The sequence below is a fragment of the Microcaecilia unicolor genome, chromosome 6, assembly GCF_901765095.1.
Source record: "Microcaecilia unicolor chromosome 6, aMicUni1.1, whole genome shotgun sequence".
NCBI lineage: Eukaryota > Metazoa > Chordata > Amphibia > Gymnophiona > Siphonopidae > Microcaecilia > Microcaecilia unicolor.
Window position 1 is genome coordinate 267403928 of NC_044036.1, and position 1104073 is coordinate 268508000.

Sequence of the window (1104073 nt, forward strand, 5' to 3'; positions counted from 1 at the left end):
CCCCACATACACTGCGGTTGCTCCCAGTGCTACTACCATCTGAGGACCCACCTCAGATCTACTCAGTCAAGAAACACCCAAGGCAACAAAAGGGAGTTTGTGAGGATCCGAAACCAGAGATAGGACATCTCAGATCGGATCTCCAAAGGAAGAGAATCTCAGTAAAAGGGTGCGACAGCAAAAAAGACTGAATGGTGCGTGGACTCCAGTCTTGTTGAGAAAAGTACTGGGGGAGAAGTGAGCTGATGACTCATAGAAGAATGAAGTGCCTGCGCAGGCTGATAAGGAGTGATACAACAAGCTAGATAAAGTGGAGACCCACGGTAAAGGGTCTTAAAAGTCAGAGTGAGAATCTTATGAATTATATGAAACTTGATTGGCAGCCAATGACGTTGTCTTACGAACGGATATACCAGGCAAAGATAATACTGGGTTTTATTTGATTCTATCTGCCCAGTTAGCTCTGTGAGCATCAGCCCTGAATAGCGCCGGCAGTCGCATAACTGCTGACTCCTCCCTAACTCTACCCTCTTAATGCCCCTTCCTGCTGAGTTTCAGTTTAGCCGACATTCAGTGACACTGCTTAGTCAAATGCTGCTGAATATTGGACGCTGGTTACTGAGCATGATTTAAGCCTCTCCTGCCTGCTTAAACCCCTTTAGGCTTTCAAGGGGTCCTTTTACTAAGCTATGTAAGCGTCTATGCGTGCCCAATGTGTGCCAAAATGGAGTTACCGCAAGACTTTTGCAGTAATTTCATTTTTGGCGCGCGTCCGATACATGCATCTGAAAAATATTTTTTTATTTTTGGGCGTGGATATGGGACATGCGCCAAGTGACATTTGGCATGCGAAGGTCATTACCGCCCAGTTACCATATGTGTCTTTATCGCTAGATCAATGGCTGGTGGTATGGTCTCAGACCCAAAATGGATGCGCGGCAATTTTCATTTTGCCGCACGTCCATTTTTGGCAAAAATTTAAAAAGGCCTTTTTTACAGGCGTGCTAAAAAATGGATCATTGCATGCCCAAAACCCGCGCCTACACTACTGCAAGCCATTTTTCAGTGTTCCTTTGTAAAAGGACCCATAAGTTTGGCTGAAAACAGGGCACAAATATAGTAGTGTAAAATACTACAAGAGCATAACTTTAGGAGTTCAGCTTTGGTCCCAAGGTTTTCACATTTCTGGTAGGATGTCATTTTTCATTTGATGGAAAACCTGTACAGTATTTTAATTGTTGGGGTCTTGTCCAAACATGGTTAAAGAGAGACAAATGGGATTTTTGTCCAGTAAGTCCTTACAAATTAAGCTGCAATACAGTGGATTCTTGTGTAGCCTTTGAATTATGACTGCCCTTAGGGATGCATATGGAAAATAGTGAAATGCTTAATGTAGGAAGAGCGAGTGGTGCCAGAACTGACAAAGATCACAAAATAGCCCAAAAGTAGGGCTGTCACTCAATGTAATAATGCCATGGAAGGCTGGGGTATTGGGGGGAGGGGGTGCAGGCACCGCCATCTGATGATATATTTGGCCTTAGGGAGAGAATCTTCTCCAATGATGTATCCAGCCTACTGTTCTGAGTAATTCAGGGCATACGTCTGTCACTAGTCTGACAGTGGCAGTGGCATGACATTCCCTGCTTTAATGCCCCATGTGAATATTTGTCTTCAGAGCCGGCTTAACCATTGGATCTGTTGAGACTGTGGCCCAGGTCGCCAAAATACCCAGCCTCTGATCTCACCTGGTCTACAGGCTAAGCCTTTTTGTTCCCTCCCCCTGGGTCCAGTCTCTTCTCTCTCTGTCCTGCCCCATGGGTCCGGCACTGCTCCCTCACCTCTCTCACACCCCTGCCTTCCACACAGTCCTGTTCAGTTTATGTCAGCAACTGGCGACAGCAGCAGTAGCATGACAGTCTGCCTTTGGCCAGTCCCTGAGACTTCCCTCTGCTGCATCCCATCTAATTTCCTTTGCTAGCTGCCTCTCTCCTTACATTGAGAAGGTAAATCTTATCCCAGTTGTGCATGCCATGGTAACATCAAGACTGGATTACTTCAATGCACTATACAATGGTCTGACTACAAAGGGCCTGCACCAGCTCCAGTTGATTCAGAATGCAGCAGCAAGACTCGTAGAAGGTTACAAGCGATGTGACCACATCACTCCATTTTTGCAAAAACTTCATTGGCTACCAGTACAATACAGGGCTAAATTTAAAACTCTATGTCTGATCGTCAAGGCCCTGAAAGGAAATGGCCCCGAGTATCTGAAGAATAGAATGATCCTCCACATACTGCCAAGGACACCAGGGTCCTCCCAAGGGCTTTCACTAACTACACCCTCTCCAAAAGACATTACACGATGTGAAACCCGCAAGCGAGCCTTCTCCGGAGTAGCCCCACACTCTGGAATGCATTGCCTGAAAGGCTCTGCTTAACACAAGACTATCTGTACTTCAGGAAGCAGGTGAAAGCTTGGCTCTTCAACCAAGCCTTTAATGGAAGAAGTAACTAACTTGTTAGTCTCACTCACACACACAAGGATTGACTGGGGCTGCACATACTGCAGCGGGGCATGTTTATCCACTCCTACCCTAGCTGAGATGATATTTAACCATCTCTCTGACCTCGTGTGCAACTTTCTTTAAATCAGTCACTGTACTTTCTAATTCTTTCTACTTTCTTACTCATCTATATGTTACAACTTTGCCTTACACTTCATTACCAATTATAATGTTCTATTACGTATTGTGTAGTCATTGCAAGTAGTATACCATGCCATACTTTGTATTTTTACTTGAATATTTTTACTGCTGTAATTGCCTATTGCTCATGTTTGATGTATTCTTACTGTACACCGCCTTGAATGAATTCCTTCAAAAAGGCGGTAAATAAATCCTAATAAATAAATAAATGGGTGGGACATGGCAGAACCAGGGGCGGCCAAAGGCAGACTGTCATGCTACTGCTGCTGCCACCAGAGGCAATCGATGCAAACTTTATAGATCTGTGGTGTTTTAAGAGAGGTGAGGGAGAAGGGAGGTTTGCTGGACCCTCAAGGAAGGGGACTGAGGAAAGGGGGGGAGAGATGCTGTCCCAAGGGAGGGAGAGACACTGAACCCACAGGGAGGCAGGGAGTACAGAAGGAGATGTGATGTGATGCGATGGGGGGGGGGGGGGGGGGGGAGAAACGCTGCTGAAGCAAGTTGGCTCAGGGCACCACTATATCCCTTCAGCCAGCCCTGCTTGTCTTGTCCACTATAGCCCTGACAAAATAAACCACTATCTAGAGCAGGGGGTTCTCAATCCAGTCCTCAGGACACACCTATGCAGTCAAGTTTTCAGGCTATCCACTATGAATATACATGAGATAGATTTGCATAGAATGGAGGCAGTGCATGCAAACATTTCTCATGTATATTCATTACAGCTATCCTGAAAACCTGACTGACTGATCTAGAGAGATTTAGGGAAGAAGTTATTAATGTGGGCTACCACTAAGATGTGTTATTTTATTCTTAAACTGTGTTATTAATAACTTGGTCTCATTGCATAAAATGGGACCAGTGCTATAACGCTGCCTGACCTAAAATACTGCAGCTCTATTTAAGTCACCGCGGGTTAGATAGTAATGAGATGCAAAATATGCAAATGCAGGTTTTTCATCTCATTACTATGCAAATGCCTTAATGCAACTTACAGTGATACACCAAAAGTCACGTCAGGGCTCAAAAATCACAGTAAAGTTATTTTACCACCAAGGAGCATCAAACCGCAAAACCCCAGCCTCCTCCTGGACCACAAAGAAAAGGTCCCCCTAGTCTTCCCTGTGTCTCCTGACTACCTCCACCCCCCCCCCCCCCACACACACAAGTCCCATCCACCTCACCCATGGAGGGCTACAAGAGAAATAGCATTGTGATCTGGGTGGAGCTCGGAGGTCCTTAGGGTCCAGGGAGGTTTTCCAGGGACTGGGGAGTCTGGGAGGTTTTCAGGCTGGAGTGACTCCCAATCCAAAATACCCAGCCTCTGACCTCACCTGGTCTACAGGCTAATCCTTTTCTTCCCCTCCCCCCTGGACCAGTCTCTTTCCTTCTCTCTTTGTCCTGTCCCCCACGTGTCCGGCACTCGCACCCCTGCCCAATCCAGCACCACAGTCACAATGGCGCCTCTAGCATTAGTTCCACATGACTACTGCTAGGGGTCGCATTACCATATAATGAAATATATCCTTATATGAGAATCTGACCCCCTAGCAGTAGTCGTGCCATTGTACCTGCAGTGCTGGACTGGGCAGGAACGATTAAAAAACCCCCTTCAGATGACCAAACCTATTACTCAGGTAGCTCCTCGACAGCGTGGGTGAGACACACAAGGGAGGGGAGATTTAGTTAGGATGTGCAGGGAGGACTGAGGGGAACCCTCTCCTTGAGGCCCGGGAGTATTGGGCTGCAGCATTGTGGTCCGATGCTCCTGGGCAGTGGGAATAACACTGCTTGTGAGGTAGCTCGCAAGTAGCATTGTCCCCTCCTTTGCCTGAGCACTTCTGGGTCCAGGATCTGTGTGGGCTTGATCCCCCACAAAGGGCAGACTCCGTTGGACCATCACTCATCACGTAGTGCCTCCGCCAGGGGAAAGGAGTTTTAGCGGGTGGGATTACCCTCTTCTTCCCTAGGAAACTCAGAGTCAAGGTCCAAATCTCTGTGGGGAAACAAGGCTGGCAGTTAAGATAGGCTGCCCATGGGGAGACAGCTGTACACCTTTTAATCCAAATGAACACTCCACAGTCAGCAGAGTAAAAGTCAACCAGTTTATTTTTCAACTTCAAACCACAGGAACATCCAACCATGTGAACTCTTCATCAAATGGTACAATCTTTAAATAAATCTTTCTCTGATATTCCCCCAGCTGAACTCCTATATTCCCCTCCCCTATGGGTATGTATTACAAGGTACTCTCAAACAAGATTATTTACACTTTGTGTCAGGGGCGTAGCCACGGGTGGGCCTGGATGGGCCTAGGCCCACCCAGTTTGGGTTCAGGCCCACCCAGCAGCGGAGCGGAGGGAGCAGGCAGCGCTGATCCTGCATCTGCCTCCTCTCTGACGGCAGCGCTTCCCAGACGCTGCCTACCGCCGCCACGATCGCACGATCTACCTCCTCCCTCTGTCTCACTCTCAACAGCAGCGGTAGCGTTGTGATTCAAACACGCTGCCTCCTGCTTCTAACCCGGAAGCGTCTCCTGCAGAGGAGACGCTTCCGGGTTAGAAGCAGGAGGTAGCGTGTTTGAATCGCTACCGCTGCTGTTGAGAGTGAGACAGAGGGAGGAGGTAGATCGTGCGATCGTGGCGGCGGTAGGCAGCGTCTGGGAAGCGCTGCCGTCAGAGAGAGGGTGGGCAGGTGGAATGGAATGGGAGGGAAGGATGCATGGGGGTGAAGGAGAATCGCTGGACATGGATGGGAGCGGGAGGGGAAGGGAGAGAGGAGAGTCACTGGGGATGGATGGATGGAGGTGGGGGGCAGGGGAGAGAGGAGAATTTCTGGGGATGGATGGATGGATGGAGGGGGGGCAGGGGAGAGAGGAGAATTGCTGGGGATGATAGATGGATGGATGGAGGTGGGGGGCAGGGGAGAGAGGAGAATTGCTGGAAATGGATGGATGGAGGGGACAGGGGAGAGAAGAGAATTGCTGGGTATGGATGGATGGAGGGGAGAGGAGAGTTGCTGGACATGGGTGGATGGAGGAGAGGGAAGAGGAGAGAGGAAGGTTGCTGGACATGGGTGGATGGAGGGGAGAGCAGGGGGCAGAGGAGGGTTGCTGGACATGGATGGATGGATGGAGGGAAGGGCAGGAGAGAGGAGGCTGCTGGATATGGATGGAGGAGAGGGAAGGGAGAGAGAAGAAATGCTGGACATGGATGGAAGGGAGGGAAGAGTGAGGAAGGAGATGAGATGAGGGAAAAGGAAGAGAGGAGAAAATTGCACATGGATGAAGAAAATAGGAAGAAGCTGGATCCACTGGACAGTCAAGTCTGCGGAGGACCCAGAGCAAGAAATGAAGAAGAAAGGCGGAAAGTAAAGAAATAAATGGAAAGGAATACCTTCTCCTGCTTTAGACTTAGCCTGGCCTCAGAATGACATCCTATAGTATATCTCCTATCAAACTGAGCTCTCTTTTTCATCAAGCACTGCCATTTCCTCCCCTCACCCTCCCCACTGACAGTTTGAACTTCGTGGGTGTGGCTTGGATCTCTTTCAGGGGGAGAAAACTAACAACTTATAGCAGCAGCTTCAGAGAGCATTTTCCATCTCACAGATAGGCTGCAGAGAATACCTTCTCCTGCTTTAGACTTAGCCTGGCCTCAGAATGACATCCTATAGTATATCTCCTATCAAACTGAGCTCTCTTTTTCATCAAGCACTGCCATTTCCTCCCCTCACCGTCCCCACTGACAGTTTGAACTTCGTGGGTGTGGCTTGGATCTCTTTCAGGGGGAGAAAACTAACAACTTATAGCAGCAGCTTCAGAGAGCATTTTCCATCTCACAGATAGGCTGCAGAGAATACCTTCTCCTGCTTTAGACTTAGCCTGGCCTCAGAATGACATCCTATAGTATATCTCCTATCAAACTGAGCTCTCTTTTTCATCAAGCACTGCCATTTCCTCCCCTCACCGTCCCCACTGACAGTTTGAACTTCGTGGGTGTGGCTTGGATCTCTTTCAGGGAGAGAAAACTAACAACTTATAGCAGCAGCTTCAGAGAGCATTTTCCATCTCACAGATAGGCTGCAGAGAATACCTTCTCCTGCTTTAGACTTAGCCTGGCCTCAGAATGACATCCTATAGTATATCTCCTATCAAACTGAGCTCTCTTTTTCATCAAGCACTGCCATTTCCTCCCCTCACCCTCCCCACTGACAGTTTGAACTTCGTGGGTGTGGCTTGGATCTCTTTCAGGGAGAGAAAACTAACAACTTATAGCAGCAGCTTCAGAGAGCATTTTCCATCTCACAGATAGGCTGCAGAGAATACCTTCTCCTGCTTTAGACTTAATCCTACCCACCCTACCCCTCTACCCACCCACCCCTAGAGTGACTTGTCTTATATAACCTCCCTATCAACCCACTCATTACTTTACCTCACCCATTTCTATTCTTCTATCACCTTCTCCCACTACTCCAACCAGAGTTACACCTAATCACACTGACCACCCTTCAACATCTTCTGTCCTTCTGTGACTGTTCTCTTGTGCTTGACTGCTTAAATATTTTAAATTTAAATGCTTTACTTTTTGTCTATTAGATTGTAAGCTCTTTGAGCAGGGACTGTCTTTCTTCTGTGTTTGTACAGCGCTGCGTACACTTTGTAGCGCTCTAGAAATGTTAAATAGTAGTAGTAGTAAAGGAAGCCCTGGAAACGGAGTAAAGAGGACAGATAGCAGCAGAATCAAATACTGGGCCAGTATGATCAGAAAAACAAAGTCACCAGACAGCAAAGGTAGAAAAAAATCATTTTATTTTCATTATAATGATTGGAACATGTCCACTTTGAGAATCAGGTGCTCAACATTAAAAGTTTATATTTATTTACTTATTTATGGCATTTTATCCCACATTAAACATGAATTAGATTGGAACCTGGGATCATTTAATGTTTTTTTTCCTGGAGAGAGTAATGCATTGCCTCCCCCACCCCACAGGCTCTCTCCCCAGCTATAGCCAGCTCTGCAATTTTGAGGGGAGGTGCACAGGTGGACGGGTGGGGAGGGGGGGCGCAGAGGTGGACCGGGGAGTGAGCCTGTTGTTAAACATTTACCAGCACACCACTGTCTAGTGCCCACCCATCCAACCTGTTGGCCCACCCAAAAATTGACTTCTGGCTACGCCACTGCTTTGTGTAGCTCTAGTCAGTGCGTATCCCTAAAGATAGTGGTCCAAAGGTTGTGCTCTTCTCTCTGTTTCAGGTTCAGACCACTTATATTGGTTCACCCTGGCTACGGGGTGGGCATTCCCTGACTCCTATCCCGTACTCTTGGGCTGGATCTCACCAATGCCCACCCAAAGTTCTCCTTCATAGTTACTGTTTTCCCTAACATCAGCTCTCCTTGTTCTTATAAGCAAATGGATTCACTTCTTTCCAGTGGGATCCTTCTCCTTCTTTGGGTCACTTGGCAGGGGCTTGCAGGCAACCAGAGACCCACGGCAGCAAACAGAACTCAAAACTCTCTCTCTCCTCTAAAGGGCAACTAACTCTTTTATTAATAGCTAACTCCACCTCCCCTGTCACTCTTCCTTTCACTGCACTTTCTCTGCATTTTATTTCAGAAACAATTCTCTTGGGTTGAGCTTCCTTTCATCCAGGGACTTCCCAGTCACTCCCCCTAGTGACTCTTTACAGGGACTTACTCTTCTTAGTAATTCCAAACTAACAGGGGATTACACCAGGGGCATAGCCAGACAACAGATTTTGGGTGGGCCTAGGCAAGAAGTGGGTGGGCACCAAGTGTTCTCCACACCACCAAAAAAATATCTAAGCTGGCAGGAAAACGCTTCTTTCCACCTTGGCAGTCTGCAGAAGACTTGCACTGAAAACTGAGCATTCGCAGGTTCCGGTACCGTTGAGAGTAGCGTTTTTGTTACCATTAGGCGGACGTCTTCAGCTGATGGAGCTTTGGATCCCCACCAGCTACCGCTAAATGTGTGCTACTGTTGGGTGGGCCTCTTTCACTTCACCATGCTTACTGTCATTTTCTTTCCACCTTTGAAAATACATGGAATACATCTGGTCTGGGCTTCCAAGATGGTATTTTTAAATAACATCCATGCCTGATGGATGTTAAGCTGCAGTAAAATGGGCCCTGCGCTAGTGGCAGCAATCATTTTTCCAACACACTGAGGCCCTTTTTAATGCAGCGGGTAAAAAGCCTGAAAAAAAGAAATGGTCATGCGGTATATTTGCACTTACCGTGTGGCCATTTCACAAGAAGCACTTACCACCACCTATTGAGGTGGCAGTAAAGGCTCCCTTGTTAACCTGGTGGTAACCAGGCAGTGTGTGGTGCTGCCCGATTGCCGCCGAGTAAACCCTGTGATAATATTTTTCTGGAATTTCCAGTAGTGCTGGAAATGCCATACACTGAGGGCAGAACTACCACTAGAGGTCACATTAGGCCTGCAGTCATTCCGATTTGTTGTGCAGCAACACTAGTAAAAGGACCCCTTTATGTTCTAGCTTTTGCAGCCGATCCTTTTAGCTTCTTTTTAACCATTTTCCTCTTTTTATCATAATCACAGTTTTGAAAATTTAAATGCTGCTGCAGAAGAATTCCTTTGTGGCTTCATTCCACATAGTAGCTCAGACTTGATCGTGTAATGATCACTGTTTCCCAGCAGACCCAACCTCTCATACTATGCCCTGCACTCCACCAAGGACTAGATCTAAAATGGCTTCCCCTCTTTTTGGTTCCTCAACCAGTTGCCCCAAGAAGCAGTCATTTATTACATCTAGGAATTTTATCTCCCTGGCACTCCCTGATGTAACATTTATCCAGTCAATATTGAGGTAATTGAAATCACCCATTATTATACTGTTGCCCAACTTGCCATGTTTCCTAATTTCTGTGAATATTAGCAGTTAGGAGCCAAAATGCTATTTAACCAGTCAGCGGCCGTTCCTAGATGGTTAAATAGCACTGCATATCATCCAGTGTGTCTCCAGTGAATTCAAATATATTTATGGTGGATTTTACATATGCCAGACTTGGTAGGTGTGCCTTTAAAAATAGGTTTGAAAACTGTGTCTCATAAAATCTCTCCCTAAAATGATTCTCTAAAATAATATTCTGATCAATCGCTTAATTACCATGTGTAGCTTCATTCAAGACTTAAAATAAAAAGTCTGATCTTCCAGAAGAAATTGTCATTTTATGTTTTATTTTGCTCAAAGCAGAAAGATCACATGACAGGCAATAATCCATTTCAATTATTTAAAGATCTATGATTCCCAGTGCCTTCAGTTTGAGACTTCCTTCAAATGAAGATGAATTTTCCAGGTTTTGCACATGCACTAACACAGGGAGATAATTAATTCTCTAGAGGACATTGGATTTGAGCCAACCTCTGTGAACAAGAACCACATCAGGAGAGTCCGTGGAGCAGTCGCATCAGCTATAGTGGCCAGGGATTCTCTCAAACTCACCCGGATCATGTGCTCTTTCCCACTGTTAACCTTTCACTCGGAGGGCAATTGGAAATCAGAGGAATGATTCAGAAATATATGGCTGCCTGCAGAGAAAAACATTGTTCTAGACCTGGCAAACACGATTTCCTAATTATTAAGCCAAGAAAGAAAGAAATCCGGTTTCAAACTGGAGGAAATAGACTTCAAAAAGAGAGATTTCTGTCTAGTGAGATAACCGAATAGAAGTACTGCCTGCTATAGTGTTCTATGCCCCGAGGCTAACATACTTCAGATTTTTTGTTGCATGTACAATCTTTTGGCACAGCACCATGCAAACAGCAGTGTTGTTCAGGCTAGAACCTAATAGAGGAAGTGCTCAGTGAAAACACTCTGTATCAGACTCTGCCAGCACATGGTTTCAAATCACGAAGCGAGAAGCAAGTTAAAGAAAGCCACCAGTGTTAAGTTTGACTGCTTTGTGAAGTCTTGTTTGAGCCGTTAGATTATAAAGGCTCTTATTTACTACATAAGAACATGCCATCATGGGACAGACAAAAGGTCTGTTAATCTCAGTTTCCTGCTTCCTCCAGTGGCCAATCCAAGTCACAAGTACTTGGCAGGACCCCAAAAAGTAGACAGATTCCATTTTGCTAATCTCCAGAGATAAGCAATGGATTTCCTCAAGTCTACTCTACTAACACTATATGGACTTTTCCTCCAGGAACTTATTCAAAATGTTTATAAACCCACCTACACTAACTACATTTACCACATTCTCTGCAGCCAATTCCAGAGCTTAATTATTTTTTTTATTTATTGGGATTTATTAACTGCCTTTACGAAGACTGAAAAAAAATGCTTTCTCCGATTTGTTTCAAATATACCACTTAGTAACTTCATGGTGTGACCCCCCTAGTCGTTGTACGTTTTGAAAAAGTAAAAAAGTGATTAACATCTCTACCCATTTCACTCCACTCGTGATTTTGTAGACATCTACCATATTGTCCCTCAGCCATCTCTTCTCCAAGTCGTGGAGCTCTAACCTCTTTAGCTTTTTCCCATAGTGGAGTCTTCCATCCCCTTTATCATTTTGGTTGCCATTTTCTATACATTTTCTAACTCTGCCATATGTTTTTTGAAACACAGTGACTGGAATCACAAACAGTTCACAAGTTGTAGCATGGAGTGATACAGAGACATTATTATTTTCTCTATTCACTTAGAGACCCTTTTACTAAGCCGCATAAGCGTCTACGTGCCCAATGCTCGCCAGTTCTGAGTTACTGCTGGGCTACCGCATGGCCCGGGTGGTAATTTCATTTTTGACATGCATCCACTATGCACGCCAGAAAATAATTTTTATTTTCTGGAGCGTGGTGGTACCAGGCAGTAAAAGGCATTTGACATGCGTAAACCATTACCGTCTGGTTAACGCTTAAGACCTTATCACTAAGTCAATGGCTGGCGGTAAGGTCTCGGACCCAAAATGGACACGTGTCAATTTTCATTTTGCCGCATGTTCATTTTTGGTCATATTTTTTTTAAAAGGCATTTTTACAAGTGTGCTGAAAATTGGATCTGTGCATGTCCAAAACACGCGCCTACACTACCGCAGGCCATTTTCAGCGCACCTTAGTAAAAGGACCCTCTAATACTTAATAATAACATTCTATTTTTTTTTTACCCAACACACATTAACTACAAAAGTTGATGCATTAAGTACAAACCCTCTTCTGTAGTACCTGTTGGGAACATTCCCAGTATTTTTGGAAGGGCTGCCATAAACACAAAGCAATTTTGCCACCACATATTAACCCTTTGATTCTATAAAAGTTGCTAAAATTGTATATGCAAACTTGGATGCGTGCCCAATTTGCGCTTGCAATTTAATATAATAAGAAGCCAATTAGCTTTTTAACAAGTAGTTATTGGCACCTAAATTTTGCATACTTCTAAGAAAAGGAGGTGTGGAAATGTGAGAGTCATGGGCATTTGGGGGCGGAGTGTGGGCATGGATTTGAGTTATATGCGCAACTATAGAATAAAGGGATTCCATGTGTAACTTTAGGTGGGGGCATCTGCACAATATTTTTGTTGGTTCAAATTGACGTGCCTAACTTTAAAATTCATTTAACTGTAAAGCATGATCACTTACACCAGCCCTGTAGTATTCAATAATTTATGTGTGTATCTGTGTGCCCTGCCCATGCTCTGTCCACACTCCACCCATGCAGACACCCATCAGTATGGTAAAAACTATGGGATCATAGCACATACTTCACTGGTTGTTGGTACTGTATAAAAAAGATATAGCAGAATTAGAAAAAGTTCAGAGAAGGGCAACAAAAATGATAAAGGGTATGGGATGACATCTCTATGAGGAAAGGCTAAAGCGGCTAGGGCTCTTCAGATTGGAGAAGAGACGGCTGAGGGGAGATATGGTACAGGTCTATAAAATACTGAATGGAACAGATAGACATGAATCACTTGTTTACTCTTTCTAAAAATACTAGGACTAGGGGGCACACAATGAAGCTACTAAGTAGTAAATTTAAAACAAACCAGAGAAAATATTTCTTCACTCAACAAGTAAATAAATGCTGGAATTTGTTGCCAGAGAATGTGGTAAAAACAGTTAGCTTAGCAGAGTTTTAAAAAGGTTTGGATAACTTCCTAAAACAAAAGTCCATGAGCCATTATTAAGATGAACTTGGGAAAATTCACTGCTTATTTCTAGGATAAGCAGCATAAAATCTGTTTTACTGTTCTGCGATCTTGCCAGGTACTTGTGACCTGGATTGGCCACTGTTAGAAACAGGATACTGGGCTTGATGGACCTTCGGTCTGTCCCAGTTTGGCAAAGCATATGTTCTTATGTTGTTATGTAGATTATGGACACACTAGGAAAAAAGGCCCATTTCTGACACATATGAAATGGGCGCTAGCAAGGTTTTCCTCGGAGTGTGTGTGTTTTACAGAGTGTGTGTGAGAGTGAGTGTGTGATAGAGAGAGAGTGAGTGTGTGAGACTGGGTGCGAGAGTGTGTGTGTGAGAATGAGATTGTGTGCCAGGGGCCCCCTCTCCCTCCCAGTTCCAGGGTGGCTCCACCCCCTCCCTCCCTCCCTCCTAGTTCTAGGGTTCCTCCCCCCCCCCCCCCCCCCCCCCCCCCCCCCAGTTCCTGGGTCCGCCCGCTTAAATACCAAAGCGGGTTACAGAAGAACAGTAATAAATGCAAAACAAATACAACAGATTGCATAAAACAACATTATTCAAATCATATAAATAATTTTAGTATAGCGACAGACTTACCGGGGAGAACTGTCAGAAAGATCAAAAATTAACCTTTCATAAACACTTGCACAAAAAGTACGTTTTTAAAAGTCTCAAAACGTTGCAAATCAGAACAAAGTCTTAAATATCCAGGAAAATGATTCCACAAGTCCACTCTGACAATTGGAAAAAGTACACATCCATGTCTCTGATAAACGACATGTAGATGCATTAAGTTGTTTCATTCCCTCAGAGCACAATGCTCTATGAGGTTTATACATGGTCAGACTATTGACAAAATATTGATTCGCTGATGAGTCGTTGAAGAATCATATTTAAATATTTTAGACTGCACATGGTACTTTATCAGTAACCAATGTAGTTAGGTGTGTCAAAATAGGCTTTTTAAAGTTGGAGTAATATGGTCAGGCTTATTTGTAACCACAAGCAGCCGAGTTGCTTATGGGTCTTTCCCCAAGTGTTGAGGCCATTTATACCACAGCTGTAAAAATGCCTTTTTTTCTATGTTCTGCAGTAATGGACATGCACAAATGTTGCCAATACCACACAATCATATTTTAAAATTATCATGTGAACACTTAACACCCATTGTGTAGGCAATAAGAGTCCACCAGTTACTTTCTGCCCCTGATATGCCCCCTGAAAAAAAATTTGAAATAATTTTTAGCACACAGTTAGCATGATACTACAGGTTGCCTGAACGTGTCTTTCAGTACTCTATTTTTTTGCTGCATCAGGTGCTCATTAGTGCATAACACAGCTTGTTAAAGGGCCCCTATTGGCGTACATAACTTAGAGATCCTTTTACTATGGTGTGCCGAAAAATGGGCTGTGCTAGTGTAGGCATGTGTTTTGGACACGCGCAGATTCATTTTTCAGCACGCTTGAAAAAGGGCCTTTTCTATATATTTTTGCCAAAAATGCATGTGTGGCAAAATAAAAATTGGCGCACATCCATTTTGGGTCTGAGATCTTACCGCCACCCATTGACTTAGCAGTAAGGTCTCATGCGGTAACCGTGTGGTAATCATCTATATGCGTAGAATGACAATTACCACCCAGTTTCTGCCGTGTGCTGGAAAATAAAAATTATTTTCCGGCACACATAGCGGATGCACATAAAAAACAAAATTACTGCCCAGGCATCATGGTAACCAGGTGGTAACTCCAAATTGATGCACGTTGGGTGCGCTTAGGCACCTACGCGGCTTAGTAAAAGGGCCCCATAATTATTAAATAAGGTGCTAATTGGGTATTAATCAATAATTGGCTATAATTAGCTGGTATTCTATAATCTTACACCCCCCCCCCCCCCCAATATTCAAAACTATTTAACCAGCCATGAACGGCTCCTAGCTGGTTAAATAAGGTTTAACCACCTAACCGCGGATATTCAGTGGGAGATAACCGTTATCTCTCAGTTAGTGGTTAGCTGCTAACCGACTATATCGTACAACATAGCCGGTTAGGCGCAGATATTCAGCGTCCAACCGTCTGTGTTGAGCAGTCAAAAGAAGTCACTTAAATAGCAGGCCCATCTGTGACTGCTAAAATGTTTACTGGTTAGCACTGAATATCGACATAGCCACTTAACTTTTTAGCGGCCAAAATAAACCCAGATATTCAATGCCATTAACCAGAAACAGCCCGGCATTGAATATCCAGGTTTAGCGCCAGTGGTGGACAGCAAATGTGCTGCCTTCTGCCAGCTAACTATCGGACCCTTAGTGGGGCATTTTCGATATGACGCCTAAGTCCGACTTTGGACGTTTTCCATTTAATGTCCAAAATCCGAATAGGAAAGAAGGTCATTTTCAAAAAAGAAAAATGTCTATTTTTTTTTCAAAAATACTGTGCACTTTATGAAAATGCTCCTAGGTGTACATTTCACCTTTGCTCCCTTATCTTGTCCCCTGAGCCCTCCAAACCCCACCCACAATGCAATGTCCCCTACTGTACACCACTATAATAGCCCTTATGGGTGAAGGGGGCACCTATATGTGGGTACAGTAGGGGTTTGGTGGCTTTGGGGGAGGTCACAGTTTCCACCACAAGTGGGACAGGTAGATGAAGATAGGGACCTGGGTCTCCCACTGTGTACTGCACCGACCACTACACTACTCCAGGGACCTGCATGCTGCTCTAATAGACCTGACTTTAACATCTGAAGCTGTCATAGAGGCTGGTAAGTCATATTTTTATTCACATTTTTGAGGAGTGGGAGGGGTCAGTGACCACTGGAGGGGTATTAGGGGGGTCACCCCTGATTCTCTCTAGTGGTCATCTGGTCATTTAAGGCACCTTTTGTGCCTTATTCGTTCTGAAAACAGGTCTAGCTCAAAACGTCTTAGATTTAGTCCTGGATAGTTTTGGATGCACTGCAGAAAAACAGTGTAGAAAAACATCTGAAAAGTAGGTTTAAAAAATACTGATTTGGGCATTTTTGTGAGAAAATTGTCCAAATGCTGCTTTATGACACTTTTTGGATGTTTTTCTCTTTTGAAAATGAGCCCCTTAGTGTGCCACTTGTATAACGTGCAGCTGCAAGGGGTGTGGATGTGGGAGGGGTATAGCCAGAACTTATGTGCTAAGGTTATAGAACACCGTAAATTAAGCGTATAACTGACAGCATTTAGGCATGAGTATTTACACCAGCCCTCAACATGGCATAAGTGGTTGCGCTTAAAGTTAGACACATAAATGCCAATTAACACTAGTATTCTATAACAGCCGATACAGAATTTGCACTTGCACCTATGTATATGTTTATTATGAGTATTTGATATACCGCCTTATCTAACTGGTAGGTCAAGGTGGTTTACAAAACATCAAATAGGTTGAAATGAAGAAAGGAACTGCATCATACAAAAGAAAAGTTGCATACATTCAAAGTGGGATAATTGAAATGGAGGAGAAAAGTGCTCCAGGAAAACGGCTAATAACCCGGAAACAACTGACCAAAAGCTAAATCAAATAAATGGGTCTTTAGTAATACTTTAAGGGGTCCTTTAACTAAGGTGCACTGAAAAATGGCCTGTGTTAGTGTAGGCGTCTGTTTTGGACATGCACAGATCTATTTTTCAGCGCACCTGTAAAAAAATACCTGTTTTGTTTTTGGGGGGGGGGGGGGGGGGGGCAAAAATGGACGTGTGGCTAAATGAAAATTGGCGCACATCCATTTTGGGCCTGAGACCTTACCACCATCCATTGACTTAGCGGTAAGGTCTCACACGTTAACTGGGTGGTAATGGTCTACGTACATACAATGCCTTTTACTGCCCGGTTAGCGCCACACGTCGGATGCACATAAAAAATGAAATAGCTGCCTGGGCCACACATTAGCCAGGTGGTAATTCAAAATTGGCACGTGTTGGGCACACGTAGGTACCTACGTGGCTCAGTAAAAGGGTCCCTAAGTGTTTACCGCCAGCTGATTTCTACCATGAGCTAAAATGCTACCACGGTTTAGTAAAAAATTCTCCTAATCCCTAAAAGTAGAAACCTACTTTCCTTTATAGAATAGGGTCCTACCTGATACCCTCTAGATGCATAATTTAAGCATCCTGTAATAGATTTGCCCTGTAAAGACTAAAATTCTGTATATGGCACAAAAAATGAGCATTAAGTGCTATTCTATAAACATTAAGTTCTACTTTATAAACAGCACCCCAAGTTGGACACGGTTTATAGAACAGAAATTGGCGTCAGGATCTGCACCCAATTTTGGGTGTGAGGATTTAGGGGCGTAGCCAGACAGCCAATTATGGGTGGGCCTCAGTCCAAAATGGATGGGCATGGAATTCAGCCCCTCCTGGCCCCCCCTCAACTGTGCTCTCCCCCTACCCTCAAACACAAAATATTAAATTCCTAAGCTGGTAGGGATCTCCAAACTACACCAGCTGAAGATTTCCTCCTCCTCGGGCAGCCAGTGCTCTTCTAAACAGCAGTTAGCAGCACTTGACTTGAGCTGACGCTGTTGCCAGTAGCCCATATATGCTCAGTGCTTCCGCCTGGTGAAAACTGAGCATGTGCAGAGGGACCGGTGTGTGGTGCCAGCTGCTGTTTGGAAGAGCATTGACTGCCTGACAAGGAGGAAATTCTGGTGGGGTTTGAAGACTCCCACTGGCCATAGCAAGAGAGCCACAATTTTAGGTGGGCCTGAGTACAAACTGGGTGGGCCACAGCCCACCCAGGCCCACCTGTAGCTACGCCACTGGGATTTACACCAAATGAAACCAGATGTAAATCCTCACACCTACATTAGGTGTGGATCTGCCTAATTCTATAATACTGCGCACAAATTCCAGGAATGCCCCTGACCCACCCATGCCCCCTCATGGGCACACTCCCTTTTTGGATCCACGCATAAAAATTTATGCTTGCATCTTTATAGAATAGCGACTAAAATATGCTTGCGTAAATTCAAATTATTGCCAATTAGCACCGATAATTGATTGCTAGTACCCAATTATTGGTGCTAATTGGCTTATTATGGAATCAAATTGCATGTGGATTTTAAGGGGCCTTTTTACAAAGGTGTGTAAGGGCCTATGTGCATCCAGTGTGTGCCAAATTAGCATTACCACCCAGCTACTGTGTGCCCCAGGTGGTAATTCTGAATTTGGCGCACACCGAAAGCAAACAGTAGAAAATATTTTCTTTCTACCATGGGGTGCCTACCCATCAGTAAATGGCAGTTGGCACGTGCTGTATGCTTACTGCCCGGGTAGTGCGTGAGACCTTACCACTAAGTCAATGGGTGGTGGTAAGGTCTCGGGCTGAAAATGGACACGCCCTGGTTTTCATTTTGCCGCACATCCATTTTCTGGCCCATTACAAAAATCCCTTTTTTCTAGATGCAGTACAATAAGGGTCCGGCGCGCACCAAAAGCACATACCCACACTGCCGGAGATAGATTTTGGAGCACCTTTGAGTGCATGACCAAATTTGCATGTACTATTTTTAGCACCATATATAGAATTAGGGGTAAGTGTCTGTCTTTTTCCCTCTCTGTCCTACCTCTGCTCCCCTAGCCACCTATTTTGTAGGAATCTAAATTTAAGTGATCAATGAAAATGGGCTCTTAAATTTGGGACCTCAGGCTTAACCAGTTTTCAGTGTGGCTGGTTTAGGTGCCTAGCTCCCTAAATCCTTTGAAAATGAACCCTAGAGTTTGAAGAGAATTTAAGACTTGGGTATAGTTGTCTTCTGGTCTTACCTTACTTGTCATATTATTTATTTATTTATTTATTTATCACATTTATACCCCACATTTTCCCACATGTTTGCAGGCTCAATGTGGCTCACATTAAACCAAGAAGGCAATCGCCAACTCGGCTATTAATCAATTACAGGGAGTGTAGAAGAATAAGTTGAAAGGAGGGAAAAGGGAAAGGAAAAAGAGTCCAAAATAGTCCATTAATGTATTGCTTTGGAGGACTTTAGGATTCATGTTGGATCCTGGGAGTAGGCTTTCTTGAATCAGCTGGTCTTGAGTAATTTCCTAAAGTTAAGATGATTTTGGGTAGTTTTGACAGCTTTTGGTAAAGCATTCCAAATTGGGTGCTGATAAAGGAAAAGGAGGTAGTGTAAGTGGATTTATACTTGAGGCTGTTGCAGGTAGGATAATGGAGGTTTAGGAATGAACGGGATGTTATTATAAAACTAGCAACCTCATTAATGAGCGCAGCAAGACCTACAGAAGAATGCACGCTTTAAAATGCAGTTATGTTTCCCTGTTTTTTAGAACACTGGTATACAATTCAATCCTTAGAGTTTTATACCATATACATTTAAAAGGACCACAGGGATTCCATTATTGCTGCTAAATATTTGATAGCACATGGAAGATAACTCACAGTAATCACAATATACGCCAGAGGGCAAATTTTAGCAAAGCACATTAAAACACAGAGTTTACATTTTTATGGAAGACACATTTTATTATAATTTGCTTTCTTGGTAAGTTTTCCTATATACCTGAGTTTGCAGTAAAAAGTGCACAGTCTAAAATTTTAATATCAGGCTTATCTTGTGATACAGGCTTTGCATCCAATCCAGCATGAAAAAGGCTAAAATAAAAGTCTTATGTAACCTAAACACAGTTGATTCAAATATCCAAAACCTTAAAGATTCAAATCCATCCTGTGCTTTTCTAACTTTTACTCTGGCTAGCAATATTTCAGTTCTTACTGAGAAAGAAGAGCTTGATCAGGCCCCCTTCCATGTCTTTCGCAGATTGCTAACTTGTTTCTTGCTGATGATTTATTCTGATTTAGTTCACACACTGTTCAATGGTAGCTCAAGGTGAGTTACATTTAGGTACACTAAATATTTCTCTATCCCCAAACTTACAATCTAAGGTGCACTGAAAAATGGCCTGCACTGCGTGAATTGGGCACGCACAGGTCCATTTTTCAGTGCACATGCAAAAAAGGCCTTTTTTGTGTCGAAAATGGACGTGTGACAAGATGAAAATTGGCCCGCGTCCATTTAGGGCCTGAGACCTTACCACCACCCATTGACTTAGCGGTAAGGTCTCACATGTTAACCAGGTGGTAATCATCAGCGTGTGTACAATGCTGATTTCTGCCCGGTTAGTGCCACAGGCCGGAACATTTTTTTGGGCGCATGTAGCAGACACACGTCAAAAATGAAATTACCACCAAGACCATGCGGTAGCAAGGCGGTAGTTCAAAATTGACGCACATAGGATGAACACACGCGCCTAAGCGGCTTAGTAAAAGGGCCCCTAAGTTGAGTGGAAAATCCCAGTGCTGCTCTTTGTGCTACACTAACAATTAAAGCAGTGCATTAACTGTTAGTCTGCACTAATTGGGTGAATCACTTCATAAAGTTAATAAATCCCAATAAATAACTAGATATATAATTTCTATGTTAAAAATAGTGAAAATGCCATTGTGGGTGAAGAATGGGTGGGGAATCAGTGACGACTGAACCTTGCAGTTAGGACTAGATTCTATATATGGCACCTGAAAATTGGAGCTGAAAATATTTCCGCCTAGGTATATTCTGTAAACCGTGCCTAGATTTAGGCACGGTTTATAGACTACGCCTAGTGGCCAAGCCTGTGCCTAACTCTAGGCATGTCCATTTACATCAAGTAAAACTTGATCAGTATTTTCGAAACCTATTTTTAGACGTTTTTCTATGAAGTCCGTCAGAAGTGTGTCCAAATCTCAAGGGGGTATGTCAGGGGTGTGTTCAAGCTGGCACTCGGATGTTCCTAAGACTTAAGATGTTTTTCAGCCATAATGGAACAAAACAAAACCATCCAGGAGTAAAACTAAGATGTTTTGAGCTAGACCTATTTTTATATCGAATAACGCACAAAAAGGTGCCCTAAATAACCAGATGATCACTGAAGGAATCAGGAATGACCTCCCCTTATTCCCCCAGTGGTCACTAACCCCCTCTCACCCCCAAAGAATGTGTTGAAAAACATTACTTGCCAGCCTCTATGCCAGCCTGAGATGTTATACTCAGGTCCATTAGAACAGCATGCAGGTCCCTGGAGTAAGTCTAGTGTTGGGTGCAGTGCACTGCAGACAGGTGGACCCAGGTTCCTACCTCCTCCTACCTGTTACAGTTCTGGAGGAAACTGTGAGCCCTCCAAAACTCACCAGAAATCTACTGTACCCACATATAGGTGCCCCCTTCGCCCGTAAGGGCTATGGTAGTGGTGTACAGTTGGGGGCAGTGGGTTTTGGGGGGGCTCAGCAGACAAGTTAAGGGTGCAATGGTGAGATGTGTACCTGGGAGCATTTTATGAAGTCCACTGTAGTGCCCCCTAGGGTGCCCTATTGCTGTCCTGGGGTGTAAGGGGGACTAGTCTACTAAAAAATGCTGTCCTCTGTCTCCTCTCCTTTTCAATATTGCCTTAGAACCATTAGCTATAGCTATTAGGGCTCATTCAAATATTTCTGGTGTATCTGTAGGAGGGGAGATGTTTAAACTTTCCATCTATGCTGATGATATTTTGTTATATTCTACACCAAATTCTCTTCCCAGTATTCTGGATGTAATTAATTCATTCTCCTCTCTGTCTGGTTATAAAATAAATTGGTCCAAATCAGCCATAATGCCGCTCAATACACTAGTGCATAGATATCAGATATCTCAATACCCATTTTCCTGGGAGCCTACTAAAATTAAATACCTAGGGGTCTGGTATTCCACATCAGTGGATCAAACTATGTCTCTTATTAGAGACCAAATCTTAACTTTAACCTCTTCAATTTTAAATCTATGGTCTCCTCTATATTTAACACGGTGGGGAAGAATAGAGGCTATCAAGATGGTTCTGGCCCCAAAGTTAAATTACATTTTCAGTATGACTCCTTTCTCTTTTCCAAACTCACTCTATAACAAGCTTGACTCCCTCTTACTTAAGTTTCTTTGGAGACAAAACCTCCTCGCATTGCACTCAAGAAACTTAAGCTACCAAAACAATTGGGAGGTCTTAATGTCCCTGATTTCAAAAAATATCACATGGCCTTTCGACTTGCTCAGTCTTTAATGTGGTTCCAAAGGGAAATCTCTCATCTCACGCCCCGGTGACAGATATTTGAGGCAGCCATGGCTCACCCTTGCCCTTTATCTTTTCTCCCATATGCTGATTTGTATCCTTATACAAAAGGCATTCGGCTATTGAAAGCTACTACCTCTGATATCCGTACGTTTAGAGCTGGTCTTGGAATTAGCACTATCTCGCTGGAAGATGTCTCTCTCTGGTATAACTCTGGCTTTCCCATTGGTCTCCTGCAGTCTCATATGGTGGAATGGCAAGAAAAGGGTATGTTGTCTCAACTGTACTTTGCTGGTACTCTGTTATCACCTGATGCTCTGTCTGCATTGTATCATGTCTCTTTAATAGATTCTCCAACATGGAAGGACGTTTCAGATTTGTTTCAGCCTTTCAAGCCTCCAATTCTCTTATGACTACTCCTTCAGATTTTATCTCCTTTTGCCACACCTTTACATCAGGTGGTAAGAAGGCATCTCTCCTGTATAAAAAGCTTCAAGATTTATATGTTGACACTGTTGCTCCATTGAAGCTGTCTTGGGAAAAGGATTAAAGTTTCGATGCGTCTGACTTTGATTGGTACACCTTCTGGGTTAACTCCATGAGTCCCACTAAGTCAGCAGCGATATCCCAATCCTCATACTTTCTATTCCACAGAGCCTATTGGACCCCTGCTCGAGTAGCAAGAATCACTAAGAATCTCCACTTCAAATGCTGGTCTTGTCAGGAAAACAATGGATCCTTGGCGCATATGGTTTTTTTCTGTAAAAATGTCAGAGCATACTGGCGCCTTATTTGGGCAAAAATGTGTCTTATTTTTCACTTGCCTGTGTCTACAGCGATCTCTTATGAGGTTGTGATTCTGCAAGCCTCTTGTCCTAATATCTCTATTCTAGAGTCAGATAAGAAGTTGTAATATACTGTTAACAGTTGCTCTGCACTTAATTGTTTCAAATTGGAAAAATAATGTGCATCTAAATTATAATGAATGGTGGTTACGTTTGTGTGATAAGAAAATATGAAACAATTCTGGCCCATAGACTTCATAGAGTTAAGTCTGTCTTAAGGACTTGGGCTCGTTTAGACCTCTTTTGTCAGGAACCGCATAGCACTACTTGACCTTATGTATCCAGGATCTTTGTCTAAAGGTATTGTCATGGAATGATGATCATATTGTTCTGATCTTTATTTACACTTATTTACCATGGAGTGTTGTTTTTGTTGCTTTTGTGTTTACTTTTCTGTCTTGTGTTTTGAAAAACCTTTAATAAAAATATGGAAAAAAATGCTGGCTCCTCCTACATCCCAAAGGCTTGATTTTGTGCATTTTGCACTTGGACATTTTGTTTTTTTAAATGGACCAAAAAACAAAATGTCCAAATCACAAAACCTTGTTCAAAACAGTATTTTCAAAAACAAAAGATAGACATTTTTCTTTTTTGAAAATGGCCATTCCTATTCAGATTTTGGAGTCAGACTTAGACATCATATTGAAAATGTCCCTCCACGTCACAATTTAATTTAGGAAATAGCCTGCCAGTGAGGTCCTTATATGGTGCCTGTCTTGTAGCTAATTGTTCTTTTATTATTTTCATTTGTCATTTTTAATTAACTTGAGTTTTTGTATTTTTATTTATAGTTATTTATATGTCAGGCTGCTCTATATTTTTAGAAACTTGAACAGCACACATGTTGCTATTATGTACATTTATATCTGTACTGAGCTCATATATCAGTACCTACATTATGTTTTTGATCCATATGCCATTTATGTCTGTTAAGTATTTTTGAAGTGTGTTGTTTATTTCTATGTTTAGACCCTGACACAGGCAACTTGCCGAAACAAAGGTAATATCTGGTCCTTCAACAAATACTGCCTCCACATATCACTGTTTCCTCCTTTCCTTCTTGTGGCTGACTACACTTCCTTTGGTGTTCTGTCACTGTGTGAGTGGTTTCTCTCTGTCTTGATGATTTGAAATCTATTGAAGACACACGCAAACCCAGTACAGCTAATCAATACCTATCTGTAAAGTTTTGTTGCTGTTTTAATGATTATTGTTCTACAAACAAATGGGCCCTTTTACTAAAGTGTGATGAAATCTGGGCTGAACGCTTTTTAATGCAGGACTTTCCTGCACACTAAGCCCAGATTTAACGTGACACTTATGAGGGGAATTTGAAGGTTGTGTGCTAATGTTAATCGTGTACAGCAACTGCATACAGTTGACAGGGGTGCCATTACTGCCTTCTATTTAGAAGGAACTAGGGGGCCCTTTTATAAAGATGTGTCAAAAAGTAGCCTGCAGTAGTGTGGGTGCATGTATTGGATCCACGCTGGACCATTTCTCCACCGCATCAGGGAAAAAAGGATTTTTTGGGAGGGGGGGGGGGCTAGGAAATGGATGTGCGGCAAAATTAAAACCAGCATGCATCTATTTATGGCCTGAGCCCTTAACGCCACCCATTGACTTAGCAGTAAGGGATCATCCATTACTCATGCGGTAACCGTCCAACGCACGCCAACTGCCAATTACCACTGGGAATGCCCCTACAGTAGAAATTTATTTTCTATTGTGGGTTTTCTGCGCATGCCAAACTCAGAATTACCACCAGGCACACGTGCTAACTGGTGGTAATGCCAATTAGATGCATGCTGCACATGCGTAGGCCCTTACAAGCCTTTGTAAAAGGGCCCCTAACTCTGCATTATCCAGTTAGGACTAAGTTCTATAAATCACGCCTAAAAAATCAGTGCTGAAAAAACCCTGCTTAAGCACTTTTCTATAAGCCACACCTAAAGTTATGCACAGTTGAAAGAATAGCGCTTAAATCTTGAGGTGTCATGCATAGAGTTGTGTATTCATTTGCACCAACAAAAATGTGTGCAAATGCCCCTGCCTAAATTTAAGGGGGTTCCAGGATGTAACCAAGTCCACAATCCACCCCAAACCACCCATGACCCTCCCATTTCCATGCCCCCTTTCTCAGGATGCATGTAAAATTTAGGCGTGGATCAATTACATGCATACATCTGAATTAGGGCTGCATTTCAATTAACATTTTTAATTATGATTAATTGCATGATAAAAAATAATTTCATTGTGATTAATCGCACAATTAAAAGAATTGTATTTACTTATTTATTTCTCACTGTAGCTCCTTGTGATTCTGGACAAGTCAATTGTCCAGCTTCATCTGACATCAGTTCTTTTTTCTGAATGGGTGGGATGAGTCAGAGGGAAGACTGGATCAGGCTGTAGGCAGCATATGTGTAACGCTGCCACTGGCAATGATCAACAGAAGACCATCTTTAAGGTAGACTGGCATAGGAGTGGGTGATGTTGAAATGTGGGTGGGGGAAGATATTGGATTGCATTGAGAACAGGGTTTGGTAGTGGAAGAATGTAACTGAAATGTTTGAAGGAGACAGGAGATGCTGCAACAAGATTAATTTGTTTAATCACAATTAATTGTTTAGATCATGATCCATGATTGATGTATTAATTGTAGAATTGACTGCAATTACAATGCAGCCCTGACCTTAATTGATTCCAATTAACACCAATAATCGCTTGTGATAAAGCTAATTATTGGCAGTAATTGGCTCATTATTCAATTAAATTGTTGTGCAAATTGGGCGCACACCCAAATTTGCGTGTGCAATTTTTGTTGACTTTTATAGCATTAGGGGGTTAATGTCCACTAATGATAATATGCTAACTGAATAACACAGGAACATCCACTCTCCTCCCATGACATGTTCCCTGCCAAAAATATTTTTAAAAAATAGATAACACACTGGTTAGTGCATGCAAATAGTCATACGCTAACCAGCGCGTTATCTATTTTTTGTTTGTTTAGTTGTGCACTAGCCATGTGTTAAGGGCTTAACACCCTTTAGTAAAAGGGCCCCAAAGTTAGCTATTGCTACATTATTCATTTTTATGTGACTTTATTGAAACCCACTGTGTTTGTTTTCCCAGATCCAGCTGTAAAGCAATGAAATTCAGTCTGCCACTCATTCTGTTCAAGTCCTGATTACACATAAATACCTGGACTGATTCCTCTAACATTCTGCAACCCAGAGAAAACATTGTTGTAGATTCTAGAATAGGTGGATAATATTCTAGGCTTTTTTCACTCAGAAGGAAATGAATGGTACTTGTTTTAGCTATTCAGGAATCTCTCATTTTCACTGGGGAGACATTGGTGTATTTTTACAAGTGAGTAAGAGATTTAAGCTTGGCACTTCTTTTCTGCAGGTGGTTTGGAAATCTTTTTGGATGACTCATAAGAAGCTGGAAAAATGGCTGTGGCAAAAGTAAACAGAAGCTACCATATAGCTTTGGATCAACTGGTACCCTGAAAATGTTTCTCCTTCTCTATGTTTCCTTCTCCTGTTTAGGTACCAAGCATGTTCTAAAAACAGGCTACAAATGGGGCAACCATCTGAGGAACATTACTGTATAGAAGGAATCCAAATGGTTCTGAGCTAAATCGAGAGGGGAAAATCATAGCAGCAAGTTGGATGAAAGCCAACAGGAGAGATACTGAGAATTTTGTACTGTGTGAAGAATTGTGCATTTTTAATGGGCGAGAAGAAGGTTCACATTACGTTATAGCCTGAAATGAAGTTTACTTGCAAATGGAAACATATGCTAAAGAGAGACCACAGCAGAGAATGTTAGCAATAAAGTGGTCTAACACAGGCAACAACATTACTTTATCCAAAACAAATTCATATAATCTAGTTACCCATTCTGATGGTCCCCCTGCTACACTTTTTGAAGTTGCTGTTTTAACTTTTGGATTTATAATTCCATTAGAACTTGAGAACATAAGAATAGCCATACTGTGTCAGACCAATGGTGCATCTGGCTCAGTATCCTGTTTCCAAAAGTGGTCAATCCAGGTCACAAGTACCTGACAGAATCCAAAGTAGTAGCAACATTCCAGAATTCGAAATAGTAGCAACATTCTGGAATCCCAAATAGTAGCAATATTCCATGCTACCAATCCCAGGGCAAGCAGTGGCTTCCCCCATGACTGTCTAAATAGTAGACGATGGAATTTTCCTCCGGCAACAAGTTCCAGAGCGAATTAACAACAACTCTCCATTTAGTTTTCCTTCTGTTAAATGATGCAAATTGATTCTTGTGCGTCATTTAGGAGGAGGAAAGTTAAGACATCTTTTTCTGGTTTGTTTTGTTTAAATAAATTTGGGTCTATGCATATTCGCATGCAAATTGCAATGAGTGCCAATTAACATCAATTGGCACCCAATTGTTGATGGCTAAGAGCTCATTAACTAAATAATTTGCATGCTCATCTCAGCAAATTTGGGGTGCCATATATAGAATCCAGGGGTACAGCACTTACGTGTGCCTTTATAAAATAGTACATAGGGAGTTTACATGCACAAGTGCTCATTTTCCTCTGCATTTATGCATCCAGGGGCACATAACTGCAGGCAAGTAATCACAGAATTGCCCTTTGAATATAATGTGGTGTTTATTTTAGAAGCGCTATTTACATTTTACATGTGCATATATCAGCATTTAGGGGTCCTTTTACTAAGCCGCATGAGGCACCTACGCGTGTCCAACGCGCATCAATTTGGAATTACCGCCCAGCTACCATGTGGCCTGGGTGGTAATTTCATTTTTTATGCATGTCCACTATGCACGCCAGAAAATAATTTTTAGTTTCTGGCGTGTAGCACTAACCCGGCAGCAAAAAGGCATTCTATGTGCATAGACTATTACTGCCTGGTTAATGCATTAGACCTTACCGCTAAGTCAATGGGCGGTGGTAAGGTCTCAGACCCAAAATGGATGCACGACAATTTTCATTTTGCCACACGGCCATTTTTGGCCAAAATAAAAAATAGCATTTTTTTACAGGTGTGCTGAAAAATGGATCTGCGCGCATCCAAAACACGCACCTACATCAGTGCAGGCAATTTTTTTGGCTCGCCTTAGTAAAAGGACCCCTTAGACATTTATATAGCATAAACTCCTAAATTCAGGTTTTACATGAGACCCTGTGCTAGAATTACCTGACTTGTGGTAAAATTACTTAACGGTGGACCACATTCATAACTTCTACCTGAATGGCTTTAATGTACCCCAAATGGTTGTGATGCAGATCATAGATAATTATTGCCATCTATTGTTTTAATCTCCTAGGAATTCAACCATCAGAGTGCTTTTTTTTTGCTAGTAGCCATCCCCTGCCTATTATTATTAGGTGTGAGAGGTCTTTGAAGAAATTCAATTCACTTTTAAAGGCCTTCTCCTCTACAGAGGCATTCGATTTGATCATCCCTAATCTTCAGTGTAGGTATCTAAAATTACAGCATTATAGAAATTTTGGTTTGATATCTAAACCTGTAGATGTTCCCTCATTAGCACATGACCTTTACCGCCAGGAGCCCTTACTGCTATCTATTTAGGAGGCGGTAAGGGCTCCCACACTACTCCTGCGCTAATCAGGCAGTTCACAGTAATGTGCTAGCATTATCCGATTAGCGCAGGCACATCTACTTTCTGGCCCCAGACACGCCTCCCGCAACAAAACATTTTAAAAATTTCCCTGTGGGTGTAGCGTGCAATGCTGCCTCAGCGCATTCCGCGACAGTGCCCTTTTACCACGTGGTAGGTCCATGTTAGGTGCACTGCGCTTTAGTAAAGCGCCCCTAAGTGCAAACAGGAGAAAGACAGATTAGAGCAAGCAATATGTGATTTTCCAGCATGGAAAGGCTCTAACAGTTAACATGAGGTTCTGAGGGGATTTACTATTGTACAGCAAGAATAGAGTATTTGCATAAATAAAAATATTTGATTTAGTTTGTTTAAATATTTAACCTGCCCTAAGTCACAGGGTGGGTTATAATCAACATACATAAAAAATAGACATATTTTTTATGACTTTTCATGTGTGTGCAGTCATCCTATATAATAATTCTCACCAGCAGCAACTGGGAAAAAGGGAGGGAAGGAGGACCCTGCAACTGGGAAAAAGGGAAGGGGGGCCCCTGCAACTGGGGGGGGGGAGGGAGGGGGGACCCTGCAACTGGGAGACAGACCGCGGGGGGGGGGGGTGGGGACCCTGGCACATACTCTCATTCTCACACACACACTCGCACCGAGTCTCACTCTCTCTGTCACACACACACTCGCACATTCACTCTCTCTCACACAGTCACTCTCACACGCACTCTCTCAAACATACACACTTCGAGGAAAACCTTGCTAGCGCCCGTTTCCTTTAAAACAGAAATGGGCCTTTTTTACTAGTAATTTTATAAGCAGAAGATGAAACAGGGAAATATAAAATTCATCAGCAAGTAAAGGCATAAGCAAGCCAATCCATTCTACCCTACTACATCACAGAAACATTGTTGGGTTGGCTTCGGTTGGCATTAGGGAATCTTGTATTATGTGCAGTTTTCATCTTCTGGTCATCCCCTCTGACCTTCTTTCTTTGGGAAAGGCATTTCGAATACTAGGCTGTTTGGTTACCAGATATCTATATATGAATGTGCCCAGATCATCTTTCCCCTTTTCTTCCCTGGGATTTCTTAGTTCTCTCATCACCAAACCAGATGTGGGAAGCATGAGACGCAGCTGGAGCCTGAGCAGAGAATCAACAGGTGTGTCATTTCTAAAAACCATCATGTCTGAGTCATAGAGCCAGCTCCTTTTACATCCGGAGTTAGAAAAGGAATCAAGAGATATACAAAACAAGCTGGCTGAAAATGAATCATGCTCAATCCTGTCAAGGACAGATCCCTTTTTTTTAAATAGGGCTTATAGGAAAGCTCCAGTGAATTCCACATCTATTAACTACAAACTCTTCTTACCCACCTCAATCCCTGTGCTCCAGTTTGGGCTAGTATGAAATGTGACTTATGGGCTAAGGCAGCCTGGCAAATCCATACAGACCCATATGTCTTTCCTCAGGCAGTACATCCATACAGAGGACTGTCAGCTGGGTCCATTTTTTCACAACAGACTCCTCCAGTGCTACTTTAAACCCATTGCATACAGGGACTTGTTACGATTTTTCTACAAGCTCATGTATAAAGTTGGATAACACACTAGAAACAAGAGAAGATATCCAACACAAAACAATATAAATGTTTAACACAGTTATTAGTAGAACTTCAACAATTGGTGTTAGTTGACAAAAATTGCCCAAAGTAGTCATGATATATCTAAATAAGCTGCATCAGGGATCAGAAGACAACCCCCAAATATCAATTACATAAAATACATTTAGAAAAAATTGAAATATCTTATAACTTAACAGGAATTAAAAACAGGGTTATCATACAAAAAAGTTAAATATATAAACAAATATACCCATGTAAATTAATATCTATTGACAACATATGCCATCTTAATATAAATAAGATTATGGGAGTCCTTTCACCAAGCTTCAGGAAAAGTTGGCCTCAGTGACAGGTCCTTTTACTAAGGTGCACTTAAAAATGGGCTGCGCTAGTTTAGGCACGTATTTTGGGCGCGCGCAGATCCATTTTTCAGCATGCCTGTAAAAAAGGCCTTTTTAAATTTTTTACCAAAAATGGACATGCGGCAAAATAAAAATTGGTGCGTGTCCATTTTGGGTCTGAGACCTTACCACCAGCCATTGACTTAGCAATAAGGTCTCACATGGTAACTGTGTGGTAATCGTCTATGTGCATAGAATGACGATTACCACCCAGTTTTTGCCGCACACAGGAAAATAAAATTTATTTTCTGGCACATATAGTGGACACGCATAAAAAATGAAATTACCACCCGGGCCTCACAGTAACCGGGCAGTAACTCCAAACTGATGTGCGTTGCGCATGAGTAGGTGCCTACACAGGTTAGCAAAAGGGCCCCTGAACTTTTGGGTTTTCCTCACTCAAGGCCATTTTACCAGCAGCAAGAAAATGGCTGATTTTCTATTTTCTTAATTAATGACCATGCGCTAATGTTACCATTAGTGTGTGCCCATTAACAAAAATTAACATGTGAGCCCTTACCACTCCCCATTTTGCAGGTGGTAAGGGCTCACACACTAAAATGAGTATCTTGTTGGGCAGACTGGATGGACTGTTCAGGTCTTTATCGGCCATCATTTACTATGTTACTATTGGGCTCATTTTCGAAAGAGAAGGATGTCCATCTTTCGACACAAGTTGGAAGATGGACGTTCTTCTCACAGAAACATCCAAATCGGTATAATCTAAAGCCGATTTTGGACGTCCCCAACTGCACTCCGTCGCAGGGACAGCCAAAGTTCAAGGGGGTGTGTCAGAGGCATAGCAAAGGTGGGACTTAGGCGTCCTTGCCTAACACTTGGATGTCCTTGACCCAAAATAGAAAAAAAGAAGGACAGCCCTGATGAGCACCTGGACCTGTTTTTCTTACGACTAAGGCAGAAAAAAGGTGCCCAAAATGACCAGATGACCACTGGAGAGAATTGGGGATGATCTCCCGTTACTCTCCCAGTGGTCACTAACCCCATCCCACCCTCAAAAAACATCTTTCAAAATATTTTGTGCCAGCCTCTATGCCAGCCTCAGAACATACTTAAACCTCCACTACCCAAGCTGCAAAGGACTCAAATACAAATCAACTTATGCATTCAGCTTTTCTTACATAAGTACACAACTGTGGAATGCATTGCCCAAAACCGTGAGATCTATCCATAACCATCTTAACTTCAGGAAACTACTGAAAACCAACTTGTTTAAGAAGGCCTACCCCCCTGACCCAAATTAACTTTCTACTTCCTGCGACACAACAAAATATGGACCGTACTAGATTTCTATCACCACCCCCTCTTTATTTCTTTGTTGCTTTATACTTATGTTTCTTACACGCTTACTATTGTACTATGTATTTGTATTATTGAACCGGAGCCTACTTCTACGGTATTGTGTAAGCCACATTGAGCCTGCAACTATGTAGGAAAATGTGGGATATAAATGTGTTAAATAAATAAATAAAACACAGAAAAATGTCCAAAAAGCAGCGCAAAGCGGCAGATGGACTTTTTTTGCCCAAATATTCAAATTGCTATTTTCAAAATACATTTTTAAGATGTTTTTGTATGCAGTTCATATGCAATGTGTCCAAATTGCAAGGGGACATGTCGGGGGCGTGTTGGGGGCAGGAATAGGGCATTCCAAAACTTGCAAGTTTGTCTACCATAATGGAACAAAGCAAAAATGTCCAGGGCCAAAAATTAGATGTTTTGGCCTAGACCTGTTTTAGTCATGACTAAGTCACAAAAAGGTGCCCTAAATGACCAAATGATCACTGGAGGGATTAAGGCATGACACCCCTTCCTTCCCCAGTGGTCACTGACTCCGTCCCACCCCTCAAAGATGTGAAAGATACAGTACAAACCAGACTCCATGACAGCATTGGATGTTATAGCCAGTCCTATTAGAGCAGCACTGGACCACTGGAGTAGCCTAGTGGTCAGTGTAATGCACTGCAGAGAAGGGGAACAAGGCCCACACCCTACTCTAACTGTTACACTTGTGGTAGAAATTGTGAGCCCTCCAAAACTCACCAAAAAACATACTGTACCCACATATAGCTGACACCTGCAGACATAAGAGCTATTGTAGTGGTGTACAGTTGGGTACAGTAGCATATCATAGTAATATAGTAAGTGATGACAGAAAAGACCTGAACGGTTCATCCAGTCTGCCCAACAGTCCCACTCATTATCAATTCACAATTAAAATCAACAACGAACATGGTATTATATACTTGATCATGGTCTTTCTTTGGAGTTTCTGGGATGTAGACCGTAGAAATCTGCCCAGCTCTGTCCTCATGTTTCAACTACTGGAGTTGCTGTCAAAGCCCACTCTAGCCTATCCAAATCCATCTTGTCATTTGTGGGTCACAGACCATAAAAGTCTGTCCGGCACCGTCCTCATTGTCCAAATTACTGGGTTTACATCGAAGCTCTCTCCAGCCCATCTTAACCATATTGCTATATGTGGGACTCAGCCCCGGCTTAGTTAACATAGTAGATGACGGCAGAAAAAGACCTGCACGGTCCACCCAGTCTGCCCAACAAGATAAACTCACATGTGCCATTTTTTGTGTATACCTTACCTTGATTTGTACCTGTCTTTTTCAGGGCACAGACCGTATAAGTCTGCCCAGCACTATCCCCGCCTCCCAACCACCAGCCCCGCCTCCCACCACCGGCTCTGGCACAGACCGTATAAGTCTGCCCAGCACTATCCCCGCCTCCCAACCACCAGCCCTGCCTCCCACCACCGGCTAAGCTTCTGGGGATCCCTTCCTTCTGAGCAGGATTCCTTTATGTTTATCCCACGCATGTTTGAATTCCGTTACCATTTTCCTCTCCATCACCTCCTGCAGGAGGGCATTCCAAGCATCCACCACTCTCTCCGTGAAAAAATACTTCCTGACATTTTTCTTGAGTCTGCCCTCCTTCAATCTCATTTCATGTCCTCTCGTTCTACCGCCTTCCCCTCTCCAGAAAAGGAGAGCACCCCTTGGCATACAAACATATATGCAACCCTTTAAGTTTTGTTTTATATACCATTCATTTTCTAATTAGAGATCTTCTAAAGACTTACCTGTTTGATGCTGCTTTTAATTCCTAACTTGTCACCTGCTCGTAACCTTTATCTCATCTTCCTCTCTTCAATAGTCCCTTTTCCCTATGTGTCCTATGTGTCTGTCCTACCCTTATCCCTATTTGTCTTGTCTGTCTGTCCTGATTTAGATAGTAAGCTCTTTTGAGCAGGGACTGTTTTTTCTTCATGTTCAATTGTGAAGCGCTGCGTACGACTGGTAGTGCTATAGAAATGATTTGTAGTAGTAGTAGTAGTTCTATGCTCATCCTACTCCCTTTTGAATTCCTCCACAGTTTTTTTCTCCACCACCACCTCTCTCGGGAGGACATTCCAGGTATTAACCACCCCTCTGTGAATTTTTTTTTCCTGACATTACTCCTACCCCCCCCCCCCCCCCAACCTCAGTTCATGTCCTTAGTTTTATCATTTTCCCTTCTCTGGAAAATATTTGTTTCCATATTAATGTTTTTCTATTTAAACGTCTGTATCATATCTCCCTAGTTTCTCCTCTCCTCTAGGGTATACATATTTAGGTCTTCCAGTCTGTTCTCATACTTCTTTTGGTGCAAGTCCCACATCATTTTTGTTGTCTTCCTCTTGACCATTTCAAGTCTTCTTTCATCTTTAACAAAATACAGCCTCCAAAACTGAACACAGTACTCCAGGTGGGGTCTCACCAATGACGTACAGGGACATCAACACCTCCTTTCTACTGGTTACACCTCTCTCTATACAGCCTAGCATCCTTCTGGCTATGGCCACCACCTTATCACACTGTTTCATCACCTTCAGATCCTCAGATGCTATCACCCCAAGGTCTCTCTCCCTGTCTGTGCATATCAGCCTCTCACCGCCTAACACATATGGTTCCCTTGGATTTCTGCTGCCTATGTGCATCACTCTGCACTTCTTTGCATTGAATTTTAATTTCCAAACATTAGACCATTCTTCTAACTTCTGCAGATCCTTTTTCATGTTTTCCACTCCCTCCGGGGTGTCCACTCTATTACAAATCTTGGTATCAACCGCAAAAAAGGCAAACCTTACCTTCTAACCTTTTGGCAACGTGGCTCACAAATATATTGAACAGAATTAGCCCCAGCACCGATCTTTGAGGCACTCCACTACTCACCTTTCCTTCCTCTGAGTGAATTCCATTAATTACTACCCTCTGGCGTCTGTCCATCAACCAGTTCCTAATCTAGTTCATCACTTTGGGTCCTATCTTCAGCCTGTCAAGTTTATTCAAGAGCCTCCTATGTGATTTTGTTGGGTTTTGTAGAGCTCCCCATATAATATAAGGGGGTAATAGTGAGATGTGTGCCTGGGACCTTTTATGTGAAGTCCACTGCAGTGCTCCCTAGGGTAACCCACTGCTCTGCTGGATGTCTAAGTGGCCAGTCTACTAAGAATGCTTGACACCTGGACATCCCAATGGCTTGTTTTCGTGCATTTTTCCCTTGGGTGTTTTTTCTTTTGAAAATGGCCCAAAAAGATAGATGCAATGATCACAACAACATTTAGCAAATGGCCATTTTCAAAACAAAAAAAAATATTTTTATGGTTCGAAAATTGCTATGTCCACCACTTGATTTTTGAACTTTTTCACTAAAACGTCCAAAATCAGGTTTAGACGTCATATCAAAAATGTCCCTCATAGCAACTCTGCTCCTGCTCCATCCTAATACGCCCCTAGCAATGTCTACCTGTATACCATGTAATGGTAGGTACTATTATTCTGTGCACACAATTTTATATGGCTTTGGGGATAATGTTATAAAGCATTTTCTACATGCAAAGCATATATACACATGGAAAATGTTTTATAAAACGTATCCCCAAATCCAGCATTTTTGTAATTCTATAAAGTGATCACAAACATTTAGGTGCCAAAAATGTGCATAAATGACCAGGATACTGGTATATATGCACACAAATGCACATAAATACCAATATTCTGTCTACACATTATTCTATAACATGCTGCCTAAATGCAATGGTGTGTAGTTTGAAGGTAGGGGTATATATGGGCTGAGCCTTTGTAGAAGGTGGATGGAGCCCAGTTAACACCCTGCCAGTAGCAGCTCTAATCCCAAAATGGCTGACGTGACCTCCATTTCTAGCATAACTGTAAATTAGGCATTTTTCTCTTCAAATTTTGAACACAAAATTTAAAAAAAATTAACATGGGATCACTTACCGCCCCCTATTTAGGAAGCGCTAAGGGCTTCTGGGTTATGGATGCACTAACCAGTTAGCATGCTGGTAATGTCAGTGAGCTAGCTGTGTAATGATTCCATGCCCTTTCTCAGCCTGACATACCACCCCCCCCCCCCCCCCAAGAAAAAAAATAAATACTGCACGCTTATGCTTTAGTAAATCCTGTTAACCCATTTTCCTGCATTAAGCACTCATTAGTGCTTAATGCAGCTTAATAAAAGGGTTTATGGTTTATTAGACTTCTTATACTGCCTTTCCTTAGGAAATTACAAAGCAGTGTACACAATAAATTATGGGGAAACGAGCGGTACATACAACAGAAAAGGAGAAATATAGCAGAAAGAGAGCACTGAACTCCAGAGCCGAACTGCCAGGCCCACAGGACCCTCAAACTCACCACCTGTGAAAAGCCTTTATGAATAAAAATGTTTTAAGCACTGCCCTAAATTTCGGAAGGGAGACAGAGAGTTCCAGAGAAGAGGAGTAGCACACAAAAATGCATATTGTCTGGTGGAAGTTAGGTGCACATAGAAGACTGGAGGAATGTGCAGTCGGCCATTGTGCAATAATTGAAGAGTTCTTGTAGGAGTTTCAGGAAGAATAATGGAGGCAAAGTACAATGGGGTACCTGTGTAAAGCGCCACATGTGCTAGAACCAAAATTTTCTACTGGACACTGTCTGTATCTGGAGCCAGTGTTGTTGTCTAAGCAGGGGATAACCTGATCCCACTTTTTCGCATGACAAAGGATTCGCACTGCCATATTTTATACTGTTTGTAGAAGCTGAGTAAGCAAGAGCGGCAGTCCTGTGTAGATAACATTACAATAATCTAGACATGAAGCAATTGAAGTATAAAGAAGAGTCCTTTGTGAGGTTGAATCCAGGTAGGGCTGAACACAGTGGAATTGTCTCAGGGCCCAGAAACATTTCCTTGCTAGGGCTGTGATATGACTGGTGAAGGAGAAGTGCTGGTCTACTTTCACTCCCAAGTACTTGAACTCCTGAACTATCCTAACGGGAGATCTGCCTCTCAATGGAATTTAAGTGGGAGAAATAGGTCAATACAACAGCCAACAGTCTTTGAAGAATTCAAAAGTAGAAAACTGGCAAAGAGCCACTCTGTAACCATCTCGAGACTTGTTTGCATATGTGCAAGATCAAAGCAAAGGATTCAATGTACTCAATGAGAAGTACATCCCAGCAAGCAAAAAGCAGCAATGCCATGATTCTCTATTATAAAAGTGGGTGGACTGAAAAAGATATTAAACAACAGGGAGAGCCAAAAACATAAACAGGTAGAAATTTCTAAGTGTAGTTCAAGTACAAAGCAAGGGTAGAGGATGCCACAAAACACATCCAGCCAATGGGATGAAGTCAAAGAGTCCTTTATTCAAAGCACCAGTAACTGGACCCTACACGGTCTGTGTTTTGGTGGTATAACCGCCTGCTTCAGGGGTCACAATGCAACTTGCCAAGCAAAGGTAAATAAATAGGAAAACCTGGTGCAGAACACTGGCACAGCCAAGTAAATACAACTGTAGTGTCAGGCGGATGCAGAAGCGCCTGACAAACAGCAATCCAATATGGAGCCAACAGTCTTTGAAGAATTCAAAACTAGAAAGTTGGCTATGAGCCACTCTGTAACCACATTGAGACTTGTTTGCAGATGCGCAAGATCAAAGCAAAGGGGTCAGTGTACTCAACGAGAAGCATATCTTCTGCATGGTAAAAAGCATCAATGCCATGATTCTCTATTAGAAAAGTGAGTGGACTGAGAAAGATTTTAAACAACAGGGGGGCCAGAACTGAGCCCTGAGAGACCCCACAGACAATAGGAAGGTGAGCTGAGGTTGTGGAAGAGCAGGTAACAGAAAATGTACGACTCTGCAAAAAGGAAGTAAACCATTTATAGACCACGCCTGTGAAAAGGAAGCAAACTATTTATCACACAGAGGCTATGTGTGATAAAATAGTAGAATAGTCCATAAGATCACAAGCCATTGTCAAGTCTAGTGAAATGACTAAGGCTACCTTGCTGTGTTCAAAGGGGCCTCTTAATGTGCACTGTTTCATTTTAGCGTGCACTAAAATGAATCAGTGAAAACACATAACAAAATTCATGTTGGTGCATGTTATTTAGAGCATACCTAAATATTATGCATGCAGTAATACAAACCAACAGAAAATGAAAATGCACATCCCTATCTTGGAATGAATATGTAGAGCATTGGTGAAAATGGACTTGAGAGGTCTGGAGAAAGACAAGATGGTAGGAGGGAAGTGAAGCTTATGATAATTCATGTAGTAATCTAACCCTAGTACAGTGGTTCCCAAACCTGGTCTTGGAGGCACCCCAGCCAGTCAGGGTTTTAGGATATCCACCATGAATATTCATGAGAGAGATTTGCATGCATTGCCTCCATGACAAGCAAATCTCGCTCATGAATATTCATGGTGGACATCCTAAAAACCTGACTGGCTGGGGTGCCTCCAGGACCAGATTTGGGAACCAATGCCCTAGTAGAAGAATCACAACAATCTGGGGGGGGGGGGGGGGGGTGCACTGTTTTCTATGTTTCTATAAGTTCCATGACTGGTCACCCAGAGCATTGGTTCGTTCTACTTTTAATTGGGAATTGGCTCCTGTATCCTTACAGGGCTTAATTTCTGGAGGAAGGGCCTGGAACACATTTCCACCCCGTCTTTGCAGACTCAAGAGCAACAGGTTTGTTTTAGTCCAGCCCCTTCCAGACAGCCTGCAGGGAAAAGAAGGGGAGGGGGTTGATCCTGAAATAGAGCAGAGAACAGTCTCTCTGCTCCCTAATCTACTCCCCATTTCTTTTTTTTTTTTTTTGCTCCTGACCCTGGCTTGCCTGTACCCTCTCCAGACTCCATGGTTGTTGTTGGTTTTTTTTTGTCTACAAATTAAGCCCTGGTTCTTCGGCAGGTGAATGGATGGGAATTCCACTGTAGTTCAAGTTCATCTGTTTTCTGTGTAACATTTGCTTGCTTGCAGAATAATATGCTATTTTTGTGTCTTGTTTCAAAGCAAACATGAAGAATTCGTGAGTTACTTCCAAAACAAACCATACAACTTAAGAGGAAACACCAAGAAGAGCAAGAATGGAACACAGTCCAAAATGACACATTTTGTTCACTACTTCACATGTATCTGGAAAGTACATTTCCAAAGAATGCTCATGTTCTTTCAGATGAGGAGAATCTTGTAACTCAAAAATATTAATGCAAGGTGCTATTTTCTAGCCCTATAATGATACTGTGTACTGCAGTGTATGATTAGTTCATTTGGTCAAAGGTTCCAAGAAAGTCAAGGAAGCAATTTGTGGGAATAGGAGGGAGAGAGGGGGGGGGGGGTACATATGTGATGAGATAATTTAAAACAGAGACATATTATCAAAATCTTCTGAGAAGAAGAAGCAGAGGGTCTTCAAGGTGTTAATGCTCCTCTGAATGTCTCTGCTATTTTGGAGACATTGGCTAGAAGTTCTGCTTTCATTGCTAGAGTGGCCTTATCTCCGGATCAGGCTTGGTTATTGAAGGGTCCTTTTATAAAGCCGCATAAGGGCCTACACACATGCAGCATGCGTAAAATTGGCATTACCTTCCGGCTAGCGCATGCGCCTGGCAGTAATTCTGAGTTTGGCATGCACCAAAAATACACGGTAGAAAATAATTTTCTATGTTCTACTGGGGGGGGGGGGGGGGGGGGGGCATTCCCAGCTTTAATTGCCAGTTAGTGCACGCTGGACAGTTACCATGCGGGTAACACGTGAGCCCTTACTGCTAAGTCAATGGGAGGCATTAAGGGCTCAGGTTGTAAATAGACTTGCACTGGTTTTCATTTTGCCGAACGTCCATTTCCCGGCCCAACCCCCCCCCCTTTTCCAGTCACGCTGGAGAAATGGTCCAGCGCACTACCACATGTCACTCTTTAGTGCACATTTGTAAAAGGGTCCCTGAATTTATTCTTTAGACATAGAGATGAACTTTTTCATGAACAGAAAATTAGGATATTTCTGGATGTCTCACGAGACATAGGAGACAATTTTTGTTATTGAAACCAGGGGTTACTCAGTTGGGAGCCACTTTTTTCTTAAAGTATCCTTAAAAGTGTATTGTTCGATATCAAGCTTGTATACAGTATATGTATTTTTTTTTTTGACCCTGCTCAACTTACTGCTTTTCCGGCAACAAGAAAGGCAGGCTGCTTTGCCTCTAGTTGTTAGTGAAGAGACTTAAAATGTTTAGCTTACAACAATTTATGTCTTTGATAGCCAGGTATATTTTTCTTGTATTAATAATTGTAGATTTATTACCTCCTTTGTTGAGTTTTGGATCCAGCAACTGTGGACTTTAGTAACTACATGCTTACATGTTTTGTAAAAATTTTCCTGTTTGCAAATTCAGCATGTTTAAATTACTTTTCTGTACAAGTGTATTGACTTGGTTAATGATATAAAATCTTATAAATAAATACATTTAAAACAGAGACATATTCTAGCATTTATTTAAAAAAAAATGAAGCAGATAAATATATTTTAAATTCTGTTTATTGTATTTCCTACAAATGCATGAGAATATTGCTTCTATGGCCACATCTCTTTTTGGTTCTCAAGTACCAATTATACAAAAATAACTTTCCTTCTGTTTCAGAAGGTACGATATGTAAATTCCCAAATTAGCTGTTAACGTGAATTGCATTTGCCATAAATTGAAAATATGATAAAAGTTAGATTAATTTGTGATATGGTGGTCCTAAAATAAGTAAATTTGCTCTTGACAATAGCAACTGTACTTGCATTGTATTTTTTCGGGTCTGGAATACCTTGTTGTGATGTGTTTAAACAACATACCTTTCCTGGCTTTGTCCATTTTCTGATACAATGTATCCATCGCCTAGCTCTTCATTGTGACATGCTGCATTAATGCCTCTAGCAAATTGAAATCAGCTTTGGGTTCCCCCCACCCTCTCTTAAAAAAAAAAGTCTTTTACACAAAGCTCCTGACATTTTATGTGCTTCATTCAGGTGGCAGATTTGGTTGTTAAAAAATGTTGCCGTCGGTAGAAACAGCTGTCTGTACTAAGTCTGCAAGACCCATGCTGTGTCAGATGCTTTTTTTTTTAATTAACAATTGATTGAAATATTTTTGAAATATATTCAAGAAAAATAACTTTACAGAACATTAACTAATTCTTGACACTCAATAAACAAAGCTTTCAGTCTTTATTTGCACTATTTTAATCCTAGTACTTCGTTTCTGCTATAGTGTAATATTCTTGACATCTCACATTTCAGATCACCCTTTCCTTATACAAAAAGAGACAGCACAGATGAGAGACTGTACACCTCTAGTGAACGAATGTGAGCGACACAGATTCAGAAATCTTCCCTAAACTACATCACTGTCATATACTGAGGACCTGGTTGTTGAATACAGACATGTCAGTAATAAATCAAAGCTAGTATCTTCCTGTCTGCCTGCCTTGAGTTTGTAGATTGTACTTTGACCATTTCTGCACCACTCATGCCAATTTGACCTGTTACCTGGAAAACATTACTAAAAATAGTGGTATGTGCATCATAGACTTGCCTTCAATTAAGTAATAACGGCCAGAAGTCAGAGACCGAAGCAACACTAATCTTAGTGATCATTATTACTACTGTAGACCTTTACAGATTTTAGAATGAAAGGTATAAAATGCTATTTCAATGCAAAAACTATTTCTGTATCTTCAGAACCCATGGTGATTTCTGAAATCAGTGAGCTAATACAGTTTGGAATTAAGCCATATTCTGTCTTATTCAATTAGAATGCAGGATTCCCAGTCTGTTGTTCAAAGCCAAATAATATTGGGTTTATTATGTGTTGAGTAAAGATATGGGAGCGTCCCTACAAGAGGTCATGACAGTGGCATACCTAGGGTATTTGACACTCAGGGCCGGTCATTTTTTAACACTCCCCTCCAAAATCCAGTACTAGGCATACCGAGAATACAAAACACTCAGGAGGAACAGGGGTGATATGATACAGACGTTCAAATACTTGAAAGGTATTAATCCGCAAACAAATCTTTTCCGGAGATGGGAAGGCGGTAGAATGAGAGGACATGAAATGAGATTGAAGGGGGGCAGACTCAAAAAAGATGTCAGGAAGTATTTTTTCACGGAGAGGGTGGTGGATGCTTGGAATGCCCTCCCACGGGAGGTGGTGGAGATGAAAACGGTAGCGGAATTCAAACATGCGTGGGATATGCATAAAGGAATCCTGTGCAGTAGGAATGGATCCTCAGAAGGTTAGCCAAAATTGGGTGGCGGAGCAGGTGGGGGAAGAGAGGTTGGTGGTTGGGAGGCGAGGATAGTGGAGGGCAGACTTATACGGTCTGTGCCGGAGCCAGTGATGGGAGGCGGGAAATACTGCTGGGCAGACTTGTACGGTCTGTGCCCTGAAAAAGGCAGGTACAAATCAAGGTAAGGTATACACATATGAGTTTATCTTGTTGGGCAGACTGGATGGACCATGCAGGTCTTTTTCTGCCGTCATCTACTATGTTACTATGTTACCTATAGAGCAATTCTACCATACCATAAGCAGTAATTTCTATGAGTCACACAAGGGTGTACCTAGGAAAAGGAAGCATCTTAAACACTGCAGTGAGTACTAGAACATCAATTCACCTATTGTAAAACGAAGATTGTCGATCCTGCACAGTCAAGGCCAACTGAAAGCCTTGTCTTTTTCACAGACACAGATACACCCTAATCCACTATAGAATAAGTAACCATAAACTTTCTAGTTAGACAAAAATTAAACAGAACCCCCAAGAAGCCAGATTCTGCATACAATGCAACACCACAGAAACAGAAAATGTCCCCTAGTACTGTGCAAAATATAAAGATAGCAGATGTAAATTTCACCACTTTACAAATTAACAAATAGAAATAAAACAAATATAGAAAATAAAATAATACTATTTTATTGGACTAATACATTTAGCTTTCAGAGGCCCAAACCTCCTTCCTCAGGTCATTACAGTATCCTCTCCTGACCTGAGGAGGGGGTTTTGTTCTCCGAAAGTTAGTCAAGATGTATTAAAATTAGTCCAATAAAAAGATTACCTTATTTTCATGTTCTATTTATAAACATTTATGAACACAGCTACAATACTACTTTATCCTACAGCAAAAAAAAGAAAAAAAATATTTTCAGTTTGTTGTCTCTGGTTTCTGCTTTCCTCATCTTCTCTTCATTCTCTCCTTTCCATCCAGCATTTGCCTTCTCTCTCTCTCTCCCTGCCATCCAGTGTCTGCCTTCTCTCTCTCCCTGCCCCTGCCATCCAGTGTCTGCCCTCTCTCTCCTGTTCCCTCCATCCACCATCTGCCCTCTCTCTCCCTCTGCCCCTTCCAACCACTATCTGCCCTCTCTCTCCCTTCCATTTAGCATCTGCCCTCTATCTCTGCCCCTTCCATCCACCATCTGCCCCTGTCTGCCCTCTCTCTCTCTCTCTCTCTCCCTTCCATCCACTGTCTGCCCTTTCTCTCTTCCCCTTCTCTCTACCATTTGCCCTCCCTCTCCCATCCATCCATGGTCTGCCCTCTCTTTCGCTCTCTCTCTCTCTGCTCCCTCTTTTCAGCCCCCAGTTCCAGCCCCATTATCCCTCCTGTCCCTAGCTCCAGCCCCAGTCCACTTCTCCCATCTGCCTACCTTTTCAGCCCCCAGTTCCAGCCCCATTATCCCACCAGTCCCCTGTTTCACCTTAGTTTCAGCCCCAGCCCTTTTCTCCCACCTGTCCCTGAGCTTCAGCCCCAGTCACTTTCTCCCTGTCCCCTTTGCATCCCCCAGTCCCCACAGTTTTAGCCCCTGCCCCTTTTCAGCCCCCAGTTCCAGAACTAGCCCCCTTACCCCACCTACCCTCCTTTTCAGCCCCCAGTTCAAGTCCCCTTCATCCACCTGCCTTGCACTATGGCCCCCCCTTTTCAGTCCCTGCCCCATTCTCTCATCTGCCCCCCTTTTCAGCCCCAGACCCATTCTCCCACCTGCCCCTGCCCCAGGCATGGCCCCAATTCCAGCTCCAACCCGCTTCTCCCATCTGAGCCCCCCAAGACCCAGTCCCCAACTGTCTACCCTCAGCTCCCTCAACAGCCCCCTTCTCTCTGCCACTCATCCCCCTGCAATGCATTTTAAAAACATCTGAATTGGCAGCACAGCACCAGCATGCAGCTCCTCGCATCCACCTGTGAAAGAAGCAGATTGCCACCTCAGGCCTTTCTTCACTGTGCCCCGCCCTCACGGAAATAAGAAATTACATCAGAGGAGGGCGGGACACTGAGTGGAGCACCCTCCTTTATGATTACACCCGGGGTGGACCGCCCCCACCGCCCTGCCCTTGGTACGCCACTGGGTCATGAATTAATAATGCAAGGAGCCCACTTGAAAGCCACAGTGCCCTTAAATGGGTTTATGATCTTTGTTTTTAAAAGGGTATGCTAATTTTTGGAAAAGCCAAGTGGATTCTCAGAAATCTACCTTGTAGAGTTGCCCGCTGGCTCCATGTTTTCAGGACAAGTTGATCTATTCCTGGTTCTACCCCACTGCATGTAGGGATTTGTAGTTTTTCTTATTGCCAATGCTTTTTTCATAGGAAAAGATAGCGGTACTCATACAGGGCCAACATTAAGGGCGAGGTCACTATTTGTGGCTGTGACCCTAGAGAAGCCACACACCCACAACAGCCGTACCCATTGTACCAGTCATGGAGCATTAAAAAATGCATCATTGAAAATAGTACACCAGTCCCTAGGTCCAACAAAAGAATCCCTAAGACTGGCTATAAACTAATAAAATATGTAGTTAAAAATTCAGCTGTAACCTCTCAAAACCAGACTCTGGCATTCAAGATAACATTTTTAAAAAAAAAGTATTTTCCCCTTGTACTTCTATAAAGATAGCAGACGTAAATTTCAAAAGCATATTTCATTCTCTACATTACAAATTAACAACTATAAATAAATAAAACAATTAACACAATTACCACACGTTTTCAGTTGTGTTGGCCCCATTCTCTGGTTTCTACTTTCCTTGTCTTCTCTTAACTTTATTGCCAGGATTTCCTGTATTTTTGTCATTTTTCTCTCCTTCTTTTCCTTTCAGCTTGCTTCAGTTTATTTTCTGCCTCTGTCCAGATTTAATTCTTTCTTACTATCCAGTCTTCAATTTCCCTCTTTTGATTATGTCTACCTACAGCTTACTCCTTACTCCTCCTCACTTCCATCCAGCATTTCCCCTCTCTCTCCTCCTCACTTCCATCATCTGCTCCTCTCTCTCCTCCCCACTTCCTTTCCTGCATTTCCCCTCAATCTCCTTTGCAGTAAGGAGAACCTGGAGAAAATTATTTCATTTCCTGTTCATTGAGAGGTCCTTTTACAAAGGCGCACTGGTGTTTTTAGCACATGCTAAAAATAAGCATGTGCTAAATGCTAGATGGGCATCTCTAGCACTAAAACACTACTGCACCTTTGTAAAAGACCCCCTGAAATGGGGATATTCAGAATCACAGTCAGCTAATAATCTCTAAGCAACTTACTTATATTTGCTAATTCATCATCGTATGAGAGACAATAGGAATTCATAATCTGAACTAAATGTAGTCAGTAATTCAATTAAATTCCAGCCAAACACAAATCACCACGTCAGCATAAAGATCTATACAAATTCAGCTGACAGCAGCCAGTGTTTAAAAAAAACACCGATCACCACCAACTGAATATTGCTGCACAATGTACAACATCTGAGAAGCTCTATATATAATTTATTCATTGTATACCACCTTGGGTGGTCTTTGACTAGGGAGGTGCTATAAAGATTAAAAAATAAACATAAGACTATGTGAAACCATAGAAGTTCCTTAAAATATCAGCCTGATAGAGTATGTTGGATAAAATTCATTTGCACAGTTCTTCCATGCCGAAGAAAATATGCCTAGGTGTCTTCTATAAAGTACGCCAAAATGTACGTGTACTTTACAGAATAAGCCTAAATTTCCATGTGGATTATAGAATACACTGAGCGCCTGTCTGTGCAACTAAATATAGTCACAGACAGTTATGCCAAGTAAAACTTAATATAAATCCCGACACCTAAATTTGGCGCAGACCTGGTGTATTCTATAACAACATGCATAGATTTGAGAAATGCCCATGACATGCCCATTCCATGCCCCCTTTTCAACTATACAACTTAGAATTTATGCGCATCTCATTGCAGAATACTCTTAGACAGTTGTGCGTGTAAATTCTAATTAATGCCAATTAGTGTCATTAATTGCTTAAGTGGCAATTATCAGCACTGATTGGCTTGTTAACTAATTAAGTTGCGCACCCAAATCTGGAATATAACTGGATTTGCGCATGAAACTTTAAATCACACTATAAGAAATCTGGGGGTTACTCCAGGTTTCCAAATGTTCTTCATGAACAGATTGTGTGGAATCAGTGGTAAGGGAAGGGGATAGGATTTGATATACTGCCTTTCTGTGGTTATAATCAAAGCAGTTTACTTATTATATACAGGTACTTATTTTGTACCTGGGGCAATGGAGGTTTAAGGGGCCCTTTTACTAAGCTGCATAGGCGCGTACGTGCGTCCTACGCATGTCAATGTGGAGTTATGACCTGGCTACCATTTGGCCCGGGCAGTAATTTTGTTTTTTTACACGTGTCCACTCTGCGCGCTGGAAAAGAATTTTTATTTTCCTGCACGCGGCGGAAACTGGGCAGTAATCATCATTCTACACATGTAGATGGTTACCGCACGGTTACCTTGTGAGACCTTACCGCTAAGTCAATGGGTGGCGGTAAGGACTCAGACCCAAAATGGATGCGCACCAATTTTTATTTTGCCGCATGTCCATTTTTGGCAAACATGTTTAAAAGGCCTTTTTTACAAGCACGCTGAAAAATGGATCTGTGTGCACCCAAAACATGCACCTACACTAGAGCAGCCCATTTTTCAGTGCACCTTAGTAAAAGGAGCTACGGTGGCAATCAAACCCAGTTCCCCAGGTTCCCAGGCCATTATGGAATCTGGGAAGCTGAGTATTGGAGAATACTTCCTGTGGAGCGATGAGTTTATAAAATGTTTCTCCTATTTTGAACTTATAACAAAAAGGCTAGGTAAAGCTGGCCTACAAATTTTTTAATTTAATGGCTTTATTTTGTAACTCTGTGAGCCTTTTCTTATGCCTTTACACCATGTCTGGCATGCTCGAGCTGTTTCCCTGTGCAAGTATTTTGATGTTATAGTGGATGTCGGTAAAAATGGTGAAGAGAACGCATGTAGTTTAATAGAAGAGAGAAAATCAGCAGGAAGTCTTTCCTTGTACTCTGAGGCTGATAATAAGATCAGATTTTAGCTACATAAAAGGCATGAGAGATGGCATCTGACAAGATGATTTGCGATATAGCCATTGCCTTCTCTCTAGCTCTGTCTGAATGACCACCAGCACATTATTCCTGTTTTTCACTTTAATAATGCCCATAAAAGGTAGGTGGAAAGAAACCATGACAAAGTTAAACCCAGAAGCCATAACAAGCTAAGCAGAAGCCCCAAGAATGAAATTGGCCTTAGAGTTAAATATTCTAGTTTAAAAGAACAGAAAGACACAGCAGAAGGGTCATGATATCTGACAATAAGGCCTTTCACGCCATGAAATGCTAATACATTTTTGCTATAATAAATGATGAGAGGTTCTGTTGAAAGAGCAGATGCATTTTTTCACACTTGTTCCCAGATGGAATGTCTGCCTGGCACAGAGAATGTTTGCTGGTCTTCCAAAGGCTAGAAGGGCATCTCTTCTGGAACAATCCCTAAGTGTCTCTCTTGAGGGTTAATTTTCAGATAGCCCATGTAATTGCAAAGTACCACCATACATAATTTGAAAACTAACTAACATAAAGGGTGTAGGCTGAAAGTACCCACATATTTTGAGAAAGAGTGGGGATAGAAAAGGATAGGATAAGGTTCATTCTTTTGAAAATCCCCTTTATACATGCTGTTTTGTGGAAACAGAGCCCCATGGATGCCTCTTTTGAACCTGGCTAAAAGTAAGCATGCTATGGAGGCCAGGGCTTTGATTTACTTATTCAGCAGTGAAACTTAGTCATTAAGGACTAGATTCTATATATCATGTCTATAAAACCAGTGCCGAAATGAAATTCACCTAAGCGTATTCTATAAAGTACACCTTAATTTAGGCATACTTTATAGAATAAGCCTCAAATTTCATTGTGGTATATAGAATACGCTGAGTGCTGTTCCGTGTGACTAAATTTAGTCATGGGCAGTTATGCCAAGTAAAACTTGGTGTAAATCCCAATGCCTAAATTATATGCGGAGCGGGGGTATTCTATAACAACGCACATAGATTTTAGAAATGCCCTTGACCCGCCCATTCCACGCCCATGACCACACTCTCTTTTCAACTATGCGACTTAGAATTTATGCACACCACATTACGAAATATACTTAGACAGTTCTACACATAAATTCTAATTAATGTCAATTAGTGCTGATAATTGGTTGCTATCAACACTGATTAGCTTGTTAACTAATTGGCTTATACACATTGTTATGGAATACGCTTTGATTTCTGCATGGAAATCTTGGCGTGATATATAGAATCCCAGGGTAAGGGGGCAATTTTATAACTTGGCACTTCCATTTAGGCATGCTGATAACATGCATTGAGTGTCAATTCTATAACAGCATCTATTCATCAAGATGCATAAATAGAATACTAGGTTTTCACTAGGGGCCCTTTTACAAAGTGGTGGTAGGGCTACCGCCATGCCAAATCAACACTAATGTCTAGTTAGCGCACCCACACAGTGGTAATGTTGAAGTTGACGTGCATTGTTTCCCACAGTAGAAAATATTTTTCTATTTACTACCATGAGGGGTGTTCCCAGGGGTAGCCACATTGGCCCGCTGCATGAGTACTGTGTATGTAGCGTGTGAGCCCTTACCACTAGGTCAGTTGGTGGCAGTAAGGGCTCAGGCAGTAAATAGCCGCATGCTACCTTTAATTCTAGTGCATGGCCATTTACTGCCCCCAGTGAAAAAAAGCCTTTTTTTTCCAGCCACGGTAATAAATGGCCCAGCACATGCCAAAAACACGTGCCCACCCTACTGCAGGCCAATTTTTACCACAGCTTAGTAAAAGGACCCTCAAATTGGCAAGTCTAAAGGAGCAAGGTGTAAATGGGCAGACCAAAGTGCACCATGCAAAGCATGCAATGTATAATATTCTATAGATTACGGGTATAAGTAGGAGACACACCTATAGCCTGCCCATACTCTACCCATATATACACTCCCTTGCAGATATGCACTGTAGCACTTAGGAATGACCTTATAGAATAACACTTAGTCTGCTTACTTGCATAACTGCAAATTTTGGTGCCTCTCACATGTGTAAATGGCATGTAAGTGTAGGCACCAAGTTATAGAATTGCCCTGTAAGGGGGTAATTTTATAAACTCTAGGAAAACCCAAGACAGGAAAAGCAAAAGTAAAATTATCAATAAACACGAAACCTTTTGCTCTAGATAATTACTTTCAAATAGAACCAATAATATTATTGAAAGAGAAATCAGAGAATATTGAGTATGTCCCAAAAGGTGGCTTGCACTTTCAGGGATCCTCCTCAATCAAAGGTCCTAAAAAAAAAAGCTCCTTAATTCATATTAATTCAGTCTTCATAAACATTCATAAGTCAATTTTCAATATAAAGTCACGATCAGTCCTCCTAAGTGAGCATAAAGGTATTATTTAATTAACATGGAGGGGCATTTTTGATATGATGTCTAAGTCTGACATTGGGCAAGGCAACCAGAGAGGGTAAAACAGTATACACAAAAAAGCAGACAGAAAAAAGCACAACTGGGCCTTTAAGATTGGGACAACAGGAGTCCTTTATTGATATATGACCCAACACAGGCCGTGTTTCGGTGTACACAACGACTGCCTCAGGTGTCCAAGTTTAGAATCAAGGTAGGGAGCTCCGTAGGAGCAGATATTAGATTTAATGTGTAATTCCCCACCAAGGAAAAAGCAGTAGCTCCTGTAGAACGCATTCAAAGCTTTACTGCTTATTTCCTTGTATGCCGAAACACGGCCTGTGTCAGGTCATCGGGTCATATATCAATAAAGGACTCCTGTTGTCCCAGTCTTGAAGGCCCAGTTGTGCTTTTTTCTGTCTGTAAGTCTGACTTTGGATATTTTGCTAAAAACATCTAGAATCCCAGTGAAAAATATAGCAATTTTTGAAACAGCAAAATGTCTATCGTTTTTTGTTAAAGGCCACTTGCTGGAAGTTTTTGTGCTCTGTGCATTTATCTTTGTGGTCCATTTTCAAAAAAAGTCCACATGAAAAATGCACAAAATCAAACCATTGAGATGTAGGAGGTCCCAACATTCTTAGCAGACTGGCCACACAGACATTCCAGCAGAGCAGTGGGGCACCACAGTAGACTTCACATAAAAGCTCACAGCTACACATCTCTCCATTACCCCCTTATATTGTATGGTGAGACCTCCAAAATCCACCAGAAACCTGTACCCAACTATACACCACTACAATAGCCCTTATGTCTGAAGGTGTCACCTATATTTATTTATTTGCTGCATTTGTACCCCACATTTTCCCACCTATTTGCAGGCTCAATGTGGCTTACACTATGTTGCAAAAGGTATAATCATAAACAAAGTAAGAGGTATGGTCTAATTTAACATATTACTGTGTAAGAAATTAGGTAGATAGGTCAGTAGAATTATTTACATAACACAAAATGACCAATAGTGATAATGTGATTAACATAATCAAATTAGAAGGGATCAGTATTTGTGGGTACAGTAGGTTTTTTGAGGAGTTTGAGGGGCTGACACTTTCCACCACAAGTGTAAAAGTTAGAGTGGATTATGGGCCTGGGTTTCCTACTCCACAGTGCCCTGCATCAGCCACTAGGCTACTCTATGGACTTGCTTGCTACTCTAATAGGACTGGCTAAAACATCTGAGTCTGTCATAAAGGCAGGTATGTATTCTTTCTTTCAAATCTTTGGAGAGTGGGAGGGGGTCAGTGGCCACTGGTGGAGTAAGGGGGGCTATTCCTTTACTCATCCAGTGCCTGCCTGGTCATTTAGGGCACTTTCTTGTGGCTTGGACATTAATATTTTGGTTTTCTTCCATTATGGCAGAAAAATGTCCAACACTCCCCTTCAGGCCCCCCTGTGATTTGGATGTAACTGCCGATGAACTGCATAGATAAGCATATGCAAAATAGGTTTCAAAAATAGAGATTTGAATGTTTTGGCAAGCAAAACATCGAAATGCTTCTTTATGCCACTTTTTAAACATTTTTCTCTTTTGAAAATGAGCCCTTAGGTATATTGAAAACTGAGGTCCAATCATATTCAATATATTGCCCCAAACCAAGAGCTCTATATGATTTTTTGGACCTCAGTTTTCAAATACCTAGTCAATTAAGTAATGACTTTATATTCACTTTTGAGGACCATTTATGACTGTAGGAGGCTAATTTTCGAACGAGAAAAATGTCCAAAAAGTGTAATAAAACAGCATTTGGACGAAAATCTTTTCAAAACATCCAAATCAGTATTTTCGAAATCTGTTTTCACACATCTACCTATACAATTCATCTGTAGTGCATCCAAATCACAAGGGGGTGTGTTGGGGCATTTTGAAGGTGGGATTAGGGCATGCCTAACACTTAGATGTTTTACAGCCATAATAGAACAAACCAAAACATCCAGGGCAAAAATCTAAACGGTTTGGTCTGCACCAGTTTTTATAACAAATAAGGGAAGAAAAGGTGCGCTAAATGACTAGATTACCACTGGAGGTAATCAGGAATGACCCCCTTACTCCCCCATTGGTCACTGACCCCCCCCCCCCTCACCCCCCAAAAATGTAAATAAATATAGTACTTAGCAGCCTCTGTGAATCCTCAGTTATTATAGCCAGGTCCATTCCCTGGAGTAGTGTAGTGGTGGATGCAGTGCACTGTAAATAGGTGGACCCAGGCTCATACCTCCATCTAAGTACATAAGTACATAAGTACATAAGTAGTGCCATACTGGGAAAGACCAAAGGTCCATCTAGCCCAGCATCCTGTCACCGACAGTGGCCAATCCAGGTCAAGGGCACCTGGCACGCTCCCCAAACGTAAAAACATTCCAGACAAGTTATACCTAAAAATGAGGAATTTTTCCACTTGTGGTGAAAACTGTGAGCCCTCCAAACCTCACCAGAAGCTCACTGTACCCACATGTAGGTGCCCCCTTCACCCATAAGTGCTATTGTAGTGGTGTACAGTTGGGGGTAGTGGGTTTTGGGTGGGTTTTGGAGGGCTCAACAACCAAGATAAGGGAGCAACGATGAAATATGTACCTGGGAGCATTTATATGAAGTCCACAGCAGTGCTCCCTAGGGTGCCCCATTGCTCTTCTGGGATGTCTGGGGGACTAGTCTGCTAAAAATGCTGGCCCCTTCTACATCCCAATGATTTGATTTTCTACGTTTTTTCACTTGTACATTTTTTTCAAAAATGGCCTGAAAAGATAAAAGCAGAGCACAAAACCTTGTTACAAATGGTATTTAAAAAAAAAAGACATTTTGCAGTTTTGAAAATGGTCATATTTCCTATTCGGATTTTGGATGTTTAGCGCAAAACATTCAAAGTCTGATTAGACATCATATCAAAAATGCAGCAAATTGATTGTGTCATGTTTTTGTGTCCATCTGTGAAGACTGAACTGAGATGACTTAAGGAGTGTTTTTTAGGACCAGTGATTGAGGTGGATCCCTAAAAGTGTAGTCTCTTGTTGGGATAGATATTCTGAGGTCCTTTTCTCCTTTAATAATATTTTCAGTTTATTTGAGAGTAATAATCTAGAGCAAAAAGTTTCATGTTTATTGATAACTTTATAAAAACAATTTAGCTCACTTATGCCAGTGCACATGTGAAAAATGCAGCTTGGAAAATTCCCCATGGAGCTATTTAGGAATTATGCTGCTTTAAAGGAAATATTTTCATATCTGCTACAAATATATTCCTGATGCAGACCAACTTGAAACATGATATCATGTTGGATGTCTGAATGGATGGTTGAATACTTTGATCTGAACAAGACAGATGATGGAGATGTTTTTTTGCATTGTGGGATCCAATTTAATATTTAAAACTTGTTTTGAAATATGTTTGAGACTTTGCACACTCATACTGGATATTATTATATACTATACACATCTAATATGGGCAGATGATGAATTATTGGCAATACCACTTTCTAGCAAGTGCTTTTAAAATATTTTCCTCTCCTACTGGTGCTTTAATTTTTATATGATGAATTATGTTGACAGAAAGATGTTGCTATTTTGATTGATAGATTTTGTTTCCTTCTATTTCAGCTTTTTTGGAAAAACATATCTTACATTTTTATTTTACAAAATATGCAAATATATTCTTAGAGCATATATACATATTTATACCATCTTTGAAGCAAGTGTAAACTTTTGCATGCTTATGGTTCTGATTTTGGGTATTTTATAAAAGCACATGGAGGGGTATTTTCGATATGATGTCATAAGTACATAAGTATTGCCATACTGGGAAAGACCAAAGGTCCGTCAAGCCCAGCATCCTGTTTCCAACAGTGGCCAATCCAGGTCACAAATACCTGGCAAGATCCCAAAATAGTACAAAACATTCTTTACTGCTTATCCCAGAAATATTTTTGTAATGCTGGAAATGACATGCTCTGGGGTGGGAACTACCACCGGGCTCCTGAGGTACCCAGTAGTAGTCCTGATTGAAGGGTTTCTAAGAGCTGTAAGGAAATATTGAGCCATTAGCTTTTAGGCTTGTTGTGCTATCCTTGATCTTATTGAGATTAGACTACTGCCCAGAGTCACCACGAGCTCTAGTGGGAATTGAACCTAGTTCCCTAGGATCAAAGTCTGTTGCACTAACCACTAGGATACTCCTCTACTAGAAAAGATGAGGTGGGTCTACGTGGCCTTGTAGCTTGCAAAGAAAATGCACATTAGCCAAAGCACTTACCTCCGTTGGCTCAGACCAACCAGCCCATTAAGCAAAACTAATGAATTCTAAAATCACCTGTAAAGGCATTGGGAGCGCTGGCATTTGACCTGTGTCCATCAAAAATTGCAGAGTCATCTCCACCTGGAATCATGAGATTTCCATTTGTTGATAACCAACAAGGATTGCAATAAACTCTTCAGTGCTGATGGATGAGGATCTGTGTTGGCTACAGAAGGTGCCAAAGCTTATAACCAAGGCAACTGGATTTGAGAAAGTGTATCAGTGACTTCATTAGAGACCCCTGGAATATGTTTAACAGATAATGTCATATTCAGCCATAAACAATGAAGCACTATAACTCTCAGCACCTCACACATCGAGGAGCAATTGACAGACTGTCTATTCAGTGCTTCCACCACTGCAATATTATCTGATCTCCAAATCACCATTCTATTCGATAAATGATCCTCCCAAAGCACCAAAGTTACCAAGACAGGGAACAATTCCAAGAAGGCCACATTTTGACACCAGCCCAGAGACACCCAGGCTCCTGAACTGACAAAGCCCGCCAAAAACCTCACTTGCCAACACTCACTAAGCCTTCTTTTGATTAGTGCTTAAAGCTTCCTTCAGCACCTAATCAAATTGTGTATTCATGCCATAACTCTCACATCCCTGCCTACCACCCAGTGCTTTTTTTGTGCCGGTACGCACTGGTACGGCGTACCGGCACCTTTTTCCTGAGGTCCGGCTCACTTGCCCACTCCCTTCCGTTCCTGCTCCCGTGCTCCAAAATCTTTTACCCGAAGTCACGATTCTCCTCTCTCCCCTGCCCTCCCTTCCATGTCCAGCAATTCTCTCTCCCCTCCCCTGCCCTCCATGTCCAGCATGTCGCCTCCCTCCCCTGCCCTCCCCTCTCTAAGTCGCAGCGAACCAGAAGTAAAGGCAGCGCAGCAGTACTCACTGAGGCAGGCACGCAGGCAGGTCCGTCTCCTCTTGCGTTGCTTCCCTCTCAGCGCTTCCCGCCTTTGAGGGCGGGATGCACTGAGAGGGAAGCAACATGAGAGGAGACAAACCTGCCTGCGTGCCTGCCTCAGTGAGCATTGTTGTGCTGCCTTCACTTCTGGTTCGCCGCAACTTGGAAAGGGGAGGGCAGGGGAGGGAGGCGACATGCTGGACATGGAGGGCAGGGTAGGGGAGAGAGAATTGCTGGACATGGAGGGGAGGGCAGGGGAGAGAGGAGAATCGCTGGACATGGAGGGAAAGGCAGGGGGAGAGAAGACATGCTGGAGATGGACAGGGGAGGGCAGGGGAGAGAGGAGAATTGCTGGGCATGGATGAGGGGAGGGCAGGGGAGAGAGGAGACATGCTGACATGGAGGGGGGAGGGCAGGGGAGAGAGGAGACATGCTGGACATGGAGGGGAGGGGAGAGGAGGGCAGGGAAGAGAGAATTGCTGGACATGGATGAGAGGGGAGGGCAGGGGGCAGAGGAGACATACTGGACATGGAGGGGAGGGAGGTCAGCGAAGAGAGATTCACTGGACATGAAGGGCAGGGGAGAGAGGAGAATCGCTGGACATGGATGAGAGGGGAGGGCAGGGAAGAGAGAATCGCTGGACATGGAGGGAAGGGCAGGGGGAGAGAAGACATGCTGGAGATGGACAGGGGAGGGCAGGGGAGAGAGGAGAATTGCTGGGCATGGATGAGGGGAGGGCAGGGGAGAGAGGAGACATGCTGGACATGGAGGGGGGAGGGCAGGGGAGAGAGGAGACATGCTGGACATTGAGGGGAGGGCAGGGGGGAGAGGAGACATGCTGGACATGGAGGGGAGGGGAGAGGAGGGCAGGGAAGAGAGAATTGCTGAACATGGAGGGGAGGGGAGGTCAGCGAAGAGAGATTCACTGGACATGAAGGGCAGGGGAGAGAGGAGAATCGCTGGACATGGATGAGAGGGGAGGGCAGGGAAGAGAGAATTGCTGGACATGGAGGGGAGGGCAGGGAAGAGGAGAATTTCTGGACATGGATGGCAGGGGAGGACAGGGAGCAGAGGAGAATCGCTGTACATGGGTGAGAGGGGAGGGCAGGGGAGATAGGAGACATGCTGGACATGGAGGGGAGGGGAGGGGAGGGCAGGGAAGAGAGAATTGCTGGACATGGATGGAATGGGAGGGCAGGGGAGAGGAGAATCACTGGACATGGATGGGAGGGGAGGGCAGGGCAGGGGAGAGGAGAGGAGAATCGCTGGACATGGATGGCAGGGGAGGACGGGGCAGAGGAGAATCACTGGACATGGATGAGAGGGGAGGGCAGGGGAGAGAGGAGACATGCTGGACATGGATGTGAGGGTAGGTCAGCGAAGAGAGATTCACTGGACATGGATGGAAGGAGAGGGCAGGGGAGAGAGGAGAATCGGACATGGATGAGAGGGGAGGTAAAGGCAGAGAGGAGAATCACTGGACATGGGAGGGGAGGGCAGGGGAGAGAAGAGACATGCTGGACATGGATGGAGGGGAGGAAAGACAGGAAGGAGATGCACATGGATGGGAGGGCAGGGGAGAGAGGGGAAATGCTGGAAATGGATGGAGAGGAGAGCAGGAGATAGAGGAGAATTGCTGGACATGGATGGATGGAGGAGTTGGTGAGGAGAGAGGAGAAATGCTGGTCTTGGATGGAGGAGAGGGGAGAGAGAATTATTGCTTTATATGGATACAGGGGAGGGAAGAGAGAGGAGAAATGCTGGACATGGATGGAGGGACTGGATATGGATGGAGGGAAGGAAAGAAAAAAGAAGAAGATGCACATGGATGGAGATGAGGAAAAGGGAAGAGAGGAGAAAAACTGCACATGGATGGAGATGAGAGAAAGGAAAGAGAGGAGAAAAACTGCACATGGATGGAGAAAATAGGCAAAAGCTGGATCCACGTTATACCTTCTCCAGTCAATTCCACGGAGGAGGACACAGCTTTTACTTATGGATGTAGGGCAAGAAATGAAGAAGAAAGGAGGAAAGTAAAGAAATAAATAAATGGAAAGGAAGCCCTGGAAACGGAGTTAAGAGAAGAGATAGAGAGCAGCAGAATCAGAGACTTGGACCAATATGGATAGAAAAACAAAGTCAACAGACAACAAAGGTAGAAAAAAATCATTTTATTTTCATTTTAGTGTTTGGAATATGTCCAATTTGAGAATTTACATCTGCTGTCTTATTTTGCACTGGGTATACTGGAGCTGTAACAGCTTACAGAAATTATTTATAATGAAAATAAATCACGTTATTTTTTTTCCCTATACTAGTATAATATTTATTTATTTATTGAGAACATTTATATCCCACATATTCCCACTAAGGCAGGCTCTATGTGGCTTACAGTGTTTTGATAAAAGAACATCATAACAATTCTAGTACAACACAAAGTATAAGGTACATAAAGGAGGGAAGGAACAACAGGCAAAACAAAGAGGGATATCAAGAGGTTAAGCAGCGGAGGAGTATGATCTATCACATAGATAAGTCTTGAGGGATTTTTTAAACAGATTGTGATCGGCAGTCTCTTTTAGCGTTGACGGCAGAGCATTCCAGTAGCAGGGACAAAGAAAGCAGAAAGAGGAGGCGAAGAATAGCTTGTATCTTAGGTTCCTGCAGTTAGGATAGTGGAGATTGAGGTAATTGCGGGACGGCTTCTTGGAATTTCTGAGAGGAAGGTCAATCAAGCTGTACATGTAAGCTGGAACGTTCCCGTATAGGATTTTGTGAGTAAGAGCACAGAGTTTGAACTCAATATGCGCTTTAATCGGTAGCCAGTGGAGCTTCTCTCTGAGAGGCTTAGCTGCCTCAAACCTGGATTTACCAAATAGTAATTTCGCCACTGTGTTCTGCGCTGTCTGGAGTTTCTTAAGGGTTTGTTCTTTGCAGCCAGTGTAGATCCCATTGCAATAATCGAAGTGATTCAGAATGAGAGTGTGGATTAAAGTCCTAAATAGGTCAAATAGTAAGAGCTGCTTGATACGTTTCAGAGACCTCATGGAGAGGAACATTCGCTTCGTTATAGATGAAACTTGAAGGTCAAGAGTCAAGTGGGAATCCAGGATGACCCCAAATAGATTCATGCTAGTTGCGATAGGGATGGAGAAGTCCTGTGCAGCCACCGTGCATGGTATGGATTTATAGAATTGAGAGGAGAGAATAAGGCAATGAGGTTTTTCTTTATTAAGCTTGAATTTGAATACATTTGCCCAATTGACCATGATGGCGAAACTGTTCTGTATTTCAGCTGAGATTTCAGTTAAGGAGGATCTAAAGGGGATGTAGATGGTTACTTCATAAGCATAGCTGTAGGATTCAGGCCATGGTTGAATAAGGCCGTCACAAGTGGTGTCATCATGATGTTAAATAGGGTTGGTGACAGAGGGGAGCCTTTAAGAACTCCACAGCAGGAGCTCCATGGTGGTGAGATGGAGGATTGGACCTTGACACTGTAGGAACAACAAGATAGAAATTCCCTAAACCACTCCAGGACAGTCCCTTCTACTCCATATGCAGCTAGTAACATAAGGAGGAGATGGTGGTCAACCATGTCAAACGCACTGGACATGTCAAACTGAAGAAGTAAGATGTTCTTTCCAATAGACAATTCCTTCCTAAAGTTGAACAGTAGAGTAACCAGCACTGTTTCGGTACTATGGTGAGACCGAAATCCAGATTGTGAGGCATGGAGAATTGAAAATCTATCCAAATATTCAGCGAGCTGAGAATTGACCAAGCTTTCCATAGTCTTGACTAGCAATGGGATTGTAGTGACAGGGTGGTAGTTGGAAATAATGCTAGGTTTGCACTTCGGGTCTTGTGGGATTGGTGTCAAAAGAATGTGACCATGATCAGTGGGGAAGTGCCTGTGCTGGAGCATGAAGTTCAGGTGGGATGTGAAGTCAGCAATAAAACAATCCGGCACCGATTGGAGCAGGTAATTAGGGCAGCTATCCAGCTTACAGTGTGTTCTTGAGAATTTACGAATGGCCATTGAAACCTTCTCAGTGGTAACCGGCTCAAAGGAGGACCAATAGCGGTCAGCAGGGCATGGGTCAAGCATGGGAGAGAGGCCAATAAGGAAGTCAACTATATTAGGGGAGCATTTGGGGAGTGAGTTGCGAAGTTGAAGGATTTTGTCCCTAAAATAGTTAGCCAACTGAAACGCTGATGGCATGCCAGCACTTGTCGAAGTAACCTGGGAGGTGTCAAGTAGAGAATTCAGCTGGCGGTAAAGTTTCTGCGCATCCTTCTGAACTTTTTGAATTCTTTTCTGGAAGAAAGCTCTTTTAGCTTGCTTGATTGCATATTTGTATTGCTGGTGGGAGAGCTTCCATGCTGAAAGGGCGTGGTCACTTTTAGACTTAATCCAAGCTTTTCCAGCCTTCTTGTTCGCTGTTTCAGTGCTTTAAGGTCATGAGAAAACCAAGCTTTAGAATTGCGATGGGAAGAAGATTTTAGATGTAAAGGTACAAGGGCGTCTAAGATACATGTACATCTGCTGTCTTATTTTGCACTGGGTATACTGGAGCTGTAACAGCTTACAGAAATTATTTATAATGAAAAAAATCACGTTATTTTTTTCTCCTATACTAGTATAATATTTTCAAGGATGTCTGTTTATATGCACCATGGCTGGTATAAGGGGTGTGGCTAATGTGGGTGTGGCTATAAAAGGGGTGTGGTCATATGTGGTGACCCCACCCATAATGAGTACCGGCACCTTTTTTTCTACAAAAAAAGCCCTGCTACCACCCCAACCCTTTCATCCCATTCTTTAGCTCAGTGAGGTTCCTTGGGTGGCTCAGCCATGTTAAACATCCCTCATATAAATTCTGGAGGTGTCAGCCTAATACTTCATAAATAAATAATAAAATATAAAAAACAATCTCATTTACTCTAGGTATATCTCTGTTGAAGGCATGCAAAGCAGATGCCTGATTTCTACATTCTTTCAATTTTAAATAGGAAAGCCCGCCGCTAATAATCTATTTGTCTCATTCAGATAAACACTTGGAAAGCATCACATTTATTCTGTTTTAAACTCTGTGGCCAAAGGATGTCAACTAATGCTTCAGCAAGATCCAGCTGCAGTAGTCTTGTAGGCAGTGGTAAAAAGGTGAAGCAATGCCAGTGAAAACTCAACTCATTAGCCATACAGCAGCTTCTGATTAAAGCATTTTTTTCTGCATGGAAAAATAAACCCAAAAACAACTGGAAATATTTTTGGTTTGTTTTTGGAAAATGTGGCATTTTTTTCTTGATTCTCTTTGACATTTTTGTTGTGTTTCACACATTTGAGTTAAAAAAAACCTTTTAAACCCATGTTAGAACTTTTTAATACAGGGAAATTAACTGTACACATGTTAATTTGTAAATTAAACTGCACTTTTTTAAAACAAGGTATTTTAACAAATCCAGTGTGCATTATTTACCTCTCATGCTGCACCATTCACACCTTTGCAAGCGCACTTTACCTTTTCCATTACACTTTAGCTACATCTGAGGGAGTACAAATATGCATTTTCCTATATTTGATTAAAGCTCCTAAGAATGTCTGCATCTAACCTGGATTAGCATCTAAGAAACAAAGGGAAAGGGACTTGATATACCACCTTTCTGTGGTTTTTACAACTACGTTCAAAGTGGTTTACGTGAAGGGGCATAATCAAATGATGCCGACCAAATAGATGGCTGGCCATCTATTTGGCTGGCGCTGCAAAGAGCAGTCCCGAACCGTATTATCGAAAAAGATGGCCGGCCATCTTTTGTTTCGATAATACGGATGGGGCTGGCCAAATGTCAGAGATAGCCAGGTTTGAGATGGCCGGCCTCGGTTTTCGCCGATAATGGAAACTGAGGCCGGCCATCTCAAACCCGGCCAAATCCAAGGCATTTGGTCGTGGGAGGGGCCAGCATTTGTAGTGCACTGGTCCCCCTGACATGCCAGGACACCAACTGGGCACCCTAGGGGGCACTGCAGTGGACTTCACAAATTGCTCCCAGATGCATACCTCCCTTACCTTGGGTGCTGAGCCCCCCAAATCCCCCCCCCAAAACCCACTCCCCACAATTGTACACCATTACCATAGCCCTTAGGGGTGAAGGGGGGCACCTACATGTGGGTACAGTGGGTTTTGGGGTTTTTTGGAGGGCTTAACATTTACCACCACAAGTGTAACAGGTAGTGGGGGGGTGGGCCTGGTTCCACCTGCCTGATGTGCACTGCACCCACTAAAACTGCTCCAGGGACCTGCATACTGCTGTCAGTGAGCTGGGTATGACATTTGAGGCTGGCATAGAGGCTGGCAAAAATATATATTTTTTTTGGGTAGGAGGGGGTTGGTGACCACTGGGGGAGTAAGGGAAGGTCATCCCCGATTCCCTATGGTGGTCATTTGGTCAATTGGGGCACCTTTTTGAAGCTTGGTCCTGAAAAAAAGGGACCAAGTGAAGCCAGCGAAATGCTCGTCAAGGCCGGCATTCTTTTTTCCATTATCGGGTGAAGCCGGCCAGGGCCGTGCCTAGGGTCTCTGGTGCCCCCTGCAGACTATCGGTTGGCGCCCCCCCCCCCCCCCCCCCCCCCCCCCCGTCCAGCAGAGCAGGAACAGAAGGGAGCAGGCAAGTAAGCCGGACCTCAGGAAAAAATAGCACTGTATGTATCCCTCATTGATAAGTCTCTGACTCTAAAGTTTAGCAATTTCATTAAAGCAAAATGTATTTTCACATCCTATCCAAGGAGAATGTTTTATATATGTCACCCGTCTGTGGTAAAACTTCACACAGTATCAAAATACCTCTAATATGTAGTCGTGCCAGCCGAGGAAACTAACTGTGCTCAGCTCACAAGAGACAGAGTGAACATAAAATAAAACTTCATCCTTAAAAGATAATATCGGATGAATGCATGAAGGTGAATATGAATTCCTGTGAATGGAATCAATTTGATTTACAATAAATCCAGATACTACTCCCTCATATATATAACAAAAAATTATTTAAGTGGAATGGAATTATTTGACTGTACTAGTAAACAGAAAGAAATACTCTATTGCATTCTAATCTCCTTTGCACCAAAGGATATAATTCAGATCAAACATTTATCTCTGATCAACTATCTCAGATCAAATATTTATTTCAGATCAAATATTAAGGTTTCCTTGCTTACAGTCACTTAAATCTACCTAGCCTTTATATAGTTTATAGGATTTAAACACTCTTAAACTGAAATTCACCCTTTTCTATTCTTCATAAACTTCAAGTAATCCTGAAATATTCAGATCCTTTTCTCACTAGAGAAACTTCAATCGCCACCAATCTCTTTTCACTTATATTTTCTCATTTACCACAATCAGGCACTCTTTTATAACTTCAGTCAACAAACACAGGAAGTCACAGCTGGATGTCTCTCTTGGCAAAGGACAGCTCTCACTCTGTTCACTTCCCGGGCAGATTTCTTAACAGAAGCTGATCATCCAATCAGAGAGCTCTATTTGAATGCAGATTAACATACAGACACTCATGGGAATGTTTAGTGAAAAACACCGGACTAATTTGCATATGATTTAAACAAATCTGAGCATATGACAACCAAGTACAGACTCCCAGCACCTGAATTCTGCAATTAGATTTAAGGCAAATACTTTTAAAACTTATTTTTAGCACTTTTAAAATTTCAGGTTCTCTTTAATTTGAATGCTGTTTCAAGCTCTGAAACTCACCCTGACTGAGGAGCTAGCCCCAAACTGAAGCATAAATAGCAATCTGGTTGTATTCTCATGTAACTTGAAGAGCGTGCCTTCCTCAATTAATACTGCTCCTTTGCATGAAAAGGGGAGGGCAGCGGAGATAGGAGAATCACAAGTTCAGGTGAAGCATTTTGCAAGTGAGCAGACGCACGGCAGGGCATTGGCGCCCCTCGAAGGCAAGCGCCCCCCTGCGGCGCTTACCTCGCTTACTGCATCAGCACGGCCCTGAAGCCGGCCATCTCAAAGCACGCCCCCGTCCCGCCTTTGCTACCCTAACGAAACGCCCCCCCTTGAAGTTTGGCCGGCTCCGTGATGGAAAGCAGTTGGCGCCAGCCAAAATCGGGTTTAGATTATACCAATTTAGCTGGCTTTAGGAGATCGCCGGCCATCTCCCAATTTGTGTCGGAAGATGGCCGGCGATCTCCTTCGAAAATAAGCTGGATAGTATATACAGGTACTTATTTGTATCTGGGGAAATGCATGGTTAAGCAATTTGCCCAGAGTCACAAGGAGCTGTAGTGGGAATTGAATCCATTTCCTGAGGATCAAGGTCCACTGCAATAACCACTAGGCTATTCCTCCCCTTGAATGGAACCTGCTCCAAAAAAGACCTGGACAACTCTCTAGACAAGGCCTTAACAAGGCAATTGACAAGTCCCCTAAGCAGGGCCGTGCCGATGCGGTAAGCGAGGTAAGCGCCGCAGGGGGGCGCCCACCTCTGGAGGGCGCCGCCGCGGTGCTTACCCTCGCCCCGCGCCGCAAAGGCCTTTAAATATTTTACCTGGGTCGCAGCAGCGTCAGTGAAAGCGCTGCCGACCAGCAAGGGCGGGGCGGTGGGGGCGGTCCGCCCCGAGTGTCATCAGAAAGGGGGGTGCCGCCGCTCCCGCTGCTCTTCTTCCTGGCAGCCCCTCCCCCGCACCAGCCCTTTAAAAATAAATTGCCGACGCGAATAGCGAGCACAGCACCTCGTGTGCAAGTAAAAGAAGCGGATCCGATCATCTCATTGGGCCTTCCCTCACTGTCCCGCCCTCCTCTGACGCAACTTCCTATTTCCTCTAGGGCGGGACAGTGAAGGAAGGCCCAATGAGATGATCGGATCCGCTTCTTTTACTTGCACACGAGGTGCTGTGCTCGCTATTCGCGTCGGCAATTTCTTTTTAAAGACCGGGTGGCAGGGAGAAGACGAGGCAGGGTGAGGGTGGGGGACAGATGGGGTGAAGGTGGGGGGGACTCGGATAGCAGAAGGGACTGGGTGGGAGCCAGATGGGGTGAGGGGGACTCGGATGGGCAGAAGGGACTGGGTGGGAGACAGATGGGGTGAGGGTGGGGGGGCACATGGATAGCAGAAGGGACTAGGTGGGAGACAAATGGGGTGAGGGTGGGGGCACTTGGATAGCAGAAGGGACTGGGTGGGAGACAGATGGGGTGAGGGTGGGGGCACTTGGATAGCAGAAGGGACTGGGTGGGAGCCAGATGGGGTGAGGGGGACTCGGATGGGCAGAAGGGACTGGGTGGGAGACAGATGGGGTGAGGGTGGGGGGGCACATGGATAGCAGAAGGGACTAGGTGGGAGACAAATGGGGTGAGGGTGGGGGCACTTGGATAGCAGAAGGGACTGGGTGGGAGACAGATGGGGTGAGGGTGGGGGCACTTGGATAGCAGAAGGGACTGGGTGGGAGACAGATGGGGTGAGGGTGGGGGCACTTGGATAGCAGAAGGGACTGGGTGGGAGCCAGATGGGGTGAGGGGGACTCGGATGGGCAGAAGGGACTGGGTGGGAGACAGATGGGGTGAGGGTGGGGGGGCACATGGATAGCAGAAGGGACTAGGTGGGAGACAAATGGGGTGAGGGTGGGGGCACTTGGATAGCAGAAGGGACTGGGTGGGAGACAGATGGGGTGAGGGTGGGGGCACTTGGATAGCAGAAGGGACTGGGTGGGAGACAGATGGGGTGAGGGGGACTCGGATGGGCAGAAGGGACTGGGTGGGAGACAGATGGGGTGAGGGTGGGGGGCACTTGGATAGCAGAAGGGACTGGGTGGGAGCCAGATGGGGTGAGGGGGACTCGGATGGGCAGAAGGGACTGGGTGGGAGACAGATGGGGTGAGGGTGGGGGGCACTTGGATAGCAGAAGGGACTGGGTGGGAGACAGATGAGGTGAGGGGGACTCGGATGGGCAGAAGGGACTGGGTGGGCAGAAGGGACTGGGTGGGAGACAGATGGGGTGAGGGGGACTTGGATGGGCAGAAGGGACTGGGTGGGAGACAGATGGGAGAAGGGGCATGGATCTGGAACTGGGGTCTGAAAAGTGAGCAGGAGGGAGAATGGGGTCATGCCTGGGGCAGAGGTGGATGGGAGAATCAATGGATCTGGAACTAGGGGCAGCCGCAGGTGGGAACTGGGAGCCGAAAAGAGGGGGCATTGAGAGAGGGGGGGATAGATCCTGGATGGAATGGGGAGTGAGAGGGAGGGCAGACCCTGAATGGATGGGAGGGGGAAAGAGAGAGGGCAAATGGTGAATCGAAGGAGCAGAGAGAAAGGGCAGACAGTGGATAGAAGGGAGTGAAAGAGCAGACAGTGGATGGAAGGGGCAGAGATAGAGGGCAAATGCTGGAGGGAAAGGAGAGAGAGAGGGCAGATGGTGGATGGAAGGGGGAGAGAGAGATGGCAGACTGGGGCAGATGGTGGATGGAAGGGGCAGAAATAGAGGGCAGATGTGGATGGAAGGCACATTAGAGAGGGCAGACACTGGATGGCAGAGAGAGAGCGAAGACAGATGCTGGATGGAAGGAAGACGGTGAAAAGAAGATGAGGAAAGCAGAAACCAAAGACAACAAACTGTAAATATATATTTTTATTATTTTGCTTTAGGATATAGTATTTTAGCTGTGTTAATAAATGTTTATAAATAGAACATGTAAATAAGGTAATCTTTTTATTGGACTAATTTTAATACATTTTGACTTAACTTTCAGAGAACAAAACCCCCCTTCCTCAGATCAGGATAGGATACTGTAACAGCACTATACTGTATTGACCTGAGGAAGGAGATTTTGGCCTCTGGAAGTTAAATGTATTAGTCCAATAAAATGGTATTATTTTATTTTCTGTATTTGTTTTATTTCTATTTGTTAATTTGTAAAGTGGTGATTGGTATTTGTTAGTTTTTTCAAATTTACATCTGCTGTCTTTATATTTTGCACAGTACTAGGAGACATTTTCTGTTTCTGTGGCGTTGCATTGTATGCAGAGTCTGGCATTGGGGGTTCAGTTTAATTTTTGTCTAAATAGAAAGTTTATGATTACTTATTCTATAGTGGATTAGGGTGTATCTGTGTTTGTGAAAAAGACATGGCTTTCAGTTGGCATTGACTGTGCAGGATCGACGATCTGTACTATTCTGTCTGGTTTCATTTTACAATAGGTGAATTGATGTTCTAGTGCTCACTGTAGTGCTTAAGATGCTTTCCTTTTCCTTGTGTGACTCATAGAAACGACTGCTTATGGTATGGTAAAATTGCTCTATAGGTCGTGTTTTGTATTCTCGGTATGCCTAGTACTGGATTTGGGGGGGGGGGGTGTTAAAAAAATGACTGGCCCCGGGTGTCAACTACCCTAGCTACGCCACTGCTGCCGACGTCTCCCTTCCCTTGCACTCGTTGGTTCCCTCAGTGTCCCGCCTTCTTCTGACGTCAGAAGAAGGCGGACACTGAGGGAACCAAGAGCGCAAAGGGAAGGGAGATGTCGGCAGCACTCCGCTTTCACTGACGCTGCTGCGACCAGAAGTAAAAGATTTAAAGGCCCCAGGGCGCGGAGGGAAGGGCAGAAAGGCATGGATGGGAGGGCAGAGAGGCATCGATGGGAGGGCAGGGCCCAGGGAGAGGACAAATTGCTGGAAGGGGAGGGGAGAGAGGATTGCTGGCTATGGATGGAGGAGGGAAGGGCAGAGAGGGACAAGGATGGACATGGGGGCCCAGGGAGAGGACAAATTGCTGGAAATGGAGGGGAGGGGAGAGAGGAGGATTGCTGGCTATGGATGGAGGAGGGAAGGGCAGAGAGGGACAAGAATGGACATGGATGGGAGGGCAGGACCCAGGGAGAGAGGAGAAATTGCTGGAAATGGATATAGAGCAAGAAATGAAGAAGAAAGGAGAAAAGTAAAGAAATAAATGGAAAGGAAGCCCTGGAAATGGAGTTAAGAGGACAGATAGCAGCAGAATCAGATACTGGACCAGCATGATTGAAAAAAGAAAGTCACCAGACAACAAAGGTAGAAAAAAAATCATTTTATTTTCATTTTAGCATTTGGAATATGTCCACTTTGAGAATTTACATCTGCTATCTTATTTTGCAATGTATACCAATTTGTTTCTAAGAATATTGCTGACAATTCCTTTCAGTGTGGCAAGTGGTGAGCGATCATTTTCATGGGGGGGGGGGGGGGGGGGGGGGCGTGATCATTTTCACGGGGGGGGGGGCGCCAATTGATAGTCTGCAGGGGGGCGCCAGAGACCCTAGGCACGGCCCTGCCCCTAAGCCTGTATATTATTCTACAAATTAGAGACTTCTGCCAGGGAAATATTTTAATTAATCTTCTTCCTAAATATTAGCTAGACTAGACGCCTAATCTAGCTACAGGGACAGGGAAAATACCCAGTGTACCTGAATGTAACGCACCTTGAGCTATTACTGAAAAAGGTGTGAGCAAAATCCAAATAAATAAATAAATAAACCAGTCATATCTCTCTTGTTTTACATTTTTTTCCATTGATTACCTATTCAATATAGATTTAAATTTAAGATTTCATTGCTTTGTGTCAACTTGCTTAACCAGTATACTTCCCCCACTCTTTGTTCCGTGCTAAGATTTTATCAGCCAGCGAGATCCTCTCAAAAGCTCTTGCTTGAGGTGCATGGTGTGATTGGAAGAATATAGGTCTTCTATTTTTTCCAACATTGGTCCCAAATTATGGAACACCCTACTATTCGAGTTTCATGCAATACGAAATATAGCACAATTTAAGAAAGAATTAAAACCTATTTCTTTCTCCAGTTGTATTGGATGGAGGATTAACCAGGACCAATTTTATCCGGTACATATTGATACCTGAAATGATGATATTATAAATCTTTGTAATATATCGATAGTTTGTTTATTTGTTTATTTTATTATGTATGTGAATTGTTCTCTGTTTAGAATTTATAGATAATGCAGACTATAAATACATTATTATTATAACTGAAAATATGTGGCGTGCAAACCTAGCCCTCTTATAGTCTTCATAGAGTGGATCTCTAAAAAGGATTTGGTAGATCACCAGGTTCTGGATCATAAGAACCAATGATAGCAACCTACCAAAAAAGTGGGCTGATTCATACTTTTTAAAATAAGTACTAGTGTAGTGGTTCCCAAACCTGGTCCTAGAGGTACCCCAGACAGTCAGATTTTCAGGATAATATACGTTGCTGGTAGAGTTCTTTAAAAATAAAATAAAAGGAGGAAAAGACCTCAAAAAGACCCAGGTGCTCAAGTGAACTTATCACTGGCGTACTCACAGCACTCAACAGGCCATTATATCATCAGTGGCCAAAAACCTCCCCACAATATATTTTTATTCTTTTTAGTGCTCAAAAAAAATCACATCGTGCTTATCCAAATATGTGAACAACAAAAAATACAGATTCATACAAAAACATAATTGTATATATCAGTGGCGTAGGAGGGGGGGGGCGATGGGGCGGACCGCCCCGGGTGCACGCCACTGGGGGGGTGTCGGCTCGCTGGTTGCCTGCTCTTTCTGCCCCGGAACAGGTTACTTCCTGTTCCGGGGCAGAGGAAGCAGGGAAGCAGCAGAGCCGACGCAGCTCCCAGTGACGTGCACTGGGGGCGGATCGGCCCTCCTGCTGCAAGGTAAGGGTGTGTTTCGGGGGGGGGAGGGTGCGTTTCGGGGGGGGTACGCTCCGGAGGGGGGGGGGGTGCACCGTGCCCATGCTGCATCCGGGGGGGGGGGGTGCGCAGCGGCGACCCGCCCCGGGTGTCAGGCACCCTCGCTACGGCACTGGTATATATAGAGCGACTTAGCTTCACATTTGATCCAGCTGTATAACTCATGGCTTCATAACTCCCAACGGAGTTATGAAGCATTGTGAAGACTTTTACTACAATCAACCTCTGGAATTTCCTTTGTTTGGTTGACTTAGGTCCCTTTCCTCATCTCTGGTAGTCTCTAACCGGATAGTGCCACGGCAGCCTCTGCTGACATTCAGCAGCACTATCTGGCTAAATAAGCGTTTTTCAATCCAGTCATCAGGTCACACCCAGCCAGTCAGGTTTTCAGGATATCTATAAAGAGTATGCATGAGAGAGATTTGCATATAATAAAGGCAATGCATGCAAATCTCTCTCATGCATATTCAACATGAATATCCCAGAAACCTGACTGACTGGGTGTGACCCTTGGGTTAAATGAGTATCAGCAACAGAGCCAGCCAGCAGATTGTAACTAGGTAGAAGCTTTTCTACCCAGTTAAATCCTTTTAAATATCTACCCCATGATTTCTTATTGTCAGTCCAAATATTCAGGCAAAATTGATGCTTCCTCAGAGGCTGAACACTTGCATTGCTTCAGTCCTCACCCTGGTCCCAAGAGGACCTCCTTCATGGCTAAAACACCTGTTTGGTTGATAAAAGCTAAAAATTCTATAGTTTTACAATGATAACACTACAGCTGTCATATTCCCTAGCCCAAGCACTCCCTCATGTTTGCTAGAAACATGAAAAAAAACCCAGACAAACTGTAAAGAGGATGAATGTTGAGGTCCCCCTCCCCCCTTAAATTGACACCTATCTTCAAGGCCACCATTTCTATCGAGTTCTCATAGATTTCATTATCACATCAGCATTGTAGCAGGTTTTACAAATAAATCAGCTGAGACCAATGACTCTGCTTTTAATCTCCTTTCTCAGACAGAGCCGGAAATGTACTATAATTTAATGCCTTTCTCTTTCTTTTTTTGCAAGTACAACACTCTGGAGAAACCGCCACTCAGCTGCTGAGACAAGGTGCCAGATAGGGCTGCAGAAGTGTGAGGCTGATCAGAATTGCTAAAAGCCATTTTTTTTTTTTGTTTCCTGTTTGATTCTTGGAGCTCCTTTACCTTGAAATGTAACCATGAAGCAGGTTACCACAAACGGAGCTTTATCAAGTTGGGCTTATGAAATGAATGATAATAGATCTAACTGCTGGAGGTCAAATCCTTCACTCTGTAGACAGGAGCTTGAAAGAACTTAAACAAAATGACTGTCTGTCTTAGAAGAATGAACAGGACAAATTATATTGTGTACATCTACGTTGTAACAAGGTAATTTGTTATGAATGACACCTCCTTTCACCAAAGTAAGCTGTAGAGTTGGTTTAAAATGTGTTAGCTCTAGGTACCTCGTGATAGCAGAAAAGAGGGTCAAAGTACACGCGACAACGAGAAGACAAAAAAGCACCAAGGGCCGTTCAAGCATTGTATTGTCAAGAGTCCTTTATTAGACCCGACACGGGCCATGTTTTGCCGTCAAGCGTCTGCATCAGGGGTCAATATAAGTACATAAGTACATACATGTTGCCATACTGGGAACCGAAGGTCCATCAAGTCCAGTATCCTGTTTCCAACAGTGGCCAATCAAGATCCCAAAACAATAGAATACATTTTATACTGCTTATCCCGGAAATAAGCAGTGGATTTTCCCACTTAAAATATCTTTGCACACACTGAACCATTTCCCCTGCACGTTTGCTGACTATATGGACTTTTAGCTCACTATCTTAAATAGACTGATTTTAATGACCCCTGATGCAGGCGCTTGACGGTCTAATGAAGGACTCTTGACAATCCCTTGCTTGGACAGCCCTTGGTGCTCTTAATTGTGTTCTGAAGCTCTAAGTACCTCTCTATGTTTAGCTTTGGCCTCCTTTGTGATTTCTTTCTGTGTGCCTGTGTGGAAGATAGTTTTATAATGGGTCATCTAAGTTGTCAAGGTACATGGACACATATGTTGTGCCTGTTTTAGAAAGGCAAATCCCAAAGTTCCATTCAATATGCAGAAATCTTAACATATTTATCATATCTCACACACAATCATAAATAAATGTGATGGAGCGTCAAAAGGTAAAACAACCGGAATGTTATAGCTAAATACAGTTCACCATTTACATCTCATTACTGTTCCATATGTTTAGTGTAATTTGTTACTTCTCCTGAAACTCATTCTGAATGTGCAGGTGGGAATTGGCACATACATGTGTATTTTATAATACACTGGGTCAATGTTCAGCTGCTGCAGTCAACATTTTTTTTTTTGAACTGGCTACAGTGATCAAAATTTATCTGGATATTCAGTGCCTATATCTGGATAGTGGTCAGCACTGACTGAATATCCAAATAAAGCAGCCAGCGTTGGATATACAGTCCGCTGTCTGGATAACTTAGGACAACCTTTTTGATGGTCAAACCCAGATAGTGGACTGAATATCCCTACTATCTAGATAAATTCTGGGACCACCCGGGCTCTGTTCTGACACTATCAGGATAATGCCAAAGTAGTCTGTAAAGATATTCAGAGGCTCTATCCGGAAAGTCAGCAGTACTTATCTGCAGTGCCGTAGCGAGGGTGCCTGACACCGGCGCACCCCCCCGGATGCAGCATGGGCACGGCGCACCCCCCTCCAGAGCGCACCCCCCCGAAACGCACCCTTACCTTGCAGCGGGAGAGCCGATACGCCCCCAGTGCACATCACTGGGAGCTGTGTCGGCTCTGCTGCTTCCCTGCTTTCTCTGCCCTGGAACAGCAAGTAACCTGTTCCGGGGCAGAAAGAGCAGGGAACCAGCGAGCCGACACCCCCCAGTGGCGTGCACCCGGGGCGGACCGCCCCACCTTCCCCTTCCTACGCCACTGCTTATCTGGATAGCAAGGACTGTTACCGGGAAAAGGGAGGAAGTTATCAACGTGGGCTACTATTAAGATGTTTTAGTAACTAGGTCCCATTGCATAAAATGGAACCTATGCAAAAATGGCACAAGTTAGTGGTAAACTAACATGTCATAGCGAGGAAGTTAACAATATGGGCTACATAACTACATAAGTATTGTCATACTGGGACAGACCGAAGGTCCATCAAGCCCAGCATACTGTTTCCAACAATAGCCAATCCAGGTCACAAGTACCTGGCAAGATCCCAAAACAGTACAATACATTTTATGCTATTTATTCTAGAAATAAGCAGTGGATTTTCCCCAAGCCCATTTTAATAATGGTCTATGGACTTTTCCTTTAGGAAGCCATCCAAACCTTTTTTAAACGCTGCTAAGCTAACTGCTTTTACTACATTCTCTGGCAACAAATTCCAGAGTTTAATTACACGTTGAGTGAAGTAATATTTTCTCAAATTCATTTTAAATTTACTACTTTTTAGCTTCATTACGTGCCCCCTAGTCCTAGTATTTTTGGAAAGAGTAAACAAGCAATTCACGTCTATGGTCAAAAGCAGCGGACAGTTCTAGGGATACAAATTGCTACCCTATCCCTGTCCAGATATTCATAACTATCACTAAGCAATGCTACCCATGTTGCTTCCGTACAATGCAATTCCCTGAATTCTGATTGATTTGGATATAACCAATTTCTCTTGTCTTCAATATCTTTCAACTGTAAAAATACTGCTATGTCAACTAATTTGGAAATAAATGCTAGGATGGAAATTGGTCTGCAAAGTTCTGGTAATGATGGATCCAGGGAATTATTCTTGAGAATAGCTCTCACTACGGCTCTCTTCCATTGGTTCAGAAAAAGGCCTGAAGAGAGGCTGTTGTTAATCATGGCTAAGATAAATGAACGAATAAGAAACAGGGGGAATTGGATCTGAATCTGAAGATGTTATTTTATGTATGTATTTATTTATTTATTTGTAGCATTTGTATCCCACATTTTCCCACCAATTTGCAGGCTCAATGTGGCTTACATTTGCTGTAGTGGCGATTGCCATTTCCGGTAACAGAATTACATTCGGTATTGCAATTAAGGTGCATACATACATGATAAGGAAGAATGCATTATGGTATTTCACATAGGTTCCAGAGTAATAGTTTAGCTTGTAACCTTTGTTAGGTCATCAATTATATAAAAATCATTTTCAGCATAAGTATTAAAGCGGTTAAGTTAATCTGTTCAATAATTTCTGAAAAACAATGTTGCTTGAGGGGTTAAAAGCTCATGGTAAACTAGTCTTGTTAAACGGTCTCACCTACAGCTTGTTTATGGCCTTAACATCAGGGCTTATGAGTTTAAAAAGAAATATTATGGGGTCCTTTTACTAAGGTGCACCGAAAAATGGCCTGTGCTGGTGTAGACGCGTGTATTGGACGCGCACAGGTCCATTTTGCAGCGTGCCTGTAAAAAAGGCCTTTTGGGGGGGGCCGAAAATGGAAATGCGGCAAAATAAAAATTGGTGCGCGTCAATTTTGGGCCTCAGATCTTACTGCTACCCATTGACCTAGTGGTAAAATCTCATGTGTTAACCGGGTGGTAATGGTCTAAGCATGTACAAAGCTGATTACTGTCCAGTTAATGCCATGCGCTGGAGATTTTCCGGCACGCCTAGTGGACGCACGTAAAATATGAAATTACCGCCTGGGCCTCACGGTAGCTGGACGGTAATTCAAAATTGACAAGCGTAGGACGCACATACACACCTACGAGACTTAGTAAAACAGCCCCTAAAATAGTATTTTACTTTTCAACCAAGGGCACACAATTTTGGAGAACTGCGTCCTAAATTAATAGGAGGACTTTACAGGCTTCTAGTAATTCTTGTTCTTATGCATTTTTTTAAAGTCTTGGCAAGAGTAGCAAACTATTAAATCAATGCTGATATTTCAGTAAAACAAAATACATATCGACTTGTAACTGGCTTTGTCTGGCACTGAATGATTTTCTGTCAGTTACTATCAAACCGTGGGTGAAAGGAGTTCCAGCTGACATTTAGCAGTATTAAACTACAAAATAACCAGAAGCAAACTGCTCAGTGTGATATAAACAGTGGGATTTCACACAGCTATCTCTGGCCTTAAGGACATTGTTACTCCTTTTTACACTTCCTCTACAGTCCCTTTAGAACAGTCTATATTCGGAATTTGAGACCCATATGGGCCACAGTAACACAGTAAATGATCCGGATCTTTCTAACAAGGCGGCCAAAGTTGTACCTGCCACGCCATGCAGGTTACACCCCTCTGTGCCCTGTTTAAAGTGTGAAATTTATTTAATTTTGTTTTGATATCATGCTCTTTCTACATAGGCACCCTCTGTATTTATCCTGTGTTTTATTTATTTGGATTTAGCTCATGCCTGTTTCAGTAGTAGCTCAAGATGAGTTATATTCAGGTATACTAGTGGGGGGGGCCCTTTTACAAAGGCGCGCTGAAAAATGGCTTCCGGTAGTGTAGGTGCAGGTTTTGGGCGTGTGACGATCCATGTTTTAGCATGTCTGTAAAAAAGGCCTTTTTTTGCCGAAAATGGATGTGCGGCAAAATGAAAATTCCCATGTGTCCATTTTGGATCTGAGACTTTAACGCCAGCCATTGACCTAGCGGTAAAGACTCACGTGGTAACTGGGCGGTAATGACCTACGTGCGCCAACATTTCGACTCTCTCCCCTCCCCACCATCCATGTGCATCTCCTTCCTCTGTCTTCCCTCTCCTCCATCCAAGTCCAGCATTTCTCCTCTCTCCCTTCCCCTCCATCAATGTTCATCTCCTTCCTCTGTCTTTCCTTCCCTCCAACATTTCTCTTCCCTGCCCTCCCCTCCTATTCATGTCCAGCGATTCTCCTTTGCCCCCATTCTTCCCTCCCATCCATGTCCAGCAATTCTCCTCTTTCCCCTGCCCTTTCCTCCTATCCATGTCCAGAGATTCTCCTCTCTCCCCTGCCCTCCCATCCCATCCATGTCCAGCATTTCTCCTCTCTTCCTTCCCCTCCATCCATGTGCTTCCCCTTTCTGTCTTCCCTCTCCTCCATCCATGTCCAACATTTCTCCTGCCCTCCCCTCCATCGATCCATGTCCAGCAACTCTTCTCTCTCCCCTGCCCTCCCATCCCATCCATGTCCAGGGTTCTCCTCTGCCCTCCCCTCCCATCCATGTTCAGCGATTTTCCTTTGGCCCTATCCTTCCCTCCCATCCATGTCCAGCAATTCTCCTTTCTCCCCTGCCCTCCCCTCCATGTCCAGTGATTCTCCTTTGCCCCTATCCTTCCCTCCCATCCATGTTCACCGATTCTCTGCCCTCCCATCCATGTCCAGCGATTCTCCTTTCGCCCCTATCCTCCCCCACCCTTCCATGTCTAGTGACTCGCCCCAGCCTCCACCTGCCCCCGAGATCGTTCCAACCCCATCCCCACCTGCCTGCCCTCAGCTCACCAATTTTCCGTTCTTCCCCCTGCAAATCTAATATTTACCGAAGTTGCAGCGCGAACCAGCGGCAGTGAAAACAGCAAGCAGGCAGGCTTGCCTCCTCGTTGCTTCCCTGCCTTCTCTCAGCACAGCATCCCACCTTTGTCACTTCCCTGCCCTCTCAGCGTCCCGCCCTCGCAGAAAGGAAATTACATCAGAGGATGTGGGTTTTAAAAAGGTTTAGACAAGTCCATAATCTGTTATTGAGATGGGCATAGGGGAAGCCACTGCTTGCCCTGGGATTGGTAGCATGGAATGTTGCTACTATTTGGGTTTCTTCCAGGTACTTGTGACCTGGATTGGCCACTGTTGGAAACAGGATACTGGGCTCGATAGACCATTGGTCTGACCCAGCTATTTTTAAACATGGGTACAAACTCAGCTAGCTTCAAAGGACACCTCCAAGCTTGATCAGCAAACTGCATTGCAGACTCACCTCAACGTTCACTTTGAAAATTGGTGCAATATCCAAGGTTAAAAGGTACACAGCTGCTGGGGCTTGTCTCATGATAAGAGCCATGATCTCCCAACTCATACCTTTAGACTTTGAATCCTGTGGCAGTCTGAGATGAAGCACTTAAGCTCTTTACTGGCTAGGCACTGGGGGGGGGGGGGGAGCGATGAGGGCACAGTGAAGACCAGGACTGGGAGGCAGTCTGACTGCACTGCCAGAGATAAGTGTTGTATGTTTACCTCATAGGCGTAGTTTGACTGTTTCATTTGGGGGGGCAAAGAATGGGCGGAGCATATTAGCATATCATTTGCATATATACATATGCAAATGAATATGCTAATATGGAGGAAGGAAATGAAATTTACAGGCAAAATATCACAGATGCACATTTCAAAAAGCTGACACATTTCAATTAATAAATTATGAATAAAATAAACTTTTATTTACCTTTGTTGTCTGATCATTTAGTTTTTCTATTCGCTTTGATCCCAGTGTCTTCTGTTTTATGCAGTGTCTTCTTTCCAGTAGGCTTCCCTCTGCTCCCCACCCTCCCAGTCCCATCCATCTCTTGCTCCTTCCCTCTGCTCCCCACCCCTCCCAGTCCCAACCATCTCTTGCTCCTTCCCGCTGCTCCCCACCCCTCCCAGTCCCATCCATCTTCTGTTCCTTCCCTCTGCTCACCATCCCTCCGTCCCATCCATCTCTTGCTCCTTCCCTCTGCTGTGCCTGACCTCTCCAAATCCCATCCATCTCCTGGTCCATCCCTCTGCTCCCCACCCCTCGCAGTCCCATCCATCTCTTGCTCCTTCCCTCTGCTCACCTCCTTTCCCAGTCCAATCCAATTCCTGGTCCTTCCCTCTGCTCCCCACCCACCCCTCCCAGTCCCATCCATCTCTTACTCCTTCCCTCTGCTCCCCACCCACCCACCCACCCCTCCCAGTCCCATCCATCTCTTGCTCCTTCCCTCTGCTTCCCACCCCTCCCAGTCCCATCCATCTCCTGCTCCTTCCCTCTGACCTCCTTTCCCAGTCCAGTCCAATCCAATTCCTGGTCCTTCCCTCTGCTCCCCACCCACCCCTCCCAGTCCCATCCATCTCTTGCTCCTTCCCTCTGACCTCCTTTCCCAGTCCAGTCCAATCCAATTCCTGGTCCTTCCCTCTGCTTCCCACCCCTCCCAGTCCCATCCATCTCCTGCTCCTTCCCTCTGACCTCCTTTCCCAGTCCAATCCAATTCCTGGTCCTTCCCTCTGCTCCCCACCCACCCCTCCCAGTCCCATCCATCTCTTACTCCTTCCCTCTGCTCTCCACCCTCCCAGTCCCATTCATCTTCCCTCTGCTGCCCCCCCCCCCCCCCCCCCCCGCGAGGTCCAGGATCGTGACTCCGTTTACCCCCTCTCTTCCTCCCTCCCTCCGGTGCAGGCAGCAGTCTTCTTCAGCCTTTCTGTGTTCCTGGCAGCGGTAGTGACGTACACGCTGCCTTCGGTCTGCCCCGGAAGCCTTCTCTTCAAGTTCCTGTTCCCACCTATGCGGGAACAGGAACTTGAAGAGAAGGCTTCAGGGCAGAGCTGAAGGCAGCGTGTACGTCGCTACCGCTGCCAGGAACAAGAAAGGCTTAGAGAAGATTGGTGCTGCCTGCGCCGGAGGGTAGGAAGAGAGGGGGTAGATTATAGACACGCTCGTCTCCGTCTGCTTCGCTGCTTCCCTGCCCTCTCTGTCTGCGTCCCGCCTTCCTCTGATGTCATTTCCTTTCGGGCGGGACGCAGACAGAGAGGGCAGGGAATCAGCGAAGCGGACGGAGACGAGCGCGTGCCTGCTTGCTTTTTTTTTTTTTTTTCATTCTAGCGCCAGTCCACGTCATCGTCGTTTGGGGGGGGCATTGCCCCCCCTCGCCCCCCCAGTCTACGCCTATGGTTTACCTCCTCCGTGCACTCACACTGTACAAATCTGATATATGAGGCAAGGGGGAAGAAGCAGGGAGTGTTCCCTAAATCCTCCTTTCTACCCCCACCGTTTCTGACACCTTCCCAGGCTTCCCTCCAATGCACACCTCCCACTCTCTCTACAGACCTACCTTGGATTCCTCTACTCCCCTGCAGATCCACTTGAGACACTAGGCCCTCCCCTGCAGATTCCCTCCACTGCTCCCCTCCCCAGCCTCACCTTCATTGCACTCCATCCCTAATTGACAGGCCCACCTCAGACACCCCCCACCCCAGACTCCTGTTCATTATATCCCTCACTGTCCCTGCAGACACAACTTGGACACCTCCCCTCCCCTGCAAATCCACCTCTGACACTGCCTCTCTCCTGCAGATCCCCTCCACTGCTCACCTCCAATGCTCCCTTCCCTTCTTTGTAGATCCACCTCAGACACTTCTGCCCTCATTCCTTCCCAGCTGTATCATTACTTCAGAAACCCTTCTCAAACCAGGCCCACCTCACACCCTCACTGTACACACACACACACACACAAACCTTGCCTTGAACACACTTACTACACCACTGTCCTAGATACACCACCTTGACATGCCTTGCCCATGTACACTCCTATACATCACACCACAACCAGCCCCTACTCCCTCACTTCAGACATTTCACCCAAAGCAGACATACCCCCAACACCCCTACTGTCCACTGCATATCTCACTTGTAACCCCTGCCTAAATATCCCTTAGTTTTTACCAGGGAAAGGTACTCAGAAAATTTTCATGTTGTGCCATTTCCCATGTCATTAACAGGCAGATGGTCAAAAGCAAACGCCGGCGCCCTGTGATCAGAGCCCTCGAGCGCATGGAACAACATGCTTGAGGGCTCTTTTACGCAAGTAGCATGCAAATGCATGCTAAACAGGGCTCTTAGCGCAAGTAGCCTGCAAATGCAAGCTAATCAGCGCTTAACACATTCATCCCCCAATTATCAGCATTCAGCGCGCCAAAGATTGGGTCGCAGGCCGCGACAAACCCTACGCCAGCTCCGAGCTGGCGTTAGGGTTTGCAGATCATTGGGGAGGAATGGTGAGCCCTGTCCAGCATGCATTTGCATGCTGGCAGGCCCCCATTCCCCCCTACAGCAAACCTGCCAGTGAGGGCAGTTGAGGACGTCCAAAATTTGGATGTTTCTGTGATGGGGCAGTTGAGGAAACATCCAATTTTGGATGTCCTTAACTGCCCATTGCAGAAACATCCAAAATTTGGACGTCCTCAACTGCCCCGTCGCTATACCTCCGATACCCCCTTGAAATTTGGCCGTCCCTGCAATAGGGCAGTTAAGGACGTCCATCTTCTGATTTAAAGATGGGCATCCTTCTCTTTTTGTTGGTCTCCAGCCCAGACCTGTCAAACAAGTGCGGGAGGATTGTGCTGAGCGCATACTCAGGCACAATTCTCCCGCACTTCTACCCAATAATCAGAGATAATTGCGCTGCTTAAATTTGCATGCATTATCTCTGATCATAGGTCTAATAGCGCCCCCAGCGCAGGGCTTTTGATCATCTGCCTTTTAGGGAGGGAGGGGATTCCCATTTTGTTTGGGGCACAAATGAAAAATGTCTGGGCCTGATTCCTGTGCCCCTCCCCTAGGCCGGACCTTCTTCCAGTGTCCCATCCCTACTCCCCCCCCCCACACACACACACACACGAATGCAGCTATGATGTTTCACCCTAGTCTTGTGCTACCGCAAAATTAGGGTGAAAGATCACGGTCACCATATTGAAGGCAGCGAGACCATGGGTAAATGTGAGTGGGCATTGCTTCTGTTCCAATTTCCCCCGCTGGACCACAGTGCTTAAGGGAGGACTGAAGGGAGGGCTGCAGGAACCTGGTTTGCAGGAGGAAATGGTACATGGAGATGAGAGGCTGGACAGTGGAGCTGGGAATCACGGGGGTGGGGAGTGTTGTTTGTGAACCTGTCAGCAAATGGAACCTTGCCCATTTTTGTTTGCCAATGACAAGAAATGACTGCCCATCTGTAGTTATTACACAAAGATCTTTCTCACAGTATGAATTGTGAGATCAAGGCTCTTATCATGATATTTACATCCCAGTAACTGCATACTTTTTAGTCTTGGTTATTGCATCGATTTTCAAAGTGAACGATGAGGTGGGTCTCCAAAGGAGTTGGCTGATTGAGCTGGGGTAGAGAATGACACGGGGACAGAGCCTGTGGAGATGGGGATGAACTTTGTCCCTGTGTCAATCTCTACTTTGAAGCTTGTCAATGAACTGGACTTTTATTTATGTTTGAGTGATGCAGACAACAATATTTTGAGGTTTTCTTTGAAAAACAATCAAACATGCTAGCCACAACTGGCAAAATTTGCATGAGGGATCCTATGCATTCCCTCTACCAGCACATCTTTTGAGAAGACATCTTCTATTGCAGGAAGGACTGTGGAAGACAGGAGAGCTAGATTAAATCCACAGATTAAGAAAACATAACAGTGTTCTTTATAGGGCATATTTCTCCCCTGCTAGGGCATAGAGAATGGGTTTTATTTTGTACCCCTGGACATTTTAACAGGGTGGATTAGGATTCCTTGGTGTAGTAGAAGTCAGCTATTGTTGGGGTTGGAAGGGTAGAGGTGTTGGTGGAGGGATTATTATAGTTGCTCGTTGTTGTTATTATTATTGCTTTCTATTTGTGATTTATAAGCAACAGTTGCACAGCATATTGTTCCTTTTCATACTTTAATAAAAAGATTTAAATATAAAATCATAAGTGGTTGAGGCTTTTGCAGATGAGGACAGAGTCTGCGGGAAATGGGGATGGGGACAGAACCTGTGGGGTGGGGTGGGGATGGAGATAGAACCTGAGGGGATGGGGTGGAGATGGAGACACAACAGAGCGGGGACAAGGCAAACTTTGTCCCCATTTCATTCTCTAAGCTGGGGTGTTCTCCTTGAAGCTAGTTGAGCTTGTACCCATGATATACTATTCTGATTGATAGATCTGGGAACATTGACAACCTTATTGCTTTTGACATTGCCACACATGAAGCAAAAAAATTAAAATTTCCTCTGTGAGCCAGAATCGGCCATGGGCATGAAAAGTATGGCAGGGCCAAAAAAATGATCCACACAGGCTCCTTCAGGCCATGGGTCACAGCTTGAGGATTGCTGCTATAGACTCTGGGACCCCGACACTCAGAAGCAAACGCAGGCGCAAGAGGCTATTAGCACCGGACTGGCAACCGCTTTAGTAATCGCAGAATGCTCAGAGGCCCTAGTGGGACAGCATGCGTGTCAAAGATTAGTGCAAATAGCACGCTAATGTAGTCAAACGGATGTTAGTGAGGTCATTTCCTATTTCCTCACAATTCTCAGACAACAATGCACATATTAAAGCTGCCTTACTGCTGAAAAAGTAACGCCAGCTTGAAGGGTGTTTGAAGAGAGGACTTCTTAGGATTCTTTCTTTAAAATTTGCCAGTTTTTCTTTAATTTACTACTACTACTACTTATCATTTCTATAGCGCTACTAGATGTACGCAGCGCTATACACTTGAACATGAAGAGATAGTCCCTGCTCAAAAGAGCTTACAATCAAATCAGGACAGAGAAACAGGACAAATAAGGGGTAAGGGAATTAATAAGGTGGGAAAGATAAAACATACAAGGGTACTGTACAAGTAAATAGGGGTTAGGAGTTAAAAGCAGCATCAAAAAGGTGGACTTTTAGCCTAGATTTGAAGACGGCCAGAGATGGAGCTTGACGTACTAACTCAGGAAGTCTATTCCAAACATATGGTGCAGCAAGATAAAAGGAACAGAGTCTGGAGTTAGCAGTGGAGGAGAAGGGTGCAGATAAGAGAGATTTACCCAGTGAACGAAGTTTCCGGGGAGGAGTGTAGGGAGAGGTAAGATTGGAGAGGTACTGAGGAGCTGCAGAGTGAATGCCACAAGTCAATAAGTAGAGTTTGAATTGTATGCAGAAATGGATAGGGAGCCAATGAAGTGACTTGAGGAGAGGGCTAATATGAGCATAGAGACACTGGTGGAATATAAGCCATGGTTTGACCACAGAACGGCACTTAACCGGCTATCCAGCAATATTCAGCGCCAGATAGTTGGCTCTACAGCATTGAATATTGCCAGATAGCAGCTTAAAGATAGCTGGCTATATTGCTGATATAACTGGCTATCCACTGATTTTCATCACAGAGCCAGCTAAGTTTGGCGGCCATATTTGGCCACCACTATATGTGAAATAATTTTGACTGGCTAGTGCTGAAAATCAGTTTGGCTGGTTAAGTTGGAACCAGCCAAATTTAAACCATATATTCAATGCTCACCGGAAATGAACCTGCATTGAATATCTGGGTTCAGCGTTGACCACAGGAGAAAGTCCGGCTATCTCCTGCAGTCTGAATATTGGGGCCTTTTATATTTAAAGGTGCAGAAAACAGATGCCAATTTATGCTTCATGTTCGGGTTTGCCTGGTGCATGCACACAGGAGCTGGGCTTATTGCAAAACTCTTCTGCGCATGCGCCAAGCATGCTCCCACTCCTTGCTTTGGCTTTAACGGTGCACATATGATTTGCATACCATTTCCTTTAAGCATTGGTGAGCTAATTTTCTGTACTGTTCCGGTGGTATAGTTTCTGCGCTATTGGCTTACTGTGGGTTTGAGCATCGAGGCCTGGGTGATTAGGCCTTTATCAGAACTGTGGATACCGGTATTACATGTGGCCTAACAACATCCCAAAGTGTCTTAGAGACCCTTTTATTAAAGTGTACTAATTAGTGAGCACACGATTTAGTGTGTGCTATTAGTTCCCATGCACTGTGGTAACCATTAGAACGCTGACATAAGAGTTAGTGTCTGTTAATTCTAAAGCGGGTACCTGCTTTTAGGTGCCCCAATGCCATGCAGTGAGAGCTTATTCTATAATTGCATCTGGGTACCCAGTTTCCATTATAGAATACCAGTGTAACCCTGTATCTGCACACCTATAGGTTCCTGCAGTTACACCAGCCATAGACCTGGAGTAGTTGCGCATACCCCAAATGTGGCAAGGGCGTACAGAATATACCGTGCATGCCCCTCCCATGCTCCGCCCCCTTGCATTTACATGCTATGTCACTTAAGTGCACTCTTACAGAATAGCACTTAGGTATTCTGCTGCCACTTACCTGTATGAGTGTATGCTTATTTGTGAAAGTGACCGTGCTCTGTCCACTTATGTGCCCAAAGGGCATATAAATGTGAGTGTCCTGTTCTTGATCCACTTCATTCTGACTTTCGCCCCCTTCATTCAACTGAAACGGCACTTGCTAAAGTCTCCAATGATCTGTTCCTGGTCAGATCCAAAGGTCTCTATTCTATCCTCATCCTTCTCGATCTATCTGCTGCTTTTGACACTGTTGATCACAGCCTACTCCTTGATACGCTGTCCTCACTTGGATTTCAGGGCTCTGTTCTTTCCTGGTTTTCTTCTTATCTCTCCCAGCGTACCTTTATTGGATACTCTAGTGGATCCTCCTCTACTTCTATCCCACTGTCAGTTGGTATACCTCATGGATCTGTCCTGGGACCTCTTCTTTGCTCCATCTATACTTCTTCCCTTGGTACCCTGATCTCATCCCATGGTTTTCAGTATCATCTTTTCGCTGATGACTCCCAGATCTACCTCTCCACACCAGAAATCTCAATCAAAATTCAGGCCAAAGTATCAGCCTGCCTGTCTGACACTGCTGCCTGGATGTCTCAGCACCATCTGAACCAAAACATGACCAAGACTGAGCTTCTTATCTTTCCCCCTAAACCAACCTCTCCTCCTCCCCCATTCTCTATTTCTGTGGATAACACTCTCATCCTTCCTGTCTCATCAGCTTGTAACCTTGGGGTCATCTTTGACTCCTCCCTCTCCTTCTCTGCACATATTCAGCAGACTGCTAAAACCTGTTGTTTCTTTCTCTATAATATCACCAAAATTCACCCTTTCCTTTCTGAGTACACTACCAGAACCCTCATCCACACTCTTATCACCTCTCGCTTAGCCTATTGCAACTTGCTTCTCACAGGTCTCCCACTTAGCCATCTCTCTCCTCTTCAATCTGTTCAAAATTCTGCTGCACGACTAATATTCTGCCAGTGTCGTTATGCTCATATTAGCCCTCTCCTCAAGTTACTTCACTGGCTTCCTATCCATTTCTGCATACAATTCAAACTCCTCTTATTGACCTATAAGTGCATTCACTCTGCAGCTCCTCAGTACCTCTCCACTCTTATCTCTCCCTACATTCCTCCCCTAGAACTCCATTCACTGGATAAATCTCTCTTTTCTGCACCCTTCTCCTCCACTGCTAACTCAAGACTCTGTTCCTTTTATCTTGCTGCACCATATGCCTGGAATAGACTTCCTGAGCTGGTACATCAAGCTCCATCTCTGGCTGTTTTCAAATCTAAGCTAAAAGCCCACCTTTTTGATGCTGCTCTTAACTCCTAACCCTTATTCACTTGTTCAGAACCCTTATTTTATCATCCTCACTTTAATATTCCCTTTTCGCTTGTTTGTCTGTCCTAATTAGATTGTAAGCTCTGTCAAGCAGGGACTGTCACTTTATGTTCAAGTGTACAGCGCTGCGTACGTCTAGTAGCGCTTTAGAAATGATAAGTAGTGGTAGTAGTAGTTCTAGAATGCAGGGGTACCTGCCTGTTATAGGGTAGGATATGGGTGGAAAATGGACATAAACCCTTAATTCTGTAAAAGTTGCCAAAAATTACACATGCAAATTTAGGTGCATTCCCGATTTGTGTGTGCAACTCAGTTGAGTAACAAGCCAATTAGTGCTAATAATTGGCTTTTTAACAAGCAATTATTGGCACTAAGTAGATTTAATTGGGCCCAAAGCACATAAAGTTAAAATTTCAAGGAGCACGGAAATGGAAGGGTCGTGGGCATTTCGAGGCAGAACAGGGGCGTTGCTTTCAGTTATATGTGTAATTACAGAATAATGGTGCTCCATGCATAAATTTAGGTGTGGACATTTGCACCACATTTTCGTTGGTGCAAATGGCTGCTCTGCTTATGCGTGTATTCTATAAACCACGCCAAACTTTAGGCGCAGCTTATAGAATACTGCTTAAGTATGTGTGTGTGGGGGGGGCGGGGGGGGGGGGGGGTCGGTACCATTTATAGAATTTACTCCAGACTGTGCATTGCAGTTAGCACATGGTAATTAGCCACACACTGTTAACAGAAGGCAGTAAGTGTACCCCATGCTTTCTGCAACTGCACTTACAATGCATTCAACTACTTTTTTATGCAATAACAGTGTGGAATGTGCATTAATTTTTGCATCTGACATGTGGTAAGTGCAAAACTTTATCACACATTAGTAAACCACCCCTTTAGAGAAATATTATTACAGTGTGCTCTTTATAAGTGCTTTTAAGAATTACCCTCCCTGTGATCAAACTCCAGTCCCCCACCTCTGATATTCCTCCAGTTTCAAAGCCAGGTTCCTTCTCCTTGTCTGACCAAGACCACTTGGCATTCTTCCTGTTCCACTGAACATCTCAGACAAGTTAAAGAGTTACACTTTCCAACTGCATTTTGTCACTCTAAGAAGAACACACCCTGCCTCTCCCTCTTCCTGCACAGTGCGGTGCCATTTGCTAGTCTTGGGAATGTGGATTGTCACAGGACATCTTTTATTGGCGTCTTCACTGCTAGCCAGAGGGTGAGGCATTATCTTTGTTAGACTATTCAACCTGCCTCCGTGTCCTATGACATATCCTTCTTTCTGCCAGGTGCTGCAATATGTGTTTTGTTTTGCAACAGCCAAAAATAACAGGAAGAATGATGTTTGCTTGAGGAGTGGTGGAAGGGGGAAGGACGGCATGCAGAATCCCCAGCAGGACATAAAGATTTCACAAGACTCCAAATGCATAAAGGTGAGACTGTCTGGAAAAGAATATTTTTCAAACCTCCTCCTAGCTGCTGAGTTTGAACACATATAGAACTCTTGCAACACGCTCCATGGACCAAAAATTCAGACATTTGGGGGAAAGAAATAAAGGACCCGATAGTCAGTGAAACTTCTATGGGTTTGAGCACCTCTTCATTGCACAACAGGGTTTCACACTGCCTGACTAGCGCGTGCGTTAGACTCCTTGGTTCATGTTTCAAAATGGGTCTGGTATGTCACTGACATCACCGCAGACCCCTGGTGCCCGGTGTTGGCCTCCCCACCCGTCTGGTTGTGCTTGGTAGAAGGCTTTGGCTGCTTCTAAAGCACTCTCAGGGGTCAATGTAGGGTGCCACCTCACCCACTGCATCATAGGCAGGGTAATCCTTCAAGGAACTGCTCTAAGAGGGCAATTCTTATGATCTCTGGGCCTGCTTTGCCTTCTGGTTGCAGTCATCTCCAAGTGACCTCCTTGAGTCGGTAGAAGAACATCCGGTGGGGGGGGGGGGGGGGGGGGGGTCTTTAACTTGTAGGGACCCCTTCCGGGACCGCTGCTGATAGGCCTCTAGGGTACAGCCTGTCTCTCCAAAATGGCAGCTTTTACTTCCGCATAGGTGGCCATCCCAGTGGAATTAACATTTTAATAAACATTAAGACATCTTGGAATGCTGTCTGGCTGCTACCAGTCAGGAAATTCCCCAGATAAGCTGTCCATGGCACTTCTGGCCAACTAGCAAGGTGGGCGGTTCTTTTGAAATTGGTCAGGAAATTGTCCGGGTCGTCCTCTGGCACCATTTTCTTTAATACTGAAACCGGAGGGTTCGCTTGCAGGCCGGGTGCCTGGACAGCCCTTCCTGTTTGGTCCTGAGCACTCTGTTGTAGTCCTACCAGCTTCTACAGTACTGGCTGCTGCACCTGTTGTGGCTGCTGTAGTTGTTGCCGCTGTTCAAGATGAACCTGCATAAACGTTGTTGCTGTTGTTGCTGGCCCTCCAACAAGGCCTGGAATAGCCTTTCCATATTTGTTGTATTGCTAGTGGCCCAAACTGCGCAGTATATCAGTAAACCAAAAATAAAACCTGCCTGTCTAGCACTAGATATACAAACCCTCTAACTAGGGCAGGGCTAACCCCTTTTGCCAAATGTCCTGGCGTAGTACCGTTGATAGGCCCAGAGCCCCAGAGGTTACAGATCCAGCTTCCTTGGTCAGGATAAGCTCCAAAGATCCCACTTCTAACACCAAATGTGAGACTCCGAGCGAGGATTGAGGGCAGGCCTGTGAAATACAGTCGAACAAAAAGATATAAATAAAAGCAAGTGTTTATTTAATTTAATCCTGAGGCCTGTTATGTCACAAGGCCAGGAACACAAGGTAAAATGCCTCAGTAGTTCAAGAAGCATAGTCATAAGCAGGTCTCTGGCTGGCAGGCCCAGGACACAGTCTGTGGCTGGTGGGGCTAGCACACCCCCAAACATAGCCTGCAAGTTCTTCTCAGTTCTTCTCTAGTGTCCTAGTGTCTGGCTCCAGTCAGACCTCAGAACAAGGCTTACAAGTCTCAAACAGGAAACAAAAATGGCTTACCTCAGCCAGGTCACGATCATTAAACGTGAGTTGTACTGGCGTATGCTGGGCTTTGATTCTTCCTACCCTGGGCCTCCTTACGCTCAGTCTGGCCCTGTCTTTTATATTTCCTGGGTCCAACTCCACCCTTCCCAGTGCCCTTCATCCTGAGGCGAGGCTAGTGTTCTTGAGGTGGCTCAGGCTGTCTGAGAGACTATTCTTAAGGGTGAGGGGCAGTGTTCTATAAACCCAGTGGCGTACCAAGGGGGGGCAGTGGGGGCGGTCTGCCCCGGTTGCACGCCGCTGGGGGAGGTGTCATGCGCCTGTCCGCTACGTTCGTTCTGTGCTCCCTCTGCCCCGGAACAGGTTACTTCCTGTTCCGGGGCAGAGGGAGCATGGAAACGAACGAAGTGGACAGGCGCGCGGCACCCCCCCCCCCAGCGGCGTGCACCCGGGGGGTTCTTTCGCTAGGGGGTGTCCTTTCACCAGGGGGGGGAGTGCTGCACCCGAGGGGTGGGGCGCATCGGCGATCCGTCCCGGGTGTCAGCACCCCTAGGAACGCCACTGTATAAACCTCCACACAAAGACAAAGAATATTATAATGCCTCTGTATTTCTCCATGGTGTGACCACACTGAGTATTGTGTGCAATTTTGGTCACTATATCTTAAAAAAGATATAGTAAAATTAGAAAAGGTTCAAAGAAGGGTAACCAACATGATTAAGGGGATGGAATTTCTCTCACATGAGGAAAGGCTTACGGAGTTAGAACTCTCCAGCTTGGAAAAGAGATAGCTGAGGGGGAATATGATAGATGTGTGCAAAATACTGTGTATTATAGAACAGGTAAACATAAATCAATTTTTTACTCTTTTGAAAAGTAGAAAGACTAGGGAACACTCATGGTGCTACTTTTAAAACCAACAGGAGGAAATATTTTTTCACTCAATGAATAGTTAAGCTCTGGAACTCATTGCCAGAGGATGTGGTATCAGCAGTTAGTGTATCTGGGTTTTAAAAAGGTTTGGGCAAGTTCCTGGAGGAAAAGTCCATAGTCTGCTATTGAGAGAGGAAGTAGACATGGGAAAACCATTGCTTGTCCCTGTGATCAGTAGAATGAACCTTGCTACTATTTGGGATTCTGTCAGGTACTTGTGACCTGAATTGGCCACTGTTGGAAGCAGAATACTGGGCTAGATGAACTATTGCTCTGAGCCAGTATGGCTATTCTTATGTTTTTATGGAAATATTTGCATTGTTGTGGAGGAAATAAGCATAGCAAACAAGCCAATGCATAATTAATACATTTTCTGTGGCATTTCTTTGTGCTGTTTTATTTTTGCTTCCCTAGGCCAGCCTCATATTAGGAAGTGCTTTATCCTGGCAGAGCACACTGAAAGTTATGGGTGGGGGATGGTGGCAGCTCCCAGGCAATGAAATATTTACTGTGATAATGAACAGGGGTGACATCTTACAAGTTATGTATCAAGACGCTCTTGCAGTGGGTTAGAAGTTTTTGATTTTATTATGGATAAGATAAATTATCTGGAAATAACAGGGGAGCTTTCAAATTCATGAGGAGCCTGGGTAATTTAATACAGCAACTTCCTTCAATAGCTACTGTAAATTCAGGCTTGAAGTTTAGTACCCATTTCTCCACTGTTCTAAACACTAAGCACCCTGGAGATGGGAAAGTAGGTTCAGAGCACTTTTTCATTGTTAACTTGTCTTAGAAAACTAGTCCCTTGGTGTCCATGAGTTCTGTGCAGTCATGCTTTGCTTCTGACTCTGAGATTTAACTGTCACATACCCATAAATACAGTCAGTATGATCCTTGACACTTAACCATGGCCATTCTTAGTTGGTGGAGCGATTTGTCTGGTTAATTCTGATAATGAACCAGACTCCTCCATGCCAACTGGTTAACTGATTATTTCTATTTTACTATTGTTATTCTGTTTTTAACTATGTCATTTTATTTATGTACACCATCTTGATTGGGTTTCCCAAGAAAAGGGTATACAATGTTTTTATATAAATAAATAAAAAAAACTACTCTAGTTTGTTGCTGAGCTCTGGTCAGTTGCCATACCAGTGTAATCCCAGACCATGCAACTGAACTTCAGCTTCAGCATCATTTCAGGGTGGTCTGGTCATCATGGTTTGATGTTGTTTCTGCTAGTGTTGATGATCAATGACTATACTGTCAGAGGCAGCTTTACCAGTTTTTGCAGTCTTCATAATAACATAGTAAATGATAGCAGATGTGCATTCATTTGATATGATATGTGGAATGCCAACAATACTTCTCATGTCATTTCATGTCATTTTAAAGCCACAATGACAGGAAAATCAAGAATATTGTTTTATTTAATGTGTTGTCAATAGTGTGTGCTATTACTCAATACAGTACATTATTGCTCATGAATTTCACTATTTAATCAATCAACATCGTATTGCGCAATAGTGCACACTATTGAGCAACATTCTAGTCGATATTCAAAATGATTTAACCTGCCAGTAAAAGCCACTGACCGGTTAAATCACTTGTTCAGAGCTAGTCGCTAATTTTCAGCGGTAGCGATTATCTCTGCTGAAAATTAGTGATTAGCGCCTAAGTGAAAGCTGGCTATTTTGGGGGCATTCCAGGGCGGAGTTGGTTGCTTAAGTGCTGATATTCAGCTCTTAAGTGGCCAGGGTAACCACATAATGGGACTGCATAAAAGTCATTCCTATTTATGGGGCTCTTTTACTAAGTGGCAGTAAGCCCAACGCGGGCTTACCACTTGGCAATCCGAAACTACCGCCATCCCAAAGCGGGCACTAGTGGTAGTTCCAAACCCATCACTTATCATTTCCGACGCTAGAGGAAATATTTGAAAAATATTTCCACAGGGGGTTACGAGGCGGTAATTGGACAGCCCCGAGTTAGTGCAGGATCCCTTACCACCCCCACATGGCTACACGGTAAGAGCAATCGTACCACATGCCTGTTGTCTTTTTTGGCCTCAGCACGTAGCAAGAACGGGCCCCCGCCACTAGTGCAGGGCCCCTTTTACCACAGCTTAGTAAAATAGGCCCTTTATGTGGCAACTCATGGCTGGTTAAGTTCTGAATATCAGCTTAACCGGTAATGTGTTATCCTGGCATTGAATACCTGGGAATAACGTCAGCAGTGGTCAGTAAAGTGCTCACTGAATACTGACCCCAGTGTGCACTATTTGAGCAATCAGGTACACTATCCACCAAATTCTATAAAGGGCATGAAAAATTGGGCATGCAGCGGTCATTTATGCGGGTAACTAAATTAGCTAATAGGTGTTAAATTGGCATTAAGTCCTGATAATTGGTGTCAACAAGCATTAATAGCCACTAATTTGTAGTTATGGACATAAATGACTGATGCATCTGTTCTATAACCTTCGCATGGATTTGGACGTGGAAGGACATGGGTGGGTCAGGGGCGGGTCAAGCAATTAGGTGCTAATTTATAGAATTCTATCTGTTGTGCCCATAACTGCCAGTATTTGGGCATAAGCATTTATACCAGCCCTTGACATGGTATAAGTACTCATACCTAGAGTTAGGCACCAAAATGCAAATATGCTAGTATTATATAATGGCAACTATGCGCAATATTGCTGTTATTAAATTGGGCCTCAGTTTTTGCGCTCTTTACTGAATTGGGCTCAAGAACGCCTAGATTTAGGTACTAGGAAAATGTATATTTGAAGCCTATTCTACAAAGAAAAATAGATGCCTACATTTCTTTATAGAATACTAGTGTAAGTGGTTGAAAGCACGCCTAGATTTAAGGCCCCTGTCAAAGCCCACCTGCAAAGCAAGCAGCGTTATATCTTGACGCATAATTACAGAATACCTTGCAAAATGCAAATGAAAGCACGACCCTTCTAATTGAGGTGAGCTGTATGCATACATAACCCCTATACAAGGAATGTAGTCAAGATGTTTGATCCATATTTTTTAAAAATCTTTTTCCTACCCCTTCTCTTTAGTTCCCTTATTTTAACAGATGGCTAGGTCACATCCTGCATGTATACTGATGCTAGAGAATGCTATGTGGCAGAACAATTTCAAGTTTCCAGAGGAAACATTTCAATAAAAAATGAATTACCATCCCATTTGATATCCTGATACCTTTTCTTAATTTATGAGCTGCTCTCATGAGAAGCCCCTGAAATTGCCTGTCAGCAAAGGATATCCTCAGTAGAACAGTGAGAATGTATTTCCACCATCTACAAAAGTTGGAAATTGATCTAATTTTGTTCACTCTGTCAGTTTAATTTCCCTTACCAGGCACACAGCTCATGCTGTTTTGACTGAAACATAGTGCCCCCAGTGCTGCAGGAGGCTGAAACAAATTTTCACAAAAGTTTTGCCATGTCAAGTGTAGAGCGGCGTAGGTGGTTTAACGGGCTGTAACACACGGGGGAATAAGTGGTCTTTATCTCAGTGGGGGAGTGTTCTAAGTGGCAGACCAAGATATATTTACTGCAATTGACTGGCGTTTCAAAGCAACAACTCCTACACATACATAGTGTACTGCCAATGCAGAGATGGATCTTGCAAATGGAAAATAATGAAAGATATGAAAAAAAATTCTTGGTATTAATATAAATGATATCATTCTAAGTTAAGTGGACACCCTCTGACAATCAGAAACCAGGCACAAGATAATGTAAATTAATCTTAAATTTTTACCTTCCAGCAATGAGTTTAAAGATAAAGCTTACAATAACTATGTTAATCCATGACTTCTTCTTCGATAATAGCCTTCACCAAAGCCCTGAACACAGAACTGATCCTTCGACATCTGTCTTAGTTCCTGTAATTTCCAAGGATTCCTCCCAGCTTAGAACTTGTTGGGTTTCGACAGCAAAAACTGGAGCGATATTCGAAAGTTTTTATGCAGATAAACCTGTTTACCTAGCTGAAAAAGCATTTAAAGAACTGAACCCCCTCCTCTAAGCAGGTAAAATAACAAGTACTGTGACATATTATGAGGATAATGTATAAGGTACATATTAACACTTATGCACTGATTATGAGCATAAATCATTATAACAATTGTATATATGCGCACGTGTCCACATACATGTCTAAGAGATGTAGTTATCAGCATGGGCTACTGTTAAGATTTGTTATTTTACTCTTAACCCCAGTTATTAGTAACTAGGTCTCATTGCATAAAGTGGGACCTGTGCTAAAATAACATGAGTTAGTGGTAATGGAAATGGGTCTTGATATACTACCTTTCTGTGGTTTTTGCAACTACATTGAAAGCAGTTTATATGGTATATACAGGTACTTATTTGTACCTAGGGCAATAGAGGGTTAAGTGCAGGGCTTTTTTTAGGGGTTACTTGGGAGTACTGAGTACCAGCACCTTTTCCATTGTCTGCTAAAATTAACCCATGGACCCCAAGTTTTAATGAAAGAGCTCAGGCTCTACACACCAATTCTGCCTTGTCATAGATTCAGTGACTGGTTGTAGGGGGGCCTGGCTATTGTGGGGTGGATTTCTCAGTGATCACCCTACTCCAGAAGGGTGGCTTAGCATTTGAGTACTCACATCTTTTTTGCTAGAAAAAATGCACTGGTTAAGTGACTTGCCCAGTGTCACAAGGAGCTGCAGTGGGAATTGAACCCAGTTCCTCAGGATCAAGGTTTGCTGCACTAACTACTAGGCTACTCCACTAAGCTGCATTAATGCTGATACAGCCCATGTGCTAATGCTTATACTTTTGAATGGGCTGTGTTGGCACTGCTGCATGGCAGCTACTAGTGCGGCTTAGTAAACAGAAGGGAAAATGTCTTAACAGTAACCCACATTGATAAGTATACCCCTAAATGCCAAAATTCTGCCTCAGCGCTATTCCATAAATATGTGCATATTTTAATGGTAGGCACACACAACAACAGAGTCTGGGCAGACCATCCATGGGGCACTCATTTTTGTTCATAAGTTACAGAATACTCTAATTTATGTGTGCACCTCAAACATTTAAATGCCAGAATTTAAAACTATAACCACTTTCCCTCCAAAATTCAAATTTGTGACCAACTGACTTTCCTGTCTCAATTTCCTGCTGAACTCTCCTTCCTTCCTGAGGAAACTACTCACCTCATACTCCAGCCAATCAGGTATGAGAACCCACTATACATAAAGACAAACTGCATACCTCATAGCACACCCTGAAGAAAGTCACAAAACGATAGCTGAAACGTTGGTTCCACTTAGGGCAAAACCCAGACAACTGCAACAATTACGATGCCAGCCGCAGAAGACAACATTTAGGCACAAGAACGTACACCAGCTCCATTGCTGGCATAAGTGCTCACACATAAATTATATGCATTTATTGTTGCTGGGGGGGGGGGGGGTTGTAATACATTTTTATTGACAGTATGTTAGTATTCTATAAAGGAGCCTACGTTCTTTTTTAGAATATGCTCCTACCAGGCCCTCTCTTTGTGAGTGGTTGTAGAATTACCTCCAATGTGTCTTTTACTTGCCAAAGTGTATACAGACATTTCATTTTCAAATCTTAGTGCTTCATTTCCAGAGCAAACATTTTAACTTCTTGCCTGAAGGCATGAAACACACAAGTACCAAAGCAGCAGCCGTGAACATACTGGGTGGATTTTCAAATGGGAACTCAATGCAGCTTGCAGGGGGATCAAAGTTCCAATCCAATCCATGATTTAAGGCAGATCACAAGTTAAGAAGTTAACACATTATGTTAAGAATTATAATAACTTAAAACCTACAGATGATCAAACACAATTACAGGATAGTCTATCAAGACCCATATGATAGAGAATATAGACATAGATCAAATAAATAATGGAAATCCATTCCAGATCTTGACTATTTGGTACCTACACGGTAAGGCAAAAGAAGGTAACCCCTTAGAGGTTTTTGCTGTTTTCTCAGCAACTGCTTTGAATTTCAATGTGAAAATTTACAGCTTTATTTGTTGTTACTATCTACATTTATGTGCTGAATAGAATGAGATTATCTGTAAACACGGCAAAGTTACAGCGTTTTTAGCATGACCACCCAGTGATTTTTCTCATGTTCAAAAATGTTTGCACTGTAAAACTACCATTATTTGAAAAAAAAGTGGGTACCAGATTACTGGTACAGTGGTATAGACTTTTGTCGGGGGATCAATGTTGGAGGCCTATCACAAGCTCCACCCAAAGCTGCAAAAAGTCCCCAAACTCAAGGAAGTGCTGCAGATGATCCTGGACAGCCTGCCACAGGGACCGATCGAGCGACAAGGCTATTAAAAACTTCCCAAAGCAACTGAAGGCCTGTGTTAAAGCTGGAGGTGGACACTTTTGAGCATTCACAATGACTGTGAAATTCTGACACATTGTTAACTGTATCATTTGAATGACATTATTTTACTGTGTTTTAGCTTGAACATTTTTAACATGCAAAAATCATTAGGTAGTAACTCTAAAATTTCAGTAACATCAACATAGCATAAGAAAGTGTTTAATAGTATTGCGTAAGTATGATGGCTAAATAAGTATGTAAAATTTCTCATTGAAATTCAGAGCAGTTGCTTAGAAAATGGCAAAAACTTTAGAGGGGTTACTTTTATTTTGCCTCACCCTGTATATGTCTTCTTATAAATAGATGTGCAGCGAACATGATCTTGACAGGGTTGTCAAGTATTCCAGTGTTTCTGAAAGAGGGGAACCAATCATCCCATAAAAATATTTAAAGACCATACAATTCATCTCAAATTGAATATGCACTTTTATCAGCAACCAATGTAACTCTTTCAACAGAGATGAGGTTCTGTCAAATTTCTTTTTCCTAAAAATCAATCTGGTAGGTATATTCTACAGCAACTGTAATTTGGATAAGGATTTAACTGAAATTCTACTGTATAACGAATTAGAGTAATCGAACTGAGGAATAAGAACAGTCTGAGCCAAAATTCTAAAATTGTCTTGAGTCAGAGATGATTGAATACTACGCAATTGATACAGCTTAAAGAAAACCTTCTTAACAAAATTATTTATTTGTGCATCAAAGGTCAAATTGGAATCTAATATAATGCCAAGTTCCTCTGTGGGTCTGACTTGATAACAAAACACCTATAGGTGGTGGTAAGGGTTCACTTGCTAATTTTTGGTAATGGCCGTGTGCTAATGGCAACATTAGTGCATGGCCATTAATTTGGAAAACGGAAACTCAGCCATTTTCTGGCTGCAGTACAAACAGCCTTAGAGCATGAGAAAACCCCACATAAGGGCGTGCTAAATGTCTCCTTCTAGAGCAGTTTTGTAAAAGGACCTTTAGTGAATTTATATTATTCACATTTAACCCATCCCCCACAAATAAGGACAGGGGTCAGAGCACCTCATCCAGCCCAAATCTTATCTTTTCTGCTGCCTTCAGTATCTTTCACCCTTTTTTCTTGTTTTCTATCCAATGAATAATACGCATGGAAAATCATAGCCATTTGTCATGGAACAGACATTTAAAAAATACCATTAAATAAACATCCTCCTTTCTACTCAGGCCAAAGCCTTGCCTCCACATAGCATACCATGAAGCTTTTCTTATTTCACTGACTGGGCAACAGCATTCTTTAAAAAAAATCACCGTCTGTACAGTGACCTGTGACTCGAGTCTTCCTCCTTTTAATTTGATCTGGTCAGATGTTTCCTGTGGTCTCACTTTTGGAACCTTTAAGTTGCTTGGGGGAAGGGGAGATTATGCACATGTAACCTGTGGTCTGCTTATTTTAGGGAAAATTCCCTTTGCACACCGACATAATTAGGTCCAACCAAGGCACTGGTGTCATTTGTTATCAAATACCTGCTGAGATAGTCATTATCCCTGGATTCTATATACGGCACTCAAAATTGCTTGTGGAAATTTGAGCACGTGTCCAAATTCCGTGCGCAATTTAATTGTATAATGAGCCAATCAGCGCCAATAATTGGGCACCAACAATTAATTATTGGCGCTAATTGGCAACAATTTGGATTTACATGTGGAACTCTATGTACTAAGCTATAAAGATGCGTGCATATATTTATGGGAGAAGCATGGTTGGGTATGAGGCTCTTACTAAAGATACGCACAGTATTATAGAATTCAGGGGATCCATGCCTAATTTATGAGCAAGGATTTACACCAGGTTTCAGTGGGTGTAAATCCTAGTGCCTAAAAGTCTGGCGCAGATCCCAATGGTACGCGCTATTCTATAAATGGTGCATAACTCGGAGCGCCATTTATACAGTAGCATTTGGTACTGGTTCTTGCACCCACTATAAACAGAGTTGAAGTTTGGTTACATTTGTCTTTTGGGACTTAGAGAATATGTCGCCATGCTATACAGTGGGATCCTGTTCTTGTACACAGTATCTCTTTGGCGCTTCACAGAGGTTTGGCCTACCTAACTATGCAGTGCTCTTGTGGTCTTCAATGACAAGCTTGGTGTTTAGCCTGCTGCTCTAGCCTAGTGGTTAACACCACAGCCTCAGAAGCTATAGAATCAAGTTCAAGTCCTGTTGCAGTAGCTGTATCAACTTTTATCAGCAAATAATTTTCTTTGTACCCCACAAACCCATCTGTGGGAGTTGTTCTGTGACATGCCTCTGTGATAAACCTCTGTAGCAAAGAGGCCTAGAGCAGATTGTTCTCAGGCTTTTGTTTGTGGGCTCAGGCATTTGATCTTGTGGTCTGTGCAGGGTGCACATTCACACTGTGGGCCTAGTAGGATGTGCATTTTGTTGCCCTTTGGCCTTCCTGCTGGGTCCAGCCCAGGTACAAGATATGGTCATTTCAGTAGTTGTTTTCAGGGAAAGGCAGATGAAATATGATAGAGGCTTACACCAGTCCTGGATCCAGCATGTGGTGCTACTGTGAGAATACTTGTAAACCCTGCAGGTGACACATGCATTGACAGGGTATAGTGGCAGCATTTCTTCTGCCTCCCTCCCTCCCTCACTTCCTTCTGCTCTTCACAGTGGGCAGGAAATTAGTGTATTAGCCAAAGACCCTTGGTATCAGAATAGCAACCATGGGCATTTACATGAAAACATATGACATCCATGTGAAAAGCAAACTTTGATATAACATTAAACCTTTTTGAACATAAATTTAAATAATCCTTAAAATAAAAACATATTTACAGAGAGGTTAGGGAAAGGGGAGCTAAAAAATGAAACTAAAACATGATAACATATTTACAATTAACAAAAAGGGGGTGAGGGAAGGAGGAAGGATGCCTCCCAAGAGCTACAGGGAGAGGTGGGGCAGACTAAGGGTCCTAGAAGGGGTCAGGTCCTAGGATCCCAGCATGCTCAAGGGCAGCTATTATGTGCCCCTGAGCATGTTCAGTCCTGGCCACAGCAGCTTCCAGGGTCCTTTGTCTCTGGTCAGTGGTCTTGATCATTAACCCCATTCTCTCCAGCACAGCTTCAGTTCCAGTGGCAGGTGCAGGGTAAGGTGCAGCTATATTTGCAGCTGCAGCCCCTGGAACTGCTAGAGCCTCAGCTCTCTGTATTAGGGAGGATGGGAAAAGATGCATGTGGCACCGGGGTGGGCAGGTGAGGGGGGGTTGGTAGTTGATGCTGTGGGGGCTGCTGCTGTCTGTTGCATTTCCTCCTCCTCATTGCCTCCAGCCTCCTGCACCTCCTCCTCTTCCTTTATGTCCTCTTCCACCTCCTTTTCTTCTTCTATCTCCTCCTCCCTCTTCCTAGGGGCAGCTGGGCCCGGCCCTGTGGCAGCTGGTCTGGGAGGGGTGCTGCATCTGGTGAGCTACAAAGCTGGGAAACATTTACAGTCATGCTCTTCATCAACTGCACATTTGACCATTACATTGATGATTTGGTCAATGGACACTTCTAGAGCCCTGAATAAACTGATTCCCTGTCTAACATCAATTCAAGAATGGGCTAAATACAACAAACTTTGCATGAACCCAAGTAAAACTGAGCTTCTCTGGGTCCCTAAAACAAGTGGATACATACCTGACATCAAAATCTCTTTTGGGAAATACGGACTCCCCCCTCAAATCACAAGTCAGGAACCTTGGAATACAGTTAGATTCAACACTTACTCTGACTCCATAAATCCAAGCAACCTTCAAGAGCTGCTTCTACTATTTGTGACAGCTACGCTGCCCCTCTCCTTACATCGAGAAGGTAAATCTTATCCCAGTTGTGTACACCATGATAACATCAAGACTGGATAACTATAATGCACTCTACAACAGTCTGACTACAAGGGGCCAGCACCAGCTCCAATTGATTCAGAATGCTGCAGCAAGACTCATAGAAGGTTGCAAGCGACATGACTACATCACACCATTTTTGCAAAAACTTCACTGGCTACCAGTACAATACAGGTCTAAATTTAAAACTCTATGTCTGATCTTCAAGGTCCTTAAAGGAAATGGCTCCAAGTATCTGAAGAATAGAATGATCCTCTCAAGGACTATCACTAACTACACCCTCTCCAAAAGACATTACACGATGTGATACCTACAAGTGAGCCTTCTCCTGAGTAGCCTCCACACTCTGGAATGTACTCCCTGAAAGGCTCTGCTTAATACAAGACTATCTCTACTTCAGGAAGAAGGTGAAAGCTTGGCTCTTCAACCAGGCCTTTAATGGAAGAAGTAACTAACTTGTTAGTCTCACTCACACACATGAGTGACACAGGCTGCACATACTGTAGCAGGACAAGTTTATCCACTCCTACCCTAGCTAAGGTAATATTTAACCATCTCTCTGACTTCATGTGCACCTCTCTTTAAATTAGTCACCTTATTCTCTAACTCCTCTTAATCTCTTACCTTTCTATATGTTAATCATCTCTCTGACCTCATGTGCAACTTTCTTTAAATTAGTCACCATACTTTCTAACTCTTCTTACTCCCTTACCTATCTATATGTTCCATCTTTGCTTATACCCTATACTGTCTATTAAAATTTTCTATTACGTATTATGTTGACATTATACCCTACACTGTCAATTAAAATGTTCTAGTACATATTCGTATTGTGTTGACATTGTAAGTAGTATACTATGCCATTCTTTGTATTGTTATTTTAATATTTTTACTGCTGTAATTGTCTATTGTTTATGCTTGATTTATTCTTACTGTACACCACCTTGAGTGAATTCCTTCAAAAAGACGGTAAATAAATCCTAATAAATAAACAAATATTCTAAGGTGGCAACTGTAGTTTGGGAATTGACCATGCTATATGGGATTTAGGGACCAATCTTTGCCTATTGGTTATACATTGCCACCTATACTTTGTGGCACCATAGATAGTTACCTGCAACCACTTGGCTGCCATAACCTAATGGCAGCCAAGTGAGTGCAGGTAACCATTTTGGGTTGGCTGGTTTAAATCTCACCACTGCCTACCGTTTTCCTTGAACTATTTATTTCACTACCTATTGCCCTAGGTACAAAATTAGCATGCAAACAGAGCTTTCTTGTATTGGGGTCACAACTGATATATGTAATCAGGAGCCTTGCCCTTACCCCCGTATCATAGGAGGTGGTCAGCCTCTGGCAGGCCCTCCTATATTGCAGGTATAACCTCCTCCTGTGGCCAGGAATAAGGAAGAGCCCTTTTGGCTTTTTGAGGATTAACCTGGTTAACAGGAGGGTTCAGCTTCTGAGAAATTTGTCTGCCTGCAGGTGGATGCCATTTTTCCCACTGTCCCTGCACAGATGATGTCATCATGCATTACATACTGACATCAGCAGTGATTATGGCATGGAAATATCTGTGCGGAATATCAACCGATCGATCAGCACACATTAAGTACTATTCTATAAAGAGCAATCAACTTGGAGCACTGTTCATAGAATAGGGCTTAGCGCTATTTTTTTCCGCACCAATTTTTCGGTGCCATATATAAAATTTGGTCCAAAATAATCAGCCCTATGGAGCAGAATGGATAATTAGAGCAGCAGGTTGAGAACCAGAAAGCCCAGGGTTTAAATCTCACTGTCACTTCCTGTGATTTTGGGCAACTACCTGAACACTGCATTGCCTCAAGTACAAAGTTAGATTGAAAACCCAACATGGAAAAACCTCTTGTACCTACCTGTAGCACTATAGTGGGGCAATTCTATAATATACAGGGTGAGACAACAAAAAGTAATCCCCTAGAGTTTTTTGTTGTTTCTCAACAAACACTTGGAATTTCAAAGTGAAATTTTACAGCTGTATTTGTTTTTATTATCTACATTTATGTGCCAAGTAGAATGAGATTATCTTTAAAAATGGTGATGCTACAGAATTTTTAGCTTGACCACCCAGCTATTTTTGTTTGTTCAAAATTGTTTGCACTACAAAACTACCATTATTTGAAACAAAAAAGTAATAAAAAATTAAAATGTAAAAAATAAAGGGGGGTAGGGTACCAGTTTACTGTTAATGACATGACATCATAATGATTTTGTCTGGGGAGCAATGTTGAAGGCCTGTCACAAACTCCATCCAAAGTCGCAAACAATCGCCGATCTCAAGTAAGTGCTGAAGATGATCTGGGACCTCCCTCAGGGACCGATCGACAAGGCTGTTAAGTACTGTACTTCCCAAAGCAATTGAAGGCTTGTGTTAAAGTTAGGGGTGGACACTTTGAGCATTCACAGTGACTTCAAAATTCTGAAATATTGTTAATTGTATTATTTGAATGATGTTATTTTACTGTGGTTTAACTCAAACATTTTTAATATTCAAAAATCGCTAGGTAGTAACACTAAAATGTCAGTAACGTCAACATAGCTTAAGATAATTAAATGTTGTTTAATAGCAATACCCAAATGAACTCTAGGAGGTTACTTTTTTTTGCCTCACTCTTTAAATGCTAACAGTTACACATATGTGTAAATGCCAAAATTCTGCCTAAAAGTTATCTTCTCCACTGTCAACTCCAGACTCTGTTCCCTTTATCTTGCTGCACCATATGCCTTGAATAGACTTCCTGAGTTAGGACATCAAGCTCCATCTCTGGCCATATTCAAATCTAGGCTAAATGCTCACCTTTATGAGGCTGCTTTTAACTCCTTATTCCTTATTCATCTGTTCAGTATCCATGTCTGATTTAACCATTCCCACCATAAAACTGTAACAGTCTCAAATATAAAACAACCTTTGCATCCAGCTTCTCCTATTTAAGTACACAACTATGGAATGCACTGCCAAAAGATGTGAAAACAATCCACAACCATCTTAACTTCAGGAAATCATTAAAAACCAATTTGTTCAAGAAGGCATACCCCACGGATCCAACTTATATGCCTATATCCTGCAACACAACATAACCAAGGACCGTATTGGACACTTATAACCCTCTCTACCTTTAACCCTTTGTGCGTGAAACACATGATCCCCTTTCATCCATGTACTATTTTGTATTTGTATATCTACCGAACTGGCGACTGCCTTTTATGGTACTATGTAAGTCACATTGAGCCTGCAAATAGGTGGGAAATGTGGGGTACAAATGTGATAGATAAATAAATAAATAAATAAATAAATAATTTCCTAATCCCTTATTTGTCCTGTTTGTCTGTCTTAAATAGATGGTAAGCTCTGTCCAACATGGACTGTCTCATATGTGTTTACCCCTGAATTCTATAAAAGTTGCTACAAACTGTGCATGCGAATTTGGGTGTGTGCCCAGTTTGCATGTGTGATTTAATTGAATAATGAGCCAATTAATGCCAATAATTGAGATCTTAACAAGAAATTATTGGTGCTAATTGGAATTAAATAAAATTTATGCGTGTAAATTTAGGCACGGGATCCATGTGTAAATTTTACGTGTGGGTTCAAAAAGGGGGTGTGGTCACAGGAAGGTCAGGTGTGGGTCAAGTGTTCCTTTAATTACACGATTTGTTATAGAATAAAAGGGATCCACACAGCCTAATTTAGGCATGGGGATTTACACCAAGGTTTCTTTGATGTAAATGGTCATGCCTAAATGTAGTTGGGTTCCCGGCACTAAGCGCTATTATAGAATTTAGTCCTTAGTATACAGTGCTGCGTACTTCTAGTAGTGTTATAGAAATTATAAGTAGCAGTAGCATATCTTATATAACACTGTTAATTTACGAGTGTACCTTTTGGCTGGCATAAGTGCTCACAGCTAAATTATAGATGCATATCTTACCTATCAGGCTAGTATTCTATAAAGTAGGTACATATGTTTCTTTATACTATAGAATAGCCTCCTACCAGCAGCCCTGTTACAGACTTGCCCTGTATGCGACCTACTGCTGAAAAAGATATATTATGAGCTAAATAAATAAGCCTATTCCAAAGGTAAAATACTGTTTCACCCTGTGGAATGGGCTTTTAAATTCCTACCAAACTGTATATGGCTAATATGTCTATGCAGATCTCTAACGAAATATAGAGGTAGCCTACTGGTTAGAACAGCAGACTGAGAATTAGGGAAGCTTTGTTCAAACTTCACTGTGGCTCTTTGTGACCTTCAGCAAATTACTTAACTCTCCGTTGCTTCAGGTATAAATTTAGAGCCTCACTTACCAAACCGCAATAGTGATTCCCACATGGCAATGCCGACGAAGCCCATTCAAAGTCAATGGGTTTTGTTGGCATTGCTGCGCCAGAAATTGCTATTGTAGTTTGGTAAAAGAGACACTTAGAATGCAGGGGCGTAGCCAGACTTCGGTGGGAGGGGGGTCCAGAGCCCAAGGTGAGGGGGCACATTTTAGACCCCCCCCCAGCGCTGCCGACACCCCCTGCCATTGCCGACCCCCCTACCACCACCACCACCACCAATAACTTTGACCCCCCCTGCTGATGACCCTCTTGACCCCCCTCCTGCTGCCAACCCTCCCCCCGCTGTCACCGTCGCCAACCTTTGCTGGCAGGGGACCCCAACCTCCGCCAGCCGAGGTCCTCTTCTTCCTTCATTCTGTTTCTGAGTCTGATGTTCTGCACATTGTACGTGCAAGACGTCAGACTCAGAAACAGAACGAAGGAAGAAGAGGACCTCGGCTGGCAGGGGTTGGGGTCCCCTGCCAGCAAAGGTAGCAGACGGCAACAGCGACTTGATGGTGGGTTGGCGGCAGGAGGGGGGTCGAGAGGGTCGTCGGCAGGGGGGTCCAGGGCCAAATCTACGGAGGCCCAGGCCCCCGTGGCCCCACGTAGCTACGCCCCTGTTAGAATGTGAGGCCTCCAGCGACAGTAGCAGTTAAATACCTAGGAGCCCTGTTACTAAGCCGGGCGCATCCTATGCACGTCAGTTTTGAAATACCACCCAGCTAGCGCGTGGCCTGGGCAGTAATTTCATTTTTTACATACATCCGCTACGCATGCCGGAAATTTTCTGGCGCGCAGTGCTAACTGGGAGGTAATCAGCATTGTACGCGCACTGACAATTACCACCCAGTTAACGCATGCACTGAAAAATGGACCTGCACGCATCCAATACACGCATCAACACCAGCACAGGCCATTTTTTGGCGCACCTTAGTAAAAGGACCCCCTAATGTACCTGAATGGAACTCACCTTGAGCTACAACTAAAAAAAGCACGGAGGATGTGGTAACAGCAGTTAGTGCATCTGGGTTTAAAAAATGTTTGGACAAGTTCTTAGAGGAAAAGTCCGAGTCTGCTATTGAGATAGACATAAGAGAAGTCACCATGTGCCCTGGGATTGGTAGCATTGAATGTTGTTACTAATTGGGTTTCTACCAAGTACTTGTGACCTGGATTGGCCACTGTTGGAAGCAGGATACTGGGCTTGATGGACCATTGGTCTAACCCAGTATGGCTATTCTTATATTCTTATGTACAAATACCAATATAATAGCAGGCTAAGAACTAGAAAAGCCAAGGTTCAAATCCCATTGGCTTTCCTTGCAACTTTAGACAAATCACTTCACCCTCTTTGGCCTCAGATACAAAACTAAGGGCCTTGTTGACTAAGCTGGACTAGAGGCGCATTAGCATTTTTAGTGCATGCTAATCATTAGTGCACGTTAATCATGTAGATGCCCATAATATTCCAATGGGCGTCTACATGGTTAGCGCAAGCTAAAAACGCTAGTGCACCTTAGGTCTCCCACTTAGCCATTTCTCTCCTCTTCAATCTGTTCAAAATTCTGCTGCACGACTAATATTCCGCCAGTGTCGTTATGCTCATATTAGCCCTCTCCTCAAGTCACTTCACTGGCTTCCTATCCGTTTCCGCCTACAGTTCAAACTCCTCCTATTGACCTATAAGTGCATTCACTCTGCAGCTCCTCAGTACCTCTCCACTCTCATCTCTCCCTACATTCCTCCCCGGGAACTCTGTTCACTGGGTAAATCTCTCTTATCTGCACCCTTCTCCTCCACTGCTAACTCCAGACTCCTTTCCTTTTATCTTGCTACACCTTATGCCTGGAATAGACTTCCTGAGCTGGTACGTCAAGCTCCATCTCTGGCCGTCTTCAAATCTAAGCTAAACCCCCACCTTTTTGATGCTGCTTTTAACTCCTAACCCTTGTTCACTTGTTCAGACCACTTATTTTATCACCCTCACTTTAATATTCCCTTATCTCTTGTTTGTCCTGTTTGTCTGTCCTAATTAGATTGTAAGCTCTGTCGAGCAGGGACTGTCTCTTCATGTTCAAGTGTACAGCGCTGCGTACGTCTAGTAGCGCTATAGAAATGATAAGAAGTAGTAGTAGCTCTAAGTTGTAAGCAAAACCATCTGGGCATAGTTACCTTTGAAAAGGCATGAGTTAAATATACATCCCCGGACCATTTTTTTTAATGCAAGCATTTTTATTTGGGTAATCTGGGAGGCATTCTTGGGGCAGGAGAGAAAACTATCCCGGGGGTGAGAAGTATCTGCACGTTTGCCAAATGTAGTCAGGATGAGATCTATACAATATGCAGTAACTGTTGGAGGCAAACCTTCATACCTCAATCAAGTTAAAAAAACAAAACACGAAGGTCAGTGAGATGGCTTAGAGGCAGTGAAGTGTGCTATCATTTAGAAGATCTCTGGTTCAAATTCCGATGTGAACATTTCACTGCCTAGGTCAGCTGGGCTGGGAGATGCAGCAGGGGCTGTGCTCACAGCCTCCAAAGAGAGGGAATTGTGATCACTAAAGAATGGTGACACCTAGCAGCTGGATTTAAGGTCCCTGAGTGGTCTCCAGCCTAGGATCATCAAGCTTAATATTCAGGAGAGGCAGCGGTAAAATGGCCGTATTTTCTAATTTCTGTATTAATGGCCACTTGCTAATTTTCCCTTAATACACATCATGGATCCCTAATTCCGCCAAACCCAAAGAAAATTAGACTAATTACTATGTTCCTGCACAAATTTCTCCAATTGCGAAGAGACATAAAACAATAGACTTCTTTTTGAACTATGCTCTTAAGACAGCAGATTTATCCCTTTCATGTAAAAAGTAATCAAGAGAGTAGCCCTAACAGAAATGGAGTCTGTAGAATCTTCTAAGAAAGCAGTCATCTGCACTAGCTGATGGACCCAGAACTACTTGGTCAACTTCCTGACCTTCCAACTGAAATGTTCTCAAAGACAAATAATAATGTTTAACCAAAACCATTTCTTCAGAGTTAGGTAAATAAAATAACTACTTAAAATAATTCCTTGCCAGTATTTCCGCTAAAAGGTAAAGAGTAATTGGAAAATTGAAGAATCTAAGATTCTGATTCCTCAAAACATTTTCCATCATTTTAAATTTGTGATGAAGGAAAACACTAACTTTTATAGCAGAGATACTGGAATTTTGCAAGGAGGAAATTTTATTCTCTACAATGGATACTTGTGAGGAAATATCATTTTTCCTTCTGCTTAAACTTAGCAACAAATGCTAATATTTTATTAATGGGTTCTTTTATCAAGTTGAGGTAAAAGGACCTCTGAGGTGGTGTCAGCTTTCAAGTTTGCTGCATGCCGAGACCCCTTTTACTGCTGCCCGGTAAAGGAGAATTTCCAGGCAGAAGATGGAAATGGCTGTGTGGTAAATGACTGCTCGACTTCCGGTTCCCAGAAATGTTCACTTAACATATAGTGTGGATATCATGGGAAGCTTGCCAGGTGCCCTTGGCCTGGAATGGCCGCTATCGTGGGCTCGATGGACCCTTGGTCTTTTCCCAGTGTGGCATTACTTATATATATATATATATATATCTTAACTAACAGTGTCCTCAGCGGTGCTCATTACTAGAAATTGAACATAGTAATGGATCTAGCACCTACCTCTTCGTCAGTACACTCCCAAATTCAATTCTATGTATTCTTAAGCATTAATTATTTTGCTCTGTTTTAATCCATACTCATCTTTTTAAATGTGTCAGACTAGGGGTTAGTAGGGTCCGACATGCATGTTTCGCCCATACAATGGGCTGTCTCAAGGACTCACCGCCTCAGCCCAGATCTTTGCAGGAAGTTAGCCCATTAGAATTAGAGCAAAGCTGACGCTGATAATGGCTGAGGGGGTGAGTCCCCCGAATTTTAAAGATATGCTAATAATCTGAAAGTGCACATCCCTATCATCGTCAATTTTGAAAAAAGTTGAAGCCAAGCCTTTTTCAGAGTGCTTTTAATGGACTGGAATTCATATAAGAAAATTTGTTTACATTATTCATTTGGCAGGTATCTACACTGGATGTTTTATCTACTGGTATGATTTTATTCTTTCATTGAATTATGTAACTGACAAGAGAAAGAATTTTTTGATCAGCAATATGGAAGTCTTAATAAATAAATAAATAAATGTATAAGTATTCAGCAAATTAAAAAAAATACAGGTCTGATTCTGTTTTAGGGCTTAAAAATATAAAATAATTTTAAGTTTCCCCTTCTGCAGCATGCTCTAAAGGTGTTGCTGGAAAGCTAGAAATATATTTGCAGCATGAAATGCCGATAAAGGTGATGACTCAAGGGTACTTCCTGTGACTAATTTTGCTGTACTGGCCCCATGCTTTTCTTAGTGACAAAAGTGGCATCAAATCTAACATTTCCTGTTTCCTTCCTGCTAAAACAAAACCTTTATTTGCCAGTCTTGTGCCTACTTCATTTGCCAGCTCATTTCTTTCTTTTGATTTTTATAAGTTTTCAACAGACCATTAATACAAACTCAGCTTTTGCTAGAACATTTTTGGCACTTAGCAGCACACAAAGCTATGTTTTTCTAGTTTTAGCAGTCATTTTACATACCTTCCTCTACTGCCCCCCACTCTATCCCTACCCTACTTTCATCATTTAAGTATTTATAAAGCTGGGCCCTTTGTTCAACAACTTTATCCTTCTTATTATCTCTTGCCGCTTCCATAGCTCCAGAAGGAAAAGCTTTCAAAGTCTTCTTCTCCATTGCTGTAGTGTTAGAGGAACAGTTGATTTCTAATGATATGCAATTCCATCCCTAGCTGCTATATAACAAAGCAATTCTTATCATGCATACTAACTATGGGGTCATTTTACTAATTTAGGAGCGAGGAGCTGGAGAGGAGCTAAAATGAAAGTTTGATGCAGTCATATGGAAGCCCTCTTCAAGCTGCGCTGAGCCATTGAGCTAAGTTGTGAGGATATCTTGCTAATTGAAGGAGTTGCTTGGTCAGAGAACTGTATTTTCCATTGCTGTCATTATTTTGGAAATTTGTTTTTTTATGTATATCTCATATGGACAATGCAAGGACATAAGGGTATTGACCCTTGATCAAGGGCATTAACCCTTGACTTTTTAACAATGGAACAGCACGGTGTATATGTAATTGCTTGGAAAACAGTTGTAATGCATTGGGGTTACCGTAATTGGACAATTGGGCCATGTTGGGCAAATCCGTAACTCCTATGTAGCATGCATTATGGATGAATGATGAAGTGAAAGGTTAGAATGAGTGAGTTCCACAGATTGTATAGAAAGGTATAGGCTATTCATATGTGTGTTATGTCATAAAAAATAAACTTATTGAAAAAATTAAAAGGAGTATGCTAGTAACATAATATACCGGATTTGTATTCTTAGGTAATATATTTTTCCCCTTGTATGAGTTTAGTAATTTTACTAAGCCATGGTAAAAAGTGACCTGCAGTAGTGTAGGCACATATTGGATACGCGCTGGGCCAGTTTTTACCGCATCCTCCAAAAATGGCTTTTTTTTTAATGAGATAGGAAATGGGCTTGCAGTAAAAATGAAACCAGCATGCACTCAAAACTGGCCTGAGCCCTTAATACCACCCATTGATCTAGCGGTAAAGGCTCATGCACTACACGCATGATGACCGGTTGGCATGTGCCAAGTGCCAATGTGTGTAGGAGGAAATAAATAAATAAATCATCCATGCATTATGGGCATATGCGAAATCTAAAATTACCACCAGGAGGGCATGCTGGCCTGGTGGCAGTCTCATTTGGGCGTGCACTGCATTCACATAGAGCCTACCGTGGCTTAGTGAAAGGGTCCTTTTGTTTCCACCTACCCCCACCTCTAGTAAATAATCTACTGGATCTACCTGTTGAGCTGATTCTAATGTAGTGTACTTAGATATTCATAAAGCTTGTAACAAAGTCCCTTATGAAAGACTCCTGCAAAAATTAAAAGGCCATGGGATAGGAGGCAAAGTTCTGTTGTGGACTGAGTTTAAAAGATGGAAAAAAGAAAGTAGGGTTAAATAGACAAATCTTTCTGTAAGAATAGCCATACTGGGTCAGACCAATGGTCCATCTAGCCCAGTATCCTGCTTCCAACAATGGCCAATTCAGATCACAAGTACCTGACAAAATCACAAATAGTGATTTGTTCCCCACTCAGACTTTTAAAGATATAGCGGGTTATAAATAAAGTTTTATTATTATTACTGATCCCAAAGACAAGCAGTGGCTTTCCCCTTGTCTATCTCCATAGCAGACTATGGAATTTTCCTCTACGAACTTGTCCAAACCTTTTATAAACCCAGATACACTAACCGCTGATGCCACATTAGCGGATGGCAACGAATTCCAGAGCTTAACTATTCATTGAGTGAAAAAATATTTCCTCCTGGTTGTCTTAAAAAGCATAAAATAATCAGTTTACATGTACCAGTTCTACACCACTCAGTATTTTATAGTCCTAGCCTCTTAAGTCTTTCCTCATATGAAAGGAGTTAAGTTACATCCCCTTAATCATTTTGGTCACCCTTTGAATCTTTTCTAATTTTGGTATATCTTTGGTTGTTGCACCATGGAGCAATGCAGAGGCATTATAATATTCTTTGTCTTATTTTCTATCTCTTTCCTAATAATTCCTAGCATTCTATTTACTTTTTTGGCCGCTGCCACACACTGGGCAGAAGATTTCAGCATATTTGTCCACAATGACACTTAGATCTTTTTCTTGGTTGCTGACTCCTACAGTGGAACCTACCATCAATAACTATGATTTGGATTATTCTTCCCAATATGCATTAGTTTGAACTTGTCCACATTAAATCTCATCTGCCATTTGGATGCCTAGTGTTCCAACTTCCTAAGGTCTTCCTGCAATTTTTCACAAACTGTATGCGTTTTAACAACTTTCAATAGTTTTGTGTCAACTGCAAATTTAATCACTTCATTCATTGTTGCCATTTCCAGATTATTAATAAACTAGTAAAAAAGGCCCGTTTCTGACACAAATGAAACGGGCGCTAGCAAGGTTTTCCTCGGAGTGTGTATGTTTGGGAGAGTGTATGTGAGAGTGACTGTGTGAGAGACAGAGTGAAAGTGTGAGTGTGTGAGAGAGAAAGTGAGTCTGGGTGTGAGTGTGTTTGTGAGAGAGTGTGTGTGTGAGAATGAGAGTGTGTGCAAGTGTGTATGTGAGACACAGTGTGAGAGAGAGTGTGTGTGTGTGTGCGAGAGAGAGAGTGTGTGTGAGACACAGATTCTCTGTGAGAGTGAGTGTATGAGACCAAGCGAGTGTGTGAGTGACTGTGTGGCACATAGAGAGTGAATGTGATACAGTGTGAGACAGAGTGTGTGAGAGTGAGAGTCAGAAAGACATTGTATATGAGAGAGAGAGTGTGAGCCCTGCCCTCCCAATCCATGCCCATCTGTCCCCTGCCCCCTCCATTCATCCTTTTCCAGCAATTCCCCTCTCTCCCTGAGCCCTGCCCTTCCAATCCATGCCCATCCATGTTCCTCTGTCACCTGCCCCCTCCATTCATCCCTATCCAGCAATTCCCCTCTCTCCCTGAGCCCTGCCCTGCAATCCATATCCATCCATGCCCATCTGTCCCCTCCATTCATCCCTATCCAGCAATTCCCCTCTCTCCCTGAGCCCTGCCCTCCCAATCCATGCCCATCCATGCTCCTCTGTCCCCTGCCCCCTCCATTCATCCCTATCCAGCAATTCCCCTCTCTCCCTGAGCCCTGCCCTGCAATCCATATCCATCCATGCCCATCTGTCCCCTCCATTCATCCCTATCCAGCAATTCCCCTCTCTCCCTAATCCCTGCCCTCCCAATCTACTACTACTACTACTACTACTACTACTATTTAGCATTTCTATAGCGCTACAAGGCATAAGCAGCGCTGCACAAACATAGAAGAAAGACAGTCCCTGCTCAAAGAGCTTACAATCTAATAGACAAAAAATAAATAAAGTAAGCAAATCAAATCAATTAATGTGAACGGGAAGGAAGAGAGGAGGGTAGGTGGAGGTGAGTGGTTACAAGTGGTTACGAGTCAAAAGCAATGTTAAAGAGGTGGGCTTTCAGTCTAGATTTAAAGGTGGCCAAGGATGGGGCAAGATGTAGGGGCTCAGGAAGTTTATTCCAGGCGTAGGGTGCAGCGAGACAGAAGGCGCGAAGTCTGGAGTTGGCAGTAGTGGAGAAGGGAACAGATAAGAAGGATTTATCCATGGAGCGGAGTGCACGGGAAGGGGTGTAGGGAAGGACGAGTGTGGAGTGTGGAGAGATACTGGGGAGCAGCAGAGTGAATACATTTATAGGTTAGTAGAAGAAGTTTGAACAGGATGCGAAAACGGATAGGGAGCCAGTGAAGGGTCTTGAGGAGAGGGGTAGTATGAGTAAAGCGACCCTGGCGGAAGATAAGATGGGCAGCAGAGTTTTGAACCAATTGGAGAGGGGAGAGGTGACTAAGTGGGAGGCCAGCAAGAAGCAGATTGCAGTAGTCTAAACGAGAGGTGACAAGGGTGTGGATGAGGGTTTTGGTAGAGTGCTCGGAAAGAAAGGGGCGGATTTTACGGATGTTGTAAAGAAAGAAACAACAGGTCTTGGCGGTCTGCTGGATATGAGCAGAGAAGGAGAGAGAAGAGTCAAAGATGACCCCAAGGTTTCGAGCTGAGGAGACAGGGAGAATGAGAGAGCCATCAACAGAAATAGAAAACGGGGGGAGCGGGGAGGTGGGTTTGGGGGGGAAAATGAGAAGCTCGGTTTTGGTCATATTTAATTTCAGGTGGCGTTGAGACATCCAGGCAGCAATGTCAGACAAGCACGCTGAAACTTTGGTTTGGATGCAAGGTGAGATATCAGGGGTAGAAAGGTAGATTTGGGAGTCATCAGCATAGAGATGGTAGGAAAAGCCATGGGATGAGATTAATGAACCAAGGGAAGAAGTGTAGATAGAAAAGAGGAGGGGACCAAGAACAGAACCCTGAGGTACGCCGACAGGCAGAGGGATAGAAGTAGAAGAGGATCCACCAGAGTGAACACTAAAGGTGCGGAGGGAGAGGTAGGAAGAGAACCAGGAAAGGACAGAGCCCTGGAATCCAAGTGAGGACAGGGTATCGAGAAGTATGCTGTGATCGACAGTGTCAAAAGCAGCGGAAAGATCAAGAAGAATGAGGATGGAATATTGACCTCTGGATTTAGCCAGTAATAGGTCATTGGAGACTTTAGTAAGCGCAGTTTCCGTTGAGTGGAGAGGGCGAAAACCAGATTGTAATGGGTCAAGAATAGCATGTGAGGAGAGAAAATCAAGGCAGCGGTGGTGAACAGCACGCTCAAGTAATTTGGAGAGAAAAGGAAGGAGGGAGATGGGTCGGTAATTAGAGGGACAAGTAGGGTCGAGTGAAGGCTTCTTAAGGAGAGGTGTGACCACAGCATGTTTAAAGGCAGCAGGGACAGTCGCAGTGGAAAGTGAGAGGTTGAGAATGTGACAGATAAAAGGAATAAGAGTAGGAGAGATGGCATTAAGAAGGTGGGTGGGAATGGGATCAGAGGAACAGGTGATACATTTTGAGGAAGAAAGGAGAAGTGTAGTTTCCTCAATAGTAACTTCAGGAAAGGAGGAAAGGGAATGAGGGGAAGGAGAGAGAGGGGAACGGACTAGTGGAGGGAGAGGTGGTGAGGTAGAGAAATCAAGGTTTATCTTTTGAACCTTGTTGTGAAAGAATTCAGCAAGGGTCTGAGGAGATAATGAAGGGGGAGTTGGGGGAGGGGGCACCTTGAGGAGAGAGTTCAATGTGGTGAAGAGAAGTCGAGGATTAGAGCCAAGAGAGTTGGTCAGTTGGATATAATAATCCTGTTTGGCATGTAAAAGAGCAGATTGGAAGGAGGTCAGCATGAACTTAAAGTGTAAGAAATCAGCAAGGGCCCGAGATTTCCGCCAGAGGCGTTCGGCGGAGCGGGTACAGGAACGTAGATAGCGGATATTAGAAGTCAGCCAAGGTTGGGGTTTTGTATGCCTTACAGGGCGGGTCATCAAAGGTGCAAGACAGGGGCGTATCTGGAATCCGGCGGTAGGGGGGGGCCAGAGCCAGAGAGGGGGGGCACATTTTTGCCTCCCTTCTCCCCCGCCGCCGCCTCTCTCCATCCCTCTCCCCGCCGTCAACCCTCCCCCGCTGCTTACTTTTGCTGGCAAGGGGCCCCAACCCCCGCCAGCCGAGGTCCAACCCGCAGTCTTCATATTTCGTCTTCCTCCGTGGCCATGCTGCAAGGAAGTAACGCTGCAGTGCTGCTTCGTTGAATCCAGTTCGGAGTCTGACGTCGCAGCATGTTGTATGCACGTACAACGTGCTGCGACATCAGACTCTGAACTGGATTCAGCGAATTAGCACTGCAGCGTTACTTCCTTGCAGCATGGCCACGGAGGAAGACGAAATATGAAGACTGCGGGTCGGACCGCGGCTGGCGGGGGTTGGGGCCCCCCGCCAGCAAAAGTAAGCAGCGGGGGAGGGTTGACGGCAGGGAGGGGGGCCAGGGCGAAATCTGCGGGGCCCAGGCCCCTGTGGCCCCACGCAGATACGCCCCTGGTGCAAGAGTGTCTAAGGCAGAGGATAGAGTATTGTTGTAAGAAGAAACAGCCTCGTTGATAGACGTGGATGGTGCCACAGTAGAGAGGAGGTTTGAAACATGGGAGGATAGAGATGAAGGGTCAATATCGTGAAGATTCCTAGATAAATTAGATAGGATAGGACGGGACTGGGAGGGAGGAGATTTAAGTGTGAAAGTTATAAGATGGTGATCAGAGGAGGGATGATCAGAGGCAAGGAAACTAGAAGGTGAACAGTTGGAGGAAAAGATGAGATCAAGACAGTGACCATTTTGATGAGTGGGGGAGGTGGAGCATAGTTGGAGATTAAAGGACGACGTTAAAGCGAGTAACTTGGAAATATAAGAGTTGGAAGGATCATTAGCAGGAATATTAAAGTCACCAAGGATGAGAGAGGGGGAGGAAGGATCATGGAAGAAGGCAAGCCAGGCGTCAAAGTCACTGAGAAAGGATGAAAGGGACTTATCAGGGGGACGATAAATGACCGCTATTCGAAGAGGCAGAGGAGAGAAAAGGCGGATAGAGTGGACTTCAAAGGAGGAAAAACAGTGAGATTGAGGTGGAAGAAGGGGTTGAAGTCTGGAGGAGGGAGAGAGAAGTAGTCCAACACCACCCCCACGGCCAGCAGGGCGAGGAGTATGTGAAAATAGATAATCGCCATGGCACAGGGCTGTGACTGAAGCAGAGTCATCAGGGCAGAGCCAGGTTTCTGTTATGGCGAGCAGATGGAGGTGACGCGAGATAAAGAGGTCCTGGATATAGGGGAGTTTGTTACAGGTAGAGCGGGCATTCCATAGGGCGCAACAGAAGGGCAGAGAAGAGGAGGGGAGTAGAGGAATAGAGATGAGGTTAGAGAGGTCACGGTGAGATCTGTAGAGTTTGGATAATAGTTGGTACGGAGGGCCAGGATTGGGATTGATGTCACCAGCTGAGAGTAAGAGAAGGAGTAAAAGAGAGCGGAGGAGAGTAGGAGAGGTGTGGCCATGAAGGCGTCGAAGGCGAGAGGTATTTAGGTGGAATGGGGAAGGCAAAATGGAGGGAAGAAAGAGACGGAGATTAAAAGCCAAGAGGGAAGAAGAGGGTAGGAGAGAAGGTGAGGTGATGAAGTCAATGGATGGGAAGTGAGTTCCTGTAGCGGAGAGAGGTAGGGGGTGAGGGAAAAGATTAGGAAGGGACAGAGCTAGGAAGAGAATGTGAATAGGGGCCATAAACGATTAAGGTACTTTAGCAACTGGAAAAAGATTAGATACAAAGAGAAAAATGCCCCAACGGTGCGCGGCACCTAGAGCGGAGGCCCTGAGTGGATCGGGGTGGACCTGGGTGTCACCCCGGAGAAGGCTGTAAGGATATGCAGATGAGCTGCAAGTCCTCCACAGCACCTGAAAGGCAGCCGGTGGTAGAGGTGGGCACCTCTCAGCTGAGGAAAGGCTTACCAGGGGTTAGGCCGAAGCCAGCATTCCTCCCCCTGAGGGTCGCCTGATCCTAGCCAAAAAGCACCTGGAAACTCTGTGCACTTGGAGAGAAGGCCCTGGGAAGATCGGGGTGGAACTGGAGTCACCCCGGATACAGCTGTGAGGAAATGCAGAAGGGCTGCAAGTCCTCCACAGCACCTGGTGGGAGCGCTGGGCACCTAGAGCGGAGGCCCTGAGTGGATCAGGGTGGACCTGGGTGTCACCCCGGAGAAGGCTGTAAGGATATGCAGATGAGCTGCAAGTCCTCCACAGCACCTGAAAGGCAGCCGGTGGTAGAGGTGGGCACCTCTCAGCTGAGGAAAGGCTTACCATCCATGCTCCTCTGTCCCCTGCCCCCTCCATTCATCCCTTTCCAGCAATTCCCCTCTCTCCCTGAGGCCTGCCCTCCCAATCCATGCCCATCCATGCTCCTCTGTCCCCTGCCCCCTCCATTCATCCTTTTCCAGCAATTCCCCTATCTCCCTTCCATGACCCCCCTCGCATCCATGCTCCTCTCTCTCCCATGTCCCAGCCTGGCCCGCCCTCTTCTCCCCCCCCTTCGCATCCATGCTGTAGTTTCTCCCCTGCCCTCCTTCAACTTTACTGCCCACCCTCTGCTCACCCCCCAACATCCCTTTTCTTTTTTATTTTTTTTTAAATTTACCTCCGTGGTGGCGGTTCCGGCAGCGCAGCATCAGGGAAGGAGGCGGCGCTCCCGACGTCTAGCCTTCCCTTCGCTTTGTTCCGCCTTCTTCTGACGTCATCCTTGACGTCAGAAGAAGGCGGAACACAGCGAAGGGAAGGCTAGAGACGTCAGGAGCGCCGCCTCCTTCCCTGACGCTGCGCTGCCGGAACCGCCACCACGGAGGTAAATCTAATATAATAAAATGCACCGTGCGTGGGTGCGATCCGTTTGTTTGTTTGTTTTTCCGCCCTCAACGTCATGACGTTTGACGCGAGGGTGGGGCAGAGACGGCTGGCTGGCTTCACACCATGAATCCACGAACCCTTCAGGGAGTGTTTGAGTGACTTCAGAACGTTGTCTTCAGAACGTTCACGGTGCGTTTTATTATATTAGATATGTTAAATAGCACTGGTCCCAGTACAGATCCCTGGGGCACTCCACTAATCACCCTCCTCCACTTAGGGGGGATGCTCAAAAGTCACTGTTAGCATCTGCGTATGTAAATAGCTACCGCTGAACTTAGTGAACATGGAACAGCAATCAGCGCTCAAAGGAAACCGCATGCAAATGAGATACATGGAAAGTATATATGCAGCCCAGTAGACACAGCACCTAGCACATGCACAGAACAGTCTAGCAGTAAGCATCAATGTTCTGCAAATGTCCATTTAAAAAAATGGTCATAAATTTGGAATGTTACAGATATGCGTTCCTTTCTGTGTATTGCTCAGAAACATCTGTGCATCACATGGAATGCTCATTTTATTTATTTTCTTTTTTTTAAATTTATGACCAAGTGGAACTCTGATTTAATGTGGCTTACATAGCAATTAGAAATGCATCAACATGTTCAAAATATATTAACAGAAATTAAAATACATCATATAATGTTAGACCAGTAAAACTTGAGTTAGGAACAGATATAATTTAAGCTAGATAATTGAAATATGGAGAAAAAAGGTAAAGGGCTAGGATTAACTGGGATAGACAGGAGTAGTGAGAGGTGGGATGAGCTAAAGATAAATGTCATGAGTTTATTTGAGAAGAGTGCTTATTTTCTTAAAGGCTAGACTAAAGAAGTGAGTTTTCGATAGACTTCGGAATAACAAATAATCATCGGTGCATTTGATGGTTTTAGATAAGGAGTTCCAATTTTAGTGCCTTGATATGAAAAGTTAGCAGTATGAATTGTTTTGTAGGTTACATACTTACAATTCGGGAAATGTAGGATAAAATATTCTTTAGTTGATTTAGAGACATTAAATGAGGGTAATTCAATGAGGTTGTTCATGTATATTGGGGCCGAACCAAACAAAACTTTGTGAATGAAGGTGCATAGCTTGAATGATATTCTTTTATTGGCAGCCAATGCAAATCGTACAGAAGGGGGGTTGATTTGGTGAAGCGTGGTACTCTGAATATGAGATGTGAGGCAGTGTTTTGAACAGTTTGTAGTTTTTTTGAGAGCCCCTTTAAGTCCTGCGTAAATAGAGTTGCAGTAATCAAATTTTGTTAGGACTAAGGATTGAACTAGGGTAAGGGAGACTGATTTTGTGAAGAATTGTCTTAGTCTTCCTAGTTACATAAGTACATAAGTACATAAGTAATGCCATACTGGGAAAAGACCAAGGGTCCATCGAGCCCAGCATCTTGTCCACAACAGCGGCCAATCCAGGCCAAGGGCACCTGGCTGCTTCCCAAACGTACAAACATTCTATACATGTTATTCCTGGAATTTTGGATTTTTCCAAGTCCGTTTAGTAGTGGTTTATGGACTTGTCCTTTAGGAAACCGTCCAACCCTTTTTTAAACTCTGCCAAGCTAACCGCCTTCACCACTTTCTCCGGCAACGAATTCCAGAGTTTAATTACACGTTGGGTGAAGAAAAATTTTCTCCGATTTGTTTTAAATTTACTACACTGTAGTTTCATCGCATGCCCCCTAGTCCTAGTATTTTTGGAAAGCGTGAACAGACGCTTCACATCCACCTGTTCCACTCCACTCATTATTTTATATACCTCTATCATGTCTCCCGTCAGCCGTCTCTTCTCCAAGCTGTATAGCCCTAGCCTCCTTAGTCTTTCTTCATAGGGAAGTCGTCCCATCCCCGCTATCATTTTAGTCGCCCTTCGCTGCACCTTTTCCAATTCTACTATATCTTTCTTGAGATGCGGCGACCAGAATTGAACACAATACTCAAGGTGCGGTCGCACCATGGAGCGATACAACGGCATTATAACATCCTCACACCTGTTTTCCATACCTTTCCTGATAATACCCAACATTCTATTCGCTTTCTTAGCCGCAGCAGCACACTGAGCAGAAGGTTTCAGTGTGTTATCGACGACGACACCCAGATCCCTTTCTTGGTCCGTAACTCCTAACGTAGAACCTTGCATGACGTAGCTATAATTCGGGTTCTTTTTTCCCACATGCATCACCTTGCACTTGCTCACATTAAACATCATCTGCCATTTAGCCGCCCAGTCTCCCAGTCTCTTAAGGTCCTTCTGTAATTTTTCACAATCCTGTCGCGAGTACTTTTCATCAGTACTATATAATATTTACGTGACAAGCTTCTTGGCTTTTGCTCTTTTTTTTGTACTGAGTTCAAATTAGCATTTTACTCTGAGAAACATATAGAAGCATTGGGCACTGATAAGAAAAGGCACCAAACCATCACACAAAGTTGTTCAAAGTAGCACAAGAATGAAATTTATTCTTACTTGTTAATTTCCCTTCCTTAAGTCCTGCTCGTTCAGTCCACACTAGTGGATTATGTCCCCCAACCAGCAGGTGGAGGTAGAGAAAGAACAGACAGTAGAACAGCAGATGCAGCCTGGACCTAGTCAGTATACCTGTAACCAAGCTTAAACAAGACTAAAGTCCAAACCCAAGAGAAAACCCTCTGAAACATTACAAACACAAAATAACCATGAACAACTTCCAAAGGCATGGCACAAGTCCATAGTCTCCCACACAGACACCAGAGAAATTCTTTAGTCTTCCAGGGTGGGAAGTGGCCTGGTCTAGCAAGACTCAACGAAAGGAAATGTAATAAGTAAGTGTCACATTCCTGCTAGACCAGTCCACACCAGTGGTATATATGAAAACACATACATCTGGGCAGAAAGAAGACTTAAAGCTTCCTGAACTACCATTCTGCCAAAGATGCTGTCCATAATGAATTGAAGACACTTGAGACCACTTTGGAAATTTGGTTATCTAGAGTGAGGAATTGGTCAGTTGTGACTCCTAAGATTTTCATAGTTGAGTCAAGGGGATATGTGATGTTCTCAATGGTAAATGATTTAAGATCGATAGCGTGATGAGGATTAGTAACTATTAAGAATTTAGTTTTATCAGTGTTGAGTTTAATTTGAAATTGGATGCAAATTTAGCACTAATGAATTTGTTTTCATAGATTTACATAACATTTTCATTCACTGCTTCTGTGAACATTAAAAGCAGTGCTGAGACCCTTTTAGGCTTATTTTCGAAAGAGAAGGGCGCACATCTTTCGACACAAATCGCAAGATAGGTGTCCTTCTCTGCTTTCCGTCACGGGGACAACCAAAGTTCACAGGGGCATGTCAGAGGCATAGCTAAGGCGGACTGGGGTGTGCCTAACACATGGGCATCCTCGACCAATAATGGAAAAAAGAAGGGTGTCCCTGATGAACACTTGGATGACTTTACCTGGTCCTTTTTTTCTTATGACCAAGCCACAAAAATGTGACCTAAATGACCAGATGACCACCGGAAGGAATCGGGGATGACCTCTCCTTACTCTCCCAGTGGTCACTAACCCCCTCCCACCCTCAAAAAAAATTTTTTTAAATATTTTTTCCAGCCTCTATGCCAGCCTCAAATGTCATACCCAGCTCCATGACAGCAGTATGCAGGTCCCTGGAGCAGTTTTAGTGGGTACTGCAGTGCACTTCAGGCAAGCGGACCTAGGCCCATCCCCCCTCCCACCTGTTACACTTGTGGTGGTAAATGTGAGCCCTCCAAAACCCACCAGAAACCCACTGTACCCACATGTAGGTGCCCCCCTTCACCCCTTAGGGCTATGGGTACAGTTGTACAGTTGTGGGGAGTGGGTTTTGGGGGGCTCAGCACACAAGGTAAGGCGGCTATGCACCGGGGACCGATTTCTGAAGTCCACTGTAGTGCCCCCTAGGGTGCCCGGTTGGTGTCCTGGCATGTCAGAGGGACCAATGCACTATGAATGCTGGCTCCTCCCATGACTAAAGGGCTTGCATTTGGTCATTTCTGAGATGGGCACCCTCGGTTTCCATTATCGGCGAAAATCGGGGATGACCATCTCTAAGGATGACCATCTCTAAGGTCGACCTAATTTTGCGATTTGGGCATCCCTGATCATATTATCGAAACGAAAGGTGGATGCCCATCTTGTTTCAATAATACGGGTTTCCCTGCCCCTTCGCCGGGACGTCCTGTGAGGACGTCCTCACGAAAACTTGGGTGCCCCTTTTGATTATGCCCCTCTTGGTGTGTTACGTACACAATAACTGAGGAACTGAGTTCAATTCCCACTTCAGGCACAGGCAGCTCCTTGTGACTCTGGGCAAGTCACTTAACCCTCCATTGCCCCATGTAAGTCGCATTGAGCCTGCCATGAGTGGGAAAGCGCGGGGTACAAATGTAACAAAAAAAAATAGCATGCATGCTAAACTGGCTGCAAACTCAGTTTGCTTTGTGTATTCCCCCTCCCCCCCCGAGACAATTGGCCATCAACCAATCCTAATCCACCACAGAACATTACCTCCTATTTCATGGGTTTTTAATTTTCTCAGGAGTCTCTCATGAGGTACTTTGTGAAACGCTTTCTAAAAATCTAGATACACTACATCAATCGGCTCACCTTTATCCATGTGTTTATTCATGCCTTCAAAGAAATGAAGCAAATTGGTGAAGCAAGACTTTTCTTAGCTGAATCCATGTTGACTCTGTTCCATTAAACCATGTTTGTCTATGTGTTTAGTAATTTTATTATTTATAATAATTTTCACTATTTTGTCTGGCATTGATGTCAGGCTTACCGGTCTATAATTTCCCAGATCATCCCTGGATCCCTTTTTAAAAATAGGCATTACACTGGCCACCCTCAAATCTACAGGTACTGTGAACAATTTTAATGACAGTTTACAGATCACTAACAGCAGATCTGTAATTTCATATTTTAGTTTTTTCAGTGCCCTGGGTTGTATACTATCCAGTTTTGTGACATTGGACATATCTTCAGCAATCGATTTGGTAAATGTTGACCTTTTTTGGCAAAGATTGTTTGAGTTGGGAATATGGAACTTTGGAAGGCTAAGTGCTTTGAAAATATGCCTCCATATTGAAGCAATTGTTTTGGTTGCTGGTGGTTAGCAGGATCCAATTCAAAGTACTGACACTTTCACCAGGCAAATTATGGTACAGCACCTTGGTCATTTTTGCAGGTTTTGAAAGTATAATACCCAGCATGCCCCTTGCGATCTGTGGACATAAAATGTTTGGAGGTTTTGCATCTGGGAAATATATGACATGAAGGCAGCTATTTTTTCAGTCGCAGGTCCACACTTGTAGAACCACTTGCCTAGATATTTACATTTATGTACAAATTTGGTACAGTTCAAGAAACCAATTTGTTCTTTATGGCATATCCTGTGGCAGGCCTTTCTATCTATCTATCTATCTATCTATCTATCTATCTATCTATCTATCTATCTATCTATCTATCTATCTATCTATACTGACTCCTTAGCCCTGCTTGGAACACTGGGATTTTTATTTATGCACATTTACAAATCACACAGTCATAATGTGCTCAAGGTGATGTATAGCAAGTTATTTATTAAACTTTAATAATTAAAGTGGGAGGGAAAGAGCAGATAAGAGGCTACTGCTCTACCCATTGCCCACCCACCTAGAGTTTATCTGGCAATGGTTTTAGGCTGTGGTTGCTGAGGCAATGGAAGAGAAGTTAAAGCTGCTGTGGGTGGGTGAGATGATGTATCCATCCACCTACTCCCGGAAGCTACAGCCTTAGCCTTTTTCCATTGCCCCCCTATCCCCAGCAGCTGCAGTTTTAACCTCTACTCATTCCCAGCAACCATAGTCTAAAGTCTCTCTCCATCACCTACCCAACCACACCATCAACAGCCTTATCACATCCTCATTCCCAGCAGTAGCCTTTCTGAATCCCTCTTTCCCTTACATTCCCCCCTCCACCCCCCCCCCCCAAATTTTTCCAAATTTTAAATTAATCCTATCTACAAGGCTGCTAGAGAATCTCCTCCTTGGTAATGATGCTCCTTATGGAGCATTTATTCAGTGGCTAGTGCTTCAGATATCCTCCCGATTAAGAAGACTCCATATGGGCTGCCTTGCCAGGGTGAATACCTCTCTCTCTATCTGCCTGTCCCACTGCACTCTCCCTCTCTCTGTCCGCCTGTCCCACAGCACACAAACCCCTATAGCTCTTTTGAGGACTACCACCCTATATACTCTCTTATAGCATACACTAACCCCCCAGCTGCCTCCTAATAACCACTCCATAACTGAATTTGTCCATACCCCTTTCCAGCTTTCTCTATCCTCCACCTGCACATCCCTCCCCAGTTTCTGCACCCCAGGGCACATATACCCAGCACTCCCTCCCTCCTAGAGCCACAGTTGCAAAAGCTATTTCCCTAACCCACCCCCACAGCACAGACATCCAGGTCTCCCTCCTCTCTTCCCCTGGGCACACAGACATCCACCGCCTGCCTCCACCACCACCACCCGGGCACATAGATCTCTGCCTGTTGCCTCCCCACCACCACCCAGGAACACAGACATCCACCTCCTGCCTCCCCCCACCACCGCCACTTGGGTACACAGAAACCCACTGCCTACATCCCCATCCTCAGCACACAGATATCCACCCCCCCCCCCCCCACCACCACCCAGGTACATACACCTCCACCTCTTGCCTCCCCCACCACCACCCGGGAACACAGACATCCAACTCCTGCCTCCCCCTACCACCACTAACTGGGCACACAGATAGCCACCACCTACCTCCCCTCTCTCTGGCACACAGATATCTACCTCCTTCCCAACCCCCCCTTCCCCGCCTCCCTCCCTGCCCCCTGCCTCCTCTGCCACCCAGAACTGAAATTTGAACTATGTGGTTCAAATTTTGCATTTAGCACCAAAGCACAGAGGACATGGCTGTGACCTCATAAAATGTGTAAACAGAAAAGGGTGGGAAGACACCAAAGACTTGAAAAAATGGACTTAAACACAAATATTGTGTTTTGGCCGCTAGGCCTGCATCAGGAATCTACAAGGAAATACATACATACATACATATGGAAAGTTTGATCATATTAACATAAAACAAATTATGAAAACATTCTTTAAAAAGGTATGGAAGGTAGTGCAAAAGTGCAAGTCATTTCTGATTATGTTAATAATGTCTAGCCACTGATCCATGAGAGATGCTGCGGGTGGTTGATTGTAGTCTTCTTCTTGGTCTAGATGCTGTAATAGTTGATTTAAATGTTCATCGCTGTAGCTAAGAACATTATTCCAGCTCTGGAAGGCCATGATCTGGTTCAGGGATGTGTTTAATAGTTTCTACAACTTTCATGGGGTAATCTCTACTTCTAATTTCTCCCTGAAATCATTCGAAAACTGGAGCAAGTTTGCCTTTCATAGGTATGAGATCTACGGAATCCTGTTGAATGGAGGTATCCCTACTGTATAAGGTCCTAATCCCAGATGGCCTCCACCCTATGTCTCTGTTTCAATTTAGTAGCCAATAATTCTTCTGGTTTGTCACCAGATTCATATTATGTCTGCTTCACTACTTATAACATATGTTCTATATCATCTATAAACAGCTGTTTCAATTCCATTCTAAGATGTTTAAGTTTTCGATAGCTCTAGTCGGAGAAACTTAATGAACTCTCTGTAAACCTGGAAGATGTAATGGGGCAGTTCTACAAACTGAAGAGTAGTAAATCTCCTGGATCGGATGGTATTCATCCCAGAGTACTGATAGAACTGAAAAATGAGCTTGCGGAGCTATTGTTAGTAATATGTAATTTATCCTTAAAATCGAGCGTGGTACCGGAAGATTGGAGGATGGCCAATGTAATGCCAATTTTTAAAAAAGGTTCCAGAGGAGATCCGGGAAATTATACACCGGTGAGTCTGACGTTGGTGCCGGGCAAAATGGTAGAGACTATTATTAAGAACTAAATTACATAGCATATTCAAAAGCATGGATTAATGAGACAAAGAGGGACATAATCGAACGGGGCGCCCATGTTTTGCTGAGCGTCCCCACGATTGGGCGGGGAAACCCATATTATCGAAACAAGATGGGCGTCCATCTTTCGTTTCGATAATACGGTTGGGGACGCCCAAATCTCAACATTTAGGTCGACCTTAGAGATGGTCGTCCCCGGTTTTCGCCGATAATGGAAACTGCACACAGGTGCTAGTATTCTAAACATTCATGCACTCAACATTCATGTATGACTGTTAGCACCCTGCCTGGGGGTGATTCTATAACAGTATACTTGCTTTCCTTTATAGAATACTAGTGGAACTGGTTATATACATGCTTATGCAGTGAGGCACAAGCCTTTAAGCCATTCATAAAGCTGATGTAAATATTTGAGTCCAAGTGCTAGAGTTACGCACAAAACTTAATAGTATTCTGTAAGTTATATGTGTGTAAGTACTGCCCATGCCAGACTCCATCCATGTAAATGCCTACCTGTAAAATATGTGCTGTGTAGATGTGTGTGTACCAGGGGCGTAGCTACGGGTGGGCCCAGGCCCGCCCAAACTTAGCTGAGGCCCGCCCAGTTGTCCTGCTCCAATGGGTGCCGGTATTCTAGGCACTGGTTAGATCTGGAGGATTGCCTCTTTAGAGAGGGGGCCTGGAGCACGCCCAGAACTGCCACCATGAAAACTCCCTCAAAAGTTCCTTTAAAAAAGAAACCAAAGTGCTGAAGACCCTCTGCAGTCACTGCTTTCCGACCAGTCCGACCAGCGACTCAATCAGGATGCCTGCCTTGCATTGTCCCCATCCCCCGCACCGAGCAGGGAAAATCTGCTGCTAGTGCCGCAGCTCACTCTTGGCCTAGAGGGTTTCCTTCACTGTTCCAGCCAGGCTGCTAGCAATAGTTGAAAGGTTTCTGCACCAGCTCAAACAGGCACAGGAGCCAGCACAAGGAGCATACTGCATTGCTGTCTCGTTTACACAGATAAGCCCAGCTGCCAGGTAAAACAAATGTGTTTTTTTTAAAATATATGTACAGTGTAATGCTGGTGGTGGGCTCTTCACTGACTGGGGGGGGGGGGGGAGGTATATTTGTTTAATCATTAAATATACCTTTTTTCCTCCTTGGCAGTGAAGAGCTCACCCCCACCCAGAAACCCACCAACATTAAAACTTTTTGTTGGTGGGTTTCTGGGTGGGGGTGGGCTCAGTGCTCAGGTTAAAATTTTTTAAAAGGTGTATTTTTCATGTTCGTGTGGGTTTTTGAGTGGGGATGGTTCTGCAGTACCCAGGTTAAAATTTAAAAAAAATGTTTTATATGTAATGGAGAGGTTTCTGGGTGGGGTTAGTCTCTGCAGTGCCCAAGACATTAAAAAAAAACCCCAAATGTTTTATATTTAAATGTTGGTGTACTTCAGAGTGGGGGGAGGGGAGATGCCAGACTATGGGGAGTGGTGGGTAGGAGGTAGGACAGGGCTGATGCTAGGCTATAAGGAGGAGTGGGGGGTGGGGTAGGTTAGGGCTGATGCCTAGCTATGGGATGGTAGGAAAGGGAAGGGCTGATGCTGGGCTATTAGGACGGATTGGGGGGGGTAGGGATGAAAGGGCTGATGCTGGGCTATGGTGATGGATGTATGGGGGTAAGGAAGGGACAGGCTGATGGCAGGCTATGAGGATGGATGGATGGGGGATAGGGAAGGGGTAATGCCTGGCTAAGGGGATGGATAGTGCCCACCCATATTAGCTTTGGGCCCACCCAAAATGTCAGGTCTGGCTATGCCACTGGTGTGTACAAAATAATGCGAAGACAGAATTTTGGCATTTAAACACATACTTGTGCACATACATGTGTGGAGTGGAGGAGTGGTTAGAGCACAGGTCTTGTAATCCAGAGGCAGCCGTTCAAGTCCCACTGCTGCTCATTGTGACCTTGGGCAAGTCACTTAACCCTCCAATGCCTCAGGTACAAAATTAGATTGTGAGCCCTCCTGGGACAGAGAAGTATCCAGTGTACCTGAATGTAGCTCACCTTGAGCTACTACTGAAAAAGGTGTGAGCAAAATCTAAATAAATATGTCAGTATTCTAATCATTTGCACATGTAATTAGCATGCAAATGTTAGTACCTATTTTATCAAATTACCCCCATTGTTTCCAAAGGAAAAATTATCTAGTGAAAAAACGGGCACAATTTTCTGTGGGGTAATAATTCAAGCAAACCTATGTGCATATTTTTTCTTTGACCATTTGGGCAAAACTCATGGGGTTTGCACCAATGTATTCGGTGTGATTGACACCTCCATAATGATTTATATGCTATGCAACTGGGAACTGCAAGAAATGATGGCAGCCAAGTTGCAAAGGTTCTGTGCATCCATCTGGAATTTCTAATAGAAAAGCTAATAGAAAAACAAACTGGCTACACTGGACTGTTCAGTTACAGGTACAGGCTGGTATAATATACTCCATAGACCATATATTTCACTATAGCTCATGTTAGGAACAACTCCTCTGTCTCGTTGTAATTTATGTGACACCCAGTGGGGAGCCAAAGTCTTTAGAGAGTTTCTTCTCTCTTTCTTTGAATCTCTTAGAGCTCAGTTGGGTATGGAAGAAATCTGGAAAACAGATGCAAAATGCTTAACTGTGTTATTTTCATTTCCTAACTCGAGAATGGAACTAATTTTTCTTACTATTGCTCCCAGCATGTAACTTAATACTGAACATCACTTCATGTAAAGGAGTAACAAAATAATTTATATAAATGCATTTCAAAAGATAGCAATGGGTGGGTAACTTGGACCCTTAAGGATAATATTATAACTGTTTGCATTCGTGAAAATACATCCATGTTTTTCAACATTCGTTCTTCCAAATTTTCAGAGCAAAAGTATGTGCACACATTTGCTTTCAGAGATTACCCCCAGGAAAACTAGGGGCCTCTTTTATCAAGCCACGCTAGCGATTCCTGTGCTGCAATGCTGACAGAGTCCATTTCAAGTGAATGGACTTTGTTGGCACTACCACACCGGGAGCCGCTAACACGGCTTGATAAAAGAGGCCCTAGGTGCACACATGCACACCTGCTGTTTTGAGTGCACAATTTTTCTTGACTAAAAATAGATGCACATGTCTGAATTTTCAAACGTTATGCATGTAAGTGCTAACCAGCTCCCAAACCCACCCCAAGGAAAATCTCTTCAACAAATTATTCCTCTTAGATGCAGTATGAGGGTAATTCTATAACAGGATGTCCACTATCGTTTATAATTTATTTATTTACTATACCACTTCATTCAATATAGAATTGAAGCAGTTTACAGAGATAAAATCATATAAGAAAGAAAGAAAGAAAGAAAGAAAGAAAGAAAGAAAGAAACACCATTAGTTGACAGGAAAGAACAAACGTTAAGTCACAAAGAATAAAAAAAGTCAAACAGTCCCAGATTGAACCCTACTGGATCCTGGACCGGTCCTTATGAACAGGTAAAAATAGCCAAGATCAGCAACTGTCAAATTCATGATAAAAGAAATGGGTCTTCAAATTTGCTTCATTTCTTTGAAGCCGTGAATAATGGATAATGGTGAGCTGGTTGATGTAATTTATCTAAGTTTACAGAAAGTTCCTCATGAGAGACTCCTGAGAAAATTAGAGTCATGCAATACGAGGCAATATTCTATAGTGGATTAGGAAATAGCTACTGGACAGAAAACAGAGTAAGGTTAAATGGACATTTCTCTCAATGGAGGAGAGTGAATAGTGGAGTGTGCCAGGGATCCGTACTGGGACCGGTGCTATTTAACATATTCATAAATGACCTGGAAATTGGAACGATAAGTGAGGTCATTAAATTTGCTGAGTGAGGTCATTAAATTTGCAGATGACACAAAACTATTCAAGGTTGTTAAAACAAATGAAGACTGTGAAAAATTACAGGAAGACCTTAGGAAATTGGAAGACTGGGCATCCAAATGGCAGATGAAATGTAATGCAGACAAATGCAAAGTGATGCACATTGGAAAGAATAATGTGAATCATAGTTAGCTGATGCTAGGGTCCACCTTGGGGGTCAGCACCCAAGAAAAAGATCTAGATGTCATTGTAGATAATACACTGAAATCTTCTGCCCAGTGTGTGGTGGTGATGGCCAAAAAAGCAAACAGGATGTTAGGAATTATTAGGAAAGGGATGGTAGATAAGACCAAGAATATTATAATGCCTCTGTATCGCTCCATGGTGTGACCTCACCTTGAGTATTGCATTCAGTTCTGCTCACCGTATCTCAAAAAAGACATAGCGGTATTAGAAAAGGTTCAAAGAAGAGTGACCAAAATGATAAAGGAGATGGAACTCCTCTCATATAAGGAAAGGCTAAAGAGGTTAGGGCTCTTCAGCTTGGAAAAGAGATGGCTGAGGGGAGATATGACTGAGGTCTATACAATCCTGAGTGGTGTAAAATGAGTAGAAGTGAATCAATTTTTTACTCTTTCCAACAAATAAGATGAAATATTTTTCACTCAATGAATAGTTAAGCTCTAGAACTCTTTGCCAGAGGATGTAGTAATAGCGGTTAGCATATCTGGATTTAAAAAAGGTCTGGTTAAGTTGCTGGAGGAAAAGTCCATACTCTACTATTGCAACACACATTGGAAGCCACTGCTTGCCCTGGGATTTGTAGCATGGAAAGTTGCTACTATTTGGGTTTCTGCCAGGTACTTGTGACCTGGGTTGACCACTGTTGGAAGCAGGATACTGGACTGGATGGACCATTGGTCTGACCCAGTATGGCTATTCTTACATTCTTATGTTCTTAAAGATGTCTAAAAATAAGAATATGATTTCTGTAGATGAAGATGATGAGGAAGAGAATTACAAAGTAAAGGTGCAAAATAGAAAAAAGCACTGATTCTTGTTGATTCCTATCTTGCTTTAGATGGATGAGGGAGAACAAATCTGTTGTCATTAAGAGATTGGAGAGTAATCATTCCTTACACTCCATCTTGTCAAGATGGAGTGTAAGGAATGATTAAATACATTCGATAAACAGGATTATTGCTATATAGAATCTTGTGTGCTAAAGTTAGAATCTTGAATTTTATTCTACACTCAATCAGAAGCTAGTGCAACTGCCTAAGAGGAGGTACAACATGATCATGACATTTCGCATGGCAAAGAATTTGTGCTGTAGTATTTTGAAGAGTCTGTATTTGTTTAAGGTTAAACTTCATGATGCCTGTATAAATGACATTACAATAATCATAGCGTAAGTTAAAGTAAGCATAATATAGAGAACAAAGAGAGTTGAAGTCAACCATACTACGAATGTACCTCAGCTTACATAGAAAGTAAAAGCCAGTTCCGAGAACTTGAGAAATCTGTGGGGAGGAGGAATGCGTTGAGTCAATAATGATTCCTAAGTACTTCAATGAACTATAGAGTGGTTATAAGAGAAGGAGGAGGAAAAGGGCTGTAAACCAACAGGGCACTGTTTTCTCTGGGTTCAATACAAGTCAGTAATCCACTAGTCATGATTCTACTTTATGTAAGCAGTTCTGAAGTGGTTGTAAATTAGTAGTTTTCAGATCAGTACAGTATATAAGTAAAAAATCATCTGCATAAGAGTAAGAGCTGATACCATAAGACTAGATTAATAGTGCCAGAGGACTAACGAAAAGGAGAGAGAACAGATCCTTATGGGACCCCACAAGACTAAGTGTGAGAGGAAGACATAGAGGAAGGCTATTGGGCTCATTTTCAAAAGAGAAGGACGTCCAACTTTCGACATAAATCGGAAGATGGACGTCCTTCTCCCAGGGACGTCCAAATCGGTATAATCGAAACCCGATTTTGGACGTCTCCAACTGCAGTCCGTCGCAAGGACATCCAAAGTTCAAGGGGGCATGTCAGAGGCATAGCGAAGGTGGGGCTTGAACATCTTTGACCCATAATCGAAAAAAAACAAGGACGTCCTTGACGAACACTTGGACGTTTTCACCCAGATGTGTTTTTATTATGAATAAGGCACAAAAAGGTGCCCAAAATGACTACATGACCATCGGAAAGAATCGAGGATGACCTCCCGTTACTCCCCCAGTGGTCACTAACCCCCCTCCCACCCTCAAAAGACATCTTTAAAAATATGTCATGCCAGCCTCAGATGTCATACTCAGGTCCATGACAGTGCATGCAGGTTCCTGGAGCAGTTTTAGTGGGTACTGCAGTGCACTTCAGACAGGCGGACCCAGGCCCATACCCCCCCTACCTGTTACATTTGTGGAGGAAACAGCGAGCTCTCCAAAACCCACTGTACCCACATGTAGGTGCCCCCCTTCACCCCTTAGGGCTATGGTAGTGTTGTACAGTTGTGGGGAGTGGAGTTGGGGGGGTTGGGGGGGGGGCTCAGCACACAAGGTAAGGGAGCTATGCACCTGAGAGGATTTTATAAAGTCTACTGCAGTGCCCCGGTTGGTGTCCTGGCATGTCAGGGGGACCAGTGCACTACAAATGCTGGCTCCTCCCACGCCCACATGGTTTGCATTTGGACATTTTTTACATGGATGTCTTTGGTTTCGAAAATTGCCAAAAGTCAGAAACGTCCATGTCTAGGGATGTCCAAATTTAAGGATTTGGACATCTGATAATATTTTTGAAACAAGATGGACGTTTCCCCACCTCTGGATTTCACCATTTTGCAAGGACGTCCAAATCGCAATTTTGACATTTCTTTCGAAAATGCTCCTCCACGTCACTTTGAATGTACATTGCTCTAAGGAAGAAGAAAAACAATTCATTACTGTGTAGGGAGCCAAATTTCAATATGCCAGAGACAGAGCTCCTGGTCGCCTTGGGCACAGGAAATATTTAAACACCTCCACCAATTGCTTCCCCCCCCCCCGCCTGGCAAAGTGAGTGTGAAGCATTGCCCCCCAGGATCACAGAAACATAGAAACAAAGAAAAATGTAGGCAGATAAAGATCATATGGCCTATCCAGTCTGCCCATCCATGCCATCTACTCTCCCTTTCACTCCTTTAGAGATCCTATGTACTTGTCCCAAGCTCTCTTAAATTCATAAACTATTTTGTTTCCACGCATTCCACTGAGAAGCCATTCAAGGAATTCACCACCCTTTCCATAAAGGTATATTTCCTCAGGTTCTGAGTTTATCCCCTTTCACCTTCATCTTATGCCCATTCATTCCAGAGCTTCCTTTCAAATGAAAGAGACTCAGCTCCTGTGCATTTATGCCTCTATCATGTCTCCCCTTTCCCACCTTTCTTCCAAGGTCATTTGTCCCTAGGTGGATTACAGTATCAGTATTAGAATCCTTATTCTTGAATCACATTCAGTATTTGGCTGGTACTTCTAGTAGCAGAGGATCCTGGAAAGCATTTCACTAGGTTGGGACCCTTGAACTGTGTTCCTAAGTTACTGTCTCTTATAATGGAATCTCCTGGCAGTAAGAATTTTCTGCTTTGAGCTGATCTGTTGTTGTTTTGGGGATGTCCTTGATCTGAGTTGCATTCTTTGCTTTTGGCTCCACCTCAGTACTTCTTTTCTGAGCAGCAAAGGAATTATATAGGGGCAAAGATTGAGAGGGTAATGATTCTGTGACACAGGTCGTAATCTACCTGAGTCTAGTGTGACCCATCTATTCCTCTGTTGCAGTGCTGGTGATAAATTGGCTGGAAATTGGGTAGTCCTGGATGTTTCCATAATTGCAGCTGATTCTTTCTTGAGTTTGTCGATTTCATCTTTCATAGCTGATATATCATTCTGCATGTCTTGTCAAAGAGAAATCTAAGAACAGAAATATGATAACACATGCACATTTATAAATGTATTTACATTTATGCAGACAGCATCTCAAAATAACTCGCCAAACAATAAATACCACCTGCTGACATGCAAAATGTTGCTTCAGAGTTTAAGTATATTTGTCTCTACTATATTTTCCATGTGCCTTTTTTGCCTTTACAATTGCCCATGCCCATAGCCAGGGGTGTGCTGGTAAATTATTAACAGGGGGCTCTCTCTCGCCAGCAAAGTAAAAGAGAATTCAGGAGGGGCCCAAGCCCACATTTTGGGATCCATTTGTTAAAGTAGCCATGGAGAACCGGCTCCCAAAATTCTTAAAAACTTAACAAACGGCTCTCGAGAGCCTGTGAGAGCCTGCTCCAGCACACCACTGCGCCATAGCCCACCCCAATCTCACTGTAAAGTTATCCAATATGCTATAAATAATACAGGGAACAATCAATGAGGTGTCACGCTTTAACCAAACATGTCCTTTTTCATGCTGTATCTTTTCATTTATTACATTGCCTCCACCCACCCATTGGAAGACCCCATTTTCAGTTCAAATACTTTGGCCATGATTATGTTCATTAAGGTCTGTATACCTAAGTGTGTGTTAGGTATACAGACCTTAATGTGTGTTTTGTTTTGTTTATTTGTTTGTTTGTTCTTTATAGATCAAGCTTGTTCAACATATTCAAGAACAAACTTGTTGAAATTTGAAAGACGGTTTTATTTAACATATAGGTCTTTACAATTTGAGAAAAGGTAGAACCTCATCAAAAAAGATCAGAAAGAACAGCAATTGAACAAAAAGCAACGACACACAGTAAACAAAAACATTTTGCCCCTTTTATTTGAACCCCTAAAATACAACAGTGGCACCCCCATGATTTAAAATAGATGCAGGCATTAACTTAGGGCTATTGTATCTCTCAGCAAAGTACACATATCCAGGAGCAAAACAGTACAGCTTCCTCTGAAATTCAGATTTTATGTTACCCTTCCTAATACAGTAAGATCTAATATGCCCACTCACCAAGGACTCTGGGACCAATATTCAGACCACGGGAGGCAGTTCGGCTAACTCCCACGATTGGCAGTGGGATATTCAATTCTGGGCTGTTTCCGGTGACTGGCATTGAATATCCAGTTTAATTTTTGCCGCTATAAAACAAATGCGTGGGAGGGACTATACACGTACAGCACATGCCAAATCGGCACTGCCACCTGGCTAGTGCGTGAGCTGGGCTGTAATTCTGAATTTGGCATGCGCCAAATCCCACGGTAGAATATAATTTTTTATTTTCTACTGCAGGCCGCTTACCCAGCAATAAACAGTAGTTGGCGCACACTGCATGCTTACTGCGTGGGTAGCATGTATGACCTTATCGCTAGTTCAATGGGTGGCGGTAAGGTCTGAGGCCAAAAATGGACACGCGCTAGTTTCAATTTTAGCACACATCTATTTTCCGGCCCCTTAAAAAAAGGTCCTTTTCCTTAGACATGGTAAAAAAGTGACCTAGCGTATGCTCAAAAGACGTGCTCGCAATACCGCAGGCCACTTTTTACCGTGGCTTAGTAAAAGGACCCCTTAGCTGGCTAAGTCAATATTCACTGCTGACTGGCTAAATTCATAGTGGCCAACAAAGGCCTGCTATTTACACTGCTCAATTTGGCTGCAAAACTACGGCCAACATTTGAATATTCATGGCTAGCTGGATATATTGTGTGATATAGCCAGTTAGCCGCTATGTGCTGACTGCAAATATTCAATGGGAGATAACTGGCTATCTCCCACTGAATATTCTCGAATAGTCAGTTAAGTACTATTTAACCAGCCAGGAGTCATTCCTGGCTGGCTAAAAAGCGCTGAACATCAGGCGGTCTGAGTTTTGGTTCTGGAAGAATCTGTGCCTCAGACAGTCTGATTAAAAACTTAAGCTGAACAATGAATGTGAGACTCTCATTTGGCAAACTAGAATGTCAAAACATGGTCCCTCATGCCTTCCCCTCTGCTCTCTACAACTGCATATTGACCTTTGTAATAGCTTTCACTCTTGCCATTCTCTGAGCTCTTCAGTTCATAGTTTATATTTCAAGACCTACTTCATTTTTTTTTATATTGCCAATTTTTTAATAGTAGCTGATATATTTGTCACACAGTGGATTCATTCATACAGTGAACAATAGTCCTTTTGTATTCTTGCTGCAACAATCCCTCCTATTTTATAATCACATTTGACCAGGAAACAAAGAAATCTGATGAATTGTAAAAACTAGATTGCAGACATTATTTGGTTCATCATGCGCTATATTTCTCTCATGTGAAATGATGCAAGGTTTTACCCCATGGAAGTGCCTTTTAAACCTTACTTCAGACAACATTTTTACAACATTTCTTTGTCTGATGCTGGAATCTTACCAACATTTGCAAAGGCTTTAAATGTATGTTTTGGCTTGCTCTGTCCCTAGGGAAAGAAGGTAGGTGGAGGAAGATAAATAAATAGTAGGTAGACCTCAAGATATTTATAATAGTGTTTTGTGGCTTGCCGGTACCTGCTTCCTCTTTCACTAGACCTGAACATGCTTCTGACAATATAAAAATAACTTTAATCTCTAGCGCTAATTCTAATTGGGAATATGACAGTAACTAGAAAGGAAACAGAAAAGGCCAGTGTAAAAGGCATTTCTGTGAGTATAAAAGTGTATTGGAAATGTTGACCATTCTCACCATCAGTGGTGTTTCTTTATGTGAGCTACAACAGGCACAGTGTAGAGAACACATGATAAGGGAGTATGTTGTGAAGCTGGTGCAGACAGTATCCTGTTGACACCACTGTGCATGTGACATGTGTACATTCACATTGCAAATTCAGGGCCTGGTTTCTCTCAGGCGCTTATCAGTTGTCAATGTTACCATCACAGGTGCTGCTCAGCCTGGTTCAGCATCTAGTTATCCCAAAGCCTAGGTGAGGGTTTGGCCAGCGGCCTATTCCCCACTCAAAGTTTTCCATCTTTTCTTCCTATGTCCCTCCCCCATACCTCTCTGGTCACCTGTATGTCCTCCTCCCTACCCCCACCATACATTCAGCATATCCCCAGTTTTGTTACCAGTAGGAAGCCTGATGCCACTGCTGCCCCCTACCTCTTCTTCAGTGTGGTGCAAGAAGACAGAACTATCATTAGTACACATATCCTGTAAGCAGAGGCCCTCACTGACATGTCACTGTGGTGGGACCCTCCTTCGAAGCAGATCACCTGGCAATATTTATTTCATATTCAGAGTTGCCATGGAGGTGTTAGAGGTGCAGCAGCAGACCCAGGCCTGGCAGCAAGATAGGAATCAGAGTAATGATGGTTTCCATGTTATTAGTAGTAGAACACCTTATAGGAGCCCTTTACATTGTGACACTTTAGGTGGCTATGTAGACCTCTAAGTGGCTTCCCTGGTGCTATCAGTCATGGGTGTGGAGTCCTCTGTTTGAGCTCTGCACATGCAAACATACCCTGCTACATTACCCCTGTTGCTTCCTCCTCCTCCTCCTCCATTTGGCATAGTGTTTGTTGCTCTGATGTGGCCTGTATGTATGCCACACATATCAGACTGAGGAGACAGACTACAGCAGTGCAGATGAGTAGTTTGTAACAAATGCAGCAGAGGAGAAGGGTAGACTTGCAAAATGGGTGGCGCATCCTCTTTGCTAAGCTATGCTTCTCCTGTGATTGCTAGGGCTTATTACTACATTATGCATGCTCATGGCCTAGGCGACTGCCTGATGGTCTATGATGGCAAGGGTAGCCCCAGACATATGCTACATGATGTCATGTACATTTTTCCCTCCAGAGATCATATGCGTTGCTACTTCAGCACACTTCTCGGCACCCCCCGAACTATGTGTTTACACAGATTACATGTTGGATGTTCTGGTTAGTGTCCTCTTTCCCCCTGCAATGTTTTCATGTTCCTCAGTCAGTGCTGTATGGAACAGGAACAGTACTCTGATGTTTTTCTCTCGTGGATTTGGCTGGGTGCCTGAGCATAGTGCTGAATAGTAGAGCTGTGAGCTGGCAGACATGCTAGCAGTGCTTCATGCATGCCAGAGGGCAGACTGTGAGCAAATGTATGTCATGAGTGTATGTGTGCCATCATTATCCGCGAAAGCTGGCCATCTGGTAGCCACGCCCATGCCCGCCCATGTCCCACCTTTGCTTCACCACCGACACGCCCCCTTGAACTTTCGCCGGCACGACAACGGGAAAGCGGCGATGGTGTCAAAAATGCCGCTTTCGATTATACCGATTTCGCCACTTTTGTGAGATCGCCGGCCATCTCCCGATTTATGTCAGAAGATCGCCGGCGATCACTTTTGAAAATAAGCCTGATAGTGCACATTAAAAATTAGTGCATGCTAACCGTGTAGATGCCCATAGGAATATTATGGGTGTCTACATGGTAAGTGCATGCTAAAAACGCTGGCACACCTTTGTAAAAGACCCCCTATGTTAAAATAATAGAAAGTAGATCTCCTGGTCATGCATTTTCATGTGCAGTTGAACATTTTTTAAAACAATTGTTAAAACTATTGAGTTTTTGTGACTTTTAATAGTGCTTCATTTTTAAAAAGTTAAATCAAACAAGAGATTTATTAGACCAGATCATGAAACATTTTCATCAAGCAAAAAATAAATAACTACCTTAAGGCAGGTTATTTTATTGTTAACCCCAGTTATTAGTCTCACTGCATAAAATTGACCTGTGCTAAAATAGCACAAATTAATGGTAAAAAAACAAAACATCTTAACAGTAGCCCATGTAGATAACACCGCCTAACACAAAGAGGAAGGTAGAATGGTTATGGAATAGACAAGGACTGCACCTCACAGTTAATGCAGAGGTCACTGCAACCATTGTTCCCCTAAAGACTGACAGCTTGTGTGCAAAATTTTCAGCCCAGATGCAAATATTTCCACAGAACAAATTCATGAACAATTGTGCAGTGGAAGCTGCTGATTAAAAGCTTCTCCCTTAGTTGTTTAATGCAGCAATTACTATATACTCTTAAGGTGTTGTACTAATTTAGAACAGGCCAGTGCTGTTAGTGTAATGTAATTCCTATTTTAATACAGTTTAATAAATAGGCTGCTAAAATGTCATTTTGTCATTTTTATTCCAATTTTTATTATAGTTAATAATTCACTTACTAAAACAACGCAATTCTTTTGGTCTCTCATCACATTTGTATTACTTCTCAAATATTTCATGGCAGACAACATATCTTGTGTGAGCATGTGTCATCCTTAACAAAAAAAAATAAATTTACTTTCAGATTTGCTTATGATCCTATTTTCCTCAGTGACACCCTATAAGTTACCAAGCACAAAAACCTCCCTGCAAGATCAATGTCACGACTTGGGGTGAGTCCTTGGGCCGAAGCTGAGTTAAAACTACCTAGCCAACCTGAAGGATTGTCTAGGCCATGACTGGTGGCAAGTGAAACACCTTGGCAAGGCTGGACTGAAAAGGCTGGAGCTTGAAGACAGGGCTGGAGCTTGGAGTCAGGGCTGGCGTTGGTAGACAGGGCTGGAGCAAGGTAGGAAGCAGGGCAGGAGCAAGGCTGGAACATAGAGCAGGAGCAGGGTTAGAACAAGACATAGGCAGGAACAGGAGACAAACTGGAACAAGACTGCAACACACACTAGACAACTCCAGGAGATGTGTTGCAAAGGCACTGGCTGGGAGTCAGGAACTTCCTTAAATACTACCAGTTAGAAAATGATGATATCAGCCAGTGCCCTCTTGCAGTGCTATAAAGTGCTGGGTTTCCAGAAAGTAAACACATCCTTCCTGGCATGGAATGCTGCTGAAGACCACAGAGAACAGATGAGGTGTGTGACAGTCTACCCTTGCAATTTATTCACCATTATAATAAAAGCTGCAACTACAGAAAATGCCAAATTTGTCTTTCTTGGCTCTAGATCAATCTGTATAATAAATACAAATATAAAAGCAAATTTGGTTCAATTACATCCAGTTAAAGCTGTGGGATTAATTGCCAAAGTATGCAGTTATAGATTAAAGGTCTGGACAAATTTCTAAGTAGATTTGGGGATCACCATCTTCTACTTCTTGAAGACAGCAACAGGGAAGAGAATCCCCCATAAGGATCTGCCAGATACTATAGCCACTGTTGGAGACAGGATGCTGAGCTTGATAGACCACTTGTCTGACCCAATATGCTCTCATGTTTTATTCACTTTTGTTATTTCCAGTTAAAATTTCACTAGTTGACTTATCTAAAGACAAAGGTGATTCTGAAACAATTATTCCACAGTTAAAGAAATTCTGGAATAATTGTTTCAGAATCACCTTTGTCTTTAGATAAGTCAACTAGTTAACTCTTGTCAGACTTGTGAGTTCTTGTACCAAGTAGAGCACTGCTGAGCCCGGTACTCGGACCAGGTTCTGCTTGGCAGCTGGACAACCCCGGGTTTCACCTGCGCTGACCACCGTTCCCCAGAGGTTGAGCCCCTAGGTGCGGGTGGCCTGCAGGACTTACGAGACGGAGCTGGAAGCGGGGTAGTGAACGTATTGACCAGGCAGGCAGCAGGTCAAGAGAGTAATCCAGATACAGGCAAAGTCAGTAGGCAGGCAGCAGGCAAGAGAGTAATCCAGGCACAGGTAAAGTCAATAGGCAGGCAGCAGGTCAAGAGAGTAATCCAAGTACAGGCAAAGTCAGTAGGCAGGCAGCAGGCAAGAGAGTAATCCAGGCACAGGTAAAGTCAATAGGCAGGCAGCAGGTCAAGAGAGTAATCCAAGTACAGGCAAAGTCAGTAGGCAGGCAGCAGGCAAGAGAGTAATCCAGGCACAGGTAAAGTCAATAGGCAGGTAGTAGGCAAGAGAGTAATCCAGGTACAGGCAAAGTCAGCAACGAGGGGCAAAGTAGAGAAGAAGCAAACTACTGAGCAAGTAACACCTACCAAAGTAGAAGCCGAAGCATGGAGTCCAGGAAGAGCTCAGCTGATAAAGTGCTGATGTCTGACATCAGCAGGGACCGGCAGGGAGAGGGAGCACAGCCATAGGACAAGAGCAGGAGAAGGAGGAACCGGAAGGCCAATAGGAGAGAAGCAAGGGAAGCCAGGCAGAGAGAGAGCAGACCCAGGTGCATGGAAGCAAAGCAAGCCCACCTCTTTAACATTGCTTTTGACTCGTAACCACTTGTAACCACTCGCCTCCACCTACCCTCCTCTCTTCCTTCCCGTTCACATTAATTGATTTGATTTGCTTACTTTATTTATTTTTTGTCTATTAGATTGTAAGCTCTTTGAGCAGGGACTGTCTTTCTTCTATGTTTGTGCAGCGCTGCGTATGCCTTGTAGCGCTATAGAAATGCTAAATAGTAGTAGTAGTAGTAGTAGTAGTAGTGGAAGCCAGGCAGAGAGAGAGCAGAGCCAGGTGCATGGAAGCAAAGCAATCAAGGAGCCTGCAGCCAGAGAAGAACTACACACACATGGCTCAGGGCTGTGCCAGTCAAATGAGTGTGTCAATGGGACCCCACGCAGCCTGAGGACACCGCTTGCGTTGAGGTAGGGGACATGACAACTCTACACCCATTCTTTTTTAATGAGAAACTCTTCATCAGTTGAGAGATATGTAGAATGGACACATCTCTCATCAACCATGGAATTATTTATGTTTATTTTATTTATTTATTACAATTCTAAGCAGGTGGCATCATCACATACATAATAACATCAAAACAAGTTAAAATAATACATAGAAGTTAAAATACATATACTACAAACGGGGGTTGTTTACTAAAGCTTAGCTTGAGTTGTCTGCAGTAGGGCCCAAAGGAATAAAGTGGGCCCTGCTGCAGATAACTTAAGCAAAGTTTTAGTAAGCAGGGGGATGAGGGCCTCTTTTACTAAACTGCGCTAGCGATTCCCGCGTGGCAATGCCGACGAAGCCCATTCAAAGTGAATGGGCATTGCCACACTGGGAATCACTAGAGTGGTTTAGAAAAAGAGGACCTAAAATAAATCAATATCATACAAGAGTATCTAAAACAATAACAAATCACAAAAACAACAAAAAAGAAATGAAAAAAAAATTACTGATGCTATACATAACATTCAACAAAAAAAGCACACGTCGACCTCTGGAAATGGGACAGTAAAAAGAACTTTATTGACAAAACCCTACACGGGCCGTGTTTTGGCGACCAAGAGCCTGCAGGGGTCTAAAATAATAAAACAATAACATTTATATAAATACAAATATAATATAAAATATCTTAACATACTGTAAACAATGCTCCTACTGGCTAAGTCCGTGCAGCCTCCTCACCACCAGCACCGAGCTCTCTGTTTTCCTCTTTATGTGTTTCTTCTTCTTTCTTGGGCCTGTTTTTGGGATTTGCACCCCAGCCCCCTTTTCTTCAACAGCTCCTCGGCTGTTTTAAACCCAGTCCAATTACAGCCAGGCTTCTCTCAGCACAGCTCAATAAAGTCAGGCTGTTTCTAACACAGTCCCAGTACAGCCAGGCTTCTCTCAGCACAGCTCCATAAAGTCAGGCTGTTTCTAACACAGTCCAATTACAGCCAGGCTTCTCTCAGCACAGTTCAATGGAGCTAGGCTGTTTCAACCACAGTCCCAGTACAGCCAGGCTTCTCTCAGCACAGCTCCATAAAGTCAGGCTGTTTCTAACACAGTCCAATTACAGCCAGGCTTCTCTCAGCACAGTTCAATGGAGCTAGGCTGTTTCAAACACAGTCCCAGTACAGCCAGGCTTCTCTCAGCACAGCTCCATAAAGTCAGGCTGTTTCTAACACAGTCCAATTACAGCCAGGCTTCTCTCAGCACAGTTCAATGGAGCTAGGCTGTTTCAAACACAGTCCCAGTACAGCCAGGCTTCTCTCAGCACAGCTCCATAAAGTCAGGCTGTTTCTAACACAGTCCAATTACAGCCAGGCTTCTCTCAGCACAGTTCAATGGAGCTAGGCTGTTTCAAACACAGTCCAAGTACAGCCAGGCTTCTCTCAGCACAGTTCAATAGAGCTAGGCTTTGCGCGGGCTCAAAGCCTTGGGTCCCACCCTCTGGGTCAGTCTCTATTCTCCTGACCTCCTCCCGCTTTGACCTAGGCCTCTCCCTTATACCTCCAGTGCTGGCTGAGCCATAGCCAAGAGCTCCATGGGTTCGTCTAAGACCAGCTCAGCCTCCTCTTGCTCCATCGCCTCTGGTTCATTCTCCTCCACTCCTTCAGTAGCCCAGTCCATTTTCTCCTCCCCCCACCCCTTTTCCAGCTGATTACACTTTTCTTTATTAACTCTGCTAGGCTGCTTTTCCTTCTCCTGCCACCGGTTCCACCACCTCCTCCACCAGGTGGGAGAATCAGCTTTTCCTTTTCCCTGGCGGCCCTCTTCTGGAGCTCCTTGGTTCTGCACCCTACTTCTCCTCCCCCGTAGCTCTCCTGTGGCCTTCTGGGAGTTGTAGTTTCCCATCTTTATGTCCCTTTTGGGCAAAACCTGAGCATCCCTAGGGTCTTCCCTCCTACCCTCCGGCTCTCTTTTCTCCGGTGGGTAGCTCGGGTCCCTCTTCCTTTCGGCATATTCCTTACAATACATAAAAAATACATAAAAATACAAAATATTAAAACTTATATTTAGGACAAGAACATCATTGGTTGAATTCCAAAAGATATATAGCAAAATGAATTAGAAGTGGAACCACTGTGGTAAGAATAGGTTTTACACTTGATGCACCGAAAAAACATTTGTTTTCTGATTATTCTATATGGCACGAACACACTTTTTAGTGCTTGACTATTTGCACAGATAAATATATAATTATTTATTTTTCTCTTGTGTACTATCACATTTTTACTGTGTCTCATAAGGATTAGTGATATTTGATCATCTCATGATTCACATTTTTTGATGTTTACTTACTGTCACTGTTTTTCTTAGTATCTTGCGTTTTTCAAATACAGTGCTATGTAGAGGAACATACAGAAGACTTTTTTTTCCATTACTTAAGAGTTATAAGTTTCCATTGGTAAGTTAGGCAACAGTCTTTATATTACATATTTTTTTAAACATGGTGGCGGCAGAATCTTGAACACACTACTTTCCAATTCTAATTAGATCTGTGTGTTCTGTTTATATTTGCCTTATATACTGATGCATATATTTTGAAGTTTTTTCATTACTTTTGTCACATGTTTCTTTACTTGTTTGTATTATTAGATTTGTTTTCCTAACTATCTTGAGACCTTAAAATCTGGGGGGGGGGGGGGGGGGGAATAATATCTTCATAGGAGAGACAAACCATTACAGGGGCATCATAACTCAGTACTTTATAAATCATTCCTGACACTTTAAATATAATGTGCCAGAAAATTGGAAGCCATATGTAGATTTGCAAGAATAGGTGGAATTTGATCCATTTAAAAAACTCCACAACAAAAGACAAGTCGCAGCCTCTGTGTCATATGCAATGCAGTAATGAAAATGTGGCGTAATCAAACTCTGAATCACTAGAGCACTACAATAATCAAAATGTTGAGTAACCAAACTCTGAACAATCTTGAAAGAGTAGGGTAAAGGAATAGCACTTCCAAAAACATGAGGGAGTCAAAAGTTCTTTTCACACACTGTTTTATTCTAAAGACTCAACACTGAACTGTGTTTTAGTGCCAAACGCTTGCTTCAGCAGTCTGGGTTAAGAAGTTTGTTCTGTGTATTAAACAGCCTTCAGAAAGTGCGAATCGTACTCCAAACGACGGGAGAAATAGCCAAAGTGCTGTATACCAAGATTGTTCCTGCTACGTTTGTAACCAAACTCTGAATTACTATGCAAAAATTCTTCACACTTAAGAAATCCTTTAGCTGATACAACATACATAATTTAAAGAAACCGCTGACTTTAATTGTGCCTTCATTGCCAAAGTTGAATCTAACAAACATATTAAAATAAGCTTTCCGCTAGTACCTCTGTAGTTAGAAGAAGTGAGCTGTGGAAGGGGAAAATAGAATTTACACCATCTGATTTTTCTAATGGTTGATGTAGATGTTCCACAGATCAAAATGGAACCAGATTGAAAGATTACATGTACTCTAGCTTGTGATGTCACAACTTCAACATCTGGCTTTGAATGCTAGAAGCTTCTGACAATTTGACAATGAAGTGGCACTCTCCAATTCAAATGGTGTGTGTTCTAGGGACAAAAATGATCAAAAACATTTGGAAGAGAATTTACTGTACAGGAAAAGCATCACAGGGGAAGGATGTCTGTAATTGTCCAAATTACTAGCAAATCTGGCTTCATTTTGTTATACAAATGAATGCAAATCATTGCCAAAAAAGAAAAATATATGATTACAAAGGGAAGATCTCAGACTTAGTTGTCAAAGGAAAGTTTGCATTCAAACCAAGACCAGGCAGTAAACAAATGTGATTCCAAATGTAAAGGAAACTCTTGTAGAAAAATTCCAGTATAAAAGGCGTGTATTGAATGAAAATACCAAAACTAATAAATAAAGAGTAATCAGTTTATAAATCAATATCACATGGGGAAGGCTATTTTTAAAGTAGTATATGCAGGTAAATAATATCATATGTGGATAAAGCACTGTCTGAAAATTGCCCTCCTTCAGTTCACTTTGGCCAACCGAGAGAGTATTGCTATTTTCTTGAACAGCACCAACTCAAAATGGCAACCGCTTTGGATCAGATGGCACCATTATGGAATAGGCACAAGGGTACAGGAGCAACTGGGGATCACTCTTTCCTGATTTTTACACCACAGTTGGGGTGAAAGGAATCAGGGGGGTGGGGGGACACCAAAATGTTTACTACTAACATCTATTTATAAAAGTGAAATGTATGTACATGGTTTCCAAATATCACTTCAATGTGCATTATGACAGTATGCTCACACTTTCATGGTTGATTTCAGTGGCTTAACTCTACTTTAACCAGTGTAATGGATGCCAAGGTCCTTGAAATTTTACTTCGGTAGTCATAGGAGGCATCTCTATGGGTGCTTGTGCACCCCCCAATATTGAACAAACTCTTTGACTGTGTTCATAGAGAGGTAATTTCCATCAGGTTTAGCACCCCCAATAATTTTAAAAAGTTGGGTTCTATGTTTGTAGTTCCAAGGATCAGAATTTTGAAGTCACCTAATTGGGCAAATCAATTGAGATAGTCAGTCCTGATTGTTTCTTGCTTGTTTGATTTTGCTGCTTAAAAGATATTCAGGATTCCCTCTATCAGATTGTTCAGACCTTGGTGTGTGTTACTGTTCACCTGGGTTATTAGTAACTAGGGGGCATAGTTATCAACATGGGCTACCATTAAGACATGTTATTTTACCACTAGCTTGTGCTATTGTACCACATGTGCTGGCAGAGACAAAAGCAGAAGCAATCCCTATGCAACCTGAGAAGGGGCAAACAAAAAGTAGGGATGAACGAAGGCTTCCACACAAAGAAAGGGAGGCCCAAGGAAAACAATCAAATTTTAATATCCAAGCACCATCAGTTAGAACCAAGGGACCCAACATGGTCCTTGTTTTGGCTGGACAAGCGCATGCTTCAGGGGTCAAACTCTGGCTGGTTCTGTTGCACTGTATATATGTTGGTGATAGACAAATGCCACCATCCAGGAGAAGGATAATCACAATCCAGCTTTTTTAACAGTTCTCGGAGCTGGTCTGCTGATAGGCTGCCTTCATCCATCCCTACTTTTCATTTTTTACGTTTAACACATGTCCCATTTTATGCAACGAGACCTAGTTACTAATAACATAAAAATAACCCATCTTAACAGAAAAAATATATAAGTACAGTGCACTCCGTTTAAGTGCACGTCGGATAAGCGCATGCTCTGTTTAACTGCATGCCATACTTCGGTCCCGTTTTTGGTGCCATCAATTTCTATGGGGACAAACTTTGGTTTAGCGCACCACTGATAAGTGCAAGATTTGCTTATATGCATGGTTTAAGACTGCTCCTCTGCAGGAAAGTCTCCGCATAAGTGCACACACGGAAAATAGAAGCCAATTAGCACATGACAAAGGGGCGGTAAATTTGAAATCTCGTTGGTTAAATGCCACATGTTAGAGTGTACACTGGAGTCGTCGTCATTGTCGTGCAACTGTAAGACTTTAACACTGGCTAAATGAATAGAAGTTCTTAAAACATTAGAAAACAAAGTCATGCATCTATTGCTAAAGAATATGGTGTCAATCCCAGTCAAATTTCATGTATTTTGAAGCAGAAAGACCAGCTTCTGGAAGACTGGCAAAACAATACAAATCCACACCGGAAACTAAAACGAGCGGGAAAAGCTGAGGAGGTAGAAGATGCTCTTCTTCGGTGGTTTTCTCAAGTCAGGAGCAGACAGTTTCCTATCAGTGGTCCACTGCTTATGGAGAAAGCTAATCAGCTAGCTGAAAGTCTGGAACTAACTGAATTCAAAGCCACTGTTGGATGGTTGGAAAGATGGAAGGAGAGGAACAATATAAAATTCAAGAAACAGAATGGTGAAAAACAAGACGCTGATGACTTTGGTGCTGAAAAGTGGGTTGTTTCAGTTCTTCCTACCATCTTGAACGAGTTTGCACCTCATGTTTTTCAATGCTGAAGAAAACGGTCTCTACTGGTGAGGGACTCCTGATGGAACACTTGCATTCAAACAAGCCGAAACTACAGGAGGTAAAACATCGAAGGATCGACTGACGATCCTCCTTTGCTGCTATATGGATGGGAGTGAGAAGTTGGAAGCACTCGTCATTGGAAAGAGCAAACAGCCCCGTTGCTTCAAGCATAGGAGCCAACTTTTCAAAATGATTGGGGGTGCTGAAATTTTTTTTTTACAGGTGGTGCATTCCCCGCCCCTCCCCTCTCTACCCCCTCCCTCCGCGTTCCAGCCCCCTCTCCCTCCCTCAGAGTTCCAGTCCCTCCTGCCCGCACTCCCAGTTCCAGGGGCCCGCACTCCCAGTTCCAGGGGCCCGCCCTCCCTCTCTCTCTCCTTTCCCTCCCCCCTCTCTCTCCTTTCCCTCCCTCCCTCCGAGTTCCAAGGCCTCCCTCCCTCCGATTTCCAAGGCCCCCCTCCCTCCAAATTCCAAGGCCCCCCTCCCTCCGTCCATCCGAATTTTAAAAGCCTTCTTCTTACCTCGTGTCAGTAAAAAGCGTGCACTGCAGGCTCGTCGGCGCTTCAGCCTTCCCTTCTGTCTCTCGTCTCTGGTCTGGTCCCGCCCTTGCGGAAACAGGAAATGAGGGTGGGACTAGAGCTGAGAGACAGAAGGGAAGGCTGAAGCACCGACGACCCTGCAGTGCACGCTTTTCACTGACGCGAGGTAAGAAGAGGGCTTTTAAAATTCGGACGGACGGAGGGAGGGGGGCCTTGGAAATCGGACAGAGGGGGGCCTTGGAACTCGGACTTGGAGGGAGGGGTGGCCTTGGAACTCGGAGGGTAGTAGAGTAGTTTTAAAATTCTGGCTGGGCTGGAAGGGAACTTCCGGTCCATAAAATATTGGGGGTGCTCGAGCACCCACAGTACCCACGGAGTCGGTGCCTACGGCTTCAAGAATGTTAAGCGACTTCCTATGTCATACAAGGCTAATGCAAATTCATGGATGACTGGGGAAATTTGGAAGCAGTGGCTAAAGAAGTTAGACACTAGAATGCGGGCACAAAAGTGTGAGACTTTGTTGCTTTGTGATAATTGTGCTGCACACAGTGATGATATCAGGCTGTCTAACTTCAAGGTGGCCTTCCTGCCACCAAACACTACCTCTCTGATCCAACCTATGGATCAGGGCATAATAGCCAATTTCAAACAACATTATCGGGTTCTTGTGCTACGTCGTCTGATGAGCGTTATAGATGACCAGACTGGCAAGGATAAACGTGCTGTTGAACTGGCTTTATCACGGTTGGATTTCTTACATATGCAGAAAGAAGCCTGGAATCATGTTACACAGGCAACCATTGTGAACTGCTACAAGTGGGCAAGCTTTGTTAGGGATGTGGAGAGGGACAAAACAGATGCAGCTGTTGCAAACGCGTCAGATGAACAGGCTATTGACATCCCAGCTGGTGTTACTGAAGAGGAGTTTCATCACTAGGTATCTGTTGATAACAATCTACAAACAGCTGACGACAGCACTGATGTCTAGATATGCGCCTACATGCAGGCAACGACTGATGATGGAACAGATGATGAAATTAGCAGCGAGGCAGATGCTGACAAAATTCAACAACCTCATGTCACTTTTGCAAGAGCGCTGGAGAGTCTCAACACCTATCTGGAGGCCACTGGATGTCAGTACTATGACAGTTTTTATCGTCTGGCAGACGTAGTCTATGGAAATCACAGACACAAGAGTGTACAGAGGACTATGACTAATTACTTCAAGTAAGCCTAACGTCAGTTAACGGAAACTGTATACTGTACGTATAATAAACAGTACTGTACATATGTTTATCAGATGTCAAGCTTCTTTGGATCACAACAGTTAAGTGCATGTTCCAGTTAACTGCATGTATTTCTTTGGTCCCAGACCCTTGCACTTAAGCGGATTGCACTGTATTGCCATATTGGGGCAGACCAAAGGTCCATCAAGCCCAGCATCCTGTTCCAACAGTGGCCAATCCAGGTCACAAATACCTAGCAAGATCCCAAAGAAGTACAAAACATTTTATGCTGTTCGTCCCAGAAATAAGTAGTGGATTTTCCCCAAGTCCATTTTAATAATGGTCTATGGACTTTTCCTTTAGGAAGCTGGCTAAAGCTTTTTTTAAACCCCACTAAGCTAACCACCTTTATCATAATTCTCTAGCAATGAATTCCAGAGTTTAATTACACGTTGAGTGAAGAAACATTTTCTCCAATTCGTTTTAAATTTACTACTTTGTACCTTCATTGAATGCCCCCTAGTTCTAGTATTTTTGGAAAGAGTAAACAGAGGCTTCACATCTACCCTTTCCACTCTACTCATTATTTTATAGACCTCTATCATATCTCCCCTCAGCCATCTTTTCTCCAGGCTGAAGAGCCCGAACTGCTTTAGACTTTCCTCATAGGGAAGTCGTCCCATCCTCTTTATCATTTTTGTCGCCCTTCTCTGCATCTTTTCTAATTCCACTATATCTTTTTTGAGATGCAGTGACCAGAATTGAACACAATATTCGAGGTGCAATTGCACCATGGAGTAATACAAAGGCATTAGAACATCCTCATTTTTGTTTTCCATTCCTTTCCTAATAATGCCTAACACTCTATTTGCTTTCTTAGCTGCTGCAGCACACTGAGCAGAAGGTTTCAACGTATCATCAATGATGACACCTAGATCCCTTTCTTGGTCGGTGACTCCTAACGTGGAACCTTGCATTACGTAGCTATAATTCGGGTTCCTCTTTCCCACATACATCACTTTGCACTTGCTCACATCTTAATGGTAGCCCCTCCCAAGTCAGCTAAGGATCATGCACTAAGGCTTCCTTTGGACCTCTGCAATCATGGGCCCTAAATTTGGTCACTAGCTCTCACCACTGCATAATTGCTGGAATTCCTTCCTCTCCAGGTGCTGTGAATACTGCCTCAGTAGCATCCCCAGCTCTGTCTGGTGGGTGGACTGACCTAGGAATCAGGATTTGTTCCTTCACATTGTGAATCTGGTACAGCAATATTGGGAACTTGGTTATTAAGAGGGGAAGCTATCAACGTGGGCTACCATTAAGATGGGTTATTTTACCACAAGTTATACTCTTTTAGCACAGGGTCACATTTTTTTGTAATGAGACCCTGTGCTAAAATAGCACAACTTTTGATAAAATAACCCATCTTAATGGTAGCTCATGTTGATACTTTTCTCCCTAAGTTTCAAAGGAGAAGTCATGACACAAGGTCCCATCCCCAGATTTAATCAAGCTGGAAGCCCAAAGGAGAAAAACAAAGATGCTAGGACCCAAAATATAGGAAGAAAACAACTTCTTTGAAAAAAACAGACAATCTTTTCAAACACACACCCTCCTGTGTTAGGTGATTTCAGTCTTCATTTACAGTAATATTCTGAAAAATGTCTTTGGTGGTCCTCCTTTAAGGAGAGTGTGTGCAGGCTATGGGCAAGTCTAGACTGCATTACATTTTTCAAATGAAGAAACAGTATGGTTCAAAGCAGCCTAGAAATGTGCTTATCGATCCCAAAAGCAAACAAGGGGGGAGAATTCAAACTGCTGAGGTATGTGAATGAGCAGAAGATGGCCAGCCCCAACAGACATCTTAAATACCACAAGTTATTGCTTTACATTGGGTCAGGCATGAAAGAGGCAAGAAAGAAGTCTGCTGAAAAAAAAAAAAGATTATTCCTAGCAAATCTTTCAAAGACAGGGAACTGTAGAACTAGAGGACATAAAATGAAGCTGCAAGGATGTAAACAGGAGCAATATCAGCATATAAATCAGGAGGCGTTAAGTGCTTCGGCACTAATTGCAAATGAACATAGGGGCTGATGCAGAAAGCCTCGCGGTAGAGCCACTGATCATATGACTTTTACTGTAAGCTTTCTACTAAAAATTGGTTGCAGGATGCAGCATTCTATGGGCATGTGAATCACTGCCGCGTTAAAATCACAGCAGTAACATATTATATATATTACATATTACATATTAAATGATAGCAGATAAAGACCTGAACGATCCATCCAGTCTGCCCAACAACCACACTCATTATCAAGTCATGATTAAACCAGCAATGAATGTGATATAAAATCCGCAGTTCGTTAGAAAAATGTCATCCTACCTGTCAGTGGGTGAGCAGTGATTGGCTCATGCACTGATAGGTATGGTGACATTTTTTTAAAAAGCAAACTGCCGGCATGAAGGGTCTCCCTCCTACCAATTAAAAAAAAATTGCAGCACCCTATCTTATCTACATGACTCAAGCAGTCCTGGTGTCTAGTGCTCCCTCACCCCCTCCTCCTCACTAAAAATAGAGTCCCTGGTGTCTAGTTGAACCCCTCCCTCCCCCTGCCCTCTCTAAATTAAATGAAATCATCCCTGGTGTCTAGTGGGGACCCCTCATGACTCATCACTCAAGTCCCCCCGACCCCTTTACCTGCCCACTTGCTCTTGCCTCCAGCACAGTTATCTCCAAAAGAGTGCACCCTGCCTCACATTATGTATACTGGGACGCACTGGGTGGGGCAGTCTGCTATATAAGGGAAAAGCTTGCTTATATGGCAGACGCCCCACCTGGTGTCTGGGGGTGCCTTGGTGAGTGGTTGGGGGACCCATTAGACTAATTTGGGGGGGGATGTTATTAGACACCAGGGCAATATTTTAAGGAGGGAGGGGGTTGGTCTGTTGATCCTGTTGAGGGGGGGGGGCACTAGACACCAGGGAAATTCTTTTTTAATTTGGGGAAGGAAGGAACGGAATTGGACAGGAGGGTGCCGATCCTGTCGGCGGTGGAGTGGGGTGCCAATGATGTTGGGTGGGGTGGGAGAAACATTATTTTAAATTTTGGGGAGGGAATGGGGCCAGTGCAGACTGTGAGGGCTCTACAGCAGCCTCAGACTTGGCGGTATGTTTATGGTGTTGAACTCCCATGGTAGACATCAGCGTACAACCCTGCATTGCTGTGAGCTAGCTAATAGGCTGTCTATCAAGCATTTTAATATGCTGTGCACTGAAGTTTATTATGGGAGTAAACTCTACACAGAACCCCTTTTAACATTCAGCAGCCATTAACCAGCCCGTGGTATCTTTCTGCATTGGCCCCTTACTGAGCAGTAAGGGACTTTTCTGTTGAACATGCTCCAACAGTTACTGCATGGCCTTTGTACTTGCAGTGTGTTAATTTTGGCATGGTAAGTATAAAATCTGCATTTTAGTAAACATGCCCATGGGCTGCCATTGGGTACAGGTTACCTGTCTGGTGTTAGACATTCAGGGGCCCAGGGCAGAAACCAGGGAGGGTGCCCAAAAACTGGCCTTCAGCCTATGCCTCCTTTAGCTTGAGAGGCAGGTTTGAGGCCCCTTATGGTATAGGGGCCCAGGGCAATTGCCCTGTTTGCCACCCCTTATCTCCGGCCCTGCTGGTGGTGATGCACAGCATCCATTATTAAGAGGTCATCTTACACCCACAATAATCGTTCTTCTCCTCAGGCCACAGTTATGAGGCTATCCTCACAGCTCTCCTGAGTGATCTTCACAGGGTCCTTGATTCTGGTAAAATGTCCTTTTTAGTTTCTTTCAACCAAACTGCTGCATTCGATCTGGTTGACCTTGCTCCTGACCAGACTCCAATCACTAGGTATTGGAGGAGTAGCCTAGTGGTTAGTACAGTGGCCTAAGAACCTGGGGAATTGGGTTCAATTCCCACTACAGCTCCTTATGACTCTGGGCAAGTCACTTAACCCTCCATTACCTCAGGTACAAAAACATAGATTGTGAGCCCTCTAGGGACAGAGAAAGTACTTTCATATAAAGTGTACAGTGCTGTGTATAGCTAGTAGCACTATAGAAATGATTAGTATTTCTGGCAATGTTTATTCTTGGTTCACTTTCTTCTTAACTTACCACACTTTTCATGTTTCGCAAGTTTGCTCTTCTTCTAGTGCACATCCCCTATCTTGTGGTGTCCCACAAGGATCAGTACTTGTCCTTCTTCTTTTTAATATTTTCCTCAGCCCTCTTGCACTCCGGATTCAGGACCTTGGTATTCATACTCTCTATTACTCTGATTATATTCTTCTCTTCTTTGAAACCCATTCGCTTAACCCTGACTTTAGCAAACTGAACTCCACTTTAGCCTCTATAGAGTCCTGGCTAACCACAAATCATTTTATTCTGAACCCTTCAAAAACTATTACTTGCTGGATAACTGTCTCTCCTCCCCCCTCCCCCCCCCCCATCACAGTCCCCATCCTCCCAGGGCTCTCTTATATCTCTTGTTTCACACTTCCGATATCTAGGAGTTATATTAAACTAAGATTTATCTTTCCCTCACCAGCTATCCTCTCTGGCTCGTGCTTATTTCATATCTTTCCATCAATTTAAGGCTGTTTCTCCCTATCTTGATCTGCGTTCTCAAAAGATGTTTTTTCATGTGTTTCTGATCAGTAGACTGCATTTCTGTAATGTCATTTATTCAGGCATCCTGCAGCAATCTATTTGCCGTCTCCAAACCATCCAAAACACAGCAGTTTGTATCCTTTTGTATGCTTCCAGATTTGACCATGTCACACCTCTCATTATTCAATATCACTCGCTCTCCATCTCCTTTCACATTCAGTACAAAATCCTCATTCTCACTCACTACTCTGGTATTCCCTCTTATCTTTCTTCCCCCCTCATTCCCTACACCCCTTCCAGAGCTCTCCATTCTCTTAATGATAACCGGTTATGACTTCCCTCTCTTAAAGAAACCCTCCATAAGTCCACCTGCCCTTGGGGGTTCTTCTGGCTTGCACCCTCCCTCTGGAACTCCCTCCCTGCCCCTATTTGCCTGGAATGTTCCTACTCCAAATTTAAAATCCTTCTGAAAACCGCCTTTTTGAAAAACCCTTTTCCATTCACTTAGACCCCGGTGGACACACCAAGATACACTAACATTGCAGCCTCTTTTACCTTTGTTCCTTTCTTCTCCCTACTTTCTGTCTGTTTCCTCTTTCCTATAATACATTGGCGGTCCTTTCCACTCCTTTGTTTAATTTTATTAAGTTTTTATGCACATCGCTTTGTTATCTCTTTTGAGGAAAAGTGATCAACCAAATTGTAATAAAGCAAATCAAATCAAATGTACAAACCAGAGCCCAAACTTTATTACCCCTAAATCAGGAGATCCACCACAGTTCTGTAGACCTGCAGGAATATCTGGCACCCACAAAGCACTAGACACATATTTTGATGAGCGAATTGGAGGCCTAAAATCAGGCACTGAAAATTTTAAGAGGTTGATATTCAGAACTGTGGTATAGCTACCACTGAACAAAAGCTCAGGGCAGCCCTATGGTAGGGGGTCAGCTGCTGTCAAACTAAAGTGCTCATTGGCTTCCTGACCTTTTCCCTGCTATCCAACATCTCTTTCTAACACCCCCCCTCAGACCTCCAAATTTGTGGTGGTTTGTCAGCAGAGGCGATGACAAAAACAAGCTGCCTCTGGCTGGCCGATGCCTTTCCTCTGCCATATCCTGACCACGAGGAGTTACTTCAGCTGAAGCAAACACAACATAGAAAAGGCACTGACAGAACAGTTGAAGGCAGCCACTTTTCATCACTGTTGTTGCCAGTGAGTAAGTTTGGAGAAACTGTGTGTGTGTGTGGGGGGGGGGGGGGGGACAGCTAGTGATAGATGCTGGACTCATGGGGGGAGGGGAACAGGAAGGGAGAGAAGAGACCCCAGAGTGTGTGTGTGTGTGTGGGGGGGGGGGGAGATGGTAAGATGCTAGGCTTGCGGAAGAGAGTACACCCTGGAGGAAGGGAAGAGATAAGGGAAGTGGAGGAGTGGCCTAGTGGTTAGGGTGGTGGACTTTGGTCCTGAGGAACTGAGTTCGATTCCCACTTCAGGCACAGGCAGCTCCTTGTGATTCTGGGCAAGTCACTTAACCCTCTAATGCCCCATGTAAGCCGCATTGAGCCTGCCATGAGTGGGAAAGTGCGGGGTACAAATGTAAAAAAAAAAAAGCTGGACTTAGGAAGGGACAAGAACACAGAGATGTTGGGCATGGAGGGAATGGAGAGAGCATAGGGAGAGGGACACAGAGGAGCAATGCTGGACACAGAGAGGAGATGCTGGATAGAGTGAACACAGAGGAGAGATACTGAACATGGGGGAGGATAGGGACAGGGACACAGGGGGAGATTCTGGACCGGATGGATAAGGGATGCAGATGAAAGATGGATGGCAAACACAGGGTGAGAAGAAATGCCAAAAGGACAGAAGACTGCAGAAAAGAAATACTGGGACCAAAGCAAATGTTCAGACAACAAAGGTAGAAAAAATGATTTTTTTCCCTGAATTAATTAATTGTAGTATGTCAGCTTTGGGAAATGTGCATCTGTGATTGCTTGCATTTCAGTTTCCATTTCTATTACTATGGTAGGTTTTCTATATAGGTCTGGAATGTGTTTGCTTTTTTGCAGGGTTTGTTTACTGGAGCTCTGAAGGGGTTCTCCCTTTCCCCTCCCTCCCCCAGTCCCCATTACCTTGGGAGAGGTGTGTTATAGGGAGTCCATCTTAATTTTTCTGCCCGAGACCTATTTAGTCCTAGCTACACCACTGTTCAGAATGATTTAACTGGGCAGGAGAGAGGCTCCTGCTGGGTTAAAACATGGAGAGTGGACCATCCCAGGATTTTCAGAGGCACTTAGTTTGCTAAGGCTGAGATATCTGCTGTAATGTTGAAAGTTTTACAAATTTTAGATGTCTAAATTAGAGGCCCTTCAGCACTCAGCATTGTTTGAATAATAGCCTGAAGATTCTAAATGCAAAAAGCCAAAACACTACCACAAACTGCCATTCCTAAAGACATAAATTGAGTTCTTTCTTTCTTTCTTTCTTTCTTTATTTGTTGCATTTGTATCTCACATTTTCCCACCTATTTGCAGGCTCAATGTGGCTTACAATGTTCCTTCATGGCATTCGCCATTCCAGAGTAAAAAGGTACAATTGACATTACAAAGAGAACATGGATGACATAATAGATTATGTGGATAACATAATATATTGTCATTCCAGAGTAAAAGATACAATTGGTATTACATAAAGCATATTGATGACATAACAGATGATATAGATAACATAATAGATCGCCATTCCAAAATAAAAGATACAATTGGTATTATATAAAGAGCATGGATGATATAAAAGGATTAAGCAATAAGGTATAGGGCTTTTGTGCCACAAATGAGAGTACAGACAAATCTGGATGCAAAATAGGAATATGTGGGAATGATTTATTCAGCATCATGCTACAGGTACAAGTCCCAGTCAGAGTACTCTAATCTAGTGATCACTCAGTGTTTGCGGCATGAAAGGAACTGGGAGGCCTGTTCTTTGCAGAAGGGAAGAAGGGACTGGAAAACAATTCTAAGATGTTGCTGTAGGGCCCAGGAAAGTCTCTCTGTGTCCGTCTACAGAGCGCTAGAAACACACTTAGAGCTCTGGAGCAGAAACTGAGGCATGAGAACCATGCAGGAACAGTGCATGACTGTGAACTCCTGACAGATAACCCTGAGTCACTGCTGTATTTTTAGGCACACCTTCTTTGCATATGAGGCCTGATGCCAGAAATAGGATAAGAAAGCAACTCTGTGCAGTATATTTTGGGAAGGAAACAAAAGACAAAAACCCCATTCATTCTGACCTAATTTTATGACTATAAATAATATATGTTGAATTTCACACATTTTACAGCACTATGCATAGGGATGTGTGCAACTTTTCTGAAGAGTCTGGCCTAAACAACAGATAGATGTTATATGAATTTATTTTCTCTACAGGCGTGGTTAACTTCAAATTTTTCAGACTTGTGGATTGCAAATAGTGAAAAACTTTTAGGTTTTGCCCAGTCTCTACAGTTGTAAAAAGGGCTATTCAGCAAAAAAGCAAGAAGCTATTTACCATGGCCTCCAAAAAAAAAGTATACTAGAGCTGACAGCTGATGCTGCTTTTTCAGGATAAGATGATCCAGTTCTGATTTTACCTCTCTCCCTTCTGCCTGCTGCATACATGGATTTGTAGTTCTGCTTAGATTAGGGAAATTCAAACTACAACTCCTAGCATGCACTGAAGTAAAAATCAGAACTGCAGCAACCTCTCCTGAAAAAAACACAGAGGTAAAAGTCATGCAAAATATAAAGCACAGTACCAAATGAAGAATACAATAAAGCCAAAAAAAAATAATAATAATAAATAACATTTTTAGAAGAGAATCTAAAAATCTATGTTTAAAGCCCAACATGGCAATGTTTCACCCTGAGGCTGCATCAGGGGCATACAAAATGGATCCTTAGGGTGTCTCACAAGAGCACTTGAAGATTCTCTGCATTCTATTTGAACAACTCTTCCAAATCGAGGAAGTTATCTACCCAAAAAGTTTGTTTCACCTTGTAGATAATATTGGGCTTCTTTTACCAAACCATGTTATTGATTCCTGTGCTGCAATGCCGACAAAGCCCATTCAATGGGCTTTGTTGATATTGTCACATAGGGAATCACTAGCACGGTTTGGTAATAGAGGCCTGTTATATTTTCTTGTTGTTATTTGCATATCTTATCATAAGTTATTTATTACCATTATTATATTTTGGTTTTATTGTATTCCTGCTCTGGTGCTGTGCTGAACAAGATAGAGCTAGCTGGCAAACCTTGAACAAAGTTCTCAACTCAGTCCTTGAAACACACTCAGCTAGTCAAGTTTTGGGGATAACAATGATGAATATGCATGAGACAGATTTGCATGCAAAGCCTCTACTCATTGTGGATATCCTGTAAACCAGACTAGTTAGGTATGTTATGAAGATTGGTTTGAAAACCATTGACATAGAATACACCGGAGAAAGAGATTCAAAATGCTCCTAGCATCCATCACTGACCACAAATACCGATGGACCTAAATTTCAAAGCAAGTTATGTGTTTACCAACAGATGGCAAACAAATAACAAGAGGCTGACTGAATTTTGGGTTCAATTTTGGAATGAATACCAGCCTGAAATTGGCATTTCAGATGTGTTTCAGTTTTGACTAAAAATCGGGCATTTTCAACTGAAATTGTGTGCTGTGTCCTCCCCTTCCCCAAACAGAAGCAGGCTCTACTCACGCATGCATTCACTTCCTCCCTCCTCTTTCTCCCCCGCCACCCTCTCTCCCAAACAGGAGTAACTTCTCTCCTCTCCCCTTCCCCTCCCCTGAACACAGGTATTACCACTCCTTTCCCATCCAATCTGTAGGTCCCCCTGGGCCTACCTTACAACTGGTGGTCTAGTAGAATAGTTGGGGCCGAAGCAATCCCCAATCTCTCCTGCCCATGCCATCTCTGCTGTCAAAATGGCTGTCACGACCTCTATCAACAACCTTGCAAGATTACTGCTGGAGGTCACAGCAGCCATTTTGACAGTGGAGATGGATGACAGGCCTGACTGGTTATCACTGCTGTTCCAAGTGTGTCACTGTAAGATAGGCTGGGGTGGGTGCCTATAGGTGAGGGGGGGCAGTGGTCCGGGAGGGAGCCACTCCTTTTCAGAGGCAGTGCAAACAAGAGCAGAGTGGACTGGGTCATAGTGCTGATTTGGGGCAGTAGTGGCCAGTTTTGCTTTTAGATTTGGCATTCAGCTGAAACCCAAAAATGGTTTTGGTCACCCTCTATGAATAATTCACTGTTTTCATGTATTTTCAGCTCTTATAAGGCTAAAATTGGGCCACTTACCTTGCTAGGTAGCCAAATTTTACATGTAGAAGAAGGGACTGGAATTAGGGAGGTGCAAAGGTGGAGCCAGTACTAATATGTCTAGCAGGATATTCAGCCACTACAGATTAATGAATTTCAAATTAGGACTGCTAAATTGTTGGCCTAATTTTAAATGGATAGGTGCCTGCACAGTTGCTAGACAGAAATATATGCAGCTCTAGGCAAAGAGTGCTGTTCAATGTATGGATAACATTAAGCAGTGGTGCTGGCAGTAATACCAGTGTAAAGCCCCTATGCCTTTCTACAGCAGGAATGTATGTAGTATTTATTTATTTATTTATGCATGCATGCATTTATGCATTCTTGTATCTCAGTGTTATCCAAAAACAAGTTTCGGTTCAAAGTGGCATACAGCTTACATTCTGGTTAACAGTTACAGCAGTGGTTCCCAAACCTGGTCCTGGAGGCACCCCAGGCAGTCAGGGTTTCAGGATATCCACAATAAATATTCATGAGATAGATTTACATGAGATGGAGACAGTGCCTGCCCTGAACCCTACATATGGGCCAGACTCCCCAATCCACCCAAAGGTCTGACTTCTTCACCAGTTATTGTGAGTGGGGCAATAACTGCTCCTCCTTTCTAGCCCAGTCTTAAGGTGGTACTCCAGGATCCCCCTTTTCCTTTTTTGGGTCACTTGGCAGGGGCTTGCAGGCAACCAAAGACCCCTCTAAATAGCAAACTATCATTTTTATCTCCTATCAATTTCCTCCCCCGTCACTTCAGAACTAGGGCATTAACCCTCTGTATTTTATTTCAAACCCCTCCCCTTGGGCTGGGCTTCCTTCCACCCAGGACCTCCCAGTCACACCCCCCAGTGACTCTCTCCAGGGTACTTACTCTTCTATTAATCTCCAATCCATCAGGGAATTACTTCCACAATCAGAAAACTGCACAGAACTTGTGTAGATAGGTCTCTTGAGAAAGTTTTGCTGTGCAGATCTGAAAAAGAATGTCAGTGCAATATTCAGCCAGTGGCGGTCAGCGCCTTTTTAAATGCTGACTACTACTGGCTAAATTAGACCCAGATATTCAGGGCCAGGCCATATCCAAACACCGGCACTGAATATTCAGGTCATCAGTTGTGCCCGGAAGTTACGTGGATGTGGCTGATAATTAGTACTGTATACAGGAGTGGAGGAGTGGCCTAGTGGTTAGAGCACTGGCCTTGTAATCCAGAGGTGGCTGGTTCAAATCCCGCTACTGTTCCTTGTGATCTTGGGCAAGTCACTTAACCCTCCATTGCCTCAGGTACAAACTTAGATTGTGAGCCCTCCTGGGACAGAGAAATATCCAGAGTACCTGAATGTAACTCACCTTGAGCTACTACTGAAAAAAGTGTGAGCAAAATATAAATAAATAAATATAGCTAATCAGGTAAAGTTAGGACGGCCTTTTGTGGGGCCGTACACAGGGCAGCCTAGAGACTGATCTGAGCCTGGGGCAGGGCTGCCACAGCTGCCTTTCCCCCCCTCCCACTTGGGATTCTGCCACTGCCCCCCCCCCCCATTCGGGCCACAGCTCCTCACTCACTGAGGCCGCTACCACCCTCTACCTTCCTGTATCAGGGCCGAATGCTAGGATCTGTCTGTCCTGCTCCTATGTGCAGGACCGGGTTATCTCGTTAACTGACAGAAGCAGGAGAGAGACAGACCCTGGAACCAGGCCCTCCTTGGAGGCCTGGGCCAGGGAAGTTTGCCTCCTTCTCAGCAGCCCTGGCTGTACATGCTTGATTAGCTATAAGAACACTGGCACTGAATATCACCAGTGCATGCATACATCCCAGCTCCTCTTTGACTTCATCTCAGGAATGCCTTGGCACTAGCCGATGAGAACCGCAGCAAACAGAACCACAGTAGGCGTATACTTTTCTTTACAGAATAGTAGTACGAGTGACAGAAAACATGCTTTAAGGCACAAGCGCCTGTACCAGCTGGTGAAAATGCTTGCACCAGAACACACATAAATTACAGAATATCTATAATTTACATGTGAATTTGTGCACTCCGCCCAAACTCCACCCTTGTGTACATCCACCAGCAAAGTACATGTCATAAAAACATACCAGCCAATATTCAGAGTGATTTAAGCAAGTAGGAGAGGCTCCAGCCTGCTCAAGTTGGAAAAAGAAAACCCCAGGACATGGCTTGCATGGCGGTTACCATGGGGTTAGTGCAGGAGCCCTTATCACCACCTCAGTGGGTGTCAGTAAGGGCTGCCTGCCGCATTGCCATGTGGTAAGAGTTCATGTTGTGTTTCCTCAAGTGCAAAGTGGCAAATGGTGCTGTTTGGACCAAGATGGTATTGGTCCTTCCCACAGCAAGGTTGTTAGGCATGGTGAAAGATCAGCTACACAAAGACCATATTTCTTCATCTTTTACACCCACGGTTCATGACCATTTGATTGTTTTACGCAATTTATAAAATGACTCCTGAAGCAGGCTAACCGTTGAAACATGGTACTGTGTCAAGTCTTCACAAATAAACTATTTTACCACCAATTGAAGTTTCCTCATCCGTTTTTGGTTAGCCTGGTCTATTTCTCACTCTTTTTGTTTTTCTAAGAATTCTCTTACCATATAGCCATGTGTGTCTGGGGGGCCTTTTACCCACTGTAATAAAAAGGGCCCTAGCATGCGGAAAAAACAGCCCACGCCACTAGCACAGGGTCCTTTTTCCCGCAGCTTGGTAAAAGGGCCCCTTATTTTTTTTTTTTTATTTAGCATTTGACAGCTAGGTGGCTGCCTACATTTGTTATGAGAGAGCTGGTTCCTGGGCTCAGATGGGTTTCAATAGGTTGTGTCTGCCCCTTTCAATTTATGTGGTTGAATGATTGTTTTTTTTTTTCCTGTCATTTTATGGAGTTTTTGTGTCTTTTTTCCTATGTGTGTCTTTTATATTTTTTTTAATGCTATAAACTGCTTTGATTCATTCTTGAAAGAAACGGTATAGTAAATAAATAAATGATAAACTGTGCTTAATGCCGATTCCCATGTATAACTTTTGGTGCCTGCTGAAACCTGGAGTAAATGCTAGCGCCCATGTTAGGTGCACTGAGGCAGTATTCTGTACGAACATGCGTAACTTTTTGGAATGCCCTTGACACACCCATGCCTCTCCTATAGCCATGCCCCCTTCTGAGTTATGCGCTATTAGAGATAGGCATCATGCATTACATAATTGCGTGCATCCAGATGCTCATGCAAATTTTAATGGCTGCCAATTAATATTAATAATTAGCTGTTAGCGCCTAATTATTGATGTTAATTGGCTCACTAGCTAATAAATTTGAATGCACATCTTGGGAGCTTGCCCAAATTTTGGCAAGCAAATGTAGGTGCCATATATAGAATCCGGGGTAATGCTTGTGTAAATGTTAGCACTTAGTTTATAGAACTGCCCTGAAGGTGGGCAGTTCTCAAATTATCTATTTATTTGAGTAAATCACTGTTTTCTTATGATATATTATATCAAGTCTTCTATTCCACCACTACCTTAATAATGTTCTAATGCATGCTTATTAGGTATTATGCTAACATTGAATGTGTACATTTTTTATGCTGTTTCATGGTAGTTCTATTATTAAGTTTGAATTTGCTGTTTTCAAGTTTACCTCATTTATTGTATTTATGTTTATTCTTGGTTATTTTACTATTGTTATGCTGTTAACAAAATTATAAGTTTTATGTTAAACCTTGGGTGAATTTCTTCATAAAGACGGTTAATAAATCCCAATAAATAAATAAAATAGTTCAGGGTGGGTGGAATCAATAAGAAGCCAGACCATTATGTCCAGGAATTACCTTCAGATAAGAACAACTAGGTTATAATGTACTGAAAATAAAATATATATTAATGCATATTAATTAGAAATCGAGTTTGAAAACCCAAATTGTCTCTCCTCCTTATTTATCTGCTCCCTAACTACTTTTATATTGTAAAGCACATTGTTGTCATATGGACAATTTGTGGTATATCAAGTGCCGAAATAAAATAAATAAAAATGAATTTAAAAATGTATAAAAGAACAGAGCCCTCAAGTATTTCCAAAAATTGAAATAATGTCTGCAGTCCTTAAAAGATAAAGGCAATGAATTCCAAATTTCTGCCATTTGATAATGTAAAGATACAGAAACATGTTTAATTAGCTTAGTTGCTTCTGGAAAACGCAGTAAGAATTGATTTCCGACTGTTGTATCTCGGAGTGGTGCCATGCAGTAATGTTAATAAATTCGTCAAATAGGAAGGAACCTCCCCTGTCAAGATTTTTAAAACCATAACACATAATTTGAAATGAACCCGTGCCATAATCGGCAGTCAGTGTAGCCTAGTGTAATAACTCCTGAGTCAAATGTAGGGCTCTGTTTACTAAGGTGCGCTAGCATTTTTAGCACGTGCACAAAAATAGGGCTCGTTGTGTAGGTTCCCATAGGAATATTGTGGGCACCTACACAGTTAGCGTGTGCTAATGGTTAGTGCACGCTAAAAGCACTAACACGCCTCTAGCGCGGCTTAGTAAACAGGGCCCTTAGGACTCTGGTTACAAAGCTGCCCTAGCGGCTGGCAGTGCGGTACTGCTGACACAGCCCATTTACTTTGAATGGGCTCTGTCGGCAATGCCGTACATGAGCCTCTAGCGCGATTTTGTAAACAGGGGGGTTAGTTAAGCAAAATATCGGCCTAAGTGTGGAAATAGCTCTGTAAATGCCGCTCCTTAGCTTGTTGTTGTTTTTCTCTGTTCCTATTACTGTTTTATTACTGTCCTATAATGTTACTGGTGTTTCTTTTCTTTTTTTCATTTAGACCATACATCGCTTATGCTGGCCCATAAGAAACAGTAAGCAATTCCTACATTAAACATTGTCATGTGAAACCATTTAAAATATAATCCCAGCATGGAATCCTTTATTAAATCTATGATGTATTTTGCTACATGGATGTGTGTTCGAATTTCCCACAGAATAACACTACAGCATCAGATCAAATTTCTGAAGTTAATACTGGAGTAATTCTCAGCTTCCTAAAACTGAAGAAAGGAATGGAACAAGATTCCACAGCTTTTTTATTGCCTTAAAGAGTCAAAAGGTACAAACTTAGATTGTGAGCCCTTCAGGGACAGAGAAATACCCAGAATACCTGAATGTAACTCGCCTTGAGCTACTACTGAAAAAGGTGTCAGCATAAAAAACAAATAAAAATCCAAATAAATAAAATAAAACATCTTCAGTTGGGGTGCAGTCAGGGATGGTTGTGTGATTTTTGACTTCACTTACTTATCAATCAAGATGTGGGGGTGGGGGGGGGGGGGGGAAGCAACACCCACTTTCTACATTTTTTGTCTGCGTAACATGAAGACCAGACATTGGACAAAAGGATCATTCCACAGTTAAAGGCCAAAGCAAGTTTGAACAAAAAAAAAGTTGCTTCTTGAATGCATTTTACATTACTTAGAGCAGAAGCATATTTCCTACTATCTGTCCTTTTGTCCTTATCCCTTTCTTCTATCCTCTTTCTCTCTATCTCCTTTTTTCTTATCATTATCTTCTCCTCATTAGTTTCTCCCACCTAAACTTTTCTTTCCCTCCCTTTCCCTTTTTTGGTTTCCCCACTCCTCTTCCATGTTTTCCTCACCCGGCAGCCTCCTGGAGCCAGCTAGGCTACAGCAGTGGGACATAGTCCATGCTGCCCACACCAGGACAGCCTTACAGCAGAGTGGAACAAAACAGAGGAGCTGAGGAGACTTCTGTGCATGGAAAGGTTCACACATGATCAGCTAAGTTCCGAGTTCTCTCAGGGCAATTTCTCCAAGTCGGTTAGTTTTGCACTTACTGTGACAGGAATGAACTTCACTCCTAAGCCAGGGCATGTGGAGTATGCTCTCAGGGGCCTTTTTACAAAGCTGCCTAAGCGTCTATGCACGCCCAACGTGTGTCAAAATGGAGTTACTGCCCAACTACCATGTGGCTGTTGCGGTAATTTCATTTTTGGCGCGCGTCCAATACGCGCATCTGAAAAATATTCTTTATTTTCAGGCGCGTGGAACGGACACATGCCAAGTGGCATTTGGCGTGCGTAGGTCATTACCGCCCGGATTCTTTACTGCTAGGTCAATGGCTGGCGGCAAGGTCTCAGACCCAAAATGGACGCGCAGCAATTTTCATTTTGCCGCACATCCATTTTTGGCCAAAAAGGGCCCCTCAGTCTCTCAAATTTACTAGTAATGCTGGCAGTAGTACTTGCATTGTGCCAAAGAAAGCTTCATTCTGGAGTTTATAAGATGTAACATGTAAAAAAGGCAACTTATCTGGATCTTATCTGAAGTTCTTTTTGATCAAGCCTGTGGCACCCAAAACAATGGGAAATACTTCTGTATCCTTCAATCACATTTTCTTGGTCTCGGATTGCATTTCTTGGTACTTGAGAATCTCCTCTTTCCCCACATGAGCTGTGAGAGTGCAATTCTGTTCTGGCACCAACAGATGACATCACCCACTCGTATCAATCCTGCTGTCTACAAAAAACACCTGTTACAGGTAAGCAAGGTTGTTCTTCTCTTTGGTCTGATTGCAGCCCATACTGCCATTATTAAGGATCCTTTGCTTCATTGTATAGTTCACATCTACTACTGTTGCACTGATTTTAAAAAATGATTTTAAACCAGGTGGCTTCATGGTTTCCATCTGTTATTTCTACTGCACTGCCTAGGCCAGAATACAGAAATAAGTAGCCCATATGGTATATATAGTGCTGCTCAAGCATTTGTTTCTAGGAGTTATACTGAAACTAGTGGATTAGCCAGAACTGATTTTTTGGGGTGCAGTAGGCAGTGTGGATGTTGAGACTGTCTCCAGATCATCTGTTATTGGCTTGGGCCACTGCTGCTCACTGGGTGGGTCTGACTCCAAACTGGAAGGTCATTGGAGTTTTGTGGCCTTTGTAAGCCTGAGTGGTCAATATGAGAGTCCTTTTTGACTTGAAGTCATTTTCTCCATTATAAATATATGTGTAGGTGATTTCAATTTTTTTAATAGTTTCATCTTGCTGGTGGTGCTTCCTTTCGGTTTTGGAACATTTTTCTTCTTTTTTCATTAGGGGCGGGGCCCTTTTACTAAGCGGCAGTAAGCCCACCGCAGGCTTACCGTGCGCCGAACAGGAACTACCACCAGGCTACTGCAGCAGCCTGGCGGTAGTTCCCACCTGCAGTCTGCGCCATTTCCAACGCTACAAAAATATTTTCTATTTTTGTAGCAGCAGTGTTTACCTGTTGGTAATTGAGCAGTGCCATATGCTTCCCAGTTATTGCCAGGTTAGCATGTATAGAATAACATGTATAGAATGTTTGTACATTTGGGAAGCTTGCCAGGTGCCCTTGGCCTGGATTGGCTGCTGTCGTGGACAGGATGTTGGGCTCGATGGACCCTTGGTCTTTTCCCAGTGTAGCATTACTTATGTACTTATGAGCCTTTACCAGCACCTCAACGGGTGGCGGTAAGTTCTCCCCCCTGAAATGGCTGCTCGGTAAGTGGTTCACTTACCACATGGCCATTTCTTAAAAAAAAAAGAAAAAAGAAACAGCCTTTTACCTGCTGTGGTAAAAGGGGGCCTCAGCGTGCATCAAAAACACACACCTACACCAGCGTAGGCCCCCTTTTACCGCAGCTTAGTAAAAGGATGTTTTACCTGTTCCTTGTCTCTTTGTTATTTTGTCTTTTAACCCAGGCCCACCCATATCTACATCCCTGACTGAAATTTAAAGCAACAAAAGGGAGCCCAGTTTCCTTCTCTTTTCAGAGGGACAAGTTACTCACCTGGATCAGTAGCCATTCTGGATATGCAGATAACATTTAGTACTGCAACACACGGCTAAAGAAAAGACCCTGGAACAGCCCTGGGGTTTTAATTTAAATAAAACAATAATAATAATGGGGTCCTTTTGCTAAGCTGCAGTAAAAAATGGTTTTAGCATGCCCTTGCACAGTTCTTTCCTGTGCACTAAGGCCATTTTTAGCACAATCATAAAAATGGTCTTTTTCTATTCTTTGTATTAATGACCAAGAGCTGATGTTGTGCGTCCATTAGAAAAATTAGTTCTTGTGCACTTACTGCCACCCATTTCGTTGGTGGTAAGGGCTCTTAAGCTATTCTTGCACTAAGGGGTCCTATTACTAAGCTGTGGTAAAAAGTGGCCTTTGGCAGAGGCGTAGCTACGTGGAGCCAGAGGGCCTGGGCCCCCGTAGATTTGGCCTTGGACCCCCCTGCTGCCGACCTGCCCGACCCCCCCCTCCCACTGCCAACCCGCCATCACCATCGCCTGCCTTTTCTGGTGGGGGACCCCAACCCCCCACCCCCAGCCGAGGTCCTCTTCTTCTCGCAAAAGGCTTCCTTCTGTTTCTGATGTCCTGCACGTACAACGTGCAGGACGTCAGAAACAGAAGGAAGCCTTTTGCAAGAAGAAAAGGACCTCGGCTGGCGGGGGTTGGGGTCCCCCACCAGCAAAGGTAGGCGATGGCGGGAGGGGGGTCGGCGGCGCCGGGGGGGGGGGCTAAAATGTGCCTCCTCACCTCGGGCTCTGGACCCCCCTCCTGCCAAAGTCTGGCTACGCCCCTGGCCTACGGTAATGTGGGCGCGTGTTTCTGGCACGTCCTGTGCCATTTTTTACCATGGCTGGGAAAAAAGGATTTTTTTTATTGGGAGCAGTAGATGGCCTTGTGCTAAAATTAAAAGTAGAATGCGGCTATTTACTGCCTGAGCCCTTACTGCCACCCATTGACCTAGCGATAAGGGCTCATGAGCTACAAGTGTACGCACACATTAGTGCTACAGCATGCGCCAATGTGGCCGTGCTGCTGATTACTGCTGGGAACGCCCCCCGCAGTAGAAAATAGAAAAATATTTTCTACCGCGAGAAACAGCACACGCCAACTTTGAAATTACTGCCAGGTGGGCTTGCTAACCAGACAGTAGTGTCAATTTGGCACACACTACATACACAGTAACTCTACTGCCGCTCTGTAAAAGGGATCCTAACTGATTAGCGCAGGAATACCCGCTCTCCACTCCAGACGTGCCCCTCAAAAAATAAAGTAAAAATATTTTTAGCACACATTTGGAACTTACCACAGAATGCCCAAGGGTGTCACGTGGTATGTCATTCCAAGCTGCGTTAGGTATGCATTAGAGCCAGATACAACTTAGTAAAAGGGCCCCGATATTATTTCCTTGATAGTTCGCTTTTATTTTCCTATTCCTCGCTTACTTGAAACCTAATGGCGTTTTTCTTTTTCTGAATAGAATAATTATTTGGTCTTTATTGTTTTATTTCCTTCTATACTGTAACAAGACTGAGCTGATTGTGAAAATTTGTTTAAATTCCAATAAATACAAAATTAAATTGCAATATTAAAGTGAGATATAAATTGCTAATCAAGTATAATAATTATTACAATTCATGTTCAAGGCAGCTTAAGAGTAATACAATACTATAAGTTCTTTCCCCAAACATAATCTAAGTGGGAGATAAACTGACTTGCTCAAGGTCATGAGGTTTAATGTTTAAACCAGAATTTGATATACTGCATTTGTGAACAGGCACATTGAGGCAGTGTACATTCTATTTAACAAAACAGAACAGAACACCATTGTTCACAGGAAGGAACGTAGAGCAGAGTAGAAGAAACAAAGAACGGCAAAGAAAAAAAGAGAGATTGGAAAAGAGAAGGCAAGACAGGCAAAAGTCCCTAGCAGGTGAACTACTCCATGGCTATGTGCCATCAAAGGTCCACTGATGAGAAATGCCCTGAACGTTTTGAAAGATGGCTCAAGGAGCAGGAGTAAGCCGATTCTATGAGTATGTAGAGTCTAAACAAGCAGATGAAAATCTTGTGAGGAATGTAGTCAGTGAGATGAACCATAGGGTGGAATCATAGGCGACAATTTTGAGCCTGTCAGACTTACAGAGCTGCCAAGTTACCCATTCCAGGAGGGAGACTTTTTGGCCAGTCCTGATTTTAAACTTACATCCCAAAGCAGTGTAGTAATTGTAGTCCATGATTCTAGCCATTGAAATCAGTGCTGCAGGTCCCATAATGCACCAGGATGAAGTTGACAGAAATCCAGGACCGGCCAAAAAGTCTCCCTCCTGGAATGGGTAACTGGGCAGCTCTGGACTCAGTCCCTGGGATGCAATGGGCGTTGCGCAACTGCATGAGTGCAGAGCTGCCAGGAGGGAGACTTTTTGGCCGATCCTGGTTTTAAACTTACATCCGAAAGCAGTGTAGTATTTGCAGTCCATGAGTCTATCCATTGAAAACAGTGTTGCAGGTCCCATAATGCACCAGGATGAGGTTGGCAGAAATCCAGGACTGGCCAAAAAGGTCTCCCTTCTGGAACGGGTAACTTGGCAGCTCTGTGAGTGTTCTAGTCCCACACATATGCAAGCCTAGAGCAGGAGTAATTATAGATGGCACTGGGAAGGCTTAAATGTAGGCATCCAGAGAGCATCTGATAGGAGTCTATTCTATAAAGGAACAAAGGTGACTACTTTCCTTTATAGAAAACTAGCCTATTGGACAGAAAACAGAGGGTAGGGTTAAATGGTCATTTCTCTCAATGGAGGAGGGTGAACAGCAGAATGCTGCAAGGATCGGTGATGGGACTGGTGTTGTTTAACATATTTATAAATGATATGGAAATCATAATGACCAGTAAGGTGAATAAATTTGCAGATGATGTAAAAATATTCAAGGTTGTTAAAACAGGTGCGGACTGTGAAATATTGCTGGAAGACCTTAGGAAATTGGAATACTGGGCATCCAAATGGCAGATGAAATTTAATGTGGAAAAATGCAAGGTGATGTACATTAGAAAGAATAATCTGAATCATAGTTACCTGATGCTAGACTCCACCTTGGGGGTCAGCACTCAAGAAAAAGATCTAGGAGTCATTGTAGATAATACACTGAAATCTGCTGCTCAGTGTGTGGCGGCGGCAGCCAAAAAAGCAAACAGGATGCTAGGAATTATTAGGAAAGGGATGGTCAATAAGACCAAAAATACTATAATGCATCTGTATCACTCCATGGTGCGACAGCACCTTGAGCATTGATTGCATTCAGTTCTGGTTGCCGCATCTCAAAAAAGATACAGCGGAATTAGAAAAGGTTCAAAGAAAAGTGACCAAAATGATAAAGGGGATGGAACTCCTCTCATATGAGGAAAGGCTAAAGAGGTTAGGACTCTTCAGCTTGGAAAAGAAATGGATAAGGGGAAATATGATTGAGGTCTACAAAATCCTGAGTGGTGTAGAATGAGTAGAAGTAAATCGATTTTTTTACTTGTTCCGAAAATACAAAGACTAGGAGATACTCAAGGAATTTACACGGAAATACTTTTAAAACAAATAGGAGGAAACATTTTTTCACTCAAGAAATAGTTAAGCTCTGGAACTCTTTTGCTGGAGGATGTGGTTATGGTGGTTAGCGTATCTGGGATTAAAAAAGGTTTGGACAAGTTCCTGGAGGAAAAGTCCATAGTATGCTACCGCGGTAGTAGGGTCGATTTGGTGCACACTACCCACGCGGTAGCCCTACTGCAGCTTAGTAAAAGGACCCCTAAACATTTAGGCAAGAGCACTTATGCCAGATTTAGAGCTGGTGTGTTAGTGCCTAATTGCTGCAGATGCACATACAAGTTATCCCTGGGATTCTATATATTATGCTGAGATTTCCATGCGGAAATTGAAGCGATGCATACAATTTTTAATTAGTTAACAAGCTAATCAGCGCTGATAATTGGATGTTAACAAGCAATCAGCACTAATTGGCATTAATTAAAATTTACACGCAGTACTTGCTAAGTATATTCTGTAATGTGGTGCATGAAAATTCTAAGTCACATAGTTGAAAAGTGGGTGTGGTTACTGAAATGGAATGGGCGGGGCATGGGTGTTTCTAAACTCAATGCCTGTTGTTATAAAATACACCTGCTCCGCGCCTAATTTAAGCGTTGAGATTCACACCAGGTTTTAGTTGGTATAACTGACCGTACCTCAGTTTTATATGTTTTTTTAAAGCGTAGTTTGGGTGTTTCCTCTCCATTACACAAAAGAATGTGACCTATGTTGATTTGAGGATAGAAGGGGCTTTAGTTTTATTTGAGTATTGACGCCAGTCTCCTTTTCAGCAAATCCATGCAGCGCATCACTTTTAGTATGTTCTTCTTAGAGCGGTGTTGATATGAGGGAGATTGTGGTGCCTTTTTACAAACCACTATTTAAGCGGCGCTATTGCTGTTATGACTCCCAGTTTTAAAAGGAGTAAGGTAGCAATATACAGCTCCTTACATTATAGTTCAATGCATTTGCTAAGCTGCAAGCATATATGGTTTGTGGCAAAGCATTGGGTAAGCATCCAAATTAAATATTCTTAATGCGCTTTACGTTTCATAATAATGTTTTTCAACCTTGCGATATCAGCAGAGGTAGTTGTCATTATATCTCATTTTTTTTATGGCAAGACATTTTGGTCAACGTAGTATGCTGATATACAATTCATACAAAAAAACAGCACCACGGGCCTTTAAAATGGAACAAAGTTCTTTAATGAATGAGCCTTGACCCGACACGGGCCGTGTTTCGGTGACTAGCACCTGCGTCAGGGGTCACAGTGATGACGTGGAAAACTTGGGGAATAACTCGAATATTTTGGTGCTTTGTAGCTTTTACTACATGAGACGTGGGGTAAGGAATATTGTAGATGAAAATATTCGAGTTATTCCCCAAGTTTTCCACGTCATCACTGTGACCCCTGACGCAGGTGCTAGTCACCGAAACACGGCCCGTGTCGGGTCAAGGCTCATTCATTAAAGAACTTTGTTCCATTTTAAAGGCCCGTGGTGCTGTTTTTTTGTTTGGACTTTAGTTTGTACTTTGTTCCCTCTCTTTTGATATACAATTCATAGACATTGGATTTTATTATCAACCAAATTAAGGGAGCAAAGAAAGGATGGGAGAATCCTCACCCGAGAACCTCTGTGTTGGGAAGAGTGGGGGGTAGAACAGTCCTGACCAGCATCTAGTGCAGGTTGAAGTCCCCCAATATCATCAGGTGAGGTGATTGATAAGGTAAGTAAAGTTGAACTAATTGTTGATAAAAACGGGGTCATAATTAAGGGGTCCATAAACTGACAATATCAGCAGTTCATGGCTATGAAACCACAAAAAAGTCAAAACATAACGACCCCAAGGATCTTTAGAAACTCCACTTTGAATTGAAGCCCCTTACGAATGAGAATAGTCACCCCACTCTGCCTTCCCTCTGAAGATGCAGAGAAGACCTCTCCCACCCAGGAGCGTCTCAACTTCAGCTGTTCATCACCTGTCAAGCGTGTTCCTTGGAGACACGCAACATCTGCACCATGAAGCTTGACAGCTGAGAGAACCTTTCTTCGTTTCACTGGAGATTAAATCCCTGAACAGTCATGAACAATTTCAAAAAAGGAGGAAGGGGAAATGTCATTTTGTCACACCTCACATTGAGCACTAATTCTATAATGGTATCTGAGTGCCAAGATGCTGTTATAGAATACTGGTGTAAATAGGCATTGGTACACCTACATTTTGGTGCACCTGTTTACACCATGTCAGTGACTGGCATAGATGGGCACACCTAATGGCAAGCTATTCCCAGGATTCTATATAGGACGCCTTAATTTCCATGTGGAAATCAAATCATATTCTATAACAATGTGCATAACTTGTTTCCAGGTGACATCAGAAAGGCCAGACTCCTTTAGATCAATGCTAGCTGCATATGGCGAGTCCCTGTCATCAGGTCACCTGCTAATGGGATCTCCATAGGGGACTGCTCCTTTTGGAATCACTTAGAGAACATGCTCTTCAGTCCACGGCTACTAATATGTTGGTAGATCCATTAGAAAGGATGGCAAGGTTGGTTAGTACTATTGCCTTTTCAGTGACTGGGCCTCTGTTTTGACACACTGTTTCACTTCCCTCACTTATGTAGTTTTCCACATGAAATTGGAAGCCTGGTTATTTGTACAAGCTTTAGATAGAGTTTGACTGCTTCTGAACAAGGCTTTTTTTTTTTTTTTTAGAGTTTGGAGCATATTTTTTAAGTAGTCATGTAGAAACATTTTGTTTTGCATTTGTCATTGGTTTCTTGTGCTTTTATGTATGCTCTCAATTGTATACTGCCTATGCTTTGCATTGTATTAGTGGTTTATGTATGTACATAAGTACATGCACCATGTTACAGAATATGCTTAGCGAGTTGTGCGTGTAAATCTTAATGCCAATTAGTGCTGATAATTGCTTAACATCCAATTAACAGTACTGATTAGTTAGCTAGTGCATTTATGCATGCATTGTGTATGTAATTGCACATGCCCCAATACAGAACTGACCTGCACATGTACACTTTTCAACTTGTTTTCCAGCAGAATGTGAAAAATATACAAGAGTGTGAAGTGCTATATACATGGTGCTCCAGATGAGGTATTGCTTACAATCACACCATTGGGATTGTGGATGCCTAGAATCAGTGGTGTGCTGGTAAATTTTTAACAACAGGCTCTCTCCCTGGTCCACTTCGGCGCCCCCCCCCCCCCCCCCCCCCCGTCCACCACTGCGCCCCCCCGTCCACCTCTGTGCCCCCCAAAATTGCAGAGCTGGCTATAGCCAATGGGTGGGGGGCAATGCATTACTCTCTCCAGGAAAAAAAAATTAAATGATCCCAGGTTCCAATCTAATTCATGTTTAATGTGGGATAAAATGCCATAAATAAGTAAATAAATATAAACTTTTAATGTTGAGCACCTGATTCTCAAAGGGAACATATTCCAAACACTATAATGAAAATAAAATGATTTTTTTCTTCCTTTGTTGTCTGGTGACTGTTTTTCTGATCATGTTGGCCCAGTATCCGATTCTGCTGCTATCTGTCCTCTTAACTCCGTTTCCAGGGCTTCCTTTCCATTTATTTCTTTCCTTTCCTCCTTTCCTCCTTTCTTCTTCATTTCTGGTCCTCAGCTTCTGCCTATTTTCTTCATCCATGTGCAGTTTTTCTCCTCTCTTCCTTTCCCCTTATCTTATCTCCTTCCTCACTCTTCCCTCCCCTCCATCCATGTCCAGCATTTATTCTCTCTCCCCTCCTCTCCCCCTGCCCTCCATCCACCCATGGCCAGCAGTGACCCTCCTCTCCCCTGCCCAGCATGCACCCATACCCAGCGACCCTTCTCTCCCCTGCCCTCCATCCACCCATGGCCAGCGACCCTTCTCTCCCCTGCCCTCCATCCACCCATGCCCAGCAGTGACCCTCCTCTCCCCTGCCCTCCATCCACCCATGTCCAGCAGTGACCCTCCTCTCCCCTGCCCTGCATGCACTCATGGCCAGTGACCCTTCTCTCCCCTGCCCTGCATGCACCCATGACCAGCGACCCTTCTCTCCCCTGCCCTCCATCCACCCATGGCCAGCGACCCTTCTCTCCCCTGCCCTCCATCCACCCATGCCCAGCAGTGACCCTCCTCTCCCCTGCCCTCCATCCACCCATGCCCAGCAATGACCCTCTTCTCCCCTGCCCTGCATGCACCCATGTCCAGCAGTGACCCTCCTCTCCCCTGCCCTGCATGCACTCATGGCCAGTGACCCTTCTCTCCCCTGCCCTGCATGCACCCATGACCAGCAACCCTTCTCTCCCCTGTCCTCCATCCACCCATGGCCAGCGACCCTTCTCTCCCCTGTCCTCCATCCACCCATGTCCAGCAGTGACCCTCCTCTCCCCTGCCCTCCATCCACCCATGCCCAGCAGTGACCCTCCTCTCCCCTGTCCTTCATCCACCCATGCCCAGCAGTGACCCTCCTCTCCCCTGCCCTCCATCCACCCATGCCCAGCAGTGACCCTCCTCTCCCCTGCCCTCCATCCACCCATGCCCAGCAGTGACCCTCCTTTCCCCTGTCCTCCATCCACCCATGCCCAGCAGTGACCGTCCTTTCCCCTGTCCTCCATCCACCCATGTCCAGCAGCTCCCTTCTCTCCCCTGCCACCCCCTCCCGATTTCTTTCACAAATTCTCCTGCTTCCTCCCTCCCTCCCGATCCGGTCCCTCACCGACCCTACCTTGACTATCGAATTCTTCGGGGCAGGCAGTGTTGCCTGCCCGCTGCCATCGCTGACTTTCCTCCGCCGCCCGATCGCGCTTCAAAATGGCCACGAGACTTACAGAAGTCTCGCGAGGCTGCCTCTGGAAGTCTCGGTGGCCATTTTTAAAGCGCAAATAGGCGGCGGAGGAAAGTCAGCGATAGCAGCGGACAGGCAACACTGCCTGCCCCGAAGAATTCGATAGTCAAGGTAGGATCTGTGAGGGACCGGATCCGGAGGGCGGAGGGAGGGAGAGCCGGCTCGCCCTTTCCAACAACCGGCTCGCAAGTCCGGCCAAAATTTAACAACCGGATCTTGCGAGCCGGAGCGGGCAGGCTCCAGCACACCACTGCCTAGAATGGACTGTATGAGCCAGGAAAGGCGGTATAACAAATGTAATAAATCATAAACCATTATTGACCATAGGGGCAGTGGTAGGTAGTAATACATTACTAATATATTACCAGTAAAATATTACTTTTAAAATTAATATATAATTGTAACAATTACTTTTGTGCAAATATAATGAAATAACTCTGATCATTACTTTTTCCAACAACAAGTAATATAATGTCTCATTACTTTATATAGAGGTGTATTTTCAAAGCTGTTAGACTTACAAAGATCCATACTAATCTATGGACCTTTGTAAGTCTTAGGCGCTCTTTTACTAAGCTGCGGTAGGGCCTACACATGTGCAGCGTGCACCTAAGTGACACTACTGCCAGGCTAGCGCACCCCCTGGTGGTAATTTCGGATTTGGAGCGCACTCATTCTGGCAGTAGAATTTAAAAAAAAAATTTTCTACCACGCATGGCATTTCCGGAGAGCAGATGTAAATTTCCATCTGTGCAATAAGGGGGTCTTTTACAAAGGAGTGCTAGCATAGCTATTCAAACAGATTTACCCAAATGACTTGACCTACCATAAGCAAACATAAGCAACCCATCCATTTACCGGTTCATCTAATCATTAACAACAATGGCTCAGAAATTACCTCCTACCAATCTTCTCACTCTCCATGCTCTTTCCCCTACCTCTTCATTGCTCCACTTCCTTACCTATCCCTATCCTTTCTCTCATACCTCTTTTATCCCATTTACCCTTGTTCATTTGTCCTACCACATTTGTTGATTCAGATACTACAGATTGTATTCTCTTGTTACTATGTAAGCTGCATTGAGCCTGCGATGAGCGGGAACGCGCGGGATACAAATGTAATAAATAAATAAAAATAAATAAATAAATGCTAAGATGCCCATATGAATATACCCTGGGATTCTCTATAACACGCTGAGATTTCCGTGCAAAAATCAAAGCATATAACAGTGTGCATAACTTAACTGGTTAACTAGCTAAGCAGCGCTGTCAAGCAAATATCTGCACTCCTTTAGATTGTAAGCTCTTCTGAGCTGGGACCGTCCTTAGTTATTAATTTGTACAGCGCTGCGTAACCCTAGTAGCGATCTAGAAATGTTAAGTAGTAGTAGTAGTAGTAGTAATTAGCATTAAGATTTACACGTACAACTTGCTAAGTGTATTCTGCAACGTGGTGTGCTTAAATTCTTTGTCTCATAGTTGAAAAAGGGGCATGGTCATGGGCATTTCTAAAATCTATGCGCTTTGTTATAGAATACACCCACTCTGCGCCTAATTTAGGTGTCAGGATTTATGCCAAGCAAAACATGGCATAAATGGCCTTGACTAAATTTGGTTGCATGGAGAGGCGCTTCTCATATTCTATATATACCGTGTGGAAATTTAAGCCTATTCTATACAATATAGGCGTGCTTTAGAGAATATGCCTAGGCGTACTTTTTTCCACATGGAATTTTCAGGTGTCATATATAGAATCTAACCCATAATGGGCGTCTTAGTGTTTAGCGCACACTAATTTTTTGCCCACACTAAAAACACTAGTGCACCTTTGCAAAAGTGACCCTAAGTGCATAGATTGTGACTGCCCATGCTCTACCTCTGAGCATACTGCAGGTACTTAGACACTTTTTAATTTTATATGAACTCATTTTTGCACATAAAACAGCATTTTACATATGAAAATTATAAAATTCTCAGCCAGTCCCAACTTCTTGAAATTTACAATCTAATAAATTAGCTGTGAAACACAGACATTATTGTTTAAAAATAATCTTATTTGCTTCTGATAACACATCTCAGTGAAGCAAATTCATAAACTGTAGTGTTCTGTATTTATATGTGAGATCTCATGACAGGTATTATTCAGTGGAGAATGCAGACTGGATAGGATGGGACTTGCCTAGTAAAAAAAGATCTGGCCAACAAATAGTAGAAATATTCCTGCTGTGTAAATAGTCTGTGCATTTGTGACCTTGGGTAAATCAATGGGCTTCCTGTTACCTTAGGCACTAATTTAGATTATGTGTTCTACATGCTATAGCCTGGAAAGGCAGATAAATAAGTGCAAAGCACAGTGGCAGGTGGTAATACTGGAGCAACTGCCGTTTGTTTGTTCTTTCTTTCCTTAATATATTTACAGGATTGAAAGAATAGTCCCCTAGGAACATAAGCTGCAGGGAGAAATCTCCTTTCTGTTACAAACCTGTTGAAATCTGAGTCCTTATCCTCATTTCAGTGACAAAATCTGAGTCCTGACCTCATAGAACTGAAAACTACTTCTTTTCTTTTCAAACGTGTTTTCTAAGTCTGCTGACCGAACTGCCCTCATAAACTGTGCAGTTACTACACTGCCTGAAAATAACAGGACTATGTAAACTCTGTACGAAAGATTTATTTGGTATTTTTTTTAAAACAGAGGATTTTGCTACTACAACTAAACTGTATAACTGCGAGATCGTTTAGTTACCCGCTGGACATGAAGTGTCATATATGAAAAAGACAATCTGCACGGCATGCGCGACGGTCAGCACACCCAAAATGTAGCTCTGGGTGTAAAGCTTTATGATTGCCAGATAGATGAACTCCTGAGAGGGGAAAAAAAGCGAGAAAGACTGAGCAGTCAGCGCGAGGCGCTCCGCTTTAGGCCTGCGTGGCATGCCCCGCGCCACCTGCAGGGACCGCTCTGCAGCGAGCGCACATTCACAGGCACGCGCGACTAGAGATCCGGCCGTGGCGCGAGCACAAGGGGAGCGCGCGCCTGGTGGCTTTAGCCCTGCATTTATGCACGATTGTTTATTCTGTGTGCGACGAGCGCGAGCGCCGGAGGGAAGTTGAACCCACGAAAAAAAAAAAAAAGCCCCACGTGCGCGCGCCCCCGTATGTGTGTGGGAGGGGAGGGCGCCCTCCTCCCCCTTCTTCTCAGTAGAGCATGTTCCGCTTAGTTTCTTGACTTGAGTCTCACTCTCCGCTTTCGGGAAGCGGACGAGAAGCGCGCACGCCGGGGGGTCTGTCTGCAAGTTGTGTGGTAAGACGTCGTTCATGTTGCTTTTTGTAAAGTGTGTTTTTTTTTTTCTTTTTAGGGAGATAGGCGAGGGTGTCCCCTACTTCCTCTTTTTTTTTTTTTCTGTCTCTCTTTAAACCAGTGGTCGAACAAGTTTCCTTTATGATGATGATGATTTCGGCCACAAGGCTTTCGCTGCTTTATTTCGCAGTGGCGAAGCGGTGGAACGGCGAATTTGGTTTCCGCTGCACCGCCGCCCCCCCCCCCCCCCCCCTTGTTCCCTTGAACGGCAAAAGTGAGACAAGGTGTCTGCAGTCGGAAATGGGGTTGTACTTTGCTAACCAGGGCCCTTGACTGACCAGCGACGACCGAGTTTCCAAGTTCCCCTTTTCTAAGTTGGTTGCGCTGAGTAGGAAAACCCCACTTCTACTCTTCTAGGATTCTGCACAGTGTGCGAAGTGCGCATAACTTTTGAGCGCAGGAAAAGGGGGAGGATCGTGGTTCTTTCTTTAGTGCTTAGCTTACCCAGCTCAGCTGCTTGGGTAGTTCATTCATCTCCAGTTGAGGGCCATGTTATGGTTGTACCTAAACTGAGTGGATGAGGTCGCATAAAACCTGCGATATTGGGTCAGACTAATGATCCATTGAGCCCTGAATAAAAAGTCCGAATCGCTTGGAAGTATCCAGCATATCCCACTAGGAAAGTCCTTTCCATAAGCGCGGAGACAGCCAGGGCTGTTGGGTTAATATTTGTGGACTTCTCATCCAGAAACTTATCCAAAGTCCTTTTATAAAACTCAGCTATGCTGCTAGCCTTGACCAGGTTCTCTGGCAGCAAATTCCACAGCTTAATTGTGCAATAGTTTGTCATTTGTATCATGATGAACTGAGAAAATACAGGTCGTCGGGGACTACTCACAGTGTAGCAAGAGTGAAGTATTCCTGGTCTAGCATTGTAGTGCTTTTCTTTACTAAAGCTGGAACGCTTTTATACGCTGCCAAATATGTAATACAAGAGGGGGTGGAGCTAGGGATGTCGCACAACGCTACCTGTAAGGTGTACCTTTTGTGGAAGCAAAATAAAGAATTAACCGATCATGCTCTTTGCAACTTTGTCCTTTCTTCGAGTGTCAAAATTTACTTTGAATAGGAGCAAATCCCAATGCTTGCACAGACCCATGTCATTTATAAGAGCATCACTAATGTACAAGAGAGAGATTTAAAGTGGTGAGACCTATCATTCTCTTGGCTCTCTTCATTGCTTTTTCTATTAGTTTCAAAGTTCATGCTTTCAAATATTGCTCATCAGAGAAGTGCCAGTCTTGAAATGCACATTGCTACTACATTATTTATTTCAGTTCACTTCTGGAATGATTTTTTGCTTTATTGTAAAATGCTCAGATGGTCCCAATGGGCTGTATATTACATTTGGATAAATATAATAATGACCTATGCATCTGTAAGAAAAACAGAGATTTAAGAAACTAATGGATTTGAGAGAGATGTATACTCTGTTGCTGATGTGTTAGGAAAGAGACAGTGATGAGAACAAAAACTATCCAATCATGGTTCTCTATTCAGGTCTAGTTGGTACTGGGTATGCTGTTCTGTCATGTTAATGGGTTTTTTTTCTTTCTCATTTTCTTTAAACTTCAAATATTTATTAAACAGCAGAATTACAAAATTGTATCATTTTCAGTTTGTGTCAAAATCCAAATTCAGAGTGTTGATTTCTTATTCTTTTAACAATGAAACAATGTATTTTATTTAGTGCATTTGATATACTGCTGAGGCTTTCACATAGACATACAGCAGGCATACTATCTGCTTACCTTCCAGTGAGAACAGTTGTGGTCTGTAAAACCAACAACCTTTTAGAATTATCTCAAAAGGTTAAGCAGATGAGGAGGCTAGGGTGAAATGTGAACCCAATTAAATACCTATGCTGGAGTGGGTACTTAGAGCACTGTATTTCTAAATGGGTTAATTTTGTACAGGAATAAACCTCAAACCTATGCCAGCATTTGCTAGAGATGAGTCTTAATGATGGCAGTACCTTTATCCCCTCTTTTCTGAAGGGGTCCATTTGATTGTAGTTACTCCTTTTAGACCGCAAACTATCTGCTGATGCAGTGGGTCCGTGAACAAGTTCACCATGGCCTATATCTGCATGTCTGGCCCATGGGCATCTAATACTGAAAGCAAAACTTTGGCCATGCATCCTATGTTTTGCTCAAGGCCTCCCCCAACCCACTCCCCTGCAAGGTATCCTGCATCTCCCCACCTCTTTCGTTCCCCATGGCATTGTTGCTAGTCTGCTCTTTGCTGCCCTATCTCCTTTTTTCCCCCAGAGCTACAGCCAACATCTAGAAGATACTCCAAGGAAGGACTTTAACTGTGTACTCTCAGGGCCTGTTGCTGTATCCTTCCTCTTCTGATGCAAGCTTTCTGTTGAAGAGGGTAGGAGGGGCAAGCCTTGCGCAAGTGTGCTTAATGGTCTGCTGCTGCACTGACATCAGCTTGCTGTTGTTGTGCCTTTCTCTTGCCAGTACCATGCTGCCACCCCTGAAGTCTGCCACGTTAGTGGTTGGGCCAACCCTTCATGTCTGCAGCAAGGATGGTTAGAGCAGTTGGCTGAGAACCAGGAAAGCCAGGGTCCAAATCCTGCTGATGCTTCTTTTCTGATCTTGCATGAGTCACTTATTCCTCCATTGCCTCCAGTGCAGACCTAGATTATAAGCCAGGGTTAGGAAAATACCTAGCCTAATTGAATGTAACATGAATGTAACACTGATGTTGGGGTCCAAGATATTTGACCATGTTTTAAGTGACTCCGCATTATATTGGGTCTACACAGTAATATGTAATGGCAGAAAAAAAGGGAGGTCCAACCCTTGACCATGCTATAAGCAATCCTCTCTTATTGAGCTGTGTTACATGGGGTCTGCAATGTACTACTGAAAAAGCATGAGAAAAATCCAAATCCATTTTCTTTTCCTGTTATAGCTGCCACCCACATTAGCCCTAGAGCTTAAACTAAAAGTGGGCAGCTTTTTATCCTGGGAGATGTGTGGTCAGCATGAATCTTTTTCTTCTGGTCATACTTGGAATGGTGGCCTTTCTAAGTTTCCATATAGATTTCATACAGTAGGATTGTAATGTGGAAGTACTCAGCTAGTTAAGACCAGTTTTTCTCGTCTCGTAGATGAACATCAACTAGTTGTACAGTGGAAGAATTTTAGGTAGAAACATGTCCTCTTACTTCAGGATGTTAAAAAACTTCTATTGGAGGTTCTATTTTAAAAAGACAGCGGAATGGGGTGGGCTACAGGGGCCAACGTCCCACCAATGTTTTGTCCAACACAGCATTGAGAAATAGAGTGTGCAGAATTTTTAATTTATTTTTTGGTGTGGTATAAACTGTCCTCTGCTGTTCAGTTCTGTGTTTGTTTAGGGACTTTGCAGTGCAAAAAAGGTTGTAGAATTCTGAATTTAAAAATCCTGCAAACACATTCATATTGGTGTGCTTGCTGGGAAATTCAGAACAGTTGGGGCCAGATATACATCTCTGCTGGGAACAGACCCAAACATTCTTTGATCTAGCACAAAATGCCATTTTTTTTCTAGTATGAGATACTGCCAAGGGCTGCTTTATTCTATGTGGAGGAAGAAGGGGCTGGGTGTTTTGGAAATGTCTTTACATCCCACCAATTCCTATATTTCATAACTCTGTAAACAACTGGGTCTATCTGCTCTGCCTGTTTTTCTCACTGTTGAAGCACTTCAGACTTTTATCCCAGATTTTCCTTGGCTGTTTTCATAAGTAAGGATCCGTTTTGCATTTAGAGCTTTCTTGAATCCATGTACTATTTCCAACTCCCACTACCTCCATTGGGAGGCTGTCCCGTGCTAAGGTCGTTGCCCTTTTTCTGAAGACATACATCGTTATGTTACGTATGAACATAGATGTGTGTGTTCTGTTCTCTAAATTATCAATTCATTTACTTTATCACAGCTTTGTAGGAAGGATTTGTGAACCACTTTGATGTGTACTTTCAAAAGGTGGTCAAGAAAGCACTTCGCTAAACTAGAGGGGTATGCAAGTTTATTTATTTATTGGGATTTATTAACTGCCTTTATGAAGAGTGACCACTGATTGTTTCCACCGCTGGACTCGAGTAACTTCTTTTAAAAAAAAATGCTCATATAAAAGCATGTTAGCACACTTTAGTAACTTGTCCAAAGGGCCCTTTTACAAAACGGAGGTACCTGTACTGCTGCATTACCATGTGCCAAATCAGGCCTACCACTGGGCTCACTCTGGAGCCCAGCGGTAGTTCCGGCTTCTGTCATGTGGCAACTAGGGTGTTTGTATTTTCTAGTGCCAGGAGTGTGCCCAGCAGTGCAGCGCTTCCCGGTTACCACCAGGGCCCCTACCACCTCCTAAATAAGAGGCAGTAAGGGTTCCACCAGGAAATCAAGTGGCTCATCCCCACAACCGTTTCCATCCCCCTGTTGAATTTCCTTTTTCCAAGTGGGGGGTCTTGGGGCAGCAAACCAAACACCACCGCAGGGCCCTTTTTACCACCGCTTGGTAAAAGGGGCCCTAAATTACTCCGTTCCTTTTATCTTGCTGCACCATATGCCTGGAATAGACTTCCTCAGCCGGTACGTCTAGCTCCATCTCTGGCCGTCTTCAAATCTAAGCTAAAAGCCCACCTTTTTGATGCTGCTTTTAACTCCTAGCCCTTATTACCTTGTTTAGAACCCTTATCATCCTCACTTTAATATTTCCTTATCTCTTATTTGTCCTGTTTGTCTGTCCTAATTAGATTGTAAGCTCTGTCGAGTAGGGACTGTCTCTTCATGTTCAAGTGTACAGCGCTGCGTACGTCTAGTAGCGCTATAGAAATGATAAGTAGTAGTAGTAAATTAGCTAAGCAGTTCATGGTTAGCACACGTTAAATCCTGCACTAGTGCTGGCCTGCAGTAATGGCTACCGCCTGCTAAAATACTGTAAGCGCACTAAATATCCTGTGCTAAGTGGGCAGGATAAGGATGGAGATTGGGTGTGGACTGCAGATTACAGTTAACACGTAATTAGCCTGTGCTGTCACTTCTGCAGTTAGTGTGGGTGCAGATACTGCCTCCTCAGTAGGAAGCAGTAAGTAAATCCCTGCTAAATGTGAATAGATTTGACACGCAATAAGTAACTTTTTTCAGTGCAGTAACTGTAGAGGTTCTCCTGGGCACATTCCCAACAGTTACTGCACAGCTTTTGCACTATTATGCATTACTTTTAGCTGCCAAAGTGAATGGAAGTGGAAATATACACTTTAGTAAACAGGCCTCTTAATCCGCCATGAGCTGCTGACAAAAAGGCATGTGCTAAATTTTAAAAACCAATAATAATGGATCGGAGAAGGTTGAGTTCGACATCCCTTCTGACTTTGGGTCTCTATTCAGACTGTTCTCCTGTATGTAGCTTTTACTCTGTTCTAGAGTTAATGCCACAGGATTTGCACAGACAGTTCGACCTTGCTGATGAATGAAGTATTTGTAATAGGTCCAGTGCACAGCATCCAAAGTAAACTGTATCCACCATGTATACTGTCTTGCTTTTAAAAGGTACACAAGTCAAAGCTTAACATTTGCCCAAAGTCAGCCAAAAGGTTCACTCTTTAGTTGCTTCTCTTGAAATTCTTGGATCTGTTCCCTTGAAGTCCTAGGAGCAGGTTCTCTTCAGTTCCCTTTACTGGCCTGGTATAGCATTCTTCATTTGGGGGTGGGGGTGGAGGACAGTTTTAAGTTTCGAGCAAAAAAGTGCCCACTTACCCAAGAATTTAAATTTGTTCTGCTTGTAGGAGGGAAGAGACTTCTAACTAATGTGTGGAAAGGAGTGGGATATTTCCCTTGCATGGTTATTCTGTAATTTTTTTAAAAACCTTTTAAAAAGTTACATGAATTTGAAAGCCATGGGCAAAAAATAGCTACTCTTTCAAAGTTATTCAAGCAAACTTTCTTGCAGACTTCTTACAGATTTTTATTTTATTTGGCCTGCTTTATGTAAAATTTGGCCTTGAGTTCCCTGGACTCATCCCATGACATGCCCTGTTCTGTATGTTGATGTTTATTATAGTTGGATATGTTACCCATCACAAAATATAACAAACCAGTTAACAATTTCAGTTTAATAAACACTGCACATAGACAACAGAACAAGGCTGGAAAGAAAAGCTGGAGATACAATTTTATGTTATCAGTCCAAATGTCTCTGAAAAATTAAAACAATCGAGACTTTAATTTCTATTGAAACACTCAATAGGTAATGTTCCACAACAATGGGGCCTGAAATCTAAATGCAGTCTTATGAGAGGATTCCAGTTCTAATCTGAATGGAGGGAACTACAAGCAGGCTATAATTGACAGTTATCTTCCTGCATGGAAAACAGTTGTGCTGTTTTTACTCCTGGAGGAATTTAGCATTAAAAAAAAATGTAACTTGATTTGTAATTATTTTTGTGCCAAATTCCCATCCCAGATCAAACACCCTGCTAACCTTTTCAGGCTCAAACCTCACCAAGTTTGCTGTCCCTCCCTGGTAGTTTTAGCCCCCCGCTTTCCCCATCCCATCTCTGGGCTTTTACACCCCACTATTTCTTTCTGTTTCTCTTTTGAACCAAGTTCTTTCTTTTCTGACATCAGTTTGCTTTCTCTGTCTCTGGTCTTCTTTTTCATGTATGTCCTTGCTCTCTCTGCTTCTCCCAGTGTACCCCCCCCCCCCCCCCCCCATGAGCTGCCATACTTTGCCATTCTCCCAAGCTGGCCCTCTAGCTCTGTTGTTGTAGGTACACACAAATCTTATTAGTATTTTTGAAAATCACCCCAGCCATTCTATTGCTGTGCAACTTAAGTTAAGTAATAATTTTTCTGTTATTTAGTTGTTGGTAGAAATTTGATAGAGTTAAAGTTTTGAAATGTTGGTCTACCTAACAACTTTTTCTGAGAGGTTTTTCTAGACCAATGATGAATTGTTTGACTAATCACACATAAAGGTGGATATACGCCCCACTATTGTAGATTAAGGTCCTAATGAGGTCTTTTCCTCCTCCTTTTTTAAAAATAGCAATTTTGTTTCCTCTATTTCCTTGTTTGTACCATATTTTTCTGTTTAGATATATTTTTTAGCTGCCACATCTTCATAACTGTGTGTGAAACATTGTATGGAGCTATACTTTTAGTTATTTAAGATGGGTTTTAAGTCCAAGGATCTATCAGTTTCTTGTTACAGGCAGAAGCAACTTCTGTAATTGCAGTTGAACTCCAAAATTGCTTTGGATATTAGTATGTTTTGCTCCTCCTCCTTCCTTCCATCCAGTGGTGAAATGGTTTTTGACAGTCTTTCAATATGGGCTGCTCTAAGGTTGTCAGTGAAGGCAGAGATACTTTTATCAAATAGCAAAGGGGCTGCTGCCCCAGACCCAGTTTAATAGGAGGCCCATAGCTAAAAGCAGCCCTGAGCACAGGGCCAGTCTGTGCCAGTATCTTCCTTTCCTCCCTTCTGCGTTTCAGGGATTAAATAGTGGCATAAAGGCATGGAGCCACTGTCTGTGTCGGTGATGGCTCTGCTGTCTTGCCTTTTATGTGACTTCCTGTTTCTGAGGGGCAGGACTGGAAAAGACGGCAGTAATACAGACTGATGGCAACTCCACACCTTTATGCCCCTAAACAAGGTAAGCTGTGCTGCTGGACCAAAGGGACCCATTCACAAATACCACTGGCCCATGGGTAGCTTGTGCAGTTCTTAGTGAAGGTTTAGGGTGAATGCTTAAGAATGCAACATAAAAGAAGAAAATACCAACATAGTAAAATTGGGGTGAGGTCAATGTGACCAGTTAGCATGTATACTTTTGATATTTTGCTTAGTGAATGGTGGGCAGGCTTCTTTCAGTTCCTTTATGGATACTGATCTTGCTAACAGTTTGCATTTTTTAAGTACTGACTGGACAGTTAGTACTAATTAGTATGAACTTAGGTGAAATACAAGCATATGAGCCAACTTTGCAAAACATTTGGGAGGTCAAAACTAATTATCCCACCCTGGACACAGTGAAGGAGTTGGTTCCATTTTGGGGATGCTCAAGCCTCAGCTACTCCCAGTGGATTGGTATAGATGACTGCAAGATGTGCATTGATTAGATTTCAGTCTGTAGGCCCACTGGTGTTAAATGTTGAACTGTGGAAGGAAATGTAATTATGATATTTGAGTATTCATGCTGAAAATCTAGTTACGAGAATATATATACCACCCAAGAAGTCAGTCTTCAATTCCAGTTTGTAAATTTTCTTCATACCCTGGTGAAGATTGGCTTACAATTGAGACATTTTCATGGTGTGACAAGAATTGCATCGATTTTCTTTCATATGTTTGGCAGTACCTCACTATAGCTCTAGTTTATACTTCTATAGGTTTATCTTTTGGTTATTGTTATAGCCTACATCTTTATAAAATGCATAACTTTTTACATTTTTGTGGAATGACACAGCACATAAATTCCACATACCCTCCCCATTTAGACAGGGCTGTAGTAAACTGAAAATGGTGCCACAAACCATTATGAAAATTTGTTTCCCCACTCACATCTCTAGATTAAAACTGCTGCCAATTAGGTACCTTGGGCCGCTTACCTGCAGTCATTAAGGTGTTTGCTGTTTCCATGTGGCCACTGGAGCAGACATCCTCAGCTTGTTCCCAACAGTTCGTCAACAAATGCTGTTTCCCTTTAAATTAGAATAACTTTTAAAAATAAAGTATGCATTATATCCCTAATTCTATAAAACTGTGTTCCCAGTTTTACAACTAGCATGCAATATTGTGCGCACTAGTTAAAGAATAGGGTCAGTTACGTGTGTAACTTAGCTAATGAGCTACTAATTGTCATTAACCGATTGACTAATTGGTGTGAACTGATGCGAATTGGCAGCCATTAGCAGTTACGCATATAACTGCCTTCAGTTGGTATTTTATATCCCTTGCGCGCCAATTCCAGAGTGCATAACTGCAAGGTGAGCATGTACCTTGGAGGGGCATGGGCAAGTCAGGTTATAGATTACTTGCAGTTAACGTGCCTAACTGCTTACAGTTAGGTGAGTATATTAAAAGACCCCAACACTTAAATATAATTACAAATAGCAGGGGTATAACTATAAATATGACCTCAGCAGTGGCTCTTTTCACACTCTGCCCAGTGGCTCACTTTAATTGTCATTGGTCATCAGTAATTTTTTGTTGTTGATTGTTTTACATTTCTTAAATGTCTTAAAATATAAACTACTACTACTACACACCCCTCCCTGAGATTTGCATATGGTGGAGATAATTTCTCATGTATTTTCAGTGTGGGTATCTTGAAAACTAACTGGCAGGGTGTCTCCCATTTGATTGAGAACACCTGTATAAACATGTTTATAATAATTCAAGTAAACCCCTAAGTATGTGGTCATTTATTTCAAGTACTGGGAAGACAGTTGAGCAGGTGGCTGCTAAAAACAAAAAAGATCATTATGGCTCCTCTTTTTGTTTTGATTTGTGTTTCCTTGTGTTAGTTTTCAAGAGTTCTGCTTAGAAACATAATTGTGAAATACGTAAACAGGGGTACTGAATGGATTTTTGTCACAATTCAATGCAAGTATCACAGTAAGGGCTTCGTTTACAAAACGGCGCTACCGATAAGCAGTGCGCTGAACGTAAAGAAGCACGTTCAGTTCCTGTGGGCTTTGGATTCAGCGCACATTAATTGGTAGCACTGCTTTGTAAAAGAAGCCCTAATAGATTTAAAAAACAAGTTAAAATAATGCAGTGCCCTATTTCCTTTTGGCTTACAGACTCGGGCATATCTCCAAATAGGTTAATTTTGCACATACCATGACAATAATGAACCTCATAATGGAGTATGATCTCAGACTCTCAGATTTACTGCTAATGATTGCTATAGTACTTGCATTGTGCAAAAGAGCTGCTTTCTGTAGTTCATAAGGTGTAACATGATACATTACATATACTAGGTATGTTTGTGTAGTGGATTTGGTGGAGAGAGATGTGGTAAAGCTTGTCTTAGTAGGGTGTTGGGGGGGAATTGTATAGGTCTCTGAATTTTGACAGGTGGTGTTTGTGAATTGTGTGCATGTGTAAGTATTAAAATATGCATATATTTATATGGAGAGAGTGTATATATGTGTGTGTGGGATATATGGAAGAAGTGTAGTTGGTGGTAATTGTAGGAAGTGGTGGATTGTAACTGTGTTCTCCTCCCCCCCTCCCTTTGCTCAAGTTACCTTTCACCATTTTCTGTGTCCTGGCCACCTCTCCATATTATGCCAATGGGAGTTGGGTCCTTGCCGGCATACTTCTTTAATCTTTGCTACAGCTGGTTAGTTCCACTCTTCACATCTTATGTAGCGCATCTTTGTGTGTGTTTGGGGGGGGGGGGGGGGGGGGGGGGGGGAGTCATATTATACATGTCTTTCCTGCAGCTGGTTGGCTCCATTCTTCATGTGTTTACATTGTACACTTTTTCTTGTGTTGCAGGGTTAGGCTCCCTGTGGGGTCTATTTTCCCACTCTGAATTTGTTCATCTGACCTTCCCATTATCCAGCAACTTCCTTCTCCAACCTGGCTCTGTTTTTATGCTAATAAATCTAGACATATGCAAGGACAGATGAGACCCTCCCCATTGATAGGGTTACCATATTTGCGGACAGAAAAAAAATAAAAAATGGTTGCTGCCTTTGCTAAAGAAATATTTAATTGTGTGAAATATGTAAATGGGCTTTAGTTAATGAACACACATGAAACAGTGACTAACTTACAGTAAAGCAGTAGACAATCTACTTTTCAAAAACTTCTGGATTTGAGTTTGAACCCAAGCGTTCTTATCAGAAGAACGAATATCCCTCAACAACTGTGGTTGACTTCTGAGATACATGTGAAAGTCTTTGCATGACATATGCTTAAAGTTGTACTGCATGAACAAAATTCATTCGACAGATTCAACCCACAGGGAAAGAGAGAGGAGATTAGCAATGGCTTTCTCTCTCTTTAGCATTCCTATGTGTCCAGACTGGTTTCTCTGATTATGTGGGTAGGTGTGTTTGTTCATAGGCACATAAAAGAGAGAGGATATTTTCCGAAAAAATAGAAAACCTGAAGGACATGTCCCAACATATAGTAACCCTACACATTGGTGCCATCATTTTAGCAAAATGTGCCTAACATGGCAGAAAACCCCCTATAGTGTAAACAACTGCAACACTGACAGGGAGGGAGGACTTTTCTTCGTTTAAAAGAAACCTGTTGATGATGACAGTATAATAAAAGGAATGCAATGCATCTTTTTCTACTCCCGTTCCCCTCAAAAAAAGTACATAAATATGAGAAATGAGCATTGCTTTAAAACAAAATGAAAATTGATCCAGGAATAAAGTTTAAAAATAGAAAGGCAGTAGATCCAAGAAACACACATTTACAGCAGAGAATATAATGTTTTGTATGTTCTTTTATATATTATAATTTTCATGTTTTACTTTTTGTAATCCACTTTGTGTATATTTGTTTTTCCACCTCTTTCTAACAAATTAAAGCTCATCTGTTGAAAGTGGATGAATCTCAGTTGGGTAGACTGACTGGGTCTTTTTGTCAAGGCTCATTCATTAAAGAACTGTGTTCCATTTTTAAAGGCCCGTGGTGCTGTTTTTTTTTGTTTAGGCTTATAAAAGGAGCCATGGTTCATGATCCTCAGCTGAGGGCTGTTGGTGCAACCAATGACTAGACTAAGTACACTGAGGGGCATGGAGAAGAGTGATATATGGAGGCCAGAACATAAAAGAAAAATGAATTTTTAGTTGGGAGACTAATTTTCCTTCAAGGATGGGGGTATCACACGTTCTTTAGTCTAACTTCATAGGTGAGTTCTGCAGGCTTTTCCTCCTTAGTTGTACATGAGGAGAAATCTTAATAGAATGTAGACGCTGACAGCAGATAAAGATCATGTGTTGGCCTTTCCAGCCTGCCCATCCATACCATCTCCTATCTCTTCCCTCCCTTAGAGATCTATGCCTTCTTGAATTTGGATACAGTCTTGGTCTCTACCAAATCCACCAGGAGGCCGTTTCACACATCCACCACCTTTTCCATAAGAAGTATTTCCTTGGATTACTTCTGAGTCTATCACCTTCATCCCATGCCCTCACTCCTGAGCTTCCTTTCAGTTGAAATAGGGTTGCCTTCTAAGCATTTATGCTACAGAGGTATGTGTCTATTATATCTCCCTCCTTCTAAAGTATACATACTAAGATAGTTTGTCCCCATATGATTTATAGTGAAGACCACTAACCTTTTTAGTAGCTGCCTTCTGGACTGATTCAGTCCTTTGTATGTCCTTTTATATGTATGATCTACAGAACTACACACTCCTCTAAATGGGGTCTTACCAGAGACTAATACAGAGGCACAATTGCCTCCTTTATTCTGCAGGTCATTTCTCTCCCTATGCACCTAAGAATCCTTCTACCTTTTGCTATCAACTTTTCTAACTGGTCGTCTTAAGATCATCTGATATAGAGGATGACCAAAATTGGTTTCTTCAGTTTCAGTCGAAACTGAATCTGCAGCCAAAATTTGTTATTCAGTTTCAGCCCAGACTGAAACTGGCAGCTAGGGCCCAGCCCAGTCCCCTCTCCTGGACCCCCCGCCCGGGCCTACCATCCATTCCCTGGTGGTTAGTGGGGCAGGAGCGATCCACAGTCGCTCCAGCCCATGTCCTCTCCACTGCCAAAATGGCTGCTGTGATCTTTGGTGGCAGTTTTGTGGCAGCCATTTTGGTGGTAGAGAGGACATGGACTGAAGCGACTGGGGATTGTTTCTCTCCAACTACCCACTGGACCACCAAGAGATGGATGGTAGGCCCGGGGGGGTGGGGGGGGGGGGGGGGAGGAAGAAAAATGGAAGCTAGCATAAAGGTTTGGTTTCAGTTGAATATGAATTGGCATTTTTATAACCCCAGGTCCCGCTTTTCTTTCTTGCAGAAAATTGCTGTACTGCTCTTTTAAGTTTTTGCATTGTTTAGCATTAAATTATAGCTGTTGAATTCTAGACCACTCTCAAGGTTTTCTAGACCCCTCTTCTTGCTATCTGCATCATCAGGGGTGTCTATCCTGTTGCAGATTCTGGTATCATCTCCAAAGGCAAACCTTTCCAGACAGCCCGTCTGCAATATTGTTCACAAAAATATTAGACCAATGGCACACCTGTGCACACAGACCTGTGGCACATCATTTAATATCCCTTTCCTCTGCGATAGCTCCATTTACCACTACTCTGAATGAATTACATTTTTTCCTAAACTTAATCGTGGCCTCTTTAGTGCTGCAGACAGTTTTTATTGTTCACTTTTTTTTTCCTTTTGGAAGAAAGGGTAAGAATATTTCATTTCTGGAGATTGAGAATGTTTTCTTTCCTAAGTGCTAAGGACTTAAGTTTGCTTATTGCTTAAGCTTAAGGTGCAATTTTATAACTGCCCATGTTGAAGTCTATTACCCATCTACTTGACCTCAGTTTTCAAAGAGAAAGTGTGTGTATATGTTTTGCTTTGAAAATAGTCCCATCTAAACAACCTCCACATGGTAACACCTGATGTTTCTACTGTTTTTTTTTTTTTATTTGAGAAACTTTATGCCCACATTTTTGAAAACACTTTTAAATCCCTCCACTAACCTGCCTCCAGGAACACCTCTGTTAGTACAGGTGATAGTATGCATGAAATGGCACTTTATTCTTAAATCGGTGGGCAAATTTTGTAAAAGGCCACTTCTGCAGGTAAAACACGCTTCCCCCCCAAACCCCCCCCCCCCCCAAAAAAAAACTGGCTTTGAAAATTTATCCTCCTCGTGATCACACACACTGTTGCAATAAAGTTAGAGAGTAGGAGAGTACACTCCTTTCACTTATATGAAGACTAGTAAAAACAAATGAAACGGGCGCTAGCAAGGTTATCATGTAATGCGATTATGTTTTTAAGGGAACCGTTAGGAGAGAGAGAGTGTGTGTGTGAGAGAGAGTGTGTGTGTGTTACGAACCCAGGCAGCCAGGCGGCGGTGCAAATAATGAGACAAACTATGTAGGACTCTGAGTACTGATAGCTCCTCTGTCCCGCATTCCATGCCATAAGTTCTATTGCCACCTCATTGAGACTTGCCTGAATGCTGCTGTGCCACATGAGATTGCTCTTGGGATAGCTGTTTTGTTTTTTTCCATTTTAGTTCTTTGTGTGTGTGTGGTTCTTGTATGTGTGAGCTTTGCTGTTGATTTTTGTAGTTCTTTTCCTTTTGTGTTGCTTTATATCGTACACCACTGTGCTCTTGAACAAAACCAAGTGGTATAGAAAATTAAATAAACTATAAAATATATCACCTGTTGGCAAAGATAAACCTGTTTTTGTATTTGAAAATGCAAACTTTTAATTTTTTGGTAATGAATTAACTAAAATTCTGGTTATGTCAGTTGTGTTTCTGTTTGTAATTGCTTATGATAGCTTTATTTTTAATCTACTTTTTGTAAACTGTTTCCTTTTTGTTAAGAAATGGTATAGACAATCTGATGAATATATACTGGTCGATATTCAGCCAGTTGCAATCGGCATTTTTGTAAAACGCTGGTCAATGCTGAATAAATTAGGCCCCGATATTCAGAGCTCTAGGCCACGTCGGGGCATCAGCATTGAATATCTGCTGGGATCCACATAGCATTCAAGGGGTTCCCCCTCCCCCTGGAGTCTACCTAAGATTTCTGATGGTCTGGTGAGGGAGGCAGGAGCGAACACCATTATTCGTATTTGGACAAATAATATTTTTAATTATTTGTATTTGGACAAATTTATTTGCTGCTTGGTACAGCTTTACTTAAAACTTAATTGTAGTGCTGCTTTTGGATGCCTTTTATTGAACCAGTACAACAATTATAAATTGCATGCTGCTTTTATTTAAAATACTTTCTGTCAGAACTGCCCTAGTATAAAGCAGTTTTTTTTAATTGCTGTATTTTGAAACTTTGGATTAAGCAATGTCTTTTGTATTTTGAAATTTGTTTTAAGAATTTTGGTGCACTGATACAGAACCTAAAAGTCATGGCCCATTGTCAAAATCAGCTCCCTTGCATTGGCGCAACTGAGCACACAATTCTTAGATTTTTAATGGGGGGAGGGGAGCTAAACAGAGCTTTTAGGTATTCTGTAAATTGTCATTCATATGTAAAACCTTTGAAATACAGCTTTCATCTCCAATGAAAAATAACTGTTCTGTTTAAGGCACCTACTGTTTCTCTCTAAATTGGGCACTAACACATTGCTTCTCTGGTTGTTGAAGTAATTTTAGTGCTTTATTAAGGAGGACAGATGTTTTGTTAATTATTTACAAGACATTTACTTTAGTGTGACACTGCTTCAGTGCCTGGTACCATCAGAGGCTTCCATCCACCAAGCAGCTGGCTCTCACAGATGGGGAGAGTGTTAAGTTCCTTAGTTCCTGTTAAGTTCCAAAGATATTTCACAGCATAATCTGACTAGTGAAACAATGTTGAAAACAAACAAAAAGAGTATTTTTACATCCAGGAAATAAAATTGTAATTGCAGTGCAGATTGTGCTTTTTAGGAGGGAGCAACATCATGTAGAAATTAAATTTAATCTGAAAGAAGTAATGCATAATGGCGCACAACACTGTTGCAGACTCCAATCTGTTTAAACCTTTGCTCGGATATAATTCTTGTAATATTATTTTTGTCACACATTCTTTTTTTTTGATGGTCGGTGGGAGTTCTCTGCCTGTTTTGTTTTTTTCTTGCATAGATTCTTCCAGTGCAACTTCCATGACTGACTGACTGCATTTCTAGAATGAAAAATAGGGAGCCCATGGAAAGCAGATACATTCAAGTTAACTTCAGTGGATGTTGTTTTTGACATTTTGCCTGGGTCTGTTTAAAGAAAATGTAATTCTAAACTTAAGCTAAGTAAAGGCCGAACACAATTACAGGTTTTAATGCAACTGCTTTTAAAGCAGTAACTTTTATCATGGTATTTTTATTCCGCCTGCATTCTTAATACTGCCTTTGTAACTTCATTGAAATATTTCTATTTGGCTCCTTTTGTACAATGAAAATTTAGTTTAAAATCTTTTCTGCACTTAATCAACATGCTACTACAGTTCACCAATGATGCATATTATGGCGGTAATTTTTTTAGAGTGCTTTCCGCACATAAAGCAGGTTTTGGATGCAGAAAAGGGCTCTTATATTGCCTCCCCAGGGCCCCCTTCAAGTTTTTCTCCTGTTCCTTGAAAGTTGGCCACCACCTCATTGGAAAAAATGCTAATTGAGGCGTGAATTCTTGAACCAAGGTTTCATTCCAAGTAACTGATTTTCAAGTGTCCATCAATGAGACAATCCAACTTTTTGACATAGGAATCTCAACTTTGGTGCCCAAATCCTGAAGGAGGGTGGTGTGGGAAACAACTATCTTAGGAACAGGGGCACAAATCTAAGGACTCTCTGGAGCTGGATTATAATGATTGCAGATCTTGGAGAGCCCCTTCCTCTAAAGACTGACCATCTAAACTTCTTTCAGTAGGGGGGGGGGCCTCAACAAAACCTCACAGACTTGCAAAACCTCTCCCAGCTGAGCTGCTGTAGTAAGTCCAGAGAAGACCTGTATATAATTATCCATTGGCCCCTTCAGCATGTCTGCAACCCTAGAAGAGGATGACATTCTTGTTCTTACCTATATCAATCAGTAGTCTTTCCTGACTTCTCAGTGGCACTCAGTGTCACCAAAGGGGGCGCCCCCTTTGCGCAAGCCCTTGTGTCCACATGCCATAGTAGAGCTGGCATCTTAAACACTCACTGAAGCAGGTGGATGATGCTACTAACAAGTGAAGTCCAAGGGTCCATTCCTCCAAGCTTCTCTTTGTTCTCTGAGACTAGGTAGAAATTGGACACCACCTGTGTAGTAATGGCAGGTAGACTAGCAGATCAATGGCAACTTTGTTCTTCTCTGTTGTTTGATTTTTATTTAAAGGATGTTAAAAGGCAATTTACAGTTATTCTGTGTTTGCTGCAAGATTTGTGAAGTGAAGTATTATATTGCCATGAATTTCTTTGTTTCTCTGCAATTCTGCTGCCTCCTGAAGAGCAGCTGTATGTGGATGAGCCTAAGAATTTTTTTTCTAATTTGTATACATGGAGAATCCAGATCAAGCCAGTATTAGGTTTACATATTAGGTTTACATATTATGTACAGGTACTTTCTCTGCCCATGGTGGGTCCACTATCTAAGTTTTATACCTGGGGCAATGGAGGATTAAGTGACTTCTCCGAGGACAAGCAGGCTGCTTGTTCTCACTGATGGGTGACGTCCACGGCAGCCCCTCCAATCGGAAACTTCACTAGCAAAGTCCTTTGCTAGCCCTCGCGCGCCCGCGCGCACCGCGCATGCGCGGCCGTCTTCCCGCCCGAAACCGGCTCGAGCCGGCCAGTCTTCTTTTGTCCGCACTCGGTACGGTCGTGTTTTCGCCGTGTCGAGCCCCGGAAAGTCGACCTCGCGCGTCCAATTTATTTTGAGCGTGGTTTTTTCCTTCGGGAAAGTTTCTCTTAGTCGGGAAGTGCTCCGGAAACCCCCCGCCGGGTTTCGTGTAAATCCTCCCCGTACTTCCAGCTTTTTGCCCCGGTAAGTTTTCTTTCGTCGTCGGGGTAGGCCTCTTTTTGGCCTCGGTCGAGATTTTTCTCCCTCTAAATTTTGGTGCTTCAAATTTCGCCATTTCGGCTTTTGATTTCGCCGGCGTGATTTTTCCGCCCATGACATCGAAGCCTTCCAGCGGCTTCAAGAAGTGCACCCAGTGCGCCCGGGTTATCTCGCTCACTGATCGACACTCGTCGTGTCTTCAGTGTCTGGGGGCCGAGCACCGCCCTCAGAACTGCAGTCTGTGTTCCCTGCTTCAAAGGCGGACTCAGGTAGCGAGACTAGCCCAGTGGAACGTGTTGTTCTCGGGCTCTTCGTCGGCATCGGCACCGGGATCTTCGAGTGCATCGACGTCGTCAGCGTCCAGACCATCTTCCTCGGCCGCCCCTGCATCGAGTGCATCGAGGCATCGGGCCTCTGCATCGGCGCCGAGACATCGGATAGCTGCATCGACGTCGGTGGTACCAGGACCTCGTCTGCTGATGTCGTCGGACGGTGGTGCATCGGGTGGAGTGCAGGTGAGGGCTGTCCATTCCCCTGCTGGTGGCGGTGAGCCCTCGGGTGGGTCTCCGCCTACCCTGAGGGCTCCTGCGGTACAGCCCCCCCGAGATCGACCTTCTTCAGTCTCGGCCCCGAGGAAGCGACTGATGGATTCGACGTCCTCCTCGTCGGTGCCGGGGAGCTCCGGTGACATGCTTCGGAAGAAATCGAAGAAGCATCGACACCGGTCTCCTCCCCGTGTCGGCACCGAGAGCTCTGGGTCGCCGAGGGATTCGGCACCCAGCAGGCATCGGCACCGAGAGGACCGCTCACCCTCTGTTCAAGAGGTGTCGATGCGCTCCGCTCTGGACAGCCCGGAACAGCCTCCACGCCCGGAACAGGTACTGACGTCGACGCCTGCATCGACCTCTCAGCCTTTCTCTGCAGCCACTCTAAACGAGAGCCTCCGGGCCGTTCTCCCAGAGATTCTGGGAGAGCTGTTGCGCCCTACCCCTCCGGTACCGGCGGTGCTTGCGCCTCCGGTACCGTCGAGCGTGGCGCCGGCTGGCCCATCGCCCAGGTTGAGGTCCCCGACGTCGGTACCGCGTGCGGTGCCGACCGCGGCCACCTCCCAGGAAGGCTCCCCGACCACGTCGGCGGAGGGAGCTTCGCCGATGCGGGCAAGGGAGTCTACCTCTCGACGCCCCCATCGTGGACGGGGTTCCACGGAGTCGAGCAGGGCGAGGTTGCAGACACAGGTCCGGGAACTCGTGTCTGACACCGAGGGTGAGGCCTCGTGGGAGGAAGAGGAAGATCCCAGATATTTCTCTGACGAGGAGTCTGAGGGTCTTCCGTCTGATCCCACTCCCTCTCCTGAGAGACAGCTTTCTCCTCCCGAGAGTCTGTCTTTCGCTTCCTTTGTCCGGGAGATGTCTATGGCCATCCCCTTCCCGGTGGTTGTGGAGGACGAGCCCAGGGCTGAAATGTTTGAGCTCCTGGACTATCCTTCTCCACCTAAGGAAGCGTCCACTGTTCCCTTGCACCATGTCCTGAAGAAGACATTGCTTGCGAACTGGACCAAGCCATTAACTAATCCCCACATTCCCAAGAAGATCGAGTCCCAGTACCGGATCCATGGGGACCCAGAGCTGCTGCGCACTCAGTTGCCTCATGACTCTGGAGTTGTGGATTTGGCCCTAAAGAAGGCTAAGAGTTCTAGGGAACATGCTTCGGCGCCCCCGGGCAAGGACGCTAGAACCTTAGACTCCTTTGGGAGGAAGGCCTACCATTCCTCTATGCTCGTGTCCAAGATCCAGTCCTACCAGCTCTACACGAGCATACACATGCGGAACAATGTGCGGCAGTTGGCGGGCTTGGTTGATGCTCTTCCCCCTGAGCAAGCCAAGCCTTTTCAGGAGGTGGTCAGGCAGCTGAAGGCGTGCAGAAAATTCCTGGCCAGAGGAGTTTATGACACTTTTGATGTTGCGTCCAGGGCCGCTGCTCAAGGTGTGGTGATGCGCAGGCTCTCATGGCTGCGTGCCGCCGACCTGGAGAATAGAATCCAGCAGCGGATTGCGGACTCGCCTTGCCGTGCGGATAACATTTTTGGCGAAAAAGTCGAACAGGTGGTAGAGTCTCTCCACCAGCGGGACACCGCATTCGACAAGTTCGCCCGCCGGCAGCCTTCAGCTTCTACCTCTACAGGTAGACGATTTTTCGGGGGAAGGAAGACTGTTCCCTATACTTCGGGCAAGCGTAGGTACAATCCTCCTTCCCGACAGCCTGCGGCCCAGGCTAAGCCCCAGCGCGCTCGCTCTCGTCAGCAGCGTGCGACTCAGCAAGGCCCCGCGGCTCCCCAGCAAAAGCAAGGGGCGAGCTTTTGACTGGCTCCAGCAGAGCATAGCCGACATCCAAGTGTCAGTGCCGGGCGACCTGCCTGTCGGAGGGAGGTTGAAAGCTTTTCACCAAAGGTGGCCTCTCATAACCTCCGATCAGTGGGTTCTCCAAATAGTCCGGCAAGGATACACCCTCAATTTGGCCTCAAAACCTCCAAATTGTCCTCCGGGAGCTCAGTCCTACAGCTTCCAGCACAAGCAGGTACTTGCAGAGGAACTCTCCGCCCTTCTCAGCGCCAATGCGGTCGAGCCCGTGCCATCCGGGCAAGAAGGGCTGGGATTCTATTCCAGGTACTTCCTTGTGGAAAAGAAAACAGGGGGGATGCGTCCCATCCTAGACCTAAGGGCCCTGAACAAATATCTCGTAAAAGAAAAGTTCAGGATGCTTTCCCTGGGCACCCTTCTCCCCATGATTCAGCAAAACGATTGGCTATGCTCTCTGGACTTGAAGGATGCCTACACACACATCCCGATACTGCCAGCTCACAGACAGTATCTGCGATTTCAGCTGGGCACACGCCACTTCCAGTACTGTGTGCTACCCTTTGGGCTCGCCTCCGCGCCCAGGGTGTTCACAAAGTGCCTAGCTGTGGTAGCAGCGGCGCTTCGCAGGCTGGGGGTGCACGTGTTCCCATATCTCGACGATTGGCTGGTGAAGAACACATCCGAGGCAGGAGCCCTGCAGTCCATGCAGATGACTATTCGCCTCCTGGAGCTACTGGGGTTTGTGATAAATTACCCAAAGTCCCATCTTCTCCCAGTGCAGAAACTCGAATTCATCGGAGCCCTGCTGGATTCTCGGACGGCTCGCGCCTATCTCCCAGAGGCGAGGGCCAACAACTTGTTGTCCCTCGTCTCGCGGGTGCGAGCGTCCCAGCAGATCACAGCTCGGCAGATGTTGAGATTGTTGGGCCACATGGCCTCCACAGTTCATGTGACTCCCATGGCCCGCCTTCACATGAGATCTGCTCAATGGACCCTAGCCTCCCAGTGGTATCAGGCCGCTGGGGGACTAGAGGACGTGATCCACCTGTCCACGAGTTTTCTCGAATCCCTGTATTGGTGGACGATTTGCTCCAATTTGACTCTGGGACGTCCCTTCCAAATTCCTCAGCCACAAAAAGTGCTGACCACGGATGCGTCTCTCCTGGGATGGGGAGCTCATGTCGATGGGCTTCACACCCAAGGAAGTTGGTCCCTCCAAGAAAGCGATCTACAGATCAATCTTCTGGAGTTGCGAGCGATCTGGAACGCTCTGAAGGCTTTCAGAGATCGGCTGTCCCACCAAATTATCCAAATTCAGACAGACAATCAGGTTGCCATGTACTATGTCAACAAGCAGGGGGGCACCGGATCTCTCCCCCTGTGTCAGGAAGCCGTCAGCATGTGGCTCTGGGCTCGCCGTCAAGGCATGGTGCTCCAAGCCACATATCTGGCAGGCGTAAACAACAGTCTGGCCGACAGGTTGAGCAGGATTATGCAACCTCACGAGTGGTCGCTCAATTCCAGTGTGGTGCGACAGATCTTCCAGGCGTGGGGCACCCCCCTGGTGGATCTCTTCGCATCTCAAGTAAACCACAAGGTCCCTCAGTTCTGTTCCAGACTTCAGGCCCACGGCAGACTGGCGTCGGATGCCTTCCTCCTGGATTGGGGGGAGGGACTGCTGTATGCTTATCCTCCCATCCCTCTGGTGGGGAAGACTTTGTTGAAACTCAAGCAAGACCGAGGCACCATGATTCTGATCGCTCCTTTTTGGCCGCGTCAGATCTGGTTCCCTCTTCTTCTGGAGTTATCCTCCGAAGAACCGTGGAGATTGGAGTGTTTTCCGACCCTCATCACGCAGGACGAAGGGGCCCTTCTGCATCCCAACCTCCAGTCTCTGGCTCTCACGGCCTGGATGTTGAGGGCGTAGATTTTGCCTCTTTGGGTCTGCCAGAGGGTGTCTCCCGTATCTTGCTTGCTTCCAGAAAAGACTCCACCAAGAGAAGTTACTTCTTTCATTGGAGGAGGTTTGCCGTCTGGTGTGACAGCAAGGCCCTAGATCCTCGCTCTTGTCCTACACAGACCCTGCTTGAATACCTTCTGCACTTGTCTGAGTCTGGTCTTAAGACTAACTCCGTAAGGGTTCACCTTAGTGCAATCAGTGCATACCATTACCAAGTGGAAGGTAAGCCGATCTCAGGACAGCCTTTAGTTGTTCGCTTCATGAGAGGTTTGCTTTTGTCAAAGCCCCCTGTCAAGCCTCCTACAGTGTCATGGGATCTCAATGTCGTTCTCACCCAGCTGATGAAACCTTCTTTCGAGCCACTGAATTCCTGCCATCCGAAATACTTGACCTGGAAGGTCATTTTCTTGGTGGCAGTTACTTCGGCTCGTAGGGTCAGTGAGCTTCAGGCCCTGGTAGCCCAGGCCCCTTACACCAAATTTCATCACAACAGAGTAGTCCTCCGCACTCACCCTAAGTTTCTGCCAAAGGTCGTGTCGGAGTTCCATCTGAACCAGTCAATTGTCTTGCCAACATTTTTTCCCCGTCCTCATTCCTGCCCTGCTGAACGTCAGCTGCACACTTTGGACTGCAAGAGAGCATTGGCCTTCTACCTGGAGCGGACACAGCCCCACAGACAGTCCGCCCAATTGTTTGTTTCTTTTGATCCCAATAGGAGGGGAGTGGCTGTAGGGAAACGCACCATATCCAATTGGCTAGCAGATTGCATTTCCTTCACTTACGCCCAGGCGGGGCTGGCTCTTGAGGGTCATGTCACGGCTCATAATGTTAGAGCCATGGCTGCGTCGGTAGCCCACTTGAAGTCAGCCTCCATTGAAGAAATTTGCAAAGCTGCGACGTGGTCATCTGTCCACACATTCACATCTCATTACCGCCTGCAGCAGGATACCCGACGCGACAGTCGGTTCGGGCAGTCAGTTCTTCAGAACCTGTTTGGGCTTTAGGATCCAACTCCACCCCCCGAGGGCCCTGTTTGTTCTGTTCCAGGCTACACTCTCAGTTAGTTGGTAAATTTTTTAGGTCAATCTCAGTTATGTCCTCGCCGTTGCGAGGCCCAATTGACCAATGTTGTTGTTTTGAGTGAGCCTGGGGGCTAGGGATACCCCATCAGTGAGAACAAGCAGCCTGCTTGTCCTCGGAGAAAGCGAATGCTACATACCTGTAGAAGGTATTCTCCGAGGACAGCAGGCTGATTGTTCTCACCAACCCGCCCGCCTCCCCTTTGGAGTTGTGTCTTCCCTTGAAGTGTATTGTCTTGCTACATACTGGACTGGCCGGCTCGAGCCGGTTTCGGGCGGGAAGACGGCCGCGCGAGGGCTAGCAAAGGACTTTGCTAGTGAAGTTTCCGATTGGAGGGGCTGCCGTGGACGTCACCCATCAGTGAAAACAATCAGCCTGCTGTCCTCGGAGAATACCTTCTACAGGTATGTAGCATTCGCTTTGCCTAGGGTCACAAGGAGCTGCAGTGAAAATTGAATTCAGTTCCCCCAGTTCTCAGCTCAGTGCACTAACCATTAGGCTACTCCTCACTCCCCTTCTGAAATTGTAAAATAGTAGTGAGAAAACAGCAGTGTAGGGAACAATTCAAATTACAGAGTGCACAGATGAGTACATAATTGACGTTTTATGCAGAGTTTGTGCCTTTGAGGAATGTTTAAGAAGAGGGATCACAGGTTAGACTGTGTTTTTCATGGATTTTTGATCTTGAATTGTTGCATTATTTTGACTTTGAGAATACACATTTGCTTTATAATAAATTCAGTCTTATGACTGACAAAAATAGGAGCAGTGGTTTGTGAGGGTTTATATATTACACAGTAATCCATATCTGAGGATCTCTTCCTACACGTTAACAGTACAAAGGTTTGTTTATTAGGGATATTTGTTTTTGCTTTTTGGAAGAACACGATTATTGGACAGGCTATATTTTCTGCACCTTTACTGAGGTAGAGGAGAAAATATTCCATCATCGAAGCATGCTGTTACTTCCCAGGTCATAACTTCATATTTTTGTTAGCTTGATTTTCCTTGTGGTCTCAGACCTCTCCATGAAAATAACATTTATTCTGGAAAAAGAAGCCTGCCTTGACTGTTGAAAATGCACCTTGTTCATCAAATACAAGCTTTAATCCATGTAGACAGGCGAGCTGTGTGCTGGATAATTTTAATGTTTTCCTTGGGGGGAGGGGAAAGTTTTGTGAATGTGGTGTGTGTTCACATGCGCAAGATGGCATATAAGAGAACAGAGCCCAAGCTTGACTGTTTCCAGTTCCACAAGTGGTCTGGAATGAGTCAGGTTTCAAGTTTACCCTTCCATAGGGCCAAACTAGTCAGGTCTTTAATCAAGAGAAACATGCATATCACTGTGGTTTTAGTTTTAGTTACCAGCTGGTGCTTAAAACTTAGGGTCCAATATTCAGTCGGTGGTGATCAGCATTTGACCATTGCTGGTGTCATTCCTGAAAATTCAATGCCAGGCCATGTCTGGGCTCCAGTATTGAATTTCTGGGTATAAGGAGCTGGCAAAAACATTGCTGGTTAAGTGTGATATTCAGCATTTAACCAGCTATGGTGAACTGCATAAGGATAGAACTGTCTTTTATACGGTCCTATTTATGTGGTTAAGTGCTGAACATTGGCACTTAACCGGCCTAGTGCTGATTCCATCACCAAAACACCCCCAAAATAGCGGGTTTCGCTTTGGGTAATTAACAGGCATTTTCATTGGCACTATCTGGTTAAATGCCACTGAATGGCTGGTTAGCCCCAAACATGCAATTTAACCAGCCAGGAACTGATTCTGGCCAGTTAAATGGCTTTGAATGTGTCTCTGTGCTGCATTTTACTAAGTGGAAAATGGGTTTTATTTGTCTACTAGTAAAAAAGGCCCGTTTCTGACACAAATGAAACGGGCGCTAGCAAGGTTTTCCTCGGAGTGTGTGTGTTTGGGAGAGTGTATGTGAGAGTGAGTGTTTGAGAGTCAGAGTGAAAGTGTGAGTCCAATCCATGCTCCTCTGTCACCTGGCCCCTCCATTCATCCCTATCCAGCATTTCCCCTCTCTGCCTGAGGCCTGCCCTGCAATCCATATCCATCCATGGCCATCTGTCCCCTCCATTCATCCCTATCCAGCAATTCCCCTCTCCCTGAGTCCTGCCCTTCCAATCCATGCTCCTCTTTCACCTGGCCCCTCCATTCATCCCTATCCAGCAATTCCCCTCTCTGCCTGAGGCCTGCCCTGCAATCCATATGCATCCATGCCCATCTGTGCCCTCCATTCATCCCTATCCAGCAATTCCCCTCTCCCTGAGTCCTGCCCTTCCAATCCATGCCCATCCATGCTCATCTGTCACCTGGCCCCTCCATTTTTCCCTATCCAGCATTTCCCCTCTCTGCCTGAGGCCTGCCCTGCAATCCATATCCATCCATGGCCATCTGTCCCCTCCATTCATCCCTATTCAGCAATTCCCGTCTCCCTGAGTCCTGCCTTTCCAATCCATGCTCATCTGTCACCTGGCCCCTCCATTTTTCCCTATCCAGCAATTGCCCTGTCTCCCTGAGGCCTGCCCTGCAATCCATATCCATCCATGCCCATCTGTCCCCTCTATTCATCCCTATCCAGCAATTTCCCTCTCTCCCTGAGTCCTGCCCTCCCAATCCATGCTCCTCTGTCCCCTGCCCCCTCCATTCATCCCTTTCCAGCAATTGCCCTCTCTCCCTGAGCCCTGCCCTCCCAATCCATGCCCATTCATGCTCCTCTGTCCCCTGCTGCCTCCATTCATCCTTTTCCAGCAAGTCCCCTGTCTCCCTTCCATGACCCCCCCTTGCATCCATGCTCCTCTCTCTCCCATGGCCCAGCCTGGGCCGCCCTCTTCTTCCCCCCCCCCCTTCGCATCCATGGTGTCGTTTCTCCCCTGCCCTCCCGCTCCCATTGTTTTTCTTTTGTGGCCACCCTCTTCGCTCCCCCCAACATGGTTTTTATTTTTTTTTTCTTGTTTTTAAATGTACCTCCGTGGTTCCGGCAGCGAAGCGTCGGGGAAGGAGGCGGTGCTCCCGACGTCTAGGTTTCCCTTCGCTGTGTTCCGCCTTCTTTTGACGTCATCCTTGACGTCAGAAGAAGGCGGAACACAGCGAAGGGAAGGCTAGACGTTGAGAGCGCCGCCTCCTTCCCTGACGCTTCGCTGCCGAGCGTTGCGATTGGATGAGTGTCATTGCTCCGCCCTCGACGTCATCACGTTTGACGCGTGGGCGGGGCAGACACAATGCGATCTCACCCCCTTCACTTTTGGCTAACAGAGGCTTCATTCGAACGTTGGAGGTGCGTTTTATATAGAGAGATTTTATCAGTTTTTATATACTATCTCTCCAAACAGGCTACAAGATTTACAAATAAAAATTTGTAGGAAAAAAGACTTATGAAAATTGTTGCCTGGCTGTGCTGGGATGGGCTCTCCATTTTTATTTCTGCAAAGCTTGGGTGGGGGAGGGGGCATGGTCCAGTTAAATACATGTGAGGATTTCATTTTAAGTCTCCATATGTTCTGTGCTCCGCATACGTTGTAGGCGCAAATTAACATGGGTTTAAGAATTCTTGTGGCATCTGCTGCATGGAATTTTAAATGGAAGCTGCTTTGGAAATTTCCTTTTTGAAAATCAGCTCACAGGACTGACCAGGCCTGCAAGTTACCTGAGCATATGAAAATTACCCTTCCCGTTCATAAGGCGCGCACAGCTTGCAGCAATGCGGTTGACAAATTCATCGCACAGCACTTTCTGTGGAACTCAAATTTAGGGGAAAATGGTTCCAGAGGGTTAGAGGTGAAACTGCTATAGTCAGGTGCTATTACTATAGCAATATTTACTTGAAGGGTGGCCCTGAAGTTCAGTGACATGGGTAAACCTGCAAAAGAGGAATGAAATATACACAAAGTATCATTTCCTGGGAAACAAGTTGGGATTTAGCACCAAAGAGAGAGCAATTGGGGAAAAATATTCAATAGTAGTTCCTCTGACTGTGTTTTTGACTTTTGAAGTCTTGTTTGAATTTTGACTATTTTGAAGACATATGAAAAAAAATGATACCTGTGTTCAGTAAATGTTCTCAGTTGCATCTGAGTAACAATCCAAATTTATAATAAAGAATTTACTTATCACAGTTTGTTCCTCTGCTTATGGAAAATTCTGAACTCTAGTTACTATTTTTCCTGCACTCAATTCAGGTTGAATGTTAGAAGTTAGTGCAACTGAATATTCTCCTTCAAAGTGGTGACAGGTTTGAGGTAAGAGCCACGAGTAACAACATCCTGTAAAGTAAAACTTGATCTCTGTTGGAGCAAAGGTATTACATTATGAAAATGCAGATCATTTCTTTTGCAAAACTTCAGGAATCTGCTCTGCAAAAACGTGCAGTGAAAGAATAAATCCTAGTCCTTGCAAATTGTGGGTGAACTACCACTGGCACTGTTAACAAACCACTAACAGATGAGCAAAGAGTATATCCCAGTGAACAAGTGTCACCAAATCTGTAAATACCATGATCCCGTTCCATTTCTGACCTTAAACAGTAACATCAAAATTTTAAACTGCAACTGCTGCTTAACTGGAAACCAGTGAAGCTCCTTAAGCATGTGCAAGGTGTGATCCTTGAAATTTAATCTCTGGATCAACTAATCAGCTGCATTCTGTTGGGTCTGAACACATTGCAAATTTTTTTTTTTGGAAGACACACAGTGAATTTCCATAATTTAGCCTAGTCATGACTAGGGCTTGCACCATTAGCCACAAATTTATCGTCTGACAGATATGGCCTCAGTTGCTTAATCAATCTCAACTAGTGAAAAAAACCCTGGCAAAGTATAGCAATATGAAAATCAAAGGTGGTCATAATCCTGCCATATCACTAAATTTTCCATGTCTGTCTTAATTGGCAAGGATTTGTCATTTACCCACATCACACAATTCTTGCCCAGCTGTGCTTTACCAATCTAAAGAACCTCCAGATATTTAAAACTAAACCAAACAAAAGCAACTAATTAAGATCCATCTTTTTCCATTCTAATTGTGTAGATGTATTTTCTGTACCATTGGTAACAACAATGAAGAAATCCAGGCATCTCCTATTATATTGTTCAGCCTGTGCTTCCCAGGATTCTACGGGAGGGAGGGCAGAATACTCTCATTATGCATATAGTTTTGAATGTTCTTGTCCAGTTGTTGGGTGTGATTTGTATTAAACTAAAAGCATCACATGTTTGGGAGAACACATAAGTGCCCTGTTTACCTAGCCTGAAACTTTTACCCATCTCTCCACCTTTTATAATAAATTGTATTAAAGAACTGAATTATAATCTAGTTTACTCTGACATAACCAGGGATTTCATTGCATGCTACCACTGAGAAAGCTGTCAGTGGTGCTGTGGATTCCCTTTAACACGACAGGGGAAGTCTTTATTGCATCACTACTTCTGCTGCTGCTTTAGGTATGGAACAGATGCCCCCAGCAGCAGAAAGATGCCTTTGAAGATTTATTTATTGGGATTTATTACCTGCTTTATGAAGAGATTTCACCCAAGTTGGTATACAGCATGAACCGTACAATTTTGCTAACAGTATAAATAGTAATAAAATGAGGGGGAAAAAAAGCATGAATACTATCAATAAGGTAAACTTGATGGCAAATTGAATCCTAGTAATAAGACTAATATGAAACAGTATCAGAAATATAAATATCTAACAGCACTGTAAAACAATCATACAACAGAAATATAATTGTAATCGGAATATGAATGATACCATAATAGGCACCACGGAAAAACATTCATATAACAATAGATATGATATATATGATGTCACAACAATACAAATGAAACACATTGGTAAGCACAAATTAAAGCATTCAAATAACATACATTTTGTACTAACACTGTTCATACAATACAGTGAAACATTTTAATAGGTAGACAGTGGTGCAAGTGCATATATGTTACACTGAATGGTTTCTGGTTTTTAGACAAAAGAATCATGATTAAATGTATAACATGGTTTTTAAGTTATTACATTATTTATTTAAGAAACAAAGTTATCTAACATCCAGTGGGATTTGAACTGGGCTTTGCTAATTATCACTCTGGTGCTAGATCTCCACACAGTAAAAGTCCTGTTATTTTATTTCTCAGTTTGAGGGGTTGTTGGAGGGGGGGGGGGGGGGGGGGGGATATGTGGTTTGCTATATTATGCTCCCATTTAAAATAAACCCTATGTCATTTTAGTAGGTATTGTGGTTTAGAATTTATAGGTGGATTTCAGCTGACTAGGGTAGTAGGCCTTACTAACTTTTGATTATGGAACTTCCCTTTTAATCCCTGAAAAGGAAAGCTGATGTATGAGCAAAGGTCCTGAATACAAGCAGACTTACCTATGTTTCATGGCTATATCAATTCTTGTTCAAATATGTCAGATGCCTCTATTTAGCGTTGTGGGAGGAGGGGGAGGTAAAAGAGCCCACATCCATAAGCATGTGGGCTCTAAAATGATGAAAAAGATTAAAATCACCTTTGCACATAAAACCCCCACAAAAAAACTCAAGACATTTTTTTGGACAGTGTTGGCTTAGCATGGACAGTGATGATTTTAGCTGGCATTTGTGTCCTTTTGATCTGGAGTGGAGCTGCATTGAATTTCAGCCATGTCCCAAGATTAGTCAAATAGCTCTGTGTTTTTCACATATTTTCAAAAAGTTGGTTGTTTACCCTTTTACAGTTTTTTTTCTAGTTTATTTTTATTCAGGCATTTTATGTCATTTTAGTTCTTTTTAGACAAGATTTTAAAATGGTCTAAAACCTTGACACAAATCCAAAAAAAGGAGGAAGAAGTGTTAAATGAACATCGGATTGCAAGACAGGAGAGGCTGGTAGACATTACTGGCACAGATATTTATTTATTTAATTTATTTGTAATGCTTATACCCCGCGCTTTCCCACTCACTAGCAGGTTCAGGGTGGCTTACATAGTATATCATATTAACAAAGTAACATAGAGTGGATGCAGCTGTAATATAGTAAGTAAAGAGGTGGTCGTTTAGATGTGGATAGGTAAGATGGGCAAGAAAGGAGGAAGGTAAAGGTAGGGGAATGGGAGGAGGGTGTATATTGGGATTAGCGTGTTAAGTATGGGAGAATGTATAGGGAGGGGGTAGGAAGAGGGATGTATTAGGATTAAATAGGGAGCATATTCCAGGTTCAGTCTTCATAGTCTGAGCCGGGTAGCGCAGATGGATTCATAGTCTGTCAGGTCATTTCTGTAGGCTTGCTTGAAGAGGTAAGTTTTTAGCAGCTTCCGGAAAGGTAGATGGTCATTGACTGTTCTAATGGATCTTGGTAAGGCATTCCATAGTTGGCTGCCTATGACGGAGAAGTTGGATGCATAGTAAGTTTTGTACTTAAGTCCTTTGCAATTGGGGAGATGTAAGTTGAGATAAGTTCGAGAAGATTTTGAGTCGTTTCTGGCTGGAAGGTCAATCAGATTGTACATGTAACCTGGGGCTTCACCATGGATAATCTTGTGAATCAGGGTGTGGACCTTGAAGTAAATTTGTTCAGTAATGGGGAACCAATGAAGCTTTTCACGGAGAGGTGTTGCGCTTTCAAATCGCGACTTACCAAAAATAAGTCTGGCTGCCGTATAATAGATATTTCCTGCTTCTTGAAGCTTACAATCTAATATGGATGGACAAAAGGGTGAGAAAATGGGAAGAGGGATGCTGCTATACTTTTTAAGTTAAAACAGTGGGAGCCATTTGTAAGGACTGATAACCAGGAATACTGTATGATGAAGGCCTGAAACCATGATTTTGAATTAATGCAAAAAATAGTGCAAGAACTAGAACAAAGGGTCTCTTTTACTAAAGTACATTAAGCAATTAACGTGTGAATTAGTGTGTGCTGTTAGTACATGGTAATTGCTACTATGCTGGCATATGCTAGGGTGCGGGTATGGGCGTTGATTGCACATTTCATTTAGTACACAGTACTTACTGTGTGCTGTCACTTATGCAGTTCAGGTGTACTTACTGTCTCAAGATGAAGTGTTGAGTACATCTATGCTAATTGTAACTAATAGTGCTTGGTAAGGAACTCTTATATGTGGTAACTGGGAGAGAGAACGGGGAGATGTGCTTGTCACACCCTCAATAGTTAGTGTGCAGGCTTTGTACTTACTATCTGTTCATTGTTGCTGGTAGAGCACAGTAAGTGGAAAAAATACCCAAACTATGGATTTAATAAATTCTATTGCAGCTGTCCAAAGTGATGAACTTGTCTAGAAGAAAGGTCTGCAAAGAGATCTCAGATTTAGGAGATATATATTTTTTCTTATTGTAATCCCCTGTTTCGGATTACTAACCCTCGTAACTTAGGGGTCATCTTCGACTCCTCTCTCTCTCACCTTCTCTGAACATATTCAGCAGACTGCTAAAACCTGCTGTTTCTTTCTCTACAACATCAGCAAAATTCGCCCTTTCCTTTCTCAGCACACTACCAAAACCCTTATCCACACTCTTATCACTTCTCACTTAGACTATTGCAACTTGCTTCTCACAGGTCTCCCACTTAGCCATCTCTCTCCTCTTCTGTTCAAAATTCTGCCGCACGACTTATATTCCCTCACTGTCGCTATGCTCATATTAGCCCTCTCCTCAAGTCACTTCACTGGCTTCCTATCCGTTTCCGCATACAGTTCAAACTCCTCTTATTGACATAAGTGCATTCACTCTGCTGCTCCTCAGTACCTCTCTACTCTCATCTCTCCCTACACTCCTCCCCGGGAACTCCATTCACTGGGTAAATCTCTTTTATCTGCACCCTTGTCCTCCACCACTAATTCCAGACTCCGTTCCTTTTATCTTGCACCATGTGCCTGGAATAAACTTCCTGAGCCAGTCCATCAAGCTCCATCTCTGGCCATCTTCAAATCTAGGCCAAAAGCCCACCTTTTTGATGCTGCTTTTAACTCCTAACCCTTACTTGTTCAGTACCCTTATTTTATCATCCCCACCTTAGTAATTCCCTTATCTCTTATTTGTCCTGTTTGTCCTAATTAAATTGTAAGCTCTGTCGCGCAGGGACTGTCTCTTCATGTTCAAGTGTACAGTGCTGCGTACATCTAGTAGCGCTATAGAAATAAGTAGTAGTAGTAGAGTGGTTTTCATCACATTCAATTTTAGTTTGCCTGTTAGGACCCAGTTCTGGATTGCATCCATCCCAGTAGTTACTTTCTGAGTAAGATCCTGATTAGGGGGGAGTAATGGTTGTAGGAGCAAAGTATCATCTGCATAGGACAGTAGTAGTTCACCTAGACCCAAGTAGATCAAACCAAGAGAGGACATAAATAGAATTGGAGAGAGTGGGTAACCCTGCGGGACTCCACAGTCCGGGAACCAGAAGTGGGACAATTGATTTCTTTTGACCAAGTAGCTTCTATGAGACAGGAATTCACTTAACTATTTGAGGACAGGACCTGAGATGCCTACTTGATCCAGCTCCTCGAGTATCAGGACTGTTACTGAAACTGATTGTTTCAAAGGCTGCTGAAATATCAAACTGGAGTAGTAGCACCTGATTGCCCTTGCATAGGTGGTGTTTTTTTTTTTTTACAAACGTGGTTAATGTGAAGAGTAAGGATTCTGTAATGTATGCTGGCCTGAATCTGAATTGTGATCGTGTAGAATGGAGAAACACTCCAAGTATGTGGAGAATTGTCTACTGACATGAGTTTCCAGCATCTTCGTGAAAAGAGGAATGCTAACCACTAGATGGTAGTTTACCACTGAAGTTGCTTACTATGGGGTGCTAGGCCGTATCTGGGCAAGAAAGATAGGACACAGGACAAGACTAGGTCTTGCTTGAGTAGGTGTTGAGGGAGTACTCACCATTGGTAGACATTGTAGTTGATCGGCAGTGAGTTCCTGAGCATGCTGACAGTTTGCTACTCCTGCAGTTGGGCTGTTGGATGGACTTGGGTTTCCTGAGTGCATTGTAGACCACTGGTATATGGTTAAGCTTCAACGTATCAAGTAAGTTGCCTTTGATAAGGCCTACTAGGGTCAGGCATGCCAATAGGAGCCACCTCATATTGGCAGATGCCTTTGGTTAATTGCTACAATATAGTTTGTAGCTTGATCAGATTGCAGTCTTTTGTTCTCGATAGGATACCTGTGTTCCTGTTGTGGTTGGTCTGGTTGCAGTTTGGTCAAGCTCTTGTTCCTCTGTTGGAGAGTCCTCCTCCCCCCTTGGGAGTGGAGCTGATGCTGAAAAGAGCGAATGAGAGTGAGAGGTGAGGAAGAGCGATGTGTCAGGTGGAGCTGACTCTTAGACCAGGTCCTGCCACTGCACCAGTCGTGCCTTAGGAGCACAGCCTTTGGAACACTATCTTTGGGGATAGGCATGGACTGGAGCTGTACAAAGTGTTAATAATCCTGATTCGGAGTACCTTGTAAAATATACCCTAAAGGAGGAGAATACAGGACCTTCTTCCAGGAACTATCTGAAGATCAGGTTGCACCAAGTGATGAAGGTGTGCAGATGTAATGTTCCTGTGGTTTCAAGTTGAAGAATAAACTGTGTGTTTTAAGCTGCTGATTACGGAAGTGTTATTTTGGACTAGACAGTCTATTGCTGTCTCCCCAAGACATTTGACTATGGAGTGGTCATTTTGCATTAGACAGTCTATTGCTGTCCCCTCAAGACAGCTTATTTTAACTGCCAGCCTTGCTTCTGACAGGGGTTTGGACTTTGACTTTTGAGTTCTTAGGGGAGAAGAGGGTAACCCCACCCACTAACAGTTCTTTCCCCAGGTGGAGGCACTGCACGCAGAGTGAGTGACCGAGGATCTGACTGAGGTCTGCCCTTGCCTTTCTCTCACTCACATCTTGTCTGTTTCTTTAATTTGCCTTTTCTCTCACCAGCAGCATTTGGCAGCCAAGCAGGGAACAGAAATGCAGATTTTGAAGGAGCTCTGGTGGGTTTCCACAGGGTCAGGGAGGAAAGGATTCATAGCCCTTAGCAGAGACACATTGTCTGTAGGAGCAGGGGCTAAGGCTAGTTTCTCTTTAGGGCAATGTCTTGAGGGATGGATGATTGACAGACAAATCAGGTTCAAAATTCTTCTGGTCAGAATGAGCCTGAGATACCTAGGGACACCACTCAGAATTTGAGTGGAGTCTCCAAATATTGATAGTTATATGCTATCATATGAAAAAATGATAAAGGAGCAGGAATTTCAGTTGTATCTGAAGAAAAATCAGCTTTTGCTCACCATCCCCTGAAATTTTGTATTGATGTATGAACCACTTAGCCAATGCACTTAAGTATATTTTGGCTTGTATATAACTGCACACACCCAAAGAATGCAATACGTAATACATTTAGTTGCTAAATTGATTTTTCTTGCAGTTAAGTATTCTTAATGAAAGGAAAAAAATGGCCTTGCTTGTACATAGAGCTCTACGTAATGCAGTATAGCACTGGTATGATAGGAAACAGTTTGTATATACCCATTTTAAAGGCCGGCTTCAAACTTTTTTTCAAATAACTTGGCACTTTTTTGCAGAAAAAAAAAGACCGGATTTAAGACTGGCTTTCAGATTCTTGAGGAATTCAGGCATTCAGCCCAGAAATGGGAGAGTTTCCTGGCTTTGCAAGAACACTGATTTCCCCAGTCCTTGGGAGAAAGAATAAATGTGACCCTGCAGAATGCTGCAAGGGCAATAATATCCTTTGTTTATCTTAACTGAGATTCTCATTTGTAAACTTCAAGCTAAGCAATCTTTGCTTGTAACATACAGTGAAGCAACTTATTTAAGCTTTTGAGTGCGGTAGTCACCTGGGGTCCTGTTGTTCTTTAATTGCTAGTAGTTTTTCTCTTAACATATATACAAGTTGCATAAGCTCTGTCACTATTTTCAGCCCAAATTTGAAAAGTATGAATTTACCATAGTTTGCTTTGAGTAAATTTGTTTGGGAATGGATGCACTAAAACAATTTTTGTGTAAATTCAGGATAGAGAGGTTAAGAGAACCTACCAGTTCCATTGGTGTGAGAGCTAAGTTTGTGTGTGTTTTTTTAAAATGTGCGTGTCTGAAAATACATTTTGGTTAGGAAAAATCTTGTATTGCATTTAAAGCAATGTTTTGAGTAAGTAAACATTTTTCCCAAATTGTGTATTCTTTCATGGATGATTTTTAGCACAGGAACAATACTTGCCCCTCGGAAACTCTCCATCCCAGATAATTTTATTAGGATTTATTTACTTCCTTTTTGAAGAAATTCGCCCAAGGCAGTGTACAGCAAGAGCAAACAGCAGTAAAGATATTAAAAGAATATGTTATAGCATAGTATGCTAATTAGTGTCAATATGTAATAAAGAAAAAACATCTTAATAGATAGCATAGGATGTAAGCGAAGGTGGAACATATAGACATAGGTTAACAGAAGCTAAATAGAAAATAAGAGCAACTAAGTTAAAGAAAGTTGCATGTGCAGAATTAGACCACTATGTACAATTCTTCCTCTCATTATGATTTGTTGTCTTTCTCTTGCTATTTCTCACTTAAACTTTGTAATGCTCTTTACTGTGTCCTCTTTTGAAATGACTACAATTTATTCAATCCACTGTAGTGGAACTGTATTATAAATCCACCTGTTTTGGTCATGTTGCACCTCTACTAATGAAAGAACATTGGCCCCAGTCTCAGCATGTATAAAATTCAAACTACTCACCATGGTATTAAAAGGTAGACTACAGACTGCACCAGAATGAATCTCCAAACTTTTTATTCCTTATACTCCTACATGCACTGTTATATAAGATATAAGCATCGCCACACTGGGACAGACCAGTGCTGAATGGCTGCTGTCATTCACTGCTTTTTGCTTTCTCAATTATTGATTGGTCCTTGGGGGTTTGGAGGGGGGTAGAGAAAGAGAACCATCTGTGGGAACAGTCAGTACCTGGGAGAGAGGAAGAGGAGGAGAGCTGCAATAGGTCAATCTTTGAAGGGAGTGTAACTCTAGAAAGCCACTGACAGACATTTGCCAGTCCCCACTTTACAAAACTGACCTACTGCTTTGATTTTTATTTCTACAAAACCAGTAAAATCCAAACAAATAACAAAAACCTCTCCCCCCATAAAAAAATAAAATAGCTTTAACTCCTAGAAGCTTAAATGGAGTGGAGGAGTGGCCTAGTGGTTAGGGTGGTGGACTTTGGTCCTGAGGAACTGAGTTCAATTCCCACTTCAGGCACAGGCAGCTCCTTGTTACTCTGGGCAAGTCACTTAACCCTCCATTGCCCCATGTAAGCCGCATTGAGCCTGCCATGAGTGGGAAAGCGCGGGGTACAAATGTAACAAAAAAAATGGGTCTCAAGCAATAGTTTTTCAGGATGATTACACATTTGGCATGATTTTTGATGTATTGTACTGATATTTAGAATCTGAGGATCTTAAGGTGGCCAAGTAGATAGAAAAGGTGATGGTCAAAGCCAGAAGGATGACTGGCAGGAAAAAGAGATGATACTGCCCTTGTATAAGTCTCTGGTGAGGTCCCTTTTAGAATACTGTGTGCAATTCTGAAGACTGCATCTTCAAAAAGATATAAACAGAATAGAATCGGTCCAGAGGGCAGCTACAAAATTGGCCAAGACTTATAGATCTCAATATGTATACTCTGGAAGAAAGATGGGAGAGAGGGGATATGATAGAGATGTTTAAATATCTGTATGGCATTAATGTACAGATGATCTTTCTTCAAGTGAAGGAAAACTCTGGAATAAGAGGGCATAGGATGAAGTTAAGAGATTATAGGTTCAGGAGTAATCTAAGGAAATACTTTTTCATGGAAAGGGTAGCAAACATATGGAATAGCTTCCCAATGGAGATGGTGGAGACAAGGACTGTGTCTAAATTTAAGAAAGCATGGGACAAGTATGTGGGATCTCATAGATAAAGGAGGAGATAGTGGCTGCTGAGGATGGGCAGAGTGGCTGGGCCATTTGGCCCTTATCTGCTGTCACCTTGCAATGTTTCTTCTATATGAGCCTCACGTGCTAACTAATAATAGTAATCCCACCTTATTTTTCTTTGAGGTCTGTACTGTATGACCCCTTAAGACATTTAATACATATAGGGGTCAATATTCAAAGCAATTTAACCAGCCAGAAATGTCCCCTTGCTAGTTAAATTGCTCATTCAGGGCTAGATGGTCATTTTTAGTGACACTTAACTGATTAGTTCCACTGAAAATGACCAGTTAGCACTTAAAGCAAAACTGGATATTATGAGGGCATTACAGGGGCAATCAGCACTTGGCTGGTTAAGTGCCAATGTTCAGCACTTAACTGGCCAAGGTCACCATATAAATAGGACCACATTAAAGTTAGTCCTATCTTTATGCTGTGCCCCATAGCCAGTTAAGTGTGGAATATGGTGTAGCCGGCTCCAGAAACCTGGAAATTCTTATGCTGAAGCCCGGACATGGCTCCGCATCGAATTTCTGGGTATAACGCCAGCAGCAGTCAGCAAAACACTGATCACCGTTAGCTGAATATCGATCCCGTACATTATATGAGATATTGCCAACCACTGGGAAGAACACTGCCTCTGATTCCGATAATCGCAGCCTCAAGGCTGGCTGGGAAACCAATAGGTGAAACAAAAATGGAAAGGGATATTGATGGTGAATTGTTAATGGATGAACAGACTGGATAACCCACAAGGTCTTTATCTGACTACATTTTTCTCTGTTTCTATGTTATAGTAACTTTTTTATTTCATATGTACGGTTAGAAGCTTTGTTAGTCCACATATAAATGGTAGCTCTGAAAATGGATTAGTTTGAAGATAGTTTACTGTAGATTTATTATCATGCACTCCTAGATCCCAAATAGAGCTGCTATTTTTCTTGACGTACTCCCTTCTTGCCTATGTGCATTGTACTGCATTTTAAAGATGTGTGTATAATACCATATTCCTACCGGAAGGATCGTGTTTAAGTGTGCTGAAGTGAAGGAAGAAGTAAAAATAGTTCATATCATGTAGCAGTGTAGCTTATTTATCTGTTTGGCACATTCATTATGTAGTCATAAATATATGTTATTAACTGCTTTTGGCTCTTGTCCTAGGATCTCTAACAGGACACACATGAAACTGACCTGTGGTGCTTTCTATGAGTTGCTGAGCATTTAAACAGTGTTCAATAAAATCTTCTAAACAATTGTGTGTGTTTTTTTTAATGCAAACTTTCTATTAGTTATAGCCATATAACGAAGCAAAAAAAAAAAAAAGCAGAAAGTGTCTAGAAACATTTCTAGTTCGTTTTAAAACAAATGGAAGAAAATTTAGATAATGCATATACATGTAGAGGGACTCACTACTATTTTCATATCTTTGTAGACTGTAGATCCCATATAATGCAGCTCAGTGTAAAGCAGGATTGCTTTTAATGTGGTCAAGAGTTGGGCTATCGCCTCTTGCTATTTCATATTATGCTGTAGGCTTGTTAATAATGTGGATTCATGTTTAATGTGGTCAACACAAGGTCAACATTGTTATGGGGTCTTCAGTGTATTTATATACCGGTTTCCAAATTGCCTTATAGATATGGCCCTACTGAGTTTATCTACTGCAGCTACTTCATATTTATGTGCTTCATATAAATCTGTCTGAGTCTGTGGGGAAGGTTTCTTATCCCCCCCCCCCCCCCCCCAAGGGAAAAGAAGTTCATGTTCTTGGCTCCCTAACTTGATGGGAAGCTGATAGCACTAAGACCTATCTCTCCTACTAATGTCATCATAAGCTATACTGACAGTCGGCCTTTGAAAGCTCTAGGAGCAACCAGTGAACTTGATATCATTTTAAAGATGTTTTTAGATATTATGAAGTTATGTTAGATTGTGTATTAGTAATTGTGTAGTAGGATAGCTTCCCAGGTGAGGGCAGGTTGAGCTATACTGAGGCATATTTTCAAAGCACTTTGGGAGGCTAAGTGCTTTGAAAATAAGCCTCACTGTGTCCTGAGATCTAATGAGACCCATATTAAAAAGCTGGGTGCCCATTTTCTTGTAATTTGGACATTTTCTGTTCAAGATGTTCTAAATTTTTGAAAAATTTCTTAAAGATAAAATAATAATAATAATAATAATAAAAGGCTGGGTGCCCATAAGCATAATGGAGGGGAGCCCTCATCTTATTAAAATTTCTCACAGGATACGGAGTGGGTTCCCTCAAAAATCATTAGGAGGGAGGAGTAATGTGAGTGAAGTGTGTTTGCCCTCAGATTTTATCAGTGCAGGGGATAGCTCCCAGTACCATACCTAGATCTTATCTTTTCTCACTTATGGACTTCTCAGTGCCCCTGAAATTTTCTTCCATTGTTGACTCAAGGACAGGAGCCCTTGCAACTATCACATAATTTCAGGTTTTGCAGATGTGCTACCCAGTGACAGGGCTTGTGTGGATGAAGGGTCTGGATGCAGCACTCTCAAATTTTGGAGCTGAAAGCATTTGCTGATGTTGCCAATACTGAAATCAAGCCTGGTTTAATTTAATTATGGTTTTCACATGATTGTTTTATGTATTATGCTGTAGTTATAGAATTGTGTACTTAGTGTATGTGTGTTTCTATGCTGTAAACCATTTTGGCTTAAACTTTGCTGTTTACAGAAATAGTTCTATAAATGTGATATTGTAAATGACTTTTTATGAAAATTTCTCTATATAATAAAAGTATTGGTGATGGAACCTAAATAACTCTACAATAGCTGTCCCATTTCATTGAAAAATCCACACCAGAAAATAGCTGAAAATGAGTGTACGTTTTGAAAGAAGGAAAAGCCTGAAGGCACTCCAGATCCGAAAGTCTAATGAGCCGATAGCGATCAAAATGACCTAGATATTGGTCAATATGATCTGTTCCTCCTTTCATCTAGAACCGCGTTGCTGCGAATATCAGTAGTCCTCTGCACCACCCCGAACTAAACCAACGGCAGTTCAGCTCCACACTTCACGACGTCAGAGTGAAGTGTGGAGCTGAATTGCTGTCGAACCCCTGACTGTAAGGACCCTGAAGTAGCCTTTCTTAAGTCAGCTTGAGCGAAATGCTGTCCACCGTTGGTCCGGTTCGGGGTGGTGCAGAGGACTACTGATGTTCGCAGCAACGCGGTTCCGGTTAAAAGGAGGAGCATGAGCGATAGTGCCGACCATACACAGCTAAGTACAAAAGTGTTTGACTCTATAAAAGTGTTTGACTTCAAGTGAATGCATGAGCAAGCCGAAGAGGAGTATATATATATGTGTGTAGCTGTTAGCCTTGAACACATTTTTATGGACACTTTGTTGAATTTTGTCTATAATATAGAAGGTTTTTGCCAATGATGAGGAACAGATCATATTGACCAATATCTAGGCCATTTTGATCGCTATCACCTCATTAGACCTTCGGGTCTGGAGTGCCTTGAGGCTTTTCCTTCTTTCAAGAGATAAACGTACACTGATTTTAAGCTATTTTCTGGTGTGGATGTTTCAATGTAATGGGAGAGCTATTGTAGTGTTTATGAAAATTTGACATTTCCAGTTAGAGCCTAACAATTTGTATTCAGTAGAGAGCACAATATCCAATAGTTTTCAGTGACTGGCTTGACATAAATTCATGAGTAATAAAGACTTTAGTATTACAACTTTATAGCCTACAACTTGATGGATACCCAACATATTTGCCTAGAGCTACCATTGGAAAGGTGTGAGGTAAATTTAAATAAACATACAAAATACTTAGAATTCTAGTCTGCCTTTTTCCAGGGTGGTTTTATATTTGAGCAGTAATGCATCATATGACTGAGTGTCCCAGTCTACTGAGAGCAAAACTGGCATATGTTTGTGACTGAGGGATGAATGGTTGCTTGGAATGTGTTCAGCTTGTATGGGATATATCCTTGAACCTTGAAGATAGTATACTAAAATGTTATTTTATTTTGGCATTCATGAAATCTTTGAGATACAGAACACGATGCTTCCAGTTCATTTGTATTTACTTTTGTTTTCTTTTCTTTTTACCTGCTCCGTCTTTTCCCAAGTAAATGATTTGCCTGGACAAACCAGGTTGGGGTAAGCTTTAGGGTAGGGTGTGCAGGGTAGTTGTCTATGGCATCGTTTAACAAGGTGTACCACTAGGAGCTCTGAGTATGCATGATCTGGAGTGCTCCAAGGTTGTGGTTGACCCAGCCTCCTTCTGGGGTACCCTACTCAGGCACCATGCAGCCCAAAGCTGGTCCTGAACTAGATCTGGCATAACAAACTTCGTGAAGTTAGGAAGGATGCTAGAACTCATGGAACTCATAAAATTATCTGTTTGCTAACTTAGAGTAGATAGTCTAGCATGGTCCATCTAGTCTGTCAGCAAGTTGGCTATATTGTCTTACCTGCCGCTCTGTGCAGAAGATGCAGATTACATAGAGGGGCATTTTCGAAAGAAATGTCTAAGTCGGAATTTGGACGTTTTACAAACACATCCAAATTCGGAGGCGGGGAGAAGGTAATTTTCGAAAAAGATGGATGTTCATCTTTAGTTTCGAAAATACCAAGGATGTCCTTGGATTTGGACGTCTTTGATTTTTGCCGATTTTCGAAACTAAAGACGTCCAAGTCTAAAACGTCCAAATGCAAGCCATTTGGACGTGGGAGGAACCAGCATTTGTAGTACACTGGTCTCCTTGACATGCCAGGACAGCAATGAGGCACCTTAGGGGACACTGCAGTGGACTTCATAAAATGCTCCCAGGTATATAGCTCCCTTACCTTTTGTGCTGAGGCCCCCAAAACCCACTACCCCCAACTGTATACCACTACCATCACCATTATGGGTCCTGTATGTGGGTACAGAGGGTTTCTGGTGGGTTTTGGAGGGCTCGCTGTTTCCTCCACAAATGTAACAGGTAGGGGGGTATGGGCCTGGGTCCATCTGTCTGAAGTGCACTGCACCCAGTAAAACTGCTCCAGGGACCTGCTTGCGCTGTCATGGACCTGAGTATGACATCTGAGGCTAGCAATGAATATTTTAAATGATTTTTGAGGATGGGTGGGGGTTAGTGACCACTGGGGGGGAGTAAGGGGAGGTCATCCCCGATTCCCTGCAGTGGTCATCTGGTCATTTCGGTCACCTTTTTGTGCCTTATTTGCATAAAAACAGGTCCAGGTGAAAACGTCCAAGTTTTAGTCTTGGACGTCTCCAAGTCTTAGGAACGCCCAAGTCCCGCCTTCACCACGCCTCCGATATGCCCACCTCAGATTTGGACGTCCTTACAACAGACGTTCGCTAGAAACGTCCAAAATTGGGTTTCGATTATACCAATTTGGACGTCTCTGAGAGATGGACGTCCAAGTGCTGATTTATGTCAGAAGATGGACGTCCATCTCTTTCGAAAATGAGCCTGATAGTAACTTAGTAGATGACTGCAGATAAAGACCTGTACAATCCATCCAGTCTGCCCAAGAAGATAAACTCATAGCATATGATGTGATACGACATATACATACTCGATCTTGATTTGACCTTGCCATTTTCAGGGTACAGACCATAGAAATCCACTTGGCACTGGCCTTGTTCTCCAATTACTTAAGTTGCATCGAAGTCCCACTCCAGCCCTTCCAAATCTGTTCAACGATGATTAGGGCACAGACCGTAGATGTCTGCCCAGCACTGGCTTTACTTATCAATTACTGGTGTTGCCATCTAATCACCGCTAAGTTTGTTTGGTTCCATGCCTTCCAAACAGGATTCCTTTGTGTTTATCCAACGCATTTTTGAATTCCGTTACTGTTTTGGTCACTACTTTCCACAAGCATCACAGGCATCTGCCACCCCCTCTGTGAAAAAGTACTTCCTAACATTCCTTAGTTGGCCCCTTGCAACCGTAGTTCATGTCTTCTAGTTCTGTCACCTTCCTGTCTCTTGAAAAAGTGTATTTGTTTATTAATACATTTCAAATATTTGAATGTATCATATCACCCTGTCTCCCCTTTCCTCCTCTGTCTTTCATTTAGGATATCTGCTGATCTGTGAAGGTTACACCACTCTATGCGTGCTCAGAAAAGTGAAATATATAAACATAATAGAAAATGGAAGAAAAGTCCATAGTCTGTTATTGAGATGAATATGTGGGAAGCCACTGCTTGCCTCAGGATTGGTAGCATGGAATGTTGCTATTAGGTTTCTGCCATGTATTTGTGATCTGGATTGGCCACTGTTGGAAGAAGGATACTAGTCTAGATGGATCATTGATCTGACACAGTATGGCTATTATGTTCTCATGTAAGGCAGATAAAGACCATATGGCTTGTCCAGTCTGCCTATCCATACCATCTATTATTCCTTCCCTTATAAATCTCTTGGGCTTGTTCTATGCTTTCTTGTATTCAAAAATGGATTCACAGTTGGAAAGTAAAGAGAGGCAGGAGAACGTAGGATTTATCCTGGGCTCCAGCAGAAGCCTGGTATGAATTGCAGGTTTTTTTTTGTTACATTTGTACCCCGCGCTGTTTTGTGCTTGGGTGTTTATTTTTACTCACAGATTTAACTTGCTACTGGTTTGAGTTGATACAGGGCATAGAATGGGCTACTACCTCATTTTGTAGTTACATCTCTCTTCTATAAGGCGTGCACATTCTTTCCTCTTGAAAGAGGCAACCCTAGTGATGTGGGTGGGTAGTTAAAAATGTTGGAGGGTAGAGAGAGAGTAGAGGGAGACATCCTCTTCTTCTCAGTCTGCCAGGAGTATAAGCTATCAATTAAAAAAAGGGGAAACAATCATGAAATTGACCTGGAGGCATTAGATATAAACCAGTGTACAGGCTATTAGGTCTCACATAGCACTCAGCTATTCCAAATCCTTGAGCCTACTGTGTAAGATCGATGACTTGCCAAACCAGAACCAAAACCTCCATGAAAATAAAATATTACTTAAAAGACCATGTATTAACGTGTATTACACACAAACATTTGAAAAAGTATAGCATTTTCTAGGTATAAAATGCTACCAAACCCTTGAGCAAGAAACGCATGATGAGACAAGGGAATTGCGACTACTTATCTGCATTTGCAGTTTCAGCGCTGATTGGGAAAACTCTCTACTGCCCGACGCTGGTGCCCATATTAAAGACAACATTTCGGTCCAAAGACCTGCTTCCAGGGACTGTAGAACATCGCATCAAGGCTGGCTCTCCGACTCAAATGAAATGAATCTGAGACTCTTTCTTAACATCACAGTTTCTTTTGTTCCCTTTTTCATATTTGAGGAGTATAAGCTAGTCATAATGATTAGAAAAGTTCTTTAGCGCTTCAAAAACCCAGTTTGCCTTGAAAGAGTGGGCAGTGTTACAAATAAGTTCATCCTTTAGCTTTTCTTGTTGCCCCTATAGAGTGATGTCTAATTATGTCAGAAATTGGAGGAAAAATTGGGTAAAAAATGTAGGAGCACTTGTAATTTTGTAAATCGTTTAGATATGAGATTTCCCAGGATTTGGCAATTCATCAAATCATTAATAAGCGTAATTGAGAAAAAATATGCAAGCTTTATTATTTCACTGTGACGTGATTTTTTTTTTCTTTTTCAACAACGGCATATTTGCTACTTTGTGCCTTTGATAGCTAACCATATCCTTTAGAGATGTCTTCCACCAGCAGCATCTAAACAAGGAATCATTGCTTGAAAAGCCAAGGGTATGGGTAAAGCACCATGTTGAATGAATGGCAAATTAGAACTGGTACTGAAAATGTGAAACTGCCCTCTTTTGAGGTATCTGCTTATATGAATAAGATTTGAGGTATCTGCTTATATGAATAAGATTTGTGCAGTGCAGTTATGTTTCTTTGACATCCAGCTGTAAATTTCTAAATATTTTGAATCTATTAAAATATACATAAATGAGGGCATCTTAAAAGTTAGGAAGGATACAAAATCCTATTCATATTGTGTTGTATGATGTGCTGTCTAAATCCTTATATAAATATAATGCAGATGGCAATTTGATTTGTTTTTATATTAAACTAGTTAAGATATTATAATGAAACCAGGGTGGGCCTTAGGTTGACAGTTCTAGGTTTCATGCCCATATGAGACTCTCCCTCCTCCCAGCCATCCAGCATAATCAGCTAGTTCGGGTTGGTCTCTACAGTTTCACTCTGTTGAACTACTCCTGGACCCATACCCCAATCCTCCTCAACTTGTATACTCTTCATGTCGATCCTGGACCAAACTATGCATTCATTGATTAAAATGTATGCCCAAATACATTCTTGATGAAATAACTTTTGTACATATCTTATCCTGAAAACCCATCCTTTTTCCAGGCCCTTGAGGTAAAGGTTTCTATACCACTGGTGTATACTGTTCAGAATTTATTGTAGAAAACCATAGCTGATAAAACAAGATCAAAAAGTTCCTTTACTTTTTTGTTTTATTTATGAATCTTGGTATCCTCAGAAATTTAACAGGTACTGGACTGGTACTGGGTATCTTGAGGTCTTTCCAGCTAATGATGGAAAGGACTTGGGTAAAGCACTTACTGAAAAATATTGGTGTCTGGAACTGAGGTAAACTACAAGGGACAAGGACCTATCAGTAGTCTGAGTTCATGATTTTAAGATTCCCCTCACCCCTAAATGCCTCTAACACTGATTTCTGGCATGCATTACTTTACACAGTCTGGGTTGTATATGACCTGCTTGTATGCCAGTGTGCAAATATCTGCTATATATTCATTGTTGGCCTTTAATTAGATCTGCCTGCTGAGGTTGTAGTATCAGATTAGGAAAGAGTATCCTAGAACTGTGGTGCTCAAAACAGCTCATGGGATCTTCTAGTCAGTTTTTTCTCCCCCTAGAAAATCCTTAATGAATAATGCATGAGGGAGATGTGCAGATGCTGCATCCAAAACATACATATATGTCTCAGTATTTATATAGTTATTAATGGTTATTGTATTAGTATTTATTAGGGATACCAGGAAAATAACTGGGTAAGGCAGGGTGCTTGGGGTTGCCAGAGGGGCAACCCCAAGTTTAGAAAACTAGAAGATGGGGAATATTCAGCTTTTCCCTATTAAAAACAGTAAATGTTATTTTAATACTAGCAAAATGTGTTTATGTGGAATAAAGTATGTAAAGCTTTGTATTTGAGCTGCAGAAGCAGCAGGAAATTAGGGATGTGCATTCCTTTGAAATAACATAGGAAATATAAACATTTCCCTTGTCATTTCATATCTTTTCTAACCTGAAGTGACAGGAATAAACCTCAAAATGACGGGTTTCTTTTTTTTTTTCTCCAGTGATAATAGCTGGAGGGTACCAGTCACACTTTGAATGTATGACCTACAGGTTGGAAAGCAGCTGCCTTCCAGGAAGAGATACTCTGCCTCGTCCGAATCTGCTAAAGCTATCTCATGCCTAGCTTGTCTTGCACTTCTAGTAATCTTAGTTCCTGTTTCCTGATTGGCTCTTTGCTTTCAGTAATCCTTGTGTGCTCTTTTGTACTGGATGCACTGTCTTGGAAGTACAGTGACATTTAAGACTTGAGCAATCATTATTCTTTTTGTAGTCATAATATTCAAATCCCTGACGTCCCTGCTAGTGATTCTGTGACAGAGTGAACCAGCCAAAGTAAAGGTACTGAAAGACTGACTTGGTCAACTAAATAAAAAGCTGATGAAAGAACGCAGCCAAATTTTAGTCTTACCCAAATGGACAGATGACCTGAAATGCCAAGCTTCTTTCCAATGTCATTAAAGGACCCTTTTACAAAGGCACTTCAAAAAGTGGGCTTAGGTAGTGTGGGTGCATGTAGTACACTGGACCATTTCTCCAGCATGTCTGGAAAAGTTTTTTTTTGGGGGGGGGCCAGGAAATAGACGTGCGGCAAAATAAAAACCAGCGTGCATCTGTTTATAGCCTGAGCCCTTAATGCCACCCATTGACTTAGCACGTGCTGGATGGTTACAGCAAAGGTAACATGTGATCCCTTACCACTAACTGCCAATTACCGCCTGGAATGCCACTGTGGTAGAAAATTATTTTCTATCGTGTGTGTTTTCGTCATACCAAACTTGGAATGTATGTTAGGCACATGTGCTAACCAGGCAGTAATGCCAATTTGTAGGTCCTTACATGCCTTTGTAAAAGGCCCCTAAATTTCAGCATTTTCTCCTCCATGTTAACAGCTATCATGCATGAGCCAGCCTTGAATCTATGACCTCTGTGCAGGCTTGAACATTTCTGAACCACCTCTTGCTTGTTCTTGTTTCATTTATAAAAATAAAATGAAACAAAATAAAACAAAAAAGCCTGCAAATAACACAGGAAACTAAACAAAATGGAAACATTTTTGCCTGCATACCTCTCCAGGAAATGTTGTTAGATCTTTGCTTTCTATATAGAAAGGCTGGCTAATCTATACAGTAGGACACAGACAGCAGGTAATTCCATGTATGAGCTTTCTTGGTATAGGACTGCACTGAAAATAAGGGTATAGCTTGCAAGCTAGAAAAATAGATAGTGGCTTGTGGGTGGGAGGAGTTTCAGATGTGAGCAGGTTTTTTTTCAGGCAAGTCTAGGCAGTGACCTAGAGATTATTAGGGGACAGATATACTATTTCAGGGAGTAAAGTCTCTAAATGAGTTATCTTTGTGCATTCCATGAAAGTAATGAACCTTACTCCTAAGCCAGGTAGTCTCAAATTTACTGTTAATGGTCACCATAGTATTTGCATTGTACCAACGAGAACTCTTTTCTGGAGTACATAAGATGTAATGTGTATAGGCAACCTATTCCTTTTAATAAAGCCTGTGGCACCCAAAACTATGGGAAATATTTCTGTATCGTTCTGTCACATTTTCTTCATCTTGGACTGTATTTCTTGGTAGTTGAGGATCTTTTCTGTTTACATGATTCACAGAGTAATCACTTGGGACTGGCACCTCTATGATCAATGATGTTTTGGTATTTTCTTTTCTGCTTTACCACTATGTCTAGTTTTCTCAGAACTAGATTTTTATCTGTCGGAATGGGGATGTCCTAAGTTATCATAACCTCTTAATTCTCTAGTTTCTTTAGAGTTATGATCACAGTGCTTTTTTTGGTACAGTGATGTAATGCTTGCAAAGTTTTATCAATAGATCAGCCTTTCTTTTATGTGGGAGAGCATATGCTGGATGACTTTGTCAAGGAGGTGAGGCTGATTGAATCCTGGGTTTGCCCCATGGTTTGCGTGGACTTGTAATCCTGACTGCCCATTGATTTACCCTGTAACTTCAAATCTATGTATGTAAAGTAGTAGCATCAGGGCAAGATTTAGTTGTCCCTTTTTACATGATTATATGGTCACCTTGAGCATGGTGGTGGAGAGTGTTAAGGGGAAAATATGAACAGTTGTGAGCTATTGCAATATTTATAATTAAAGTATCTTAAATTATTTGTAAGGAGATGTAATATATCTTTCAACTGGACAATGGCTTCTCTTAGCAGTTTACAACCGAGTTTGGCTAGTGTTTAGCATATATGTACAGCAACAAGCATGTTAAATTCTGTTAGTGGGGTGGTCCTATTGTATTATATATAAAATTCACTTATTTTAAAAAAATGAAATATGAGACATTAGGATGTTTTAGTATAGGAAAGTACTAGAGCTAAGAAATGGAGTTTATTTTCTTTAGGGCCCTTTTACATGCCTAATGCAGCTTAACATGTGTACCATGGGACATACTAGACATGTTGCGGTAACTGCCAAATCAGCGTGTGCTAACTGCATGCTAAATAATAATATTACTTTTTTCGGAAAGGGCATGTCTGGAATGGGGCGTGGGCATTCTTGCACTTTTATCAATTATGTGTCCTGTTTGTCCTGATTAGATTGTAAGGTCTTTCGAGCAAGGACTGTCTCTTTATGTTCAAGTGTACAGCACTGCATACGTCTAATAGTGCTATAGAAATGGTAAGTAGCATGCTAACTGGGTAGCATAGGAATACCACATGAGCTCTTACAACCTAAGAAATGGGTGACGCTAAGTGCTCACATGGTAATTTTAAAAAATGACTGAATACAAATGACATTTAGGGCTTCTTTTACATAGCCGCACTAACGATTCCCATGTGACAAATGAGAGGAAGCCCATAGGAATTGAATGGGCTTCCTCTCATTTGCCGCACCGAGAATCGGCAGCATGTCTTTGTAAAAGAGGACTTCAGTGCACGACCATTAATAAAAAAAAAAAAATGTGGCTATTTTACAGCTGATAAAAATGGCCTTAGCACATAGGAATGACCTGCATAAGGGTGTGCTAAGGCCAGTCTTTACTACAGCTTAATAAAAGTAGGAATGAGAGGACAAAGTGCATCAGTCACCAGAACATTAGGACTTGTATACTACAATATTCTTAAGTTGCATAAATAGACATTTGAAAATATTGATTTCATGGCATTTTTTCTCATATTAAGCTTGCCTTGGGAAAAGAATTTGCTCCTTTTGCATAATTTTCTGCAAATCCTTGAATTTTGCTGAATAGAGGCCTTCATGATGTTGCTAATTTTATGACTGGGAAAAAAAAACCACCCAACCCTGTAAGCTTTTTTCTGTTCTTGGAGCAAAACATTTCCTGTTAATGCATTATAAGGTCTAAACTAAAGCAAATTAGCCCGTGAATCTTTTAGTTAAGGAATGCCTCATGAATTCTTGAGATGAGTTATTTTCAGCTTGTGCAAGGAGGAATGTGTAGGAGTAAACTGCTAAGGAGAATGTCTGATTGTCAATTCCCTTTATGTTAATATACAATCTATAAATTAAGTGGAATAGCTAGATAAATTTTGTTTCTTGTTAAATTCCTTGTGAAGAAGCATTCTTAACCTTGATGTTAAAAGAATTTGGAATAGTCCCTGCACATTTTGCATTCGTACACCATATTCAGGTTTCACAAAAGTTGAAGCAAACTTTCTCCTTGGTGTTTAATTTACAGCCACTGTACTTATTGCCACCATGCTTCTTTCATCCTTTTCTACTGTAGTTCATTGAGATTTCCTGTGTACAACTTATTTCCATTTTATTCCCCATGCCACATGTTTTCTAGGCTCTATCAACATTTGAAGGTCTGTAAAATGTGGCTTCTTGCCAATGTACCAAGTAAGGTTGAGCACAGTCACATTGTCGTGGACACAAGGCATGTATAGACCTCTTCCTCTACAGAATAAATTAGTCCACTAGTTAGTCTGCTTTATAATTGCTACAGAAAGGATACTTGCTTTAGAAAAGCCACCATTTACAATGCACCCTGCTTTGTAGTTTGTGACCAGTAGACCTTGAAAAGATTGAGGTTTATTGAAACTTCTCCCTTGCCCTTTTTTCAAATAAGGTTTTGATGTAGTAGTCAATGCACATTCACTCTAGAATTACTGCTGCTTGTTTAAGCACTGGAAGGAGATTGTAGCAGTGTGACCTTCAGTTGCTAAGGTTTTTGTCCTGTTCTATGTTTTTTGGGTAGGGAAAAGTTTTATTATGTAAACAGTTAATCCCACTCAGGGAGTTAAGTTTCACTCTTGGGCAAGTTACTGTTAGAGTAAATGCAAGTGAATGAAATCTTGGAGTTGACTCTGGAGGCAATTTAAACACAAAATGGAAACCATATATAATTGTGAAATAGTTCTTCACGGTTATTAGAACTGATGGTGAAGACAGATTTAATGCAGAATAGGAGTAAAAAGGTTTGTGTGACAAAACAGTATAATAGTAGCATTGATGACTTCCATTTTGGGACTGACAAAGTATGTTCAAAGGCATGTTTTAGGTGGGGGGGGGGGGGATTTCTCTCCCCCACAGAGTTTGGCATGGCATCAACTTGAAGAAAGATTGAGTTGGTCTTTGACCTTTGGAGCCCAAAAGAAAGAAGGTGGTGGTAATACCAGCATTACCTTTGGCCCACAGGATCTGTAAGAAAGGGAGAAGAGGCGGCAATATTTGTATCAGTGGGAGGAGGTTACTGTGTTGGCATTGTAGTCTGCCTGGGCTTGAAGAAAGTAGAGGCAGCTGGAAAGAAAGGAGAAAAGAAATGGATTAGGGTGAGGGGAAATGAGTGGTGGGGGCTGGTCAGTTGGATAAGGACAGTAAGTAGCAGGTGGCTTGAGCTGTGGGGAGGCAGTGAGTGGGATACGGTGTGGACAGAAGGAAGAGTGACTGGGCTGGGTAGGGGTCAGTTAGATTGAGCAGGTTAGGCTCAGTGCGGAAAGGAAGTGGGTGAGCAGGCTGGGCTGGGGACAGGAGGGGAAGAATGGATAGATGGTTCTGGTTAGGGTCAAGTAGGGTGAATGAGTGGTTGAGCTGCGGGAATGTCTGGAAGAGTGGTGAATGGATGGGTCAAGCTATGGTTTCAGCTTGGGGAGGATGAAGAGTGAAGTGGATAGACAAGAATGAATGAGGGGGGGGGGGGGGTCTACTGTTGTATTATGTACCATTACATTGCTTTTGGAAGAAATCAGCATCTATGATTTCTGTATTGCAGTGATGAGTGATATGTCTGCAATGAGCTTACTGCCTTTTGCCTTTGAAATATTGGGGATCCTGAAGGGGTTGTGCAGAAGTTCAATATACATAATGATGGGACATTCTTGCTAGATTACAGATAGGAACTGAACTTATTTTTGAGCGTAAGTGGACTTACATCTTTCTGCCAATGCAGGGCAGTCTAGTGGTTAGTACCAGGCTGACAACCAGCAAAACCAAGTTCAAATCCCACTGCTGCTTCTTGTGATGGTTGGGCAAGTCACTTTACCCTTGATTGTCTCAGGTACAGAATTAGATTGTAAGCTCTCTGGGGACAGGGAAATACAGAGAAGCATTTTCGATATGACATCTAAGCCTGACTTAGGACATTTTGCTGAAATCCAAAAAGCAAATATAGTTATTTTCAAAACAATAAAATGTCTGCCCTTTTTTTTTTAAGTGGTCACTTGCTAGATATTTTTGTACTCTGTGCATTCATCTTTTTGGTCCATTAAAAAAAAAAAATAAGAAGAATGCACAAAATCAAGCCACTGGGATGTAGGAGGAGCCAACATTCTTACTAGACTGGCCACACAGACATCCCAGCAGAGCAGTGGGGCACCCAAGGGGCACTGCAGTGGACTTCACCTAAAAGCTCCCAGCTACACATCAAACCATTGCTTGTGACAAAACAAAGGGTTTTCAAGCCTGTGAACTGTAATAATATTTTCATGCAGTATATTTCTCTTGTTTGGCTAACAGGTGGTGTTTGTTCTATGTTTTAAAGCTGTTGCAGAGAAAGCTGTTTTCTTTTCAGTTTAGTCCGTGTAAAGGCAATCTGCAATGCCATTGGCCAGTTACTTTCAAAGTTAGTGCTTTGGGCTCTGATTGGCCCTAAAGTTCAAATTCAGCCAAGAAGTACTGGATTTTCCCCAGTCTCAGATAAGGGAGTGCAGAGGGTAAACATATCTGCCCTGAGGCCCTGTTCAAGAACTGTGAGGAGTTATTTCCTGAAACTCCCGAGGTGCTACCTGGGTAGTGACAAAGTGTTTAGATCCTCATTCAGTTACCTATTATTGCTTGTTGTTTTCCCACCTGTTTTATAGTCACTGTTCTAGTTCTGTGATAATAAACCCATTAGTTTATTAGCTCTGATGTCTTAGACTGACTAAGAATCCTGGTGGTTTGTGTTTTGGATCTGTGAGTGCTTTCTAGCAACTGTGGGACCCCTGGGGGTGTGGCCGCAGTGTCTAGAAATCACCGGGGAATAACTTGAGAAGACTAGCCCAGAGGAAAGCGGGACCCAGTCGGTGGGAGGAGGGTGCTAGTGTTGAGCACATGCCCAGATGCAGGCGGGCCTGAACAGTGCTGGGGACAGACCCTCCAGGTAGCTGCAGGGTTAACCCCAGGTGGGTGCTAGGTATTGTGTGATGGCTACCCTAGAGGGGCTCTGTAGTGGACTTCACCTAAAAGCTCCCAGGTACACATCTCATCGTTGTTCCCTTATATTGTATAGTGAACCCTCCAAAACCCACCAAAAACCTACTGTACTCAACTGTACACTACTACAATAGCCCTTACGCTTGCAGATGTCACCTCTATATGGGTACAGTAGGATTTTGGTGGATTTTGAAGGGCTCACACCTTCCACCACTAGTGTAACAGTGACTTATTGGTCTGGGTCCCCTTCTCCATAGAGCATTGCATGGGCCACTAGACTACTCCTGGGACCTGCTTGCTGCTTTAATAGGGCTGGCTATAACATCTGAGGCTGTCATAGAGGTTGGTATGTATTGTTTCATATCTTTGGAGGGTGGGAGGGGGTCAGTGACCACGGGGGGAGTAAGGGGGATCATTCCTTTATTCTTTCTGTGGTCATCTGGTCATTTAGGGCATTTGTGTGGCTCATTTGTTCTAAAAACAGATCTAACTCAAAATGTCTTACTTTTAGTCCTGGACATTTTTGTTTTGTGCCATTATGGCTGAGAAAGTCCAAGTCTTCGGGTGGGATTTGGGAGTTCCTAACACGCCCCTGACATACCCTCAATACACCCCCTTGATATTTGGTCATATTGCAGATGAACAGCATAGAAAAATGTCTGGAAAATGGGTTTTGAAAATACCGATTTGGATGTTTTGGCGACAAAAATGTCCAAATGATGCTTAATGCTATTTTAGATGTTTCTTTTTTGAAAATGATCCCCATAGAGGGGCATAATCGAACGAAAACGTCTATCTCCATGGGCGTTTATCTCCGAGAACGGGTCCGTGAAGGGGCGGACCGAACCGTATTTTGGGAAAAAATAGACGTCCATGTTTTATTCGACAATTTGTGAGCTGGGCATTTTTGGTTTTCAGCGATAATGGAAAATGAAAGCGCCCAGCTTAAAAACGAATAAATCCAAGGCATTTGTTCGTGGGAGGGGCCAGGAGTCGTAGTGCACTGGTCCCCCTCACATGCCAGGACACCAACCGGGCACCCTAGGGGGCACTTTTACAAAAACAAAAAAAATGGTAAAAGAGCTCCCAGGTGCTTAGCACCCTTCCCTTGTGTGTTGAGCCCCCCAAATCCCCCTCAAAACCCACTGCCCACAAGTCTACACCATTACTATAGCCCTAAGGGGTGAAGGGGGGCACCTACATGTGGGTACAGTGGGTTTGGGGGGCGGTTTGGAGGGCTCCCATTTACCAGCACAAGTGTAACAGGTGGGGGGGGATGGGCCTGGGTCCACCTGCCTGAAGTCCACTGCACCCCCTAATAACTGCTCCAGTGACCTGCATACTGCTGCCAGGGAGGTGGGTATGACATTTGAGGGTGAAAATAAAAAGTTGTGAAACGCCATATTTTGTGGTGGAAGGGGGTTGGTGACCACTGGGGGAGTCAGGGGAGGTCATCCCCGATTCCCTCTGGGGGTAATCTGGTCATTTAGGGCACTTTTTGGGGCCTTATTCGTGGAAAAACAGGGTCCAGGAAAAGTGCCCTAAATTCTCGCTAAAAACGCATATTTTTTTTCCATTATCGGCGAAAGGCGCCCATCTCTGTTCGGGTGATAACCACGCCCCAGTTCCGCCTTCACCACGCCTTCGACACGCCCCCATCAACTTTGTCCGCATCCGCGACGGAGTGCAGTTGAAAACGTCCAAGTTCGGCTTTCGATTATACCGCGTTATTCGTTTTTGTGAGATAAACGTCCATCTCCCGATTTAGGTCGGAACTTGGGCGTTTTTCTCATTCGATTATAAGCAGGATAGTGTACCTGAATATAATTCACCTTGAGCTATTACAGAAAAGTGTGAGAGCTAAATCCAAGTTTGTGGTATAAACAGAAATATGACTAATTTTAAAGTACTGTGTGCAGAATTAAAAAAAAAAAAATTGTTTTTGGTGCAGAATTTCCTGGAGTAAAACATGCCTGGTTATTCCTGGACTGAGTTATAAAAGAGAGGGTAAAACAGCATACAAGCATAAACAGAAAAAGCAACACTGGGCCTTCAGGATGGAGATGAATGTAGTCCTTTTCAGAATAAAAAGGATTACATTCATCTCCATCCTGAAGGCCCAATGTTGCTTTTTTCTGTTTCTAGTCCTGGACTGAAACAGCATATTTTCAAATTTTAGTTTTCTGTCACTCATTTTACCTTGAGATGGGGCTTGAAATGAATAATTATTCTTATATGTATGCAAAACACTAGATGTTAAGTGGTTAGACTGACACATGACTGGGGTGGAAGGGAGTTTTATTAGGGACTGGAGCACTAGAGCAGTGTTTTATGGTGTCAACTTGGCTCTTATTGTTTATATTTCACCTTAAAAGGCAGACTACGAAGCAACATTCATAAAATCAAACATAATGCAATATCATAAAACAATACTGTTGAACAGTAATCAACAAACTAAAAATAAAAGCATAAAATAAAGTAAACATGAAATTAAATCAAACCACATCATTTTGGCCAAAGACATAACTCATTACCCCAACATGTGATTATGTCTCCCCACAGATCTAAATATTGATGATATAGCTGTAATTAATTACTCAGTCCATAGTACAAAGTAAAATTACATATGTATATGTTAAGCAAATTAGGTGCACAGAAATTTACTTTTGGCATTCCTGTTTAGGACTGAAACTTATACACGCATATGCACCTAATCTTACTGGCCTGTACAATTATGCCATCCTTGGTTTAGCTGTCAATGTATGTGTTCCTTGTAAATGTATGCTCTGTGTGTGTGCGCCCATCCATAATTTGAGAATTCTTAAATTATTTTTAAAATAACCTTTTTTTTATTCTTTTATTTTTTCATTTTTTTTCACTTTTTTGCTGTGTTTGCCAAGATCATGAGACATTCAACTATGCATTGTTAATGTTGTTCACTAGTAGCTGGACATTCTTCTTTATCTGGTTTTTCTGTAGCATTTTTAATCAGGAGAGGAGGGTTTTGGAGACTAATATTAGAGAAGACTGGCCTCAGAATGACATCCTATAGTATATCTCTTATCAAACTGAGCTCTCTTTTTCATCAAGCACTGCCATTTCCTCCCCTCCCCCTCCCCACAGACAATTTGAACTTCGTGGGTGTGGCTTGGATATCTTTCAGGGAGAGAAAACTAACAACTTATAGAGGCAGCAGCTTCAGAGAGCATTTTCCATCTCACAGATAGGCTGCAGAGAATACCTTCTCCTGCTTTAGACTTAGTCCCGCCCACCCCTAGAGGGACATGTCTTATATAACCTCCCTGTCAACCCACTCATTACTTTTACCTCACCCATTTCTATTCTTCTATCACCTTCGCCCACTACTCCAACCAGAGTTACACCTAATCACACTGACCACCCTTCAACATCTTCAGGCCTTCTGTGACTGTTCTCTTGTGCTTGACTGCTTAAATATTTTAAATTTACTTTACTTTTTGTCTATTAGATTGTAAGCTCTTTGAGCAGGGACTGTCTTTCTTCTGTGTTTGTACAGCGCTGCGTACACTTTGTAGCGCTCTAGAAATGTTAAATAGTAGTAGTAGTAGAAGACTGGAAATTAATCTGATCTAGTAAACAAGAGAGTAGAAATCCCAGCACAGCTGTAGGAAAGCAAGTTCATTTTGTTTTGATTTCTTTCCTGCTAAGAGAAGATGTGAACAAAATGCCTCGGATGTTGCTGAATCAGAATTTGCATGCAGATATGTTCGTTTTTTTGTCAGCTAAAGAAATAATTTTTTTTGGCTTGGTGGCTGCATTAAAACAGCTGAAATCTTTCTTGCATGATTCGAAGGTACGTGTCTGGTTGCCAGAGTCCATGTTTGTAAGGAAACTGGAGTGAAATTAAAAGGCTGCTCTTGATTTATGATCAGCTTGTAATATAGATCATGAGGGGCTGCTGAAGAGTCACTATAATTGGGTTAAGTGCGGAAGCACATATCCTTGTATTTTGCAGCTTTGTCAAAAAAAAAAAAAAACCCCTAAAACTTGGAATTGATGGATGCGATGTAGAGGTTGATTAGACTCAATTGTAAATGAAAATGCTAATAGCAAACATATTTCTGCTAAGGAACATTTTGGCCAGAAATAGCTGGGCAGAAAATCATAAATTACTTATTCTGCTAGACCAGTCCAGACTGACTGGTTATGACCCCCTATCAGCAGATGGAGGAGGAGACTTGAAGATTCCAATGACATTATCAGTATAATAGTTGGTGCAGCCAGGAATATTCCCAATGTCTCTCTGCCTCCAGTGTAGAGTGTGCAGGTTGACTGGCATAGCAGGATTTCTTCTGAATAGGCCTTTCTCCCTGAGGTGCATTCTATAGCTTGCAGTCTTTGAGGTTCAGCCTTGGCCTAGGCATTGCTTCCAGGGATTGTCCATGGACTTTCCTTTAATCAAGTATGGATATGTCTTTCCCTCCTGAGCCCCAAGTTCTAGCCCGTATGCTCACTTATGAGACCGCGACATTAAATGGCTTTATCTGGTGGGAATGAGTATTATTTCCTGGGACTCCCTTCCTTCTGCGCACCTCTAAAAAAAACAAAAATCGAGTCAGGGTATACTTTTTTCCTATCAGTTTTACAACTTGTTGTGTTGGAAAGTTTTGAAAATTACATTTCAAAATGATGACCAAAAGAAATATAAGTGCATTAGGCAGCCTAAAGCTCCTTGGGGTGACCTTGGACAAGCATTTGCATCTGGACGACCAGGTATGAGGTGTCACTAAGAGAATGTTCAATGCAATGTGGAGGCTTCGGCAGGTCAGATATTGCCTAACTAGAGAACTGTTTCGCACCCTTGTTCATTGGTTGGTGCTATCTCACCTGGATTACTGCAGCGGGATTTACGCAGGTTGCCCTGGATATCTTTTGCGAAAATTCCAGACTGCACAAAACACAGCGGCGAGACTGATCCTAGGAAAATCATGTTTTGAGCATGCTCAACCTCTGCGTTTCCTTCTCCACTGGTTGCTTGTGAGGGAACGTATCTGTTTCAAAATTTGCTCCCTAACTCATAAAATCATATACGGGCAGGCTCCGGAATACATGCTTTGCCTTATTGACCTACCTCCCAGAAACGCAGTTGCCACCTCGAGGTCGTATCTCAACCTGCACTTCCCAAATTGCAGAGGCGTCAAATACAAGAAGATCTTCACTTCGTCCTTCCAATACTCCTGTGCCAAGAATTGGAATGTTTTGCCGAAATGCTTAAAACTGCAAAATGATCACCACCTGTTCAAGAGGCTGCTGAAAACCCACCTATTTGGACTGGTCTACTCCCCCCCACACTCTTATCGATGAATAGTCCCACTTCCTTACCCCTGTATCTGTTATGCCCCCATCCCCTTCCTTGCCTATTTCTTGTCTCTTACCATTTTCTCTTATTATATTGTCATTTTTACTTCTGCTATGTTAGCCACATTGTGCCTGCATGTGTGGGAAAATGTGGGATAGAAATGTACTATAAATAAATAAATAAATTTAGTGCATGTTAACTGCTACTGCCCAAATGTAGCAACCGGGTTTGCATTGTTTTAGCAGTTAGTATGTGTTAATTCATGTTGTAAGGGTATTTTGTGATAGGGGCATGAGCATATTGGAGAGCATATTGCAGTTAGCACATGGCACATACAGCGTGCTGACAGTTGTGCAGTTAGCATGGTTCCACTTAGCACCTACCGTGTTTCCCCGAAAATAAGACACTGTCTTATATTAATTTTTGCCCCCAAAAATGCGCTAGGTCTTATTTTCAGGGGCTGTCTTATTTTTCGGGAAAACATCAGGGTTGGATCGGGGTTGGCCCACCCACCCTCCGTCGCTCCCAGAACTAACCTTAAACGCCTCCTTTCACCTTCGCAGCAAGCAGCAGCAGGGTAGGCCACTCCTTCCTTCCGTGTCCCACCCTTGCCTGACGTTATGTCCGCGAGGGCGGGGCATGGAAGGAAGGAGAGGTCTGCCCTGCTGCTGCTTGCTGCGAAGGTGAAAGGAGGCATTTAAGGTTAGTTCCGGGAGCGACGGGTGGAGGGGGGGCCCGGCGACCTCAGGTGGGGGGGGGGGGCGGCCTTGTCCGGCTCTCGGCGGCCCTGCTTTCAAACAAAAATTTGCTAGGTCTTACTTTCGGGGGAGGCCTTATATCTACCAATTCAGGAAAACCTCTACTAGGTCTTATTTTTGGGGGATGTCTTACTTTCGGGGAAACAGGGTAAGTACAGTTGTGTTAATTGCAGCCAGGGTATATGTGTTAATGGACATTTTAATGCAGGACCTGCAAGACGCTCTGGGCATGCCCTAATAGTTGCTGCATTAAATTTGCACTTACTGCATACTAAATTTTGCAGCTATTAAAATACTTTTTAGTAAAAGGACCCCTTAGTCCACAAAAGAAGCAAAAATGCAAATACAGCAAAAATGCAAAGGAAAACACAACTTCCTCTTTAAGAGCATTCTTAACACACATTAAAAAGAGAAAGGAGGAAATAAAGTAATTAAGAAAAAACAAATAAAAGAAATCCTAGGATTAATTTTACATCCCAACATACCCTGGTGATTACTTTAGCCAGACCCAAATAGATAACCCCCATCACATATTATATTCCTACCAAATTCAATTTGAAGCTCTTCCCGTTATTTTCCAATTGGGCAGGATTAAAGAATGCATATTCTGTTTACAGCAACCAGGCATTTGCAGGGAAGTCTTAACCCCCCCCCCCCCCCCAAAACAAACAAAAAACCCAGTGCAAGCACCTTTAGATTTCAGTTGAAGAAACTTTCCTTTTAAACTGCTTAGCTCTCACCATATGCAGAAATATTTGGATCTTCTGCCTGCAAAGCATTCTTTTTCAAAGAAACATTTCAAAATCATCAATTTATCTTTATCAGCTGAGAATATGATCATGAGGGTAGCCCTAAAGGAAATATCAGAAGAAATTGCAAGAAAATTTGTCAAATCCAGGCTTTCCTTTTCAAGGGAGTCAACCCCCCCCCCCCCCCCCCCCCCCCTCTGTCTCACTCAGCTCTGTTTCTGAGAAACATAAAATATACAAAAAACACTGGGTAATTTTAATATCATCCACATTAGGGACACTCAGAACATCTTAAAATATTTAGACAACATCTCTGCTGGCAACAATCTAGTTTGAGGATAATTGAAAAACCAAAGATTCTTGGAATGCAAGGCATTCTACAGCCACTGCACCCCATGGGTGGAGAGGCTATCCTTAAGTGCCAATGAACCTGCTGACTGTAAGTAAGCAATTGAGGTTCCATAACTTGTTATCTATATCGAAGAATATTGAACATCCAAAGCATCTACCTTGGTAGCAGTCCCCTGAGAAAACTGACATAGCTGACCAATGATTTCCCTCTACATGGACTCAGTCCTGGTAACTACAGTCCAAATATCTTTTAAAGAAACGTCTTTATCTTCTACAGATAAAATCAAATTACCTGCCTTGAGATCTTTATCTTCTACAGATAAAATCAAATTACCTGGCTCGAGATCTTTACATTCCACAGGTTTAGGAACTGGAACCTGAATGTGTCCCTCTGATGAGGGTACCATTTGGTCCTGCAGCAGCAGATTCACCATCATAGGCCACTGACCCAGACAGAGAAGACACTATTTCCAAAGAAGGTACTGGTGGTGGTGGTGGTGGTGGTAGAGTGGGGGAGGGGTCCTTTTGGTGGAGCTGATCAAACTACAAGTAGGCATTAAACCCCACAGCAGAAGCGGGAACTGACTTAACAATCACATGCTTGTTCAGTGGGCTGCAAGAATGCATGGTAGACCCAGAAAGCCCTTTGCTGTAGGTTTTCCTCTTGCTTATTCAGGAAATAAGTACTCAGAGCAGCAAGCAGTACCTGTCAGGCCAAGAATAAACTTTGATGCTCTTCTTATGCTCCTTAAGAGACTCCTAAGAGCAAGGCATGCCTCTTTGGGCAATCACCTCTGCGCCATAGGCTGAGGTGGAATTTAAGGGCCTAGGAAGCAGCTTACAATGACATCACTGGGAGGGTGTCATTACCATGCCAGTGTCGCCCTCCTTCACAGTTCCAAGGGGTAAGGATAGTACTCCTCCACACATCATCCCCAATCTGATTCCACCATCCATACCACCAGTCTTTTGCTGCATGCCACATGTCCTGGTGGAATTTAAGGACATGGGAAGCAGCACGTTATTTGAGTTGTTCCAGTGTTTGTTTACTTTAATTAGGTAATAGTTTTATGGGCCTTCATATTGGGGAGACTATAAGCTCAGTTTCTCTTCATACAACCTCCAAAACATATGCATGCACAAAAATAAAATCCACATACTGAAAGGTATTAAAAGCTGTAAGCGTGGGTAATAGAAGAGCAGTATATACAACTGAAGAAGTGATGACTGCAACAAGGTGGTGACCAGAGCCATAGAAATGCTGAGGTGTATAGAGATATTTTACCAGTAGAGAACAGAAACTGAGAATGTACATCTTGTTGGCGATACCTTATCTAGACTGGTGTGTTTTTAGTTCTGGAGACTGTCAGGCTCATTCAAAAGAGATGGAAGTCCAAAAAGTGACATAAATTGGCACTTGGATGTCCATCTCACAGAGATGTCCAAATCAGTATAATCGAAACCCGATTTTGGACGTCTTTGTCAGAAGTCATAAGTACATAAGTACATAAGTAGTGCCATACTGGGAAAGACCAAAGGTCCATCTAGCCCAGCATCCTGTCACCGACAGTGGCCAATCCAGGTCAAGGGCACCTGGCATGCTCCCCAAACGTAAAAACATTCCAGACAAGTTATACCTAAAAATGCGGAATTTTTCCAAGTCCATTTAATAGCGGTCTATGGACTTGTCCTTTAGGAATCTATCTAACCCCTTTTTAAACTCCGTCAAGCTAACCGCCCGTACCACGTTCTCCGGCAACGAATTCCAGAGTCTAATTACACGTTGGGTGAAGAAAAATTTTCTCCGATTCGTTTTAAATTTACCACACTGTAGCTTCAACTCATGCCCTCTAGTCCTAGTATTTTTGGATAGCGTGAACAGTCGCTTCACATCCACCCGATCCATTCCACTCATTATTTTATACACTTCTATCATATCTCCCCTCAGCCGTCTCTTCTCCAAGCTGAAAAGCCCTAGCCTTCTCAGCCTCTCTTCATAGGAAAGTCGTCCCATCCCCACTATCATTTTCGTCGCCCTTCGCTGTACCTTTTCCAATTCTACTATATCTTTTTTGAGATACGGAGACCAGTACTGAACACAATACTCCAGGTGCGGTCGCACCATGGAGTGATACAACGGCATTATAACATCCGCACACCTGGACTCCATACCCTTCCTAATAACACCCAACATTCTATTCGCTTTCCTAGCCGCAGCAGCACACTGAGCAGAAGGTTTCAGCGTATCATCGACGACGACACCCAGATCCCTTTCTTGATCCGTAACTCCTAACGCGGAACCTTGCAAGACGTAGCTATAATTCGGGTTCCTCTTACCCACATGCATCACTTTGCACTTGTCAACATTGAACTTCATCTGCCACTTGCACGCCCATTCTCCCAGTCTCGCAAGGTCCTCCTGTAATCGTTCACATTCCTCCTGCGACTTGACGACCCTGAATAATTTTGTGTCATCGGCGAATTTAATTACCTCACTAGTTATTCCCATCTCTAGGTCATTTATAAATACATTAAAAAGCAACGGACCCAGCACAGACCCCTGCGGGACCCCACTAACTACCCTCCTCCACTGAGAATACTGGCCACGCAATCCTACTCTCTGCTTCCTATCTTTCAACCAGTTCTTAATCCATAATAATACCCTACCTCCGATTCCATGACTCTGCAATTTCTTCAGGAGTCTTTCGTGCGGCACTTTGTCAAACGCCTTCTGAAAATCCAGATATACAATATCAACCGGCTCCCCATTGTCCACATGTTTGCTTACCCCCTCAAAAAAATGCATTAGATTGGTGAGGCAAGACTTCCCTTCACTAAATCCGTGCTGACTTTGTCTCATCAGTCCATGTTTTTGTATATGCTCTGCAATTTTATTCTTAATAATAGCCTCCACCATCTTGCCCGGCACCGACGTCAGACTCACCGGTCTATAATTTCCCGGATCTCCTCTGGAACCCTTCTTAAAAATCGGAGTAACATTGGCTACCCTCCAGTCTTCCGGTACTACACTCGATTTTAGGGACAGATTGCATATTTCTAACAGTAGCTCCGCAAGTTCATTTTTTAGTTCTATTAATACTCTGGGATGAATACCATCAGGTCCCGGTGATTTACTACTCTTCAGCTTGCTGAACTGACCCATTACATCCTCCAAGGTTACAGAGAATTTGTTTAGTTTCTCCGACTCCCCCGCTTCAAATATTCTTTCCGGCACCGGTGTCCCCCCCAAATCCTCCTCGGTGAAGACCGAAGCAAAGAATTCATTTAATTTCTCCGCTACGGCTTTGTCCTCCTTGATCGCCCCTTTAACACCTTTTTCGTCCAGCAGCCCAACCGACTCTTTGGCCGGTTTCCTGCTTTTAATGTATCTAAAAAAATTTTTACTATGTATTTTTGCTTCCAACGCTAATTTCTTCTCAAAGTCCTTTTTTGCCCTCCTTATCTCCGCTTTGCATTTGGCTTGGCATTCCTTATGATCTATCCTGTTACTTTCAGTTGGTTCTCTTCTCCACTTTCTGAAGGATTGTTTTTTGGCTCTAATGATTTCCTTTATCTTACTGTTTAGCCACGCCGGCTGACGTTTAGTCTTTTTTCCCTTTTTTCTAATACGTGGAATATATTTGTCCTGAACCTCCAGGATGGTGTTTTTAAACAGCATCCACGCCTGATGCAAGTTTTTTACTCTGCGAGCTGCTCCTTTCAGTCTTTTTTTCACCATTTTTCTCATTTTGTCGTAATCACCTTTTCTATAGTTAAACGCTAGCGTACTTGATTTCCTAGTTTCACTTCCTTCAATGCCAATATCAAAACCGATCATATTATGATCACTGTTATCAAGCGGCCCTCGTATCGTTACCCCCTGCACTAGATCATGTGCACCACTAAGGACTAAGTCTAGTATTTTTCCTTCTCTTGTCGGCTCCTGAACTAGCTGTTCCATGAAGCTGTCCTTGATTTCATCAAGAAATCTTATGTCCCTTGCGTGTACAGATGTTACATTAACCCAGTCTATATGCGGGTAATTGAAATCCCCCATTATTATTGTGTTGCCCAGTTTGTTTGCGTCCCTGATTTCCTTTAACATTTCCGCATCCGTCTGTTCGTCCTGGCCAGGCGGACGGTAGTACACTCCTATCACTATCCTTTTCCCCTTTGCACATGGAATTTCAATCCACAGTGATTCCAAGGAGTGTTTTGTTTCCTGCAGAATTTTCAATCTATTTGATTCAAGGCTCTCGTTAATATACAATGCTACCCCTCCACCAATCCGATTCACCCTATCACTACGATATAATTTGTACCCCGGTATGACAGTGTCCCACTGGTTATCCTCCTTCCACCAGGTCTCAGAGATGCCTATTATATCTAATTTTTCATTTAGTGCAATATATTCCAACTCCCCCATCTTATTTCTTAGGCTCCTGGCATTCGCATATAGACATTTCAAACTATGTTTGTTGTTCCTAAGTACATCATGCTTAGTACTTGACAGTATTAATTGGCAATCTTTTGTCTGATTTTTATTGTTATTTAAAGATACCCGATCTACTACAATCTCTTTTGCAACCTCACTATCAGGATACTCTATCTTCCCTGTTATGGTGATATCTTTGAAAGATACCTTATCCCGAACCATGCTCTTTTGAGCGACTGTCGGCCTTCCCCCCATTTCTAGTTTAAAAGCTGCTCTATCTCCTTCTTAAACGCCGATGCCAGCAGCCTGGTCCCACTCTGGTTAAGATGGAGCCCATCCTTTCGGAATAGGCTCCCCCTTCCCCAGAATGTTGCCCAGTTCCTAACAAATCTAAAGCCCTCCTCCCTGCACCATCGTCTCATCCATGCATTGAGACTCTGGAGCTCTGCCTGTCTCTTGGGTCCTGCGCGTGGCACAGGTAGCATTTCAGAAAATGCTACCCTGGAGGATCTGGATTTCAGCTTTCTACCTAAGAGCCTAAATTTTGCTTCCAGAACCTCTCTCCCACATTTTCCTATGTCATTAGTACCCACATGTACCAAGACAGCCGTCTCCTCCCCAGCACTATATAAAATCCTATCTAGGTGACGCGTGAGGTCCGCCACCTTCGCACCAGGCAGGCAAGTCACCAGGCGATCCTCACGTCCACCAGCCACCCAGCTATCTATATGCCTAATGATCGAATCACCCAGTACAACAGCTGTCCTAACCTTTCCCTCCCGGGCAACATTTGGAGATATATCCTCGGTGCGAAAGGATAATACATCCCCTGGTGGGCAGGTCCTGGCTACAGGAGTACTTCCTACTTCACCAGGGTGATGCTCTCCTTCTAGGAGACCTCCCTCCTCCAAGGTAGCACAGGGGCTACCTGACTGGAGGTGGGACTTCTCTACAACATCCCTGTAGGTCTCCTCTATGTACCTCTCTGTCTCCCTCAGCTCCATCAAGTCTGCTACTCTAGCCTCAAGAGAACGTACACGTTCTCTGAGAGCTAGGAGCTCTTTGCATCGGGCACACACATATGACACCTCACCAATTGGGAGATAATCATACATGTGACACTCAATGCAAAAGACTGGATAGCACCCCTCTCGCTGCTGGACTGCTGACTCCATCTTAGTGGTTTTTTTTGAGTTTTTCCGTAATTTAAAACTTGCTAAAGTATTAAGGATATCAGCCTATCACTAACTTACAGTTCCTCCTTTAAACCCCAATCTTCAAGTTCCGAAAGCACAAGCAAAATTTGTTCACTTACCAGAGAAATATCCTCTTCTCCCAGAACTTATTAGAAGGAAAGCACTGTGCACCTTGAGCAGAGGCCCCGAGTGGATTGGAACGGACCTGGGAGTCACTCCGGCGAAGGCTCCGAGGATATGCAGATGAGCTGCAAGTCCTCCACGGCACCTGAGAAGGCAACCGGTGGGAGAGCTGGGCACCTCTCAACCAAGAAAAGGCTTACCAGGGGTTAGGCCGAAGCCAGCATTCCTCCCCCTGAGGGTCACCTGATCCTGGCTAAGAAGTACCTGGTAGTCCTGGTAGCCCGTCACAAGGATGTCCAAATCTCAAGGGGGCGTATCGGAGGCGTGTTCGAGGTGGGACTTTGGTAAGACTTGGACATCTGTGAGCCATAATGGAACAAAGCAAACTCATCCAGCATTAAAACTTGGACGTTTTCACCCAGACCTGTTTTTATCACGAATAAGGCACAAAAAGGTGCCCGAAATGACCAGATGACCACTGGAGGGAATTGAGGATGACCTCCCGTTACTCCCCCAGTGGTCACTAACCCCCTCCCACCCCCCAAAAACATGATTAAAAATAGTACTTGCCAGCCTCATATATCATACTCAGGTCCATGACAGTGCATGCAGGTCACTGGAGTAGTTTAGTAGTAGGTGCAGTGCACTTCAGACAGGTGGACCCAGGCCCATACCCCCTCCCTACCTGTTACATTTGTGGAGGAAACAGCGAGCCCTCCAAAACCCACCAGAAACCATCTGTACCCATGTCTAGGTGCCCCCCTTCACCCGTAAGGGCTAAGGTAGTAGTGTACAGTTGGGGGTAGTGGGGTTTGGGGGCTCAACACACAAGGTAAGGGAGCTGTGTACCTGGGAACATTTTATGAAGTCCACTGCAATGCCCCCTAGGGTGCCCGATTGCTATCCTGGCATATCAGGGGGACCAGTGTACTACAAATGCTGGCTCCTCCCACATCAAAATGGCTTGAATTTGGCCGTTTTAGACTTGGGCGTTTTTGGTTTCAAAAATGGCTGAAAATCAAAGACGTTCAGATCCAAGGACGTCCATGGTGTTTTCTAACACAAAGATGGATGTCCATCTTTTTTCAAAAATGACCTTCTCCCCACCTCCGAATTTGGACGTTTTACAAAGACATCCAAATTCCAATTTAGACATTGCTTTTGAAAATGCCCCTCTGTACCTCCTAAGGATATAGGTAACGAAGCAGATTAGAGAGCAGGTACTGAAAGTGTGCAGTCTATGGTATAGTCCAGTGAGTTTCCAGGCAGATCATAATAAATGCATTAATACACAATGGTTGACAAAAATGCAGCCTTCATCAGTTACATTAAACATATATAAAACAAAAGTAAAAACCAACCAACCAACCCCCCCCCCCCCCCCCCCCCCCAAACCACTCATACACAATTCAGCCATTCAGGACTAGATTCTGTGTATTGCGCTTAAATTTCGGTGCCAAAATGAAATTTGCCTAAGTGCATTCTATAAGTATTCCTTAATTTAGGTGTACTTTATTGAATAAGCCTAAATTTCTGCGTGTTATATAGAATATGGTGAGCAGCCATGATGGCACTTAACTCTAGGCACAGCCATTTACACCAAGTAAAACTTGGTTTAAATACTGGCGCCTAAGTTATGCAGAGCAGGTGTATTCTATAACCCTGTGTGTAGTTTTCCGGAACGCCCATGACCCACCTGTTCCACGCCCATAGCCTGGCCCTTTTTCAGCAGTGCACATTAGAATTTATGTACACTGCTGTGCAGAATACGCTTAGCGGTAGTGTGTGTAATTTCTAATTAATTTGTTATACTTGTACTTTCCCACTCATAGCAGGTTCATTGCGGCTTACATAGTAATAGGAATACAAAGTATAGTGCAGAGAAAACAGGCTAAGCTTAGCAGAGTAATGGGGAAGTGTAGATAGGTAATATAATAAGGAAGAGGGAGTAGAGGAGGTAGAAGAGGTGCTAGTTTTAGGCTAGGTTGAGATTAATGACAGTGCTGATAATTGCTTGTTAATATTCAATTATCAGTGCTGATTAGCTTGTTAACTAAGTTATACCCATTGTTATACCCATCGTCCAAACCATGGTCCTCACCCATGCAGACTGCTGCAACGGAATTTACGCAGGATGTAAAGAGCAAACGCTAAAGAAACTACAAACAGCACAAAACACAGCTGCAAGACTCATATATGGAAAAAACAAATTTGAAAGCGCACGGCCTCTACTCCTAAAACTTCACTGGCTACCTATCAAGGCACGCATATCCTTCAAGATCTGCACACTAGTCTACAGAATAATTTTTGGCCTCTCCCCAGCTTACATGACAGACCTACTAATAATACCGCAACACAAACAAGAACACGAGATTCTACCTCGCACTCCACTTCTCCAAATGCCAAAGCCTAAAATATAAAACCTGATATGCAATAAGTTTCACCTACATATGCACCAAAAACTGGAACTCCCTCCCAAGAGAACCTAAAATACAAGAACTACTACCTACAATTCAGAAAACACCTGAAAACCCACTTCTACAAAACAACCTACCCCCCCCCCCCTGACGATCCCACAACCACCAACTAATTGTTCAACACCCCTACAACCATGAACCTCAAAAAGAACAAAAAGAAAAATGAAAAAAAAAAAAAACAAAGAAGTGAAACTGGATCTGGCTCACTCACACAGGAAGACTCAGAACATTCAATCTCCCGGAAAATGTGGGGTACAAATGCAGTCCACACACACACACCTCTCTCTCTCTCTCTCTCTCTCTCTCTGATTTCTGCACGGAAATCTTGGTGCAACATGAAGAATCTGGAGGTTAGTCATCATTGAGACTGCATGAATGCTGCTGTGCTGCCTGTTTGTTTACTTATAATTTGTTTGTTGTTTAGTTTTGTATGTCTGGGCTTTCCTGTCTGTTTTTGTAATTCTTTTCCTTTTCTATTGATTTATATTGTACACTGCAGTGCTCATGAACAAAGGTCAAGAGGTATAGAAAATTTAACAAACTATAATCTATTCTATTATCATGCAAATATAGGTGATTAACACTTGAAATTAGTGCCATTTTGATGAAAGGAATTGTGAAAAGAGCCAGAGACTTAAAAACCTAAATATGTGTATCCTAACAGAGATCTTAAAATACGTCATAGGCACATATAATGCACAGAAAGCAAAGGTTCCTTGGAAAAGAACTTCTAGAATAAGAACATAATATGAGGTTTAAAGGGGAAAAGACTTTGGATTAACATTAGCTATTTATTCACAGGCCTTAATGTGGAGATGCTGGATGCAAAAACAGTGACAGAACAGTTGTCAGGACACACCCAGTCAGTCAAGTTTTCAGGATATTCACAGTGAATATGCATGATAGATCTGCATACAGTGGAAGTAATGCATGCAAATGTATCTCATTCATATTCATTGTAGATATCCTGAAAACCTGATTGGCTGGGTATGTTCTGAGGACTGAATTGAGGACCACTGAAAATAAGATGGTATTTTTTTTCCTTCATATCATGTTCTTATGAAAAGATGAGGCAGCAGTCCAAAATGAGAAGATAAAAAAAGGAACATTTACCTTTACCAATGTTTCAGTTCTAACACAGAACAGTCATGCTGAGTGAGACAAAGTTCCATAGAGTCCAGCATCCTGTCTCTGATGGTGGCCAGTCTAGGTTTCAAGTACCTGGTAGGTCCCAGAAAGTGCATCTGGCACCCATAGTTAAACAGTGACTCTCCCAAGTACTAACCAGTCCTGACCCTGCTTAACTTCTGACATCAGATGAGATGGTTGCACTCGGGTTGGTGTCTCTCTCTCCTGGCTCTCTCAAGGCTCTTTCAAGGGTAGCTCTCAAATCTACCTGGCTAATAGAAACTTATCTAATCCTCACTTGAATCTCACTGTTTAGTCGCCTTGACCAGATCCTTCAGCAACAGATCAGACAGCTTAATTATGTGCAGTGTGAAAAAATGCTTTCTACAATTTTTAATCTGCTGGTCATTAGTTTCATAAGCTTTTATTGAATGTGTGAAATGTTGACAGATGAAAATACATAAAAATCAATGAAAGCCAATTTGTTCACATGAGTGCAGGCCATCTACCATGGCCAATCCTTGTATGGTTTTGTTAGCATTATGCGACCAAGAATCACAGTGCACTATAGGGTCAGTAGTAAGAGAATACTATTTTGGTAGATGTTTTTGCAAGTTATCAAAATAAGCAAAATTAACTTTTTCCCTCTCTACACCCACCTCTCCCCCTTTGCTGGTTTGGATTTTTGCTTCATTTCTGAGATGTTTGTGGTAAAATTCTTGGTAGCTTTGACTATGTTTGGGTAGCTCTAATTAGAATGTGGCTTTTACTTATTGTGAAAAGAACCTCCTTTAGGTGGCAAGGTGGAATATGTAAGTTTTGATTAAGTATGAGTTGCAGAAGACTAGACTCCAGAAAGCAGACATTTTTTAAATCAGAGGTTCCAAATTTAATGACTCACACACATTTTTATTTCTCCCTGCACTCTGTAAAAGGAGAAATATCATAAAGAAATGTAATTTAAGCACATTTAATCTGCTTTTATGAACAGTTCAACAAAGTACACAAATTAAAAAAAACTATATATAAAAAATAAATATAAAGGTAAAAAGAAGGAATGGAGTCCTGCTTTCAGAACAGTGGCTTGTAGGTAAGTGTATTCAAATGCTAAGATAAGCGTGCACCTGAGATCTCTACCAGGCTGGTATGCCAACCAGAGCCCAGAATAGCATTGCTGCCAATTTTTAGCAGAACAGATCCCTTGAGTGTCCGTGGGATCTGAGCCACTGTCATGTGAGATGTTATCTCTCTGCAAAAGTGCAAAGCCGTTACCTAGTACTCTTTGCTGCTTCATTTGTACTTGCTCTTAGGCAAACACTAGCCAGGCCCAAAGGCCCTCTGCAATAAGCTGTTCCACAGGCTTTTGGCAGAGTAACAGGATTGCTCTGTAAAGTGTAATTGCTTTATCTTTTCCTGATTTCTTGGTAAGTGAAGATGTTTGTTTAGTTTTACAGTACTCCATCTATCTTAGCATTTGAATACACTTACCTACAGGAAAGATGTCAGGAAGTATTTCTTCACAGAGAGGGTGGTGAACGCTTGGAATGCCCTCCCGCGGGAGGTGGTGGAGATGAAAACGGTAACGGAATTCAAACATGCGTGGGATAGGCATAAAGGAATCCTGTGCAGAAGGAATGGATCCACAGAAGCTTAGCTGAAATTGGGTGGCGGGGGGAAGAGGGGTTGGTGGTTGAGAGGCTAGGATAGGGAAGGGCAGACTTATACGGGGTCTGTGCCAGAGCTGGTGATGGGAGGCGGGACTGGTGGTTGGGAGGCGGGAAATACTGCTGGACAGACTTATACGGTCTGTGCCCTGAAAAAGACAGGTACAAATCAAGGTAAGATATACACATATGAGTTTATCGTGGGCAGACTAGATGGACCGTGCAGGTCTTTTTCTGCTGTCATTTACTATGTTACTAGTAGAGCTATAGAAATAATAAATAGTAGTGTGCACTTATACAAATGTAGCAATGTTATATTTCTAAAGAAAAGATGTCAGGTAAATTTCATGTACAGGAACAGAAATTGTGGAGGTGTGTTCTAGTGATTAGGGCAATAGGTTGAGATAGGATTCAAATTCCACTTCTGATACTGAGACTTCATGTGACCTTGGGCAACTCACTTTTAACTTCCACGGCCGGCCGTAGGTACCCTCTTAGACTGTATGCTCTTTAGTACTTAATGCGTACAATGCTATATGCTGCCTTTAACCTTTAATATGAAAGACAGGCTTAAAAAAAGGAAACTTGGTTACTTGTAAGGCTGGGCCAGGGTTGAATTCAGTAATCAGGTAATACAGCAAATCTAGAACAACTGCCTTGTTAACTAGAAACTGTAATGAGTCCTTTGGTCAGTGGGCATCTTTGTGGTGGCTCTGAAATGAGAACCGGTATCTACCTGGATTTAATCATATGAACAGTGAGAAGATACCATGGTTAATCAACTTTTATTTTAACACTTTAATATTATAATACAGGTAACCTACTGAGAGTCACTTAGCAAGATCATTTATGACCAAGATTGTGTTAATTCAGAAAATTAATTCTTATACTTTTAGCTCTCTTTATTAGAAACCCATACAAAATGCTTGATGCCATGGTGGGAATCTGTGGGATATAAATGTTCTAAATAAATAAATATAATATACCCTATTACATCCATATATGAGTATTGTTTGTGTTTGCTATATATTCACAGTTCTAGGAATACAGCATAAGCAGGAGATGAAAAGAGTAACCACAGTTAGTGTTTCAGCTGTAGATAACGCTTTAAGTAGTAGTAGTAGTAGTAGTAGATGTTTTCTCTGCATAATTCTGCAGCATATACTCACTATTAAAGATTTCAGATACCTGCTTTAAAAGATTTTAAACTGGTCTGGTTGTCAAGATAACCAAAGGTGTATAAGTTAGGCAGAATCTAGAGCTCACTGAACTTGAGCAAATTCTCATGAACAGTCCTTGTGCAGGTCTGAAAACCAGCATGGATTGCACCTCTCAGGAATCTGAGTTAGATACCCAGCTTTTATCTTTACTTTCTGTCGATAAGGATTCTTAGAGAATTTCCCATGCTTTCTTAAGTATTTTTTTTTTGGCCCCATCACCTCCCCAAGAGTCTCTTCTTCCATTTCCCCTGTGTTCTTGAGAACACTGTTAGGCAAGTAGTTACTCTTGGTTAGTTGAATTCCACATACAGGGGATAATTCTTAAAAGGTCCTCCAAATTTAGGCACTAGAATGTACATACGCTAGTATTCTATAATGCAATATGGAGTAGAGGATCACTTACGACTCTCAAGACGGGAGTAGCAGTAGAAAAAAGTCTTTATTAAGCACCAAAGTTAAATTCGACACGGGTCCGTGTTTTGGCGGACTAGCCGCCTTCTTCATGGGTCACAGAATTGTATAGAAACATATAAAAACAGTCCATGTTCTCAGTTTCATGCATTCTATACTTTATATTTCCTTTCTTATTATATATATATTCAAGTTTTTGTTCAGAAATGCATGTTACTTAATTTACTTTATACATGTTTTTATATGTTTCTATACAGTTCTGTGACCCCTGAAGCAGGTGGCTAGTCCGCCAAAACACAGACCCATGTTGGGTCTCACTTTGCTGCCCTATAAAGACTTTTTTTTGTTACCGCTATTCTCATCTTGAGAGTCATGTCATCCTCTACTCCATGTTGCATCATGTTTCCTTGTAGAGTTTTTTTTCCCTGTTTCTCCTGTGAATTCTGAATTACATGTATAAGCCAGTAGTTAAATGCCAATATTTAGGTACAGCTACCTATACCACGTCAATGTCTGGTGTAACTTACCGTGACTAAACATTGCAGTTGTATACAACTGATAGTATTCTAGAATCTTAGCGTATAGGTGCTAGTCATGCTCCTGACTTACGTATGCCCTTCCCTTACAGTTAACATGGTATAACATTTGCATGCATAATTTCTAGAATAGTGACTAAATGCTGTTAGGCATAGAACTGCAAATTAGTGCCAATTATCATCAGTTAACTCCAGTTATCACAAATTGGTACCTACTTTACCAATTTTATGTGTGTAACTGGCAGTATTCTAAAACCTATGCGTGCAGTTTTGCATGTTGGTCCTGAAAATGTGCGCACAAAATTATAAAATCCTGCAACAAGAGAAAAAGAAAAAATGAGAGTTGGGGTGAGTTATTGAGGTGTCTTGAGTTCCATGTTTAAAACTCCCATGTCATAATTTTTTTTTTTTTTTTTTTTTTTGCTTCTGGAATAAGGCTTGTGGTTTACAAGGACTAACATGTAGAGCCCTTCAGCTAAATCCTCTTGGCTAAGAAGATTAGTTCAGTTTGTATTTTTAGCTGTAGGGGAGTGTGAGCAGTTTTCAAAATAGTCCACTTACCTGGATAAATGGCTTTTAGAAATACCCGTCATTATGTAAATATATTCAGAACAAAGTATATTATCTTTTTCATGCTGGGTTGTTCTGAGAGGGGGCAATGTTGGAGTGATCAAGAATATTGAGTTATCAAAATATTTTTGGGGGGGGGGGGGGGCTAGGCTAGGGCAGCATTTTTCAACTGGTGTTCCATGGCTGCTCCTAGGGGATCCCATGGGAATAGGCATTGCCACCCCCCAAAATTGCCTTGCTAATCCAAAATCCCCTGGCAGCCTGGCACCACCTCCTTACCTCCCTTTTCCCTGTTCCTTCCTACAGGTCCAGCATAGTTTTCCTACCTCCCTCTGCTCCTGTGGGCCTCCATACTTGCAGCGTTAGCTGGCACTGCTGGCAGTGATTATAGCAGGCTCTCTCTCCGGCCAGCCCCGAGGTCCTTCCATCTGTTGCAACTTCCTGTTGCTGTGTGGGAAGGATGCGGCAGAGGGAAAGCTTCAGGCTGACCAAAGGGAGCTAGATGTACTTCCTGACACCAGTGGCTGCCCTCCACTTTAGCTGTTATATCAAACTAAACTGTTTGATCGCTACCTCTCAGGTGGGCACCCACTCGGACATTAGACACACTTTCCACATTTGTGAGCACCAGGTTCAGCGTTGCTCCTTCCTTCATGGTTTCTGTCACCATTTGTCTGAGCAGAGCACTTTGAAAGGCATCCATAATCTCTCTACTTCTTTCCAATTCCGCAGATGGAACATTCCAATCTGCATCCGGCAGGTTAAAATCTTTTAGGAACAGCACCTCCCCCCTTCTTTCCCAACTTTTGGATATCTGTAACCAGATCTTTATCTAGATGCTCTGATTATATTGAAGGTCTGTAGACAACACCCATATGGACAGGGGTTCCATCTTCTCTTTTCAAGGAGAGCCGTACCATTTCTGTTCCCCAGGCCTTCTGCATTTCACTTGCTTTCATATTGTTTCTCATATACAGAGCTACTCCTCTACTTTTTGACCATCTTTATCCTTCCTAAATAGATTATAGCCTGTGATTTGATAGCAAGTGCTGAGAATCAGTTGTATATATGGAGGTGTTGCAGTATTACATTAGACTACTTTTAAACCACAGAATTTTAGAATGCTGTTATGTTCAACATGATCAATAACTTCCTAAGACTATCACTGTTGCAGTATGGAACATCATCTGTCTAGTCTAGTGCCACAGTTTTTCTCTCTTGCTGTTGAACAGTATGGTAATGTTAATCTCTGCCTGCTACTCTAATCTGTAGAATAGAAAAGGAAAGAAATAGTGGAGTGTTAATATAACCAGAATTATTTGCAGCGGTGATGTTGTGGAAACAATTTAATGATTAAAGTCATGCTTGAAGCAGTAAATTGCTAGATATAATTTTCAAAAATATATTCATGTATATTTTTACCATCCATTCACAGGAAGAGTATCCCTGCGCTGTGTGTATCCTGCAATTTAGAGACTGCATGATACCAAATTGCAGAAGATTTTAATGAATGGTTTAAGTTCATGGCTTCTTGGCTGTTTCTGTCGAAAAATTTATAGTCACATGGTAACAGGCAGATAAAACACTGCATAATTGAGAGGCCCACACTGAGCCAGAAGCTGCAGTATATAAATGTAAAACGTATGCAAGCTGTATAACCTGAATCGTCTTTTATCTTGTTTTTTTTAATGCACACCTGTTTGTTTATAGGGGCACATCCCATCTTGCCCAAATAGGGTAATACTAGAGTGTAAGTAATGACTGCTACTGTCACCTTCTGAGGGCTGTATTTCTTACAAAAGTATTTCTTACATAATTTTTGTTTTTTTCTCTTAGTTGGCAGCTGTTCATTTTTCCTTAAGACATTGGATAGGGTCTCATTCCTGCACTCCTGGAGACAACTACCTGGAGTGCAGGAAATCAGCAGGGCTATTGCTTCTGATGACTGACTGTATCCATTTAGATGTGGCAGAAAGCAGTCAAAACCTGTCTCTTGTAGCAATCCAAAACATAGAAATTATTGTTCTTGTTGACTCCAGATTACACAGTTTGCTACTACAGAGCATGTGTCTGTGACAATCACAAGTCAGTCACCAGATATTTGCAGAAACAGTCCCAGAATTTGTAAGGAATGTTTTTATTGTAGCAGAGAACTTGCTAAAGGAATTGTATCTGATTTAGAACAGTCTACCAACTCTTACTTTCTACAATAACAGAATTGATTTGTCTGCATGTTAGAGATTTTATTTGGCAAATGTTGTAGTCCAGTGTCCTGGTGTGCCATGGAAAAGTTGCCATTGTCTGATGCTCAGGTCCAAGCTAACACCTGGGTTCTGGCTGTATTAAAGAAAGGCAGTATCAAATATGACCTTTCTCCCTTGCCCTTGCTCCTTGCATCTTGGAGCAACAAAGAGACACAAGAGGTAGCTCTTAAACCTGCAAGAGCTGCTTTCTGAAGACACGTGTAGTCATGCATGTATCTCCTTCCTAGTTGTAGCATGAGCCCCAGAATGTGGGAGCTAATGGACAGCATGCAGGAAATGGAAAGTTGGGTTTTGTTTTCTGCAGCATTTACATTGTAGACAAGACCTTTTTTGAATCCTTCCAGCCTCTTTCTTGTCCCTGGAATGGGTGAGATGAGGAGAGTGTGCTCTGAGTGTTGGGAGCAGCAGCAGTGAAGATGCTGTATCAGCCCCATGCTGCAACCAAGTGACTAACGGATCATGCTGCTTGTATCAAGTGAACTTCTGCATTTTATAGATGGAGCTGGTCCACTGTAACAGGTTCATGTATGTTTCTGCCTCTCACTCTTTGTAGTAAAATTTGGAAAATAACTTGCTTTTGGTTCTTCTCTAGCTTATGTTTTGTCTATATGAATCCTGCCCATTGTCACATTGCCTTTTCTGCAGAGAATGGTTTTGGGTAATATAAGTCTTGGACTTGAAAAGGTTGCGAAACACCAGTACACTGAGTTTGAAGATTTTTTGACTGTCTATATAAATATGATTTCTACCCTTTTCTCTCTCTTACTCTGAATGCTATCGTTCTTTATATATTGTATTGATCCCTTACAATCAAGGGTGGTTGTGCCTCAAGTTAACTTTGGTTTTGTGACAAAATTCAGTATGGTCGATGCAGGATTTAGCTGCTCTGAAATCATTCCATGGAGTAGATGTGCTGCTTGTAAGCTGAAGTTTGGAATGAATCCTCATTTATTCATGTAGAGTAGATGTAAGCTAATAGAAAATTATGGGGTTGATATTCAAAGCAATTTATCCAACCAGAAATGGTTTCTGGCCAGTTAAATTGCTTGTTTGGGGCTAATTAGTCATTTTCAGTGGCACTAACCAGTTAATTAGCACCTAAAGCAAAACTGGTGATTTTGGAGGTGTTCTAGGGGCAGAGTTGGCACTTGGAGAACAGCTTGGGCCTGGAGAGCAGACGAGAGAATGACCTGGGGGGCATTGAGTTGTCTCTGGGAGCAATTGGGATCTCTAAGGCAGATCTACAAACTTGACTTGGGTAAGTCAATGCTGAGATTGCATCAGTAAAAGCAAATTAGAGATGCAGTGTAGGAATTTAAGTAGCTGCCCCTGGGGTCTGTATTCATAATGTGGAAGAACAAATGGATGATTGTGAGAACTCGATGGAGGTACAACATGATGTGGAAGAACTCCAAGGGAATTACAGGGATTTCTTAATAAAGTAGAGGATCTAGAGAACCAGACCCAAAGTAGCAATGTTTGCATCCACTGATTACCAGAGACTGCGGAATAGAGAGACTTGTTTGCTGTTATGCAGAGTTTTTATTGATGGTTGCTGGGAGATCAAAATGGAGCCCTTGCAGAGCCACCAAGTTTTGTCCTTTGGACCTTGTTTAAATGAACGGCCAACAAATGTGGTGGCATACTTCCTTCATTTTACTGAATAAGGAGAGCGTGCTCTGGAGAGCTTGGGAGCGTAGATCACTAAATTGGGATGGCCATATTATTTGTGTTTCAAGATCTGGAAGCGACTACATTGTTAAAGCATTGGGCCTTTTGGGAGGTCAGGCAGGCCCTATTTTTAAAGCATAGCTCTGGTCCTGCTGGACTTTTCCATTTAGCTTACTTGTTACTGTTAATGGTGTGCATACTAAAATCAGTATAGTGGAGGAAGCATGAAGCTACTGCAGAAAGGGGGTATTCAGAAACCTGAACCATCGCAGTGGCAGGCAGACAGACATTAAGCAGAGACTGGCGGGCTTTCAGTGGAAGGGTGTAGATAGTGCACAGAGAAGATAGCAGTGAGGAGGGGAGTACAAGGGGCTTCTTCGGATCCAAGCTGAATTATATTCACATCCATTGGATGTGATCCGTCTTATATAATGGCGCCTTTTTGGTTTAATGGACTATTGGCGATATCCCTATTGTGGGGTCTCTTAGAAGTAGGGAAATCCTAGATTCTCTACAGGGGGACCTCTTCCAGTAGTTTGTAATGGAACCCATATGAGATGAGGCCATACTGGACTTAATGCTTACTAATATGGAGAGTGTTTGTTTCTGATGTTATAGTTGATCATCTGGCATCCAGTGATCAACTGACTGTGTGGTTTAATATTAAGAAAGGTGTGAAGAGGGTTCATTCAAAAGTGAAGATTCTAGGCTTCAAAAAAACAAATTTTTTTCAGTTGGAGAATTACTTCAAGGAATTGTCTGTATGGGAACATCTGGAAGAAGTTGGATAGCAGAATATAAGGCCTGCCTTCTCAGATATTTTGGAGGAGGCAGGGCTGGCCTGCAGGAAGCAGCCACGGCATTCAAAGAGTGCTGGTCCTGCGTGGCTTTGTTGGGTAGAATAAAAAATGCGGCCCAGAAGTGATAGCAAGTGAGAGAGGGAACAAAGCTTGCAACATGCTAGCCGGGGGTAGGGGCAATACCAGTGAAGCAGCAGCCGGCTGGGAAAGCTGTGTCCCCGAGTCTTATATTCTGCAGCTTGCCAGTGGGTGGCTTTGGGGAGGGTGTCAGGTAGACAGGATCACAATTGGTGGGGTGGAGAAATAATTGTTGGACATGAGCAGGGAGGGAGATATGTTTCATGGGGAGAAGAGGGAGGGAAAATTGCTTTACATGGGTCAGGAGAGGCTGCCTAGGAGTGGTGTAGGATGAGAGAGGGAAAAAAAGTTGGACAAAGCAGTGGAGGGGAAGTAGGATGAGATAAGAGGGGGGAAATGTTGAATATAGTGGTGCAGTGGGGTGGGAAGGAGATGGAGAGATGCTACATGGAGGGAATGAGAAATGTTAGTGGGCAAGACAGAGAGAGAAATGGTGGACAATGGTAGAAGAGGAGGGAAGAGAAAGAAAGATGTTGGACATGGGGGTGGAGAAGATGGAAAGAGAAATTCTGCATGAGGGGGAGGGGAGAAAGATGGAAATGTTGGATGTGTGGGAGGGAAGAGAGATGGAGTAATGCTTGACCATGAGGAGGAGACGGGGTAGCAATAAGGGTCTGGAAGATGGTGGGGGTGGAGTGGAAGGGACAGGGAGATGACAGGCTATAAGGTAGGGAGGGGAGAAAAAGGTATCAGATGCTGGGCTAGAAGGGTGGAAGGAGGGAGACACTAGGAATGTGGGAGAAGCTGAGGGGTAGGAGTGGCAAGAACATGAAAGAGGATAGGGACTACAGGGGGGTAGAAATATGGTAATGGTGAGTAAATTGAAGATGGAAGGGAATGGAAGACTGTAAAGGAGTGAGATGGGGAATAGGAATGCTAGTGGGTGAAAGAAGGCTATGGAAATTTGATAGGTATCTGAAAAGTAAAAAGAAGGAAAAGGTTAGAAGGTGGGAAATTTGAGTGGACAGAGAGCAGAAGAGAAAAGAAAAGAGAGGAAAGAGCTAAATTGGAAAGATAAATATGTCAGAGGCATGTGTAGTGAGGAAATGGAACAAGAGGGGAGAAAAGACAAATAGACAGCAGCTGATTGAAGGAGAATTAGCAGAAGACACAGGAAAGCGGGAAAGAGAAACTGGAACCAGCATGATGGAATAATAAAATGTCCAGACAACAAAGGTAGAAAAAGCATTTTATTTTGAATGTTTTAATTGGAATATGCTAGCTTTGGAAAATGTGCATAGCGGATGTCTTTTTACTGTGTTAAAAACAGAAATGCATTTCTGTTTTTATTTGTCCACTGTTGCTGTACATGCTGAGGTTCCCAGTTCAGTTTTTGTCTACATATTTTATTTCTAATTTGTGATCCCTTCTACTTTGTGATCCCTTGTTCTGTATTTGGTGAGGGTCTGTTGGTGTGATTATAATGGCAGATGGGGATATTGGAGGGGAGGCAGGGAGAAGAGGGAATTGGTGGGAGGGGAGGCAGGGAGAAGAGGGAATTGGTGGGGGAGAAACTTTATTTTCTGCCCTGGGCCCCAGCATGGTTAACACTAGCCCTGACCCTGCTATTAGCTGGTGAGGATTCCCAAGCCCTGCCAGCTAAGGACCTCCTCTGAAGGTAATCAGAACTCCCGTCTACTAAGCTCGGCAGACAAGGCAGCATCCTTGAGCCACTGACAACTAAGCATGCATGCGGTGCTGCCATCAGTGGCTGAAGGAGTTGCTGTTGCTTTGCCAAGTTTGGTAAAAGGGAGTTCTGGCCATCTTTGAAGGAAGTCTTCAGCTGACAGAGCCTGAGTATCCTCATCAGCTCAAGTATATATATTTTGAGTTGATGGGGGGGGGGGGGGGCATAGAGAAAACTTTGTGCACACCCACTTTGGGCTCAGGCCCACCCAAAATTGGCTGTCTGGCTATGCCACCAGGTGGAGGGTGGGGTGGAGGGTAGGGGGAGATTGTGTTTCTGGTTGCTGGGAATAGTAATCTATATTTATTGATATGGTGGGGTCTAGGATAAAGATGATCTTATGTTAGGGCCTTAACTCACCATGCATGAGGAAACTGATGTTTCAGGAGTTCAAGAGATTGCAAGATGTTATTTGTCTTGTACAAGAAACTCATCTGTGACATATGAATGAAAAAGTGGTGAGGGATTTGCGATACCCAACCTGTCTATACATCTCTAATATTAAGGAACTAAAATGGGGAAGTGGGTGTACTGTTTGATAAGAGAGTAAGGATGGAGGTTAAAGTGGTAAAATGGAATGGTGAAGGGCGTTTTCTTTTGGTGGTGATGGTGGCGATTAATTGAAATTGTACACTTAGATCCCCTGACCCGCATTAGGAACATATATATTAACCAATTTTGATCAGTGTTTGGTAGAGATCTTTCATCAACAGGAGCAGAAATTAGTTACTGGGCCGGGGAGATTTTAATTCAACTTTTAATGCCCAAGCTAGGTAATACTGGGGGGAGGGCAACATATGGGGGGAGAGAGAAAACAATTTTATAAATTTTTGGCTACCCTAAATTTAGTGGATGACTGGAGGAAGAGACAGACATGTGACTGGGATTATACTTCTTCCAGGTTCATCTAACTTGGAATAGATTTTATTTTGTGCATAAAGATCTGTTTTCACAGTAGCAGCAGATGGGGATAGAGGTGCTTACCTGGTTAGACCATGCACTGGTGTGGGTGAAGCTGGAAGAGGGATGAGGAAGTCAATTCTGGGGCCTCAATGATAGTTTGTTGGATAACCCAGAGGTGACCAGAAGGGTGGAACATTTGTTGGAGGAGTGTTTAGAGTTTAATGATATCCAGGATGTGTCTGCTGAAGCCCTCTAGGAAAGGTTGAAGGCAATGATGTGGGGCCATATAGTTTCTGTAGTGGCACAGAGAAAAAGAGTGGGTTGTGCCATCTGATAGACTCTAGAGGTGCATCATAAAGGGGGCAACCTAGCAGAAGAGATATATTGACCCATTTGGTGACAGCTAGACAGACGCTTATAGGTTGGGGGGTTGAGGAGCTACAGTATAAGTTGCAACTTATAAAGCAGTGCTATTTTGAATTTAGTAACAAGGCTGTCAGACTGTTAGCACATAGACTTGACAGCCCAGTTTTCTGGGAATAAAGGGAGGGTGAGAGTTGAGATTGTACATAAAAGAGAAAGGTTTGTAGAATTTTAAAGAGATCTCTAAACACCAGAAATAGAAGCAACAGTGAGGGATATTAAAACTTTTAGAGGGAGTGCATTTGGAGCATATAGCTGCAGAGGATGTAGCTAGACTAGATCATCCTGTTGCTCGGGTGCAAGTGGTGTAGGCTCTGTGATCCATGAGGCCTGGTAAATCACCAAATGTGGATGGCTTTACTGTGACTTTCTTTAAATGCTTCCAGTGGTTTCTGGTTGACTCTCTCCTGTGATTGTTCAATTTCATGTGGGTGGCAGAGGTTACCTTAATTCATATGGAAGAGAAAAATTGACATAATGTGGCTTGTACCACCTTATTTCATTTGATGATATTGACACTAAGATGTTGAACAGAATTTCAGCAGATAGACTCCTGAACTGGGTTCCTAGACTGGTCCATCCAGATCACTCTGAGTTTCTGGTTGGCAGTTAAACTGGGGATAATATCAGGCAGGTTTGATTGATGGAGCGCAGAAGATCAGCCTATGCTTCTTTTCTCTGTGGACACACAGAAAACTTTTGATTGGGTGACCTGGCCCTTTATGTTTCAAATTTTGGACAGATTGGACCTGGGACCATCCCTTCAAAGCTGCATTCAATCAGTGTATCGTACCCCACTAGCTTGTATTAAGGTAAATGGTATTCTGAAACATTTGAGCTCCATCATGGTGCTTGACAGAGCTGCCCTCTGTCTATGATTTTATTTGCATTAGTGATAGAACCCCTTGCTCAGTGAGTGAGAGAGCAAGTACAAATCACAGGGGTATGAGCTGCTGGTGAAGGATCATAAAAGTAGCCCTTTTGCTCATGGCATTTTATTTACTTTGACCAGACCTCAGAAATCCTTGACAGGGGTAGTACACAAATTGGATGCCTATGGGATAGTTTCAGGGCTCCAAGTAAACATGGCTAAATCTGAGGTGCTGAACATTAACCTTTTCTCTGAGCAAGTTGACTCTGAGACCGCCTTTTCCTTTTAGACAGGTTAATACAGCTATACGGTATTTAGGAATTCATATAGGGTGACAGGGAACAACTTGTATGATTTGAATTCTGGACCTTTATTAAAGAAGACTGACCCAGATCTGGAGTGAAGGGACAGGCTGACCATTACCTGAGTGGGGCATTGAGACTGTAAAATGATGGTGCTTTCTCAATTGTTATATTTTTTTTCTCTACTTTACCTATAGGGATCCTGGATAGGGTACTACAGCGAATTCAGCAGCATATTTTGTGATTCATTTGGGTGGCAAGGATGATCTTATGGCTGAGCAAATTGGAGGGGCTGTTGGCAGTGCCCAATGTAAAATAGTATTATCAGCCCAATTGAGAACTCTTATGGCCTGGCAGGATCAGAGAATTGAACAATGAGTGCAGTTGGAATAAGAGGCAGATGATGATATACCATTGATGCATTTGCCCTGGTAGTCCAAGGGGAGGATGTTAGGGGGAAGGAGGGGGGAACTCCTATAGGAGTCTTACTATGAAAGTTTGGAAAGGGTAAAGGGTGGACTGTTAGGGGGTAGGAAGTACTCTTGGTATACACCATACTCTATAATGTAGAGTTTTGTCCTGTACTGTATCAGGCTTTAAGTAGGTGGGAGCAGGGTGGCCTGATGTGTGGGACAGTTTTTTTGACTTGAACAGGGGGGAGGTGAAGGACTTTGCAGAGCTCCAGCATAGATATGGCTTATTACCAAGGGATATATTTTTAGGTTATATTCTACCTTTACAGCTCAAAATTACTGGTTGAATTGTGCCATGGGAAAATTGTTTTTGAACGTTTGCTGGAACCAGTGGTAGAAAAGGGGACAATTTCACAAATTTATCAATATTTGAATAACAGGGGTACTAGGAAACAAGTATATGGATGATTGGGAGAAAGATTTGGAATGAGAGCGCAATATGGCAGCGCACTAGGAGGTTTGGACTATTTGCTGTTATAGTTGAAAATTGGTACAAGGTGTTACTACTGGAAGCAAATCCTTGGGAAGAAGTCTGATCACTGTTGGTGGGAATGTAGCGAACAAGGAACATACTGTCATATGTGGCAGATCTGCACCAATGTGCGGTCCTATTGGCGACAAGTGTTTTGAATGTTTTCTCAGATGTTCCAGAGGGAGATTGCACTATTAAATGGGCTGATGTTGGGGATGGACACAGGTGAGGACATTTTCAGGCTCATTTTCAAAAGCGAATTTCGCCCATCTTTCAACACAAATTGGGAGATGGGAGTCCTTCTCACAGGGTCGCCCAAATCGGCATAATCGTTCACGGGGGCGTGTTGGAGGTGTAGCGAAGGCGGGACTTGGGCGTGCCTAACATATGGGCGTCCTCGACCCATAGTGGAAAAAAAAGGGCATCCCTGACGAGCACTTGGACGACTTTACCTGGTCCTGTTTTTCTTATGAAAGGTGCCCGAACTGACCAGATGACCACTGGAGAGAATCAGGGATGACCTCCCCTTACTCCCCCAGTGGTCACTAACCCCCTCCCACCCTCAAAAACATCTTTAAAAATATTTTGTGCCAGCCTCAAATGTCGTATGCAGGTCCCTGGAGCAGTTTTAGTGGGTGCAGTGCACTTCAGGCAGGCGGACCCAGGCCCATCCCCCCCCACCTGTTACACTTGTGGTGGTAAATGTGAGCCCTCCAAAACCCACCACAAACCCACTATATCCACATCTAGGTGCCCCCCTTCACCCATAATGACTATGGTAGTGGTATACAGTTGTGGGTAGTGGGTTTTGGGGGGCTCAGCACACCATGTAAGGGAGCTATGTTCCTGGGAGCAATTTCTGAAGTCCACTGCAGTGCCCCCTAGGGTGCCTGGTTGGTGTCCTGGCATGTCAGGGGGACCAGTGCACTATGAGTGCTGGCTCTTCCCATGACCAAAGGGCTTGCATTTGGTCATTTCTGAGATGGGCGTCCTTAGTTTCCATCATCGCCGAAAATCAGAAACAACCAAGTCTAGGGACGACCACCTCTAAGGACAACCAAAATTTCAAGATTTGGGTGTCCCCAACTGTATTATCAAAACGAAAGATGGATGTCCATCTTGTTTCGATATTATGGGTTTCCCTGCCCCTCCCCCGGTGATGTTTTGCAAGGGCGTCCTCAGCAAAACTTGGGCATTCCTTTCGATTATGCCCCTCTTTGCTACTCAATGGAAACACTCAACCACCGGATTGAAAACAGGTTGTGCTGAAACTGGAGGAGTGGCATGATATGTATAGACTGACCATACTCCGACATAAACTGGGATTTTTTGAGAGGAGATGGTGATGTTTTCAGCAATGGAAACAATTTAATAATATCAATTTGATTTGGCATAGGGGAGGTTGGAGGGGGGATATGTTCTTGGTGAGAAGGGGGGTTGATTTTATATTTGTATGAGGTGGATGCACTGAAGAACCACTGTGCATCTACTGTTTGCTTTGTTTGAGCTTGTATATTTTGGTTAAATTTCAATAAACTTGAGTAAAAAAAAAAAGATACAGTATTAGCAGTGCAAGCTCTCCTATGCTACCCTCCCAGAGATGGTTTGGGTATAGGGAGAGGGAAATTCATTCTCTATGCCTATTTGATCTTTGGTTTCTTTACTGAGACTGTCAATAAAGGTACCAAAGAATTTTCTTTTCATTTATTGGACTTGTTTCTTGTCTGTCATAACACCCTTACTGAGAGAACCTTTGATGGCTTTTTAAAAAATTAGTTTAACTGATATGGATACCTGCCCACTGGGAACTAGTTTGGTTGTCAACTTGAGCTAGAGATGAACCATTGACCTTGAGGTTAGAGGCTGTCAAATTTTGAAAAAAGGAATTCTGTGGGTTGGCTGCAAGTAGAGAATCTCATGACCCGACTGTGACTAATATAGACATCTGTGAAACTTCTGTGAAGCATTGTAAAATGTATCCTGGCACACAGAAAGACACACTATGTACTGTACATTGCTAAGCAGGCCAGTTGTGGAGAATTTTGGGCAATAAAAAGCTGAAGGAAAAATGTGACCATATCACTTGATCATGTCTTTCTCTTTTTTGGTTCCTCTCGCTATGTGTACTCTTCATCCCTTCTCAACAAGATAAGCATATGATCTAAGAGAAAAGGATAACCACTTTATGCTAGCTTGAAGATAGCATAATATCTGTGTTTTCTGGATAATATCGACCACCCTCTCTTTGAAAAAAAGTATTGCCTGATTTCACTCTTAAGTCTACTGCCCTGCAACCTCAGTTCATATCCTCTAGTTTTACCATTTCCCCATCTCTGGAAAAAAATTGTATATATAATATCTTTCAAGCATTTAAACGTCTGTATCTGTCCCCTATCCTTCCTTTCCTCAGGATTATACAAATTCAGATCTTCCACCTCTTCTCATACATCTGTTGGTGTTAGCCCCATATGATTTTTGTCACCTTGCTCTTATTCACTTCAAGTCTTTTTATGTCTTTAGCAAGGTACGGCCTCCAAAACTGAACACAGTATTCTAAGTGGGCCCTCACGATGTCTTATATAGGGTGAATTTTCTGTGATGTAAATTTCAAAAGGGAAACGTGTATATATGTTTCTTTGGAAAACTGGTGTAAATTACAGTATATGCAAACCTGCTACTGGAGTTAGGCAACCTATTGTAAAGTTACTTTTTAAGGTAGCAAGTAAAAGTTGTTGTTTTTTTATTTTAATCACAGGAATTTGATTCTTCTGGTCTAGCTAAACCACTGACTTCTGGGCCAAGAACAAAAAAACCCTTAAAAGTGACCATGAATGTGAATCTATTAATGACACAATTTGCATACCAGGGCATAGATGGATACCTAAAAATCATTAAATAGCCAAATCATATTGTTAAGTTGAATATTCTTTAATAGGAGATTTAGAATTCACACTGAAGACTGAGAAATCGCTGTGCCATTCTGTATCACACTCATGTTTGTAGTTTTTGGATGCGTAGTATACATCTTAGATATGGGTTGCTCTCCGGGCTGTGATGTTTATATATTCAGTCTTCAGCCATTAGAATTAGTTGACTAACATAACTTAAACCTGTTCTGTAGATATTTCAACGTATCATTACATTTTACTATATTAGTATTGTTCCAGTGTGTATTTTAACATAGCCTTCAATGACAGTTAGTCTGTCCAGTCTTCCTAGGCACCTGGGGGTGGGAGGGGAGGAGGAATTCCAGTAAATGGAGCCAGGAAGATATGTGCTAAACTGGTATTCTGCAATTAACTAGTTTGCATATGGATCTGGGTGAGCTATATAGAATCCAGGGGTCCATCTATACTGCTCCAGCTAAAGATGCATTCTAAATCAGTGTTGTCCAATCTTTTTCATGTTGTGGCACACCTGGCATTGGGTTTGCATCATCCCCCTTCCAAATCCCTGGCAAAGGGTGGAGGAAGGGGAAGAATGAAGAGGAATTTAGTTCTATGAGAGTGTCATGTTCATAGGTTTATAATTTTATTGTGGTTTTTAAAAAAAAAGTTTTTTTATTGAGAGATTTGTGATGTACAGAACATTAACCAAGCTTACCATGTGTGCTGTGGACCAAAGCTGCTGAAATACAACGAGGAACTAATTATATCCAGCAGAAGAGTAAACCCCCAGCTGAGAAAACATAAGCATAATACTGTATCAGTTGAATTCTATACACGAAGTTCCTTTAAATGGAGTATGTCAGCTGTGCCACTCCTCTGATTTTGGTTTATTTACCATTTTCACTGCACTCACCCTAACATGTGATCTGTACTTCTCCCATCCCATTCATACCGCCTTTCCTCCACAGACCTTACCCAAAATATCTTGGGTAAGTGGAGGAGTAGCCTAGTGGTTAGTGCAGTGGTCTTTGATCCTGGGGAACTGAGTTTGATTCCCACTGCAGCTCCTTGTGAATCTGGGCAAGTCACTTAACCCTCCACTGCCCCTGGTACTACTACTACTACTTAACATTTCTAGAGCACTACTAGGGTTACGCAGCGCTGTACAAATTAACAATTAAGGACGGTCCCTGCTCAGAAGAGCTTACAATCTAAAGGACGAAATATCAAGTTGGGGTAGTTAAGATTTCCTGGTACAAAAATAAGTACCTGAATGTACGTAAACCGCTTTGAATGTAATTATAAAAACTTCAGAAAGGCGGTATATCAAGTCCCATTTCCCTTTCCCCTTTTCTCCAGGAGTAGCCTGGTGGTTAGTGCAGTGGACTTTGATCCTGGGGAACTGGGTTTGGTTTCCACTGCAGCTCCTTGTGACTTTGAGCAAGTCACTTAACTCTCTATTGCCCAAAGTACAAAATAAGTATATAGTATGTAAACTGCTTTGATTGTAACCACAGAAAGGTTGTATATCAAGTTCCTTTCCCTTTCCCTTTTCATCAAGTGATCAGTTGGGTCTTAGCTGGGCTTAACTGTCCATACTTCCTTATTAACCCTCTTCCATTTCCTGATCCAGAGTCTTTAACGTTCAAATCTGCTGGAACTTGTGCCAGAGTTGCTTGTAATTTGCCCAGTTTGGTTTAGTTTTCGATCATCAAAAATGAAATAAAGTGGAAAAAGTCTACAATTACAAAACATGAATCCCAATCAGTCTGATGATTATAGATAAAGAAATTATAGGCTGAAAAACGGGGATGTGAATTTCAAATAAATGAAAAAAATTACATCACTAAAATGTCTATCGTTTAATACCCAACTTTTGTAACTCCATAACAACATAATTTTGTTACCAATAAAAACTGACAAAAATGCCTCTTCTAGAAGAGAATTGATTAAGAAGGCCTGTCACTCATTTTCCAAACTTAGTCCATTTGGTGACGACGTGCACCATGTATATATGTAATACTGTTTTCATCTTAGACGAGTCAGAGTGGTCCATCAATCGCCTAGAGTTGAAAGCGGTGCTTCAGGTGTTTCTGGCCTTTCAAGTGACCCTGGAAGGATTGGCTGTCAGAGTGATGTCGGACAACACGACAACAGTGGCCTACATAAACCGACAAGGCGGCACTCAGTGCAGAGCGCTGGCCGCGCAGGCCGAACAGATTTGCCACTGGGCCGAGCTGCATCTACAGTTTCTGTCGGCAGCTCACATTGCAGGTCAGAGCAACGTGCAAGCCGATTATCTAAGCAGGCATCAAATCGATCCAGCGGAATGGGAACTGGCAGACGAAGTAGTCCTGCAGATATGTGCCAAATGGGGCAAGCCCGTAATGGATCTTATGGCGACAAGCTCAAATACCAAAGTCCCGTGCTTTTCAGCAGACGGAGAGATCCTCGCTCAACCGGGTTGGATGCCTTGGCTCAACCCTGGCCTCTGGGCCTCTGGTATGTGTTCCTTCCATGGCCCTTGATAGGGCGTGTGCTCCTGCGGATTCGGCTTCACCCAGGAGAAGTGGTTCTCATCGCCCCGGATTGGCCCAGGGGGCCTTGGTATGCGGACCTCCGACAGATGCTAGTGGAGGCTCCCCTTCCTTTACCTCTGGTACCGAACCTGCAATATTGTTAGCATTTAGGCTTAGCTGCAGCTCACTGTAATCTACTTTAATTGTTGATTGAACTGCTTTAATGCTAATGTTTAAATCCTCAAGTTGTTACTTTGACTGCTGATGCATACTGGTAACCTAACTTAACTGTTGACTGAATTCCTTTAAACACTATCACTTCCTATGCCTTAGCTGCTGCCTGCTGTCCCAATCCTATGCCTTAGCTGCTGCCTGCTGTCCCAATCCTAGCCTTCCTGCCTTCCTCCTCTACTCCTATCACCTTAGCCACTTCACATCTACCCGCATCCACCTAGTCCCTATATATGGCCCCTACACACATCCTCTTCATCGCCCTGTCCCTTCCTAACCTCTTCCCCCCCTCCCCTTCCGCTGTCTACCTCAGGAACTCACTGCCAACCCTTGGCTCCCCTCGTCCTGCTCATTACTCCCCTACCTCCCCCCACCCCCCACCACCTCCCCAGCTCTCCTGTCCCCCTCGTTATTCCTAGCTCTCAACCTTCTACACTTCCTCCCCACCATTAACCCATCCCCATTCCTCCTTAACACATCCCGTCTTCATCATCTCCGTTGACCCTCCTCCCCCTCCCTCCTCCGCACTCTCTTACTCCTTCTCCTACTTTCCGCAGGTGACATCAATCCCAATCCAGGTCCCCCCCACCTCTCCTCTCCATATCCATGTAACCGATCCCAGAATGCCTCCAATCTCATCTCTATTCCCCTTCTCCTCCCCGCTTCCCTCCCCTTCTCGTGTGCCCTATGGAATGCCCACTCTGTATGCAACAAACTCTCCTTCACCCACGATTTGTTCAGCTCCCGTTCCCTTCAACTGCTCGCTTTATCTGAAACTTGGATAACCCCTAACGACACTGCCTCAATCGCAGCCCTATGCCATGGAGGATATCTTTTCTCCCACACTCCCCGCCCAGATGCACGCAGTGGAGGCGTTGGGTTTCTTCTCTCACCCTCTTGTAGTTTCCAACCCCTCCCCCTGCCACAGTCTCACTGCTTCTCATCCTTCGAAACTCATGCCATCCGGCTATTCTTCCCGACACCACTCAGAGTTGCAGTCATCTACCGTCCCCCTGATAAGCCCCTCTCTTCCTTCCTTACTGACTTCGACGCTTGGCTCACCGCCTTTCTTGATCCCTCATCTCCATCCCTCATTCTTGGTGATTTTAATATTCACGTTGATGACCCATCCAACTCCTACGCTTCTAAATTCCTCACTCTGACATCCTCCTTTAATCTCCGACTATGCTCTACCACCCCTACTCACCGTAATGGCCATTGTCTCGACCTCGTTCTCTTCTCTTCCTGCTCACCTTCCAATTTCTGCACCTCAGTTCTTCCTATCTCAGATCATCACCTAATCACCCTCACACTTCATCACCCTCCCCCTCAACCTCGCCCAACTATAGCCACTGCCTTCAGGAATCTCCAGGCCGTTGACCCCCCTACCCTATCATCTCACATCTCCAATCTCTTCCCTTCCATCTCGTCTTCCGAATCTGTCGACACGGCTGTCTCTGCCTACAATGAAATTCTCTCCTCTGCTCTGGATACCCTAGCACCATCTGTCTCTCGACCCACTAAGTGCATTAATCCTCAGCCCTGGTTAACCCCTTGCATCCGTTACCTTCGCTCCTGCACCCGATCTGCTGAACGACTCTGGAGGAAATCTCGCACCCTGTCAGACTTCACCCATTACAAATTCATGCTTTCCTCCTTCCAGTCCCCCCTATTCCTTGCCAAACAGGAACTCAATTAACTAATTCTCTTGGCTCCAACCCTCGTCGCCTCTTCGCCACCCTCAACTCCCTACTTAAAGTGCCCTCCGCTCCCACCCCCCCTCACTCTCTCCTCAAACACTAGCTGACTACTTCCGAGATAAGGTGCAGAAGATAAACCTTGAATTCACTTCCAAGCCTTCTCCTCCCTGTGACTTCTTAACCCACTCCCCTAACCAACCTAGCCTGGCCTCCTCCTCCTTCTCCTCCTTCCCTGAGATCACCGAAGAGGAAACTGCTCGCCTCCTCTCTTCCTGTAAGTGCACCACCTGTTCTTCTGATCCCATTCCCACCAATCTGCTTAACAACATCTCTCCTACAGTCAACCCCTCAATCTGTCACATCCTCAACCTCTCTCTCTCCACTGCTACTGTCCCTGACACCTTCAAGCACGCTGTCGTCACACCACTTCTCAAAAAACCATCACTAGACCCCACCTGTCCCTCCAACTACCGTCCCATCTCTCTTCTACCCTTCCTCTCCAAATTATTTGAACGCGCTGTCCACAGCTGCTGCCTTGATTTCCTCTCCTCTCAGGCCGTCCTCGATCCGCTCCAATCCGGCTTTCGCCCACTTCACTCGACAGAAACAGCACTCTCTAAAGTCTGTAGTGACTTGTTCCTTGCCAAATCCAAAGGTCACTAATCCATCCTCATCCTCCTCGACCTATCTGCCGCCTTTGACACCGTCAATCATAATTTACTTCTCGACACACTGTCCTCATTCGGGTTCCAGGGCTCTGTCCTCTCTTGGTTCTCTTCGTATCTTTCCCATCGCACCTTCAGAGTATATTCTAATGGCTCTTCTTCCACCCCCATCCCGCTCTCTGTTGGAGTTTCTCAAGGTTCTGTCCTTGGACCGCTTCTTTTCTCGATCTACACCTCTTCCCTGGGCTTGCTGATCTCATCACATGGTTTCCAGTACCATCTCTATGCTGATGACACCCAGCTTTATCTCTCCACTCCCGACATCACGGTCGAAACCCAGGCCAAAGTTTCGGCCTGCCTTTCAGACATCGCTGCCTGGATGTCCAACCGGCATCTGAAACTGAACATAGCAAAGACTGAGCTCCTTGTCTTTCCACCCAAACCCTCTTCTCCTCTTCCCCCACTTTCCGTCTCTGTTGACAATGCCCTCATCCTCCCCGTCGCTTCAGCTCGCAATCTCGGAGATCTTCGACTCCTCCCTCTCCTTCTCTGCCCATATCCAGCAGACAGCTAAGACCTGTCACTGCTTCCTCTATAATATTAGCAAAATTCGCCCATTCCTCTCTGAACAGACCACCCGAACCCTCGTCCACTCGCTTGTTACCTCTCGTCTTGACTATTGCAACCTTATCCTCGCTGGCCTCCTGCTTAGCCACCTATCCCCCCTTCAATCTGTCCAAAATTCCGCCACACGTCTTATCTACTGCGTGAACCGATACTCTCATATCACCCCTCTCCTCAAGTCGCTTCACTGGCTCCCGATCCGCTACCGTATACAGTTCAAGCTTCTCCTATTGACCTTCAAATGCACTCAATCTGCAGCCCCCCATTACCTCTCTACCCTCCTCTCCCCTTATGTTCCCACCCGTAACCTCCGCTCTCAGGACAAAGTACTCCTATCTGTACCCTTCTCCACCACCGCTAACTCCAGACTCCGCCCCTTCTGCCTTGCATCACCATATGCCTGGAACAGCCTTCCCGAGCCCATACGTCATGCGCCCTCCCTGCCCATCTTCAAGTCCTTACTCAAAGCACATCTCTTCTCCCTTGCTTTTGGCGCATAACCACCTTCCCCACTCATGATACCTACACTGACTACATAGTTTGTAACCTTTAGATTGTAAGCTCTCTTGAGCAGGGACAGTCCTTCCCCATGTTAAACTTGTACAGCGCTGCATAACCCTGGCAGCGCTATAGAAATGCTAAGTAGTAGTAGTAGTAGTTGTCGCAGGGACCGGTGGCCATGGAGGACGCCTGCCATTTTGGACTTACGGCATGGCTATTGAGAGGGCACAATTGAGAGGCAAGGGCTATTCCAATAATGTTATTTCCACTCTCCTGCAGGCCCGCAAGCGGTCCACTTCCATGGCTTATGCCAGGATCTGGCACCAGTTTGAGGCTTGGTGTGTTTCAAAAGCGATCACACCCATGCAGGCTCCTGTCTCGCCGATTCTGGACTTTTTGCAGGATGATGTACAAAAAGGCTTGGCCTATAATTCCCTGCGGGTGCAAGTGACAACATTGGCCTCCCTTCATGGTAAGGTTGCAGGCGTGTCTTTAGCTGCTCATCCAGATGTGGCACGGTTTTTTAGAGGGGTGCTTCGGCTCCGTCCTCCCGTGCGGGCACCTTGCCCAGCTTGGAACCTGGGGCTAGTTTTAAAGGCTTTGCAGGGTTCTCCTTTTGGCCGCTACAGCAAGCTTCAGAGAAAGATTTGACACTAAAGGCCATTTTTCTGGTGGCCGTTACTTCGGCAGAACTCCAGGCGCTGTCCTGTCGAGACCCATTTCTGCAATTTTCAGAGTCAGGGGTCACAGTTCGTACCGTGCCTTCCTTCATGCCTAAGGTGGTTTCAGCGTTTCACCTAAACCAGCCTATTTTTCTACCATCTTTTGTTAAGGAGGAGTTTCCAGAATCCTTTGGGCAGTTGCACCTGTTGAATGTGCGCAGGACTCTGTTGCAGTATCTATGAGTTCCTAATTCTTTCAGGACCTCTGATCATTTGTTTGTTTTACTATCAGGGTCTCGCAGAGGGTCTCCAGCGTCTAAAGCCACTATTGCCCGCTGGCTCAAAGAAGCTATCTTTTCAGCTTATCTGCTTGCCGGCCGGCCTCCGCCTGTAGCCTTTAAGGCACATTCTACCAGAGCGATTTCTTCCTCTTGGGCTGAAACTGGAGCACTCTCTCTTCATGAGATTTGCAGTGCAGCAACATGGGCTTCGAAGCTCTCATTTGCCCGACATTATGGGCTGGATGTGGCTGCTAGGAGGGATGCGCATTTTGGAGCACAAGTGCTAGCGCGTGGTGTGACTTGTTCCCACCCTATATAGGGATTGCTTTGATACATCCCATACGTAATGGCTTCATCTGCTTGATGACAAGGAAGGGAAAATTAGGTTCTTACCTTGGTAATTTTCTTTCCTTTAGTCATAGCAGATGAAGCCATGAGCCCTCCCTGTATGATTGTCTGTATAATGTGAATCTGTTTCAGGTTCTGTTCTTGTTTCCTGAAGTTCTAATCCTTCCTTGGGAGAAAGTTGGAAAACAGTCTTCAGGATTCTTGTTCACTTATAGGAGGATGAGTTCATTCCCTCCAGTTCATGTGTAGGAGGTTGAGTTCATTCCCTCCAGGAGGATGTGTGTATTCCCTCCATAAATACAAAGAGGAGGATGAGTTTATTCCCTCCAGGAGGATGTGTTCATTCCCTCCTTTTGAGTTCATGCCCTTGTTATGGGGCCATCGTTCGCTGTGAGGAAAGTTCATGTTATTCCCATTGCAGTTTGTTATACTGCTTTGGAAGCTTCAAATACTGAAGAGGCAGTGGAGCTAGCTGACCATGTGGCACTGTGAAATTTGAGTGCTCTCTATCTCCCCCTGCTGGTTGATGGACACAACCCATACGTAATGGCTTCACCTGCTATGACTAAAGGAAAGAAAATTACCAAGGTAAGAACCTAATTTTCCCATTTTGGTATAGGAAGTTTATTTAGGGATGGTCAGGGTAGTCTAGAATGGTGTGTGTGATGTGGTAGAAATTGTTAGGTGATAGTTTGTTATGAAAGTCTCATTGTGTGGTTACACCACACTTTCTAAACTCTGTAGTCTTGTTAGGAAGTATGGGGGGAAATTCTTCTGCCATTGGCTTTGTCAAGAGAAAGGAGTGGAGGAGTGGCCTAGTGGTTAGAGCACCAGTCTTGAAATCCAGAGGTGGACAGTTCAAATCCCACTGCTGCTCCTTGTGATCTTGGGCAAGTCACTTAACCCTCCATTTCCTCAGGTACAAAATTAGGTTGTGAGCCCTCCAGGGACAGAGAAATACCCAGTGTATCTGAATGTAACTCGCCTTGAGCTACTATTGAAAAAAGGTGTGAGCAAAAGCCAAATAAATAAATAAATAAATAAATTTAAGAGGTCAATGTCCATGCCTGCTGCTGCTTTGTTCACCTGGTTTAGTAGTAACTTTTTTTCTGTTTTTAATGGAAACTATCAGTGAAAGACACACAATTTCTAATGTGCTTATAACCATTGCTAAGTATTGTATATATTCTGTACTAAGTCTCTTGACAATTAATTAGACATGTAATTAGTTTTGAACAGCTAAAGAAAACTATTTTTATGAGCAAGGCTTCTGGTAAATATTTTTTAATCAAACGCATGCTGTATAAACTTCATTAAGGGGAAAAACTACTAATAAACAATCCTGATTATCTCTAGCTCATTCTAGTCATTGTGATCAGTGCACTTTTACAAAGAAGAAAAAGCTGCATCTCTCTTTTTTTTTTTCCCTGCATGTCGTGTTATTTGCATGGTAATAGGATTTTTTGTGTCTTTGACAGTGTTCTGGGCTGCACGTGGATTGGCATGTTACCATGGAAGGGCAACACAGCCATCAACATCACCTAGAAATGCAAAACAACCCACTGTGCAAACTTCCAGGACCAGAGTATCAGCATGATCCTCAGGTTGGTTGGTTGGTTTGTTTGTTCATTCATTTTGGTTTATTTATCACAGGTTCGATAATGCTTTGTGCAGTTTACAACATATCATATGAAGTACAATTAATATGAAATAACTCCACTCTTATGCCTGTTCAGAAGCAAACCAATGTTTTTCATTCCTCTTTAAATTTATCAAAGTCTCCCACTATAACTGTGATTTTGAGGACCTTTGGAAGAAATGGAGAGACTTTAGTTAATTCCTTTATGTAATGGAAGACTTAGTTTTCTAGTTTTTGGTCATTCTCATTCCCCAGTGAGATTGGGTAGCAGGGCATTAACACCCCCATTTCCTCCTTAACAATATTATACAATTTGTCAGTGTTGACCAAGGAGTAACTCATTAGTTCATAACCTGGTTCTAACACCTGGTCTCAGCCAATAAAAAGGCCAAGAAGTATTAAATACTGTAAATCTTTGATAGTGACTCATGGCAAAGTATGCTTAATCTGTTTCTCTTTTTATACACCTTGGTTTTGAGTGTGGTTTTCCTGAACTAAGTAATTGATGTAAGTTGAATTTCATAGCTGAACCCTTCCTCCCATTCTCTGGTTCAGCTGCTTTCTTCACATCTCTGATTACGTTGGTAATTCCTACTCTCATCTTTGATAACGTCAGTAACGCCCACAGAAACCTTTCAGTGGAACAGGAAGTCATTTAAAGGAGCAATATGTTTCTATGATGATTTCTATGTTTCTATGATGAAAACATTATGTGAACTCAAGAGAACTTGGGGCAAGGTATATAGGATCTCTAAGCGAGTGCTAGGTAGAATAGATGGCATGGATGGGCAGACTGGCCATATGGTCTTTATCTGCCTACATTTTTCTATGTTTCTATATTTGCACAGGATCATAGTGTTATTTTTTTTTCTCCCTCCACAATAAACATATCTGTGTAGTTTTATTAGGTCCTCTGTTGTAAAATTATGCTCAGGTTTTATACTGCCGTTATGACTGATATATGATGCTGTTTATTAGAAACTGAGATATTTGTGGAAAGTTGATGTCCTTGGGACAGTAGCCTTTCACAGCTTAGTGAAGTTCCTTTTCTTCTGGGTCTGCTAAAACCATGCTATCATTAGCAAACCAGTGGTGAGTTGACAGTTGAACCTGTCTAATTTGATATTTCTCCTTGGGCAACACTACCTGCTCTATTTGTTGTTCTCTCTGGCTTGTGATTGTGCAAAGTGAGTAGGATGAGAAGCCCCGCCCCCATCAGCCTGGTTGGACCTATAAATAGAAACATAGAAATAGAGAAATATCACTACAGATAAAGGCAAAATGGCCCATCCAGTCTGCCCATCCACATCACCTGTGCTTTCTTAAATTCAGACTGTCTTTGTCTCCACCACCTCCAACGGTAGGCTGTTCTACACATCCACCACTCTTTCGGTAAAAAAAAAAAAATCCTTACATTTTTCCTGAGCCTACAAACTTTTAACTCATCCTATGCGTTCTCATTCTGGAGTTTTCCTTCATTTGAAATAGACTCACCTCAGAAGTTGGACAAACAGGCCTGCAATTCCCAACTTCCTCCTCCTGCTGTTGTGGAGAAAAGTCACTTCCACTCATAGGTGGACGGTGGCCCGACTGTTTGGGGAAGCTAAAGGGGGGCAGGGTCAGGGGTGCAGCTTATATCCATAATTATCTGACAACACAGAAAAAAATAAGTAAAAGTAAAATAGTAACAAGTAATACCTTTTATTAAATTTAGATATTAGATATGTATTATATGTCAAAGAATAAAGTAGTTGCTCAAACTGTCCGAGAGCTTGATGGCTGAACAGTATAGTTGGAAAAGTGCATTTCTATAGAATAGGCAGCCAGAACATTTGGATGACTCAAAAGCACCAGTGCTAAGGTCCAATTTTCAGAGTGCAGAGATACCAAGGGTGTCCCATCCCAAATGTGAAAAGTACCACCCCAATTAGTGAGATTCAAGGTTAGCAAGTGAAAGTTGAGCTACTACTGAGAATGCTATGAGCTAAATCAAGTCCAAATTCTAATATTAGGCATATTGAAAAGTAATACAAAACCTTAAAGTCGCTCAGGACCCATAAAGCAAATTGACTGTAACATAAGATAGCCATACTGAGTCAGACCAACAGATTTAAATTTCAGAAACTGACACATTCCACTCACTAAATTAAAAAAATGAATAAATACTTGAAACAAAAATGTATAATAAGGTGATACCTTTTTATTGAACTAATTTAATACATTTTTGACTAGCTTTTTGGAGTTTACTAACCTGATGAAGGAGGTTTAGACCTCTGAAAGCAAGTCAAAAATGTATTTAGTCCAATAAAAAGTTGTCATCTTATTTTATATTTTTTGTTTTATTTTTATTTATTAACCTGTAAAGTGGACTAACATGGCTACTTCATTCTACATTAAAAATAATGTTACCTTTGCTATCTGGCATCTAATTTTTCTAATTGTGCAAGTCACAGTCTCTGATTACTGCCTGTCTTCTTTTAACTCTTTCCATATCTCCTATCCATTTATCATTTTTCTCTCTTCGCATGTCTTCTTCACATATTCTACTACATCCATCTCCAACACTGATATTTTCTTTTCTGCTTTCTTCCATTTTTCTGCCTCTTTGACCTCTCAGCCTTATCCATGCTTCATTTTCCCTGTTTTCCATCTTTTTCCCTCACCCAGGATATGTGTGTGTGTGCCTCAACTCCCCCTCAGCCATATCGGATCTGTTTTTCCTCTTTCTTTCTCTCTCTCCCACCCCACCATCCAGGATCTTATGTGTGTGTCTTTCTCCCTGCCTGCCATAATCTCTTCTCTGTTTCTCTCCCTCCATCTAACTTTCTTCCCCCTCTCTGTCATGCAGCATCTCTTCTCTCTCTTCCCCTACCCTAGGCATCCAGGATCTCCTCTCTCTCTCCTGCCTCACTCTACCTCACATACCATATGGATCTCTTCTCTGTCTCTCCCCATAGAACAATGCACCTCTGTCTCTCCCCCCACTTTCCAGCATTGTTCCTCCCTCTATCTCTTCACTTTACACCTCAACCTTCTTCCACCATGCAGCACTGCCTGTTTTTCTTTCCATTATCCAGCTTTGCTCCTGTCTCTCCCCCTCCTCCAATATCCAGCTTTGCTCCTCTGTTTCTTCTCTCCCCCTAATATCCAGCTTTGCCCATCTGCCTCTTCTCCCCCAAAACATCTAGCTTTGCTTCTCTGTCTGCCCCCCCCCCAAATATCCATCATTGTGTCTCTGCCTCTTCCCTCCCCCCATCATCCTCTCTCTTTCCTCCCATTTCCTGCCTCCAGCATTTTCTCTCTCTTTTTTTATTCCCCCTAGCCGCAAAAGGCAAAAAGAAAAAGAAACTGGAACTTCCCTTCCACGCCTTACTGCCAAACCTGCTGCCTCTCCGATTCAGAGGCCTGGTAAACAAACACTGTGCACGGGGCCATAGATCGCTAAACGGTGACGCTGACAGCTCTTCTGGTCCCACCCTCTATGATGCAACATCCTGTTCGGGCAGAAACCGGCAGAGCTGTCAGCGACGTGCAGAGCTCTATGGCCCCGCACACAGTCTGCTTATTGACGGCCACTGAATCGAGGAGCAGAGAGTCAGGCAGAAAGGCAGCGCAGGGAGTGGAAGCTCCAGTTTATATTGTATGCTTCCGCCAAAGATTGGGAAGCAGTGCTCCAAAAGAGAAGTGGAAGGTTGGGAATCAAAGGGCACTATTTTCAGTCAAATTTAGAAGCCTAACAGGCTCATTTTCAAAAGAGAAGGACGCCCATCTTTCGATACAAATTGGAAGATGGGCGTCCTTCTCACAGGGTCGCCCAAATCGGTATAATTGAAAGATGATTTTGGGCGTCCCCAACTGCTTTCCGTCACGGGGACGACCTAAGTTCACAGGGACACGTCGGAGGCGTAGCGAAGGTGGTACTTGGGTGTGCCTAACACATGGACGTCCTTGACTGATAATAGAAAAAAAAAGGGCTTCTCTGACGAGCACTTGGATGACTTTACCTGGTCCTGTTTTTGTTACGACCAAGGCACAAAAAGGTGCCCAAACTGACCAGATGACCACTGGAGAAAATCGAGGATGACCTCCCTTTACTCCCCCAGTGGCCACTAACCCCCTCCACCCTCAAAAAAAATCTTTAAAAATATTTTGTGCCAGCCTCTATGTCTGCCTCAAATGTCATACTCAGGTCCATCACAGCAGTATGCAAGTCCCTGGAGCAGTTTTAGTGGGTGCAGTACACTTGGTAGGCGGACCCAGGCACACCCTCCCCCCCACCTGTTACACTTGTAGTGGTAAATGGGAGCCCTCCAAAACCCACCAGAAACCCACTGTACCCACATCTAGCTGTCCCCCTTCACCCGTAAGGGCTATGGTAGTGGTGTACAGTTGTGGGTAGTGGGTTTTGGGGAGCTCAGCACACAAGGTAAGGAAGCTATGTACCTGGGAGCAATTTATGAAATGCACTGCAGTGCACCCTATGGTGTCCCGGCATGTGAGGGGGTCCAGTGCACTACAAATGCTGGCTCCTCCCACGACCAAAGGGCTTGCATGTGGTGGTTTCTGAGATGGGCGTCCTTGGTTTCCATCTTCGCCGAAAATCAGAAACAACCAAGTCTAGGGACGACCAAAATTTCAAGATTTGGGTGTCCCCTACCATATTATCGAAACGAAAGATGGCCGTCCATCTTGTTTTGATAATATGAGTTTCCCCGCCCCTCCATTGGGACGTTTTGTGAGGACGTCCTCTGCAAAACTTGGGCGTCCCCTTCGATTATGCCCCTCTATGTTTTCATCTGAAATTGAATCTTAATTTAGGCGCTTAAGTCATATTTATAATGTAGGCCTACTATTCATTTGCTTAGATTAATGGGCCTTATTTATGAGTCTACTTCTGAAAACCAGTGCTAAGCTCCTAAATTTCTTTCTTGGCTCTAAATCCTTCTCTGTTATCACCCACTTTTTATGCTTGTAAATTTAAATTTTGTGAAAATTTAGTATGTTTAGGTACTCGGCCACAATAAATTTTTTCAAAGAGCCTAGTGGATCATAACTCATTGTTTGAGTATAAATTCTTTGAATATTGGGCTCCAAATATTTTATCCTCAAGAGTTACAAAATAATTACAAAGAAATTTCTATCCAAAAGCAGAAACACTTGGCTTGAGAGCCAAGAAGTCCCATTCCCCCTTTTATGTAGCCTTATACTAGTTAGGAAATATACAAATCACAGACTCCATAAACATCTATTTTTAAGTCAGAATTTCTACCCCACATTTTCCAATTAGTATTGTTTCAATATGGCTTACATGGAACAAGGGAGGAACAATAAAAAGGGAATAATCTGGCATAACATGGAATAACATGTAATAGAAGTAAGTAGAAGTTGGTCGTGGGGATACTAAGTAAAGATGTAACTGTTGTGAGACAGGGGAAGCTATGTAAGGATGGGCTTACTTGGGGCTCCAATTCTTCAATTTGAGTAGTCTGCTATTGTGAAGGAGTAAGTGGTGTAGTGGCAGGTGCCTCTAGGAATGCTCCCTCACTGGTGTTGAAGTTAAACCACCTTACAGGAGTTAGTACTATCCTGCTGAATGGGGCTTAGGCAGGAAGGTGATTAAATGCCCTGGGGCAGAACAGTTCAGTGTGGCCCAGAGTGCAGAGGTCTCCAGGAGACAGATCCTGAGTGCAGAGGTCTCCCAAAGCGGTGACTCTGGGGGAGTCCCAGGAAAGCAATGAGTGGCCTAGCTAAAAGGTTTGCATTTTGGGTTAAAACATAGATGCCTGGAGATTGCATGAGAAGAAACAGAAGAGTACAAAGATAAGTGTCTTTATGAAGACCCAGTTCCTGAGTGTCCTGGATTTATGTATGAGTAACTTGAACTTTGCTGAGGATGTCAGACAAGATAGAGTTGTTAAGTGATAAGGAAATAATTGTCAGTGTGTTTGTTGCTCATGTTTGAGCCTGAGTCTGTGAAAGGAACAGCTTTCTTTTGACCAGAAAAGGTTATCTTGCCATATCGGTTCTTCACTTTTTTCAGTGTGCTTCTACTTCTTGACTGTTCTGGTATTTTTTGACTCTTCTTTTCTTAACGGACGATGCTACTTTGATTGCTGGTTTAATAATAAAACTCTCTTTTGACTTACACCATGTCCTGTCTGTGAGGGTTCCATGCCTGTCTGTCAGCTGCGCTGCCACAGCCATCCCACACTTGGGCCTGTCCTTCCACCATCTTAGAAAAAAACATATAGATCTTCCCTTAAACTTTCCAGCAACCTATAATAGAGAAAAGCCCAAATCGTTTATAGCATTCCAGAATGACTAAAGTCATGATGACTGGCTTCTTCACAACCTCTACTCCCATTCTGGTAGTGGTGCTTTCCCCCTCCTTTAGGTAGCAGACCTGCATCAGCATGATCTTGCTGAGTTTTCCCTTCACCCTGTGTCAAACATGGGGAGTGAGGGGGAGGACTATTCCCCAGGAGCCTGTCAAGAACAGAGCCATGTACTGATCTTGCTGTATCAAATGGAGCCCATTCCTCATAACTGTTACTGCTGGGTTGTGGTGGAGCTGTTCTGCTTTAGACTCAGTGAAGGATGTGCAACCCTTCAGTCTGTTAATACATCAGTGGTTCCAGCTGAGTGGCAGCTACTTCTGAAGGGGGTGAACCTGAAATGTCTACAGCATCATCTGAACCATCCTGGTGATCCAACCCAACTTGGCCTTTCCCTTTCTCTTTCTCATCAAAAGCAATGAAAAGAGAAAATAATGAACAGGCAACAATGAAGTCTTCGGAGCTCACTCCCCAACAACTTTCTTATCCACCACCTTTCATTTTTTTCATTTCATTTAATTTATTGACATTTATATTGAGGAAGCTCGAGTTCAATATGGCTTACATCCATTAAAAAATAACAATTATAATGATGAATAGAATGCTTGTTTATATGTGAGATATTAATAAAGAATTTATCTTTGCAGTCAACATATATAGAATAAAAAGGTGGGAGGGAGGGAGGGGGGACCCTGGAACTGGGAGGGAGGGAGGGGGGACCCTGGAATTGGGAGGGAGGGAGGGGGGACGCTGGAACTTCCCTTAAAAACATTAATGGCAGAAGGTGATTACCTTGCTAGCGCCTGTTTCATTTCAGTGAGAAACGGGCTTTTTTTTACTAGCATAGAATAAAAAGGTAAATTGGCCTGTGCAACAGAGAGCTCAACAATGCCAGTTATTCCTGCACCACCAGCCTTACTACTCACTTTCCATTAATAAGAACTTCCTGATAAGGAAGGTTTTTAATACTTTACGGAGACTCAAATATTTCTTCTTGCATCTGATTTGTTTTGGAAGAGAATAAACCCAGCCATAAGAACCAATTCATACACTATTTTCTTACAGCTGGGGAAGTGGAGAATTAAATAATCTCTGGCACCTCTGACTGCATTATGTAAAAAGTTCATCTTGGCCCCCGTGGTTCTCTTTTGTTTTTTATTTTTATTTTTTTATAGTAACATAGTAAATATTCAGGTTTATTTTTGAAAAAGAAGGGCGGCCATATTCCAACCCAAATCGGGAGATGGCCACCCTTCTACCGTGGGCGCCCAAATCTGTATAATTGAAAGCCGATTTTGGGCGCCTCCAACTGCAGTCCGTCGCAGAGATGAACAAAGTTCCCGGGGATGTGTCGGAAGGGTAGCGAAGGTGGGATAGGGGCGTGCCGGGGCGTGCTTAAGAGATGGCTGCCCTCGGACGATAATCAAAAAAAGAAGGGCGGCCGTAGCGAAAATTTGGTCCGCTTTTTTTTTACCCTTTTTTTTCCACGACTAAGTCCCAAAAAAAGTGTCCCAACTGCCCAGATGACCACTGGAGGGAATCGGGGATGACCTCCCCTGACTCGCCCAGTGGTCACCAACCCCCTCCTACCAAAAAAAACCCCCAACTTTAAAAACTTTTTTTGCCAGCCTCAAATGTCATACCCAGCTCCATCACAGCAGAATGCAGGTCCCTGGAGCAGGTTTTAGTGGGTGCAATGCACTTCAGGCAGGTGGACCCAGGCCCAACCCCCCCCTACCTGTTACACTTGTGGTGGTAAATGGGAGCCCTCCAACCCCCCCCCCCAAAAAAAAAACCCACTGTACCCACATCTAGGTGCCCCCCTTCACCCATAAGTGCTATGGTAATGGTGTAGAGTTGTGGGGAGTAGGTTTTGGGGGGGCTCAGCACCCAAGGTAAGGGAGCTATGCACCTGGGAGGTATTTTAATGCTTTGTTTTTATTTTTAAAAGCGCCCCATAGGGTGCCCGGTTGGTGTCCTGGCATGTGAGGGGGACCAGTGCACTATGAATCCTGGCCCCTCCCATGACCAAATGCTTTGGATGTGTTCGTTTTTGAGATGGCCGCCTTCGGTTCCCATTATCACCGAAAACCGAGGCCGGCCATCTCAAATCTGCCCAAATCCTAGGCATTTGGCCGGCCCCAACCGTATTATCGAAAGAAGAGATGGCCGCCCATCTTTTTCGATAATACGGTTGGGACCGCCCCTTCTGGTAGCTGTTCCCGGAGATGGGCGGCCCCTTTCAATTATGCCCCTCATTGGCAGATAAAGACCTGCATGGTCCATCCAGTCTGCCCAACAAGATGGCCAAAGTTGAATCTGGCACGCTGCACAGGTTCCAATTCAGCATAATTAAACACTGGTATACCTAATCTCTGTCTCTTCCTGCCAATTTTGGGGCACAGACCGGAGAAGTCTGCCTGGCACTGCTCCTATTTCCCAACTACTGGAGTTCCCATTGAAGCTCACTCCAGCATTGATCCTGATCTGTGTTTGCTATTTATGGGACCCAGACTGAAGAAGTCTGCCCGGCATTGGCCATACTTCCCAACTTCAGAAGCTGCTGTCAAAGCTGACTCCAGTTATGGAGTCATTTAGGATGTGCTTTTATTGGATCCCATCCTTTTCTCTATATAGTACATTTTTGAATTCCATCATGGTTTTTGTCTTCAAAGTCTCCCACGGGAGGGCAATCCAGGCATTCACCACCTTTTCTGTTCACAAGTATTTCCTGAATGTTGTATTTGATAATTTATACTGTTACACTTTGTAGGTATGCATATTAGGCCTATTGTAATACGCTGGGTGTGGGTTTTGTCTGCAGTAAGCTGTGAGTAAATTGAAATTACAATTACTGTTGACCCATGTTTATTTTCTGATAAATTAAGTGCAGTGCACTCCAGTTAAGTGCAAGAGCTCCAGACTGGATTTTTACCTGCACTTAACTGGAATGTACACATAACTGAAGTTACCATTTTCATACCATTATTTAAGAAATAACACAGAGCCAGTGTAGCTTAATTTATTTATTACACTACTGCTATTGAACTTACAATTTTCTGAAAAAGATCAATAAAACATAAATAAAAAATTTGGCAACACAGAACTAGTGTTATTTAAAAGGTATAAAAATATCTGCAGTTGTTTTCTGTACAGTGTTTTGTCTGTTTGTGTTGTAGACAAGGTTTAGCAGGTTATAATAAGGTTCACCCTAGATAAGCTCTTAAAGTGTCCAAGTTTTGTAATTCAGCAGCAAATGTCACAGTGGGTCTTGCTTCACACTCACTTCCACTCCCACTGGCTCATCATCTGTGTCTCCAGCATCCTCAGCCACAGACTGCAACTCTGAGCAAATCTCTTCATAGTTTATATCCGCGGATGTCTGCAGCTTATCATCGACGGCCACGTAGTTGTCAAACTCCCCTGGAAATGGGCTAAAAATAATACCATATGGCACAGTTGTCTTTTTGTTCCTGAGAATTCCAATAGTATCTCCTGCTGGGAGATCCACAGTAGCCGCCACCCTCCTTCACTCAGCGAGTGGACAAGAAAGAACATGGCGGTCACACAACCTCTTCACTCTGCACATCATATCGCTCTGCACATCACAAGCTACTAGCCAATAAAAGAGAGAGAGGAAAAAAGGAGGACCACCACCCATCCAACCTCATTGGCTTCAGGACCAGGGAGCCAATGAGGTTGGATGGATCGCTTAGGCGGCATTAGGACTTTTCAATCCCCGGAGGAAATAAGGAAAATTGCAATTAAAAGCAGTGAAGTTGTAAAAAAAATGTGGTTCAAGGCATTGCACTTAAGTGGAGTATGCACTTCTTGCTGGTGTGCCAAACTGGAGTAAGTTTACATTGGAATGAATGAGAAGAATTTGGGACTGTAAGTTTCCATTGCAGATAAGCAGAGTGTGCGCTTATCCGACGTGCACTCAAGTAGTGTGCACTGTATAGTTTTGTGGTTATGTTATTTATTTAAAACGTAGTAATATCTGATTCATAGTAAAAAAAAAAAAAAAACAACCCAAAACATTGTAGCCTCAAATGGAGATGTCCATTTTATCTGGAAATGTTATTTTCATAACTGTCATTAAACTTTTTTTTTTAAATATATTGAGTAGGTAGGCTTCATACTGTAGTAAAATCTGTTTTGCATATCTTTAGGTCACAGTGAGGTCTGTTTTAGCCTCGCTTCCTCAAGATGCATGAAACAGGGCCTGAAAATGCATCAGTTTTGTCAAATTAAGTAATTTAGTAATATTTTAATCCTCTTCATTAATCCCTTAGAATTAGCCAGTTGCTTTTTGAGTAATTAAGGTTAATTACAGCTTCATTTGGCAAGCTCACAATGCCCTGTAATTATTTCAGGAACAAGATTAGAAAGGGTTTGATGTAATAGATATTTTCATGGTCTCTCTGTAGCACCGGGTTAGGATTTGTAATTATATAGTTATGTGCAATTAGAAGCTAATACTGAACATCTGCTGCTGCCATGTTGGTCAAGTGCTTTCTGTTGTGTGTCTATTATGCAGTGAAAAGGCCACCTATCATTTCAGCATCTGTGTTACATTAGTTGAGGCTCAGGCAACTCAAACCGCTGCTTTTCCTGGTACAGATTCAGGCTGAACAGGAAAGAGCTCTGCTGAATTTTGTGTGTGTGTGTAAAAATGATTTGGTGTAACCATTCTCATCCTGATCTATAGAAGCCATGTCATGTTTGCTGATCAGAATTTAATCAACTGATCGGCTGGCATGGATATCATTTGCTTTTGGTGTAGTAAAAAAAAGCCCGTTTCTGAAAGAAATGAAATGGGCGCTAGCAAGGTTGTCCTCTAGTGGCAATTATGTTTTTAAGGGAACTGTTAGGAGAGAGTATGTGTGACAGAGTGAGTATGTGTCAGAGAGAGAGACAGAATGTGTGTGTGTCTGTCTATGTGAGTGAGTGTAGTGTGTGTCCCGTGTGCACCAATTATGCTCTCTCCCCTGCATTCATCCATATGCAGCAAATGTCCTGTGTGCCCTGCCCCCTTCATCTATCCATGTGCAGCATCTCCCCCCCGCCCCCTCCATCTATCGTGGTGCAGCAATTCTCCTCTGTCCCTTGCCCCCCCCCTACATGTGCATCAACTGTGCATTCTCTCCTGGTCTCTCCTCCATCCACCCATATCCAGGGCACCTCTCCCTCCATCTTTCTCCCCTTTGAGTTCCAGGACTCCCTCCCCCCTCCCCTTTCAGTTCCAGGACCCCCTCCCCTTTCAGTTCCAGGACCACGTCCTCCCTCCCCTTTCTGTTCCAGGACCTCTCCCTCCCCTCTCCTTTGAGTTCCAGGACCCCCTCTCTCCCTTCCCCTTCAAGTTCCAGGATCCCCTCCGAGTTCCATGCCCCCCATTCTCGTTCGAGTTCCACACCCCCGCGCATCCCTCCCTCCCTCCCCTTTGAGTTCCAGGATGACCCCCCTCCCCTTTGAGTTCCAGGATGACCCTCCTCTCCTCCGACTTCCACGCCCCGCACCTCTCTCCCTCTCTCTCTCTCTCTCTCTATCTGCCCTCCAAGCACGACCTGTCCTCCAGCAGCCCCTCGCCTTCCTAAGTGCTGGCTGTATTTTAAAATTTCTTACCTTGGGGTTCAGCGTCCACAGTGAAGGCGAGCGGTGCTTCAAACTGCCTTCGCATGTGTCTCAGCTCTGCCTCTGGTCCCGCCCTTATTTCCTGTTTCCGGAAGGGCGGGACCAGAGGCAGAGCTGAGACACATGCGAAGGCAGTTTGAAGCGCCACTCACCTTCATTGTGGACGCTGCACCCCAAGGTAAGAAGTTTTAAAATACAGCCAGCACTTAGGAAGGCGAGGGGCTGCTGGAGGACAGATCGTGCTTGGAGGGTAGAGAGAGAGAGGAAGGGAGGCGCGGGGGCTCAGAGTTCTCTCGAGGGCGGGGTGATTACGAACACTACACAGCTTCAGGGCTTCACAGCTTCACTGCCACACTGCCACGGAGTCAGCTTCAGAACGTTGGAGATGCGAAATATTATATTAGATTTGTGTAGCACATATGAAGTGCATGTAGTGCTGTGCAGAAACGATAAAGAAGACGGTGTCTACTTCCTGAAGTTAGCCTACTTAAGACAGAGTTTTGCTCTATACTGGAATCAGCTCATCACTCTGCTTTCTTCTCTTTTTCTCCCATAAGTTTGGAATTCTCTTCCCCCTAATATTTGTTGAGAACAATCCTATACCAGATTTAGGGCCCTTGTGAAGACGCATCTTTTTACCCAGACATTCCCAGGTACGGCTTGGGCCCTTGAGGATTAGAAGTCTCTTTCTCTCTCTCTCTCTCCCTTGGTTTCTTCCTTAGCCTGTTTTGGGAAAAAATTTGTTCTTATTTCTTTTTATTTCTTTTTTGTTTTATCTTTCCAGTTTATAATTGTATTTTTTTTTTCAATTTCTTTTTTTCCTTGTTTTTAATTGTAAATGCTTTGATTTTACCTGAAAGGCACTTTATATCAAGTTTTATTTAAACAGAAATGTATATAAACAAAACAGATGGGAAGAAAAAAAAGCTTTGAGTTAATGGGGGGGGGGGGGGGGGGGGGGGAGTGATGATTGGGAGATAAACTTTACTGGTGGATTATAGACAGGAATAATCAAGGAACGGGCAGCTATAATTGGGTGATGCTTTGAAGGAATTTGAGATTTTACCATGGGCAACATCATTGGTTACATTTTGTCTTCCTTCTCTGCAGATAAAAAGTACCTGAGATTTTAATTTTTACATATACTGCAAAGGGGTGGGGTGACTGGGAAAGACAGGCAGCAAAATACCACATGGGATTGTATACATATTTTATGGGGTCAGCTTTGCACTTTCTGTAAAGCAGTTGCTAATTTTACAGGCACTGGATTATTTGTAGTGTCATCTGGCCCTGAAAGCGAAGTCTGAGGAGTTTCCCCATTAAAAATCTACTTGTAGGCCTGTAGGTGGAATGTAGGCTAGCCGTGGAGTTGAAAAAAATAACCCCATGTTGACCACCATAAAATCATATTGAATTGCATTTATATTTAAAAAAAAATCAGTTTGTAAAACTGGTACATATTTGGCAGAATAGTAGGGTGATTGGTAGCTGATGGATGCAGTTGAAAGTGAATTTACCAAATTTTGTTAAATTGCTTTATTATTTTTTATTCTTTCCTTTGGTTAATTCATTATTTTGTGAAATAAATATATTGAAGGATTTTCCTCTGAAATGTACCAAGCTTCCTTATTGACTGAGGCCTGTGAAGGAAGCCATCTTCAAAGTTTCTCTTTAGTGTCCTCTTCATCCAGCTCAGGATTCAGACTTGCAGCTTATGAGTCTGTTCCTTCCCAATGTTTACCTGGAGCTCAAGCATATCATCTTTCTATATCCCAAAACCAGTAATTTAAATTGCTGGTCAGGAAGCAGGGCAAATTTAATTTAAAACAAATCTATTTAAAACACTAGTGAAGCCGTTTAAAGAATATCTTTCTTGTTTTAACTGCATTAACTCATTGTTTCTCGGTGTTCCAAACTGTTTTAGAAATCTAAGATGAAAAAAAAATTTGAACACAAATGGGTTAAAAATATTACCATCCTGCAACAGTTGTCTTTTTGTTCCTGAGAATTCCAGTAGTAACATCAAAAGTCCACCTGAAGTGTATGGATCAAATAGCATGACAGAAGAATATATACTAACCTGAAGAATCTGCATCTTCAGATATGCTTCTTTCAGTACCTTCAAATGTTTAAATTAGGCCTCTATGCCTTGCATTTCCATGTTGCACACTTTACATTTCACATATCGATTGGTGTGGAAGATGTGCCGGAGATTTATGAAATTGTGATATGAGAAAATAGACAAATAGCTTTCTACTTGAAACCTTTTTACTTGACCTGAGCCCAGTGCTTTTCATAACTATAAGGGATTTCTTTTTCACTCAAACAAATATTGCATTGAGCTTCTGAAGCCAATATTCAAAACTTTACCCAGCAATTTGAATCAAATTGAAATTGCAGCAGATTTTAGGAAGCAGTTAATATAGAAACTTGTGCTACTGTGGGCTGCAGAAAACAGAAGTAAAACTGGAGCTGAGACAGCCAAGGAAGATAGAGGAGCCATAAGAATCACAGAAATATACATTTATTCACTCATAGACTCAAAACAGATTAGTGCTGTCAGTACTTCCAGACACAACAGTGTATAACAGACCTGCTGGTCATTACAAATGTGGTATGTCCTATCTCCTATCTGACATTGCTGCCTGGATGTCTAACCGCCACCTGAAGCTGAACATGTCCAAGACCGAGCTCCTCATCTTTCCACCTAAGCCCACTTCTCCTCTTCCCCCACTCTGTATCTCAGTTGATGGCACCCTCATCCTCCCCGTCTCATCTGCCCGCAACCTCGGGGTCATCTTCGACTCCTCCCTCTCCTTCTCTGCTCATATCCAGCAGACTGCCAAAACCTGTCGCTTCTTCCTTTTCAACATCAACAAAATTCGCCCTTTCCTCACTGAGCACACCACCCGAACTCTCGTCCACGCTCTCATTACCTCTCACCTCGACTACTGCAACTTGCTCCTCACTGGCCTCCCACTCAGCCATCTATCCCCCCTTCAATCCATTCAGAACTCTGCCGCACGTCTTATATTCCGCCAGAACCGATATACTCATATCACCCCTCTCCTCAAGTCACTTCACTGGCTTCCGATCAGATACCGCATCCAATTCAAGCTTCTCCTTCTTACTTACAAATGCACCCGGTCTGCTGCTCCTCACTACCTCTCTACCCTCATCTCCCCCTACTTCCTGCCGGTAACCTCCGCTCACACGACAAATCGCTCCTCTCAGTACCCTTCTCCACCACTGCCAACTCCAGGCTCCGCTCATTTTGCCTTGCCTCACCCTATGCCTGGAACAGTCTTCCTGAATCCCTATGCCAAGCCCCCTCCCTACCCATCTTCAAATCCTTGCTTAAAGCTCACCTCTTCAGTGCTGCTTTCGGAACCTAACCTTTCGAACATATAGGTTGCCCCAATCTGTCTGACCTTTCAGATTAACTGTACATTTGTCTTTTAGATTGTAAGCTCTTCGAGCAGGGACTGTCTTTCCATGTTAAATTGTACAGCGCTGGGTAACCCTAGTAGCGCTTTAGAAATGTTAAGTAGTAGTAGTATCTCCATGAACATTTCAGAATTTGTTCACTCCCTCCAGTGTAACATTTTTTGCCAGCTCTGGTGCAAGTTTACTTTTTACATCTTATTGAGCCACTGAGGCAGTCCTTTGTTCAGACAAAACTTGGCCAAGTCGGGCACAGCTTCTACCCCTCTATGTCTGTTGCTAATAAAAGAGCCATTTGAATTTAATTCTGTCTACTGGACTGTCTTTTTTTTTATTATTATTATTTGATCTGCTGTTGATTTTGTGCTGGTCTGGCTTTTGTGGATAGACTGCCTGTGTTTCTTGGGACCCCTCCCACTGAGTAAACCATGAATTTCAAATTAGACATTCTTTGAATTGTAACACTGCACTTGTCATTTACATAATTATGTTGGCTATTTTAGAAATTCTGTTGTTGTTTTGGATGTCTGAAAACTGGCATTTAGATGTTCCTATTGCAAGGACATCCAAATCCCAATTTTAAAATGCCAGGATATGAATGTCTAAGACTGGAGTACATCCATATGGCAAGGGGGCTAGGGTGTGTTTTGGTGGAATTAGGGAGAGGCCAAAATATTGACATCCGATACCAATCACAGAAGGGTTAAGGGATGTCCAAGTCGATAAAGATGGAGGTTTATTTAGACCTGGTATTTGTCACGTCCAGGTAACAGTAAGGTGCTCTATTTAAGCAGCGGTCCACTGGAGGGATTAAGGCACAAGTCTTCTTTAATCTCCCAATGTAACATAGTAACATAGTAGATGACGGCAGAAAAAGACCTGCACGGTCCATCTAGTCTGCCCAAGATAAACTCATATGTGTATACCTTACCTTGATTTGTACCTGTCTTTTCCAGGGCACAGACCGTATAAGTCTGTCCAGCAGTATTTCCCGCCTCCCAACCACCAGTCCCGCCTCCCATCACCGGCTCTGGCACAGACCCCGTATAAGTCTGCCCTCCCCTATCCTAGCCTCTCAACCACCAACCCCTCTTCCCCCCGCCACCCAATTTCAGCTAAGCTTCAGTGGATCCATTCCTTCTGCACAGGATTCCTTTATGCCTATCCCACGCTTGTTTGAATTCCGTTACCGTTTTCATCTCCACCACCTCCCGCGGGAGGGCATTCCAAGCGTTCACCACCTTCTCTGTGAAGAAATACTTCCTGACATCTTTCCTGAGTCTGCCCCCCTTCAATCTCATTTCATGTCCTCTCGTTCTACCGCCTTCCCTCTCCCCTGAATGTGAAACTGGTGAGGGATACCAGGCTCTATGGCAGCTTCAGGTATTACAGATATTCTTAAGAGAGCAGTATGCACATCTGAATGGTTAGTTCAGTGGTCTGAGAACCAAGGGACCCAGGCTAAAATTTCACTTCTGCTGTCTTTAATTGTGAGATCACCAGGGACAGAAAAATACCTACTGTATCTGAATTCAAGAAATTTTTAGATGAACGTAAATAATTTCTTGTATTTGTTGATGCTGTTATTTTTTATATTTTGATCTTGTATTGCTGTGTTTTGTGTTTTTGACCATCTTTGTAAACCACATTGAACTCTAGAGGTATATGTGGGATATAAGTGTCAAATATATAAGGCACCTACAAGCCTGAAGGCTATTGAAGTGATTTATGTTCAGGTACAGTAGGTATTTTTCTGTTCCTGGAGGGCTCACAGTTTAAAACAAAAATCACAAACAGCTGAAGTGGGATTTGAATCTGGGTCTCCTGATTCTCAACCCACTGCTCTAACCAATAGGCTACTGCTCTGCATGGTTGTGGTTGTCTGTGTGGGCATTTTATAAGATAAATGTTCTATATACTGTCGCATAGATGTCTATGTCCCTTATTTTTCCTGTTCATAATTTGGAGGTTTCGTTCATAAAATGGATGTTCTTGCTGGGCGTTTTCCAGTACATGATGTCAATCTTGCATATATTTTAGAACAGGTTGTATCCTGTTCTAAAATACCTGCGAGATAAACATCCACCTTTTCTCTTTTGAAATAGGCTAGCAATTTGGTACGTTTAATGAGTGAGTGAAGCCCGTCTACATTCAAAGTTAAAATTTTTAGGTCCGCCAATTCCGTTTTGCCACTGTGTTTACTGAATTATGAGTAGCAAAACTACCAGCACCCATCAGGGCCTCTCAGCTTGGAACTTGTGGGTGTTATCTCCCAAGGGAGTGAGCCAATTCTACTCTTTCCCACCCCCCCCCCCAATATTGTCTCCAATCTCTTCCCACCACTTTCCTCTCCCCCTCGAAAACCAAACACCCATGCATGCATTACTCATAACAAAATCCTTGCCCTTCCTCCTCATATCATCCCTTTCCCCTCACCCTGCTCCCCAACAGACCCAGCACTACCCAAATAAAAAACATAACCTGTTTCCAACTCTGCTCCCCTCCCCCCACAACAGAAAAGTAAGCAAAAAAAAAAACAAAAACAAGGACTGAACTGCATAGATGCTGCCGGATAGAACAGGATAGCAGTCAACTAGTAAACTTTTCAAAAGGTCCAACTGCAAGAAATATAAACAGTATCGCCATTGGTTCTGAAGGTTAGCTTGTCGTATTGACCATTCCCCGCAGCAAACAAGATGCAAATACTCCTTTTTGTGTGCATCATTAGAATTTATCTCATTTAAATGTAGCAGTCTTATACACAGACACTGCATGAGAGTGGTGTAACTCTCAGCAGGTCCATACCTGGTCCCATAATCAGATGGCATGGCATATCAGAGTCCCAGTGATTCCGGTGAGGTGCACTGTTGACTTCAGTATGAAAGGTAATGGAACCTCCCTCAACTGTTACAAATGAGCCCTGGGTGTTATTAAGAAGGGTATGGAGTCCAGGTGTGCGGATGTTATAATGCCGTTGTATCGCTCCATGGTGCGACCGCACCTGGAGTATTGTGTTCAGTACTGGTCTCCGTATCTCAAAAAAGATATAGTAGAATTGGAAAAGGTACAGCGAAGGGCGACGAAAATGATAGTGGGGATGGGACGACTTTCCTATGAAGAGAGGCTGAGAAGGCTAGGGCTTTTCAGCTTGGAGAAGAGACGGCTGAGGGGAGATATGATAGAAGTGTATAAAATAATGAGTGGAATGGATCGGGTGGATGTGAAGCGACTGTTCACGCTATCCAAAAATACTAGGACTAGAGGGCATGAGTTGAAGCTACAGTGTGGTAAATTTAAAACGAATCGGAGAAAATTTTTCTTCACCCAACGTGTAATTAGACTCTGGAATTCATTGCCGGAGAACGTGGTACGGGCGGTTAGCTTGACGGAGTTTAAAAAGGGGTTAGATAGATTCCTAAAGGACAAGTCCATAGACCGCTATTAAATGGACTGGAAAAATTCCTCATTTTTAGGTATAACTTGTCTGGAATGTTTTTACGTTTGGGGAGCGTGCCAGGTGCCCTTGACCTGGATTGGCCACTGTCGGTGACAGGATGCTGGGCTAGATGGACCTTTGGTCTTTCCCAGTATGGCACTACTTATGTACTTATGTACTTATGACCATGTCACTGGCTACAAATTGTGGTATGGTGGCAGTTTATTATTAAATTGCCTCAAAGGCCTCCATTGAATCATATTTAGTGGTAACATTCACAATAGGTGTCCTGGACCTTAGCTGGGTAAGTGACCACAAAACAGATGCATCTTTGAGCAAACTGGCACTATGGCTTTATGGCTGGCTAGGACACCTGCAGTGAAATCATTGAAAAGCAGGATTCTGTGACCCTGGTATTCCAAAGGCCGGTGCTTAATAGCCAAAATTATAAGTTAGTCCTTATCAGCATAGTTCAAAATTCTTGCTCTGGTAAGGTACAGTCTTTTGTCTCTGTCTCTGCAGGGTCTCAATCTGTGTACCCGTTCCACGTGGATACACATTCCCACTATGCCGAGGCCCATTTTTTTTGAGTAGCCAGGACTCCATCATTGTCTTGAACTCTTGGATCCTTCATACTTTCTGGTAATTTAACAATCCTGATGATGTTGCAATGACTCCTGTTCTCATAGTCATCAAGTTTCTCCTCCATCCGCTTTCAGGTCCCTCTAAGCTGCCAACTTGGGTTGTCAGCATGTCCGTGTCATTTTTCTGCTGTTTCAGTCTCTGCTAAGCATGCTGCAGGCACTGTGCCTGACCTGCCATGTTCTTCTTAATCTCATCAATATATTTTTGAATCTTAAAGTTTGTTGTCTAAAATGGCAAAGATACTTTGGGTTTACTCGGGGTTCGCTTTTTCCTGTAAGGTAACTATTGGCATTGTGCACTTGTCTGACATTTTCACAGATTTTTTTCTTACTTTTCTCCCTGAGAGGCCACGGGGTCTTAAGCAGCATTCTGTTGACCCCTTGTGTTCGTAAAGTTTGTCGCCTAACACCATGCCTGCAACGGTTCTGCCTGCTCTTTTTTTCTCTCTGTGAATGATTGTTGGATGCCCTATGATCATTGGCATTCTTTATATACTGCATTTAATTGATTTTATTTTGACTATGTACTGCCCTGTGATATATGTAGGAAGGGCAGTATAGTAAATTTTAGGGTTTTTTTTTTCAGAGGGTTTGGGAGAAGAGCCAAGCCAGGGATCTGCTGCTCAGTGCTCTCATCATGTGACCCCCTCCAAAATGGTTACTGTTCACTTCCCCTACCCCCATGTCCTTCATCCTCTTCTTTTAGGGCTGAAAAATGGTGATGGTGGTGGACTGTCCAATTTGTAGGCCTGCTGTGGGCAGGAAGGTGGGGGCTGGGGTGCCTTCTCTTCCTTCAGGTTGCTTTTTAGAACTCCTTAGGGTTGTGCATTTTTATTTATTTTTTTAAATAATTTCCTATTAAAATCAAACTAACAGCTGTGTCTATCAGGAAATCATCAGGGTCTTCAATTAATTGGAAGTCCTAGTAGAAATACAAGTGCCCATATAGCCAGATCTGTCTGGCAGGGGGACTTAGGGGGCTGGATATTGCTGTCATTCACGTTGTTATAGATCTATTTGTTTAAAAATAAGAGTGGAATGCTTGGGGGGGGGGGGGGGGGGGGAATTGAATGCATTTATGCCCAGGATTGTGAGAAATCTTGCAGGTGGTCACATTCTCTGGCTGGTAGCTAGTAGTTATTCTTAGCAGGAGAGACAGAGTAATTTGGCTGGCTGGTCTTTGTCATTTACTATATTTTTAGTACTATATTAGCATGTGATATTTTATTTGGCATACATTTACATAAAATTGGGCATACTAATATGCAACTAAATAAAACCAAATTTTAAATGAAAAACTTTCACTTTGAAAGCCTGTATTCATCATGTGACCTTATTTAAAGAAATTGTCAAAGCAGGGTATGCCTTCTATAAATAGAGGCAAAAGCTACATAATATACCTGTGAAAGATTCTTGGTGAAGATGGTGGAAACGAAGACTGTATCCATAAAAAATGTAAACATTTGATTAAAACTTATTGTAATCCAGGTCCCCCCTGACAGTCTTGGATGCCAGCTAAGCTGTTGGGGTCAGGCAGCTGGTCCAGGGTGTAGAAAAGGGTAAAGTCTCTTTTGAGCTGGGCACAGGCTGGGGCCAGGCTAAATGTTGATAGGCTGGGGGGGGGAGGGGTTTGCCATCACCTTTTTTTCCTGCTTTAGCCCAGTCCAGGAAAAGAATCCATTCTCCCTCCACAGGTTGCTTTTAATAAAAGATGAACTTTACTATTAGCAAAATCAACAGGAACTTTCATCAACAGGTAAAGTTTAAACTGTCATTAACTCTTATTCCCGGGGCGCTATACAGCTGGCAAACCCTCAGATTCAGTCTTGTTCAATGTCCATCCAGCTATTAACCTTCTAAGCCCATTCCACCTGGCAGGACAAACCAAGGCTGCAGCTTGTTCACTCTCTTGCCAGACAAGCAGCCCAGTCGGCTTTTCCCCAGTTGCTGAACTATATTCATGACCGGACCTCCCTGTCTGTCCTTCTTCCCCAGAGGTGCAGTTCCTCTCACCCACCTCCGGGTCTGAACAGTTCTCTCCCTGTTCTTCTCACAGGGGCGGTATTTTCGCTTTCCTTTCCCTCGAGCCCTCTTGCTCCAACCTCTGCTCTTTCAGCAGAGGTTACTCAAATCAAGGAATCCCCTCCTTATTTTGCTAGATAGGATACCCCCTCACTCCAGGGGTCCTGGTGGGGGTTTGGGCAATCAAAAAGGTCCACCCCCTCCCCCGATTACATCTCACTGTCGGTCATTACAGTGCCAATCTTTCCCCTCACCCTTTACAGTACCAGAACTGTACCCTGGCACATCCATCACATGTCAACTGGGTATACACCTCCCCCCAGCCAATAACCACTCCCTTTCCTCTGCCCAGTCCCTGGACAAGAGGCAGATATGATTCAGTAATCCTCTGGGAGAGCTCGCCCAGACCTCACTCTTTTACTGGTTCTCCCCAGGGGATTACATTTTTTTTTTCCAGCAGGCATTTGGGTTGGTGCTGGTGGGATCCACTATTCAGGGAAACCTGGAGCAGAAGAGTGAGGGTGTCTGTTCTTGTGTGAATGTCTTTTCTTTGTTGATGGGAGTTCCTTTCTTTTAAATTTTAAATGTTATTGTCCACTGTCTTGACCTTTTTAGATTTGGTGGTATATCAAAACTGTAAACTCTAGGCAGCATTGATGGTATGGACGGGCAGACTGGATAGGCCATGTGGTTTTTATCTGCCTTCATTTTCTATTTCTATAATATCACTTAATATATGATAAAAGAAAATTATCTGCTTGTTAGTTTATCCAGTTTATATAAAGGTTTAATTACATTCCATGATTTTTGCACTGTACTGCTGGTTTTGCTCAGTGGGCTGTTTGCCCTACTTGTGGTGGAGTTTTTATGACCCTGCAGTGTTGGCTCCTGGTCTTTTCAGGTCACAGCGGTCTCCGACTGACACTAACAGCTATGTCTGCTGTAGCTGTCTGCCTCGGAGAGCCAAAATTATCCAAGCAGCTCCCATCTTGGCATTAAGTAATGTTGTGACTGCAAGACTTAGAGCAGACTTATTTATGCATGCTTAATTGTCCCTCTCCCTTCTACCTCACTGCTTTCCTTCTCCTGTGTATTGACATTTACATTCTGCTTCACACATGAGCACAAAAGGGAAAGCAAGGGTGAAGGGATTTTTGACTTGACTCACACCAGTTACATTCAAATACAGTAGGTATTTTCCTGACTTCACACATGTCTTAGATGTATGGGCTGCCTTCATAAGCACAATGAGAATTATCTTCTATTACAACTGACCGATTGGAATGGTAGAAAATGAGATGATATTTGAACTACCAAGGAAGGTAACAACAAAACTAGTAAAATTTGTGACAAAACAACTGGCAGGTACAAATAGGGGTTGGAAAAAAAAAAAAAAAAAAACAAAGCAGTATGGTGAAAAGTCCTTAATAATGTATAATAATGTATAGTTTGTTTGCTGATGCAAAGGTCACCTGCCCGTGTTTTGCCTGGCACCTTCTTCAGGAACAAGTGATGTTACTTTAATGGGGAATCTCAAGTTTAATTGTCAAAATTTCAAACATCCAGCCATGAGATCTTGTCAGTTCCTTTCTGTAGTTCAAAAAGTCTGTTGAGCAGATGGGCATTCCCACGTGGTACAAATGGGAGGGGGGGGGGGGGGGGGGGGGGAAGAAGCCTTTTCTGAGGACATTTCCATGTTCTTGTATCATCTGTGTTTTTGCCCTAGTGTTGCAGATCTGCCAAGCTACCCATTCCAGGAGGGAGACTTTTTGTCCGGTCCTGGATTTCTGCAAACTTCATCCTGGTGCGTTATGGGATTTGCAGCACTGATTTCAATGGATAGAATCATGGACTACAAATACTACACTGCTTTGGGATGCAAATTTAAAATCAGGACTGGCCAAAATGTCTCCCATTTCAGACCATACCTTGTTTAGAGAGCAACTTTTAGAATTCTAGCCTATAACATAAATACTAGAAGCATCACAGTACCATTTTGTTAACAAAAGGACTGAAAGGACTAAATGTGTCCATTCCCCAGGGGTTATAAATATTAATCACATTTCATATAGGTATGGCTTCTTTAAAACAAAATAAAACATATTGTGAATGTGGTTGACTGAGAGGGGCATTTTCAAAAGAAACGTCTAAGTTGGGATTTGGACGTCTTTGTAAAATGTCCAAATCCGGAGGCGGGGAAAAGCTCATTTTCGAAAAAAGATGGTCATCTATCTTTCATTTTGAAAATACCAAGGACGTCCTTAGATTTGGCGTCTTTGAGTTAGGGCGATTTTCGAAACCAAAGACTTCCAAGTCAAAAACGTCCAAATGCAAGCCATTTGGACATGGGAGGAGCCAGCATTTGTAGTGCACTAGTCTTCCTGACATGCCAGGACAGCAATCGTGCACCCTAGGGGCACTGCAGTGGACTTATAAAATGCTCCAAGGTACATAGCTCCCTTACCTTGTGTGCTGACCCCCCCCAAACCCCCCTACCCCCAACTGTACAGCACTACATAGCCCTTACGGGTGAAGGGGGGCACCTAAATGTGGGTACAGAGGGTTTTTGGTGGGTTTTGGAGGGCTCGCTGTTTCCTCCACAAATGTAACAGGTAGGGGGGTATGGGCCTGGGTCCGCCACTCTGAAGTGTAGTGCACCCACTAAAACTGCTCTAGGGACCTGCATGCGCTGTCATAGACCTAAGTATGATATCTAAGGCTGGCAAGTAATATTTTTAATAATGGTTTTTGAGGGTGGGAGGGGCTTAGTGACCACTGGGGGAGTAAGGGGAGGTCATCCTCGATTCCCTCTGGTGGTCATCTGGTCATTCTGGGCACCTTTTTGTGCCTTATTCGTAATAAAAACAGGTCCGGGTGAAAACGTGTAAGCTTTATTTATTTATTTTATTTACAGCATTTATATCCCACACTTTCCCACCCACGGGCAGGCCCAATGTGGCTCACAGTAAATTACAAAAGCATGCATTAAATCTTCATCAACTAACGGCAATGTAGGGAAAGGTACAAGTGAGTAATAGCAGAGGTGGGAAAATAAGGATAGAAAATAGAGTTTAATAGGTAGCGGTGCAGGGCGGGTCAAGAGCATAGACCTTTCCAAATAAGTAGGTCTTAAGGTATCCTTTGAATGTTGGATGGTCAGAGATAACTTTCATGAATTTAGGTAGGCCATTCCACAGTTGTGCGCTAATATAGGAAAAAGTGGAGGCGTAAGTGGTTTTGTACTTGAGGCCACTGTAGATTGGGTAATGCAGATTTAGGTACAAACGAGCTGAGCTATGAGAGTTTTGAGGTGGTAAGCTGACGAGGGCATCCATGTATGCAGGGGCTTCACCGTAGAAAATTTTATGCACCAAAGCGCAAATTTTGAACGTTATTCAGTCCTTTACAGGGAGCCAATGCAGTTTCTCACGCAAGGGCCTTGAGCTTTCAAACCTCGATTTACCATAAATGAGCCTAGCAGCTGTGTTCTGGGCAGTTTGTAATTTTTCAGGAGCATGTCTTTGCACCCTGCATAAATCCCATTACAGTAATCAAGGCGGCTAACGAATAAAGACTGAGTTAAACCTCAAAATACTTCCCTAGGGAAGTAAGGTTTTATGCGTTTTAGCTTTCAAAGAGAGAAGAACATTTGTCTGGTGGTAGAATTTGTTTGCTGCTCCAAAGTTGTGTCTGTCGACAAGTACACCTAATATTTTTAGAGACTCAGAGATTGGCAAGACAAGCCCAGGCGTGATTAATGTGGAGGTCATGAACTTATTATAAGGAGTGGAGAGGACAAGACAATGTGTTTTCTCAGCGTTAAATTTGAATTTAAAAGTATTGGCCCAATCCAGCATTGTGCGTAACCCAAGCTGTATGTCATTGGCTATCTCGCTCAAGTCCGTTTGAAAAGGGATAGAGATAGTGATGTCATCTGCATAAATAAATGGGTTGAGACCGAGCTTGGAAAGGGCTGCGGCCAGAGGAACCAACATTATGTTGAAGAGCGTTGGGGAAAACGGTGAGCCCTGAGGCACACCACAGTCTGCATTCCAGCGAGGCGACAGGCTTGAGTTAGAGCTAACTTGGTATGATCTTGTGGTTAAAAAACCGTGCAGCCACGCTAGTACATTTCCACTGACACCAAAGTAGTCAAGGAGTTGGAGCAGGATGTCATGGCTCACCATGTCAAAAGCACTAGACATATCAAATTGTAAGAGCAGAATTCTCTTTCCAACAGCAATTTCCTTTTTAAAGTTGGCCAGGAGGGTGACAAGCATAGTTTCGGTACTATGGAGTGGACGGAATTCTGACTGCGACTCATGCAAGATATTAAACTTCTCCAAGTACTCCTTAAGCTGTTTGTATACCATGCTCTCCAACAATTTCACGAAAAGCGGAATAGATGCAATCGGCCGATAGTTGGCAAGATCTTGGCTGTTTTTCTTGACATATTTAGGAATCGGGGTATGTAGGATGTTTCCAAAAGTTTCAGGGAACATTCCAATACCAAGCATGAAGTTAAAATGCTGCATCAAATCAGCTATGAAGCAACGAGGTGCACTTTTGAGCAAGTAGTTTGGGCAAGCATCTAGTTTGCAAAGTTTACTGGAAAGTCTGGGAAACTCCTGTAGGACAGAATCCACAGTAAGAGGTGCGAAGTGTGAGAATGATCTGTCAGCTGGGTGCTCGCATGAACTCGGATCAAGGGCACTAAGAAAATCACTTACACACAAACTGCCCTGCGGTAGGGAATTCATTCATTTTATGAGTTTTTCATTGAAAAACTTGGCCAAGGTGGCAGCAGGAGGAATACCTTTATTGACAGATGTGAGCACTGTAGTATCCGTGAGTTTGTTAACTAACGAGTAGAGTTGTCTCATTTCTTTATACTCAGGGCCTATTTTAGATTTATAATAGAGTTTCTTGGAATGTCTGATAGCATAATTATACTTTCTCTGAGAGGCCTTCCATGCATTTAGATTTTGAGTGTCCTGGCGCTTTCTCCAGGCCCTTTCGAGTCATCTGCAAGTGGTTTTAAGTTGTCTAAGATCATCATTAAACCATGCTGCAGAAGCAGTCCTCCTTGTAGACCTTGCTCTGAGAGGAGCAATGTTGTCCAAAATTCTTCTACATTGTGCATCCCAAAGTGCCAAGAAATTAACAGAATCCACTGTCTCAGGCCAATCTGTCTCATAGATTGACTGCCAAAATACCTTGGGGTCAATATAACCTCTAGTGTAATAAGTTGTTTGATTTCAAGAGTGCGGTGGGCCTTTCATCTGCCACGAAATGGAGCAGGTCAGCTTGAAGTGATCTGACCAAGGGATTGCTGACCATTTAGCAGAGTTTATATGAAAAGTGAGGTTAGCGGCTGATTTCAGGGAGAGTAGGTCAAGCGTGTGTCCTTTCGAATGGGTTGCTTGGTGATTCCAGCAGGTGAAGTCCCAAGATTGGAGAAAGGTCAAGCAGTCACGCGTGTCAGAAGATGAGTAATTTTCAAGGTGCAGATTAATATCTCCCAGGATGAGATATTTTTTACTCATGGACATGTCTGCTTTTTTCCCCATTATGGGTCAAAGATGTCCAAGTCTTAGGAACGCCCAAGTCCTGCCTTCTCCATGCCTCCAATACGCCCGCTTGAAATCTGGACGTCCTTGTGACGGACTTCAGTTACAGACATCCAAAATCGGGTTTCGATTATACCGATTTGGACGTCTCTGAGAGATGGACATCGAAGTGCCGATTTATGTCACTTATTGGACGTCCATCTCTTTCAAAATTGAGCCTGTAAGTGAGCCTGAAGGCAGAAGAGCATTTGCTACCACTTTTTCTATGGTATGTTTATAATCCAACAGCAATGAAATTGCTGAACTAGGTGAGCGACATGCATTCAGAATCTATTTTCTTTCAAAGTAGCAGCTGTTCAGATCTGAGAAGTCTGTTATAGATATTTTGACAGTAGAGACAGTAAAGAGGTTTGTGGTGGTGCTGCTCTCTATGGGTTAGTTTTTCTTCTGCTTTTTTGAGTTTTCATTTTAGGACCTTGATGGAGCTATGATACTATGGGTTGAGTGGTGAGTGGGCAATCATTTAACATTGCCCTGTCTAGCTTGGCCATTGCAGTGACAATCTTTTCGCTGAAGCTGTTGACTGTACTGCTCTCAGGATATGTAGCACAAGTACCTACGTAGATGTTGCCCTTTAGTAATTAGCTGGGGATTTCTCCCCATTCTTGCACCTCACCTGTATGCTGTGAACTCAACTGAAGCACTTCCTACCTTAGCCTACGGAGCAGATGTTCTACTAAGGAATCAAAGCTTGGTATCTAGCATAACACCATTGCTGAGCTGTATGACCTGACCCACCCATGGTTGTCATTTAATCAATGGTTTGTTTATGTATTGTACTTATGCGATTGGGTTACTTAACTAGACAGTTGTCTTTAAAGGTGAAGTTAGTTTACACTAAATGTCATTCCAATGAAATGTGCTCTTTAAACAAACAGAGTTGGCTTAAAATTAATGATGCATTGCAAATATCAGAAAAGATGCTTGCATACAGCATAAAGATAATTAAAATTCAGGTCAGAAGACTGACATAGTTGAGCTAAATTTTTTAATGAGATTTCAGAAAATTAATTGGACGAATGCCTTTTTATTCCATTCAAATACTATAGTGTATGTGCCTATGAAGACCATGGAAAACTATTTGTAATGCCTGTTGAAGATTTTAACTGCTGATTAACTAGTTAAACTTTATGTTGTATTAGGAAATAAATAAGTATGCCAAACACTTTTTTTTAATGGTATATTGAACAATTAGGTCTCCCAGTGGGTAGACTTTGAAATAAAGAAGGCTGATTATGCAGTCCTGAACTTAAGTTAAACTATGTTAAGTTAAGGCAGTTACTGGTGTGTTCCTATTTAAATGGATAAACTTATCCAGATAGCATTGAATAATTGGTATTAGCTACATCCTGAGGAACCCATTCCCAAGAATGCCTCCTGACTGTCTTCCTCCAAAGGAAATGCTGTGGGAAAAATTATGCATTGACAGCCGCAAGAAAAAAAAACCTATTGGCATAAATATTTCTAAGTTAATGGTATAAATTCTTTTCAAGATTACCTCAATCATTTGAAAATATGAAGACACTTTTTGAGATTTGCATTCATAGAAATGCAAAAATGCTGGGAAAAAGATGACAGATTCTTCATATTCCAGTAGTAGCTCCATATATTCCTTTGAAATAATCTGCACAAAAGCCCTTTTCTTTTTCAAACTGCTGTTTAGTGGGCCAGTGTAAAAGTGCACAGTAACTTGTAACTCTCAAAGTTTTGAGAATCATAAAGACCCCACCGCCACATCCATGAGGGGTCAATAGGATTCATATGGGGGTGAAGGTGGGATACAGAATGATCAGTCAGATTAAGATATTTTAACATAAATTAGAAAAGCTAGCAAATTTGGCAATAGTATAATAATGGCTGATTTTAATTACCCCAATATTGATTGGTTAAATGCCACATCAGGAAGTGTTAGGGAGGTAAAATTCCTATACGTATTAAATGACTGCTTCTGGGAGCAACTGGTCTAGGAACCAACAAGAGGGGGAGCTATTTTAGATCTAGATTTTAGTGGAATGCAGTACATAGTACAAGAGGTAATGGTGTTGGGTTCGCTGGGAAACAGTGATCATAACATGATCAAATTTGACTTAATAACTGGTGTGCAGATACTAAGAAAACTTACTGTAGCAGCATGTAATTTTTGAAAGGATCGCTAACAGAATGAAGAAAAAGGTTGAAGAAAAGCTGAAAGGCTCAGCTGCAAAGGTTAGGACTTCAAATCGGGGATGGATGTTGTTTTGGAAGCCCAGCCCAGATGTATTCCACGTATTAATAAAGGTGAAAAGAAATGCAAATTACAGCCAGCATGGTTACAAGGAGAGGTGAAAGAGGCAATTAGAGCCAAAAGAATATCTTTCAGAATATGGAAAAAAGATCCAAATGAAGAAGCAACATAAGCACTGGCAAGTTAAATGCAAAGAATACGAAGAGAAACTTGCCTCAGAGGCAGAAACTCATAGTAGTAATTTTTTCAGGTATATCAGAAGTCGAAATCCTGTGGGAGGACAGGGCCATAGCAGAGAGGCTGAATTAATTCTTTGTTTTAGTCTTTACTGAAGAAGATATAAGTGATCTACCCGTACCAGAGATGGTTTTCAAGGGTAACGATGCAGAGGAACTGAAAAATCTTGTTGAACCTAGAAGATGTACTGAGCCAAATTGACAAATTAAAAAGTAGTAAATCACCTGGACCAGATAGTATACACCCCAGGGTACTGAATCATATGTATAGTGGCCAATCTAATACCCATTTTCAAAAAGAGATCCAGGGGTGATCTGGGAAATTACAGACCAGTAAACCTGATGCCAGTGCTGGACAAAATAGTGGAATAAAATCACTGAATGTGGTTTAATGGGACAGTCAACATGGATTTATCCAAGGGAAGTTTTGGTTTACCAATTTGCTTCATTTCTTTGAATGCGTGAATAAACACATGGATAAATCTGAGCTGGTTGGTGTAGTGTATCTAGATTTTCAGAAAGTAGCATTAAATGGCCAATTCTCTCCATGGAGGAGGGTGAAAAGTGGAGTGCCACAGGGATCTGTACTAGGACAGGTGCTATTTAACATATTAATAATCTGGAAATGGGACAATGAATGAGATGATTAAATTTGAAGATGACACAAAATTGTAAAACACATTTTGCTTGTGTGAAATTGCAGGAAGACCTTAGGAAGTTGGAAGACTGGACAAACAAATGCAGATGAGATTTAATGTAGACAAGTGCAGTGATGTATATTGGGAGGAATAATCCAAATTGTAATTATTTGATGCAAGTTCTACCTAGGAGTCTGCACCCAAGAAAATGAACTAGGTGTCATCGTGGACAATATGCTGAAATCTTCTGCCAAGTGTGTGGCAGCAGACAAAAAAAACAAACAAACAGAATGCTAGGAATTATTAGGAAAGGGATAGAAAAGAAGACAAAGAATATTATTATGCCTGTGTGTCACTCCATGGTGCGACCACACCTTCAGTATTGTATGCAATTCTGGTCGCTGTATCTTAAAAAAGATAAAGCAGAATTAGAAAAGGTTCAAAGAAGGACAACTCTTAAAGGTTTCACTCTTTTAAGCTTCCACGTTGCAAGAAACATTTTCTTTGTAACATTCTTCACATGATAATCTAGGGTAAGATTTCGGTCAAAAGTAACACCCAGGAGTTTCAGGGTATCCGCAACAGGGAGAGTGTGAATTGTTGTATTTATATTGGCGTAATTAGTCTTGTTATACTGCGATGATAAGATAAGACAGCACACGACTTGACAACCTTCCGGAAGTTACTGAAGACGCACCTGTTCAAAGAGACTAACAAAAAGAATCCTCCTTAATGACTTGATTCCAATCTATACCAGAACCAACTAAGACTGATCCCTCTAATGCGACTATTTTAATCATATTATCATCATTGATCATTATATCTTAACCTGGTCTCAATTATATGTTATGTATTATCATTCTACTGACCCTATTTACCTGAATTCTTATACATAAAGCTGTAACATTATGCTGAATTTCTTACTCTATTAATAGTGATGCCTTTGCAACATAATGTAAGCCACATTGAGCCTGCAAATAGGTGGGAAAATGAGGGGTACAAATGCAGCAAATAAACTAAAATGATGAATGGGATGGAACTTCTCTCATATGAGGAAAGGCTTAAGAAGTTAGGACTCTTCAGCTTAGAAAAGAGATGGCTGAGGGGGGGGGGGGATATCATAGAGGTATTGAAAATACTGAATGGTGTAGAATGGGTAAAGATAAATCAATTTTTGTACTATTTCAAAAAGTAGAAAGACTAGGGGACACTTTTAAAACAAACAGGAGGAAATATTTTTCAACACAATGAATAGTTAAGCTCTGGAACTCGTTGCCAGAGGATATGGTATCAGCGATTAGTATATCTGGGTTTAAAAAGATTTTGGCAAGTTCCTGGAGGAAAAGTCCATAGTCTGATGTTGAGGTAGACATGGGGAAAGCCACTGCTTGTCCCTGTGATCAGTAGTATGAAGCTTGCTACTATTTGTGATTTTGTCAGGTACTTGTGACCTGAATTGGCCCCACTGTTGGAAGCAGGATACTGGGCTAGATGGACCATTGGTCTGACCCTGTATGATTATTCTTATGGAGTTAGAGCATTGGCATTCATTATTCTGAAACATTTGATACTTAGTATGGGGCTGACTTTGTAGTAGTAGACATATTTTTTTAACCCCAGTGAATTGTTTGTATCATGCTATGTGTTGGCCTTTGTTGGAGAGTTTCCTAGAGAAATATTGGTAAAAAAACAAAAAAGGAGGGTGGCTTCCTTTATGGTTAGGAAACCATCTTTAGATAGTTGCCAGTGAAAAACATCAGAGCCACTATGTCTCCTAGAACTATGTACTCAATCTAGAGTTCATACAGTGAATCCATAGCTAAAACACGGAAAAAGGACTGAATTAGCACAGATTTTAAATGTCCTCCTTTGCAGTGTTAATTGTGTTGCCTGATCTCTCATGTGCCCAGTTTATAGCGCATAGAGAGCCTTTGCAGAGAAATGAGATTCATGAAATGCTTGACAGAAGTAGGACTTGTGTGAAAATCTGGATTTTAACAGAGTTGCTTGTCAAAGTCTTGGTCTGGATGGCTGCTAGGGGCTTAGCCAGACCTCGAGGTGGGAAGGGGCCAGAGCACAAAATGGGGTGGGGGGCACATTTGGTCCCCAACCCCCACCAGCTGAAGCGCTGCCAATGCACATACTTTGGCTGGTGGGGGTCCCCAACCTCCGCCAGCTGAAGCATTTTTCCAATGCTGGTCTCTGGCACCGCCGTATTGCCTGCCCTTATCTCTCTCTTCTCCTCCTGTTCAGCATGCTTGTTTTAATGAAATTGAGCTTGAACGCATGCTCATTTTCACTAAAACAAGCATGCTGGATGTGAGGGGAAGAGAGAGCAGGGCAGGCAATGTGGCGGCGCTGGAGACCAACGCTGGGCAAATGCTTCAGCTGGCGGGTGTTGGGGATCCCCACCAGCCAAACCAGGGGCACAGAACCAATTTAGGGGGGCCCAGGCCCCCATTGCCCCCCCCTGTAGCTACGCCACTGCTGAAGCCACAGAGACTTACTAGGGAATGGTTCAGAGAGTCTGGAAGAGACATCTATAGTGCAGATACATGATAAGAAAGCTAAATTCATTATGGATTCCGTGGAGTCTCATCACACACAAATTTGGAAATAACACTAATTGTTTAAATTTTTTATGTGCTCAATTTTGATTAATAATATGCTTGGAAAACTGATTGGATCTAGTGTTCTCTCATTTTAATCTGTTTTTAAGACGTCATGCAAATCTAGCTTGTTAGTCCGTTCATAACAGTAGCACTTGTAACCAACACGTGAAAGGACTTCAAGTTCAAGTTTATTTAGATTTGATATACTGCCCTGTGGCAGGGGCCTTTAGAGCGGTTTACGTAGTATATTATATAATTCAAAAACCAGGCAGAAAGAATATAAAAAGTAGGAGAAAAGGAAGGTAGATAGTCGAGAGAGAGAGGAGAGAAAACGGAACTCCATTTGATATAGGATAGGGAAGGACAGGCTGTAGATTGAGAAAGGAAATGTAAAGTAAAAATAGTGTTCTGACATATGCTATCCTGCATTATACGCAGTGACTTGCCTACCTTGAAAAGGAAAGCTTTTTTTTTTAAACTTTAATATAATATTCAACAAATCATTACATCTAAAGAATTAACTATTAGATGATATCAGCAAATATAGCAAAAATGACAACTCATAACAATGAGAAGAAAATAAGAAAAAGAAAATACCATCTAACTTAGTCCAAATAGGCCAAGATACAAGGAAATTTAAACCTTAAGAAGGTAGTCAATACAAGATTAATTGCAAGTAGCAAGAAGAGGCAAGCAAATGCAGCCAGTCTAAACAGCATTAACTAACAAGTGGGATCACAAGGAGACATTTCTTTCACCTTATTTAACAGAAATAAGCAGCTTCTTTGGGGGGGGGGGGGGGGGTTCAAATAATGCGTAATAAGATTTAGAGATAAACACCTACAAGAAAATTTTAATACAAAGGGACCACCCAGGGAGAGATCTCTAGGCCTCAAGGCTAAGAATTTGCTTCTCCTTTTCTAAGTATCTCTAGCCAGATAAGGAAAAATTTGAATTTTGAACCCAAAAATAATGCATTCATATGACAAAAATATAAATGGAAAATATACTATTTCTGTCTGGTTCCAGGGCAGAAGGCACTAATAATGCAGTGCGTTCAGTACAACCTCCAAAGAACTTTCCAAAAATTCAGTGAGATTCAATTCAGACTGACGTCTCCCAGTGGAACTTCTTGAGATTCCTGTTAGATATTGAGGGGCATAATCGAAAGGGACGCCCAAGTTTTTCTGAGGACATCCTCATAGGGCGTCCCTGTGAAGGGGCGGGGAAACCCGTATTATCGAAACAAGATGGACATCCATCTTTCATTTCGATAATACAGTCAGGAACGCCCAAATCTGGAAATTTAGGTCAACCTTAGAGATGGTAGTCCTTAGACTTGGTCGTTTTTGATATTCGGCGATAATGGAAACTGAGGACATCCATCTCAGAAATGAACAAATGCAAGCCCTTTGGTAGTGGGAGGAACCAGCATTCGTAGTGCACTGGGCCCCCTCACATGCCAGGACACCAACTGGGCATCCTAGGGGGCACTGCAGTGGACTTCAGAAATTGCTCCCAGGTGCATAGCTCCCTTACCGTGTGTGCTGAGTCCCCCCCCAAAAATCCCAAAACCTACTACCCACAACTGTACACCACTACCAGAGCCCTTATGGGTGAAGGGGGGCACCTAGATGTGGGTACAGTGGATTTCTGGTGGGTTTTGGAGGGCTCACATTTACCTCCACAAGTGTAACAGGTGTGGGGGGGGGGGGGGGGGGCTGGGTCCACCTGTCTGAAGTGCACTGCACCCACTAAAACTGCTCCAGGGACCGGCACACTGCTGCGATGGACCTGAGTATGACATTTGAGGCTGGCAAAAATTATTTTTAAATAATAGTTTTGAGGGTAGGAGGGGGTTATTTACCACTGGGAGAGTAAGGGTAGATCATCCCCGATTCTCTCCGGTGGTCATCTGGCCAGTTTGGGCACCTTTTCGTGGCTTGGTCGTAACAAAAAAAGGACCAAGTAAAGTCGTTCAAGTGCTCGTCAGAGACGCCCTTCTTTTTTCGATTATGGGTCGAGGATGCCCATGTGTTAGGCATGCCCAAGTCCCGCCTTCGCTACGCCTCCGACACGTCCCCGTGGACTTAGGTCATCCCCATAATGGAAAGCAGTTGGGGACGCCCAAAATCAGTTTTCGATTATGCTGATTTGGACGACCCTGTGAGAAGGATGCCCATCTTGCGATTTGTGTCGAAAGATGGGCATCCTTCTCTTTCGAAAATAAGCCTGATTGGGTTCCAACTGTAGGCGGACAGCCTTCAGCTGGAAGTCCCAAAATCTGTAGGAAATAATTCTTCAGCATATTCAATACTGGAATTAATGGCAACTTAGGAAAATTAAAAAATATCTAGTTGTTTTCTCCTACACTGATTATCCAGATACTCTAGCTTATGAGCCAGAGTGTTCACTATCTCTCACAGTCGCTGTTGAAAGGTTCTGCAACTTCTTGACCTCTTCTTCCAAAGCACCAAACATAGTAGTCTGATGACCAAGATCTACTGACAGTCTTAAAGTTTTCCTTCATTAATAAAACTTCACCTCTGAAAGAGTTTGAAAAAGGATTGAAGGGAAAAATTCAAACCTTGACTAGCATCCCACAAGGACTCCATAGTCACAACAGCTGTTTTTTTTTTCACATCTCTGAGGCCCAAAGAAGCAGCTCCTTCACTAGGAGATGACTGTACTCCACCTTGTCTTCCTGAAGATGTAAGAACAAGTGGGGAGAATGCAGCAACAGGTCTCCCTCTAACTTCTGAGAAGAGCAACACCCTTTGGCGCTCCAAACTCCGGTGTTCCTGCAGCTGTAAAACTGCTTCTGGGTCATGGAGGAGCTGTACATAGTGGAGGGCTCAGTGAAACTCCCTCCATGCTGTGGTCCAGTGATCTTTCCCTGGACCCGGCTGAAGCAGCTGCTCCCTCTTCTAGCGATAAAACCATGAATCTTTCAAGGGTCACCTGTTTTGAGGAAAGGCTAACTCTGGGGTTAGAGGGGAAAACTCCCTTGGGTTTTGCCTTTTGTTTCCCTATGAAAACATGGGGAAATGCTCCCAAGAAAGCTAGGCAAAGCTCAGTAAGGCTCAGAGTTCACTCGCACACGATTGCTTCAGATGCCATCTTGGCCCCTAGAAGTATGACGAAAAGGAAAGTTTTAAGGGCGGAACGGAAGTCTGTGTATGAGGCTTGTTCACTTATTCACTGGATCTACATTAGTGTGCAGAACAAGGCTAACCAAAATGCAACAATGTCCTGGTATCACCCAGGAATTTTCTCCAGAGCTTTCTTTTCTACCCATTTGTATGTTTTGGATCCAAAATGGTTATTACAAAAGCGGCAGAAACAAGAAGACACCCCTAATTTAGAGGTCACCTAAGCCAAATTTGTGTGGAAAGCAGTAACTACTCTTAACTTCCCTGGGTGACCTTTATTCTAAAGTTTATAATAACTTTTATTATATTTTGAAAATCAAAGATTATGGCTAGCATAAAAATACTTCTCTTGGAATGAGCAAGTTCGTTTGTCATGTAAGGTTTAACCATAGTGTTTGAAAGACTAGGTACCTAGTTTGTATACCATTTACCACTCACTTTCCTGTCTATAAATGCTTGTGGCCATTTCATTTAGATGTATGGAAATCATTATTCTGGCAGGAAGTATGGAGCCTTGCTGTAGGAAACGTTTATTTTAGGTAAGACACATAGTTTGAAGAAATGGCAAGAAATATTGGTTTGGAATAACAGCTTCAGCTGGCTTAGGGCCATTTGGAATAAGGGTTTTCTTCTGTTTTTGCATCCAGGGGAAAATGCTTGCTTAAGCAATTTAATTCTTTTTTTTTTTTTTTTTTTTTACTGGAGAACAAGTCAAGTACCTGGACAACAATGTTATCCAGTGCTTCATTCACAGTTGATTCCAGTTAATTAGTGAATGCATTAGAACAGTGGTTCCCAAATCTGGTCCTAGAGGCACCCTAGCCAGTCAGGTTTTCAGGATACCTACAATGAATATTCATGAGAAAGATTTGCATACACTGCTGACTGCATGCTAATCTATCTCATGAATATTCATTGTTGAAACTCTAACTGGCTGGGGTGCCTCCAGGACCAGGTTTTGGGAATCAATGTACTAGAGGTAATGAAAACAATGTTATAGTAATTTGCTTTTTGAAAACAAAATTTCAAGTGTCCTATATAATATAGTCAGTCATTTTCCTGGTTTTATTTACAGTCTGTGTGTTGTGTTTTTTTTTTTTTTTAAATAAGATCTTCCAGCATATTTCTGCCATCAACTTAGAAATCAATTTTAATTGTCATCAGCTGCATGTGTTCTACCATGGATGGGATTTGTAGGATTACAGCTATGCTAATGGGAACCCAGGAGACAGGTGTAAACATAAGTCCATTGCAGCTTTTGTCATTTTTCTGAGTCTATATGTCTGTGATCAGTTGTTATGACCCCTAATAAATCCTGTTCTTGATAGTATATTGGCATCTTCTAAGATCTCGGTTTAAGATTTTGTTCTTTCTTGGATTTTGGTATTTGTGGGTGTTTCCTTTTTGAAATAAACTTACAAAAGAAAACTCCTTAGCTGAGATGTGAACTTTAGTGGAGACCAATGCTTGTATGTAAGAGAAAGGGAGCATTAATATAACCCATGGAACACTTTCATGGGTTTCTACCCTATTGCATATTTTGGTATCATCTGCAAAGAGACAAACCTAACCAGACATCCCTTCATCAATATCGCTTACAAAAATGTTAAAAAGAACCAGCCCAAGAACTGAACCTTGTGGCACACCACTGGTAACATCCTTTTTCTCAGAATGAGCTCCATTTACCCCTATCCTTTGTCACCTTCCACTCAACCAGTCCCTAACCCAGTTAATCACTTTAGAGCGCATACCGAGAGCACTCAGTTTATTAGTCATCTATGCGGAACCGTGTCAAAGGCTTTGCTAAAATCTAAGTATCACCACATATAGAACTCTCCCTCGATCCAACTCTCTGGTCACCCAGTCAAAGTGATTAGATTTGTCTGACAAGACCTGTCTCTAGTGAAACCATGCTGTCTCAGGTCCTGTAATCCATTAACCTTTACTATTTTAAAAGCGTTTCCATTACTTACCACAGAATTCAGACTTACTGACCTATAGTTCCCAACCTCTTCTTTAGTTCTGCTTTTATGGAGAAGGGACTACATCTGCTGTTCCCTAGTCCTCTGGGACCACTCCCGACTCTAGAGAAGCTTTGAAAAGGTCAGCCAGCAGAGCCTCTAGAACTTTCCTCAAGTTCCTTCAGTACCCTCAGATGTATGCCACCTGTCCCCATTGCTTTGTTCACCTTTAGTATAGCTAGCCCTTTATGTAGACAGTCCTTTGAAAATCATTCAGGGACTACCAACCCTCAATTCCTATTTGTGTTTGTATTCTGCAGTCTGCCGGAGGTTATCTGGCTAGCTGCCATATTCAGACCGCTAACCCCATAACTAATCAGGTAAAGTTGGGACAGCAAAAGGGTTTGTCATCATGCTAGCCAGATACATTTTCCAGGTCCTTGCTAAAACTGGTTTTCTTAATAAGTGACCACCACTGTTGAATATCACATCCCATGTTTATACATTTTAACGGCCAGTGTTAAGGAAGTGTGAGAACTTGGCTCCTTTATTTGTTCATGCCAATCTGATGTCATTGAACACTGAAGAGGCATAATCTTTTTAGCCACCACACTAATGGTGTAATTTAATCTTGATTTGTTACCCACATCTTTTCCATAGTTTCTTCCTGGTTCAGTATTTTTATTAACTTTGGATCAAGCGTGTCATATTAATCTATCCCTTCTGAGAAGTCTTTATTCTAGTGCATGTCGACATACTAAGTCAGATATAATCTTAGCTGACCTCATTTCTAGATATTGTTTCTTCAAGTACAATGGCCAGTAAACCTTTGAAAATAGTTATGATAGTTAAGGTATTGTGTGTATTTTTATGTATTATAAAGGCTTTGTAAAGCTGGTTCTACTTGATATCAACTTAGAAAAAAAGGGTCTTTTTTGGAAATTCCCCTGTTTACTATGCTGCACGGCAATGCCAACACAAATGAATGGGCTGTGTCGGCATTAGTGCACGGCAGCTGCTAGCGGGCTTAGTAAACAGGGGGGGGGGGAGGTTAATTTTTACTAGTGCTTTTTTCAGTGTATATCGTGTTTGACTTAGGGATTTATTTTCCATATTTCCTGCATATTTTCTCTTTGAAAAGTACTTGTAGAATATGCATAATAAAAATACCCACACACACTTTGTCCTAATGCGCACTATTATAACGCATGCAGGCGGAGAAATTTGACCGAGAACTTAATGACGAATCCAGTCAATTCAAACAAGTGATGGTTGGCTATGGAGATGGCAGCGAAGGCACAGGATAGCTCAAATAGCAATTGCAGGTGAAAAAAGATCAGATGAGCAAGCTGCTCGATCCTACCCATAGAAACTGAAAGAAATCATCAAGATGTTGCACCTACAAATGTAGATACGTGGGTATAACGAATGTGAAGAAATTTGCCCCACTGCACGTGAGCTAAGTGATGCTGAAATTATTGAGTTGGTAAGTTTGCATCAATTTGTGGACAATGCTTCAGACGAAGATGAGGCACTCGAGTTACCTGAAGAAGTGGATGATTTTGTTCTAACTTCATCGGAGGCAGTACGGTTGCTAGAAATGACTCTAAAATGGATTGAAACTCAGGACCTAGAACCTGTCAAAGTTATGCAGCTGAGAAGCATTGTACAATTTGCTAAGCGTCAATCATATTCCTTGACTACCTAGTCACAATTTACAGATTTCTTCATTAAGCACCCCTTTTACTAAGCGGCGATATGCCCAATGTGGGCTTACCACTCGCTAAACAGGAAGTAGCGCTGGGCTACCACAGCAGCTCGTTTCTTCCCACCCCTAGCGGAGTGTACCCGGCGGTAATCGGGCAGTGGCACATGCTGCCTGGTTACCGCTGGGTTAGTGAGGGATCCCTTACGGCCACCTCAATGGGTGATGGTAAGGGCTCCCTTTGAAATGACTGCATGGCAAATTCTTTACTTGCGTGGCCATTTCCTACAGGAAAGAGAGACTTCCCTTCTATCTGCTGCGGTAAAAGGAGGCCTTGGCACGCATGAAAAACACGTGCAGACGCCAGTGTAGGCCCCCTTTTGCTGCAGCTTGGTAAAAGAGGACCCTAAGTGAATATGTGAACCTTAAATGAACATGTTCTGAATTTGTGTTCTACAGTAATTTGATTGCATTCATAAAATGGTTCTTCATTTACCTTAATACAGAGGTTATGCAATACTAAACCCCACTTTCGTGTATCGTAAGTTTGATTTGCAGCCAGGAAAACGATTTTATTGGACCTGTTTTGCAATTGTAAATTTGATTTGTGTTTTGTTAAAATGATTTAAAAATTTGAATTGCATCTTATTTGATTGGGTATTGGCCTTTCATTATAATGCAACCTTCTTAGACGGTATTGGTTATGGTTCCCAAGTACCATGTTATACCGAGGGAGAGGTGTACTTTGCAACTACGTGTGTTATTCAAAGATGTGTTGGTTGTCATTTAGTAAGTTACGGGTCAATATTCAGCTGCCGAGGGCAGTGTCTTTTTTTTATACCTCCCCCCCAATGTCGGCTGTGGCGGTCAAAAAATGTCCAGATACTCGGTGCCACTATCCATATAGTGGCTGGTACTGAATATCTATATAAGGTGGTCTGCACTGGACTTTATCTGGATAGTAGCAACATTCAGCCTGTTATCTGTCCTAAGCTATCCAGGTAAGTTATCTGGATAGCACACTGAATATTACCAGTGTCCAGAAGTTCCAGGTATGCCATGGCACTATCCGACTAGTAAGGTTATTCAGAGGCACTATCCTTATTGCAGAATTCCTGAACAGTTGACTGGGGGAGGGGGGGGGGGTCCTCCTGGACAGGGCTTGGGAATCACTTCTGTAGATGACGAGAATAGTACCTACTTTTTAAAATGCTAATTTGTTGATATAATTAAAGCTGTTAAGGGACAAATGTGCTAAAAGATATTTCTTATTTAGTGTTTTTGGGAAAAATGCTAGTGTTTTTGGGAAAAATGCTTAACATTGGCTCTCTAAGTAAGCCTGTTTTATATATGTGATGTCGGTTGCTGGAGTAAGTAGCTCTCTTGGTTTGATATACGGTAAGTTTTATGGATTTTTAAATGCATGTTCTTCAGCATCTCACAATTTGGATTTTTGATTTAGATTATTCATACTTCTAAAATAGAGCCCAAAGTGAGTTACAGTCTAGGTACAGTAGATTTTTCTTTGCCCTAGATTTGCACCAGAGGATAAAGGGACTTCAAGTCAAGTGACAGAAAGCCAAGATTCAAATTCTGTTTGTATGCTGGAGGAACCAGTTTTCTCCAGGACCTATATGACAAATAGAACAGTGGAACGGCAAATGGTTTGAGATCCGTTTTAAAGGCTACAGTCCTGTACTAATTTTTTTTCAGGAATTCTGTACCACTATTTTAGGCAGGGTTGAGCATCTACAAAATGCCTACAAAAATGTAGTCTCTTAAAGGATAGTTTTGTAACGGGTACTTGGTTTGTCATGACAGGTACTATAGGTTCATATGTTGTACCTGTTTAAAAAGGGCACCATATGCACCTATGTGCCTTTATAAAATTATCTCTAGAGAAGTAGGTGCACGCATTTATACCTGCTCCAAGGCAGGTGTAATTATGAGCTTGATAGCATATATGCACGTATTCTATATGATATATGGAGTGCAGAAGGGATATACATTTCCTACCTCCGGGAGTGTCTAAACAAGAGGTTTTAAACCCAGCCCTCGGGGCGCATCCAGCCAGTCAGAGGTTTTCAGAGTATCTGCATTGAATTCAATGGGGATATCCTGCAAACTGCAACTGGCAGGGTATGCCCAGAGGACTGGGTTGAAAACCTCTGGCCTAAGTGCATATTGCATAAAAGTATGTATGCTGGCTTCTTTGTGCCTTTTTTATGCTTACCGGAGTATGTAAAACACTGTTCTGCATGTCAAGTTCCTTTATAAAATCATCCCCTTAGTTGTTAGGAAACTACCTAGTTATGGTTTTACCCAGCCTGAGCATGCTCGTTAGAATAACAGTAAGCTAACATTTCCGTTTTCTACTTACAATGTTTGAAATCCTCATTACTTTAATCGGGTCTGATGGGTTGTAATAGCAAATGAAAATCTAGGCCACTGCATATGTAAATATGCAGTGGCCTCAACCCTGCAACACAGCAAAACCATAGATTGTATTGGACATTATATATTCCTTCCTATTTTCTAACCCTATGTACCTGAATATACTATCTTTACCCAACCCTAATATCCAATTGTATTTGTTTCCATACCGGACTTGGCGATCGCCTTTACGGTATTATGTAAGCCACATTGAGCTTGCAAATAGGTGGGAAAATGTGGGATACAAATATAACAAATAAATACATAAATAGATAAATATGCATCTGTGGTCTTGGTGTATGCTAGAAATTATCATCTAAGTTGTCCAGTTACCACCATGCATCAGCTCTAGTACAGTAAGCAGCCTTTCAGTGATCCCTATCCAGCTTATTTTCGAAAGAGAAAGACGCCCATATTTCGACCCAAATCGGGAGATGGGCGTCCGCTTCCCGTGGGCGCCCAAATCGGTATAATCGAAACCCGATTTTTGGCGTCCTCAACTGCAGTCTGTCACGGAGACGAACAAAGATCATGGGGGCGTGTCGGGGCATGGTGAAGGCGGGACTGGGGCGTGGTTATCGGCTGAGGAGAGATGGGCGTCTTTAGCTGATAATCGAAACAAGAAGGGCGTTTTGGACGAGAATTTGGTCTGCTTTATTTGGACCCTTTTTTTTTCAGGTCCAAGTCCCAAAAAAGTGCCCCAACTGACCAGATGACCACAGGAGGGAATCGGGGATGACCTCCCCTGACTCCCCCAGTGGTCACTAACCCCCTCCCACCAAAAAAAACCCCACTTTACAAACTTTTTTTCCCAGCCTGTATGCCAGCCTCAAATGCCATACCCACCTCCATGACAGCAGAATGTGTTCTATCCTTTGACAGCCTTTCCCTGGTTCTGATGTGGGTCTCGGGTGAGTGTGACACCTTTTCTGTTAAGGGCACTGCAGAGTCAAATCAGCAATGCATTGTGGTGGGTCTAGGGTATTGGGCTCCGTGATTCCACTAGCTTGTGTTAAATGCTCACGATGTTGGTAGTTGGTAGGCTCTACTCCTATGGTGCTTTTCCCTCTGCTTACTGGGTCAGAGCGTGCCCTGTTTTGTTTCCGGTAGTCCATGAGGTAGTGGCCATTTGTGTAAGACACTTTTAGATCCCTTTCATGTGTTAGCCACGTTACAGCACTTAGTTCTTACCTTGAATGTTGCTGAAAAAGGGCATTGTACAGCATTCTGCCAGCTTGGACCTACTGCTAATCTCAGTACCAGCGAGACTCGTTGCCAGTGGGGCACAACCTCTGATCTGCAGTTAATTGTGAGTAAAGGTGCTTATTCAAATAAAGGACGTTTTCAGCGAGATTAGTCTTCAGGTGTGAACTGCTGTGCCAAGGTTATACACCAGCAACAAGTCCTGTCCCTGGAGCACTTTTAGTGGGTGCTGCAGTGCACTTCAGGCAGGCAGACCCAGGCCCATCCCCCCCCCCCACCCGTAACACTTGTGGTGGTAAATGGGAGGCCTCTAAAACCCACTGTACCCACATGTAGTTGCCCCCTTCACCCCTAAGAGCTATGGTAGTGTTGTACATTTGTCCCTCCCACGACCAAATGGCTTGGATTAGGACGTTTCTGAGCTGGGCGTTTTTAGTTTCCATTATCGCAAAAAAAAATACCCGCCCATCTCAGAAGGGACCAAATCCATGGCATTTGGTCCGTCCAAACCGTATTTTCGAAACGAAAGATGGACGCCCATCTTTTTCGATAATACAGTCTGTCCCGCCTCTTCACATACCCGTTTTTGGACATAGACGCCCATGGAGATGGGCGTTCGCGTTCGATTATGCCCCTCCACATGTCGAATGGTCAGAAAGAACCAGGCACACCCATTAAAGGGGGGCCGACCACAACCGGGCTGAAGGCCAGCAAAGACAGAAGTGTGGGGGAGGGTACAGGGAGGGCCTAGCTAGAGAGCAGAGGTGGTAGTGGGAGGGAAACAAGGGGTAGCAAGGGGAGGGGGCAGGAAAAAATGGGAGGAGCAAGGGAGGAGGAGAGAGGAATTTGAACTGCACAGGAAGTCCTTTTGAATTTGGAAGCAGGAGAAGAGCAACCCTGGGCAGCAGCTCCTGAAATTTTTACAGGCACATGTTTTGTGTCTGCCCTGGGCAGAGCTTGTGCAGAGTACAGCCAAAGAAGCTCTTACAGCAGAGCACGATATTCCAGCAAATTGAGAACAAATTTTATGGTATGTAGACATTTAAAACTTTGTGCAAGGCATTTTAGCTTTCTCCTGCCGACCCCCATTTAGTTTTTCCAGGATGGCTGGCCATCTCGGGTTAGCTGCCTATCTCACGGCATTACGTGCACTAGGCTAGAGTCCCACATACGCTGCCCAAGGCGCATGGCAGATGGGTTTGCCACAGCGCGGTTGCCATTTTTGGCCGGCCATGCAGTGCTCACAATCTGCAGTGCATAGCACGGCACTGAGGCACGACTAGGAAGACCTTGTGCACAGTACTGAACCGAGGCACAAACTATCTCAGGGAGACGAAAACACCTTTAATGGTACGTCATTTTTGCTCTTCTCCTGCCTCAGCGGCACACCGCACGTTAAGATGCGGTGATGGCCGGCCACTAATAATTGGCCAACAGTTACGCACTATACAGCAACGGACCTTCGAGCCCCGTTGTGGCTAGCCACGCCGTGTTATCTAATTTGAAAAATAAATGCGGTATAAGCCGTCCATGCCATTACGGCGACGGACCTTAAGCCCCGTTATGGCCGGCCACACCAGATTTTCGATGTAATGCGGCAAAAATGAGTGCAGTATAAATCGCTCATGCTGTATAAGCCGCCCAGGCCACGCAGAGCTATACAAGCCCCATTGTGGTCTGCCACGCCGTGTTATCTAATTCGGTAAAATTTAGTGCGGTATAAGTTGCCCATGTTGTATAAGCTGCCCATGTCACGCAGCACTACGGCCATGCTGTGTTTTCTACTCGGTCAACTACGCTTCATCCTAAACGTTACTTACCGGCGCCATGTCTGTATGATTGGTCTGCCATGCGATATTTGAGATGCGGGTTTTTGCAGAAACGTCCACATTGCGATCCTCGCTAGTCAGGGTCTTCTCTTGCGGGCCACTTAGGGGGAGTCCCAAATTGGCGGGACATGCGCTTCGCTACGCGTTGTAATTGCCCGCCCATACAGTCGGCCATTAACCTACAGAGGCACGTACGGCAGCGGTGAATTTCGATAGGGTGGCCATTTGCATGAGTGCCGATTGTAAAAACGGTGGCCACTTTCAATACACCGCCCATTCTGACTAGCAGTAAAATTTGGAAAAGGCAGCCAGTTTTATGGCGCTAAAATTCACTAGAATGGACATTCCAAATACAAATTTAACCGCAGCGGCCACCTTGGATACCGCACGCATTTGTGTCTTTGACACACGGCATAGGCTGGAACAATTGATATCATACCGTTTGGTGTCAGCATAGCGGGACACAGTACTTAGGGGCATCAGACAAACATATCGGTTACAGTATGCTACTCTCAGCTGCCGTTAGGACCAGGTCCACGGGGGGAAGGGTTGGTACAACAGTGTTAGTCCTAGAGGGCCATGTGCACTTAGCGGCCATTTTGACTAGAGCGGCCACGTGGACTAAAGCAGCTAATTTGAAAACGGTGGCCATTTTGATAGAAGGACCACCAGTCTTACTGATTTATCTGCCGGATTTACAGGGGCCTGGCCATTTTAATTTTAGAAGCCCATTTTGCATACGGCAGCCGTTTTGACTACCAGGCCAAATTTGAATGTAACAGCCATCGCCCGTGGGGCTTTAGGCCAGCCATTTAAGGAAGGGCGCACTGCGCAGACAGCACGCAGTCGGATATGTAGCTGTGAGCAAGGAGGGTACAGTTTACACAGGCACCATAAGATGCACGCAGCGATTGGGGAAGCCGGCGTCACCACAATCAGTTATTATGAGGTCATTTTGCTTTAAATTGTCTATTCTTTTAGTCTCTCCATTGCAGTAATGTCATTATAGTGTGCGAAGGAGACATATGCACCAGCAAGGCCAGCCAAGCGGCCCACCAAAACTCCGCCAGCTAAGACGCGGAGTGCTGTGGCCCCAGACCTTAGAAGTCACAGTGGACCTACACCACAAGCACAGACGGTGCGGGGGCCTGCAAGGGAAGTAGCAGCACCGCAGACTCCACCTCCATAGTTGCGGGGCTACCGCCAGTACCGGCAAGGGGTAAGTCTAATGACAGCAGCACACTCCTTCCAGCGCAGACGCATGACATAACTAGATATGCAGTATGGGACGATAAGAACGGGTAACGGAGCCCAATATGGCAGGACAGAATGCGGTTGTGGCACCGGTCGGTGCACAGGGGACCAGTCAGGATGTGGGAGTACTTAATCACAGGAGCGATGCATTAGGTACCGTTCTCACAATACAGGTGGATCGATATCTTCTCCCTTCTTCTGTGGGAGTTGCATGAGGAGGGTACCATAGGCAGGGATAGCGTAACAGATAAGAAGCCCAAGATATTCGGGTCCTTCATGGGCTGGTCGGAGGCTGTTCACATACTTAGGACACTCAGCTGTTGACATACTCAGGACACTCACTATAGTGAAGGAAACGGAAAGGGGCCCGGACTTGGTGTGGGATATGGAATATAATTTTAAAAGCGCATGAGATATTTAGGGGACGGGCATGGCTTAACTAAGATATTAAATTTACAAGAAAGCAGTGCAGACAATCCATTCATATCGGGTCAGCACCAGTGGTAGTCCTGTCAGGCAATGCCGTCAGGACAAAGGCAGGACGGAGGCAGCGGACATTGCACCTAGCACCCGACACGCCCGTGCGGGCAGGCATGCTGCAGGGCAAGGCAGGCTCCCCAGAGACAGGGAACAGCAATCTAGTAACACGGGACAGGGTACTGAGGGAGCTAGCGCTCCCCCCATCAAGCTTATGAGACAGGAGAAAGCAACCTATTAACTCAGGACAGGGTCCGGAAGCCATCAAGCTTCAAGGTTAGCCCGTTACCCTGACAGAACGGGTGCATCACCACAGGTTTCCAATCAGGTTGCATGATTCCATATTAGAGGACAACACCACAGTGACAACACTACCCCAACAATGCATCCTCGATTCACATGCATTGACAGATAGCTGCAGGCAAGATTACCAAAGAACTATTGCTAGGCTGCATAGCGGGGCTGTTTGAGGACCCGCCCTTCAAGGCAACAACAGTGTCTCCGCTAGGCATAATACCAAGGAAGGAGCTGGGGAAAGGTAGGCCCAGTCGTAATTTGTCCCGCCACATAGGAACATCAGTAAATGACTACATTGACCATAGCAGCTGTACAGTACAATATGCATCTGTAGACAATGCCATTCAAATAATTCGGCGGCAAGGCAACTAGGCACATTGGGCTAAGGTGGACGGAGATTCGGCTTTTCGCACCTTGCCTTTACACCCACAGCCCTTTCCCTTGTTAGGTGTCAGGTTCCAGGAGAGGTTTTATTGCGATAAATATGTCCCCATGTGTGGCCACATCTAGTGCGCATACTTCAAAGAGCTTAGCATGTTTGTGCACGGGGTAGTGGAACAACTAGCCCCCGCTAGGTCTCTGGTCCTCATCTGGAGGACTTCCTGTTCAAAGACCGGGAATCACAAGAGTGGACGGATGTGTTACAGGTCTTTATCCACTTGGCACAGAAATTGGACATCCCATTAGCCGTTGAAAAAACAGTAGACCCACGGCGAATCCTTACATTATAGGTATTGAATTGGAACTAGATGTTCCAGACTGCCGGCTGACAAAATTGATAAGCTTGCCAGAGCGGCGAATACGAGGTGGCACTGTAAAAAAGCAAGGCTGAAGCAGGTACAGGAACTCCTGGGTCCAGTAGGCTTCGCAATAAGGGTGATTCCCAATAGCTTTAGCAACATCGGGAACAAACAAAGCGCATTTTCATCTCAGACGTACACAGGACATCAAGCGAGATTTAGCAGGTTCTTGGCCCATGGGATTTCATTTTGGCACGATTCACCCACTCTCACGGAAACCCTGCATTTTCTTTACAGATGCGGCAGATTTACTTCCAGGGAGCGTGGTGCGCAGCAAGCTCGGGTTTCAGCAGGGACCACGTAGGATATCATGTTTCCTGGGGGGACCTGGCATATCTCACAAGTTAATTGTAATTCCCTCAGACAATATGGCAGTAGTTGTCCGCCATGCACTTCCCACAAGTTATGTGTGCAGACAGATAGTTCCGCAGTGATTACAGCTAAACATATACCAGGCAGGGAGAATGGTTATAGTGGATGCTCTTTCTTGTTTTTAGAGCGCAGACCCGGAAATGGGACCCGATGCTGCGATAGTTAACAGATATCTCGCGGACAAGATACACAACCGCACATATAGTCAACACTTAGAAGAGAAGGGTGGTACTGATATATTCCCGGCCCCCGGCATGTATGAAGGGAATTAGCAGAAACCAGGTCTCAATCATGTTCGCAGCCATCAGTTTTCTCGCCAAAGCGGTGGCTGTCCAAAATCCATCTAGGTCATTTGTTGTCATGAGACTGATGAAAGGATGGGGCAGGCCGGGAGTACCCTACCCAGGTAAAAGAAAACCCAGTACCGGCAGGGAAATGGGCCGTCTCTTTGCATCATTAGAGGAGATAAGTGACACTGAGTTTGAGGGCCGTCGAGTCAAATGCGCATTCTCATTAGCTTTGCATGGTGCTCTGCGAGTCAGTGAGTTGGTGGCTACGTACAAGCATGCCCACCATGGCATGTCCCTCTTAATACGTGACGCGGCCATTACAGCCGCGGCAACTGACCTACTTATTCACAAATCAAAATGGATCGGAACGGACATGCCCTGTCCTGAACCTTTAAGCCGACTTAAAACAAAGACCAAAGACCAGCCTGCTGATTCATACACTATGTACAGTACCCACTCATTTAGGATTAGGGCAGCTACGGCAGTGGCAGCGCTAGGAGTGTCCATAGAGGCCATCAAAAGACTGGGCCAATGGCGACCTAATGTATATAAGCGCTACATCAGACCCATCTAGTGTATACAAGCGGTACATTGGACCCATTAAGGCATCCACAGCAAAGTGATAATGGTTGCTTGCACTGTGCTAACATGTTGCTTCCCATTATATTCTGTTACAGGTATCCATATCCAGAATGAGCTGCAGCGGATTTGGATATGCGGTCACTCATCACTTGTATGTACATTGGGCACAGGGAAAGGCGGTGGGCGCATAGAAGGGCAGCAGTGAGACCGAACAGTGAGAGCCTGGGTTGTCAGAGCGATAGAGGAGCCAGGGCGATAGAGTAGCCATAACAGGGTATAGGTAAGGGAGGGAGGCTTCAGGCATTCTTGTGTGCATTAAAAGTCATACGATCCCACATGACTTGCGAATAGATACAAGCCATAGCGTTAGGGCATGACCGCAGCCAGGAGGGGTGGGGGACCACGGCAAACGAGGTGTCGTTGCCGTGGCCTGTGGCGTTAGACTACAATGTTTACGCACAGCCAGCAATGGGTACACAGCAGCTTGACACATAACAGTTACAAGTTTGGGGTAACTACTGCTGCAGAAAGAGTTGTGTGGAAAATTATCAAGTTGATGCAAATGGTAGGCTTGCATGTGAGCAGCCTTGTTATAAGGAAACAACGTGTATACAGCTTGTCTCCTGGCTTGGGCGGCCGGGAGGCCTAGAACGTCATTTTGTAAATGTGGTAGGTGCCTCCTTCAACGGGAAACAACGTGTATACAGCTTGTCTCCTGGCTTGGGCGGCCGGGAGGCCTAGAACGTCATTTTGTAAATGTGGTAGGTGCCTCCTTCAACGGGAGACACCAAGTGACATCGGGTGCTTGGAAAACAGCACAGGGGGCCACAGGGGCTTGGTACGGCTTGGCCTGTGGCCCAGAATATGCAACTACGTGTAGAAGCTGTGTACCCGGGTAGAAATGCATGCTGGCATAATGATTAGTAGAAGATGTAATGTAATTTGTTTAAGTTGTAACAATTTTGATGTTCCTGGCTGCGGCCAAAATAAATCCAATTCTATCGAAGATATGGCTTGTAGTGTGGTATTGAAGGGGCGGGGGTTGATACGTCTGAGTGTGTGCCGAATGCCCGAGTTGAGAACCAGGCACACCCATTAAAGGGGGGCCGACCACAACCGGGCTGAAGGCCAGCAAAGACAGAAGTGTGGGGGAGGGTACAGGGAGGGCCTAGCTAGAGAGCAGAGGTGGTAGTGGGAGGGAAACAAGGGGTAGCAAGGGGAGGGGGCAGGAAAAAATGGGAGGAGCAAGGGAGGAGGAGAGAGGAATTTGAACTGCACAGGAAGTCCTTTTGAATTTGGAAGCAGGAGAAGAGCAACGCCCACCCGCCCACCCACTTGAGAGGCAAGATTTGTCGCAGCGAGGCGTTAGACTACAATGTTTACGCACAGCCAGCAATGGGTACACAGCAGCTTGACACATAACAGTTACAAGTTTGGGGTAACTACTGCTGCAGAAAGAGTTGTGTGGAAAATTATCAAGTTGATGCAAATGGTAGGCTTGCATGTGAGCAGCCTTGTTATAAGGAAACAACGTGTATACAGCTTGTCTCCTGGCTTGGGCGGCCGGGAGGCCTAGAACGTCATTTTGTAAATGTGGTAGGTGCCTCCTTCAACGGGAAACAACGTGTATACAGCTTGTCTCCTGGCTTGGGCGGCCGGGAGGCCTAGAACGTCATTTTGTAAATGTGGTAGGTGCCTCCTTCAACGGGAGACACCAAGTGACATCGGGTGCTTGGAAAACAGCACAGGGGGCCACAGGGGCTTGGTACGGCTTGGCCTGTGGCCCAGAATATGCAACTACGTGTAGAAGCTGTGTACCCGGGTAGAAATGCATGCTGGCATAATGATTAGTAGAAGATGTAATGTAATTTGTTTAAGTTGTAACAATTTTGATGTTCCTGGCTGCGGCCAAAATAAATCCAATTCTATCGAAGATATGGCTTGTAGTGTGGTATTGAAGGGGCGGGGGTTGATACGTCTGAGTGTGTGCCGAATGCCCGAGTTGTGTACATTTTCCCTAACAATGTTGGATAGAGTGGAAGATGTTTGAAGCTTTTCTCAAGATGCTTGTTGCTTTTGATTGGTTTTATTGGGTATAAACAATTTGTTTGAAAGGTTTATTTTTGATATAAAGCAAAATATTTCAGTGTATACGTGTCATAAATATGTTGCTTCCAATACTCCAGGCTTACATGCTTTTTAAAATGGATCGTTTGTAAATTCTTAAAAGCTCGTGTTGGGCTAGAAGGAAAAATGATGCTGTGGTTGTCGACCTGATGAGATTATAGAGGTCCTATCCTGATGTGACTCTTAAGGCAAATTTTCCCCCCAAATAGCCATATTAGTGGTTTTTGCCTACAACCAGGGGATAGGGAGACAGTTATGTAGTGGCTGCTTTGTTGCAGCATCTGTGCCAGAGATCCACACATGGTTTAAATCTCATTTCTGAAGTCCAGTACTTAGCTTCTGGTAAATTTTTAGGAGCCAGGGGATTTATTCCTTTTTGTTTTTGCTCTCTCTCTCTCGGCTGTCTTGTTTTTTTTTTTTTTTTCATTTCTTCCCACTTAGTTTTTACTTTACTTTGTATCTATATATCCATTTAGATTTGTTTTTCTTTTTCCTTTGTGCTCTTCTCCCCCCAGTTACTCTTGCCCACTTCACCCCACTCTGCCCACTAGGCATTCCTCCCAGCAGCCTTCTCAACCACAAGTCTTGTACCTAACATGGATGTCAGCAGCTTTTCCATGTGACCTGGGTCCCCACCCTTGAAATTAGTTGATCCGGCCCCCAATCTTAGTTCTGTCTACTCAGGGTTTTCTTTAGGAACATTTGACTGCTAGAACACATTTAAAACAATTGTTACATTTGTAACCCATCTCAGGTTTTTTTTTTTTTAAATAAAAAGGCTTACTGACATTAATGCAGTATCTGGTCACACGGGAAAGAATTATAATGTTATTGGCCAATATGAGAAAATCTGAAATGGGAAATGGAATATTCCCTCATTTCCTCAAAGGAAAGATTGATTTTCATTTCAGAATGTAACATTCCCATCGTAATATATTGAGAACTTTCTATTGTGCCTGCATGCCCCAGTGTTCTAAAAGAATAATGTAGAGTGGCTTTGACTCATGTCTCATTTGTAATTCAGATATCTCTCAGATGTTCATCTTGTTCATCCCTTATCAATTACCACCTTTCCTTCTCCTGTATTGTCAAGGAAAATATTACTGCCTCTTTGGATCCAACAAATTGATTCTTTGCTATCCAAAGTGCTGTTCTGTTTTGGGAACTGTGTATGGTTGATTTTGTGTTACTGTAATACTTTGTTTCTGAGTTAATATTTGTTCTGAGAACTGGCCATTTCTTGTCCACCTAGATTTAGTTCTGATTTATTTTTTGTGCACTGAGGTTAGGGGGCTAAATCCTTAAGCCACTATTTGCCCATTTCTACCCCTCCCCCACTCAACCCAAAAATGCCTCATGGTCTGCCCACCTTTTGAGTAACCTATTTTAGCCACTCAGCCATGGTCAGTTTTCAAAGGGGCCAAAGGTAGGAAGCTGGACATTTTCAAAAGACATTGTCTTACAGTTAAAGTATGGCTAGTTGTCTGAATGTGGGTTGGTTGGGAGATGTGGTGATGTACATAAGAGAGGTATGAAATAGATAGTGGTAGGTGTAGAGATGGGGTGTGGCTGCTTCTCTTCTCTCTGGTGGTTTCCTAACCTCTGCTGGTGTTCCACTTTTTTTTGGCTGTTGAAATTTGTGGAAACCCTGCAAGCCTGCAGTTTTCAGCTGCAGTAGTGGCTCTGCTGCTTCTTTGCCTGATGGGGGTCTAAAGAATCTACCAATCCCATTGCTTTGGCCTCTTAAGGTTCCTAACTTTTTGGCTCGCAGGTCTGGAAACCCCCAGCTAGCCCTGCTACTCTAGTCACCAATAACTCTCCCACCAGTAGTTCAGTTTTCTGTTTGCACTCCTGCTCGCTGTTACTCTCCACCTATGATATCAGTGTTACAAATGGATCACATTTAAAGCCACCGAAAGTAATGATCATAAATCTCCTTTTAATGCATTTATACGGGGACATTTTTGTCTAGGTTTTCTTGACTGGATATGCTTTTATTGCCATCTGTTCTCTGGTTGTCTTTATGTGTATTATAATTTTTCAGAAATTGTAACTTTGTTATAATAACCAAAAAAGATGCAGTTACTGTTTTTGTTCATTCAATTAATTTTATTGTAAATTGCTCTTCTGTTTTAACTGAAGGTGGCATATCAAGTAATGTGCTTCTGAGAGAAACTGTGATCTGAAGTTAAGTTCTCAACTTCATGGATTGCTTTCATTGGAAGGCCTTGACAGAACTTTGATGTCATCATGCTTTATTCTTGACTAATACTGGCATACCAGTGGCATAGGAAAGTGTGGGAGGGAGGTTCTGAAGCCAAATGTAGGCTCTTAGGAAGAAAGCTGAAATCCAGATCCTCCAGGGTAGCGTTTTTGGAAATGCTTCCCATTCTACATGCAGGATCCAAGAGGCAGGCAGAGCTCCACAGAATCAATGTGTGGTTGAGAAGATGGTGCAAGGATGAGGGATTTAGATTTATAAGGAATGCACAACATTCCGGGGAAGGGTGAGCCTGTTCCGAAAGGATGGACTCCACCATAACCGGGATGCAACCAGGCTACTGGTGTTAACTTTTAAAAAGGAGATAAAGCAGCTTTTAAACTAAATTTGGGGGGGGGGGGGGGGGGGGGAGTAGAGGAAGCCAACATGGTTTGGTGTGGCATATCCTCAAAGGATACTATTGAAACAGGACATTTAGGGAATCCCAATAGAGAGATTTCAATAATGGTGAAAGAAATCCAGGAGTGTTTAATGGGAGAACAGATTAAAGAATGCACATACTAACAAGGGACTTTCTCATGTGCAAAGCACGATAATTGACTCACCAAAATTTACCATCCATCTAGATCCTTAAGATCACAGGGAAAGTGTCTTTTAGATGTTCTCTTATTTCACCAGGTCCATGTGGTTGAGGATCATTTGAAAATGCTTTATTATAGCTGGACCAACAATGTGGAACAGTCTTCCTCTAGAATTATGCGAGATGAGTTCTTTTCTCATGTTTGAGGCAGCTAAAAACATTTAATTCGAGAGTCATTTTCTGAAAAAATTAATTGAGGGAAACGGGCAGATACATGAATGATGATGTTTTGTAGGATGTAATGATTCTGTATTTTATGCTTTGACTTTTGTTTAGAGTTACTGTATTTTGTACGTTTTTAAGATTTATGTATATTCTTTTGTAACCTGCTTAGATGGGTCAGATAATGTAGGATATAAATTTGATAAACAAATTAACTTTTATTGCAGCTATAAATATGCCTTTTTTAATGGTCCTGTGCTAATTTTTCCTTTAGAGCATGAGACTGGTAAAAATAATGCAGGAACAGGTTACCACCTTCTATTTAGGAAAATGCTCCCATTTTAACCCTGCATTAACCAGCTATTTCAAGCTAATGTGAATATACTAGCTGGTTAGTGCTTCCACACCCATTCCCTGACCATGCCACACCCTCTCTGAAAAAAGAATAATTAATAATAATAAAAAATAGCACTTCATTAGTGTGCAGAACTAGGGAAATTACCACAGGACACTTTAGTACATGCCACAGCAATCCTTTTTCGGTGCTCTAAGCCCATGTTAGGGCTTAATACATAAGAACATAAGAGTAGCCATACTGGCTCAGACCAATGGTCCATCTAGCCCAGTATACTGTTATCCAAACAGTGGCCAAGCCAGGTCACAAGTACCTGGCAGAAACACAAATCGTGGTAACACTCCATACTTACTACAAATCCCAGGGCAAGCAGTTGCTTCCCGTGTCTGTCTCAATAGCAGACTATCGACTTTTCCTCCAGGAATTTGCCCACACCTTTTTTAAACCCAACCAAGTTCTGCAGTTAAGAAACTAAAGGGCTGTGAACCAGGACCATAGATTATGTTCAAAATATTAAGTTACTTATCTTTATTGCCATGTTATAAGCAATTTCTTTACATTTTGCACTGGTTTGTAATAATGATCTCTGAGTTAAGCAACACTTGAGAGTAAATGCCCTGCTGGAAGAGTTAGAAGCCCGATTTGAATTCAAGGGCCCTTTGCTTTAACAGGACATTGACTAACAAAATCCATTACAGCTACTAAGTACAAACTGAGGGAAAGAATTTTTGAAAAATGTGTTCTACTGAGAAATCTTGTAATGACATTATTTGTGCCATTATACTTTGGTTTCTGAGCACTTAAATCAGAATGCAAGATTCTCATTCCGCAATTCTGAAGATTTTCTCTTGAGCTTGTAATACAATTTAGGCCTCTAAAAGACACGGCAAACATCCATCCACACAGAAAACGCTAATGATTTCCTTAAGAGGCCCACAGATTTCAATGAAACAGGAAACTGCAGGTGGCTACACTCTTCACTACATACCTTAACAGAGCTTAATTACAGATATACATATGAAGCAAGTAATACTCTCCTAGGCGCAGATATACTGCGTTATATTTACAGAGGAAAAGACTTCAGATGCTCCGCATTCACCTCTGATTTTGCCAATATGAATGCTTCGCTGCACAGAATTCACTGTTTGAAAATCAGTTTTTTGAATGTGAACTTACTACTACTACTACTTAACATTTCTAGAGCGCTACTAGGGTTACGCAGCACTGTACAAATTAACAATTAAGGATGGTCCCTGCTCGGAAGAGCTTACAATCTAAAGGACGAAATGTCAAGTTGGGGTAGTTAAGTTTTCCTGATTAGGTGCTGAAGGCGACATTGAAGAGGTGGGCTTTGAGCATTGATTTGAAGATGGGTAAGGAGGTGGCACGGCGTATAGGCTCAGGGAGTTTGTTCCAGGCATGGGGTGAGGCGAGACAGAAGGGGCGGAGCCTGGAGTTGGAGGTGGTGGAGAAGGGTACTGAAAGGAGGGATTTGTCTTGAGAGCGGAGGTTACGGGTAGGGACGTAAGGGGAGATGAGGGTAGAGAGGTACGGAGGGGCCGCAGATCGAGTGCATTTGTAGGTGAGTAAGAGAAGCTTGAACTGTATGCGGTATCTGATTGGGAGCCAGTGGAGTGACTTGAGGAGAGGGGTGATATGAGTATATCGGTTAAGGTGGAAGATAAGACGTGCGGCAGAGTTCTGGATGGACTGAAGGGAGGATAGATGGCTACGTGGGAGGCCGGTCAGGAGTAGGTTGCAGTAGTCAAGGCGAGAGGTAATGAGAGAGTGGATGAGAGTTCGGGTGGTGTGCTCGGAGAGGAAGGGGCGAATTTTGCTAATGTTATAGAGGAAGAAGCGACAGGTCTTGGCTATCTGCTGGATATGCGCAGAAAAGGAGAGGGAGGAGTCGAAGATGACACCGAGGTTGCGGGCAGATGAGACGGGGACGATGAGGGTGTTATCAACTGAGATAGAGAGTGACGGGAGAGGGGAAGTGGGTTTGGGTGGGAAAACAATAAGTTCAGTCTTAGACATATTCAGTTTCAGGTGGCGGTTGGACATCCAGGCAGCAATGTCGGATAAGCAGGCCAAGACTTTGGCCTGGGTATCCGCAGTGATTTCTGGTGTGGAGAGATAAAGCTGGGTGTTGTCAGCATAAAGATGATAGTGGAAACCATGAGAAGAGATCAGGGAGCCTAAGGAAGAAGTGTAGATTGAAAAAAGAAGGGGCCCAAGGACAGATCCCTGAGGAACTCCAACAGAGAGCGGGATAGGGGAGGAGGACGAACCATGAGAGTGTACTCTGAAGGTACGATGGGAGAGATAAGAGGAGAACCAGGAGAGGACAGAGCCCTGGAACCCAAGGGAGGACAGTGTGTCAAGAAGTAGGTTGTGATTGACAGTGTCAAAAGCGGCGGAGAGGTCGAGGAGGATGAGGATGGAGTAGTGGCCTTTGGATTTGGCGAGGAATAGGTCATTGCAGACTTTAGATAGTGCCGTTTCTGTTGAGTGTAGGGGGCGAAAGCCGGATTGAAGCGGATCGAGGATGGTATGAGAGGAGAGAAAATCAATGCAGCGGCTGTGAACGGCGCGTTCAAGTATCTTGGAGAGGAAGGGTAGGAGGGAAATGGGGCGGTAGTTGGAGGGACAGGTAGGGTCAAGTGATGGTTTTTTGAGGAGTGGAGTGACCACAGCATGCTTGAAGGTGTCCGGGACAGTTGCAGTGGAGAGAGAGAGGTTAAGGATATGACAGATGGTGGGGGTGATGGTAGGAGTGATGGTGTTGAGTAGGTTAGTGGGGATGGGGTCAGAGGAACAGGTGGTGGCTTTTGAGGAGGAGAGGAGATGGGCGATTTCCTCTTCGGTGATAGCAGGAAAGGAGGAGAAGGAGGCCTGGGTAGGTTGGATGAGAGAGTGAGATATAGGCTGAAGAGGAGGAGAAGGAGTAGTGGTGAATTCGAGGTTGATCTTCTGGACCTTGTCACGGAAGTAGTGGGCCAGGGATTGAGGAGAGAGTGAAGGGGGGTGGGAGCAGAGGGCACTTTGAGGAGGGAGTTGAGGGTGGCGAAGAGACGACGAGGGTTAGAGCCGAGGGAATTGGTCAATTGGATGTAATAGTCCTGCTTAGCAAGGAATAGGGAGGATTGGAATGAGGATAGCATGAATTTGAAGTGAATGAAGTCAGTAAGGGTGCGAGATTTCCTCCAGAGGCGTTCAGCCGAACGGGCGCAGGAGCGAAGGTATCGGGTGCAAGGGGTTAGCCAGGGCTGGGGATTGGTACGCCTTGTGGGCCGGGAGGTGGACGGTGCAAGGGTGTCTAGAGCAGAGGAGAGAGTGGCATTGTAAGTGGAGACAGCTTTGTCAACAGATGTGGAGGACAAGATGGAAGGGAGGAGAACAGAGATAGTAGAGGATAAGGTGGAGGGGTCAACAGCCTGGAGATTTCTGGACATAGTAGTTAGTGTTGGGCGAGATTGAGGGGGAGGGTGCTGAAGTGTGAATGTGATAAGATGGTGGTCGGAGAGAGGAAGGGGTGAAACGCAGAAAGTGGAGGGTGAGCAAGTAGAAGAGAGGACGAGATCAAGACAGTGGCCAGATTTGTGAGTAGGGGTGTTTGGGCTCAGTTGGAGGTTGAAGGAGGAGGTAAGAGTAAGGAACTGAGAAACATATGAATCGGAAAGGTTATCAATGTGGATGTTGAAATCACCGAGAATGAGGGTTGGGGATGAGGGCTCAAGAAAGACGGAGAGCCAGGCATCGAAGTCGGTAAGGAAGGATGGGAGGGATTTATCAGGGGGGCTGTAAATGACTGCAACTCTGAGTGGCAGTGGGTGGAATAGACGGATGGAGTGAACTTCAAAGGATGAGAAGCTGTGAGACTGAGGTAGGTGGAGAGGTTGGAAGCTGCAGGAGGGCGAAAGTAGTAGTCCGATGCCGCCACCGCGGCCGACTGGGCGGGGCGAATGGGAGAAAAGATAACCTCCGTGGCATAGGGCTGCGATTGAGGCAGAGTTGTCCGGGGTGAGCCAGGTTTCAGTTAGGGCGAGCAGATGAAGAGAATGGGAGATGAAGAGATCGTGGGTGAAGGCAAGTTTGTTGCAGATTGAGTGGGCGTTCCACAGGACACACGAGAAGGGGAGGGAGGAGGGGAATAGGGATGAGATTGGAGATATCGTGGGAACGTTTGTATAGATGAGATGAGGACGAGGACAGGTGTGGGGGACCTGGGTTGGGATTGATGTCACCCGCGGATAGCAGGAGAAGGAGCAAGAGAGTGCGGAGAAGGGTGGGTGAGAAAGGGCGACGAAGGCGACGAAGACGGGATGCGCTTAGGAGGAAAGGGGAAGGGTTCATGGCAGGAAGGAGGTGTTGAAGGTTGAGAGCTAGGAAGAAGGAGGAAGACAGTAGGGATGGTGAGGTGGTGGGGGACAGGGGGTAGGTAGGGGAGGGCGGAAGAGGACAGGGATGGGTAGTGAGATCGTGTGGAACTTCTGGCGAGCTTCTTCATAAGTCAAAAACCTCTGGCTTTTAATTTTTAGTTTTTTGATTTTATATTATTACATATTTCTACTGTTGCAATTATCCTTTATCAATATCAGTATTTAAAGCACAAGGTACTTATCTCGTGTGAGGCGTGGACTGCTGGGTACGCTCTACAGAGAGGCCCCTGTTTCGCCAGTGCTTCATTAGGAGCATAACCCCCTGTCGCTCCGAGAGCCCTATGAATAAGGACAACTGCATAATCTTGATAAATTTCAAAGAGAGATATGAACATCCATGGAATAGCTCTTAAAACTATTAGTTACTCCTACCTTATGCAGTGTCCGATTTAATGTCTATGAGGACTTCTACTGACAAAATGGCGCTCCATTTTTAAACTGACGCCGTCATTTTCCTCCAATCATCGCCCTGTCTGTGACTTAAAGGAACAATACCTCCAAGCAGGGCCGGTCTTAGGCAGAGGCGACCAAGGCGGCCGCATAGGGCCCCACGCTTAGGGGGGCCCCGCGCTTAGGGGGCCCTGCGCTGCGCGCCTCAACTCTGCCTCACTCCGACGACCCCTGCTCGGACAACCGCATCATGATCCCGTTCAGCCGCCACCGCTCCGCTCCCACCACGTTGCGGCACGGTGCCCACCCCCTGCTGAGCCCGCTGTCAGCAGCCTCCCCAGACCCCGACAGTTGCACCGACGGCCCCGACAGACAGTTGCAGCGCCAGCGCGACGGCTCCGGCTTCCGACAGAGAGCTGCAGCGACGGCTCACCCCAGCGTTTCACTTCCCGCTCAGTGTCCTGCCTTCTGATGAGGTATTTCCTGTTTGGCGGGTGGGAGTCACTGAGCGGGAAAGCTGCCTGGAGCCTGGTCGGAGGTGAGCCAGTGTGCGAGTGAGTGCGACTTAAAAATAAATAAAGACAGTCAAGTGGAGCTGGAGCTGGAGCAGGTTTGTGCCACTGCCATTCAAAGGCAAGCCAGGTATGATGATAGCTTTTCTTATAAGGAAGAAGGAAGTTTCAAACTCCTTTTGTGCCATTTTAAAGGTAAATACTATTGCAGTAGTCTATTATTCTCCCATCAGTGATTAAGTCAAAATTCAGTGTTTTATGAAGGGCAGTGACAGGAAAAGATCAAGAGGTTAGCTAAAGTGGTGCGTGTATGTGAGGGGTGGGGACAGGGGCAAGTGGAGAGGGCTAGTAGTGTCAGACTTTACTGTTAATTTGCCCAAAGTTATTGAAAAACTAAAGAATCTCAAGTGGGCAGACTAAAAATTGTCCATCTAAAGGTACTTATCTTGCTACGCTGGCCAGATCATGTGTATTTAGGAGAATTTGAGTTTTCAAAGCAAATAGCATTGTAGCCTCAAGAAAGAGGGGCATTTCTCTAAGCATGTTCAGCTTAGGAGAGGAAAAGAGCACATATAAAATCCATTTCCAAGGAACCTTTTAAATTAAAAAATAGGGGAATTTGAAAGTACTGGATCTTTTCTTAGTATTTTTCTTTTATTCTCCTTTGTTTTGAGAATTGGAACTACTAATTGTAGTGGACTTGAACTGAATTTCTGGGGAGGGGGGGGGTCATGATAGCATTGTGCTTATTATTTCAATCAGTTTTTTTGTACAAGTTGTTCAAGTTTAGCTTCATTTGTCTTTATTTGAAATTTCATAAATAAGAAATTTTCTAAAAATGGAATAATCGTATCAATGGGGTGGAGCTAGGGTAGGGCGGAGCTATGGTGGGGGCAGGGCTAGGATGGGGCCCCACCAAATTGGTCTGCACAGGGCCCCGCACTTGCTAAGACCGGCCCTGCCTCCAAGTATATAGCAGTTGACTAATATTAGCTAGGAACGTTACCCTCTACCTTATAAGAAAGCCTTCTGTTCGATCCTATTATTAAGTCCATTGGGAGTTAAGGTATTCAATCTGTGGATCCAACGTTGTTCAGTTTGAAACAATCTCCGATCTCTATCTCCTGCTCTTACAGATCTAGGAATATGGTCTATTGCTAAATATTTGTAGTCCCAAAATATATGAGGAGTTTCTATACTGTGAGCTACCAGAGGTGCTTCCATTATCTGATATTATATTGTGCTTGTGGTCACTTAACCTTTGTTTCAGTGCTCTAGTAGTTTTTCCTACATACAACTTCTCGCATGTACAGATTAAAACATAGACTACATGCGTGCTGTTACAGTCTGTATCGAACTTCATCTGATATCTTTTGCAATCTGATGGATTGATGAAAGAGTCAGTAGTGTTCATCAATGGACAGAATTTACATTTACCGCATCCTTTATGGCCGTGAGGCAATCTGTCTTCAGATTTACATATTTTTTGTTGCAGAATATCTCTTAAGTTTTGACTGCGTGCATACGCAATCCTCAACTGGTGATTATAAAAGATGGGGTGTGTCTGTACAATCTTCCAATGTTGATCACACTACTTCTTTGTTTTTTTATCAGTAGAACATAAAACACATTTTTCAAAAATTCTTTCCCTCAGTTTGTACTTAGTAGCTATGGATTTTCTTGTTAGTCAATGTCCTGTTAAAGCAAAGGGCCCTTAAATTTGCACCAGGCTTCTAACTCTTCCAGCAGGGCATTTACTCTCAAGAGTTGCTTAACTCAGAGATCGTTATTACAAACCAGTGCAAAATGTTCGATTCCCGGCACAGGCAGCTCCTTGTGACTCTGGGCAAGTCACTTAACCCTCCATTGCCTGCCGCAATGAGCCTGCCATGAGTGGGAAAGCGCGGGGTACAAATGTAACAAAAAAATATATATCATGGCAATAAAGATAAGTAACTTAATATTTTGAACATAATCTGTGGTCCTTGGTTCCTAGCCCTTTAGTTTCTTAACTTCAGAACTTTGCACAGCTCTGTTTATTGTAGTTTCAGTACTCAACTTGGATAGAACTTTATGAAATAAGAAATATATCAGTACCCATGTAATTGATATTGCACCTGTACCATTATTTTTAAGATCCTAACATCACAAAAAATAACACCCATGTGTGATATTGGTGAAGTTTTACGTTTGTTTCTGTGATAACTTTGTCAACATTACTCCATCTACATATTTCTTAACCTTTAAAGATCCAGTAGTGTATTCTAGACTAATGGGTATACATTCCAAAGAAGCTCCCTTTTCTTGTACTGACTCCCCCCCCCCCCCTTTTGTTTTAACAGAGGCACTTGACTGCTTACCCTTATCGATGTACCTTGGCAGATTTTCAGATTGAGAAGAAGATAGGTCGAGGACAGTTCAGTGAAGTTTACCGAGTGACCTGCCTCCTGGATAGGAAACCCGTTGCACTGAAGAAAGTTCAGGTAAGTTTTATATTTGAACTGGGCCAATACCATGCATTACCACCATACAAAACCTAAGAGCTGGTGTTGGCAGGGTTTGGGAGTGTTGAGATGGTGTGCTTGAATCGGAGGAGGAGACAAGGCTATACTGTACAATACTATATATCCTATATAATAATTTGCACCTCTGTCTGGATGCCTGGGTTCGTAACACACTTCCCATTGGTCTGCCCTGGCGATGACGTCAGAGGGCGGATCAGTGAGAGGGAATGGAAGCCAGCACCAGCCAGCCACAGAACTTGGAGGTGAGTAGAGAATCGCCCCCTCCCTCCACCTGTCCTCCCTCCGAGTTCCAGGCCCCCCCTCTCCTCCTCCCCCCCTCTTCTCCGAGTTCCATCCCCCTCCCCTCGGAGTTCCATGCCCCCTTACCTCCCTCCCTACCTCTCCTCCCCTTTGAGTTGCAGGATGCCCCCTCCCCCCCTCTAAGTTCCATGCCCCCGCACCTCCCTCCCTCCCTCCCTCTATCTCCCCTCCGAGTGCAAACACGACCTGTCCTCTGGCAGCCCCTTGGCTTCCTGCGTGTCGGCTGTAATTTAAAAATTCTTACCTCAGGGTCCGGCATCAGCAGTGAAGGCGAGCGGCGCTTCAGACTGCCTTCCCATCTGTCTCAGCTCTGCCTCTGGTCCCGCCCTTCCGGCAACAGGAAATGAGGGCGGGACCAGAGGCAAAGCTGAGACAGATGGGAAGGCAGTCTGAAGCGCCGCTCGCATTCACTGCTGACGCCGGACACCGAGGTAAGAATTTTTAAATTACAGCCGGCACTTAGGAAGACGAGGGGCTGCCGGAGGACAGGTCGTGCTTGCACTCGGAGGGGAGAGAGGGAGGGAGGCACGGGGTCTGGAACTCGGAGGGGGGTCCTGGAACTCGAAGGGGAGGGGGGGCTGGAACTCGGAGGAGAGGGAGGGAGGTAGGGTGGCATGGAACTCGGAGGGGGGGGGGGCTGGAACTCGGATGAGAGAGAGAGAGGGAGGGAGGGAGGTAGAGAGGGGGCGTGGAACCTTGCTAGTGCCCGTTTCATTTCTGTCGGAAACGGGCCTCTTTTACTAGTGTTCTTATATTCCGCTAAATTCGAAATGATTCTAAGCAGAAAACAACAAGTTCCTTCAGTCAAGAAAGAGTACAACAAGGTTATTAAATGACAATCTAACTCTTGATCTTATTATTATCAGTCTCACTAAACAGTAATGTTTTTAATGCTCTTCTAAAAGTATAGTAAAACTATAATCTCCTAATAGTTAAAGGTAAATTATTCCACAATTCAGCACTCAAAAAGGATGATTCCAATAGTGATTTTTTTAAAAAAGCACTTTTCAAAGTAGGATAATTCAGTTTCAAACAGCACTCAAATCTTACTAAGGCCAAATAATCAACTTATTAGAGCACTCATCAGATGATTTATACACCATACAAATAATTTTAAACTGTATCAGCCTAGCAGCCATGTTTTACAAAATCTGTAGCCTGAATAGGAGCTTTTTACTACAATGACAAAACAATGAGTTACAGTAGTCAAGATATGGAAGCAAAATTGCTTGCGCTACTGCTCTAATGAGCGAATCGCTCTGAGCTGCCTCAATTGAAAAAAGAATCTTTTAGACAAGGCCTTCACGTGTAGCTCAAAAGTTAATCAGAATCTAGTACAACTTCCAAAATTTTAGAATTATTCCCTATTTCTAGTGTCTTTCCTGTTTCTAATTTAAAACTCTTTTCTAGCAACAAGTCATACTTTCCAAACCACACAGCTTTAGTCTTTAACCTATTCAATTTCAAAAAAATCATTCTGGCCCATCTGTCAGTATAAATAATAATCCTTTTCAGCATAGATATATTGTCTTCAATATTATGCTTGACACAATAGAAAAATGTCATCAGCATATGAATATACTGAAACTCCCAAGGTGGACAGCGCATTATCCATCGATCTTAAATATTAAATAAAGAAGGCGACAGTGTAAGTTCTTCTCTTCAAAAAAAAAAAATCTCCAAACCAAACCACTTTAATTCAACTCCAATTTGACTCAGTCTGTGTAATAGTTGGTCATGATTTACCATTATCAAAAATGGCTGAAATGTCAAACTGTAAGAGATCATCTGCTTTCTCCTACTTAAGGTGATCTTAATTTCTGTTACCATCTCTAATAGCATGCTGGTAAATGTCTATAAAAGGGTGAACTTCAGGGTGGATTCCTTCTCAGTTGTTGGCAAATTAGGTGGTGCCCTGATTTTCATTTGCCATCACACAGTCTATATCTTTGTTTCTAAATCCTCGGCTGCTCTACCTGTACACACACACATGAACTGGTGAATGAGTCCATATTCCGCTGTCCCAGGGGAAAAGAATAAGAGCTCTGAGGGATGTACTCTAACCTTTCCCTTCCTTTTCACCATCTTTGAAATTAAACACAATAATGAAAAAAAAAATGATGACAGGCTCATTTTCAAAAGAGAAGGATGCCCATCTTTCGACACAAATCGGAAGATGGGTGTCCTTTTCACAGGGTCGCCAAATTGGTATAATCGAAAGCCGATTTTGGGCATCCCCAACTGCTTTCCGTCGCGGGGACAACCAAAGTTCACGGGGGCGTGTTGGAAGCATAGCGTAGGCGGGTCTTGGGCATGCCTAACACATGGGCGTCCTCGACCCATAATGGAAAAAAAAAAGGGCGTCCCTGATGAGCACTTGGATGACTTTACCTGGTCGTGTTTTTCTTACGACCAAGCAACAAAAAGGTGCCCGAATTGACCAGATGACCACCGGAGAGAATCTGGGATGACCTTCCCTTACTCCCCAGTAGTCACTAACCCCCCTCCCACCCTCAAAAATCATCTTTAAAAGTATTTTGTGCCAGCCTCTATGCCAGCCTCAAATGTCATACTCAGGTCCATCACAGCAGTATGCAGGTCCCTGGAGCAGTTTTAGTGGGTGCAGTGCACTTCAGGCAGGCGGACCCAGGCCCATCCCCCACTACCTGTTACACTTGTGGTGGTAAATGTGAGCCCTCCAAAAATCACCAGAAACCCACTGTACCCACATCTAGATGCCCCCTTCACCCGTAAGGGCTATGGTAGTGGTGTACAGTAGTGGGTTTGGGGGGGGGGGTTGGGGGGCTCAGCACACAAGGTAAGGGAGCTATGTACCTGGGAGCAATTTCTGAAATCCACTGCAGTGCTCCCTAGGGTGCCCGGTTGGTGTCCTGGCATGTGAGGGGGACCAGTGCACTACGAATACTGGCTCCTCCCATGACCAAAGGGCTTACATTTGGTCGTTTCTGAGATGGGCGCTCTTGGTTTCCATTATCGCCAAAAATCAGAAACGACCATCTCTAAGGACAACCTAAATGTCAAGATTTGGGCGTCCTGGACCGTATTATCGAAATGAAAGATGGACGTCCATCTTGTTTCGATAATACGGGTTTCCCTGCCCCTTCACCGGGATGTTTTGCGAGGATGGCCTCAGGAAAACTTGGGCTTCCCTTTCGATTATGCCCCTCAAAGCCAACAAGAATACAGTGAAGCCTAGAACTGGCTCCCAGATAATCGTTCGGGATGCCACCTTGACTTCTCCCCTGTCATTGCACAAAGTTTTTATACATATATAGATGTTATGCTTGCCACATATGATATTATTTGGTGAAAGTGTGCCATTCCTCAGTGTTATCAACACTGGGTTTACCTCAGAAGAGCATTTGGCATTTACAGTTTGTACACAACACAGCAACAAGAATTATAGGTGTTTTACAATAAAAAATGTATCTGTGTTAAAACACTGTATTGGTTGCCTTCTAAATAGAAAAAAAAATATTTCAACAAAAAAGCCATTATGTCTATTAAACCACAAAAATAAACTTAAAGAATGGTGATAGAACATATGCAATATATCAGCAGTTATCAATGTGATCCTTACAGTTCAAATTTTGAGCATTGCATTGTGGTGGTAGTTCTGCAAAAGCCAGGCCTATTCTATTTGTGGGGTATGTAAAAGAAAATCCGTTTGGATATGACTTTATAAAATAAGCGGTTGGGCCAGTCTTTATGAGAATCCGAAGCCAGTGGGAGGTACCAGCTGCTGAAAAGTGATAGCTCAGTGATACAAGTCATTATTGTAGCTGGATAGCCATTTTTCCCCTTAGGGGAACAGTTGACTATTTTCAGCTGTTGCACAAGATGCTGATGTCACAAATGTACATAACAAGCCTGGGTGATTGACATGTGAGCCATAATACATGGTGATGATGTCAAAATGTCACATTACAATCATTACTCAACCTTGAGTCTCCTCTCCTGGCTTAAAAAGTGGATGTAAATCTCTTCCGTGGTAGACCTATCCATTTGAGTTATCTTATTAAACCAATCTTCGAGCATCAGATTTAAATGCATGCAATTAAACCACCTTCCTTTTCATATTATTATTGTGCATTTCCATTAAAACACATTGAGACCTGTGTAGGTTTACATTCTTTGAGATAAGATATAATTTACAACTGTGAATAGGTGACCATTGATGTTAAAATAACCAGTTTTGGTTACTGCTTACTAATAGTGTAAAAATGAGAATAAAGTTCTGGCATAATGTGATTTAATCTGATAGGAATTAAGTGTCTTAAATAATGCTGAAAAACGGATTTGTCTCTCTGTGAAGTTTGAGGTAGGCAACTGTAGACCCCAGGTTCCAAATGAATGTTTCTAGGTGATCATTGTCCAAAAGAGTCGAGGAAAAAGAACCTCTGAATAATATAATATATATATATATATATATATATATATATATATATATATATATATATATATATATATATATATATATATATATATATATATATATATATATATAATTGAATTGGATGAACTTCCTAGAACAAAGGATGTTAATATGCTAGTCTGTGGATCTATTTGCTAGTGTTTTCTATGCCATGGATAGAAACCTATAATAGTAATTAAAAACATTTGAATTTATTGAGGATGAATAAATTCTTTCTCTGTATATATACATATATCTGTCTATTTGTCTATGGGAAATTAGTGTAATAAAGTACAGTGAATACAGCATTGACCAGTTTTTTCTCCTCTTTTTTATTTGGTTTGAAAGATATTTGAAATGATGGATGCCAAAGCAAGGCAAGATTGCGTAAAAGAAATTGATCTATTAAAGGTAAGACAGCATAGATATTCAGTAGAATTGATGTTTAGCTATTTATTCTGCTAAATACCACTGAGTTTGAGAATATGCTTGTTTTTAATGTGCTGAAAAGGACAGAAAACAGTGAAAGAACTGGCATCTTGAACATGTGTTTCTTGGTATTGTGACATTTAATCTGTTCTGTGTTATTTCTCGTTGTGTGGTAAAACCACAGCAAGTCAAGTCACATAGATCTAACAACAGATTTTAGTTTTAAGGTGGTTTGTGTATGTTAGGCCCACTGACTCAGCCAGTTGTATTTATGAAGTTCGCAATTATGGTTGATTTATAAATATGTCCGTGCCTACCATTTTGTCTGACAATTTTGGAACCTATCCGTGCTGGTGAATCTGCTCCTTCTACAACCCAGGTGGACATTTTCTTTACCTGTGCAGCTGGTATGTTTTTAACATTTACCATGAAACAGCATCTCAAGTAGCACTAAAGAGTATGGGTTCCTATTTATTGTTTTTAGTTTCATTTTATGGATTAAACTTTCTTTAAGAAAAGGAATCTATAATTGTGATTATAATGCAGCATGAGCTCTAATTTTACGTCATATCTGCTGGCTTGGTGTTTACTTGCTTACAAACCATCCAGTGTGGCATAATATTTTTTTGAATCGTGTCTTAGGAACAGTGCTTTTTTTGTAGGAAAAAAGGTGTCTGTACACATTATGGGTGGGGTCACCACATATGGCTCCACCCATATTATAGCTACACCCCTTATACCAGCCATGGAGCATATAAACAGACATCATTGAAAATATTATTCTAGTATAGGAGAAAAAAATAACGTGATTTGTTTTCATTATAAATAATTTCTGTAAGTTGTTACAGCTCCAGTATACCCAGTTCAAAATAAGACAGCAGATGTAAATTCTCAAATTGGACATATTCCAAACACTAAAATGAAAATAAAATGATTTTTTTCTACCTTTGTTGTCTGGTGACTTTGTTTTTCTATCCATATTGGTCCTAGTCTCTGATTCTGCTGCTCTCTATCTGTTCTCTTAACACCGTTTCCAGGGTTTCCTTTCCATTTATTTCTTTACTTTCCTCTTTTCTTCTTCATTTCTTGCCCTAAGTAAAAGTTGGGTCCTCCTCCGTGGAATTGACTGGAGGAGGTATAACGTGGATTCGGCTTTTGCTTATTTTCTCCATCCATGTGCAGTTTTTCTCCTCTTTTCCCTTTCCCTCATCTCCATTCATGTGCTTCTTCTTCTTTTTTCTTTCCTCCCCTCCGTCCATGTCCAGCACTTTTCCTCTCTCCTCCATCCATGTCTACCATTTCTCCTCTCTCTTCATTCCCTTGTATCCATATAAAGCAATAATTCTCTCCCCCCTCTCCTCCATCTGAGTCCAGCATTTCTCCTATCTCCCCGCCAACTCCTCCATCCATCCATGTCCAGCAATTCTCTATCTCCTGCTCTCCTCTCCATCCATTTTCAGCATTTGTCCTCTCTCCCCTGCCCTCCCCTCCATGTGCATCTCCTTCCTGTCTTCCCTCCCCTCCATCCATGTCCAGCATGTCTCCTCTCTCTCCTGCCCTCCCCTCCCATGTTCAGCGATTCTCCTCTATCCCCTGTCCTGCCCTGCCATCCATGTCCAGCGATTCTCCTCTCTCCCCTTCCTTCCGCTCTCATCCATGTCCAACGATTCTCCTCTCTCCCCTGCCCTCCACTTCCATCCATGTCCAGCGAATCTCTCTTCGCTGACCTCCCCTCCCATCCATGTCCAGTATGTCTCCTCTCTCCCCTACCCTTCCCTCTCATCCATGTGCAGCAATTCTCCTCTGCCCCCTGTCCTCCCCTGCCATCCATGCCCAGCGATTCTCCTCTCCCTTGCCCTCCCCTCCATGTCCAGCAATTCTCCTCTCTCCCTGTCCTCCCCTCCCATCCATGTCCAGAGATTCGTTCAAACCCCAGCCCGCCCTCAGCTCCCCGACTTTCCATTCGTGTACCAATGTTCCTTGCCTTGAAATCTTTTGTTTACCCGAAGTTGTGGCGAGCCGGCAGTAAAAGCAGCAGGCAGGTAGGCACTGGCAGGCAGGCTCGCCTCCTCGTCACTTCCCTTCCTTCTCAGAGTGTCCCACCCTTGGGGAAAGGAAATTATATCAGAGGAAGGCGGGACGCGCTGAGAGGGAAGGGAAGCGACGAGGAGGTGAGCCTGCATGCTTCCTTTACTGCCGGTTCGCCGCGACTTCGGGTAAACTAAAGATTTCTAAGCAGGGAGCACGGGTGCACGAACGGAAGGGAGCGGGCAGGTGAGCCGGACCTCACAAAAAAGGTGCCGGTACGCTGTACCGGCACAAAAAAAGCACTGCTTAGGAAAATGACAACTTCAGAGGTTGAGCTGTTGACTTAGTGGCAGTGATGCACACTAACATGCAGGAGGTTGCTGGTTGGCTCCCCAAGTTTGATTTAATTGTGGGCCCTCGTTTGGCTGAGGGTCTGGGAATACTGCATAGGCAACATTCAGAGTCTTTGGAGGGAGCTGGGTTTAAGTTTATTGCCTAAAATTGATGCATGATGATTAGTTTCAGGGCCTATGTTTGCAAGATTTTGGAAGGAGCCTCCGTGCATGAGACGTGACCCAAGACTTTCACTGCAATATTCAGGGTAGGTTTGTTGGGAGAATATAGGACGTGGGAATAATCAGTTATTCCATTATGTCCCAAGGATCAGTCTAGACAAATGTGATGTGATCATCTGCCAATAAGTAGAGATAGAGAACTCTATTGAGTTGTGCCTCATAAGCTCTTGCAGTTAGCAAACAAGCCAGTATTCTCTATCTCCAGCAGATGGGATAGCAGCTCCTGTCCTGCTTGCAGGTTCAGTTGAGTTTGGGGTTGAGAATATCCTGAGCCTCAGGTGTAAACTTAGTGCTCTAGTTCCCTCCCTGCTCCCCCATTGCCACTTTCTTCCTCTTTATCTCAGTCTTTCCTTCTTTTTTCCTCCTGCCTCTATCTTAAAAAAAAAAAAAAAAAAGCCATTGCAGTTCTTTTTGAGAGCACTTGTGCTGCGGGAAGATTGTGGAACTTCAGTGCCTTGGAGGTCACAAGCCTGACTGTTTTCTGTGAATTGTGTTCTTATGCACTATCTTATCGCTACCAATGGTTTCGGGCGATCTTTTTCTCCTCTTTGCAGGACCCTGGAAGGGTTTGCTGGCCTCCAAAGTGACAGTGGCTCGATGGATTAAGGAGGCTATTTCTTCGGCTTACATTCTGAGGGGTAGATCTGCTCCCATGCATATCAAGTCTCATTCTACCAGGTCTTTGGTAACTTTGTTGGCAATCAGCGACATGGTCGTCTTCTCTTTCCTTTATAGCATTGCCGTTTGGATGTGTCTGCTTGAGCAGATGCTTCCTTCAGGGCCACAGTTCTTGCTGCAGGGATATCAGTCCCTTCCCTCTTAAGGATTGCTTTTGTACATCCCATTTGTCTGGTCTGATCCTTGGGACGCAGTGGAAGAAAAAATTTGTTAAATACCTGATAATTTTCTTTCCTTTAGTGCCAAAGGATTTGTCCAGATCCTGCTCACCTTGTGATGGCTTCAGTTTTTCCGGGTTCTATGTAATTTTGGGTGTTTGTATTGTTCTGGTTCCGTTATTTCTAAGGCATGAGTTTTGCCTTTTATTTCATAGTTATTTTTCTATCTAAAGGCTGGAGGTTTTTTTTCTCTACTCTCTTTCACTGTTTGTTGTCGAATACTGGCTTGGTTGCTAAGCGCAGGAGCTTATGAAGCCTAACTCATTAGTGTTCTGTACCTCCACCTGCTGGCGGATGGTTGCAACCCATTTGTCTGGACTGATCCTTTGGGACTAAAGGAAAGAAAAGCTAGTGCTGCTAGGCCACAGCCCTGTTTCTATTGTCAGGAAGAAGTTGTTGAATAAAAATAATGAAATGAGGGAGATATGAATAAGAACCAGGAGAGGAAGATCAATGGAGCTCTTTGTGAAAGGGGAGATAAGTAACAGCTTTCTGGCTCAGACCTAGCAAAAATGGAAAGCAGTGGAAGGAAGGCCAGCAAGTGACAAGTGCATGAACTAGAATTTGGCAGAAAAATAGGACTGAACAGATTTTTTTTTCAGTGTTAGAGGTGATGCTGGCATGCACAGATAGACAGAATATTATAGCTGTGGAAATTTGCACATTGAAATTGGTTTTCTCCTAGGTTTCTGGCACCTAATTGGTGAATATTTATTTATAAGAAGCTACGAATTTGAGGAGGTTTCTTTTATTCATGTATGTGAATATTTAGTTTTTAAACATGATTTCTTAGAGCACTTTAACTGTTCAAAGAATGCTACACTTGAAAAATATTATGAAAAATGTAATGAGCTCTTCAGTGAGAGTAGTACTAGGTGCTTGAACATTTGCAATGCACCATCAAGCCAGGTAGAGTTTGCAATATAGTGATGAACACATCTGCAGTGCAATGGCTTCTATTAATGCCTACAGAGCATTTCTTTCAATTGTGCATTTTAGTCATGTGAAAGATCCTCCAAACTGTCTGATTTTGCACTCAATTTATAGGACTCAGCTTTTGGGACCCTTAAATCAAAACTAGTGGTAAACCAAATTTGTAATGTCAGAATGATAAGCATTTTCTCATAACATTTATGTAGGTCAGCATTTTTGATAATTTGGTGCAGGTGCAAACTTTATTCCCAAGGGTGGTAGGGTAGGAATATTCAAGGTCTTGTTTTCAGATACAGAAGGAGCCAAGAGGCCAGATTTACTGTGTCTGTCAGCGTCAGCACTTGGAATGCGACTCACTCAGTATCAAAAAGCTAACAACTTGTCAAATCGATATCTGCAAGTCATTTCTCATTAATTGATAGCTCCCATGCTGTCTGTTTCCCCCCCTCCCCCCAACTACATAAATAAGTGAAGGACATCTTACTGATTTATAAAGATAATTGTAGGACAAATCATTCACACTTTGAGCTAGGCTTTGGAGAGATAGTAGATTATTTTTCTAGAATATTTACAGTGTTCAGCTACGGAAAGATTTTCTTCAGTTTTACCTTTTGTGAAACTGCTGTCCATGTGATCTGAAAAGTGTAGTAATCTAATCTAATGTCTGCTTTTTCACCACATTGGCTTCTGATGCTGACCTTGCCCTTTCTCTTGGAATAGTGCTCTAATTTAAATTATGGTCTTTGGACATTCAGGCTTTGCCTTTTCCTTGAATTCACACTCAAGCTTTCCTTGCTAAATTTTGGTCTTGGCTGGGATATTTAGGGTGGAACATATCAACCATTTGAGCTACAAGTTTGCTTTAAAAATTGTCAGAGCTTTCTTAGATTAAACAAGGATGTAAAATCAGAGTTTAGTTGAGAGAGAATACAGGATGAATTGCTTCCATGTAGACAGGATACATATATTGAGTAACAAAGCCTTGTTTGTTACTGCAAATGACAAGAATTCTAAGAGTAGATGATACATGAAGCATAACACTGTGGTGGTGGGGGGGGGGGGGGGGGTAGGTCAATTCAGATAGATTCCATAAAACATAGATTTACAATATCTTAGCGTATGCAGCAGATGAATCCAAGAACTGGTGGGTTGTGTCCATCTACCAGCAGGTGGAGATAGAGATTACAAAGCTGAAGGCAGTGATACCAGATGGCCAGCTCCTCCTTCACCTCAGTACATCTCTATCTCCAGCAGGTGGTGGACGGCACTTCAGCAGCTCTTGGATTTGTCCGTTGGGGTTACTCCTGGGTCCTGTGGGCCAGTTGAGTTTAGGGGTGTCTGGCTGATGGTGCTGACTTTGGGGGCATACTCAGTCTTGTGTGTCCCTGCTTCACCCTTTCCTCCCTTGACTCCTGGTCTTCAGAGCTCTAGGCTTCCTCACCAGTTAAAAAAAACAAAACAAAAACCAAGAGAGCTCCTTTTCCTTCATTTGGTGTTAAAAAATCAAAACAAAACAGAAGAAACAGAAGATTTCTGACAAGACCGGGCAGTACAGGGTTTCCCTGTTTTAGTGCTATGCTTTCAGTCTGTGTGCCGGTTAGGCAGCAGGCTGCTGCATCTGTGGGACTCTGCTTCTCCTCCGGAGACACCTTCTGTTCGGTGAGTCCCTGCCTTTCTCTTTTGGCTTGGGGGTACCATGCTTTAATATGGGCGACACTGGCGTTTGAAAGCTGTTCCTGCTGCGGTAGCAGATGCTGCGCAGCGGGATTCTGTGTGGTGGCGTGTTTGAATGCTGGGGAGGGAAGTGCTGAAGTTCCCCTTCCCCGAGCAGCCTTTTCCTATGCTAAAATGGCGGAAACGCGTGCCTTTTTGCTGGCGTGGCCCTCTCTTTTCTTCTGATTTCAGCTCTGATCCTTTCCTGCTCTGCGACCTTGATGTGGGCAGGGGGGAGGGGGCAACCTCTCCTAAAGGACCTTGTGTTCCATTAGAGACTGCTGGTCCAGGGGATTCCCCTTTATTTTCTCCAGCCTTTGGTTTCCTTTACCAAAATCACTGTTGAGTCAGAAATTGTTTGCATGTAGCTGGCTGGGGCAGTGGCACAAATTCTTCTCAAACTGCCCCCATTATGCAAGGGGACCCAAGGGAAGAACAGAATTACTTTAAGCTGTTTCTATATTGTCTGAGCAGGATCTCCTCTGCTCTGGGACCCTTAATTTGAACCTTTCTTCTTAAGAGAGCTTGACCTCAGTAGCCCTTTTCGTGATTGGGGGAGTTTTTACACCCATCTCAGGCAGATAGGTTCTAGAGGGCTAAGTTTTCCAGAAGGAATCTGATGGTCCTGCGATGTACCTTGTTATTTTTGGGATGCATGTCAGCCACTGGGGACTTCTTTGGGGCAGGGGATTTCTGACCTCCCTGCCCCCCCCCCCCCCCCCCCCCCCCCGAGTTCATTCTGCTGCTCTGTATGCCTATATGTTGCAGAAGTCTGGTAGGAGAGCTAACAGTTCCTTTTTAGTTCAACCTTTGGAGTTTTCTGGCTTGTTCCCTGTCTCAGTCTCTTCTGATGGACCATGACCTTAAGAGGGGATGTTTTCTCTCCAGTTCAGCAGTAGGGTCCATTTCTCCCTTGTCTTCCTCTATTCGGAGGGAGTCTTTTCAGGGCAGTCCTTTTCTGCACAAAAGCAGCAAGAATCACCTGAGCTGGAAAGCCATGTTTGCCTAAGTGGGTACATTGATATCAATAGGCTCACTGTCTGTGGTGGAGTTTAGATTTACTTAAGAGTTCCTGCGTTGGCTAAGGCTGTTCCTGGTGTGGGGAAACAGTGAACAGCATCAGAGCAGGGCTTCTTGTATGTTGGGCCTGTGAAAGAGCCTATTTAGTGTTTTTATTTATAGACTTTTCTGTCCCCTCAGTTTTTCTCTGAGGGCAGTTGCTTGAACAGCTTGGAAGTTTCCCTCCTTCCTTTGTGAAACTCTTTTTATACTGGCACTACAGGCATTGCCTATGAGCACACCACCCTGAGGGTGCCTCATTTCTGATCTTGGAAGCTCAGCAGGGTTGGGCCTGGCTGGTTTCTACTTGGATGGGAGACTGCTTGGGAATACCAAGTGCAGTAGGTTTTCTTTTTTTTTTTTTTTCTGCACCTTTTGCTCCTTTACAGTTACAAGTGGGAGTTTCTGCTAGGCTTAGTGCCTTTGGCTCCACCTTTCTGTGGGAAATGTTACATATTCTTATTTTCTGGGGCTAGTACTTTGGTCTCCATGGTAACCATGGAACCTCGGTGCTGTTGTCATGGGGGCTTTTGCTCCAGGTGCAATAGCTTCAGCAAAATAGTTATGTTTTTCTGGAAGATGGTTGGCTTTCAGCCTGAAGGACACAAGTTTAAGGCTGGTTTGTGCATCATATTAGAAACTGTGGCCCTCAGCTCCTTTTCTATGGGACATATTTTACTTCCCTCTCTCATATTGCTTGCCTTGACAAGCAGGTCTTTCCATAGCTGGGACAGTTTACATTAGGCTACAGTGCCAAATGTTAGCAGTGGTGGTTTCCCACAGCAGCTCTGCTCTTCTAGTTTTGCTGTCTGACTCTGATCAAAGTATTGCATTCCAGCTCCAGCTTCCACTGTATCTATGGCACTTCTAGCTAGCTGTTTGTTGTAGTGTCTCTAAGGCTCTTATTGCACTTTTTCTTTATATTGGACAGCTAGCTATATTCAGAGCTACTTCAATTTAGCCTGCATTTCAATTTTCCCTGCACTTCTCCATTAGAAAGCATTTTTTTTCTTTCCTGTTTGGCCCCATCATCTGCAGTTTCTCTGTTTGGTCGTTCTGAGCCCTTATGTTCAGTTCCAGGCTTTGCTATGGCTGCATTCACCTTTTCCTAGGTTTGGGAATTTTGCGGCATTCTCCACAAGGACAGCATCAGAATGCACCTCACTGTAGATGAGATCTGAGAGCTTATCTTCCTGGGTCTTCTTGGAATCCTTGAGCTGGGTGGTCACCGTTCAAATGTGCCACCTTGTCCCATTCCAGACAGCTTTGGTACGATTTTTTTCTTGACCGAGGACTGGAGGATCTAGGTTCAGACTTGGGTGTGCAGTCTGCTCAGGGTTCTGAGTTCTCGGGCCTGGCTATGCATTCATGTCTTGGGCTCTGTGGCGGACACTTTTTTAGGTAGTGCTGTGGGCGGTGCTCATAGACAACATCTACAGCTCTTGCTTCTTGATGGGTGGTCTCCTGTGTTCCAGGAGTGTCAACAGTATCTTCTGTGGCTATTCTTGGTACGCCGGCGCATGAACTGGTGGCTTCGCAATTCCTCCCTGTGGAAGGGGATGCCTTGGTGTCTCCGCAGTGGATGGTGGTGGTCACGGATGCGAGTCTCTCGGACTGGAAAGCCCTTTGCCTCCTCCTTCCGTCTCCGGGGTGGTGGATGGCACAGGGGATAGTGTAGCCGATCTCCACCTGGATCTGCTTTTGGTGCTGTTCGTCTTCTAGCCTTTCAGGACACATTGCAGGCCAGGCGGTGCTTGTGCTGCCTCCCCCGCCTGGACCTGCTATTGGTGCTGTTCATCTTCTAACACTTCAGGAGACGTTGGTGGAATAGGCAGTGCTTGTGCCGTTGGAGAAGATGAGGCGGTGGCTGCTTCTTCGACAGAGTAGGACTCGGAGTCAGACTGTGGCCATCAGGGTGTGTTGCCCCATGGAGTGGGCAGAGGACCTCGTGTTCCATTTCTATGCGGCTCACTTTGCGGGCTTTTCCTACAGTGAGTTCTCTTTTCTGCCATCTTCTGGTCTCGGCAGAATGGTTATTCCGCACCAGTGCTTCTCCAACATGGTCTCAGGTAGAGAGCTCCATAGGTAAATCTGATGGCGTCCTGGCTGGACGCCCAGGTGCCTTCTGTCATCGGAGAGAGGGTGATTTGGCAGGGATGGTTGTTCTATTGCATCCTTGGCTGGAGGAAGTTCTTCGATAGTGTTTCCTCTGTGGCCTCTCTGCGGCTGAGTTCTTTTCAGATCGCTCTCCACCGGGGTCGAGTCATTTTGGTAGCACCAGATTAACCACGGTGCCCTTGGTATGCGGATATAGTGAGGCTCCTGGTGGTGCCTTCGTTTTGGATCCGCTTGACTCCGGACTCTTCGTTCTGGGTCTGCTCCTGAGTGGATGATTCCTCTCGCTTTGGTCTTACCGCCTTTTGTTTTGAGAGGTCAACTCTGAGGAACAGAGTTCTTTGGACGCTATGATTACTGTTCTTGCGATCTTGTATGTGGTCCACGGTCCACTGCAACCGCGTATTCTCAGATGTTGAGGATTTTTTGAGGCTGGTTGCGGCCCATGTTTGGTTTTCATTGTAGACTTCTGTTCCTCAGCGATTGAGTTCTTTCTGCAGGATGGGTTGCAAAAGGTACTGGCCTGGCCTTGCACTCGGAGGTGGTGCATTTCTTGCAGAGTGCTTTGCTCCTCCGCTGCTGCGACCTTTTTCTCCCTGAAACCTCGTTCGTATTCTCCAAGTCTAGCTTGGGGTTCCTTGTCTACCGAGCATTGCTTCGGACTCCTTTTGTTCCTTTGCAGAATGCTTCGCTTAGGAACTTACAAGCAGTGTTCTTGGTCACCAATTCTTCGGCACGCAGAATGTTTGAATTTTTAGTGCAGCCATTCTGAGCTGCTTTTTCTGAAATTTGCTGAGTCTGGAGTGACTTGCTTTCGGTTCCTTCTTTCTTTTCCGGCTGTGGTTTGGCTTTTCTTTTTCAGCCTCTCTTTCTTTTCTTCTTTCGGGAGGAGGATTTTCACACAGAGTACACATCGCTTCGTCTTCTGGATGTTCACAGGGCTCTCCGGTATTTGCAGATGTTGCATGTTTTTCAGCATTCAGGTCTTCTCTTTGTCTTTGTCGCTGGTTCTTGCTGTGAGACAGCAGCCTCTAGTCTGATCTGATTTTTTTTCTCGTTGGATTGCAGATAATTTGTGGATTTTTTTGAAAAGGTTGCATCCTGCTGGTGGCATTCCAGGCTCTTTTCATGAGTTTGCTATCTATTTCTTGGGCGGAACGGGTGTGCTTTCACTATTCAGATGCTGCCTTTTCAGCGGCGCTTCTGTCACAGGGAGCAGCGACTTCCCACCCTACTTAGGGATTGCTTTGGTACATTCAACCAGTTCTTGGATTCAACTGCTGCATACTCTAAGGAAGGTAAAATTATGCCTTACCTGCTGATAATTTTCTTTCCATTAGTAGCAGCAGATGAATCCAGGATCCCACCCTTTGTCAGCCGCTCTTGTTTTGCCTATCTGTTCTTGTTCTGGTCTTAAGTTTCCAAAAAAAAAAAAAGGAGAAGAGGAAAAAGAACAGAAATCACTGAAGAGGACTCCATCGCAGTTGTGGTTTCTTTTAAGTCAGACTGACAAGTTTCTGTTTTGTATGGTTGGTGAAGAAGACTTCCTGGTTTCTTGTCTGATTCTGCTTGGTGATGAGACATGTACTGAGGTGAAGGAGGAGCTGGCCGTCTGTATCACTGCCTTCAGATTTGTAATCTCTGTCTCCACCTGCTGGTAGATGGACACAACCCACCAGTTCTTGGAGTCATCTGCTGCTACTAAAGGAAAGAAAATTATCAGCAGGTAAGGCATAATTTTACTTTCCTCTTATGCGGTCACATTATTTGTGTCATCAAGAGATGTATGGGTTATCGATGCAAATGATTAAGGGAATGATAGTGGCCTCACCAAGCAAAGGTTGTGAAGAGTAGGATTACTTAATGCCAAAAGATCTGATCTAGGCTCTCATGAACCTGGAAGGCAGGAATAACATAAAGGCAAATTATTTTCTTTCAATTTAAAAAGAACAACAGGACCATAGATATTTACTCATAGCTGCAGGAAAGCGTGCAAAGAGGAGATGCCTCAAGATACTGTAGAGTGTGACAGATCAGTATATTAAGCTAATGGGGGGGGGGGGGGGAGTGAGGTGATATAAGCCAGAAATTTGGGATGATTCAAACTTAATTTTAATAACTTTTTGCCCATTTTCATTTTCAGCTATGTTAATAAATTTCAGTAAGGTAGGTTTGTTGGTTGGCCCTGGTGGATGGAAGGAGTGCTTTCGCAATCCTCGGTTACATTTATTCAGGGCAAATTTCTTATAGTTTTCTGTAAACTGAACTACTTGTTGTACTTCAGAGCCATTTGATCATTTTAAGTCCTACATCCTGTGTTTTTAAGGGTGTGTGACAGAAACAGGATCATGGCAGAGCTATTGTAGAGAAATGAAACACATGCTTGAAAAAATTCAGAGCATGTATTTAATTGAAACAAAGGTATAGCAGACTGGTGACTCAGTTGTCGATGATGTGCACTGCCATGTGGAGGGACCTCAGGTCCTCCACTCCCTGGGCTGGCTTCAGCTGAGAATGTTGCAAATACAGTGTTCAAAATAAGCGAGGGGCTGGGTGGTCCTTGTCATCAGCTTCGAGGTCCATTATTGCAGGGTTGTGGAATGAACCTCGCCGCTTGTTCCTGGCTGAGATCTGTCAGTGCAGTGACTGGGCTAAAGTAAGTTGAAACGAGATACAGAACAGGGGGAAATATCTCTGGGTGGCTGTGAATGAAGGCTTGTGGTGCCAGATCCCAGCCCTCTCATTAAACCAGAAGTGCAGAGGAGCAAGTAGAAACTGCAGGGTTGGAAAACAAAGCAGAATACTGTGTTGGCTAAGTTAGTCCACATGGGTATATAGAAATAAGAGTCTTAAAAAAATAAATAAATACACTTCTAGGTGGTACCTTTAATTGGGTTAACTTAATAGATTTCTTACCTGCTTTCATGAGCCATACTCTCATCAGATCAAAGTGAAACCTTCTCCTCGTTCTCTTAAAAAAACAAAACAAAAAAAAATTCCAAACAAACCCAAATGCCCCCCCCCCCACCCCCAGTCTGGTGAAGGGAATGGAAGCTCTCAACAGCTGTTCAGAAATTTATAAAGTTAGTCCTATGAAAAGGTATCATTTACAGTACTTTTTTGTCAACCTTTATTTCTCTGTAATTTATACACGAAATACTAGTTATAAATTGTAAACTGCAGTAGAAATTTAGAAAAAGAAGGCAGTTACCTATCTGATGTATTTTTTGGAATGTCGAAAAAGAGGTAATTTATGACCTAATTTATGTTTCACAAAGTGCCATTCGTATCTGAAGACAGGAGTAGCCTAATAGGTTGTGGGCTGAGAACCTGGAGAACTGGGTTCATATCCCACTGTGGCTCCTTGTGATCCTGGGCAAGTAACTTAACCCTCCATTGCCTCAGGTACAAACATTTAGATTGTGAGCCCACTAGGGACAGAGGAAATACCTGCATATAATAAATTTAAACCACTTTTGGCTGTTATCACAGAAACATGGTATTTATAAAATTTTGCATTTTACATTTGCTAAAATGAAAAAGTTGAGCTATATCAAATGATTTAAGCCCATCAAGGATGAGTTGCTCTATATAGAGTGCCTTTAAAAAGTTTTCTTACCCTTGTATATTTTTTTATATTCTCATGTCTAAAAGATGCATTAAGATAGGAGTTTGTTTCACTGATCTATACAGCATAGATATATTCAAAAAATAATTAAGAATAGGAAACAAAAAAGTCTTCATTACATAAGTCTTCACGTCCTTTATCATTATAAACCCAAAAATTGCCTTAACAGTGTGCTTATAATTAAATAATATCTGGCTTTGTCCATTCACAGTAGTTGAGCTAATTGGGAATACTTCTGGATTAAGAATGAAGCTGCTCCTCCAGTGTAAAATGAATTTGAAGCAAAGATCTAAACATTCCAAATAGAGAACTGCTAAAAGAACTCTAGGCTAAGGTTACTTAAAGGTATAGAATGGGGGCAGGCTATATGAAATCTTCAAAACATTTGAATATGCCTTGAGGAAATTGTCGGAGATCCATAATTGTAAAGTGGAAACAGTTTGGCACCATCAAGACGCTACCACAATCAGGCCATCCCTCTGGAGCTGGTGGGTGAGGGTTAAAGAAAGTGCTGAGGAAGGTCACTATCAGGCTTATTTTCGAAAGAGAAGGACGCCCATCTATCGACACAAATCGCAAGATGGGCTGTCCTCACAGGGTCACCCAAATCGGCCTAATCGAAAGCTGATTTTGGGCGTCCTCAACTGCTTTCTGTCGCGGGGATGACCAAAGTTCACGGGGGCGTGTCGGAGGCGTAGCAAAGGCAGGACTGGGGTGTGCCTAACACATGGGCATCCTCGACCAATAATGGGAAAAAAGGGTGTCTCTGATGAACACTTGGACGACATTACCTGGTCCTTTTTTTTTTCTTACGACCAAGCCACAAAAATGTGCCCTAAATGACCAGATGACCACCGGAGGGAATTGGGGATGACCTCCCCTTATTCTCCCAGTGATCACTAACCCCCTCCCACTCTCAAAAAATGTTTTAAAATATTTTTTCCAGCCTCTATGCCAGCCTCAAATATTATACCCAGCTCCATGACAGCAGTATGCAGGTCCTTGGAGCAGTTTTAGTGGGTGCAGTGCACTTCAGGCAGACAGACCCAGGCCCATTCCCCCCCCCCCCCCATCTGTTACACTTGTGGTGGTAAATGTGAGCCCTTCAAAACCCACCAGAAACCCACTGTACCCACATCTAGGTGCCCCCTTCACCTGTAAGGGCTATGGTAGTGGTGTACAGTTGTGGGGAGTGGGTTTTGGGAGGCTCAGCACACAACGTAAGGGAGCTATGCACCTGGGACCAATTTCTGAAGTCCACTACAGTACCCTCTAGGGTGCCCGGTTGTTGTCTTGGCATGTCAGGGGGACCAGTGCACTATGAATGCTGGCTCCTCCCACGACCAAATGACTTGGATTTGGTCGTTTCAGAGATGAGCGTCCTCGGTTTCCATTATCGCAGAAAATCGGGGACGACCATCTCTAAGGTCGACCTAAATGTTGAGATTTGGACGTCCCTGACCGTATTATCGAAACGAAAGATGGCCGCCCATCTTGTTTCAATAATACGGGTTTCCCCGCCCCTTCGCCAGGACGTCCTGCGAGGACATCCTCAGGAAAACTTGGGTGCCCTTTCAATTATGTGTAAGCCGCATTGAGCCTGCCATGAGTGGGAAAGCGCAGGGTACAAATGTAACAACAACAAAAATTATGCCCCTCCACGAGGCCTAGGTTTACTTTAAAAGAATTAGAGATCTCTGGGCAAGACTGCAGGAAATGTTGACTTAATTTTGAGATTACTTCATAAACATGGCCTGTATGAAAGGGTATCAAGAAGGAAGCCACTGCTGAAGAAAAGTCATATGATGTATCACATAGCATTTGTAAAGAAACACTTAGGGGACACTGCATGCATTTGGGAGAAGATTTTGGGGTCTGATGAGAGCAAAGTGGAAATTTAGTCTCAATGCTAAGTGCTAAATGTGACATAAAACAAACCCAGCATATCATCTTCTAATACTATCCCTACAGTAAAGTATCGTGGTGATAGTATTGTTTTGTGGGAGTCTTTTGCAGCAGTGGGACAGGGAGACTTATAGGGGTTGGGGGAAAGATGAATAATTCAAAGTACAGGGAGATCCTGGATGAAAACCTGTTCCACTTTGCCATAGATCTGTGACTGGAGAGATTATTTCACCTTTCAGCAGGAAAATGATCTTAAGCATACGGCAAAAGCATCAGTGGAGCAGCTCAGCAAAAATAAAGTGAATGTCCTCGAGGACTGGGTTGGGAGTGGCTGCCATAGCCAATCCCCAGTCAAGTTGAAATAGTTTTAAGCTTTCTGCCAAGAACAATGTGCAAAACTGTACCATCCCACTGTTTAAAGCTAGTTGTCATTTATCATGAATGACTATTATGGCTGTTTTGCTGCAAAAAAAGGCCTTCTACAAAGTATTGAGTCAAGGAATGGGAAGACTTGTGCAGCCAAGACTGATTTTGTTCTTAATTACTCTTTGACTCTTCCTTTAATTGTTAGTGTAAGGTATATTGTATAGACATTTTGAATTGAAATTTCCAGATAACAGCATGTGAAAGATGTACATGGGTATGGAGACTTTTATAAAGGCATCAACAGTAGAGATGACCAAAGAACCAGATCCTTAAGCAATAATGTGCTTTCCCCTATATGTTATACAAGCAGTTGTTAATTAAGGACCCTTTTCAAAGGGCTGCACACTGATTCTTTGGTCATCTCTACTGTTCTTTTGCTGTGCTTTGAGGTGTGGAGACTGGTCCCCCGGGAACCATACTTTCTAATTGCTTTTTGACTGTATTGCTTAGTGGTGATGCTGGGCTGCTTAATTTTCTCATATGATATATGTCACAATACTTAGTGTCTGTTCTGTATCTTTTTACTCTAGTGTTGTCCATTAATATGTAGAAAAAGCAAGCTTCTCACTGTAACTTGTAAATTTACCATGGGGCTCATCTTGTGCTGATCTCTATTAGGTTTTTGCATAGGGAACAGATTTGATGATTTAGCTTGTGTCTTTTTTCAACTGTAGCTCAAGGCAAGTTACATTCAGGTTTGGTGTGTTCCTGTCCTTGGAGGGCTCACAAGCTGTATGCGAGGCAATTGAGAATTAACTGAGTTGCCCAAGATCACAATGAGCCACAGTAGGATTTGAACCAGGCTTCTCTGGTTTTCAATCTACTGCTCTAACCATTAGGGAGCTACTAATGGTGAAGAGCCTCAATAGATACTCTGTCATGTAGTTATTAATTTAATTCCTTAAGAATCCTGAGTCACACCATTTGGTCAGTGGTGAATGAGGGATGATTAGAAAAATACAGAACTTCCAAAAGATGGTCTTTCAGTGCTTCAGTCGTGGATCTGCCCATTCAAATGAAGACTAGGCTCTAGGTTGGGAAAGGTTCATGGTAGCTTGGAGATCCTACTAGGGAAATATTAAAATAAATCAAGAGACAGTTGAGATGTTTTATATGCTTTTGCCCAAATTATTCTGAGCTCTGCTTTTTGCTTTTACACATGAATGGCAGTCATCTATTAAATATTTAGGCCCATTGCATTGCATTACTAGGCTTTATGGCAGATAATGTGCAATAGCATCACTATTCCTTATTAAGCAATAAGGATTAATGGCCTTAAAGTCTAGTTGAAGAGACCTAATAGATACATAATATAGAGAGGATACTCGAGTAGCTTGGGTCTTTTGGGGGATGGATAGATTTCCAAGCTTTATAGGTCTAAGTTTGTACCAACACTCTAAATTCAATTCGAAAACGAATTGAAACACCCCCTACCCCCACCCCAAGCAGTGTAAGGTACATTGAATAGATAAACTCTAGAATGGCTAAATGTCTGAGAACTTCTACCTGCAGTATTTTAAGTAGCTGAAACATCCTTGTACGCTAGGGAGAAAAGCAGTGTAACTATAGTCAACCATGATTCATTCTTAGCACAATAGTCCCTCTCACCAGGAAATAACACACATTACAAGCCAACACGTTGATGTGTCCAGAGCATAAGTGGCTGCAGCCTTTTATCAGATGTTTAATCAGGGATTTACTGTAGGTGCTTGAACTTCCCTAAGGCCTAATACTGCTACCTGCTCTCCTTCCCTAGTCGCCCCTTCCCTTCATAGAGGAATTGTTTTCCTCCTGACCCATATGCATGTTGCTATTCATCCTCCAAGCTCTGGGTCTCTTGGCAAGATGGTGTTGAAATTTTCTGAGAGCTCTGCTGTGCACATAGAAAGGCATATAACTGTAATGGATGATCCTCTGGGTGTCTTCCATGCAGGGTCCATTCACAGTAGCCCCTCTAATCTGTTCCATTTTGGATACTTCTAAGATTATGAACAGTGCTGCTCTTCAGAGCCCCTGCTTAGTCTACTCATCCCATCAGGTGAATGCGAGCCACCCTACCACAACAGGGGTAACCTCTAGTAGAAATACCATAAAGAAGTAACTAGAGAGAGAATTCTAAATTACATAGGTATGCATAATAGTACCGTCCCAGTTTCCTTCCTGAGAATGAGCTAGATAGGGTGCCTGCCTTTAAATTTTGGCACAATGCTGCAGCCTTCTGAAGTGCTTTCCTTTGCAGCCAGCCAATCAGGCTGCATATCATGCAGCTCTCCCACCCTCATGTTATGGCAGTTCTAGTAGCCCAAAAATGCTACTTCCTCAATGCCATGTAGCTGGTGCCACTGCATTACAACTAGGGAGAAAGAGTTAGAGTGAGCATAAAGCAGGGGCGTAGCCAGACTTCGGCGGGAGGGGGGTCCAGAGCCCGAGGTGAGGGGGCACATTTTAGCCCCCCCCCCCATTTTTAACCCCCCCCTGCCATTTTGACCTTCCCACCACCACCTTTGACCCCCCCCCCAGCACCAACCCTTTTGACCCCCTCTTCCCCACGCCGCCATCGGGTACCTTTGCTGGCGGGGGTCCCCAACCCCCGCCAGCCAAAGTCCTCTTCTCTGGCGCGGTCGCGTTGCTGATCTGCAAGGGCAGGCTTCTGTTTCTGTGAGTCTGACGTCCTTCACGGCGAGGAGGGGGTCGAAGGGGTTGGTGGCGGGGGGGGGGGGGGGGGGCAGGGCCAAATCTATGGGGGCCCATGGCCCCATGTAGCTATGCCCCTGGCATAAAGTGGGGGTAGAAGCCCAAGGTGGCATGTTGGAGGAAAGATGGAGAAAGCCCTGCCATGCATGGACTCCAAGAATGCTCTGGTTAGTGTCACAGGACTGCCTATTTTAGTTGTTTGGCTTGCATACCCCTCCCTTTATAAGCTCCTTGCAACAATGTATACAAATGGTAGATATATCTTAGCACCATTATTGCTGAAGTACTGTCCTATTTTTAATTTCTTTTCTCCATGCAGCAATTGAACCATCCCAATATAATTAAGTACTTGGATTCTTTCATTGAGGACAATGAACTGAACATTGTTCTGGAGCTAGCAGATGCGGGCGATCTTTCTCAGATGATTAAGGTAAGATTCAGGCCATTATTTAAGCACAATAGAGATGGCAGATGATGAGAGGGAGAGATGGAGGAGGTTATGCAGACTTACCACACCAGAAACTTAGCTTAAACAAAGCACTGTTTACTAATCTTTAGTGGACATTTCTGTCCTTAGAATACAGATTCATCGCAGTGTGATAATGACAAAATCTGTGTCTGCCTACAAAGGTTTTGGTAGTGTAGGTTTAGATACACTTGTCTACCCTCTTAACTTGGGTGGGCGAGAAAGCTCACCCAAAGTTAAATTAATAATCAGTGTAAGTAACCTTGAAAACTTATTTTGCACCTGAGTACTTTGATTAGAAGGAGGAACATCCTGTTTTCAAGCCTATTTTAAAAAACATCAACAAATAAGAAAATCCTAACTAACTGTTGGTTAACATACATATTGAGTTTCTGTCAGTAGCAAGTAGATCAAAATTGAGGAAAACTGGTTTTCTTAATTTTGGGATTAAAGCTGTTTTATGTGGGTTTTTCCCAATTCTTGAAGAAAGTGTGTTCAGTAGGTAAGACTGGGAATTAGAACTGGGTTTTAGTGGCATATAAAATATGAATGGAGGTGGACATGGAACCAAGAAAAGTACATGTGATTACATTTTATGGAATTAACTTAATTAGCTTTCAGGAGTCAACACTCTCCCTTCCTCAGGATGACATTGCCTGAACATAACTGGGTTCAATTCCCACTGCAGCTCCTTGTGACTCTGGGCAAGTCACTTAACACTCCAAAGCCCCAGGTACAAAATAAGTACCTGTATATAATATGTAAACCACTTTGATTGTAACTACAGTAGAGAGGTGTGGTAGCCGTGTTAGTCCACTTTTAAAGGTAATCAATAGAAATAAAACAAAATAAAACATGAAAAAGAAAATAAGATACCTTTTTTTATTGGACATAATTTAGTACATTTCTTGATTAGCTTTCGAAGGTTGCCCTTCTTCGTCAGATCGGAAATAAGCAAATCTTGGTAGTTACAGTATATATAAGTGAGACATCAAAGCATTTCAGTGACAATCTAACAGGGTGGGGATGGAGGTGGATGGGTGAGACAGGAGAGTGACAAACAAAGCAGTACAATTTACAATTTTATGGCTTATAATGGGTTAGAAAGCCCAGATCTCTGTTAAGTCCTGTCTGGTGGGTGTCAAAATATTTAATCATTCTGACTTCAAAGGTCTTATGTTCCTGTATTGTTTTAAAGTTACCTTTCAGGATTCTTACTATGAAATCAACCTTCGAAAGCTAATCAAGAAATGTACTAAGTTATGTCCAATAAAAAAGGTATCATCTTATTTTCTTTTTCATGTTTTATTTCTATTGTAACTGCAGAAAGGCGGTTTATCAAGTCCCCATTCCCTAACCTACCCTCCTTACATTAACAGTAGTAAGCTAGACAAGAAATACACTGTCTGTAAAAAATCATCACCTTATATTTTATTTTCCTTTATTGCTGCACATTCGACTGGGTTTACACAGTAATTGCAAAACACAAGAACCTAAGAATTGCCATTCTGGGTCAGATCTAAGGTCCATTATGCCCAGTATTCTGTTTCCAGCAGTGGAGAATACAGGTTATAAGTACCTGACAGGATCCTAGAAAGCATTAAGATTCTATGCTGCTTACCCTCAATTGTACCTTAATGGTTTATGAACTTTTCCTCCAGGAACTGTTTATTTCTGGGATAAGCAGCATAAAATCTTTTTACTCTTTTGGGATCTTGCTAGGTACATTTGTGATCTGAATTGGCCCATATTGGAAATAGGATACTGGGTTTGATGAACCTTTGGTCTGTCCCAGTATGAGAGTGCTTGTGTTCTTTTCTTCTTATACGCAGTTACATTGCAGTATTATTAAAGTGCTTGATAAAATGTTTGTCTTCTATTGGGGTGTGCTTTCATTAGTACACATTATGTTCATTAGTGTACATTTAAAACAGAGTGCACTCTAAATTGATTTAACACAATTAACCTTTGAATTAACATGCATTAATGCCCTTATGCTCAGAAGCAAATGCAGGTGCTAGAGGCCATTAGAACCGGACTAGTGTCCGCAGTAACCAGCGCACAATGTTCAGAAGCCCTTACCATGGGAAATGATGAGCTCGACAACGATCAGCACAAATAACATGCAAATGTTGTCAAAAGGATTTAAATGAGTTCATTTCCTGTTCCCTAAAATGCTCAGAAAACAGCGCCCTTACTGCAGAAAACCTAACACCTGCTTGGAGCAGGAGTTAGGGTTTTTGGAGAGGATTCCCACCATTCTCTTGCTTGAAATCTGCATATTGTTCTCTTCTACCTCTGCCTCAAAAAAAAAACCAGGAAAGTATCTGCCACCCCGACCGTTCAACCTTCACTGTTTTTTCTTTTTTAAAACTTGAGATGAAGAAGGGAGTTTTGCATTAGAAGAACTTGACTACATGGCTAGGAGCTCGATAAAAAATCTCCAGTGTTTAATGTTTCAGCTGAAGCTTTGTGGTCACATTGCCTATCCCCCTGTGGCTTACATATAACTGTTAACAGTGTTAGTATCACATACTATGTAAAATGAGTTTATCTTGTTGGGCAGACTGGATGGACCATACAGGTCTTTATCTCCCATCATTTGCTATGTTACGATGAGGGGCATTTTCGAAACCAAAGACGTTCAAGTCTAAAATGTCCAAATGCAAGCCATTTGGAAATGGGAGGAGCCAGCATTTGTAGTACACTGGTGCCCTCTGACATGCCAGGACAGCAATGCGGTACCCTAGGGGGCACTGCAGTGGCCTTCATAAAATGCTCCCAGGTACATAGCTCCCTTACCTTGTGTGCTGAGCCCCCCAAACCCCCCCCCTCAAAACCCACTACCCCAAATGTACACCACTACCATAGCCCTTACGGGTGAAGGGGGGCACCTAGATGTGGGTACAGATGATTACTGGTGGGTTTTGGAGGGTTCACTGTTTCCTCCACAAATGTAATGGGTAGGGGGAGGGTATGGGCCTGGGTCCACCTGTCTGAAGTACACTGCACCCACTAAAACTGCTCCAGGGACCTGCCTGTGCTGTCATGGACCTGAGTATGACATCTGAGGCTGGCAATGAATATTTTTAATGATGTTTTTTTGAGGATGGGAGAGGTTTAGTGACCACTGGAGTAAGGGGAGGTTATCCCCGATTCTCTTCGGTGGTCATCTAGTCATTTCAGGCACCTTTCTATGCCTTATTCGCATAAAAACAGGTCCGTGTGAATGCGTCCAAGTTTTAGTCTTGGACATCTCTGCTTTTTTCCATTATGGCTCAAAGACATCCAAGTGTTAGGAATGCCCAAGTCCCGCCTTCACCACACCTCCAATATGCCCCCCTCAGATTTAGACTTCCTTGCGGCGGACTTAAGCTAGAGAGGTCCAAAATCGGGTTTCGATTATACTGATTTGGAAGTCTCTGAAAGATGGACATCCAAGTGCCAATTTATGTTGGAAGATGGACATCCATCTCTTTTGAAAATGAGCCTGTATGTATACTATTAGTGTCAAGTATTAGGAAGTTATTTTTCAGCACTGTTGTGGTGGTATTTTCTGGCGCTGCTCTGTACAGAACTGACGTTTTGAATATCTGCCTTTAAGTCAGGAAATGTTGTTAGAACACAATTATTATTTTTTAATTAAAACAAGTATATGAAACAATCTGAAAATGGGGGCAGAGGAGGGGATAGGACCAAATGAACCAAAAACTGAAAAAATTTGCCCTATGCAGATAGTTTGCGACAAGGTTATCCTAACTACTTTTATCTTTTTGTACTCCTTCATGCTGCGCATGATTCACCTTTTTCATGATCGGTGTACAGAACAAAGCTGAGTGATGCAATATAAAGACTCTCCCAAGACAGAGGAGCAGCAGATTTGATGCTGCACCAGTTTCTTACCTGAAGAAAATGCTTTCTGTTATGTAATGGTAATTTATTTGTAATTGCTTCACACTTTCAAATGCTTGCACAACTAGTAAAGCAAGAGTGTGGCTGCTGTTTTGATAGGAATTGATGGCTACAAACTCCTAAGAATAAACTGGGATAAAACTGAAAAATAGATATCATTTACTTCAGGTTTTTTTTATAGATATCATTTACTTCAGGTTTTTTTTTTCTTTACCTCCGTTTGGACTTATAGTGAAAGGGGGTTAGTTTTATTGATATTAAGGGGGTAATTTGTCATAGAACATACATGCATTCAATCAAACTGGACGCTGTCTTGAAAAAACGCTTTGGCGTTTTTTCAAGTCCAGTTTGATTGAATGCACGCTGGCATGAGCTAACTACTCTATTTGGAACCAGACGACTTCATGCATTTGTCTGATTACTGCTTCTTATACAATACAAAGACCTTAGCTGACCCCTGAGGCAGGCGCTTGTGCGCCGAAACACGGCCCGTGTCGGGTCTTTGTAATAATAAAGGACGGCTGTTATCTCTCTCTTGAAGGCCCAGTGTTGCTTTTTTGTGTGTATTGTATGCTTGTATGCTACAAAACCCTCTCTTCTGTGCCTGCGCATGCTAATGGCAACATTTGCGCATGGCTATTTATTCAGAAAATGGAAAGTTGACCATATTTTTCCAGCTGTGGTAAAAATGTCTGCGCACAGAAAAGACCTGAGTAAGGATGCACTAAGGCCACTGTGTACCCACACTCTGGTAAATGGACCCCAGTGTCACCTAGAACTTGGCAGCTCCTTATAGAATTACCCCTTAAATGTTGCACTTTCAACCAGTTTGCTAAAGTACCTGCAGTACTGCTGCTGGAAATAAGTAGCAGATTGCACAGGGTAATAATTTTTAAAAAGGCAGGGAAAGCTGAAAGGATGTGTATGATGATTGTGTTTTGTATTTTGTTTTTATGTAAGCTTATTACCCACTGAGAACAGGTAAGTAGGATTCTCAGGGTAAAAATAACTTATAAATAAAGTAGTTCTTTGTAATCTTTCAGCCAAATTTACAGAGCAGTTGTTCAGCGAGGTAGTGGTTCTCAATCTGATCTTTGGGAAGCTGTCCAGCTTTCAGGATGCGGATATCCTAAAAACCACACTAGTAGGTTGGGTCCCGAGGACCAGGTTGAAAACAGCGAATTAGGGCACCCAATAAGTGCCATTAAGAAATGGATAAATAACCTATTGATTAATTAATAGTGCTGTTTATTTATTTATTTCAATTTTGCTCACACCTTTTTCAGTAGTAGCTCAAGGTGAGTTTCATTCAGGTACTCTGGATATTTCTCTGGCCCAGGAGGGCTCACAATCTAAGTATTGTACCTGAGGCAATGGGCATCACTTCTGCCTGAAGACCCCCCCCCCCCCCCGGTAACCCACAAGACTCCCCCTGGACCACCAGTGATTATAAATGTAGCCTCTTTGGGGGATGAGGACAGGGGGGTCTTGAGGCCGACCCAGTTCTGTTGTCTTGATGCTCCCAGACAATGAAATAACCACCTCCCCCCCCCCAAAAAAAAAATGCTAGGGTTATATTACTGTGATTTTTGGGCCCTAACATGACTTGTGGGAGTATCACTGTAAGTTGCGTTATAGTATTTGCATAATAATGAGATGCAGAACATGCATTTACATGTTTTGCATCTCATTATTACCTAACCTGCAGTGACATAAATATCAGCATGATATTTTTGGTCAAGTGGTGATAGGGCTGTTTAAGTTACGTTAAGGCCCAAATAACATGACTTAAAGCTAATACTGCTTGATGAATTCCCCTCCCCCCTTAGTCTTTTCTACCTACCTCACCACACACATACATATTAAGAGACACAGTAGACAGAAAGATAAAAGTACCTACTAAAACTCCATAGGTTCAAGACTGATTATGAACATGGCAGCCTTTCTGTCTTTTACATTATTTATGAGACATTAGAAGGTTGATGTAACCAGGAGTGTTACTCTGTACAACTCACTTGAGAATTTAGGCTTCGGTTAAATGTCAGCTCAATCTTATTGGGCATGATGACATTTAGAAAATTATCACTTTTGGTCTTGGCATATCCTCTCCTAAATACCTTAATGAGAATTGGGGCTAATAGTATGAAATAGCTTAATTCCTGATCTGTGCATCTCCATAATATTTTGTTCTGTGCTTTTCTGTTTATTCAAATACAATTTCTCACTATCAAATTCATTCTTTTACTCCTCCCCTCAATGGAATATAATATTTCACCTTCCCTAGCTTATCTAAATGTTGATTTTTGTCATCCACTACTGGTATTTAATATTTGAAGCTGAGCCTTGCTTAAAACTGAAAAACTGTCCCTAGATATCAAATGTATACATTTATAGCCCATGGAGAAAGGGCATCAGTGTTACTTCTGGCATTAGAGTATGGATAACCTTTGGTTGGATCTTTGGTTTTCTATCAGGCAGATCAACATCACTGTATTTACTGTTTTTTTTCCCTTATGATTGCTACCATTGTCTTGTGCCAGTTCATACTTGAATACTAAACTGCCAGGATGGACACTGTAGCCTCCTTATGATTGTCATAGAACACAGCACTAAAAAAACAATACCCTTTTTGTCCTGTGCAGTGTTACTAAACAATACATGTCAAGCAGTTATACTTTTCTATGTTGTTCAAAATATTACTGCAGTATCTTTTTTACAATCTTCTCTACAATTTTTCTGGTCCTGCAATTTTTCTGACTCTCTTGTAGGAGCAGATGGGGTAGAGCACTGATGCAAATTACCTCACAAGAAGACCCATTTACTAAATTCTGCAATTCTTTGTCCAGAAGGGTGTTTGCCTGAAAAAGGTAAAAGTAGTCCCCCGCAAGTACCAAGTTGCAAATGACTTATGAGGGCCCCTACTTGCATGACAGTTTCTTGGCAGACTATTAGTGAGATGGTTTGGCATTGCCTTCACCAGTCACCATGAAAAAAACATGCAAAACAAAATGCATAGCCCTGAAATTTTGACATGTTACATAGTGTTTGTACAGTATTTTCTTTACATGAGCACCTTCTGTGAAAGTTTGCAGATTTGGTCCAGTCCTCCTCATAAATGCTCAAAGGTTTATACAAATTCATAAATAATGATCTGCTACAATGCAAAAACATAGAATGTAGCTCATCATTTATGAATTTTTGAAAACTGGTATGCAAAAATGTTTCTCTATACTGGGTTTTGAAAAAAAGGTAACTGCTCCTCAAGAAGTTATCTTTCAGTCTCCCGGGACAGAAGTTCTTGCAAAAATTTGCTAACTAGCTTATTTGCATAGGTAACAGACGTCCCATGAGTGAGGTGGCTAACCTATGGAGATTCTGATGGGTTAGTACATTGGTTTTAGGGCCTGGAACCTGATTGGTCAATGCTGTGTGAATATCATCTTAAGCAATATGGACCAATCAGATGCAATGACTATCAGGTGATGCCACTGTCACACTGGCAAGACAGCCCTCAATGTTTATGGGACATTGTGGGGAAATTCTTTGAGAATTCCAAAATGTAGCAAAATGTTTAAATTATGGATTTTATTTATTTATTTATTTATTTATTTATTGCATTTGTATCCCACATTTTCCCACCTTTTTGCGGGCTCAGTGTGGCTTACAATAAGATATGAATAATAGAAATACATTTGTTACAACTTGGTTATGGATTACATTGTGCAGAGTTGTGCGAGACATTCGAATATCATTAGGAATATAACAATGGGACATCAACATAGAAATATTGGAAGGAGACAATGGGAAGCTAAAGGGCAGTGTTAGACACAAAGACATATGGTGTATATAGTTCCGTGAATAAGTGTATGATTGACTGGATTACGGGATGAGGGATCAGAAGTGGATGTATGTTGCATTGATGAACAGTGAGTATGGACTCTATGTGTTTTGGCTCTTTCCGTAAGTTTGTTCAAACAGGTAAGTTTTCAGTAGTTTACGGAAGGAAGCTTGTTCGTTAATCACTCTTAGGTTGCGCGGTAGGGTATTCCAAGACTGCGTGCTCCTGTGGGAAAAGGTTGACACATGTAGCGTCTTGTATTTCAGGCCCTTGCAAGTGGGGAAGTGGAGGTTGAGGTGTGTTCGGGATGATCTTTTAGCGTTTCTGGGTGGTAGGTCTATTAAATCAGACATGTACGCTGGGGCTTCGCCGTAAATGATCTTATGGACTAGTGTGCAAACTTTAAAAGTAACGCGTTTCTTAAGTGGAAGCCAATGTAATTTCTCCCGTAGTGGTTTTGCCCTTTCATATCTTGGTTTTCTGAAGATGAGCCTGGCTGCTGTGTTCTGGGCTGTTTGAAGTTTCCTCAGTATTTGCTCTTTGCAGCCCGCGTATAGTGAGTTGCAGTAATCCAGATGGCTGAGGACGAGGGATTGCACTAGGCTGCGGAAGACGAATCTTGGGAAGAATGGTCTTATCCTTTTCAATTTCCACATGCAGTAGAACATCATCTTGGTTGTGTTGTTTGCGTGGGTTTCGAGTGTTAGGTGGCGGTCGATAGTGACTCCAAGGAATTTTAGCCTTTCTGAGACTGGGAGGTTTAGGTTTGGTGTGTTTATCGTGTTGAATTCATTTGTGTTGTATTGGGAGGTGAGTATCAGGCATTGGGTTTTTTCTGCGTTTAATTTCAGGCGGAATGCATCTGCCCATGTGTTCATGATGTGTAGACTTTGATTGATTTCGTTGGAGATTTCTTTGGTGTCTTGTTTGAATGGGATGTATATTGTCACATCATTGGCGTATATATATGGGTTGAGGTTATGGTTTGATAGGAGTTTTGCTAAAGGGATCATCATTAGGTTGAATATAGTTGGTGAGAGAGGTGATCCTTGTGGGACTCCACATTCAGGTGTCCATGCCTTGGACATGGTTGAATTTGATGTGACTTGATACGAACGCAGGGTTAGGAACCCCTTGAACCAGTTCAGGACATTTCCTCCTATGCCAAAGTATTCAAATATGTGTAGTAGGATTCCATGGTCAACCATGTCGAAGGCGCTTGACATGTCAAATTGTAGGAGGAGTATATTGTTGCCAGTTGCAATTATTTGTTTGAATTTGGTCATAAGGGTGACTAATACTGTTTCTGTGCTATGATTCAAACGGAATCCTGATTGGGCATCATGCAGTATTGAATGTTTGTCTAGATAGTTTGTGAGTTGTTTAGTTACCATACCTTCGGTTATCTTGGTTATTAGTGGTATGGATGCTATTGGCCTGTAGTTGGTTATTTCGCTCGTGCTTTTCTTTGCATCTTTAGGAATTGGGGTGAGTAAGATTTTTCCTTTTTCTTTTGGGAAGAGTCCATTTTGTAGAATGTAGTTTATATGGTTTGTTAGGTCTATTATGAATTGTTGAGGAGCAGATTTCATGAGGCTATTTGGACATATGTCTAGTTTGCAGTTGGATTTGGCATATATTTTGAGAGTTTTAGAGATGAGGTCTTCTGACAGTAGTTCAAATTCGGTCCAGGGTCTATCTGCTGGGTGTGTTCCTTCTTCTGGATCTAGACAGTCTAGAAGAGTGGTGTATTCTGTAGGGCTGGCGGGTATTTTGTGTCGTAATAGTATAATTTTCTCCTTGAAGTATGTCGCAAGGTTGTCGACACTTGGATTGTACTACTGTCTTGGTGCACTCTGAAATGCTACACTGCCTGAATGAAATGTGACTTCAAGAAGAAGTACTTTTAGTCATTTTTACTTGTTTTAATTTTTTTTAAAGATTACATTTCACTAACATAGTAACATAGTAAATGACGGCAGATAAAGACCTGTACGGTCCATCCAGTCTGCCCAACAAGATAAACTAATTTTACACGGTATGTGATACTTTATATGTATACCCGAGTTTGATTTTCCTTGCCTTTCTCAGGGCACAGACCGTAGAAGTCTGCCCAGTACTGTTCTTGTACTGTTCTGAAGCTAACATCGAAGCCCCTTAAAATTTATACTCCAGCCCATCCCTATCTATTCAGTCACGATCAGGGCATAGACCATAGAAGTCTGCCCAGCTCCCGTTTTGTTTCCCAATTACCGGCGTCACCACCCAATCTCCGCTAAGATTCCATGGAACCATTCCTTCTAAACAGGATTCCTTAGTGTTTATCCCACGCATGTTTGAATTCCATTACCATTTTCATCACCACCACCTCCCGTGGGAGGGCATTCCACATATCCACCACCCTCTCTCTGAAAAAATACTTCCTGTCATTAGTCCTGAGTCTGCCTCCCTTCAACCTCAATTCATGTCCTCTAGTTCTACTGCCTTCCCATCTCCGGAAAAGGTTCATTTGCGATTCCTACCTTTCAAATATTTGAACGTCTGTATCATATCTCCTTTGTTTCTCCTTTCCTCCAAGGTATACATGTTCAGGTCAGCAAGTCTCTCCTCATACAGTTTCCAACGCAAATCCCATACTATTTTTGTAGCTTTTCTTTGCACCGCTTCCAGTCTTTTTACATCTTTAGCAAGATACGGCCTCCAAAACTGAAAACAATGCTCCAAGTGGGGCCTCACCAACGACTTGTAGAGGGTCATCAACACCTCATTTCTTCTCCTGGTTATGCCCCTCTCTACGCAGCCTAGCATCCTTCTGGCCACGGCCATCGCCTTGTCACATTGTTTCTTCACCTTCAGATCCTCCGACACCAAAACCCCAAGGTCTCTCTCCTGAGTTGAGCTTACTAAACTCGCCCCTCCTTTCCAGTATCTCTCTTTTGGGTTTCCACACCCCAAGTGCATCACTCTACACTTCTTGTCATTAAATTTTAACTATTATAAAGGAGAATATAGAAACCTAAATATATACTGTCCACTCTTATACCATAAGCCTTTAACGTAGTGTGCACTAGTGTACTATGGTGCTCAGATTATAGTGCATGAATTTAAGCCATAGAAATGCTTACATCACCACTGGTAATCACCATCATTGCACCAGCCCTCCCTTCCTTCCTGCTGGTGGAGGTACAAACATGCTCACTGCATGTCAATACTTAGCCTCCCAGTGTGAACGATATATATATAGGGTGAGCTGGGTGTACCAGCGGATAGAATGGCTGTCCGTTCTGTTACTTCCTTTTTTTCTTTTTTTCATGTGCTAATGCTGTGAAAAATAATGCTGTGAAAAATAAATAGTGGATGGCATTAAGCCGCTGAGGACATGAGCACAGCGGCTTAATGCCATCCACGATTTATTTTTTGTGTCATCCGCAAAAAGGCACACCTTTCCTTCCAACCCTTCAGCAATATCTCCCACAAATATATTAAACAGAATAGACCCCAGCACCGACCCCTGAGGAGCTCCACTGCTCACCTTCCTTTTCTCCGAGCGGATTCCATTTACCACCACCCTCTGCCACCTGTCAGTCAAACAGTTTCTTATCCAGTTCACCACTTTCGGTCCTAAGTTCAACCCTTTCAGCTTATTCACGAGTCTTCTGTGGGGGACCATATCAAAGGCTTTGCTGAAGTCCAAGTAGATTACATCTAGCACACATCCCTCATCCAGTTCTTTGGTCACCCAGCCAAAAAAGTCAATAAGATTCGTTTTGCAGGATTTTCCTTTGGTAAAGCCATGTTGCCTTGGGTCATGTAACCCGTCGGTTTCTAGAAAGTTAACTATCCTTTCTTTCAGCAGCGACTCCATTATTTTTCCTACCATCAACATGAGACTTACTGGTCTGTAGTTTCCCACTTCTTCCCTGTCTCCACTTTTGTGAAGTGGGACCATATCCACTCGTCTCCAATCTTGCGGAACCTTTCCCATCTCTAAAGATCTATTAAATAAATCTTTAAGAGGTCCCTCCAGGACCTCTCTGAGCTCCTTCAGTATCCTGGGATGTATCCCATCCGGCCCCATAGCTTTGTCCACCTTCAGATTCTCCAGCTGTTTGTAAACTCTTTCTTCTGTAAACAGCGCAGTATCCACTCCATTCCCAGACGTTCCCTCGGCTGCCAACCGCGGTCCCTCTCCAGGATTTTCCTCCGTGAACACTGAAGAGAAATAATTGTTTAGCACGTTCGCTTTATCTTCATCACTCTCCACATAGCCATTCTTATTATCTTTTAGTCTCACAATTCCATTCCATTCCTACGGCTACTACTTATTACAATAGCACTGCCAGACATATGCAGCACTGTATAGATAACTGGATCAGTCTCTTCAAAAGCAGACTAAAGACACCGGAGTAAAATTATAGATGTTTATTAAATCTGACTCAACATGGTACCATGTTTCGGCACATGTGTGCCTGCCTCAGGAGTCTTAATATGTATGATGATGATGTACACATTTATCCTTGGTAGCATGTCTTGTAGTATGGACTTAAAATTGTATACCACTTGCTTCCATACTACTTTTCCATTGAGCAACAGTCTTTTTAAAGACCATTTTAAGTCCATTCTACACACATTTCTGCGTTCCTTCCACAACTTGTGGTTCCTTCTCACTGTATGGATAAATATGAGAGATGAAACCTGGTCCCTGTAGTGAAGATACCTGATAACTGGGGCTTCAAGAAACACATTTAGTACAATAAACATGGTTTTATACAAAATATTCTGCCAACTGATATATTCTGTGAGAATAATGAATATTAAATGAAGGTGTTCCTTAAAAAAACTCAGGGCTCAATATTCAAAGTTGGTTATGCAGTTAATAGCACCTGTTATCTGGATAACTAGTGCTTACCGGGCCCAGTCAGTGAGAATCAGCAACGTTATCTCAATCACATTGCTGAATATCATGCCTAACCACCTCTCTACTATCAATGTTGTGCCAGGGGCAGTCTGAGGGTGGATCTACAATAATATGGAACTGGAACTTATTTAGATTGTAAGCTCTTTTGAGCAGGGACTGTCTCTCTGTATCAGGTGTTCAACGCTGCGTGCGTCTGGTAGCGCTATACAAATGCTAATAATAATAACTTATCTGGGTACTGCTGATATTCCAGTGCAAGTTAGGAAAGCAAAATAGTTGCCCTAATTTGTCCGAATAACTATCTGGATACTGGCACTGAATATTGGCAGACCCACATAGTGGTCAATGAATATCCGGATATTCAGCACTGAATATGATCCAGTTCTGAATATCTGGTGCCCCAACGCTTTAAACTCTGGCTCTGTACTGAACAGCGCTGAATAGCACAAGAACAGAATGTCAGAACAACTCCCTAATGCTCAACGCTAATGAGATGCAAATATAGGCGCGCTCATAGTGTTGAGCTTTAGGAAGTTAAGGGGAGGATGGTGACTGGTGCATACGCTCTAGAGTTGTGTATGCCCAGAACGTTGGGGGGGGGGGGGGGGAGAGGGAAGGAAGAGGAGCAACCAGTTACCCAGCTCTAGACTAAAGGTAGCGGCAATTCACTCAGGCTTGGCTGAGATCTTCACGTGTGTGCATATGAGATCACTTACAGTGTTTTTGGCCGGTCTGCCAATGTGCTATTTGTGGACGTGCTGTAGAGGAAGAATCTGTAGGGGGCTAACAGAGAGAGAGAGTGAACAGAAGGCAGGAAAATTTCCCTGAGGAGGTGGAGAGAGAGCCCCTCTGGACACTCACCAGACTTTGGTCCATATCTGGCAGATCTCCCACCTACTCTTGATCTTCTGCTTCTGAAGCTGCTGGTTTGCTGTTGACCAGTCACCTCATGCAGCTCTGAGCTGGCATAAAGTTTCAAACAGTAAGGGCGCCCTTGTTTCCCACTCTATTCTCTGGGCATTGCAGGGTAATAGGAAATTTCCTCTTCTGACTGCATTTGTATGCTTATTGAGCTGATCTGGGGCGAGCTCCATATTTCCCGCGGCGAGGGCTCTGATCATTGTGTGCTGGTAAACAGAGGCGCTAGTCTGGTGCTAATGGCCTCTCGCACCCGCATTTACTTCAGAGTGTCGACCTGTGAGTGTTTAAAAAAAAAAAAGAAGAACCCTCCCCTCCCCCATGGTGGCCATCATTTAAATAAATGCTGATCACAGTGGGTTAAATATTACCTCCTCATTTTCTTCTGGTTACAAAAATGCTCCTAATGTTTGTTTTGAAGCATTAAATGTTTTCAAGGTAATTATTAAAATTAATGTTGATTATGTGTGCCCATTCCAAAAATGTAAAGCCTATTTAAGTTTATTTTTCCTGTTGGTTGATAATTAAGGAATTTTCTAGATCAGGAAGGAGTTAAATGTTAGCAGTAAGATAAAAGTGTTCAGTGTTTCAACAGAAACAGCAGCTGACTGCCTTAGCTCAGGAGTGAGACAGTACATTGCTTATTCATGCAATCTTGTGTTTGTTTACTTCCAACAGTATTTTAAGAAGCAGAAACGGTTAATCCCAGAAAGAACGATATGGAAATACTTTGTGCAGTTATGCAGTGCAGTTGAACACATGCATTCCCGCAGGGTGATGCACAGAGGTACTATTAATCCAAATTCTTTTTTTTTGCTTCACTGAATATTATAATGTTCCAATTAGTAAGTGCCTGCATTCAAAAACAATTAAATTGATGATGTACCAATATATGCGCATCTTGCATGCAGTACCCTGGAAGATGGTTTTCTTTCCTCTCCCCTCCCCATTCAGTATGAAATGATTATTATTAAGATGGGCTGTTTTGTATTATAGAGAATGATATTAAGTAGAAGTGTCAAACCTGCTGTTAGGACCGAGGCTAGTGGATGCAGTGAATTCTAAAAACAGTTCTCTTTATACTTAGGCTTGTACATCCTCTGTGACCTCATGCTTTCTTGTCTCCTGAGATTTGCCAAAGTCCGATTATAACAATGCTCTAGGTTTTGTTCTTTAAACTACCCACTTTTCATAGCTCTTGTGTATTTTCTAATCGAATGACAATTTGGTGATTATGGTTCTGTCTAAATAAAATTCTTCTGTACCTAAGGAGTTTCCTGCAGAACTCGGTGAAAAAAATTCAAGGGGCACCAAGAGTTATAAAATGCTCATTTGTGTTTTGTCCTTGACTTGCATTTCCCCCTATAGGTAGTAAGATTTGCCTATTTTATGGCAGGAGTCTTGATTAGCCAGTGAAGTTCTGCATAGCACCCAAATTATAATTACTACAATTGTTTTATAACTTGAGGTGTAGAATTGTATATCCACCCCTAAGGATCTGGCCATCCATGTAGAATAGCAAAATGAAGTTCTGCCATATACATGAATTCTTCCTGTAATGAATGTTCTTGGAGACAGCAGGATATCAGCCCTCATGAGTGGTTGATGACATCTGGCAGAACCTGTGTTGGATGTATGTTATCAAAGCTTCTCAGGCTTTCTAGAGCACTGAATTGTTTATATGTGGGACTTCATTCATCAGTGTTATCATGTGGGGGTCGAGAAATTGGAGGATGTTCAGGATTCATGCCCTGGGCTCTGCCACCTTCTTCAACTTAAATAGTATGGTCTTTGCCATTTCCCTGAAAAGCAAATGATGGAGAGATCTTTCAATTGAGAATTTCTAATTTCTGTGGAGGAATCTGAGCATAGACCAGTAGACTTCTAATCAAATTAGTTTTCGGATCTGTAAGTGCAGCCCCAGAACAGGGATTGTTGGAGAGGTCTGTCTAGCAGGTAGATGTACTGTGAAGGTTTCTCTTGCCTGTTGGGGTGTAGACTCAGATGTAGACCAGTGCTGGTGAAGCTTCCTGCCCCCCAGTGCACTGTAAATGGACATTGAGTGACAAATATAGATGTTGGTACCATGTCTTCAGGTACCTCCTTGAACTGCAAGATTGGCTAAATCTCTGTATGCTAGTATTAATGCAGCTGGTGCCAGTGCGGGAGTCTTTTCTAAAAGGTGATTCAGAATTTTCTGGATGATCTTCTCTAACTTCTCATTGAAAACTGCCACAACTAGTGACTTGGAATGTAGGAGGAGAGGTAATGTCCTCCTGGGTCACTAGAGGTGTGTCAGCAGCTGGACCCTTGACCCTTGAAGGCTGATGTCATCTTTAGATATTTTGTTGAGCAGAACTGAAAATATCCCTCTGGCTGATGACTGTGAGATGAAGGAACTTTAACAGGAAGGTGCATATGAATATCTAGGAGTGGAAGACAGGTCAACAATCAAGCAGAAAATCATTGAGAGAAAAAATCAGGAAAAATATTGATACTAAAATTGATATTGAAAAGGGCGTTAACATCACAGAATAAGGCCATTAATCAGCTGACAATCAGCTTTGGAATTCTAATCTGGTCTCTTAAGGACCTTGAGAAACTGGTTGTATGAATGAGAAAACTCCTCTATACTCACGAGGCGAAGTATAAGAATCGGTGTATGCAAAGTGCTGAAGGAGGAATTGGTTTTATAAAAATAGATTATACTTATCAAGCTACTATAATAGGCCTCCAGGCTTACTTGGCATCATCACATGCAAGTGCCCAGAAGGTGCTGAAATAGAAATGGAATTTCGAAGATTTCTTTTATATCATGGACAAGTGCTCCGATGAGTAGAAGGAATGAGTGAGAATCTACTAGTACCAAAAGGGAAGAAAGCAACAGAACTTATGAAGAAAGAGAGAAAACTCTTCAAGGAGTTAGATCATTAGTTGAGAAACAACAAATGACAAACATAAGTACATTGGGAAATACAAAGTTTGTTGATAAAAACTGGAGATTAGAATGGTTAAGAAGTGAACTGGAACCTAAGGATGAATGATTGGTAGTTGCAGCCCAGGACAGCAGGTTATGGTTGAGATAGTTTATTGCAAGCATAGAAAAAAAAAATGGTGCAACAGACATCTATAGGTTCTTTAAGAGAGCTGGAAATGGTCACTCATTTTGTAACAGGTTATGAAGCTCTGATTGCAGAACATCTCTAGACAAAGGCACAATAAGGTGGCATGTCTCATCCATTGGAGTCTTAGTAAACACTACAACATTGATGTACTGGGATAATGACCCTAAGTCAAAGAATCATGTAGAGTGAAGAGGTTATGATTACCTGGGGCATCCTCATTCTGAGAGATAAAAAGTTAGATGCCAGGAAACCAGTGATAGTAGTGAAAGATAAACACCAGAATTGATCATAGAGATGTCAGTGAAACGACTACTCCGTGAATCATGCAGAGAGAGAAAAGACCTTCAAGTACGGAGAAATGCAGCTTGAGACCAAGAAAATGTGGCAGAAGGATGCAGAAGTATTTCCCATTTTTTTTTGTGTGCCACAGTCCTGATTTAAAAGAATTTCCAAGCATACTTGGACAAATTGAGTATACATGTAACTTCTTATGAACTCCAGAAGGAAGCTGTTTTGCACGATTCAAGTACTATGACGAGTGTTAACAGTAAACTTGAGAGACTGAGATCATACTGCACGTACCCTGGCTTAAGAGTGAAGTTCATTACCGCCACGGTATGAACAAAAGTATAGTAAAAAAAAATAAATAATAACTTTGTTTCTAAATAACCAATCGCAGTATGTAACGTTAGCAGCACGCCAAAACCTTAAAAATTATAGATGGAGGAAAAAGCCTCAGACTTAAATGTTGCTAATTGCTGCTACTTATTACGCTGTCTTAAATACAATCATTGGCAGAAATATCCCATTTGGAGACATTGCCCCCATGAGCAGCCCTTTCCATGCAGATGCTTATGAAGCTCGATGGCAAGTATCTCCATTATCTTGCTCATAGCACTGTTGATTGATGAGGGCCAGTGCCAGTAATGATTTAGTGGAATCTTTAGCATGCGATGTTCCACAAGGATCCATTCTATCCTCTTTACTATTCAACATCTGTCCGAACCCTCTGGTAACCTTGATCCAAGATCATAGCATCCTTCTTTTTATATACGCTGATAACATTCTGATCTTTCCCACCTCTCACTTTCCCCTTACTTTTACCCAATTTCAGTGCTGTCTAGATACATTAGCAGACTGGCTCACTTCTCACAGATTGGTATTCAATCCCTCGAAAACTGTTACTTCATGGATCACTGGATTCCATCCCTGTCCCACCAGGTATTTTCAACAGACCTGTTCCTACTGTTAGTTCCTTCTGTTATCTTAGAATCATTATCAATTTGGAATGGTATTTCAACCCTCAGGTTGCGCATGTTGTGAGACAGGGTTTCCTAGCCTTAAGAAGACTCTGCTCCATCCATAGTTATTTTGATACTCAATCCTTACGTATTTTGACTCACACATTTTTTATTTCTAGGTTGGATTATTGCAACCCTGTTTATTGTGGCATCTCAAAATCAGCCTTACGTAGGCTTCAAATGTTACAAAACTCAGCAGCCCATCTGATTCATAATGCTCAGGGGCAGGACCATGCAACCCCCTTCTGATTAACTTATATTGGCTCCTAATTTGTTATCACCCTGTTTTCAAAATTCTTTGCCTTGCTCACAAGGCGCTGCATCTTGGGTCCCCTTCTTACCTTTCCTCCTTGGTCATTTCTTATACCCCTGCATTCATTCTTAGGTGTCTTGATGCTAACTGCCTTCCCCTACCTTCCCCTTGCTTTGCTCACTATGAAACTACTCGATCCACAGCTTTCTTCTTTACAGCTCCTAAATTTTGGAATGACCTCCCTTCTGAAATTAGATTAATGCCCTCTTTTCCTACATTTAAGTCTTTGCTGAAGTCTCATTTTTTTAAAAATTGGCATTTGGAAATTTGTCCCCATCTTAATGTTTCCTCCCCTTTTGGAACCTATGGTTAAGAAGCCCTAGACCCATGCAGCATATTCCCCTCCCTCTGTGTGTATGTATTACTTTGCTATAGTAACTCTGGCATTCCTTTCTTATCAATTAACTTGTTTTTAATTTGTAAATCGCTGTGACCAACTTGCTTGTAATAGTGATATATCAAAATTGAAATAAACTGTAAGAATTTGATGATGGTGTTTCTTGGTGAACACTGTTGATGTTTAGCCTTGAGAGGGACTGATGTGTATTCCTGATGTCAATGTATTTCCAACATCTGTTGCAGCTCCTGAATTCTTAGGCATCTACGCCACCCAGCATTGATGCGTTTTGATCAGTCTTAGATGAAACAAAAGTCTTTTCTTCTGCTTTTAACTATCTGGTTCTGTGTATCAGGGGACAGGATGCCCAGCCAGGTTTGTTTGTTTTTTTCAGGTGCCATGGTCCTGCCTAGGATTGCCTACTTTCACTAGTGAGTGGTCCAGTACTTAAGGAAAGGGCCAATAGGAAATATACTCAACCAAAATATAAAACTGAACTTTCAAAATGTCTTTGAATTTAAAAATCTGAAATGCTTACTCTTAAAATAAGCTATATTGTAAACTTAGCTTTTAAACTATTCTTAACCGAGTTGTTGGAAATTTCATTGGAGTCTGACATATTTGGAAAACTTTCCCTGTTGTTGGCCATTTTTCCCCAGGTGTGCATTTACAGATGTTGATACATCATTGCATTCTGCACTCTGGCAAGTTCAAGGATTGAGTCCTTAATTTTTAAAAATTGAATGGAGTGAGATAGTCTGCAAGGTTGATGTCAAAATTATAGTTTAACCCTAGACTGATAAGACTGCAGACACAATTTGATAATTCCTTGGGCATTTTTAATTTAGTAGAATAAAAGAGAGAAACTCCTCTAGATAGAGAACCACTTTAAAGTATTACAAAGATAAGATGAAAAAGGCATACTACTTTGTTTAAAGCAAAATCACAAGTCACAGGTCTTTCAAAGCAGTCTGTATTGAAGCATGTTAGTCTTCCTTTCCTTTCAAGTGTTCAGTATCAGAAGTCATATTCCTTATATCAATCTCATATGGTTTCCCTATAAAAGTTTTTCACTGTTATATCTATTACTTTGATAATTTTTTGTTTTATCTAAGTTGAATCCTTGGAAGGATTTGCTTGTCAAAGTTATGCCAAAGGAAATTTTTGATGGATTCTTTTAATTTTTTCATTGTGGAAGAGGCCTCTTGCTATGTCTCCATGGAATAGTATTAAACATTGTGACAAGATTACCTTTGGTAACTCAACTTTTTTCTTTCACCCTTTCTTTTTCCCAGACATTAAACCAGCAAATGTGTTTATAACAGCAACAGGAGTGGTAAAACTGGGAGATCTTGGATTAGGTCGCTTCTTCAGTTCCAAAACTACCGCAGCACATTCCTTAGGTAAGATTTTATGTTTTATTAGGTCAGCAATCATTTTGTTACACAGCATGTGCTTTTCTGTAAAAGGAGGCAGTTTTCAAATTACCCATGTAGCTGCAGTCTAATAGTTGAGCTATACAGGCTGCTCTTTGGTGTTATTGGACAAAGGAATTAGTGTAGATTATTGCAACCCTGTAGTGTTGGAGGTTGTACCTGTGCATATGAAACATACTATATCATTTTCATTTTATTGTACTCTACCTCGGGCTGTTATTGTAAAGGTAAAGACCAAGTGTTAACTGTAAAAAAAGACTCATAAGACTGTAAGTATTGCTTTGTCATGGGGGCCTTTGCTTCTGCAATGTTGGTTACTGGGAAACTTCCAGCCAAGGAATCATTTAGAGCCATTATTGGCTTTGTTCATGGTTGGATGAATGTTGTATTTCATTCTCTGCGGATTTGCTAAAAATTTGCTATCAAAACCTTGAGTAAGTCTTAGAGTCATCCTGCACCACGGAGAGACTCAGGGTTGATAAATTAATACTATAGTCATAATTTTTCCTTTCTTGGGAGCCATTCAACAGTGTCTTACAGCCTGCACTTAATTTTCTGAATCATGTAATGAAAGTACTGATGGTAATAGTCATTAGCAACTGACACAGGCGAAGAGAGAAATGATGGTGGTCCCCAGAAGGCCATATGTACATCATCACCATTTCTCTGAAGAAGTATTTTATTTAGTTAGTTATAAGACATATATTTCCAGCTCCTTTCAACTACTAGGTGGTGTGCAAAACATATATATAAGTAAGTTAAAAAGTGCACACTTATAATTTGACAAAGCGGCACATTTCCTCTTCCTCCATTTGCAGATCCATGTATTTATGTCTGTCTGGGGACTGGATGTGAAGAGACATGGTAAAGTGTCTCAGTGTGTCAGGCTCTGTATGAGGAATGTGTTTGTGTATTTCTGGGTCTATTGTGTGCAGATGAATGGAGCCTCTGTAACAGGTGCTGTAACTTGGGACAAACAAACAGCCAACACATTAATAAAGACATACAAACAGTAAATTAACTAAAAGATTTCTCAAAAAGCCAGGCTTTTTGTAATTTATGAAACTTAAATCCAGAGGAAGCTGAGTTTTCTGATGATGCTTCTTGGATCCCCCCTCTCCTAAGCCACCTACTGGGACCTCTTTTGTTTTATTTGTCATTTCATAAATATGCGTTGAAGATTTGCTCAGGAGGCTGTACTGCAGTTTAGTGGAGAAGGTACTTGGATGCCAATAGAGGACACTTGGGCTGATAGATGGGATATTTTGCATGGAGTCAGCAGAAGTCATTGCATGTAGTCATGTATGAGGAATACTGTGTGGTTGCTTAAATTTGTGTAGTTATGAATATGAAGCTGTATGATCATGCTGTGGCCAGAGTTATTTCTCAGTAAACTGTGAAACTGGTACTGTCTATTTTATCAAGGAAGGAATGGTGGGAGGAGAAATTAAGGGGATTGAGGAACAAATCAGAGGGCTGGGGTATGGTTTGTCCTAAGTTAGCATTTATATATAGTGAGTGAATATAGATGAAGGTGTTTCAGCTTGATGACCTCTGCTGAAAGTCCAACAAAAGGCAATTTGATTAATGCTTAACATGGTCCATATTAATTATGATGAATTGCTAGATGCTGTGGAACACATCCAAACCTGGGCACCATTGCTTGATGTGGGTTTCCCCTGCTTATATTACTAGAATGTTTTTTTTTTTTAGCTTATCTAATAACAGGAAGAAATTGTATAAATTGTATCCACTGATAGTGGGAGGAGGGAGGAGAATTTTAAAACATTCAGCTGATTTTAGTTCAGGTAGTCCTCTTTGGAAATGCACATCAAACCCTGCTGCAAATGACATCTCCTCTTTTAAAGTGAACCAGAAATATCCTTCACATGCTTCTCTTTAATTTCATTGTTTGGTTTCCCAGGATTTTTTTTTTTTTATGTCATCATATGATATCTTTGGATGCTTCTTGTGGCTTTCTGAAAGCTCTGGCAACATCTTTCTAAAAATATTTGTTTTGCTTCTGTTTTCAGGGTGTTGGCTATTTATATATGAACTGTTTGGCAGGCTGCATACACCTTATATTAACTCGATTGGGTTGGTGGTAATGAAGAATCATTTGGAAAGGCCACAGTAATTTAGGAGGCTGGTTGTCCAAGTATTGTCCACTAGCACTGATGGCTGTTTTTGATTATTTTTTGGACCTTGTGGGTGTGCACAGAAGGGAATGAGTTGCAGGGTATGAGCTAAATAGAGAATCTTGCATGTCCAGCTGCCTGGGAGTGGAATCCAGTGGAAGAAGATGGCAAAAACTATTCTAGATATGAAATGATATCCTTCCAATAGTACCAACTCAGTGGTATTTATTCCCAGTCCTCAAGGGCCGCAAATGGGTCAGGTTATTTGGATATACCTAATGAATCTTCATGCTAACTACTTCCACTGTATGGAAATCTTTCTCATGCACATTCATTGGTGATACCTTGAAAACCTGATCTGCTGGCAGCCCTCTAGGACTAAGAATGAATACCACTGGATTATGCTTGTTTATTTGATCACTTGCTATACTGCCTTAAGGAACAAAAGACTGAAGTGGTTTACAGGCTTTAAAAACCCATGGAAAAGAACACCATCATTATATAGGAAAGAAGACAAACAAGCACACAACAGTGAGGAGAGTGAACAGCGTTGCCTCAGATATTCTCACCCTACAGAGCCATCCTGCGAGGTGCCAAAGGCTTTCTCAAAGAAGTAGGTCTTCAAAGCAGACTTGAACCACTGGTAGGATGCCTATACCACTAATAACAAGAGGAATAATGTTCCATAATTTAGGGGCCACAAAAAAAAAGCCAACTGCCTAGTGGATTCTTAATGTGCAGAGGAAGGAACAATCAACAAATGGGAATCAATGAACTGCAAAATACGAGAGCGAGTATAGGGGACTATGAAGTCAGACAAACCAGACTCTGCCAGCTAAATGCTTTAAGAGATAGAAAGAACTTTAAAAGATAGAGAGTAGGGTTAAATAGTATCTCAATGGAAAGGGTAGATAAGGGGGTTCCCCGGGGGGTCTGTGCTGGGCCCGCTGCTTTTTAACATGTTTATAAATGATCTAGAGATGGGAATAAATAGTTAGGTAATTAAATTTGCTAATGACACAAAGTTATTCAAAGTTGTTAAATTGCAAGAGGATTGTGAAAAATTGCAAGAGGACCTTACAAAACTGGGAGACTGCACATCCCAATGACAGATGGCGTTTAATGTGAACAAGTGCAAAGTGATGCATGTGTGAAAGAAACCGCCAAACTATTGCCACCTGATGCAAGGTTCTACATTAGGAGTCACAGCCCAGGAAAAGGATCAAGATGTCATTGTTGGTGATACGTTGAAACCCTCTGCTCAGTGTGCAGCAGGGGTTAAGAAAGCACATAGAATGGTAGTAATTATTAGGAAAGGAATGGAAAACAAAAATGAGAATGTTATTATGCCTTTGTATTGCTCCATGGGGCAACTGCAGCTCAATTACTGTGTGCAGTTCTGGTCACTGCATCTCAAAGATATAGTGGAATTAGAAAAGGTACAGAGAAGAGCGATGAAAATGATAAAGGAGTTGGGACAATTCCCCTATGAGGAAGCGGCTAGGACTCTTCAGCTTTGAGAAGAAATGGCTGAGGGGGAGATATGATAGAGGCCTATAAAATACTGAGTGGAGTAGAACAGGTAGATATGAATCACTTGTTTACCCTTTTCAAAAATACTAAGACTAGGGGGCATGCAATGAAGCTACTAAGTAGTAAATTTAAAACAAGCCAGAGAAAATATTTCTTCACACAATCAGGCTTATTTTCGAAAGAGAAGGGCGGCCATCTATCGACACAAATCGCATTGCGATTTCCTTTATGCATGCCTGTTCCTTTCCAAATCGGTAAGGGAAGGGCTTTTTCCGTTCAGTTAGTGCATCAGTTAGTCCACTGCAGTGCCCCCTAGGGTGCCCGGTTGGTGTCCTGGCATGTCAGGGGGACCAGTGCACTATGAATGCTGACTCCTCCCACGACCAATTGAGTTGGATTTGGTCGTTTTTGAGATGGGCGTCCTCGGTTTCCATTATCACCGAAAACCGGGGACGACCATCTTGTAAGGTCGACCATCTCAACATTTATGTCGACCATCTCTAAGGTTGAGATTTGGGCATCCCCGACCGTATTATTGAAATGAAAGATGGCTGTCTATCTTGTTTCGATAATATGGGTTTCCCCGCCCCTTCGCGGGGACGTCCTGCGAGGACGCCCCCAGGAAAACCTGGGCGCCCTGTTTGATTATGCCCTCAATGTGTCATTAAACTCTGGAATTTGTTGCCAGAGAATATGGTAAAAGCAGTTAGCTTAGCAGGGTTTAAAAAAAGGTTTGGATAATTTCCTCAAACAAAAGTCTATAAGCCATGGATGGACTTGGGAAAATCCACTGCTTATTTCTAGGATAAGCGGTATAAAATCTGTTTTACTCTTTTTTGGGGATCTTGCCAGATATTTGTGACCTGGATTGGCCACTGTTGGAAAAAGGATACTGGGCTTGATAGACATTTGGTCTGTCCCAGTATGGCAACGCTTATGTTCTTATGTTCTTAAATGTGAAAGCAAACCGGTAATTAGTGAAATTTCACTAACAGTAGAGATGTGTTCAAATTTTCCAAATTTGCCTAAGATACGTGTAACTATATTATGAAATGTTTGAAGCTTTTTCAATTGGGACTATGTTATTCCCGAGTAAGTCAGATGTGAAATGAGAAAGGCATGTACCAAGGAATGCAAGTGAATGTCATCTGAGAGCTTCCAAAAAGGGCATAAACTACTCAATGCCAAAAAGCTGGTACACAATAATTTTGAAACCTAAGCCCAAAAAGAATCTGTTATCACACCCAAGAAATGAAAAGAGTCTACCACTTTCACGGGAGCTCTAGAAAGGATAAGACCTACATGTATGGACACCTAACATGCGAAAGTTGGTCTTTCTCCATCACCATCTACTATGTTACTATCTATATACAGTGGCAATAAAAGGCCTACTCTCCTTTGAACATTTTCATATTTTGTTTCAGTATGTCAGATTTGCATGCCTTTACATTTTTTATGTTGTACATAACACACCATATTCCACATATTTCAGGGGATACATTTTATTGGGAGGGGAAAAACATATACAGAAAAAAAAAATCTGGAATGCAACAATTGGCAAAGTCTTCACTCCTCTGACTCAGTGCTTGGTGGAAGCAGCTGTGACAACAGTTAAAGCTGTGAGTGTTTTGGGAAAGATCTCCAGCTTTTCATTATTAGGCCCATGTTCTTTACAACTGTTCAAGCTCTACTGAGTTCTTTGGAGAATGTTGATGGTCCACAATCTCCAATCAAAAATCTATGGCATGACTTGGATTGAGGTCGAGGCTTTGATTGGTCTACTTGGTTACATTTATCTTTTTGTCCTTTAGCTGTATGCTGTGGGTCAATATGCTGAAAGATGGATTTTCGTTCCAGTTTGTTTTTTTAGAGAGTAGCAGGTTTTCCCTCAAAGTGGGAGTATTCATTGGTGGGGGTCACCATATTAATTTAATTAGTAGGTATTGCAGTTAAATTTAATACATATATTAAGAGTTGCTATGGATGTAGTCAGTGGCACAGAACATGTATGTTAGATGGTCACATTTGCCACCACTATACATTTAGCTTAGGTCTGGTAATAGCTTATCCATAAGGTAATTGAATATTGGCACTCTATGGATAATTTTGCCACTTTGCCCCTCCACCATTCAGATAATGTTGGTGTGGTTAGGTGTATTTTCAGTTTGATGCTAGCAGTATAGGGGTCAATTGTATAACTAGATGCATTCATTTAGGGTCATCGAAGGTGGGCAGAAGGAAGCCTATTCTATAACGGAACTTAGACACCTAGGAAAAGTTGACAAATCCAATTTGTGGTTGTAGCTGAAGAAAGAAACTGAAGGTCTTTTAGCATGGCAGCATATGAACAGGTACTTTGAACAAATGCAGTAAAGGTTAAAATTAATAAAATATACAAGTGCCACCTGTGTAAAGAAGTCAGATGGACTGTGGACCAAACACTGATTGCAGAAAGGTTGGCCAGACTAATTACAAGAAGACACAATAAATTAGTTGCCAGGATACACTGTAATATTTGCCGAATGTATCATTTTCGTGTAACCCACAGATTGGTGGGACCATGAAATTGAAACTGTGGTACAAAATGAACAATACTACTCAGATAGGGACACGATAGAACTACTGGAGTCAATCTGAATATTAAGTACAAACTTGCTCCAGTCTACCAATATCTTTATTGAAAAAATGTGCTCCAACACTAAGCACATATATTTAAAAACAATAATAACAAAATAACAATCCTCACTCATTCACTCATACCCCATTCATTCAAAGTACCTGTCTAATGACTTTTCATTTTGTATACTAATGGAATTTATATATACAAATGCTCATAATAATCTCCTTAATAAATATTTAAGCTTTTACATTCTACTACAATATCTGATTATTAATGTCTTCTTAAAGGTGTTGTCTCAACTGTTCACATGGACACTTGTTACTTCACAGTGTCAAAATAATCTCCATGGAGTTGTTGAAATAGTCTCTGACACAGTTCTCCATGTGAGTGAAACAACTTTCAATAATTCCCAGGTGCTTGATGAACGGAACGAGATTATCACTCCCACATTTGATGTTAGCTTGTTCCTTATGTCAGCGTCGGTTCCCCTATGCAGGACCGCATTTCGCTCACTTCATCAGGAGGAACCACCACATCATCTACAACAACACAATCCTATTATCACTCCTCCCCTTCAAATACTAAATATTGAGTTTAACCATATTTGATTATAATACCTTGTTCATCTAAATTCACCTACTTTAATCGATTCAAATCGGCTGCATGCCTGGAAGAAACTTCTCAGCACGGGAGCCAACAGTCGCGTCTCTGAAATCAATGGGGGAGTAAATACGCCATATTTAAATCTTCCCACAATGCTGTGCCCCACCTATTTTATTTAAAGGGCCATTCCCTCAAACCCATTCCACTTCCTGATTAAGGCCCGCAGGTGCCACTGTATCCCATGTATAAATATACCGTTGTTCAATAGTTAGCAAACGAGTGCTAACATCACCCCCCTTACTACTACTAGGGGCGATCTGTGTCAAAACCACACATCTTAGTTGTTCAATAGTGTGATTATATTCATACCAATGAGCCACAAGGGGATTCATCATTTTCTTCAGTCGTAAGTTGCTAACATGTTCTGCTAATCTGTTCTTTAATGGGCGTTTAGTATGTCCTATATAGTAAAGCCCACAAGGGCATATAATACAGTAAACCACCTGAGAGCTTGTACAGTTAGTATTTTGTCGTAGTATAAACTCCTTATTACTATGGGGTATAAGAATCATCCCAGTATTTAGGGAGTAATGGCAGTATACACATTTCCCACAAGGGGAATGTCTGCCCTCCTCCATTAACCTTCTTGGTCTTTTCAACAACTCACCTAAATTTGCTTGACGCTTATAAGCTACCTTGGGGCGTTCCCTGAATTCAGGGTGTACTGAGAGCACGTGCCAATATTTATGTATGATTCCACCGATAGTGGATGCTTTTTGGGAAAATGGAATGACACATGCCAAAGCTTTTGAAGAAGGTCTTGACTTTGGTAACAATAACCACAGGCGGTGGGCATAGAGGGCTCTTTTATACGCATTTTTGAGGATCCCCATCGGGTAACCACGGGCTCTAAACCTTTCAATCATACTTTTAGCCTGTATCTTGAATTCCAAAGTAGAGGAACACAAGCGTCTTAAACGCAACAATTGCCCGGCCGGTATCCCTCTTTTTAAACCATGATGATGAAAGCTTTGATAGTGTAAGAGGGTATTACGGTCGGTGGGCTTGCGAAAAATGGTGGTAGTAAACCCTCCCTCATTAGTTCTACTTATTTTGATATCAAGAAATTCCAATTCATTCTGAGATATCCTAGAGGTGAATTTAATATTAGGGTCCATAGTGTTCAAACTCTCCAAGAAGACCCTCAATTCTGCGATAGAGCCCTGCCAAAATAATATCACATCATCGATGTAGCGTTTCCACGATATTATATACTTAGACCACTGAGACTCATACACATATCTTTTCTCAAATTGAATCATGTATAGGCATGCTAATGAGGGCGCTACACTCGCCCCCATAGCTACCCCTTTGACTTGTTTATAAAATCGTTCCTCAAATTCAAAATAATTGTGGCATACCACCCACGTCAACAATTGTTTCAACACCTCAATTTTTGATTGCGATATATGCAAGGTCTCAAATTGGTCACATGCTATCTGTATAGCACTATCTTGGGGGATATTTGTATATAAAGCCACTACATCCAATCCCACCATATAGAATTTCTTTTCTTTCAATTGAGGTTCCAAATATTCAAGTATTTGTATATAATGCATGGAATCCCTCACATACGAATCTGCTTTTTTGACCATGGGATTAAGCAAAGTATCGATATATTTAGATAAGGGCTCCAACACTGAGTCCCTAGTGGATACTGTTGGGCGGCCGGGTGGATCCGTGATAGATTTATGGATTTTCGGAACAAAATATATGTAAGATATTCTAGGGCATGGGTGACACAAAAAGTTTTGCTCCCCCCTTGTAAGAACGCCCTCCACGACTGCTGCATTCACATATTTCTCTATCTGAAATTGTAATATGTTCGTGGGGTCTGCATCCAACAGAGTATAATATTGAATCTGACTCAAGTGTCCCATTGCCTCTTGTTTGTACTTACCCCTATCCATAATTACCACGGATCCCCCTTTGTCCGCCCTTTGAACCACTATATCAGCATTGTTGGCTAATTCCTGAATCCCTCGGCGCTGCAACCCTGAGATATTACTCCAATCTTCCCCCCCACTGGTTTCCAATTTACCAACATCATGTAAAACCAGTTTCTGAAAAGCTTGGATCATAGGATCTACTGATCCGGGGGGAACCCACCTAGATTTATATCCCGTTCGAGGGAATATCGGGTCCTGTTGTATTTCCCCCTGATTACCAAAATGTAAACGTAATCTTAATTCCCTAAAAAATCGATAAAGACCACGTCTGGTCTCAAACGCATCGTATCTATTAGAGGGTACAAATGATAAACCCTTAGTCAAGACCTCCTTCTGTGCTAAAGACAACGTGCCATTTGAAATATTGATAACATTGTTTATTTCTTGAGTGCCTTCTTGATCTTGGGTCCCTTGACTCCTCCCTTTACTTCGCCTGATATATTGACCCCCTGTTCCCCTATTCTTAAAAAAGAATCGGGTAAACCATCGATCTGATCTTGCATCTTATGTGTATTCATATTTTCGGTTTTACTGCGTGTATGTATTTTTTCGTCGTCACCGGATGACTCACTGGACGACATTTTAAATTGCACTTTTCTGCCTCCTAATTTACCCTTACGAGTACGGCGTTTTTTATCCATCCAACTATACACGTAACCTTTGGTATAATCATATTCATCTCTTCGAAACTTCGCTATTTTAATTGCTCTTTGATCATTAGTGTATTATTCTATTTTTAAATTATGTTCCTTTAAATTTTTCTCAAATATCAGTTTGTCCTGAGCACCTCTTATGATATTCTGTTTCTGAAACAACTCATCCCTGTGCCCCTGTATCTCTTCTTGTAATGCATCAATCGTAAGTAACATGAGGTCAAGGGAACACTGAGTAATGACGGTGTTCCACCGGGCGACATATTGATCATTACCAAGAAATCTTGGTTCTTTAGTAATGCGTAGGCCACGTGGGACCCGTTTTGTATGGCAATATTCAATCAAAGCCGCCGAGTGGAGTTCCGCCCTTATCAATGTTTTATGAACCCTTAACACTTCATCCCAGTTACTTTCCTGCTCATGTAAACCCCCCGAAAACAGGCGTACTCCACCCAATAATTCAGCGACACGGTCTTCTGTTAGACCCGACTTCGAATCCCATCCGGCTGCAGCCATTTCCCTTAGTATATGTAATTAACAATACTACTCAGATAGGGACACGATAGAACTACTGGAGTCAATCTGAATATTAAGTACAAACTTGCTCCAGTCTACCAATATCTTTATTGAAAAAATGTGCTCCAACACTAAGCACATATATTTAAAAACAATAATAACAAAATAACAATCCTCACTCATTCACTCATACCCCATTCATTCAAAGTACCTGTCTAATGACTTTTCATTTTGTATACTAATGGAATTTATATATACAAATGCTCATAATAATCTCCTTAATAAATATTTAAGCTTTTACATTCTACTACAATATCTGATTATTAATGTCTTCTTAAAGGTGTTGTCTCAACTGTTCACATGGACACTTGTTACTTCACAGTGTCAAAATAATCTCCATGGAGTTGTTGAAATAGTCTCTGACACAGTTCTCCATGTGAGTGAAACAACTTTCAATAATTCCCAGGTGCTTGATGAACGGAACGAGATTATCACTCCCACATTTGATGTTAGCTTGTTCCTTATGTCAGCGTCGGTTCCCCTATGCAGGACCGCATTTCGCTCACTTCATCAGGAGGAACCACCACATCATCTACAACAACACAATCCTATTATCACTCCTCCCCTTCAAATACTAAATATTGAGTTTAACCATATTTGATTATAATACCTTGTTCATCTAAATTCACCTACTTTAATCGATTCAAATCGGCTGCATGCCTGGAAGAAACTTCTCAGCACGGGAGCCAACAGTCGCGTCTCTGAAATCAATGGGGGAGTAAATACGCCATATTTAAATCTTCCCACAATGCTCTGCCCCACCTATTTTATTTAAAGGGCCATTCCCTCAAACCCATTCTACTTCCTGATTAAGGCCCGCAGGTGCCACTGTATCCCATGTATAAATATACCGTTGTTCAATAGTTAGCAAACGAGTGCTAACATCACCCCCCTTACTACTACTAGGGGCGATCTGTGTCAAAACCACACATCTTAGTTGTTCAATAGTGTGATTATATTCATACCAATGAGCCACAAGGGGATTCATCATTTTCTTCAGTCGTAAGTTGCTAACATGTTCTGCTAATCTGTTCTTTAATGGGCGTTTGGTATGTCCTATATAGTAAAGCCCACAAGGGCATATAATACAGTAAACCACCTGAGAGCTGGTACAGTTAGTATTTTGTCGTAGTATAAACTCCTTATTACTATGGGGTATAAGAATCATCCCAGTATTTAGGGAGTAACGGCAGTATACACATTTCCCACAAGGGGAATGTCTGCCCTCCTCCATTAACCTTCTTGGTCTTTTCAACAACTCACCTAAATTTGCTTGACGCTTATAAGCTACCTTGGGGCGTTCCCTGAATTCAGGGTGTACTGAGAGCACGTGCCAATATTTATGTATGATTCCACCGATAGTGGATGCTTTTTGGGAAAATGGAATGACACATGCCAAAGCTTTTGAAGAAGGTCTTGACTTTGGTAACAATAACCACGGGCGGTGGGCATAGAGGGCTCTTTTATACGCATTTTTGAGGATCCCCATCGGGTAACCACGGGCTCTAAACCTTTCAATCATACTTTTAGCCTGTATCTTGAATTCCAAAGTAGAGGAACACAAGCGTCTTAAACGCAACAATTGCCCGGCCGGTATCACTCTTTTTAAACCATGATGATGAAAGCTTTGATAGTGTAAGAGGGTATTACGGTCAGTGGGCTTGCGAAAAATGGTGGTAGTAAACCCTCCCTCATTAGTTCTACTTATTTTGATATCAAGAAATTCCAATTCATTCTGAGATATCCTAGAGGTGAATTTAATATTAGGGTCCATGGTGTTCAACCTCCCCAAGAAGACCCTCAATTCTGCGATAGAGCCCTGCCAAAATAATATCACATCATCGATGTAGCGTTTCCACGATATTATATACTTAAACCACTGAGACTCATACACATATCTTTTCTCAAATTGAATCATGTATAGGCATGCTAATGAGGGCGCTACACTCGCCCCCATAGCTACCCCTTTGACTTGTTTATAAAATCGTTCCTCAAATTCAAAATAATTGTGGCATACCACCCACGCCAACAATTGTTTCAACACCTCAATTTTTGATTGCGATATATGCAAGGTCTCAAATTGGTCACATGCTATCTGTATAGCACTATCTTGGGGGATATTTGTATATAAAGCCACTACATCCAATCCCACCATATAGAATTTCTTTTCTTTCAATTGAGGTTCCAAATATTCAAGTATTTGTATATAATGCATGGAATCCCTCACATACGAATCTGCTTTTTTGACCATGGGATTAAGCAAAGTATCGATATATTTAGATAAGGGCTCCAACACTGAGTCCCTAGTGGATACTATTGGGCGGCCGGGTGGATCCGTGATAGATTTATGGATTTTCGGAACAAAATATATGTAAGGTATTCTAGGGCATGGGTGACACAAAAATTTTTGCTCCCCCCTTGTAAGAACGCCCTCCACGACTGCTGCATTCACATATTTCTCTATCTGAAATTGTAATATGTTCGTGGGGTCTGCATCCAACAGAGTATAATATTGAATCTGACTCAAGTGTCCCATTGCCTCTTGTTTGTACTTACCCCTATCCATAATTACCACGGATCCCCCTTTGTCCGCCCTTTGAACCACTATATCAGCATTGTTGGCTAATTCCTGAATCCCTCGGCGCTGCAACCCTGAGATATTACTCCAATCTTCCCCCCCACTGGTTTCCAATTTACCAACATCATGTAAAACCAGTTTCTGAAAAGCTTGGATCATAGGATCTACTGATCCGGGGGGAACCCACCTAGATTTATATCCCGTTCTAGGGAATATCGGGTCCTGTTGTATTTCCCCCTGATTACCAAAATGTAAACGTAATCTTAATTCCCTAAAAAATCGATAAAGACAAAATGAACAAGCCAAAATTCTCTGGGACTTCAGGATACAGACTGGTAAACACTTGCCGCACAATATACTTGGTATCATTGTGAAGCAAGTGTATATTTTAAATGTGGCAAATACCAGGAGACAGCCATGTTGAAAACAAACAGTTGGAGAATATCACAAAATATTGAGACTTGAACTTGGATGTGTTTCTGCCATAATGGAACAAAGCAAAAATGTCCAGAACTACAAGTTTTGGTCTAGACATGTTTTAAAAAACAAGAAGGCAATCGATCCACAATCTCCAAGATGGAAAAGATAAAAGCAGATCAGTAAAATATATGAACTTTTATTCATGAGGAGATTGCTATTTGCATGAATAAAAGTTCATATATTTTACTGATCTGCTTTTATCTTCTAGACTTGTTTCAAACATGCCTAAGTCATAAAATGGTGCCCTAAATGACGAGATGACCATTTGGAGGTATTAAGGCATGACTCACCCCCTTAATCCCCTATTGGTCACTGGATCCCCCTTATACTCCCCTCCCAAAAGATGTGAAAGAAACAGTACATACAAGCCTCTGACATCTTCAGATGTTATGGCCAGTTCTATTAGAGCAGCAAGCAGGTCCCTGGAGTAGCCTAGTGGTCTGTGCAGTGGACTGTAGAGAAGGGGACCCAGGCCCATATCCCACTTTAACTGGTACACTAGTGGTGAAAATCATGAGCCCTCAAAAGCCTAGTGTACCTTCATATAAGTGACACTGTCAGGCATAAGGGCTACTGTTGTGGTGTACAGTTGGGTACAGTAAGTTTTTGGTAGGTTTTGGAGGGCTCACCATACAATGTAAGGGGGTAACGGTGAGATGTATATGTGAAGTCCACTGCAGTGCCCACTAGAGTGCCCCACTGCCCTGCTGAGATGTCTATGTGGCTAGTCTACTAAGAATGCTGCCCCTCCCCATTATATCCAAATGGCTTGTTTTTGTGCGTTTTTCCCTTTGATATTTTGTTTTTTCCAAAAATGGTCCTAAAAGTTAGATGCACTGAGTACAAAAACATCTAGCAAATGGCCATTTTTGAAAGAAAAAATTCAGGATGTTTTTCTGGTTTGAAAATGACCATGTTTGCTACTGGATTTATTTATTTATTTATTGGGATTTATTAACCCCCTTTATGAAGAGATTCACCCAAGGCAGTGATGTTTTTCGCAAAACACCAAAATTGGATTTAGACATCATCTCAAAAATGCCCCTCGGCTGTTAGCAACAGATTCCAAAGGTTTGGAACATTTACAGCAAATAATCTAGAAATGTATGGTAGATTTCCTAACTGCCTTGACTGACAATGCAACAAAAGATCTTTGAAGGGAAGCGTGAAGCCAAGCAGTTTAACGAGCCTGCAGTAATGAACTGAAAGTAAATTTAAGACCTTTGGGCACCATTATCATCAACCTGAATTTAATCTGAAATGCAGTTGGTAACCAGTGTAATCCAAGCAAGCAAAGGATAATATGATCATATCTCCTTTACAACGTCACTGTTCGTGCAGCTATGTTTTTACAACTCTGAAGCTTCAATTCTTTGAAGGAGTGAACAAACATGTGGACAAAGGGGAGTCGGTTGATATTGTGTATCTGGATTTTCAAAAGGCGTTTGACAAGGTACCTCATGAAAGGCTACAGAGGAAATTGGAGGGTCATGGGATAGGAGAAAATGTCCTATTGTGGATTAAAAACTGGTTGAAGGATAGGAAACAGAGAGTGGGGTTAAATGGGCAGTATTCACAATGGAGAAGGGTAGTTAGTGGGGTTCCTCAGGGGTCCGTGCTAGGACCGCTGCTTTTTAATATATTTACAGTGGTGGAAATAAGTATTTGATCCCTTGCTGATTTTGTAAGTTTGCCCACTGACAAAGACATGAGCAGCCCATAATTGAAGGGTAGGTTATTGGTAACAGTGAGAGATAGCACATCACAAATTAAATCCGGAAAATCACATTGTGGAAAGTATATGAATTTATTTGCATTCTGCAGAGGGAAATAAGTATTTGATCCCCCACCAACCGGTAAGAGATCTGGCCCCTACAGACCAGGTAGATGCTCCAAATCAACTCGTTACCTGCATGACAGACAGCTGTCGGCAATGGTCACCTGTATGAAAGACACCTGTCCACAGACTCAGTGAATCAGTCAGACTCTAACCTCTACAAAATGGCCAAGAGCAAGGAGCTGTCTAAGGATGTCAGGGACAAGATCATACACCTGCACAAGGCTGGAATGGGCTACAAAACCATCAGTAAGACGCTGGGCGAGAAGGAGACAACTGTTGGTGCCATAGTAAGAAAATGGAAGAAGTACAAAATGACTGTCAATCGACAAAGATCTGGGGCTCCACGCAAAATCTCACCTCGTGGGGTATCCTTGATCATGAGGAAGGTTAGAAATCAGCCTACAACTACAAGGGGGGAACTTGTCAATGATCTCAAGGCAGCTGGGACCACTGTCACCACGAAAACCATTGGTAACACATTACGACATAACGGATTGCAATCCTGCAGTGCCCGCAAGGTCCCCCTGCTCCGGAAGGCACATGTGACGGCCCGTCTGAAGTTTGCCAGTGAACACCTGGATGATGCCGAGAGTGATTGGGAGAAGGTGCTGTGGTCAGATGAGACAAAAATTGAGCTCTTTGGCATGAACTCAACTCGCCGTGTTTGGAGGAAGAGAAATGCTGCCTATGACCCAAAGAACACCGTCCCCACTGTCAAGCATGGAGGTGGAAATGTTATGTTTTGGGGTGTTTCTCTGCTAAGGGCACAGGACTACTTCACCGCATCAATGGGAGAATGGATGGGGCCATGTACCGTACAATTCTGAGTGACAACCTCCTTCCCTCCGCCAGGGCCTTAAAAATGGGTCGTGGCTGGGTCTTCCAGCACGACAATGACCCAAAACATACAGCCAAGGCAACAAAGGAGTGGCTCAGGAAGAAGCACATTAGGGTCATGGAGTGGCCTAGCCAGTCACCAGACCTTAATCCCATTGAAAACTTATGGAGGGAGCTGAAGCTGCGAGTTGCCAAGCGACAGCCCAGAACTCTTAATGATTTAGAGATGATCTGCAAAGAGGAGTGGACCAAAATTCCTCCTGACATGTGTGCAAACCTCATCAACTACAGAAGACGTCTGACCGCTGTGCTTGCCAACAAGGGTTTTGCCACCAAGTATTAGGTCTTGTTTGCCAGAGGGATTAAATACTTATTTCCCTCTGCAGAATGCAAATAAATTCATATACTTTCCACAATGTGATTTTCCGGATTTAATTTGTGATGTGCTATCTCTCACTGTTACCAATAACCTACCCTTCAATTATGGGCTGCTCATGTCTTTGTCAGTGGGCAAACTTACAAAATCAGCAAGGGATCAAATACTTATTTCCACCACTGTATAAATGATTTAGAGATGGGAGTAACTAGCGAGGTAATTAAATTTGCTGATGACACAAAGTTATTCAAAGTCGTTAAATCGCGACAGGATTGTGAAAAATTACAAGAGGACCTTACGAGACTGGGAGACTGGGCGGCTAAATGGCAGATGATGTTTAATGTGAGCAAGTGCAAGGTGATGCATGTGGGAAAAAAGAACCCGAATTATAGCTACGTCATGCAAGGTTCCACGTTAGGAGTTACGGACCAAGAAAGGGATCTGGGTGTCGTCGTCGATAACACACTGAAACCTTCTGCTCAGTGTGCTGCTGCGGCTAAGAAAGCGAATAGAATGTTGGGTATTATTAGGAAAGGTATGGAAAACAGGTGTGAGGATGTTATAATGCCGTTGTATCGCTCCATGGTGCGACCGCACCTTGAGTATTGTGTTCAATTCTGGTCGCCGCATCTCAAGAAAGATATAGTAGAACTGGAAAAGGTGCAGCGAAGGGCGACTAAAATGATAGCGGGGATGGGAAGACTTCCCTATGAAGAAAGACTAAGGAGGCTAGGGCTATACAGCTTGGAGAAGAGACGGCTGAGGGGAGACATGATAGAAGTATATAAAATAATGAGTGGAGTGGAACAGGTGGATGTGAAGCGTCTGTTCACGCTTTCCAAAAATACTAGGACTAGGGGGCATGCGATGAAACTACAGTGTAGTAAATTTAAAACAAATCGGAGAAAAGTTTTCTTCACCCAACGTGTAATTAAACTCTGGAATTCGTTGCCGGAGAAAGTGGTGAAGGCGGTTAGCTTAGCAGAGTTTAAAAAGGGGTTGGACGGATTCCTAAAGGACAAGTCCATAAACCGCTACTAAACGGACTTGGAAAAAATCCAAAATTCCAGGAATAACATGTATAGAATGTTTGTATGTTTGGGAAGCTTGCCAGGTGCCCTTGGCCTGGATTGGCCACTGTCGTGGACAGGATGCTGGGCTCGATGGACCCTTGGTCTTTTTCCCAGTATGGCATTACTTATGTACTTATGTAATTATGCTAAACCAACTAGGGTGTCACATACTCACTTCTAAACACTAAACAATATGTATGTAACAGACCTGGGGGGGGGGGGGGGGGGGGGAGGTGTTAGGGGCATGGAGACAGAGTAAGCCAATTGGAGAGGATAATCAAATCACACATACATCACGTCTCTCTCCCACAGTAAGGCCATACTGGGGTGAACATTGGGGGTTTCTAGGAAAGCAAGACATCCTGAAAAGGAATGAATGAATCTGCATGTAGAGGGCAGGCTAATAACTCTGGTTTGTCTTCCTTTGGTAGGAGCCTCTAGACAGGTAACCTTACATATTTGGAAATGCCCCATCTCTTTTGATTGTAAGCCACATTGATCCATTTACTGGTATATGCGATATATAACTATTAACTGAAACTATATATCTCCCTCTTAAGGCTAGACAACACAATGCCAGTTATAGAGCAGGAGAATCACTTGCTTAGCCACACATACTCATCTTCAGCTAATTCATCTTTGATAGAACAAGTGGGCAGGAAATCTGATTTCATTTCTTCTCTTTCTGGCATCTTCTTGTTGAAAACCTTGATACGAGGTTGCACTGTGATTTCTTGCACTATTCACTGTACTTGCTGTTTTAAGATGTCAGTACTTTTAGTATCTTGGTTTAAGGTGTGAAAAACTGTAGAGCCACACTTTAAAATATATATATTTCCTCAGGCTTTGTGGGCTTCTATCCCAATTGAAGCAAATTTCACTGTGCTGCAGTGCCATAATTTTGTTGCTGGACTGCTTCACCTCGCAATACTTCCTATCTAGTTAGGCATTGCAGTAACTGCAAGGAACTGCATATACCTTGATTCTGGCCTTAGACATTGCTATTGTACAGTGACTGAGATTCCGTCCCTCCCCCCTTCCTCCGCTTCTGCTGTGAATGCTGTCTCAGCATTCTAAACTTTTAATTACATAGACAAAATTTCAGCAGCATGAAGACTCTCAGTAGTATCTATTTTTCACATGTTACTATAGTATGTATGTATGTTTTGCATTGGTTTACACTGAAATAATAATGCAACATCAACAGCGACCTAGAAAAGTGTTAGTTATGATGCTCTTTCCTGTCATGGTCTAGTGACTGTAAATAGTTGGTATTAAATATCATGCTGAATGCACCATAGCAAAACTGGATTCAATACCTATTGCAGGATGCTGTAATTCTCCACATGGGTTAGGAAGAATTGCTGTAATATGGGAGAACAGGTTTCTTGTGCCTATGATGTAGCAGATTTGTTGAAGAAGGAAACGTGTATTCAGATTATATTGTGCTCTCTTCATCATAAAACATCCTGGAGTTTATGCAATGTTGGCACTGAACAAGCTCACTGATGTTGGCTACCCACTCAGCTGATTCCCCATTAAATCAAGTAGCCTCTTAAAAAAAAAAAAAAGAAAGAAAGAAGCTGCATAGCATGGTTGTGCATTAAAGTGGAAAACATAGCAGCTGAGGTGCTTGGCGTTCATGCTAACTTTTTGGGTGGATTTTTTTTTTGCCTTTACACTGTCCTTTTATTTTTTAATTTTAGTTTCATTAACAACCTTATCAGAATGTTTTGATTATGTCTTCACTGTACATGTTGTTTTGTATTATTTGATTTTATTTCTGAATAGAAGTATTTGGGGAAAATGTTTTGATACAGTGGCATAGCCACAAGTGGGCCAGGGCCCACCCACTTAGGGCTCAGGCCCACCCAACAGTAGCACACGTTTAGTGTTAGCTGGTGAGAATCCCAAGCTCCGCCAGCTGAAGACTTCCCCTGATGGTAATAAAAACGCTACTCTCCACGATACTGGCACCTGCGCATGCTCAGTTTTCAGTGCATGCATGCTTCAGACTACCAAGGTGGAAAGAAGCGTTTTCCTGCCAGCTGAGATATTTTTTTTTTTGTTTGGGGGGGGGGGGGGGGGGGGGCGGAGAACACTTGTTGCCCACCCACTTCTTGCTTAGGCCCACCCAAAATCTGTTGTCTGGCTACGCCCCTGTTTTGATATGTTTAAATTCTGAAGAAACTTTGTATATTCACAGAAGAGGATCTTGCTTTACATGTACCCATAAACTAAATGTGCCTGAATGTTGAGCAACCTGCTTATTTCTTTCAGATTTTAATTTTTTTTTAATTGGATTTTCTGTAATTCATGTCCTTGTTTATGTGGTTTCCTAAAGCATGCTTTATGTAGGTCACAAAAGAGCTTAATATGGTTTTGTGGTGTTACTGTCTTTCTCTTATTTTTGGACTTTTATATACCTTTTACTTGCTGAGGGGCACATTGACTGCCTTGGTGCACCTCTACATGTGGCTTCTGAGATCAGAGAGGCACAAAGGCAATCACATCATCTTCCGTTTCATTTACCCTTTGTGGCAGAACTTCTTTCTCTTATACCAGTATCAACTTTACTTTATTGCAGAGACTTGGTATTAAAATAAATAATAAAGAATTAAAACATAAAGCCTTGAAAACAAGCATGACCAGCCCCCCCCCCCCCCCCCTCTAAATTCTATGTATTGCACCTTAATTTCTGCATGGAAATCGATTCACATTCTTGTAACAATGCATGTAACTTGGTTAACTAGCTAATCAGTGCTGTTAATTGGATGTTAAGCAATTAGCACTAATTGGCATTATGATTTACGCGCACAACTTGCCAAGTGTACTCTGTAATGTTGCATATAAATTCCAAGTTGCACAGTTGAAAAGGGGGCATGGAATGGGCATTTCTAAAATCTATGCACATTATTATAGAGTACACGTGCTCTGCGCCTAACATAGGTGTCGGGGTTTGTGCCAAGTAAAACGTGGCCTTAGTGGACGTGACCAAATTTGGTCCCATGGAGAGGCGCCCGGCGTATTCTGTATACTGCATGGAAATTTAAGCCTATTTATAAAATTTAGGTGTACTTTTTTTCCACGTGGATTTTTCAGGTGCAATATATAGAATCTAGCCCTTTATCTTCAAACTGAGGAGAACTGACAGGAGATGGAAGAAACTTACATTTAAAGCTATTTTAATTTAGCTTGCTGCTAGGCATTTGTGTCTTTATCTTATTTCCATTGAAAATGAATTCCATTTGTTAATACAAACCTATATTTTGACACGACTTGATTACTGTAACTGTCATTTTATTTGGGTTCTAGAAAAGTTATTTTAAAAATTACAAACCCTCAAACACTGCCGCCCGATTGTGTCACACAGGAAGGTTGAAAAGGGTAACTCCATTGCTTTGTAAATTACATTGGTTATTTATTACTGGCAGGACAGTTTAAGTAAGCTGCCTTTTCTTAAAATATGGTTAAAGGAAGGAGGAATCACCAGAGTTCATGCAACAACCATTTATTGAGGGGAGACCCAACATGGCCAAGTTTCGGCTAAACAGCCTGCATCAGGGGTCTGAAATATATTAAAAATAATTCTCAATACATAACTCTTATTAGCATTAGCCATAAAATGTATATTTACATATGCACAAATTATCGAAGTTTATGATCCAGACAGAAAACACCAGTCACTTCAAAAAAAACAATTTTAGAAAAACATTGCATTAACTAAAAAATATTTACCAAAGGGATAGTGTAGTATATATATATATGCATATATTTGCATATATCATCTTAAGGCGTGCAATGAAAAAGCTTAAAACACTGCTAAGAAGCTAAAAAACAAAAGCAAAAGCCGTCACAATGTCTAAAGTGCCTTAAAAATATGTCACTATATTCATTCAAAATTTAATGTAAGAGAAGAGCCTTCCACTGTACAGATAATTTACAAAAAAAGGGGACCAGCGTTAATGCCCAAAAAGTGCACCAAATGTTTTTGGCAACACTTAATATCATGTAACCCCTGGGAAATTGAGGCGAAGGGAGTGTGTTATCAGGGTTCCTCAAGGGGATTACTAAGAGAGAAGCCGGTCACAGCCGACATAAGAAAGGAGATGGAGTAAAGGTCAGTCTGCTGGGGGGGAGAGGGAGGGGGACGGACCCAGCAGATGGCGTCAAAGAAATATCTCCTTCATTGGAGAGGAGGGGAGTTGAAGGAATAATGTAGTTATGCGTGTTATTGTTACAAAATATGGTTGACATCTGGTAATGCATCTGGTTAATCCTGGGGGTGAGGTTTGGATGACATAAAACCACCCGCAGGACTGAGAGTAGGATCTTCTGTAGCCCGAACACCTGCCAGGACCCATGTGCTGTAAGAAACAGAGCCAAAGTACTGAAGACTCTGAGGAGAGAGAGGAACCCCTGATTGTAAAGTAGGGATGTGACCTGCTTAAGTCTGAGGTAGGTGAAGGAAACTGCACCTCCAGAGGTCCAGAGGAAAATGGACAATGGAGGTCCGGTCCTCGGTTTGGTCTGGCGGCTGGGGAAAAGCCTAGTGGGACATCTGGAGTAGTAAGGCAGCAGCCTTGGGTTGTTTTGCCGGGTGGGACAGGATGGAGCCTGCTAGGGGCGGGACAGTAACCAATTGTGGTGAAAACTAAGACTGAGAAAGTATCAGTTTGCTGTATTAGATTTTCTCCTGTTGTTGTTGATGACAACTGTTCATTTTGACACTTTATTTTCTCCCCCCCCCCCCCCATTAGTAAAGTTAAGTATTTATAAAACAAACCTTGGTGTGTGAGTGGATTTTATTCTTGGACTATTTTGGAAGCTGGTGGCGGATCCCCCAGCTTACCAAGAATTAGCCCGGCCCCAGCCTCGGCCGGCACCCAGCTCATCAGACAGGACATCTTTTGTAAATCCTGGTCCGAATGTCTGCCCATAAGAGCTTAGCCGGCATCCTGAACTGCTTGAGTTGGACCAGGGCTATAATCATAAAACTTTAAAAATACTCCAAATATTCCTGCCCAAATAGCCAAAATATGCGCCAATATACTTAATTATGTTGTAAACCGCACTGAACCCTGAACAGGGGATATTAGCGGTATAAAAGATTTGAATTGAATCAACAGTTGAGTAGTATAAAAGCTTAAAAATATAAGAACGTTTGCTGTCCAAGATACAGTATTGTAGTGGTTCTATAATGTAACTTTTTAATTTTATACTCTATAGTCTGGATAATTGATATCTTGCACATTGGGCAATACCTTTACCACATAATTTTGATGGTTTGTGCGCAGTAGGTTTATTTTTTGTGCGACTGCCCTAGCTCCTGGTTTTTACTATTGAAGTAGAAGTATTTTAAATGTTGGTTGGTGCTCTTTTTTGTATCTTGCTTTATCAAATTAAATCAAATCAATTCTTGTATACCGCTAATATCCCCTTTCCAGGGTTCAGTGCATTTTACATTCTAGGTGAGTCAAAAGCTGATAATGTTAGTGTGAGGTGTGAGAACAATTAGAGACCATTGGTGTAATGCATGCTACTAAAAACATTATAGGAAAGGATAATGGATGATACTAGGAGTTAGAAGTCAATGGATTGTTATGATGCAGTCTTTGGGAAAGGTTTTTAGCCTCTTCCTGAAGCTAAGGTAGCTGTTTTCTGTGCTGATGGTAATAGGTAGAGAGTTCCATATCTTAACTCCCAAGTACAGGGAATAAAGAGCTGAAAATCTTCTGATTTCAATTTGGGGCCCTATTTACTAAGGTGCGTTAGCATTTTTAATACGCCTACAATTAGCGTGCGCGCTAACTGTGTAGGTTCCTATAGGGATATTGTAGGCACATACATGGTTAATGTGCATTAAAAACGCTAACACGCCTACAATGTGGCTTAGTAAACAGGGTCCTTAGTCAACTTTTTTTTTAAAGTTTCTGAGCATTGTCTTAAGCATTTTATTGCATTCTTGGAGATGAAGTATGCAAATGTATTCACGTGTATATACACGCTACACTATCCCTTTAGAAAATATTTTTTGTTAAGTGATGTGATGTTTTTCTAAAATTGTTTTTTAGGAGTGATGGATATTTTCTGCCTGGATCATGTATTTACTTTGGATCATGTAATTTGAGTGCCGTAAAAGTGTGGATAGTAAACTTTGATAATGTGTGTGTATGTAAGTTTTATGTCTGATGTTAATAGTGCTACTACTAATCACTTCTATAGTGCTACTAGACATATGCAGTGCTGTAATAAGCGTTATTTATCAAGAATTGTTTTTAATAAGTTTAGCCAAAACTTTGCCAGGTTGGGTCTTTCCTCAATAAACGGTTGTTGCATAATCTCTGGTGATTCCTCCTTTCTTTGACCACCTTTGTTCTTGTGTGTGCTTTATGCTCTGTGGAGGATTTCCTTTTTTTGCTTTGACTGTTGATCTTTAAAATATTTCATGGCCAGGTTCCATTACTTTTGAGCCAGTCATTGACCTCGCTGCTTCATTTGCCAGAAGCAAAAAAGATTAAGTATAAAAAGATCTTTGCACAAATGATGGCATATCAAGTAGCTTTAACCTGGAATGTACTGCCTTTGGAAATCAGATCTCAAGATAATTATATGATTTTTTTTTTTGTAAGAAGTTGAAAGCATCTTTTTAGGGAATACTTGGTTGATTGTTTAATCTTGCTTGTTTACCTAGCATCATAAGACCTCTTTGTGGTGGTTCATGGAATATGTTTTATTTGTATTGTATTTCCATTATTAAACAACAACAAAATGTACAATGTACCTGCTTCAATTCAGTAGGAATGGTGTAAAGATTAAGGGGTCCTTTTACTAAGGTGCTCTGAAAAATGACTTGCGGTAGTGTAGGCGCGGGTTTTGGGCGTGCACTGATCCATTTTTCAGTACGCCTATAAAAAACGTCTTTTTAAAATTTTTGACAAAAATGGACATGCGGCCTTACCGCCAGCCATTAACCTAGTGGTAAAGACTCACATGGTAACCGGGCGGTAATGACCTAGGCATGTCAAATGCCACTTGGTGCATGTCTGATACGTACATCAGAAAATAAAAATTATTTTTTGGACACGCATATTGGATGCGTGCCAAAAGTCTACCGCAAGAGCCGCATGGTAGCTCCATTTTGGTGCGCGTAGACGCTTATGTTAGTAAAAGGGCCCCTAATTTTGTTTAACAATTGATTCCATTTTTACTGTGTGGATTTAGCATTCACCATTTTCAGTTGTATCTCACAAGGTTCAGGTTTATGAGGTATTTCCAAGTCCCCAGAGTGTTTACAATCTAAAGTTTGTAAATAAAGCAGTAGAGGTTTAAGTGACTTGCCCAAGATCACATGCAGCAGCAGTGGGATTGAGCCCTAACTTCCATGGTTCTCAGTCTGCTGCTCTAACCATTAAACTGCTTATCCGCTCGCTATGCATAAACTGGACTTCAACCTATCTTTGTTTTCCTTAGTGTTTGTATTAAATCACTGTTGTGGTAAAATATTTTGGGTTTTTTTTTCTCAATTTGAACTTTTTCTGTGCTGTCCATCTCCCTTTACAGATCATAATCTAAGTGCCAAAAAAAGAGAGCTGTGCTTAAGGAGACTTATTGTGTATGTGGAAACAATCGAAACCACAGTGGTGCTTATAATCAGAGCTGGTTTGAAAATAATAAATTTAAGTTAATATAGGTAAAGAGAACATCTTTAGACAAAGTTATAGAGTGCTGCTACACTGTTTTCCCCCTGAAGTAAGGATTTTTTTTGTGTTGTTTTGAAATGTACATATTTGGTAGATGGTGGCATATTAAGTTAAATTTTAAAACAGGTCCACTAACTGCTCAGTTCTTATGAATATGTTACCCTAGCAACCAGCCTGAACTGAAATTTTGAAGAGCTCTGACCCATGAATTCAGTACTGAGGTCATGCAAACATATTCACAGATTTTTTTTTCCTTCCTTTGTATTTGCTAACATCAGACTGGCACACAAAAGGCATTGGAGAGTTAACACAACTAGTCTGATAGGTGCTGTGGCTTCCTGGTTGCCTCACTGTTAGAAAAGAGATCTATAATTACAACCAGCAACAGAATGAACATCAGATGAATTAGGGTGCAGCATATCATATTTGTCAGGAAGGATCATATACATAAAACTAAGTGACAGTACATGCCAAGGCAATGGAAGGAAAATGAAAGATGTGCCCACACACAGCTTTCCAGATACAAGTGCATCTCAGCAGCAGGGCTCTCTGTCGAGTTGTAAGGATGTGCATTTGTTAGCACACATTCAATTCATTAGTGTGCCTTAATATAGTACACATTAAATCGATTTAATTCATGTAAACCTATATATTAATACACATCTATTAGCTTCTGTTAAAAAGTTCTAATCCTTGTTAAAAAAATTTATATTAAAGTGAATGTGTGAAGCGAACCAAAGATTGGATTTATTAACCTAATATTCTGCTATTTGCAATACATTATGGTGGGTTACAATTAAAACATAGCACGCAGCTTAAAAATAAATTACATAATAAAACATGCCACAAAGTATTAAGTTAAATACAGTAACCTTTTACTCTTGTTAAAAGCATTCTTCAAATTTTTCTGAAGCACTTAAGCAGTTCCCTAAAATGCAAATATTTTAAGTTTCCCTGAAAATAGAGAAAGAAGCCCAAATGAACCAAAAATGAACTGAAAAATATTTGCCCTGTATACATCCCTAACAAATTGACACCCTTGTTTACTAAGCCATGCTAGAGGCGTGTTAGCGTTTTTAGCATGTGCTAAGCATTAGCGTGCACTAAATGTATAGACGCCTATAATAATCCTATGGGCATCTACATGGTTAGTGCACACTAATTTTTAGCATGTGCTAAAAAATGCTAGCACACCTTAGTAAACGGGGTCGAGTTTTTTTTGTTTTTTAGGCTTCACAGGAAAAGTAGCTCAAGCTCAGGCCAACTTCTTCAAAATCATCACTTAAGATGACTAAAGTTTTTAAAGTTTATTTTTTTAATGAGACAAATGGGATTGGAAAGAAGTTAGCTGAGTAGAAATCATTTCAAGCACAGGAATGTACTTTATTTCATACATGAAATTTCTGTTGTGCATTTATAAAATATATGCCAAATGAAAAGTTTTTTTTTCAATTGACTTTTTTTTTAATTGACTTTTTTTTTACTAGTATTTTCCTCCTGCCACTTTGTACTTTGTAACTTGGTTGAAAGCAGGATTTTATTCACAACTATCTGGGAATTTTCCCCCTACTGTAGCCAGGCTGGTCAAAGCATTTACAGTCCTGGGCTAGGGGCCATGCACCAATGCTCTTTTTAAAACCCTACAATCATGGTCCCTAAATCTTGCCACTAGATATCATCATCTTTAAGCAATGATATTTGCTAGAGCATTGGTTCCCAAACCTAGTCCTGGAGGCACCTTAGCTAGTCAGGTTTTCAGGATATTCACAATGAATATTCATGAGAGAGATCTGCATGCAGTAGAAGCAATGCATGCAAATCTCTCTCACATGAATATTCATTGTGGATATTTATTTATTTAAAAAACATATGCAACCTAAAAATCTAGGTGGTTTCCAAAATAGCATGCATAATCCCTGGGATTCTATATATATGGCATCTTAATTTCTGCATGGAAATCGAAGAGTATTCTATAACAATGCACGTAACTTAATTGGTTAACTAGCTAACTAGTGTTGTTAATTGGCATTAAGATTTACATGCACAACTTGCTAAGCATATTCTGTATTGTGGTGCGCCTAAATTCTAAGTCACATAGTTGAAAAGGGGGCGTGGCATTATAGAATGCACCCGCTCTGTGCCTAATTTAGGCGTCAGGATTTATGCCAAGTAAAACATGACGTAAATGGTCGTGTCTACTTTTGGTCAAACGGAGAGGTGCTCAACGTTATTCTATATACCATGTGGAAATTTAAACCTATTCTATAAAATTTAGGCATTCTTTACAGAATGCGCCTAGGCATATTTATTTCCCACGCGGAAATTTCAGGCGCAATATATAGAATCTAGCCCATGTACCTAATACACTATCTAAAACAAGACAAATCGTGCAAAAACATGAGCTTTTATCCAAATCCTCAAGAAAAATGAAATGAAGCAAAAAAAAAGTTCATATTCTCAAACTCTCAAACATATGCAGCCATAAATAATTGTGTCTTCAGTAGCTTCTTAAATCATGCTATATTGTAAATGTCCTGCAGGCGCATTCCACAATTGTGTTCCAGCCACAGTAAAGGCAGACATTCTAGTTTCTCCATAATGCGTCTGCACTATTGGATCCAAAGGCAGTCACATGACAGTATCAGATCTGAGGGGGGACCTTTTTGGGTGATATACTTTTAAGGCTTGTTAATGATAAAAAGGAGCATCTGAATAAATGCTATATAGAGATTTTATACTGAGATACAAGGTATTGCAGTAGTTCAACCTTGATAAAACTAAACTTTGAACAACAGGTCTGAAGTCATAAGTAGACAATACCGCAAACTTATGCAAAAGATGTAATTGGAAAAAACCCCAGTCTGAACCACCTTACAGCTTACTATCAAAAGTTACTCCTAATAGTCTCATCTCTTTTTGCACAGGAATAAACTTTATCCCCCAAACATACCCTTTCAGGTCATACATCCAATTCTTCTTTTCCTATAATCATTACATCAGTTTTTGAGACATTCAAAACCAAACCATTCACCATCGTCTATTGCCTCACTTGTTCCATATATACATGCTCAACTACTCATCCAGTTCAAGTCCCCAAATTACCAGAGGAAAAAAGAATTGTACATATCCTGAAAACCCGAATGGCTTGGGGTACCTCCTGGACCAGGTTTGGGAACCAGTGCGCTAGAGGAATGTTGGAAAGCCAGGGTCTGAGATATTCAGAAATTTGCACCCTGATATTTAACTCTATGATCAGCATTACTTTAAACTGCCAACTGCAATGTTTATAGTGATATCTATTTTGATTTCATGAAAAAGGAGTAATTCCATAAAGTTATACCCAGATATTCAGGCAGTACCCACATACTGCTGCTGAATATCTGGGTATAAAGCAACCTCCGGAACTTTATCAGAGAGGTCAGTAAAGATTTTCAATGGCATCATCCAGATAATACAGCTGAAAATCTAGGTATGACCCCAGTGAGCGATATTTATCTAGATAGGAACTGCTACCTGGATAAATTGTGCTGAATATTGAGATCTTGATCTCTTGCCGATAAGTTAAATAGAATTATGAGTTGCAGATGGAAGACATAAGCTAGGATAGGAGATACTCCTTCTCCCCCTACCCCAAAAGCTGGGAGGAGTAGCCTAGTGGTTAGAGCAGCGGGGTGAAAGCCAGTCTTGGGCAATTCTCTTTAACAACCTGACGTATTTGCATTTACATTTGCATTTAATGTATTAAATCTTCAGGTGGGTGTGGAATTAACGGAAGCCTAAGATTTTGTGTTGTGTCTCTGAGCCAATCACAGCGCGTCTAGCTCAGCTAAACGCATTGTGATTGGCTCAGGGACTTCCTGGTCTCGCAGCTGAGTGAAGCAATGCCAAAAAAGACGTTTTTATCATTGCAAGGGGGGAATGACGGCCAAAATGGACTTCTTTTTTGGCAGTGCTTCACTCAGCTGAGAGACCAGGAAGTCTCTGAGCCAATCACAACGCGTTTAGCTGAGCTAGACATGCTGTGATTGGCTCAGAGACTTCCAAGTCTCTCAGCTGAGTGAAGCACTGCCAAAAAAGATGTTTTTATCATTACGGGGGGGAATGACGGCCAAAATGGACAGTTTTTTTTTGGATGGGCGGCCTCAACTGCACTGTCCTGTGGATTGAGCCACATCAGAGGGGGTGAGCAGCGCAGCCTTTGGGGGGGGGGGGATGACGGCCAAAATGGACGTTTTTTTTTCGGGCGACACAGGGAGGCGTATTTGTCATGCACAGAGCAGCCAGCATAACGCTTGGCTGCTCTGCGCATACTCGACCGGCCAATTGGCCAACTGTTTAATGATGGAATAGAGAATGCAAGTGAGCTACAACGAGCAGCTCATTTGCATTCCCTTTCCTTAATGCATGCCCGTTCCTTACCGATTCTCTAAGGGAATCGGTAAGGGAAGGGCTTTAACGATTGTTTAATGCATCTGGCTCTAGGTCTTGACTGTGAGATAGTAGTTAAAAGGTGACAGTATCTGTGATGTCACCTGCAGGGCAGAGGGACTATTGGTTTATTTGTTTTATGAGATGTTTTTATTTTCTTTGATTGTGTATGATGTATGTTCATGCAATTACTAGTTGCACAATTGTTCATGGCTTTGGATGGCCATTTTTTGGGGAAACAATGTATGAGTTTTTAGGTAAAATAAAACACATTGCAAACCTAAGGCCAGATTTACTAAAAAGTACTACTGTATTAGTATGCACTAATATGCATTAACACATGTTATGTACATCAGGTCCTATTGTATTCAGTACGACCTATTTACTAATGATGTATGTTAAAATGGCATTACCATGTGGTAACAAGTTATTCCTTAAACTGTAAATCCTCTGGGGCAAGGAAATAGTTCCTATTCCTCAAGCACAGTTCTAGAAAGGCAAATACATTGAAATCGAAATGTAAATATACATGCCATATGAGAGCAAGAGTGGTGGATGGTATCCTCAAAATACCAATTATCCTAATTTCTGGCTCTGTTTTTGTCCCTTTAGATCTTGGTTTGTTGTCTTTGCTTATTCTGCCATTTTTTATTGCAATACCCACTTTTAAAATATTTTTTCAATTTATGTAAATGAGTTTATCTTGTTGGGCAGACTGGATGGACCATACAGGTCTTCATCTGCCGTCATTTACTATGTTACTAGCAGGCTTATTTTCAAAAGAGAAGGATGCCCATCTTTCGACACAAATCGGAAGATGGACGTCCTCACAGGGTCGCCCAAATCAGCATAATCAAAAGCCGATTTTGGGTGTCCCCAACTGCTTTCCATTGCGGGGATGACAAAAGTCCATGGGGCGTGTCGGAGGCGTAGTGAAGGCGGGACTTGGGCGTGCCTAACACATAGGCGTCCTCGACCCATAATGGGAAAAAAGGGCGTCCCTGACGAGCACTTAGACAACTTTACCTAGTCGTGTTTTTAAGGCACAAAAAGGTGCCTGAACTTACCAGATGACCTCCCCTTACTCCCCCAGTGGTCACTAACTCCCTCCCACCCTCAAAAAAACATCTTTAAAAATCCTTTGTGCCAGCCTCAAATGTCAGCCTCAGGTCCATCACAGCAGTCAGTATGCAGGTCCCTGGAGCAGTTTTAGTGGGTGCAGTGCACTTCAGGCAGGCGGACCCAGGCCCATCCCCCTACCTGTTACACTTGTGGTGGTAAATGTGAGCCCTCCAAACCGCACCAGAAATCCACTGTACCCACATCTAGGTGCCCCCCCTTCACCCGTAAGGGCTATGGTACTGGTGTACAGTTGTGGGTAGTGGGTTTTGGGGGGGGGGGTTGGGGGCTCAGCACACCATGTAAGGGAGCTGTGTTTCTGGGAGCAATTTCTGAAGTCCACTGCAGTGCCCCCTAGGGTGCCAGGTTGGTGTCCTGGCATGTCAGGGGGACCAGTGCACTACGAATGCTGGCTCTTCCCACAACCAAAGGGCTTGCATTTGGTGGTTTCTGAGATGGGCGTCCTTAGTTTCTATTATCGCAGAAAATCAGAAACAACCAAGTCTAGGGACAACCATCTCTAAGGACGACCTAAATGTCAAGATTTGGGCGTCCCCGACTGTATTATTGAAACGAAAGATGGACGTCCATCTTGTTTCTATAATACTGGTTTCCACGTCCCTCCACCGGGATGTTTTGTGAGGACGTACTCAGCAAAACTTGGGCATCCCCTTCGATTATGCCCCTCCACGTGTTATAAATAGTTTAAAATAAGCTTTAGTTATAGTCTAAATTGTCCCCTTGATTCTTATCCTATACAAAATGCTTGAGAGAGCAGACGGCTCCCACTCCAAGTTTTATTGTTAATAAATGTTTGCAAAATGATGAAATGTTTCTTTATTTAAAGAAAACACATATACAACCTATTCTGAAAAATCCAAAGAATAATTCAAATGCATCCAGCTATTGTCTAATTTCTAATATCCCTGTTTTTGGTAAAAATAATTGAATCTGTTTCTCAGCAGTTGCTACAGTTTATGCTAGATAATTTTGCATGATAATGAATTTGGTTTTAGATTACAATGTGGTATAGAGACCTTGTTATCCCTGTTTGAGGAATTGTATAAGGGATGGACTTGAATATATCTGTTTTTAGATGCATCTGCAGCTTGTGGTAAAGTTTCACATGTTATTTGATTCCAAGACTTTTCAGATTTTAGATTAGAGGTACAGAGGTAAAGTGGTTTGGATCTTTCTAAAGAGAATCTTATGCAAAGAATATATTTTTATGGTCATATGTTGAATTGGCTGAAGGTAAAGAGAAGGGTACCACAGGGTTCCATATTCTCTGCAAAGCTTTTTAATTTGCATCTTAGTCCTTTGGGCAAAGTAATTGCAAATTTAGGTTTTAACTTTCATATTTATGCTAAATCAATAAATGATTAATGAGCTATCAAATAGGATATGATTCCAATATCGATACTATTTCATCAAGTTATAAATAATATTTAACGACATCAATCATCACACTGAAACCTTTATTAGTACAAAAAATAATTCTATTACGCTACTTCCCGTATTCCATGATGTGTGGTTAGTCATGTCCATTGACCAGCAGGTGGAGATATGAATACAGAACGGAGCTCCACTACATAGCCCTCTATCAGACCAGTTCCTCAGTATTTTCTTTCTCCAGCAGGTGGATGGACAGACTCCTCTGCCTCTGGTTCTGAGGCCTAGGCTCCTGGTCCAGTTGGTCAGCTGGTTCCCAGTTGAACATGGTAGGCATGTTCTAGGGCTGACATACCTAGTGATGCTGGGTCCCTGTCGTGTCTTCTGCTTGGGGTGTCCTGCGCTTTCCCCCATTTTCTTCTCTGCTGTCCGTGTGGGAGCATATTCAGCAGTCAAGTTTCTTTAAAAAAAATTAAAAAACCACTAACAAACAATAACAGAAACAGGGACTTAGACAGGCCGGTTGCTGAGTGGTGCCCCGTCTGTGCAGGGGATGGCTGTGGCCCTTGGAGCGTGGACACCGTGTGGAGAGTCTCTTCTGGTGAATCGGGCCTTGGGACTTTATTGAGGGTGCAGTGCAGTGGCGTTTGCATTTCTGAAGGAAAATAAACAAAACAAACCCAGAAACTGCTTGCCTGGCCTTCATAAAAAGAAAAAGGCAACGGAGAAAAAAAAAGGAATAGTGTAGTGAGCTTCCCTGAACGGCTGACTGTGTTGATTATGGCAGCCCCTGCAGAGGATGTTAAATTCTGCTCATCGTGTCGGAGTCAACGCTCCTCGGGCCGCTTCACAGTTTACAGGCTGGTGGTTCCAAGTGGAAGGGGGATTTGGGGATCATGTCTGGGTGCATCCTACATCGAAGCAGTTATAGCAGCATTTTACATGCTATTCATTATTTGCTTTTTTCATTAACAGTCTTTTTGAAGACCAGCTTATGTTCATTTCACCAGATGCATTACCAAAGACAAATGTGATTGCCAAGTATGTGCACAAAGACTCTTGAGGAAGGCACATATGTGCTGAAACATGGTACCATGTCGAGTCACCTTAAATAAACACCTCTAACCTTGGTGTCATGAGTCTGTCTTAGAAGATCCTGATCCAGTTCCCATGCCTTGTTTTTTTAACTATATAATCTAATACACTCTAGTAAATGGGCCCCTAAATAGACTAGCAGCAACAAGATTGTTAGTGTCAGCATCAAATTGCTGATGCCTGCAGTACAGGCATTGTAAAGTGCGAAAATCCAAAATTGATCTTTTTCATGGGTGGGTCCTAATCTGTAGAACACATTATAGATTGGACTATGAATGGAAAAGCAATTACTGAAATTTAGAAAAAAAAGTTAAGGCTCTTATGTTTGAAATGGTATATTTATTTATTAATTAAGATTTATTTACTGCCTTTTTGAAGGCATTCATTCAAGGCCGTGTACAGCAAGAATAAGTCAAATATAAGCAATAGAGAATTACAGCGTAAAAATATTCAACCAACAATACAAAGTATGGCATAGTATGCTACATTTCAATGTCAACACGATAAACAGTAAAACATTTTAATAGCATAGGGTGTAAGCAAGGATGAAACATTTAGATAGATAAGATGAAGTAACAGGAGTAAGAAAATAAAGGACTAGTTTAAAGAAAGTTGCTTGAACATTATCATAGCTAGGGTAGGAGTGGATAAACATGCCCTGCTATAGTATGGTAAAACCAAATGTACAAAAGTAGTATTTCCCCAAAAGGACCTCTGGAAATAATTCAAGAAAAGTTATTTGACCAGAGCCAAATAGTTAGGAGATCTATAAGTGAAGGAATTAACTCAGAATCTCTCCATGCAAATAATTAATCTAAAAAATAAATAAAATGTATTTGTTTATAGAGATGTTCTCAGAGTTATTCACTCACCCAAGTGAGCTGCCCCTAATCAAAGCGGCACCTCTAAGGGTGGATAAGATTCTCAATCATGGAACTTCTCTAAAGGTATTTTTGAAATAATTTTTGGCACACCCTTGTGTTAAAATATTGCTATAAGTGTATCCAATGCCTTTAATAATTCATAGAGTGAAAAAATGGGTTAATTCCTACACTCACTCCAATAAAAACCTCAATGCACTCCAAACTCACGCGTGCTATATCTTATTATGAGAAAAATGCTGAGTATAAAACTACTATCAGCTCTTGTTATCTAAATGTTTGAAAACATAGGCACATAACAAAAAGTACTTAACATTTGTAGAAGCCTTGTGTATCTCTATAAACAAAAAAAATTTATTTATTTTTTAGATTAATTATTTGCATGGAGAGATTCTGAGTTAATTCCTTCACTTATAGATCTCCTATTTGGCTCTGGTCAAATAACTTTTTCTGCTATAGTATGTGCAGCCTGTGACAATTACTTCTTCCGTTAAAGGCCTGGTTGAAGTATCAGACCCAGTTATAACATAGCCCGTATTTATGTTTGAGTTTATATTATTTTTATGTTACGTTATTGTATCCAACTTCATGTTTTTATTGTGAGCAATTTAGGAATTCTATGATTTTGCAGCATGGAAACATTTTTTAAAATAAAAATAGCTGTTTATTACAACCAAGTAACCAAGCCTGACGGTCGAAAAATATATATTTTGCTAAAAAAAATAAAGTACAGAAAAAAAAAAACAATAAAAATGGAGAAAAAAACCTTTAGTAAATGCTACAACTGAGGGCACTTTTACATTCCTCGTGCATCAAATGAGAGGAAGCCCATTCAATTTCTGTGGGCTTCCCTCATTTGCCTCCCAGGAATTGCTAGCGTGGCTTTGTAAAAGAAGCCCTAAATTTATAGTAGCTGAATATATTTGTTCAATTATTAGTTCCCCAAATGTTCATTTTTCTACTGCTTGTTCTCTTTACTTTGGAACTTTATTCCATAGTACCTGTGGTTAGAATCCTACTCTTTTAAAAGTTTTTATTTTATTTTTTTTTAATTCAAGGTTTGTTTGAAGACAGACTTTTTTCACAGGCATTTAGGAAGAGTTTGGTCCATTGACCATAGCCCAGGTGAAATGTACGAATGCTCTGCTAGACTCTCCATTTGTTTTTTTTTTTAACCACTTGGTACCCTACCCTCCATATTGTACTTTGATATTTCTTCACTTTCTATTCTACTTTCTGTATGTATTTTTTATTTGAAACTGTAAATTGCTTTGATATGTAGCAAAATGGCAGTATGTAGTCTGTAATCAACAAAAACATTGTTGCTCTACATCTGAGACACAATACTGTGTGGAATGTTACAGTTGTGGGAAGTTCTTAAGGAAAAAAAGCTGTATGAAATTTTGAGCACTAATTTGTTTTTTAAGCTTATATGCTATGTATGAACATTTTTGAAAGTAAATTGTTTAGATAATGTATTTGGTATGCCATTACATTAAATAAAGTTGAAACATAAAACATTTATTCTTATGCATTGCCTAACCAAGCTAGACCACAGCCAATGTACAACTAAAAAAAAAAAAACATTGCATCAGTTTGTAAGCCATTTTGATTCTAATTGAGATTAGTGGTATATCAAGAAATAGAAACTTGAATCAGTATGTGACAAATAGTAAAAATGAAGAATGGTGGCGGAGCATTTAGGGCCCTGTTTACTAAGCTACAGTATAGGTGCATTAACATTTTTAACACGCTTTAACCATGTACGTGCGTTAACTGTGTAGGCGCCTACACGGTTAACACGTTAAAAATGCTAATGCACCCTAGTAAATAGGGCCCTTAGTTTGGTTGTTTTGAAGTTATTTTTTTGTTTTGTTTTTGTTGAAATCCAATCACAAAATTATATTGGTCATAGGAAGGTAAGGAGCATTTTTCTTTCAACATTTTTTGAGCGGCTGACTTGCCACTTAGCACCTGGCAATTCTTGGAAAGTTAATTAATTTCTTACTCTAGTCTTAGCTGTTATCATCTGTGGTGCTTAGTAAACTTAGGGCATGACCCAGTGCTGGTTTGCAACATACCAGTGCCGGGGTGGCTGCTGTGTTCCTGTCCCTGCATCTGCTGATCTTGGGAGGAAATGCTGCATGTGTCATGGTATTTTGCTGCCAACTTGTGACTCTGTTGGCTCATGGGAAGTTTGAGCCATTCAATGCCCCTCCTTCTTTGCAGTTTGTGATTGCCAAGTGGCATGGGAATGCTGGCACCATGCATCTCAAAGTGAAATAGAGCATGACAGAAAGTGAGTAATTGTGGGGAGGAGTAGGACTTTCTCATTTGAGAAAATGAGTAAGACTTGGTGTGTGAAAAAAGGAGACAACAGGGAATGTAAGCAAATACAAAGGAGAGTGAGCTGTATGAACATGAGAAGAAGAGAGAAGGGGAAGGAGATGGGAAAAGCTGTTCCATCTCCTTCTCTCTCCTCTTTTGGTGTATGTATGAAACATCCTCAGTGATGAGGCTCTTTATTAAATGAAACATCTGCTCTGATGAAGTATTTGGGTTAGGACAGGATGATTTGCACTTTCTGATCTATGTTTCAAATAAGACATTGAGCTGCAGGAAGGAGGCAATAGCAGAGACTGGTCTTCCTTCTTATGGAGTACTTTGGCGAGTTAACACAATCTCTTTAGATACAGCTCTATTTCTCTGTGGTGTAGCCTTTGCAGCATCACACTGTTTTGTAATTCAGTTGCTTACTCCCTGTTTCCCCCATGAAACATTGTGATCTGACCAAGATAAAGAGAAGGCATTTTTCTCTTCTTCTCCTTCAAGACTAGATCAGAAAATTTTTTTTTTCATTCAGCCCAGAGCACCCTGTCAGGTCATAAGAAGTAAAAAATAACTGAACATCTCTTAGTATAACAAGTGAATTTTTGATTTCTCTTTTTTTTTTTCATCCTATCAAAGTCAGAAAAAAATAAAAGCATGCATTAACTTTCTTCAAGGGAGCCACAGGCATGAGCAGAGTATTTCTGCTTACAGCCATGAGTTTTAAAGCAGGCTGTACTCTGCTTTCATTTTTTTTTTTTGTTATTTATAGAAATATTTCAAATAAGCCAACACATTATTTCAGCATGTTTCCTTACCCTTTTTGTTTCTACAACCAGTTCTTCATGAAAGAGCCACCAAAATGCATGATAAATTGTTCTTATAAGGCTTTCTGTTGTAGTGTGTCTGCAGATATGTAATCCCATTAATCATTTGCTGAGATATGAAGCTTGCCTTAAGAGAATGCATAAACTCAGCTGGGCAGTGTTAATTACAGTTCTCATGTCTTAAATTTTAGTGGTTTGATTTCCAGTCTACCTGAGCAGTTGTACTGTTTTATTCAAATATTTAGCTCGTCCCTCAAGACTTCACATTACATTTAGTCAAATCCAATTCAGATATAGTAGCTGTTTTTCTAACCACCGAAGGCATGCAGTCCTAATTTGTACCTGAGGCAATGGAGGGCTAAAATCATAAGGAGCAGCTGTGGGGTTTGAATCCTGGTTTCCTTAGTTCTTAGCCCACTGCTCTAATTATCAAGCTACTCAGGCCTGGGACTCTTCAGTAACTGTCTTAGGGGCCCTTTTACTAAGCAGCAGTAAGCCCACCGGGGGCTTACTGCACGATAATATAGAACTGCTGCTGTCCCGAAGTATGTGCCATTTCTAGCGCTAGGGAAAATAGGTCCCTATTTTTTACCACAGTAGTCACCTGGTGGTAATCAGACAGCACTATGTGCTGCCCGGTTACCGCCGGGCAGTGGTGTGCTGATAAATGTTTAACAACAAGCTCTCTCCCCGGTCCCCCTCTGCGCCCCCTCCCAGTCCTCCCTCCATCCCCCTCTGCGTCTCCCCCCAAATTGCAGAGCTGGCTATAGCCGGGGAGAGAGCCTGGGAGGGGGGGTAGCAATGCATTCCTCCAGGAAAAAAAATTTAATGATCCCAGGTTTCAATCTAATTCATGTTTAATGTGTGATAAAATGCCATAAATAAGTAAATAAATATAAACTTTTAATGTTGAGCACCTGATTCTCAAAGTGAACATATTCCAAACACTATAATGAAAATAAAATGATTTTTTTTTCTACCTTTGGTGACTGTTTTTCAGATCATGCTGGCCCAGTATCCGATTCTGCTGCTATCTGTCCTCTTAACTCAGTTTCCAGGGCTTCCTTTCCATTTATTTCTTTCCTTTCCTCCTTTCTTCTTCATTTCTGGTCCTCAGCTTCTGCCTATTTTCTTCATCCATGTGCAGTTTTTCTCCTCTCTTCCTTTCTCCTCATCTCATCTCCTTCCTCACTCTTCCCTCCCCTCCATCTATGCCCAGCATTTCTTCTCTCTCCCCTCCATCCACCCATGTCCAGTGACCCTTCTCTCCCCCTGCCCTCCATCCACCCATGTCCAGCGACCCTTCCCTCCCCTGCCCTGCATGCACCCATACCCAGTGACCCTCCTTTCCCCTGCCCTGCATGCACCCATACCCAGTGACCCTCCTTTCCCCTGCCCTCCATCCACCCATGTCCAGCAGTGACCCTCCTCTCCCCTGCCCTCCACCCAGCCATGTCCAGCAGTGACTCTCCTATCCCCTGCCCTCCATCCACCCATGTCCAGCAGTGACTCTCCTATCCCCTGCCCTCCATCCACCCATGTCCAGCAGCGACCCTCCTCTCCCCTGCCCTGCATGCATCCATATACAGCGACTCTTCTCTCCTCTCCATCCACCCATGCCCACTGACTCCCTTCTCTCCCCTGCCACCCCCTCCCGAGTTGTTCAGCGAATTCTCCTCCCTCCCTCCCTCCGGATCCGGTCCCTCACGACTCCTTGTCCTTCTAATTCTTCGGGGCAGGCAGTCATGCCTGCCCGCTGCCAGCGCTGACTCTCCCCCGCTGCCGGTTCGCGCTTCAAAATGGCCGCCGAGACTTCAGCAGAAGTCTCGTGAGACCGCCTCTGGAAGTCTCAGCAGCCATTTTTAAAGCGCGAATCGGCAGCGGGGGAGAGTCAGCTGGCAGCCGGCTTCAGCACACCACTGCCGCCGGGTTAGCATGGATGGCAGTAACTGCCCCACACACACACACACATGGCCATGCAGTAAAAAAGGACCTCAGTGCGCAGCAAAAACTGCCCCTTTTACTGCACAACAGATAGAAGACCTCTCCAATCGCAGTCATTGTCATAGCATCAGGATTATTGGTCTTGGTGAAGGCGTTGAGGGTGCTGATATGATACAATTTCTCTCAACATGGCTTCCCGGCCATCTAAAACTTAATGCAAATCCACTTCTGCAATTTGAGCGAGCCCACAAAAGGCCATCGCACCTTTTGACAGGCCTATAACATCCGTGACCCGTGATTGCTAAACTACTATGCTTCCTTCAAGCACTTCAGATATTAACAGCAGCAAAACACTACTGAATTGACAGTAAGAAAGTACTAACTCACTCACACTAGCCTGTAACATTCAAAAACAGCTGTAATTTTACTATATCAAATTGGAGAAAAGCCCTTAGAAACCAAAGGAAAATAGCCCTTGGTTTGAACACTGTTTCATTATTTTGTCAGTGTTTAGTATCATCAGGCTAAAAACTCCAAAAGATTTTTTAATATTTTTAACAATGCTTATAAATTAGTGTCCAAAATTAAAGTGCAACTCTGTGTAGACTTTTCCAAATCTAAAGTGCAGCTTGTTTAAAGCTTGTCCACAGCAAAACAATTATTATTGAGACAGCACTTAGCTTTGATTGTTGTACGGGGCCACCGTTTCACCCCTTTCCAGTGCTGTTTTACACTACAAAGTTATCTGGAAAAGCAAACATTTCATTTATAATCTTAAACAAACCTATATCAAAGTTAAAATTAAAACAGCTAAAGCAATCTGCTGGTTCACCTACTTTCATTTGAAGATCCTTCTTTTCAAAATAGCGCTGTAACATCACATGCCAAGTCAAGATGTTTAAATAGGAACACCCACTTCAAAATCTTAAAGGAACAGTGGTTAATTCAGATAATCAATAAAATATGTGCCTGTCCTTGGAGATTACTACATCCTACATCCAAAGAATATACTTTTTTTCATCCATTCATAAGTTTTTCAAGACTAAATTATTTTATAATTTCAAAATCGCTAATAGAATCAGCTTATTCATCTAAGATCTCTCCAATATTCATCTCAGATCATGCACCAATCTCTTACTATAAAGTGGCAATCACTCACGCCTTCTAAATCCCCTCTATGGAGACTTCACCCTGGCCTCCTAGCAGACGAACAGGTTAAAACTTGTATAGCACTTTTATTGGAGTTATTTCAATTTAATACACCTTTAGAATTACCTTTAACTACTACTTGGGAATTCTTTAAAGTTGCACTAAGAGGCAAATTGATTTCAGTTAGGGGGTATTTTACTTAGGCGCACTGGCGTTTTTAGCGTGCGTTAAAAATAGGCTCGCGCTAAACGTTAAAGACGCCCATAGGAATACAATGGCGTCTTTAGCGTTTAGCGCATGCCTATTTTTAGCATTCTAAAAATGTTAGTGTGCCTATCCCCTTAGTGCCTTTAAAAAACAAGATATTGCTGCTATTGTATGGTGCATCCTACCTCATTTGAATATTGTAGCTCTTTCCCTTTGAATTTTTACTGTGTTCACTGCTTTGATCTGCTAAATTAACAAAGGTGGTATAGCAAATACCAATGAACTAATCTAAACTATTGCCAAGCTGAAACAACTAATAAAAGATGCAGGACAAAATTCTATCAACACTAATGATTCATCTATATTATAAGCTCAAATATACATTTAATGCAATAATTAGCAAAAAATCGTGTCAAGAAATATTTGAATCTCATGGTAAATATTATGCAGAAAAGAACAAAAGCAGCAAAATGCTGGACAATTATCTAAAAAGAAAGAGCACTAAAGTGCAAATTTCAGCTATATAAATGCCCAATAATAAGATATCGACATCCTTAAAGGATATCTCACAATCTTTTAAATCCTTTAATTGAACACTATATTAGTCAGAATCACCTCAATCTAATTCTGCCTTTTACTGTTTTTTTCTCAGTTAGACCTACTTGGTCCTCTGCAGATACTACCATTCTTTAGCAAAATATAACAAAAAAGGAATTATTTAGCACAAAGACATTCAATCAGGAAAAGCTCCAGACCCAGATGGCATTCCTATTGAATTTTATAAAATTTTTAAGAATGTGTTATTGGTCATGTTGCTCCAATTATTCATTTTTTAAAGTCCTGATAATTTGCTAAATAGTAATTTCTCAGATGCGATCATAAATGTTATCCATTAACCGAACAAAGATTTCTATTAGTACAAAACTATCAACCCATATCATTGTTTAATGTAGATAAGATCTTTGCTAAAGTCTTATCACATCAACTTAAACAGATCATAGGGAAAATTATACATACAAATCAGGTTGGATTCATGCCAGGTCGTCTAATTACAAATTAGTTTTGCTTATTTTTTCATCTTTCACATGCAGTTTGTTCCAGTCTCCATCCTGTCATCGCTATGGCCCTAGACACAGAAAAGGCTTTTGACAGGGTGGAATTGGAGTGTCTTCTCAGTTTTACAATGGTTTGGTGCTCCCTCTCTGTTTATTCAAAAAGTTAAGGTTTTATATGCCAACCTAACTGCAAGAGTCCTAATAATATGTTATCTTATCTGCAGCAGGGCCCATTTTATTCCTATGGGCCCTGCTGCAAATAACTCAAGCTAAATTTTAGTAAAAGACCTCCCTAGTTTGGGCTAAAGCAAAAATCAGATGTTTAGGTATTGACCTATTCATGGTTCTAGAAGATACTATAAAGAATAACAATAAATGCATTCTTAATTTTGTAAAATCACTACTACTTACTTGGTATCCCCTATATCTATCTTGGTGGGGTAAATTAGAAACCCTAAAGATGGTGGTAACACCCAAAGTAAACTTTAAGTATGATCCCTGTACTTTTCCACACAAGTAGATAAACCTGTAGTCACTTTTCTATGGAAATCTAAACAGCTGAAAATTACCCTTTAAAAAACTGAGAAGTATGTGTGTTTTGGGAGACGTCTCATTCCTAGATTTTTCTACCTATCGCAAGGCTTTTAACCTACAGCAAGGTTGTAACTGGTTCTTACTAATTCTGATTGTGGTTAACTATTGAAGAATTTCTTCTAAAATCCTTTAAACCATATTATCTGATTTCTAGTTTCTACATTTTCTAAAACTGATCCTGTAATTGCATCCACTGTAAAATGTCTAATTGAATTTGATGCTCTATTTGTTGCATCCTATTAACTCCACCATTTAAAAGACTTTATGGAACAATCCTCATGTACTTACAGATAAAACTCCTTTCTTATGGAAGGAATGGCTAGACAAAGAAATATGGGCTATTAAAGATATCCTAAATAAAGATAACAAAATGTTTCCATTACTCCAAGCACATTTTTCATTTACAGCAAAGAACTACTACAAATGGCTACAACTACAACAATGTATAGTTACACAAAACCCTACAACCTCGTTTGTTCGAGATGAACCATCTATCTTTTCCATGGGACAAATACTTATAACTTATGGTCATACTGCCTCAGCCATAAACAAGCATATTATATCCTGTTCCTACAAGCATATTACAAGTCTCCAACAGACTAGAGAATTAGATACAGAATCTGTTTTATCAGAACAGGAGTGGTCTGGCATGTGGACCTCAGTAATAATACCATTGGCATCTGCAGCATCTTTGCAATCCATGTACTACTTATATCATAGATCTGTGTGGATGCCTTGGAAACATTTCACTGCTGGACTAACATCCACTAATAAGTGTTGGAACTGCAATGCTGAAACAGGAACTGTTATGCACCTGGGGGCCCTTTTACAAAGGGGTTGCCGTGCGGACAACCTGGAACTACCACTGACCCAATGTGGATTCTGGCGGTAGTTTCGTCTTGAGCATGTGCCATTTCCGGCACACTAGAAAATATTTTTTTTGTTTTTACCATGGTGCTAACCCAGCGGTAATTGGGCAGTGCTGCATGCTGCACGGTTACTGCAAGAGCCCTTACCACCACCTCAGTGGGTGGCATTAAGTGCTCCCCACCACATGGCCACACGGTAAGAGTAATCTTACCACGTGGCCATTTTATTTTTAGGGGCTTTTTACTCGCTGCAGTAAAAAGGGCCCTGGCGCATTGGAAAATGGCCCCTACTGCTTCCACAGGGCCCATTTTACCGCAGCTTGGTAAAGGAATCCCCTGATTTTTGAATGCGAATTCACAAATCCCTTCTGGAATGATGTAAGGCTTGTGGTTAAACAGACTTTTAATCTTGATTGACTTTTTTTTTCTATAATTATCTGCAAATCCCTGCTCTCCACCCTTCCAGACTCTCACAGTAAACGTTTTGATATTTTGTTATCTATTGCACAAAGACTTATCAAACTGGAAATCAACAAGGTGACGGCAATCTGTTCTTCATTATCAGAAACTTGAATTCTCGATTGCAGTAAAATCTGGTACTATTTTAAGTAAAAAGAAATTGTGGTCACCCATGAAATTGTGTGTTAGCAGTTCAGAATTTAATTACTAGTCATATCACTTTGGGCCCTTTTACTAAGCTGCAGCAAAAAGTAGCCTGTGGCAATGCGAGTGCATCTTTTGGGCGCACTCTGAGCCAGTTTTTGCCGCATCCTGGAAAAAGGGCCCTTTTTTTAAGGAAAAAGGATGCATGGCAAAATAAAAATCAGGACTCGTCCATTTTCGGCCTGAGACCTTACTGCCACCCATTGACTTAGCGGTAAGGTCTTATGTGCTGCACACACCCACTGCCGTTTACCACCTGGTAAGTGCCACATGGTAGAAAATAGAAATAATTTTATACTGCATGTTTTTGATTGATGCCAAATTCAGAATTACCACCAGGGGCACGTGGTAGCCAGACAGTAATGCTGATGGCACACGCTGGATGCGCGTAGAGCCTTACGCACCTTTGTAGAAGGGCCTCTTATATCTACACTACACTACTCTCCATAGTAGTGATACCATGTCTATTGCAGTGTATCTGACTGTTAGTTGTTTTATTTTTACTGTTGTTGAAGTGTTACGTAAATTGTTATTGTAATATAAAATTCAATACAATTTCAGAAAAAAAGATGCATAAGAGAGATAATTCAAAAAAGGTATCAGAGATCAGGTGGAAGACTCCACATTGAATAGAATTCAGATGATAGACATTTAAGCATTTGAAACAGTTAAGGTGAAGGATACTTAAATGATACAAGGTCTATAAGATACAAAAGACACAAGTTTAAGTAATTAAAAAATGTATTCTTTAGGAAGAAGGGAAAGGATAAGATACAGGAGAGAGTCACTTAAATGTATAACCAGCTTTAAAGAAGCGTAAAAGGGATCATTTTCAATAGAAGTAGTAGTTCAAATTTCAAGGATCATGATGCAAAGTCAAGAGGAGAGACAATCTGGGGAAGTGCTGTTTGTAACAGAGGTCTCTGTATCTGGTCATCTTGGGCCACAGTCCAATTTGGTTTATAGGATTTTCTCAACAGATATGCTTGATGTATTTGCATGCATTGCCTCCATTTTTAAGAGAATGGTAGATGGTCTAGGATAGTGGGGTCTGCATGTCAGCACTTCCATAAGTTTAAACTAAAAAACTGATATTTCTTTTGAAATTTAAAGAATACAGAAAGGAAAGAAATATTGAAAAGGTTGATATTCAGCTAAGCTACATAATTTATTGACTAGCTGTAAATATCAGTCACTCTTCTGAGATTCTTCGGCTGCATTCCCCCCCCCCCCCCCCCCCCCCCCCCCCCCGGGTGGTCTAGGTGCCTCTCCCGAGTTGTTCCCATCTCCACCTCCCATTCCCTGTTCTCTTCTCCTTCAATTTTGAAACCTTAAATTTAGTCCTTCTTCTTTGAACCTTTTCTAATTCTGCTATGTGAGGTCGCACCATGGAGCAATACAGAGGCATTATAATATTTGTGGTCTTATTTTGCATCCCTCTCCTAATAATTTCTAGCATCCTGTTTGCTTTTTTGGCTGCTGCCGCACACTGAACAGAAGATTTCAGCATATTGTCCGCAGTGATACCTAGGTGTTATTCATGAATGGTCACTCCTAAAGTGGACCCTAGCATCAGATAACTATGATTCAGATTATTCTTCCCAATGTGCATCACTTTGCATTTGTCTGCATTTTACATTTCATCTGCCATTTGGAAGCTGTAGAGCTAGAAGATATGATATGAAGCTGTAGGGAAATAGACTCGGAACCAGTACAGGGAAATATTTGTTTCACAGAATGAGGGGTGGATCACTAGAATACCCTCAAATTAGGAGTGAGATGTACACAGATAACTCCTAAAGTGCAATAGGATTGAACCAAGCATAGAGTGGCATATCTGAGAAGGCAGTGAGGTGGAGGGGGGGGGACCTGCATGAAATGGCATTTAGAACCCTAAAAACAAAACCATAGGAGGGATAACAAGCATGGAACAGCAGTTACAACCCTAACCAGCTTACTGGGCAGACTGGATGGGACATTTTTGGCTGTATCTATTACCACGCGTTACGTGCAAAGGCTGTGCAGTAAATGCTGAAGGCACGCCCAGCATGACCTCTGCAGTTATTCCCCATAAAAGTTCTTTACTGCATGTTGAAAACTATTGCAGTTCGTGTAGATGCACTGATCGCTTCAGTTACTGTATCCATTCCAGCTGTACTAGTGATAGCACATGGAAAGTGCTGTACCCTAACTGCAATGTGTGTCCACACCTATTCTAAATCCATAACCCACACAGTTTCCCACTCTCCTGACACAGCTTGCAGTTAATATGCCAATTAGGGCGTAACAGTTATTATGCTAAAGTGGTAACATCACACACTAATTTTTGTTTCCTGTGTAACACACTTCTATAAAGAGCCCTTCTATATTACTATATTAAGTAGCCTGTGACACTAAATTCATGAAATATCTTTTTGAATCCAGTTATGCTACTTCTTCAAAGTTGTCCTGTGGTAATTTTCATGTGTTTCTGTTTTAAGGACAGGTAACCTCCAGTCCCTATAGTTTACATTGTGCTCAGGTTCTCAGAGTATCCCAAATGAATATCTATGACATAGATTTGCACTTACTACTACTTAACATTTCTAGAGCGCTACTAGGGTTATGCAGCGCTGTACAAAATAAACAAAAAGGACGGTCCCTGCTCAAAGGAGCTTACAATCTAAAGAACGAAATGTCAAGTTGGGGCAGTCTAGATTTCTTGGGTAGAGGTGTATAGGTTAGGTGCCGAAGGCGACCTTGAAGAGGTGGGCTTTAAGCAGAGATTTGAAGATGGGCAGGGAGGGGGCCTGGCGTATGGGCTCGGGGAGTTTGTTCCATGCGTGGGGTGAGGCGAGGCAGAAAGGGCGGAGCCTGGAGTTGGCGGTGGTGGAGAAGGGTACTGAAAGGAGGGATTTGTCTTGAGAGCGGAGGTTACGGGTAGGAACATAAGGGGAGATGAGGGTTGATAGGTAAGGAGGGGCTGCAGATCGAGTATTACTTAAAAGTAATAAGTGTTCACAAGATACCAGATCACACAAAAGTAATCATGTATGCTAAAACCCCTTTTTGATCTTTATGTACTGTCAAAGTATTGCAATATTTAAAGGAGACATAAACCAGGACACAGATCAAGCCACCTTCAACAGCTCACATACATGTCACTTGATATCATCATGTGCCTCAAACATTTTTGTTACCCTTTGTTATCAAGCAAAATAGATATTTAAATAAATGTTCACTAATGAATTGAAACAAATACTTCCTTTGTGATTGTCTGCATTATGATGTTCTATAAAGACTCAGCTTCCATATTTTGGCATAAATATCCTGCTTCACGATTCAAACTTTGCTAAATTACACAATGACAAGGGAACAAAGCTTGTCCCCACCCTGTTCCTGTGGGTTCTGTCTCCACCCCCACCCCGTCCTTGCAGGTTCTGTCTCCATCCTCGCCCCATCCCCACCTCATTTCCATGGGCTCTGCCCTCATCTGCAGAAGCCTTGAACACTTACGATTTTATATTTAAACCTTTTTATTATATAGAAAGGAACATTATGCTGTGCAGCTGTTGTTTATAAATCACAAATAGAAAACAATAATAATAGTGAGCAACTATAATAACCCCCCACCACCACACTCTACCCTTCCAATTCCAACCCCAACAATAGCTGACTTCTACTACCTCAAGGAATCCTAATCCACCCTGTTAAAATGTCAAGAGGTTCATAATACAACTCGATCTCTATGCCGTAGCAGGGGAGACATATGCCCTATGAAGAGTTTTTTAATCTGTGGATGAATAATTCATCAACAAGCTCAGGATTCAGTCTAGCTCTCCTGTCTTTCACAGTCCTTCTTGCAACAGAAGATGTCATCTTAGAAGATGTGCTGGTAGCAAGAATGTCCAGGATCCTCCATGTAAATTTTGCTAGTTGTGGCCAGCACGTTTGCTTGTTTTTCCAAAAAATAAAAAAAATTGGTTGTCTGTATCACTCAAACATAAATGTCCAGTTCATTAACAGGATTCAAAGTAGAAAATGTCATGGGGATAAAGTTGGGCTCTGTCCCCATCTGCACACCATCCCCACTGGCTCTGTCCCCATCCCTGCGGTTACTGTGGGTCCCTGTCCCTGTGTCATTCTCTATGCTAAATCATTGTCTTCATTAAAAAAAAACCTGCAGACTTCTATACAGAAGGCTGTTCTTTGAGAGTCTCAAGCATCTTGTGAAAAAACTGGAAACCCCAGTGTCATTTTTAAAGGTACAAAAGCCCCTCCCCTTCATACATATTGACAGCCTTGAAGAATACTCAACAAAATGCAAACCACTTAATGTCTGCATTTAACATGAGTACCACAGTATTTATATGAAAAAAAAACCCAATGCTATTCTAGTCGCACATGTTTTAAATTAAGATTTCCACCATGTGGAAAAAGTGGAATTCAATCATCAGCAAACTGATGCTGCCTTTCTATGCTGCCATTCTACACAGTGAGTCATAATCAACACACCTTTTGTTGGTTGACTAAATGACTCTTGTGCTCATTCATCTTAAACAAAACATTCAGCTAGTCTGTCCCCTGTAGATTAGAGAACAAGGACAAAAAAAAATGCGATTACAGGACTATGGGTGTGATTTATTTCGACAAAACTTATTTGAGATAGGTTGGCATCCTGGTAGCTGCAGAGAATTATCCATGAATACCTGCTGACATAAAACACATCAGCAGTAAGGCTGAAAGCCAGTTTCTTTAGATGGTACATGGGATCTCTGCACTGCTGAATGTACTAGTGTATCTGTTAAGTTCTGACCTTGTTTATAGGCAACATTGGTTAATTGTTTAAAGATTTCATGGTGCAGCACATTAAAATTTTCATATAATATGTTAATCTTTAAAAATGTATGTAGTAGGAAAATTTAAATTTCTTCCTCATATAATGACAATGATAGCCTGTCTGAAAAAAATCTTTAAAGCCATCTGTTGTGTTTGATTTTTGAACTTCTGATCTGTTGAGCAAAGTAAAAATTGACCGACAGGTAAGCTTTCCCTTCAATGCCTGGGATGGGCAATGGGAGAAATGCAAAAGTGTGTTGTGGTAAGTGGTCATTCTGAAAACCAAAAAGCTTGGAATGGGTATCAATCAATGTAATTGTTGAATCGAAAAAAAGCAACAGAACATTGTGCACCTACATAAGAGAAATGTAAATTAATGTCACAAGAATTTGGCCACACAAAACTGGACGATTCTTCAGACATACTGGATCAGATCAGTAAAGTACCATCAATAAAATGTTTCCAAAAAAATATATAGCAAGGCCCCTGAGACTTTATTAGAAACTGCCTCAAAATTTTCAGTGTATAAATTGGTCACATCAAGGATCATGGTACCTACCTTAGCTGTACCCTTGATCTGTAAATTAAAAGTGGATTAAAAACTAAACAGATTTTGTAATCAAGGGTTAGTGGGCCAAACTAAACAAACAGAAAACAAAAATACTGTGGTTTGGAGACACTAGTATATTCCCAACCAAGTTGATAATACTGAATATAGGAGAAACTCTAAAAAAAAAAAAAAAAAAAAAATTGAAGATCACTCGAGGGTAATAGGCATAATTCTCGACTCTGGACTGTTTCGATAAACAAATGGCCTTAGTAAAAAAATTTCTATAAACTTAGACAATTAAGAGCGATAAGATTGTCTTTCCAACAGAAAGATTTTAGGACCCTGGCACAGGCAGTTTTGTTACCACAACTAGACTAATGTAGTTCATCACACCTTTGTATTACAAGCAAATTATGCAAGCATTTGCAATTCCTGCAAAATACTGCTGTTCAGTTGGTTTTCAGGTTGGGCTGTTTCGACAGCGTGTCAACTCCCAGGAAAAATCTACACTGGTTGCCAGTTGATCAGCGCATAAATGTCAAGGTAATCAGCTTAATTTTTAAATCTGTATTTGGACTGACCTCAAAAGGACTAGGAGAGCACCTTCCTGTGCCGTCTCCAAACAGAAATTTGGGTTTTCAGAGAACGCTGACACTGGCCCTCTCTGAAGGATATTCGCTTCAAAACCATTATCCAAAATTCCTTCTCCTTTGCTGGGACGAGACTGTGGAACATTCTACCGTCAGATCTAAGACATCGATCTACCTATCTCTTCCTTCAGGAAAAATCTGAAGACTCACCTGTTCGATCAATAGTAGTTCTATGTTAACAGCTGTGCTTACTCATGTAACTGATTCTTCCATCTCATTGCCTACTCCTCTGTGATGTAAATCTCTCTCAGCTGTCAACACTTTCTTATATTGTAAACCACTATGAATCCTTTGGGGCGGTATATAAAACCCGAATAGAATTGTCAGAAAACATGTAAGAATAGTCATGGTGAGAGAGTCTCTTCAATATCCAGCATTGCTTCTTGTGGAACATTGATTCACTTATCTGCAACTCCTGTCCCAGACATATTCATTAGGGATACACTTGGGTTTTCATTGTATCATTGTTACGGGGACTATAGATTACCTAGTCATGTTTGTTTTGTTTGAAACCTGCCATCTGATACCTTTAGTTACCCCATAATCTTGTATTATGAGATATAGTATAAGTATATGGAACCCACCTATGGTGGTATATAATTTTTAAAATAAATATAAGTTCACTAATGATTTTTTTCATATCTTTCTTGGTTTTATGTGCCTTTGTCATGCCTCTGTAGTGTATAAATTTACTCTGATGAACAGAGAAGAAATTAGAAATGGTGTTCTTTACATAGACACTCTAGGCTATTGGCTCATAACTCAGTCCTTGGGATATACCCAGCCCGTCTGGTTTTCATAATATCTGCAGAGAATATGCATGAGTTGCATACACTGCATATATTGTATGAAAATTGATCTGAAGTGCATTCATAGTTGATTTTCTGAAAACCCAAATGATTGGGCATGTCTCGAAGACTGGAGCCATTGCTCTAAACTATGTAGTTGTATTTTTGAGTAGTACATTGTGCTTCATCTAAAATACAATTTAATCTCTTGTTTCCCAATATGATGATGTGGGCAGTCAGCGCACACTCTTTTATGTTAGTCATTATTGAACCATTTTGTTTACTCTAGCATTTATGAAATATTGTATTCATGCCCAGCTTGACTCACTAAACACTTTATATCCATTTTGTCTCTCTGGGAAAAGACCTTGATGAATCAGATCCTTGGTAAGTTCTTATAACAAGAACAGATTTGTTTGTATTCCAGATCCAATTGTTACCACTTAAAACTGTGTGGGAACAGATCAAGGAGGTGCTGTGACTGCTCACATCATGTACCATGCAGAGAAGCTGTAACAGGATGAACTAGATAACAGTTTCTTTTATTCTTATGCATGCTTCAACAGGTTGTCAGTGTTTTCCTTACTCTTTTTCTTTTTTCTTTTAATTTTCTTTGTACTGTGGTCATGCTCTCCCTCTAGGAACATAAATGCCCATTGAAAATTAATATAATACCAAACAGTGGCCAATCCAGGTCAAAAATACCTGGCAAGATCCCAAAAAAGTACAAAACATTTTATACTGCTTATCCCAGAAATAGTGGATTTTCCCCAAGTCCATTTAATAACGGTTTATGGACTTTTCCTTTAGGAAGCTGTCCAAATCTTTTTTAAACTCCGCTAAGCTTAACCACCTTTACCACATTCTCTGGCAACGAATTCGAGTTTAATTACACGTTGAGTGAAGAAAGATTTTCTATGATTCGTTTTAAATTTACTACATTGTAGCTTCATCGCATGCCCCCTTGTCCTAGTATTTTTGGAAAACGTGAACAGACGCTTCACATCTACCCGTTCAACTCCACTCATTATTTTATAGACCTCTATCATATCTCCCCTCAGCCACCTTTTCTCCAAGCTGAAGAGCCCTAGCCGCTTTAGCCTTTCCTCTTAGGGAAGTTGTCCCATCCCCTTTATCATTTTCGTCGCCCTTCTCTGCACCTTTTCTAATTCCACGATGAGGCTTATTTTCAAAGCACTTAGCCTCCCAAAGTTCCATTGAAACCTATGGAACTTAGCCTCCCAAAGTGCTTTGAAAATATGCCTCTATATCTTTTTTGAGATATGGCGACCAGAATTGAACACAATATTCGAGGTGCGGTCGCACCATGGAGCGATACAAAGGCATTATAACATCCTCATTTTTGTTTTCCATTCCTTTCCTAATAATACCTAACATTCTATTTGCTTTCTTAGCCGCAGCAGCACACTGAGCAGAAGGTTTCAGCGTATCAGAGAGGCTTTAAAGGTATTTCTGGAATATGAAATAATTAGGTTCCCATCTGATGAATGAGACTTGGTCTGTTATAGTGATGAGCTGTTTTTATAGTGCCTACTTTGGTTTATTTCCAATAAAACTCTACTACTGAAAAGATATGAGCCAAATCCATTTTTAAAAAATTCCTCATTTTCTCCTGTTGGTAATATTTCTACTTATGTAATCGAGCATACTGTTGACTTTCCCATATGTTTTATGTTGACCAAGCAATTTCAGATGGTGTGGGATGATTACTGTTAGATGCGTTTCTTGATTGACAATTTTCAGTTCTTGTCATTCTGATTGATACATAGATAATAGCTTTATGTATTGGCATCCCGCTTTTTTTTCTCAGACCCTTAATCATTCTCATACTGAATTCTGACCATTTAATGGCAATCATTAAAAGTTGGTTACCAGGTTTAATAAACTTTGGCATGGATGTGCATTCAGTAAAAATGACTTGTTTAAAGGTTGCTAATTATTAAAGGCCACTTTGGTTACCTTACCTCTTATAAAATCTACAGTGACTTTATTCAGTACTATAATCATTACATTTGAATAACTTTACAGGCTGCCCAAAAGTCACCACCTGAATAACACTCAATTTGAGGATCTGAAGAATATTAAAATAGCTGTCAGCTTCTGTTACCATTAGGTATCCTTGGTGAACAACCTCCAGTTTTAATTTAGATTGGACTCAAATCAGACAGTCATGAATCATTTTTGTTGAGTAATGCAGTTATTTTCTTGATAAGTTTAGAATACAGAGCTGTTTTTTGTATTTTGGATTATCAAGTGTCAGTTACTGAGAACATGGAAATCCGTAAACATCCTGGGGGAAACAGTAGAATTGCCTTGGGCATTCCATGGCCAGCAGCAAGTTTCTTGAAAAAATATTGTGACAAACCACCTTCTCAACAGTCACTGTACAGATGCCTGGTGACACTTGCTCTGTTTGCAAACAAATCTTGGGTTTAAAATACCTGGAGTAATTTATTCTAGGTTTACTCTACGCATGGAATGAAGCAAAAATTTGTAAATCAGGTCTTAAAACTCCTGCATGAAGTACCCAATCCTCTATCTCAGCCCTTGACAAATTTGTATTAAATCTAGAAGCCAGCCAAAAACCCTGGAGGCAGCCTCTCTCACGTTTCCTTCCCCAACCCTCCAACACTGTCCACAGTGAATTTTTTTTAGGGGTGGGGGAGAGGAGGAGGAGCAGGAATAGGAATCACCTCCCAGATCAGAGTTGCTCCATTAGAAGCTTATTTACTAAGTCTTTGCCTATTCTGTGTCTGTGGGCAAAGAAACTTTAGTAAATCAGTTCCTTAAGGTGCCTCTGTAAAACTTTGGCAGAAAGCCAACAGCTCACTTCCCAAAGCATGCTCTGTGACAGCACTTCCTTGATAGGTGAAGCAAAGAGGCAATTGCTTCTTTGATTCATATATCACATGGCCTGGGTCCCCATCAGTCTCTCTCTCACATACTTCCAGCCTTCACCAAGTCTCTCTCTCTCTCTCAAATATCCCCCAGCCTTCACAAATTCTCTCTTTCTCATATACCCCACCCCCCCAGCCTTCACCAAGTCTTTCTCTCTCTCACTCATATACCCCCGGCCTTAACCAAGTCTCTTTTTCTCTCGTATACCCCCCAGCCTTCACAAATTCTCTCTTTCTCATATACCCCACCCCCCCCCCCAGCCTTCACCAAGTCTTTCTCTCTCTCACTCATATACCCCCGGCCTTAACCAAGTCTCTTTTTCTCTCGTATACCCCCCAGCCTTAACCAAGTCTCTCTTTCTCCCTTGTTTTCTGTCTCACACGTATACCCCCAGCCTTAACCAAGTCTCTCTCTCTCTCTCTCTGGTATACCCCCTAGCCTTCACCAAGTCTCTCTTGCTCTGCCCCCAGCCTTCACCAAGTCTCTCTTGCTCTGCCCCCAGCCTTCACCAAGTCTCTCATAAGACCCCCAGCCTTCATCACGTTTGACTCTCTCATATAACCTTCCCAGCCTTCACCATCTCTGTCCCTCTCATAGTAACTTAAAATGGCATAATCGAACGGGGCCGGCCATCTTCAAGGCCGGCCCCATAAAGCGGCGTCCTGACCGTTTTATCAAAACAAGATGGCTGGTCATCTTTTGTTTCAATAATACGGTCGGAGCCGGACAAATCTCAACATTTGGGCCGGCTTTAGAGATGGCCGGCATTGGTTTTCAGCGATAATGGAAACTAATGGCGGCCATCTCAAATCCGGCCAAATCCAAGGCATTTGGTCATGGGAGGAGCCAGCATTTGTAGTGCACTGGTCCCCCTCACATGCCAGGACACCAACCGGACACCCTAGGGGGCACTGCAGTGGACTTCAAAAATTGCTCCCAGGTGCATACCTCCCTTACCTTGGGTGCTGAGCCCCCCCAAATCCCCCCCAAACCCACTCCCCACAACTGTACACCACTACCATAGCCCTAAGGGGTGAAGGGGTCACTTACATGTGGGTACCGTGGGGTTTTTTTGGGGGGGAGGGGTTGGAGGGCTCCCATTTACCACCACAAGTATAACAGGTAGGGGGTTGAGCCTGGGTCCACCTGCCTGAAGTGCACTGCACCCACTAAAAACTGGTCCAGGGACCTGCATATTGCTGTCATGGAGCTGGGTATGACATTTCAGGCTATCATAGAGGCTGGCAAAAGAATGATTTTTAAATTTTTTGGGGGTGGGAGGGGGTTGGTGACCACTGGGGGAGTAAGGGGAGGTCATCCTCGATTCCCTCCGGTGGTCATTTCGGGCACTTTTTGGAGGCTTGGTCCTAAAAATAAATGGACCAAGTGAAGCCAGCCAAATGCTCATCAGAGCCGGCCTTCTTTTTTTCCCATTATTGGTTGAAGCCGGCCATCTCATAACCACGCCCCCGTCCCGCCTTCCATACCCTGCCGAAATGCCCCCTTAAACTTTGGCCGGCCCTGCAACGGAAAGCAGTTGAAGCCAGCCAAAATCGGCTTATGATTATACCGATTTGGCCTGCTTCAGGAGATGGCCGGCCATCTCGCGATTTGTGTCGGAAGATGGCCGGCCTTCTCGTTTGAAAATAAGCAGGATAGTAACATAGTAGATGACAGCAGAAAAAGGCATGCATGGTCCATCCAGTCTGCCCAACAAGATAAACTCATATGTGCTACTTTTTGTGTATACCTTACCTTGATTTTTATCTGCCATTTTCAGGCACAGACCGTAGAAGTCTGCCCAGCACTAGCCCCCCCTCCCAACCACCAGCCCCGCCTCCCCCCACCGGCTCTGCCACCCAATCTCTCATACCCTCCCCAGCCTTCACAATGTCTTTGTCTCCTTTAAAAAGAAATTCTCATGTTTTAATTGACTTTATTATATACACATATTTGTATTTTATTAATTTATGTCTATTGTTTATAGACCCCTGATGTAGGCTTTTTGCCAAAACACAGTGTTGTGTTGGGTTCTGAAGAATAAAGATTGTTTTCTATTGTATTCCTCATCCTTCTGCTCTTCTGATTACACTACTCCTTATTTTGGCATATGAGAGAGAGAGAGAGACAGAGAGACAGAGACTTGGTGAAGGCTGGGGAGGGTATGTGAGAGAGACAAAGTTGGTAAAGGCTGGGGGGGGGGGGGGTATATGAGAGAGACAGAGACTTCATGAAGCACTGAACAATGCTCCCATAAACAGATCCCTTGCATGTCCAAGATATAATTCCAACATCAAAATTTTATCAGGTTCCAGCAGAAAGGTTAGCGATAAGGTTCTTAAGGTCACTAACTCCATGGAATTCTCCAGAAGAACTGTCAAGTCCAAAGAGTCACTTTGTTGATCATCGTCCAGGCATACAAACCCTAGTTGATCCCCTAGATCAAGATTGGCAGTAATGTCATAATTAAGAAGTAGATAATTAAAAATGTCACCTGTACACCTGTAGAGAAGAGTCCAGTATCTAAAGGCATCTCATAGCCAGTCCAACATGAACTCAGATCTTCCTGCATCTAGACTCAGCTATCTGGCAGAGGGAATATGGTGTCAATGACACTATTTATTCCACTCAAGCACTCCTCCCATTCCCCTAAACCAGGGAAGAGGCTGCCAGGATGGTCCCCTTCACAGGAACAGCAAACTATACTCCTTCTGAGACAGTGAGCCCTCCTGAGCTTCCAGCCGGACTGATTCTGGGTTGTGAAGGTGTGCTTCACATGTCAGTCTAGCCAACATATATTCCAAGCTCTGTCACAACCTCTTGGGGCTGCCCGCAACCACACTTCCCTCCATTACTGGATGGACACCACACTTTTCAAAGGCTGGCTGAACAATGTGGGGAGGATCCTCGGGCATGGAAGTGTAAGTCCCGTGTTTTCCCTTCTCTTCCCCATTTATTTTATTTATTTATTTATTGCATTTGTACCCCACATTATCCCACCTTTTTGCAGGCTCAAGTGGCTTACAGAGTGTTGTTATGATGCAGAAATTACATGATCTTAAATACAGTCGATAATAGGCTGAAGGTAAGTGTTGTGAGAGGTGTTTTTGATGCACCTAGTTTGAGGAATGATTTATTAAGGATGTTTTTAGTGGGCTTTGTTAAAGAGATATGTCTTCAAAGATTTGCGAAAGCTGGTTAGATTGTCTATATTTTTCAGGGCTATGGGTAATGCGTTCCAGATCTGTGTGCTTTTATACACAAAAGTAGTAGCGTAAGACTGTTTGTATTTAATTCCTTTACAGCTGGGGAAGTTCAGATTGAGGAATTTGCAGGCTGATCTTTTGGCATTTCTAGGTGGTAGGTCCACTAGGTTTAACATATAGAGTGGGGCGTCTGCGTGGATGATTTTGTGGACGGTTGTGCAGATCTTGAACTCAATTCATTCCTTGAGTGGTAGCCAATGTAGTTTCTCCCTTAGAGGTTTCGTCCTTTCGTATTTAGTTTTTTCAAAGATGAGTCTGGCTGCGGTGTTCTGGGCTGTTTGGAGTTTTTTAATGGTCTGTTCTTTACAACCTGCGTACAAAGTGTTACAGTAGTCCAGATGACTTATTACTAATGACTGTACTAGGGTACGGAAGATGTTTCTTGGGCAAAAAGGTTTTATTCTCTTGAGTTTCCACATCGAGTAGAACATTTTTTTCGTTGTATTCTTCACGTGGTTATCGAGTGTGAGGTATTGATCAATAGTGACTCCAAGGATTTTCAGATTTTCTGAGATAGGGAGTGTGCAGTATGGTGTGGTTATGGTAGGGTAGTTATTTGTGTTGTATTGGGAAGTGAGAACTAGACATTGGGTTTTTTCTGCGTTCAGTTTTAACTGGAATGAGTCCACCCAAGAGTGCATGATTTGGAAACTCTGGTTGATCTCGTTAGTTATTTCGTTTAAGTTACTTTTGAACAGGATGTGGACCGCGACATCATCCGCATATATGTAGGAACCGGAAGAACTCTGATGATTGTGGAGCTCTGTCCAACACAATTTCTTCTGGCACTAATCTTGGTCCTCCAGCAGGTTTGGGACACACTTTCAGGCTTATTTTTGAAAGAGAAGGGCGCCCATCTTTTGACACAAATCGGAAGATGGGCGTCCTTCTCACAGGGTCACCTAAATCGGCATAATTGAAAGTCGATTTTGGGCGTTCTCAACTGCTTTCCATCGCAGGGATGACCAAAGTTCACGGGGGCGTGTTGGAGGCGTAGCGAAGGCGGGACTGGGGCTTGCCTAACACATGAGCATCCTTGACCGATAATGTAAAAAAGAAGGTAGTCCCTGACGAACACTTGGATGACTTTAACTGGTCCTTTTTTTATAACGACCAAGCCACAAAAATGTTCCCTAAATGACCAGATGACCTCCCCTTACTACCCCAGTGGTCACTAAACCCCCTCCCACCCTCAAAACATTTTTTTAAATATTTTTTCCAGCTCCATGACAGCAGTATGCAGGTCCCTGGAGCAGTTTTAGTGGGTGCAGTGCACTTCAGGAAGGCGGACCCAGGCCCACCCCCCTAACCTGTTACACTTGTGGTGGTAAATGTGAGCTCTTCAAAACCCACCAGAAACCCACTGTACCCAAATGTAGGTGCCCCCCTTCACCCATAAGGGCTATGATATTGGTGTACAGTTGTGGGGAGTGGGTTTTGGGTGGCTCAGAACACAAGGTAAGGGAGCTATGCACCTGGGAGCAATTTCTGAAGTCCACTGCAGTGCCCCCTAGGGTGCCCGGTTGTTGTCTTGGCATGCAAAGGAATCCTCCTCAGAAGGAAGGGATCCCCGGAAGCTTAGCCAGCGGTGGGAGGCAGGGCTGGTGGTTGGGAGGTGGGGATAGTGCTGGGCAGACTTACACGGTCTGTGCCAGAGCCGGTGGTGGGAGGCGGGGCGGGTGGTTGGGAGGTGGGGATAGTGCTGGACAGACTTATACGGTCTGTGCCCTGAAAAAGACAGGTACAAATCAAGGTAAGGTATACACAAAAAATGACATGTGAATTTATCTTGTTGGGCAGACTGGGTGGACCGTGCAGGTCTTTTTCTGCCGTCATCTACTATGTTACTATGTCAGGGGGACCAGTGCACTACGAATGCTGGCTCCTCCCATGACCAAAGGGCTTGCATTTGGTCATTTTTGAGATGGGCGTCCCCAGTTTCCATTATCGACAAAAATCGGGGATGACCATCTCTAAGGTCGACCTAAATTTCGCAGTTTTGGTGTCCCTGACCGTATTATCGAAATGAAAGATGAACGCCCATCTTGTTTCGATAATACAAGTTTTCCCTCCCCTTCGCCGGGACGTCCTGCGAGGACATCCTCAGGAAAACTTGAGCGCCCCTTTTGATAATGCCTTCCACGTCTCTGGTTTCTCATCGGTCTGATATGGGTGGCCCTACATCATTGCCATCTGAATCATGGAAATACACAGTCCCTTCCATCACAAGGCGATGTCCCTTTGGAGGGGTAGTTTTCTTTAAAAGGGTGTGTATCACCGATTGCTTCCAAAGGTTCAGAAACCCTCTGTTGGTTAGACTGGAATTCAGAATATCTAAGAAAATAGGGGAAAAATCTGGCCAACAGTCCTTAATCACCTTAGAAGGGATTGTGTCTGCTGAGGGCAATAGTTGTTCAACTGAAAAGGGTGTTAGTATGGTGAAACATTAGGGAATGTGTAGCATCTTTCTTATCTGAACAGTTTAATATTGGTAGTAGCGTAATGTAAGAACCTTATTGGCAAATTGATCTGGAGAAATATAGCGGATGAAACTGATTGACCCTCTGGAGGGATATATATATATATATATATATATATATATATATATATATATAAATTGTTGGAAATATTTTCATAGCTAATTAAGGGGGTCTTGGGCCTTGCTGCAGATAACTCAAGTTAAGCTTTAGTAAAAGACCCTCTAGGCTAGAAATATATCCTTGCTTGGCCTGAGAACTGATGTATAGATTGACAGATTATCAGGCGTAGTGTGTTTTCTGAAATGGAATTCCACCAGAAACAGAGATGCTAACAGCTCACTAGTGTACCAGGTGTTCTTAATGATAGGTTTGACCTTCACATATTTCTTAGGGGCCATTAAGTCCAATACTGACTGTAAGACAGCAAACTAGGATGACACTTTTATCATTCAGAGGTACAGCCTCTTGGGGTTCAAGATGGGCAAGGCAAGCACTAGCAGAATCTTCACTATTTATAGCAGAGAACCCGCCGATAGGCAAATGGTGTAGTTTGAATGAAAGACAGGGCAGACCCATTTTATAACACAAAGTAGTGGTCCATCCCAGACATAAAATAAGAAAAAGGGTCTACCATTTGAGTGTAGCACGTAGCAACTAGATCAACACAATGACCTGCTCGATGAGTTGATGAGAATAAAGCCAGAGAGAAGCCAAGTAATTCCAAAAAAGCTAGTTTGATAATGGTAGATGGATTATTAAAATGAATGTTCATGCCACCATATATTAACAATGTACCTGGTAATAGGCTAAACTGCTGACTTCATCAGGGGAAGCAGTGCTAGACAAGGGAGACTGATAAAAAGAAAGGCAGGAGAACGGCTGTGGGCCTGCTATTTGAATAGTCGAGGACTCAATATAGTCAGAGACAAACCTAGAAGTCTTCAAAGTTTTAAAAGTATTCCTTACAAAAACTGCCACTACTCCATGTTTGGAGGTGCGGTTACAATGATGGAACATAAAATTAGTGGGACACGGTTGCTGCAAATACGCTGACTCTTTGTCAACTGACTTCAGTTTTCTTGGGGCCAAGCAAAATTTATTGTTTTTAGCCAATTCTTGATTTGCTATAAACAGGTAGTCAGTTTATTCAGGGCTGTAGGTGTCTCTTTCAATGGGTATGAGTAGCCGCACGCCATTCACTCATCTGTAGAATTGCATATCCATTGACTAAATCATCTCGGCTAGTGGCTTGAGATAGATATTGAACAGAACAGACTACGGTATTTATCCTTGTGGTACCCATGGTGGTGATGAGGTGCTGACGATTGCCTCTCTGATACAATCTGAACCATACAAGTACTGTGCCACTGATCCCTGATTCTGCCAGTTGTGTTAGCATGATATTGTAGTACACAGTATAAAAAGCTGTTGAGAAATCCCGCAGTACTAACACCAAGGCAGGGACAAATCCCCTGTCTTGGTTTCTGTGAAGATTATCTGGTAGAGATATGAGGACCACTTCCATTCCATAGTTGAGTCTGAATCCAGAATGATGTGGATCTAGCCCAGCCATTTCCAAACTAGTCCCCGGGGCACACCTAGTCCTGTGAGGTTTTCAGGATATCTACAATGAATATGCATAAGATAAATTTGCTTGCAATTGAGGCAGTGTATACTAATCTATCTCATTCATATTAATTGTGGATATCCTGAAAACACGATGGGACTAGGTGTGCCCCGAGGACTGGGTTGTGAACGGCTGATCTAGCCAGCTTCTCTCTTCTAGCTCATTGCCTAGTTGAGTACAGAAATGGGATGTTAGATTCTGGCTGGTAACTTTGAACTCGACCTGGTCGAGGTTGTTCTTTAGCAAAGAATGCAACACTCCCATTTTTAATGCTGTTGGTAGTTGCCCATTAGAAAGAATGGAGTTAATGATTTTTGTGGCCCACTTCTGTGATGCCCCTGCTTGCCTGCTGCATTTTCTTTGATAGACAGGGCTCAAGGGAGCAGGTAGTTAGTTGAAGGCCTCTTAGGATTTTGTCAAGACCCTCCTTGATTATTGGGTTAAGAGAGCCCCATATATCGGTATACGGAGAGTTAATGTGGTGGTTAGGATCTATTGTTTTGCTTTAACTAGAGCTTCTTTTTGCTGCTCTCAAGAAGTGACTTCCCTAGGTGATCACCTAGATGTGCTTAATAGTTGGGCTAGCTCTGCAGGATGGTTTTCAGTTAATAGTTTTAAATTTCTGCTGGAACAGTTTATTCTCTGAGAAAGCACATTATCAAATAGTAGCAAGCACTGCAAGAATTGCCAAAAGACTATGGGATCAGTTTACCCATTATTACTTATAAAGATTTGTAGCCAAAAGAGATTCAGCAAGTTTGGTGCATGAAGCCAACCAGTTGCTATGTATTTTATTTAAATAACCCTGTGGGAGAAGTCATAGGAACACATTTTTTTATCATTTTAAGATAATTGCATAGTAACCCTTATTATCCTTTCCCAGAAAGGCAGAGTCACTCTGCCTAATTCACTGGTAGTTGGAACTATGCAAAGGAAGCCCATAGAATCTGCTTCTTCCATATTACCACCAAGTAGGCAAAATTAATATACTGTGTCTTCTAAAATAACTTAAAACAAGCCAAAACCCCCCACTTATGCAACCCTACATTATATCAATTAATTAGGGGGGGAGAGAAATTTAAAATAAAAAGTGGGACCAGGCTGCTGGCATCGGCGTTTAAGAAGGAGATAGAGCAGCTTTTAAACTAGAAATGGGGGGAAGGCCGACAGTCGCTCAAAAGAGCATGGTTCGGGATAAGGTATCTTTCAAAGATATCACCATAACAGGGAAGATAGAGTATCCTGATAGTGAGGTTGCAAAAGAGATTGTAGTAGATCGGGTATCTTTAAATAACAATAAAAATCAGACAAAAGATTGCCAATTAATACTGTCAAGTACTAAGCATGATGTACTTAGGAACAACAAACATAGTTTGAAATGTCTATATGCGAATGCCAGGAGCCTAAGAAATAAGATGGGGGAGTTGGAATATATTGCACTAAATGAAAAATTAGATATAATAGGCATCTCTGAGACCTGGTGGAAGGAGGATAACCAGTGGGACACTGTCATACCGGGGTACAAATTATATCGTAGTGATAGGGTGAATCGGATTGGTGGAGGGGTAGCATTGTATATTAACGAGAGCCTTGAATCAAATAGATTGAAAATTCTGCAGGAAACAAAACACTCCTTGGAATCACTGTGGATTGAAATTCCATGTGCAAAGGGGAAAAGGATAGTGATAGGAGTGTACTACCGTCCGCCTGGCCAGGACGAACAGACGGATGCGGAAATGTTAAAGGAAATCAGGGACGCAAACAAACTGGGCAACACAATAATAATGGGGGATTTCAATTACCCGCATATAGACTGGGTTAATGTAACATCTGTACACGCAAGGGACATAAGATTTCTTGATGAAATCGAGGACAGCTTCATGGAACAGCTAGTTCAGGAGCCGACAAGAGAAGGAAAAATACTAGACTTAGTCCTTAGTGGTGCTCATGATCTAGTGCAGGGGGTAACGATACGAGGGCCGCTTGATAACAGTGATCATAATATGATCGGTTTTGATATTGGCATTGAAGGAAGTGAAACTAGGAAATCAAGTACGCTAGCGTTTAACTATAGAAAAGGTGATTACGACAAAATGAGAAAAATGGTGAAAAAAAGACTGAAAGGAGCAGCTCGCAGAGTAAAAAACTTGCATCAGGCGTGGATGCTGTTTAAAAACACCATCCTGGAGGTTCAGGACAAATATATTCCACGTATTAGAAAAAAGGGAAAAAAGACTAAACGTCAGCCGGCATGGCTAAACAGTAAGATAAAGGAAATCATTAGAGCCAAAAAACAATCCTTCAGAAAGTGGAGAAGAGAACCAACTGAAAGTAACAGGATAGATCATAAGGAATGCCAAGCCAAATGCAAAGCGGAGATAAGGAGGGCAAAAAAGGACTTTGAGAAGAAATTAGCGTTGGAAGCAAAAATACATAGTAAAAATTTTTTTAGATACATTAAAAGCAGGAAACCGGCCAAAGAGTCGGTTGGGCCGCTGGACGAAAATGGTGTTAAAGGGGCGATCAAGGAGGACAAAGCCGTAGCGGAGAAATTAAATGAATTCTTTGCTTCGGTCTTCACCGAGGAGGATTTGGGGGGGGACACCGGTGCCGGAAAGAATATTTGAAGCGGGGGAGTCGGAGAAACTAAACAAATTCTCTGTAACCTTGGAGGATGTAATGGGTCAGTTCAGCAAGCTGAAGAGTAGTAAATCACCGGGACCTGATGGTATTCATCCCAGAGTATTAATAGAACTAAAAAATGAACTTGCGGAGCTACTGTTAGAAATATGCAATCTGTCCCTAAAATCGAGTGTAGTACCGGAAGACTGGAGGGTAGCCAATGTTACTCCGATTTTTAAGAAGGGTTCCAGAGGAGATCCGGGAAATTATAGACCGGTGAGTCTGACGTCGGTGCCGGGCAAGATGGTGGAGGCTATTATTAAGAATAAAATTGCAGAGCATATACAAAAACATGGACTGATGAGACAAAGTCAGCACGGATTTAGTGAAGGGAAGTCTTGCCTTACCAATCTAATGCATTTTTTTGAGGGGGTAAGCAAACATGTGGACAATGGGGAGCCGGTTGATATTGTATATCTGGATTTTCAGAAGGCGTTTGACAAAGTGCCGCACGAAAGACTCCTGAAGAAATTGCAGAGTCATGGAATCGGAGGTAGGGTATTATTATGGATTAAGAACTGGTTGAAAGATAGGAAGCAGAGAGTAGGATTGCGTGGCCAGTATTCTCAGTGGAGGAGGGTAGTTAGTGGGGTCCCGCAGGGGTCTGTGCTGGGTCCGTTGCTTTTTAATGTATTTATAAATGACCTAGAGATGGGAATAACTAGTGAGGTAATTAAATTCGCCGATGACACAAAATTATTCAGGGTCGTCAAGTCGCAGGAGGAATGTGAACGATTACAGGAGGACCTTGCGAGACTGGGAGAATGGGCGTGCAAGTGGCAGATGAAGTTCAATGTTGACAAGTGCAAAGTGATGCATGTGGGTAAGAGGAACCCGAATTATAGCTACGTCTTGCAAGGTTCCGCGTTAGGAGTTACGGATCAAGAAAGGGATCTGGGTGTCGTCGTCGATGATACGCTGAAACCTTCTGCTCAGTGTGCTGCTGCGGCTAGGAAAGCGAATAGAATGTTGGGTGTTATTAGGAAGGGTATGGAGTCCAGGTGTGCGGATGTTATAATGCCGTTGTATCGCTCCATGGTGCGACCGCACCTGGAGTATTGTGTTCAGTACTGGTCTCCGTATCTCAAAAAAGATATAGTAGAATTGGAAAAGGTACAGCGAAGGGCGACGAAAATGATAGTGGGGATGGGACGACTTTCCTATGAAGAGAGGCTGAGAAGGCTAGGGCTTTTCAGCTTGGAGAAGAGACGGCTGAGGGGAGATATGATAGAAGTGTATAAAATAATGAGTGGAATGGATCGGGTGGATGTGAAGCGACTGTTCACGCTATCCAAAAATACTAGGACTAGAGGGCATGAGTTGAAGCTACAGTGTGGTAAATTTAAAACGAATCGGAGAAAATTTTTCTTCACCCAACGTGTAATTAGACTCTGGAATTTGTTGCCGGAGAACGTGGTACGGGCGGTTAGCTTGACGGAGTTTAAAAAGGGGTTAGATAGATTCCTAAAGGACAAGTCCATAGACCGCTATTAAATGGACTTGGAAAAATTCCGCATTTTTAGGTATAACTTGTCTGGAATGTTTTTACGTTTGGGGAGCGTGCCAGGTGCCCTTGACCTGGATTGGCCACTGTCGGTGACAGGATGCTGGGCTAGATGGACCTTTGGTCTTTCCCAGTATGGCACTACTTATGTACTTATGTACTTATGTAAAATACTTATGTAGAAGGAAATAACCAAGAAGCACATAAGGAGGTTAAGGAAACGTAAAACACATGTAAAAGTCAGAAAAAAAGAAAGGTCTCAGGCACATTGTTTTCTGCTATACTCTTCACCCCTTATGTTTATACTTGTATTGAATATTTTACAGAATGATGAGCTACGTATTGAATTAAATAAAAATATTGTCAGCACAACACATCAAGTAGGACTGCTCTCTTCACAAATAAACCTGCCTGCTTTCTAAATTATGAGAATTGATTTTGCCCTTCAGCTCTGTTAGGATAATATGCAATCATAACTATACAATGTATAGTAGAAAGAAAATTCTCTAAAGGGGACCAAAGTTTAGGAGACTGGAGAAAGATACACCATCTGGATAGGACTCCACAACCATCAACTGTCATAGGAGTTGCTGGTCTCTTAGAAGCCCATTAGCACATCTTCCCTTTGAGTTGTTATAGGCAACCATGACACAAAGGAATACACATATTGATACAAAAATGATAGACTAACACAATATATGTATCCTGTCACCCTTAAAGCTATATATAGTAAGGAAAACACAGCAAGATGAGTTGTATAAGGGCCTATATACTCAAGGTTTTCTCCTGTCTTTGTGTCTGAGGAAAGGACTTATAGACTTTTATACATTCAATAAAATTTTATATTTGAGAAGCCATGCACATGTTGATGTCTCTTTCACAAAATCATTTGTCCTGTCACCTTTACCAGTTGTGTAAAATAGAGGCCCTCTAAATTTCTCTGCTGTACTTCCCTTATGATTACTTGTAGCTATAATCCTGGGACCATTGAGGTGGCTGGGTTCACTCATGGCTGCAGGAAATGTGCATCTCTTGGTAGAGGGGATGAGAGCTAGCAATTGATATACAGTCAGGTATGCTTGCATGCTCTTCTATATATCTGGTTCAAGTTAGTTAAGGGGCTGTATTTTTATATCACATACTCATGCATGTGGGTTTGACCAAGATGCTGAATGGTGGTGTGGAGTGTCGTTGGTCCACCTATTTAGCATGTGTGGATGTTGATAGTTGTCAACTTTATTTTTGCCATCGTATTAATGGCACCACTCTGGTCTGAAAAACGTTGAACGGTATAGTTTTAAATAAACATAAACAAGAACGTTACTTCAAGTATCCCTTTTGTTTTTTGTACCATCTGTTTTCCACTGGCTAATTTTGGCCTCCTGTGTAGATAAGATGATTAAGATGTATATATTTGCTTAAGTAGGACTTAAGTCTTTGTGGTAGTGTACAACTTAAAAAGAAGAAAAATAATATAATGTTGTAGTGCACCTGCAGAGGAGAACCAGAGTCCCCTCAACAATGGCTAAAGAGGAATGGAGGAAAACTACTACCCTTTCTTATTCAGCGTTCATTTATTGCATTTCTAGTCCACCCATTGTTGTAAATCTAAGTGGTGCCTCCATTGAGCCTGCATGTAGCAGGCTCTGGATATGGGGTGGGTTTATTTTGAGGGGGATGGCTATTATATTAAATATTTATTGATTTCTATATGTTGCGTGTTGTGTTGAGTATAATATTAACTGATGTCAGGTATACAAACAAAGGTGATTGTTGCATGGTACATAGAGGTGTATGTGTTCTGTGAAAAGGGTATAAATGATTTTATATACAAACACAGATATATGGTATAAATATGCAGTTGCTGGTATACTACATAAGAATAGCCATATTGGTTCAGACTAATGGGGCATCTAGCCCAGTATCCTGCTTCCAGCAGTGGCCAATCCAAGTTACAAGTACCTGGCATAAACCCAGTTAGTAGCAACATTCCATTCTACCAACCCCAGGGCAAGCAGTGACTTTCCTCATGTCCATCTCAATAACAGACTAATAGATTTAACAGTTAATGGTAGTGCACCATAGTGTGGTGCATAGTGTAAGTGACTCATGCTTGATAATATAGTATATCAGTACAGTCCTTTCCATGATCTGCTATATGTAGGGGTGTAGCTAAGTGTGGCCTCAGGGGCCTAGACCCCCCCCCCCCCATTCCTGACTCAGGCCCCCTCTAGAGTGTGGCTGGCCTGCATGCTTCCCCGCTCCGTTACCTCTCTCCTTTGCTCCTCTCATAGTCTATGGCCACCCTCCGGTGCTGCAATTGTCTGTTTTTGGCAGCGTCTGAAATCAAAGCAGCCTCACCTCCTGCCTGCCAACCCTGTCTCACTGGTGGTGGGGGAGTGGCACAGGAAGGAAAGAGATGCTGGACCACAGTGGAGGTGGAGGGTCCGAGGGAGCGAGAGAAATTCCTAACCTGCAGGTAGCAGAGGAACAAGAAATAGAAGGGTAAAAAATGCTGGGCAGGGGGGAGAGGCAGACAGATACCAGATCGTGGGGGCTGGAGAAGGGAGAAGGAAGCAAAAACTGGAATGATTGAGGTGGAGAAAGACAGGGGGAAAGACCCTGAACTCGCTGAGTGGAGGGGGGAGAGAGAGAGAGATTCTGGGATGGGGTGGGGTTTGAGTGGAGGGAAAAGAGCAAGAGACTGGACCAGGGGGAGATGGGGCCCTGGAGGTGGAAGTGCAGGAAAAAAGGAACAGAGGGGGAAAAGCTGGGCACAGTAAGGCACAGGGACATGGAGGGAATGATGGACAGGAGACCCTAGAAAGAGCAGATGATGGATGAGACGGTTGGTGGATGAAGATGAATTGGAGGGGGGAAGGGAAAAAACCAAAAGATGGATGAGACTAGGGGAAGAGGGAGAACAGAGCAGATTACTAGGACTTGTGTGTAGTGGGGGGGGGAGGGGTGAATAGAGCAGAAGATGACTGGAACTTGGTGATTTAATGGGAGAGTGTTAGGGACCAAGAGCAAGGAATTATGGATGGGAGAGATGGAGTGGGAATTTTGAGGGGATAGTGAGTACTTGGCAACTGGTAGGTAGGAGTGGAGGTATGTTGATGGGTTGGGGAAATGAGTGAGGGAATTAAGTGAGGAGTAAGAGAAAGGGGATGGAGTATGAGGTAGGATGAGAGGCATTGAAATGATGGGGGTACTGGGTAGGGATGTGAGAGGAAGGGGATAGGTCTCAGGAGTGGACATATGTTGATGGGTTGGAGAAATGAGTGAGAGAATTAAGTGAGGAGAAAGGGGATGAAGTATGGGGGAGGATGAGAGGCATTGAAATGGGATGGGGGTGCTGGGTTGAGTGAGGGCAGAAGGGTTAAAAAGATGATGAAAGAGAGACAATAGAAGATGGAGTAGAGGGTAAAAGAAGAATGGCGTAGATGCCAGGAAAGGAAGGAAAGACCAGGATTGAGTGGGGCTGGTGAGGGGCTGAGAGTGGGGATAGAAATGGGGGACTAGGGAATGGGTTAAAGATGAGAGGAGGATAGGAGACTGGAGCAGGAGAGAGACAGAGGGTCCAACAGGAGTGCTGGAGAGGGAAATGGGAAAAGTCGGTAGGTAGATGAGATGTGAAAAAGAGAAGACAGGACTAAAGGTGAGGAATGAAGTCTGAGCATATAGAGAGGCAGAAAATTAAATGAAGGAAAGCTAAAAGGAAAAGATCATGTCCTCTCCTACATCCATCTCTGACTTTGAAGAAGACAGGAAGGGAGAGAAGAAGTGGCAGATGAACTGGGCACTTTGGAAAGAAAGTTAAGAAAAGACAGAAGAAAGCAGAAACTGGAGACTGAGCCAAACATGATCAGAAAAAAAATCTCAAAATGACCAGATAGCAAAGGTAGAAAGAAGAATTTTATTTTTAATTCAGTGAATGGAAAATGTCAGTTTGCAGTAGATTACACTGGTTTATTTATATTTTGCAGAGTTTATGGCGCTTTTTCTCTTTGTCTTCTCTAGTGTTGCACTGCCTGCAGAGTGTGGATTCTTGTTTGTTTAATTTCTGTCTACCTATTCTATTTTAAGCTTGTGGTCGCTTATTCTGTACTTGCAAGGGTCTGTTTGTATTCAGTATTTGTGACCAAGATCAGGAACTCTGTTTGCATTTTTTAATTTTATTTATTTATTATTTTGCACACACCTTTTTCAGTAGTAGCTCAAGGTGAGTTACATTCAGGTACACTGGATATTTCTCTGTCCCAGGAGGGCTCACAATCTAAGTTTGTACCTGAGGCAATGGAGGGTAAAGTGACTTGCCCAAGGTCACAAGGAGCAGCCGTGGGATTTGAATCAGCCACCTCTGGATTTCAAGAACGGTGCTCTAACCACTAGGCCACTCCTCCACATAATATTGCATCTTAACAACTTAACACTGCAGCCAGACTCATATTCGGCAAAACAAAATATGAAAGTGCTAAACCTCTACGAGAAAAATTACACTGGCTCCCACTTAAAGAATGCATCACGTTCAAAATTTGCTCCCTAGTTCACAAAATCATTCATGGTGATGCACCAGCTTACATGTCAGACCTGATAGACCTACCACCCAGGAATGCCAAAAGATCATCCTGCACATTCCTTGATCTGCACTTCCATAACTGCAAAGGTCTAAAATACAAACTAATGCACGCGTCAAACTTTACCTACTTGAGCACACAGTTATGGAACGCATTACCGCGCAACCTAAAAAAGTTCTAAGAAATAACAAACTTCCGCAAACTATTGAAGACCTATCTGTATGACAAAGCCTACCACAAAGATCAACCAATGTAAATATACACAACTCCACCACATATATTTAGAACTGTCTCATAATATTTGCTTGTTAAACTATTATGTATTACTATTATCATATTGCCCAAGATCCTTCTGTACACCAAATGTCTATTTTCTAATATGTTTCCACTATTCTTGATGTATTGTAAGCCACATTGAGCCTGCAAAGAGGTGGGAAATATGGGCTACAAATGCAATAAATAAATAAATAAATACTTCGCTGCTATATAAATTATAATGCACTTATCTGGCTGTTTCATGTCATCCACATAGTATTCGGACCAACATTGGCCAGTGTTTCGCTCTTTTGCAAGTAGTATACCATACCATATGTTGTATTACCTGAATATTTTTACTGCTGTAATTGCCTATTGCTCATGTTTGATCTATTCTTTGTGTACACCGCCTTGAGTGAATTCCTTCAAAAAGGCGGTAAATAAATCCTAATAAATAAATAAACATAATTCACCCAAGAAGCATCTCTGAAAGAAGCAGAATTTGAACCTAGGTCTAACCCAATGGCTCTCAGCCTACTGTCAATGAATATGTATGAGATATATCTGCATACAATTGAGGTTAAGAACCACTGTTCTAACCACTAGGCCACACCTTCTCCTAGGACAGGAGTGGGCAACCACAGTCCTTGAGAGCCACAACCCAGTTGGATATCAAGACTTCCACAATGAATATGCATGAGATCTATTTGTATACAATGAATGCAGTACTTGCAAATCAATCTCATGCACAGTCATTGTGGAAATCTTGAAAACCTGACCGGGATGTGGCCTTCCAAGAGCATAGCTGCCTACCTCCTATCCTAGGGCTGCATAAACTATTCCCCTGAGGTATGGTTAATACTTTTAACCCAGCTGATACAGGTACTGAATGAAGCCTCTTGCTTTGCCTTGGCAATACTGAACTGATCAGCCTGGCTAGTTCATGCTTTTATGGTAAATAAATCCCTGTTTAAAAAAAAATAATACATATCAGCTGGGAAAAATTGGAATAGTTGATTTTTTTTTGCTTTGCTTTGTTCTTCTGAAATCAAACATAGAGTTTCTATTTCAGCATCTCTAATAATTCAGTTTGTTCAGTTTCCCAATAGACATATTGATGTTCTAGGCCACTGCAATATTTACTGTGTTGCTTTTTCCTAGGTAGGGTCCTTGTTGTGTTACTTCTGTAAGTTAGTGGTGTTAAAGTGAACTAGATGAGTTCTGTAGGTCTTGAGTGTTTTTTGTAGGCTTTGTATTACAGGTACTTTACAATATACTTGGGACTAGAGGAAGTTTATATTTTTATGGACATTACACCAAAATCAGAACTTTTTTTTTTGTATGGTGAGCTCCTGGGAAATAAAGCATTTATATTTGTTATAAAGAAAAGTTGAAGAATATGTGTCATTGTAGTAATTATTTTGCAGGATACTGTGATGTGTGTTGAGATGTCGACCAGACGCAAGTCTACTCTAATGGCAAAGTTTGTTATGGGATAATGCGAAAAATGTTATTGAACTACCAAGTTTCCATAAGTGTATATGTGGTTTATGTTGATGCAGAACAGAGTGTTTAGTTAGAAATCCATCATCAAGAACATGCTAAAGCATTATTTAGGAGCATACCAAGCACTACTCACACCTATATGCCTAGTGCCCCCCATGTTAACTCTGCCCCCCCCCCCCAAAAAAAAAAAATGCCAGGTCTGTCTATGCCACTGGATATATATGAAGTGTGTTTTTGAGAAGATGGAGATGGTCATGTAGAAAAGGGTTGAATGTATATTGAAAGCCTGTAAAATAAAATTCCATGACTACACGAGACAGAAAAAGTGGAAACAATTGTAATGAGGACTCGCTTAAAGTGAAAGAGATACTGTACATGTTAGGGATGGGTCTGGGGCACTGGAGTTGGCACACACAGTTTTTGAAAGGATATCATTGTAACTTCAAATGGGAAACACATCACTGACCCTTGAGAGGTGACATCTGAATGAGAATGTAAATAGCATTTCATAAATAGGGGCAGGTTGCTAATATTTTTCCCCCAGGGATGTTAACTTCAGAAAATGAGGTAGTCATTTATTGAAGTTAGTTGTCCAATTCCTCCCCTTCCCCCACAGCATTAAAAAGGTTAATAGATGTCTCAATTGCTCTCATAGAAGGTAACAGCAATTGTTTGGCTATGATGGTATATTGATCTGGATTATTCCATCCTTCACCAGTATATTTACGTGGGTCACAGGATTCCAGGAGTCGGATAAAAGGGATTCATGTGTTTAGGTTATGCCTTGTTTGCTGGCAGTGCCATAGGATATGGGGAGTGCATTTTCTTTTTTGTTTTCTTTTTTTAAATTTTATTTGGATTTTGCTCACACCTTTTTCAGTAGTAGCTCAAGGTGAGGTACATTCAAGTACACTAGGTATTTCCCTGTCCCTGGAGGGCACACACAGGGGCATAATCGAATGGGGCACCCAAGTTTTCCTGAGGGCGTCCTCGCAGGACGTCCCCATGAAGGGGCGGGGAAACCTGTATTATCGAAACAAGATGGGCGGCCATCTTTTGTTTCGATAATACGGTTGGGGACGCCCAAATCTCAACATTTAGGTCGACCTCTAAGATGGTTGACCTAAACGTTGAGATGGTCGACCTTAGAGATGGTCGTCTCCGGTTTTCGGCGATAATGGAAATCGAGGACGCTCATTTCAAAAATGACCAAATCCAACTCATTTGGTCATGGGAGGAGCCAACATTTGTAGTGCACTGGTCCCCCTGACATGCCAGGACACCAACCGGACACCCTAGGGGGCACTGCAGTGGACTAACTGATGCACTAACTGAACAGAAAAAGCCCTTCCCTTACCGATCCCTTAGTGATTCAGAAAGGAATGGGCATGCATGAAGGAAATCGCATGCAAATGAGCTGCTCGCCATTAGCTCATTTGCACACGATTTCCTTCCTAAGGAGGGGAAGCCAGTGCAGAGCAGCCAAGCGTTATCCGTGGCTGCTTTGTGCATGCCAAAGACGGCTTCATACACACAGACAAGCTGCGTGTATAATAGCCGTATACAACCTTAAATAAATTGCCGTCTACAACCTTTAAAATACACAAGTCCATGTGAAAACGTTCAAGTGCTCGTCAGGGACGTCTTTTTTTTTTTTTTTTTTTTTTTTTTAGTATGGGTGAAGGACGTCCAAGTGTTAAGCGCCTTCGCTATGCCTCCGTCCCTGCGACGGGTAGTTGAGGACGTCCAAAATGTGGATGTTTCTGTGAGAAGGACGTCCATGCCTTTGCTATGCCTCCGACACCCCCTTTATTTATTTATTTATTTATTTGGATTTTGGATCACAAGTAGCAGCAGTGGGATTTGAACTTGCTGCCTCTGGATTGCAAGACCAGTGCTCTAACCCCTCCCCTCCACTCCCTTGAAATTTGGCCGTCCCTGTGGGGGGGGGGGCAGTTCAGGATGTCTAAAATGTTTAAAAGAAGGACGTCCACACCTTTGCTATGCCTCTGCTGACACCCCCCCCTCCCCCCAGGGACCTGCATACTGCTACGATGGACCTGAGTATGATATTTGAGGCTGGCAAAAAAAGTTTTTAAAGTTGTTTTTTTCAGGGTGGGAGGGGGTTAGTCACCACTGGGGGAGTCAGGGGAGGTTATCCCTGATTCCCTCCAGTGGTCATCTGGTCAGTTGAGGTACCTTTTTGAGGCTTGGTCGTAAGAAAAAGTGGACCAAGTAAAGTCGGCCAAGTGCTCGTCAGGGACGTCCTTATTTTTTTCCATTATCGCTTGAGGGCACACATCTGTTAGGCATGCCCCAGTCCTGCTTTTACTACACCTCCGACACGCCCCTGGGAACTTTGGTCGTCCGTGCGACGTGAAGCAGTTGGGGATGCCCAAAATCGGCTTTTGATTATGCCGATTTGGGCGACCCTGAGAGAAGGACACCCATCTCCCGATTTGTGTCGAAAGATGGGCGCCCTTCTCTTTCGAAAATAAGCCTGACAGTCTAATTTTTGTACCTGAGGAAATGGAGGGTGACTTGCCCAAGATCACAAGAAGCAGCAGTGGCATTTGAACTAAACATTCCTGAATGTCAAGCCCAGTGCTCTAACCACTAGGCTGCTCCTCCACTCTACCTTTTTTTAATTTAGTACTTAATATGCTACTGTTCACATGGACTATCTAAAGCGATTTCTCCTCTTCTATGCCTTTTGTATCTCTTTCAAAACTGTAACCATTATATATATATATTTTTTGTCCTCTAGGGAGTAAAAATGCATTTGGGTGAATCCGTCATTAGATTCCATCTGCTCACTCCCCGGTTCAACTGTGCACAAAAAGGGAAAGATGAATATGCTAGATGTAATATGCTAGATGTAATGGTTTTATAAGAGCACCCAGCCGGGGATGTTTTCTGCAAAGTATGCTTGAATAGCATTCTGTTGTGTATGGTTATGTCAGATTCCATAGTTCATTATAAACGTTTCTTGACTAATAACAGGCCTCTGGTCTCGCTTGCATGCAGGGGCCTATTACTGGAAGTCAAGTCATGGTCTTTTATTGGAATGTTCTTATGCTGGGAATTTATATTGTGGTTTGATGGCTGACTCTGCAGTATGTGAAAGAGAGACAGGGATGTGAGTAGAATAAATTAAAAACTTGGCCTTTTCTTCTAGGTGCCGGTATTCTGTGTGCTTCTAATACATTTATATTACAAAATGTCTATGCTGGAGTTAAATATATACCTAAAATTCATCTTTGTGTTTAAAGAACTGGCACAGAGCTGTGCTGAAATAAATGTGTATAATTGAGAAGCTGTGATAAATCTAGTATAATGCAACTAATAGGTACATGTAGTATTTACAGGTTTTATTTGTACAGTTTGGGAATTTTTAAGTGCATTGAATTTTATTAGTCTTGTTACAAAGAAAAGGAGTAGTGTAACCAACAGGGCTGATCTGATCAGATGCTGTGTTTGCGAGTCACACGCAGACCCTAGACTTTATCAGATTGCGTCTTGATCAAGACTGTTTTCCAGTGATTACATTTACCTATACTCTTCGGTAATCTTTTGAAACAGACCCGATGTAGGCTTTTCTGCCGAAACACAGTGCTGTGACGGGTCTCTTGAAGAATAAAGGTTTCATTTACTCAATTCATCGTCCTTCTGTTTTTTCATTTTTATGGGAGAGCCCTGCTGGTTACACTACTCCTTTTCCTTGTACTTATGATGTAGTGTAATACGGTCCTCTCCTTTAGCGGCGTCCCTCCATTAGTCTTGTTACCTCACTGCTCTGTTGTGTGTTTTGTAAATGAGTCATATGCTATATATCTAGTGATAATGTTTTAAAACAGATGAGACCGGGTTTGCTAGGATATCTGAATTCAAAGAGCCTGTTTTAAAAAGCCCCCTTAGATTCAAAACTATATAAAGAGGAAAGGTCCCACTGAACTTTCTTTCTGAGAAGTTCCGAGATAAGAGGACATTTCTCTGGTAAGTGAATGCTATTTTGCTTTGTGCTTTGGGAACTTAAAGATTGGGGTTTAAAGGAGGAATTGTAGGTTAGTGTTAGGCAAAAATAAAAATATAAAAAGCAAATTTTATCAACTAATCTCCATAGTCTTTTCCACTTAGTTTTAAAAACTCTGTGCCACAGCATTAACAGATAGAATCTGGGTAAATGTAACATCGGGGGACACTAGGGAGGTAAAATACCTTGAAGAAATCAAGGACAGCTTTATGGAGCAGCTGGTACAGGAGCCGACGAGAGAAGGAAAAATTCTAGACCTAGTCCTTAGTGGAGCGCATGATCTGGTGCGGGAGGTAATGGTGCTGGGGCCGCTTGATAACAGTGATCATATGATCGGATTTGATATTAGCTTTGAAGTAAGTATACATAGGAAATCAAATACATTAGCGTTTAACTTTAAAAAAGGAGACTATGATAAAATGAGAAGAACGGTGAAAAAAAACTTAGAGGAGCGACTGCGAGGGTCAAAAATTTGCATCAGGCGTGGATGCTGTTCAAAAACACCATACTGGAAGCCCAGGCCAAATATATTCCGCGTATTAAAAAAGGAGGACGGAAGACCAAACGACAGCCGGCGTGGTTAAAAAGTGAGGTGAAGAAAGCTATTAGAGCTAAAAGAAAATTCTTCAGAAAATGGAAGAAGGAACTGACTGAAAATAATAAGAAACAGCATAAGGAATGTCAAGTCAAATGCAAAGCACTGATAAGGAAGGCTAAGAGGGACTTTGAAAACAAGATTGCGTTGGAGGCAAAAACGCATAGTAAACTTTTTTTTGGTATATTAAAAGCAGGAAGCTGGCAAAAGAATCGGTTGGACCACTAGATGACCAAGGAGTAAAAGGGGCGATCAGACAAAGCCGTAGCGGAAAGATTAAATGAATTCTTTGCTTCAGTCTTCAGCGAGGAAGATTTGGGTGGGATACCAGTGCCGGAAATGGTATTCGAAGCTGATGAGTCGGAGAAACTTAATGAATTCTCTGTAAACCTGCAATGGGGCAGTTCTACAAACTGAAGAGTAGTAAATCTCCTGGACCAGATGGTATTCATCCCAGAGTACTGATAGAACTGAAAAATGAGCTTGCGGAGCTATCGGTAATATGTAGTTTATCCTTAAAATCGAGCGTGGTACCAGAAGATTGGAGGGTGGCCAATGTAACGCCAATTTTTTAAAAAGGTTCCAGAGGAGATCTGGGAAATTATAGACCGGTGAGTCTGACGTCGGTGCCGGGCAAAATGCTAGAGACTATTATTAAGAACAAAATTACAGAGCATATTCAAAAGCATGGATTAATGAGATAAAGTCAACATGGATTTAGTGAAGGGAAATCTTGCCTCACCAATCTACTACATTTCTTTGAAGGGGTGAACAAACATGTGGATAAAGGTGAGCCGGTTGATATTGTGTATCTGGCTTTTCAGAAGGCGTTTGACCAAGTACCTCATGAAAGACTCCAGAGGAAATTGGAGAGTCAAGGGATAGGAGGTAGTGTTCTATTGTGGATTAAAAACTGGTTAAAAGATAGAAAACAGAGAGTAGGGTTAAATGGTCAGTATTCTCAATGGAGAAGGGTAGTTAGTGGGGTTCCCCAGGGGTCTGTGCTGGGACCGCTGCTTTTTAACATAAATGACCTAGAGATGGGAGTAACTAGTGAGGTAATTAAATTTGCTGATGACGCAAAGTTATTCAAAGTCGTTAAATCGCAGGAGGATTGTGAAAAATTACAAGAGGACCTTACAAGACTGGGAGACTGGGCGTCTAAATGGCAGATGACATTTAATGTGAGCAAGTGCAAAGTGATGCATGTGGGAAAGAGGAACCCAAATTATAGCTACGTCATGCAAGTTTCCACGTTAGGAGTCACGGACCAAGAAAGGGATCTAGGTGTAGTCGTTGATGATACGTTGAAACCTTCTGCTCAGTGTGCTGCTGTGGCTAAGAAAGCAAATAGAATGTTAGGTATTATTAGGAAAGGAATGGAAAACAAAAATGAGGATGTTATAATGCATTTGTATCGCTCCATGGTGTGACCGCACCTTGAATACTGTGTTCAATTCTGGTCGCCGCATCTCAAAAAATATATAGTGGAATTAGAAAAGGTGCAGAGAAGGGCGACAAAAATGATAAAGGGGATGGGACGACGTCCCTATGAGGAAAGGCTAAAGCAGTTAGGGCTCTTCAGCTTGGAGAAAAGGCGGCTGAGGGGAGATATGATAGAGGTCTATAAAATAATGAATGGAGTTGAATGGGTAGATGTGAAGCGTCTGTTTACGCTTTCCAAAAATACTAGGACTAGGGTGCATGCGATGAAGCTACAATGTAGTAAATTTAAAATGAATCAGAGAAACATTTTCTTCACTCAACGTGTAATTAAACTCAGGAATTCGTTGCCAGAGAATGTGGTAAAGGCGGTTAAGCTTAGCGGAGTTTTAAAAAGGTTTGGATGGCTTCCTAAAAGAAAAGTCCATAGACCATTATTAAATGGACTTGGAGAAAATCCACTATTTCTGGGATAAGCAGTATAAAATGTTTTGTACTTTTTTGGGATCTTGCCAAGTATTTGTGACCTGGATTAGCCACTGTTGGAAACAGGATGCTGGGCTTGATGGACCTTTGGTCTTTCCCAGTATGGTAATACTTATGTACAAGTGCTTGTTAAGTTTTCAGCATAGAGAGTTGCTGTGAACCAATTTTCTTGTATGGGAAGTGCTATAGTTTTGTATTTTGACTCCACCATGCATCAGATTTAAATTACCATTTTCATTGGGATTGTATTGGCCATTTCTGCTGCATGATACAGTGTTGCACAGCTGGAAAAATGGCAGCCTTACTGCTTGAGGCCTATGAAATGCCTAGGGCAAGTGGTTCCAAAACCTGGTCTTGGAGGGAGCAACCCTAGCCAGTCAGGTTTTCAGGATATCCACAATGAATATTCATGAGAGAGATTTACATGCACTGCCTCCTTGGTATGCAAATCACTCATGAATATTCATTGTGGATATTCTGAAAACCTGAATGACTGGGGTACCTCCAGGACCAGGTTTGAGAACCACTGACCTAGGTCCCTTCTGTTTGGTTGGTTCCAAGCAACAAAGATTTACACTGTTTTGAAACACTGTGTGGTATACTTTCCAAAGCCAGGGAAAATGCATTCTTAGATCCTGGGGAATTCAATGCAGAAATCATATTTCTTTCCCTCCTTTAATCAGTTTCAGTTCAAGTAAAATTAGTTAAAACTCTCTTCTGGTTTGAATTAGTGATGAGGGTATTTCTGTGCGGTAATGCTTGCAATAGTTCTTGAAAATCTTGTGTCAGTTTATATTCTGCTGTTTTGAGAGAACAGAGGAATAGAAATATATCATCTTCTTTTTAATAGGTCATTGTTGTTTTTGATTTTTGTTTTTAAAATCATCTCTGGTTCAGGTCAGGAGACAGAATGCCATGTTTTTGAAATCGTAACTGAAAGAATCAAGTTATTGATACATGCATAACAGAGAGGGTGAGACTTCAGAACATGGAGATACATTGTTAATTCCAGGAAGGCTGTGTCTGAAGTAGTAAAATATGGTGTGAATGGTCCAGGACCTCATCTGTATGTCAGATTCTTTAGTATCAAAATAATTACTTTAAATATATTCTAGACCTTTTTCGGATGTGCTGTTTGTGCCAAATATCTAGAACGGCACCTCCCACCAATTTGGTTTTCAAGATATCTATAATAAATATGTGTAAGAGTGGCTTAGGTCTCTAATGCATGCAAACTTGTCTTATTGTATGGATAGTCATTGTGGTTATTCAGCAACCCACAAGGTGAAGCATGCCTCCAGGCTTGGGATAGGAAATGATGACCTGTAAACTGTTTAGGAATTTAAATAGAAATGGACACAGTCTGCTTGGTGGGAAATATTTCATGTAAGGAAGGCAGCCTGAGGCTGTAACAAATAATGGACTGATAACTCTCTAATCCCTGGCATCCAGCTTGTCGAGTTCCCAATGTACTTTAGGGCTAGGGGTGGAAGAAATACTGCTCCCTCTGCACCCCTGAGAGTTTTCTAAACTAGAAGGAAAACCAAACTTTGGAATACCTATTTTTCCCACAAGATCTGCTTTTGGAAAGGTAGAAGTATGCCTCTAATGTAGTAAAAGAGATGGGCAAGTTTCATTTCATTCATTCATTCGTTCATTTAGTTTCATTTTACAGGTACTGGGTTAGTCCCTAGTGGGCTCACAGTCTAGGTAGTTGTTCCAGCGCTGCAGAGGGAATTCAACCTGGTTCCCCAGGATCTGAACCTACTGCCAACCATCAGGCAGCAGTGGGAATTGAACCCAGTTCCCCATGTCTGTAACCCGGTACACTAACCATTAGCCTACTCCTCCACTCCAAATAAGTTTCAGAAGTCACTAATCCCAACAGTATTTACCCAGGTAAATTGAGTATCTGAAGATTGCCCATCCCTTACTGGGAAAAAGGTACACCTTGACCCAGGTAAGGGATAAGAAATTTTCAGCCACCTGACCCAGGGGAATAGAAATTTATTTACATAATGGCTTCTAGAAATTGCCTTCCCTAGGATGATGGATTTCATAACCTGAAAAGCCAAAGTAACAGGAGTTTTCTTGAAAACCCTTCAAATCAAAATTGAATAGATTTGCATGCAAGTAAACCTGAGAACGTATTCTATTGATACCCCCTTTCTTTGCTACCCCCACCTAATATTTCTGTACTTGTTTGAAATAAATTTTAGCACCAAATAAAGATCTGGTTTCTGTACAGATCCTAACAGGGCTGTGGAATGGGAGTCTGAGTTGGAAGCAATTATGGGTGGCGTCAGTAAAAATGCACCGACTCTGACTCCAGCTTCAAAATAAAAAAATTACATTATAATATATAGTAAATCTATCATTTTATGCTTATAAATATTTTTGTCCTGGTAAATGCTATATTTACCAGTACTGTAATTCCAAAATAAAACATTTAGGGCCCTGTTTACTAAGCTGTGCTGTAAGCGCGCTAATGTTTTTAGAGTGCACTAAATTATTGCGCGCTAACACTAGACATTCATAGGAATATATAGGTGTCTCTAGCATTAGCGTGCACTAAAAACGCTAGTGCGCCTTAGTAAACAGAGCCTTTAAAGCATAATATCAGTAGGAGTCGGAGGTTTAGTGTACCGAATCTACAGCCCTGGATCCTAAGTGAAACGCCAGTTTATAGGCAATGGCAACAAAAGGCCATCTCCATTTTTCGAAGGGGTTAAAGCATCATCTCAAGAAAAAAAACATTTATACATTTTTTGATTTTTGTTCAGATAAAAAGATAATATGCTGCAAATATGAAGCGTACAACTTTGTATGATAAAGTACCCTTAGATGTGAATGAAATTGTCATCCCATGCTCTCTTACTTTAAGGTAGAGTCCATTAGACACTTGTTCATTGCATTGGAGAACCTTCAGGAGAGTTGGAATTTTGGAGTGTTATAGAGCTTGCTGAACAGGGTTAGGTGAAATTTGAGATTGATTTGAACTAGGGAGTTGATGACCCTTTGCACCAGGACATGCTGTGAGCAGGATCAGATAAATTCCAAACTAGGTGTGGTTTAAACAGATAAATCTTGGTGATTTATAGCATCACACAGATCTTTGCTGTCCCTCTTTTTGAGCCTGTTCAAATACAAGTATTTGAAGTGCCACATGTGCAAAATCTTTACAGATTTGTAAGATAGAATGTGAGTTACTGAATACTAATGTAAGTCTAAATATAACCAGATTTTCAAAATAAATAAATAGAATATATTTGCATTCAGGTTTAGAGCTGCAAATGTCTGACATCAGATCAGAGGAGGTTCATTCATCTCTTGTGTGAAACACTTCCAGAATGCAGTGGACATCAAGCAAGGGCCATGTTGTGCTCTGTGTGACTCGCCCACTAGCGCTCCCTGCCCTGCCCACTTTGCTACTGCTGATGAGAGGAGGTGGTAGGCTAGGAGCGATTTTTGCACCCCACCCCCCCATATTTGCTCCCTGTGTGGCCACACCAATTCACACAGCCCTTGCTTATAGTATCAAGTGAAAACTTTTTTTTATGCTTCTAGATGAGTCAGATTTCAGTAGTAAAAATTCTTGATATCTGAATCCCAGTCTACTAAAGCGATTACTGCTTATAATCTTTTATATGTGTTGGATGGTATATCAAGTTTTCTGAAAAAAAAATTAATAAATCCTGGCCCGCTCTCTGCACTTTGTTCTATTAGGGGCCCTTTTACTGAAGGGTTGCCGCGCAGCAATCCAGAACTACCACTGGCCCAATGTAGCCACTGGCGGTAGTTCTGCCTCAAGCATTTGCCATTTCAGGTGCTACGGAAATAATTCCATAATTTCTAGTATGGAACTAACCCGCCGGTTATCAGGCAGCCCCGCGTGCGGCCTGGTTACGCAGGAGCCCTTACCGCCACCTCTCTGGGTGGTAGTAAGTGCTTACCTCCACATGGCCACTCAGTAAGAATAATCTTACTGCATGGCCATGTCTTATTTAGGGGCTTTTTACCCGCTGCGGTAATAAGGGTCCTGGTGTGCAGCAAAAATGACCCCTTCCACTACTGTAGGGCCTTTTTTTTTTTACCATAGCTTGGCAAAAGGACCCCTTAGAGAAAAACCAATTGTATACAGTGGTGGAAATAAGTATTTGATCCCTTGCTGATTTTGTAAGTTTGCCCACTGACAAAGACATGAGCAGCCCATAATTGAAGGGTAGGTTATTGGTAACAGTGAGAGATAGCACATCACAAATTAAATCCGGAAAATCACATTGTGGAAAGTATATGAATTTATTTGCATTCTGCAGAGGGAAATAAGTATTTAATCCCTCTGGCAAACAAGACCTAATACTTGGTGGCAAAACCCTTGTTGGCAAGCACAGCGGTCAGACGTCTTCTGTAGTTGATGATGAGGTTTGCACACATGTCAGGAGGAATTTTGGTCCACTCCTCTTTGCAGATCATCTCTAAATCATTAAGAGTTCTGGGCTGTCACTTGGCAACTCGCAGCTTCAGCTCCCTCCATAAGTTTTCAATGGGATTAAGGTCTGGTGACTGGCTAGGCCACTCCATGACCCTAATGTGCTTCTTCCTGAGCCACTCCTTTGTTGCCTTGGCTGTATGTTTTGGGTCATTGTCGTGCTGGAAGACCCAGCCACGACCCATTTTTAAGGCCCTGGCGGAGGGAAGGAGGTTGTCACTCAGAATTGTACGGTACATGGCCCCATCCATTCTCCCATTGATGCGGTGAAGTAGTCCTGTGCCCTTAGCAGAGAAACACCCCCAAAACATAACATTTCCACCTCCATGCTTGACAGTGGGGACGGTGTTCTTTGGGTCATAGGCAGCATTTCTCTTCCTCCAAACACGGCGAGTTGAGTTCATGCCAAAGAGCTCAATTTTTGTCTCATCTGACCACAGCACCTTCTCCCAATCACTCTCGGCATCATCCAGGTGTTCACTGGCAAACTTCAGACGGGCCGTCACATGTGCCTTCCGGAGCAGGGGGACCTTGCGGGCACTGCAGGATTGCAATCCGTTATGTCGTAATGTGTTACCAATGGTTTTCGTGGTGACAGTGGTCCCAGCTGCCTTGAGATCATTGACAAGTTCCCCCCTTGTAGTTGTAGGCTGATTTCTAACCTTCCTCATGATCAAGGATACCCCACGAGGTGAGATTTTGCGTGGAGCCCCAGATCTTTGTCGATTGACAGTCATTTTGTACTTCTTCCATTTTCTTACTATGGCACCAACAGTTGTCTCCTTCTCGCCCAGCGTCTTACTGATGGTTTTGTAGCCCATTCCAGCCTTGTGCAGGTGTATGATCTTGTCCCTGACATCCTTAGACAGCTCCTTGCTCTTGGCCATTTTGTAGAGGTTAGAGTCTGACTGATTCACTGAGTCTGTGGACAGGTGTCTTTCATACAGGTGACCATTGCCGACAGCTGTCTGTCATGCAGGTAACGAGTTGATTTGGAGCATCTACCTGGTCTGTAGGGGCCAGATCTCTTACTGGTTGGTGGGGGATCAAATACTTATTTCCCTCTGCAGAATGCAAATAAATTCATATACTTTCCACAATGTGATTTTCCGGATTTAATTTGTGATGTGCTATCTCTCACTGTTACCAATAACCTACCCTTCAATTATGGGCTGCTCATGTCTTTGTCAGTGGGCAAACTTACAAAATCAGCAAGGGATCAAATACTTATTTCCACCACTGTATTTGCTCATAATCCTTTCAGGTTCTTTAATGTTTCTTATGAATGAGATAAGGGGCTGTTAGTTAATTTCAGCATCTTCCTAAGCTTTACTTTTTCATGAGAGAAGCAAATGGTACTGTATTCTGACAAGCATATTTTTAAGGCTTTTGCTTTGATCACATTAGCTGACTACTGTGTGCATTAAAAATGTTAACATTAAGTGGAAAAAATATATTTTTTGTTTCAGTGGGAACACCATATTACATGTCCCCAGAAAGAATACATGAAAATGGCTACAACTTTAAATCTGATATTTGGTCATTGGGCTGTTTACTATATGAGGTAAGTAATAAATGAAATAAAATAATAAATTCTAATTTGCGTGGAAAGATCTTTAGCACAGATAGATGGCATGTGCTGCACTACTCAATATTCAACATGTTATCATGATGACTTGAGGAAGCTTTAGAAAAAGAAAACCACTTTTTAAATTCTAAGGGCCCTGTTTACGAAGGTGCTAACCGTGTGGGCTCCTATAGGGTTATTGTAGGCGTGTACATGGTTAATGTGCATTAAAGACACTAACGCTCCTATAACATGGCTTAGTAAACAGGGCCCTAAATGTTTTATGTGAGAATATTTTATATATTATAAAAAGTAAATAACGTGCACGTTTAGATAACTCAACAGAAATGTTTGGCATGATCTTTTCAAAGTAAGGGAAGGAGTATTGCCATTCAGATCCCCAATACAGTACTTCATCACAGATGTGGCTACATATACATTGCTTAACTCATTTGAAATCGCTCTGATTTTAATCTTCTCTGTATGTTGAGTAAAAGACAGCTGCAAAATGATGTTACTTTCAGAGATTTACAAAGTACAGAGGTGTAGTGACAGGTGTTCTTCATCAGTCAGACAGCAAACAAAGAGAGGGCCAGAAAGTACACAGCATACAACACACAAATAATTCTGTTTTAAAAATAAAACATGCAGTATGCAATTTGTTTGTGTGTGAGTGGCATACAGTCTCAAGATTTCCTCAGAGAAAGGAGTCAATGGGATCACAGTGGACCCTGGAAATCAGTAAATGTTTTTTTTTTTCTTTGGCAGCTGAACCTTGTTGTAACACAGGTATCAAACAGTACCATTTCCATTTCACAAACCTGGGCACTATCTATATAAAATGAATTCTATGTCAACAATCTTTTTTTTCCCCACCTCTCACTTTTGAAAGAAATAGAGAATATTCTTAAAATTTAAAATCAAAAGTATACTGAGGCCAGATTGATTTATATACATTAATGAAAGACCAATAGTCTCTAATGGCTAACTTGTTTGAGGACACAACGGTCCACCAACTTGAAAAGATCTTTGCCCTGTAAATCAAGTTTCCACACTTGATAGAAAGAGTTAAGTATAGCATTTAGTTTTGTGCTTAACAAATTTATAAGCCCGGCTTTTACTATGTTTTATCTCATGGGTGGGGGAATGGGGGGCAATTTCTCCAAGAGGATTAGTTTTGTGCATACCATGACAGGAATGAAGCTCACTCCTAAGCCAGGGGTCCTATGTAGTGATACACATGATGCAATGCTATGACATTCCAGGCACTCAGCAAGCAGTGCTAGGTTTCTAGATGTGCTTCTTTCGCTCCTCTTTCCTTCCAAATCCTCATCTATTACGACTAATGCATGCTTAACCAGGCAGTATACTTGCTATTGGTGTGTCACCTGGGTCAGGAGGGCTTAGTGGTTGCTAATCTATTTATTTATTTTCCTTTTTGAAGTATTTAAAGAAAACTAGTGCAAGAAAATCAGTGAAATAAAAAAACTGATCTATTTTAATTTTTGAAGTATTTAAAGAAGAAAGGAAACAGGTGCAGGAAGGATAATGAAATAAAAAAAAGGTATTTAGTAGTCTGTGGGTTTATTCAAACATGGCTTGATTTTGACTGTAGTTTGTTTTGTGAAATGAGAACTGAAAATCGTAACTAGTTGAAATGATCACATCTGTAGATTATATTTTTGTTTTCAGAAAAATCTGTCTTCCAAATTTTTTCATATATATATATATATACACACTTCAAAGTGAATAACAAAATCATCTTGAAGACTTTGACATGTGTATTTATGGTTATAGGATATTTTCTTTTTATGCTATTGAAAGAATTGTTGCCCATCATAAAATTCAAGTTTAAAGGAGAAATACTACTATATTGTGACAAGGAATACTTCCTGTCACCACATCATCAGGACAGAGGAAAAGAAAAGACAGTAGCACAATCAGAACTATAGAATCAGCCCTTCAGGAGAAGGTGATAAAAATAAAATCAAATCAAAATCAAAATTCCAGCAGAGGATACTGAGACAACTTGAGAGGGTAGAATCGGGGGAGGTTTCTTGGAATTTTACCTTGTCTCCCCCCCCCCCCCCCCCCCCATGTTGTGGACTGGAAATGGACGAGATAATATAGTTACCTTATATATTTTTTTTAATTTTTTATTTATAATTTTACAATACTTTTTCAAGCATACAGTCTTGAAAGAAAGTGATATATGTACATCTTAAAAGAAAAAGGAAAAAAAAATCATGATTCTGTCATCAAAATAGGAAATTCACTCAAGTCCTCATAAGGATTCCAAAACTTAAACTAGAGGAATCTATTTAAGGCAAAAAATCAAAGGAAAATTGCTATTCGCGAAAGATTCTGGTGAAATATATTATGTTGGTCCAGCTGTTGACTTAGAAGCAATTAGTTTGGATAGCTGAGGTGGATCGGTAAAGGAATATTTAACATTATCAAGTCTAACAATACACTTGCAGGGGTACCTCAGAAAAAAGGATCCCCCTGCTTGAACAACAGCCGATTTCATTATGAGAAATTGTTTCCTTTTCTTTTGTGTCTCTCTTGAGAAGTCTGTAAACAAGGAAATCTTCAAACCAAGGAATGGTTTCTCTCGATGCTTAAAAAACATCTGAAAAAGCCATTGCTTATCAGGAATTAAGGCCACAGTCGCGACCAAAGTTGCTGGTGTGGCCTGCTGAGTATCTGAAGTCTCAAGAAAGGCTGAGATATCCAAAGTCTGTCATACATTTGTTTCTGGAATTTTTTGAGGAAGATAAAAGACCTTTGAAAATGGTGGTAAATTGTTCTCAGGTATACATAAGTTCTCCATTAAGTATCTCTTCAGCATATCTTCAGGTTTTATCAAAGCTATATAGGGAAAATTAATAAAACGTAAATTTTGATTTCTGGTATAATTTTCAAAGTTTTCAGATTTAAGTCTTAGACTGGATACACCTTTTATAAGGGAGAACTGAATATTCTCCAATTTCTTTACAGATTGTTCAATTGTATCCACTCTAGAAGTCATTTTTTCAACCTCAATTTTTTGTTTTTCAAACTTTTGATCCAACTCATTTATTAATACAGAATGCTTAGTTGTAGCAGTTAGAAACATTTGTCCCAATTGAGACATAAGATCCCACAATGAATCCAGTGTCACCTCCTTAGGCTTGATAGTAAGTTCAGCAGGAAATACCAATTCTACATCAGCTGTCCTCTCCCCAACTGCTTGTAAATCCCCTGTCGATTCTGTTGGCTGATGAGTCACTACGGGAGGTAATAACCTCCCTTCTCCCACTACTAAAGATTGTATCTGAGTCCCCTTCGCCGTCGCTACCTCACCTCTTTGGGCGGACGCTACCGAACCAGGAAGTGGGGAACTCACCGCCATCGGCTGCGGGGGGGTGGAATCCTCTGCTCGGGGCTCAAGGATGTTTCAGATGTGAAAGACGCTGATAATTCCTCATTCCCGCCAGCGTCCTGCCTCGCAATGGTCCCGGCTTCAACACCATCCCCCCACTGCATAAGGAACCATTCTATCGGCCCAGGAATCTGGGGAGAGGTCTGGGGAACTCGAGCAGACGTCTTTCCCCGCCGCTTTGGCATCAATGCGGTAAGCAGTGATCAATAATGCAGCAGCTAGTCGCGTTAGCGTGCGGCCATCTTGGAATCAGAGCTGCTCCTCTTCGCCTTTTCGTTACCTTATATTTTGAATTTGTAATGGGAAAAGATGTATAATTTCTTCCATTTTTGCATTGCAAGTGCTCTTGTAAAAACTTGTTAAAACTTATAAATAATTAAAAAAGAAACAGTTACAGTGGAAAGTGATAGGCTGAGGATATAATAACTGGGAGATGTAGATGGGTGGGAATGGGATCAGTGGAACAGATAGTTTGGGAATGGGATCAGAGGGACAGATAGTGAGTTTGGAGCAGGAGAGATGTGCAGTTTCTTCCTCTGCAGCTTTAACAAAGGAAGGAACGATAGTAGGGGGTTGAAGAAAGAATGTGAGAATGAAGTGATGGAAGGTGAGATGGAGTAATCTGCTGGAAAACTCTAGGAAAAAACTCAACCATAGTATTTATTTATTAGGAATTATCTACCACCTATTTGAAGAAATTCACTCAAGGTGGTGTACAGCAAAAATACCTTTTACGATATAGTATGCTACATTACAATGTCAACACAATATGCAATAAAACATTTTAATAAACAGCATAGAGTGTAAGCAAAAATGGAACATGTAGATAAGATAGTCCCCTTATTTTCCAACTCCTGTTATTCTAATTTAAAGAAAGTTGCACATAGTACTCAAGTATCCTTCTGACTTTATCTCATCTAGGGTAAAAGTGGATAAAGCATGTCCTGCTACAGTATGTATAGCCAGTGTTACTGCCTGTATGTGACTAGCAAGTTAGTTACTTCTTCCTTTAAAGGTCTGAGTAAAGAGATATAATTTCACCTACTTCCTGAAGTAGAGAGTCTTGTTTAAGCAAAGCCTTTCAGGGAGTGCATTCCAGGGTATGGGGGTTACTTCTGTCACATTCCATAATGTCCCTTGGAGAGGATATTGTTAGGTGTGTCCTTGGGAGGGCCTTAGTGATCTTGGAGGTGTGTAGAGGGAAATCCTGTAAATTCTCTGGGCCCTTTCCTTTAAGAGCGTTGAAGATGAGACATAGTTTTACATTTAGCCCTGTGAAGGTTTTACAAAAATGATGTGATGTGGTCACAACACTTACAACCTTCTGTCAGTCTTGCTGCAACATTTTGAATCAATTGGAGCTGGTACAAACTGTTTGTAGTCAGATCAGTGTAGAGTGCATTACAGTATTCCAGTCTTGATGTTATCATGGCATTCATAACTGTGATAAGACTTGCCTCCTCAATGTAAGGAGAGAGGTAGTGTAGTTGTTGCAAATGATAGAAGCAGCTCTTGAAGGTTGCTTGGATTTGGTGGATCAACATAAGTATTCAGTCTAGCTGTATTCAAGTTTCCTTACCTGTGATTTGAGGAGGAGTGCGTATTTCACAAAAGAGGATTTGATGTTAGGGCCCCATAGTATGGGCAGAAGGGGGAGGGGAAGAGAAGGTACTTTGTCACACTGAACTCCCCTCCTCAAAGAGATGGTGAGGGTTGGTGGCAAGAGTTTGTCAAATGGATATTCTTGTTTGGCAAGTGCAAAAGCAGACTGGAAGGAGGTCATTAAGAATTTAAAATGTATGAAATCAGCATTGGAGCCTGATTTTAGCTAAAGGTACTCTGCTGAGAGGGTGTAGGAATATAGGTAGTGGATTCTGTAGGTCGGTCTGAGGTTTGATACATCTTACAGGATGGGGAATGGGAGGAGTGAGGGTGCCCAAAGCAAAGGAGAATATTATGCTGTAGAAAGAGTTTGTCTCTGACAGAATCAGATAATGCAGTGAATGAAAAGTGAGATGAGATAGTGGTAGACAGAATGTAAGAGTCAATATCCTGAAGGTTCCTAAATGTATTGGTGACGTTTGGACAGGACTGTGGGAGAGGGTTGTTGAATGTGATAATTCTTCCCCTATCTGACCATCATCTGAAAACTAAGGTGGAAACGTTTGAGAGCGAGCAGTTGGCGAAATAGACAAGATCAAGGCAGTGGCTGTGTTGGTGAGTAGGGGTAGTGGAGCATAGTTGATAGTTTGATGAGGTTAAAGCATGAATGTGAAAGTCCCCAAGAATGAGGGGAAGAAAAGATAGTTTAAGAAAGAAGGGAAACCAAGAGGAGTGGCCTAGTGGTTAGGGTGGTGGACATTGGTCCTGGGGAACTGAGGAACTGAGTTCGATTCCCACTTCAGGCACAGGCAGCTCCTTGTGACTCTGGGCAAGTCACTTAACCTTCCATTGCCCCATGTAAGCCGCATTGAGCCTGCCATGAGTGGGAAAGCGCGGGGTACAAATGTAACAAAAAAAAAATCTGCAAGAGAGGAATAGAGGTACTTAGCAGAGGGTTGATATAAAGAAGTTGGGGGAGGGGGCTGAAATAAAAGGAAGAAAATGAAATGCAAGAGTGTAGGGGTGAAGGTAGAAGACAAAATGGTGGGTAAAATGATGAAAATAGAGAATGGATAGTGGTGATCTTGGGGAATGTTGTGGTTTGAGGTGGGGAATAAGTCTGGGAAGAGTAGCATCAAGAAGACAAAGGCAAATACAAACCTGTGGAGATGATGTGTTGCACCTCTCTATTTTGCACAGTTCAGAAATATGGATAAGATGATGCACATGGTGAGTCAGACAGAATTGAATATTTTTCTCAGCTAGCCCATATATCATTTTTGCAACATGAGGGAGGAAACAAGATTTTAAAGGTGTACTCCATGGAGTAAACAAATGTTTCAAAGACGTTTTTACATGCAGCACAAATTTTCAAAATGTGTGAGAGAAGCTGTGTTTTTCAATTTCACTCACACAAACACAGCCTCTGTCCAGCTCTCTCTCTCTCCCACCTTTCAATTCTTTTTGTTTTGTTTTTCCATGTTTGGGGGGGTGGGGGGAAGTAGCACCAGCTCAGAAAATTATTCAGTTCTGTCTAGCAAAGACTCCAGTGCATAATCTTTTCCATACTTCCAAATGGTGCAAAATAGAGGCATGTATGTTCAATTATTCTGCAAAAATGGACTGCATAGCTGTCTGTGCTTCTCTAACCACTTGTTGGAGCTTCCATTGTTCTGACTGAGCTTCTTTTGTTTAATTATTTTTCATTTTTATTACATTTGTACCCCGCGCTTTCCCACTCATGGCAGGCTCAATGCGGCGTACATATTATATACAGGTACTTATTTGTACCTGGGGCAATGGAGGGTTAAGTGACTTGCCCAGAGTCACAAGGAGCTGCCTGTGCCTGCAGTGGGAATCAAACCCAGTTCCCCAGGACCAAAGTCTACCACTCTAACCACTGGGCCACTCCTCCACTGCCTAATGGGAAATGTATTTAGATTTTGAAGAAATCTAAAGAAAACCTCTCAACATGGCCAGTTGCTCAATTTTCAGCAAACCACTCTTGCCCTCTTCTCCTCTCAATCATGCATGATGCAATCTTGAAAAGATAAATTTGTTCGAAATGCATGAGTGTAACGTGCAGTGACATATGAGTGCAACATGCAGTGACATAATCAACAGACTGACATAGAGTATTTTCTAACAAGGTGCCTATCATCAAATCATCACCTGTGCTAAGAATGGACCCCCAGGACATACTCCATAATCTGCATTGATCTATTGTGACCTAAGGCTTTACTTCACATCTCATATAATGCTATTCATAAATTTAATTTGGGTGTTTATATTCTGCTTAAATGGTAGCTCAAGGCGAATTATGTTTTGTTTTGTTTTGTTTTTAATCTTGAAATATGTTAAATCCACTACATAGTTACAATTAAGGCCTACTGACCAATAATTCTAACAGGTTTCATATTTAAAACATCAAATTACTTCTCCATTCTATCACATCACATTAGCAACCTCAACTAATAAGGTAGCGCAAGGCGAATTATGATTTTTTTTATCTTGAAATATGGTAAATCCACTATATAGTTACAATTAAGGCCTATTGACCAATAATTGTAACAGGTTTCATATTTAAAACATTTTATCACATCACAGTAGCAACCTCAACTAATAACTCAAAGCAGGTACCTATTTTAGGACATCCACATATACAATAAGCTTTGCATTTCATAGAAGCATTCAAATAACCAGAAAAATTATAAATTGGATCCCTAAAATTTTAATACAAGATGACATTTAGGAAAAATATTAACATTAGAAACCCAAATAAATTGCTTAATTAGAAAACCATTTTACTCATTAGGAAATTAAGACAAATACGTAAATACTTTCAGGAGGATCAGTTTAAAATAATGGTTCAATCATTTTGAGTCAACTGGACTATTGTAATATGTATTTGGGATGTTGCCAGGTACTTGTGATGTAGCTTGGTCACTGTTGGAAACAGGATGCTGGGCTTGATGGACCTTCGGTCTGTCCCAGTACGGCAATACCTATGTACTATTAAAAAGGCTCCAAACTATTCAATAGAATACCTCTATAAATATTATATGGTGTCTTAATACTAATCTTTATTTCTTCTCTGTGTTTTAATCTGAATATAAAAATAAAAATAGGAGGAAAAGACCTCATTTAGACATCAAACCACATTCTTGGAACAAAGTATTTCCTCTGTGTGTGATTAGTCAAACAAGTCATCATCGGTCTAAAAACCTCCTTTCCATGGTTGTTGAACAAACCAAAAAATGAGCGTTTTTATTTAACAATAACTTTATCATTCAACAACTGTATATAGTAAAATGTTACTTAGCTTCTAAATGGCTTGAAGTGATCGTCAGCTGCTCTTCTATATCTGAACGCTGTGAACTCCTGGGTAGAGGTCCCTACAGGGACCCGTTTCGCTATGGCTTCATCCATAGACCTCACCTCTTATAATAATCTGAAATTCAAATAAATGCTTCCATATAAAAAAGGAAAGTTGAGAAAAACAGAGAAAAGGAACTTGTTCAAAAGAGAAAACACCTGCCTCTTATGTTTCATGCTATATGCAATTTGGCAGCATGAGCTCTTCAAAATGGCGCCTGGTATTTAAAGGATGCCATCCAACAGGAACCAATCACTGGGCATGTTGACAAAACATGTGTAATAAAAGGAATATTAAAGAGGAACTGGGACATTTTGAAAACGCATACTGTGTTCAATGACAAGTCTTTAAGAATAGCGTTTCCAGAGATCCTAACTTGGAAATTTTAAGCCCAGCGGCTTTACCCAGGACTGAAGCCAGCATCTCTGAAGGCATACTAGGGCACAAAAAATGTATGCAGTGTTCCTTTTGTGACATGACAGTGGAGTGTACACGATTCACCAATCCAAACAACGGTAGCACATATCAGCTACGTAGCGCTACCTCTTGTACTACAACTCACGTGGTCTATGCACTTCAATGTTCATGCAATAAGTTATAAAGGGTAAAACTACAAGAAGTTTAAAAACCAGATTGAGTGAGCACAAATCATGCATCAAGAATAAGAAACCTGGAGTGCCTTTGGTTATGCATTGTACACAGTTCAAAGGTCCTTTTGAAACTTTTTGTTGCTGGATTATCATACACATAAGTCGGGACGAACAGGGAGGTGACAGAGACAGAATGCTATTACAGCAGAAACAACGATGGATTCACCGATTAAATACCATAGAACCTCAGGGGCTAAATACCATGATTCAGTGGACTGCATTTTTATGAACATCTACAATTCTTTGCAATTCTCTGCATTTTGTACTTTTTTTGGCATTTTAAACATTATGAATAACTAGAGATGACATCATGCATTGCTCTCGAGTTATTCACAGTTGATATATGTTTTGTCATAATGTTTTGTTGTTGTTAATGCATGATGGTATGGACCAATTACAGTGGAGGCTGTTTCCATAATTCCAGCGGCAAAAGATTCCACAGTTCTGGTCCTATCTGTTATAGACCAGTGAGTTACCTTTCACATGGTCATTCAAAGATATTGTTACAACCATGATCATCCTTGAATTTGAAGAATACATCAATTGAGGATGCACTAAACCTGTTTGCTGCTGTATACTTTTTATAGAGGAGGCTCCATCCATGCTACAGAAATGGAGTATGGCCAGATCCTTCCCCCATATCAACCATCTGATGGCTAAATAAATGAGGGCAGTAGGCTTTGGTGTGATGGCTAAGTTAATTTCTGTTTCTGCCATCCCACCACATCCCCCCACACAAAGTTGGTTCTGTTTTCAGAAAGGGGATCAACCACAACAGCAGATGGGTCAGGACAGAGATGACTATTTTAACATAGGCAGGTGCCCGGTGCATTGCAGCCATATCATATTTATTTAGCTCACACCTATCCATAGGCTTTGCTTCTACGTTCAAGAACATTTCTTGTGCTTTGTTGAGAAATCGTGCATAACTATCTTCATATTCATATACTCATTCTATGAGATCTGGAGTACAAATTGCACTATAACTTATTACAATACATTCAATATAACTAACTTGGGGCCTTGTTTACTAAGCAGTCCTAAGGGTGCATTAGTGTTTTTAGCATTTGCTAATGATTAGCATGCATTAAATGCTAAGTCGCCCATAGGAACATGTGGGTGATTCTAGCATTTAGCGCATGCTAAAAACGCTAGCACAGCTTAGTAAACAGGGCCCTTAGTTTCTGATTTTAGGTTTGAACCAATAAACACTGCTAGCCCCCTGCCATGCTAAAATAATAATTTTTTTTAAAAGGTGTTTCGTGGCTAAGCACTAGAACAATACCACTTCCCCTAGTAATCTCTCATGCCTTTCTTGTCTTTTCTTTCACTCAGTTTTTGTGTCTCTTCTGTGCTGATTATTCCTACGTAACAGAATAAATACCCAGCAATAATGGTATCTGTGGCACAAAAACACTAATAAGCACTGATTATACCCTCAAAGAATCCTTAATTATCTAGAAAATAAACACATAAATTTACAGTTTATGAACACCTAAAAACAGAAGCCCTAAATATAACATACATTTTTCCATTTATTATTTCCAGGTACTCTTGAGAGAATATCAGGTCATTAGCAAAAATGCAACAGTATCATTTGATCAGTTTTCAGTGTATGGTAATGAGGCAGCTCAAACCTCAGGTTGAAAAGTCAAAACAATTATCAAATAGTCCCTTATTTAAGTTGCAGTGAAAAGCATCACCTTTTCACTGAGGTCAACATAAAAACCTTGACAATTTGCACAGTTCGAATCAGAACATATTTAAAAAAAGATTTTCTAAGCAGAATAGGCAGTATCAACTATTATTTAATTGTGATTCATTAGGATGCGATATTAGTCTGTTTTTGGGTGCACAATGTGACAGTGAACAAGAATGACAACATGTGCTAGAATCACATTCTGGATTAATAAGCAATCATGGCAGAGGCTGCATGCTGAGGTGACATGTCTCTTGCTTTCCGAGTTTCTTTGCAGCTCATGGCTCTCCGTTTCAATAAAAACCGTGTTAGCACTGTTACTTTTTTCGTATGTAAATTGGGAATTGCAGTCATGATTTTATCTGGAGACCAGAAATAAAAGTAGCGTTGGCAGGTTCTGGGATGGGGTTGTTGTTAAGGCACTATCAAGAACCTACTTGTGTGTGTGTTTGCACAAAGAGGTTAACACAAGAATATTACTTTGATAAATGTAGTTTGTCCATGCTGCATTTTGTAAGGGTTGAAACAGTGCTCTGGAAGTCATTGCAGGTGGGGGTATCCAAACGCTGACAGAGAATATTTGAACAAAATGTGAATGCGGTATTAAGATTCTTTTTCAAGCATTCTAAAGTTCCTTTTGGAGGACAGAAGAAGACTACACAAGAATGTAGAAAGGAGTTTTTATGGCAAGAAACTTTAAAAATTAGAGCATCTTTTTTGTTGGCATCTCCCTGCAAGTGCCTGGTCAAGTTTGGAGGGTCTAAATATACGTTTTATGCTCCAGAGCAGCTGAAGGCTTTTAATATATAGGTCTAAGGAAGATTAATGATGTGTATCCCCTTTTATTTCCCTTTTTTTTGTTCAGTTACTGTAGCAAGAGTTGTCTTCTGATTATAATTGAAATTTTAAATAAAAAAAAATAAAAGTATGGGGCATTTAACTAGCTAAGTGCTGATCCTGGCTGGTTAAATGCTTTTGAATAGCAAGGGCATTGTCTTTGCCCTTAAGCACTATTCAAGGACCATATGCAAATGTATTTGGGAGGGAATTGCACTGTTAATGTTTAGCATGCATGCTATGATTTTTCTTGTATTGGACTTACGTGAAGTCTTTCTTTTTATACTGTTTCTCATACTATTTAGTTTGAGCTTTGAACAGTTGAACAAAGTTCCGGGCATCTTAGGGGGCCTTTTTAGGTTGTGGTAAAAGACCCCCTTAATAAATATCTAAAAAACTCATGAAAATTTACTTCAGTTGGTAGGCTATCAGAAGAGAAAAAACAGATTAACAAGCTTAACAAACCCTATACAGTGGAATCACTTATAATTGTGGGTTTTGAGAAATGTAGGTATCAGTATGTGTGTATACTGCTGCTGTTTTATTACTACTACTACTACTGCACAGTTTCCAGGTGCTTTTTGGCTAGGATCAGGCGACCCTCAGGGGGAGGAATGCTGGCTTCGGCCTAACCCCTGGTAAGCCTTTCCTCAGCTGAGAGGTGCCCAGCTCTACCACCGGCTGCCTTTCAGGTGCTGTGGAGGACTTGCAGCTCATCTGCATATCCTTACAGCCTTCTCCGGGGTGACACCCAGGTCCACTCCGATCCACTCAGGGCCTCCGCTCTAGGTGCCGCGCGTCTAACGGCGCGCGGGGCATTTTTCTCTTTGCATCTAATCTTGCTAAAGTACCTCAGTCATTTATGGCCCCTATTCATATTCTCTTCCTAGCCCTGTCCCTTCCTAATCTTTTCCCTCACCCCCTACCTCTCTCCGCTACAGGAACTCACTGCCCATCCATCGACTTCATCATCTCACCTTCTCTCCTACCCTCTTCCTCCCTCTTGGCTTTTAATCTCCGCCTCTTTCTTCCGTCCATTTTGCCTTCCCCATTCCACCTAAATACCTCTCACCTTCGACGCCTTCATGGCCACACCTCTCCTACTCTCCTCCGCTCTCTTTTACTCCTTCTCTTACTCTCAGCCGGTGACATCAATCCCAATCCTGGCCCCCCTCACCAACTATTATCCCAACCCTACAGATCTCACCGAGACCTCTCTAACCTCATCTCTATTTCTCTACTCCCCTCCTCTTCTCTGCCCTTCTCTTGCGCCCTATGGAATGCCCGCTCTATCTGTAACAAACTCGCCTATATCCATGACCTCTTTATCTCGCGTCACCTCCATCTGCTCGCCATAACAGAAACCTGGCTCTGCCCTGATGACTCTGCTTCAGTCGCAGCCCTGTGCCATGGTGGTTATCTATTTTCACATACTCCTCGCCCTGCTGGCCGTGGGGGCGGTGTTGGACTACTTCTCTCTCCCTCCTCCAGATTTCAACCCCTTCTTCCACCTCAATCTCACTGTTTTTCCTCCTTTGAAGTCCACTCTATCCGCCTTTTCTCTCCTCTGCCTCTTCGAATAGCGGTCATTTATCGTCCCCCTGATAAGTCCCTTTCATCCTTTCTCAGTGACTTTGATGCCTGGCTTGCCTTCTTCCATGATCCTTCCTCCCCCTCTCTCATCCTTGGTGACTTTAATATTCCTGCTAATGATCCTTCCAACTCTTATATTTCCAAGTTACTCGCTTTAACGTCCTCCTTTAATCTCCAACTATGCTCCACCTCCCCCACTCATCAAAATGGTCACTGTCTTGATCTCATCTTCTCCTCCAACTGTTCAGCCTCTAATTTCCTTGCCTCTGATCTTCCCTCCTCTGATCACCATCTTATATCTTTCACACTTAAATCTCCTCCCTCCCAGTCCCGTCCTATCTTATCTAATTTATCTAGGAATCTTCACGATATTGACCCTTCATCTCTATCCTCCCATGTTTCAAACCTCCTCTCTACTGTGGTACCATCCATGTCTGTCAACGAGGCTGTTTCTTCTTACAACAATACTCTATCCTCTGCCTTAGACACTCTTGCACCTTTGATGACCCGCCCTGTAAGGCGTACAAAACCCCAACCTTGGCTGACTTCTAATATCCGCTACCTACGTTCCTGTACCCGCTCCGCCGAACGCCTCTGGCGGAAATCTCGGGCCCTTGCTGATTTCTTACACTTTAAGTTCATGCTGACCTCCTTCCAATCTGCTCTTTTACGTGCCAAACAGGATTATTATATCCAACTGACCAACTCTCTTGGCTCTAATCCTCGACTTCTCTTCACCACATTGAACTCTCTCCCCCAACTACCCCTTCATTATCTCCTCAGACCCTTGCTGAATTCTTTCACAACAAGGTTGAAAAGATAAACCTTGCTTTCTCTACCTCACCACCTCTCCCTCCACTAGTCCGTTCCCCTCTCTCTCCTTCCCCTCATTCCCTTTCCTCCTTTCCTGAAGTTACTATTGAGGAAACTACACTTCTCCTTTCTTCCTCAAAATGTACCACCTGTTCCTCTGATCCCATTCCCACCCACCTTCTTAATGCCATCTCTCCTGCTCTTATTCCTTTTATCTGTCACATTCTCAACCTCTCACTTTCCACTGCAACTGTCCCTACTGCCTTTAAACATACTGTGGTCACACCTCTCCTTAAGAAGCCTTCACTCGACCCTACTTGTCCCTCTAATTACTGACCCATTTCCCTCCTCCCTTTTCTCTCCAAATTACTTGAGCGTGCTGTTCACCACCGCTGCCTTGATTTTCTCTCCTCACATGCTATTCTTGACCCACTACAATCTGGTTTTTGCCCTCTCCACTCATCCAAAACTGCGCTTACTAAAGTCTCCAATGACCTATTACTGGCTAAATCCAGAGGTCAATATTCCATCCTCATTCTTCTTGATCTGTCCGCTGCTTTTGACACAGTCGATAACAGCATACTTCTCGATACCCTGTCCTCACTTGGATTCCAGGGCTCTGTCCTTTCCTGGTTCTCTTCCTTTTTTTTTTTTTTAAATATATTTTTATTCACACAATAACAAGTTGTAGTTACAAAATGCAAGCAACACCGCTCAATGTACAATCCGAAATCACCACTCCATATCTATATTCAACAGCTCTGTCTGCCCAAAGGTCTTTGATACAACCTGCATTGTATTTTATTAATTTATCCCCCCAACCATACAACCTTACACTCCATCAAATATTCCATTCCACTTCTCAACTTTCACACCATCCCTCCCCCCTCCCCCATTCATCCCTACATACTCCTTCTCCCAATGCCCTCTCCAATTTCAGGTGAGCACATGTAAACATTCCTCCCACAGCATGGCATACCTTCGGGTCTCTGCTTTATTAGCCTTGGAATAAAGTTGCCTCTCATGTGTGCCTACCTCCCTCATTTTTGTTTTCCATACCGCTCCTAATGCACCCTCTGCAGCACCACAAAACTGTAGTATCGTCTTTTTAACCAGCAAGAGGGAGACATATACCAACCTCCTATATGGTTGGGTTAAGCCTTGCCTAATTAAAAGTGATTGGTCTCCAAGCAGCAGGGTTGCATAATCCCAGTCCAAGGTCTTCTGCACCACATTATTAAGCACCTGTATGGCCTCATTCCAGAACACCAGAGCCGGGCATTCTAAAAAAGAGTGCAGCAGCGTCCCCCCCCCCCCCCCCGCCCCCGCCCCTTGGCATTTAATACAACGATCATCAATCCAGAGTCCCATCTTTGCCCCTTTTGCCCTAGATATGTGCGCCCTGTGTAAGATCTTATATTGCATCTCCTGCAATTCAGCTGCCTTAACCATGTCATAGAGTGTTGCAAACAATTTCTGGAATGTTTGTTCAGTGTAATTAGTGCCCAGTTCTTCATTCCATTTGGCTGTCAATATCCTCATTTCCTCTTCCCTCCGATGTTCATTTAACACTTTGTACCAGGTCGACAAGCTATTTAATTGATATGGGATTTTAAGAAGGATCCTGTCTAATTGGCCCCATGTCCACGCTTCCCCATACTTTGTTCTTGTGGTAGCCCAATAATGCCTAATTTGAAGGTATTGTAACAAGTTTTTGTTCGTCAGATCCCATTGTTCCTTTACCCGGTCAAATGTGTCAAAAGTGTCCGTGTCATTTTCCAGTAATTGTCCCAAAATCCTGCATCCATTGTCCCTCCAAGTAGTAAATGCCGTTCTACCCATCCCAGGTGGGAATGCTTCATTACCCACTAGGCTCACAAAGGGTGAAACGTCTGGCGTTCTCTGTTGACGCTTCCTCCACCACCCCCAAGCTCTCCGCATGGGCCCCAAAAGCTCGCTCCTGTCAGTGATATTAATGTCACCACTGGGACCCCCGTGGATTAAATTGATAAATGACCAAGGTCTACTCCAAATCTCCATCCCCCTCTCTGGTAAGTACCTCTGCTGACCTATGATTCCCTCATAAATGAAGCGCATTAGCGCTGCTACATTATACATACGTAGGTCTGGAAGGCCTAATCCTCCCCTCTCCTTACTTAAAGAAAGTTTAACATGACTTATCCTTGCCCCTTTCCCTCTCCAAATAAAGCTCCTAATAGTTGACCGAAACAGTCGTTCTTCTTTTCTTAACACCCATATAGGAGCTGCCTGTAAAGGGTAAAGAATTTTGGGGAGGAGAATCATTTTTACCAAAGCTACTCTGCCCATCAGAGAAAGTGGTAGGTCCTTCCATTTATCACAGAGTCGCCTGATGTTTTCTATCTGGTCAATCACATTTTTCTTGTAGAAAAGTTTTGCATTTGTGCTAAGAAAACCCCCCAAGTATCTCATCGCTCCCCTGACTAGTGTTATAGGTAGTCCCTCCATCCAGGGGTCTCCCTCTATTCCTGACAACGGAGTAACTCCGATTTGGCACAATTCACTCTCAATCCCGATAAGTCTCCAAACTCCCTGACTAGCTCAAGGGCTCTAGGCAGATCTCTGGGGCCATTCGCCAAATATAAGAGTATATCATCGGCAAATAAGTTCAGCCGAAACTCCTTATTTCGTACTTGGATTCCCCGTATCTGTGCAGCACTATGGATTCTTATGGCCAATGGCTCAATTGCCAATAGAAAGAGAAGTGGGGAGAGGGGACATCCCTGTCTGGTGCCCCTGCCCAGGGAGAACCGTTCAGTAAGCTTCCCATTTACCATCAGTCGGGCCATGGGGCTTCTATAGAGGGCTTCAATCCAGGATACTACCGAGCCCGATATCCCAAAGTGGTCCAAAGTCTCAAATAGGTAACGCCAAGATATGCTGTCAAAGGCCTTCTCCATATCAAGCCCGGCTATAACTTCTAGCCCCCTCTCTCCCCGGAATTTGTGAATGGCCATCAAAGCTTGCATGATATTCATAGAACCATGGCGACCTGGCACAAAGCCCACTTGATCTTCATGAATTAGCTCGGGTAACACCTGGTTCATACCCCTAGCCAAGATAGCCGCTAAAATCTTAATATCTTGGTTTAGCAAAGATATTGGTCGGTATGAACCCACCTGCTCCAAATCTTTGCCGGGCTTCGGCAACAGCACTATATGTGCCACATTATGCTGTATAGTCAAGCCCTCCCCCACAATTCCATTAAACCACGCCTCTAATGGTGGCGCCACCAGGTCACTTAATATTTGATAATATTCAGGGCCAAACCCGTCAGGCCCTGGCGCCTTAGTAAGTTTCAGCATTTTTATGCCTAACCGTATTTCTTTCTCTGTCACAGGCCCATTTAAGGAGTCCAGTTGTGCCCCCGTCAGTTTTGGTATCTGTAACCCTTGAAAGAAGGCTGCAGACTGGGCAGCATCATATTCCCGCTCCCTGTATAAAGAGCTGTAATATTGAACGAACTGTTGCATAATTTGGGATTCATTGGTAAATACCTCTCCCCGAGCGTTCTTTATGGAAAAGATTAATTGCCTTTTACGTGGAGGCCTCACCAGGTTTGCCAACAGCCTACCCGCTTTACTGCCCCATTTAAACAGTTTAAAGCGCTGATAGTATATATCCCACTCAGCTCTTGCATGCAATATATCATCAATCTGTTTTTTAAGGTGGATTAGCTGCGCCTTATGCGTATCATTTATATTCTGCATATGTGCCCTCCTTATATGATGATACTCCTGCGAGAGCCGCAACAAATCTGCTTCTCTTTGTTTTTTCTTGCCCGCCACATATGCAATGATATACCCCCTCATAACTACTTTAGAGGCTTCCCAGTACGTGCTAGCATTAACCTCTGGTGTGTTGTTATGTGCCTGGTAGTCTAGCCATTTAAGGCGCAGAAATTCTCTAAACTCCTTATCCTGGTAAAGGTAGGGGGGAAGCCGCCACACCCTCTCGCCCGGCTCCGCTGCACAAGAAACCGCCATCAAAACTGCCGAGTGGTCACTAAGTGCACTATCCACTATTTCTGCTTTCACAATTTTTGGGACCAGAGAAGGTGCCACCAATAAGTAGTCTAGTCTCGAATATACCTTATGTGTATGTGAATAAAACGTATACTCCCCATCTTGAGGGTGCAAGAGCCGCCATATGTCTACCAACCCCAGCTGAGATGTCACAAAGGGGATCCCCCTATCTTCCCAGCTCCGCACCCTCGTTTTTATGGGTTTGGAGTCATTGGTGGGATCTGCTACTATATTAAAATCCCCTCCCAGTACAATCTGATAATTAGAGTAAGGTATCACTCTTGCCACAAGGTCAGAAAAGAATCTATGGGAGTATACGTTAGGCCCATATATATTACAAAGGAGAATTTGCTGTCCCCATAGCTCGCCCAAAACTAACACATATCTGCCTTCTTTATCTTGGATCACTTTATGACAGTGAAATGGGATTTGTTTGTGAATTAAAATTGCCACCCCCCTCTGCCTGGAGTTATATGCTGAGTACCCAACTTCTCCAACCCATCCCCGCTTTAGCTTTTGATGTTCTGAAACCGTGAGGTGGGTTTCTTGAAGGTATGCAATGTCAGCTTTTTCTTTTTTCAACCATGAGAGAATTTTAGTTCTCTTAATGGGTGAGTGTAGGCCATCCACATTAAGCGTAATGATTTTCAAACTTCCCATACCAGCAACAAGTATGCCTGATGACCTGGTTCACTATGTGTTATACCTTGCCAGTCTCCCAGCAGGACGTGCAAGGTTTTGGTCGTACCGGCCTCCCAAATAGGTTTCCCATACCTCTGCTGCTTCCACCGTTTGTTCACCTGACTCACCTCATATCCCTGATGTCCCATACTCCATGCACTCTCGTCCACCAAAGTCCTTCTCCAATCTCTTACCCTCTCCCTCCCCTCCCCCAACACATCCTCACTCACACTCTCACACATTCCCCCCTCCCTCGTCCCTCCCACCCCCCTATCATATCCTTCCCCCACATCCTTCACCTACTCAGCTCAGCCCGAAAACATTCGAGGCCCCCACCCCTACAGAAGCTGTTGTATGATAAGATAAGTATTACACATTACAGGTATATTTGCAGCAACCCATAGTACCCCAAAACTGTTACAACTGCCCATTTCCAGGCTTAAATCTATACCCAACAAAGAAACTAAGAAAAAGCTGGCCAGTTTATAACTTGGCTGTTGTATTTTCACCTCTCCCTGCATCATGTTGCACGTGCTTGCCGCAGCCGCTCTCCCTACTGCCGTATAGTCCAGTCTTGCAAAAGGAGGGAGAAGTGCACAAAATCAGGTCCAGCCGTTCTTTCCAGTCTCACTGGGGTACAATTAAATCATACCCCCTAGCGTAAAGTAAAACCAAACAAGTAGCATATCAATATCTGCTCTCTCAAGTCCACCTGGTTACTCTATTCTGGGCCCCTAGGTCCCGATGCATCTGGCTGGTTGCATTTATCCAGGTAAGCTCTTGCCGCATCATTGAGGACGATAGCCTTTCCATCGACCCAGATTTTCAGCCTGGCTGGATACATTAGGGCAAATCGCACCCCCTTTTTGTAGAGCGCAGTACAGGTGGGGGCCATGGCCTTCCACTACAATGCCACTCGTGTCGAATAGTCATTAAATAGTAATAAGCGGCAGCCCTCATATTGTAAACCCTCCTTACCTCTGGAGGCTTTCAATATCTTTTCCTTTGCCTGCCAGTTAACAAAATGTGCTATCGCTATGCGGGGCCTGGTGTTGTTGTCTCCCCGATTCCCGATCCGGTGGGCCCTGTCACAGGCAAAATGGCCCTGATGTTCTTCAAGACCCAGGTGCTCAGGTATCCACTTGGAGAAAAAGTCATACAGGTCCTTATCCAGCACTGTTTCGGGGAGTCTGATCACCCGCAGGTTGTTCCGTCGGGAGCGGTTCTCCTGCTTCTCGACCCTCGCCCTCATCTCCTCCAGCTGTTTTTGGAGCGCCGCCAGCTGCGTGGCGGTGTTCTGGGCTTCGTCCTCCCGCACAGACAGCCTGTTCTCCACAGCAGTGAGTCGGGCGGCATGAGAGTCAAATTTCTCATTAATCTCATCCACCGCCGACTGCAATTTATTCAATTTGTCCTCCAAAGCGGCAGAGACCGAGCGGGAGATTTCTTGCGCCCAATCCGCGCTCAACGTGGCATGCACGCTTTGTGCTGGTCGCTGTTCCGCCATCTTGCTGGGCCCGTGCTTCATAGAAGTCGTCGCTTTCTTATGTGATCTCGGGGGCATACCGCCCCAGAAGCCCCCTCAGCTTTCGCCTGCGATTTCTCGCTGTTTAGGCAATTTTTTTTTTGCTGTTCGTCGCTGGGTATTAACCCGTAATATAGCAGATTTGGAGTGGGTAGGCGCGGAGCCTCGTCTTCTCATGGCCTCTCAAGCAGCAGGCATCACGTGACCCCCTCCTAGTTCTCTTCCTACCTCTCCCTCCGCACCTTTAGTGTTCACTCTGGTGGATCCTCTTCTACTTCTATCCCTCTGCCTGTCGGCGTACCTCAGGGTTCTGTTCTTGGTCCCCTCCTCTTTTCTATCTACACTTCTTCCCTTGGTTCATTAATCTCATCCCATGGCTTTTCCTACCATCTCTATGCTGACGACTCCCAAATCTACCTTTCTACCCCTGATATCTCACCTTGCATCCAAACCAAAGTTTCAGCATGCTTGTCTGACATTGCTGTCTGGATGTCTCAACGCCACCTGAAATTAAATATGACCAAAGCCGAGCTTCTCATTTCCCCCCCCCAAACCCACCTCCCCGCTCCCCCCGTTTTCTATTTCTGTTGATGGCTCTCTCATTCTCCCTGTCTCCTCAGCTCGAAACCTTGGGGTCATCTTTGACTCTTCTCTCTCCTTCTCTGCTCACATCCAGCAGATTGCCAAGACCTGTCGTTTCTTTCTTTACAACATCCGTAAAATCCGCCCCTTTCTTTCCGAGCACTCTACCAAAACCCTCATCCACACCCTTGTCACCTCTCGTTTAGACTACTGCAATCTGCTTCGTGCTGGCCTCCCACTTAGTCACCTTTCCCCTCTCCAGTTGGTTCAAAACTCTGCTGTCCGTCTCGTCTTCCGCCAGGGTCGCTTTACTCATACTACCCCTCTCCTCAAGACCCTTCACTGGCTCCTTATCCGTTTTCGCATCCTGTTCAAACTTCTTCTACTAACCTATAAATGTACTCACTCTGCTGCTCCCCAGTATCTCTCCACACTCGTCCTTCCCTACACCCCTTCCCGTGCACTCCGCTCCATGGATAAATCCTTATCTGTTCCCTTCTCCACTACTGGCAACTCCAGACTTCGCGCCTTCTGTCTCGCTGCACCCTACGCCTGGAATAAACTTCCTGAGCCCCTACGTCTTGCCCCATCCTTGGCCACCTTTAAATCTAGACTGAAAGCCCACCTCTTTAACATTGCTTTTGACTCGTAACCACTTGTAACCACTCGCCTCCACCTACCCTCCTCTCTTCCTTCCCGTTCACATTGATTTGATTACTTTATTTATTTTTTGTCTATTAGATTGTAAGCTCTTTGAGCAGGGACTTTCTTCTATGTTTGTGCAGCGCTGCGTATGGCTTGTAGCGCTATAGAAATGCTAAATAGTAGTAGTAGTAGCTGTGCAGTAAATCTGAATGTGCTTGGGGAGTACAGGTGTAAGGAACTGTTAACACCTTACGATGTTAAAATATTGCTTTTGCAGATGGCAGCTCTTCAGAGTCCTTTCTATGGAGATAAGATGAATCTCTTTTCTCTGTGCCAAAAAATAGAACAATGTGACTACCCTCCTCTTCCAACAGAGCATTATTCTGAAAAGGTAAGTGGCTGAAAGGATACAGCTGCAATATTTGCTCTTTGGATAGTTCAAAATTTCTAATGTTTTGTTTTAATCTGAGGTTTTGTAATCTGTAAATTAGCCAATTTTTTATGATGGGAACAATAAAAACAAATGATTATTTTGCTAATTCCAGTCCTATCCAGATATTATGTTCCCAGACTTAAGTGGAATGCTCCAGAGCCTTACCACAAAGTGAACATTGAGAAAACACTGAGAAAGTCCTTTCTGATTAGAACTGGTGGCAGTGCTCAGCAACTGGGAAGTCAATAATCTAATAAGTCATCTAACAAATCTGTTTTGCCATCAGTTGCTGATAGTATCACAAAAGCTAAATTTAAAACTCTGATCTTAAAGGCCCTTAAAGGAAATGGGCCAGAGTAGTTAAAGAACAGGCTCTCCCTCTACACACCACTAAGGTCCTCCCAAGGGGTATCCCTAGCCACACCCTCTCCAAAGAACATCAGATGATCTGATAACTGCCACTGAGTCTTTTCTGGAGTAGCCCAACTCTGGAATGCACTCCTGAACAGGATTTGCTTAACTCAAGATTATCTCTACTTCAGGAAGCAGGTGAAAGCTAGGCTCTTCACCCAAACATTTAAGGGACTAACACTGGCTGCACATACTATAGCAGGACTTGCTTATATACTCTTACCCTAGATGAGATTACATGCATGCACCTTTCTGACTTAAATGTGCAACTTTCTTTAAATTAGTCCTCTTATTTTCTAACTTTTTTTTGTTACATTTGTACTCCATGCTTTCCCACTCATGGCAGGCTCAATGCGGCTTTCATGGGGCAATGGAGGGTTAAGTGACTTGCCCAGAGTCACAAGGAGCTGCCTGTGCCTGAAGTGGGAATTGAACTCAGTTCCCCAGGACCAAAGTCCATCACTCTAGCCACTAGGCCACTCCTCCACTCTAATCTATATGTTCCATCTTTGCCCGCACCCAGTGCTATTAATTTTATTGTGTTGACAGCATACTATGTTATACCTTATACTGTTTGAATATTTTTTCTGTTGTAATTCGCTGTTGCCTATCTATGTACACTGCCTTAAGTGAATTTCTTTAAAAAGGGCTATAAATAAAAAGCACTGACAGTTAAAGTCCATTGAAAATAGAAAGAGGTTGATTAGATGTTCTATTTACAGTATTTATTGGATTTATTAACCACGTATCTCAAAAAAGATATAGTAGAATTGGAAAAGGTACAGCGAAGGGCGACGAAAATGATAGTGGGGATGGGACGACTTTCCTATGAAGAGAGGCTGAGAAGGCTAGGGCTTTTTAGCTTGGAGAAGAGACGGCTGAGGGGAGATATGATAGAAGTGTATAAAATAATGAGTGGAATGGATCGGGTGGATGTGAAGCGACTGTTCACGCTATCCAAAAATACTAGGACTAGAGGGCATGAGTTGAAGCTACAGTGTGGTAAATTTAAAACGAATCGGAGAAACTTTTTCTTCACCCAACGTGTAATTAGACTCTGGAATTTGTTGCCGGAGAACGTGGTACGGGCGGTTAGCTTGACGGAGTTTAAAAAGGGGTTAGATAGATTCCTAAAGGACAAGTCCATAGACCGCTATTAAATGGACTTGGAAAAATTCCATTTTTAGGTATAACTTGTCTGGAATGTTTTTACGTTTGGGGAGCGTGCCAGGTGCCCTTGACCTGGATTGGCCACTGTCGGTGACAGGATGCTGGGCTAGATGGACCTTTGGTCTTTCCCAGTATGGCACTACTTATGTACTTATGTACTTATGACTTTTTAAAAGAGATTCACCCAAGGTGATGTGCAGCAGCTATAACTTGACATACATACACTTTTGTTAACACCATAGCATTAATAAAATGATCAGATAAGCCTAAATACAATCAAGGAGATGAACTTTAAGCTTGGCAATTGAATCCTAATACAGCAAAGCAGATCAATCATATATGATAAAGGCAGCAGGGTACAAATGAGTATTCTTTACTGGCAACACAAACATACACCTACCTGAGAGACAGGATTTCTTCTCTGTGCTCACTCAAGGAGTGGGCAGCCTAATGGTTAGAGAAGTGGGCTAAGATCCAAGGGAAGCAGGGTTCAAATCAGACTGCAGCTTCTTGTGAGCTTTGGCAAGTCACTTAACCCTCCATTGTCTCAGGTACAAACTTAGGTATTTTCCTGTTCCTTGGGGCTTATAATCTATCGTACATGATTGTAATCTCCTTGAGCTTCAACTGAAAAAAAGTGCAAGTTAAAATCCAGAATCCCTTCCCTTAAGGATTTTTCTTTACATAGGATTTGGATTTTAGATTTGATTGCTGGCCTTTCTAAATATGAGCACAGTGTGAGTGTCATACAGATAGAGTAGGCATTTCCTGGCCCATAAGGGTCAGGGTCATGCATTTGATATTACCTTTCTGTGGTTTAACCAAAGCAGTTTACATATTACATACAGGTATTTTTATCTATCCTTAATGTGCTCACAGTCTGAGGTTTTGTACCTGGGACCAATAAAGGGTAAAAGCCATATTGAATCTAAGGTCCATTATGATCAGCATTATGTCTGACAGTGGTCAATCTGGATCACCTGTATCTGGCAGGTCTCAAAAAGGAGATCAATTTCTCATTGCCAGGCATGGATAGTATATATATTTTTTTATTTTTGTTACATTTGTACCCCGCGCTTTCCCACTCATGGCAGGCTCAATGCGGCTTACATGGGGCAATGGAGGGTTAAGTGACTTGCCCAGAGTCACAAGGAGCTGCCTGTGCCTGAAGTGGGAACTGAACTCAGTTCCTCAGGACCAAAAGTCCATCACCCTAACTACTAGGCAACTCCTCCACTGGGCAATCTGGATCACCTGTGTCTGGCAGGTCTCAAAAAGGAGATCAATTTCTCATTGCCAGGCATGGATAGTACATTTTGTTTTTATGGACTTCTCCAGGAACTTATCCAAACTTCTTTTGAATCTCGTAATGTTAGTTGCCTTGACCACATCCTCTGGAAACAGATTCCACAGCATGTGGAAGCTTCTGTACATTGATGTCTAACCTCTGATTTCAAATGTGCTGGTCATAATTACATGGAGTGTGTTCCCTTGTTTTTGTTTGAAAAGGGTAAACAACTATTTCCTATTTAAATGTTCCATCCCACTCACAATTTTATAAACTTATCATATGGCCTTTGTCATTTTTCCAAGCTGAAGGGCCCTAACCTGTTTAGACTCTTTGTATGGTGTTCAAATTCATTTATCATTTTTGTCAAGCTTCTCTGAACATTTTCTAGTTCCATCATATCATTTTTGAGATGGGGTGACCACAACTGCATCAAGTATTGGTATAGTTATGGTCACCCCATCTCAAAAACAATGTCACCATTTATATCCCATTCTCTAAAGATTTGAAATAATGAACTCAATTAAATTAGACATCTAATTTTAAATTAAAACGCAATAAGGAAAAAATTAAGTTTCTAATAGTAACTAACCCTCACCACCCTATAAATTTTAAAAATTTTACATTAGAGATCACTTATCCCCTTCACTCATCAATGAAAATATTAGGAATTACGATTGATCAATTCCTTACCCTTGAAACTCAAGTTTCTAAGGTGGTCTCAAGTGTCTTTAATTCACTTTGGAAACTAAAGCGATTAAGACCTTTTTTCACTAAATCAGTCTTTCGTACTTTGGTTCAATCCCTAGTACTAACAAAATTCGACTACTTCAACTCCATTTATGCAGGATTTAAAGGCAGCCTTATCAAAAAATTACAAACTGCTGCCCGCCTCATCTGTAGATCACCTTGCTTCACCAAAGCAACTCCTTTTCTATATAACCTGCACTGGTTACCAATAAAAGAATATCTTTCAAGTTCTGTGTTTTTTTTTATTCACCAAATTCTATATTGTTCTGCTCCATCATATATGAACAATTTCATTGAATTACCCCTACATAATGCCGTATCATTCCCTATTTGTAGGAATGTAATCTATAAACAATTCCCAATGCCAGTTTCTTATATCAAGGTACGGAAGTTTGGAATTCTCTTTAGCCTTTCAGAAAAAGAATTCTATTTGCACATTATCCATCCATTCATACAATTTCACTTCTTCTTTCCTCCCTAATCCTATCTAGCCCTAATTGTACCCATATTTATTCATTTTCACTTTTGTTTGCAAACTTAATTATGATTTAATCTTCTTCTCTATACATCTACCCTTAAGAACAGTTGCATCCAGGTTACTTCACAACATATGTCATTTGTTTTACAAAAGGTATGGATTGCTAGCAAACGCCAAGCAGCTTTGGATTTTCTCTCGTCGAGAGAAATATATATATAATTCTTGTATCAGAATTCCTCATAACGATTGTCCCTAAACCACGCACATAGCCTTTTTAAAGGCACAGTGTTATTGAATCACGGTGTGTCCTATTGAATACTCTACAAGAATTTACACTGCTAGAAAATACACACATGGTGTAACAGACTCCTGACGCAGGCCAGTTGGGCCGAAACACAGCTGTGTCGAGTCATATCACCTTAATAAATTGATTCATTTTTTTATTCATTTTACTTGTGTTGTCCAGTTTTTCTTCTTTTTTTTGATTTTTATACCTCAGTTCTTTTTCCTTTTTTAAGTTTTTCTTTTTTAACACATATTTTGTAATTTTCCCTTTTCTTATTATTATTTTTTTCTTTTTCGTTTTTTTGTTCATCTGTGTCATCTTCGCTGTTTTTTGATATTTGTTTTACAAAGCCAATGTTCTAGCATTGTTTATTTAACTTTATAATCTGTTTGTAATTTTTAATATGTATCACTAATTTGTTATGTAGGCCACATTGAACCTGAGTCACTAAGGCTCATGTGAGATAAAAAGATCAAAAATAAAAATAAAAAAAAGTAAAATAAAATTTTGGAAGGATTGCAACTGCTGATTTCACAATATAGGATTTTGATAGATCATTTTATTATTTATAACAAATTGTGTGGTATATAATACAAGCCCCTTTATATACAGCATTCTTTCAATTTTTTCTATGAAGCGTGTTAATAACTTAGGAACAAGTGGGTCTTAATACGAGTATCTAATAGCTATTCTGAAATGTATTCCTGTTTTTCTTCCTCTTTCCATTAGCTGCGAGAGCTGGTCAGCATGTGTATATATCCTGATCCAGATCAGAGACCAGATATTGGTTATGTTCTTCAAATAGCAAAACAGATGCACATTTGGACATCCAGCACTTGAATCAGAGGAGAATATCAAAAGGAAAGTCATCACAGCTTAGTCTTACTTGAATTGTTTCTCTCAGAAGAAATAGGTCCCCTCAAGACTCGTATATGAGTTTTCTCTAATGCACCGGTTGTTGCTGTAGATTCCTAGTAACAGCCATGCTCCAAGTGAATTTTTGAAGTTATCACGTTACAGATCTTGAAGCAGACCACATTAATAAGGGTACCTCATGAATATAAATGAAGTCACTCCTTATATTTTAATTGCAACGTGGAAATAATTAAACTTATAGCTACAGTGATATCACTGTTCATGTTTATATTAAGTGTTTTCAGCAGATTTTAATGTGTCCACTATTGGTTAATCTTGAGCTGCCTTTTAATTTGTGAAATCCTTCATATTTTGGCTTATATCTATTTTAGAACCGACCAAACCATTTGGGCTTTATCCCCCACTTTTCTCCTTGCAAATAAAGGAGAATAGGTTTAAGAGGTTTCTTATGTAATTAAATTTTTAGTATGGCTACTGAAGCACTATCTAACTTGGTTTACTGATATTGAGAAGCTTGCTGCTTCACACAGAAGTGTATTCAAAGTATATCATCTTTGAAAGTTTGTTTAAAGTACACATGTAAATATTAGGATCTTTTACCTCAGTAACACTTTCAAGTGAAAATGTGCAGTTAAGTGTTTTAGCCATCTCAGAAAAGCAATTTTTCTAACCTCTTTGAAATGTGTGCTTTGAAAATATTTTTCATTTAACTTGAAACCTAAAGTTTACTAGTACTTTTTACTTCCAAATAAGAATAAGCCTTTGCATGTTTGACTGTGAAATCTGTATTTATGAATGTGAACTTCATAGCAATGCTCCATAACCTTTTGAAGGAAACAACTTTGCATAAAGAAATGGAGTCAGTTTATTCAAAATTTAATAGCCACATATGCCATTATCATTCATTGAATCAATGATTTGTTTCATCAGAAAGAAAATGTACTCACTTCTTAGGAAACAAAACCTTACCATACCTATGGATTCACGTTCAAGTGCTTCCATTTTACATTATTGTTTAATGCAATGGAATTGCTGTCATGTGCTGGAAGAATAAATTTCCTGTTACAGTGAACATAAAGAAATGCTTTTTGAGTGAAATAAATGTATATTGCAGTAATGAATGTGTTTTGTGGTTAATACAATAATCAGAACAACACAAACAAAACCTCAACTTGCATGCAAGGAAAGTCCAAGAACGAGTAGACGATGAAATAAATGACGATCAGTAGTGGGGATAAAGTCTTCAAATCTTTATTGAAAGCACCGGTGAAATCAGACCTGATACACATTTGTTTGTTTCACTATGGCATTTTCACCAACCCTCCCCTGCTGTCGCATCAGATACCTTGTTTGCTGGCGGGGGTCCCCGAACCCCGCGCAGGACGTAAGGCGTCAGAAACAGCTGATCACACCAGGAACTTAGTTGAACAAAGGCACTACTCCGGCGCTGAAGAAGACTCTTCGGCTGGCGGGGTTCGGGGGACCCCTGCCAGCAAACAAGGTATCTGATGCGGTGGCGGGGCAGGTTGGTGGCAGGACGGGAGGGGGGGTTCAAGTGGATCGTTGGCAGGCCAGCAGGGGGATCCAATGTGGCAGCGGGGGGGGGGGGGGGCGGTGGCTAAACAGTGCCCCCCCATCTCAGGCTCTGGACCCCCCCCCCCCCCCGGCGAGGTCTGGCTATGCCCCTGCTACAGGATGTACTGGGACAAAGAAAAAGAATTGAAACTAATACTGTCAGAAAAGACAGTCGATATTCAGTTTAAGACAGCATAATGTTCTTTAGGTTCAGTGTATTATATAGGTTTTGGTGGGCATTGCTTGATTTGCATTAACTTTACACTTTTTATTTGCACTTAGCTGTAAAGAGCAACTTTTACCCTGCTGCTGTTCAAGAGGTTACATTCCACAAGAAAGATTCAACTGACTTCAGAGCAAGTGCTAAGCATAATTCAATGTGCAATAAAGACAGATACACAAAGATCTGAAGGAAACATTTATTTTTTTTGGACCTATGTCTACTTACAGCAAAGCCTTGCACATATTTAATAACCCTTAATATTAGGTAAACCCTATGGCAAGATGGCATCTTAAGAAGTATCCATGGTTTGCACTGTTTCTTCCACCACTTCAAGGGGGATAACCTTTTCTTTCAGTACTCCTGTGGTTCCCCTCCTGTATCTGTAGCTACCCGACCTGTCGACCAGGAAGAAAGTGGTAACATTTGAAAAGTTGGCTATGTTTTCAAACTAGGAAACTAGCAACACAGTTATACAGTTTGAAAAGAAACATTCATTTGCATTAATTGAACTCTTAAAAAGTAACACGTTTAGCCAACACAAATGTAAAAACATTGTCTTTGAGTACTCCAGACAGTGTAGATACATTCTGTTATTAACAGTGTTTAAATGCTGCTAACAGTTTTCATTACCTAAAAGCTGCAGCCTACTCCAGAAATAAGACAGGTATGTTTTCAGCCCAGCGTTGGCTTGGACACCTGTATGTACCATGGCTTAGTTCAAACAGAATAACCACCCCTGCCTAGAATGTTCCTATTCATGGAGTAAAAAAAAACAAAAAAAACCAAACAAATCCAAGGCAACTAAGAACTAAGCTTAGTTCTTCACTATTTGTAATGGCTGGAGTTAACCAAAAATGCAAGATGAGCCACACCTCATGAAGTACTATAAAACTTACAGCCACATCAAAATGTCCCCACTGAAGAAAAAGTGATTTTACATAACATCAGTTTTTATAATTCTGATATTGGCACAAATTGGAAGATTGAGTGACCCCATATACTCTTGACCTGCCAGCATCTTTCTACGGTCTAATAAAAAGTAGATCATACACAAGAGTGGAAGCAGCCAGTCACAATCTCCATGGTGATCAAAAAATGTTTATTATCCAAACGTAATATATAATGGTGTGACAGTATAAACCCAACACTGGTCATGTTTCGGCACCCAAGCCTTCGTCGGGGGTTACGATCAAATAAGGAAGCACATTGTTGTAGTGTATACGGTGGGACTCCCTTTGCTTTATTTTTTTTTTCTCAGTAAAAAGCAGAGATTAATATATTTCTATTGACAGTGAACTTTGTTTTTCTGTCACTTTTGTGTGGATATTCTGTCTTATGCACAAATTTAGCTGTCTGTACTGGTGCCTCACCCAGAGAAAAAAAAAAAGTAAAGCACAGGGAGTCCTACTGTATACACTACAAAGATGTGCTTCCTGCGTTAGTCTTTTTTCCCAGACATTTAGGAGGTATTATTATTCCTATATTGAAAAACCTGAAGGATTCTATTCAACATGTTTCAAACTATACCAGTTGCATCCATACCACAGTTTAAGATTTTGGAAGGTTTAGTCTGTTCAGTTAAATGATTTTTTTATAGGCACCATAACATTCTACACCAGTCTCAGGTTTTCGAGCGGGCTATAGCACAGAAAGTGTTGGGTTCTTTATTGGACAAGGCCAGGTCTTTGCTTCAAAATAATTATAAAGCTTTGATTTTGCAGATAGTCCACTAAGTCAAAGGTACTTGAGAGGTCTATGAGCTTATGTTGTTGCAATTGGAGAAAATAGGTTTAAGTGGCAGAGTGCTTAGTTGGTTTAGAGGTTTTCTTTTAAGATCTTTTTATATAGCCTAGGAATTCCTGTGTTATATCTATGCTGACGATATCACTGTCATGATCCCTTTTTATCAGACCGTAAGTCAGGCTACTCTGTTAGTTGAGAATTGTTTAGATCTTATCTCATCTTGGATGCTGAATTACAAACTTAAGTTAAATCTAGAGAACACTAAATTCTTGCTATTATCCAATAACCCTCATCCTTTATTAGACCATATTCAGTCCAGGTCAAGCCAACTAAATACACTTTTTCCTCAGTAATCAAAATTTTAGGGATTTAAGTGGATAGTACTCTCTCTCTTGACTTTCATATCAATGCTGTAATTAAAGGCTCATTTTTCTTAAGAAAATTGAGATGGGAGAGATGCTTTTATGAAATTGACAAATTCAGACTTCTAGTCCAATCGCTGACATTGTCAAAACTAAATTATTGTAATTTGATTTTTCTGGGGAGTGCAAAGTATAAACTAAGAAAGCTTCAGACAATACAGAACACAGCAATGCATTAAATTTTTTCTTAACAATAAAAAAAACAAACCCTCCACACAGAAAAGAGGATCTCAGGACATTTTGTAAAATTACAGTGGTTGCTGATAGTGGCCAGGATTTTGTTCACATGGGCTCTTTTTTTTTAAATTTAGGTTTTAGATGGAACTATTCCAGTTTATATATTGGATAACTTTCAGTTCATATCTTCACTTAGCTCCAGAAGAACCATAAACAGTTCTCCTTTTAGTTATCATTCTGCCAAATGTTGTAGGAGATTGCAAATTCAATTGTTGGCTTATCAAGCCTCTAAATTGTGGCAAGAATTCTCACTATAATTTTACTTAATCTGACTCCTATGTTTTATTAGGAAGAATCTTAAAAACTTATCTTTTCAAGAAGTTTGTTTTGTCTAATAATTAGTTATGTGTTTTTTTTTTTTTAATGATTTGAGTGTTGTAATTCCTGGGAGATTGTCCTGGTGTCTTATGTATAAAAGTAGACTCTAAATAGACCTCGTATAGCCGAGAGCTTTCCACAAGCTATAGGCAATACGAGGTCTATTGTGAACTGCTTCAAACTTTGCTGTTATAGCAGTATATAAATACCACTGTTTTATAACCCCTGACAAAGGCTTTGGGTGCCAAACATGTGTTGGGTTCATATTGTCAAGCACCATTATACGTTACATTAGGATAAAATTTTTTTGATCAGCTTGGAGATTGTGACTGGCTTCTTTCACTCCCCCAAACTATCTAATAAAAATGTAGTTAACACATACCAATCAACTAGAATTCTATACTAAAGAACAGAATAATTATTGCTCTCATGCTTAAAGTTTTTCAGTTTTGTAATTGCACCATAGTACATTTTCAAGCTCAAGTGTTTTTCTAATTTAAATTGAATAATCCTTTCACCTAAAATTGGTAGGATATTTCTTACAATTGACAACACTGTGGTGAAAGCTAATAATCCTATATGGCAGAACAACTTTGCAGTGACAGCGAGCTAGCAATTCAAGTCTAATATACTAGGACAAAACCACTTCTGTGACTAAGGGAGAGAAAGGGTACTGGTCCTTGTCTCTGAATAATCCTGTCCATTCCTGGCTATATAATCAGTGGGGAGAATTTTCAAAGGATTTGTAATGGCAGTATTTGTTTTAATTAGGTATTTGGCTTGTACACCACTGCTCCAAGCCACCTTGTTGAATACTTGTGATGGAAGAACAATGCAAAATTGCTATTGTAGAACTACATATTTTTCATACCTTCCTTCTTCATCCTTAGCTAAACCTAGAGACATTGCATTATGGAATAGTGCTCCTCAAACAACTCATCTCCAAGTCTGTAAAATAATTATGCAATAAAGCTGTATGAACCCCTCAATTACCTACTATAAATCACTTATTGCCAACTGGGATATTATATAACTTAGATACTTAGGGAAATATTAAATATTTTAAATAAATAAAAAAAGAGAAAGTGCTCTCGATCTACTGCTTTATCTTATCCGGAAAGGTAGAGACAGTTCTCAAGTTTTCAGTATAAAGTGTATGTCTTTGCATTCCCTAATTTTTTTTTGATGGAGAAGCAGGATTTTTAAGTCTAGTTTTATATGGCAAGCATCACTTAGAGCTTACCGACATAGCCACGGTCAGTTTACGGGAACAAATTGATCTGAGGTGATCTGAGAAACAATATTAGACAGGCAAAGACTCACCTGACTCCTTTTTTGTTAGCAATATCATGTGGTCGCAGGTAGTCCAACTTGTTCTTGCTTATCACACACAGATCAATGTTGCTTCCAGAACCAAGGTCATTGAATATGCCTGATGCAATTGCCTCTCTCACTAGAGCTTTGGCATCTTCTTCCTATAAAAGAAAGGAGAACTGCATTTCAGGTCAAGCTTTATAAGAACATATATATAGAGAGACAGATAATACATATATATTATTACTGTTCAATTTAGCACGGCTGACTAATTTTTGGCCACACAATCAAAAATGGGGGAAGTGAAAAATTGAGTATATATAGCATAGAAGAGAGAAATAAAGTAATATAACAAATCAAAGCAACCTTGCAATGTGCACTGCTCAGCTACAACCACAGATCTTTCGCCAGAAGCTGCTACTAACCAAATTATAAAAGCCTACACATAAAAGATTAATATCTCTGTCATTATAAATATAATTCTTAGTAAAAAAAAAAAATATATATATATATATCCCTTACTAGTGTACACTATTCAACAGATACTGACACTCTGGAATAAATGTTTGGACCTATACAACCAACAGTGACAAAACTATCTTTATGAAATAACTGCTAAAGGCTTACACCTACTATTAGGATACATTTTCTATAGCAGAAAGTGAGAGTTTTGTGATAGCATTAAGCTTTTCTACCCTGAGGATGAACATTATCCCAGCTACAGCAGCTCCCTCTACAGGCCAAAAAATTAAAAAGACATGTTTCACAAACCACCACCTTCATTAAGTACTAAATGTAATAAAAAGGTAATGATTCATATTCATTTTGAAGATATAACACCCTGAATCCTTCAATGGGCCAATCACACTTGCAAAAAGAAGTTAAAGGCAGCTAATGTCAAATCTGAAATACTGCAATCATAGGTAGCATACTTTGTTTATAGATCTGATTATATGAGACTTAGCTGGAGAACGAGTCTAAAGGAGAATTAAACAAAATATTCCTCCCAAAACAATTAGCTCCACCTACTGCCATTTAGAAAGCAATGAATGTTTTTCATGCAGCATCATGTGGCTCTCGTTACCCATCCCTGAGACAGATACCTGTGATGTACCAGACAAATTGTAAGGAGGGGGGGGGCCTGAATGCATTTAGGGGCCCTTTTACTAAAGCTGTGTTAGGCACTAACACGTGCCTAATGCAGCAAAAATGGTTTAATGTGGGATGTGCCCAAGCATTTATGTTACTTTTGCCATCTGTGCACACTAACCATGCAGTAATTATTTATTTTATTAGGAGAGGGCATGGATCAACTAGTGCGTGCACATTACCACCACACTAACTGCTTAGAGTGTCCATAACACAGGAGCCCCTTAGCCATTTCCAGAGGCAGTGGTGAGTCTTTACCTTTTTTCCTGCTTCGCGTCTTTGCTGTGAACTTTAAGCACTGTTCCTGCTGCGAGCAGCGTCAGGAGTGTGTCGGGAGGTGTGTGTTCTGGCCTCGAGATGTCGGAGGAGTATGGTAACGATGTTAGCGTGGTGGTTACCCACATGGACAGCCCGTTGTCTCCCTCTTCAGCTGTGGTGTCGATTTTGTTTTCCCACGGGGATGGGACCGCAGGAGCTTCTGTTTGGCGTCCCACGGCGGGAGCGAACGCTTTGAGGTCGACCACCTCAGAGCGCCAGCAGCTCTGCTCCCATGGGAGCAACCAATTTTTTTTCACCTGAGTTTATTTTATTACTTACTTATATATTTGTTGCATTTGTACCCCACATTTTCCTTCCTCGTGGTAGGTTCAATGTGGGTTACAGTTATTAATAAGAATAGCAGTTTGCAGGTTCAAAGATGGAAGAGATGAGATGTGTTCTCTTTAGGGGGATTAAGTGTTCCAAGTCTTCCGGTATGATTCAGCCAGGCCCAGTTTCACTTTTTGTTTCTTTTTTCATTCCTCTTTTTGTTCGTTTTGAGGTTCATGATTGTAGGGGTGTTGTCTGATTAGCTGTGTGGTTGTGAGATCAGGAAGGTAGGTTGTTTTGTAGAAGTGGGCTTTCGGGAGTTTTCTGAATTTTAGGTGGTAGTTCTTGTATTTCAGGTCTCTTGGGAGAGAGTTCCTGTTTTTGGTGCATATGTAGGTGAAACTCATTGCGTATGAGGTTTTGTATTTTAGGCTAAAACAGATTACACCAGCTTCTTTTCCCGCGCCTGGGACTGTTGTAGAGTTAGCACCCTCGGCCTCTGTTATAGTTTCTCCCATGGAGCTGAAACAGTCACGGGCTAAACAGAGGTGAATGTGATTCTGAAGTGGGCTCTGCTGGTCCCCCTTCTCCTATTGCCTCTGAGGGAGCTGTAGCCCCTTCTACTATTTCAGTGCAGGTAGGAGGGAAAGCTTCTACCAGATGAAGTAGACAACCCCACAGTGGTTCAGGTGTTCCACAGGGAGGAGCTCTCAGCTTTTATTACTAAAGCCTTGGAGACACTGAATATTTCTTCTCTAGATACGCAGTCTGCGGGCTCTTTTAATCCCAAGATGGCTAGCACTAAAAGGCCCCCCCAAAGCATTTCCTATTCACAAGACCATGCAAGAAATTATTGCAGCAGAATGGGACACGCCTGATTCTGGTCTGTGAGTTGCCAGAGCTATGTCTTGGCTTTACCCAGTCTCGCAGGGTGAGCAGAATTGCCTAAATTGGATGCTATAGTGGCTGCAGTGACTAAAAAGACAACTTTGCCCGTGGAAGGATGTGTGGCTCTGAAAGATGTACAGGATCGAAAGCTCAAGACTTCGCTGAAGCTGTTCTTTGAGGTATCCGCGTTTGCCCTACAAGTGGCGGTCTGTAGCGCTTATGCAGGTAGAGCTTGTTTATTGTGGATTCAACAAGCGGTGGATTCTTCCGCAGATTCAGACTTGAGACCTGTTCCTGAGTTTCTAGATGTGGAAACGGGCTTAGCCTATTTGGCAGATTCTTTGTATGACCTCGTCAGCCAAACAAATGTCCTTGGCTATAACAGGTTGACGCTTGTTAGGGTTGTGCCACTGAGCTACAGCTGCCGCTTCTAAGCAGCATTTGGTTATACTCCCTTTTAAAGGTAAACCCTTCAGGGAAGATTTGGAAAAGCTCGTCAAAGATCTTGGAGATACTAGAAGCATCTTCCTTGCTTTTCTTTTAAGTCTGGACAAGAGGTTGCGGTTTAAGGACAATAAGTGCTATCGTCCAGGGAAGCCCTTTCTTCCAGATCCTGCTTCCAACAGAGGCAGTTGTTTTGAACAGACATTGCGCTGGTCAGGCAACTAAATCTGTGCCTGCCTTTCGAACCTCACAATGATGGGGCTGTGGCCCACTCGTCAACTCAGATAGGGGGACAGCTGTCTTAATTTTTCGAGGAGTGGGCCTTGCTCACTATAGTCCAATGGGTCTTAGAACTTGTTCGAGACGGTTACAAATTAGAATTCTCCTCTCCCGTCGCAGATTTTTCTTGGTTTTCCCGTGTTCAGCAGGACCCAAACGGGCAGCTCTATGGTCTACTCTACAAACGCTACAGCGGATTGGGGTTATAATTCCTGTTCAGGAATGAGAACATGGTCGCTAGTCCACCTACTTTGTAGCGCCCAAGAAAGGACTCCTTTCGTCCAGTGCTAGATTTGAGAGAGGTCAACAGATTTCTACAGATCAGGCATTTTGAGACTGAGGTCGGTCATTGTGGCACTGCAGCTGGGGGAGTTTCTCATGGCCCTGGATCTCACTGAGGCTTATTTGCATATTTCAATTTGGCCTCCGCATCAGCGATTCCCACGCTTTGCCATTCTGGGACAGCATTTCCAGTTCCAAGCACTGCCATTCGGATTAGCCAAAGTGCCATGCACCTTTTCCAAGGTCATGGGTAGTAGTGGCGACAGCCCTACAGAAGGAAGGGATCAGAGTTCATCCCTATCTCGACGATTGTCTCATCCGGGCTTCATCACAAGAAGAGTTTTTGGGTCACTGCCAGGGTGCTCTCTTCGGCAGTTGCTGGGATGGATCATCAATTTTGCCAAGTGTCACCTTGTTCCCTCTCAGATGTAAGAGTATCTTGGAGTTCTTTTCAACAATGCATGGCAGGGTCTTCTTGACAGACCTCAGATGTCTCAAACTGCAGCAACAAATCAGACTTTTGATGCAACCTGCGCCCCCCCCCCCCCATTCTGGAATTATGTCCAGGAGTTGGGGTCCACAGCGGAGGTTATACTTTGGGCGCGGGCTCACATGAGACCTCTTCAGCAGTCTCTGTTGAGTCAGTGCAGCCTGCCCCCCCCTCGAGTCTGGGATTATGTCCAGGTGTTGGGGTCGACAACGTTCACTCTGGAGGTCATACTTTGGACTCGGGCTCATATGAGACCTCTTCAGCAGTCTCTGTTGAGTCAGTGATCACCAGTCTCTGAGGATTATCAGAACAGTCATCTGTGGCAGCTGAAGTCTCATCACAGTCTGGTGGTTGAAGGACTCCAATCTGTTGAGAAGAGCTCCACTGGCTACTCCAGAATGGACGGTTGTCATGACAGATGCCAGTCTGCTTGGATGGGGGGCGCACCACCAATCTCAGTACTCGCAGGGACTCTGGTCAGCAGCCGAGTTGCTGTGGCCTATAAACTGGTTGAAGCTACGAGCAGTGCACATGGCTCTAATAGCATTTCAGATGCTCGTAGAGGGCATGCAGGTTTGCTTGTTCTCCGATAACATGACGGCAGTAGCATATCAACAGACAGGGCAGCACTCGCAGTCCCACATTGTCAGCGGAAGCAGATTTGCTCCTAAAGTGGGCAGAGATGCACCTAGTACAGCTCTCAGCAGCTCACATTGCAGGAAAGTTCAAGCAGACTATCTCAGTCAAAACAAGGTGGTTCAGAGAGAGTGGGAACTCTTGAAACTGGCATTTCGAGCTGTCACTCATTGGGGGAGGGGGGGAATCCCGTGTTAGATCTGCTTGCGAGTCGCAGAAATGCCAAGGCTCCCCAGTTCTTCAGCAGAAGAGAAAGTAGAGCCAAAGGCATTGATGCCCTTCTCCAGGCCTGGCCAGAGATGGACCTTCTGTATGTCTTTCTGCCATGGCCTCTGATCATCAGAATATTGCTTCGAGTTTGACATCACGGGGGCTGATTCTGATTGCACCGGATTGGCTCAGGAGGCCATGGTACGCGGACCGCATCAGACTTCTGGTGGACAGGCCATTTCAGCTTCCCGAGTCGTACGGCCTTCTGTCTCAGGGTTTTCTTCTGATGAAGGATCCAACTCCCTTTGGACTTATGGCTTGGCTCTTGAGTGGTCAAAACTGAGATGTTAAGAGGTATCCAGACCCTGTAACTGAGATTTTGCTTCAGGTAAAGAAGTGTTCTACTTCAACAGACTACGCTTGAGTATGGCACCTATTGGTGCACTGAGAGGGATATGTCGCCATTCCAGCTGTCTCTATCTCTTATTTGTAACTTTTACAAGACAGATTGCAGAAGGAACTGGCGGTCAGCTCCCTTCAGGTACAAGTGGTAGCTTTGGCGTGTTATTGAGGCCATCTATCTCATTCCTTTCTGCCGTCACACCCAGACATTGTACGCTTATTGAAGGGTGCTACCCGCCTACATCTTCTGGTGGTCCAGCCGTGTCCAGAGTGGAATCTTACTTTGGTTCTTCGGGCACTGCAGAAACCTCCATTTGAACCACTGCAAAAGGCAACGTTTAAAGATCTTTCTATCAAGGCAGTATTTCTGGTAGCTATGGCATCTGCTCGCAGGGTCTCAGAATTACAAGCACTCTCTTGAACAGATCTGTTCCTCCGCTTAACGGATATGGGAATGATCGTGCGGATGGTTCCTTCATTTCTCCTTAACCAGCCGTTGTTTCTACATACTTTTTGCTAAGGATCAGTTTCCCCCGGATTTCTGGCTTCTACGTCTCTTGGACATTAAGCGAGTTTTGTTGCAATATTTAGCAGCAACCAATGACTTTTGTCATCTGTTTAACCTTTTCTCAGGACCACACAAAGGTGAGGCAGTATCCAAGGCGACCACTGTGCACTGGGTGAAGGAGGCCATTTCTTCAGTATATCTTCTAACTGATTGTTCTCCTCCAGCATGTCTTCAGGCTTATTTTACTCGGGCTACAGCAACCTCTTGGGTGGAATAATGCATGGTTGCAGTGGAGCTCTCTCAGGCAGTGATTTGGTCTTCGGTTCTTAAGTTTGTCAGGCACTATTGGGTGGATGTTGCCTTGTGCAGATGCTCTGTTCGGAATGTCTATGCTAGCTGGGGGAGTTTCAAGCTTTCCACCATTTAGGTACTGCTTTGCTACATCCCACATGTCTCTGAATTCATCTGCTGCTGATGCTAAGGAATGCAAAATTATATCTTACCTGATATACCTTATCTTAGTCACAGCAGTTGAATCTAAAGTTCCACCCTAATCTGTGTTCTTGATGGCTCTCAGTAGCCTTGTCTTGAAGAAATTTTTGCTGCATTTTGGTTTGCTTTCCCTATAGATAGGTGCAGTTTGCACTAATTTGGAATTGGATTTCTACATTCTGTGAGGAAGGAGTTTTAATTCTTTGTTTCCAACTGCTTTGATAGGATATATACTAAATGGCCAGGAAGCATTCCATCCCATAAGGCACAGTTCAAATCAGTGCTCTCTATCTCTACCTGCTGGTAGACTGACACAACCCACATGTCCCTGGATTCAGCTGCTGTAACTAAAGGAAAGAAAATGATCAGGTAAGAAATAATTTTTTGTAAATGCAAATGGGGGGGGGGGGGGGGACTGCACATTAACTGTTAACATGACAAATCTTGCAGAGCACTTAATGTCTCAAGAGCTATAACTAAACTGCATGGCAGATGAGGTGTGATGCAGAAATGCAGAGTAACAACTTTGTTTTGCTTGGCCAACATACAGATTTTACAGTTACTGCACATTAATTTTTGCAATTACCATATACTGGGGCTGATGCAGAAAGACACTGCCGATTGTATGCGCCAAGCAATGCAGGAACGTACTGCTACAATGCAGGAAGGGACTGATTTCCGCAGAATACATGGCCACATGTTGCATTAGGATAAATGTATATATTCTGCAGTGACGAAGAAAAGGAATTGGGGTCTTTTCATGTGCAATTACTGTGGGAATTTTTTCACCAGATCCAGGGCAGTGTAGCCTCCCCCTGCTCCGATAGATTTGTGTATCAGCACCCTGTATCCACCACACGATTTTTAAAACAACATTCCCTCCCCAACAGAGGTATCTCCCTCCATCACAACTTAAAAAAAATACCTTGGTGTTTAGTGGCACCCTCTCTCTTTATCCCCAACTAAAAAAAAAAAAATCCTCAACAAGTGGACCCCTCCCCTCACAACCCAATCCCCCTTCCAACTTTACAAAAAAAGAAAAATCAAATCCCTGGTATTAATTGGCACCCCCAACCACCTAACTCCTCCCCCCCAGGTCTCTCTGACATCCTCTCTAGTCCGTACCAATGCCCACTCTTTCCTGCCTCTGGCACAGTCATCTTGAAAAATGCATTAGGCGGAGATAATCTGCCATACAAGGGAATTTTTCAGTTATATAGCAGACTGACCCCATGTGGAGCCTCCCAGGATGCACCCAGGTGGGGCCAAGAACTGTCATTTTTCAAGATGGTGGTGTTGGAGGTGGAAAGAATAGGTATTGCCCCTGCCTCTTAAAGTATGGACTAGGGAGAGGGTCAGGTGGGTGGGGCAGCTGCCTCTGGACACCAGGGATTTGAGGGGGGTTAAGTAAAGGGAAGGGGCACTGGAGAGAGGCCACCAAGGATTTTTTTTTCTTCTTGAGTCAGGTGTAAAGGGAAGGGAGGGTCATGTCAGGTGCCACAACACCAGGGCAATATATATATTTGGTGGGGGGGGCATACTAGACACCGGGGAATTTTATTTTTTAAATCTGGGAGGAGGGGGAGGAGGACTGGTGTCAGGTCCAGTGGGTTGAGTCACTTAGGAGGGGAGGCAGACCATCAACACATTAAAAAAAAATGTCACCCTTCCCATCAGTGCATGAGCCAATTGCTGTTCATGGACTGACAGGAAGGGCGATAGTTCTTTAATGCAGCAATAATCTGCATGCTGTTTATAGCATGCCCCAGAAGTTTTGGAGTGCTAACTTCATGATAGAGCCCTGGCCCCAATGACTGCAAAAATATTAGCACAGCTTTGCAAATGAGGCCCAAAATGATCAGATTTTTCTCTTCAGAAGAAAATGAGAAAGCCCCTCTGCATTTGGTTTTTACTATATACTTGTTTGTAATGTTAATGGTCAACTGCCTAAAACTACTAGGCAGGGTACAAATATTTCCAAATTAAATTAGACGTTTTTTGGGATGTAGAATTAGATGAATTACATTTTATGTTTATGCAACTATTAGATCTAATTGTTTCCAACAAGATGAAGATTTTGAAAACTTAAGAATGAATCACAATGAAATTCATTGTTATTCTACCTTCTAATGAAATAAGATAGATTCACATACATTTTTTCATCCAGATTGGATACCAACATGCAGTTATCAGAAAACAAGAAGACAACATTCCTATATTCATGTCACAGAATTTTTTTTAAAAAGCTAGCACGATTTATTTCTAAATACTTGATATCCTGCCTTATAAAAGGTACCAACATTCAAGCAGTTCGCAATTAAAATTAGGTTAAAAATAATCAGATTATGCACCCCTTCAAAAAATATATACAAAATCATGTAAGAATGACATGAATCTAGAAAAATCCTACTTTCTGTTACCATGCTTCTGAACAATGACTAGGAAAAGCAAGTTCAAGAGACTACCACCACCATATGAAACTTCCAACACAAAGTCTCTGATAAAACGCCAATGGATCAGCCAAAAAAAAAAAAAAAAAAAAAAAGACTTTTTTGGATTGAACCCATTCACACTTCAGAGAAGAAGAATATGAAAGAATTCGGTTTGAGGGACTGCAATAGCCAAGGGTGAATACATCTAGTTAACTTAGCACGACTGTCCAATCTCCTACTGAATAGGAAGGAGGATGACCTAAAAGAAAATCAAAATCAACTTTCTCAGTGCTAACACCCATGCAAAGTCGCTGCTTCCAAATGACCAGTCCAAGCAAATTTTTTGTCCCCGACTACATTACCATGACCCAAAATTCATCACTATGCATGCAAGGGGCTGTGACACTGAGGTGATTAAGGGAACCAACCCAAGTATACTAAAAAATAAACTCAAAATCTCTGTAGTAAGAAGAAATAGATATTTCAGAATAAAGCAGCTGCCGTAAAAATCTCAGAAATTCCCTAGTTGAGCTCTGCACACGATTCACCTTCTCTTGTGACCCTCACTCTAACACCTCATTATTGGCAGGATCTCTTATCAAATCCACAGAGCTGAATATGACACTGGTCAAGTTCTCCTTTGTGCAATGTGCTACAAAAGTGTTTGCAAGTTTCTCATACTGCTTGCATGTTATCAATGAGTAAAGCTTTCACATCAGACTTCACCACTATAAAAGGCAAGAAAGTTTTAAAAGATTCACCTGGATAAAACCATGAGAAGGCTAATTTTATTCATTTTTAGTACTAGCTGACAACTGGCTTTTCATGCTGCACTCATCTTTTTAAATGAAATAACTGCCAAGTTAAAAAGTACTTGACAAACTTGTATCTGAAAAAGAAATGCTCCAAGAATTGAGGACTGAAAGAAAAGACTAAAAGTTCACAGAACAGAACAAGAGCATTTGCTAGTTTATAGCTCTAAAGTTCAGGCTACCTGGGAATATCCTTCCCCTGGGTCTGCACTCTTTCTTAAATGAGATTACAATAAGAGTGATGTACTGTAACACCAGTCAGCTGTGACAAGCAGCACTTTATAGAGCTATCTGTTTGGCTCCATCACTACATCACAGAATGTGTCCCAGGGCTCCAATGTGCAGAGCCATTTACCACTGCATGACAAATGTGCAGCACTTCCAAAAGGCACAGAGAGGTCCACATCAGCCCATGTAACGGTCACCACAGATGCACCATGGTGCGTGAGGGGACAGAGCAGACCCCCAAGTTCATTAAACTGACCAATAATGGGTCTTTCAAAGTGTGCCTGAGGAATAGGACAGTAAAGACTAAAATAAATAACTCAGCATGGAGGGCTAATCTGAAACAGTGTTTGATAAATTATTTATAATGCAGACGATTCTCTGCATTTAATATAGGAGCTACTAGTAGCATCTTTGAAAGATGATTTATGTGTTGTAATGCTATTAAACTTTATATTGGCCCTCTGCTAGCTATAAAGTCTGTTGAGATTTAGAGAATGAGTTTTAAACTGTCACCACAACATCATAGTAGATGGAGACTGTATTAAATCTTTACTTTAAACCTGTTATCTAGAGAGTTGCATTTTGCAGACACTCACAAACTGATAGATTACCTCTCTGCATTTGCTATTATGTAGGTCTGGAATACTAGGGCTGAAGATATTTTTTTTTTTAAATAAAATGAATCTCGGTGCCTGCCTTGTTGTGTTTCCCTTCTTAGGCAACTCAGAATGGATCCCAAAGCTTAAATGATTTTTGTTTAAGTAGGAATGAGAACACTTGTTTTCTGTGCAAAAATTAACCCCTCCTTTGCATAAAGCACTTAAAACGAATGTAATGCAGTTATACCTAGTAAAACAACATTACTCCGTACAGTACAGTAAAGCCAGAGCAGCACTACAACCCAACCCTTACCCCATCCCCTCAAGCTCCCTAGCTGCTAAAGCCACGTCCCCAGTAGCCCACCTTGTACTGCTGCCTATGTAATATTAATTGCCTCTATTTTATAGATCTAAGGTGATCCACTAAGGCAATCAGAAAGGCACAGTAAGTACCCCCTTTTCAAACCAATCATAAAAGATACTGAAACAATGCTGATCTCCCCCTCCCCTCAGCTACTGACATATGCTTGTTTAAAAAAACAAAACAAAAAAAAACAAAACAGGTGTACACTAACCTCTGAAAGGGAAGGTAATTGGTGCGTAATCTGGGCTAAGTCCTTCAACTGTCTTATTTAAGTATACCTCTGTTCTCCTCAGCATTACCAAGAGGTCCTTCCCTATAAAACAAAGTTGATACCCTGGCACATAATGTAAAGTTTGTCCCACAAGTAGGATGGCACCAGCCCATGAAGGGATTCACGGTAAAATCAGCAGCTTGAACTTACATCAGAACTCCACTGCTAACCAGTATAGCTCGTGTAATATCCTCACCCTTAAATTCCCCACCACCACCACCCACTTACCACCCTTGCAGCTGTTTTTTAGGGGAGTACTAGCAAGCAGAAAAATCTTGCTAAGACAAGGGGCCATAATGGTCACTAAGCCTGTAAAAAAACAAAACAAAACAAAACCCAATTTCATAATTTAAAAAAGGCATTCTCCTTACTGCTGAAGATTCCATAGCAAAACTACAATCTGGCCAGACTGAAGGATCTTTTGCTTTATCTAGCCACAATGTTCTATCCCTTCAGCATCAAGAATTCCCCTGCTGCAGGTACCTATCCAGAAGGCTTCTGTCCTTGTGGAGTTCAGCCACAATCTAAACTTCTGTAACCACTCAGCGATTCACTGTAAACAGACCTTAACCTCTTAAATCCTCCCAGCTGTCCTTCTGAATGTCATCCGCATATAGACAAAATTTGCATCTAAATTGCTTCATGATCTCACACAAGGGGCAGATATAAACACTGAGTAGCAATAAAGTGTTAAGAAAAACCAGTAATATAATTAAACCATCCCCTGTTTTTTTTTTGTGGCAGCTCAGAGTGGATTCAGTTGTACAGCTTCTAGATTCTGTGCAGCACTTTCCTCATTTAGTGTATCATATGGACAATTTTTAAAGAAAAACAAAACACTAATTTTTTAAGTGAAACTTTTGAAAATGTGAAGTGTATTGTTGCTCTCCTTGTTTGTCTGGCCAGATAAAGGAAAGAAATAATGGTAGAAAAATATTTATCTTCTTTCTCCAGTGTATGGGTATGTGAAAGCAACGGAGAAGCAAGTACCCTGTGTGTATTGGGGGGTGGGGGGGGGGGGGGGAATGCTCCAAATAGCGTGGAATCACAGCAAAATTATGGATCCTGGATGTGAGATGAAACAAATTTTCTAAGGCAGCAAGTTTTTTTTTTTTTTTTAGCATATGCATGTGTAGTAAGATTCCATAAGACGGGGGCACTATATATTGCAAAAAATCTACACCTTGGACTGTGGTTATAAGTAATAGCTTATCTATACTAACCTTGATTCTCTGGACAAATGAGCAGAAGGTTTTCTACAACTTATATTTAATACTATTACTGTATGTATATGCAAACACAAGTTACATAAAAATGTTACTTTGTCTATTTGAATTTGGCTTGTGCCTTTCCAATTTAAGGTACACTGGGTATTTTCCTTTCCCCAGAGGCTTCTTTTACAAAGCTTTTTCGCATTCCGCGTGCCACTGATCAGTACAAGGTGGTTTTATGACAGGAGACGACATGAGCCTATCTAGCTCATTCTGTGGGCTGAAGCCAGTGGGCGGAGCTTGCCGCCATATTGTGTGACCCCCAAACATTTGCAGACACTACTGAAAACAATAGCAAACGTGAGGTTTATGACTGTCTGTTTAATATTATTTATTTGAAAGCTTCCTATATGTAACTGAAGGCGTTTTTATTTTTAAACATCTGGGGGGGGGGGGGGGGGGGGGGGTCCTGGAGCATGAGCCAGTCCGTGGGTATGGGCGCTCCAGAGTGGCAGACTTGTTTTTGGAGCAATGGGAGGCTCGATTTTTGTAGGGAACAGCTTTAAGAAAGGTCCCAGCTTTGCCTGAGTCTCGAGGCTGAGCTGTGGGTATCCCCTCAGAGGTTAAAAAAAAAAAAAAACCCTTAGGGTAAGTATAGGAAGCTTTAAAAAAAAAAAAAAAAAAAAAGCTGTCAAATTACAAAAAACGCACACACATAGGCAGTCATGAACCTCACAAGTTTGCCACTGTTTTCAATAACATCTGCGAATGTTTGGGGTCACACAGTATGGTGGCTGTGTGGGGTGCTGGCTTCAACTTTTTGACATCATGCTGTCTCCTGCTATAAAACCTCCTTGAATCTGTACTACAGCTTTGTAAAAGGAGTTCTAAGCTTGTACCCGAAGTAACGGATGGTTAAGTGACATGCCTAAGGTCACAAGGAGTCAGAGTGGGATTTGAACCTTATTCTCAGCCCAGTGCTAATCATTAGGTTATAACTTCTACTCCACTTTAGACATATGGGCCAAAAGTTGCAGGAAATACTCTACTTTGATTTACAACATTTATGAAGAAATATTTTGAGAAGGAGAAACAGAGGTTTTAGAGAATGGCTAACTTCATAAAGTCATACAGGGACAGCAAAACTGAAAAGAAAATTGTGAGGTCTGAAGTATTGGAGTCTGGGTCTTAGGGACTGAAATCTCATAGCCACCTCAATATTTGGACAAAATCAAAAAATATATATACAGTGCACTCCATTTAAGTGCACGTCGGATAAGCGCATGCTCTGTTTAACTGCATGCCGTTTTTGGCGCCATCAATTTCTATGGGGACAAACTTTGGTTTAGCGCACCACTTTGTGCAAGATTCGCTTATATGCATGGCTTAAGACTGCTCCTCTACAGGAAAGACTCCGCATAAGCGCAAGCACGAAATATGGAAGCCGATTGGTGCATGACAACCAATGAGATTTCAAATTTACCACCCCTTTAACTGCCACAAGCAGAATAAGTGAAAATGTTGTTAGAGTGTACACTGGAGTCGTCGTCGCTGCGCAACTGTAAGACTAACACTGGCTGAATGAATAGAAGTTCTTAAAAAACTAGAAAACAAAGTCAAGCATCTATTGCTAAAGAATATGGTGTCAATCCCAGTCAAATTTCACGTATCTTGAAGCAGAAAGACCAGCTTCTGGAAGACTGGCAAAACAATACAAATCCACACCGGAAACAAATACAGGCGGGAAAAGCTGAGGAGGTACAAGATGCTCTTCTTCGGTGGTTTTCTCAAGTCAGGAGCAGACAGTTTCCTGTCATTGGTCCACTGCTTATGGAGAAAGCTAATCAGCTAGCTGAAAGTCTTGGACTAACTGAATTCAAAGCCACTGTTGAATGGTTGGAAAGATGGAAGGAGAGGAACATAAAATTCAAGAAATAGGATGGTGAAAAACAAGACACTGATGACTTTGGAAAGATGGCAGGAGAGGAACATAAAATTCAAGAAATAGGATGGTGAAAAACAAGACACTGATGACTTTGGAAAGATGGCAGGAGAGGAACATAAAATTCAAGAAATAGCATGGTGAAAAACAAGACGCTGATGACTTTGGTGCTGAAAATTGGGTTGTTTCAGTTCTTCCTACCATCTTGAACGAGTTTCTACCTCGTGACATTTTCAATGCTGACGAAAACGGTCTCTACTGGCGAGCGATTCCTGATGGAACACTTGCATTCAAACAAGCCAAAACTACAGAAGGTAAAACATCAAAGGACCGACTGACGATCCCCCTTTGCTACAATATGGATGGGAGTGAGAAGTTGGAACCACTTGTCATTGGAAACAGCGAACAGCCCCATTGCTTCAAGAATGTTAAGCAACTTCCTGTGTCATACAAGGCTAACGCAAATTCATGGATGACTGAAATTTGGAAGCAGTGGCTAAAGAAGTTAGACACTAGAATGCGGGCACAAAAGAGTAAGATTTGGTTGCTTTATGATAATTGTGCTGCACACGGTAATGATGTCAGGCTGTCTAACGTCAAGGTGGTCTTCCTGCCACCAAACACTACCTCTCTGATCCAACCTATGGATCAGGGCATAATAGCCAATTTCAAAACAACATTATCGGGCTCTTGTGCTATGTCGTCTGATGAGCAATATGGATGATCAGACTGGCAAGGATAACGTGCTGTTGAACTGGCTCGTAATCTATCACTGCTGGATGACCGAGGGGTAAAAGGGGCGATCAAGGAAGACAAAGACGTAGCGGAGAGACTGAATGAATTCTTTGCTTCGGTCTTCACCGAGGAAGATTTGGGTGGGATACCGGTGTTGGAAATGGTATTTCAAGCGGACGAGTCGGAGAAACTTACTGACTTCACGGTAAACCTGGAGGACGTAATGGGGCAGTTCGGCAAACTGAAGAGTAGCAAATCTCCTGGACTGGATGGTATTCATCCTAGAGTACTGATAGAACTGAAAAATGAGCTTGCGGAGCTACTGCTAGTGATATGCAACTTATCCTTAAAATAGAGCGTGGTACCGGAAGATTGGAGGGTGGCCAATGTAACGCCCATTTTTTAAAAAGGCTCCAGGGGAGATCCGGGAAATTATAGACCGGTGAGTCTGACGTCGGTGCCTGGGAAAATGGTAGAGGCTATTATTAAAAACAAAATTACAGAGCACATCCGAGGACATGGATTACTGAGACCAAGTCAGCATGGCTTTTGTGTGGGGAAATCTTGCCTGACCAATTTACTTCAATTCTTTGAAGGAGTGAACAAACATGTGGACAAAGGGGAGTCGGTTGATATTGTGTATCTGGATTTTCAAAAGGCGTTTGACAAGGTACCTCATGAAAGGCTACAGAGGAAATTGGAGGGTCATGGGATAGGAGGAAATGTCCTATTGTGGATTAAAAACTGGTTGAAGGATAGGAAACAGAGAGTGGGGTTAAATGGGCAGTATTCACAATGGAGAAGGGTAGTTAGTGGGGTTCCTCAGGGGTCCGTGCTAGGACCGCTGCTTTTTAATATATTTATAAATGATTTAGAGATGGGAGTAACTAGCGAGGTAATTAAATTTGCTGATGACACAAAGTTATTCAAAGTCGTTAAATCACAACAGGATTGTGAAAAATTACAAGAGGACCTTACGAGACTGGGCGGATAAATGGCAGATGATGTTTAATGTGAGCAAGTGCAAGGTGATGCATGTGGGGAAAAAAGAACCCAAATTATAGCTACATCATGCAAGGTTCCACGTTAGGAGTTACGGACCAAGAAAGGGATCTGGGTGTCGTCGTCGATAACACACTGAAACCTTCTGCTCAGTGTGCTGCTGCGGCTAAGAAAGCGAATAGAATGTTGGGTATTATTAGGAAAGGTATGGAAAACAGGTGCGAGGATGTTATAATGCCGTTGTATCACTCCATGGTGCGACCGCACCTTGAGTATTGTGTTCAATTCTGGTTGCCGCATCTCAAAAAAGATATAGTAGAATTGGAAAAGGTGCAGCGAAGGACGACTAAAATGATAGCGGGGATGGGACTACTTCCCTATGAAGAAAGACTAAGGAGGCTAGGGCTATACAGCTTGGAGAAGAGACGGCTGAGGGGAGACATGATAGAGGTATATAAAATAATGAGTGGAGTGGAACAGGTGGATGTGAAGCTTCTGTTCACGCTTTCCAAAAATACTAGGACTAGGGGGCATGCGATGAAACTACAGTGTAGTAAATTTAAAACAAATCGGAGAAAATGTTTCTTCACCCAACATGTAATTAAGCTCTGGAATTCATTGCCGGAGAAAGTGGTGAAGGCGGTTAGCTTAGCAGAGTTTAAAAAGGGGTTGGACGGTTTCCTAAAGGACAAGTCCATAAACCGCTACTAAACGGACTTGGAAAAATCCAAAATTCCAGGAATAACATGTATAGAATGTTTGTACGTTTGGGAAGCTTGCCAGGTGCCCTTGGCCTGGATTGGCCGCTGTCGTGGACAGGATGCTGGGCTCGATGGACCCTTGGTCTTTTCCCAGTATGGCATTACTTATGTACTTATGCTGGATTCCCTACATATGCAGAAAATAGCCTGGAATCATGTTACACAGGCAACCATTGCAAACACGTCAGATGAACAGGCTATTAACATCCCAGCCTGTGTTACTGAAGTTGAGTTTCATCACTATATAGCTGTTGATTACAATCTACAAATAGCTGACGACAGCACTGATGTCCAGATATGCACCTACACGCAGGCAACGGCTGATGATGAAATGAGCAGCGAGGCACATGCTGACGAAATTCAACAACCTCATGTCACTTTTGCAAGAGCGCTGGAGAGTCTCAACACCGTGCGGGCCTATCTGGAGGCCACTGGATATCAGTGCTATGACAGTTTTTACCGTCTGGCAGACGTAGTCTATGGAACTCACAGACACAAGAGTGTACAGAGGACTATGACTAATTACTTCAAGTAAGCCTAACGTCAGTTAACAGAGACTGTATACTGTACATATGTTTATCAGATGTCAAGCTTCTTTGGGTCACAACGATTAAGTGCATGCCCCGGTTAACTGTATGTATTTCTTTGGTCCCGGACCCTTGCACTTAAGTGGATTGCACTGTATATATATATATATATATATATATATATATATATATATATATATATATATATATATATATATATATATCAAGCTTCTACATAAATGGCAGGAAAAAGCACACTAAGGTTCAGTTTAAAATAACAATTTAAAAAATAGCGAACACTGAAGGAGAAGGGGTAGCCTCATCTCTCAAATAACCAACATGCACACTCAAAAGATTTCCAGGTTGTAGGAAGCATGCCACCAACTGCTAAAAATGAACAAAATATATCCCTCAATTTTCTCATCTTTTGTGCTATAATTAGAAGCTATGACAGCAAGTACTACAGACAAAATTCAGAAGCTTCTAGTTTCTAGGTGTGCCAAACAAAAAGTCTAAATCAGCTGTGCCTATCATATAACCTGTACTTACCCAGTCAGTAACCCACATCGCTAATAAACTAGTGACCCTACAAGCAAGAGAATTATTAGCCTGCTGTCTTTCACTCTGGTTTCTTTTTTAAAAGGCAGGTGAGAGACTGCTCAACCATCCAAAAAAATATCGGTCTATTTAATTTCCAGTATCCAATAAATGGTATTTGTAGGTTCACACAAACAACTTTGTGAACAGCCAACTAGATGGTCAGAGTGAATTTTACAAGGTATATTTCAACTCAAAGAAGTCCACTGCACAGCTTACTTTAACTATCACCTCACAAAATCAATGTGCAAGTTGTACGCACATTTATGAAGGCCTAAATGAAAAAACAAATATATTCAAAACACTATTGTTAGTGCTCTTGTCAAGGTCTGTAGGTCTCCACAGCCTTACAAACATTTGGAAACAAATACCTTCATTTGATGCTCTTGAGCTCAGTGTTTCCAGGAAGTCAAACTTTGGAACCAAACTCTAGAATCTTTAGAGCAAAAAGCAGAAAAAAGAAAAGAAGGCCATTCTAAACTCTGGAAAATGTTCTTAACATAAGATGTGGGGGTAGATTCCTGGACATCAATATTTTCCAAATGAGATTTTGCTGACAACATTTTCTCAGAGACAGTGTAAAGATATTTATTTGGATTTGCTCAACTTTTTCAGTAGTAGTTCAAGGTGAGCTACATTCAGATACACTGAGTATTTCCCTGTCCCTGAAGAGCTCACAATCTGATTTTGTACCCGAGGCAATTGAGGGTTAAGTGACTTGCCCAAGATCAAAAGGCGCAGCAGTGGGATTTGAACCGCACCCCTCTGGATGTCAAGGCTGGTGCTCTATTAGCTACTCTTCCACCTATAAGGTGATACAGAGCTACTATAGGGGTCCTTTTACTAAGGTGCACTGAAAAATGGCCTGCAGTAGTGTAGGCGTGGGTTTTCGGCACGCGCAGAACCATTTTTCGACGCACCTGTAAAAAGGCCTTTTTAAAATTTTTGCTGAAAATGGACAAGTGTCAAAATCAAAATTGTCGCACTTCCATTTTGGGTCTGAGACCTTACGCCAGCCATTGACCTAGTGGTAAAGTCTCACATGGTAACTGGGCGGTAATGACCTTCGCGCTCCAAATGCCACTTGGTGCGCGTCCGATACAAGCTGCAGAAGCTAAAAATTACTTTTCGGACACGCGCCAAAAATGAAATTACCACAACAGCCACACAGTAACTCCATTTTGGCGCGCGTTGGGAGTGCGTAGACGCTTACATGGCTTAGTAAATGGGCCCCATAAATCTCAGATGTTAAAAACAACCATACCACCTTTTATAGACAGAAGGAACAAAGTGGGATGAGAAATGCACACAATGAAGTTTCGCATTTAACTTAATGGTCTTTCAGTGCAGGATTTTCCAAACACTATCCAAAGCAGTTTCTTTTTCAGGATGCACACCATGAATATTCAAAAGCTATAATTACATCCACTTGCTGTGAAAAACCTGTGCAATCTTAATTGTACACCTCAACACAGGTCTTGTGAAGGGCAATACATGAAAAATTCTACTTTAACTAAAACAGCTGCAAACTAATGGAGCGACCACGGATATACACTTACTTTAAATCATTAGTTTATCACTCAGTTCACTTCCGACATCTGCAATGTGTAAAGGCTCAATAACACATTGTAGAAATCCATCTTGCCCATACAGGCAGTCAACATCATTAAATATTTACATTTAAAGAAACATTAGAAAATTTACATTTTTCCAGACACTTTTTCTCAAATAAAATACAGCTTTCATAAAGTCTTTAATTACATCTCTATGCGATTACATTATTTCGGTTTTTCAGTGCGGCCTCTTGCATACAAGTTATGCCCCCTCCTTCCCTTTGATACTGTACACCACATAAGTATAATAAACCATGTTAATATTTCATACTGGGGTGAAATATGCTAGAGTACCAATTCAACATCTGCTGTCTTTAGGGTACTAGAGCCCCGCAGAGAGACATTCAATTTGTAATAGGGCTCTATACTGAATTAATCAGCAGTTTATCTTTTTTAGTAAAATAATGCCTTCGCCACTAACCTGGATTTACATTAACAATTAATTTATGCCAAATTACCTGCCAAGGGGGAGGGGGGGGGGAAGCCTTATAAGATTCTAATCTACCCACTCTCGTTCCTTACAATATTTCATTTCTTTTATACAGAATACAAATATACTTTTTCAGTGGTATAGCATTTAAATTACAAAATACTACCCTAGTTAACCAATTTTTATTTAAAGTATCTTGTATGAGTGGAACCGCAGCTTCTGTAGTACTTAGTCTCCATGTTCAGAAGTCGATATTTTATACAGCATGTCTGACTCCTGTTTACAAATACAAAATATCCCATTATAACCCACCGGTACTCAAACCACTTACAACACAATATATAACTGGGGTACTGTTGTCTAGAAAAAACAGGAGGAGAACATATGTCAACAACACTGTATATGATACTGTCCATGGTAACTAATATGAGACCAGATATTGCTGGTTAAAAGGGGAATTCTCAGAGTTGTAACTCGCCCATGCAGGGATATTAACAATGTAAGATATTACCCTAGAGGTGGATAAGTGTCTCAATCATTGAATATCAAGATATATTTTAAAGTGTAAATTTCAAGCACACCTTAGTGCCCATATAGCTACACCATGTGAAAACAGCAAAATATATATAACTAAATTCAATCTTTCACATTCACTAGTAACTGACATTCACCACCCAGTTTTCAAAAAGCACATTTCTGTACGATATATATTCATGCCATGTATGTGTTATGTACCGTATTTTTCGGACTATAAGACGCACTTTTTTCCCCAAAAATTTGGGAGGAAAATGGGGGGTGCGTCTTATAGTACGAAGGTAGCGAGTTCGGGATCGCCCTCCCCTACTTACGTGACGCGATGTTCCCTGGTGGTCTAGTGACGTCGGGGCAAGAAAGAGCCCCCTCTTTCCTGCCCAGCGTGCTGCTCTCCGTCCTCCTGACTGGTTCCTGACGGTCTCGGCGAGATTCAAAATGCCATTTTGAATCTCGCCGAGACCGTCAGGAACCAGTCAGGAGGACGGAGAGCAGCGCGCTGGGCAGGAAAGAGGGGGCTCTTTCTTGCCCCGACGTCACTAGACCACCAGGGAACATCGCGTCACGTAAGTAGGGGAGGGCGATCCCGAACTCGGACAAGACGCACCGGAGCACTTAGGTTTTAGAGGAGGGAAAAAGGAAAAATTTTTTTTCCTATTTCCCTCCTCTAAAACCTAGGTGCGTCTTATGGTCCAGTGCGTCTTATGGTCCGAAAAATACGGTACTTTCCTAAATATCTTCTAATAAAATAGCAGCACTTATCTCAGGGCTGTCAAGTGCCACTCTGCGCACTTTTTTTTTTTTTTGCAGAGTGGCAAGCTGAACCCAAGTTCCTGAGGTAGAATATTTCCAAACCCGCAGTGTCGGGCGTCAGGAGGGGCACTGCCAACAGAAACACACAGCGCAGAGGGAAGCTCCGGTGTGTAGAAGACGAGTTGTACTGCAATGGCCATCGGGTGGAGTTCTGCCACTTGACAGCCCTGAGATAAGTGCTGCTATTTTATTAGAAGATGTTTAGGAAAATACATAGTACATAGCACATACATGGGATGAATATATACAGTATAGAAATGTGCTTTTTGAAAACTGGGTGGGGAATATGTCAGTTACTATGAATGTGAAAGATTGAATTTAGTTATATATATTTTGCTGTAGTCACGTGGTATAGTTATTATATGGGCACTAAGGTGTGGCTTGAAATTTACACTTTAAAATATATCTTCAGGGGATATTCAGTGATTGAGACACTTATCCACCCTCTAGTGTAATATCTTACATTGTGGATATCCCTTCATGGGTGAGTTACAACTCTGAGAATTACCCTTATAACCATCAATATCTGGTTTCATACCTGAGTGTTAATTTTCTCTTGTTACCACAGACAGTATCATATACAACTAAAAAAGTTTTTGAAAATTTGTTGAATTTTATTGACATATGTTCTCCTCCTGTTTTTTTTTTCTGGACAACAGGTACCCTGGTTATTCATTGTATTATAAGTGACTCCTGTTTACAACAGAACTGGCAAAAATTTCTCAACAAAGTAGTTTTATGCAGAAAGGCAACTTAAGCCTGCAAGGAATAAATCTTTCAGACTCCATGCCCTACTAATACTTTCAATCCAGTTAATATCCTCCACCAGTAGAATTTCTCTACATGTTATCACAAACCAAGGCATGAACCCACTAGCAAGTGAAAGGTGATCAAGCTGCAGAACTCAATTTGCTAGCTTGGAGAGGGGAAAGGGAATGGGACTTGATATACCGCCTTCCTGTGGTTTTTACAACTACATTCAAAGCGCTTTACACGGTATATACGGATATTTATTTGTACCTGGGGCAATGGAGGGTTAAGTGACTTGCCCAGAGTCACAAGCGACTGCAGTGAGAATCGAACCCAGTTCCCCAGGATCAAAACCTGCTGCACTAACCACTAGACTACTCCTCCACCAACATCACAGTCTGAAAAAGTTTCTGTAAACTCAAAGACATGCTGTACAAATCAATTTCATGCCATCTGACCTATGACAATCTTGGGACTCCTTTTCTGTTAGCAACACGAGAATACAACAAAGGACTGCCATACTGGGTCAGACCAAAGGTCCATCAAATCCTATTATCCTGTTTCCACAGTGGCCAATCCAGGTCACAAGCACGTGGCAGGCTCTTGAAATGTAGCAAGCTTTCATGCTGCTTACTTTCAGGAATAAGCAGTGGCTTTTCCTGAGTCTATCTTAACAGTTTACGTGGACCCTTCTTCCAGGAATTTGACTAAACCTTTTTTAAAACCCAGCTACACTCGCCACTTTTTCCATATCTGGCAACAAAATGGTTACACTAAAAGCAGTAGGCATAAAGTTCTCTCATTTTCTACGGACATTATCTCTGGCTTTAAACTTCACTAACACCCTCCCATGTCGTGGTCCACTAGCACAGCCTTGCTAGAAGGACTGAAATAATGCAATCAACATATGTTAAATACTTTCAGTTTCTTAATCAGAAAGTGCATTATTGAAAGCACCACTCACATTGTAACTATATGTCCTAGCCATATGGAAATATCTTGCCTGTAGGATTTACCTCGCCAGTCCATTAGTTAAGCTTTGCAAGACTGAATACTGTCTGAGAGGAGCTCCTGATTTATTAAAAATATTCCAAATGAAACATTTTAGAACATAACACTTGTTCCTATAAAAATGCATCAAAAATAATTACCCGTCTTATAAGCAGTAACATGATACCTATGCAACAATCAGACCAGCAGTTTGTGAATACTTGATGCATGAAGCCCACACACATGAGTTTATTAAAATTAAGATTTACTTTTTGCACAAAAGAGCAATTTAGTGAGGCCGTGTGCCAATGCACTCTTAATGAAGACTAGCTATATGCGTTTGAGAAAATTCTTTTATGATAACGCCAGTCCATAAACTACAATTACAGGACTATACAAATTCCCATAAATCCAAGATTATCTACTGACCATTTACACATCTTTCAAAATATTCAATTACTGTAAAAATATACAAATAAAACTAGCAATAGCACATCTTTCATTCACCTATGCAAGGAAGCAAAGGTATTCTTTGTATTCAGTCACCAAGAAACAACTTTCTCATACGGTAAGAAAGTGATCTACTACTACTTTAAAGTAGGTGGCCAGTTTGACAAAAATAAATCTTAGTTATGAGAGATAGAATTGTCATGGGATAGAGGTGCCCCCCACTTCCAAAGAGTGTCAGCTAGGAGAATGCTTGACTACACAGGGAAAGGAATGGCCAAAAGAAAAAGGAATTGATAGTGCCTTTGTATAAGTCTTTGATGAGATCTCATTGGGAATACTGTGCACAATATTTACTCTGTATGTATATATTTATTACACATACATAGGCAAATATAGATATCCATCTATGGATATTTAGCTCACACCGAGTCACAAACAGTTGGAGACTATACTTTCAAAAGGATATCAACAGCTGGAGTCTCTGTCCATAGTGCGGTTACCAAAATGGTCAGTGGCTATCACTAAAGAACGAGAATGAAGATCTGAATATGGAAAGAAGGCAGAAAGGGGGATATGACAAGACAGTTAAACACCTCCATAGTACACAGGAGGCAGGCCTCTTTCAATAGAAAGAAAGCTCTAGAACAAGGGATCATAGAATGAAGGTGTAAGGAGAGACTTGGGAGTAATCTCAGGGTTCTGGGTGTCTGTCCCAATAGTGAGCCCTTGGGCCATCGTTGGGCTCTGACCCTGGAGGTAAGGGAACTCCAAGAACGGCAGTCAGTCACCTCCAGATTGGGCTGGATACTGGATAACCAGTTGAAGAACCACAGAGATGAAAGCTGGAAATCAGGAGACCAGAATTCAGGAATAGAGCTGCGCACCAGAACTCAGGAACAGTGCTAGGGCCAAGCAACATTTTGAGATCTTGCCAGGTGCTTGTGACCTGGATACATGCTCAAAAACAAACACTATTTGCAACTACTATTCACGAATGTTGTAAGGTAGGACAAATTTATAAAACCTGTCCAGATAACAGTGTAGAAGCTAACTGTTTCTGCAAGTGACTGTCCTTACATAAGCAGCCATTCTGAACTAACTGATCTGCTACGATGGTTAAATGCTGCAAAGAACTGCCCAGACTGGAGTTGCTGTCTAGTGGTTAGAGCTGTAGACCATGAATCAGATAAGCCAGGGTTCCAACATTGTTTCTTCCAGACTGTGACCTTGGGCCAGTCACCTCACTTTCTACTATCTCAGGCACAACTTATTTGTTCACCCAAGAGGACATGGTGTCACTACCCATATATACTTGAATATAAACAGAATTTAATGGTCAAAAAAAGTCATCAAAAATTGTATGAAGTGTTATATTTAAGCCTTCACCCCCCCCCTTCCACAAGTATCTGACGTTCCTTTCCTCTCACCCCAGTGCCCCCCCCCTACACCCCAGGCCTACCATACCACCTTGGTGGTCTAATGGAGGTCATGGTAGCCATTTTCACTAAGAAGACGGCATGGGCAGTAGCCAGTGGGGATTGCTCTTTGTCACTAGGCCACCAGGGTGATATGATAGGCCCAGGGAGGGGATCTTTGTCTGATCGGTGAGAGGGAAGAAGTGTTTTTTTTTCGGGGGGGGGGGGGGGGGGGGGGAAGAGAGAGAGAGACATTGGCAGCAGAGGAGGGACACAATGGGGGAGGAAGGGGAGCAATGCTGCACATCACAGGGGAGGAAGGGGAGGGGAGGAACATCTCTCCTAAAAAGGGGGAGGGGAGAAATGCTCTTGGTTTATATTTGGATGGGTTTATAATAGAGTATATACGGTATGTATCCTAAATGAAACATGCATTGAGATCAGATCTGGAAAAGGCAAACAGGTTCAAATGTATATGACCCATTAAACCTTTTGGCACTACTGTAACATGCACCATAGTAGGATACTGTGTGACAGAATATGAAAAGCCATTGCCCCTGCATATTAAACATAATGCTATGTTACAATTTTTAAAATAAAGTAATCCAACAATTTGAGCTATCGAGGTCTTTACATTTAAGTGTTTAATTTTTTCTAAGTATCCAAATTGAAATTACAAGTTCAGCATAATTATATTGACAGCTTTCAGTTTTGCATAGGTTTCCTGAAAATAAACCAACATTAACAAAAAAAAGGAAAAAAAAAAAGGGAATAAGGATAGCTAAAATTTGCTACATGAAAACCTACACAAGAAGTGTCATGTTTTTTGTTGCTATTCCAATGGTGTGTATGCATTCAATATCCTGGATTTTACTAAGTCTGTATATTAATGACTTATGCACAATTAGATTGTAAACTCTGTCGAGCAGGGACTGTCTCTTCATGTTCAAGTGTACAGCGCTGCGTACATCCAGTAGCGCTATAGAAATGATAAGTAGTAGTAGTAGTAATGTGTTGTTTCTATAGGAATACAAGGGAGAGAGGGTCAAGAGTAGCCTTGAAACATATGCGTTATACTAAACCATGCAAATAATAAAGCTGAAAAACATGTAAGTGGGAGAATGAATGAAATGCAGTGAGAAACAGATGTATGGTGTATATGAATACTAAACAACTACCTATTTTTATACAAGAACAGAGGTCATGTTTTAAAAAATATATATTCTACATTAACTTAAGCTCTCTGTTTGAAGCAACAGGGGTTCAAGTATCTCAGGCAGGCTCTACGGCTTAACACTGATAGTCCTCCTTTATCTCCATTGTCTGCTGTCTGAATTCAGCCAGCAAACCTCCCAGCAAGTGGTCACCTTCCCATGGAGTCATTAAACCTCTCAATGTCAGCCGGTGGGATTAGCCTGCAGACTTCTCACACCTGAGCCCCGTGGCAAGCACACAGGCAGTTTACATCAACAGCGCTAATGAACACAGAATTCATATGCAGCTTGTCACTGCTCCTGAGCTCCCAGTCACACCAATGCAGTCTAAAAAAGGACTGATGAAAGAATTATGGTTGATGAAGATTAAAAAAAACAAAGTTTGACAGTTGACAAAAAAAAAAAACCCCAGTGCTTCAGCGCACATCAGCTTAAGCATACTTTTAATACCCGTGTCAACCCTTGAAGGATTCATGTGCAGTGTTTTTTCTTGCTACCCAACCAGGATGGCAAACTAGTCATCATCATATCTACACTACATGAACATGGTGAAAGAAGATCGCACAAAGTAAATTCAAGAAGCAAGTTTCACACAATTCCTTGAGTATGTGCCATGCACCAGGCAAGATTTGTGAAAAAATAAGAAGCAGTTTTCAGTATATTCAGTATTACTAAAATAAACCACCTTCATCTCTCCTCAAAAGGTTCTCTCTGGTGCTGGTCAAGGACTCCTAGATCCTAAGTAACTGCACACTGCAAAAACGGGATATAAATTTGAACAAATCCTAAAAATATCAAAGTTGGCTGTTGCTGGCTTCATTCTTTCCATTTCAGTTTTGCTTGTGGTTTCCATTCTTTTCCATTACAGTTGCTTGTAAATAGAATAGTTATGATATTTTATTATCAGTATCTCCTCTCCCCCCCCCCCCCCCCAAAGTTGAGCCTAAAGTCCACTTCCAGGTGTTCATGCCACAGCTACTATTTACACGTGTCACTATGATGGCAAGCATGGAGTGCTATTAAGTATCAGCATAGTTGTGTCCTGGTAAGTTAAGAGAGAGTTACAGATTTGTCATGAAGACACTTTCTTTAAAAACACACGAACACCAATAATGGATCAGGAGTTAAAGATAACAGTTTAAAATAATTCAGAAAAATTATAAGATACATTTAAAAAAAAGTAAGTCACAGTACTGCTGTTTTAATCTGAGGAGCTCTGAAATAAAACAGGAATGAAACAGATGGCCATCTACAGTATATTCAACTGAATGAAAGTCATCCATACTATTCTTTGTACAGCACAGTGTAATATTCTGAATCCAATAATTTAATAAAATGAAACAATTTACAACTGTATTTCCATCAACAAATTTCCTCTTCTGATGAAAATGGCAGTATCAATACTCAGGATGTTGGGAACAGCCCCTAGGGCCACTGAGCACATAGGCACAGCCTCTGGACTACCCTATCAAAATTAACACGCTGCAGAAAGGTCACAGCACCATCTGTTTCAGAGGTCTGCACAAGACATGATCTAATGTTAAGAGTACTACAGTTACCCTGCTGAAAAGACAACACAATTTACTTGCAGGACACTAGACCGTCTCTTCCAATTCTGTGTAGTTTAAAAGGTAGATCTATAGCTGCCCACATGACAAATTAATATTGTTCTGCAGTAGTTGTTAGGTGCTTGGCATCACAGTTTTGAAGCAACTACGGGCCTTCAGGGCTGAAACTGCTCACATCTTCAGCAATCCATAAGTGTTCCTCTAGAGGCCAGCTCTTGCTTCATAATGAAATATGACTCCATAAATCAGGCTACCGAAATGGCACTTGTGCACTTGCCATCTATCTTAGCAGTTTCTCTCTGAAAGGTGCTGGGAAGAGCTCATCTCTCGGCATTGCAACCAGGGAAAGGACCATCATAGTTGGCATTGACAAAGCAAGTGCTACTTAAAGCTGAAGATACGCTAAGGCAAGGGAAAAAAAAAAACATCCTGCTGGTGTAAGCATGCCTCGGGCAGTGGCAGAAGCTTCAGCAACTCATCTTCAAAAGGCAGAAAGCCAGGGCTCTAGAAACCTGCAAAAATTGGCTAAGCCTGCAGCCTTCATTTCTTTAAGTTGAGCATCTTCAAAGTCTAGAATTCTAACTGTAGGGCACAGCAGCTGCCACTGCAGATTTGATCCCCTCAGCTTTTGGCAGCTCTCAACTTGAGATTCTAGCAAAAGAATTTTTAAAGTTGCTATTATTGTCTGTCATGGCTTTATAAATATTGTGCACTCTCTGCTGTGGCATGGCTCTCGGGGGATACCAGAGCATGCCAAAAGCATAACAGAATGAAAAACAGTTCCCTTCCTTCAAATAAATGCTAATTTTTTTTTAACTGCTCACATGACATGTTTGGTGATCAACTTCAATGGCACAGAATACATAGCAAAACAAAAAGGAAAAAAAAAGCCGATTGTCTTTTCTAGCAGCATTCAACTGCTTCTTTCATTAAGCTTGTTTAATTAGATTCCAGATGCTAATTTGCAAGTTGATACCAGAGGGTGCAGGACAGTTTGCCTTTGAATCATCTTTGTTATGTGATGGTCTTGCAGCACACCATTACCCTTCAATAGCCTTGACAGCATAGTCTGACAATTAGTGCAAGAGGAAAGAATATTGATCTTGACAGAAAAATATTAATTTTCTACCCATTTTAATGAAACAATTTCAAGAAAGTTTTCTCATACCATAGCAATGTGTTAGCAAACACTGTTTTGTATCTAGACCATGCATCACAATTTAATACACATACAATTTGCATAGTTTTATGAGATATTTTGTCCTTTTCTATGAAATTCAATGCCCTTAGTATCTGTTCTTCAGCTCTGTAGACTGTCATTACATATATAATTGTACTAATTTCAATTTAGGTGTTGACACACAGTGAGAGCCTGACATTCAAATTGTTAGATGCAAGTGGAAAACACTGAGAAATAAAACACATAGCAAAACAAATGGCACAACTAAATCATGTCAATTAGATTTTTATTAGCCTTCGTCAATTTTATGCTGCTGTCAGATAAAGCATATTTAATTATACTTGTCCTAATTAATATCGCTTTCACTATACAGAGCTCAACGGGCTGTTGGACAGGAACATTCTGCCTACAAAGTAAAAGCATAGATATAAAGGAACAGTTTTGCTTACCATAGTTTTCATAGTTTTATTTAAAAACAAACTAAGATGTAAGCAGCTTATGTATTCTAAACCACCAAACAGAAAACCAGAAGTCTTCTAACATCTCATTCAGAGAGGCTTGTTACTACTTTCATCTGCACAGGACAATAATTGGACACAAAATTTACTGCATCCCTAGCTGCCACAGAAAACAACTTCTTACTCTGAACATAGGCATAATAATTCAAAAATTAGAGACAAACACTGGCTAAGATCTATTGTTTATTAAATCAATTTTCAAAATGGCAGAATAGCAGAGACTTCAAATACTATAACCAACAACCAGCTGCATATACGTCAAGTTTTTAATGACAGCAGAACACTAATTTGTAAACCTCTTGTTCCCCAAATAATCTCAAAGGATGCCACTATTAAACACACAATTACACTAAAATGCAGAAAGATGAAACTGATCCAGAAAAAAAAAAAAATCTCAAAACATCAAGGTCAATAGAAACTATGACCTTACACTAACCTGCATCACACAACCAATTCCACAAGTTTCCAACCAGTTCCGCTGTAAAAGTACTGAAAATTCAAAATTCAAACACATACACAGAAAAAGCGAAGATACTTACCTGTAGCAGGTATTCTCCGAGGACAGCAGGCTGATTTTTCTCACATGTGGGTCGACGTCTGCTCACTTAAAAAGTTTTGCCAGACTCTTCTGGTGATTGTGCAGCGTGCAAAGCGCATTCGCGGACTGATTTCCCGCCCATCGCATGAGCACTTCTCTTCAGTTAAATAAAAAAGCATATAGAGAAATAAATAACACCAAAGGGGAGGTGGGCGGGTTTGTGAGAACAATCAGCCTGCTATCCTCGGAGAATACCTGCTACAGATAAGCATCTTCGCTTTCTCCAAGGACAAGCAGGCTGCTTGTCCTCACATGTGAGGTATCCCTAGCACCCAGGTTCACTCAAAACAATGAACATTGGTCAATTGCGCCTCGCAGCGGCAAGGACATAACATAGATTGACCTGAAACCATAAACAAATAACAGAGTGCAGCCTGGAACAGAACAAAAATGGGTCTGGGGGTGGTGGAGTTGGATCCTAAACCCCAAACAGATTCTGCAGCACCAACTGCCCAAACCGACTGTCGCGTTGGGTATCCTGCTGAAGGCAGTAGTGAGATGTGAATGTGTGGACTGATGACCACGTTGCAGCCTTGCAAATCTCCTCAATGGAGGCAGACTAAGTGAGGCTCTGATGCAGCCATGGCTCTAATATTATGAGCCATGACATGGCCCTCTAGAGTCAGCCCAGCTTGGGCATGAATGAAGGAAATGCAATCTGCTAGCCAATTGGAGACTGTGTGTTTCCCGATGGCGACTCCTCTCCTGTTGGGATTAAAAGAAAGAAACAACTGGGCGGACTGTCTGAAGGGCTTTGTCCGCTCCACGTAAAAGGCCAATGCTCTCTTACAGTCCAAGTTATGTAAACTGCTTTCGCCAGGGCGGGTATGAGGACGGAGAAAAAATGTTGGCAAGACGATAGACTGGTTCAGATGGAACTCCGACACCACCTTCGGCAAGAACTTTGGGTGCGTGCGGAGAACTACTCTGTTGTGATGGAACTTGATATAAGGTGCATGCACTACCAAGGCCTGAAGCTCACTGACTCTATGAGCTGAAGTAACAGCCATCAAGAAAACGAACTTCCAGGTCAAGTACTTCAGATGGCAAGAATTCTGTGGCTCAAAAGGAGCTTTCATCAGCTGGGTAAGAATGACATTGAGATCCCATGACACCGGTGGAGGTTTGACCGGGGGCTTTGACAAAAGCAAACCTCTCATGAAGCAAACAACTAAAGGCTGTCCAGAGATAGGCTTACCCTCTATACGGCAATGAATGGCACTAATCGCACTGAGGTGAACCCTTACGGAGTTGGTCTGCAGACCCGACTCTGACAGGTGTAGAAGGTATTCAAGCAGGGTCTGTGTAGGACAAGAAAGAGGATCTAGGGCCTTGCTGTTGCACCAGACGGCAAAACGCCTCCATTTGAAAGAGTAACACCTCTTCGTGGAATCTTTTCTGGAAGCAAGCAAGACTCGGGTGACACCCTCTGAAAGGCCACAGGAGGCAAATTCTAAGCTCTCAACATCCAGGCCGTGGCAGCCAGAGACTGGAGGTTGGTATACAGAAGCGACCCCTCGTTCTGAGGGTTGGAAAACACTCCAATCTCCACGGTACTTTGGAGGACAACTCCAGAAGATGAGGGAACCAAATCTGACGCGGCCAGAAGGGTGCAATCAGGATCATGGTTCCGCAGTCTGGCTTCAGTTTCAGCAAAGTCTTTCCTACTAGAGATAAGGGAGGATACGCATAGAGAAGGTCTGTCCCCCAATATAGGAAAAAGGCATCTGACGCTAGTCTGTCGTGGGCCTGAAGCCTGGAACAGAATTGAGGGACCTTGTGATTGATCTGAGTGGCAAAAAGATCGACTGATGGGGTGCCCCACGCTCAGAACATCTTGCGAACCACGCCCATGTTCAGTGACCACTCGTGAAGTTGCATTATGCTGCTCAACCTGTCGGCCACACTGTTGTTTACACCTGCCAGACAAGTGGCTTGGAGAAACATGCCATGACGGCACGCCCACAGCCACATCTGGACGGCTTCCTGACACAGAGGGCGAGAACCAGTGCCCCCCTGCTTGTTGGTGTAATACATGGCAACCTGATTGTCTGAATCGATACGATTTGGTTGGACAGCCAGCCTCTGAAAGCCTTTAGAGCGTTCCAAATCGCTTGTAATTCCAGGAGATTGATCTGAAGACCTTTTTCCTGAAAGGACCAGGCTCCTTGAGTGTGAAGCCCATCTACATGAGCTCCCCACCCCAGGAGGGATGCATCCGTCGTCAGCACTTTTTGTGACTGAGGAATTTGGAATGGACGTCCCACGGTCAAATAGGAGAAGGGAACAGATAAGGATTTATCCATGGAGCGGAGTGCACGGGAAGGGGTGTAGGGAAGGACGAGTGTGGAGAGATACTGGGGAGCAGCAGAGTGAGTACATTTATAGGTTAGTAGAAGAAGTTTGAACAGGATGCGAAAACGGATAGGGAGCCAGTGAAGCGACTTGAGGAGAGGGGTAGTATGAGTAAAGCGACCCTAGCGGAAGACGAGACGAGCAGCAGAGTTTTGAACCGATTGGAGAGGGGAGAGGTGACTAAGTGGGAGGCCAGCAAGAAGCAGATTGCAGTAGTCTAAACGAGAAGTGACAAGGGTGTGGATGAGGGTTTTGGTAGAGTGCTCGGAAAGAAAATCCTTGGAGTCATTATTGATCGCCACCTGACACTCGAGAATCACGCGAACAACACAACCAAAAAGATGTTCTACTCCATGTGGAAATTGAAAAGAATAAAACCATTCTTTCCAAGATCGTCTTCCGCAGTCTAGTACAATCACTCGTACTCAGTCATCTGGACTACTGCAACTCACTATATGCAGGCTGCAAAGAACAAATACTGAGGAAACTTCAAACAGCCCAGAATACAGCAGCTAGACTCATCTTCGGAAAACCAAAATACGAAAGTGCAAAACCCTTACGTGAGAAACTACACTGGCTCCCACTCAAGTAACGTATCACTTTTAAAGTATGCACCTTAGTCCACAAAATCATCCACGGTGAAGCCCCTGCATACATGTCTGATTTAATAGACCTGCCACCCAGAAATGCTAAAAGATCATCCCGAACTCTCCTCAATCTCCAATTTCCTAAGTGCAAAGGCATAAAATACAAAGTACTGCATGCATCAACCTTCTCTTATAAGAGCACGCAACTCTGGAATACAGTACCACGCAACCTGAAAACGATCTACGAACTAACCGACTTCCGTAAACTATTGAAGACTCATCTCTTTGAGAAAACTTGCTGCAAGGAGCAAAAAACATGAAGTCCACACACACTAAGAGAAATGTATCAGTACACTCTCTTCTGAGTTCTCTTCTCCCGTATTCTCACCACACCCAAATCTCTACCCTCTTGTTATTGTTTTTATCGCCCTATCAATTCCCCATTGTTACATTACATTGTTCTACTCCCCATACTGTATTCCGACGTCGACTTTGTCTTCCCATAACTCTTCACTATGTAACCTATAATCGCAATGCAACAAATTGTACTTCCACCATTCACAATATATTGTAAGCCACACACTGAGCCCGCAAAAAGGTGGGAAAATGTGGGATACAAATGCAATAAATAAATAAATAAATTTTACGGATGTTGTAAAGAAAGAAACGACAGGTCCTGGCGATCTGCTGGATATGAGCAGAGAAGGAGAGAGAAGAGTCAAAGATGACCCCAAGGTTTCGAGCTGAGGAGACAGGGAGAATGAGAGAGCCATCAACAGAAATAGAAAATGGGGGGGGGGGGGGGGGGGGGAGGTGGGTTTGGTGGGAAAAATGAGAAGCTCGGTTTTGGTCATGTTTAATTTCGTGTGGCGTTGAGACATCCAGACAGCAATGTCAGACAAGCACGCTGAAACTTTGGTTTGGATGCAAGGTGAGATTATCAGGAGTAGAAAGGTAGATTTGGGAGTTATCAGCATAGAGGTGGTAGAACTGTCTATGAATTGACCAATTTCTGCAAACTATTGAAAACCTCTCTCTTCGACAAGATATATCACAAAGATCAACATGTGTAACTGTATAATCTTTAAAACTTCCAGAACTGTCTTATAATGTCTTTCTGCTTTACACCATCATGTATTTCACCACCATGTAACACAAAACCCTCTGTAAACCATATGTATATTCAATTCTATTTCCATTATCCATGATGAATTGTAAGCCACATTGAGCCTGCAAAGAGGTGGGATAATGTGGGATACAAATGCAATAAATAATAAATAAATAAATAAATAGAAAAAGCCATGGGATGAGATTAATGAACCAAGGGAAGAAGTGTAGATAGAAAAGAGGAGGGGACCAAGAACAGAACCCTGAGGTACGCCGACAGGCAGAGGGATAGAAGTGGAAGAGAATCCACCAGAGTGAACACTGAAGGTGCGGAGGGAGAGGTAGGAAGAGAACCAGGAAAGGACAGAGCCCTGGAATCCAAGTGAGGACAGGGTATCGAGAAGTATGCTGTGATCGACAGTGTCAAAAGCAGCGGAAAGATCAAGAAGAATGAGGATGGAATAGAGACCTCTGGATTTAGCCAGTAATAGGTCATTGGAGACTTTAGTAAGCGCAGTTTTGGATGAGTGGAGAGGGCAAAAACCAGATTGTAGTGGGTCAAGAATAGCATGTGAGGAGAGAAAATCAAGGCAGCGGTGGTGAACAGCACGCTCAAGTAATTTGGAGAGAAAAGGGAGGAGGGAAATGGGTCAGTAATTAGAGGGACAAGTAGGGTCGAGTGAAGGCTTCTTAAGGAGAGGTGTGACCACAGTATGTTTAAAGGCAGTAGGGACAGTTGCAGTGGAAAGTGAGAGGTTGAGAATGTGACAGATAAAAGGAATAAGAGCAGGTGAGATGGCATTAAGAAGGTGGGTGGGAATGGGATCAGAGGAACAGGTGGTACATTTTGAGGAAGAAAGGAGAAGTGTAGTTTCCTCAATAGTAACTTCAGGAAAGGAGGAAAAGGAATGAGGGGGAAGGAGAGAGAGGGGAACGGACTAGAGGAGGGAGAGGTGGCGAGGTAGAGAATTCAAGGTTTATCTTTTGAACCTTGTCATGAAAGAATTCAGCAAGGGTCTGAGGAGATAATAAAGGGGGAGTTGGGGGAGGGGGCACCTTAAGGAGAGAGTTCAATGTGGTGAAGAGAAGTCGAGGGTTAAAGCCAAGAGAGTTGGTCAATTGGATATAATAATCCTGTTTGGCGCGTAAAAGAGCAGATTGGAAGGAGGTCAGCATGAACTTAAACTGTAAGACATCAGCAAGGGCCCGAGATTTCCGCCAGAGGCGTTCGGCGGAGCGGGTACAGGAACGTAGGCAGCGGATATTAGAAGTCAGCCAAGGCTGGGGTTTTGTATACCTTATAGGGCGGGTCATCAAAGGTGCAAGAGTGTCTAAGGCAGAGGATAGAGTATTGTTGTAAGAAGAAACAGCCTCGTTGACAGACGTGGATGGTGCCACAGTAGAGAGGAGATTTGAAACATGGGAGGATAAAGATGAAGGGTCAATATCGTGAAGATTCCTAGATAAATTAGATAAGATAGGACGGGACTAGGAGGGAGGAGATTTAAGTGTGAAAGTTATAAGATAGAGATCAGAGAGGGGAAGATCAGAGGCAAGGAAACTAGAGGGTGAACAGTTGGAGGAGAAGATGAGATCAAGACAGTGACCATTTTGATGAGTGGGGGAGGTGGAGCATAGTTGGAGATTAAACGAGGATGTTAAAGCGAGTAACTTGGAAATATAAGAGTTGGAAGGATCATTAGCAGGAATATTAAAGTCACCAAGGATGAAAGAGGGGGAGGAAGGATCGTGGAAGAAGGCAAGCCAGGCATCAAAGTCACTGAGAAAGGATGAAAGGGACTTATCAGGGGGACGATAAATGACCGCTATTCGAAGAGGCAGCGGAGAGAAAAGGCGGATAGAGTGGACTTTAAAGGAGGAAAAACAGTGAGATTGAGGTGGAAGAAGGGGTTGAAATCTGGAGGAGGGAGAGAGAAATAGTCCAACACTGCCCCCGCGACCAGCAGGGTGAAGAGTGTGAAAAAAGATAACCGCCATGGCAGAGGGCTGCGACTGAAGCAGAGTCATCAGGGCAGAGCCAGGTTTCTGTTATGGCGAGCAGATGGAGGTGACGCGAGATAAAGAGGTCCTGGATATAGGGGAGTTTGTTACAGATAGAGCGGGCATTCCATAGGGCGCACGAGAAGGGCAGAGAGGAGGAGGGGAGTAGAGGAATAGAGATGAGGTTAGAGAGGTCACGGTGAGATCTGTAGAGTTGGGATAATAGTTGGTGAGGGGGGCCAGGATTGGGATTGATGTCACCGGCTGAGAGTAAGAGAAGGAGTAAAAGAGAGCGGAGGAGAGTAGGAGAGGTGTGTCCACGAAGGCGTCGAAGGCGAGAGGTATTTAGGTGGAAAGGGGAAGGCAAAATGGAGGGAAGAAAGAGACGGAGATTAAAAGCCAAGAGGGAGGAAGAGGGTAAGGTGATGAAGTCGATGGATGGGCAGTGAGTTCCTGTAGCGGAGAGAGGTAGGGGGTGAGGGAAAAGATTAGGAAGGGACAGGGCTAGGAAGAGAATGTGAATAGGGGCCATAAACGACTGAGGTACTTTAGCAACTGGGAAGAAGATTAGATGTAAAGAGAAAAATGCCCTGCGTGCACCTAGAGTGGAGGCCCTGAGTGGATCGGAGTGGACCTGGGTGTCACCCCGGAGAAGGCTGTAAGGATATGCAGATGAGCTGCAAGTCCTCCACAGCACCTGAAAGGCAGCCGGTGGTAGAGCTGGGCACCTCTCAGCTGAGGAAAGGCTTACCAGGGGTTAGGCCGAAGCCAGCATTCCTCCCCCTGAGGGTCGCCTGATCCTAGCCAAAAAGCACCTGGAAACTCTGTGCACTTGGTGCAAGGGCCCTGGGAAGATCGGGGTGGACCTGGAGTCACCCCGAATCCAGCTATGAGGAAATGCAGAAGGGCTGCAAGTCCTCCACAGGACCTGGTGGGAGCGCTGGGCACCAAGAGCGAAGGCCCTGAGTGGATCGGAGTGGACCTGGGTGTCACCCCGGAGAAGGCTGTAAGGATATACAGATGAGCTGCAAGTCCTCCACAGCAACTGAAAGGCAGCCGGTGGTAGAGCTAGGCACTTCTCAGCTGAGGAAAGGCTTACCAGGGGTTAGGCCGAAGCCAGAATTCTTTCCCCTGAGGAGGCCACAAAACTATTCAAAGTTGTTAAAAATACATACAGACTGTGAAAAATTGCATGGAGACCTTAGGAAACTGGAAGACTGGACATCCAAGTGGCAGAAGAAATTTAATGTGGACAAACGCAAAGAGATGCACATTGGGAAGAATAATCTAAATCATAGTTACCTGATGCTAAGGTTCACCTTAAGCGTCAGCACCCAAGAAAATGATCTAGGTGTCATTGTAAACGCTGAAATCTACTGTCCAGTGTGTGGCAGCAGCCAAAAAAGCAAACAGGATGCTTGGAATTATTAGGAAAGGAATAGCAAATAAGACCAAGAATACTATAATGCCTCTGTATCGCTCCATGGTGTGACCTCACCTTGCGTACTGCGTTGAATTCTAGTCACCGTATCTCAAAAAGAGATAGCAGAATTAGAAAAGGTTCAAAGAAGAGTGACCAAAATGATTTAAGGGGATGGAACTCCTCCCATGTGAGAAAAGCCTAAGGAGGTTAGGGCTCCTCAGCTTGAAAATGAGACAGGGAGGAGAGGTATGATTAAGGTACAAAATCCTGAGTGGTGTAGAACAAGTATAAGTGAATTGATTTTTTACTCTTTCAAAAAGTACAAAGACTAGAGGGCACTCAATGAAGTACATGGAAATACTTTTAAAACAGGAGGAAATATTTTTTCACTCAATGAATAGTTAAGCTCTGGAACTTGTTGCCGGAGGACATGGTAACAGTGGTTAGCCTATTTGGGTTTAAAAGAAATGTTTGGACAAGTTCCTGGAAGAAAAGTCTATAGTCTGCTATTGAGATAGACATGGGGAAGCCACCGCTTGGAAGCATGGAATGTTAATACTATTTGGGTTTCTGCCAGGTACTTGTGACCTGGATTAGCCACTGTTGGAAACAGTTTATTGAGCTAGATAGACCATTTCTCTGACTCAGTATTGGTATTCTTGTATTCTTAAAATTTATGAAAGTAAAATGAAACTGAGAGGAAGGGAATAAGTCATTACTTTAAACAAAGACAAGACCAAGAGTCCATCTGCACAATGTAAAAAGAACTCCATGACTGTGAGCATACAAATCTAATGACAAAATTCATACACACACACAAAAATCTTTAAAAAGGAAATTATGCACTATTTATAAATATGCAGCAAGAAACAACCTATAACTGCAAGCTGCTCATATATTTAATCACATATTTAATAACTGAAAAATTAAAAAGATCTATAGAAATATAGTCAGTATAACTGCAGTTTAACATAATTTTAATTCAGATATTGAATATGATTGTAGCAACATGTTAGAGTTTGTGTTATTTGATAAGTCTCATTCCTCCTCCACCTGTGCTGGGCTATGAGTTGTCACCCTTTCATACCTCCCTTCTTCAAACACAGATTTAAGAACAGAATCAAGCATTGTTGATACTTCATGCTCCTGTGTCACTATACTAGCTCTTATACCAAACCTTATTAGGACTATGTAATACTAAATTTTTCACCAGATAAGTTTGTTTACAGTAATTACTGATATTTCTTTGTTTCAAACTTGAAGAGGTTTTTATGCCAACGGTGAAGTTCAGCACAATTATGTGTTTTTGCACCAACATGCACTAAGGCTTTTCCTCATTCAATATTGAAATTGGGTGGTTTCACTATGAGTCTAGTTTGATAGTTGGCAGTACACATAGCAACCAAAAAAAAAAAAAAAAGTTGTACCATTCAGTTAGAAAGTTTCAGAGTAGAAAAAGAAAAAAACATCTGAATAACTTAAAATGCAGTACATCACAGCTAGGAAATTACTTTCAATCTCTGTGTGCTCGCCTGACTTGTGTTTACGCTCTGCATTTGTTGTGTTGGGTGGGGTGGTGGGGGAAAAAGTAGCCGAGGGTAGTGCAGTTACAAGGGTAGTTTTCAGGAGTGGGCGGAGAGCGTCTTAAAGGAGAAATTCCCTACTATGTTTCACTGTATTTAAGCTCCCATGCTAAATAAGCTGAAACTTTCATAGAACTCTCCGGGGCTACTTTATTCGGGTGGCTTATTTCTCTAGAAAGCGAATGCTACATACCTGTAGAAGGTATTCTCCGAGGACAGCAGGCTGATTGTTCTCACTGATGGGTGACGTCCACGGCAGCCCCTCCAATCGGAAACTTCACTAGCAAAGTCCTTTGCTAGCCCGCGCGCACCGCGCATGCGCGGCCGTCTTCCCGCCCGAAACCGGCTCGAGCCGGCCAGTCCAGTATGTAGCAAGACAATACACTTCAAGGGAAGACACAACTCCAAAGGGGAGGCGGGCGGGTTTGTGAGAACAATCAGCCTGCTGTCCTCGGAGAATACCTTCTACAGGTATGTAGCATTCGCTTTCTCCGAGGACAAGCAGGCTGCTTGTTCTCACTGATGGGGTATCCCTAGCCCCCAGGCTCACTCAAAACAACAACCATGGTCAATTGGACCTCGCAACGGCGAGGACATAACTGAGATTGACCTAAAAAATTTACCAACTAACTGAGAGTGCAGCCTGGAACAGAACAAACAGGGCCCTCGGGGGGTGGAGTTGGATCCTAAAGCCCAAACAGGTTCTGAAGAACTGACTGCCCGAACCGACTGTAGCGTCGGGTATCCTGCTGCAGGCAGTAATGAGATGTGAATGTGTGGACAGATGACCACGTCGCAGCTTTGCAAATTTCTTCAATGGAGGCTGACTTCAAGTGGGCTACCGACGCAGCCATGGCTCTGACATTATGAGCCGTGACATGACCCTCAAGAGCCAGCCCCGCCTGGGCGTAAGTGAAGGAAATGCAATCTGCTAGCCAATTGGATATGGTGCGTTTCCCTACAGCCACTCCCCTCCTATTGGGGTCAAAAGAAACAAACAATTGGGCGGACTGTCTGGTGGGCTGTGTCCGCTCCAGGTAGAAGGCCAATGCTCTCTTGCAGTCCAATGTGTGCAGCTGACGTTCAGCAGGGCAGGAATGAGGACGGGGAAAGAATGTTGGCAAGACAATTGACTGGTTCAGATGGAACTCCGACACGACCTTTGGCAGAAACTTAGGGTGAGTGCGGAGGACTACTCTGTTGTGATGAAATTTGGTGTAAGGGGCCTGGGCTACCAGGGCCTGAAGCTCGCTGACTCTACGAGCCGAAGTAACTGCCACCAAGAAAATGACCTTCCAGGTCAAGTACTTCGGATGGCAGGAATTCAGTGGCTCAAAAGGAGGTTTCATCAGCTGGGTGAGAACGACATTGAGATCCCATGACACTGTAGGAGGCTTGACAGGGGGCTTTGACAAAAGCAAACCTCTCATGAAGCGAACAACTAAAGGCTGTCCTGAGATCGGCTTACCTTCCACTTGGTAATGGTATGCACTGATTGCACTAAGGTGAACCCTTACGGAGTTGGTCTTGAGACCAGACTCAGACAAGTGCAGAAGGTATTCAAGCAGGGTCTGTGTAGGACAAGAGCGAGGATCTAGGGCCTTGCTGTCACACCAGACGGCAAACCTCCTCCAATGAAAGAAGTAACTTCTCTTAGTGGAGTCTTTCCTGGAAGCAAGCAAGATGCGGGAGACACCCTCTGGCAGACCCAAAGAGGCAAAGTCTACGCCCTCAACATCCAGGCCGTGAGAGCCAGGGACTGGAGGTTGGGATGCAGAAGAGCCCCGTCGTCCTGCGTGATGAGGGTCGGAAAACACTCCAATCTCCACGGTTCTTCGGAGGATAACTCCAGAAGAAGAGGGAACCAGATCTGACGCGGCCAAAAGGGAGCAATCAGAATCATGGTGCCTCGGTCTTGCTTGAGTTTCAACAAAGTCTTCCCCACCAGAGGTATGGGAGGATAAGCATACAGCAGACCTTCCCCCCAATCCAGGAGGAAGGCATCCGGCGCTAGTCTGCCGTGGGCCTGAAGCCTGGAACAGAACTGAGGGACCTTGTGGTTCACTTGAGATGCGAAGAGATCCACCAGGGGGGTGCCCCACGCCTGGAAGATCTGTCGCACCACACGGGAATTGAGCGACCACTCGTGAGGTTGCATAATCCTGCTCAACCTGTCGGCCAGACTGTTGTTTACGCCTGCCAGATATGTGGCTTGGAGCACCATACCCTGACGGCGAGCCCAGAGCCACATGCTGACGGCTTCCTGACACAGGGGGCGAGATCCGGTGCCCCCCTGCTTGTTGACATAGTACATGGCAACCTGATTGTCTGTCTGAATTTGGATAATTTGGTGGGACAGCCGATCTCTGAAAGCCTTCAGAGCGTTCCAGATCGCTCGCAACTCCAGAAGATTGATCTGTAGATCGCGTTCTTGGAGGGACCAACTTCCTTGGGTGTGAAGCCCATCGACATGAGCTCCCCATCCCAGGAGAGACGCATCCGTGGTCAGCACTTTTTGTGGCTGAGGAATTTGGAAGGGACGTCCCAGAGTCAAATTGGAGCAAATCGTCCACCAAAACAGGGATTCGAGAAAACTCGTGGACAGGTGGATCACGTCCTCTAGACCCCCAGCGGCCTGATACCACTGGGAGGCTAGGGTCCATTGAGCAGATCTCATGTGAAGGCGGGCCATGGGAGTCACATGAACTGTGGAGGCCATGTGGCCCAGCAATCTCAACATCTGCCGAGCTGTGATCTGCTGGGACGCTCGCACCCGCGAGACGAGGGACAACAAGTTGTTGGCTCTCGTCTCTGGGAGATAGGCGCGAGCCGTCCGAGAATCCAGCAGGGCTCCGATGAATTCGAGTTTCTGCACTGGGAGAAGATGGGACTTTGGGTAATTTATCACAAACCCCAGTAGCTCCAGGAGGCGAATAGTCATCTGCATGGACTGCAGGGCTCCTGCCTCGGATGTGTTCTTCACCAGCCAATCGTCGAGATATGGGAACACGTGCACCCCCAGCCTGCGAAGAGCCGCTGCTACCACAGCTAGGCACTTTGTGAACACCCTGGGCGCGGAGGCGAGCCCAAAGGGTAGCACACAGTACTGGAAGTGGCGTGTGCCCAGCTGAAATCGCAGATACTGTCTGTGAGCTGGCAGTATCGGGATGTGTGTGTAGGCATCCTTCAAGTCCAGAGAGCATAGCCAATCGTTTTGCTGAATCATGGGGAGAAGGGTGCCCAGGGAAAGCATCCTGAACTTTTCTTTTACGAGATATTTGTTCAGGGCCCTTAGGTCTAGGATGGGACGCATCCCCCCTGTTTTCTTTTCCACAAGGAAGTACCTGGAATAGAATCCCAGCCCTTCTTGCCCGGATGGCACGGGCTCGACCGCATTGGCGCTGAGAAGGGCGGAGAGTTCCTCTGCAAGTACCTGCTTGTGCTGGAAGCTGTAGGACTGAGCTCCCGGAGGACAATTTGGAGGTTTTGAGGCCAAATTGAGGGTGTATCCTTGCCGGACTATTTGGAGAACCCACTGATCGGAGGTTATGAGAGGCCACCTTTGGTGAAAAGCTTTCAACCTCCCTCCGACAGGCAGGTCGCCCGGCACTGACACTTGGATGTCGGCTATGCTCTGCTGGAGCCAGTCAAAAGCTCGCCCCTTGCTTTTGCTGGGGAGCCGCGGGGCCTTGCTGAGTCGCACGCTGCTGACGAGAGCGAGCGCGCTGGGGCTTAGCCTGGGCCGCAGGCTGTCGGGAAGGAGGATTGTACCTACGCTTGCCAGAAGTATAGGGAACAGTCTTCCTTCCCCCGAAAAATCGTCTACCTGTAGAGGTAGAAGCTGAAGGCTGCCGGCGGGCGAACTTGTCGAATGCGGTGTCCCGCTGGTGGAGAGACTCTACCACCTGTTCGACTTTTTCGCCAAAAATGTTATCCGCACGGCAAGGCGAGTCCGCAATCCGCTGCTGGATTCTATTCTCCGGGTCGGCGGCACGCAGCCATGAGAGCCTGCGCATCACCACACCTTGAGCAGCGGCCCTGGACGCAACATCAAAAGTGTCATAAACTCCTCTGGCCAGGAATTTTCTGCACGCCTTCAGCTGCCTGACCACCTCCTGAAAAGGCTTGGCTTGCTCAGGGGGAAGAGCATCAACCAAGCCCGCCAACTGCCGCACATTGTTCCGCATGTGTATGCTCGTGTAGAGCTGGTAGGACTGGATCTTGGACACGAGCATAGAGGAATGGTAGGCCTTCCTCCCAAAGGAGTCTAAGGTTCTAGCGTCCTTGCCCGGGGGCGCCGAAGCATGTTCCCTAGAACTCTTAGCCTTCTTTAGGGCCAAATCCACAACTCCAGAGTCATGAGGCAACTGAGTGCGCATCAGCTCTGGGTCCCCATGGATCCGGTACTGGGACTCGATCTTCTTGGGAATGTGGGGATTAGTTAATGGCTTGGTCCAGTTCGCAAGCAATGTCTTCTTCAGGACATGGTGCAAGGGAACAGTGGACGCTTCCTTAGGTGGAGAAGGATAGTCCAGGAGCTCAAACATTTCAGCCCTGGGCTCGTCCTCCACAACCACCGGGAAGCGGATGGCCGTAGACATCTCCCGGACAAAGGAAGCGAAAGACAGACTCTCGGGAGGAGAAAGCTGTCTCTCAGGAGAGGGAGTGGGATCAGACGGAAGACCCTCAGACTCCTCGTCAGAGAAATATCGGGGATCTTCCTCTTCCTCCCACGAGGCCTCACCCTCGGTGTCAGACACGAGTTCCCGGACCTGTGTCTGCAACCTCGCCCTGCTCGACTCCGTGGAACCCCGTCCACGATGGGGGCGTCGAGAGGTAGACTCCCTTGCCCGCATCGGCGAAGCTCCCTCCGCCGACGTGGTCGGGGAGCCTTCCTGGGAGGTGGCCGCGGTCGGCACCGCACGCGGTACCGACGTCGGGGACCTCAACCTGGGCGATGGGCCAGCCGGCGCCACGCTCGACGGTACCGGAGGCGCAAGCACCGCCGGTACCGGAGGGGTAGGGCGCAACAGCTCTCCCAGAATCTCTGGGAGAACGGCCCGGAGGCTCTCGTTTAGAGTGGCTGCAGAGAAAGGCTGAGAGGTCGATGCAGGCGTCGACGTCAGTACCTGTTCCGGGCGTGGAGGCTGTTCCGGGCTGTCCAGAGCGGAGCGCATCGACACCTCTTGAACAGAGGGTGAGCGGTCCTCTCGGTGCCGATGCCTGCTGGGTGCCGAATCCCTCGGCGACCCAGAGCTCTCGGTGCCGACACGGGGAGGAGACCGGTGTCGATGCTTCTTCGATTTCTTCCGAAGCATGTCACCGGAGCTCCCCGGCACCGACGAGGAGGACGTCGAATCCATCCGTCGCTTCCTCGGGGCCGAGACTGAAGAAGGTCGATCTCGGGGGGGCTGTACCGCAGGAGCCCTCAGGGTAGGCGGAGACCCACCCGAGGGCTCACCGCCACCAGCAGGGGAATGGACAGCCCTCACCTGCACTCCACCCGATGCACCACCGTCCGACGACATCAGCAGACGAGGTCCTGGTACCACCGACGTCGATGCAGCTATCCGATGTCTCGGCGCCGATGCAGAGGCCCGATGCCTCGATGCACTCGATGCAGGGGCGGCCGAGGAAGATGGTCTGGACGCTGACGACGTCGATGCACTCGAAGATCCCGGTGCCAATGCCGATGAAGAGCCCGAGAACAACACGTTCCACTGGGCTAGTCTCGCTACCTGAGTCCGCCTTTGAAGCAGGGAACACAGACTGCAGTTCTGAGGGCGGTGCTCGGCCCCCAGACACTGAAGACACGACGAGTGTCGATCAGTGAGCGAGATAACCCGGGCGCACTGGGTGCACTTCTTGAAGCCGCTGGAAGGCTTCGATGTCATGGGCGGAAAAATCACGCCGGCGAAATCAAAAGCCGAAATGGCGAAATTTGAAGCACCAAAATTTAGAGGGAGAAAAATCTCGACCGAGGCCAAAAAGAGGCCTACCCCGACGACGAAAGAAAACTTACCGGGGCAAAAAGCTGGAAGTACGGGGAGGATTTACACGAAACCCGGCGGGGGGTTTCCGGAGCACTTCCCGACTAAGAGAAACTTTCCCGAAGGAAAAAACACGCTCAAAATAAATTGGACGCGCGAGGTCGACTTTCCGGGGCTCGACACGGCGAAAACACGACCGTACCGAGTGCGGACAAAAGAAGACTGGCCGGCTCGAGCCGGTTTCGGGCGGGAAGACGGCCGCGCATGCGCGGTGCGCGCGGGCGCGCGAGGGCTAGCAAAGGACTTTGCTAGTGAAGTTTCCGATTGGAGGGGCTGCCGTGGACGTCACCCATCAGTGAGAACAAGCAGCCTGCTTGTCCTCGGAGAACTCTCAGTACAATTTGGCCTATTTCTGAATTTTGTGTGTCTTTTTACAGGTTTTTCCCACATGCCAAGTAAGATTTCATCCCATTCCGATAAAAGTTCAGAGAACTATTTCTCCCCACCACACACTGACCACTTTTTGTGCAATTCTTTAAAACTTCCATAGGGTTGGAAAGAATAAAAGCCTTAGGATCCCTTTTACAAAGGTAAGGGGCTAGGCGTGTCTAGCACACGCCAAATCGGCATTACCGTCCGGCTAGTAATTCCGAATTTGATGCACGCCAAAAACACATGGTAGAAAATAATTTTCTATTGCAGGGGCATTTTCGGCGGTGATCGGCAGTCGGCGCATGCTAGACAGTTACAGCACAGGTAACACATGAGCCCTTACCACTAAGTCAATGGGTGGTGTTAAGGACTTGGGCCATAAATAGATGCGCGCTGGTTTCATTTTGCTGCATGTCAACTTCCTGGTCCGACCCCCCCCCTTTTTTTTTCCCCAGACGCAGTGGAAAAATGGTCCAGCACACGTCCAATACACGAACCCACACTATCGAAGGCCACTTTTTGGCACGCCTTTGTAAAAGGGCCTCTTAGTGAAGGCAGCCCTTACAGTACCATATTTTAGGTTTTATATTTAAACACAGCCTTCATATAGGGATCTTAATTTTAGTCTGCAATCATATTTAAGGCTATTTTAATAAACCATTGTTAGCCATCAGTCTTCATTTATTACTAGTAATAGAATGCCTTCTTAATTATAGCCCAAAGAATTAAAATGTATATTTAATAGTTAAAGGGGTCTGTCTGCAAGATAATAGTCAAAAGGAAACTCCTCACACAGAGTTTCACTTTGAAAATTCAGGCAGTCATGAGAAAGTAGGGACACTGTCAGGGGGCTCATTTTCAAAGCACTTAGCCTTCCAAAGTTCCATAGAAACCTATGGAACTTTGGAAGGCTAAGTGCTTTGAAAATATGCAATGTCTGCATATAATTGCACTTGCTCTGAAACAGGTGTAAAATAATACCTTTGCAAAAAGTATGCATCTCCCCAACCTACTCTGGTCCGTTAGTGGGGGGGGGGGGGGGGGTGTGTAAAAATGCCCCCTCTCCATTTCCATTAGTTATGTGCTTTACCTGCATAAATGGTTTTGAAAATTGTCCTCTCAATTTTTTTAACACAAATATTTAGTTTCCTTCAAATTGTGAAAGGAATTCAAAGTAAAGGGTTGAGATCACTAGCGATTCAAACAATTGTGCTGTTTCATCAAAATTAAGGAAGTTGGAAGACAATCAAAGTTACAATGGCAAATGATTAAAAGAGTAATATAAAATAGCATTACATACCTCCATGTCTGGCTTATATCTATCTTCAAAAACAGCCATAGCTGCTAAGGATCCAGAGCCTATAAAAAAAAAAAATAAGAGTGGCATCATTACTTTCAAATTTACCACACTATAGAACTAAGGGGCCCTTTTACTAAGCCGCGTAGGCTCCTACGTGCGCCCAACGCACATCAATTTTGAGTTACCGCCCAGCTACCGCATGGCCCTTGGAGATATTTTCATTTTTTACACGCGTCCTCTAAGCGCACCGTAAAATATTTTCTGGCGCACGGGCGATAATCGTTATTCTACGCCATGAGACCATTACCGCCCTGTTACCGCGTGAGACCTTACCGCTAGGTCAATGGCTGGCGGTAAGGTCTCAGACCCAAAATGGACACGTGGCAATTTTCATTTTGCCGCACGTCCATTTTCAGCAAAAATTTTTAAAAAGGCATTTTTTTACAGGTGTGCTGAAAAATGATTCTACGCACGACCAAAACAGGTATCTACACTACCGCAGGCCATTTTTCAGTGCGTCTTTGTAAAAGGGCCCCTAAAATGTTTAACGGTGTCAGCTACCTCTTTATAATCTTATCCAATTAAAACTGCTCATACACCTAGACAACCTAACCCCAGAACAGTTTTAACCACCAGATTCTCTCTACTTCCTCAGCTAACATTCTTATTCTTTAGTTATTTTCTAATCACATCTCATTCAGAGATGAGGAAATCAAAATCTAATGCCACATAGGTCCAAAAATTGCACGTGAAGGATATCAAAAGGTTAGTTGAACCTGTCAAAAAGACAGACTTTCTACGAACAACATGGAACAGGCAGGCTATACAGTGATATGGAAAAATGTAAACTTGCTTTGTTCATGAAAAAAGTGAACCCTTAGAAAGATGATACCTTGTCTATGGACCGCCTGCCCATATTTTCTCAGAATGTTGCACTTTTTGGAGAGAACATAAAGTTACTTCCAATTTTTTACTCCAATTAGAAGATTTTTTTGGCATTTATTACTTTTTAACTTGTTTCGCATACCACTATCTATTTAGTTGGGTCACATAGAGAGCCAGGGTTTCCATTTAAAATGATTTGTGTATGTCGCTTGACCACCTCAATGGTTTAACGAAAGAAAAAGGCAGCGATTAAACAGTTTCAAATGAGGTGTCCCGCTGATTTTATCAAGTCGGCTGAATGCATAATGAAAGAGGAGAAGCTGACAGCGAGGATGCAATGAGGAAAGGCAGGCTCCTCTGATCTGAACCATTTAAAGAGGCCCAATTATAGATCAGATTTAAAGGGTAGAAACAACAGATTTACACACACAAATCAATGAACGTGGTAATCCCAGTGAAAATGACAGACACTCTTGTTACAGAATATTGCTGCGGCTGAGGATCATTACCTTTAGAGAATCAAATATATCAAGTTTAAAAGCAGGAATAGGCTCAAAGTGTGTACTTGTATTACAAGCAATGACTATTCATTTAGGCAATGAACTAAGACATGACTCCATTTGTACACACTAAAAATGAAAACAAAACTACTTTTGCAGATTTAATTATTTTGGTTTATATAAGAAAAAGGAAGTACTCCCCCCTCCTCCCCTTACTAAGTAAGGCTTGAGATACCTGAATAACGAGGGAAAATCTTCAAAGCCTTAAAACAGTATTAAAAGGAAGAATAAATGGTTTATGGTTCATATTTGATTTACCATTCTCAATAAACATGACATAACAGTATACATATAATATAAAATATTTAAAAAGAAAGGACAGGGCCTTCATTTTTAATCAGTTAGAAGTACCTAAACATTCATATCAAGACATGTTCTCTGATAATTCACACTATGGGGCCTTTTTACTAAAGCTTAGCGTATGCTAAATGCTGCACATCCTGTTTTATATCTATGGGTCATGTGGTACTTAGTGCACGCCAATGTCCGTTAAAGCTTTCCTAAAATGCAAATAAGATGGTATTTGTATAATTTGAGGAGGGAGTTTGTCCCCCCCCCCCCCCCCAATTGATTTTAGCTGAATATTTTTTCATAGAATGAAAATCTAAATCTAGTCTGTTTTCTTAAATTCATTCAGTTAATAGGGAACAAAAGTATCCTAGATCTTCAGCATTTTGACCATGAAAATATTTAGATACTAAACATACTATTCTAAAATTTTCTAATTAATGGAATTATTTAATTTAAATAGCTTTTGGAGAGAAATTGTCTAATTCCCTTTATTGAGAACGCTTCTTTTAATTGTAATCCGCTTTGAATCGTAAAAGCGGAATATAAAACTTAGTAGTATAGCAGACCAGAACACTCTCTCCTTTAGGTTCCCCCTTGACCTTCACAAATTTCCCTGTCCTTACTGCTGTACAGCTTTCCCACAACATAGTGCTGCTACCATCAAGCTTTACTATAGGGATGGTGTTAGCAGGGTGATGTGCTGTGTTTAATGCCAAATCCACAAAAAGAGAGAGGGAGTCAAAAGCACACAGTAGGAAATACCACTAAAAATGCACCAAGGGCCTCCAGGATAGGGACAGCAGAACTTTATTATGGGCAGTGTTTCCGCATGAGCGCCTGTGTCAGGGGGTCAATGTAGTACAATCCACTCAATACAAAACAAGACTGCAGCAACCTAGATGTCACAGCTGCACTTCACAGACATGGGGTGGAGACACATGCTGCAGGCCTGCACTGATTCCCTCTGGGAATCCATTTTTGTACTTAATGGACTACACTACATTAACCACTGACCCAGATGCTCATGCCAAAAAATGGCCCATGTCGGGTTTCATAATAAAGTTCTGCTATCCCTATCCTAAAGGCCCTTGGTGCTTTCTTGCTGTTTGTTTAAAGCCACCTATATTGCTTATTTTTGAGACGAAAAAAGTTTCACGTTGGTCTGAGAACACAAACCTTCTGCCACATGCATGCAATGTTCCTTAACAGTTCCTTTTTCAAATGCTACATGGCACATCATACGTCTTTTCATCACCACTGACTTCCCTTGACACCCCTCCCATACAGGCTGTACCTGAAGAGTAATTTGGAAGTTGTTGAACTGTCAACATTTCCCCCAGTTTTGTCAGAGGAGATCTCATCAGCCAGACAGGCTCCCCAATGGAAATAGAACTCCTGGGCCCAGGATGGTTGGCACCTTCCTCATGGGAAGAGTATTATGGTACTGGCAACTGTCAGACCTTAGCCACATGAAATCCAAGGTCCAGGGAGAAGTGCTGGACACCAAGCAACTCTGGAGATAAAAACAGGAACAAGAGCTAGTGATGCCACAAAGTTTTGGCTAGGACCCCAGCAGAGGTTTTAACCAGATTAACAAGAGGTATTCCTAGGAGTGAACTTAGGAGGCAGGGGAACAGTACACATGCATTCTATTTTAAAATACATGTTTGTTTTACCCTATCTCAGACACACAAACAAGCAGCAGTTGAAATCATGTCATCTTCTTTGATAGCTAATCTTTTCTCTTTAAACGTTAGCACTGAACAAAGATGGTTATATGGAGGTCCAAAAAAGTCTGCTTTTAAACACAAAACCGTAAAGATGGCGGCCTCAGAGAGGGGGAGGCAGGCATGGCGTGGACCTAAGCCAGCCAATCAGCCTGCCTGGTAAAGCGGAGCCTCCTGCTGTGTGGTAGCAGACCCTCCCAAATGACCTCTCAGCAGTTTCTTCAGGAAGGTATGTTGACTAATCTCTTCTGAACCATTCAGACATGCAGCCATGAGTCTCTGCGCATCCCCACACCCAGGGCAAAAGTCTGGACGCAACATCAAAAAACGTTAAGTACCCCTGCCCTGACCAGATACTTATTGCATTCCAGCTGCTTACAGGCGAAACTCAGCATACCATTCCTGAAGAACAGAGTCTGAAAGACTAAGTGTAATGTGTAGCAAAGACTTCAAGTGGAGGCTTGTGTAGAGCTGGTAGGACTGGATGTGGGCAATAAGCATTGAGCTGTCCAACGCAGTAGGGAAGGACATAGGTCAACCAAATAAGCAGGACTCCAAAGGTGGATAAATGAAAGTCTTTACTGTCAAAGAACAGATACAATGGACTAGTGCTTTCAATCACTAGTTTCTGTATAGTTTTAGATGTTTGTTCTTTTCTAGCCTGTGATGTGACAGATTTTGATCCATCCCGCTTAGCTTTATCATAAACTCTTGCAAAAGGGTGTATCATACCTTGTTTATAATTCTATTCAAGAACTGGTGATCGAAAAAATGAGTCCATTGTATCTGATCTTTGACAATAAACGCTCCATCACGTTTCATTTCAGACCTCACCATTCACTTAAATTTCCTTCTTCAACAGGGATCCTTCCCCACCGAACACGCTGACATACTACTCACACCAATACCAAAGAATACCAAGAAACCAGCAGGTGACATTACCAACTACCGCCCTGTGGCATCCATCCCACTATTGACTAAACTGATGGAAAACAGAATAACCTCCCAATTCAATGAATTCATACAAAAATTCTCCATTCTACATGAGTCGCAATCAGGCTTTCGACTGGCCCACAGCACAGAAACTGTACTACTAACCTTAATATCCAAATTCAAGCTTGAAATTTCATTTGGAAATAACATCCTCCTTTTACAGTTCGACTTATCTAGTGCATTCGACATAGTAAACCATGTCTTACAAAATTACTGGATAAATGTTCAACGTGATGTGGATGCTAAAACGAGTAAAATCTTACCTTCCCTTAAATACCTTCCGTAACTTAGTTCAATCCACTGTACTGACCCATGTTGACTACTGTAACAGCATTTTCATTGGTTCCAAGGCCTAAATCCTGAAAAAACTTCAGACCGCCCAAAACACAGTTGCCAGACTTATTTTTGGTAAGTCACGATTTGAGAGCGAAACTCCTCTCCATGAAAAGCTCCATTGGCTTCCTATTACTTAACGAATATACTTCAAAGTCCACATGCTGATTCACAAGATTATCTATGGAGATGCCCCAGGTTACATGTATAATCTGATCGACGTTCCAGCCAGAAACTGTTTAAACTCTTCTCAAAAATATCTCAATTTGCATCTACCCAATTGCAAAGGACTTAAGTACAAGACATATTATGCATCCAACTTCTCCGTAATAGGCAGTGAACTATGGAATGCCTTACCAAGATCCATTCGAATAGTCTATGACCTTCTACCTTTCCGGAAGCTACTAAAAAAACTTACCTCTTCAAGCATTTCTACACAAATAACCTGAATTAAATTGTAAGTCCATGTGTACTACAAGACCAATATATGAATACAGAACCAGAATATGCTCCCCTATTTTAATCCTTTAGTATATCCCTCTTTTTACCCATCCCCATACAATCCAATATATCCTTCTTCCTACCCCTCCCCTACATTTTTCCCACACTAACTGCACGTTAACTCTCAATACTCACCCTCCTCCCATTCCCCTACCACTTCCATCCTCCTTTCCTTGCCTATCTTAACATATCCACACATAAACAACCACCTCATTACTTATAATTTCACAGCTGCACCCATTCTATATCACTTTGTTAACCTGTTTTACTACGTAAGCCGCACTGAACCTGCTAGTGAGTGGGAAAGTGCGGGGTATAAATGTTACAAACAAACAAAGACTCATTTATACACCTCTGGAGTTCTACTTGTCTGGTTGACCTACATCCCTTCCCTACTTCAGTGGATAGCACTACTCCCCATAGGGAATCCTTCCTTGTTCATTAGTTGTCAATTAGCACTGAGGCCTGACACTTTCCTCCCAAACAAATCTAGTGACCAAGCCTGTCTACCTGGGGAAGCAGAGACATAAGTCCTGGAATTCCTAGCTCATTTGAGGGCAGATTTGACTACCAAAGAGTAGTGAGGCAGCCAAAACTTCTTAAATCCGGGAGCCTTCTGGATATGGGTTTGTGTATTCACCTTCTTAGGTGCAACCTGCACTGAGAGGGGAGGTTCCCAGTTCTTCGTCAGTGCATTTGTAAGGATAGGATGTAATGAAACTGTGACCCCTTCCTTAGGGGGCAACTCATAATCCAGGATGGACATCTCTGTCCTGGGTGCCTCTCCTCAGTCTTCAACTTAAGTGAGATGGCCAAAGCTATCTCCTTCACAAAATCTGTGAAAAGACCTTCAGGTAGAGATTTACATCTCTCGAGATGGAGAGGAATCAGAAGGGACCCCATAAGGACTTCTCCGAGAAATAATAAGGGTCCTCTTCCAAGTCCCATCAGTGGTCCCAATCAGACTCCTCACAGTACTCAGACTGAACAGAGTGAGTCTGTGCCTGCCCAGGCTCAATAGTACCACACCCACAAGGGCACCAGGGTACAGCCCTACTCTCAGACTCTGGGAAAGCTTCTTCTCCCAATGTTGAGATCAGTATTGCATGGGTGGATGGCACAGACCACTCCATAGGCAAAGTAGGAGCCTCAGGAAGAAGCCGGGGCTGAGCCACAGCTGGCGCAAGTGCCCTCAATGTCAATGATGTGCAGCTGTAGATCTGTGCCAGATCCTCCCTGAGCATGGCTCAGTACCACTCAATGACAGTAGGCATCGGCAAAAGCTGAGGATCAGGGGGAAAGGGCAGCCTGCGAAGGAGCCAGTGCTGAATCGGAAGTGGGAACCTGGCTGCCCAGAAACTGGCACACTGGCACCTCCATCAAGGAAGGGGAGCACTCCTCCATGTGCTGGCACGTCTTGGGTACCAGAAATGCCAATGCACTATGTGAAGAGGACTTATGCTTGTGCTTCTTGGGCTTCCCCCGATGCTAGGCATCCCAGTCCTTTGGGTCGACGAAGATGATGAACCCGTACACGACCTCTGTGTCAGGTCTGACACTGTCCGGTCCTGAGGCTGAATATCAGCACCTGATGTCGAGAGATGGAGACCTCCTCAATTCCAGTGCACTCTGGACAACCACGGAGGTCGATGCTTCCAGTGCCGATGTTGATGGATCTACCTTTGGGCAGCCAAAAGCCTCTTTTTGGACCTGACGTACCATCCAAGTCCTCAACTGCATTTTCAGAGAGAAAAGGAGTTAGGGTCATGGTTAGATCCAAGGCACCCAATGTACCAAGAGTGCAGGTTCATCACTGAATCACCTGATTACACTGGACTCACCTCTTGAAGCCATTGGGTATCTTCTTGGATATCGAGAAAGAATTGCAGCCATATTAAATCCCTCAATTTTGGATTACAAAAAGAGACAGAGCCCAAATCGAGGTCAGTGCTCAGGCCTAAGCTAGCCTATCAAGCTGCAAAAAAAAAAAAAAAATTAAACACTAAGAGGAAAATAAAGTGAAATTAAAGACAAAAATGACAAAATGAGGGACAAATACCTGCACGGAAGGCAACGCAAAAGCAAAAGAAAACACACTGAGGGGAGACTATGAAGACGCGTCCTCCCTGCTCCACAAAAAAAACAAAGACTGCGCACGCACAGTGGGATGATACTAGAATTTTATTGAAACATCTATATGCTACTCGGCCTCCACACCGGCCTCCATCAGATGACATCACCCAGATGTAAGAATGCAACAGAGCCTGCTTGAATTTGGAGAATAACCATTTTGAATAACAGGCAGAGGAGATGCAACACTAAAATAGCAGAACATGGTAATGGTATCTGCCTACTCTAAATCCAAGGTGATTCCAGTGGCTTAGGTGTATCTCCAGGTGGCTAAGAGTCATACATAGTAACATAGTAGATAACGGAAGATAAAGACCTATACGGTCCATCCAGACTACCCAACAAGATAAACTCATTACATATGGTATGATGCGATACTTATTCGACTATGCTCAAAGATTTTACAATTGATAATATATAACCTATCCTCTTGTATCCTCAATGAAAATCTTAGGGGTACAACTGATCAGTTTTTATCCTTGGAAAGTAAGTCGTAAGTACATAAGTACTGACACACTGGGACAGACCTCAGTCTCAAATGTTGTCTAGTTCCTTCCATATGCTTTGGAGACTAAAGAGTGCGCGATAATTTTTCACAAGACCAGTCTTCTGCACCTTAACCCAATCTCTTGTTCTAACAAAAATCGACTGCTGGAATTAAATACGGCCTTCTTAAAAAACTACAAATTGTTCAAAACATGGCTGCCCGTTTATTTTGTAAATCACCGTGCTTTGCTAAAGCTACTCCACTCCTTCATAATCTACACTGGTTACCTATAAAGAGCAGAATTTCATTCAAGCTACGTGCATTGGTCCATCAAATTTTATTTGGCATGTCATCGTCCTGTATGAACTCATTGATTTACCTCCACACAATGCTTCTGTATCACCCAGAGAATCTCTCATTTTACATTTCCCCAGTTGCAGAAATGTATCTTACATTACATGGAAGCGATGCTGAAGGAAAGGATAGTGAATTTCCTGGAAGCCAATAAGTTGCAAGATCCGAGACAACATGGTTTTACCAAAGGGAAATCGTGCCAAACGAATCTCATTGAGTTTTTTGATTGGGTGACAAGAGAATTGAATTAGGGACGAGCTATGGACGTAATCTACTTAGATTTCAGCAAAGCTTTTGACACGGTTCCCCACAGGAGGCTTTTAAATAAACTGGATGGGCTGAAGATAGGACCTAAAGTGGTGAACTGGATTAGGAACTGGTTGACGGACAGACGCCAGAGGGTGGTGGTGAATGGAGTTAGCTCGGAGGAGGGAAAGGTTAGTGGAGTGCCTCAAGGATCGGTGCTGGGGCCGATTCTGTTCAATATATTTGTGAGTGACCTTGCTGAAGGGTTAGAAGGTAAAGTTTGCCTATTTGCGGATGATACTAAGATCTGTAACAGAGTGGACACCCCGGAGGGAGTGGAAAACATGAGAAAGGATCTGAAGAAGCCAGAACAATGGTCTAAGGTCTGGCAATTAAAATTCAATGCGAAGAAATGCAAAGTGATGCACTTAGGGAATAGAAATCCACGGGAGATATATGTGTTAGGTGGTGAGAGTTTGATAGGTTCGGACGGGGAAAGGGACCTTGGGGTGATAGTATCTGAGGATTTAAAGGCGACGAAACAGTGTGACAAGGCGGTGGCTGTATCTAGAAGGTTGTTGGGCTGTATAGAGAGAAGTGTGACCAGCAGAAGAAAGGGAGTGTTGATGCCCCTGTATAAGTCGTTGATGAGGCCCCATCTAGAGTATTGTGTTCAGTTTTGAAGGCCGTATCTTGCTAAGGATGTAAAAAGAATCGAAGCGGTGCAAAGAAAAGCTACGAGAATGGTATGGGATTTGCGTAACAAGACGTATGAGGAGAGACTTGCTGACCTGAACATGTATACCCTGGAGGAAAGGAGAAACAGGGGTGATATGATACAGACGTTCAAATATTTGAAAGGTATTAATCCACAAACAAACCTTTTCACTGGAAACACTTCCAGAGTCAACCATTCATCTGAGCAAGGCACTTTGACAGGCATGTACAATCTCTCTACTTCCATATCAGGCAAGTTGAAATCTCCTAGCAATAGTGCCTCCCCCTTCATACCAAGCTTATGAATATCTTCTATCAGATCCTTCTCCAGCTTCATTTGTGCCAGATGTTTGTAGACAACACCCATGTGGATACAGGTTTCATCTTCTCTTTCTAGGCCAATCCATATAGCCCCTTCCTTTCCCCAGGTTCCCTACATTCAGCCGCTCTTATATTGCTTTTCACATACAGCGCTATTCCTCCACCTCTTTGGCCCTCCCTATCCTTCCTAAAAAGATTATATCCTGGTATGGTTGCATCCCAATAATGGGAATCATTGAACCATGTCTTTATAATAGCAATAATATCCAAGCTTTCCTCAAACACCAGGGTTTGCAAATCTTGGAGCTTTTACTTAGACTACAAGTATTTGTGCTCATTGCTTTCCATGTGCTATGTGAGTTTGGATGTTTTCTATATTTACATGACCTTTGCCTCTGCCATTGTGTTTTTCTGGGGGTGACTGAGTTCCCTTATTTCATTTTGTCACCCCCACCCTCTACTTTAAATATCTAGAAACAATGTCTGAATTTGTCCCCAAGGATCCTTTTTCGCTGTCACCGAAAATAGTCCATCATTACAGTACAGCCTGTTATTTTCTCACGTACTACCCCCTTTGAATCCAGGGAACTTAACTAGTTCACTTCGGGGAGAAAGAAAATTAAGTTGCCCAGGGAAAAAATGTTGAACTTTTCTCAAACATTTGTTTACACACTTAATTCATCGTCACTGGTTTCCTATTCAGTACCATTATCTCTGCAAGACACTTATTCTTACTCACAAGGTTTTGCATACAGTTTATGCCCCTTTATCTTTCCTAATCTGTTGTTCGCTATGCTCCCGCTATACTTTTACATTATTTTGAATGACTGTCACTTATACATTCCCTTAGTATATCGGTCAAGGCTTGACTATAGTGTTTTTTTTAATTGTACAGTACCATCTGTTTGAAATGCACCGATATTGTCAATTCTGCACAAAAAAAGTTATTTTCAAAAATTTACCAGCACCTTAGAGGTGACTTACTCTTGGAGGCATTTGGTGAAAAAGCTGGGAACACAACAGTTACTTAGGATAAGATGATCCCTAAGTGTCTGCCTTTGTTAGGACATGTCTGATTGTCTTTCAAATTGATGGATGATGTCAGGACCTCGAGGCAGGACCGGAATTTGTGAGCCCTTGGATCACTGCCGAGGAGTGGCAGAGGCAGGCAAGACCACCCTGGAACTGGATACAAGGAAGAGCAGGACTGGAACTCGGGACTGGAGTAGTAACAAAGGCAGGCAAGACCACCCTGGAACTGGATACAAGGAAGAGCAGGACTGGAACTCGGGACTGGAGTAGTAACAAAGGCAGGCAACTAGAACAGGCAGAACAGGACAGCTTCACCTGCGCTTGACCACCGTGCGGGTGGCCGGCAGGACTTGTAGGACAGAGCAGGAACTGAAGATCCAGAGGACCCACTCCGGGTCTGGGAAACACGAGGGATGCTAGGCACAAAACTAAACTAGACTAGGACTGAAAGATGCTACGCAGCCACTAGCAAGAAACACAAGACAGACTAAGCAGACAGGGCACACACAAAGACTAGCCAGAAACAGGGGCTTGGATATACAGACAAGCATGGTAGAAACGAGGTTCAGGATAGACATACAAGCTTGGCAGAGGCGGGGTTCAGGATAAACACTCAGTATACATACCCTAGCTAGGCAGAAGCAGGATTCAGGATATACACTCAGGATAAACACACTAGCTAGGTAGCAACAGGTTCAGGGCAACACATAAGCTGGGCAGCAGACAGGAGAATAAACCAGGATATTAGCAGAGTCTTAGGGCAGGCTGCAAACAGAGAGAATAAACCAAGAACTAACAGGGTCTTGGGGCAGGCTGCAAACAGAGAGAACCCAGGAGCTATCAGAGTCTTGGGACAGGTGGCAGACAATAGAATAAACCAGGAGCTAAGAGAGTCTTGGGACAGGTGGCAGACAATAGAATAAACCAGGAGCTAAGAGAGTCTTGGGACAGGTGGCAGACAATAGAATAAACCAGGAGCTAAGAGAGTCTTGGGACAGGTGGCAGACAATAGAATAAACCAGGAGCTAAGAGTCTTAGGGCAGGCAGCAGACAATAGAATAAACCTGGGATTGCAAAGTCTTGGGGCTGGCAGCAGACAGAGGAATAAACCAGGGATAACAGAGTCAAGGTTGGAGCTTCAGCAGCGCCCAACACAGGGAGTACACAAAGGCTGAAGCTTCAGACTCCAAACACAGAGCAAGGCAACAGAAGGACTAGCAGTCCACAGACACCGAGCAGAAGGGGCAGGAGCCCACATAGAAGGACTAGCAGTTCACAGACACAAAGAATAGAAGGGCCAGAGCCCACATGGAAAGACAGGCTTGTAGCAGCGCAACAGCACACTCACTAACCTCACAACCTTTTGGCATAACACACACACTTACTATGCAAAGGCCCTGTTTTAAACAGAGTAACTGTCCTCTTCAGTTTATCTCCAAGAGATTCTCCCCTATATATGGCATATCAGTGAGGTTTTCCTGCATGTTGGTGTAGGTCAGACGCTTGCAACTATGAGATCCAATGAGATCCTTTTTATGACCTTTCAACAAGATTGATCTTAACATCTGCTTTCCACAAACCTTCCCTTTACATAATAATGGTTTGATTTCTTCTGAGAGTATCTGCAACCCCTCAGTCTTATGCAAAATGTTTTCTATGTATTGCTCCATGGAAAGGAAGAACACCGCTATGAAAAATTCTCTCCCTGGACAATCAGAGTGAGTTCTCTTAATCTTGGCCATCTTGAGAGCAGATTTAACCAGAGTAGTGAGGAAGCTGGTGCTGCTTAAATCTGGGAGCCTTCTGGACCCTCTATGCAGAGTTCCTTCTTGTTCACAGCAAGCAGAAAGAGCATTATTATCCACATCACCTGTGTATCCTTTAGGATCTTGTGAATGGGCACAGTCATGCCTTTCATTGCTTTGCAGGATTTGTCAACAAATTGGAGCATGAGCCAGTGACATATCATGAAGTCTTGATTACGATTAATGCTGAATTCCAGCAGATGTTTTAGCCAGGTTACAGAGGTATTCCTGGATGCAAATATAGATTTCTCTCTCTTCCTCAACTGCAATGGAATTGGTATTAGCCATTTCCCATATAAAATCAGTGAAGATGATGTCCTCTGGTGAGACTTTCTCCTTTCCTGTACTGGAGAGAGGTTTAAGGAGAAACTAACTGAAGCCCTCTTTTTCAGAAGACCTCTGCTGGCTCATAGTCAAAATTACTCTGATTCTGACTCATGATATGCCTCTATAAAAGTCTGTGCCTGGCTAGCAGTCAAGACCTCAGTGAGGGTATTTCTTTCCTGTTAGCATCCAAGCAGACATTGACAGCAAAACTATTTTTCTGTGACTCTTCATCTCCGAATGAACTTAAATATTAATATCGGGAAAACAGACTCCAAAGCACTTCAGGGCCTCAGCATCTATGACAATCTTCCAGGAAAGCCATGAGCCTTGGTGTAACCTACACTTGACTTGACTTTGGTATTTCCAGGCCCGAACACAATGCAAGTTAGGTAACAAGCAAGCTGCCCTTCTATTCTACCCAGTTACTCCTCAAAGATTGCCAATCCCAAAAAGAGGGGTGCTCAAAGTAGGGGAGGCCAAATCCTTCCATGCCAATTGTGACCTGGTTCCAAACTCTTGGCATCTGCTGTGACCCATTTGATGTAGAGTCTAAGGGATCCTCAACCCAGGGGCACTCTGCAGTAATGGTTGCTACTAACATCTGGGTTCTCCCAGCATTGTGCTCCATCATCCAATATGTATACTTCTCACCTCCACTTGATGCCAGTCATTGACGTTTTCAATACCAGTGCCACACAGATAAATACTAGCCAATGCCAAATCCTGAGAGAGTCCTATCGATTGTCTCCTTAATGTTAATGCATCTCGGTCCAGGGAAGCTTGAGAGTCCCTTGAATCAAATGTCTCCAATACCAATGAACCTGGATCAGACTTCAATAAATCAAAGAGCTTTTCCTTCTGCTTTTAACGGCCAAACATATTTGGCGTTTTATCTATATGAATGACACACAGAAGTCTTGTGATCTGAGCTCAGACACTGGAGACACCAGTTAGGTATCAACAGTAAACCATATCATAAAAGTTGACCTACTGGGTCATAACAAGGGTTCATTTAGGCCAGAATCCCATGGCCACTCCATGTCACAAGTACTTGGTAAAGTCCAAAACAGTAGCAATATTCCATGCTACTTAACCTCAGGGATAATCAGTGGCTTTCCCCAAGTCTATCTTAATAACCCTTTACACACTTTTCTTTCAGGAATTGGTACAAAGCTTTTTTTAAATCCAACTACGTTAACTGATTGTATGCCTTGCTCTGGCAATGGGTTCCCTGGATTGAAGCACAGTCAATAACAACAGCAGCTTAAGGCACTAAATTTTTTAAAGTGCTAATCTTGATGCCAAAGAACCACTTATTTCCACCTGCTTTGGGGCTCTATATCAGCAGAGCTTCATACCAATGCAGCTATGGTCTCTGGGCATCATTTCCAAGCTCCCTAAGTCTAGTCCTGTCTACCTGGTGAGTTTCAAGTCAATGATGCAGCACATCCATATTGTTATCAGGGCTCCTTGAAGGCACCAAACTGGAGAAGCCAAGCTTTGAACACGGGACATTCAAAACATTCCTCCCTCCTAACAGAGACATGACTCTAAAAACAGATATAAAAGAGATACCTACCTAGTCAAAAAATTAAACAAGGACCAGAGTAACAGCCAATTTTTTGGGCAATCTATCCAAAAGTGCTGATTTTATGAAGAACTATCAAATCTATTCCACATGTAATACTAAGAATCTGTAGACCACTAAGGTTGAATGACAGCATTCTTATAGAACCTGATTTTATTTACTTAGCATCAACAAAACATTAGATAAGACATGACGTACATTACCTTGAACTTAAGGTAAAAAAAAATAAAAAATTATGGTTAATTATAGTTCAACTTGCTGGGCTAATTCCAGTGCAATTAATGTCACAACTACTTTGTTAAAGTGCATGCCAACAAACCTATGTACAGTTATATATTTCTGTGTCAAGTGGTTAAACTGTCTGCTTAAAATGCACGCTTCATATATTGTAACATCCAGCAATGCTGCACAATGGCAAAAATGGAAAATAATTTTTAAAATAATTTCCTCTCTAAATGCCATTGCTTTCTAAACCAGTTTAATTAGATCATTTAACCAGAACTTCTGAAGCAGAGGTAACCTTCCACTGCTAAGCAGCAGCCCATTTTAAATACCCAAGGACCTGTTTGCCACCATTACCTGCCACAGTGGAAAGTATCTAGTGTTGAAAGAGTAACATTTAGAACCTTCTAATCCATCAGTGTCCAAGTGCCCTGACAGAGTGCTTATTCACACTCTCTCATTGTTATTCAATTTGCTGCTTGCTCTGGGTAGAATTTGGTGCTCTCCACAGCTCCATCGATCGGGATCATTTTTCACTCTGGTTCCTGGCTGAGAGGCCTAGTCTCTTGGTGGTACTGTTTGCTCCACCGACCAACACTGCCAATGCATGAAGAGCTGATTTATGACTATGAAACAACATTTGTATCAAGGGACTAGGTTAAGTCACTGGAGACCAATGGAATGTTATACTAGCGCTTCCAAACGCTGAACTACAGTCTTCAAATGTTTTAATTTTATGCATGCATTTCATTACAAGTCTTGGCCAGAAGCTCTCCTAGACAAGCCAGGCAATCAGACAATCTTGCATCGTTTGCTAAAATCCAAATTTGGCCTTTGTCAGCATAAACAGTTTAATTTGATGTTTCACTCCTGAGCAAGCACTGAGTATCTTTTAAAGCCCCCTGCGAGGACTAAGAATGTTTATTCATCAGCAACTGTACTTCAATGTCAGATGATATTCTACAATAATTTAACTGACACAAAATATACTCCTCTTTAAAAGGTTCTCTTTGTACCCAGTTCGGCAGCTTTAACAGCAACATAAAATTGCTTTTCCTAGCATATAAAGCTGTCATGACATGTTAGGCAACAATTTTTAAGTAAATTACCATATTTAATTTGTACTAGTTTCACTAGAATGTTTCCATTAGATTACTAAATCTATTATGACAGTTTCTAGGATTTCTCACTTGTTTTCTCCTTTTAAAGTCTACCAAGGAGTTATTGCATTTTCCACATTCAGTAAAATGAAATGGGTCTGTGGAACTTGCATTTCTTTCCTTATTCACTGGCGTGAACAACAAATACTCTTCTCGAATGGGAAGCGCAGATTAATACATTGAGTATGTCGTCAACTCCTTTTATAATATGAAACTGTTGATCAGAATTATTCATGGGCTGTTCTCATTTATAATAAGAGTTTGATAAATATATGCTTATCAATAAGGAACTGTATTTGCAAACTGTAAAAACTTAAGTCTGCTGAATCAGAATCAAGAACAAGCTGTTAGTTGTCACAAATACCTGATATACTTGACTACAAGCAGAGATTTTTGGGCTTGGAAAAAAGCTCTAAAATTGGGATCTCGTCTTATAGTCAACATACTTCATCCCCCCACCCACCCGGCACATCTTTCTCTCCTCCCCCCCCAGTGATCGTAATTCTTACTGGTACACCTGCGCGCTGCCTCCTGAAGCTACCGCTGACACAGAAACTGAAAGCTGCTCACAGCTCCGGACCAACCCAGCTTGCAGTTTCTGTGTCAGCGGTAGCTTCAGGAGGCAGCGTGGAAGCGTACCAGTAAGAAGAAATGTGGTCACTGTGGGTGGGGGGGGGGGGAGGAGGAGGAGGAGAGAAAGACTGCCGTGCCGGTCATTTGGGGGGGGGGGGGGGGGGAGGACAGAAAGATGATTCATTCTCTATTATATTGTTGTACTACTCAAAAAAGTGCTGCTCCAGAAATTGAAGGCTGTCCAGTGCTATTTACCGTACGTCATGAGCTCCATGAATTTATTTTAGCATATTTGAATGAGCACATCATGAAATTTTATTTGCTGCTTGATGTATTTTATACTACTAGGGGTTGGAAACTACTGATACAAATATTTTATAAGATCTCAATTTCTTATATGACTATTTTCTAAACAATGTCTATATTTAAAAAAAAAAAAGCATGAAAACAGCTTACAGTCGATGTCTATGTACCAGTACTCTGGAAAAAAAGAACAAACACTAATGGAAAAATGGCTGGTTCATTTTAAGGTCACAGGGAAACAGTGAAGTGGCCCAAAGATGATACAAAGGCGAATCCTGAATATTTATTAACAAAGAAAAAATACACAGAGAAACATATTGTTACATGGAGCCACTGATAAAAAAAAGAGGAGTGGAGGAATGGAACTGCAAGCCAGGCCATCAAGGGGTAGACTGGAACATGTACTGTAATACCTGAGGGCTCCTATTGAAGCTGGTGTTTACCATATATCCTGAGATATAAGAGAAAGGTGGTTGTGACAGAGGAACCTGGTAGTGAAATGAACATACTGTAGATTAATTCTTACACTGATAAAGAGGAATAAAAACTGTCGGCCAGGCCACCAAGGGGGAGACTGGAACATGTCCATTTCTTCCCTTTTTGAGGGAATAGCAGACTGAATATTGCCACTCTCTGCATAAGGTCTGGTGCTGACAGCGATTCTCAACAAGCCTATCCAAGTTGTGATCCACAATTTTTTTTCTATGTTGTGTGCTATTAGGAATGGTTAGTCTTGGTGGAAAGCGAAAACGGATGTCATATGGTGCCGGATTTAAACTGAAAGTCGTGTTGAGAGCAGAAGAAAGCAATTCAATTGCAAGCAGGGAATTTGGTATCGATGAAAAACAACTAAGAAATTGGAGAAAGCAAAAGGCCGAATTGGGACAGATGCCAAAGTCTAAAAAGGCTCAGTGTGGTTTAACTTAATCATTCTCAGTTCTTGAAAATGACTGGAACATCTGGGTTCTAGAGTGCTGGCAAAATGGTTATTGTGTTACATGCACAAGAACTTGCTTAAATGCCCTTCAAATGGCAAAACAGGACAAGTAAAAAGCTAAAAGGTACAAATTTGCTGCATCAGCTGGTTATTGCATAGTGCAGCCACTTCATTTACAGGTATGGTCTTTTCTTTAGGACAAAGAACAAAATCTTCTCACAAACTGCCACAGGATATTAAAGAAAAGGTATTTTTCATTTCATACATTACAAAACAGCAAAAATTATATAATTTTGAGCTTGGGGAAATTGGGAACAAAGATGAAACACTGATGACTTCTGACTTTCCCAGCATCAAAACTGTAGCAAGCCTAGGAGATAAAACTGTTTTGTTTTTTTAAGAACAATTAGGAATGAAAGAACCATTTCATTGTTCAGTCTTGTTTGGCAAATGGGATCACAAACAACCCAAGACCTTCCTATACCGAAATTTCTACCCAGAACAGGATAATGGATAATACTAATCACACCAGTTTAACCACACAACTAATCGAACATATGTATGAAAAACAACCCACCTGACCTCCACCTAGGCCCATCACCCTTTAACATGATAGATCCTCAGTGTTAATCCTTAGATTTCAATTCTCTACTTTCTCGAATATGAAAGAACCATATCTACTGCGTAATTATCTTTCCCCGTACTGCCATCTCTGAAAGCTTGAAATCTTATTTTTGTAAGCCACACTGAACCAGACCTCTCTGGAAAAGTGTGGGATAAAATGCTGTTATAAATAAGGCATGAAAGGATGTATTCTGGTGAAACATACTTAACAAGCCAGAAATCTGATGAAACCAGATACAGAACTGACTGCAAAAGGGGGTCAGAGATATGTGACAGGGCATTCTAGAAAATATGGTTTTTGACATGCTTTCAAAAAAATGTGGTATAAGCAACGCCATGGATGGAAGTGAAGATGATGTGCTGTGTAAGAGCAACAGTAACAGTGATGATGTCGACGATGATGGTGAAGATGACATCACAGAAGCAGACTTCCACTGTGTATGAGAATTCTGATGAGGAACCCTGTTTTGAAAAAGGATTTTATAACACGTATTGATTAAAAGCGACACTGTGAAGTTATTAAATCTTTCGGCAACTTGAGAACCTCTTGGAACAAAAAATATATTAGGTAAAACAACAGAGTCAGATCAGATCTAGATATTTTCAGTGTTAGAGGCTATAGGCATTACAATTTTGATGGGCTTATATTCGAGTACATACGGTAAGTTGTGGTCTTTTTTTGGGTGGGGGGGGGAGGTGGTGACATTGTGGTGTGGCACAGGGGAAGAGACACAACACAAAATCTAAAAAATGTATATGTGACTGACTCCCTTTTCCACAAGGAAAGAAATCTGTCAAATATAAATGTGGAACACACAATGACCAAACCAACCAAAAAACTGAAATGCTGGGTCCTGGTGCGGTAGGTAACAATCCAATATTCAGCATGTGTGAAACTATGGGTCAGTGATGAAATCAGAGTTCAGAAAAACATGAACAAACCATGCCAGTTCTGCAACTGAAAAGGTGCTGTTAGTCAATTCTTGCTACCCATGAAAAACTCTCCCAAAAGTTTGGAAAAGACTGTTTCCATTTCTCTAATGTTGCTAACATATATCCATGAAAATAAAAAAGGTGGGAATATGAGCCAGGCTTTCCAAAAACTGGAACCAAACCGAAGTTTTGAAATAAAATGTATTTAATAATTTCCAAATAAATAATAATAAAACAATATCACAATATCACATAAACAATGACTCGACACAACGTTGTGTTTCGGCCAACCGGCCTACATCAGGAGTCTTATGACAGATCACCTATGAAGTGAAATCATGGGTTGACGTTATGAAAAAAATCTCAGATCACAAAATACAAATCCTGTGCACAACAGCTCAAGAAAGGTCTTAAAGACCGCTGCAGAACCACTCCGTCTTACACTCCGCAGTGTGTGTGCAAAGGTTATACTACAAGATATCAAGAATGAGAGTCTTGACAGTGGAGGAGTGGCCTAGTGATTACAGCACCGGTCTTGCAATCCAGAGGTGGCCGGTTCAAATCCTGCTGCTGCTCCTTGTGATCTTGGGCAAGTCACTTAACCCTCCATTGCCTCAGGTACAAACTTAGATTGTGAGCTCTCCTGGGACAGAGAAATACCCAGAGTACCTGAATGTAACTCACCTTGAGCTACTATTGAAAAAGGTGTGAGCAAAATCTAAATAAATAAAATAAATAAACAAATAACAGCAAACAGTCTCAAAGAGCCATATTTAAGAACAGACTTGTCCAAGCTCACAAGAAGTGTCATTGTGTGAAGCAGAATTTGAACCCTGTCCTCCGTGGCTCTCACCACAAAGCCACTCCAGCTTACTTTAATCTAACTGCAGATTGGTTCTCTGAGAGAGTATGCCATCCTGCACAGCAGTAATCCTGAAGACAGTAACATAAAAACTCGAACAAGAAGGTATAAATAAATATCTAAATACACCAAGCTGCAAAAATCCTGCACAAAATATTGAGGAAAAAAGATCAGCAGAGTTCCAAAGAAGGCTGAAACTAACACTGAAAAGTGCTTGAACAGCACAGCATGAATTATAAGCCATCAATCAACTTGCCATCACTATACAGTTTGGAATCACACTTGCCCCAGAAACCCTAACAGCTATTTTATAAAAGCCCATGCATGCCAAGATTGTAGATTCTAGGAGCTGAAGGAATTATGGGTCTTATATAAAGATTACATTTGAGTGCAGCTACTACAGAGGGCTCTTAAGGCATTAACAAATCTAAGTGCTCAAAAAGAGCACGCATGAAAGTAAATACCCAAACTCGAAAGCTGGGAAAGCATAGAGAAAGAGACCCCACTAACACATGTGGATAACCAAGTTACTTACCTGTATCAGGTGTTATTTGTGGACAGCAAGTCCTTATAACAAGGATGATGTTACTGATGCAGCCCAAGCCTCCGAGTTGCTCCTCTGCACATGTACCACATCCCATCTACCACCTTCATCTATATACTTAGGTTCAGTAGTATACAGCTCACCAGAGAAGTGTGTGGGTACAGACTTATATCCTGATGTCTATGGGAGAACACCTATATTATAGGTAAAGCCGTGCAACCCCAAGTCTTCACCCGCGGCGACCGCCGTTCACCAAGGGTTGAGCCCCCAGCTGCAGGCGGTCAACGGGACTTCCGGAACCGCGGGGTTGACGAACTGACCCAGAGCTGGAACCAGGAGTGAAGAGGGCAGGTGGAAAACAGAGGAGTCCAAAACCGGCAACAGGTCAGGGCAGGCAGCTCACAGCGTAGTCTGAAACAGGCAAAAGGTCAAGGCAGGCGGCTAGCAGAGTAATCCAGAAACAGTCCAAAGGTCAAAACCAGGAGAACAAGGAAATCAACTGAGAACTAGAACACACGAAGACTGGCCTCGGGAAACAGAACCTGAAGCAATGTCTTATCTCAGGCCCGTTCCTTAAATACTATCAGCATTCAACCGCCCAGCCCCAGCCGACATGGCCGGCCAATCCGAACCTGGTTACTGACAAACTCCTTCTGATTGGTTCTGTCCGACCTCCCAGGCGGGACTACAGCACCGGCCTCCCAATCTAACTCCTCAGAGGCGGAGCTTCGGGTTCTCACGCCCGAAAGTGAAGGAGATGCCGGCCATCGCGTCTCGGCGCCATTCTCCCCACTGGCGCAAGCACGGACCCCATAGCCGGTGACCGAGAGCCCGGCAGCCGCGATCGCCGGCCCACGGCCTCAGCGGCTATCGCCACGGTGAGCCCCGGCTCTCCGCCGCGGCCTCGAGAAGGCCGGCCCTCGCCGCGATGGACACCGGCTCCTGCTTCCCGCAGAGGAGCAGCCGGAGGGAGCGACGGATGTGACAGTATCCCCCCCGGATGCCCCCTTCCTCCTGGGTCCTGGTTTTTGAGGATAGCGATCATGGAAGGCCCGTACCAACTCTGGAGCATGTACATTTGTAGCCGGCTCCCAGTTGTCGTCCTCGGGACCGAAATGCTTCCATGATAACAGGTAGAGCTGCTTTCCCCGGCGCCTCTTGGAGTCTATGATTTCTTCAACTTCGTACTCAGGATCAGGGTCAGACTCAGGAACAACTGACTCCTCACTCTGTGGATGCCACTTAGACCCCCGAAAGACCTTCAGCAGAGAAACATGGAAGGCATTATGGATCCGTGGAGTTCTAGGTAACCGCAGGCGGTATGTCACAGCTCCGATCCGTGACTGGATCACAAATGGCCCGATGTACCGTGGCCCCAGCCTCCGAGAGGGCACCCGGAGCCTCAGGTATTTGGTACTCAGCCATACCTTTTGCCCCGGCTGCAGAACCGGGGCGGGGCGCCAGTGCCGGTCTGCAAACGACTTATACCTGGCGGCTGCTTTCTGTAGTTGCTCTCGGGCCATGTTCCAGACTTCCCGCAGGTCAGCAAGGGTTTGAGTAACCAGGGGCGTAGAGGAGTCAGAGAGAATGGACGGAGGAAGCCGCGGATGTTGTCCATATACCATGAAGAATGGAGATTGCCCAGAAGCAGAGTGTTCACTGTGGTTATAGGCGAACTCGGCCCACGGGAGAAGAGATGCCCAGTTGTCTTGCCGCCTGTTGACAAAAGCCCGCAAGAACCCCTTCAACGTCTGGTTAATCCTCTCAACCATCCCGTTGGTCTGAGGATGGTAGGCAGAGGAGAAATGGGTAACAACCCCCAGGGCGGAACACAGGGCTCTCCAGAATCGTGAAGTGAACTGGGCTCCTCGGTCGCTGATGATCCTGATGAGCCAGAAAATGTGCTGGATGAATTGCTGGGCTAACAGCGCTGCTGACGGAAGCCCTGGCAGGGGAACGAAGTGTGCCATACGGGAGAACCACCCAAATCACCGTGTGCCCCTGGGAGCGGGGAAGATCCGTAATGAAATCCATAGACAATTCCTCCCAGGGGGCTGCTGGGATGGGCAAGGGCTGCAGATCCCCCCAGGGGCGCCCCACAACAGACTTGGTCCGGGCACAGGTGGGGCAGGTCGTGACAAACTGAAGGATATCTTGGTTCATACGAGGCCATCGGTACTGTCGAGAAATCAGACGGAGGGTTTTTTGAAACCCAAAGTGTCCGGCCCATACAGATGAATGTTCCCAGTGCATTACTTTTTCCCGGTTCTTCGGAGGTACGAATTCCCGCGTAGGTGTGACCCCACCCGCAAGCACGGACCCCATAGCCGGTGATCGAGAGCCCGGCAGCCGCGATCGCTGGCCCACGGCCTTGGCCCTGGACTGGGCGGCTATCGCCGCGGTGAGCCCCGGCTCTCCGCCGCGGCCTCGAGAAGGCCGGCTCTCGCCGCGATGGACACCGGTTCCTGCTTCCCGCAGAGGAGCAGCCGGAGGGAGCGACGGATGTGACAGTTGGTATTTATGTACAAAGCTTATAACCTGCCCAATTACCATGGGTTAAGGAGAGGTACAAACATTTACAATAAACAAAAATATAATATATGAACTCAGAAGAAACAGAAAATAATAAAAGGCAAACAAAAAATAAGCACTTCTAAACAGGCGTTTAAAAACTTACAAGAATCACCATCTTTTGCATTATGTAATGCATGTTCCATAGGGGAGGCACATAAGAAAAGGCTCATGCACGGGTTAGAGTAAACCTACCATCGATCAAAAGAGCCAAAGTTTACATAGACTGGGAACACATACGCAACAACCAACTCATTTATCTACGGCCAAAGAAGTGAACGTAAATGATCAAGACACAAATGTTGTGATTTAAACAAGAACATAAGTACTATATTATATATGTTGCTCAACAGGCAACCAGTAAAGCTGTATCAGAGCCAGGATGTGATATATATGATATGCGCAAGCCGCACCCAATATGGACCATGCAGCCACATGCAATACCAACTGCAAAGATCAAAGACTAGAAGTAAGCAAACTATGCAACACTATATTCTCAAAACCCACACAGGACTTAAGCAGCGCTTGAGATACAGTATAGAAATCAAATTCTACTATGGATTGTTGCCTGTCTGATAGATAGGATCTGAACCAGGCAAATACTCTTCCATTGATACCTGTTTCTGTCAGTCGTGCTGGCATGAGATCAAGATCCACGGAGTCGAAAGCTGCTGAAAAATCTTTTCCAGGATGACAGTAACAAGAAAAGTACCACATGACACAAAATGAGAAAAAGAAAATACAAACGTGTGAACTTGTATAACAAAATATCGAGACGAGCTCCATTCTACTGGCTCTGCAGAAATACAAAGACTGGAGGTGGTCCAGTGCGACAGTGGCAGCCGATAAGTGGCACACGCGCACAGTGGAGTCACTCAAAAACCTTCAAGTGTTTTCTCTGCTGGAGAAACTTTCAACATGAGCTCCAATGGTGACATCATCCATCCTGTGAGATCCTGCATATATCTACCTTTCCTCAGAGAAAAAGCAACAATAGAATTTTCAAAATAATACTTTTAAGGTCAGATTAGCTCCTCAATTTTGCTAAGTATTATAGACTTGTTAAATCTGCCCTGTTTTAGCTATTTTAAGGAGCTTTAAATTTTTGCTAGAGTTTGAATTGATCCCTGCTTGCTAGCTGCCTCTTGCAGCTAGGGATCCTAGAGAATTGAACTTAAACAGCATTTAGGGATCAATTTATTATGTTGCACCACACATCATTCACCAAAACATGCATTAATAGACCATTCTGTGTGTAGTTAGTGTACATTAACACTTTATAAAAGAAGTCCCATTTGCTGTAATAAGCAGCGATGCCATTTTAATAAGCGAGCCCTTTCGTTTTTAGTCTCTTGTAAAATACCAGTGCTCATTCTGTACCCTACAAAATAATTTGGCTCTCTAATTATGCTACATGGTTTAGACTTTTTTTCCCTGATGGTGTTTTGACTGTTCTTAAATCTACCTTTCTTCTAAAGAATGCGACAGAGGCCCTGAAGCAGCCTTGTGAAACGCTGGCCATCGTCAGCCCCGCACATGTACCTGAGAGAGAAGAATTCAGCAACATACGTGATCCATGAAGCACCCACTATAAAGATAAGTGTGGTGTTTATTTAACATTGATAGTAACATTAGTAAAATATAACCAATAAGTAAAACAATTAAAAACGAAGTAAAATAATTTAAATTAAAAACAGTTTAAGCAGCAGCGGTTTTTTGTGCCAATGATGAAAGCAGGGTCCTTTTGACCCGATATAGCTTCAACAGTTCCATTCAAGACCTGGAAGCTCTTTTGAGGCCTTTTCCGCTAGCGTGGCATACTATTTAGTTGTTCTTAGTCATTTTTTGACAGCAGTTCTTTTGTTTGTATAAAAGTTAAATGAAGACCAAGAAATGTTTTTTCATTTAAACAATATTCAAAATGAGAAAGAGAAAAAATAGAATGACAGACAATTTGATAATTGGTTGCAAGAAGTGATGCGCACCTTGTGCACTCAAGTGGCGAAAAAACTGGCACTTATCCGCAAAAGTGTACTACGTGCTATAATGCAGTGCATGCCTTAACACGTAACTGCAAGGGTATTTACATGTGAGCAGAGCATAGGAGGGGCATAGGCATGTCTACTTTGTGTGTTTAACTTATAGAAGTTACATGTGTGACTTGCCACACAGGCATGCTCATTTAGACCTGCCACTGACATGGCTTGAGAAGGTACACCAAAATGTAGCATGCAGATCCCGACTTACTCTATAATGGCATTTTGGTATTCAAATTCTTTTTGTGCATGGTATCTAGGTATCTACACTGGCACTCACTTACAGAATTGCGCCAATGTCCATAATATAGGCAAAGAAATACAAAAATCACAAGACACCTAAGCCACAAATGATTACTATGAATCCATTACAAACAGGCTCCACTACTCTCAAACCTTATCTGATAAAGCAGCCACACTTTTTCCATACAGAAATTACCTCAAATGCTGAGATCACAGAAAACATTTATACTTCTCATCATGAATACATTCTATAAGAAATTTCAAAAAGGACAGTTTGTATCACTAATCTGTTTGCAAATGAAACCAAAATCTGCACACGGTAGACACCCTGGAAGGTGTGAAAAACACAAATAAGGATTTAGTAAAAGCTTGAGGAATAGGTTTTACAGTTGGACAGTTTAGGGCTGCAAAAGCCCACGGAAGCAACATAGTATAGGAAGTAAAGTTCTGTGCAGAGAATCTAATATCAGCATGAGTCCAAAGCAGTTTACAATTTAAAAAAAAAAACCTGTTCAAATATGGTCATAAGAGTAATCAGAATTTTTGAACCAAGTAGGTTTTTAAATATTCAAAAAAATTATGTAAGACGGCAACTGTTTAAACTACAATGATATATTAATCCGAGCCATGACTGCCTGATAAGAAAAGGATGATTCTAAGATTTTCCTATAGTAAACCAATTTAAATGAAGCAAATTAAACAACTGATGACTTCTCAATCTAGAGATATCTCTGCTACCACGGAAAGAAATCAAAGAAGGTAAAATCTTCAGGAACCAGCCCATTTGTGATTTTAAAAATAAAGCAAGCAGAATTCATTACATTAGTTAATATAGCAATAACCAGTTGATCATCTTGTCTCTTTTCTGTATTGCAAATCTATATGTCCACTATTTGCAGTTTATTTGCTAATATGTTACTCTCAGCCACTTCATCATACTACTTCACTATTGTTGAAATTCAAACCCTGTGTTTTTAATCTAAACTGTAAACCACATTGAACTCGGGGGATATAAATGTCATAAATAAAGAAAGATAATTCAGGCTCCAATCAGAAGCCACAGTACAAGATTGATCTGTAATGAAGTTACATGCTCAAATTCTTTTTTTTCTTTTTAAAGAATTAATTTGACCTACATAAACATATATTTTTTTCAAATCTCTATTCCATACAATCCTGCATTCTTGGTGGATTACAAAGAGGCATATTTTCAAAGCACTCAGCCTTCCAAAGTTCCATAGAAACCTGTGGAACTTTGGAAGGCTAAGTGCTTTGAAAATATGCCTCAAAGTTACATACACCGTAATAAAATAATCTCAAACCTCAAATAGAATTGCAATAGTCGAAATGGGCAGTATAGTTGATTATACCAATATAGAAAATTGATATTCATTAAAAAAAAAAAAAAAAAAAAAGAGAGACAAATAACCTTCAACTGCTTCAATTAATAAAATTATTGATTTGGGGTTCAAAAGAAAAAGAAAGTCAAGAATAAACCCTAAAACTTCAGATGTGCTTTCAATCAGTAACTGGTCCTTATTATTTAGATATACGTTTCCCTACTCTTAAAACTGTTCTTATTTAAGCATTTAAGCATATTCACTAATGCCCAATTTTGAATTTTGTTTATGCAATTTAGTATTTTCAGTTGTAGCCTTTCCATGTCCATGGATACTGAGAAAAACAGGATCTGGGAAGTGATTGTATCCAAAGCAGTAAAAACAGGTAGATATGGCAATGGCAAAAACTAGGAGGTCTGTTTACAATGTGACAAGGCGGTGGCCATAGCTAGAAGATTGCTAGGCTGTATAGAGAAAGGTGTGACCAGCAGAAGAAAAGAGGTTTTAATGCCCCTGTATAAGTCGTTGGTGAGGCCCCACCTGGAGTATTGTGTTCAGTTTTGGAGGCCGTATCTTGCTAAGGATGTAAAAAGAATTGAAGCGGTGCAAAGAAAAGCTACGAGAATGGTATGGTATTTGTGTTACAAGATGTATGAGAAGAGACTTGCTGACCTGAACTTGTATACCCTGGAGGAAAGGAGAAACAGGGGTGATATGATACAGACATTCAAATTTTTGAAAGGTATTAATCCGCAAATGAACCTTTTCCATAGATGGGAAGGCGGTAGAACTAGAGGACATGAAATGAGATTGAAGAGGGGCAGACTCAAGAAAAATGTCAGGAAGTATTTTTTCACGGAGAGTGTGGTGGATACTTGGAATGCCCTCCCGCGGGAGGTGGTGATGAAAACGGTAACGGAATTCAAACATGCATGGGATAAACATAAAGGAATCCTGTTCAGAAGGAATGGATCCTCAGGAGCTTAGTCGAGATTGGGTGGCGGGGCTAGTGCTGGGCAAGACTTCTACGGTCTGTGCCCTGAAAATGGCAGATACAAGTCAAGGTAAGGTATACACAAAAGGTAGCACATATGAGTTTATCATGTTGGGCAGACTGGATGGACCGTGCAGGTCTTTTTTCTGCCATCATCTACTATGTTACTAAGCCACGCTAGTGGCTAGTGCGGCTTAGTAAACTGGAGCGTAGGTTGCTTGGGGACATAAGGAAACAAAGCCATCAGAAAAAGGAAGGAAAAATTAGGTTCTTACCTTGGTAATTTTCTTTCCTTTAGTCATAGCAGATGAATCCATTACGAGTGGGTTGTGTCCATCAACCAGCAGGGGGAGATGAAGAGCACTGAAAAACCATAGTGCCTCTTCAGTATTTGAAGCTTCCAAAGCAGTGTAACACCGCAAAGCATAATAACATGAACTTTCCTCACAGCGGATGAATGCCCCAAAACTGGAGCTATAACTCAAAGGAGGAAATGAACTCATCCTCCTATAACAGAACAGAAATCCTGAAGACTGTTTTCCAACTTCTCCCAATGAGGGAACATATCTACAGGAAAAACTGACCATAAAAGTAACATGAATCACACAATGATCCACTGAGGGAGGGCTCATGGATTCATCTGCTATGACTAAAGGAAAGAAAATTACCAAGGTAAGAACCTAATTTTCCCTTCCTTGTCATCAAGCAGATGAATCCATTACGAGTGGGATGTATCAAAGCAATCCCTAGATAGGTTGGGAACAAGCCACACCATGCGCCAGCACTTGTGCTCCAAAATGCGCGTCTCTCCTGGCAGCCACATCCAGCCTGTAATGTCGGGCTTCGAAGCCCAAGTAGCTGCACTACATATCTCTTGAAGAGAGAGTGCTCCAGTTTCAGCCCAAGAAGAGGAAATCGCTCTTGTGGAATGTGCCTTAAAAGGCTTCAGGCGGAGGCCGGCCAGATAGCAGATATGCTGAAAAGATAGCTTCTTTGAGCCAACGGGCTATAGTGGCCTTAGAAGCTGGAGACCCTCTGCGCGGACCTGACAAAAGAACAAAAAGATGGTCAGAGGTTCTGAAGGTATTTGACATGCGCAGATATTGCAACAGAGCCCTTCACACATCCAGAAGGTGCAACTGCCCACAGGCTTCTGGAAACTCTTCTTTAGAAAAGGCGGGCAGGAAAATAGGCTGGTTTAGGTGAAACACTGAAACCACCTTAGGCATGAAGGAAGGCACCATACGTACCATTACTCCAGACTCTGAGAATTGCAGAAATGGGTCTCGACAGGATAGCGCCTGGAGCTCAGATACCCGTCTCGCTGATGTCACGACCACCAAAAAGACCGTCTTTAAGTTGACATCCTTCTCCGAAGCTCACCTAAGCAGCTCGAAGGGCGAACACTGAAGGGCCTTTAAAACTAACCCCAGGTTCCAGGCCGGACACAGGGCCATAAGATCCATTACGGGCTTTCCCCATTTCGCACATATCTGCAGGAATATTTCGTCTGCAAATTCCCACTCCGCTGGGTCGATTTGATTCCTGCTCAGATAATCGGCTTGCACGTTGGTCTGACCTGCAATATGAGCTGCTGACAAAAACTGCGCTGCTAGTGCAATGCACTGAGTGCCTCCTTGGCAATTTATGTAGGCCACTGCTGTCGTGTTGTCGAGCAGAACTCTGACAGCCAATCCTTCCAGGGTCAATTGAAAGGCCAGAAGCGCCTGGAAAATCGCTTTCAACTCCAAGCGATTGATGGACCACTCCTACTCCTCGGGTGTCTAAAGACCCTGGGCATGTCTTCCCCGGCAATGTGCACCCCAGCCCTTCAAGGCTGGCATCTGTTACCACCAGGCACCAATCGGGGAGCGCTAGCTAGTGAGAGCCACCACTCCATACTGAACTGGGCCACAGGGAGCCACTCGAGTCTGCATCGATAATCCTGAGATATAGGAGACCATCGTTGAAGCAGGGAACACTGCAGAGGTCTCAGGTGCGTTCTCGCCCAAGGCACCACTTCCAAAGTGGCTGTCATCGACCCCAACAGCTGGACTATGTCCCAAGCTCGCGGGCGAGGCATCCTCAGGAACAGACGGACCTAGTTCTGAAGCATGCACCACCTTTGCTCGGGTAGGAAGACCATCCCTGAGGCTGTGTTGAACCGGACCCCCAAATATTCTAGAGACAGAGGGGGTCAGGTGACTTTTGGCTACATTGACGACCCAGCCCAGAGATTGCAGCACTGAGACCACTCTGGCTGTAACCTGATGACTCTCTTCTGCAGAGTCTGCTCTGATGAGCCAGTCATCTAGGTACGGGTGAACCCGGATACCCTCTCGCCTGAGAAAAGCAGCTACTACCACCATTACCTTGGAAAAGGTTCAGGGAGCTATGGTGAGGCCAAAAGGCAAGGCCCAAAACTGGAAATGCTTTCCCATCACCGCAAAACGCAGAAACCTCTGGTGCGGGGGCCAAATTGGAATGTGCAAGTAAGCTTCTTTCAGGTCCAGAGAAGTGAGAAACTCTCCTGGCTGTACCGCCGCTATGACGGAGCGCACAGTTTCCATGTGAAAATGGAGTAACGGCCAGAGCCGCATTCGGCGGGAGGCACGGGGGAAACCGCCCCATGTGAATCAAGCCTTGCAAGGTCTCCTCTACCGCCGCCCGTTTGGCAGCAGAAACGCATCGGGATACACAAACACGTCTCTTATTGGGGCATTGAATCCTATTCTGTAGCCTTCTCTGATCAGGTCCACGACCCACTGATCTGAGGTAATCTTGGCCCACTCCTCGAGAAAGAGGGAAAGTCGTCCTCCTATCACAGGAATCGAGGAGGGGGCCGGCGCACCATCGAGAGGGTCGCCCTTGAACTCCAGGTCTTGAGCCTGCTGCAGCGGAATGTTTGTCCGAGCGAAAGGAATTCCTCTGCTGAAAACGGCCACGCGAAGTGAACCCAGCAGAGCTGCAACCACCCTGCTGGGGAGATAGAGATTACTGAAGAGGCAGATGGAGCTAGCTGGCCATGAGGCACTATGGTTTTTCAGTGCTATCTCCCCCTGCTGGTTGATGGACACAACCCACTCGTAATGGATTCATCTGCTTGATGACAAGGAAGTGATATCATTGCTGTGAGACCTCAGTTGAAGATCACACCTTCTAAATAATATAAAATGGATGAGTCTGGCCCAAGGGCAGCTACTAAAGTGGACAACTGTTATCATAAAACATACAAGAGACACAAAGATTTAAATATATCTACCCTGAAGGAAAGAAAAGAAACAAGAAACGAGACATTTAATAACTGCAAAGAATAAACGCAAAGGAAGCAGGCTCTGGGGTCATAGGATTAGTGAAAGGAAATAGAGTCAGGAGTAAAATAAAGAAAATGTAGAAATGATGAAAAACTCAGAAAAGCACAAAGGATTTCTGAGACTGAGAAAAGCATGGCAAAACCTATCAGCAGTATGGATGGACAGACTGGTTGGGCCATACGGCCTTTATCTGGTACATGCTCTGTGTTTAATCATCTCAAATGACATGAAGACAGTCTGTCAGTGATAAATCAATTGGAAAAGTTAATAGTGCATTTAGTTGAATGACTAGAGATATAAAAAGTGAGAAAAAAGAGGTAATACTGCTTCTGTACAGGCCACTCATGAGAACCCAGTTCTGGAGGTTAAAATTTGTACAAGAAATACTTAATTTTCAATAAGTACAGAAAGGGATATCCAAGAGGACAAGAGATCATGAAACGAACAAAGGAAAAAACTTTTCAAAAATATATTCTTTACTTTACTTTGTGAATTATCTGCGTTTATGGAGCAAGACAAAAGGAAGTGCCCCCCCACCGTCTTCTGCAGTCTCTGCTCGACAGGAGACTAACCTACATGGTCACTTCTACAATGGGCACTGTATCACTGTCGAGCCAGGACAGGAGCCCACACTTGGCCAGTGAAGTTTCACTGAGCCCATCAGAACCTGAGCCTCCTCCATGCCTGAAAATAGTCAATAGAGTGGACAGTACATAAGTATTGCCATACTGAGAAAGACCAAAGTTCCATCAAGCCCAGCATCCTGTTTCCAACAGTGGCCAATCCAGGTCACAAATACTGGCAAGATCCCAAAAAAGTACAAAACATTCTATACTGCTTATCCCAGAAATAGTGGATTTTCCCCAAGTCCATGTAATAATGGTCTATGAACTTTTCCTTTAGGAAGCTGTCCAAACCTTTTTTAAATTCCGCTAAGCTAACCACCTTTACCACATTCTCTGACAACGAATTCCAGAGTTTAATTACAATTACAGGATACTCTGGAGGAAGTAGAAACAATGAGAAAGGATCTCTGAAATTTAGAAGAATTGTCGAGGGTCTGGCAGTTAAAATTTAGTCTCAATCCTAATAGTGGATATGCATACAATAGGAAGTACCTAAAATACTAATAGCAAACAGTACTCCTGTTCTATATAAATTACAAAATCTTTATTAGTGAGAATAAATCAGTGCATTAAAAAACTACTAAATATCCCTGCAACTCACTCGAATAGCCATCCACACCACACTTATACCCTGATCACATATGCAAATCCCACAGAGAACAGTAAAGATAAACCCTAAATTGCAGTTTCTTCAGTCTCTGTATATCATCAGAGCACAAGGCTCAATAAAGATCAGTCACTTAGCCATAGATAATAATGGCATACAGAACCCAGTTTTCAGCAGTAGATATCGCTGCTCTTTGTGTTCAGCAAGTTCTCAGGTGAAGAGAGGAAAAAATCCTTGCTGCAAACAATATAAAACCACTGTTCTTATCCCTGTGGTAAAAAAGCACACAGAGAGACACTGGGGATTGCAAAGTCGCACAAATCTTCTGTGATCCTACACACAGTCAAACCTTTAATTTAAAGGTGGCCATGAAGTGTTTCAGGCAAGTGGGAGGCTTCCAGGGATAGATTAATTAAACCCACACCGTTGGTATACTCCAAAGTTCCCCAATGCGAAACCGCATTTCGTAGCTCTTCCTCAGGGGGAACCACCCCTTATAACCACTGTTGAGGTAGATGCTGAAGGCATCTGGTGGGAGAGTTTGTCGAGGGTGGTTTCCCGCTGGTGGCGCTGCTCTACCACCTGCTTGACTTTCTCGCAAAAAATATTATCCCCCCGGCAAGGAAGATCTGCAAGCCGCTGCTGGGTTCGATTGTCCAGGTCAGAGGCACGCAGCCATAAGAGTCTGCGCATCACTATACCTTGAGCAGTGGATCTGGATGCAACATCAAAAGTATCGTAAATACTCCTGGACAGGAATTTGCGACACGCCTTCAGCTGCCTGACCACCTCCTGAAAAGGCCTGGTGAGCTCCACAGGGAGATTATCCACCAAGTCCGCCAGTTGCTTCACATTATTCCGCATGTGAATGCTCGTGTACAGCTGGTAAGACTGAATTTTGGACACAAGCATAGAGGACTGATTGGATTCCTAGTTCTAGATTCTCGTCCCAGGGGCGCCGAGGCGAAATCTCTAGAACTCTTGGCTCTCTTGAGAGCAGAATCCACCACCATAGAGTTGTGAGGTAATTGCGTCCTCATCAACTCAGGTTCTCCATGAACCCGATATTGGGGATGGTGGGATTAGATAGTGGTTTCATCCAGTTCCCTAGCAATGTCTCCTTAAGGACACTGAGGGACAGTGGATGACTCCTTAGGTGGCGAAGGATAGTCAAGGACCTCGAGCATCTCAGTCCTGGGCTCATCCACAGACACCGCAGGGAAGGAAATGCCCACAGATATTTCCCGGACAAATGAATAGAAACAAAGACTCTCCGGGGGAGAAAGCTTTCTTTCTTTCTGGGGAAGGAGTAGGATCAGAGGGAAGACCACAAGACTCCTCAGAAGAGAAATACCTGGGATCCTCCTCTTCTTCCCACGAGGCATCCTTCTCGATATTGGACAAGAGTTCTCTGACTGCAGTCCGAAACCGGGCCCCTCTCAATGCTGAGGAACCACGTCCTCGATGACGATGTCAAGAAGTCGACTCCAGTGCCAGCGGCGATGAAGCTCCCTCCAGCGATGTCGACGGGGAGTCGACCTGGTTGACAGCCGACGCCAATGCCGAAAGCGGTACCGGCGTCAAGAGACCGCACCACAGGCACAGAGCCAGCCACCACTTCCATCAACGGTACCGAGGGCGCAAGCACCCCCGGTACCGGAACAGACTGCCGCAGCGGGCTTTCCAGGAGACCTGGGAGAATGACTCGGAGGCGCTCGTCCAGAGTCTCTGCCGGAAAAGGCTGTGGGGATGTTGCAGGAGCCGGAGGCAGAATCTGCAAAGGATGAGGAGGCGGTACCGGGCTGTCCGAAGACCGACGCACTGACACCTTTTGAATGGAGGGCGAGCGGTCTTCCCGGCGTCGACACTTCTTGGGTGTCGAATCCTTCGACGCCCCGGAGCTCCCGGTACCGTGTCTGGAAGGAGATCGTTGGCGATGCTTCTTAGCCTTCGCTTGAGGTACGGCATTGGTACTCCTCAGTACCGACGAGGACGTGGAATCCACACGCCTCCTCGGGGTTGGGTCCGAAAGAGGTCGGTCCCGGTGGGCCTGCACAGCAGGAGTCTTCGAGGCAGGTGGAAATGCTACATAGAAATGCTAAGAGATTGGCCCACACCTTTCTTAACTTACACTTCCCCAACTGCAAACGAATAAAATACAAACATACGTGTCTAGTTTTTCTTATATAAGCACGCAGATGTGGAACTCTCTTCCAATAAACCTAAGAACGATCAAACAACTGACCGATTTCCGCAAATCCCTGAAGACATACCTCTTTAGCAAAGCCTACCACGAGAACCCTTAACTAACTACAACACAATACCTAACCAAAATGACATAGAATGTATCTTCCAATAACGACTTGTTCAAACCTCCCTGTACTCCTTTACCTCTATGTAATACCAAATGTTTTCTTTAACCTGGTATAGCTATGCTATAACAGGTCTCTGTAAGCCACATTGAGCCTGCAAATAAGTGGGAAAATGTGGGATACAAGTGCAATAAATAAAATAAATAAAAATACTAGACTAGAGGAAGTCAAAAATAAATTAAACCAGCACTCCCTTAAAGCTGATGGTTTGGAAAAGTCAACTGACTTGAAACTCGTGCAGTCGATGCTTGTACAAGTTATATCAGTAATGAGAAAAACTGAAAATGCAGAAAAGTTTTAATGGGAATCAAACTAAGACTTCTTAATTTGCCTTTCTGAAATATGTCAGCAAATGATCTTTTCACTAAGTTTGTAATTACAGTTCTTGATTATCTGGGAACTACAATACTACCAATACAAAAAATACACTATATAAAATCAACCAGGAAACCCAGATGGAGAAGCTGGCCCTTTAAATGTATTGGCTATATTGGATTATCACAAGAAGAAGAAGTTAGTACATGCTTGATCTGTATTTCTGTTAACTAAAATAAAAATTGTTTCTTTATCATGCTAGAGATACTTACTTTCTTGGGATCTAAGGTTCAGGTTTTTCCTTATGTCTCAAAGTGTATACAATATAAAAGGGACAAATTTCTTGAAGCATCTTGTCAATTAAGATTTCCAGAAAATGTATTATTGTCTTTCAAAATGTTTGTTTATGGGTTTTTTTTAGCCTTCTCAGTTGAGATTTTTCTTAGAAGAAAAAGATGTCTCCTTTTGCTGTTTGAATATTTTTTATTTAATGTAAAAGCTAAATTACAAAATCAGCTCAATAAAATTTACAAAACTATCATTAACAATTCACAATAAGAAAAACCATAAAACCTCTCGAGCTTCAATCAACATATAATGACCAACAACTCCCACTTGCTTCTTCGTTTAGGTACCAGTAAGCCCCTTTCCTCTAATATTTTCTCATATTTTCTAAATAAACAGACCTATTAACACCATAGAACATGTACATCACTATTATGCTTCCAATGATTTACAACAACTTTTAGTGCCACTGTAATTAAATGGTGGAATGGCAGCTGAAAGAAGGGGAGGGGGAAATGGGACTTGAAATACCGCCTTTCTGAGGTTTTTGCAACTACATTCAAAGCAGTTTACATATATTCAGGTACTTATTAGTAAGGACTTGCTACTTTCAGCTACCATTCCACTGTCTACAAAGTCTAGACTTCCAAATGTCTATTCCCAAAACAGTTATCCTTTGCCACACATTCTTCCAACAGACTTGCAAATTTGGACACTCATATCAAACGAGTCAAAGTCCCAACTGATTCCTTACCAGACCAGCAAGGGTCATTAGTTTCCTTTCTAGGTGCTGAAAAAGTTGAACATACACCATACAACCAAAAGGACTGCCACTGAGCTTCTATAAGGCTGTCTTGCAAATCATATTCCCACACTTGCTGCAATCCAATACAAACTTTCTTGGTCATACACTGGATCCATTTATAGATCGCAGATGAAGAATCAGTTGAAGCTATTACGTTCCCCAAATAAAGCTGAAAGTCACCATGAATTAGTGACCTTTGCCAAATGCAGCTTGGAAGCAGAAAGTGCAACTTTGCAATTGCAACTAGTCAAAATACTGGGAGTCTGGCAGACCAAACTCCTACAGAAGCACTTGAAAGGCTTTAAAACTGCAGTCATGTAAACAGCTGCCCCAAGAGCCATATCTCCACTGCCTCTGCCAAACTGGCTTATCTGAACTCTATCTGTGGATTATTCCAAATAAGCAACATAGAATTCCCATCAGCATTCCCCTCCCCTCCCCCCAAGCTTTCAGAAAGCAGTCATAGTAGCTGTTATAACAGGAAATCACTTTCCCTTAGAACAGGTGCTCATCCCCACCAAAGAGTTAAAGCAGTATAGCAAGTTCAATAAAACTATAGGACAAAGGAGTGGGTGACACCATAGACCTACCTCTAGCCAAATTGGCTTATTCTGCAAGCCATGCTCTAGAAACCAATAACTACCTTGATGTAGCTTGAAGGCATAATGATAATGTTCAAAATTAGGTAAATTCACCCCACCCCTCCAAATTCCCTAATTTGCTGCAACTTCCACAATGTAATCCTTGGAGGGTGATTTAGCCAGAAACATTTAGATATACTGCTTTCCAGAGTCTTGTAAAAAGCTGCTGGGAAAAGTAATTGCAACACACTTTAAAAAAAAAAAAAAAGAAAAGTAAAACCCAGTTAAGACTTGAAAGAGCCTGGGTTGAGATTAGTAGTGCTGGGGGGGGGGGGGGGGGGGGGGGGGGAAATCAAATTGATTTTGTATACTACCAATCAAAACACATTCAACATTGATGACTAGAGGAAAACTGAATTTTGGTCTTGGCGCAAAATCCTGCCCAAAATTGATATTTGGCCATATTTCAGTTTCAGATTAAAATGCCACTACCTTTTTGGCTGAAAGCAAAAAAAACTTTGCATTATGTCCCTGAGCATCTGATTGGTAACCATGCTTATGGCGTCTGGCGTCACTACGGTTATATCTTACTGCAGGACATTATAGAGTTTCAGCTCAGCATTAAGAGTTGCCCTGAAGAGCTATGCATGTGTCCCTTGCACTGTGGAATTTTGAGCTGTTTTCGTATATATTTTCTGGTGATTTAGCTGTACTGTTTGACCTGCTATAGCGGTGTTTCTCCTTTGATATTGTAGTTTCGGCCAGAGACCCTGAAGAAGCAGCGAAACACTGGCCATCGTCGGCTCGGAGCGAGAAGCAAAGGACCACACAGCAGAACACCAGAACGAGCAACTTCCATTATGCACCACTTGTAAAAAGATAAGCGCGATTGTGTATATTGGATTTCACATAGAATCAATGTGAAGCAATTCATCCCTGCATTATTTATAGTAACATGCAAATTGCTTCATAATTTATTTTGATCACCGATACTGTAGGAAGATTGTATCTGTGACAATAAAGGGTTTTTTGGGGGGCCTATGATGAAGATAAGACCATACTGGTCTGTTTAAGCTCCGGGAGATCATATTTGGTCTTGGAGCTCTTTGAGGCTTTTTTCCCTTTAAATCGAGAGTCATTTGTAAACAAGTGGATTTTTGAATATTTGTTAGATGTTTCTGTAACTCCACTCCACGAATACATTCTTTTAGTGGAAGCTAAAAAATCACCATAAGAGAACAATTCATCCCTGGTTAAACCAGGAACTATCGCAGACTAAAAAGCCTGCAGAAGTCTCGAAAGAAAATGGATTTGCCACAAAACCGATGCAAGCAACACACAAAATGGCACAAAATGATCCAAAAATACAAATCAGATATCAAGAAAACCAGAGCCAAGTATTATGAAGACAAGGTAGGGGGACATCAACTAAACTTTAAAAAAACTCTTCAGCCTGGTAAATGGTCTACTGATCACATTGGATCTAACAGCAGACAACAGAACACTTCTTTGGCCCAAGAGCTGGCCAACTACTTCAAACAGAAAATTTCCACCATCAAGAAAGGCCTACCCACCCCCAAGACCGACAGAGGAATAGCTAGACATCAGGAGATGTGCCGACAGACAAAACATGGACAACCTTCACACCCCCCTCTGATATGGTTAAAATTATAAACAGATGCTATATCACAATGCCTACTGGACACCTGTCCAAATTCACTGCTAAACACTCCCGATGCATTCAAATATTGCCTAATGAAACATCACATCCATGTTTCACCAGGGCCAATTCCCAAAAGAGAAAAGAGGCATCATCCTAACCCTCATCTCAAAAAATATCAAGACTGCATGAGATGTAGTTTCCAACTACAGACCTGTGGCTTCCATCCTCCTACCAAGGTAATGGAAGGCATAGCCACAAATCAACTCGTACAATATATGGCACACTTTTCCATTCTGTATAGCTCTCAATCGGGCTTCCGCCCAAATCACATCACAAAAACCATTCTAACATCTCTGGTGTCAGAACTGAGAAGAAAGATCAGCAGAGGCAGGAGAATCATTATCCTCTAATTCGATATGTCATCAGCATTTGACTTGGTAGACCAAAGGTTTTATTAAACATGCTAGACAACATAGGAATAGGAGGAATGGTTCTATCCTGGTTTGAGAGATTCCTGAGCAGTAGATCCTACAAAGTGAAGATGCCAGGCTCTGTATCAGCAGAGTGGACTACAGACTGTGGAATACCTCAAGGTCCCCCCCTCTCCATCATTATTTAACACTGATGGCCTCCTACGCAGATGACGTAACCATTTGCATCTCCTTTGCAGATGACATCATGGCAGCAATTGGTGAAATCAAACAAGCACTTGACCTGATGGAAACCTGGGCTTAAACCTTCAAGCTGAAACTCAGAAATAAAATGAAGTTCAAGGCAATAACCATCCTTTCCAAACCATATACTGAACAACAAAATTCATATAGACCAAACGGAATATACCCTAGAATCCAACGTTGAAGTGCTAGAAATACTGACTAACCAACATCAAACAGTAGAACAGCAAATATCAGCATTAACATCAACAGTATTCAAATCTCTATGGAGACTACGATGACTAAGAACATACTTTTCAGAACCCACCTTCCGAATCCTAGTTCAAAGTTTTGTTCTATCCCAGATATACTACTGCAATGCAATCTATGCGGGATGCAGAAAATACTTACTCAAAAAACTATAGACAGTACAGAACACCTCTGAACGACTAATCTGCAGTGCATCCAAATACGACCACACAACGCCACTGTTGCGGTATCTACATTGGCTACCAGTAAGAGCAGGAGTAATCTTCAAAATCTGCACTTTCATCTACCAGACTGTATATGGCACCGCACCAAAGTACATGATGTCACTAGTAGAACTACCGCAACCAACCCACAAGCAGAAGTTGAGAGACTCTCTCACCATACATCTTCCCACTTGTAAAGGAGTGGTCTACAAATCAGCCCCCACTGCAAACTTCCCATTTAACATGGCCAGGTGGTAGAACGCATTACCCAAGGACACACAACATCACCTATGAAAGCTTTTGCAAAAACACGAAACCTTTTTGTACAAAAAATCCGTACTGATCGATGCAACCTAGTAACATGTCAGACATCACGACAACCCATAACCAGATCATATTACCATACACCCCCCCCCCTAGATATGCTAACTTATACATTTATCTCTTCTCTCCCTCCTCTCACACCTCCAACCTGAACATGTAAATAATTCCAACCTGCAACTTTTAATATCCCAACCAAAATATCCACATTAATATTAAAAATCATTTCAAGTAATAGGCCAGGACAGTGGTTCTCAACCTAGTCCTCAGGGCACACCCAGTCAGGTTTTTAAGATATCCACAGTGAATGCATGAGATAGATTTGCACACCAGCACATGTAGATCTCTTGCATATTCATTGTGGATATCCTGAAACCCTGACTGGCTGGGTGTGCCCTGAGGACTAGGAAAAATTCTACAATCACTTCAGAAATAATTTCCAGTAGCTCCACACTAGAGATCTTGATACTACAGGAAACACTGTATCAGCAAAACCTCTAACTTGTCTTTACCAAGAGGCTGATAAATTTGCACTTTTATAAACAAAACTTTCAGAACGCTGGGCAGTAGGGAGTAGTGGTTTGTTGATTTTTAGATGTTTCGTAGAGCTCTTGGTGAAGTCATAAACCATTAAATTTCAGACATGAACGAGGATGAAAAGTTGTAAGGAATTCTAATTTTGGTTCAAATCTGTACAAGATTACAATTACCTCATAATTTGATTTGCTCCAAGGAAGGGAAATGAGCCTTTGTTTAATGCTTCCACCACAAAAGTTCAGCTTTAAATGGAGCACCTTAAGTTTGCTTAAACAGAGAGCAAAATCCCCTTGACAATGCAATGCATAATTCTTCCCTCTGGTGGCAGAAGTTTCAAAAACTGCACAGTGGAAAATTGTAAAAGGGAAAGGACATTAACCTTGCAGAATCAATGCATCAACCTTTTAATGAATTCATTCCAAGATTAGCATAGACGGCAAGGAGATAACAGGTTTAGAACTCAAGTTAATATCAAATTCCACTTTGACTGTAAAAAGCATCTATTGAAATGACTCCATGCTCTCAGTCACTTTTTAAACATCCTAACACAGGAAAAAAATAAAAATCTGCTATTTGATGGGCTATTGGCAGCACTCTTTAGTTACAAATCTGAGAGGACATTTCTCTTTGCTGAATGAACATTTTACGCCAATCTGAAATTTGCAGCCTATAACTGCATACAATAACCTCTAAATGTGAAAATTTCTGTTAACCATCCTAACACAGGGAAAAAAAGAAAAATCTGCTATTTGATTGGCTACTGGCATCACTCTTTAGTTACAAAACAGAGGGCATTTCTCTTTGCTGGATGAAAATTTTATGTCAATCTAAAATTTGTAGCCTATAACTGCATACAATAACCTCTTAAATGTGAAAATTTCTGCACAGTTGGTTTCTGGATATATACATTATCCCTTTAAAACAGCAGCTCCAAGGCATTACAGCAAGTACAGCCAGATGTTACCCTAAGATTTCATTTCTTTGCCAATTATGGATATCTACATAACTATTCTTAGATGACTTGAGAATTCAGATTTATAAAAACGATCATCACTGACTTACTGGTAAAGCAAATAATTTACTGGTTTCTGAAGAAACAGCTCCACCTACTGGATGAGCACAAAGTTCTTTCAAAAAGGTTAGCATTTCATAGCTTTCTATTCTCAGTTTGCAAGGGGGGGGGGGGGGGAGCACAAGCTTGTGTTTGTTTGTTTGTTTGTTTGTTTACAAATTAATGAAACTGATATTGCATTAACTAATGGATTGCATTTGTAAAGATACAGGATATGCATTTGTGTTATAAATTCAGATTGGTCAACTGCATCTATCAGTAAGCAAGACCCTAAAGATAAGTTTAATTAGAAGAAAAACCTTGTAAAATAAATGTAACGGCTTTCTTGATCAATCTGAAACATACTGCTAGCTACTATTTTGAGCAGGACTTCATCAGAAACTGAAATGATATGTGCTTCAGTGCTAGCAAATGAATGGTATGCAGACTCTCACACCAACAATGGCATTATTACTTGTGAAACCACAGAAAGGAATCCATACAAAAGACAGAAGCTAATCCCGCAAAATCAACCTAGTGAATGTGGAACTATCAGCTTATTTAACAGGGTTCTTCTGAATGTGGACAATACTGGAGTCCTATTAATAGGAAACCTGCCTGCTGGAGCCAAGATTACACTAATTGAACTATTTTAAGGATGGCTATTGAATCACACATGCATCTCTACTTTTGTCATTGGGTTTTACCTGTACATTAAATTTCATTTGTACTTTTATTATTTATGTTTTTACAAACCCCTGATGCAGGCACAATGCTGAAACATTATCACGTCAGGAATGTATTAATAAAAAGAGCAATTTGTATTTTTACATGGTAATGAATATTTTTCTTGTCAATTCTGTGGTATACTTAAGTCTTTCCATTCTACTGTTCTTCTCTCCACTTCTCTAAGGTTTGCTATAGAAAACAACATTTAGATAAAGGGAACTGAACCAGCTTCAACTATGTTTTTGTAAAACATTCAAACATACTTACACCAGTACCACTTAATAAATCACACCATACAAGACAGTATTCAGTAGGACCTTAGAAATACCATTAAAAAAATGTGAATACTTACAACTAAGAGAATTTTGTTACTTGAATAAAGTAAGCGACTGGATAGCTTAGTTTATTTCATTACTCCTTATTCACTAACCTTGGATGCAGAACAAGAAATTAATAAAAATAATAAAGGCTGTATGAACACCAAGAAATTCTATTTTTTTAAGAACTTAATCACCACTATTACATTATAAGCATTTTGCTATCCTGCCTTTCCATAGGCACAAGTTATTTTGCTTATATTCTTCGGCGATTATGACAAAGGGACCGATATTCAGCCGGCGGCAATCAGTGTTTTGCTGACTGCCACCAGCATTAAACCCAGAAATTCATGCCGAGCCATGTCTGGATGCTGGCACTGAATTTCCAGTGGCCAATGCATAGCCAGTTAAGTGTGATGTGCAACACAACCAGATATGGGTTACCGCATAAAGACGGGAAAATTAGGTTCTTACCTTGGTAATTTTCTTTCCTTTAGTCATAGCAGATGAAGCCATTACGTATGGGTTGTGTCCATCAACCAGCAGGGGGAGATAGAGAGCACTCAACTTTTCACAGTGCCTCATGGCCAGCTAGCTCCACTGCCTCTTCAGTATTTGAAGCTTCCAAAGCAGTATGGCAAACCGCAATGGGAATAACATGAACTTTCCTCACAGCGAACGATGGCCCCTTAACAAGGGCATGAACTCAAAAGGAGGGAATGAACACATCTTCCTGGAGGGAATAAACTGGTCCTCCTTATTGTATAACTGGAGGGGATACACGCAACCTCCTGGAGGGAATAAACTCATCCTCCCAAAACATAAACTGGAGGGAATGGACTCATCCTCCTATAAGTGAACATGAATCCTGAAGACTGTTTTCCAACTTTCTCCCAAGGAAGGAACTTCAGGAAACAACAGAACAGATTCACAGCATACAGACAATCATACAGGGAGGGCTCATGGCTTCATCTGCTATGACTAAAGGAAAGAAAATTACCAAGGCAAGAACCTAATTTTCCCTTCCTTGTCATCAAGCAGATGAAGCCATTACGTATGGGAAGTAACAAAGCAATCCCTATATAGGGTGGGAACAGGTCACACCACGCGCTAGCACTTGTGCTCCAAAACACGCATCCCTCCTAGCAGCCACATCCAGCCTGTAATGTCGGGCAAAAGAGAGCTTAGAAGCCCATGTTGCTGCACTGCATATCTCTTGACGAGAGAGTGCTCCAGTTTCAGCCCAAGAGGAAGAAATCGCTCTGGTAGAATGCGCCTTAAAGGCTACAGGCGGAGACCGGCCGGCAAGCAGATAAGCTGAAAAGATAGTTTCTTTGAGCCAGCAGGCAATAGTGGCTTTAGACGCTGGAGACCCTCTGCGAGGACCTGATAGCAAAACAAACAGATGATCATAGATCCTGAAAGAGATAGTAACTCGCAGATACTGCAGCAGAGTCCTGCGCAATCCAACAGGTGCAACTGCCCAAAAGATTCTGGAAACTCCTCCTCTGACCTGCAATGTGAGCTGCTGACAGAAACTGAAGATGCAGCTCAGCCCAGTGGCAAATCTGTTCGGCCTGCGCAGCCAGTGCTCTGCACTGAGTGCCGCCTTGTCGATTTATGTAGGCCACTGCAGTCGTGTTGTCCGACATCACTCTGACAGCCAATCCTTCCAGGGTCACATGAAAGGCCAGAAGCGCCTGAAACACCGCTTTCAACTCCAGGCTGTTGGTGGACCACTCCGACTCCTCGGGTGTCCATAGACCCTGGACATGCTTCCCCTTGCAATGTGCGCCCCAGCCCTTTAGGCTGGCATCTGTCACTACTAGACACCAATCGGGGAGCGCCAGCGGTATTCCTCGCCGCAGCATGCTGTCTGAGAGCCACCACTCCATGCTGAGTTGGGCCGCAAGGAGCCAAGAAAGTCTGCATTGATAATCCTGAGAAACTGGAGACCATCTTTGAAGTAGGGAATACTGTAGAGGTCTCAGGTGCGCTCTCGCCCAGGGCACCACTTCCAATGTGGCTGTTATCGATCCCAGCAGCTGGACAATGTCCCAAGCTCGCGGGCGGGGCATCCTCAGGAGCAGACGGACCTGATTCTGAAGCTTGTACCGCCTTAGCTCGGGTAGGTATACATAGCCCGTGCCTGTGTCGAACCTAGCCCCCAAATATTCTAGAGATTGCGAGGGGGTCAGGTGACTTTTGGCCATATTGACGACCCAGCCTAGAGATTGAAGTACTGAGACCACTCTGGCTGTAGCTTGATAGCTCTCTGTTACAGCGTCTGCTCTGATGAGCCAGTCGTCTAGGTACGGGTGAACCCTGATACCTTCTCGCCTGAGCAAAGCAGCTACTACCACCATTACCTTCGAAAAGGTTTGGGGAGCTGTGGCGAGGCCAAAAGGCAAGGCCCGGAACTGGAAATGTTTTCCCAACACCGCAAACCTCAGAAACTTCTGGTGCGGGGGCCAAATTGGTATGTGCAAGTAAGCTTCTTCAGGTCTAGAGACGTGAGAAACTCTCCTGGCTGTACCGCAGCAATGACGGAGTGCAGGGTTTCCATTTATTTTTATTACATTTGTATCCCACGCTTTCCCACTCGTGGCAGGCTCAATGCGGCTTACATAGGGCAATGGAGGGTTAAGTGACTTGCCCAGAGTCACAAGGAGCTTGCCTGTGCCTGAAGTGGGAATCGAACTCAGTTCCTCAGTTCCCCAGGACCAAAGTCCACCACCCTAACCACTAGGCCACTCCTCCACTCCACGTGGAAATGCCACACTCTCAGGGACTTGTTTAATTCTTTTAAGTCCAGAATAGGGCGAAAAGACCCACCTTTTCACGGCACCACAAAGTAGATGGAGTATCGGCCGTAGCCGTGTTCGGCGGGAGGTACCGGGGACACGGCCCCTAACTGAATCAGACCTTGCAAAGTCTCCTCTACCACCGCCCGTTTGGCGGCAGAACTGCATTGGGACTCTACAAACACGTCTCTTACTGGGGCGTTGAATTATATTCTGTAGCCATCTCTGATCAGGTCCGGAACCCACTGATCTGAGGAAATATTGGCCTACTCCTCGGCAAAGAGGGAAAGACGTCCTCCGATGACAGGAAGCGAGGAGGGGGCCGGCGCACCATCATTGAGAGGGTCGCCCCTGAATTCCAGGCCTAGAGCCAGTGGCTGCGGAGCGCTTGTCCGAGCGAAAGAAGTTCCTCTGCTGAAAAACGGGCACGAGAAGTGAACCCAACAGAACGCCCTGGGCGGTACCTTCTAGCTTCACGGAAGCGAGGTCTATAAGAGGAGTGGACCGCCTGGCCCTTGGAGGAAGGCCTCGGCCTATCTTCGGGCAAGTGCTGGGGTTTAGGATCTCCCAGGACTTTAACAATTTTTTTTCCCCAACTCCTCACCAAATAGAAGGCCTTGAAAGGGCAACTTCACCAACCTTTGCTTAGAGACCATGTCCGCTGCCCAATGTCGTAGCCAAATAAGACGGTGAGCCGCCACTGCTACTGCCATTTGTTTAGCCGAAGCTCTGACAATATCATAAAGGGCATCAGCCAAAAAGAACAAGGCCGACTCCAGCCGCGGGGCCACATCCGAGAAGGGCTCCGCTCCATCTCCGGGCTGTTCCACTGCCTGTTGCAACCACGCCAGGCAGGCTCTAGCAGCATAGCAACTGCATGCAGACGCCCGAACAGTAAGACCTGCAATTTCAAAGGACCGTTTAAGTGCTGCTTCCAGCCTACGGTCTTGTATATCCTTCAGGGCAACTCCTCCTTCCACAGGGAGGGTAGTTCTCTTTGTCACCGCAGTGACTAGGGCATCTACTTTAGGCATTGCAAAGCGAGCCAAATGCTCGTCACCCAGAGGGTATAATTGCCCCATAGCCCTGGAAACTTTCAAAGGTCCCTCGGGGTCAGCCCACTGAGCGGAAATAAGCTCTTGGATGGAGTCATGCAAAGGAAAGGCTCGAGCAGGCTTTTTGGTACTAGCCATCCTAGGATTCACAGAGGAGGCCGTGCCACTGTCAGGCTCTTCAATAGAAAGGAACCGTAGGGCATCTGAAATAAATGCTGGCAGCTCATCATGGTGGAAAATCCTCACTGCAGAGGGATCATCCAGATCCTGTGGTAATTCTGCACCTGACTCTGGCTCCTCAGACCACGAAGGCCTGCCAGAACTCTCCGAATCCTCACAGCCCGACCACCGGGGGGGGGGGGGGGGGGGGGAGGTGCACCACAATCTGAAGGGGAATTAGCCCTTCTACGCTTTTCTTTATGCCAATTATCAGGGGAAATAGCCTCAGCGGGCAGTTCCAGGCCAGAATCCACCGGGGGGGGGGGGGGGGGGAAACAATAGAAGGGGCCTCAGATGACCCTTGAGGGAGAGCTCTTTGACCCTTGAGGGAGAGCTCTTTTCAGCACTGTATGCTTTATGCAATAACAACACAAAATCAGGGGAGAAAAACTCGCCCTGGGCACCCAGATCCCGTCCGGGGCTAGCCGCTCCCTGAATAGCCTCAATTCGAGGTCGTCCCCCCCCCCTACTGCTTTGGTTAGATGAAAAGCTGGCCCTTCATTAGTGGGCATCTGCTACACTGCACATTTTGTTAACATGATCAGCAAATTCTGACATAAGGGTTGAAGGGTTGCCTAAAACTTTGGAACGAACGAACTAGGAGCTGGAAGGGATTCCTGGAAGGCAATTCAAGTCTCAGTCAGTGAATTGTTATGTGTCTAAAGACAAGTCACTTATCTTCAGGCCTCAGTTTTGGGTTTTTTTTCGCAGAAGTAATTGGGTACTATTTTTCCTTCTGCCCACCACATTTGGAAAGAGACACATTCAAGCATTCCAATGTGATAATTGCTCCACAAGTCTATGGATATCCAGGATCTTACGCCAAAGTCCTTGGTGGAATAACATACAATGATAAGAAAATTTCTAGTCAAAAAGAAAAAAAACAAAACAAAAAAAACACACACTATGACTTATATAGATTATAAACCTTCTCCAAAAAATAATGTATTACCTTAATACAGCCATAAAAATATCTAAAGCAAAAAATTAACTATGTGCTCCAACTTTTTCTTTAATGACCCTAAAAGTTATGGGTCTATTATCTAATCATTGCATGTGTAAAAAACCTTCATATAATCACACTATACTGAATAATGGCTATCGTGTGAAAAGAAAAATAAAACAAAGAATATAAAAAATAAGTTATTTTGAATTTCCCAATCATTATTGATTTTCAAAGGGACCAGAAATTACTGATATATTTATCAGGAATCTTAACATCATCTCCCATCCCTGCAGACAAAGACATATAGAAGGCAGATGAACGGCAGGAAAAAAGATAAAATCAAAGTATACCTTTACCTATATATTTCCACAAAATAAAAATGTAGTTTTCTAAACAAGGTAGGAAGGCACCTGTGTCTTTATAAAAATACTAGCACAAAATCTGCAGAGATAGCACCTAGAGTACGGGCATTGACATTTACGCCTGCTTCGAAGCAGGCCTAAATGTTTCCATGCAAGGTGTGTGCATAAATCACAATTTTACCCACACTCTTCCCAACTCCTCAGAATTTTATTATATAAGGATGCCTTTTACACAGAAAACTGCGTAAAAGGTATATGTCTAGTTACCTTGTATAAGTTGTACGTACTATGGAAACCTGAAGCCAGAGCAGATAGAGAGCAACCTCCCTCCATATATCATCTGACCCAGCTTATTTCTACTCCTCTTAGGATACAATAGTATCTTTAGCCCTTTTACATTTTTTTTTAATTGTACTTTCCCATCTCCAGTAAAACAGGCTAAGCAATTAAGTTTCAAGTTTATTAAAGACTTGCTATGCCGCCTATTAGCAAGCTTTCTGAGCTGTTCACATCATTCTCTACAGAGCAAAATAAAATAAGATGGAACAGGGAGGTTTCACTGTAATTTTATTTAAAGCCCTCTTAAAAATATGTCAAACCATAGAGGAGTGCTGGAGGTGAATTAAATAACAGGATTGTGCAGACTCATTTATTCAAAGTGGAATATAATCAACAACAAATACTCGTTTAAACAGCATTCACCAATCTTTCTATGGTTGTAGAAAGCATGTGACACCCTGGGCAGCGCAGGACAATGTCCTAGGAAGGCACCCACCCACACAGCAAACCCTAACAGAAGTTCTGCAACCTCATTTGGTGTCATGACCCACAGGCTGGGAAGATTTGCTCTTGGATCAGCAGCGATATCCTACAAACTTTATGCTGTATGGCTGACACTTGGGATATATCCTAGTTTGTGTAGACAAGAACCTAGAAGACTAGACGGGCTGATGGGTTCTTTTTTCTGCTATCATGTACAATATTACTATATGTATTAAAAGCCATCCAGATAAATACTGAATGCATATTCAAAGCCATGTAGTCACTTGGGCGATTACAACACAATTACTATTTACTGATTTTAACAGACTGAAAATGAAGCAATTATAGCAGGTGCAAAAAGTTTGGACACCCTTCCTGTTGATTCATAGAAAAGATGATAAGGCCCCAAAGGCTTAGCAGCTTGTCTGATCTTGAATTCAGGTGAAAAATGAACTGACCCTTAGAGGCATATTTTCAAAGCACTTTGGGAGGCTAAGTTCCATAGGTTTCTATGGAACTTTGGGAGGCTAAGTGCTTTGAAAATAAGCCTCTTAGTCTCTCAGCTTGTGACTGGTTGCTCTGTCTAACAATCATAGCTCATCCATGCAGCAATCCAAGCTACTGAAAATTGAAATACTATGAAAAAAAAATCCTCTATATAAAATACTTTCAGCTCACAATTTCTGTTGTCAGTAACATTAAGAAATAAGTTACAACTAACTCTTGAAGCTAGGAAGACCACCAAGAAAAATCTGACAAAACTGTCCAAAAACGAGGGATCTGCTAAATAAAACCCACAGATCACTGCAAATCATCTGATGAAAAGTGAAACTGACACTGGAGTATTGTTCACAGTACAGCCTTGGTTACACAAGGATCTGCATGGACACTTGTTAGAATAGAACCTTTTCACCGGCCTCATCACAAAATTTATCAGCTAACTTATGCAAAAGAATTTCAGTAAGCTTGAAACCTTTTGGAAAAACAGTTTTGGAGTGATGAAATGAAAATTGAACTGTTCGACCACAATCAGAAAACACATTTTCTTCAAATGTTTTCCCTTTTGCCTCTTAACACGCGTGCTTTGTCAACCATTAAGCATAGGGGTGATCAGTTATGCTTTGATGATCTGGCAGCCAGCAACACAGGAACTATTGTACAGGTAGAAAGAAGAATGGATTCAACTAAATAGACGTACCATAGAACAACAAAATCCTGGGCACCAGGTTGCAGTTTCACCTAAAAAAATGCACCCATATACTCTGATTTAGTATTTACTGCGGTCACTAAACAGCTACTTCTCTTCAGTCTGAAATGTATAACTTGCTTCACTTTAGATCTGTATGGTGCATGAACTTTTGTGCTACTCTCATATGAACTCTCCTCAGATCAGCTTGTGCGTTCTTCCACTGTGCAGCCTAGTTATGAGTTGAGCTACACAATGCAGAATGAAAAAAAAAAAAGCCAGTGGCAACAGCAGCAATAGCACTAAGACAGGAGGTGATGAAAGGATACACTCATCAATCCCACAGAAATTAGATCTTACCTCTATTACAGAACCTGTGGGATAGACAACTCTCAACCATCAGGTGGAAATAGAGAACTGAAAACTGAGCAGAGAAATCTCTCTCTTGGCATCCTGTCCAGTTCCTTCGTATTTACATAGACCAGCAGTAAGGATAAACTCAGAACAAATACAACAACCCAACACTAACCAAATGAGCAAACAACTGTGGACCTCTCATCCCTGGACAACTCGTACAGAACAAGAGCTATGCAGGAAACAGCATGCAAGGTGACAGTCATTACTTCGCACCATCTAAACAACTAAGAAACCTCAGACGGACCTCTAGAATAGTGAGAAGGATTAATGAAAAGAAAATCAATCAGGTAAGACCTAATTTCTCCTTTCATTATGTAGCTTCCCACTACTGCAGAATCTGTGGGATGTTTAAAAGCAATCCCTAGAGTGAGTGGGAACCTGGTGTCGCCGCCCTGAGGACCAAAGTCCAAAAACTGGCTTCCAAGCGCGCCACAACATCCATCCTGTAGTGCTTGGCAAAATTATGCAGTGTTGACCATGCAGCCACTTTGCAAATATCCGTTGGAGACAGTAAGGTAATCTCAACTCAGGATGTCATTGTACGCCTCATAGAATGAGCCTGCAAGGGCCTGAGGAGCCCAATTCCCCACAACCAAATAAGCCAACTCGATCGACTACTTCAGCCATCTAGCAGTTGTGGGCTTGGAAGCCAAGGCCAAGCTTTTTGTTACAGACTGCCTGATTTGCAAAACTCATTTGTGACTTCCACATATCTAATGAGGACTCTACACTTCAAGGAAGGCTACTGAGACTCCTTATCCTCTCTGTGAAAAGGATGGAAGCTCAACAGATTGGTTGAGATTAAATGAAATGCTGATACCACTTTCAGAAAAAAAGAAAGGAACCGTGTGCATGAAGACCCCCGCCTCTGAAATGTGGAGAAAGGGATCCTGACAAAAGAGCCTGAAGCTCCAAAACCCTACGTGCTGATTCAACAGCCACCAAAAACACTGTCTTTAGCATAAGATTTTTTCTGGAAGCCTTCCAGAATGACTCAAAAAGAGGATTCTGAAGAGCCTAAAGGACTAAATTAAAGTTCCACTTTAGACGTGGTAGACAAAATGGAAGCCACAAGAGGCCCCCTCCCTACAAGAATCAAATGATATCTGGGAGAGCCGAAAGAGATGCCTTCTATAGTCAGCCCCTGGAACAGGCCAAAGTTGCAACCTGAACTTTTAGAGAACCAAACACCAATCCTTTCTAAAGGCCTGCCTGGAGAAACGCTAGGCTATGCACAATCGAAGCAGAGAAGAGAGAAAGTCCGAGCACAGAACACCATCCCTAGAGCATTTCCGAGCCAGAAGCAAGGTAGCAATGAAAGAATCAGAATAACCTTCTCGTCTCAACTGAGCCCTTTCAATGGCCAAGCTGTAAGACCAAAAGGGGCACTGGACTGTGCTTCAGTAGGCAGTGTACCTGCAGAAGATACAGAGGATGCCCGTCCAGCAGCTGAATCAGTTCCATGTACTGTGGCCAATCCAGAGCTATGAGAATTATTCGACCCTACTTCAATGCAATGCAATCATTTTCAACGTGCAGCCTACCATGGACCAAAGAGGAAAGACATACACATAAGATGTGGTCTGGCCAGGGTTGCAGTAGGAAATCAATCCCAATCAAGTCTGGTTCTTTCTGATGGCTGAAGAACTTGGGCACTTACGATGTCAGATGGACGTGACATGATGATGCTACTGCTTTTTGTTGATAATTTGTCTTCTGTAATGAACTGTTCAGGATCTGTTGAAGGAGTTTGGTGACCCCTGTAGGGGTATTTACCTGAGATCACCTTTGCTGGTCTTGGCCTATACCAGCCTGAACCACTTATAACAATATGGATTCTACAGCCTGTGACCTGAATACATCTGTAACTATCAGAATCCAGCTTTCTTGCAAGGGAAAATTACTGATGAGCACTGCAAGATTACTTCATCCAAAGACATATTCTTTGTTGCAAACTAGCCCTGTTATCTCCTGGGAACATTGGAGGAGAGAGAGAGAGACGGCTCCAGGAGTATGGCGATCAGACAGGGAGTTTGCATGCCATTGAACAAAGGCTCGCTTCTTGACCATGAAGCTGGCTGGACATTATGTCATCTTATGTGATTGGTACACAGGTATCATCTGACTCTGGGAAACCAAAAAGTTTGGACTGAAGAAAGTTCAGTTGGAGGGAGAACATGAGAAGAGAGAAACACCGGAGGATTCGCAGGTAAACAGAACGCTCGTAAGAGCCAGAGACTGATTTTCCTAACACCAGTGAACTGCGTGCCTTGTAAACAACTGGCAAGGCCTGCTCAGCTACAACATCAGGCCTTATCTAAGACTACCATTTACATCCAGAATTCAACTCTTAGACCTTATTTCTGGACTGGGAGGTTCACTGAGGTTTTCAGCGAGACTCTGAGGAACTCCGCTTCTCTACCACTGGGTGTCTATGACAGACGGCAAGGTGAGATAACAGGATATATTACCTATGGTCGGGGATAATTAGTCCTTAGTTTGTCTGAGACAGATAGGTTTACATCAGGACTTCTGGTCTGTGTATTCAGCTGATCACTGTGTTTTGCATAAGACGTGTAATAAGTTCTTATAAGAATTATTAGGATTTCAGGATTGTACTGGGTTGTGTAATCACTCCTTTAGTTAGTCTGTCCTTCATTTCCTGGATCACCTTTGCCATTTGTGCTGCCTCTGCATTTTTGCAAAGGATCTTCTCACAATTCTTTTCCTTGAACTTGAGCACTTTGGCATTCCCTTTTGTCACTATCAAGTCTAGAAGCGGAGAACCCCATCAGCCAGTGGACTCCACTTCTAGAGTTGATAGTGACAAAACATTTTTGTGGACATCAGCTGAAATCCCTGAAGTTCCCATTCTCCCGAGTCCAAGGAGTGCCTGTTCAGGAAGTTCACCTCCACATTCCAGGACCCAGCAATGGGTGGAGAAAAATCTCATAACTCACAAGGAAGAATGCCTCCACCGCAATCGGACAGCTGCGGGTCCAACCTTGCTTGTTGATATTAGCCACCACCATCACACTGTCGGAGAGAACTCAGACTGGGGCCCCCGGCAGAAAAGGAGTGAAGTCATGTAAGGCATTCTGCACTGTCCTGAGCTCCAAGCGATTTATTGGTCACTAAGACTCCTGTTCCGACCAGGCGCCCTGTGCCAGATGGAACTTGTAATGAGCTCCCCAACCCAACTTGCTGGCGTTCGTCACCATTTCCCCATTGTGTTACCTGAAAGGGAGTTCAAACAGTCAAATTTCTGAGCGACAACCACCACTGCATATTCCATTTGGCAATCAGTGTCCAAGGAAGATGAATGTCATGCTTCTGTGAAACTGGTGTTATTCCCCCTCACTTCTGGCTGATATGTGTGTTAAACTCTGGGTTCTATTTCACCCATTGAATGTAGTCGTGGCTCCAGAACCCAGCTCCCAGAAGTGGAAGGAGAACAAATACACTAACCACGTCTCGTGCCCTCAAAGGACACGAGAGGAATATAATCTAACTGTAGGGATTTTCCCTGACTCTGGAAGAGACACACCAGATTTCTTCCCAGTTGAATAGAAAAATGTTTAATAGTAAGATACTTAACTTCATATAACAAGTGCTAAACAGTTGTACCTTACAAGCTTTTAAGTCTGTACCAGTGACTAAACAACCATGCTTCTACTCAGGACCTAACAATACACAGAATAACATTGTAAACAAATTATAAAACCCACATTTACTTTTGTGTTTTCTCCCCGCAGGACAAAACTCATCCCTGCACCTCTATCAGATAAGTTTTTGATCCGTGCTCTACGGTCTCATATTTCTTCACTAAATGAGTCACTTGTTTTATTTCTACTTGGTATTTGTTTCATGCTATAGTTTTCCTATAAAGAATTTGATTCGTTTCAACTTTTTTTTTTATTTGTAAAGTTTATTAAACATACCACAAATATAACAACATTACCATGTTGCACCTCCTGCACTTCTTACATTTTCCGCTCCCTAATTCTCACTGCAGGGTACAGACGTATAAAAATTAACCAATAACAGAACTTATTTCTCCTCCATTTTCTCCCCCCCCTCTGTGCCCCCCCCTTTCCTCCCTACCTCCCCTCCCCCTCGACTTTCCCATCGCCTTCCTCTTTCCCCCACTAACCTGACCCCAATCCATCCCCACTCACCCTCCCCTCTGTCCCCCCCATATTCCGGTCTTTCCCTAGAAGTCTATCAAAATGCATCCATTCTTCTGCTTCTGGGTTATACCTTCCCCGCCTTTTGTCTGTCAGCTCTTCCATTGATCTAAGTCCCCTAATCTTCTCTATCCAATGTTGTACTGTGAGCCCCTCAGCTTGCTTCCAAAACCCCGCTATTAAGGATTTTGCCGCTGTAAGGCTTACTCGTTTAAGCCTGTGTTCCCATTTCGCCCCTCTCTGATTCCCCCATCCTAGTAAGCACCATTTGGGATCATATGTAAATGGGGTTTCCAGAACCTCCGTCAACTTCCCTGTAATCCCCTTCCAAAATTTCTGTATTAACACACATTCCCACCACATATGGTAGAAGGTACCTTTCCCCTCTTTGCACCTCCAGCAGATATCGGAAGCTCCAGGATACATCACTTTCACTCTCTCTGACGTATAATACCATCTGCTCAGTATTTCGTATGCATTCTCTTTTTTAACCTCCCGACATACCCGCCCCCATTCAGAATCCGTCAATTCCTGTTTCAAGTCCTTCCCAGGCCTGCATATATGGATGCTTTACAAATATTGTCCCCCTGATACGGTTATAAAGCCTGGAAATTCCCTTCCCCCATAACTCTTCCATCTTTTCCTGTTCCACTAATTTATATTTAATCCACCTAGCTGATATTATGTAGTGTTTGACTTGCGTATATGCATAAAGATCAGAGGGCGATAGATCGTAGGCCTACTGCAAGTCCGCAAAAGGTTTGATGCCCTCCTCTGTCAAGAAGTCCCGGAATCGTATCAATCCCTTATAAAACCAGGTATTGAACACCCCACCTTGCGCCCCTGCTGGGAAGCCTGGGTCTTGTGTAATCCATGCAAATGTAGATTTAGTCCTAGATCCCCGTAGCCTATATTTTAGTGCACCCCATAAAGCCAAAAGGTGTGACACAAAGGGGTTTAAAGCTAGCCTCTTATATGTACTGTCTGGAATAGAAGCTCATAATAGTCCCTCCAAGGCCCCTTCTTGAACAAAAATCTGCTCCAGCCGAGTTATTGGAGATAAGTCTACTTTGCTCCAGACAGCAATTTGTTTTAGCTGTGAGGCCCAATACCACTACTACTACTACTATTTAGCATTTCTATAGCGCTACAAGGCGTACGCACCGCTGCACAAACATAGAAGAAAGACAGTCCCTGCTCAAAGAGCTTACAATCTAATAGACAAAAAATAAATAAAGTAAGCAAATCAAATCAATTAATGTGAACGGGAAGGAAGAGAGGAGGGTAGGTGGAGGCGAGTGGTTACAAGTGGTTACGAGTCAAAAGCAATGTTAAAGAGGTGGGCTTTCAGTCTAGATTTAAAGGTGGCCAAGGATGGGGCAAGACATAGGGGCTCAGGAAGTTTATTCCAGATGTAGGGTGCAGCGAGACAGAAGGCGTGAAGTCTAGAGTTGGCAGTAGTGGAGAACGGAACAGATAAGAAGGATTTATCCATGGAGCGGAGTGCACGGGAAGGGGTGTAGGGAAGGACGAGTGTGGAGAGATACTGGGGAGCAGCAGAGTGAGTACATTTATAGGTTAATAGAAGAAGTTTGAACAGGATGCGAAAACGGATAGGGAGCCAGTGAAGGGTCTTGAGGAGAGGGGTAGTATGAGTAAAGCGACCCTGGCGGAAGACGAGACGGGCAGCAGAGTTTTGAACCGACTGGAGAGGGGAGAGGTGACTAAGTGGGAGGCCAGCAAGAAGCAGATTGCAGTAGTCTAAACGAGAGGTGACAAGGGTGTGGATGAGGGTTTTGGTAGAGTGCTCGGAAAGAAAGGGGCGGATTTTACGGATGTTGTAAAGAAAGAAACGACAGGTCTTGGCAATCTGCTGGATATGTGCAGAGAAGGAGAGAGAAGAGTCAAAGATGACCCCAAGGTTTCGAGCTGAGGAGACAGGGAGAATGAGAGAGCCATCAACAGAAATAGAAAACGGGGGGAGCGGGGAGGTGGGTTTGGGGGGGGGGGGGGGGGAAATGAGAAGCTCGGTTTTGGTCATATTTAATTTCAGGTGGCGTTGAGACATCCAGACAGCAATGTCAGACACGCACACTGAAACTTTGGTTTGGATGCAAGGTGAGATATCAGGGGTAGAAAGGTAGATTTGGGAGTCATCAGCATAGAGATGGTAGGAAAAGCCATGGGATGAGATTAATGAACCAAGGGAAGAAGTGTAGATAGAAAAGAGGAGGGGACCAAGAACAGAACCCTGAGGTACGCCGACAGGCAGAGGGATAGAAGTAGAAGAGGATCCACCAGAGTGAACACTAAAGGTGCGGAGGGAGAGGTAGGAAGAGAACCAGGAAAGGACAGAGCCCTGGAATCCAAGTGAGGACAGGGTATCGAGGAGTATGCTGTGATCGACAGTGTCAAAAGCAGCGGAAAGATCAAGAAGAATGAGGATGGAATATTGACCTCTGGATTTAGCCAGTAATAGGTCATTGGAGACTTTAGTAAGCGCAGTTTCGGTTGAGTGGAGAGGGGGAAAACCAGATTGTAGTGGGTCAATAATAGCATGTGAGGAGAGAAAATCAAGGCAGCGGCGGTGAAAAGCACGCTCAAGTAATTTGGAGAGAAAAGGAAGGAGGGAGATGGGTCGGTAATTAGAGGGACAAGTAGGGTCGAGTGAAGGCTTCTTAAGGAGAGGTGTGACCACAGTATGTTTAAAGGCAGCAGGGACAGTCGCAGTGGAAAGTGAGAGGTTGAGAATGTGACAGATAAAAGGAATAAGAGCAGGAGAGATGGCATTAAGAAGGCGGGTGGGAATGGGATCAGAGGAACAGGTGGTACATTTTGAGGAAGAAAGGAGAAGTGTAGTTTCCTCAATAGTAACTTCAGGAAAGGCGGAAAGGGAATGAGGGGAAGGAAAGAGGACTAGTGGAGGGAGAGGTGGTGAGGTAGAGAAAGCAAGGTTTATCTTTTGAACCTTGTTGTGAAAGAATTCAGCAAGGGTCTGAGGAGATAATGAAGGGGGAGTTGGGGGAGGGGCACCTTGAGGAGAGAGTTCAATGTGGTGAAGAGAAAAGTCGAGGATTAGAGCCAAAAGAGTTGGTCAGTTGGATATAATAATCCAAGTTTGGCACGTAAAAGAGCAGATTGGAAGGAGGTCAGCATGAACTTAAAGTGTAAGAAATCAGCAAGGGCCCGAGATTTCCGCCAGAGGCGTTCGGCGGAGCGGGTACAGGAACGTAGGCAGCGGATATTAGAAGTCAGCCAAGATTGGGGTCTTGTACGCCTTACAGGGCGGGTCATCAAAGGTGCAAGAGTGTCTAAGGCAGAGGATGGAGTATTGTTGTAAGAAGAAATAGCCTCGTTGACAGACGTGGATGGTGCCACAGTAGAGAGGAGGTTTGAAACATGGGAGGATAGAGATGAAGGGTCAATATCGTGAAGATTCCTAGATAAATTAGATAAGATAGGACGGGACTGGGAGGGAGGAGATTTAAGTGTGAAAGTTATAAGATGGTGATCAGAGGAGGGAAGATCAGAGGCAAGGAAACTAGAGGGTGAACAATTGGAGGAGAAGATGAGATCAAGACAGTGACCATTTTGATGAGTGGGGGAGGTGGAGCATAGTTGGAGATTAAAGGAGGACGTTAAAGCAAGTAACTTGGAAATATAAGAGTTGAAAGGATCATTAGCAGGAATATTAAAGTCACCAAGGATGAGAGAGGGGGAGGAAGGATCATGGAAGAAGGCAAGCCAGGCGTCAAAGTCACTGAGAAAGGATGAAAGGGACTTATCAGGGGGACGATAAATGACCGCTATTCGAAGAGGCAGAGGAGAGAAAAGGCGGATAGAGTGGACTTCAAAGGAGGAAAAACAGTGAGATTGAGGTGGAAGAAGGAGTTGAAATCTGGAGGAGGGAGATAGAAGTAGTCCAACACCGCCCCCACGGCCAGCAGGGTGAGGAGTATGTGAAAATAGATAATCGCCATGGCACAGGGCGACTGAAGCAGAGTCATCAGGGCAGAGCCAGGTTTCTGTTATGGCGAGCAGATGGAGGTGACACGAGATAAATAGGTCCTGGATATAGGCGAGTTTGTTACAGATAGAGCGGGCATTCCGTAGGGCGCAAGAGAAGGGCAGAGAAGAGGAGGGGAGTAGAGAAATAGAGATGAGGTTAGAGAGGTCGCGGTGAGATCTGTAGAGTTGGGATAATAGTTGGTGAGGGGGGCCAGGATTGGGATTGATGTCACCGGCTGAGAGAGAAGGAGTAAAAGAGAGCGGAGGAGAGTAGGAGAGGTGTGACCACGAAGGCGTCGAAGGCGAGAGGTATTTAGGTGGAATGGGGAAGGCAAAATGGACGGAAGAAAGAGGCGGAGATTAAAAGCCAAGAGGGAGGAAGAGGGTAGGAGAGAAGGTGAGGTGATGAAGTCGATGGATGGGCAGTGAGTTCCTGTAGCGGAGAGAGGTAGGGGGTGAGGGAAAAGATTAGGAAGGGACAGGGCTAGGAAGAGAATGTGAATAGGGGCCATAAACGACTGAGGTACTTTAGCAACTGGGAAGAAGATTAGATGTAAAGAGAAAAATGCCCCGCGCGCACCTAGAGTGGAGACCCTGAGTGGATCGGAGTGGACCTGGGTGTCACCCCGGAGAAGGCTGTAAGGATATGCAGATGAGCTGCGAGTCCTCCACAGCACCTGAAAGGCAGCCGGTGGTAGAGCTGGGCACCTCTCAGCTGAGGAAAGGCTTACCAGGGGTTAGGCCGAAGCCAGCATTCCCACCATAAAATATTGGGCATCCCTCTACCCCCTTGTTCAGGTGTCCCCCACATTTTCCGTGCTAATCTTGCCGATGTTCCTCCCCAAACAAATATCCCTAAATCCGATTGCAGCCGCATGATTTCCCTCTTTGGCACTGGAATTGGCAATGTTTGAAATAAAAATAGAAGCCGGGGCAGAATGTTCATTTTCACTGCCGCAATGCGACCCCACCAGGAAAGCCACCCCTTCTGCCATCTATTCATGTCACCTCTCAAATCTTTCAATAGTGGAATATAATTTAATTGGTACAAGTTGTTTAATTCCAGCGAGATTCGTATCCCTAAATACCGAAAGTTATCCTTGGTGATTTTAAATTTGAACGCCTCTTTTATTCTTACTTCCTCTACCTCTGGAATAGTGACCCCCCCATGACCTCAGACTTATCGTAATTCACCTTGAACCCCGAAACCCAACCATAATTTTGAAGCTCCTCAATCAGTGCGGGCAATGTCAATGCTGGGGATGAAATATAAAATAGAATATCATCCGCAAATAATGCGATTTTATGTTCCCGACCTCCCATCCGTACCCCTCGGATCTCCTGAAGGAGGCAAACTCATTGGGCAAATGGTTCTATGGCTAGAGCGAACAGTAGTGGGGATAGTGGGCACCCTTGCCTAGTTCCTCGCTGAATATCAAATTGCCCTGAATATCCCCCATTTACTCTTATTTTGGCCACCGGGTGTGCATATAATTTCCTCAGCCAGCCCATAAAGCCCTTCCCTACCCCCATTTGTGATAGCGCTTCCCATAGGAACTCCCAATCCACCCTATCAAACGCTTTTTCTGCATCTATCGCCAGGAGTGTTAGGGAGTCCCCTCTTCTCTGGGCCCCCCACATAATGTTCAGGGTCCGGCGGATGTTGTCTGCAACTTGTCTATGCGGTATAAATCCCACTTGATCTTTGTGAATCAAGGATGGTAAGAGTTTGCCCAAACGATCTGCCATCACCTTAGCCAAAATCTTAACATCGAAATTCAACAAAGAGATTGGTCTATAGGAGCTGCATGAAGCCGGATCCCGTCCCGGTTTAAGGAGAACTGTTATCCCTGCCTCTTGCATACTAGGAGGCATCTGGTCCCCAATAAAGCAAGCATTACCCACTCTTACTAATAGAGGAGCCAATTCTTGTTTAAACACTTTGTAATATTTCCCCGTGTACCCATCCAAGCCCGGCGCTTTCCCCCCTTTTAATCCCTTAATGGCTCCGAACACTTCCTCCGTCGTAATTGAGGCTTCCAATTCCACCCTCTGGTTATCTGTTATTTTACTGAGGCCCATATCTCTGATGTAATTCCTTTTCTCCTCTAGGTTGCCCCCTCCTCTTTGGAGTAGAGTTTTGAGTAATAGTTCACAAACTCTGCCCGTATATCTCCAGCCTGGTGTACCATACTTCCTCCTCCCCTTTTTAACTTAGTTATCGTGTTCTGCACTTGTCTGGCGCGTAACCTCCTAGCCAACATATTTCCTGCTTTATTGCTATATTCAAAGAATTTCTGTTGTAATAATTTCCTTTGGTACTCCATCTTCCCAATTTGTATCTTTTGCAGTTCCACTCTACAGGCAAGTAATTCCCTATACACCTGGGGGTCCCCCTGTCAGAATGAAGTGCCTCACACTCAGCCAGCCGTTATCTAATCATCAACTCCTGTGCCCCCAGCTCTCTCTTTCATTGTGACCCCTTTTTAATCAAATGCCCTCGCACTACTGCTTTTAGGGCATCCCATAAGGTCCCATCTGTAACCTCTTCATTATCATTAAATGTTAAATATTCTTTAATAATATCCCTCACTTCCTGGCAATCTTTTTCTGTATCTATCAGGGACTCATTTAATCTCCAAACCTTTCCCCCTCCCACCTTTCCCAACCCATCTAGTTTTACCCACACTGGAGCGTGGTCTGATGCATGGATACTTTCAATTTCCGACCCTTTAATTACCCCCCATAGTGACCGGCTAACCCAGATCGCATCTATCCGACCATAAGTCTTCTGTGCATGTGAATAATGAGTGAAAGTTTTTTGCCCCGGATGTTGCAACCTCCAAAAGTCTAACAGATCAAATTCCCGCATTAATTTAAGAAGCTTCCCCCTCGTGTACTTCACCCCTTGGGCGGTCCCTTTCAAATGGTCTAGCCCCGCAACAGAAAAATTGAAATCCCCCCCTAGGACTATCTGCCCCTCTGCAAAAGGTGCCAGGTCTGCTTGTACCTTGTCAAAGAAAACCCCTTGCCCCTCATTTGGTGCATAAATGTTGATGAATGTGATTGGTTGGCCCCTGATTTTCCCTTTAAGTGCCAAGCATCTACCATCTGTCCCCCTGTATTCCTGCTCCTTAATAAATTGTAGATTATCTTTGATATATATGACCAGCCCCCCAGATTCCCCCCCTTTGGGATTAGCACATGGGTACCCCTCGCCCGGTACCCTATTCCTTAACAGTGGTTCATCCCTCCTTTGGATATGTGTCTCCCGTAGCATTACCACATCCCACTCCAACCTGCGTAGTTCTCTAAAAACAATACTTCTCTTCCCCGGATTGTTGAGTCCGTTCACGTTCCAAGACTCTACCCGCAAACTCCCCCCTCCCTTCTCCCTCCCCCTCTCCCCCCCCCCAACTCCCACCCTCCCTCCCCCTCTCCCCCCCATACCCTTCAACTGGCTGTCCTCCCTTCTCGCCAGTTCCTCCTGGAGGATATGAGTCCCCACCAGATACTTCCCCCGACATTAGACTCCCAATAACCCCCCCCCCCCCCTCTTCAGTTGTACTTCACCCCACATCCCGTGCACTCAGTCTCATCAAACACTGCTTTTCAATTGTGCAGCTAATTTTACAATGTCTCCATTTGAGTCGTGTTCAGGAGAACTCAGTCCATTCCGTCATCTCCGGGCACCCTCTGCCTCTCCTTCATGGTGTTAGGGCCCTTCTCGCTTCTAGTCTGGATTCCTTCGTTCTGTTGTTCCTTTCCGGAGCCTTGCCTCTGGCGCTGCGCTGGTCCTCCCTCAGCCGGTAAATCTTCGCATCCCAGTTCTCTGAGAGTCTTCCATGCTCCCGTAGGCATTTGTAATTTCCTATGTTTGTCTCCGACTGAGACCTGAAACCCAAATGGATACAACCATTGATATCTCAGTCCCATCTTCTATAAGTACTGAGTCACCTCCTTAAATTCCTTTTTTTGGAGAGTGCTACGAGCCAGATCTTGATAGATTTTTGGTTTACAGTTTTTCCAACTGAAGTCTCCCATAGCTCTCGCTGCTTTCCAGACCACATCTTTCGTTCCAAAGGCGTGATAGCAAACAATAATGTCACAGGGCTGACCTCCCCTCTGCTGTCCCAGGCTCCGGTGTGCTCTTTCTATGGCTGGCAGATCCCATTCTATTTGCTCTCCTCCTCCAGACCTTTCCTGGAGGATATGAGCACTCAGCTCTTTAACAACTTGCTTCACATCTCTAAATTGTTCTTCCTCTGGGATGCCCTTAAATCGGAGATTACACCTCCGGGAGCGATTTTCAAGGTCTTCCACCAGGCTTTACATTTCTAACCTGAGCTGCTGCTCTTTCTTCAGAGCAGCCTGCAGCCCCTGCACATCCTCTCCCACCGTGTCTATTCGCTCCTCCGTCTCTGCTACATGTAACCCGATCTCTTTCAGCTCACCATGGAGCTCTGCTACAGATGACTGGATTCCCTTCTGGGTAGCGATAATTTCCGCTTTTAATTCTTTGAACCAGCGGGCTATTTCTGTCCTCTCTATATCTCCATCACTCACTGCGGAATCCTCGGGGTCCGGGTCCGACTCGGAGTCTCTGGCCGCCATCTTGCCACCTTGTGGTCCCAATCGCGATGCCGCGATCTTGCCCGCCTTGCCTGTTTCTCTTGTAAATTTAAATTTTGCGAGTCTTTTTCGGGCCGCCATGGACTTTTGCTACTTGCTGGTGCTGTAATACGGGCTTTACGCTCTATAATTGAGGAGGTTGAACTGATTTTAGCTCGGTCGAGTCCAGAGCCTGTCAAGCGTCCATATCGTAGCGCTGACGTTGTTTCAACTTCTTGTCTTACAGGCTAACCCCTTTTCAGGAGTCACAATACTCAGATCAAACTTTCAGGTCAGTATGTTTCTCTGTTTTCTTTTTTCTTCTTATCCACTTTGCTTCAGTTGATATTTGCTTTCAGAGCAATTAGGTAAACACAGGCTTTATCACTTGTGGGGCTACCCAAAAAGAATCACTTAGCTGAGTACAATTCTGCTGTTGAAAGCAGGTTTTGCAACTTGTCTTTCTTGCGTGGGGGCCCTTTTGTTGCTGGTCCAGGATTTCCACCGGTTCCTCTCTGTTCCTCTGCACAGTATTTCTCTTCTTCCTAAACCTCTCTAATAAACCAAATTGGGAAGCAAAACCCTGACTTCCTTTCTCTTCCAATCCTGATTGGGGGACTTTAAGGACGTTACATTAAACTGGGGCCAAATAGCTAACAAAAACAAAATTAATTAGAATACTTCTATACTTTCAAATCTACTTTTCACTGAGCAGTCCCTAGAGAGCTGGAGAGAGCATCTGCCCTGTATTCACCCACAATCTGGTCAGATTCAGACTCTCACACCACATTCCAACCCTCAGATACTCACCCAGTATAAACTCACAATCCGCTCACATTCCGCTCACAATCAGGATTTGTAGCTATTTATCCATTAAAGACCACTATCACCCTTTTCTTCCAAAATCATCCACAACTCTATTCCTCTCTCAACCCAGACACACTCACTTATTTTTCATACCCTTTCCTCACAGCGACATCACTCAGTCATACTCACCTTCAAATCACCCCTAAACTAGTTCCCATTCATTTACTTTCACCCCAAACCTTTCAAAATAACTAACACCATCCCCTCACTCTCTTGCACAGAGCATGCAAAAATACAACCTTACACCTGCAGCCTCTCTCCTGTCTCTCCCTTATCCCTCCCACTCACTTCCTAAATTCAATTACTGAGTAAAATTCCCTTTTCCTAACCAACCCTTACCAGCTCCAACCACACACATCCACTCCTCACCACAGCTCAACTCCTTCTAGCCACTCTCACACTCAAAAATATATATACTCTCTTCATCTGCTTCTGCCCAACTTTCAACTGACCAGTAAGCTGTCGCCAAGGCAACCAGGTCTCAGCTTGCTCTGCTGTTGTTCCAGATTGATGTCACTATAGAACTCTTTTTTCTTTTCCCTCTGGAGGAGCCCAGTTAAGATTATTTTAACCCCTAGGTTATACTGGAAATCAGCGACTGAGAAGAGAGACTCCTGTAATGGCTGCATAGGAGTATTTGCTCATGGCACTACTTCCATCACCGCTCTTACTGACCCTAGAACCTGGACGTGGTCCCAGACCCTGGGCCTGCCTTGACTGAGAACGAGACAAATTTCTTGAACCAGCTTCCACCTCCTGTATTCCGTGAGGAAGATCCTCATCCTTGCTGTGTCAAATAGAATGCACAGATACACCAGCGTCTGAAATGGAGTTAGTTTGCTCTTCTCAAAATTGATCATCTGACTGCAGAAGACTGACAAACTTTGTCCATCACCACCACACTGTCCAAATAGGACAACGCATGAAAGAGCCAGTTGTCAGATACAGGAGATTCCCTGGTGCCAAAGGAAGGCGGCCACCACTACCATAACCTTAAAGCCGGGTTGATTTAGTGTACTTAGATTTTCAAAAAGCTTTTGATTTAATTTTCTCAGGAGTCCCTCATAAGGAACTTTACAAGTCATGGGATAGGAGGCAAGGTTCTGGTGTGGATTAGGAATTGGTTATTGGACAGAAAACAGAGGGTAGGGTTAAATGGTCATTTCTCTCAATGTAGGAGGGTGAACAGTTGAGTGCCATAGGGATCTGTACTGGGACCAGTACTATTTAACGTATTTATAAATCATATGGAAATCAGAATGACGAGTGAGAATTAAATTTGCAGATGACAAAAAACTATTCAAGGTTGTTAAAACACGTGCAGACTGTGAAACATTCCAGAAGACCTTAGGAAATTGGAAGACTGGGCATCCAAATGGCAGGTGAAATTTAATGTGGACAAATAATGCAAGGTGATGCACCTTGGAAAGAATAATCCGAATCATAGCTACCTGATGCTAGGATCTACCTTGGGGGATCAGCACTCAAGAAAAAGATCTAGGTGTCGTTGTAGATAATACACTGAAATCTTCTGCTCAGTGTGCGGCGGCAGCCAAAAAAGCAAACGATGCTAGAAATTATTAGGAAAAGGATGGTGAATAAGACTGAAAATACTATAATGTCTCTATATTGCTCCATGCTGCAACTGCATTTTGAGTACTGAGTTCTGGTCACCATATCTCAAAAAAGATATAGCGGAATTAGAAAAGGTTCAAAAGTGACCAAAATGATAAAGGGGATGGAACTCCTTTCGTATGAGGAAAGGCTAAAGAGGTTAGGGCTCTTCAGCTTGGAAAAAAGAGACAGATGAGGGGAGATACGATTAAGGTCTACAAAATCCTGAGTGGTACAGAACAAGTAGAAGTAAATCATTTTTTTTTTTACTTGTTCCAAAAGTACAAAGACTAGAGGACACTCAAGAAAGTTACATGGAAATACTTAAAAAAAAAAAAAAAAAACAGGAGAAAATTTTTTTTTCACTCAACAAATAATTAAGCTCTGGAACTCTGCCGGACGATGTGGTAAAGGCGGTTAGCGTATCTTGGTTTAAAAAAGTTCCTGGAGGAAAGTCCATATTCTGCTATTGAGAGACAATGAGGCATATTTTCAAAGCACTTTGGGAGGCTAAGTTCCATAGGTTTCTATGGAACTTTGGGAGGCTAAGTGCTTTGAAAATAAGCCTCATGGGGAAGCAACTGCTTGCCCTGGGATTTGTGGCATGGAATGTTGCCACAATTTGGGTTTCTGTCAGGTACTTGTGACCTGGCTTGGCCACTGTTTGGAAACAGGATACCAGGCTAGATGGACCATTGGTCTGACCCAGTATGACTACTTTTATGCTCTTGGTAAATATTCTTGGTGTCCTGGTGAGACCGAAGGACAAAGCCCTAGTATCTAAAACATATAAATCTCTGATTCAGCAGCCATAAGAAGTAGTATCAACTCTTTTACAGATCAGGTTGTGTAATTTACCTAGTGTTCTAATAAGAATCATTGTGTATAGTCTAGTGACAATATTTTGTAGTTATCTTATCAGCAGGAGTTCTATATTTGTATTGCTAAGCTTGTGCAGAGTTCTATATTTGTATCTTATCTATATTTTCTTACCTCTAATAAAAGTAATATATATCACTGTGGCTTTGGTTTCACTTCTCTAATGGGACAGACCTGGCAAGGTGCCAGAAGCAAGGTTCTGTATAATATTCCCCTAGGCCAGTGATGAGCAACCTTTTGAGCTTGGTGTGTCAAAATTCGCCAAAAAACCGAGCATAACTCGGGTGGTGTGTCACTTCGAGAAAAAAACCATAATTTCGCGATATTTATAGTTTAAATAACAAAAATGTATAATTGTAATATAAAACTGTATTTAATAAACCAAAAACTAATTATTTAACTTACCTACTTAGTGACTTCTTTGTTCATCTGTCAGTCGGTTTCTTTTGTTGGTCTTGATATTATTTAACTTGTGTGGGGTGCCATGAACTAAGATAAGTGAGGGGGAGGGGGAATTCTTTAACTAATCTGCCTATTAGTGACTTTTTTGTTGCTGAATTTCATTGGCTAAATCTTCAATTGAAGGTTGGTATTTTGTACACTTCAAGCCCAAGCAAGCGCTACTAACTTCATCTGTCAATCTGTTTCTTTTGTTGGTTTTGATATTATTTAACGCTGAGAATAAGGTTTCACAAAAGTACGTAGAGGGAAAAATTGTGAGTAAAGCCATTGCTATATTTTTCAGGGTGCTAAAAGTGTCTGGTAATCGGATCCAGGCACTCCAAATTTCCAGGTAACTCAGATATTCTCTTAATAATTGCATCTTTATTCTGCATATCGTGAAATAGAACTGGTGCACATCTTAGGAGAGTTTCTTTAATAAATTCTCCCTCACTGAGTGCTTTTCCATGCTGAGCTATGGAGTGAGCAATGCTCAAACTTGCAGATGTTAAATTTGTAGAACCTTTTACAAATTTAAGGATGGACTTAGATTGGCTCTTATAAAAGTGTAGCTGCCTGGAAATGTATTCCTTCCGTTCATCCTCACTTTTTTTCAAGAGCTGGGAATGATTAGTTTCAAAATGTCTATTTATATTCCACGTTCTGCTTACTACCGTTTCAGTACATAGAACGCAAAATGATTTGCCATTTTTTTCTATAATGCCATACATCTCGGTCCATGTCTCTTGAAAGGGTCGGCTACTGCTACTACCACTTCCTTTACTTAACCTTGGTTTTTTATTTTTTGAGTTCTCCATCAGGGGGGCAGAGACAGAAGATAGAATTATAGATAGCCTGTTAGCCCTGCAGGCAATTAAGGGTTAACTAGCCTAACTGACCACCTTATGTAAATTAAGATGGCTGCCGCTATTTCTAATGGCGGGAAACGGCACCCATAGCACATGCCCTCGCCTCTCCCAGCCTCCCCCTCACCTATCTCAGTAATGGTGGTCAATTACAAATCCACGACACCCCAGAAGAGTAGATTGGATGATTGTTGCTGGTAATGGTGATCACAGGGCCCTCAGAGATGCGTCCCCCACGGCATTCCGCTGCTCTCTGCTCCGCCGGCCGGAAGTGAGGAGCCGGGGCAGAGGGAGCAGCAGGGAGGGAGCCAATAGGAGCGCACACGGCACACCCCCAGTGGGTAAACATGCACCGGGTGATTTCGCCGGGGGGGGGGAGGTCGCGCTGCACCGGGGGGGAGGGGGGGGGCGCATCGGCGATCCGCCCCGGGTGTCAGCAAGGAACTCCGCTGCTTCTCTGTATGCGGCCACATGCGGCCGCATGTCACTGAAAATGGCTACGCGTGTCAGTACTGACACGCGTGTCATAGGTTCGCCATCAGGGCCCTAGGCTGAGCTAGGAACCTTGGAATAAATAACCTGTGGGGAATTGTTTTCCGATAAGAGTTATTTATCTACACCTACAGGTCCTATCTTCAGCCTGTCAAGTTTAAGAGCCTCCTGTGGGGAACCGTGTCAAAAGCTTTGCTGAAATCTAAGTAGATTACGTCTATAGTACGTCCATGATTCAATTCTACTACTACTACTACTAATCATTTTAAAGCGCTACTAGACGTACGCAGCGCTGTACACTTGAACATGAAGTGACAGTCCATGCTCGACAGAGCTTACAATCTAATTAGGACAGACAAACAGGACAAATAAGAGATAAGGGAATATTAAAGTGAGGATGATAAAAAAAGGGTTCTAAACAAGTGAATAAGGGTTAGGAGTTAAAAGCAGCATCAAAAAGGTGGGCTTTTAGCTTAGATTTGAAGACGGCCAGAGATGCAGCTTGACGTACCGGCTCAGGAAGGGTTACCCGGTCACCCAGTCAAAGAATTCAATGAGATTCGTTTGCCAAGATTTACCTTTGCTAAAAACATGTTGTGTCTGATCTTGCAACTTATTGGCTTCCAGGAAATTCACTATCCTTTCCTTCAGCATCGCTTCCATTACTTTTCCAATAACCGAAGTGAGGCTTACTGGCTTGTAGTTTCCAGCTTCTTCCTTATCACCACTTTTGTGAAGAGGGACCACATCCGCCGTTCTCCAATCCCACAGAACCTCTCCGGTCTCCAAGGATTTATTAAACAAATCCTTAAGAGGACCCGCAAGAACCTCTCTGAGCTACTTCAATATCCTGGGGTGGATCCCGTCCGGTCCCATGGCTTTGTCCACCTTTAGATTTTCAAGTTGTTCATACACACTCTCTTCCGTGAACGGTGCAATAGCCACTCCATTCTCGTATGTACTTTTGCCAGTCAATTGTAGTCCTTCTCCAGGATTTTCTTCTGTGAAAACAGAAGTATCTATTTAGCAAATTTGCTTTTTCTTCATCATTATCTACATAGCGGTTCACAGCATCTTTCAGTCTCACAATTCCATTTTTAGTCTTCCTCCTTTCACTAATATACCTGAAGAAATTTTTGTCACCCCTCCTTACCTTTCTAGCCATTTGTTCTTCCGCTTTCATCAGACGTATCTCTCTCTTGGCTTCTTTCAGTTTCATCCGGTATTCCTCTCCATGTTCCTCTTTTTGAGTTTTTCTGTCTTTCAGGAACGCCAACTCTTTAGCCTTTATTTTCTCAGCCACTTGCTTGGAGAACCATATCAGTTTCCTTTTTCTATTGCTTTTATTTACTGTCCTTACATAAAGGTTTGTGGCCCTATTTATAGCTTCTTTCAGCCTGGACCACTGTCCTTCCACTTCTCGTTCGTCCTCCCAGCCCATCAGCTCCTTCCTCAGGTATTCCCCCATTTTACTAAAGTCAGCACGCTTGAAATCCAGGACTTTGAGTTTCAAGTGGCCGCCCTCCACTTCAGCTGTCATATCAAACCAAACCGTTTGAAGGTCTCTGCTGCCCAGGTGGGCACCCACTCGGACATTTGACACACTATCCCCATTTGTGAGCACCAGATCCAGCGTCGCTCCCTCCCTCATGGGTTCCGTCACCATTTGTCTGAGCAGAGCACATTGAAAAGCATCCACAATCTCTGTACTTCTTTCCAATTCCGCAGATGGAACCTTCTAATCTACATCCGGCAGATTGAAATCTCCCAGCAACAGCACCTCTCTCTTTTTCCCATCTTTATCTAATTCCTCCAATTGTGTCGGAGGTCTGTAGACAACACCCATGTGGACAGAGGTTCTATCTTCTCTTTTTAAGGTGATCCATATCGCTTCTTCCTTCCTTCAAATGACATGTCTTAGGAGCTGGAGGGGCAGCGGGATGAAAAACTGAAGCACCATGCAGCAACTCTGACTGTCCCTGCTTCAGTAAATAGGCCTGGTGTAAGGGAAATATAAACTCCAGATAAACAAATTTCCTGGTGCACCTGAATGCTATGTCAGGCACTGAGGTTGTAAAATGGCGGCTATACTCTGCACGTGATCAGAAAGAGGCTGTTCCTCACTGCCAACTGGCCCCAACAAAATGGCACCCAACCCCACACTTTCCTGTGACAAACTGTGCACCGGCCCTGCCAGACAGCCCTAGTCCCCAGCATATTTGGATGCTGCTCCAAATCCGAAAGATATGCTGCCGCTATTTCCCCCACATCTTGAGGGATTCCCAGCTTGCATATACTGCAAAACCCCAATGGTGGCTTGCGGGTCCCACAGCGAGAAAACTGCTTAACTCCCTCCGTGGGTGTCGCCATTCACCTAGACTGCCACAAGCGCAGCACAACACAACCCCAAGCAGTGAGTCAGGATCTCTCCCCTGCACCCAGTAGAACTTGCAGCTCACCAAGAAGTTCTGAGTCAAACTTTAGTCAGTCAGACTTATCACTGCCGACTGTTCCCCCCAAATCCTTAACCCAGATCAGAAAAAAAAAAATCAGAACTGGTACTGTCCCACACTCTCCAGTAAACCTCTTTCTTTCTCCTTTCCTTCTTTTAAGGTTGTTGTGCTGAAAAAAAGGAGAGCTCAACAGGAACAGGGCCAAGGTGAAGAGAGAGAGAAGTAAATCTGCAAGGCACAAGAGAAAGGGATCTGAAGACCTCCAGATACAACTCTGTAGACTCAAGCCACCTGCAGAGCTCAACTTGGGACCAGGAGCAAATCACTCAGAACCAGAGGCTGAACAGTACATTCATCCAACCTGCTGGAGATAGAAAATACTGAGAACCTGGAATAGATTGCCAAGCAATATGTCTCAGATCGGTTTTCTATCTCCACCTGCTGGTTAATGGACACAACTATCCCACAGGTTCTGGAATAGTGGGAGGCTATGTAATGGAAGTCTCTGTTGGTAAGTCATTGGGCCACTGTATCAAGAAAATCAAAGTCCAGGTCAGAGGTACCAGAACCCCCAGTAACCAGCATATGTGTGTTATCTGCATCAAGTAGACTATACCAGGGCCTTGACTTGAGTGTTGGCAATGGGGCAAGAAAGACTAAAGTGGAAGCAAGGATTGAGCCCTGAGGAACACTACAAGCAAGGGCATGTGGAAAAGAATAGAAGAAAGTGAACTGCAATCCACCTGAATAAACTCTCAAGAACAACTGTGCCATCAGCCATCAACATGTTTACCTAAAGATGGGAAGAACAGACTGATAAATCAAAGCAAAAAGGCCTGAGTCCAGCTTTAATTTCCTTTAACATAGCCACAATTGGGATCCTGATACTATAAGCAACTTGACTGATTAAAGGATGGAGTACCAAGGATTTGTTCAAGAAATCCACAAGTCGTCCCAGCAAGTTTCTCTGTTTGAAGTAAATGAGATTTGAGACCAGACAGTTATAAACAGCTATGAAAGCACAACTCTTCTTATTTTATTTTTATGGCAGTTAAGCAAAGTAAACTTTTATTTTATTTATTTTCAGCACATGATATACCGCAAGTGATCTCCGAGGCAAAGTTGCAGTTTTAAAACTTCCATTACAGGTTCTTTGCATTGTCCCTAATCGGATCACAATCCAAGTTAAATACTGTACCTGGGACAATGGAGGGCTTTAAGTGATTGGCCAAGTCACACGAAGCTGAAGAGGGAATTGAACCTGGTTCCCCAGGATCTCAACTCACTGCTGGCCATCAGGCAGCAGCAGGAATCGAACCCGGTTCCCCAGGTCCACAACCCGCTGCACTAACCATTAGGCCATTCCATTATTTGTCATCATGAGGTTAAAGTAAAAAAAAAATTTAAAAGAAAAAAGAATGAACGTTTTAACAAAACATACACAGGGCTCAACATCTGATGCTAGATGGCAGCTTAAAAAGCACAGATTTCTTAATTACTAGAGCTTTTTATAAAGTCCTTACCTATACTGAAAATTTACAAAAGTGAGAAGACTACTCACCCATTGTTACATATGGTAATTTGTCAGTTGATCCATGCGGATAAATACTGTACAGTTGGGGTCCAGTGCAATCGACTCCTCCTAAAACCAAGGCAGCACCAATGTACCCTTGATATCTGGGAGATTAGAAAATGTACAATCATGGAGACAGCTTATATAAATTTACCAGGTTCGTGCATTTCTCATTGTCAGTCATGCTCAAACACACATTGCTGCTATCTTTTTAGGACATGTAATCCTCAAATTCATTTCCTTCAATTATTCTCTTAGGGGTTCTTTTACCGAGATGCGCTAATGATTAGCATGCATTAAATGCTAAGAAATCCATACATATAAAATTAGTGCATGTTAGATCTGTTAGCATACCTTAGTAAAATAACTCAGTGTCGCAACCACAATTGTCCAATTTTGCCCCCCATTTTGGTGTTTGTTTTTTTGTTTTAATTAGTAGGAAATTGTAATACTTAACTATAATATTTTTCAGAGCTGTGGAGTTGGGAGTCAGTAAAGGTGTACCGACTCCAACTCCAGCTTCAAAATAAAAAAAAAAAAAACTTGTTAGAATGTGGTAAATGTATCATTTTATATACACACACATATTTGTTCTGGATCTAAAGTACTGGTAAAGCAAAGTTACTCATCTATAGCAGGTGTTCCGTTCCCCTTACTTTAAGAAATCTTTAGCAGGCCTGCACCGCAAATCCCGCGAGCGCTTTCCCGCCTGGAGTTGAGTCATGCGGGATCGCCATTCTGATCCAATAACAAATAGAAAAAGAAATCAACTCCAAAGGGAGGTGGTGGGGGAGGGGGGAGGAGGGTAAGTAAGAATACTAGTTCTGCTATCCTCGGAGAGCATCTGCTACAGGTGAGCAACTTCGCTTTCTCCAACGAAAAGCAGAACTTAATTTCTGACATGTGGGAAATTCCCTACCTTGTAAGCTCACCGAAAAGCAATGTTCCATAGGGATTTGGAACTAGAGAGTTGCACGGGGACAGAAATCTAACCTGTCCCCGCCGCAAGTAATCTCCTCCATCCCAGCTCCTGCCATGCCGCACTGACTCCCCCACCCCCCAAGAAAGCCGTATTCTATAAGCAGTAAAAATACTAGTAAAAGAAACATAAATCATATTCTTCAGTACTCTGCTAAGATAGCAGACGTTCAGATTGGCACAAGACCCAAAGCAGTCCAAATTCCAAAACAAGTCAGAAACAACATAGTTTATACCTAATTGTTCAACCACAATTAGGATTCACCTTTGGGTTTAAAAAGCAATACCTATAAGCATGTAAGGTCTGGATAAATTAATTAAAACGAAGTTCAAAGCAAATGCCCTTAACATTTAATACTTGGTAGCAATAATGAAACGGTGATGGAATATTCACATAGCAAGCAGCCTGAGGCAACAGATTTATTTTCTACTGAAAGGAGCTTTCATCAGCCGGGTGAGGACAACATTGAGGTCCCATGACACAATAGGAGGTTTGATTGGGGGAGGGGGGCTTAGTCAACAACAAATCATGAAGCGAACTAGAAGCTGTAAAGAGATGGGCTTATCTTCCACATGATGGTGATAAGCATCAACTGCACCGAGGTGAAGCCTTACAGAATTGGTCTTCCAACGAGACTCAGAGAGCTGCAGGAGACATTCAAGAATTTTTCTGTGTAGGGCAAGAAAGGGGACCTAGGGCCCTGCCCTCACACCAGATAGCAAACTTCCTTCACTTAAAAAAAATAACACCTCTTCGTGGAATCTTTTCTGGAAGCCAGCAGAATCCTAGAGATACTGTCAGGAACCTGCAAGGAGTCAAATTCTATACTCTCAAAATTCAGAATGTGAGGGCCAAGAACTGGAGGTTTGGGTGCACAAGGGCTCCATCATTCTGCGTGATAAGGGTCAGTCCAGTCTCCACAGTTTTTCAGAGGACAACTCCAGAAGTAGAGGGAACCTGCCAGTATGGGATGAAATCCCCCCCCCCCCCCCAATCCTCTTGGGTACAAGGAAGTACTTGGAATAGAATCTTCCTTCGTCCCCTTGTGGATCGGGCTCAAACGCATGGGCCTCGAGAAAGGAAGAGAGTTCCTCTGCAAGCACTTACCTGTGCTGAGAGCTAAGGATAGACATTCTCAGTGGGCAATTTGGAGGTCTGTGCTACCAAATGCGGGCATAACTGCCCAGAGTATTTGGAGAACCCACAGTTCTGATGTTAAAGGGCCACCTTTTCTAGGAAAAAAAAAAATTCAGCCTCCCTCCTATAGGCAGGCTGTCTGGGTCAGTCACTTTTACAGCGGCTATGATCTCCTGGAGCTAGTCAAAAGTTCATCCCCTGCTTAGACTGAAGGGCTGGTTGGGACTTCTGCGCCTGTTGCTGCTGTGGGTGGGAGCGTTAAGGCCAAGAACAAGAAGCTGGAGTGTACCTACTCTTCCTGCCCATGCCATGAGATCTCGGAGATGTGGAGGGTGCAAAAAATAGACTTATTTTTTTTGATGAGGTCACCAATCTCTTCCATCTCAACTCTGAAAAAGGTCATTGTCCTGGCAAGGGGCATTGTCCAGCTGCTTCTGAACTGCAGGTTCGAAGTCTGAGACAAGGTGCCAGAAGAGTCTCCACATCCCAATACTCAGAGCCTGCATACCATGTCAAAGGAATAAAAAATGCCCCTAACTAGATGTTTCTTGCACTCCTTCTGCTTACTGGCCAGCTGGCGAAGCTGAGTGGCCTGCTCCGGAGGGACAGTGTCTGCGAACTAAAAGCACACTGTCCACCAAGAACCACAAACACACACTTACATAGTAACATAGTACATGACGGCAGAAAAATACCCGCACGGTCCATCCAGTCTGCCCAACAAGATAACTCATATGTGCTACTTTTTGTGTATACCCTACTTTGATTTGTACCTGTGCTCTTCTGGGCACAGACCGTATAAGTCTGCCCAGCATTATCCCCGCCTCCCAACCACCAGTCCCGTCTCCCACCACCGGCTCTGGCACAGACCGTATAAGTCTGCCCAGCACTATCCCTATCTACTTGTGTAGAACTAGTATGCCTGGATGTGGGGACATTTTATTTATTTATTTATTTATAATAAGCATTAAGGCCATAAAAAGAGTTTCTCCTAAAAGAATCAAGGATTGGAGCATCCTTGCCTGGAGGAGCCAAGGAATGGGACTTTGAACTTCTGGCGCACTTAGGGCAGATTTGACCATCATAGAGTGGTAGGGCAACCTTCTCAACTCCATACATAGAGTACGCCTTCTGAAGAATGACCTGTACAGAGACTCTCAATGCTTCATCTGTGCATCCCTAAAGACATTGTAAACAGGAACATTCATAACATCCCTAGGTGGAGAATCATAGTCCAGAAGCCTCGTCAATTCAGCTCATCCTAAGAAAAATGAGAGAGATGATCTGGAGGGGATTTATGTCTCACCTGTGGTGGGGCGGAGTTTGAAGGAAGACCCAAGGGCCTCTCAGGCTCTTCCTTAGACACCCAGGCATGATCAAGACAGACTCAGTGAACTACTCTTCATAAGTATGAGTCCTCACCTACCTTGACCTACTGGCAAGACCAGGCCCACATGGGGGCATCAAAGTACAACATCTTTCCTGGGTCTCCTGTCCTCTGAGGGAGAATGTGACTGCATTGAATGGCACCGGTGTCAATGATCACCCAACAGGTAAAGCATGGGCCTCCAGAACAGGTTAGAGCACCTTCAGAGTCAATACAGGCGTCCGCGATACCTCTGCACCATATGGGCCCAAGAGATGCCCCAATTCCTCCCGGAGTAAGGCCCAGAAATGTTCCTTGAGGGCAGGCACCAGTATAGGCAGAGGGCGTGCCAGTGTGGCCACAGCCTGCGAAGGCAACGATGCCACATTGAGAGCAGGGTCCTGGTTGTTGGGAGATGGGCAGGTCGACACCGCTACCGTGGGGGGGGGGGGGGGGGGGGGGGGGGGGAAGTTCCTCACAGCACCAACGCTTCTCGAGGGCAGATGATCCCAACATCCTGGAGCTCCGGAGCTCCTGGCACTGTACATCACAGAGGAACGATGCCAATGCTTCTTCGCCTTCACAAGATGTCTGACACTGAGGTCAAAGAGGACTTCGGTCCCAGTGAACTCAACCTGCAGACCCGCTAACGATTGAAGTCAAGGCAGGAGGAGACCTCCTCAGTGCTGAAGTTTTGCCAGTGTCCCGTGCAGATCCAGTAGCCATAGGGACCAATGCCGAGGCTGATGAATCAGATTTCTGGAGAGCAAAGAGCTTCTCATGGACCACCTCTGGATTTCAGAACAAAAGAGGACAAGTTAAAGTATCTGGAAGACTATGACCTACTAAGCATGTCATGGGGGTCAGTGACCAACATGGTCCAATTAAACACAAAGCACTTCTTAAACCCACTGACAGGTTTCTGGGACATTGTGAAGAATGACTCAATGGTGCAAAAAAATTAAAAAGAAACAGCTGTGTACCAAGAAAAGAAAAACACCCGACTGGAAACCCAGGCCTAAAATGGCCATGGAAAAGAAGTGCCGATAAATCTAAAAGAGGGATAGGGAAGGAGAAGAATAACCCTGAGAGGCAGACTGAACTAAGGCAGGCACAAAAAAATAAATAAACAAACACTGAAGAAATGCACCTTGAGAAGGACAGTATTGTCAGCTTCGTAGAGAAAAGACGACTGGCAGTCCTGTGCAACTCAGCAGGGTAGGAAAGGACTTGCACATGCATGCTGTGAGCCTACTAAATGCTTCTTAAAGTAATAGGAATGTTTGTACATCTGCACTGAGGCTCTATCAGAGTTGAAGTCCACATGTGAGAAACTAATTCCTGCTTGTCCTCGGAGAAATATAAAAAAGATAAATGTTCCAATTACAAATTCTGTAACCCGCTTAGACTCCTAAAGGATATTAGTAGGCTATAAATGAATAATAGAATAATTTAGGTCCAAAACAAAAAATTTAAATTCCGATATTAGTAGGAGTACAAGTTGGAGCTCAAGTCCGAGTCGGACAGTAGAAAAATAGAAGAGAGAGTAGAAGGTTGAGTATATACTGACTCCACAATTATGACGACTTAGTTCCCAGCTAACACAGCTCAGTGACAAAGGGGCCCTCTTAACAGAATCCAGTAAGTTTCTGCACTAAATGTACTTTAACAAGTATTAACGTGAGGTAAGTACAAAAGCTATGTTAACGGCACACTACGACTATTTGCAATTAGCACAGACGCACTTCCTCTTGATGATATGTATACTATGTATGTAATTATGATGCTTGCTTAGAATTTTTATGATGATGCGGGTTACAAATACATTTTATTATTGTAAGTACATCCGACTAACTGCGCAAGTGAAAGCACACAATAAGTTCTATGCAGTAGCTGTGGTGTGCAGACCACATCCATTATCTGCCTAGTTTCCTAAAACATCATGCCACTGTGGTAAATTACTGTGCTTGTGCAGTAACAAATCATGATAATTTACACATTAACTGTTAAATGCACTCGAGTAAAAGGGCCCCTAAATGTACTAAGAATTTATCATCAAACATAGTCTCATACATCAGTGTTCCTTACATATTTTCTACATAAATTGTTTTAAAATATAAATCTAAATCCTCGAAGCAACTTCCACTACACAGAGGACCCGATGTACTAAGGTTTTTCCCATTCTGTGTCTATAGTTGGGGAGAGAAGGCTTAAGATCAGACCCAAAATGCTGTAATACGTTAATCATCATCTGCAAAACTTCAAACTGCACAAATAGGTTTATCACGTTTTTCTAGTGTGTTTTATAGCTATTAGGGGTTATATTGATTTGTTAGCATCCGAGTACCTTACACTACCTCAGAGTCAAATAACAAGGCCCTCTACAGCTTACATTTTTAAAAGGATTATGTAAATTTTGTTGTCCACTATCATGTTCAAGACAGTATCATCTGCCTGAAGGAACTTCAAATTCCTTACAGATTTAAACCACCACAGTGACCATACATATTTTATTTAGTAATTGCTATGTACTTCCCGCCCCCCCCCCCCCCCCCCCCAACTATAAAAAATAACAGCCATTAAAATGAAGGATTATTTTTCTTTCAATTCTTAGAAACAATAAAGAGGCGCTTACTGATTGTACCAATGTTTGTGTTCTGTTGCTTTTGTGTGCACAAAATTAGAGCAATAGTATTTAGACAAACCAAACCTGCCAAGGTGCAAAACAGATTTGGGGGGGGGGGGGGGGGGGAGGAGGAGGATGAGAGAAGTATAACAGACTGCTTTAATTTTACTATTTAAAAGTTAGGGAGTGCAGTGCACAAAAGAGGGCAAAGTTGGTGTAGCTGCCAAAGGAAAACGCACTGCAACTTGCAAAAGGTTAAATTAAAAGGAGCAATATTCTATTCCCCACCCCACCCCCGACAAGTAATTCTCTAGAACAGTAGTATTCATTCCAGATCCTCGAGGGCTTCCAACAGGTCAGGATTTCATGATATCCCTAACAAATATGCACAACAAAGGTCTGCATACAGTGTACTTAGCAGGCATGGACTCAAGGACTAGGAGTGAATGCCAAAGCTCTAGAGTCTTTGTACTTACAGCTTACTGCCTGAAAACAGAAAGTTAAGAGGCTACAGAAAATAAGTTATTCTGATGTGTTTAAGGACAACCATAGAGGCTCTCTTAGCATTTAAGCCAAATTCTATTTATTGCTTAAATCTGCTGTTATTTCTTTCACTGCTGCTCATTGTTTGATGGCAGAAGGCTAAGCATTATGTGCCTTCTGTCACATGTGTACCAGATACTGCCATGAAACCAGCTATGCCTAACTAAAGTGCTTTTCATATATAGTAATAAGAGATTGTAACGCAGCACCATAGACCCAGTATTCAAAATTTAGTTCAGTTTAGTAGACCTGCACCATAGAACCAGATTTAAGGCAGCAGTATTAACTATTATGAAATATGGTGAGGATCCACAAAACAGTGACATATTCAGCTCTGCAAAGGCCGTATTAAGTGGACAGATGATATAGGCATATTACCTTTTAAACAAAACTGAGGTAAGTTTTGCTTACTTTAGTCAATAACAGATGCACTGTACTTTGTGTATGACTTGGAAAATAAAGAACTGGATATAAAAATTAGGGAATACCTGGAACACAATTATGAATGTTTACAAAAAAAAAAAAAATAGCGGCAGCTGTTTGTGATGAATCTTTGAAGAGAAACAGCAAGGTGTGAGAGGTTTTGAATATCTATAAACATGACATCTGGAAACACACATTTCTCAATAACAAAGAAAACTGGGGAAATCTGCTAATTCAAAATGTGGATTATAGAAATTACATATTTACAACTACGCATTTTAAATACTAAGTACTATAGGTGTTTCTTTCTCTGTATCATCACCAAAATTCGCCCTTTCCTTTCTGAGCACACTACCAGAACGTTTATCACCTCTCGCTTAAACTACTGCAACTTGCTTCTCACAAGGTCTCCCACTTAGCCATCTCTCTCCTCTTCAATCTTCTTACGCACGACTTATATTCTGCCAATGTCACAATGCTCATATTAGCCCTCTCAAGTCACTTCATTGGCTCCCTATCCATTTCCGCAAACAGTTCAAACGCCACTTATTGACTTACGAGTGCATTCACTCTGCAGCTCCTCAGCACCTCTCCACTCTTATCTCTCCCTACACTCCTCCCCAGGAACCCTGTTCACTGGGTAAACCTCTCTTATCTGCACCCTTCTCCTCCACCGCTAACTCCAGACTCCGTTCCTTTTATCTTGCTTCACCATATGCCTGGAATAGACTTCCTGAACCGGTATGTCAAGCTCCATCTCTGGTCATCTTCAAATCTAGGCCAAAAGCCCACCTTTTTGATGCTGCTTTTAACTCTTAGTCACTTATTCAGTACCCATGTTTTATCATTCCCACCTTAGTAATTCCCTTATTTGTCCTGTTTGTCTGTCCTAATTAATTGTAAGCTCTGTCGAGCAGGAACTGTCTCTTTATGTCCAGTGTACAGCACTGCATACATCTAGTAGCGCTATAGAAATAATTAGTTGTAGTAGTGTTTCTTTTGGATTTACCTAAAGAGCATCTGTTTAAGCATTCGGTTTGCTGTTGCAACTCTAGGTAAGCGTCCAGTGGAAAGTGAATGGAGCTCCAGGTTGGAAGAGATCAGCTGGGTAGTCATTTCAGTATCTGCTGCTGTTCCAGCACCACAACAACTGTAAAAACAATCACTGAATGAGGAAGATGAATATGTAACAGTTCATCAAGCACAATCAAAGCCTAACTAGCATTTCTGACTGAACTACACACCATAATAGAAATAAAATATCACATCACACTGATCTTGCATGAAAAAAATTGTTAGCAGATGTGTCCCAAGAAAAGTAAAGTATCCACCACCACCACAAAGAAGGCTATACTATCAAAGTATTGGAAGATAATTAAATAAAATGAACAGATGTAGTTAATGGATACATTAAACTCATGGTAAACTTAAGACCTGTTTACCAAACTTAAAGCATAGCATTTCTATACAGAGATCTTTTACTTTAAGAAACAAAACTACAAAAAAAAAAAAAAATCCAACCACCCTTAAGGTCTTTATTTCGTAGCTTGATACTTTTAAAACATCAGTTATGGTCTTGAACAACTTTAAAGACATTCAAAAAGGAGAACCAGACAAAATTTTTGTTCTACCTACTAGATATTGGGAGAAATGTAATGTATCTTTGAACAGTTCTTATCTGCCACAATCATGCCTTCAGTTGCTCTCGTATCAGCACCAAGAACTATGCCATCCTACAAAAAAAAAAAAAAAAAAAATTACACACACATATATGGCTTACAGTTAAGGAAAATACGTCATATCAAAATTCAACCTACTGGTATATGAACATACATACATACATATATGGCCCCTAAGCTTCAGATCAATTACACATTTGTACTAGAGAGATGTGGTAGCCGTGTTAGTCCAATTTTAAAGGTAATCAATAGAAATAGAATAAAATAAAACATAGAAAAAGAACATATAATACTTTTTTTTATTGGACTAACAATACATTTTTTGATTAGCTTTCGAAGGTAGCCCTTCTTCGTCAGATCAGAAATAAGCACATCTTGATAAGTAACAGCATATATAAGTGAAACATCAAAGTATTTCAGTGACAGTCTGGAAGGATGAGAGAGGAGTGGGTTAGGTGAGAAACAGGGAGGGCTGAGAGGATGAAGGACAGGGAGATATGCATGGTGATCAGAGGGTGACAAAGCAGTGGAATTTCATGGTTTACAATGGGCTATTATAAACCATGAAGTTCCATTGAACTGGTCCTCCTGACATGGCAGGACACCAACCGGGACTTTACAAATTGCTCCCAGGTACATAGCTCCCTTACCTTGTGTGCTGAGCCCCCCCGCCCCCCCCCCCCCCGCCCCCCGAAAAAAAAAACCCTACCCCCAACTGTATACCATTTGCATAACCCTCATGGGTGAAGGAGGGCATCTAGATGTGGGTACAGTGGGTTTCTGGTGGGGTTTGGAGGGCTATTTACCACCACAAGTGTAACAGGTGGGGGGGGGGGGGGGGGCGGGCGCTGGGTCCGTCTGCCTGAAGTGCACTGCATCCACTAAAACTGCTCCAGGGACCTGCATACTGCTGTGATGGAGCCGAGTATGACATCTGAGGCTGGCAATCAATATTTTTAAAGGTTTTTTTTTTGAGGGTGGGAAGGGGTTAGTGACCACTGGGGGAGTAACGGGAGGTCATCCACACTTCCCTCCAGTGGTCATCTGGTCATTTCGAGCACCTTTTTGTGCCTTGGTCGTGAGAAAAACACGACCAGGTAAAGTCATCCAAGTGCTCGTCAGAGACATCCTTTTCTTCCCCCCCCCCCCCCCCCCCCACGAGGACATCCTAGTGTTAGGCACGCCCAAGTCCCACCTTCGCTATGCCTCTGATACGCCCCCTAGAACTTTGGCCGTCCCTGCGACGGAAAGCAGTTGGGGACGTCCAAAATCGGCTTTCGATTATACCGATTTGGACGATCCTGGGAGAAGGACGTCCATCTTCTGATTTATGTCGAAAGATGGGCATCTTTCTCTGTCAAAAATGAGCCCAATAGTGCCCAGAAAAAAAAAAAAAACAGAACCCTATTTTTCCAAATAACCCAGAAACTTTCCACCTGAAATAAGAGACATTTCTGTGTACTTTATTTTTTCAACACGATGGAGCTCCAGCGCATTGAGCTCACAAAACAGTTGAGCTTTTACTCAATGAAACCCAGAATTCACTGAGCGAACAGCTCTGTGGCGTCCAAGACTTTGTGAATGTGTCAAGGTTGAAGGAAGACACTTTGAACATAAATTATAATTAAAGAAACCCCCATTATACTAATGTATTTACAGTGGTTTTATTTATACAACCGCAAAAATATTTTAAAACTGTGTTAAGAGATCCTATTTATTCAGGACACTGTATAGTTCTAGGGAAATGACGTACTGGTAGAAACTCAAAAATTTCTTACAATGGCCATTTCCATGGAAGAATCAGAAAGAGCAACTTAGGGCAGTGGTTCCCAAACCTAGTCCTGGAGGAACCCCAGCCAGTTTTTCAGGATACCCACAATGAACATTCATGGGAAAGATTTGCATGCAGTGGAGGTAGTGCATGCAAATCTCTCATGAATATTCATTGTGGGTATCCTGACTGGTTGGAGTGCCTCCAGGACCAGGTTTGGGAACCACTGACTGAGGGCCTATTTTACCAAACCGTGCTAGCGATTCCCATGTGGTAATGCTAGTGAAGCCTATTCAGAGTGAATGGGCTTTGTCAGCATTGTTGCACTGGGAATCACTAGTGTGGTTTGGTTAAAAAAAAAAAAAAAAAAAAAAAGAGGCCCTTAGTAATAATGGCTCAAAATTAGGTGTCAGGACACCAAGCTTTAACCAAAGCTCCACCTTTAATTATCTAAATCCAACCAAGTCACTTACCTTCCATTACTTAAAACCAACTGTGAAAAGTAATGCTGCCCTTTCTATACTTCAATGCAATCTCATTCGCAATGTCATTCATCATGAAGGTCAATGCATGAAGTACATCAGGGCAACTGCCGTTTGATAGCAAGTCCTTAATTATGGCATACAAGTCTGCCATCTTTGTGAAAAGAAAAATTATAAATGTTAATTTGTTTCTTTCCACAAAGTTGGCAGACTTGTATGCCATAATTAAGGACCTGCTATCAAACGACAGTTAAGATCCTGATGTACTTCATGCATTGACCTTCATGGTGGATGACACTGCGAATGAGATTGCAATGAAGATGAGTATAGAAAGGGCAGCATTACTTGTTACATTCCCAAATGCCTGCCTGAATAAGTAGGTTCCTTCTAAATGTGAAGGAGTCTACTTATTCCGGCAGGCATTTGGGTCAGACTAAGATTGTGGTTTAGGAGGGAAATGGGTTTAAGAGGCACTCTGAATTACACCTTTCCACTTACGACAATTTTCAGACACTACTTTTAAAACAGAGATGGAGGTGCCAAATCTGCAAATACAAATGTTAAATAAATGTATGAAAATGAATTGTTTTGATATTCACAGGGAAAGCCCTGATACACACAGAAAATTATATGAGGCACACAGACTTACAAAGTTACATAGGTTATTTGGAGCTCATTTTCAAAAGAGAAAAATGTCCAAAAAGTGGCGTAAAATCAGCATTTGGATGTTTTTCTCACAAAGACCTCCAAACTGGTATTTTCAAACCCAATTTTTAGATGCTTTTCAACGAAATCCATCAGAAGTGCGTTCAAATCACAAGGGTGTGTTAAGGGCGGGATCTGGGTATTCCTAACATTTGGACATTTTTCAGCCATAGTGGAACAAAACAAAATTGTCCAGGACTAAAACTAAGATGTTTTGAGCTAGACCTGTTTTTATAACCATTAAGGCACAAAAAAGGTACCCTAAATGACTAGATGACCTCCTTCCCATCCCCCAAAAATGTGATTAAAAACATTACTTGCCGCCTTGGAGGTAATACTCGGGTCCACTAGCACAGCATGCAGGTCCCTGGAGTAGTCTAGTGGTGAGTGTAGTACACTGCAGACAGTTGAACCTAGATCATACCTCTCCCTACTTGTTACACTTGTGGTGGCAGAAAATGAGCCCTCCAAAACTCACCAGAAACCCACTGTACCCACATATAGGTGACTCCTTCATTCATAAGGGCAATTGTAGTGGTGTACAGTTGGTGGTGGTGGGGTTTTTTTTTTTTTTTTTTTTTGGGGGGGGGGGGGGGGGTTCAGAAAACAAAATAAGAGAGCAACAGTGAGATGTGTACCTGGGAGCATTTATTTGAAGTCTTGTGCAGTGCCCCCTAGGATGCCCATTGCTCTCCTGGGATGTTTGTGTGGCCAGTCTTCTAAGAATGCTGGTTCCTCCTACACCCGAATGGCTTGATTGATCGTTTTTTACTTGGACGTGTTTTTTTCAAAAATGGATCAAAAAGATAAATGCACAGAGCAAAACAATATCTAGTCATTAAAAAAAAAAAAAAAAAAAAGATATTTTTCTGTTTTGAAAATGGCTACATTCCCCTTGAAGTTTGGACGTTCTGAGCAAAACGTCCATATTTGGGCTTAGACGTCATACCAAAAATGCCCCTCTATGTAACTTTGTAAGTCTAAGTACTTTGAAAATACACCTCTCGTCTCTGGAGTTCTCCATCAAAAAGAACTCCAGAGACAAGAAAAGGTGGCATTTACAGTGACTAAAATGAAATCCTGCTGAAAATGAGGCAAACACTAAAGGTAAATTGGTTTAATTTGTGACTAAGGGCTTTAAAGAGGCAGTACAACAAGTTTCTAAAAATACAAACATCTCCCACCCTCATGACTGAGTCTGAAATTTGTCATTTTAGCAGGAGATACACGTAAATGAACATCTCCTATAATGCTGAAAAGAGAAAACAGTGCACTGTAGTCCTGAAGCCTACTGTCAGGTAAACAGAAGTACAAGAAAGATGTGCCATTAAGTTTTAAACAACCTAAGACAAAAGGAGAAATTGTGTCTTGCCTGATAATTTTCTTTCCATTAGTCCTCCCCATTGTTCTAAAACCTGTGGGATACCTATATCAATCAACCAGCAGGTGGAAATAGAAAACTGAACTAAGATATCTCTTGCTTAGCATCCAGTCCAGCTCCTCATTTATGTAGGCAAACAGTAAAGAAACTCATAGTAAATACAACAACCTTAAACAACCTACCAACCTAACACTAAACAGATGAGCAAACGTGTGGATCTCTCATCTCTGGACAACATGAAGAGAACAAGAGATATACAGGAAGTACCACACAAAGTGAGTGTCGTTATTTGACCCATTACTTTGCATCGACAAAACATCTCAAACCTCAGGCAGGCCACTGGAATAGTAGGAAGGACTAATGAAAAGAATATTAATCAGGCAAGACCTAAATTTCTCCTTCCATTACATATTTTCCCACTATTCCAGAACCTGTGGGATGTTTAAAAGCAATCCTTAGAGTGGGTGGGATCCTGGCACTGCCACCCTGAGGACCGAAGCCCCACAACATCCACCCTGTACTGCTTGGCAAAGCTATGCAGCATCAACCACATCGCTCCTTGCAAATATCCGCCAGAGACAGTAAGATAGTCTCCACTCAGGTGGCCACTGTGCACCTCGTAGAATGAGCCCGCAAGCCCCGAGGAGCTGGCTTCCCTGCAAGCAAATAAGCTGACGCAAGCCTCCTTCAGCCATCTAGCAATTGTGGGTTTGGAAGCCATGTTTACCAAAATGCACAAATCGTCTGTCCAATTTGCAAAATTAATTTATCTAATGAGGATGGTATACTTCAAGGGATACTGAGCCTCCTTGTCCTCTCTATAAAAGGAGAACCCAATGCCAATCCCTTCTCCCTCTTGAACGAAGGCTATGACTGCTCTTAGTGTTTCCATGTGAAAGCAGGACACTTGGGAGCAGCGGCTTAGACCTTTGAGATCCAAGACTGGACCAAAGATGCCTTCCTTTTTTGGGAGCGCCAGCAAGGAATCAATGGTGACCTAAACCTCGACCGCCTTGGTTCCCTTTTGACAAGGAGACTGCAAGAAGTGAGGAGCAACCAGGTGGGAGAACTCCCAACTTGTAACCTTCTGTAAGAATATCCACAACCCACTCCTGGAGGTCTAAAGAAGATCTCTTAGGAGGCGGAGGGGCAACGGGGCAAGAAAGTGAAGCACCTTACAGCAACTCTGTTTCCTTTGCATCCCGCAGGATTCCTGGCTTGTACACACACTGCAACGCTTTGACACTGGCCAGAAGGTCCCACAGTGGGAACACTGTTTAACTGCCTCTGAAGGAGTCGCCATTCACCCCGTCACAAATGCAGCACAACACAATCCCAAGTGGCGAGTGAGGATCCCTCCCCTGCATGATGTAGAACTTGCAGCACCCCTCTCAAGGAGTTCCGAGTCAAACTTTAGTCGGACTTACCACTGCCAGCTACGCCCTCCCCTCAAGCTCACAGTCTCCACAAGTCTTACCCCAGATGAGAAAAGAAACAGGTTTGCTGGAGAGCATGGGACAGAGTATCAGTCCCGATTCTCTCTCCTTTCTTTTAATTTTTTTTTTTTTTAAATAAAGGTTGTTGTGCTGGAAAAGGAGAGCTCCACAGAAAGCAGGGGAGAGGTGAAAAGAAGTAATTCATGTGGCACCAGAGTCAGGGATCTGAAGACCTCCAGATTCAAGCCACCCAACAAAGCTCAACTAGACCAACTGGACCGGGAGCAAATCATTCAGAACCAGAGGCAGAAAAGTGTGTCTATTCCACCTGCTGGAGATAGAAAATACTGAGGAGCTGGACTGGATGCCGAGAGAGATATGTCTCAGCTCAGTTTTCAGTTCTCTATCTCCACCTGCTGTTTGATGGACACAACTAGATCCTAATGGCTCTGGAACAGTGGGAAGCTACGTAATGGAAGTTAAATTAATTTTGTTTCCTTAAAACTGAAGAGCCATGTACGTCTCTATTACCAGTGTCAATGTAAGATGCTGCCAGAGAAACTCCTGCATGCAAGAAAACACCACCATAAAAGTTCAACATCTCTGCATATTCTTGAATGTAAAAAAGGTTATCAGGTGGGCAGAGCACCCCTAAAGTTTTGTGCTGCAAAATAATTACTTGATCCAAAAGAACAATGGCTAACTTCCAAGAGTTAGAATACTATTGACTGCTGCTCATTTCCCATGGAATGAGTCCTAGATCCATGTTTACTAAACATTAGCATGAGCTGCCACCACACTTATGTCATTCTTATGGGCATGAAACTGACCATGAGGCGTATTTTCAAAGCACTTAGCCTTACAAAGTTCCATAGGTTACTATGGAACTTTGTAAGGCTAAGTGCTTTGAAAATGAGTCCCCATGTATACTAACATTTTGTAAACATGGCCCTTACTCAAATTTTCCAATTATCTGCCAATCGATTGGGCTTTTAAAAAGCTTCTGTATTTTTAAATTTAATAACAAAATTAAAAACCTCACTCACCTTAAAGACAATTCCAGCAATTGTGGTACCAGTTTTTCGGCCAGCAGGAAGCTTGTGTCCTTTTTTTGAAAAGTCTTCTTCAAGACGTGCATTTCTGCAAAAAAAAAAAAAAATCCAGATTGAAATTATACAACAGTATTTTAAGATTACACCAACCTCTAAAATACACTAATGTAAGCATCACATAACTAGTTATACTCAAAATCTAGGTATGAGTAAGGAGCATTTTAACTGAGTTACTGTAAAGTGCTATCCAGAGCTGTATAAGACTACTACACACCTGAATATGTTCACTTGCAACCCACTCCAATCTCATTGTAGCAGGATGAGTGGAATATAAATCATGTTAAATAAATAAGCTACTTTTGCTGTATTTCAGATCTTCATGCACAATAGAAGTTGGTTTCATTTCCACATGGTTTTCAGAGTTCCAATTCGGTCTGTAAAAGGAAATCATGCAAGGCTACAACTCCTGGACAGAACTGAGGATGAAGATGCACAGCAACTGAGGGTACCCCCCTCCCCCAACAAATAACCCTACCAATAACCTCTTCTTCTACAGTCTATACCAACATAGTATGAATAGCTGAAATCTTCTGCTCAATGTGCGGCAGTAGCCAAAAAATCCAAACAGGATGCTAGGATTATTAGGAAAGAAATGGTGAATAAGACTAAAAATACTATAATGACTCTGTATTGCTCCATGGTGTGACATCACCTTGAGTACTGTGTTCAGTTCTGGTCGCCGTATCGCAAAAAAGATAATAGCTTAATTAGAAAAGGTTCAAAGACGAGCGACCAAAATGATAAAGGGGATGGAACTCTTCTCATATGAGGAAAGGCTAAAGAGGTTAGGGATCTTCAGCTTGGAAAAGAGATGGCTGAAGGGAGATATGATTGAGGTCTACAAAATCCTGAGTGGTGTAGAACAAGAAGTAAATCGATTTTTTACTCGTTCGAAAAATATAAAGACTAGGGGACATTCAAGAAGTTACAAGGAAATGTTTTTAAAACAAATAGGAGGAAATATTTTGTCACTCAACGAATAGTTAAGTTCTGAAACTCTTTTCCAGAGGATGTAGAAACAGCAGTTAGTGCATCTGGGTTTAAAACGGGGTCGGACAAGTTCCTAGAGGAAAAATCCATATCCATTATTGAGACAGACATGGGGAAGCAACTGCTTGCCCTGGGGTTGGTAGGATGGAATGCTGCTACGATTTGGGTTTCTGCCAGGTACGTGTGACGAGCAAGCTTGGCCACTGTTGGAAACAGGATACTGGGCTAGATGGACCATTGGTCTGACACAATATGGCTATTCTTATGTTCTTATGAATCCACACACCCTCCATGGAATACTTCTGGTCAACCATTTGGGTCAGTGCTCTGCTTTTTTTGCTGAATTCCCCCCCCCCCCCCCAACAAACCTCATTCCCCTGAGCTACCTTCCCCACCCCCCCACCCCAACAAGGACAGAAAGCTTACTGCATCCCTGGTCCACCCACCAACTCTGCCCCTCAATTCCAAGATGGAAGCTACGACCTCCCGCAGCAGTCTCGTGAGGCTGCCATGCGAAGTCACGGTCACCATTTTTAGCATGCAGCTAGCTAGAGGAAGGAGCAACTCATGCTGCTCCTTCCCCAAAAAGGCCACTAGACCACCAGGGCTTTTAAAAAGTGGATCCAGAGTGTGGGGGGGGGGGGGGGGGGAGGGAGAAGAGGGCAGCCTGAGATAGGGGCAGGTTTCCATTTCTTTGTGGCTGAAACACGAACCCGAATTTTGGATTGGTTTCAGTGCCGAAGCTGAAATTCGGTCAGCCACTAGAATAGCGCATAGTGCACCTGCATGCACACACCCAGTTGTAGAATTGCCTTGTTAATGTCAGTATTTTGCAAAAGCTGTAGATCAGGGAACACAAAGAAAGATTAAAGCACAAAGAAATTTTATTTAAATCATAACAGGGGTTACACACAGCCAGTCAAGCAACACAAATGACAGAGCCTCATACAGCGCTGCGTAACCCTAGTAGCGCTCTAGAAATGTTAAGTAGTAGTAGTAGTAGTAGGTTCTTTCATTGATCTCAACCCACATTTCCTACATGGAGAAAACTACTACCTAGAAAACATTAATGTTCTAGCCCAACTAACATAGTATGAAATCTTCCACAGACTAATATGAAAAGAACAAAACCTGATAATTTTTTATTACATTTGTACCCCGCGCTTTCCCACTCATGGCAGGCTCAATGCGGCTTACATGGGGTAATGGAGGGTTAAGTGACTTGCCCAGAGTCAGAAGGAGCTGCCTGTGCCTGAAGTGGGAATCAAACTCAGTTCCTCAGGACCAAAGTCCACCACCCTAACCACTAGGCCACTCCTCCACTCCACTAATGTCTCTTCCAGTACATTGCAGGAGGAAAAGTGCATAATTAGAACAAATTATTTAAACAATTCAAAATTTATAAAATTAATTTAATGAGAAAATAACTAGCCCCTGTTTACTAAGCCACGCTAGTGGCTGCCGTGAGCTAATGCCAACACAGCCCAATTGCGATATGGCTTAGTAAACAGAGGGAGAAGTTATAATTTAGCTTTATTCATATGGTTATAACTTACCCCTCCCCCCTCAAAAAAATTTCAAAGTACCTTCCTTTCAAACACAAAAATTCACAATAACAAAAAAGTTATATTTTTTAAGACCAGGTAAACTAAGATATTAACATAGTAAATGACGGCACATAAAGACCTGTATGGTCCATCCAGTGTGCCCAACAAAATAAATTCATTTTACATGGTATGTGATACTTTATATGTATACCCGAGTTTGACTTGTCCTTGTCTTTCTTTATTTCCTCTAGAGCTCAATGATTTGTTGTTGTCTTGGCTAATGAATATTGTTTTCTAGTCATATTCCCTCTCATATTTATTCCTAAATAAGAACATAAGCATAACATAAGAACATAAGCACTGTCATACTGGGAAAAGACCAATGGTCCATCAAGCCCAGCATCCTGTCTCGACAGCGGCCAATCCAGGTTTCAAGAACCCGGCAACCCCCCCCACCCCCCCCAAAAAAAAAAAAAAAGATTTAATAATGTTCAATGGACTTTTCCTTCAGGAATCTGTCCAAACTCTCTTTAAACTCCGTAAGGCCAGCTCCTGTCACTACATTTTCCGGCAATGAGTTCCAGAGTCCAACTACACGCTGAGTAAAGAAAAACTTTCTCCTGTTTGTTTTAAATCTACCATATTCTAGCTTCATCTTGTGTCCCCTGGTTCTATTGTTGTTTGAAAGTGTAAACAAACGCTTCACATCTGTCCGCTCTACTCCACTCATTATCTTGTAGACTTCTATCATATCAACCCTCAGCAGCCTTTTCTCCAAGCTGAAGAGCCCTAACCTTCTCAACCTTTCCTAATAGGAAAGTCATTCCATCCTTTTTATCATTTTCGTCGCCCTTCTCTGCACCTTCTCTAATCCCTTTATATCTTTTTTTAGATGCGGCGACCAGAATTGGACACAATATTCGAGGTGTGGTTGCACCATAGAGCGACACAATGGCATTATAACATCCTTGTGTTTGTTTTCCATCCCTTTCCTAATAATACCCAACATTCTGTGTGCTTTCTTAGTCGCCACAGCACACTGAGCAGAAGTTTTCAACGTCTTATCAACAATGACTCCCAGACAGGGCCGGTCTTAGCAAGTGTGGGGCCCTATGCAGACCATCCTAGCCCCGCCCCCACCCTAGCTCAAGGGCCGGCCACCCCTCCCTCTGAGCTCCAGGGTGGCCACCCCTCCCTCCGAGCTCCTGGGCCATCCCCAGGGCTCCCCAGCTCCCTCCCTCCCAGCTCCAAGGCCCCCCTCCCTCCCAGCTCCAAGGCCGGCTGGCCAGTCTGTCTCTCTCTCTCCTTCCCACCCACCAGCTCCAAGGCCCCCCTCCCTCCCTCAGGCCTGTCTCTCTCTCTACGACTACTACTACTATTAAACATTTCTATAGCGCTACTAGACTTACGAAGCGCTGTACAAATTAACATGGAAGTTCATGTTATTCCCATTGCGGTTTGCCATACTGCTTTGGAAGCTTCAAATACTGAAGAGGCAGTGGAGCTCCAAGGCCCCCCACCCAGCTCCAAGGCCCCCCACCCTCCCAGCTCCAAGGCCGGCTGGCCGGTCTCTCTCTCCCACCCACCAGCTCCAAGGCCCCCCTCCCTCCCAGCTCCAAGGCCGGCTGGCCGGTCTCTCTCTCCCACCCACCAGCTCCAAGGCCCCCCTCCCTCCCCGCTCCAAGGCCTGTCTCTCTCTCCTTCCCACCAGCTCCAAGGCCCCCCACCCAGCTCCCACCCAGCTCCAAGGCCCTCCTCCCTCCCACCAGCTCCCTCTGAATTTTAAGTTACTTCGTCGTCAACGTCGGAGCGGCCGGCAGGTAGCAGCAGCCGTGAAAAGCGTGCGAGCTGCTGGGCGGCGCTTCGGGAGCCTTCCTTTCCTTTCCCTCGCTCAACTCTGGTCCCGCCCTGACCAGAGCTGAACAAGGGAAAGGAAAGGAAGGCTCCCAAAGCGCCGCCCAGCAGCTCGCACGCTTTTCACGGCTGCTGCTACCTGCCGGGCGGCCGCTCCGACGGCGAGTTAACTTAAAATTCAGAAGGTGGGGGGGCTGGAGCTGGGCGGTCAGGGTGGGGCTATTTCAGGCGCGCGGGGCCCCCTTGAGCGCGAGGCCCTATGCGGTCGCCTCACCCTAAGACCGGCCCTGCTCCCAGATCCCTTTCTATGTCTGTGACTCCTAATGCGGAACCTTGCATGACATATTATTATTATTAACATTTGTATAGCGCTACCAGACGCACGCAGCGCTAAACACCTGATACAAGAGACAGTCCCTGCTCAAAAGAGCTTACAATCTGCTGTATAGCAGCTGTTAATCCACTTTGAAGGTTAATAAAAATAAGAAATCTAAGGTGCTACCTTTTTACTGGACTAAATATCAAGTTTGTGCAAAACAATAAAGGTAGCATCGTATTTGCAGGGTTTTTTTTTTTTTTTCAATTAATGTTTATTCCTCTAGTGTCCTTTTCTCTATTTTTCTACAGTTTTAAGGTTTGTACAATTCCAGGATGTTTAGCTTTATACCACTGTGTGTGTGTGTCCAAATTTATCACTATTAATCATGATTAATTTCACAATTAAAACTATTTATTTCCCACTACAGCGCCTTGTGACTCTGGGCAACTCACTTAACTTTCCACTATCCCACATACAAAATAAGTACCTTCGACTGTAATCATTGAATCAATTTGCATCCTCTTTCTCCTATATTCAACTCGAGAAACCTGAGCTGACCCAACATTAATCAGCAATTGTAAAGGCCCTCACTAAAACCCAACTACAACTTCCAAATGCCGTTTAGATTAAACTATACACATAGCAAAAACTATCAACCATCATACATTTCAATTTTCAGGGTGTTCTTCCTCCTCCTTCTTCTTCTTCTGTCCCTCGTGAAACCAACGCTAGCCGGCACTAATAAGGAAAACTCTTCCCGTACAGGCTCATTCCCAGCCGCTCTTTCCCTAATGCCGAGTCACGGCGATCAGGCCCCAGCCGGAAAGCTACACACAGACCCCAGAGAACCACCAGGAGACAGAAGAAAAGGGAGAACGCCGCAACCTCAGCAGAGCGGAATAAGGAGGAGAATACCTTTCCGATGTCCACACTCACCTCTTACAGTTCTCGAAACTGAAACCGGCCACCGGCAGCGAGCACACAGATACTGCAGCCATCTTTTACCGCTGACGAGATGAATAGGAGGGCTGCGCACACCCGTGCAGAAAACGTACTGGTGGTGGAAAAAGGAATGAACTTCCGGGAAAAAAAAATATGCACTAGCGCGACAATACCGCTTCCACCTCCTCTCTGCTGTTGGGCTAGTTTTGAAGGCCGGCGGCGAGAAAATTTGGCGTAGGCAAGTTGCACTTTTTCGGGCTATTTTCTTGCAGTGTGTACGTTTTGGTTTTCTTTTTAGCGCAATTCAACAAGTGCTGTTCCGATTGCCTCTCTGAATTTCAAGCCTCATTCTGGAGCTCCAATCGTGTCTCTCATTGCATTCCAAGCCTCATTCTGGGGCTCCAATAACTTATCTCTGGCGCCCCCATCTACTTCTTTCTAGTAGTAGTAGTAGGTAGGTGACTGGCAACTTGAGGATTTTAGCTAGCCACACACAAAAGTGGAGTTTGGAAGCAGCAAGAGAACAACTGCTCTCAACTCTAAATCCTTTCCAGTGTCTGTTATCTTGTTGGGCAGACTGGATGGACCGTACAGGTCTTTTTCTGCCGTCACCTATATGTTACTATCCAGCATATTTTTGAACGAGATCGCTAGCCATCTTCCGACACAAATCGGGAAATGGCTGGCCATCTCCTAAACCCAGCCAAATCGGTATAATCGAAAGCCGATTTTGGCCAGCTCCAACTGCTTTCCGTCGCGGAGCCGGCAAAAGTTCAAGGGGGTGTGTCGGCAGGCTAGCGAAGGCGGGACCGGGGCGTGGGGAAGAGATGGCCAGCTTTGGCCGATAATGGAAAAAAGAAAGCCGGCCCCGACGAGCATTTGGCCGACGCTACTTAGTCCAATATTTTTCACAACCAAACCTCAAAAAGGTGCCTCAAATGACCAGATGACCACCGGAGGGAATGGGGGATGACCTCCCCTTACTCCCCCAGTGGTCACCAACCCCTCCCACTCTCAAAAAAATATTTTTAAAACTTTTTTTGGCAGCCTCTATGCCAGCCTGAAATGTCATACCCAGCTCCATGACTGCAGTATGCAGGTCCCTGAAGCAGTTTTTAGTGGGTGCAGTGCACTTCAGGCAGGTGGACCCAGGCCCATCCCCTCCCCTACCTGTTACACTTGTGGTGGTAAATGGGAGCCCTCCAACCCCCCCCCCTCCAAAACCCACTGTACCCACATGTAGGTGCCCCCCTTCACCTGTAAGAGCTATGGTAGTGGTGTACAGTTGTGGGTAGTGGGTTTTGGGGGGGATTTGGGGGGCTCAGCACCCAGGGTAAGGGAGGTATGCACCTGGGAGCAATTTTTGAAATCCACTGCAGTGCCCCCTAGGGTGCCCAGATGGTGTCCTGGCATGTGAGGGGGAGCAGTGCACTACAAATGCTGGCCCCTCCCATGACCAAATACCTTGGATTTGGCCGGGTTTGAGATGGCCGGCTTCGGTTTCCATTATCGCTGAAAACCGATGCCGGACATCTCTGACATTTGGCCGGCCCCAACTGTATTATCGAAACAAAAGATGGCCGGCCATCTTTTTCGATAATACGGTTCGGAACTACTGTTAGCGGCGCCGGCCAAATAGATGGCCGCCCATATAGATGGCCCGCGCCGTTCGAAAGGGATAAGGCAGACACCAGAGAAAGGCTGCCTAACAGAGGCAGGGCTTACAGAAGGCAATACCAAGCTCTGCACATAAAGGGTTAACACTGAGTAAAGGGAATCTTAAACAAACAGGAACGATTACAACGGACAGAAAGGCTGCCTAACAGAGGCAGGACTTACAGACGGCAACTACCAAGCTCTGCACATAAAGGACAGACCCAGGTGCAGTGCAGTGAAGCAATCAAGCATACACTGGTAACAACCAGCACACACAGAAACCACAAGCAACGAGAAGAGCAAGCAAACTCCAAAGAATTCAAACTGTGCCACAAGCACAGACTGAATGAGGGAATCAGGCTTAGCTGACAGGAATCAACGCTAGAGCGTAGGCAGTAGGGAGAGGTAAGTTTAAATAGATCTGACTTCTGATGTTTGCTGCTTCAAACGTCAGCTCAATCCCTGACAGGCCAATCAGAAGCGTGTCCCAGTCATTCCCCTGCCTGTCTTAGCAGAATCATAACAAAAACTTACTTTTCTGCCTCAGCGAAGGACAGAGATCATGAGAGGCCGGCAGCCAACGTGGCAGATGATGATGCATCCAGCAAAGAGAAAAGGTCAGACAATGAAATGGAAGTAGGACATACAGTAGATGGTGTATGGTAGAGCACCCTCACCAAAGATGACCTATTAGACATGTTTACCAATCTGAAAAAATATTTAAAAAAGGATGTGGACTCGGGATTAAAGGCGTTGAAAGATATGTTGAGAGAATTGCACTCTGATCTTGCCAACAAGAGAAAGCAGGTGGAGGTGATGGAAACCCTATTGGAGGAGCAACAAGTAGACTTTGAATTTGGTGACCTGAACTGACTGTACTGAAAGTCAGACAGGATCCCGTCTGGAAAAAAAAATTGAAGTCTTGGAGAACCGCTTCAGGTGGAATAACCTGAGAATAAGGGGGGTACTTGAGGAGGAAGGGGATGAGAACTTGTGCAGAATTGGTACAAAACATATGTGCAGCTATATTGGCCAGTGGTCCAGATGTCAAGGAGTTGGATCATCTGATTAAAACTTTAGGGCTGAGATGAGGTAATCACCCTCTTGACATCCTGGCATGTCTGCATTCTTTCACCATTAAAGAGCTGATACTGCAAAAAGTCAGGAAAATGGGACACATTAAATGGCAAGACATTCCAAATGAGATCTACAATGATGCATCCACCTAGACCCTCCAGCAAAGAAGAGAATTTAAACATATCACCCACAGTTTGAAAAAAGAGGCAGTATGCTACAAATGGATTTATCCTTTTGGATTACAATTTAGATACAGTTTACAAAGTGAAGACGGAGGAAGGCCAGAAGGCACTTGCCAAGGAGGGAGTCAAAGTCACCAAGACTCCAGAGGCAGAACTTAGAAATAATCTTCCACTTATACATGTCCCTTGTTGGGAGTGCATCTCCTCCAGAGGACAACATCTCACTTGCCACTCTGCTGGAGATTGATAATCCTGCCATGCTATTGGGTTATATGTTGAAATACAGATTAAGTTAGCATGCTAACTCTTTATGCTCCATATTATGCTTGGGCTAAAAGGAAGATTAAATATTTAGGACTTGTTATCCTGTGGTGCCTTATTCAATTATATGTTTGCTATGTGAAGTCTTTATTGACAGATATGGGAAGGCTATTGAAGACTTGGGAGAACCTACCTCTATCTCTGTGTGGGAGAATACAGTTGGTCAAAATGATTCTCCTGCCAAAATGGCTGCATTTGCTTCAAAATTTGCCTCTTAAGCTGGCAGAGAGAGAACTTTGGAATAGGTTATTAACTTGTTTCCTCTGAGGTGGGGGGAAGAAGTCCAGAATGAGACTTGTCTTGCTGCAGGTTCCCAAGGAATGGGGAGGGAGGGTCTGGGACATCCTAATATAGGAGTATACAACATTGCCTGTTTAATGAGACAACCTAAGGATTGGATATTGGAGCATACAGTTGGAAAGTCAAATAGTTTACCCTTGTGAACTGGCATATGTTTTACATGCCAGCAGGCAGACTTTACCTCCCTTTCTCTCTGGCAACATGCTTTTACAATCAGCTTGATGGGCATGGAAAAATAGTAGACACAGATTTGGATTGTCAAGTGTTTGCTTATCTTACCTGCCATTTCTGGAGAAATTGAGACTTTGCCCTAGGATTGCAAAGCATGAGGTTTAGAGAGTGGGGAAGTTAAGGGTATCTTGTACTTGCACCATTTGTGGAGAGGACGGTAGGAATGAAATATTGCCTATTGACAATTTGCGTAATAAATGTAATCTAGGAGATCAACATACATTTCCATACTTGCAGCCACTATTTGATAAATATCCCAATGCATGGAACAATGTATATTTCAAATCAATTAGGAGGATGTAAGCAGTGGATCGACAGGGAAATATTATTGGGAATATATGAAAAAATATCATGTCTCCCTTTCAGCAAACAGTTCACAAATGGGCATGAGATTTAGCGGACAATTATACAGTTGAGGAGTTTCTGGAGGGAGTATGAGCGGAGTGGACTTAGCGAAAATGTGGCTTTGAGAGAAGTTCATTACAAAATATTGCATAGGCTCTACATACATCCAAATAAGATTTAGAAATCTTGCCCTGGGACCTGCCCTAAATGTGACAGTATACCTGATTTCATTGCTGATGGACTTGCCCTGATGTTTCCCACTTCTGGGATGCTTTATGGAGCTATTTGGAGCAACTGATCGATGGCTCAGTGCCTAAAAGTGTAAAATTGTGTCTGTTGTATTTGGATGATGACCTAGAGTTAGACTCAGAGAATAAATGTTTATTTGTAGATAGAACTTGTTTGGTTGCCATGCATTGCATCCTATTACAGTGGATATGGAAAGACCCTCCCACACAGATGCATATGTTGATGCATATGAAATGATTGTCCTTGGAAGCAAGGGAAAGAACATTTCCAGATTTATAAACCTTTGGACCTTGCTTTTAGACTCATTAATATCAGGGGACACAATGTAACACTCATAAGACACTTAGACACAGCATGCTGTAGGACTAGTGACTTCCTGAACCAGAATGGAGTGTTTTGGATATTCCCCCATTTACATTTGGTTGAATATCATTGTGACCCCTGAGGTAGGCATTTCACACGCTGAAACACAGACCGTGTCGGGTCCTACTGTACAAATATTGAATAAAGTATCTCTCAAGAAGCAGTTCCTGTGGTGGAGTGTCTATTACCCATCATCTACTCCCTTCTGATTGGACTGTTTACATGGAGGCTCTTTCCTGTTTGTTTTGTGCCTCTGGGGTTCCCCCAGGACAGGTTTGGGAACCCCTGATGTAGGCAGAGACACTGAAGAGAGAAGTCTTTTCCTTTTTCTGCCATAGGAAATAATTCTGCATGCCTTTCAATAAGAAGAATTTTAAACTATAATCTTGTTTATAGAAAAAATGTTTATCCTTTTATGAAGTTTAATCCAATACCTTGCTTAGCAGTTGATAGTTTGGTCTGCTAGATTTTAGTAGTTTGAGCTGTCAGAAGCCAAGGCATACTCTTATTTTGCTTGTCAGTCAAATCCTATTATTTTGGTATTTGGATCCCTTGAGTGTTCTTTAATAGGCTCTAGTAAACTATTGCCTATGGCAAAAATGCACAAACAGAACTAACACTGATGTAACTACAGTTGCTAATATTAAATTGCAATATTATCTTTTTCTAGGTCACTCAAAATGACCATCTGATACCCACAAATGTATAAGTGTATTGTATTGCTCTGCACATATAGGACTAACTTCTGTATATGGTGCCAAGAAATCAGCACTGATAACATTAGCTCTAAGTGCTATTCAATAAATGGCGCTCAGAGTTGAGCGCCATTTATAGAATAGTGTTTGGCATTAAAATCTGCGCCTAATTTTGGGTGTGAGGATTTACAACAACTGAAACCTGGTTTCTGTCAGTGATATGATCAGTGCTGTGTGCAGGTCCCATGTCAGACCTTCCTCATACAGTCTTATACAGATTGTACATTTTTCCAGATGGAGCTTGACAATAAATTGAATGCGGTCTTTTTGCACATTGTGGAGAATGGCCCCCACACTGTGCATCTGTCCCTTCTCACAGTATGTTCATATGCCTACCAATGGCCCATGTTCCAGGACTGAAGAGCATGTAAGCCAGATCTCAATTGTCTTGGAAGTTGTTTACCTCCTTGGGGAGACATATCCTGCCATGATATCCTCTGTAACCATTCAAGGTGCGTGTGGAGATTTTTCATTGAGGTGAGACAGTGTGCTGCTCTCCCAGATAGCTTTCTCAAGTTCACAAGCGGGCTAGTTAGAGTATACTTGCTTGGGGAAGAAAGCTGTATCTGCATCGAGTGCACTTCACAATTCTGGTCTCTGGACACTCTGACTCCTGTATGGCTAATGTTTACAGCTTAGGACAAGGTTATGCATCATCTGGTAGGCAGTGAAGAACCACAATTCCAATTTCTCTCATGTGTGGCTGAGTTCTTCTGGCCTGACCTGAACATTGAGCAACTTCCATGTCCACTCCCAGTAATACAGTGTACTATCTATTAATGGCATTACATGTTTTCTGTCCTGGTCTGCCCACATCATCACCTCACCCCTCATGTGTGCACTCACGCACGCATACAAACACCCACACTGTGCACAAATTCCAGGAGCACCCCTAATCTGCCCATGCCCCTCCCATGGCTGCGCCCCCTTTCCTGATTTGCATATAAAATTTATGGGTAGATCCTGATGCCTAAAGATGTACGGGCACATTTAAATTAATGCCTATTAGTGCTGATAATTGATTATTAGTTCCCAATTAGCGCTAATTGGCTTGTCAAATTGCACATGCAAATTGGGTGTGTGCCCAAATTTGTGTGCAAATTTTGAGTGCCATATATAGAATTAGGGTGATAAGCCTCAAACCTAAGTTAAAGAGTCTCCTGTGAAAATGTATTTAATTAGTGGTTCATGGGGGTGGGGAATCTATCTTCCATTTTACAAATTCGCCTATTTGTCTGCCCATCACATCTTGTCTAAAACAAGAGCCTTGGGACCTTCAAAATGCAGAATGAGTGTCATAAATAGGCATTCAAATAACATATAGAAGGTAATTATTTAATAAATCTGAAAGTCATTAACTGTGGTTAAACATGTCAAGATCAATATTATTTTATTGGAAATAAGATACCATTTGTATTGAATAATTTTAGAACAGATAAATATAAATAACATTCCTGTTTTTTTGATAGCTAGGTTATAATTAAAACATATGTGCATAAAATTATATATAACAAGCAAGAAATAAATGCACATAAAAAATTAAATAATGTTTTCTACGTGAGAGCAGTTACAACAGAACCACTCTGGATTGGCCTCATCAGCCATCTCTGGGACCACCGATAGACAGATAAGTATGGAAGACAATTATTCTCTGCTGTGGGGACATCATACACAAAAAAGTGCCGGGCATTTTTTTTCCTCAAAATATATCAACTGTACTGCAATTAAAATGAAACATTTAGGGGGCCTTTTACTAAGGTGCGCTGAAAAATGGCCTGCAGTGGTATAAACGCGTGTTTTGGGCGCACGCAGAATTATTTTTCAGCGCACCTGTAAAAAATGCCTTTTTAAAACTTTTTCCGAAAATGGCAATGCAGCAAAATGAAAATTGCCGCTCGTCCATTTTGGATCTGAGACCTTACCACCAGCCATTGACCTAGCAGTAAGGTCTCACACGGTAACTGGGTGGTAATGGTCCACGTGCGTAAAATGCCAATTACTGCCCGATTACTGCTCATGCACCAGAAAATAAAAATATTTTCCGGGGAGCGTATCCGACGTGTGTCAAAAATGAAATTACCGCGAGGGCCATGTGGAAGCCGAGTGGTAACTCAAAATTGATGTGTGTTGGGTGCTCTTAGCCACCTATGCTTAGTAAAAGGGCCCCTTAGCTTTTACAAATTTTATACATGAAATCTGGTTGGCTTTTAGATCACAATGAACTAAATTTCACAATGGATCCTGCCTGGGTTCTACAATCATTTTTGGGCTCCTGAGGCAATGGAGATTTAAAGTGACTTACACCAGAACACAAGGAGCAGTGGTAGGATTTGACCCTGGTACCTCTGGATATCAAGCCTGGTGCTCTAACCACTAGGCCACTCCTCCACTCACTTGAAGAGCACCAATTTGTGTTCTACAGTGGTACTATCTAGTGTTGGAATGATGGTTTTGCACTATGTTTTATAAGAAAATTCAAATAAAAATAGAGATTCCAATAAATGTTGAAGAATTTCAGGAATCTCTCTTTCATAGCACTTCCATGGGAAAAGTAGCAAATTATGATCAGCACTTAAGAATGACATTTTTCTAAATAATTTCTGTGGGGTTTCCCCTGCATTCAAGCAGCAAATGACTTATGGGAGCCATTACAAGTGTGATGGTTTCTATGCAGACCATGAGCAGGGTGCGTTGGGTTAGGTTCTATGTCCCAGATCAGGTGGAGTTGCTGTGGGATTTGAACCTGAGTCCTCTGGTTCCTAGCTACTTCTCTGCCCTTTGGTCAATAATAATAATAAACACAATTTCTTTCTTTCCTTCCTTCTTGGGGCTCTTTATTGAATAATTTTAATAAAAATGTTGTGAAATTAAAAAAAATGTATACATAGGTGTGTATATTCTTAAATATTTTATAAATGTTCTGATAAGACATCTTTAATTGAGATATCCCTTTTCTTGCACAGAAAATGAACTGAAGCCCAGCTTCTGCACCGAGGCATACAATAGAGGGTATGGCAATGATGAGCTTAAATTCTCCAAAGCACTTAATTACGTGTGAGGGAAGATAGGAGCTTAATCACACTTCAAACTAGAGGAAATACAGATAAATAACATTTTACTCTTTTTGTTTGCCTTTTCTATCAGTTGATTTTTTTTGTTTTGAAACCCAGCCCTGACACTTCATCCATAACACAATCATGGTAAAAATCAGTGTAAAAGTGTGGGAATAGCCAGGAAGATGACAGCCCCCTCCCCCCCAAAAAAGGTATGAAAGCAATTAAAGTTAAAAATTGTTGGCTGTTTTCATATCTGCAATCAAATGCAAAGACATCACTAAGACTTACATCAAAGTATACAATACTAAATTTTATGGGTTGGTTGACGAATCAGGTCCCTGTATAAAGTATAACTTTTAATTTTTCTGTTCTATTTAGTGAAAGGCATAAATCAATGAGTTCAGAATAATGAAGGAACGAGTATGTTTCTTCAAGAGCCTTAATTACCCTATGTTACCTCTCAAAGCCATTGGCCTAAATTTAGTGATTACTGATCCTGTTCTCAACAGTCATCAGATGAAATATGTTGCAGTAGGATCAGGTGTTTTAGTACTGAGAAGAGAGGTGGTTATTTCAGCCAGTTTCCTAAGATCTTGGTTTCTAGAAAAGTCTTAGTAGTTTGTACTGGGTTGTTTTTTTTTTTTTTAGTGTTTTAGTTTGTTCTTTCACAGAAGGTAAAGAATACAATGCTTTAGTTGTGTCTCTTGTTTTAGAATAGGCTTTGTACTTGAGATTATAAGATATAAAAGACTAAGCTTAGCTGTTCTAACCTAGTCCCTAGCTTTTGAAGTAAGAGGACTATATAATGTAATACCTTCTTAGTGTTTAAGCTGTTGTCTAAGGATTCTTTCATATTCCTGATTAACAAGGGTTTTTTTTCTTCATCAGTATACCAAATATTTTTCCATTTTCCTTTGCAATAGTAAATGTGGTTTTATTCACCTATAAGAGTAGGTAATTGTTTTCCAATTGGTTTTTTTTTCTTTAATTCTGGAAGTCTATGTTGTTGATTAAGAAATGGGAACACAATTTATAGCAGAACACTCTATAGAAAAGTAGTTGTGGGTAGTCTTAAAGTTCTTTTTATATTCAAAACAAATCTAAAGTTGTAATTCTATTTTGGTTTAAAGGAAAAGTTTATATAACACTTTTTAAAATGTAGTTGGTTTTACTTTAAAGCAGTTATGCTTCTGATTTGAGGAAGTACCTTAAAAACTTGCTCTGGTGATGAATCTGAAATTATTGGTATTTAGAGTACTGTATGTGACTCTGCTCTAGAGAGCAGTCTGCTAAGATACAGGCAACATACAGGCTTATGTTCAAAGTCCAGACTTAACAAAGTTACAGAGCTGCCAAGTTACCCATTTCAGGAGGGAGACCTTTTGGGTGGTCCTGGATTTTTGCCAAGCTCATCCTGGTGCATTATGGGACATGCAGCACTGATGTTGATAGAATGTTGGACTACAAATACTACACTGCTTTGGGATGTAAAAGTTTAAATTAAAATCGGGCCCAACCAAAATGTATCCCTCCTGGAATGGATAATTTGACAGCTCTGAAATTACAAAGTAACATGTAGCCTTCAAAGTGTATGAGCTTTGAAAATGAGCCCCATAACTTTCTAGTAGTCTCTTAGATAGTCAAGTGGACACCTTTACAGTGAGGCAACTATAATTTAGAAGTCAAGCTTCTTCTAGGCTTACTTAATAACAGTACAGAGTAGGAGATATATTCTTGTAGGACTCATGTTAGATGTTTATAAAGAGATAACTTAAGGTTCAAATGTGATCTCATGTGATCTCGTACGCCATGCGCCCTCCCTGCCCATTTTCAAGTCCTTACTCAAGGCCCATCTCTTCTCCCTTGCTTTTGGTGCCTAACCACCTTCCCATTCCTGATACCTACACTGACTACATAGTTTTTACCTTTAGATTGTAAGCTCTCTTGAGCAGGGACTGTCCTTCCCCATGTTTAAACTTGTACAGTGCTGCGTAACCCTGGCAGCGCTATAGAAATGCTAAGTAGTAGTAGATAACTTAAGGTTCAAATGTGATCTCATGTTAAGAAAAAACATAATGGGACATAGAAGAGAACTAAGAATTAAACCATAAAAGCAAAAGAGGTGCTAAACAACCAGGTCTAATGATGTTATTGGGTTTGACCACATCAAAGTTATTTTATAGCTGATTATGAACCTTAAGAGAGACTGTGCTTTAGTTTAAATGTCTATTATAGTGGCCATGTAGTTTTTATGGTAGTGTGTTCTGTGACATTTGTTTTTATGAGCTGCAAAGCATATTGCTAATTAATGATTCTAGATACTACTAAAGAAAATACATCAATACTTAATGATTACTGCTAGGCTCTTATTTATGTTGGGGGGACTACTTTTTTTGGGTGACTGGGCATTGTGCTAATATTCTCTGGTCTTCTCTATAGCTGGCCCAGTTGTGTGGAATCCATTGCTAGTACAATGCAGACTAAAAGAGGACTCCCCCCAGAAAGAAGCTTGAACAGGTCCTTAGGTTTGAAGATTAGTTCTGTGGTGACTATGGTTGAGTGTTACAAGCTTGAAAGCTTTCAGTTAAAAGTTAAATTTTTTTAACACATTTCCATTGTCTTAATAGTAGCTTGCTGTGTTCCATCTCAGACTTGTAAAAGCCTTTTTATTTTTGCTGCTTTTCATGGCATTGTCTATTTTTATGGTGATATGGGACTTAATGCTGGAGGAGTAGATCTGGTTGTTCAGCAGCAACTTTTGATTGTGTGCTATTTTAGTTGGGTGTCTTTTTTTAAAAAATTTTTGCAGATATACCTATAACTTGTTATGAGTATAGACTTTTGTCTTTTTGCCTAGGGCCCTTGGGAAGGGTGAGATCTAATTGTGATGTCATTGCTGTGGTTATAATGGAGTACCCTACATTTTGGGAAATTCATTCATGTGATACTCTCTCTCATAGAAAATTTCAAAAGATAATTGTGAATAGCTTAGCATGAGAAGAACTTTATAATCTGTTTATTGCAAATCTTTACAGTGGAATAAAGTGAGAAGTGTGTAGAATTTCTATGCTCATGGAGACCAGTATTAAAACAGAGTGGGAGTTAAAACAGATTCTCGGACCTTTCTGCTCTATTTTCAGTGGGGATGAGTTGGATGTGAAGGGGAAACTGATGCAGTTTTTTTTTTGCCAGAAAAGATAACCTCCATAAATAAACATATGGAGCACAGATGGCTGTTATCCACATGCTCTGCTCACTGCTTTGCATCTTTTTAAAATAGTGAAGATGGAAAACACCAAATGAGCTATCTGGGTGGTGACAGTAGTAAGTCAAAGTTCAGAATAATTGACATACAGCATTTGAGTGCACCTGGTAAGATGTCAGTGTCCTAAAGCCGCTGCTGTGTCAACATAACTGCAAAATATAGATATTTGGCTCACTGCCTGAGTATTGATATATCTGGTGTATATTATGGTTTCCAGCCACTACAGGGCCCTCCCTTAGTCTTTTTATACAGCTAGTGAAAATGTGAGGTAATTAAATTTGCTGATGACACAAAGTTATTCAAAGTCGTTAAATCGCGGGAGGATTGTGAAAAATTACAAGCAGATCTTACGAGACTGGGCATCTAAAAGGCAGATGATGTTTAATGTGAAAAGTGATGCACATGAGAAAGAGGAACCTGAATTATAGCTGTCATGCAAGGTTCCAAGTTAGGAGTCATGGACCAAGAAAGGGATCTAGGTGTCGTCGTCGATGATACATTGAAACCTTCTGCTGAGTGTGCTGCTGTGGCTAAGAAAGCAAATAGAATGTTAGGTATTATTAGGAAATGAATGGAAAACAAAAATGAGGATGTTATAATGCCTTTGTATCATTCCATGGTGCGACCACACCTCGAATATTGTGTTCAATTCTGGTCGCCACATCTCAAAAAAGATATAGTGGAATTAGAAAAGGTGCAGAGAAGGGTGATAAAGGGGATGGGATGACTTCCCTATGAGAAAAGGCTAAAGTGGCTAGGGCTCTTTAGCTTGGAGAAAAGGCAGCTGAGGGGAGACATGATAGAGGTCTATAAAATAATAAGTGGAGTTGAACAGGTAGATGTGAAGCTTTCCAAAAATACTAGGACTAGGGGTCATACGATGAAGCTACAATGTAGTAAAATTAATATGAATCGGAGAAACTTTTTCTTCGCTCAACGTGTAATTAAATTCTGGAATACGTTGCCAGAGAATGTGGTAAAGGCGGTTAGCTTATCGGAGTTTAAAAAAAGGTTTGGACGTCTTCCTAAAGGAAAAGTCCATAGACCGTTATAGTGGATTTTCCCCAAGTCCATTTAATTTCTGGGATAAGCAGTATAAAATGTTTTGTACATTTTTGGGACCTTGCCGGGTATCTGTGACCTGGATTGGCCAGTGTTGGAAACAGGATGCTGGGCTTGATGGACCTTTGGTCTTTCCCAGTATGGCAATATTTATGTATTTATCAACTGTGCCAAAACACCTCAAACTGCTCAAAATATTCATGCCCCTGAATGGATGCATAACAAAAAGCACTTAAGTTTGCTTTTCAAGGGGGTTGTTTGAAGTAAGGGCCCAGCAGTCTAGAAGACAGAGCTGAGCTGTAAGATTCCATATAGTACTCTATTCTTACCTGTAGGAGAGAGGAATGGTAGCATTTCCAATAGTAAACAAAAAAAAATACTAAGTTTAAAGTTTTTTTTCGTTTTTTGCCAGCACTATTTTGACATAGGCAAGAAAATGACATGAAGGAAAGCCCCAGGAGGACTCACAATCTAAGTTTGTACCTGAGGCAATGGAGGGTTAAGTGACTTGCCCAAGATCACAAGGAGCAGCAGTGGGATTTGAACCGGCCACCTCTGGATTGCAAGACCGGTGCTCTAACCACTAGGCCACTCCTCCACTCAACTATTAGTTTAACATGCATTCCCCCCCCCCACCCCCCCGAAGCAAAGAATTCAAATGTTTTTTTATGGGGGGGTAGTTGAATTACATAATGAAAATGCTTGTTTTACATTTCCTAGTTAAAAAAAATCACTAAATAAAACACTAAGCAGTTTACAATAGAAATAAAAACTTAGTTTCGGAGTCATCTTTATACCCCCCCCCCCCCCCCCCCCCCCGGTGGTTAGGGTGGTGGACTCTGGTCCTGAGGAACTGAGTTCAATTCCCACTTCAGGCACAGGCAGCTCCTTGTGACTCTGGGTAAGTCACTTAACCCTCCATTGCCCCATGTAAGCCGCACTGAGCCTGCCATGAGTGGGAAAGCGCAGGGTACGAATGTAACAAAAAAAAATATATAAGGGAATTGGGGACGAGGTGAATAATTTACAGCTAAATGACAATCGGGGAGGAAGAGAGTGAGCAGATCAGAAGGACAAGGTGAAAGCTGCACTGGGAATGAGACACCAGCATCTCATAAATAGAAAAGCAAATAAACACGGAGGGTAGTGGAGAGGAAACTTGAATTTCTTAAGTGAAGGTTCAATGTGAAAATCAAGAGGGAGGGAATTCCATAGGGTGTACGCAGCAACCCTAAAGTGGGAATTCTAAGCAGACAAACTGAATTTGGAGGTGAGAGAGAACATGTTAAGGCATGAAGGAGATGACTTGGAACATAAGGAATCCAAAAATCTATTGAGAAAATAGGAAGTCCAGCATAAGCAATTTGGTGAACTAAGAACAGATTTTGAAATGTTCACATATAAGGAGTGGGGAAACAGTAATTTCTTAGTACCATAAATGAGCTTTACAGCAGTATTTTGTATGTGAGTCATCAAAAGTTGTTGAGCAAAATATGTAGGATAGAATTGTATTGGTCAATACTAGACATCACAAGTGAGCAAAAAGTTGGGGAGATTGGCGGTTGAAAAGTGAATGTGCAGTATGGAGCTGTCAGTGTGAAAAATGATTTCTAGATGATTGAAATGTGCTCAAAAAGTGAGGCAATTATCCAAAATAACTAACTTGGTAAGTGGGGGTCCAATCCCATGATAATGCAAAGGAGAAGGATCAAGACAAAAGCATAATAGTTTTAATTGTGTAAATTTTAAGCTATTGGCAGCAAGCTGTTGTGCAACTTCAGTTTAGTGGATGTTTCTGATGTGGATGATGGAAGAGTAAAAAGTTGAAATCTGCTGCTTTTTTAAAAAAATTTTTATGCATGCAGATTATGTTCAAGTGACCCAAATTAAAGGGCTAAAGGAACTTAAAACATTAAATGAGAGGACCTAGTACAAAGCCCTGCAGCGCTCCACATTAGAGTTTGATGTCACATTGAGAACCGAACCATTGGACTTAAAATGTCCTGTTGTGAAGATAAAGATTAAAATGAGTACTGTTTATGAAATACCTAATTTTTTTTCTAAACAATGTAAGACTGGTATGGTCTACCAAGTCAATGCAGCTGTATTGTCTAGGGTGATAAGGATCTTATTTCTCTGTTAAGCGTAGAATGGATAGGGTCATGTAGACCTAAGATAGTGCTCAGTCAAAGTAGTGTACCCTAAACCTGTTTGCCAAGAGTGGCGAACATTAACTTTTTAAACAGAAATGATCTTAGTTGGGCAGCTGCTACTTTCTTGGTGAGTTTGAAAAGGAAGGGATATTAAATATTAAATATTTAAACGTGTGGTGACTGGTGTTAGAAACTTAGGGATCCTTTTACTAAGATGTGCTAAAAATGACCTGCGGTAGTGTAGACGTGTGTTTTGGGTGTACGGAGAATCATTTTTCAGCATACCTGCAAAAAATGCCTTAAATTTTTTTTTTGCCAAAAATGGACGTGCGGCAAAATGAAAATTGCCCATCCATTGACCTAGCGATAAAAGTCTCATGCAGTGACCGGGTAGTAATGACCTACATGTGTCAAATGCCACTTGGCGTGCGTCTGAAAATAAAAAAATTATTTTTCAAACGTATATCAGACGCATGCCAAAAGTGAAATTGCCACAAGAGCCATGCGGTAGCCGGGTGGTAACTCCATTTTGGCATGTGTTGGTTGTGCATAGACACGCAGCTTAGTAAAAGGGCCCCTTAGTCAATTATGTAATCAAAATAAAAATGTAAATAAAAGCCAGTGAGTCTCTCCTAGTTCAGGAAACCAGATCAATAGGAAGTGTTTTTTTTATATATATCAAAATTGGCCATCTTAGGATAAGTGTGTGTGTGGGTTTTTTTTTTTTTTTTTGAAAGTAAGATAAAATAGCAATGTGCCTATCCTGCCTCAAAGGGATACAACTATGGCACTCTGGCCTTTCTGGTTCCCTAATCTGGGATATTCTGACTCCTCTCAGGGTTTGTCTACTTTTGCCTTTTGAGCACCAAATCTAAATTCCAGCTCTACTTTAAATACATGATAGCCTATATCATCAGGGGCATAGCTACGGGTGGGCCTGGGTGGGCCCAGGCCCACCCACTCAAGCGCACACACAATGCAGCAGCAGCCTCCTAGCATACGGCAGACAGACTGACAGAGATGGCACCCACCCGCTCGCGCTCTGGCTCAGCTGATTCCTGAATCCTTCCAGCCAGATTTCGGCTCAGGCCCGCCCCACCACGCCACCCAAGCAAGCGCACATACTCACTCTGACAGACTGCAGCAGCGGAGGCTAGAGATGAGCAGCCTAGCGTAAGCGCTACCCCACGTCGTGGGCACCTGCTCAGCTGAGCTGGCCCTCCTTGCCCTGAGCCGATGATCTCTCTGGCACATCGTGTTCTCTTCTTCCCATCCATCCTACGCGGACATGCATGTGCGCAGCGGCGGGCGTGATCATCATCAGCCTCACTCTCGCTCCGTCCGTCGTCGGCTTGCTCGGCCTCATGGCATCTGAGGGCAGCATAGCTGCAGTGCTGTGCTGCACGTGCACGAAGGGGGTTGACAGTGCATCCCTCTTTTAAAGAGCTCTTTCAGGATTCGTGGACCCCAGAGCTGAAGACAAGGTTGGAAAAATTCCTGTCTGTGATGTTGAAAGCAAGCAGTACCCCTCGGCTCTTCACGTTATATAAGGACAGTAGACAGAGCAGCAAAGGTACCGCACTGCAAATGCTTTGTAATGTTACTCTTCCAAGAGACACTTTGATGCATGTATGGCTGAATGAGAGGGTGCTCTTTCCCTAATAAGGTTAATGCAGTTGGTGTGCCCTCTCCTTGGGTAGAGTTGCCAAAGAAAAACCTGACACCTGCCCATGCTCCTCCCTTGTCCCACTCTCATGCCATGCCCCAGTTCAGTATTTGGCCTTCATATTTTTTTTGATTTCTAGTTCCTTGTGTCGTGTCTGTTGTCATGTGTTTTTCATGTGTGATCAAGGTGCAGTATTCTGCTAGTGTGTAGTATTTGCAGCCCTTTTTGTTTTGCTTTTTTTTCACGAGGTAGTGTATTGGTGTTTTAGAGCCTAGTGTAATTACAGTTCTGCCTTTTCAAGCATAAGGTTGTAGCTCATCATGTCCTTGGAAATAGTGCTGTTATGGTTTAGTAAGGATATGAGTGTGTTTTTGCACAAGTTTGTGTACAGCATTTTGCAGTGGAAAGATTGTGGGATAATGTAATTATATTAAAAATATCAGTTTCCATTAAGTATGTATGTGGTTATATTGATGCAGGGCAGCTGTTGGGCAGACTACTTAGAATTCACTTGATGATGGATTTCTAAGGCATTATTCTGTAGGATCCCAAGAGACTCTACTCATACTTATATAGACAGTGCGTGCCCACTCATATTAGCTCTGGGCCCACCCAAAATCTCAGGTCTGGCTACGCCACTGTATCACATGTCCTCCTTATATACAATGACATCCTTGACTACATTTGTAGAAGTAAATGAGGTGTGTGTGGGGGGGAGGGGGGTTGTGTGTGTAGTTGTTGATCCTTTATAGCCCTCTTTCATCTTTTGAACTAGAGAAATGTGGTAGCCATGTTAGTCCACTTTAAAAGGTAATCAATAGACATAGAATTAAAATAACAGAAAAGAATTAAAATAATACCTTTTTTTATTGGACTAAATACATTTTTTGATTAGCTTTCAAGGTAGCTCCTGATGAAGGGTTACCTTCGAAAGCTAATCAAAAAATGTATTAAGTTATTCCATAAAAAGGTATCATCCTGTTTTATTTTATTCAATTTCTATTGATTTATCTTCTGAACTGAATCTGTGGCAGCTGAAAGCATGGATGCAACTATATAACCTCCTAGGATGTGGGAATAGTCCTATTATTGGAAGGAATCCACTTGATATCATGGTGCCTGGATGCCTTTTGGCCAGGAAAAGATCTTTATAAAGGAATAACCCTGGGCTTGTCTGTAGCAAGGACACTGGTGGCCTATAATTGGTGGAAGGAAACTCTATTGGGTATGAATAGCTGTAGTGTTTCCCTAGGAAATGGAAGTACTTACTGATTTGATATTGAGTATTGTAGGCTGCAGACCCAGTTGTAAATAAACTGCTGGTTCCCTAAGAAATCTATTAAATGACAAGAGGAACAAGAATAGCCATAATACAGATTGGTTAGAGGTATAATTCATACATTAGGGAATAGATATGCACACAGCTTGAAACTAAGAAGAACTAGAAAACAGCTACCTTCGTCTGTACCAAATTTATTTACAGGAAGCCTTTCCACCTCCCCTCTTTTTTTTTTTTTTTTTTTGGCTAACTTTTTAAAATTTGAGCAGATATCTTTAAAAGCTTTCTAAAGCAAATCTGTTCATGTCAAACATAAGTACATTGGTCTGTCCCAGTATGGCAATACTTAAGGTCCATCAAGCCTAGCATCCTGTTTCCAAGTGGTCAATCCAGGTCTCAAATACCTGGCAAGATGCCAAAAAAGTACAAAACATTTTATGCTGCTTATCCCAGAAATAAGCAGTGGGGTATTTTATTGCATTTGTATCCCACATTTTCCCACCTCTTTGCAGGCTCCCCCCCCCCCCAAAAAAAAGTCCATTTTAATAATGATCTATGGACTTCCTTTTAGGAAGCCATCCAAACCTTTTTTTAACCCCCGCTAAGCTAACTGCCTTTACCACATCTGGCAACAAATTCCAGAGTTTAATTTCACATTGAGTGAAGAAAAAGTTTCCAATTCATTTTAAATTTACTATTTTGTAGCTTCATTGCATGCCCCCTAGTCCTAATATTTTGGGAAAAAGTAAATAGACACTTCGCGTCTACCTGTTCCACTCCACTCATTTTATAGACCTCTATCATATATCCGTATGATGATGGTGTTCTGACTGCAAGGAAGGTTCATTTATAACTATGGCATCCATTTTTATAATGACAGAAACCTGCCTGCAGAAATTTAGACATGGCTTTAATAAAGATGAATTTTTAATACATCACATCAGCAAATGTGTATTACTTTATTACAAATTCTACCATTTAACATTATCTTGTCAAAAATGCACATTTCTTTGACCATAAGGACAAGACTTGTCATAAATGCAGTTGATGGTAGCCATGCTCTGTCTTGTCTTTTTTTTCTTTCTTTCAGAAATCTGCCTGAAGAATGTCTGATAAACCAAAAAAAAAAATCCTAACACCACTCACTGCAGTGCCTATTAGATCTCAGGAATGCAGTCGCTTTGTCTCTCAAGAGAGAGATGCCAGTTGCCGTGGTCATAACTTTGCTTTTAATGGGGAGAATATATCACCCTTCACACCAGAAACAAGCCAGAACATTTCATTCAGTGCTTTAACAACTGAGCGTCTACTGTATAGTACCTTAATAGCAGATGGCACTTCTGAGATGTCCTTGAATTCTTTTGATGTTCCCAACGAAAACCCTCAAACTATGCCAGGGAGTTACTCACTCAAAAGTGAGCAACCACAGCTGAAGGCTACAAGTAAAGTAGCTACCTCAAGTGTATTTTTGACCCTGCAAAAGAAGAAAACAGATGAAACTGATCTGTGTCCTAAAGCAGAGAATGAGGTTCAAGAAAGTAGCCATACAACAAAGAAACACAGACAACCAGTGGATGCTATCTCTGTGATTAAACAGGACTTGGAACAATCTAGTAAAAATCAAAAGGTAATATACAGCCCAACTTGCCTGATATCAGAAGAAGCTGGACAAAAGGTGCCAAAAAGCAGACTACCTCTTGCAGTTAGGACATGGACTGGAACCTCTCCTAAAACTGACAAGATAAATGAAATTATGCATCTGGGTAGCAAAACTAGAGTAGCTACTAATACTGTTTGTACAAGGAATGGAACGCCAACAGAGGTTGCAGATGTAGAGGACAAATTACCTAATGCTGGGTCATTTGAAAAGGATCTGGGTCTTTTGACTGGGGGAATGACAGAAGAAACACTCCAAATGTGGCGCGCTCGCCTTCTAAGCCAAAGTCCTGTTATCGCCGATAACGAATTTCCTCTCGACTGCTCTCTAGAATTGGATGTAGAAGATAACAGGAGTCATCTTGCAGTTCCCGAAAGATTCCATGATTCCTCAGTTATGGAAAACAGCTGGGGGGAGGACAGTGCAGTTATTGTGGCAGTCCGAGTAAGGCCGTTTAATAAAAGGTATGGTTTGGGGTTATGTAGTCCTGATACATGTTAACAGTGGTCCTTAAAAATTGAGAATAGCTCAAAAGTTACTTTAGATTCCAAACTATCCTTTGAGAAACAAATTAGCTTTTAACTTTTTTTTTCCTGATTAAAACAACTCCAAGCTATACGATCATCTCTTAGGATCCTGTTTACTAAGGCACGCTAACCTTGTAGGTGCCTATAGGGATTTTGTAGGCATGTACATGGTTAGCATGCGTTAAAGATGCTAACAAGCCTATCACGTGGCTTAGTAAACAGGGCCCTTAGTGTGCAGTGCTAAAATTCTAATGCTCATTTTACCCCACAGCTAGATACTGTAATTTTATTATATTGCAATGTTAGTTTTAAATGCCAAAAAAAAATTGAAGATTTTTCAAAGTACTGTGGCCAGACTGATTTTATAGGGCAGGTAAATTTTAGTTGTTCATCTATGGTTACCTATAAATATATGTATCCAATTTAAAATAGGGCTTAAAATCTAAAGAAGTGATTTAAAACTACTTGGTATCCCCAGTTAAGACACTTCTTGCTTTCTGTGAACTTTACAAGCAGGGTATCTGTGTTTTAAGCAATATTTATGAAAATTTCCTTTTCCTTTTCAGGGTATTATCTTACCCTGAGAATTAAGACGTGTACGCCTATTGATTTTGTTAATATAAGATCTCTTGTTTTGCCTTTTTATTAGGCTTTGACCCACCTAACACTCCTAGAATGCTGTTTCCTTCCCAAGCCCCCATGTTGGAATCCTGTTGTACTGTGAAGGGACAGTTCCCCCAGCATGTCCAATGGCTTCTCTTAGACCATGATAGCATGACTTTGGTGGCGAGGGTGGGGGGCTCTAAATTTCCTCTTGCTTCTGCCTTTAACAATACACTTGGCCTTGAATCTCACTGTGCATGATGGTAATAGTAGTAAAGGGAAAAGATTAGTGATGTTACTACCATTTGCTTGCCCAGGAAGAACAGACAGATGCAGAAATGTTATCAGACATTAGGGAGGCTAACAAACTGGGGAACAAAATAATGGCAATTCAGTTACCTCAATTATAGACTGAGTAATCGGGGCATGCTAGGTAAGTAAAACTTTCCTTGATGAAATGAAGGGCTGCTTTATAGAGCAGCTGGTTCTCAAACCAACAAGAAGGGGAACAAGTCTTAAGCCTAATCCTTAGTGGCGTGCATGGTTTGGTGCCGGAAGTAATGGTGCTGGGGCCACTTGACAAAAGTGATCATAATATGATGGATTTATATCCTCATTTTATCAGTCTCCTTGAAAGTTAAATGCTATGATAAAATGAGGAGCAAGGCCTGTGCAGGTAGGGTTTTTGTTTTTTTAAAACACATCAGACATGGATGCTATTCAAAAATACATCCTGGAAGCCCAGACTACAAAGACGGAAGGAAAGGCCAAATAGACGGCATGGTTAAAAAGTGATGTGAAAAGTTATTACAGCTAAAAGAAAATCTTTCAGAAAATGGAAGAAGGATTTGACTGAAAATAGAAAACAGCATAAAGAATGTCAAAGGCAAAACACTGATAAAGAAGGCAGAGAGAGTTTCAAAAGATTGCATTGAAGGTAAAAGCAGATAGTTAAAAACTTTTTAAAGGTATATTTAGAAGCAAGTAGCTAGTAAAAGAATTGGTTGGACCACTAGATGGTAAGTAAAAGGGGGCACTTGAGGACAAGGCCATAGCGGAGATTAAATGAATTCTTTGTATATAAGTATTGCTATACTGGGACAGACCAAAGGTCCAAGACCAGCATCCTGTTTCTGACAGTGGCCAATCTAGGTACTTGTTCTAGAAATAAGCAGTGGATTTTCCCAAAGTCCATTTTAATAATGGTTTATGGACTTTTCCTTTAGGAAGCCATCCAAACCTTTTTTTTTTTAACCTGCTATGCTAACTGGTTTTACTACATTCTCTGGCAATGAATTCCAGAGTTTTTACACATTGAATGAAGAAATATTTTCTCCGATTCATTTTAAATTTACTACTTTGTAGCTTCATTGCGTGTCCCCTAATCCTAGTATTTTTGGAAAGTGTAAACAAGCGATTCACGTCTTCCCATTCACTCCACTCTTATTTTATAGACCTCTATCATATATGCCCTCGGCCATCTATTCTCCAAGTTGAAGAGCCCTAGCCACTTTAACTTTTCTTCATAGGGAAGTCGTCCTATCCCCTTTATCATTTTCGTCGCCCTTCTCTGTATCTTTTTCTAATTCTATATATTTTTTTGAGATGTGGTGACCAAAATTGAACACAATAATTGAGGTGTGGTCGCACAATGGAGCGATACAAAGGCAATATAACATCCTCATTTTTGTTTTCCATTCCATTTGCTTTTAGCCGCCGCCGCTGCACTTTGAGCAGAGGGTTTCAACATATCATCAATGATGATGCCTAGATCACTTTCCTGGTTCATGACTCTTAATGTGGAACCTTGCATTAAATAACTATAATTCTTTCCCACATGCATTACTTTGCACTTGTTCACATTAAATGTCATCTGCAGTTTAGATGCGCAGTCTCTGTCTCATAAGGTCCTCTTGTAATTTTCACAATCCTCTTGGTGATTTAACAACTTTGAAGGCAGTGCATGCAAAACTATCTTGTGAATATTCATTGTGGATATCCTGAAAACGTGACTGGCTGGGGTGCCTCCAGGAGCAGGTTTGGGAACCACTGTTATGGCTTTGTATCGCTTCATGGTGTGACTGACTCTCGAATACTTTGTGCAATTTGTGTAATTAGTGGAATTTTTGAAAAGGTACAGAGAAGTGTGATGAAAATGATAAAGGGGATGAGATGACTTCCCTATGAGGAAAGGCTAAAATGATTAGGGCTCTTTAGCTTGGAGAAAAGATAGCTGAAGGGAGATAGATAGATATCTATAAAATATCACTTGTTTACTCCTTCCAAAAATACTAGGACTAGGGGGCATGCAATGAAGCTACTGTTTAGTAAATTTAAAATTGGAGAAAATATTTCTTCTCTCAACATATAATTTAAACTTGAATTCATTGTTAGAGAATGTGGTAAAAGTAGTTAGCTTAGCAGGGTTTAAAGATTTTAGATAATTCTGAAAAAAGTCCATAAGCCATTATTAAGATGGACTTGGGGAAAATCCACTGCTTATTTCTAGGATAAGCAGTGTAAAATCTGTTTTACTCTTTTGGGATCTTGCCAGGTACTTGTGACCTGGATTGGCCACTGTTGAAAATAGGATACTGGCTTGATGGCTCTTTGGTCTGTCCCAGTATGGCAACGCTTATGTTCTGGTGTTCTAAATACCATATTACCAATACTGAATGTATGAACTAGGGTTGCTTGTCCATACTGATTCTATGATACTGTCCAGCTGAGATCTTTGTTTTTGGGTCTATGCTTAATGGTTCTTTAATGTTGGTTGCAGTGTTTTAGGTGTTGCCTACTACACTTAAGTCATTAGTTGTACTGATCTTATACAGCAAAGTTACTAAAGTGTTCAATCTGTTCCTTTTTATATCAATATCTGCTTAATATGTAGGTTAAAGTGATTTGTAAGAAAATTATGTTAATGCAAACTAATTGTGGATAAAGAACTGATTAACTTGGTTGTCATCATCATCATCATTATTATTATCTTCCATCCCAAACTGACTTTCACAGGGAAAACCAAGGTAGAGCAAAATGTGTGGCTTCTTGTACTGGTCAAGAAATACAGATTCGTCATCCATTTACACATCAAGTGTTTGCTTTCTTCTATGACTTCACTTTTCTGTCTCTAAATCCTGGAGATGCAACTTATGCCAGCCAGGAAGATGTTTATAGTCAGTTGGCACAGCCTCTTTTGGATAAAGTCTTTGACGGATACAACGTTTGTCTCTTTGCGTATGGTCAGACTGGATCTGGAAAATCGTACACGTAAGGACTTGCATTAATGTGTTTCCATATTCAGAATAGAGTATAAAACTCTTCATAAGAACGAAATATAGATAATGATTTTGAAGGGAAAATTATTCTACTGAATGAAGCATGAAGTACCTTTTTCATTTTTAAATAACCCAAGCTATACAAGTTACTTCCATAGATAAGAATCACACATTGAGGCTGTTCTTTTATTTATAAGCATAGTGTTAGTGGGTACTTCTGTGCCAATATCAGTTTTTTGTAGTGTATTTTAATGTGGCTTTTACAACTGTTAAGCCTTTACAGAGGCATAAGTCTATTGACTGACTGGAGTGCTCCTCAAGGTGTGTATTCACGTAATTATACCCATCTTTGCCACTGGGTAGCCTGACCATTTTTCTTCCTTGCAATCATAGCAGCAAGCTCCGACTGCTGAGCACACACCCCCCCCCCCCCACACCAATATTGAGCAAGCTCCTCATTGTATCTAGGGAGGAGTAATTTGTATTGGGTTCGCAAAATTGGGATGCCAATGTTGGTGCCTTTGGTAGCAGTGTAGAATGCAGGTCTTCTATTTTTTTGTTGTTTCCCCCCCCAGAACTGGCTTCTGTGTTTTCAGCTAGCAGGGGGAGTACCGTTGACTGTTCCAAGAAGGGGGGGGGGGAAGGTGTCGCAGGCATGTAAAAGAGGTTTCAAAAGGAACTACTATGATTTTGCTATAACAGCTGGGTTATACAGGAGGGGGAAGAGGCAAAAATTCTACGTAGTAACTGCTGATTTGTTGGAACATACAGCAGTTTTAATTGGAGCAGGCTTTGACTGAGCTAGAAGCTCATAAGTTGGGGAAAAAAACTTTAATCACTTAAGTAATACTGTAGCTATTAACACTACAACTGCTGCAGTTGGCACTTCAGATAGCATTTCAGCAGTCTGAGCTATGGAATTTGTGTTTTTTTTTTTTAATTATTAGGATGATGGGATACAACGAAGACCCAGGAATTATTCCACGGTTTTGTGAGGAACTGTTTACAAGAGTAAACGTAGTCCAGCAGGATGTAAGTAGTAATGTCTAGATCTGAGGGAGTGGTATTTTTGAGGCCATGGTGTAATTGCTGGTATTTGCTTTTTGTATTACACTAGTTAGTTTTTGATATTTAAGATCAGTTGCTTTTGAATTTCAGGGTTGCTAAATGATTTCTTGCTGTTTTTCTAGCTAAGTATAGCAGAATCTTATGTATGGCTGCCAGCAAAGGGATATTTTACTACACTAAGAAAGAGAAATGGACCAGTTTTAAAGAGATGCCTGTTTTGTCTTGTCTAAACTCTCTCATTCTGTTCCAAACAGAAGATAATCCCATTCTGAAAATCGTAAGGCCCTGGCCAGTGCAAATTAGGAGTACCCAAAACTGGCCTTGGAACTCAGGCAGATTTTTAGGTGTAGAAATATGGAAACTTAGTTTTAAGGGAAAAATCCAGTAGCTGCATCAAATTCATTAAGTAAAAACTCTCCAATTGGAGGCTTCTTCTGTAAGGCCTAGGCCAAATGGCTAGCTGCCCCCTACCTTTCCCTGGTTAGGCCCCAATAATAATTTAATAATTTAACATTAGTATGCTATTTGCTAATTAGTACAGCAACAACCCACAATATACTTTTCTTCACAGGTAAAATATCATATAGAGATGAGTTACTTTGAAATCTACAATGAGAGAATATATGATCTCTTAACATCACCAAGAGAGTCTTATTCAAAGAAAAGAGCAGTAAGTAAAAGGGAGGGGTAGATTGGTGGGTATAATGGTAGTACTTAAGTTTTCAAAACTGATGCCACAGTAGGCTCTAACAAAGTTCATGACTGGGACACCAGCAGTTCACATTAGCTGGCAGAGGAGTATGAAGTGACTTGATGTGCAGCGGTTCACTTCCTACCTCCTCCTGCATGACCTCTGTGAGGGTGGGGTGGAAAGAGACCCAATGCCAGCAATGAGCAATGTTCTGCAGGGTGGGGAATTGTTTTGTGCAAATTCTGCACTGTACAGTTGTGCAGAAATTCCTGTAAATAGGATGTGAGGGCAATTCTTTGGCATCTTTATTAAAATCAAATCTCTGTACACGTAAGGAAGCATGAAATGTTATTACACCAGCTGAATATTTTTTATTCTGTCTGCCTCATTCAATTGGTTATTTTTTTTTATATTTAAAACCCGTGTATATTAATGCATTATATCATTGTTAATTTGCATTGCTGCTTTTAACCTTTTTGGGAAAAGTAGCCTTGCTGCTTGTCAGAACTCATTTTTGCTGCCTTGGTAGTGGAAACTACTTGCAACCACTTAGTGTTTTAAAAAAAAAAATTTCTACTTAATTTATGCATATTTTCTCCCCCCACCAAACACTGCTATGCTGTTGTAGTCTAACTTCCTGACTGTTTCTTTGATCTGCACCATATGTACAGGTGGAACTAATTGATATCATGGCTTATTGTGTAGTGACTGTCTAAACAGTAGTTATTTTAAATGTACATCTTAAATTGGATGTAAGCGAGTTCAGGCATATATCTATATAGTGGTAAATGTGCATTCCAATGCAATTGTATTTGTTTTCATTATACGGTCTATCAGAACAGCAAGGTGGTTTACATTCCATCATGGTAACTGTCAAAAGGTAGACAAAACAGAAGATTTGGGGGGGGGGGGGGGGAGAGTAAGAGAAAATACCACTAAATGGCATAGCATAAATCCTAGGAACAGGAGGCTGGGGTTGAAATGCATTCCACTCTCCTACTTAATAGCAACCTAAAATCCTCTTCGTCCCCTTGGTTGGTAGACAATGTGGAAGAAAAGCTGAGCTTCACTCCTGCCTTGGTTGAAGTTATCCCTTCCAACAAGTGGACATTACACCTTTTTTACATTGTGTTGACTTAGGCTGTTGTGTCTGAGATGTTTTCCTAAATGGTGTGTCTCTGGTTTAGTATGAACCTATGTATCGGCTTGCTTTCTACCTCTGTGTAATTTAAATCTAAAAATTGAATTTTCCTCCTTTTTGGGGGAATTGACGTAACAACCTTTTGGTAGCAAATACATTATCTCATCTTCTTTACTGCTCCAGGGGTGGGGGTAATTCTTTACAGATTGCATTTGTATCCCACATTTTCCCACCTTTTTGCTGTATGGTGGGGGTATTCTCTATAGGATGGTGCACACTGTGAATTGTATATCGACAAAAGTCCACAGTTGTGTGCCAAAATTTGAGACAGCTGGTTAATGTTGCACAAATGCACACATAATTGCTGGTGCTCTGGGCACAACCCTGACCTTTAAACTCTACACCTTTTACAATTATGTACTATAGAATTTGCATGCTAAGGTGTTAGAACACTGGTTATATGAAATTCAGAGATGGGGGTCCTTGTCAAGCCTCTTAAGACTGTTTAACTTTAAAGCCTCAATATCTTGAAGTATAACCTTGGCACACCAGAGCACACCTGAAGTCCCTATTATTTTCTTAAGGTTCTTTTTATTGAATAAATTCAGATAATTTACTCAGTCATGATGTTCAGAAGTGTGGCCCCAGGGCACAGAAACTCCGTAATTCTGAGAGCTGTATCAGTGGTTGGAGGTAGAAATCTGAAGAGAGGCAGCTTTATTGCAGAGATGAGAAATAGTTGAACAGATAGAAGTTGTCAGCAGTGGTGTGCTGGAGCCGGTGGTTCTAAGGGGCGAGCCGGCTCCATTACACGAGGTAAGCATGGCAGGAGGGTGCCATCACAGGCCATGCTCACCTCCCCTCCCACTCCCAAACATGTCCAGCGATTGTCCTTCGATACGTCAGAAGGCGGAACTAAGGGCACGAACTCATCAGAAGCAAACAGGGAAGGCTAGAGACAGGCAGCAGGGCTTTAAATAACACGGCGCTTCAACGGAGGTGGTAAAAAAGGATGGATGGGAGGGGAGGGTGGGGGCGAAGGACAATCTCTGGATATGTTTGGGAGGGAGGAGAATCGCTGGACATGGATGGGAGTGGGAGGGGAGAATGGGGCAACAGAAAATCGTTGGACATGGATGGGAGCGGGAGGGCAGGGGAGGGAGGAGAATTGCTGGGCATGGATGGGTAATGGAGAGAAGACAATTGGGCATGGATGGGTAGGGGGGCAGGGGAGAGAGGAGAGTTTCAGGACATGGATGGAGGGGAGGGCAAGAGAAGTTCTAGGCATGGATGGAGGGGACGGAAGGGAGAGAGAAGAAATGCTGAACATGGAGGGAAGATAGAGGAAGGAGATTAGATGAGGGAAAAGGAAGTGAGGAGAGAAACTGCACATGGATGGAGAAAATAGGCAGAAGCTGGATCCACTGTACAGTAAGTCTGCGGAGGACCAGAAATGAAGAAGAAAGGAGGAAAGAAAAGAAATAAATGGAAAGGAAGCCCTGGGAACGGAGTCAAGGGAACAGATAGAGAGCAGCAGAATCAGATACTGGGCCAGCATGATCAGAGAAACAGTCACCAGACAAAGGTAGAAAAAAATAATTTTATTTTCATTATAGTGTTTGGAATATGTCCACTTTGAGAATCAGGTGCTGAACGTTAAAAGTTTAGATTTATTTACTTATGGCATTTTATCCCATATTAAACATGAATTAGATTGGAACCTGGGATCATTTAATTTTTTTTACTGGAGACAGTAACGTATTGCCTACCCCCTGGCTATAGCCAGCTCTGCAATTTTAGGGGGGCGCAGAGGTGGATTGGGGGGGTGCAGTGGTGGACGGGGGGGGGGGGGGCACTGAAGTGGACCGGGGAGAGAGCCTGTTGTTAAAAATTTACCAGCACACCACTGGTTGTCAGGCTTCTCACAGAAGCACAGGGTTTGTGAGCCCTTGGACCACCCCCGAACCAGAGGCAAAGCAGAACAGGACTGGAACCCTGGACTGGAGTTGCAGCAGAGGCAAACAAGCTGGGACAGGCAGAGCAGGAACAGCTAGACTTCACCTGCGCTTGACCGCCATTCCCCAGGAGTTGAGCCCCAGGTGGCCGGCAGGACTTACAGGGCAGGAACTGGATACCAACAGGAAACACACAACAGAGTCAGGACTAAAAGCTGCCAGGCAGCCACTAAAAAAGAACACAGACACAAGACAAGGAAATGCAGACCAGAAACTAAGCAATAAAACCAAAGCTAACTACACACAAACAAACTAGAACCAGGCAAGCAACTCAGACTAGAACTGGACTAGCCAGAAGTGCACAGAGCACACCCACATACCAGGGACCTTAGACGATGCAAAGGCAAACACAGAAGTTTCCAGGTGGCTAATAAAGCCCATCAGCAGCTGAAGTTGAGCTGCAGGAATCACAAGGCAGCTACGGGTGTTGTTCAGGTACAATCAAGAAAAGCAAGTCTGGCAGCCTGGAAGATCCGGACCGGACTGGGCTGAAGTCTGGAACATGTGACAGTTCATAGCAGCCACCAGAGGGCGAGGTGAGCAGAGTCAAGGAAACAGTCACCACCTTGACAGAAGTATCTCGGAGCTGGGTGACTGGAGAGTGCAATATCTCATTAAGAAGATATATTCAAGGTAAAAAACCAAGTTCGTTCCCAGGAGTTTTAGCAGGACAAGTGCTGTCTGAAGAAAGATGGAGAATGCCTCATGGAGAAAGAGACAGGGAGGTCAAGAAGGCTCACACAAGCCCAGGGAGGAGGGGGTAAAGACCAATCGGGACAGAGCCTGCCACCAGGTGGCAAGGGTGGTCCTAGGGGACAGCCCTCGATTGGAGGGAAAGGTTGTACCTGGCTGACCTCTCAGGACAGAGATAGTAAGAATGACCAGGAAATGATGGCAGGTAGACAAAGGAGCCAAGCTTGGCTGAGAAAGAGAAGAGATCTAGGCAGCAGCACAACCAATGGTAACAGTTTTTATTCAGACAGGCAAGTGTGGCTGCATTGCCTTTGAACTACATTACACACAATGCATTGCTCACGTATCTTTGCAGTGAGAACTGCAGCAACGAAAATCCTTAGAAATGAGAATAACAGTAAAGGCATTAAACACATTTTAGGGTCACATAAACTAGTGCAAGGCTGTCAAGAGTACAGAGCAGTCCTTTTTAAAAAGTAGTTTACTAAAAAGTAGAAGTACTGGCTTCAAAAGTAGTGAAGTAGAAAGTTTTATTAAAAAAAAAAAACCTACTCTAAAGTACAGCTCTTAAAAGTGTATGTATGTATCAATAATGATACAAGGAACAGAGTAAGAATTGTTGACTCTTACTCAGAGACCAAATGGATGAGCAGGACAATGTAAACAATCAAAAAACTCGGCAAAGGACCAAGTACAGCAGAGGGCTAGAAAGGAATCCCAAAAAACCAGAAGCATAAAGGAGCATCAAATAGTAAAAATTACCGCAGTCACTCCAATAGCTATTACCTACCAATACCAGTGGGATACATCAATACCAGATCAGTAAACAAAACAAACAATAAAAGACTGAATACTGGAGGAAGACCTTGTAATAGCATTCCTAAATGAAACATGGATCCATGACAAAGAAGATTCAATTATCTTAGATCAATGTCCACCAGGCTATAAAATCTTGCACAGGACCAGAAAAGGGAAAAGGAGGCATAGGTTTTTGTAATGATCTACAAATCCTTTTTTTCATAGTGGAATCCATTATTCCACAGCTGAAAATCACTTAGAATCGGGAATAAATCTCTACATACCCAATTAAGCTGTGTCCTAGTCTACAGGCCCCCAGAAAACTGGAAAGCGGCCCAGACAAATTTCGAGTTCATCTCAGACATGTGTAGCCAACGCCAATGTGAGGTAATAGGAGAGATCAACCTGGACCTAGAAGATCAGACCACAGACAGCACCAAAGATTTGTGAAGCATTTCTTCAGCTTTGGGACTTCCAATTACTAGAAGTGACAAACACACATCAAGATAAGGAACTTGAAATGGACAGTAACACCTTTTGGTCCGACCACTTCAGGCTGCACATGACCCTATACTGGAGAGAACACAGGACCCGGCCAACACCAATAATTTCACCTATAAATCATGAGGAAAGGTTGAAATTACGAGGGAAGGTTGATGCAATAGCTATCTATGAAAATCAGTGGTCACCAACAGATTTGGATGAAAAAGCACAACCCTACTAGATGAAATAGCACCCTTGAAAACAGGACACAGACTCAAAATAGCCCCATGGTACGATGAACTAAAAGAGCTGAAAACCCATTGCAGACAAGAATGCTCCTGGATATAACACAAAAATGAAACAAATAAAACCATGTAGAAGGAAGCACAAAATAGGTACACGATTAAAACACGACAAGCCAAAAGGAAGTTCTATAAAGAAGTAGGCCCACTGCAGAGACACAAAAACTATGCAAGCTTGTAAACAACCTACTAAACAACAAATGATTATTCCATTTAAGGAAAAAATCTCCCACAGGATGACAGCAGCTTTGAAGCCCTCATAGATGAACTTGATCATCTACCAGAGGAATCTCCAGCAGGCAGAACATGGTCAGACTTTGCACTATTCACCAGAGACGGTTGTCCAAGCTGTAAAACTTCTCTGCCTACTGCATTCTGGATACATGCTCCAACTATGTCATGAACACAGCTCCTAATTGATTCATAGACCAACTTAAATCCCACTTGCACTTCATGTGAGAAATCCACGGGAGACGTATGTTAGGAGGTGAGAGACTGATATGTACAGACGGGGAGAGGGATCTTGGGATGATATCTGAGGATCTGAAGGCGACAAAACAGTGTGATAATAATCCCAGCAGATGACTGTAGGTGGTTGAACTTGTCTAATTTTCATTTTTGCATCAGAACTTTATATGCTTTAGAACATGAGATCTTAAATCTAATATAGGTTTTTGCTAAGAAAAAAATAGCATAGGTGCCAGTGGCCTGGGTTGTTAGGATCATTGGCAGCTTCGCATTGATAGAAATTTTCTGATTTCATTACTATTTCTAACCATGTTGACTTTACAGGGCTGTCATGTCCTAGTGACAAATCACACATGCTTTTTCTTATCTTTTGTAGCTTAAAGTACGAGAGAAGCCAAATTTTGGCCCATATGTCAGTGGACTTTCTACGTAAGTTCATCTTTTTTCCATATATCCATTTAAACTAGAAATTCATTTTTAAGATTCTATTTTGGAGATATTATAATGCTATGGCTTTTAAATTTAAAGTCCTACAGTATGCCCTTTTATGGGGGGGGGGGGGGGGGGGAATACAAAATGTATTTAAATTGATATCTTTCCAAACAAAGAAGCATCTTGGAAAAACACATAACGGACCCTCTATGGTTTTTTGAGCAGTAGCATTAAGCAAAATTCTCCTTATTGTGTAAATCTAGTACCAGTTTAACTGTAGAAGCTGAAAATTAAGGGGCCCTTTTATTGAAGCTTAATGTGTCATGTGGCCCATAGGTATAAAACAGGGTGTGCAGCATTTAGGGCCAGATTCTATATATGATGTCTAGAAAATCTGCATGGAAAGCACTTCTGCCTAAGCGTATTCGATATATGGCACCTAGGTTTTAGGCATGGTATATAGAATACACTTACTCGATGTCCCAGTATGTAAATTCCAATTAGGGAGTTGTTTGTAAATTCTAATTATTGCCAATTAGTGTTCATTGCTTGTTAAACCAATTAAGTTATGGCGTTACAGAATACATAAGTATTGCCATACTGGGACAGACAAGGTCCATCAAACCCAGCATCTACAGTGACCAATCCAGGTTACAAGTACCTGGCAAGATCCCAAAACAGTACAATATATTTTATGATTATCCTAGAAATAAGCAGTGGATTTTCCCCAAGTCCACTTTAATACAGGCTTATGGCCTTTTCTTTTAGGAAGCTAGCAAAACCTTTTTTTTAAACCCCGCTAAGCTAACTGCTTTTACTACATTCTCTGGCAATGAATTCCAGAGTTTAATTACACATTGAGTGAAGAAATATTTTCTCTGATTTGTTTTAAATTTACTACTACTGCGGCTTCATTGCATGCGGCCTAGTATTTTTGGAAAGAGTAAACAAGTGATTCACGTCTACCTGTTCCACTCATTGTTTTATAGACCTCTATCCTATCTCCCCTCGGCCATCTTTTCTCCAGACTGAAGAGCCCTAGCTTCTTTAGCCTTTCCTCATAGGGAAGTTGTCCCATCCCTTTTATAATTTTTGTTGCCCTTCTCTATAACCTTTTCTAATTCCACTATCTTTTTTTTTTTTTTTTGAGATGCAGTGACCAGAATTGCACACAATATTCGAGGTGTGGTTGCACCATGTAGCGATACAAAGTCAATGACTGTCTTCATTATTTTTGTCCCATTCCTTTCCTAATTATACTTAACATTCTATTTCTTTTCGTAGCTGCTGCTGTTGCGCACTGAGCAAGAAGGTTTCGACTTACCAACGATGGTGCCTAGATTTTTTTTTTTGTTACATTTGTACCCTTTGCTTTCCCACTCATGGCAGGCTCAATGCGGCTTACATGGGGCAATGGAGGGTTAAGTCACTTGCCCAGAGTCACAAGGAGCTGCCTGTGCCTGAAGTGGGAATCGAACTCAGTTCCTCAGTTCCCCAGGACCAAAGTCCACCACCCTAACCACTAGACCACTCCTCCACTCCTGGGTTTTGACTCCTAATGTGGAACCTTGACCATTTAACCCTATTGTTTTCTATCTTTTAATCCATTTTTAATCCACAATAGTACACTACCTCATGAAAGACTCCAGAGAAAATTAGAGAGTCATGGGATAGGAGGCACTTTGTCAAACACCTTTTGAAAATCCAGATACACAATATCGACCGGCTCAAATTTATCCACAAGTTTGTTTACCCCTTCAAAGTATTTGGTAAGGCAAGATTTCTCTTCACTAAAGCCATGTTAGCTTTCTCATTAATTCATGCTTTTGAATATGCTCTCAAATATTTTTTTTTTGTTTAGTCTCCACCATTTTGCCTTCACTGATGTTGGGCTTGCCGGTCCATAACTTCCTGGATCATCTATGGAACCTTTTTTTAAAAATCGGCATTACATTGGCCACCACCCCTCCAATCTTCCAGCACCAAGTTTGATTTTAAAAATAAATTACATATTACTAACAATAGTTCCACAAGTTCATTTTTCAATTGTCTCAGTACTCTGGAATGAATGCCATCTGGCTTGCTACTATTCAATTTGTCAAATTACTCCATTACATCCTCCAGGTTTATAGAGATTTCATTCAGTTTCTCTCATCAGCTGTGAATAACATTTCTGGCACTGGTATCTCTCCCAAATCTTCCTCGGTGAAGACCGAAGCAAATAATTCATTTAATCTCTCTACTATGGTTTTTGTCTTCCCTGAGTGCCCCCTTTACCCCTCAAGTCATCTAGAGGGGCATAATCGAACATCGCCGGCGATCTATGTTGGCGGCAGCGCTACAGCTGGCTGGAACCGTATTATCGAAAAAGATGGCCGGCCATCTTTTTTTTTTCGATAATACGGTTTAGCCCGGCCAAATGCCGTGGAGTTTGCGGGTTTGAGATGGCCGGGTTTGTTTTTCAGCGATAATGGAAAGTTATGTCGGCCATCTCGAACCCCGGCCAAATTCAAGGCATTTGGCCGTGGGAGGAGCCAGCATTTTTAGTGCACTGGCCCCCCTGACATGCCAGGACACCAACCAGCCACCCTAGGGGTCACTGCGGTGGACTTCAGAAAAGCTCCCACATGCATAGCTCTCTTACTTTACGAGCTGAGCCCCCCAAACCCACTACCCACAAATGTACTGCACCCACTAAAATTGCTCCAGGGACCTGCATACAGCCTCTAGGACTTATTGCTGCTGTATAACTTTGGCACACCAGTTCACACCTGAAGACTCATCTCTCTGAAAAAGGCCTTTCTTGAAATAAGCACGTTTACTCACAGTTAACTGCAGATCAGAGGTTGTGTCCCACTGGCAAAGAGTCCCCTAGTACTAAGATGAGCAGTAGGTCAGAGCTGGCACAATGGTGTACAATGCCCTCTTTCAGCACCATTCAAGGTAAGAACTACGTTCTCTAATGTGGGTAACACAGGAAAGGGAACTAAAACTGGCTTACAAAAATGGCCACTACCTCATGGACTACAACAGGAAACAAAACAGGGCGCACACTGACCCAGTTAGCAGGGGGAAAAAACACCATGGGAGTAGAGCCCAGTACCCTACACCCACCACAATGCATTGCTAATGTGACTCTGCAGGGCACCTAACAGAAAAGGTGTCACACTCGAGAGCCACATCGCAACCAGGGAAAGGCTGTCGGAGGATACAACACATTCTGCTGTCATGGAGGTGGGTACGGCATTTGAGGCTGGCATACAGGCTGGCAAAAAAGGTTTTTAGTTTTATTTTTTTTAGTTTGGAAGGGGATTGGTGACCACTGGGGGAGTATGGGGAGGTCATACCCCATTCCCTCCAGTGGTCATCTGGTCAGTTGGGGCACCTTTTTGAGGCTTGGTCGTGAAAATAAAAGGACCAAGTAAAGCCGGCGAAATACTAATGCCGCTTTTTTTTTTTTCCATTATCGGCGAAAGCCGGCCATCTGGTAGCCCCGCCCATGCCCGCCCATGTCCCGCCTTTGCTAATCTACCGACACGCCCCCTTGAACTTTTGCTGGCGAAGTGACGGGAAAGCGGCGAAGCTGTCAAAAATGCCACTTTCGATTATACTGATTTCGCCGCTTTTAAGAAATCGCTGGCCATCTTCCAATTTGTGTCGGAAGATGACCGGCGATCACTTTCGATTTATAAGCTGGCTAGTAGTCCAATCAATTTCTTTTGCCAGCTTCTTGCTTTTAATATACCTAAAAAAAATGACACTTTTTTTTTTTGCCTCCAATGCAATATTATATACTAGTAAAAAAGGCCCATTTCTGTTTTAAAGGAAACGGGCGCTAGCAAGGTTTTCCTCAGAGTGAGTGTGTGTGAGTGAATGTGCGAGTGTGTGTGTGAGAGTATGTGCCAGGGTCCCCCCTCCCCTTCCCTCTATCCAGTGAAAACGGCTTTAAAAACGACAATGAGAAGCAGCTGCTCCTAGTTTTCCTTTTTTTTGAGTGTATACGAATGACTGCTGCGTAGGGGAGTGGAATCAGAGATTAACCAATGGGCTTCTTTGCTTACCATAGACTTGCTGTGTTCACTTCCACTCTTGTCTATTGAACGTCCTGCAGCATGTCATAGGTTTTCTTGCTTTGTTTTGAGTGAACGGGGATAATGGCCGCGCTGGAATCGGACCCGCTGCTCTTTCCCTAGGGTTACCATAGGTCCAGATTTACCCGGACATGTCAGTCTAAACTTGGCTTCAGAACCTCTCTCCCACATTTTCCTATGTCATTGGTACCCCTATGTACCAAGACATCCGGCTTCTCCCCAGTACTATCTAAAAAGATTTGACACCTTTTGCACCAGGCAGGTAATTGACCAGGCAATTCTCATGGCCACCCAGCTATCTACATGCCTAATATTGCCAACTACAACAGCTGTCCTAACCCTTTCTTCATGGGCAGTAGCTCCTGGAGAGACATCCTCAGTGTGAGAGGATATTGCATCCCATGGTGGGCTGGTCCTGGCTACTGGATTACTTCCTTGTTTTATAGACCACCAGGTAACTGGTACGAATGCCAATCACACTTCATGGATTTCATATCAGACACCTGTGTATCAAACTCCAATCTACTTATAATAGGTGACATAAACCTACACCTAGAAGACCCTAACTCTACCAATGCACGTGAATGCAAGGAATTCCTCCAATTATGGGGCCTAAATTGGCCACATATGCAACCAACCCATGACAGAGGGCACACACTTCACCTTATCACACACAAATTGTCTTCAGACCTGAACCTAATACTATCAGATACAAAATGGGACAGACACACCATGGTCAGACCACCACAAATTAAACCTATCCCTACAATGGCGAAAAAAAGGTTCATGCCATACACAAGAACGCACAACCTACACCACGAGAGGCCAAGTAGCCTCTGTAATATTCAGACTCGATACACTATCTCCTAGATTGGGATGACAGATGCAAAAGCATATTAGACAAAATAGCACCACTACAAACAAGAACCTCACGAAGACACAACTCAATACCATGGTATAACGAAGAACTGAAAAAAACTAAACACAAGCTAGGAGGCTAGAACGAGCATGGAAAAAAATAAGATGTACACACACCCAACGCATGGAAACAAATGTGAAGAAAATACAAATATGCAATAAGACAAACCAAAAGGTCTTACTGCAAAACCAAAATAGGGCCAGACTATAAAGACATGAATAAACTATACCAACTCGTGAATAAATTACTAGATACCACATTGGTTACCACAACCAACACAGTCACCCCATCTGCAGACAGACTTGCTAAATACTTCATAGAGAAAATTGTAAACTATGCAATACGTTACCACAGAACACCACCGACATTGAAAAATTCATTGACTGTCTGGACCCAATCCTCAGTGAATACCCAGCAGACTGAATCTGGACAAACTTTGCTCTCCTTACCGATGAAATTGTCACCCAAGCGATTAACAGGTTCGCCAAGTCCCACTGTAAACTGGACACATGCCCCAACTACCTAATAAAATCCGCCCTTCAACGCTTCATAGCAGACCTCGCATCACACCTAAACTACATGCTGCAACATGGACTCTTTCCTAAGGACAAAGGTAACATACTACTCACCCCAATACCTAAAAGATTCAAAGAAAAAAGCAAATGAAATCACCAACTACCACCCGCTAGCATCTATCCCTCTGGTAGTCAAACTGCTGGAAAGCATGGTAACCAAGCAACTTACTGACTACTTAAATTCTCAATATTAGACGAATCACAATCAGGATTTTGCTCCAGCACCGAAACAGTTACTAATTTATTTATTTTATTTATCGTGAACATTTATATCCCGTATAATCTCACCAAGGCAGGCTCTATGTGGCTTACAATGTTAGGTGAAAAGTACAACACAATAGCAGTAGTGCAAAGCAGAGAATAAAGTAGATGAGGGGAAGGGAGAGAAACAGCAGGGGAAGGAAGGCAGAGGTGCAAAAGATCAAGCAGCTGAGGAGAATGATCGATCACATAAGTAGGTCTTCAGGGATTTCTTGAATAGACTGTGATCGGTAGTCTCTTTTATCATTGAAGCCAGAGCGTTCCAATAATGGGGACACTGGAAGCAAAATGAAGAGGCAAAAAGCAGCTTGTATCTTAAGTTCCTGCAATTAGGAAAGTGGAGAATGAGGTAGGTGCGGGACGTCTACACGGAATTTCTGGGTGGGAGGTCAACCAGGCTGAACATGAAGGCTGGAGCGTCCCTGTATACAATCTTGTGGGTAAGAGCACAGACTTTGAATTCAATCTGCTCTTTGATCGGGAGCCAGTGGAGCTTCTCACGAAGGGGCGTTGCTGCCTCAAATGGAGATTTGCCAAATAGCAGCCTCGCCGCCATGTTCTGCGCTGTCTGGAGTTTCTTAAGGGCGTGCTCAAGACGAGGGAATGGATTAGTGTCCTGAATAAGGCAAATGGTAGGTACTGCCTGATATGCCTAAGGGACCTCATGGACATGAACATTCGCTTCGTAATTGACGAGACTTGAAGCTTAAGAGTCAAATGGGGATCCAGAATGACCCCAAGGAGTTTCAAACTTGCTGTGACAGGAACGGAGAAGTTATGCGCAGTAACTGTGCCCGGTATAGACTTGTTGAACTGTTAGGAGAGGATGAGGCACTGTGTTCTTTCCTGATTAAGTTTAAATTTGAATGTGTTAGCCCAATTGACCATGATGACGAGACTGTCCTGAATTTCTGCTATGGAAGACCAGAAGGGGATGTAGATAGTCACATCGTCAGCATAGATGTATGGATTCAGGCCATGGTTGTGAAGGGCCATTGCTAGAGGTATCAGCATGATGTTGAACAGGGTAAGTGAAAGGGGTGAGCCTTGAGGAACTCCACAATGCTCTCCTAACCAAATTCAAACAAGAAATTGCAACTGGCAAAAGTGTACTTCTCCTACAATTCAACATGTCTAGTGCGTTTGACATGGTAAACCATAAAATACTACTAAACATCCTAGAATACTTCAGAATCGCTGGAAGTGTACTTAGTTGGATCAAGGGTTTCCTAACCACAAGAACATACCAAGTGATATCAAATTCGAACATATCACCATGGAAACCAAAATGTGGAGTACCCCAAGGATCACTGCTGTCACTGACCCTTTTCAACCTAATGATGACCCCTCTAGCCAAATCCATATCCAACCAAGGTCTTAATCCTTACATCTACGTAGATGGTCACGATATACAACCCATTCAAACACGATCTAACAGAAATCACAAACTAAATCAAACTCGGCCTGCAAATCATGAACTCATGGGCAGATGCATTTCAACTAAAACTCAACACAGAAAAAAACACACTGTCGCATCCTCTCATCACAATACAATACAAACAAACCTACCAATATAAACACCCCAGACTACACCCTTCCTGTTTGACAGCCTGAAAATTCTCGGAGTTACAATCGACTGAAACCTCACATTAGAAAGCCAAGCGAAAACTACAACAAAGAAAATGTTCCACTCAATGTGGAAACTCAAATGTTCTTCCCGAGGGAAATTTTCCGCAGCCTGGTACAATCAATGGTGCTAAGTCACCTAGACTACTGCAATGCAATCTATGCCGGATGCAAAGAACAAATCATTAAACTCCAAACGGCCCAAAACACCACAGCCAGACTCATATTTGGAAAAACAAGATACAAAAGCGCCAAACCCTTATGAGAGAAACACTGACTCCCAATCAAAGAACACAGCGAGGCCCCAGTCTACATGGCAGACCACATAGACATACCAACCAGAAACACAAAAAGGTCAGCGCGCACATACCTAAATCTCCACTACCCAAGCTGCAAAGGACTATGGAATGCACTACCAGGTCGTGCATTGTTTCATGACGTTTAACAAACTTCCATAAATCATTAAAAACCAATTTGTTCAAAAAGGCATACCATAACGATCCAACCTAAACACCTGAACCTTGCAACACAACGAACCTTATACCAGAACTGGACAAAACTTTTAACTCTTTCTCCTTGACTACCTAATTTACTCTCACTCATGAACTTTAACGCTATACCACTCTGTATTTCTCATACTGGAATTGGCAATCGTCATCACGGTACTATGTAAGCCACATTGAGCCTTCAAATAGGTGGGAAAATGTGGGATACAAATGCAATAAATAAATTAGAATAATTGACTACAAAAGAAGTTGGGGAGGGTGGGTGGGAATGAGGGCTGAATTAGGTCTTGCTATGCCTTCTAGTCTGTTAATGCTGTGGCAGAAAATTCAGTTTTTAAAACTATGGGGAAAAGGGTACGGAGACGGCTAATGCTGTATTTTTTAAAAATTCTAACATTTTATCGATTTATCCTACAATTCCTCTTTTAAACCCAAGCACGGAGAAAAATGTCACTTACCCAGTGCAATGTCCTCTTCTCTCAGAACTTCTCAAAGTTAAATGGGACTTTCTCTCTCTCTCTTGTGTGGATTCCAGGGATACTGCTTCAAACAAATGCTTTGAAGCTAGCCTAGCAATCAGATTACCCTTAGTAACCTTGGCAAACTCCTTAACACCTAATTCAGATTTTGGCACAGAACGGTAGGCATGCTATATACAATCTGGGAGATAGAGTGTGCTAATTCATTGGCATATGCTAAGCTTTTAGTAAAAGGGCCTTTCTATGTGATCAAGTAAAATCACTACTAGATAAGGAGCCTAAAATAGATTGTCTTGTTTAGATAACTGCTGATTCAGTAAATATGCAAGAACATCTGAGGAAGTATTTCAAAGTAGAACATAAGTATATACATGAGAACATTTTTGATCAGTTTCTATTTTTTTAATTTTATAGATTTACAAATTAAACCAAGATTTAACTTTTTTGTACAGCAAATCTGAACTATAAACAATAATAAAAGGAAATGAACACCATATTAAAAAAACAACAACAAAAAAAAACCCCTCAGCTCAAGTCTTCTACACTAAAAGATCCAATACCAGGGAGAAGGAAAGAGAAACTACGGCTGCTCATTAGATTCTGACAGAGATGCAAAATAGTACCAAGTTTCACTAGCAATCCCCTCTTCATGGGTCAACATCGGGATTCTCACAGATGTGAAAAAATAGTCAAATTTCACAGGGTCCCTAGTTTTATCTATTCCCCCCCCCCCCCCCAATGCTTTTAGTAAGGGGCCCTGTGCTAGTGGCTGTTTTGGCCGTGCCAGGTCCGCTTTTACCGCAGCAGTTGAAAATAGCCATGTGGTAAGTTTGCACTTTGCCGTGCAGCCATTTCATGGGGAACACTTACCACCACCCATTGAGGCTCCTGCACTAACTGGGCAGCGTGTGACGCTGCCTGATTACCACCAGGTAACCACTTGTGGAAATAGCTTTCAATATTTCCGCTATTGCTGGAAATAGCATGTGCTGGGGGTAGAATTACTGCTGGCACCCATATTGGGCCGGTGGTAATTCTGGGTTGCCACACAGCAACCCTTTAGTAAAAGGGGTCCCTTTTTAGTTCTTGTTAGGTCATGGGAATTTTTGGTGCTATAATGTGGTTGTTTTTTGTTATTAATGCAAGCATGTACTTCATAAATAATGCATATATAACTGGAGTGAGCTTTCCTATCTTCAATTAGAAACAGATAGGAAAGCCTTCAACTAGAAGTTATAACATAGCATTTTAAGTGTGGTAGAGGAGAAACATTTTGTTCACAAAATGCTTGGGTTCATTTCTTTGCATTATCAATGAACTCCAAGGCCATGTTATCAGTAGATGAAAGGTATTGGTGGTAGATTAGCAGAGAAAGAAGCATACTCTCATTTTTAGTAAGGAGATGACTCTCTTTAAGGTTTAATGTTAGGCTGAAGGACCGTCTTACCCACTTAATCTGCATGACTTTACTGGTTGAGTATATTGAATGAAGTCTTGTTGCAGTTTGTTGCCTTGTGGACTCATCTGCAGCTCAATTTTCATATGTAATTTTTAGTATAGGATTTTGAAATGCCCCATTCCCCCAAATTGGGGAGATCTTCTCCTTACTCCATATGTGTTTCCTGGAAACAGTGGTTGGCTCTTTTAGTAGCTGAGTAGCTTGGGGGGAGTTCTATAAGTGGTGGTCAAAAATCAGCTCTATACACTATTCTATAAAGGACACTTCTGTATGAGCGCCCTTTTACATAAGAATAACCATACTGGGTCAGACCAATGGTCCATCTACCCAATATCCTGCTTCCAGCAGTGGCCAATCCAGGTCACAAGTACCTGGCAGAAACCCATTTAGTAACATTTACAGGCAATACCCACACCTAAAGTTGAGCACCGGAATTTATGCTATCTAAAACCTGGCTTACATACTGGCACCCAGCTTGTGACATTTCAGTGCAAATTTAATCAATAGAAATCAAACAAAATAAAACAAGGAAAAGAAAATAAGGTGATAACCTTTTTTTATTGGACATAACTTAATACATTTCTTGATTAGCTTTCGAAGGTTGCCCTTCATCAGATCAGAAATAAGCAAATGTGGTAGATGACAGTATATATGAGTAAAGCATCCAAGCATTTCATTGACAGTCTAAGGGTGGGGGTGGGTAGGAGGTATGCATGGGAACATCAAAGCATTTCAGAGATAGTCTAATAGGATGGGGGTGGATAGGTGAGAGGAGGGTGATAAACATAGCAATACAACTTTATGGTTTATAATGGGCTAGAAAACCCAGATCTTTAAGTCCTGTCTGTTGGGTGTCAAAATATTCAATCATTCTGACTTCAAAGGTCTTGCGTTCCTGTATTGTTTTAAAGTTACCTTTCAAGATTCTTACTGTGAAATCATTGGTACAGTGATCTGGTTTTGTAAAGTGCTGCCCCACAGGGGTGGGAACCAGGCTGGCACCAGCCATCTTCATGTGATGTCTATGTAAATTGAATCTTGTCTTTAGCATCTGGCCCATTTCTCCAATATAGCATCCTTCGTTACATTTTTTACACTGAATGATATACCACATTGGAAGATGAGCATGTGAAATATTCCTTTATGTTGAATATTTTTCCTTTGTGAATGACTTTGAGTGTAAATTCACACAGTGTGTTTACAATAGCACCAATTGTTGGAATGCCCCTGACTTGCCCATACCACTCCCATAGCCATGACCCCTTTTGAGTTGCACATTATGGGGGCCCTTTTAACGCAGGCTAAAAACCACTAGTGCGGGGCATAGTTGGGCATCACCCAGTAGTTCTGATATTTGCACATTTGCCATGCACTAAATACATAAATTGGTGCTTGGGAGCAGAAAGTAGGAATGTCCAGTGCTAATTGTTGGTACAGCTACATTGCCACGTACACGGGCTAATAGGAAAATTAGTTTTTTTATATTCCGCATAAAACTATGCAGATCACAGGGAAACATACCTAATCCCAAACAATACACAAAACATAAAAATCACAAAACAAATACCTCCTATCTTCTGCAAAGTAAATTGATCTCATAGACTGCTAACATATCCACAACTCTCAATTCTGAAAAGCTGAAAAGAATGGATTAAAAAAAAATTGGTATCTGTCGCCAGCCTAATCTGCATCAGCAAAGAAAAGAGTTCAACAAAGTTGGACCAGCAATAAGAGGTGTGGGTTTGTTTTTTTTTTTTTGCCTTTTCTTCAAACTTTTTTCACAGTGCTGGAATAGATAATCGGCATCAATCGATTTCAGCTCTGATTGGTTGATTAAATATTAAGAACTGTTCTCTGATAGTAATCGGATTCCAACTTCAATGCTTTGTGAATTAACAATAGTACTTTTAAAATGAATTCTCTCTTCCACTGGTAATCAATGCAAATCCCTCAAAATTGGGGAAATATTAAAAACATGTCTGCCAGATACCAACCTAGCTGCTGTATTCTGAACAGCCTGCAATGCCCTAATACTGAACTTTGCTAAACCTAAATAGAGGGCATTGCAATAGTCCAAACTACCGAACTCTGGGCAGTCAACCTAAAATCTTCCACTGGAATACAGCCCTTCAATGTAGCCATTAATAGACAACTGTAAAATGGGGGGCCATAGCATAGCCTCCGTGCACGGGAAAGCTCCGCTCTGGAGAAAACGCTGGCCATTTTGTTTATCTTGGCTTAGTAAAAGGGCTCTAATGGGATTTAGGTGCTCAGTGTTATAGTATGCAGGCAGTTGTGTGACACATCTAGATTACTGCCAAATCATAGTTAATGGCTTGTTAACTAATTTAGTTGCATGTGCATCTTGGATCCATGCCAAAATTGTGGTGCCATATATAGAATTCAGGGGTTCAACTTGAGTAGTTACATGCTTAAGGTTGTGTTGGCTTAACCCAGTTGGCTCCAAAACAAGGAATCTTTCTGTTGTTCATCCTGGAACCTTGTACAATGGTCTTTTGGTACCATTTGGCCAGATCATGTTGAAAATCATGTAGCATGAAATAATAATGCAGTTTAACTAACTCTAGCATCTTAGCTCAAATGTTGAGAGGATCTAATGATACAAGTGAGTTATCTGCAGCTGAAACGGCACCTTGCAATCATTCACAGTACTATAAAATTTTCCATTTGCCAAGTCTACTATGGTAGATTAAATCATTTCAGTTCTGGTGTCTAGTGTTAATGTTCAGTCTTACTGATGATGGTACCTACAATCAACACACTAACTTACAAACCAATTAGGTACTAGAAAGAGATTTGCTAAAGGAGATGAACTCTGGATGTATTAATGGGACTTGATCTGTGTCCATAAGAGCTGAATAGGTTTCTTTAATGCTCATTAAATGAGATGACACAGTGACTCTGGAGCTGCTCAGAATGGGATGCATTTAAAAAAAAATTAAAGAAGGAATTACCACAACTGTTGGCGTAATAGGCAAGTGTGTTCATGGGGAAAGCACTTGGGGTTCCCAGAAGCCCCAGATGTTTATGGAGCCTTCAGTAAGGTAAAATTGATGAGACCCATGAAAGCAGTTTATGACCGCTGTCTATAATGCAGAGCAGTGGTTCTCAACCGGTTTGTCCTCAGTAACTACTTGACATAAACAGCAGGCTTGTGCCTGCAAACTGGGAAAAGCAGAGATCCAGAGTCGGGTACTTGAACCCCCCCCCCCCCCCCCCCCCCCCAAAATGGTCATGTAGAAATGTTGCAGGTCTATCCGTAGGTTCTGTTCACTATGTAGTTTCTGAGTTGTATGTTTGCAGGGTTTTGTGTTCTGTAGCTGGCAATGAAGTTGGAGAGACTTTGTTGCTGTTGAGGTAACTCCAGAATTTGAATATGTATTTGTTTTATATGACAAGCTGTAAAGCTTGGTTCTGTGCTCTGTATAGACTCTAGAAGGGGTTAAAAGTTTGTTGGCAGTAGGTTTAAGGTGAATTTGCCCACCATTCAAACCATAACAAAAGAACTGTATGCATCACTAGCCAATTACCAGTCCCTGATATCACTGAAGGGGAAAAACTAAAAATGTAATAACTTTATGAAGTTTAACACTAAATTGTTTAAGAATATTATTTCCCTTGCATCATTTTAATATTTAGGAATTTAATTCACAGCTGAACTAAAGTGTTCAGTGTGCCTCCACGGAAGAAATGTTTTGAGACTGCCAACCCTAGAGCATGTGATTTGTGTTAGAGCTGTAGAATGTCTTAGCTTCCCTTCCCCCACCCCTCCTTCCCCATTGCATGAAAGAAGGGCATGCTTAAAACCCCCCAGTGCACAGTAATAAATGTGAAATGGATTGTGTCTTATTGTTTATGGATTAATTTTCCAAGTAAAACTTGTTAATAAAATTCTTAGTGCTTGTTTGGAAATATCTTCCATGATTTGATTTAACACATAGCGTTCCATGAAGATGTGCAACTCTATAGACAGGGGAAATACATAAATACAGACACAAGGTAACGGCTTTATTTCATTAGAGTTAATTTGTAGTAATTTTTCAGCTCACTTCAGTACAGAATAGTAAACAGTATAACATGAGAACAGATGCTATTTAAAAAAAAAATCTCTTGCCTTCCTCTTCACTTGATAAAGTTGAAAATGGTCTCTGGGGTGAATTGTATGCGTTAAAATTGAACTGGCATGTAAACAGGAGTGCAGTTGGTGGCTGTTTAGTCTAGAGAAAAGAAACAGCAGGTTTTAGCTAGAGGGGACAACAGCTTTATTTCCCTCTTGGTCCTCAACAACTAAGCAGATGTCCTACAATTATTATTTTACCTTTTAGTAATATATTATGCCTCTCCTATCCTCCCCAGGTATGTGGTTGCCTCTTTCACAGATGTGCAGGTACGTTTGTCCTAATTTGTTTGGGTTTTTACTCGGCGAATACTCTAGCTCCATCTACTGTTTCTCTTTGTGTGTGTGAGTGTTGTAAAAACAAACATCTGTTTATAACATGAGCACCGATCTACCATTTCCATTTTCCGCCTGAAATGCTCTGCAGTTTTCCTCTTAAAATATTGTTCCCTCACTGGTTCACTCATATATTTTTAATTTTTGGCCTATATGAAGGATTTGATCTTGGTAGCAGTGTTTCTTTGGACAGGTGAGGGCGGGGGAAATGGATTTACAGCCCAGAAAAGTGGAATTGCCAGGACAGCAGTAAACAATATTTATCTTCCCGCTAAAGACCTAAATTTCAGGTTTAGTTTGTTTTGAGTAGTGATACCCATGAAGTAGGATGTGGATTATCAACCAAGGTGATAGTGGGGGGAAACTTGTACACTTGTCTGTTAACTCAGGCTGGTCTTGCCACACATGCAGTCTGGGCACCAGCTAGCTGAGCCCAGGGCTCCAAAGAAAAATCCCCATTCACTAAAAACATTATGGCTTTTCTTGCTGCAAACAGACTGGAGCCAGAAAAAAAATCCGGCCGGATCTAGGGTTTTGAGCCTGGGCTGTTCCTCTCTCTCTCTCTCTCTCTCTCTCTCTCTCTCTCTTTTGAGAGAGAGAGAGCGAGCTTGGGAGTAAAGTTTCACACTTAACTCAAAAAGAGAGGAACTTTACTGCAACTCTCTACAACAGGTAGTTTATGGGAGGGGCATGTGTGGGCTGTAGGTATTCCGAAAAATTGCAGTGTTGTAGAATGTCTGTCAAGGCATGGGCATTTACACCAGGTTTTAGTTTGTGTAAATGGCTGAGCCAAAATATTAGTCATGGGGACAGGCATACATGTATTCTATAAACTGTGGCTAAGTAATTGAGGTTTATAGAACAGAGCTAAGAGCAGGGTTTTTCTTTTCTGCAGCACCATATATAGAAATCCCTCTTACAGGCCTAACTAAAAATGTTTTGTCATTAGTGGCTTAAATGCAATTGTAACTAATTTTGATTGATTTTTTTGTTGTTGTTCCGTCTACTGCACAAAGGCAATAGAATTTCTCAACTGAGCATTGCATTAATACCCCTATAGGTTCATTCAAGTTAAGCAGCTTATAAAAATGTACTAATTTAAGCCTGCCTACTTATCAAACATCTCTAGGTAGACACAAAGCACTAATAATTCCCAAGATTATGAAACATTTTAAGCCAGTAAATAACCTTTTTGCATCTAGAGCTAGAATACAAAAACATCACAAGATTTCTCTGGCTCTCGAACTAAAGGGGTTTTTCTATAAAGTGGATGCTAACACATTAAGCACTAATTATGCATGTAAATGATTAGAATAATGGCACTATAGCGTTATGCCATCTGGCATACACAGTGCTTCAGAAACCCATAATTTGGTACATCGGAGAGGAAACCTGCTGAATGGAAACTGGGTATAGGGGACATCGGCCAAAAAACCATGAGAATATGGAATGGTGTTGAGTAGGGATTCTCAACCCAGTTCTTAGGGGACAACCAGGCACTCAAGTTTTCAGGCTTCTTGCGATGAAATATTCATTGTGGGTATATCAAACTGGCTGGGTGTGAACTGAGATGAGAAATCTGCTTTGAATTAACCTGGTGGATGGTACGAGAGGCCTGTGAGGAGCAGAGGCCAAGTAGCCTGGTGGTTGGGTTTTTTTTTTTTTTTTAATGGAGAAAAGATATATACCATGTAAAGCCTTAACATCAACCAGAACTGTAACTTTAATGTGATACATAATATATAACCACTGATTTCACAAAGACTTAGGAGAAGTGTGCTTGGGCCTCTTGGGCCTGAGGAAGCTAGAGGACAGGTCAACATGGCACTAACATTTGGTCAAAAGCCAAGTGGAAGCATGACTTAAACACTACTAGTGTATCTAATTTACATATTTAATATGAAGCTCTACAATCCATAAAAAGGCACCTATTGAAGAAGCTTGGGGTAACAGGTTCCACATATGTTTTTTTTTTATTATTTATGTTTTTAATATTAGTCATATAACATAAATGCTTTAGAAATATCCAGAACGAACAAGAGTAGGAAATAGTTTTTAACACTTAAATTAAGGTAAACAGGAAATTAATCTCAAACACAATCCACAATAATTAGGCAAGATACAAGGAAAAAAAATGAAAAAACGGGAACTTATAAATCAAATCAATTAGAGCAGGGGAGTGCCGCCACTCGCAACCAATTTAACCAGCATAAAATTAACATGTGGGAGCATTCAGGGAAGCATCTCTTGCACCTTCCTTGGATATTAGAAATTCCTGCAATTTCTTTGGGTCAAAAAAAGACACATAATTGGTCAAATTAAGGGACGTCAAGCATCAGCAAGCCAATTTTAATACAAATGTTCCACCTAAAGCGAGTACTCTTGGTATTAAACCCAGGAATTCTCACTGCGTTTTTTTGTGTCTCCAGCTAAATCGGGGAAAAGCTGAACCTTAGATCCAAAGAAAGATGCATCCATATATCTGAAATATAATCAAAATATATTATTTCTGTCTGGTTCTAAGGCAAAAGTTACTAGAAGGGTTGTTCATTCAGGCCCTCATGATCAAAAGCAAACTCCGGCGCTAGAGGCTGTTAACGCCATACTAGCACCAGAGTTTGCAGCCGACCCATGATCAGCGCCCTCGAGCGCCTGAAACAACGCACTCGAGGGCTCTTAGAGCAAGTAGCATGTAGCATGCAAATGCATGCTAAACAGGGCTCAGCGCAATTAGCTTGCAAATGCATGCTAATCAGCGCTTAACATATTCATCCCCAATGATCAGCGGCCAGCGCGCCAAAGATTGGGTCACTGGCCGCAGCAAAATCAACGCCAGCTTCGAGCTGGCATTAGACTTTGCGGATCATTGGGGAGGAATGGTGAGCCCTGTCCAGCATGCAGTTGCATGCAGGCAGGTCCCCCGTTCCCCCCCCAAAAGTGAACGCGAACAGGGGGCTGGAGATCCGGAGGGTCTCCAGCCCCCCCCCCAAACCCCCACAAAATGTGGCAGGATGGGAGAGGGTTTGGTTTGGCCGGCGGCCATGACATTTTGTGGGGGTTTCGGGGGGGGCTGGACACCCTCCGGATCTCCAGCCCCCTGTTCGCGTTCACTTTTGGGGGGGAACGGGGGACCTGCCTGCATGCAACTGCATGCTGGACAGGGCTCACCATTCCTCCCCAATGATCCGCAAAGTCTAATGCCAGCTCGGAGCTGGCGTTGATTTTGCTGCGGCCAGTGACCCAATCTTTGGCGCGCTGGCCGCTGATCATTGGGGCCGAATACGTTAAGCACTGATTAGCATGCATTTGCAAGCTAATTGCTAAGAGCCCTCGAGCGCAAGCCCTGAGCATTGTTTCAGGCGCTCGAGGGTGCTGATCATGGGTCGACTGCAAACTCTGGCGCTAGTATGGCGTTAACAGCCTCTAGCGCCGGAGTTTGCTTTTGATCATGAGGGCCTCAGTTACTACTTCTAGATAGCTCTTCATAATTCAGTCAGATTTAATTCAGGTTGAGGGTTCACGGTTGGAGTTCTGAATCCATTTATATATTGGGCTTTGACTATGGGTGGAAAACACTCCGCTGGAATTCCCAATATTTCTCCAAAATATCTTTTCAGCCTTTCTGTAGCAGGAATTAATGGTGATTTAGGAAAATTTAAAAATCTCAGGTTATTCCTCCTGCCATGATTATCTAAATATTCAAGCTTCCTAGCTTGAATATCTCTCTCCCTGATGACTGCCGTTGTAAAGCTCTGCAATTTTTTAAGTTCACCTTCTAGTAGTTCAATTTTGGCTTCTTGAAGATCTATTTTCTCAGACAAAGTCTGATGTAATTGTTTTAAATCAGAAACTTCTCCCCTAAAGGAGTTAGTTACTGGAGAAGGGAAGAGTTCAAACCCTGTATTGCATCCCACAGGACTTCCATAGTCACCACAGCCGGCTTTCTATATCCCCCAACTCCAATGGAGGCAGCTCCCAGGTCCAAGGAGGAAACAGGCTTATTTGCCCGCATATCCTTAGTTGTTGAAACTTGTAGGGGCGAGTCCTCCAGCAGCTTGGGAGAACTCCTCTCTGGGCGTCTCACAAGGCTGTTCCTCAGCCAACGCCAAACTGCTTCTGGGCCATGGTTGAGCTGTGTTGGAGGGGGGAGCTCTGTTGGAGGGAGGAGTAAACGAAACCCCCTCTACGCTGCGATCTGCCGATGACATTGCGAATCCAACTGAAGCGGGTGGCGGCATTTCCAGCATCTGAACGCTGAACTTCTCTAGCATCATCTGTCGCAGGGTAAGGTTTTCTCCAGGGTTGGAGTAGGGCTGGCCCCTGGTTTTTCCTTTTCTTTTCCCCATGTGTAACACGGGAAAAACTCCAATACGTCAGGCAGAAACGTGGAGGGTCAGGAGCTCAGAGGCATGACTGCTCAAGAAGCCATCTTGCCTTCAAATTCTCCACATATGTTATGATTTAACCAAAGGACTTTGTTTCCAACTTTGGCATTGTTAGAATATACATTTAAAAATAAGTGGACTATTTTGAGGAGGGGGAAGGGCTCGGGATAAAACCTCCTCTTCTGTACCTGTTCTCTCCTGCATGTATTTGCCCACTTTCAACACCTGGAAGTTGAATGTTGAAAGTTCCAAATATAATAGCTTTATTATAACGCTTGCACAACATGTGAAAGATTTATTTTCCTTCTAGACATGGCTAGAACTTGGGAACAAACAGAGAGCAACAGCTGCCACAAGCATAAATGACAAAAGTTCTCGCTCGCACTCTGTGTTCAGCCTGACTATGAAACAGACTAAGGTGATGTATAGCAGTGAGTGTCTCTCTCTCCCCCCTCCCCCTCCCCAACAGTTTCCTAGTATTAAAACGCTAGGGCTAGATGTAGGAAGGGTTATGGAGAGTTTCTATCTAATAGAATAAAATATTTTTGCTTTGGTACATTCCTACCTAGGCTTCTGAAAACATTTGATATTTGTGGTCTTATAGACCACATAATAACTGCTTAAGTGAGAATGACTAAACCAACATTTCATGGGTGGCTCATGGTGACATCCTAAGTATTTCAGGATGTCACCATGAACTGCCCATGAAATGTTGGTTTAGCCATTCTGGTGTACAGAACTGGTGTACAGCCAGGGCTGAAAGTTTGTTGAAGTACTGAAATATAATTTGTTTCCTTATCTGAATAGCTTGTCAAAGCAGGCATGTAGTGGCCAATATGAGGGAGTCACAGCACATACAGTACTTCCCTGCAAATTTTCCATCTCCTCCCACCCAATAAATATGGGTGGGAGGAGGAAATGGAAAAATTCCATCAATAAGCTAGGCTAGCATTTTCCTGGATGGCATCTACTGCATCCCGCATGTCCATGAATGTGTTATCTAGGCGCTTGTAAGCCTGTGCAGATATAGCTACTACCTCTTGTGATTGATTAAAAAAAATCTGTCTCTTCAGAGAGAACATCTAGATGGAGAGGTTCTTGAGCACATGGTGATGAGCCGTGTAAACCTGGTGGACCTGGCAGGGAGTGAACGCTGTGATTCTGCACAGACCAGTGGAATAAGATTGAAGGTTTGTTTTCATGTATTATGTTCATCCTCTATCTAGTATAATACATGTAAGTTGTAGGATCAGTGACCATAGAGCCAATATCCAATTCTAAATGGTAGGATCTAGTCTACAAACTTTCTGGACATAGAATATAACTCTCGGTTGTGGGTTTTTTGTTTTGTTTTGGTTTTTTTTTTCAACTGTGCTACCTATTAAGTAATTGTATTTTTTTAATAACCTCCTCTTGGCAGGAAGGGATGCTTATACTTTTGCTTCGGGGAAAAAGATTGTGTTGGAGGCAAAAACACATAGTAAAACATTTTTTAGGTATATTAAAAGCAGGAATCCATCAAAAGACCGCTAGATGGCTGAGGGGTAAAAGGGGCAATCAGGGAAGACAAAGCCATAGTGAAGAGATTAAATGAATTCTTTGCTTCGGTCTTCACAGAGGAAGATTTGGGAGAGATACCGGTGCCAGAAATGGTATTCGAAGCTGATGAGTCAGAGAAATTGAATGAACTACCCCAATCACTCTCTTCCTTCTTCCCTCTTCCCTTCCTTGACCGCCACACATTACCAACTATATCTGTTATCCTGATATGATGATGTTAACAAATCTATGTTAGCCACATTGAGCCTGCAAATAGGTGGGGGAATGTGGGATACAAATGCAATAAATAAATAAAAATAAAACTGGAGGATGTAATGGGGCAGTTCTACAAATTGAAGAGTAGCAAATCTCCTGGAATGGATGGAATTCATCCCAGATAGAACTGAAAAATGAACTTGCAGAGCTACTGTTAGAAATATGTAATTTATCCTTAAAAGTGGTACTGGAAGATTGGAGGGTGGCCAATGCAACACGATTTTTTTTTTGTTTTGTTTGTTAAAGGTGCCAGATAAGATCCGGGAAATTTATAGACCGGTGACTATGGTGCTGGGCAAAATGGTAGATAAAGAACAAAATTACAGAGCATGTTCCAAAGCATGGATTAATGAGACAGTCAACATGGATTTAGTGAAGGGAAATCTGCAAATCTAATACATTTCTTTGAAGGGGTGAACAAACATGTGGATAAAGGGGAGTCGGTTGATATTGTCAGTGCTTTTTTTGTAGAAAAAAAGGTGCCGGTACTCATTGTGGGCGGGGTCACCACACATGGCACCGCCCCTATTATAGCCACACCCACATTAGTCACACCCCTTATACCAGCCATGGCACATATAAACAGACATCATTGAAAATATTAAACTAGTATAGGAGAAAAAATAATGTGATTTCTTTTCATTATAAATAATTTCTGTAAGCTGTTACAGCTCCAGTATACCCAATGCAAAATAAGACAAATTCCAAACACTAAAATGAAAATAAAATGATTTTTTCTACCTTTGTTGTCTGGTGACTTTGTTTTTCTATCCATATTGGTCCCAGTCTCTGATTCTGCTGCTATCTGTTCTCTTAACTCCATTTCCAGGGCTTCCTTTCCATTTATTTCTTTACTTTCTTCCTTTCTTCTTCTTTTGTTGCCCTGCATCCATAAGTAAAAGCTGGGTCCTCCTCCATGGAATTGACTGGAGGAGGTATAACATGGATCCAGCTTTTGCCTATTTTCTCCATCCATGTGCAGTTTTTCTCCTCTTCCCTTTCCCTCATCTCCATCCATGTCCATCTTCTTTTTTCTTTCCTCCCCTCCATTCATGTCCAGCACTTCTCCTCTCTCCGTCCCTCTATCCATGTCCAGCATTTCTCATCTCTCTTCCCTCCTCTGTATCCATATAAAGCAATAATTCTCTCTCCCCTCTCCTCCATCCAAGTCAGCATTTCTCCTCTCTCCTAGCCAACTCCTCCATCCATCCATGTCCAGCAATTCTCCTCTATCTCCTGCTCTGCTCTCCATCCATTTCTAGTATTTCTCCTCTCTCCCCTCTCATCCATGTCCAGCAATTCTCTCTTCCCTGTCCTCCCCTCCCTGTCCAGCGATTCTCCTCTCTCCCCTCCATGTCCAGCAATTCTCTCTTCCCTGTCCTCCCCTCCCCATCCAGCGATTCTCCTCTCTCCCCTCCATGTCCAGCAATTCTCTCTTCCCTGCCCTCCCATCCCATGTCCAGCAATTCTTTCTCCCCTGCCCTTCCCTCCCATCCCATGTCCAGCAATTCTCTCTCCCTTGCCCTTCCCTCCCATGTCCAGCAATTCTCTCTCCCCTGCCCTTCCCTCCCATGTCCAGCAATTCTCTCTCCCTTGCCCTTCCCTCCCATCCCATGTCCAGCAATTCTCTCTCCCCTGCCCTTCCCATGTCCAGCAATTCTCTCTCCCCTGCCCTTCCCTCCCATGTCCAGCAATTCTCTCTCCCCTGCCCTTCCCTCCCATGTCCAGCAATTCTCTCTCTCTTGCCCTTCCCTCCCATCCCATCAATTCTCTCTCCCCTGCCCTTCCCTCCCATCCCATGTCCAGCAATTCTCTCTCCCCTGCCCTTCCCATGTCCAGCAATTCTCTCTCCCCTGCCCTTCCCTCCCATGTCCAGCAATTCTCTCTCCCCTGCCCTTCCCATGTCCAGCAATTCTCTCTCCCCTGCCCTTCCCATGTCCAGCAATTCTCTCTCCCTTGCCCTTCCCTCCCATCCCATCCCATGTCCAGCAATTCTCTCTCCCCTGCCCTTCCCTCCCATCCCATGTCCAGCAATTCTCTCTCCCTTGCCCTTCCCTCCCATCCCATGTCCAGCAATTCTCTCTCCCCTGCCCTTCCCATGTCCAGCAATTCTCTCTCCCTTGCCCTTCCCTCCCATCCCATCCCATGTCCAGCAATTCTCTCTCCCCTGCCCTTCCCTCCCCTCCCATCCCATGTCCAGCAATTCTCTCTCCCTTGCCCTTCCCTCCCATCCCATGTCCAGCAATTCTCTCTCCCCTGCCCTTCCCATGTCCAGCACTTCTCTCTCCCTTGCCCTTCCCTCCCATCCCATGTCCAGCAATTCTCTCTCCCCTGCCCTTCCCATGTCCAGCACTTCTCTCTCCCTTGCCCTTCCCTCTCATCCCATGTCCAGCAATTCTCTCTCCCCTGCCCTTCCCTCCCATTATTTCCAGCGATTCTCTGCCTCTCCCCTGCCCTCCCATCGACGTGCGATTTTTCCGTCCCTCCCCTGCCCTCACCTCTCCCATATCCAGCGATTCTTCGTCCCCCAGCGTCCTCCTTCACCGCCTGCCAGCCAGCGTCGGATGCAGAAGTGAACGGTGCAGGCAGCGATTGGCTGGCAGCGTCGTAGCTTCCCTCTGCAAGTCCCGCCTACAACTTCCTGTTTACGCATAGGCGGGACTTGCAGAGGGAAGCTACGACGCTGCCAGCCAATCGCTTCGCTGCCTGCACCGTTCGCTTCTGACTCCGACGCTGGCTGGCAGGCGGTGAAGGAGGACGCTGGGGGACGAAGAATCGCTGGATATGGGAGAGGTGAGGGCAGGGGAGGGACGGAAAAATCGCTGCACGTCGATGGGAGGGCAGGAGAGAGGCGGAGAATCGCTGGAAATAATGGGAGGGGAGGGGAGGAGGAGAAAAAGGTGCCGGTACGCCGTACCGTTGCGTACCGGCACAAAAAAAGCACTGGATATTGTGTATCTGGATTTTCAGAACCTGAATTATAGATACATCTTGCAAGGTTCCACGTTAGGAGTCACCGACAAAGAAAGGGTTCTAGGTGTCCTCATTGATATGTTGAAACCTTCCGCTGCTGCTGCGGCTAAGAAAGCAAATAGAATGTTAGGTGGTATTAGGAAAGGAATGGAAAACAAAAATGAGGATGCTGTAATGCCTTTTTATCGCTCCATGGTGCGACCGCACCTTGAATATTGTGTTCAATTCTGGCCGCCGCATCTCAAAAAAGATATAGTGGAATTAGAAAAGGTGCAGAGAAGGGCGACGAAAATGATAAATGGGATGGGACGACTTCCCTATGAGGAAAGGCTAAAGCAGCTAGGGCTCTACAGCTTGGAGAAAAGATGGTTGAGGGGAGATATGATAGAGGTCTGAGTGGAGTTGAACGGGTAGATGTGAAGCGTCTGTTTACTCTTTCCAATACTAGGACTACGGGTCATTCAATGAAGTTACAAAGTAGTAAATTTAAAACAAATCTGAGAATTTTTCATCACTCAACGTGTAATTAAACTCTGGAATTCATTGTCAGAGAATGTGGTAAAGGCGGTTAGCTTAACAGAGTTTAAAAAAGGTTTGGACGGCTTCCTAATGGAAAAGTCCATAGACCATTATTAAATTGGGACTTGGGGGAAAATCCACTCTTTCTGGGATAAGCAGTATAAAATGTGTTTTGTACTTTTTATGGGATCTTGCCAGGTATTTGTGACCTGGATTGGCCACTGTTGGAAACAGGATGCTGGCTTGATGGACCTTTGGTCTGTCCTAGTATGGCACTACTTATGTACTTATGCTCCCTTCTTCCTCAAACCCACTTCCTTTGTGGCATGCATGTGTTTAGTGTACTTTATTTGCCTGGCTTAAGTGACTTGTATCTTAGTGGCGTTCAAGATACTGATCCACTTAGCTGTTAGAGGACATACTATATAACGTGTAATAGCTTGGCTCTAAGGCCCTGGAGATAGAGATTTCCAATGCAGTGGCTTTTTAATTCAACCGGCTTGGGACATACAGCGAAGTTGGCAAATTTACATATTTAATACAAAGACCTCAAATTTAATTCCAGCTCTTGAACTAAAGCATCTCATCACTGGCCCATTTGTACAGATTCATGTGGCCATCACCAGATAATAGGCTGGTGCTATTTCACTACCTCCAGCAGATGGTAAGGTAGATTTTTTTTTTAGACTGGTGCTGGCTCTAGGCCATAGGCGGTTGGTGGCCCAACTGTTTGGGGAGGCTAATGGGGGTGGGGTTAGGGGTGGGGCCAGGGGTGGAGCTTAAATCCATAATTGTCTGATAACACACAGAAAAAAAATAAAAATAAGTCACAATTAATACCTTTTATTAAATTTAGATATTAGCTATGTATCATATGTCAAAGAATAAAGTGGTTGCTCAAAGCATATACTAACCACAATCGCTCAACTGCAAAACACTATGCACAACTTTGTGCAAAAACACACTCAGAACCTTACTGTACCATAAATATTACACTGGGCAGAACCTAATACACCAATATACCACCCATACGGAAAATGCAGACCGTCAACAATATGAAACAAGGGATCATGATACGTGTAGAGCCACAAAACACCCTAATTCATGTTTAATGTGGGATAAAATGCCTTTAAGTAAATAAATATAAACTTTTAATGTTGAGAACCTAATTCTCACAGTGGACATATTCCAAACACTATAATGAAAATAAAATGATCTTTTCTACCTTTGTTTGGTGACTTTGTTTTTCTGATCATGCTGGCCCAGTATCTGATTCTGCTGCTATCTGTCCTCATAACTCTGTTTCCAGGGCTTCCTTTCCATTTATTTCTTTACTTTCCGCCTTTCTTCTTCATTTCTTGCCCTACATCCGTAAGTAAAAGCTGGGTCCTCCACAGACTTGACTGTCCAGTGGATCTAGCTTCTGCCTATTTTCTTCCTCCATGTGTAGTTTTTCTCTCTTCCTTTTCCCTCATCTCATCTCCTTCCTCACTCTTCCCTCCCCTCCATCCATGTCCAGCAACCCTCCTCTCCCCTCCATCCACCAATGTCCAGCAACCTTCCTTAAGTACAGTGCAAAATATACAGATAGCAGATTTTAATTCCCAAAGCTGACAAATTTCAATCAATAAATGGAAAATAAAATTATTTTTCTACCTTTATGCCTGGTAATGCTATTTTTCTAAGCATAGTAGGCTCATTCTCTCTCTCTCTTCCTTAGATCACTGTCCAGGGCCTCCTGTTCATTTTGCCATGTTATATTTTCTCAATTTCTTCCACTCAGACATTGATTTTTTTTTCATGCTCATCTTCCCCCAATACATTTTTTGCCTCTCAAACTTTATCCCTCTTTCTCATCCTCCAGTCTTCCAGCTCCCTCTTTTTACTGCTTTTATCTAGCTCTGCATCTCTTTCCCCACCCATTTCTAACATCTCCCCTCTCTCCTTTTTCCTTTCCATCGATGCCAAGCATCTCTCCTTTCTTCCCTTCCTTCTTGCCCTGCATCTCTTCTGTTTTATTTACCCCTTTCTAGACCCCCGCTGGACCCTTGTCCATGGGGGTGAAGAGAGGGTTCCAGAAGGCTCAAAATAAGTCTCTTTTTAATATGACCTCTACCTTCTGACTCCTGACATCTAAGAGCATCTTTGTGCATCTGCTCTCCCACATAATGTGTTAATGAGTAGGAGTTTACTTGCTTATGTGGATATTATAGAGGATAATTTATCTGTGTAGGTGTATTAGGAGAAAAAAGTATGTAGCCAAGAAATAGATACAGACAAGGGAGATAGGTGTTAATATTGATTTTATTCTTACCTAATTGCAACTTTAATCAATCTGGCACGCTCATCAAAGTCTCAGGTTAACCGACCGTAGTTCTGCCCTCTGGGTAGAGTTGGGGAATTCTCCAAACTCCTCCCAGATTCACACTTCTTAAATACCCTTTTTTCCTCATTAATACAGTATATTTTATTATGCAAATCTTAGTTTGCTAACCACAAGCTAGATCGGAAGCCCAAATCTCCCCCTTCTTACAATTTCACAATAACTGTCACATCCTGAGTGATAAACAACTCTTCTAAAATGCAGGGACAAGTATCCATTTTATGAACAAGAACTCCATTTTAAATTCAATTGCTTGACCTAACTTTTAGCTATTCAAGTCATTTAATTCTTCATCTAAACTTTAAAACTATATTTGGAAGTTACACCTGATCCTGATTAGGCTTGTCAGTTAGGCCCTGCTTCAGCAAGTACCCAGTTGCAAAGCCATCAGATTTTCTGGCCTGGTCAGTGCTCCTTTGCAGCCTAGGCTCTATGGCTCTGCCCACCACTATTCCAGTGGAGGGGTCTCTAGCTGTAACATATATTAACACTTCCTAGTTTTCTCTTCCCCCTTCCTTCTTGCCCAGCATCTCTTCCTGGTTTTCTCTTCCACCTTCCTTCCTAACCAGCATCTCCCTGATTTCTCTTTCCACCTTCCCTCCTCTCCAGCACCACCCCCTGATCTTTCCTCCCACCTTCACTCCTCTGTGCACAGCATGAACCCCCCATTTTCTTTCTCACATTTCTCCATGCCCAGCATGTCTACTACTACTACTTGAAATTTCTAAAGCGCTACTAGGGTTACGCAGCGCTGAACAATTTAACATAGGACAGTCCCTGCTCAAAGGAGCTTACAATCTCCCCTTCCACCATGTTCCCCGATCTTCCTTTCCACTGTCCATGCCCAGAATGTTCCCCAATCTCTCCTCCCCCATTCTTCTGTGCACAGAATGCCCTCAAACTCCCCTTCCACAATATCCAGCATGCTCCTCCAATCTCCATTTCCTTCTTCCTTTTTCCCAATCTTTCCTCCCACCTTAATGTCTCACTCTGATCTCCCATTTCCACTTTTCTCCTTGCCCAGTATGTTCCATTAATCTCCCTTTTCACCTTTCTCCATGCACAGCAAGTCGCTCGATCTCGCTTCTACTCTCGTTATTAAAGCCTGAGGCGTTCTCCCTCCGACGCCGGCGAATCAGCAATGCACATAGCCAGCCTTAATCTGCCTGCGTTGGAGCATCTCCCTCAGACGCGTCCCACCTCCTCTAATTCAACTTCCTGTCTTACGCAGCGATGGGACGCGTCTGAGGGAGACGCTCCGACACAGGCAGATTAAGGCTGGCTATGTGCATCGCTGATGTGTCGGAGGGAGAACACCTCAGGCCGAGACGAAGTGATCACGCGGATGGATGGGTGAGAGTGGGGTGGGGGTGCAAGACTCACGCAGGAGGGGGGAGGGAGGAGGCAGAGACCGCCGGTCACTACAGCATTTTGGCTTAGGCACCATCTCTTTTAAAGAGCAGTCCACGATTGGGCTGGGGAGGCTTAGTCTCCCCAAGCCTCCTATACGGGGCGCCTATGCTCTAGGCTTAACTCTCCGATGCCCAGGCTTTCTAGTCTACTGCTGTGGTTGAGCCTAATGGCCACTCCTAGTCCATCAGCCAGGACAGTCAAAACAAAAAGCTCTGGCTCCACAGTCCCCAGCTAGCACTTAAGGGTGCTTGCTGGGTGGTGGTCAGACTTGGTCCCTACATGGCCCTTGCAACTTTTGTTTCCATCCTGTTCAGGGAAAGTAAGAATGGGGGGTGGCAGGGGAAGCAAGCAAGCAGTGCTAAGCCACCTCTCAAAAACCTGAGGTGTGCTGGCAGCCCAACTACATGGAGCAAGAAGCTTAGCACAGCTGCCAGTTCCCTGATTGGCACTGGGGGATGGGGAGGAGTTGAGCCTTTTTTTTTTTTAGTATCCAGTTTGTCCTCTGCTGTTCGTTTTCTTATCCTGTATGAGAAGGATCTCATGAAGGAGGATCTTGTGTGTCACACTGACACTCTTGGCCCTAACTGGAGACTATGGAAATAATGCAAACTCAGGGTTTGCACCAGGAGGGTGGAGCAGCCCAGAGCAGCTCTGGGTTAAAATGGTTCCAAGGTTGGAACCCTTGGGTGCATTGGTAACCTGGATGATTCCTCTTGTCTAAGAGATACAGCATCAGCTGTGGGTTCAAACCCAGATCCTTTGCAGTTAGAGAAAACATACTACCTGGTCATTTGGCTGTCTAGGCAGGAAGAGCTTGCCAGTCTAACTGAGGCTATCTAGGAAGCACTGAATTTCTTTCATCTGCACTGTGGCCAGATGACGGTCTCTTCTTGAAGGTCTGGTGTGACTTCCCCTCTAGAAAGCACTTGCATATATGATGCTGGTGAAGTGGGAGACAGGAGCAGACAATCTACAAATGCACAAGTAGAGGGAAAAATCAATGGAGGAAATTTGCATGGTAAAGAGGCAGTGTAATCTGTATGAATCCTGCTAATTAGAGTAGATTGCTGCCTCAATATTTATCAATTTGGAGGGAGTAACAATGAGGGAGTGGAGGATCTCTCAAGCCCTCCTGTAAAGGTCTGGGTGAAGAGCACCCATATGCCAGGGAGCAGCTGGAAATCTCCCCTCACTATAATCTAGTTGGAAAATGTGTGACCAGCTCAGGCCATGACCAAACTCTGTCCTCTACACATATATGGAGCCCTTTCTAAAATCACCATCTAATTGAGGATGTCATTTCCACTTAATGCTTGAATTTCCACTTGGAAATAACAAACAAGGTTTCTAGAATAACTGCCTTCATCCATTCATCCATGGATGCCCAAGTAGTAATTTCAAATTCGAGTTTCAAATGTTTTGGATTAACTTGGCAAACAAGTTTTTGGTGTGCATATTTTTGTTGCTGAAGGAAAAGGTGATGACTACCTATGCTGGACTAGATGGCAAACTTTAGATATCTTGTTTCTATAGTTCATACTGTACATGGAAGTTCCTCCTATTTCTTTTTAAAGCACCAAAAAATAATTTTATCTTGAAAGAAAAAAACCTCCTAAGTAGTTGCCAGAAGTTACTACAGAAAATGTTTGATTGGTCTGCAGATAGTACTGATAACTTGTTGCACTAGACAATATACTGCAGAGTATTGTCATATTTGATTACTAGTAGCTCAGTGTAAAGGTTTGGTATTTACATGTGTCCCAAGGCAGAAACTAAGTTTTTCACACAAAGGCAAAGGGGAGGCCAGGACAATTGCCCTAGATGTATGTCTCTCCCCAATCCCTAAACCAGCCCAGCCACTGTTAAGCTTGGAGCACAAAACTGTACATCTGGAGATGGATTAATCTATCACTTAGATGTAACCTTGAGCAAGCTGTTTAATTTCCCCACGTGTTCTCTAGGGCTGGTGCTTGTAACCAGGCAATGATGCTTGGTATACCAATAGAAATGTTGCTTGTATGTTGCATATGAAAAAAAAAAAAAAAAAAAAATATATATATATATATATATATATATATATATATAAAATCAAATGTTAACTTAATGGTTTTGAGACTCTTCCCCCCCCCCCCCCCCCCCAATTGGACATTCTGGAATCCTTTCCTCTTATAAAGAAACCCTTTTAAGTATCAAAACTACTAAAGGTGTTTGGTGGGGGGGGGGGGGGGGGGTTGTTTAAGCACTAATTCAATCATTCTGCTTTCAAGCTCCATTCGCTTTAAATGGGCACCCTTCATTAGGCAAGTAATAGGATACTAATGCAGGCTCAAATCTACAGCTGCTTAAAAAAAACCCTCTGATTGCAACCCTTATTTTGTTCAAGTCGGATATACAATGTGTGTGTCATGCATGGTTATGCTTCAGTGTTTGTGGTCTTTTTTTTTTTTTTTTTTTTTGTTCATTTCAGGAAGGTGCTAGCATTAACAAGTCTTTGCTGACTTTGGGGAAAGTGATCTCTGCTTTATCTGAGATGTCTCAGTCAAAGAGAAAGATATTCATTCCATACAGAGATTCCATCCTTACCTGGTAACGTATCATAAATCAGAAAAAGGGATAAATCACCAGGTCAGATCTACAAATAATTCTAGGCATCATGCAAGTATTTGTAGAGTATCTTTTAACAGAAAACCCCGGTTACACAGTCCAACTTGAACCAAAGCCGTATCCCTTGCAGCATTGCACAAAGTGTATTTACCATTCATTTCCACTGGAGGGTGTGCAAAGATGACTTAAGAACATGTTTAAAGTCTTTGACTCTGCTGTTTTGCTTTACGGATGTGTATTTCTGACGGTGCTGATCAATATGAAATATGTATGCTTAATCAGTTACATTGCTCTGTCATTTAGGCCTTTTCCATGACTGTTTCTACAGCCATAACTAAGACAAATTCTTTGCAGTGTGTCCTGAAATCCTCAAGGAACAGGGGACAATGAAATCTATACTGTGTATTTTACACTAAAGTGTGCTATACAGGTAGGTGATGGACTGGCTCAATACCATGCAGAAAGGCATGTAGACCAAGGGAGGGCAACACTTTATACAGAGGGCCACAAGAATATCAATAATACCCCTAGAAGACCGTATCGTATCTTAGAACCAAAGAATGCAGAGGACCATGGATCTTTTGTGATACATTGTTTTTAATAAGTAAAAATTTTAACAAAAATGATGGTAACATTCTGCTAGAATGGCTATTCTGAAAACAAATTGTGACATAAAGTATGTAAAATTACCATAACTCTAGCTAATCACATTTTCTGTGTACACAACCCTTTGTCTCAGGAGCCACACAAAATTCAATGGCAGGCTGCATTTGGCCTGTGGGTCTCAGAGACCAAGGCAGCTGGATATTAGACATGGGAGAGGTTGGGTCCATAGATTTGGAAATCTGTGTGCTTATTTATACATGGTGGCAGAGATCGAAAAGATTTTCTCTTTCAATCTGCTTTTGATGAGGCAGGTGGTGGTGGTTTGTATTCTGCAGCTATCCTTGGTATCTGGTGTACAGGAACACTTTTTTTTTTTTTTTTTTTTTAAAGTTACATTTCCTTTTCTCATTTTGATTTTGTAACTTTTTTTTCCCAATAGTATCCCAAACCAGCAGTTGTTATGGATGATATATCTTTTTTTTTTTTTTTTTAAATCTGTAAAACCAAGGGAAAAGCAAGTGTCCACATCCAGATTTCTCTTTTCAAGTCGGCTCCCCCCCCTCCCCCCCCCAGCAGGGATAAGTATTGGCAAAATAAGTTATCTAGAACTGGGCAGATTGAATTGGGCCTATTTGTCCTCTTTCTTTCTTCCCTCCTGTCTGCCTGCCCTGCTAAGGGACAGACACTGTCCATAGTATGTGGAACTGAATTAATGGAAATTTGTGACCATTCTAGAGAAATTGAAAAATTTTATATAGAGCTCAACTTGTCCTTGTGATGGTTCACACCACCTTAAGATAAGAACTGGACAAATGGGAGGGGGGGGGGGGTGAGGCTGGAACTAAAGAAAAGAAGGCTTCTGAGGTAAACGTGAAACATGATATACCATTTTTTGCAATGGAATTTTAATTTTACATAACTTGTTGTTTTTAAGGCTTTTGAAGGAGAGCCTTGGTGGTAACTCTAAAACAGCTATGATGGCCACTGTTGGACCAGCAGCTATGAATGTTGATGAAACGCTGAGCACACTGCGCTATGCCAGTCAGGCACGCAACATCATAAACTCTGCAAAAATCAATGAAGATGCGAATGCTAAACTTGTTAGAGGTACCAAAAAAGCTACTTTGGTTACTCTTTTTCGAGACCAGAACATCTCATAAGTCGAGCTACTGTGGAAAATTTGTGCACAATATTTTGCATAAATTACCTTCACATACTTTTTGTGCTTGAAGACTTAACACTCTCAAAGCTTAGTTTTGTCTGCATTTTCAGTATTTGGTTACACTCCAGTTTTTGAAGTTTGCCAAGTGCCCATGAGACTGCAAAGTCTAGGTTTTATAAGAGGACTCCAATTTTTGCATGGTGGGGGAGGGGTGCTCCTTTAACTTATGTGTGGAAAATTATTCTAGAACTTGGCGATAGCATTTGCATAGTCTGCAGGTGGATGCTCTGAGGTAGTTTAGGTGGAGCTCATAGTCTCTCATCACCACATCATCCAGAGCAGGTATAATTTCTGTGTAAGATGGGACAGTTCTGGGAGCTCATTCCCTAAAGGCATATAGGGGCCCTCTTACTAAGGGGCAGTCTGGCATTTCTTTCCATCCTGTGCCTAGCGCTGCAATTCTGAATTTTTTTAACAGCGTCGGCGATCAATGCAGCCTCCCCTTCTGCAAACCCCAGGAAATTTTCCTTGGTGGAGCCCCAGCTATGCGGGAACAAAAGGATGTAGAGGGAAAGCTTCCAGGGCTGGCAGGAAGGGAGGCTGCTTTGATTGTCAAGGCTGCTAAAACTCAGAGGATTGCAGTGCTGGGCCCCTGTTTATAGCACTAATTTACCTACCACTGGGAAATGAGATCAAGGTATACTGTTTAGATTTATACATAGGTGGAGAATTCTGTTAACATATAGTATCTGAGTCACACATGCAGAACATGAACAGACCTCACCTGATAGAAAATAGGGGACCACAAAAAGCATGCAGACAAAAACCTGAAATGTGAGAAGGCCAGACTCTACAAGCAGTGCAATACTGGTAAGAGAAGTAAATGCATTTTCTTCTGTACTCTACAAAATACAAAATGTACTGCCCCCCCCTCCCAAAAAAAAAAAAGTGCACTCTTTTAAGTGTTAAAAACTGTATTTTGTGCACCCTCTCCACAGCACCCTATTAACATTTTATGTCGTTAATTAAATATGCCTTTATTAAAATGGTCCTGAATATTTTTTGTAGCAACTTATTTTTTATTATTAAACTTTCAACTGAAGTGGACAAAAAAGGTTTTTAGAGTTTTCAGCATTGTAATCGAACCCAAAATTCGGTCAGCCTCTACAGCTGATCACTGCTGTTTGCATTTTGCTGACGGCTAGATGAAGGTGTTTTGGCGGCATGGAAATGACCCATGTACCTTATGTTTGATTCCTGTGCTGTAGAGACTGAGGTAAGGTGTTTTTAGAAGCATGTTCTAGTCTATGGAGCCTAAAATGTCAAGACAGATGAAATCTTATAAACCAGAAATTTTCCACCTTTTTCATCTCACGACATACTTATGGCACTAAAATTGTCAAGGCACACATACACAAATGGTCCAGCATTTTGCCTTCTCTTCTCCACCCCCCCTCACAAATAGTCCAGCATCTCTTCCTGCTGTTCCCGCTCCAACCAGCAACAAGGCATCTTCTTTTGTCTATCTTGACCCCCCCCCCCCCCAATGTACCTTTTAAAGGTTTTCTTGTCTCTAGTGGTTGACAGCAGTGAGCAAGGATACAACCTGCTCTTGCCAACCCCAGCGCCTTCTTTCTGATGTAATTTCCTGCTTCCAATCTATTCGGAAGCATTGTTACATCAGAGAGGAGGCTCTTGAGTTGGGACGAGCAGGCTGTATGAATTGTTGCTTGCTGGCATCGACCGCTAGAAACAACAAGAAAAAAGTTTTTAAAATGTACACTCCATTCTGGCACAAATTTAAGCTGGTCCTACTGATTATATGACCCTAAACTCTCGCAGCACACCTGCAGACCAGCCATGCCACACTGGTTGAAAATTGCTGTTATAAACTGTTGAGAGAGGAGAATTAAGTGCTTATTGAGGACTTTTTTTTTTCTCAAATTTGGATACTTATCTTTTGCTGTAGACTTAAAGGCTGAAATTGAGAAACTGCAGTGCAGCCAAGGAATTGACATACTGAAGTATAAAGCAAGTCTTCAGGAAATAAAATCTTTAAAAGAACTCCTTTCTGCACAAGAGAAGGAAATGGCAGAAGCACAGAAGTAAGAAGTGTTGTGTGTAATATGTATAATCATCAGGTTAAGCTGTGACTAACTTTCCAATTAACATTTCATTTAGGTCCTGGCAAGAGAAACTGCATCTGGCAGAAAAGTGTAAAATAGAAGAAGCTAAAGAACTTCAGGTATGACATGGTTCAATGTAGTTCACTTTTCTGATAATGCGTTGATGTAACAGAATTAAAGGAAGATCGCATAATAGGGATGGGCAGACAGAATTTTTCTTGTTTTCCAGAAATGTGTTCACTTTTTGGATTGCAATATTGTTATGGGAGCATATTAGATTGTAGCTGGTGTATAAGCGTAGAGGCTGTTGGCTGTCTCTTGAGTGCACTAGTCTTGGTGTAATTTTAAGCTTTTGTTGGTATACATGTTAATTTGCAATAGTAGTCTTTATTATATATTGTACTCCAGATGTTTTAATAACACAACAGCTTACTTAATGAAAGACAACTTGAGTAAATAACTCAAGACTGATTTGTCAAATCATGCTTCTTCACTGAAGTGTTTTGATTGTACCTCTGTGGTAAGCTTGGTCTCGGGGTACTGGCTCTTCAGCCATCTTCTCTTCTATCCTGATCTAGAAAGCAGGAATATGTTTTAAAGTTGACAACAGACTTCCAAACTTGGTGAATCTAAATGAAGACCCTCAGCTCTCTGAAGTACTGCTCTACATGATTAAGGAAGGGCAGACAAGAGTGGGAAAATACCACCCTGACTCCAATAAAGATATCCAGCTGACGGGGGCACTCATTTCAGATGAACATTGGTAACTTTTTTTTTTTTAATTGTTTGAATTGCTATCGAAGCCTTTGGCTCAAAGCAGTATAATTTGTACCTTTTCTTTTTTTCTTCTGTGCAAAGACAAGGTAATATCAGCTCGACACTGAGAACAGTAATATTATACTACTTATTCTAGAAAAATGAAAGCAGTATTTTGGCTTTTATACACAGTAATTGTAGTCAAATGTGTTTTGTCCTATGTGACTGCCAGATGTGTAGCTAGGTGGGTTGCCAGGGAAGCAGTCGCTCCCCCAAATGGACTTTCGATTGGCACCTATTTTTCACGCAATCTGTCGCATTTAATACCCAACATTCTATTTGCATTCTTAGCTGCCACCACACACTGAGCAGAGGGTTTCAACGTATCAACACCTGGATCCCTTTTCTGGTCAGCGACTCCTAATGTGGCACTTTGCATTACGTAGCTCTAGTTCAGGTTCCTCTTTCCCACATGCATCAGTTGGTGCTTCCTCATATTAAATGTTATGTGCCATTTGGATGCCTAGTCTTCATCTTGTAAGGTCCTTTTGTAATTTTTTTCACAATCCTTTTGCAATTTAACCACTTTGAATAACTTTGTCATCAGTAAACGTAATTACCTCACTAGTTACTCCTATCATTTTATAAATATGTTAAAAAGCAGTGGTCCCAGCACACACCCCTGGGGAACTCCACTATCTACCCTTCTCCATTGAGAACACTGACCATTTAACCCTAATTTCTGTTTCTATCTTTTAACCAGTTTTTAATCCACAATAGAACACTACCTCCTATACCAATTTCGGAGTCTTTCATGAGGTACTTTGTCAAATATCAACTGGAGTCTGGCTCACCTTTATCACGTGTTTGTTCACCCCTTAAGAAATGTAATAGATTGAGGCAAGATTTCCCTTCACTAAATCCATGTTGGCATTGTCTCATTAATCCATGCTTTTGAATATGCTCTGTAACTTTGTTCTTTGTCTCAACCATTTTGTCTGGCACTGACGTCAGGTTCACGGGTCTATAATTTCCCAGATCACTTCTGGAACCTTTTCTAAAAGTGGCGTATTATTGGCCACCCTCTAATCTTCTGGTACCATGCTTCTTTTTTTTAAAGGTAAATTACATATTACTAACAGTCCCACAAGTTCATTTTTCAATTTTGTCAGTACTGCAGGATGAATACCATCCTAAACATTTTGTGTTATGGGCTTATAAATGTTGGTTGAGGGGAGTAATTCAATGTACCAATAAGATCTGAGCGCAGCTGCCTGGATCTTAATGAAAAATAGATGAGCCTGGACTTATTTTATTAGTTCAAGGACTGAAGAAATCGCACATGGTTACTTTACTGCACAACTACCTTACTATCTTTGATAAACGTAACATTTGTGTTGGTGTTCTGTTAGTTGTGACATCTGCTCATGCCAGGCATGCAACTTTTTTTGAGGATCATGTGCTAATTGGTTAATGCAGGAGCCTTCACTTCCTCCAAAATAGGTGGTAAAGTGCTCCTACAGTAACCTTTTTTTTTTTTTTATTAATGGCCACATACTAATAGCCTTTTTTCACAGCTGCGGTAAAAATGGCCTTTGTGCTTAGGAAACACTTGTGTAAGGTTGTGCCGAGGTCTTTCTTATTGCAACTTAGTAAAAGGGCCCCTTAGGCTCTGTAATTTCTTGAAATAAGCTATAGAAAATAGGCCAGACTTAAGTAAATGGTGCCCAAATTTAGGAGCCAGGATGATCCGCACTAAAATAGTATTCTGTAATGGGCCCTCTGCGCAGTGTATCATTTACTGAATACTAGCTTGGTGCTCTTCTTCTGCTTTAACTTTGGACGTGAGCACTTAAGACTGACCAAAAGCGAAGGCCTGGCAGGCCTGCAAATGCAGGTATTCTATAACGTCATACCTAATTTCTTGGCACGCCCCTTTGAGTTTCAGGCTATGACATTTTTAGGTATGCATGTTGTAGAATAGGGCAGATCTGCATATAACTCCTAATTACTGCCAACTAAGTGCTTAACACCAATTAATTTACACACACATCTGGAATCTGTACCCAAATTTGGGTGACCTATACACAATCCAGGGGAATGAGGGTATAAAGGCTTCAATAGCTTATAAAATGTTAAATTTTTTCCCTTTTTAATAAGGGTTGCCTAAATTCTACTTATTTTAAAGGGGGAAGTATCTGTGGATTTATACTGCAGGCTACAACTAGATTACTGTAATATTGTTTTCTTAGGTCTGCCCGATACTTTAATTTGGCTTTTATAGCATGTACAAAATGCAGCAGCTAAATTGATAACAGGAGGTTGATTTAATTGGTCATGCAGCATCTTATCTGATTTAAGTTACATTGGTTGCCGGTCTGTGCTAGCATACATTTAAATTTTTTTTTTGTTTGTTTAAATCTTATTTGAATTAGTACCAGGCTACTTTGCCAATGGAGTTTCGATCTAGTTGGGCCCTAGAACCTTGCAGTTGGCTCAGGAGACTAGATTAAAAATTCTTATTTGTCAATATGTCACAAGATGACTACCAGGAATAGAACTATAATTGGTAAAGTTCCAGTACTCTGGAATAAATTACCGAAGGATATTAGCAACATTACCTGTTACATCACTTAAGGAGCTCAAAACTATTTTATTTTCTCAATGTTTGAATACTTCCTTAGTTTTGATATTGTTAAGAGATGCTTTTATGTTGTTTTGTATTTGAATGGATTTTTCTTTTTATTATTCCTTTTTGATACTGTAATATGATCCATCCTATAATACCAGACGACGAAACTTGAACTGGACAAAACCGAACTCTCTATACTTGATTGCTTATATACTTTGTCACTAATGAACTTTAACAAAATACCACTTTATTTCTCATTCCAGTAATGAACTCTCTATACCTGACTGCTTAATTTACTCTGTCATTTATGAACTTTAATGTTAATACCACTTTGTATTTCTCATTCCGGAAATGGCGATCGCCATTACGGCATAATGTAAGCTACATTGAGCCTGAAAATAGTGGGAAAATGTGGGATACAAATGCAACAAATAAAAAAAATAATCACCTTGAGCCCTTTTTGGGTAAAGCAGACTAGAAATGCCTGGATTGGGTTAGATAGACACACACTTACACCTATTCAGTAGAATATATTCACTTTCAGTAGAATTTTAATCCACATTGGGAGTAATTAATTTGTTGGCCCTTGGGCACTTCTTCTAATGGTCAATGCTGTAGAAAAACATAAGTTCTGAACTGCAGAAGTAAACTTATTCATCTCAGTCTGGCTTGAACATTCTTTTTCTTTCCTTCAACAGTTGCATCACAAATATCCAAGAAGACGTCACATTAAGCCCTGTCCTGGGTGCCGAGACGTATATAAATGGAAACCTCATTCTGGAGCCTGTTACTTTACATCATGTACTGGTTATTTATTACTTGATAGCATTGCTCAGGGTGCAATATATCACATATTAAGTAGATGTCTAAGAAAAGAGAACCTTAACTTAAGCAGGAAAAAACCTCAAGCATGCTAGAGTGATAAGGTGGGTGGACAGGACAAAGAAAGGGGCACAGTTTGTCATCAGATTAAAGGGAGAACAATAGAAAGATAAAGCTGTTGAGCAGATTGGCAGCAGCTAGAGAAGCATATGAAGATCTTGGTTACTCAGTCTGACACAGGAGCAGGAGGCTGAAAGTAAGAGAACCAAAAAAACTAAATGCTAGTAGTTGAATCTTCTATGTGCAATGCATGCAGCAGGAGCCAATGGATACAAAATGACACTTGTGTATCTAAATTGATCATTTGGCTCGCCATCTATTTTGGTCTATATCATCAACCTATAGCTTGCTTATTAGCATTCTGAAAATTGTGGTTTGTCCTTAAGCTGGTTCTTCTGAGAGAATAGCTATAAGCCTACTGTAATGAAATCTGCAACTTTATTGTAAGGTCAGCAGATAACCAACTGCTGTGTTCCAGGGCTAGAAGTTTTCTAAGTGTTGTTGCTTTACCATTTTCACTAATACTTTCTCGCTGTTGGAATGCTACTTCAGTTTGAAGAAAATTTATATATACTAAGGGAAGCTCATGCTTACTTTTTTTTCTAAGTACCAAGATATTCAAGATGTCTCATGCCTATATGAATTCCTTGGGCTTTTTGTTTCATGAACTAAAGTCTTCTGTCAAAATACAAAACCTTTGTACAATCTGTTGTAGATTGTAAGCTCTTCTGAGCAGGGACCATCCGTATTTGTTAATTTGTACAGCGCTGCGTAACCCTAGTAGCGCTCTAGAAATGTTAAGTAGTAGTAGGTGTGGTTGAAGGAGTTGAACAGAACTAAGTATAAGCATGTGAAATTGCTCCTCTTTATTCCACTGGAATAAATCCAACTTTTAATTAAATTTTATTGTGTTTGTAAGGTTCGAGAAGTTTTCAGAAGCATATGACCGGTCAATGAAGGGTACCATATCATTTAAATGGATAAAAAAAATGTTCAGCAAACAGTCTAGATTATAATGACCTGCGTTTTGTACCTGTGCTTCTAGAAGTTCATGCATATTTTTGTAGTTTTTAAATGGCACTTTTTTAATCCCTGCCAGGGAGACAGAGTAATTCTTGGTGGACAACACTACTTCCGATTCAATCATCCAATGGAGGTCAAACGTGGCCGTAGAGCCATGGTTGGGACTGCAGGTGTATCTGATGGACTGAGAGATTATGAATTTGCTAAAAATGAGTTAATTGAAGCCCAGAAACAAAGGTAATTGTTCAAAACTTTTTGATTATGTTCTACTACTCAAGGGTTTACAAGGATCTATTCCCCTCCCTCCCTGTTGTAGTGAAAATTGGACCAGCTCTATTCCTAGAGGTAAATGATTTGTATGTAGTAGTAGTAGAGAATCTCAGCTCCTTGTAAATGGTGACATCTATTGGTTGAACTAGTGTGCACATAAGGGGGGTAATGCATAGGAGCAAACTCTTCAAAATGATTGGGGGTGCTAAACCCAATGAAAATTAGCCCTGCTGCAAGCTAGCTCCTATGGTTAGTTGCTATGTGTGTGTTTGTGGGGTTTTTTTTTTTAACAGAAGTAGTTAGTGGCTCCCAGCCAAGGACTTGTCAACAGCAATATGGCTAAGAAAAAATATATGCAATGTACCATTGAAGGCTCATGGCACAGTTGGCTGGCAGAAACTGGCTTTTCAATAAGCAGGAGAAAATATAGAATTCTCCATCCCCACATTCCCAAGCTAAGGTTAAATTTACTAACCTGATCAGGGGACCTAATCTAGTGACTGAGTCCTTTGCCTATTTTAAGGATAATGTGAACTCTTAAATATTGGTGAATATCTTTAAACAAACTCGGTTTGGTCACATACTGGTGAATGTAGTTTGGGTGTTTTGGTGTAGCACCGTTCATCCTTTCTGTATATTACCAGGATCTTTTCCACCAGTTATTTAAGACTGCAGACGGGGGAAACCCCTGGAGGTGATCTGTTGAAGGGAAGATGAAGCTGAATTTCCCCTTTTGTGGGGACTAGGCAAAACGAGCATGCTTTAACAACTCCATAAACTGGGCTCTGTGTAGTTTTGACTAAAGAGGGAAATTGGTATAGGAAGAAGTTGCATGTAGGAAGGAAGCACTGTTCACCAAATACTCTTGCAAAATTGGAGGGCAGGGGTTCTGGTTTTCCACTCCTGCTCACCTTTCTACTGGCAGTTGACTAATTTGGCAAAATATGCATTGGTAGCCACTGAATTAAGATATCCGAGAGCACCTCCTACACATTTTTGGTTTATAAGCACGTGCTTAGATTGCTTGCTCTGATTTAAGATGAGAAATGAGATGGGAGAGTTAGAATGTGTTTCACTAAATTAAAAAGATTAAATATAAACATCTCCTTGGTGGAAGGAAGGTAACCAATGGGACACTGTCATGCCAAGATACAAATTATATTGCAGTGATACAGTGGATCAAATTGGTGGATATACATTGAGGGCCTTTAAAATTCTGCAGGACACAAAAATGCATCTTGGACTCCCTATGGATAGTATCCCTTTACAGACAGAATTTCTATGTCTACCTGGCCAGGATGAACAGACAGATGCAGAAATGTTATCAGAAATTAGGGAGGCTAACAAACTGGAGAACATAGTCAATAGAGGTAATTAAGTCACCATTACTGAGTAAATGTAACAGGGCATGCTAGGTTGTTAAAATTTCTTGATGAAATCAAGGACTGCTTTATAGAGCAGCAGATACAGAAACCAATGAAAGGGGGAACAATTCTAGACCTAGTCCTTGGTGAAGTACATGATCTGGTGCAGGAGGGAAGTGCTGGGGCCACTTGATAACGATGGTCATGATATGATTGGATGTGATTGGTATAATCTCTGGAGTACACACAGGAAATCTGATACATTAGCATTTAACTTTCAAAAAGGAGACTAGGATAAAATGAGAAGGATGGTCAAAAAAACTTAGGAGCAGCTGCAAAGATCAAAACTTTATATCAGGTGTAGATGCTAAATCAAAAATACCATCCTGAAAGCACAGACCAGTTAAATTCCATATATTAAAGAAGGAAAGAAAGCCAAATGAACACTGGCATGGTAAAAAAGACGAAGGAAGCTATTAGAAAAGAAAATCCTTCAGAAAATGGAAGAAGAATCTGACCAGGAAAATCCGCCATTTTTAAATGTATTTTAAGGATGTTATGACATACAGTGAAACCTCAGTTTTCGTCGATAATCCATCCGAAAATAATCGTCGAAAACCGAGGCAATAAGAAATTTTTTCTTTTAAGTGAATAAAAAAGACATGTATAGAATAAATGAACATTTACCTTTCTGAAGACTCTTCTTGGCGTTTGGAAGAGGGAGAGAGGTGCAGATATTGTTTGGAAGGGGGTCCCACTCCATAAGTATAGTAGGTATCAGGGCACTATCTGGGGGGGGGGGGGGGGGGTCAGGTCCCTTCTTGGTCTTTTGGCACTAGGACCAGCTTAAGAGTCAGTGGACCCATGTCGCACAAGAAAGCGGTCCAAAGAGGTTTGTTTCTGCCGCCTCTTTAAGATTTGCCTAAAATGGGGCAAGACATTATCATTAAACAAGTTGCAGACATGGCCTGCAACAGCTTTGGTGGGTGATTTTTCTCTACAAACACCTGTACTTTACTCCACATGGAGAAGATATCCTTAATCTCTGAAGAAGGCACATTCTCTACTGTTTCTTATTATCTGAAGCAACTTCATCTGCCGTCTGTTGCACTTCCAGTTGAAGGTCTTGCAGCTCTTCAGTGGTGAGTTCTTCACTGTGGTCATCCACCAACTCTTTCACATCCTCACCTCCTCCAAACCCATGGACTTCCCCAAATAAACAATTGACTGCACAACATGTGTAGGGTCATCAGGTAAAGGCTCTAACCCTTCTAAATCTCTCTCATGCACACATCCTGGCCATAATTTCTTCCAGCCACAGTTCATTGTCCTTGATGTCACTCCCTGCCAAGCCTTATCTATGAAGCTAATGCAGTTGAGAATGTTGAAATGGGTTTTCCAGAACTCTCTTAAGGACAATTCTGTATCTGATGTCACCTCAAAGCACCTTTGAAACAATGCTTTTGTGTACAGTTTCTTGAAATTGGAAATTACATTCTGGTCCATGGGCTGGATGAGTGGTGTGGTATTAGGGGGCAAGAATTGAAGTCTCGGTGGCCATTTTGAATCTCGCAGAGACCGTCAGGCTGCATACAGGAGGATGGAGAGCAGCGCGCTGGGCAGGAAAGAGGGGGCTCTTTCCTGCCCCGACGTCACTAGACCACCAGGGAAGATCGCGTGATGTGAGTACGGAGAAGTGGTGACAGGGCCGGGGGGAGGGCGATCCCGAACTCGGAGGGAGGGATTCAGACAAGACGCACCGGAGCACCTAGGTTTTAGAGGAGGGAAAAAGGAAAAATTTTTTTTTCCTATTTCCCTCCTCTAAAACCTAGGTGCATCTTATAGTCCGAAAAATACGGTACATGTTAATTTTTAGTATCATTCCTTCACTGCTTGATTTTCTTTTTTACTTTGTTCTCATTGTGCTGATATATTTAATTTGTTGTCTAGCATTCCTTTTCCTTTATTTTTATTTATCTAGCCTATATAATAATTCTCACCTCCAACAGGATGTGCTTGGGACCGTGCCTGCCGGAAATGGTCTGCTAGGCAGGCACGCACTGACCTCAGTGACATCAGTGACAGACAATTTGGCAAAGCAAAACAATCTGAGTGCTGGCCATTAGGACACAGGGTTGATAGGAGAGTTTTAAAAGACTGAAGGAACTGAAAGTGTTAAATGGGGGGGAGGGGGGAGTTCTGAACGACTGAAAGACATGAACATTTGGGAAAGGAAAACAATCTGAATGCTGGCCATTAGCACACAGGGTAGATAGGAGAGTTTTAAAAGACTGAAGGAAACGAAAGTGTTAAACTGGAGAAGGGGGGGGGGGGGAGTTGTGAATGACTGAAGACATGCAAATTTGGGACAGGAAAACAATCTCAATGCTGGCCATTAGCACACAGGGTACATAGCAGAGTTTTAAAAGACTGAAGGAACCAAAAGTGGGCGGGGGGGGGGGGGGGGGGGGGGGGGGGGGGGGGGGCAAGTTCTGAATGAATGAAAGAAATGAAAATTTACGAGGGGAACACAATCTGAATGCCGGGCATTTGGACACAGGGTAGATAGGACACTTAAAAAAAAAAAAAATGAAGGACGTGAAACTGTTACATCTTGGGGGAGGGGTGAGGAGGAAAGCGGTGGGGTATCCGGATACTGGGCGTTAGGGCCACGGGGGTAAATAGACTTTTGAAAGCTTTAAGGAACCCAAAGTGTGGGAAGGAGAAGGAACCCAAAGTGTGGGAAGGAGGAGGAAAAGGAGGGGAGGGAACGGGGTGAGGGGCATTAGGAACAGGGGAGGGGGCCCTGCCACACACTCTCATTCTCACACACACACTGTCACACAGACAGTCTCACTCTATCACACACCCGCACATTCACTCTGGCTCTCTCTCTCAAACATACACACTCCCAGGAAAACCTTGCTAGCGCCCGTTTCATTCGTTCCAGAAATGGGCCTTTTTTACTAGTTTATATATATCTCTATATCTATACACACACGTATATTTTCCTTGTAGACTCCTGATGCAGGCCTAGCGGCCGAACCACAACATTTGTGTCAAGTCTTTTTATATCAATAAATGATTGACTTTGAAGCATTTATCTCTCCAGTCTTTGGTTTCCGTGGTCAAATATCCTACCACAAGAAGAATCTGACTGAAAATAATAGGAAATGGCATAAGAAATAAGTCAAAATGCAAAGCATTGATGAAGGCAAAGAGACTTTGAAAAGAAGATTGCATTGGAGGCAAAAACACATAGTTAACTTTTCTTTTAGGTATATTAGAAGCGGTGGCGTAGCGAGGGCGGTGGGGGCGATCCGCCCCGGGTGCCAGCAGGGGGGGTGGGGGGTGCTCCGTCAAGAGCCGACAGCTCTCATCTTCTGCTACCACCCTGCCTTTTTTTTAAAAATCCATGCAGCGACGCAGGCAGCGCCTCGCGTCTGCCCTGCGTGTGCTGTGAAAGGGAAAATTGCCTCGCTGGCGTCGGGCCTTCCCTCGCTGTGTCCCGCCCTCGAAGAAATAGGAAGTTACGTCAGAAGAGGGCAGGACACAGCGAGGGAAGGCCCGACGCCAGCGAGGCAATTTTCCCTTTCACAGCACACGCAGGGCAGACGCGAGGTGCTGCCTGCGTCGCTGCATGGATTTTTAAAAAAAGGCAGGGTGGTGGCAGGAGAAGAGGGCTTTGTCTGCTCTCATCGGGGGGGAGCTCAGATGGGAGAGGGGGAGCTCAGAGGGCGGGAGGGGTGGGGGAGCTCAGAGGGGTACTCATAGGGGATTGGGGAGGGGAGACGGGGTCTGAATCAGGCTGGAACTGGGGTCTGACAAGGGGGCAGGAGGGAAAATTGGTCCATGCCTGGGGCAGGTGGGAGAATGGGTCTGGGGCTGAAAAGGGGGGGATGCAAGGCATGTGGTGGATGAAGGGGGTTGGAACTGGGGGCTGAAAAGGAGGGCAGTTGGGATAAGGGGGCTAGTACTGGAACTGGGGGCTGAAAAGAGGGGGCAGAGAGAGAGGTGACAGACCCTGGATGGAAGGGGGAGCATGAGGGAGGGCAGACGGATTGAAGGGGCAGAGAAAGGGCAGATGGTGGGTGGAAGGGGGGGAGAGAAAGAGGGCAGACTGGGGCAATGGATGGAAGGGGCAGAGATAGAGGGCAGATGGTGGATGGAAGGGGCCGAGAGAGAGGGCAGACACTGGATGGAAGGGGCCGAGAGAGAGGGCAGACACTGGATGGCAGAGAGAGTGAAGACAGATGCTGGATGGAAGGAAGACAGTGAAAAGAAGATGAGGAAAGCAGAAACCAGAGACAACAAACTGTAAATAAAATATATATTTTTATGTTTTTTGCTTTAGGATATAGTATTGTAGCTGTTTTAATAAATGTTTATAAATAGAACGTGTAAATAAGGTAATCTTTTTTTTTTATTGGACTAATTTTAATACATTTTGACTTAACTTTCAGAGGACAAAACCCCCTTCCTCAGGTCAGGATAGGATACTGTAACAGCACTATACTGTATTGTCCTGAGGAAGGAGATTTTGGCCTCTGGAAGCTAAATGTATTAGTCCAATAAAATGGTGGTATTTTATTTTCTGTATTTGTTTTATTTCTATTTGTTAATTTGTAAAGTGGTGATTGGTATTTCTTTTTTCAAATTTGCATCTGCTGTCTTTATATTTTGCACAGTACTAGGGGACATTTTCTGTTTCTGTGGTGTTACATTGTATGCAGAGTCTGGCATCGGGGGGTTCAGTTTAATTTTTGTCTAAATAGAAAGTTTATGATTACTTATTCTATAGTGGATTAGGGTGTATCTGTGTTTGTGAAAAAGACATGGCTTTCGGTTGGCATTGACTGTGCAGGATCGACGATCTGTACTAATCTGTCAGTTTTCGTTTTACAATAGGTGAATTGATGTTCTAGTGCTCACTGTAGTGTTTATGATGCTTTCCTTTTCCTTGTGTGACTCATACAAATTACTGCTTATGGTATGGTAGAATTGCTCTATAGGTCCTGAGTGTTTTGTATTCTCGGTATGCCTAGTACTGGATTTGGGGGGGGGGGGGGGTTAAAAAATGACCATACCTTACCCTAGCTACGCCACTGATTAGAAGCAAGAAGCCTGTAGAAGAATCAGTTGGACTGCTAGATGAGAGGTATAAAGGGGGCACTTGGGGAAGATGAGGCCATAGTGGAGTGAGAAAAATTGAGTTCTTTGCTTTGGTTTTCACTGAGGAAGATGTGGGAGAGATTCCAGTGCTAGAAATGGTATTCAATGGTGAGTCAAAGAAACTGAAACAAATCTCTCAGCTTGGAAGATGGAGCAATTTTAAAAAACTGAAGAGTAGTAAATTGCCTGGATCTGATGGTATATCTTTAAAATCAAGAATGGTACTGGAAGATTGGAGGGTGGCCAATGTAATCCCAATTTTTAAAAAGGGTTCCAGTGGTGACCTTGGTAACTATAGACCAGTGAGCATGACATCTGTGCCTGGCAAAATGATACAAACTATTATAAAGAATAAAATTACAAAGCATAAGCATGGACTAATGAAACAAAGCCAACATGGATTTAGTTGAGCCAGTTAATACTGTGTATCTGGATTTTCAAAAGGCATTTGATAAAGTACCTCATGAAAAACTCCTGAGGAAATTAGAAAGTTGGGGGATAGGTGGTAATGTTTTATTGCAGATTAAAAAATGGTTACGAGTAGGGTTAAATGGTCTGCATTCTAAATGGAGAATAGTAGATAGTGGGGTTCCCAGGGGTCTGTGCTGGGACTGCTGCTTTATCATATTTATAAATGATCTAAGGATGGGAATTTTTTATTTGTATACTGCCTTTGTATCACTCCAAGGTGTAACTGCACCTCGAATACTCTATCCTATTCTTTACCGCATCTTAAAGAAAGTGGAATTAGAAAAAGGTACAGAGAAGGGTGATGAAAATGATAAAGGGGATGGAATGACTTCCCTCATGAGGAAAGGCTAAAGTGGCTAGGGATTTTCAGCTTGGAGAAGAGATGGCTGAGGGGAGATCTGATAAGTCTATTCTGAATGGGTAGAGGCAAATTGCTTGTTTACTTGTTCCAAAAATACTCTTTCCAAAAATACTAGGACTAGAAGGCACACAACATTAAAACCAGAAGAAATATTTCTTCACTCAACTTGTAATTAAACTCTGACTCTGGAATTTGTTGCCAGAGAATGTGGTAACAGCAGTTAGCTTAGCAGTGTTTTAAAAAAAGGTTTGCATAATTTAAGTCCATAAGCTGCTATTAAGATGGACTTGTGGAAAATCCACTGCTTTTTTTTCCTAGGATAAGCAGTATAAATTTTTAAAATTCTTTTTTGGGATCTTGCCAGATACTTGACCTGGATTGGCCACTGTTGGAAATGGGATACAGGACTTGATGGACCTTCGGTCTGTCCCAGAGGCATAGCTAGGTGGGTTGCCAGGAGAGCAACCGCTCCCCCAAAAGGACTTCCGATGGCACCTATTTTTCACACAATCTGTCATGTATAAAATAAGTGCCGGCACCATTGGCAGTCCACTCTCCACTCCCCTAGATGCCTCAACCTGGCTATGCTTCTGGTTAATCCCAGTATGGCAACACTTGTGTCCTTATGTACTTAAATTTGAAAGCAAACCAGTAAGTGAAATTTCATAAATGGTAGAGTGATTAAATTTTCCTTTGCCTAAGGAACACACAACAAAAAGGCCAGTATTTTGTGTACTTGTCGAGAGAGGACCAGCGAGATCACAGATCCAGAAAGTAGAGGCAATTGCTCTGGTGCCAGTACCCCAGCCAAAGAAGCAAGTATGATCCTTCCTCAGAATCATGGGGTATTTACCACCAGTTTATTCCCGGGTTTGCTGAGAAAGCCAAACTGCTAACCCACCTTCTGCAGAAGAGCCCCCGAGCAGATACATTGGATGGAGGAGTTGGATGTGGCCTTCCAAATTCTGAAGCGGGCTATCTGCTCAGAGCCAGTGCTGGTCAGCATGGACTTTTACAGGCCCTTTATTGCACAGAGGTTGGGCTTGGGGCCGTTCTAGCCCAGGAAGTGGATAAGGAAGACCACCTGGTGGCATGCATTAGCCAGAAGCTGTTCCCAAGAGAACTACTATGTAGTAATTGAGAATGAGGCTCTGGCAGTAAGTGGGCCATGGAAACATTCCAGTACATTACTATCTGCTGCGCTCAAACTTCCTGCAAGTCATGGACCATCAACCTCTGCAGTGGATGGCTCAACATAAGGATTCAAATGCACATGTAATGTGATGGTTCCTCAGCCTTCAACCTTTTCACTATCAGGTGAAACATCAGGCAGGTTGAGAGCATGCTAATGCAGAGGTCTTGTCTGGGTGGTAGACCCTAAAATGACAGGTGCTCAACTGGGTACAGTTGAGCTGAGGGGAAGGGTATGTGATGGAGTTTATAGAACACTGCCCCTCATCCTTAAAGTTCTTCTCTAACTAGCCTGGGTCAACTTAAGAGCACGGATCCTGCCCTGGGAGGAAGTGAGCTGGGAGGGGGCAAAGCCAATACATGGGAGTTTAAACAGACCAGGCCAGGATGAGGGTAGGGAGGCCCAGAGAAGGAAGAACTGAAGCCCAAGCCTATGCCTTTAAGAATATATTTAGCTGCTGTTACCTGGTTGAGGTAAGCCAACTTCACTTCTTGTTAAAGCTTACAAGCCATGCTGAGGTCTGGCTGGAGCCAGACTTGAGTTCTCGGAAGACCTGAGAACTAGCAGGCTGTGTTTTGGGGAGGGGCAGCCCCTGCAGCTGCAGACTGCTAGCCAGAGGACTAGTCAAAGACTAAATCAGAGAAACACTTGTATCACGAGGTTTCTGGCCTGTGAGGTAACAGATCCCAGGCGTCTCCAAGCAGTAAGGCTCATGGGCCCTTAACTACTTATCAAAAGTGGTTAAACTATCAGCTGGGGAGAATGGGCCCTTGGAACTACCCTATTCCAGTGGTCAGTCTGACCCTGAGTGAGTGTCTGTTCATGTTCTGCACGTGTTGGTGAAGATGAAGGATTCTTCTAGCATGCATTCTGTATAGGAATCTGTAACAATACTGCTTGTTCTAGCTTCCCAGTAGTAGGTATGTTGGTCCTCTAGGGACCGGTGTAATATTTATAGCATTGTCTTATAAGTGGATTAGGACTGTTATGGCTTGAAGTTTGAAAGAACATGTACTGCTCCTGTGGTGATCACAATTTGAATATTTTTTGTGACGATGTAAGAAGGATATCTCCATTGTTGGAGAATATGGAGTTTGTAATACATAACTGGAGGTATAGAGTTTCTATTGGCTTTGTACAATCCTGTAAAGAATCCAGACTTCACTCCCCACAGAAGAATTTCTTGAATGATATCTAATATAATAAAACGCACCCTCAACGTTCTGAGGACAACGTTCTGTGAAGCCTTGAAGCCTTGAAGCCATGAAGCCATCTGACGTCACTCCCAGGCTGAAGGGTTCGCGCCGGATTCGTGGTGTGAAGCCTTCAAGCCAGCCAGCCGTCTTTGCCCCGCCCTCGCCTCAAACCAAACAAATCCGGAAGCGAAGCGTCAGGGAAGGAGGCGGCGCTCCCGACGTCTAGCCTTCCCTTCGCTGTGTTCTGCCTTCAAAAGAAGGCAGGAGACAGCGAAGGGAAAGCAAGACGTCGGGAGCGCCGCCTCCTTCCCTGACGTTTCGCTGCACGAACCGCCACGGAGGTAAAGTTAAAACGAAGAAGAAAAAAAAAAGGGATGCATGGATGCGAAGGGGGGGACATGGATGCGAAGGGGGGGGGAGAAGAGGGCGGGCCAGGCTGGGACATGGGAGAGAGAGGAGCATGGATGCGAGGGGGGGGGGGGTCATGGAAGGGAGAGAGGGGACTTGCTGGAAAAGGATGAATGGAGGCGGCAGGGGACAGAGGAGCATGGATGGGCATGGAATGGGAGGGCAGGGCTCAGGGAGAGAGGGGAATTACTGGAAATGGATGAATGAAGGGGCCAGGGGACAGAGGAGCATGAATGGGCATGGATTGGGAGGGCAGGACTAAGGGAGAGAGGGAAATTGCTGGATAGGGATGAATAGAGGGGACAGATGGGCATGGATGGATATGGATTGCAGGGCAGGCCTCAGATAGAGAGGGCAATTGCTGGATAGGGAAAAATGGAGGGGCCAGGTGACAGATGAGCATGGATTGGAAGGGCAGGACTCAGGGAGAGGGAAATTGCTGGATAGGGATGAATGGAGGGGACAGATGGCCATGGATGGATATGGATTGCAGGGCAGGCCTCAGGCAGAGAGGGAAAATGCTGGATAGAGAAAAATGGAGGGGCCAGGTGACAGAGGAGCATGGATGGGCATGGATTGGAAGGGCAGGACTCAGGGAGAGGGGAATTGCTGGATAGGGATGAATGGAGGGGACAGATGGGCATGGATGGATATGGATTGCAGGGCAGGCCTCAGGCAGAGAGGGGAAATGCTGGATAGGGAAAAATGGAGGGGCCAGGTGACAGAGGGGCATGGATGGGCATGGATTGGAAGGGCAGGACTCAGGGAGAGGGGAATTGCTGGATAGGGATGAATGGAGGGGACAGATGGGCATGGATGGATATGGATTGCAGGGCAGGCCTCAGGCAGAGAGGGGAAATGCTGGATAGGGAAAAATGGAGGGGCCAGGTGACAGAGGGGCATGGATTGGAAGAGCAGGACTCAGGGAGAGGGGAATTGCTGGATAGGGATGAATGGAGGGGACAGATGGGCATGGATGGATATGGATTGCAGGGCAGGCCTCAGGCAGAGAGGGGAAATGCTGGATAGGGAAAAATGGAGGGGCCAGGTGACAGAGGGGCATGGATTGGAAGAGCAGGACTCAGGGAGAGGGGAATTGCTGGATAGGGATGAATGGAGGGGACAGATGGGCATGGATGGATATGGATTGCAGGGCAGGCCTCAGGCAGAGAGGGGAAATGCTGGATAGGGATGAATGGAGGGGCCAGGTGACAGAGGAGCATGGATGGGCATGGATTGGAAGAGCAGGACTCAGGGAGAGGGGAATTGCTGGATAGGGATGAATGGAGGGGTCAGATGGGCATGGATGGATATGGATTGCAGGGCAGGCCTCAGGCAGAGAGGGGAAATGCTGGATAGGGATGAATGGAGGGGGCAGGTGACAGAGAAACATGGATGGCCATGGATTGGGAGGGCAGGGCTCAGGGAGAGAGGGGAATTGCTGGAAAAGGATGAATGGAGGGGCAGGGGACAGATGGCCATGGATTGGGAGGGCACGGCTCACACTCTCTCTCTCTCATATACAATGTCTTTCTGACTCTCACTCTCACACACTCTGTCTCACACTGTATCACATTCACTCTCTATGTGCCACACAGTCACTCACACACTCGCTTGGTCTCATACACACACTCTCTCTCACACTGTCTCACATACACACTTGCACACACTCTCATTCTCACACACACACTCTCTCACAAACACACTTGCACACACTCTCATTCTCACACACACACACTTTCACTCTGACTCTCAAACAGTCACTCTCACATACACTCTCCCAAACATACACACTCCAAGGAAAACCTTGCTAGCGCCCGTTTCATTTGTGTCAGAAACGGGCCTTTTTTACTAGTCTATTATAATGGCAATTTTGCCAAGTAACTAAAACCTAGCTGGAGGAGAATTTCTTTATGCATAGACAGCCATGGTGTGTCTTCCCTAATTTTAAAAAGGGAATTGGGGAGAGGAGTGTGTGATGTACAGAATCGCTTTTGACTTGCGCCCCCCTCCCCCTCACACCATTGCCTATTGCCACCTCACATATTTCTGTCTAGAGATGCCACTGATGGTGAGTGAATTCAAAAATGCATATGATACACAGGGGATGCCTAAATAGAAATAGGATGGCAACACAACCTGGTTGAGGTGTTACATTGGGCAATAGTAGTGGGAACTAAGGCTGATAATGGACACTGTATGGTCTCTGTGCTGTGAATGGTGGTAAACTGAAGATTTGACCAATCCAGTGTTGATGATCACTTTGCTGTGTAGCTCAGGGGGGAGGGGAAGACATTTGACTGGTAAGTGAATACCGTCAGCAATACTTGGGGTTGACACATGATTATTACCGGACTCCACCTTGTTTGGCTGCCTATATGTGGTTGACATAGTGGGACACTTGCCAACCAGTGTCTAAGCATGGGAGGCTGTGGTCTGCACAGTAGTTGGGAGCGACTCAGGCCACCTTGTTGGCAGACTGGATGGACCATGTGGGTCTTTATCTGGCATCCTTTACTGTGAGTCTAGGCCCATGTTGATAGAAGGTAGGAAATAACATTTTGGTACGTTTAAGCAACTATTTTCAAACATTTTTACTTTGGAAAAAAAAATCCTTAATTTTCATTTTATCTTCATTTATCATATACCATGATGCTTTTACACAGGGTTTTAATGTCCCAGTTATAGGAAACATTAAGAGCTGCCAAATCACAATTGAGCTTTTTTCCTTTTACATTTGTTTCAGAATCGAAAGTGAAATAGATGACGCTAGATTGCAGGCACAGAAGGAAATGATGCAAGAGCTTCAAGTGGCTAAGGATCTGGCACAGAGAGAGCTATCTGCTCAGAAGAATCTTTATGAAAGTCGAATCAAACAACTGGAGAAAAAACTGGTCTGTTTAGTGGCAGCTCCTTCCCCCCTCCCCAGCTCCTTATCTTGTAGAGGAGCTCTTCTAGGGACACACCCAGCCAGGGCACTGCCTCCATTGAATACAAAACTTCCATTTTACATTGTGATATGGATAGCCCAAAAGGGGCAGGGTGTGTCTTGAAATTCAAGTTGAGAACCATAGTGTGGGGAGGAGGGGTGTCTGTTTAAATTTGCCATCCAACTGAAGTTGAAAAAGTAAATAAAATATGTAATGGTTTTGGGTGCAAATAACTCTCCTAAAACTAAATGGAATAGTATGAAACTTGGTGTGGTGGGGGGTGGGAATGAGCCACTGAACCAATCAGTTGGAAAATTGGACTGGAGGTTCCAGATAAGCCCTATCATGGGAAAAGTTTTATGGGAGGAGTAGTACGTAACTGATATCTTTCACTGTATGTCCTATGCTGCAGCAGCTGAAGTTGATCCTTTCAAACTCTTTCCACCTATCAAAACTACCCTATACAACCGCCTCACCCATACCTACTCTTTCCATGAACCACACTCTCCACATGCTTTTCCCTTGTTTCCTTTTGTAGCTAAGTTCCATAAATCTAATCTCTATGTAATTTTTAGATTTTTCCTGTAAGTTGAATGCAGCCATAGGACAACTCAAAAAGAAAAAAAAATCATGCTGTAACTAAAATGGCAGTTCATGATTGGCAGTTGTTTTTGGGAGACTTTGATATCTAGTAAATGCAGCATTTTTATTTCTCAAGTAGTTTCAAGCTCATAAGGCAGGTAGAAAATTCTTAAAATGCTTTTACTTCATTTCTTATGAATCGCTAACATACCCCATTGGAGTTCAGGGTGATTTTTACATATAATAAAGCAACACGACCTCACCAGAAGTTACAAGACTTAAAACAAACTCTATCATAAAACAGAAATATAACCCAACCTCAAGTTATACCCAATGTATATCTGTCTAACAAAGATTTTAAGAGCCTTATGGAACATCTTGTAACAAGAAATATTCTGCATCTGAAGTGGAATAACATTCTACCATTTTGCTGTTAAATAGAGACAAGTAACTGACTGTACCATCTTATATCTAACACCTCTAGGAGTAGGAAATCTGGTGTTTGAATACCAAATCCCTTGTAAGTCCACAGCGGTATACATAATAATTCAACTTGGATGTACATACATAATATCCAATAACATAAATTACAGAAAAATATTCTTTGTCTTGCCTCCCAGTATTCAGTGCTGGGCCATGACTGGGCACTGGCACTGAATATTGGGGGATAATTTTGGATGGACAGGCTGCCAGAACTTATACGGGCCCAGCTGAATAAGTTTTATGCAGGCTCTTGCTGAATAGTGGACTGCGACCTGTATAACCTTTTTTTTTTTTTTTTTTTTAAACCCTTCCAATCCCATCTCTCCTCCCTCTCGGAGTTTCTGAAGTCCTGTTTCTTCTCCTGCCCCTCCCAATGTCAAGGTAGGGCCCCCCAGCCTACCTGGTTATTTGGTGGCCCAGCGGGGGTCTTTGATAACAGGAGTGCAGCCCCCTCACGGCTGCTTTTCAAAATGACTGCCATTACCACTCATGGTACTACATGAAATACTGCAAGCTGCTGCGAGAGGTTGCAGCAGTCATTTTGAAAAGCAGCTGTGAGGAGGGCTGCGCTCTTGCCCCCAAAGAACCCTGCTCAACCACCAGGAAACCAGATAGGCCCAGGGAAGGGGGCTACCATGACTTCAGGTGGGGGATGGACTCATTGAGGAGGGGAGGAACTTCAGAAACTGCGAGAGATGGTGGGAGGTAGGGTTTAAAAAAACGTTATGTGGAACCCACCCCAATATTCAGAGCAGGCACCTGCATAGCTTAGCAGTTTTATTTTAGGACAAAACCCCGGGCTCCTCCCCAGCGCTGCTTCTGACCTGCCCATTTTTTAGTTGGGCAATCTGAGGGAAAATTCAGTGGCACTCTCTATGGTTAAGTGCATCTGAATATCCCCACTTAAGCAACCGGAAGTGATTTAAGCGGGTAGGAGAGACTGCCTGCTTACATGGCTTTAAATATTGGCCCCTTAATGTTTAAGAGCATAAGAATTTTCAAGTCTTAAATCCCAGTGGCAAAGAGTTAGAAAGCAGCTAAATAAGAAATTATGATCTATCTTATTCTTTTAGATACTAAATGCTGTACTGAGGGATAAAGAATATTGTTACAGTTAAATCTGAATATTGATAGGAAGTGCGAAAGCTAAATGGTACAAGTAAGCTGACGATAAGCCATGAAGGGGTATGTTTACTAAGGTGCGTTAGCATTTTTAACACACCTTTAAAGTTAAGGCAGGTTAAATGCTAACTCGCCAATACATTCCTATAGGCGCGTTAGTGTTTGATGCGCGTTGGTATTTAATGAACATTAAAAATGCTAACATGCCTATAGTGTGCCTCAGTAAACACAGGTCATAATGATTTAAACACCAGGCAGGAAACTTTATAAACTATTCTGGTTTTCACTGGTAACCATTCAAATGATGACACCCCCCCCAAAATCCATCTATTCAAATATTCAGGTGTTTCTCTATACTATATTATATATATATATATATATATATATATACACACACACATACATACAAAAAGACTAAAGTACGCAATTTAAATATTCCCCTGGCATTGACAGGAAGCCAATGCAACTCAATATTAAGTATGAGGGTGACTCCACTTTGTTTTTGAAAAAAAAACAAAACAACCAGACTGCTACATTCTGGACTGTTTGCAATCTTTCATACAATATCATTGCAATCTACATATAACACATTTTACAGTAATCTGAGAAAACCAAGGATTGCACCAAAAATCTAAAATTTTCCGTAGTAAAACAATGATGAATCTTAATTTCTTTAAAAACACCAAATACTTTTAATGACTGCATATGATGGTCAAATGCCTATCGCAATCCCCAAAATCTTCAATTCTGATAGTTTCAGAGGAATCCCATTGAATCTCAACTACAAACTTGAAATATCAATAGTATCTGTTTAATTTCAAACGTAAACAGGTCAAAATCTCCACCACTGTAATGCTACGATGGATGCTGTCCACCTCTTCTGTGGAAACATGTTTGGTTTCTGGATTCTGTAAATCTGTGTGTGTGTGTGTGGGGGGGGGGGGGGTTCCCCTTTCCCCTTTCCCCTTTCCCCTTTCCCCTTTCCCCTCCTTTGGCTTACCTGCCTACACTTGAGCATATAAAAGTAAAGCTGCTTTGTATAAGCAGGTGTTACAAAATTGTTTTTGAGTCAACATTTTAGGGATTAGCCTAAAGGGAACAGTCTTAGGCCTCCCAGTGATAAACAGGGTCCTGATGTAAAGAAAATAGAGCTAGGTGTTATGTGGATGACCATGTTTTTGCTGTGCTACTACTGTAGTACATTTAGAGACAGGCAAAATGCTACACTAGTAGTTGGACGTTTTGGTAGGAGGGGGAACATAATTCTAGTGAATTTGAGGAACATTGCTGGAATTCCTCAGATAAGTGGCTAGTGAAATTGTTAAAAATGAGCATTAACACTACTTACAAGAAACTTTCTTTCCTGCAAGTAATGGTTCCTATTTTTATATTTCAAAAGTATTTTACTTGACAATGAAGCAAGCTCATGATAGGCAATATAATTCTCACTGCATGCTTTAATTTTTTTTTTTAATTAAAAGCCTTGTTGTGAATCCTGTATATTGTAACTCTTAGTTTTTGTAATTAAACTTTTGATAAAGGTGTTCTTGCTTGAAACCAGGAAGAAGAGATGAACAAAAAGCATTGCAATAAACATGGAGATGTTTTAAGACAACAGCATTTGGTTCCCACCCTCTTACTCTCACAGGTTAGTTACTAGGGCTGATGGGTGTCGAGCCTGTGGCGAATTCCCTGAACATATTTATTTATTTATTTATTATTAGGATTTATTTACCACCTTTTTTGAAGGAATTCACTCAAGGCAGTGTATAGCAAGAATAAGCAATAGACAATTACAGCAGTAAATATATTCATTTAACAGTACAAATATGGCATAGAGGTGTATTTTTAAAGCACTTAGACTTACAAAGTTACCCTTTGTGACATCTAAGTCCGACTTTGGATGTTTTGCATCCAATATCTGAATAGGAAAATGGTTGTTTTTGCAAAGTCAGTATTTCGAACAAGGCTTTGTGCTTTGGATGTTTGGTTTTTGGTCCATTTTTGGAAAAAAGTGCCAAATGTAGAAAATCAATGTATTGGGATGTAGGAGGAGCCAGCATTTTTAGCAGACTGGTCCCCCAGACATCACAGGTCACAGGAGAGCAATGGGGTACCCTAGAGGGCACTTCTGTGCACTTCATAAAAATGCTTCCAGGTACACCTCTCACCTTTTGCTCCCTTATCTTGTCACCTGAGCCTTCCAAAACCCACCTAAAACAATCCCCCACTGTACATCCCTACAATAGCCCTTATGGGTGAAGGGGGCACCTATATGTGGGTATAGTAGGGTTTTGGTGACTTATTGGAAGGGGTCACAATTTCCACCACAAATGTGAGAGGTAGAGGGAGATGGAGGACCAGAGTCCCCCATTCTATAGTGCACTGCAGGGCTAGGTGTTTTGGGGGCCTCACTGAACTGGTCTGCACAAGGCCCCACAATTGCTGACCCTGTTTGGGAGGGGTCACAGTTTCTACCACAAGTGTGAGAGGTAGAGAGTGATGGGGACCAGAGTCCCAAATTCCATAGTGCACTACACCAACCACTACATTACTCCAGGGACCTGCATACTCTACTAGATTATTATTATTAGCATTTGTATAGTGCTACCAGACGCACGCAGCGCTGAACATCTGATACAGAGAGACAGTCCCTGCTCAATAGAGCTTACAATCTAAAAATACAGACAAGACATCTGAGGCTGTCATAGAGGTTGGTAAGCCATATTTTTATTCACATTTTTTGAGGGAGTTGGTGACCACTGGGGGGGGGGGGGGGTAGGAGGGGGTCAGTGACCACTGGAGGCAGGGCCAGAGAGTTAATGAAGAGTGTAAGGAGGGTTAATAAGCAGGGCTGGCATTAGGGGGTAGCAAACAGAGCAATTGCCGGGGGCCCCAAACCTGCCTCAAGCTAAAAGATGTATATGCTGAAGGCCAGCTTTTGGGCCCTCCTTTCTGGTTTCTGTGGGCCCCTGAATGTCTAACACCAGCCCCGTTAAGAGTGTAAGGAATTCTGAATCTTTGGTAGACCACCCCTGCCAGATGACCCACAATACTTAGGGAAAGTCCTAGTTCAGGATGGGACATCTTTGATTCCCTCCAGTGGTCATTTAGGGCACCTTTTTATGCCTTTTTCATTTATAAAAACAGGTCTAGCTCAAAAAGTGTTTTGTTTTGTTCCATTATGGCTGAAATGTCTTAGACATTTTTCAGGAGCACTCAAATCACACCCTTAACATGTCCCTGACACGCCCCCTTGAGACTTGGATACACTGCAGATGAACAGCATAGGGAAAGTCTGAAAAATAGGTTTCAAAAATATTGACTTTGGACATTTTTGTGAGGAAAAACTTCCAAATGCTGCTTTATGCCACTTTTTTCAATATTTTTTCTCTTTTCAAAATGAGCTCCATAGTAACCTATGGAACTTTGCAAGTCTAGGTGCTTTGAAAATGAGCCCCATAGTATGCTACATTGCATAAACACAATAAAACATTTTAATAGACAGCAAAGGGTGTAAGCAAAGATGGAACATATTAAGTAACAGGAGTAAGAAAATAAGGAACTAAATTAAAGTTGCAAGTAAAATCAGAAAGGTGCTTGAACATTATCTTAGATAGGGTAGGTGTGGATAAACATGGCCTGCTACAGTATGTGCAGTTGGTGTCATCCCTGTAGTTGCCCTTCCTCCTGCTGGCTGAAAAAGAGTAGCCCATTTTACCAGTATTTGCCACTGCCTTTGCTTCAGGCTGGAATCAAAATCATACAGAGCAGGTGGGTCCCATAGGATTATGGAACCCTGTGCATTTCAAACTTCAGAAGGAAGGAGAGAAGAGGCAAGTAAGGAGTGTTGCTGCTCCTAATATGATCAAAATGCAGAGTTTGAAGAGGTCACTTATGACTGCTTCTACAGCTACTTTTCTCACAGGGATGGTCATCTGTTACTAACTATGCTGCATGCAATAACTAATGCAAAGATGACTCAAAATAGCACATTTTGTTCAAAGATTAACATTCTCTGTTGCTATACATTATAAACTACATCATAAAGATGGCAATCCAGTATGTATTTAATGTTATAATACTTTTTTGAGTTGGTCATGCCAGACTTCAGCACACTCTAGGGCACAAAATTAATTTTAACTAGGACAATAGGCAAGACCAGAAAGAAACACAAACTGCCAATGTTAGGCTCCTATAGCAGGTTAGCTATGAACTTTTATCTTGATTCATTTTTTATGTTAATTCTGTTTATGAATATATTGTATTAGGTGGCCAAAGCAACTTGAGTCAGATCATTCTTTTCAACCCCCCCCCCCCCCCCCCCCCCCCCCAATCCCCTTTTTCACATCCATGTTAGAGATCAGTTTGGAAGCCCTAGAGAGAAAAGCTGTACATTCAGCATACTTTAGATGGAAGAATCTAACTGCAGATGTTTCGGTTTATGGTGATTTAACTACTTTAGAAGGGTTTCCAAGTTTACAGGATACCTAAACTTGAAAATGTGTTTTGTATATTTTTCTCTGTGACTTGCAATATGTAATGTTCTCCTTTTTGATGAGATTTTGTTCAAACATACTGAATCTACTTTACTAAAGGATTTAGAAATCCGTATAAGGCAGAGCAAATTCATGAACGTATTACAGCAGGAGAAGAAGAGATTGTCAGATGAAGTGGAGAAATTGCAGAGTTCAAAGGACAAGAATGCAAAGACACTTGAAAGTAAGTGGTGGGGCCCATCATGATTTCAAATGTGATGCTCTCTAAACAATATAAATCGGAGAAGCTACAAAGTAGTAAATTTAAAACAAATCGGAGAAACGTTTCTTCACTCAACGTGTAATTAAACTCTGGAATTTGTTGCCAGAGAATGTGGTAAAGGTGATTTAGGTTAGCGGGGTTTAAAAAAAGGTTTAGATGGCTTTCTAAAGGAAAAGTTCATAGACCATTATTAAAATGGACGTGGGGAAAATCCACTGCTTACTTTTAAGATATCCAAATATATACTTAATGGCTCAGTTTTGTCCAAAAATATTTTGTATACATACACAACGGTTAGCAGACAAAACTAATGTATTGCAACACAACTATGTTGACTATAGAGGTTATCTCATATCAATCAAAACAACTGTGTCCGCCAATTTTTGGTATGGCTCACAGATTTGTATAGGTTTGTAATCATAGAACACCTCCAGCCAACCAGTAGTATCGAAAAAATGTTCATATATTTATATTATGTAAAGTTCAAAATATACTACTGTTCAAAAAGTAAACATTATTGCAATACGGGCAAATAATGCACAAGTTTAACTTAGCTTAAGGGCTCCAGGTTCAGTGTGCTGTCTTCTAGAGCTGGAGCTCATCGGGGTTCAACTGAACATAGTGAAACCTTCCCGTAACTCCGTTATCATTGTAAGCCCGACAGGACCCTGTTTCGCGGTCTCTTGCTTTGTCAAGGGCATAAACAGCAATAACGACACATGTTGATAAATCGCCCTGATAAATCTGTGAGCCATACCAAAAATTGGCGGACACAGTTGTTTTGATTGATATGAGATAACCTCTATAGTCAACATAGTTGTGTTGCAATACATTAGTTTTGTCTGCTAACCGTTGTGTACTTTTAAGATAAGCAGCATAAAATGTATTGAACTTTTTTGGGATCTTGCCAAGTATTTGTGACCTGGATTGGCCAGTGTTGGAAACAGGATGTTGGGCTTGATGGACCTTAGGTCTGTCCCAGTGTGGCAATACTTATCTACTTATGCCTCTCTACTCAGATGGACCTGTATGTTCCTCATGGTATAGAATAAAGAATGCTATCTGATTGGGTTTTTTTTAATAGCAGGTACTGGTGAGCCACTTCGAAAGGGGGTTCTAAACTTGGCCCTCAATCCTTTATCTGCTGTTAAGTACTGCTTAATGCTTATATTTTAGATGGGAGAGCTTTAAATCTTGGGAAATCCTCTTTCCTTCCACTTCCACCTTCTTAAATGAGCTAGATGAAGCTGGGTCTGCATGGTATGCTCTCTAAATCCCACAAAGTTTCTGGGAATAAAGCAAATATGCCTACCTTTTATGTCTAGTAAATATTAGTCTTGCTTTAAACTCAGTTGAGAGAACAGCATCCTAAAAGATTAACAATCCATAAATTCAGTCTGGATGCACAACTGTGGTTTCTGCTGTTCTTATTCCTAACTCCTCTGTTGTAGTAAGAGCAGCAAATAATTGTATGGTTCTGCAAAACTAGCTTCCATAGAAAGCTGAGTGTCCCATATCTCTCATCAGCATGAGCCGAGTGGAAGGTGTGAGTCATCCTAGATCAGGCAGCAGCTCAGAGCCCCAGGCATGATGTGTATGCTAAACAGCAGCAGGGAACTGCATGTTTTCCAAGTAGTAAGGACAAATAGATGTCCTTCAATTTGTCAAAAGGCAAATTGAGAACCTTCTGACTTTGTCTATTGTTTAACATATTACTTCACTTCTGTCTATTGCTGTGCTGCATCCCTTACTCAGGTATTGCTTTGTATTTCTGAGGGAGGCAACCTGTGTCCCTAGATGGCAGCATCCAGAAAACCTTTGCTGACCAAGCCATTTTATGTGCTGTGAGACTTAAGCAAAAGCAAGGAGTGAAACGGAGTCAGGCTCTTTGAAACAGGCCAGATACTTATTGTCTGTATGTAGATATAAATCCTCAGGTAGTAAATTCTAGGAGTGGTCGGTCTTTAGAAAGACCTTTGTGGTGAATGAGAGCAGTGCCCTTCTGAATGTCACTAAGAGCCTGACTCTATTCCCACTCCTAGCTTTTGCCTGTGATTCTCCATGGGAAATCTGTGTGTTCTTTCCACATTCTGTGGTTTTTGTTTGCGCCTGTGAGACTTTGACTTTTTTTTAAATTCGTTCTAGAACAGGGATTCTCAACTTCAGTCTTTGGAACACCTAGCCAGTCAGGATATCTACAATGAATATGCATGAGCGAAATTTTGTATACGCTGCTTCCATTCTATACAAATCTTATGGGTAATCAATGTGAGTATCTGAAAACCTGATTGGCTGGGTGTATCCCAAGAACTGGGTTGAGAATTCCTTGTCTAGATTAACATTATAGGATGCCCTGTTGAGGGGGATATCCTAACCAGAGATGTGGAAACAAATGTTGAAGACCACTCCAAAATAGGTTTCACCCAGTTCTACTTCTCATTTGAATTTGGCAGGGTGTTTTGATCCTGTCCTTCCTCTCCCCACCCACCCAATTTGCTAATCTGACTTTACTGGAGAGTTTTGAGGTGGAGTATTAATACAAAACATACTTTCAAATCCACTTTCCAAAGGTTTCAAGATCTGTTAGGATTTTTCTAGGTTATCTGTTTTTCAAGTTTGAATATCCTTGGTTCAATACCCATCCTTTTCTGTACCAGTAACATGCTTGTTTAAATTTAAGAAAGTTCAACTTTTTTTAAAAAACATTTCTATTGTATTCTGTTTACTGGGATTGTACACTTTTCATTCAGATTCAGTTTAAGGGAAGCCGCACTAGTGATTTCTGGTGCAACAAATGTGATAAAACTTTGTACAAGGAGACCTAAATTTGGTGGCCTTAAATAAATAGGAATGAATCTGGCTTGTTACCTAATTCAGGCATATGAATCTGTTTTTTTCTACCCCTGGCCAGAAGATGTAGCAAGGTTCTTCCAGCTACTCAATTTTCAGAGACCATGGACACGAATTGACTTCTGTCAGGTTAGCAGAATTAAAGTAACTTTTGTGCATATTAAAAGTAAGCAGTAAGTCAACCAACACAATAACTAGATAAACTGCAAGACAAGGGAAATACAGGAAGAAATAAAAGGATGGGAGAGAATGTCTGGGGCATGTGTTTGTGGGGTGCCCTTTTAAGAGGGGAATTGGGCTTCTAGTTTTGTGAGTCTTTCAAAAGAGTGTGGATTTGCTGTAATTCAAGCAGTGTGTGTATTTTTTTAAACTGTGTGTTTCTGTATTCCAGAACATGCTCACTGGGGCGATCTTAGACTTTCCATCACTCTTCAGGAAGCCAATATAATCAGTAAAAATCAGAACAAAGAAACTGTGTTCACCAGGTATCTTTTTAAATTTTAAAATGGTATTAGCATGCGCACACTACAACTAGCACGGCTGAGCTGTTATAGCCATAGAAGTATTTGTTTAAGCTCTGTGGGTTTTTTTTTTTTTACTGACTGACAGTAACTTTGAGCAAGAGTTCTCGGATCAGGTTTCTAGTCACACCCAGCCAATCAGGTTTTCAGGATAACCAGAATGAACGTTTTGTGCAGTGTTTGGCCGTTTTCAGAAGCCTGTAATTTGTTCCGATAAAGACTTACCATTGTTACTTGCTGACATTGTTTCTTGCTGGTTTAATCAAGAGCTTGGCATTAGGTTTTTTTTGGCGTTCAAAGGGCTATATCTGTAAATTGCTGATGTTTCTTTTAGCAGTAAGGCATGGCAGCTGGGGCTTTGTAGTTATTCCTTGGGTGGGTAAGGTGGTGCTAGGATTTGTCATGACTACTTGTGTTCCTCAAACATTTTTGAATGAAAATATGGAAAGCAAAATGGTTTTGTGCAAGAATTTATATAGGTATTCTAATTTGATTACATGGGAAAAGGCTGCCATATATGCTTTAGCCCAGAAGGAAAACTGGCTCTAACAAACTGCAAAGCAAGTTATGCCAATTAGTTTGACTCTTTCTGCAGCCTCTGTGAAAGCAGAACATATAGCTTTTACACAAGGTTTTCCTGGCACCCTTCTCTATGATGATTTTGCTTTTGGGTTCAAAAGTACTAGTGCTTTTTTTTTCCCCCCTGAGACTTTTACTTTGATATGAAATGTAATCAATTGTGGGGGTGAGGGGGGAATGTGCTGTTGCAAACGTGTGCTTTTGTTGGTGGTAGTGGGTTGTTTGAAAAACCTTGTCCTTGGTTCTCAAATGAAACAATGAGTATAGTGATATACTGAAACGTATAATACCTCTATGATGGGTGATGAACTATCCATCCTTTTTTTTTTAAATCAATTTTAACACATTTCAATATATTTTATAATTAAGTATGTGCTCAGAAATCAAATTGTGCAGAACTAATGTCTACTGGAGACAGCACTATTTTTTTTCATTGCAGCGCAACCTTATAGATAAAGTCCTTTGTTCACCAATATATTAGGCTTGAAAACATCTTCGTGATTTTATTCCATAGTGTGCCTTCCATTAACGTGCTGATCCCGTCACGTCTCCAGCAAATAGCACCAATATTTTATTTATTTATTTATTACATATGTATCCCGCTCTTTCCCACATACAGCAGGTCCAGTGCGGCTTACTTAGTAAAAGAAAGCATCTTACATGGTAAAGAATAAAAACAAGGAAATGTAAGAACAGTATTATAATTTGTGATGACCATAACTCCTTACATTATGAAAGGCATTACAAAGGACATATGAAAAGAACGTAATGAACTAGAATAGGGAAGGTAGACAAGGATATGATAGGTGAAAGGGAAGGAGAATGGGAGGGAAATGGTAATGGATGGAGGGAAGAAGATGAGGGATTGAGTATAACATTGGGGTCACTCTAAGCTGATCAGGGTTTTTCATAACTCTGCACAAAAAACAATATTACTTAAAAACTTGTTGTTTTATATAAAAATTCCAAGAAGAATTTTTTTTAAATCTGGAGCAATACTCATTGGCTGAGACTGTAGTCTTGTTCTAAACGAGACCAACCATCAAAAGATGCCTATCCTCCATTTTGTTTCATATATCATTGCTTGAGCAGGGTATCCCGTGAAATCTAGGACTTGAATGTTTGGCTCTGAAAATTGTCCCACCTGAATATTTATCCAAACTTGATGTGGATGATGGCTATGAAAAGTGCAGCAGTATGTTCCTGTCAGTTTCTTTCTGATAGAACATCATTATTCAACCTAATAGTAATATATAAAAATAGATATGGGTTCCATTCAGCTGTGAATCAGATATTATCCTGTGTATTGATCTAGATCAAAAAATCTTTCAAGTCAATGTCAACCCAATCATGGCTAGGTTTGAAGAATAACTTGAACCCTCTATTATTTTAGAAATATAGGTTTATGGAAGAGATTCATTGACAGTGGTTTTTTGTATGGCTAGGTCAGTGGCGCCCCTACTATTAGGCTAACTGAGGCAGGGGCCTCAGGCAGCACTCTCCCATGGAGAGACATCTTTTCCCAAAGGCTGCCCTGCCAGCATCAGCCTCTTCTCCCTACTGCTGCCTGCTAGGGCAGAATGCAGTGAAGAGGCCAATGCCAACGGCAGGGCAGCCTATGGGAATTGCTGCCACTGTTGCCCTTTTGAAAAGAAAAAAAAAGGTTTGAGGGAAGGAGGAGATGCCAGACAGGGTGGGGTGAGATCTCCTCATCCCTGCCTCAGGCTGCAGATTGCTTTGGGCCGCCCCTAGGTTGGGTGACATTGAAAAGCAACAGAGGTTGTACAACAGCCCAAGTAATATATTGCATTAAATGCCTGGGTGAGTTGTATTAGGACATACAAAGAGAAATTAAACTCGCGATAGCAGAGCATTTAAGCCATCCTAGAGTACAAAAAATTGAAGCACCTTCAGTGCATCACCAGATTGCAGCCAAACATCAACTAGATTACTTGTGTTTTGTGGTATTGAACAAATTTAATTTGTCTAGAGGAGAGGATGTATCATGCCTATTACTCAGATTGGAACAATTTATATATCAATGGTGTACGGTAGAACCAAAGAGGTTAAACAGATTTGAATGGACTTTAATGTAAATGAAATGGTATTTAACATTGTGATTGGAGGAGAAAGGTAATATAGTGCTGATGAGTTCAATGCAATGCAGACACATCAAGCAGGTAATATGATATATGAAATGAAATAGAGGCTAGGTGTCTTTTAATGGTTGGTCTTGTTTAGAACCAGTCTCGGTGAGTAAGCCTTTTATTTTTTGATAATAAAACTTGTTTTTTTTATAAGTGATATTGTTTGTGCATCATTGTGAAAACTCCATGATGAAGCTGGATGCAGTGAAATGGGAACACCAGTTGTAGTGGTATTGGCACTACTTGCCAGAGATGTGAAGTGATCAGTACGTTAATGGAAGACGCACTATGGGATAAAATGGCAAAGAAGCGGGCATTGTTTTTCAAGCCTAATATATTGGTGAACAAAGGACCTTACCAATATGGTTGGGCTATGGTGGAAAAATAGTGCTGTTTCCATTAGACACTAATTCTGCATGATTTGATTTCTGAGCACACACTATATATTATACTGAAATGTTTAACTATCTTTCCATTTTTATCAATTAACATCCATGATCGAGGTGGTATAATTATTGGGAATGATCTGAGGTTCAAGAAAGAAAAGTATAAAGATAAGCTCTCTTTTTATTACAATATTGTTTATATACTGTAACATGCCACATCTTTCAATTTTAGGCTGCCCATTTTCACAGCTGAATTTTGGGCACTGGTCTCTGCTATAGACATTGACTTTTATGCAGAAACTCTGGGCCCCTGATGTCAAGCACTTGACATGAAGTAAATGGTGATAACCCTTGGGGTATACATTTGTAAACTTCAACTGGGCTGCTGTATGTATACATAGTTGTAGGGTTGACAATCGGATTTAGACTTGGTCACAGGGTTGATCCAGTCCTGGTTTACCCCATTGCATGCAGGGATTTGTCTTCCTTTTTTTTTTTTTAAGGGAATGCAATGGGAGAAAATAGGCTACAAGTCCTTGCATGCAATGGGGTAAACAGGACACTCTGGGTGAATCTGAAGAATCCAGTGGGCAACCTTAAATATATAGAACTTGGACTGTGAGTTAGATGTCCATTTCATTTAGCAAGAGGGTTAAGTGGGAAGAGGTTGGGGGGCATACAAGTGTTAAAATTGACTCCTAAATATAAAAGTTTAAGATAAACATACCACTAAAACTGAACTTAATGTAGATGTTAAAACTATCCAGTCAAACACAGGTTGCAAATGTTTTTTTTTGTTTTGTGGGGAAGGTGTTCTGTTCTTACAAGCAGTAGTCTGTACTTAATCCTGACTTAGCTTATGCCTACCAAGTCTGAAAGTGATGTGAAGGCAGTGCTTATCACAAAGGAAGGTCATATAGCTGCCATTAGATAGTGACATCTGCTAACCACCAAATAGGCTGTATTAGATTCTGTGTTCTTATGTGGAGAACTTGTAATATCGGTTTTAAACTAGGGGATGAGTTCAAGGGAAGAACCCCTTGATATTGTGAATGGCAGTTCTGCCTGCCCCATCTCCTCTCCTCTCTTCCCCCCCCCCCCCCCGGGTTTATAAATTAGCAAGGAGCAAGTTTTTTTTTGCTTCTAGCACAGTTGGTGTAATTATACACTGCCAAATTTTGGATTCAATGTTACTCTGTTTCTAGGTATGATTTGCCAGCTATAGATGGGGAAACTACAACAGTGTGTGTGCGAGTCACCAACACAAAGCTGGGCATTTCCACTTTGTGGAGTTCAGACAAATTTGAAAACAAGCTGGTATCCATGAGAGAGCTCTATCAGGTACAGTACTAAACATGTTTTTGGCTTTTAAACTTTTACCAGTGACTTTTTTTTTTTTTTTTTTTTAGAAAATCATCTAGATGCTTTAAACCTTACTCGGCACCTATTCTGCTGATTTTTTTAATTTTTTTATTATTTTTTTTAAATCCAGTATCAAAATGCTTTTTATAGCAGACTAGGAAACCAGACCTTTGGCCAGATAGATCGTCTGCTGCTCTTCCTCCTCCCGCCTCCCCCTCCATCTTCCCCCAAAATATACATAAGCAACTCTCAATAGTTAAGTGACCTAACTGTCTGGTTCCCTACCATTTTGGGTAAATTTAAGCATAGGAATTTATGATCAGTAGCAACACCACACCCCCCCCCACCCCTGGATTTTACTTCAGTCTGTTCTGTTGCTGCCACCCTCTGTCGCAAGTGTGATCAGTGCTGTTAATATACTGGCCACCTTTACCTCTGCTGGTTGTCCAACTTCTGGCTTTCTCGTTTGTGCTTAATCCAGCACACACAACTAGGGCATGCATCCATAACTCTTTTTTTTTTTTTTTAATATATATTTTATTTTTCCCAAAAAGGGCTCTTTTGAAGGTAGTGGGGATGATCTCTTTTATGATCCAAATGACACATGGGAAGCAGAAGTGAAGCCACCATCTCCAAACAGGTAACATGTATCAGCAATTTTGGTTGTTCCTACTGAACAGAGTGATGGAAAAAAAAAGTAGTATTGTTAAACATTAAGGGGGTCTTTTACTAAAGATTAGCTTGAGTTATCTGCAGCAAGGCCCATTTTATTCTTATGGGTCCTGCTGCAGATAGCTTGAGCTAATTAATTATCTTAAGCTATGTTACATTTTAAGCATTACTACTTAGTGATTTTGTGTCAATGTTTGAGCTAAAACATAGTAAAGTAACCTCATTCAAATGATACAATTAACAATGTCAGAATTTTGCAGTCACTGTGACTGCTTGGTGTCCACCCCTATCCTTAACAAAGGCCTTAAGTTACATTAGTAAGTTCTTTAACAACCAGGGCCGGTCTTAGCAAGTGCGGGGCCCTATGCAGACCAATTTGATGGGGCCCCACCCTAGCCCCGCCCCTAGCTCCGCCCCCTCCCTAGCTCCAGGGCCGGCCACCCCTCCCTCCAAGCTTCCAGACCGCTCCCTCCGAGCTCCAAGGCCCCCAGCTCCAGGGCCTCCCTCCCTCCCAGCTCCAAGGCCCCCCTCCCTCCCAGTCATTTTTTAACATCCCCCTCCAAAATCCAGTACTAGGTATGCCGAGAATACAAAACACTCAGGACCTATAGAGCAATTCTACCATACCATAAGCAGTCATTTCTACTAAATCACACAAAGAAAAGAAAAACATCTTAAAACACTACAGTGAGCACTAGAGCATCAATTCACCTATTGTAAAATGAAACCAGACAGAATAGTACAGATCGTCGTCGATCCTGCACAGTCAATGCCAAGTGAAAGCCATGTCTTTTTCACAAACACAGATACACTCTAATCCACTATAGAATAAGTAGTAATATTAAAACTTTCTATTTAGACAAAAATTAAACTGAACCCCCAAGATGCCAGACTCTGCATACAATGCAACACCACAGAAACAGAAAATGTCCCCTAGTACTGTGCAAAATATAAAGACAGCAGATGTAAATTTGAAAAAAAAACCTAACAAATACCAATCACCACTTTACAAATTAACAAATCGAAATAAAACAAATACAGAAAATAAAATACCATTTTATTGGACTAATAGATTTAGCTTTCAGAGGCCAAAACATCCTTCCTCAGGTCAATATAGTATAGTACTGTTACAGTATCCTATCCTGACCTGAGGAAGGGGGTTTTGTTCTCCGAAAGTTAGACAAAATGTATTAAAATTAGTCCAATCAAAAGATTACCTTGTTTACATGTTCTATATTATAAACATTTATTAACACATCTACAATACTACTTTATCCTAAAGCAAAAAAAATAAAAAATATATATTTTATTTACAGTTTGTTGTCTCAGGTTTCTCCTTTCCTCATCTTCTTTTCACTGTCTTCCTTCCATCCAGCATCTGTCTTCGGTCTCTCTCTGCCATCCAGTGTCTGCCCTCTCTGCTGTCCCCTCCATCCAATGTCTGCCCTCTCTCCCTGCCTCTTCCATCCACATCTGCCCTCTATCTCTGCCCCTTCCATGATCCATCCACCATCTGCCCCTGTCTGCCCTTTCTATCCCTTCCATCCACTGTCAGCCCTCTCTCTGCCCCTTCAATCCACCATTTGCCCTCCCTCTGCCATCCATCCAGGGTTTGCCCTCCCTCTCGCTCCCCCATCCAGAATCTGCCCCTCTCTCCGCCCCTTTTTTTCAGCCCCCAGTTCCAGCCCCACTATCCCACCAGTCCCGAGCTTCAGCCCCCCAGCCACTTCTCCCTGTCCCCGTTTCAGCCTCCAGTCCCAGTACTAGCCCCCTTATCCCACCTACCCTCCTTTTCAGCCCCCAGTTCCAGCCCCCTTCATCCACATGCCTTGTATTAGGGCCCCCTTTTCAGAACCATTTTCCCACCAGCCCCATATGGCCCCTTCTCAGACCCCAGTGACGGTCCCCTTCTCCCATCCAAGAACCCCTCCCCGCCCCCTTCTCCCATCCACAACCCCAGTCCCCTTCAACCATACAAGAACCCCCTCCCCACCCCTTCTCCCATCCATGAATACCCCTCCCACCTCAGTCCCCTTATCCCATCCAAGAACCCCAGTCCCCTCCACACCCATCCCCTTCTCCCATCTGTGACCCCCTCCCCAACCCCCATCCCCTTCAACCATCCAATAACCCCCTCCCCACCCCTTCTCCCATCCGTGAATACCCCTCCCATCTCAGTCCCCTTATCCCATTCAAGAACCCCAGTCCCCTCCCCACCTGTCCTCTTCTCCCATCCGTGACCCCCTCCCCAACCCCAGTCCCCTTCTACCATCCAGTAACCCTCTCCCCACCCCTTCTCCCATCCGTGAACCCCCTCTCCACCTCCCCATTTGAGAACCCCCACCCTACCCTTCCCCCACCTTTCTTCCATCTGAGTCCCACCCCCCCGACCCACCTACCAGCTGAGCTCCATTCTGCCGCCCACCACTCTCACTGCCTTTAAAAAAAACAATTTGGAAGCGTCGGAGAGACAGTGACAGGCAGCGCCTCGCGTCTGCTCTGCTACTAAAAATCTCTTCAACGTCGTTCGGGCCTTCCCCACATTGAGTCCTGCCCGCCGTCGCGGTAATTGGAAGTTACCTCAGAGGAGGGCGGGACTCATTGTGGGAAGGCCCAATGACGTCGAACAGATTTTAGTAGCAGGGCGGGCAGACGCGAGGCGCTGCCTGTCACTGTCTTCGGCGCTTCCAAATTGCGTTTTTAAAGCAGGAGACAGGAACGACAGGAGAGCAGAGACTCGGAGCACCCCCCCACCCGCTGACATCGGGGGGGGGCGGACCGCCCCCTCCACGCCGTCGTCGTGCATCGGATTCGTTGGGAGGGAGGACAGAAGGATGGACTGGAGCTCGGGCGGGCGGGGTGACCTGAGGCGCATGCGGGGCCCCACTGAGCGCGGGGCCCTATGTGGCCGCCTCGGTCGCCTCGCCTTAAGACCGGCCCTGTTAACAACCTTGTTGACTGATCCCTGTGGCAGGCTGTCCCAGATCTGCAGCGCTTCCTTGAGTTTGGCAATTAGTTTGCGGCTTTGGGTGGATCTTGTGATAGGCCTCCAACATTGCTTCCCAGACAAGTTGCTATGTCATTAAGCTGGTACCCATTTTTTTTTCTTCAAATGGTAGTTTTACAGTGCAAGCCTTTTTTGAACATGTGAAAATCACTGGGTGATCATGCTAAAAAGTCTGCGACTTTGATGTGTTTAAAGATAAGTTCACTCAGCGCATAAATGTAGATAGTAACAACAAAGCTTTAAATGTCTCTTGATAATGTTGTGGTGATAATTTGACCAACTGAAGTTATGCTGTAAATAACTTTTTTTTTTTAAATTGGCCTAATAGCTTTACATATTACTCCTATTTATCACCTATGTCTTGTCTGACAATTGTCTGATTAAAATCAAGTTTTAATATTTACTCAGTTTGCTTTTGAAGAGCTACATGGGAGCTGATCATCACTTTTTGATGAGACCATAACATAAGAAGCCATGCTGAATCAGACCCAGATCCATCTGAGCCCAACAGAGAAAGTAGCCAGTCTGGGTCTCAAACACCTAGCAGATCTGAAAAGTAGATCTCTCATCATAGCTTATGTCCAGAGATACTGTTGGGCAAGGCATTCCCCATTATATGTCTCTGACCACATTCTCTAGCAGCAGATTCTGAAGTTTGAAATCTCTCTCTCTTCTCTCCCCCACCCCCCATGTAGCACGATCTAGTTTCATGGAGCTTACTTTTCTGTTTGAAAAGGTTAACTGCACTGTATTAACCAGTGTAAGGACATGTCCTCACTTGACAGTTCATCATGGAGACATTTCATCATGTATTCAAAGATACAGTGGGGGAAATAAGTATTTGATCCCTTGCTGATTTTGTAAGTTTGCCCACTGACAAAGACATGAGCAGCCCATAATTGAAGGGTAGGTTATTGGTAACAGTGAGAGATAGCACATCACAAATTAAATCCAGAAAATCACATTGTGGAAAGTATATGAATTTATTTGCATTCTGCAGAGGGAAATAAGTATTTAATCCTCTGGCAAACAAGACCTAATACTTGGTGGCAAAACCCTTGTTGGCAAGCACAGCGGTCAGACGTCTTCTGTAGTTGATGATGAGGTTTGCACACATGTCAGGAGGAATTTTGGTCCACTCCTCTTTGCAGATCATCTCTAAATCATTAAGAGTTCTGGGCTGTCGCTTGGCAACTCGCAGCTTCAGCTCCCTCCATAAGTTTTCAATGGGATTAAGGTCTGGTGACTGGCTAGGCCACTCCATGACCCTAATGTGCTTCTTCCTGAGCCACTCCTTTGTTGCCTTGGCTGTATGTTTTGGGTCATTGTCGTGCTGGAAGACCCAGCCACGACCCATTTTAAGGCCCTGGCGGAGGGAAGGAGGTTGTCACTCAGAATTGTACGGTACATGGCCCCATCCATTCTCCCATTGATGCGGTGAAGTAGTCCTGTGCCCTTAGCAGAGAAACACCCCCAAAACATAACATTTCCACCTCCATGCTTGACAGTGGGGACGGTGTTCTTTGGGTCATAGGCAGCATTTCTCTTCCTCCAAACACGGCGAGTTGAGTTCATGCCAAAGAGCTCAATTTTTGTCTCATCTGACCACAGCACCTTCTCCCAATCACTCTCGGCATCATCCAGGTGTTCACTGGCAAACGTCAGACGGGCCGTCACATGTGCCTTCCGGAGCAGGGGGACCTTGCGGGCACTGCAGGATTGCAATCCGTTATGTCGTAATGTGTTACCAATGGTTTTCGTGGTGACAGTGGTCCCAGCTGCCTTGAGATCATTGACAAGTTCCCCCCTTGTAGTTGTAGGCTGATTTCTAACCTTCCTCATGATCAAGGATACCCCACGAGGTGAGATTTTGCGTGGAGCCCCAGATCTTTGTCGATTGACAGTCATTTTGTACTTCTTCCATTTTCTTACTATGGCACCAACAGTTGTCTCCTTCTCGCCCAGCGTCTTACTGATGGTTTTGTAGCCCATTCCAGCCTTGTGCAGGTGTATGATCTTGTCCCTGACATCCTTAGACAGCTCCTTGCTCTTGGCCATTTTGTAGAGGTTAGAGTCTGACTGATTCACTGAGTCTGTGGACAGGTGTCTTTCATACAGGTGACCATTGCCGACAGCTGTCTGTCATGCAGGTAACGAGTTGATTTGGAGCATCTAACTGGTCTGTAGGGGCCAGATCTCTTACTGGTTGGTGGGGGATCAAATACTTATTTCCCTCTGCAGAATGCAAATAAATTCATATACTTTCCACAATGTGATTTTCCGGATTTAATTTGTGATGTGCTATCTCTCACTGTTACCAATAACCTACCCTTCAATTATGGGCTGCTCATGTCTTTGTCAGTGGGCAAACTTACAAAATCAGCAAGGGATCAAATACTTATTTCCCCCATTGTATGCACAGAAAACTTGGAGCAAATGGGGGGGGGGGGGGGGGGGAAATGCCAGTATTCGCAGCCTTTGTGTACATGCTCAAAGGAAACCAGAAGTGCCAGCACACATTGGCATCTGCCCTCTTGAGGCTAAATGAGCCTTTCTAAACACATACTGAAGCCATACCCCTCCCCCCATTGTTCCTGTTTTATCTACACAAGTCAAACGCAACCACAAAAGAGGAAAGAACGGTATCCCACGAAAAGTTACAGGAACAGGAGAGGAGTGGGAATGGAATCAGGCTCTTCAAAAAAACAAAAAACAAAACAGACCCAAGGCATCCAACCTTGATGTGAACTGTTTAGTGAGTCACCTTTTAATAAATAGTTCATATCAATTTGGATGCCTTGGGTCTGTGTTTTTTTTTTTTTTTTTTGAGAGACTGATTCCGTTCCCACTCCTCTCCTCCTTGTCTATACAAGTCTTGGAGATGTTACCTTGCTTTTTCCCCTTCACCCTGTTCCCATCCTCCCAACCCAGTTGTGATATCTGCTATGTAATTTCCTGCCAGTGATGAACTGTCGTGGTTTTGACCTTTTCATCACATTTGTGCACAAGTTTCCCATGCATACTCATTGTGCATTTGTGATATGTGCTATTAAAAATGTAAATCTTTGCTCAATTTACTGTGCGTGGTTCCCACACATGTAATTTGAGTACATTTATTTATTTTATTTATTTATTTATTTATTTGGATTTTGCTCACATCTTTTTCAGTAGTAGCTCAAGGTGAGTTACATTCAGGTACTCTGGATATTTCTCTGTCCCAGGAGGGCTCACAATTTAAGTTTGTACCTGAGGAAATGGAGGGTTAAGTGATTTGCCCAAGATCACAAGGAGCAGCAGTGAGATTGGGATTTGAATTAGCCACCTCTGGATTGCAAGACCGGTGCTCTAACCACTAGGACACTCCTCCACTCCAGCTTCCACTTTAGCTTTCTGCACATAAGTGTTGGGTGATAAAAACATTGTTCTGTGCTTAAATATGAACCTGATGAAAACTGCTTCTAAACAAGTTTCAGCAATGGTCATTAGGCGCAAAAGAACAGGTGCAGATGTGTGCTGGTACACCCCTCCCCTATTTGATAAAAGATTTCTGTGCATATAATTTTTATCCTTTTAGCTCAAATATATGAAATGTCCGTGGTAATGAAGTGTCACCAAACCACATTAACCATTATTGCACTATTTTATTGATTTATCATTTTTTTCAAAGCCAAAGATCCCTAAACTGTTGAGCATTTAAGGGAGTTCAGCCCCCTTTTTTTCGTTTGTCACTCTTCTGTGAACCATTTTCTAGTTGAACTATACTCTGAGGGGAGGGGGGGGGGGGGGGGGGGGGGGGGGGGAGGGGGACCTGAACTGGTAATGGTTCTCCAAGGTGAGGTTGCATTTTGCTGGTATTTGAATATACCTTACTCCAACCTATGCACTCCAGACCAGCTGTTGACTACTTGATATTTGCATCAAGATGCCATGAAATCCTACCTAGCACATGTTTAAGCAGACCAACATGAGTCCAGCTTTGACTGAAGCTACTTAGCTTTGTGCATAAATTATCAAGTCATTGCTCAAGCAGGATATATCCGAGAATATTAAACACTAGTAAAAAAGGCCTGTTTCTGGAGCAAATGAAACGGGCGCTAGCAAGGTTTTCCTCCCCAACACCCCCCCCCTCCCTCCCTCCCTACCTACCCACCCGTTCGTCGTTCTGAAGCCACTGTCGCCATTGCTCCGGACCTCGTGAACGCACCTTCATGAGCTTCTTGGTTCTGAAGCCACTGACGCCATTGCTCCGCCCTCAATGTGTGACGCCATTGCTCTGCTCTCAACGTCATCACGTTTGACGCGAGGGCGGGGCCCAGAGACTTGGTGCTTTCGGTGGCTTCACCACCACGAACCCTTCATGACGGAAGTGACGTCAGTGGCTTGGCTGCATTGACGTCAGTGTCCTCAGAACGTTGAGGTTGAGTTTTATTATATAGGATAGGGTAGATAAATACCCTATGGCCTATTAAGTCTACCTATCTACTACTAACCTCCTATGTTCCCTTCCTTTCCCTTAAAATAGGATAAATGTAAAGGATCTTTCTTGACTTCAGATACAGTCCTCGTCTCTGTCACATCTGCTGGGAGGCGGTTCCACACACCTATTTTTTTTTTCCTATAAAATATTTTTAGTTTATTCCTTAGTCTTTTTCCCTTTCACCTTCCTCCTATGCTGTTTTGTTTTACATTTCCTTTCAATAGAAAGCAACCTGCCTTGTGTGCATTTAGTTTTGCTATATGTAATATAGCTCTTGTAATACATATAAAGTACTTGGCTCATACATGTTCATGCAAATAATGCACCTTACCAAAGCAGCTTGAAAGCATTCATTATCAGCAGCTGATAGCCTGCTGGGTGGAAAGCAGTCCAAAGTGACACTGTTCAGTCTGTGTGGACACAATATACCTATCAACTGAAACTATAGATGAGCAATTAATGAAACTGAATGTGGTGAGTATTCAGTCACAACAATAAGAGGTATCTGGAAGAGCAAGATTAGGTTAAAATATATGTAGAATATATGTATGCCTTTAGCATGTGTGAAGGTGCATTTTGGCTTGCTTTTTTTTTTTTTTTTAAACTACTGAATCTCTTTTAAAGCAAGACAAAAACTAATCAATGATATGATGGAGAAATAGTCCCCCTGGTTAGAAGTGAAAACCAGTGCTGTCACCTTACCCCCATTTCATATTCAGTATATGGATTTGGTGATTGAGAATAGGACTTCTATAGTTCACAAGACTGGACTCCATTCTCCTGTTACATCTTCCAGTATCTCATGCAGGTTAGAGCAGAATAGTGCCCCATCAACAATGGGGTTGAAAGTGATGTGTGCAGTTCTGACGTCAATGGATGTCGGACATGGTAAAACCACAAGAATCAATCACAGTACAAAAGCCCATTATCCAGACTCAATGATTCATGTTGTCTAAAATCTGAAGCATCCTTGGGGCCTTAAGAGTATGCCCATTTTTTTTTACACCCTGGAGTTGAACCAGTCGTCTGCTATCCTTTCATGTAAGATGATACAATATTCCATATTAAGCATGTAAGTCCATAACTTGCCAGAAATCAAATCACTTGATTGGATGTAGATATCTTATTGTAATAACACTTGATTATAATAAATCATGGCTACAGTACTGGGACATGTATATTGCAAATAGTTTGAACTGGAACAGTTGGATTTCAAGGCTTTATTACTGCATTTAACTCCCCCCTACCTTCACTGTATGCAAATCTCATAGGTTTTCAGGATATTCCTAATGAAAATGCATGACTCCTTGGCAGCCTTCAAGGACTGGATTACCACTATCAGCTAGTGCAGTGGTTCCCAAAACTGATCCTGGAGTCATCCCAGCCAGTCAGGTTTTGAGGATATCCACAATGAATATTTGAGAGATTTGCACGCAGTGAATGCAATGCATGCAACTGTCTCATGAATATTAATTGTGGGTACCCTGAAAACCTGACTGGCTGGTGTGCCTCCAGGACCAGGTTTGGGAACCACTGAGCTAATGTAAGGGAGGAGGACACCGCACATATTGCGCATAATCACATACACTTCCATTACTGCTAAGAACTTTAAGGTTAATAGACTTCTGGCTGGTATGACAATCCAGGTCAAAGGTGTCCAACTTCAATCCAGGAGGGCAACAAACCAGGCAAGTTTTCAGGATATCCTTAATAAATATGCATGCCCATATTTGCATTCCCTACTCTCATTGGGTATACCTGATTGGCTTAAATAATAAACTAGCCTTAGTTTTCAGCTTAAAGCAGGGTTTGTATTTGATTGTAGTTGTGTAGACCAGTGGTTCCCAAACCTGGTCCTGGAGGCACTCCAGCCAGTCAGGATTTCAGGATACACACAATGAATATTCATGAGAGAGATTAGCATGCACTGCCTTCACTGCATGCAAATCTCTCATGAATATTCATTGTGGATATCCTGAAAACCTGGCTGGGGCGCCTCTAGGACCAGGTTTGGGAACCACTGGAGTAAGACACTTGCGGGAGTTTGCCTCCATATACAGATGGGAGATTCCAAGGGTTTTGAGTTCTGGAACCCTTTTCAACACCCAGTATGGACAGGTCATGTCTGCATATGCTGGGGAAGGAAGGAAACGAGTAAAAACACCTTTTTCTTAAATAGTTTTCCATTCTGTGAAGTCTGTTAGGTGAGGAGGTCAAAATACTTATGCGTTTGTGCTGGAAGAAGAGAGGAAACTTATGTGTGTGTTTTTTTTTTTTGTATTCTCTTTATTTAGGAGACATTCTCTCAGTCGCCAAACATCTGAAAAGCTGCTGGGAAAAGGTATACTTGGGTCATTCCCTCCCCTGTTTAATAGTCACCTCATTTGAATCTGATGGTTCAGAAATATTTACTTCATATTTTTTAAGGCTTCAATGAACTGAATTGTACTGTCTTGTTACCTGACTAAAATAACGTATACAATTTTAAAGATGTTCACAACACAAACTTGTCAGATTTAAGGCCTGTACAGACATTCAACACTTTGCAAAACTATTTTGCATCTCCCAGTTGAACAATTAAGTTAGTCATAATGCTATAAAGTGGAATTTCTTTCAAAGATCAAGGTTTTAAACAATAGTACATTGAGCAGGTTAATATTTGTCCTTCTACAAATTAATTGAAGGTATGACTTCAATAACCTAATTGCTATAACAATCAAAAGAAATGTGAAAATTGAACACTGAAGCTGTAGTGCCACCTCCCCCCCCCCCCCCCCTGAAAAGAAACCTTCACAATCTTAAAATCACCTTCTTTATAGAGAGAGCATGGAATAAGAAAAAAGACGATGCCACATTTAACGACTGGAAGCAACTACAAAGAAAATACAAATACAGCATAAGACAAAATAAAGAACATACTATAAAACCAAAATCGGACCAAACTACAAAGATACACACAAACTCTACCTACTCGTTAACAAACTACTAAACACCACACCGGTTACTACCAACAACACAGACACTCCATCAGTAACCAATCTTGCAAACTACTTCAAAGAGAAAATTATAAAGCTACGACTCATGATACCTACCAGCACAACAGATTACGTACACCTCCTTGAATGTCTAGACCCAATACCCAGGGAATTCCCAGCAGACAGATCATGGACTAATTTTGACATACTCTTGATGGACAACATCTCCCAACTGCTTGGAAGATACGCCAAATCGCAATGCAAACTAGATCCCTGCCCTATTAGCCTCATAAAATCTGCCCCTCAGCGATTCAAAACAGACCTCACAAGGCACCTAAATTACATGCTACAAAATGGCCTCTTCCCTAAGGATAAAGGAAACATTCTACTTACTCCTTTACCCAAAGATGCAAAGAAAAATACAAATGATCTAACCAATTATCGCCCAGTGGCATCTATCCCACTAATAACCAAACTCATGGTAGTGACGAAACAACTCACGGACTACCTAAATAAATACTCAATTCTACACGAGTCTCAATCAGGATTCCGCTCGAACCACAGTACTGAAACCGTACTAGTGACTTTAATGAACTCATTCAAACAAACAATTGCAACTGGCAATAACACACTCCTCCTACGATTTGACATGTCCAGTGCCTTCGACATGGTCAACCATGGAATATTACTAAATATTCTTGAATACTTTGGAGTTGGAGGTAACGTTCTCAACTGGTTCAGAGGATTCCTGACCACAAGATCATACCAAGTAATAGTGCAGACAGTAATAGTGCAGACAGAACAATTAAGGGTAAGGGACAAAGAGGTGAGGATAAAGGACGGGGCGAGTAATGGTTAGGAGTCAAAAGCAGTGGTAAAGAGGTGGGCTTTAAGTCTGGACTTGAAAACGGCCAAAGACGGGGCTAGACGTACAGGCTCGAGAAGTCTATTCCAGGCAGGGGCGTAGCCAAACAACAGATTTTGGGTGGGCACCAAATGTTCTCCCCTTCCACCACCAAAAAAATATCTCAGCTGGCAGGAAAATGTTTCTTTCCACCTTGGCAGTCTGCAGCAGGCATGCGCAGAAAACTGAGTATGCACAGGTGCCAGTATTGTGGAGAGTAGAATTTTGTTACTATCAGGGGAAAGTCTTCAGCTGGTGGGTGGGCTGGTGGGTGGGCTGGTGGGTGGGCCCACCTGTGGTTACGCCACTGATTCCAGGCATGAGATGCAGCAAGATAAAAGGAACAGAGTCTAGAATTAGCAGTAGGGGAGAAGGGGACAGATAAGAGATTTTTCTACAAAACGGAGTACTCGAGGGGGGGGCGTAGGGAGAGACGAGAGCGGAGAGGTACTGGGGAGCGGCAGAGTGAATACACTTATAGATCAATAAGAGAAGCTTGAACTGAATACAGCTAGGGAGCCAGTGAAGTGATTTAAGGAGAGGGCTAATGTGAGCATAGCGACTTTGGCAGAAAATGAACCGTGCAGCAGAGTTTTGGATTGATTGAAGAGGAGAGAGATGGCTAAAAGGGAGGCTGGTGAGAAGCAGGTTACAATAATCAAGACGAGAGATAAGAGTGTGGATGAGGATCCTGGTAGAGTGCTCAGAGATGAAGGGACGGATCTAGCAGTAAGGGCTCAAATACTACACACACAATGACCAGTCAGCGCTTGCCAACTGCTGATTAACGCCATGCGTGGTAGGAAATAAATAATTTATCCCAATGTTTTGGGCACGCAGCAAATCTGAAATTACCACCAGGGGAGCTTGCTAGCTTGATGGTCATCTCATTTTGGCGCATGCTGCATGTGCATAGAGCCTACCGCGCCTTTGTAAAGGACCCCATAATGATTCTGAAGTCAACATACATACAAAATATATTTATAGCTCAGGAGTAAAAGAAAGGTGCTCAATTGATTTATGTCAAAATAAACCTGAATTTAAATTTATTAGTAATACATTTTAATGAGGAGCTAAAAAAAAAAAAAAAAAAAAGTTGGCATGACTAGACTATTTTCTTCATTTGATCATGGCATGAACGACATATTGCCAGCTGCAAACATTCCCCAAATTCCTAAGTGGCACTTTTAAATTGCGTGCTCAAATTTGGGCATGCACTAAAAATGATTTTCAAGGGAAATTTGTATTATTTTTATTTTATTTATTGCATCCCACACTTTCCCACCTATTTGCAGGCTCAATGTGGCTCACAAAAACCTGTTATGGCATCGTCATTCCAGGAGACAGATACAATTGGTGTTACAATAAGATCATGGATGAGAGAAAAGAGCAGAAAAAAGTTAGAGAAAGGTGACTGTCAGAGTAGGGTGAAGTGGTAAGGTGTTATAATAAGCTATGGATTCTCTTTGTAGGCATTGTTGAAGAGAGAGGTTTTCAGTGATTTACGAAAGTTAGTTATTTCGTTGATCGCTTTCAAGTCAGTTGGTAGTGCATTCCATAGCTGCGTGCTCATGTAGGAGAAGCTAGTCGCATGTGTTAGCTTGTACTTTAGTCCTTTGCAGTTGGGGAAGTGCAGTTCAAGGAATTTGCGGGCTGATCTTTTAGCATTTCTTGGAGGCAGGTCCACAAGGACTAGTATGTAGCTCGGGGCATCTCCGTGGATGATTTTGTGAACAATCGTGCAGATCTTGAACGCGAAACGTTCTTTGAGTGGGAGCCAGTGAAGTTTTTCTCTTAGGGGTTTTGCGCTTTCATATCTTGATTTGCCAAATATGAGTCTGGCTGCGGTATTCTGGGCTGTTTGAAGTTTCTTAATAGTCTGTTCTTTGCAGCCTGCGTATAGTGTGTTGCAGTAATCCAGGTGACTTAGCACCATTGACTGTACCAGGTTATGGAAAATGGATCTCGGAAAGAAAGGTTTTACTCGTTTGAGTTTCCACATGGAGTGGAACATCTTTTTCGTTGTATTCTTCACGTGGGTTTCGAGTGTGAGGTTTCGGTCAATGGTAACTCCCAAAATTTTCAGATTGTTTGAGACTGGAAGGGAAAAGTTCAGTGTGGATATGGTGGTGAAGTTACTTGTGTTATGTTATGAGGTGAGTATAAGACATTGTGTTTTTTTCTGCATTGAGTTTTAACGGGAATGCATCAGCCCAGGAGTGCATGATTTGGAGGCTTTGATTGATCTTGTTGGTGATTTCCTTTACGTCGTGTTTGAACGGGATGTAAATCGTGACATCGTCTGCGTGTATGTAGGGGTTGAGGTTACGATTGGCTAGTAACTTGGCTAAGTGTATCATCATTAGGTTAAAGAGGGTTGGTGAGAGGGGGAATCCTTGGGGGACTCCACATTTAGGTGTCCATGGGGCTGAAATATCTCTCTCCTCTTCAATCAATCCAAAACTCTGCTGCACGGTTCATTTTCTGCCAAAGTCGCTATGCTCACATTAGCCCTCTCCTTAAATCACTTCACTGGCTCCCTAGCTGTATTCAGTTCAAGCTTCTCTTATTGACCTATAAGTGTATTCACTCTGCCGCTCCCCAGTACCTCTCCGCTCTCGTCTCTCCCTACGCCCCCCCCTCGAGTACTCCGTTTTGTAGAAAAATCTCTTATCTGTCCCCTTCTCCCCTACTGCTAATTCTAGACTCTGTTCCTTTTATCTTGCTGCATCTCATGCCTGGAATCAGTGGCGTAACCACAGGTGGGCCTGGGCCCACCCACTTAGGGCTCAGGCCCACCCAACAGCTGAAGACTTTCCCCTGATAGTAACAAAATTCTACTCTCCACAATACTGGCACCTGTGCATACTCAGTTTTCTGCGCATGCCTGCTGCAGACTGCCAAGGTGGAAAGAAACATTTTCCTGCCAGCTGAGATATTTTTTTGGTGGTGGAAGGGGAGAACATTTGGTGCCCACCCAAAATCTGTTGTTTGGCTACGCCCCTGCCTGGAATAGACTTCTCGAGCCTGTACGTCTAGCCCCGTCTTTGGCCGTTTTCAAGTCCAGACTTAAAGCCCACCTCTTTACCACTGCTTTTGACTCCTAACCATTACTCGCCCTGTCCTTTATCCTCACCTCTTTGTCCCTTACCCTTAATTGTTCTGTCTGCACTATTACTGTCTGCACTATTACTTGGTATGATCTTGTGGTCAGGAATCCTCTGAACCAGTTGAGAACGTTACCTCCAACTCCAAAGTATTCAAGAATATTTAGTAATATTCCATGGTTGACCATGTCGAAGGCACTGGACATGTCAAATCGTAGGAGGAGTGTGTTATTGCCAGTTGCAATTGTTTGTTTGAATGAGTTCATTAAAGTCACTAGTACGGTTTCAGTACTGTGGTTCGAGCGGAATCCTGATTGAGACTCGTGTAGAATTGAGTATTTATTTAGGTAGTCCGTGAGTTGTTTGGTTATTAGTGGGATAGATGCCACTGGGCGATAATTGGTTAGATCATTTGTATTTTTCTTTGCATCTTTGGGTAAAGGAGTAAGTAGAATGTTTCCTTTATCCTTAGGGAAGAGGCCACCTCTTTGTCCCTTACCCTTAATTGTTCTGTCTGTTTTCCTGCCTTATCTAGATTGTAAGCTCTTTGAGTAAGGACTGTCTCTCTCTCTTTTTTTTTTTTTTGTGTATGGTGTACAGCGACTGCGTATGCCTTGTAGCGCTATAGAAATGATAAATAGTAGTAGTAGTAGATCAATGGGTGGCGTTAAGGGCTCAGGCCATAAATAGGCACATGCCAGTTTCCATTTTACTGCAGGGCCTTTCCCGGCCCTTTGGGAAAAAGCCCTATTTCGCAGACACAGTAAAATCTGGCCCAGCATGTGCTAAAAAAATGCACACCCACACTACCACAGGCCACTTTTTGCTACAGCTTAGTAAAAGGACCCCTATATGCTAGAAGCTATTACTGTCCACCGAGTGGGTGCTCAGTAAATGTGCAGGTCATGCTGAGGAGTGCTATTGCAATAGTAATGTTGTCTTTTCTTAAATATCAACATTGGAAGTTGGAGGCTGCTTATGCAGCATTATTAGGTGAGAGCTCTTAACGTTCACAATGCATTAATAGGCAAAATCGGGACACGAGTTTTATAGACTGTTGAATAAGTGCTCGAGTATTCTGGCATGTAAACTTGGGCTCTTTTACTAAACTATGATAGTTTATTGCACTTACTGCAAATGCAGGGGGCATACCCTGCATTTAGGGCCCCTCTTATGAAGTGGTGGCAAAAGGGGGGCCTGTGTTGGCATGTTTTTGTTTTTTAAGTGCGCCGAGGCCCCCCCCGCCTTGCGGGCAAAAGGCAGGTTTTTCTCTTTTTTTCAGGAAATGGCTGTGCCGCAAGTGAAGCACTTGTTGCAGCCATTTTTGTTTGGGGGGGGGGAGAATCACTTACTGCCACCCATTTGAGGTGGCGGAAAGGGCTCCCATGCTAACCCGGTGGTAACCAGGCAGTGCACGGCACTGCCTGATTACCACCGGGTACACACAGCGCTATAAAAATATTTTGTAGTGCCCGATATGACGCGCCCTGGAGGTGGGAACTACCACTTTGTAAAAGGGGCTCTTAGTGCACAGGGTACACAGTTAAGGCATGGCCACAGTGCAGTAAACTGTTACTTGCTCAACTCAGCTTAGTAAAAGTGCCCTCAAATCTCTACATATACCATTCTGGAAAATAGCACCCAAAGTACAATTCAGATGTTAAAGAGAATTTCTAATATTTTTCTACTATTAGTGTCAATGGATATGCCAGCTTTTGACAGTAGCTGTGCGGCTATTTGTAAACAAATGGTGAGTTCAACGTTGGAGGCTTTTGTGAAGGAGGGTGAATCTAGCAGTCCTGTCCTAAAGCTGTTGACTGACCTGCAGACAGTGATGAGCTCCAGTGCACATGTTTCACAAGTGTATCAGCAGCTGGATGAGAGCACTAGTAATGTGGGTAGGTATCCAGCCAATGCCAGAATACTGGCATAATTAGGCAACTTGCCTTTTTTTTTTTTAAACAAGTTAATTCTGAAAAAAATAGGTATCTCATCTAAATGGGTTAGTTGGTTTGTCCCATGTTCTTTTCTAACAAATTCTGTACAATGAAAAGGGTAAACAAGAATGCAATCCCCCCCAACCGCTAGAGCAGGGGTGGGCGACCATGATCCTTGAGGGTCAAACAGTCAGGCTTTCAAGATTTCCACAATGAATATGCATGAGATTGATTTGTATGCACTGCTTCCATTGTATGCAAACATCTCGTGCATATTCATTGTGGAAATCATGAAAATGTGATTAGGTTGTGGCCCTCAAACCATGGATGCTCACCCCTGTATTAGCTTTTAATGGTTATTTCCCCATTTAGAAGTCTACAACCACAGAAGTTCAGAGCTTCTTCAGCTGTGCAGGGTCCAGAAATCTATAGTTCTTAACTGATAAAGAAACACAGCATTTTTTTTAAAGTAATTCTTTTTCTGCCGTCATCTACTATGTTACTATGTTATGTAATTCCAAAAGATGACTTTTCGTTTTAAGCAGCAAGAGAACCTTCCAACACAACTGAGTTTCTCTTGCAACATTGGGGAACATTTTTTTTTTTAAAGACTTCATAATCATTGTATTTTCAGTTGCCAGTTACACATGTTTGTAGAAATTATTTTATTTAATAAACACAAAACTGGGAACATTTGAAGAGCTGGAGAGCATATGTATGTGTTGGGGGAGGGGGCAGAGAGATATAAACAAATGATGTGCATAGAAACTGATTAGAACTGGAATATTGTGCCCGCTGTTTTTGGATCACGGGTCTCTAGCCATAGCTTTTTTGCTAGCTAGAATATCAATGTATCCAGTGGTGGGGGGTTTTTTGTTCTGGAATTTTAATTTTTCAGTCCATGCTGTAAGTCCTCCCCCTTCCCCCACCAAAAGTCAAGTTTCAGTTGCTGACTAATTAAGTTTCATTAGTGGTTCCTTTTTTATAGAGCCTCGTGTACAGATATACTTGTCTCTCAGCAATGATAGAGTGTAATGCATGTGGATTTCAGATGGTGTTAAAGTATACTTCTAGTGTCTTTCTCTAAATAAAGTGGTTTTGGAAACCTAACCTTTTCCCCTTTTTTTTTAAAACCAAAGGCATAGTTTGAAGACTTTGTGCAAAATGTCCCCCACTGCTAGTGCAGGACCCTCTTTCCTATAGCTTGGTAAAAGGAACCCATAGATAAGTGAGAGTAAGAGGAGTTAGAAAATGAGGACTAATTTTAAAGAAAGTTGCACATAAGGTCAGAGGGGTGATACTAATAAACTTGGTCTTCTCAATATTAAGTTTTAGTCAGTTATTCTCTAGCCACTTAGCGGTCACAGACATACATTTCTCTTTGTAGTTTCATATCTCCAATATCTGTTGTATAATGTTTGAAGCTTTCAGTGCTTCTTACTATTTCTGCTCCTTTCACCATCACCTTTTATTAAAAAAAATTTCTGATATTATGTAATAAAGGGCTTTTCCTATTATTGCTTTTGGGGGGAGGGAGAGGAATGCTTAATACCTCCAGCCCATAGCATTGACTTCAAAAGCCCAAGTTCAATCACTTCTTTTTATTTTAAATAGAAAATTGTTCATTCATGACTGATCATGGACTAATTTATTTTTAACATGGTGTTCTTTTCTTATAGCATCAGATGTAAGCATCCAACCCTACTGCATCAAGATTTCATCAGCAGTGGGACATATAACTGTATCTATCCAACTGCTTGAAAGTGTTGCTCCTGTCGCTGGCTCTTGGCCATCCTTCTGCAAAGACAGTCTAGTTGCTGAAGTGAAGAGACTTGGCAGAAATATCACCTTTTTACTTCATGTAGGTCACTTGCTGTGCAGCCAAGAGTTTGGGGGGATGTTGACTTGGAGCTATCTGAAAGGTCAAACCTGTTACTATGGTTGAGGTTTTTTGTGGGATCTTCTGGCAATAAAAACGGGCTGGTAACCAAAGAAGCTCCATTTTTTTTCACTAGAACAGTTTTAAATAAATGACACACTAGTTTGGAATGTGAAAACCCATTTACTTATGGGACCTTCCTTAACATATTACCTCTTTTTAAGACAGACACTATCCTACTTTTTAGAAAGCAGTCGGGAAATGTTTTTTCTTTCTAATGTGTTTGGCTAATGCTTGATCTATTTTCATGGCATACTGAAAAGTTATCTTCCATTTGTAGAACAGTTCACAGCATTAATTTTGCCGGTGACTTAATGTATAACTCGCCAACTGTGTAAGCTTAAGGAAGTCTGCTGTGTAAGGCTTTTGCAAGGCTATATGCGAGATCCCTTTTTAAAACAATAGTTTGGTCTCCTTTTTAACTGAACTTTCATTAATACCAAAAAAAGTGCTTTTAGGGGCTTTTTTTTACCAAGCTGCAGTAAAAAGGGCCCTGTTCTAGCAGTGGTGGACATTTTTTTTTGCTACATGCCAGGGCCCTTTTTTGCCACAGCAGGTAATAAAAGACCAAAAGTCGACATGGCCATGTGTATGTGTGTGTGTGTGTGGGGGAAGGGGGGTGCCACTTGGTAAGGACTCCTGCAGTAACTTGGCAGCGCAAAGCGCTGACCAATTACTGCCAGGTTAGCACTGTGCTAATTACGGAAAAGATTTTTGTAAATGTGGAAATAGCAACCAGTGATAGTTCTGCCTCAAACGTGCGCTGTGTTGGAACAGTAGTTCCAGGTTGCTGCACAGCAAGTCGTTTACTGCATGGCAACCCTTTAGTAAAAGGGCCCCTTAGTTTGCTAGCTAACTGAGACCACCACCCTTTTTAGAGATTATTGGTCTAACTTCTATGGTTTGGGGACTGGAGTTGGCAATGGATGCTTTCATGTGCCCTATGGTTTGGGGACTGGAGTTGGTAGTGGATGTGTGGTTAAGGCTTTACTACTCATAATAGTAATTTTGAACTTTCAGAGAAGGTAATGTGTAAACTTTGTCGCCTATTAGTACAATGTGTGGCATAGTAATAGAGAAGCCACAGAGGGGGATAATCGAATGGGACGTCCAAGTTTTCCTGCGTCCCGCGAAAGGGCGAGGAAACCCGTATTATCAAAACAAGCGGTCGGGGATGCCCAAATCTCAGCATTTAGGTCGACTTTAGAGATGGTCGACATAAATGTTGAGATGGTTGACCTTAGAGATGGTCGTTCCTGGTTTTCGGCGATAATGGAAACCGAGGACGTCCATCTCAAAAACGACCAAATCCAACTCATTTGGTTGTGGGAGGAGCCAGCATTTGTAGTGCACTGGTCCCCCCCAGATATGCCAGGACACCAACCGGACACCCTAGGGGGCACTGCAGTGGACTAACTGATGCACTAAATGAACAGAAAAAGCCCTTCCCTTATTGATCCCTTAGCGATTTGGAAAGGAACGGGCATGCATGAAGGAAATCGCATGCAAATGAGCTGCTCACTGTTACCTCATTTGCACATGATTTCCTTCCTAAGGAGGGGAAGCCAGTGCAGATCAGCCAAGCATGCGTGGCTGCTCTGCGCATGCCAAAGACTGCTTCATACTTGCAGACAAGCTGCGTGTATAATAGCTGTCTACAACCTTAAATAAATTACCATCTGCAGCCTTAGAAAAATACAAGTCCAGGTGAAAATGTCCAAGTGCTCATCAGGGGCGTGTTTTTTTTTTTTTTTTTTTTTTTAAGAGTATGTGTGAAGGACGTCCTTCGCTATGCCTCAGTCCCTGCGATGGCAGTTGAGGACGTCCTTCGCTATGCCTCCGTCCCTGCGATGGCAGTTGAGGATGTCCATGCCTGCTATTCCTCAGACACCCCTTTTATTTGGATTTTGGATCACAAGTGGAGGAGTTGCCTAATGGTTAGGGTGGTGGACTTTGGTCCTGGGAAACTGAGGAACTGAGTTCAATTCCCACTTCTGGCACAGGCAGCTCCTTGTGACTCTGGGCAAGTCACTTAACCCTCCATTGCCCCATGTAAGCCACATTGAGCCTGCCATGAGTGGGAAAGCGCGGGGTACAACTGTAACAAAAAAAAAAAAAAAAAAAGTAGCAGCAGTGGGACTTGAACCGGCCACCTCTGGATTGCAAGACCAGTGCTCTAACCACTAGGCCACTCCTCCACTTCACTCCACTCCTTTGAAATTTGGCCGTCCCGGTGGGGGGGGGGGGGGGGGGGGGGCAGTTCAATACTCCAAAATGTTTGAAGGACGTCCACGCCTTCGCTATGCCTCCGCTGACACACACATACCTCCCCTCCGAGTGACCTGCATACTGCTGTGATGGACCTGAGTATGACATTTCAGGCTGGCAAAAAAAGTTTTTAAAGTTGTTTTGTTTTTTTTCAGGGTGGGAGGGGGTTAGTCACCACTGGGGGAGTTAGGGGAGGTCATCCCTGATTCCCTCCGGTGGTCATCTGGTCAGTTCAGACACCTTTTTGAGGCTTGGTTGTGAAAAGAAATGGACCAAGTAAAGTCAGCCAAATGCTTGTCAGGGACGCCCTTCTTTTTCCATTATCGGTCGAGGACGCCCATGTGATAGGCATGCCCCAGTCCCACCTTCGCAATGCTTCTGACACCCCCCGTGAACTTTGGTTGTCCCTGTGACGGAAAGCAGTTGAGGACGCCCAAAATCGGCTTTCGATTATGCCGATTTGGGAGACCCTGAGAGAAGGACGCCCATCTCCCGATTTGTGTCAGAAGATGTGCGCCCTTCTCTTTTGAAAATGCCCCTGACAGTGTCCTAGTTGTCTTTGGTTAATAAAGTTGGATTTCTATTTTTTTTTGGTAGGCTGGATGAGTTTAATTGTCCTATGAAGTGCTTGCCTTGTGATGAGGCCTGTGGAGTCTGGTATTATTGAGGGCCTGATAATAAATAATGGAATGCCTATGAAATAGTCATCCAGAGCCAACCCCAGTAGTGTGACTGCAGATGCACCTACCATGGAGTTGATGTAAATGTGTACATTTATGTGAGTGACTTTAATAAAAAGTTTATACACTATATTGTGTAGGTTTTCCTAGGGGTGTGGTTTTTGCACACAGTGTCCATATAAGTACACATGTGTATTAATATGTAACTTAATTATAAATGGTCTTTTATGCATAGGATAATCTCTAGAGAACCCTGAATGCATATAATCTCAGCATCTTGAAATGTTTTTGCCAAAATTCCTCTTTTTTTTTTTTTTTTTCTTGAAGGGTTGTGAATGTGAAATTGTCTCCATGATCATGGAATCCAAGGAACAGATTGATCAGTCTGTGGTCATCATAGCTGGCTCTTTGGGTCGGTTAACAATTGCTATGGGAGCTGAGATGAATTGTGGCCTTGAAAGAGCAGAGGTAATCGTCATCTTATGTACATGTATATAGAGAGATGACATAACGTTGTCAAATGTAACCAGTTCTTGGTCAATGTCTGCCTTCACAAATACTGGGCTCAATATTTGATGGGAGAACCAGGTATATTTCAGCTGGCCTTTCTGAGGTAGCTGAGCATGTGGTCCTACACATAAGTGGATATTTTATCTATTTTTAAAATTATGAATAATATCCTCTTCTGTTAGCAGCAACCTAGTTATTCAGATAGTCATCAGCCATGTTGCCCTGCCCCCCCCTCAAAAAACCCCCCACAGTGATAAATCTTTGCTTTATTGACTTGTATAGACAATTTAGATTTTAAAACCCAAGCTTTATGGGGCTAGTAGCTAAAGCATCTAAAATGTTTTGAGATTTCACTGTACTATTATTGGTCCAGATAGATGTAGATGGGGTTAAAGCTGAAATCTCTGGCGTTAAAGAAAATATATTAAAAAAATCTATTGACTAGTCTTGTCTAGTAACTAGTAGGTCCCTAAGTGCACTGCATTTGTGTTTACTAGATGTGAAAGTAAAGACAGACTAAACAAATATAGTCCTGCTTCATACTTTCCATATAAGATATTTTACTGAAGTCTCTGTTAATTTTGTGTAATAGGGTTCATTTGGGTTGTAGTATGAGGGGCACAGCTGCATTGCTTTTAATATAGGTCTCTTCTGTAGATGGACTAAATTGGGGGAGGGCAGGGGAATGGAGGAAAAATATTGCACATGGTCTTTTTTTTTTTTTTTAAGCCGTACCATGTGTTTGACATTTTGGTATAAATGACATTCTTGTGCTCAGGCTACAACAGAAGCCAGTAACTTTATTCTAATTAAATATTCAGCTTAATTTGACTCATGACTTGGGTAAATATACAGTTAGTCAACTTTCCAGACAACTTTCCTAACAATTAACACTAGAGAACCCTATTCAGTTTTATCTAACTTTTAGCCTTTGCCGAAAAGGTCTGTCTAGACTAATAGACCTAGTATGTTAATGTACTGGTGCATTCGCTAGACAATAGAATCCATATCCCTTACATTTGCTATGGATTGTGTGGTGTCATTTTTAATACAAACATTTTGGGGTCATTTTTACTAAACTGTGCTATTAAATGAGATTAGCACATCCTAACATGGGATTTTCCCACGTGCTAAGACCATTTCTAGCATGGCTGTAAATTGTCTTCCTTCTATTTCATTTTCTGGTATTAGCGCATGGCTACTGAAAAAAAATTAGTGTGTGAGCTCTTAGGTATGTTAACCAGTTAATGTGCAAATTTTGGCCACATGTAAGGTATTAGCCAAAACTGAGAAGGCTTTGGGAAAACCTCTACTAGGCACAGGGTTTGAATGGGTGCCTGACCTTTTATTTTAGAAAAAAAGCTATTGTCCTATTTTTTTTTCTTTAGTCAATCACCAGTTGCATAAAGAATGCTTTTATTGGTGGCATGGAAAGGTATATTAATTTTCAAATGGATATGATTGTGTCTGAGCTCCTGGATGTACAGAAGTCGCATCAGAACATTCCTTCAGGAAATAAGGTAATACAGATGTCTGTGTATCTAGTACTTGTGCTGTTTTTTGAGTAGTGACCTGAAGAAAATAGCAAGGTGGTGCAGTACTCTAGCTCCCAGAGAGAAAGTTTAGCACATTGGCTAAATTTGATATTGGTCCATAGCTGATTAGCATACGTTTCAGGAATGTGTGAAGTCTCATTTCATACAGCTAAATCTTTGGGTGATCAGTTTTGGTTGAATAAGTTGCAAGTTTATTTCGCACTTAGGCTTCTCTTGAGTGATATATTATCAGCGCAGCATACAATTTCATAATATCAAAGGAGAATTACAATAGAGAAAAGGAGGAAAGATCAGCATTGTTGCATATTAGATCCTCCTCCCGCCCTGCCCCCCCCCCAACCGGAGAGCAACCAGGCGACTAAGTCCAAAACACTTGGCGGAATAAGTAGATCTTACATAAATATTCCACTACAGTAGCTGGTATATATGGGAATACAAAATTTCTAATTTCAATCTTTTTTTTTTTTTTTTTAAATTGTAGCTGGGAGAAATACAAAATCTGCTTTGTTTGGCTGGTGCCTCTTTGCAAAGTTTTATGAGGTGTAGCAGACGTCTTTGGGTAAGAAAAATTTAAGATGATTGGTGACTTTCATATACTGCTTTTCTCTTGTATTTTACATTAACAAAAAAAATTTTTTTTTGATTATGTAGGCTTACCTCATTAGGGATGTGCAGGCCAAACTTTTGTTTAGTGTCCTAGGTTGCCAAAATCTTTCTATTTACGGCCCTTAATTTTATTTGTTTCAGGGGCAAATATTACTAAGGGCCCTAAACCCTATTCAAATAAGGTAAAGGCTGACTAAAACTGAAACTCACCTGGTTTTGGCCAAAACCAAAAACGTAAAGTTTAGTTGTGTGAACATGAACCAGGGAGGGCTGCTGGGGATTGTCAGAGCTTGCAGTCTGCATCTCTCTGTTAAACTCATGGTATGCAAGTCATAATATCATTTAAATAATGAAACACTATATTTTTGCTTCCACACACACACAGACCTCAGCTAACAAAAACTGAAACTAAAAGCCACAGTGCTTTTACAGTGACTGATTTTGTGCCACACTCGGAGTGACAGCTAATGTTATAACACTGCAGAGAAGCTAATTCCCAAGGAACTTATCCTAAATTTAGAGACTTAAATTCCTGCTAAAACGTTTTTTCAAAGGCATTTATTTGGAGCACTCCATTTTGTGTATAGACTATTGTGCAAGATCATAACTGCATTACTTGCAATTGCAGCAGTGGTGTAGCCCCAGGTGGGCACACTTTGGACTTGGACCCACCCATCAGCGGCACAGCAGTGAGGTGGCTAGCAGGGATCCCCGAGTTCCACTAGCTGAAAACTTCCAGCATCTCTCTCTAGGAGATCTGGGGGGGGGGGGGGGGGTCAGTTCATTCTCCTCCCGCATACCTTTAGATCCTTTAGGTCTTTGCTGCCAGCAAACACCAACATATTACCCCTGCTCGTGCCAGCCGAAGCCTTCCCTTCCCGTCCCTCTGATGCAACTTCTGATGCAAGTCTTGGAGCCTGCACAAGCAAAAGGAATGAGTTGATGTTTGCTGCTGGAAGACCTAACGGATTTAAAGATACTGGGGAATTAGGGGGCTAGATGACTCTTTCTGATTGCCTTGGGGGGGGGGGGGGGGAGCTGTGCCGGGCACGGTTGTCATGCCCACTTGCCATAGACTCAGGCCTGGCCAAAATTGGGTGTCTGGCAATGCCCCTGAATTGCAGTACAAAAGAAAAATAAAAAAGGTTAAGGGTCATGGATTTGATATACTGCCTTTCTGTGCTACAACCAACGTGATTTACTTTTTATTATACGCAGGTACAATCTCTGTCACTCTTGGGCTCACAATATGTTTGTGTTCCTGGGGCAGTGGAGGGTTAAATCACTTGCCCAATGTCAAAAGGAGCTGCAGAGGGAATTTAACCTGGCTTCCTAGGTTTTCAGCCCACTTCACTGTTAGACTGCTCCTTATAATCCCAGGTGGTCTAGGGGTATAGTTAAGGCAGCCATTTTGAGAGCAGAGGTTTTTTGAGACATTAATGACTTATTGGACCAATCACACACAAAGGTGGCCGTAAGCCCCACTATTGTGGCTGAAGGTCTTAATGAGGTCTTTTCCTCATTTTTGAAAAATAGGCATTTGTTTCCTGTATTTTCTGTATGTTTACCAAATTTTGTATTTAGAATTATTATATATATATATTTAGATATATGGTGTTTAGATCCCTTTATTCTTTTAAAATCTACTGTATGGCCATTTACTGGCTCTTAAAAAGAAAATGAAAACAAAAAAACTTAGCCTTTTACCAGCAGCAGTAACAGGTGGCCTTGGTGCACTGCAATCCCTTGTGCTACCACCACCATGGGCCACTTTTTATCGCAGTTTGGTAAAAGGGTCCCTAAGTGCCCCTTATTTTTACTAAAGGTTAGTGCACACTGACATAATTAGCTTAGCATGTACTAAATGACCAGAAGCCCATAGGTATAAAATAGACTTCTGAGCATTAGTGCACATTAAGCCTAGTAAAGGGGCCCCTAACTGAAGGCAACAAAAATCACATGGTAGGATTTTTAAGCATGAGGCTTTTGAGAGGTCTGCTCATTTAATACACCTTTGAATAGGGATTGATCTGCAATGAACTGTGTTCTGTGCTCTTTTATAGAAAGAGATTATATCCATTAAGGATCAAAAGATGGAGAAACCTCTGAGTCTTCAAGAATGCTTTTTGTACTACAAGACTTTGAGTTTTGATTTGAGACGTTTTCTGAGTACTTGGAAATTGGTTACTACGACAGCTTTGCAATGCTTAAAGGGTAAAGTCTTATTGGCTCTTTTTTTTTATGTATGCTGATTAGTATCAGATTAACAGAGTTTGTCATTAATTCCTTGCATTACAGAATTCATGATATTTATTATTGGCAGATAACAAAGCCCGTTATCTGCCAATATCAAGTGGTGTCATGATTTAGGGACTTGGGAAAATACATAGGCTCTGTATTATAGGTGTTCTGACCACATCTCCCCTGCACCTCCAATGCCCACTCATACAATTCATGCTTAACACAATTTTACATCTTGGCAGGGACACTGAGAGTCATAGCCAGGCCAGGGGCAGGGACAGTGGTCGACTGCCCTCCCCACCTGGGCCACCGCGCCCCGAACACTCCCCATCGGGCTGCCGCCCCCACCTGCCTCTTTACCTTCCTGTGTCTGACTGCCCTTCCTTCGGTCTGTTGTCTTCCTGCTCCTGTGTGCAGGGACCTGGATAAGTGCATTAACGCAATAACCCAGGTCACTTGGGTTATCAGATTAATGCAATCTGGAACTTGAGCAGGAGGAGAGACAGACCTAGAAGCAGGCAGGAGGAAACTTGCCGGCACCGTCTTTCTCCCCCCCCCCCTTTGGTGGCCAGTGGAATTTTGCCCCCTGCCTCCCCTCTGTGACCCTGCATTTTACTTCATATAAGGTTAGTAAAAGATTCCCTAGTAAGTGTGCAGCAAGAGGCATTATTTGCTGCAGGGCCAGTTGCATGCGATGAGTCTTGCAGCAATGGTTTATTCTGACAGCCAATGACCCTGTTCATTAGCTACATGTCCATATAATCCCTGATTTTTGAGGCTGGAAGAGAATTTAACCAGTCTTCAGAAACAGAAAACTGAAAAATGATAGCTCAGAGTAGGATTGGGGGAGAGGGTGCTGTGTGGAGGTCTGTGGTATATAGCAGAGTAATTGGACCAGGAGTTTCTGTTGACTGGGTAGGAGATTGTAATGAACTTGAGCGGGAGGGTTAATGGGTTTTGTAGTAGTCATGTTTTGTTTTTAATGTAGTTTTGCAGTACTTATATTTGGAGTTCAGTTTAGAAGGAATAGGTATATAACTATAAATAGTCTAAACCTTTACAAGTGTGGCAAGCTGTGTGAGAGAGAAAGTGGCTAAACCTCCTCACAGCTTATTCTAGGGCCATTTATATGGGTAATTTTGTGTTCTCTGTTCTGTCTCTGCTGCTTCTGTTTGTGGAGTGCTGTTGCTATGGGACTTGGGACTGTCGCTCCACAAGAAGTGAGGCTACTACTGACTGCTTAACTTACCCTCTAATGCATTGGATACTAGGTGCAAGAAGTAGGTCTTCAAAGCAGACTTGAAACACTGGTAAGAAGCCTACCCTCCTAAGGATATAGATGCACAATTTAGGGGCCACAAAAAACAACTGCCTAGTGGATTCATAATGGGCAGAGGAAGGTGCAGGAAGAACCAATGAATGGGAGGGAATATAGCGGACTGTCAAATAAGCCAGACTTCACCAGATACAATGCTTTATGTGTATTGAACAAAGAACTTTAAAAGAGAGAACAGAGTACGATTTAAGTAGCATCTCAATGGAGAAAGGTAGATAAGGGGGTTTCCCAGGGGTCTGTGCTGGGATCGCTGTTTTTTAACATTTTATGATCTAGATATGGGAATAAATAGTGAGGTAATTAAATTTGCTGATGACAGTTATTCAAAGTTGTAAAATCGCAAGAGGGACTGTGAAAAATTGCAAGAGGACCTTAAAAGACTGAGAGACTGCATCCCAATGGCAGATGATGTTTAGTATGAGCAAGGGTAAAGTGATGCATGTGGGAAAGAGGAACCCAAATTAGAGCTATGTGTTGCAAGATTCCACATTAGGAGTCACTGCCTGGGAAAAGGATCAAGATGTCATTGTTGGTAATACATTGAACCCCTCTGCTCGGTGTGCAGTGGTGGTTAATAAAGCAAATAGAATCCTAGGAAGAATTAGGAAAGGAATGAAAATGTTATAATGCCTTTGTATTGCTCCATGGAGCAAGTGCAGCTCAATCACTGTGTGCAATTCTGGTCACTGCATCTCAAAGATATAGTGGAACTAGAAAAGGTACAGAGAAGGGCAATAAAAATGATAAAGGAGATGGGACGACTTCCCTATGAGGAAGCGGCTAGGACTCTTTAGCTTGGAGAAGAGATGGCTGAGGGGGAGATATGATAGAGGTCTATAAAATACTGAGTGGAGTGGAACAGGTAGATGGGGAGGCATCCAATGAAGCTACTAAGTAGTAAACTTTAAAATGAATCGGAGAAAATATTTCTTCACTCAATGTGTAAACTCAATTTGTTGCTAGAGAATGATAAAAGCAGTCAGCAGGGTTTAAAAAAGGTTAAGATAATTTCCTAAAAAATGTCCATAAGCCATTATTAAGATGGACTTGGGAAAATCCACTGCTTATTTCTAGGGTAAACAGTATAAAATCTGTTTTTTGGGATCTTGTCAGTTACTTGTGACCTGGATTAGCCACTGTTGGGGAAACAGGATACTGGGCTTGATGGACCTTCGGTCTGTCCCAGTATGGCAACTCTTATGTGCTTATGAGCTTATCCTCTTTCTATGACCTTGACATTGCTTCATTCTGTTTAATCAGTTTCCATGGATTTAACTGCTTTGAGGAAGTGGCTTTTTCTTAAACAGTTAAAAGGTTGTCTTGCCTTGAGAGTCCAGCATTCAAGGAATTGCCAACAAAAAAAGGAGCACGAAGACCCATATTGCTGTGCATTGAAAACAAAGTTGGGTTTTTGGCAAGTCTACTGAGTTGTGCTGGAAGATCACCCCTCCCCCTGTGTGGTACAAACTGAAGTCATTTTTAAAATACATAAAAATAAAATAACTGTAGTCCCTGTAATCCCAGGCAATTGGGTCATTCCTGCTGAACTGATTATAGAATAGGCTTTTGAGAAATATCTCCAAGTTGGGGCTGGACCATGGCTATCTTGACACTCTAGGTGAACATTGTCATCAGCACTTCCCAGGGGTGACTCAAGGCCCTTCCCCCCTCAAGGTGGCCAACCTCTAACCTTAGCACTCACAATCTCTGTTGCTCTAAGACCAAGTTGCTGCAGCTAGCATAAGGCCATGAACACTCTGAACATCTTATTTTAGAGTGAGTGGGATGCAGCAGACCTGGGTATGCGAGGCTGGCTTGCCTTACTCTTAATTTGATTGCCATGTCAATACCTGCCTAGGCAAATGATTAGTCTGCCAAGGGTTGAGATGGCCTTCTCCACATTCTTACAGGGGCCTTGAGGCCTATTTACCAGGACTTGCTATGATTTAAATCTCCTTGTAGACCTATGTGTTGAACTTGCCACACACTACAAGAGAGCAGGATTTTTTTTCTGGGTTAGTTGATGCTCAATAATGAGAGATGGGCCTATCTGAGGGACTTGAGCAGATTCCTGAAAGGAAAAGTTCAAGCTTCCCCTGCCTGTTGATCTACCACATTAACAGCTGGTGCAGCAAGCTTTTGCTCTGCATTAAAACACCTTTTTAGGGATATCTTAGTAAGGGGTAGGGAGTATGCCTTGCAGTTAATGACAAAAAAAAAAATACCTACAGAAGGTGATCTCTCCACAGCAGTTAGGTATACCTCCAGAATATGGAATATAATATAGTTTAATATTTTCTTAACAGCTGTGCCTGTAACATGCAATAGTGACCACTATTTTATTGAGCAGCAAACCACCACCCACCAAATATTGAACATTCCCAATTACTGCTAAGACTTAACTGCAAAAGTAAACATGCATATTAACTAAACACATGCTAGCTGCACAATATCAACATGCTTAAAATGTGTAATTGTAGAGTACTGCAGGCTGCTCCTTTTTAAGGAGGGGATAATCCTGAAGAGGAAAAAATGCACTCTTGGTGAGATCAGTTTATTACCCACAAGTGTGCTGTACTGTGTTTGGACAATTAAATTGTGACGTTTCTCTTCAATGTGTCAGCTGCTTTCACTGGTCCTGTAGGACAACCAATTTTTCTAGTAGTTGGGAAGGTGATTCTGGTATATTAACCAACTTTTTTTCCCCCCCTTATGATTAGTTGGTCTGTTGGCATGAAATATACTCTTCTTTTTTTATTTTTTTTTAAATAGATCTTGAGCAAGGATTCCCGAAACTGAAGCAGGACACTGACATGTTCTCCAAGACAGCTGTGCTACTGTGCAAAACTTTCAGCTCTTTGTACTGTGCAGTTGATGACTCTCGGGGTCAGTCCATGTGTCAAGTCGCAGTGATGACTAAAACTGAAACTGCAGCCTCTGAGATTCTTTCTTATGTGAGAGACTTATTGCAAGTTATTGAGGCTCTGGAAAGCGGCAATGACCTTAATTCCGGGATGGGAACTCAAAAGAACAATAAACAGTCGCCCATGGGTTTGCAGCTTGACACAGGTCGTCCCTTGTGGGGGAGGAGTGGAAACTCTGTCCGTGTCGCTGTAGCAATGCTAAATAGGCAGGTATTGACCAAGGAGATGGTGACTCATGAGAGAAAAGGGATGGTGTGAAGCCAAATTTTTTGTAGGTTTTTGTTCATGGCTAGTGGAGTTTTGAAGAAGACGTATGCACAATCATGTACAAGTTTATGCTGCATCCTGATGAATTTTGTAATAGTAAATGGAAAATACACACTTCAGAACATGAGTTTTTCAACACTCTTGTAATTGATATATTATGAAAGCACATTTTTGCTATAAGGATATATTAGCTATCTAAAAGGCACTTTGACTGGAATGTTTTCTAACTTAAAATAAAATATTTTTTTTAATGTTCAAAAATGTCTAGTGGTTCAGAACATTCTTCAGCTTTCTCAGGTCTAAACTCTTCCTAACTATAGCAATGTTCTCTCTCTCTCTCTCTCTTCAAATACTCAAACATCTACCCTCCCACCATGTAAGCCACCCATACTGATTTGTAAGCCCCTCCCCCTGGGGTTCAAGCAGTTGCTATAAACATATGCATCACAAAGGTGTAAAAGTTACTTTCATCAATGGCATTATTAAGGCTGTACTACTTCCCCTTAATTGCCACTTTGGGGGTTAATGAAGGGCAGGGCAACAAGTCTTCTATTTTCTGTAAACTCTTACAACTCGGTTTCTCCATGTCATGTATGTGCGGGTGCTACCCATTTGGGAGGGGAATGAACTCTGTATTCCTCAAGACCCCCTCTAGGTTTCAGTCAGACAATGCCTAGGGGTTTACTTTGGGCAATAGTTACATCTGGGATAGGTCAATTAAGTAAGACATCTGCAATCCAGTCCAGATATAAATCTGGTATTTCAGAACATATGACACAGGAAAGCACCTAGGCTTACACAGTTCCATAGGTTACTAATAAGTACTTAGGAAACCCAAGGGAGATGACGAGGCTTATTTTCAAAGTCTGTTCCGATTGTGGCTCATTATTGCAGTTTTATGCTGAATAATGGATCTGGATCAGATGGTTGTATTCTGGAAAATTCATGCAAGGATCACCTGAGTCATGAATAACTTGGTTTTCAGTTTCAATGGACTTGTATTTGGATTTCAATTCTGTGGCAGAAGAATTGCATTCTCATCTCTTCATAGTTACCAAAGCAGAACCTGTTAAGTAAAATACTTGTGTAACATTTCTGGTTTAAGTATGACCTTTTTTATTCACAGGTTGACTTAAATTCATTTTTATTCTTTACACTTGCATTTGTCAATTTATTTTTTACAACATCTCTAGAGCCAATATGAATTTGTCACACTCCAAATATTTGGGGAGGAGCATCTACAAAATCAGTGCAGTGAATTCATCAGTATCTGTTTATGTATGATATCCTTGTTGTACCTTAGCCCAACATCTGATCCCTGATGCAGGCATCACACCGAAACACAGGCCATGTTGGTTCTAAGTAAAATTTGGTATCCTCTGATCTTGGGCTCTGCCTTTCTGGTCCACCTAAGGCCCACTTCACTGTTGACTTTTGGTTCTACTTGCCATGTTTTTCTGTTTTACCTCTGGTCTGCTTGCTTTATATTTTTACTGTTTCCTCTCTCATTTGTTCAGTTATGTGTAGATGAAAAACATGGAGTCCACAACAATCAACATGCTTTATTTTAGAGTCACATAGGACCAGGATCCCCAAAACGGGGAAGAAAAATGACAGAAAACTTTTTCCCCCCCAAAATGGTGAAATTCATAAGCATTAAGCTGTTTTCCCTTTAAGATAGTATAATATAGTTGTGAATGAAGGAGTTCTGGGGGAAGGAGATAAGATTTGTTTTTTTTTTTTTTGCATAGTTGGGAGTTCCCATCCATAAATTAACATAAGTGCAGATGATGATTTTGTACTACTATCTTAAGCAAGCAGTTTTCTCAAACATCTGGCTCCATTTTTACTTACACTTTAAGGGCCCCATTTACTAAGCCGCCCTAGAGGCGCGTTAGTGCTTTTAGCACGAGCTATTAGTACCCACTAACTGTGTAGGCACCCACAATATTCCTATGGGCGCCTACACAGCATGCGCTAATTTTATGCACGCGCTAAAAACGCTAGCGGACCTTAGTAAACAGAGCCCTAAGAATTTTATTATTTATTTTATGACTCTTGGAGAAATATCTCTGTGTTCACTGGTTGACCGCAAGCTTAAATTGAGCAATAGGATTTGGGCTTGCTGCCAGACAAGTACAGTGATCCATGGTATTGGGTATACTCATGAGTGGAGGAGTGGCCTAGTGGTTAGAGCACCGGCCTTGCAATCCAGAGGTGGCCAGTTCAAATCCCACTGCTGCTCCTTGTGATCTTGGGCAAGTCACTTTACCCTCCATTGCCTCAGGTACAAACTTAGATTGTGAGCCCTCCTGGGACAGAGAAATATCCAGTGTACCTGAACGTAACTCACCTTGAGCTACTACTGAAAAAGGTGTGAGCAAAAAATCTAAATATAAATAAATAAACCCTCCTACCCTCCTTTACCCTTTAAATCAGGACCACCATCTGAGCTCCCTAGGTCAGGTACCCAGGACCAGGGCTCACAAAACAAATTTGTACTTCTGATGAGCTGGGTGCAGGCTGTGGCTGAAGAAAATTTTCAGTATGCTGAAGGGTGTTCCCCCCCCCCCCCCCCCCCAAGGATTATAAATCCACTTTTCATAATTATCAGCAGTCTTGGTCGGTAAACTTAAAATTTTCTTTTACTGGATCAACACCAAACCAATAGTTCATATACAACTCTTATTCCTTCATCTTAAGTAATAAAACCTGATCAAAGTCCATTAAATGTCTGTCCCATTCCAGATTAGGGATTTTGGTGGCCCACTGGCAAGTCCTAGTGGGAATGGGGGTCCTCTGCACCCATGTCCCTCCTGCCTGGGGTGTCTTTCCACCAGGCACTCCTCCCTTATCACACATCCTCTCAGTGGAGACCTCAGTCAGGACCCCCCCCCCCCCCCGGTATTCTTGGGTCTCAAGGGTAAGGCAACCAAAGACCCAGATCCACCTTTCATATTTTATTTTATCTGTCCCACCTCTGGAGGCTGAGCTCCCCCCATTTGCACCCACTGGGCCAGCTTTACCAGCTCCTGTTGCCATAGTGACCCCTAGAAAATCCACCCACCTGCCTGCAGCGGGGGAGGGGGGAAGTCACATTCACAATAGTAAGACAATTCCAGAGCACTGCTTCACCATGAATGTGGGACGCAACAGTCTCATGACATATCTTACAAGGTCAATCCAGTTGTAAACTTGTTTTTATTGTCTAAAGGACAGCCAGTTTAACACAGCCTCTTTTTTTTTTTTTTTTTTTCCATGTTTACATTTTTAACATTCTTTTGCCACACTAACAGGTTTTTATTTCAAAGCAACAGTGCTTCCTGTTGTGACAGATTGCTTTGTATGGTGTGTATTTGCAATCAAAAATGTTTACAGCTAATTATACAGAAAATAGAAAAATTGCAATAAACAATAGACTATATATAAAAACTAGTTATGTGGGTTGCCAGAAGCCTAAACAGCAGTTTACTGATAAGTCACATGTCAAAAGCCCAGCTTCTCTTATATAAGCACACAACTATGGAATGCACTTCCAAAAGTCATGAAAACAATGCACGACCTAACAAACTTCTGGAAATCGTTAAAAACCAACCTGTTCACAAAGGCATACCAGAATAAATACCTGAACCCTACAACACAATCGAAACTTTTACCAGAACTGGACAACAAACCTAACTCTCCTTGAATACTTAATATACTCTGTCATCTATGAACATTAACACTAGACCACTCTGTATTTCTCTTACCGGAATTGGCGATCGCCATCACGGTACTATGTAAGCCACATTGAGCCTGCGAATAGGTGGGAAAATGTGGGATATAAATGCAACAAATAAATTAATAAATAAATTAGTCCATTGCATTTATGTCTAGTAGCCTATATCAAATTTCCGACATGTTTCAATGAAATGCCTGCTTCAGGGGCTTTGTAAGAGCTAGATGTGACTAGCAACAACAGTGTGAATTAACTTTCCTAGCTTTGTTTTAAAGCCAGTATGTCTTGTGTCAGGATGTGTATGAAATCTATTTAATCTATACAACCTAAATGGGTCTGTTACACCATAAGTATAGCAGTGTGTGAATGGTTTTGTTGCCTGTGGTACTTGCTTAGAGATGAATTCTAGGTATACAAGGCAAATATTGAAGGTAATCTTGATTTCCCACCTGCATAAAATGTAACAAAACTGTCTTGATAAATTACTTGTGCTATACATCGATCCCAACATTCTCCAGGTGGATTGGGAATAATGTTTGAGGGGGAGGAGCATGGCTCTAAGGGCCTTGTTTACTAAGGTGCGCTAGTGTTTTTAGCATGCCTACACTTAGCACGTGCGCTAACCATGTAGGCACCTATAGGGATATTGTAGGTGCGTACATGGTTAATGTGCATTAAAAATGTTAACATGCCTATAATGCTGATTAATAAACATGGCCCTAAATCAACTGTTTTTCAGGATACCTACAATGAATATAAGACAGATTTTGCATACAATGGAGGCAGAGCATGTAAATTTATCTCATGAGTATTCATTGTAGATACCTTAACCTGACTGGATTGAGAACCCTTCCTCTATATGGATTAATTTTACCTATACTATGCTGGTATCCCACTCCTAAACTAGAGTATGCTGGGTATGATACCCATAAACATGAATCACCAGTACCAGACTATCAAAGCTGTAAAGCACAACCTACAAGGATCAATCTGGGTGTAGAAATTATTCAGATCGGGCTCCACATGTTTTTTGTTTTGGGTTTGTGTGAATTTTTTTGTCATGAAAATTTTTTTTTTTTTACTCTCCCATCAGTAATGTACTTTCCAAAATCACTTAGGACATATTTCTTCTAAATACGTTTCCCCCCCCCCCCCCCCCCCCCCCCCATCAGTACAGGAACATGCTATGTGTAAAAAAAAAAATGAACGTGTTATCTGAGTTTTAAAACTGCATTACTGATGAGGTTCTTAAGGCTTGCAGTCTGGAGAGTGCAGGGCATGATAGACTGGGTACCACTTGTACTGCAGCTGGGCCTGGCTACCTCGTGTTTCTGTTGGTGAGAGGCAGTGCCTGTGCAGCACCAAATGACTTTGCATTTGCATCTCAAAAAAACAGTAAGAATCGAGAGTGGAAGAGGAACGAAGAAAGGGGCATCTCTGCATTTATTCACTATGCTGAAAGCTCAAGCTTGGCTGTAAGTTAAGGTCATCCTGGATTTATGGAACTGTTCTAGCATTTGAGACACTGGAAGGTAAGGATTGATGTGTAAGAAATAGATGTATAGGGGGTAAAAAACAAAATCTTGCTTAAAAATCTAAAAGCCTGGAACAATCGGTTTTGAATGTGACTTGGGGCTCAACCATGTTTTTAAAGGAGTTTGAGTGTCTTTGGACAGCCCTGAAAAATGTGCAGAAAATGAATTACTGTATGTAACATGATAGAAATGTGGGTCTCAATTATGAATAGAAATTAAAAATTTAGGTGGAGCCATAATTGCTAAACAGTGAAGTCCTAGTCCCAGTTGACAGAACTGAACTCTTGCAGTGTAACTTGATGTTTAGTTATGACTATTGTATCGAAACAATGACCCCCCCCCCCCCACCTACCCCCCACACCCCATTTAAACCTTGTGTGTATAAATAGCATAAAGTTGCATAACTATAGCTAGTACTTCTGCTTAATCACCATGCTGCGGTTCTTACTCGTTTGAATGCTGGATGTGTTGTAAGCAGGCTAAATAGACAGTTTCCCAGGAAAAGCATCTTCTGTTTAGCAGATTTCCTGCTGCAAAGACTCTCTTCACCTTCAGTCTACACCATGTAGCAATTGCTTTTTATGTAGTAGAAACATTAAATCGTCTACTTTTATTGCTTTTAAAATAAACCTGAAACTGTTTGTTTATTCTCAGACTTCTCCATTTGGTTTCACTTGCTAACTGGAGTGTTGTGCTTGTGTGTTGTAGCTAGCTTTCTCTTGTAGCTCTGTCCCAACACTTTTAACTGGAAATTGTTGATTTTAATTGTAAATCGCACTGAACGTTCATGGCATTATCAAGATATAAACTCGGAACTTGAAGTTTAAAGTCGAATTCACTGTGTTAGATATGAGCTGTAATATTTATCCTAAAGTATAATTTTCTGAATGTATGGCTGAAAGATGAAGAGGAATTTTTAAGGTGCCTAAAATGACAAACTCTTATGTTTATGGAGGGTATTTTTTTTTTAATCAAACTGATTTCTGTAACAATTGAGTGAGGTACAAAAGATGTACATAATGAAATCAGACAGCTTTTTTTTTTTTTTGGGGGGGGGGGGGGAAGTATCTCCAGGTCCTCTTGGCTTTGCATATTCTCCTATTTTTGGTGGTATTTTGTATCCATGAGTTTAAATTCAATTTAATATTGTTTCTATATTGACACATAGTATGGCTCCAAATTTGGTAAAATAGGTGTGTTAGCAATAATCAATTTAGCAAGCTGATCAACCCATGATTCTTTCAATAAGTTTGAACATCAACAGCTACAATGGTAGTGTTTCACAGACCAGAGCAATAAGCATATCAGGTAAAATGATTTTTCTAGTTGCTGGCAAACAAGGGAATGACTATGGATAGTGCCCTCTGGTTAGAAATAAGTGTTTTAAGAGGCTGTTGGCTGAATTTTTTGTTTTTTTTGAGATAGGGGGTCTATGAACATGTGACTTCTGAGCACCTCCCCACATTATTTTGTGCAATGCAGGACCTAAAGGCTATCTTATGAAACCACTTGCCTGCCTTTTCTCTTTCTTTACTAATTCTCTCAGTAATGACTGTAAATGGTTCTCAATAGTGCAACCTTGCCAATAAATATTTTGGAGGGCAAATCAGCTTGCAAAAAATCCTTAAAAGAAAATACATCCAACAATTGTGATATTCAATGTATTTTTTTTCATGTGTGTTTCATTCCATTGGAAACTGAGACTTAAATCAAATACAATGTAAGTATCGTGTGTAAATTTAATCTTTTGGGTAAAAAAAAAACTTCTTTTGTATATACCTTCTAATAAATTTTCACTAGTTTTATGGTTACCTTCACAAAAGCTGGTCTCCTTAAGCTATCAACCTATTCTTTGGCTTCACTGTTGGCCATTTGCCATCTTTCCATGTCTCACATGATGTGTCTTTTTACATGGTCCATAAATCTTCAGGTCCCCATTGAATTCTGTGCCCTTATCTTTCCTCTCTGTCTGCCTTTCTACAGCAACCTTTGTCTGTCTTTATGGGCTCTTGTGAACTGTGTTAGCTGTGTGTCTGTAATTTTCAAAATGGGTCTGGTTTATTTCCTCCAGACAAAGGAATATAAATGTCCTAGTAGGTCAGACCAAAGGTCTATCAAACCCAACATTCTAGCTCTGTATTGGTCGCTCTAGGTCATAAGTAATTGGCAGTATCTCAGAGGATAAATCCAGTACTAAACATTCTTTTTTTTCCTGAGTCTTACCTGATGGTTTATTTTATTTTTTTTAAACCTAGCTATGTTACCTGCTTTTACTAAATTTATTGGTAATAAACTTGTGCTGAGTTTAGAAAAAAAAAAGTTCTCCATGTGTTTTTAGAGTGCCTCTATGGAACACTCAGGACACTTTCTTTGAAGCTATTTAACAGGGGAAACAACTGTTCTCTAGTTACCGATTACAATCCACTTATAATTTGAGACCTTTTATTACCTAGTCTCCACACTGATACCATTTATTTATTTATTGCATTTGTATCCCACATTTTCCCACCTATGACACTCAGAAGCAAACAGTGGTGGTAGAGCTCCTTAGTGCCTGTATTGACTAGTGCAGAATGATCAGACGGGGTCTAGCATGGGAAATGATGAGCATGCCAGGCATAAATACAAATAGCATGCAAATGTAGTCAATTGCATGTAAATGAGAAAATAATTTCAGATCAGGGCTCGTGTAAGAGGGTGCTGAACAAGACTTGGTAAAATAAAAAGTGCATGCAAAGAAACTGACATAAGTGTCAGTCCCTTAGCACACGTATGTACTTTGCCATGATGTCTGTCTCTATATGATGCAAGTACTGATCATTTTGCTTCTGTTAGAGGGGGTTAAAAGGAAAAAAAGATTGTTTTATACTTACCGGGGGATGGCTGGGGCGAGTCTGTGTGCGGGGATGATCCGGGGCTAAGGCGCTGGGAGATAGCGCTGCAATTTTATTTTTTTAAAGGGGACCGCGTTGGGATGTTCAGGGCCGATTTTAGGCCTGTTCGATAAGTGGGGGAGCGCTTCGGGGTTCGGGCGGCGGGCCCATCGATAGGGCCAGAGGCGTCATTGTTTTGTATGGCCGGGGACGATTGGGGACGTCCCCGGACCAGAGAAGATGGGATCGGGTCTGGTGGTGGGCGCAGAGGCGCCGAAAAAGCAGGCGAGGCCCGTTCTGCAGGGCCGGAATGAAGAGGAGAGGTGGGAGGAGCGAAGGCATTCGTGCATGAGGCAGCGCGCCTCATGCACGAATCGGCGGCGTGCATCAGCGAAAAAACTACGTGTAGCCCGAAGCCGGGGCCTAAAGTTTGGGCCGGCTTCGGAGCTTTTTTGTTTTTAGCTCCGTTTTCGGTTGTGGGTGTCCAGGACCGGAACGGAGGGAAGTCTAGACGTCAGAGGAAAATCATCTTCAAGGTAAGGGGATTTTTATTTAAAAATTTTAATTAGTTTAATTTTAAATTGTGTAAATGCGTTCTTTTATTTTTAAAAAAATAAAGGGTTAAAGTTTTTTTTAAATTCTGATTTTGGTTTTGTGTTCGGGAATTTTTTAGGATTTTTGTGGTGAGTTAGTTTTTGAATTTTTAATTTTTAAATAGGGGTTTTTGATGGGTGTGGGTTTAATAGGGTTAGGAAAGAGTTAATTTTTTTAATTTGACAGGGTAGGTCCGGGAGGGGATTTAGAAATTTTTGGGATGATTTTTGATTGGATTTGGGATTTTGAGAAAGGGTTAGGATAGGTTATTTAGGGGCGGACTTTGGAATTTGGGATTTTTAAAAATGGAAATTAGGGGTGTGTAGGGAATGTGGGGTTGGATTTTTGGTTGGAGTTGGAAGTATTTCTGATAATTTTTCGGGTAATTTTTGGCAAAAATGTATGGTTTCCATTATTTTCAATGGAAAAAGTGGTTTCAAAATGGAGCTGGAGCAGCGCTGCCCAACATTCCGCAGGTCAGCTCAGCCAATTCGGAATGTTGAAAAGGGTTGGTGATTGGCTGAGTGGACCTCGGAATGGTAAGCCAGGCTGGTCTCCTAGGAAACGGTGGTTGCAGGCAGTTGGGGAGAGTGTGTTGGACAGTCTGAGAGAGAGGAGGTGTAGTTGGTGATGTGGAGTATTGTATGGTGTTTGAGAGGTTTAATTTGAGAGATTTTATAGTGAAATTGGTTAAGGCTTAGTGGGAAGGTTACAGATTAAAAGAGAAGATTTTTAGGGTATTTTAGTGGGATGTTTGGGATTTTTGGGGTTAAGGGGCTAATTATAAAGGAAACGGGGGAAGGGTCTAGAAAGGATTGTTTAGGAAATAGGGTAGATAAGCAAGAGTTAAGCATATAGGGATAGAGGTTAAGTAGGGGTTAAGTTGTGGGTTACTAGGGGCACAGCTTAGGTTTAAATTGAATGGAATGTGGTATGAGGATATGTGTTGTGGATAAATGGTGAAAAGAAGAAGACTGCCAAACACACCTGTGTTAGTGCTAGTTAGGGAATAAAACAAGTTTAGGTAGAGAAGGAAAGTATCTGACAGAGAGGGAATTTGAAATTATTTTTATTTCTTCAGCTAGAAGGCCACAGTACAGAAAAAAAAAACATTTGCTTCCCTGACGTGTAGAATCCTTATTGGTATAAACAGAGTAGATAGGGTCTTGCTTCCCTTTACTTTAAATTTAAGGAAAGGTTTAGGAAGAAGAGTCGTGTACACATCCTTCAGAAAACGACTGCAAGGGCCCCGACGCAAGAAAGGTTTCGCTGGCACGTTTGGAAGAAAATAAATGAAGCCTGAAGCATCGACAGCTAAGTGACTGTGGGAAAAAACGGGACTGGGGTAAAAGATAAGGGAAAAGTGGGAGAGAATTACCTGTGAAGGGAAAGGGAAAAGTGAAAGAAAATAAATAAGGCACTTACCTGTTCCTGTAAAAAGTGAGTGGTGACGTCCCCTGAAAAACACAAAAGTTGGCACACAGTATCAAATTCAGAAAGAAGGTTAAGAAAAGGGGTATTAAGAAAAATTTAAAAAGGGGAACAGAACTAAAGAAAAAGAAATGTAATACTTATCTGACTCCTTTAATCTGATGCAGCGGTGTGAACTCCTGGAAAGAAAAGAAAAGTATTTGTTAGAGTTAACTGTTGGGTTTGTTGTACAACTCTTAATTGCTTTAAAAATTACTTTGTCTATTTCACTGAAAAAGGGGTATTAATAAATGTTACTTTGCTATTGATAAAAAAACCTGTTGCTGTCTGGGTTTGTACGCTCAAGCAAGCAAGTATCCTGAAATTTAGTTTCATTTCCTCACTGAGTCCGAGTGGCTGAGTGACGTGGTTAGTTATTGTACCCACTTCTCATTCTTGGTGTCAGGTGTTCCGACAAGGCTGGCACGACTACAACCATCAGGCTGTTGGAACACCGTCATCTTATACATCACACTCAAGAGTGTGGGGGTTGGTAACACTTCAAAGTATAATAAGCTAACTAAAAAGACCAGGTGCCTAGGGTGTATCTAATGAATTTGCATGAGAGAGATTCACATACCTGTTAGCTCTGTTGAATATTTGTATGCATTAAGGGTATGCTGAAAAGTAGACCTGTTGACAGCTCTTGAGCACAGAGAGTAAAGAAAAGCTTTATTGAATGGTTTCTTCTCCAAGCTGAGGAGTGTGGTAGCTGTGTTAGTCCACTCTTAGGTTATCAATAGAAATCAAACAAAATAAAACATGGAAAAGAAAATAAGATACCTTTTTTATTGGACATAACTTAATACATTTCTTGATTAGCTTTCAAAGGTTGCCCTTCTTCGTCCGATCAGAATTCTCCAAGCTGGAGTGTCCTTAGCCTTTCCTTGAAGGGGAGCTACTATATGTCATCCCATTAGATTTATATACTATGCGTCATTAGTTTAAAAATTATTTAATAATCTATCATTTGGCTTTTTTTTTAAAGTCCTGTTCTCCTTTCAGTAGTAGGGATAGTTTGGACTAGGTACAATACTCAAGATGTGATCACACTGATAGTGATGTGATATATGATAACCTTAATTTTATTTTTTTCCCCAATGCTGTGTGGGCTGTTTTGATCACAACTGAACACTGAGTGGAGGCTTTTAACATTTTTTCATGATAAACTCAGATCCTTTGTTTGGGTGGGATAGGCCATTTGGCTTACAACTGTCTAGAGCTGAGTTTTTCAAACCTGAAACTATATTTATATTATCTTACGTCAGATGGGGGCGGGGCCAGGTCAGAGACGGAGAGAGACGTCCTAAAGACTGCAGCGATCTGATGGTCTTCTTGCCTGTGCAGCGCCTTCATACAGAGGTGAGAGGCGCTGCATGGGCTCGGTAATGAGGGGGGGAGCGGTGGCGACAATCTCAGGGGCGGGGCATGGGGCGGAGGATGGTGGGGGGGCGGAGCTGTGTGCAGAAAGAAAGAGTTGAGAGACAGGAAGGGAGAGGGTCCAGGGCTCTTAAAGCTTTGACTTTTTTTTTTTTAATTTAATGCTGGTGGAGGAAGCGGGGGGGGGGGGGGAGCAGCAGCGGCGACCACAGGCGGGGAGGGGAGGGCAAGGCTGTCCATAAAGGACGCTCCTGACAAGCGTCTTTGCCCCCTCCCGAACCTTTTTTTTTCTTTTTCACTTTTATAGTGATGCAGGAGGAACGGGGAGCAGCAGTGACCTCGGGCGTCAATAAAAGATGCCCCTGACGTGCGTTGCACTTGAGACAGTTACTTGAACTGGTGACTCCCCCTTGAAAAAGTAGCCACGAAACGGGGACCTGTCGGGGTTTTAAGAGCACCAACTTGTTCACGCTAAGTGCTGCATAAAATTAGATGATAGCATATTGATAAACAGAAATATATCTTCATATATAAGATTAGCAAAGGGTGGTGGAGGTTTAGTCAATGATTAGACAATACACACAGATAATACACCCAGTCATTGGGTGAAAAATCAAATAATCTTTATCGTGTGTTACATATGAGACTACTCCACTCTCAATAAGCTGAAGAAGCAATACACTTGTATTCATGTGTGTTTAAATATTTTATTAATTGATTCTATAGCATTAGTCTATCCTTCGGAGAACACTAACATTTTGCCTTTTTTTTTTTTTTTAATTTGCTTGTTGGTTCGCTTTTCAAGGCTCTGTTTACTAAGATGCGCTAGCTTTTTTAGCATACACCTACACATGCTCTTGCTAAACGCTAAAAACATTAGCACACTTACAACACGGCTTAGCAAACAAGGCCCAAGATTGACACTTTTTGTTGTGTGTTTTCTTAAAAAAGCCTTTAGAGTGTTACTTAATTACTGTTTATTTTGCTATTCATGCCAAAATGTCTGTGCCAATTTTTCTGCCACCAATTGTCTGCTCCAAACTGTCTACTCGCAATTGCCCTACTGTCCAGATGTCCTAGAACCCCTACTTAGTCAGGTTTTCAGAATACCAATAATATGCAATGGAGGTAGTACACTTTAAATTTATCTTGTGTATGTTCATTGTGGCTGGGTGTGTCTCAGTGATTTGGGTTGAGTACCCCTCCTATAAAGAGCTGAAGACATGGGTTGGATTTACTTTTCTACAAAATGGTACACATTTATAATAGACAATTAAGCAGACATGCTATCCTACCTTGCAACTGTTGTATGTTTTCTTACATGCCAAACTTTAAATCAACATGTGATATAGTGAAACTATACCCCAGATAGGAACAGAGGTCGAATGAGGCAGACTGGAGAGTTCAATTGCTCTTTGCATGCCATCATCTGCTATTCTAGAATATGGCTTAATCTGTATTATTAAGTCTCTATATAATTGAGAGATTTTGTACATCTCTTTGGTTACTTTTGGAGGTGCTATATATGAAAGAAAAAAAAAGATAATGTCAGCTATGATGTGTATTATTAAACAAATATTATCAAAGCTTGGCTAGGTTTGTATATAAATCTTATTAGAGTTCATAAAATGAAAATCCTAGGCCAGATCTCGCTCTGGTTTAGGTTTAAGGCATAATGTCAATGTTTCGAATATTTTAACAGAGTTGTTCTCTCCAATTTGCTTGAAGTAAGATGCTATGAGAAAAACCCTCATTCTTAGTGGAATCTAGAGATTTCAACTCTTCCTGATAAATACACAAAACCATATTCGTTCCTGTTTCCATTTTTCAAAAGGGAGGAAATATAATTATGGTTATCTACAAATTTTATCAGACTGGAGATCTACATGGAAATATTATAAGGGTGTGCAGCACTCCTAATGGAAATTCAACACCTTTGACAAAGCGTTGATGGACAGTTCTTAAGGGTCAATGCACAACTATCAACCAGAGGGATCAAGGGGTGTGGTCAAGATGGCGCTGATAAGACTTCTCAGGGGCGTGGCAATATGGCGCTTTGAACTCCGGTGGAGAGAACGCTGTCGAGCTCCGTGCTGAACATTTACAATTACCGCGTTTTCAATATGCCCCATTCTAAGAGGAAAGGGAATGTGAGGACGGTTCCCCAACCTACCTCAACATCTTCCCCTGTTCAACAGAGGCTCGACCGCTTCCTTACCGGTACCTCCCTTCCAGGTTTGAGCTCACCCGCTGCGGAACAAGCCGAAAGAGTGGCATTTCCGCTGGGTTTAGAGGCATCGCTATCACCTCCCTCAGCCTCCAACAATCCTCCTTGTCCAGCTTCTACTGCCGCGCTGAAAGGAAACGAGTATGCTGCCGGAAGTGCTGCGTCGGCATTTTCTGTTGGTGGTTCATCGCTGCAGGAACACTGTCTGGAAGGAGAGGCCCATGGTTTTTCTGAGGCCCCCAAAACATCAAAGGAGGTAGATCTTGGACAAATTTGGAAATGCTCACTGGTATGAACTCAACTCTTCAAAAATCTTCAGGTGAGATATCTACTTTGCACCAAAAATTCGAGGAATTAGTTAAGAAAGTGGATGTGGTAAAAGAGGATTTGTCTTCCCAAGTTAAACAACTACAACTTGAGGTAAAGCAAATACAAGACTTCAATCATATAATTACTAAAGATAAGTTGGCTCTTCATAAAAAAATTGAACAAATAGAGAACTATAATAGACGTCTGAACCTTCGAATATTAAATTTCCCTAAAGTTCCTGGGATCTCACCGATTGATATGTTTAAAAGGTATCTTCTGGAAAACTTGAAAATTCCCCAAGAAGTATTTCCCCCTATATCCAAGATTTATTATTTGCCTAAAAGCCCAGTGACTGCGGGAGGTAATGGAGGAGGTCCGGACTTGAATATTGATGTGAATAATATCTCGGACATTTTAGAGCAATCGCTAGAAAATTGTTTAGAGAGAGCCACTCTTTTGGTGATATTTGTTTTTGAACAGGACCTCAATACCATTTTAAGACTATACTTTAAACAATCAAAAACTCCTTTTGGAAGAAATAGGATCTGGATATATCCAGATGTCACGATGTCCACTCAAGAGAGAAGGACACATTTTTTGATTATGAAAAAGGAGGTTCTGGACTTGGGGGGCACTTTCTTCTTAGCCTATCTGTGTAAATGTTTGATAAGATATTTGAATGTAAAGTACATATTCTATTCACCTGAGCAGTTAAGGGCATTTTTGGATTTGAAAAAGTTGTAATTTTGTTGGGTTAAAGATTGATAATTGGGGAGGGTAATCACATGTAAGCCTTTTGTTGAATTGTTTAGATTATACCTAAATGACTCCTTTTAATCCTGCTGCGTCCCCTCAACATTAGTGGTCTAAGGAAGCTGATCTTTTTTCCTTGTATATGTTAAATATCATTTTGTCTTTCTTTATCTTAAGCTGTGTTTTCTTTCACAAGTGTTTAACTTGTAATAAAATGTTAAATTAAAAAAAAAAAGATGGCGCCAATAAGCCGAGGCTCCTGAGACTGTTCAAGCGTTTGTTCTAACTTTTTCACCTCTAAACAATGCCTCCTTCCAAGAGAGAGGGGAATGTTAGAGAAAAATCCTCCTCAGCTCTAACCTGTTCCCCGAAACAACTTACACTCGATAGTTTTGTGCTTCGGCGCCCACCAATCGATACCGGAGTTGTTTCTGCTAGACACCGGGGAAGACCCAACGTCTCAAGAAAATGACGTTACACTCTCTCCTCCGGTGCTTGGGAATCCGCCGTGTCCTGTCATAGTACAAGAGGAAAAAGCAGGCACACAAGACATGGTAGACGTGAATATTGTGGCATGCGGAGGAGGTTCTCCCTCAGAAGAATTATTGGCAGAAAATAAGAGCAGAGGAAGGGAAGATATCCCAAATCCTCCCAAGGTGATTACACTCGAGGTTATCTGGAAGGCACGAAAGCATTGACCACTAAGTCCATTCAACAAACGATGAACTTAGTTACCATAGTTGACCAACTCTCCAAATCAATGGACAATCTGAAACAAGAATTCAATGAACAGGTACGGACCTCTCGTAATGATATTGTAAAAATTAAAGAAAATGTTTGTGATTGCTATGGACAATTTAAATATTCAACAAAAAATCGAACAAATAGAAAATTACAATAGACAATTGAACATGAGAATATTAAACTTTCCAAGACCAATTGTGTTCTCTCCTTGGAACTATTTAAAAAATACCTGATTGAAATTTTGAAAATATTACCTCAAAATGTCCTCCCAGTTAATAAGATATTCTATCTTCCAAAAAAATACCAATAAGAGACCCATGAAGTCTTAGAACACGAGAAACTTGACGACTTGAAAGATATTTCTTTAATATTGGAGGACTCTGTGACTGAAGTAACTAACAGGGTGACACTTTTGGTGTAATTTGTTTTTGAGCAGGATTTTAATGCAGTAATGAAACTTCAAAAATATGCACCAAAAGTTTTGCAGCCAGAAACTGTGGATATTTCCGGATGTCACCAAAGTCACCCAAGATAGAAGAAAGAAATTCCTGGAATTAAGAGAGGAGACGGTCATTGGGTGCAACATTCCTGTTAGCATATCCGTGTAAATGTATAGTTAAATATGTGGGACTTAAATATATTTTCTTTATGCCAGAACAGCTGAAAGCCTTCATAGACCTGAAAAGGGAGTGGAGGAGTGGCCTAGTGGTTAGGGTGGTGGACTTTGGTCTGGGGAACTGAGTTCAATTCCCACCTGCACAGGCAGCTCCCTGTGACTCTGGGCAAGTCACTTAACCCTCCATTGCCCCAGGTACAAATAAGTACATGTAAGCCACATTGAGCCTACCATGAGTGGGAAAGCGCAGGGTACAAATGTAACAAAAAAATAAAAGAGTAACCAAGATATAACATCAGAAGATATTAAGAATATATAGGTGTAGGGAAAGCCTTTTCTGTTTGTTATTTTCCATTTACTATAGATTTCCCTGATCTTTTCTTCTTTTCCACCCCCTTTAGGTGTTTATTGTGGTCTAAGGAAGGGACAAACAAATCTTTTTTATGTTTCCTCTTGATTTTATACTTTGAATATAATATATTTGATTTCTTTTGTATCCTGATTTACATGTAACAAGATTTATGCTTTTGTAAACTATATAAATGAATAAATAAATTAAAAAAAAAAGTAGATGCACAACTACCTTCACTAGTTAATTTTTAAGATTAGTAGGGCTGTGAATTGTTACCCAGCAATAGATTGGTTAATAAGTAGCTCATCTGTGCTTGAATTTTATCAATAGATTTACTGTTATGCAGCTGTTCTAACTTTTGGATCATGTTTGAGAATATTCTAAACTGCCAAAAGATTTCAGTCATCAACCAGATGTGTTCCCAGAATTTAGGTGACAAAAGTGAAGATTGCCACTGCTGTGCCGTGCCATTGAATAGAAGCTGGTGCATGAATAGAAGAGCAGAAACATAAGTAGAGCTTGTTTGACTATCAGGCACCCTAGATGAGTTTTTCTGGGCTGCCAATAACGGCTATCATCAAAGCAAAATTGGAGGTTCTGCAAGCCACTTCAAGCCAGTCAGCTTTTCAGGATACTCAAAATGAATATGCATGAGATAAATTGCATAAAATGGAGATAGTGTATGCGGGTTTATCTGTTGCACATTCATTGTGAATATTTTGAAAACTAAACTAGCTTGGTGGTGTTTCCCAAGGACTTGGTTGAGAATGTGTCACGTTCTCCAAAACAGGAACTAGGTTAGTGAGCCCTTGGGCCACTGCCAAGGTCGGCAGTGGCAGGCAAAACCACCCCACACCAGGAGCAAGACAGAACTCAGATAGAAACAGCAAGACTTCACCTGCACTAGCCACCCTTCCCCAGGAGTTGAGCCCCTGGCTGCAGGCGGCCGACAGGACTTACAGGGCAGGAACTGGAAGCTGCAAGCAGCCACTAAAACAGGGAACAGACACTGACAAACACGAGACAGAACTGAAAGCTGCCAGGCAGCCACTGAACAAGAAACACAGACAAACAGAAACTAAACACAAAAGACAGACAACGAACAAGTCTAGGAAACAAACAATAACCCTAAGCTAAACTACATACAGACTAACTAGCATCAGACAAGGAACTAGAATAAAAACTAAGCTAGGTAGAAGTGCAACAAGCACCAACAAACCAGGGCCTTAGGCAATGCAAAGGCAAAGCAGAGAGTTTCCAAATGGCTAATAAGCGCAGCAGCAGCTGAGATTCAGCTGCAGCAATCACCAGGCAGCTACGGGTGCTGTGCAGGCTCAAACAAGACAAGCAAGTCTGCCAGGCCGGAAGATCCGGACTGGACTAGGCTGAAGTCTGGAACGGGAAACAGCACACAGACAATCCAATGCAGCCACCAGGTCTGGCCACCAGAGGGCAAGAGGAACACAAACCAAAAAACACAGGCAGAAAGCATACTGAAGCACAGAGAGGCTTAACACACACAGGTGCAGTATAGTGGAGTAATCAGAGCCATGCTGGAAGCAGCCAGCACACAGAGACAGAGACAGAACTAACTCAGGAAGAACAGACAGAAGCCAGCTCAGAAGCTGACCGCCGGAAATAAGGTAAGCCTGAGAGGGGTCACGACCACAATCGTGACAGAATGCCTGATTTAGGCAGATATATAGATTTTTGAATTTGCTGTGTGTGTATCTGTCTTTACTTGGGCCCCCTTATCTTCAGGGTAGGTTACAGTGCTATTGATCCAGCAGGACTCTGTCACCTGTGAGTCATGGTTTGCATGTGCTGCCAGGTAAGGGAGGCCTGGTAAGAGAGTGGCAAGTATACATTTGTGGTGGTAGCACCACTGGGATGGAAGGTCTTGCCTGAGGCCATCTGGATTTATAAGGTTGAGTGATGCCAAATTATCCAGTCTCAGGCTGGAGATTTTGAGACCGTCCTTGTTTTGAACTTAATCTTATACTGCTTTGGGATATTATAGTGTCTTGATCTGCCCGTTGAAATCAGTGGTGCAAGTCCCAAAATGATGCAGGTGCTCAGAAATCCAGGATTGTCTCAAAATCTCCAGCTGTGAAGCAGGTAACTTTGGCATCGCTGAAGGTTTAGACATCAGGATTGTAGGGATTGGGATATGGTTTATTGTTGGAGATACTTAACTTCTGCTATTCAGCGCTATTTAACCAGAAATGGCTCCTGGTCAGTTAAATAGAATTTAGTTGACCAACTGCTAATAGCGGGAGGTGGTCGGTTATCTCTGCTGAATATTTGTGGGCCAGCACAGAAAAGTTAACCGGTAATATTTCAGCAATGACAGCTAAGTTTTCAGCGGGAAAATCGGACTACGTAAATAGCAGTCTTACCTTTTCCCGCTATTAACTTAACCGGGCAGTGCTGTGACTTAACCAGTTAAGTTAGCATCGGCAATCCCCCCCCCCCCCCCCCCCCCCCCCGGTATTCAATGTTGCTCCCCAGAAATGGCTCTGCATTGAATATCTGGAATCAGGGCTGACAACAGCACTTATGCCGGCTGCCTCCTGCTGGCTGAATTTTGGGCCCTATGAGTTCTTGTGTGGGAAGTTGTTAGTTGTTTTGTATTTGCTGCTCTGCATCTGTAAACTGCTTTGGGTCTTCTGATTAGAGGTAGTCTGTAAATCTGTTTCCTATTTATTTAAATATTCAATGACAATTTGTGTTTTTATAGGATTGTTCTAAGGGGGGTGGGGTGGGCAATGTACTTTAAGTTTAATTATCAAAATCTGATGACAGGTCTAGGACCATGAAAGCTAATGGGAGGGAGAATTCATGGTTGAAAATTTTTGGCTAGGTTCTGTAACACACTCTTCCTGCTTCTGAGCATGGCAGGCGTGTGATAGTGTCTGCCTACAGCTGACTTTCTGCTTGGTTCATGGTGCATCTGTCTGTGTCTGAATCTCCAGCATCCTCTATGCTCATCACAAAATTAGTCCTTGAAAGGAGGAACTTTAGCCTGGTGTGTTTTTTTATTTTTATTATTTAGCCCATAAAAAGCGGATACTGTACTTGAGATCACACTAGCTTTTGTTTTTTTTTTCTACTAACTAGAATGCATGCCTTGGACACAATCAGTGAATTTTTGGGAGGGGACAGTAGTGATACAGCAGAGGCTTCAAGTAAAGTGCCACCCTAATATGTATCACCTGATACAGGCCTAAAACATTAGTAATATAAAACTTTTATTAGCTACTGAAAAATGCCATTTCAGTGCATGATTGAAAATTATCAAAATTACTGAGCTGTACAAACCCAAATGTTTAAAGTTTAGAATTTGGAACCCTACCTACAAATGCATATTTGAGGTTTTGATCTCTCGACCACTGGTGATTGAGTTGGGGGAGGGAGGTGGCGTCTAGGCTTTTTTCATTTCTTCTACAGAATACTGAGCCTAGACAAGGAAGAAATTCTGAAGAGTAGTTGATGTGAAAGCCTTGGAGGCCTCATGGTTGGGAGCTAGAGCTGTAGTACCAAGTATTTGAGTTCAACTTCCTTTCCAGCACTGCATGTCATATGTGCCTGGTGTGTGGTGGTGGCCAAAACAGCAAACAGAATGCTAGGAATTATTAGGAAAGGGATGGTAGATAAGACCAAGAATACTAGAATGTCTCTCACTCCATGGTGCAGCTTCCCCTTGAGTACTGCATTCAGTTCTGGTCACCGTATCTCAAAAAAGATGTAGTGAACTTAGAAAAGGCTCAAAGAAGAGTGACCCAAATGTTAAAGGATATAGAACTCCTCCCCTATGAGGAAATGCTAAAAAGGTTAGGGCTCTTGAGCCTGGAAAAGAGACAGCTGAGGGGAAATATGATTTGAGGTCTACAAAATCCTGAGTGGTGTTGAACGAGTAGAAGTGAATTGATTTTTTTTTTTGTACTCTTTCAAAAAGTACAAAGACTAGGGCACACAATGAAGTTACATAGAAATACTTAGGAGGAAATATTTTTTCACTCGACAAATAGTTAAACTCTGGAACTAGTTGCTGGAGGATATGGTAACAGCGGTTATCATAGCTGGGTTTAAAAAAAAGTTTGGACAAGTTGCTGAAGGAAAAGTCTATAGTCTGCTATTGAGACACACATAGGGAAGTCACTGCGTGCCCTGGGGGTGGTAGCATGGAATTTTCTATTTGGGTTTCTGCCAGGTATTTGTGATTGGCCACTGTTGGATACAGAGTACTGGGCTAGATGGACCATTGGTCTGGCCCACTAGGACTATTCTTATGTTCTTATTGCTAATTGTGGTCTAGTGAAAAGACTATTTCGTTATAGAGACGAGTCTTTGGGTTCAAATTCTTATACACATACCAATAGTCCTATTTATTTTATGGCTGAATCAAGTAAAGAGAGATATAGAGGAGAGGAAAAGGAGGTTTAGGGTTACCAGGTGACTCAACAGAAAAAGTCTTGCTTTATACTGACTAGTCTGTGGGTTTAAAATTTAAATCCATAGATTATTCAGTACTAGTAAAAAAGGCCTCTTTCGGAAAGAAATGAAACAGGCGCTAGCAAGGTTTTCCTCGGAGTGTGTATGTTTGAGAGAGTGTGTGTGAGAGTGACAGAGAGAGAGAGAGTGAATGTACGAGTGTGTGTGTGTGACAGAGAGAGAGTGTGAGACTGGGTGCGAGTGTGTCTGGGATTGAGAGTGTGTGCCAGGGTCGTCCCCCCTCCCTCTGTGTTCCAGCGTCTTCCTCCCTCCCTCCGAGTTTCAGGGTCCCCCCTCCCCTCCCTTCCTCCCTTCCAGTTCCAGGCCCCCTCCCTCTGATGTTAAGTCATCTTCACTTCCCAAGCCAGGGTTACAGTGGCGGGCAGCAGCGGTAAAATGCATGTAGGCTCGGCCCAACGAAGGGGTTGGGCAGGGAGGGGGGTGTTGGCGACGAAAACCTTGCTAGCGCCCGTTTCATTTGCTCAGAAACGGGCCTCTTTTACTAGTTCTTTATAATTTCCACTATTTTGTCTGAAATTTCTCCCCTTTATACGTCTGTCTTGGATGCTGCTGTAGCACTGCTATTTGTTTATTTATTTATTTGTTATATATAGGCCCACGTGTTAAGGATCTGAATCCACATACAGTAAGGCCAAACCACATCCGACTGAGCCACTAGTCAGCAATACTTGTGTTTTCTCTTTGTTGTTCAACTATAAACGGCTTACCCATTAAAGGATTTGGCCATATAGACTGCTTAGTATAAGACAGGACTATATCCTACTGAGCTAGTAACACTCAGCTCACATCTGGTTAAGCCAATGTTGATTTGTTCATGTTATTGCTTTTGGCTCAACTCTGTGGGTTCCCAGTGGAATTGGAATTTAACATAAGACATTATTTTCATACTTAAGGTGATGCAGCACCTTACTCCCAATTATTTGACATCTATGTAGCACCCTGACACTTCTCAGTGTCCTGTTTGGAGGATACTTGTGTTGTCCTTTTGTTGGGTATAGAAAGGAAGCAAGTGACATGGGATGGCCCTCACTTGTAGAATGCATTTCTCTTGGGTTTATGTGTAATGCACAAGAGATGCATTTTATCAAAGGCTTAAGATCTATTTATTCTATCAGACGTTCCAGTGATATGTAGCTTGGGGAGGTCTAGGGTTTACAGTACTTTGTTATATTGTTTGCGGGGTTATTATGTTGTTGCTTTATAGATGTTGCTATTGGCTACTTTAGTATTATTGCAAATGTATGTTGTACCTCTTTATACGACTCTTTCTGGACTCTGCTGTAAAACAGATATGGACAGCCCAACACTTGAAGCATTTGAACCCACAAATTTTCTAGTACGTGACAGGGCTACATTTCATTGAGTCACCAGTCAACTGCTGATGATAAAATCCTCTTTTTCCTTTTTATACATTTCTTTTCTGGAATATGCTGTAAAATAGACATGGGCATCCCAACACTTAAAGATGCAATCCCAGAGATGTCCTGGTACTAAGTTGGGCCACTTATTCAGTAGTACCCAGTATCCATTCCTTTCCCACCCCCTCTACTTTTTGTCTGCCAAAAAATAAAATAAAATAAATCCCACAACTAGGGCCATTAAATCCAGAGACTCCTACTGTCAAAGGGTTTGAACTTGCAAAGTCACCAAAGGAAGAAAGAGCCACATTCTACCAAGCCACAGTTCAGTCACAATTACCAGTCTACCTTTTCTTCTCCTTCTCTCTCCTGCACTGTACAACAGACAGGGCCAGCATGGCAATCAAAAGATTGGAAGCCAGGGCCTTGTCCCATTTTAGCCAACCCTTACCTTCCTTTTTTTTTTTTCTTCCTTATACTTCTCTTTTGCATCTTAGCACTTATTTTCATACAGGGATTTTTTTAAATATATAATTGTCTTCTATTGTATATTTTGCTGTCTGTAAACTTATAAAAAAATATTTGTGCTGTTATGGCTGGTGTAATCTTAAGACACTTTCAGTTCATACTTCCACTGTAGGTGTAGAGATTCTGATAAGACTGAAAAATGTGTGAATTAAATCTAAACAAATAAATGGTTATGGATTTGATATACTGCATTTCTGTGGTACAATCAAAGCAGTTTACATTTATTATATAGAGGTACTTTCTTTGTCTAGGCTCAATCTAAATTTTTGTATCTAGAGCAAGAGAGGGTTAGGTGACTTGCCCAGGGTCACAAAGAGTCACAGTGAGAATTGAACCCAGTTCCCCAGGTTTATAGCCTGCTGTATTAACCATTAGACTACTACTTCACTATTAATTCTAAGTTTACCAAAGATAGTATGTAGTGTAAAAATAAAATAAATATCTTTGAATGATGGTTAGTTTGATGTCAGGCTCAGGGATCATGTTCCCCATACCATTGAGTGTTGCAGCAATTTCCATGAGCCTTAATGATTTCCTCTAAACCTCGAAGAGGCAGAAGGAGCCTGTGCAAGCCTGGGATTTCCCTTTCTGTATGGTTAAAGAGCTGCAATACTCACAGTAGACTCCAGCATATTCTCCTATCCAAGCCAGAGAAACACAGCAGTCAGTATAAACTATGGCTGCTCTCAACCAAGTTTGTAAGATTTGTAGTTTGGGAGAGAAGCAGTACATTCAGCACCAGCTTAACCATCCCCTCTACTAGACCCAGGAGCCAAAGCAATCAGTGTAAGCTCCTGCATGTCCTTTCATGCAACTAGAGATCTTCTGGTGGGGTAATATGCCCAAATGGGTTAATTTAGTGCACACTACACAAAAAAAATGCTCTCACTGCTATGTTATAGACAAAGGACTTAAAGCTTATAATCAAATAAATAAATAAATACATTTAAATAAAAACCTCAAGAGTCTAGGGTGCCTACAGAGATGGTCTACTGACTCATCATCTTAGGTTTCGATATAACTTCCGAAAACCAACCACAGTGCAAAAAAACTCCCTAGTGGAGGAAGAACACTGTAACAAAAAAAAGGACCTTTTTATATTCAATAATGAAGTCCTAAGTCAATAACAATTCATCCAACCAAGGAAAGCGCTGACTTCAAATCTGAAACTCAAGCTGTAGCCACACTTTGTTTCCCTGACAGAGGGATCCCGTGTTTCGATACTGCCTCAGAAGGAGTTAACAAAACATATCTACCAGTTTCTGTTTTAAAGTGGTTTCTATAATTTTTTGCTCTTTAGCTCTTGTTTTTGGATTTTTTTAGTTTAGTGCATACCATAATGATAATGAACTTCGCTCCTAAATCGGAGTATGAGCTCAGTCTCTCAAATGTACATTAATGCTCTCTGTAGTACTTGCATTAAGCCTAAGAGAGCTTCCTTCCAACGTTCCTAAGATATAACTTGAGTTGTAGCATGATGGACAGGAAGAATTGCTCAGGGCTAGGATACGAAAGAGAAAAGCTGCTCTTAGCCTTAGATATGTTCTCTGAATTTTCATGGGTTGCTGCTTATAAACTCTGAGTTCTCATTCTTCGTGTGCAATTAACTATTTTTTTTATCAGGCAATGTGTTTTTAAGAGAGTATTGTACTATACTGCTATGCATGCTTAAATTTTGCTTTTGCATTTTATTTGTCCTCCTGTTGCTTTTTCTTGTCTTACCCTTTTTGTCTCTCTTCATTTATTACTGAGCTAACCAGTATACTATGATCAGCATGTTTCATGGCCTTTTTCTTCTTCCCCATCCCCTCTTCCTTCTAAGTACATAACAAAAGAAGTCCTTCCATGAACTCATTGAATTTTGTTCTAGCTAAGTGATATTACACTGCCTGTTGGAATGTAATAACACACCCCTCTACTTGGCTGAGACAGGAAACTCAAACGTAAGATTTTGTAGTTTCTCTCCAGTCAAGCTGAGCTGCATTTCTTAATAGATTGATCTTTTCCATTAAAAAAAAAAAGAATGCAAAGGTTCTGGAGTATTTTTGGATGGCTTTTGTTTTCGCTGTGAAGGAGCATTTGGTTGCTGGGTGATATCTTTATCAGAGTTGAGCTTCTGCAGGAACCACATTTATTATCCAATATTTCTCTTCTTTCCTCAAATTTCAGACAGTGGTTGTTCTATCTTTTCTCTTCTCTCTCTCTCTCTCTCTCTCTCTGTGTCCCCTTTTCAGGACTACCTGGTATTAGGGGCACTTTTATTTAAAATGTGTTAAGAAATAGGCTTGGCGCATTTTAACATGAGACTTTCCTGCGCACTAACCCCATTTTTTAAATAGCCCAAAAACAGAGCTTTTTTTTTTCTTTTTCTACTTCTGCAGGCTCTGCACTAATTTTTGCATTAGTTCGTCAGACCTGCAAAAATATTACCCCTCTGTTTACTGAATGGGCTGTGTCAGCTTTGCCGCGTGGCTTAGTAAACAGGGGGGGGGGGGTTAATGTGGGAGCACGTTCTGCATCCTATGTAGGAGAGGCTAAATGTCCCCATGTTAAGTCTGCATTATTCAGTTAACATATGCTAATGAGAGTGTACCAGCTGGCTGGATAATGTTTCTGTACCCATTCCCCACTCATGATCTGACCCTCTGCCCCCAAAAATCTAATGTAATCTAATCAAGAGAATGTATATGCCGCAGAATCTAAAAGGTCCTAAGCAGTTTAGAAGCTTGCAAAACTTACAACAGAAAAAGCAGCTTATAGGGCTGGATTCTATATATGGTGCCTGAAAATTCCACGTGGAAAAAATATACCTTGACGTATTCTCTAGTATACCTAAATTTTATAGAATAGGCTTAAATTTCCACACAGCATATAAAGTAGACCGAGCGTTGGTCCATATGACTAAATTTAGTCACTGTCAATTATGCTAACTGAAACCTGATGTAAATCCTGCTGCCTAAATTAGGCATGGCGTGGGTTTATTCTCAAGCACACACAGATTTTACAAATGCCCATGATCTGCCCATTCCACACCCACTTTTCAACTAGGAAACTTAGAATTTAGGCGCACCACATTACAGAATATGCTTAGTAGTGCGCCTAAATTCTAATTAATGCCAATTAAAGCTGATAATTGCTTGTTAACATCCAATTAGCGCTGATTAGCTTGTCAAACTAAGTTATGCATATTGTTATGGAATACACTTTGATTTTCATGCGGAAATCTTGGCGCGATATATAGAATCCCGGGGATAGTGTGCAAATAAGCACCTGCTAATAGGCAAATTACCACAAAGTGCTATAATGCTTAATACAGTTTAGTAAAAGAGCCCCTTCGTCTTGACTGATTATATGCAACTTTCTTGGAGCTGATAAGTAACTTAGTCACCAGGAGCACTTTAATAGCCTGGATTTTTCATTCCTCTCTTTTACATATTCCCTCACAAAATTTATAATTGTTAAACAATTGGAGGTTAATCTTTTCCACCCAATAGTCAGCTCATGGGGATAAGTGGTGTCTGAGCCGCTCATAGCTGCAGGCTAAACTGACTCTGGATATTCAATGCCGGAGCATGACTGGCTCCTGGCATTGAAATATCTGGGTCCCAGCAGTCACCTGAAAGTTAACCAGTGCTGGCCTTAATTCAACTGAAACCTGGTGCAACTCTCCATGCTTAAATTAGACATGGATCAGACATATTCCATACCGGTGCATGCAGATTCTTGGAACACCCACCAGTGGCATAGCAAGACAGCCAATTTTGGATGGGCCTGAGCCCAAAGTTGGCAGGCACAATATTTTCTCTGCCCTGCCCTACCCCAACTGCAAAATATAAATATATTAGCTAATAATAATAAGCTTAGGGACGTTGCTGCTGCCTGCTAAGCTTGATAAAAGGGAGTTCTGGCCACCTTCCGAGAAGACATTCTCGGAAGGTGGCCAGAACTTCCTTTTACCAAGCTTGGCAGGCAGCAGCAGCCAATGTCCCTAAGCCACTGATGCCAGCACCCTATGCATGCTTAGCTGTTGGTGACTCAAGGATGCTGTTGCTGACTGCAGAGCTTGGTAGAAGGAAGTTCTGGCTGTCTTTGGAGAAGATCTTCAGCTGGGGAGGCTTAGGATCCCTACCAGCTATACAGCAAGGGTCAGAACTGGTGTTAGACATGCTAGCCCCCCCCTTCCTGATCCTCTCTCCTCCATGCTTTCCCTCCGATTTACCCACCTGCCATTACTGTCACACCAACAGACCCTCACCAAATACATAACGAGATCGGAAATAAAAATATCTGGACAAAATTGAACTGGGAACCCCCAAAAGTTAAACTTAGCATGAACTGCAGCACTGGAGAAATAAAAACAGAAATGCATTTCCTTTCTACCGAACATAATACAAACACATTTGCTATGCAGACTTTCCAAAGCCAACATATTCCATTTAAAACATTCAAACTAAATCGCTTTTTTCTACCTTAGTGGTCTGGACATTGTATTTTTCCATCATAGTGGTTGCAATTTCTCTTCTGCTTTCCTGTCTGTCATCTTCTAATTCTCTTTCAAGCGGCTGCTGTCCATTTGCCTATTTTACCCTCACTTCACTTGCTTCTGACATACTGTTTTTTTTTAGCTGCTTCCTTTCTTTTTTTTTTTTCTATGTCTCTATCAACTCAAATTTCACCCTCTCACTGTTCTCCTTTTTAGTTTACAGCTACCTATCAGATTTCCATCTTCTTCTCTCACCCACTAGGTTTTTCATTTCCCCATCTCACTCCTTCCCCAGCCCTCCATTCCCTTCATTACCATATTTCTAGCCTCTGTAATCACTATCCTTTCATTTCCTTGCCACCCCTTCCTCCCCTTCCTGGCCTCTCCCACATGGTTCCACCATTCCCAACATCATCTTCCCTCTGCCCTTCTAGCTCAGCATCTGTTCCCTCTTTCTTCCTTCCCCACTCTTGTAGCCTTGCATCACTCTGTCCCTTCTCTCTTCCCTCTCCCCCCATGTTCCAACATTTTTCCCTCTCACTTTGCTCACTCCCTTCTGCTCCTAGATCCAACATCTCCTCCTTTCTCCCCTCTCCACCTCTGGTGTATCTCTCTCTCTCTCTCTCTCATCCACCCCCAGGTCCAACATATCTCCCTCTCTCTCACTTTTCACCATCTCCTCTCTTGTGCCATGGATCCAACATTTCTCTTCCACCTCCCCCCATGCAGCATTCTCTCCCTTCCACTGTCATGTCCAACATTTCTGCCTCTCTCTCACTGTCCAACATACCTCTCTCTGTCTCCCACCCTCCCTTTTGCCTGGTCCAACATTTCTTCCTCCCCTTCACTATCATGTCCAACTTTTCACCATCTCCCCCCTACTCACCACATCATGTCCAACATTTCTCCCTCTCTCATCCCTCTCCCCTCTATGCAACATATTCCTCTCCACCATATGAAAAGATTTTGTTTTCCTTTCTTACCCTGCTGCACCCTATGTCCCACAATTCTTGCTCCTTCCCACCTCGTACCCCCCCCCCCCCCGCAGCATCTCTCTTTCTGAAGGAGACTTCCCCCCCCCCCCCCCAACTCTCCCTCTCACTTCAATGAGGCAGCACCCTTGCCAGCACCGGTATTGGAGGAAGCAGGCTGAGCTCCCACGATCCTGCATCTGCCTCCCTCTCTCTCCCTCAGCAGCAGCGATAGTGATTCCCGCATGCTGCCTACCACTGCTAACCCAGAATCGTCTCCTGCCACATCTGCCCCAGCAGAAACAGGAAGTTGCGACAAAGGGGCAGGATGTGGTAGAGGAGACGCTTCTTGGTTAGCAGTGCTAGGCAGCATGTGGGAGAGGGAGGAAGGCAGATGCAGGATCATGGGAGATCAGCCTGCTCCCTCCGCTGCCATGCTGATAAAGGTGCTCCTCTGCCAGCACTGTTAAGTGTTCCATTGCTGTGCCCACCTTGGCTATGCCCTTGACACCCATGCTCCACCCATTCCCCTCCCTTGGCCATGTCCCCTTTTCAGATCGGCACACATTTTTATAGAATATGCCTAGCAAAGATGCGTGTGTAAATTCTAATTATTGCACATTGTCAATTATTAGCACCAGATTTTGGCATTAATTGGTTTGTTCAATTAAATTTGTGCAGATGCCCAATTTCTGCACACATCTGCTATATGCAATTTTGAGTGCTATATATAGAATTTGAAGGCATATGGATATTTTCTGGGTAAACAGCACAATAACTAACTTCCTTTTGCCAACAAAACTGTATACTTTTATACAAAGCTCATAATAAAGAGCAGTTCATTTATGAATTTAAATAAAGCAAATGTCAGCTGTGGTGATGTGCCAATCTCCACACCACAAGGAGCACAAAAAACAGTAGAGATTACCAGGAAAGTCAATGGTGTATAGATGGCTTTTGTTGTTTGTCTTCCAAAATGACTCAACATGCACTCTATTTTGGCTTATGGCCTGCAACAGAAGTCTGTCAAAATACGTAGCAAATACTGTGTATAAATAAAATTGAAAGAGACTAAGACCTGAATTCAATGACACAAATTAGGTTTAAAAGTAAGACCACAAAATCAAGCACTAAAAATATATCATAGGTTATACACGAACCATAATAAAATAAAACAATATACAGTATACATGATAGGCAGTACAAAACAGTGTAGCAGCTTACTTGTTGAGATATAAATGTTAGAAAAAATGCCCAGCTTATATACTTTAACTGACCAATTTTTCCACAATGGACTATGATCTATGGTGGGGGGTGGGAGGAAAGACTCAGAACCCTACCTTCACCCTTATTTTGATTTATAAGTGGTGAGATTTATTAGGGTAGTTTACGTCATAGGCATTAAAAAAAAACCTCCCAAAACAATCGTTAACACTCCATGTATTTTCCAGTTTATGGTTACCCTTTCAAGTGAACAAATTCAAACAAAAAAAATTAACTTTCATTCAAGAATGCTGTCTAGTGCTCAGCTGCTAATTCCACCGACTGTGGCCAAAGTTTCACCAGAAAGCTATCTCAAGGTGTAAGGGATTATTCAGCATTTTTCTGCACACCCCCAAGTCCAATTCAACATTCAGACCATGAAACTTTACTGTGTTAAATTAAAAAATGAAACATTGTTCCTTCCTAAGCAGAATATTATTGGTCACCTTCTCGCTACCTAAGCTGAATAGATTTATAAACAAAAATTTTTTAAATCATCTACAGTATGATTTTAAAGAGTACCAGTGATTGACCATAGGTGCTGTTTGAAAATTTCTAACTATACAGCTCCTATGTTCAATCTATTCCATCAGTGTCGTTATGCTCATATTAGCCCTCTCCTCAAGTCACTTCATTGGCTCCCTACCTGTTTCCGCATACTCCTCTTATTGACTTACAGTTGCATTCACTCTGCAGCTCCTCAGTACCTCTCCACTCATCTCACTTTACACTCCTCCCTGGGAACTATGGTCATTAGGTAAATCTTTCTTATCTGTAGTTTTCTCCTGCACTGCTAACTCATCTTTGTCCGTCTTCAAATCTAGGCTAAAGGCCCACCTTTTTGATGCTGATTTTAACTCCTAACCCCTATTCACTTGTTCAGTACCCATTATCTATTTTATTATTCCCACCTAAGTAATTCCCTTATCCTTTATTTGTCCTGTTTGTCTGGCCTGATTAGATTGTAAGCTCTGAACAGGGACTGTCTCCTTATGTTCAAGTATACAGCACTGTGTATGTCTAGTAGCGCTATAGAAATGATAAGTAGTAGTAGTAGTCCTTGGAAGGTATACAATCAAGTAGGAAAGTAGAAATAATATGAGCAGTATTTTTTTTTTTTTTTTAAGGAAATAAAAGTGACAGGTCGATGTGGTCAGAGGACCTGCCCAAGAACTCAATGGTCCTTTCAAGGTATGTATTACAGTTGGGTAAACTTTTTTTTTCTGTTACTGTTTCTATAAATCACCTTAGTTCTGATTGTCTTTGGCTACACTATGTTTTAGAGAGCTGAAAAATAATCATATGAAGATAAATGGTCTGCTTGTAATTGTCACAACTTTAGAGGGTTTAATGTGTGTGTACTGTTCATATGGTACAAGAAAACAACATAGACTGAAACATCCTTTCCATTTCTTGTAGAGAGTCAAGGAATTAGCTTTTTTTTTTTGGAATCTGAATCTTGATTGTGCATATGGCAGTCCTAGGATCTTATTCAGGAAATAACGTTTACCCATTACCCCACCCCTCCCCAGATTCTATATATGGTGCCCAAATGTGCACACTTAAGATGTATGCACAACTTAATTGAGTATTGAGACCTGAACTATCAATAATTGGGTGCTAACAACCAATTAATGAAGTTAATTAGCACTCAAAAGTTGCATGTGCATCTGGCTGTGTGCTATTCTATGAGGCAAGGCGTTTAATTCTATTAGAGTGGGAACAGAGTCGCTGAATGAGAATAACAAACTTTAAAAGGATGACTCAACACGGTACCATGTTTTGGCACTCAGGGTACCTTCTTCAGGAGTCTTGGTATATGTGTTAAAAAGTCTGGATCCTCAATATGTGAACTTCATAGCAGCATTCAGAAGTGACAGCCTTTATAATAACCCCCACAGGTATTGAGGATCCAGACTTTTTGACAGAATAAGCAGCATAAAATGTATTTTACTGATTTGGGATCTTGCCAGGTACTTGTGACCTGGATTGACCACTGTTAGAAATAGGATGCTGGGCTTGATGGACCTTCAGTCTGTCCCAGTATGGCAATATTTATGTACTTATGTACTAAAAGACTGAGAAGCCTTCAAAGCTGCTCTACTGAGATTCTCCCTCTGTGATTCTCTGGCACTCTGAGTAGATGAAGGAACAAATTCCTACACTCAAAGATCAGCACCCTCATCACATCTGCTATTGTTCTGGCTTTTACCATCTCCAGTTACAAACCACCCCAAGCCTGGCCATCTTCCTCTTATTTCTATAAGACTAGCATTCCATCTGGCACCCAACTTCTCCTTCATGCTCATATAAATGGAATAACACAGCACCCACAATTCTTTGCTACTTAGTTTTACGTAATTCATGAGTTTTTGTTTTTCGATTGTAGCTTGGGAACAAAAGGTTTCCATCCAGAAACATGAACAAGAGGCATGTAATACCATCCAATTGGGTCTACTGTTTTATAGTAAGTCTGAAATGGTTTCTTTCAAGTTGTTGATGATGTTTTATTTGTAGAACAGGAAAGTCAGGTTAAGACCAATTGTTTGGCTTTTGGCTACAACCCAGAGATGTAGGGAGAAAAAAAGTGACCTGTCCAAGGCCACAAGTGAATCATGAACTGATGCCGCAGCACACATCTTAGTTCACTAAGGGGCCCTTTTACAAAGCGGCATTAAGCCCAATGCGGGCTTACCATTCGCCAAAAAGGAAGTACTTCTGGGCTACCACAGCAGCCCGGTGGTACTTCCCACCCCCAGCGCTACAGAAATATTTTTACCTTTGTAGTGCCGGTGTATACCTAGCGGTAACTGGACATTGCAGCGCACTGCCCGGTTACCACCGGGTTAGGGCGGGGAGCCTTTACCGCCACCTCAATGGGTGGTGGTAAGTGCTCCCCTCCGAAACGACCATGCGGCAAGTGCTTCACTTGCTGTATGGCCATTTCCTAAAGAAAAGAGAGACCTACCTTTTACCCGCTGTGGTAAAAAGGGGCCTTGGCGCGCATCAAAAACTCACGCCAACGTCAGCGTGGGCCCCTTTTTGCAGCAGCTTGGTGAAAGGGGCCCTAAGGAATTCAGATACAGAGGGGTATGGGGTGGTTGGTTAATAAGAGTACATGTTTGCTCAGTTGGTGGTTCATTTAGAACTATGGAGCTAGATTAAGTATGGCCTGTTCTGCTGATTATTGGCATACGTGCCAAAATATCCAGATTCTACCATATTATTCAAACCTTATAATTGAAGACTCTAATCAGTAAATCTAATTATTGGACCATTAATATAGTCTACAACATAAGAGATTCATTTTCAACTGCCAATCAATGTACATAAAAAAAGTATTGAAATATTGTGTGAGAAGTACTTCAGATATTGTTTTCCCATCCAACAAAGGACCCACTTTATATTTATTTATTTATTACATTTGTACCCCACATTTCCCACCTATTTTCAGGCTCAATGTGGCTTACATAGTATCGTAAGGCGTTAGTCGCCTTTGATGCAGGGGTATAGCCAGACTTCGGCGGGAGGGGGGTCCAGAGCCTGAGGTGAGGGGGCACATTTTAGATCTCCCCTCCGCCATTCCCAGCACCCCCCGCCGCCGCCAGCACCACCACCAACATCTTTGACCCCCCCTCCCCGCCCGCTGTCGCCTACCTTTGCTGGCGGGGGACCCCAACCCCTGCCAGCCGAGGTCCTCTTCTTCTTCCTTCTGGGGTCCTCGCCAGCAATGGTAGCATACGGCGACGGCGGGTTGGTGGCGGGAGGGGGCGGTTGAGAGGGTCATCAGCAGGGGGGTCCAGGGCCAAATTTACAGGGGCCCAGGCCCCCATAGCCTTAGAGTAGCTACGTCCCTGCTTTGATGATGAAACAAATACAAAGTGATGTTATTATCAAAGAGGTTCATATGTTCAGGATCTCTGGGTGATTAAACAATTATTCTTTTGTAGGGTGCACCTGTTACTGTGCCCAAAATTAATGGTGATAATAAACACAATTTGTGCATTCAAACAGTCCCAACATCAAGGAAATTTTAATAACTTTAAATGACTTATCTGAATGAAAGGAAAAATTGCCAGCATCTGAAGAATAACCACTGCCACATTTTCCAGTGCCCGCCAAAAACTCTAAAGTGGCACTTCCAGTCCCCCCTTCCGATAGACGCCCAACACTGCAACTGCTTCACAGGACTCGGGTGGCGACTTAAGCTCTGGTACTTCAACTATTAACATACTTCCAGACATAGGCGGTCGGTGGCCCAACTGTTTGGGGAGGCTAAAGGGGGCGGAGTTAGGGGCAGGGCCAGGGGCGGTGCTTACCTCCATAATTGTCTGACAAAACACAGAAAAAATAAGTAAAAATAAAATAGTCACAATTAATACCTTTTATAAATTTAGATATTAGATTGTAAGCTTTATTGAGCAGGGACTGTCTCTTTGTGTCAGGTGTTCAGCGCTGCGTGCGTCTGGTAGCGCTATACAAATGTTAATAATATTAGATATGTATCATATGTCAAAGAATAAAGTGGTTGCTCAAAGCATAAGCTAACCAATCGCTCAACTGCAAAACACTATGCACAACGTTGTGCAAAAACACACTCAGAACCTTACTGTACCATAAATATTACACTGGACAGAATACAACAATATACCACCCATACGGAAAAAGCAGACCATCAACAGTATGAAACAAAGGATCATAATATCACAATTCTAATGTAGAGCCACAAAACACCCTTTTAGGGTGGATAGTGTTCACAATGAGCTCCTTTTATTAACAACCATATGTAGATCCTTCAAGAGTAAGTGTGTCATGGTTTAGGCTCTACACCCTTTCAGATGTTTTGGTGCCAGCTCAGTAAGGCCAACACACAATCTCTCCACTGCAAAACACTATGCACAAACTTATGCAAAAACACACTCATAACCTTAGCAAACGACAACAGCACCAATTACAAGGACAGGACAAGCTACAACCTTATGTGTGGAAAGGCAGCATTATAATGACACCTGGCTCTAAAATACCAGTACACAACCTAGTGAAAAAAATAAAAAGGGCTGCAAATACTACAAATACTACACGCTAACAGAATACTGCACCTTGATCACACATGAAAAACACATGACACAACAGATATGAAGGCAAAATACTGAACTGGAAAGTTACCTCAAAAAGTCAGACTCTGCATGCAGCAATACTAGAAAAAATTAAACATGCATGCAAAATATCACAGATGCACATTTCCAAAAGCTGACCTATTTCAATTAATAAATTCTGAATAAAAAAGTTTTCTACCTTTGCTGTCTGAGTATTTAGTTTTTCTGTTAGCTTTGGTCCCAGTTTCTTCTGTTGTGTGCAGCAATTCTCTTCTCCCCTGCCCTCACCTCCTCTCCAGGGATCCGTTCTCTTCCCCTTCTCTCCAGCGATCTCTCCCCTCCCCTCCATCCATCCACCCATGGCCAGAAATTCGCCTCTCCCCTCCCCTCCAGCGATCTGTTCTCTCCCCCTGCCTTCCCCTTCTCTCCATGTCTTGTCCAGCGATGATCTGTTCCCCTCCCCTCCCATCCCAGCGATTCTCCCTGCCCTCGCCTTAACCGTTTTACTCTACCTGGCAGCAACGTGAAGAAAAAGGCACTGTCTGCAGGATCGCCTCCGGCTTCAGCTTTTCTCTTCGCTTCGCTCTTCACACAATGTCCCGCCTTCACGGAAACAGGAAATGCATCATCGCGAAGGCGGGACACTGTGTGAAGAGCGAAGCGAAGAGAAAAAGCTGAAGCCGGAGGCGATCCTGCAGACAGTGCCTTTTTCTTCACGTTGCTGCCAGGGACAATAAAACGGTTATACACGGGGTGGGGGGGTGGGGGGGGGGCAAGGAAGGCTGCCGGTCGGGGAGAGCAGGAAGGAAGGACGGTGGGAGAGCTCCCTGGCTGCTGTGCAAGCCCTGCGTTTGTGAGGGCAGCAGCCAGGGGAAGATCAAGATTGGGATGGGGAGGCTTAGCCTCCCCAAGCCTCTTATATGGGGCGCCTATGCTTCCAGAGAAGATGCCTTGACTTCTGAGGCAATGGTAATCCAAAATGGAATGTCAGCATTTTTACAGGCTCTCAGGAGCAGTAACCTGGAACTTCCTGTGAATGAAGTTACAAAACAGGGAATGATAAAATAAAGTTTTAAAAGTATATCCATCATTCATTGAAGTATTTATATACCACTTATACTTAAGTAATATACAGTTTTGATTTTACAGGTACTGGGTCTGTCCCTAGTGGGTTTACAGTCTAAGTAGTACTTGCCCAGGGTCACACAGATCTACAGAGGGAATTGAACCTGGTTCCCCAGGGTCTCAAACCACTGCTGACCATCAGGCAGCAGCAGGAATTGAATCCAATTCCCCAGGTCCATAACCCACTACACTAAACATTAGGCCACTCCTCCACTTTTGATCTGTATGATGTTTAGATGTTTTGGTGTGCACTGGAAGATGTGGCAGTGGTTATTCTTTAAACACTGACAATTTTTCCTTTCATTCAGATAAGTCATTTAAACTTATTAAAATTTCCTTGATGTTGAGACTGTTTGAATGCACAAATTGTGTTTATTCTCATCATTAATTTTCAGTACAGTAAGAGGTGTACCCTACGAAAGAAAAATTGTTAATCATCCAAAGATCCTGATATAAAGTGGGTGAGAAAACAGTATCTGAAGTACTCATGCAATATTTTAAAATTTCAATACTTTTTATATACATTGGCAGTTGAAATTGGATCTGTTATGTTGTACGCCAGAGGTTCCCAAACCTGGTCCTGGAGGCACCCTAGTCAGTCAGGTTTTCAGGATATCCACAATGAATATTCATGAGAGGGATCTGCATGCACTGTTTCCCTATCTCTCTCATGAATATTCATTGTAGATGTCCTGAAAACCTAACTGGATGGCGTGCCTCCAGGACCAAGTTTGGGAAACACTGTTGTAAGCAATGATTGAAGACAACATAGATAGGAAATGCATGTTCAATTTCCAATGGAAAAAATCAACATTCTAATGTGAGCAGATTGGTCTCTTTTCAAAAGGAGTCCCTTATTTTCTTCCAATTTTCTCATTTTCCTACCATCGCCCTCACAAAAGTTTCCCTCGCTCTAATATGAGCAAGTGCAAAGTGATGCATGTGGGAAAGAGGAACCCGAATTATAGCTACGTCATGCAAGGTTCTATGTTAGGAGTGATAGACCAAGAAAGGGATCTAGGTGTCGTCGTTGGCAATACGTTGAAAGCTTCTGTTCAGTGTGCTGCTGCAGCTAAGAAAGCAAATAGAATATTAGGTATTATAAGGAAAGGAATGGAAAACAAAATGAGAACATTATAATGCCTTTGTATTGCTCCATGGTGTGACTGCATCTCGAATATTGTATTCAATTCTGGTCATCACATCTCAAAAAAGATATAGTGGAATTAGAAAAGGTGCAGAGAAGGGCAACGAAAATGATAAAGGGGATGGGACGACTTCCCTATTAGGAAACACTAAAGTGGCTAGGGTTGTTCAGCTTGGAGAAAAGGCGGCTGAGGGGAGATATGATAGAGGACTATAAAATAATGAGTGGAGTTGAACGGGTAGACGTGAAGCATCTTTTACGTTTTCCAAACATACTAGGACTAGGGGGCATGTGATGAAGCTACATAGTAGTAAATTTTAAATGAATCAGAGAAAACGTTTCTTTACTCAACATGTAATTAAACTCTGGAATTCATTGCCAGAGAATGTGGTAAAGATGGTTAGCTTAGCGGAGTTTAAAAAAGGGTTGGATGGCTTCCTAAAGGAAAAGTCCATACACCATTATTAAATTGGACTTGGGAAAATCCACTATTTCTGGGTAAGCAGTATAAAATGTTTTGTACTTTTTTGGGATCTTGCCAAGTATTGTGACCTGGATTGGCCACTGTTGGAAACAGGATGCTGGACTTGATGGACCTGTGGTCTGTCCCAGTATGGCAATACGTATGTACTTACATTGTTTGTTGAGTGATAGATTATTCTCTCACCAAAATACTCCTCAGGGGGGTCTTCACTGGATACCCAGACTTTACTGGATACCCAGTAAAGTCTGTGTTGTTTTCAAGCGTAACAAATATCCCGAACTGCTAAGGATATCATACGATTAAATACAATCCAACAACAATGATATCCACAATAGTATGATAGTAACTAATAATTCTTTTTAAATAGGAGGAAAAAGCCTCAAATATACAGGGAGAACTCCGTCGTTGAATAATACAACATAAGGGAGCTCCACTGAATCATCACGGGCAAAAAACCTCCTAATAAATAAATATAGAAAAAGAGCTTTTGCGTCTACAAAAAGCTTCTGTGCTCACAAAAACCGTGTAATATTACTAAGTGGTTCAAATAGACTTATCTCAAAAATTTTGCAGTCAGAGAACACCTCCCACGGCCCTAGACTTATCTCAAAAATATTTTGCAGTCAGGTGGAGTTACAGCTGGTTCCAGCGTTACATTATCTCTACAGTCTGACACCACGGACCCTGAGGCAGGGATAGAAACTTGGGCCTGAAGTCGGGCCGTGGGAGGTGTTCTCTGACTGCAAATTTTTGAGAAGTCTATTTGAACCGCTTAGTAATGTTACACGGTTTTTGTGAGCACAGAAGCTTTTTGTAGGCGCAGAAGCTCTTTTTCTATATTTATTTATTAGGAGGTTTTTTGCCCGTGATGATTCAGTGGATCTCCCTTATGTTGTATTATTCAACGACGGAGTTCTCCCTGTATATTTGAGGCTTTTTCCTCCTATTTAAAAAGAATTATTAGTTACTATCATACTATTGTGGATATCATTGTTGTTTGGATTGTTTTCAAGCATGCCACGCTTTGTGCTTATCTAAAGAAAAGTGCAGCAAAACTGTATTGGAAAGAAATATTCTAATGATTTTGCTCTTATTACAGGTGCTTTATCATTTACAGATTATCAGCCTTTCCCCAGGTCTTCCAGATGTTTCAGCATTTACATTTAATTATTCATCTAAAGGTTAGTGTTCATGTATACTACTAATGCATTTCATAAGAAATAATATTTCATAAGAAATAATGCATAGTATCCACTAGTTGGGTTGCAGAAGCTTGAAGGATTGTTTATTGCTTGGTCCCATCTAGATTGATAGTCAAACATTGTCACTGGAGAATGCTGTTCAGTAAATAGTTGTATGAAGCATATGAAGATGTCAAAATGACCAAATGTATGTCCATGTGCTTGAAACATTTAAATCCTGATTTTACAAAGTTAGAAAAGGGACATCCATCACTGCAGTCCGTCCAAATAGCAAGGGGTGTGTTGTGGGTGTGTTTTGGGGCAGGACTAAGGAGGGCCTAAAATCAGGATGGGGAGAAACGTTCAAGCCTAAAAAGAACTTCCTAAATTAGACCTGTTTCAGTCACATTCAGGGTATGAAAAGGTGCTCTGATTGAGCAGCTAACTACTGGAGGAATTAAAGGCATGACAACTCCTTAGTCCCCTAAGGGTTGATGTCCCCTTCCCTCTCCCTTGAAAGTGAAACTAAAAGGGGACAACTGCTTCAGGTATTATAGGCATTCTTAGCAAAGCAAGAAACAAGTCTGAGGTGTAACCTAGTAGGTAGTGCAGTGGGCTTAAAGCTAAGGGACCAAGGCTCAAATCCAATCTTAATTCTTTTAGGGGTCCTTTTACTAAGGTGCGCTAAAAAATGGCCTGCGGTAGTGTAGGCGCGAGTTTTGGGTGTGCCCAGAATCATTTTTCAGCGCACCTGCAAAAAATGACTTTTTAAAATTTTTGTTGAAAATGGATGTGCAGCAGAATGAAATTTGCCACACGTCCATTTTGGGTCTGAGACCTTACCACCAGCCATTGACCTAGCGGTAAAGTCTCATGTGGTAACCGGGCGGTAATGACCTACATGCATCAAATGCCACTTAGCGTGAGTCCGATACGCGCGTCAAAAAGAAAAATTATTTTTCAGACAAGCGTATCGGACGCGAGCCCAAAATGAAATTACTGCAAGAGCCACGCAGTAGCCGGGTGGTAACTCCATTTTGGCGTGCGTTGGGTGCATGTAGATGCTTATACGGCTTAGCAAAAGGCCCCTTAATTTTTTTTAAATTTTGAGCCTAATATATAAATCACCTGTAAGCCTGAAGGCTATTGAAGTGATGAATATTCAGATACAGTAAGTATTTGTTTTCTAGTGCTCACGATTACAAAATAAAAGTCCACTGCACTAACCACTAGGCTGCTGTCCAGGGATGTCTGTGTGGCCATTCTTCTAAGAATGCTGCCAGACAGATGTCCTTGTCCCTGATTTTTGCCACTACAAAACATAAACAATTACCCCACACATCATACATACCAAATATTTCACAATACATTAAATCAAAAAATCATATTATATACCTTTAACAGCTTCTAATAACTGCCTGGTACACCAAGGCTGCCCTCCGTATACACTGCAACAGCACACATAGGTATAATGAACCTAAACCTTCTCTCGCTATTTTATAGCATCATCAATAGTGGCCAATCCACTTCCTTATTTAAACCAAAGGGTTCCACCGTTCGCCAATTATATATCATCCTTTGTTCTCTCCTAATCAACTCCCTTTCACAGTTCCTCCATTCCCCTCTCCAACAAAATAGCACTACAAATTTTAAATCATTAACAGTATGACATAATCGTGACCAATGAGAGACTAACGGAGTATCCATTTTCTGAAGTCTAATATTGCTTAGATGTTGAGCAATACGTTTCTTAATCTTCCGTGTGGTTTCCCCAATATACCAAAACTGGCATGGGCAACATATCCCATATACCACATTCTTAGTATTACAATCAGATTTGGTTTTCAACTGAAAATCCCTACCTATAGTATGAATCCACACATGATTAGTGCATATAGCATATTTACAATATACACACGCTCCACATTGTGTATGATCCCCTGATGTTTCTTGCCTCTCCTCTCTCACTAACCTTTTTTTGGACAAAATTTCTCCAATATTCTTATCCCTAGTGCAAGAGAAACGAGGCTTCATACACAATGCTGGATGCACAGACAAGGTGGACCAATGCTTTAATATAATATTTTGAATCTCCCTCATCTGTTTGTAAAATGGAAGCACACAAATAACTTGCTGATTACAACACTCTCCCACTGTCCGTCCCGTATTAAGCCAACACTGTTGTGAATTCTTAGCCCGCTTGTATGCCGATTTGATAGCATACCGGGGATAACCACGTTTTTGAAACCTCTCAAATAACAATTTAGCCTGATGAGTATACCTTGCTTGATCAGAACTTAATCTCTTGATTCTTAAAAATTGGCCAATTGGTATATTTTCTTTCAGTTTACAAGGATGATGATTCCCAAAATGCAATAGAGTATTACTATCAATGGGTTTACGATATACTCCAGTTTCAAATTAATGGTCAGCATAAGTGATATCTATGTCCAAAAATTGGACTGAACACCCCAAAGATTGTTCCACAAATTGAATGCTCACATCACAATTATTCAAGTACCCCACAAAGTCATGTGCTTCACTTTCAGACCCCGACCAGATGATAAACACGTCGTCAATATACCTTTTCCAGGCTATTAAATTATTGCAAGCATAGCCCGATGGATACACAAATTGAGTTTCATAATCTGTCATATAGAGACATGCTGCCGTGGGGGCTACAGTTGCCCATGGCGACACCTCTAATTTGTAAGAAAAACTGCTCTTCAAATTGAAAATAATTTTTTTCAATCACCATTTTAGCCATACGGTTTAACAACTGAAACTTTTTATATGATAGATCTAAACCCCGCAATGCTTGTTCAATAATTCGAAGACAGGCTCCCTGTGGGATACTAGTATACAAAGCTGTTACATCCAGAGTCATCATTATAACCCTTTGGTCCGAGGGAGTTTCTATTATCCGCAAAAACTGTAACAAATCTCCTGAATCTCTCACATAAGAAGGAGTTTTTTTGCACTTTCTGATACAAATGATAGTCTAGAAACTGTGAAAGGGGTTCAAAAAGGGAGCCTATCCCCGACACTATGGGACAACCTGGAGGACTATCTAGCGATTTATGAGCTTTAGGAGAGAAATATATGTTTGGAACATTAGGCTTTTTCCGCAATAGATATTTACATTCTTTTTTATTAATCACTTCTTGTTCTAAAGCCTGCCCTAATAAAATAGAGACCTCCTCTACATATACTTCTGTAGGATCAGTTGGTAAATGTTGATAAAATGAAGTATCTAAAAGCTGGCGATACGCTTCCCTCTTATACTGTGCCAAATCTTGCACTACGACAGCTCCACCTTTGTCAGCCCAAGAAATGACAATCGATGTATCTTGTTTTTACTCTTGTAACGCTTCTCTCTGAGACCTAGTTAAATTGTTACGAGTAAAGAATCGATGTTGTTCCATCTCTTCCAGCTCTTTCATTACTAATTTTTGAAACGTATCAATTGCCGCATCTTTAGCCCCAGGAGGAACCCATACTGACGGGACTTTATATCGTTGAAAAAATGATATCTCAGTATTACGTTGTTGGTTATTCTCATCACCCACAGGATGCTCTTCACTATCCTGCTCTCCAAAGTATACACGAAGCTTCAATTTCTAAAAACTTTTTGAAGATGAAATCGTACTGTAAAGGCATCATAGAACACTGTTGGGACAAATGATAACCCCAAGGCTAATACTGAAATATGATCAGCAGATAATGCTTTGGCCGATATGTTAATAACTGCATTTAAACTTTCCTCCCTCTGCAGGATCGGGTGACTAAAGGGGCCACTACCGGTACTTGTGCTGCAGTACTGCCATGCATAACTTGTCTATCATCTGTTCCTTGATTACTCTCCACACGGGCAGGATTTCCTATCTCATCCCCAGATGAATCGCTCGAGGAATTAAGGAAGGTAACTTTCTTACCTCTCCTATTCCTCCTAGATTTCCGTGAGCGATCCATTCAGGGATAGACGTAACCTTTAGTGTAATCACTTTCATCGCGTTTATATTTTCTGATTTTCTGCTGCCTGATCTCCCCTCTATACTTATCAATTACAGCAAGATGTTCTTTAAACTGGCTAGCGAAATGCTCTGCCGTGGATAATTGCTTTAACTCTTCAAGCTTCTTATCTAATTCTGGGCGTGTCTCAGCATGTACTTTATTCAATTTATCAACGGTCAAGAGCATTAAGTCTAACGAACAGCGGGAGATTAGTTCATTCCATCCTGTCATTAAGTGTGTAAGTACAAATTAATGTCAGTCAACACAAGTTATAGTCAGTTATTGGTTGTTAATGCCAATTAGTGTCTAAACAATTGTTACTCATGTAAGTGACATTATTCTCTAACTTGCATATGCAGTTTTGTACACTAAACATAAAATTGTGTACACGTATATAAAATTGTGTACACAAGTTTATAAAATGAATGGGTTAGTATGTAATTTTATAATGTATTTTCCAGGTGTAAAACATGTTTTACATGTGGAAAAGAGGGCTTTTTATAAAAGTACATGAGAGTATTCACATGTAAAAAGTAGGCACACTTTATAACATACGCATGACTACTTGAAATTTCATAAATTGTTGAAAGCATTCTTATTTAGTGAATTCCTTGCCACTGTTGGTGATCGTTATTCTTTAAGGGGCCCTCCCTAGTCCCACCCAAAACACTCCTTCATCAAGCCCCCTTGCTATATGGATGAACTGCAGTGTAAAATGTCCAAATTCTGCCTTCAAAATTTTGTGATTTGGATGCTTTGGGCAAGAGTGGCCTAGTGGTTAGGGTGGTGGACTTGGGAACTGAGGAACTGAGTTCGATTCCCAGTTCAGGCACAGGCAGCTCCTTGTGACTCTGAGCAAGTCACTTAACCCTCCATTGCCCCATGTAAGCCGCATTGAGCCTGCCATGAGTGGGAAAGCGTGGGGTACAAATGTAACAAAAATTTTTTTTTGAGACATCCATCTGTTTTGAAAATGAGTGCCATTTTGTTTTTGCAGGTGGAGGGAAGAGTCAAAATACTAATAGATATCCATTCAAAAGAAAAAAAAAAAAAAACTTTTGGAGCTCAAATGATTCCATCTACTAATTTATGAACATTTTGAATATTTTAAAATAACTTTTTGGTTAATAAGATCTTATATTGAGCTTAGATGACATTTATCTGCATTGGAAACAAAATTCAGAATGTTTATTTCAACTTGTGCAAGTTTTACAGCAATCAATGGGCCGATATTCAAAATGATTTAAGCAGGCAGGCAGGGGAGGCTCCTGCCCACTTAAATAGCTTCCCAGCACCTAACTGGGGACATTCAGCGGCCCTTAACCAGAGACTGCTGCTGAATATCCCCTCAGAGTGCCAAAACAAAAAGTGGGCAGGACATGGGCAGTGCTGGGAGCGATACTGGGGAGAAGCCCCAGGTTATATGGGTGCCTGCACCCGCATAAGTAGATAAGTATTGCCATACTGGGACAGACCAAAGTTCCATCAAGCCCAGCATCCTATTTCCAACAGTGGCCAATTCAGGTCACAAATACCTGGCAAGAGCTGTACTAAATAAGGCTGCTTAGCTATGCAGGTGCCAGCTCTGAATATCGGGTCAGCACCCGTACATTTTAAATTTTTAAAAATGTTTAAAGTCCCTGAGCTCCCTCAAGCCTCATGCCAAAGTCCCCTCTTTCCCTCCCCTCTCCCAGCCCGCATCAAGACACCCCCCGATGACTCTTCACCCCTCCCCAGCCGTGCAGGCAGGCCCTCCTCCCAGGCCTACCTGTATCCTGGTGGTCCAGCAGAGTCATTGGGGGCAGGAATACAGCCCCCTTTCTCCTTCCCTTTGTGGCGCTTCTCTAAAATGGCTGCCACAACCTCTCATGGCAGCTCGTGGTAATACACAAAATACCGCAAGCTGCCACAAGAGGTCACGGCACCCATTTCAGACCGGCACCACAAGGGACAGGAGCAAGGGGGCTGCACACCTGACCCCACTGGACCATCATGGATACAGGTAGGCCTGGGGGAGGGCCTACCTGCACATCTGGGGAGGTCTTCTGGAGGATGTCTTGATGCTGGTTGGGAGGGGGGGAGGGATGTAACGCCGATTTTTAAAAAAGGTTCCAGAGGAGATCCAGGAAATTATAGACCAGTGAGTCTGACATCGGTGCCGAGCAAAATGGTAGAGACAAGAACAAAATTACAGAGCATATTCAAAAGCATGGATTATTGAGACAGTCAACATGGATTTAGTGAAGGGAAATCTTGCCTCACCAATCTACTACATTCCTTTGAAGGGGTGAACAAACATGTGGATAAAGGTGAACCGGTTGATATTGTGTATCTGGATTTTCAGAAGGCGTTTGACAAAGTACCTCATGAAAAACTCCAGAGGAAATTGGAGAGTCATAGGATAGGAGGTAGTGTTCTATTGTGGATTAAAAACTGGACAAAAGATACAAAACAGAGAGTAGGGTTAAATGGTTAGTATTCTCAATGGAGAAGGGTAGTTAGTGAGGTTCCCCAAGGGTCTGTGCTGGGACCGTTGCTTTTTAACATATTTATAAATGACCTAGCGATGGGAGTAACTAGTGAGGTAATTAAATTTGCTGATGACACAAAGTTATTCAAAGTTGTTAAATCGCGGGAGGATTGTGAAAAATTACAAGAGGACCTTTCAAGACTGGGAAACTGGGCATCTAAATGGCAGATAACGATTAATGTGAGCAAGTGCAAAGTGCAAGTGATGCATGTGGAAAAGAGGAACCCGAATTATAGCTACATCATGCAAGGTTTCACGTTAGGAGTCACGGACCAAGAAAGGGATCTAGGTGTCATTGTTGATGATACGTTGAAACCTTCTGCTCAGTGTGCTGCTGCGGCTAAGAAAGCAAATAGAATGTTTGATATTAGGAAAGGAATGGAAAACAAAAATGAGGACGTTAGAATGCCTTTGTATCGCTCCATGGTGCGACCGCACCTCGAATACTGTGTTCAATTCTGGTCGCCGCATCTCAAAAAATATATAGTGGAATTGGAAAAGGTGCAGAGAAGGGCGACGAAAATGATTATTATTATTTGTAGCATTTGTATCCCACATTTTCCCACCAATTTGCAGGCTCAATGTGGCTTACATTTGCCGTAATGGCTGTTGCCATTTCCGGGTAACAGAGTACAAAAGTCATTGCATTAAGGTGCATTCATACTTGGTAAAGAAGAATACATTGTGATAGTGCATATTGATTCCGATGTGATAGATAGGATTGTAGCATACATTAGGTCATCGACTATAGAGAAACCATATTCAACATAAGGGTTAAAGTGAAAGAGGTTAGTCAGTCCAGTGATAAGAGTTCGATTTTTCTAGTTCATGTGTAGTCTCATTATTTAGTATCGAGGTTGAATGTTATTGGTATGCCTTCTTGAATAGATCAGTTTTCAGTAGCCTTCGGAAGATAGTTAAATCTTGCGTTGTTTTTATGGCCTTCAGTAATGCGTTCCATAATTGCATGCAAATGTAGGAGAAACTGGTTGCGTATGATACAAACGTTCAAATATTTGAAAGGTATTAATCCGCAAACAAACCTTTTCCGGAGATGGGAAGGCGGTAGAACGAGAGGGCATGAAATGAGATTGAAGGGGGGCAGACTCAAGAAGAATGTCAGGAAGTATTTTTCACGGAGAGGGTGGTGGATGCTTGGAATGCCCTCCCGCGGGAGGTGGTGGAGATGAAAATGGTAACGGAATTCAAACATGCGTGGGATAAACATAAAGGAATCCTGTGCAGAAGGAAGGAATCCTCAGGAGCTTAGCCTAGAATGAGTGGCAGAGCTGGTGGTTGGGAGGTGGGGCTAGTGCTGGGCAGACTTATACGGTCTGTGCCGGGGCTGGTGGTTGGGAGGCGGGACTAGTGCTGGGCAGACTTATACGGTCTGTGCCGGTGCTGGTGGTTGGGCGGCGGGGATAGTGCTGGGCAGACTTATACGGTCTGTGCCAGAGCCGGTGGTGGGAGGCAGGGATAGTGCTTGGCAGACTTATACGGTCTGTGCCAGAGCTGGTGGTGGGAGGAGGGATTGGTGGTTGGGAGGCGGGGATAGGGCTGGCCAGACTTATACGGTCTGTGCCCTGAAGAGGACAGTACAAATAAAAAAAAAGTAGCACATATGAATTTATCTTCTTGGGCAGACTGGATGGACCGTGCAGGTCTTTTTCTGCCGTCATCTACTATGTTACTATGTGGATTTATATTTTAATCCTTTACAGTTGGGGTAGTGGAGATTGAGGAATGAGCATGCTGATCTTTTTGCGTTCCTAGTAGGCAAGTCTATAAAATCTGACATGTAGGCCGGTGAGGACGTTATAATGCCTTTGTATCGCTCCATGGTGCGACCACACCTTGAATACTGTGTTCAATTCTGGTCGCTGCATCTCAAAAAAGATAAAGTGGAATTAGAAAAGGTGCAGAGAAGGGCGCCGAAAATGATAAAGGGGGTGGGACGACTTCCCTATGAGGAAAGGCTAAAGTGGCTAGGGCTCTTCAGCTTGGAAAAAAAGGCGGCTGAGGGGAGATATGATAGAGGTCTATAAAATAATGAGTGGAGTTGAATGGGTAGATGTGAAGCATCTGTTTACACTTTCCAAAAATACTAGGACTAGGGGGCATGCGATGAAGCTACAATGTAGTCAGTGGTGTTCCTAGGGGGGAGCGGTGGGTGCGGTCCGCCCCGGGTGCACGCCGCTGGGGGGGTGCCGTGCGCCTGTGTGCTCCGCTCGTTCCATGCTCCCTCTACCCCGGAACAGGTTACTTTCACTGGGGGGGGAGGTGTGTCCTTTCGCAGGGGGGGGGGTCCTGCACCCGGGGGGGGGGGGGGGCGCCCGGGTGTCAGCCACCCTAGGAACACCACTGAATGTAGTAAATTTAAAACGAATCGGAGAAAATATTTCTTCACTCAACTTACTACTACTATTTAGCATTTCTATAGCGCTACAAAGCGTACGCAGTGCTGCACAAACATAACTTGTAATTAAACTCTGGACTTCGTTGCCAGAGAATGTGATAAAGGTGGTTAGATTAGCGTTATTGAGTGGACTTAGGAAATTCCACTATTTCTGGGTAAGCAGTATAAAATGCTTTGTACTTTTTTGGGATCTTGCCAGGTATATTGTGACCTGGATTGGCCACTGTTGGAAACAGGATGCTGGGCTTGATGGACCCTTGGTCTTTCCCAGTATGGCAATACTTATGTTATGTATTTATGAAAGAGGAGATTTGGGAGGGGGGGGGGGCTTGAGGGGGCTCAAGGGCATTAAAAAAAAAAAAAAGAAAGAAAAAAGTTATGCTGGCCAATTGGCTCGATATTCACCCAGAACTACATACCTTTTATATGGCCCTGGCTGAATATTGGCTGAGCCAGTATAAGTGCTGGGCACCCAGCCCAACCCAAATTATCCATCGATATTCAGTGCTGGTGCTCGGACATAGCTTGGCATTGAATATCAGGGGACAAATGTTTAGAAATGGGAAAAAATGATAGCTTTTATCATTCTTACAACCCCCCCCCCCCCCCCCAAAAAAAAATAAAGGCCAATAACCAAATATATATTTATATAGTATGAGAGAGAGACTGTTTACATAGGCTGGTTACATAATAAGAAAGACATAAGGCATATATTTAAACAAACACCATTCTTTGGAGCAGAGGAAGGGAGCGGTAATGATAACCACTTTGTTTATGATGTATCTCTGGTGGATAATTCAGCAAGAGTTATTGTCATCCTGGCTTATGCCATCTTTTAAAAAAGAATAATAATAAAATGAAGTTAAGTATGTATTATAGGCTTCAAAGAACATTGTGGGAATTTCTGCTACAATGCATTAACCTTAGAACTTGTATCCATGCATTTTTATGTTGGAAATTGATGTTGATCTCTCTTGTTTGACTATAGTAGTAGGAGATCTCATTCTTTACATATATTAAGTGAGCCCAGAGCTTGAACTTAACTCTCTATTTGGAGGGTTTTTTTTTGTTTACTTCCCCAGACTTGAGAAACTGAGTAGTGGTTCTCTTCTTGGATCCTTTTAACAAACTGTGGTAAACGTGGCCCTGCTCTAGCTGTGGGGGCCATTTTTCCTTAGCGGGTAAAAAGGCTGAAAAAGAAATGGAAACCCATTGAGATGGTGGTAAGGGCTCTTGCTCTAACCCAGCAGTAACCGGGTAGTGTACGACGCTGCACAATTACTGCCAGGTTAGCGCCTGCAGAAATATTTTTTAAATATTTCTGCTAGTGCTAGAAATGTCGCATGCTGGGGCTGGAACTATTGCCAGTGCCCATGTTGGACTGGTGGTAGCTCCAGATTGACACACGGTAAGTCTGCTGTGGGCTTACCGCCACTTTGAAAAAGGGCCTCTTTATTTTTAACATTCATACGTTAGCATAGCTCTGGCTGTTTACAATTCATGAGACAGAGCTCTTCTCTATGGACAGGAAGCTGCCACTTCATACGGTGGGGAAATGTGTGGCTGCAGATTTTAACTTTTCTCCAATAAAATACTACACCAGTGTTTCCCAATTATTGTGCCTAATGTGCAGTTGCAGATCAGCACCTGGGCTGAGCATCTTCCAGCAAGAAACAGCAGTGGTGGCTTCTAAACATGCAGGAGCTCTTTTCTGAGCACATATGTACTCACTCATGCCTTTCTTCTCTAATATGCAGCATGTAGGGCACAGATTGTATATATTGCTTGCACACCTCATTCTCTTTTCCCTCCCGAGCTTTCTCCTTTGAGTCCTATCAGTGCTTTCCTAGCTCTTCTTTTGCCATATGAGTCCTCTCCTTGTCCATACTGTCTGCTTTGCCTGTGCCACACAACATTTTGTTAGTATAGCTGTGCCTTAGGCTTCAAATGTTGGTCAACACAAGATGCTATTCATCAAATAGTTCTTTTCACTTCACAAATATTTAAGAGAGAGATTTACATAGACACTTGCTGACTGTTTGCACTCTATCCAATGAACCATTGATGAGATAAAGTCAACCTTCCTCTGCATTACTACAGTTGATAAATTGTGACTGAAACATTTGTGGCCATCCCTATCTCTATTCCTGGCCATTCATAGATCATCCTGGCATTTAAATGTTTGCCTTTTTAAAGCTCAACTATTGCCCAAGACATGCAAAAGCTTCTCATACAGTTTCAGGGATTTAAAGTTTTGTACTTACTCTCTGGAGTTGACTGGCTGTCTTCTCTTTGTAGCATCCCAAAGCCAACTCTGTTTGTAGTCTTCCAGATCTCTACAGGCACATCCCATAGGCCCACTCAATTCAGGGGGTGCAGTGGAGCGTACCATTCTATTCCTTTGCTAGACATGAATTTAATTCACTGTTGTAGCTAATAAGATGTTTGTAAATTTGAATACACATGACACTTTGACTTCCAATAATTAATTTGACCTTTGTTTGACCATGCATTATAAATAGATACTTTGATATGGGAACTGATATCCAAATTCACATACCCTATTCAAGCACAGTCTGATAATATTTCTTTTCAGTAGGGAGCCTATTCAAGCACAGTCTGATAATATTTCTTTTCAGTAGGGAGAGACTTGATGCTCAATATGGATCCAGAATACATCTTACTGATCGGTTAACTGAGATATGCATGTACCCTCTGAACCAATAGAAATACACATGCATGGACCTGAGGGTGTTTTTTTCCCCTTGGTTTAGATGCTGGTCTCTCTTCAACAATTGTTGAAATGCCTCATGATGTTTATGAATTTGTGAAGACCCCTTTGGATTGGTGGCAAGCTAACAGATACTGTGAGCACCGTTTTGCACAGTTAGTCCACGAGATGCACAGTAGTGAGTTGGAACAGTTCCAGAGACTGCTACACTCCCAGAATTTGCATGGACCTGTCTGGTTAAGTCAAAGGGATAGAGCTTGGCAAAGTCCTATGGCAAAACAGAGGCGTAAGTATAATCCAAAGGTATACATTTTTCAGTTAGAAGTAGCATGATTGCTTTGTTGCTTCATAGAAGGGTAAATCATTATATACAACTCCCATTACAAAATGCAATATTTTTGAGAAGGAAAAATATAAAATAATAAAAAAATAAAGTATCAAAAAACTAATAAGAATGAATGAATGAATGGGAACACTCAGTTGACAAATCGCCTCCCTACACCTGAGGGATGACGCTCAAGGGATCATTAAACCCGCTGGGGGTAATCTGATGATGGCCTACAGAGACGAGTATTTATGCCTACATACACATCATAGGGTTCCCACACGTGCCCTACAAAAACTGCAAAAATCGTGCAATAATCCACCTCAAAAGTAAAGAAAAACAGATTTCTCTAATGTACACACAATTCGCAAAATCACTCAAAAAAAAGAGTTGAAGTCAAATATTACTTTTCAAGTTCACAACAAAAACGAGTGGAAATCACTTTTCTTCAAAGCGACATGGATTATTGCACGATTATTCACTTATCTTTAAAGTGGCATGGATTATTGTGGTATTTAAAAACTGAGTGTATGGAGTGGTCCTGACTCTTCTGATAGGAAAGTTATGTTGAAGGGGGTGGAATGTGGCAGTTCTTTGAGCATCGACATGTACTCAAAGCTCTGCCCCACCCTGCATGTTCATAGTTTCTAAGAACTGATGCATGAATATTAATCATCTTAAACTGAATTGTGATAAGACCAAATTTATTTTAATTGGTAACAGGTTAGGTATTGATTCTGTTAAGACTTTTCATACTTTTAAACCTGAATTCTCTTTGAAAATATTAGGGATCATCCTTGATGCTAAATTAATGTTAGAACTTCAAGTGGTTAAAAGTTGTTTTCATTTGCTGTATAAATTAAAAAGAATACAAAAATAGTCAGCAAGGTACATTTAGACTAGTAGTTCAATTATTGATATTTTCTAAATTAGATTATTGTCATATAGAAGGGCATTTTCGATATGATGTCTAGGTCTGAAGTTTGCTCAAAACGTCCAGTTTGCTCAAAACGTCCAGAATCCGAATAGCAAATATAGCCATTTTTGAAACAGCAAAATGTCTATTTTTTTTAAAATGGCCACTTGCTAGATGTTTTTCTGCTCTATGCATTTATCTTATTGGTCCTTTAAAAAAAAAAAAAAAAATCCAAGCGAAAAATGTGCAAAATCAAGCCATTGGGATGTAGGAGGAGCCGGCTCTCTTAGTAGATTGGCCACACAAACATCCCAGAAGAGCTGTGGGGCACCCTAGGGAGCACTGCAGTGGACTTCACATAAAAGCTCCCAGGTACGCATCTCTCCGTTGCTCCCTTATATTGTAGAGTGATCTCTCCAAAACTCACCAGAAATCTACTGTACCCAACTATACACCACTACGATAGCCCTTATGGCTGCAGGTGTCACCTATATGTGGGTACAGCAGGCTTTTGGAGGTTTTGGAGGTTTTTGACACATTCCACCACAAGTGTAACAGTTAGAGTGGATTATGGACCTGGGTCCCCTTCTCCACAGTGCACTGCACCAGCCACTAGGCTGCTCCATGAACCTGCTTGCTACACTAATAGGACTGAATATACAATCTGAGGCTCTCACAGAGGCTGGTACAAAGTGTTTCTTTTACATCTTTGGGGGTGGGAGGGGATCAGTGACCACTGGGGGAATAATGGAAGATAATTCCTTTATTCCTCCAGTGGTCATCTGGTCATTTAGGGCACTTTTTATGGCTTAGTTGTTATTAAAGCAGATTTAGCTCAAAACGTCTTAGTTTAGAAAAATGTCTGGAAAATGGATTTTGAAAATACCAATTTAGACTGCATATATGAGGCTGGCATGGTGGCAAATTGCAACCAACGTTTAACACGAATGATTATAACCTGCACAGAGTGGCGGGTACAGCTCTTGCTGCAATGTTGGGCAGATTGGATAGACCGTACAGGTCTTTATCTGCCATCACTTACTGTGTTACTGTGCCAAGGAAGCGACAAGTGATGCTAGGCAGGAGCTAATTTGAGTTCAAAGCATTCACTCTGTGTTTTAGAAAATCCACATTGTTCTCATGTAATGGAGATTACTGGTCTGACCTAAAGTGACCCCTGACGAAGGCTGTTATGCTGAAACACGGCCCATGTAGGGTCACTCGGGCTGCCTCACTACATTGAGGATTATTATTATTATTTTTTTTTTATTATTTATTGCATTTGTATCCCACATTTTCCCACCTCTTTGCAGGCTCAATGTGGCTTACAATACATCATGAATAGTGGAAATATGCAATAAGATAGACAATTATGTCTTGGCAAATAAACTTTTGAGAAGCTTTTACTTCTAGTTTGCCTCTATCAGTCCTATTTTTCCACCTTTAGTTTGCTTTTTGACTTTTTGTTGGAGTTGTGCTGTCCCTCTTTTTGCTTGGACCAGTTACTATGTTGCTTGACATTTTCTAAAATTAACTTGGAACAAAGGAATAGCACAGTACACAGCCACTTTACATGCATGTACTTTACACTAATCTTCAAAGTGGGACTAATTATTCTTCTTTTCATAAGAAAATGAAGACATTTGTTTTCTTAACTTCATTCTGACTATGGTAAGATGTAATTGATTTTATGTATCTCTGCACTGTATTTTAGATTGTTTTAACCTTTTATTTTTTTATGATGTAAATCGTACTGGACCCATTCTGAAAGGGTAGCAGTATATAAGTGTGTGTTGACATTGACATTCAACACTATGCATGGTTAAAACAGTGGCCTACTTTGCACCACTGTTGTCTATTTCAAAATTTACCCCAAGGAGTCGAGATACTTTTATAGAATAGTTAAAACTTGACACACTCCATGCCACAGTTTCTATGTATAAGTCTGGCACATGTTTTTCAATTTACTCGTAGAACTTCAGTCAAGCATAGCCATCTCATGGGAATGCAGAAGAGAGGAACCAGAAGTTCAGTATAAAAATGAAAGGAAATATATCTATTAAGTCGGTGGTTCTCAAACCTGGTCCTGGAGGCACCCCAGCCAGTCAGAATTTCAAGATATCCACAATGAATATTCATGAGAGAGATTTGCATGCACTACCTCCACTGCATGCACATCTCTTTCATGCATATTCATTGTGGATATCTTGAAAACTTGACTGACTGGGGTGCCTCAGGAGCCAGGTTTGGGAACCACTGTATTAAGTTAAATATAGTATCGCCATGCATGAAACCTTTATTACAGCTTTCTATCTTTTTTTTTCCCCTTAGGAATGCATAAATTTCAAATTCTGGAGTTTCAAAATAAAACTAGCACCAAATATGTGAAAGTGAACGTTAAATTCCCTTCAATTTCTGCAATAACAGCGTGTGCCTATGTTCAGTGGGACAATAAAACACAAGAAATTTCGACCATTTTCTCTTATGCAGTCCCAACATTCATTAACGAGTTCCAGTTGCGTGGATTTATTGATGAAAAAGGATTTGTCCAATTTGCAATAATTGTTCATGGAACCCATTCTCCATATTTACCTGTCTTTCGTAGTGATGGTCAGTGGCACCACTTCTGTGTCACATGGCAGAAGTGGAATGGAAGCTGGGAAATCTATATTGATGGGAAAAAGAAAGCATCAGCAAAGGGTATATCATCCTTTCAGGACATTTCCAAGGAAGGGATCTTCATTATTGGCCAAGATCAAGACACACTGGGAGGCACCTTCAAAGAAAAAGAGTCATTTAGTGGTAATATCACTGATTTGAACATATGGGTTAAAGTACTAACTGAAGATCAGATTGAAAGAGTCAGATCTTGCTATTCCATAGACCAGGATCTTATTTTTGGTTGGAGTAGTCACCTTCTACAAATGGAACCTACTGTACAAGAAACAATGGTTCAACTGATGTGTCCAGGTGAGAATTGGATACCAGGTATAACCAAATGGTCATATGCTCTTCACATGTGAAATTGGACTGAGAAGTTACACATTTTATGTGCTGATCTTTGCCTATACTGGCAACGTTTTTCTTAAGTCAGTTGGTTATGTTCTGACTCTGATTATCCCAGTATTGGTTAGCTCTGCCTGATTGGGTGAATTCTAATTCAACAGAGATTTGTCCTGTGACCTGGATTTGTTATTTTTTGGCCGAAGAAAGGTAAAACCTTTGCCGCCTACCATAGGAAAAGCAACATTGTTAATGTAATTGAAAAAACAAGTTTGTATGAGTTAAGTCTTTGTAATGCTACCCTTGTTTGAGCAACTATTTGTTTGTGGTGGTCAAGGCAGCAAGACAGAAAGCACAGTCTGAAATTAGCAATAGACAGATGGACACGCTTGCCTGACAAATGGAGATCACCAGGTGAGCAGGATAGACAAAGTAGACATATGCCTAGGGCCCAAAGTTAAGAGTCCTGACAACTATCCCTCAAAAGAATAGCAAAACCCTGACAGATGTGTGAAATTTGTGGCCAGAGTAGGGTTGCCAACTGGCAGTTTTAATTAAGGGGAGGCCATTGGGAGGCAGAACCTTTACATTGGCAATATAATTAATCTGTTCATGGTACACATACCCAATCAGTCATCTTGCTTTACTCTCTTTTTCTGCATGTATATTGCACCAGTTGCTCCCCTTGCCCCCTGAATTCACTTCATCCTTCTCTATTTGCATGTGTTCCTTCTCCCTTCTCTCTTGCACAGATCTCCACTCCCTCCTCAATCTGTCCCCCAGCTTATCTCTCCAGTGCAGGCCAGGGTTGTGTCTTAATATTGCAGCAAGTTGTGAGTGAAAGGAGTAAATCACAACTTGCTGGAGGCAAACACACATTGTAAAAAGTGTGTTTTAGGTATATTAGAAGCAAGAAGCCAGTAAACAAAAATCAGTTGGACCACTAGATGACCAAGGGGTAAAAGGGGGACTCAGGGAATAAAGGCCAAAGTGGAGAGATTAAATGAATTCTTTGCTTTGGTCTTCACTGAGGAAGATGTGGGGAATATACCAGTGCCAGAAATGTTATTCAATGCTGATAAGTCAGAGAAACTGAATCAAATCTCTGTAAACCTAAAAGATGCAATGAGTCAATTTGACAAATTGAAGAGTAGCAAATCACCTGGACCGGATGGTATACATCTCAGAGTACTGACAGAATTGAAAAATAAACTTTCAGAGCTATTCTTAGGAAAATGTAATTTAAAATCCAGCATGGTACCAGAAGATTGGAGTGTGGCCAATGTAATGGCAATTTTTAAAAAGGGTTCCAGAGGTGATCTGGGAAATTTATAGACCGGTGAGCCTATTATAAGGTAGAGAATTATAGAACATATACATAAGCATGGATTAATGAGACAAAGACAACATGGATTTTGTCAAGAGAAATCTTGCCTCACCAATCTACTATATTTCTTTGAAGGGGTGAATAAATGTGGACAAAGGTGAGCCAGTCAATATTGTATATCTGGATTTTCAAAAGGCATTTGACACAGTATCTCATGATTGACACAAGGAAATTAGAAAGTTGTGGGACTGGAGGTAATGTCCTATTGTGGGTTAAGATAGAAAACAGTAGGGTTAAATGGTCAGTGTTTTCAATAGAGAATAGTAGATAGTGGGGTTCCCCAGTGGAGTATACTGGGACCGCTGCTTTTTAGCATATTTATAAATGATCTAGAGATGGGAATAACTGAGGTAATTAAATTTGCTAATGAAGCAAAATTATTCAAAGTTGTTAAATCATAAGAGGATTGTGAAAAATTACAAGAGGACCTTACGAGACTGGGCAACCAAATGGCAGATAACATTTAATTTGAGCAACTGCAAAGTAATGCATGTGAGAAAGAGGAACCCAAACTACAGCTAAGTGATGCAAGGTTCCACATTAGGAGTCACCAACCAGGAAAAGGATCTAGGTGTCATCATTGAGTATACGTTGAAACCCTGTGTTCAGTGTGCAGTGGTGGCTAAGAAAGCAAATAGAATGTTAAGTATTATTAGGAAAGGAATGGAAAACAAAAAATGAGAATGTTATAATGCCTTTGTATCGCTCCATGGTGCGACCTCACCTCAAATACTGTGTACAATTCTGGTCAGCGCATCTCAAAAAAGATATGGTAGAATTAGAAAAGGTACAGAGAAGTACGAGAAAAATGATAAAGGGCATGGGGTGACTTCCCTATGGGGAAAGGCTAAAATGGCTCTGGTTCTTCAGCTTGGAGAAAAGATGGCTGAGAGGAATGGTAGACGTGAATCGCTTGTTTATTCTTTCCAAAATTACTAGGACTAGGGAGCATGCAATGAAGCTACAAAGAAGTACGTTTAAAATGAATTGGAGAAAATATTTCTTCACTCAACATGTAATTAAACTCTGGAATTTGTAGCCAGAGAATGTGGTGAAAGCAGTTAGCTTAGCAGGATTTTAAAAAGGGTTTGGCTAATTTTCTAAAAGTCCATAAGCCATTGTTAAGATGGACTTGGGAAAAATCCACGGCTTATTTCTAGGATAGGTAGCATAAAATTTGTTTTACTCTTTTAGGATCTTGGCAGGTACTTGTGACCTGGATTGGCCACTGTTGGAAACAGGATAATGGGCTTGATGGATCTTCAGTCTGTCCTAGTATGACAACGCTTATGTTCTTATGTTTCTAATGTCCACTCATAGGTGGCTCCTCCTGCGCTTAAATGCTATATAGGAGTTGAGGCCTGTGAGCATCTGAATTTGGGTTTAGGTTTAATTGCCTACCTTTTTAAACCTGAACTCAAGACAACTCAAAACAAGGTACAAACCCAGGTGCAGATGGTAGATCCAAGCCCCACTATTCTCAGTGGGTATATTTATTATCTAAGCATATAAATGCACAATAGTAAATCTAAGTTTGTATCTGAGGCAATGGAGAGTGAAAATGAATGGCTTAGAGCACAAGAAGTATCAAGTAGGCGCTGGCTTTCATGGTCCTTCGCCTGCTGATCTAACTACTAGGCAATTTCTGCACTCCAGGCGATAGATGGAGGTCCCCAGGTGGAGATGATGAAGAGTTATTGTGGCACGGTTGAGATGGGGACTGGGGAAGGACCTGTGGTTCATCTCTACTTTGACTTTTCTGGTGGCTTGGTGTGGGGTGGATTGACTCCTTGTCTGTTTTACTTCCTTTTAGGGGCCATTATTGCTGTCTATATCCTGTTGATTTCAGGTGTGCTTATTAGTAAAAGTCTAGCAGGTTTGTTGTGCAAGCAGCAGTTGCTGGCTACTCAGTTATGATGATCAAAACTGCAAATAGCTTTCCATATATGGTTGATATGGTGCATTGAAATGATCACTGGTATGTTGCTCTTGACATATGCAAAGATCCTGTTTGCTTTAAAATGTCCTAGATAGAGTTTGTCTTTCTGTCTTTGAGGTTTCTGATAATCATACCTAGATCCATCCTCTCGACAACTACCTTGAAAATTCTTTTCATCAGGGTAAAATGTACTCCATGCTATTTCGCTCCTGGGTGCATCCAATCCTACATAACACTGATTCTCACTTTCCTAACTTCAGTCCACTGTCCAGGTCTTTTTGCCAAAAAGTGAATTGTCTATTTGTTCCCAGATCTGTGGCAGACAGTAATGGGTTTCACTCTAGGATCTGTCTGTACTTTGCACCATCCATTTTTCATCAGTCTTTATAAGCCTCCCTGCCCTCACTGTTGCAAAGTATCACCACACTATAATGCTGCTGCTGCTGCCACCAACTTCTAAACCCTGTGTTCCTCTGGGGGTCCCAATACTTTGTCCTCACAAGCCTTGGTGGAGATCCGTCAATTCTCCATCCTTCTCTCACTCCTACTACATCTTATCCATTTTTCTCTTTCTCCCCTCCTGTTTGCTTCACTATGTCAGGAAGAACCAATGCCCTCCCGCGGGAGGTGGTGGAGATGAAAACGGTAAAGGAATTCAAACATGCGTGGAATAAACATAAAGGAATCCTGTTCAGAAGAAATGGATCCTCAGGAGCTTAGCCGAGATTGGATAACAGAGCCGGTAGTGGGAGGCGGGGATAGTGCTGGGCAGACTTATTCCGTCTGTGCCAGAGCCGATGGTGGGAGGCGGGGATAGTGCTGGGCAGACTTGTATGGTCTGTGCCCTGAAAAAGACAGGTACAAATCAAGGTAAGGTATACACAAAAAAGTGGCACATTTCTTGGGCAGACTGGATGGACCGTGCAGGTCTTTTTCTGCCGTCATCTACTATGTTACTATGTTTGTCATTTTCCCTTCTCCCTGTTCCCTTTTTCTCTTTCAGAACGCTGTTTACACTCTAATATAGTTGTTACTTTGCTGCCATCTGTTGGACAGATACCATTACTACCTCTCATACTTCATCTTTTTTATGCCATCATATTAAATAAAATCCTAATAAAAATTTATTTATTAGGATTTATTTACCACCTTTTTGAAGAAATTTACTCAAGGCTGTGTACAGTAAGAATAAATCAAACAAACATGAGCAATAGACAATTACAGCAGTAAAAATATTCAGATAACAATTCAAAGTATGGCATATTATTTGATATACTGCATTATCCTCATTGAATCTCTAAGTGAGAGAAACACTGCATTCACACAGTTCATTCACTACTCCTAGCACCATGTTAAGAAAAATAAGAATAATACACCCCCTAAAGCAGGAACATAGATTTAATTATACATTGTTTTATATATTTATGTATATGTAGCACATGCATTTTCATTAGAAGTTCTAGGTGAGTTATAGGCAGGTTCAAGAGGTATTGACCTTTCCTCAAAGGGCTTACAATGTAAGTTTGCCTCAGAGTCAATGGACGGTGAAGTGACTTGATCAAGATCACAGGGAGTGTCAGTGGGCTTTGAACCCTGGTTCTTAGCCTGCTACTGTAAGCACTATGTTACTCTCCACTCAATTTAAATCACATTTATAAATGCTCTAGAGATGGAAGTAACTAGTGAGGTAATTAAATTTGCTGATGATACAAAGTTATTCAAAATTGTTAAATCACAAGAGGATTGTGAAAAATTGCAAGAGGACCTTAGGAGACTGGACATCTAAATGGCAGATTACTTTTAATGTGAGCAAATGCAAAGTGATGCATGTGGGAAAGAAGAACCTGAGCTATAGCTACGTAATGCAAGGTTCCACGTTAGGAGTCACAGACGAGGAATGGGATTTAGGTGTCATCGTTGATGATAGATTGAAACCCTCTTAAGAAAACAAGTAGAATGTTAGGAATGGAAAACAAAAATGAGGAGATTATAATGTCTTTGTATTGCTCCATGGTGCGACCGCTCCTTGAATATTGTGTGCAATTCTGGTCACCGCATCTCAAAAAAGATACAGCAGAAATAGAAAAGGTACAGAGAAGGGCAATGAAAATAATAAAGGGGATGGGATGACTTCCCTATGGGGAAAGGCTAAAGTGGCTAGGGCTCTTTAGCTTGAAGAAAAGATGGCTGAGAGGAGATAGGATAGAGGTATATAAAATAATGAGTGGAGTGGAATGGGTAGAAGTGAATCACTTGTTTACTCTTTCCAAAAATAGTAGGACTAGGGGGCACGCAGTGAAGCTACAAAGTAATAAATTTAAAATGAATCATAGAAAATATTTCTTCATTCAATGTGTAATTAAACTCTGGAATTAATTGCCAGAGAATGTAGTAAAAGCAGTTAGCTTAGCGGGGTTAAAAAAAGGTTTGGATAGCTTCCTAAAAAAAAAAAGTCCATAAGCTGTTATTAAAATGGACTTGGGGAAAATTCACTGCTTATTTCTAGGATAAGCAGCATAAAATGTATTGTACTGTTTTGGGATCTTGCCAGGTACTTGTAACCTGGATTGGCCACTATTGGAAACAGGATGCTGGGCATGATGAACCTTTTGTCTATCCCAGTGTGGCAATACTTATGTACTTAATCTCCTCCCCTCTCTGCTCCCACATTATGCAATTCTAGTGAATGTCAAAACCATTTGACCATTTGTTATAACTCTTTGTTTCTGTTCAAAGATCCAACTTACCACTCAGTTCTGGATTTTGCTCATTCATTTTTCTTAGCAGCTTCATAAGATTTTTGATAAAAGTTTGGGTAAATGAGTTGGCATCACCCATTGCCCAGGGTTTTTTCTATAGAAAGTAATGTTTTAGCAACATATAACCTCCCACTGAGTAGGTAGACCAATTTTGATTATCTTAAGGAGATACAGAAATCATATTCAGAGATGTAGCCGTGTGAGTTTGCAGCAACAAAAATGACAGAGGCTTTAGGTTATCTTAACTTTGTCTATTATTTAGGAGCTAGACCAGAGAGACGAAAAAACCTGAAAGTAAATACATGAAGCAAAATCATGACTTTAAAAATGAACTTTGATAAATGTGTCCATTCCACATAAGTAACTTACCTAGATTTGTGTAAATTAATTCATTCTGTAAAAGTGTTGTACTAAGAAACTGTCCCTCTTACTAAACCAGGAACTAAATTTAAAGAAAATTAAATGATACAACAACATTAAATTAAATATTAAGCAACGGAGTGGCCTAGTGGTTACAGCACCGTCTTGCAATCCAGAGGTGGCTGGTTCAAATCCCACTGCTGCTCCTTGTGATCTTGGGCAAGTCACTTAACCCTCCATTGCCTTAGGTACAAACTTAGATTGTGAGCCCTCCTGGGACAGAGAAATATCCAGAGTACCTGAATGTAACTCACCCTGAGCTACTACTGAAAATGGTGTGAGCAAAATCTAAATAAATAAATAATAATAAATAATTGCAGTTAACTATCTAATTAGGGGTGGGCAACTTTGGTCCTCGAGGGCTGCAACCCTTTCAGGATTTCCCCCATGAATATGCATGAGATATATTTCCATACACTGCCTACATTGTATACAAATAGATCTCATGCATATTCATTGGGGAAATCCTGAAAAACCTAATTGGGTTGTGGCCCTCGAGGACGAAGGTTGCCCAGCCCTGATCTAATTAGTAAAATGAATCATTTCCCTTTACTTATCAATAGTTTAATGTCAATTTTTGTTTTAATTTGAATTGCACACATGCCACATAATTTAGCAATTTTTGGCAATAGACTTTTGTGTGCCTTTCTGTAAAATCTCTCAGGCTGCTAGAGAACACAGGGGCCTTGTAAGTCTGACTGGGGTCAGTTCCTACCTCCAGGCAGTCTTGTGATTTCCTGCCTCTGCTTTATGATCTTCCTGACAGTTTGTCTGTCTATCCAGGGATTAGTTGTTATGGGGTGTTAAGTTATTCCGCAGGATAAGGGGTGTGAATACTCAGATTCACAAAACACCCAGCATACAGATCGGCTTACAGTTTCCCTAACATAAAATCATAAAATGGTAAAGATATTATCTTGGAATACTAAGCCTACCTTGTTAGAAAAGAAATAATGTGTCGGTATTTCACCAATAGTTCCTCTGTATGATTATTGTGACAGGATGTGCATAATGATGACTCCATGCAGTGGTAGGAAAATATAGCTTAAATATAGGCTTATGACATGTCTTGAGGTCCCACATACTGTAAGTGTCTCTGTCTCTCTCGCTCTCTCTTTTTTTTTTTTTTTTATTGCATACTACTCTTAAGAATTTATGTGTATTGTAATTTGGTTCAGTCCCTGCTGAGGAATGCAGCATCCTTGAAGTTGGAAGAAAGGAACAGAGTACTACTACCTGCTTAGAATCCTTACCTTTCATTTGCCATTATCCACGGGGTAAGTAATATATTCCATGTTTTCCAAAACAGGCACAAACATAACCCTTCTGGGGAGAGATGATTCTGTGAAATGGGTGGAGAGGGAGAAGATCCATATATACCAAGAAATGCAACAAGAGACCAAGACAATGTAACTGAAAGATACGGAAATAGTTCATATCATATTGGGTGCCACAGACTTAAAAGCAATTTCCAAGCACACTTTGATGGGTTGCCTATGCATACTACATTTTATGAACAGCAGAATGAAGCTCTCTTTGGCTTATTACAAGGCAGCACTGTGGCAAGTGTTAGCAGCAGTGCATTTTTTTCTAGCCAAAAAGGTGCCAGTACTCAAATGCCAGGCCACCCTTCAGGGATGGGGTGATCACTGAGGGACCCACCCCACAATAGCCAGGTCCCCTGCAACCAATCATAGAATCTGACGAGGCAGAATTGGTGTGTAGAGCCTGAGCTCTTTCATTAAAGCTTGGGGTCCACGGGTCAATTTTAGTAGACAATGGAAAAAGTGCCAGTACTCAGTACCCCCTCAAAAAAAGCCCCGGTTAGCAGTATATTTAAGAGACAGATCATACTCCAAATATCCTGGCTTCGGACTGAGGTTCATTAGTGTCACAATATGCACAAAACCAATCAATTTGGAGATATTGTCTCTGGAGAGGGGTTCCAAACCCATTCTTGGTTACTGGCAGTGGCGTAGCTACGTGGGGCCAGGGGGGCCTGGGCCCCCATAGATTTGGGCCTGGACCCCAACCCGCCATTGCCTGCCTTTGCTGGCGGGGGACCCCAACCCCCACCAGCCGAGGTCCTCTTCTTCTTCCCGCAAAAGGCTTCCTTCTGTTTCTGAAGTCCTGCACGTACAACATGCAGGACGTCAGAAACAGAAGGAAGCCTTGCGCAGGAAGAAGAGGACCTCGGCTGGCGGGGGTTGGGGTCCCCCGCCAGCAAGGGTAGGCGACGGTGGGTTGGTGGCGGGAGGCGGGGTCGAGGGGGTCGTTGGTGGGGTCGGGTCGGCAATGACCGGGGGGGGGGGGGTCGGTGGCACCGGGGGAGGCTAAAATTTGCCCCTCACCTCGGGCTCTGGACCCCCCTCCCGCCGAAGTCTGGCTACGCCCCTGGAACTTACTGGTTGTGAAAACCACTGTCAAACAATTTTTGTAGTATACCAAGGCCAGGCAGATTTCACACTGGGGTAGGGTGGATTCCTCCTTGTAACTTTGCAGTTCACCTTGCACTATTTTGAACACAAGCAAAAGCAAGTGATACACTTTACAACTCATTAATGATTTAGAACAGTGATTGTATACATGACCTTTTTCCCCCCCCCAGATGTGTACTTACAGCTGAAGACAATGGAGATAAAGTCTGAAAGATCATTTATCAACAGGGTCAATGCCCTTACTAATGTCAGTCTGGTAAGTTTACAAAGAAATGCTCACTGTGATATTGATAATGCTGATCTTTTCTTGAGAGCAGACCACTTCAGGTCCCAACACTGGAAAGACCAGCTCATTAGAACTCAAAGAGGCCCTGACTTAAAAATTAGTGAAAACCACTGCACTAGGGCTATTCCGTAAATATGAGTTTATTTTAGAGTGTGCATTTAACAGTTAGACACATAGATGGGATTTACACCTACAAACATAACTTAGGGGCCCTTTTACTAAGGCAAGTAGGTGCCTGCATGCGTCCAATGCGCATCAATTTGGAACAGGGCCGCCGAGAGAGGGGGACAGGGGGGACAAAAGTCCCCGGGCCCGGGCATCTGGAGGGGGCCCGGCGCCACCGCAGTCAGGCCCGCCCGCCGTCGCTCCTAAACTAACTAACCTTAAACGCCTCCTTCCTTTCCTTTCACCACCTTCGCGGCAAGCAGCAGCAGGGCAGGCCACTCCTTCCTTCCGTATCCCACCCTCGCCTGATGTAACGTCCGCGAGGGCGGAGCACGGAAGGAAGGGAGAGGTCTGCTCTGCTGCTGCTTGCCGTGAAGGTGGTGAAAGGAAAGGAAGGAGGTGTTTAAGGTTAGTTCAGGGCCCAGTAGCGGGTGGAGGGGGGGCCCCGGCGACCTCGGGTGGGGGGGACCCGGCGGCGACGATGACCTCGGGTGGGGTGGGGGGGGGGCCGGGGTCGGCCTTGTCCCGGGCCTGGCTCTGGCTCTCGGCAGCCCTGATTTGGAACTACCGCCGGGCTACTGCGTACCCCGGGCAGTAATTCCAGTTTTTTACAGTGTCCGATACATGCGTCAGAAAATATTTTTTATTTTCTACCACATGGTGCTAACCGAGCGGTAATCGACAGTGTGCGCACACTGATGATTACCACCCAGACAACGCGTGAGACCTTACCACCACCCATTGACTTAGTGGTAAGGTCTCACGCGTTGTCTGGGTGGTAATTGTCAGTGTGCGCACACTGTCGATTACCGCTCGGTTAGCACCATGTGGTAGAAAATAAAAAATATTTTCTGACGCATTTATCGGACACTGTAAAAAACTGGAATTACTGCCCGGGGTACGCAGTAGCCAGGCGGTAGTTCCAAATCAGGGAATGGATTTTTATCTTGCTGCACGTCCATTTTAGGCCCAAAAAAAGGCCTTCTTTGCAGGTGTGCTGAAAAACGGACCTGTGCACATTCAATACACGTGCCTACACCAGCTCAGGCTATTTTTTGGCACATCTTAGTAAAAGGACCCCTTAGGGGCCCTTTTAAATACAGGGTTGCTGCACGGCAACCCATAACCACCACTGGCCCAACGTGGCTCGAGCGCCCGGAACTACCACTGGCCCACCTCGAGTGCACTACAGAAAATAATGTTGTAATTTCTAGCACAGTGCTAACCCAGCGGTAATCCGACAGCACCACGAGCTGCCCAGTTACCACTGGGTTATAGCAGGAGCCCTTACCGCTACCTCAAAGGGTGGCAGTAAGTGCTCCCCCCCCCCCCCCCCCCCACGGTCACGCAGTAATAATAATCTTACCGTATGGCCATGTCTTTTTTTAGGGGCTTTTTACCCGCTATGGTAAAAAGGGCCCTGGCATGCGGCAAAAACGGCCCCCGCCACTACTGCAGAGCCCTTTTTACTGCAGCTTGGTAAATGGACTCCTTATAGAATACTATGTTGTACATTTATCTCTGGAAGTTAGGCATGCTCACTTACTCCAGCTCTATAGCTGTCGGGCACATATTTTCACTATAAAGAAATGTAGGTGCTTATGTTCCTTTACACAATAGGTTCTTACCAATCACCCTTTGGATGCCTATTTATAGTTCTAGAACTATCCCTTTAATTACTTATTTTTTTCCAAATCTGAGCTCAAGGTGAGTTGCAATCAAGTATATAAGTTGTTTCCCTGCTAAAATCAAAAAGGGGGCTTTTAATCTAAGCTGTGTACCTGAGCCAGTGGAGAGTGAAGTGACTTGCCTACAGTCACAAAGAGCATCAGTGAGAGGTGAGATTTGAATCCTGTTTCAATCATTGTGGACATTGCTTAAGGATGACATCTACCCATAGATTCTATAAATGGTGCACAAATTTATATGTGCAAATTTATTCACTATCCTCAGACACACAGGCAACTAAATTGGCTAACAAGCCAATTGGCACCAATAATTGGGTGCTAACAATTATTGGTGTCAATTGACAATAATTTGGATTTGCGCACACATCTTGCTACAAAATCCATGTGCAAATCTTATAGAATGCAATTCAAAAGAAGGCATGGCCATCAGGGGCATTCACTAAAGTTCATCTTCAGCTCCAGTGTGTCTTCAGCCCAGCCTATCTTCAGCTCTAGTGAATTTGCAGTCCAGTCTGTCTGCAGCCTCAGCCTAGCCAGGGCCGTGCCTAGGGTCTCTGGCGCCCCCCTGCAGACTATCAATTGGCGCCCCCCCCCCCCTGTGAAAATGATCACCCCCCCCCCCATGAAAATGATCGCTCACCACTTGCCACACTGAAAGGAATTGTCAGCAATATTCTTAGAAACAAATTGGTATACATTGCAAAATAAGATAGCAGATGTAAATTCTCAAAGTGGACATATTCCAAATGCTAAAATGAAAATAAAATGATTTTTTTTCTACCTTTGTTGTCTGGTGACTTTCTTTTTTCAATCATGCTGGTCCAGTATCTGATTCTGCTGCTATCTGTCCTCTTAACTCCATTTCCAGGGCTTCCTTTCCATTTATTTCTTTACTTTTCTCCTTTCTTCTTCATTTCTTGCTCTATATCCATTTCCAGCAATTTCTCCTCTCTCCCTGGGTCCTGCCCTCCCATCCATGTCCATTCTTGTCCCTCTCTGCCCTTCCCTCCTCCATCCATAGCCAGCAATCCTCCTCTCTCCCCTCCCCTCCATTTCCAGCAATTTGTCCTCTCCCTGGGCCCCCATGTCCATCCTTGTCCCTCTCTGCCCTTCCCTCCTCCATCCATAGCCAGCAATCCTCTCTCCCCTCCCCTTCCAGCAATTTGTCCTCTCCCTGGGCCCTGCCCTCCCATCGATGCCTCTCTGCCCTCCCATCCATGCCTCTCTGCCCTTCCCTCCGCGCCCTGGGGCCTTTAAATCTTTTACTTCTGGTCGCAGCAGCGTCAGTGAAAGCGGAGCGCTGCCGACATCACCCTTCTCTTTGCGCTCTTGGTTCCCTCAGTGTCCGCCTTCTTCTGACGTCAGAAGAAGGCGGGACACTGAGGGAACCAACGAGTGCAAGGGAAGGGAGACGTCGGCAGCAGTGGCGTAGCTAGGGTAGTTGACACCCGGGGCCGGTCATTTTTTTAACACCCCCCCCCCAAATCCAGTACTAGGCATACCGAGAATACAAAACACGACCTATAGAGCAATTTTACCATACCATAAGCAGTCGTTTCTATGAGTCACACAAGGAAAAGGAAAGCATCTTAAGCACTACAGTGAGCACTAGAACATCAATTCACCTATTGTAAAACGAAACCAGACAGAATAGTACAGATCGTCGATCCTGCACAGTCAATGCCAACTGAAAGCCATGTCTTTTTCACAAACAGATACACCCTAATCCACTATAGAATAAGTAATCATAAACTTTCTATTTAGACAAAAATTAAACTGAACCCCCAATGCCAGACTCTGCATACAATGCAACGCCACAGAAACAGAAAATGTCTCCTAGTACTGTGCAAAATATAAAGACAGCAGATGTAAATTTGAGAAAACTAACAAATACCAATCACCACTTTACAAATTAACAAATAGAAATAAAACAAATACAGAAAATAAAATAATACCATTTTATTGGACTAATACATTTAACTTCCAGAGGCCAAAATCTCCTTCCTCAGGTCAATACAGTATAGTGCTGTTACAGTATCCTATCCTGATCTGAGGAAGGGGGTTTTGTTCTCTGAAAGTTAAGTCAAAATGTATTAAAATTAGTCCAATAAAAAGATTACCTTATTTACATGTTCTGTTTATAAACATTTATTAACACAGCTAAAATACTATATCCTAAAGCAAAATAATAAAAATATATATTTACAGTTTGTTGTCTTTGGTTTCTGCTTTCCTCATCTTCTTTTCACCGTCTTCCTTCCATCCAGCATCTGTCTTCGCTCTCTCTCTGCCATCCAGTGTCTGCCCTCTCTAATGTGCCTTCCATCCACCATCTGCCCCAGTCTGCCATCTCTCTCTCCCCCTTCCATCCACCATCTGCCCTCTCTCTCTCCTTTCCCTCCAGCATTTGCCCTCTATCTCTGCCCCTTCCATCCACTGTCTGATCTTTCACTCCCTTCTATCCACTGTCTGCCCTTTCTCTCTGCTCCTTCGATTCACCATTTGCCCTCTCTCTTTCCCCCTCCCATCCATTCAGGGTCTGCCCTCCCTCTCACTCCCCATTCCATCCAGGATCTATCCCCCCTCTCTCAATGCCCCCTCTTTTCGGCTCCCAGTTCCCACCTGCGGCTGCCCCTAGTTCCAGATCCATTGATTCTCCCATCCACCTCTGCCCCAGGCATGACCCCATTCTCCCTCCTGCTCACTTTTCAGACCCCAGTTCCAGATCCATGCCCCTTCTCCCATCTGTCTCCCACCCAGTCCCTTCTTCCCATCCAAGTCCCCCTCACCCCATCTGTCTCCCACCCAGTCCCTTCTGCCCATCCGAGTCCCCCTCACCCCATCTGTCTCCCACCCAGTCCCTTCTGCTATCCAAGTGCCCCCACCCTCACCCCATTTGTCTCCCACCCAGTCCCTTCTGCTATCCATGTGCCCCCCCACCCTCACCCCATTTGTCTCCCACCCAGTCCCTTCTGCTATCCATGTGCCCCCCCACCCTCACCCCATCTGTCTCCCACCCAGTCCCTTCTGCCCATCCGAGTGCCCCCCACCCTCACCCTGTCTCCCACCCAGTCCCTTCTGCCCATCCGAGTCCCCCTCACCTCATCTGTCTCCCACCCAGTCCCTTCTGCTATCCAAATGCCCCCCACCCTCACCCCATCTGTCTCCCACCCAGTCCCTTCTGCCCATCCGAGTCCCCCTCACCCCATCTTTCTCCCATCCAGTCCCTTCTGCTATCCAAGTGCCCCCCACCCTCACCCCATCTGTCTCCCACCCAGTCCCTTCTGCTATCCAAGTGCCCCCCACCCTCACCCCATCTGTCCCCCACCCAGTCCCTTCTGCCCATCCGAGTCCCCCTCACCCCATCTGTCTCCCACCCAGTCCCTTCTGCTATCCGAGTCCCCCTCACCCCATCTGGCTCCCACCCAGTCCCTTCTGCCCATCCGAGTCCCCCTCACCCCATCTGGCTCCCACCCAGTCCCTTCTGCTATCCAAGTGCCCCCCACCCTCACCCCATCTGTCCCCCACCCAGTCCCTTCTGCCCATCCGAGTCCCCCTCACCCCATCTGTCTCCCACCCAGTCCCTTCTGCTATCCGAGTCCCCCCCACCCTCACCCCATCTGTCTCCCACCCAGTCCCTTCTGCCCATCCGAGTCCCCCTCACCCCATCTGGCTCCCACCCAGTCCCTTCTGCCCATCCGAGTCCCCCTCACCCCATCTGGCTCCCACCCAGTCCCTTCTGCTATCCAAGTGCCCCCCACCCTCACCCTGTCTCCCACCCAGTCCCTTCTGCCCATCCGAGTCCCCCTCACCTCATCTGTCTCCCACCCAGTCCCTTCTGCTATCCAAATGCCCCCCACCCTCACCTCATCTGTCTCCCACCCAGTCCCTTCTGCCCATCCGAGTCCCCCTCACCCCATCTGGCTCCCACCCAGTCCCTTCTGCCCATCCGAGTCCCCCTCACCCCATCTTTCTCCCACCCAGTCCCTTCTGCTATCCAAGTGCCCCCCACCCTCACCCCATCTGTCTCCCACCCAGTCCCTTCTGCTATCCAAGTGCCCCCCACCCTCACCCTCACCCCATCTGTCCCCCACCCAGTCCCTTCTGCCCATCAGAGTCCCCCTCACCCCATCTGTCTCCCACCCAGTCCCTTCTGCTATCCGAGTCCCCCCCACCTTCACCCCATCTGTCCCCCACCCTCACCCTGCCTCGTCTTCTCCCTGCCACCCGGTCTTTAAAAATAAATTGCCGACGCGATAGGGAGCGCAGCACCTCGTGTGCAAGTAAAAGAAGCGGATCCGATCATCTCATTGGGCCTTCCTTCACTGTCCCGCCCTAGAGGAAATAGGAAGTTGCGTCAGAGGAGGGCGGGACAGTGAGGGAAGGCCCAATGAGATGATCGGATCCGCTTCTTTTACTTGCACACGAGGTGCTGCGCTCGCTATTCGCGTCGGCAATTTATTTTTAAAGGGCTGGTGCGGGGGAGGGGCTGCCAGGAAGAAGAGCAGCGGAGCGGCGGCACCCCCCTTTCTGATGACACTCGGGGCGGACCGCCCCCACCGCCCCGCCCTTGCTGGTCGGCAGCGCTTTCACTGACGCTGCTGCGACCCAGGTAAAATATTTAAAGGCCTTTGCGGCGCGGGGCGAGGGTAAGCACCGCGGCGGCGCCCTCCAGAGGTGGGCGCCCCCCTGCGGCGCTTACCTCGCTTACCGCATCGGCACGGCCCTGAGCCTAGCTTCAGCCCAGCCCAGGTTGTCTTTTATCTAGTCCAGGACTGATTTGCCTGCCACCATCAGCGGCCCAAGGGCTCAACCCTCAGTTTCCATGACACACTCTTTCCAAAGAGTGCATACGATTGAAAACAATTGAAGAAACTCAAAATCTTGTGTTATACTGCTTCTTTTCATTTCATAACGACATAAGACAACATTTATTATGTCATTGACATTTCCTATGCCATTTCAAATGAATGCATATCCTTAGTCTTTAGGATCTCTGACATCCCTTTCCCCCCTCTGCTCTCACCTTTGGGTATCAAAATCTTAAATCCAGCAGAGATTGTAATAGAATGGGACTCGATATACCACCTTTCTTTGGATTTTGCCACTACATTCAAAGCAGTTTACATAGCATATACAGGTACTTATTTGTACCTGGGACGATGGAGGGTTATGTGACTTGCCCAGAGAAACAAGGAGCTGCAGTGGGAATCAAACCCAGTTCCCCAGGATCAAAATCTGCAGCACTAACCCCTAGGCTACTCCTCCATAACCCATAACCTGTCCATTATTATGGAATAAGGTCCCTGGACATATATGGTTTTGTTCAAATTTGCAGTTTAAGAAACCTATGAAGACATTTCTTTTTGCAAACATTTCTCAGCACTTGATGGCATTATGATACACATATACCCAGTAGTTCAGTAATTTTTTTCACTGTAAACTTTCCGTCATTGGAGTTTTGAAAGAACTTACAAATTTTATACATATGTCTGTCTAGTTGAGGATTTTATGCATATATTTATTTTGTGAGACAATTAGATATAAATGGGCTATAAATTTAAAATAAATAAAATGAACTCTAGGCAAAGGTTATCATTGCAATAATCAGACTAGGTTGGGGGGAGGGGAGGGGGAGGTAAGGAGAATATGCCCAGGTAGTTTTGAATAAAGTTTCAAGCTGAAGGTTAGTGATAGATATTGTTGGCTTCTGGCACCAGATGCTGGAATATGTTTGGGGGGGGGGGGGGAGGAGGATATGTCCAGGTAGTTGTGAATAAAGTGTCGTGCTGGAACATTGTAGATGCTGTCATACCTAGATCTGGGCCTGCTCTGTCTCCTTCAATAGCTGGTCCCACAGCACTGGCAGCAGCAAAAGCAAATATATTTGTAAGATTTAGTGTGGGGCTTTCCAGCCCTTGCACTCTTAACAGTCCCTATAGTTCTTTCATCCTTCCTCCCATACTTTGCTGCTCCGGGACGAAGGGGATGCTAGGATATGGTAAGATGGGGGAGGGGAAGGGTACAGAGCACCTCTTCACCTCTCCCCCCCCCCCCCCTCTACCCCCATTGTCTATAGACACTTAGAAAGAAATTCAGGCCCTGCCACAATTTGAAAAAAGGGGTACAAAAAGTTGTCTCACCCATTGCCAAAAGAAGCTTCTTCTTGAATACACAGATTCATTATATTGTATTTCATATCAGGACAACTGTATTGGCCAGTGAGCAGTCATGTCATTCCTGCTACACAATAATAATGAAGTAGGCCATTAATGAATATCTTTGGCACAGACGGAGGTTAAATCCCTAAGAACTTTTTTTGTTGTTTTTTTACAGGTTCCAGAAAATGTTTTCATGGACAATGTCCAAGATCTGAATATTTCTGCAGCTGTAAATGTTCTAGGGGTCATTCAGAAGGTTATGATGGAAGAAGACATTGCTGTGGAACCAGCTGATCTTCTCCTTGTGATACAGTTTATGAAAAAAGTCGCGGACACTGAAATCAAAGATCAGGAAGACTTCGAGGTTTTAGAAGATTTAAGTCAACATTTTGTCGAAGTGACTGGTGTGCTTCTTGAGGAACACAATACAGAAGTATGGTCCCAAATTAATTTGGTAAGACAAGCATATTTTGGGATGTGTTTGGAGGGCTGGAGTATGACTTAATTCAATCATTTCAAAATGAATTAATAAAGTGAAAAGAAAATAGTGTAATGCAGTTTCCCCTCTCCTCTAACACTTTTTATTATATACTAACATGGTGTCAGAATTGTGAGTTTTTGTACCAAGTAGAGTGCTGCTGAGCCTGGTACTCAGGCCAGGTTCTGTTTGGTGGCTGGATAAACCCGTGTTTCACCTGCGCTGACCGCCGTTCCCCAGAGGTTGCGATCCTAGGTGCGGGCGGCCTGCAGGACTTACGGAACGGAGCTGGAAGTGGGGTAATGAATGTATTGGCCAGGCAGGCAGCAGGTCGAGAGTAATCCAGGTACAAGCAGCAGTCAGTAGGCAGGCGGCAGGCAAGAGAGTAATCCAGGTACAGGCGAAAGTCAGTAGGCAGGCAAGAGAGTAATCCAGGTACAGGCAAAAGTCAGTAGGCAGGCAAGAGAGTAATCCAGGTACAGGCGAAAGTCAGTAGGCAGGCAAGAGAGTAATCCAGGGACAGGCGAAAGTCAGTAGGCAGGCAGAAGGGGTAATCCAGGTACAGGCGAAAGTCAGCAACAAGGGACCAGTAGATCAGCAGACTACAGAGTTAGAAACACCTACCAAAGTAGAAGCCGAAGCATGGAGTCCAGGGAGAGCTCAGCTGATAAAGTGCTGGCGTCTGACATCAGCAGGGAGAAGGGGCACAGCCATAGGACAAGAGCAGGGTAAGGAGGAACCGGAAAACCAATGGGAGAGAAGCAAGGGAAGCCAGGCAGAGGAAGAGCAGACCCAGGTGGGTGGAAGCAAATCAATCAAGGAGCCTGAAAGCCAGGCAGAGAGAGAGCAGAAACAGGTGCATGGAAGCAGAGCAATTAAGGAGCCTGTAACCACTGCTCTCTGAACAAACCCAGAGAGGACTACACACACATGGCTCAGGCGGTGCCAGTCAAGTGTGCGTGTTGATGGGACCCCACACAGCCCGAGGATGCCGCTTGCGTTGAGGTAGGGGACATGACACATGGAGGGGCATTTTTGATAAGACATCCAAGTCTCATTGTAGACGTTTTGGTGAAAATGTCTAAAATACTCATCCTGAACATAGAAATTTTCGAACCAGAAAAACAATTATTTTTTTGTTTTGAAACTTTCTAATTTCCAGATGTTTTTGTACTCCATACATATTTCTTTAGGTAACATTTTAAAAAAAGTCCAAGAGAAAAATGCACAAAAGGAAGCCATAAGGATGGCTGTGTAGCACTATTCCTAGTAAACTGGCAACACACACACACATCCTAACAGAGCAGAGGGGCAGTCTATGGTCAGTACAATGGATTTCACATAAAGTACCCGGGTTACCGCGGGAGCCCTTATTGTCACCTCAGTGGGTGGCAGTAAGGGCTCCCCACCGCATGGACACAAGGTAAGAGTTCTCTTACCATGTGGCCATGTTTGTCTGGGGGCTTTTTACCCATTGCGGTAAAAAAGGCCCTGGCGTGCAGAAAAAATGGCCCCCGCTGCTAGCACAGGGCCCTTTTTCCCCGCAGCTTGGTAAAAAGTTACAGCATAAAGATGAGTGATTTTTTATGGGTCCTATTTATGTGGTTAACCTGCCCAGTTAAGTGCTGAATATTTGCACTTAACCGGCCAAGTGCTGACTCTACCCCGAAACACCCCCAAAATAGCCAGTTTTCAGTTCGGCACTAACTGGGTATTTTCAGCAGTACTAACCGGTTAAGTGCCACTGAAAATTAGCAGCTAACCCTGAACAGGCTCCCTCCCCACTGCAAAACCAGCGTGTGCAGTGCTGTACTTTGTTCATTCCTGTCAAAATTCTTTCAGGTTATTCATAAGTTTCCTTTACTCTTTCAAACATACATTCTTTTCTGTATTAAACCTAACTAGTCCACCACCTGGGTAATTTTCATCCATTTGTAATGTTCTGCAGATTATTATTTTTTTAATAGTCATTCATTTATTCTGGGGACCACAGGAAATGGGGCTCTATGGCTGAACGTTTTAGCTTCCTTAAGGTGGATGTCCTGCTAACTGCCTGATCACCACTATTGTGTTAATGCTTTGAGGACAAGAAATGGGAACTTATTCATTCCAAAATGAAATGGAATCACTTTTAGAAGGGAACAAGTAGAAGAATGGAAAACCATTTTGGCCAGAATTTTCTTTATTCCTACATAGGACACAGCCACTCTGCTGTACCGTATACCAGAGGCTTTGATTTCTATAACTATAATTTTCTGTAAGATTGCATATAAGGGGTAGGGGGGATTACATATTAGCTGAGTGCTGAGATATGCAGGCTTCAAGGAGAATCTCAGATACTGTACTTCAAGTAGCCCTAACTGTGACATTTCTGTCTTGGTTTTCTTCTTCTTTCTCCTATCACAGGTTTAGTGTATGCTCTGGTGGATCCTCCTCCACCGCTATCCCACTGTCGGTGTACTTCAGAGCTCTGTCTTGAGGCATCTTCTCCTCTCTCTATACTTACTCCCTTGGTGCTCTGATTTCTTCCCATGGTTTTCAGTACCAGCTTTAACACTCAAGATCCCTGCAAGTAAAGGCAGTCAATGATTGCATTTGTGTATTTGTGCAGGGAATACCCCTTACAGTTTAGACGAAGCCTCCTATCAGGAGTGGCTTTGTATCTTCTCAAGCACAGAACTGTGATCTGACTAATAAACTAAGGATCAACAAATAAAGGCCTCTTGATATTTTCAAAGAGAGATTCTGGAGCCCACACGGCATACTGTGCTGCTAACCAGAACAGATTCACTTTAGAAGCATGGGCAGACTGACCATTTGGGCATCCGGGCAGTGCCCAAGGACCCAGAGGCTCTGCCCGGATGCCTGGCATGCCGCTGGTGATCTAATGGCCTCAGTGTGTGTGGGGGGGGGGGGGGACATGTTCTTTTCTGCTTGGCCCACTGGGCTGCCGCTATTCCCCCCTGCCCGTCACCAATGTATGTTAAAAATGAAGGCTGAGACTCCCTGTGGAAGTGTCACGAGACTGTCAACACCTGAGAGACTACAGCGGAAAGTCTAGGCCACCATTTTGAGAACACCGGCGCTTTCAGACAGGGGAATAGTGGCAGCGCAGCAGGCAGGAAAGAACATGCCCTACTCCCCCCCCCCCCCCCCCCACAGAGGCCACCAGGCTACCAGGACCCCTCAGGTAGGACCAGGGCAGTAGGGGCTTTGGCTGCGGTGGCAGGGGCAGCAGGGGGGGGGGTGTCGGGGAGTGGCCGGACTGGGGGCCCAGACCACTCTGTCTGCCCCTTTTTAAGTTGTGGGTACCATGATTATTGTGTGCCAATCCTTATACTCAAACAAAATTCAAATTTGCCATGTGAAAACCATACTCCTTTACATTTTACATATGCATTTGTTTAAACATTATTATTTTGTGTGAATAAATTAAATTGCATTGTGTGGTTCTTTATGAATGGAGATATTTTTCTAATGGAGGAAAAAGGCTTCAGATGCTCAATTCACTAATTACTTATGTAAGTTATCTTTATATCGGGCGAACTTCTTCACCAGCCTTACAAAAAAACCTCTGCCTCTACTGTTTCACTATTTTATTCTTTTTTTTTCGTATGCTGTAATCTTTTAAATGACATATATATATCATCTTATCCACTATTCATTTTCTCAAGTAATAACTTAGCTTTAATTCTTTATATTGGTGTGGGTCTGCTCACTTAGCCACTTAGCTAGTACAAATTATTTTGTCACTGCAAATACAGTAATATCATGTCTATGACCATGCTGCATTCTCCGGTGAGTAATGACAAATATCCTTTCTGATTTGATTTCCCAGATTATCCAAGGACCGATGACAGTTATACAGACTGTTAATCAAGTGGCCACCAACCTAGGCAGGCTGTTAATTGAAGAAAAGAAAAGGATAACAATTCAGCATAAAAGCATTGGTGAGTATCGCAGAACAGAGGACCTGAATCATCAAGGTATTTTGGCATAGACAAAGAATGAGTAAAAAAAATTCAATAAAAAAGGTTCTGACATATTTAAAAATGACTCTTTTGCCTCCGGCTTTTAAAAAGGATGAGCAAGATGTGTTTCACCTTCCTGTAAATCACTTCAGCATTTTGTAGCATTGCATTTTCCTTTTGAAAAGAACCTGAAATCATGGTAGACAGCCATTTTAAATGATCACACAAGGTAAAACCCCATTTATACACATAGCGTACAGGACTATATCGAGCTATAATTGCATCTTGTGCAACTCACCCACTGGCAATCCCCTCACCCTGCTCGCTTTGCCACTACCAGTGAGAGGAGACAGAGGACTGGGAGCAAATTTTGGCCTTCTCCATATTTGCACCCTCTACAGCTGCAACAAGATCACAGCCCCTTGGTATGGTGCTGTTAGTAAGAAGGGAAGAATTTGACTGAACTGGTCATAGTTAGAGCAATATTGCCATTTACATAGGTAAAGAGCAATTTATGCAAATAAATCAGCTGACTGACAATTACTGCTCCTCCATGAAGCTAAAGTACATGTATCAAGCAAAGCAGAACAAAAAGCACAGAAAAACCTTCAGGAGCAGGACAATGGGAAAAGGCCCAATTCTTTATTAGAAGGACCCAACACGGGCCGTGTTTCAGCGACTCTACGCCTGCATCAGGGGTCGCATAAGTTTGTAGAACTCTTTAGAAAGCAGTAACAAATCTGCCAAGAAAAGGGCTTAGTTATCAATAAGGACACACTGCAATTAAAAGCCTACTGGTAATATCAAACTACATGTTGTCAGGGCATATGAAAAAGATGTGTCTTAGTCCAGTGAACGCTGAAAATATTTGGTGGTTGTGGTTTTTTTTTTTTTAGAGTGTTTTTAGCATCCACTGGACTGATACAAGAGAGATATAAAGGAACTGCAGAATGAATGCACTTGTAAGTCAAAGAGAAGTTTGAGCTGTATATAGAAACAGATAGTGGAAAGGGGACGGGACTTATATACTGCCTTTCTGTGGTTACAATCAAAGTGGTTTATATATTATATACAGATACTTACTTATTTTGTGCCTGGGGCAATGGAGGGTTAAGTGATTTGCTCAGAGTCACAAGGAGCTGCAGTGGGAATCAAACCCTGTTCCCCAGGATCAAAGTATGTTGTTCTAACCACTAGGCCACTCCTCCACTTTATGGAGCTAATGAAGTGGCTTGAGAGGAGGGGTTATATGAATGTAGTGGCACTGGTGAAAGATAAGTTGTGCAGCAGAATTTTGAACAGATTGAAGGGGAGAGAATGAGAGTTTAGTGGGAGACCTGTCAAGGAGCAAGTTGCAGTAAGTTGAGCACTGTGGATAAGGATTTTAGTAGTCTGCTCAGAAAGGAAGGGACCAATTTTGGAAGTAATATATAAAAAAATGTGATAGGTTTCAGAAGTGTGGTGGATATGTACAGATAAAGAGAGAGAGAGGTCAAAGATGACCCCAACGTTTCAAGCTGGTGAGACAGGAATGATAAGAGTGTTATCCAGAGAAACATAGAATAGGGTAAGAGAAAAGGTGAGTTTAGGGGGAAACATAAGAAGCTCAGTTTCGGCCATGTTCAGTTTCAGATGGTGGTGGGACATCTAGGCAGCAATGTCAGACAAGCAAAGACTTGGGCTTGGATTACAGATGACATTTCTGTTGTAGAGAGGTAAATCTGGGAGTCATCTGGGAAGAGATCAATGCACAAAGGAAATAAGTAAAGAGGGAGAAGAGGTCTCAAGATAAACCCCTGAGGTATACCAACTGATAGTGGGATGGCAGTGGAGGAGGATCCACCAGAGATAAGAAGAAAACCAAGACAGAAAAATGCCCCAAAATCCAAGTGAGGACAGTGTATCAAGGAGAGGTGGTGATCAACAGTGTCAAAAGCAGCTCATAGGTCAAGAAGGATGAGGATTGAGTAAAGACCTTTGGATCTGGCCAGGAACAGGTCACCGGGGACTTTGGCAAAGACTGCTTCTGTACAATGGAGAAAGTAAAAGCCCGATTGTAGGGGATCAAGAATAGCGCGAGATGAGAGAAAGTCAAGTCAGCGCTGGTGAACTGCACATTCCAGTAGCTTGGATAAGGCAGAGAGAAGGGAGATAGCGTCCAGTGAATGATTTTTTTTTTAGGAGTGGTGTAACCACAGCATGTTTGAATGCATCGGGAACAGTTGCAGTGGAAAGTGATAGATTGAGGATATGATAGAAGAGTTGATAATAGGGGAGATAGAGATGGGATCAGAGGGACAGGTAGTGAGTTTGGAGGAGGAGAGAAAATGTGCAGTTTCATCTTCAGTGATTTTAGAAAAGGAAGAAAGAGTGGCAGGGGTTTGAAGGAAAGTTGTGAGAATGAAATGGGGGGAAGTAGAGATGGAGGTGGCCTGGCAGAGAACTCAAGATTAACCTTGGATAGCAAGACAGTCAAGTTCAGTACACTGACCAGCATGTCATTTTATAAACCAGAACCTCCTGAAATTATTTGCTGTATGTTTCCAAAATGCAGTGAAGGTTATTAAAGTATATCATTCATGGTGTACTTCTTTGCTACATCCTGCCCCTAGAAATTGAAGTCCGTCAAGTGGAGTTCAGAAGAGAAGATACCAACAGTGATGTTTACATGGTTCTGCATAATCACACTGAGAAGGCTGATCAGATTGAAGTTCCATATGAAGAAGTCAAACAACTTGCAAGGAAAGGTCAGTGCTAACTGCCATTTTGTTAGCAAACTATTGTGGTTACTGTGTTAGTCCACTTGAATGTTGTAGATGATGCCTCTTGATTGCACTTATTACATCTATCAAGAGCTGTGCTCTTTTTATTGGAGCATCATTCAAAAACTACTTAGTCTAATACAAAGATGTCACCTACCCTGATTTGACCCTGATTTTTGGAAGAAATGGCCATGTTTTTATTCATTGCAACCAGTCAGGAATGGCTTCTGGCTGGTTAAAAATAGCACTTAGCTGGCTAAGTGCTAATATTCAGTGTGAGATAGTCTGTTATCTCTGCTGAATATTAGCATTTAGTGTATAGGGCTAACTGGCTATATTGCACGATATAACCAGCTAGTTGCAAATATTCAGTGTTTCACAGACCTATCTTTGGCCACTGTAAGCTTAACTGGTCAGCACTGGCTGGCTAAATTTAAGCTGGCCAAAAAAACCCTGGATATTCATTGCTGGTCCCCAGAAATGGCCTGGCATTGAATGTCCAGGCTCAGTGGTGATCACAGCACATAGCCGGGCTGCCTCCTGTGGGCTAAATGTCAGCTGGTTTATTTTTAGGCTGTCTTGGATTGAATTTTGCTATTAGGGGAAAGTTTGTTCTGGGTCCTTTTCTTGGTATGTGCCCTTTTTGCATGTGTTTAAAAGTATGCCTGAGAAACTTATGTGATTCACTCTGTATCTATGACTATTATTGATTATAATTTCAACCTATGCACTGATGATTGCGTTTCACACTAGCTCGCTCTGTTGAAATTATAGTCAATTTATATGCCTATTGATGTGGCTCGTTTCTTTGCACGTCACACAGTTGTGGTTGTTTTAGTCATGACAATACTAACAGGAAAAATCGTCTTCCTCTAAAAGAACCAAATGAACCACAAGAGTAGAAGAAGCCAAGCCACAACTGTCAAGTGGATCACCAAGTCACTTATTCAGCCAATTCCTGACAATAGAACCCTACATGGGCCGTATTTCGGCACATCAAGCCTTCATCAGGGGTTCTTCTAAAGCCAGTAAAATTGTGTACATAACTGGTGTATGATGCTGAAAGAGGAAACTCCCACTAGGACGGCATGGTAGTCAAAGCCGCCCAGCATACGGTACTCAAAATAATATCCAAATGCTCTCTTCAATACAGACAGACTCTTCAATAAAGCAAGTCTTACGAAGAGGGTAATGGGCCAAAACATAAATGACAGCTCATCTGTTTCAATACTTGTCAAGCTGCCAAAACTAGTCATTAGCATCTACAGCTGCTCACAAAATGCTAATGACTAATTTTGGCAGCTTGAGACGTATTGAAACAGGCTTTAGAAGAACCACTGATGAAGGCTTGATGTGCTGAAACACAGCCCATGTAGGGTTCTATTGTCAGGAATTGGCTGAATAAATGACTTGCAGGCTTATTTTCGAAAGAGAAGGGCGCCCATCTTCCGACACATAAGTACATAAGTAATGCCATACTGGGAAAAGACCAAAGGTCCATCGAGCCCAGCATCATGTCCCCGACAGCGGCCAATTCAGGTCAAGGGCACCTGGCAAGCTACCCAAACTTACAAACATTTTATACAAGTTATTCCCAAAATTGTGGATTTTCCCCAAGTCCATTTAGTAGCGGTCTATGGACTTGTCCTTTAGGAAACCGTCTAACCCCTTTTTAAACTCTGCCAAGCTAACCACCTTCACTACGTTCTCCAGCAATGAATTCCAGAGTTTAATTATGCGTTGGATGAAGAAACATTTTCTCCTATTTGTTTTAAATTTACTACACTGTAGTTTCATTGCATGCTCCCTAGTCTTAGTATTTTTGGAAAGCCTGAGCAGACACTTCACATCCACCTGTTCCACTCCACTCATTATTTTATATACCTCTATCATGTCTCCTCTCAGCCATCTCTTCTCCAAGCTGAAAAGCCCTAGCCTCCTTAGTCTTTCCTCATAGGGAAGTCGTCCCATCCCCGTTATCATTTTTGTTGCCCTTCGCTGCACCTTTTCCAGTTCTACTATATCTTTCTTGAGATGCGGCGACCAGAATTGAACACAATACAAATCGGGAAATGGGTGTCCTTCTCTCAGGGTCGCCCAAATCAGCATAATTGAAAGCTGATTTTGGGCATCCTCAACTGCTTCCCGTCGCGGGGACTACCAAAGTTCATGGGGGCGTGTCGGCACCGTAGCGAAGGCGGGACTGGGGCGTGATTAATAGATGGGAATCCTCGTCTGATAATGGAAAAAAGAAGGGCGTTCCTGACGAGCAGTTGACTGACTTTACTTGGTCCATTTTTTCTTGTGACCAAGCTGTGAAAAGGTGCCCAAACTGACCAGATGACCACCGGAGGGTATCGGGGATGACCTCCCCTTACTCCCTCAGTGGTCACCAACCCCCTCCCACCCTAAAAATAAAACAATTTTTTTTTTGCCAGCCTCTATGCTAGCCTCAAATGTCATACCCAGCTCCATGACAGCAGTATGCAGGTCTCTGGAGTAGTTTTAGTGGGTGCAGTGCAATTCAGGCAGGCGGACCCAGGCCCACCCCCCTACCTGTTACACTTGTTGTGGTAAATGTGAGCCCTCCAAAACCCACTGTACCCACATATAGGTGCCCCCCTTCACCCCTTAGGGCTAGGGTAGTGGTGTACAGTTGTGGGTAGTGGGCTTTGGGGGGGGGGTGGGGGGCTCAGCACCCAAGGTAAGGGAGCTATGCACCTGGGAGCAATTTCTTAAGTCCACTGCAGTGCCCCCTAGGGTGCCTGGTTGGTGTCCTGGCATTTCAGGGGGATCAGTGCACTACAAATTCTGGCTCCTCCCACGACCAAAGGGCTTGGATTTGGTCATTTTTGAGATGGGCGTCCTCGGTTTCCATTATGGCCAAAAACTTGGGACGACCATCTCTAAGGTCGACCTAGGTCGATTTGGGCATCCCCGACCGTATTATCGAAACGAAAGATGGACGCCCATCTTATTTCGATAATACGGGTTTCCCCGCCCCTTCGCGAGACCATCCTGCGAGGATGCTCTTATGAAAACTTGGGCACCCCGTTCGATTATGCCCCTCTTGGTGATCCAGTTGACAGTTGTGGCTTGACTTTTTTTTTTTTTTTTTTTGTTACATTTGTACCCCGCGCTTTCCCACTCATGGCAGGCTCGATGCGGCAGGCGATGGAGGGTTAAGTGACTTGCCCAGAGTCACAAGGAGCTGCCTGTGCCGGGAATTGAACTTAGTTCCTCAGTTCCCCAGGACCAAAGTCCACCACCCTAACCACTAGGCCACTCCTCCACGCTTGTGGTTTGTTTTATTCATGAGACATTTCCCTCAAATTCTATATATTGTGCTTTAATTTCTGCGTGGAAATAGAAGCGCACAGCAATGTGTGTAACTTAATTGGATAACTAGCTAATCAGCAATGGTAATTGGTTGTCAACAAGCAATTATCAGCACTAATTGGCTTTACACACACAACTCACGAAGGGGTTCTTTTACAAAGGCACACTAGTGTTTTTATGGGCATCTCTAACGTTTAGCACATGCTTATTTTGAGCGCACACTAAAGACACTAGCGTGCCTTTGTAAAAGGGGCCCTAAGTGTATTCTGTAACATGATGCACGTAAATTCCAAGTCGCATAGTTGAAAAGGAGGTGTGGTTATGGGCATGGAATGGGTGGGTCGTAGGCTTCTAAAATCCATGCGCTTTGTTATACAATATACCCGTTTTGCACCTAATTTAGGCATTGGGATTTGCACCAAGTAAAACATGGCCTAAATGGATGTGACCAAATTTGGTCATGTGGAGAAGCGCTCACCATCCTCTATATACTGCATGGAAATTTAAGCCGATTCTATAAAATATAGGCGTACTTTAGAGAATACGCCTATGGTGTGCAATTTTCAGGAGCCATATATACAGTCTAGCCCTTTATGCCTGCCCTGTTACATTATTTGTATTTTATATTCATTTAATTTTATCTGTATGTTTTATTGGAATTATTTTGTATATTAATTTGCATGTTTTTAATTAATTTATATATCCAGACTACAACTTTACCCCTGACATGGCCTTTTTGGGCAAAATGTGGCCACGTTGGGTACTTGTTTTACTAAACCATCTACTTCTACACCTGCTGGTTTGCTCTGTGTTTTGCTGCTTTTAGAGTCAAATATTGTCATTTTTCCCTTTTGTGTTTAAAATGTTTTCTAGCTGTAATATACCAAAAACCTTGCATAAAGCATATTATACTCTATGTATATGTGTCTCTGGATTTTTCAAACTAGAGGCCGTAGTGTTTTTCTGTTATCTGACTTTTTGCTGTACATTTGTCCTTTTTACTAAGGGTTCACCAAAGCGACAGTTATCAACACCTGGTACAGATATGGAACACTTCAGCGTTTCATGGGAAGTGAAAATGGTGGTGTCATCATCCAGGATTATACTGTGTCTGATGGAGGGTACAAGTGAGTACTTGTTTGTTAATTCAACAGTGCAAATGCTAAGTTCATTATAGTTATATGTCTGTAGAGTATAAGCGTTTTCAGAATGGCCTGCAAGATCAACCAGTCAGTGCTATTCAAGGAGGAGAACAAACCAAAGTGGAATAGCCTATAGTTACAATGAACTAACAGAACCATTACAATTTAAGAACTACAGTACATAAGTAATTTAACCAATTAAAATGCAAGCTATTAAAATTTAACCCATCCACCCTTCTACTTTGTAGTTGTTTTAAATCTATAGTCATACAAAATGATATAAATCCTTATAGTCCTTGGAGGCCAGGGAACTGATGATCTTTGGTGAGCTAAGTTCTTTTTGCCCACTGTTGATCACCAGACTAATATTTTTTCTTTATATCTAATTGTGTTCCATAATGTTTATGGAATAACCATGTTTTCAGTGATTTATGAAATCACATATAGTCTGATATTTGACTAATCTCTGGTGGTAAGGAGTTTCAAAATTCTCCCCCTCTTCCCTGTAGTGTTATATTTTTCAGGCGGCCTATTTGACGATTGGGTGGAACCAGTCTAATCTCTTTTAAGGATCTAACGGTTCTTCTAGGTTGGTAGATTTGTTCAACCTTTTTCAGGTATCATGGGGACAAACCATGGAGTCCTTTAAAGATTAGTGCCATGAGTTTAAATTCCACTCTCACTTTACAGGGAAGCCAGTGTAGTTTTGGGAAAGGGGTAGTGTGTTCTGCTAGCATCATCCTCCTATCAGCTTGGCTGCTGCATTTTCTGCAATCTGTAATTGTCTTGTTGCTTTATCCAGGAGACCTAAATAGATGATATTACAGTAGTCTAAGACAGTTAGCACCAGGGTTGCAAAATAATCTGAAAGTGTTTCAGATCCAGAATTAATTTATTGTTTAATAGTTTATCAGGCTTTGGCCTGGATGTGGTATTCTTTTGTTGCAATCTGTACTCCATTGCTTATGTAACATAGAGAAAAAAATATTTTTTTAAATTACCTAGGGGGCTCTTTTGAGGCTCTGGGGCCGTTCTGGGGGTCGGGAGGCCTGCAAGGCGGTGTTGGGGCGATATGGCTGGTGAGGGGCACGGCAGGAAGTAGTGCCACTGTTTAGGTGGACCGGGAACAGTGGAGCTCGGGCCGTCGGGAGGTGAGCCGGGTTTTCCAGGTATTTTCGGGCCGTTTTATGGCCGGCTGGAGCAAGGGGGAGAGAGCGAAGGTGCGGTGAGGCAGCACCACGATGTTCTGTGGCCCGGGGTCGGTTGAACGTCCCCGGGCACGGCAAGGTGGACCGGGTGGTGTTGATGTTTTGGCCCCGTTTTCGGGCTAGCGGGAGGCGGGCCATGGAGGACCGGAACGCTGTGGCGTCCTGGTGCGGGAAGAGCAGGGCTGAGGAGCTCCGAAGTTGGGAGCGGGGCCGAGATGTGCTGGCGGGCCCGTTTTTGGGGCCTACTTTGGTGGGAAAAGGAGGTCCGGGGAGGTGTGGAGTGTTCAGGGCCGTTTTGGTGAACCCGGGCTCGCCGGACTTCTAGGGGGAAGAAGCGTCGCTGATTCACGTCCTCCGCGATCATGCGGGGATGCAGGGAAGAGAGGGAAGGAGTCGGGATCCTGGCCAGGAAGATGGCCGGCGTGCAATCTGATCGGGAGGAAGAAGAAAGAAGAAGGACGTCGAATGAGGTGTGCGCGGGTGCATGTGGTTGGTGCGCGCCTCATGCACGAATCGGGGGCACGCACCAACGCTTAGTGTCGGGAGCTCCGGTGAGGCCTAGAAGCCTGGGCCTTAATTTTAAACCGGAGCTCCAGACAAAATGGTGATTTTTGGCCTGTTTTTGTTTTTTTGATCCGTTTTTTGAACTGGACCAGCGGGAACGGAACCAGTGGCAGGCATTGGGAGAGGAGAAATTCAGGAAAACAGGTAAGGGGTGTTAGGGAAGTAAGTGTTGGGGCGGATGTTAAAAGTTGACATTTTTAAAATCTAAAAACATAGCTTGATAGGGGACGGGAAGTTTTATTATTAGGGAAAGTTTGGGGTAATTTGACAGATTTTTGGAGGGGATTTGGTTTAATAGAATAATTTTTCCATTAAATCCTATGGAAAGATATTTATTAAAATGGAGATTTGGTAGGGCTGACCAACATTCTGTTGGTCAGCAGGAGGGATTGGAATTTTGAAAAGGACATCTAATTGGCTGGGGGGTCTCTGGAACTCCAGCCGGAGGTTCCGTATCCTAGGTAGCGGAGTCACTGGCAGTTGGGAGAGTGAAGCTGACATCTGAAGAGAGAGGATGTGCTATGCTGTGTGGGAGTGTTAATGTGTGATTTAGCCGTAAAATAGGGGAATTCGGAGGGATTTTAGGTTCAGTCAGTGTATAGAGGTAAGTGTGAGTGAGAAGGGGTAGTTGGGAAAGGATTTTCCTAAATTTATACAGAGTGAGTGAGTTTGAGCTGTTGGCTGAGTGTCTTAGGGAAAGTGGGTTTGAATGATTGGAAGCAAATCAGATGTGAGGATTGTGAATGAGGTAGGGAGGAAGTTTAAGGAATAAATAAAAATAGAATAAGGGAAAAAAGAAATCCTAGCTAGATGTGTGAGTAAGGGGGGGTGATGGATAGAATGCTGCTGATTGAGTGGGCTGATGGAATGTTGAATGCTGTGCTGTGAGTGGGAGGTGATCAGAAACTCTGAATAGCTAGGGACAGTGAAAATAAAGCTTAGGCCTGGAAGTAGAAGGGAAATTATATTTAATTTATTTTGTTATAGGTATTGGACCACAGTTTTTGATAACATTTCCCACTAGAACCTGAGGTGAAAATAGGGAGGCAGGGTTTTCCCTCCATTTACTTTCATTAAGTGGAAGGTGTAGGGGGAAGCGAGACGCCGGAACGAGAATACGAATTGCAGAAGCATGGGCCCTAACGCAAGAAAGGCTACCCAACGCATCAGAGAAAAAGAGTTTCATAGCAGCTAAGTGACTGAGTTAGAGTTTAATTGAATAGGGAAACCTGGAAGAGAAAAAGGTACTTACCTGATTCCTCTTGGAAAGTGGGTAAATGAGACGATATCTGAAAAAAATAGAAAAATAACACAAAGAATCAAACTCTTACAATTGGGGGGAAGGCCGACAGTCGCTCAAAAGCGCATGGTTCGGGAAAAGGTATCTTGCAAAGATACCTCACAAACAGGGAAGATAGGGTTTCTGGATAGTGAGGTTGCACAACAGACCGTGGTAGACCAGGTGCCCTTAAATACAACTAAAGATCAGACAAAAGATGTCAAATCAATAGTGTCAGGTACTAAGCATCATGCAAATAAGGACAACAAACATACTCTGAAATGTCTATATGCAAATGCTAGGAGTCTAAGAAATAAGATGGGAGAGTTGGAATATATTGCACTAAATGAAAAATTGGATATAATAGGCATTACTGAGACAAGGTGGAAGGAGGATAACCATTGGGACACTGTCATACCGGGGTACAAAGTATATCGTAGTGATAGGGTGGACCGGACTGATGGAGGGGTAGCATTGTATATTAACGAGAGCCTTGACTCAGATAGATTACAAATTCAGCAGGACACAAATCACACCTTTGAAGCATTGTGGGTTGAAATTCCATGTATAAAAGGGAAAAAAACGGTGATAGGAGTGTACTACCGTCTGCCTCGCCAGGATGAGCAGGTAGACAAAGAAATGATAAAAGAAATCAGAGACGCGAACAAAATGGGCAATGTGATAATAATGGGTGACTTCAATTATCCAAATATAGACTGGGTAAATGTAACATCGGGACACGCTACAGAGATACAATTCCTTGATGAAATCAAGGACAGCTTTATGGAGCAACTGGTGCAGGAGCCGACGAGAGAAGGAAAAATTCTAGTCTTGGTCCTTAGTGGAGCGCATGATCTGGTGAGGGACGTTATGGTACTGAGGCCGCTTGATAACAGTGACCATAATATGATCAGTTTTGATATCGACCTTGAAGTAACTGTACACAGAAAGTCAAATACGTTAGCGTTTAACTTTAAAAAAGGAGACTATGATAAAATGAAAAGAACAGTAAAAAAAAAAAACTTAGGGGGGCAACTGAGAAAGTAAAAACTGTACAACAGGCGTGGACGCTGTTCAAAAATACCATCCTGGAGGCCCAGGCCATACATATTCCGCGAATTAGAAAAGAAAGACGGAACTCCAAAAGACAGCCGGCCTGGTTGAAAAGTGAGGTGAAGGAAGCTATTAGGGCTAAAAGAAACGCCTTCAGAAAATGGAAGAAGGAACCGTCTGAAAATAACAAGAAGCAGCAAAAGGAGTGTCAAAGCAAATGCAAGGCGCAGATAAAGAAGGCCAAGAGGGATTACGAAAAAAAGATAGCATTAGAGGCAAAAAAACATAGTAAAAATGTTTTTCGGTATATTAAAAGCAGGAAGCCGGCAAAAGAATCGGTTGGGCCGCTGGATGACCGAGGGGTAAAAGGGGCGATCAAGGAAGACAAAGACGTAGCGGAGAGACTGAATGAATTCTTTGCTTCGGTCTTCAGCGAGGAAGATTTGGGTGGGATACCGGTGTTGGAAATGGTATTTCAAGCGGACGAGTCGGAGAAACTTACTGACTTCACGGTAAACCTGGAGGACGTAATGGGGCAGTTCGGCAAACTGAAGAGTAGCAAATCTCCTGGACCAGATGGTATTCATCCTAGAGTACTGATAGAACTGAAAAATGAGCTTGCGGAGCTACTCCTAGTGAAATGCAACTTATCCTTAAAATCGAGCGTGGTACCGGAAGATTGGAAGGTGGCCAATGTAACGCCCATTTTTAAAAAAGGCTCCAGGGGAGATCCGGGAAATTATAGACCGGTGAGTCTGACGTCGGTGCCGGGGGAAAATGGTAGAGGCTATTATTAAAAACAAAATTACAGAGCACATCCGAGGACATGGATTACTGAGACCGAGTCAGCACGGCTTTTGTGTGGGGAAATCTTGCCTGACCAATTTACTTCAATTCTTTGAAGGAGTAAACAAACATGTGGACAAAGGGGAGCCGGTTGATATTGTGTATCTGGATTTTCAAAAGGCGTTTGACAAGGTACCTCATGAAAGGCTACAGAGGAAATTGGAGGGTCATGGGATAGGAGGAAATGTCCTATTGTGGAATAAAAACTGGTTGAAGGATAGGAAACAGAGAGTGGGGTTAAATGGGCAGTATTCACAATGGAGAAGGGTAGTTAATGGGGTTCCTCAGGGGTCTGTGCTAGGACCGCTGCTTTTTAATATATTTATAAATGATTTAGAGATGGGAGTAACTAGCGAGGTAATTAAATTTGCTGATGACACAAAATTATTCAAAGTCGTTAACTCGCGACAGGATTGTGAAAAATTACAAGAGGACCTTATGAGACTGGGAGACTGGGCGGCTAAATGGCAGATGACGTTTAATGTGAGCAAGTGCAAGGTGATGCATGTGGGAAAAAAGAACCCGAATTATAGCTACGTCATGCAAAGTTCCACGTTAGGAGTTACGGACCAAGAAAGGGATCTGGGTGTCGTCGTCGATAACACACTGAAACCTTGTGCTCAGTGTGCTGCTGTGGCTAGGAAAGCGAATAGAATGTTGGGTATTATTAGGAAAGGTATGGAAAACAGGTGTGAGGATGTTATAATGCCGTTGTATCGCTCCATGGTGCAACCGCACCTTGAGTATTGTGTTCAATTCTGGTCGCCGCATCTCAAGAAAGATATAGTAAAATTGGAAAAGGTGCAGCGAAGGGCGACTAAAATGATAGCGGGGATGGGACGACTTCCGTATGAAGAAAGACTAAGGAGGCTAGGGCTGTTCAGCTTGGAGAAGAGACGGCTGAGGGGAGACATGATAGAGGTATATAAAATAATGAGTGGAGTGGAACAGGTGGATGTGAAGCGTCTGTTCACGCTTTCCAAAAATACTAGGACTAGGGGGCATGCGATTAAACTACAGTGTAATAAATTTAAAACAAATCGGAGAAAATGTTTCTTCACCCAACGTGTAATTAAACTCTGGAATTAATTGCCGGAAAATGTGGTGAAGGCGGTTAGCTTAGCAGAGTTTAAAAAGGGGTTGGACGGTTTCCTAAAGGACAAGTCCATAAACCGCTACTAAACAGACTTGGAAAAATCCAAAATCCCAGGAATAACATGTATAGAATGTTTGTACGTTTGGGAAGCTTGCCAGGTGCTCTTGGCCTGGATTGGCCGCTGTCATGGACAAGATGCTGGGCTCGATGGACCCTTGGTCTTTTCCCAGTATGGCATTACTTATGTACTTATGAAACGACTAAAACCTTCAAGTATAGTAAACAGCACAGTACTGGGGACTGAGTTAAGAGGTCAAAAGAAATAAAAGTGGAGTAATACTAATCTGAGGGAGGGGAACTGGATGAGGTGTGTAGTGACCTGTTGAAAAACAAAGGGAAGATTAAGTGAGAACTGTTACAATTTTAACTGGTCTGTATTTATTTAGTAAATTCAATGAAGAGTTAACAAAGAAAAAAAACATTGTGTTATTCTTAATATCTGTTGTGTTACCAGAGTCAGCGTTTTAGTATTAAAAATTTTATAGTTTAGTAATCAAATTTTGTGTGACTCCATTTTATATCCTCAAAGGAAGGAAAAATCCTGAACTTAGTTTTAAATTCCTTTCTGGCTCTTAGAGAGCCAGAGACGTGGTTAGTTTAATGTTGCCCTTTTCCCACAACGGAGAGCTGAGTTTCTGGGAACGCTGCCACGACTATTGAGATCCGGTGAACCAGAGCTTAGTAAGTATTATTCATCCTGCTCCGGTGTGAGGGAGAGGTATTACTACACTTATCCTCTGCAAATACCGTATTTCCTCGATTTCAAGTTGCCCTTGATTCTAAGATATACCCCCTCATTTGCATAGAAGGGGGTAAAAACACTTGATTCTAAGAAACATCCTCATTTTTCATGTGGCAGCATGAGTCCAGAATGGGGCGTAGGTACGGGTGCCCATCCAATGTCGGCTCAGGCCCGTCTGCCCGCCCACCCACCCAAACAAACGTGGCTGAAAAGCGCACAAACTGCAGCAGCCTTCTCGTAGCTGTAGCGTAGCGGCGCCCGCTCAGCTGATCCAGCCAGCCCACCTACCTTTCAGGCTTGAGACAGACGGTATGCACGGCACGCAGGCGCAGACCTCTAACCCTGTATATTAACGAGAGCCTTGACTCAGATAGATTACAATTCAGCAGGACACAAATCACACCTTTGAATCATTGTGGGTTGAAATTCCATGTATAAAAGGGAAAAAAACGGTGATAGAAGTGTACTACCGTCGGCCTCGCCAGGATGAGCAGGTAGACACAGAAATGATAAAAGAAATCAAAGACGCGAACAAAATGGGCAATGTGATAATAATGGGTGACTTCAATTATCCAAATATAGACTGGGTAAATGTAACATCGGGACACGCTACAGAGATACAATTCCTTGATGAAATCAAGGACAGCTTTATGGAGCAACTGGTGCAGGAGCCGACGAGAGAAGGAAAAATTCTAGACTTGGTCCTTAGTGGAGCGCATGATCTGGTGAGGGACGTTATGGTACTGGGGCCGCTTGATAACAGTGACCATAATATGATCAGTTTTGATATCGACCTTGAAGTAAGTGTACACAGAAAGTCAAATACGTTAGCATTTAACTTTAAAAAAGGAGACTATGATAAAATGACATCAAGACAGCCAGAGTTGTTTCTGCTGCTCTGTCCAGCTTGCACCCATCTATGTTCTGTTTAAAGTGTGAATGTCCTTCAATTTTGCTTTCATTCCATCCTATTCTATGTAGGAATTATTGTGGTTATTCCATGCATTTTTGAATTCTGCCAATGTGTTTTGTCCCTACCATCTTTCCCAAGAGAGTGTTCTAGGCATCTACCATACTGTCTGTGAAAAAGTATTTCCTAATGTTACTTCTAAGTCAATATCAATATCAATGTCTATACCTATGTCAACACGCACTTATATATCATTATTCTCCCCTTACGGGTCCAGGGCGGTTTACATAATTAAGTTAAGAATGACTGCAAGTTTAAAAACAAAACAAAAAAACTTCATATAAAAACAATACAACATATTGAAAAACATATAATTACCTGTCCTTCAGAAACCTACTGAAAACTCATTTTTTTCAATTTAGCCTTTCAGAAAACAAAGAATTCTATTTGAACATTATCCATTCATACAATTAATTTCACTTCTTCTTTCTTCCCTAATCCTATTTAGCCCTAATTGTACCCATATTTATTTATCTTTACTTCTTTGTTTACAAACTTAATTATGATTTAATCTTCTTCTCTATAGTAAGTAAATAAATAATACTGCATAGCATTTCCAAATCAGGAGAACAGATAGGTCTTTATCCTCTTACGAAAAGAAAAATAATTTACCTCTGTTCTAATAAGAAGGGGCACTGCATTCCAATAATGAATCATAAAATCAAAGAACATAGCCTTAGCTATCCTAAGAAATCTCACACCCTTCAAAGAAATTGGGCACAGTATTAGCAAACTATGAGGCATATTTTCAAAGCACTTTGGGAGGCTAAGTTCCATAGGTTTCTATGGAACTTTGGGAGGCTAAGTGCTTTGAAAATGAGCCTCTATGTATTCCTTCTGAAAATCTACCAGAGGAAACACAAATTAAATCTGTCAATAAAGAAGAAGAAAGTTCATCAATTGCCTGAAAAAATAGACAAAGATTTATATAGTATTCTTTGTTGAACCAATGCAACTGTGATGTTTAAATTTCTGAGGTTAAAGAACAGCCTAATCACAGTATTTTGGATTAACTGCATTTTTCTCACTAATTCAGTGGAGATGTTCAAATAAAGCACATTACAGTAATCCAAATGTGGTAAAATTAACATGTGTACTAACAAAGTATAAGCAGGCTGATTAAAGTAATCTCTGACTAATCTCAACTGCCGCAATTTAAAGAACATTTTCTTCCACAAGTGACTAATCTGTAAATCAAAAGGCTAGGTGGAGCCCAAAGATCACTCCAAGTACTTTAGCTTTGATTTCAACCAGGAAAATTAAATTCTGCAGCAAAGTTATTTCTTTAGGAGCAACTGAGCTTGGATCACAAAATCACAAAATTTTAGGTTTACTTGAGTTTAATTTCAACAAATTCACAGCAGCCCAATCTTGAATCATCTTCATACTAAATGTGGCAAGGCAGAAACCAAAAATAAAATGTTATCTGCATATGATAAGTGTAATTCCCCTGAACTAGAACAGATTACTTAGCGAAGACATACAACAATGAAAACGAAGGGGCAAAAATGGGGATCCCTGAAGGACACCACACCCTGGAGACTATCAATGAGAAGGGACATTATCTTTTCTCACAGCATAATTTCTATTCTGTAAAAAGTCTTGAAACCATTACAGCACCACACCCCCAACTCCAGCAGTACTCAATCTTGATAACAGAAGACCATGGTTTACTGCTTCAAAAGCAGCGGATATGTCTAATTGTCATAGTACTATCTGTTTCTCTTGACACAAAAATTTACTTACACGAGGAGTCAGCACCATTAACAAAGATTCAGTACAACGGCATGCTCGAAATTCAAACTGAGATGTATGTAGACATGAAAACTTATCCATATGTTCAGCAAATAACTTGCCTACGTAGGATTCAATTAGCTTGGTCAAAAATGGAATACTTGCTACTAGGCGAAAATTAGAAGGTATAGGATCTAGATCACACACTTTTGCATAGGTGTCAAAATGATATTACCAATATCCAGGGGTAAGGAATCTCTCTGTAACAGTTTGCTGACCCCTTACATAACCCACTGAACAAAAACTTTGGGGGCTTTTGATATTAAATACATAGGGGCTGCATCCAAAAAGCATTGAGAGTGGGGAACTTTATTCAATAACAACCTGACCTCTTCAGCAGTAATCAGGCAAAAAGTCTATCACTCTGCAACCTCAATTCATGTCTTCTAGTTCTACCACTTCCCTGTCATAGGAGTTTGTATGTTATTATGTTATGATACAGATGTTTAAAGTATTTAAACATCTGTATCATATCTCTCTGTCCCTCATTTCCTCAAGGGCAGTGCTTATCAATTTTTTGCACCATGAAATTGTGTGACCTCCCATCCCCCACACTTTAGGGAGGGTTCCTTCCCTTGGAGCCTCTCTCCAGGAGATCTGTACTCTTGGGATCTCTCTCTCTCTCTCTCTCTCTCTCCTGAAGACCTCTTGCCTCAGAGCCTCTCTTATCCACGCTGCTCAGGACATTTAACCACCTCCTGGCCTGAGCTCAGTCCCTCTGATTCAGCATCCGGCATGGCAGGTTAGGGTCACCTGCCGTAATGTGACTAAATTGCAACCTCAGTGATGAAGTGTCTTAGGGACACCTGCGGCTATGCCACTCATTCCCTCACAGACCCCATTTGGAGTCCAGTTTGGGAAGCTCTGCATATTCAGATTTTTGAGTCTCTTCTCATATGTCTTGTGGCACAAACTGTATACCATTTTTGTCACCGTTCTCTGTTAGATTTTATTACACATATGTGTCTGCTTCAAGACTCGTGGGGTGAGTAAAGTAAGGGATGTTCTTGTGTTGTGGAACTTGTATTGTGGAACATGTGTATGCCCCCTACTCCTCTAGTTTTCTTATTTTAAGGCACTCATGAACTATTTGTAACTTTTAGACGATCAAGCTTTGCTTATTATATGAATAAAGGTCTTCCAGGAGTCCAGCTATTGACCCCACTGCAGATAATAGCATTATATTATAAAACAAAGTGGAATTGTACTGGCTAATGAATGCAACACAATATAGTTGTGATACATAATGAGAATATTTCAAAATCCTAAAAATTATCTTCTCTGAACCACCAAAGATGTTCCTGTCAAATGTAAACAAAAACCAGGCTTCAAAAGTGAGATGCACAACACATACTTTTCAAGACGGTAAGTATACTATGTTATGAATGACTTACCATTTCATATATCAAATGTTCTTAATTTATTAGTGTATCTTACTGATATTTCATTTTTCAGCTGAGACTTTTATTAAGGTTAATTCAAACTGTCCAAGTGTTGTCCTTCTGTTCATCCAACAGAAGTCATTGTCTATGTTTGGTACCAGGTCTTCATGACACCGTGTTGTGATGGTACCATGTACCTGCTCTATGTAAAGTTTCCAAAGAAAAAACATAGAAAAGAAAAATTAGAGTCCCCAAAAAACAGTATAAAATTATATTTTATTAAAGGAGAGGTGAAGAGACTAAATCAAAGCCAAGTCATTTGTCTTTGGGTTCTTTGCAGGCCATGTCGCCTTTCTTTGGCCCGGCATTAGTCAAAGACAGGGGTTCTCAATCCAGCCCTTGGGACGCCCCCAGCCAGTCAGGCTTTCAGGAAACCCACAATGAATATGCATGAGATAGACTGGCATACAATGGAGGGAGCACAAGCAAATGTATCTCATGCATATTCATTATGAATATCCTGAAAATGTGACTGACTGTGTGTGTCCTTAGGACTGGGTTGGAGAACCCCTGCTCAAAGAGAATGAGATATATCACCTTTCAAGATCATACAAAACCCTCTTGCAGCATTTATGTTGGTTGCATTAAAAGGACCAAGTGTAATGAATCCAGTTTTCTCCAGGGCAATACTGCTACCTGAACTCTGACTGATGCTCTAATATAGGTAATCATTTTTACCATGTTAGGTACATAAGAATAGCCATACTGGGTCAGACCAATGGTCCATCTAGCCCAGTATCCTGTTTTCTAAACAATGGCCAAGCCAAGTCACAAATTTGGCAGAAACCCAAATCATGGCAACACTCCATACTACAAATCTCAGGACAAGCAGTTGCTTCCCATGTCTGCCTCAATAGTAGAGTATAGACTCCAGGAATTTGTCCAAACCTTTTTTAAACCCAGATACGTTAACCGCTGTTACCACATCCTCTGGCAAAAGCGTTCCAGAGCTTAACTGTTTGTTGAGTTGAAAAATATTTCTTCCTATTTGTTTGAAAAGTATTTCCATGTAAGTGCCTTGAGTGTCCCCTGGTCTTTGTACGTTTGGAATGAGTAAAAAAATTGATTTACTTCTACTTGTTCTACACCACTGAGGATTTTGTAGCCCTCAATCATATCTCCCCTCATCTATCTCTTTTCCAAGTTGAAAAGCCCTAATTTCCTTAGCCTTGCCTTACCTTTAACCGTACCCTTTCTTTAGAGAGGATGGTAAAGAAGACTCTTTTATTGGCTATTTTTCTATATCCATTCCCTTACTGCTGGCGATTCAGACATTTCTCGCTTTTCTTGGTTAGTCTCACTTTGAGTCTTCCTAATGTTGACATAAATGGCAGAAATCAAAGTTACTTTAGCTTTGAAAATTTACATCATTTTGGAGAGAGTGCTCTCTTTTTAGTTCAGGTTATTTTGCCATCCTGAATGAGTTTCAATGCGGGTAAATGAAACATGATATTACTAAGGATTGTTGAATCATTTTTCTCTGATTGTCTGGAATGCAGAAGAGCATGCAAAGTTCTCAATGTACCTGAAATGCAAGTTATGCAATCAACAAAGTGGACACTAGAGGGGGATAGAAATCTATGTATCGTATTGCAGGGATTGATACAGTTTGGAATATTGGCTGCTTAATGTTTGCATGTGAAGCATTCCTTTTCGATGCATTACATTAAAATGAGTTTCTCAAATTCAAACAGTTGTTTAATATAGAAAATTTAGTCTCGATCCAAATATCCTATGATTTTTCAAAATAATTATTTCATTTTATTAACCCCCTTTCCAGAGAATACAAAGTACATCCATAGCCCTAGGTAGAAAAACTTAGGGGCCCAAAGGGTTTTAAGCCCTAATGATTACGTAGCATGGGATAAACAGGCTACCACAAAACACATGAAAGCATTTTGCAGTATCATACTTTTTTTTGTATGTGCTAAGCATGTAATAACTATTTTCTAAAAGTATTTTTTTACAGGGAACATGTCATGGTCAGAGAATAACCACTCTCCGGCATGATATCACCTTCTACTGGTTCCTCACATACACATAATGGGCAGAGAGTAGGCACTGCCACATTTGCACTAGCTGGATAATGCAGGGTCAAGATAGAAGCCCTTAGCATCTCCTAAATGGGAGGCGGTAAATGCTTCCACATAATTTTTTTGAAGGTGCCCATATGCTAATAGAACATTAGTGCACAACGTGCAAACAAAAAAAAAGACTTTAATATCGCAGTCAACCTGGGCTTAGGGGTCTTTTAACTAAGCCTGCACTAGAAAGTGGTCGGCACTGCGAGTAGCACATGGATTTGCAATGTGCTCCAGTCACTTTCTAGTGCGACTGAAAAATAGCCATGTTCACGGTTTTTAATGGCCAAGCGCTAATTTCCCCATTAGCTTGTGACCATTACTGCTGGGAGCTCTTACTGTCACCTATTTAAGAGGCGGTAAGGGCTCCCGTGATACTCCTGTGTTAATTGGGTAGTGCGTGGTAATGTGCCTGAGCTACCCGATTAGCGTAGGCATGCTTACTCTCTGCCTCCAGAGACACCACCCGTGGCAAAAAATAAAAAAATATTTTTTAACCATGGGAGTAGCGGGTGTTGTTCCCAAATTACTGCAGGATGCCTCAGCGCATCCCGCGGTAGTGCCCTTCTACCATGCAGTAGGCCTGCGTTAAGCCTACCACGACTTAGTGAAAAGACCTCTTAGTAGGTTTCACCATGCCTTAGTAAAAGAGCTGCTTAGATTGTGAGCCCACTAGGAACAGAAAAATACCTATATATAATAATAAAACCAGTTTGATTGTACCACAGAAAGGCAATATATCAAATTCATTACCCATAACCATTACCATTATCATAACATGCAACAGAAGACAATACATTCAATAATAGAATATTCAATAGAAACTTAAATATTTTAACTGAACAAAAGACAAAACAACTCATCCAAATAATCAATAGCACCCACATTATTTCAAAACAAAATAAAAATCATTAGATATAACTGTTCTTCTGATGAACAAAGTAATAAAACAATAAACTAACTCTAAAAAGCCATAAAGAAATCCATATTCAAGTGCTTAGAGTTAGCCAGCCCAGAGAAACCCTAATAGCTAAATTTTGTCCAGAGTGCAACAGATAAATTTTGTCTAGTCAAACAAAAGTGGTGTTGATGAGTACTAGAGTTTGATTAAATATCCAGATAGGCCTCTCCTGCAAATAACCTCCAACACAATGTCTAAGATGTATAGCAGAGGTTCACAACCTAGTCCATGGGACACACCAAGCTAGTCAGGTTTTCAGGATATTCACAATGAATAAGTGTCACTTAATATCACTTACTGGGCTAAATACTCAATAATTAGTCACTTAGCAATAAATTCCCATATCATTTGACAAATATTCTATTAACATACATACAATGCCAATTGTGCTGTTTATTTCAAAGTTGTATGTATGTTAATAGAATATTTGTCAAATGATATGGCAATGAATAAGTATGAGATAGATTTGCATGCACTATCTCTATTGTACAGAAATCTATTCCATGCACGGTCAATGTGAATATCCTGAAAACCCAACTGGCTAGATGTGTCCTGAGAAAGCTGCACTAATGGGGGCATCCTAAATCATAGGACCCAACTGTGAAAGACTTTGCTCAATATTGGAGTTGCTCAAACACCCACAGACCTGGAACCTATAGCACTCTTTTGCTAAACACAAAATAATTAGTGCTCTTGTTATGATAGGACTCAGACCCTATTGGTAGTACTATAAGACTACCACTAGAGGTAGCTGCTGTCATTTTAAGACCAGAGCTGGCATGGGCAAGAGCGATTGGAGTTCATTTCTGCCTAGACTACCCCTCTAGAGCACCAGGGACTATACGATAGACCCAGGAGAGACCTACAGGTGGGTGGGTGAGGGGGGTCTTCAAGAGGAGGGGGCTGTTCTTAGGGAGTGGGCCAGAAGGCGTATAATCTTGGGGAGAAGTTTCAGGAGGAGGAGGGGACCTTTGACCCATAGGCGCCCGGTATAAGAGGCTTGGACAGGCTAAGCCTCCCCTGCTGTGCTCTGAGAGGTTTAAATTGTTAATTTACCTCCATCCTCACAGCAGGAGCTACAGTGAAAGCCCTCTAGCCTTGTGTAACCAATTGTAGAAATTGGTTTATGGTTTGTTTACCTTACTGCTGGGAGAGCAGGGGGAGGCGGGGGGGTTGGCTGGGTTGCCAGGGAGATATTTAACGAGGATGACTTCCTGACCTGCACTGAGAACAGATAGCAGCAGAATCGGACAACCAGACAACAAAGGTAGAAAAGATAATTTTATTTTCATTATAGTGTTTGGAATATGTCCACTTTGAGAATCAGGTGCTCAACATTAAAAGTTTATATTTATTTACTTATTTATGGCATTTTATCCCACATTAAACATGAATTAGGGTGTTTTGTGGCTCTACATGAGAATTGTGATGATATGATCCCTTGTTTCATATTGTTGACGGTCTGCATTTTCCGTATGGGTGGTATATTGGTGTATTAGGTTCTGCCCAGTGTAATATTTATGGTACAGTAAGGTTCTGAGTGTGTTTTTGCACAAAGTTGTGCATAGTGTTTTGCAGTTGAGCGATTGTGCTTAGAATATGCTTTGAGCAACCACTTTATTCTTTTACATATGATACATATCTAATATCTAAATTTAATAAAAGGTATTAATCATGACTTTTATTTTTATTTATTTATTTCTGTGTGTTATCAGACAATTATGGATTTAAGCTCCACCCCTGGCCCCACCCCTAACTCCACCCCCCTTTAGCCTCCCTAAACAGTTGGGCCACCGACCGCCTATGCTTTGTCCTTATTCTGATAATCAGCCTGCTTCCTGTTAGCTAATCAGGTGGCATCCTGAATATCATGCCTGCCCTCAAACATTCTTGGAGTGACCAGAGGCTGACTATAGCTTGGACATTCAGTGCTGGTACTGAATATCAGGGCCTAAGAAAATGCTGACTGCCACCAGTTGAGTATTGGGGGAACATCAATTTAGGAGCTGAGTTGTTTTTTTTTTAAATATTGGGCCCATTGTAATGACATTTTGCATTTTATATACAGTGTATATAGAATCTGTTTGCTTTCTCAGGTACGTGAGCGCACAAGTGGGGTCTGCAATTATTTCTTCTACTGTACTGTGTGATAATCAGGAAATCAGTACTTCCATACGTTACCACCTCTGGCACCAGAATCAGGTACAACAGAAAATATTTTCACACATAATTTCTTTGTAATTTTCCATGGGTAAAAAGCCTTTTATGCATTTAAATTGACTGTGTGAACAATTCTCCACCACATGTATACTTTTAGAAGCACTGAGAGGTGACATTCCCTGGGTGCGTTTAGGTCAGGGGAGGAGGAGCACATAGATTACACTTGCAAATCTATGCATGCTGGTGAAATTCAAGCAAACTTTTACCGGCACACAAAGCAGGTGCAAGGGACTGCCAATGTTTTGTATTCAGTGGAAGTTTTAAAACGGAAATTCTGCAGGTACATTCCTTTGAAAATGAGTGCAAAGACTGCAGTTTTAATAACAGAGTGCTTAAGTGGAAAATTAAAAAAAACATACTTATTTCATGAAAGCATCATAGTCACCTATAGACGTTTTACAAAATAGGCACCCAGTGCTGTGTGCATGTATTCTATGGGCCCGATATTCAGACCACGGAAGGTAGTCGGGCTGCTTCCCACGGTCAGTGCTGAGCCCAGATATTTAATGCCAGGCTGTTTGCGGTGAACAGCATTGAGTATCTGGGTGTATTTTGGCCAGTTTAAATTTAACCAGCCAAGCCGATATTCAGTGCTGGCTGATTAAGTTTAAACCGGCCAAAGATATACCTGCTATTTTGGTGGCCAAACTTAGCCAATAATGCGCTGAATATTGACAGCCAGTTATATTGCGTGATATCATTTGCGACAACTATGCTGCCTCTGTCTTTGAGAAGGCAAGTCTTGTCTCAGTTGTGCATGCCATCATAACATCAGGAATGGATTACTGTAATGCACTTTACACTGGTCTGACTACAAAGGGTCTGCACCAGCTCCAATTGATTCAGAATCCTACAGCAAGACTAATAGAAGGTTTAAGCAATGTGACCACAGCACTACCAGGGCCAAATTTAAAACTCTGATCTTCAAGGCCCTTAGAGGAAATGGCCTGGAGTATTTGTAGAACAGGATCTTCCTCTAAACACCTCCAAGGTCACTAAGGTCTTCCCAAGGAGTATCCCTAGCCATACCCTCATCAAAGGACACAATGTGATTCCTGCCAGTGAACCTTCTCTGGAGTATCTCTCTCTCTCTCTCTCTCTATCCATTTCTACCCTAGATGAGAGAAAATGTTCATTTTGTGTTGTTTCCTGTGCTATTTAGTGGAATGTTTGTTTTGTTCAAGGATTTCTGTCTCTCCCTCCCTCCCTCCCCCCCCCCTTGTCATCACTGGAGATGAAGCAAAATGAAAATTTCTTGGTCTCCTTCCAATGTCCCCCTCCCTGACCACCCTATTTCCTCCCAGGTCTACATGAATCCTTGGTAGTCCAGCAGGGATCTCCAGGGGCAGGAGCAATGCCCATTCCTTCTGCCTATGACTGCTACCTTTCACCCGACTAGGGCCTACAAGGGGGGGGGGGGGGGGGGGAGAAGCCTATGGGCCAGAAATGGGTGTCTTGGATTGTAGGGGAAGCCACAGATCATAGGGTGGGGAAAGGTTGCTAGCAAACAAAACCCTGCCTGTTTTCATTTTCCAATGGGAAATGACAGAGGAAATGTCATTGAGATTTCCTTTGTCATCACTTTCCATCCCTAGTGCTTAACAAAACAGTAAATAGTTATCAGGTCATGAAATAGTAATATGAGGAATGTGATTCTATAAAGGTATGTGTGTGTGTACATAAATGTGCATTTGTATGTGTGTGTACATATAAATGCAGCATTATAACTCATGTTTAACGATTTTTTTTTTAATTAACAGTTTCTCAAACTTCTAATTATTATTCTGTTTTGACTTTGCCAGGATATGCCTGACAAGCTTGTTCAACCTATCTGTGCTTTCTGGAATTTTAGTGTCAGGTGAGCTGTTCTGTATGTCTCTCTTAAACTAGATGCTCTTACTGTGTCTCTTCCTGGCCAGCCCAGCTCCCCCACCCCTGCTAGGCTGCACATTAACCCACCACACTCATTCCTCCTCTCCCCAGAGTACCTCCCCCCCCCCCCCCCCCCCCACACACACACACTCCCTGATCTCACTGTTCACTGCCAGCCTCCCAGACTTCTCTTAGTCTAGGGATATCTTATCCAGCAGCTGTCATTTTACCTCCCTCTATGGTCATACTTCCCCCCTGTAACCAGGGCTCTGAATGTGTGTTGTGTAACTAACATCCCTATTTCCTCCATAGTGAGATGCTGATAGATACGATCTTCATCTAAGTCTCTTTATCCATCTGTCAGTGGTTCCCAGACCTGATCCTGGAGGTACCCCAGCCAGTCAGGTTTCCAGGATATCCACAATAAATATTCATGAGATAGATTTGCATGAGGTGGAGGCTGTGCATGCAAATCCCTCTCATGAATATTCATTGTGGATATCTTGAAAACCTGACTGGCTGGGGTGCCTCCAAGACCAGGTTTGGGAGCCACTGCATCTATGTTATTACACAGTGCAAATTTACTTTCTGTTTGTATAAATATTTGCATAAGTCATAGAGGCTAAAAAGTGGGGCCATGTGTGAAAAACACACCCACTCATGCATAGGGCTGGCCCTTCTCTTTAAATGTTTGGAATATATCCCCTGGAGGGAACTTTTACTGCATCTCTCTAGGTTTTTTGCTATACCTTCCCCAGAAGCAATTTCAAATTCCAGGCATAATTTGAGTTCTACGCAAACTGATTTTCACTTTCCCCAGGGGACACTTCATTTGAAAAATATTCCATATAAATGACCTTTAGGAAAGAATGCCTGTGGGATGTGGGAAAGTTAATTATGACAATTGTGCATTACTGGTGATAGTCTGGAAAAAGAGTTATGTCGATACATATGCAAAATTAACAATATTTCATGCTTTTTTCCCTTTATTTTAGTGGTATAAATAAATCTCTTCAAACTGTAACACATCAAATTATTTTTTTTTAGAAATTGTAATTAGCTAATATAAATGCACATAGCTTCTGAAAATATATACTCTCTCAATAATGCTCTTCTTAATACCAATTCTAAGCAGCCATTATAATGAGGGTGATTGTGGATGTGAAAAGCTTTCTAATAGAAATAAATGCATTTTTCTCTGCCTTTGAAACTTGGAATTTGTATGAAAAAAGAATGCACAAGAAATGTCTCTCTAGTTTAATTAGGAAAAGAACGTATACAGTGGGGGAAATAAGTATTTGATCCCTTGCTGATTTTGTAAGTTTGCCCACTGACAAAGACATGAGCAGCCCATAATTGAAGGGTAGGTTATTGGTAACAGTGAGAGATAGCACATCACAAATTAAATCCGGAAAATCACATTGTGGAAAGTATATGAATTTATTTGCATTCTGCAGAGGGAAATAAGTATTTGATCCCCCACCAACCAGTAAGAGATCTGGCCCCTACAGACCAGGTAGATGCTCCAAATCAACTCGTTACCTGCATGACAGACAGCTGTCGGCAATGGTCACCTGTATGAAAGACACCTGTCCACAGACTCAGTGAATCAGTCAGACTCTAACCTCTACAAAATGGCCAAGAGCAAGGAGCTGTCTAAGGATGTCAGGGACAAGATCATACACCTGCACAAGGCTGGAATGGGCTACAAAACCATCAGTAAGATGCTGGGCGAGAAGGAGACAACTGTTGGTGCCATAGTAAGAAAATGGAAGAAGTACAAAATGACTGTCAATCGACAAAGATCTGGGGCTCCACGCAAAATCTCACCTCGTGGGGTATCCTTGATCATGAGGAAGGTTAGAAATCAGCCTACAACTACAAGGGGGGAACTTGTCAATGATCTCAAGGCAGCTGGGACCACTGTCACCACGAAAACCATTGGTAACACATTACGACATAACGGATTGCAATCCTGCAGTGCCCGCAAGGTCCCCCTGCTCCGGAAGGCACATGTGACGGCCCGTCTGAAGTTTGCCAGTGAACACCTGGATGATGCCGAGAGTGATTGGGAGAAGGTGCTGTGGTCAGATGAGACAAAAATTGAGCTCTTTGGCATGAACTCAACTCGCCGTGTTTGGAGGAAGAGAAATGCTGCCTATGACCCAAAGAACACCGTCCCCACTGTCAAGCATGGAGGTGGAAATGTTATGTTTTGGGGGTGTTTCTCTGCTAAGGGCACAGGACTACTTCACCGCATCAATGGGAGAATGGATGGGGCCATGTACCGTACAATTCTGAGTGACAACCTCCTTCCCTCCGCCAGGGCCTTAAAAATGGGTCGTGGCTGGGTCTTCCAGCACGACAATGAGCCAAAACATACAGCCAAGGCAACAAAGGAGTGGCTCAGGAAGAAGCACATTAGGGTCATGGAGTGGCCTAGCCAGTCACCAGACCTTAATCCCATTGAAAACTTATGGAGGGAGCTGAAGCTGCGAGTTGCCAAGCGACAGCCCAGAACTCTTAATGATTTAGAGATGATCTGCAAAGAGGAGTGGACCAAAATTCCTCCTGACATGTGTGCAAACCTCATCATCAACTACAGAAGACGTCTGACCGCTGTGCTTGCCAACAAGGGTTTTGCCACCAAGTATTAGGTCTTGTTTGCCAGAGGGATTAAATACTTATTTCCCTCTGCAGAATGCAAATAAATTCATATACTTTCCACAATGTGATTTTCCGGATTTAATTTGTGATGTGCTATCTCTCACTGTTACCAATAACCTACCCTTCAATTATGGGCTGCTCATGTCTTTGTCAGTGGGCAAACTTACAAAATCAGCAAGGGATCAAATACTTATTTCCCCCACTGTATATAATTAACAGGTTGCAATAAAAATGTCACGATTTGATAAGGGAATTCCTTAAGCGTAATTTTATATAGAAACATATAGACACCTATGGGTCCTTGTCAAATAATTGTGTAAAGTGGCAGAAATCACACCTTGCAGGTGTAGACAGTTAAACCTTCTCTCAAGGGCCTGAGTAGGCCGAGGCCCACCCACTTTGGACTCAGGACCACCCAAAATTTGTTCTCCCTTATCTTGGCTAGCAGAGATCCCCAAACCCTGGCAGCCGAAGACCTCCCCCCCACTGTGAATGAACTTACATTTGGTGCCACTGGCACTGTCCCCAAAGCTGCTGCTGCCAACCGCAGCCCCCCCCCCCCCCCCAGCATGCTCAGCTTTCACGATGCATGAAACTGAGCGTATATGGACAGCAGCAGCTCAGGTATGGTGCTGGTGGTTGCCCAAGATATAAGTTAATTTGCCTGGGGGGGGGGGGGGGGAGAGGTCTTCGACTGGTGGGGCTTAAAGAACCCCACCTGAACAGATGTTTTGTTTACATTGGACAAGGAGGCTGGGAGGGGAGGGACAGAAATTAAATTTGGGTATCTGCTTTAGTTGGGTGAGATGGAAATGACATTATTGGTACACACTTTGGTCTCAGGCCCGCCCTAAACTAGCTGCCAGGTTATGCTATTGTCTCAAGCAGGTGTATATGTCTGTTCCTAGATAACGTAGGTATGCACATAGATTAACATATTTTATGATCTAGGGACTTCCTTGCAAATTCCTCCCATACTTTGCCTTTAACATGCCTACAGGCAAAGTACACACCATCCTGTTATGGCATGTATCTTTCTGCCAATCAGTATTTTATAACAGGCAACATAAAGACCTCATAAAAATATCCCCTCAATGTGACACAGTGACTCATTCAACCTCTGAGTGTCTAGGGAGGAAAATCAAACTTCAGTTTTGATCTATCATCTTGCTAAATGTCTTATTCCTGTATCTGGTAAGTTTTTTTTTTACCAAACTGGATCAAGCTTGCTACATCGAAGACTGAACCCAGCATAGTGTATGGAGTAGATTAAGAGCAATTCTCCTGTCTCATTTAATTGATGAAATCTAGCTTCGCGTAATTTTTTTCACTAGCTTGATATTTCCTTGTCAGAATGTATCCAATAGCAATAGGAAACACTTTGAACCATGTACATCTCAAGTACTATGTATATGTATTTTATCCTTGCTTAGCCCAGAAACTGGAGGAATGTGGTCTTCGTCTGGCTGTTCCATTATATCCTATAACTCAGAGTCAACTTCCTGCTTTTGCAACCATACGACAAACTTTGCAGTTCTGTTGCAAGTTTATGAAGTCCAAGTAAGTATGAAAATCTTCAGATCCATCAGAAAACAGAGAAGGGGATTTTCTCCAGTGTAGGAAAAAGAAAGCCCACTTGAATCTAAAGAAGCCTGCTTTCTGGGATGCACTCATCTGCAGTATATGGATAAATGTGGATCTGAAGAAATAATTTCACTCCAGAGTCTTCATGTCTCCTCTCATTCTACAACATGGAACCTAAATTTAAGCCAAACCAATAAACCACCCAAACTGTGCATAAAAAGAGGAAAACTTCACCTATTCAGAGTCATTGGAGAAAAGACTTCAGTGACAAATAAAACAGGGGAAGTTAGAGCCTGAAAATAAATCACCATCATAGGTCAGAAAAAAACTCCATTGCTTACATACGATATATGGGGCTTAAAAATCCTATATTACCAGTGTCCATAAATCACTTCAGGGGAATAATAGCAAAACACTAAGGGTTCCTTTTACTAAGGTGCACTAACAGATTTAGCACACACTAACGATTAGGAATATAATAGGCATCTTATCATTTAGCATGCGCTAAATCCATTAGCACACCTTAGTAAAAAGAGCCCTAAATTAAGGATTAGAAACATGCAAAAATATGCTAAAAATACTTGGTTTAGAGAGCACATGTAGGGAAATCCAGTGACTATAAGGCTGAAGTCATTATGGGCCTATTTTACTAAACTGCGCTAGCGATTCCTGGTGTGGCAATGCCAACAAAGCCCATTCACTTTGAATAGGCTTCATTGGTATTGCTGTGCGGGAATCGCATGCATGGTTTGGTAAAGGAGTCCCTTTGTGCTGAAAAGCAAAAGGCAGTTTAACAGCTGTCTTTTGCCATGGCGCCCCCACTCTTTGGAACTTACTCCCAGTAGATGTTCGCTGCGAGCCCTCTCATGTGAAATTTAAAGCACTTTTAAAAACCTGGCTGTTTAGACGTGCCTTCCCAGATATGGTCTCTTGACTAATCATTTTTAATTTTTGATATTTTTCGTATTCCTTCAATTTACTGAAATGGTTTTATCTCCCTTCTCCTTTGTGTACTGTTACTTGGTATAAAATGGATAAATATTCTTGTCTTACTAAGATCCTTTGGTTTTGGAATCAAGGAGTGGAGGTTCCAGCTTCATTAACACTTTCCAATGATAGCATCTTTGTGATTGAAACAGAAGCTAAAGTGCTGAGTTTCATCCTGGACTCCTCCCTAACATTCTTCCCCCTCATCAACCAACTATGAAGGAAAACACTGTAAAATGAGACTACCAATAGTCAGGTCATTCTTTGACCAAAATGCCTGTGCGCTACTGGTCCAAATGCTGATCCTACCATATCTGGACTACTGTAATTCATTATTCTGTGGAATTAAGATTCAATACAAAAACAAAACTACAGATCATACAGAACACAGCAGCTAGACTAATCTTCAGACAGAATAGATATACCAGTGCCTCATCATACCTGATCAAACTACACTGGCTACCCATTGTTGAAAGAATTAAGTTCAAAGCCACCTGTTTAGTCTTTCAGGGGCTCTTTTACTAATCTGCGTAAGCGTCTACATGTGTCCAACACATGCCAAAATGGAGTTACCGCCTGGTTACCACATGGCTCTTGCGGTAATTTCATTTTTGGCATGCATCCGATACACACAGCTGAAAAATTATTTTTAATTTTCGGACGTGCATATCTGATGCACGCCAAGTGGCATTTGACATGCGTAGGTCATTACCGCTCGGCTACTGCGTGAGGCTTTACCGTTAGGTCAATGGCTGACGGTAAGGTCACAGACCCAAAATGGACGCACATCAATTTTGATTTTGCTGCATGTTCATTTTCGGCAAAAATTTTAAAAGGCCTTTTTTTTACAGGCACGCTGAAAAATGGATTGGCGCGCGTCCAAAACCCATGCCTACACTACTGCAAGCCATTTTTCAGCACACCTTAGTAAAAGGACCCTTCAAATTCTATAAGGTGTCACTTCTGAACTACTGATTAATATCTTATCAATGTATACAGTTCATTCCAGTATACTGAAAGAACAATTGACCTTAGTACCACTGTTCCATAAGGGAATCTGATTCCAGAAGACCTTTAGATCACTCTTCCCTGTATCGGGAATCTCTCTATAGAACTCACTTCCCTCTGGCATCATATCAGGAACTAACTACCTCATCTTCTGAAAGAGGATAAAAGGCCTTCTTCTTCCCAAAGTCTTTTATATGACAACCACTTCTCCATATGCTCCCTTCACTAGCCTCAAAAATCATTAAGCCAAACACATCGACTACTCTCACACTCTAAATCAATCTAGTATAAAACTATAACAAGTTTTTAAAACTGTAAAACTATATTCTACAAATGTTCCATATACAACACTGTATCAAACCTAAGTCCCACTTAGTATATAAACCACCCTGAACTTCAAATGGGGAATATTAGCGGTATATAAAACCTGAATTGAATTTAATTATTACTCCTTCCCTCTCCATTTGTGATTAAGTAGTTACTGAATCTTAAATGTCAGTTGGTATTTTATCTCTTTTTTTTTTTCACCGCCTTCATGGTTTCTGAATGGCAGTATACCAAATTTTCAAAATAAAATAATCTGCCCTGCAGTTAACACATGGAAACAATCATTTATCTATATTAATTGCACAGCAAAAAGATGGAACCACCCAAACTGTTTATGCCAAGGTTTTGCAGATCCTGCAGGTCAATTCTGGCAATTGCCATATTGTAATGGCAAAAATCTCAGCACAGCTTGGGGAGGGGTTTAGCGGTTGGGAGGTTAGGTTGTTGCTTAGTGCAAAAGGGGGATAAGAGGCTTATAGGAAGTGTTACATTTGAGGGAGGTGAATTTGTTTTGCACTTTATGAGCAGTACAAGGGAGGGGTAGATAAAGGGAACTCTGGTGGGAGGGAGGGAGGAACAACAAAAAAACTATTTGAGCAATATTCAACCCATGGTGGCAGCATGTAAAAAAAAATGCTACATGGCATGGACTAAATTAGAGCCAGATATTCATTGCCAACTCATATCCAGAACCCAGCATTGAATATTTGGTCATCGGTAGCTCACAGAAGTTGTCCAGACACCCCTGATATGACTTTTGGGTGCCAGATTGTGAAAGAGGACAGAACATTCTTCCTGAAGAGCCATCCTCCCTCACAGGCACCGCCTGGGGCTGTCCCCATCTCCCTTCTGTACCAAGGACCCCCGGCCGAAGCAGTGAGTAGCTACGGAACTGTTCTCCGTTGACTAGTAACAGAGATCACAGCTCTTCTCAGTGAACTCTACTAGTATCTGGAATGGGGCCAGATTGCGCTAATAATATCTTTAGATGTATCAGTAAACTTCAACTTGATTGTAGACGATGGAGGAGAAGATTATAATCACTTGGTATTTCATATATAGTTCTTAACTGGTTCTCTTCCTTTCTTTTACAGTTTCTCATACACTCCACCTCTTCATCTTACCCTTAGCTGCGTGGGGTACCACAGGGATCAGATTTATCACCATTACTGTTCAACCTTTATGTTCACTATCTGGTATTGCTCATTTAATCCTTTGAAACTAGCTCTTACTCCTATGCGGATGATTTCTTACTTATTCATTACACGGATCCTTATCAGATTGATGTTACCATAATATAGACCTGTCTTCAAGAGGTAGCAAATTGGCTTGCCAAGCACCACCTAGTCTTAAATCCAGAAAAAACTACTGCATGCTGGATTACAGACTCCCTTCCCATACCCTCTGTAAATCCTGTTTTGTTTGATAGGTGGATCACACCAATTTCCATGTTTAAATATCTTGGTATTTGTATTGACTCCTCTCTTTCTTTCAGTCCCCAGATCTTGGATGTAGTAAAAAAAAAAAAAGCCTTAATTTTATAAGACAGCTCTGTGCCATTAGAAATACAATAGATTTTGACTCTCTCTGTATTCTGTCATATGCGTACATTACATCCAGATATGACCACTGTAACATAGTCCATGTCGATATCACAAAATACAACTTGAAGTGTTTACAAACAATCCAAAATACTATGGCACATATCCTCTGCAGAGCTTCAAAATACATCTAGTATGATGAGTCTTCACTAGGTACTGATAGAGTTTAGGATTAAATTCAAAATCTTGACCTTGGCATATAAGGCATTCTATAACAGGATACCAAATTACTTAGCCGCATTAATTATTCCTTACATCCCGGTCCATACTCTCAGATCACTCACCGTTAACAAATTGGTACTCCCTCCTCCCCCTTCAAGAGCTAGATGGGAGTCCACACGAAATTCAGTTTTCTACTTCCTCACCCCTGAGTTCTGGAATTCACTACCTCAGTAAATTTGGTTGGAAAAATCATACCCTTCCTTCTGGGTCTTGCTAAAAACTCATTTTTTTCAACTTGCATTTAACACAGACTGATGCAACAATATTTTTCTCCTTTCATTTTTGGTTAGTCAATGTACTTTGTATGAAAATTAATGAATGAATGTTAGGTGATGTGCCCCCTTGTATAAAAGTTGTGTTTTCTTTCATACATTTTTAATGGAGTTCTTTTAGGATTTTTATGTTTTATATTCTTTATTGTTTACCTAGTGTAAACCACTTTGATTTGCTTCAGCAATAATTGACGGTGCAATAAAATGCAATAAACGATCAGTGGGAGGAGAAGCAGAGAGAGAGGACTTTTAGACCATGCCATTTGGGTGCCCAAAAGTCCAGCAACTAAAAATGTGATGCCCAAAGGTCCAATGCCCTAACAGTGGTTCCTAAATGGGGGCACCACTGCTACTCATCATTTCTATAGCGCTACTAGATGTATGCAGTGCTGTTCAAATTACATGCAGGTACTTTCTCTGTCCCTAGAGGGCTCACAATCTAAATTTTTATACCTGGGGCAATGGAGGGTTAAGTGACTTGCCCAAGGTCACAAGGAGTGGGAGTCAAATGCAGGTCGCCAGGATCAAAGCTTGCTGCTCTAACCATTAGACTATTCCTCCACTGCCCCAAAATGGCGGTACCCAAAAGTCCTGCCTTATTCTTACTTGTCCAGCTAGTTATCAGGGCACTGGCACGGACTATCAGCTGAGCCCAGATAACGTCTGGCTTCACCTCTGCTCCTCTCTGTACCGGTCTTCCGCTAGCTGGATGGTCAGTATTGATATTCAACAGCATTATTCGACTAAGAGCCTCTGAATATCAGCACAGCAACCAGTCAGCAAGATTTAACCAGATAGGACCCCTCTGACCTGGTTAAATCCCACTGACTATTGATCCCTAAGTTTAATTTTAAAAAAAGTCAAAAGTTTGTTTGTGACTTTATCCTAAGCTTTTTTTTTTTCCTTACATTGGTCCAGCATTGGCGATTGTATACATTTTTTAGAGGCCCTTTTACTAAGCTGTGCTAATAAATAGGTTTAGCGTTTTCCAATGCGGGGCTTTCCCATGTACTAAGCCCATTTCTAGCACAGCCATGCACTAATGTTAGTATTAGCATGTGGACGTAAACATGGGAGCACTTACCACCCCCTATTTAGGATGCAATAAGGGATCCTGTGTTATGGATGCGCTAATTCCACACCCATTCTCTGCCTCTGACATACCCTCTAAGAAAAATATAAAAATAAGTACCTTGCACTTAGCATGTGCAGATAGCAAAATCAATGCAGTGTGCTGTGGAGGGGCATAATCGAAAGGGACGCCCAAGTTTTGCTGAGGACGTCCTCGCAAAACATCCTGATTGGCGGGGAAACCCGTATTATCGAAACAAGATGGACGTCCATCTTTTGTTTCGATAATACGGTCGGGGACGCCCAAATCTTGAAATGTAGGTCGTCCTTAGAGATGGTCGTCCCTAGACTTGGTCGTTTCTGATTTTCGGCGATAATGGAAACCAAGGACACCCATCTCAGAAATGACCAAATGCAAGCCCTTTGGTCGTGGGAGGAGCCAGCATTCGTAGTGCACTGGTCCCCCTGACATGCTAGGACACCAACCGGGCACCCTAGGGGGCACTGCAGTGGACTTCATAAAATGCTCCCAGGTACATAGCTCCCTTACCTTGTGTGATGAGCCCCCCAAAACCCACCTCCCACAACTGTACACCACTACCATAGCCCTTACGGGTGGGTTTCTGGTGGGTTTTGGAGGGCTCACATTTACCACCGCAAACGTAACAGGTAGGGGGAGATGGGCCTGGGCCCGCCTACCTGAAGTGCACTGCAGTACCCACTAAAACTGCTCCAGGGACCTCCATACTGCTGTCATGGAACTTTGAGACTGGCGTAGAGGCTGGCACAAAATATTTTTAAAGATTTGTTTGAGGGTGGGAGGGGGTTATTGACCACTGGGGGAGTAAGGGGAGGTCATTTCTGATTCCATTTGGTGGTCATCTGGTCAGTTCAGACACCTTTTTGTGCCTTGGTCATAAGAAAAACAGGACCAGGTAAAGTCGTCCAAATGCTCGTCAAGGATGCCCTTTTTTTTCCATTATGGGTCAAGGACGTCCATGCATTAGGCACACCAAGTCCCTGCTTCGCTACGCCTTTGACATGCCCCCCATGAACTTTGGTCATGCCCGCGACGGAAAGCAGTCGGGGACGCCCAAAATCGGCTTTCGATTATACCGATTTGGGTGACCCTGTGAGAAGGACACCCATCTTCCGATTTGTGTCGAAAGATGGGCGTCCTTCTCTTTCGAAAATAAGCCTGATAGTGTGTCCTGCATTTCTGTGTTCTGTGTTAGTGCTTAATGCAGTTTAGTAAAAAAGCTCTTTAGTGTTTTATAACTGTGGTAGCCAGAAGCAGCAATTTCGTATAAAAGGACAGTTCTCAGAGGCAGCCATAGAAGTTCTCATCACATTATTTACATGTTCTTTTAAACAAATAATTGCTTTGACCTTAGAGAGAACATCTTTTCTCTTTTGAACAGAGAAGTTCAGAAGAAGAGTCCGCATTGAAAACTTTGACCTTCATTGGCTGTGGAGTGTCATTCTGTGCACTCATGATCACATTTATTCTTTTCTTAGCAGTTCGGTAAGTAACAATTTTCTCCCTGTCTTTGAGCACGTGATGTGCAGAGGTGTAGGTAGATGGGTCGCCAGGGGAGCAGCTGCTCCCCCTAATGGACTTATGATGGCACTGGCTCCTATTTTTGACACGATCTGTCACATTTAAAATATGTACCAGTGCCATTGGCAGTCTGCTCTCTGCTCCCCCCGTGCCTTCAACCTGGCTACTCTTCTGGTTACAGGCGTTTGCGTTCGTTTGCACACCATTACAAAATTTAGGGGTTGATTTTCAAAGAGATTTAACTAGCCAGAAATGGCTCCTGGCTGGTTAAATCTCCTGTTCGAGACTAACCACTCATTTTCAGCAGCACTTAGGGGTCCTTTTACTAAGCTGCGGGAAAAAGGGCCTTGCACTGGTGGTGGAGGCCGTTTTTCCCATGTGCCAGAGCCCTTTTTCCTGCAGCCAGTAAACTCTCACTGCGTGGCCATGCAGTGGGTAGCCCTTACCACCACCCTCTGAGGTGGCGATAAGGTCTCCGTAGCTAACCTGGTGGTAATCAGGCAGCTTGTGGCAATGCCTGATTACCGCCGGGTTACCACTACGCTAGCCATTTCTGGGGTGTTTCATTTTACAAAATCAGTTAAACCTTTCTACTACTTAGAACCCTGTATTGCAGGTGTGAATTCACGTATATTTATGAAAAATGCGTGGAGAAAAAAAGACTTCAGAAACCACAGGAAAAATTCTCTTTACAGCAATACTTTTCAAAGTTAAGAGAACTCCTTTCTTCAATCACTAGGCTTCACAAAAAAAACTCCACTCTTCTTATTCATAAAATATTTGTGCATACACCTTAAACAATACACAAAGGTAGAGGCTCTTTATCATGCCACAATAACGGTGAATCAATTCAAAAATATAACTTAGCTTGCATCTTCTGAATATCCATTCTTTTCCAAGATGTCCACTACATATACGCGTATATTCTACTAATCCTTAATATATATTAGTGTTTCATTTTACCCCAGAAATGGCGCACACTCAGGGCAGGACTACCGCCAGCGGCCGTGTTGGGCTGGTGGTAGTCCCGAAAGAGCGGGCGGCAAGCTCTGTAAAAGGGTCCCTTAATGAGTTAATAGCTGCTGAAAATAACTGGTTACGCCAAACTGAAAACCCTGCTATTTTAGGGCTGGGCCGCCGAGAGACTGAGCCAGGCCTGGGGCAGGGCCTCCACGGCTGGGCCCAGGGCAGAATCATCATCGCTACCGCCCGCCCGCCCAAAGTACCTTGGCTGGCCCCCCAGCTTCAGGCAGCGTGGCTCCTTCCTGTGCCTAGCATTGCCTGCCCCTGCGGCTGCTTTCCTCAGGTCGCACATGGTTGTGTTTCCAACCTGAAGGCCCAGCAGCTGCTAAGCAGGCAATGCAAGGGGGGCCCAGCGCAGGAGTTTTCTCTCTCCTGCTCCTGTAGGGTCGCGATAACCCGGGTCCTGTCAGGAGCAGGAGACAGAGAAAGAGACCCCTGCACTGGGCCCCCCCCCCCCGGAGGCCCGGTCCATTGAATTTTGGCCCCCCCGCCCCCCTCTCAGCAGCTATGTTTTGGGGGCATTTCAGGCACAGAGTTGGCACTTGACCAGTTAAGTGCTGAATATCAACATTTAGGACTTCTTTTACAAAGAGCACTAACGATTCCCACGAGGCAAAGGATAGGAAGCCCTTAGGAATTGAATGGGTTTCCTCTCATTTGCTGCAGCGAGAATCGGTAGCGAGGCTTTGTAAAACAGGCCCTTAACCGGCCTAGTTAACCGGCAGCGCCCCCCCCCCCCCCCGGTGCAGCGCGACCCCCCCCCCCCCCGGCGAAATAACCCCCCCCAGATGCACGCCGCTGGGGGGGGGGGGTGCCACGCGCTGGTCAGCTTTGTTCGTTTCCATGCTCCCTCTGCCCTGGAACAGGTTACTTCCTGATCCGAGGCAGAGGGAACATGGAAACGAACGAAGCTGACCAGCGCGCGGCACCCCCCCAGCGGAGTGCACCCGGGGCGGACAGCCCCCACCGCCCCCCCCCCCCCCTTGGTACGCCTCTGCCTTTACCATCAAGTAAACAGGTAGCATTAAGGGCTCAGGCAGTAAATTTCTGTGCACTACTTTTAATATTAGAGCATAGCCATTTGCCACCTCATTTAAAAAAAAAAAAAAAGCCTTTTTACCTGCTGAAGTAAAAAATGGCCCAGTGCGCGCTACTTTCACACATCCAAACTAGTGCAGGACACTCATTACTGCAGCTTAGTAAAAGGGCCCCTTTATGCAGTAACCCATAGCCAGTTAAGTATTGAATATCGCACTTAACCGGTTATACATTAACCAGCTCTGGAAACCCAGAAATCCAATGCCAGTGCTCAGACATTGCCCAGCATTGAATTTCCAGGTTAAATGTTAGCAACGGTCAACAAAATGCTGATTACCACCGGCTGAATATCGATCCTTTAGCGCATGCAAAACTAATGTGTGTTAACATACAAATTAGGGCACCTGAAGTTGATTATTTAAAACATTTCTGTTCCACATGATCCTACAACTCTTGGTGGATAATTTGCATGATATGATTAGCATGTATTATAATGTTCTAACATATGCTCAAAATTTTTAAATTAAAATATATGTTTCAAAGGAACCAAAAGAGGTCCAAAACACAAGAAAAATGGCCAAAAATTCAAAATGAACCCCCAATTTTTTTTGCATCCTTATTTGGTTGGTGTTGTAGTTAACTGTTTTCTAGTGTTAGCAAAGGCTACTGATGAAATCTATGTCCCATCTACTTTTCACCAACTGCCATTGTGTTGACTTGTACAACGAATGAATTTTTGGAACAGACAGACATTCAATTAATGTGTGCAAAATCCTTACATGTTAAAAGTTTATCACATGTTAAAATTTAAGGGGCCCTTTTACTAAACAATGGTAGGCACACACCAAAAAGCACTGCCATGGGCATCCCACAGTAGTGTGCTGGTGTGCGGGAGGCATGTCTATGGGCAGAGAGCAGGCATGCCCTGCGCTAATTGGGTAGTGTGGGTACATTGCCACATGCTGCCCAATTAGCATGGGATTAGCTCGGGAGCCCTTAGTGCCTACAAAATATGTGGCCAGGGGCAGTCAAGACAGTGTACCACTTGAGGCGAGGGGATGAGGGGATAGCCTACTGCCTCGGCTCTGCTCCACGTCCCCAGCTGTGCTCCGCCCACCCACCCTGACATCCCCCCCCCTTCCTTCCTTCCACTAATTTACCTTTTCTCTTTCCAAAAGTTGGGGCGGCAGTGGTTCCCATACACTGCCCTGCCGCCAGCCCCGGCTCCTTCTCTCTACTGCAGCCCACCTTGCCTCAGAGGAAACAGGAAGTAGGGCCCACCTTGCCTCTGAGGAAACAGGAAGTAGGTCAGAGAGGCAGGCCGTAAGAGAGAAGGAGTTGCTATCCCAGAACACAGCAGGCATAGAGGTGGATGCTGCTCCAAAAGAGTGCAGCCTGAGGCCTCAGGTGACCTAATGGTAGGGCCGCCACTGTAGGTGGCGGTATGGGCTCACGCGATAATGGGCATGCACTAATTGGGAAATTAGCATGTGTCTATTAATGGCACAAACAAAATTATGGCCATTATACAGCTGCACTACAAGTGTGCACAGCGTGTGTGTAGGGTTACCATATTTGGCCCCCCCAAAAAGAGGACACATGCCCTGCCCCACCACATCCCGCCCCCTTTCACACCCTCACACCACCCCCTGTCGCATATTCTCCTCCCCCCCGTCACATACTCCGTCACCCCCCCTCCACTTCCCTCCCCGTCACCCCCCTTCTCTTACTCTACTGCCCTGGTAGTCTAGTGACCTCTTCAGGGCAGGAAAGAGCCCTCTCTTTGCTGCCCGGAGTGCTGCCCTGCATCCTGTTGCTGATCTCGGCGCCAATTCAAAATGGCCGCCAAGAGTTGAAGTCTCTTGAGGGTCACTTCAACTCTCGGCGGTCATTTTGAATCAGTGCCGAGATCAGCAACAGAATGCAGGGCAGTGCTCCGGGCAGGAAAGAGGGGGCTCTTTCCTGCCCCGAAGGCAGAAGAGGTCACTAGACCACCAGGGCAGTAGAGTAGTAAGTAAGGGGAAGGGAGGGCCGGGAGGCTAGCATAGGATGGCCCGCTCACCCGCCTGCCTGTTTGCTTAGAAATCAGGACAAATGGGCAGATTGCAAAACCGCCCGGTTGCCCGGACATGTCCTTAAAAAGAGGACATATCCGGGTAAATCCGGACATATGATAACCCTAGTGTGTGAAACCCATGCGATAAACATAGCACCAGCCACTGTTTAGCGTGGCTTACTAAATGGGCCCCTAAGTCCTGAAACAAGCTAAGAAAAGGCCCTAAAGTTGGCCAAAAAATCCAAAAATGATACAAGATCAAAGAAAAGCGACCAAAATGATAAAGGGGATAGAACTTCTCTCATATGAGGAAAGGCTAAAGAGGTTAGGGCTCTTCAGCTTGGGAAAGAGACGGATGAGGGGAGATATGATTGAGGTCTACAAAATCCTGAATGGTGTAAAATGAGTAGAAGTAAATCGATTTTTTACTCGTTCCAAAAGTACAAAGACTAGGGGACACTCGAGAAAGTTACATGGAAATACTTTAAAAATAAATAGAAGGAAATATTTTTTCACTCAATGACTAGTTAAGCTCTGGAACTGTTTGCTGGAGGATGTGGTAACAGCAGTTAGTGTATCTGGGTTTAAAAAAGGTTTGGACAAATTCCTGGAGTAAAAGTCTATAGTCTGTTATTGTGACAGACGTGGGAAGCAACCTCTTGTCCTGGGATTTGTAGTATGGAGTGTTGCCATGATTTGGGTTTCTGTCAGGTGCTTGTGACCTGGCTTGGCCACTGTTTGGGAAACAGGATACTGGGCTGGATGGACCATTGGTCTGACCCAGTATGGCTACTCTTATGTTCTTATGTTATCCAGAAGATGTTTTCTGTGCGCACTCCTAATTTAAGGATGTTTGAAAGATTTTCCTCACTTAATATTTTTCTTTTGTGCCTTTTAGTGTTCCAAAGTCTGAGAGAACGACTGTGCACAAGAACCTTATTTTTGCTTTGGCTGCGGCAGAAGCGTTGCTCATGTTTAGCGAGTTAGCCAAAACGAATGAGGTATGAAGCCCCTTCACGGACAAAGAACACGGAGGTTGTTCTGGATGAGAACAAATCACTTTGAATATATGCATTAGGAATGGAAATAGCAAGCTGCCCACATCCAGTTTCTTTTCCCCCACTGACTCAGATCTTGGATTTGTCACTTTATTTAAATTTATTTTAAAAGAGTCAGTATGCCACTGATAACATACAGTATTAAAGTGATGTACAATAAAAAGGGGCAAAAACAATCCCCTCTGCCTATTTTATCCTTGCTTAGCCCAGAAACTGGAGGAATGTAGTCTTCATCTGGCTGTTCCGTTATATCCAATGACTCAGGCTTCCTGCTTTTGCAATCATTCAATAAACTTTGCTATAAGACCCCTTTAATTAAGTAATACTGTATTTTTGCATATATAACCCATGGGTTACACACAATTTTACTTTTTTTGCAAGAGGTGCAGGGTATACACAAGTGCGGGTTATACACCAATTTATTTATAAAATCAGTGCTTTTCAATAGGAGTAATGTACAATTTTACATTTTTTTGCAATAAATGTGGGGTATATATGATTTTACTTATGAAACTAGCTTTTTTCTGCAGGGTATATACAGGTGCAGGGTATAAATGTGTGAGGGTTATATATGTGAAAATATGGCAATAAGGTTAATGTCAAACCTAAAGATATGTATAGAGGTAATCTCCTTATAAATCAAACTTAAATATAGAAAATCAGGAGATATCAAAGAAAAGCATCTATGCATCCGATTGTAAAGACAACATCAATGTCGTTTTTGAGGAAAAGGCCTCGAGAAGCCCCCAGCCTAGATATTAGCTTCAGGGACTGGACTTGCTCATCATCGGCCAAAAAAAACCCCTTTTTATATAGCTCGTGTGTTTTTAGTAACCTGTCTGTAATGATAAGGTAATTAGCAAAAGTCACTTAGCTTTATAAGTTGTTTTCTGCTAGTGCGGGTCTTTCTTACACCACGACCAATGATGGCCGTCGTGCGGAGGTCAACACACGAACCACAGAACCCTGAGGCAGGTTTCCGAAACGGCGGCCATCGTTGGTCGTGGTGTAAGAAAGACCCGCACTAGCAGAAATAGATACGCATAGATTTAGGCTCTAAAATATCAAATAAGCATAATCTATAATCGGCGCTTAAATCTAGGCACCAATTATAGAATACACTTAGCTGGCATTGATTTCAGCACCATTTTTTTTAGACACCACATATAGAATCTCCCCTAAATGCTGAAAGCCTATTTTTATACCTATGGGCTTTTAAATTTAATTCACGCTAAGTACGTGGTCTGGGCATCTCTTCCCCTTCCCCCCGCTGCTATCTGTTTCCCTCCCTTCCCCTTACCTTGCGGTCTTTCCCTCCCTGTCGTGATCTGCCCAGGGTGGAAACAGGAAACTGCATCAGAGGGGGGTGGATTGCAGCAGAGAGAGAAAGCTTCGGGTCAGCTGCAGGCAGCTTGTGAGAATTGCTGCCGTGCCAGGGCCCCTCTGAGAAGGTAAATAAAATTTTTAAGAAGATTGGGAAGGGAGGAGGAGAAGATGAACTGTGGTGGGGAGATGGGGAAGAGATGCCTGGACCGTGGGGCACCCTGGAGCTGTGGGCCCAGGGCAACTGCCCTGTTTGACCCTCCCCCGTAATGCTGGCCCTGTTCCTGTGGGCATTTCGCTTCTGTCCATATCCATTTGCACCCTGCAACCCCACAATTAGAAAGTGCAGAGAATGCAGGTACTTCTGAAGTGCATACTTAGTGTTTGCTAATTTTTAAAGAGAATAGATGAGTGTTTTAAAAATCTGAACATATATGAGTAACAACTGCCCGCCTCAGAACAGTATTGGTAAATTATGGGGAATGTTTTAGTTTCTGTAGCCGATGCATTTTTTGCTTCTTTCTTTCACAATTAGGTGGTCTGTGTTACCATCACGGCCTTTCTGCATCTTTTCTTCATGGCAGCTTTTGCATGGATGCTTGTTGAAGGACTTCTCTTGTGGAGTAAAGTGGTTGCTGTTAACATGAGTGAAGACAAGAGGATGAAGTTCTATTATGCAACTGGTTGGGGTATGTGTCTGCTTTCGCATACAGTCAAATTATTTTTGTATGAGAAATGCATATATAGTTTTTCCTAGTTGCAAAAAATTTTGCACTATGTAAGAGCAGTAGCAGCGTTTTTAATAAATGTTTACAATTATTGTAATTATGAGTAGGCCTTTTGGGGAGGCCAGAGCATGATGGAAAGCTACTGGGTCAGTATTCAAAAGGGTTTAACCAGGCAGAAGAGTGCCACTGAATATGTCCGCTAGGTTAGGGGTAGTCTGCGGTTGGAGTTTGGGTTGATCCAACACTTAGGGGTCCTTTTACTAAAGTGCACCGAAAAATGGTCATCTGCGCTGTTGTAGGCGCGTGTATTGGATGTGTGCAGGTCTATTTTTCAGCGCGCCTGCAAAAAAGGCATGTGTGTATGTATGGCAAAATAAACATTGGCGCATGTCCATTTTGGGCCTGAGACCTTACCGCTACCCATTGACATAGTGGTAAGGTCACACGCGTTAACCGGGCGGTAATTGTCAGCGCGCATACACTACCGATTATCACCTGGCTAGCGCCAAGTGATAGAAAATTAAAAAATATTTTCTGCCATGCATATCGGACACACATAAAAAAATGAATTACCACCTGGTGCATGCAGTAGCTGGGCGGTAGTTCCAAATTGACATGTGTTGGATGTGCATAGGCACCTACGCGCCTTAGTAAAAGGGCCCCTTAGCTGGTTAGTGATCATATTCAGTCCACTAACCAGCTAAACAAGCGCATAAAGGTGCCTTTTTACAAAGCGTCGGTAAGCCCAACGCATCTTACCACACGCTAACTTGGAACTACCGCTGGCCAGGGCCGCCGAGAGGGGGGAACAGGGGGGACAAAATTCCCCGGGCCCTGGCCTCCGGGGGGGGGGGGCCAGCACTGCCGCCGCAGTCCAGCCCGCCCACCCTCCATCACTCCCTGGCATTGAACTTAAGCGCCTCACCTTCGAAAGCGCAGCAAGCAGCGGCAGACCACTCCTTCCTTCCTTCCGTGTCCCGCCCTCGCCTGACATAACTTCCGCGAGGGCGGGACACGGAAGGAAGAAGTGGTCTGCCGCTGCTTGCTGCGCTTTCGAAGGTGAGGCGCTTCAGGTCAGTGCAGAGGGCTCGGGGGCAGAGAGAGGGCCCGGTGGAGGGGGGCCTGGCGACCTCGGGTGGGGGGGCCCCGGGGGCGGCCTTGTCCCGGGCCTGGCCCAGTCTCTCGGCGGCCCTGCCGCTGGCCGAACGCAGTCGCTGACGGTAGCTCTATCTTGAGTGCATGCCATTTCTGGTGTGCCAGAATTTTTTTTTTTTTAATATAGTGCAGCGCTAACCCAGTGGTAATCGGGCATTGCTGCTCGCTGCCTGGTTAACAATGGGTTACTGTGGAAGCCCTTACCGCCACCTAAATGGGTAGCGGTAAGTGCTCTCCCCCGCATGGCCACGTGGTAAGAGTAATCTTACCACATGACCATTTTTTAGGGGCTTTTTATCCGATGCAGGAAAAAACATCCCCTGCCACTACTGCAGGGCCCTTTTTCCCACAGCTTAGTAAAAGGACCCCAAAGTTAGGACAGCAGAAAGGTTTGTCCTAACTTTATGTGTTGAATTAACTGGGCACCGGTCTGAATATCAGCTGGTATCCAGTTAACTTCCAGGTCAGTGCAAATAGTCAGTCAAATGCTCTGACATTGAATTTCTGGGGTTAGGTAAGCCTGCAGCTGGAAGCCCCTTACAATTTATGGCCACAAGCTAAATATTACCCTCTGATTTTTTTTTTTAACTGGGTTAAAAATGGTGATCTGGTAGCCTGCAGCTACAATGCCCTCTTCTCACTTAACACCTAAATGACATGTTAACTACTGAATCAGTTGGGGTGCTGTTTCAGAGGTTTCTAATGCATAGGGTAGTAGCAGTGCAGATAAAAGATCAACATGGTTCATCTAATCTTCCCAGCAAGGTGACTAGAATCCTACTTGCCAGAACATGCAGGTTACCTCCTATATACCTTTGAGATTGTACCTGCTGCTTCGTGAGGTTATTTGTTTTGCTTTGATCCCATCCTCCTGCTAGATTAAGGATCTTCTATATTTATCCCACACATTTTTGCATTCTGTCACTGTTTTTGTCCCAACCACCTCCATAGGGATGGTATTCCAGGGGTGATAAGTCTTCTGATTGATCACAAAGGAAATTCTGTGCAAAAGAAGCTGTGATTGGCTGCCTGTATTTTATTGGACTCCTCTCCCTCCTCCATTTAATTCTATAACAAGAGTTCTAGTTACAACTCTTCCTCCCCCCCACCACCCTACATTTTTAGTCTATTCCAAAAGCAAGAAGGCATATGTATGTCTTTCTCCTCCCCTCTACTCCACAAAAAAAGTTTTGTCCTATTCATACCACAGTTTTAGGATTTGTCACAGAGGATATGAAGACACTGAATAGGGTTGGGAAGGAAGGAAGGGGTGTTTGGATCCACGTATATGGATGAACCTCAAATGCATGTATGCATTCGAGAAAGTAGGTTCCTGCATTTTGGGGTGAACCTTTGCTGTGTTTTACCTGAATATTCAGCCACATACCCTCAATAAATGTGATTGAATATCAGCTTTTGAATATCTGCTTCTGAATCATCTGAGGGCTTTTAATTCCTTTTAACTTTATGTTGGAAAAGCCAATTAAAAGTTGGCCTTAGTGGGTTTTTTCTTCTTCAGAAAAAAAAACGTTAAAAATAAATGCATGTTGTGTGTATTCTTTCCCTCACTTTTCCAGGCTTACCAGTCATAATTGTTGGAGTAACCTTGGCAACTTCTTTTAACAAATACGTTGCAGATAACCACTGCTGGTTGAATGTACAAGCGGATATCATCTGGGCATTTGTCGGGCCTGTTCTCTTTGTACTAACTGTAAGTGCTGGTGCATCAGGCTTTGCACTGGAAAGTAATGGACTATAACTTTGAAAGAGAAGAAAATGCCATTGGGTACCATATTGTTTGCTGAAGTCAGAAGCAGTTGGTTCCATTTAGAGCTCCAGTGCTCTCTACTTTATTAGAGCTACGTTGCAGTGTCCTTGATTTTAATAAGTCTTTAAAAACAAATTGTCCTAGTGAGCTAAAGAATAAGTGTGTGTCTCATGCTACATTGTCATGGTTGATGTAGTAAATAGGCTGAGGAAGGAAGGGAAACTTGGCTGACTGGATTGGAGCTGTGGTTATTAGTTGCTGTCATGTGGAAGAATTGCAGGCTGAGAAGCAACTTCAAATGCTGCTTTTTCCACTGACAAGTTGTCACATTGATCTCCTTAGGTGCAAAATTAGACTGTAAACACTCTGGGGATCAAGGCTGCCAAGAGAGGGGGCAAAATTCCCTGGGACTGGCCTCCAAGGGGGGCCCAGTGCCGGGGTCTCTCTCTCTCTCCTGCTCCTGATGGGACCCGAGTGATCGCATCCCGACAGGAGAGAGAAAACTCCGGTTCCGTGGCCGGTCCCCCCTTGGAGGCTGGGGAGGACCCGGAGGAGCATCTCTAGTGCTGCTCTTCTGCCCAACTGAGTGGCTGCTTTTCCTCCCAGGCGCGCATGCTCGGTTTTGAAACCTAGCATGCCCTGAGAGAAAAAGCAGGGGCAGGCAATCGGTAGAAGAGTAGCGCAGGAGGAAGATGTCTTCTGCTGGTGGGGCCTCGGGATCCCCGCCAGCCAACAAGATATTTCAATTGCGGCACCGATCTGGGAGGGGGGGGGGCAGCGGACACGATCCAGGGGGGGACGGTGGCCCTCCCCGGGCCCGGTTCAGTTTCTTGGTGGCCCTGCTGGGGATGGGGAAATATCTACTGGGCTTACTATTTATTTGTTCATTGCAGAAGTTTGATATACCACTAATTGCATAGATGCACCTAAGCAGTTTACATTAAAACACATGTAAACAGATAGGAACTTGAAGGTTACAAAATTTATGACAGAGAAGAGTGTAAGACGAAAAGAGGGAGGAGAGAGGATAAAAAGATGAAGGAGGGAGTGGTCTGGGAAGGAGAAGTGGGTGGGGCTGCTGCTAAAGTGAAAGAAGAATGAGGCAAAGGGAGTTATTGAAAAACAAGATGGAACAGCCAAGTTTTAACTGACTTCTTAAAGTTAGAAGAACACAAGTCTAATATCTAATGTGAGGGAGTTCAGAAGTAGGGCCCAAGGTAGAAAAAGGCAGTGTTGCTAGAGATATCAAGATGAAGGCAGGATGGGGGACAAAGAGCAAGTAAAACAGACTGGAAGGAATGAAAAATATGAGATGGAACATATATGGAAGAAGCAGGTTGACAAGATACCAGGGAGAATGGGGGGATAGACCTTAAACACAAGCCCGAGAATCTTGAATTTAAGTAACAGGAAGTCAGTGTTTGAAGATTAGTTAAGGAGAAACGTGATCTGTATGATGGACATTATATGGTAACTTTACTGTAGTGGACTGAAAAGGTGTGAACTAAATCCAAATAAATGTAGGGAAATTTTAAAAATAAGCACATGTGCACATAAGTGATGCCTTATTTGGCACTTATGCACAAGTGCACTAAGAGCTATTCTATGAGGGAACACATTAACTACAAAGGGATGTCCACTTGGCATGTCTCCTGCTTAAACGTGGGCAGGTTGGGGACATTCACTAAAGATGCGTGCAGTATTACTGAATACCTGAAATCTGCTCCTAAATTACGTGCCAGGATTTACACCAGGTTTCAGTTGGTGTAAATCCTTATGCCCAAAGTTTGGCATGGAAATAGGCTCTACTTAGTGTTCTATAAATGGTGCCCAATTCAGAGCGCCGTATATTTTTCGGCACAGTATTTTGAGCATCATTTACAGAATTTAATCCATAGTGTGCACTCTTTAAGAAGAGGGTGCACTATCACCAGCCCATTCCTACACTTTACCCCCTTCAGAGCCTAAATTATTTGAAGTTGCACTGTGAATAGGAAATAAGTACCTGAATATATGTAAACCGCTTTAAATGTAGTTGCGAAAACCTCAGAAAGGCGGTATATCAAGTCCCATTTCCTTTTCCCTTTATTCCATCTTCATGCTATATAGAGAATCTCTGTATTTATCCCACGACTTTTTCAGTTCCATCACTGTTTGGCCCTACGACTTCTCATGAAAAGCATTTGTCATTCATCACCATTTCTGTGAAAAAGTATTACCTGATGTTGCAACTTCATTTCATCTCTTCTACTTCTGTAACTTGTCTGTTTTTGGAAAAGGTTGTTTTTGCTCTTTACTTTTGTTCAAGAATTTAAGAGACCAATACTCAAAGCGATTTAAGCGGGCAGGAGTCTCTCCTGCCCGCTTAAATAGCTTCCTGGCACCTAACCAGGGATATTCAGCGGCACTTAACCGGTCAGTGATGCTGAATATCTCCTGAGACTGCCCAAACAAAAAGTGGGCAGGTCAGGAGCGGCGCTGGGGGTGACACTGAGGAGAAGCCTCAGGTTATTCAGTGCCGGCAACTACATAACTTTTTTAAAAAAGTTTTAACATTTCTTTTTTTTTTTTTAACTAAAGATCCAGAATGCCCTCAACCCCCCCTCCAATGTCCCCTTCTTTCCCTCCCCCTCCCAGTCTTTATCAAGACCCTCCGGCCCTGGAATACCCCCCGCCCCTGGAATACCCCCCGCCCCCTACAGCCATACAGGCAGGCCCTCCCTCCAGGTCCACCTGTGTCCCTGGTGGGCAAGCAGGGTTATTGGGCAGAAACACAGCCCCCTTGCTCCTACCCCTTGCAGCACCAATCTAAAATGGCTGTCGTGACCTCTTGTGATAGCTCGAGGTACTAGATGAAGTACTGTGAGCTGCCGCAAGAGGTTGAGGAAGGCATTTTAGACTGGCGCCACAAGGGGCAGGAGTGAGGGGGCTGCACTCCTGCCCCCAATGACCCTGCTGGACCACCAGGGTTAAAGGTCGGCCCGAGGGAGGGGCCTGCCTGCACAGCGAGGGGGGTCTTGATAAGGGCTGGCAGGGAGAGGGAAAGAAGAGGACATTGGCTGTGTGGGCTTGAGGGGGCTTGGAAAGAAAAAAAAAACATTTAAATAAATTTTTAAAAATTTTAAAAAATTATGCATGCTGGCCAGACTGATATTCAGCCAGGGCCACATAACTTTTATGCGGCTCTGGCTGAATATCGGCTCAGCCTGCATAAGTTCTGGGCACCCAACCCATCCAAAAAAATCCCCGATATTCAGTGCTGGTGCCTGGACATGGCCTGGCACTGAATATCGGAGGGGGTGGGGGAGGGGAAGAGTTAGCTAACGATGATCAGCGTTTTTATATAAGCGCTGACCACCGCTGGCTGAATATCGGGGGGGAGGGGGGTAAACGTTTTTATCAAGTGTAAGATATCTGTCCCTGTACAAGATAGTTATTGCCTTTATCCTTGTTTGGGAAGACCTGCATAAAAGATGCTCCACATTCATATACAACACCTTTCTTTCCCATGTCTAATCCAGGGGCGTATCTGCTATGGGGCCACAGGGGCCTGGCCCCTGCAGATTTGCCCCTGGACCCCCCTACCGATGACACTCTCAACCCCCCCTCCTCCTGCTGTCACTCCGCTGTCACACCTCACCTCCCTTTGCTGGCGGGGGACCCCAACCCCCACCAGCTGAAGTCTCCGTCCTTCCTTCATTTGGGGTTGGTGGTTTTTGACATCCTGCACGCGTGCACGTACAACGTGCAGCATGCAGGACATCAGAAACCACCAAACCCGAAGGAAGGAAGGACGGAGACTTCGGCTGGCGGGGGTTGAGGTCTCTCGCCAGGAAAGGGAGGTGAGGCGCGACGGCGGAGTGACCAAAGGAAGGAAGGACGGACACTTCGGCTGGCGGGCCAACCCCCGCCAGCAAAGGGAGGGGAGGCGCGACGGCGGAGTGACGGTGGGAGGGGGGGGTTCAAAGTAGTTGGAGCTGTCTTCCGCGGGGGGGGGGGGGTTTAAAGTAGTCAAGCGGGTGGGCAGGCGGGGGGTGGTGGCGTCGTCGTCTTCAGCGGGGGGGGGGGTCAACGGCGCCGGGGGGGGCTAAAATGTGCTCCCTCTCCTCGGCTCTGGCCCCCCCTACTGTTGAAGTTCAGATACGCCCCTGGTCTAATCCATGCTGTAAGAGGTAGGAAAAGGATGCAGAGTTGTACCAAGCAAGGTGTGATGCTAGGCAAGGTATTTACATTGGTCATATGAAAGCTTTGCTTGCACTATGTTTTGGAGCTTAAATTGTATATTTAGAGGAGCAGCACCCAACATAAAATTTAAATTATAAGTAGGATGTATAAGAGAGACAGGAAAGCACATTCTTAAATCATGTGCCTCTTCAGAATAGATGATGAAAGATTTGAGACATATGCCATACGATGTCCCATGCCACTGGTTGGAAGAGAGGACCACCAAGAGGTCAAAGTGATATAAACATATTTAAATGTATGGAAGTAAAGCTCAAATATGGAATAAAACAAAAGTTTAGGTTCAACAAATGGAACAAATGCTTAGGGTAGAAAAATACTATTTTGTACTGAGATTGCCTTTAGGAATGAGGGAGCTGCCTCTGATCCTGTTCAGAACTCTGAACATTTGACTCCCATTTACTTTGATAGCTAAAGTCCAATCTTCAGTCTTAAGTGAATTGAATGAGTGTTACGTTTACTGTCCTCCCAGTCAGCTTTGGTTGTGGGAGAAGGGAGGCAGAGGCAGGAATGCTAAACCTGTTGTTTCTGTATTCAGTTCTCTATAATCCTAAACTCAGCTGACTTATTTATGATTTTCAGGTTAATACATTTGTTCTCTTCCGGGTAGTGATGGTCACTGTATCCAGTGCACGAAGACGCTCAAAGATGTTAACACCTAGCTACAGCCTTGAGAAACAGATTGGAATCCAGATCTGGTGAGTCAGGAAAAGATAAACTTCTACTGCCTACCATGATTTAGTAATGGTCATGTCCATTAACTGCTTCAGGGAAGGTCTCCTGGAAAAATGGAATGGAATTTCAACTTTCAAGCTTCTGCCCCTTTAAATCACTTGGGGCCAACTTTCTGATGATATTCAGCAGCCCTTAACCAGTCGGTGCTGCTGAATATTGGCCCTAACCGGCCATTTTGGAACTGGGCCACACAGGGGCATTACAGGGGCAGAGTCAGTGGGAGCTGGGTATTATGCAGGTGCCAGCAATATTCATTGCCAGTATCCACATAGCTAACCAGGTATGTAGGACCGTGTAAATTTCAAACCTAATTTTGTCCAGTTAGCTAGGTGCCTTCACTAAATATTGGCTGGCACCCATGCAACTTCTGGGTACTAGTCTGAGGCAGCCTGTGCTCTCTCCTTCCTTCTTCCCTTCCCCTTCTATATTACCCAAACAAACCCCTCCTTCTTAACTCCCTCCTGAACAAGGCCCCCTTCTTCAATTTCCCCAGCAAACAAGGTTCCCTCCAGTAGTCTCCACACCCCCCACCAGGCCCCTCTGGGCCTACTGTTGCAGTCATTGATGGTCTAAGGGTCTGGGGTAGAAAGGATGCCCAGTCACTCCTGCCCAGGCCATCTTCCTTATCAAAATGGCTGCCATGACCTCTAGAGGCAGTCTCATGGTACTACTGCACTACTGTGAGACTTCTGCTAGAGGTTGCAATAGGCATTTTGATGGGGGAATTGGCCTGGACAGGAGTGACTGTGCATCACTCCTGCTCCAATACACACACACGAGACCATCAATGACTGTAATGGTTGGTCTAGGGGGGCTACCGGGAAGGGGCCTTGTTCATGGGGGAGGGATGGAAGAAGGGGGACCTTGTCCATTAGGGGAAGGGGAGGAGGAAAGAACATAGTATCCCCTTTTGAGTCTCAGCTGAATATCTGCATAAATGTCTTATGCAGGTCTCAACTGAATATTAGCCGAGACCCACATAAACCTGGCAGCAAGAAACAGTCTGATCCACCCCAAATATTCAATGCCAGTGGCTAGACATGATCCACAATTGAATATTGGGGTCTAATTCAACCTGCAGCTTCCGGTGTTTAAAAAAAATGCTCACCACCAGCGGCTGAATAATGACCAGCTTATATTAACTCCCCTGTTTACTAATCCACGCTGCTGGTTTGCTAATGCCGACAGCCCATTCTACATTGCTGCATGACTTAGTAAACAGAGGGGTTAGTATTCTCAAAGATCTAATTCTGTGGCACACAGCTCTATGTTAAAATGTTTATAAAATAGGGAACTGTTTATAAAATTACCCCCTTAACATCTGTTTCAGTTTCACTTTTTCTGAGTGTTACTCTTTCTTAAAATGGTGTTGAATATTGCCATCTGTTTCCAAGTGAACAATTATTTGAAATTTGAATAGATAATCAACTTGTTATCATGCTTGTTTTTAACATTGTCCAAACACCCATCATTTAGGAGTCCTTTTACTAAGCTGCATGAAAAAGAGCCCTGTGATAGCGGCCGGTGGGCGATGTTTTTCCCACATGCTAGGGCTCTTTTTACTGCACTGGGCCTAAACAAATGGCCATGTGGTAAGATAACCCTTACCAGGGAGCACTTACCACCACCCATTGAGGTGGCGGTAAGGGCTTCTGTGGTAACCCAACGGTAACTGGGCAGCATGCAGCAATGCTTGATTACCGCCGAGTTAGCACCATGCTACAGAAAAAAAAAATTTACATAGCGCCAGAAATGGAGCCAGAACTACTGCTGGTGGCCACATTGGACCAGCAGTAGTTCCGGATTAGTGAGTGGTAAGCCCGCATTGGGCTTACTGCCGCTTTGTAAAAGACAGCCTCTTAGACTTTTCCTGACTCCTTACTTTCCCTTTCAGCATTTAAGTCTGAGAAATCTGATCTTGGTTACCAAAGAGTTAAATGGGAACAGGTTTCCCTTCATGTGATACCATTTTTAAGTTTCATGAAACACAGAGAATACACTTTCATTCAGTATAACAGCTAGAATCAGAGGCTCAGATAGTACAACATGCTCTCCTTTGTCCCAGACTTTCTTTATCCATAAAAGATATAACAGAAAAAAGAGAAACATTGGCTGCTAGCAGTTAGGGGACTAGTACAATACATCAAGCAGTTGACCTTCCCCCAACCTCTTTTGGCTTCACTTTCTGCCCTTGTCTTTTTCTTTTTTTTCATACAGAAATGTGTGCACCTGCTTCCTACAGTATGGAAGGCAGTTCTCCATAATATTCAGACTTATTTTTTTCAGGGTATTGCTTGATATAAAACAGAAAAACAGATATATAGAAAAATGAAGGCAGATAAAGACCATGACCCCGATATTCAGATGGCAGGAGAAAGATGGGCTATCTCCCGCAGTCCGCGATGAACCCGGATATTCAATGCCAAACTGTTTCCAGTGAATAGCATTGAATTTCCAGGGTTTTTCGGGCGGTTTGAAGATAACCAGCTATGTTGATATTTAGACATAGCCAGTTATCTTTAAACTGACCGGTTATACCAGGGTTTGACGCAGCCAAATATGACTGCCACACCCAGTTTAAAAATCAGCAGATATCCAGTTATATTGCATGATATAGATGGTTATCTATCAGGCACTAACTGTGGATATTCAGCAGAGTATAGCCGGCTACCCCCACTGAATATCGGAGGATAGCCGGTTAAGCGCTATTTAATTGATCAGCATCCATTCTGACCGGTTGAATAGCACTAAATATCAAGCGGCATGTGGCCTATCCTGTCTGCCCATCCATACCATCCACTATGCATTTCATGTCCAGCTTCTAATGTTTAATCCTGAGACAAAATCATTGAACATACAAAATTATTTTTGAATTACTTAATGTCATTGTAGGGTAAATTTAGATGCTGGGATGATGCATGCTAAGCATGATTTCCATAATGGCATATTAGCATAAGTCTGTATTTACACATCTAACTTAAGGTGCGAGTACTTAGGCAGGCTCCATGACTGCATAAATGCTTGCATCTAACTGTTGGCAGTTAGGCACATAAATGAAAGGTGTGCAGGTTCCAGAATAGTAGCTGTCTGACATGCCCCCAACTAGCCCATGTCCCTCCCAGGTCCACACCCCCTGAAGTTGCGCACTCTGGAATTTGAGTGTGCAAGTTATAGAATACTGATTAAGGGCACTTAAGTAGATCTTCCAACTCGAAACTCAACTTTAGCTGCAAGGGATTATCTTATTCTACACTTCCCTAATTACAAAAATATCAAATACAAATCCACGCTAACTCAAGATTTCTCTCGTTTAGGCACTAAATGATGGAATTCTATCCTAAGAGAAATAAGACAACTCTCTAACCTTTCCCAAATTCTCAAAGGCTTTTCTTTTCAATAAATTCTTTGACTAGATGTTGAAATCGGTTATAGCCAAGATCTTTCTTCTCACAACTACTTTTACAAGAATGTTGCTTTAACTCTTACAGTTTTCATAACATGCATTATATAATAACTTGTACTGTTTGTTACGTACGTAAGTCACGTAGAGCTGAATAATTGTATTCAGATAATGTGGGATACAAGTATCAAATAAATAACTGCTGATTGGTGTCAATTAGTGTCAAGGCCAATTATAGCCAATAATTGATTGTTAGCTCCAATTAATCACCAATTCATGAACTGACCTTAGTTTTCGTAAAAATATGTGTACTAGTTGGAAATTTGAGTGCTCAGAACAGAAGTATAGTTTATAGCAGTGGTTCCAAAACCTGGTCCTGGAGGCACTCCATCCAGTCAGGTTTTTAGGATATCCACATTGAATATTCATGAGAGAGATTTGCATTCACTGCTGCACTGCATGCAGAACTCTCTCATGAATATTCATTGTGGATATCCTAAAACCTGACTGGCTGGGGTGCCTCCAGGACCAGGTTGGGAACCACTGGTTTATAGTTTTATTAAAAATTTACTATATTGCTCAAAGTGAGATGCAGAACTGAGTGGTGTACAAACTAATAATAAAAGTATTGAAAAGATCTCCCAAATTATAAAACAGGCTAGTTAACCAATCATACTCACAGTGGAAAAATATGGGAGAAGAGAAAGAGAAAGAAGGGGTCCTTTTACTAAGCTGTGGCAAAAGGGGGCCTATGCTAGTGATAGAGCATGTTTTTGTCACATGCTGAGGCCCCATTTTACCACAGCGGGGAAAAACCTGCCTCTTTTTTTTTTTTTTTTTTTTTTTAAATGGCTGTGCAGTAAGTGAACCATTTACCATATGGCCATTTAAGTACATAGGTATTGCCATTCTGGGACAGACCAAAGGTCCATCAAGCCCAGCATCCTGTTTCCAACAGTGGCCAATCCAGGTCACAAATACCTGGCAAGATCCCCAAAAAAGTACAAAACATTTTATGCTGCTTATCCCAGAAATATTTTCCCCAAGTCCAATTTAGTAATGGTCTATGGACTTTTCCTTTAGGAAGCCGTCCAAACCTTTTTCAAACTCTGCCGTCCAAACCTTTTTAGACCCCTTTCAAGGGGGAGCACTTTCTGCCACCCATTGAAGTTGGCAGTAAGGGCTCCTGCACTAACCTGATGGTAACCAGGAAGAGCATGAAACTGCTCGCTTACCATCAGGTAAACATTGGTGCAACATTGGGCTGGTGTGGTAGCTCGGTGGTAGTTCCTGTTTGTCGCACGGTAAGCCCACAGTGAGCTAACCGCCGCTTAGTAAAAGGGCCCCGAAGAAAATTAAGGTGAAGACCATAGGCGTAGTTTGACTGTTTCATTTGGGGGGGCAAAGGAAGGGGCGGGGCATATTAGCATATTCATTTGCATATATGTATATGCAAATTATGCTAATATGGAGGAAGGAAGGGAGCAAGAGCTGGCTTTTTTGGGAATAACCAGTGTTCGTTTGCCAATGGATAGCCACTGAATCAGAGAGGCAGCGGGTTTGGCGATAGGCAGTGGTGTGCTGGCAAATGTTTAACAACAGGCTCTCCCCCCAGTCCCCCTCTGCGCCCCCCCCCCCAAATTGCAGAGCTGGCTATAGCCGGGGAGAGAGCCTGGGGGGGGGGGTATAAATAAGTAAATATAAACTTTTAATGTTGAGCACCTGATTCTCAAAGTGAACATATTGCAAACACTATAATGAAAATAAAATGATTTTTTTCTACCTTTGTTGTCTGGTGACTGTTTTTCTGATCATGCTGGTGCAGTATCTGATTCTGCTGCTATCTGTCCTCTTAACTCCGTTTCCAGGGCTTCCTTTCCATTTATTTCTTTCTTCCTTTCTTCTTCATTTCTGGTCCTCAGCTTCTGCCTATTTTCTTCATCCATGTGCAGTTTTTCTCCTCTCTTCCTTTTCCCTCATCTCATCTCCTTCCTCACTCTTTCCTCCCCTCCATCCATGTCCAGCATTTCTTTTCTCTCCCCTGCCCTCCATCCACCCAGTCCAACAGTGACCCTCCTCTCCCCTGTCCCCATACCCAGTGGCCCTCCTTTCCCCTGCCCTCCATCCACTCAGTCCAGTAGTGACCCTCCTCTCCCCTGCCCCCATGCCCAGTGGCCCTCCTTTCCCCTGCCCTCCATCCACTCAGTCCAGCAGTGACCCTCCTCTCCCCTGCCCCCATATCCAGTGGCCCTCCTTTCCCCTGCCCTCCATCCACTTAGTCCAGTAGTGACCCTCCTCTCCCCTGCCCCCATGCCCAGTGGCCCTCCTTTCCCCTGCCCTCCATCCACTCAGTCCAGCAGTGACCCTCCTCTCCCCTGCCCCCATATCCAGTGGCCCTCCTTTCCCCTGCCCTCCATCCACTTAGTCCAGTAGTGACCCTCCTCTCCCCTGCCCCCATGCCCAGTGGCCCTCCTTTCCCCTGCCCTCCATCCACTTAGTCCAGCAGTGACCCTCCTCTCCCCTGCCCTCCCTTCATTCCGCCCTCTCCCCGTTCCTTCTCCCCCCCCCCCCCAGCGAGCCAGTTCTCCTCCCTCCCTCCGGATCCGTCCCTCACCAACGATCTTCGAATTTTTCACCTGCCCGGCCCGCTAGCGCTGACTCTCCACTGCCGGTTCACGCTTCAAAATGGCCGCCGAGACTTCTCGCGAGGCCGCCTCTGAAAGTCTCGGCGGCCATTTTTAAAGCGCGAACCAGCAGGGGAGAGAGCGCTAGCGCCTAGCGGGCAGGCAAAGGATTCGAAGATCAGGTCGGTGAGGGACGGATACGGAGGGAGGGAGGAGAGCCGGCTCACGGGGGGGCCAGGGGGGGAGGAGAAGGAACGGGGAGAGGGTGGGGTGAAGGGAGAGCTGCCTGTTGCCGGCCCTGCGTTTGGGGGGGCATTGCCCCCACACGCCCCCCCCCCAGTCTATGCCCATGGTGAAGACAAGTACAATGACAAGAAGGGCGATGAAAATGATAAAGGGAATGGAACGACTTCCCTATGAGGAAAGGCTGAGAAGGTTAGGGCTCTTCAGCTTGGAGAAAAGGCGGCTGAGGGGTGATATGATAGAAGTCTACAAGATAATGAGCAGAGTAGAGCGGACAGATGTGAAGCGTTTGTTTACACTTTCAAACAACAACAAAACCAGGGGACACAAGATGAAGCTAGAATATGGTAGATTTAAAACAAATAGGAGAAAGTTTTCTTTAGTCAGCATGTAGTTAGACTCTGGAACTCGTTGCCAGAGATTGTAGTAACAGCAGCTGGCCTTATGGAATTTAAAGGGGGTTTGGACAGATTCCTGAGGGAAAAGTCCATTGAACATTATTAATTTTTTGTGTGTGTGTAGGGGTGGGGGGGGGGGGGGGCTGCTGGGTTCTTGAAACCTGGATTGGCCGCTGTCGGAGACAGGATGCTGGGCTTCATGGACCCTTGGTCTTTTCCCAGTATGGTGGTGCTTATGTACTTACTTGTAATGGGAGATCCTGACCCTACTCATTACTTATAGTATTACAGATTTGAGGACCCTATTACTAATGGGCAGTAAAGTATTTTAGTTACCATGTAGTAACTGCAAAGGCTATATGTTAACTATCAAGGATGTTCCCAGCATCTGCTCATACAACTAATGCAGAGAAAATATTTATAAGGGGTAAGTCTATAACAGTACACCTATATATACATGGCTATTCTATAAAGGAAAGTAAGTGCCTACTTTGCATTATAGAATACTAGCTTAGCAAGTGAAATGCATGTGTATGTGCTTAAGCATCAGTGAGGAAGTGATGGTAATATAAGCATATCTTAGAGTATTCTATAAGACACCCCCAGATTCTATATATGGCACACTGAATTATGTGGACACGCACCCAATTTCCTTGCATAATTTAATTGAGTAACAAACTAATTAGCACTGATAATTGGGTGCTAATAATCAATTACCAGTAATTTTGAATTTACATGCTCATCTTGCTAGGCGCTATTTTATAAAGATATGTATGTAAATTCTTGTGCGCAGATCTTAAAAGGGGGTGTGGTCATGGGAGGGATATGGGCTGGTCATGGCCGTTCCAAGAATTTGTGCGTACTGTTACAGAATATGCTTGATCCATGCCTAATTTGGGTTTCAGCTGGTATAAATCCTTGTGTCTACAAGTTAGGTGTTAGTGCTATTCTATAAACAGCGCCTAACTCAGGGGCCTTTCTACTAAGCATCGGTAAGCCCATGGCGAGCTTGCCACATGCCAATCTTGAACTGCCACCGGCCCAATGCAGGCACCAGTGGGAGTTCCACCCCCCAGCATTTCCATCGCTAGTGGAAACATTTGAAAAATATTTCCACAGGGGGTTACCCGGAAGTAATCAGGCAGCATCACATGCTGCCCAGTTATCTCTGGGTTAGTAGAGGAATCGTTACCGCCACCTTAATGGGTGGCGGCAAGTGCTCCCCCCCCCCCAAAAAAAAATGGCCATGCAGCATGGATTAATGAAACAAACCCCAACCAGTGGTGTACCAAGGGCAGGGCGGTGGGTGCAGTCCGCCCCGGGTGCATGCTGCCGGAGGGGTGCAGAGAGCAGCCGCGTGCCTGTCGGCCCCGCTGGTTCCCTGCTCCCTCTGCTCCGGAACAGGTTACTTCCTGTTCCGGGGCAGAGGGAGCAGGGAGCTGAGAGCCAGCAGCTAAAAATGCACCCGGGGTGGGGGGGTGTCGTGCTGCACCTGGGGAGGGAGTGCACATCGGCGATCCGCCCCGAGTGGCAGCCGACCTGGGATCGTCACTGACCCCAACGGCCATTTTTTCTTTGGCCATTTTTACTCACTGCGGTCTAAGGGGCCGTGGCGAATGGCAAAAATGGCCACTGCCGTTAGTGCAGGGCCTCTTTTACTGGAGCTTAGTGAAAGGGCCCCTCAGAGCACAGTTTTTAGAATAGCACTTAGCAATCATTTTTTTCAGTGCTGATTTTTCAGCACCATATATACCAGTGGTTCCCAAACCTGGTCCTGGAGGCACCCCAGCCAGTCAGGTTTTCAGGATATCAACAATGAATATTCATGAGAGGGATTTACATGCAGTGAAGGCAGTGCATGCAAATCTCTCTCATTAATATTTATTGTGACTATCATAAAACCCTGACTGGCTGGGGTGCCTCCAGGACCAGGCTTGGGAACCACTGGTTTATAAAATTTAGTCCTACATATGTTTATATGTGTCTCCACAAACACTCTGCCCATTTGCATGCTCACTTGTAAATTACATGATATGTAAGAAATGTACGCAGCTACAGAATACTGTGTAAGTGCACCTTTGGTATATATGCGTATATATATTATCACTTATGCATGCAATTAGTACATAAATATAAGTGTCTAACTTATAGATTTACTTTCTTAGGCATCTTTTTAAAATCTTTACTTTTATTAATTTTTGCACATTACAAAAGTGACAGTACAAAATGTCACTCAATGAAAAACTAAAAACAGGATTTTTTAAATTCAAGATTTTTGGCAGGTTGTATGGGGTAGAATTAAACAAATCACATGTATTGGACTTCCTTTTGAAGAGAGTTTTTTTTACTAGGATGGTCTAGCAATTTGGAGGGTGGATCTTTAGGAAAGAATGATTTGGTAAACTTTCCTCTCCTAGCAGCACGATTGGTCATCACCTCACAAATGAAGCACTCAGAAAGTCTCATGGAATATGTCTGGTGGGAAAAAGTATGGTCCATAGAGTTATTGGAGAGAGCAACAGACAAACATAAAGACAAATTGCCAAAATTCTTAGGCAGTACAAAAAAAAAAATTCTATTCATGTGTGAAGGGCAGAAAAATGTGGAGGAGTAGTGTTAGTAGTAGTAGTAGTAGTTAGTGCAGCAGGCTTTGATCCTGGCAACCTGGGTTTTGACCTTGGGCAAGTCACTTAACCCTCCATTGCCCCACATAAAAAACTTAGGGGTCCTTTTACTAAGCCATGGTAGGCTCCACGCACATGAATCATGTGCCGAAATGAGATTACCGCCAGCCCAGCGTGCCCTCTGGTAATTTCAGATTTGGTGTGTGCCCATAACATGTGGATGAATTATTTCTTTATTTCCTCCTATGCGCACCATTTCTGGCAGTAATTGGCATTTGGCGCACACCGACCGGTCACTATGCATGTAGCGTGTGAGCCTTTACCGCTAGCTCAATGGGTGGCATTAAGGGCTCAGGCTGGTTTTGGCACGTGCTGATTTTATTTTTATCGCAGGCCCTTTCCCCCTCCTATTAAAAAAAAGCCCATTTTTTGTAGATGCGGTAAAAACTGGCCTGGCGCATGCCCAATACATGCGCCTACACTACCGCAGGCCACTTTTTACCACTGCTTAGTAAAAGGGCCCCTTAGATTACGAGCCCTCTAGGGACAGAGAAATACCTGCATATAATGTGTACAGTGCTGCATACATCTAGTAGCACTATAGAAACGATTAGTAGTAGAAGTTATAGGCACTTATGTATCTTTATAAAATTCTAGCACAAATGTTGCAGAAATTGAGGGTAAAGGGATCCCAGGAGCAGGTATAAATGTATGCCTGTGCAATTGTGCACATTTTATAAAATATACATGTAAATTGTGATTCTGCCCTTGCTCCACCCAAACTCTACCACATAACAAAGCCTACACTGAAATGTGTAAAAGCACACACAATCTTCTCATACTGTATACTTGTATGTGCAGGGTCATATTATAAGAGGCATTGCACAAACATGCACTGCCATTGTGTGGGGAAAATGCCTTTATGAAGTTACCTTCTGTCAGCTTTAGCTCCCAGATTCCATAAATGGTGCACAAATTTCTGTCCACAAGTGGGTGCCATTTCTGGTGCTACACAGTTACCGCCGGGTTACAGCAGCAGCCCTCGCCACTTCATTGGTTGGCGGTAAGTGCTCTCTCCTCCCCCCCACCCCCACCCACATGTTAGTAATATGTAATTTATCTTTAAAATCAAGCATGGTACCAGAAGATTGGAGGGTGGCCAATGTAACGCTGGGAAATTACAGACCGTTGAACCTGACAATGGTGCCAGGCAAAATGATAGAGACTATTATAAAGAACAAAATTACAGAGCATATTCAAAAGCATGGATTAATGAGACAAAGTCAACATGAATTTAGTGAAGGGAAATCTTGCCTCACCAATCTACTACATTTCTTTGAAGGGGTGAACAAACATGTGGATAAAGGTGAGCCGGTTGATATTGTGTATCTGGATTTTCAGAAGGCGTTTGACAAAGTACCTCATGAAAGACTCCAAAGGAAATTGGAGAGTCATGGGATAGGAGGTAGTGTTCTATTGTGGATTAAAAACTGGTTAAAAGATAGAAACAGAAATTAGGGTTAAATAGTCAGTATTCACATTGGAGAAGGGTAGATAGTGGGGTTCCCCAGGAGTCTGTGCTGGGACTGCTGATTTTAAACATATTTATAAATGATCTAGAGTTGGGAATAACTAGTGAGGTAATTAAATTTGCTGACAACACAACTTTGAAGTTATTCAAAGTTGTTAAATTGCAAGAAGATTGTAAAAAAAATTACAAGAGGACCTTACGAGACTGGGAAACTGGGCATCCAAATCGCAGATGACATTTAATGTGAGCAAAGTGATGAATGTGGGAAAGAGGAACCTGAACTATAGCTACGTGATGCAAGGTTCCACATTAGGAGTCACCGACCAGGAAAGGGATCTAGGTATCATCATTGATGATACAATGAAACCCTCTGCTTTAGTGTGCGGCAGTGGCTAAGAAAGCAAATAGAACGTTAAGTATTATTAGGAACAGAAAGGAAAACAAAAATGAGGATGTTATAATGCCTTTGTATCGCTCCATGGTGCAATTGCACCTCGAATACTGTGTGCAATTCTGGTCACTCCATCTCAAAAAGATACAGTGGAATTAGAAAAGGTACAGAGAAGGGTGATGAAAATGATAAAGGGGATGGGACAACTTCCCTATGAGGAAAGGCTAAAGCAGCTAGGGCTCTTTAGCTTGGAGAAAAGATGGGTAAGGGGAGATATGATTCTCCGAGGACAAGCAGGCTGCTTGTTCTCACTGATGGGTTGACGTCCTCGGCAGCCCCCTCCATCGGAAAGTTTACTAGCAAAGGCCTTTGCTAGTCCTCGCGCGCCCATGCGCACCGCGCATGCGCGGCCGTCTTCCCGCCCGAAACCGGCTCGAGCCGGTCAGTCTTCTTTCGTCCGCACTCGGTACGGTTGTGTTACGCCGTTCGTGCCCCAGAGAGTCGACCTCGCGCGTCCTTTTCGACGTGTTTTTGTCCTTTTTTTCCTTGAAAAAGTTCGGGAAGCGCTCCGGTAGTGTTCCGGAAGACCCTTTCGGGTTTTCTGCCCTTCCCGTATTTCTCAGTTTTTGCCCCGTAAGTTTTCTTTCGTTGTCGGGGTAGGCCTCTTTTGGCCTCGGTCGAGATTTTTCTCCCTCTAAATTTTGGTGCTTCAATTTTCGCCATTTCGGCTTTTGATTTCGCCGGCGTGATTTTTCCGCCCATGACATCGAAGCCTTCCAGCGGCTTCAAGAAGTGCACCCAGTGCGCCCGGGTAATCTCGCTCACTGATAGGCACTCTGCGTGTCTTCAGTGTCTAGGGGCCCAGCACCGCCCTCAGAACTGCAGTCTGTGTTCCCTGTTACAAAGGCGGACTCAGGTAGCGAGATTAGCCCAGTGGAACGTTTTGTTCTCGGGCTCTTCGTCGGCATCGGCACCGGAGGCATCGAGTGCATCGACGTCGTCAGCGTCCGGACCATCTTCCTTGGCTGCCGCTCCATCGACTGCATCGAGGCATCGGACCTCTGCATCGGCGCCGAGGCATCGGGCGACTGTATCGACGTCGGTGGTACCAAGACTTCGTCTGCTGATGTCGTCGGACGGAGGTGCATCGTCAGGAGAGCAGGTGAGGGCTGTCCATTCCCCTGCTGGTGGCGGTGAGCCTTCGGGTGGGTCTCCTCCTACCCTGAGGGCTCCTGCGGTACAGCCCCCCCGGGATCGACCCTCTTCGGTCTCGGCCCCGAGGAAGCGACGGATGGATTCTACGTCCTCCTCGTCGGTGCCGGGGAGCTCCGGTGACATGCTTCGGAAGAAGTCGAAGAAGCATCGACACCGGTCTCCTCCCCATGTCGGCACCGAGAGCTCTGGGTCGCCGAGGGATTCGGCACCCAGCAGGCATCGGCACCGAGAGGACCGCTCACCCTCTGTTCAGGAGGTGTCGATGCGCTCCACTCTGGACAGCCCGGAACAGCCTCCTCGCCCGGAACAGGTTCTGACGTCGACGCCTGCATCGGCCTCTCAGCCTTTCTCTGCAGCCGCTCTAAACGAGAGCCTCCGGGCCGTTCTCCCAGAGATTCTGGGAGAGCTGTTGCGCCCTACCCCTCCGGTACCGGCGGTGCTTGCGCCTCCGGTACCGTCGAGCGTGGCGCCGGCTGGCCCATCGCCCAGGTTGAGGTCCCCGACGTCGGTACCGCGTGCGGTGCCGACCGCGGCCACCTCCCAGGAAGGCTCCCCGACTACGTCGGCGGAGGGAGCTTCGCCGATGCGGGCGAGGGAGTCTACCTCTCGACGCCCCCACCGTGGACGGGGTTCCACCGAGTCGAGCAGGGCGAGGTTGCAGACACAGGTTCGTGAACTTGTGTCTGACACCGAGGGTGAGGCCTCGTGGGAGGAAGAGGAGGACCACAGATATTTCTCTGACGAGGAGTCTGAGGGTCTTCCTTCTGATCCCACTCCCTCTCCTGAGAGACAGCTTTCTCCTCCCGAGAGTCTGTCTTTTGCTTCCTTTGTCCGGGAGATGTCTACGGCCATCCCCTTCCCGGTGGTTATGGAGGACGAGCCCAGGGCTGAAATGTTTGAGCTCCTGGACTATCCTTCTCCACCTAAGGAAGCGTCCACTGTTCCCTTGCACCATGTCCTGAAAAAGACATTGCTTGCGAACTGGACCAAGCCACTAAGTAATCCCCACATTCCCAAGAAGATTGAGTCCCAGTACCGGATCCATGGGGACCCAGAGCTGATGCGCACTCAGTTGCCTCATGACTCTGGAGTTGTGGATCTGGCCCTAAAGAAGGCTAAGAGTTCTAGGGAGCATGCTTCGGCGCCCCCGGGCAAAGACCCTAGAACCTTAGACTCCTTTGGGAGGAAGGCCTACCATTCTTCTATGCTCGTGGCCAAGATCCAGTCTTACCAGCTCTACACGAGCATACACATGCGGAACAATGTGCGGCAGTTGGCGGGCTTGGTTGATGCTCTTCCCCCTGAGCAAGCCAAGCCTTTTCAGGAGGTGGTCAGGCAGCTGAAGGCGTGCAGAAAATTCCTGGCCAGAGGAGTTTATGACACTTTTGATGTTGCGTCCAGGGCCGCTGCTCAAGGTGTAGTGATGCGCAGGCTCTCATGGCTGCGTGCCGCCGACCTGGAGAATAGACTCCAGCAGCAGATTGCGGACTCGCCTTGCCGTGCGGACAACATTTTTGGAGAAAAAGTCGAGCAGGTGGTAGAGTCTCTCCACCAGCGGGACACCGCATTCGACAAGTTCTCCCGCCGGCAGCCTTCAGCCTCTACCTCTACAGGTAGACGATTTTTCGGGGGAAGGAAGACTGGTCCCTATGCTTCTGGTAAGCGTAGGTACAATCCTCCTTCCCGACAGCCTGCGGCCCAGGCTAAGCCCCAGCGCGCTCGCTCTCGTCAGCAGCGTGCGCCTCAGCAAGGCCCCGCGGCTCCCCAGCAAAAGCAAGGGGCGAGCTTTTGACTGGCTCCAGCAGAGCATAGCCGACATCCAAGTGTCAGTGCCGGGCGACCTGCCGGTCGGGGGGAGGTTGAAAGCTTTTCACCAAAGGTGGCCTCTCATAACCTCCGATCAGTGGGTTCTACAAATAGTCCGGCAGGGATACACCCTCAATTTGGCATCAAAACCTCCAAATTGTCCACCGGGGGCTCAGTCTTACAGCTTCCAACACAAGCAGGTACTTGTAGAGGAACTCTCCGCCCTTCTCAGCGCCAATGCGGTCGAGCCCGTGCCATCCGGGCAAGAAGGGCTGGGATTCTATTCCAGGTACTTCCTTGTGGAAAAGAAAACAGGGGGGATGCGTCCCATCCTAGACCTAAGGGCCCTGAACAAATATCTCGTAAAAGAAAAGTTCAGGATGCTTTCCCTGGGCACCCTTCTCCCCATGATTCAGCAAAACGATTGGCTATGCTCTCTGGACTTGAAGGATGCCTACACACACATCCCGATACTGCCAGCTCACAGACAGTATCTGCGATTTCAGTTGGGCGCACGCCACTTCCAGTACTGTGTGCTACCCTTTGGGCTCGCCTCTGCGCCCAGGGTGTTCACAAAGTGCCTAGCTGTGGTAGCAGCGGCACTTCGCAGGCTGGGGGTGCACGTGTTCCCATATCTCGACGATTGGCTGGTGAAGAACACATCCGAGGCAGGAGCCCTGCAGTCCATGCAGATGACTATTCGCCTCCTGGAGCTACTGGGGTTTGTGATAAATTACCCAAAGTCCCATCTTCTCCCAGTGCAGAAACTCGAATTCATAGGAGCCCTGCTGGATTCTCGGACGGCTCGCGCCTATCTCCCAGAGGCGAGAGCCAACAACTTGTTGTCCCTCGTCTCGCGGGTGCGTGCGTCCCAGCAGATCACAGCTCGGCAGATGTTGAGATTGCTGGGCCACATGGCCTCCACAGTTCATGTGACTCCCATGGCCCGCCTTCACATGAGATCTGCTCAATGGACCCTAGCCTCCCAGTGGTATCAGGCCGCTGGGGGTCTAGAGGACGTGATCCACCTGTCCACGAGTTTTCTCAAATCCCTGTATTGGTGGACGATTTGCTCCAATTTGACTCTGGGACGTCCCTTCCAAATTCCTCAGCCACAAAAAGTGCTGACCACGGATGCGTCTCTCCTGGGATGGGGAGCTCATGTCGATGGGCTTCACACCCAAGGAAGTTGGTCCCTCCAAGAACGCGATCTACAGATCAATCTTCTGGAGTTGCGAGCGATCTGGAATGCCCTGAAGGCTTTCAGAGATCGGCTGTCCCACCAAATTATCCAAATTCAGACAGACAACCAGGTTGCCATGTACTATGTCAACAAGCAGGGGGGCACCGGATCTCGCCCCCTGTGTCAGGAAGCCGTCAGCATGTGGCTCTGGGCTCGCCGTCAAGGCATGGTGCTCCAAGCCACATATCTGGCTGGCGTAAACAACAGTCTGGCCGACAGACTGAGCAGGATTATGCAACCTCACGAGTGGTCGCTCAACTCCCGAGTGGTGCGACACATCTTCCAAGCGTGGGGCACCCCCTTGGTGGATCTCTTCGCATCTCGAGCGAACCACAAAGTCCCTCAGTTCTGTTCCAGGCTTCAGGCCTCCGGCAGACTAGCATCGGATGCCTTTCTCCTGGATTGGGGGGAGGGCCTGCTGTATGCTTATCCTCCCATCCCTCTGGTGGGGAAGACTTTGTTGAAACTCAAGCAAGACCGAGGCACCATGATTCTGATTGCTCCTTTTTGGCCGCGTCAGATCTGGTTCCCCCTTCTTCTGGAGTTATCCTCCGAAGAACCGTGGAGATTGGAGTGTTTTCCGACCCTCATCACACAGGACGAGGGGGCGCTTCTGCATCCCAACCTCCAGTCTCTGGCTCTCACGGCCTGGATGTTGAGGGCGTAGACTTTGCCTCTTTGGGTCTGTCAGAGGGTGTCTCCCGCATCTTGCTTGCTTCCAGGAAAGACTCCACTAAGAGAAGTTACTTCTTCCATTGGAGGAGGTTTGCCGTCTGGTGTGACAGCAAGGCCCTAGATCCTCGCTCTTGTCCTACACAGACCCTGCTTGAATACCTTCTGCACTTGTCTGAGTCTGGTCTCAAGACCAACTCTGTAAGGGTTCACCTTAGTGCAATCAGTACATACCATTACCGTGTGGAAGGTAAGCCGATCTCAGGACAGCCTTTAGTTGTTCGCTTCATGAGAGGTTTGCTTTTGTCAAAGCCCCCTGTCAAGCCTCCTACAGTGTCATGGGATCTCAATGTCGTTCTCACCCAGCTGATGAAACCTCCTTTTGAGCCACTGAATTCCTGCCATCTGAAGTACGTGACCTGGAAGGTCATTTTCTTGGTGGCAGTTACTTCAGCTCGTAGAGTCAGTGAGCTTCAGGCCCTGGTAGCCCAGGCCCCTTACACCAAATTTCATCATAACAGAGTAGTCCTCCGCACTCACCCTAAGTTTCTGCCAAAGGTTGTGTCGGAGTTCCATCTGAACCAGTCAATTGTCTTGCCAACATTCTTTCCCCGTCCTCATTCCTGCCCTGCTGAACGTCAGCTGCACACATTGGACTGCAAGAGAGCATTGGCCTTCTATCTGGAGCGGACACAGCCCCACAGACAGTCCGCCCAATTGTTTGTTTCTTTTGATCCCAATAGGAGGGGAGTGGCTGTAGGGAAACGCACCATATCCAATTGGCTAGCAGATTGCATTTCCTTCACTTACGCCCAGGCGGGGCTGGCTCTTGAGGGTCATGTCACGGCTCATAATGTTAGAGCCATGGCTGCGTCGGTAGCCCACTTGAAGTCAGCCTCCATTGAAGAAATTTGCAAAGCTGCGACGTGGTCATCTGTCCACACATTCACATCTCATTACTGCCTGCAGCAGGATACCCGACGCGACAGTCGGTTCAGGCAGTCAGTTCTTCAGAACCTGTTTGGGCTTTAGGATCCAACTCCACCCCCCGAGGGCCCTGTTTGTTCTGTTCCAGGCTGCACTCTCAGTTAGTTGGTAATTTTTTTAGGTCAATCTCAGTTATGTCCTCGCCGTTGCGAGGCCCAATTGACCTTGGTTGTTGTTTTGAGTGAGCCTGGGGGCTAGGGATACCCCATCAGTGAGAACAAGCAGCCTGCTTGTCCTCGGAGAAAGCGAATGCTACATACCTGTAGAAGGTATTCTCCGAGGACAGCAGGCTGATTGTTCTCACAAACCCGCCCGCCTCCCCTTTGGAGTTGAGTCTTCCCTTGAAGTGTATTGTCTTGCTACATACTGGACTGGCCGGCTCGAGCCGGTTTCGGGCGGGAAGACGGCCGCGCATGCGTGGTGCGCATGGGCGCGCGAGGACTAGCAAAGGCCTTTGCTAGTAAACTTTCCGATGGAGGGGCTGCCGAGGATGTCAACCCATCAGTGAGAACAATCAGCCTGCTGTCCTCGGAGAATACCTTCTACAGGTATGTAGCATTCGCTTTAGAGGCCTATAAAATAATGAGTGAAGTGGAATGGGTTGACGTGAATCGCTTGTTTACTTTTTCCAAAATTACTAGGACTAGGGGGCACGCAATGAAGTTACAAAGTAATAAATTTAAAACAAATCAGAGAAAATATTTCTTCACTGAATGTGTAATTAAATTCTGGAATTCATCGCAAGAGAATGTAGTAAAAGCAGTTAGCTTAGCGGGGTTTTAAAAAGGTTTGGATAGTTTCCTAAAAGAAAGATGAAAATCCACTGCTTATTTATAGGATAAGCAGCATAAAATGTATTGTACAGTTTTGGGATCTTGCCACGTACTTGTAACCTAGATTGGCCACTGTTGGACAGGATGCTGGGCTTGATAGACTTTTGGTCTGTCCCAGTGTGGCAACACTTATGTTCTTATGTTAAGTGATGCGATTGGGGGGAGGGGGCCATCGCCAAAGCAAGTTGGCTCAGGGTACCACTACCCCTTGAGTTGTCCATGGAATCTACCCTTATGTTTTTAGGTTTGTACCCGAAGTAATAGAGGTCACAACATGCATCAGCTGCCACTTCCATTAACAATGTCATAGCAGTAGGGATACTTCTACTCAATAGCACTTCTAGATTCCTTCCATTCTTAATGCACTAACTCTAAATTTCCTTTTCATCTAGCCAAGTCATGACACTTTCAATCCTTACCCCCTCAAGTCTAGGGGCATACAGCACAACTTTATTATCCATCTGAAGATTAAAATATCCCACAATGACCAAGTACAAAATTTTCAGAAAATATTCTAGGATGAGCTCCAGTAGAGGTTGCATATATTCTCTATCTATCCTGGGGGAGAGTAGGGGCAGTAGAGGTAGTTGTAGACCATCAAAAGTTTAACCCTACTGAAAAGATCAACTGCAAGGGCAAAGCTGGCATTTCATTCTTACTTTTTAAAGTGATCGCCCCCCCTCCCCCGTTTTACAATGTTCCTTCTAAGCTGCTCAGGAGTTTGCTGCCCACATTCTTACTGTAATGACTGGTGTGAAAATAAAATCTTGTGGTTTTAATTGCATGGGTCACATAGATCTCCTTGCAGTCATGAAGAATCTGCTTGCTGTACAGTGGTAGGATGATGGATGGTGTAACCCTGTGCATTTTAGAAGGAATGTTACCAGTCCCATAATTCTGGCTTGGGAGGGGGTGCACAGCTGTTCAAGGTAAACATCACCTCTTCCATTAGCCAAGTCTTAGCAATATGTGCTAAACCTTGCCTTTCCTGCAGGATCAGGCCAAAACTAATTGTTTATTTTGAACTGACTTTGCATTAAATCAATAATTTTCCTCTTAGTTTCAGACCAAATTGACATGAACTTATTCTCCAAACAAACAAATTAGCCTGCTGTTTAAAGACAGTAAAATCCCAAAGACCACTGACCACTTTAGTAACTGCCCTCTGGACTGACTCTATCCTGTTTATAACTTTTTGAAGGTGCAATCTCCAGAATTACATACAGTATGTCAAATGAGGTATCACCAGAGGCTTATACAGTGGCAGTAGCACTTCCTTTTCCTGCTTATACACCCATGAACCTTTAGTTTGGTCTCTGTTCACATGTGAAGACCCATTTTATGTAGAATGTGGAGATCGGAATTGAAACCTCCAAGTCATGCTCATTTTCAGTATAAGCCTTTCCTAAAATAACTGCAGGAGAGCATATATATTTTGCCTGCATATACAGTGTGAACAGCCACTTTAGAAATATACATAACATAGATAAAATGAGCAGCATGAGCCCAGCAGTTTCCTCATGGAAGTGGTGGAATGTCAATGGGGAAACAGGGCATGTGGACTAGGCCTGTGCCTAAGGCAGCAGAATTAGGAGTGGGGCAGCAGATTGGCACCACAGTGCTGGTACAGCAGGAGAACTGCACTTTAGAAGTAGGCCTTTCAGCATAGGCCCAGACTCAAGCTTTACCCCCTTGTCAGAAAATTTGCTTCAGCATGGGTGGGACATGGCAGGCCTTGACCTATGCTCAAGGTCCCACACTAAGCTTACTTTTGCACTTGCTGAAGTCTTGCTCTGGACCAGTGGCATCTCTAGACAGAAATATTTAGGGTGGCAACAGAGGGGCAAGTTAGGAATGGAGGGGGGCAAGCCAAAGTGGTTAGAGCACCAGTCTTGTAATCCAGAGGTGGCTGGTTCAAATCCCACTGCTGCTCCTTGTGATCTTGGACAAGTCACTTAACCCTCCATTGCCTCAGGTACAAACTTAGATTGAGAGCCCTCCTGGGACAGAGAAATATCCAGTGTACCTGAATGTAACTCACCTTGAGCTACTACTGAAAAAGGTGTGAGCAAAATCTAAATAAATAAAGCACAATATTTCTGCACATCATGACCACCACATCACATATCCCTCTCCCAAACCCCTTTTTAAAATTATTAGTATAAGATATCAGGGCTATTATGCATAAAGAAACCTTCCCCTTCCATTTGGTTTCAGCTACCAGGTTAAACCACCATTATAATTGATAGCATCATTCAACAAATTCTTCTGTGTGGCGTGAAGTCTGGATCCTCTACATGACTGGACAAAATCTCATTATAACCTCTGTACCTACAGTTCTGTATCACAAACTCCATATTCTCCAATAACAGAGCTATCGTCCTTCCAATATACCATACAAAAAAATTGTGATGATCACCTCAGGAACAGCATACACTCCCTCCACCGCCAGACACTTTGTTTAAAGCAGATGTGTTTTTGTTTGTGTGGTGACTCTACATAATTAAACCACTAGTCTTGAGCATTTTTATTTTGGGTGTCTAGGGCCTGCTTTTAAAGAGAGTGAGAGATTTTGCAAAATAACATAAAATGCTGCAAAAAGACATTCAAAACATATATAGCAAACTCCTTCACCTTGACCACATATATGTAGAACATGGAGAGACCCTTGCCTGATACAAAATAAGGGACCACAACAAACATGCAGAAAAAAACTGAAATGAAGACCCCTCCTCCCCTCCAAGAAAGCCAGATTCCATAAGCAATGCAATACTGGTAGAAGAGAAACAGAAATGCATTTTCTCTAGTTCTCTGCAAAATACAGAAATAGGATATATGTTCATTTCCCAAAGCGGGCACATCCCTATTCTTAAAAAAGTATTAAATAATATGTTTCTTTTTCACCTCTGTTGGCCGGTATTTTTTTTCTAAGGTCCCAGACTCTTTTTCACCTTCTTTACATCAGTCTTCTCCCAAATTATTTCCTAGGTTGGTCTTTCCTCCTCTTGACTTCTTCTTTTCCTTCTCCACTGATCTTTCTGAACATCGGGCCCATTATGTACACTTGTATGCAATGTACACATGTAAATGTCACTATTTACATGTAGAGGTGCTTTTAAAATAACTCCCTAAATGCCACGTATGCATAGGTGTTATAATGGATGACTAGTGGAAACATATATGCATTAGTTTTAAACATGACAGCTCAAAGTAGTTGTGAATAAAAATGAACCAATAGGTCTGATCTGGCCTAGGAGACAGGACAGCTGAAGTATTATGATTCAGTCCATATAATGCAATCTACAAAGAAAAGCAAGCTATGTATTTTTTTTTCTTACTTTGCTCTTGTTTTGTACACTTAAACATAGAAAAATAAAGATACCGAGAGCACCAGTGCTACATGTGTTTTGACTGATTTCTGCAGATTTTTGCAACTCTAACAGAATGTAAACATTGATGTCAAGAGCAGTGACTTCAGCAGTAGATAGCTTGTGAATACATGCTTGCATCATCGATTAAATTACAGAGACCTTTATATATACTATCTAAGAGGCAGTGTTATCAGAAAATATGAATCTTTATTATTGTTCAGAGGCGTCTGGTCAGTCTTCCAGACAAATTTGTGCAATTTGCTAAGTGGAATCGGCACTAAGACAGAGATAGGATGTTGCTGAAGGGCATGGTGACATGCATCTAGCATCTGAACAGGCAGCACTGACATTTCTGCAGGACTGGCAAAATACAGCCAGAGAATTTCTCGTGTTGGTGGACCACTGAGGATTTTAATTTGTGTGTGTGGGGGGGGGGGGGGGGGGGGAGGAGAGCCCTAATGCAATACTAAGAACAAATGGGTTTCAGAAAAGGGCCTGAATTACTCAAGAAGACATTACAATGACAATAATTATAACATTTTACATCATAGATGCCAGCTCTGTGGGTGCTTTGGGTGTCTTGAGCACCTTCAATATTGAGCAAATGCTTTCATTTTGTATAAGGAGGGGCGATGTGTGATGGGTTTAGTGCCTATGTTTTTCACTATGTTAAGAAACTGAGCCTGTGTGGATGTAATCAGTTGATTCTGAACCTAGAATTTTTTATATGATTTAAATAGTACAAGCCACAGCCTCAGAAGCATAGGTGGACTCCAAAGTGACATATAAATTAGTCATTCTCAATCGGGCTCTGAATCCAGCTTTTGAAGTATGGTTTATGGTTCATTAGACTACTTTGTATATCTGTTTTTTGGGGTGACTCTAAAATAGCATCTTGCTTAATGACTGACCCCCACATTCTATATATGATGCCTTAAGTTGTGCATGCTAATTTGGCTGCATGGCCAAATTGTGCGTACAACTTGATTAACAAGCCTATTAGCACCGATAATTCGTACTTAACCAATTAACGGTACTAATTGGCTTTAATTAGAGTTTATGCACACAACTTTCTAGGCATATCCTACAACACAGTGCATGTCAATTCTAATGTGCAGTCAAAAAGGGGGCATGACCATGGGCATGGAATGGACGGGTTGTGGGCATTTCAAAAAACTATGGGGCCCTTTTACAAAGGCGCGTTAGGTGGGTGCATGCACAGCATGCACCCACATGAGACTACCGCCAGGCCACCGCACCCCCTGGTGGTGATTTCAGATTTGGTGCATGCCCATAATGCCTGGATGATTTATTTATTTATTTCCTCTCACACGTGCCATTTCTGGCAGTAATTGGCAGTTGGCGTGCACCGACCAGTCACTGCACATGTAGCGCATGAGCCCTTACCGCTAGATCAATGGGTGGTAAGTGTCCAGGCCAATTCTGGAAGCATGTTGGTTTTAGTTTTACCGCATGCCCTTTTCCCGTCCCATTCAGATGCGGTAAAAACTGGCCCAGCACGCACCCAAAACACATGCCTACACTGCCTCAGGAGGCCACTTTTTACTGCAGCTTAGTAAAAGGCTCCCTATGTGCACTATTAGGGAATACACCTGATTAGGCCCAGGTATTTAGGCCTGGTTTTAGGTGACCTAAATGAGTGTGCCTAAATTTTAGTCGCAAGAATGGTGCGTAGGTATATTCTATAAAGTATGCCTCACTTTAGGCATAGCTTATGGAATCACACTAATTGCATAGTTTCACTGCTGCTGAGAGATTAGGCCAGGCTGGGGGCCCCGCTCCTCCCGAGGTCGTCATCGTTGCCACCCCCCTCCGTCCACCACCGGGCCGGGCCCCCCTGAATTCAAATCATAGCACCTCACCTCGACCTCGCTCCGTGTGAAAGAAGCACAGCAGTGACAGTCTGCAGATCGCCTCCCTTCGGGCCTTCCCTCCCTGTGTCCCGCCCTCGCGCAAGTTACATCAGACTAGGGCGGGACACAGGGAGGGAAGGCCCGAAGGGAGGCGATTTCAGACTGCCGCTGCTGCACTTCTTTTACACGGAGCGAGGTTGAGGTGAGGGGCTATGATTTGAATTCAGGGGGGCCTGGCCCAGTGGTGGAGGAGACTGAGGCGCTGGGTCCCCCTTGGAAGCCCGGGCCCGGGGAATTTTGTCCCCCCCTGCTCCCCCCTCGGCAGCCCTGCATAGTTTTTCAGTGCCGATTTTTAACTTGCCATTTATAGAATTTGGCCCTGAGTCTATATTAGTATTTTATATTTTCATTTACTTTTACTCTGTTTTCTTTTCTTTATTTTAATTGATGGCATTTCTTTCCTTCTTTTAATTTTTAATTGTATGTGTATTGTAAAATGCTTTGATGTATTGTTTGTGAAAGGCGGTTTATCAAGAGAAATAAATTATAAACCATAATATATGTTTTGCCAAGCTAATTTCTCACAAATGTCCACTAAAAAGCGATGACATGAGCTGGGGATCGACCTAGGTGGGATTAGCAACATTAACTTGTTTATTGATGCATATGTTACACTGTGGTGAATGCTTGCCATGACAGTTGATAAAGGACTGTATTAAAGATATTTGACTGGTCTGCCACGAGCACAATTTTAACATCTGTATTCCAGCAGGCACAGGATTATTCAGATAAGTACATCTTATTTGTTGTAAGCTATGCATTTTAATTTATGCTGGTGAATTGATTGGGAATTTAAATGTGCTGTGATGGTTCCCAAGTATAATATCATGATGCAGTGAGAAGTGATAGAATCTGAGCACATTTCTCATGATTTACACAGTACAACATTCCAGCTGGTTGGTAATGAGTTTGTTAGAGATCGATATAGTTTTTATAGAGATTTAAATTCGTCATGCTTAAGTGATTTTCGATGACTGCCAAGTTAATACCAGGTCCAAGGCTAGATGAAAGAATTGCTTGCATTATGAAAAAATCTTCCTGCACATCCCAACTTGTTGAAATTGATGAATCTGTGTTTTGTTTGCTCTTAAAATTGAAAACTGTGCTTGTTAAAATCTAAGGTAACTTATGTTAAACTGGGAAACAGTCATTTTTAAAATTTGAGCCAAATCAAGAGAAAACACCCTGAGATGACCCATTTGTGCTATTGAGAACTTGAACACTGGACAAAATATATTGATAAAATAATCCTCAGGTCTAGCCTATGGGCATCCATAACTTCAAAAGAGAGAACTGCCATCAAGTTCTTAATAATCCTTCTACAAGCAGATCTTCATTAAAAGTAGGAGCAAAATTAGCCATAGTGGATTCACAGAGAATATGGACTATGGATCATAGAGGCCTAGCATGTACTGATTGTCTAGAAAAAGTTTAATTCCATACTTGTGATAAGGAACAATCTATAGTAGCACCTGGAACAAGGATTAAAGCTGATGAAACTTGCTATAGTTAGGCCCTTACAAGAGATAGCAGAGGGACTCAAAGGAAAAACAAATTGTGATAGGAAACTTAGCAGTGATGGGGGTACAAAGCTGAGAAATTACCATGGAGAGAGGCAAATATTTTGCTTTCTGGATACCTCAGCCAGAACGTTCAGTACTGAGCAATGGAAGTGATGATCAAGTTGTGTATAATATAAAAACCAAAGTAGAGAAGTGTCAAAAAAGCATGGGATAAGCATAGAGAATCCATAGTGTCAAAAAGGTGAGGGGAAATGAGATTGGTTGGCATATGTGCCATTGCACCAGAAGTAAAATTGAGTAGACTAGTTGGGTCTACTGATCCTTATTGGTTGTCATACTCTGTCAAGAGCAGGGCCCAAGGGATGGGGTGAAAATGACAAGACAGAAGAAGTGTGATCTTGCAATATTTCAGGCCATAGAGAATTTGGGCTGGTTTCAGTAGGATACAACTGCCCATGAACCAACCAATTTGGTACCAGTAGCTTGGTGGTAGCTGGATACTGTCCAATATGACCATGATGTCTTAGGAAGCTGGCTGTTAGAACAACAGCCAGCTTCCTAAGACCTCGTAGTCTTACTAATTTTGGTAGTAGTTAGGATGGTTGCAGGTCTTTGTGGGAGGAGATGGTAAGGCAGAATTGGATGTTAGATTGGATATGGGTCTTCATATACATGTCTACACAGGAAGGGAGAGGTTCAGTGAGGAATCAAATGAGAAATGGATTGAATAAGGAATGATAGGCCTCAACTTCTTAAGTTTCTATAGCTGGCAACTGGGATAAATCCTTAGCAGTATGGACAAGAATAACTGAGAAGACTGGATGGTCCAGTCGATCTTTTACTGCCATCATCTACTGTTGCTAAGATTCTAATATTTAATTTCTATCAGTCAGTGTTATAGGAGAAGCACTAGTATAAAACAGTATTAGAACGCACATCAGTTTTTCCTTCTTGAGAAGCTTTTGATCCATAGCTCCATTTACATGAAATGTTTGCATAGGAAAAATGAATTTTCAGCATTGAATTTTATTTCAGGAGTAAGTTTAGGGGCCCTTACACTAAATTGTGGTAAAATTTGAAGTTACTGTGGCTTAACGCATGACTTTACCACATGGTAGTTGTAAAATTTACATGGCAACCAGTGGGAGAAAAACCAGTATTATCATGTGCAGGTCCCATGCTAATGTGCTACTTACCTAACCTGGCCTCAGTTAACAATGAAGTACTTAGCACCTCCTATTTAGGAGGCTGTAAATGGTCCAACATTAACTGGGCATTATCCACTTAGAGTATGGTAAGTGCAGCACATTATCTGGCTTACACTTCAAGTTCATTCTCCTCTAGCACGAAAAGCACTTACCCCCAGATTCTATAAAGGTTGCCAAAGTTTGTGCACCCAAATTTAGGCGTGATCCTAAGATCTGCACACAAATTAGTTAACAAGCCATTAATAATCAAGTTTTAACATTAATTGACACTAATTTGGACAGCGTGGATCTGCCGCCTAGATACTGTTCTATAACACTGCATACCAAAAGTGACTTGTATGCATCCCCAAAGGGGTCATGGCCACGGTAGGGGCATGGGCAGGTCAGGGGCATTCCAAAACTTTAGGTATAGTGTTATAGAATTCTTGGGATGCACACACCCAACTTGAATGCCAGGATTTACACCAGGTTTCAGCAGGTGTTAAATCCTCACACCCAAAGTTGGGCGCAGGAATTGGCGCTAAGCTGTATTCTATTTGGGTGCTAATTCAGCCCTTAATATGTAGGTTACCATGTGGTAACTGCTAAACTACTGCAAAACCCTTTAGCATGGTTGTATGCTAGTAGTTACCGTGCATTAAGGACCAGATTCTATATATGGTGCGTTAAAAATCCACGCGGAAAACATTTCCACCTAAGCATATTCTACAAGTGGCATCTAGATTTAGATGCAGCATATAGAACACACTTAGTTGATATCCCAGTGCCTAAAACTAATGTGTCTCCATTTACACCAGTGAAAACGTGGCATAAATTCTGTCATGTAGCTTTAGGCACAGAGGGCCATATTCTATAACAGTGCGTGTACATTTTGGAAAACCCATAAAATACCCATTTCCCTGCCCATAACCATGCCCGTTTTTGCCTGTGCACATTAGAATTTAGACTCAGTGTGTTATAGAATACGCTTAGCAATTTATACATATAAATTCTAATTATTGCCAATTACTGCTAATTATTGCTTGTTAAGGGCGCCTTTTACAAAGGCACATAAGGGCCTGCGCATGTGCAGCATGTGTCAAATCAGCAATGCCGCCCGGCTAGCGCATGCACCTGGCGGTAATTCTGAGTTTGGCATGCACCGAAAACCTGCAGTAGAAAATAATTTTCTATTTCGCACCATGGAAGCGCTCCTGGCGGTAATCGGCATTTGGCGCGTACTGGACAGTTACCATGCGGGTAACACGTGAGCCCTTACCACTCAGTCAATGGGTGGCATTAAGGGCTCAGGTCGTAAATAGATGACGCGCTGGTTTTAATTTTGCCGCACGTCCATTTCCCAGCCCCCCTCAAACTTTTTTCCAGATGCACTGTAGAAATGGTCCAGCGCGCATCCAGTCTACGTACATGCCCACACTACTGCAGGCCACATTTGCGCATGCCTTCGTAAAAGGGCCTCTCAATGCTGTTAACAGCGCTGATTGGGTTTTTCAACCAATTAAGTTACGCGTGTTGTTAAAGAATACGCCTGGATTTTGGTGCAGAACGCTAGGCGCACTATATACAATCCAAGGGTAAGTGCTTAACACACTTTAGTAGAAGGGCCTCTGTTTTTTTATTTTTTTTATTACAGATTGAAATGTACCTTTTTTCATTTTATCACAGGGCAACTGCTAAGCCAGTACTGGTCCTTCTTCCAGTCTTGGGCTTGACCTGGTTGTGTGGCGTCTTAGTTCATTTCAGTATTGTTTGGGCTTACATCTTTATTGTGCTGAACTCCTTCCAGGTAAGTTACAGAAATTTCTTATTTTTTTTTTTTTAAATCAAATGAACTAAAGTTAAATTTTTTTAATTTATGTAAACATGGCATACACTAATTAATGGTGGAAGGTTTGTAGGAAGAACCAACTTTTGACCTGCTTTTTAAACGCAGAATGTAATGTAAATTTCATCCTTATTGTCCATGGTAAAGTGTTCCACAGCTTTTGTCCTGCTGTCTCATGGGTGATGTCTATTCAGAGGTAATATAGAGGGGGAAGCTGAGAGTATTTTGGGATGATTGCACTGTATGTGAGGGAATGTACAGAACCAGAAGGTTGGAGATATAGTTCAGAGCAGAAGGAAGAAGACTTTTGTGCATGAAGGTTAAATATATATATAAAATGCAATCAATTCTTTGTACAACTGGTGCAATCTAGATGTTTTTACAAGAACATAGAAACATAGTAAAAAGAAGACAGATAATCGTATGGCCTATCCAGTCTGCTTATCCATGCCATCTACTATCCTTTCCCCTTCCTTAGAGATCCTACGTACTTGTCCCAAGCTTCCTTGAATTCAGATATAATCTTTGTCTCCACCACCTCCACCAGGAGGCCATAAGAGGTTGGTTACTTGGGCATGGCTAGGGTGGGGTATAAGGCAGTGCTAGGCAGAACAGAGCAAATTAGAATCCTTGGAGTGGGGGCAATACTTATGTCAGCAGGAAAGGGACAGTGGAGCACTTTTGAACACAGCAAGGAAGGAATCCCTCACTGTGTGGCTCTGGTACAGTTGTACCAGCTGTTCCTGCCCTCCCCTCAGTACCTCTGTTACAGATGGTAATATGAAAATGTATTTATTTATTTGTTGGGATTTATTAACTACCTTTATGAACAGATTTACCCAAGGTGCTATACAGCAGATGCAGTTTAACATAAATGTGATCAGCAGAAAAAAGGGAGTGTTGATGCCCCTGTATAAGTTGTTGGTGAGGCCCCATCTGGAGTATTGTGTTCAGTTTTGGAGGCCATATCTTGCTAAGGATGTAAAAAGAATCGAAGCGGTGCAAAGAAAAGCTACGAGAATGGTATGGGATTTGCGTTACAAGACGTACGAGGAGAGACTTGCTGACCTGAACATGTATACTCTGGAGGAAAGGAGAAACAGGGGTGATATGATACAGACGTTCAAATATTTGAAAGGTATTAATCCGCAAACGAACCTTTTCCGGAGATACGAAGGCGGTAGAACGAGAGGACATGAAATGAGATTGAAGAGGGGCAGACTCAAGAAAAATGTCAGGAAGTATTTTTTCACGGAGAGAGTGGTGGATGCTTGGAATGCCCTCCCGCAGGAGGTGGTGGAGATGAAAACGGTACCGGAATTCAAACATGCGTGGGATAAACATAAAGGAATCCTGTTCAGAAGAAATGGATCCTCAGGAGCTTAGCCGAGAATGGATAACAGAGCCGGTAGTGGGAGGCGGGGCTGGTGGTTGGGAGGCGGGGATAGTGCTGGGCAGACTTATACGGTCTGTGCCAGAGCCAGTGGCATACCAAGGGGGGGGGCGGTGGGGGCGGTCCGCCCCGGGTGCATGCCGCTGGGGGGGGGGTGCCGCACACGCGCCTGTCTGCTCCCAGTTCGCTACGCTCGCTAAATTCTCTCGTTTGCTGCAGCTCCCTCCTTCTGCCCTGGAACAGGTTACTTCCTGTTCCGGGGCAGAGGGAGGGAGCTGCAGAGAACGAGAGAATTTAGCGAACGTAGCAAACTGGGAGCAGACAGCGCGTGCTACGGCACCCCCCCCAGCGGCGTGCACCTGGGGGGGTGTCATTTCACGGGGGGGGGGGCACATCGGCGATCCGCCCCAGGTGCCATCGAGGGTAGGAACCGCCACTGGCCAGAGCCGATGGTGGGAGGCGGAGATAGTGCTGGGCAGACTTGTACGGTCTGTGCCCTGAAATAGACAGGTACAAATCAAGGTAAGGTATACACAAAAAAGTGGTGGTTGGGAGGCGGGGATAGTGCTGGGCAGACTTATATGGTCTGTGCCAGAGCCGATGGTGGGAGGCGGGGATAGTGCTGGGCAGACTTGTACGGTCTGTGCCCTGAAAAAGACAGGTACAAATCAAGGTAAGGTATACACAAAAAAGTGGCACATTTCTTGGGCAGACTGGATGGACCATGCAGGTCTTTTTCTGCCGTCATCTACTATGTTACTATGTTAACTTACAGTTTTGCTAACAACATAAAAATAGTAAAATGACCTAATATAAACATAAATACAATAAATGGCGTAAACTTGGAAACATAACGCCAGTACAATACAAACAATATCATAATAGAGTGGAAGAATATTCAAATAACATAGACATAATACAATGTCAGCATAATACCAATGAAACGCCTAATATTCAACACGATAGAACATTCAGGGCTTCTTTTACAAAGCTGTGCTAGCGATTCCCACGTGGCAAGTAAAAGGAAGCCCATAGGGATTGAATGGGCTTCCTCTCATTTGCCCCACTGGAAATCGGTAGCACTTCTTTGTAAAAGAGACCCTTAAATAGCATTGATATGATGCTAATGCTTTTCTATGTAACTGAGAGGCCAAGTGCAGATATATAGATGGGGACGTGATGGATAGTACAGAGTCAATTGGGACAAATAGATGGGTGGCTAAACTCAAGGCAAAATCTTTGTACAGTTAAACAAGATATTTATTTATTTATAATGACATTTGTATCTTACATTATCCCAAACAGATTTCAGGTTCAATGTGGCTTGCAATCCAGACAATGTAGTACATACATATTATTAAATAGATTCCAAGAATTATATGCCCAAAAATCAAAATAATGCACACTAACATATTACAACATATTAAACAGAACAATATTTGCAATATTCTGGAAATTTATGCAGGCACTTTAACACTTGGCTCCCAGTCAGCCCTAGCTCTTCCGTCTACCATTTTTCAGTTCGCCATATGAACAGAGGTATTCAGCATCACTGTAACAAATCCTGTGGTTAATGGCAACCATAAAATGATGTTCTTATCAATTTTTTTAGTAGGTTGCCTGGCTACCAGGCTTCAGATCTGCTGGCCATTATTTTCTGTTGAGTTATCAAACATGTTGTTTATCTGTATTAGCCATACCTAATGCTTAGAGCAGCAGTCTGAAAACCAGGGAAGCCAGGATTCAAATCCCACTGCCACCCTTGAGATCTTAGACAAGTCACTTAACCCTCCATTGCCTCAGCTACAAACAGACTGTAAACCCTCTAGGGACTGGGAAATAGCTACTGTATCTTAATGTTACTCACATTGTGCTACAACTGAAAAAAGTGCAAGCTAAATCCAAAATCCAGTACCAGGCATATTGTAAAGTAATAAAAAAAACCCTAAAAAAGTCACTCAGAACCTGTAAAACAAATGTACCATACTCTAACAGCACTAACTTCCAGGAGTCACGCAACCAGAGCCTACCTAAGAAAGGGCAGCATCATAAACACTACAGTCTCTGTCTTATTCCATTGCAGGAAGACAAAACTAGACCTCATAGTAACACGGGGCAGACTGACCATTCAGGCAACCAGGCAGTTCCCAAGCACCATGAGGCTCTCCCCCCCCCCCTACCACCCCTGCTGCCTCCGTCACTGCTGCCGCCAAACACTACAGCCCCCCGAGCTTCAGTAGGCCCTCCCCAGTCCCATCTTGAAGGGCTTTGTGGTCTAATGGTATCTGCAGGGGCAGGAAAGAACAACACTCTATCCTGCCTGCTGCCGCTATTCTGTCCCAACGCCACACTCCTCTGTTTTAAAAATGGCTGCCGAGACTCCCTGTAGTGTGTGGGAGGGGGCAGCGGTTGGGAGGGGGGCCAGGGGGGCCCAATGACCTTTACTGCCTGGGACCCCAGATCACTGTCAATCTGTCCTTGATAGTAACATAGCAGTTGTGGGCAGAAATCTCTGTCTGTTGAGTCACCACAGGTCCTCCTTGATCCCTGGTCACCATTGCTGCATTTCTTTCATTCACAATACGAAACAAAAGCACAACTTTACCTTCTGCATCTGTACTGACTGTCCTTGAATTCTGTCACCATTTCAGTTGGAAACCCTCCCCCGTCCCAATAAAAAGAAGGGAACTTAACTTTTCTGACATGATGGGTAGGTGACAATACGCCACAAAGGAAGGATTTGTACTTCAAAAGACCCAATAAGTTAAGGTTGGTGATATACAAACAGTGAAGTTCTAGCTCTGAAGCAGCCACTGGTGAACCACACACTGTGTCAGCAATTAATCTGGCAATACAGAGTTGTATCAATCAAAAATACTAGGCATTATTTATACAGCTGAGGACAGATATGATAAAGGTCTCTAAAAGCATCAGTGGAGTGGAATGATTCAAGGCAAAACAGTTGTTTACCCTTTCAAAAAGTACAATGTTTAGGGGACACAATTTGACTTTACTAAGTAGTACATTAAAACAAATGGAAGCAAATATTTTTTCACTCAATGCATAGTTAAGCACTGGAACTCATGGTCACAGGATGTGATAGAAGCTATTAGTGTAGCTGAGTTTTAAAAAGGTTTTAGAAAGTTCCCGGAGGAAAAGTCCATAAGATCCACACAGGTGGAAGAACACAGGATCCCACTAAGAAATATGCGAAGAGAAGAGAGTGGGAAATGGATGTCAGCTCTTATAATTTGGCATGTTGCAGACAGGGCATCTATTTGTAACTCTCTAAGAGGACTTCTCTTGTAAAGGTCTTTGTAAAGACCAATCCATCTCCTATTTTGGTTCATTTCATCTTCAGCACCCAATATTCATATTCCACTACTTACAAACCAATTTAACCATTTTTGGCATATGTTATTACCATTACCCAACACTGAGATTTTCCTTTATCAAAAGACTCCTGAGGCAGGCACGTTTAGCCGAAACATGGTGCCATGTTGAGTCTTTAGCTTCCAGAGTGTTCTTTCCAACTCCTGGGTTTCCCATGATTTGTTTTAGAAGAGCTGTCATCCATTTCCCACTCCTTCGTCTTCGGAAAAGTCCATAAATCATTATTAAGGTAAACTGGGAAATCCATTGCTTATTCCTGGGGAAAAATAGCATGGAATCTTGCTACTTTTTGGTATCCTGTCAATACTTGTGACTTGGTTTGACCACAGAAACAGGATACTGGGCTCGATGGACCTTTTGGTCTGATCCAGTATGGGAATTCTTATATTTGTGTTTCCAATATAGGAAGTAACATATAGAAGAGTTTCTATCAGGCATAAGTCCAGCACCCCAAGTTAGGTGCGACCTATGCGCTATGCCAGTAGTCTCTAAAGACTGGGCACCCTTTATGGAATAAGGGCTCATAGCAGATCTTTTCAGCACCTAACTGTTGGCACTGTATATGGAATCCACCCCCCTCCACCAAATGCACTCTCCAGATAGTCAGCACCACTGCCTGTTTACATAGTGGTGTGGAAAATGAACCCCAGGGTTTTTAAGAAAAGCACTTTGCAGTTTACTGCTGACTGAACTACACAGTTTTTGGTGTTTCTGTTTGTTTATTCATTACTTGCAATACTGCCTTCAATATGAATATCAGAGTGGTATACAGTCAATCAATTTAAAACGGTAAGAAACTGTTCAGAGAAACAAAGCAGGAAAAATTCAACAGCATACTGCACTTCCTTCTCTATGCAAATCCCATAGTTACTAAAGGCAACTGAGAAAACGTGAATCTTGAAGCTCAAGTTGTAGTTCCTTCAAAATAGCAAGGAGCGGAGCCAAGATATAAAACACAGAACTATATGTGTCCTCTATTTGAGCACAGGTGACCATTGGATTAGTCAACAAGCGATCGTGTTGTGATTGTAATGCACAACTAGGTATATACAGTATCAAAGCCTTAAACAATGACAGTGGGTACCTTGTTGCAAGAGCTTTATAAACTAAGCAAAGCAGCTTAAATTGTATTCTATAGAAAAACGTTAGCCAATGACTTTCCACAAGCAATGGAATAACATGATCATAATATCGAGCAGAAAAAAACAGTTGAAGAGTTGTATTTTGAATCAGCTTTTCAATAATGCTCATGCAAGGCCATTCTATAGAGAGTTACAATAATCCAAATATGATATAATAAGAGCATGAGTAATAGTAGTCAATCACATTTTGTCTAAAAATGCTTGAATCTAATCCTATGAAGGAAAAAATAAGACAGCCTCTGAAGAGACCTGAACATCTAAAACATAACTGAGAGTCAAAAAAATAACCTAACATCTTCAAGGAGCTAGTGAGACCTAGCTGATGATGGGGCCAAAGAAAGGGTGGAATGCTACCCTGTAAGTCACATAGGATCTAATTCTATTTATGGCACCTAAAAAATTGGCGCCGATCGAAAACACGCTTAAGCATAGTCTATAAGCCGTGTCTAAAGTTAGGCAAGGTTTACAGAATATGCCTAAGCCCATCCTTGTGACTAGAATTTAGGCACAGCAAATTACACCAATGAAAACCTGGTGTACATGCCCACACCTAATTTTAAGCACACAACATGTTATTTTATAACACCGTGCATACATTTTAGGAATGCCCATTACCAGCCCATACTCCTCCCATAGCCACACCCTCTTTTGGGAGCCACACATTAGAATTTACACAGACTACATTGTAGAATATGCTTAGTGAGTAGTGCATGTAAATTTTAATTAGTGTCAATTAGTACTGATAATTGCTTGTTAACATCAGTTTATCGGTGCTGCTGTGTTGTTAACCAATTGAATTGCATACACACAAATCAGAATTCGCTTAGATTTGTACATGCAACTCTAGTCACACTATATAGAATCTCTGGGATAGTGCCAGATTTACTAAGATTAAAATGTTGTTTATTCTCTGTTATCCATTTCTATATAGAAACTAAACAATCATTTAAGGGAGTAAGGTTGAACTAGTTGAACATTGTCCACAAAAATATAACTAACACCCATAGATTTAATCAGTGAAGCAAGAGGGCTGAGGAAAATATTAAAAAGAGTAGGTAAAAAAAATAGGACCTTATGGAACCCCACAGATCAACTAAAAAAGTTGTGACACTATGGCAATAAAACTAACACAAAAAGATCTAGTAGAGAGAAAAGAATGAAATTAATGAAGCACTGTATTACGCAAACCCAGGTCATATAGTTTCCAAGGAAGCAAGTCATGGTCAACGAGAACAAACGCTGCTGACAGGTGCAGGAAGGCAGAATTTATACAGAACTTAGCAACCTGACTTACTAGAAAATAATTATGAATATATTCTATTTCGGTGCTTCTCAACCCAGCCCTTGAGGCACACCCAGCCAATCAGGTTTACAGGATATTCCCAATGAATATGCATGAGATCAGCATGCAAATCTATCTCATGCATATTCAGCGAAAATAATTTTTAAAATAACAATTTGAAAAATATTTTGGAGAACCTTATAACATCCAAACCAAAGAATATGAATATTTTTTCAAACATAACACACCTGTCTTTGTGGGCCCTTCTTCTTTGTTATCATTGTTTTAGTTGATGCATAATGAAATGTTGCACACAGCTGCAAGACTGCACGGCCAGTCCGTCTTTTGCCATAATCTTCACCTCCAAGTTTTAGAAGAGCATCTTTTGCAGGCTCATCCTAACAATGACCAGATCTAGCATCTACATGCCTTAAAGGAGACAATGTACACTGCCATTCATCTCTTATGCCATGCAAAAAGATGTGATCATGTCTCTCAAGTACCATTGGCTTCCTGTAGAGCAACACATAATTTTCAAATTCTTCACACTTACCTTTAAAGCATTTAGGGGTTTTTTACTAAGCCGCGGTAGCATTTTTAGCTCATGGTAGAAATCAGCTGGCATCCTATGAGAGTCTCAGTGTTTATCGCCAGCAGATTTCTACTGTGAGCTAAAAACATTACCATGGCTTAGTAAAAGACCCCCTTAGAATGGGCCTGCCTCTGCGCAACTTTCATCCCTTACGCTCTATTCATAATTTAGTCCTTCCAGGTTCCAGACAGGCTCAGCTTGAGTCCACAAGACACCGTGCTTTTGTTTCTGTAGCACCTTCTTTCTGGAATTTTCTTCCACTCTCAATCCATGCTGAACTCTCTTTCAAAAATTTTAAACTTGCCCCCCTGTTTACTAAGTCGTGTTAGTTGCTGCTGGTGTGCTAATGCCAACACAGCCCATTCACTTTGAATGGGCTGTGTTGGCATTGCAGCACGGCAGCTGCTACCACAGCTTAGTAAATGGGGGGGTGGGGAGGCTGGCTTTTTAAAGTGGCCTTCTCAACAAATTAGGACTGTTTCTGCTAAACCTACTTTTACCATTGCTTGTTCCTTTTCTCTTTCCTTCCCTCTCTTTCCCCTTTTCTGTCTCCCTTTCTTTTCTCCTTTGCCATCTCTCCCTTCAAAATTGTACTTCATTTCTTTTCCCAAGTACTGGGGTGCCCTTTTACTAAGCCACATAGGCGTGTATGCATGTCCTACGCGTGTCAATTTTCAATTATTGCCCAGCTACCACGTGACCCAGGCGATAATTTCATTTTTTACATGGGTCCACTAAACACACAGGAAATTTTATGGCACAGGCAGTAATCGGCATTGTACGCACATAGACCATTACCGCCTGGTTAACACTTGAGACTTTACTGCTAGGTCAATGGGTGATGGTAAGGTCTCAGACCCAAAATGGAAGCGCGTCAATTTTTATTTTTCCACTCATCCATGTTTGGCCCAAAAAAGGCCTTTTTGCAGGTGCACTGATAAATGAACCTGCATGCATCCAATACTCACATCTACACCAACGCAGACCATTTTTCGGTGCACCTTAATAAAAGGACCCCTGGGTTTCTGCAAGATACTTCTTACCTGGATTGGCCACTGTTGGTAACAGAATACTGGGCTAGATGGACCATTGGTCTGATCCAGCGTGACTATTCTTATGTTCATATGATTTTTGTTTTTAGATTGTAAACTGCTTAGATCTACTTGTTAGTGGAGGCGGCATAGCAAATGTTAATAAACTATTCAGTTAGAGACAAATCCAGTTTCATCAATCCTGCAGATGAAAAGGCATAAACTGAAACAAATATAATTTATTCAGTACTGATGACCAGGTAGGCCGCTTTGGAGCAACATAATGGCACAAAAGTCTCTTTCCTTTAGCTATCAATATACATATTCTTTGCCAGTACTGAAGGGCTCTTTTATTTAGGGATTTTGCATATTAGCTTCTCTGATGCACTTTCCAGATATGCTAACGAAAGTTAGTAATTACAATATTTATTCTGTATAGAATGCAGTGCTTTTAAAGCAGCGCTGAATGTGAATATAAAGAAACTAACAATTTGTTAGGAATGCAGGTAGATGATTAATGAAACTGAATTTTATCTTCTGTTTAGCCTTGTACTAGTAACTAAATGGAAATGATGCCTTCAATTATTCAGAAATCATATCTACATCCTTTGGTGGGGGATTTTTTATTTCATAAACATTTATTTTACTTCTAGAAAGGAATGTAAAGTGCTATTTAATTTTTCTAAAGCAGTTTTGAATTACAAAAGAGAACGCTCTGCCATTCTGCTGTCTGGTGTAACAATACCATGCAAGAGATCTAATTGTGGTGTATGTTAATGACATTTCTAAATATTGGTGCTCCATTTAATTTGAAACAAACATAGATAATAACATTACAATTATGGGCCTCATTTTATGATTTCTATTGTCTGTTATGAAGCAGGATTTCAGTGTACTTTTTTGTGAAATATTTGCAACCGCCTCCAAGACAGGCCCCTCTGCTCGGAGCGCTGCTGCGTGGTCTCATCGACAGAGGTGAGGAAAACGTCTGTAGGTCATATCTGAATCAACTGAGGCCGCATCAGAAAAAAAGGCTTTGTCCAAAATCTTAGAGATCCAGTAGCAGAGGACCAACTCTTTGTCCTCTATACTTGTTTTTCCCAAGTCCAGTCCTGTAGTACCCCTTGCCAGTCAGGTTTCCAGAATATCCACAATGAATATGCATGAACTTGATTTGCATACACTGCCTCCATTATATGCAAATCTCTTTCATGTATATTCATTGTGGATATCCTGAAAACCTGACTGGCAAGGAGTTCTCCAGGACCGGACTTGGGGAAACAGTGCTCTATATTAACAACTATGTCACATCTGCAGTTATGATGTATATTAAGTACTAAAATGGCCTGACTTGACTGAGGTTGTTCCCTTCTGATCTGGGGCAAGCAGGGTCATTGCTTGGGACCCCTTTGGTGAAGCAGAATGTTATTGAAGCAGAATGCTTAGCACTTGCTGGTTCCACTCCTTAGTTTCTGCTCTGGGCCCCCAATATGTCTAATCTGACCCAAAGACTAGAAATCAGATCATTCCACCAGGATGAGATGTGGGAGATTTTAACTGTCTTATTTCAAATTGAATCTACTTTTACAATTTGTGTTTTACCAGCTGAGTTCTTATATGATCTGAGACTGCCAGACTTCCTTAGGTGCCAGCTGCCGTCACTACCTTCTCCGGCAATGAGTTCCAGAGTCTAATTACGCGCTGAGTAAAGAAAAACTTTCTCCGATTTGTTTTAAACCTACCACATTCTAATTTCATCTTGTGTCCCCTGGTTCTATTATCGTTAGAAAGCATAAACAAATGCTTCATATCTGTCCGCTCTATCCCGCTCATTATTTTGTAAACCTCTATCATATCACCTCTCAGCTACCTTCTCTCCAGGCTAAAGAGTCCTAGCCGTCTTAACCTCTCCTCATAGGGTAGTCGTCCCATCCCTTTTATCATTTTTGTCACCCTTCTCTGCACCTTGTCTAATTCCTTTATATCTTTTTTGAGATGAGGCGACCAGAACTGAACACAATACTCCAGGTGCGGTCGCACCATGAAGTGATATAACGGCATTATAACATCCTCATGCTTGGTTTCCATTCCTTTTCTAATAATACTCAACATTCTGTTCGCCTTCTTAGACGCCACAGCACATTGTGTCTCACTTTAATTTGACCAAAAGTAGACCAGTGAGATGTACTTAATTCTATTTTACACCTCATTCAAATTATTTCCAAGTAGGCAGTATCTTAAATAACTTGGTTGCATATTGGTCATTGAGAATTAGCCCTTTTCCACATATTCAATGCAGAGTGCTGAAAAATAACCAATTGATGTGGACACCCATCTTAACACCAGGTCTTTGTTGTCTGAAATGACAGATTTAGTACATCCATGTAAAGGATTTACATTTAACTAATTTCAGATGAAGCTAGAATCTCATTAGCCTCTTCTTTAGATAATTCATGTGTGGTCCTAATCAGAATCTGCTTTTCTTCAAGCCCAATATGGTTGCTTGTATTCATTCTCTAGGAAGAAATACTCAGGAATGTGATCTTTTAGTCTGTTGCATGAAGTAACCTGTACATTTTTCAGTTGGGAATGGCTTGGCCTGGAAGCTTTATTTCAGTACATATCAGCTGTTTTACAGGATGGGTTACAGAGCAGTTAAGGTTCACCTAGTAGTCATTAGAGTAGAATCCAACTCCTTGACATCCACAAACCAATCTAGTTTTCAGGATATTCCTAATAAATATGCATGACTATGTGTACATGCTCTCAACATGCTGTTTGTAAACACATCTCATGAATATTCCTGCAGGCTCCATATGCATTTGCAGGCATCTTTTGGCCGACCTGCTGTGTTGTGTGTGAGTCTGGTGTGGATTTTCAACTGCCCACTAGTCTATGAGATAATATAAAATATCTGACCCCTGATGATCCCTTTAAGAGCGAAACATGGACCTTGTTGGGTCTGGTAATTTCCAAAGATGGGCTCAAGTGTTAGCCTTATTGCCCTTTTTTTATACTTAAGCATAACACCAAGGCACCTGACTGTGCACAACATTCTGGGGATTGTAACAACTTTGAAAATGACTCAATTGATTGATATGCTTACTATGGAGTGCACTTTGGATATATAACGGTTGCACCATGTCAGTTTGGTGCTGAGCAACATGGACTTCTACTGTCAAATTGTTGAAAGACTTCTGAGATAAGTACATCGTTTCTCATAAGACTTGTACTCATCTTGTTGAGCAGAAGGGTTGTGGGCTATATTTGGTCTACTGTAAAGGGTATTTTGGTGCTATGTGTTTAGTGGTGATATATGTTCATGAGGTGTGGGTAACAATACTATATATATATATATGTGATTATATATTTTCTTAGGATTTTAATATACAGTTTGTGGTATGTAATAAAGATTTTGCAATAAGTCATAGTTGTGGTAATTGTGATGAATATTCATAAGGGATATCCTGAAAACCTGACTAGTTTGTGGCACTGCAGGATGAACTAGACACCCATTTTAGACTTTTATGAGAGACTTGCAACTTTTTTCATTTTTCATGTATTTCATTGCTTTTGTTTGTACAGTGAAACAGTCTATAAATCTTAAAATTCCTGAAAGGCTTCTTTCATCAAACACTTCCCCTCTCCTTCTGCTAATTACATTTAAAGGCATCAAGCCCTTCTCTCCACATGCTACCTTTTTGGTACAAGAGAAGTAAAGGCTGAGTCTAGACTGGAAAATTGGTTTATTGGCCACAAACCATCACACTGAAGATTGGGGACTTTTTTTTTTTTAACTACCCACGGATGTAAGAAGCTTCTAAATAATTTTTGATCTTTACATTCGGCTTTGCTATAAAAAGGTAAATAGTAATTATCTAAAGAGGTTGTGTCCTGAAAAATGAATTAATAATAGATTATTTTATGCAGGCACAATAGAAGTGGATGAGGCATGGTACCGGAAAAAAGGCACAGGTGAAGGGAACAATTATGAATGAAAAATATGGTTATTTCATAAAGAACATGTGTGTAGGACAGCATAAGAAAGAAGAAAACATAGTTTCATTTTCATCAAAGGCACCACAGTGAGTGAATTCATTTTTTACAAGAGGTAGCAGCATGTGGGGAGAAATGGGTAAGGGTAAGGCCAGGAAAGTATATACAGTAATTTCATTTTGAAATCCCTGCATGTACTTTGCAGTGCATACTCTGCACTCGCTGTGAAACAGGTTCAAATTCCATGGGTAGTTTTCTACCCATGGTCTCTGCTGGTCCCAAAGTTTCAAAGGGAACTCCATGAGGAGATTTCCTTTGAAAATTAGCTTGCAAACCTTCACGTGCATAGTATGCATGAACTTGCAAGGTCCCCTCAGGGTTTGAAAATTGCACTGTATAGGCAGAGGTATTTTCAAGGGGATATGGCTAGGTATCAAAAGCTCCCCCCCCCCTCCCCTCACTTCATTTATGATGTGGTTAATCACTGCCCTTCCTGCTCTGCCAATACACCCAGCACTGAACTATTATTCCCTCATTACCTTGTTGCACAGTTAAGCTTGTTTTCTGTAATTAGATTTCCTAGTACTAAATCATCTTCATAGCCTGGACAAGACATCTTCAAATTTATGGTATCATAAAATATTTTATCTGCAATTTTCTTCAGTCATGTATGGGAGAATTTACTGGTGTGTGATATTCCACTTTAATGAAGCTACAGTATATGGTAGAGACACACTAATTGCACACTTGTATAATGACCTGGATCTCTTATAATTCCTACTCATTAAATCTCTACTAAACCAAAACTGGCATAAGCCTTTCTGCACTGGAGTTGAGACCAGAGGCCTGATGTGATACAGAAATGGAATACTGGCATGTGGTTTGGTATTTTAAAATGACTGAAATTCTTTCCATTAAGTATATATGTATACTAGAGTTCATTTAAATGTGGAATGAATGGACTAAAGGCTTATACTAACAGGGAATTTAGTAAAGTTATATTGTCCAAGTTTAAGAATATGGTTTTTCTGTTCTAGTATAGAAGTGCATACTTTGGGAGAAGGGAGTGGGAAAGGGTAGCGGTTTCCTCCTATTCCTTTGGGTTTCCAGTTCATTTGGAGCCCGGATTGAGATTCAATACCAACTATCAAGAGATGTTTCCCCTAATTTTATTCCTCCTTTGTCCAACTCTTTTAGTCCAGTAATTTGCACTGAGGTTCCTCTGGAAATCTTGGAATCTTGGGCCTTATATCCAGCCACCAGGTGTCTCTGTTGCACAATGACTAGAATAAATATTTGCATCAAAGAAAAAAATTAATTTAAATTTAAATGTAATTTTTCTTTTAACATATTTCATTTTATTTGATATTTTAATATTTATGGTAACAAATAAAATCATGAAATGTGGAGGGGTATTTTTGATAAAAGACATCTAAATCTGATTTTGGATGTTTTGCGAAAAACATCCAAAACTCCAGTAGTGAACATGGCCATTTTCAAACCAGAAAAATGTCCAACTCTTTATTTCAAAAATGGCCATTTGCTAGATGCTTTTGTGCTAAGTGCATCTATGTTTTAGGACCATTTAAAGAAAAGGAAGTTCAAGGGAAAAACACACAAAAACAAGTCATAAGGATGTATGGGGGAGGAGCCATCATTCCTAGTAGACTGGCCACACAGACATCCTGGTACTTTATTTATTTATTTATAGCATTTATACCCCGCTCTTTCCCGCTCAATAGCAGGTTCAGTGCGGCTTACAAGGTGTGGTACAAAATCTCACATAGATGACACAAGGTATGGTACAAAGTATCAAGAGATGTTAAAGTTATAAAGAGTAGAACAAAATGAAGAGATGTGGGGGAGAGGATTGGATTATAGGTAGTGCTGATGGTGAGGAATTAAGTTCAAGAGTTAAGTTGGGTTTTTTAGGTAAGCTTGTTTGAAGAGGTAAGTTTTCAGCAGCTTACGGAAGGGTAGGTGTTCATTGGTTGTTCCGATGTGTTGGGGTATTGCATTCCAGAATTGGCTGCCTATAACGGAGAAGTTGGACGCATAGTAGGTTTTGTATTTGAGGCCTTTGCAGTTGGGAAGATGAGGATTGAGATATGTACGAGAAGATTTGGACCCGTTCCTGGCTGGAAGATCGATCAAGTTGGTCATGTAGCTTGGAGATTCGCCATGGAGGATCTTGTGGATCAATGTGTGGGCTTTGAAGTTTATGCGTTCCTTGATAGGGAGCCAGTGAAGTTTTTCACGAAGTGGTGTTGCACTTTCACTTCACATAAAAGGCACCAGGTACACATCTTACTGTTACCTTCTTACTTTGTATGGTGAGTCCTCCAAACCCCACCAAAACCCTACTGTACCAAACTGTACATCACTTATCCCTTATGCCTGCGAGTGTCACCATATGTAGGTACAGTAGATATTTTGTGTTTTTTAGAGGGCTCGCATGTTCCACTACAAGTGTACCAGTTAGAGTGGGATACAGGCCTGGGACTCTTTTCTACAGTCTACTGCACTGACCACTAGGCTACTGCACTGACCACTAGGCTACTCCTGGGACCCGCTTGCTGCTCTAAGAGGAACGGCCATCATATCTGAAGCTGTCATACAGCCTGGTATGTAATGTCACTGTCACATCTCTCTCCCTCTCCCTGTACGCTGTACAGAATAGTTATTAGGTACCGACACCTCTATTCGCAATCCCATTCTTTTCTTTACTACTATGTCTGGTTTGTTTGCTTTGAACCTTTTATTGCTGAGACTGAGAATATCCCAGGTCATCATAATTCATTCTCTTCAGTTCTATCAGGTTCATGATCCCAGTCATCAAAGTCTTTTACTGGTACAACAATGTTGGGGTTTAGACAGTTTCCAGAGAATGAGCTGTGCTACTTTCTATTTGTAGGCCTTCTGACACTGACACATCACACCCAGTGATCAAGATTTTATTACAAATGCATATCCCATTGTGTTCATGCTACACAAGTCCGAAACATATTAGAAATTAGAAATTTTCTGGCCGATTTTCAAAGCGAGGTAACTTGCTGGGAATGGCCGCCAACTAGTTAACTTGCTTGTTCATGGCTATCTAATCATTTTCATTAGCACTTAACCAGTTAGTGCTGCTGAAAATGACTGTTAGCGCCAAATTTCAAGCCAACTATGTTGGGGGCATTCTGGAGGCAGATATTCAGACTTAACTAGCCGAGTTTAGAGGATAAATAAGACAGCATAAATAGCTGTCCTATTTTTATCTGCTAACCCATAGTCAGTTAAGTGGATGTGGAGCGTCTGTTCGCGCTTTCCAGGAATACTAGGACTAGGGGGCATGTGATGAAACTACAGTGTAGTAAATTTAAAACAAATCGGAGAAAACTTTTCTTCACCCAACGCGTAATTAAACTCTGGAATTCGTTGCCGGAAAACGTGGTGAAGGCGGTTAGCTTGGCAGAGTTTAAAAAGGGGTTAGACGGTTTCCTGAAGGACAAGTCCATAAACCGCTACTAAATGGACTTGGAAAAATCCACAATTCCAGGAATAACATGCATAGAATGTTTGTACGTTTGGGAAGCTTGCCAGGTGCCCTTGGCCTGGATTGGCCGCTGTCGTGGATAGGATGCTGGGCTTGATGGACCCTTGGTCTTTTCCCAGTGTGGCATTACTTATGTACTTATGTAATTCTGAATATTAGCTTAAATAGTCATGCGCTATCCGACTTTAAAACCCCCCCCCCCACCCCCCCCGGAGATTTAATGCTGAAGCCCAGCATTGAATATCTGGTTTTAGCGCTGGTGGTGGAAACACTGTGCATTGCTGGCTGAATATTATGTGTGTGTGGGGGGGGGGGGGGGGGGGGAGGTTATTATAATTTATAACATTTTGACCTTCGTTCATAGGGATCTTTAACAAGCTGTCTATCTGGGTTCCTTCACTATTCCATAAGTTCCTCCTCGGGTACTCCACTCCTCTTCTGACCTCTGTTTGGTGATACCCTCTGTATCCTGTGCCCAGCTGGATATCACCAGACCCTGCCTCCTTTTTTTCTGCCACCAGCACTCTGGAACTCGATGCCCTCTCCTCTTCAGTTGAAGGTGTCTTACACCAGGTTTAAAGCTGCCTTGAAAACTCATCTATTCTACTTAACTTTCGGTTTCTTAAGTTCTGTGGGTAATTGTGGCCTTGAACTGACCTGCTCTGTTCCTCACACTAGTTCTTTTTACTCTCTGCTTGCTCTCTACCTGATACAGTTTGTGAGGGAATCTACAGGACGCTGCCACTTCCCCTTAAGAACACTCCCTCAGAGCGTCAGGGCCACAATAAAACCACTAGTCCTGCCCAAGGGGAAAGTGTCACAGGAAGGGTAGAGCCAGGATGGCATGACCCAGAAACTATAAAAGGCCAGGGCAAACTTAGGGAGGCCCAGAGGAAAGCAGCCTCCAACCTGATGTGGGAAACTGCAACTATTACTTTCAGGTAGGCCAAGTTCAGCTTGGAGCCTTGAAGAGTTGTGTTGTGACCTGGCCAGTTGTAGGCCAGCCTTGTGTACCTGTTAGAGACTGTGCTGGTAACGCTGGATCCAGGGACCAGGCCAGAGACTAGTGAGAATTGCTGCTGAGAGAAAGACATTCATGTATGCTGTGCATGAAAGGCGGTCTATTAAGCCCAAATAAATTAGCATAACACCCTCCCTTCACAACCCCAAAAATAAAGCAATCTCTAGAAACCCAAGGAGGTTGGCAATTGCAACTTCCTGCTCTCTTCTTTGATTGTGCAACTGCTCAAAATAAGCATTTCACAAAAAGTCATAAAATCCTCTTGCTCTTTCAACGCAGATGGTAACAAATGCCACATAGAGAGGAGCCATAGAATAAGACACCCTTGCAACACTCACCTCTGTTACTGCACAGTTTGGTCCTGGCACACTCATATGATTCGCATTCAGTGGAATACATCATTCCACTTTAGCAGGCTTTTTTCATAGCCCGACAATTCAAAATGAGCAATTTATCAGGCACTGGTGCTGAACATTGGGGGCTAATTTCAGTTTGGCTGGCCATCAGAGCTTATGTGGATCCCAGTCAATATTGAGTTTCAGGACCTGCATAGCTAGCCTGGCCTATTTAGGATAGCACCTGCATAACCACCGACTCCTCCCCAGTGCCACCCCCTGTACCATCCCTAACCTGTCCACTTTCAACATGTGCAGTCAGAGACGATATTCAGTGCAACTGAATATTGATGGTTGGGTGGCTCAAAGTGATTTAAGCAGGTAGGAGCCCTTCCCTGCCTGCTTAAATCGCTTTGAATATTGGGCAGGATGTTTTTAGGTAATTTTATTTAGGAATAGTACTTAGTGCTATAGTGTAGAATAGTACTTAGTTCAGATTACATAAACAAATTCTCAATATTACATGAATCTCAGTCAGGTTTCCGCACCCTCCACAGCACTGAAACAGTACTACTCACCCTCCTAGCCAAATTCAAATGGGAAATAGCAATAGGCAAAAACATCCTTCTCCTCCAATTCGACATGTGTAGTGCATTCGATATGGTAAACCATAATTTACTAATAAGACTACTAGATAAGTTCGGGATTGGTGGAAATATACTTAGCTGGATCAAGGGTTTCTTAACCACAAGAACATACCAAGTAAAATCAAACTCCGGCATATCATCACCGTGGAAAGCAGACTGTGGAGTACCACAAGGATCACCGCTATCACCGACCCTCTTCAACCTAATGATGACCCCATTAGCCAAGACCTTATCCAACCAAGGCCTCGACCCTTTCATCTATGCAGACAATGTCATAATATACATTCCTTACAAAACCAAACTGACAGAAATCACTAACATAATCAATCTCAGCCTAAACATCATGGACTCATGGGCAAATGTATTTCAACTAAAACTCAACAAAGAAAAAAACACATTCTCTCATCCTCTCATCCCAACACAGCTCGGACAACCCCACAAGTATCAACACCCCAGACTACACCCTTCCTATCTCAGACAGCCTGAAAATCCTCGGCGTCACGCTGGACCGTCGCTAGAAAGCCAAGTGGCATCCACAACAAAAAAAATGTTCCATTCAATGTGGAACCTCAAATGCTTGAAACAACTTTTCCCGAGGGAAACATTTTGCAACATGATACAATCAATGGTACTAAGAAGCCACGTAGATTACTGCAATGGAATTTATGCGGGATGCAAAGAACTAACCTTAAAGAAACTTCAGACCGCACAAAACACGGCAGCTAGGCTTATATTTGGTAAAACGTGATTTGAAAGCGCAAAACCCCTCCGCGAAAAGCAACACTGGCTCCCAATCAAAGAACGCATTGCTTTCAAAATCTGCACTCTGGTTCACAATAATCATCTACGGCGAGATACATGTACCCGAGATACATGACAGACTTGATTGACCTACCAACCAGAAACTCATCCGAATCAACACGTACATTTCTAAATCTGCACTACCCAAGCTGCAAAGGACTTAAATACAAATCAACCTACGCATCCAGTTTTTCCTACATAAGCACGCAACTGTGGAATGCACTACCAAAAGCCTTGAAAATGACGTACGACCACCTAAACTTCCGGAAATCACTAAAAACCAACCTGTTTAAAAAAAGCATACCCTACCGATCCAACTTAAATACCTGATCTCTACAACACAACAAAACTAAAGTACGTATGAACATAACTCAACTCTACCATTGCACAATTCCTTAATATGGCAATGCTACATGAACTTTATCTTACCACAACATCACATTGTATTTGTTCACACTGGAGTCTGCAAATGCCTCTCCAGTATTATGTAAGCCACATTGAGCCTGCAAATAGGTGGGAAAATGTGGGATACAAATGTATCAAAAAAATAGTACAGAAGGACTTCATGCATTACCATTTGCAAATCATAAGCTATCTCATTACCTTCAATTTAACCAGAACCTTCCTCACTACTTCAGACAAAAATACTAGAACTAGGGGGCATGCAATGAAGCTACAAAGTAGTAATTTAAAACGAATCTGAAAAAATATTTCTTTACTCACTGTGTATTTAAACTTTGGAATTCGTTGCCAGAGAATGTAGTAAAAGCAATTAGCTTAGTGGGGTTTTAAAAAGCTTCCTAAAAGAAAAGTCCATAAGTCAGGGGAGTAGCCAGACACCCAATTTTGGTTGGGCCTGGGCCCAAGATGGGTGGGCAGAAGAACTCCGCCCTGTCCCACAAGTGATTTGGTCTCTCCCTCTCTCGCCTGCATGCCATATGGTTTCTCAAACATCCCCCTCCCCCGCATACCTGTTATACAGCAGATTTTCATTGGCAGCGAGCAGCAACTAATACACACTGCTCATGTTGGCCCCACAGCCTTCCCTCTGATGCAACTTCCTTTTTACATCAGATGGAAGGCTGTGGGGCCAGTGCGAACAGTATGTTGTCAGTTGCTGCTCACTGCAGGCGAAGATCTGCTATTTACAAGGTATGCAGTTGTTGGGAGTTTTCGGCTGGTGGGGCTTGGGCATCCCTGCTAGCCACATCATAGGTGTGCTACTACTGGGTGGGCCTGAGCCCAAAGTGAGTGGGCCTGGGCCCACCCTTGGCTACGCCACTGCCATAAGCCATTATTAAAATGGACTTGGGGGAAAATCCACTGCTTATTTCTAGGATAAGCATCATAAAATGTATTGTACTGTTTTGGGATCTTGCCAGGTACTTGTAACCTGGATTGGCCACTGTTGGAAACAGAATGCTGGGATTGATGGACTTTTGGTCTGTCTCAGTATGGCAATTTAATCATCTCTCTGACCTCATGTGTAACTTTCTTTAAATTAGTCACCTTATTTTTTATCGCCTCTTACTCTCTTACGGTGCCTTGTCGGGTGTTGCATGTTATTGCAAATACAAGAAATAAAGTGTTTTAGTTGTTTACAATCAACCTACATACCTGATTTTTCTGTAGCCATCTCCACCTTCCCTCTGCCATTTGTTTTCCGTCTTTGCTTATACCCTATACTGTCTATTAAAATGTTCAATTACATATTGTGTTGACATTGTAAGTAGTATACTATGCCATACTTTGTATTGTTATTTGAATATTTTTACTGCTGTAATTGTCTATTGCTTATGTTTGATTTATTCTTATTGTACACCACCTTGAGTGAATTCTTTCAAAAAGGTGGTAAATAAATCCTAATAAATAAATAAATACTTATGTTCTTGCTTGTCTATAAGATGGGGATGAGTCCAAAGACATGCCTAAACTTTTTAATTCCTATGATAGCTTATAATCAATTCAATATGATTATTTATTTATTTATTTTTATTTAGAAAATACCTTCTTCAGTAGTTGCTCAAGGTGGGTCACATCAGGTACATTAGGCAATTTCCCTGTTCCTATGAGGCTTACGATTTAAGTTCGTATCTGAGATAACGAAGGATTACAAGCAGCAGCAGGATTTGAACCAGGCTTCTCTGGTTGTCAGCTCACTGTCTAACCACTAGATGGCTACTCCTCCTTTCACAAGTATCTGGCCACCCTATGCCTGGCTGCTTGCCTAAACACTAAACCTGCGGAAGATCTCTACCATCTCATCCCAACACAGTTCTTGTGAAATATGAATCACAATATCATTCACATAAGGATGTTGTGGTGGTTGTTGCTTCCTTATCTTGGGTTATTGTTGGTGAAATCTATGTTAAATCAAAGTTTGTTAGAATGTAAAATTCTGAAAGTGTGGAAACGTGATTGTTTCTCCAATTTTGAAGAACAAGTTTTTAGGTCCCTTAAAAGTAGAGCATTACTGTTGTCCTATCTCTAATTTGTGTGCTTTAATGAAGTTGCTGGAGAAGGCTTTTATATCTCAGTTGGTGGATATTGTGGAGTTGCATTTTATTTTACAACCTAGACAGGCTGCGTTCCGGCGTGGATGCAGCACAGAGATGAGTTTGGTGGCACTCCTTAGTGCTGCGTACGTCTAGTAGTGATTTAGAAATGATAAGTAGTAGTAGTAGAGTTGCATGATATTTTGGATTCTGGTGATGTGGTACTTTTGGTGTCACTGGACCTTGCTTCAGTGTTGTAGATCATTCACTTTTGCTTAAGCGATTGTCACAATATTGGATTAGGTGGTTAGGTGGTACAGTGCTATCATGGTTTTCTAGCTTTCAGGCAGATCGTACCTTTTCAGTGGTTGATGGTTTTGAAATTTCATTTCTACAAAGTGTGCAATTTGGTGTGCTGGAAGGTTCGGCATTATAGCCAATATTATTAAATATTTTTTTCATCCTTTGGTTGATTTGATTGAGACATTTGGATTTAGCCCTTATGTTTATGTTGGTGATTTTTTTTTTAGTGGTAAGGGCGTTTCCATTGTCTTATGATTTGACCACAGTTCAAGCTAGTTTACATGCTGTGAGTCTTTGGTTAAGTGATCATTCTATGGTTTTAAATGTGGCTAAGACAATGGTCTGTTGGGTAACAGGCCTGTGGGATCGTCCAGGTTCTACTGTGCACTTGTTAGGGGCAGATTTTCTAATTTTTGATTCTTTTAAGTACCTTGAGGTCTGGCTGGATTATCACTTGGATTTTGGGGGTCATATGAATATGATGATCTGGCGTGAGTTTATGATATTGTGGAAATTGAGAGCTATTTGTGGGTTTGTTGATGACAAAGGGTTTGTGCTTTTTTATGCAATTAAATTTACAAAGACAAAATAACCTTTGAAAGAAATAACATCAACATTTTAAGAAAAATTAAACTTGAGAAAATAATTACAAAAACACAAAGAAAAACTTGGTTAAGTAGCACAATTAGGAGGGTCCATGATGAAATTCCAAAGGAAGTTGGACTAAAAGAAAATCATAAAAAGGAAAATACAGGTAATCTTCCTTATTATATATCTTGGTCAGCTAAACAATTAGATCTACACCCGTGCTACCCTGAGAATTCAAAAAACTGCTTAATTTGGGAGGTTCAAAAAACATATATTTCTTGTCTTTATAAAGAAGAATACATTTACAGGGAAAATGTAGTTGAAAGTGAGTATTTAGTGATAACACCTCTTGTCTCATTTCTATAAATTTCTTCCTCCTTTCCTGAGTCCATTTAGAAATGTGGGGGAAAATCTGAATTTTTTTCTCCTAGAAAGGTAAGTTAAGGTTTTTAAAAATATAATCTCAATAACGCTTCTTTGTCTTGTAAGAACATGGAGGGAACCAAGAATGTAGCTCTAGTTTTAACTTCCTCCTCTGCCTCTGCCTGTTTCTATGAATGTAGAAACATCCAAATTATCCAGTGTGGTTTCTTGTGGAGATTGTTCATCCTGTTTTTCTTGAACTTTCTCTAATTTCGATGGTATTATCATATAGTATAGCTTTTGAACAGGTGGAAGAGAATTCTCCTTTAACAATTTTTGAAACATGTCTCTAGGTGAAACAAATCTCAAATATGGAAAATTAAGTATTCGTAAATTTAAATTTCTCAATGAATTCTCCAAGTTTTCCACTTTGCGATGAAGTAAAAGTCTATCTCCTGCAAACTGAGCTTGATTTTCTTGTAATTTAGTCATCTCAGTTTCCAGCTTAGTTTGTTTAGTAGTAATAGTTTGAGTAACTCTCTAATTTGCACAGCATTATTTAAGGCAACACAAACGAAAGAAGTACAGACCTTATGCCATGTTTCAAGGGCTGTCCATATTGATTCCAGCAAAATTTCTTGTGGTCTCACTAATGGCTGAATTGCAGAAGCACAAAGAGCAATTTTGTCCTTACTATAAGCTGTAGAAATAACTTCCTCTGTTTCTACCTCTGACGCCATATCCAAGGAATGCTGGGTCCCCTCCAAAAAAGGCTGTGGGGTTAAACCTACAGCAGCAATCTTTCCTGACGCTTCCAAAGATGAAGTATGCTTCCCCTTCAAGTCTTAAGTGGAGACTCGGCACATTAACTTCATCCGGTTGCGGGAATGGAGGGGTTGCTGGACCTGCCAGGCTAAGCAATGAAACACTTTCCAATTTGGGACTCTTCCTAGTCTCGGAAGCAGAGAAGCTCGATATCGGGGAAGAAATAGCAAAGGCTGTTATAGAAGTCTGACGAATATGAGGAGTTTCTGGCTTCGGGAGGGGAAGTCCCTTTAGCTTTCCCTTTCTCTTCGGCATGTTCAAGCAGGAATAAAAGGTAATATTCAAGAATTAGAAAAGTCAGCAGGAGAGCGTTCTAAACAGCCAACCTGTATTACCGCCATCTTGGATCCTCCCCAGGGTTTGTGCATTCATGTCTTATTTAGACAATGACAATTCTGTTTTGGTTGGTCTTCCACATAGTACGAATAGGAAACTGCAGAATATGCAGAATACTTCCAGTCGTTTACTGGGAAAAGTAGGAAAGATGGATCATGTAACATCACTTACCAGTGGAATTTTGTATTAAGTTTAAGATCTTAATTTTATTGCATAAAGTGTATTATTATTGATCCACTGACATGCTTGCAGCTTTAGTTAGACCGTATATTCCTCAGTGGGCATTGCGCTTCAAGGATGTTTCTTTTGGAAGTGCCAGATGTACATCTGGCCCATTTGAGTAGGCCCCATAAATAAGCTGGTCTTCCAGTAGAGTTGAGAAAGGAAAAGAGGACAGTTCATTTTCGCCGGATATTGAAAACTCACTTTTCACTTTGGCATTCCCTTGGGTTCTTGGGAGGGAGGGTGATTGATATGTGATTTTGGGGGGATGTTAGCTGCTATGGTTTTCTCCTTACCTTTCCTGTTGTTTATGTAGTTCTTCCTTGATTTTATGTTTTTATGTTATTGTAAACCACTTTGATATTTTATTATGTAAGTCGGTATATTAAAGATTAGTAAACTGTAAATGTATATCTTAGGTTGAAACAATATCTGTATTTATTATTTAGTTAGTTTTATTAACTGCATTTATGATGTCTTGGGCGGGGGGGGGGGCAGAGCTGGTCTCTGGGTGGGCATTCAAACATAGGGTAAAACAAAGGAAAAACATGATGTGAAGAACCTTCTATGGTGTCTCACATCTTACTCTTTTTGAACTATATCGCTTCCTCCATTGAGAAGGAGAGTTGTGCTTTTCTAGGAGTGTCTGACTAATATGAAAGAGCCTCCTGTCCAGGATGCATTCATCTGCCTGTCCATTTATCTATATGCATGTCGTAACTCACCAACTATTGCACTGATCTGCTTAAAATTTGGCATGGGTGATATAGAGCAAACATCGTGAAGTCATTGTGATTTTGATTCAAATCAGTGCAAATTTACTGTACAATTCAAGACAGCTTTTACTGTCTATCTCTCATGTCTATTTTCATGTGCTCTGAGGGAGGGAGATGCACTATTGTATCATGTTCTACCATGCGCTTTTCAGCTTCTTACCATTTTGTCAGAAATTATCTCACTAATCAATGTAGATTAGCAGGGCTAGCATCAGGGGAGTGCAAACAGGCATTTGCCCTGATCCTCCATGCTACAGCCCCCCCCCCCCCCCCAAAGCTTATCTGAAGATGATACAACCTGCTGGTGGATTTTGTGTCCCCTCCCAAATTTCTGCCTTGCATCCCAGCATGATTAATACCAGCCCTGTAGATTAGCTAATGGCTGTTACTTTGGTTGGTTCCTAATTGAAGTAGATTGGAGAAGACTCAATATGGATTCTAATGTTGCTAAATAATTTGTCCTGTCTGATGTTGTAGCAAGATAGAAAGACAGAAGGTAAATCTCTGCAGAATTTTTCTCTATATAATTACTTTATTGTATATTGAAGAATCTGATGACCCTTGATTCAGGCAGTTACCGAAACTTGGCCAAGTTGGGTCTTTCTTCAATAAAGTTTTTTAAACATCATTGTTTGTCCCTCCTTCCTTGGATCACCTTTGCTGCTATTTTTTGATGTTGTAGCAAACCAGAAAAAATAGTGGCAGTAGATGGTGCTATTGATGTACTTATGCAGTGCGTTCAGCTTCCTTAAAGCTAACAATAACAGGGGAAGCAAGCAATATCCACTGAAGAGCAAACAAAAATCTTTACCTCGATTAGATAATGGGACATAAGGCAGAATATGAGGTCATTTGGCACCATTTTTATGGCTGTATTAGTTTTTTAAGAATACAATTAAATACTTTACAACTTTTCTCTCATGTTTAGAAACCTTTGCAGTACGGAACACTACACTGCTTCCCCAGAAGCAATTGCATCATTATTAAGATAAACTCTGGTTTCATTGGATTTTGTTTATAGTACACTAGAAACATAAAGGTTAAAAAAATATCAATTGAGTGTAAAGATGAGGATCTCTGATCATAGCCTTGTTGATTTTAACCGTATTTTCTACCATACATTTCCTGAATCCTATCACATGTTTTTATTAGATTGATGTCTCCTATGTATGCCGGTATAGTGCTGCATTCATATTGTAGAAATCAGTTGTAGTGTTAATGGTAGTTCTGCCTTGTATTATTTATACATGTCTAGAAGCAAATAAATATGACAATGTTCCTCTTATTGACTATTTTGTCACATTTCACGGAACTTACTAGTAGTATGAGGAGGGGAACGATAGAAAATTATTGGTATGTGCCATAATTACATATAGCTGTGGTATGTTGCTTGTTAAAATGTGGTAGTTTTTATGGTAAGGGTGGGAAATGTTGCAAAACTGGGTCCAGGAGCAGCTTCAGATACACGTATTTAAGATAACGTTTTCCGCAGAGTGCTCTTTCACACTAATACCATAATTCTTGGTTCTAGATTGCAAGCGACAAAACCTTTAATGGAATTATTTACAGACCAGTAAGATGCAGGGCCAGCACTTCCACCAGTTGAATTGGGCAGTTGATTGAGCACCGAGATTCTGGAAACAGCAGAAAGCAGTGGGCAGTAATTTAAATCCACTCCCTCGTGATTTTCACCCTCCCGGAAGCCCTATCCCAGTGCCCTTAATAGCGTCTGCTTCTTCTTCTATGCAGGTTCAGTCTTATGATTATAAATCTGAGATCTATTTGCTTTTGTCTCACCTAGAATGTAAACCATACTGAAACCTGGAAAGGGGATATTAGCAGTATACAAGAATTGAAAATCAAACTGACAAATAAGATGCACATAAAAAAAAATAACTCCTTGATTCTATATATGGTGCTTATATTTGCATGCTCAAATTAATTGACTAATGAGCCCTTAACTACTAATAATTAGGTACTGACAACTAATCATTGATGCTAATTGGCACTCATTAAAATTTGCACATGCATCTGGCTGCACACTATTCTATAAGACACGGCACTTAACTCTACTAGGGGACCTTTTAGAAAGCGGCAATAAGCCTAAATCAGGCTTACCACATGCCAATATGGAGCTACCGCCAGCCCAACATGGGCGCCAGTGGTTCTTCCAGCCCTAGCGCATGCCATTTCCCATGGTAAAAAAAATAGGGCACTACTTTCTAAGCACGGTAGTTACTGGTGGTAATCAGACAATACCACACACTACCCAGTTACCGCCAGGTTAGTAAGGGAGCCCTTACTGCCACCTCAATGGGTGGCAGTAAGTGCTCCTCCTCGCATGGCCATGTGGTAAGAGCAATCTTACCGCATGGACATGGTCATTTTCAGCCTTCATCCGCAGCACACATCAAAAAGGTCCCCCACCACTAGCGTAGGGCCATTTTTACCGCAGCTTAGTAAAAGGGCCCCCTAGTGCGTAACTCAAACGAGGGCTTGGCCATGGGCATGTCAAAGCATTCCAAAAAGTTGCACCAGTGCACCAAACTTGGGCACCTGCATTTACGCCAGGTTTCACCAGGTGTCAGTCTGGAGCCTAAAGTTAGGCCAGGGCTGGCCCAAGGCAAGATGCCACCCCTCCCCCCAGGCTGTAATGCCACGCCCCCCACCCCCTCCCGGGCTGAGATGCTGCTCCCCACCCCACGCCGAGATGCTTCCACCTCCTGGGCAGAGATGCTGCCCCCTTCCTAACTCCAGCCCATTTGCAGCGTTTCATCACGTTGCAAACCTGCTAGTAGCAGCGATTCCCATAAGCTGCCCTACTGCCAGCCCCCACATCTTTCCTTTACTGCGGCTGCCTGAGCCTCTGATGAAACAGGAAATTGCATAAGAAACTCGGCTGCTGTAAAGATAAGAGGCGGGGGCCGGCAGCAAGGCAGTGTCTGGGAATCGTTGCCAGGTTTGGCATGTGACAAAACAGGTAAACACCGCGAAGGGGGAGATACCGCTCCCCAAAGAGTAGGGAGATGCTACTCCTGAAGAGTTCCTCCTGAGTAGGGTTACCATATGTCTGGATTTACCCAGACATGTCCTCTTTTTTCGGGACAGGAAAGAGCCCCCTCTTTCCTGCCTGGAGTGCTGCCCTTGCCCTGCATCCTGTTGCTGTGTGACTGTTTCGGGATTCAAAATGGCCACCAAGAGTTGAAGCGGCCTTGCGAGACTTCAACTCTCGGTGGCCATTTTGAATCCCGGGACCGTCACAGCAACAGGATGCAGGCAAGGGCAGCACTCCGGGCAGGAAAGAGGGGGCTCTTTCCTGCCCCCAAGAGGTCACTAGACCACCAGGGCAGTAGCTAGTAAGTAAGGGGAGGGAAGGTGACGAGGGGGGCAGGGGAGGGGAATATGTGACCCGGGGGAGGGGTGAAAGGGCGGGACAAGGATGCAAAAGGGGCGTGGTGTGGGCGGGGCAGGGGGCGTGACACGTGTCCTCTTTTTCAGAGGACAAAATATGGTAACCCTACTCCTGAGGCCCCCGCCTCAGGTGGCCTAATGGTCGGGCCACCCTTGAGTTAGGCTCTGTTCTATAAAGAGCATTTTGTTCGGTGCCCATTTTTGAGTGCCAATTATAAAATTTCCCTCTTTAAACCTTTTTGTGAATACTGAGCAACTTTTCCGTATTCATGAAGACTGAGTTTGCCATAGGTTGTCTAAAAAATCTTTCCACAACAAATTAGTAGTCATGTTGAAGAGAAAAAAAGAAGAAGGTTTGCATATGTAATATTTTCAAATTTTGTTTTTTAAATTGCTTGTCACAAATGTTTACTTTCAATTTTATACAGAAAAAGTTTGCGAAGACTTTTTCACAGCAATTTCACACAGTAGCAGATTGCCTAGTTCTTTCTGTTCACTGCATATTCACATCTCTACTCAAGAGAGGACAGGCTGAGTAGTGGAAGATTATAATAATATTTTAAAGATTAGACAGACTGTCCTGCTATAGAAAAAAGTGACAGGGTGGAGATGCTTAATGAAGCCATCCTGAAAAATGTAGGTTTTTGTGTTGACTAACAAAAAGATGAACTGATGAAATCTTAAAGTCCAGTGTCTTTGTCTGTTTTCATTCATTCATTCATTCAAGTATTTATATACCACTTAGACATAAGTGGTTTATAGTTTCATTTTACAGGTACTGGGTCTGTCCCTAGTGGGATCACAATCTAAGTAGTACATGGTACTACTGTTGTATATGGGGCAACGGAGGGTTAAGTGACTTGCCTAGGGTCACACGGAGATGCAGAGGGAATTGAACCTGGTTCCCCAGGATCTCAACCCACAGCTGAACATCAGGCAGCAGCAGGAATCAAACCCAGGTCTGTATCTGCTACACTAACCATTAGGCCACTCCTCCACCTCAATCATGTGACCTTCTCAACTACAGGTTTTCTAGTAGCAGTCTTAAAGCACTGAGGGGTCAATACAGAAAGGTTCATGGTAGAACCATGCGCAGATGTCTGGGTTTGTGGCTTCTACCAAAAGTGCAATACTGTGCCATGCAGAAAGCTAATGGTGTGCACATTTTATGCATGGAAACTTGCGGCTAATGGGGGCAGAGCATGCCAGACATATGCACACAAAAATTCCAAAAAGTAAGCACAGCTTTTGTGTGCATGTTCAAACAAAATAGGAAGTGAAAGCACCCATTGGTGCCTGTTCTGTGCCTAAATATGAGCCCCCCCCCCCCCCCCAAATATTATTTACACAAATTTTTGCAAGGCTCATATTTAGGTGCAAAAGAACAGGTGCTGATGTGTGCTTTCACTTTTGGTTTTGTTTCAACACTCGCATATATCTGTTACCTCTCATCTGCCTTTGAAATTTGCAAGGGCTTCCTTCTAGCTGCAAACCAAAATGAAACTAGCAGCTAAATCTCAAAAAATATGGCATGAAATCCTCTCTGCAAACCCCTGTTTACCTCTCTACATGCCACAGAATACTCAATAGCTTTATTAGCATTTATTTGAATGAAATGTATGGCCATGTATTCCACACGAGTTAACACCCATACTCAATCCCTCTCTGCATTGCTCAGTATGTGAAACCCACGTACAACAACCCGGTAACCACATGGTTAGGCGTGCTGTAGATTTCTGCATCCACCTCATCTGCAGTCTAAGTGTCAGAATTTATTATTGCAAAGTTCACAAAAGACTCTGCTACTTAGATAATCAAAGCAACTTTCAGTATTTTGAACCTGTCCAGCTGTTGTCCTTGTTAGGTGCCTAATACCAATGCCCCTTTTACCAAGCTGCAGCAAAAGGGGGCCTGTGCTGGTGTCGGCATGTGTCTTTGACGCACGCCAAGGCCCCCTTTTACTGCAGCGGGTAAAAGGTAGGTCTTTCTTTTCTTGAGGAAATGGCTGTGCGGAAAGTGAAGCACTTGCCGTGTGGCCATTTTGCGGTGGAGCTCTTACCGCCACCCATCGAGGTGACGGTAAGGGCTCCTGCACTAACCCGGTTACCAGGCAGTGAGTGGCACTGCCCGATTAACACCAGGTACACACTGGCACTACAAAAATTAAAATATTTTTGTAGCACCAGATGTGACGGTGCGCTGGGGTGGGAACTACCGCCGGGTGCTGTGGTAGCCTGGTGGTACTTCCTTTTTAGCGAGTGGTAAGCCCACGTTGTAAAAGGGCCCCTTACTGTCAAAGGTAAAGGTCCAGTGTCACAACAGATAGCATGGTTCATACATTTGTTTTATAATTCTAGGTAAAGTTCTAGGGTGAAGTAGTATGGTTATAATGTTAGTCCACTGAAAAGCATGACAATAAAGGGTTATTGAAAAATAAGGTGATTAATTTTCATTAGATCATCTCAATATATTCCTCAACAAGGTTTGGAAGCATTTTTTTTAATCTGAAGGACCAGGTAACTAGTTAAGAAAGTCCAATAAGAAGGTATTGCCTCCTTGTTTAGATAATTGTTTAATTGACTTTTTTATTTCTGCTGATATAGTCCTAGACATTGATCAGTGTTTTTATAATCACCACCACAATTTCACTTCAAAGAATGAGGTGTTTCATCATTTCATGATACCTGATTATCTTCTTTGGTGGAGAAATTTGCATATGCTAATAACCGATTGCATAAGAGCGTTCCAAAAGCTCACTGCCATCATAATGTACACTGAGCTAAATGAGATTTCCAATGAAATGAACTGGCCTCTTTCCCTGATAAAATAAAAAGAGATTCTTGCTTGTGTACAGAGAGGGAGTCAAAAACCATATAGGCAAGGAAATTTTGAAAACCATTTCCACAGGTAAAACAGTACACTATCCATGCAACTTTTACACAGTACAGCTGCTAAAATAATCTTTTGGTGTAGCAAATATGACATGATCACGCCATTATTACTGGATTTACACTGGTCACCAGCGAATGCCAGGATCATTTATAAGGTGTAAGGTTTCATGCTTGGTTTTGAAATCATTGCACAGTTTACCCTCAGTCTTTTTATATGATCTGCTATATCGCTGTTCATCACAACTAACTTTAAAGCTGAAAAGCAATGATATTCTTCTCTTTCCACCAATTCATTGACTCACATCTAAAAGAAATTATGAAAGATTCTATTCCTATCAGGCCACTTTATATTGGAAACTCCTCCCTATTAATTTAAGACTTCAGAATTCTTACGTACAATTTCACAAAAATCTTAAAACGGTTCTGTTTAATCAATATTTACTTGTTAAATTTGGTTTAAAAAAACTGTTTTATATTGATTGTATTTGTTCATTTTGGTTTTCTAGTAAATCGCTTTGGATCCTTAATAGGAATTTAGCTGTATAGAAGTGTTGGATTAGATTTTTTAAAATTGCTCACCTTATATGTTGACACTGTACATCACCTCTTTTTTTTCTGGTTTGCATCACCCCTTCTTTCTGTTTTGCATTGGCTCCCAATGAAAGAAGGAATATCATTTAAACTAAGTGTATTCGTTTACTAGATTCTATACAGTATGTCACCATCTTAAATGAATAATCTCATCAATTTACCATCGTGTAATGCTTCCACTATATCTAGAGGTTATCTAATTCTACACTTTCCTAGTTGTAAGAATTTAATCTTCATACTGCTAACTTTTTATCAAAGTACCAAAACCTGGAATTCCCTACCCACACAGCTTAGCCACAGAAATGACTACATGTTGTTCCGTAGCCTAACGAAAACTCATCTTTTCAGTTCAACATTCAATAAAGACAAGAATCAATCTGAAACTAAAGAATGATCATATCTCAACACATTCTAACTTTTTCAAATTCCTATCATACAACTACTGTGTCCTCGATTTGATTATATCCTAATCTATTGTTCACGTTTCTTATATTATATAACTTTGTTTTAAATACTGACTATTTTGTGTTCCTTATAAAAACAAACTCTTTCTATGTCCTATTTATTAGGGTACTCAACATAATTTGATGCATTTCTTGAATGTTAATATTCCATTTTTCTCAATTTGATGTTTGTCAAGTAAGCCACATTGAACCTGAACATATCTCAGGATAATGCGGGATAAAAATGTCAAATAAATGAAAAAAATTAATATATGTATGCACATAGGACTATATTCTAATGGTGACCACATTTGGACCAGAAAAAAAGATCTTTAAGTGCTATTCTATAAATAGCATTCAAAGTTGGGCCACATGAATAAATATATCTACTCACTTTAAAGTTTTCACAATGTATATTCAACTAAATGTGAAAAGGAGGGAAATAATTCAGATACTCAGTTATATAATTCAAATAGACATGAAACTGAGCATATCCATCACCAGAACCAAAAGGCAGAAAATGGGAAACAGCCCCTAGGGGAATCCAAGGAATATCAGGAGAAGCAGGGGGTGACACATCGACTTCCACACAAGGAGAAGTAAAGCAGAAAGGGCTAGATTCTTACCCTTTATTTTTTTTTACCACACCTGAAAAATCCGTGTGGTAAAACAATACGCCTAGGCGTATTCTCTAGAGTACGCCTAAATTTTATAGAATAGGCTTAAATTTCCATGAGGTATATAGAATATGCCAAGTGCTTCACCATGTGACCAAATTTGCTCACATCCATTTAGGCCATGTTTCACTCGGCTTAAATCCTGATACCTAAATTAGGCGCAAAGCATAGATTATATAAACGCCCATGACCTGCCTATTCCACACCCATAGCCACATCCCCTTTTCAACTATGTGACTTGGAATTTACAATCACCATGTTACAGAATACACTTTAGTGAGTTGTGTGCATAAATCTTATTGCCTATTGCCATAAATCTTATTGCTTGTTAACATCCAATTGACAGCGCTCATTATCTAGTTAACCAATTATGTCATTTTCTCGCCCTTCATTGATTTTGTAAAATACACTTTGATTCCTGTGCAGAAATTAAGGCTTCTGGCTCAATATATAGAATTTGGGGGAAAGTCTCTTTATTAAGGCACCAGAATAAAGACCTGACACAGGGCCATGTTTCAACAGTAATATCCACCTGTCTCGGGTCACAGAAAGACTCTGAAGCTGCAGCACTTTGATAAAGGTGCCATTTGTTACTACTCAGTGTTTTCAGGAAAACAGGAATACTGCCAGCAAATAGGCAGTTCATTAACACCAAACACAAGTAAAAACTCCACCATAAAAAAACAGTTGCAGGATTTTCACCTTCAGATACATTGCCAGAGGAACAGTCTGAGAATCCTTTGTTTTTCCTTTTTTTCATCACATCGATCATCCTCTGTATTTTTTTGAATCTCCATCACTGTCTAATGCAGGTAGTTCTGGATCTAGTGGGGACTCAAATAGTTTATCTGGGGAATACCTTTCATAGTACTCTTGGAATTACCCTGGTATGAGATAGATAGGATAAGGGCCAACTTTTGTTCAACATTGAGGCACCTGAATAATATGTGTTTTTAGATCAAAGAAGGGCAAAGCAAATGATAAAGGGGATGGGACAACTTCCCTATGAGGAAAGGCTAAAGCAGCTAGGGTTCTTCAGTTTAGAGAAAAGATGGCTGAGGGGAGATATGATATATAGTTCTATAAAATAACGAGTGCAGTGGAACAAGTCAACGTGAATCACTTGTTTACTCTCTCCAAAATTACTAGGACTAGGGGGCATGCAATGAAGCTACAAAGTAGTACATTTTTAAAAAATGAGAGAAAATATTTCTTCAATCAATTTGTAATTAAACTCTGGAATTCATTGCCAGAGAATGTTGTAAAAGCTGTTAGCTTAGCGGGGTTTTAAAAAAAGGTTTGGATAGCTTCCTAAAAGAAAAGTCCATAAGCCATTATTAAAATGGACTTGGGGAAAATCCACTTCTTATTTCTAGGATAAGCAGCATAAAATGTATTGTACTATTTTGGAATCTTGCCAGGTACTTGTGACCTGGATTGGCCACTGTTGGAAACAGGATCCTGGGCTTGATGGACCATCGGTCTGTCCCAGTATGGTAATGCTTATGTACTTATGTAGGCTCATCTTACTTTTTGCAACTGTTTTTAAGGTGGCATTTTACTTGTGTTTGGTGTTAATGAACTACTTATTTGCTGCCAGTATTCCTGTTTTCCTGAAAACACTGAGAACTAGATGCACAAAACTTAATAAGCCAGGAACATGGTTTTTACACTGGTCTAGTCGGTTTAGCGAGCAAGGAGTTCAGCGAGACAAGCAGAATAAGGTTCTGTGAGCTCTTTTCCTGTCATGATAGCAGCTAATGAAAATTGTATACAAAGTTGTTATAATGAGCTAATTACTATTCAAATGTGCATTCAAAGCGATGCACAGCTGTTTTCTGAACAATGCACAGAAGCAGTCCCTACCTTTGCTGTGGAGCTATTGGTCCTGACAGTTCCTCATTGTTGTAAGTACTCCACAGCTACTCCAGGGTCCTCTGCCACTCTGCAGGAGGAGAAAGACACTGGGGAGAGATAAGACGCACCAGAGCAGGGAGATCGCTGACCATGGCAGTGAAGTGTGGGATTGGAGGTGGGTGCTACTTTTTCCTCACGCCCTCTCTCTCTCTGTGGTGGTGAGGCAGGGAAGACATTAGCCCCAACAGTCCACCTGTCAGCTGCTGCTCTAGCCCTGGAACCACACCCCGATCACACCCCACAGCAGTTTTGAGAAAAAAAAAGCTACACCGGCATTCATAGACGCAGTTTCCATGCGTGTATGAAAGCCGTACAGTAGTGCCGCTCTAAGCACGTGCAGAGCAGCCACGCTTAGCGATTGGCTGTTCTGGCAATCTCATCTGACCGACTGGCTTTCTTCCTATTGAGCTGCTTGCCAGAGTTGAAATATCGGGCGGTTCTTTCCGGGGACCTTTGTGCATCTTGTCCTGAGTAGTAACATCTGGCACCTTTACCACAGTGCTGCAGCTTCAGAGTGTTTCTGTGACCCCCTGAGGCAGGTGGATTTTACCTCAGAAACACGGACTTGTGTCAGGCCTTTGTTCTAGTGCCTTAATAAAGAGACTTTCTGGTTTACTACTTCTTGTGTGAAAGTCACAGTGTGTCATCCCTCATGCATCACCAGACATAAAAAACCTCCCATGCATTCAAACTTATGAATTTAATTTATTTTTGTAATTATCCTTTTCCAAAAAACTTTATTGCATTTCATTTCAACAATAAATTAATATTTAGCAGGTACATAACTATGGTGGCATAGCTCGATAGAGTTGCTCCGTTTCATTGATTATCTTTAGGAGCTGCCGAAAAATTTTAGCATTAGCTGCCTTGCATGTTGTCTTAAAATCAGAGAAAAAGGTTATCATTAAGGAAAGCTTTATTATATTTACTCTGTTCCAATCTTTGGTGCTTGTAAATGCTCAGATTACCGCTATTAGCCACTTTGGGCTAAATTCTGTTTATGGTGCCTGAAAAATCCATGTGGAAAAAAATTATGCCTGAGCGTATTCTCTAAACTACCCCTAAATTTTATAGAATAGACTTAAATTTCCATGGAATATATAGAATACGCTAACCAGCTTATTTTCGAAAGAGAAAGACGCCCATATTTTGACCCAAATCGGGAGATGGGCGTCTTTCTCCTGTGGGCATCCAAATCGGTATAATCGAAAACCGATTTTGGGCATCTTCAACTGCAATCTGTCGCGGAAACGGCCAAAGTTGATGGGGGCATGGTGAAGGCGGGAAAGGGGCGTGTTTATCGGCCGAGGAGAGATGAGCGTCCTCGGCCGATAATCAAAAAAAGAAAGGCATTTTTAGCGCGGATTTGGGTCACTTTTTTTTGGACCCTTTTTTTTTCACTAACAAGTCCCAAAAAAGTGCCCTAAATGACCAGTTGACCACCGGAGGGAATCGGGGATGACCAGCCCTAACTCCCCCAGTGGTCACTAACCCCCTCCCACCCCAAAAAAAGAACTTTAAAAACTTTTTTCCAGCCTGTATGCCAGCCTCAAATGTCATACCCAGCTCCATCACAGCAGTATGCAGGTCCCTGGAGCAGTTGTTAGTGGGTGCAGTGGACTTCAGGCAGGTGGACCCAGGCCCATCCCCCCCTACCTGTTACACTTGTGGTGGTAAATGGGAGCGCTCCAAACCAACCCCAAAACCAACTGTACCCATATCTAGGTGTCCCCCCTTCAACCATAAGTGCTATGGTAATGGAGTGGGTTTTGGGGGGGATTTGGGGGGCTCAGCACCCAAGGGAAGGGAGCTATGGACTTCAGAGGTAGTATGCTTTGTTTTTTTAATTGTTACAAGTGCCCCCTAGGGTGCCCGGTTAGTGTCCTGACATGTCAGGGGGACCAGTGCACTACGAATTCTGGCCCCTCCCACAACCCAATGCCTTGGATTTGGTCATTTTTGAGCTGGGCGCCTTTGGTTTCCATTATCGCTGAAAAACAAAACCGGCCAGCTCAAATCTGCACAAATCTGATGCATTTGGCTGGCACAAACCGTATTATCGGAAAAAAGATGGACGCTCATTTTTTTCGAAAATATGGTTTGTCCCGCCCCTTCACGTACCCGTTCTCGGAGATAGACACCCATGGAGATGGGCATTTGCATTCGATTATGCCCCTCTAAGTGGCTCACCATTCAACTAAATGTGGTCGTGTTCATTTAGGAAATGTTTTCCTTGGTGTAAATCCCAGCACCTAAATTAGGTGCAGATCTATAATAATGCACATAGATTTTAGAAATGTCCATGCCCCGCCCATGGCCACTCCCCCTTTTCAACTATGTGACTTAGAATTCAGGCACTCCACGTTATAGAATACATATAGCGAGTTGTGCATAGAAATCTCAATGCCAATTAGTGCTGATAATTGCTTGTTAACATCCAATTGACAGTGCTGATTAGCTAGTTACCAATTAAGTTATACACATTGTTATAGAATATGCTTTGGTTTCTGTGTGAATTTTGAGACGCCATATATAGAATTTGATGGCTTGCGCTTAATTTGTGCATAAGGATTTACACCAAATTTCTGTTGGTGTAAATCCTTGTCCTAAAATTGAGTGTGGATCCTGGCACTAAGTGCCATTCTATAAATGGCAGTCAAAGCTGGGCATCATTTATAGAATTGCGCTTACCTCCGGATTCTATATAGCTCGCCTAGAGATCCATGCTGAAATCCAGGCATATTCTATAACAAAGTACATAACTTGATTGGCTTAAACTAATTAGCATTGATAACCACTTAACAAGCAATAATGAGCACTAATTAGCAATAATTAGAATTTGCACATACAGCTCGCTAAGTGTATTCTGTAACGTACTGTGCCTAACTTCTAATGCACACAGGCAAAAAGGGGCATGGTTCTGGATGGACAAATAGGTGTTTCACGGGCGTGCTGAAATTTACGCACGTAGTTAAAGAAAATGGCCCAGTGCATATAAATCTACATGATGGGATTTACAGCATGTTTTCATTGGTGAAAATAGAGGTATGTACTTTTAGGCACTGGGATATCAACTAAGCATATTCTATATACCACGCCTAAATCTAGGTGCCACTTATAGAATACGCTTAGTTGGCAATGTGTTCCATAAGGATTTTTTTAAGGCCCTACATATAGAATCTCCACACCCAACTTTAGGCGCGAGGATTTAGACCTAGTGTAAACCCTCATGCCTAAGTTAGTCACAGATCTGCCATATTCTACAACAGTGCGTACAAATTCTAGGAATGCTCCTGACCCCCCTCCCCTTCCATGGCCACACCCCCTTTTTGGATCTGTGCATAAAAATTTATACGCACATCTTTATAGAATCCTGACTGCAAAGATGCGTGCATAAATTCTAATTATTGCCAATTAGTGTCAATCATTGATAGCGCCCAATTCTTGGCACTAATGTACTCATTCAATTAAATTGCATTTGCAAATTGGGCATTCAACCAAATTTGCATGTGCAGTTTTGAGTGCCATATATAGAAATAGGGGGATAATACTGTTTCTTGTCCACTTACCAGCAGTAGGACAGGCATTCATGGGGACAGGATTTGAAATTGTGCCCATGTTTTGTATTTTCAAACATCTGCATATATTTTTACTTAGAAGATTTTCTAAATAAATTAGCAGGTGCAAATGCTTGCAGAGACTTTTCCTGGGATAATTTCCAAAGTGAAGGTGCGCAGGTGCTTTAATTTTGAAAATCTTGCCAAATCTGTTGAGTGAAAACTAAGTACACAATTGTCTTTCCACCATTGGGGCAGCTGGTCTTTTAATTTTTTTTTGCTTTACTTCTGGTTGTATCAAAAGGGATTTTTGTTTCCCAGAGAAGGCTCAGCTTGGCAGTCTCACCAGAAATCTGGCATGTGGGAGTGACCTGTGTTTCTGTTTGAAGGGCAGGTCATGGCGTGGCTCCAGGGTATCACAGGCAGGAAGCTCTGCCAGAAGTTTTCCAGATGAAAAGCAATGCTTGCTTTGGACAAGATGTATTACTCTTTTTCTGCCACAGCTGATTTATTTGGCAGTCAAAAAGTAAAAACAGATAAATCAGGTGGACCAGAAAGGACTGCCTTTTTGTTTTATAATGTAATTAATTTGTACAGCATGGCCTGATTTTGACCTATGCAAGATATTGGGTATCTACATTCTGGCTGAGTCTAATTTCCTAGCACCTAGACATACAAATCTGAGAAATTTTGCAGGTAAACAATGAAATACTGTAACAGTGACAGTCTTTTTGCATCTCTCATTTGAACACCACCATCCTTGATAGAAACGCATAAAGTTCCTCACATGGGAACCCTTTTACTAAAGCTTAACGCATACTAATGGACATTAGCCTGTACTAAATGGCACATGGATCATAGGTATACAATAGGACAAGAGCCCCCACTTCCCTGCAGAAGCCCCACTATAATGAGAAGAGACAGCCTTCTAGATCTACTGTATAATCTGCTGCATAGAGCTAGTTAAATAAGCATCTGCATTTTCACTAGGATGAACAACACAATATGCAGGTCCCCGCTGTAGACTTGCCAGCCAAGCCTGGCTACACAAATGCCTGCATTTCAGTTAGGACTTCTAGGGGTCCTTTTACTAAGATGCGCTGAAAAATGGGCTGCGCTAGTGCAGGCGCGTATTTTGGGCGTGCGCAGATCCATTTTTCAGAGCGCCTATAAAAATGGGCTTTTTAATATTTTTGTCAAAAATGGACGTGCGGCAAAATAAAAATTGGCTTAGCAGTAAGGTCTAACGTGTTAACTGGGCAGTAATTATCTATGAACGTAGAATGTTTACCACCTGATTTCTGCTGCACACTAGAAACTAAAAATTATTTTCTGGTGCTTGTAGTGGACGCACATCAAAAATGAAATTACCACAAGGGCCACACAGTAGCCTGGCGGTAACTCCAAATTGACGCATGTTAGGCGCGTATAGGTGCCTACATGGCATAGTAAAAGGGCCCCCTAGTTTAATTACAGAATTTGCAGTTGCACCTTGTATAGGAAATGTTTCTCTATCTCTTTAGAATGACTTTGGTCATGACTATTTTGAATAAATGATGCTATAGTGTGCGTGTACATCTCTCTATATATATATATCTATATCTATCTATCTATCTATCTATCTATCTATCTATATATATATACACATACACACTCAATATCAATTCAAAGGAGATGTATAGGCAGTACTATTTTAGTCAGCTCGTGTATGGGTGAATATTGATGTGGAAGTGAAAACATGCAGAAAACTTGCTCAGTTGTTGGGTTGGTCATTTGGATTTCATCCTCTTCCACCCCTGGTTTGGTTTGTAAATAGTTTACAAGAGCAGGGCTGCTCATATAGCTCCCATCTAAAATTATCATACCCCCTCCCCCCACCTTTGGGAAAACAATTTAGATGAGTTGGGACATGGCAGTCTAAGATGCTATCAATATAACAGCATGGGCGTAGTTTGGGGGGGCGAGGAGGGAATTGCTCCCCAAACACAGGGCCGGTGCAGCGCTGAAGGCAGCTCTTCCTCCGTCCCGCCCTCAGCTCTGCGACCGTCAGCCCTCCTCTCCGTTCCTCCCCCTCCCCCGGCGCATTTAACCTTTTATTTTCAGTGGCAGTGACAGCAGTAAAGAAGAAAGCACTGCGGGCTCGCCTCCAGCTTCTCCCTTCCCTCACACAGTGTCCCGCCCTCGCGGAAACAGGAAATGCATCTTGGCAGAAGGCAGGACACTGTGTAAGGGAAGGGAGAAGCTGGAGGTGAGCCCGCAGTGCTTTCTTCTTTACTGTTGTCACTGCCACTGAAAATAAAAGGTTAAATGCGCCGGGGGGGGGGGGGGGAGGAAAGGAGAGGAGGGCTGACGGTCGCAGAGCTGAGGGCGGGACGGAGGGAGAGCTGCCTTCAGCGCTGCACCGGCCCTGTGTTTGGGGAGCAATTTCTTCTTCACTGCCACTGAAAATAAAAAAAAGGTTAAACGTGCTGGGGGGGGGGGAAGGAACAGAGATGAGGGCTGTCGGGGAGCTGAGGGAGGGCAGGGAAAATCGCTGGACATGGATGGGAGGGGAGGGCAGGGGGAGAGAAGAGATCGCTGGACATGGAGAGAAGTGGAGGGGACAGCAGGGGGAGAGAAGAGATCGCTGGACATGGCGAGGAGGGGAGGGCAGGGGGAGTGAAGAGATCGCTAGACATGGAGAGGAGAGAAGAGATTGCTGGACATAGAGACGAGGGGAGGGCAGAGGGAGAGAAGAGCGCTGGACATGGAGAGAAGTGGAGGGGGGCAGAGGAGAGAAGAGATTGCTGGCATGGAGAGGAGGGGAGGAAGGGGAGAGGAGATCACTGGACATGGAGGGGAGGGTAGGGGGAGAGAAGAGATCGCTGGACATAGAGAGGAGAGGAAGGGAGGGCAGGGGGAGAGAAGAGATAGCTGGACATGGAGAGGAGAGGAGGGCAGGGGGAGAAGAGATCGCTGGACGAGGAAAGGAGGGGAGAGCAGGGGGAGAGAAGAGATCGCTGGATGAGGAAAAGAGGGGAGAGCAGGGGAGAGAAGAGATCGCTGGACATGGAAAGGAGAGGAGGGCAGGGGAGAGAGGAGAATTGCTGGACATGGATGGATGAATGGGGCAGGGGAGAGAGGAAATTTGCTGGATATGGATGGATGGAGGAGAGGGCAGGGAAGAATGGAGAGTTGCTGGACATGGATGGATGGAGGGGAGGGCAGGGGAGAGGAGAATTGCTGGACATGGATGGATGAATTGGGGCAGGGGAGTGAGGAATTTTGTTGGATATGGGTGGATGGAGGAGAGGGCAGGGGAGAGAGGAGAATTGCTGGACATGGATGGATGAATGGAGGGGGCAGGGGAGAGGAAATTTACTGAATATGGGTGGATGAGGAGAGGGCTGGAGAGTTGCTGAACATGGATGGATGGAGGGGAGGGAAGTCCGGAAGGAGATGCACATGGATGGAGGGGAGGGAAGAGAGGAGAAATGCTGGACATGGATGGAGTGGAGAGCAGTTAAGAGAGGAGAAATGTTGGACAAGGATGGAGAGAAGGAAAGACAAAGGAAGGAGATGTACATGGATGGAGGAGAAGGGAGAGAGTAGAAATGCTAGATATGGATGGAGGGGAAACTGCTGAATTTAAGGGCTGGATCAGAACACTTTGAGTGCAGATACTGAAACTCGAGGAAGGATAGGGCCAGGGCCAGGGCTACAGATGGTAGACAGGACGCATAAGGACACAGGTGGATGGTGGACATGGTGAGTGAAAAAATATGAAATGGAAAGAAGACACTGCATAAAACAGAAGACACTGGGAGCAAAGCAAATAGGAAAACCAAATGCTCAGAAAACAAAGGTAGAAAAAAGTATTTTATTCAGAATGTATTAATTGGAATATGTCAGCTTTTGGAAATTTGCATTTGTGATATTTTGAATGTAAGCTTCAATTTTTCTAGTATTGCTGCATGCTGAGTCTAACTTCTTGAGGTAACTTTCCAGTTCAGTATTTTGCCTTCATATTTTTTTATTTCTAGTTCCTTGTGTCATATCTGTTGTCATGTGTTTTTCATGTGTGATCAAGGTGAAGTATTCTGCTAGTGTGTAGTATTTGCAGCCCTTTTCGTTTGTTTTTTTTTCATTAGGTAGTGTACTGGTGTTTTAGAGCCCGGCGTAATTACAGTGCTGCCTTTCTACGCATAAGGTTGTAGCTCGTCGTGTCCTTGGAATTAGTTCTGTTATGGTTTGGTAAGGTTATGAGTGGGTTTTTGCACAAGTTTGTGTATAGTGTTTTGCACTGGAGAGATTGTGTTGGCCTTACTGAGATGGCACCAAAACAGAAAGGGTATAGAGCCTAAATCATGACACACTACCTCTTGAAGGATCTACATATAGAGCTTATGCATTTCTAAGGTCTACACTGGCATGGTATGGGAAAGGGGGTGGGGAAATACTACTAGAGAGGAAGAGGGAGTGCTGGGTAAGGAGGAAAGAAGGAAGGAAGGAAGGGAGAAAGAGCTGGATTTTTTGGGCATAACCATAATATATATGTATAAGATATCTCATACATATTCATTATGGTTATTCCCAAAAAAGCCAGTTCTTTCTCCCTTCCTTCATTCCTCCATATTAGCATGATACAACAGAGGGAGAAGCTTTTCTAGTAACTTAAATGTTAAAAAAAATAGGTGAGGACAGCACCAAGTGTGTGTACAGTCATTTACATGTGTAGGTGCAAAATAGCAGCCAAATGGCAGCACAAACACACGAGGATTAGATGAAAAGTCCGCCAAGGGTGGCCGACAGCTGAAATCCCACAAAGAGAATATCAGTACAAAGACAGTGGGAAGTAGGCCAATGACTCAAGAGACCAGGACAACAGTCTGGTGTCTAAAATAATTTTATTATTAAAGACTCAACACAGATCTGTATTTTGGCCACAGGCCTCCTTCAAGAGTCTTGTTTTCTATGTAAATGGATAAATCTCCAAAAGATAGTTTTCTTCAAGTACATAAGAACGTAAGAGTAGCCATACTGGGTCAGACCAATGGTCTATCTAGCCCAGTATCCTGTTTTTCAAGCAGTGGCCAAGCTGGATCACAAGTACTTGGCAGAAACCCAATTAGCAGCAACATTCCATGTTACCAATCCCGGGGCAAGCAGTTGCTTCCCCATGTCTGTCTAAATAGCAGACTATGGACTTTTCCTCCAGGAATTTGTCTAAACCTTTTTTAAACCCAGATACACTAAACATAAAACTAGTCTCTAGATATAAGAATGTCCTTTTGTGGCCTGCTCCTGCAGGGCAATGGCATGCACTATGGTCTTTCAGCAAGGTAGCATACACTGCTGGGCTCTGGTCTGGCTCCCCAGAATACCAGTATAATCTTTAGCAATCAACATAGGCCAATCTGCATCCAGCTGGGTCAAAGATATCAGTTTGCAAGGTTCCAAGCAGATCTTGGCCTAGCTAACTGGCACGGTTGAGTTCATAGGTACTTGATGGAGGCATATACAACTGGGCATTGTTGCTGCCCTCTGGGCCTTCTTAACCTAACTGTGCCCTGAGCATCTATAGTTCCTGGACCTTACCCTCCTGGCTCCACCCCTCTGATATAATTTCCCCTTTGGGCAAGGCTAAGTTTTAAGGTAGTTCTGACACTTTGAGGAAGTATCCTAAAGGGAAAGTGGTAGTGTTCCATAGACTCCCTCACAGACACAGTGAGGAAATAGGGAAACAGAGGCACTATGTTGGACATGGAGATGTAAATGGGTTGAAGCTGAATGTGAGGAGAAATAGCAAAAGAATGCAGATGCTAGATAGGGGGAAAGATCAGGAGAGTGCAAATGGTGGACACAGGGGGGTGGGAATTGGGAGATAGAGAGAGATTCTGGATATAGGAGTCGAGAGATGTGGTAGCCGTGTTAGTCCAGTTTTAAAGGTAATCAATAGAAATGAAAGAAAATAAAACATAGAAAATAAGATGATACCTTTTTTATTGGACTAACAATACATTTTTTGATTAGCTTTTGAAGGTAGCCCTTCTTCATTAGATAAGAGGAGGATATAGGAAGATAGAAGGAAGATACTGCTAACGACAGATAACACAGAACAGTTAATATCATCTCAAGAGGTGTGGCTAACTGCATAATGCATTATCGGCCATGCCATTAATACCAGTAGCAGTATTTTCTCTGTGTTAATTTGCCTTCCTCTAAATCTGTGATTCCCAGACCTGTCCTGGGGGAATCTGAGACAGTCAGGTTTTCAGGATATCCACAATGAATGTTCATGAGATCAATTTGCTTACACTGTCTCCTTTGTATGCAAATCTATCTCATGCATATTCATTCTTGATATTTTGAAAACCTGAATGGGTGGGGTTCCCCCAGGACAGGCTTGGGAACATCTGCTCTAAATGTTTGGAACATCCACAATATTTAATGAAGAGGTTTTGTGGTCTCGTGTGTTGGTTTTTGCTGATAGCTGTCATTAACTGCAAACCCATGGTGCAGCTTAATAAGTGGGGACTTAATATTTTGCACTGTGACAATTATGTTCAGTTACTTGGCTTCTTTGTGATCACTTTTTTCTTATGGGGCTCTTTTTCAAAGCACTTAGACTTACAAAGTTCATCTAAGTGCTTTGAAAATATGCCTCTATGTTCTTTTTATGGTATATGTTTTGACTTCTTTTCTCTATAGATTTTTATGGCACCATTGTTTGCATATGCCAGTCTAATTTTCATGCATCCAAACAGCAATATTGCCAGCTGTGATCTGGTTGGCTTCTTCTTTTTTTTTTTTTTTTTTTTTTATAGGAAGGTCTGAAGTTCAAGGGGAAATTTTTTCGTTTTTAAATTCGAAAAAGGAGCCTGGGGTAGACAGAAATGTAGATTTCAAAAACATGATCTTTTTAAAGAGTATTGACTTGGAAATTCCCATGCTAGGATTTTCGAGCTACAATTTTTCAGTTCAAGTCACCTCATTATACATCTCTTATCCAAGAATCCTTTCATTTTTGTATTTAAAAAAAAGATAAAAAAAAAGGTTTTGCTGTGGTAGCTAGAGGCTAGTCCTTTTATAAACCAAGGGCATATTGTTCTATGTAAGAATCATCTCATTTAAAACCACTGATGTTCTTTTATTATATACTAATTAAAGATTTTGTTATAATTGGGACTGAAGTGTTGTAATTATGAACTCCTTGTGTATCTGTGATAGCAAACATTGTTCAACATAAGGAGTACTTTGATTCATAGCTGTCAGTGGTTGCCATGACTTCACAGCGTTTGTGTTCATATGTGATGAACTAAGGGGTGAATGCTTTTTTTTTCCATAACTGTCAAAATGTCACCTAATTGATTTGCAGGTTTGAATGCACGGTGTCTTGAAAAGCTTTTCAATGGTGCTTAATGCTGTTGTGCTAGAGAGCGATGGTGTTGGCACCCATGAATTCATGACTTCTTCTACTTGTGTTCTTGTCAGAAGCTAGATGTTTTTTTTCTTTTTTAGAAACCATGCCCAAGCGATGGCTCTTTCTATTGCTGTAGCAAGGTTCTCCTTCATACAAGGCTGTCTGTGGAGTCAGCAAACGAACGGGTGCTCCAGGGTCTGTACATCTCTATGCTTCGAATAGTCATGTCATTTGAGTAGCTCTATGTGATCACATTGGCCTTCAATCTGCCGGATTGCATGCACAAATGGATCAGGCATCACCATGTCGAGCAGTCCCTATCTATTCCTCCAGGAAAATTTTTCTGTTGTTCCAGATTTATTTCTATGGGATTGCACAGTCTTTCAATCTCACCCTTTGCTGCTCCTTGTTACCTGTGATAAAAGAGAAAAACACTAGCACGACATTGGTTATACAGGTGTCGGTCCCAAGCAATTACTCAGTAAATTGCGTGGAGAGAGAAGAACCTCAAGTACCAAGAAATGCAGTCCGAGACCAAGAAAAAGTGGCAGAAGGATATAGAAATATTTTCTATCATTTTGGGTGCCACAGGCTTAATCAAAAAGAATTTCCAAGTGCACCTATACATGTTACATCTTATGAACTCCAGAAAAAAGCTCTCTTTGGCAAAATACAAGCACTATGGTGAGCTTTAGCAGTAAATTTGAGAGACTGAGATCATACTCCACACGCCCTGGCTTAGGGTTGAGGTTGAGGTTCGTTCCTGTCATGACATGCACAAAACTGACCCATTTGGAGACATTTTCCCTGATAAAAACCTACATATACCTGAGTAAAATAACAGTTTTGAAAATGGCATCAGCCCAAATTGGCTAAAACAATGCATTTTGTTTCACAATATGTTTGAAAGCCATATTTGTTAGATGCATGCAGTGGCATAGCTACGTGGGGCATGGGGGGCCTGAGCCCCCGTAGATTTGGCCCTGGACCCCCTTGACGACGACTCGCAGAAGGAAGCCTTTTGCGAGAGGAAGAGGACCTCGGCTGGCGGGGGTTGGGGTCCCCCACCAGCAAAGTTAGGCGACGGTGGGTTGGTGGCAGGAGGGGGGTTGAGAGGGTTGGCGGCGGGAGGGGGGTCGAGAGGGTCGGCGGCAGGGGGCAAAGTCGGCAATGGCAGGGGGTCAGCAGCAGGGCGGGCAAGGTTGGCAATGGTGTGGGTCGGCGGCGCCGGGGGGGGGGGCTAAAATGTGCCCCCTCACCTCGGGCTCTGGACCCCCCTCCTGCCGAAGTCTGGCTACGCCCCTGGATGCATGGTATTCCTCAGGGATCAGCTCCTTCGCTTCTGTTATTTAACATCTTTCTACAACCCCTGGGAGCTTTATTATGCTCCTGGAGGCTTAAAGTTTTTTTTTTATATGTAGATGATATCCAACTGATATATCCAATGGGAAGGGATAATCAACAATCAATTTTATTGTTGAATGAAGGGCTGTGTCCCATTTCTGAGTGGTTTAGATTAAGTAGACTTCTTTTGAATGTGCAAGTCTTGTGTTTTGCTTAAGTAAAATAAAGGTAAAGGCATGGCTGATTTTGAAATGCGCCCAATTGTTTCATGCTTATTGAGCAAGGACTTTGTGTTATCTTTGATGCTTCATGGTCCTTAGATGGTCAGATATCTGTTGTCATTAAAGCTGTACCAAATGAAGATTTTGAGACCTTCATTGGATGTTGTTTCTTTTTGGACTGTGGTTCAGGCCTTTGTTTGATCTCTCCTGGACTATTGTGATGGTCTATTTGTAGGTCTCTCTGTGCAGCTTGTGCATAGATTCTAAGTTGTTTAGAATGCTTTGGCCAGATTAAATTTGGGATAACTTGTGGACTCCTACTATTCCTTTGTTACAGCAACTGCATTGGTTGCAAGCTGGGGATTGAGCCAGATTGAAGATCTTGTCCTTGCTGTTCTTTATCTTATGACATGGTAACAACTCGGGCATTCGGCACACACTCAGACGTATCAACCCCCGCCCCCTTCAATACCACACTACAAGCCATATCTTCGATAGAATTGGATTTATTTTGGCCGCAGCCAGGAACATCAAAATTGTTACAACTTAAACAAATTACATTACATCTTCTACTAATCATTATGCCAGCATGCATTTCTACCCGGGTACACAGCTTCTACACGTAGTTGCATATTCTGGGCCACAGGCCAAGCCATACCAAGCCCCTGTGGCCCCCTGTGCTGTTTTCCAAGCACCCGATGTCACTTGGTGTCTCCCGTTGAAGGAGGCACCTACCACATTTACAAAATGACGTTCTAGGCCTCCCGGCCGCCCAAGCCAGGAGACAAGCTGTATACACGTTGTTTCCCGTTGAAGGAGGCACCTACCACATTTACAAAATGACGTTCTAGGCCTCCCGGCCGCCCAAGCCAGGAGACAAGCTGTATACACGTTGTTTCCTTATAACAAGGCTGCTCACATGCAAGCCTACCATTTGCATCAACTTGATAATTTTCCACACAACTCTTTCTGCAGCAGTAGTTACCCCAAACTTGTAACTGTTATGTGTCAAGCTGCTGTGTACCCATTGCTGGCTGTGCGTAAACATTGTAGTCTAACGCCTCGCTGCGACAAATCTTGCCTCTCAAGTGGGTGGGCGGGTGGGCGTTGCTCTTCTCCTGCTTCCAAATTCAAAAGGACTTCCTGTGCAGTTCAAATTCTGTTGGATTATTTGTAGTAAATAATTAGCAGATTTTAGTACACACAGCTTCAGCTTTAGAAATGTTAATTTCTTTCTTCATCTCTCTCTCATTCACCCCAGAATAATTCACTGCTGAGTCACTTTAAAGTTGAAGTAACAAAACATCTGTTTACTCACAGTTTGCAGTTAGATTATAATCAGACAGGCTTATATATACAGTCGGTTGGGCCGCTGGACGAAAATGGTGTTAAAGGGGCGATCAAGGAGGACAAAGCCGTAGCGGAGAAATTAAATGAATTCTTTGCTTCGGTCTTCACCGAGGAGGATTTGGGGGGGACACCGGTGCCGGAAAGAATATTTGAAGCGGGGGAGTCGGAGAAACTAAACAAATTCTCTGTAACCTTGGAGGATGTAATGGGTCAGTTCAGCAAGCTGAAGAGTAGTAAATCACCGGGACCTGATGGTATTCATCCCAGAGTATTAATAGAACTAAAAAATGAACTTGCGGAGCTACTGTTAGAAATATGCAATCTGTCCCTAAAATCGAGTGTAATACCGGAAGACTGGAGGGTAGCCAATGTTACTCCGATTTTTAAGAAAGGTTCCAGAGGAGATCCGGGAAATTATAGACCGGTGAGTCTGACGTCGGTGCCGGGCAAGATGGTGGAGGCTATTATTAAGAATAAAATTGCAGAGCATATACAAAAACATGGACTGATGAGACAAAGTCAGCACGGATTTAGTGAAGGGAAGTCTTGCCTCACCAATCTAATGCATTTTTTTTGAGGGGGTAAGCAAACATGTGGACAATGGGGAGCCGGTTGATATTGTATATCTGGATTTTCAGAAGGCGTTTGACAAAGTGCCGCACGAAAGACTCCTGAAGAAATTGCAGAGTCATGGAATCGGAGGTAGGGTATTATTATGGATTAAGAACTGGTTGAAAGATAGGAAGCAGAGAGTAGGATTGCGTGGCCAGTATTCTCAGTGGAGGAGGGTAGTTAGTGGGGTCCCGCAGGGGTCTGTGCTGGGTCCGTTGCTTTTTAATGTATTTATAAATGACCTAGAGATGGGAATAACTAGTGAGGTAATTAAATTTGCCGATGACACAAAATTATTCAGGGTCGTCAAGTCGCAGGAGGAATGTGAACGATTACAGGAGGACCTTGCGAGACTGGGAGAATGGGCGTGCAAGTGGCAGATGAAGTTCAATGTTGACAAGTGCAAAGTGATGCATGTGGGTAAGAGGAACCCGAATTATAGCTACGTCTTGCAAGGTTCCGCGTTAGGAGTTACGGATCAAGAAAGGGATCTGGGTGTCGTCGTCGATGATACGCTGAAACCTTCTGCTCAGTGTGCTGCTGCGGCTAGGAAAGCGAATAGAATGTTGGGTGTTATTAGGAAGGGTATGGAGTCCAGGTGTGCGGATGTTATAATGCCGTTGTATCGCTCCATGGTGCGACCGCACCTGGAGTATTGTGTTCAGTACTGGTCTCCGTATCTCAAAAAAGATATAGTAGAATTGGAAAAGGTACAGCGAAGGGCGACGAAAATGATAGTGGGGATGGGACGACTTTCCTATGAAGAGAGGCTGAGAAGGCTAGGGCTTTTCAGCTTGGAGAAGAGACGGCTGAGGGGAGATATGATAGAAGTGTATAAAATAATGAGTGGAATGGATCGGGTGGATGTGAAGCGACTGTTCACGCTATCCAAAAATACTAGGACTAGAGGGCATGAGTTGAAGCTACAGTGTGGTAAATTTAAAACGAATCCGAGAAAATTTTTCTTCACCCAACGTGTAATTAGACTCTGGAATTCATTGCCGGAGAACGTGGTACGGGCGGTTAGCTTGACGGAGTTTAAAAAGGGGTTAGATAGATTCCTAAAGGACAAGTCCATAGACCGCTATTAAATGGACTTGGAAAAATTCCGCATTTTTAGGTATAACTTGTCTGGAATGTTTTTACGTTTGGGGAGCGTGCCAGGTGCCCTTGACCTGGATTGGCCACTGTCGGTGACAGGATGCTGGGCTAGATGGACCTTTGGTCTTTCCCAGTATGGCACTACTTATGTACTTATGTACTTATGTACTTATTTGTATTATCAGCTCCTTCCATGTGCTTAGATGGTAATGGATGCTCACACCACCATAGATCCTCTCAGGTTAGGAGAGATCATGAGCTCCATGTGCTCCATGTGCTGCATGTGCTGCATCTAACCCCCACAGGAAGTTGCATAGCTGTGTGACCTCTCTAAGTAATTCACATCAGAGGTCACAGAGTAATCACAGAGAAATAATAGGTGACAGGCAATGCATGTAAAATACAATTACATTCCAACAAACCCCTTCTCATGCATAACTGTCATGCAATTATTTATTCATACAAAGTCCAAGCTTTATACGCAGATTCACAAAATGTTCTCTGGGTAACGGTTTGGTCATGATGTCAGCTGTCATCTCACTGGTGTGACAATAGTGTAGACTGATGACCCCTTCTTTCGCCAACTCTCGCACGTTGTGGTATTTCGTTGCGATGTGCTTGGTGCGTGACTGAACCTTGTCATTTTGTGACAGTCGGATGCAGCTCTGATTATCTTCCATTATCTGGATTGGTCTCTTTTCAGCTATACCAAAATCCAGCAAAAGTTTTTCAATCCACATCAGTTCTCTGCACGCTTCCGATACGGCCACGTATTCAGCTTCTGTAGAAGACAAACTCACAATACTTTGTTTATGACTGGCCCATGAAATTTGTACATTTCCATACATAAACACATATCCACTTGTGGATTTATAATCAGAATGATCCCCTGCCCAATCTGAATCACAGTAACATATTAGTTTTGGATTACTATTGGCTGAAATCTTTAATTTACAATCAATGGTACCCTTTAAATACCTTACCATCCTTTTAACTGCAGTCCAATCTGATTTGGTAGGTGAGCTGACCCTTCTGCTCAAAATTCCTACTGCATTTGCTATATCAGCCCTGTATGTGGTAGCTAGATATAAAAGCTTACCTATGGCTGATCTATATTGGATGTTATCTGGTAAAGGTTCTCTTACTGTTTCATCCTTCAGAAAATCAGTGATCATGGGAGTGCTTACAACTTGGGCATCTTGCATACCTAAACTTTCAATAAGCTCATTTATTTTCTGCTTCTGGCTTAGAAGATAAGAACCATCATTTTGTTTCTCAATTTCTATACCAAGATAGTATGACACATTACCCAGTTCTTTTATCTCAACATTCTGGTTTAAACACTTTACAATGTCCTTATACTCTTGCTCACTTTTGCTTGCAATGAGCAGATCATCAACAAAAGCTAAAATGTATGCATATTGTCCATTTCTGCACCTAGTGTACAAGCATTTATCTGCTTCACCTTGCTTAAATCCTAAATTTGTCAATATTTCATGCAATTTTTCATTCCAACATTTTGCACTTTGCTTTAATCCATAAAGACCTTTGTTTAATTTACACACTAGCTGTCTTTGTTTTGTATTTATGAAACCTGTTGGCTGTTCCATGTACAAGTCTTCAGTTATATCTCCGTGAAGAAACGCTGTTTTCACATCAATGTGGTTTACTTGCATGCCTTTTGAGACTGCAATGCTCAGAAGTGTTCTGATTGTCGTGTGTTTCACTACAGGTGCAAACACTTCATCAAAATCTTCTCCATATTTTTGAAGATATCCCTTTGCCACTAATCTGGCTTTATACCTTTCCACTTTTCCTTGTGCATTCCTTTTTAACTTGAATACCCATTTGCATCCTATAGCTTTCTTGCCAGGAGGTAATTTTGTAAGAATCCAAGTATTATTTTTATCCAATGCATCAATTTCTTCTTGTGCAGCTTTATGCCATTCAGCAGCTTCTTCTGCTGGCATTTTCTCAATCTCATCCCATGTTAAGGGCTCTTGAGCTTCTGCTGACTTTGTTAGGTAAGACAGTCTTGGGGGTGGAACACCTTTGTTTTCCCTGGATGAGCGTCTGACAACAGGTTGGTCTGACCTTTCCGCATCCTCTAAATCTGAGAGTTCTTCTCCAATTGATTCCCCTTCTCCAACTGTACTGTCTTCTTCAATGATTCTTTCTGTGTCTGCTTCCTCTGCCTGTTCCTCGTTAGATACAGATGAGTTGCTTTCAGACATCTGCCTTGGTATGGCACTTATATACACTGGCATGTCTATTATGGTTCTAGTTTCATATTCTGGATGATAAGGCTCATCTGGGATAATCCAGCCTTTATCAACCCTTTTGTTTTCATCAAAATATGTAACATGTCTTATGCCAACAATGCCAGTTTTCAGATTCAAAATTCTATATCCTTTGTGTCCTGGAGCATAGCCAACTAAAATGCCCCTTTCTGTTGTGGAATCCAGCTTATGCCTTCTTTGCTTTGGTACATGAGCATATGCTGTACTTCCAAATGTTCTTATGTGTGACAGGTTTGGCTTCCTACCATGCCATGTCTCATGTGGTGTGCGCTCAGCGCCTTTAGTTGGCATTCTGTTTTGTAGGTACACTGCTGTGAGAATGGCTTCCCCCCATAGTCTTTTAGGGAGATTGCTATCTGACAGCATACATCTGGTCATTTCCACAAGTGACCTAAATTTTCTCTCTGCAACAGAATTTTGCTCTGGTGTATAAGCTACTGTTGTGATATGCTGAATGCCTTCTTGTTCTAGAAATGTGCGCATGCTTTGTGAAGTGAACTCACCACCATTGTCGGTCTGAAGAACCTTTGGTTTTCTTTCAAATTTATTGCTCACCATGGTTACGTATTTCTTCAGCATGTCTGTGACTTGACTTTTTTTCTTTCAGCAAATAGGCCACACAGTATCTAGAGAAATCATCCAAGAATATTAGCACAAATCTGTTATTTCCCAATGATGGGATATTAAACGGTCCACATAAGTCACTGTGTATTAAGTCCAGCACTTTATTACTCCTATTTCCTGTGTATGCAGGAAATGAGGGTCTCACACCTTTTTGAGTAACACAGTCTATGCATTTCTCCATATTACCAGCATCTGCACTTATCTGAATGCCGGTGGCCAGTTGCTTACTGTAAAGATCCTGGATCACCTTAGAATCACGATGTCCCAGGCGGCGGTGCCAGATTTCCAGACTACATTTTCCATCATTCTTCCTTACTTGTGCCATATGTGAGGCTTCACCTGAAATGTTCAGCTTATAAACATCATTATGCATAAAAGCTTCAGCATACACTTCATCATTTTTAGAGATTGTGCACTTACTGTTTTCAAAATGAATCGCAAATCCCTTCTTATCTAATGTAGATACACTAAGCATATTGCAAACTGCTTGGGGAATATACAAGACATCACTTACAGGAATTTCTTTAACTTCATTAGACACTTTGCATTTTAAGAATCCAATACCTTTTGCTTGGATCTTAGCAGTCCCTGCGTTTGCAGTTTGAAGAATTCCTTCTTCTGGACACATTTCCTGAAAGAAATCTTTAGAATTGGTTAAATGGCATGTGCTCCCTGAATCCAAAATCCAAGTACTTTCATTTGAATTATTATTTACCATAGTCAAAGATTTTTCTGCCATTAGAAAGCCCTTGTGTTTATCTTTGTCCTTCATACATTTCCTGGTTTGAAAATTCTTTAGTTCCATTGGCTTAGGTGAGCTAGAGGGAGTGTTTTGTGTTTCCTTACACCATTTAGATACATGTCCCTCCTTTCCACATGAGTAGCAAATCAGCTTGCCCTTGGGTGGAGTTTTCCCATAGCTCCGCCTTCCTCTGTTCTTTGCCAAGAAATTTGTTTCATTTCTCTCTGACTGACTTTGAGAACACATCTCCTCAGAATCATTTATTATGCATTCCTGCCTTAGTTTTGATGTTGCCTGTTCAAAAGATTGCCCTTCAATGGCCTCATTTACAGACCTAAAACATCAAACTTCTTTGATAGTGAGGTAAAAAGAAATGCTCTTTTCAATGCATCACACATGGGAATTCCAGAAAGTTCTAACTTTTGAAATGAAGACATAAGATGCATAATGTGATCATTACATTTACTTTTATCCCTTAATTTGGTTTCATTCAACTCTGCCAACCAAATTGGTTGCTGCTTTGCATATGTAGTTGCATACATAGTTCTCAGTTTATATAAAATGTCCTTTGGTGTATCTTTTCCCTCCACTAATATGGCTTGTTTCTCTGAGAGAGCTTCCAAAAGCATGCACTTCACATAATAGTTTGCATTGTCCCATTCAGCCATATTTTCATCTGTTCTGTCTTGGTCTAAGCATATATTTAATCCTTTTGCTCGAAGGAGACATATTAATCTTAGTTCCCACTGCTGATAATTAAACTCAGTTAATTTAGGCACCTTGAGAGAATAGAAAAATGGTGAATTTCTTCCCTCAGCCATTTTCTTAGCCTTCTGTCTGCTGTGTGGGGGGAGAGAGAGACAGACTGAATCTTTCCTTTAAAACTTAAGAGAAAAATGTGGCTTTTTTACTGCCTGGTAATATTTCTCTTCTTTTTCAATTCCTGAGCCCTGGGCCCATAACCCTTTTGTTGGATTATTTGTAGTAAATAATTAGCAGATTTTAGTACACACAGCTTCAGCTTTAGAAATGTTAATTTCTTTCTTCATCTCTCTCTCATTCACCCCAGAATAATTCACTGCTGAGTCACTTTAAAGTTGAAGTAACAAAACATCTGTTTACTCACAGTTTGCAGTTAGATTATAATCAGACAGGCTTATATATACATATTACTATACATTTGTATTATCAGCTCCTTCCATGTGCTTAGATGGTAATGGATGCTCACACCACCATAGATCCTCTCAGGTTAGGAGAGATCATGAGCTCCATGTGCTCCATGTGCTGCATGTGCTGCATCTAACCCCCACAGGAAGTTGCATAGCTGTGTGACCTCTCTAAGTAATTCACATCAGAGGTCACAGAGTAATCACAGAGAAATAATAGGTGACAGGCAATGCATGTAAAATACAATTACATTCCAACAAATTCCTCTCTCCTCCTCCCCTTTTTTCCTGCCCCCTCCCCTTGCTACCCCTTGTTTCCCTCCCACTACTACCTCTGCTCTCTAGCTAGGCCCTCCCTGTACCCTCCCCCACACTTCTGTCTTTGCTGGCCTTCAGCCCGGTTGTGGTCGGCCCCCCTTTAATGGGTGTGCCTGGTTCTCAACTCGGGCATTCGGCACACACTCAGACGTATCAACCCCCGCCCCCTTCAATACCACACTACAAGCATATCTTCGATAGAATTGGATTTATTTTGGCCGCAGCCAGGAACATCAAAATTGTTACAACTTAAACAAATTACATTACATCTTCTACTAATCATTATGCCAGCATGCATTTCTACCCGGGTACACAGCTTCTACACGTAGTTGCATATTCTGGGCCACAGGCCAAGCCGTACCAAGCCCCTGTGGCCCCCTGTGCTGTTTTCCAAGCACCCGATGTCACTTGGTGTCTCCCGTTGAAGGAGGCACCTACCACATTTACAAAATGACGTTCTAGGCCTCCCGGCCGCCCAAGCCAGGAGACAAGCTGTATACACGTTGTTTCCCGTTGAAGGAGGCACCTACCACATTTACAAAATGACGTTCTAGGCCTCCCGGCCGCCCAAGCCAGGAGACAAGCTGTATACACGTTGTTTCCTTATAACAAGGCTGCTCACATGCAAGCTTACCATTTGCATCAACTTGATAATTTTCCACACAACTCTTTCTGCAGCAGTAGTTACCCCAAACTTGTAACTGTTATGTGTCAAGCTGCTGTGTACCCATTGCTGGCTGTGCGTAAACATTGTAGTCTAACGCCACAGGCCACGGCAACGACACCTCGTTTGCCGTGGTCCCCCACCCCTCCTGGCTGCGGTCATGCCCTAACGCTATGGCTTGTATCTATTCGCAAGTCATGTGGGATCGTATGACTTTTAATGCACACAAGAATGCCTGAAGCCTCCCTCCCTTACCTATACCCTGTTATGGCTACTCTATCGCCCTGGCTCCTCTATCGCTCTGACAACCCAGGCTCTCACTGTTCGGTCTCACTGCTGCCCTTCTATGCGCCCACCGCCTTTCCCTGTGCCCAATGTACATACAAGTGATGAGTGACCGCATATCCAAATCCGCTGCAGCTCATTCTGGATATGGATACCTGTAACAGAATATAATGGGAAGCAACATGTTAGCACAGTGCAAGCAACCATTATCACTTTGCTGTGGATGCCTTAATGGGTCCAATGTACCGCTTGTATACACTAGATGGGTCTGATGTAGCGCTTATATACATTAGGTCGCCATCGGCCCAGTCTTTTGATGGCCTCTATGGACACTCCTAGCGCTGCCACTGCCGTAGCTGCCCTACTCCTAAATGAGTGGGTACTGTACATAGTGTATGAATCAGCAGGCTGGTCTTTGGTCTTTGTTTTAAGTCGGCTTAAAGGTTCAGGACAGGGCATGTCCGTTCCGATCCATTTTGATTTGTGAATAAGTAGGTCAGTTGCCGCGGCTGTAATGGCCGCGTCACGTATTAAGAGGGACATGCCATGGTGGGCATGCTTGTACGTAGCCACCAACTCACTGACTCGCAGAGCACCATGCAAAGCTAATGAGAATGCGCATTTGACTCGACGGCCCTCAAACTCAGTGTCACTTATCTCCTCTAATGATGCAAAGAGACGGCCCATTTCCCTGCCGGTACTGGGTTTTCTTTTACCTGGGTAGGGTACTCCCGGCCTGCCCCATCCTTTCATCAGTCTCATGACAACAAATGACCTAGATGGATTTTGGACAGCCACCGCTTTGGCGAGAAAACTGATGGCTGCGAACATGATTGAGACCTGGTTTCTGCTAATTCCCTTCATACATGCCGGGGGCCGGGAATATATCAGTACCACCCTTCTCTTCTAAGTGTTGACTATATGTGCGGTTGTGTATCTTGTCCGCGAGATATCTGTTAACTATCGCAGCATCGGGTCCCATTTCCGGGTCTGCGCTCTAAAAACGAGAAAGAGCATCCACTATAACCATTCTCCCTGCCTGGTATATGTTTAGCTGTAATCACTGCGGAACTATCTGTCTGCACACATAACTTGTGGGAAGTGCATGGCGGACAACTACTGCCATATTGTCTGAGGGAATTACAATTAACTTGTGAGATATGCCAGGTCCCCCCAGGAAACATGATATCCTACGTGGTCCCTGCTGAAACCCGAGCTTGCTGCGCACCACGCTCCCTGGAAGTAAATCTGCCGCATCTGTAAAGAAAATGCAGGGTTTCCGTGAGAGTGGGTGAATCGTGCCAAAATGAAATCCCATGGGCCAAGAACCTGCTAAATCTCGCTTGATGTCCTGTGTACGTCTGAGATGAAAATGCGCTTTGTTTGTTCCCGATGTTGCTAAAGCTATTGGGAATCACCCTTATTGCGAAGCCTACTGGACCCAGGAGTTCCTGTACCTGCTTCAGCCTTGCTTTTTTACAGTGCCACCTCGTATTCGCCGCTCTGGCAAGCTTATCAATTTTGTCAGCCGGCAGTCTGGAACATCTAGTTCCAATTCAATACCTATAATGTAAGGATTCGCCGTGGGTCTACTGTTTTTTCAACGGCTAATGGGATGTCCAATTTCTGTGCCAAGTGGATAAAGACCTGTAACACATCCGTCCACTCTTGTGATTCCCGGTCTTTGAACAGGAAGTCCTCCAGATGAGGACCAGAGACCTAGCGGGGGCTAGTTGTTCCACTACCCCGTGCACAAACATGCTAAGCTCTTTGAAGTATGCGCACTAGATGTGGCCACACATGGGGACATATTTATCGCAATAAAACCTCTCCTGGAACCTGACACCTAACAAGGGAAAGGGCTGTGGGTGTAAAGGCAAGGTGCGAAAAGCCGAATCTCCGTCCACCTTAGCCCAATGTGCCTAGTTGCCTTGCCGCCGAATTATTTGAATGGCATTGTCTACAGATGCATATTGTACTGTACAGCTGCTATGGTCAATGTAGTCATTTACTGATGTTCCTATTTGGCGGGACAAATTACGACTGGGCCTACCTTTCCCCAGCTCCTTCCTTGGTATTATGCCTAGCGGAGACACTGTTGTTGCCTTGAAGGGCGGGTCCTCAAACAGCCCCGCTATGCAGCCTAGCAATAGTTCTTTGGTAATCTTGCCTGCAGCTATCTGTCGATGCATGTGAATCGAGGATGCATTGTTGGGGTAGTGTTGTCACTGTGGTGTTGTCCTCTAATATGGAATCATGCAACCTGATTGGAAACCTGTGGTGATGCACCCGTTCTGTCAGGGTAACGGGCTAACCTTGAAGCTTGATGGCTTCCGGACCCTGTCCTGAGTTAATAGGTTGCTTTCTCCTGTCTCATAAGCATGATGGGGGGAGCGCTAGCTCCCTCAGTACCCTGTCCCGTGTTACTAGATTGCTGTTCCCTGTCTCTGGGGAGCCTGCCTTGCCCTGCAGCATGCCTGCCCGCACGGGCGTGTCGGGTGCTAGGTGCAATGTCCGCTGCCTCCGTCCTGCCTTTGTCCTGACGGCATTGCCTGACAGGACTACCACTGGTGCTGACCCGATATGAATGGATTGTCTGCACTGCTTTCTTGTAAATTTAATATCTTAGTTAAGCCATGCCCGTCCCCTAAATATCTCATGCGCTTTTAAAATTATATTCCATATCCCACACCAAGTCCGGGCCCCTTTCCGTTTCCTTCACTATAGTGAGTGTCCTGAGTATGTCAACAGCTGAGTGTCCTAAGTATGTGAACAGCCTCCGACCAGCCCATGAAGGACCCGAATATCTTGGGCTTCTTATCTGTTACGCTATCCCTGCCTACGGTACCCTCCTCATGCAACTCCCACAGAAGAAGGGAGAAGATATCGATCCACCTGTATTGTGAGAACGGTACCTAATGCATCGCTCCTGTGATTAAGTACTCCCACATCCTGACTGGTCCCCTGTGCACCGACCGGTGCCACAACCGCATTCTGTCCTGCCATATTGGGCTCCGTTACCCGTTCTTATCGTCCCATACTGCATATCTAGTTATGTCATGCGTCTGCGCTGGAAGGAGTGTGCTGCTGTCATTAGACTTACCCCTTGCCGGTACTGGCGGTAGCCCCGCAACTATGGAGGTGGAGTCTGCGGTGCTGCTACCTCCCTTGCAGGCCCCCGCACCGTCTGTGCTTGTGGTGTAGGTCCACTGTGACTTCTAAGGTCTGGGGCCACAGCACTCCGCGTCTTAGCTGGCGGAGTTTTGGTGGGCCGCTTGGCTGGCCTTGCTGGTGCATATGTCTCCTTCGCACACTATAATGACATTACTGCAATGGAGAGACTAAAAGAATAGACAATTTAAAGCAAAATGACCTCATAATAACTGATTGTGGTGACGCCGGCTTCCCCAATCGCTGCGTGCATCTTATGGTGCCTGTGTAAACTGTACCCTCCTTGCTCACAGCTACATATCCGACTGCGTGCTGTCTGCGCAGTGCGCCCTTCCTTAAATGGCTGGCCTAAAGCCCCACGGGCGATGGCTGTTACATTCAAATTTGGCCTGGTAGTCAAAACGGCTGCCGTATGCAAAATGGGCTGCTAAAATTAAAATGGCCAGGCCCCTGTAAATCCGGCAGATAAATCAGTAAGACTGGTGGTCCTTCTATCAAAATGGCCACCGTTTTCAAATTAGCTGCTTTAGTCCACGTGGCCGCTCTAGTCAAAATGGCCGCTAAGTGCACATGGCCCTCTAGGACTAACACTGTTGTACCAACCCTTCCCCCCGTGGACCTGGTCCTAACGGCAGCTGAGAGTAGCATACTGTAACCGATATGTTTGTCTGATGCCCCTAAGTACTGTGTCCCGCTATGCTGGCACCAAACGGTATGATATCAATTGTTCCAGCCTATGCCGTGTGTCAAAGACACAAATGCGTGCGGTATCCAAGGTGGCCGCTGCGGTTAAATTTGTATTTGGAATGTCCATTCTAGTGAATTTTAGCGCCATAAAACTGGCTGCCTTTTCCAAATTTTACTGCTAGTCAGAATGGGCGGTGTATTGAAAGTGGCCACCGTTTTTACAATCGGCACTCATGCAAATGGCCACCCTATCGAAATTCACCGCTGCCGTACATGCCTCTGTAGGTTAATGGCCGACTGTATGGGCGGGCAATTACAACGCGTAGCGAAGCGCATGTCCCGCCAATTTGGGACTCCCCCTAAGTGGCCCGCAAGAGAAGACCCTGACTAGCAAGGATCGCAATGTGGACGTTTCTGCAAAAACCCGCATCTCAAATATCGCATGGCAGACCAATCATACAGACATGGCGCCGGTAAGTAACGTTTAGGATGAAGCGTAGTTGACCGAGTAGAAAACACAGCATGGCCGTAGTGCTGCGTGACATGGGCAGCTTATACAACATGGGCAACTTATACCGCACTAAATTTTACCGAATTAGATAACACGGCGTGGCAGACCACAATGGGGCTTGTATAGCTCTGCGTGGCCTGGGCGGCTTATACAGCATGAGCGATTTATACTGCACTCATTTTTGCCGCATTACATCGAAAATCTGGTGTGGCCGGCCATAACGGGGCTTAAGGTCCGTCGCCGTAATGGCATGGACGGCTTATACCGCATTTATTTTTCAAATTAGATAACACGGCGTGGCTAGCCACAACGGGGCTCGAAGGTCCGTTGCTGTATAGTGCGTAACTGTTGGCCAATTATTAGTGGCCGGCCATCACCGCATCTTAATGTGCGGTGTGCCGCTGAGGCAGCAGAAGAGCAAAAATGACGTACCATTAAAGGTGTTTTCGTCTCCCTGAGATAGTTTGTGCCTCGGTTCAGTACTGTGCACAAGGTCTTCCTAGTCGTGCCTCAGTGCCGTGCTATGCACTGCAGATTGTGAGCACTGCATGGCCGGCCAAAAATGGCAACCGCGCTGTGGCAAACCCATCTGCCATGCGCCATGGGCAGCGTATGTGGGACTCTAGCCTAGTGCACGTAATGCCGTGAGATAGGCAGCTAACCCGAGATGGCCGGCCATCCTGGAAAAACTAAATGGGGGTCGGCAGGAGAAAGCTAAAATGCCTTGCACAAAGTTTTAAATGTCTACATACCATAAAATTTGTTCTCAATTTGCTGGAATATCGTGCTCTGCTGTAAGAGCTTCTTTGGCTGTACTCTGCACAAGCTCTGCCCAGGGCAGACACAAAACATGTGCCTGTAAAAATTTCAGGAGCTGCTGCCCAGGGTTGCTCTTCTCCTGCTTCCAAATTCAAAAGGACTTCCTGTGCAGTTCAAATTCCTCTCTCCTCCTCCCTTGCTCCTCCCCTTTTTTCCTGCCCCCTCCCCTTGCTACCCCTTGTTTCCCTCCCACTACTACCTCTGCTCTCTAGCTAGGCCCTCCCTGTACCCTCCCCCACACTTCTGTCTTTGCTGGCCTTCAGCCCGGTTGTGGTCGGCCCCCCTTTAATGGGTGTGCCTGGTTCTTTCTGGTTAACTGATGGACAGGCTTTCCAAGTAAGTTCTGGAAAGACAGCTAATGTCCAGTTGTGCCATGCTGTTAGTTCCATTGGTTGAACATATTGGGAAGTCTTCTTCTCACACTAGTGTTCTCTGTAGATACGCCTGTCCTTTAACGTGAACCCTCTCAATTGCACTTTAGGAAATTGATGAAGTCCTTGTAGTTTGTTTTAATGCTGGTCTTAGATGACTGACTGACTGACTTAGGGGTCTTTTACTTAGGTGCCCTGGCGTTTTTAGTGCGCGTTAAAAATAGGCGCATGCTAAACGCTAAAGATGCCCATAGGAATACATTGGTGTCTTTAGCGTTTAGCGCGCCTTAGTAAAAGACACCCTTATTGCTTTAAAAAATTTTGTTTTGTATTACATGCTTTGTGCCGGGATTGCAGGTGTATAAGGTATCATTAAATATTCAGCGATAGCATATCTGAACATGCATTTTAGATGGGATCAGAAAGCAATTCACATAGAACTAGATTTATTAACATGAGTTAATATGTTGTTAACGCATGTTAACATGCATTAATGCAGGTTAAGCACTTAGAAAATATGCTCCATTGAGAATAATTGAACCCGTGTTAAAAAATGCTCATTAGCAAATGAGACCCACACATTGCATTTCAAATCTATACATATTTTACCCATACCATAAACAGGTACAGATGACCACATGAACTTTGTGCATATGTTAATTGTCACTAGAAAAGTACAGTGGGGGAAATAAGTATTTGATCCCTTGCTGATTTTGTAAGTTTGCCCACTGACAAAGACATGAGCAGCCCATAATTGAAGGGTAGGTTATTGGTAACAGTGAGAGATAGCACATCACAAATTAAATCCGGAAAATCACATTGTGGAAAGTATATGAATTTATTTGCATTCTGCAGAGGGAAATAAGTATTTGATCCCCCACCAACCAGTAAGAGATCTGGCCCCTACAGACCAGGTAGATGCTCCAAATCAACTCGTTACCTGCATGACAGACAGCTGTCGGCAATGGTCACCTGTATGAAAGACACCTGTCCACAGACTCAGTGAATCAGTCAGACTCTAACCTCTACAAAATGGCCAAGAGCAAGGAGCTGTCTAAGGATGTCAGGGACAAGATCATACACCTGCACAAGGCTGGAATGGGCTACAAAACCATCAGTAAGACGCTGGGCGAGAAGGAGACAACTGTTGGTGCCATAGTAAGAAAATGGAAGAAGTACAAAATGACTGTCAATCGACAAAGATCTGGGGCTCCACGCAAAATCTCACCTCGTGGGGTATCCTTGATCATGAGGAAGGTTAGAAATCAGCCTACAACTACAAGGGGGGAACTTGTCAATGATCTCAAGGCAGCTGGGACCACTGTCACCACGAAAACCATTGGTAACACATTACGACATAACGGATTGCAATCCTGCAGTGCCCGCAAGGTCCCCCTGCTCCGGAAGGCACATGTGACGGCCCGTCTGAAGTTTGCCAGTGAACACCTGGATGATGCCGAGAGTGATTGGGAGAAGGTGCTGTGGTCAGATGAGACAAAAATTGAGCTCTTTGGCATGAACTCAACTCGCCGTGTTTGGAGGAAGAGAAATGCTGCCTATGACCCAAAGAACACCGTCCCCACTGTCAAGCATGGAGGTGGAAATGTTATGTTTTGGGGGTGTTTCTCTGCTAAGGGCACAGGACTACTTCACCGCATCAATGGGAGAATGGATGGGGCCATGTACCGTACAATTCTGAGTGACAACCTCCTTCCCTCCGCCAGGGCCTTAAAAATGGGTCGTGGCTGGGTCTTCCAGCACGACAATGACCCAAAACATACAGCCAAGGCAACAAAGGAGTGGCTCAGGAAGAAGCACATTAGGGTCATGGAGTGGCCTAGCCAGTCACCAGACCTTAATCCCATTGAAAACTTATGGAGGGAGCTGAAGCTGCGAGTTGCCAAGCGACAGCCCAGAACTCTTAATGATTTAGAGATGATCTGCAAAGAGGAGTGGACCAAAATTCCTCCTGACATGTGTGCAAACCTCATCATCAACTACAGAAGACGTCTGACCGCTGTGCTTGCCAACAAGGGTTTTGCCACCAAGTATTAGGTCTTGTTTGCCAGAGGGATTAAATACTTATTTCCCTCTGCAGAATGCAAATAAATTCATATACTTTCCACAATGTGATTTTCCGGATTTAATTTGTGATGTGCTATCTCTCACTGTTACCAATAACCTACCCTTCAATTATGGGCTGCTCATGTCTTTGTCAGTGGGCAAACTTACAAAATCAGCAAGGGATCAAATACTTATTTCCCCCACTGTATGTGCCTATTTTAGAAAGGCATCACAGATGCCTATGTGCCATCATAAAATAGGATTGTACACTGACCTCCAGTAGAGCATAAATTTACACCTGCTCCAAAGAAGAGGCATGTATTCTGTATGTAAAAACATTTTATAAATTTATGTGCATAAATCCCAACTCTCAGGAACAGCGGAGACACCTTTTTAGTTCGAGGACACAAATCAACCTATTTCTCACCACAACCCTAGTTGCTGATGCTGTGTTAGGCAAAACAAATAGGAGGAAATATTTTTTCATTCAATGAACAGTTAAGCTCTATAACTCATTGCCAGAGGATGCGCTAATGACAATTAGCGTATCTGGGTTTAAAAAAGGTTTTGATAAGTTCCTGGAGGAAAAGTCCATAGTGTGCTATTGAGATAGACATGGGGAAGCCACTGCTTGCCCTGGGATTGGTAGCATGGAATGTTGCTGCTATTTGGGGTTCTGCTGGGTACTTAGGACCTAGATTGGCCACTGTTGGAAGCAGGATACTGGGCCAGATGGACCATTGGTTTGACACAATATGGGTATTCTTATGTTCTTAAACCATTGGTTGAGCCATGGCCCAGTGGCCCACCCCATTCTGCTACTTATGACAACACCAGTGCATTTGAAAATGTCTACATATGGATCATGTAAAAGTAGGTGTTCTCTTGTGGTGTGCCTGCTTTTTATGCATGCATACCTGTGTGTAGTCTTATAAGGGACTGTTTCACTCCAAAAAGCATGCTTTACGTGCAGGAAAAGCTTTATAAAATTACCCCGTGGTAGATGTGTTTGATCTTCTATTTATGTCTGATTTTCTACCTTCTTTCTATTATCAGGTGGTGGATTGCCAGCCACTAGACCTGGATTATACTGGTTTAGGGTGTCCTGTTATCCCATGACAACTGTCATTTAGAGGGTCATTCTATAAAACACATGCTAGCAGTTACACACATATGTCAATAGAATAATGGCACATATACTACTGCTACTAGTATTTATTATTTCTATAGCGCTACTAGACGTATACAGCACTGTACAGTAAACATGTAAGAGGCAGTCCCTACTTGACAGAGCTTACAATTTAATCAAGACAGACAAGATTGTATATATGCAAAAATTCTGCCCAAGCACTATTCTGTCAATATGCACATATCTTGCATCAGGGGTTCTCAACCCAGTCCTCAGGAAACATCTAGCCTGTCAGGTTTTCATGATATCCATAATAAATATACATAAAATAGATTTGCGTTGTATGCAGATTTATCTCATGCATATTGATGGAGGGAATCCTGAAAAACTGATTGGCTAGGTGTGTCCTGAGGACTGGGTTAGAACCCCAGTCTTACATAGTCCACATTTTATAGTTGTGCAATGTATAGGAGGTCTGAGAGTGACTCGCACCCATGGGACTTGTACGATACTATAATAATTAATGGGCTCCAGTGATTTAATTATTGAAGCTAACAAGCACTTAATCAGCACTAATTATGATTTGGATGCCAATCTGGCTACGCACTGTTCTGTAACAATCGGCAACTAAATTGGATTGCATGCAATCCAAAAGGGGTGGGGTGGCCATGGGAAGGGCATGAGCAGGTCAGGGACATTTACATAAGATGCGCGCAATGTTACAGAATAGCGGGGATCCTCCCCTTTATAGAATAGTGTTCAGTGGGCTACAAATTTTTAAAATAAATAAATAAACGTGTATTTCTGTTACTAAGGCACACACTCTTATGCCACTTCTGTGGATGTTGTAAGTGTCTGCATCTAAGTTATAAGCACATATATTTACTAGTACACTATTATTCTATGAAGGAGAATAGGCACTTACATTTCTTTGTAGAATAGGTTCCTACCCAGGCGCCCATATGGAACTACTGCCTTAGTGTATGGTTTAATATCATAACCCCCCCTCCCCTAATATTCAGCATCATATAAATGGTCAGAATGACTGTTGAGAAGTTAAATAACACTTAACCGGCTATCCATCCATATTCAACAGGGGATAACTGGTTAGCCAGCACTGAATATCCCCAATTAGTAGCTAGCGGATAGCTGGTTATATCAGCCAATATAGCCAGCTATCCGCCGATTATTAAACTGGGTTTTGCAGCCATATTTGGCCGTGTGAAAATCTGGCATATTTTTGGCCAGTTGAAAGATAACTGGCTAAGATCTGTCTGAATATTGACTTAGGCAGTTGTCTTTATACTGGCCAAAATTAAACCGGATATTCAGTGCCGGTCACCAGAAATGGCTCAGCATTGAATATCCAGGCTTAGCGCCAACCATGGGCGTTAGCTGTTCTAACTCCCACGATCTGAATATCAGCCCCTCATTGTAGACTATTGCAACTTGCTTCTCACAGGTCTCCCACTACGCCATCTCTCTCCCCTTCAATCTGTTCAAAATTCTGCTGCACGACTTATATTCCGCCAGTGTCGCTATGCTCATATTAGCCCTCTCCTCGTCACTTCATTGGCTCCCTATCCATTTCCGCATACTGTTCAAACACCTCTTATTGACTTACAAGTGCATTTACTCTGCAGCTCCTCAGTACCTCTCCACTCTTCTCTCCCTACACTCCTCCCCAGGAACTCCATTCACTGGGTAAATCTCTCTTATCTGCACCCTTCTCCTCCACTGCTAACTCTAGACTCCGTTTCTTTTATCTTGCTGCGCCATATGCCTGGAATAGACTTCCTGAGGCGGTATGTCAAGCTCTATCTCTGGCCATCTTCAAATCTAGGCTAAAAGCCCACCTTTTTGATTGTTGCTTTTAACTCCTAACCCTTATTCGCTTGTTCAGAACCCTTATTTTATCATCCTCACTTCAATATTCCCTTATCTCTTGTTTGTCCTGTTTGTCTGTCCTAATTAGATTGTAAGCTTGTTTGTCTGTCCTAATTAGATTGTAAGTTCTGCCCAGCAGGAGTGGAGGCGTAGCCTAGTGGTTAGTGCAGTGGACTTTGATCCTGGGGAACTGAGTTCAATTCCCACTACAGCTCCTTGTGACTCTGGGCAAGTCACTTAACCCTCCATTGCCCCAGGTACAAAATAAGTACCTGAATATATGTAAACCACTTTGAATGTAGTTGCAAAAACCTCAGAAAGGCGGTGTATCAAGTCCCATTCCCCCCCTTCCCCCTTCATGTCCAGTGTACAGCACTGCGTACATCTAGTAGTGCTATAGAAATGATAAGTAGTAATAGTAGTAGTAGTAGATGGAGCATTCTCACACCTAGCAGTCCACAAAAGCAGAATACACATCTTCTGATATTAAAAGGCTTTTAAATCATACAATGCCCAACATGGCCACGTTTCACCTACCTAGAGGCTGCATCAGGGGCTACAACTATAGGGTACCAGAGGGCAGTTGCACTTAATAGTTTGTTGCAAGTCCAAATAAAACAGCAGGAATTTGCAGCCAAGCAGATAGCAGCAAATATTCCAACTAAAAGAGTAACTCATCTTACAACTACTACTAATCATTTCTTTAGCGCTACTAGACACAAGCCTCCTGCGCTAACCATTAGGCTACTCCTCTGCTCCTCTTCTATCAGCATCAAATATAAATAACTAGTAAAAAAGGCCCGTTTCGTACAGAAATGAAACGGGCGCTAGCAACGTTTTCCTCAGAGTGTGTATGTTTGAGAGAGTGAGTGTGTGAGAGAGAATGAATGTGCGCGCGTGTGTGTGTGTGACAGAGGGAGAGTGAGACTGGGTGCGAGTGTGTGTGTGAGAATGAGAGTATGTGCCAGGGTCTCCCCCCCCCCCCCCCCCCCCGTCTGTCTCCCAGTTGCAGTTGCAGGGGGGATTCCCCCCTCCCTCCCAGTTCCAGGGGGGTTCCCCCCGTCCCTTTCTCCCAGTTGCAGGGTCCCCCCTCCCAGTTGCAGGGTCTGTCTGTGTCCTCCCCTCTCCTTTTGTCCTCAATTTAAAAACGACAATGTGAAGCAGCAGCTCCTAGGTTTGCTTGTTTGTGAGTGTATAGCAATGACGGCTGCGTGGGGGAGTTGAAACAGAGATTAACCAATGGGCTTCCTTGCTTACCGTACACTTGCTTGGGTCACTTCCACTCCTGTGTATTAAACGTCCTGAAGCATGTCATAGGTTTGCTTCTTTTGTTTTCAGTGAATGGGATGACGGCTGCGCTGCAGTCGTAGCCAGTGGTGTTTCCTCCTCCTCCCCCCCCCCCCCCGCCCGCCTGGCCGCTTCCGAGTCGCCAGTGGTCCTCGACCCCGAGCCCTCACCCGCCTCCTCCACATTGGACACTCGCCGCAGCCATTTGCTCGCCGTGTTGCCGCCCTCCCTCTTTGTCCTGTGCGAGAGTGTGAACCTGGCCTCTCTCCTGCTTTCGGCTACTGATTGGCTCCTTGAATGTGCTCCGCCCTCAACGTCATTACGTTTGACGCGAGGGCGGGGCCCACATCTGCTGCTACAGAGCTTCGAACAAACGAACTGGCTTCATTGACGTCAGTGGTCAATGGAACGTTGAGAGTGCTTTTTATGTCCAGATGGGGCGTGGCCTAGGGCGCAGATGGGCGTGGCTGAGTGCGGGAGTCCGAATAGCCTAGGTCAGGAGCCACAGTTGGAGAGAGGTGAGCTTCAGAACGTCTGAGGGGGATTCAGAATGTCTGAGGGGGATTTTATTTATATAGATATTGGCTGTTAAACAACAAGCCATTCACAACATGCATCAAAATAGGCAAATTAAATTATAATACCGAAGCTTATCCACTGTAAAATACATGTTTTGGAGATAGGGCAAGAAGGTTTGGGCTTTACTTTGCAGCAGGGGAAATTAAGAACTTTCTAATGGTGAGAGCATTGAAGCCCTGTGTGATGTGGCCTGACTCACTTAAAAAGAGCGAGTCAGAATACATTTGGGATAATGGTAGAGTTAATTCTGCCTCAGAAATAGGTGGAGGGGCCTAGTGACATCTTGCAGTCAAGTTTCAAGTTTATTAGACGCTTATACCCCACCCATCAAGGAATGTCTGAGCGGCTTACAATATATAGGGGGAGGACAGAGAGGTAAAAGAGACAAGAGCAAGGAGAAGGAGAGGATGAAATACAAGATAGAGTACTTTTTAGTGCAAAACAGCATATACATATAAATAGCCTGCTCAATATTCAAAGTGATATAAGTGAGCAGGCCAGTGATATTCTGTGGCAGTTAACCAGGTGGTGCAGCAGAATATCGGCACTAAGCAACCATTTAGAATGTGAGCTGGAAAGGGATATTTATTATTTACTCTAGTTTTTAGCCCATCCTCCTGAGAACGCTGAGAATTGGTTACAGTAGTTACATTTCTAATAAAGATATTCTTAGGGCGGAGTCAGGGAGGGGCTGGCAGCTATACAGGTGCTGGTATTATTAAGTACAAGCAACCAAATATGACCACATAAAAAGCAATCCCAACTTTGATCACTTAGCTATGCAGGCGCTGGCACTAAATATTGGTCGGCATCTGCACATTGTTGGATGTGCTCCTAGCCTTCCTGCTCCCCACCTCCCTCATGATCAAACCCTCTCAACCACACAATCAGAACCCCTCCTCTCAAAACCCTCTCTCCTGAAATCCCTTCCCCCCATTGATTCTGACTCCCCTCCTGAACCCTCCCTAGAGATCAACTCCACCCCCCCCCCCCCCCCCCCCCTTGAGACTGCAGCTCCCCCCTTCAGGGCCTACTTACATCCCTGGTGGTCCAGTATGGTATCCTGGGCAGGAGTGGTCCCCACACGCTCTTGCCTCTAGTAGTTCCATGTCTTAGAATGGCTGCTGCAAGCTCTAGTGGTAGTCTCACAATTAGAGGTCAGCCTTCCATTTTAACATATTACCCCTGCTGGAATTCTGTGCCAAAAAAAATTAAAATTCTATGCAAAAAATTTGAAAATTCTGCACACAAAGTTTGAAAATTCTGCAAATTCTACACACAAAATTTTCAAATTTTTTTAGCGGCCCCCCCTCCCTCCCTCCCTCCCACCCACACATCCCCCTTTTCTTTTAACAGCTGCTCCCTCCCCGCCTCTCAGCTGACCCCCTCGCCTGCTGGTCCAACTGTCTGCCCGCTACTGTCTGGCTTACTTATGCATTCGCTGGTGGTCTAATGGCCTCTTCGGGGGGGCAGGAAAACTCCCACTTTTTCTTGCCCCGCTGCCACTGCTCTCTTGCTGGTGGCATGCTTTTCCAAAACAGCTGCCATGAAACTACCACTTGAAGTCTCGGTGGCCATTTTGAAAAAGCACGGCACCAACAACAAAGGGACGGCAGCAGAGCAGGAAAGAGTGGGGATCTTTCCTGCCCCCCCCCCCCCCCCACCAAAGAGGCCACTAGACCACCAGGGAATGCACAGGTAGGCCGGAAGACAACGGGCAGAGAGTCAGGCAAGCGAGCGGGAAGTCAGCTAAGCGACGGGGAGGTCCATCTTTTACCACAGCCCGCAGAATTTGTGGGAAAAGGTTGAATTCTGCGAGACTGGGGAATTCTGCGCTCTACAGTCGCACATAATTCTGGCAGGAGTAACATATGGAAAAGGGATTCTGGAAGGGGCAGCAGTCCCATCAGACTAAGATATTCAATGCCAGTGCTCAGATACAGCTCGACATTGAATATCTGGGTCTAATTTAGCTGGCAACAGTCAGCATTTAAAAACACGCTGACTACCTCCGGCTGAATATTGACTGGAATGATTTTAGATAAGGATGCCAAAGTGAGAAGTCCAAAAAGGTGCCTACCTGAAGCCTGTTTTGTAAAAGTGACATAAGGGTCCCTCTGTCTTTATAAAATAGGCACTCAGAAGTAGCCTCAATAGCACAGAAATGTTGGCACACAAATTTACACCTTCCGTGAAAAAGGTGTAAATCTGTGTGTGTATTCACTCCACCTCTCCTCTACCCAAACCACTGGAGATCTTCTGCATAGTAGCTAGTATTTGCCACCTGAGCCATTGGGTTGACTTGTGTGTCAGATCTTTCAGAAATGTGTTTTAGTTTTAGGGAATACTAAACTGGTCTGTTTCTCTGGATCTCTCTAATGCAGGGGGTGCGCATGTTCAGTCCTCAAGAACTGCAAACAGCTCATGCTTTCAGGATGTCCTTAATGAATATGCATGAGCTAGACTTGCATACAATCCCCATAATTCTATTACCTTAGCGCCTGAACGTCAGTGTCATTTGCACACTAAGATTATACAATATTGGGCACTTGCACGCATGATTGTTACACTGATACACATTAACCCTCTAATTCTATAAAAGTTGCTAAAAATTGCGTTGCCCAAATTTGGGTGTGTGCCCAATTTGCACATGCAAATTAATTGAATAACAAGCCAATTGGTGACAATTGGCTTAACAAGCAATTATTGACACCAATTGAAATCAATTAACATGTATGCACATAAATTTAGGCATGTGATCTGCGTCTAAATTTTACACGTGTCTTGGAAAAGGGGGCCCGGAAGTGGGAGGGTTGTAGGCATTTCAGGGCAGAAAGTGGATATGGATTCCAGTTACATGTGCAATTATAGAATAAAGGGATTCTGCACATAAACTTAGACGAGGGCATTTGCACAATGTTTTCACTGGTGCAAATGGATGCGCCTAAATTTACGTACAACCCCTGTGCCTAAGTGCTGTTTTATAAACTGTGCCTAACTTTAGGCATAGCTTATAGAATAGAGCTTAAGCATTTTTTCAACACTGATTTTTTAAGCATAATTTATTGAATTCGCCCCTAAGTGCTATGTTTGTGTGTTCAGTGACATTCATATAATGTTAGCCCCAGATTCTATAAATGGTGCCCTTCCTGAGATCCATATGCAAATAAATTAGTGAGCTGTTAACAATCAATTATGATGTCAATTGGCTGTAATTTGGATTTGCACGCAGATATGGCTGTGCGCATTCTATAAAAATCTGTACCCAAATCCTCTGGTGTGCAACCCAAAAAGGGGTGTGGCTATGGATGGAGCATGGGCAGGTCAGGGTCATTCCAAAGAATTACATGCAGTGTTACAGAATTTGGGGACTGCATGCTCAAATTATACACCAGGATTTACACCAGGTTTCAGCTGGTGTAAATCTTTTCACCCAAACTGGGGCGCCAGAATACACACTAACCCCCGAATTGTATATAGCGTGTCTAACGTTCTGTGTGAAATCCAAGTGTATGCTAGAACAATGTGTGTAACTTAATTGGCTTAACAAGCTAATCAGCATTGTTAACAGAACTTAACAAGCAATAATGAGCACTAATTGGCAATAATTAGAATTTACATGCACAACTCACTAAGCTTATTCTGTAATACACTGCGCCTAAATTTTAATGTGCGCAGGCAAAAAGGGGTGTGGTAATAGGTGGGGAAATGGGCATTTTATGGGCATTCCAAAATGTATACATACTGTGTAGAATATAGAATATGGCCCAGTGCACTTTAATGTACGTGCTGGTATTTATGCCACGTTTTCATTGGTGTAAATGGAGGCGTGTAGTTTTAGACACTAGGATATCAACTGAGCATATTCTATATTCCGTGCCTAAATCTAGGCGCCGCTTATAGAATGCGCTTAGGTGGAAATGATTTCTGTGCAAATTTTTTATGTGCCATATATATAGAATCTGGCCCTAAGCGCTATTCACAAAATCATCTAAAGAGAAGCCTCGAGTTACATGACAGACTTGATCGACTTACCAATTAGAAATACATCCGAATCAACACGATCTTATCTAAATCTGCACTACCCAAGCTGCAAAGGACTTAAATACAAAACAACTTAACGCATCTAGTTTTTCCTACATAAGCACACAACTGTGGAACGCATTACCAAAAGCCTTGAAAATGACGTACGACCACCTAAACTTCTGGAAATCACTAAAAACCAACCTGTTTAAAAAGGCATACCCTACCAATCCAACTTAAACGCCTAATCTCTGCAACAGAACCAAACTAAAGCACGTAATGGCCATAACACAACTCTTCCGTTCTCCAATTCCTTAATGTGGCTGTGCCACATGAACTTGATCTTACCACAACATCACCCTGTATTTGTTCACACCGGAGCCTGCAAAGGCCTCTCCGGTACTATGCAAGCCACATTGAGCCTACAAATAGGTGGGAAAATGTGGGATACAAATGTAATAAATAAATAAAATTCTATAAAGCACGCTCAGCCCAAAGTGCCCTTTATAGAATTGCACTGCATGCAAAGATTTCCCAGTTCTTACTTTTTGGAGCCATTTACTGAGTCCAACCCAGTGTGTGAATGCAAGAAGGTGTTAATAGGGACAGGCACATGGGCATGTCACAATTTTATATGTGTATATAGAATGCTATTATTTATATGCTAAAATGCTACATTGAGGTATGTACATTTACACCCAATATTGACATGGCTAGGTGGCTACACTTTAATGTTCAGAAAAAAGCACAAAGGGCTGTCAAGAATAGAACCAGTACACTATTAATGACCTGAAATGGGCTATGTTTCAACGTAAACCAATGCCTGCCTCAGGGATCAATCTGAAAACAGAATGGGTTCCTAATGTGCAGCGCATTGTAGTTTTCTGGCACGATTTCTCGGTGTCCTGCTCTGTACTAGGAACCCATTCTGTTTTCAGATTGACCATTGAGGCAGGCATTGGTTTACGCCAAAACACGGCCCGTGTCAGGTTATCAAGTGTACTGGTTCCATTCTTAACAGTCCTTTGTGCTTTCTACTGGACTGAATGTGCTGTGTACTTTAACTCTCTCTGCTGTACGTTACTGTACACTTTAATGTTAGCATTTTATAGCAGAATCTGGATTCCCATTTGTCATAACAAAACTCATGCTCAGTGCACTGCTTTTTGGCAGGTATGTTTGCAGATCTATTCTATGCATATTCATTAGGGATATTTTGAAAACTTGGCTTGTTTACAGCCCTCAAGGTCTGAACTTGTGCACCCCTGCTCTAATGAATATTCACGCAAAATACTTATATAGATGGGAGGAAGTGACGTCACGGGAGCAATGGCAGCATAAATGCTGAGCTCCTGCCTGCCCATAGCAAAAATAGAAAGATTCCCTACCATAATCAAAAATTAAAAAACAGCTACCGGAGGGGGCAAAGCCTCTGACAGTGCAGGTAAAAAGGAAATTGGCGCTGATCCACTGCCAGTAGCGAACTGCGGAGTTTTGCCCCAGGCGCTACGGAGAGGTGGAGGAGCGACGGAGGGTGAAATATCCATCGGCTCCGTGTTAAGCAGGCGAACAGAGCGCGGGAGAACAGACCCATCAGCACGAGTGCAAAGCCTCTGACAGCGCAGGTAAAAGGAAATCGGCGCCGAGCCAGTGCCAGTAGTGAACTGAGAAGTTTTGCCCCGGGCGCTACGGAGAGGTGGAGGAGCGACGGAGGGAGAAATATCCATCGGCTCCGCGTTAAGCAGGCGAAAAGAGCGCGGGAGAGCAGACCCATCAGCACGAGTGGAAAACAAAAAATAAAATAGCAACAGGGGAGAAAACAGAAGCGATGGAGCCCAGCGCTACGACGCCAAGCCTCTCCCAATTCGCATATGCGGGAGCCACGAGGCAGAACAATATGGCGGCCAGTGGAGAGGAAAGTGCAGCAAGCGGGGACCGAAAACGCAATCCCTCTACCGAAGATATGTTCCCGACGCCAGAACAAATGAATCAAGAGGAGGAATCCCTCCCAGAACTAAGAACTTTGCTGAATGAAATTCGCACTGATTTAAAAGCTATGCGAGCTGACTTAGCTAAGATGGGGGCAGATCTCAGAAGTGAAATCAAAGAACTTGGGCACAGAGTGGAGGAAACAGAGACTAGACTGGAGGAACAGGGGGAGAACATGGGGGCCCTGGACCGGAGAGTTCAAGATATAGACCTGGGGCAAGAAGCACTAGCTGACAAGATTGAAGATTTGGAGAATCGCAGCCGGCGGAACAACCTCCGATTTCGGGGGTTACCGGAGTCACCCACTTACCAAGAAACTGAAAAGGTGGTACAACAGATAGTATGTGCATTGGTGGCAACTTCCGAACAGCCCCTGGAGCCCGAGCAAGTGCTATTGGACAGAGCTCATAGAGCCCTTGGGGCCACAAGAAACAACCTTCCCAAAGATTTGATCGCCTGCTTCCGGGATTATAAGCTCAAGGAGCGAGTTCTCCAAGCAGCACGCCAAAAGCAAGATTTTAAATGGGACACATACAAAATCGAGATATATCAGGACCTGGCGGCGGCAACATTGAGGAGAAGAGCAGACCTGAAACCAGTCACCAGGAGATTAAGGGAGATGGGGCTTCAGTACAGATGGAGGCACCCATTTGCCCTGGTATTCTATAAAGATGGGAGACAACATCAGATAAAAACGCTAGCAGAAGCACGGGAGCTGCTGCCCGAAGATATTCCAGCAACAGCATCCACGGATGTGGAAACGAGGCGCTCTCAGACGAACATGAGAAATTATCCGAAGTGGCAGCGAGTAGGCCGCAAACGCCTGCAACGCCAGCAATCAGCTGGACGCCTCACTTGAACACAAATGCCAAGGGTAATGTCAAGGACTGACATATTCAGTGGTTGTTATGGTTAGAGATAAGGCTCTGTTTGGGGGAGTATAGCATATAAGGGGAAATGGGGATTCTGGAAGATCAAACGGGGGGAGGGAGGCAAGTAGGTAAGGGGAAAGAGCAAAGGGAAATGTTAGAAATACATAAGGATTGGAGAGGGGGAATCTAAAATGGTAATTTCTAATCAGAGATGGGCAGAGGGGATCACTTCCTCTCTACAAAGCACCGTTTTTATTTTGAGATGAAACGGGTGCTCTGGATTTGGGAAAGGAAGATGGGGGGGGGGGTGGGAAGTTCAGAGGGGGGAACGGGGGGAAGATAAACCTTAGGGGTATATTACAAGATGGGGGGGGAGGGAAAAAAGGGGGACAGGATGTTATGATGTTACAATATGGTGATAAATATGTTGAAGGTTTATTATTACAAGTTGTAAAATGTTTAAATGTATAACACTAAATGTAAGAGGCCTCAATACACCGCAGAAGCGTAGACAGGTGTTTAGAGAATTGACCCGACAAAAGTCGGATGTTGTGTTTCTCCAGGAGACCCATCTGAGAAGAAATCATGAACACCTGATGAAACATAAGAGATATCCCACTGTCCAATGTGCTTCCAATAGGGCGAATAAAAAAACGCATGGAGTCCTGATAGCTTTGTCGGGATCCCTCCCATGGCAAGTACATACTACAGTGAAAGATAAAATGGGACGATATATATTGATGACAGTGTCACTATATAATAAGCATTATACTCTAGTATGCATGTATGCCCCTAATGTGGGACAGAGAGAATTTTTAGATACAGTGGAAAAGGTGATACAGGAAAATATACAAGGAGAATTGTTGGTGGGAGGTGATCTTAATCTCACGATAGATCCAAAATTGGACAACTCAGGAGGGAGAGTAGAATATGCAAAAACAGATAGGAAAGCCCTCATAAGGTGGATGGCCCGATGGGACCTAGTAGACATATGGAGAGAGAGACATGGGACAGAGAGAGATTACTCCTTTTTCTCTCCCAAACATAATACCTATTCACGAATTGATTACTGGCTAGGAGGCAGAGGGATGAGAAATGATATCAAATTAGTGGAGATAGAACAATGTAGCTGGTCTGATCACTCGATGGTGCTAATGGAGGTGATGGGAGAGGGAGGGAAGACAAAGAAGAGAAGATGGCGCCTAAATGAAACACTTTTGATGGACCCACAGAGTGTCCTAGAAATAGAAAACAATATAAGAGAATACATACAGTTCAATGATACTGAAGAGGTTAAACCGACAAGTGTATGGGAGGGCCTGAAAGTAGTTATTAGGGGCCAATGTATAGCGAAGCAAGCATATATCAATAAGAAAAAAGCAGAGGCAGAAACCAATTTACGGAAACAAATAACGAAACTAGAGAACATGCATAAGAAAGACCCAACAGATAGTAAAAAAACAGAAGAAATACGCCAACTTAAAGCTCAACTTAATGAAATACAACTGGCGGATATAGCCGGACAGTTAGAACAAGTACAGCAGGAGTACTATGAATTTGGAAATAAAACAAGCAGATTACTGGCTAATAAGCTTAAAAAGCAGGCACAGCGCAATTATATACAGGGCATACACAGCCCCTCAGGGGAGCTAATAACACAAACAGAGGAAATGGCAGGGGTATTTTGGGATTTCTATAATCAGCTATATCAAGCAGAACAAGATACATCAAGGGAGGACATGGAACAATACGTGCGGGACCTGGAGATGATTAGAATCACGGGAAGGGAGCAGGAAGCGCTGTCAAAGGCCATAACATTAGAAGAGATAGAAGAAGCAATAGCAGATTTGCCAAACAACAAATCCCCCGGGCCGGATGGCTTCCCTTCTAGATTTTATAAAAGGTTTGCAAAAATACTAGCCCCAGTACTACTGAAAGCTATTGCTGCCTTCGAGGAGGCACAGGAGCTGCCATACTCATGGAGGATGGCTGAAGTGACCATACTCCTAAAGCCAGGTAAAGACCCGCTACACTGTGGCTCCTACCGGCCAATATCTCTCCTGAACACGGACTATAAGATTTTTACTAAAATAATGGCACGCCGCCTACAGGAGGTAATGCCGCGATTAATACATGAAGACCAGACTGGCTTCATTAGGGGTCGTCAAACACATGATAATACTAGGTCACTGTTACATATCATACAACAAATACAGGATGAAAAAACACCAACAATAATATTCTCAGTCGATGCTGAAAAGGCATTTGATCGTGTAGATTGGGAGTTTCTATTTACAGTAATACGTCAGATAGGTATAGAGGGACGATTTATGACATGGTTGCGCCTATTATACACGAAACCGATGGCGGTATTAAAGATAAATGGGACACATACTAACATACTAGAGCTGCACAGAGGAACAAGGCAAGGATGTGCAATTTCCCCATTATTATTCGCAATATCAATCGAACCACTAGCGAGGATAATACGGACACACAAAGATATAAGGGGAGTAATACGGGGGCAAAGGGAACATAAAATAATGCTTTTTGCCGATGACGTTCTCCTGACATTAACCCATCCATCACAATCAATACAAGAGATAATGGAGGTGATGACAAACTATGGAAGGGTCTCAGGATTTAAAATTAACATAAATAAATCAGAAATATTAAATCTCTCGGCATCACCTAGGGAAATACAAGAGATAACAGATAAGTTTCCATTCACATGGGCAAATAAATCAATTCGCTATCTAGGGATACAGATTACACCGGAAATAGGGGGATTATATCAAGCAAATTATCCCAAAAAAATCAAAGAATTGTTTGAGGAAGTGGACAGATGGGAAGGACTTACTATATCATGGCTGGGAAGAATCCATGCTATAAAAATGATACTCTTACCAAAGATATTATACCTGTTCATGGCCATCCCAATACCTATCCCACAAAAGTTCTTCCAACAACTAAATAGGAAAATGTTTGCCTACATCTGGAGGAAGCGACCCCCCAGGGTAAATAGGGACATGATGTTCCAGCTGCCCGTGGAAGGGGGAATGGGAGTACCAAATTTCCACCTATATTATCAGGCAGCCCAACTAAGAGTATTAGCGGAATGGACTCCTAGAAATAATAAAAAATGGCTACATTGGGAACGTTCATGGTTGAGTACCCGCTATATAGGAGATATACTTTGGAGGAAGGGGACTGAAATTATGTCTCTAACTAAAAGGGTGCCGGTGGGGATTGGCCTCTTACTGGAGACATGGTTACGGATACGACGAAAAGTGTTTCCGGAGAGGAGATATTTTTTACAAATGGCTATATGTGGGGCTCCGGGGTTTCCGTTAGGAGAATCAGATAGTGTATATAAAAATTGGGCCCGTAAGGGATTATACATGTTAGGCCAGATATGGAACAATGGAGAAATTAAAAATTTTGAAGAATTAAAAGAGGAATATGAGTTGGAAGAAAGGGATATGGCATATTATCATAGCCTGCGGAATTATATAAAAAGACGGGCAGGGGAAGAGCTGGAACTTACAGAAACAGGGCTAGAAAGGGCAATTAAGGGAGGAGGGGGCAAAGGGGGAGTGTCACGATTATATAAGGCACTATTAAAAATGTCCAGCCCTCAAGATCATTATATGAGAAGGTGGGAGGGGGCCTTACAACAAACCTTTACAAGAGAATGCTGGATGAGGGGACTTAGATATTTATTGAAGGCCTCTATCACTCAGTCAGTGGCTGAGAATGGTTATAAAATATGGTACTGGTGGTACTTTACACCGGATAGACTGCAAAAAATATACCATAAGATATCACCGAACTGCTGGAGGGAATGTGGTAATAAAGGTACATTTATGCATATATGGTGGGAATGTCCCAAGATACAGGCATTTTGGACTCAAATTCGAGCAATGGTATACCAAATCACAAAGATAGAATATCCAAATCAGGCGGAATACTGTCTTTTGCACTTCCGGCCGGGAAGATGTAAGATACACCAACATAAAATGGCTAGCCAGATTTTTGCAGCAGCCAAAATGACAGTGGCAAGGGCATGGAAGCAGATAGAGGTACCACATATTCAAGTAGTAAAGCATAAACTTGATTATCTGCATCAGATGGCAAAACTGACCGCATTGAGAAAAGGCCAATTACATAGGTTTCAACAAATTTGGCAACCTTATGAACAGATGAAAGAAACATGTAAATCACCACATTAAGAAAGGGGAGGGGGGGAGGAAGGGGGGAAGGATTGTTAAGAGTTTATTTGCAAATATTGTTATAGAAGAAGAGATAAATATGTTACACATATGGTGAGCGTTGCAAATATGTGGAGATGTATTTAACATGTTAAAATATAATAAAGAAATTAAAAAAAAAAATACTTATATAGATTTGTTCTTAAGGAAGCTGTTGACATGTGTTTTATTATATAGTAATTGCCACTAGATGGCAAACATATTTTAGAAATGTTAATATTGCTTCATTTCACATAAAGCCAGGGTTGATTCCTGCATTTAATGAAATTTCTTAAACTTCAGAACACTTTTTTTCTCTCCTGGGCACAGACAGTTGTTGATTTCATTCACTTGAAAAACTATAAAGACAATCCGGCCAATATTCAGCCCACAGGAGGCAGGTCGGCTAAGTCCTGCGACCAGTGCTGAGCCCAGATTTTCAATGCCAGGCCGTTTACAATGTCTGGTATTGTATATCCAGGTTTCTTTTGGCCAGTTTAATCGTAACAAGTCAAGCTAATTTTCAGCACTGGCCGGTTAAGTTTATAGCAGCAAAAGACAGGACGCTATTTAGGCAGTCTGCTTTGGACGCTAAATTTAACTGGCAAAGTGCTGAGTATTTGTGGCTAGCTGGTTATATTACGTGATATAGCTGGTTAGCCGCTATGTGCTAAGCGCTAATATTCATCAGATATAACTGGCTATCTTGCACTGAATATTAGCGCTAAATATTGGCCAGAAAGTAACTTCTGTACTCTGGCCATCCAGCTGCTGGGCAGTTAAGTTTGAATTGGCCAAAGATATCCCAGCTATTGACGTGACCAAATATGGCCACAAATTTAGCCAATGATGTGCTGAAAATTGGTGGATAGCCGGTTATATTATGCAATATTACTGGCTATCTGCTAAGAGCTAAATGGGGATATTCAGTGAGAGACAGCTGGCTATCTCCCACTGAATATTGGCAAATAGCTGGCTAAGTACTATTTAACTGGCCAAGTGCCATTCATGACCGGTTAAATGGTTTAGAGGAAGACTGGGAAACAGCTAGAACTCCATTTTTAAAGCAGAGGGGCTCCTCTAACACTCAAGTTTATGGTGGGTAAGAGTGCAGGTTGTTCAAGAAGTTATCATGGCTTAAGGAGGCAGGAAAAGCTCCTGCCACTTAAACCACACTGTGCTGGCATACCATTGGCATTTAGCAGCACTTAACCTGGATTGGCCACTGTTGGAAACAGGATACTGGGCTTGATTATTATTTTATTTGTATCCCACCTTTACCCAAAGCGGGTAACAGAAAAACATACATACAATTAATAAAAACACTAAAACATAGCAAACAACAATTGTCAACAATAATTAATACATCAACCCAATTAACTTATGTACTTATATTGGCTCTAATTGCCATGGAACTTTCCGGGCAGTGCCAGGGTGGTGTAGGGGAAGAGTTAGGGTGGATCCGAAAGTCATGCAAACACCAACAATATTCAGTGGTGCCTGAATACCTAACCGGGTAAGTTGGACAGTGTAAAAAGCCGTTCTAAGTTTGTCCGGATAGGTATGAGGGAAGGCAACTGAATTTTAGCCATACACTCATAATTTCCAGTATTGCCACAAACCCCAGTCGTGTTTTTAAACTAGGTGTGTCTGATGCATACTCATCCCCTGTCAGACCCAGCCCTCCGCCTACAACTTTGAATCCTCTCTGCTGCTGTCTTCACCCAAGCAGCAGCAGTGGCATTCATACAAATGCAACAAATAAATAAATAAATAGGCTTCCCCTAAGCCTGCACTGAGACTTCCTCCCTGAAGCATCCTGGCCCTTCTGATGCAACTTCCTGTTTTGTGAAGGGCGGGAGCCTATGAGTGCTGCTACTACTGCCCATGTTAAGACTGCAGCAGAAAGGATTTTCAGGGATGACCAGGGGCAGCGACACGAGGGGAGATATATCCTCTGTAAAAGAAATTCCTGGCTACACCACTGATGCTCAAACATGGCCCTGCATTGAATACCTAGATCTATTTTAGCTGGCAATAGAGTGAAAAAAATTCTCACTGCGTCTGGCTGAATATTGATTGGTAAGTTTATAAGGACAGTGGAGGGTGCAGATGGAGAATACAATGCCCAAGATGATAATCAAAAGCCTAAGGAAGGACTAGAGGTGGATAGGTAAGTTTAGATAAAAGTGAGGCATCTTTGTGAATCAGAAGCTGAGATCACTTCTGAGTCAACATAACAAAATCCAAGTTAGCTCTGAATTTGAGCTCTTAACAATCCAAGACAAAGGTACCTCTGACACATCTTATAAGTTTACAGTTCTCTGCAGTAGGACCATTGCCATTATTTATTACTTAAGTGATGCACTGAGTCATGAGAAATAGCTCTGCCCACCATCTCTTGATGAGCGAAGCAAAACTGAGTCAACGTGTATTTAAATCTAGGCCAGCAAGCTGGGGCACCAAATTCTATTTCAATCCAAACTGGATCAGATGTGACTTGCAAGTGTAGATTACAGTGTGCTCCAGGCCACCTTGGGTCCTGCTAACACCATGGTTAATTCACACATCCTTAGTCAGAGACACATTGTTTGAGAATAGCATAGGATGGACAGCCCCAAAATTTTCATTTTGTTTCATTTCTCATGATGTTTGCAGCATTGTTTCTTTTGGTTATTTTTCATTTTTATTTCAGGGGCAATACAGTTAAGAGTGCATGCTTGGCAAATTGTGTGAGCTATTATAGGCAAATAATCCCCCCCCCCCCCACACACACACACATACAAAATATAAAAAAAAAATCTGCCATTTTTCATTTGTTAATGGCATACAACACGGGATATGTCGACAGTTCTTATGTCGTTGTAAATAACAGTCCATCCTTATAGCAAGGGGTGCAGCTTCCATTGAGCAAGCCCGGCAAAATGCCCAGGGTTACTCAATGGTAGAGACTGCCTGAAATTGGATCCCCCCCCCCCATTCTCCCCTGTGCCCAGGTACAGCATCTCTTCCCCCCCCTCCCCCCGTGCGGCATGACAGGTGTCAATTTGTTTTGGGTGGTTCTAAATTTGAGAGTTGCTGCTAACACTCCCCTCACTATCTTATGCAGGTGCAGCAGGCTGGGTGGATGGGAAATGTGCAGCCCCTAATTTCTGCATGCTATGGTTGAGGGGGGTCCTAAGGGAGGAGGTATGTTCAGGGTTGTTCAGCAGATGTGGCACGGGGGGGGGGGGGGGGGAGGCTGATAATTTTCCCCCCTAGCAGTCACTATATTCCACTCTCCATATGCAGTGCTTGCACATGCCTTAGGCAGAGCTCCTCGGGGCACTGCTTCGCACTCACCTTTCCAGGGATCTCCTTAAACGTCTCCATGCCCTCTATGGAGACACTATGGAAGGGCAGGTTGTGATGATGTTTAAAAATCTCTCTTCAGTGCCTGATGCACAAGAGGACCAAGTGCTCAGACTCCGCTGTTGAGAAATTTGGTTCTCTTCTGAGGAATGCCCTTCCACATGCAGCACTATAAATGGTTGTTTTGCACATGGAGGGGACGTCTTGACGTCAGCAGGGAATTTTTTTCTGAGACGGGGCCACTTCTGCACTTGGACATTTTCTGCTGATTATTTTCTATTGGTGGACACAACTATCTCATTACATCTATCTCACTCTGCGGTACATCTTCATTTTGGATGTTTTGAAGGTATATTTTCATAGTAACATAGTAAATGATGGCAGATACCTGTACGGTCCTTCCAGTCTGCCCAACATGATAAACTCATTTTACATAGTATGTGATACTTTATATCTGTACTTGAGTTTGATTTGTCCTTGCCATTCTCAGAGCACAGACCATAGACGTCTGCCCAGCACTGTTCTTGTACTAAAAGTTCTGAACCTAACGTTGAAGCCCCTTAAAATTTACACTCCAACCCATCTATATCTATTCAGTTACGATCAGGGCGTAGACCATAGAAGTCTGTCCAGCACTGGTTTTGCTTCCCAATTACCGGTGTTGCCACCCAATCTCTGCTAAGATTCCGTGGATCTATTCCATCTAAATAGGATTCCTTTGTGTTTATCACATGAATGTTTGAATTTCATTACCATTTTCATCTCCACCACCATCTCCTGAGTCTGCCTCCCTTCAACCTCAATTCATGTCCTCTAGTTCTACCGACTTCCCGTCTTCAGAAAAGGCTTGCTTATGGATTAATACCTTTCAAATATTTGAACGTCTGTATCATGTCACCCCTATTTCTCCTTTCCTCCAAGGTATACATGTTCAGGTCAGCAAGTCTCTCTCCTTGTACGGTTTGCAATGCAAATCCCATACCAGTTTTGTAGCTTTTCTTTGCACCACTTCCAGTCTTTTTACATCTTTAGCAAGATATGGCCTCCAAAACTGAACACAATACCGATAGATTTTTTTTTTGGCCTTCCATTATGGCATCACTTTTTTAGTACATTTTCCGATAGATGCTTTTTGTGGGACTTAGATGTCATATTGAAAATGTCCCCTAAGCTTTTTACCCTTAGACACAGAATGGGAAGAAAATCCTTAAGAAACAGGTCCTCTGGTCACCATATTTTCTTACAATGCTTTTTTCTTAGATTTTTTTTAATATGGTATAATAGATATATTAGATCTGAGGGAGAAACTGGAGTCTTGGTATGTGGTGAGCACTATGAGAAGATCAACTAAATAAGGTGTAGTGTGTAAACATTTAAGGAAAAAATATTCCTGTATGATCCTGATACTTCACGTACCACATCTTGTTTGGGCGATATAGTAAGATTTTGTACAACCTACAACGATTTTATGTTTCCTAGACTCATCCATGGCATTAATTTCTTATTACCAGTCTATTGAAGACCTCGTCTAATCTCATATTCCACCTTGTCATGAAAATGCTGAATTTAATTTTACTTTTTGGATTTTCAGGTATTCCTGCAAATGATCAAATTGTGTTCTATTCACCAATCATTTTTAATGTGTTCTTTTTCAGGGACTTTATATATTCCTGGTTTATGCAATTTATAATAGTGAGGTGGGTAGAATTTCTTTTACATTTTATTTATACCTAAAATGTTATCTGTAATAAGTGGTATAAGACCCTTTTAGATAGTAGAATCAATTAGGCCTTATTCAATAAAGGATTTCCCCATAGACACTGAAAGAGATGAGGCCCTTTCTGAATAAGGCTAATGTGTTTGGGAGGGAGGGAGTCTTAAACTTTGAGCTGTAATTGCAACATATCATAAGCAAAACTGTCTGAATCAGAAGGTACGATTTACCTAAAATTCCTGATGAGAGAATTGGAAACCCTAAATTACCTGATTGCCAGTGTAATGGCTGTGCTCCACACCCCCTTCTATTAACAAACTACCCATCTTCAACGTTCACTAATGAGGAGGTACCAACAAAAGCTGCCTAAACATGAATCCCAGCACAACAGAATAAACTAGTCAAGTCTTCATTTTAAATCACAGGTTCTCCATTCAGTCCTTCAACAAGCCTCTCTGTAACAAATATGCGCATTCATCTGTTCCAGAGGCCTGATGCATGCAAAGGGAGCTGATGAACATTTATTGTGGATATTCTGAAAAGAAGACCAATTGGTGGGGGAGGGGCATAATGTCCTTCTAATTTTTATTACTGTGCATGTGAGATTTTTGCCACTTCTACCCCCATGAAATCAGCAGCCAAGTGCTGACCTGTGAGTTGTGAATACATCCTCTCTGCAGGCACAGTAATAAAAATTAGAAGGACATTATGCCCCTCCCCCACCACACACAAGGTGGCCAATTTTCAGTTTATGCTGATAAAATGCTTTTTCCATGAAGAACTGCTTTGAGAATTGCCCTCCATGCTTTTTCATGTTTCCGTATTCTAGGTAAGGAATGCCATACAACGGATGAAAGAAAAGAAGAAAGCTCTCTCTTTTACTGTAAGTGATGCTTTAGATCAGGGTCCCCAAGCTGGGTCCTTGAAGGCCACAAACCGATCTGGTTTTCAGGATTTCTATAATGAATGATATCTATTTGCATCCATTGCATGTAAAATGATATCGGGCATATTCATTGTGGAAATCCTGAAAACCTGAATGGACTGTGGCTCTCAAGGACTGAGTTTGGGGATGCTCGGTTTAGATTATAGGCTCACAGTATTTACAGAAAAAATGTAAAAACTGTCATTTTTTAGGTTGTTATTTTATTTATTTGGATTTATGAACTTTAGGCAATGCATAGAAAGTTTTCAGATAAGTATTCAAGATGTTGGCATATTATGCATTTCAAACAACACATCTCTACTATAATAAAAGGCACCTTCAACGTTCTGAAGCTGACTCCATGGCTTCAAGTGAAGGGTTCGTAAGGATCGTTAGGTTCGTCGCTCTGTAACCATCTCTCTCGGCCCCGCCCTCGCGCCTCTGATAGGTCTGCTGCCCTCGCCGTCATCACATTTCGACGTCTAGGGCAGCGGACCTATCAGAGGCACGAGGGCTGGGCCGACAGAGATGGTTACAGAGCGACGGACCTGACAAAAAATACGAACCCTTCACTTCAATGAAGCTACGGAGTCAGCTTCACAACGTTGCAGGTGGGTGGCTGGAGGGGAGGGAAAGAGAGGGGGCAACTACCCTGGAACTGGGAGGGACGGAGAGAGGGAGGGCAATGATCCTGAAACTGGGTGGGAGGGTGGGCGGCCCCTGCAACTTGGAGGGTGAGCGGCCAGACCCTGGAACTTGGAGGGGGGCCAGGCGCACCCAGAAACTGGGAGGGATGGAGGGGGGGTGACCCTGAAACTGGGAGGGAGGGGGAGGAGAGACCCAGAAACTAGGAGAGAGGGGGGAAAAGACCCTGGAACTAGGTGGGTGGGAGGGAGGGAGAGCGACCCTGAAACTGGGAGGGAGGGGCCGCAGGCGGACCCTGAAACTGGGTAGGAGGGGGCCCCTGGCACACACTCATTCTCACACACACACGCACTCTCGCACACAGTCTTACTCTCTCTGTCACACACACTCACACATTCACTCTCGCTCTGTCACACACACTCACATATTCACTCTTTCTGTATCACACACTCACTCTCACACACACTCTGTGAAACACACACACTCCGAGGAAAACCTTGCTAGCGCCCATTTCATTGGTGTCAGAAACGGGCCTTTTTTCCTGGTTTAAAATAAGAAATAAAGTTAAATTTATAATAGTAACAATGTAACATTAAAATGATAGTCTCAAGTAGTCATAATATGAGACTTTCAAAGTTGGCACAGCACATATGAGAAACATTGCAGGAGACAGGAACATGACAGTAATGATACAATGGGGCAGGCTCTCCACTAATTGGATGAACACTAAATCCCACAAGGTTAAAGATGCACAAAAAGAAGTGGGAAGTGGACCAATGACTTCAGGACATCGAGACTATGATGGTGTGTAAAAGGGTATACTTTATTGTAGACTCGACACAGTACTGTGTTTCGGCCACAGGCCTGCCTCAAGAGTCTAAAATATTTAAAACATAACCATAAATATAAACATAGACATAAAATATAATTTGAATTTTCAAATACAAGTTTCTTAAAAGATGTCTTCATTTATAAAACACATAAAACAATAGAATATGTATGCGCACTTTGTGATATCCCCCTTCTCACTCAGGGTGACCTGGTTCTCAATATGCAGATCATATGCAAATTAATGTGCTACCCCTTCTCGCTCAGGGTGACCTGGTTCCCACTAAGCAAATTAAACAGGTCTCACCAACTGCATATTTCTCAAGCAACTCTTTATTCCAGCCCCTGGGCACACTTCTTCTAGCTTTATACTTTCATAGATCTTCACACTGAGCCTACCCACACCGATACATGGGCTCAGTACTACACCAATACTTTGGGGACTCTCAACCCCAGGCTTTGCAGCCTGCTTCTCTCAGTACATTGGACACACAGTCCCCCCTTTGAACCCACAGTTCTGGACACACAGTCTTTTCTTCTTTGGACACACGGTCCCTCCACTGAACACACAGTTCCTATAAGTACTGAGGACACACAGTCAAACACTAATGCTTTAGGGACTTCTTAACCCAGGATTTTCAGCCTGCTGATCTCCTTTGGACACCCATTCCACCCCAAGTCCATAAGGTTAGCCAGTATCTTTCAGGGGCTCTCTCTTCTTCTGCTGCTAGCTCACCTCCCTTCCTTTCACAACTCAGGTGGGGTATAAAGTGGTTAATTAGCTACACAGGACCCAGCCCATAACCGCCTGCACCTGTGGACCTCCCAGGGCTCTCCCCGGTCCTAGCGACCTCCACCTTCTTCTAGTGCCCTCTAGTGGCCTACACCGTATAGGACACCCTCTTACTTATCACAACATGTAAAATGAAACATTACATGAATGAGTCCTAAAATGTAAACATAGAAATAGAGTATAATTCGAGTTTTCAGATACAAATTCCTAAAAAGATGTCTGTAATTATCAATCGCATAAAGCGATAGAATATGGATATACACTTATAAATCAATACAATGTTTCTAATGTGCACATACATATTCTATTGTTTTATGTGTTTTATAACTGAAGACATCTTTTAAGAAACTTGTATTTGAAAATTCAAATTATATTTTATGTCTATGTTTATATTTATGGTTATGTTTTAAATATTTTTTAGACTCCTGAGGCAGGCCTGTGGCTGAAACACAGTACTGTGTCGAGTCTACAATAAAGTATACCCTTTTACACACCATCATAGTCTCATCGTCCTGAAGTCATTGGTCCACTTCCCAAAGTAATGATACAATGGCAACATAACAAACATGGTGTACACAATGGTAAGCAAGCAGAGGAAGAATATGTAGGCAGTCAAATCAAGATATGTCAAAGAAGGCACTGAACAAATTGGCTACATATATGTATAGATGAATAGGGTGAAGAGCAGTCACTGTCTACTGGGGTACGAGTGGTTGGTTAGTCCTAAGGAATATGCATTGTTGGATAGCTGTATATAACTTATCACAATCCGGGTGTGTCTGGTTAGCTAGTGAATTGCATTCCCATTAATAGTTGGCAAAAGGCCAGGCTTTCAGCTGTTTTCCGGAAATCTTGGGTTGAGCTTAGCCCTTCTGGGTGTGTTTGGGTGGTACTGAGGATACTCGCTGGCAGGAGTCAGATCACTTGATTTCCTTTGCTGAACGGATGACTAGGGAAGCATATAGGGAGGGCATTAGTACAGTGGTGTAGCCAGATGTACCAATTTGAGTGGGCCTGACCCTATAGTAGGTAGGCACACACTATTTCCTCCTCCTTGCCCCACATGACCCCAAATTCAATAAATGCCTGAAATGGTGGGTATTCCTAAGCCCTGCCAGCTGAAAAGGTCCTTCTCCGGCACCCCAAAATGTTCCCATACTCACTGCAGCTGGTGGCACTATCTATGGGCTGCCATTAAGATGACTGTCCTCCCGCCTCCGTATGTGCAAAAACTGAGCATGCACAGGAAGGGGGTGAGCTAGCTCAACAGCTGCCCATACAGAGTACCACTGGCTGCAGCAAGTATGAAAGAATTCTGGGCCACTGGAGCAGGACCATTTCAGCTTATGGGGCTTAGAGATCCCCACCAGCCTTAATAAGGGTGCCACAATATTGGATGGGCCTGAGCCCAAAGTGGATGGGTTCAGGCCCACCCATGACTACATCACTAGTTGAAGAGGCTGAACCAACCAACCTCCAGCTCTCGTTTCAAACTCTCTAGTGACTGATGCTAAGTTGGACAAAATATTGATCAGGCCTTGGCCCCAGGGGCCCAGCCCATTCTACTGCCTATGACAGAAAGGGGGTCTTTTACAAAGGTATACTAGCATTTTAAGCATTCACTAAAAATTAGCACACACTAACTAGGCAGGCACTAATATTCCTATGGGCATCTATATGGTTAGCGCATGCTAAAAATGCTAGCACACCTTTGTAAAAGGGTCCCAAACATAGCCTATTCTTCAGACATTTAGATAATCTAGTCCATTACCTTCAAGGACTGCATATTGATTTTATCATGGAAAATTTTCAACTTCAAAACTAACTGCAATGCTACTGATATTAATGGTATATGTCACTTTTACTTTATTTATTAAGACTTATTTGCTGCCTTTTTGAAGGAATTCACTCAAGGCAGTAAGAATAAATCAAACATGAGCAATAGACAATTACAGCAGTAAAAATATTGAAACAATACAAAGTATGGCATAGTATACTACTTACAATGTCAACACAATACGTAATACAACATTTTAATTGGCAGTGTAGGTATAAGCAAAGATGGAAACATAGGAGTGGCCTAGTGGTTAGGGTGGTGGACTTTGGTCCTGGGGAACTGAGGAACTGAGTTCGATGGCACAGGCAGCTCCTTGTGACTCTGGGCAAGTCACTTAACCCTCCATTGCCTGCCGCATTGAGCCTGCCATGAGTGGGAAAGCGCGGGGTACAAATGTAACAAAAATAAAATAAAATAGATAGGTAAGAGGAGTTAGAGAATAAGGTGACTAATTTAAAGAAAGGTGTACAAATAAGGTCAGAGAAATGGTTAAATATTATCTCAGCTAGGGTAGGAGTAGATAAACATGTCCCGCTGCAGTATGTGTCACTCCTTGTGAGACTAACAAGTTAGTTACTTCTTCCATTAATGGCCTGGTTGAAGAGCGAAGCTTTCACCTGCTTACTGAAATAGAGGTAGTCTTGTGTTAAGTGGAGCCTTTCAGGAAGTGCATTTGTAGCACTACCAAAGGTACATTGCACAGATACACACAAGAGACTTTCACTTTGCTCTGGAGAATACCATCTAGTCAAGACAGATAAGGAAATGTATATACTACCATTAACATGGTTACAAAGGACAAGGCATTGACTAGAAAGTGCCAGGGTTTAAGACTGAATAACTTTAACATGGTAGGTTTTTTTGTAGGGCTTGAATATGGGAAGAGAAAAGGCACGATGCCCTTTCCTGAGTTAGTGTATCAATTCTCCTTATTCACCCACACCAGGCAATTCTGAAAGGTAAATTAAAGACCACCAGATGCAAAGGAGCATATAAAAAATATATAGATATAGATATTAACAGCTGTATGTTCCTAGATTATTTTTCTATAAGTTTTAAAAAAATATGCAAAACTAAAGAAGACATTCAGAATTATCTTTATACACTATTTTGCCTAGAAAGCAAAAACTGCACAATTTATTTAAAATAATATTTTAAAATATGATATTACCTCTCAAAATCCTTTGGATTATGTGGTTTAATTCTGTTTTGGAACAGCGTTCCTCCCCAAAACCTCATTTGCAGAGCACCTGTCACAGGTCTTTATTCTTAGAGATTTCAAAGCATGACCTTGCTAGCTTTGCTTTCCTGGTAATCTTAACCTTATACCTGTGCTTGCAACAGATCTTGGTTCTGAGATCTAGTCCTGACATGCAGTGGGAGGTCACCCGCAGCAACAGGTGACATAGCAACAGTCTTGAACAACAATGTCAGATGCATGACTAGCCTCGATTTTTCCAAAGTTAGGCTGCATTCTCAAATGGAATGCAAGTTTATTTATGTTCTTAGTGAGATATGGCCTCCACAATTGAACACCATGCTCCAAGTGAGGCCTTACCAGTGATCTATCGAGGGGCATTAACATCTCCTTCTGCTGGTTATGCCTCTTTTATGCAGCCTAGCATCCTTCTGACTTTGGCCACTACCTTGGCACACTGTTTCACCACCTCAGACCCTTTCAACCTGGAGTTCCTCTCCTGCTCAGTGCACATCAGCCTTTCACCTTTTGGATTTCTACATCGCAGTTGCATCATTCTGCACTTCTTTGCATTAAATTTTAACTACCAGACCTTAAACCATTCTACTAATTTTTGTAGATTACTTCTCATATGCTCACAAATAGAGGAAGTGTTTCCAATGTCAGGGTGGGTGCCACCTAGGCAATAGTGATCATCACATGATATGGTTTAATATAAGAGCAAAAGCAGAATGCTGATGCACAAAGCTCAGTACTGGATTTCAGATGTACTGATTTTGGTAAAATGGGGGAATACCTGAAGAAAGAGCTGATGACATAGGTAAGCATAGGTGAAGTGGAAGCGCAGTGGTCCAAGTTGAAAGCTGCTTTAAGAAAGTAAACAAAAACAAGGGAAGCCTATATGGGTCTTCAAACAAGTGGCTGAAAAAATAAAGGCAAAAGAGGCTTTGTTCAAGAAATACAGAAGAGTGAAACAAGAGGATCACAGAAAAGATTACCGGATTAAACTCAAAAAGAAGTGAAGAGGGAAATACAGCTAGTGAAAACACAGTCAGAAGAAAACATGGCTAAAGATGTAAAGAGAGATGACAAGACCTTTTTCAGATATATTGGGGAAAGGAGAAATGCTAGGAATAGAATTGTAAGACTGAAAGATGATGAGAATAGCTGTGTGTGAAGAGTGATGAGGATAAAGCAAACATGATAAACAGATACTTCTCTTTGGTGTTCACTGAAGAAAATCCTGGAGAAGGGCCACAGTCGGCTGCCGAGGGTATATCTGAGAATGGAGTGGATATTGCACTGTTCATGGAAGAAAGCATTTATAAACAGCTTGAAAATCTGAAAGTGGATGAAGATATAGGGCCAGATGGGATTCATCCCAGGATACTGAAGAGCTCAGAGAAATCCTGGAATGACCGCTTAAGGATTTATTGGATATATCTTTAGAGATGGGAGAGGTTCCGCAGGCTTGGAGATGAGCTGATATGGTCCCTCTTCACAAAAGTGGAGACAGGGAAGTAGGAAACTACAGGCCGGTAAGCCTCACATCGGTGGTAGGAAAAATAATGGAGTCGCTGCTGAAGGAAAACATAGTTAACTTTCTAGAAGCCAGCGGGTTAAAGGATCCAAGGCAACATGACTTTACCAAAGGAATATCCTGCCAAATTAATCTGATTGACTTTTTTGACTGGGTGACCAAAGAACTGGATAAAGGACATGAGCTAGATGTAGTCTAGTTTTGGAGGCTGTATCTTGCTAAGGATGTTAAAAGACATGATGTGGTTCAAAGAAAAGTGGCAAAAATGGTATGGGGTTTGTGTAGCAATGCATATGAGGAGAGACTTGAGGACCTGAACATGTATACCCAGGAGGAAAGGAGAAACAGGGGTGATATGATAGACATTCAAACATTTGAAAGGTATAAATCCACAACTTTTCCAGAGACGGGAAGGTGGTTGAACTAGAGAACATGAATGAGTTTGAAGGGAGGCCGACTCAGGAATAATATTATGAAGAATAATGAGAGGGTGGTAGATATCTGGAATGTCCTCCCACGGGAGATGGTGGAGATGAAAATGGTAACAGAATTCAAAAATACATAGGATAAACACAAAGGAATCCTGTTTAGAAGAAATGGATCCTAATGAACTTAGCAGAGATTAGGTGGCAACACCAATAATTGTGAAGCAAAGCCAGTATTGGGTAGACTTCTATGATCTGTGCCCTGATTGTGGCTGGACAGATTCAGCTTTTGGAAAACAAGCCTAGTGCTGGACAGACTTCTACGGTCTGTGCCCTGATTGTGGCTGAATAGATTTGGATGGGCTGGTGTGGAGATTTTCAGGAGCTTTAATGACAACTTCAGAAGTTTTAGAACAAGAAAAGTGCTGGGCAGACTTCTACAGTCTATGCCCTGAAAATGGCGAGGACAAATCAATATCAGGTATACACAATATCAGTTTATCACATCATACCTTATGTAATGAGTTTATCTTCTTGGGCAGACTGACTGGACCGTACAGGTCTTTATCTGCCATTATCTATGATGATGTATGGTGTCATGTTGTCCACTCCCTCCAGGGTGTCCACTCTGTTGCAGATCTTTCCTTCATCTGCGAAAAACCTTTCCATCTAATTCTTTGACAATGTCATGGTGAGCAAATCTGAAGTAGCTTGTGGACGCTAGTGGTATCTGTCCAAAGTTGTGTTTTATTTTGGAACCGTCATCTACTTTTGTATAACCCACATCATGAGACTCCTGAGGCAGTCGTGTTTTACGCCGAAACACAGCAGCTGTGTCGAGTCCATTGTGATTGTTCCAATAAAGATCATCGTTTGAACTTACGTTTCCCTTGGAAGAGCCTATTTACCCTACTCTCTGGACCCTCTCATCCTGGAGATTAAACCAGATTCAAGGTTTGAAGAAAACCATGACTCCCCCACAGGAAGATGTTCCTACTCTTTAACTCTTCCTCCTTGGGTGTGGATGGGTTTCCCACTCTGAATCTGCAAATGCAAAAGTAGTGATGAGGCACGAGACCCCTCTGAAAACACAAGCTTGTCTTGAGAACATGAGCCTTTTAAGAATAGCATTCAGTGCCTTAGCAAATATAATGGGGCAATGGCCCCATGCACTACAGATCTCAGCATGACCTTCCCTTCCCCACCACTAAAAATTACATTTTCAAAAGCAAGGAAAGGGTAAAACAGGTGTGCAGTCCTGATTTTTTCCTATTTTGTGCCTAAAGAAATATAGCTAATAAAAATAAGCTTATGGTTGTTTTGCCAGTTAGATGCCAGTGGGGCTCATTTTCGAAAAAGAAAAACATTTACAAAGTGGCATAAAGCAGCATTTGGACATTTTGCTTACTAAAATGTTTAAATCACTATTTTCAAAACACATTTCCTAAATGTTTTTCTGTGCTGTTTGTCTGCAGTGCATTCAAATCACAATGGTGTGTGTCAGTGGCATGTTAAGGGTGGGATTTGCATGTTACACACTTAGTAACATGCAAATCCCACCCTTAACATGCCACCAACACACACCATTGTGGTTTGAATGCACTGCAGACAAACAGCACAGAAAAACATTTAGGAAATGTGTTTTGAAAATAGTGATTTAAACACTTGGATATTTTTCTGCCATAATGGAACAAAACAAAACCGTCCAGGACTAAGTAAGACATTTTGAGCTAGACATGTTTTAATAATGACTAAGCCACAAAATATTGCCCTAAATGACCACGGGAGGAATAAAGGAATGATCCCCCCATTGGTCACTGACCCCCTTCCCACCCCCCACCCCCCAAAGATGTGAAAGAAAAACAGTACATACCAGCCTGAGATGTTATGCCCAATCCTATTAGAGCAGCAAGTGGGTCCCTGCAATAGCCTAGTGGTCAGTGCAGTGTACTGTAAAGAAGGGGACCCAGGCCCATAATCCACTCTGTTACACTTGTGGTGGAAATTATCCTTCCAAAACCCACCAGAATCCTACTGTACTCACATATACACCTTCAGACATAAGGGTTAATGTAGTGGTGTATGCTTGTGTACAGTAAGTTTTGGTGGGTTTTGGAGAACTCATCACACGATATAAGGGGGTAGTGGTGAGATGTGTACCTGGGACCTTTTATGTGAAGTCTACTTCAGTGCCAACTAGGGTGCCCCACTGCTCTGCAGGGATGTCTGTGTGGCCAGTCTACTAAGAATGCTGGCTCCTCCTACATCCCAATGGCCTGATTTTGTGCATTTTTCACTTGGACTTTTTTTTTTAATGGTCTAAGAAGATAGACGCACTAAGTACAGCAACGTTTAGTAAATGGCCATTTTTCAAAACAAAACAATAGATGTTTCAAAAATCGCTATATTCACCACTTGAATTTTGAACGTTTTGAGCAAAACATCCAAAGTCAGATTTAAACGTCATATGGAAAATGCCCTTCAGTTTGGGTTTGGACAGTAACCAGTAGCTGCTAATTTCTGATTCTAGAACTGTTCCCATCCAATAAATTATTTGTCAAGTCCAAGAAACACTAAGTCCTGGGAAACAGGGAAACTGACTTCTCCACCTGACAGCATGGCATCAACACCAACCCAAAAAGAATTTCCTCCCATGAAGACCGCCACCACCACCAGAGGTAAGCCATAGTATTGGTTCATCACAAAGTGATCTCATGGGGAATGCTTCTATACAAGATAAATCTCATGGATGTAAAGACCCACAACCCAGAGAACTCACAACTGTTTGAGCCAAGAAGAGGTTAAGTGACTTACCCAAGGACACAATGGGCTAGATTTAATAAATGGTACCCAACGTTAGACATCAAGAAGATCCAGGCTAAACTAGTACTCTGTAAGGCGCTCTGTTCAGAGCAACCTAGCTTACTGTGCATTTCACACCTAACTTTGTGCATAAGGCTGGTGTGAATGGTCACACCAAACTAATGGCAGTTAGGCACGCAAATGCAGATATTGTATATCATCACGACTAATTTCTATGGCCATACCCCTTTTGGAGTCACATACTATGAAATTTGGACACAAATGTTATAGAATAGAATGTTGGGTATTATTAGGAAAGGTATGGAAAACAGGTGTGAGGATGTTATAATGCCGTTGTATCGCTCCATGATGCGACCGCATTTTGAGTATTGTGTTCAATTCCGGTCGCCACATCTCAAGAAAGATATAGTAGAATTGGAAAAGGTGCAGTGAAGGGCGACTAAAATGATAGCGGGGATGGGACGACTTCCCTATGAAGAAAGATTAAGGAGGCTAGGGCTATTCAGCTTGGAGAAGAGACGGCTGAGGGGAGACATGATAGAGGTATATAAAATAATGAGTGGAGTGGAACAGGTGGATGTGAAGCGTCTGTTCACGCTTTCCAAAAATACTAGGACTAGGGGGCATGCGATGAAACTACAGTGTAGTACATTTAAAACAAATCGGAGAAAATGTTTCTTCACCCAACGTATAATTCAACTCTGGAATCCGTTGCTGGAGAAAGTGGTGAAGGCGGTTAGCTTGGCAGAGTTTAAAAAGGGGTTGGACGATTTCCTAAAGGACAAGTCCATAAACCTCTACTAAATGGACTTGGGAAAAATCCACAATTCCAGGAATAACATGTATAGAATGTTTGTACGTTTGGGAAGCTTGCCAGGTGCCCTTGGCCTGGATTGGCCGCTGTCGTGAACAGGATGCTAGGCTCGATGGACCCTTGGTCTTTTCCCAGTATGGCATTACTTATGTACTTATGTACTTATGTAATAGGGCATAGGCTAGATCCACATCTAGGGGCCCTTTTATAAAGGCGTGCTGAAAAATGGTCTGTGGTAATGTAGATGTGTGTTTTGGTCGCACATGTTTTGGGCGTGCGCAGAATCATTTTTCAGCACACCTGTAAAAAATGCCTTTACAATTTTTTCCGAAAATGGACATGTGGCAAAATGAAAATTGCCACGCATCCATTTTGGGTCTGAGACCTTAGTGCCAGCCATTCACCTAGCGGTAAAGTCTCATGCAGTAACCAGGCAGTAATGACCTATGCGCGTCAAATGCCTCTTGGTGTTCGCCCAATATGCACGTCCGAAAATACAAATTATTTTTCAAATATGTATATAGGATGCACACCAAAAATGAAATTACCGCAAGAGCCAGGCGGTAGCTCCATTTTGGCACACATTTGGCGCGCATAGATGCTTTTTGCGGCTTAGTAAAAGGGCCCCCTAATTACCTCATTAACTTATTGTACAGTTCTGTGCTTTGCACCCAAACCAAAACTAGGGGCAACCTATACAGAATCTGGCAGAAAATGAGCGGTGGCAGTGAAGAGAGAACGATTTCCAAGGCTTGTCAGCCCCTTGATTTCTACACCACCAGCTAGCAACAATATAATGCAAGAAAGAAACTTTCCTATTTTGTTTTCTAAACTAGCGTCTGCTGATAGCATGTTCCTTAGCTCTATGGATTTTGAGCCAATTTTCCACTATATACCAATTCGAGTTTGCGCCAGCACAGCCTTCAAACAGCGGTAGAGTGAAAACCTTTGGGCAAGTGTTTTAACCATTGTGAAAGAGTCTATGAAAAATGCATGAACCTTCTTAAAAGACAATAGATTATAGTCTCTTAAATTAAAAGTCTAATGTTGTTTCATGTCATAGGAAATTTTGTTGCCAAAAGTCCACTGAATATTTCCTCAATAATGTCGACAGAGAAGCTGGTGAGTAGACTCTTGAATAAAATATATTTTTGGTAATTCTGTGTTTGGCCTGGAAATTTCTTCTGCTTCTGAGGGCACAACATTCTAGCCAGTGTCACCATGGAGCAATGGCTGGGACTTCCAGTCTTCTTTCTGTCTTCAGCTCCACCCTTTACAGGGGCTGTAAATGATACTTCTGATGTATCCACAGCTCCAACTGGTCCTGGAAGTGAAAACCTGATCTAGGAAACAAATACAGGTCTTCCGTATTGCTGCTGAGCTCTCATGGCAGCCCTGATGATATAATTATTTTTGCATCTTGTAATCTAAACCAGGGATGCCTTGAGAGCTGCAAACAGGCCAGATTTTCAGTTACGTGCATTGTTTTAGAATCTGCTTGGATTTCAGCATGTATCTCTAGGTGTGGTATATAAAATCTGAGGGTAAATGTCTATGAACTTGTCATGCCCTTGTCCCACACAAATAAACGGAATGTGATATAGTTCCACAAGCAGTATCTTGTAACACTCCAGGAATAAGTACCTACTGCTTACATATATTGCAATTTTAAAGTTGTTTTGTAGAGGTTTACTTAGCACAAATTATTTTAAAAGGTCCTCAGTATGGGCGTCTTGCGGCCAATTAACTCAATACCGCATATGACATTCCCAATGTCATCACTGGTCCTTTCTTTTGCTCACTCTCTAAACATTTAACCACAAGTATTTCATCAGTGGAAATCGCAAATTTGTTGAAGTTTTATATTTCTATATGCTTAACTTGCAATAAACTAGGTGAGCTTGGGAGGGTTCTTCAATCCGACATGTTTCGCCGTCAAGCAGCTTTTTCAAGGATGACCCCCCCCCCCCCCATTTTAAATGCCTGCCATACATGCCGACAGAAAAGTTCTAATGTCATCAAGACACAAAACACACCCAGACCATGCCCCCTTGCACTTGAGTTTGATAGGTACATATCCCTGGTTTGTAACACAGAGATTTTGCTGTTTAAATGTCAGTATTTGCATGTATGAAATGAAAATAGGACTTGTAAAATGAGGGCCTTAACAAAATTAATGTGTTGAGCATTGGAAAATAATTGTTTTATTGTGTTTTTTAGTTACCATTTTTTGTTTGTTTTCATTGTGGGTTATTTAAAAGAAAGTAAAATAAAAGAAGAAACAACAAATAGTGTCTGTTGGGTTGAGCCCTGCCCTTTCCCCCCCCCCCCCCTTGCATCTTCTCCCCTCCCCCAAATATGTGGGTGTGAAAGAAGCAGGAGTGATCCCAGACGATACCCTGGAATGGTTTTCTAAAATTGCATCAGTGCGTTTAGGTGATGATAGTGGTTTTAGAAATTAAATGGAACACAAATAACATTTTTTTTTCATTTTTCTCTTGTTTCATTTCAAATAAAAGCATATCCCTATTAAAATAAGTAGTAGTACTGGCTCTCAAAAATGACTTTACCTGCTAGAAACCCATAAAATAGAAGCTCTGTGCCTCTCAGACGTTTCAGATCTTCTTGCTCCTCAACGCCTCTCCCCATCCTCACCAAAAAAAGTGGAACATATTACAGCAAGTAGTCATATAAGTGGCAGATGGCAGGGAAGAGACTGAATGAGACAATAGCCTTTTTTATCCAGTTCATTCTGAGTTTAATAAAACCAAAGTGACAAGGGAAATTGGCTTTGGGTTATTGTAGAAAAGCTGTACCCCTATGGAAACTGAATTTCTATTGCCTAGATTTATAACCTTTTGTTCTTTATCATATGTAACCCATATGCGTTCAGGTAATGCACAGAATGATGGGGCAATAATCCCTCAGATTCTATAAATGGTGACTAAATTTGCACACGCAAATCAGTGCATAAAATTAATTGATTAATGAGCCAATGAGCACCAATAATTGGCTGCTAACAATTATTGGTGTTGGCCTTAATTGGGATTTACATGTGGATCATATTCTTTTAATGATGCACATGGAAATCCTTGTAACATGTATATTCAAGGGGAGGCATTTTGGGGGTGTTTCAAGGGGCGATCCCAGAATGTATGCGCATTGTTACAGAATAGACCCAGTCGGCACCTAACTCAGGTGCTGGCCTTTACACCTGCTTTCAGCAGACGTAATTGCCAGCACCTTAAGTTAGGCTCCGTTTCTGCACTTATCTGCTTATTCTATAGTGCTTAAATTTTTCGGCACCAATTTCTCAACACCATTTATAGAATCTAGTCCAATATGTAAAAAGTCACATCAACAGAAACGTTATATCATGTTATTTTTTTTAATGAGTCTAAATTAGTTACTTGGAAATTCATTATGAAATTAAACTTGCAGTTTAAATTGAAAGTGTTTATTGAGCAGAATGTTATCTTAACATCTCACATTAAAGTACATTTTCAAACTGTCCCTGGTGTTAATCAGATGGATTTTGGTTAGTGTTCATTTAAATCATCCACACATGCATCATAAATCTCTAGTTTGGAACAATTGCTAAGTTGCCTGGCACCATGCATGAGGCACGGACTAAAGAGATTAAGGAAGAGGGCTTGAATATTATAACACATATACCATTAATGAACCTGACTGTAGATCCTGTGCAAATGTCAAGGTCCAGCTGTTTCTTGGCTTTTCGCATAAAGACCAGCCTTCAAGCTTCTCAATTGAATGCATAGAGGTTCTCTACAAGCATGAGAAGTCTGTGCTTCTCAACCAGTGCGTGGCACAGTAATAACAGCAGTTCCAGCTCCAGGTTTTCCTTCCTGGCTTCTCTCCTGTACTGGCCAGCTTCATGCTGAAAGTTGAACATGCAGACATTGCTAGCAGCACACAATCAAGCGGTGAAGTTGGCAGAGGGGAAGGCAGACTAGGGTGAAAAATGCCCCTCTTCTCCTGCCCACCAGTGGAAAGGGAGAAAGGACTGGGTTGGGGAAAAAGAGGAGAAAACACAAGCAGGGAAGGTAGTGAGAGAGAATAAAGCATGAGTGGGTAAGGTGCTAAGAGATGGGGAGTGAACAGATGAAAGGATCACATGGAAGGGTGTACCATGGGATCATGTAAGGGGGATGCTATGAAAATTTGGTTCAGTGTGTCATGAGGATCAAGTAATCTCACGTGTCCTGTGAAATAAAAAGGAGGGCATTACTTTCCTAGGGCTAGAGGCAACATTGAACAGCTCAAGTGTTTCCATCTCTAGGCTACTTTTATTTAAATTGAAAATTGTATTCTTTTAAAGATCTTTCTCTCCAAGCATCTTCCTCAAATGTAACACAGCTCTATGCAGTTTGGATTGTCCAGGGCATATAAGAGAATGTTCCAAAGTCATACTACACACAAATAATACTTCGGCACCAGCCACCTTGCAAAAAACAATGTTTCAAGATAATTTTAAATAAGGGGTGGGGGGGGGGGGGGGCATCAGAAAAGCTGCAAGCACACCTGCAGCTGCTTATCTTGTTGCCTTCCTGGGACTGCTACTTCTTCAATCATCAGAAGCCTGCAATGTGTTAGTGAGCATTAGTGATATTGAAGCTCTATTCATGTTTTGGATGTCTGAAAACAGACATTTAGATGTCCATATTGCATGGACATCCAAATCCCAATTTTACAAAGGCAGGATATGGATGGGCAACACTACAGAATGTCCTTATTGCAAGGGTGCATGGTCTGGGCATGTTTTGGACAGGACTAGGGAGGGCCCAAAATATGGATGTCCAACAGCAGTTACTGAAGGGGAAGGGACATAAGTACATAAGTATTGCCATACTGGGAAAGACCAAAGGTCCATCAAGCCCAGCATCCTGTTTCCAACAGTGGCCAATCCAGTTCACAAATACCTGGCAAGATCCCCCAAAAGTACAAAAACATTTTATACTGCTTATCCCAGAAATAGTGGATTTTCCCCAAGTCCATTTAATAATGGTCTATGGACTTTTCCTTTAGGAAGCCGTCCAAACCTTTTTTAAACTCCGGTAAGCTAATTGCCTTTACCACATTCTCTGGCAACGAATACCAAAGTTTAATTACACATTGAGTGAAGAAAGATTTTTTCCGATTCATTTTAAATTTACTGCATTGTAGCTTCATTGCATGCCCACTAGTCCTAGTACTTTTGGAAAGACGCTTCACATCTACCCGTTCAACTCCACTCATTATTTTATAGTCCTCTATCATATTTCCCCTCAGCCGCCTTTTCTCCAAGCTGAAGAGCCCTAGCCGCTTTAGCCTTTCCTCATAGGGAAGTCATCCCATCCCCTTTATCATTTTCGTCGCCCTTCTCTGCACCTTTTCTAATTCCACTATATCTTTTTTTAGATGTGGCGACCAGAATTGAACACAATATTCAAGGTGTGGTCACACCATGGAGCGATAAAAAGGCATTATAATGTCCTCATTTTTGTTTTCCACTCCTTTCCTAATAATACCTAACATTCTATTTACTTTCTTAGCCGCAGCAGCACACTGAGCAGAAGGTTTCAACGTATCATCAACGACGACACCTAGAACCCTTTCTTGGTCTGTGACTCCTAACGTGGAACCTTGCATGATGTAGTTATAATTTGGGTTCCTCTTTCCCACATGCATCACTTTGCACTTGCTCACATTAACCGTCATCTGCCATTTAGATGCCCAGTCTCCCAGTCTCATGAGGTTCTCTTGTAATTTTTCACAATCCTCTCGTGATTTAATGACTTTGAATAACTTTGTGTCATCAGCAAATTTAATTTGCAAATTTAATCCATGTCTAAAAAAGAATGTCATTAGTTAGACCTGGTTCAGGCACATCTAGGTTACAGAAAGGTGCTCCAAATGAGCAGCTGGCACTGCAGGGATTAGTAACAGCAGATAAAGACCTGTACGGTACATCCAGTCTGCCCAACAAGATAAACTCATTTTACATGGTAATGTGATACTTTATATGTATACCCGAGGTTGATTTGTCCTTGCCATTGTTAGGACACAGACTGTAGAAGTCGGTCCAGCATTGTTCTTGTACTAAAAGTTCTGAAGCTAACGTTGAAGCCCCTTAAAATTTACTCTCCAGCCCATTCATATCCAGCCCAGTCACGATTACAGCGTAGACCGTAGAAGTCTGCCCAGCACTTGTTTTGCTTCCCAATTACCGGTGTTGCCACTCAATCTTTGCTTAGGTTCCATAGATCCATTCCTTCTAAACAGGATTCCTCTCTGTTTAGACACCTCCTTAATCCCCCAGTTGTTGCTGTCCCCCTCCCTCTCCCCTGAAAGTGACATCAGAAAGAGATGCTAGGATCTATGACAGCTTCAGGTATCATGGGGATTCTTAATAGGGCAGAAAGGAAGTCTGAGGAGTAGCCTAATGGTTAGAGCAGTGGACTATAAACCAAGGGACTCAGGTTCAAGTCCAATTTTAACTCTTTTTGTGTTCAAATTGTGAGCCCTCCAGAAACAGAAAAATACCTACTGTACCTAAATGTTCAAGACATTTGCAAGCCTAAAGGCTATTGAAGTAGTGCACATTCAGGTACAGTAGATATTTTTCTGTTTCTGGATGGCTCACAATCAAAAGCAAAGTTAAAGTGGGACTTGAACCCTAGTCCATTGGTTTATAGTCCACTGCTCTAACCATTAGACTACCCCTCTGCTCTGCATGGATGTCTGTGGAGCCATTTTCAAAGATGGATGTTCCTATGCTGCTATAGAGACCTCCATGTCCCTTGTTTTGCTCCGGTCATAATTTGGCCATTTCAGTTTGCAAAATGGGAGTTCATGTTGGACGTTTCCAGGACATGGACGTCCATCTCATGCATTTTCAAACCGACTGGCTCCCCAAAATGGCCACGTGGCAAATGCTTCACTTGCCGCAAAACCAAATGGTCAAAATTGTTCCCAATAGTTCTCTGGAAAAAGTAAAACTAATGGTATAACACCAGAGAAAAATCAAACAAAGAGATGAATAAGTGAAGGGATTAGCCTAATACAGTTCCCGGTGATAAAACAGGAATAGAAATTTTTTTTATATAATAAAGATGTTCTCAGAGTTATAAACTCACCCTAATACGTGATGCCTCTTAGGGTGGACAAATTTCTCGATCAAAGAACTTTGAAGAACTTCTGTTAGGTGTATTTTTTATATATGAATTTTTTGAAAACACCCGTGTTCCAATAATACACTCTTCAATATGTGAATTCTCCCCTCACTTGCCACATAGCCATTTCCAGAAGAAAACAAAGGCCTATCTTTTACCCACTGCAGTAAAAGAGTGCCTTGGCGTGCTTCAAAAACATGCTCCAACACTAGCTCAGGCCGCCTTTTGCTGCAGCTTTGTAAAAGGGGACCCTAAGTTTTCCCTCATATTCTGTACTTATTTCACACAGTCCAATCCCTCCCCCCCCCCCAGGACCCATCCATATGCTGCACAGCCTAAAATGCAATGCAGTGCTCCCAGTCATGTTTGTAAGTCCACATCCAGATGGACCAGGACTTCCTCTATCACTGAACACTCCCAACCAAGGGCATATTGTCCAAACCATGATGACCTTGGTTCAGGAAATGTGGCCATATGGAGAATTTTGTGACATACCCAGTTTCCTGGCCATAGCCACCAGCTCCTTATCCTCTGATAGCATATCAGCTGCACCATGACTATACACCATACCCACACCCTAACTGGAGTGCCTTGCCAGTAGTAGGCCTATCCATGCAAACTGAGTGGTTGAAGAAGACAAAACCTTTGTATGTGCACACCACTTCTATCGTTCCTGACTAGGTCATCTGCGTACCCATATCCCTGGGCTGGGGAGAAATATTACTGTTTTCCTGCAACCTGCATCTGTAAGCCTTATAACACATACATATGACACTGATTTCAGCCTTTGTGTGTGAAGGTTGCTGTCACAGGTCTGTCACGAGCCCCCAGCCTAAGCCATTATAAGAACATAATAGCAACCATACTGGGTCAGACCAGTGGTTCATCATGCCCAGAATCCTGCTTCCAACAGTGGCCAGTCTAGGTCACAAGTACCTGGCAAAAACCCAAATGGTAGCAACATTCCATGCTACCAATCCCAGAGCAAGCAGTGGCTTTCCCCCATGACTATCTCAATAGCAGACAATAGACTTTTCCTCCAGGAACTTGTCCAAACCTTTTTTCACCAACATTTCATAACTCTATTAGAATATATCATGAGGACATGGTTCTCTATCATCAGATAAACAACAAAGTTCAATACCTGAATAAGAGTCACATCTGTTTCCTAGCTCTATAACTGACTACCAGCACCCTGCCCTGTTACAAACCCTCAAGTTGACCCCCTGCATCCTGTGTAGCCCTTTCCCCTCTTTCCTTACTGTGGCAACATCCCAGTTCACTTTTGTCCATTTGACTGTGAGCATGTCTATATGTTGGAAACATGGGCACATTGGTGGACAATTGCATACACCCTTCTACTCAGGAATGGCACTCACATTTCTAATCATGTAAGGTTATCAGCTAATGCGGTCTGAATCGCAGAACCTTGGAATAAAAACTGATAAAATGTTTATTATGAGAAAAAAAAAGACCATAGGCCTACATAAAACAAATTCCACAAAGATGGTGGAAATTCAGAGGCCCACACTAAACATTCCTGGTGTGTCACAATATATTTTCTCAGAGTGTGAAGCAGAGAAAGTATTTATATCATTTTAAGGTTTGTGATGTCAGTTTTCCTCCAGATCATTTCCCTTCGAAGAGTACCTAACCCCTAACTAAAGTTATTTGTGTTTTAAACCATTCAGATGATTGCTGACTCCTGATGCAGGCGCCTAGCATAAAAACACAAACCATGTCGAGTCTACCTTCTGAATTCTATTCATGCACAGTTTGCAGAGTTGTTTGACAGTATCAGGATTGGATTTGGAAGGTGCTGTGTCACAACATTACAGGACATGGCAAAAAGTACTTACCAAGTCCTCCGTATTAGTGTTAGGAAGCATCACAGCTTTTGGGATATCTGCCCTGATGCTATAACTCACAAGCTGTAACTGGCAAGCATGCATTCCCACAAGCAGAGAATATTAACATTTCCAACACCATGCTGCTTTCTGCTTAAGGAACAATGCCTCCATTATTCAATCACATAAGAAAAACAATGTAACAATCTATTGACATGCTCATATGAAGTAGTTACTAAATTTTTCGAACCAGAGGGAGCACTATTCTAATACTGTAAAACACAGACTCTTGCAAAATACATAAGGTGCCACCAAAGCAGCATGAAACCATTAAAAAAATTAATACATTAAGAAAAACAGAGCAACATCACTTTGGGGTATATTAGGAGCATTACTTTCATGAAGATGAAATTTTGCTACTATGGCAACTGCATGTATACTTTTTGGGCCTGGCCAAATCATGCTCTCTTTAAATCTCTACATCCCAGGGCATATCCACATGTAAATAGTGACTTTCTGAAATCTGCACATGTAAATACCACTGTTACCACATATAGATGCCTCTAAAATGACCTCCTTAAGATACTTTAGTGACCTTTCAAATCAGTAATAAACAGATAAACTGGTTATCTCAGTGCAGTTCTCTAAATACCATAGTTTAGAAAAGATTTGTATTTGGTTGTTAACCTTTGTTAAAGAGTTGAGCAGACTTTCAAGGCTGGCGTAGTATGCTAAGATTAAATGTTATCTTCCCATCATCCCAAAAAAAGCAAAAACAATATGTTTGTCAGCCCCAAAAACCTTGACTCATCATGACCAGATGATAGATGCATATGTCGGCTAAAAATACCTAAAAATGTATACAGTTCAAAATCAGAGCATCAATAATTTAACGCAGGTTCCTTATTGCAAAAAGAAACTATTGATGAACTAGGAAATAGGAACTCTTTTGGTCCTATAAACTATCTCATTCCCCCCCCCCCCCCCCCCACCACCCCCCAATGTTCAGCTCGTGGCAGTCAGTGGTTTTGCAGCCGTTGACTGCTGTGGGATTAATCTAACCTGGGCATTGAATATCCAATCAGACACCCGATATCTACATATGCAAAACTTTGTATTTAACGGAAGAAAAAGCCTCAAACGAACCGCTAGGGCACTCCTTATGTTAACAAATCAACTTTAGGGAGACCTGCGGACTCATCACTGGCAAAAAACCTCCTGGCTACTTTTTTTTTTACAGCTCTTCAGATCATTTTAAACACTTTAATGTAATCGCAATAAACTTAGCTTTCCAGCTGTCCAGTCACTCGTTGCAGTTCTTTCAACTACCCACGGCCCGACTTTGGCCAAGGTTTCGATTACTGCTTCAGGGTTACCATGGACTTGAGCTGGGCAGTTTTTGCTGGATCTGTGCTCTCGCTTTTTCCTCCATTAAATACCAAGTTTTGCATATGTAGATATCAGGTGTCTGGTTATTATAACAAAATTGATATTCTACAAGCTTCATTACAATAGTTAGCATTGAGTATCCAGGTCAGCCCCTGATCTGGAGGTTATGTGTGTGCTGGCCAGTATGTGGGTGCTGGTGAGATGTGTATCTGGGAACATTTATATGAAGTCCACAGCAGTGCTTCCTAGGGTGCCCCATTGCTCTCCTGGGATGTCTGGGGGACCAGTCTGCTAAAAATGCTGGCCCCTCCTATATCCCAATGACTTCATTTTCACTTGTACTTTTATTTTTTTTTAACTGGCCTGGAAAAATAAATGCACAGAGCACAAAACCTTGTTAAAAAATAGACTTTTGTGTTTCAAAAATTGCCATATTTCCTATTTAGATTTGGAACATTTAGTGCAAAACATCCAAAGTCCGACTTAGATGTCATATCAAAAATGCTTCTCCGTGTGTCCTTATAAAATTCTAGTCTAAACAGCAAAAATTGTGCCTATCTTGTAGGAGTGGCCATCAAACATGTAAATGCCCATGTCTAGATTATTCACATAGTTTAGAATATTTTATACTCTACTTGCAAGCTCATCCCCTGGCCACACCCATCATGTCATGTCACATACTTTTAGGCCAGCTGGTATGTTATGAAAGTCATTTATGCATGTAAGAGGCCATATAGACATGAAAATAGCTTTATAAAATTACCTCCTAAGTGTGTGATGGTTCTCACTAAAATGATTTAGGGCCCTGTTTACTAGGCCACGCTATAGGCACGCTAGCCGTTTTCCCATGCACTAAAAATTAGTGCATGCTAACGCTAAAGACACCCATAGGAATATATGGGTGTCTCTAGCATTAGCGCACGCTAAGTTTTAGCATGTGCTAAAAATGCTAGCGCACCTTAGTAAACAGGGCCCTTAGGTTATCTCACAAAAAAATAACCATGAATAAAATTGGGGAAAAAAATCCAAAACAAAATTAACAAATTTTTACTGCCCACTCCTAGAATATAATTCTTGGTAATTCTTTCATACTCACTTTATCCTCTCATGAATATGTCTCAACATCTCCACAACTGCTTGGCAGTTGGTTTTGATGGGCCATGTTGTATCTCTTGTGTCTTAATTCATTTAGGGACCCTTTTACTAAGCAGTGGTAAACCCACTGCAGGCTTGCTGTGTGGCAATCCAGAACTACTGCTGGCCCAACACAGGCGCCAGTGGTAGTTACACCCCCAGCACGCAGAATTTCCTGCGCTAGCAAAAATATTGAAAAAATATTTCTGCAGGAGGGTTACTGCCTGGATTAGCCTGGCAGCTCTTACCAACACCTCAGTGGATGGTGGTAAGTGCTTCCCTGCTTCCCCTCCCCTCAACAAAATGTCTGTGCAGCAAGTGCAAACTTAGTACATGGCCATTTCATTTTTGGCCATTTTTACCCGCTGGAGTGGTAAAAAGGGCCCTAGCACATGGCAAAAATGGCTGCCGCCACTAGCACAGGGCCTTTTTTTTTTTTTTTTTTTTTACCACAGTTTAGTAAGAAAGCCCCTAAATGATATCATCCCACTTAATCTACAAAATAGTTTTATATAGTTGGACAATTTTACTGTGGAACACCAGAGGTTTATGATCCATTTATAACCCTTATGAACCTTGTGTTGGTATAATTTAATATTCAGTATAAAATAAAAGGGGAAACCAAAACAGTTTGCAATTTGATCAGCAAATTTCTAAAGAAAGGTTCTTTTTTTCTAACTTTTTTCAACATATATATTATTTATTTATTTGCTGCATTTGTATCCCACATATTTGCAGGCTCAATGTGGTTTACATTATGCCGCAATGGCGATCACCATTAACGGAATGATAAGTACAGAGTGGTGTTACAATTAAGGTATATAAAAATATCAAGTAAATTAGAAGTAAATAAATAAAATATCAAGTGAATTGGAAGTAAATAAATAAATAATTCAAACAGGTATATAAGATCAAGGACAAGGTATAACGTTCAATAATAACAATGTGATTAAAGTAACCAGATTAAAGGGTTCAATGTTGGTTTGTTCTGGTGCATTTTAGATGTCAAGTCTTATATATACTAATGCATATCTTTCTTTCCATAGGCAGTAGAACTGACTGCATTCAAATCATCAGGTAACTATTTTATTTTGCCTAGGACAGATGCATGATCTATTTTTTCTCAGAATATGATCCCACTGTTCTTTTGTGCAAAAGGTACACCGTGTTTGTTACCATCTAAGTCTGGGTAGAGACAAGTTTTGCGGTACTCTTGTACATCAAACCACGTGACAAATTAAAATGCTATTTGTGTGCATCAATTTACTGAATACATTTCTTCAAATTGAAAACTATGAGCAATATAAAGCTGGACAAGTTAGTAAACAGGGTCTGCTATTTGCAAATAGTGGAACCTACATACTAATGCACAATAAGGTTTTGCCATTGCCACACATGAATTGCAATTTTTAACACACATTAGCAGCAAAACCTCTACATTTTAAACTCTCTTGGAATAAAGGGAGTGTGTGTACCATGTGGAGAAAAACAGTCTTGATATTAACACACATCAACACAGTGGCAGACAATACAGAACAGGAGCGGGCTGACAGTGACCTGGGTCCCCAGGCAGCAAGGGTGATCTGCCACCCCACCCCTCCACTGTGCTACCACCCCCCCCCCCCCCCCCCCCGCCGCACTGATGCCCCCTCACACACACCACAGTCCCCTGAGCCTCAGAAGGCCCTTCCCAGTCCTGGTATTCTGCCCTATGCGCCATATTTTCAAAATGGTGTCCAAGACTTCCCATGGTAGTCTTGCAGGTCTTGACAGTCTCATGAGACCTCCCCAGGGAGACTCGGCAGCCATTTTCAAAACACAGCAGCACAGGGCAGAATAGTGGCAGCGGGCAGGAAAGAGTGTTCTTTCCTGCCCCCCTCCTGCAGTGGCCACTAGACCACCAGGGCCCTTCAAGGTAGGATGGGGGGCGTGGTTTATAGTATACAGTGGTGGGCAACCAGGCAGAGCCTCTGGGCCCTCAGGCACTGCCAGAATGGTCATTCCACCCCTGATACAGATGCGGTTAATACCTTTGAAAAATATAAGGACCCTTTTACAAAGCTGCAATAAGCACCAACGTGTCTGGAGATGGAGAGTGGGCATAGTCTGCACTAATTGGTTAATGCAGCTACATTGTCACATGATAACTGATTAGCATGTGCTTAGCACATCAGCTTTTACCAGCTACATAATGTGTGGAGGTAGGAGCTCATGCACTAATGGCAAAGTTAGTACATGGTCATTAATAAAGAAAATAGAAATCTTGGCCATTTTACCCCAGCGGTAAAATTGGCCTTAGCACACAGGAATGACCTGCATAAGGGCACAGTAAGGCCACTTTACTGCTGTTTTGTCAAAGGGTCTCATAGTTAATTGTCCTACAAGGGATTCCTTGCATTATGATAATACATATCAGTGTCTTCCTCCCTACCCCCTTGCCTGTATTAATACACATGCAAGCTCATGTACTAACAGCATATGCTAACACTCTTATTTCACTTCATTTGCTGCCCAGTAACTGAAGCCATTTATCACACTAAGGGGCCCCTTTTACTAAGCTGCGGTGAAAGGGACCCTGCATTAGTGGCGGCAGCCATTTTTGCCATATGCCAGGGCCCATTTTACTGCAGCAGGTAAAAATAGCTAAAAATGAAATGGCCATGCGGTAAGTTCGCACTTGCCACGCAACCATTTCAGAGGACCACTTACTACCCCCTATTGAGGTGGCAAGCTAACCCCCCGGCGTATGCCAATGCACTGGAAATGGCATATGCTGGGGGTAGAACTACTGCCATCATCCGCATTGGGCTGGTGGTAGTTCCAGGTTGCTGCGCGGCAACCCTTAAGTAAAAGGGCCCCTAAGGGAAGAACTTATCAATGTAACTAGGTCTTATCGGGGTCTCCGGTGGAGGATAGGTGCCGGCATGCGATGCATTGTTCCCATTCTGCTCAGGGCGACTCCCTGAGCCGGTACGTCAAGCTCCATCTCTGGCCACCTTCAAATCTAAGCTAAAAGCCCACCTTTTTGATGCTGCTTTTAACTCCTAACCCTTATTCACTTTGTTCAGAACCCTTATTTTATCATCCTCACTTTAATATTCCCTTATCTCTGTCCTAATTAGATTGTAAGCTCTGTCGAGCAGGGACTGTCTCTTCATGTTCAAGTGTACAGCGCTGTGTATGTCTAGTAGCGCTTTAGAAATGATAAGTAGCAGTGGTGTGCTGGAGGGGGCTCTCGCAGGCTCGCAAGAGCCATTTGTTAAGTTTTTAAGAATTGTGGGAGCTCGTTGTTAAAATAGCCCCCCCCCCCCCATGACTACTTTAACAACTGGCTTCCAAAATGCTCCTGAATTCTCTTTTACTTTGCTAGCAGGGAAGCTGAGCCCTGCAAACCAAGTAAATAGACTGCTGCTACTCCCCGCTCCTTGTTTCCAGCTCTGAGCAGCAGGCATGTGAGTCAAGTCCCAGTGTGCTGCTCAGAGCCAGAAACAAGCAATGGGGAGTGGTGACAGTCCATTTATTGGCTGGTGGGGCTCAGCCTCCCTGCCAGCAAAGGTATGCCTGCCCGCACGAGGGAGAATAGAGGCATAGATTGCCCCCACCAGTCCACCCCTGGACCTCCCAAATTGCAGGGCTGGCTACGCCTGGAGAGAGAACCCATTGTTAAAAAATTTACCAGCACACCACTGGGTAGTAGTACTATTGCATAAAATGAGACTTGTGCTAAAATAGCATATCTTAATGATTGCCATGTTGATAACGATAGCCCACGTTGATAACATCCTCCCTAGGAGCATAGTTACTAACATAGGCTACCATTAAAACATGTTATTGTACTGTTAACCCCAGTTATTAGTAACTAGGGGGTCCTTTTACTAAGCTAATGCATGCTTACCTCAGGTTAGAAAGCAGTACCACAAGGTTCACTCAGGCATCCCGTAGTAACTTTGGGCTCGGCACGCACTACCGGTGCACTAAAAATGAAAATTTAATTTTTTAGCACTGGGGGCTTGTTTTGGGGCTGGAGAGTGGGTGTGGCTATTCAAATCTGTTAGCGTGTGGGCATTGCTGCGCACTGATTAGCACCTGAGCCCTTACCATCCACAAAATAGGCGGCAGTAAAGGCTCACGCACTAATGAGGAGATCATGTGGCCATTATTGGAAAAATAGAAAAAATATGCCTTTCACCTGCAGCGCTAAAAGTGGCCTCAGTGCGCAGGAAACACCTGCACTGGAGCTACTGCAGGCCATTTTTTAGCGCTGCTTGGTAAAAGGGCCCCTTGGCATTAATGCATAAAATGGGACCTGTGATAAAATAGCACGAGCTAGTGGTAAACTAACATGTCTTATTGTAGCCCATGTTAATAACTAATACCCCCGAATGCTTTTAATGCACCAAAAACCAGCAGCAAAAGGCTGGGTTTTGTATCACTTCAGTTGGAAAATATATGAAATGCAGCAATAAAATGTCATTCTGTTTTCAGTGTTTTGAACATATGGACTCCTTAATATAAAGCAGGCCATTCTCATGGTCCCTGTGGTGGTCCTTCTGCTTCAAAACACAGTCTGAAGGGAATGAGGATAGAAGTAGATGCATGGCAGAGAGTAGGGAGGAGAGGACAGACATTTTGACATCTTAGACTCATCTCTGCTCACTTCTAGGTAGCACAAGCCTCACACATGACTTCTGGTGTCTTCATTTTATTTTGAGGCTGTGTACCGTCTTGCTGAAAAATGTTGATATTCTTACAGGTGTTGCTTTTGATTTACAGTGGCTAGAGCCATATTTGATGATAGGTCAGCTCAAATCCTTTACCCAGCACTTACAAAGATTAGGATCTTGGTTGAAACTATCAGGGGAGATTTAGGGATTGCCTCTGGAATAGTTGGTAGGAATTAGCAAGAAATTGGCAGCTTTCCTTTGCTGTCTTTTTTACAGTTAGGTGCAGGTGGAAGAATATTGGAATGCTGAAGACAGGTAGGAGCTTTGAAGTGGTCAATTTGTCATCTCAGACATACCAAGACCAGAATAATTTATTGCCTTGCTTTTCTGATTTTTTTTTCAAAAGGATTTTTTATCAGTATTATTGCACAACCAAAAAAAAAAATTTGTATACAAACCTAAAAATTTATGATCAAACTTAGGGCCCTTTTACTAAGACACATGGAGGCATATTTTCAAAACACTTAGACTTACAAAGTTCCACAATAACATATATAATTTTGTAAGTCTAAGTGCTTTGAAAATGAGCCCCATAAGCATCTACGCATGCCCAACACACGTCAAAATGGAGTTACCACACGGCTACCATGTGGCTCTGATGGCAATTTCATTTTTGCCGTGCGTCCGATACGCACGTCAAAAAAATGTATTTTCTGCTGCACGTATCAGACTCACGCCAAGTGGCATTTGGCACACATAGGCCATTACCGCCAGGTTACAATGTGAGACTTTACCGCTAGGTCAATGGCTGGCAGTAAGGTCTGAGACCCAAAATGGACCCGCGGCAATTTTCATTTTGCCACATGTCCATTTTCAGCAAAAATTTTAAAAAGGCCTTTTTTACAGGTGCGCTGAAAAATGATTCTGCTCGCACCCAAAAGCTGCGTCTACACTACCATTTTTCAGCGCACCTTAGTAAAAAGACCCCCTAATAAGATAATTAAGCCTTAAATTAAAAAAGGGAAGTATTTCTGGACTGGTTGCATCACCTGCCTTGGAATATGCAGATTCTGCTTTATCAAGGGGTTTTCCCCTTATGGATGCACAATGCCTCTGGTGAATAGTGTTTCAGCTGACTTGGATTTCATTCATTGATGGTGATCTGACACTGTAGCATTACATCCTATGAAAAGCATGAGACTGAACTGAGACATGATAGCTTTTCAAATATTTTTTTTTGTTATTCAATTGTTTTATAATATATTTTTAAAGAAAAAATAATGACAGCTCAACCAGTTCAGTTCCTGCATGAATGAGAGTGCACGCACCTTTTCTGGGTAGCATCTTAGAGGCATTAGGATTGTGCTAGTTTCATACAATACCTACTTCTCCATCTGCTACTAATTTTCCATTAATTCTGCACTCTCTCCCAAAACGTTTTAGCCACATGGGAAACAATAAGGGAATTCAGGGTTTCTTAATTGCTATCAAAAGTTCAAGATTTTTGGTAGCCCTGCTTACTTTGAAGTAAAATTCCATTTCTTTGGAATATATGCCACTTAGGGGTTCACTTTCGAAACAGAAAAACGTCTCAAAAATGGCACAATGCGGCAGATGGATGTTTTTTTTCACAAAAATGTAAAAATCGTATTTTTGAAACTCATTTTTAAGACTTTCTATGCAGTTTGTCTAAATCTCAAGGGGGTGTGTTGGATGTGTATTTTGGGCAGGACTAGGGTGCGCATATAAATGATTTGGATGTTTTTCTGTGATAATAGAACATTGTAAAAACGTCCAGGCGAAATACAGAATGCTTTTAGCTAGACCTGTTTCAATTATGACTAAATAACAAAAAAGTGTCCAAACTGACTCAATGACCATTGGAGAGATAAAGATATGACCACCCTTAACCCTCCCCTCCCCCGGTGGTCACCGACCCACTTCCATCCCCCTAAGAGGTGAAAGGAACAGTACATACCAGGCTCTATGACAGATGCAGATATAATGACCATTCCTCTCAGCACAGCAAGCAGGTCCCTAGAGTAGCCTAGTGGTCTGTGCAATGAACTGTAGGGAAGGAGATCCAGGCCCATATCCCACTCTAACTGGTGCACTTATATTGGAAAGTGTGAGCACCCTAAAACCCACAAAATACCTACTGAACCCACATATAGGTGATACCTGCAGGCATAAGGACTGTTGTAGTGGTGTACAGTATATTGTTTTGCTATTCCTGGAGGGCTCAACATACAATATAAGGAGGTTATGATGTGAGGTGTACCTGGGACATTATATGAGAAGTTTTCTGCAGTGCCTTCTAGGCTGCCCCACTGCTCTGCTGGGGATGTCTGTTTTCAGTCTGGTTAGAATGCTGGCCCCCAGACATCCCAACGGCTTGTTTTTGTGCGTTTTTCCTTGGATTTTTTTGTTGTTTGAAAACGGCCCTTAAAGAAAGGCACACTGAGCACAAAAACATCTAAAATAGGGTGATTTTCAAACCAAAAAGATAGATGTTTTTCTGGTTTGAAAATGACCATGTTTGACACTGGATATTTGGATATTTTTTTGTCCAAAATTGGATTTGGATGTCATATCGAAAATGCCCCCCCCCCCCCCCCCACCACAGGTACCATGAATTTCCAGTGTGTATTTTATTTTATTTTTTTTTTCATTTTACTTTTACATCAAGACTCTTATCGTGGGAAGGGAGCCTATCCAAAGTGCCTGTGATAGAACTTAAAAACAACCTGCCAATAATTTCCTTTAATGAGATATTTGCAAGTCAAAAATGTGTACATTGCTTCTTAACCTTATGGTTAAGATCAAGTGTAATTGGAGGATGGTCCCTTTGTATTTTGGGGCTAAGACTGAATGCTGTTCAATTCCATCCCACAATTATTCCTCTGATAAGACTGGAAGAGAACCGCCCATGCATATTTTCTGCTGCAGCCCCATTGTTGTTGGACTCTATGGTGGCAATCCTGTAGATTGGAGCCACAAAATAGCCATTCTTGGCACCTGTTCTATAACAGAAGTTAGGCACCCAAGCAGTTATAGAATACAAATGTAAAGTGGCATTGGCACACCAAAATGTAGGCATGGCAGCTTATGTCAACTCAATTACAGGCATAAGTAGGTGCGCCTAAGTGTGCCATGCCTCACAAGCAACCTATATTATATAATTTGTGCATGTTGCTAGGCAAAATGCCCATGACATGCCCATTCTCTGCAATGTTAACACTCCCTGTGCTGTTGCAGACTAAGGGGCCCTTTTACTAAGCTGCATAGGTGCTTCTCCAGCTTATTTTTGAAGGAGAAGGGCGGCTATCTTCCAACACAAATCGGGAGATGGCTGGCCTTCTCCTAAGGCCGGCAATAATCGAAATCTGATTTTGGCTAGCTTCAACTGCTTTCCATCGTAGGGCCGGCCAAAGTTCAAGGGGGCGTGTTGGCAGTGTACCGAAGACGGGACGGGGGCGTGGTTAAGAGATGGCCGGCCTCGGCAGATAATGGAAAAAAGAAGGCCGGCGCTGACGAGCATTTGGCCGACTTTACATTTTGTTCACAAGCAAGCCTAGAAAAGGTGCCCGATGTGAATGATAAGATGTAATTGAGAGCTCTGTTTAATATAACTGGAACTTAATAAAAAAACAGTTAAAAAAAAAGAAAAGGTGCCCGAACTGACCAAATGACCACCGGAGGGAATCGGGGATCACCTCCCCTTACTACCCCAGTGGTCACCAACCCCCCTCCCACCCCCCCCTGTATGCCAGCCTCAAATGTCATACCCAGCTCCAACACAGCAGTATGCAGATCCCTGGAGCAGTTTTTAGTGGGTGCAGTGCACCAGGCAGGCGGACCCAGGCCCATCCCCCCCTACCTGTTACACTTGTGGTGGTAAATGTTGAGCCCTCCAACCCCCCCCAAAACCCACTGTACCCACATGTAGGTGCCCCCCTTCACCCCTTAGGGCTATGGTAGTGATGTACAGTTGTGTGGAATGGGTTTTGGGGGGCTCAGCACACAAGGTAAGGGAGCTATGCACCTGGGAGCAATTTGTGAAGTCCACTGCAGTGTCCCCTAGGGTGCCCGGTTGGTGTCCTGGCATGTGAGGGGGACCAGTGCACTACAAATGCTGGCTCCTCCCATGACCAAATGGCTTGGATTTGGCCGGGTTTAAGATGGCCGCCATTAGTTTCCATTATCGACGAAAACCAATGGCAGCCATCTCTATCGCCGGTGATCTCTAAGGGCGGCCCAAATGTTGAGATTTCGCCAGCACCGACTGTATTATCGAAACGAAAGATGGCCGGCCATCTTGTTTCGATAATACAGTCGGGTACGCCGCTTTACAGGGCCGTCATTAGAGATGGCCATCCCCATTCGATTCTGCCCCTCCACGTGCACCAATTTGGAACTACCGCATGGCCTGGGCGGTAATTTCATTTTTTATGTGTGTCCACCAGAAAATATATTTTATTTTCTGGCGCATGGCGTGAACCGGGTGGTAATCAGCATTGTACACGCGCTGACGATTACCACCTGGTTAATGTGCGAGACCTTACCGCTACGTGAATGGATATTGGTAAGGTCTCAGGCCCAAAAAGGACATACGCCAATTTTCATTTTGCCACACGTCCATTTTCAGCCCCCCCCCCCCCCCCCAAAAAAAAGGCCTTTTTTGCAGGTGTGCTGAAAAAATGGACCTGCACATGTCCAATACACACATCTGTACTAGCGCGGGACACTTTTCAGCGCACCTTAGGAAAAGGACCCCTAAGGGTCTAAAGCACACATTTCATATAATAGCACCTAGCACCTATGCACGTAACTTCCAACTAGACACTAATCATATGCAGCCTGATATTTAAAAGAAAATGGCCGTTAAAATGGCACTTAGGCTATCTGGGGATATTCAGCACTGAATAGCCAACTATCCGGCACTGAATATCACCAGATAGCCTAAGTGCCAACTATCCGCCAGTTTTTAAAGGCAGATCAGCCATATTTGGCAGCCATAATAGGTAGAATAACTTTGGCTGGTCTGACTTTAACTGGCCAGTGCTGAATATCAACTTGGCAGGTTAAAGTCGGACTGGCCAAAGTTAAACCGGATATTTAATGACAGTCACCAGAAAGGGAAGGGACAAAGGTCTAGGAACCAGATATATCAATAAAGATACGTGGGGGGAGGGGAGGAGATCTGTGAAGCATTCATTTTCTTTTCAAGCTATGTATTTTCCTTGTTTTATAACAATTTGGCTTCCATTGTATTCATTCCACATGTTGCTAAGATGCACATAGTAGATGGTATTAGAACTGAACAGGAATGAGAAGGATTGCAGTGTTCTGTACACACTACTAAGTCATAATCTTAGCACAGGAGAGAACTGCAATGTCTTCCACTATTTCATAAAAATATGTATGTGGTTTACTTTTAAAATGCCTAAAAATAATCTTTTACAAATTCACATCAGAGATAATACTTTATATTTGTGAGGGCCTAAAAGACTGCAATTTTGAGTCAAGAACCCAGACCCACATTACACCCCTTTTCTTCCCCTTCCTGAAGCATGAAAGATTTCAGAATCAAAATGTGGAGAAAATTAAAGCTTCCAGGAAAACTGTTGATAGCTCATAAGATGGTATTTATAAATAATGCCGATTTTACCGATTGCTTTAATCCATCATATTGGAAACCAGCACATCCACCTGGAATGAAAGTACTATTGCAGATAGCTCATTGGTTGGCAATCCAGGATTGTAATGTTTTTGTCCACCTCTAATTTGCAATGGAGTGATGTATGCAAATTTGTGTAAGCATGTATAGATTAACAACATATGGTTATAAATATATATTTATATTTATAACCATGTATATAAATGGTTATCTATCGGGGACAATTTCTCCAAATAGGTTAGTTTTGTGTATAGAGATACAAGGAAGAACACTCTTCTGCACTGAATCAAGAATACCAAAAAAAAAACAGCAAAGGCGACAAACACAAACTGAACAAAATCAAGGTGTATTATCTGTATATTTGATTAAAACATTTTTTATCACTTTTTATTTACTTGTACTTTTTAGTATTTAAGTATTTTGAATCCTATTATGAATGTTTTTTTCTTAATTATTTTATTTATTAATATGTCATTATTTCACAACAAATTATGAATATGCAATAGGCATTAACAACAGGAAGTAAAAAAAAGGAAATAACATTTAAGGCCTATTCGTCCACAAGTTAAGAAACATTGGTTCCAAGAATCAAGTAATATAACTAACAAAGGCAATAAGAGAAAAAAAAAAAAAATTATAATCCCCACCAGTTGCTACCTCGGGGTTGCTGATCCCAGCCTGCTATTTTATGGAGGGCATACAACATTCATATCTACTCTAGCATCAAGAAATTCTTTTAACTGTTTAGGGTCAACAAATTGAAACTGTTTGCCCTCAAGCATTAAATTACATATACAAGGAAATCGTAATACAAAATTTATTCCCAATGCCAACGCTCTAGGACGCAGTTCCAAAAAGGCCCTGCGTCTAGCTTGAGTAGGCCTTGAGAGGTCAGGAAAAACACGAACCTTTGAGCCCATAAACAAGTTTTCTAAATGTCTTAAGGAAAGTCTTAATATTGCATTGCGGTCAGGCTCCAAAACAAAAGTAACAAGCATAGTAGACCTCTGGGTAATAATCTCTAGTGAACTCTCGAGGAATGAAGTTAAATTCATTCCATCCCCCACCACTGGGAGGTTTCCATCACCCCCCTGTGGGTTCCAGATGTAATAGGCCCGTGTTATGGGGGGCAACGAATCCTTGTCCATTCCAAGAATGTCCACCATATATTTCTTGACCATTTCAACAGGTGAAATTAAAGGAGACTTAGGGAAATTTAGGAACCTAAGGTTAAGTCTCCGAATCTGATTCTCCAGGTATTCTGTTCGTTTATGAAGAAAAGTATTGTCCCTATTATGAATGTTTTATGGATTACATCTGTCTGTTGACTTAGCAAGTCTATTTTTGAACTATAGCATTTTGGATGTTAAATATGTTTCATTTTTTAATCATGTGTTTACTTTTGTCTTAATGTATTTATTAAAGTTTATTGTTTTTGTTTTAGACTCCTGATGTTTATATTTATGTTCATTGTGTGTTTATAAATAACAGGCAGACTGAAACCTAGGTGCTTCTAAAGAAAGCTTGAAGTAAGATCTCTTAGATCTGGCAGTTGTTTCCTTGTTGAACCATGCAACAATTAGAATTTCTTATAGTCAAGGAAACAAGAGATTATTAACTTTTTCTGTGCAGTCATTCTGGGCTTACTGCCAATTTAAGCTTGCAATTTTAATACAATGATTAGCTTGCATATTGTAATCATTGCACTTTATTTCATTCATATCTTTTAAAGATCATAGTGAGTGACTATTATTCATCAGAAAAAAAGTGTTGTATGCAGTTAATGGATATTTTAGTGTGGAAAAGACGGATTGTGTTGTCTTCTAGGGAGGACTTCTAAACACAGACCGTCTCTTCATACAGATTACTTCATACAGATTAGCAGTAAATTTGAAAGATGAGATGATACTCCACATGCCCTGGCTTAGGAGTGAGTCAAAGAATGTGGAAAAAGCAGTTAGCATAGTGGGGTTTAAAAAAAGGTTTAGACAAGTTCCAAAAAGAAAAGTCCATAAGCTTAAATGTCCCAGTATGGCAATGCTTATACTTTCTAAAATATTAGCATATGTGTGAAAGAACATACATATGTTTAGGCACCAGCTCCAGGAATAATAAATATTAGTGCACATTTTCTGCATTGAGGTGTAAAGTAAGGGATTTTATAATTTATGTACATAAATGTAGACTCTGTCCATGCTCTGCCCAAAGTTTGCCCTTGTGCATGCCCACAGAGAAGGTATGCACCATAAAAGTTATGCATGTACTTTCACGCTAGTCAGTATTTTATAAGAAGTCACTTTATGCCCCTAGGGGGTCCATTTACAACAGTGCAGGAAAATGTGGCCTTGGCCTGCCCTTGTTCTGTGTTCTATGACCACTTTCTACTGCAGCAGTAAAATGGTCGATTTCACACTTTTTTCAATTAATGGCCACATGATAATTAATTTTTTAAATTTATTTATATATCGCCTACAACTAAGTGGTCTCCAATAAAAACACATACAGTACAAAACATCATTTAAAACATTATAACACAATTAACTTTTTAACTATGTCTGCATCAAATAACTACAGAGAACAAATAACTGAGTCTTAAGGAGTTTTTAATAGTGCAATGCTCCAGCACATAGACACAACTGTCCCACTAGTGCAGTCCACTAGTGCTAACACACCCACTTTCCACCCCGACACACCCCCTGTCTTAAAAAATGTTAATATTTTTAGCATGGTTTGTGCATACTAGTCTCAGACTTACCACACTCCTTTAAAGTTGCAGTAAGCATATACTAGCATTTACCTCAGCTTAGTAAAATGAACCTTAAGTGGTCACTTACGTGTGTCAATGACTAAAATGTTGGCATTAGTACACTTTCTTAGGGGTCCTTTTACTAAGGTGCGCTAATAGATTTAGTGTATGCTAATATTTAGCACGCACTAAATGATAAGACACCCATAGGAATATCATTATTGCATTCTAAATCCAATAACACACCTTTGCAAAAGGACCACTCAATGTCTAAACTAAGTGGGTCCTTATAAAATTACCCCCTATATGCAATTAATGGACTACAACAATGTTTCCCCCAAGTCCAGCCTGGAATAACCCTTGCCAGTCAGGTTTTCAGGATATCCACAATGAATATGCATGTACTTGATTTGCATACACCGCCTCCATTATATGCATATCTATCATGCATATTCATTGTGGATATCCTGTAAACCTGACTGGCAAGGGGTACTCCAGGATTGGATTTGGGAAACACTGGACTACATCACTCAATATTTTTGCTGTTTAGGGGCATGTTTATTTATTTTAGATTTTTGCTCACACCTTTTTCAGTAGTAGCTCAAGGTGAGTTACATTCAGGTACGATATTTCTCTGTCCCAGGAGGGCTCACAATCTAAGTTTGTACTTGAGGCAATGGAGGGTTAAGTGACTTGCCCAAGATCACAAGGAGCAGCAGCGGGATTTGAACCAGCCACCTCTGGATTGCAAGACCGGTGCTCCAACCACTGGGCCACTCCTCATTTATCAAATATAGGCTACCATTATGTTATTCTACCATATGAGACCTTGGGTGAGGTTTATGGGGTGGCCTTGGGAATAACATAGCCAGACAAGGAATATAAAGGTGAAAGTAAATGTTTTATTCTCCTGGGCCCTGGGACCTGTTACCTCACAGCTTTTCTGGTTTAGTAATAGTCTTTAGTGGGCCCCTGGCTAGCAGGCCCAGCAGTCTGTGGCTGGTGGGGCTTCCCCACCCCAAACACAGCCTGTAAGTTCTTAAGTCTCCTGAGACTCAGGTCTGGCCTGAGCCAGACCTCAACATGCCTTGCCAGTCTAAGGAAACAAAGTTAGCTTACTTCAGCCAGGTCACAGGAGCTAAACACATTCAGTAAAGGCATAGACTGGGGCTTCAGTTCTTCCTTCCCTGGGCCTCCTTAACTTTAGCCTGGCTCTGTCTTTTAAACTCTCAGGTATTGACTCTGCCCCTCTGGCTCACTTCCTCCTGGGGTAGGATCATTGTTCTTAAGGTGGACCAGGCTAGTTATAGAAGGACTTTTCTTGGGAAAAGAAGGGTGAGGGCTATGTTTTATAAACCCCCTCACATACCACTAATTCATTCTGTTTTAGCACGGGTCCCATTTTAAGGGGATGTGGTAAAATAACACATAAATAAAGGCAGCACAGGTTGATGACTACATGGATGGGAGGCAATTTTTCATATTTTATTGACCAGAAATATGCGAGAAACAAAAAAAAGCCTTTTGCTCTACTGACATATCTGTGTATCACAGTCTAACTACAGTGGATATATCATTGGGAAGAGATACTTGGTTTGTCATTTTCCTCAGTTCAAGACAAAAATCTTTGGGCTGTGCATTCATTTTGCAATATTGAGAAAATCACAGTGAAGTAGGCAGTTTAATTTCATGTCATTTCAATATAAAACAAAAATATTATTAAAATTCTTTTTTTGTTGTTGTTTTGGTTCATTTTACATTATAACATGGGCTATTTAAATGAAATGATTGAAAATATTAAAGCTTTGACACGGACCCCTAAAAATTAACTTGTTCTGCTTTTAAAAAAACCGCAGTACTTTGTAGGTTATTCAACTGTGTCTTTGAGGGCCCATTCTAATGCACATGTATTTCTTTCTTTGTTTTGTTTTGCAGATTCTTTTTGGATATAGTGTATCCCTGTCCTCTGCTGCTATCTGGTCCAGTTGATTATGTCTGTCTTGGCAAAATGTACCTCTGCAGTAGTTTATTCTTTTAAATCAATGTAAGCTTGTCCAAGCACTGGTAGGCCTAGCTCTTCAAGCTAATGCTTCATAGTTGAGACATTTTCTCCAGACGAAAGCAAGGACTTTAATGTAAGACTAATGCTTTATTCACGAAAAGAACTGACCCACTGAATGTGTTTCACAAAGTCCTTGGGAGCCACATCAAGTCTGTATATCATAGAATTGTTGTAGCCTCAGTTCTAATAACAGCTGTTTAGAACATGAACTAGAAAAGAAAATGTGGTTTTTTTTTTTTTTTTCATGGACATGGTCTTTTAAACTAGTAGAAACTGAAAATCAAGAAATGAAGAATGAGGGGACCTTTTCTCATTCGTTGCCCATGGGAGACAATCTTTATTTGATATACACTGCTACTTACAATTTCTGTATCATCACTAGATGTATGCAATGTATCAAGGTAACAGATTTTGAACCACCAACAATAGGGATGAAAGGTGAGAAGCTCCCAGAACAGCTGCATGATTAAGATCTGTGTGGGGCACTTTTACTAAACTGTGGTAAGTTTTGCCTAACTTTCAACAGGACAGATAATTGTGATGGTGCCAACCTGTTCCTGGCCCCCCAATCCAGGGCCAGCTTAACCTATGGACCAGATGAGGCTCTGGCCCAGGATGCTGGAGATCAAGGATGCCAAACACCTGAGCCTGTGATGTAACTTGCCCTATAAGTCAAGCTGACCTAGTGTTTACCTGGTGTCATTGCATGTGTAGGGAAAAAAGAACAGCCACCAACCTCCTTCCTCTTTCTGTCTCAGGCCACCTCCCCCCCCCCCCCCCCCCCCCTCTACCTTTAAAGGCAGTTTTTTCCCTTCCCAAACACAGACAGTGTTTAACCTAATGCTACCCACATCAGTAATTCGGTGTCTTCCTTCTGCTGTGCCTGCCCCTCTTTTGGCTTAACTTCCTGTTTCCACAGAGCATGGCAGATGGAAAATGGGCTGATGCAGGTAGCATTAGGTGAAATGCTGTCAGTATTCAGGAGGGGGAAATTGCCTTTAAAGTTAGGCCAGGGATTGGGTGGGGGGGAGGATGGCCTGGGGGCCATGCCAATGGGAGGGCTCCCAACCAAAGTTGGCTTAGGGCACCATGGTTCCTTGAGCCGGCCCTGCCCCAATCACCACTCAATGCCATGTCTAACTCCTCCCCAAACCTCCAATGTCATGTCCAATCCTTTCAACCCCACAATACCATGTCTGACCCCCCCCCCAATCCAGAATGCCAAGTTTGACTCCTCCAACCTTCTGATGTCATGTCCGATTCTCCCACACACAACCAGATGCCAAGTCCAAACCCCTGTCAAGCCTCTCCCACCTGAACCCAACCCAAATTGGCCCCCCATCTACCTCTAGAACTTACCCAGAAGCTAGGCTTGATAGTCCAGTGGCAAGGATCAACAGTGGTCCCCTTCCACTCTTACTCTAGGTTCAAAATGGCAACACATGTGAAAGGCTGGCCCCTAGCGGTAGTACCAGAAGGCTACTGCTAGGGGTCAGTGATGCCATTTTTAAACCTGGTGCAGGACAGAAGGAAACAGAGAGGGGGACTGTGCCTCCAGGTAAGTCCCAGAGGTGGATGAGGGGCCTAGGAGGGGTCCAGGGGAAAAGGCTTGTGAGATATGGGAGGGGAATGGCAGGGAGTGTGGTGTCAAACTTGGCTCTGAAACTGTAGTCTGAGATTTATACAGATTCTTTATCCATATAAAGTTAGACCTACTATCCGAGTTATAAGGATACATTATCTGGACAGCAGCTGACTATCAGCACTATCTGGATAACTTTAGCTCCACCCTTTGCACACCTGTGATCCCATCCCACTTTATCCATATAACCATTGGCCACATTTTGCCTTAGATGGCATCAGGTTTTGAGGGGGGAGTCAGACATGGCATCAGGAGGTTTGGGGGTGGGTCAGACGTAATCCACCAAATTGCTGGTAGCACAGCTGAACTGGTGACCTCCTGTTGAGATGGTGGTAAGTTCTGCTAAGCAATCAGCAGTTGTGACATCTCGTGTGTGGTACTGACCCATGTGCTAGCTGTCACAGCCAGCCACTCCTCTGCCTACACATGTCAAGCCCAGATCCCTCCCACTCCTGCATTAGGCAGCTAATGTGGAATGTTTACAACAATGGCTGCCTTTTTCATACAGGAGGCATTAGTGTGGCCCTTCACTAATGTCAGCCATGTTGTAAAACCTATGGTAGGTGCTTAATGCAGCTTAGTAAAAGAGCTCCTATGTATTTTATTCAATAGCTTCACTAACTAATCTGGGTGTCTTACTTTGATTTGTTCCATTAATAACTAGCATTGTGCACAGAAAAACTGATACAAAATAGCAACTTGGGATGATTCTGATCTTTTCATTGTCTGTGAATAACTCTGGTTTGGAGAATGGCCAAGTTTTTTTTTTCTATTGTTGTTTTTTTGTTTGGTTGGTTGGTTTCTTTTTTTAATAAAAATAAAAGAAAAAAACCAGCAATGTTTCAATTTGGGCTATGTAAAAAATAAAAAAAAATACACACTAAGGGGTCCTTTTGCTAAGCTGCAATAAAAAGTGGCCTGTGGTAGTGTAGGCGCATGTTATGGCAGACGCTGGGCCATTTCTTTTACCACGGCTGGGAAAAAGGGCTTTTTTTAATGGGCTGGGAAATGCATGCGCTGAAATTAAAACTAGCACGCACCTATTTATGACCTGAGCCCTTACTGCCACCTATTGATGTAGCAGTCAGGGTTCACATGCTACCCGTGCATTAACCATACAGCATGCGCCAAGTGCTGATTACCACCGGGAATGCTGCTCGCAGTTAAAAAAAATAGACAATTATTTTCTACCACAGGATTCAGTGCACACCAAACCAGGGGCGTAGCCAGACCTCGCCGGGAGCGGGGGCCACAGCTCTAGGTGGGGGGCACTGTTTAGCCCCCCCCCTCCTGACGCCACCCCCCAGCTGACGCCACATTGCACCCCCTCTGCCGACCCCCTTTGAACCCCCCTGCCGATCCCTTTGAACCCCCCTCCCGCCACCAACCCTCCCCCGCCGTCGCTGCCCACCCCGCCACATCAAGTACCTTGTTGTTTGCTGGCCCCGCCAAAGAGAATCTAGTTCTTCAGCGCCGGAGTAGCACCTTCATTCAATGAAGTTCCTGGCGTGATCAGCTGTTTCTGATGCCGTACGTCAGCCATTTGCTCATGGGAGGAGCCAGCATTTGTAGTGCACTGGTCCCCCTGACATGCCAGGACACCAACTGGGCACCCTAGGGGGCATTGCAGTGGAATTCATAAATTGCTTCCAGGAACATAGCTCCCTTACCTTGTGTGCTGAGCCCCCCCAAAACCCACTACATACAACTGTAAACCACTACCATAGCCCTTACGGGTGAAGAGGGCACCTACATGTGGGTACAGTGGGTTTCTGGTGGGTTTTGGAGGGCTCGCTGTTTCCTCCACAAGTGTAACAGGTAGGGGGATGAGCCTGGGTTCGCCTGTCTGAAGTGCACTGCACCCACTAAAACTGCTCCAGGGACCTGCATACTGCTGTCAGGGACCTGAGTATGACATCTGAGGCTGGCACAAAATATTTTGAAAGATGTTTTTTGAGGGTGAGAGGTGGTTGGTGACCACTGGGGGAGTAAGGGGATGTCATCCCCGATTCCCTCCGGTGGTCATCTGGTCATTTTGGGCACCTTTTTGTGCCTTAGTCATAAGAAAAACAGGTCCAGGTGAAAATGTCCAAGTGCTCGTCAGGGACGTCCTTGTTTTTTTCAATTATGGGTCAAACACGTCCAAGTGTTAGGCACGCCCAAGTCCCGCCTTCGCTAAGCCTCCGACACACCCCCTTGATCTTTGGCCATTCTTGCGACGGAGTTCAGTTGAAGATGTCCTAAATCAAGCTTCGATTATACCGATTTGGACATCCCTGGGAGAAGGACGTCCATCTTCCGAATTATGTCGAAAGATGGACGTCCTTCTCTTTCGAAAATGAGCCCGATAGTCACCTCAGGGATCACTTGCAATATATCAAGCACTGAAAATAAGTTAAATAACAATTAATTAATTAATTAAAAATAAACTGCCATTATAGAAAACTAGTGTGAGTCTGCATTTACACACCTAACTTTAAATGTGAGCACTTACACTAGCTCAATAGCTGGCTTAAATGCTCACATCTAACTAGGCAGTCAGGCATGTAAATATTAGCATTCTAAAACCCATGGATATAACTGCCTCTTCCCAGGTTCACATTTGCCTTGAAGTTGCATTCTTTGGAAATGAGATACCTTATTCTATAAATGTGATGCTCCTTAATTTACACTCCTAAATTACGACCATAATCTATGCTCCTAAATTTATGGTCCTTATTTAGGGACTATTACACTCATAGATTTAGCATACATTTAGAAGCATAAATTTAGGAGCATCTCCTTTATAGAATAAGGCCCTAGGCGTGTAACTTATAGAATACCGACTAAGGGCAGTTGAGCAGTGTTAATTGCTGGAGGATCGATAAATGGACGAATTTAACGAATCTGTCTAAGCCTATAAAAACAATTCTTAGTCACATAAGAAATCTGCTAGCGAAATGAGAGTGATTCATCTAAATAAACACCTAGGATTTTAGTATTTTGCACTTGTGCAATGTGTAGAATTAAGAAGAATTGGATGTGTGAGGGTACCATTTAAAGAGTTGGAGAAGAGGATACTTTTTGATTTGAAATGAGTTCAAATGAAAGGTATTACATTATTATGATTGTAATTATCAATCCTACATACTCTCTATGTGAGCTGGGAAAGATCCTGGAACCACAGATGCCTAGCTTTTGCAATGTTCACTAATGTATATGTACTACACATTTACAGGTTATGAGTACAATTTAAAAGTGATAATATAAACAATCCTATTTTTATTATTTCAAAACTAGAGAAACATATGGTCGGCAAGAACCAGAAAGCAGATACCAGCAGTGCCAAAATTTGGGGCCCTTTTACTAAGGTGTGCCAAAAAATGGCCTGCAGTAGTGTAGACGCACGTTTTGGGCATGCGCAGATCCATTTTTCAGTGCACCTGTAAAAAAGGCCTTTTTTAGTTTTGCCAAAAATGGATGTGCTTCAAAATAAAAATTGGCGTGCATCCATTTTGTGTCTGAGACCTTACCGTTAGCCATTGACTTATCGGTAAGGTCTCATGCATTAACCATGCGATAATTGTCTACACACGTAGAATGACGTTACTGCCCTGTTTCTGCCGCGTGCCAAAAACTAAAAAAAAAATTTCTGGCGTGCGTAGAGAACATGCGTCCACAATGAAATTACCGCAAGGGCCACGCAATAGCTGGGCGGTAACTCAAAACTGATGTGCATTGAGCGTGTATAGGGGCCTATGCGGCTTAGTAAAAGAGCCCCTTAGGGTAGGGCAAGCAAGGCAGTCATCTGCATTCTAGGTAATGAGGGGTGCAGTCAACCAGGATCAGCATCTACACTGGTGCCTGTAGTGAAACAGATTTGCAATAATGAAGGGTACTCCGTTAAACTATTGGCCAGCAAATTGAAAAAAATTCATAGAGGATTTTATTTTCATTCAGCACATAAGCTGTGGAATCTGTTGCTGGAGGCGAGTAAAATATCAGTATTCAAAGAAGTTTGAGCAAGTTCCCGGAGGCAAATTGCATAAAAACATTAGCCAAGTAGACTAGGGAGAGCCATTACTCATGAGTTATGAGAAACAGATCTACTTTTTTGGATCTGCCAAGTACTTGTGATCCAGACTGGCCACTGTTGGAGACAGGATGTTGGGCTCAATGGACCTTGGTTTGACCAAACATGGCAGTTCTCATGACCTTTAGCATTTCTTATGAATTTTATGAATTTCAAACAATTATCTTCATAGAAATATTACAAGGCAATACAAAGATTTACTGAAGTCTAAAATTTTGAATTTAAAGTATAATAATTATTCAACTGCCTCCAATCCTTATTAACATATCAAGAGGGGCATTTTTGATAAAAATTAAGTCTGATTTTGGATATTTTGTTAAAAACATCCAAAAATTGAGTGGCGAACAAAGCCATTTTTGAACCTGAAAAAGTCTCTCTTTTTGTTTCAAAAATCACCTTTTCCTAGATGTTTTGTGCTCAGTACATTTTTCTTTTGGGACTATTTTGGAAAAAAAAACTGCCCAAGAGAAAAATGCCCAAAAATCAGCCATTGGGATGTCTGGGGGCCATCAGTAGACTGGGCACATAGGCATCCCAACAGTGCAGTGGGGCACTCTAGGCGGCACTGCAGTGGACTTCACATAAAAGGGTCCTGGCACACATCTCAGAATAACCCCCTTATATTGTAAGGTAAGCCCTCCAGGAACATAGAAAAACCTGCTGTACTTCACTGTACTTATATGTACGTACAGTAGGTATTTAGTGGTTTTTGGAAGGCTCACATGTTCCACTATAAGTGTACCAGTTACAGTCCACTGCACCGACCACTAGGCTACTCCTGGGTCCTGCCTGCTGCTCTAAAAAGAATGGCCATCATATCTGAAGCTGTCATAGAGCCTGTTATGTACTTCACTGTCACATCTTAGGGGGTTGGAAGGGGATCTGTGACCACTAGGGGAGTAAGGGCCCTGTTTACTAAGCTTTCCTATAGGCGCACTAGTGGTTTTAGCGCATGCTAAAAATTAGCTAGCTAGCACTAGAGATGCCCATAGGAATATATGGGTGTCTCTAGTATTCAATGTGCACTAATTTTAGCATGCACTAAAAATTCTAGCATACCTTAGTAAACAGGGCCCTAAGGGGGTTATGCCTTAATCCTTCTAGTGGTCATTTAAGGCACCTTTTGGTCACCTGTTTGTGATTGAACAAGGTCTAGCCAAAGCTATCTTAATTTTGGCCATAGATGTTTGTGTTTTGTTTCATTATTGCAGAAAAACATCTATCTTTTGGTGCCTCCCATGTCCCGACATGTTCCCTTGAAATTTGATGAACTGTGGAGAAAAACATCTAAAATCAGAGTGTTGAAAATTGCAACTTGGACATTTGTGAGAGAAAAACGTTCATCTACCACCTTATGATGTTTTGGGGATTTTTTTTTGTTTTGAAAATGAGCCCCTAACTATGACTGATATAAAAATACCTGCATTGCAGACCAGTGCTCAAAACTGTTTTAAAATTGTGAATTTTGCAGAAATGGCACATGAAAAATCATCCATTGTAAATTAATTATAAACTGTCAATATCTTGGAATATACAACTAGCTCATGCCATGGAGAAAAAAAACAATGTGGAGGGGCATAATCGAATGGGGCGCCCAAGTTTTCCTGAGGACATCCTTGCAGGACGTCCCTGCGAAGGGGTGTGGAAACCCGTATTATAGAAACAAGATGGGCGTCCATCTTTCGTTTTGATAATACGGTAGTGGACACCCAAATCTCAACATTTAGGTCGAACTTAGAGATCGTCATCCTTAGAGATGGTCGTCCCCAGTTTTCAGCGATAATGGAAGACGAGGATGCCCATCTCGTAAATGACCAAATCCAAGCCCTTTGGTCATGGGAGGAGCCAGCATTCGTAGTGCACTGGTCCCCCTGACATGCCAGGACACCAACTGGGCACCCTAGGGGGCACTGCAGTGTACTTCACAAATTGCTCCCAGGTACATAACTCCCTTACCTTGGGTGCTGACCCCCCCAAAACCTACTCCCCACAATTGTACAACACTACCATAGCCCTTACAGGTGAAGGGGGGCACCTACATGTGGGTACAGTGGGTTTCTGGTGGGTTTTGAAGTGTAACAGGTAGGGGGGGATGGGCCTGGGTCCGCCTGCCAAACTGATCCAAGGACCTGCATACTGTTGTCAGGGAGCTGGGTATGACATTTGAGGCTGGCAAAAAATATTTTTAAAGTTTTTTTTTTTTTTTAGGATGGGAGGGGGTTGGTGACCACTGGGGGGGAGTAAGGGGAGGTCATCACCGATTCCCTCTGGTGGTCATCTGGTCAGTTCGGGCACCTTTTTGAGGCTTGGTCGCAAGAAAAAATGGACCAAGTAAAGTCAGCCAAGTGCTCGTCAGGGACACCCTTCTTTTTTCCATTATTGGCTGAGGACGCCCATGTGTTAAGGACGCCCCAGTCCCGCCTTTGCTATGCTTCCGACACGCCCCCGGGAACTTTGGTTGTCCCAGCGACGGAAAGCAGTTGGGGACGCCCAAAATCGGCTTTCGATAATGCCGATTTGGGTGACCCTGGGAGAAGGACGCCCATCTCCCGATTTGTGCAGAAAGATGTCTGCCCTTCTCTTTCGAAAATAAGCCTGAAAGCCTCCATCCCTGTTCTTCTTTGAAGCACTGGTAATATGGATACAATACTTTGCATACCAGCATCACAAAATTATACTTGTTTTGATAATATCTTTATATAAGAATAAAATTATTAGAAATGCAAAATAGGTAGTAAGCCCATTTGGAAATGGCTGTCTGATTGTAAAGCCAATTTTCTCATTGGTACAAATGCATCTAATTTAGAGCAAAACTTTTCTTCTTGGTCTTATACTCATCCAGCCAAGATATCAGGAAGGTATATACAAACATCTAGGAGTAGAGGAACATGCAGCAATCCTGAAGAAATTACTGAGAGAAAAAAAAAACAGCAAAGAATATTACAGGACACAGAAACTGATACTGAAAAGTGCTTTGATGGCATGGAATAAGTCACAAGCTATCAATCAACTTGCAATTCTTGTGCTCTCATACTGCTTTAGGATTGTAGACTGGTCCCATAAAGATCTTCAAAAATTGGTTTTCAGAGCAAGAAAACTTCTCCATGAACTCTGTACTGTCCAAGAGCCAAAGGACGAATGGGTCTTATAGAAATACATGCAGAGCTACTATTGCAGGTCTTCAGACATACTTGATAGCATCAACTGATGCAAATATGAAAAAATTCTGAAGTACAAAAGTGTAACAGCCATAATCAGTCTTATTTATATATAAACTGCCTATTACATATTTTAAGTAGGTATCAGACAACATTTGAAAGAGTTATTGACAGACTAGAGACAACGTAGACTGAGAACGCATTCTGAAACTTGCATAATCATTTTGAAGAATGAATAGAATGAGTGGAAATCCACCAGCAAAACTGGTAACGCAGAATTTGCAAAAAAAAAATAAAATAAAAAATTAACACTTTTTATAGATTCAGGTAAAGGAAAAACAAATGACTAGAGCACATAAAGAGTGGGAAATATAAAGTCACTTTAGCAAGCACACATTCTTCATAACCTGGCACAAAAATGGCTGAAGATGAAAAATTGAAAATTGCAACAAACCTATGGACAAGATGAATCACAGCCAGCAGAGAAAATAATGGGAACATAGATTCTATAAAACACAGCTGGAAATAGCTACACATCTTGCTGCTGCGAGTAACATGCTGATTTCAGAAGACCTTTAGACAGAAAGACACAAGAAGGTAGTGTGGCTTACCCAATGGAAACTGTGTAAACACTAACTACTACTACTACTTATCATTTCTATAGCGCTACTAGATGTACGCAGCACTGTATACTGCAAATCCGGGCAAATGGGCAGGCTGGCAAAACCCGCCTGATTGCTTGGCCGTGTCCTCAAAAAGAGGACATGTCCGGGTAAAACCAGACATATGGTAACCCTAATACTACCATAACATGGGATTGACGCACCTTACATTTAGGCACCTGCAGTTAACCCACTCTTAATCTTGATGTAACTGCGGTTGTGTAAATGCAGCAGGGGCAAGCATGACTTGCAGTATTCTGTAACTTACATGCATAAGTGGTAGCGCTGCCCGTGCTCTGCCCATGTGTACATCCCACTTACATTTACACGCTATGCAATTTATGCATGCCATTATCATAGAGTGCTTAGGCTGCCACTTTCAGGGGGTGAGAGTACACTTGTGTGTGCTAATTTTTTATACATTTATGCAAGCAAGGCAATGCCAGGAATTTTTAACACCTGCCACCCTATGCTCCATCGTCCTCCCCCGTCCTCCTGTACCTTAAAATCACCTCCTTTCCAGTCTTCACCAGGACAGCGGCATTCATAGGCTGCCTGGGGCCTGCACCAGGACTTTTTCTCTGAACCTTTCTGTTGGAATGTAATTGTATTTTTACATGCATTGCCTGTCACCTATTATTTCTCTGTGGTTACTCTGTGACCTCTGATGTGAATTACTTAGAGAGGTCACACAGCTATGCAACTTCCTGTTGGGGGTAGACACAGCAGATGGAGCACATGGAGCTCATGATCTCTCCTAACCTGAGAGGATCTATGGTGGTGTGAGCATCCATTACCATCTAAGCACATGGAAGGAGCTGATAATACAAATGTATAGTAATATGTATATATAAGCCTGTCTGATTATAATCTAACTACAAACTGTGAGTAAACAGATGTTTTGTTACTTCAACTTTAAAGTGACTCAGCAGTGAATTATTCTGGGGTGAATGAGAGAGAGATGAAGAAAGAAATTAACATTTCTAAAGCTGAAGCTGTGTGTACTAAAATCTGCTAATTATTTACTACAAATAATCCAACAAAAGGGTTATGGGCCCAGGGCCAGGAATTGAAAAAGAAGAGAAATATTACCAGGCAGAAAAAAAGGCCACATTTTTCTCTTAAGTTTTAAAGGAAAGATTCAGTCTGTCTCTCTCTCCCCCCACACAGCAGACAGAAGGCTAAGAAAATGGCTGAGGGAAGAAATTCACCATTTTTCTATTCTCTCAAGGTGCCTAAATTAAATGAGTTTAATTATCAGCAGTGGGAACTAAGATTCATTTGTCTCCTTCGAGCAAAAAGATTAAATATATGCTTAGACCAAGACAGAACAGCTGAAAATATAGCTGAATGGGACAATGCAAACTATTATGTGAAGTGCATGCTTTTGGAAGCTCTCTCAGAGAAACAAGCCATATTAGTGGAGGGAAAAGATACACCAAAGGACATTTTATATAAACTGAGAACTATGTATGCAACTACATATGCAAAGCAGCAACCAATTTGGTTGGCAGAGTTGAATGAAACCAAATTAAGGGATAAAAGTAAATGTAATGATCACATTATGCATCTTATGTCTTCATTTCAAAAGCTAGAACTTTCTGGAATTCCCATGTGTGATGCATTGAAAAGAGCATTTCTTTTTACCTCACTATCAAAGAAGTTTGATGTTTTTAGGTCTGTAAATGAGGCCATTGAAGGGCAATCTTTTGAACAGACAACATCAAAACTAAGGCAGGAATGCATAATAAATGATTCTGAGGAGATGTGTTCTCAAAGCAAGTCAGAGAGAAATGAAACAAATTTCTTGGCAAAGAACAGAGGAAGGCGGAGCTATGGGAAAACTCCACCCAAGGGCAAGCTGATTTGCTACTCATGTGGAAAGGAGGGACATGTATCTAAATGGTGTAAGGAAACACAAAACACTCCCTCTAGCTCACCTAAGCCAATGGAACTAAAGAATTTTCAAACCAGGAAATGTATGAAGGACAAAGATAAACACAAGGGCTTTCTAATGGCAGAAAAATCTTTGACTATGGTAAATAATAATTCAAATGAAAGTACTTGGATTTTGGATTCAGGGAGCACATGCCATTTAACCAATTGTAAGGATTTCTTTCAGGAAATGTGTCCAGAGGAAGGTATTCTTAAAACTGCAAACGCAGGGACTGCTAAGATCCAAGCAAAAGGTATTGGATTCTTAAAATGCAAAGTGTCTAATGAAGTTAAAGAAATTCCTGTAAGTGATGTCTTGTATATTCCCCAAGCAGTTTGCAATATGCTTAGTGTATCTACATTAGATAAGAAGGGATTTGTGATTCATTTTGAAAACAGTAAGTGCACAATCTCTAAAAATGATGAAGTGTATGCTGAAGCTTTTATGCATAATGATGTTTATAAGCTGAACATTTCAGGTGAAGCCTCACATATGGCGCAAGTAAGGAAGAATGATGGTAAATGTAGTCTGGAAATCTGGCACCGCCGCCTGGGACATCGTGATTCTAAGGTGATCCAGGATCTTTACAGTAAGCAACTGGCCACCGGCATTCAGATAAGTGCAGATGCTGGTAAAATGGAGAAATGCATAGACTGTGTTACTCAAAAAGGTGTGAGACCCTCATTTCCTGCATACACAGGAAATAGGAGTAATAAAGTGCTGGACTTAATACACAGTGACTTATGTGGACCGTTTAATATCCCATCATTGGGAAATAACAGATTTGTGCTAATATTCTTGGATGATTTCTCTAGATATTGTGTGGCCTATTTGCTGAAAGAGAAAAGTCAAGTCACAGACATGCTGAAGAAATACGTAGCCATGGTGAACAATAAATTTGAAAGAAAACCAAAGGTTCTTCAGACCGACAATGGTGGTGAGTTCACTTCACAAAGCATGCGCACATTTCTAGAACAAGAAGGCATTCAGCATATCACAACAGTAGCTTATACACCAGAGCAAAATTCTGTTGCAGAGAGAAAATTTAGGTCACTTGTGGAAATGACCAGATGTATGCTGTCAGATAGCAATCTCCCTAAAAGACTATGGGGGGAAGCCATTCTCACAGCAGTGTACCTACAAAACAGAATGCCAACTAAAGGCGCTGAGCGCACACCACATGAGACATGGCATGGTAGGAAGCCAAACCTGTCACACATAAGAACATTTGGAAGTACAGCATATGCTCATGTACCAAAGCAAAGAAGGCATAAGCTGGATTCCACAACAGAAAGGGGCATTTTAGTTGGCTATGCTCCAGGACACAAAGATATAGAATTTTAAATCTGAAAACTGGCATTGTTGGCATAAGACATGTTACATATTTTGATGAAAACAAAAGGGTTGATAAAGGCTGGATTATCCCAGATGAGCCTTATCATCCAGAATATGAAACTAGAACCATAATAGACATGCCAGTGTATATAAATGCCATACCAAGGCAGATGTCTGAAAGCAACTCATCTGTATCTAACGAGGAACAGGCAGAGGAAACAGACACAGAAAGGATCATTGAAGAAGACAGTACAGTTGGAGAAGGGGAATCAATTGGAGAAGAACTCTCAGATATAGAGGATGCAGAAAGGTCAGACCAACCTGTTGTCAGACGCTCATCCAGGGAAAACAAAGGTGTTCCACCCCTAAGACTGTCTTACCTAACAAAGTCAGCAGAAGCTCAAGAGCCCTTAACATGGGATGAGATTGAAAAAATGCCAGCAGAAGAAGCTGCTGAATGGCGTAAAGCTGCACAAGAAGAAATTGATGCATTGGATAAAAATAATACTTGGATTCTTACAAAATTACCTCCTGGCAAGAAAGCTATAGGATGCAAATGGGTATTCAAGTTAAAAAGGAATGCACAAGGAAAAGTGGAAAGGTATAAAGCCAGATTAGTCGCAAAGGGATATCTTCAAAAATATGGAGAAGATTTTGATGAAGTGTTTGCACCTGTAGTGAAACACACGACAATAAGAACACTTCTGAGCATTGCAGTCTCAAAAGGCATGCAAGTCAACCACATTGATGTGAAAACAGCATTTCTTCATGGAGAAATAACTGAAGACTTGTACATGGAACAACCAACAGGTTTCATAAATACAAAACAAAGACAGCTAGTGTGTAAATTAAACAAAGGTCTTTGTGGATTAAAGCAAAGTGCAGAATGTTGGAATGATAAATTGCATGAAATATTGACAAATTTAGGATTTAAGCAAGGTGAAGCAGATAAATGCTTGTACACTAGGTGCACAAATGGACAATATGCATACATTTTAGCTTTTGTTGATGATCTGCTCATTGCAAGCAAAAGTGAGCAAGAGTACAAGGACATTGTAAAGTGTTTAAACCACAATGTTGAGATAAAAGAACTGGGTAATGTGTCATACTATCTTGGTATAGAAATTGAGAAACAAAATGATGGTTCTTATCTTCTAAGCCAGAAGCAGAAAATAAATGAGCTTATTGAAAGTTTAGGTATGCAAGATGCCCAAGTTGTAAGCACTCCCATGATCACTGATTTTCTGAAGGATGAAACAGTAAGAGAACCTTTACCAGATAACATCCAATATAGATCAGCCATAGGTAAGCTTTTATATCTAGCTACCACATACAGGGCTGATATAGCAAATGCAGTAGGAATTTTGAGCAGAAGGGTCAGCTCACCTACCAAATCAGATTGGACTGCAGTTAAAAGGATGGTAAGGTATTTAAAGGGTACCATTGATTGTAAATTAAAGATTTCAGCCAATAGTAATCCAAAACTAATATGTTACTGTGATTCAGATTGGGCAGGGGATCATTCTGATTATAAATCCACAAGTGGATATGTGTTTATGTATGGAAATGTACAAATTTCATGGGCCAGTCATAAACAAAGTATTGTGAGTTTGTCTTCTACAGAAGCTGAATATGTGGCTGTATCGGAAGCGTGCAGAGAACTGATGTGGATTGAAAAACTTATGCTGGATTTTGGAATAGCTGAAAAGAGACCAATCCAGATAATGGAAGATAATCAGAGCTGCATCCGACTGTCACAGAATGACAAGGTTCAGTCACGCACCAAGCACATCGCAACGAAATACCACAACGTGCGAGAGTTGGCGAAAGAAGGGGTCATCAGTCTACACTATTGTCACACCAGTGAGATGACAGCTGACATCATGACCAAACCGTTACCCAGAGAACGTTTTGTGAATCTGCGTATAAAGCTTGGACTTTGTATGAATAAATAATTGCATGACAGTTATGCATGAGAAGGGGTTTGTTGGAATGTAATTGTATTTTTACATGCATTGCCTGTCACCTATTATTTCTCTGTGGTTACTCTGTGACCTCTGATGTGAATTACTTAGAGAGGTCACACAGCTATGCAACTTCCTGTTGGGGGTAGACACAGCAGATGGAGCACATGGAGCTCATGATCTCTCCTAACCTGAGAGGATCTATGGTGGTGTGAGCATCCATTACCATCTAAGCACATGGAAGGAGCTGATAATACAAATGTATAGTAATATGTATATATAAGCCTGTCTGATTATAATCTAACTACAAACTGTGAGTAAACAGATGTTTTGTTACTTCAACTTTAAAGTGACTCAGCAGTGAATTATTCTGGGGTGAATGAGAGAGAGATGAAGAAAGAAATTAACATTTCTAAAGCTGAAGCTGTGTGTACTAAAATCTGCTAATTATTTACTACAAATAATCCAACACTTTCTGCCCATCACAAAACAGGAAGTTGTGTCATAAGGGGCAGGAGGGTTCAGAGAGAAAGTCCCGGTGCAGGCCGCAGGCAGCCTATGAGTGCCGCTGTCGCTGCCCAGGTGAAGACTAGAGCAGAGGTGATTTTAAGGCACAGGTGGAGGGGCGTGCAAGGAGGGAATCTGATAGGGGGTACATACGCAACACTCGCACCTTGAATAGATACGCCACTGAATCAAGGGGTGCATAAACGTAGGCACCATTTATAGAATTGCCATTGTTTAACATTGCGTCTAGGAGGTAATTCTGTTACAGGGCACTAACATTTAGGCACCATATTTGTGCAGGCAGGGAGCCTATTTTACAGGAACACTTAGGCATGTAAGAGTTCTTATGGAATACTAGTGTAAACCATCATCGGCACACCTAAATGTAAGCATAAACACTTATGCCAGGTCTAGCTGGAGGAGTGGCCTAATGGTTAGTGCAGTGGGCTTTGATCCTGGCAACCTGGGTTTGATTCCAACTGCAGCTCCTTGTGACCCTGGGTAAGTCACTTAACCCTCCATTACCCCAGGTACAAAAAACTTAGACTGTGAGCCCTCTAGGGACAGAGAAAGTACCTGCATATAATACAGTGGTGGAAATAAGTATTTGATCCCTTGCTGATTTTGTAAGTTTGCCCACTGACAAAGACATGAGCAGCCCATAATTGAAGGGTAGGTTATTGGTAACAGTGAGAGATAGCACATCACAAATTAAATCCGGAAAATCACATTGTGGAAAGTATATGAATTTATTTGCATTCTGCAGAGGGAAATAAGTATTTGATCCCCCACCAACCAGTAAGAGATCTGGCCCCTACAGACCAGGTAGATGCTCCAAATCAACTCGTTACCTGCATGACAGACAGCTGTCGGCAATGGTCACCTGTATGAAAGACACCTGTCCACAGACTCAGTGAATCAGTCAGACTCTAACCTCTACAAAATGGCCAAGAGCAAGGAGCTGTCTAAGGATGTCAGGGACAAGATCATACACCTGCACAAGGCTGGAATGGGCTACAAAACCATCAGTAAGACGCTGGGCGAGAAGGAGACAACTGTTGGTGCCATAGTAAGAAAATGGAAGAAGTACAAAATGACTGTCAATCGACAAAGATCTGGGGCTCCACGCAAAATCTCACCTCGTGGGGTATCCTTGATCATGAGGAAGGTTAGAAATCAGCCTATAACTACAAGGGGGGAACTTGTCAATGATCTCAAGGCAGCTGGGACCACTGTCACCACGAAAACCATTGGTAACACATTACGACATAACGGATTGCAATCCTGCAGTGCCCGCAAGGTCCCCCTGCTCCGGAAAGCACATGTGACGGCCCGTCTGAAGTTTGCCAGTGAACACCTGGATGATGCCGAGAGTGATTGGGAGAAGGTGCTGTGGTCAGATGAGACAAAAATTGAGCTCTTTGGCATGAACTCAACTCGCCGTGTTTGGAGGAAGAGAAATGCTGCCTATGACCCAAAGAACACCGTCCCCACTGTCAAGCATGGAGGTGGAAATGTTATGTTTTGGGGGTGTTTCTCTGCTAAGGGCACAGGACTACTTCACCGCATCAATGGGAGAATGGATGGGGCCATGTACCGTACAATTCTGAGTGACAACCTCCTTCCCTCCGCCAGGGCCTTAAAAATGGGTCGTGGCTGGGTCTTCCAGCACGACAATGACCCAAAACATACAGCCAAGGCAACAAAGGAGTGGCTCAGGAAGAAGCACATTAGGGTCATGGAGTGGCCTAGCCAGTCACCAGACCTTAATCCCATTGAAAACTTATGGAGGGAGCTGAAGCTGCGAGTTGCCAAGCGACAGTCCAGAACTCTTAATGATTTAGAGATGATCTGCAAAGAGGAGTGGACCAAAATTCCTCCTGACATGTGTGCAAACCTCATCATCAACTACAGAAGACGTCTGACCGCTGTGCTTGCCAACAAGGGTTTTGCCACCAAGTATTAGGTCTTGTTTGCCAGAGGGATTAAATACTTATTTCCCTCTGCAGAATGCAAATAAATTCATATACTTTCCACAATGTGATTTTCCGGATTTAATTTGTGATGTGCTATCTCTCACTGTTACCAATAACCTACCCTTCAATTATGGGCTGCTCATGTCTTTGTCAGTGGGCAAACTTACAAAATCAGCAAGGGATCAAATACTTATTTCCACCACTGTATATACAGCGCTGCGTATGTCTAGCAGCACTATAGAAATGATTAGTAGTAGTAGTCTGTGGAAATGGACACACCTAAATGCAGCATTATGGGACAGATTCTATAAATGGTGCTAAAAATGGGTGCTGGAAAAGATCAACACTAAGCATGATTCTATAAAGAGTGTATGCTCGTTATAGAATCATGTTTAGTGCTGATTCATGTGTCCTGCCTTTGGGCACCAGATTTATATCTGCTGAAACGCCATGGCCACGACCCCTTTTGAGTGGCAAATGCGCAGTCAGATGCACACACAAATCCTAATCAGTGCCGATTAACATCAACAATTGGTTGTTAGTGGCCAATTAGTGCTCATTGGCCAATTAAGTTATGCACACATCTCAGGATCACGCCATATAGAGAATCCGGGGTATATGCATAGCTTATAGCAGTGTTTCTCAAGTCGGTCCTGGATTACCCACTTGCCAGTCAGGTTTTCAGGATATCCACAATGAATATGCATGAAACAGATTTGCATACAATGGAGGCAGTGTATGCAAACCAATGTTAGCACAGATGCTTCATCCCCGACAAGGGCGCCCTTGTTTTGCCTAGCTGCGTCAGGAGGAAGAACTTTGCTATACTTGTTTCACCTAGCTGCACCACGACTGACTTGGGGAAACACTGGCTTATAGTAATCTGTAAGTAATCTGTTAATGCCAACCTTGCCTATGGTGTGCCCATGACCCTCCCTTGTGAATGCTCCCCCCCTAACAATTATGTGCTAAGCCATTTTAGCATGTAATTATATAGTAATGGTTAGGCATCCTACTGCCGTTTATGGCGTAAGTGTATGCTTACCCTCGTGAATGACAGTATTCTATAAATTTAACTGTTTAAATTTAGCTGACCTGCTATAGAATGGGTGGATTAGTATGCACTGTGAACTCAGCACTGCATTGTTAGAGCATTATAAGCTGCTTTAAGCATCTAACATGGTTTCGTAAATAGACCCCTTAATGGGGTCTGGATCAAGTGCTAATTGCATAAGTGTGATTTAGAAAACATTCTGTGCTGGCTAATGGATACATTTTAGGCAGACAACTTCATATCCTGTCAAAATGTATCTATATAAAATGAGATGACCAGGGGACAGAGTGATACATTTAGCAGCCATCCAGACAAGTAAGTCTAAATTACATGGATATTTAAGTTTAAAACCACATATTCAGGAGACTTATCTAAATAGATAGAGCCACAGAATACTGGGCATAAAGATAAGTCATCTAATCATCAGTTTATCTTCCTGCAGTGGGCATGGCTCTCAATATTGCCCTCACATCTGCAAACTCTCTAACTGGATAGCTACTAGGATTATGTTCAAGACTAAAAATTTGTTGGATTTATAAGAGGCCCAGTTTTGCATCTAACTTACCAGTAGCCATGGAAAGATGAAAGATTTACCTTTTCAGCACCCATATGAGATAGCTTGCAGGGGGGGAGGGAGAGGGAAATCTCCCCCCAAAGAAGCTGTGGTTTAAAAGAGGTAACTTCTCCATCTGATGGTACTTTTCTATGCATCATTTAGCCTAAACACTAGTCTTCCATTAATTTAGCCTGAGCACTATATATCCCATCAGATCAACCCCCCTAAATGGGCAGAAGGGGCCAATAGCATTTGGCACAAAGAAGGTGGGTCTGATGAGAGCCATGTTTAGAAAAGAGAATGGAAGGTACATGCTCCTATTGTAACGGGGGTTAGGAATTAAAAGAGAGAAATACTTACCTGGGGTCCGTTTTGGGGGCTCCGGGGCTATTTTTGTGGCTGGAGGGCGTCCGGGTGCCTGGAGAGGTAGGCAGGAGCACTGCAGGAGGAGTAGCGTTGCGTTTTCGTGGCCCGGGACATCCTCAGGTCTGTGAAGAGGACCGGGCGGTGTTGAGAGGCAGCAGCGCAGGAGGCAGTGTTACGGGCGCCGTCTCTCGAGGACCGGGCATCGCTGTGGTTTTGGCGGCGTTTCGGGGCCTGTTGGAGAGCCAGAGGAAGATGGCCGGTGATTCGCAGACGTCGGCGTGAGAGTGCATGAGGCGGGGCGCCTCATGCACACATCGCGAACGCGCATTTTTTCATTTAGGCCGAAGCCGGGGCCTAAATTTTGGGCCCGGCTTCAGAGCTTTTTTATTTTTGCCTTCCGTTTTTGCGGGAAGACGTCGAGGACCGGAACCGAAGGCAGGGGTCGAGTGAGGAGAAAATCCCGGTCAAGGTAAGGGGTCTTTTGACTCAAAATTTTAATTTATGTATTTTTAAAATGAGTAGATTCGGGTTTTTATTTTTTAAAAATCAGGGATTTGTTTAATTTAAATTCTGTTTTTGGTTTTGGGGTTGGGGAATTTTTTAGGATTTTTGTAGTAATTTAGTTTTTAAATTTTTGTTTTTTAAATAGGAGTTTTTGACAGGAGTGGGTTTAATAGGGTTAGGAAAGGGTTAAGTTTTTAAATTCGACAGGGTAGGTCCGGGAGGGGAGTTTGAAATTTTTGGGATAGTTTTTAATTGGATCTGGGAATTTTAGAGGGGTCTAGAATAGTTTGTTTGAAGGCGGACGTCAGAATTTGGGATTTTTAAAATTGGAAAACAGGGATGGATAGGGAATGGGGAGTTTAATTTTTGGGTCAAGTTTGAAGTGATTTGAGAAAATTTTAAGGTGATTTTAGTTAATTAGTATGATTTTCTATTAAAGTCTATGGGGTTTTATTTTTTAAAATGGAGCTGTAGCAGCGCTGGCCAACATTCCGCAGGTCAGCTCAGCCAGCTTGGAATGTTTAAAAGGGATAGTGATTGGCTGAGCTGGTCTCGGAATGGCAAGCCAGCGCTGGTCTCCCTGGAAACGGTGGTTGAGGCAGTTGGTCAGAAGGTGTTGGTCAGTCAAGGAGAGAGGTGTGTTGTGTGTGAGGGGAGAGAGTGGAAGGTGTTTGGAGGGTAAAAGTGAAGGAATTTGAGAAATTTTGAAGGAAAAATAATTAGAGAATAGTGTATGATTGAGGGGGTTGTAGTGGTTTAGTGGGGAAGTTTGGTTAAAATTTATTAAGTTTAGGAAATAGGATTAATAGTAATTGGGTTTGTAAGGGGTGCGGGGTGCGAGTTATATAAGGGGGTGTTTGGGAATATAGTAGGGGTGTAATAGTTAATGAATATTGGAATTTAAAATAGTTTTTTTTAGGAGTTAAGTGTTAAATTAATAAAGTGGCTAGAAAACAGTATAGAAGTGTGAACGGAATGTAAAGTGGTGTAAAGTACTGTGAAAGAGTAGCGAAAGTGCCTAGGACCGGCCAACACTATTACATTAGTGTTAGTTAGGGAAAGAAAAAAATAGTTAGAAAAGGAGAAGACTTGAGAGAAAGGGACAAACTGAACTTATTTTAATTTTAAGAGACAGAGGGCCACAGTGTAAAATTCTCCTAGAAGCAGAATTTCTGCCGTTACCCAGAGCAGACAGGGTTTTCCTTCCGTTTACTTTGTTTTTGAGGGGAGGTTTAGGAGGAAGAGCCAGCCGTGCATTTCAGAAAATCTACAAGGGCCCCGACGCAAGAAAGATTTCACCGGCACGCTTGGAACAAAAGGAATTGAGACACCGACAGCTAAGTGACTGAGATACTGGGACTGAGTATCAAGGGGAAAGTGGGTGTTACCTACCTTAAAGGGGAAAAAAGAGAAAAAAATCCAAACCAAATACTTACCTGTTTCTGAAGGGGGGGGGGGGGGGGGCGGGAAGAAGACGTTTCCTGTAAAACATAAAGGGGGACACAAAGTATCAAAGTCCGGTGAAACATCCTTTGGGAGAGTATAAAGAATTGTTAAACAGGGGAAGAGTTTAATGAAAACAAAAACATAATACTTACCTGATGTCTGCTCTGGTTCTGTGGTAAGAATACCTGAAAAGAGAAAAGAAGCGAGTTTATATTTCTTTTTAAAAGAAAAGGGTTATTCATGTACATAAATTGTGGGATTCATTGTATAATTTTGTAAGTTTGTTTTTAATTTACTTTGAGGTTGAATTTAAATAATTTAAAATAAATACCAATTTGTTACATTGAAAAGAACCCTGTGGCTGATTGAGTTTTGTGGGAGCCCACTAGGGAGAATCCTAAATTTAGTTTTATTTTCCTCTTCCGTTCTTCGAGAGCGGAAGACGAGGATAGTGATTCTAACACATTTCCGGTAACTTGTAGTGTGCTCGTATTCAGGCCCGACTACAAACACCTGATTTTGGGTGAGCACACAGTTACATCTGAGGTGTCTGGAAGTGCCGGTTAGACTATCAACCTAGGGACTGTAGCCAATCAGGTAGAAATGGCAATGGCAAAAGCCAGAAAGATGCTTGGTTAAAAAGAGAGGAATAGCAGTAAGAAAAAGGGGGTGTTTGTGCCTTCTGTATAAGTCTCTGGTCAGATCTCATCTGGAGTACTGTGTACAAGTTTGGAGACTGCACCTTCTAAAAGATATAAGTAGTCAGTGCAGAGGGCAGCTACTAAAATGGTTGGTGGTCTTCATTATAAAGCATATGGAGACAGACCTCAAGACCTCAATTTGTATAATTTGGGAAGAAAGCCAGGAGAAGGGAGATATGATAGAAATATTTAAATACCTGTATGGTATAAATACACATGAGGCAAGTCTCTTTCAACAGAAAGAAAGCTCTGGAATGAGGGGACATAGGATGAAGGTGAAAAGGAACAGACTCAGAAGTAACTTAAGGAAATCTAAGGACATCTGTGGAGGAGTGGCCTAGTGGTTAGGGTGGTGGACTTTGGTCCTGGGGAACTGAGGAACTGAGTTCAATTCCCACTTCAGGCACAGGCAGCTCCTTGTGACTCTGGGCAAGTCACTTAACCCTCCATTGCCCCATGTAAGCTGCATTGAGCCTGCCATGAGTGGGAAAGCACAGGGTACAAATGTACCAAAAATAAAATACTTCTTCATGGAAAGGGTGATGAATTCATAGAACAGCCTCTAGGTGGAGCTGGCAGAGACAAAGACTGTATCTGAATTGAAAAGAAAGCATAGGACAAGCACAGAGGATCTCTGATGGAGAAGAAAGGATAGTAGATGGTATGGATGGGCAAACTGGATAGGACATGTGGAGGGGCATTTTTGATATGACGTCAAAAACCGATTTTGGATGTTTTGCAAAAAAAAAAAAAAAAAACATCCAAAAATCCAGTGCCAAACATAATTATTTTCAAACCAGAAAAACATCAATCTTCTTGGTTCGAAAATCACCCTATTTTAGATTTTTTTTTGTGCTCAGTGCATCTTTTTTAAAGATTTTGAAACAAAAAATATCCAAGAAAAAAATGCACAAAAACAAGCCATTGGGATGTCTGGGGACCAGCAGTCTTACTAGACTGGCCACACAGACATCCCAGCAGAGCAGTGGGGCAGCATAGAGGGCACTGCAGTGAACTTAATATAAAAGATCCCAGGCACACATCACATCATAACTCCCTTATATTGTACAGTGAACCCTCCAGGAATAGCAAAAAATGTACTGTACACCACTACAATAGCCCTTATGTCTGCAGGTGTCACCTATATAGTATAGTATACTATAGTAGGTTTTTGGTGGGTTTTGGAGGTTTCACGCTTTCCACCACAAGTGTACCAGTTAGAGTGGGATATGGGCCTGGGTCCTCTTCTCTACAGTCCACTGCACCAACCACTAGGCTACTCCAGGGACCTGCTTGCTGCTCTAGTAACATCTGAAGCTGTCATAGAGGATAGTATGTATTATTTCTTTCACATCTTTGGGGGGTGGGAGGGGTTCAGTGACCATTGGGAGAGTAAGGGTGGATTATGCCTTAATCCCTCCAGTGGTCATTTCATCATTTAGGGCACCTTTTTGGCATTTAGTTATTTTTTGCCCTGGACGTTTTTACAATACTCCATTATTGCAGAAAAATGTCCAAATCGTAAGCCCGCCCTAGCTCCACCCAAAACATGCCTCCAACATGGTCCCTTGAAATTAGATGAACTGCATAGAAAAATGTCTTGAGCTTTTTGGGTGTTTTTCTGTTTCAAAAATGAGCCCCATGGTCTTTATCTGCTATCATTTTCTCTGTTTCTGTGTGACCTGCTGGTAGCCACTTGAATGTCAAACTAACTGTCCAATGTTTCAAAATTTTAGCCCCAGAAGTCAAAGCATGCTAAAAGTCTCTGATATCAAGTGTGTGCATTTTGATAGCAAATCAACCTTTGTTTTACAATATTTGTATCTAAAAGTCTGAAACTGGTAAGAGGATTCTTTGTGGGTCACATATACATCTTACAATTCGCCAAGCATAAGAAATAATTCAAAGGTGTTATTCAATGATGCTTACGTTGGTCCCATGAAAGATATCAGAACCTTTTTGAATTAAGTTTCACTTTACCCCATCTATGATACTGCAGTAAAAGTGTCTTAATAAAATATTGATAACACATATATTCAGTGTTCCAAAGTTATGGGATCCCATCCCAGGCCATCTTTCAGTCTGTCATTTTTTTAACTCGGTAGCTGTCATCAATTATACCTTGCTTCAGTGTATTCCAATGCATCAGCTACTTTGAACTTGTGAACCAGTTGACTTGTGAGTAAATTATTTTTAATCTTTCCACATATGTTGTATTGCAAGTAAAAGTGCATTAAGACATTTCAATAACTCTGAAAGAACAAACATAAAGAGGTCTATTCATGTTTGACAAGGGCTATAAAAAAGTGACCTCTCCATCCTTTTTTTCCTAGCAAAAGCAGAAATTTGACATTGGACCTGGCTATGAGATTCCACCTTCATTTCTGAGTAAATGTGTTTTTTTCAGGTTTTCCATTTTTATTATTCTATTCATATATGTAGCATTAGTGCAAGAAGGATGTCAACTATGGCATTTCAAAATCGCATTGAAAGGACTTGACCTATGTCCATTCAAGACATTCAAAATGCACAGCTAAACTTATGAAAAGCTCTTTTACCTTTCTCTTCAGAAACACTGTACTTTACACACATAATGAGCAACAAAGAAAATAATTACATTTCATAAATCGTTAAGTGCCTTGGAAATGCAAGTCTTCCTTGCATAGTATATGTTATGTTACTAATACTTATAAAATAAATGTTAGCTACAATTGTGGTACCAAGATATCACAGATATAGGCATTTGCCCAGTTGTTACATCCTTTTTGGGTTAGTCATTTTAGTCCATAAATAATACTGATGTAAAGTGCTCTGGGGTCAAATAATTTCAAAGAAGGCATCTATTCAAGAGGCCAACACAGACTTAATAAAACATTTAAAAACACATGTAATTCATGTAAGCTGCGTTTAGACCTTCTTAACAAGGTTGATAGAAATTTTGCATCCTGATTGGGGTATTATTGGACTCCTGCATCCTCACTATATATTCAAGCTGAGTGACATCCTCATTTCATCCAAATACATGGTTCAGTTGACATCTTACTGGATGCTAATTTCAATATCATTTCATTTGCTTTTGGATATAAATACATGTCTCACATTCTTTCTTTGAATTCCATATTGATTTCAGAGGACTAGAGACCCATAATCCTTCTGTCCTTCTTCACAAACTTGGAAGTGAGGAGGATAGATAGATAGATAGATAGATAGATAGATAGATAGATAGATAGATAGATAGATAGATAGATAGATAGATAGATAGATAGATACACACAGAGACACCTAAATAACACATGCCTGATTCAATATATGAAAAATAATGGGTGGCTGTTTAACAAAACATATCTTTTCACTTAACCACCTGGTAAATTCTTAAGAGTTACAAAACTCAGAAATCATCTGACAGTTTGTCTTGAGAAATTATTATTCATTCCTTGTTGCCATCATTTTGGGAAATGCAACCTCTTACTGCTGGAACCTGTGTGTGAACAGCAATGAATAAATCTCCCCCATTAGAATCTGTTGAGTACTTTTTCATGAAAATCCAGATTGGCCATTCTCTGAGACAGGAAACTGAATTTTGACGGATCATTGGTCTGACTCAATGCACCATTTCTTAGGTTCTTCTTGTGCATTGGCTGAAGGGGACACTGAGAAATTCTTTATAGTCACTGGTGTATGCATTAGAAATAAGCTAGCATTTGCATTTGTGTAAGAACCAGCTGCCAATATGTGATGCAGAGCAGCTGTCTTTGTAATTATTTCTACATCTGTTTGTAACTGCTTAAACTGTCACAGAGCACTTTAGTGCATTGGACTCCTGATGCAGGCACTTTTGCTTTTCCAGTCATGCTTTTCCAGGTACAAGTGTTGATTTTGTCATCAATCATTATTTTCAATAAATAGAAATGTTCATTACTCTTCTTGGACTCCTTGAACTTGTTGCTTGTGAATCTCACTTTTTCCCTTTGGTGCTATCATTTGTAATGAGATAGGAAATGTCCAGCTATATATCCCATGTCATTGCATGTGGTTAACAAACAAAAATGAGCAGAAAGAAACATGACATTATAGTGTTTTTTCATTCATTGACAATAGTGCACACATGGAGAAAGAGTATGTCCTCTTTAAAAAGAACATGCCCTCTCATAGTAACATAGTAAGTGACAGCAGATAAAGACCTGAACAGTCCATCCAGTCTGCCCAACAGTCACACTCATTATCAATTCATTAAATCAACAATGAATGTGATGTAAAATATTTGATCATGGTCTTTCTATGGCATTTCTAGGACATAAACCATAGAAGTCTGCCCGGCCCTGTCCTCACAGTCCAACTGCTGGAGTTGCTGTCAAAGCCCTATCCAGCCTGCCTGTTCTGACATTTGCAGGAAACAGACTGTAAAAGTCTGCCCAGCACTGTCCTCAGGTTCCATCCACTGGAATTGCTGTTGAAGCATCTTCCATCCCATCCTAAACCAGATTGCCATATATGGTACTCAGACCATACAAGTCTGCCCGGCACCGGCCCTAGTTCATCACAGCCAGAGTCGCCATTTAAGCATCATTCAACATATCCACACATATGCAGCCATTTAAGTTTTTTATACCATTCATTTTCTAATTAGATATCCTCTGTGTTTATCCCATGCCATTTTGAATTCTCTCATCATTTTTGTCTGTACTACCTCCCGTGGAAGGACATTCCAGGCTTTGACCACCCTCTCTGTGAAAAAGAATTTCCTCACATTACTCTTAAGTCTGTCGCCCTGCAATCTCAATTCATGTCCTCTAGTTTTACCATTTCCCCTTCTCTGGAAAAGATTTGTTTCAATATTTTAAGTATTTAAATGTCCATATCATACCTCTCCTGACCCTTCTTTCCTCTAGGGTATGCATATGTCTCTTCTCATACGTCTTTTGGCACAAACCCCATACCATTTTTTGTTTCCGTCCTCTAGACCACTTCTAGTCTTTTTACGTCCTTAGCAATATACAACCTCCAAAACTGAACACAATACTCCTGGTGGGGCCTCACCAATGACTTGTACAGGGGCATCAACACCTTCTTTCTTCTGCTGGTTATGCCTCTCTCAATGCAGCCTAGCATACTTCTGGCTACAGCCACCGCCTTGTCACACTGTTTTGTTACTTTAAGATCCTCGGACACCATCACCCCAAGGTCCCTCTCCCTATCTGTGAATATCAGCCTCTCACCTCCCTGAGATTTATACTCCCCAAATACATCACCCTGCACAACTTTGCATTAAATTTTAACTACCAAACAATAGACCATTCTTCTAACTTTTGCAGATCCTTTTTCATGTTTTCCACTTCCTCCAGAGTGTCTACTCTATTACAAATCTTGGTATCATCTGCAAAAAGGCAAACCTTACCTTTTATCCCTTTGGCAATGTTGCTCACAAATATATTGAACAGAATTGGCCCAACACCAACCCTTGAGGTACTCTGCTACTCACCTTTCCTTCCTCTGAGTGAATTCCATTGACCACCACCCTCTGTTGATTGTCTGTCAACCAGTTTCTAATCCAGTTCATCACTTTGGGTCCTAACTTCAGCCTGTCAAATTTATTCAAGAGCCTCCTATAAGGAACCATGTCAAAACCTTTGCTGAAATCCAAGTACATTACATCTAGCACGCATCCTTGATCCAATTCTCTGGTTGCCCAGTCAAAGAATTCAATCAAATTTGTTTGGCACAGTTTACCTTTGGTAATACCATATTGCCTTTGATCTTGTAATCCATTGGATTCCAGGAAATTCATTATCCTTTCCTTCAGCAACATTTCTATTACTTCTCCAATAACCAAAGTGAGGCTTACTGGCCTGTAGTTTCCCATTTCTTCTCTGTCGCCACTTTTGTGAAGAGGGACCACATCCATTCTTCTCCAATCCCAGAGAACCTCTCCTGTCTCTAAGGATTTATTAAACAAGTTTTTCAGAGGACCCGCCAGAACCTCTCTAAGCTCCCACAATATCCTGGAATGGATCCGATCAGTCCCGTGACTTTGTCCACCTTCAATTTTTCCAGTTGTTCACAAACACTTTCTTCCATGAATGGTTCAATATCCATTCCATTCTCATATGTATCTTTGCCAGCTGATTGTGGTCCTTCTCCAGGATTTTCTTCTGTGAACATGAACAGAAGTATTGGTTTAGCATGTTTGCTTTTTCCTCATTGCTTTCCAGATTGCGGTCCACAGCATCTTTCAGTCTCACAATTCCATTTTTAGCCTTTCACTAATATACCTGAAAAAAAGTCTTGCCTCCCATCCTTACATTTCTAGCCATTCATTCCTCTACCTGTGCTTTTGCCAGTCGTATATCTCTCTTGGCTTCTTTCAGTTTCATCTGGTATTCTTTTCTGTGTTCCTCTTCTTGAGTTTTTCTATATTTCACGAATGCCACCTCTTTTGCCTTTACTTTCTCAGGCACTTGTTTGGAGAAACATATCGGTTTCTTTTTTATCTCCTCTATGTGTCCGCCCCCTCCTCAGTCTCCAGATGTTGAGGGAGTGGCACCTCCCAGGGCCCAAGGTCCATCACTACTTCCTCCCACTCTCTCTTGGGGGAACAGCTTGATCTGTGGTGTACTGGTCTTGGGTAGGTTGTTTGGCAGCTGAAGGGTGCCCTATGTGTGTAAAAGATTTGTAATTGAGATCAACACATCCTACATAGATTGCATAGTAGTGCAGCTGGCTATCGGAAGCAGGGACAGGGACAACTAGAGGCAGTTGTTGTTACCTGAGGGACATATCTGAGGTATGACATCAACAAGATGACATAGCAGGGAACCCCGAAGACTATGATATCAGAGCTGTTTGTTCCCTGAGAGTGTTGTCTGACTATGGAGACACAGGACCCTGGGTGAGTAGGCACTGGCTGGGAGGTAATATGGCACTTGCACAGATGGGCAAACAAAAAAACAGCACCACGGACCTTTAAAAATGGAACACAGTTCTTTAATGAATGAGCCTTGACAAAAAGACCCGGCACGGGCCGTGTTTCGGTGACTAGCACCTGCGTCAGGGGTCACAGTGATGACGTGGAAAACTTGGGGAATAATTTGAATATATTCCTCTACAATATATTATTCCTTACCCCACGTCTCATATAGTAAAAGCTACAAAGCAACAAGGCACTTTCACTTTCTGTATCCGTTTGGACGTCAGCATGCAACAGAACAAAGACATTTTTGACTGCAGGACGAAGAGGACATCGGCTGGCGGGGATTGGGGTCCCCTGCCAGCAAAAGCGAAGGTAGACAGCGGTGGGGGAGGGTTCATGGGGGGGGGGTCGAGAGGGTCGTCGAGAGGGTCGTCGAGAGGGTCGTCAAGAGGGGGATCCAGGACGAAATCTATGGGGGCCCAGGCCCCACATAGCTACGCCACTGACTAGTACCGCTGTTGCATGTATTGCATAGTGTATTTTTGATTGGCAGAAACTTTTACCCCCAATGTCTATGATATTTGCAGTGTGTCCTCTTTCTAAATTTTCTTTTTTTTTTGGTACTTTTGAATATCGGAAAACGTTTAGATCTTTCTTCCATTATGGACTTGCGCTTTTAGACATTTTCTGATAAACGTTTATTTTGCCATTTGAACATCATATTGAAAATGCCCCTCTGTCAAGCAATTGCAGTACATTTATGAATATTTTAAGCACTTTGGCTACTTTTCCTTATGCGATTTTTTATATCTGATTTTCCTCATTATCTGATTCACATTTTTCTGTTTTTTTTTAGTTTGTGCTCAAGTTTTCAAGGTTTTTTTGTAAGTATAATATCTATAACATGTTTTTCATCATTTTTCACAGTTCATTCATTTGATCTAAATGCAGCCCTTTATTTATTTGATGCACAGAGTATTTTTTATGTGAATACACATGCTTTTTCCATTCACAGTTTCTTCATATTACACCCCTTTTCCAAGTCTGTCGATAGCACACATTTCCCCTTCTTTTTAAATGAATCTTAGATGTTAGGTTTCTCCTCTATACACCTTTTGGTGCCTGTCAATGGTATACACTTCCCCTTCCTTTACAATGAATCTCTGATGTTTAGGCTCAATGTTTTTTTGCCAATTACTCTTAACATTTTCTATATTAAGAAAGTTTTAACATTTATTGCATATTGGTTCAGACTCATAGCTTTTCACATTGCATTTTGGTTCAGATTTACAGATTTAATATTCCTGTGAACAGGCTCTGTTGAATTTCATGGTCTTTTTACTTACATTCAGTTATATTCGATGATTGAGGTTTCTGATGGTTTATGTTTTTTTTTTTTTTTACAGTTCTGATTTAGCCAAATGTGGGGGGACATTTTCGATGTGGCATCTAAATCCAATTATGGATGTTTTGTGGAAAACACCCCAAAATCCAGTAGTGAACATGGTCATTTTCAAACCAGAAAAACATCCAACATTTGCTAGATATTTTTGTGGACCATTAAAAAAAATCCAAGGGAAAAACGGACAAAAACAAGCCATTGGGATGTATGGGGGGGGGGGGGGGGCAGCATTCTTAGTAGACTGGTCACACAGACTTCCCAACATAGCAGTGGGGCAGCCTAGGGGGCACTGCAGTAGACTTCACATAAAAGGTGTCAGGTACACAATCTCAGTGTTACCCCCTTATAATGTATGGTGAGCCCTCCAAAACCCACCAAAAATGTACTGTACCCAACTGTGTACCACTAGAATATCCCTTACGCCTGCAGGTGTCACCTATATGTAGGTGCAGAAGGCTTTTGGTGGGTTTTGGAGGGCTCACACTTTCTACCACAAGTGTACCAGTTAGTGTGTGATATAGGGGACTGGGTCCCTTTCTCTACAGTGCACTACACCAACCACTAGCCTACTCCAGGGACTCGCTTGCTGCTCTAATAGGACTGGCCATAACATCTGAAGCTGTCATAGAGGCTGGCATGCACGGATTCTTTCACATCTTTGGGGGTGGGAGGGGGGTCATTGACCGCTGGGGTAGTAAGGGGGTCATGTCTTAATCCCTCCAGTGGTCATTTTAACATATTTATAAATGATCCAGAGAGGGAAGTAGCTAGTGAGGTAATTAAATTTGTTGACGACACAAAGTTATTCAAAATAGTTAAATTGCAAGAGGATTGTGAAAAATTACAAGAGGACCTTATGAGACTAGGAGAGGGATCTAGGCGTCATCATTGATGATACATTGAAACCCTCTGCTCAATGTGCGTTCTTGTCTAAGAAAGCAAATAAAATGTTAGGTATTATTAGGAAAAGAATGGAAAACAAAAATGAGGACGTTATAATGCCTTTGTATCGCTCCATGGTGTGACCGCACCTCGAATATTGTGTTCAATTCTGGTCACCACATCTTAAAAAATATATAGTGGAATTAGAAAAGATACAGAGAGGGGCTATGAAAGTGAAAAAGGGGATGGGACGACTTCCCTATGAGGAAAGGCTAAAGTGGCTAGGACTCTTCAGCTTGAAGAAAAGATGGCTGAGGGGAGATATGATAGAGGTCTATAAAATAATGAGTGGCATGGAACAGGTAGACATGAATCTCTTGTTTACTCTTTCCAAAAATACTAAGACTAGGGGGCACACAATGAAGCTACAAAGTAGTAAATTTAAAATGGATCAGAGAAAGTTTTTCTTCAATCAACGTGTAATTAAACTCTGGAATTTGTTACCAGAGAATGTAGTAAAAGCAATTAGCATAGTGAGGTTTTTAAAAAGTTTTGGATGGCTTTCTAAAGGAAAAATCCATAGACTATTATTAAAATTGACTCAGGGAAAATCCACTGCTTATTTCAAGGATAAGCAGCTTAAAATGTATTTTGGGAGGGATCTTGCAATTGGCCACTGTTGGAAAGAGGATGCTGGACTTGATGGACCTTTGGTCTGTCCCAGTATGAAAATACTTATGTACTTATTTAGGGCACCTTTTTATGGCTTAGTCATGATTGAAATAGTTCTACACCAAAACATCTAAATGTTATCCCTGGACGTTTTTCTTTGTTCCATTATGGCAGAAAAGCGTGCAAGTTTTGGGATCACCCAAATCCCACCCCCAACATGCCCCCTTGTTATTTGGATGCACTGCAAAGAAAAAAGTCTGAGTTTTGAAAATCGTGATTTGGACATTTGTCGGCGAAAACTGTCCAAATGCTGCCTTATGCCATTTGTGAGACATTTTTCTGTTTTGAAAATTAGCCCCATTGTGTTTTAAATTGATTTTAAATTTAAAGTTTGTATAATGATATTTTACATAATTTTGGGCTCTGTTTACTAAGGTGAACTAGCGTTTTTAGCGTGTGCACAAAATTAGCATGTGCTGTGTAGGCGCCCAGAATATTCCTATGGGCGCCCACACAGCGCGCGCTAATGGTTAGCACACGCTAAAAGCACTAATGCGCCTCTAGCGCAGCTTAGTAAACAGGGCCCTTTGAATTTCATCATATTTATTTTTGTATACTTTTAAAATATTTTATACTGTTTTAATTATAAATATTAATTTATAATTTCATTATATTATTAACTGTATGATTTACATATATCTTTATGCAAGTTTCTGGACTTCCTCCAGGGAGTGGAGTGGAGGAGTGGCCTAGTGGTTAGGGTGGTGGACTTTGGTCCTGGGGAACTGAGGAACTGACTTCAATTCCCACTTCAGGCACAGGCAGCTCCTTGTGACTCTGGGCAAGTCACTTAACCCTCCATTGCCCCAGGTACAAATAAGTACCTGTATACAATATGTAAGCCGCATTGAGCCTGCCATGAGTGGGAAAGCGCAGAGTACAAATGTAACAAAAATAAATAAAATTTATATGGACTCCTGATGCAGGCAACAGTGTTGAAACACAGTCCTGTGAAGAGATTTTTTTCTCAATAAAGACCATCCTATCTCTGGAGCGCTGCCCAGTATGAGCTTGTTCTCTCCACTGTTTGTTTCTGTCTTGTCAGCCTGCATACTCACACAGGCCTGTATAGTCACACAATTTAATAGAAGCATTTTCTACAGGTAAAAGAGGTTTTAAATGTGGAAAACCTTTATAAAATACCTCCCTCTGAAGTAAATAATAGATGGGTAATTTTCAAAAGGTCATTTCTATGGGGAAAGCAATGGTTTTACCCTCAAAGTCCCTTCGAAAATTACCTTCATATTTCATGACTTAGGTTTCTATCTGAGAGCTGCTGCTTGCTTCTCACTGTCCAAAGGTTTTGTTACAGTATGTAGGATAGATAAATCCAGGTGTTCCTTTGAAACCCAGCAGCCGAAATTTGCCAGTGTCAGTTCTTCTGTTGGCTAAGGAATAAAACGTTACAAACACCGTGTTCAAACACAAAAGTCAGAAACAAGTCTTTTCTTTTTTTACTGAATTGGAAAATTTATTACAGATGTTTAATTTGAACAAGAAAGTTAAAAACAACCTTCCTAAAGGGGGAGAGGGGGAACACTTAAGGACACTTTGCATCATTGAAAATTATTTTTTGTAAGTTCCTAACTCATTGCCTATCTTTAAAATTCACAAAGTACAAAGTTAATTGAGAATAATGAACTAAGAAGCTGAAATTTGGAAACCTACCGTACATATTAATAAGTCTTTAGCAAGCTTGAACCAAATAAAGCTACATTCACACATTTTGCAGAAAATGTACAGTACAACAGCTCTGAAAAGTGAGTAAAACAGATAAATACTATGATAAAAATACAGAATTATCTTAGTAATATAATCCACTCTAAACAATAAATAAGCACCTTTAATGTAAATTATATTTGAAACAAAGCAGCTACAGTAAACATTCTCCAATAATGTGAATTCCACAAGTCTGAATGGATAAAATGAAAAAACAAAAAACAGGACCAAGAATAAAGAGGGTGTGTTTGATGGAAAGGTGAGGCATTAAGATTCAGCAAAGAAGGGGTACAACGGACATAGCATTGAACAAGTTAAGGCTTAATATGTACCCATACTTTAGGATGCCACATGAAATTAGTTCAGTATCATTTATGATATGTAGAAAATATCACAATGCAAAGAAAAATGGTGAATGGGTAGACAATGGAATGACAAAGTTGAGTAACAGCAAAAATGAAAAATTTCCCACGAAATGATCTGTTCACAGATTTTTGTTTTCCTATTCTCAAATAAGAAAATTGATAAGCGTTTTCAAATTTTCTCCTCATAACAAGAACAATGTACAGTGTATAGTGTAGGAATGGGTGAGCCTCTTCCAATCTGTTTCACACCTTCTATCTTGATGATTTTTTTATATCCACATTTACTTGACTATTTTGAGCATATCTTAAAATTTTTGAAATACTCTAAGACACTTCCCCCTAGATTTTGTAAATGGTGCCAAACTGTGTGCACAATCTTGAGATCCATATGCAAATAAATTAGATAGTGAGCAGTTAATAATTAATAATTGGCTGTTAACAATTATTGACTTTTAATTGCCACTGATTTGGATTTGCACATAGATCTGCTGTGTGTGATTCTATAAAGATTCAAGATCAAATCCTCTCGCACACAACCCAAAAGGGGATGTGCCCATGGAAGGGGCTTGGGCAGGTCAGGGGCATTCACAAAAGATTTGTGCAATGTTAAAGAATTCTGGAGATGTACACCCAACTCACGTGCCAGAATTTACACCAGGTTTCAGATGGTGTAAGTCCTCGTTCCAAAGTTGGGCATGCGTATTGCTGCTAAGCACTATTTTATAAAGGTGCTCATATACCTGTTTTTTGGCATCATTTACTAAATTTGGCCCTAAAAACCTAAGGGCCTTGTTTACTAAGACATGCTAGTGTTTTTAGCGCACGCTAAAAATTAGCGTGCTCTAACGCTAGAGAAACCCATAAACAGATCCCTAAGTATGAATCTCTAGATATGGGCACTGCCAGAGTACTTTATCTGAACCAAATGAATATGGAGATTCAAGGTAAGGCATCAGCATTCTAGATTTATTGAAGTCATGTGAAGTTCTGCCTGGCTCAACTCTGAGTATCCAGATTTCCCTAGATTTAATGTGAACTGATTTGCCCATCCCTAGTACCCAGAAACTTATGAGGGTCTATAAATGTTTTCAGCGTCCTTCATATTGAGATTTGAATACACATTGCTTCAAAATTGTACTTGCAGTGTCTTACCAGTTTTTGCTATTAATTTCACACAACCCTGCAAGTTTTGTGACCCCTGATGCAGGCGTACTTTTTCCGAAACATGACCCGTGTCGGGTCCTTCAAAAAAAGAATTGGGTCTTTACCCATTGTCCCAGTTCTGAAGGTCTCTCTGTGCTTGTTGTTTTGGATTTTTTTTTTTTTTTTTGCTGTAATGTGCATTATTTGGTATTATAGCATGCAAAGTGCCATTTGCAGAGGTGATCACTTTTGTACCAAATAAATGTTTGCACGACATTTTCCATGTGCAAAATTTTATCCAACAGGATGAGCTGCTGCAATGCAAAATCATGCAAAGCAACTAATTCCCACATCCAAAATAGGCTTTGCATAATGGTTTTCAGGAGCAAAAACTACACTTTAATGAGGTATAGACCTTTTTCTACATTTTGCAAGCTATGTTTATGTCTATACAAGTATTTTCTATACCACTCTTCACAAAAATGCTTCAGAGCAGTTTAAAATATTCAGTCACCTAAAGATTTCAACAGAAAAGGAAAAGAGGAAAATTAGTGGGCTAGGGAAAAAAGAGAAGAGAAAGAAAAGCGAAAATGAGAGGGAAGAGAGAGGAAACAATAGAGAAGAAATAAGGAAGAAAAGAAGGAAAAATTCAGGTACTAAATGATTGCCACAGACCCTACAGCCTCAACAGTCTTCCATTGTACCAAAACCTGGGTGAAAAAATAGGCATGTAAACTTTTCTTAAATCTTGTAAATGAGGATTCACTTAGAAGATAGAGAGTAGGGTTCCAAAGGGATGGGGCCAGAAAGCTGAGGGTGAGAGACGAGCAGACTCAAAGTGGATGAAAACTCAGGCTAGAACTTGAGTGTGAAATTCCTTATTATTGCACGCAAAATGGCACATTATAATACATGAACTTGCAAGAGGGCAATTCTATAAGCGGTCATCTATTTTTAGGTGCCAAGTACATGCCTATTTGGAGCCTATCCTATCAAGAAAAGTGGTGCCTACTTTTCCTTATAGAGTACTAGCATACCCGATCTAATATGTGCATGTTTTTTTATACATGAGCACGAGCATTTACACTAGCTACTTGCAACTAGATTGGGGAAGTAAATGCATAATTTCTAGTATCCTATTATTTATATACATTAACTGTGCGCCCTGCCCACGCTTCGCCCATGAATACCCACCTGCATAACACATGCCATCAAAGATTGACATGTACTTATAGAATAGTGTGTAGCTGAATTATACCTAATATAGTGGAATGTACACCACTTCAATAGCTTTCAGGTATTTACATGTGCATAAATTCATATACAGTATCCCCTGGATTCTATATGGATGCCTAAATTTGGGTGTGATCCTAAAATGTGCATGCAAATTAATTGGCTAATGAGCTATTAATGAGCAATAATTGGCCACTAACAACCAAGTATTGACATTAATAGCGCTGATTAGGACTTGTGTGTGCATCTGACTGTGCACTATTCTATATCGCTTGGCATCCAAAACGGGGTGTGGTAGTGGAAAGGGTATGGGCATGTCAGGAGCATTCTGAAAAATTGTGTGCATTGTTACAGATTAATGGGTCAGTGCGCCCAACTTGGGCCCCAGTAGTTAACCAGTTTTCAGCAGGGGTAAGTCTGGCGCCCAAAGTTAGGTCATGGGAATTGGAACTAAGAGCGATCCTATAAAGGTCATGCACTTCATATAGAATTGCACTTAGCTGCTACTACTACTATTAATCATTTCTATAGCACTACTAGACATACGTAGTGCTGTACACATTATATGCAGGTACTTTCTCCGTCCCTAGAGGGCTCACAATCTAAGTTTTTGTACTTGGGGCAATGGAGGGTTAATGACTTGCCCAAGGTCACAAGGAGCTGCAGTGGGAATTGAATTCAGGTTGCCAGGATCAAAGCCCACTACACAAACCATTAGGCTACTCTTCCACTTAGTGTCAATCTCTTTTGGCGCCCATTTTCAGCACTATTTATAGAATCCAGCCCTATGAGTAAATAAGTAAATCTAGACCGTTCTGTATAGAATCACCTCTGTAGAAGGTAATTCTATAAAGAGGCACCTATCTGGAGCATATTCTATAAAGGTGCCTACTTCTCTTTGTAGAATACTAGCATAGCAGATAATATACACATGTATAATTTAGGCATGACCACTTACACCAGCCATAGAGGTGCTGTAAATGTTCGCACCTAGATGATTTTAAAAAAATGCATAAAATTAAAGTATTTTATAACTTATGTATATAACATTTTGCCCCACTCTGTCCATATACCAACTATATATAAGCCCCCCTTCAAACTATGACCCATTGCATTGAAGCACCAATTTAAATCTAATCCTTACGTTGAATATGGCCTTTCTATAGTCGACAACCTAATGTATGCTACAATCCAATCTATCACTCATGAACCAATATACAATACTATAATGTATTCTCCTTTTCCATGTATGTAATGCACCTTAATGCAATACCTTTGTAATTCTGTTACCCGGAAATGGCAACCGCCATTACGGCAAATGTAAGCCACATTGAGCCTGCAAATCAGTGGGAAAATGTAGGATACAAATGCTACAAATAAATAAATTGAATAGTATGTAGCTAGAACGTCAGCAATTACATGCTTATGTGCTGGTATTCTGGTCATTGCATGCAATCTTGGGGACTAAATGTTGGTGCCTTATTTATTTATTTATTTATTTATTTATTTAATAGGATTTATTTACCACCTTTTTGAAGGAATTCACTCAAGGCTGTGTACAGTAAGAATAGGTCAAACATGAGCAATAGGTAATTACAGCAGTAAAAATATTCAAATAACAATACAAAGTATGGAATAGCATACTACTTACAATGTCAACACAAAACGTAATAGAACATTTTAATTGACAGTGAAGGATAAAGCAAAGATGTAACATATAGATAGATAAGAGAGTAAGAAAAGTTAGAAAGTAAGGTGACTGATTTAAAGAAAGTTGCACATGCGGTCAGAGAGATGGTTAAATATTATCTCAGCTAGGGTAGGAGTGGATAAACGTGTCCTGCTGCAGTATGTGCAGTTCGAGTCACTTCTTGTGTGTGTGAGACTGTCAAGTTAGTTATTTCTTCCATTAAAGGCCCGGTTAAAGAGCCAAGCTTTCACCTTTACACAGTTACCTACCTACAGAGGTAATTCTACAACTGGATGCCTTTATTTAGGTGCCTTGAGGATATACACTGAAAGTTTGTTCTATAACAGCGTCTGAGCATCTGGATTCCATTATAGAAATACCAGTAAGTGACCAGGTGATCCTCATGGCCACCCAGCTATCTACATGCCTAATGATTGAATCGCCATCTACAACATCTGTCCTAACCCTTCCCTCCTGGGCAGAAGCTCCCAGAGATACATTTTCAGAATGAGAGGATATTGCATCCCCTGGCATGCAGGTCCTGGCTACAGGATTTCTTCCTACTTCACCAGGGTGATGCTCTACTTTTAGGAGAGCATCTCCAAGGTTGCACAGGGGCTGCCAGAATGGAAGTTTGACTTCTCTACAATGCCCCTGTCTCCCTCAGCTTTTCCTAGTCTGCTACTCTAGCCTCAAAAGAATGGGCTTTTTCTGAGAGCTAGGAGCTCTTTGCATTGAGCACACACATATAACCTCTCGCCAACTGGGACATAATCTGTGAGAGTGCAAAAGACTGGATAGCACCCCTCTCACTGCTGGACTGCTGTCTGCATCTTAGTATTATTGAGTATTATTAACATACCCATAGTTACATCAAACAGTTATCGGATTCTGTAAGTTACGCACATAAGTGGGAGACACGTTCATGGCCCACCCATGCTCTGCCCTTTGTCAACACCCTCTTACACTTGTGCGCTAAGGCAGTTGCACACTAAAGTAATAGAATACCACTGAGTGTGTGCCTAAGACTTAATAGTATAACTATTATAGCTACATGGATATGTACTAATATTCTATAATTACACACACAATAGACGTATAGCTTTAGACAACCTGTTATAGAATGAGGGGGGAAATACTTGTTCTTATCGCATAAATCACATAAATAAATGCACAGTGTTTAAATTTAGAATGTAAATAAATCTGAAGTGGGTTGATATTTAAAGTGATTTAACCTACCATAAATGGCTTCTGGCTGATTAAATCGTTTGTTCAAGGCTAACTGGTCATTTTCAGTGGCACTTAACCAGTTAGTACCACTGCAAATGTCTAGTTAGTGCCTTCTCAAAACTGGCTATTTTGAGGGAGTTCTGGGGGCGGAGTCAGCACTTGGCCAGTTAAGTGTCGATATTGAGCACTTAACCAGCCAAAGTAACCTCATAAGTAGAACCACATAAAATCAGCCGGTTTAGAGCTGAATATCGCACTAAACCGGCTATGTTTTAGCCAGCTCTGTAAACCTGGAACTTCAATGTCAAAGGCCAGACATGGCCCAGAATTGAATTTCTGGGCACAACACTGGCGGCAGTCAGCAAAATGCTGAGTACAGCCGGCTGAATATCGACTCCCGCCCCCCCTCCCCCCGAAGGAAAGATAATCCTTACAACTGTTAGGAATAGCCCTTCATTTCAAGAAGACAACAGCTGATCCAGTTGGTGTTTAAAAAGGAATGAAATTTTAAACATTTTGAAATGAAACTAAATTCAGGGGTCTTAACTAAACCCGCAACGAGATGAGATGTAAATGAACAGGAAAAACTCCGTTATGAGCTGTGATTTTCTAAACGGAATATAAAGAGACTGGCTAAAGTGCACTCCATCCCAACCCGTTATTCCAGGCATAAAAGAGTGAAATATACCCTATGGAACAATGAGGTTTGTAGCAGCTACTGAAACGCAACAAGATAAAGAGAATAACTTTTGAAAGGACCGTACAGCAGAATAAGCTGGAAAGTATGGAGATTTTAACAAAACAAGGTAAAATGTTAATTAAAAATTGTGCAGAATGCATATATTAAAATCCTGACAAACCTGAATAATACAAAGGCTAATAGGATGACCTCTGAAAAAATGAGGCTGCAGATCTCTTGTCTCATTTCTAACTGACAGCAGACCCGTGTCTTGAATTCCTCACAGAGAAATGTAACATTACTTATGCTAGGCTTGGGATATAAAACACATTTTACCTATGCACAGGCTCTCTCTCCCCGGTCCACCTCTGCGCTCTCCCCCCCCCCCCCCCCCCCCCCCACTAAACTGTAGAGCTGGCTATGCCTGGGGAGAGAGCCTGGGGGGTGGGGGCAATGCATTTACTCTTTACCGGAAAAAAGTTTTTAATGCTCCCAGGTTCCAATCTAATTCATGTTTAATGAGGGATAAAATGCCATGAATAAGTAAATGACTAGACAGAAACTCTGAACAATGAGCACCTGATTCTCATAACATGATGTCTGTTTTAGAAGCCCTTTACCAGGACAAAAATAAATCTCTGCACCAATATGTAACCAGCCCCTCCAAATGACACATTGATTACGATTTATAACTACTACTCTACCTATGAAAAGTTATTCCCTTATTATACTTCCTCTGTGTACATCCTATGCACATGCCGGCATGTTTGAAAATACAACTTTTTTTTTTTTAGCAGTATCCTTCCCATAGTCCGGTCCCCGCCCCACCTCACCCACCCGACTTATTCCAGACTTACTCCCTGCTTCCCCGAGCCACAGGGTCCCACCACATACCTCAAGGCAGCCACCCTGGTAGTCTAGTGGATTCTTCAGGGCAGGAGAGATCCAAAGTATTTCCTGCCCGCTGCCGGATTGCTCTTTAAAATGGCTGCTAAGACTTACAAGGGCGGCTTCCAAGACTTCAGCGGAAGTTTCACAAGACTGCCGCTGGAAGTCTTTGCGGTCATTTTTAAAGAGTGATCTGGTAGCGGGTCCGCACCGTCAGCGGGCAGGAAAGACTTGGGATCTTTCCTGTCCTGAAGAATCCACTGGACCATCAGGGTGGCTGCCTACTTCAGGTATTTACTGGAGCCTGGGACCCTGTAGCTCAAGGAGGAGGAGAGCTGGCTCGCCCTGCCAGAACAACCGGCTTGCAAAATGCTAAAAAATTTAACAACTGGCTGGTGCGAGCCGGTGCAAGCCGGTTCCAGCACACCGCTGCCTATGCATCCATTTGGATGCAGACAATCTTGGAGTTTTTCATCTGTAGTGTGCATGCATTTTATATTTTATATATGGTAATATAACATGAATCGCTTTTTGCATTCTAAAACCGAAAGACAGGTCCCCAAATTATATAAATGGCACCTACAGTAGTTCCAGAATAGTCAGTTATGCATGTAACATAATTAGCTAATTAACAAGCACTAATTGGCAGTAATAAGCAGTTATGCGTGTAACTGACTTACACCCCTGTTATGTAAACTGAGTGTCTAACCTTTCACGCAGCCACTGCAAAGGGGGTGTTAATGTGTTAGGGCCAGAGTATTCCTGCGCACACTTTGGAATGATTGCATTTACGCACCCAACTGCTGATTTTCGGTGCTGTCATTTACGCCAGCCGGAGACACGGTGTTAGCAGTCAAGCCTAAAGTATGGATCAGAACTGTGAACTTCTGCTGTTGTAAAATACTAGCTTAGTGCCCAGTTTTTTTATGCTTAACTTTAGGTGCCATTTATAGATTCCCCCCCCCCCCCCCATCCCCACCCAAGATATTTTATATAATAGACTCTTTAACAAATTGTTAATCACATACTAAATATATTTCTCTGCCTGGCAATTATGTTGGTAAAGTAGATATGCAGAATTACTTCCACTTTACAACCAATTAAATGTTATTTTCCTCTGTTTCTTTCTATCTGGCCATGGGATTCACTGCGCCTCCAGCACAGGCATCCACCAAGGATGGAGGAAACACTTCCAAATATTCCCAGTCCTGAAATATGAAGGAATAGTTTTAACTACCTCTCTTTTTTATTTTATTATTATGAAGACTATTCCACGTTTTGATTCTCTTAAAATACAACTGCAAGAACCAGAGCACTGACATCATGCCATGATTGTAATTCACCTAGATTATTGGGATAGAAATACTGGTTCCAATATTCAAGGGATTTATGCTCTTAACTTTGAGAGTTATGCTCATAAATTGGTCTCTTTGAAAATTTACTAGGGTAGACTGCTTCATTTTTTACTCAAAATTTCACTAAACTCTTACATTTAAAAGCATAAAAAGCGGATGGTAACCAGGGGCGTAACTAGGTGGGACCATGGGGGCATGGCCCCCCACAGATTTAACCCTGGCCCCTCTACTTTTGACCCCCCTGTGCTTTTGACCCCCTCCCACCGCCGCCAGGTACCTTTCCTACCAGGGGTCCCCAACCACCGCCAGCCATAGTCTTCTTCAGCGCCGGTCTCTGGCGAGTTCGCTGATCTGTGCTGTGAGTCCTGATTGACATCCTGCATGCACCTCCTGCACGTTGACATCAGTCAGGACTCACAGCACAGATCAATGAACGCGTAGGAGACCAGCGCTGAAGAAGACTAAGGCTGGTGGGGGTTGGGGACCCACGCCAGCAAAGGTACCTGACGGCGGTGGCGGCGGGGGTTGAAAGTTGTGAGGGAGGGACAGCAGCAGCGGGGGATCTGAAAGTGGTGGGGGAGGGTTGGCAGCAGGGGGGGTTGAAGGCTGGAGGAGACAGGCTAAAATGTGCCCCCACACCTTGCGTTCTGGACCCCCCCTCCTGCCGAGGCCTAGCTACGCCCCTGGTGGTAACAAGGGAAAATTTAGATTGGGGAAAAGAAGTTAGGAGTTCAGCAGTGGCGTACCAAGGGGGGGCAGTGGGGGCTGTCTGCCCCAGGTGCACGCCGCTGGGGGGGGTGCCGCAGTGCGCGCCTTTCTGCTTCCAGTTCGCTACGCTCACTAAATTCTCTCGTTCGCTGCAGCAGCTCCCTCCTTCTGCCCCGGAACAGGTTACTTCCTGTTCTGGGGCAGAGGGAGGTAGCTGCAGTGAACGAGAGAATTTAGCGAGCGTAGCGAACTGGGAGCAGACATGCGTGCGCTGCGGCACCCCCCAGCGGCCTGCACCCAGGGGGTGTCATTTTGCGGGGGGGGGGGGGGGAGCGCTGCACCGGGGGGGGGGGGTGCATCGGCGATCCGCCCCGGGTGCCGTCGAGGCTAGGAATGCCACTGGAGTTCAGGACTGATTTTCAGCTCTAGGCTCATAAATCTAAGCACATGATTGGAAGGCCTAAATTTATGAGCATAACTTTTAAACTCCTAAATTAAAATGAAGTTTCAGCTGAAACTAGGGCACATATTTGGGAGGCTAACTAGCACAAATTTAGGAGCTCAGCATTTTCTGAATATTGGGCCCATATTGTTAATAAATACATGAGGGCAATATATTAACCTAAGCAAACCTTCCCACCAAATTAGTGAAACAGCCTTGTAGGAAAATTGTGTGCAAAGTTTTGCTATAAGATGTTTCATTAATAAACAAAATTAAATTACTCCTTATAGAGATGAAGAGCTTTTTGTTTTGCAAAAATCCAGCAAATTCGGTATTGTTTCACTATGCACTTATATTTAATAAACTGCTTTACATGATTTTGCATCACAGCAGTTCATTAATTATTGATTTACATAAAGCTCCAAACTAAATTTTACTATTTGCAAAGAAAATCTTCACACTTTGGGGCTTTTTTACCAAGCTGCGGTATAAGAGGCCCTGCGCTGGTGGCAACTCATGTTTTTGCTGTGCACGAGGCCTCTTTTACCACAGAGGGTATAAAGGCTGAAAAAAGCAATGGCCGTATGGTAAGTTCACACTTGCTGCACAGCCCTTTTGAGGCTCAGCACTTACCACCACCCATTGAAATGGCCGTAAGGGCTCCAGTGTGCCACCCCGTTACCGCCGGGTAACCTCAGCAGCAAAAATACGGAAACTAATTTCCATAGCACTGGAAGTAGTGCATGCCGGGTACAGAATTACCACTGGGCTGCTGCGATAGCCTGGTGGTAGTTCCGGATTGGTGCGCAGCAAGCCTAATGCTACACGCAAAACTTTTAGTAAAAGGGCCCCTTTATATGCACACTTAGATAACGTATGAAGCATACTGTCGCAAATAATGATCACCCTCTGCCCTCTTTACACATGGAGTGGCGTTTGCTATTTTTTATCTCCCTTTAGCATATTTGCTTTTATCTTGATTTGTGCTTTTGCTGCTGTCTTAAGGAGACCTCCCCACTCCCCCCGTTTTCTGTTTCTGTTGATGGTTCTCTCATTCTCCCTGGCTCTTCGGCTCGAAACCTTGGGGTCATCTTTGACTCCTCTCTCTCCTTCTCTGCTCATATCCAGCAGATCGCTAAGACCTGTCGTTTCTTTCTTTACAACATCCGTAAAATCCGGCCCTTTCTTTCCGAGCACTCTACCAGAACCCTCATCCACACCCTTGTCACCTCTCGTTTAGACTATTGCAATCTGCTTCTTGCTGGCCTCCCACTTAGTCACCTTTCCCCTCTCCAGTTGGTTCAAAACTCTGCTGCCCATCTCGTCTTCCGCCAGGGTCGCTTTACTCATATTACCCCTCTCCTCAGGAGAGCTTTAAATGGCAAATCAGCTGCTGATACTAAAAGTAATATATGCACTGTGCTTAAGCCTCTTACAAGTCAGAAAGGTCATAGTATTGTCATCCACAAAACATTTCTATGGAACATTTTTTTAAGTATACTCCCTAAGCAGACCTAGTTCAGACTGTCATAACATTTTATAGAGCACAGCACAAAATCAAAACCAAAAATGTAAACAATACAGCTTGAAGACCACCTACTGTTTTCAGAGTTTTCATCTTTGATAGCCACTGAAGCAAAGGATGCGGAAACTTCAAGGTCAAACTCAAAACAGGTGAATTTCAGCCAGATTGTCTCTCAGATTCAGTGTGGAAATTCAGTGACATTTCCTAGTAAATGTGAAGAAAAATCTGAACTAAACTTCAGGAATCTGCACCAACTTTTTTGCCATTGACCCTGTAAACTGGGCAGATCTGCCTAGTCTCTGAGGCTGATTTTTGATTCAAGGAATTAACACTTGAGTTATTTAGTGTGGGGAGGGGTCAATAATTGCCAAGCAAATTGAAATAATGTCAACCTTTTTGTGGGCTCATTGATTCAGTATTCAAACTGCTTTTTTTAACAGCTTGTACATTTCCAAAGGAACTGGGATATTATTATTATGGACATGTCAAATGCCTCTTGGTCATAGTTTTATATATTGCAACCTGCCTTTGCCTCTTCAAAATATATTAAAAGACACATCACTTTATTTTATATAAGCTATGTGGCTATATATAAGCTATGTGGCTTTCTATGGGATCCTTTTACCAAGCTGCAGTACATAAGTATTGCCATACTGGGACAGACCAAAGGTCCATCAAGCCCAGCATCCTGTTTCCAACAGTGGCCAATCCAGGTCTCAAATACCTGGCAAGATCCCAAAAAAGTAAATTTTATGCTGCTTATCCCTGAAATAAGAAGTGGATGTTCCCCAAGTCCATTCTAATAATGATTTATGGACTTTTCCTTTAGGAAGCTGTCCAACCCTTTTTTAAACCCTGCTAAGCTAACCGCTGTTACCACAATCTCTGCCAATGAATTCCAGAGTTTAATTACACGCTGAGTGAAGAAACATTTTTTCTGATTCATTTTAAATTTACTACTTTGTAGCTTCATCGCATGCCCCCTAGTATTTTTGGAAAGAGTAAACAGATGATTTACGTCTACCCATTCCACTCTACTTGGTTTTTTATAAACCTCTATTATATCTCCCCTCAGCCAGCTGTTCTCCAAGCTGAAGAGCCCTAGCCACTTCAGCCTTTCCCCATAAGGAAGTCGTCCCATCCCCTTTATCATTTTCATCGCCCTTCTCTGCACTTTTTCTAATTCCACTATATCTTTTTTGAGATGCGGTGACCAGAATTAAATATAATATTTGAGGTGCAGTCGCACCATGGAACGACACAAAGGCACTAGAGCTTGCTTACCACAGTTTAGAAGGGCTTACCATGGGGCACACTCAGGCGTCTTGTAGTAAGTTCTGGGTTAGCACGTACACACCATGCACTACAAAATTATTTTTATTTTTACCATGGATGGGGCACATCTAGGGGCAGTGATGGGCCATTTCTGTGATAATCAGCGCAGCTACACCGCCAAGAGCTAACCAATTAGGTGACAGTAAGGGCTGACGCGCTAAGCTTTTTTCTCACTGTCATTTATTTTGAAACATTCCATGTGGGATGTCTTTTGGTTTTTCTCTTCTCTCAAGCTTTTTTAGTGGCCATGCACTAATGGCTGCATTAGCACATAGGGGGAGATTATATATATGGCACCTAAAAAAATCAGTGCCAACTAAGCATACTCTATAATCAGAGCCTAGATTTAGGCACTGATTATAGTCTATGCTTAGTTGATATTTCAGCCCCTAAATCTGTGTGCATCCATTTACACCAATGAAAACGTGGTGTAACTCCCAGCACATAGATTTAGACACACTGGGCCATACAACGAGGCATGTAAATTTCAGAATGTCCATGAAGCACCCATTTCCCAGCCTATAACCTCGCCCCTTTTTGCCTGCATGCATTAGAAGTTTGGCACACATCGTTACAGAATATGCTTAGCAAGTTCCATGCCTAAATTCTAATCTGTGCCAATTAGTGCTTATTATTGCTTGTTAAGTGCTGTTAGCAGCACTCATTAGCTTGTTAAGCTTGTTAAATTATGCACATTGTTATAGAATCTGTGCCAATGTTGGCGCTGATCTCTAGGCGTGCTATATAGAATCTGAGGGATAGCCAATAATATTTTACTGCTGCGCTAAAAATGGCCTTATTGCACGGACCTACGTAAAGGCAATTTAAGGCCACTTTTAAGCATAGCTTTGTTAAAGAGCTCCTATAACAGGTTTGTGGAAACACAAAGGATTCAAAAGGGACCCGATTTATGAAGAATATTCTTTACCTATGTTGACGCAGAAATCTTTGACAAACCTCAGAAAATCTTAATCAGAGCTGAACTTAGAAGTAACAGAAGATTTATGTGGAAGTAAGTGACAAAGTGCATTCCCCTAAATACAAGAGAGCAACTTTTAGACAGCCTGCTTTTCAAAACACAGACGCATTCGAACTGGAAATTTACGTCAGCAGGGTATATTGTCTTTCTCACTAGCGATTGCCAAATAGGACAGGCATGGTTGACTAGATTCTATATATGGTGCCTGAAAAATTGGCACCAAAAATATTTCCGCCTACGCATATTCTGTAAACTGTGCCTAGATTTCCGGGGGGAAAAGAAAACCCCTGGAAATGGCTTGCGTGGCGATAACCCGGCGATAATTGGGCATTGCCATGTGCTGCCTGGTTACAGCTGGGTTAACAAGAGAGCTCTTATTGCAACCTCAGTGGGTGATGGTAAGGGCTCCCTACCACATGGCCATGTGGTAAAAGTTCTCTTACTGCATGGCCATATTTGCTGCGGGCTTTTTTTTTACCCGCTGCAGTAGAAAGGGCCCTGGTGTGTGGGGAAAACGGCCCCTGCTACTAGCTGAGGCCCTTTTTCCTGCAGCTTGGTAAAAGAACCCCTAAATTGCACATACAAATTTATTTATTTATTTATTTATTGCATTTGTATCCCACATTCCCCCACCTATTTGCAGGCTCAATGTGGCTTACATAGATTTGTTAACATTGTCATTTCAGGATATCAGATACAGTTCGTAATGTGTAGCAATTAAGGAAGGGAAGAAAGAAGAAGGGAGAGAGTGATTAGGGTAGTTATAGAAGGTGGGTGTTCATACTTGAGTGGGTTGGTGAGGTGGCTTAGTGAGGCTATAGGTTCGCATTGTAGGCCTTGTTGAAGAAGAATGCCTTCAAAGATTTTCAAAAGATAGTTGTTTCGTTGATTGCTTTCAAGTCTGTGGGTAATGCATTCCAAAACTGCGTGCTCATGTAAGAGAAGGTTGTGGCATGCATCAGCTTGTATTTAAGTCCTTTGCAGCTGGGGTAGTGCAGTTTGAGAAATTTGCGGGATGATCTTGTGGCGTTTCTGGGAGGTAGGTCTACGAGGTTTAGCATGTAGATTGGAGCGTCTGCGTAAATGATTTTGTGTACAATCGTGCAGATCTTGAACGCAATGCGTTCCTTAAGTGGGAGCCAGTGAAGTTTCTCTCTTAGTGGTTTTGCACTTTCATATTTAGTTTTTCCAAATATGAGTCTGGTGGTCGTATTCTGGTCAGTTTGGAGTTTTTTGATTGTCTGTTCTTTGCACCCGGCGTACAGTGCATTGCAGTAGTCCAGATGACATTACCATTGACTGTACCAGAGTACGGAAGATGTATCTCGGGAAGAAAGGTTTTACTCTTTTGAGTTTCCACATGGTGTAGAACATCTTTTTCGTTGTGTTTTTCACGTGGGTATCAAGAGTGAGGTTTCGATCAATGGTGACTCCAAGAATTTTCAAGTTTTGTGAGACAGGAAGGGAACAGTATGGTGTGATTATGGTGGAGAAGTTTTTTGTGTTATGTTGTGAGGTGAGTACAAGACATTGTGTTTTTTCTGCATTAAGTTTTAGTTGGAATGCATCTGCCCAAGTGTGCATTATTTGAAGGCTTTGGTTAATCTCGTTGGTGATTTCATTTAGATCATGTTTGAATGGGATGTAAATTGTGACATCATCTGCATAAATGTAGGGGTTGAGGTTTTGATTGGCTCGTAGTTTGGCTAGAGGTATCATCATTAGGTTGAATAATGTTGGTGAGAGAGGGATCCCTGGGGGACTCCACACTCAGGTATCCATGGGGGTGATCTGTCCGCGTTCGTTGTTACTTGGTATGATCTTGTGGTCAGGAATCCTTTGAACCATTTGAGAACTGTGCCTCCTACTCTGAAGTATTCTAGTATATGTATTAGTATATCATGATTAACCATGTCAAAGGCACTGGACATGTCGAATTGCAGGAGGATGATGTTGTTCCCAGTCGCAATTGCCTGTTTGAATGAGTTCATTGCGGACACTAGTACAGTTTCGGTGCTGTGATTCGACCGGAATCCTGATTGAGACTCGTGTAAAATTGAGTGTTTATTTAGTATTCAGTAAGTTGTTTCGTCACTATGCCTTCCATGAGTTTGGTCATGAGTGGAATAGATGCAGTGGTGTGCTGGAGCGGGCTCTCATGGGCTCGCGAGAGCCGTTTGTTAAGTTTTTAAGAATTTTGGGAGCCGGTTGTTAAAGTAGGCCTCCCCATGGCTACTTTAACAACTGACTCCCAAAATGTGGGCTTGGGCCCCCTCCTGAATTCTCTTTTACTTTGCTGGCAGTGATGCTGGCCCCACCAACCAAGTAAATAGACTGCTGTTGCTCCCTGCTCCTTGTTTCTGACTCTGAGCATCAGGCTGGGACTTTTCATACAAGCGTAAGAAGGTTCCATCATGCTGCTCAGAGCCAGAAACAAGCAGCAGAGAATGGTGGCAGTCCATTTATTGGCTAGTGGGGTTCGGCAAAGGTATGCCTAGCGTGCCCACACAAGGGAGGGGAGAGAGAGGCATGTATTCCCCCCCCCCAAAAAAAAAAAAAAAAAATTCAGGGCTGGCTATGCCCGGAGAGAGAGCCTATTGTTAAAAATTTACCAGCACACCCCTGAATAGATGCTACTGGTCGATAGTTGGTTAGGTCCATTGTGCTTTTTTTAGCATCTTTCGGTAGTGAAGTGAGTAGGATGTTTCCTTTATCCGTGGGAAAGAGTCAGTTTTGAAGCCTGTAATTTATGGGGTTCGTGAGGTCTGTTTTGAATTGTTTGGGTTCAGATCTTATTAGACTGTTAGGGCAGATGTCTAATTTGCATTGCGATTTGGCGTATTTTCCAAGCCAATATGAGATTTCATTTGATGAGAGCGTGTCAAAGTCGGTCCATGATCGATCTGCTGGGCAAATCCAGAATGTGACCAGATTTGCGCATGTAATTTTGGTCACGCTATATAGAATCCTTGGGGGGGGGGGGGGGTGATGTGCAGGCTCTACAAAACATATATATTCCAGTCCTTATGGCAGATTATGTTATGAAGCTTCTTTTGCTTTTGAAATGCTAGGAATATTTGTAGATAATTTGCTGGCAGTGAAAAAACATCACCACTATTTTAACCCAATCTATAACTGTGTGTGCATTAAGGAATGCTTAGCTCAGCTTGAGAATGGAAGCATTGCTCTTGAAAGCTGCTCACAGGTGGCTTCAGTTAGTCTAACAAAATGTTATCTATAACTCATTTTTTGGTTTCATTTTCTCTGTATCCAAGAGGACTAAGATAGTACAAATAATTATTTATTGGTAGTTAAACGCCAAATTCAATTCTCTCATTCATGTATTAACTTTTTTTGGAGCGCTCCTAAGTTACTTGGCACTTTTACCTATATGCACCAGATGTAGTCAGTGTTTTTCTCTGATTCTATAACATGGTATCCACACTCACACACATTCACACACTTCTGTAACATGGTACCCACATTCACAAACTGTCACTTTCACAGTTAACTGTCCACTTACACACATAAGTGGAGGCACAACACCTAAATGCTATTCAGTAAGGATACGTGCAAGTGGCAAGGCTCATAACTGCAATGGAGCCATTGACATGAGCAGACCAGGGAGGGGAGGGGCATGGGTGGAGCTGCCACTTAACATGCAAACTTATAGAATACGTGTGGCCCTTAACACATCAAGGTGCCCACAGTTATACCAGGTCTATGGCTGATGTGCCCATGACTGGTTAAACCAGTATTTATAACAGAATTTGGTCTCTCAGATGCCATTATAGAATAGGCTATCAGGGCACCTAAAAAGAAGATGGCCACTTCTAGACTTGCCTCCAAAATGGGGAAACCCTACAGTATATAAAGGGGTGAATTCTATATATCACACCAAAAAAAAAGCACTATTCTATAAGCCATGCTTAAAGTTAGGTGCAGTTTATAGAATAGCGCTTGCATCCAGGAATTGTGCCTAACATTAGGTGCGGCCATTTGCACCAACTGAAATGTAGTGCAAATGTACATGCCTACATTAGGTGTGTATACCCATTATTCTTTAACAATGTGTGTTGATGTTAAGAAAGTCTCCATTCTGGCCATGACCCTACCATTTCCGCACCCCTCTTTTTCAGATCGCATGTAAAATTTAGGTGCATAAATTCCAATTAAATCTAATTAGTGCCAATAATTGTTTGTTAAAAAGCCAATTTTTGGCAACTTTTATAGAATTAGGGGGAAGCCCATAGAGAGAAGAAACGGTATTTGGCGTATGACTCAACCTTTGCTCTGAGTCATAATTTCTAGATTCGCCACTTATTCCTTGTGTGATCTTCAACTTGAACAATCAAATATGTAGAGCCCAGCACTGGTTAAGAAGAGGCATTTTAAGGGAAGAGTACTTAGATTTCAGTAAAGCCTTTGAAATAGTTCACATTGGTGACTTATAAATAAACTGTGCATCTTTAGTATACGCCCTAAAGTGACTGACTAGCTTAGAAACTGTGAAGTAGGAGGTGACAAGGTAATGGTAAAAAAGTTCTCTGAGGGAAGGCGTGTTACCAGTGGTGTGCTACAGGGATTTGATCTTTAGGCCAGTTCTTTTCAACATTGTCATAAATGATCATGTAGAAGGGCTTTTTGTGAATGATACCAAAATCTGCAACAGGGTAGACAGACACCTTAGAAGGTGTGGGCACCATGAAGAAGTATATAGTAAAGTTTGAGAAGTGGTCTAGATTGTGTCATCTATGATTTAATGCTAAAAATACAGGGTCAAATACTTTGGTTGCAACTACCCAAGGGATTGGTGCAATATAACTATCAGGCTTATTTTCGAAAGAGAAGGACGCCCATCTTTTGACACAAATCGGAAGATGGGCGTCCTTCTCAAAGGTTTGCCCAAATCGGCATAATTGAAAGCCGACTTTGGGCATCCCCTACTGCTTTCCGTCGCTGGGATGACCAAAGTTCACGGGGACGTGTTGGAGGCATAGCGAAGGTGGGACTTGGGCATGCCTAACAAATGGGTGTCTTCAACCCATAATCGAAAAAAAGGGCATCCCTGATGAGCACTTGGACAACTTTACTTGGTCCTTTTTTTGTTACGACAAAGTGACAAAAAGGTGCCCGAACTGATCAGATGACCACCGGAGGGAATCGGGGATGACATCCCCTTACTCCCCCAGTGGTCACTAACCCCTTCCCACCCTCAAAAAAATAGTTTAAAAATCTTTTGTGCCAGCCTTTATGCCAGCCTCAAATGTCATACTCAGGTCCATCGCAGCAGTATGCAGGTCCCTGGAGCAGTTTTAGTGGGTGCAGTGCACTTCAGGCAGGCGGACCCAGGCCCATCCCCCCCTACCTGTTAGACTTGTGGTGGTAAATGTGAGCCCTCCAAAACCCACCACAAACCCATTGTACCCACATCTATGTGCCCCCCTTCACCCGTAATGGCTATGATAGTGGTGTACAGTTGTGGGTAGTGGGGTTTGGGGGGGTTAGGGGGGCTCAGCACACAAGGTAAGGGAGCTATGTACCTGGGAGCTTTTTCTGAAGTCCACTGCAGTGCCCCCTAGGGTGCCCGGTTGTTGTCCTGGCATGTCAAGGGGACCAGTGCACTACGAATGCTGGCTCCTCCCATGACCAAAGGGCTTGCATTTGGTCATTTCTGAGATGGGCGTCTTTAGTTTGCATTATCGCCGAAAATCAGAAACGACCAAGTCTAAGGACGACCATCTCTAGGGACGACCTAAATGTCAAGATTTGGGTGTCCCCGGCCGTATTATCAAAACAAAAGATAGACGCCCATCTTGTTTTGATAATACGGGTTTCCCCGCCCCTTCACCAGGACGTCCTGTGAGGACGTCCTCAGGAAAACTTGGGCGCCCCTTTCGATTATGCCCCTCCACGTGAATTTTTCTATGCACAAAACTAGAACAAGTTCTAGGGGGTGAATGAATGCAATGATGTTAAGGTGGCCAGGTGAGAAGAGGAAAAAAAAACTGAAAGAGATCCCATGAGGAACGTTGCAAAACAAATGACAGTGAAAAGGTGGAGATGGCTTGAGAAGAACCAGGTACACAGGTTGATCGTAAATAACTGAAACACTTTATTTGCAAAAACATGCAATACCCAACATGGCACCATGTTTTGGCACTGAGTGCCTACCTCAGGGGCCAAAAGATATTAATGCATCAAAGGACAGTGCATAAATTTAACGATAGAAAATTGCTTAAAATAAATCTTCACTGTGGTGATAGTATAATTGGTCTTTAAAAAGACCCTTTGGAGATGCACCAATTATACTATCACCACAGTGAAGATTTATTTATTTTCTATTGCTAAATTTAAACACTGTCCTTTGATGCATTAATATCTTTTGACCCCTGAGACAGGCACTCAGTGCCAAAACACAGTGCTGTGTTGGGTATTGCATGATTTTGCAAATAAAGTGGTTCAGTTAGTTACGATCAATACATGTACCTGGTTGTTTTCCTCTTAAGGTGGCCAAACAGGTAGACAAGATGGCAGCAATAGTGAGAAAAATATTTGTGTGCATAGGGGAAAGAATGGCGGGGGGGGGGGAGGAAAAGTGGTGATATTGTCTCTGGAGTACTGTGTTCAATGCTAGAGGCTGAACCTTCTAAAGGATATAAACTGGATGGAATTGGCACAGAGGACAGCTACTAAAATGGTCAATGGCATTTATAATAAAATATGAGGACAGACTTAAAGATCTAAAAATGTAGAGTTTGGGAAAAAAAGGCAAGATAGAGGAGATACAATAGAGATATTTAAATACTTCAAGGTAAAAATGCGTAGGAGATGGGTCTTTTTCAAAGTGAAGAAAACTCTGGAATGAGGGGGTCATAGGACAAGGGGGTCTTATGGAAAGAGTGGCGGATGAGTGGAATAACCTTCTAGTGGAGGTAGTACTGGCATTGACAGTATCAAAATTCAGTAACACAGTGACATAGTAAATGCTGGCATATAAAGACTTGTACGGTCCATCCAGTCTGCCCAACAAGATAAACTCATTTTACATGGTATGTGATACTTTATACCTGAGTTTGATTTGTCCTTGCCATTCTCAGGGCACAGACCGTAGAAGTCTGCCCAGCACTGTTCTTGAACTAAGTTCTGAAGCTAACGTTGAAACCCCTTAAAATTTACACTCCAGCCCATCCATATCTATTCAGTCATGATCAGGGCCTAGACCATAGAAGTATGCCCAGCACTGGTTTTGCTTCCCAATTACCGGCGTTGCCACCTAATCTCCACTAGGATTCCGTGGATCCATTCCTTCTAAACAGGATTCCTTTGTGCTTATCCCATGCATGTTTGAATTCCATTACCATTTTCATCTCCACCACCTCCCGCAGGAGGGCATTCCACATATCCACCACCCTCTCTGTGAAAAAATACTTCCCGACATTACTCCTGAGTCTGCCCCCTTCAACCTCAATTCATGTCCTCTAGTTCTACTGCCTTCCCGTCTCCAAAAAAGGTTCATTTGAGGATTAACACCTTTCAATTTTTTGAACGTTTGTATCATGCCACCCTTGTTTCTCCTTTCCTCCAAGGAATACATGATCAGGTCACGGACAAGCATAGGGGATCTCTGAAGAAAAGGAAGGAATTGTTTTGCTGAGTAGTGGGTGTGGATAGGCAGACTAGATTGGCTGTTATAGTTCTTTTGTGCCATCATGCTCTGTAATATGAGAAATGGTAAGATATTGCACTTATTCACTCCCAAACTGATACAATGCCTCTTGTTATAGAACAATTTCATGGCCAAAAACATGAAAAATTGCAGATACTCTTTACTTAGTTTCTCTGTTACTGTGTTCCCTGCACCACCTCTTCAATGACAGATGTGTGATTGCATATTACACAAGCAGATCAAAAGGCCACCACAAACACAGTCCGGGAACAAATACTGCCAAGATGTGACATGTTTTACTAAAGAAATATGCACATTTAACCTCCAACTTTCACTTGAGACACATTTCACGACCGCACTGTGGTTCAAAACAACAAATCTTCACATTAATATTCTGGAAGTCAACATAGTGGCCTCACACATAAACATGTCTGTGTGGGAAGGAGGGATGGAGGGGTGGAAAGTCTGAGCCACAGAACAGTTTGAGAAGGCCATGGTATCAATAAAAGTCTTTCCAAGTAGATAGACTCCATAAGTGTGTCTACCTTCTTCAAAACAACTCATCCATTTTCTGGCCTTCATACTCTTTCTAGACATCTTCCTTCTTTCTGGTTCAACACTTTAATTTCTCATATATTTACAGTTTGGTAACTTAAGCTCAGCACACTCTACTGCAGCCTTATGCCCATTTTGGAAAGTTAATTACTCTTATTGAGTTTTTTCAGGATAGTAACAGAATAGTCTAGTGTCAAGTCCTTCCCCTCCGCTGTCAAATGGATACCTCAGAGAAAAAGCAAGTACGATAAAGTTTTCTTTTGTTCACAGTCTAAATTATATTAACTCTTTAGTGTCCAATGTTCCCATCAATCTGTTCCCATATGGCTTATTACAGGAACATTGAACACTAATACAGATTAAAATAAGCACAGTGATTGCTTAGATGCAAATCAGTAAAGGAGAACTTCAGAGATCAGTTGGGGGTCTATGGCATTGCAACAGGAAGTCTTTTTCTATGAGAAAAAAACATAGGGGGCAATATTGAATGCACTGTGGTCAACATTTTGGTTAGCGCTAACCACCACAGGCTGAATTAGGTACCAACTCTGAATATCTGATAGTTTTGCAGCACTGGAAATTATGCTGTTCTTTGACAGCTAACTGGGCATAGTTAGGACAGCATTATGGACTAGATTCTATATAACATGCCTAAAAACTCGGTGCTGAAAAAAATGTGCCCAGGTGTATTCTATAAAGTATGCCTACATTTATGTGTACTTTATAGAACACGCCTAAATTTCCATGCAGTTTATAGAATATGCCAAGCACCCACTTTGTGACTACATGTAGTCGTGGGCAGTTACAGCAAGTAAAACTTGGTGTAAATGCTGACGCCTAAATTAGGCATGGACCGGGTGTATTCTATAACAACATGCATAGATTTTAGAAATGTCCATGACCCACCCATTCCATGCCCATGGCCACACCCCCTTTTCAACTATGCAACTTAGAATTTACTCCCATCGCGTTACAGAATATTCTTAGACAGTTGCGCATGTAAATTCTAATTAATGCCAATTAGTATCAATAATTGCTTGTTAATTGACAATTATCAATGCTGATTGGCTTGTTAGCTAATTAAGTTGCATTTGCAAATCCAGAATTAGACCTGATTTGCATATGCAATTTAAGTCACGCTATATAGAAGTCGGGGGTATATGTGGTTCAACATGCCCAGTTATCTACAGTGCCCCCCCCCCCCGACTCCATCTCCAGACTACTCTGACACTAGCCAAATACTGTACAGTCTTGATTATCCGACATTCACTAATCTGATCTTCCAGTATATCCAACAGACACACACCCCCAGCGATGTCATCACATTTATTTCTATTAAAAATCTTTATGTATTGCTTGAGGGGTTTATGCAGCGTTTTCCACATTAACTTTTCACTTATCTGACAATGGGTCA

At 42.7% G+C, this 1104073-nt stretch overlaps 4 protein-coding genes across 4 annotated transcripts; 3 read left to right on the forward strand and 1 right to left on the reverse strand.

The window, feature by feature from the left end:
- Positions 1-176599: 176599 nt before the first annotated feature.
- Positions 176600-491302, forward strand: NEK6 (NIMA related kinase 6). The gene is made up of 10 exons (XM_030207370.1): positions 176600-176755; positions 272750-272875; positions 335312-335452; positions 340578-340640; positions 358950-359060; positions 373361-373469; positions 379054-379161; positions 462905-462999; positions 484771-484884; positions 490039-491302. Exons 2-10 carry the CDS (start codon positions 272783-272785, stop codon positions 490147-490149), a joined length of 945 nt encoding a protein of 314 aa, XP_030063230.1. The 5' UTR covers positions 176600-176755; positions 272750-272782; the 3' UTR covers positions 490150-491302.
- An 863-nt stretch (positions 491303-492165) lies between these two features.
- PSMB7 (proteasome subunit beta 7) lies at positions 492166-636340 on the reverse strand. The gene is made up of 8 exons (XM_030207371.1): positions 636031-636340; positions 630319-630412; positions 623454-623551; positions 622828-622968; positions 614733-614848; positions 542715-542773; positions 496027-496178; positions 492166-492378 (listed from the first exon to the last, which is right to left on the reverse strand). The coding sequence occupies exons 1-8, from the start codon at positions 636090-636092 to the stop codon at positions 492273-492275; spliced, it is 828 nt and encodes a 275-aa protein (XP_030063231.1). The 5' UTR covers positions 636093-636340; the 3' UTR covers positions 492166-492272.
- Positions 636341-645142: 8802 nt separating this feature from the next.
- On the forward strand, positions 645143-767596 carry LOC115473197 (kinesin-like protein KIF14). Its single transcript, XM_030207959.1, has 30 exons — positions 645143-645245; positions 655087-656117; positions 659799-660053; positions 661009-661093; positions 661701-661799; positions 668097-668149; positions 682446-682476; positions 687238-687345; positions 688001-688117; positions 698498-698616; positions 700175-700347; positions 702372-702507; positions 702584-702647; positions 703107-703291; positions 706615-706717; positions 707898-708058; positions 721002-721149; positions 724934-725020; positions 727971-728094; positions 731375-731468; positions 735822-735957; positions 736533-736618; positions 746429-746475; positions 752815-753018; positions 754737-754918; positions 758272-758412; positions 759843-759974; positions 760492-760569; positions 762680-762830; positions 766966-767596. Exons 2-30 carry the CDS (start codon positions 655102-655104, stop codon positions 767373-767375), a joined length of 4725 nt encoding a protein of 1574 aa, XP_030063819.1. The 5' UTR covers positions 645143-645245; positions 655087-655101; the 3' UTR covers positions 767376-767596.
- A 30617-nt stretch (positions 767597-798213) lies between these two features.
- ADGRD2 (adhesion G protein-coupled receptor D2) lies at positions 798214-1047355 on the forward strand. Its single transcript, XM_030206996.1, has 26 exons — positions 798214-798264; positions 799463-799540; positions 806025-806106; positions 817841-818083; positions 821370-822008; positions 829725-829823; positions 831155-831240; positions 839460-839738; positions 843601-843712; positions 846346-846480; positions 850841-850961; positions 867169-867274; positions 869095-869150; positions 873265-873391; positions 880325-880428; positions 885480-885582; positions 887498-887651; positions 890423-890556; positions 895438-895553; positions 923259-923379; positions 1008762-1008803; positions 1009650-1009703; positions 1019542-1019689; positions 1021712-1021770; positions 1033237-1033267; positions 1047216-1047355. Exons 2-26 carry the CDS (start codon positions 799493-799495, stop codon positions 1047230-1047232), a joined length of 3216 nt encoding a protein of 1071 aa, XP_030062856.1. The 5' UTR covers positions 798214-798264; positions 799463-799492; the 3' UTR covers positions 1047233-1047355.
- The last annotated feature ends 56718 nt before the right edge of the window (positions 1047356-1104073 follow it).

Excerpts from the sequence above, each read along its gene's own strand:
- LOC115473197 (XM_030207959.1), top strand. The coding sequence starts at position 655,102 with ATGTCTGATAAACCAAAAAAAAAAATCCTAACACCACTCACTGCAGTG. Across the intron at positions 660,054-661,008 it reads GGATCTGGAAAATCGTACAC|GATGATGGGATACAACGAAG; the intron begins GTAAGGACTTGC and ends TTTAATTATTAG. Across the intron at positions 702,508-702,583 it reads GAAATGGCAGAAGCACAGAA|GTCCTGGCAAGAGAAACTGC; the intron begins GTAAGAAGTGTT and ends CATTTCATTTAG.
- PSMB7 (XM_030207371.1), bottom strand. The coding sequence starts at position 636,092 with ATGGCTGCAGTATCTGTGTGCTCGCTGCCGGTGGCCGGTTTCAGTTTC. Across the intron at positions 623,552-630,318 it reads TTGCTGGAATTGTCTTTAAG|GATGGCATAGTTCTTGGTGC; the intron begins GTGAGTGAGGTT and ends TTTTTTTTGTAG. Across the intron at positions 622,969-623,453 it reads TACATTTCTCCCAATATCTA|TTGTTGTGGTGCTGGAACAG; the intron begins GTAGGTAGAACA and ends TTGTTTTTACAG.
- ADGRD2 (XM_030206996.1), top strand. The coding sequence starts at position 799,493 with ATGAACAAGAGGCATGTAATACCATCCAATTGGGTCTACTGTTTTATA. Across the intron at positions 831,241-839,459 it reads CCCTTACTAATGTCAGTCTG|GTTCCAGAAAATGTTTTCAT; the intron begins GTAAGTTTACAA and ends GTTTTTTTACAG. Across the intron at positions 880,429-885,479 it reads ATTCTTTTCTTAGCAGTTCG|TGTTCCAAAGTCTGAGAGAA; the intron begins GTAAGTAACAAT and ends TGTGCCTTTTAG.
- NEK6 (XM_030207370.1), top strand. The coding sequence starts at position 272,783 with ATGGAAGGGCAACACAGCCATCAACATCACCTAGAAATGCAAAACAAC. Across the intron at positions 379,162-462,904 it reads TACCGCAGCACATTCCTTAG|TGGGAACACCATATTACATG; the intron begins GTAAGATTTTAT and ends TTTTTGTTTCAG. Across the intron at positions 484,885-490,038 it reads CAGAGCATTATTCTGAAAAG|CTGCGAGAGCTGGTCAGCAT; the intron begins GTAAGTGGCTGA and ends TCTTTCCATTAG.